At 37.0% G+C, this 1,153,433-nt stretch overlaps 11 protein-coding genes, 4 long non-coding RNA genes, 4 other non-coding genes and 4 pseudogenes across 30 annotated transcripts; 14 read left to right on the plus strand and 9 right to left on the minus strand.

Annotated features, from left to right (window-relative positions):
- Positions 1-24,522: 24,522 nt before the first annotated feature.
- On the minus strand, positions 24,523-28,450 carry LOC143687246 (uncharacterized). The gene is made up of 2 exons (XR_013177473.1): positions 27,922-28,450; positions 24,523-25,131 (listed from the first exon to the last, which is right to left on the minus strand). It is a non-coding gene; the product is annotated as an uncharacterized LOC143687246 (long non-coding RNA).
- PIK3CG (phosphatidylinositol-4,5-bisphosphate 3-kinase catalytic subunit gamma) lies at positions 25,018-68,020 on the plus strand. Of its 5 annotated transcripts, XM_077163569.1 has the most exons (13): positions 25,019-25,265; positions 25,593-25,814; positions 26,151-26,186; positions 27,957-29,963; positions 33,119-33,184; positions 33,304-33,529; positions 34,937-35,040; positions 38,597-38,743; positions 40,191-40,281; positions 41,084-41,214; positions 42,213-42,324; positions 43,345-43,502; positions 57,558-60,983. In XM_077163569.1, the coding sequence occupies exons 4-13, from the start codon at positions 27,969-27,971 to the stop codon at positions 57,834-57,836; spliced, it is 3,309 nt and encodes a 1,102-aa protein (XP_077019684.1). In that variant the 5' UTR covers positions 25,019-25,265; positions 25,593-25,814; positions 26,151-26,186; positions 27,957-27,968; the 3' UTR covers positions 57,837-60,983. The 5 variants fall into 5 exon arrangements, with proteins under 5 accessions (XP_077019828.1, XP_077019759.1, XP_077019684.1 ...); XM_077163713.1 differs by lacking the exons at positions 26,151-26,186; positions 57,558-60,983 and adding an exon at positions 67,734-68,020 and having other exon boundaries at positions 25,018-25,265; XM_077163644.1 differs by lacking the exons at positions 26,151-26,186; positions 57,558-60,983 and adding an exon at positions 44,562-46,768 and having other exon boundaries at positions 25,018-25,265.
- LOC143687185 (uncharacterized) lies at positions 39,596-215,289 on the minus strand. Of its 2 annotated transcripts, XR_013177468.1 has the most exons (5): positions 215,047-215,289; positions 44,080-44,225; positions 43,594-43,714; positions 40,845-40,936; positions 39,596-39,754 (listed from the first exon to the last, which is right to left on the minus strand). It is a non-coding gene; the product is annotated as an uncharacterized LOC143687185 (long non-coding RNA). The 2 variants fall into 2 exon arrangements; XR_013177456.1 differs by lacking the exon at positions 39,596-39,754 and having other exon boundaries at positions 40,358-40,936.
- Positions 161,591-161,697, plus strand: LOC143652475 (U6 spliceosomal RNA). Its single transcript, XR_013160709.1, has one exon. It is a non-coding gene; the product is annotated as a U6 spliceosomal RNA (small nuclear RNA).
- LOC143686813 (uncharacterized) lies at positions 170,919-180,052 on the plus strand. Its single transcript, XR_013177278.1, has 3 exons — positions 170,919-170,978; positions 175,840-175,874; positions 180,006-180,052. It is a non-coding gene; the product is annotated as an uncharacterized LOC143686813 (long non-coding RNA).
- On the minus strand, positions 207,800-207,906 carry LOC143652693 (U6 spliceosomal RNA). Its single transcript, XR_013160802.1, has one exon. It is a non-coding gene; the product is annotated as a U6 spliceosomal RNA (small nuclear RNA).
- Positions 215,290-215,680: 391 nt separating the features above from the next.
- PRKAR2B (protein kinase cAMP-dependent type II regulatory subunit beta) lies at positions 215,681-333,628 on the plus strand. Its single transcript, XM_077164235.1, has 11 exons — positions 215,681-216,019; positions 243,766-243,801; positions 300,295-300,347; positions 306,233-306,316; positions 318,066-318,172; positions 321,183-321,336; positions 323,473-323,574; positions 325,553-325,627; positions 328,944-329,009; positions 329,146-329,284; positions 333,328-333,628. Exons 1-11 carry the CDS (start codon positions 215,713-215,715, stop codon positions 333,459-333,461), a joined length of 1,257 nt encoding a protein of 418 aa, XP_077020350.1. The 5' UTR covers positions 215,681-215,712; the 3' UTR covers positions 333,462-333,628.
- A 9,099-nt stretch (positions 333,629-342,727) lies between these two features.
- LOC143679262 (uncharacterized) lies at positions 342,728-345,783 on the minus strand. The gene is made up of 3 exons (XM_077155827.1): positions 345,768-345,783; positions 343,771-344,747; positions 342,728-342,924 (listed from the first exon to the last, which is right to left on the minus strand). The coding sequence occupies exons 1-2, from the start codon at positions 345,781-345,783 to the stop codon at positions 344,146-344,148; spliced, it is 618 nt and encodes a 205-aa protein (XP_077011942.1). The 3' UTR covers positions 342,728-342,924; positions 343,771-344,145.
- Positions 343,969-377,861, plus strand: HBP1 (HMG-box transcription factor 1). 3 transcript variants are annotated; one of them, XM_077164689.1, is made up of 11 exons: positions 343,969-344,073; positions 353,073-353,256; positions 355,306-355,534; positions 358,832-358,973; positions 359,328-359,439; positions 359,533-359,645; positions 361,789-361,945; positions 363,235-363,379; positions 370,602-370,919; positions 375,380-375,521; positions 376,760-377,861. In XM_077164689.1, exons 1-11 carry the CDS (start codon positions 344,059-344,061, stop codon positions 376,775-376,777), a joined length of 1,575 nt encoding a protein of 524 aa, XP_077020804.1. In that variant the 5' UTR covers positions 343,969-344,058; the 3' UTR covers positions 376,778-377,861. The 3 variants fall into 3 exon arrangements, with proteins under 3 accessions (XP_077020804.1, XP_077020957.1, XP_077020885.1); XM_077164842.1 differs by lacking the exon at positions 343,969-344,073 and adding an exon at positions 344,209-344,230; XM_077164770.1 differs by lacking the exon at positions 343,969-344,073 and adding an exon at positions 344,319-344,451.
- TRNAG-GCC (transfer RNA glycine (anticodon GCC)) lies at positions 355,812-355,882 on the plus strand. Its single transcript has one exon. It is a non-coding gene; the product is annotated as a tRNA-Gly (tRNA).
- A 328-nt stretch (positions 377,862-378,189) lies between the features above and the next one.
- On the minus strand, positions 378,190-807,960 carry COG5 (component of oligomeric golgi complex 5). The gene is made up of 22 exons (XM_077164569.1): positions 807,422-807,960; positions 804,945-805,084; positions 798,450-798,507; positions 777,976-778,030; positions 777,103-777,172; positions 745,901-746,021; positions 621,967-622,097; positions 590,697-590,862; positions 581,057-581,169; positions 580,751-580,828; positions 541,178-541,259; positions 505,468-505,672; positions 501,400-501,561; positions 499,938-500,037; positions 437,970-438,080; positions 436,545-436,607; positions 429,432-429,535; positions 424,314-424,551; positions 419,022-419,098; positions 392,990-393,116; positions 392,438-392,517; positions 378,190-379,008 (listed from the first exon to the last, which is right to left on the minus strand). The coding sequence occupies exons 1-22, from the start codon at positions 807,564-807,566 to the stop codon at positions 378,894-378,896; spliced, it is 2,541 nt and encodes an 846-aa protein (XP_077020684.1). The 5' UTR covers positions 807,567-807,960; the 3' UTR covers positions 378,190-378,893.
- Positions 472,305-477,484, minus strand: LOC143679274 (poly(rC)-binding protein 2 pseudogene; annotated as a pseudogene).
- Positions 597,413-598,928, plus strand: LOC143687374 (small ribosomal subunit protein mS29 pseudogene; annotated as a pseudogene).
- On the plus strand, positions 695,832-697,133 carry GPR22 (G protein-coupled receptor 22). Its single transcript, XM_077164453.1, has one exon. The coding sequence runs from the start codon at positions 695,832-695,834 to the stop codon at positions 697,131-697,133; it is 1,302 nt and encodes a 433-aa protein (XP_077020568.1).
- On the minus strand, positions 774,730-774,801 carry TRNAD-GUC (transfer RNA aspartic acid (anticodon GUC)). The gene has a single exon. It is a non-coding gene; the product is annotated as a tRNA-Asp (tRNA).
- On the plus strand, positions 807,302-826,600 carry DUS4L (dihydrouridine synthase 4 like). The gene is given in 7 exon segments (XM_077164959.1): positions 807,302-811,839; positions 811,842-811,917; positions 819,862-819,983; positions 822,254-822,371; positions 823,460-823,582; positions 824,093-824,319; positions 825,041-826,600. Coding segments are annotated over 7 exon segments (996 nt in total). The 5' UTR covers positions 807,302-811,757; the 3' UTR covers positions 825,289-826,600.
- An 860-nt stretch (positions 826,601-827,460) lies between these two features.
- BCAP29 (B cell receptor associated protein 29) lies at positions 827,461-947,999 on the plus strand. 3 transcript variants are annotated; one of them, XM_077165150.1, is made up of 8 exons: positions 827,461-827,567; positions 828,044-828,152; positions 831,444-831,544; positions 880,747-880,897; positions 882,239-882,374; positions 903,430-903,538; positions 939,580-939,680; positions 947,019-947,999. In XM_077165150.1, the coding sequence occupies exons 2-8, from the start codon at positions 828,061-828,063 to the stop codon at positions 947,052-947,054; spliced, it is 726 nt and encodes a 241-aa protein (XP_077021265.1). In that variant the 5' UTR covers positions 827,461-827,567; positions 828,044-828,060; the 3' UTR covers positions 947,055-947,999. The 3 variants fall into 3 exon arrangements, with proteins under 3 accessions (XP_077021265.1, XP_077021347.1, XP_077021184.1); XM_077165232.1 differs by having other exon boundaries at positions 827,557-827,668; XM_077165069.1 differs by lacking the exon at positions 827,461-827,567 and adding an exon at positions 827,767-827,947.
- Positions 861,788-862,891, minus strand: LOC143679285 (thioredoxin domain-containing protein 5 pseudogene; annotated as a pseudogene).
- Positions 919,377-927,218, plus strand: LOC143679294 (ribonucleoside-diphosphate reductase subunit M2 pseudogene; annotated as a pseudogene).
- A 15,145-nt stretch (positions 948,000-963,144) lies between the features above and the next one.
- Positions 963,145-977,229, plus strand: LOC143686821 (uncharacterized). Of its 2 annotated transcripts, none has more exons than XR_013177279.1 (4): positions 963,145-963,234; positions 973,106-973,192; positions 976,096-976,381; positions 977,123-977,229. It is a non-coding gene; the product is annotated as an uncharacterized LOC143686821 (long non-coding RNA). The 2 variants fall into 2 exon arrangements; XR_013177280.1 differs by having other exon boundaries at positions 963,165-963,234; positions 973,087-973,192.
- A 1,579-nt stretch (positions 977,230-978,808) lies between these two features.
- Positions 978,809-1,024,148, plus strand: SLC26A4 (solute carrier family 26 member 4). Its single transcript, XM_077158514.1, has 20 exons — positions 978,809-978,834; positions 979,831-979,970; positions 992,423-992,533; positions 994,554-994,738; positions 995,342-995,506; positions 1,000,649-1,000,801; positions 1,000,910-1,000,992; positions 1,003,440-1,003,587; positions 1,004,947-1,005,060; positions 1,008,801-1,008,878; positions 1,009,019-1,009,114; positions 1,010,200-1,010,306; positions 1,012,367-1,012,436; positions 1,013,843-1,013,935; positions 1,014,274-1,014,369; positions 1,014,932-1,015,162; positions 1,018,349-1,018,403; positions 1,019,383-1,019,528; positions 1,021,855-1,021,938; positions 1,023,991-1,024,148. The coding sequence occupies exons 1-20, from the start codon at positions 978,809-978,811 to the stop codon at positions 1,024,012-1,024,014; spliced, it is 2,205 nt and encodes a 734-aa protein (XP_077014629.1). The 3' UTR covers positions 1,024,015-1,024,148.
- Positions 1,024,149-1,061,106: 36,958 nt separating this feature from the next.
- CBLL1 (Cbl proto-oncogene like 1) lies at positions 1,061,107-1,080,306 on the plus strand. 2 transcript variants are annotated; one of them, XM_077165414.1, is made up of 6 exons: positions 1,061,107-1,061,586; positions 1,067,729-1,067,896; positions 1,071,161-1,071,258; positions 1,071,658-1,071,741; positions 1,072,658-1,072,731; positions 1,076,258-1,080,306. In XM_077165414.1, exons 1-6 carry the CDS (start codon positions 1,061,574-1,061,576, stop codon positions 1,077,291-1,077,293), a joined length of 1,473 nt encoding a protein of 490 aa, XP_077021529.1. In that variant the 5' UTR covers positions 1,061,107-1,061,573; the 3' UTR covers positions 1,077,294-1,080,306. The 2 variants fall into 2 exon arrangements, with proteins under 2 accessions (XP_077021529.1, XP_077021461.1); XM_077165346.1 differs by having other exon boundaries at positions 1,061,111-1,061,586; positions 1,071,158-1,071,258; positions 1,076,258-1,080,303.
- Positions 1,080,307-1,084,357: 4,051 nt separating this feature from the next.
- Positions 1,084,358-1,125,519, minus strand: SLC26A3 (solute carrier family 26 member 3). The gene is made up of 21 exons (XM_077165531.1): positions 1,125,420-1,125,519; positions 1,117,329-1,117,546; positions 1,116,645-1,116,784; positions 1,108,222-1,108,332; positions 1,107,740-1,107,906; positions 1,106,221-1,106,385; positions 1,104,810-1,104,962; positions 1,104,267-1,104,349; positions 1,100,784-1,100,931; positions 1,100,560-1,100,673; positions 1,100,378-1,100,455; positions 1,097,050-1,097,145; positions 1,096,022-1,096,128; positions 1,094,829-1,094,898; positions 1,094,648-1,094,740; positions 1,093,382-1,093,477; positions 1,092,738-1,092,971; positions 1,091,079-1,091,133; positions 1,086,853-1,086,995; positions 1,086,308-1,086,373; positions 1,084,358-1,084,753 (listed from the first exon to the last, which is right to left on the minus strand). Exons 2-21 carry the CDS (start codon positions 1,117,457-1,117,459, stop codon positions 1,084,730-1,084,732), a joined length of 2,274 nt encoding a protein of 757 aa, XP_077021646.1. The 5' UTR covers positions 1,117,460-1,117,546; positions 1,125,420-1,125,519; the 3' UTR covers positions 1,084,358-1,084,729.
- Between the last annotated feature and the right edge of the window lie 27,914 nt (positions 1,125,520-1,153,433).

Below are 1,153,433 nucleotides of genomic sequence, written 5' to 3' on the forward strand. Positions count from 1 at the left end.
TATGCATGTCTTCACACTTTCATATCTAATTCAAATTGTTGAGTTCAAAATTATCCAAAGATCTTTACTTGGCTTTTTGTTTTCGTCTTAATGAGATCACACTTGTTCTATGAAGAACAATGCTGTATCTGATGGCTGTGCTAAAAGTTTAATCCGCAGGCATGATTGTACCATCAATTTCACTAAGGCTCACTGCCTTCCCTACCATCAGGCCAACTCCAGTGTGACACCGGCCACTCCGTTGTGATGCGGTAATAAGAACTTGCTAACATGAGAATTTAAATGAGACAGATACGCAGTTTCATGGCATTTGGTACTCAACAACAAAAGGAAGTGGTTTTGTTAGGAAATGTTTACAATAACACATGCATATTTAGGTTTCTCATTAATGTAGCAAGTAAATATATCGAGAAATGACTGACTTAATTTGATAAGAAAGAATTGGTTAGTAAATAACTATTTCACACCTGTGGGCAACTTCATCTATTAAATTAGCCTTGTGATCTTCGCAATTTATTAACTATATAAACAAGATTGAAGAATTGGATGGGGAGTCAGCAGGTCACAAATTACACAAAGACTGAGATTTGTTTTTATGCTCTATTCCCATGTTTTGACATATACTAATTGAAAATGCTCAATTCATATTGCAACCAAATTTGCCTCAGTTCTAATAAAGAATGTAAAAAGTCATGTTGATTCTAAAATGGTCATAAAAACATTAACCTTTAAATACTTTTGAATTTTTTTAATCCAACAATTTCAGATAATCCTCAATTCTTTACCAGTGCAATAATAACAGTTCCAAACTGTTTTTTTCTTACACAAAGCAGGGATTCACACCTTCCTGCCAGCAGTTTCTCACTTCTAAGCCCACATTTCCCTATGGGATACTAATCAGAAGGGAGGAGGGAAGGGAGGAACAGGCTTGGCAAAGGTCCAGTGCTGTAGGACTGCCCCAAACTTTGCTGGCCCATGCTGACTGCACGGGAGACTAAACTGGCTTAGGGAACTTGGGAGAGATAAGCAAGCTCTTTTAGCCACCCCTCCTCCCAGGCCCTACCTCCAGGCCTACAATTCTAAGACTAGAGACTGATTTGCTTAACATTAAAATAAAAATCTCCCTGAGAGGGATAAAATATTTGAGGATTTCTGTCATATATAACCAGTGTGATGGAGTTCATTAGTTCGTTCCCCAAGATCACCTGGGGGCCTAGGAATCTTTAAGAAAGTGCCTGTCTGTGTACATGTTTTTCTCTTGGATCCTTTTGCTTCCCTCATTTGCTTCCAGGAGACAGGGCCTAGATACTTCTCTGCTCACCACCTCTCTCCCTTTTGTCTCTTCCCACCAAGCACTGGGAAGGAGGAGCAGAGGATGAAGGAAAACTTTCATTTTTAGTCTGGGGTAGTCTTCCCTATTATTATTTCAGACTTAGACAGATTATCTTTTCCATAATCCACTTCACATTCAGTGATAAAGTTTTGAGAACAAAATCAAGAATTTCTGTTCCCCTACCTTCCACAATCTTGCCATGAAGAATGAACAACAACAACAACAAAATCCATGATAACACAGTCTGTGATAACATAATTCAGTTATAACATTACTGTGAATAACTCCACTTCTCCATCCAGCCCCCATTTTCAAACAAAGATGTTAATCATGATAAATTCCTACAAGGGAGAACCTCTTTTGTTGTTCAGATGTGGACTTTCTCGTTTTAAACCCAACTCTGCAAGTGAAACCACTGCCCTCTCCCCTGTGTGGGACATGACATCCAGGGATAAAATTCTCCCTGGCCGTGTGAGAGATGACCTCCAGGGATGAGTTTGGCCCCGGCACCATGGGATCAACAATGCCATCCTAAACCAAAAAGGGGAAAGGAAGTGTAAGAAATAAGGTATCAGTGGATGAGACAGTTCAAGCAGAGCCAAGAGCCTATTCTGGAGGTCACTCTCACACATGCTTCAGTTAGACATTGCTACCTATCATAACTTGCTGTGTTGGTTTGATATATACCCCACCAAAGCCATGTCCTTCAATTCTCATTCATTATTGCTGGGTGGGAGCATTTTGATTATTCCCATGGAGATGTGACCCACCCAATTGTGTGTGGTAACTTTTGATTAGATGGGCTCCATGGAGATGTGTCTCCACCCATTCAAGGTGGGGTTGCTTGCTGGAGACCTTTAGGAGGGAATCATTTTGGAAAAAGTTTTAGAGCAACTAGAGACAACAGAGTCTACAAAGCCAGAGACCTCTGGATGTGAAGAAGGAAAATGCCCCTGGGGGAGCTTTATGAAACAGGAAGCTGGGGAAAAAAGCTAACTGACTTTGCCATGTGTCGTTCCAGCTGAGAGAGAATCTCTGAATTTCATCACCCTTCTTGAACCAAGGTATCTTTCCCTGGATGCCTTAACTTGGGCATTTTTATAGCCTTGCTTTAATTTGGACATTTTCACTGCCTTAGAACTGGAAACTAGCAAATGAGTAAATTCTCCTTTTTAAAAGTTGTTCCAGGTATGTCCCTCCCTTGGGCATGCCTACATTAACCTCTCTAATGTGTACTCTCTCCTTTTAATAAACTTCTCTTTTAATAAACTTTACTACTTATACGTACTGGTCCTCTCATCTCTAAATTCTTTTAGTCTTTTTTTAATAGAACCTGGATAAGGGTTCAGCTCTAGATGGACACGGCAGTGTTTGCAGTAAACTACAAATCAGAAAATTCATCTTCAGCAAAAACGACTTAAAAGAAAGCCAGAGTACATCTAAACAAGACTTGCTCATCTGTGACATGTATTTAGAACAGCTCAATCTGTATAATTACTAAAGGTGGCATCCTGGGCGCCAGAACTCCTGATTCAACTGCACACCGGCACATAGGATGGCTGTCCACATTTGAGTGTGACCAGAACACAGTTATGTGACAAAATAAATAAACCAGGGCAAAGCAGCTCTAAGTCAGCCAGAGCACACTTGCTTTCCCCCAAAAGCAAATTTTTCAAAATTGCAAGCTGCAAACCTGTAACCTCCTTTTCCCTTGCTCAGGGGCTTATGTGGAAGAGGTGGTGGGAAGATTATAAGAATGGTGGGATGGGGAAGATAATAACATAATATGTTTGCATTTTCTGATATCCCCAAGCCCTTCCGACATTGTCATCAATTATGCACATTCCTGTCAGGCACAGGGTTGTTAATGGATTTTACATGAGACAGCAAGTTAAAGCTTAAGGGGTTTATTGCTAGAAAGAAATAGACAGAGAACAAAGGTAGAGCAAGCAGGTGGGAGCCAGTGACACCTGTTAGCAAAAGAGAAAGGAAAAATGGCTACAACTTTCTGACAGCTTGCGGTTTTAAAAGGAAAAACCGTGCTAAGAGGGGTGGGGGTGACGTGTGGCCACAGGCATCACCAGGAGATATCAGGCTGGTGCAGATCATGACTTCATGCTCATGGTTATCTGGTCTGGCCTCTGGTGGGTGGGGGGTTGGGACATTTGTGCCTACAGTCTTGCTGTCACATCAGGTTCTGGCAGAAGAGCTGCTGAGGAAGAAAACCTGGAGGGACCCCCATGCCACAGAATACATTTTGTATGTTAAGTTTTATTTTATGATACCTGACATTCTTGCCTTTTTATTTTAATAAAATTGACTGGAGTTGGGATTAGAAGAGGGGGATGCCTTAGCTTAACTTGAAACAGTTTTTGAAGGGAGTAGGGATGATGATGTGTTCTCTTTTTGACTACTTCCTGCTGTGTCCGGGAGCAAAAATTGCTTTGAACCAGGCAGAGGCATCATTAATTGGGCTGTGACAGGAGCAGGTTTTACATTTTTGTTGTAGCAGGAGTATGTTTTTAGAATTTTGATGGTTGGTTATAGCTGCTGTTGACCTGTGAACAAACTTAGATAGACATTGTGAGAGGCAGGGGTCTAAGAGAAAAATCAATAGGAGGAGAATTAAAGAGGAGTGAGTAAGATTTAAGGGACAAAGGGATGAATTGATGAAATTAGTTGTTATTTTTGGAGAAGCTCTCAGGTTTCAGAGCTTCTTTGGCATTGGAACAATTTGAAGGTTTTAAGTTTCTGAAAAGCAAACTTAAGTACATTAGATTTTTTTTAAAGATTTCTAGGAACACTGTTGATTGGGATTTGCCATATTGTGGCAGTTTGTAATATCGGGCTGAAGTTTGCATAAGAGTAACCTCCAGGATAACCTCTCAATTTGATTTGACATCTCTTAGCCATTGAAATTCTATTTCTTTTCCCCCTTTTGGTAAGTTCATCCATGTTAGGGCCAGGCTTATCTCTGGAGTTTATGTCTCACAGTGCCAGGGCCAGCCATGTTCTGCAATGATAAGGTCAGTTGTATTTCACGCTGTTAGTTGCCAGGTTTATACCCCTGGAAATCATGTCGCATGTTGGGGGGGAAGTTCAGAGTTTGGCTTAGACAGAGACCACATTTGAGCAACAGCAGAGATCTTCTGGAGATGGCTCTTAGGCACTAATTCTAAGTAGGTTTAGTTTACTACTATAGAAAGAAGTTTCGTAAGGGCAAGCCTTAAAATTGAGGCCTTCGCTTCCTGGGGAATTTCTAATACTTTTATTTTTCCCAGTTCCTTAAGGGACTTTGTAGACCCAAAAATTTTTTTATTTTTGCCCCAAACACTCTGAAATTGAGAGTATAAAACATTAACTTGTACAAAACATAAAAATTTTGTTCTTTATTCCAGGTTTTATATTAAATAAAGTTGAATTAGGTTGTTTAATTTACTAGACAGATTAGACAGTACAAATTTTGGACAAAATAAACATTTTTTTTTTTTTACTTCACACAAAAGTTAAAGCTTTAAAATACAGACAATTTTATTTTTATTTGGTATATTAATTTATTTTGGTTTTAATTATATCAATTTCATTACATTTTTATTTAAAAACTAAAGTACCTCAGAATTTAATGATAATAGTCAGTCCTTACAATCTGAGCTATAATTTTTGTAAGAATTTTTAAATGAAGCTTTTTTAGAAATAAAGATATTAGACAGTTGTTTTATATTAAGAAATCATAGCACAGGTTTTGTTCTAGCATATTTTTACACTTTTACCAGAGTAATGTTATTTAATAGATAAAATATAATATATATTTGTTTAACTTCTCATTTAAAATTGAGCACACATATTTTGAGAGAACTATTAGAGCAAAGCAGTGCAACTGACAATTGGCTGTTTCTATGATTTGTAGCCTTTTTTAGAATCATTAAAACCACGATTAGGGCGGGCCGCGGTGGCTCAGCGGGCAAGAGTGCTTGCCTGCCATGCCGGAGGACCCCGGTTCGATTCCCGGCCCCAGCCCATGTAAAAAAAAAAAAAAAAACAAACAAACAAAATATAATAAAACAAGAAAATGTTTAAAGATGTTTCCCTTTCTTCCTCCCTTCCTTCCTTCCATCCTTCCTTCCTTCTCTCTGTCTTTCCTTCCCTTCCTCCCTTTCTCTAAAAAAAAAAAAAAAAAAAAAAAAAAAAAAAAACCACGATTAATAACACCATACCATTGCTTAACATTATAGAAATTAGTATTAGCATGTAACATTGATAGTGAGAATATTGTCAAATTTTTCAGAATTTATACAATGTTTGACCATATGAATATTTTATTTATTTAAGTTTAAACTAGTAACAAGATAAAAAAATCTTTTTAACCATTGTAATATATCTGAAATACTTCTTATGCAATAGGTTATTTTAGTACCTGAGCACTTTATTTATATAAGGTGAAAGAACAAATTATTTGTAGCAATTTTTTTACTAAGAGTGAGAAGACTTGTTTTCTGAAATAAAGGATAATGCCAGTATAAACATTAATAAGGATATTATTTTGATGTAAAATATTTTAGATATAATATTTGGATGATTAAGAAAAATACTTTTTTATAATACTTTATATTAACAGCATACTAATAATCCTTATTAATAGAACACAGAGAAAAACTTAGTTTTGTATGAATATTCAGTATAACACAAAAGCTTTCCTTTTTTTGAAATATATGATAAACAGGCCTATTAAATTTTGGTTAGTACTGATTAAGACAGACAGTATTTACTTTTATAAACTCCTTCTTTATAACTACTGACAATCATTTTATGATATAGAATTCATTTTCATAAACTTTTTTATAATTTTTTACAATCATTCAGATTTTATAATTCAAAATGACTTAACAAATAAAGTTCATTTTGTCCAACTTTTTATTACTTTTTTGATTTGTTTAGGGCTTGTAATGTACAATGACTATAACAAGTAAAAATTAATTTTACACATTTTTCTTATCTTTTGTATTTATTTTACCTATAGTTTTTATTTATTTAAACTGTATATACTTAGAAATAAATTTGATAATATATTTATAAAGCTTTTGAGCCTCTAAACTTCCTTTCAATAATAGTATTTATGAAGGGAAGAAGAGCCAGAGATTTATAAAATAATGGAGGAAGGGAAGAAATTTATGTTGGGGTTTAGAATATGGCCAGGCATTTATATACTTTATACTCAGAACACATAGATGATTATTTTATAATACATTTAATATAGTTTAGCTTAATTTAGCAAAAACTTAAAATTTTTAACAGTATTTTTAACTGCTAAATAATTCCAAGAATGTGTTAATTTACAGAATTAAGTTACAGTTTTTTAAAAACTGGTTTAGAGTTTTATGTTTAAATGTTTCTTTCTTATTTAAAGGTTTTATACATGTTATTTTTTTGAGGACTTTTTAGTTTTTTTTTATTTTTTTGCTCTCTAAATTCTTTCACCATTTCTATTTCTTTGTTACCACTGTTTTATATGAAGCCTTAATAATGTTTCTCTCTCACCCGGAAGGACACATGGCGAACATGGTGGCATCTGCTGGCTTTCATGTGGCTCTACCAAAAGGGACTCTCTCCAAAATGTTTCCTCTTTTAAAGGATTCCAGCAAGCAACTCCACCTTCAGTGGGTGGAGACACACCTCCATGAAAATCATCTAATCAGAAGTTACCACCCACAATTGGGTGGGTCATATCTTCATGGAAACAATCAAAATGCTCCCACCCAGCAATATTGAATGAGGATCAAAGGGCATGGCTTTTCTGGGGTCCACCACAGATTCAGACCGGCACACCCAGCCAAGCTCAGGACTCTGAATGGTTTCTGTTAACATTTAAGCTGGATGGTGCACCCAGAGCCACAGAACACCTGGACAGTTATCTTCATAGACTAAGCCCAGGCAATCTACCAGCCTTGAAATAACCCAACTCACAGTTTAAGCAACCAAATGTTTTGGACCCTGCCTTTCCCATTATTTATGGTAGATTCTTACTGCATCTGCTGGAATTAGAAAAGGGAAGGGGGACATACCACAATAAAGTAAATATATGCTTTTATCTCAAATACTGTCCTGCTGCGAAAAGAGGCAAGGAGATTGGATAGTGTTATGGCAGTCCAGATATAGATAGTGCAGCCTGGTGTGAGGTTTGCTGAGGGGCAGAATGAAGTGGGTATATTCAGGGTTATTTTGGAGTTAGAATTGACAGAATCTGAGGTTGGTTAGACACAGTTGTAAGATTCAGGAAGGGTCAAAAAGAACCCCTAAGTTTCCGGTTTGTACATCTGGGCAGATGGTGGTACCATCAGCTGAAATAGGGTACACAGGAAGAAAGGGGGGTTTGGGCAGGAGGAATGATGTATTCAGATTTGGACCACTGGTTTTGAGATGCCTGTGGAACATCTTAGCAAATTTTGAGGGCAGAGTTGCAAATCAGAAGGGGAAACAGCCAGTTGTGGCAGAAGTGACAAACTGTGCAAGCCTTTGTTCTCTGCAGCCATGGTGGCCTCTTAAAGATGGGCTGACTGATCCGTAATCAAGTGCATTTGAGTGGAGGAACATATCTCCTGTAGAGTGGTTGTAAACCATTAACACATTGCAGCACGCTTGACTCACAATGCTCTCAAACAGTATATCTGGAAATTAAATGCCAACTCCATATTCATTAGACTCTGCAAATCAAAATTTACCTTTCAATAAACATGGAGAGTGAAACAAAATGGCATTTAAGGGTGCATAAATGATTAATAAATACTAACTGATGTTGGAACTCATGAATTAATTTTACTATTCATGAACCTAACAAGGTATCTCGTCATTGTTCATTAAGCAAAGTGCCTCACTCAATTCATAATTCCAAATGCTAGGCTAGGATGTGCTGATGTAGTCACCTTACACGGGAAATCACAGGAACAATTCATCTTTGTGGGAATTAATAAAGTCTTTGCTGTATATTGTTAAATATTGTCTCTCACACCATCAGCTGCAATTGCCTACATATAGACACAAATAGAGAAAAAAAAGAATCTCTTTTTTTCTGAAACTGAAACCCTGTGTACTGAAAAATATTTTGAACAAGTCTTTATAGGTCAGGGATACCAATACTTCAGTGCTGCAAACCAACCTAAGCTAATTTGATCAAAAACTGCCAGATTAGAAATAAACAGAAGCTATAGATTAGAATTAAGTAGAGTTGTCACCTCTACAAACCAACTACCAGATGGATGTTACAACAGAATTATCAGACCAAATGTTATTGTGTATTCAGCTTATTAATAATCAGGAACAAAACCTAGTTACTTTACAAGAAGTCCCTGCTCTCTGTCCTTTGTCATTCCAACATGCATCTTTTAAGAAGCATTCCCTTCGAGGCAGAAGCAATGATATTCTGAGAGCAGAATCAGCAATTGTGGTTTAATCAGGTGTCATGTTCCTCCATTACGTGGGATCATAGGATTAAATCAAATTCTACATCTTGGGTCCTACTCCAAAAGTGTTTTGCTGCTGGGCTTATCAATTCTTCTTGTTCAAGGGAACTGGGGCACATTAAATCTTTCTAACTAACCACATATCTTAAAAAGTTCTAATTTCATGAATGAAATATTACTTCTAGCATCCCTTATGCTAAGTAACAAGTCCTATAGTACAGATTTAGATGTCAAGATACAAAACACTAGCTATAACCCTGTTAGAACATGGATTCTCAGTTATGGGACATTAAATGTTAATTAATTAACCCCTGCTTGCTGCATAGACTATTAGTTAGAGTTAGAGTACTTCAAACTGTTAGTTAATGCCCCTAAGATGTAGATTAATATTAATGTATACCCATAGATATGGCAGAATGGAATATTTTAAAGTAAAAATCACACACAATGTGACAGTCAGGCACTTCTTTTTTCCTTTGTCCAATTCTTACTTTGATGTTAAAAATAAAACAAAAAATTCATTTTTTGGTTTAATTCTTACGATGTTACAAATAAAACAAAATACCTCATAGTATGGGCTACGTTCCAGTTATCTTTTGCTGTATAATGAACAAACTGCCACAAAACCCTAATGGAGTAAGAAAAGAGCAATCATTATTTGGCTCACCTATCTAAAATTAGGTCAGGGCTCAATAAGGACAATGACTCCTCTCTGTATAACAAAACCTGGGGACTTAGTAAGGAACCTCAAATGACAGGGGGCTGGAATCATCTTGTGGAACTCACCTGTCTGGAGTCTGGGTTGGAATGACTCAAATTGGACTTAGTTGGAACTGGTGATCTGCATTCAATATGTACTAGGTTCTTTGAGAACAATGGCTCGGTTCCCAGAGACAGCATCCTGGGAGTGAGTGTTCCAAGAAAACCAAAGCTCAGAAATCACACAGCCTTGCTTCTACAGTGTTCTATTAGTTACAAGTAAATCCATAACCCAGATTCAAGGGGAAGGGGATTATATCCCACCTGCAAGGGTGGGTCACATTGCAGAAAAGCATGTGGGATGAGAAATGTTGTTGTGCCCATCTTTGGACAACACAATCTGCCACAGGCTAGAATATAAACATGAATAATATATGGTCACTGGGTCGCCATCCTCAAGGAACTCATAATTTAGTTGTGGAGACAGAAAAATAAACTAACAATTACAATGTAAATAAGATTATAATAGATCAGTAATCAACAAATTACAGACCACAAACTGTTTTGTAAATAAAGTTTTATTGGAACATAAACATTTTGTTTTCTTAAAATCTGCAGCTGCTTTCACGGTACAAGAGCAGAGTCATGTTGCTACAGCAGAGAACGTATAGTCCACAAATCCTAAAACATTTACTTTTTGGCCCTTTAAAAAAAGGCTTGCCAATACCTGTAACAGATTCTAACAATATGTTTTTACAATATTGAGGAGGGAAAATTAAGTTTCTGTGGGAATTTCAAGGGAGATGTCACAAAAAAAAGGTAAATTTTATATTGATTTTTATTCAATGATCTTTTCATATTTGCTTAATTTGAAAAAAAGTTAAGGTTGCTTATAAGGATGTGGAAAGTATTACTAAATGTTCATCTAACAGAGGTGTTGGGGAAAGTGCATTCCAGGCAAAAAGAACAATACATGTAAAACTTGGCTCAGAACATGAAAGAAGGTGGTATATCCAGACAGTGCAGTGTTACTGGGCCATGTGATGGATGTTCTGGGGCATGAAAGGAACGAGAGGCCATAGAGGCCAAGAAATATGAAGTGTTAAGCCCGGAGCCTGAAAGCTATTAAAGATGCTCTCAAGGGAACAGTGATGAAGACTGGCCTGAAGCAGGGGCAGCAAGAATGCAGAAGCAGGATTATGCCCTGTTATTCAGAGCTCATTCCTTCACTTCTTTCAGATTCATCTTTTGTTACCTCAGCAGAGATTACAATTTATCTAAAATGGCAACCTCCGTCTATCATTCTTTGTCCCTTCACCCTGCTTGAGAAAAAGAGAAAGTTCAGGGAGAACAATCAGTGAATAAGTTCACTTTCCAAGTCAACCAAAGGAGGATACTTATAAGAGATAGAATGGCCAATAAAATCAGATGCAGCAGCAGGCTTGTGACAGAAAGACAGTGAGGAAACCCCAAGGATAGTTTCTAAAATGTTCCCATGGCATTGCATGCAATTTAGAGAATTTGTTGTTATTTCTAAAATTTAGGTTGCTTTAAAAATTTTTTCTGCTAGCTTTAGGGTAATAAGATTCATAGATCTAGAAACAAAAATTATATTTCTGTAGTTGACAGTTACAGGGGTCTCCATGAAGATATAAAGATATGGTAAAGGGGAATATTAATCCAAGACATTCTGATAAACGACAATAACCGGGGCTGATCATCAGTGTGTGCAATCATTGGCTAATGAACTTCTACCTTGGGTAATTAACAAAGACAATATGAAGTCATTGTTTTGAATATGAATTACAGACACTAATAGATTTGTTTCAGCCATTAGTTAAAGTAAACAGGGCATTTCAAGGAAGGCAACAGTGAGCTCTTGCTTCAAAATGGTATAATTTTCTTTGAATTTCAGACCATGTTTTCTACCACCTCTCCTGTTTTTTCAAATCCACTGTTATCTCAAGATGACATCTCTCCTCATTCCCTGAAATGGTTCTCTCCTTATCAGGACCAAACAACTCCTAACCAAGTTCAATAGTTCAGCATTTTCATCTGTTGCTTCTGACCCAGTTGATCACCATCCACCTTCACACCTTCTCAAAAAGCTCTTCCCTTTTGGTTTATATGATATCAGGTTCTTCCGATCCTTCTTTTTTTCCATCTAATCCTTCATTTCTCTGAATGGATGGATTTCCCTTCTTCTTCTGCCCCTAACTGAGGTGGTTTCCTACAATTGAGTCTCCATTATTTAGTCCTCCTCCTATACTCATCCTTGTCCCTACCTCTCTGTACTCCTATAGTTTTTAAACTAATATTATAGTGTATACCTTTTCCAATACTATTTTTATTCAGAACATTAACACATAGAGTGACATAAAAATATTATACACAATTTAATGGTAAGAATGTGGCCCATTCAAGGCAGCGTTCCATTTAGAAGAGAGTTAAGAGAATATCCTGACTTAGAATATATAAAGAAAGCATTCTGAGATAGAATATTTTAGGATTATTTAAGGATGAGATTGGATAGAGCCTAATTTAGAAAGAGAACATTTCCAGATCAATTCAATTAAGAAGGCACTAACTCAAAGGAAAATTATATTAAAATTAAATAGCTTCCACACTGGGACACTATACTAGGTGCTAATTTACATTCATTAAAGAAGCAGTGAAATTAGAGCCAATTAAAGCTATATCTATAGTAGAATTCATCATAGAGGTTAAAAGTTCATTATTTATTTCACACATTTCCTTTAATAAATTAAATTCATTTAATATTTTACATACTTACTTTGCTACATATTTAAAGTTAATCTTTTTTCTTCAAGCTTTAAGATTTTAAAGTCTTTATTTAAATCTTTAAGAATTAAAGTATAAATATAAAGTATACATTCATAAGATTACCAAATTTTCAGTCATCCATCTCAATTACTAGGCTTACCCTGCAATTGGTATCAGTAAAACCTTAGAATTGAAGTAAAACATTTGTTTGTTAAATAAATAGATGAATGGATGAAGTCAACAAAGCCCAGTTAAAATTAAACTTGAGCTCCCCAAACAGTAAATAATGTTAAAAATGTCAGCCCTTCAAATTTATACCTTTCTAGCTTTGTCATTTCTGCCAAAAGTATTATTATTTTTCTGGGTCCAGAAGTTTGACACCTTAGAAGTTTCTTTGCATCTTCCCATTCCTTTCTTACTTATATCCACCTGCCAACAAGCTTGATTACTTCTTCATTTTCAGAACTACTACCTTGTTTCATCTTCAAGAAACAAGGCTACTGGAGAACAGTTCTACAGTTTCAGATACTTCCCTTTAGCCACTCAAATACACCATAAACTGAAAAGGGATATCTATATAATGTGTAAGAATAACCTGCAGGATAACCTCCCAGCTCTGTTTGAAATCTCTCAGCCACTGACAGTTTATTTTATCTCATTTCTCTCTTTCCCCTTTCAGTTGAGAAGGTTTAGTCAATGCCTTGATGGTGAGTCCCAGCTCATTCTAGAATTTCTGCCCCACTTTGCCAGGGAGGTTTTTACACCCCTGGGAGCCATGTCCCGCATAGAGAGGGGGAGGATGGTGAGTTTGTTTGTCGTATTGACTGAGAGAGAGAGAGGCCACATCAGAGCAACAAAAGAGGCCCTCTTTTGATATTTTGAGCCACTGATTGTACACCATGTATGGAATGTTTGTATGTTAAGGATGTTTGTGTTTGTATATTGTTTCGTCAATAAAAATATTAAAAAAAAAAAAAATGTAGCTCTTTGACAATGGAAGCCAATACAGTAGCCTTAAAAGATGAGAGTTAACCTGGGTGTAGCAGATGCTGCCAATACCCATCTCAAATTCCCTAGGCCCACCCTAGATATCCACAAGAAACAGTTTCCACACATACCAACCTCAAGCACTGTTGTCTCTCTCCTCAAGGACGTATTTAGTCCAAGCATAGCACAGGCCAGAAGTGCCAAAGAATTCATGTGCTCAAGATAAAGCCATAATGAAAGAGGGATAAATAATCTAAGCAGAGAACCTAAATAGTTCTAAGGCATATTTCACACAATTTCTTGGTGTTATCAATCCCAGAAAGATCAATCCCCAGTGAATACAATGATCGTCAATATATCCTTTATTGGTTTCCCCATTCTCTGTCTCACCATTTTCCACCAAGCTTCCTGGGAGAATCTACTAAATAAACTACGTGTACCCAAAACCTTGTCTAAGTGTCTGCTTTTGAAGGAATCCAAACTAAGACACTGAGCATTCCACCTCAAGTTAACTACTATATCTGAGTTTCTAAATCTGCAAATTTCAAAACAGCATGTTATTATATTCCCTATAGTCAATGTTTACAGCCATTTGAGCAAGGCACCAGTTGGGCATGACAATGCTTTATTTGTAAAATTGTATACATGTACACTCAAAGAAAATGAAGAAGCAAAATAATCTGAGGCAACATTTCCCAAAATCTATTCCAGGAAATAGTAGCAAGTTTTGCTTGAGAAATTATCCTGAGGTCAAATAAATTTTGGAAATACTGGGCTAAAGGGTAGAGGGATGTATTGCACATACCATGATTCTGTTGCACAAAGGGGGAAAAATGTACCTATTTCCATAATGGACTTAATCTTGCTCTTGAGCCTCTATTCCCATGGATAGAGAAAAAAAATAAACTTGGTAATTAAAAATATCACAGTCTTACTTTAAAACAGTCTTTTTAAGGTAAACATTAAGTCAACTCAAAGTTCAAACTTCCTCTCAGGGCATTATTCCTCCCTCAAAAGGTTTTACTATGTCTTCCAACCCAAGATGGCTTCCACACACAGAGGCAAGCATACACATTCTTACAGCAAGGGAAAGATGGCGAGGGCAATCTTCTCTGAAAGGTGTCCTCTGGAAGGTCCTCTATAGATTCTGCTCAGTTGGACCTAGTTGTCCACCAGAATCACTTGTAAAAATTGCTAAATATTGATTCCCAGGGCCTCTTTGTGGATGTTTTTATTTGGGGATACTGTAATGTCTCAGTTTGGCAGGGCTGCTATCACAAATACTAACCAACAGGAATTAGTGTCTCAATGGCTTCAGAGGCTAGGATTGCTTCCTCCCAGGTTTGGAAATATTCTGGTACTGGCTTGCTGCAACCCTTGGGGTTCCTTAGCTTGCATCTCTGCTTCACCTCACATGGTCAGACCCTCTCCTTTGTCTTCCAAGTTCTCACTGCCTCTTTCCCCTATGACCTTCTCTAACCATGGTTTCTGGTTTCTTCTCTTTATAAAGCCTCCAGTAATTCGATTAAGGCCCATTCTCATTCGATTGGGCCACACATCAAACAAAAATAACATGAGTAATGGGTCCTATCTCACAAGGGGTTGACTTCACAGGAATGTAGATTAAGAAAAATGTCTAAATTGATGTACATTATTCAATCTATCACATGGAGGGAAGCCTGAGAACTTGTGTTTTTAATAAGACTCCCAGAAGATTCTGATGCAGCTAGGCAAAAGACTAGCATTTGGGAGCCACCAGCAAAGCGCATCCTGTTTCCTTCCAAACTCTGGACTTTCAGCTCTAACTAAAATAGGGAAGACCCATAAACTATTGTCTTGTGTTAAGGTTTATGTATATGATTTACTGTCATCATCCACATTAATTGTGAGGCATGCTGGGGGCAGAACCCCAGAGTATATAAGGAATTTACAGCCAATCTTGACACTTGTGGCAAACACAGTGATGCTGCAATTTAAATATTAACAGAATTTTCAAAACAGAAATAAGAAGAAAAAATCCTGCAGCATTAATTCCAGTTATTTCAATATCATAAAGAAGGAGGAAGTTCTAAAAAGAGCCACACAGAATCTCTTCAGGAGGGATAAAGTTTCATGGAGAAAGACAAAAAAGAATTAAATAAACTAAAATTATATATCATATAGAAGCTGCTGCTAAAAAGAATTTAATATTTTCCTATAATTATGTATCTTAAACATTACATAGAATGTTTGCTACTTCCTGCATAGTTTATATAATTAAGATGTTTATAGCATCATTTTGAGCATTTGTAAGTTAAATATTGTACTTAAAGAATAAAGTGGTTTTCTTTCATGTTACTTAAAGTTCAACAAAATTTTCTCCCCCAAAAAGCTTTACATTTCAAATCTGAAAAATTTTAACCTTTTAAAATCTGATGGAAAATAATATTTTGGCCTATTTTTTTTTCAAGAGAAACCTTTAGCTGATGTATCAATCAGATATACTAGGTCAGACTGTGATAACAAACAACCCTGAGGTTTTAGTAACTTAACCCACCAAAGATGCATTTCTTAGCACATGCATACCCACGATGGGTCAGCCTTTCAGCTGAAGCCAACAAAGTTCCATGTCAGCATGTGCTTTCAGGGTCTCCACAGCAGGAGGAAGGAAACCTGGCAAATTGTGATACACTTCTGCTCTTTCATTGGTCAGAGCAAAGAGCATGATCGCTCCTAACTTCAAAGGGGTGGGAGAATGTAACCTTGCCACCTGCCTGCCAGGAAGAGAACTGTAGTATATGTGGTTGGCCCTCCTGACTACTATACCTGCCTTTGCTTTCCATCACCTTTGGACATTGGTACCATATAATAATCCACACTATCCCACTATCTGGGACTCATATTATCAATCCAATAACAACAAAATATTTAATTATTTTAGAATTATTCTATTGCAGCAAAGACTCCTTTAAAAAAAAAAAAGCTGACATCCCTGGAACATCTAATTTTGGTAGAGCCATGGGTAGTATATGTAAGTTTAAAGAAAAGAGAAACTGCTAACTCTGCTGTGGCAGAGATGACTAAGCTGTTCGTCACAGATTGATGGCCTGCCCTCCTACCACCACCACAGGACAGAGTTGCCACTAGGTTGTAACAAGGGCTATTTTACTTGATCCCTTACCCTGGTAATGGGTGTGTCACACAACCGAGTTGTGGCTAATGAAATATAGGTGGAAGTGATATTTGTCACTTTTATGCCCAGTCCACAGAAACCTCTTGCACCCTCCTCCACTCTCTCTTTCCCCATCTGCTGGCTGGATGGGGATGCCCAAGGCAACCTTGAAAACCACATACTGAAGATGGCAAAGCCTCTGTCAGCCTGGGTCTCCTAACAGCTACATGACACAGACCTTCCACCAAATTCTCATGCTGCTGCCAACAAGTATTTACGTGAACAAGAAATAAATGTGTATTAAGATAAACAAACTTTAATAGTGGAAGGATGGAAGAATAAATTTACAAAACATGCCCAAAAAAGTGGGAACTGAATATTATTTTGATTTGGCTTGACAATGACAAGGACAACTAAAGTAATGGGTAATCTATTCATCTCTTTACCTTCTCTGTGTGTTCCATGGCTAATTGCACTGCCTGATTACAACATAATTTCCTGGCAAGTGAAAAAAGAACTGCATTGTGGTAGAAGAGTTTGGAGACAGAAACATGGTGCAGACTGCCAGTTTCTGGTGTGAAAACCTTTACTTATCACTGCCATTCAACAAGAGACAAGCTAAAGTCACACCATCAAAGACAGCTGAGTTGGAGGGTCATATTGCAAGTGTCTCAAGAAAGAAATAATTTCTAATACTCAAAATTAGATGTAAGAACATACTTACATTTTATTACACTCATTAGAGGCCTATTGTCTCTAACATGCTGCGGCAAACATAGCACTACGGATTTTCCAACTCATTTTCTTCTCCTCCTGGACACCTAAGTAGATTGTATCTCCCAGCACCCCTGTTGGCAGGTGGGTTACTGATAGAGTTCTGGCCAGTGCAGGAGGGGCACAATTCTCAGACCAAATGGAGAGCTCAGGTCCTGAGAGAACAGAACCACTAAGTAGAAAGAGCTGGGTCCTGAACAAATGTTGAGAATAAAGACTCCCCACACCCAACCTGCATTGAACTATGATATGAGAAATAAATAAACCATTGAGATTTTGTTATAGTGATCAGCGCAGCCAGCACACCTTAACTAATTCATGAGGACTGTTGAATTTGCCTCAGAGAACTATAGACTCCGAAAGGCTAAAACTTGGATGTTATGTAAATTATATATCAATAAAAAACAGTTAATTAAAACAAAGGAACTGGAGGGGGCTTAGAGATTAGTCTAACCATCCCCACCTGTTTGATTAGGCTCTTCCTAAATATATGTTTAATATCTCCTACGAAATGAAGGTCATGCTTCTTGCCTTGGCCCTGTCAGGGGCACCATGGCCTTCTTGCCCATTCTGGACTACTTAGGTGAAATTTCTGTCTTCTGAACTTTGGCTGCCTTACACTAAGGCTCTCTGTTAGAATGTTCTTTCCCCCTCATCTCTGCCTTCCCAAACTACACTTACGTTCCTTGACACTCCTTGTGAGGGCTTCCCTGGCCCCAGCCCCTGGAAAAGACAGCATCCTGCTCTGAACGCCTATATCTGAATTCCAATAGCTCTTTCCCTGTACAGCTGTATGGGCACATCTGATATCCCACATAGCATGGTGATGGGAGGTGACCATCTCTGTCCTATTAAATTGCAGGTTCCTTACAGAGAGAAGCAGTGGCACCACACAGAAAATAATAATATATTATTATGTATTATTTATATTATATATGACAAATGTTAAATGAATACATGAACAAATGGAAATAAACGCATAAATACATGAAAAATTGAATGAATTCCACCACATCAGCTTGGATCAGAGAAACCTTTCTCTCCAAAAAATTCAAATGTGATCCTATTTTCTTCAGGATATTCTGCCTAGCTGGAGCACCCTCCAGCTAATAAGTAGATGGAGTGATTGGGCAAATGTCAGCACTTCTGAGAGGCAGGCACAACACTCCAACACTGGCCTCCACCTGAAATATCAAGATTCACTGGAGAGAAGAATTCCAAGAATAGGAAGGAAAAAGAAAAAACACTCAACTTTCAAAGAAAGTTTGGGAAGTAATTTTTAGGCATTTTAAAGTAAGAATACTTTTAGGTAAGTACTATTTTTTAGAAACTTTAAATATTACACACAGAAAAATGACTGCTTGATCAATATTCACAAATGGAGCACACCCGTGTACAGAGAACCCCATCAAAAAAACTGAGTATTAGCAGCAATCCAGAAGTCCTTCCCCTATTCAGGTCAGTAAATACTATTTTTATTAAAAAAGGGAAGGAAGGAGAGAAACACTGGTGAAGGGATGAAAAAATCAGGAGTTTGTCTAGTCATCTATTTTAAAACAAATGAGAATTGCTAGGCAGCTTGGAGGACACTTCTGAGCAGGAATCTGCACCCTTCACTGAGGCACACCCCAGCAGGGTATTTCCCAATCGGCAGAAAATTCTTATGTGATTAAACAGATCCACAAAATGGGTAATTTCAGAAAGTGTGAGCTCAAGCTTTGGAGGCGAAGAAGACCTGCTCCTATGTACACAGAAACACCTGTGCAGAGACAGCCCTGCCCTGTTCCACCCACTCCCCGACACCCGCCACTCCCCCTCACCAGGTGTCTGCTGCACCCCAGCAGGCCAGGTGCACTATGCTGGCTGAAGCGTGAGTATGGCCCCATGTGAAGGGGAATAGAGAGCAAGGGGCCCGGGCACCATAGCTAAGAAGGACCTCCCTGCCCACTGCCTGGAGGGCACAGAAGACCATGTGGGACTGTGACTCTCAGTGTCCCCCTAAGCTGGGGAAGAGGATGGATTCAGAGTGGGCATCACTACTCCCCCTTCCCACCCCCAGCACCCCTTTTCTGAACCTGGAGGGGCAGAGCATCCTCTAAGCTTCCATCCAGCAGAATGTGACTTCCACCAGACATGGAGTTGAGAACCCAAGGCCTTGGAAGGAACAATGTCCAGTAGAAAAGCCTGAGAAACAGCGTCTATTGTTTTGCCACCTCCTGGCCTTCAGGACAGGACTAGAATGTAGGGATTCCATTCTAATTGATCTAGTAAGTCTTCCTTTCTCCTAGGACCTTCTAATATGCCCTTGACGGGGAAAACTTAACCCCTGAATGAAGGAGATATTTTGGGCTTGGCAACTTTACTCCCTTATTCCAACAGCCTAGACTCTGCAAGGATCAGGCTACTGTGTGTATTAGGCAGATAGATGCAGGTAGGTAGGTAGATTGATGGGAAGGTAGATAATTAAAAATTATCTGCATTCTACAGATAATTCTGAAGACAGGCCCAGGGATAGGTCTGGCTATCCATCATAAGGGAGGATTTCTTGCTCACTAGAACATAGTATAGACAGTCTTTGGCCTTGTATTTCAGTCAGTGTTAGTAAGGGAACAAAATAGAAAACTAATAATTAGGTCAGACAGATGGGTTATCATGAGGATTTTTCCAAATGTTAGTTTAAGTGGGTTTCCTTCCTAAGTCCCACACTACAAACCATTTCCTTTTCAGGTTTCATGTTCTGAGGATTGAAGAGGAGGCAGATTGAAGGGTTTTAAGAAAGATGGTTAGGTGGGAAGGAGGGGATGTCTGGGCTTTGGTTCGTCCAGAAAGCCTCAGGAGAATCACCCAACATTTCTGTTGCTTTCTGTAAATGCAAGGGAATTCAGTGATTTTCAAAAAAGAGATAACACTATAAAGTGAACCATTCCACAGCAGTTATTGTATTAAGGCTCTAGCTTTATTGTTCTGTCCACTCAATTAGGTGTGGGGAATGCAGTAATGAATGGGGCAGTCAATTTGTCTCCAAGAACTCACAATCAGGTGGAAGAGGCAGCCAAGTAAATAGGGACCATCCCCTGGGAGACGTGCTATAATGACCTCCGCTTAACCAGTTGTGGGACCTGGAAAAGACACTTAACTTCTCTGTGCCTTGCTTTCATCATCTGCAAACCAGGATAATAATAGCGCCTATCTCCTTGGGGTGTTGGGAGGATTAAATGAGTTACCATCTTAGAACAATGTAAGAAATATAGTAAGTGCTACAGGAGAGTTTGGTGGTGGTGGTATTGTATTGTTTGCAGTGGAGATTACTAAAGAGGAAAGCACACTCTCTTTGCAATCCAGAAAGCGCCCCCAGAGTTGATGATTGAAGAGTGAGGACTAAAGAAATAGGAGCTGTCAAATGGTAGAGGAGATGATGGGATGGAGGAGAGAGAAGACAGGAAATAATAAGGGGAAGGGATGGAGTCCAGGGAGTAGCACATGCAGGCAGAGAGGTGTAATGAGCACTGCAAGTGTAAGAGCAGAAATCAGTTTAATTTGACTGTTGAGGTGATTTGGGGGATAAGCATGAGAGTTAAGCAAAGGATATATCATAAAAGGCCAAATGTATCATACTAAGGAATTTGGATTAAAAATCAATTTACAGAAAAAACTTTTCCAAAAATTCATGAAATATTAAGCTGTATTGACTGTTTAACTGAACAAGAAAATTAAGAAAAGTGCTATCAGTGGTTAATTTGTGATAAAAAGAACGGAGAATGAAGTAGAATGTGCCCTAGGCACCTGGATGTGGCTGAAGACCACTGCGGTTGTGCTGACTATGGCTGATTTCTTTTCAGAACTTCTCAGAATGTGGAGTTGTTCTCCACTGCCACGTCACATGATAACAGCCTGCCTCCCAAAGGCAGTCGAGGTTGTGGCAGACTCCCCTGCACCCTTTTGGTCTTACTGCCAGAGTTCTGACATTTCGTTTTGTTGTCCCTCCTTCTCTGGTCAGCCAAGAACTCAGCGGGGTGAGTTAGGGAAATGGTGATAAACCTTGTCTAGTTTAAATCATTCATGTAATTTTACCTCCCTTCTCACTGATTGATTTTAGGTTTAGATGGGCATTTGACACAATTCTGGCTAGAGACATGAGGGGAACCAAAAGTCTTATGAAAAAATTTCATTCTCTCTTAAAAAGAAAATCACAAGATGACATGGTCTCTTCTACCTAGTATTGTGTTGGTGTGTGACACCTGGAATTACATGTCCTCTAGAGCATCTAATATAATGTCTTATATAGTCACTGTTATATAAGTTTATGTTCTGTTGAAAATTGAAGATTTATAATAACTTTCTATGAGAAAAGTAGGATGATGGTTATCCTTCTGGTAGATGCAGAAGTCCAAAGACATGAACTGGCATATATCAGGCCTACAGAAAGAGCAGGAATAAATCCAGGTCTCATGATTGCCAATGTTTTGGCTATACCAGGATGCTGCTTTTTAATCTCACTAGATAGACCAAAAATATTAGGCACAGTTTCATAAAGACAACAAAGCAAGGTATGAAAATGAAGTAAATTGTTAGATTAGTTGAAATGCCTTTTTGCATCTTTGTTAACACTGCAGGAGCCATCTGAGGCTGAGCAACAAAGCATGAAAAGTTGGATTTTAGTGCTTTTCCAAGCCTTGAAATACCCACATATGTCAGTCAGACAACTGCCCTACTCAAGGATAATACCAAAAGCAGAGCTTCCCAATCAGAATACCCCAAAAGGGTTAGGGGCCCTTGGGGTATGGGCACTGTCTCAGGCTTGAAGGAACCTCCTCAATTGACCCCCATGTACCTTACAAATGTTCTTTACATGTGCCAAGACATGAAATAACACTGGAAAGCACACATGTACAGCATAAAATTCACATCGCTTCTTGGCCTTTTTTGGCTAAGATGAAATGTAGAAGAAAATCTAAACTGTTGCTTCCAACATTCAAGACTCTCCACAATCTATCCTTTGACACCTCTTCCTCATGTCTCACTGCTCTTTTAAATTTTCCATTTCAGCAAATTGGTTTGTTCACTGTCCCCCTGTTGGCCTGGAAAACTGCCCATGTGATTCCTCTTGCCTTGAATCCTGTGCCTCATCTACATAGTAAAAAAAAAAAAAAAAAAAATCCCACCCAAAGTGACCTCTTCCTCCAGTACGTTGTTGTATTACTTAATAGAAGTTATATAATCCACTTATGCCACTTGGTTTGTATATACCATCAATATTGCTCATGCTATTTTTTTCACCTGTGTGTCTTGTCTCTCCAACTAGATCATAAATATTCTCTCTGAAGTCTGTAGGAAAGAGCTTTCCTCAGCAAATAATTAATTCTTGGCCTGTTTATTGATCACTGACATCTCTTACTGTGCTCTTATACTCTAATCTGTTCTATCTTGTCATGTCTATGATGGTTTGATATGATATAGAAGGTCAGAATTTTTTTCGACAAAAGTGTATTACAGGGCGAGCCATGGTGGCTCAGCAGGCAGAGTTCTCGCCTGCTACACCAGAGACCCGGGTTCGTTTCCCGGTATCTGCCCATGAAAAAAAAAGTGTATTACACGTGTACTGTATATAAAACACTGGTGGATGCAAGGAGATTCACAGAGAAAAAAAAGATAGGAGAGACAAATATTAATTTAGAAAGGTAAAATGGTGATAATAATTGGTACAGAATTTCTGTTTGGGGTGGTAAAAATGTTTTGGTAATGGATGATGGTGATGGTAGGACAACACTTGTGAATGTAATTACCACTACTGATCTGTATATTTGAAAGTGGCTAAAATGGGAAATTTTATGTTGTATATATGTTACTACAATGAAAATGTAAAACTAAACCCATAGAACTGTACAAGACAAAGAGTGAGGCCTAATGTAAACTACAGACTTTAATTAACATAATGATAATTCTTTTGGTTCATCAATTACAATAAATGTACCACCCTAATGCAAAATGTTAATAAAAGGGAAAACTGTGGGAGGTGGGGTAGGAGTATAATATGGTGTTCTAGTTTGCTAGCTGCTGGAATGCAACACACCAGTGACAGATTGGCTTTTAATAAAAGGGGATTTATTTTGTTAGTTCTTCAGAGGAAAGGCAGCTAACTTTCATCTGAGGTTCTTTCTTACGTGGGAAGGCACAGGATGGTCTCTGCTAGCCTTCACTCCAGGTCTCTGGGTTCCAACAACTTCTCACAGGGTGATTTCTCTCTGCATCTCCAAATGCCTGGGCTGAGCTGCGAGTACTGAGATGAGGTATGCTGAGCTGCTTGGGCCGTGCTATGTTGAGCTCTCTCATTTAAGCACCAGCCAATTAACTCAAACATCATTCACTGCAGCAGGCACACCTGTTAGCCAACTGCAGATTAATGAGCAACAGATGAGGTTCACGTACCATTGGCTCATGTTCGCAGCAACTTGGCACGTTCACCTGGCCAAGCTGACAAATGAATCTAACTACCACATATAAAGTCCGGGAACTCCGGACTTGATTTTCCTGTGAAACTCCAACTGCTCTAAAAAATAAATTAAAAAAAAAAAGGTAATGGTGAAGTTTTAGGGTCTTCTAGCCTAAAAATTCTGGGGATAAAAGAGGTCCTAATTAGTAAAAAAAAGAGGTCCTAATTAGGTCCTCTGCATGGAAGTAGTATTTATACAGAGGGGAAGAGATGTTTGTCATTATTTTCACCCTTGGAAGATGTGCTATGTACAGTAAAATTTGAGTCACTATAACAGGATTGGGGAAAAGCAGGGTATTTTTACTCTCAAACCATCAATAAAAGTCTGAGGTATTTTCAAGTTCAGTCATAGAACAGGCAATCTTTGCATAATTTCCCAAACTCTATGCCCATTGAGCTAAATGAGTAGGACTTAATCTGAGCAGTACCTTCAAAAGCAAGAAGACCCAGGAACCCAAGTATTGAATTTCTGGGAAGAATGTGAGAGGGGAGTGGAGGTGCCAGGTGGGACAACGGCTTCCTGGGACATAACTGGGCCAGGACAGTGAGGGAATCTGCTGAATGGTCTAGGAGATGGACTGATGAGGATAATGGTCCTTCTGTGACCAGTGCTCCTTGCCTCCTAGCTCCCCCATCACCCACATGGGCCGTCCCACACACTGCACAGTCTATGTGAAACACAGCTGGGCAGGGTCCTATAGCATGGCTCCTTGGTCCATCTCTCAGAACCAAGAGGGCCAGCCTTGAGACTTGCAAAGCTGCCAGTCTCCTAAGGAATTCAGGGGCCCCTCTCATATAGGAATACAGTTTGAAAAACTGATAAACCTCCTCTGTATCTTTTTTTTGGGGGGGGGGGCAGGCAGCCTTTGAATTAAATGGCTTGCCTGCTGCTATCAACTATTACGGTACTATTCACAGAAAGTTAAGACCCAAGGGGCCTATGTGAAAGGAGGTGATCAAATCAATGATTATTTATCTTGATGTCAGAGTAATTCAGAAGAACTTTTAAGGTTATGTTCCACCTAGTGACCTGTGAAGCATACTCCATCTCACCTGCTGTCTCTGGAGCTCAGTTGGAGTCCATGAGAACCCGGATTAGAGCATTGACTATGGTAGAGGGGATCTTTGATTGGAGAGGACCATTGGCTCAGGATCTGAACGTGCTTGGGATTCTAGGAGGAATCAGGGTCACTGGCAGATATACAGCTGCTCTAGAAATGATTTAGGATGGCTTTTCTATGTGGCCTCTACTCCCATGGGAATCAGGAACCATCTCCTAGTGACATCATCTGCCTGATGATGTCATAGTGTTCAGCCCCTCAATTTTGCATGATACCAACCAACCTTCTTTTATTTTAACTACAATCAATTACTGCTCACAGTAAATTTCCACCCCCAACATAGATCCACACAAACATACTTTCTGTTTGAGCCAGTGATATTTTAGGCCCTGGATTCTCTGAAAAAAAAAGAGAAATCTCTCACCATGCTAAGGAAGTGAGCTCCCAGACCTCCTCATCTTTGAAAATGTTCATATTGATAACACAGCCTCCTGGATGACTAGGTTTCTCTCCCCCATCTATCAGCTACAGGGTATGAAGAAGGGTTCATTTGAGTTCCCATGAGGGGAAATTAAGAGAATGATCTTTGGAGGATTGAGGGGTTTGTTTTGACTCTTTAAAATCTTCCTAAGAAGCTGTCTCTCTGTTATTTTATCTGTTGGGTCTTTTCATCTACTTAAAACTAGCTAGAAAAATATTTCATTTTGTTTGTGTCTCATAATGTGTATTTTTTTTTGCTTGGAGCTATGTGAATTTAACTTGTCTCGGTCTATCACAATTTTTTAAATAGTTCAAAGAGTTTAAAAATATATATGGTAAACACTGCTCACTCTTGGGCTCTCTCTCTGTTCTATAACAGGAAATGCATTTCTGACACTTTTAAAATGAGCAATCACACGTATAATCAACTTGGTTAAAACTTCCTTCCTGGTAACTGCAACACTTCCTCTGCATCTGGATATGAAGGGAGACCCAGAAAAGCGGAAGAGTTTAGAGGCACACTGGGTTGGTTTGAATTTGTTTTGTTTTCAAAAATTAAACAAATGATCCTTCGGCATCATCGCCTCTGCTGCTTTTTCAGGTATTACTTCCTTCTATTTTTTGTCTTTTGGTGGGTCTGACTTGAAACAGTGACACTTCCTTCTCAGCTAGAATATTTTTATCTGGAACTGTTGTCGTTCTTGAGATGATATTGCTGCTGAATGTCTCTGTTTCATTGTCTATCACATCCCATATGTTTGGATGTCCACAGGGTTCCGCCAATAGTTCCGGCAGGTGTATCAGTCCATTGTTTTTGTTTTTGTTTGGGAGGAAAGAGAAGGGTAAGGGAGCCTGTGCCAATCAGGCTTCAGATGCTTACAAATGCATATTTAGAGATTACTGTATTTACAGTGTTTCTAACATCTTCTCTTAAAAGGAGAAAGCTTCATAACCTCAACCATGAAGAAAATCAGTGAGTATTTAGTCAGTCTATTTTCTTCTGATTCTACTATTTAAGAATGTTTTGTATCACTGAGGTAGAAGTTATTGCTGTATATTTGTTACCCAAATTCAGACATATGCTATTTTATTTTATCAATGTGTAAATATTAATTTATCTTAAGCTTTTCTTCTTTGTTAGGTGTTCTATATTGTAGCAAAAGGCCAAACAGTGAGTGTTTTAAGTTGCAGGAGACAGTTTGTTTCTTGGGACAGGTGGTTTCATTTACTCAAGTAGGTGTACCTTCATATTTTAAGAGGGAACAGTGACAATGAAAGTAAGATTAAGCCTAGATTTGAACCTAATGAAGTTGTCTGCCTTATCTTTACATCAAACTCTCCTTTTTGGCATATAACGAATGCTCTACTATATCTTAAGGAAAAATCAATTAAGAGTCTCCATAACATTAGTCATCTAGGAGGGCAAATACTATTTTCTGAAATTTAAGAACTTGTATTTTAATAGTTGACTATTTAGAATATATTTTACAATGTAGTGATACTAAATATTGAAATCAAAATACCTTATTATTCATATTTCAATTTTAACATTTGCAGTCAGTCATTATTTAAAGGGTTTCTTTACGTAGTACATCACAGTTATATACTTTATGTTTCATGCATGATACTCATTAAAAATTTGTGGAAAGACTAGATAACTGAATGAGAATAAACTTGTGAGTTCTTATTATAGAAAGGAAAATACTACAGGAAAAAAGAAGTTAAAAAGTAATTGATTGGGGCCTAAATAGCAGACCACAAATCAGAAATCCTGCCTTCCATCTTGCAGCTCCTCCACTACCTAAAGCAAAAGCAGATCAATTGAGCTGGTACAAAGCCAAAATTATCTGATTGTTCCTATTAGGAGAGAATAGCCTTGGGTGATTCGCTAAACAGATAGTGCCCTGACATAATCATTACAGTCAGAATGTTTAAACATTTCATGATTCAAAATTTTATATATGTGCAAATGGCCTTGATTACATTCTGATACTCTTGATTATTTTGAGGGAAATAACTAGCTTTCCTAATTAGAAAGAAAAAAGAAAGGAAGTCAATTAGGGCTTAGATACCAGGTTCAGACAGTTTGAAAATAGAGAACATGAAGCGAGGGTGGGTAAAGTATCCGGGTCCCAAAGAGAAATGTGAGAGTCAACAAAGAGGAAATAAGTCATAGGCCTGTTTTCAAATTTGGATTTTGTCAGCCTCTCACCTTGTAAGCGAGGACTTGATCTTTTAACTGAATTATGTACTCATTTATGTGTTTTATTATGCTTAACAACATACCATTTGAGTCATTATATGTGGGGAACTGTGCCAGGCACAGCTTTATAGGTATCTCTTTTCTGTAATTAATTTTTCAAACATATACAAAAATAAAGAGAATGTTCGATGAATACTCATATACCAAATTGCCCATAATGAAGGTATTACCTTATTTAATTCTCAGCTCCACCCTCTGAAGTCTCACTAACCCCAGCAGCACATGAGAAGCAGGCTCAGGGACTAATCTCTCCAAATCACCCAGGTACTAAGTGGGGACGCCTGAATTCCTGGGACCCCAGCTCCCGGTCCCATGCTCTTAAGGGCTGTTCAGCACTTGGTTGCTTGCGGATGCCTCTGTTCCCTGTTTTCTTGTGCACATGGACATGTCCTACACCTTTTATTTCTGCCATTTTATAGGTAAATGTAAACGGAAAGCGCCTTACGTGTGACAAAGCCCTCTGTTTCTCCCTGCTCTCAGGTCACGCAGGGCATGGATCTGAAGAACTGTGAACAGCCCGTGGTTCTGAGAGAGGACAACTGCCGCAGGCGCCGGAGGATGAAACCACGCAGCACCGCGACCAGCCTGACCTCCATGGAGCTCATCCCTATCGAGTTCGTGCTGCCCACCAGCCAGCGCAACAGCAAGAACCCCGAAACGGCGCTGCTGCACGTGGCGGGCAACGGCAACGTAGAACAGATGAAGGCCCAGGTCTGGCTGCGCGTGCTGGAGACGAGCGTGGCCGCAGACTTCTACCACCGACTTGGTCCGGACCACTTCCTATTGCTCTACCAGAAGAAAGGACAGTGGTATGAGATTTATGACAAGTACCAAGTGGTACAGACCCTGGACTGCCTGCGCTACTGGAAAATACTGCACAAGTGCCCTGGCCAGATTCACGTGGCGCAGCGGCAAGCGCCCTCAGAGGAGACGCTGGCCTTCCAGCAGCAGCTCACAGCCCTGATTGGCTACGACGTCACAGACGTCAGCAACGTGCACGATGATGAGCTCGAATTTACGCGCCGCCGCCTGGTCACCCCGCGCATGGCCGAGGTGGCTGGCCGGGACACCAAGCTCTACGCCATGCACCCCTGGGTGACGTCTAAGCCTCTTCCAGAGTACCTGTTGAAGAAGATTACCAACAACTGCATCTTCATCATTATTCACCGCAGCACCACCAGCCAGACCATCAAGGTCTCAGCTGATGATACCCCAGACACCATCCTTCAGAGCTTCTTCACCAAGATGGCCAAGAAAAAGTCTCTAATGGATATCCCCGAAAGTCAAAATGAACAAGATTTTGTGTTGCGAGTCTGTGGGCGGGACGAATATCTGGTGGGTGAAACGCCCATCAAAAACTTCCAGTGGGTGAGGCATTGCCTCAAGAATGGAGAAGAGATTCACCTGGTGTTGGACACTCCTCCAAACCCAGCCCTGGACGAGGTGAGGAAGGAAGAGTGGCCACTTGTGGATGACTGCACAGGAGTCACTGGCTATCATGAGCAGCTGACCATCCATGGGAAGGACCATGACAGTGTGTTCACTGTGTCCCTGTGGGACTGTGACCGCAAGTTCAGGGTAAAGATCAGAGGTATTGATATCCCTGTGCTACCCCGGACTACTGACCTCACAGTTTTTGTGGAAGCAAACATCCAGCATGGACAGCAGGTCCTTTGCCAGAGGAGGACCAGCTCTAAACCCTTCACAGAGGAGGTGCTCTGGAATGTGTGGCTTGAGTTCAGTATCAAAATCAAAGACTTGCCCAAAGGGGCTTTACTGAACCTCCAGATTTACTGTGGCAAAGCTCCAGCCCTGTCTTCCAAGACCTCTGCAGAGACTGCCTGTTCTGAGTCCAGAGGCAAAGCACAGCTTCTGTATTATGTGAACCTGCTGCTGATAGACCACCGATTCCTCCTGCGCCATGGGGAATATGTTCTCCACATGTGGCAGATATCTGGGAAAGGAGAAGACCAAGAGAGCTTCAGTGCTGACAAACTGACATCAGCAACCAACCCGGATAAGGAGAACTCCATGTCCATCTCCATTCTCCTGGACAATTACTGTCACCCAATAGCTTTGCCTAAGCATCGGCCCACCCCTGACCCTGAAGCGGACCGGGTTCGAGCTGAAATGCCCAACCAACTTCGCAAGCAACTGGAAGCAATCATAGCCACCGATCCACTTAATCCTCTCACAGCAGAGGATAAAGAATTGCTCTGGCATTTTAGATATGAAAGTCTTAAGCACCCAAAAGCATATCCTAAACTATTTAGCTCCGTGAAATGGGGACAGCAAGAAATTGTGGCCAAAACGTACCAGTTGTTAGCCAGAAGGGAGGTCTGGGATCAAAGTGCTTTAGATGTTGGGTTAACAATGCAACTCTTAGACTGCAACTTTTCGGATGAAAATGTAAGGGCCATTGCAGTTCAGAAACTGGAAAGTTTGGAAGACGATGATGTTCTGCATTACCTTCTGCAACTGGTCCAGGTACAGGTTGTATATTTTATCAATGGAGCACTCTCCTCAAGGGATGTTATTTGCATGTGTGCAGGAAATAACCTTTCAGTTATTATCAAAGGCTCTTTGTCCAGAGCTTCATGATCAAAATAGATGTAATGAAGCCATCTCAACAATTAGAGAATTATTCCATTTATTTTTTTACTGTCTTTGAGGGTTTGCGCATAAACTTTTTGAAGACATTAGTTCTTCACTTTTTAGGGGAGTTTGCCCTATGGGAATTCTTTGTTCTCATTTAGTATATTAATAATAGATATGATTTATTGAGTGTTTTCTTGTGCCAAGGTTCCAAGTGATTTATGTGCTTTTCATGTATTATCTCATTTAGCCTATGCAGCAACCATGATGGAGGTCAAATTAACATCTGCATTCTAAATATAAGGAAACTGAGGCACAGAGACTAAGTAATGTGCCCATGGTCAAATATTTTGAAAGAAACATACAAGAATTCAAACCCAAGAGTCTGACTCCAGGGCCTGCTCTTTTCATTAGCTGCATCCAGTATCAGAATTAGAGAGAAAAGGTCTTGCTCTCTAACTATAGTTATCACAGTTCATAGAATCATATATCATATCTGGATGGAACCTTGAAAGCCCCTCACTTTAAAGGGGCATGGTACTGCATTTCCACTCCTGCTCTCATGCTGTTCCCTGAGGTCCAGAGAAGCCCACATGATTTGCTTAAGCTTCATCTAGGAAGTTAAAGAGGGAAGAACAGTTCTGCCCACTATGGCAGTTCGCAAATTGTATTTTGCTGTCCCATAGAGAAGAGGAAATAAAGGTATTGGAATAGAAATGCTATTTTAGAGCACAGACATGTTTGTTTGTGAATTCAACAGCATTTATTGTGTGCTTGCCCTGTTCTGGATCCTGAATATGCAGTGGTGAGCCAAACAGAGCCAGTCACCACCCTGGCATATCTTGTGAGGCTGTGGAGATGACTGACATTAAATGATTATATACATAAACAGATATTTAATAACAAATTATTTCAGAAGCTTTGGAAGTAAACTGCAGTGCATTTTGAGAAAATAATCAGGAGTCACATAAGACTGAGGGAGCCAAGGATGGTTCTGAGTAAGCGAGGTTTGACCTGAGATCTTTAGGATTAGCCATGCTGAGATTGTTAGACACTAAACTGTTTTATCTTTATATTAAAGTAAGTCCCTGGAGTTATTTAATGAACATTTTGGATACTCTCAATTTTAACTCTGAAATCTCATCTTTCCTTTAGTTAAATACTGGAAACATTACATCTAGCCTTTGTCTTCATTTATTAAATATATCTGTTATTTTTCTCTACTCACTAGTTCAGATACTGGCATAACACTAATGAATTTTGGATAATAAGAGTATCTTCAGTTTTCTAGCTCAACATAAAGAAAAGATCATAAAACAAATTTGAGTGAGATCTGTTCCAAGTCTCAAGGCTACCATGAATTATTTTTCAATGTCCTATCACAAGTAAACTTTGCAAAATTTGGAAAGTAAATAGTGTTCTCAGTATCTTTTAAATGAAAGAAGTCAATAGATAATATTAACGTGGAATTTGTGTTCTTAAATTTGTAGAATGGTAGTCATTTGTAAAACTATTTGAGACATGTTCAGAGGTGGTTAAATGACTCATTCTTGATTAAAATGGTCTCTTAGTTGAGATCTGCACACTGACTTTACAGAAGTGAAACACCAAGAAGATCAGAAAGACTCATTTCACTAAGAAACTTAAAAAGACTCACATTTCACTTAGAAACTTATTTTTGAAGTGATTACATATTGGTGCCTACATAAGTCCATTCTCAGAACTGAGGTCTTAGATGCTATAGTGCCCCTATTTGACCACACCCATGAAAAGCATCTCTGGAAACAGTATCAAGTCAATATTGATCATTTCCGAACTGGAAACCTAAGCAAGAATTGGAATTTGTATCAAGACGGCTCCAGACCTGAAAATATAAAGTGGAATGAGCTTTTCTCCTGTTCCTGGTTGGGGAAGAGGAGGGCAGGGTAGAGGGGGATTCTTTTGCGAAAGGAAATACTCTCACATGTTTAAATTAAACCTTTCTTTATGTATGAATGTGACATTTGCCCTAAAACTTTATGTGTATTTATAATCCTAACAAAATTTGTTATTCTTGCTGCTCTTGAAAGTATGGACTATTTCAAACTTACAGAAAAGTACAGAGAATAATGTAACAAATACCCATGTGCCCACCACGATTTTTTTTTAACCTTTTATTGGTTCCTTTTCTTCAATAACAGAGCTGTCACCTAAGCCAATATTCTGTACATTGGCCAAGTGATATGAAAACTACAGAACGCTAAAAATGAAGACCACGTTCTCCCTAAAGAAGCAAATAAACTCAGGGATTGTCCGACAAAAAACTCTACAACAGGGAGTGGTGTTCTCTCTGTGTGGATTGGAAAAAAGTATACATTTCATAGTATTTCCTTTTTTTCTCCAAGGAACAGGAAAAATGCCCATTCCACTTTTTATTTTTGGGCCTGGAGACTTCTCAGTATGATTTCCAATACTTGCTCTGGTTTTCCAATTTCTTACTGTTTATTTGCTGTACAACCTGTGAAACTGTTCAGTGACTTTCCAATGCAATGACAAAAACACATCTTGAGTAAAGGGAAGCTAAAGGATTTTTGGATTGTCACATCTACCAAACACTTTTCTCCTTACACGCACTATACTTTACCTGTCCATTTTCAAATTACCTCTCCTACTTACCACATTTTATAATTTGCTATAGTTTACCTCCATCTTTTCCCGCTACCTTTCCAATAAATCAAGTAAGCCCTTAATTTGAGCAAAAGCTCTCTCTTCTTCACCTTTGAAGTTACGAAAAGCATATGACTGGGGGTCAAGCACAAGACTGTAAATCTGACTTCTAATCCCAGTTCTGTCACCAGATGCTCTATGACCTTAAGTAAGTGTTTAAACATTCTGCTCCTAGATATTCTCAAAATGGAAGGATTGAAATTAAGTAACTGGTAAGATTCTCATCACCCTAGCCATAGTCCCATTAAGACAGAATACCACTTTTTCTTCATTTCCTTTTGCCTGATTTACCAATATAAAATGCAGTCCTACAACTGTCAATTATGTTTGTTTTCCTTTAGGCTGTGAAATTTGAACCATATCATGACAGTGCCCTTGCAAGATTTCTCCTGAAGCGTGGTTTAAGAGTAAGTACTTCCATTTTGATAATAGGAAATTATCAATTTTTCAAAAAGTTAGCAAGAATTGACTGATAAACTTAGAGCAGTAGTCACAATATTTTCAACCTTCCTGTTTCTACCCTCAGAACAAAAGGATTGGTCACTTCTTGTTTTGGTTCTTGAGAAGTGAGATAGCTCAGTCCAGGCACTATCAGCAGAGGTTTGCTGTGATCCTGGAAGCCTACCTGAGGGGCTGTGGCACAGCCATGTTGCATGACTTTACTCAACAAGTCCAAGTTATTGAGATGTTACAGAAGGTCACGATTGATATTAAATCACTGTCTGCTGAGAAGTATGATGTCAGTTCCCAAGGTACGGTGGCTAGATTTTCTTGGTTCTCTCTCTGAATGCCTTCATCTCCAAATGCCATTTTCCCTATGACTGTTCCTCTTCTTTCTGGGAGGCAAGTAGTATCTCCTTAAAGGCAGTCAAGAACACATTTTTAAATCTCTCTGCATGTAGTTAGCAAAATTAAAGTTCTACCTTTACACACTAATAATTTTTGAAACTATACATTTACATGTTCTTAATGATGAAGTTGTGATAACAAATATAAGACTCTTTGAAAAAATTAAAAGCATTATTCAGACATAAGGTGTATTTTTTAAGAACAATTGCATATGCAGCAAAAAACTCCAGATCAATTATTTCCAGATCTTTACCATTTTCTAATATATGCATATAGTTTTCATATTTGTAGCCTTTTAAAGTAATTAATTATTTAATTAGAAGGTATTTAAAATTTTTTTGTTTCTTCAGGTGTGTGTATGTGTATACAATGTCCTCCTCTCTGAAGGCATTTCCAGTATCCTTTTCTTGTCCCTAAGCTAGGAAATCCAGTCCCTACCTTAGGAAAATTCATCACTCCCTTTCTATATTCTCACAGTTTTTGGTTGATAGTACATTAAGTTACTCATTAAAACACTGTAGTTGTCTGGTAAGCTTGAAGCTAGGAGATATCTCTTAGTCAATATTATATACCTAGACCTAGCATTATGGCTTATAGTAGGCACTTAGAAAAAATCCTCAGTATTTTAAACTTCTGAATAATTTAAGTTTCCATATTTGTCCTTTATGATTAATTTCCAATACATCAATAATACTCTCTCCTAAAAATAATAATGGTAATAATAATCTTAATTTTTTTGTAGTAGGAAAAGGAAAAAATTGCACTGGCCTACAGTGGAGCTTTTATCCTGGGATTGATTTTTAATTTAAGCATTTTGCCCTTAGAATTTTGAGGTTGTCAAAATTGCATATTTCTCCATGCAATCTAACTTTCTCTTCTGAAAAGAATTTACAGAACCCTAATCCAATTCCATTTTATATTGTCTTCAAATGTCTGTTCCCCAAATCAGACGGCAGTTTAAAGTTTCACATATTGGAAAGAAAACTACAGTATTAATTCTTTAGCCCTCCCAATACCCCTCTCTATCTGACTGTATTGGTGTCCAGTTGCTATCCTGTCTGTAGTCACATATTTCTATTACCTGTTGTAGTTAGTATATATGGTTATATTGCTCACAGTGACCCTAATTTATCTTAACTACCTCAAATGGTCAGTTAGTTCCTCAAAGGCAGGGGATTACCCTTTCTCTTGTTCCATACCAGACCAAATGTATAGAATACCGTGAATAAATTAGGCCTCAGGAAATGTTATAGAAAATACTGATGATTTCTTAGTCTTACATAACTTTTGTCTGCTTTTAACAATTACAGTTATTTCACAACTTAAGCAAAAGCTTGAAAACCTCCAGAATTCTAATCTCCCAAAAAGCTTTAGAGTTCCTTATGATCCTGGACTGAAAGCAGGACTGCTTGTGGTAGGTATCACCTTGATGTGTCCACATGGTCTTTATGGTCTTGAAAATATCTTTTGCATGCTTTGTAGGGCCCAGTACTTTAAAGAGTAAGATTTACATGGAGACAGGGAAGCTGAAGAGTCTCAGGATGTACTTCAACGGTCAAACCTCTCAATAAACATTGGTTACTAAAAACCTTCCATTTTTTTTATTTTTTTCTGTTTACTGTATGGTGGGGTCACATTTCATTATTTTTCCATGTGAATAATGTTGAATTTTTGTTTGCTTGTTGTTTGTTTGTTTTGCTTGTTTGTTTTGGGGGAAGTGCATGGACTGGGAATTGAACCCAGGTCTCCTGCATGGCAGGCTAGAATTCTACCACTGAACTACCTTTGCACCCCCCCCCCCTTTTTTTAAATCACCTTAATCAAGTTAATATTTTTACATACAACAAAATTTGACCATTTTAATACACAGGTCAGTGAGTTTTGCCAAACATATAAAAACATGTAACCACCACCATAGTCAAGATATAGAACATTTCCAACATCAAAAAGTTCCTTTGTGTCCCTTTATAGTAGGTTCTTTTCTCCTGTCCCAAGCCTCAATCAACAGATCTGCTTTCTGTCATATAGTTTTGCCTTTTCTAGAATTTTGTTCAGTGGAATCATACAATATGTAGTTTTTATATCTGGCTTCTTTCACTTGGCATGTTTTTAAGATTAGTTATATGTATCAGTTGTTTGTTCCTTTTCATGACTCAATAGTATCCCCTAGAGTGATAGTCCATAATTGTTTTCCATTCACCTTTTGAGTAAATACTTAGCAGTGGAATAGCTGGGTCAAATGATAAGTATATGTTAAATTTTATAAAATACTGCCAAACTGTTTGTATAAAGTAGCTACTACCATTTTACATACCCACCAGCAAATTCCTATTGTTCCATATCCTAGCCAACATTTCTTATATTCAGTTGTTTCGATTTTACCCATTGAAATAGGTGAAGTGGAATCTATTTTTTTTTATTTTTGCATTTCTGTAATGATATTGAGCATCTCTTCATGTGCTTATTTTCCATTAATGTATCTTTGAGAACTTTCTATTCTAATCTTTTACCCATTTTTAAGTTTGTTGTCTTATTTTTTATTTGTAAGAGGTCTTTATATGTCCTGGATACAAGTCCTTTATCAGATATAAATTTCACAAATATTTTCTTTCAGTCTGTAGCTTGCTTTTTCATTTTCTAAGGAATAGCTTTCAAAGAGTGGAGGCTTTCAATTTTGGTTAAATCCAGTTTATCTTTATTTTTCTTTTATGGTTTGTATCCTATCTAAGAAAAATTTTTCTAACTAAGTAGTTCCTAATGAAGGGTAATATTGATTTTTTACCCTCTGCTAGAATATTTGTCAATGTCTAGAGAAACTGATTTCACAACTGAGAGGATGCTACCGGCAGTGAGTAGAGACCAAGGATGCTGCTAAATATCCTATAAATGTACAGGATACCACCATTTCCATCTGCTCACAGCAAAGAATTATCCAGCCCAAAATGTCAATAGTACTGAGGTTGAAAGATCCTGGACTAACTCATTGTGACAAATATTTTTTCCTAGACATTTTATAGTTTGAAATCTTATGTTTAGGTCTATGATCCATTTTGTGATCATTTTTATGTATGGTGTGAGGTAATGGCCAGGGTTCAGTTTTTTCACATGAATTTCTAATTTTTCCAGCACCATTTGTTGAAAAAAACTATCCTTTTCTCATTGAATTACCTTTGCAACTTTGTCAAATATCAACTGACCATTTGTGGATGGGTCAGCATCTAGATTCTTTTTTCTGTTCCATTGATTTAAATGTTTTTCCATACATCAATACCACACTCTCTTGATATCCTTCAAATAATAAATCACTTCATGTATGTGTAAAGGCCTTATGACAGTATACTTCCGTTAGCTCTCTCCCATCTTTTTAATGATTTTGGTCATACTTTTAACTTATACATTTGTTATAAATTCCATAATATATTGTTATTGCTTTTTATTTAAATAGTTATCTTTTAAACAGATTTTTTAAATTTTATTTACCCATACATTTACCATTTCTGGTGCTAGTCATTGCTTTGTGTAAATCCAAATTTACATCTGCCATCAGTTACTTTTGGCCTTTAACATTTTTTTATAGTACAGGTCTGCTGGCAATAAATTTGTTCAACTTTTGTTTATCTGAAATATTCTTTATCATACCTTCATTTTTGAAAATTATTTTCACTAGATAAAGAATTGTACATTGGCCTTTTTTCTTTCAACAACATTTTGCATATTTCTGATAATAAGACTCTTATCTTTATCTTTGATTCTCTGTACCTAATATATTTTTTTTTCCAGGCTGCTTTTTAAGATTTTCTTTTTATCATCGGTCTTCAGCAATTTGATTATGATGGGCTTTAATGTGCTTTTCTTTATATTCAGTCTGCTGGGGGTTATTGAGCTCCTTTGATCTGTTGTTTATATTTTTATCAAATTTGGAAATTTTTCAGCAAATATTTCTTAAAATATTTTTTTCTGTCCCATCTTCTTTTTCCTCTTCTGAGACTATACATACATGTATTTTAGACTGCTAGATCTTGGGCTCTGTATGATCATTCTTTGTGCTGTGGTGTAAAGCAGCCTCCAGGCAGTAAGGTAGGGCAATCACAAGGTTCAGCGTTTGTTTCCCTTCTCTCAGGGATAACAGTTCCACACTGCCTGTTTTCTTAAAAGAATTGTTTCATATACTTTGTCCGGTGTGCCAGCTGTTTGTGGCAGGACAAGTTCCTCCCTTGCATTTTTACTTTTATATAAAATTATCAGTAAACTGACTCTATAGCAGCAGCAAACACAAGCAACTGTCCTTCATTTAGGGATTGGTAGTAATTATGATATATTAATGCAACTTCAAATTGTGTTTGCTTTTTACTTTAAAGATCTTTTGTTGCATGGTGAATTCACTTTTGGTTAAAACCTCTAAGTTTTGCATTTTTTAATGGGTGGCTAAGCCACATTTCCCTTACCTTAAACTTATCTAGATTTATGGGGTTGCTTTTTTATGTAGGGGAGGGCACTACCTGAGTGCTAGATTTTCTAATTACTTCCAAATTTCATCTTGATAGATTTGTCCTGTTGCATCTGATTCTGCAAAGTAGAAAATGGTTTTTTAGACACTATGGTAGCAATAGAACTCTTTTTTATATGTAAAATCTTAAAGGGAAGCCAAATGTATAAATAGATAATTTCAAAGTTGCTCGTTTTAAAGAGGACATGAGGGTGAGAGTGGGAGAGTGGGATCTGCCACACCTAGGAAGTCTCTTAGGCATCTCCACAGAACTCTTCTGTTTCCTTGGATCATGGCTTGAGAACTCCTGGTTTAAATGTTGTGAATTTCTCTCTCATAGCAATTCCAAAATTGTAAGAATACCTTTTGAATTTGTACTTAAGTCATTGAAAATAGTTTTCCAACCAAGATCTTTACAAGAAGATTTGTTACTCCACAATGTGCATTCACTGTGTGTAGGAAACATGTGGCTGCTTTCTTTCAGATTGAGAAATGTAAAGTGATGGCCTCCAAAAAAAAGCCCCTGTGGCTTGAGTTTAAATGTGCTGATCCTACAGCCCTATCAAATGAAACAATTGGAATTATCTTTAAACATGGAGATGATCTGCGTCAAGACATGCTTATTTTACAGGTATGCTACTGTTAAAAAAAATGTCTGAGAAAAGAATTCTGTATTAGACCTAAAAAATACCGTCTACTCATTCTGGCACCAGTCACTTCTTTTATGTGATCAACAATGATAGAATTACATAATAGAATTTTCACTTGGGAAATATGGCTCTGGGCCATTTGATATGCTATGTAGTGAGCATGATGCTTCTGTCCTCTCCTGAGATGGTACATATCCACATTCCCAAATAGCGAGTAATACTTACCTCACCTAACAGCTTTTTCATACACCCCATTCCAATATTGTTACACAGAATATTGACATATTCACCCTAAGTACTCCCTTTGTTCATATTCGTAGACATATGTACACACCCGCAGGTATTCTCCTTAGATACACTTACAATACACAAACCTGAATGATATGATGGGAAGGAGAGAGAAGATGAGCAGATAGATGGTTGGAGAAATTACACAGCTAAATGATGAGAGTGAACAGGTTATTAGGGTAGAAATTGAATGGGGATATCAGTGCTAATTATTTTCTAACATCTCTGGATAAACTTCAGCTTTGCAAATCTGTAAAGTAATCTTCTCCATATTATAGTTGCTCAACGTTGTGGAGGTAACATATTTTCTAATATTTAATACAGTTTATTTAAAATAGACCCTAAACAGAGCCACACTGATTAAAGTATAACCTATTTTAAAACTGGTTATGTTTTCTATCTTTTTTATGTTTCTGTTTTCACTCATTTCTAACAGGGAAACAAATTTCAAGAATAGTGTGTGTATTGTCCTGAAAGTTAAAAAAAAACAAAGAAATCATTCAAACTTTTTATAAGTTTATTAAATTTCAAATGAATTTGTAGACTTTTGAATTATTCAGAGATCGACAACAACAAACATCATTATATTCTCATTTTGAGAGAGAATTTGTGTTTGTCCTTTGTGTACCTTGATTTTGTTGTTGACGCACATGACTTGGTAGCTAAGCAATTTACTTAATCTCTCTAAGCCATATTTTCTTCACCTGCAGGATGGGATAGGATTAATACAAGACTCAGATAAAATTGCCCTCAGTTAATGTTAGCTATCGATGTCATCATTGTTATTATGGTTACTTTGGGTTTAGCTTTAGAGTGCTTTATCAATACAAATGAGTAAGGATATTAGAGTGGAACATTTTGGATAAATACATGTGATGAAATAGGACTAAAACCTACCCAAAAGAAAAATCCTTTTATCTTCTTCCCCAAAATACATCTAAGGAACCAAAATTAACAGGCTCCTAATGAAGGGAAACTTTACAGTTTACCAAGATGGCAAATAATATAATTGTTACTTATATATTTTATGTTCACTTATATATTTTGTGTTACTAGATAAGACTGTTATATTTTAAAATCAGAAATATGTTAATTTCATGTATATTTATGATGGAAACGTTTTTGTGTTTTGATGCCCAGATTCTACGAATCATGGAATCCATTTGGGAGACAGAATCTTTGGATCTAAGCCTCCTGCCATATGGTTGCATTTCAACTGGTGACAAAATAGGTATATGATTACCTCAAGAGATGAATATACCACTCAGCTAGGTTTAAAAGCTTATAATTACTTCAGTGTAGGCATTTAATAACAGAAAAAATTTCTATTACAATCCATATAAAAAGGAAGAAAATGTTCCAAGGCTGGTGGATGTGACTCTCAATTTAATATGGATATGTTGAAAATACATGAATGCATAATTCAAATCCTTGTGACTATTCATGGAAATGATTTAGTAAGAATTTTTTCTCTCCCCTTTACTTCTTCACCTCTAAACTTCAACTCACATTTCATTGCACATTAAATTTCTCTCTCACCAAATAGCATTTAAAAATAGATGGAAAGATCTGTCACTTTATTTTAATATCCCAGAATTCACAAAGCTATTATACACTCTCAGGTATTTTAATAGACATTTAATATTTTAGTTTCAAATATATTTTTATTCATGATTCTGATCTGGGACCAAATACAAACCATTTACAATTGACCCTAAAATTTAAAGAAGGAAAAGGCAAAGATTGCCAAGTGAAGAAAAATATGCTGAGCAGATAAATGCTTTTACTTATTACCGTTCCAAATTAACCCTCTCCTCTTTCCATTCACCAATATTGAAAGCATGTCCCACACAACTTCCATATCCTCCTCCTTTATTCTCTTCTTCCTAAGAAAACAAAAAGCATTGACCTAGAAAATAGGACACTGGTTAAAAAAAATAAAAGCAAACATCCTCAACAAAGACGTAGCTTTTCCTCTTTGGAGTCAGGTTATAGGCCCCAGTTTGCATCAAAATTTATGTATCCTCATGCAGGAATGATTGAGATTGTGAAGGATGCCACAACAATTGCCAAAATCCAGCAAAGCACAGTGGGCAATACGGGTGCATTTAAAGATGAAGTACTAAATCACTGGCTCAAAGAAAAATGCCCTATTGAAGAAAAGGTAAGCTCAGAATTTTCCCTACCCTAACGGCTCCTTACAAGTTGTCATTTATATAGCAGTAGTGGTTTCATGTTTTCAAATAATCTATCAATGTCTTGCTACCCAACATGCTGGTGAAATCCGTTACTTATAAGGCAGTAGGTTTTTAAGTGCTTTCCTTGTGGTGAAAAAGCATAAATGTGTAAAATAGAAGGACTCAATTTAAAACTCCACAAGCATTTGCCTGTCCTTTGATTATCAGGCATATTCTGCCTAAAATTTGGTTCTGTAAAATAATCTGTTAGTACTTTTATGGTTACTTATCTTTGTTGTTCAGCAGAAAATTTTAGTTACATATATAAATTATTTCTTAACTGGGAAAATACCACATAATTTACAAGGAAATTTATACTTTACCACTGTAACTCTAATCAAAGTGGTAAATTATAGATACTGAAAATGTCGGTTTCACCATTCTTCTGAAGTGTGTATGCTGAATCCTTTACAAGCTGTGCAGTTAGGCCATTGGGCTGTCATTTAAAGTTCTCCTGCACACGATTAGCATAGAATTAGCATTTGCATGGTTAGCAGCCTTTTGGGGAGAATATATAGTTAGTAGCAGTTTTTAGTCTGCTATACATGTGGATGTCTGAACCCATGCATACTTTAAGTGGTCACAAGCAAAACATATGTTCGCCAGTGAAGGAGAAATTACTATGGCTTCTGTATAATTGCTGGCAAGTGATGCATGGAAAGGAAGCAAACTTTTTTATTAAATTACTGTTGCCCTTTGATTCTTATTTCCTCCTTGTGCTGTTGTTGATCAGTGAATCTTCACCTAAGCTATAAGCAAAGCAATGAGAAAGTTGGTACATAATTAATATATATAACATAATGAAATCAGGTGGGCTCTCTGAAAATAGTTTCCAGAACAGTGTCTTTTGAGAAGAAATTTGTAATAGATCTGTGCTGCTCTTTATAGATAGAACACAACTAATATTCAGATGCATCTTAATTAGTTCCAGGCAGCAGTGGAGAGATTTGTTTATTCCTGTGCTGGCTACTGTGTGGCAACCTTTGTTCTTGGAATAGGAGACAGGCACAACGACAATATTATGATCACAGAGACAGGTGAGTTTGTGGTTGAGTGATGTTTAAATAGAATTCTAGGCTGCAGCATACACTTAGGAGTCATTGCTGTGTAAAGACACAGATGCTGTGATCATCCTAGAGAGGCCATCCAGCTTGAGAACCAAAGAGTGGGAAGAGAAGAAGGCAGCAAGTGGGACTTAAGGAAGAAAAGTCAGAGATGGCAAGAAAACTAGGATTAGGTCACATTCCAGAAGCCAGGGAAAGTGGGTGACATCAACAGTGTCAGTTATTGCTGAAGCAGCAAAAAGAACTTAAATTTGAATTCTAAGTCTCCCTAATCCTCCCCTACTGGTTCAGTGTCCACCCTGACAGTGGTCAGTATTGGCCACCAAGCCATAAAATTTTTCTCTATGAAATTTGGACCAATTTAAAAATAGTGTGTGGAAAAAGTAGATTGAGGCAAATCCTTACTTTCTGTGAGAATCAAGAGAGGCAGTGCATTTATGGACCACATAAATGATAAAAGGCTATAAATAAGAGATGTTTGTACTTGTGATGGTGGTAGTGGTAGTGATAGAAATTGAGCCAAAGAAAACTTAAAATGATTTATTTCTATTATACTGCTCAAAATTAAAAGGTGAAATTTCCCCTACCCCCCACCCATGCAGAGTGAAACATCAGTATATCCTGAATTACATAAAGGGCATAAGAGAATCTTAGGCACAATGATGACATATTAGCCAGAGAGTTTAATTTATGTTTCATAGAATAATTCTGAGACAAGAATTTGTTAATGACATTTGGCTGTCATTTAAAGAACACCGGAAGGACATCAAAAGCACACTTAGTTCAAAGAGTGTTTTCTGGGTACTACTTTCACACACCTGCTGAGATGAAGAATATCAGAAGACAATAAAACAAAGTGTAAAAATAGCTCTCTCAACCAAGTTAGCTCATTTTTAGACACCTTAAAAATATATTACAAGAAATGAACATACTAGAGAATTGTTTCAAGTGCTTATTTCAGTGTTATGATGTCAAATGTCTTTTTCTCTTAAGGAAATCTATTCCATATTGACTTTGGGCATATTCTTGGGAATTACAAAAGTTTCTTGGGCATTAATAAGGAGAGAGTGCCATTTGTGCTAACCCCAGATTTCCTGTTTGTGATGGGAACTTCTGGAAAGAAGACCAGCCCACACTTCCAGAAATTTCAGGTAAGTTGTATCCCTCTTCATTGCTTCCTATGAACACCAACCAAGAGGCCAGAGAGGTACAGATGTTACCTGTGGCACACAGCAGCCTTACCTCTCACCCACTTGAGGCTGCTCTTATCCCAGCCTTCTCCTGGCATGGCCAACCCGTCTCCTCCCTGTCTTCTCCATTTGTTCCCCAAGTGCAAAATGACTCTCCTCAGTAATCCTCATACCTAAAACCAAATAGGAAGTCCTTGATCAGTGGAACTGGCAAATACAGCACACCTTGGTACTGAAACGAGGGCTTTAAGGAAGAGCACCTCCATGAGCAGATTTAGCCATTGAATATTTATCCATTCAGATGACTGGCTAGAAGACTCAAACTTTACATGTATTTTTTCAGGACTCTCAAGTAATTGTAAGCTTCTATTGCTTCTTGCTACAGTAGTATAGTTATCAGATTACTAACACAAGTAATTCTTGTTGCACTGCTACCATATGCTTTTCTCATTTCTGGAAAGGGTAGTCCCTTCTCTGATTTGAAATCTTATCACCTTGACCACAAATTCTACAAAGAACTCTGTCTTGTCCTGCTTACCTGTAAATAAGCTCCTACAAGAGTCTACTCATCTTGCTAGGTGTGTTCAGATTCTGTATTCTTTTCATTACTTCCTTGTCTGTATCCAGTTTTGACTATCAGTTTAAATGCCCGAGGAAAAATTTTCACACTTGCAAACTTGGTAACTGTTAATGAGCACAATTCAGAAGTTATAATTACTAGTGTAAATATACCTATTTTATAGCAATACAAACAAACAAATAAATAGAGGCAAAGAGTAATTGCTCTATATGTACATTTGCCTTGTGTTCCCTTTAAATAGCCACCTCCTTTAGTGCTTCTTAAAGATGGTTTCACAGCACTCAACATTTTAGGAACAAGTCTTTTCCCTGAGTCTCTTCTTGAGTCCCAGAGGCCTTAGGATTACATGAGACTTGAAGTACACTGGAACAAGAACTAGGGTATATTGTTTTCAAAATTTGTCTGTTCTTGTTTTTCTCCTGGCTGATTTTTGATTTGAGGATTACAAGATTTACCCTCCGCAGTTCCAGTGGAGTTGTCAGAGAAACTGAGAGCTCTGTGTCCAGATGGCCTTAGGATTTTTAGTGGGTGTTTTTCTGAATAAACTCAAGTGGGTTTCAGACTATTTCTGGGGACATGACACATTTCAGTCCTGTTTTTCTTTAAAGTTAAAAATCATGTATTTTGACAACCTTTTGAAAGAGAAAAATGGTTCCAAAAAACAAACCAAAACCCCTGGAATAAACTCACCATTTAAAGGGGGCAAATATTCAGTTCTTTCCTGGAGGTGGGTCCAACTGACTGGCTTAGGACAACTGCATGAGTAATACTACAATTTAAAGAATCAGACAAAAAGCAAGGGCTTTGGTCTCTTAGCAGGCTGTCCTCATTTCTGTATATATGGTCTCTTCCTTTTTGCCAGTATTTTTCCCTAGAATGACTACCCATCTTTTCTGGTGCTGACAACATTCCTGTAGACCCTCACGGTACCCATGTCACCTGTTAAAATTCCAGCAATACTTCCCCTATAACCTCCTCCACCTTTTGTTTTAAGTTCCATAGTATTGTTCAATGAAAAAATTGGGGTAAGGGGAGGCCAAGGAGAGGTTGCCTGCTCTTGCAGGCAGCTTCCACCCAAAGCAATAAATCTTTGCAGTGAGACATCACACACCCTGTTCTTTCATTCTAGGAGCATTCCCCTATTCACCCCATGATTTATTACTAAATCTTCTTTCTTACGCCATTAAATCCTCTTTCACTAAAGCAACCTCCAGGCAGTATATGACTATACCTTCATAATTTTTTTTGTTTTCATATGTATCTACATTTGGGGGGTACTAATACACATTTTAAGTGCCTGTGAATATATGTATTGTCAGCCTTATAGGTAGATCCAGCATGACATTGTGGTTAGAATAATGGGCTTCAGAATAGACAGATTTGAGTATGAATGCTAGCCCTGCCATCTAACCTTTTACAACCTCTGTTTTCTCATCTGTAAAGTGGGAACAGAAATACCTACCTTGTGGTTTTTCTAAGGATTATTTAAGTGATATATGTAAAATGCTTAACCCAGAGTTTAGACCACAAGAAAAAACTCAATTAACAGTAGCCACTATTGCTATGTACATCACAGTGGATCTTCTCAACTTTTAAGTTGAGAAATCTGATTAGCAATGAAATTGCTGGCAGAACTACAGTATATAAAATATGAAAAAGTAGCATTGCTCTGAGTGAAGAGCAATTGGGGCCCAAAACTCTGCTCTGCCTCCCCTTCCCTGCTCCTTTCTCTGTTCCTCTCCCCATTTATCTCCACCCTCCTCACAGCTGGAGCAGAGCTGACCACCACAGTATTCAATTATACATATGCAAAATTTCTTAAGTCTCCAGCTTAACAAAGATGTGAATCAAGTTTCTTCATCATTTGACACAGACCTATGACTTACATACTGCTAAACCTTCCAGAAAGATTTTCTCTTTCTTAGTTTTATGCTTGCTTTTTGAGTTGAAGTCCTTCAGGATCAGAGACCACATCTTCTCCCAAACTCTCTAAATAGTGTCTCAGAATCTTGTATAATAACGCTGCTATTTTTAGGTAAGCTGGGAAATGTTGTATATATTTACATTTTGAATTTAAAGTGTCCGCACTTCCAGTGAATCACTAATTCAGAATTGATAAGGTCAATTAATACATGCAACATATTTCAATAATCTGCTATGTTGGGAAGAGTGGAGAAAAGTCAACCCAGTTTTTGTGAAGCATGAGGTGATCCTTCTCACAGAGAATTTAAAACATACCTAGTTAGTGGCCAAGGGGATGGGAGGAAGGGAAACTAAAAGGAGTATATGCTACTTTATCCCACCCCTGTCTTCCTGCCATGGTAGCTAGCTCAGCCTAGGACCAGATTCATACATTATTTCTAGCATAGGGAGGAGTTCATAAACAAGCTGTAATTAGACAGAGAGACACAAAAACAAGGCCCATCATTTGAACCCATGAATTAATCTGTTATCCTTGTAGAGCAGCATCTTACATAGAGGGGGCTAAACAGATGTTTTTGAGTGATGATGATTCTGATCAATTAATTCTTATTAGAAAACTCTTCTTTACTGAATAGGGAAACAAAACAAAAAAAAACATGTTTTAGACCACTTTATTTTAATTTCAGTGAACAGTTATAGAACATAATAACACATGAATATGTTTTTATTATTAGCAAATGAAATTTGGCTTTTTAAAATTTTTTGTTAAGAATGTATTTTTTTCTAATTTTAAAAGTAATGCATGCTTTTTATTGGAAACAAAAGCCAAGAAAATATTAAAAATATCATGAAGATATCAAAAACCCACAATTCTCCCTTCTGAGGATGACATTGTCAGCATGTTAGTGTTTTTCCTTCTTTGAAGTACTTGGTCTTCTAAAAGGTCCAAACTCTGACTAAAAACTGAACTTTAAGGAACAGATATAATGGTAGTCCTTACTTAAACAGCCTCTGTGTGATGGGGTTCCTGCCTCTCTCCAGCCGTATCCCAACCCCTATTCACTACTCCAGTGTCCTTCTGCAGCACCCATTATTTGTTGTTACACTGCTCAGACTTCTCCCTGGAATGCTCTTCACTACCCTTTAGATCTCAGCTTAAATGTCTGTCCTCAGAACAGTTCTCTAAATTAGGTTCCCTCCTGTTCCTTGCCACACCACCTGCATGTTTCCTTTATAGCATCTATCAGGCATATAATTATTCATGCTAGTTTGCTCTTTGTGCAGCAGGGCCACGTCTGACCTATATTGCCCACATGGGGCCTAGGATGTAGTTTGTATTCTGTGGGCATTTGCTGAGTAAAGGAGAGAATGTTGGAGGGGCATTTCCCGCACAGGGTGGGAGTTGGATCAGACTAGATAACCTCTAAGACTTCTTCCTTCCCTATGATACACTGTGTCCTATGATTTTATGAAACAGCAATTCAGACTACTATCACATGGAAATTAATAAATCTTTAAGATTCAGGATAAATATCCATTCACCAGGGAGGAAGTAAACCTAATTATGAAAACTAATGTATAATTAGATACAGATGTGTGAATGTCACATAGTGCCTATTTACATTTCTGTGGAGATTTATTTATTGATGTAAATACTACATATTTTACCTAATCAGAACAGTAGCCTATGCCAAGAGGATAAGATGTGCACTATTACCAGTAGTATAGGTTCAATATGGGTTAGTTCTTAAGGAGAGTGAACAGCTTGGCATCATGTGAACAAGTACCTTGAAGAGATTTTTTGTGCAGATTAGGAACTAAGCAAATGTGTATCAAATAAAGTTGAAGGAATCAGGGAGCCAAATAAGACCTTCACAACCACTCTGCAAATCATGCATTTTAATGAATGTTCTTAAAATGTGCTTGCCCCTAGATGTCACTCTTAAGCATTTTATAGGAGAGAAGTCTAGAGCACGTTTGTTGAGTTCTTTCATCTAGGCTGAAAGTAAATGTTTTCTTGCCAGTTCTGTCAGGCCTGCCAAGTTTCCAACACCAGCAGTCTTCTTGCTGTCCCCAAACCAGGTGAACACAGGCCTTCCAGCCTGCAGCCTCAGTTCCACGCTCCATGCTCAGTCTCTATACAGGATCCTGACTGAGGAAGTTTTTAAGAACTTTATTTAACAAAAATCCATTTCTGCCAAAGTCTAGCTCCAGCCTTGGACCCCAGGTTTTAACTGTGCTTCTGCTTCACTTCTTTCACCTGAGGCTCTGGCTTGTTAACCTTCCTCTAGGACTAGGGGCTTCCTCCTGCCATTTACCTTGCTGGGACTCTAGTTCTGTCTCTAACAGTCAGCCTCAGGGACCACCGGGACCTTGTCATCTGACTGTCTTATGAGGGCTGCCAGCTTTCACACATGCATTCTCCACTGCTGTTCAGTCTCCCTTTTGTGTGGTAGCCCTCATGTTTGTCACTTTCTATACCTGTAAGGCTGGACGCTGGCTCCCCTGCTCCATCCTGCTGTAGTCCCTAGACCCTCTCCTGCCATATGTAAATTAGTGCACTAATTCAACATACACTTATGAAGTACTACTACATTTCAGACACTGTGCCAGACACAGAAAAGTCTCTATCACTGCCCTTGGCAAGGCAAGATGTCTTTACCATTCAATACCTTTGAAATACAAGCATTCCCTAATTCATCTTGATTTTAAAACAGTGAATCTTGCCTGAGATTGACTTTGCTTCTGCACATGAAGCATTCATTCATCATATGTTATAATTTATCTACAGTGGGCCAAGGTCTGTGCTGGGCCCAGGTGATGATAGAGAGCAGAAGCTCAGCCCCAGTGCACTGCGGCAAGGATACATACCTAACTTTGGGCTGAGGATGTTTTGTGCTAAAACAGTTTGCAGAGGGGGCAATGAATCCTGCCCTGGGGGTTAGAAATGGACTTTTCAGAGAAGGAAGTGTTTTTATCTGAGCCTTAAGGACTGAGTTCAGTTTCACTTTGCTCAGCAGATGCAGAGAGGGGAAGGAGCATCCAGGCAGAAAGAACAGCATGAGCAAAGGCATGGGGATAGAAGAGTACATGCAATAGTATTTAGTTAGAAAATGTATCTTTCTCCAGTGTGGCTGGAACATAGATATATATGGGTATGTGTAATGGAATTTGAGTAAGAAAGGAAATTGGGGTCCAAATGGAAGCAGTACATGGGCTAGATTAGGGGAGTAGAAAGCAAGGCAAAAAAATCATTTGGAGCTCAATTGATTAATTGTATATTACCATTATTAAGGCCTATTATAGGTCAAGTGGGAGTTTGTTACATTACCCATAAAATGATACGCTGATAAAGGATATGAATCCAATACTAGATTCCCTCTTGGGATTCACTGTAGCCCACTAACTAGGTCAGTCTCAGCCCTTTCCCCCATCCAGTGTTACCCATTGGAAGCTGCCCTTAAGGGTAGCTCCCAGCATCGGCCATTTCTACAAGTATTAATGTGAAATCTGCCCCGACCTGGACTTCTGTGGAGTTGTAGAACTGTTAGGACTTGGATAAGCCTGAAAAATTTAATCACTTTTCTGGGGAAACAGTATGAATCTAACACTGGAAAGATGACTTTGGATTGGATTTATGTATGAATCCAGCAGTATGCAGTATCATTCAGTGCCTGTGATACTAGATCACTGTTACTTTTAAACACTAAATGAGGACAGTCTGTCAACTATCATAATTCTCTTAATGTTTAGTTTCTGTTAGAGAACTGTTTTGTCTATAAGAATATTATCAAGGCCATTGTCCCCCATGTTAGAAAGTGTACTCTATAAAGATCTGCCTGTGAAATTTATCTCTGGTCTGAGTTTCTAATCTGTGCTTGTGCTAAGCAAATATGATTTTTTAAATCTTCTGAACAGTGGATGTAGTAACTGATTAGACTTTCCTTTGGCTAGAGAAATATTTGAAGACCATCCAAGTATATAGATTTTGTGATGTATAGTTTTTAAATTAGTCTCTTTCCAGAACCTACTGTGGATGATTTCCTTTGTTCATCCTTTTAATTAATATTATTTTGACTTTTGTGTATCCAAATGATCCAACTTAAATTCTTTTCAGAACAATGCTTGAGGATAAATACACACACACACACCCTACGTGCAGGCTATTTAGAATAGTTGACTAAAGTAGAAGAGTTTAATCATGGCCTGTAGGTTTCTAATGAGTGTCTAGCAAAATAATTCGGAAAACAAGCAGTACATCCCTTCTCCTGGCAGACAAGGAGACTTTAAGAAGACTTTAAATATAAGAATCCTAATTCAAATTCAGCAAATGCCTGGCTAAGTGTGGGACACACTGTTCTTTCAGTTTTACCAACAAATGCCTCTTCCTGAATTATTAGGTCTACTAATCAGTGCTCTTTGTTTTGTCAAAATAACTTTCAAAGATATTGGCTCACCAATGCATTGATTGTTTATAAGAAATAAAATCCTCTGCCTGGGCTGAAATATTATTTTCTGCCTTGTTTCACTAACAGACAGAGGCACCTTTACCGTTTAGGAAAAGTAAACGGGTGGGAACATTTCTTTTCATTGATGAATATTTGTGAATATTTCCACTCTCTCTTCAACCCTGGAATCTTTTTCCTGGAGTTTCTTTTTGATGGTCTTGAGGCTACTCCTTCATCTTTATGGATATGTACTAAATATTTCACTTCTCCATTTCTAGATGAGAACTAGCCTCCTTCATCTTTATGGTAGGCCAATCCCATATGACCTTGGATAGTCTAAAGCTGCCTCAGTTCATCAGGAGTTAAAAACTCAGTTTGGTTTGTTTTCAGTTTAATGAACTGATAGTTGTCCCCATCCCCCCACCCCCACCCCCTGAGACCCGGGTCTCCAGCATAGCAGGCAAGAACTCTGCCTCCTGAGCCACTGTGGCCTGCCCAGTTGGGCCCCTTAACAAGTCAAATCTAAATTTTGACCCTGAAATGGTAACGATTTCCTTTTGTTCCCAAGACTTAGGGGAGTGAGCAGCTTTGTAAAAGCATACCTTTCTTTTGGTATAGGTGCTATAATTGAGGCATTTGGATCAACTATCAAATTAAGAGCAGATGTCCTATGTAGGCTCAATCTACTAACAGTGTTCCAGCTAATGACATTTAGAATTATATGTTTTCCACATTCACATACATGCATTAACAAGTAGATTAAATCAAGTCCAAAATGAGATTCTTTCCCTACCCTTTTCTTCTGCACTCAATAATATAAGGCTTTTCAGGAGGGAAGTTAGAAGAGCAGAGTGAGATGTTTGAGGTCAATGCACAGACAGCCCTAACAGTAGGGAAAATTCTGTCAGTACAGCCAGTAACTTCTGTACTTGTGTTTTCCCCTGAGTTTCTGAGCCACATCCTCATAGTCCTTCAAACCACAGACCTCTGGGCCAAGACGACAAACCCCATGGTGAGCGCAAAAGGCAGAAATGAAACTTCTGCGGGCTTGAGTGGGCGGGGCAGCTGCTCTGTTGATCCCCTCAAGGGAAGAGAACTTTACCTATCTCAGTGCACCAGAGTAAAAAGAATCCACCCGTCAGCACTGGTTGGAGTAAGGCATACCTCCCATTGCAAACCTGCCTTATCTCTTGGTCTTTACAACCTAAGGAAACATTTTGAAAAAGGTGCCTGGGTGGGAAGGTAACCTCCTCAGGATTGAGAAGTGTGTGTGATTCCCTTATGAAGCTTCTCATACTATTAATAACTAGCCAACAACTTATATAGCACTGTGCTTTACAGATATTATCTTATTCGGATCTCATTACAACCATATGAAATAGGTATTGTTGTTATTCACATTCTAAAGAGGTTAAAAGTAACTTCCCCAATGACATATAGCTTGTCAGTAATAAATTCAAGATTTTAATCCACTCAGCTAGGTGTGAATCTGCCCTATTAACCACTGCTCCCTACTGCACTTTTAGCAAAGGATAATTAAACCTGCACTCAATCTATTAAATCTGCAACCAGTCAGAATTTGGACATTGTGTCTGTCAAGTGTGTGGCATGCAGTTAAATTTGGTTAGGAAATTTCTTTCTTATAGAACTACCCTTGTCTCTGAAAATTGGAACTAATCAAATAAATTAGAGCCAGCAGAAATTCCTTTTATAAGTGAGATGGCCTTTAACAGAAGCAAGACAGTCCCTTTCCTGTAATGTGTCTCCTTGTGTGCTACAGAGATTGACAAATCAGTGTGTTATCTCTTAGTAAATATTTACTGAGTACCTATCATAACTTAGCCTCAGATTAATTTTCCTCCTTGAAAATTTTCTAGTGAAAAGAGTTTGACCACACTGTGGGCTTACACAGCAGGTGTTTTGCCTAGAGCCCCCAGTATATAAAAGGATAGACAAATAATTAAAAATCAGAATATACTTTAATTCAGTCAAACGACATCCCCATCTATATCCTTATGAAAATGGTGTAAGTTGGCAAATTAATGAGATTGTTGCCTGGGGTGAAATCTGCACTTAGTCTGTGTAATTACCAAGAAATGAGGGAAATCTCTTTGGAGCCTATGGTTGAGCAAAAGAAAATGATTTCTGGGCATAAGTGGAATCATTAAGAACACAAAAGCACTAATGCACTGGGGCTGCTTCCAGGGGACAAGTGATGCCTGGACCATGGGAGGTAAAGCCCCGACAGACTTTTGAATCTGTGTGAGTCTCTTCCTTCCTGGCAAGCGGAGATAAATGCATAGTCTGTCTAACTTCCATGGCAGTCAAGAGCGAGTGCTAACATCTATTGAGCCCTTGCCATGTCCCACCCTCTGTGCCAGGCACAGAGATGCTAGAATAGTCCATTGGTCTTTGTGCTGGAAAAGAAATTGTGATAAAAGCTTGGAGAAAGAGCAAGAGAACCTGACACCAATCTCTTCGTGCTTCTCCTGAAGAACTGTTGATTTCAGTGACCAGTGCTTGAAACTACATGGACCAGCCCTGGAGGGTGCTGATGGAATAAGACCATGCAACAGACTGCAGATAGAAGGCAAGGCCAGGCCCCCACCCTCTCTGTTCAAGAGCTCAGTTCTGAAGGCCAGGCCTAGTCCTCATGCCACATTTTGCCCAGTACCCTACATGTAGCTCTTTCTCTCAACTGAGTTCTTGCCTCACCCTCTGACTCACATTTAGTCTTCCGGTTAATAGTAATAATAATAATAATAATAGCTAATATTAATAAAGCACTTGCTATGTATTGTAGGTCTGGGGAAATGTTCTATGTCCTCTGTCTTATTTGGTCTTCACAGCGACCCTATGAGGTGGGCACCATCACTATCATAATATCCCCCTTGTACAATGGAAGAAACAGAAGTTAGATAATTTGCTACAAAAGTTCCTCAATGGCTGAACTGGAAATGATGCCCAGATCTACCTAACACTGGAGGCTGTGCTGCCTCAGCAGCCTTGGGTAATCTGCCATTGGTTTTGACCAATTTACATCACCCCTCTTTTGGTGTAGCTCACAATCACCCCCCTGACCCAAACTTTCAGACAGGACCACCAGAGAGTCAAATCTTGTCATTCTCTTAGCTCTTTGCACTCAGAAAGGGGGTATAAGACTTCTCCACTTAACCTACAGTTACATTTTCAGTGTAATTATTTTTTAAATTAAGACTCTGAAGTCAAGCCATGCTTTGTGGAAAAGAAGACATAGTATAAAGAATGTTTTCAACGCAACCATAAACACTGAACATAGATTCAATTTAAATAGTTCATCATTACTACATTGTGTTACACACTGGAGATGAATCAGTCTAAAGAAGATCGTGGTCTAGTGGAGACAGATTTTGAACCAACTGATTAGAATAGAGGGCAATGAGTACATGGTCTAGCCTTGACATAAGAAACACATGTATGACCATAACTATCATTACAGTTACTCTGCCACACATGAATAACACAGACAAGATAATCTAAAAGGAAAAAAGAAAAAAAATCACTATTAACATTTTGGCCTGTCACCTTTTTTTTAATATATATATGTATATAAAAATAATTTTTAATTTCCCAAAATGAGATTATACCACGTTATTTTTATACCTTGTTTTTACTCAAACACTTTTGCATACTTATTAGATCATACTACAATGTCATGTTAGTGGTTGCAAAGTATGCAATTGTAGGTTCTTGCATAATAAACCTTTGTTTCAACTCCCTATTGACCTTTAGGTTGCTGTCAGGTTTCCACAATTTTAACCTATGTTCCAAATGAACATCATTGTAGATAAATTGCTGCAAATTTATCCAAGTTTTTAAAGGTAAATTTCCCGCAGGGAAATTGCTGGGTAAAAGGATATAGATCTTGTTTTTCTTTAAGTCAAGTTTATTGAGGCATAAGTTATATACAGCAGAATTCACCCTTTTTAAGTGTACAGTTCTATAAATTTTGACAAATATATCAGTCATGGTACTACCACCACAATTAAGCTATATTACATTTATAAGCATTTTTTAGCTTCTGATGCATGTTATCAAATTGTCTCCTGGTAAAGTTAAATCTGTTGCCGTCTACCATCAGGTTAACACTGGGTGTTATCCCTAAAAAATAAAAATAAAAATTTCTCATTTGATAGGTGAATACTTCTATTTCATTTTGTTACATCTATTTGATTACTGATGAGGTTGACTTTTTTCATATTTTTATTAATATTGTTCTTATCTATTTTTTATTTTGTGATGTGAATTCAATACCCTTGGACTGAATTTCTAGTTAAATATTCGTCTCTTTCGTCATGATTTTTAAGTGCTATAAGGGGTGGAGGCAGAAGAGTGGTCTGTGATGTTGCAATTGTGTTTTCTTTTGTTTTCCTCTTTTAAAATTGTTTATGTATTTTTTTCTCATAAAAGTTCAAGCTTCTGAACGTAATCTCTCTATCTTTCCTTATGGATTCCACCTTGGAAGTCATCTTCATAAAGCCCTTTCCCACTCCTTGATTATTTAAATATTTGCCTTTTTTATACTGAAATATTTAATTCATTTGGAATTTATTTTGGCATATCACATGGAATGAAGATTTAACTTTACTCCCCCCATGAAAGTCAGTTGCCCCAACCTTAGTTATCAAATAATAGATCTTTTCTCCACTAATTTGTGAAGGCACCTTTATTTTATTTATGTACTGAACGTATGTTTTTGAGCCTTTACTTCTATGCTACAAAATTTCTTATATTTTCTGGAAAAGAACAAATATTGCTTCACAGTGCTTTAAATATTGTAGTTTTATAATATGTCTTAATATCTGGTATGGCAAGCATTGTAATTCCATACCCATTAATCTATTTCTTCAAAATGTTTTCCTGGGCCTTAATTATTCTAGATGAACCTAAAACTATATTTAAGTTTATGTTTAAGAATTTTTATTTATAGATTAATCTGAAAAAAAAATCCATCTTTATAATAAACTGTTTCATCTGTGGAACATGAATTCAAGTTTCCTTTTATGTTCTCCAGTAAAGTTTTATAGTTTTCAGAATGGGCTCTGCAGGTTTTATGTTTGTGTTTATCCTGGGTATCCTGCTGCTGTTGTCACCTTACTCATGGACATCTGTTATTTCAGTATACTTTCCAAATGGTGGCTCGTATTCTACAGCATTCTACATGTTAAGTTTTATAAAAAGTTAGCTAATTGGGTGGTGTGACGGTAGCTCAGTGGCAGAATTCTCGCCTGCCATGCAGGAGACCCAGGTTCCATTCCCAGTGCCTACCCATGCAAAAACAAAACTACCTTATTGAAAACTAGTTACAGTAGTATTTGAGGGTTTTTTTTCTTGAGTTTCACAAAAACAATGATGTCATTTGTATAAAATGATATTTTTGCCTTCATTTTTCTGATTTTAACTTCATTTTTTCTGGTATTATATTATTTAGAACGATTTTGACTGATACTTCCAAATAATTCTACACATTGTTACATTTTAGTTATATATTATTACATTGTTACTTTTTTAAATGTCAGAAATGGATGTTAATAGAGTGCTTAATATGAACTTTTTGTAATTTGACAATAAACCCTATTTAGCTATGGTATGTTACTCTTACAACATTTTACTCAGTCTTGTATTTGAAATATTTATATCTGTGAACATTAACTTTAGTTTTCTTAATGTGTTATCTTTGTTGAGTTATGATATTAAAGTTGAGTTATTCTCTTGTGGAAAATTGGGAACCTTTGCATCTTTTTCTGTGTGCTGGAACAATTTAAATGGCATAAACACACCTGTTGCTTAGGTTGTGGACTCTGCTCACTTGTACACTGGTCTTGCTCAAAGGCTTTTGAGGAAAGCATCAGCCTTACCATTTTGTTTTGTTTTGTTTTGAAGTTGTTACTATTACTTTTTTTATGCATTTATCATCACAATCAACTTTTATTTTCTTTTTGTGAAAAAATAACATAAATACAAAAAAGCAATAAATTTCAAAGCACATTGCAACAGTTAGTTGTAAAACAGGTTTCAGAGTTTGGTATGAGTTACAATTCCACAATTTTAGGTGTTTACTTCTAGCTGCTCTCAGATACTGGAGACTAAAAGAGATATCAATTTAACGATACAGCAATCACATTCATTTGTTAAATCCTATCTTCTCTGTCATAACACCACCATCACCTTTGATCTTTCTTTCCCTCTCTTTAGGGGTATTTGGGCTATGGCCATTCTAACTTTTTCATGTTGAAAGGATATGTCAGTAATGTGGGGTAGGGAGATGAAACTATCTGGAGAGGCTGGGCCCTCTAGGTTTCAGGACTTACCTGGTCTAGGGACCCATCTGGAGGTTATAGGTTTCTGGAAAGTTATCCTAGTGCATGGAAGCTTTATAGAATCTCATATAACACCCTCACTGTTCTTTAGGATTCAGTCTTAACATTTTTAAAACCCTTTCTCATTCAGTATTCAGAATTTGTATTAAAATTCCAAAGTTCATTCAATCATTTTGAGAATCAGACAGTGAAAAGCTAATTTATCTGCTTTCTTAGAGTAGAATAAAGAACAAAATAAAAATGAAAACTAACTCAATCTTAAATACCACATTTCCATCATTTCTTTGTATTTTGTTAGCTCCTGGCAAACCTTATTTACTCGGAAATAAAACTCATTGAGTCCACCATGGTGTTCAAAAATGGACTCATTTCTCTTCAGAGACTACAGAAATTTCTATTCACAATTTCTTAGGAAGATATTGCATTTAAAAGGTAGAGTGAAGAATAAGATGAAATTAGTGTGTATCAGCTAGTTTTCCTTGAGCATGCTCTGGATATATGGAACTACCCTAAAGTGCTTAAGAGATTGTAAAAAGTTTATGTTCTCACCAACTTTTTCATCTGAGGTGGGGGACCTGCCTTGGTTGTGATGATTTCCTCTTATGGGTAGGAGTAATGCTATGCAAATTCCAGTACAGCCCAGTTGTCTTCAGCCTACTTAGTTACGGTAACAACAATAACAGCATTTTCTTCCCCCTTTACCCAGGACGTCTGTGTGAAGGCTTATAGAGCCCTCCGTCATCACACAAACCTACTGATCATCCTGTTCTCCATGATGCTGATGACGGGAATGCCCCAGTTAACAAGCAAAGAAGATATTGAATACATTCGGGATGCACTAACAGTGGGGAAAAACGAGGAGGATGCTAAAAAGTATTTTCTAGATCAGATTGAAGTTTGTAGAGATAAAGGATGGACTGTGCAGTTTAACTGGTTCCTACATCTTGTTCTTGGCATCAAACAAGGAGAGAAACACTCAGCCTAATATTTTGGACTAGAAGTAAAAAGAAGTTAGTGTTCTAAAGCTTTAAATTAGCATATCAGTCCTTGAACATGGCTTTAAAATGCAATAGGACATTGTGAAAGCTGGCATTTAAGAAATATAGCTCTTTTCCTAGCTGAACTCTTCATGGAGAAAAAAAAATTGGCATTGCCAATTGTCTGGTTAAGTAATATTCAGTGTTAGGCTTATTTGCAGGTTTGTTTTTCTCTTATTTGTCAGTCATGTGAAGAATATTGTAAGTGTAAACAGACTAATGACTTCCTCATTGTGCCTGATGTTATGACTATTTTATTGTTGGGTGTGCTTGTAAATTATTTAGGACAGCTCACAACATTTATTTTCATGTGGGTTTTAGTTTACTCCCAATTTGGTTCTCTTGTGTTCTTCAAACTTTTTATAGAAAAAAATGTAATCATTGTAACATGTGCCTTTCTTAACTGATGCTTCCAAAATGTATCTTCAATGTCTGCAGATGTTAATGATGTGCTAAAGGCAAGGGAAAGTGAGTTAGTCTTTTCACTGTCCTTTGCAATCAGGTTCTTTTACAGTGTACAAGTGAAATGAACAAACACAAAATGGAAAATATGACCTTTGAACCCTTATCCTTTCCTGCTGGTCTAGCTTCAAGGTTATGAATATGAAAAATGGAGATGAGACATTGTTCTGCCTCAAGAGTGAATTATCAAGTACAATTAACAGAGCTTTCTCCAGCTTAGAAAAAGGAAAGGAGTTTTTCTAAAAGGACTCATTTTTGTGCCTTTACTTTTTTCTCTCTCCCTTTCTCCCTTCTCTCTCTTCTTCCTCAGTTCCCACTTTCCTACAGCCCTTTACTTGACTCCTAAAGGACACCTTTATCCTAGAACTGAAAAATTAGTTGAGAAAGAATTTCTCCTTTAGCATTATTAGAATTTAGGGTGCTTATTTGTAAAGATGTTTCGTAGAGTTTTAAAATGTATATTATTAAAGGAGACATTCCAGAAGGTATGAATTAATTTCCATATGCTTTAATTTTAAATTTTGGCCTGAGCAGGGTTTTTTCTTTATTTTTAATGGAAAAAGATATTTGTTATTTAAAAAGTACCCAAAATTAAGGAGAGCACTACTTGCTATATCTATCTCTCAGCTTAAAGGATTTTTAAATGTTGACACATTCTTCAGACATCCTAAAAATAACTGAACTCTCTTCTTTTAAAACTATTTTCTTCTCTCAAATACTTTGTTGTTTATTGGAAGTGTTGTTTAACCTTAGACACATATTGTTATACTATTTATAAAATATTTTTAAATTACCAGTAACTAATAGTTTACATAAAATAATTCCATGTTAAAGGTGTCTTGTTTAAGCACTATCAGATAAATAGATAAATAATTTTAAAATTTTTGAATCAGGTATCAGTTTAGAATTTGTTGTAGCCCAAACCTTTCTCTTTTGTATACAAAAGCCCAGTGGTTCTCAAACCTGGCTCTAAATTAGAATCACCAGTGGTACTTTTAAGACATATCATTGCTCGGGTCCTACCCAGATTATATATAATTCAGTTAGTTTGGGATAAGCCCCAGACATCTGTATACAGTGTAAGTACCCTAGGTGATTCTAATATGCAGCCAGGATTGGAAAACCCTGCAAGGCCCTTGAAGGTGTAGGTAACACTGCTTCCTTGCCCACTGAGCCTTTCCTCTGGCTCTATCTTTTCTAGATATCTAGAAAAACTCCTCTTCATTAACAAATTCATCCTTTTAAAATCATGCTATATCCCTTGGGACAGAGGACCATGTCCTGAAATGAACTATCCATCTCACTCTGTAAGTGGAGGATAGACTGTGTTACATGACATTTTTAGACCAACTATTTCCTACAATTCTTTTGAAGAACAGAAAGAATGTTGCTTAATATTCAGAAGAGGATGTTATTATTATAAAGAATAGCTCAGACCTTGCATTAGATTCTGCATTTTATATATTACTGAAATTATCATCCTGATAGAAGAATTACAAGAGAAATATATTTATATTTAGCTTATTGGCACATGTACATATATATTTGCTCTTCAGATAAACATGTTCTTTAACTATGCTGATTATATATATAATTTTATATATATATATTACATTGTGCTTGATTCTTGCATATTTCAATGAAGGAATAATTTCAACTCTATAGATTTGCAGATAAGCACAGATCACTTCTGTGTACTTCCTTCCTTTATTGTTCACAGTGAGTCCCATGACCAACTACTTCCATACTTTTGAAAATGTTATAGAACTAGGGTCATCCTGGTACTGGGGGAAACTGTTGAAGAACTACCCACAACTCTTAACTTAAATGCCAAATGAAACCAGAAATCACAAATCAGATTATCAGATCAAAGGGAGTGTTATGTGTATCTAGGACCTGCTATATAACTTGTAGAACTGAGTGCAAAATAAAAATGTAGGGGTCCCTTGTTCAAAAATTGTCAAGACAGCAACAGCAGAGCATAAGACCAAGCACAGGGCCAAATGAGCATTGGGTCCCATCTCACTGCACAGACTGCATGCTTATGACCTTGGTACTGTGTATATTTAAATAATGACTTTGGTGCTCAATTTTCATCACATAGACCATCTGCCTAAAGGTTCAAAATATTGCTTCTGTTCAAATTGAAATACCTCATCTCTCTGGCTTAATATTAGGACCTTAAACACTGGACACATTGCTTTGAGACTGGAATGATGATCAATAAAAATACAACAAAGCAGATATTTTAGACCTAGTGCCACATAACTGCATTTGACTGGGTTTAGTGATACTTTGGTGAAGGCAGGGGTAGAGAAGCCATTGTAAATAAAATATATCAACTCCCAGAGAAAACTCTGGGCTTAAAAAAATTTAACTTTTGTAAATATATCATTTTTAGGAGATGAATTATTAAAAAAAAGTTTATATGTAAAAATTCTGCAGCATAATTTGGATGCTGTCAATCCTGTATACAATGATCTTGTGAAATAAACTTTTAAAAAAATCATTTGGAACCCAAGTTCACAAAGCAAATTCTGGTCTTCATCTGATATGCTAGGTTCTGCTTTCCATGACTATGAAATGAATTACCAATTACATTGTACAATATGAAGAAAATAAATTAATTTGGATTTTTAAGAAGTCTACTGTCTTGTTTTCTGTTTAAGCCAACCTAGTTATTCTGGTCAATAAGTTGAGTTCTAGGCAGGGTGCCTGGCCTCATATTCTCAAAGACTCATTTTCATGACAGTTACCTGGGGTACCTAAAGCACAAAGGGCACACATCCCTTGGCCAAAGTGGTCATTCAGAGAACTGAGACATTCCTTCTTCTGTGCAGTTCAGTTCTCCCCTCTTGCAAGTACTTTTATTATAAATTGTTCAATGTAAATTTAAATAAAAGAATCTGACATCTTGGGTTCTCTGTATACATCTTTTAAACTCTGAAAGGCCAAACATTCCTGAAAATCGCATTCATTCTTTCAGGAGATCTTTACTGAGTGCCTACTTGTTGTCAGGCACTGTGCTAGAATACTAGGGATTAGAATACAGAACAAGATGACCCAGTCCTAGTACTCACAGAGTTTATAATATGCTGATGGTAGCAGACACTTCATAATAAGTGTCAGCAACCAATTTTTTTGTTTAAGTGGGCTTTTCTTGGGGCGGGTAACAGAGTTTATATAAGTAAACCTACTTGATATTTTTCACAGTTACCAAAAATATTTAATTGTACCAAAAATATTTGACAAAGTGCTATTAATACAGGAAAAGATCTCATAATTCAATAAGTAAAAGATAAATAACCCATTAGAAAATAGTGAGTTCACACAAAAAAAGAAATACACATGACCAATAAGCATTATCACATTAGACCCCAACTCATTACTGATTAAACAATGCAAATTAAAATAACTTACATTTCTTTTTACCGTCAGATTACCAAAGATTGGTAATGCCCAGACTTGGTAATAACTTGAGAGAAAGCATACTCTCTCACATTGTTGAAAGCAATGCAAGTTGATGAATTCATGCATGGCAAAAAATTTATCAAAATAAGAATGTATCCTCTGACCCAGTAAGTCCACATTCAGGAATTTATCTTTCAGAAGTTACTGGACAAGTGTGCAAAGATTAAAGGTCAAAAAGTGTTTGTAATAATGAAAAATTGGAAATAGTCTAAAAGTCCCTCAATATGGGATCGTTAATTAAATCACAGTACATTCATTCAATGGATTAAAAATGCATCCCTTGATAAAGCAGTACAAACTATATTAACATACATGTAGATCTGTAATATATTCAGGAGCGCAAGAAGGTGGTCAGAGGACATGATTAGAATACAATGTGATCAAGGTTGTATAGGTTTCTAATGCTTAAAAGGCTGGGATGATCTGCTCAAACTTTTAGTGATTTTTTTTTCCCTTGGGTTTTGGGGAACTTTGATTCTATTATTTGAATTTCTTAAGGAAAAAAGTATTTTCATTTTTGGGGGGAAAATGCAGTTGGCATGATAACCATACTAATTAGTTTATGTCAAGTCCCACTAAAACATCAGAAATTTTTGTTTCTCTTTTTTTTTTTTGCCTTTGGCAAAAAAAAAAAAAAAAATCAAGTGACAGTAATAATCACCAAGCAGTGACATCAAAACGATGTTGGAACCCTTTGATATAGGAACGACTATGTCAAAGCTTTCTGCTTTAACCCTACCTACCTGATTGTGATCTGTTACACTGGCCTTGATTTATCCCCTAAAATGAGAAAGAGCACCTGTAGGGATTCTGTTCAGTCAGTAAGGGATGCCTTGCCTGGTTCAGCTTTTCTCAGTTCTGCAAACCTCATAGAGTTTGTGTGGCCATGCCACTCCAGCTCACATTTAAGGCCCCTTTTGGAGGTGCAAATAGCTCATTTTCATTTCTTGTGACTGTCATTTTTCTAAACATTAACTCATCAGTAAGAGTGAGTAAATCTCATTCCTGCTGCTTTGGTAAGAATTTTCCCTTCTGAGGACAGGGCTCAGTGTTTTGGTTCCTAATATACTTGGTGATCTAACTTGAAGGAGTTAATGGGGGACTGGGACATCCTAAAGAACAGAGTCCATCTGTAGCACCTCATATTACTTCTCTGTTTCTCACAATAGATGAATAGATATAAGAACTACTATACTCAGAATCAAGCTTAGAATTCTTTTGATTACGCTTAGAAGCTAAAATTTGTCCCTACTGTCTGGCAGAAATGTACCACCTTACTTGTAGTGTTTCCAGCCATATGCAAGGTTTAAGGCTGAACATCACCCCTGTTACTAGATGTGTGTGGTGGCCAAAGCCAGATTGGTCCCAACACCCTCTACCCTGTGCCTTTCCTCTGCATTATCACTAAACGCCTGTTCAACAAAAACAACCAGCCCTGTGTATACTGGAGGCAACCACCAGGAAAGCCCTGTGCCCACATGCCCAACCTCTTCCTGCCAAATTTCCAAACTCTCCCTGGTTCTGCTCTCCTCAATTCCTGGCTTTGGAAACCAGGGAAGACAATTTCTTATTGTTTTAAGCAAACACTTACTTTGGCACTAATTGCTCAAAGTGGCAAAGCACACTCTGCAGGCTTTCAGTGGGTAGATGGATTCACCTCCTGTAATCTATGGGAATTGAAAGGAATCTGAGCCTCTTGACAAATCCTGGAGGAAATGCAGAGTATGTGTGGCTGTGGATGCAGGTGGACCCTAAGCCTGGCAAAAGTAATGCCGTAGAGAGTAGTTAAGTGGCTTTGGCATTAGGTCATCCCAAGTTTAGGTAATGATTGTTACTTTGACAGACCATCGAACCTCTCTAAGCCTCATCTCTCTCCTCTGTAAACTGGGGAAAACAGTGGTACCTAATTTGCAGCGTTGCTGTGCCAATTAAATGAAATAATGAAGGTGAAACATTAGGTTGACTGCCTGGCCTGGAATTATTGCTCAATAAATGTTAGCTATTGTTCTAGATTGCTTGCTGCTGGAATGCTATATACCAGAAACAGAATGGCTTTTAAAAGGAATTTATTAAGTTGCAAGTCCACATGGATCTGAGGCCATGAAAATGTCCCAACTAAAGCAAGTGTATAGAAATGTCCAATCTAAGGCATCCAGGAAAAGATACCTTGGTTCAAGAAGGCAAATGACATTCAGCATTTCTCTCTCAACTGGAAAGCCATGTGGTGAACATGGTAGCATCTGCTAGCTTTCTCTCCCGGCTTCTTGGTTCATGAAGCTCTCCCTGGGGCATATTGTTTTTGAATGTCCAAAGGTCTCCAGTAAGCAACCCCACCTTGTTTGGATGGAGATACATTTCCATGGAAATCATCTAATCAAAAGTTACCACCCACAATTGGGTGAGTCACATCTCCATGGATAATTAAAACACTCCCACCTGGCAATAGTGAATGTGGATTAAATGACATGGCTTTTCCGGGGTCCACAAATTCAAACCAACACACCTATTATTACTATGCTCCTTTTCAAGGAAGGCTGAAGAATCTCAAGAAATCAAAAGAAAATGTTTAAAGGAATATGAGTTTTAGGAACACTTTAAATGGTGGAAATCTTAACAACTTTCTAAGTATGATATCTTCCCAATAAGACTTCAAAGGAGAAATAATCTCCAATCCACGTGAACATCAGATACAAGGTAATCTACATAGTTTCCTTCTCTGAAGAGTTATTCTAAGAAATGCAAATGAATCCTGAGTTCTGGGCCTAAAGAAAATTAGAAGATCAGAATCAATTGACATTGCTGCTAACCACTATAAACTTTCTTTTATAAGCATTAAATTTAATTTTTAAAAAATAAAATTCATCACTTATAAATGTGCAATTTGGTGAGTTTTAACAAATGTTTATAGCCATGAATCTACCACCACCGGAAAGATATGGAACAGTTCCATCACTCCAAAAATTTCTCTCATGCATCTTGACAGTCAATTCCCTCCCACTTCTACTAACCCCTAAGGACCACTGAAATGCTTTCTGTCACTATGATTGTGTCTTTTTTAGATTTTCATATAAATGGAATTATACCATATGTGGTCTTTTGTGCTTGGCTTCCTTCATGTAGCATCATGCTTTTGAGATTCATCTATGTTGTTTAAATAAAGTATTATTTAAGAAGGCTAATTTTCTGTACAGATTTGCTACAGTTCACTCCTGAGCCAAATTCCAACTTTCATTTTTATTTGTCTGCTGTCTAAGATTACCTAGTGGTTTCTGTTCTCAGATTATTGAGAGAAACCCATTATTACTTTTACCCTATGGTTGTTTATACAAGATAGTTGGAGATAAAAGGCCTGTACTTCAGAGGCTTCATTTCCTCTGGTTTGGAAATAGTGCAAGGATAGAATATAAAATTCTTTACTACTGTCCAGTGGCAAATCACTAGCAGACAGAAGAAGGTAGAGAACTTGAGAAAGAAGACCTGTAGCAGTGCTTCTCAAACCTTCACATATGCACCAATCACCTGGGTTTTTTTAGAATGCAGATTCTAATTCAATAGGTCTGGACAAAGGCCAGAGATTCTGCATTTTCAACAACCTCCCAGGTGAGGCTAATGCTATTGGTCCCCAGACCACACTTTGGGTAGCAAGGCCCTATGGGATTCCTGGACAGGGAAAGCAAACAACAAAAAGGCTGAAAACATACCAACCTGCACTCGAGAAACCCCACTCAGATATGAGTTTTCATCACACAAATGACAGAGCCATCAATCACCTCTGTATTTTCAAGTGGATCCTCAATTTTTTCATTTGTAAAATGGAAAATACAACATCTATCTGCGTTGGTCCACATTGATCCCCAACTCCTGGTATTCATGCTCTGTGTAATCTCCTCTCCTTGAGTATGAACTGTGCTGTTTGTTTCCTAAACCTGCTAGAATACATTATACCAGAAATGGGTTGGCTTTTATAATGGGAATTTATCAGCTTGCAAATTTACAATTCTAGGTCCGTGAAAATGTCCCAGTTAAGGTGTCAACAGGATGACTGCACCTTCTCTGAAAACAGGCTGCTGGCATCAGGGGGCCCTTGTCGTCTGGGAAGGCATATGGCTGGTGTCTGCTGGTCCTTCTCTTCGGGCTCTGTTACTTTCAGCTTCCATGTGTCCTTGCTTGCTTTTTGAGGCTTTTCTCTCTGGGTATTTCTCTCTGAGCTCTCTCCAAACTTCTCTGGGTGTTTTCTCTGAGCTCTCTGGGAATTTTTGTCCTTTATCCTCTCATAAAGTACTCCAGTAAAAAGGACTAAGACCCAACTTGAATGGGGTGGGTCACATCTCAATTGAAATAACCTAACCAAAAAGTCCTACCCACAACAGGTCTGCATCCACAGGAATGGAAAACATAGCTTTTTCTCAGGTACATAATAGCTTCAAACCAGCACATGTGCCTAGCAACTTGCTTCTAACAAACAGAATATAGTAAAGATGATGTGATGTCACCTCCAAGAGTCCTGTGACTTCCACCTTGCCGGTATTCTCTCTCTGTCTGTTTTTGTCTCTGTCTCTTTCTATCTGTCTCTCTCTCTCTGTCTCTGTTTTTATCTCTCTGTCTCTCTCTCAGCTTAACTAAACCTCCTGCCATGTTGTGAACTGCCCAATGGAGCAATCTCCATGGAAAGGAACCAAGGGAAGTCTCTGACCAGTGGTTCGTGAGGAATTGAATTCTGCCAGCAACTGCATGAGTGAGTTAGAAATATACCCTCTCTAGTGCATCCTTGAGATGACTGCAGCCTTCTGAGACATCCAAAGCCAGAAGACCTAGTTACATTTTCCTAGAGTCCTGATCTACAGAAATAATGAGTTAATATATGTGGTTTTAGGCCAATAAATTTTGGAGTAATTTGTTACTGTTAGCAATAGATAACTAATACACTTTCTGTTCTGAATATTAAAGAAGATGAAGGAATTAATGTATATGAAAGAATTTAGCCCAGGGCCTAGCAAGGAGTAGTTGCTTGGTAATGTGAGTCAAATCTCACATTCACAAAGCAGTGGAATAACAAGCATCACAAAGTTTTTGGAAACAGCAGCTTCAGCCACCAACCTAAGAATAATCCATGCACATAAAATCCTCTAGTTTCAATCTAATCAGAAACCCTTTAGACCAAAAAGGTTAATTGTACATATATTCTAGTTTGCTAGCTGCTGGAATGCAATATACCAGAAATGGAATGGATTTTAGAAAGGGGAATTGAATAAGTTGCTAGTTTACAGTTGTAAGGCCATGGAAATGTCCAAATTAAAGCAAGTCTATAAAAATGTCCAAATTAAGGCACCAACAAGTGGTTACCTTCACTCAAGAAAGGCTGATGAAATGTAGGGTTTCTCTCTCAACTGGAAAAGCACATGGTGAATATGGCGATGTCTACTAGCTTTCTCTCCAGGCTTCTTGGTTCATGAAGCTCCCCAGGGGACATTTTCCTTCTTCATCTCCAAAGGTCTCTGGCTGCGTGGGCTCTCAAGGTTCTTGAAGTTCTCAGGACTCTCTTGCGTCTCTGGCTCTCTCTTCAAAATGCTTCCTCTTTTAAAGGATTCCAGTAAACTAATCATGACCCACCTGGAATGGGTGGAGTCACATCTCCATCTAATCAAGATTAATACCCACAATTGGGTGAGTCACATCTCCTGGAGATAACCTAATCAAGTTTTCAACATATAGTACTGAATAGGGTTTAAAAGAAATGGCTGCCTCCCCAAGACTAGATTAGGATTAAAACATGGCTTTTCTAGGGTACATAAATCCTTTCAAACTGGCACAACATGTAATATAAAAATACAACTAAATACCCAGGTGTATTTTACATATATATGTAGAAAATCCCACTTTTTATATGTAACACTTTTTTTCATGGATCTTAGGGATGTGCTCAAGTACCCCAGCAAATGCTCCAATACTGATGATGGCGATGACAAGAAGAGAAAAGGACTCCCACTGATTCACCTTTTATAATGTGGTGATCCTACTTTTTCATCTCATTCTCTCTCTCCTACCCTCCTATTTATTCAAAGAGGCAAGTTCAATGCATCATCAAACCAAATGGAAACTACCAAAGAACACTTAAGGAAAGTTAGTCCCTGGTCCAGAGCACCACTTTCTTAGCAGCTATCCCAGCCCTTCACTCTCAGCAAGAAAGAGAGAAAACCCATGTACTGATATCTCTTCAGAAACCACAGAAGTACATAAAAAATTCTTAATATAACTCTGCTTTTACCTCCTGTTGTAGTTTGCTAAAGCTGCCAGAACGCAACACACCAGAGATGGATTGGCTTTTAATAAGGGGATTTCTTTAGTTACAAATTGTTCTAGTTTGCTAGTGCTGGAATGCAATATACCAGAAATGTAATGGCTTTTAAAAGGGGGAATTTAATAAGTTCCTAGTTTATAATTCTAAGGCCGAGAAAATGTCCCAATTAAACAAGTCTATAGAAATGTCCAATCTAAGGCATCCAGGGAAAGATACCTTGGCTCAAGAAGGCTAATGAAGCTTAGGATTTCTTTCTCAATGTGGAGGGCCAGAAGCAATCAGTCAGGCCCAAGCAGGAACAATCAATCAGGTCCAAGCAGGGAAAGTCCCCACAACATTGGGGCAGAATGTCCCCAAGAGTTAAACAATAACCAATGTTAGGAAACTGAGAGAACAGGATGTGTTTTGGCAACAATTAATGGCATTTTTCTGCTTCTATGATACACTTGTTTGCTAGCAACTGCAAAACCACAATATAATTTTAGCCTTTATAAGCACACCTTGAAAACCTCTAGGTGCTGCTCTGTGAATCTTCCTTCTTGGAAGTTTCTGAGGCAGTCACCAGCTGGCTAATAAAGACTCCAAATTGGCTTGCAGTTTTGAATTATGTGGTCTCTCTTTCAGTGTGCCCCACAACACTCAAGTGGAAGGGCACATGGCAAACACAGTCAGAGTCTCTCTCTCATCTGGAAAGGCACATGGTAAACACAGTCAGGGTTCCTTTCTCATCTGGAAGGGCACATGGCAAACAGGGCATCATCTGCTAGCTTCTTCTCCTGGTTTCCTGTTTCATGAAGCTCCCTGGGAGGCATTTTCCTTCCTCATCTCCAAAGGTCGCTGGCTGGTGAACTCTGCTATTCGTGGCTATGTCATTCTGCTCTGCTCTCTCTGAATCTCTGGTTTTCTCCAAAATGTCTTCTCTTTTATAGGATTCCAGTAAACCAATCAAGACCCACCCAAATGGGTGGAGACACACCTCCTCTAATCCATCTTAACAACCACTCTTGATTGAATTATATCTCCAGGTAGATGATCTAATTACAGATTCAAACACACAGTATTGAATAGGGATTATTCTGCCATTATGAAATGGGATTTTGATTAAAACATGGCTTTTCTAGGGTCCATACATCCTTAGAACCAGCACACAAATGTATAGTTCTTCAGAGGAAAGACAGCTACCTTTCTTCTGAGTTCCTCTGTCACATGGGAAGGTCTTCTCTCCTGGCTCCAGCACTGCCCCAGGCAAGAGCAGAATTCTGAGAGACAAAGTAGTCAGTTGAAAGGAGTTAATTCCCTAAAGGGCATATATTTCTCCAAGAAAAGGGGGGTGAGGCCCAGCTCAAGTGGAATCCTCCTTCAGGAAATTCAGGTCCCAGGGGCTGGAAAACAGAAGCAATCAGAACTTGTCTACTACTTCAACCTCTGACTCAACCCCCCCTTGGCAGGGAAAGTCTGCTGAAATTAAAGGCACCACACCACTTTATGCTGGTGAGAAGCCACAGGCAGATAAGCACCACATACTGGACAGGATAGGAAAAGCACAGAGTCTAGAAGCTTCACAGGAAAGTCTGACAACCTGCTGGGTCTCAGCTTCAGGGAAAACTGATACTGGCTACACTCTCCTCCTGAGACATAGGCTTGTCTGTCTGGGAAAATCTGACTGCGGTTGATAATATCTGGGGAGACCCTCTTCAAAAAAAAAAAAAGGCTCCATATAGGCAGGGAAAAAAACAGAAAAAAAAGAAAAAATTCTGATCAGCTAAATGGAACCTATGTTAGAAGTCTAGGATAAGTTGAACTGAATGTCAAAGGACAAAGCCATCCAAGAAGAAAACCCTAGGTAAAAGAGTGGAAACAGCCTACAGAATGAACTAAATAAGGAGATCAAATGCCTAGACACCAGCAAAAAATAATGAATCATATTAGAAAAAATTGAAGATTTGCCCAGTCAAAGGAACAAACCAACACTTCAAATGAGATACAGGAGTTGAAACAACTAGTTCAGGATGTTCAAGCAGACATTCAAAATCTCATCAAAAATCAAATCAACAAGTTTAGGGAGGATATAAAGAGAACTTGAAAGTTTGAAGAAACAAATTGCAGAACTTACAAGAATGGAAGCTCCTAAAAAAGAAAAGTCCAGGACCAGATGGAATCACATGTAAATTCTACCAAGCATTCAAGAAATAATTAGTACCAATCCTTCCAAAATTCTTTTAAAAAATTGAAGACAAGGATGCCCACTGTCACCATTGTTATTCAACATTGTGCTAGAAGTTCTAGCCAGAGCAATTAGACAAGAAAAAGAAATAAAAGGCATTCATGTTGGAAAGGAAGAAGAAAAACTCTCACTGTTTGCAGATGATGATACTATATATTGAAAATCCCAAAAAATCTACAGCAAACCTACTAGAGCTAAAAATTGAGTACAGCAAAGTGGCAGGGTACAAGATCAACCCCCAAATCAGTAGTGTTTCTATATATGAGTAATGAGCAATTTGTGGAGGAAATCAGAAAAAAATTCCATCTACAATAGCAACCAAAAGAATAAAATATTTAGGAATAAATTTAGCTAAGAATATAAAACTAGACCTTGCCGCGGTGATGTCGCAGGGGCTAAAGAGGGCGCTACGGCTCTTGGGCCTCCTGCCTCGCGGCGTCAGGGTGTTGGGACGTTTCACCGGGTGGGGGTGAGGGGGTTCCAGGCCCGGATAAGTGGACTAAGGTGAGCCGATGCTCGGCAGAGTTCCCCGCCGAGGGTCCTAAAAAGACTTGAGCCGGAGGCCAATTGTTGCGCACTGCTACTTTATTGTTATATAGCAAAGACTTGTGTGCTCAGGGGCTCAAGGGCTAAAAAGGACTCCGACGCTTGGTGAGCTCGGGTTATATACAGTTTGGAGGAGGGGTGGAGTCGGGGCATGTACGTCAGGGGAGGGTAGCCAATCACACAAGCTAAGAAGCAGTTGCTAGGCTTAGGGCAGAAGTTAGGAATAGGGAAGTGTAGAACATAACAGGAAGGGTGTGGTTTTGTGGTGGGCTACGGAAATGGGCGGTCTACGACAGGAGAGGGGGAGGACAGTAAGTTAGATTGCAGGTATGGAGAGAATGTTAAGAAAAGTACTGTTTAAATTTTTAAAGACGGCTAGGCTCCAATTCCCATAAATATGCCACAGACCTATACTCAGAAAACTACAAGAAATTGCTAAAAGAAATCACAAAAGACCTAAATAAATGGAAGGGCATACCATGTTCATGGATTGGAAGACTAAATATGGTTAAGATGTCAATTCTACCCAAATTGATTTACAGATGCAATGCAATGCCAATTAAAACCCCAACAACTTATTTTGAAGAAAAACCAATAACCAAATTTGTTTGAAAGGGAAGTGTGTTCCGAATAGCTAAAAATTTCTTGAGAAATAAGAATGAAGTGGGAGGTCTCATACTACCTGACTTTAAAGCACATTATGACGCTACAGTAATCAAAACATCATAATTTTGGCATAAAGACAGATATACTGACCAATGGGATCAAATAGATTGTTCAGATATAGACCCTCTAACCTATGGACAGCAGATCTTTGATGAGGTGGTCACACCAACCCACCTGAGACAGAGCAGCCTCTTCAATAAATGGTACTTGGAGAACTAGATATCCACATGCAAAAGAATGAAAGAGGATATATATCTCATACCCTATACAAAAATTAACTCTAAATGGATCAAAGACCTAAACATTAGAGCTAAGACCATAAAACTGTTGGAAGAAAATTTAGGGAAATATCTTATAAATCTTGTAATAGGAGGTGGTTTCCTAGACCTTACAACCAAAGCACAATCATTGATAAAAGAAATAGATGAATAGGATCTCCTCAAAATTAAATACTTTTGTGCATCATAGAACTTTGTCAGGAAAGTTAAAGGCAGTCTATGCAATGGCAGACAATATTTGGAAACCACAAATCAGATAAAGGTCTAGTGTCTAGAATATATAAAGAGATTCTTCAACTCTATAACAAAAAGACAAACAATACAATTTAAAAATGGGCAAAAGACATGAACAGACACTTCTTAGAAGAAGAAATACAAATGGCTAAAAGGCAAGTGAAAGATGCTCAACTTCACTGGTTATTAGAGAAATGCAAATCAAAACCACAATGAGATATCATGTCACATCCATTAGAATGGTCATTATGAAAGAAACAGAAAACAACAAGTGCTGGAGAGGATATGGAGAAAGAGGCACACTTATCCACTGTTGGTGGGAATGTAAAATGGTATAATTGCTCTGGAAGGTACTTTAGTGGTTCCTCTGGAAGCTAAGTATAGAATTGCCATATTGTCCAGCAATCCCACACCAGATATATACTCAGAGGAACTGAAAACAAGGAAACAAATGGACATTTAAACAAATCGATATTTATAGCAGCATTATTTATGATTGCCAAGAGAGGCAAACAGCCCAAATGTCCATCAATGGATAAATGGCTAAAAAAGCTGTGGTACATACATATGATGGAATATTATGCAGCTGTAAGATAAAATAAAGTCATGAAGCATGTAACAAGGTGGATGAAACTTGAGGACATTATGCCGAGTGAAATTAGACAGAAACAAAAGGACAAATACTGTACAGTCTTACTAATACGCACTAATATTAGTGAGTGAAATTTGAGAGTTAAAATTAAGAACACAGGCAATCAGGAGACAGAAAGAGGGTTGAGATTGGGCATTTGTGCTGAAGTAATACAGATTGTGTAACAGGACTGATTGAAAAAATTCAGAAATGGATAGCACAATACTATCTGATGGTGGCACAATAATATAAATTCAGTGAATGTAAGTATGATTGAGGGAGGAGGGCTGGGGGCACATATGAAATTAGAAGGAAAGATAGAGGGTAAAGACTGAGATGGTATAATTTAGGAATGCTAGAATGGACAATGATAGTGATTAAATTCACAAATAAAAAATGTTTTTGCATGAGGGAGAACAAATGAATGTCAACATTGCAGACTTTTGAAATTCAATAGTATATAGGAAAAGGGCAATCAATGCAAGCCAGGGTGAATAGTTAACAGTAACACTGTAATATGCTTCCACTGAATGTAACAAAGACATTAAGTCAAACTAAACGTCAACTGACAGGAGAAGGGGCTAGGAGGAGGGGTACAGATTCTTTGTGAAAGAAAAGATGTCTTCATATAGATTATGGTGGCAAAGGTATATCTATTTACTTAGCTTGGATTGTATGATGTGTGAATGAAACTGTTTAAAAATGAACAGACAGAAACAAGTTCTAGAGAAAATGTGGAGAATTCACTGTAGGTAGGGAAACCGAGAGGTGCAGCCCCTAGGAGGACAGTGTGGTGGTTCCACAGGAGGCTAGAGGTGGGGTTGCCATATGTGCTGGTTTGAATCTGTTGTGGGCCCCAGAAAAGCCAAGTTCTTTAATCCTCATTCGATATTGCTGGGTGGGAGCTTTTTGATGGTTTCCATGGAGATGTGTCTCCACCCATTCAAGGAGGGGTTACTTACTGGAGGCCTTTAAGAGGGAACCACTTTGGAAAAACTTTACAGCCACCAGAACCAACAGAGCCTACAAAATGGACAGAGTCCACATAGCCAGAGACTTTGGAGATAAGAAGGAAAATGTCCCCAGGGGAGCTTCATGAAACAAGAAGCCGGGAGAGAAAGCTGGCAGATGCCACTGTATGCCCTCACAACTGAGGCAGAGAAAACCCAAATTTCACTGGCCTTTCTTGAGTGGAGGTAACCCCTCGTTGGTGCCTTAATTTGGACATTTTCACAGCTTTAGGACTGTAAACTTGCAACTTAATAAATCCCCCTTTTTAAAAGTCATTCTGTTTCTGGTACATCACATTCTGGCAGCTAACTTATAAAACATCATATGATCCTGAAATCCCATTGCTAGATAAATACCTGGAAGAATGGAGAATGGAGACATGAATGGACATTTGCACATGTCATTTATGGCAGTGTTTATGATTCACAATGGATGGAGGTGACCCAAGGGTACAACGAAGGTAGGGAGAACTCTGGAGCGTACATACAACAGACTAGTGAGTGGCTGCAAGAAGGGATGAAGTTGTGAGGCATGCAACTAGATGACTGAAACTGAACGACAGTATATTGAATGAAATGGCAGAAACAAAAAGACAAATATTATCATGCCTCACTCATATGGACTAACTATAATATAAACTCAGAGAATTGAAGTCATGGGTTATCAGCTTGAGGTTTATTGTAAAGGATCCTAGATTGTAAACTCTTACAGCAGCCACATATTCAGGAGTTGTAACTGTTACTTCTAAATTTTGCAATACTGAGCTATTTGAATATAACCTGGTCACTCCCTGAAACTTCAGATACATAGGTGATACCTGAGACTCTGGGTTAGAGCACTGAAGCTGTGAAAGTCAGCATTATCCTATATAGCAACTGTATAAGTGTTTAAAAAGTGATCAGACTTCAACTAGAGATATAACTGAAGCTGATTTGGATAGGACTAAGGTAAATCAGAATACAGGGCAAAGGATGATATGATCCATATATATATACATTTTTTAACATGGGCAGGCACATGATCCATATTTTAACACTTCAACTCTGTGAGATATCAAAGGAAGGGATGTTAATTGGTGCGAAATTAATATTTTTGATAGTGCATTATCTAATATAACTTGTATGATCAGTTTATTTGAACACCATAATAACGTGAAATCTTGAATAGGAAGTGAGATCTTGTTCATTTGTCCAGGTTACTGTGATGCCGCAATATATCACAGCGTAATTTGGGGAGAGAATAAAAAAGTATTTGCAAAGGCCCCTTGGGAAACTGAGAAGAAAGGAAGAAATATTCAACTTCCCCATCAGGAGAATTCCTGACATCCTCACAAGCAGTCTAGACAACCAATTGAATACACTGAGCCCTCAATGTTGGGGTTTGCCCCTGTGAAACATTCCTGCAGAGAAGCTAAGCCTACTTACAATTAAATAGGCTTAATTGTAAGAGAACCTCTTTTGTTGCTTAGATATGGCCTCTCTCTCTAAGCCAATTCAGTAGGTGAACCCATTGCCCTACCCCCTATGTGGGACATGACTCCTAGGGCCATAAATCTTTCTGGCAACATGGGACAGAACTCCTGGGATTAGCCAGGATCAGGCATCATGGGACTGAGAAAGACTTCTTGCCCAAAAGGTGGAAGAGAAATGAAACAAAATAAAGTTTCAGTGGCTGAAAGATTTCAAACAGAGTTGAGAGGTTATCCTGGAGCTTATTCTTATGCATTATATAGATGTCCCTTTTTACTTTATGGTGTATTGGAGTGGCTGAAGGGAAGTACCTGAAATTGCTGGGCTGAAGTCCAGTGGTCTTGATTCTTGAAGACAATTGTATAATGGTACAGCTTTTACAATGTGACCATGTGATTGTGAAAATCTTGTGTCTAATGCTCCTTTTATCCAGAGTATGGGTAAATGAGTTTAAAAATAAGGATAAAAAATAAATTAATAATAGGAGGGATAAGGGGTAAAAAAAAAAAGTAGGTAGCTTAAAATACTAGTAGTCAATGAGAGGGAAGGGTAAGGGGTAAGGGATGTACGAGTTTTTCTTTTTTCTTTTTATTTCTTTTTCTGGAGTGATGCAAATGTTTAAAAATGATCATGGTGATGAATACACAGCTATGTGATGATATTTTGAACCACTGACTGTACAGCATGTATGGACTGTATATGTGTGAAGATTTCTCAATAAAAATATTAAAACATAGACACACACAAACAGACACAAAAAGAGTCTGAGGGCTAAATCTCATTGGATGTCTGTGATACCTAACAGAGAAGAGCTAATCCCTAGAGTCGGAGGGTGGGGTCAGCCCCACCTAAATGCTATTCATGGAGGAGGAGAGGCATCCTTAAAGAAAACTCCACATGCTGTTTCCAAAAGGAGGAGAAATGGGTACAAAGCAAGCAAAAACGAATGCACACTACAAAATAGAAAAGCAATTCTAGAGGCAGTCTGGGGGATCTACCCCTGTTGTACTGGAAACATGGACAATGTAACAAAGTTTCTGAAAGTCTTTGGCCATGAATGAATATATGCAAGTGCTGAATTATTTCAGCCAACTGCTCTGTGATTTCCTAACTTAATGCATACCCTTTACACAGTAAAAATGTATACAAAGACTTCCCATTTTATTCACATTTTCTACATAGACTAATGTACCTAGGGCTTAACAGATAAAACATAAGTGCTTGAATGGAGTATCACTATCATCCATTATCATCCATCACAATCACCCATTAGCATTCATCACAACAACAGGAAAGAAATGGAATCCAACCAACAGGATATCAAAATTCCTATACTATCTATAGTTGGTGAAACTCTGGAGTTAATCCTCCCATTCTTTCACCCTACAAATGAACTCAGGTCATTTAGTTCTCCTCAGCTGAGTATGAAGCTGACATTTAATGAAGGAAGCATAAAAATGATTCTTGGCTATGTGGGTGTGTTTCATGCCAACACTTTTCTCCAGCAGCTCATGACTTCAAATGAAAACCCTAGGCACGAGCAGGCACATTTACCATTTAATACCTTTAAGAGAAAGAAAAAAAGTTATATGGTTTCCCTGGAAACATTTTCTAAAGAGGCTTGCACATGTACCTTTCCAAGAAGCAGGTGCTGCAGGAGGTTCTCTCTGGTCTGTGGATAACTGTTAAAGAGTCAAGGCCACAGCTCCACAGCTATATCTGCAGAAGCAGCAGTTGGGCTTATTTTGCTTAAGGTTATTTGTACCAAGATCTTTTCCCAGCTAGATCAATAAAATAAATATGCCCAGCTAGCTTTGGAAATTTTTGGAGCATTTCAAGTTCTGGCTTATCAAAGGGAAATGGAGGATATTCTATAGTGTATATTAGAATGTCAGAATGGGTGATAAGAATGCCACAGGGAACAACCGGAGATACCACACTGATTATTATAAATTATTTTATCAGAATTCACAATGCATTCATGTTCAGATTAGAATAAAAGTGACCTGGAAAAGGCCCATGCATATTCATACCAGTTCCAGGACCTTTTTCAATAGCTGTGTTCTTACAGAGTATTGCAAAAAGAAAAAAAAAAAGACAAAAATCTATCAAATTTGCAGAATCTTTGGAGATTTCTGATACCTTGATTTACAAAAAGTGCTAAGGGAAATAGGTTCAGGATGTTCCTTACCTGGGTTGAGGGGAATATTATGAACCACCAGGCTTTTATATAAGTAATTCCTTCTTGAACTGCAACAATCCTCTTCGTGTTTCCTCCCTCTCTCATCTCCATAACAACCAGGGTTGTTATCAGGGAGAAATAAACTTGCCTCCACAACCTTTGCCTTTAATTTGGGGATGCTTATTGTGACAGGTTCACATTATTTCTTCCTAGGAACTCAACATTTTAAGGCATCAGTTCAATATCTTGGTATTCAGGTCCTCTCCCACGGTCAAAATCAACAGAGCAGGTGAAAACCAAAATCACACAGGAAAAGTGGTTACATTCTAAGAAATGAAAGAGACTGCAGGTTATCATGTATGACTCTATTTAATAGACAAGGACAGGCAGCCAACTGTAATTAGGCAAGGGAAAGAAATATTAACCAGACTAGAACTTAACTCCAGACTCTCTTATTAATCAAGGAGTCCAAAACAGTGTCTCCAAAGAGTCCAATTAAAAAATAGACAAAGACTTGATAAACATTTCTCTAAAGAAGATACACAAATGGCCAACAAGAACATTGAAAGGATGCTCAACATTATCAACAATTAGGTAAATGTAGATGGAAACCACAATGAGATACCACTTCACACCCACTAGAGTGACTATTATCTTTTTAAAAATCAAAAATGACAAGTGTTGGAGAGGAGAAATAGAAACCTTTGTACATTGTTGGTGGGAATGTTAAATGGTGCAGCTGCAATGGAAAACAGTTTGGAAGTTTCTCAAAAAGTTAACCATAGAATTACTCTCTGACCCACAATACCACTTTTAGGTATATACCCAAAAGAATTGAAAGGAGGGACTCAAACGGATATTTGTTTACCAGTGTTCATGGAAGCATTATTCACAATAGCCAAGTGGTCCAAGTAACCTACTGTCCATCAACAGACAAATAGATAAACAAAGTGTGGTATTTACACAAAATAAAAAGTAATGAAAAAAAAAGTAATGAAGTACTGATACACAATATAACATGGATGAACCTTGAAAACATTATGCTAAGTGAAAGTAATCATCAAAGACCATGAATTGTATGCTTTTGTTTATATTAGATATCAAGAAGATGCAAACCTGTAGAGATAGAAAATAGATCAGCTGTTGTCTAAGGTGGGGGAGGGGCAGGGTTGCAGGGGAGGAAATGGGGACTTATTGCAAATAGATAGGTTGTGTTTAACTTGTGCTCCATCTACCCCCTTCCAAGATTTCTATGTTGATGGGATCCTACTTTCCTTAAGAGAGTACAAATTTTCTCTTTAAATGGAATTCTGCTTTGGGACAATGGTTATTGAACACTGTGCTGATTTGAATCTGTTATGTACCCCAGAAAAGCCTATATTCTTTCAATCCATCCCCATGGGTGCAGACCTGTTGCAGGTGGGACCTTTTGCTTAGGTTGTTTCCATGGAGATATAACCTACTCCATTTAAGGTGGGTCTTAATCCTTTACTGGAGTTCTCTATGAGAGGATAAAAGACAGATGAAATTCAGAAAGCCCAGAGAAGCTGAGAGATAAATGCCTACAGACATTTGGAGACAGTCACTGAAACCAGAACCAGGAGAAAAGGATCAACAGACATTATCATGTGCCTTCTCAACATAGCAGAGGAACCCCAGATGCCAGCAGCCTCTCCCAAGAGAGGGTATCTTCCTCTTGATGCCTTAATGTGGACATTTTCATGGACTTAGAACTGTAAATTTGTAACCTAATAAAACCCCATCGAAAAAGCCAACTCATTTCTGGTATGTTGCACTCCAGCAGCTTTAGCAAATCAAAACAGATTTTGGTACTGAGAGTGGGGTGCTGTGAGGTACCAATATCAAAAATGTTGGAACAGTTTTATAAATGGAATAGAAGAAGATTTGGGAAGAATAGTGAGATGCTTGATACGAAAGACCTAGATTGCTCTGAAGAGACTGTTAGAAATATGGACGCTAAAGTTACTTTCAATAAGTACTTAGACAGAAACAATGACAGCGTTATTGCAAATTGGAAGGAAAGAAATTTTTGTTTAAAGTGGCAGAGAATTTGGTAAAATTGGGAACTGATGTTGGGTGGAAGGGAGAGTGTAAAAGTGATGAGCTTGGATACCTAGCTGAGAAAATTTCCAAACTAAATGTAGAAAATGCAGCCTGGCTCCTCCTTGCAGCTTGTAGTAAAATGTGAGAGGAAAGAGAAGCTGAGAACTGAACTCTGGGTACAAATAAACCAGAAATTGAAGGTCTGGAAAATTCTGGGCTTCCAGAAAGTGAGACTCCAGAGGTTAGTGCCCCATGTGAGGATTAACTGAATATTAAAGAACCAGTCAACCATACCAGTGGGAGTCAGGATAAGAAATGCAGTTATCCAAAAAGGATTTTTAGTGATCCCTATTGATAGCTAGGATTCCTGTTTGCTTCTTGGGAAACTGACAAGTTTGTTATGGGATCTGTATGGACAGAACCAGTCTGGAGTAAAAGGACAGAAAAGGGACAGATTGAAGGAAAAATGATTTCAAAGGCAGAACCATGGATGTTAAGGTTTAGAGTCAAGAAACCTCGGGCCAGGAGAGTGGGCCCACCCATGCATGTGGAAAGGGTGAGTTTGCAGAGGGTGGGCCTTCCGCCCCATTGTTCAGGAAGAGTGTTCTCAAATGCCTGGAGATTGAGGGGAGCTTGGCTGCCCCACTGTTTAAGAAGAATGCTGCCATCTCAGGTCTTAGTGAGAGTAGAGCACATTCCCTAGGGATTGCGGAGAGCCTGGCCACCTCCCCACTATTCTGAAGGGGTTGAACATGTGCCCTGGAGATGGCAGTGAATCCAGCTGCCATCCAGATGCTTGAGAAGAGCAGGGCCAAGAACAAAGTGGTTTCTCCAGTGCTTGGAGAGGTTGGACCCCCACCCCAGTATTTGGAGAGAACACGGCCACTGTGTAAGCCCTTGGAAAGGGTGGGACTGTCATCTCTCAAGCCCCAAGGATAAAATGTCTTTCTGTAGATGACTCTCAGGTTTTGAAATCTAACGGAGTTTGCCTTGCAGATTTTCAGAACCATTTGGGTCCACTGACTCCTGTTTTCCTTCCAATTTCTCCCTTTGGAAATTGGAACATTTACTCTATGTTTCTGCTTTGTATACTGGGAGCAGAAAATATGTTCTAAGTTTCACAGGTCCACAGCCAAAGGGGAATTTTGCCTTAGGACAAACCATGCCTTAACTGATTTTGGTAAGACTTGGTACTTCATATTGTTACTAAAATGATTTAAGACTTTTGTGATATTGTTATAGAATGAATGTATTTTGGATATGGAAAGGACATTTCGTTTTGGGGTCCAGATGGTGGAGTGTGCTGGTTTGAAACTTTTATGTACCCCCCGAAAAGCCTATGTTCTTTCAATTCATCCCTGTAGGTACAGACTGTTGTGGGTGGGATCTTTTGCTTAGTTGTTTCCATGGAGAGGCAACCCACCTAATTCAAGGTAGGTCTTAATCCTTTACTGAAGTCCTCAGTGAGAAGATAAAAGACAAATGAAACTCAGAGAGCTCAGAGAAGCTGAGAAATAAATGCCCACAGATATTTGAGGACAGCCATTGAAACCAGAACCAGGAGAGAAGGACTAGCAGACATTGCCATGTGGTTTCTCATGTGCTGTGTGCATGACAGAGGAACCCCAGGTGCCAACAGCCTTTTCTGAGAGGGTATCTTCCTCTTAATGCCTTAATGTGGACATTTTCATGGTCTTAGAACTGTAAATTTGTAACCTAATAAAACCCCATTGAAAAACCCAACCCATTTCTGGTATATTACATTCTGGCAGCTTTAGCAAACTGAAACAAATACTATATAAAGTGCTATGGGAGTTAAAAAGATGACAGATGAGATTCTTACTCTCAAGGATCTTAGCATTTAATGAGGGGATAAAGGGCAGAAATGACTCTGATACAAGACAACATAAGTGTCATTCATCAGTACCAGTATTTACTGGGTGATTTCCCATAGCTTCCCTTCCATGTTTAATTCCCAATACTTTCTAAAAATTTGAATAAAATGCAAATATTAAACAATCATCCAAATATGAGGTTTTATATCCATTCATATATCATTTCCTCCAGTTTGCTCTCCAGTAAAAAACAACTTTCAAGCTCTCTAATGCTGTACAGAATTTAAACCTCTTTTTAGCGGGAGCTTGTATACTCTAAAAGAAAGAACAATGAAAAGCCAGAAAAGCAGAGTTAGCTAAAGAAAAAAAAAGAAAAAGTCAGAGACTCTAGTGGAAAACTACTTCATTCTTTTTGATCTTAAAAGATCCAGGTGTTTTTAGATTCCCTGAACAGTTGGATATTTCTTTAGAAAGCTCTCACAAACTTAACTAATACTAACACCTTAAAATCCACCAAGGTTATGCATAAATATTTAAGATATTCACAGATAAGTGAAAACTCCAGCTCTCTTTTCTTTCTACACTACAAAATTAATGGAGTGTTCTCTTAAAGCAAACAATGAGGTTTCTCTTTGGCAGGGTTACAGAAAAAAACATTTTCCTTCCTTTAGAAGATGATTGTAAAGCCTCTTTTAATACTCTGGGTGTGAATACCATCCATTTTCAGCATATGCAATACCCACTGCATTTTCTAATTTTCCTCTAATACTTCAACTACTTACCCTAATATTAAACCCATTCTCTATTAAACCTGAAAGCTTAGTCTTGGATAGGCTAACCAATAACCAGGTATAACGCTTTAGCAAGGTTGGCTGTCCAGAAAATGTAGCACACCTTCTTAAAAATGCATATTTTTAGTTGTACTGATATGGATAAAATCCCTGAGCCCATGTGAATTCACCTATGTTCCTTATGGCAGGTTGATTCTGCCCCAAGAAGTTTTATTGACATTCAATTTGTTCATATTAGAACCACAAAGTAGATACAGGATTCTTTTCAAAAGGCAGGCATTTAAAGAAAACAGGGAGGGCACTGCCCACATGTACATTACACATGTATTCTGAGGGCTATACCACGTATATGAGCCAGAGTGCTTGCCTACCACAGTCCAGGTGAAGCAGCTGGACTTGTTCTACAAGACGATGACCTCACCCAACTACAGTTGAGTATAGCCAACCCATAGCTTGACCACTGGCCTGTGATACCCTTATATAAAAAGGTGATCAGTCCTTCTTTTGGAAATCTGAATTAAGAATATTAATTCAGAATTAAGAATATTGAGAGGGTAAGGGAATACACATCTCACTGTCTTTCAGTTTCTCATGTGCATAATGGGAATGTTAATAAAGGCACTTACAATTTAGTGGAGATTAAATTAATCAATAATGTGAAGCCTTTAGAACAGGGGGTGGCACTTAATGAGCATGCAATAAATGTTAGTGATTATCATCATCGTCATCAATTTAAGTAGCACTTTCTCCTGTTCAAAACTTCCCATAAGAATAAATATGTAATGATACATATGTAACAATATGTAAGTGAAATTGATGAGGGATGACTAGCACTAGCAGACATGAAAATAAAATATAAGATCACTTTAAGTAAAATGATATGTACAAGCATAAAGAGGGAGACATAAATTGGTCTTGAAATTGGTCCCGGCCCAAGTACATATTTGAATTTAGTTTATAATAAAGGTAGTACTTCAAATTAGTAAAGAAAAGATATATTATTAAATTATTAATAAATATTTTGGTACAAATTATGAGCTATTTTGGAAAAATAAAATAATATAAAATCCCTATCCTACCTCTTATGCCAAAATGAATTCTAGATGGGTCAAATATTTAAATCTGAAAAGTGAAAGTAATAGAAGGAAAACATGAATGAATATTTTCATAAGATCAAAAATTAATTTCATAGGCATTAAAAAGTGATAGCTGCAATAACCTAAAAATTAGAGCAAATGTCTGGCAAAAAATAAAATAAAATCCTGAAGTCAGAAGGCAAATAGTAAATAGGGGGAAATATTTGCAACAAAAAGTCAAAAGGTAATTTCCATAAAATACAAAGAGTTCTTTAAAATAATTAAGGGGGAACTTCGGAGAAAGTGGCAGAGTTTCACTCTTCTTCCAAAAACAGATAGTAAAGAGACAAGAACTGTCTGAAACAACTCTTCTGGGTTCCAGAGGCCAGAGGAGCACTGTATAATGTCCAGGGAAGAAAAAACTAAGAAACTGCAACAAAGAACTGAGTAGCTTGCTCTGCGATGCCTGGCACAGCCCATCCCCACCTCTTGAGGTGGGTTGCCCCTTGTTCCAGACAATGGTTAGCTGCTGCAGACAGAAAGGACATAAAAATCCTTTTGCCCAAGAATGGCAGGGGCTGGGGGGCGGGGGGGTGGGAGAGAGTAAGAACTGGTCATGGCTATTGATTAGTGAATTCGGATTTCTGGAGCCTGGTTCTGAGCTACTGTTTCCGTCCATCAGGACTGGCTGCAGCCACTGTTTCAGTTCCACCCCCAACAGGGGTGAAGGTGGTGGAGGTTAAAAGATAGTGTCTCCTTAGGGCTGTGAGGAACAATTTGCTGTAGGGCACCATTTGCTGGGTTAGCCAGGAAACACAGCTTTGGGGAATCTTCAAAAAGGCTTTGGACATCTTTCTTCTTCTATGGGCTCTTTTTTTTTTTTTAATTGTATTAATGAAACAATATACAAACACACAACATTCTTAACATATACACATTCCATACATGGTGTACAATCAATGGCTCACAATATCATCACATACTTGTATATTCATCACCATGGTCATTTTTTTGAACATTTGTATCCCTCTAGAAAAAGAAGAAAAAAGAAAACTCTCATACATACCATACCCCTCATCCCTCCCTCTCATTGACCACTAGTATTTCCATCTACTCAATTTATTTTAACCTTTGTTCCCCTTATTATTTACTTTTTATTCATATTTTTTACTCATCTGTCCATACCCTAGTTAAAAGGAATATCAGACATAAGGTTTTCACAGTCACATTGTAAAAGCTTTATCATTATACAATCATCTTCAAAAAACAAGACTATTGGAATACAGTTCTATAGTTTCAGGTGCTTCCCTCCAGCCACTCCAGTATACCATAAACTAAGAAGGGGATTGTGTTAGTTAGATTCAGTTGTCAACTTGGCCAGGTGAGCATACCTAGTCTTGTTGCTGCGGACATAAGCCAATGGTACGTGAACCTCATCTGTTGCCAATTACATCTGCAGTCAGCTAGGAGGCATGTCTGCTGCAATGAGTGACGTTTGACTTATTTGGCTGGTGCTTAAATGAGAGAACGCAATGTAGCACAGCCTAAGCAACTCAGCATTCCTCATCTCAGCATTTGCAGCTCAGCCCAGGCCTTTGGAGATGCAGAAAGTCACCCCAGGGAAAGTTGTTGGAACCCAGGGGCCTGGAGAGAAGACCAGCAGAGACCATCCTGTGCCTTCCACGTAAGAAAGAACCTCAGTGGAAAGTTAGCTGCCTTTCCTCCGAAGAACCAACAAAATAAATCCCCTTTTATAAAAAGCCAATCCGTCTCTGGTGTGTTGCATTCCGGCAGCTAGCAAACTAGAACAGGGATATATATATATATAGATATAGATATAGATAGATATCTATATCTATATCTATATATATATATATAGAGAGAGAGAGAGAGAGTAAGAATAACCTCCAGGATAACCTCTTGACTCTGTTTGAAATCTCTCAGCCTCTTACACTTTATTTTGTCTCATTTCTCTCTTACCCCTCTACTGAGAGCTCTTGGGAGCTGGTTGGAGCCCCCTTTGTGGGTCCCTGGGCTGTTCTGCCTGAGAAATACTGACTTGGGAAAACTGTTTCCAGGGTGACACCCATCCAAGAATTTGTCCTCCAGGCAAAAGCAGCTAGAGGCAGTGAGAGGAGTGTAAAACAAATAAACAAACAAAACAAAAAACCATAGAGGCAAAACAAAAACAAACAGAAGATATCAAAATTCCCAGAGAAGGGACAGAGGAAAGGAAGCTTTCTCCTGGGGGTGAAACAATTGCACAACTTGTGCAACCTGAAAAACAGTACCACATATTCAGAGCAAGAATCAGATGAAAAACACCTGAAGAAATCTGACCAGTGAAACATGGACAGTTCTAAGAGTCTAGAATAAGTTGAACCAAATGTCAAAGAAGAGACTTAAAACAAAGCCAATCAACAATAAAACCCTATGCAAGAAAGAAAAACTGGCCTTCTGAGTAAATTTATGAAGATAATCAAATGCTTAGACATCAGCAAAAAATTACAAGTCAGGTTAAGAAACAGGAAGATATGGCCTAGCCAAAGAAAAAAATTAAAACTTCAAAGGAGGCATAGAATTTGAAACTCATCAAAATGTTCAAACAAATCTCCTAAATCATTCCAAGGAGATAAAGGAAAATATGGCTAAAGAGATAAAAGATATTAGGAAAATACTAGGTAAGCAAAAAGAGGAATTTGAAAGTATAGAAATAAGCACAACAGAAATTATGGGAATGAAATACAAATAGAAGAGATTAAAATACACTAGAGGCATATAACAGTAAATCTGAACAAGCAGAAGAAAGAATCAGTGAACTAGAAGGCAAGACAATCAAAATTTTTACAGATAGAATAATAGATAGAGAAAAGAATGGAAAAAAATAGGCCAAGTCTCAGGGATTTGAATGACAGCACAAAGCACACAAGCATACATGACATGGGTATCCCAGAAGGAGAAGAGAAGGGAAAGAATATTTGAAGAAATAATGGCTGAATATTTCCCAACTCTTATGAAAGACAAATATACATGCAAGAAGGGCAATGTATTCCAAACAGAATAAATCCTAATAGACCTAATCTCAGACACAGATTGATCAGAATGTCAAATGCCAAAGATAAAAAGAGAATCCAGAAAGCAGCAACAGACAAGCAACTTTTCACAAACAAGTGATACTCAATAAAACTAAGAGCCAAATTCTCATCAGAAACAATGGAGGCGAGAAGGTATGCCATATTTAAGGTACTGAAAGAGAAAAACAGCCAGCCAAGAATTCTTTATCTGGAGAAACTGTCTTTCAAAAATGATGGAGAGTTTAAAATAGTCACAGAAGCAATAAACAGAACATCTAGACAGAGGATACATAAAGAAACAGATCATTTGAACAATATGATAAATGAACTAGACCTAACAGGTATATTCAGAACACTGCCCTCCCAAACAGTAGGATATACATTCTTTTCAACTGCCCCTGGATCATTCTCCAGGATAGACCTCAGGTTGGGTCACAAGAAAGTCTCAATAACTATTAAAAGACTGAAATTATACAAAGAACTTTCTCTGACCATCATGGGATGACACTGGAAATTAATAACAGGTGGAGAACTGGAAAATTCCCAAATATATGGAGGTTAAATAACACACTTTCTTTTTTTTTAGGGGTGGGTCTTTAAACAACAGAAATTTATTTTCTCCTAGTCCTCAGGAACAGAAATCCAAAATCCAATTTCCTTGGCATAAATCAATGTGTCAGTTAGACTTCACTCGTTCTAGAGGCTCTAGCAGAGAGAGAATCTGTTCTTTGCTCTTTCAGCTTGTGGTGGCTGCCAGCTTTCCTGGGCTTGTGGCTGCATCACTCTCATCCTCTAGGCCAACATTGTCAAATCTCTCTCTGCTCCCTCTTCATGTTGCCTTCTCCTCTGTGTACAGAAAAATCTCCCCCAAAGTCCCTGTTATAAGGACCCCAGGGATAATGCTGGCCAATGTTCCCATCTCTAGATCCTTAATTACATTACAAAGGCCCTTTATACCATATAGATTATATTCACAGATTCCAGGGATTAGAGCACAGATATCTCTAGCATGGGGGAGGAGTTATTTTTCAGTTTGTCACAACTGACAATACCAACAGTGGCAAGGACACGGAACCATGGAACCCTCACTGGTGGCAGGCAGGTCAAAGGGTGCAGCCACTATGGAAGGCTCTTGGCAGATTTTTTTTTTTAACTTTTTTTATTGTATAATATAACATATATACAAAGCAAAGAAAGAAAAAAGCAATAGCAGTTACAGGACAGATCCAAGTTTGTCATGGGCTACCATACCATCATCTCAGATTTTTTCTTCTAGCTGCTCCAGATCATTGAAGACTAAGAGGAATAATTTTTTTTTCACCACAATTGACAATTTTTTCTTTTTTGTGAAAAATAACATATACGAAAAAGCAATAAATTTCAAAGCACAGCACAACAATTAGTTGTAGAACAGATTTCAGAGTTTGGTATGGGTTACAATGCCACAATTTAGGTTTTTACTTCTAGCTGTTCTAAGATACCAGAGACTAAAAGAAATATTAATATAATGATTCAGTAATCATACATGTTTGTTAAACCCTACCTTCACTGTATAGCTCCACCATCACCTTTGATCTTTCTCCCATTCTTTAGTGGTATTTGGGCTATGCCCATTTTAATTTTTCATGTTGGAAGGGGCTGTCAATTATATGGAGTAGGGAGATAGAACTAGCTTATGTTCTGCAAAGGCTTGCCCCTCTAGATTTCAGGATTTATCTGGTCCAGGGTCCCATCTGGAGGTTGTAGATTTCTGGAAAGTTATTCTAGTAATAACTAGAAAGTTATTCTAGTTCCAAAGCATGGAACCTTTGTAGAATCGCATATATTTCCCTAGGTGTTCCTTAGGATGGGCTAGAATGATTTGGGATGGGGTTTGGCAAGCTATGAAAGGTAGAAATGTCTAACTGAAGTTTGCATAAAAGCAACCTCCAGAGAATACTCTACTCAAACTCTCTCAGTCACTGATACCTTATTTTAAATAACACACTCTTAAGCAACCAGTGGGTCAAAGAATAAATTGCAAAAAAAAAACTGTAAATATCTTGAGAGGAATAAAGATGAGAGTACAACATATCAAAATTTATGGGATGCAGTGAAGATAATGCTGAGAGAGGAATTTATAACTCTAAATGATTACATTAAAAAAAAAGAAGTAAAACAAGAGACTTAACTAAACATGATAGAACTAGAAAAAGAAGAAAACAATACCAAAGCAAGGTGCAGGAAATAACAAAGATTAGAGCAGAAATAAATGAATTTGAGAATAAAAACACAATAGAGAGAATAAACAAAACCAAAGGTTGGTTCTTTGAGAAAATCAACAAAATTGGCAACCCCTTAGCTAGACTGACAAAGAAAAAAAGAGAGAAGATGCAATTAAATAAAATACGAAAAGGGAGGGGAGGACATTACTACTGACCCCACACAAATAAACAGGACGCCAACAAGTAGATAACTTAGATGAAATGGAAAAATTCCTAGAAAGACACAAACTACACTGACTCTAGATGAAATAGATCTCCAGAGACCAATTATAAGAGACTGAATCAGTCATCAAAAACCTCCAAAGAAGAGCCCAGGACGATGGTTTCACAGGTGAATTCTACCAATCATCTAGAGAAGAATTCATACCAATGACCTAACTCATTCCATGAGGCCAACATCACCCTAATAGGAAAGTGAGATAAAGATACTGCAAGAAAATTACAGGTCAATCTCTCTAATGAACATAGATGCAAAAATCCTCAACAAAATACTTGCAGATTGAACCTCAACAGCATATTTAAAGAACTATATGTCATGATGAAGAGGGTTTTAACCCAGGTATGCAAGGGTGATTCAAAAAGAGAAAATCAATTAATAGAATACACCATATTTACAAATTGAAGGGGAAAAAACACATGATCATCTCCATTGACACAGAGAAGATATTTAACAAAATCCAGCATCCTTTCTTGATAAAAACACTTTGAAAGATAAGAATAGAAGACAATTTCTTCAACATGGTAAAGGGCAAAAGTGCCAGTTCGAAAATATTAGGTACCCCAGAAAAACCATGTTTTAATCCTGCTCCAATCTTGTGGGAGCAACTGTTTCTTTTAATCCTGATTCAGTACTGTATGTTGGAAACTTTCAATTAGATGATCTCCATGGAGATATAACACACCCAACTGTGGGTGTGATCTTTTGATTAGATGGAGATGTGACTCCACCCTTCCAGATGAGTCTTATTTAGTTTACTGGAATCCTTTAAAAGGGGAAACATTTTGGAGCGAGTCAGAAATTACAGAGCTGACAGAAACAACAAGGTGGACAGTGAGAGAGAGAGAGAGCTGACACAAATGCTTGGAGTCCAGTAAATGTTACCATGAGATGTTAAGCAAGCCAGAACCTGGAGAAAGCCAAGGGAAGACAAGAGATGAAAGCCAGCCCCAGAAAATCAAAGTGGGGAACCCCCACAGGGACAGACTGAAAGCAATGGAGCCTAGAAGCAGGGAATAGCAGATGCCAGACACAATGCCATCCAGCTGACAGAGGTGTTTCTGACCCATTGACCTTCCTTGAGTTAAGGTGTCTTTCCCTGGATGCCTTAATTTGGACATTTTTAAAAACCTTGTAACATTAAATTCCCCTTTTTAAAAACTGTTGCAGTTTTGGTATATCACATTCTGGCAGCCTGCAAACTAATACAACATACTCAGTGGTGAAAAGATTAAAAGCTCAAAAATTTGGAAAAAAACAAGGATGTCTAATATCACCAGTTATTCAACATTCTACTAGAAGTTCTAGCTAGAGCACTTAGGCAAGAAAAAGAAATAAAAGCCATCCAAATTGGAGAGGAAAAAATAAAACTCTCCCTGTTTGCAGATGCCATGATCCTATAAGTTCAAAGTCTTGAAAAATCTTCAACAAAGCTATTAAAGCTAATAAACAAGTTCAGCAAAGTGATCAGATTCAAGATCAAATGCAAAAGTTAGTACTGTTTGTATACACTAGCAATGAACAATCTGAGGAGGAAATGAAGACAAAATTCCATTTACAACAGCACCTAAATGAACAAAATATCTAGGGATAAATTTAACCAAGAATGTAAGGGACTTGTATACAGAAAACTACAAAACATTGCTAAAAGAAAGCAAAAGAAGCCTTAATGAATGGAAAGACATTCTGTGTTAATGAACTGGAATACCAAATATCATTAAGGCATCAACGCTACCCAAATTGATTTACAGATTCAATGCAATCACAATAAAAATTCTAACAGTCTAATTTTCAGAAACAGAAAAGCCAATTATCAAATTTTGTGAAAGGATAAGTTGCTCCAAATAGCCAAAAACATCTTGAAATTGAAGAATGAAATTGGAAGACTCCAACTTTCTGACTTTAAAGTGTATTACAAAGCTACAGTGGTTAAAGCAGCACAGTACCGGCATAAAGATAGATATATTGACCAATGGAATCAAACTGAGAGTTCATAAATAAGCCCTCACATCACTGCCAACTGATATTTGAGAAGGTTACCAAGTCCACTCAACTGGGACAGGATAGTCTCTTCAACAACTGTTGCTGGGGAACTGGATATCCATCAGTAATAGAATGAAAGAGAACACCTATTTCATACCCTGTACAAAAAATTAACTCAAAATTAATCAAAGTCCTAAATATAAAAACCAGGACCATAAAACTTCTAGAAGTAAATGTAGGGAAGCATCTTCAAAACCCTGTGGTAGACAATGGTTTCTTAGACTTTATACCCAAAGCTCAAGCAATGACAGAAAAAATAGATAAATAAGTCCTCTCCCAAATTAAAAATTTTGTGCTTCAAAGGAACATGTCAAGAAAGTGAAAAGACAACATTTTCAATGAGAAAAATATTTGGAAACCACATATCTGATAAGGGTTTAATATCCAGAATATAAAAAAAATCCTACAACTCAATAATAAAAAGACAAACAACCCAATTTAAAAAGGGCAAAAAAACTTGTCAAGACATTATTTCAAAGAGGAAACACAAATAGCTAAAAAGCATGTGAAAAGATGCTCAACATCAGTAGCTATTAGAAATCAAAACCACAAAGAGATATCTTTTCACTCCTACTAGAATGGTCACTATTGAAAAAAAAAACAGAAAACTACAAGTGTTGGAGAGGATGTGTAGAATAGGAACACTCATTCACTGCTGGTACAAATGTAAAATGGTGCAGCCACTGTGGAAGACAGTTTGACAGGTCCTCAGGAAATTAAATCCAGAATTGCTATATGATCCGACAATCCCACTACCCAAAAGAACTGAAAGCAGGAAATCGAACAGGCACTTGCACACCAATGTTCATAGTTCATAATTGCTTAAAGGTTAAAGCAACCCAGGTGTCCATCAACAGATGAATGAATAGACAAAATGTTAAATATACCTGTGTGGTAGTTTGGTACTGTTATATAAGTACTCTAGAAAAGGCCATGTTCTTTTAATCCATTCCTGTGGGTGCAGATCTATTGTGGGTGGGACCTTTTGGTTAGGTTATTTCAATTGGGATGTGGCCGAGTCCATTCAAGATAGGTCTTAATCCTTTTACTGGAGTCCTTTATGATAGGATAAAAGACAGTAAAAGCTCAGAAGAAGATAAAGAAAAAGCCCTCAGAGGAGCTGAGACAGGAAGTTACTGAAGCCAGAAGCTGAAGGCAATGAAACCTGGGAGAGAAGAATCAGCTGATACTGGCCATGCGTCTTCCCATGTGACAAAGGTGTCCCAGATGCCGTGGGCCTTTCTTCAGAGAAGGTAACAACCTGTTGATGCATTAATTGGGACATTTTCATGGCTTTAGAACTGTAAATTTTGCAAGTAAATAAATCTTCATTGTAAAAGCCAGCCCATTTCTGCTATATTGCATTTCAACAGCTTTAGTAAACTCAAACAATCTGCAATGGCATATTATTCAGTTGTAAGAAGAAATGAAGTCCTGATTCATGCAACAATATGGATGAACCTTGAAGACATTGTGTTGAATGAAATAAGCCAGACAGAAATGGACAGATATTCTATGATCTCACTGCTATGAACTAACTATAATACACATACTCATAGAGTTCAAATCTAGAATATAGGCCACCAGGGGATAAAATGGGAGTAGAGAATGAGGAGCTGATGTTTAATTTGTGCAGAATTTCTATTTAGGTTGATTGTAAATGTTTAGAAATGTATAGTGGTGATGGTAGCACATTATTGTGAATGTAACAATGATGAATTATGTTTGTGAATGTGGTTGAAAGGGGAAGTTTGAGGTCATGAATGTTACTAAAATGGAAGTTAGTAGATAAAACATTGGACTGTATAACAATGAATTCTGTTGTGGACAATGGACTGTTAATGGCATAGTATAAGAAAGTTCTTTCATGAATTATAACAAATGTATGACACTACTACAAGGTATTGATAATAGGGTGGTATATAGGGAAAAACACACCTATGTAAATTATAAACCATAATTAACAGCAATATTTTAATATTCTTTTATTAATCTTAAGAAAGGTACTATACTTACTCAAAGTACAACAATATGGGGGTATTTGGGATCATTGCATTTTTTTTACATAACTTTTCTGTAAACCTACAACCTCTCTAATTAAAAATATTGACCTGGCCTTTCAATAGACAAATGACATATGCATGAGTAACAAATATAAGGGAAACGTTCAATTTCATTTTAATTAAATAAATGTATATTTTAACAATGATTAAATACCACTTGTACCTACCAGATTAGCTAAAACTTATAAATTCATAAAGTTCAGTGTTGTTTAAGATGTGGAGAAACAGTTTTCTTTATTGCTAGTGGGGGCATATATTGGTGCAATGTATTTGAAAGGCAATTTGACAATATATCTCTCATTAAGAATGTACATTCCCTTTTACCCATCAATTCTATTTCTAGCTTTTTTGACAAGAATGCAAGATGTACATATAAAGATGTTCATTGCAATTCTGCTCATAAGAACAAAACACTGGAAATGGACTAAATGTCCATTAATAGGGCATTAGTTAAATTCCATATACTAGGATATTATAAAGCCATTAATAAAAAGAAGGAAGATGTATTTATTTACATATGCTGACATGAGAAACTGTCCAAGATGTATTTTTAGTGAAAAAAAAAAAAAGAAAATTAGAGAGGGGAATTATAATTCCGCTCCATTTACGTATTTTAATATAGATATAAATACATATGACCCCATTTGTGTGTTTATATATGCATATTATATGTATATATTAAAATACATAAATGGGGTCCTATTATTCATATACAGTTAAGAAATAAACCATATTCTTATTTATATAAAAATTATTGTTGTATATATATATGTGCACACACACACACAGATATTTGTTTATAGCTTGGAGAGTATCTACATTTTACATTCCAAACTTGTAACCACTGGAGAGTAGAATGGGAGGAGAAGCTATCTAGAAGGAAACTGAGAACCTTCACCTTTTACTCACCTTAACATTTCTGTGCTGGTAGAATAGTTTTGTTTTGTTTTTTTTTTTTTAATTTTTTTATTAATTAAAAAAAGAATTAACAAAACAATTAGAAATCATTCCAATCTACATGTACAATCAGTAATTCTCAATAACATCACATAGTTGCATATTCATCATTTCTTAGTATATTTGCATCGATTTAGAAAAAGAAATAGAAAGACAACAGAATAAGAATTAAAACAATAATAGAAAGAAAAAAAACAAAAACAAAAACAAAAACAAAAAACCTATACCTCACATGCAGCTTCATTCAGTGTTTTAACATAATTGCATTACAATTGGGTAGTATTGTGCTGTCCATTTCTGAGTTTTTATATCCAGTCCCGTTGTACAGTCTGTATCCCTTCAGCTCCAATTATCCCTTCTCTTTTTTTTTTTTTTAATTAATGGAAAAAAAGAAATTACCCCAACATTTAGAGATCATACCATTCTACATATGCAATCATTAATTCTTAACATCATCACATAGATGCATGATCATCATTTCTTAGTACATAGGCATTGGTTTAGAAGAATTAGCAACATAACCGAAAAAAATATAGAATGTTAATATAGAGAAAAAAATAAAAGTAATAATAGTAAAATCAAAACAAAACAAAACAAAAAAAACAAAAACCTATAGCTCAGATGCAGCTTCATTCAGCGTTTTAACATGATTACTTTACAATTAGGTATTATTGTGCTGTCCATTTTTGAGTTTTTGTATCTAGTCCTGTTACACCATCTGTATCCCTTCAACTCCAATTGGCCATTATCTTACCCTGTTTCTACCTCCTGCTGGACTCTGTTATCAAGGACATATTCCAAATTTATTCTCGAATGTCTGTTCACATCAGTGGGACCATGCAGTATTTGTCCTTTAGTTTTTGGCTAGACTCACTCAGCATAATGTTCTCTAGGTCCATCCATGTTATTACATGCTTCATAAGTTTATCCTGTCTTAAAGCTGCATAGTATTCCATTGTATGTATATACCACAGTTTGTTTAGCCACTCTTCTGTTGATGGAGATTTCGGCTGTTTCCATCTCTTTGCAATTGTAAATAACGCTGCTATAAACATTGGTATCGTCTGCAAACAGTGATAGTTTTACTTCTTCCTTTCCAATTTTGATGCCTTGTATTTCTTTTTCTTGTCTAATTGCTCTGGCTAGAACCTCCAACACAATGTTGAATAATAGTGGTGATAGTGGACATCCTTGTCTTGTTCCTGATCTTAGGGGGAAAGTTTTCAATTTTTCCCCATTGAGGATGATATTAGCTGTGGGTTTTTCATATATTCCCTCTATCATTTTAAGGAAGTTCCCTTGTATTCCTATCTTTTGAAGTGTTTTCAACAGGAAAGGATGTTGAATCTTGTCGAATGCCTTCTCTGCATCAATTGAGATGATCATGTGATTTTTCTGCTTTGATTTGTTGATATGGTGTATTACATTAATTGATTTTCTTATGTTGAACCATCCTTGCATACCTGGGATGAATCTTACTTGGTCATGATGTATAATTCTTTTAATGTGCTGTTGGATACGATTTGCTAGAATTTTATTGAGGATTTTTGCATCTGTATTCATTAGAGAGATTGGTCTGTAGTTTTCGTTTTTTGTAATATCTTTGCCTGGTTTTGGTATGAGGGTGATGTTGGCTTCATAGAATGAATTAGGCAGTTTTCCCTCCACTTCGATTTTTTTGAAGAGTTTGAGGAGAATTGGTACTAATTCTTTCTGGAACGTTTGGTAGAATTCACATGTGAAGCCATCTGGTCCTGGACTTTTCTTTTTAGGAAGCTTTTGAATGACTAATTCAATTTCTTTACTTGTGATTGGTTTGTTGAGGTCATCTATGTCTTCTTGAGTCAAAGTTGGTTGTTCATGTCTTTCCAGGAACCCGTCCATTTCATCTAAATTGTTGTATTTGTGAATTTTCTGGCATTCCGCCTATTATTGATTTCCAACTTCATTCCTTTATGATCCGAGAAAGTGTTGTGTATGATTTCAATCTTTTAAAATTTGTTAAGACTTGCTTTGTGACCCAGCATATGGTCTATCTTTGAGAATGATCCATGAGCACTTGAGAAAAAGGTGTATCCTGCTGTTGTGGGATGTAATGTCCTATAAATGTCTGTTAAGTCTAGCTCCTTTATAGTAATATTCAGATTCTCTATTTCTTTATTGATCCTCTGTCTAGATGTTCTGTCCATTGATGAGAGTGGTGAATTGAAGTCTCCAACTATTATGGTATTTGTGTCTATTTCCCTTTTCAGTGTTTGCAGTGTATTCCTCACGTATTTTGGGGCATTCTGGTTTGGTGCATAAATATTTATGATTGTTATGTCTTCTTGTTTAATTGTTCCTTTTATTAGTATATAGTGTCCTTCTTTGTCTCTTTTAACTGTTTTACATTTGAAGTCTAACTTGTTGGATATTAGTATAGCCACTCCTGCTATTTTCTGGTTGTTATGTGCATGAAATATCTTTTCCCAACCTTTCACTTTCAACCTATGTTTATCTTTGGGTCTAAGATGTGTTTCCTGTAGACAGCATATAGAAGGATCCTGTTTTTTAATCCATTCTGCCAATCTATGTCTTTTGATTGGGGAATTCAGTCCATTAACATTTAGTGTTATTACTGTTTGGATAATATTTTCCTCTACCATTTTGCCTTTTGTATTATATATATCATATCTGACTTTCCTTCTTTCTACACTCTTCTCCATACCTCTCTCTTCTGTCTTTTCGGTTCTGACTCTAGTGCTCCCTTTAGTATTTCTTGCAGAGCTGGTCTCTTGGTCACAAATTCTCTCAGTGACTTTTTGTCTGAGAATGTTTTAATTTCTCCCTCATTTTTGAAGGACAATTTTGCTGGATATAGGAGTCTTGGTTGGCAGTTTTTCTCTTTTAGTAATTTAAATATATCATCCCACTGTCTTCTAGCCTCCATGGTTTCTGCTGAGAAATCTACACATAGTCTTATTGGGTTTCCCTTGTATGTGATGGATTGTTTTTCTCTTGCTGCTTTCAAGATCCTCTCTTTCTCTTTGACCTCTGACATTCTAACTAGTAAGTGTCTTGGAGAACGCCTATTTGGGTCTAATCTGTTTGGGGTGCGCTGCACTTCTTGGATCTGTAATTTTAGGTCTTTCATAAGAGTTGGGAAATTTTCAGTGAAAATTTCTTCCATTAGTTTTTCTCCTCCTTTTCCCTTCTCTTCTCCTTCTGGGACACCCACAACACGTATATTTGTGCGGTTCATATTGTCCTTGAGTTCCCTGATACCCTGTTCAAATTTTTCCATTCTTTTCCCAATAGTTTCTGTTTGTTTTTGGAATTCAGATGTTCCATCCTCCAAATCACTAATTCTATCTTCTGTCTCTTTGAATCTATCATTGTAGGTATTCATTGTTTTTTCTATCTTTTCTACTTTGTCCTTCACTTCCATAAGTTCTGTGATTTGTTTTTTCAGTTTTTCTATTTCTTCTTTATGTTCAGCCCATGTCTTCTTCATGTCCTCCCTCAATTTATCGATTTCGTTTTTGAAGAGGTTTTCCATTTCTGTTCGTATATTTAGCATTAGTTGTCTCAGCTCCTGTATCTCATTTGAACTATTGGTTTGTTCCTTTGACTGGGCCATATTTTCAATTATTTGAGCGTGATCCGTTATCTTCTGTTGGCGTCTGCGCATTTAGACAGATTTCCCTGGGTACTGGATCCAAAAGTTTGGAAGATTTTCCTGTGAAATCTCTGGGTTCTGTTTTTCTTATCCTGCCCAGTAGGTGGCGCTCGTGGCACACGTTTGTCTGCGGGTCCCACCAGTAAAAGGTGCTGTGGGACCTTAAACTTTGGAAAACTGTTGCCATCCGGGGGGTTCGCTAGCCGAAGCGGCTTGAGCCGGCCCGGGGTCCGAACGCAGGGAGGGTTGCTGGTCGCCGCAGCCCGGGAAAGAGCCCGTCCGAATTTCCTAGTCGGCCCTGGGCAACAAGCATGGCGGGAGGGCGCCAGCGGCAGCAGCCCGCCCGAGAGAGTGCACGTTCCCCGGGAGTCATGGGTTTGGAAGGGGCCTCCCCCACCCATCACCGTTCTCCATGGCCTGGGGATTTCCGATCCAATTCTCTCAGTTGGTCCGGGGGGCTGCGCGTGGTGTGGGCGCCAGCCGCCTTGGTTTCAGGGGACCGCCTCTCCAATTCTCCCAGCTGGACCGGGAAGGGGGAAGGGAGTAACTCCGGCCGCTTGCCACCCCGCCCGGTGAGGCCCGAGCGCCTCGGCGATCTCACCCGAGCGCCTCGGCGATCTCACCCGAGCTGCTTCTCTCAGCCAGCCAGCTGTTCCAGGATGGGGTACGCTGTCTTTTTTATCTCTGTTGTGGCTTTGGGTGCTTTCTGTATCGTTTCTACTCCCCTAGTAGCTGTCCTGGAGAAGAAACTAAGATCCGCACGTCTTACTAAGCCGCCATCTTCCAGGAAGTCTCAGAATAGTTTTTTAATGAATGGTTATTACTTTTATGATTTTTAAAACATTAAATTTATTTATTGTTAATACTACCATGGCTCCTTGTGGGTAAAATATAAAGCTCAACTTCCTTAGCATACCAAAGGTTTTCATGATTGGTCTCTAATTCACCTCTGCTTTCCAGCTTCATCTCCTTTCTATATTCTGAACTTCCTTGTCCTCCTCCTTTTCGTCCCCTCAATCCCTTGATGGTGATTTACCTTTTGCTCTTTATCATCAGAAACCACATTTCCGAGACTTCCTTGCCTCTAGCTTCTGGGTAAAGGTGGTCCATGGTAGGCCCTGGTGGAAGACTGGAAAGCAGGACTTGGGGAGGGGCTTTTCTTCTTCTCTCTCTGCCTCAGGTAGCATCTCCCACACCAACTGCATCCCCCTTCCTGTTTCCGGCTCCCATGGGACATGCTCTTCTTTCATGGACTTTGTTCCCATTTCAGATCTACTGTGGCTCCTGCTTCTACAAGGTGGTCCCAGATCTTGGGTTCTGCTAACACTACCTCCTTCTTTTGTCCCTCTAGGCTTAGAGGAGATAGTAGCTTCCTGCTGTTGCTAAACTCTAAGCTGCCTTACCAACAGCTGACGTAGCTCTTCCATCACGTATGTAAGCAATTCTCTGCATCAAATTCCGTCTTGTTGAAATACCTAAAGTGCTGAATACCTGGTTGGGCTATTAATGAAGTAACATTACCTCTTCCCATAGTAACAAAAGCTAACACAGTCTGCTCTTGCCTACTGAATCACCAGCTTGTCAATACACCTTGTACTTCAATGTCTAGGCTTTTTGTTCAAATAATTCCCTCAGCCTGGAATGTTATTCTTTCCATTGTCTTTCTGCAAAACCTTACTCATCCTCTCAGGCTCAGCTCAAAGCCTATCTTCTCCAGGAATCCTCTTCCAATTCCCACACATATTTACCCCCAGTCTATGTTCCATCTACGTTTAGAGAGCAAATGGACTATCTCAATGCACTTTGTGCCAAGTACTGCATAGGATTTTCCAGGAAGAAGCAACATCTTAGGTCAATTAATTGACACCTTAATGGTCATTTGGTTATCTCTTTTCTTTTTCTATTTTGAAAACCTGAGATGGTGTCTGCTCATCATAGAGCCCTCCCTGACCACCCATATAGTGTGCCTCCTTTCCCCAGTTCCTACCCCATCCTGTCTTCATCCATTCACTTATCTAACGTCCATACCAAATATTGTAGAAAACAAGTAACAAGGATCAAATCAATTTCCTGGTGTTTACTAGGAGGTAAGTGCATCGTGAGCAGGAATTTTGCCTATTTTGTTCTGTCATGTTCTGAGCACCAGTAATAATGTCTGCAACATACCAATACCAATAAAAGTAGTGAATGAATTAATACACTTTGATTTGGGACACAGAAGACAGGGAGAGGGACTAAAATTATAGCTAAGGGATACCAAATATGTCTCTTACCAGCCTCATCTTAGTTTCTCTACTGTAGTTTAAAAAGATCCAGCCTCACTGTCCTTTCTTGGTTTCTGGGATTCACTAAGCTCTTTCCCAAATCAAGCTCCTTTTCATTTTTAGAGCCTGCTTAAACACTAATGTCCTGAGAGAGTCAATTCCTTTTTCATTATTCTCTCTTAGCCCCTTGTTTGTTTCCTTTATAATGTTTATCAAAATACATAGTCATATTTGATGACTCATCAGAATATTAGTTCATTAGGACCAATGGCCTGTATCCCTAGTACCTATGCCTGGCATGTATAGGTGCTTATTTAAAAAAAAAGAGAGAAAGAGAAAGGATTGAAAGAACGTTGCTGAATGAACCATGCGCAAACTTTACTTCACAGTTTTGGTTAAGTACCATTTGGTTGTCCACCATTTAATTTCTTAGATCAAACCATAAAATGGAAATTCTCCAGTAGAAATTTTAGGAGGCTTCTTCTGGCCACAGTGGTATTTAGGCTAAAATTTCCTTGCCAGTTTGTACAAATGTGACCCTATTCATCAAAACCTACTGGCTTAGGAACAGCTCGATACTATAAGCAGGATGGTTCTATCAACCAATAGTTAAATATTTGAAAATAATATGGTAAGTATCCTTTGATGATTAGAAGATATTCTTGAAAAACCTGAGATCTAGACTTCCTGGAAGATGGCGGCTTAGTAAGACGCGCGGATCTTAGTTTCTTCTCCAGGACACCTACTAGGGGAGTAGAAACGATACAGAAAGCGCCCAAAGCCACAACAGAGATAAAAAAGACAGCGTACCCCATCCTGGAACGGCTGGCTGGCTGAGAGAAGCAGCTCGGGTGGGATCGCCGAGGCGCGCGGGCCTTACCGGGCGGGGTGGCAAGCGGCCGGAGTTACTCCCTTCCCCCTTCCCGGGCCGGCTGGGAGAATTGGAGAGGCGGTCCCCTGAAACAAAGACGGCTGGCACCCACACCACGCGCAGCCCCCGGACCAACTGAGAGAATTGGATCGGAAACCCCCAGGCCGCGGAGAACGGTGACGGGTGGGGGAGGCCCCTTCCAAACCCGTGACTCCCGGGGAACGTGCACTCTCTCGGGCGGGCCGCTGCCGCTGGCGCCCTCCCGCCACGTTTGTTGCCCAGGGCCGACTAGGAAATTCGGACGGGCTCTTTCCCTGGCTGCGGCGACCAGCAACCCTCCCGGCGTTCGGACCCCGGGCCGGCTCAAGCCGTTTCGGCTAGCGAACCCCCAGGACAGCGAGAGTTTTCCAAAGTTTAAGGTCCCACAGCACCTTTTACTGGTGGGACCCGCAGACAAACGGGTGCCACGAGCGCCACCTACTGGGCAGGATAAGAAAAACAGAACCCAGAGATTTCACAGAAAAATATTACAACCTTGCTGGGTCCAACACCAAGAGAAATCTGAATAAATGCCAAGACGCCAGCAGCAGAAGATAACTGTCCACGCTCAAAAGATTGAGAATATGGCTCAGTCAAAGGAACAAACCAATAGCTCAAATGAGACACAAGAGCTGAGACAACTAATGCTGAATATACGAACAGAAATGGAAAACCTCTTCAAAAATGAAATCGATAAATTGAGGGAGGACATGAAGAGGACATGGGCTGAACATAAAGAAGAAATAGAAAAACTGAAAAAACAAATCGCAGAACTTATGGAAGTGAAGGATAAAGTAGCAAACATAGAAAAAATAATGGATAGCTACAATGATAGATTTAAAGAGACAGAAGATAGAATTAGTGATTTGGAGGATGGAACATCTGAATTCCAAAAAGAAACAGAAACTATAGGGAAAAGAATGGAAAAATTTGAACAGGGTATCAGGGAACTCAAGGACAATATGAACCGCACAAATATACGTGTTGTGGGTGTCCCAGAAGGAGAAGAGAAGGGAAAAGGAGGAGAAAAACTAATGGAAGAAATTTTCACTGAAAATTTCCCAACTCTTATGAAAGACCTAAAATTACAGATCCAAGAAGTGCAGCGCACCCCAAAGAGATTAGACCCAAATAGGCGTTCTCCAAGACACTTACTAGTTAGAATGTCAGAGGTCAAAGAGAAAGAGAAGATCTTGAAAGCAGCAAGAGAAAAACAATCCATTACATACAAGGGAAACCCAATAAGATTTTGTGTAGATTTCTCAGCAGAAACCATGGAAGCTAGAAGACAGTGGGATGATATATTTAAAATACTAAAAGAGAAAAACTGCCAACCAAGACTCCTATATCCAGCAAAATTACCCTTCAAAAATGAGGGAGAAATTAAAACATTCTCAGACAAAAAGTCACTGAAAGAATTTGTGACCAAGAGACCAGCTCTGCAAGAAATACTAAAGGGAGCACTAGAGTCAGATACAAAAAGACAGAAGAGAGAGATATGGAAAAGAGTGTAGAAAGAAGGAAAATCAGATATGATATATATAATACAAAGGGCAAAATGGTAGAGGAAAATATTATCCAAACAATAATAACACTAAATGTTAATGGACTGAATTCCCCAATCAAAAGACATAGATTGGCAGAATGGATTAAAAAACAGGATCCTTCTATATGCTGTCTACAGGAAACACATCTTAGACCCAAAGATAAACATAGGTTGAAAGTGAAAGGTTGGGAAAAGATATTTCATGCAAATAACAACCAGAAAAGAGCAGGAGTGGCTATACTAATATCCAACAAATTAGACTTCAAATGTAAAACAGTTAAAAGAGACAAAGAAGGACACTATATACTAATAAAAGGAACAATTAAACAAGAAGACATAACAATCATAAATATTTACGCACCGAATCAGAATGCCCCAAAATACGTGAGGAATATACTGCAAACATTGAAAAGGGAAATAGACACATATACCATAATAGTTGGAGACTTCAACTCACCACTCTCATCAAGGGACAGAACATCTAGACAGAGGATCAACAAAGAAATAGAGAATCTGAATATTACTATAAATGAACTAGACTTAATAGACATTTATAGGACATTACATCCCACAACAGCAGGATACACCTTTTTCTCAAGTGCTCATGGATCATTCTCAAAGATAGACCATATGCTGGGTCACAAAGCAAGTCTTAACAAATTTTAAAAGATTGAAATCTTACACAACACTTTCTCGGAACATAAAGGAATGATGTTGGAAATCAATAATAGGCAGAGTGCCAGAAAATTCACAAATACGTGGAGGCTCAACAACACAATCCTAAACAACGACTGGGTCAAAGAAGAAATTGCAAGGGAAATTAGCAAATACCTCGAGGCGAATGAAAATGAAAACACAACATATCAAAACTTATGGGATGCAGCAAAGGCAGTGCTAAGAGGGAAATTTATTGCTCTAAATGCCTATATCAGAAAAGAAGAAAAGGCAAAAATTCAGGAATTAACTATCCATTTGGAAGAACTGGAGAAAGAACAGCAAGCTAACCCCAAAGCAAGCAAAAGGAAAGAAATCACAAAGATTAGAGCACAAATAAATGAAATTGAAAACATGAAAACAATAGAGAATATCAATAAGGCCAGAAGTTGGTTCTATGAGAAAATCAATAAGATTGATGGGCCCTTAGCAAGATTGACAAAAAGAAGAAGAGAGAGGATGCAAATAAATAAGATCAGAAATGGAAGAGGAGACATAACTACTGACCTCACAGAAATAAAGGAGGTAATAACAGGATACTATGAACAACTTTACGCTAATAAATACAACAATTTAGAGGAAATGGACGGGTTCCTGGAAAGACATGAACAACCAACTTTGACTCAAGAAGACATAGATGACCTCAACAAACCAATCACAAGTAAAGAAATTGAATTAGTCATTCAAAAGCTTCCTAAAAAGAAAAGTCCAGGACCAGATGGCTTCACATGTGAATTCTACCAAACGTTCCAGAAAGAATTAGTACCAATTCTCTTCAAACTCTTCAAAAAAATCGAAGTGGAGGGAAAACTACCTAATTCATTCTATGAAGCCAACATCACCCTCATACCAAAACCAGGCAAAGATATTACAAAAAAAGAAAACTACAGACCAATCTCTCTAATGAATACAGATGCAAAAATCCTCAATAAAATTCTAGCAAATCGTATCCAACAGCACATTAAAAGAATTATACATCATGACCAAGTAGGATTCATCCCAGGTATGCAAGGATGGTTCAACATAAGAAAATCAATTAATGTAATACACCATATCAACAAATCAAAGCAGAAAAATCACATGATCATCTCAATTGATGCAGAGAAGGCATTCGACAAGATTCAACATCCTTTCCTGTTGAAAACACTTCAAAAGATAGGAATACAAGGGAACTTCCTTAAAATGATAGAGGGAATATATGAAAAACCCACAGCTAATATCATCCTCAATGGGGAAAAATTGAAAACTTTCCCCCTAAGATCAGGAACAAGACAAGGATGTCCACTATCACCACTATTATTCAACATTGTGTTGGAGGTTCTAGCCAGAGCAATTAGACAAGAAAAAGAAATACAAGGCATCAAAATTGGAAAGGAAGAAGTAAAACTATCACTGTTTGCAGACGATATGATACTATACGTCGAAAACCCGGAAAAATCCACAACAAAACTACTAGAGCTAATAAATGAGTACAGCAAAGTAACAGGTTACAAGATCAACATTCAAAAATCTGTAGCATTTCTATACACTAGTAATGAACAAGCTGAGGGGGAAATCAAGAAACGAATCCCATTTACAATTACAACTAAAAGAATAAAATACCTAGGAATAAATTTAACTAAAGAGACAAAAAACCTATATAAAGAAAACTACAAAAAACTGCTAAAAGAAATCACAGAAGACCTAAATAGATGGAAGGGCATACCGTGTTCATGGATTGGAAGACTAAATATAGTTAAGATGTCAATCCTACCTAAATTGATTTACAGATTCAATGCAATACCAATCAAAATCCCAACAACTTATTTTTCAGAAATAGAAAAACCAATAAGCAAATTTATCTGGAAGGGCAGGGTGCCCCGAATTGCTAAAAACATCTTGAGGAAAAAAAGCGAAGCTGGAGGTCTCGCGCTGCCTGACTTTAAGGCATATTATGAAGCCACAGTGGTCAAAACAGCATGGTATTGGCATAAAGATAGATATATCGACCAATGGAATCGAATAGAGTGCTCAGATATAGACCCTCTCATCTATGGACATTTGATCTTTGATAAGGCAGTCAAGCCAACTCACCTGGGACAGAGCAGTCTCTTCAATAAATGGTGCCTAGAGAACTGGATATCCATATGCAAAAGAATGAAAGAAGACCCATCTCTCACACCCTATACAAAAGTTAACTCAAAATGGATCAAAGATCTAAACATTAGGTCTAAGACCATAAAACAGTTAGAGGAAAATGTTGGGAGATATCTTATGGATCTTACAACTGGAGGCGGTTTTATGGACCTTAAACCTAAAGCAAGAGCACTGAAGAAGGAAATAAATAAATGGGAACTCCTCAAAATTAAACACTTTTGTGCATCAAAGAACTTCATCAAGAAAGTAGAAAGACAGCCTTCACAATGGGAGACAATATTTGGAAATGATATATCAGATAAAGGTCTAGTATCCAGAATTTATAAAGAGATTGTTCATCTCAACAACAAAAAGACAGCCAACCCAATTACAAAATGGGAAAAAGACTTGAACAGACACCTCTCAGAAGAGGAAATACGGATGGCCAAGAGGCACATGAAGAGATGCTCAATGTCCCTGGCCATTAGAGAAATGCAAATCAAAACCACAATGAGATATCATCTCACACCCACCAGAATGGCCATTATCAACAAAACAGAAAATGACAAGTGCTGGAGAGGATGCGGAGAAAGAGGCACACTTATCCACTGTTGGTGGGAATGTCAAAGGGTGCAACCACTGTGGAAGGCAGTTTGGCGGTTCCTCAAAAAGCTGAATATAGAACTGCCATATGACCCAGCAATACCATTGCTAGGTATCTACTCAAAGGACTTAAGGGCAAAGACACAAACGAACATTTGCACACCAATGTTTATAGCAGCATTATTTACAATTGCAAAGAGATGGAAACAGCCAAAATCTCCATCAACAGAAGAGTGGCTAAACAAACTGTGGTATATACATACGATGGAATATTATGCAGCTTTAAGACAAGATAAACTTATGAACCATGTAATAACATGGATGGACCTAGAGAATATTATGCTGAGTGAATCCAGCCAAAAACTAAAGGACAAATACTGTATGGTCCCACTGATGTGAACGGACATTCGAGAATAAACTTGAAATATGTCATTGGTAACAGAGTTCAGCAGGAGTTAGAAACAGGGTAAGACAATGGGTAATTGAAGCTGAAGGGATACAGACTGTGCAACAGGACTAGATACAAAAACTCAAAAAATGGACAGCACAATAATACCTAATTGTAAAGTAATCATGTTAAAACACTGAATGAAGCTGCATCTGAGCTATAGGTTTTTGTTTTGTTTTGTGTTGTTTTGTTTTGATTTTACTATTATTACTTTTATTTTTTTCTCTATATTAACATTCTATATCTTTTTCGGTTATGTTGCTAGTTCTTCTAAACCAATGCAAATGTACTAAGAAATGATGATCATGCATCTATGTGATGATGTTAAGAATTAATGATTGCATGTGTAGAATGGTATGATCTCTAAATGTTGGGTTAATTTCTTTTTTTCCGTTAATTAAAAAAAAAAAAAAAAAAGAGAAGGGATAATTGGAGATGAAGGGTACAGACTGTACAACGGGACTGGATATAAAAACTCAGAAATGAACAGCACAATACTACCCAATTGTAATGCAATTATGTTAAAACACTGAATGAAGCTGCATGTGAGGTATAGGTTTTTTGTTTTTGTTTTTTTTGTTTTTTTTCTTTCTATTATTGTTTTAATTCTTATTCTGTTGTCTTTTTATTTCTTTTTCTAAATCGATGCAAATGTACTAAGAAATGATGAATATGCAACTATGTGATGTTATTAAGAATTACTGATTGTACATGTAGATTGGAATGATTTCTAATTGTTTTTTTTTTTTTTTTTTTTTTTTTTTTTTAAAGGAAAGACAGAGAGAAGGAAGGAAGAGAGGAAGAAAGGGAAACATCTTTTAAACATTTTCTTGTTTTATTGTATTTTGTTTCTCCGTTTTCGTTACATGGGCTGGGGCCGGGAATCGAACCGAGGTCCTCCGGCATAGCAGGCAAGCACTTTGCCCGCTGAGCCACCGCGGCCCGCCCTCTAATTGTTTTTTTAATTCTTTTTTTAATTAATAAAAATAAAAATAAAAAAAAATAAAAAAAAAAAAGAAGATATTCTTGAGCACAGAGCCTCTTTCACATGATCTGCATTTTGCATGCATTATTGAAGACCAAAAATTTCAACTAATGACATCAGTGGCAATTTAAGATTTAGATTAGTGAGAGCATACTCTCCACCATCAGCTATTAAGAGGAATGAGAAAAACACTGAATTCCTTGGAGCCTTTCTCCCATATGCTAAATCTGTTTTTCATTCCCATATTGTGCTGGTTTGAAAGGAAGCATGTCCCCTAAGAAAAGCCATGTTTTAACATAAGTCCCATTTCATAAAGGTAGAATAATCCCTATTCAATACTGTATATTTGAAACTGTAATGAGATCATCTCCCTGGTTGATGTGATTTAGTCAAGAGTGGTTGTTAAGCTGCATTAGGTGATGACATGTCTCCACCCATTTGAGCGGGTCTTGATTAGTTTCTGAAGTCCTATAAAAGAGGAAACATTTTGGAGAATGAGAGATTCAGAGAGAGCAACACTACGAAGCAGAGAGTCCACCAGCCAGCGGCCTTTGGAGATGAAGAAGGAAAACGCCTCCCCGGGAGCTTCATGAAACAGGAAGCCAGGAGAAGAAGCTAGGAGATGATGCCGTGTTCGTCACATGCCCTTCCAGCCGAGAGAGAAGCCCTGACTGTGTTCGCCATGTGCCTTCTCACTTGAGAGAGAAACCCTGAATTTCATCGGCCTTCTTGAACCAAGGTATCTTTCTCCAGATGCCTTTGATTGGACATTTCCATAGACTTGTTTTAATTGGGACATTTTCTCAGCCTTAGAACTGTTAACTAGCAACTCATTAAATTCCCCTTTTAAAAGCCATTCCGTTTCTGGTATATTGCATTCTAGCAGCTAGCAAACTGGAACACATATAAATTGTCTGTTTAGATAAAATCATTAGCTAGAATTCTACCCTTACTAATTTCAGAGCTAATAACATCGTCCTTCTTCCCCAAATTACATGGGCCATACAATAATATATTTAGCTTATACCTAGCACACATTTGATGCTTAAGACATTTGATGAAGAAAGTGCTGTTTTATCAGCCAATTTTTGTTTTTATTAAGAAAATTGCTAAACAAATGACAGTCTTATAATTATGAAAATAATGAATACTTTCTGGGTAATTGTAAGTGCCAGGAAATTCCAAAGTCTTTTGATTCATATTTTTAAATTTCCTCTTATTTTTAAATTTGCATTTAGGTACCTTCAAAAACACCTTTTCTCTTAAGGTTGGTAATAAATGGTTCTGCATTCTTTTTTTTTTTATTATTATTTATTTTTATTTTTTTTTTATTAACAGAAAGAAAGAAAAAAGAAAAAAAAAAGAAATTAACACAACATTTAGAAATCATACCGTTCTACATATGCACTCAGTAATTCTTAACATCATCACATAGATGCACGATCATCGTTTCTTAGTACATTTGCATCGGTTTAGAGGAACTAGCAACACAACAGAAAAAGATATAAAATGTTAATATAGAGAAAAGAAATAAAAGTAGTAATAATAGTAAAAAACAACAACAAAAAAACCCTATAGCTCAGATGCAGCTTGATTCAGTGTTTTAATATGATTACTTTACAATTAGGTATTATTGTGTTGTCCATTTTTGAGTTTTTGTATCTAGTCCTGTTGCACAGTCTGTATCCCTTCAGCTCCAATTACCCATTATCTTACCCTGTTTCTAACTCCTGCTGGACTCTGTTACCAATGACATATTTCAAGTTTATTCTCGAATGTCCGTTCACATCAGTGGGACCATACAGTATTTGTCCGTTAGTTTTTGGCTGGACTCACTCAGCATAATGTTCTCTAGGTCCATCCATGTTATTACATGTTTCATAAGTTTATCTTGTCTTAAAGCTGCATAGTATTCCATCGTACGTATATACCACAGTTTGTTTAGCCATTCTTCTGTTGATGAACATTTTGGCTGTTTCTATCTCTTTGCAATTGTAAATAACGCTGCTATAAACATTGGTGTGCAAATGTCCATTTGTGTCTTTTCGTCTGCAAACAGTGATAGTTTTACTTCTTCCTTTCCAATTTTGATGCCTTGTATCAAAATTGGAAAGGAAGAAGTAAAACTATCACTGTTTGCAGACGATATGATACTATACGTCGAAAACCCGGAAAAATCCACAACAAAACTACTAGAGCTAATAAATGAGTACAGCAAAGTAGCAGGTTACAAGATCAACATTCAAAAATCTGTAGCATTTCTATACACTAGTAATGAACAAGCTGAGGGGGAAATCAAGAAACGAATCCCATTTACAATTGCAACTAAAAGAATAAAATACCTAGGAATAAACTTAACTAAAGAGACAAAAAATCTATATAAAGAAAACTACAAAAAACTGCTAAAAGAAATCACAGAAGACCTAAATAGATGGAAGGGCATACCGTGTTCGTGGATTGGAAGACTAAATTTAATTAAGATGTCAATCCTACCTAAACTGATCTACAGATTCAATGCAATACCAATCAAAATCCCAACGACTTGTTTTTCAGAATTAGAAAAACCAATAAGCGAATTTATCTGGAAGGGCAGGGTGCCCCGAATTGCTAAAAACATCTTGAGGAAAAAAAACCAAGTTGGAGGTCTCCCGATGCCGGACTTTAAGGTATATAATGGTTCTGCATTCTTGATCCATTTAAATGAAGGTTCTTTTTAAAGTAAGGGCCAACCACTTTAGTCCCTGCATGCCCCGCACTAGCATGTTTAAGTAGATGCATTTGCAGAAACCAACCCCCAGGGGTCAGAATTAGCAAACTAAAAGTGGCCTCAGGAATTTAGTCATTAACTCAAGAGCCCTCAGCTATATTTCTATGGAAAGTAATCTCTTACCTTTTGTGAGAGAATTGATTTTAGCCCCCAAAGGACTTTTTACTTTTCTTCACCTACTAATATAGCAGTTAAGTCTAGATGACAAAAATAGAAGATATATCAACATAATTGGGAGTAAGGCTAATGAACTTTTCATAAACCACAAAAAGTGTTTCCTGACTTGACAATTTTGAAAACTGTTTCAAGTCTTGCCTAATCGTTTGTTGAGGAAGACCGCTCTTTGCTGAGTGTCCAACTTAGACCAAACAGGCCCTACATTCACAAGGAAGAATTCTTCCTCCTTGTTCTAAAACCACTATACTTACATTCTTAGGAAAAAAAAATGTTGCATTATACTTTCTGTTCAAGTTTGCTAGCTACCAGAATGCAATATAACAGAAACAAAATGGTTTTTAAAAAGGGGAATTTACTAAGTTACAAGTTTACTGTTCTAAGGCCATGAAAAATCTCTAAATGAAAGCAAGTCTATAAAAATGTCCCAAACCAATGTGCCATTAAGAGGTTACCTTCACTCAAGAAAGGCCTACGAGGGCGGGCCGCGGTGGCTCAGCGGGCAAGAGTGCTTGCCTGCCATGCCGGAGGACCCCGGTTCGATTCCCGGCCCCAGCCCATGTAAAAAACAAACAAAATATAATAAAACAAGAAAATGTTTAAAGATGTTTCCCTTTCTTCCTCCCTTCCATCCTTCCTTCCTTCTCTGTCTTTCCTTCCCTTCCTCCCTCTCTTTAAAAAAAAAAAAAAAAAAAAAAAGAAAGGCCTACGAGTTCAGCGTTTCCTTCTCAACTGGGAAGGCACGTGGTGACCATAGGGACAGCCAGCTAGCTTTCTGTCCCAGCATCCTGCTTCATGAAGCTCCCCTTGGGGCATTCTCCTTCTTCATCTCCAAAGGTCACTGGCTGGAGGACTCTGTGGTTCTCCTGCCCTCATGGCTCTGCTCAGCTCTGCTGTGGCTTTCTCTTGGCTCAGTTGTTCTTCTCTGCTCTCTCAGAATCTCATGGCTTCCTCTTGTTGTTCTCAAGCTTTTCCCAAAGTGCTTCTTCTTTTAAAGTATTTCAGTAAAACCAATCAAGACCCACCTGGAATGGGTGGAGACACATCTCCTTGGAGATAAGCTAATTAACATTCCCAACATAATGTACTGAATAAGATTTAGAAGAAACTGCTGCTCCTGCAAGATTAATTAGGATTAAAACATGGTTTTTCTAGGGTACATAAACCCTTTCAAACCAGCACACTTTCCAAATTATACTTGACAAAAATCTTTTCAGAACACCATTTTCACAGAAGCATGTTTACATCTGACTTCGGCTACAGAGTGTGGCAAAGGTAATCAGTTGAGAAGTGCTTAACGCATAAAATGCTCATGTTATTAAAATTTCAGATTAACACCTAACAGTATCTTTTGGTGAATATTCCTATTAGAAGGAGAGTTGCTTCTTTAGATTACAGTGAAGTTTACTCCCTAGGGAGGAAACAAAAGTTTCAGAGTTTCCCTGAGCCCAGTTGACCTCATTTTTGCCCACTAAGGGACAAAGAGCAGGGCCATCATGCACTGCAAGCCAACTTGAAGTTTTGCGCTTTAATACTCTATCCTGAAACAATGAATTTGCTTATGCAAAATTCAGGATTGTAGCTCAAGGCCAAAACTTAAAAGTCAGGTGACCCTTGAAGACTCAACCTTAGTATTGCTCTGTTTACTATTCTGTAAAATAGAGATGATAATTGCTACTCTGCCAGCCTCACATTGTTACTGAAACCTGGAAGTAACATGAAATGCAAGCTTTAATGATCAGGACCCTGCCTATTATTTTAGTCTAGAAGGGAGCTACATATTATGAATATATGTTTAACCAGAACAAAAGATTACTATAACTCCTAGCTGGAATAATTAGGCAGGAAGTGTTCAGAAGCAGTAGGAAAATTTCATGCAGCCTATGCAGGGGAAGTCTGAAGTATTCCAAGAGGGAAGCTTGGAAAAACTAACACAGGGAAGGAAAAGTAAAACAAATGTTTTTTGTTTTACTGCTGAAAGAAGAAAAAGAGCCAAAAAGCTGAGAGAACCCTGGCTTCTTTTCCTAAGGTAATAAATTGTCCATTCCCAAAGCAAATCTCCTTGCAAGAGGAAAAACGGAGAGTTTTTCAGAGAGCAGGATCTCTATGGCTATTGGGACTGGTAGGAAGAGGAGGACTGAGTATTAGAGGGCAAAGGGAAAACAAATCACTTGCATTGAATATGGGGGAAAATGATGGGAACAATGAGAGGAAGAAGCCTAACAGCCTGAACTTGGACTGAAGTAAATTCCATCAAACATGATTAAATATACAGTGTGTGGTGCAAAAGCAGGAGCTCAAGTTCACTCAAAACCAAAACCCCAACCTCTCACCAAAAGAGCCAAGACACACTTGTTCACGTCATGAGCTCACCCAGCAGTGCGGATGAAGTGATGCCAGACGGGGCCTTGGCAATGTTGCAGGATTGATAATGCAACTCCAAAGCATTTGAACGAGAGTAGAGAGAGAAGTGAAAACGAAAAGTGAGGAAATAAAAAGCTTCAGCTTGAACTCTGGACCCATGTGTTCAACTCCCAGCTCTATGATCTACAAGTCCAGACTCTTAGATGATTCCATTAACCTTTGTACCTCAGTTTTCTACTCTGTAAATTGGGGCTGAAAATACTTGCTCTACTTGCTGTCCAAGGTCATTATGACCATCAAAAGTTATGAAAAAAGATTTCATAAGTGGAAAAGAATCTTATGAATAAGTGTTCTTCGATACAGATATTCCCACAAAGTCTACATCCCTTCCTGCATATCCCGGGGTTAGATCGGAGCTCGTCTGGGACCTGAGCTCTGCTCACACAAACCAATTTTTTTTCCGGCAAGTTTGAGCCATGGACCAGCTATGGCCACTGAGATGGCAGGAATGATCCTGTTCTAGTTTGCTAGCTGCCGGAATGCAATATACCAGAAACAGAATGGCTTTTAAAAGGGGGAATTTAATAAGTTGCTAGTTTACAGTTCTAAGGCTGAGAAAATGTTAAAACAGTTCTATAGAAATATCCAATCAAAGGCATCCAGAGAAAGATACCTTGGTTCAAGAAGGCCAATGAAGTTCAGGGTTTCTCTCTCATCTGGAAAGGCACATGGCAAACATAGTCAGGGCTTCTCTCTCAGCTAGAAGGGCACATGGCAAATACACCATCATCTGCTAGCTTTCTCTCCTGGCTTCTGGTTTCATGAAGCTCCTGGGGAGGCGTTTTCCTTCTTCATCTCCAAAAGTCACTGTTTTGTGGACTCTCTGCTTCATGGTACTGCAGCATTCTCTGCTCTCTCTGATTCTCTCCAAATGTTTCCTCTTTTATAGGAGTCCAGTAAACTAGTCGAGACCACCCAAATGGGTGAAGACACATCTCCCCTAATCCAGTTTAACAACCACTCTTGATTGGGTTACATCTCCAGGGACATTATACAATTACATACAGTATTGAATGGGATTTTGTTTAAGACATGGCTTTTCTAGGGTACATACATCCTTTCAAACCAGCACAGATTCCAAGGGGTATGCTTTTCCCTCTTCCTTCTCTTCTCCTAGAGTCCTACCCAAACAACCACAGAATACAAATTCTGCATTCCCCCCACCTACTTATTCCTGCTTAAACTCTTCATCTTCCTGTTTCCCATAAATGACATTACTTATTAAAAAGAGGGAGGGGAGGGCCTGCTGCAAGACTTGATGTACACTTCATCCACCTCTACCTTTGAGCATAACAAGAAGATGCCCCTTCTTTCTCCTGCCAGCAAAGGAAATGTGTTAGACTTAGCAAGGATGGGGGGATAGGGAAAAGAGAGGCATGGGGATTTTTCTGTTATGGTCTAGATAGGCACTTCAGGATCTTAGGGATCTTTAGGGGACCCCCTTGGAGCTGCCTTAGGGACCCTAAAGCAACTAGATTGTCACCTTGGATCTTAGAAGAGTCTGTAAGCACATTTGCATTTCCTCTCTAGCCATTCAAGTTGCAGCCCCTTGGCATCTACAATACTAACTGGCCCCATCCTGGGAAGGCACTACCTGGGGCCTTTTTTCTCCTATGGGCTCTAATGCACTGACCCTGTCCCCTGCCTCCCCACCCTCCGTCAACTTCAGCTTTCCCAGGCCTCCTTGCTTTCCCACCTTGCCAGCCCAAATAGGAACCCAATCATCCAATGAATTCAGTCATGCAAGCCTCACTTTATTTTCTTTCCTTTTTTCCCTTTACTGGAAAATAATCTCACTTTGTGATCACCATGCAGTTTCACAGCATCATGCTTAAAAGAATTTCTCACTGATGGGTTTACCCCTCTCTGCTTTCTTAAGTTCTCAATACCAGGAATAGAGACAAGTTCTCACCCACTGGTGAGATGTTTAAGCACTCAGAGAAAGTCAGAGATGACAGAGAGACTCAGAGAGAGTCAGAAACAACAGAAACCTCTGAGTCAACAGAAACTTCACAGCAAAGTTGACACAGATGTGGACATGTGGAGAACAGAGACATGGATGTTTGGAGATGCTTGAAGCCCAACAGACATAACCATGAGATGTTAAGCAAGCCAGAACCTGGAGAGTGTCAAGGGAAGCCAAGAGATGAAAGTCAGCTCTGGAGAAGGAAAGTGAGCTTTGCTCTGCTACCAACAGGAATACAGGCTGAAAGCAATGGAGGTGCCCAGGAACAAGGGACTAACAGATTCAAGCTCCATGACTACCCAGCTGACAGAGGTGTTCCTGACCCATCAGCCTTTCTTGAGTGAACATAACCTCTTGTTGGTGCCTTAATTTGACACCTTCACTTCCTTAAAACTGTAATCTTGCAACTTAATAAATTCCCCTTTGTGACGGTCTAGATCACATGATGGTCCACTTCTGGTATTCGCATTCTGGCAGCTTGCAAGCCAACATCACCCTTGCTGCACATCAGTTCACCTGGTGATTCAGACCTCATATGAATACAGATGGCCCAGAACCTACTCCAGACCAATCAAATCAGAATCTCTGAGAGAAGCCTAGGCATCTGCATATTTACAGGCTCCCCAGGTCATTCTAATGCACAGAAATGTTTTAGAACTGATGGTCCAAGTGCTCAAAATGCATGAGACACAGAGCTGGAGTGATGAATAGGGTGGGTCACAGTGTAGGGGTACCCCCAATCCAATTAGGTCACCCCTCTTCCTTTCTCCACTCTCCCGCCAAACATCCCCTTTACATCTGAATTTCTGGGTCCTTTTTATATAGCAATAAGTTGCTAATAAGACTAGCAACTTATTAAATTCCCCTTTTTAAAAGCCATTCTGTTTCTGGTATATTGCATTCTGGCAGCTAGCAAACTAGAACAGGATCATTCCTGCCATCTCAGTGGCCATAGCTGGTCCATGGCTCAAACTTGCCAGAAAAAAAATTTGTGTGAGCAGAGCTCAGGTCCCAAGACTAGCTCTGATCTAACCCCAGGACATGTATTTTAGTAGGAAGGGATGTAGACTTTGTGGGAATATCTGTATTGAAGAACCCTTTCCAGTAAAGCCCCACCCACATCCCCAAGACCATCAGGACCTGTACAGTCATGCCTCATAGTCCATCACCAGAAGTCCAGGACCCTGATGACACTCATCATCACCTCGTCTTGTACCCCCAAATTTGGGCCTTTATACTGGCCATTCAGTCCGCTTTGACCACTCATACCCAGTTATTTGCATAACTAAACCCTTCAACTTCTTTGGGTTCACCTTTCGAATGAGGCCTGTTGTCATGCTTAGGGACAGGTGTCAACTTGGCCAAGTGGTGGTACCTGTTCATCTGATTGGGCAAGCGCTGGCCTGTCTGTTGCAATGAGGACATTTCATAGGATTAGGTCATGATCACGTCAGCTACATCCACAGCTGATTCCATTTGTAATCAGCCAAAGGGGAGTGTCTTCTGCAATTAGTGATGCTAAATCCAATCATGGGAAGCCTTTTAAGGAGGACTCAGAGGAGACAGGCTCCATTCCTGCTTTGGCTGGTGAGCCTCTCCTGTGGAGTTCATCCAGGCCATCCATTGGAGTCATCGGCTTCGCAGCCTGCCCTGTGGATTTTGGACTCTGCATTCCTACGGTCACGTGAGATACTTTCATAAATTTTATATTTGCAAGTGTTCCCTGTTGATTCTGTTTCTCTAGAGAACCCTAACTAATACATCTTGGTACCAGGAGTGGTTCTTAAGGAACAGAATCTTAAAAATGGGTTTTTATGAATGGTTTTCTACTCTGACTGGGCTCAGAGACACTAAGGACTCTGATTCCCGTAATCAAAATGACACTCCCAATCCATGGACTGAGTTGGCAAAGGAGATAGTCAAAATATCATCATTTGATTCTCCTAATGCTTCGCTTGTATGAAGCCAGACTCTGGGGGATAATGTTGTTGACACCTTTACAGAGTTTTGTAGAAATAAGAGTTATAGAGATGTTGGTTGGCTGTTGTTAGATACACTGTCTATATTAAAGGGTGAAAGGGATGGGCTTAAGGCCTCAAACAAGAAGCTTAAGTGCCGTCTGAAAGATGTAGAGGTTTCTATGAGTATCCTGAAGGAAAATTTTATTTCCTGTAGCCGTAGACTTGAGATCTCTGAAAATCAGACTCAGAATCTTATTGTTAGAGTAGCAACTTTACAACGTAAACTGAAATCTCAGTCTTGCATGGTGTCTGCCGTTAAAGTGAGGGCATTGATTGGAAAGGAGTGGGACCCTGAAAAATGGGATGGTGACATATGGATTGATAATGATGTTGGGGGTGAGGTTGAAACGCTAGACCATGCTGAGCCTTCTTTAGATAACCCTGTAATAGTCTTCCCTGAGGACATAACCGCCCCACCTCCAGCCTGCATTGAGGAATTGGCCACCCAACCTCCTCCTGAAGGGATTAGCCCTAGAGTTATTAATCCTGTTTCACCAGATGAACCTGCAAATGAAAGCCCTGAAGCAAATGGCTTGGAAGATATTTCTAATTCTTTTCATGACCCACCCCCACCACCCCTCATTTCTTCTAGACCTATAACTAGACTAAAGTCCCAACAGGCCCCTAAAGGTGAGGTACAAAGTATCACACATGAGGAGGTACGTTATACTCCAAAAGAGCTGTGTGAGTTTTCCAATTTATATAGACAGAAATCAGGGGAATATGTGTGGCAATGGATTTTAAGAGTGTGGGATAATGGTGGGAGGAATATAAGGCTGGATCAGGCTGAATTTATTGATATGGGCCCACTAAGCAGAGATTCTGCATTCAATGTTATAGCTCGAGCAGTTAGAAAAGGTGTTAACAGCTTGTTTGGGTGGTTGGTTGAAACATGGATCAAAAGGTGGCCAACATTACCTGAGGTTGAAATGCCAGAACTGCCCTGGTATAATGTAGATGAGGGGATCCAGAGGCTTAGAGAGATTGGGATGTTAGAGTGGATTTATCATGCAAAGCCTGCTCTTACACCCCAGGAATGTCCAGAGGATGCACCTTTTACCAGAACAGTGAGAAATAAATTTGTGAGACTAGCACCATCATCCCTCAAGAGCTCTGTGGTTGCACTTCTCTGTAGGTCAGATATTACTGTAGGAACTGCTGTCACTGAGCTGGAATCCTTAAACACAATGGGGATGACAGGATCCCAAGTTGGCAGAAGCCAGGTGGCAGCACTTAATCACCAAAGACAGGATAGACGCGGGTATTATAATAGACAACAAACTCAAAAGAGGCATCAAAATTATATGACACGCAGAGATTTGTGGCATTGGCTAGTAAATCATGGGGTGCCTAGAAATATAATAGAAGGGCAGTCTACTAAATTCTTGTTGGAGCTGTATAAACAAAAGAGTTCTAGGTCAAGGGAACAGAAGTCTAACCTGAATGACAAAAACACAGAGTCACGGCCCCTTAACCAATTTCCAGACTTGCAACAGTTTACAGACCCTGAGCCCCTTGAATGAAGGGGAGGCCAGGTCCCTATGGGGGAGAAACCTGTTACACTGCCACAGATTTATACTGTTAACCTTCCTCTAAGTCTTCCCCAAGGAGACCGATGGCCTTTTACCAGGGTAACTGTGCATTGGGGAAAAGGAAATGATCAGATATTTCGGGGATTATTAGACACTGGTTCAGAAGTGACATTAATTCCAGGGGACCCAAAACGTCACTCTGGACCACCAGTCAGAGTGGGGGCTTATGGAGGCCAGGTGATCAATGGAGTTTTAGCTCAGGTCCGTCTCACAGTGGGTCCAGTGGGCCCCCGAACCCATCCTGTAGTTATTTCCCCAGTTCCGGAATGTATAATTGGCATAGACATACTGAGCAACTGGCAGAATCCCCACATTGGTTCTCTAACTCGTGCAGTGAGGGCTATTATGGTGGGAAAGGCCAAGTGGAAGCCACTAGAACTGCCCCTACCAAGCAAAATAGTAAATCAAAAGCAATACCGTATTCCTGGAGGGATTGCAGAGATTACTGCCACTCTTAAGGACTTGAAAGATGCAGGGGTGGTGATTCCCACCACATCCACATTCAACTCTCCTATTTGGCCTGTCCAGAAAACAGATGGGTCTTGGAGAATGACAGTGGATTATCGTAAACTCAACCAGGTGGTAACTCCAATTGCAGCTGCTGTTCCAGATGTAGTATCATTGCTTGAGCAAATCAATACATCCCCTGGTACCTGGTATGCAGCTATTGATCTGGCAAATGCTTTTTTCTCAATAGCTATTAGTAAGGACCACCAGAAACAGTTTGCTTTCAGCTGGCAAGGTCAGCAATATACTTTCACTGTCCTACCTCAGGGGTATATCAACTCTCCAGCCCTATGTCATAATCTTGTTCGCAGAGACCTTGATCGTTTCTCCCTCCCACAAGACATCACACTGGTCCATTATATTGATGATATCATGTTGATTGGACCTAGTGAGCAAGAAGTAGCAACTACTCTAGATTTACTGGTAAGGCATTTGTGTGTCAGAGGACGGGAGATAAATCCAACAAAAATACAGGGGCCTTCCACCTCAGTAAAATTTTTAGGTGTCCAGTGGTGTGGGGCATGTCGAGATATCCCTTCTAAGGTGAAGGATAAATTGCTGCATCTGGCCCCTCCCACATCCAAAAAAGAGGCACAACGCCTAGTTGGTCTTTTTGGATTTTGGCGACAACATATTCCTCATTTGGGTGTGCTACTCCGGCCCATTTATCGAGTGACCAGAAAAGCTGCTAATTTTGAGTGAGGACCTGAACAAGAGGAGGCTCTGCGACAGGTCCAGGCTGCTGTGCAAGCTGCTCTGCCACTTGGGCCATATGATCCAGCAGATCCAATGGTGCTGGAAGTGTCAGTGGCAAATAGAGATGCTGTCTGGAGCCTTTGGCAGGCCCCTATAGGAGAATCACAACGCAGACCCTTAGGATTTTGGAGCAAAGCCTTACCATCTGCTGCAGATAACTACTCTCCTTTTGAGAAACAGCTTTTGGCCTGCTATTGGGCCTTAGTAGAGACTGAACGCTTAACCATGGGCCACCAAGTTACCATGAGACCTGAGTTGCCTATCATGAGTTGGGTGTTGTCTGACCCACCAAACCATAAAGTTGGGCGTGCACAGCAGCACTCTATTGTAAAGTGGAAATGGTATATATGAGATAGAGCCAGAGCAGGTCCTGAAGGCACAAGTAAGTTACATGAAGAAGTGGCACAAATGCCCATGGTATCCACTCCTGCTGCCACATTACCTTCTCTTTCCCAGACCAGAGCTATGGCCTCTTGGGGTGTTCCTTATGGTGAATTGACTGAGGAAGAGAAAACTCGGGCCTGGTTTACAGATGGTTCAGCACGATATGCAGGTACCACCCGAAAGTGGACAGCTGCAGCATTACAACCCCCTTCTGGGGTGTCCTTGAAGGACAGTGGTGAGGGGAAATCCTCCCAGTGGGCAGAACTTCGAGCAGTGCACCTGGTTGTTCATTTTGCTTGGAAGGAAAACTGGCCAGAGGTGCGTTTGTATACTGACTCATGGGCTGTTGCTAATGGTTTGGCTGGATGGTCAGGGACTTGGAAAGACCATAATTGGAAAATTGGTGACAAAGAGGTCTGGGGAAGAAGTATGTGGATAGACCTTTCTGAGTGGGCTAAAAACCTGAAGATATTTGTGTCCCATGTGAATGCACACCAGAGGGTGACTTCAGCAGAGGAAGATTTTAATAATCAAGTGGATAAGATGACCTGTTCTATGGATACCAGTCAGCCTCTTTCCCCAGCAACTCCTGTTATTGCCCAATGGGCTCATGAACAAAGTGGTCATGGTGGTAGGGATGGAGGTTATGCATGGACTCAGCAACATGGACTTCCACTCACCAAGGCTGACCTGGCTACAGCCACTGCTGAGTGCCCAATCTGCCAGCAGCAGAGACCCACACTCAGCCCCCGATATGGCACCATTCCCCGAGGTGACCAGCCAGCTACATGGTGGCAGGTTGATTACATTGGACCACTCCCTTCATGGAAGGGGCAGCGATTTGTTCTAACTGGAATAGACACATACTCTGGATATGGGTTTGCTTTCCCTGCACACAATGCTTCTGCCAAAACTACTATCCGTGGGCTTACAGAATGCCTTATCCATCGTCATGGCATTCCAGATAGCATTGCTTCGGATCAAGGAACACACTTAACAGCAAATGAAGTGCAGGAATGGGCACATGCTCATGGAATTCTCTGGTCTTACCATGTTCCCCATCATCCAGAAGCTGCTGGATTGATAGAACGGTGGAATGGCCTTTTGAAAACTCAATTACGGTGCCAACTAGGTGGCAAAAACTTGAAAGGCTGGGGTAATGTTCTCCAGAAAGCTGTGTATGCTCTGAATCAGCGTCCACTGTATGGTGCTGTTTCTCCCATAGCCAGGATCCATGGGTCCAGGAACCAAGGGGTGGAAATGGGTGTGGTGCCACTCACTATTACTCCTAGTGATCCACTAGGGAAATTTTTGCTTCCTGTCCCTGGTACCCTGAGTTCTGCTGGTCTACAGGTTTTAGTTCCAAAATGGGGTGTGCTTTCTCCAGGAGAAACAACAGTGATACCACTGAACTGGAAGTTAAGATTGCCACCTGGCCACTTTGGGCTACTTATGCCTCTGGATCAACACACCAAGAAGGGGATTACATTATTGTCTGGGGTAATTGACCCTGACTATCAGAAGGAAGTAGGACTGCAACTACATAATGGAGGTAAAGAAGAGTTTTCTTGGAATATAGGAGATCCCCTGGGGCGTCTATTAGTACTACCATGCCCTGTGATTAAAATCAATGGAAAACTGCAACAACACAATCCAGGCAGGACCACTAATGGCTCTGAGACTTCAGGAATGAAGGTTTGGGTCACCCCACCAGGCAAAGAACCACGGCCAGCTGAAGTGCTTGCTGAGGGGAAAGGGAACATGGAATGGGTAGTGGAAGAAGGTAGTGATAAATATGAACTTCGACCACGTGATCAGTTACAGAAACGAGGACTGTAATGATGTTTTGTTTGTGTTATACTATTTAAGTTGTAAGATATCAAGTTTAAGAATGAATGTTGCCCAAGGATTTGCACGCTATTCTGGAGAGATTTAATGTGTTTCCAGTTATATGCAGGACAGTTGAGTATTGCCACGTAAAAGAAAAAATGTGTGCTTATTTGTTTTCATTTGGAAATTAAGTATGGTCTAAGGTGATATATATATATATATATGTGCCAAGTTGACAAGGGGTGGACTGTCATGGTTAGGGACAGGCGTCAACTTGGCCAAGTGGTGGTACCTGTTCATCTGATTGGGCAAGCTCTGGCCTGTCTGTTGCAATGAGGACATTTCATAGGATTAGGTCATGATCACGTCAGCTACATCCAAAGCTGATTCCATTTGTAATCAGCCAAAGGGGAATGTCTTCTGCAATTAGTGATGCTAAATCCAATCATGGGAAGCCTTTTAAGGAGGACTCAGAGGAGACAGGTTGCATTTCCTGCTTTGGCTGGTGAGCCTCTCCTGTGGAGTTCATCCAGGCCATCCATTGGAGTCATCGGCTTTGCAGCCTGCCCTGTGGATTTTGGACTCTGCATTCCTACGGTCACGTGAGATACTTTCATAAATTTTATATTTGCAAGTGTTCCCTGTTGATTCTGTTTCTCTAGAGAACCCTAACTAATACACCTGTGTTGACCATTCCCACAGTAACCACCCTAAGGCACACAATTCAGTAACACTAATTACAGTAGCAATGTTGTTCTACCATCAAGACCACTCTCTTTTAAAGTACACACACACACACACACCTGCCCTTGATACTCCTGATTCCTTAGTCTCCTCTACCTTGTCTTACTTTTTTTTTTCCTATAGCACTAACACCTTCTAACATAGGCTATAATTTACTTGGGTTATTTACCTTTGTGTTCTAGTTTGCTAGCTGCAGGAATGCAACACACCAGAGACAGATTGGCTTTTAATAAAAGGGGATTTATTTTGTTAGTTCTTCAGAGGAAAGACAGCTAACTTTCCACTGAGGCTCTTTCTTACATGGAAGGCACAGGATGGGCTCTGCTGGTCTTCTCTCCAGGCCCCTGGGTTCCAACAACTTTCCCCTGGGTTACTTCTTTCTGCATCTCCAAAGGCCTAGGCTGAGCTGCAAATGCCGAGATGAGGAATGTCGAGCTGCTTAGGCTGTACTACCTTGCATTCTCTCATTTAAGCACCAGCCAATTAAGTCAAACGTCACTCATTGCAGCAGACACACCTCCTAGCCAACTGCAGATGTAATTAGCAACAAATGAGGTTCACGTACCATTGGCTTATGTCCGCAGCAACAAGACTAGGTATGCTCACCTGGCCAAGTTGACAACTGAATCTAACTAACACACTTTGTTATTGCCACATGCTCTGAGCTCAGCACCAATGCTGTACTATCAGTCTTTTTCAAAGTCCTTTTACCTCTTCACCTCAACCCAAGCCTTGCTCTTCACTGAGAACATCACCTTGCTGTGGTCCTCTTACAAGGAGGTAGTTTTTCTCAACTTAAATGTAACACTTACAGTGACTCCTTCCCTGACCACACTATCTACAGCAGCACCCAGCTCTCTCCTCCACAGCTCTCTTCTACCAGCCCTTTTTCTTTTCTTTGTAGCACTTCTTAGAATGTGAAAAAAAATTCTGTCAACTTATCTTGATGATCTTTCTCCCTCCAGAATGAAAGCCCCACAACACAGGGACATTTCCTATTTTCTTTTCTAACATATATATTTGTTGGCACTTAGCACATATGAAAGACACTTGAATGTTTGAGGAAGGCAGGAAAGGATGAAGCAGGAAGGGCATGGTAGGTATAAATGATAACTGGATTTTCTTGTTTATTCTAAATGCTTCTGCTTTCCTCAACTGTACAAGAGGAAATGACTCTGCTAGGCATAGAGTCCTCTCATTCTATACTAGACAGTGAACAGAACTTGAGAAGAAATTGTAGTTCTAGATATTAAGAGGGCAAGATACCCTTCTGGTTGAGAGGGAAGGAGGGTCATGGTCAGTGGGAAGCAGATGCCTGGTGCCAAATCCAACTCTAATGGCATGCTTTCTGGAGCAAACATCCCACTGCTTAATTAAGGGATTCATGGTGGCTAATTCTAGGGCATCCATCCCATAGACAGAAGATGAATACCAGAGAGCTAACTCTTCCAATTCAAATGGTCATAGCAATGTCTCTCTAATCTTCCAGATAAATCCAGATGTGCCCATTAAGTGATATCAGAATACAACAGTCTTTTCTTCACATTTAGAATAGCTGGCTTGTACTGGGCTCTTGCTAAGTGCCAGCCCTCCACTAAGGACATAATACACAACCTTGTCTAATTCTCACCAGAACCACATGATGTAGCTCTCATTATTCTCATTTTATAGACTAGGAGTCTGTCAAGGAGGCAGAGCCTGAATTAGTACTCAGGCAGCTTGAATCCCTTCACTGCTATTTTTGTACTCGAGCAAATCTACGTAGTTCATTTGACAAGGATAATAACCAAACATCTCTGGACTCAGATCTAAACTGTGACACATTTATAAAGCCGGTAGTGCAGTTTTAGTGCAAGGCACGCTTTACTTCACAACAGCTCATAGCAATTTAAAAAAAAAGAACTTTGTCAATAATTACCTATGTGTTATTTTACTTTTGTCATTACAATAGAAACCAGTTCTTTATTTCCATTGTGGAAAAATGGGAAAAGCCACAGTGTGCCAGCGACACAGTGGTCATCAGATACTCTCTGTAATTTGGGCTCTTCCTGAGTCAACCACTATAAATAAAGTTAAATAATGGAGGATGTGGTCTTAGGAAAAAGTTTTCACATTGCAAAAGTCTACCAGTGCATCGCTTTCTTCTACCTTCCAAAATTAGGACTTATATTCAGATTTACTGTGTTCTTCTTCAAAGAGAAGTTACATTTGACTAAAAGCATAAGTACCACCTGCAACACTTTGGCGCATGCACAGTGAAGTTATTTCTGAAACAGCGGGGTTGAGTAGGGGACATCCTCCTACAAAGTTTTACTTAGGATATTCAGAATTTTAAATGAAGCCACTGTGTGTATCTACTATCTTCCTTAAATGCCAACTCTGCAGGAAGGTTTCCTAGATATACTATACTTTTTGCCCCAAGGCCATCCCTGAAGGCAGGAGATTCTGTGTCTATTTCACAAGCACAATGTGTTTAAAAGAAGCATAAAGGGCAACCTAGAAATAAAAAATAAAAGACAGAGGCAGGTGGGGTTTGTGGAGACAGTTTATCTTGAAACATCTAAATCCTGAAGAAATGTGGAAAATGAGAAAATGAAGGAAGACGTTCTACAAGAGGACTTCTCCAAGTGTAGGAGCCTTTTCAGCACCAGCAAGAACAAGGAATTAAATGGACACCTTCTATTCCCTTTCTAAAGGTTTGAAGCTCTAGCTTTCCCAGAGCTGAAGCCCATACTGATCCTTATAAGACAGGCTGAGCATCATAGGAATTTGGTCTCTTTGCCTCATCCCATGGGTATTCTTTCTGCAGGTTCCTTGGAACTAACAGCTCTACTTTTCTGTCCTCTGAAACCAACCTCGTTCTGCAAGGGAATTGTTACTGGTCTGCAGTCTCGATGAAAGTTGCAGATATTGCTTACTGCTCTTTGGGACCCTGCAAATGAGTTATAATGAACTGAGCCCCAACAAGCAAACAGTCTAAAAGCCAGGCCTTTCCCAGAGCCACTTGACAACTGACCAAAGCCATATGGTCTGAATATGTTCAAAGTAGATTTACTGAGGGAGAAATCCCTTGAGATTCAACTGTTCTCTTTAAAACCATGATCTCTTGTGAAGAGGACGAAGAGAACAGTATCCAAGTATCCAAAGCAAGGATCCTTTTGTTTCTGAACCAAATGGTGGGGGAGGGGAGCAAGTGTTAAAAATTCAGATTCCTGGGCGTCATGTCAGATCTACTAAATCAAAATCTCCAGGAATCTATGAGACCTGGGAAACTTCACCTAGGGAAGCGAAGGCATTCTAAGATTTGGAAATTACTGGGTTTTAGAATTGAAGATTTTAACTCTTTCTCAGAAAAATTTGGTGCAGGTGAGATCACAAACATTTTTAACCAGTATTTTTTCAAACTCCCTCTGTCATTAAGCTAAAACAAAGTACCTAGGGAGTTGCAGATCCACTATAGAACAAAAAAATCTATACATAGAATAGTGCCAACCAGTTCACTTAAATGCTTCTGCCTTGCTAATAGTGTTCTTTGCTGCTTAATGGTAGTTTGCTCTGAACAAAGGAGCAGAGAGTCTGGGTGTGCAAGTGAATCTGACTTCTGCTTTCAATTGCCATGGAAACAGCAGCCCTTACCACTGGATAGATCCCTTTACAGGCAATCCTGACGATCCATTTTAAAAGCTCCTGCTTCAGCTTGCTTCAGACTGCCTTTTTGGAGCATGGTTCTGGTGATTTATAAATGTGCAACCAAAAAAAGAAGTAAATGGGTAATTGTACTTTCCTGCCATTCTGTTTTCTTCTCTTGCATGCCGTAAGCATCTCAGCATAATATAAACAGGATGGAAAACCTCATCTCTTGGCACAAATTTCATATTGTCTCTTGCTTGTAGAGGAATGGGAAGGCTTGAGTTTTAGGGTAAAATGACTCATTTGCCTTCTTTTCCCTTCCTAATTGGTAGGCCAAGTAATAATGCATATGCACCAGGATTTTAAGTAAGTTAAAATTTAAAACATTGCTTATTGTATACAAAGACTAGGGGAATTTTTTTTTTTTTTTTTTTTTTTTTGCATGGGCAGGCACCTCCCAGGTCTCCAGCATGGCAGGCGAGAATTCTGTAGGGGAATTTTTAAATGGATGAATTTGAGGGAAACAGTGCCATATTTTTGTTTGAGAAACCTAGATGTCAACAGTGAGCATGCCATCAGAGTAAGCACTATACCTTACATTGTGATTTGAGCACAGCATATGGTAAATGTGATTTTGCCAGCAAATGGTAAAATAACAGCAACCAGTTATTTTATTTATTTATTTGAGCATATGTGTTTATCACCTAGGAAACAAGACTCAGTGGGCTGAGTCTTTACCAAGAGAACTTACCATGTCCCAGAGTCAAGCGCTCTCTCTTCTAGACTCAGAAACTTAAATGCTCCCCAAGGATATTACTCTCCTCACATCCCCAAAACTGAATGTCAAGTTATTCATTTACAATGAGAATTACCTCTTAAAGGAACTTGAATGCATATATTGTATAAGGAGCCCTTTCTCCCTCATTTGGCCAACCTTCAGGGGAAGCTAAATGATACAGTGGCCAAAATGCTATTTTGTTCATTTGCAATCAGAAAAAATATGATCATAAGGAATGGAATGCTAAAGGCCCCTGTAATTGATCACATTTCCATAGGCAGAACTATAGAGGAAGTCAGATAATAATCAGAGATGCCTAGAGAGCAGGAAATCAGAACAAAGAGGGTTCTTCAGATAAATCCAATGTTTAATGGCATCAGGCTGAGATAACCCGATGCTTTCACTTACTTGGTAGGGGTGGTCTGGCCAGTGGGAGAGAATTATTCCCTTTCCCCTGGATAATGATTTGGAGGGCCCAGCCAAGCATTCCGGGGACTCGATTTTCTAGCTGATCACCATGCTCTTGATTTTCATATTGTATCTTTAGGTATGTTTCAGATCAGTCAGGTTAGTGTCCTGCAGGCTGGGGAGCCATTCTCTTTTAAGTGACCTTACATATTCCACCAAAGTACTGTATCATTTTGTGCTGATTTCATACTTTAACTCTGTGCAAACTACCTTTTTATCAATCTCTTGAAAGTAATTTTTCTGAGGCTCCTGAAAGGTAGACAACATATCTGAGGACAAGGTCATATTTCTTCTATTTTCGAAGTGATTCCAGCTTGTATTTAAGGAAACAATAATAAATTTACAACCCATCTCTTCCTTAACATGGATTTGGTTAAAAATGTGTACTTGGCTGGGCCACCTCCAAATACCATTACAAGGGCATCATTGGTTATGTCAGTGATACTGTCCTCTGTTGTATTTGCTTGGCTCCTCTCCCAGCTTACTATTCTCCCATCACCAGTTACTCATTAGTTGAATGTTTGTGCCTTAAACTTAGATGGCTGGCGGCAGATGAGAAAGGGAAAAGCAGAAGCTTGGCAAGAGAGTGCAGATACGCACACAGGAGCCCCCACATACACAGACACACAGTCTGTAGAAGTACAGCAAACATGCCACTTAGGTAAAGTTTTATTTCAAATTGTTCTATTAAAATTTTTAGGTTTTTGCATCAAACATCTATTGTCATACATGCACTTGATTCTATACATAATTTATTCATTTTCAAGTAAATTCTAGCAAAGCAGAAATGAAAGGGGGACAAACACTTTTCAGAACCCCAAAGGGTCATTTTCCCTCTTCAGGTTACTGGGAAAAAGGAGTTAAGGTATTAAAGAAAAAAAAAAGAGAGGCCACTACCCAGAAACAAAGGAGTTTGACAGGGCAACAAAACAGAATGTCAGAAGAAACTGGTCCACGCATTCCCTAGATTCCCAAGGGGATATTTGGGAGAAGAGGGTGGAAGGTACAGAAACCTATTTAAGGGTCCAGATTCCAAATCCCTGCTCTTTGACCCTTTCTCTGCCTTTAAACATATGGGTCTCACAGTGTGAAACCCCGAGGATAAAGAGAGCATATTAATATCTTCCAGAAAGTAAAGCCAAGTCAGCCACAAAAGAACACACCTGACTGGCATCTGATTTCTCCTTAATATCTGTGGGTGCTAGAAAGCAATGAAGCTATGCTTCCCAATGTCTAAGGTAAAATAATTTTCAACCTATTGAAGTACTAATCTGTATGATTCCTGTGTATTTCTTTACCTTTCTACTTACTCACTTAAACTGCTAGGGTCCTTTTTCCTCTACTTACTTTTACGCTGATAGACATGAGTCACCCACTTTGGAAGCAGTAACAAAGATAATAAAGCCACAAGGAAAGATACAGTGCATGCTCCTAGAGCTTGTTTTTCTGCTCCAAAGACTAGTTAAAATATGGATTAGAGAAGGAAAGATAAAAAGGGGGGAGGCAAAGGGACCACTTCAGGAAAATATAAATGGAAAAAACTCTAAATTTAAGAGTGGAAGCAGTGGGAAAGGGAAAGCCTTTCATTGCAGATAGAAGTTGGTCACATAGAAACTAACTTGGCATTGAGCTATCCACAACGATTGCATCCTCCACTGAGGACCTCCACCCTTCTGGTCCAATGGCTGACCATCATCCATTGAGTGTCCAATTTGAATGGATATTTATCAGTATCCCTTCAGTTTGAAGTGAAACATCCTCTGTTTGATGGTGGACATCTAATAAACTTTGAGGAATGTTGGCATGTGACATAAACAGAAAGCATTTCCTTCAGATCAAGACTGGGCTAAGCAGAACCAGTTGAAAACTGCCCTATGAGCAGGGGCAGATCTACTGCCCCCATATCAAAGCCAAACTATCAAATATGTTGGCAAAATTAAGATCATTGAGACAGTCATCTAAGTTTTGTACCATTTCTAAGAAGTTTCTTGATCTATTTTAGCAAAATGATGGCGTGAATCAAGAAAGAGGAAGACAGGATTTGGGAAACAATAGATGCAACACAGAAAAGCAAGGAAATCCTGTATTCTCTGAATGACAGCTGTAGCATAGGCCTAGATGAAAAAAAAAAACAATTCCTATAGGGGCCAGAGAAAGGACATCTCCTGAAGGGAGAGCAGTATATGGTAATGAGGTCTTTCATTTAAAGGGGCTATGATGGAAAAGACAGTATGATAATACAGATTGCATAATGGGGAGGATTTGTTGAAGCCAGTGCTTTAAGGACAAAAAAAATGGGGAAAGAGAGAAAGTGAGATGTGAAACTTACGGGCCAGCATTTGCAGAAGCCTAATAAAACAAAAGCTGCTTTTTGGCTTTCAAGAAAGACTTGACTGTTGTAGCAGGAAAGAATGCAAATTGTCAATCTTGATAACATAGTTGACAGAAGTTGGGGCAGGGAAGGGAAAGGAAAACTGGAAAGAAAAAAAGGGATGGTGTGATAATTTGGTTCATGTTTTAACTTGGCCAGATGATATGACCAGTTGTCTGTCAAGCAAGCACTGGCCTGATACTGTGAGGACATTTCATGGACTTAAATCATCAGTAAGTTGATTGTATCTATGACTGATTACATCGACAATCAATGAAGGGGAGTGTCTTAAGCAATGAGAGACATTTAATCCAATCAGCTGAAGACTTTAAGAAGAGAAGTAATGACTTCAGCAGTCAGAAGAGAGAATTTTCATCTCCACTTCAGCCAGCCACCCTCTCCTGAGCAATTCACTGAAGACCTTCTTCAGGGTTGCCAGCTTGCGGTCTGCCTATGGAATTTGGACTCCTGCATCCCCATGGTTGTATGAGACACTTTTATAAAATACCATATTTACAGACATCTCCTGTTGGCTTTGTTTCCCTAGAATACAAATGGAAACACCAATATATTCTTAAAAAGTTGGGAGTCATTAGATAATGCTAAGAAAGTTGACAGCACAAGAGTGAGAAATAAGAAATTAACCACAGCAATAAAGCTAACCAGAAGAACTGAAAAAAAAATTAATATAGATATCCAGAATTACAGTGGCAAATATGAGAGCTAAACCAGGTTTATATGTTGTCTTTCAAAAGGCATAGAGGGTAAAGAGGGATGGAGAGACGTATTTTTTCATTACAAATTTCTCTTTGATGTTGGATTTGCTATCTTGCGCATTATTTTTAATTAAAATGTTTAAAGATGCATTTCAGGAATCACCTTTTCTGTTAAGTCTTCTCTGACCTCCCCCCATGAGTAGAGCTGGGTACTTTTTTTAACGCACACTAGTATTTATACAAGTAAAAAAAAGATTCTTCTGCCATTATTTGATTACATATCCCTTCTAGAGTCTAGACTCCTTAATTAGTATACTAACTGTCTTATATTAAGGACCTACTATGTGCCAAACATTGTACTAGGCACTCACACACTATCTCATTTCACCCTTCCAACTTAAGGTTGGAGCTATTATTCTCATTTTACAGATAAGAAACTAAGGCTGAGAAATTAAATAATTTGTCTAAGTTCATTAGAACTTGTTTACACCCACTCCATACCATCACACTGCCTTCAGTATCATCTGTGTTTCCTTGTCTCCTAAGCAGTTCCTCACACATACCTGGTCTTCAGAGGTTTTTTTGTTAATGTCCTGAATAAATGTATTCAATCTCAGCAAGGGAAGAGGACACTGTTTCTTTTTACAGCAGTGAAATTCTGCTACTCTTGGACACTCCCATCTCCCTCAATAATAAAATAAAATGAAATAAAATTAAAAGTCCCTTCCTCTAGGCAGTCTCTGCTACATAATTTGTGGGCCTCAGTACAAAATGAAAATGTGGGGTCTCTTTTTAAAAATTACCAAGAATTGCAAAATAGCAACACAGAGCAATAACCAAGCACAGGACCCTACTAGGCACAGGGCCCGTGGGACAGCAGGGATCAACATTTTTCCCCACCTTTCTTTTGATATCAGTCACAAGTCCCATCTTCTAGCCATCCCATGTGAAACTGTCACTCTCACGTAAATTCAGGTGGGGCAGCAGAAAATATGGCAAGAAGTGCATCACATATCCATTTCTCCTTTGTTTCTCTATTCCCTGGAAAATGGCACATTAAGCCAGATCAAGAAACACCATAGTAGAAAGAAAGAATTCTCAAGAGACACATAGAAAATGAACACAATGGAGAGTGCCAAGATGGTGGCTTAGCGAGGTGTGGGATTTAGTTAGTCCTCCAGAACAGGTACTAAATAGCCAGGAACGGTACAGAACAACTTGTGGGGCCACGTCAGTGACCGGACACACAGCGTACCCCAGTCTGGACCAGCTGCGAGCCTCCCCAGAACCCAGGGAGAGTCTGTTGAAGTTAAAGGTACCATATCACCTTATGCTGGTGGGACCCACAGGCAGACAAGTGCCACATACTGGGCAGGATAGGAAAAACAGAGCCCAGAGACTTCATAGGAAAATCTTTCAACCTGCTGGGTCTCACCCTCAGGGAAAACTGACACAGGTGACTCTTTCCTCCTGATAGGAGGCCAGTTTGGTCTAGGAAAATCTGGCTGGGGTCTATAATACCTAAGGAGACCCTCCTAAGGGTCGGGGGGAAGGCCCCATACAGGCAGAGTAAGAAACAATAAAACAAGAACTGAAAAATTCTAATCTGTTAAACAAAACTAAGCTAGTGATCCAGAATAAGCTGAACTGAGTGTCAAAGAACAGATAGACAACAAAGTCATCCAGCAAGAAAATCCTAGGTAAAAGTAGTGAAAACAATCTCCAGAATAAACTAATTAAGGTAATCAAATGCCTAGACACCAGCAAAAGATAAAGAATCACACTAGGAAAATTGAAGATATGGCCCAGTCAAAGGAACAAATCAACAATTCAAATGAGACACAGGAGTTAAAACAATTAATTCAGAATGTTCGAACAGACATGGAAAACCTCATCAAAAATCAAATCAATGAATTGAGGGAGGATATAAAGAAGGCAAGGAATGAACAAAAAGAAGAAATCCAAAGTCTGAAAAAACAAATCACAGAACTTATGGGAATGAAAGCCATGGCAGAAGAGATGAAAAAAACAATGGAAATCTAAAATGTCAGATTTCAAGAGGCAGAAGATAGAATTAGTGAACTGGAGGATGGAACATCTGAAATCCGATAAGCAAAAGAAAATGTAGGGAAAAGAACGGAAAAATATGAGTAGGGACTCAGGGAACTGAATGACAACATGAAGCGCATGTATATACTTGTTGTGGGTGTTTCAGAAGGAGAAGAGAAGGGAAAGGAGGAGAAAAACTAATGGAGGAAATTATCACTGAAAATTTCCCAACTCTTATGAAAGACTTAAAATTACAGAGACAGGAAGTGCAGTGTAACCCAAACAGAATAGATTCAAATAGACATACTCCAAGACACTTACTAATCAGAATGTCAGATGTCAAAGAAAAAGAGAGAATACTGAAAGCAGCAAAGAAGCAAGAAAAAAGCAACCCATCACATACAAGGGAAGCCCAATAAGACTATGCATAGATTTCTCAGCAGAAACCATGGAGGCAAGAAGACAGTGGGATGATATATTTAAATTACTAAAAAAGAAAAACTGTCAACCAAGAATTCTATATCCTGCCAAACTGTCCTTCAAAAATGAGGGAAAAATTAAAACATTTTCAGACAAAAAATCACTGAGAGAATTTGTGACCAACAGACCAGCTCTGCAAGAAATACTAAAGGGAACACTAAAGGCAGATACAAAAAGAAAGGAGAGAGAGGTGTGGAGAAGAGTGCAGAAATAAAGACTATCAGTAAAGGTAAAAAGAAGAAAAATTAGATACGATGTATAAAATCAAAAACGCAAATGGTAGAAGAAAGTACTACTCGTACTGTAATAACACTTAAATGTTAATGGATTAAACTCCCCAATCAAAAGACATAGACTGGCAGAATGGATTAAAAAATAGGACCCAACCAAGGACCATATTCTCTGCAAAATAAGTTTAATTTATGACAAAAAAATAAAATAAACAGGACCCATCTATATGCTGTCTACAGAAAACACATCTTAGACCCAAGGATAAACACACGTTGAAAGTGAAAGGTTGGGAAAAGATATTTCATGCAAATAACAATCTGAAAAGAGCGGGAGTAGCTATACTAATATCCAATAAATTAGACTTCAAATGTAAGACAGTTAAAAGAGACAAAGAAGGATACTATGTATTAATAAGAGGAACAATACAACAAGAAGACATAACAATTATAAATATTTATGCGCCGAGCCAGAATGCTCCAAACTACATGAGGCAAACACTGAAAAGAGAAATAGACACATCTACCATAATAGTTGGAGACTTCAATTCCCCACTCTCATCAATGGACAGAACATCTAGACAGAGGATCAGTAAAGAAACAGAGAATTTGAATAATACAATAAATGAGCTAGACTTGACAGACATTTATAGAACATTACACCCCACAACAGCAGGATACACCTTTTTTGCAAGTGCTCATGGATCATTTCTCAAGGATGGACCATATGCTGGGTCACAAAGCAAGTCTCAATAAATATAAAAAGACTGAAATCATACAAAACACTTTCTCAGATCATAAAGGAATGAAGCTGGAAATCAATAATAGGCATGTGCCAGAAAATTCACAAATATGTAGAGGTTCAACAACCCTCTCTTAAACAACCTGTGGGTCAAGGAAGAAATTACAAGAGAAATCAGTAAATATCTCGAGGCAAATGAAAATGAAAACACAACATATCAAAACTTATGGGAGGCAGCAAAGGCAGTGCTAAGAGGGAAATTTATTGCCCTACATGCCTATATCAAAAAAGAAGAAAGGGCAAAAATTGAGGAATTAACTGTCCACTTGGAAGAACTAGAGAAAGAACAGCAAACTAACCCCAAAGCAAGCAAAAGAAAAGCAATAATGAAGATTAGAGCAGAAATAAATGAAATGGAGAACATGAAAACAATTGAGAAAATAAATATAACCAGAAGTTGGTTCTATGAGAAAATCAATAATATTGATGGACCCTTAGCGAGGTTGACAAAAAGAAGAAGAGAGAGGATGCAAATAAATAAAATCAGAAATAGAAGAGGAGACATAACCACTGACCCCAAAGAAATAAAGGAAGTAATGACAGGATACTATGAACAACTTTATGCTAATAAATTCAACAATGTAGATGAAATGGACAATTTTCTAGAAAGGCATGAACAACCAACAGTGACTCAGAAGAAACAGACAACCTCAACAAACCAATCACAAGTAAAGAAATTGAATCAGTCATTTAGAAGTTCCCCAAAAAGAAAAGTCCAGGACCAGATGGCTTCACATGTGAATTCTGCCAAAGAGTCAAGAAAGAATTAGTACCAATCCTGTTCAAACTCTTCAAAAAAATTGAAGAGGAGGGAAAGCTACCTAACTCATTCTATGATGCTAATATCATCCTCATGCCAAAGCCAGACAAAGATATTACAAAAAAAGAAAACTACAGACCAATCTCTCTAATGAATATAGATGCAAAAATCCTGAACAAGATTCTAGCAAATCAAATCCAGCAGTGCATTTCCTAATATAACTCATGTAGACAGCTTAACTGAACAACATAAGTACATGGAACCTTGAGTAGGGCATGAGATTTTGTTGGTTTGTCTAGAGTGATGCCCCAATAAATCCCAGACTGATTTGAACAGTGAATAAAAGAGTATTTGCAAAGTCCTCTATGGGGAATGGTGAGAAAGGGGGAAAATTCAACTTACCCAAGTTGAAATCTTGATATCCTTACAAGCAGTGCAGACAACCAAAGCAATAGGCTGAGCCCCCAATTTCGGGGTTTGTTCATATGAAACTTAACCCCACAAATAATAGGTTAAGCCTACTTAAAATTAGGTCTAAGAGTCACCCCCAAGAGAACCTCTTTTGTTACTCAGATGTGGCCTCTCTCTCCAGCCAACACAACAAGCAAATTCACTGCCCTCTCGCTGTCTAAATGGGACATGACTCCCACGGGTGTAGACATTTTTGGCAATGTGGGACAGAAATCCTAGAATGAGCTGAGACTCAGCATCAAGGGATTCAGAAAACCTTCTCGACCAAAAGGGGGAAGAGCGAAATGAGACAAAATACAGTGTCAATGACTGAGAGATTCCAAACAGAGCTGAGAGGTTATCCTGCAGCTTATTCTTACGCATTAAACAGATATCACCTTGTTAGTGAAGATGTAATGGAGAGGCTGGAGGGAACTGTCTGAAAATGTAGAGTTGTGTTCCAGTAGTCATGTTTCTTGAAGATGATTGCATAATGATATAGCTTTCACAATGTGACTGTGTGATTGTGAAAACCTTTTGTCTGATGATCCTTTTATCTACCTTATCAACAGATGAGTAAAACATGCAGAATAAAAATAAATAATAGGGGAAACATGTTAAAAAAAATTTAGATTGAAATGCTGGTGATCAATGCAAGGGAGGGGTAAGGGGTATGGTACGTATGAATTTTTTTCTGTTTTCTTTTTATTTCTTTTTCTGAACTGATGCAAATGTTCTAAGAAATGATCATGATGATGAATATGCAACTATGTGATGATATTGCGAATTACTGATTATATGAATGATCATAAGTTAAGAATGTTTGCATTTGTTTGTTGTATATTTTTAAAAAATTAAAAATTAATTAAAAAAGAGACACATAGAGTTGCATTACTAAACCACAAAAAGTATTCATGGAATGTGACAAATTAGCGAAGGGGGCTGTGTGTCTATGATTCAAGTTTTACTCATCTCTAGAAAGGAAAAACACATAAACTCCATGAAAATATATTACAAAATGAGAAGATAATTGGTCCACCAGATTAAAATATTTGGCCCACTGCCTTACAATCTAATTAATCTTTGAAAACAATTAATCTTTGAAAACATTCAATAGTTGGCATCAAAGTTGCCATCCCTAGGAGAATTATTCCAAATGGAATGCTCCATTCTCAGCTAGTTGCTATGGCGCACTAAGCAAAGAATTTCAAATCCAGTGCCTATGGGGGAAGTCAGGTACTGTGGATGAATGAGATCGGTCAGCTGGGGTCGTGGGCAAGTGAAGAGCACATCTGGTCCATAGGTGCAGCTGCTCCTGTGGTTCAGCTGATTCTTACCTGATAGGAATGTGGAGCTGATGTGTCAGATCTTCTGAATGTTCAAGCAAAGCCAGAAATTAGTAAATCCAAAATTGTAAATGTTAGCAACTAATTTAAAAATTTTGTCCTGGTCAAATAAAATTGGGCCCGGAAACGTTCATGAGCCCCCCTAAGCTGAGCCTATATAACAAAAGACTTGTATCATTCAGAGCCCTAAGAAAAGTTTCAGGTTAGAGTTCCATATACAAAGTCTATTTGTTACAAGAATGCTCAGTTGGCTTAGGTGTTTGAATTGGGAAAAACAAAGACTAAAAGGCAGTAGTTCTCAAAGACCCCTTCTCCCCAGTTGGAGGGCATTTGGCAGCGTCTGGAGACATTTTTTTGATCGGCACAACTGGGGGAAATACTACTGGCATCTACTGGATAGAAGCCAGGAATACTGCTAGTATCCTACAATGCACAGGAAAGGCCTCCATAATAAACAATCTGCCCAAATCATCAACAGTGCTGAAGCTAAGAAACCCTGCTCTAAGGCCATGCTTACACCCAGAGTGTCCTGGGGATAGAACTTAAAATGGAGAACCATATACCCCAATTCAGACTACTAAATCAGATGCTCTGTCAGGTAACTGCCAGATATGTGCAGTATAGAAATCTTCCTAGGTGATGTTAATGCATGCTAAAGAAATGGTCACTGAATTGAAATTTAAAAATCTAAAGACCTCATGTACAGCTAGAGAATTATCACTGTATGTTTAGTAAAGATGTATATTCAATGATAACAGAGAAACATTTTACTTTTAACTGCAAAATACTGCATAGTCAAAGCAATGGCATCTGAATAATCCACCCACAATCACAGCCTGCATCAAGAAGACAGGAGGAGTTAAAAGGAAGAAAACTGTCATCACATCTTTATCTTCCAAATACAGAAGGTATTTCTTAGGCTGCTTTAGACATTTTAAAAAGTTTATCAATAAAGAGAAAGGAAAATGAGCTATAAAAATAATAATTTAAAAGGCAATCTATATTCTTTGAGCATTGCAAATTCAAGCATTTGAAATTAAAAAGAATAAATGATAGCTATCCTTATTATGGCTTTCAGTATACCTGACAGCAATTAGATACTAGTATAAAGCAACATATATTGTAAGTTTGCTTTGTTATTTTTCCATTAACAATAAAAAATACATTTTAAAAGAAACACCATCCTTCCTTTTTCCTCTGTCCATTTAAATCACCACCAGAATAAGTGGCTATGGCAGATGGAAGGTGTTCCATTCTCAAAGGTCAAGTATGTGGAGTGGGCCATGGTCCCTGGTGAACACAAATAGAAAACTCAGCAGAAGCATAAGTACAGATAAGGAGAGATTTGTCCTGGGGCTGACGCACTACAAATTTCAAGGTTGTAAACCCAGACAAAAGGGCCGAGAGATATAGCTTCTTGGCCAGTAAACTATTGCATTGTATACTAATGTAAGTTTTTCTGATTTGGTGTGTGAAAGGCATTCTTGTAGGCTGCCAAGATCACCAAACTCTAGATAAAGGAAGGCAATGGAGAGCCTTTCCACCTTCTGGCATACTTATCTTGTTTATATCCTTTGTGTTGCTTTTTTCACTTCTTTAGGAGAAAACCAAAGTGAAATCAAAGTTATACCTAACCCAGATTGTCATTTTTGCCTATCCTCAAACCCAGAAGAGCTTCTGTAGTCTGACCCAGCTCAGGGCAGGAAAAAGAAAGGTTGAGAAACACCGCTTATCTTGAGGTAATAGAGGTCAAAGGGAGCCCTTTCCTGCAGCACACTCATTACAACACACAGAGGAAACAGGGCAATCAAAATTCCATGGACAGAGAACACAACCCTCCCTCCCAGCGTCACCAGCAATATCCTCAGTAATCAGAAAGGGCCACTCAGTCCCTTGTCGGTCCTTGAGACTCTGAATATGTCCTATCAATGTCTATTCCTCATATCTTTCAAGGCCATTTGCCTCCTTCTCTACAAGTTAGATATCCAGGGTTCATTTCACTCAGTTCATTCAAGTAGAGATTCATGTGACAAACTCACTCATGTGTAAAGAAAGCAATATTTACCTATTTCCAGAAAATATTTAGATTTTATAAGATATTAAGAAAGGTAATTCTTAAAGTAAGCTTTGCTTTAAGCAACTGATCCCTAAATGTAAATTTTTGATAACTAATTCAATTTATTTGGTGCTAATAAAATTGTTGAGATATTTAATTTCTTCTTAAATCTGTTTATACCCTATATTTTCTAGCAACTGTCCATTTAAAATTTTTTTTCAAAAAAGTTTTTATTTTAAAATAATTTCTAACTTACAGAATAGTTGCAAAAATTATACAAATCTTATATAGACAATTCCAACTTCCCCCTTACCCTCTTATACACAGATCCACCAATTTTAACATTTTTGCAACTTTGCCTTATCTCTCTTTCTCCTCTCTCTCCCTGTCATGCCCCTCTCATCTTCTGAACATTTGAGAGATTGCATACATCATTTCCTATGAACAAGCATATTAGTTTATATAATCACCTTAAATTAGCAAGTTAAAGAAATTTAACATTGATATAAAGTTATATTCTATATTCCAGCTTTTTCTTATGTCCCAATAATGTCTCTTTGAGCCTTTTCTCCTCCATTCTTAGATACCATCCAGGATCGTGTACTGTATTTAATCATTATCTCTGTATCTCTTTAATTTCTCTTTCTTTCTTTCTTAATTATGGAAACATATATACAACATAAATCTTCCCATCCCAACCCATACCAAACATATCATTCAGTGGGATTAATCACATTTTCAATGTTGCAGTACCCTCATCACCATCCATTACTAGAATTTCCCTTTACCCCAAACAGAAATTCTATACTCATTTTGCATTAACTCTCCATTGCCTCTGTGTCCCCACCCCTGGTCAGCTGTATTCTATGTCTCTATGAGTCTGTGTATTCCTTGATATTTTCTTTGTGGTAACCAAGGTGCTTGAGTTTAACATCCTAAATCTATAACAAATGCATTTACTTTGATACCTACTTAACTTCATTAGTGTACATAAACTATGTTCCTATGTCCTTCAGTCCCACCATTTATATAGTTATTGCTACAAATTACATATTTATACATGGTGAGTCTAAAGCATTGATTTATCATTACATTTTATGCATCTGCCTTTTGGATCCTGTAGGATATAAAAAGTGGAGTTACAAATCAAAAGTGCAAATACAATAGCACTGGTATTTATATGTTTTTATCTTTACTGGAGATCTGGAGATCTTTATTGTTTCATGTGGCTTGAGTCAATTTCCTGTGTCCTTTCTTTTTTTGGGGGTGCATGGTTCAAGAATCGAACCTGGGTTTCCCACATATAAGTCGAGCATTCTACCACTGAACCACCTGTCCATCCTTGTGTGCTTCCTTAAGGTGAATTTTTAAGGTCTACTTCTATTAAACAGAGGTGTCTTACTGCCCTCAAATCATCCTGAGTAGTCAGAATGTCAGACATGGAGAGAGGGAAGGATAGGCCTGCTGGGCCCAAAGGAAATATTTTAGGGAGACCGTGTAAAGACAGGTCAGTTGGCAAACATGCAGTTCTATCTTTTGAAATCCATCACAAAATGAAGATGCCCTTTACCAAACTTCTGTTTGAAAACAGAAAAGTTGGAAAACACTCTACCTGGAGCCTACAGTACAAATTCCTTTATCTTCAAAAACAAATTCCCAAAGAGAGTACACGCTGAACTAAAGAGGCAGTCATTTTTCATCGTCTTTGCAGCGAATGAGGGGAAACAAGAAAAATTATATCTCATTAGGCCTTAGTCTGAATCATCTTGCTCATCTGTAAAACCTCAGTGCTCCTACACAGATATTTGGTGGTCTCATTAACTAACTGTACCTCTACTAATGATAATGGTTTAACACAGGCAGTTATATGAAGGACAGTTTCTTTTTTATAATAAAAATCACAGATCTGAGAAATGTGGCAAAGTCCCTTCCAAGCCACAAAGAGAAGGGAGAACAGAAAAGTGCTGAACTCTGAGTTAAAATATGGCTGAGAAATGAAAATTGAGTTCTTTTTTGCTCTAAGTGCCATTTCCTGCCTTTCAGGTTGCATGGTTTAAGGTTGAGAATACTTCAATAAAACTGAAGACAACGTAAGTATCCAGGCAGTTCCCCAACAGAAAAGAAGGGCAGTTGGAGGCAGTAGGTCAAAAATAAATTTTACTCTTGAGCCAGAAGACTAAGAGAGCAGAATGAGTGCTATGCCTGTCATTAAGGAAACAGGTATACTGAGAAGAAGTATACAGTGAGAAAAGAACTGTAGCAGAAATACAGAGAGATACAGCATTTAGGTTCCAGCTCTATCATTTGCATTCCCTGGAACATAAGCTGTGTGTGGACAGAGATTTTGTGTGTGTGTGTGTGTCTATTTTATTCACTGCATAGGCAGTGCCTAGAATAATGCATGGCACATATTAGGTGCTCAATAAATGCTCACCAAATGAGTAAATAAATCATTGTAGTGTTGGACAAGCCAAACAACCCTTCGGGACTATTTCTTCCTTGATTCTTTTCCTACCTGCTCATAGCAATTTTACTCTGTTCAAGGAGCATGAGTGCATGACTGGCATGTGCAGAAAAGAAGTTGATGAAGTGAATGGTGATGAAGAGGAGGAGGAAAGCTGCAAGGCATAGAGGTGCACAGGAGGAACTCAGGTAGGCTGGTCAGAAGGTGAAGGGCAGTGGGAGCTAACCGTAGACATAGATACACAGAAGCTGGAAGAGGGAAAGGACAGTTGCTAGGGCAACGGGAAGCAGAAGCTGAGCAGTGGGGGTTTTAAGTTGTTTGTTTTCTTCTGGCTTTGGTCACGAGGCTAGTAAGGATGAGCTGTAAATGCAACCACTGAAGAAAAGGGACCACAGAGGGAAGGTAAAGAATTAGAGCAGAATAGTAAAAAGGGGAGAAAGCTGATACTGCAACAGCCATTTTTCTACCATAAAAAACAAGGGTAGGAAAGAGGGACAGAGAGCACAATGAACGGAGTAGAACCCCAGGCCAAAACTGAACATCCTAGATTTTTCATGCTGGCCCCAATTTTGTGTGATTTTATTGTTTTCAATGAAGGCATCTTGGCTGGAGTTTCCTCAAAATAAGGATGTTTGGAACTTGTGAACAAGTGGTTTATTTGGGAATGTGAATCTGGAGGCAGTAGGTAAGGACAGAAGGGACACAAGAAGGGAGGGGAAAATGACACAAGGATGTGTATTCTTTGATAAGGGCAACTGGTGCTCCATCAATTGCCAGGACCTTCTGAAGAGCTGATGAAAACACCTCTGAACTGCCTACCAAGGGGACACCGGGGAAACCATTTATTCATTGACTCCCATCCTCAATCCTTAGGTCCCCCACACTTCTGGGCTGTGCATAGTAGATGCAGAGTGGTTTCCCAAGTGCCTGGGCATCAGCAAAGCACTGAGGGCAGAAAGTGAGAGAATCACCCACAGGCTTCGGCACATCTGCACAAAGCCCACCAGAGCCTGCAGGAATTGGTCAGGACAGCAGTGACTGGAGTTGGAGGTGGGGCTGGGAGATTTGGCCACAGGGCACAAAAGGGGCCCATATCCAAGCACCTGGCTGCTCTCTGAGCCACTCATCCCTTCCCTCTATGACACCAATCCATCGTAGCACCCCTATCAAGGCCATGGCTAGCTGCAAACTTTACAAGGACTTAAGTCAAATAGACTAGTGGGACAAGTTACAGCTCAGGCTGTAATAGTCCCCCCACCACCACCACTGCTTTTTTCCAAGAGAAAAGTTCACTAGTTATATCAATGGTTCTCAAACGTGAGGAGCTTTAAAAACTCCTGATGCATAGTCGCAACTCAGACAATAAATTAGAACAATTTTCTAAATTAGAAAATTAATATTGATCATATTACCTAAACTATAGACCTATTTACTCAAATTTCACCAGTTGTCCTGTATTGTCCTTTTCTTGCTCAGGGTCCAAACCAGGATCACATACATTTAGTTGTCCTGTCTCCTTAGTCTTCTCCAATCTGTAACAGTTTCTCAGTCTTTCCTTATTTTTCATGACATTGATACTTTTGAAGAGTACATGTCAGTTATTTTGTAAAATGTCCCTCAATTTGGATTTGTCTGATGGTTTCCCATAATTATAAGAGTATCACGTTTCTCAGTGATTTGTTCTGGGGATACATGATGTTGAAATGTCTTCTCATTGATGATGTTAACTTTGGTCACTTGGTTCAGGTGGTGTCTTCTAGGTTTCTCCAGTGTAAAGTTACAAATTTCCCTTTGCAATTAATAACTATCTTGTGCAGAGATTCTTCGAGACAATGGGAATATTCTGTTTCTGTTTATACTTTGTCCACTAATTTTAGCACCTATCAATGATTCTTACCTGCAACAATTATTACTACGGTGTTTTCCTAATGGTGATTTTTTTGTTTCCTTCATTCCTTCTACATTTATTAATTGGAAGAGGTGTGTACTTACCCTTAAATAGCTATGAAAATTTAATGACTCTAAGAAAGATGGTAATTTGAGATCTGAACTGGGGAATACATGAGAAATTGAACTTTTGATATGAGAGAGATGGAATTAAATACTTGCCAGTGGTTTTCATTTAGGGCCTTATAAGAATTCCTTTTGATATAGGGAACAGCCAGAAATGGAGGGAAGTGTAGTCAGAAAGTGCTTTGAATAGGAAACACAATAGAGCAGTGTTTTCTATAGTTTAAAAAAAAAGAAGGTTGGCAGTGTGCAGAGGTGATGATATGTGGCGTCTATATCAAGAGGGAACACATTTTGGCAAACTTTCCAAGATTAAGATCTGAAGAGAAGAAAGACACAGGAGTACCAGTTATGAAGCCACAAAAACAAACAAACAAAAAAAGGAAATAACAAGTTTGGTACAAGTTCCCAAAGGAAAGTAGAGAAGTTGTTTGAAGTAATAATAATTATTATTGTAAAAAAGATGGGGGGGGGCAGTCAGTGACAGGAGGCTTAGGAAGTAATGGGGAAATAAGGATTTTAGGTCACAGTTGGTGAACACAAAAAGGCAAACTAGGAAAATTAGGTAGAGGTGAAAAACTATTGTATTGGGTGGTCCTAATTCAGATAAAAGTCCTAGTTACTCAAGGTCTGGAAAGAAAGCCGTCAAAGGAAGGGAAGAGATTGCATAAGGACAAATTTAATATTAAGGGTCTATTAGCCGCAATTCTTTCAGTTTAAATGACAGAAACTCAAACTACTTAAGCAAAGAAGAGACTCTTTTGACTTTCATAATCAGGAAGTTCAGAGTAAAAGCTGGTAAAGTATTGCTAGCCTCACAAAGTATACTCAAAGTAATAAGGTCTCTCTATCTCTCTCTTCTCCCCATCATACCCAAGTATCTCTCAATTCTTTCCGTTGTGCGTTGGCCTCATAGCTTCCCATCTCAGATAGGCTTCCTCTGTGCCCACAGGGAAGATGGCCATGACGATCTCAAAAACCTCATTATCCTAGCTTAGCTGTCCTCATGGAAAGATAAACTATTTTATGACCCATCTGTCTGTCATTGCCCAAGAAGAACTCTGTCTCTGCTTGGGTCCCAGGGGTATACTTTTAACCAGTTACTGCTGCTAGAAAGATGAAGTATTATATGATTTTCCAGGCCTGGGTCAAATGACTGCCAGCATGCCCAGGACCTGGGTGGGACCAGGGTTAACAGAACCACTTAGAATGGGAGAGAGGCAGTTTCCTAGCATACAGAGATATATTATTACCAAGGCTTATTACTGAAAGCTCCCACAAAGAACTTCTGGAAATAAGAGTCACTTTTATTATAATATTAGTTAACATTCTATATGGCATTGCTCTAAGCCCTTTAAGGTGTTAAATCATTTAAACCTCATAATAGCCCTAGATACTGTTATTATTGCCATTATACAGAGGAAGAAACAGGATTAGCTAGGTTAAGTCACTTGCCCAAGGGCCCAAAGAAAATAAACAGGACAGCAAGGATTCAATATAGGCAGGCTGTATGTAGAAAAGCTGTGCTCTTAACCCATGTTAAGTCATGTTGACACAGAACATGAGAAAAGTAGATGTGTCAGAAATAAAATAAGGTCAAATGGAAAAAAGGAGAGTTTGAAAGAAGCCAGTTAATCCCCATGAAGAGAGCGTAAAACTATCACAGCACATAACATAGCACTTCCAAGTACTTAGAACTTACCAGGCTAAAAATACTGCTTGGAAAAGTCCCTTGAGGGATGGGAGAAAAAATATGGAACTATTAAACTTTACAATCAAGGAATCCCGTGATACTGTGTCAAACTTTAGGGACACCCTAGTCAATAGGCCATGCCCTTGATCTTGAGACTTACTCTTGTAAAGTGTATGTAGGTAGTAGAGAAGTTTAGCCAACCTATAGGTATGCCTAAGAGTTATTTCTGAAGGAACTCTTTTGTTGCTCAGATGTGACCATACTCTCTCTAAGCCCAATTCTTCAAGTAAAATCATTGCTCTTCCCTGCTACGTGGGACACAACATACAGGGGTAAAAGTCTCCCTGGTGGCATGGCAGATGACTCCCAGGGATGAATCCAGCCCTGGCACCATGGGATCAACAATTCCATCCTGACCAAAAGGGAGAAAAGAAGTGTTAATTATTAAAGTATCAGTGGCAGAGAGAGTTCAAATAGAGTTGAGAGGCTACTCTGGAGGTTGCTCTTATGCAAGCTTCAGTTAGACATTACGACCTATCATAACCTGCCAAACCCCAACCAGGACCATTCCAGCCAATCCTAAAGAACACCTAGGGCAATATATAAGATTCCACAAGGGTTCCATGCACTATAATTGTCCAGAAACCTACAACCTCCAGATGGGATGGGTCCCTGGACCAGATAAGTCCTGAAACCTAGAGGGCCCAGCCTCTACAGGACATCAGATAGTTCCATCTCCCTACCCCATATTATTGACAGACCCTTCCAACATGAAAAAGTTAGAATGGCCATACCCAAACACCCCTAAAGACAGGGATAGAGAGATCAAAGGTAATGGTAGAAATATACAGAGAAGATAGGATTTAACAAATCATACTCAGAATATGACTGCTGAATCATTAAATTGATATGCCTTTTAGTCTCCAGTATCTTAGAGCAGCTAGCAGTAAAATCCTAAAACTGCGGAATTGTAACACATGTCAAACTATGAAATATGTTCTGTAACTAATTGTAGTACTGTGCTTTGAAAGTAATTGCTTTTTTTGTATATATGGCACTTTTCACAAAAAAGAAAAAAAGTCTATTGTGATGATAAAAAAGTATTTATGCCTTCTAGCGTCCTATATTCTGGAGCAACTAGAAGGAAAAATCTGAGAGAATCATATGGTAGCCCATGACAAACTGGGATCTGTCCTGTAACTACTTGTTGAAGAATGCTTTAAAAGCTATTGCTTTTTTATTTCTCTGCTTTGTATATACGTTATATTATACAATAAAAAAGTTATTTAAAAAACAAAAACAAAACAAACAAACAAAAAACCAGTGCTTGGAGAAGTCTGAAGGCAACTACTAGAAAGAAAGAAAAGGGTAAAACTTGAGAAGCCAGTCCACTGTATTACTGGGAATCTCAGATGAAGCTATTGACTTCTTGTTGTTCAGTGACAGAATAGGGAAGAGTTTAGAAGATGTTTATTGCATTAGGAATAGCAATAAACAGGCTGTGATGGCTAATGTCGTGTGTCCACTTGGCTAAGTTATGTCCAATTGTTTGGTCAGCATGCACTAGCCTGTTATTGCAGGGTATTTTGTAGAGGGATTTACATAATTAGTTGACTATATCTGTGGCTTATTGGATCTACAACCAACAAAGGAGATTGCCCTCAGCAATGAGGATTGTCTCCTCATCCAATTAGTTGGAAGTCTTAAAGCGAGAATTCAGGATTTCAGGAGTCAGAAAGAATAATTTCTGCTTCTTTGGCGTTTCCAGCTTGTGGCCTGCCCTACAGAATTTAGACTTGCCAATTTGCCTCATGATTGCATGAGCCAATTTCTATAATAAATTCTCTGAGATTACATATACATATAATCCCCTATTGGTTGTAAATCTGGGGAATGTTGACTAATACACGGGCCTTCAACCGTGCTTTTCTGAAAAAATATATTCCTTGGGGACAAGTTAAATTTATTGCAGTAGACCAAGAGTGGAAGGAAACAAAATCACAAATACTAAACCAAAGCACTCTATGATATACATAGGTTGCTTATGTGATATGTATGCCTTTATAATAAACCTGAGAGCACGAAAAGAGGGAATGCCTATAAAAGTCTTTTGAGACATTTACAGTAGTGGAGAGGGGGCAAGCATTACTGCTCTTCTAGGAAATCAGCTGCTTGAAGACTGTTTGCTTCAGAATGCAGGAGAGTGAGGCCAGGAACCTGTCAACTGGGTAGCAATGGCCTTGTGGGGTTTTGATCCAGCTGCCAGTCTCTGAATTCTGCCCTTGCCACCAGTGGCTTAGAGTCCCATTACTCTTTGACCCTGTAGCATGTTGCAAAATAGCTCAGAAATGCATGAGCACTCCATCTCTCCATGCTATTTCCACAGCTTTGAACTTGCACCCAACTTGCCTTGTATTTATCATCTGTAAATTTCCCTTGGTATTTTCTCTATCTCCTCTAGCCCCAAGGCCTCTCTGACCTCTTTATGGGCCACTGCATTTTCTACAAAGGAACGTTTGGACAGGCATGCTACAGATTCTGCCAAGCATACAACTCTGGCTGTAGCAATTTGCCCTGAGACAGGCCTTTAAACTTCCTTTCAGCCCTGTCTTTTACCCTCTGTTATTTCTGAATATAGTTAAGGCCAAGACTGAGCATGAACTGCCTCCTTTTCTCAACCCAGTTCATTTCAAATGAAGAAATGTCTTATTTTAAGACATCTGGAGGCATTTGCCACACTCTAACTGTAACTGTGTTCAATAATCCTCACAAGAAATTCTATTATAATCTCACCTCTAGACTGGTAAGATGATCCCCAGTATGCCAGATAGAGTAGAAATTAGGAAGGAATTTCCTACGTTTGGGGAATTCACCATTATGTAGGTCTTAGTGGAAGGCATCGATCCTTGATTTCATCATGCTGGAATCATGGACCTAGGAGTGTAACCCAGGCTTGGCCAATCAGATGTTCCTGCCCAGGACTTTAAATTTGGAATGAGTGGAGCAAAGATGATGGGATGGTCAAGAATTCATCTGTGCTCTGTGATACTAGTGGGCACCAACGTTTAGTGGGAACACCAGGCATGCCCCTACCGTCTGTCCTATGGCAGGACTAGGAATCTAATTCTCATCTGGATTTTGAGCCTCACCTTCTTGAAGGTACTGTGACTCACCCCAATGTCGCTTCAATAAATTTATTATTATTATTAAATAAGTCAATTTCTCTTGCTTGCAACCAAGAATGCCAACTCATACACGAATGTAAGAGCTACTGCATTCAACTGTATGTTTTTGCTTTTATAACTGTTTCACCTTAATAACCTATTCACATAAAAACCACTAAAAGCTACTAGATACCTTTTGCTTTAACTATTATATTTAGCCAGTTTGTCCTCATCTTCATGCTACTTAAAGACCAAAACTATAAAGAACCCTGGGAACAATCTGGTCCACTTCTTTTACTGAGGGATATTGAGGCTCTAAGAGGTCATTTCTCATTTGGTAGATGAATCTCATATCTATGGATGATTTTTGATAACTTCTCCAACTAAATCAAAGCCATTCTAATTTGAAGGCCTATTTCTTCTCATGCTGAAAATTTATTTTAAAAATCTAATGAGCTATCCTCCCTATTCCATTACATAAACCACCAAAGGAAATAAAAATACAGGACCCAGAGCAAATTCTAAGAAAAAATCACCAGTTTTGTATGCTATTCAGCTCAGGTTTGGGTTTGGCACACCTGTTTATCAATTTATTAGGTCAAAACCAAATTTCCTGGATTTTGTTAATAATCTTATTATTGTGAAGGATGGAATCAAAAGAATTTAGGGAGGCAGCTGGTAGGAGAGAAGGAAGTAATTCACATTTCCTTCATAAGGTAGCACTAAAAATAGTGTACAAAATGATCTGTGAACCAATATTCCTTACAGCCCATCCTCTAAGACTCCAGTACCACCAATGCACATAAATGGAGAATGCCCCACAGATTCCACACACACTCTTAGGTGGAATGTTTAACTTTTATTGCTTCTTTTCTCCTGGCCACTGCCTGCAGACAGGATTTCACTTACATAAAAATGACTGACAGAGAGACTTTAAGGAGCACGGGAGGGGGTAATTTATAATTTTTCCCTCAGGGTAACCCTATTTATATGAACAAAAATAAGTGCAGCTTTTGAATTTACCCTGACTAGAATTAACTCCAGGCCTCCGGCAAATATGTTAATCACCCTGTAATATTTTAAATTGAGCAAACAAATTGAATTTTCCTCTCTTTCTTGAGCTGCTGTCAGATAATTTTTTCTATAATGCCATTTTGGTTTGTTGGTGATTTCCTGCTTTCTTAAACTTCCACAACATTAAGATTAAACTGTCATGACTAAGTTGATACACTCCCAAATGCCTGCATCTCTTCTATATTATTCAGCTGTAGAAAAACAAACAACACATGGCATAGATCAAGACACATATCTGTTTTTCTCTCACTTAAAAGGAGCTCAGAGGTATCTGTCCAAAGCTAATATGGCAGACTCCATGATCAGCAGGTTTCAGGCTCCTTCTGTATCACTATTCTGCCACTATAACAAACTGCTTCATGTTCCATAATGCCTGCTTGAGCACCAGCAATCACAGCTGCATGACAGCCAGAAAGAACGAATAAGACACAAAGAATTGTCTCTTTAAGGACACTGTCTGAAAGTGACACACAATACTACTTCTTACATCTTATTGAATGAAATGTGATCACATGTTCAAATTTAGAGGCAGGGTAGACTGGAGAATATGGCCCTTTAGTGATATGCATTGCTATTCCAAATAAATTTGGGAAGAGGAAGAGAATAAATATTTGGTAGGCAACCAGCAGACTCTTCTAAATCTGCCCACTGCTTTGGTTTTTCAAGTAGATTCTATATTGCTTTCCAGTAGTAGATTCAAGTAAAGTGGGGGGAAAAAGGAAGTATAGTGATTAAGTGTTCAGTCGCTGGAATCAAACTAGCCTGGTTTATGACTCTGGACAAAATGCTTAACTTTTTTGAAGTTCTGTCTCCTCATGAGTAAAAAGAGACAGTGACACCTACTTCACAGTGTTATTATACATATTAAATGAGATCATACACACACACACACACACACACACACACACACACACATATATATGGCAGGTTAAAGATGGACACAAATTCTTTGGCATTCCTCCCAATGAGAGGTGAAGTCTATGCCCCTTTCCTTTGAAACTGGGCAGGCTCTACGACTGACTGCTTTGACAAATAGACTATGGCAGGAATGACAAACAGACTATGACAGCTTTGGAACATAAATGTCTCTTGAAATGCTGGAACACCTGCCTTTGGAAACCAGGTGCCAACTAAGAAGTATGAACACGGCAAGACCACCATGCTGTGAGAAACCCAAGCCAAATGGAAAGAGGGACAAAACAGCACGAGGTGCCAAACATATGGATGAAATCAACTTGGAAGTGGATCTTCTACCCCCAGCAGTCCTAGTAGATGCCTCATTTCTACCCACACAGATCTGATTCAAATAGGATTGCTTTTCTTCTGTCACTGACTCTGCTCCATGACGTCAGACCTCTTAATTCATTTCAGAGACATATTCCTGAAGTGGGTGCTGAGGGTGTCTAGGCTTCATGATATTCCATCACATAGCCATTGTTCAAGACCTCTCCACTGTCATCACTATGGGTATTCTCATTCTTGAGCAGAGACTTAGCCTGCTGCTCACTGAGGAGTGGCCTCTTTACCTGGGAAGGGTTCATGTGAACATGTAGCTTCCCCCGTACCAGCAGGTCTTGTGTCTTCAGGACCTGAGAGAGCTGCTTCTCCATTATGAAAGTGCTGGTCACCAGGGCTGATATGATGTCCATGATGGTCACTTTGCCCTCAGCCAGCATCTCCACCACTGGACAAGGCATGGGTAACTGCTAGCAAATGATCTACTGTGTGTTCCTGCCAGATGATCTCAGCCAACTTCTCATACCAGGACCGTAACACGTTCAGGATGCACTTGGGGGACACCCATATAACCAGTCAGGTGCTGTCCTCTCTTCCACTGAATCATTTTGTTATCCAGAATGATACGCTGCTTCTTGTGCAGCAGCTGCAGGGTCTTCTGGTGCGTCTTGGCTAGCTCTGTGCAGTACTGCTGCTGCATCTGGACCTCATGCTGCAGCCAGGCCTCCAGGACATCTGCTTCAGCTCAGATGCTCTTGAGGGCTCAGAGAGCCAGCTGTGCAAGCTAAGCATGAATCTGCAGCTGAGTTCTTGAATCACAAAATCATAAGCAAAATAAAATGGTTGTTTTAAGCCACAATTTTACAGTTTTTCATAATATACATATAGCACACATTAAGCATTCAGAAGTGCTGCTGACCTTGGGTTGGCCACGGTGGCTCAGTAGGTAGAGTTCTTGCCTGTCATGCCAGAGACTTGAGTTCAATTCCTGGTGCCTGCCCATGCAAAAAAAAAAGGTACTGCTGACCCTGATTCAGATTTAGCAGAATGCATTTCAGTGACACTTTGGAAGTCCTCTGGCATGATGATATCCGATGTTAAAGACACTGAACATTAATAAAAACACATATATTATTCTATCAAAATAATTTTTATTTTTATTAACTGTATTTCAATTTAATTGGTTTCCTTTGTAATAATGTATATTTCATGTGATGTAATTTAAAACCTTATTCTGAGAAAGAGTCCATAGGACTTCATCAGTCTTTCAAAGGAATTCATCACAAAAAGAAGAAAAAATAACAGAGGAAATTAAGAAAGAACCCATGTTAGGGGGTGACAGAGTCACCAGATCGAAGAAGCCTGGGTCCCTAAATAATGACATGAAGCAGACCCTCACAAAAATGCCTACTGGCAGATGATATAATAAAAGCAAAAAACTTTGACTGGGTTAATATAAAAAGATAAGAGTAATTCTGAAAGATTTTAACCTGCCTCAGAATCACCTTGGTCTGGGGCCTTGCTGCTGTGGAGTCCCTCCTTGCCACCATCTCCACTGATGGAGACTTAGGCTGTCTTCCTTAAGCTGGCCCTTTGCCTCCTCTAGGCTTCTTCTAGGTTGTCTGAAGCCTAGACAGCCTTTAAACACTGGCCTCTGCCTCTCCTTGGCCAGGCTCCCACCCAGCACCCAGAGTGCTCCTGCCCAATACTGCCTGATTTTGGAGTTAACTGCATCACCCTTGTTTGAGTGACCTTCTGAGGGTTAGTTCAACACTAGTTTGAATTATTTTTCCCTATTCATAATTTCTTGGGGGCATATTAAGTTATAAAAAATCTGAACTTATATCTCTACTGTTCATGCTATTATACATCATATGAAAGGAAAAACAATATTTACTGAGCACCCTACTACATGTTGGCTTATGTGTTAAACTCTCTCACTTTTCATTTATTCATTGCCACAATAACTCTTTGTGAGAGATATCAGAGTCCTACATTTCCAGAAGGAAAAATGAGGCTGTAGGATATTAAGTTATTGCCTAAGGTCACACAGCAAGTAAGAAGCAGAGCTCAGTGTGAAACAGGTTTATCTCACTGCAAAGCCCATACTTTTTTCACTCTAGTGTGTTGACTCTAACCACCCCAAACTGGGTTATGTCTATTCAAATAGGCACATAGAGTGCTAGGTGACCCTGGGGAAATATACAGTGTGAATATACAGGGTCTGTTCTAAGCATCAGAATATTTTAATATTTCCCTTGACAACATGAATAATAGAAAAAATGCACTCATCATTTACCAGTTGCATTAAGGTGATTAGGTGAGCAGTGGCCAAAATAATCATGCCAAAACTTAATAAAGACCAAGCCTAAAAAGGGAAAAATAAAAATGCAAACTTCGTTACAAATATTCTTCAGGTTCATCATAGGCAACAAGTTAATTTGAGTCAGCAGAAAAGCTCTAACAATGCATTCTGATGTTCCTGATAATGTTGAGTAGTGTGTGCATGTGTTGTTGTGTGTTTCAAGTGTTACTCTAGGAGTGATTAGCAAAAGCATCACATGGAAAAAAATCATGGTGTAATCTTTCCAACCGTACAGGTTTGGCCAGGTCCTCATTGGATTTTATGGCCATTTTGGAGCCACTGACTGCAAGTAATATGTGTAGACTTTAGGCATTTTCTGGGGCAAAGCAATAAAAATTATGACCTTGGGGTTAAGAGCTTTAACAAAGCCCAGGGAACCATATATATTGAAAAGCAGAAGAGGTCAGTGATGAAGACGAAAATCAGGAATTTCAGTAACCCTCAGTAGTGCTTCTCAAAGTGTGGGCCAGAAATCTTTACATCAGCATTGACTGAGATGCGTGTAAGAAATGCAGATCCCTGAGCCATTCCCAAATCTAGTAAACCAAAATTCTGTTGGGGGCAGGTGGGAGGAACAAGCGCCCCAAAGATTATGCACATTGCAGTTTAGAACCATTATGCCAATGGTTCTCAGCTTTGGCTGCACATTGCAATCACCCGTGGTTCTTTAAAGGCAGTGATGTCTGGGATCCTCACCAGAGATTCTCATTAACTGGTCTGAGATGACCTTAGGTTGACAGGATTTTTTAAAGCTCCCTAGATTGTTATGTGGAGCCAAGGTTGAGAACCAATGCTTTGTGCTAAGGTATAATGTATGAGTGCCAACAAGCAGCTCTCCAACTTCCATTGAATAATTGAGAAATGGGATTAACTGTGTGAAATACTTTATTCAGATAATTCTCTGATGTTCATTATTAGTCACCTTTCCCAAGATAATGGGCTTTATATTTACAACCGTGATTTGTCTGCTCTGGTAATCAGGCCTCAGTCTCAATGTCTTTGGGAACCAAAGATATTTTTTCTGGGTTTTGGGGACTGCACTCTCTTTCATTCCGGCTTTTCTCACCAGATGGTTGTGAAGGATGACAAAAATAATTATAGAGCACTTCTAAACAATGGTGTAAATCAGAGAAGACCTGAGCTTCTTGGTTCTCACTGTGGTCTTCATCTTCACTATGATCATTCGTCATCTTCTGTTCCAGACACTAAACCTGCTCATTAGAATTAAAGGCGATGCATGACCCCAGAGAACAGGTACTTTCCCAACTGGAGAAATGTCCTAGCAGTCCTCAAACACCAGAAGTCACTTTTTTATGGCAGAGTCGGGGAGATTCCTGCTACTATTAGCAGATGTGCCTTAAATTCAATTAAGGCAACTGCCAGGGATCTTCGTATTTTAGCCTTACCCAATTTTGGAAGGAGATACATTGGCCTTTGAAGATATCTGTTTCTGATGGAGGCTCTCCCCATGCACTGTTTTTTAGTATTTTTATCCACAAATCTTCACACACATACAGTCCATACATGGTGTACAATCAGTGGCTAATAATATTATAACATAGCTGTATATTCATCACTGTGATCAATTTTAGAACATTTGCATCACTCCAGAAAAAGAAATAAAAAAGAAAAGGCTTATATATCCCATACCCCTTACCCATCCCTCTCACTGACCACTAGTATTTCAATCTACCCAATTTATTTTACCCTTTATCCCACCTATTACTTACCTATTTTTATCCATATTGTTTTACTCATTTGTCCATATCCTGGATAAAAGGAACATCAGACACAACATTTTCACAATCACACAGTCCCACTGTAAAAGTTATTTCTTTATACAATCATCTTCAAGAATCAAGGCTACTGGAACACAGCTCAAAAGTTTCAGGTACTTCCCCTAGCCACTCCAATACACCATAAACTTAAAAGAGATATCTATATAATGCATAAGAATAACCTTCAGTATAACGTCTAGTCTGTTTGAAATCTCTCAGCCACTGAAACTTTATTTTCTCTCATTTCTCTCTTCCCCCTTTTGATCAAGAAGGTTTTCTCAGTCCCATGATGCTGGATCCCTGTGAATTCCGGGAGTTCTGTCCCACATTGCCAGGGAAATTTACACCCCTGGGAGTCATGTCCCACATAAGGGGCAGGGCAATGAGTTAACCTGCTGAATTGGCTTAGAGAGAGAGAGGCCACATTTAAGCAACGAAAGAGTTTCCCTGGGGGTGACTCTTAGGCATCAGTTTAACTAGGCTTAGCCTATCCTTTGCAGGAATAAATTTCATAGGGGTGAGCACAAAGATCGAGCGTTCAGTGTATTGATTTGATTGTCCCCACTGCTTGTGTGGGGATGTCAGAAATTATCCAAATGGGGAAGCAGAATATTTCCTCCCTTCTCTGCAGTCCCTAAAGGGGACTTTGCAAACGCTTTTCTATTTACCGCCCAAATTATTCTGGTTTCTATCAGGGCATCACACTAATCTTGACAAACCAACATGATCTCACACCCTATTCAAGATTCTATGTACTGATGGTGTTCAATTAAACTGACCACACAAGTTAAATTACGCAATGCACTACCCAAAATTTAAATTTTGCACCAACTAAACATCTCTCCTTTGGGTCTCACACAGAAGTTGAAGTGTTAAAATATGGACGATATCATCTTTTACGCTGTATTCTGATCTACCCCAGTACTATCCAGATCAGCTTCATTTATATCTCCAGTTGAAGTGTGATCCCTTTCCAACTTTTTAAACAGTTCCTGTATAGGTTAGTGCTGACTTTCATAGCTTCAGAGCTCTAACTCTGAGTCTCAAGTGTCACATAGATAGCCAAAGTTTCTGGGAATGACCAGGTTATATACAAACAGGTCAGTGTCTCAGAATTTAGAAGTAACAGTTATAATTCCCAAATATATGTGACTGCTGTCAGAGCTTACAATCTAGGACCCTTTACCACAGGCCCCAACCTGATAACTCATGCTCTCAACTCCAGTTCACCAAGTTTTTATAGTACAATTAGTTCATATGAGTGTGGCATGATAATATTTGTCTTTTTGTTTCTGCCATTTCATTCAACATACAGTCCTTAAGATTCATTCACATAGTTGCATGCCATACAATTTCATTCCTTCTTCTATTTCCTACAGAAATAGTAACTCTTTAAAATAACTGGTGAAAGAAAAAACTGAGGTTCAACATATTTGACAATATTGATGAAAATAAAAGATGTAGCTATCTTTTTACCAGCAATTCAACTGCTAAGTGTCTATAGATATACTCATATCTATAAACTCATGCTGAGCTGCAGCAAGAAGGAATTCCCCCTTCCATTCCTTCGTCGTTGTATCCTTAGGCCACCTCCATCCATTGTGAATCAGGAACACTGCTGCCATAAACCCGTGTGCAAATGTCCATTCCTGTCCCCTCCCCATGCACTCTTTTTTTTTTTTTTTAACATGGGCAGGCAGCGGGAATCGAACCCAGGTTCTCTGGCATGGCAGGCAAGCATTCTTGCCTGCTGAGCCACCGTGGCCCTCCCCATGCACTCTTAAAATTGCATTTAAGTAATTGTTCTCTTTCTATATTGAACCATAATTTTGCACATTATCTTTTAAACATGAGAGTTATCAGCTTTAATTTACTTTTTAAAAAATGTTCTCTAAAACTCTTTGGTCTACAAAGTTTTACTTGTATTAGCCACCTTTGCCAATCCAATCTTATTTATATTACAATGCTTTATTTTTCCTTCACAGTTCTACATATCTCTGGGCTAAGACAACATATACTCCAAAAGCAAGTTAACTGTTTTTTCCTTAAATCCATTTTACAAAATGGATTTCTTTAAACTGAATTTCTCTAGTAAAAATGTAAAACTTTGTAATATACGAACTACAGAAATAGTAACTCTCTAAAATAACTGGTGAAAGAAAAAACTGGGGTTCAACATATTTGACAATATTGATGAAAATGAAAGACGTAGCGATCTTTTTACCAGCAATTCAACTGCTAAGTGTTTATAGATATACTCATAAAAATCAGAAACAACTTAAATATTAATCAATGGTTGACAGGTTAAATACATATGGTATAGCTATATAATAAAATATTGTACAACTGTTAAAAATATTGCAGTAGCTCTGAGTGTGCTGATATGGGAAGGTCTGTAAATATATTAAGTGAAAAATTCGAGGTACAATGGAATAACAACCCCTTTTGTGAAAAATGATCCTTAACTATTGTACTGGTTTGAAGGGATGTATGTCCCCTAGAAAAGCCATATTTTAATCAAAATCCCATTTCGTAAAGGCAGATTAATCCTTATTCAATACTGTATGTTTGAAGCTATAGTCGGATCACCTCCCTGGAGGTGTGATTTAATCAAGAGTGGTTGTTAAACTGGATTAGGTGATGACATATCTCCACCCATTTGGGAGGGTCTTGATAAGTTTCCGGAGTCCTATAAAAGAGGAAATATTTTGGGGAATGAAGGAGATTTGGAGAGAGCAGAGAATGCTGCAGCACCATGAAGCAGAGAGTCCATAAGCCAGCAACTTTTGGAGATGAAGAAAGAAAATGCCTCCCGGGGAGCTTCATGAAACAGGAAGCCAGGAGAGAAAGTAGCACTTGATGCCATGCTCACCATGTGCCCTTCCAGCCAGGAGAGAAACCGTGACTGTGTTCACCATGTGCCTTTCCAGATGAGAGAGAAACTTGGACTGCATTCGCCATGTGCCCTTCCACTTGAGAGAAACCCTGAACTTCACCAGCCTTCTTGAATCAAGGTATCTTTCCCTGGATGCCTTAGATTGGACATTTCTATAGCCTTGCTTTAACTGGGACATTTTCTCAGCCTTAGAACTGTAAACTAGCAACCTATCAAATTCCCCCTTTTAAAAGCCATTCCATTCCTGGTATATTGCATTCTGGCAGCTAGGAAACTAGAATAATTATATACAAATGCATGCATGTATGCATGCTTGCATCTGTGAATATATTCCCTTTTCTGGAATGATAAGCAAGCAGTCGCTAACAATTGATTACTTCTTTGGGGAAAGGCAGTGGTGGCAGAGGAGTAATAAGTTATGGGAAAAACCACATATATTTTTCATTTATGCCTCTCAATAACATGTGAATATTTTAAAACGTTTTTATATACTTTTTTTTTTGGCATGGGCAGGCACTGGGAAATGAACCCAGGTCTCTGGTATGGCAGGCGAGAATTCTGCCACTGAGCTACTGTTGCACTGCCCTTATATTACTTTTAAATAATGTCAAAATGGTTACAGAGTCAGATTATGGCTTTTCCATTTTGCTTTTTATGATTTTATTTATATAAAAAATATATTAAGGATAAAGACAGTGGAGTGAGATGCTTCAGGGCCATCCCCCGACAGAGGCTTTAAACAACCAGCAAGAACTATCAGAAACATCTTAACAGGGAAACTACAGATTCAAAAAAAAGGCAACTTCAAAGTGGTAGGGTCTCCTAAATGGCATCTTCTCCACCCTTCACTAGTTTAGCATGGAGCTAACCAGTACTCCCAGGGTGGATTCCTGGTTGCAGAACTGAAGGAAGCAGAGTAAGTCTTGTGCACACACTGGAAGAATGTATGTCTGGTCCACTCTGTCTGCTGATGGTCTGAGGGACTTGCCATCCCAGAACTTGTCCTATGTATGGAAGGCAGTCACCAAGCTCTCCTATAGAACTCTGGGGAAAGAAGTCGCTGAGCTGCCTAGGACAAGGGATTGCTATCTGTAGGACATACAGCACAGTGTCAGGGACTGTGGGAAAACTATTTCTAGGGAAGAGATTTCAAACCATGTTAATGGTAGTATCCCTAGGGAGACAGATGAATTCCCAAGACAAGAGGCTTGTATAGAAAGGATCAGGGCAAGCCTCTATGCTTTGGCCTGGAGCTATTTTCTAAACTCATTGTATGGAAGCCCTAATGGAGAGCACTTGCACAGGTCAATCTGCAAAGTGTGAGAAAGGTGTTTTCTTTTAATCCATTTTCTTTCTTTCCTTCTTTTTTTAATAGCTCCTGGCAGTGAAGGACAGCTGCGTCATAACACCAGTTGGATACAAGCTCAAGGAACAGATGTCTCAGAACTTAAATTCCTGTAATAATACATTAAAATTTCAAAATGTCCAGGTTCCAACAGAAGGGTACAAAACATACAAAACAGGAAGCGATGTCCCAGGTCTCATTGAGGAGGACCAGACCTGGCCACACCTGACAAAGACTTTCAAAGAATGGTCCTGAAGATGGTGGCATAGTGAGGTATAGAATTTAGCTTGTCCTCCAGAGCAACTAGTAATTAGCCAGGAACTATATGGAACAACTGCTTGGGGCACATCAGTGGCTGGAAAAATAGCATAATCAGTCTGGAAGGGATGGAATGGCTGAGATCCCACACAGAACTGTGAGTCTCCTGATCCGCGGAGGCTGGCACCCCTCCCCTTACAGGCAGAGTAGGCTGGTTCCTTGAGGGGAAAGGAAACAGACTTTACTAGTAGCAAGGGCTTAGCCCAACCAGGCTTCATTGCGGAACTAATTTAAAAATTATGACTACTGAAAACAGGCCCCCAACACAGATAAACCTGGAATAAGCACTAAAGGAACCAGGAGTTTTCACCCAGGCAGAGAGGGGGTGGGACAGATGGAAAAAACAATAACAGAGGCTTTTTGAGTTGGAAGCACAAAATACTGGAAAAGGGCTGGATCCAAAGAAAAGGGGGGGCATATAGAGCTGGGGATACACAGAGCCAGGTGTCAATTCAAACTCTTGACTGGCAGATCCAGGGAGCAGGGGTCTGGCTCTGAAAAGGCTTTTTTTTTTTTTAATCTCTTAACAGCTCATCAGATAGAACTACAAACACTCTCAGACTCCAGCATTGCTCCAGACAAGGGCAGAACTAAGGCCTGCCTGAGAGACAAAGTAACTAGTCAGGTGAAAGAAGTTAACCTAAAGGGGCTATCTTCCCCCCAAAAAAGGGGGTGGGGTCCAGTTCAAATGGAGGCCCTCCTTTAGGGAATTCAGGTCCTAGGGGCTGGAAAACAGAAGTAATCAAAGCCCACATGTGATTTCAACCTTTGTCTCAATCACACCCTGGCAGGGAGAGTCTGCTGAAATTAAAGGTACCACATCACATCACTTTACACTCCTGGGAATTCACAGGCAGACAAGCACCGCATACTGGGCAGGATAGGAAAAGTACAAAGTCTAGAGGCTTCATAGGAAAGCCTGACAACCTGCTGAGTCTCACCCTCAGAGAAAAGTGATGTTGGCTACTCTTTCCTCCTGAGACGTAGGCCTGTCTTATCTGGGAAAATCTGACTGGGGTTGATAATATTTGAGGAGACCTACTTAAAAGAAAGGCTCAATATAGGCAGAGCAAGAAACAGAAAAACGAGAACTAAAAAATTCTGGTCAAACAGAACCCATGCTAGAGATCTAGAATAAATTGAACTGAATGCCAAAACACCAGCTAGGGAACAAAGACATCCAGCAAAAAACAGTAGATAAAAGAGTAAACAACCACCTCCCCTGAATAAACTAACTAAGGAAATCAAATACCTAGATGCCAGCAGAAGATAAGTTATAGTAGGAAAACGAAAGCTAAGACCCAGTTAAAGGACAAGCCAACACTTCAAAAGAGATACAGGAGTTGAAACAACTAATTAAGGATGTTCAAACAGACATGCAAAATCTCATCAAAAATCAAATCAATGAGTTGAGGGAGGATATAAAGAAGACATTGAGCAAACATAAAGAAGAAATTGAAAGCTTGAAAAATAAATCACATAAGTCATGGGAGTGAAAGGCACAATAGAAGAGATAAAAAAACAATAGAAATCTATAACAACAGATTTGAAGAGGCGAAGAGAAGATTAGTGAACTAGAGGCCTGGACATCTGAAATCTGACACACAAAAGAAAATATAGGGAAAAGAATGGAAAAATATGAGCAGGGTCTCAGGGAATTGAATGACAACATGAAGAGCATGAATATATGTGCTGTGGGTGTCCCAGGAGTAGAAGAGAAGGGAAAAGGAGAGAAAGACTAATAGACAAAATAATCACTGAAAATTTCCCATCTCTTATGAAAGACATAAAGTTACAGATCCAAGAAGTACAGCATGCTCAAAACAGAACAGGTCCAAATAGACCCACTCCAAGACACTTATGAATCAGACTGTCAAATGTCAAAGACAAAAAGAGAATTTTGAAAGCAGCAAGAGAAAAGTAATCCATCACATACAAGGGAAGCTCAATAAGACTATGTGTAGAGTTCTCAGCAGAAACCATGGAGGCAAGGTGACAATGGTATGATGTACTTAAGATTCTGAAAGAGAAAAACTGCCAAAAAAGAATTCTATATCCAGGAAAACTGTCCTTCAAAAATGAGGGGGAGATTAAAATATTTTCAGACAAACAGTTACTGAGAGAATTTGTGACTATGAGACTAGTTCTGCAACAAATACTAAAGGGAGCATTATAGGCAGAAAGGAAAAGACAGGAGAGAGATGTCTAGAGAAAATGTAGAAATAAAGACTACAATAAATGTAAAAAGAGGAAAAAATAGCTATGACATATAAAATGGAAAAGACAAAATGGTAGAAGAAAGTACTGCATTCAAGGTAATAATACTAAATGTTAATGGATTAAACTCCCCAATCAAAAGGCACAGACTGGAAGAATGGATGAAAAAACAGGATCTTTATATATGTCATCTACAGGAGACTCACTTTAGATCCAAGGACAAAATAGGTTGAAAGTGAAAGGCTGGTGTGATGGTTAGGTTCTGGTATCAACTCGGCCAAGTGAATATTGTCCAGTTTTATGGCCAGGCAAGCCCTGGCCTGACCATTGCTGCAAGGATATTTTGTGACTGGTTGATAAACCAGAAGGCTGGTATAATAAATCATCAGTCAGTTCATTGCATCTGCGGCTGATAACATCTGCAATCGAATAAGGTGTGTCTCCCAGAATGAGTTCATTCAATCAGTTGAAGTCTTTTAAGGAAGGAGAGAAACTCTTTCACTGCTTCTTCAGCCATCCAGCCTCTCCTGTGAAGTTACTCCAGACCTTTCATTGGAGCTGCCAGCTTCACAGCCTGCCCTACAGATTTTGGACTCTTCCATTCCCACTGATGTGTGGGACACCAATATAAATTTCATATTTATAGATGTCTCCTGCTGGTTCTATCTCTCTAGAGTACCTTGACTAATGCAGCTTAGTACCAGGAATGGTTCTTGAGAAACAGAACCTTAAAAATGGATTTATAGTGCTTGTTTCGGCAGCACATATACTAAAATTGGAATGATACAGAGAAGATTAGCATGGCCCCTGCACAAGGATGACACACAAATTCATGACGCATTTCATATTTTTTTTTAAAAAATGGGTTTTTACAATTAGTTTTCTACTCTGACTAGATTCAGAGGCACTAATGACTCTGCTTCCAATAATCAAGATGGCACTGACAGTCCATGGGGTGAGTTAGCATAAGAGATACTCAATATATCATCATTAGATTCTGCTAAATGTATGCTTATATGAGGCAAGGCTTTGAGTGAGAATGTTTTTGACACCTTTACAGAATTTTGTAGAATTAAGAGGTATAAGGATGTTGACTGGTTGTTGTTAGATATGACGAATACAGTGATGAGAGAAAGGGATGAGCTGAAGGCTTCAAATTTGCACCTTAAGCATCATATGAACAATGTACAAGTTTCCATGTGTGCCCTGAAAGAAAATCTTACTTCCTGTGGTCACAGACTTGAGATCTCTGAAAACCAGACACAAAGCTTCATTGTGTGAGTAGCAGATTTACAACATAAACTAAAATCTCAACATTGAAGGGTGTCTGCTGTTAAGTAAGGGCTTTGATTGGAAAAGTATGGTATCCTGAAATGTGGGATGGTGATGTATGGCTTGATAATGATGGTAATGAGATGGGATACCCAGAATCTGCTGAGCCTTTGCTAGATAGACCTGTAATGGACTGCCCTGAGGAAACAGCTTCCCGCCCTCCAATATGCTTCAAGGAAGCAGCTTCCTGGCCTCCAGTCTCCCCAGAGGAGTCTTCCATACAACCTCTACCTAATGAGATTAACCCTTCAGTGCCTGCTAACCCAGTAGCCACCTCTCCTAGGAAAACAGCCCTCACTCCTCTGTATGCAGCAATTAATCCTGTTTAAGCAGATGAAACTGCAACAGAGTGTCCTGAGATAATTGGCTTGAAAGATACTTCTATTTTTTTCCATGACCCACTCCCACCACCCCTTTTTACTTTAAGACATATAACTAGACCAAAGTCGCAACAGGTCCTGAAAGGTGAGGTACATAGTGCAAGCCATGAGGAGGTATGCCATACTCCAAAAGAACTGCGTGAGTTTTCCAATCTATATAGACAGAAATCAGGGAAATATGTGTGGGAATGGATATTAAGGGTGTGGGATAATGGTGGAAGGAATATAAAGTTGGATCAAGCTGAATTTATTCATACGGGCCCACTAAGAAGATTCTGCATTCAGTATTGTAGGTTGAGGGGTTAGAAAGGGCATTAAAAGTTTGTTTGGATGGTTGGCTGAGATATGGATACAAAGGTGGCCAACATTACTTGAGGTTGAAATGCCAAAACTGCTCTGGTAAAATGTAGATGAGGGGATCCAGACGCTTAGAGAGACTGGAATGACAGAGTGACTTTATTATGGGAGCCTGCTCACACACCCCAGGAAGGTACAGAGGACACATCTTTCACCAGAACCTTGAGAAATAAATTCATAGACTGGCTCTATCATTCCTGAAGAACTCTGCAGTTGCCCTTCTCTGTAGGTCAGATATTACTGTGGGAACTGCTGTCACTGAACTAGAATCCTTAAACAAAATAGGGATGATCAGATCCTGAGTTAGCAGAAGCCATGTGGCAACAGTCAATCACCATAGTCAAGGTGGACAGCAGACTCAAAGCAGCAGTCAAATAATCTGACTTGCAAAGATTGTGGCATTAGTTAGTAGATCATGAGGTACCCAGAAGTAAAACAGATGGGCAGTCTACCAAATTCTTACTTGAGCTGTAAAAGCAGAAGAATTCTAGGTCAAGTGAAGAGATATCTAACTTGAATTACAAAAAACAGAGTAACGGCCCCTTAATCAATTCCCAGACTTGAGACAGTTTACAGACCCAGAGTCCCTCGAATGAAGGGACGGCCAGGTACCCTTGGGGAAAGACCCTTTTACACTGCCCAAAATTTACAGTGTTAACCTTCTTCCTAGCCTTACCCAAGGAAACCCACAGCTTTTACCAGGGTGACTGTGCACTGCGGAAAAGGAAATAATCAGATATTTGGGGGATTATTAGACACTGGCTAAGAGTAACACTAATTCCAGGAGACCCAAAATATCACTCTGATCAACTGTCAGAGTAGGGGCTTATGGAGGTCAGGTGACTGATAGAGTTTTAGCTCAGGTCCATCTCATAGTAGGTCCAGCGGGGCCAGTAGGTCCCCAGACCCATCTTGTGATCATTGCCCCAGTTCTAGAATGCATAATTGGAATTGAGATACTCAGCAACTGGCAGAATTCCCACATTGGTTCTCTGACAAAGAGGTCTGGGGAAGAGGTATGTAGACAGACCTTTCTGAGTAGGCTAAAAACATTAAGATATTTGTGTCCCATGTGAATGCACACCAGAAGGTGACTTCAGTAGAGGGAGGTTTTAATAATGAAGTGGATAAGATGACCTGTTCTGTGGATACCAGTCAGCCTCTTTCCCCAGCAACTCCTGTCATTGCCCAGTGGGCTCATGAACAAAGTGGTTATGGTGGTAGGGATGGAGGTTATGCATAGGCTCAGCCACATGGACTTCCACTCACTGAGGTTGACCTGGTTATGGCCACTGCTGAGTGCCCAATCTGCCAGCAGCAGAGAACTACCCTCAGTCCCTGATATGGCACCATTCCCCAAGGTGCTCAGCCTGCTACCTGGTGACAAGTTGATTACACTGGACCATTTCCATCATGGAAGGGGAAGCAATTTGTTCTAATTGGAATAGACACATACTCAGACATGAGCTTGCTTTCCCTGCATGCAACGTAGCTGCAAAAACTACCATATGTGGTCTTAACAGAATACCTTATTCATCATCATGGTATTCCACACAGATCAAGGAACCCACTTCACAAATGAAATATGGGAATGGCCACATGCTCATGGAATTCTCTGGTCTTACCATGTTCCCCATCATTCAGAAGGAGCTGGGTTGATAGAATGGTGGGATGGCCTTTTGAAGACCATTTATAAATTATGGTGCCAACTAGTGACAATACCTTGTAGGGCTGGGCCAGTGTTCTCCAGGAGGTTGTGTATACTCTAAATCAGCACCAACTCTATGGTACTGTTTCTCTCATAGCCAGGATTCCCAGGTCCAGGAAACAAGGTGTGGAAATAGGAGTGGCACCACAGTATCACCCTTAGTAATCCACTAGGAAAATTTTTGCTTCCTGTCCCTGAAACCCTAGGATCTGCTGGTCTACACATCTTAGCTCTAAAAGGAGGAGGGTTCCTACCAGGAGACACAACAATGACTCCATTGAACTTTCAGAAGTTAAAACTGCCACCTGGCTACTTTGGGCTTCTCATACCACTGAATCTGTCTGGGGTGACTGATCCTGACTGTCAAGGGGAAATAGGACTGCAATACACAATGGAGGTAAAGAAGAGTTTTTCTGGAATACAGGAGATCCCCTAAGACAACTCTTAGTACTACTATGGCCTATGCAACAACCCAATCCAGGCAGGACTACCAATGTCCCAAAAGCTTCAGGAATAAAGGTCTGGATGACCCCACCTGGAAAAGAACCATGGCCAGCTGAAGTGCTTGCTGAGAGTAAAGGGAACATGGAATGGGTAGTGGAAGAAGGTAGTGATAAACATGAACTATGACCACAGGACCAGTTACAAAAATGAGGACTGTGATAGTATGAATACTTCCTCCATGTTTTAAGTACATTTATATTTGCACGTAAAGCAAATATCTTGCTTTCTTTTTATCATAAGACATAAGTTATATTGTTCATGTTATAGTATTTAAGTTATAGGATATGAAGTTTATGAGTGAATGTTACCTAAGAATCTATTTTGAAGTATGGCTGGTAAAATTGTTAGAAACTGCTACAACTTTTTAATTTGGGATTGATTTTGCTATTATTCTTTTAAAATTTCCTCTCTGTTTTGTTATGAGTATGTCTGCATTTGTACATAAGAAAACGTCTTACTTACCTCTTATAATATGCCATAAGTTGTATTGTTCCTGTTATAGTATTTAAGTCATAGGACATTAAGAGTGAATGTTACCTAGGGATTTGCACCCTATTCTGGAGAGATGTAGTGCATTTCCAGTTGTATGCAGGTCAGTTGAGTATAATTTAGGTGAAACATATGTCTGTTATTGTGTTCTGCTTGGAAATTAAGCATATTTCAAGGTGATGGGTATAGTTGCCAAGCTGACAAGGGGTGGACTGTGATGGTTAGGTTTTGGTGTCAACATAATCAAGTGATTATGCCCAGTTGTCTGGTCAGGCAAGTACTGGCCTGACTTTGCTGCAAGTATATTTCACGACTGGGTGATAAATTGGAAGGCTGGTGTATTAAGTCATCAGTCAGTTGACTGTATCTGTGGCTGATTACATCTGCAGTCAACTAAGGTGTATCTCCCACAATGAGATAATCCAATCAACTGAAGATTTAAGGGAGAAAAGATACCTTTTCACTGTTTCTTCAGCCAGCCAGCCTCTCCTGTGAAGTTTTTCCAGACCTTTCAATAGAGCTGCCAGCTTCACAGCCTGCCCTATGGATTTGGACTCTTCATTCCCAAGGTTGCATCAGGCATCTTTATAGATCTCATATGTCCAAATCTCTCCTGTTGGTTTTGTTTCTCTAGAGAACCCTGACTAGCACAGTTGGGAAAAGACATTTCACATAAACAACAAGAAAAGAGCAGGGGTAGCTATCCTAATATACAACGAATTAGTCTTTAGATGGAAAACAATTAAAAGAGACAGAGAAGGACATTGTATTAATAAAAGGAACAATTCAACAAGATGATATAACAATTGTAAATATTTATGCAGTGACCAGAGTGCTCCAAAATATATAAGGCAAACACTGACAACACTTAAGGGAGAAATAGATACTTCTACCATAATAGCTGGAGACTTCAATTCCCCACTCTCATCAATGGATAGAATATCTAGACAGAGGATCAATAAGGAAACAGAGATTTTGAATGATACAATAAATGAACTAAACTTAACAGATATGTACAGAACATTATACCCCACAACAGCAGGATACACATTTTTGTCGAGTGCTCATGGATCATTTTCAAGGACAGACCATATGCTGGGTCACAAAACAAGTCTCAATAAATTTAAAAAGATTGAAATTATACAAAAAACTTTTTTGGATCATAATGGAATGAAGTTAGAAATCAATAACAGATAGAGGGCCAGAAAATTCACAAATGTATGGAGATTAAACAACACACTCTTAAACAACCAATGGGTCAAGGGAGAAATTACAAGATAAATTAGTAAATATCTTGAGGCAAATGAAAATGAAGATACAACATATCACAATTTATGGGATGCAGGAAAGGCTGTACTGAGAGGGAAATTTATTGCCTTAAAATATCTATAATAAAAAAGAAGAGCAAAAATCAAGGAATTAACAATTCACTTGAGGAACTAGAAAGAACAGAAAACTAATCCCAAAGCAAACAAAAGTAAAGAAATAATGAAGATTAGAGCAGAAATAAATGAAATTGAGAATATGAAAACAATCAAGAAATTCAACAAAACCAGGAAACAGTTCTTTGAGAAAATTAACAACATCAACAGTCCTTTGCTAGGCTGACAAAAAAAAAAAAAAGAGAGAGAGAGAGATGTTGCAAAAAAAAAAAAATCAGAAATGGAAGAGGGGACATAACCACTGACCCTGCAGAAAAAAAGGAGGTAATGAGAAGCTACTATGAGCAACTATATGCTAATAAACTGGACAACGTAGATGAAATAGAACACTTCCTAGAAATGCATAAACAATCAACATTGGCTCAAGAAGAAATAGACAACTTCAACAAACCAATCATAAGAAAAGAGATTGAATCAGTCATCAAGAAGCTACCAAATAATCAAGTCCAGGACCAGATGGCTTCATATGTGAATTCCACAAAGCATTCAAGAAAGAATTAGTACCAATCTTGCTCAAACTCTTCAAAAAAATTTAAGAGTAGGGAAGGCTACCTAACTCATTTATGAAGCTAACATCATCCTAACACCAAAGTCAAACAAAGATAACACAAGAAAAGAAAATTACAGACCAATATCTGTAATGAAAACAGATATAAAAACCCTCAACAAAATACTTACAAATCAAATCCAGCAGCACATTAAAAGGACTATACACCATGACCAAATGGGATTTATTTCAGGTATGCAAGGTTGGCTTGATACAAAAAAATAATTAATGTAATACACCATATCAATAAATCAAAGTGGAAAAACCATATGATCATCTCAATTGATGCAGAAAAAGCATTTGACAAAATTCAACATTGCTTCTTGATGAAAACACTTCAAAGGAAAGGAATAGAAGGGAATTTCCTCAACACAATTGGGAGAATATATGAAAAACCCATGGCTAACATCATCCTCAATGGGGAAAGCATTCCCTCTAAGCTCGGGAACAAAACAAGGATGCCCGCTATTACCATTGTTACTCAATATTGTGCTGGAAGTTCCAGCCAGAGCAATTAGACAAGAAAGAGAAATAAAAGGCTTCCAAATTGAAAATGAAGAAGTAAAACTTTCACTGTTAGTAGATGATGTGGTAAGTAAAAAAATCCAGAAACATCTACAGCAAAGCTACCAGAGCTAATAAATGAGTACAGCAAAGTGGCAGGGTACAAGATTAACACCCCAAAATCAGTAGTGTTACTATACACTAGTAATGACCAATGTGAGGAGGAAATTGGAAAAAATAAGTTCCATTTACAATAGCAAGCAAAAGAATCAAATATTTAGGAATAAATTTAACTAAGGATACAAAAGACCTAAGCACAGAAAACTACAAGAAATTCCCAAAAGAAAACATGGAAGACCTAAATAAAAGGAAGGGCATACTGTATTCATAGATTAGAAGACTAAATATAGTTAAGATGTTACTTCTACCCAAATTGATTTATAGATTTAATGCAGTACCAATTAAAATCCCCAAAACTTACTTTGCAGAAATAAAAACCAATAATCAAATTTATTTGGAAGGGCAGGGTGCCCCGAATAGCTAAAAGTACCTTGAGAGAGAAAAATGAAGTGGGAATTTTCATACTCCCTGACTTTAAAGTGTAGTACAAAGCTATAGTGGTCAAAACAGCATGTTATTAGCATGAGATAGATATGATGACCAATGAAATCGACTGAGTGTTCAGATATTGACCCTCTCATCTATGGATAATTGATCTTTGATAAGGTGGTAAAGCTAACCCACCAGGGATAGAGCAGCCTCTTCAATAAATGGTGTTTGGAGAACTGGTTATCTATATGAAAAGAATGAAAGAGGATCCATATCTCACATCCTATTAAAAAATTATCTCAAAATGGATTGAAGACCTAAACATTAGAGGTAAGACCATAAAACTGTTAGAAGAAAATGTAGGAGGATATCTTACAAATCTTATAATACGAGGTAGTATTCTAGAACTTTCACCCAATGCATGAGCAATGAAAAAAGAAATGAATGATGTGCCAGTTTGTATCTGTCATGGACCCCAGAAAAGCCATGTCCTTTAATTCTCATTCAATAAAGCTGGGTGGGATCTTCTTAAAAAATAATGCTTTTTTTTTTTTTTTTTTGGCATGGCCAGGCACCAGGAATCAAACCTGGGTCTTCAGCATGGCAGGTGAGAATTCTGCCACTGAGCCTGGGTGGGAGTATTTTAATAGTTCCCATAGAGACGTGTCTCCATCCATTCAAGGTAGGGTTGCTTACTGGAGCCATGTAAGAGGGAATCATTTGGAAAAAGCTTCGGAACACATGCAGCCAGAGACCTTTAGAGATGAACAAGGAAAACTCCCCTGGTGGAACTTCATGAAACAAGAAGCCTGGAGAGAAAGCTGAGAGATGTCACCATGTTCACCATGTTCACCACGTGCCTTTCCAGTTAAAGGGAAAAGTCATTAGCCTTCTTGAACCAAGGTATTTTTCCCTAGATGCTTCGCTTGGACATTTCTATAGCCTTACTTTAATTTGGACATTTTCACGGACTTAGAACTATAAACTTGCAATTCAATAAATTTCCCTTTTTAAAAGCCATTCCATTTCTGGTATATCACATTCTAGCAGCTTGCAAACTAGAACAGATGGTATACAGGAAAAAGTACAATCAATGCAAGCTAGGGTCTGTATTCAACAGTAACACTGTAATATGCTTCCACTGAATGTAACAAAGGCATTATGCCAAAACCAAATGTCAACAATCTGGGGGAGGAAGTGTTATAGGAGAGGGGTATGAATTCTTTGCAGAAGAAAAGGAAATGTCTTCACATAGTTTATGGCGGTGAAGGCATATCTATTTACTTGGATAGTATGATGTGTGAATAAATCTGTTTTTTTTAATGGGCCTAAATATGTTCAAAGGGCTAAAGGAATGTGGGTTAAAGAACTAAAGGAAACCAGCAACATGATAGATGAACACAAATAAAATGTCAATAAAGAAATGGAAATTATGAAAAAGAACCAAACAGACTGGAAAACCACAGTAACAGAAATTTAAAATTTCCTAGAAGGGCTCAAAAGCAGATTGGAGCTGGGAGAAGAAAGAATCAGAGAACTTGACAATAAGACCGTTGAAATCATCCAGTTTGAGAGGCAGAAAGAAGAAATGATAAAGAAAAGTAAAAAGAGTCTGAGGAAACTGGGGAATACCAGCAAGCATACCAATGTATTCACGTAGGAGCAGAAGCAGAAGAAAGAAAGGGAAAGAGAGACTATTAAGGAGGAATAATGGCTGAGAGCTTCTCAAATTTAATGAAAGACATGAATATATACATCAAAGATGTTCAGTGAACTCCAAACAGGATAAACCCAAATAAACCTATGCAGCAGCATAGTATATTCACACTGTCCAAAGTGAAAGATAGAGAATTCTGAAAGCCACAAGAGAGAAGCATCAGGTGACATACAAGGGAGCCTCAATGAGATTAAGTGCTGATTTCTCACTGAAACATGGAGGTAAGAAGAAAGGGGGGGTGACATATAAAGTGCTGAAAGCATAAAATTGACAACCAAACATCCTATGTTCAGCAAAACTGTCTTCCAAACAGGGAGTGGTGGTGGTTTAAATCATTCAGATAAACAAAAGCTGGAGTTCGTCATCACTAGACCAACCCTACTAGATGCGCTAAAGAGAGTTCTGCAAGTTGAAAGGAAAAACAATAGATATTAGATGAAAGTCTTATGAAGAAATAAAGATTTCCAGCAAGAGTAGCAACATCAGTAAATATAATTACCAGTCCTATTGTTTTTGATTTGTAACTCCACTTTTTGTTTCCTACAGGACCTAAAAGGTAAATGCATAAAATGTAATGAAGAATCTGCAGTTTTGGGCTCATAAGGTATAAACATGTCTTTTGTAACAAAGAGGTGGGGGGACAGAGGGGTTATAGGAATACAATTTGTGAATACTGTTGAGGTTAAGTTGGTATCAAAGCAAACAAGATTGTTATCCTGCTGTATCTACAAAGAAAATATTGGAAAATGTGGAAGCTCATAGGGAGAAATTAGGGTGCTTTCTGTTTGGGGAGATGGGAAATTTTAATAATGGTAGCTGGTGAGGGTACCACAATATTGTGATTAATCTCACTGAAGTTATGCTCAAGAGTAGCTGAGATGGGAAAATTTATGTCATTTATATGTTCCCACAATTAAAAAAAAAAAAGAGGAACTAAAGAGACAATGACAGTTAAAAGCAATACATGATTCTGGATGGGATCTAGCAAAAGGGGAGAAGAGCCTTAAATGGACATTATTGGGACATATGAAAAAAGTGGAATATAGACTGTAAGCTTTATATAAATGCTAAATTTCTTGAAATTGAAAACTGCACTTAAAATGGTTACCTATGTGTATATCCTTGTTCTTAGAAAATGTATGTGGCAGTATTAAGTGTTTAGAGATTTGATGTATACAATTTACACTCAAGTGTTCAGAAAATGGATTAAAAGATAGATGAGAGAGAGAGGGAGAGATGGATGATAGAATGATAAGGCAAATGCGACAAAATGCGAAAACTGGTGGATCTGGGTATCTGGGAAACTAGGGGTATGTTAATGTTTGTATTATTTTTTAACTGTTCTGTAAGTTTGAAAGTATTTTTTTAATTTTCTTTTAAACTTTATTGAAGGATTCATTACTTTCCACAGATTTTACAGGATTCATTATTTTCTATAGATTTTTGCATGGACAGTTTTGCTCACAAATTCTGTTGTTTTAATAGAATATAACATCTACAGCTCCCTCAGAGTCTGAGACATTTGCAGATCGTGTCTTGTAATAAGATTGCATTTTTTTAATTCTCAAAATTTTATATTAATCACTACTTTGATGTTAATTACAGTAGTTGCTAGACCTGCTTAAGCTTGTTATTTAAGGTATTAATAAAGGAACATATATATTACAGATTTTCTTAATATTAAAAAAACAGTACTTCAACATAACTGATTTCCATTGTACTCTTTATATATATATATATTTAATATTTTTATTGATAAAACAACATACAAACATACAAACATCCTTAACATACAAATTCCATACATGGTTACAATCAGTGGCTCACAATATCATCACATAGTTGTGTATTCATCACCATGATCATTTTTTTAATATATACATTTTTTCTTTATTCAACATAACATACACAAACATTTTACCATATGATCATTCCATTCTTGATACATAGTCAATAACTCACAGTATCATCACATAGTTGTATATTCATCATGATAATTTCTTAGAATATTTGCATCAATTCAGAAAAAGAAATCGAAAGAAAACAAAAGAATTCATACATACCATACCCTTTATCCCTCCCTTTTATTGATCACTAGCATTTCAATCTACTAAATTTATTTTAACATTTGTTACTCCTATTATTTATTTATTTTTAATCCATATGTTTTACTCGTCTGTTGATAAGGTAGATAAAAGGAGCATCAGACACAAGGTTTTCACAATCCCACAGTCACGCTGCGAAAGCTCTATCATTATACAATCCTCAAAGATAGTGTTTTTTTCTTCTTCCAATCCTAGGAGGTAAGCTTTATTGCAACTGAAAATATTTTTCTTTCCTTAAGTTAAAGAGCCATAGTTTTAGTACCCATCCCTTAGATATTCAGTGCAGACAAGAAGTCTTCATGCCTCTGGGAACAAACCAAGATTCCAATAAATAATGCTCCAAAAGATAGGTAGGAAAACGTTTCTTTTTTCTGTTGAGTGGAAGGACATATAATATTAATTTTCTGGTTATTATAGTTAATGTAATTCTATCTACTGATATCTCCATGTATTAATAAACACATCAAGCAGTTATACAATTCAAAGCTGTGATAAAAGTCAATAAACCATGTTGTAACAAATCAGTTCTTAGTGACTTTTTTCTTTAAAAAAGTTGTTTTTGTTTAAAATGTATCACTTTGAAAGATAAACAAATCCCAAATTCACTTCAGTTAGCAAAATGTTAGAATTACAAAAAAGTTCAGGCTACATTATATAATTTAAAAATAGTTTTCCTAATTGAAATCACCCCTACTATGTCCTAGCATAAAAACACAGAATGTACTTATTTAGAATTGAGTAAAACTCATTGGAAAATAAAATTCTGGCAAATGTACAAACTATGTGTGGTTCCCATAGAATTAAACGAAAATAGATCTTGTTCAAAATAACAATAAGAATCCCATGAGACTGACCAATAAAATATGGCTGGCACAATTTGAATTCCATTACAAGGGCTAAAGTAAAACTTTAAAAAGTAGTAAGAGCAGAATCTTTATAACATTCCTTATAACTATGACGGCTATCTTGGCATCCCGGTGACTATGGCTTAGGATGGAATTCAGGCAACTGACCACAGTGGAGAAAGCAGAGGTCACTGCGTCTTCTGTATTTTTGGGACTACAAAAAATCAACAGTGGGCTAGCAGACGTCATAGATGTGAGGTACTGTGCTGATCACAAAGGAACTATACCTTAGAGACAACTCCTTGTTTAATTTGGGTTAATGTTTTTCAAAATGTTGTCATAGCAATAGCTTTTTTTCTTGCTATCAGATTCTAAAATAATATGGACAATCTATTATCCTTTAAGTTTTTTCACTTAAGTATGAAAACTATCACATTGTCAGATTTTAAATTCACTTTGCATATTACATATACAACATAGTCCTAAACCACTCCCACTTATTTGTACTCGTTTCAATAAAAGCAACTGATTTAAAACCATAGCTTAAATGGTTATTTAATTTTTATATCTTTGTAAGAATGTTCATATGATTAATTAAATAAGAAAAAACTTTTTTTCAGAATATGTCTTAGAAAATATTGTCACTTAAAAATAAATTAAAGATTCCAATCTACCTATTTGTTTTCAAGAAAGAGTTTCCTAAGAGACATTTGAAGGAAATGGTTCCAGGAAGGAAAGCATGAAATGAAAAACATTTCTGTGTGTGCCAGTGTTAATTAGTTGGTTTGCCCTTAGGAATGGCTGGATGGGCTATTCCCACCCCCAACCCCTTCTAATGAAGACAGAAAGCCCTGCCATGTTCCCATTCTAGGGCAGGCTGCCAGGTCTGCGCAAGACCGAGCAGGGAGAGACGTCCTCCACATGGACCTGGTTGCTGCTGGTCCACAGGACTCCTGTCTTCCTGCCCTCAGTGGCCTCTGAATGGCCAAGGAAGTATCATAGAGTCATGGCTGATATCAGGGAAAATGTCTCTCTAAATGAGCTAAAATTGTATACAGACATGACTATAGCATGTTTTCAGAATGGCACTGTCACTGAGATGCATGCTGACCAAGTAGAAAGAACATGGATTTTGATATTAGATAGCCCTGCGCTCAGTATCTTGGTTCTACCTCTCTCCAGTCATGCCACGATGCACATGTCATTTTATCTGTCTAAGCCTCAGTTTCTTCACCTATAAAATAAGGACAATCATTTCAGAGAGTCTAAGAGGAGAATAAACGAGGTAATATTTTTAATGTGTCAGGAATAGCAAAGACTCTTATTTTTATTGTTATTGTTACTGTCAATATTATTTCCTTCCCCAGGCCTCACTCATAGAATTTGCATCCTCTCCTTTGCAATCCCATAATTTATTCTAGCATTTTGGTCAAACATCTGTCTCCTCCAGGAGGTTGGAAGGGCCATAAGAGTAGAGGTTGGGTCAACTTTATTTTTGTATCTCTCTCTATAGCCTGGCATTCACAATACCGGTGATCATTGTGTGTTGAACACAACTGAATGTATCAGAGCCTAATAAAGCTATTTAAACCTTTCCATTTGAAAGTACTAAAAATATGCTAGTATTCAAAAAGTCTAAATTCATCTCCAAAAATGCTTATGAGATGTATTTCAAACCAAGAACCTAATGTCAAACCATAACAGTAATGTCGATACACATAGCAACACCCTATTGCCACTTACTACTATGCATCAGTAAAAGGTCTCAGAGCTTCTGTGCATTTATTTTCATTAGAAGTTTTCCCTGAATTATGTGAGGCACAAGTATAATCATCCTCATTGTATAGATGGGGAGGCTGAGGCAAAGAAAGTTAGCAAATGCCTTATTGAAGGTCTGTAGGTCAATCAGTGGTGACATTGACACAGAACCCATTATCTCCTACCATCCTCCCCCTTTGAAACAGAATGTGTTACTTCTCAAAATTAAGCACTAGTGTACATTTGTGGTCTAACTGATTCTGTGAATAAACAGCTGTTACTGTTATTATTGTTACTGTCAATATAATTTATTTCCTCCGTTGGAATTGATCATTTCCTTCTTTCCGTTCCAAAAACATTCTGCTCACATGTCTGTAATGGCACTTACTACAAACCATATTCCCTCAAAAACAATGTGACTTTAAATTCAACCCAAAGAACCTGATGTCTCAGTTACAGAGTGAGCTGGTACCATTAGAAAGACATAGGGCCTTGACTGGTAGATTTGTCAGGGAAATGCAGTGGATCGCCCATGGTTTTGGAGGTTCCCTCCAATATTAGTCCACACGCTAAACAAAAATGCAGAGCAAGACAAGCAAATCCATAATATACAAGGAGGGAACCTTGCATTTACTGCATAAAGGGAAGGAGGGCAGTTTCATATTTAATGTTGCCTTGATATTTCTTACTATAATCTGTTGCAAATATTTAATATAATTTTCCTTTGCTTTCTTTATAAAAATCATCATGAGAAAAGACAGAGACCTTCCTCAGCAACTGGCCCTTGCCCAGGTACAATGCCCCCATTCTCACTAAGGTTGCTTCAGCTTTGAAATGACTGTATAACAGTGGTTGTACTGTTAAGTCCCATTAGGTCCAATCCTTGAGGGAGCCCCAGACAAGGCCTTAGGAAAAGCTTTCCCCACTCAGCCTGATACATAACATAAACATCCCAAATGCGACTTCTGAAGGGGCTATCATGTGTGTCATGTTCATGGGAACCCATCAGTGCCTGCTTTGCTAAGAGGCAATTAGACAACCAGGTAGGATAGATAAGGTTCTCTTTGCTGCCCCTGAACACTCCCCACCAAGCTAGACGATGCCTGAAATTCTACTTGTAGAATTTTTTTCTCACAACAATGTATAAATAGCCAGTGGCTCCTTTTTTTCCCCCCAGCATTTATCACCAACATTTTTGTGACCTTACCCACATACATGCACAGTATTCCCAAATACTATAGAATTATTGAAATTCTTCTATTCTATTGCCAGAAGTATCACTGGGTGAGTTTTGCATTATAGTAAAATTGCTGAGCAGCCCATAGATGTTTCTGAAAGGAAAAGGGTAACCACAGCCAAGTTTAGAATTAGGGAAAGAGGGACTGAGATAGGGAGGGCTATCAAAGCTGTGGCCATTATAACTGCTGCTGTGGTTGCCTTGTTGGCAGCTGAAGTGTTTCAAGGCCCAGGACCTCAGGCTGGCTTCCTTCCTCCCATTTGTACAATTAGTCCCCTAATGAGAATAGTCTTAAGAAAGAAACGCATTGAACTTCTATCCGCCATTTATTCTTGGTGCCTCTTTGGAGAAAGGAGCTTATCAAATACTTATTTAATAGTCATTTAGCAGAATAAGAACTATTAGGTAAGGAGAGAAGAGGAGGGAAAAGTCACTAGCTAGTTTCTCTTGGGTGATGTGGAATATCTATGTCTCTTTGTCCTGGGGATGCTTTCATCATTAGCAGGACAGAAAAGAATCCCAGAGCTAGTCCTTTAAAGAATCTGTTGTGTTAGTGAGACTTGGAGATAAAATGCTATTTTTTGCAAGGCCCCCGTAACTGTGTTGTCTTTTTCTCAAGGTTCTGATACAATGATTCACATCCTAGAAAGGTATCCCTATCAGATATTTTAAATTTCTTAGTGTAGTCATTCTATCCAAAATAGGAGAGCAAGTTTTGCTAGAAACGTTGGAGAAGAGAAACCAGTTCATCTTCCATAACACTGCTCAACTGTTCTTAAGAAATTGTCCGCTATAAGTTCTTTTAGCTGCTATTTTGCTCTCCTTGTTGGCAGCTGAAGTGTTTCAAGGCCCAAGACCTCAGGCTGGCTTCCTTCCTCCTATTTTTATCAGGGCAACTACAGCAGCAGTTATAATGGCCACAGCTTCGATAGCCCTCCCTACCTCGGTCCCTCTTTCCCTAATTCTAAACTTGGCTGTGGTTACCCTTTTCCTTTCAGAAACATCTATGGGCTGCTCAGCTATTTTACCATAATACAAAACTCACCCAATGATACTTCTAGCAATAGAATAGAAGAATTTCAATAATTCTACAGTATTTGGGAATACTGTGCATATATATGGGGAAGGTCACAAAAATGTTGGTGATAAATGCTGGAAAAAAAAAAGGAGTCCCTGGCTATTTATACATTGTTGTGAGAAAAAAAAAATCCAGTTTGTGCTTAAGTAGTGATCTGTGTGAAATTTTCTGGATTATAATCTCTGGCCTAAAATATTTTTCTCATTTTGCCTAATATTTACATATAAACTAAGGTGACACAGTTTACAGGATAATTGGAACATTTTGCTTAGTGCCCAACCATGAGCCTAGAGCTGGCCTTCATTTCCCGTAGGCACCAAAGAATAATTTGAGTAATGAGTAGCTTGAGAGCCTCACATTGCCACAGCAAACATGGCAGCTGAAGAAGCCAGTGCTGGTTGAGGGCAGGTTCCTCTGGGCTCCTTCTTTCCAGTTCCCCAGCTTTGACTTCTACAGCCCCTTTCCAGTCACCCCCACCAGTCACACAGCTTATTTTTCCTTGGCTTTATAGAAACAAAGTCACTTAAATATATGACACAGCTATCTCTAGAAACTCTAAGTGCTTTATAGACATTTTCTTATTCAAACTGCAACATCTTATTAAACCCAGGGGAAGCATAGTTCCATTACTGCAGCAAAGAAAACCAGGTGCATGTATCCTGAAATATCTGCACACAGAACATTGATACACTTGTAAAAGCAAGGAATCTAAGCCTCATCCATTAAAATATGATTGCCTCATTTCTTGAGGACTCAAGAATTTTTGATGTATTGTGATGGTGAAAATATGAGGCAATGCTACTAAGTGAATGGAAAAAGTACTTTACGTTTTCTGATAAAATTCAATTGTCACAATTACAATCAGCTATCCTTTCCAAATTTACGTGACCCTTTTGTAAGTGGAGCAATTGAAATCTAGTGAAACACAAAGATACCAAGGCTTCACTCAAGAATCCATTTCTAAGTTCGAAAATATTTTAGTGCCAAGGCCCTGCTTATTTTTAACTAAGAAACTTTTAACAGAGGGCTTTTCGTATGTTAGATGTGCACACTGAAGCATTTGATATATTCTCACAGATAGTCTCTTCAGTGATTTTATTAGCTACTTTCAGATGTCCAAGTATAAAAGTCTTGAAAAATAAAGTAATTGACATGAATGCTGCAATCAATTTTGCACGGCAGAACAAGTCACCAGATTACACAGGGAGATAAAATGTTCAGTTCCCGATTGTACCTTTCCCTTATGACATAAGGGAGGGATGGGAGAGTCAACAACTCGGCTAGCTTTACCTAAAGCCAATGTCAACTTAACTCCAAGAACTCCGTGAAGAGGATTGGCATGATGAGAAGATATGGGAAGGATCCAGTTTGTTTTATTTCCAGGCCTAACAGAAGGAAATGAAAATATTTCCTTAGGGCTGCTATAGTCGTTCACTGCAATTCCAGACAATAAGGAGATTTTAGGCAGTTGAAAACACTAATAACAATTACTATATTAAAAGGTGCTTACCTTTATTCAAAGCACTTTCACATGCATTTTCATTTTGTCGTCACCCAACACTTGGGACCATTGTCTCTATTTTCCAAGTGAAGGTATAACTCAGTCTCTCTGAAGCCCAGGCTACAAATACTCTACAATACCACGAGGTGCTATTTTGAGATACAATCCAGAATTTGGGGTACATCAGAGAAAAACAGTTAGATACTATCCCACCTCTGGCCCTCACGCACAGACCCTGATTCAGATGCCAAAGACTGAGAGCAAAGCCTCTGCCAGGCACAAGGGCATCCAGTGTGAGGCTCCCAGCAGGGCGGACAATCTACTGTGCTTCTGGGTGAAGGTTAAGGACATGGGATTCCATGCTGATGGCCTGTACAGTTCAGTACTCAAGTCCTTTATCTGCAGGCTGTCACTGTGTCAGAGCAGAAAATACACACTGTGGCGACACAAGGCCTGTGAGGGATACAAGCATTTCAGCCTCACATCTGCCAAAAGAGTGCACATGATCAAACTTGCCGCAGAATATATTATATAGCAATTGTTGTAACTCATATTGGATCAGCTATAGCATGCAGATTGCATTATCAGGCCTACTATGGAACACTGACTATTTTGAGTCTAAAATGTCCAAGAGAGATTAACTCTACTCCTAATTTAAATTAAGTTAAAATAAGATATATTCAACATTTTCTAAGAAACAAAGCCTGAGTCCATTTCATAGATAAAAAAATTACAAGAAAACTAGGCAGTGGGTTTCAGAAAAAAACATCTTCGTTTTGAGTTTAAACCAAAATTTACATTTTTCCCTCCTAGAAAGTGTTTTGTTTCATTTTCTTCAAAAAATACAGGAAAAAAGCTTTACTTTTACTTAGAAAATTCCTAGTATTTTGATGCAGTGGTAAAGTGTGAAACCTAAGTGTCTATTGGGAAGTGCAACTGGTTTTTAGTAACCATGTTACTTTGAACAGCATCATGCCTCCCAGATACCACATAGAAGTGTTTTCCTATTTTATGTACAGGTGTAGATTTTTGCCTGTCACTGTAGCATTTATCTGCCTGACACTGTAGCAATTTCATAATACTTTTGAAATGTATTATCACCACCAGGTTTTTACAGAAAGGAAACTAAAGCATAAGAAGACTATCCAGCAGGTCAGAAGAACCTATTACAGGGTCCGCTAGGTCCTGCCTTTTCCAAGTGCATATCAAGTAGTAAGTAAGGTTTTCTTCATCTGTTTCAATCAAAAAACATATGGCAACAGTGTTAATGCAGAACTAGATATGAGGATCCACCCGTCCTTGGTTAAGGCAGACATTAAAGGGATTTGTACAAACATAAAACAATGCATTCTTCTCACTAAATTTGTTTTTCCTTTAGAAAATAGTTTTCATAAAATGTTATTTATGTTAATATGTAATGGGTTTCTTATTGTCACTTTTAAATTAAATAGTAAATATTTTTTAAATGTTTCAGTTATAATTTCTAATACGGTAAATAGAAAGAGATAAAACCCACCTAGACAAAATTTTTAAAAGGGATGTTGATACCAAAAATTTTGAGATCCACTGGGTTGGGGAATAAAACCAACATTAAAAGAGAAAGTCAGGAATGAATTTGGAATTCAAATGAAGAGATCAATATTAAAATTAAAAAAAAAAGTTTAGAAATAAAGAAAAAGGTTATTTTCAATAAAATCAACAAAGAAAATAACATTCTAGGAAAAAGATCCTTATGCAAGGACCAAAGAATATGAGGGAAAAACCAGGTAATGCCTTCTTTTTTCAAGCTTTTATAGGAATTTGTTTTTAAAGGGAATTCAAGTGTATTTGCACTAGTTGGCTGTTAGCGGAAACATTAAGAAGTCAAGAGTGTTGTTATCAGTAGAAGTATTATGGATGGATCAAAATATTTGTAGGTCTAAAATTTGTCAGCTAAACTAGCAAGAGGTCTCAGATTGATAAATGAATTGATCTTAAAGACAATTCAGGATACAACCTAAATGTTTTATAGTGTGAATTGATTAAATTGATTATCAGCCACTTATATTTTGGAAGATATTTAATGACTTGGGAAAATGGTCACAAGTCAAAAAGCAGGTTATAAAACAATATTTGGGGAAATATATTTATAGAAAAAAGACAGGAAGGCTATAAACCAAAATGTTAATGCTGGTTATCTCTGATGAATGATAGTATGCATGATTAATATTTTCTTTTTGGTACTTTTTGTATGATTAGATTTTCCAAAATAATGTCACAAGAAATTTGTTTCTTGGTACAGTGCCTAACGTTCTTGTTTTCCTCAGATGGTCCCAAGTCCAAGTCATCACTACCCAGGGAGACAACACCCACTGACACCTCCCTGGTTTTGATAAATAGCTCCAGGAAGCCAGTCTCTTCCTTACACTTATACAGGCTCCTAGAAAACTCTCAGTGTTCTTTCTGAATATAGCAGCTTGAGAGTGTGCTAATTGGTTTTATTCTGTGAATTTAGAATTAGGTAGTTTGGAGCAGAACGATGAACTCCCTGAAATAATGAATGCAAATTAACGTGAAAGTATATCCCCAGGATTTCCTGTAAGAATCTTTTATTACAATGACAGTTAGGCAGCTTTTCTTTTACAAGTATTTATCATAAATAATTTATTGCCTTCAGCGGCATGCTAGATATCTGACATGACTGTTTCCATGGTAACATCGATGTTCATATACAGTTTTAATTTTACTCCTAGTAGCTGAAATGAAAGTCAGTATTATCTTACTGTTACAGATGTGAGAATTTAAGCATTCAAAAGCTAAGCAGTTGGCCTAGATTCAACAAAACAAATTAAAGGAAGAACGGGAATTAGTCCTCTGACACCCAATCCAGGATACCAGTGGCTAGAGCTGAAAGTCTCTTCAAATTGTGTGCACTGAGCTGGCTCAAACAATCCCACCCTGAGGGTGATACAGGGACGGCCTATCCACAAGGTCAGCAGGGAATGATGGTCATGTTACCTCACAGCAGTTTACAGAAGGGAGAACAGGGTGCAACTCCATAGCTCAGAATTATCCTTAGGGGTGAAAGTCAACAAACCCAATCAAGGCAATAAAATGCATACTAGCAGTGACCAAGAAGCCTGAACAAGCAGAAAGGGAAGAAATGTGTATGCATGAAAGAGAAAGAAAGTGCTAAAAAACATTTAGACAAGTGAAAGGAAGGCTACTTGTTTTCTTCAAAAAAAAAAAAAAAAGGAAAATGCACAGAAGGAAAAAGGCAGAGCAGATTTATACGGGAAGATTAAGAGATTTCTAAGTAGGTAATGTGATAGGGTAGAGTAAAGGTAAAAGTAACTTCTCTTTTTCCTTGACACTATTATAGCTTCTCCAGGTCATCTTCTGATCTTCCATCTTTGGAACAAGGGAAAATAATGGGGAAATCCTAGTAAAGTTAGTTAGAGCGGTCCATATTTTATGGGAAGGTTTAGTCTAGGGAAAACAAAATTATAGCGCCATGGTTCTCAAAAGGCAATTTTTTTTTTTAAAAATTTTTTTTTATTAATTAAAAAAAGAATTAACAAAACAATTAGAAATCATTCCAATCTACATGTACAATCAGTAATTCTTAATAACATCACATAGTTGCATATTCATCATTTCTTAGTACATTTGCATCAATTTAGAAAAAGAAATAAAAAGACAACAGAATAAGAATTAAAACAATAATAGAAAAAAAAACAAAAAAAAAACAAAAACAAAAAACCTATACCTCACATGCAGCTTCATTCAGTGTTTTAACATAATTGCATTACAATTGGGTAGTATTGTGCTGTCCATTTCCGAGTCTTCAAAAGGCAATTTTTAATTTTCTTATAAAATTGATATAAAAGTCTATCCTCCCACCACGTTTTATCATTTGATACTGTTTAATAACCATCATAAATAATTATAATGCTTTACATAACTAACAAATTATGACTTTTTAAAAAGACTGTAAAGTTCTGACAATTAATCTGTTTTCTCTGGTCTTGATGAAAAAGTATAGGTCATTCTAAAGCAGGGGTTGACAAACTTTTCCTGTGTAAGGTCAGACAGAGAGTAAATATTTCAAACTTTGCAGGTCACACAGGAGTCTCTTTAAAAACATAAAAGTCATTCCTAGCTCAGCTGTACCAAAACATTATATGCTACTCCCTGCCCTAAACTAATCTTCCAGGGACAGGGACCACAAAGGGCAGGAGGGTGGGATGTAGAGATCACTCATATCCACCTCCGTAGTCTCCACTAACTAGGTCCATCTGGTTCATGCTGTATCTCCAGCCCCTAGAACAGTGCCTGGTATATATTAGGCCTGTTTTAGTTTGCTAGCTGCCAAATGCAATATACCAGAAACAGAATGACTTTTAAAAAGGGGAATTTAATAAGTTGGTAGTTTACGGTTTTAGGCTGAGGAAATGACCCAATTAAAGCAAGTCTATAAAATTCCCAATCTAAGGCATCCAGGGGAAGATACCTTGGTTCAAGAAGGCCGATGAAGTTCAGGGTTTCTTTCTCAAGTGGAAGGGCACATGGTGGACACAATTTTCTTCCTCATCTGGAAAGGCACATGGTGAACATGGTCAGGGTTCCTCTCTCATCTGGAAGGGCACACAGCAAGCATGGCATCATCTGCCATCTTCTTCTCCTGGCTTCCTATTTCATGAAGCTCCCTGGGAGGCATGTTCCTTCTTCATCTCCAAAGGTCGTTGGCTGGTGGACTCTGTTTCTCGTGACTATGTCATTCTGCTCTGCTCTCTCTGAATCTCTCTCATTCTTCAAAATATTTCCTCTTTTATAAGATTCCAGAAACTAATCAAGACCCTCTCAAATGGGTAGAGACACATCTCCCCTAATCCAGTTTAACAACCACTCTTGATTGGGTTACATCTCCAGGGAGATGATCTAATTACAGATTCAAACATACAGTATTGAACAGGGATTATTCGGCCTTTATGAAATGAGATTTTGATTAAAACATGGCTTTTCTAGGGTACATACATCATTTCAAACCAGCACAAGGCCTAAATATATTATTGCTGGCTCAATGATAGTCAGATTCAGATGTTTGGAGAGAAGCTGAAAATGTTTGCAAGTCTGCAGATTCTCCTTTTTTTGTCTTGTTGGACAAAATTATAAAATAATTTGTTACTGACTCTTTTCTACCATAAACCTTAGTGTTCAGAATTCCATAGCAACGGGCCTTTGTGCTCTCCTGGCCAAAAAGAGTCTTGCCAATAACGAAATGACAAAATATTTCAGCATAGCACAATGTGTTCTATTTATATGAACATCTAAATGCAAAACAGTATTTAAAGGGAGTTAACATGCAATAGAGACCTCTTTTATGTGCAAATCATCCTGGATAGAAGAATCCAGGTTAGTTAGAGGGGTCCATATTTCATTTCATGTTGGAATGGGAAGAAGCTAGCAGCTCCTGAGTCAACTTTGTGTTAAGGTGTTTGATGTGGATTGAACTGTGGACACCAGTTTGGACAAGCTCTTGGTCTTGGTCTACATCCTGGTGAGTGTGGAACCATTGTAAAGAAGATCTCTTCGAGGTGTCATGTCAGTTAAAGTGTGGCCCAACCAAATTAGTTTGGGTTTTAATCTGGATTTCTGGAATCCCTTATCAGCACAGTGAAAGTCAGACAGAAAGAAGCTACAGGGAGCAGCCAGAAGCTAGAATCCAACAGTGCCGAGAAGAGAAAGGAGAAGATGCCTCCATGTGGATTTGCCATGTGATAGATAAACCAAAGAACACCAAAAGATACTGACCCCAGGAAGAAGCAAGCTTTCTAGCCTCTGAAATTGTGAGCTGATAAACAACTCTTGTTAAGCCAATGCATTGTATGGTATTTGTTTTAGCAGCTAGGAAACCAAAACTGTTTTAAACACATTATTTCATATAGTCCAAATATGTCATTACAAAGTAGGGAATATTATTTTCTGTGGGTAGAAAACTGAAGCTCAGGGAGGTTGAGTAACTTACTCAAATCACAAAAACTAGTAAGTGGCAGAGCCAGGATTCAAATCCAAGTCTGTTTCCAAACTATGGGCTCTTTAATATAAAGACTGGTACACACTATATTTCTAGCTCTGTCAACAATCTGCCAAGCCACCTCGGAGACGGTCACTTCACCTCATTCATTAAACACAAATGTAAATAGCTACCTACCTTCTAAAGATTTTAAATAATTTATTAATGTTACAAAATACAGCATATAGCACTACTTGCACTCAACAGATATTTGATTAATTTGAATTTTGTTGAACATCTGAATTGGCTGATACTCATGAGAAAGGAAAGAAGAGTATATGAATGAAATTCCTGTTTTATCACCCCTGAGTGACTATGGGAGGGAAAAAAGTATGAAATGTAATGAAATGATTGCATAGTTGAGGGTTAAAGTCAGTCACAGTAGAGTACTGATCTACTAAAAGCAAGATTTAGAGAGTAGAAGTTGTATTTCTAGGACAACTAACATAAACACTGCACCGATGATTTTTAAAAGATTTTTGTTTTTGCTTTTGTTATGAGTAAACCTTTCTTCAGAAATCTTAATTTGAAGCCCAGCATATAAGAAATATATGGAGCTATTCTTAGGTCTGCCTTCTGGTTTCCATGGTGTCCCTTAAGGAACTTCCATGGAACCCCTCCGGCAGCCCAGGGCATGATTTGAAACCTCCTATTCTTACATCTGCCTTCTCACTCAACACCCAAACACAGTATTTGCATTTAGTAAAGGTGGGTGCTTTCTTTCTCCTAATAGCAGTATGGACATCTACTCCGTAAAATGTTTTCCTCTTGATGGTTATTATGTCCTGAGGTTGAGGTGACTTTAGGCATGGCTTGAGCCAGGCATTAAACTATAGGGCCAGGAATATGTGTCTTTCCATTTCTCGATACTGCATGCTCTGTGAAGGTATCATTCTCAAGCTGCCTCTTTCCACATGTGGCAGGAATGGCCACTGGCAACCTAAAGCATATATTATGCTTAGTACCTGCAGTATCAGGGAGAGTAACTTTTGCTTTTAACATGAGTTCCTTAAAGGATTTATCAGCTCATTGTCAGTCATATACCCATCCTAATCCAATCACCAGTTGTTGGTTGACCAAGGCTAGTTCATGTGCTCATCCCTGGAGCAGGGTATTAGGTCAGTTCCAACTGAATCATATGGATCAGGAATGGTGGGCATGAGGGGTAATGCCCCAAAATGATATGAAGCACACAAGAATATATGCCCACCCCAGTGATCACAGACACAAAGTGGTAAGCAAGCCACTTTAAGGGGTATTTGAAGACCCAGTGACTGAAGAGATGATACAAGAAAAAGAAGAAAGTAAAATTCAGGAACACAAAAGCAAAGAACAAGATGGAAGATGTGGTCTGTTAGTGGTGTGACTTGTTCTTTCACAAAGAGAAAAGGAAGACTCATTTGGTCCCTTAAAGGAAGGATAGATTGTGAAGCTATTCATGTGAAGCTATCCAAAGGACTATTTGTCATCAGAATAAGCTGAAATGTAGTCAGCAAGTGCCTACATGAGGATTTTGTGTGGGAACCCAGATAATAATGTTACTGGGGAAGACTTCAAGGGACATTTTTGCAGCAATTCTGTTGCCAAGGGTGAAAGAGCAACAAAGAGCATGACTTAAGTTTTAAGAGCAGAGCAGTTTCTTATTTATTTTGGACAAAGTATTTAAAGAGAAAGATTGAGAGCAGTTGGCTGGACACATTTAGCACAAAGCCAACCAAAGATAAAGACCACATCCATGGCAGTATAATATGCTTGAGTTAGATGCTCAAGTTCTAGAATCAAATAGATCTAGGTTGAAATAATGAATCCTCCATTCACTGGTTAAGTGACCTTGACAAATTACTTAATCTCCCTAGACCTTGGCTTTCTCACCTGGAAAATGGGGATAATAATTATTTCCAGCTCACAGGGTTTTGTGATTTAAGAGTAACAGAAATAACATATATAAAAAAGATTGTATAATGCTAGCAAATAGTAAATGCTCCACAAATGTTGGTGATTATATTATTTAGAAACTTTGTGGTTTCCAAATACAACATAGATTATGGTATAAATGACATCAAAACATGTGACCTAAATCAACTAAATGAGAAACTGCAAAGCTTCAGAAAGAAAAGATGGAAATGTGGATAAGGAAGAGTACTTAATAATAAGGAAGTGACCCAGAATAAAATCATATACTGAATTTTTAAATTGAAATAGAGATGCTAACATAGTATTTTTTAATCCATTCGTTTATCATTCTCTCATTCAAGCACATTTTATTAAGGGTCATTTAAAGTATCAGGCATTGTGCAAAGCTCTAAGAACACAAAGATGAGCAAGATAAAATTCCCACCCTGAAGGAATTTACAGACTAGAAGAGGAGAGAAGAAAACAAACTGTATCAGAAGAGTGTGAGAAGAACTGTGAAGAGGTTTGTTCAGAATGTATTATGGGAGAAGAATGGTGAGTAGCCAACTCTGCCTGGACATACCATGGCTCCAGACGGCATTTGATCTGCTTCAGACTTACAAGTTAGGCATATAGAGAATAGGAACTCAGTAACAGGTAATAAAAGATCACATCAGAAACAAAACTGGCAAATGTTAATAACTGTTGAAGCTGAGTGACAGAGATTCTTTCTACTATTCTCTCTACTTTTATGCATCTTTGAAAATTGTATTATAAAATTTTAATGGCATATTAAATCTAAATTCTCAGAGCCAGAAAAGAGCAACGAAGTGAAGAAGTAATTGGTAGCAGCCATCACCAGGCACTTGTAAGCTGTCAAACAAAAGGGAGAAATCGTGCCTCGTTTGCTATGGATGGAAGAGTGAACAGAAGAAAGGAAGGAATAGGTGGCTGAGAAAGACAACTTAAGGCAGTGATAGTAAGAGGAAAGACAACAGGAATGGAAAGACAAATGGGAGGAAGAAAGGGAGAACTTATACAAACCAGGAATTTGAATACCCACTTACAAGAAAAGGAAGGATGAAGGGAAGGAAGGAAACAAAGGAGGAGAAAAGAAGGGAGGAAGGGAGAGAGGGAAGAGGGAAGGAAGAAAGGAAAAAACAAAACAGGATCAAAACAGGCCCGGATGAAACCATTATGGTGAATCCAAATGACAAAAGGTAAGACATAATCAAGAAATTGTCAGTGATGAAAAACGTTTAGTATGTAGTGCCAACTAAATAGTAACTCCTGCTTCCTGCCATCCCCACCACCAGTGAGAAACAGCAGAAGATAAAACAGAAGAAAATTCATGAGGAAACCAGGTAGAGGAGAATTAAGAGTTCAAAATAAGCTATATAGCAGGATGCTGGTTTGAGGTACTGCAGTTCAAAGAAAATTTGCAGAATGAGACTGTGTATTTTCTGGGAAAATCCAAATACATACCCTGATAACTTCATTCATTCAATGATTCATTCATTCTTTTCAAGAAATTTTATTAAATCTTGCCATATGCTAATGACTCGTAATAACCAGAACAAAATTGACAAGATCCCTGCTCCCACAGAGCTTTGAGCCTAGCAATGGAGCAGACGACTAAACAAGCAAATACAATAAACTGTGATACGGGAGGTGCAGAGGCTGAGAAGCATATGGCAGGTATTCACAGGGCTGTCTTCATCCCAAGCAGGATGTTGTTCCCAATCTAAGAGCTGGTTTTTGGACTTTGCAGGTTCATAAACCTGATCTGCTCCCACGATTCACATCCATCTCTTGGGGATGGACACACAACCCAAACTCACAAAGATATAAACCCAAGAATACCAATTTATTGATTCATAGGAAGAAAAACAAATATGAAGGATTATGATTCTTTGATCAGCACATTCTCTCACGCTAGACAAATCTAAGTGGGAGCCACATAACTATCAAAGGATTACTTAAAGAGAAAGGGTTACTCAAAGAGAAAGGATCAAAGCAAAGGGGAATGAGTTGGATGATTTTATTACCCAGTGTGCTGGTTTGAAAGGATGTATGTCCCCTAAAAAAAAGTCACGTTTTAATCTAAATCCCATTTCATAAAGGCAGAATAATCCCTATTCAATACCGCATGTTTGAATCTGTAATTAGATTATCTCCCTGGACTGTAACCTAATCAAGAGCGAATGTTTTCTCTTCTAATCCTAATGGATTAGGGGAGATGTGTCTCCACCCATTTGGGTGGGTCTTAATTGGTTTACTGGAGTCCTATAAAAGAGGAATGATTTTGGAGAATGAGAGATTCGGAGAGAGCAGAGAATGCTGCAGCACCACGAAGCAGAGATTCCACCAGCCAGTGACCTTTGGAGATGAAGAAGGGAAACGCCTCCCGGGGAGCTTCATGAAACAGGAAGCCATGAGAGTAAGCTAGCAGATGATGCTGTGTTTGCCATGTGCCTTTTCAGCTCAGAGAGAAGCCCTAATTGTGTTCACCATGTGCCTTCTCACTTAAGAGAGAAACCCTGAACTTCATCAGCCTTCTTGAACCAACGTATTTTTTCCTGGATGGATGCCTTTGATTGGACATTTCTATAGACTTGTTTTAATTGGGACATTTTCTCGGCCTTAGAACTGTAAACTAGCAACTCATTAAATTCCTCTTTTTAAAAGCCATTCCATTTCTGGTATATTGCATTCCAGCAGCTAGCAAACTAGAACACCCAGTATCACCAAGCAATGATAGCCAGTGCATTTGTCTGCAGTCTACAGCCATTATCTGCTTCACAAAAGATATCTGTGGACATGATTCAGGGTACCATCTCTAAGGGCACTGCTAAAGGGAGCTATCACATTCTTTTTTTCTGAAACAGATTTTCTTACTCTGACTTGTATATTCATTCTCTAGGCAGAGAACATATGACTAGGTATAAGTCTTCTTAGACATAATTACAATTAAGTCTTGTTGCCCTAAGGTGACAATATCATCCAGATTATATATGGGTACTCAAAACCTATTAAGTATGATTTTATTTATCATGTTTCAATTTTCCCTATTTTCATGCTCAAAATATTGATTTAACTTCATGGGGGGGGATGTTGACTATTTTCCATTTATTAAATCTACTTTCTACCTGGCTCTATCTTTATTCTGCCCTGGGAGGCTGATCATGTGAGTTTTATTAATGCCTTGCCTTCTTAATTAAGGTTGGGTTTGGCCAATAAGTGGAATACTAGAGGTCAGAGGGAAGGAAGAAAATGAGGTTGGGATATTTAACCTCCCAGTTCTCTCCTTGTGGGGAGGGGTCACTGCATATTGACTCTATCTCTAGATCACAGCTATTTTTGGGGGGGGACCCTCCCCATACAGTTCTCTTTCACTGAGTTTTCGTAATAACTCTCTCCATTTTTCCCTTTCAGCCTTAGGGTGGTAAGAGTTTCCTGATGTTGGTGGTCTAGAGACATTTGCTGTTATTCCTAGTTGGTTTCCCTTAACCCTGTCCACACACTGTAAATAGTTTACCCATTAAACTCTTCTCAATTATCCACTTTGGGTCTGCTATCTTGCTGCTAAGCCCCTATATTACCAATTGGAGGTTAAGTAAATAAAGGTTGGAGCACAAATATGTGGCCAAATAGAGTGTATGATGATTGAGATGCAAAGAGCTAAGAATTTAAGGCTGTGAAAGAACAAATATTAGGTATTAAGTTCCTGCAAAGAAAAGAAATGAAGTAAAATAGAATCATGAATTTAAAAGGGACCTTAAAGAGTACCCAGATCTTAATTGAGGAAAGGAAGGTTAAGTAGCATAACCAAGATCATAAAGTTCATTAACAACAGAATTGAGAGTAAATTTGCCTCTCTGATTCTTAGTAATCACCACTTTGCTTCCCCTGAGGATTTTCTTTTGGTTCCCAGGAGAATAGTTTTCTCTGTGGGACAAGAATTCCTAAAAAGGCAGGAAGAAGGAAGTAGGTATGGCGAGTTAAAATTTCTTTGATATTTCTCCCTTCATGAAGTGGAGCTAGATTTCTTTCCCCATGGGTGTGGACTGAATTTAGGGACCTGCTTTGACCTGTTGTTGCCTGAAATTATCTACAAGTTCCCAGAGTTGGTATTTTCATCTAAAATTCATATGGCAGGCTTTGCAGGAGGTCTGTGTCACTGCCAAGACTAGATCATAAAGGGAGTTGCTATCTCTCTTGGACACCTGCTCTGAGGAAAAGCCAGCTGCAATGTCGTGAGGACACTCAAGCAACTAAGGTCTGTGCTAATAGCCCTTTGTATGAGCCATCTTGGAGGCCAATCCTCCAGCTCCAGTCCAGCCTTCAGATAACTGCAACCCTGGAAGACAGCTTGACTGGAACTCAAAACCAGAAAAGCTGCCCCCAAATTCCTAATGCACAGAAACTGTGAGCTGATAGAAGTTGGTTTTTTTAGACTGCTAAGTTCGGAGGTAATTTATTACCTACCAGTAGTTAATATAGTAGGGAAGGGGAAGAAAGGAAGGAGGAAAAAAAGAAAGAGAAAGAAAGGAAGGAAAAAAACCAAGAAGGGAGAAAAAGTAGTCAGGAAAAAAGTGCTGCTTGTAAAACATTATTGCAACCAGCCCTCCTCTTCCTCTTTCCCCACCGGCGCTCCTGCCGCCATCCAACCCTCCTCTTCCTCTTTCTCCGCCGGCGCTCCTGCCGCCATCCAGCCCTCCTCTTCCCCTTTCTCCGCCGGCGCTCCCGCCGCCATCCAGCCCTCCTCTCCCTCTTTCTCCGCCGGCGCTACCGCCGCCACCGCCACCACCGCCGCCACCGCCGCCATCCAGCCCTCCTCTCCCTCTTTCTCCGCCGGCGCTCCCGCCGCCATCCAGCCCTCCTCTCCCTCTTTCTCCGCCGGCGGCGCTCCCGCCGCCATCCAGCCCTCCTCTTCCCCTTTCTCCGCCGGTGGCGCTCTCGCCGCCATTCAGCCCTCCTCTTCCCCTTTCTCCGCCGGCGCTCCCGCCGCCATCCAGCCCTCCTCTCCCTCTTTCTCCACCAGTGCTCCCGCTGCCATCCAGCCCTCCTCTTCCTCTTTCTCCGCTGGTGGCGCTCCTGTTGCCATGCAGCCCTCCTCTTCCCCTTTCTCCGCCGGCGCTCCCGCCGCCATCCAGCCCTCCTCTTCCCCTTTCTCTGCAGCGCTTCCGCCGCCATCCAGCCCTCCTCTGCCCCTTTCTCCGCCGGCACTCCCGCCGCCATCCAGCCCTCCTCTCCCTCTTTCTCCGCCAGCGCTCCCGCCGCCATCCAGCCCTCCTCTTCCTCTTTCTCCGCCGGTGGCGCTCCCGCTGCCATCCAGCCCTCCTCTTCCTCTTTCTCCGCCGGCGCTCCCGCCGCCATCTAGCACTCCTCTTCCTCTTTCTCCGCCGGCGGCGCTCCCACCGCCATCTTGCCCTTCTCTTTCCCCTTCTGCTCCGGCGGTGCTCCATCTGCCATCTTATCCTTCCCCTTCTCCTCCTACTCCGGCGGCTCTCCAACCACCACCGTGCCCTCTTCTGCCTTCACTGGCTCCTCTGCCACCGTCCCTGACAGCCTTGCCAACCTCACCTTTCCTCCTCCAGAACAGCTACTACTAGAGTAGAAACGATACAGAACAGCTCCCGGAGCCAGGACAGAGATAAAAAAGACAGAGTACCCCATCCTGGAACGGCTGACTGGCTGGGAGAACCTGCTCCAGTGAGATTGCCGAGGGGCACGGGCTTTCCCGGGCGGGGCAGCAAGCGGCCAGTGTCCCACCCTTCCTCCTTCCCGGGCCAACTGGCAGAATTGGGCAGGCGGTCCCCTCAAGCCGCGACGGCTGGCGCCCTCACCATGCATGGTCCCCCGGACCAACTGAGAGAATTGGATCGGAAATCCCCAGACCGCGGAGAACGGTGACTGGGGGGATCCCTTCAAACACGTGACTCCCCAGTCTGGCTGGGAATGCTGCACTCTCCCGGGCTGCGGCGGCTGGCGCCCTCCCGCCACGCTTGGCGCCCCGGGCCGACTAGGAAATTCGGACGAGCGCTCTCCCGGGCTACGGTGGCTGGCGACCCTCCCCGCGTTTGGACCCCTGGGCCGGCTGGCACTCTTCCAAGCCACTTCAGTTGACGGACCTCCCCTATGGCGAGAGTTTTCCAAAGTTAAAGGACCCACTGCACCTTTTACTGGTGGGACCCGCAGACAAACATGTGCCACGAGCGCTACCTACTGGGCAGGATGAGAAAAACAGAACCCAGAGATTTCACAGAAAAATCTTTCAACCTGTTGGGTCCAACACCCAGGGAAATCTGACTAAATTCCCAGACACCAGCAGAAGATAACGGATCACGCTCAGAAAATTGAAAATATGGCCCAGTCAAAGGAACAAACCAATAGTTCAAATGAGATACAGGAGCTGAGACAACTAATGCTGAATATACGAAAAGAAATGGAAAACCTCTTCAAAAACGAAATCGATAAATTGAGGGAGGACATGAAGAAGACATGGGCTGAACAAAAAGAAGAAATAGAAAAACTGAAAAAACAAATCACAGAGCTTATGGAAGTGAAGGATAAAGTAGAAAAGATGGAAAAAACAATGGATACCTACAATGATAGATTTAAAGAGATAGAAGATAGAATTAGTGATTTGGAGGATGGAACATCTGAATTCTAAAAAGAAACACAAACTTTTGGGAAAGGAATGGAAAAATTTGAACAGGGTATCAGGGAACTCAAGGACAATATGAACCGCACAAATATACATGTTGTGGGTGTCCCAGAAGGAGAAGAGAAGGGAAAAGGAGGAGAAAAACTAATGGAAAAATTATCACTGAAAATTTCCCAACTCTTATGAAAGACCTAAAATTACAGATCCAAGAAGTGCAGCGCACCCCAAAGAGATTAGACCCAAATAGGCGTTCTCCAAGACACTTACTAGTTAGAATGTCAGAGGTCAAAGAGAAAGAGAGGATCTTGAAAGCAGCAAGAGAAAAACAATCCATCACATACAAGGGAAACCCAATAAGACTATGTGTATATTTCTCAGCAGAAACCATGGAAGCTAGAAGACAGTGGGATGATATATTTAAATTACTAAAAGAGAAAAACTGCCAACCAAGACTCCTATATCCAGCAACATTGTCCTTCAAAAATGAGGGAGAAATTAAAACATTCTCAGACAAAAAGTCACTGAGAGAATTTGTGACCAAGAGATCAGCTCTGCAAGAAATACTAAAGGAAACACTAGAGTCAGATACGAAAAGACAGAAGAGAGAGGTATGGAGAAGAGTGTAGAAAGAAGGAAAGTCAGATATGATATATATAACACAAAAGGCAAAATGGTAGAGGAAAATATTATCCAAACAGCAATAACACTAAATGTTAATGGACTGAATTCCCCAATCAAAAGACACAGACTGGCAGAATGGATTAAAAAACAGGATCCTTCTATATGCTGTGTACAGGAAACACATCTTAGACCCAAAGATAAACATAGGTTGAAAGTGAAAGGTTGGGAAAAGATATTTCATGCAAATAACAACCAGAAAAGAGCAGGAGTGGCTATACTAATATCCAAAAAATTAGACTTCAAATGTAAAACAGTTAAAAGAGACAAAGAAGGACACTATATACTAATAAAAGGAACAATTAAACAAGAAGACATAACAATCATAAATATTTACGCACCGAACCAGAATGCCCCAAAATACGTGAGGAATACACTGCAAACACTGAAAAGGGAAATAGACACATATACCATAATAATTGGAGACTTCAATTCACCACTCTCATCAATGGACAGAACATCTAGACAGAGGATCAATAAAGAAATAGAGAATCTGAATATTACAATAAATGAGCTAGACTTAACAGACATTGATAGGACATTACACCCCACAACAGCAGGATACACCTTTTTCTCAAGTGCTCATGGATCATTCTCAAAGATAGACCGTATGCTGGGTCACAAAGCAAGTCTTAACAAATTTAAAAAGATTGAAATCATACACAACATTTTCTCGGATCATAAAGGAATGAAGTTGGAAATCAATAATAGGCAGAGTGCCAGAAAATTCACAAATACGTGGAGGCTCAATAACACACTCTTAAACAATGAGTGGGTCAAAGAAGAAATTGCAAGAGAAATTAGTAAATACCTCAAGGCGAAAGAAAATGAAAACACAACATATCAAAACTTATAGGACGCAGCGAAGGCAGTTGTAAGAGGGAAATTTATTGCCCTAAATGCCTATATCAGAAAAGAAGAAAAGGCAAAAATGCAAGAATTAACTGTCCACTTGGAAGAACTGGAGAAAGAACAGCAAACTAATCCCAAAGCAAGCAAAAGGAAAGAAATAACAAAGATTAGAGCAGAAATAAATGAAATTGAAAACATGAAAACAACAGAGAAAATCAATAAGACCAGAAGTTGGTTCTATGAGAAAATCAATAAGATTGATGGGCCCTTAGCAAGATTGACAAAAAGAAGAAGAGAGAGGATGTAAATAAATAAGATCAGAAATGGAAGAGGAGACATAACCACTGACCTCACAGAAATAAAGGACGTAATAACAGGATACTATGAACAACTTTACGCTAATAAATACATCAATTTAGATGAAATGGACGGGTTCCTGGAAAGGCATGAACAACCAACTTTGACTCAAGAAGAAATAGATGACCTCAACAAACCAATCACAAGTAAAGAAATTGAATTAGTCATTCAAAAGCTCCCTAAAAAGAAAAGTCCAGGACCAGACGGCTTCACATGTGAATTCTATCAAACATTCCAGAAAGAATTAGTACCAACTCTCCTCAAACTCTTCAAAAAAATCGAAGTGGAGGGAAAACTATCTAATTCACTCTATGAAGCCAACATCACCCTCATACCAAAACCAGGCAAAGATATTACAAAAAAAGAAAACTACAGACCAATCTCTCTAATGAATATAGATGCAAAAATCCTCAATAAAATTCTAGCAAATCGTATCCAACAACACATTAAAAGAATTATACATCATGACCAAGTAGGATTCATCCCAGGTATGCAAGGATGGTTCAACATAAGAAAATCAATTAATGTAATACACCACATCAACAAATCAAAGCAGAAAAACCACATGATCATCTCAATTGATGCAGAGAAGGCATTTGAAAAGATTCAACATCCTTTCCTGTTGAAAACACTTCAAAAGATAGGATTTCAAGGGAACTTCCCTCAAATGATAGAGGGATTATATGAAAAACCCACAGCTAATATCATCCTCAATGGGGAAAAATTGAAAACTTTCCCCCTAAGATCAGGAACAAGACAAGGATGTCCACTATCACCACTATTATTCAACATTGTGTTGGAGGTTCTAGCCAGAGCAATTAGACAAGAAAAACAAATGGAAGGCATCAAAATTGGAAAGGAAGAAGTAAAACTATCACTGTTTGCAGACGATATGATACTATACGTCGAAAACCCAGTAAAATCCACAACAAAACTACTAGAGCTAATAAATGAGTACAGCAAAGTAGCAGGTTACAAGATCAACATTCAAAAATCTGTAGCATTTCTATACACTAGTAAGGAACAAGCTGAGCGGGAAGTCAAGAAACGAATCCCATTTACAATTGCAACTAAAAGAATAAAATACCTAGGAATAAATTTAACTAAAGAGACAAAAGACCTATATAAAGAAAACTACAAAAAACTGTTAAAAGAAATCACAGAAGACCTAAATAGATGGAAGGGCATACCGTGTTCATGGATTGGAAGACTAAATATAGTTAAGATGTCAATCCTACCTAAATTGATTTACAGATTCAATGCAATACCAATCAAAATCCCAACAACTTATTTTTCAGAAATAGAAAAACCAATAAGCAAATTTATCTGGAAGGGCAGGGTGCCCCGAATTGCTAAAAACATCTTGAGGAAAAAAAACGAAGCTGGAGGTCTCGCGCTGCCTGACTTTAAGGCATATTATGAAGCCACAGTGGTCAAAACAGCATGGTATTGGCATAAAGATAGATATATCGACCAATGGAATCGAATAGAGTGCTCAGGTATAGACCCTCTCATCTATGGACATTTGACCTTTGATAAGGCAGTCAAGCCAACTTCAATAAATGGTGCCTAGAGAACTGGATATCCATATGCAAAAGAATGAAAGAAGACCCATATCTCACACCTTATACAAAAGTTAACTCAAAATGGATCAAAGATCTAAACATTAGGTCTAAGACCATAAAACAGTTAGAGGAAAATGTAGGGAGATATCTTATGAAACTTACAATTGGAGGCGGTTTTATGGACCTTAAACCTAAAGCAAGAGCACTGAAGAAGGAAATAAATAAATGGGAGTTCCTCAAAATTAAACACTTTTGTGCATCAAAGAACTTCATCAAGAAAGTAGAAAGACAGCCTACACAATGGGAGAAAATATTTGGAAATGACATATCAGATAAAGGTCTAGTATCCAGAATTTATAAAGAGATTGTCCAACTCAACAACAAAAAGACAGCCAACCCAATTACAAAATGGGAAAAAGACTTGAACAGACACCTACCAGAAGAGGAAATACAAATGGCCAAAAGGCACATGAAGAGATGCTCAATGTCCCTGGCCATTAGAGAAATGCAAATCAAAACCACAATGAGATATCATCTCACACCCACCAGAATGGCCATTATCAACAAAACAGAAAATGACAAGTGCTGGAGAGGATGTGGAGAAAGAGGCACACTTATACACTGTTGGTGGGAATGTCAAATGGTGCAACCACTGTGGAAGGCAGTTTGGCGGTTCCTAAAAAAGTGAATATAGAATTGCCATATGACCCAGCAATACCATTCCTGGGTATCTACTCAAAGGACTTAAGGGCAAAGACACAAACGGACATTTGTACACCAATGTTCATGGTAGCGTTATTTACAATTGCAAAGAGATGGAAACAGCCAAAATGTCCATCAACAGAAGAATGGCTAAACTGTGGTATACACATACGATGGAATATTATGCAGCTTTAAGACAGGATAAACTTATGAAGCATGTAATAACATGGATGGACCTAGAGAACATTATGCTGAGTGAATCTAGCCAAAAACTAAAGGACAAATACTGTATGGTCCCACTGATGTGAACGGACATTTGAGAATAAACTTGGAATATGTCATTGGTAACAGAGTCCAGCAGGAGTCAGAAACAGGGCAAGATAATGGGTAATTAGAGCTGAAGGGATACAGACTGTGCAACAGGACTAGATACGAAAACTCAAAAATGGACAGCACAATAATACCTAATTGTAAAGTAATCATGTTAAAACACTGAATGAAGCTGCATCTGAGCTATAGGTTTTTTTTTTTTTTTTTACTATTATTATTACTTTTATTTCTTTTCTCTATATTAACATTCTATATCTTTTTCTCTAGTGTTGCTAGTTCTTCTAAACTGATGCAAATGTACTAAGAAATGCTGATCATGCATCTATGTGATGATGTTAAGAATTACTGATTGCATATGTAGAATGGTATGATTTCTAAATGTTGGGTTAATTTCTTTTCTTCCGTTAATAAAAAATTAAAAAATTAAAAAAAATTTTTAAAAAGACCTCTGGTAAAGGTAACCATATGGTAAATTATAAATAAAAATACTATTGTATTACAAAACATTATTGCACACCACGGCCAAAAAATGTTCAGGGAGGAGCTAAATAATACAGAAGTCTGATGAGCTGGGGATGTGCCAAATGAATATATTTGGAGCCCAGAAAACCACAGTTTCTATAAGAATACACGAAAAAATGTTTACAATTTAAAAACCTGGAAAAATGCCACTCTGGTCAGATCAATGGTATGTAAATCCAAAATTTTATTTATGATGGCAGAACAAGAACCATTCTGTGGGGGAATATGATTGCTCTTTATGGCACTGGCCCCCGAAATCAGACAAATGCCTCCACCATTACTAATTTCATGCAAAAATAAAGATTCTTAGGCTATTTTTTTAAATTACTGAGTTCTCTATCATCTTTTTGTTGTTGTTGCCTGAAATTATCTTCAAGTTCCCAGAGTTGGTACTTCCATCTAAAATTCATATCGCAGGCTTTGCACATCTGGGAGCCAAGAGGCTAAAGGAAGCTCTGCTACTTCAATGCTAATATTATGACATTTGGTGGATAAGTCATTTATTCTAAATGAGGATTTTTTAATATTGCTTTTCTACTCAGCTTTCAGAACAAGCAATGGACAAACATTAAAAGAGATAATAAAGACGTATGAGCATCATAGAAGGAAAAGAAGGAATAATTTTTTTAAGTAGTATAGTATGAGAGGTAAGAATTTACTCCAAAATAAACAAGAATACGTATTAAGGGAGAAGCTGCACTTTGTGCTTGGAATTAGAAGAGGCGTTGAGTAAAATGCCTGACTTAAAATGCATGTGTGAAATGGGTGAGAGACATCAGAACATGACATCGAGATGGCGAGGAGGGGAAGGCAAGCTAAGGAAGATCAGTGTGCAGCACCAAAGGGGCAGCAAAAATAGAGGAAATCAATCAGGGAGCAAAGGAACTTACTGAAATCAACGAAGAAATGGCAAGAAAATTTATGAAAGGTGAAAGAGGGCACAGACTCAAGTAAAAGATTTACTCTAAGATGGACTAAAACATTTGGTCCTTGGTTAGAAATTAAACAAACAAGTAAACAACAGTAAAAAGGAAAGATGCAAATAGTAGGAGAGAATTATTGGGTTTTTTTGTTTGTTTGTCTTTCGCCCCCAGAGAAAAGAGTAGTCAGCAATAACTGTGAATGACACCAATACCCGTAGAGAATGACTAGTGTCCATGCAGGACAGCTGGGGAAAAGAGAGCCTCTCGTGATTCTGCAAGTAATAGAGGATAAAATGGGACTCCTTCTAATGCTGTGGGACTGCACTGTTTATTTTCCTAATGGGAAACGGATTTTAAATGACAGAGGTGAACGTCTGAGAGATAGAAAGTATAGCAAGGTTCATGAGGAAAAAAGCAAGCTCCTAAACAGATTAGCTTACCACTGCATTTGCAAATAATTCTCCTTCTGTTAAAATAAGCTTTTGGCAGATATATTCTGCTTGGTTCTGGAGAAAAGGGAAATAATAAAATCCATGACACTAGTGCTTTTGACTGCCTCATTTAAGGAAGCTAACAAAAGAATAGCAGTAATCGGAGGGACTCAACATTTTTTAATTCAAATTTTTTTCATAATTCCATTGCAAAGACTAGTGGGAGCAAGTGACAGAATAATAATTCAGGACTAAAATTATGCTACAAAAAGATGATAGACTAGACTCTCCAATATCTTAAAGCCCATAGCAGAATGACTAAAAAGAGCTATAGCTAGTGTCTTTGTCTCAGGAGACAAGTCATCAATACAATGAGGCATAAATCTTTTAAAAATAGTGGCAGCATATGGGTTGCCTTCTAACTGTGTGAAATGCATAAAAATGCTAAGCAAAAATATGATTAGAATTCCGATACATTATGGATAAAGCTCACTAGCGTAATAAGGCAAGAATATTCATGCAACCCTCTGCAATATGCATAACAATAGAAGCTCTGAAAATACACTGCATGGGAAAATGTTAATGAAATATTAATAAGCGAAAATTTCTGTGCACAATCAGTGAAAGTAGAGGGTTATTAGAGATTAGAAATCTATTGTTTGGGGGAAGTGAAGCTATATAAATAAAAGGAAGACAGAATTAGAAAGGGTAGAGCTAGTCTGTTTTAAGTATAAAGCATTAGGAGAAAGTAATACATAAAACAAATTTTAAATAAATATATATAAAAAACAAAAGAAATTTGTTTTAAATATAACAGCTGCTGTCTCTAGATATTGTAAATACGGAAAATTCTAGTTTTTTTCTTTTTTTGTCTTGTTTTCCAAATATTTACGATGAATATATATTATTTAAAATATTATTTTCTAATTGTGCTTCAGATTTAAGGCCAGTACAGTGTATAAATAAGGGAAAGAACATATGTGAGTTGTAGCCTACAAAATATTATTATAAGGATGACAGGAACAGATGGATTTTGTTTTCATTTTGGTGACAAATACGTAGGTCTAGATTCAGTATAAACAACTATACAGTGATTGAGGCAGGGAAGAGGAAAAAATACAAAAAGAATGAGAAAAGGAAAATAAATTTTCATTAGAATCTTAAGAGTATGATTTCTAAAGTGAAAGAATGCAAAATGAAAATGGGAAAGGATATTACATGAAGAAAATATGGAACAGAGTTAGCTTGCTCTAGAATTTAAAATTCATAATGTGTGTATGTAGATTGCACAGGACGTGAGGTGTTTCTATTGAGACATGCATAGAATCATAGAACTCTAGATCCACAAGAAATCTTAGGGAATATTTGATATCTAGTCCATGTATTGTATGGAAAAAACAGAACCAAAGAAGCAAAGAGACTCAAACGTAGTTAGAGAAAGTCTGGGATTTGAACATAAGTCTTCAATACTAAGGCTTTTCCACAATCCAGTGTGCCTTTTGTCTTGTTTTATTGAAGCCTTATGCTGTATGTGAACAGCACCGTCATCCACTCACAACCTCAAAAAAAAGAGAAGGAACGTTCACTGGGCTGAGGCATGACACAAGAGCAATACTTTAAAGGGATATGTTCAGCCTCTCTAAAAGCAAAAAGAACTGGATCACTAAAAAGGAGAACTAAAAGAAAGAAGCAAGTTAATTCTAAGCTGAAGGAAGAAAATCAGAGTGAGGGTAATCAGGGGTGTCGAGGGAAGGAATAGACAGAATGTGATAGCCAAATACAGAAAACTGAGGCTTAATGAGAACAGTAAAATTTCAAATTTTTTAGTCCAAATTTGCAGAAAGAAGGATAAACTCAAAAATAATTTTTTTATGGAAAGTCAAACAGCAAAGTTTTCTGGAAGTTATGAATGGAGAACAGAGAGTTAATAGAATCATTCTCTTCAGGAACTGTTATTTGAATTAAAAGTAGAAATTAGAAAGAGCTTAGAAGCAAGTAGGAGACATGCAGCAGAGAACACAGAAATAAATTAGATTTTTAAAGATGTGACGCAAAATAGTACATCTAGGGCTTAGGAAGAAAACCCTCTCTAATGATAAATAAAAATAAAAATGCCTAACAAAAATGTCTGAAGAGTAGGCTGAGGATATTGAAATGTAGGCTGATGTTATAGTAACAATTAATAAATTTGAACTATAAAAATGAATACAGAGAAAGTAGGGTTTAACAAACAAGTATGATTACTGAATCACTATATTGATATTTCTTTTAGTCTCCAGTATCTTAGAGCAGCCAGAAGTAAAAATCTAAAATTGGGAAACTGTAACCCATACCAAACTCTGAAATCTGTTCCACAACTAATTGTTGCGATGTGCTTTGAAATTTATTGCTTTTTTTGTATATATGTTATTTTCCACAAAAAAGAAAAAAAAGTCAACTGTAATGATAAAAAACTGAATAGGATTTCTTTGAAGAAACTCAATACATAAATAATTAAAAGAGAAAAGATAACTTTTGATAAATATGATTGAGAATGTTTCAGGTTTCCTGTCTTTATATACCGCAGAAAACTGTTTTTAATTAAGGATATTTGTGAAATCTTATGAATAAAGTATTGGCAGCTTATGAGCTAAAAAAAATTAAGATTGTCAAGTATTTTTTTCATGACCAATGCTGACCTGTCTGTCCCACTTCCCACTAGAATCAGAGGCTCTTGCAATTATGCAATAAAGCCAGCTGGAAAGGACCAGACTGGGGCCCTGTATGATATGTTTTAAGGGAAACAGCCCTACGGAAAATGGCCACATTGTGCCAACTGCTGTCTCAGGAACTCTGGCTCCAAAACAACAATCTACATAATAGCATCAGCTGCTCTCCCTATGGCAGTTCTGCCATTGACAATCTTGGGCTCTATTTAATAGCCAAGGATGGGCATGTCTATGCCCAATACCAGCAATTGCTAAAGAGACGCATTTCCACTCGTCTTGGAATCGTCATCCAGTTTATATTCTCTCAGATCACCCCATATTTCTTCATAATTATGTAATGCGTTTTCTAATTTGTTTAATGTCACTCTCTCCATGAGAACATACAATCAGGAACTTCATACCTCTCTATCTTGATGGTCCCTAATTTGTTAACCATAACTTCTGGCACAGAGTAGGTGCTATAAATAATGTTGACTCCAGAGATGAATTCTTTCTCAGAGAACCATGTGCATAAAGAGAAATCTTCGTTAATTTGTGTGAAACAGGTGACTTTCCATTCTGAAAACTGATTGCATCCAAAGATCTTTCAAAGTTTATTCTCATTCATTTTGCTTAGTTCGAATCTCAGCGTTAACATTTTTTATTCATTGAGAAACGTTTCAAAAATAGGAAATCTAATTCAAAGAAGTAGCACCTTGGACATATTGATATACTCCGGTTTTGATTCTTTCTCCAATAGCTTCCCATCCTACCTGTGTTATTTATGCCAAAAAAAAAAAAAAAAGGCTTGTTCACAGAGCTCTTAGTTCTTTAAGCGGCAAGTTCTATTTAAATTCATAGATAAGCTTTGTCAGCCTGGGCTACTATTAAGAGTGAATTATTACTGTAAAGAAATATAATAATGAAACAATATGTTTGGAAGCTCTCCTTGTTTCTTCAAACCTTCCTCATTTTTTGGATACCTTGTGAACTGAGGGCATGGTTTAAAATAAATTTCAAGGAAAAAAGTCAGGCAACAGCTATAGAAGACATTATAATACTATGCTTATTACACAGGTAAGCATATACAATCAGTAAATATATGTAATATCCTAATTTTTGCTTGATCTTAATTTGATACACTCTCTGAGAAATTCTCATGAAGACTATGTACTCAAATCTTCATTTAATAGTTGTTTATATTCTGTAAAGTTTATGTGATTTTTAGCTTGTGTCCAGCCTTTTAAGACAACAGCCTTATTCTATCAGGATCCATGCTGAATAATACTTTCCTTAGAAAACTAAATCTTTCATCATCCTGAAGTACTGAACAGTGCTCGGAAGAAATGATTTAATAAGATTTAACATTAGGGTGTCTTCACTGAGCTAATATGATTTTTTTCAGATGATATCTTACTTTTCCCAGTAGCAGGATAATGTATTAGAAAAAGATGAGGTCACTAATGCACTCTACAAATATATCTTCCAATTGATAACAGTTTAATGTATGCTGTATTTGTTGTTGGTGGTGTTGTTTTAGCATCAAGTGACATAAACAGAAATGTACTTAGAACAGATTTCTCAGGTAATAATGCTTAACTAGAAATGAGAAAGACTGGAGACAAGGAAGTGAATTAGGAGGCAACTGTGCTGACAGGAAGTGACACTAGGAATGGCAGGGAAAGGACAAATGTCATTGTCCGTGTTCTACCCCACGGAAGTGGAATCAACAGTATTTGACAACTAATTGGCTTTGGGAGGAGGGAGAGATAAGAGTGTCCTAAGAGTCTAAGTCAGTGACAAGAAGGTATCATACTGGCATTTACTGAGCTAGAAAACAGAGCAGGAAGGGCAATTCTACGGGGGTAGAGCTTAATTTTTGTTTCTGACAAGTCTGTTTGTTGAGTTCGAGGAGCTGGCAATAGAATCCTTCAGAGTATTCCAGCAGGAAAATGGGTTTGATGGCTAGAAAAGAAGAATGAACTAAAAATTTAATTCATTTTAGAGTCATCTGCAGAGGGATGGTACCAAGGATTTCTCAGGGATGAACCACACCATTAATGTGTCAGGGAAGAGCATATATAAAGATCTAAATGACCCATTAAGAACAGTACCTATGAGAAAGGGGGAAAATGCAACTTCCCCAAGTTGAATTCTTGATATTCTCACAAGCAGTGTGGACAACTAAAGCTATAGGCTGAACCTCCAATCTTGGGGTTTGTTCATATTAAACCTAACCCCACAAAGGATAGGTCAAGCTACTTCAAATTAGGTCTAAGGGTCACCCCCAAGAGAACCTCTTCTGTTGCTCAGATGTAGTCTCTCTCTCCAGCCAACACAACAAACAAACTCACCACCCTCCCCCTGTCGGCGTGGGACATGACACCCAGGAGTGTGGACCTCCCTGGAAACGTGGGACAGAAATCCTGGAATAAGCTGAGACTCAGCATCAAGAGATAGAGAAAACCCCTAGAATGAGTTGTGACTCAGCATCAGGGGATTGAAAAAACCTTCTCGACCATAAGGGGGAGGAGTGAAATGAGACAAAGTGTCAATGGCTGAGAGATTCCCAACAAAATTGAGAGGTTATCCTGCAGCTTATTCATACGCATTAAACAGATATCACCTTGTTAGTCAAGATGTAGTGGAGAGGCTGGAGGGAACTGCCTGAAAATGTAGAGCTGTGTTCCAGTAGCCATGTTTCTTGAAGATGATTGTATAATGACATAGCATTCACAATGTCACTGTGTGGTAGTGAAAATCTTGTGTCTGATGCTCTTTTTATCTACCTTAACAACAGATAAGTAAAACATATGGAATAAAGATGAATAATAGGGTGAACAAAAGTTAAAATAAATTTAGATTGAAATGCTGGTGATTGGTGAGGGGGAGGGGTGGGGGTATGGTATGTAAGAATTTTTCTATTTTTTTAATTTCTTTTTCTGAATAGATGCAAATGTTCCAAGAAATGATCATGATGATGAATAGGTAACTATGTGATGATATTGTGAATTGCTGATTATATATGTAGAATGGTATGATCAAAATTTAGGAATGTTTGTGTTTGTTTGGTGCTTTTGGTATTTTTTTAAAAATTTAAAAATTAAAAAAAAAAACAATGGTACCTATTTCTATGTCTGCTATGTTGGCCTGATTTAAGAATGTTTTTACAAGCTCTAGAATTTGTGCAGTAAAAGAGATTTAGAAAATGCAGAAAGTCTACCTCTAAAATGGTAAAAAAAAAAATCTAGTTTAAACACCCCAATTATCCCCCTTTGCTTTCACACATGTATAATTTGTTTCTGTTGTCAAAAAGAAAAGACTAAACAGAATTTACTAGGTTATGCAACTCAGCAAACAAAAAAGAGATTATGACCCTGAAGTAGAGTAAATGGTAAAACGTTCTTCAGATAAAACACACATTAGCTCTAAGAAGACAGAAAACAAAAATGGAACATTCTATCCCACAGGGATGCTGATTAGTAAGAGAATTCTACACCTGGGAATCTTGATCCTTGCACTTCACAAGAAACAACAGAAAGTATTGGAAAGAGAAAATGAGGAGCCAAAAAAAGGAAACAAATGAAATAGAACAAGAGATTATAAAACAAAGAAAAGTTTCATAAATATTCAACTAAGTGAGACAATAAACAGGATGTTTAGTGAATACCCTGAAGGCCCTACTCTGTAAAAAGTGGCTATCTATTTCAAGATCCTCTGATTTCTAAAACCCATAGAACCTGAAGATGCAGGCTTGGGATTTCCCGTTAATGTTCAGCCCATTAAATAATTACTGCAGGGCAGGCAATGATAGCTCAATGGTACAGTTCTCGCCTGCCATACCAGAGACCTGGGTTCGTATTCCGGTACTTGCCCATGTAAAAAAATTTAAAAAATAAAAACAACAACTGGAAAACCTCAGCTACATGGTTCCCTAGACCCAGAAATAAAGGAGGGAGTTGTATGAAATGTGGGGATCTCTGTAACCTAGTACTTCCTATACAAGTACTATAATCAATGTAATACATCATTTCTACTTTCCTGAGATAAGCATTTTCAACTATTTAAGCTATCTTTTTTGCAACTTAATGACATATTTCTAAATAGTAGTGCACTGGTTTGAATCTATTGTGTACTCCAGAAAAGCCACATTCTTTAATCCTCACTCAATATTGCTGGGTGTGAGTTTTTTGTTTGTGTCCATGGGGATGTGACACACCCAGCTGTGGGTGGTAACTTTTGATTAGATGGTTTTTACAGAGAGGCTTCGTCACCCATTAAAGGCCAGGTTGTTTACTGGAGCCCTTTAAGAGGGAACCATTTGGAAAAAAAGCTGGAGAGCACATGCAGCCAGAGACCTTTGGAGATGAAGAAGGAAAACTCCCCCAGGGGAGCTCCATGTACCTCGAAGCCTGGAGAGGAAGCGAGCCGTCACCATGCTCGCCATGTGCCTTTCCAGTTGAGAGAAAAACCTTCAACTTCCTTGCTTCTTGAACCAAGGTACCTTTCCAAGGATGCCTTAGATTGGACATTTTTATAGTCTCGTTTTAATATAGTCACAGTCAAGGCCTTAAAACTGTAAACTTGCAATTTAATAAATTCCGCCTTTTAAAAGTTGTTCCATTTCTGGTATACTGCATTCTGGCAGCTTGCAAACTAAACAAATAGATATCACTATATCTTGAGTATTCAATTTAGACATTTCTGTTTACTTCTCGTTATAGAAGATCAGGATTCAGTGACTTATTCTATGCTCCTACAACACATAAACATATATACACATACAAAGATACACATATCCATGCATACACACTCTTCCTCTGTTTCTACTGTCCAATATAGTCATAATCAACTTCCGGTTGTATCATTATTCAGTGTTTTCACTGTTATGATTACATAAATGTTGCCTATTGCCTAACCCATAGTGTTCTATGATTTTATTTTCTTTCTTGTTCAGTGTTCTGTTTTCCCTGGAGTGGATCTCACTATTTTCTTCAATTGTCTAGTTTCCTCTGAAAATGTTTATTCATTTCCCAAACTTTCTGCCAGAGGTGTAGTTTTTCTCACTACAATCAATCAATTCCTTTCTTTTTCCTTGAGAACCTTCTTCTGTATGTCTTTGATTCCCTGCTCCAATTGGACTTGGATGATCTCTAGACCTACTGAACAGCTGCTATCCTGGTACCTCCTTCACTGTTATCTTGAAAATTCTCTTGCCCTATCTTTTTTTTTTTCTTTTTAAATGGAATGCTTCACGAATTTGCATGTCATCCTTGTGCAGGGGCAATGCTAATCTTCTCTGTTTCATTCCAATTTTAGTATATGTGCTGCCGAAGCAAGCACTTGCCCTATCTTCTCTATGCATTCCCCAATCTGCACCTTCCTTCTTTTCCTCTTCCTTCCTTCTTCTTACTTAATAACCACTATTTGAGTGCCCACTATGTTCTAGAATAGAACAGTACTAGTAATAAACAGTTTAGTGTTGGACATGGCAAGCTTGAGGTATCTATTAGATATCTCAAGGCGGCTGGACTTCAGAGAAAGGGTTATAGCTAGAGGTATAAAATCATAGCACATAAAGACTACTTAAAGTCATTGGACTTGAGATCACCCAGGGAGTGAGTGTAAATACAGAAGGTCTGACTGCTTCAACATTTAAAGTCAGGACGATAAAACATATCTAGTAAAGGAGCTAGAGAAAATATGACTAAAGAGGTGAAAGGAGAACCAAGGAAAAGTGGCACCTTGGAAACAAAGTGAAGAAACTGTTTCACATGGGCTTCCATCATATGGCTGCTTACTCTATCAGGCCAGCAAAGAGAATCTCTACCCCCCAGGGAGGGCTCAGTACCTCTTTAAAGAATTTTCACCTGATCAGGTCAGGCCCACCCTGCAAAATCTCCTTACAGAGTTACTACAGAGTAACTCAAAATCAATTGTTTTGGGACCTTAATTCATCAGCAAAATCCCTTCACTGTTGCCATATTGTGTTGGCTAGAAGGAAGTCTTAAGTTCCACACACACTCAGGGGAGGGAATTATACAAGTCTTGAACACCAGGGGGCCATAATCAGGAGTCAGCCTCTGTTTGCCACAGAATGGTTCAGTTAAAAGGGAAACATGGATTACACAAGAGAACATGAGCAATTTCTTCAGTAGGTCAGAAAAAACGGGATGAAGTCCCAGTAGACAATGTGGACTATTCATTCACCATAACAGACAAAAGCTAGATTGTGTGGGCAATGAAGCAGGTAGGCTTGTTGAATTGTGGCAGGAGTTTATGTCAGCTCCATTCTGCTTATTGGATCCAACATATGCCTATTTCTCAGTTTTTTCCCCTTGTTTTGATAAAAATTATTCTGATTCCTGAAAAAGGGAAATGGGAACTTAAATTATTTAAAACTTGGGCATGTCTGAAAAGACCTTTATTCTACCTTTACTGTGTCAGATATAAAATTCTGGGTGGGAAATAATTTTCCCTCAGCATTTTAAAGATATTGTACTTCTAGCTTGCAGCGCTACTCTTGAGTATCTTGAATATCTGATGACATTCTGATTCCCAAGCTTTCATGTGTGACTTTTTTGCTTTGTTTTCATCTTGGTTTTTGTTTTGTCTTTGCCCTCTCTGAAAGCTTTTATACTCTTCTGTTTATATTTGATGTTTTGAAATTTCAGTATTATGGGCTAGGTGAAGGTGTTTTTACTTATCGCATAGGCTGTCAATGGCGTCTCCAATCTAGGGAGTCCTATCTTTCAATCCTGTGAAAAATTCCTCTCTAATCTATTTAATAATTTTCTCCATTTATCATTGTCTTCTTTCTTATGCTACTATTATTTGGATGTTAGGTCTCCTGGAACATCATCAGGAACAATCTACTGATTTTTTTTTTCTCTATTTTCTAGATTTTTTTTTCTTATGTTCTACTTTCTGATAACTTTTCTAAATTTTATCTTGAACCCTTTTACAGATTACATTTCCACTGCCATATTTTTACTTTTGAAGACTTCTTTGGTGTTCCTTTAAAAATAACATAGTGGCTTTAGAGCCAGACAGCCTGAGATCTGTTTCAGTTCTACTTACTACTTATGTGATCTTGGGTAAGTTAACCTCTCTGTGCCTCAGGTATCTCATCTGTGGCATAATAATATATCTACCTCATAGGATTCTCACCAACAGTAAATGAACTAATAGATACAAACTGCTTAGAACAGTGTCTGGCATAAGTTAGCTGTTATTATTATTATTGCTGTTGTTATATATTTGATGATATTAAAGTGCACTTTTATTTTTCTATTCATTGCAGTTTTTATTTCTGTGAGTTAATATTTTTACTTCATTTGCTTTATTCCAATTTTTCATACCAAAAGCTTTTCTTAGAAGTCTGATGATTCCTACCTGAGTTCATATTTATTTGTTTGGAGGTGGTTCTTGACTGGTGACCTTCACAATGGGATGAAACAGCATCTGGGTTTTTTATTGGGAAACCCTCAAATGTCAGCATCTGAAGTCCCACGAGATGGTCAGTTCCCTAGAGAGGGATGCTCTAATTTCTTGGAGGGTATAAAACTACATGTCAGAATCTTGATAGTCCAGTGGGGGGAGGAGGTCATTTATAAAGTAGTTAGAACACAATCAATTCCCCCTTCTTTTCAATACAGTATTTCATCCACACCCTCAGCTGTATAAACCTCCCCAAAAAATAAACTACTCCATGTTCTGCTACAACTGGAGAAGAGCAGTTGCTTGCCTGTGTAGGATAGAGGAGGGGCTGAATAACTAATTCCCACCCTTCTCCTCCCCTTCAGAGGCATGAGTGTCCAGATTCTGGGCTTCCTGGGTCCTGTGAGGCAGACGATCTTGCTTATTGTCTTTCTTTCACTATCCCTGTACTCCTACCCAAGCTTAGGTTCAGCTTTTTCTAGTTTGCTTAGTTCCAAAATTCTAGTAGATAAACTTTATCTGTTCTTGTCTGGTCTCCTGTTCTTTTTGTCCTGAGTTTATTGTTTTTTTCCATTCCTTTAGCCATTATTTTGGTGGAGTTTCAGGAAGCAGAAACTTGTGTGCCTAACCTAGTTCTTAACAGAAAATCCATACTCTATCCATGAAATATGGTGTTGGAGTACATATTCTATGTTGCTTCTTAGATCTCTAACTTTTTAAGATTCCTATAACGAATAGAAAAAAATGAATTTGCGTTCAGTCTTCATATAGCAAAAAAACTAAAAAACAACCCTCATGCTTTGATGTTAAGCACAAAGTTATATAGAGCAGCTGATTCTTCAGTATGATTATAAGCTCTTCCTTGGGAGTTTACTTTAGTTGTTCTCAAAGAGTGGTTCCCAGACTACCACCAGCAGCAGCATCTGAGAATTTGGTATAAATACAAATACTATGGCCCCACTTCAGATATAAAGAATCTAAAACTCTGAGAGTGGGGCCTGGAAATCCATATTTCAACAAGTCTGCTAGGTGATTCTGATGCACACTAAATTTGGGGATTTTCTAGAGACAACCCTTCACAAAGCTGCATTTAGAGATTAAAAATTTTACTTAGTGTTAGGCCAAATGTCTAAAAGATTTTCAGACTATGAATTGACCATCTTTTAGTAGATATGTTACATGGTGCCTGAACCATCCATAGACTCCACGTTTGGGTCTTTTCTCTTTGCTGAAGAGGCAGATCTTGTTCTGTACTACCTAATCACTAAAGGGGATTTATTAAATTACAAGTTTACAGTTCTAAGGCCATAAAAAATCCAAATTAAGGCAGCCAGTGACCAGATGGAAAGAGTCTGGGTCTCTGACAATCATGAAGCCACTATACCAGCCCTGATATGCCTACATTTACATTGCAGAGAAATAAACTTCTATCTTGTTTGAGCCACTGTATTTGCATTTTCTGCCATCTACAGACAACGTTAATCGTAATTGAAACTAGTATGATCATAAAAAAAGAGAGGTGATACAAATTAATCTTAGATAACAGGATCTCTAAAGATAATAATGCATAAATGATGGAGATCTTGACTCTGAAGAAAGGGCCGGATGGCGTTTGGATTTCCTCTGTCACATGGCTGGCATCTGCTGGTCCTTTCTTAGCTTGACTGAGAAAACTCTGGATTTCTTTTCTTAGCTTTCCTTGGCTCTTTCCTTGGCTCTTTCCTGGTTCTGGTTTTTTAGTACCATGGTCCTTGCTTAACATCTCATGGGAAGGTACATGGCAATGTCTGCTGGGCTCTGAATCTCCAAACATCTGTGTCTGTGTCAGCTCTGAACTATTTCTGTGTGAGCTCTTTTAAGGACTCCAGTAAATTAATTAAGACCCACCTTGAATGGGTGGAGTCACATCTCCACCTAATCAAAGGATCACACCCACAATCTGGTGTGTCACATTTCCATGAAAGTAATTTCATCAAATGGTCACACCCTACAATATTGAATCAGGATTGGAAGAATAAGGTTTTTCTGGGGTTACATAACAGTTTCAAACCAGCACAATGGCTAAAAGTATATAAAACTGAACTGATGGCCATAGTGGCCCTGTGCCAGCACAAACCAATATCCTTTCAATTTTCTACCTTTGTGTGTGTGTGTAACCTTGAGCGGGTATATATATATATATATTTCTTGTACCAAAGAGACTTGATCAGGATACATATGAACAACTGATAGGAAACACTGTATGAGTGATTGGTCATAGTTATTACCAGCCATTGTTAAGGCTGCACAAACCAACAGCTTGTCCATGTATATAGATTTGTTTTGGCAACTTCATGTTGCCAAAGACAAGTTGATATCTCTGTCCGGTATCTGCTTAATTTCCCATGTGTGAAAACAAATTTGGTAGTACTCTTATTTCATCCCAACTCTGAGCCCTTGGAGTTCTCTAGCAATGCTTCCAGTGTGATTCTCTGAGAAACTAGTGCAAATTGCTTTGTAAGTCAACAAACAAGGAATCGGTATCATTGATGTTCTTTTAAAGAATTCATGAAGAATAGTCCTCATAAACCACTGTCATTGTACCTCAAGGTTCAAAAGGAAATGTTTTGAAAACAAAAGTAAAAGAAATCATACAATAGCACTGAAAAGGTTATGTGGTAGTGAATAAATCCAGAATATAATTTGAAAAGAAAATGTCGGCTCCAAGAATAATATTAACATAATGGGAATATCGGGATCAAGATTTATTTCTTCAGGTCATGGTTATTGATTTGAGAATTTACACAAATAAATTGTTAGAGAAGTATTTGCAAAGATGTTTAAATCCAACATGTTTTCTTTTAACATTACACTATTGTAGAATATCCCAGACTGGGCGAGGGCATTATTGGTCATCTAATCCAATTATATATTTCATGCTCGAGTCACTGGTATAATACTAAGGAAATGAGAGTCATACAAACCCTGGCATTGTGGTTGATGGCTGAGAGCCATTTACCATTGCTCATATATTTAGTTAACAAAAGGAATAAAATTCATTTTGAAACACAAAATGAAGGATACAGCTTTAAAATATGGCTCTGGTAAATGTTTGGAAAAGCAATGTTTTTTCTTCTGTCATTTATGGTGGAAAAGGTGTTTAAATTTGTGATGGAGATTGAAAATTTTCCCTAGATTTGGTTCTCCTTTATACTCATATATTTACTGGGAACATGACCACTCAAAATGAATATTACATTCCCAAACTTTCCTTAGAGTCATGTGTCTCAGCTACTATTGCCATATAACAAATTACCCCTAAATTTAGAGGCTTACAACAACCTTCTTTTTTTTTTTTTTTAATGCTTATGGATTTTGTGGGTCAGAATTTTGGACAGGATACTGCTGGGCTTGCTGCTTCTATCATGTTGGCATGACTTCTATCATGCTTTACTGACTGAAGCAGTTAGAAACCTATCCAAATTCAAGAGGAAGGGAATTAGACTTAAACTTCTGATGGAGGAATGGCAAGGTTGCATTGTAGAAGAGCACATGGGACAGGAGATATTGTCACAGTCATCTTTGGAAAATTTTGCAATTTACCACACCAGAGGTGTAACCATGTGACTAAGTTCCAGCCAAAAGGATACAAGGAATTGGTGTGTTTAATTTCTGGGAAAAGTCTTTAAAATGTGCGGGTGTATGTGTGTGGGGGGGGCTTTGCAATGGGAAGGTTCCCTTCTCTCTTCCACTTTCCTCTTGGCTGAAATATGAAGATGATTGGAATTGGAGAAGCTATTTTGGACCACAAAGTAGAAGCCACAAATAGGATTACACAGCAATGAGTTGGAAAGAGTCTGGGTCTCTGACAATTATAAAGCCACCATATCAGCCCTGATATGCTTACATTTCCATTACAGAGAAATAAACTTCTATCTTGTTTGAACCACCGTATTTACATTTTCTGCCATCTACACACAATGCTAATCTTAACTGAAACATGTATGATCATAAATGAAGAGAGATGATGCAAATTAATCTTAGATAACTGGATCTGTAAAGATGATAATGCTTATATGATGGAGATTTTGACCAATGTACTCAAAGCAGTGAGATGTAAATATCATGATATTTAATAAAAGCTTATTATCTTCAAACGCCTGGCACTTATAATTAGAGGCATTTACTACGGTTTAAAATAACATATTATTATGAGGTTAATAAGAAATGGGAATGGAGAAATACATTTCCTGAAGGAGTGACTATAAGTTGAATCATAAACAAAGAGTTAATATGAAGATGCATTTTTATAAAAAGGACTAGTTTGTTCATCTTGTTTTCTACTTTTTTAGTTTTCTGAGTCATGTATTTACTCTTTTATGTGGGTGAATACATAAACCAGAATGGGTACTTGAGCTCATTTTTGAGCTATTTTATTTACAATAAAATATTGTTTTTGAGCTATTTTATTTACAATTTTTATAGTGGTCACTATAAAAAATGAAGTATATGCATTTGAATAGCTTTTAAACAGCAAAAGATACTTCTAATTAAAAATTTCAGTCAGGGACTTCTACTTTTCAAGCATATTTACTTGTAGCTATTTCTCTTTATATTGAAGTATTCCTATTTCTGGAGATAAAATTCAAAATCACTCAAAGCAAAAGGGAAAGTCTTAAAATAAATTTTAAATGAGAGCCTAATCAGGCAATGCTTTTTTGCTTTAGGACCATCTGTCCTGTTTATGACATTTTATTCAAATTGCTATACTATTCTGTATAAAGAATATCAACTAACTTTGATAAGTGCATCACAAAAAATGATGCATTTGTCTCAATAAATAGTAGCAAACACACTGCGTGCACAATGGAATAAAATCAGCAAAGCTAAAAAAAAGGTAGACGATGACCAGCGAAAGTTTGGATAAAATGTGGCGAAAGAAAAAGATGAATATTATATTTCTGTCTAAAATAGAACCAGCACTACTATGTGAATTTAAACAAAAGATATTACCAAGATTTATCAATACAACTAAATTATAGGAGAAAAAAAAAATGCCACTACCGAGCTGAAGGCTGAAGTTTCAGGGTAAATCGCTTGTCAGCAGGTCCGGTTGGGTTCACTCGTGAATGACGTGTGGGAATGCTGGCGCGTGAACTGCCCCCTCCGGGGTGTGGACAGGTGGAAGGTGTGACTCGCAGGAGGACCCGGAGCAGTGTTGAGTGGGGACCCCGCACCGGGCACGTTTGCCGCAGAGCGCCACCCGCCCGCCCGGGCCCCGATAGCGCCCTCGACCCTGAGGCTATCCGAGGGACTGGAGCGCGGCGCTCGCCCGCGGTGGTTGCCATGGTTTCTGGAATCACGTGGGCGCGCGTTTTGTTTCCCCCTCCCGCGCGCCTCTGCGAAGCGGGGGCGGGGCGGCTCCGGCTGGGAGAGGAGCGGCGGCGGCGGGAGCGGGAGGAGCCGGAGATGCTGCCAGCCCTCGGCGGGCTTTGCTCGCTCAGCCGCCGCCGCCACCGCCGCACCGAGCTGTTGTAGCCGCGGACCAGGCCAGCCCTGCCGCCGGGGTCCTGTGCGCTGCGCGTAGCTGGTAGCGCAGCTAGCACCCTCCGCGCGCTCTCGGCGGCCGCGGGGCCCAAGGTCCTACTCGGGAGAAGGCGAGGGCGGCGGCCGCCCCCGTTGGGCAGCCCGGGGACGCGGCGCCCAGGCGCCCGCCGCCCCGGAGGCAGGATGAGCATCGAGATCCCGGCGGGGCTGACGGAGCTGCTCCAGGGCTTCACGGTGGAGGTGCTGAGGCACCAACCCGCGGACCTGCTGGAGTTCGCGCTGCAGCACTTCACGCGCCTGCAGCAGGAAAACGAGCGGAAAAGCGCCGCACGCTTCAGCCATGAGGGCAGGATCTGGGGAGACGCGGGTGCCGCCGGGGGCGGCACCCCCAGCAAGGGAGTCAACTTCGCGGAGGAACCCGTGCACACCGACTCCGAAAACGGGGAGGAGAACGACGAGGAGGAGGCCACGGACGCAGGAGCATTCAGTGGTGAGGACGGGATCCCCTCCACGACCCCCGAGTTCCTTCACCTCCTGTACCGTTCTTCGCTTTACTCCTTAATCCTGCAGCTTTCTTCACCTACCTCTCCCTGCATTCTCCACCTGCGCTACCTTCTCATCTCGCCCACCCGCTACCTTCTCATCTCGCCCACCCCCTCAGTATCCATTTCTGTCTCTCCCATTCGCCCACCTTCCTACCCTACTCTCTTGTCATGCTCTACCTTTCTTTTCCTCCTCTGAAGGTGAAGGAGCTGAAAGGTTACGGTTCCCAATGACCATCTGCCCCCTCTCATCCAGAGCAACAGCTGCAGAGATGGGCCGGTTTGGTGTGGGCATCTCATGGGAAGACAGTTTTCTTTGTGGCTGAGGATATTTCGCTTGACGGATAGATTGTGCATAGAGCAAACTGGTTGGCCCCCTTGGTATTCTTTTTCAGTGCTGATATTTCTTAATGGAGCGTCCAAAGAGAAAAGGCGGGGGGTGTTAAATTTGATTGGTTTTACCGTGTTAGACGTAGAATCACTAAAAGAAACATGAAATGGGACTCCATGGGGCAGAACAAAATTTATGGTAATAACTTTGACATTCTTGGAAACAAAGTAATCTGTTATTTTTGGACATACAACAAAGGAACCTGCTTAGCCTGCAATCCATCAGGTCTTTGGCATGAGGAAACGGGCTAATGTTCTGTTTTTTTATTTAAAACACATATTGAACGATTTGGTGCTTTTGAAAAAAATTAATTTTTAAGTACATAAAAAATAGTGAATGGAATTCTGAAGCCTTGTTAGTTGTCTTTAAAATTAAAAGCTAGTGAATAATTGTAAGCACTATGCCAGACACTGAAGCTAAAAAGAATGAATGGGAAATAAGGAATTTTCTCAAATAGCTGCTCCTTTAAGTCCCACCCCTTCTGTTACACCCTACACCCACCCCGGAACACGCAGAAACACACATAGACACACACACATCCTCCTTTATTAATGCATGACTAAATCCCACCTTTTTTGGCATTCTCAAACTACAACACTATGGTGTGTAAATGTGCAAGTGTTTTTCTCTTTGTGGTTGTAAGGCAAACATGCAGGCTTTTATTTATTTATTTGGCTTGTGGTTTGTTGCAGAGCATTTCATATAATAAAAGCATTTAAGGTGTCATTTCATCTCCTTTTGTATGTTCTTAGGAATATGCTTCTTTTCTTTGCAGAAGCACGTGTTGAAATGGCCTTTAAAAATATATTTTTTGCTTGTCTAAAACATTCACACAAACCCTGAAAATTAGTGCTCTATGAGGAATAAAGTCAGGTAGTTACTTTTAGATTTTAATTTTATGTATTTTAGTATTTCCCCAGATAGGGTAATCTTAGTCTTAATTGTTCTTTTTGCATAAGAAATTAGCAAATGCTTTTTTTTTCCCACTAGAAACAAGAGAAAGATAACAGAAAATGTATTTTAAAGAGATGGAAAGAAGCCAATAATGGTTGATAAAAGGGAGAGGAGCCTGATACTTATCTCCTGACACACCCACACATGCATGTGCATCTATACACACACATACACACAGGGGAAAAAACTAGTTTACCAGATTGGAGGGATCTAGGAACTGAGTGAATCAGTAAAAAACCTCTGTACGTTTAATATGATATGTTGTTTGTATGACTAATAATATTTTGTTTGTTGTTTTTGGAGGGTTTTGCATTGATGATTCTATTTTTTTCTTACAATAATGGATATTGTACACAGAACAAGTTCTATTTCTGTGTGCAGGTGAAGAAATAAGCTGTTGACTTTAAAGCAGCAGAGATCATTGTATATGTGTTTATATTCTCCAAGTTACCTTTACTGTAAAAATTACTCAATTTGAGTTTTAATAGATATTTGTTGACCCACTGCACTCTTTATTCCCTAGTCTCTGCTCCCCTGGGAATTTAAAACTTTTTTTATTTCAACCAAATTCAGTTTGATCATAATCCACTGCACGTATCAGTGTACGTATAAATGCATAACTGAACTCTGACAACAGTACCTCCCTCTGCTAAGTGTAGTACTTTCTAATATTATCTATTCTGATCAGTTCTCTCCTTCTAAACAGTCAATTATGTTGAGACCCACAGTTTAAAAAAATAATAATAGGCTACAAAGGGGTTGGCAAAGTTTTTTCTAAAGAGCCAGATAGTAAATATTTTAGACTTTGTGGGTCTGTGGCTTCAGTCGCTTATTCTTCTTTGTGTCGAGGCCATAGTTTGCCTGGTCAAACCCTGGTCAAAGGGGGAAAAAAGTCAAAATGGTTCCACAGGGGAAAAAGATAGAAATGACCCTAGAATTTATAAGTCTGTCAATTTAAAGTCTTTACCTAGAAAGACCAAAACACTAAAAACACCAGTTATACTGTATAATTCTCCTGGCATAGCAAAGAACAAGAACTGGAAGCACACAAGATCTGCTTTATCAATAATTTTTCAATTTTAAGTATGCATACTTGAGGAAGTTAGATTCTGAAGTGAGTATTCACTGGCACCATTCTTAGAGAGCTTTTTAAAATAGGTTAGGGTGGACCATTGAATTTATTTTTTTAACACATTCCTGGTCATTTTGATATAGGTAGTTTCTTGACCATACTTTGAGAAGCATTGGAAGATCAACATATAGTGATAAATTAATATCTTCTTATCTTATTAACAAAAAATAATAGCTGCCATTTATTAACATTCTATGCGTGCCAAGCACTGACTAAACACACTTTAATTCCTTATTCCAGCTTTATGAGAAAGATGAGGCTGTAAGTTGCCCAATGTTTTACAGCTAGTATGCACTAAAACCAGAATTGGGACACAGGTAAGCCTGGCTCCTACATCTGTGTTCCTGATCATCATGTTATCTCCAGAAAGGGCTGAAGCCAGTACTGCCTAAGCATTCTTTATATGCCAAACTCAGTATTTGAGATTCTTAATATGTTTTACCTTTAAGACTCTGAAATTTAACTTGTCCAAGGTTACATATAGAACAGAGCCTCATTTCTCACCCACATTTATCTAACCATGAAGCCCAAGCAAAAATCAGGGAAATCTTCCTCAGTGAAGTTTGTACGACAGGCTGACTTCCAGATCATGTTTTCCTGGTAAATTTTCCAGGAATGCTGATGCATTTGCATTGATCGTTCCATACCCTCCCTTATCATACAAGTGATCGTATTTATGAGTTGTTGAAGATTAAAAGGCAAGTTTTTGACCATTAAGCTGATGTCCATTGACTCACATAGGGATCAGGAATATAGCATTGATTTCATAATGTGGTGGTTTAGTCAAATAAGTCAGCTGGGCACCCACAGTAAGCTGGAAAACTGTGGTCTGGTCCAGCATTCAGTGATTTTTTTTTTTTTTTTTGAGTCAAGTGGCATGGCCATATGTGGCAATAGGCAAAATAATCCGATGGGTGAAAGGGGTCTATATTCCTTCTATACCTTTCCAGGGAATCCCCACCTCTACCGATAACTTTCCCATTCCGCTCCTATTCTCTTCTAATTATATAGCTTCTAGCTTTTACTTTCAGTTTGCTAATCAACTAGTGCTTTTCAACTATTGAAAAGGCAATCTTTAAGTGTTAGAATAATAGCTTGTGGTGACTCTCTCTAAGCAGACTCTTAAAGACCCAAAAGAAGCTGTAATAGAGACCTGTTGGCATCCACTTTGCCTTCCTCTTTCCTCTCCTATAAAAAGTGAATGAAGCATGACATGTCACTTCTGAAAGGGTAGTCTCTAGGCCTGGAATTTATTACAGGGGTTTACAGTAGTCTAAAGAATTGGATCCATACTAATTTAGAGTGTATTCTATGGCAATAAATGGTTTTATAAAGACATCATTAAAAGATCTTGTGTTAGTAATTTCTTTAGTGAAATTGCTGAAATTATAAAATGATATAAGTGGAATTCCAAATTACCGTGAGAAATTGAAATGAATTACATTATGAGCAAATGCAGAGCAGTTAATCTGGAAGAAAAGTAAACTTTAAAAAATGTAAAATGTGGAAGAAAAAGATCTAGAGTTCAGAGTTCGTATAGAAGTCAAAAACAGTGAATCATACTTTGTAAAAGCATGCCAAAGGTTTATAACTTGAAATTTACCATGTGATAAAATTATGACTTAATCTTCTTAAATTCTGCCTTTGTCAGATCTTTGATGGGAAATCTTATCTGCCTTTTATTTTTAAAACTTAAAGGAAGATGCATAATTTAGAAAAGATCCTAAATATTGTGCAAAATATTGGAAAGTTAGAGCTCTTGGGAGTTTAAGAGAACCAAGCTATTTGTTATGAGAAAATAAAATAAAATTCAGTGACTCATCTGCCTAAAATGATTTGTGTGGTCTGCCTAATATGAAGTGGCAAGAGTAATGAGAGAGATTGATTTCATATCAATTCCTAACCATTTTCATGCTAGGAAAAAAAAAATACTGTTTACCTATTGAGTTCATGGTCTAACTGATAGGAGAGAATTATAGAGCTTAACTATAGCTTTAAAGAGTTGTTGCTTTGGCCAATTTATTAGGCTTACCTTATACACTCCCAATTATTTAAGAACCTGCTCTCTTTGGCCACAAGATTATCATGGGACGAGGTAGCCAATTGTTAGTTCTTCCCTTTTATTGCTTGTGTCTGCCAACATATGACTAAAGAAATTTATTTTAGTAGTTAAATTTTACCGTAAATTGTAAAGATGACAATACAAATTAAAAATGACTTAATACAAATGACTTTTCAGTGAATCATCAGCTTCTTAAATATATTGAATTGGTTTGAAAAAATGTTTACCAAAGTCAGTTTTTTGGATTAACTTTAAATTCAGATAACATTTATTTGTTTTATGTATGAAGCACTGTGCTAAGCATGTTGACATATTACAGCATTAATAGTACCTATACATAAAATTGTAATGAGGCCAGATGGGTTAATAGTTGTTAAGGCTCTTAGTGTACATAGCAAACACTGAATACAGGTGAAGTAAATTATCTCATTAATGTGAAATCTTACAAAAGTGTAAATTTTTTCCTGCAGGATAGCAATTTCATGGGTATTTCGTGGAAATGAATCTAGTACTTGCATTCTTTAGAGAGATGATGTAGGAATGAGCTTACATGGCAGTTCCACTTAGGATTTAATGTGAAAATATAAGACATGGTAATGAAACCCACATCCTTTCAACTCAGAATTTGCACCTAAGAGCTCTAGAATTTTGTAATGAGTGATACTTTATGGTCTTTGGCTCTTAGAGATTTCCATGGTCATTTTAAATCCTCCTGAAATGGGTTACATCATTCATGATAATGGCTAAAATATGGACGCCATTATTTTAGCTGTAAGCATAAAACAATAATATTGGAGAAGATTTTTTAAAAGATTTTGAGTTATAGATGATAATTGTGATTTTCAAGCTGGAGTCAGCTAAGGATATTTATTTGTTTTAATTTAATTTGTCTAATTAAAACAAATTAAAATTTGTTTTAATTTGTTTTAATGTAGTTTAAGTGGATAGTTTTAGGGATTGAAATTGAGAAATCAAAGAACTTGAGAGAGAGAGAGAGAGAGAGAATCAGAACCAGTTGGGAAGGCTGAAAGATTCCTTGAATAACTTATACTTTGTTTGAAGAGAGGACATAGAGTGAAAACAGCCAAAACAGAAATTGAAGCTTTGGTTACTTTCATTTTTTCTACCTATTTTAAGAATCAATCTGTTTAGCTAGTAAGGTAGTTATAAGCTTTCCCTTTGAGGTTGCTGGTAAAGTGATGTTAACTGTCTGGGTTGAAGGAATAAATATTTAATGGTTATTTATTGTTGGAAATCTCATTCCATGGATTCCAGTGAATTTCCAGCTGTCAAGATCTTGTCACGAGCTGTGCTTAAAAAACAAATATGTTTCTTTTCCAACTTTGTAAAGGCTAACAGAAGACCTTTGAATTCATCAATTAGGAATTTATTTACAAGCCATTTAGAAAGTCATTTATCGTGTGTAGTGGCAATACTGTTTAGCCTGTGGTGTAGGTTGGGGATTGATGGAATATTTTAGGAGGAAGTCAGTGAGGGGGATTGAAGTGACTGACTGAATGTAGGTAAGGTCTATGTTAGAGGTGTTTGGACTCGCGTAAAGCCAGGAGGCTGAGACCTGGGATGGCCTATTAGGAGAAGCAATGTGTGAATGTTGGAAAGTAGAATGCCTTGCTCACTCACTCACTGTACAAATATTTATTGAAAGCCAATTCCATGAGCTTTTCTTCCCAAGAAAAAAAGAAATGCTTACTCTATTAAATGTACTTTTTCTAGGCTTCTTAAGAAGCAACCCTGTTGTCACAGACTGTTTCATAGATAGCATGTGTAATCTATTTTATTTAAGAGATGAGCACTTGAGAGCCAAATAATTTCCTTGCCCAAATTTAGTAGCTCCTGGTCTTATACATTTGGTCTTGTTCATAAAACTATCACTGACAGTTTGTGTGCTAGTTGTACTCACTCACATATTATGAGTCTTTCTGTCTTCAGGGTGATAGATGAAGTTTAAAAGGCTGGACTACAGAAAGAAGGTTTAAAAGGCTGGACTACAGAAAGATAACTTTGTATTTGACTTTGCTTTCAGAATTTTCAATTTTTGATTCTTTTTCAGTGCAGTGAAATTTAATACTGATTTTATTTTTGTATCGATTGCTTAGGAGACATTTGGAGAAGAAAAAATGCAGTGATTTTTCTGAGTTGGATGAATGATTTTTATCGTGTTCTTAGTCTATTCTTGTTATCCTTCAGTTTTATCCTTACCATTTAGTTGTAGTTGGAACTACAAATCACAAAACCCTGTTGTAAAAACCTCACCATTATGCTGTTCATTATCTTTATTTTATGGAAGCAGGTTTTACATTTTGGAAATTCAAAATGACTCAGACTGTCCATTATGTAATTATTTTGTGGAAAGAATTTGAGCTAAAATTTTCAGGTCATGGCTTACATGAAAACAAAACAATCTAAAAAAATCAAGAATATAAACACAGTTGGTGTAGCATTTATAAATGTTTCAGCAGTAGGCTCTGCCATGTGTAACTTAATGTGTTTGGAAAATAAAGAAAATATTCTAGGTGCTGCTGTTTAAAAATGTTTCTATATTTTTTTAAAAAAGACTAAAGGTCAAAATATAAACACATGTTCCACATAAAAGTGAATCCAAGAAGTTATAATGTATGCAGTTATTCCAGTATCCACTTGGCTAGGTACTGACATTGTTTAATTTACATTAGCTGTTCCAAGACAAACTCGTTCATGGGAGTGATATTTAAGAGACTTTTTTTGGGTAAAAAAAAAAAAGAAGGGAAAAAGCTTCAGTTTACTTAAATACATTTCAGTTAGACCCAAAAAGCATCTTTTCAAAAGGTCATGTAGAACTAAAACATGACTCAGCTGTTTCATTACAGTTATTATAGAAAGTTAATGTTTGCTGAATTGTATTTTTTTATTTGATAAAAATTATTGCAAAGATTTTTGACTGGTTATGTGCCAAATAGTGAACAAGACCCTTTAATGTCATTTAGTCCTCCCTAGAGTAAGTGGTGGAATTAGGGTTCAAACCTGGCAGTCTGATTTCAAAGCCCTTTCTCTTAACTATTGCACATGTAATGCATTTTCAGCAACTGTTATAGCAGGAGCATTGTAGTAAAGAACCACATATATATTATGTAAATATTTTCCTTTCTAAAAATTTTCAATGTAGCCCTACTATGATCTCTCCCTTTAACAGTTTGTTTTTTCTATCTGTTCCACCCAATTAACACTTCATGTACTTTAGAAACTCAGTAAAATGTTTATTTCAGAAATAAACATCTCATATACTGAACTGTTTTAAAAAATTCTTTGAATCTTTTTGATCATATACTCTTATTATGAAAATATATGTGGGCATTTATAAATTTTATAAATTTTGTAAATTTTCTTCATTTATAAATTTTAGATGTGTACCATTATGTTAATTTTTATGCATATGATAAAGCAACCCACAATATAGATCTTGAAAGAATGAAATAAAAATAATTATAAACAAGTTCTAATTTTTTCCCCACACTCCCCATTGGCTTTGACACTGTCTTCATATGGGTGAACACCATTTTGGAGACCATGATTCTAAACAACACACCTTGACACTCTGTTTATAAGGTGGCTATGATCAACTTTGATTTCCTGATTTAAGTTCCTAGATTATAAAGGACTAGACAGGATCCTAGTTTGTGTGTGTGATTCTTCTACAGTAGATAGTGAGTAGATAGGTTAATTGTGTGACCCAACAGAAGTTTGGCAGAATATGGAGGAAAATGATTTTATGAAAGGAAATTAAATGGTATTACCTGAAAGGTAAGAACCAGGCTTTTTTGTTTAAACTTAAGATCCTTTTTGCATCTTGAACTCTCACCTAGATTTTAGAGTAATAATATTCTTGTTGGGCAATTAGGAAATGCAACAATGAGAATCATATATTACAGGGATTTAGTTAAGAATCACTAAATCATGGAAATGCCAATCAGGGTTAGAAGAAAGTCTGAAGTTTAAAAGTTTAACAGAAAGAATGACTGTGGAGACAATAATGGGCTAAGAGGGAGATTTTTCATCATGTGCTTTTTTATAATTTGTTGAAAAAATATCTAACATGTATTTGTATTACCTATGAAATAATTTTTAAATGTGAAAAGACATGAAAGAAATGCAATTATTTTGTAAATATTAATTAAGTAGATAAATAAAACACAATTAGTCGAGACACATGGTTCTAATTGATGTTGCCAAGTATTCTTGCTGAAGTTTTTCTCTTGGTCTGAATGCTCGGTTGCCTTTCCATATTTTTCTGTCAAAACCCATCCTTTCTCCAAAGACTAGCTTACGATCTTTGCAAGATTCTCTGTAGGGTACCCTACATCAGAGTAGGCTTTGCAGATGTCGGGTGTCCTCTTGAGGGATAGGTAGGAGTATGCAGGAATATGCCCCTTACCTCTGAAGTCTTTCCTGCATATATTGTGCTTTACCCATAGGAGCTGCGCAAATATTTTAAAAATTAAGCTCAGTTGAGTAGTACATGTCTAATAATAGTAAATAAGAATGGACCTATGTTTCTAAAGTGATCAAAACCTTAGGCATATAAGTATTTCAGATAGTCTCCTAATAACCTTTATATTCAATCATTTTTAAATATTTTCATGAAATGTAAAAGCTTTAGCCTGTCCTCAGATGGAGTTGCACAGATTTAGACTTAATTATATTCAAAGTAATGAGGCTTTATTACATTTGGACTTGAGATTTGATTGTTCTACAAAATGCAGAGAACACAGGCAGCAAGGCTTGTCTTCACATTCTAATCGAGGAGACATTCTGACCCCACCTAAACCTCCAAGGCTGTTATCTCAGTGCTTCTGTTTACTTTAACCCCTTTTCGTGAATTAAAAGTGGTGTGTTGCTCTGAACCTGGTTTGTCATTTTTACTTCTCTGTGCTTTTCCTCGTCATTCCTGCCATGTTATATGCCAGCTACCCTCCTTTTATTTTATAAACTATGCTTCTCTCAAGGCCCCCTTATCTCAGGAACCCTCCAGTTGTCCTCTAGCTCCAGCATGTACCTCTCCTCTCTCTTAAGTTTCAGATTGACATATTCCTTTCCTTCCAAACACCTCTACTTCTATGTTTTTCAGGCTCCTCCAGATAATTTTGTCTCAAACTAAATGTGTTATCTTTGGCCTCTGTTACTTCTGTGCCCTCATACTATTCCTTCCCCCTGTCTCCGACTAATTTGAAAAATATGTTTGCTGGAGCCCCCTTCCTCTGCCTCACAACTTCTTAAACCTGGACATTTACTGTCATGGGGGAAAAAGCAGATGGTTTTTAGTTGCTAAAAAATTATGAATAGGAACATGAAAAATCTGAAACGGTGGATGATTATTTTTAAAACATGAGTACATTTTGGCACGGACTCTGGGTTTGGGTTTGAATCCTGGCTCTGCCATTTATGACTTTTAAGACCTTGGGTAAGTTTACTCTATGATCAGTTTCCTCATCGATGAAATGGGAATAATGAATGATAATACTTGCCTCAGAGGGTGGTTATAAGAATTAAATGAACTAGTGCCTGGCATATACTAAGCACTATATATCGGTTTGCTTGTTTGTTTGTTTTTTTAAAGGAAAGGGAGGAGGGAAAGAGGAATGAGAAGTGTTAGAAGCAAATGAGAACATGTCAGCTTTTAAAAAATTAAATTTGGATATGTAAGAAACTAGAGACTGTTCTCAAGCCAGTGTAGGTATAGAGAATACTTTAAAAAACTTAATGAACAATCTAAAAGTGACATCTTTAGCTCATTTAGCTAATTGTTTCAAATGTTAAAAAAAATCCATGTTTCTTTGAATGTCAAAGTGCCCTTTAAGGCCATCTGAAATTCTAGGTAAACAGTCTGACTTAAAAAGAAAAAAAAAGCAAAAGAAAGGAATAGGATAAAGCCTTTCTTTGTTTGCATACCATTCCTCTTCCTGGAGAATCAATGTTTAACTGGTAGAATAAATAAATTTGTGTCTGCAAAATCTACAAGTTAATGGTTTTATTCGAGTTTTAACAAGTCATTTTTATAAACTTAAAGAGTAGGTAGGAGCATTGAAAGTAGTTACTTTATTTAAATGAGGCAGATGCTTAGAGTAAAAATCTGAAAATGTGCCTGAAATATAAATTAATTGGAAAAAATAGTTGCATAAAATTGACAGCTTGTTGCCTATTCTTTGTGTCATAATATTTATATTTATTTATACCTCTGCAAGTTTTACATTAGTATGTGACTTTATTCTGAGACACATACTTCTATACTTTCTCAACTACAAATTGCTAATATCTTAAAGTACTTTTGGGAGGAAAAAAAGACGTTCCTTTTGGCTATCTTTGTTTTTACAAGGAATTGTTCACAGGCCTTTTTGGGTTCGAATTTGACGGTCATTAATAAGAATTTACCAACTAAGCAATAGTAGAGCTTTTGATTCATAATAACTCTAGAAAATAATTTCCTTATAATTTCTTAAAAAGCATCCAAAAGGGATTTTAGTGTTTGAATTTTAATTAAAAATCTTAGTAAAAGGATATTTATGAAAAATATTTTAAGGAAACGTTTAGCCTTAAAATACAGTGTGAACTAATCTGGTTGGGAGTATAATGGCAGAGTATAAAGAGATTTTTATCTGCTGAAACCGAGTAGAGCAGAAAATTATTATTTTTTCTCTTTTCCTAATTGAAATATTTCTAACATGTAGAATGGAGCAGAGATTAAATAAGAACCACATAAGCCATCCCCCAGCTCTAAGACATTTTAACATTTTTTTTCTTTGAAGAAATAAAATATCATATGTGCAGAAATTGTGCCTTTGGGTTTCTTTTTCCTATCCCATTCTCCTGCTATCCTCTTTCGCCAGAGATAACCTCCACTGTGATGAGCTTGGTGTTTATAGTTCCTATGCTTGTTTTTTAAAGTATTTATTACATAGGCATTTATCTGTAGGTAAGAAATAGTGCTGTTTTGATATTTTCATTTTATATAAATCATGACACTAGTAAGTTTCATTTACATAAATTACAATTTAACTTATTTTTGAGAACAATCTGAGATAATTTTACATTGATTCTTGTGGCTCTAGTTCATTTTTTCTGAATTACTATTTAGTATACCCTAGTATAAATACACAGTATATTCATTCTTTCATGATATTTTGGTTGTTTTTAATTTTTTGTTATTGCAGTACTGCAGTTAATATATATGTGCGTACGTGTATGTGCGTGGGTGGTCTCCGTGTTTCCGCATACAAATGTGCTAGAATTTTTTTAAGGCAATTTTCAGAGGACCCCTGGAGGACTGACTTCCTTGACTTGGCCTTTTTGAGGAGTTCATGGGAATGCAAACTATTAAAGAAATAATAGCTATTTGCCTTTGTTCTAGTTTTCTAGCTGCCAGAATGCAACACACCAGAAATGGATTGGCATTTAATAAGAGGGGATTTATTTCATTAAAAACATGTAGTTCTTCAGAGGAAAGTCAGCTAACTTTCAACTGAGGTTCTTTCTTACATGGAAAGGCACAGAGTGATCTCTGCTGGCCTTCTCTCCAAGCCTCTGGGTTCCGACAACTTTCCCTGGGGTGATTCCTTTCTGCATCTCCAAAGGTCTGGGCTGAGCTTCAAGTGCTGAGATATGCTGAGCTGCTTAGGCTGTGCTACATCGTGCTCTCTCATTTAAGCATCCAGCCAATTAAATCAAACATCACACATTGCAGCAGGCACACGTTCTAGCCGACTGCAGATGTAAGCAGCGACAGATGAGCTTCACATGTCATTAGCTCATGTCCGCAGCAACAGAACTAGGCATCTTCACGTGGCCAAATTAACACCTGAACCTAACTACCACAGCCTTTTATACTATTATCCTTTCATTAGTGTAATAGTAGATTTTTCTGGAGACTACATGATATGTAACATTGCAACGGATTTGAATAGAGGCAGATATGAAAACCCAACTGTGTTCCATTATGCCAGATTTGGAAAAATGTAAAACAAAGTCACTCTTTTCATAAGTTTTTTTTTGCTTTGGAAAATATAGTCATTTTTCATAAAAAATATCTTATTCATGATAATATAATTATTTCCCTGTTAGTTTCAAATAAATTAATATTTATAAAATTTATGTATTTTAACTTCAATATCATTTATATGATAGATATAACATACAAAAATAATTTTTGAGGGTGTAAAGAGGTTTGAGACCAAAAATGTTTGAAGAAATGCTTCTTAAGGGAATATACTTAAGCATGGAAAGACTGGTGTTGTAGGGTATGCACAGCTTTAACTCAACCTCATATTGCCTGATATGCTTTTCCCTGATTACTAGTAACATTGAGCACCTTTGGACATATTTGTAGTTCATCTTCTGTGAATTTTTTTTTTATTCTTTGTAATTTTTCCTGTTTGCTCAATTTTGTTTTTCCTGTTGATTTGTAGGAAGATATCTCTTCATCTCTCTCCATCTCTTTCCATCTCTCTCCCTCCCCCTCTCTCTCTTTGTCTCTCTCTCCTTTTTGGATGTTTTGGTTACTAATCCTTTGTTGATAATATGCATTGAAAAAGTATCCCAGAATTGATTGAGCTTGTCTTGTCACTTTGTTTAGAACTTTGGTTGAACAGAATTCCTTAATTTTAATGTATACTAACATTACTTTTTGTGCCTTGTTTAAGGAATCCTTATCTACCCCAAATTAAGAAGATAATTTATTTTCTACTAAAAATTTAAAAGTTTTGAGTTTCACATTTAAGACTTTTTAATTCAGCTATAATTGTGGAGTGATATAAGACTCTCATTTCATTTTTTAAAATATGCACCATCTATTAACTCATTTTTCCCCAGTAATTTCTAAATACCTAGTTTGCATATGTATGTGGATGTATTTAATGTTTCTTTCCTGTTCTGTTGGTTTATTTGTATATCCTTTCATCAATTCCTATTTCTTTTAGTTAATATGACTTTATAATAGACTTGATAAATGGTTAGATAAGAAGCTCACATTTTTTGTCTTCAGAATTGTGTAACTATTCATAGGCTTATTATTCCTTAGAACTTTCAGGATAAATGTCTTCAATTTGTGAAAAACCTTATTGGGAATTTTGTTGGAATTGCATTAGATTTATAAGCAAATTTGCAGAGAACAAGCATTTTAATGGCAGTCTTCATTTCCATGAACATGATATAGCTCCATTTATTTAGTCTTCCATTCATATTCTTCTGTACTGGTATATAATTTGCTCCATAAAGGATTTGCCTATCTTAGTTTTATACCAAGATATCATTTTTGTTATTGTAATTGAGATTTTTTTTCCCGTTACATTTTCTAATTTGTCATTACTGTATACCAAGAGACTAGTTATTTTTGTAAGCATATTTTTAACAATTTTGCTAAACTCACATTATATGTTTCCTTAGATTCTCTGTAGACCATTGAATTATCTGCACATTAACTTTTCATTTCCAGTTCGTATTACAACAGGGATAGTGATCATTTTTGCCTTATTTCTGACTTTAAAGAAATGCTTTGAAGGGTATATCATTAAATCTATGTTTCCTGAAGAGTTTTGATAGGTACCTCTAATCAGTCCAAGAATTTCCCCCACCTTGTACTCTTGGAGAATTATTGTTTTAACTCATGAATGAGTATCGAATTTGAGTGACTGATTTTTTTTTTTTTTTTTTTTTTGCGTATATTTGGATGATCATGTTGCTATTCTTTCTCTTCTCAGTAAATAGAGTGTATTTCTTTAGGGAATTTTTCTGATGTTGAACCATTTCATTGTTCCTGGAATGCAGTGGATTATATGAATATTTTATTTGTTTTAATAAATCATCTGATTTGTCAGTGTTTTATTTAGGCTTTTTCTGTTTGTGGTGATTAGTCTCTAAGATGGCATTCAATAATTCTTGCTTCCCAGTATTCATGCCTTTATATGGTCTCCTCCCACATTGAGGTTTACCTGTGTAACCAACAGGGCAGAACTGACAATGTGACTTCTGAGGTTATGTCATAAAAGACATTGTGCCTTCTACTTTGCTCTCCCTTGCATCACTCACACTGATAGAAGCCAGTTTTCATCTTGCAAGTATACTTAAGCAGCCCTACAGAGAGGAACCAAAGCCCCCTGCCAACAAGCGGCAGTGACTCTCCAGGCCTGTGAGTGACCTACCTTGGAAAGTGGATCCTTTAGCCCTAGTCAAGCCTTTAGGTGACTGTAGCTCTGCCTGACATCTCTCTGTAACTTTGTGAGACTCTCTTGGGAGCACAGGAGCTAAAACCAAACTAGTGGAATGTAGTTTGGGGACTGAAAGGATCTCTGGTGAGAAAGCATAAAGATATTCATAGGAACAAAAGACTCTCAGTATTTCACCGAAATGGCATTTGGGAGAAAGTCAAACCTATATAAATATTTTTTTTCTTGGAGATTCATCAAGATCTTAGGCTATATCTCTTGAAAATGTTAGGGGTTTAGTTTACTGTATTCTGAAATCATATTTTTTTCTCCAAGCAGATAAGCTTCCTATTTTTTCCCTCTGTATTCTTCTAGTCTCTAGTATTATTTCAATTTTGAATGATTACAGTAACACGTTACCTGGCATGTGGTATGCACTCAATAAATGGAAGAAGGAAAGCTTCTAAAAAAATGAAAAGTATATTTTGTTATCTGAAGTTGCTAAGAAGGCCAATGACTCTTGTGTGAGGAAAAATAAAAAACCTTTTAAAGACACAAAAAAAGGTTATAATTGTTTCACTAAAGATTATGAAGCTGGACTTTCATTTGAAGTTGGAAAGGGGGCCAGGCAGAGAACCTTCTGCATAGGGGATAGCATGAATCTAATTTTGACTCTAAAAGTAAAGTGAAAAAATAACTTAGAAAAGACTTGGAGTGTTCCAGGTGAGATTTAAAAGCCTTAGCCAGATCAGTAACCATGAAGATGGCAAAGCATGGTGGATTCCATCAAAATACGCAAGAGACAGAATTGATTAGGAAGTGAAATTGACTGAAGGTAGGAGACGAGAAGAAGGGTGAAGCTATAATGTCTCTAATTCTAGTGATATGGTGGATGCTGTAGCTAATAAATTTGAAATATATATTTGTTTACATGTTTGTTTTAGATGATGATGGTAATTGGTCAGAACTCATATTCATCAGGGCTAGACAGGGATTGGGAGAGATTTTTGCAACTCATTGAATTGTGCATTTCCTCTCAAATAAAAAAATTGGACACGTCTCTGTAATTTATTCTGTATAATCAAAAAAGGAGAAAATTGATCCCCCAAATCCTCCCCTCAAACAGTTCCCATGATGTCAGATCATATGTACTTTGAAGGTACATGGTTCATAATCTGTGTCTTTTTAAGACCATGATGGTGAAGTTTTGAAGAATACCCTGCAACTGTGATTCCGTCCGAGTATCCTCAAGCCCCTCCAGAGGCCTGTTTCCACAGAGATAGATGTTGTGTTTCTGAAAACATAGCTCAGGGGCTCACAGGACAGTGGCAGGCAACTAGAATATCTCTGAGTATTTGTAAAAATGACAAGACTCACAATCCCTTAAAAAAACTATAGAAAATAAGCAGTCCTTTTCAATATCAGGAATTAAACATGTATAAATAAATTTGAAAATTTGCTTGCTAGGTTAATTAACAAAATATATCAGAGTTTTTGTTGTTGTTATTGGTGTTTTTGCTTGCTTGTTTGGTATTGATATTTTAAGAAAGTTAATTCTTCCTTGATTCAAAGATAGTCGTTATTTCACTTCTAATTTTTGAAATAGAGGCAAAAGAGAAATTAATTTATTCTGAGTTTAGTATTTACTCTGTCAAAAATAATTAGCTTATGTGATTTCAACTCCCACATTTTCTGGTATCTTTTATTTAAACAGATACCAGATTCAGAAAGCATATACTGCTAGAAAAGGCCATTAATAAAAGGATGATGAGAATGCTAATTATTCATCTCAGGCCAACATTATTGTGTATATTTCATTTTAGGGTATATGATTCTCTTCCCCCAAAAAACCTCATTTAACTAATGTGACTCCAATATAAATAGAGCATTTTTGTTTGTTTTGTTTTAATGATCACAACTCAAGGCTAATATTTTATAACCAGAAATTTCTCACCCAGCAGTGTTCAAAAATGCAAACTGTATGTACTATCAACCTGGCTTTCTTTTTTGGAAACCAGACTAATAGGTTCACGCTTTCAACCAACTGTTTTTATTTTTATAAAATATTTGTTTTCTAATCGACTGAATTTACCTTTTTCTTCGATTTTTCTGAGTTAGGTAGCTACTTGCATGGTGTAAGTTGAAAATACAACTAGATCTGGTTAAGTTCCATAGGGACAGGTACTCTGTTACATTTCCAGTGCCCAGCCTCAGCCTTCAATGAAGCAATAAAGTAAGTGGAAACAAGGAAACTTGTTCTGTGTATTTCGCAGAATTCATTAGTTTATGCATTCTGCAGGTATTTGTTTGGCATCTGATTTCTGCCAGGCGCTGTGTCAGGCGTAGAGGTAAGAAGATAAGCAATTGCTGCAGGTGGGAGCCTCACAGACAGGTGGGGAACTCAGGAGAGTCAAACAGGTGTGAGAAACTGTTTGCATTCCTAGGAACAGAGCGGCTCTTTCAGTTTACCTCAGGTAATGAAGGACTTTCTTTTCTCCTGCGTCAAAGACGACTTAAATCAGTTACACTTTTGGTTCTCTTGGGAGCACAGGAGCTAAAACCAAACTAGTGGAATGTAGTTTGGGGACTGAAAGGATCTCTCTGGTGTGAGACAAACATGAAGATATTCGTAGGATCACAAGACTCTCAGTATTCCACTGGAATGGCATTGGGTGAAAGTCAAACCTATATAAATATTTCTATTTTTTTTCCTTGGAGATTCATTAAGATCTTAGGTTGTACCTGTTGAAAATGTTAGGGATTTAGTTTACTGTACTCTTAAATCATATTTTTTTCTCCAAGCAGATAAGTTTCTTATTTGCTTCATTCTATATTCTTCTAGTCTCTAGTATTTATGTATATATGTGTGCACTGCACATATTCATGGAATATCCCTAGAATAAGAAAATCTAAAGGTAGAAATTAAGAGTCTGAGAAAACTTAATTTGACTTGTCACAGTTTAAAACATCTGTTAATTTTGGGGGGAATTTGTACTATTTTTATGTTTTAAAAACGGCACTATCAATGCACAATAATAATCTCTTATATTTGAATAATAATTTATAGTTTACAAGTACTTTCAAAATATTTAGTGTTTTTTTCTCTTGATAAAATTCCCCTGAAAGTTTTGACTTTCCATATTTTGTAAGTTGAGAAGTTAAATCACAGATACAGGGTTTATTCAAGGTTTCATAGAAGGAGATAGGGACCCAGTAGCAGAGCCCAGGCCTCCTGACTGCCTTGGGGTGCCCTGTCCTTGCCCCACCCACCCCTCACTCCACACTGCTAATTAAGTGGAATGTCTTGCTAACATTGTGTGCCTTGCTTTCCCCATTAACCCATTCCTGTTAGTCTCCTGAGTTCAGGGAATGCTAGGCCTGCCCAGGCCATATGCACATTTCTTTCTTTACCAGCAGGGCTTCTATTCTGAATTTCAATCCTCTTCCCTATTTTAGAAGCGAAAACTAAGAAAATCTAGAAAAATTGTAAACTTGGCAAAAGTTTGTGCAGGAAACACTTGCGTTTTCATCCCTGCAAGTGGATATGGGGGCTGAGGGATTGGATTCTTGACAATTTGTTGTCAAAACCCAGTATTTACCTTGAACACTGCATACCACGGCTATCCTAGTGTACCCAGTCTTCTCAATACTGTCTGACCCAATGACTCATTTGATATCCTGAAATGAAAATCATGGTCATATATCTACTCATAATTTTAAAATTAATATAATTTCTAGCCTAAATATAAAGGAAAGATAAAATAATTTATAGTAAATAAAATGTATTTCAGTAAGTATATGCTTTAATATGTACACAAGAAGTCATAAATGAGGTTAGATTCTCATATCTATATGTAGAATCACTAAAAATTTGAAAGCTGCAAATATAGCCTGTTCAGGCACATTGAATTGGCAATTCAAATACCGTGAATGACACTGCAGCGATGACATGATTTTCTGAAATGGTAAGCATCTATTACTGAAATCCCAAACAAAGCAAAATTAAGCCTTCCTGTGACTTATGTGGTAATTGTGTTCTTGGAAAATTCAAAGTTTATTAAAACTGCATGAAATAGTCATGCTTATATATAAAATAGTGTTAGGCCCTTAGCTCAGCATTGCTATAAACTGATTTTTTTTTTTAAACCAACGTGAATGCCCAGTGGGATGTTGAAAATAGTGCAAAAAAAAAGGCTGTGTGGAATACAGAACTGTCCTTTGTTGTGCAGGACTGTCCTTTTGTACCTTGCTGGTCATTTAGTATTTATGGAGTTGGCCTTCCAAATGCCAAGGGTGTCTTCTGTGTTATTGTGGCAATCAAAATTGCCCCCACAAATTTAGAAAATACCTCCTAGATGGCATTTTCCAATTGTGTGGAAAATCTCTGCTTTACACACTTCAGAGATTCACAGAAACCTAAGGGACTGCAGGAAAACAAAGGCTGTTCAGAATTTCAGACTAGAAGTTTACAGTCCTGTGATTTCATTGTCTGTAGGAGGCAGCCGGGCAGATAATATTTAATCCATTTTTGCCCCAAGGCTGAGATCTGTTTTTACCTTCAACTTGCCTTTATCTGCCTGCACTATCTGTTCTGCATTCCTGTGGTTGAGTGTTTTTACATTTTCCATTCATTGTCCTTTTAGTTCACTGAGCAAGATTTCTTTAGGACACTAGGTTCTGAATGTGTTGTGGAAAGAGGGGGGGTTTGAAAGTGTCCAAGAAAACTGACGGAAGTTTTTATATAAGTAATTTGTCCTTGTGCAAATATGTGGCTCAATTATTTTGACATAGGAATAATGGAAATTTTAACTCTTTTGATCAATTTGGAGGATATTGCTTTGCTGTAAACTATAATATTTTAATAATTGGGTTTATGAATTTCTTATGTATTTCACAAAGGTAATCTATAATAATAATATAAATCAAAGTGGAAGAAAATATTCAACTATTGTGCAGTTTCAGGAATCACTATTTTCAGTCTCTATTCTCTGTGAGACAGCATTTTGCTACTAAATGCCCTTCTGTTAAATTTTCCTGCTTTACTGTGGAGTAGCTGTGTGTAATATAAAGCAAATTAATCAATTATTTTGAGCCTTACTATAAAATGCCTTCATCAATAAAAATGAAGATGCTGATATTTAGTAGTATGACTATAAGGATTAATATAAAACATCTGATATGCAGTAAAGTTTTCTTCTAGTTCTTATTCCTATGCATAGATATTTTTCATACAGTATAAATTGTAGTGCTGATAAAGTTTTTTTTTTTTATTAACGGAAAAAAAAAAGAAAAGAAATTAACACAACATTTAGAGATCATACCATTCTACATATGCAATCAGTAATTCTTAACATCATCACATAGATGCATGATCATCGTACCTTAGTACAGTTGCATCGGTTTAGAGGAACTAGCAACACAACAGAAAAAGATATAGAATGTTAATATAGAGAAAAGAAATAGAAGTAGTAATAATAGTAAAAAAAAAAACAAAAAAAAACCCTATAGCTCAGGGCGGGCCGCGGTGGCTCAGCGGGCAAAGTGCTTGCCTGCTATGCCGGAGGACCTCGGTTCGATTCCCGGCCCCAGCCCATGTAACAAAAACAGAGAAACAGAATACAATAAAACAAGAAAATGTTTAAAAATGTTTCCCTTTCTTCCTTCCTTCCTTCCTTCTATCCTTCCTTCCTTCTCTCTGTCTTTCCTTTAAAAAAAAAAAAAAAAAAAAACCCTATAGCTCAGATGCAGCTTCGTTCAGTGTTTTAACATGATTACTTTACAATTAGGTATTATTGTGCTGTCCATTTTTGAGTTTTTGTATCTAGTCCTGTTGCACAGTCTGTATCCCTTCAGCTCCAATTACCCATTATTTTACCCTGTTTCTAACTCCTGCTGGACTCTGTTACCAATGACATATTTCAAGTTTATTCTCGAATGTCCGTTCACATCACTGGGACCATACAGTATTTGTCCTTTAGTTTTTGGCTGGACTCACTCAGCATAATATTCTCTAGGTCCATCCATGTTATTACATGGTTCATAAGTTTATCTTGTCTTAAAGCTGCATAATATTCCATCGTATGTATATACCACAGTTTGTTTAGCCATTCTTCTGTTGATGGACATTTTGGCTGTTTCCATCCCTTTGCAATTGTAAATAGCGCTGCTATAAACATTGGTGTGCAAATGTCCGTTTGTTTCTTTGCCCTTAAGTCCTTTGAGTAGATACCTAGCAATGGTATTGCTGGGTCATATGGCAATTCTATATTCAGCTTTTTGAGGAACCGCCAAACTGCCTTCCACAGTGGTTGCACCATTTGACATTCCCACCAACAGTGGATAAGTGTGCCTCTTTCTCCGCATCCTCTCCAGCACTTGTCATATTCTGTTTTGTTGATAATGGCCATTCTGGTGGGTGTGAGATGGTATCTCATTGTGGTTTTGATTTGCATTTCTCTAATGGCCAGGGACATTGAGCATCTCTTCATGTGCCTCTTGGCCATCCGTATTTCCTCTTCTGTTAGGTGTCTGTTCAAGTCTTTTTCCCATTTTGTAATTGGGTTGGCTGTCTTTTTGTTGTTCAGTTGAACAATCTCTTTATAAATTCTGGATACTAGACCTTTATCTGATATGTCATTTCCAAATATTGTCTCCCATTGTGTGGGCTGTCTTTCTACTTTCTTGATGAAGTTCTTTGATGCACAAAAGTATTTAATTTTGAGGAACTCCCATTTATTTATTTCCGTCTTCAGTGCTCTTGCTTTAGGTTTAAGGTCCATAAAACCACCTCCAGTTGTAAGATTCATAAGATATCTCCCTACATTTTCCTCTAACTGTTTTATGGTCTTAGACCTAATGTTTAGATCTTTGATCCACTTTGAGTTAACTTTTGTATAAGGTGTGAGATACGGGTCTTCTTTCATTCTTTTACATATGGATATCCAGTTCTCTAGGCACCATTTATTGAAGAGACTGTTCTGTCCCAGGTGAGTTGGCTTGACTGCCTTATCAAAGATCAAATGTCCATAGATGAGAGGGTCTATACCTGAGCACTCTATTCGATTCCATTGGTCGATATATCTATCTTTATGCCAATACCATGCTGTTTTGACCACTGTGGCTTCATAATATGCCTTAAAGTCAGGCATCGCGAGACCTCCAGCTTCGTTTTTTTTCCTCAAGATGTTTTTAGCAATTCGGGGCACCCTGCCCTTCCAGATAAATTTGCTTATTGGTTTTTCTAATTCTGAAAAATAAGTTGTTGGGATTTTGATTGGTATTGCATTGAATCTGTAGATCAGTTTAGGTAGGATTGACATCTTAATTATATTTAGTCTTCCAATCCATGAACATGGTATGCCCTTCCATCTATTTAGGTCTTCTGTGATTTCTTTTAGCAGTTTTTTGTAGTTTTCTTTATATAGGTTTTTTGTCTCTTTAGTTAAATTTATTCCTAGGTATTTTACTCTTTTAGTTGCAATTGTAAATGGGATTCGTTTCTTGATTTCCCCCTCAGCTTGTTCATTACTAGTGTATAGAAATGCTACAGATTTTTGAATGTTGATCTTGTAACCTGCTACTTTGCTGTACTCATTTATTAGCTCTAATAATTTTGTTGTGGATTTTACTGGGTTTTCGACGTATAGTATCATATCATCTGCAAACAGTGATAGTTTTACTTCTTCCTTTCCAATTTTGATGCCTTCTATTTGTTTTTCTTGTCTAATTGCTTTGGCTAGAACTTCCAACACAGTGTTGAATAATAGTGGGGATAGTGGACATCCTTGTCTTGTTCCTGATCTTAGGGGGAAAGTTTTGAATTTTTCCCCATTGAGGATGATATTAGCTGTGGGATTTTCATATATTCCCTCTATCATTTTAAGGAAGTTCCCTTGTATTCCTATCTTTGGAAGTGTTTTCAACAGGAAAGGATGTTGAATCCTGTCAAATGCCTTCTCTGCATCAATTGAGATGATCATGTGATTTTTCTGCTTTGATTTGTTGATATGGTGTATTACATTAATTGATTTTCTTATGTTGAACCATCCTTGCATACCTGGGATGAATCTTACTTGGTCATGATGTATAATTCTTTTAATGTGTTGTTGGATACGATTTGCTAGATTTTATTGAGGATTTTTGCATCTATATTCATTAGAGAGATTGGTCTGTAGTTTTCTTTTTTTGTAATATCTTTGCCTGGTTTTGGTATGACGGTGATGTTGGCTTCATAGAATGAATTAGGTAGTTTTCCCTCCACTTCGATTATTTTGAAGAGTTTGAGGAGAGTTGGTACTAATTCTTTCTGGAATGTTTGATAGAATTCACATGTGAAGCCGTCTGGTCCTGGACTTTTCTTTTTAGGGAGCTTTTGAATGACTAATTCAATTTCTTTACTTGTGATTGGTTTGTTGAGGTCATCTGTTTCTTCTTGAGTCAAAGTTGGTTGTTCATGTCTTTCCAGGAACCCGTCCATTTCCTCTAAATTGTTGTATTTATTAGCGTAAAGTTGTTCATAGTATACTGTTATTACGTCCTTTATTTCTGTGAGGTCAGTAGTTATGTCTCCTCTTCCATTTCTGATCTTATTTATTTGCATCCCCTCTCTTCTTCTTTTTGTCAATCTTGCTAAGGGCCCATCAATCTTATTGATTTTCTCATAGAACCAACTTCTGGTCTTATTGATTTTCTCTATTGTTTTCAATTTCATTTATTTCTGCTCTAATCTTTGTTATTTCTTTCCTTTTGGTTGCTTTGGGATTAGTTTGCTGTTCTTTCTCCAGTTCTTCCAAGTGGACAGTTAATTCCTGCATTTTTGCCTTTTCTTCTTTTCTGATAAAGGCATTTAGGGCAATAAATTTCCCTCTTAGCACTGCCTTTGCTGCGTCCCATAAGTTTTGATAAGTTATGTTTTCATTTTCATTCGCCTCGAGGTATTTACTAATTTCTCTTGCAATTTCTTCTTTGACCCACTTGTTGTTTAAGAGTGTGTTGTTGAGCCTCCATGTATTTGTGCATTTTCTGGCACTCCACCTATTATTGATTTCCAACTTCATTCCTTTATGATCCGAGAAAGTGTTGTGTATGATTTCAATCTATTTAAATTTGTTAAGACTTGCTTTGTGACCCAGCATATGGTCTATCTTTGAGAATGATCCATGAGCACTTGAGAAAAAGGTGTATCCTGCTGTTGTGGGATGTAATGTCCTATCAATGTCTGTTAAGTCTAGCTCATTTATAGTAATATTCAGATTCTCTATTTCTTTATTGATCCTCTGTCTAGATGTTCTGTCCATTGATGAGAGTGGTGAATTGAAGTCTCCAACTATTATGGTATATGTGTCTATTTCCCTTTTCAGTGTTTGCAGTGTATTCCTCACGTATTTTGGGGCATTCTGGTTCGGTGCGTAAATATTTATGATTGTTATGTCTTCTTGTTTAATTGTTCCTTTTTTAGTATATAGTGTCCTTCTTTGTCTCTTTTAACTGTTTTACATTTGAAGTCTAATTTGTTGGATATTAGTATAGCCACTCCTGCTCTTTTCTGGTTGTTATGTGCATGAAATATCTTTTCCCAACCTTTCACTTTCAGCCTATATTTATCTTTGGGTCTAAGATGTGTTTCCTGTAGACAGCATATAGAAGGATCCTGTTTTTTAATCCATTCTGCCAGTCTATGTCTTTTGATTGGGGAATTCAGTCCATTAACATTTAGAGTTATTACTGTTTGGATAATATTTTCCTCTACTATTTTGCCTTTTGTATTATATATATCATATCTGACTTTCCTTCTTTCTACACTCTTCTCCATACCTCTCTCTTCTGTCTTTTCGTATCTGACTCTAGTGCTCCCTTTAGTATTTCTTGCAGAGCTGGTCTCTTGGTCACAAATTCTCTCAGTGACTTTTTGTCTGAGAATGTTTTAATTTCTCCCTCATTTTTGAAGGACAATTTTGCTGAATATAGGAGTCTTGGTTGGCAGTTTTTCTCTTTTAGTAACTTAAATATATCATCCCACTGTCTTCTAGCTTCCATGGTTTCTGCTGAAAAATCTACACATAGTCTTATTGGGTTTCCCTTGTATGTGATGGATTGTTTTTCTCTCGCTGCTTTCAAGATCCTCTCTTTCTCTTTGACCTCTGACATTCTAACTAGTAAGTGTGTTGGAGAACGCCTATTTGGGTCTAATCTCTTTGGGGTGCGCTGCACTTCTTGGATCTGTAATTTTAGGTCTTTCATAAGAATTGGGAAATTTTCAGTGATAATTTCTTCCATTAGTTTTTCTCCTCCTTTTCCCTTCTCTTCTCCTTCTGGGACACCCACAACATGTATATTTGTGCGGTTCATATTGTCCTTGAGTTCCCTGATACCCTGTTCAAATTTTTCCATTCCTTTCCCGAAAGTTTCTGTTTCTTTTTAGAATTCAGATGTTCCATCCTCCAAATCACTAATTCTATCTTCTGTCTCTTTAAATCTATCATTGTAGGTATCCATTGTTTTTTCCATCTTTTCTACTTTATCCTTCACTTCCATAAGCTCTGTGATTTGTTTTCTCAGTTTTTCTATTTCTTCTTTTTGTTCAGCCCATGTCTTCTTCATGTCCTCCCTCAATTTATCGATTTCGTTTTTGAAGAGGTTTTCCATTCCTGTTCGTATATTCAACATTAGTTGTTTCAGCTCCTGTATCTCATTTGAACTATTGGTTTGTTCCTTTGACTGGGCCATATTTTCAATTTTCTGAGCCTGATCCGTTATCTTCTGCTGGCGTCTGGGCATTTAGTCAGATTTCCCTGGGTGTTGGACCCCACAGGTTGAAAGATTTTTCTGTGAAATCTCTGGGTTCTGTTTTTCTTATCCTGCCCAGTAGGTGGCGCTCATGGCACACGTTTGTGTACGGGTTCCACCAGTGAAAGTTGCTGTGGGTCCTTTAACTTTGGAAAACTCTCGCCATAGGGGAGGTTTGGTGCCGAAGCGTGTTGGAAGAGTGCCAGCCGGCCCGGGGGTCCTAACGCAGGGAGGGTTGCCAGCCACCGCAGCATGGAAGAGCGCCAGACTGAATTTCCTAGTCAGCCCGGGGCGCCAAGTGTGGCGGGGGGGCGCTAGCTGCCACAGCCCGGGAGAGTGCACTATTCCCAGCCGGACCGGGGAGTCATATGTTTGGAAGGGACCCCCCGGTCACCGTTCTCCACAGTCTGGGGTTTTCCGACCCAACTCTCTCAGTTTGTCCGGGGGGCCTTAGGTGGTGGGGGCGCCAGCCACCGTGATCCAAGGGGACCGCCTGCCCAATTCTGCCAGCTGACCTGGGAAGGAGGAAGGGAGGGACTCCGGCCGCTTGCCGTCCCGCCCGAGAAAGCCCGCGCCCCTCGGCGATCTCACCGGAGCTGGTTCTCCCAGGCAGTCAGCCGTTCCAGGATGGGGTACGCCATCCCTTTGATTTCCGTCGTGGCTCCGGGAGCTGCTCTGTATTGGGGGAGCTGCACTCCCCCAGTAGCTGTTCTGGAGGAGGAAAGGTGAGGGTGGCAAGGCTGTTGAGGCCGGTGGCGGAGGAGCCGGTGAAGGCGGAAGAGGGCACGTTGGTGGTTGGAGAGCTGCCGGAGTAGGAGGAGAAAGGGAAGGATAAGATGGCGGATGGAGCGCCGCTGGAGCAGAAGCGGAAAGAGGGAGGGGAGAGCGGGCGGGGAAGGCGGGCTGGCTGGCGGGACGTGGGCGTCGCGCGCCAGGCCGGCAGACAAAGAGGGAGAGGAGGGCGGGCGGGGCGGGCGGACTGGCTGGCGGGGCGTGGGCGCCACGCACTGGGCCGGCGGACAAAGAGGGAGAGGAGGGCGGGCGGGGCGGGTGGGCTCCTGATAAAGTTTTAAGGTTTCTTTTTTTATTTGACTGAAGTTGTTGCCATTGTGTAAGTAATTTCATAATTACTATTTTAACAGCATTGAATAGAATGCACGTGTATTATAGTAGAACCATGCCATTCTACTTCTAAAATAATACTGTATTTTAGAAAGCCCAGGACCTCAGAAGGCTCATTATTATACTGTGTAATAAGTTATATCCTTTCTGTATGTAATCTGAAACATAAATTTACCTGCATCTATTAAGAAATAAGTTTCTTTAAAAAATTTAATCTGAGATGAGTGGGGAAAATAGATAGTAGGCTTACCAGCTGAGTGATGTATTTCCACACACCAGCCTGAAATTGTAACCATCCGATACAGAATTAGCTTCTCATGGACCTTTGGGTTGCACAAAATTTGTTAAACAAGCATAAAATCTGAAAATACCAAGAATATACTATGTTTCACCTAATTATAACTTCAAAATTTTTTAGTTTTGTTTCATTTTTCATTTTAAAAATGATGTTGCTGGATATATTTATATATATATCTTTTCCCTTCTCCAGTATTATTTCTTTAGGATCAATCTCCCAAAGTAGAATTACTTTATCAAAGGACACAAAACTTTTATAGCACTTGCTGTAATAGTCAAATTGTTGTTTTTCCCGTTTTTTATTTTTTTAATGTTTTTAAACTTTTTTTATTGTTAAATATGACATGTATACAAAGAAAAGAGAGAAAAAGCAGTGATTTTCAAAGTACACATCAACAATTAATTACAGATTCAGAGTTTGTTATGGGCTATCATGCACTATTTCAGATTAGCCAAATTGTTTTTTAGAGGCATCATATCACTGCCCCAGTTAAGTTTAACCCTCTATAACTGAGATTTTTATTTAAAATATTTTTGGGGGACTAATTTAACTGATGAACTATTGATATTGATTTATATTTCTTTGATTACTAGAAATTTAAACATTTTATTTTAATACATTTATGGTATTTCCTCATATTATTTATTCATTCATTTTTTTTTCCTATTTAAATTATGGGATAATTTACCAGTTGGGGGTCCATGTCAGAGTTTGGGGTAAATTAAATTTTTATCTAATCATATTTTTCTGCTTTTTGTTTTAGCTCCAGTAATAAACCGATTCACAAGGCGTGCCTCAGGTAAGCCATTGCGGATTTTGCTTATTAATGGTGACATTTAAAAAAATTGATAGTATCGGACATGAAGATATGAAGAGATTAATTGCTGTAGAGAAATAATTATTTGGCAGTTATTTTCCAAAAAACCAGTACCATCTATGTATATCATCAGGAACTAGATAAATAACTGAAGATGCCCTCTGACCTGTGGGTTGAGGCTGATGTACCTTTTTAAGTGGAGACACTTTTCCCCACTTCGTTTGTTCTTGCTGTAGATAGGATTATAATCAGCATGGTTATCTGATTTACTAGTCACAGTTTAGAGGCAGTGACTTAGAAGACAAGTATAGGGTGTGTTGAAAACAGTGATGAGTGAGAATTTGTAAGGAATAGGAAAACTGTAAAATACAGAAATAAGAACTTGTAATTATGAGGCCATTTAGAATTTGAGCAAATTGCTTTACATTTGTTAATACCCTGAGGTTATTACTGTCTCTAATATGCCACAGTATCTTAATGCATATTCACAGTGATAGGCCTTAGAAATAAACAATGCTTAAATTAGGTTCTGTATTCTCTGTGTACTCTTTAAATTAGTAGGAAGTGCGGTATACAATTAACAGCATTTCTATCCCAAATAGTTTAAATAAAATGAGTTTGGGCATTGAAATGTATAAAGTATTTAGAAAATTCATCTCTATGAAATCTTTCCTTCTCTGATGATAGAGGACAATTGAAAGTGTTTCTGTATTTGGTTTGAGAAAGTAACTCTTTCTTTTAAATATAGCTAGAATTTTCTTTTCATAAAGCCACCTAATGTCCACCTGTGCTATAATATTAAAGATGTTTTGAGGTTAATTTTTATTTATTTTTTTTTTTATTTATTTTTTTTTTTTAAAGGAAAGACAGAGAGAAGGAAGGAAGGATAGAAGGAAGAAAGGGAAACATCTTTTAAACATTTTCTTGTTTTATTGTATTCTGTTTCTCCGTTTTTGTTACATGGGCTGGGGCCGGGAATCGAACCGAGGTCCTCCGGCATAGCAGGCAAGCACTTTGCCCGCTGCGCCACCGCGGCCCGCCCAATTTTTATTTTTAACTTGTTGGCACTTACTAGCATTGTTTATTCTTCTTATGTGGTAGAACAAACTCTAAGGAAAAAGTCAGGAATTAGGAAAATGTGCTATATTGTAATAGTGTCTACTTTACAATTTCAAGGCATATTTATTTAAATGCTGAAAATGAAGTGTAATTGTAATACCTTTTGTGAAAAGGGAAATAATGTTTATGTCAATCAGGCATTAAAGCTTATCCAAAAGTAGAGCTGTCAACTGGGATCATATTCTAGTGTAGTGTGCTGTTTTTTATGAGCTGTGGTAGAAACAGGAAGGAAAGAAGAAAGAATCAGTATCTTGTCTTCATGGATATAAAATTCTTGCACAAGAAGCATAGTTAAAGAGTCTTAGAGGAAATAATCTGCCTTTCTCTCTCAAGCTGTAGAAATATGAAACTGCAGATTCCATTATTATTTGTTGTATAGTATCATTGATGGGGCAGAGGCTTCAGTATTTAAGTTAGTTTTAAAATGCTGTTATTTTAGCCCTAGCCCCATATCTGTGTCCAGTATATCTCAGTGATACTTGTCGAAAATGAGGAAATAGAGTGTTTCATTTATTCTAGAATACCAGGTAATAGGAAGTACGAAAATGTCAGTGGAAATAACAGGAAGCAATTTGATATAAAGAAAAATAAATAAGCCCATAGAAGTTCAGGTAGCAGTTAGCTTTAAAAGCAGTAAAAATTGCTATTTTAATAATATAATGTGCTGGAAACCGTTATGAGAATGAATCTTAATGTAGATTATTGGAAGGAAAGAGAACTAATGTATGATGTACCCTTGGTGGGTCAGGCACTAGGCTAAGCATTTTATATACATTTTCAGTCTTTCAGTCAAGAAAATTAAAATTACATTTACCATCTTATGTAAAAAGAACAGTGATATAGGAGAAAAATAGTGGAACCTATTTAATCATCTATATATGACTATAATTATTTTTAACTCTTACTTTAGTTTTTACAAAAGATTTTCTAAAACTTTTCTATCAAAAGAGAATATAGCAACAGTCTTAAGTTCTCCTGAAGAGGAAATTCTACAACTTCCTTTTGAACTCTAGTGGCTAAGAATAAAGTATAGTAGTAGAGATATACAACATTTTAGAAAAGTTGTATTTCCTGAAAGAAGAAAAGAAATGGTTGTTAACTCATTATAGAAAATCATATTTTGATAATTACAAATATTTAAGAGTGAACTTCTGGAAAGATGGCCAACTAGAGCAGTTTGAGATTAGCCCTGCTCCACGGAAAAGTTAGAGAAGGGACAGGAAGGCGATGGAGGCAACAATTCAAGAATGTGGCTGACCGGGGAAAGCCTTCTGCACCATATGTAGCAGCCCTGGTTGCAAAGGCCGAGGAACTGAGAGGCAGAAAGCTGGAGCCTGGCGTGGAGGCGCTGAGCGGTGGAGCCTGCGGGAGTGCACAGACGGGTACACAGGACTGGGAAGTAAGCCAGGCCGCTTTCCTTGGGCACGCTACCCTCACCAGTGCAGCCCTGTGACCAGTGATTCACCCCACACCCCATGCACCTGAACCCCCTCACCTGCTCCCATTCCCCATGCTTCAGGAGACCCCCCCCTACCCCACCAGCCCCCAGTGCACATACGTGCTCCACACCCACACTTCAAGTGTAGCCAACCCACCTCTCCTAGACCCCTCCCGAGCACTAACTCCCCCTCCCTGTTCCCCGTAGGCTGTTATGAGCACATACAGGTTGCAGGCACTGACCTCCATACCTAAGGTACCCCTACCCCCCACCCCACCCCTGCCATAGTGTCCCACAGCCTCATCCCAACCTCCCTGAGCTCTGTGTATGCATTTACGGCACACTCAGGCCCGTAATCATGTCATTCAGCTCTGTGAACCACATGTTACAGCAGTTCTAGAACCATGCATGCTCACAGCCCTCAGCCTCACCTCCCATCTATAAGAAAGTGCTGACCTGCGCAGCTGGGTCACATCTGTCTCCAATCCATGAAGGTGTAATGCTGGCCTGCTGTCACAGCTCTACGCATGCGCACAAAGTGCCTTAGATCAGCACACACCACCTTAGATCAGCACACACCAGGGATACGTCCCCCAGAACAATACACCCATACAGCTACATCCTCCCTGGCTGCTGCACCATTCACAAGCACCAGCATAACATGCCCTGAGCCCATACCTGCCCTGAAACAAATCACCATACTGAGTGCTCCACCCCATGCCCTGCTCCCTGCTGTACAACCTTCCCACAAACACAAGACCTTAGACTACTGAAAGAATTCAACTCCCAAAGTAAATCAATCAAGATATTTACATGCCACGAAGACAGCAGATTACTAAACATATCACAATACAGACAGATATAGCCCTGCCTAATGACCAAATTAAAACACCTGAGGAGTCACAGATGTTCAAACAAATAATCAAAGTAGTTCATACAATTCTACTTAAAAAAAATAAGCAGGATAGCAAATGACATAAAGGAGATCAAGAACACAATAGAAGAGCACAAAGAGGAATTTAAAAGAATAAATAGAAAGATAGCAGATATCACAGAGATTAAAGACTCTGTTGACCAAATTAAAAAAAAAAAATACTAGAGGTATACAACACCAAATTTGAAGAGACAGAAGAAAGAATAAGTGATAAAGAGGACAGGATAATTGACTTTGAAGACTCAAAACAACAAATGGCAAAAAAGATGGAAATAATTGAATGGGAACTCAGCGAAATGATAGACAAAGCAAAGTGCACAAATATAAGAATCATTGGTGTCCCAGAAGAGAAGAGAGAAGTAAAAGGCTAGGAGGAGTAGTTGAGGATATATTGGGGGAAAAATTCTCAACCCTCATAAAGGACATAAATATACAAGTCAAAGAAACCCAAAGAACTCCAAACAGAATAAATCCACATAGGCCTTCCCCAAGGCACATACTAATCAGTCTGTCAAATGTTGAAGAGAAGCAGAAAATCCTGAAAGTGGCAAGAGAAAATCTGCTACATACAGGGGAAATCAAATAAAACTGAGCTCAGACTACTCAACTGGCACCCTGGAAGTGAGAAGGCAGTGGTATGATATATTCAAGATCCTGAAAGTGAAAGACTTCCAGCCAAGAATTCTGTACCCAGCCAAATTGTCCTTTAAAATTGAGGGAAAGATTAGAGTTTTCACAGACAAAGAAGTCCTGGAAGAATTTGTCAACAAGAGACCAGCCCTACAAGAAATACTAAAAGGAGTTCTGCCAGCTGGAAAAAAAAGATAGGAGAGGGAGGTCTGGGTGAGGGCACAGAATTGAAGAGTACCACTAAGGGTAATTTAAATACTACAAACAGAAAGAGGGCAAAGAATATATAGATCTGACAAAATTAAAAAGATAAGATGGTGGAATCAAGAAATGCCTTTTAAGTAATAACTTTGCATGTTAACAGACTAAACTTATCAATTAAAAGATAGAGATTGGTGGAATGGATTAAGAAACATAATCCAACTATATGCTACTTACAAGAGGCTCATCTTAGACACGAGAAAACAAGTAGTATGAAAGTAAAAGGATGGAAAAAGATCTTCCATGCAAGTTGTAACCAAAAGAAAGCAGGAGTAGCTATAATAATATCGGACAAAATAGACTTTAAATGTGAAGACGTCATAAGAGACAAAGAAGGACACTATATACTAATTAAAGGGTCAATTCACCAAGAAGATATAACAATCATAAATGTTTATGCTCCCAATCAGGGAGCTCCAAAGTACATGAAACAGACCCTGGCAAAACTGGAAGGAGTAATAGATGTTTCAATAATAGTAGTAGGAGACTTCAGTACATCACTCTCCTCTATAGATAGAACAACTAGAGTATCAACAAGGAAATAGAGAAGTTAAACAACTTGATAAATGAATTAGACCTGACAGACATACATAGGTCATTGCACCTCAAAGCACAAGGTTATACATTCTTCTCTAGTGCTCATGGAACATTCTCCAGGATAGATCATATGCTAGGGCACAAAACAGATCTTTATAAATTTAAAAACACTGAAATTATTCAAAACACTTTCTCTGATCATAGTGGGATGAAGCTGGATCTCAATAACCACCAAAGAATGAGAACATTCACAAATATATGGAGATTAAATAACACACTCTTAAACAACCAATGGGTCAAAGAAGAGATTGCTAGAGAAGTGAGCAGCTATTTGGAGATGAATGAAAATGAGAATACAACTTATCAGAACTTATGGGATGTGGCAAAGGCTGTGCTGGGAGGTAAATTTATTGCCTTAAATGCCTATATTAAAAAACAAGAAAAAGTAAAAATCGAGGACTTAACAACACACCTGGAGGAATTTGAGAAAGAACAGCAAACTAACCCCAAAGCAAATGGGAGAGCGGAAATAAAAGATTACAGCAGAGATAAATGAATGGGAGAACAAAAGAAGAATAGAAGGAATCTATAAAACCAAAAGTTGGTTCTTTGAGAAAATCAATAAAATTGATGGGCCACTAGCAAGACTGACAAAGAAAAAAAGAGAGAGTATGCAAATAAACAAAATCAGAAATCAGAAGGGGTGTGCTACCATAGACCCTGAAGAAATAAAAGAAATCATAAGAGGATACTATGAACAGCTATGTGCCAACAAACTAGACAACTTAGATGAAATGGACAAATTCCTGGAGACACACACAAACAAGCTACACTGACTCAGGAAGAAATAGAAGTTGTCAACAAACCATCACAATTAAAGAGAGTCAATCAGTCATCAAAAATCTTCCTACAAAGAAAAGCCCAGGGCCCAATGGCTTCACAGGGGAATTTTATCAGACATTCCAGAAAGAACTAACACCAATCCTGCTTAAACTTTTCCAAAAAATTGAGGAAAAAGGAACTCTACCTAACTCATTTTATGAAGCTAATATCATTTTAATACCCAAACTGGATAAAGATACTATAGGAAAGAAAAACTACAGGCCAATCTCCCTAATGAACATAGATGCAAAAATTTGCAATAATAGATATTAGCAAATCAAAATCAACAACACATTAAAAGAATTATACACCATGACCAAGTGAGGTTTATACCAGGAATGCAAGGATGGTTCAACACAAGAAAATCAATGAATGTAATACAGCACATTAACAAATCAAAAGGGAAAAATTCACATGATCATCTCGATTGATGCTGAAAAGTGTTCGACAAAATTCAGCATCCTTTTCTGATAAAAACACTCCAAAAGATAGGAATCAAAGGTAACTACCTTGATATGATAAAGGGACTATATGAAAAAACGATAGCCAGCATCGTACTTAATGGAGAGAGACTGAAAGCCTTCCGCCTAAGATCAGGTACAAGACAAGGATGCCCACTGTCACCACTGTTATTCAACATTGTGCTAGAAGTTCTAGCTAGAGCAATCAGGAAGGACAAAGAAATAAAAGGCATCCAAATTGGAAAGAAAGAAGTAAAACTCTCATTATTTGCAGATGGTATGATACTATACTTGAAAGATCCTGAGAAATCTACAGCAAAATTACTTTGAGTTAATAAATTCAACAAGGTGGCGGGATATAAAATTAATGTGTAAAAATCCGTAATATTTCTATACACAAGCAATGAGCTGGCTGAGGAGTCAGTTAAAAAAAAATTCCGTTCAATATAGCAACTAAAAGAATCAAATACTTAGGAATGAACTTAACTTGGGACATAAAGGACTTGTACACAGAAAGGTACATAACATTTTTAAAAGTAATCAAAGAGTTAAGTAGGTGGAAAAACATTCCCTGCTCATGGGTAGACAGCACTACCACAGCAACAGCAGATAAATAATGGGGTGAGGAACAAGAGTCGAGAGGAGGTTTAGATCTACTGTTTGGTGAGGGTGTGTTTATTGGTTTTCTGTCTGTTGGGAACAACTAAATTATCTCAAATTGAGAATGTTGATGGACTGTGGACTTTGGGCCCTCTAAATGATGCCTGAAATTCTTATAAGAAAACTGGGGCCTATATTGTAAGCTTTTAGAGCAGACACATTAAGTCCCGAGTGGTGGTTATTATTTCTGGATTTTGAGAAACTGTTTAAACCCCTAGGGCTATTTATAAGATTCCACAAGGATTCCAGGCACTAGAATAACTTGCCAGAAACATACAACCTCCAGATGGGTCCCTGGTCCAGCTAAGTCCTGAAACCTAGCCCATCCTCTCCAGAACCTCAGATAGTTCTATCTCCCTTACCCCATATTGCTGACAGACCCTTCCAATATCAAAAATTTAGAATTGCCATAGCACAAACAGCCCCAATGAGAGATATGAAAGATCAAAGCAGTGGAATTATACATAGAAGATAGGATCTAACAAATGAATATGGATCCTGAATCATTAAATTGATATCTCTAAAAATTTCCAGTATTATAGAGCAGCTAGAAGTAAAACCCAAAAATTGTGAAATTGTAACCCATGTCAAAGTCTGAAATATGTTCTACAACTAACTGCTTGGAAATGTATACCTTTTTTGTATATATGTTATTGTTCAGAAAAAAAAAGAAGGAAAGAAAGTCGATTGTGATGATAAAAAAGTATTTAAGCCCTCTAGTCTCCTATATTCTGGAGCACCTAGAAGGAAAAAAATGAGAGGATTGTATGGTAACCCATGACAGACTCTGGAATCTATCCTGTAACCACTTTTTGAAGAGTGCTTTGAAAACTATTGCTTTTTTATTTCTTTGCTTTGTGTATATGTTAATACTATACAATAAAAAAAGCTTTAAAAAATTTAAGATATTTTTTCTGATGAAATTTTATTTCAGATATGCTTTTTCTTTTCAGAAGTAAAGTATACAACTTTAATTTTAATGTAATAACTATAATTTGGGGAAGAAAATAAGGCTTGTAAAATCAACCACAATTACCTAAATGAATTTGCTTCTTGTTCCTCTTTGTGGTCTTGCCACTTAGCACCATGTTTAGTGCTAAGTCCCCAATCACTGTTGGTTGGTTGAATGAAAACAGCAAAATTAATCTCAGTCATTAAGTATATTTCTAATCTTCTGACTCAGTTTCCTCAATCTTTATATTTTTGGGTTTTGATATTCATATTGCATCTATCAGAAATAAATATTCACACCTGAATCATTGCAAACATTTCCCCTTTTCCTGCTGTTTCTTTTGTTATGGTTCACGAAGGTGAGAGGCATGTTTATGTTAAGAAAGTAGTTTTAGTAAATAGGTTGCTTAGTATATTTTTTATACTTTTAATAACATTATTTGTGCTCAGCTCTCCTGCCTTCACATGCTTTCAGTGTCTGCTCAGAAGTTTGAGTTTTTATTTCTATAAGTAAAAGAAATCAAGTTTTACTTATTATGTTCAAACAGGATTCCTAGACTTATAAGAGTTTTAGAGGTTTTAGTATTTCATAAGCTTGATTCAGGAATGAAAGGCATATGGTAGATGATGATTAATGGAAATGATTGTAGAGAGGCATTGAAAGAATAGGGCCCTGCCTTACAGCATAGATTGGACAATTTCTACTAAAACATGATAAAAAAAAAAAAAGCACCAAATGTGCTCTGAAATTCAGATACACTGTATCTATGTTATCCTGCCCATACCACTACACCTGTTTTTAACCTATTTTTAAACAGCACTCCATATCGTATCTTAAAATGAATAAATAATTAAACTGATTAACTTTATACTGCTTTTGTTCTTCTTTAATACCTTTTGATTCTTAGCAATTAGTTTTTATCAGTATCTCCTTTTTAAATCCATAGAAACCATAACCAAATCTACTTTAGAGTTCCGTTAGAATTAACATTAAAAGCTTGTTAGGGCAAACTGTGGTATATACATATGATGGAATATTATGCAGCTGTAAGACAGAATAAAGTTATAAAGTATGTAACAACATGGATGAACCTTGAGGACATTATGCTGAGTGAGATTAGCCAAAAACAAAAGGACAAGTACTGTATGGTCTCACTGATATGAACTGACATTAGTGAATTAACTTGGAATATTTCGTTGGTAACAGAGACCATTAGGAGATAGAAATAGGGTAAGATATTGGGTAATTGGAGCTGAAGGGATACAGATTGAGCAACAGGACTGAATATAAAAACTCAGAAATGGACAGCACGATACTACCTAACTATGATACAATTATGTTAAAACACTGAATGAAGCTGCATGTGAGAATGATAGAGGGAGGAGGACTGGGGGCATAAATGAAATCAGAAAGAAAGATAGACGATAAAGATTGAGATGGTATAATCTAGGAATGCCTAGAGTGTATAATGATAGTGACTAAATGTACAAATTTTAAAAATGTTTTTGCATGAGGAAAAGCAAAGGAATGTCATTACTGCAGGGTGCTGAAAATAGATGGTAATTAATATTTTAAAATTTCTACTTATGTGTGAGACTAAAGCAAAAAATGTTTATTTGGTGCAAAATTTATATTTCGACTAGTGCATTTCCTAATATAACTTATGCAGATAGCTTGATTGAACACCATAAGTGTTTGGAATCTTGGGTAGGACATGAGATTTTGTTGGTTTGTCCAGAGTGATGCCCCGATGAATCCCAGAGTGATTTGATCAGTGAGTGGAAAAGTCTTTGCAAAATCCCCTTCGGGGAATGGTGAGAACAGGGAGAAATTCAACTTCCCCAAGTTGAATTCTTGACATTCTCACAAGCAGTGTGGACAACCAAAGCTTTAGGCTGAGCCCCCAGTCTTGGGGTTTTGGTCATATGAAACTTAACCCCACAAAGGATAGGTCAAGTCTACTTATAGGCCTGAGAGTCACCCCCAAGAGAGCCTCTTTTGTAGCTCAAATGTGGCCTCTCTCTCCAGCCAACACAACGAGTAAACTCACCACCCTCCCCCTGTCTACGTGGGACATGACTCCCAGGGGTGTGGACCTTCCTGGCAACGTGGGACAGGAATCCTAGAATGAGCTGAAATGCAGCCTCAAGGGATTGAGAAAAATCCCTAGAATGAGCTGAGACTCAGCATCAGGGGATTGAGAAAACCTTCTTGACCAAAAGGGGAAGAGTGAAATGAGGCAAAGTGTCAATGGCTGAGAGATTCCAAACAGAGTCAAGAGGTTATCCTGGAGGTTATTCTTACACATTAAGTAGATGTCACCTTGTTATTCAAGATGTAATGGAGAGACTTCCGGAGAAGATGGCGGCTTAGTAAGACGCGCGGGTCTTAGTTCCTCCTCCAGAAAAGCAACTAAAGAAACAGAAACAATACGAAACAGCTCCCAGAGTCACGACAGAGACCAAAAAGACAGCGTACCCCATTCTGGAACAGCTGAACGGGCAGGGAGAATCTGCTGCGGTGAGCTACCCGAGGGGCGCGCGTTTTCCCGGCCAGGGCGGCTGGCGACTGGGGTCCCCTCCACGCACGTGGCTCACTGGCCTGACTGGGAACGTTGGATAGCGGGGCCCTCCCGTCACGCTTGGCGTTTCGGGCCAGCTGGGCAATTAGGACCGGCACTCTCCCAAGCCGCGGCAGCCAGCGACCCCCACCTCCACGCGCGGTTTCCCGGGCCGACTGCGGTGCAGACAGACGAGCGCCACGAGCGCCACCTACTGGGCAGGAAAAGAAAAACAGAGCCCAGAGATTTTACAGAAAAAGCTTTCAACCAGCTGTGTAACACACCCAGGGAAATCTGATCAAATGCCCAGACACCAGCAGAAAATAATGGATGACGCTCGGAAAATTGAAGATATGGCCCAGTCAAAGGAACAAACCAATAGTTCAAATGAGATACAGGAGCTGAGACAACTAATGCTGAATATACGAACAGAAATGGAAATATTCTTCAAAAACCAAATCAATAAATTGAGGGAGGACATGAAGAAGACATGGGCTGAACAAAAAGAAGAAATAGAAAATCTGAAAAAACAAATCACAGAACTTATGGGAGTGAAGGACAAAGAAGAAAAAATGGAAAAAACAATGGATACCTACAATGGTAGATCTAAAGAGGCAGAAGCTACAATTAGTGAACTGGAGGATGGAACATCTGAATTCCAAAAAGAAACAGAAACTATAGGGAAAAGAATGGAAAAACTTGAGCAGGGGATCAGGGAACTGAATGACAATATGAAGCGCACAAATATACGTGTTGTGGGTGTCCCAGAAGGAGAAGAGAAGGGAAAAGGAGGAGAAAAACTAATGGAAGAAATTATCACTGAAAATTTCCCAACTCTTATGAAAGACCTAAATTTACAGATCCAAGAAGTGCAGCGCACCCCAAAGAAAATAGACCCAAATAGGTGTTCTCCAAGACACTTACTAGTTAGAATGTCAGAGGTCAAAGAGAAAGAGAGGATCTTGAAAGCAGCAAGAGAAAAACAATCTGTCACATACAAGGGAAACCCAATAAGACTATGTGTAGATTTCTCAGCAGAAACCATGGAAGCTAGAAGACAGTGGGATGATATATTTAAATTACTAAAAGAGAAAAACTGCCAACCAAGACTCCTATATCCAGCAAAATTGTCCTTCAAAAATGAAGGAGAAATTAAAACATTTATAGACAAAAAGTCACTGAGAGAATTTGTGACCAAGAGACCAGCTCTGCAAGAAATACTAAAGGGAGCACTAGAGTCAGATACGAAAAGACAGAAGAGAGAGGTATGGAGTAAAGTGTAGAAAGAAGGAAAATCAGATATGATATATATAATACAAAAGCCAAAATGGTAGAGGAAAATATTATCCAAACAGTAATAATACTAAAAGTTAATGAACTGAATTTCCCAATCAAAAGACATAGAATGGCAGAATGGATTACGACCCAGCAATACCACTGCTAAGTATCTACTCAAGGGACTTAAGGGCAAAGACACAGATGGACATTTGCACACCAGTGTTTATAGCAGCATTATCTACAATTGCAAAGAGATGGAAACAGCCAAAATGTTCATCAACAGACGAGTGGCTAAACAAACTGTGGCGTATACCTACGATGGAATATTATGCAGCTTTAAGACAGACTAAACTTATGAAGCATGTAATAACATGGATGGACCTAGAGAACATTATGCTGAGTGAGTCTAGCCCAAAACTAAAGGACAAATACTGTAAGGTCCCACTGATGTGAACCGACATTTGAGAATCAGCTTGGAATATATCATTGGTAACAGAGACCAGCAGGAGTTAGAAACAGGGTAAGATAATGGGTAATTGGAGCTGAAGGGATACAGACTGTGCAACAGGACTAGATACAAAAACTCAAAAATGGACAGCACAATAATACCTAAGTGTAATGTAACTAGGTTGGAACACTGAATGAAGCTGCACCTGAAATATGGTTTTTTGTTTGTTTGTGTGTTTGTATCTTTTGTTTTTGTTTTTTTTCTTTTTCCTTTATATATATATATATATATATTATTAGTATTATTATTTTAATTCTCTTCTCTATATTAACATTCTATATTTTTTTCTGCTGTTTTGCTAGTTCTTTTCCTAAATCGATGCAAATGTACTAAGAAATGATGATCATACATCTATGTGATGATACTAAGAATTACTGAGTGCATTTGTAGAATGGAATGATTTCTAAATGTTGTGTTAATTTCTTTTCTTTTTTTTGATTAATAAAAAAATTAAAAAAAAAAAAAAAAAAGATGTAATGGAGAGACTGGAAGGAACCGCCTGAAAATGTAGTGCTGTGTTCCAGTAGCCCTGTTTCTTGATGCTATTGTATAATGATATAGCTTTCACAGTGTGACTGTGTGATTGTTAAAACCTTGTGTCTGATGCTCCTTTTATCTACCTTATCAACAGATGAGTAGAACATACGGAATAAAAATAAATAATAGGAGGAACAAATGTTAAAATACATTTAGTTTGAAATGCTAGTGATCAATGAAAGCGAAGGGTAAGGGGTATGGTATGTATAAATTTTTTTTTTCTGTTTCTGTTTTATTTCTTTTTCTGTTGTCTTTTTATTTCTTTTTCTGAATTGATGCAAATGTTCTAAGAAATGATGAATACGCAACTATGTGATGATATTGTGAATTACTGATGATATATGTAGAACGGAATGATCATATGTTAATGTTTTTGTTCGTTTGTTGTTACATTTTTTTTAATTAATAAATAAATTTAAAAAAGGTTGTTAGGGGTTTTGTCTTTCGGGATATTCTTTTTGGTAGAAAAAAAGGAAATAGTGCTTATAAGTATTAATAAACTTTGGTTTTAGTAATAAAAAAGCTCAATAAATCTTTTTAAAATTTTAATCAATTTTTAAAATATGTATTATATATTCAATACCATGTAATCAGCCAAAGTGTACAGTCAGTGGTTCACAGTATCATTATATTAGCTGTACATTTATCATCACAATCAACTTTGTGTGTGTGTGAAACAGAACATATATACAAAAAATAATAGATTTCAAAGCATACCCAACAATTAATAGTAGAACAGATTTCAGAGTTTGGTGTGGTTACACTTCCTTAACCTTAGATTTTTACTCCTGTCTGTTCCAGGACACTGGAGACTAAAAGAAGTTATTGGTATAATGATTCAGCAGTCATACTCATTTGTTAAATCCTATCTTCTCTTTCATAACTCCTCCTTCTCTTTTGATCTTTTTCCCATTCTTTAGAGATTAGAATGAACTATGCCCATTCTAACTTTTCGTGCTGAAAGGGGCTGTCGATAATATGGGATAGGAGGATGGAACTAGTTGATGTTCAGGACTTATCTGGTCTAGGGACCCATTTGCAGGTTGTAGATTTCTGGGAAGTAATCCTAGTGCATGGAATCTTTGTAGAATCTCATGTAAAGTCCTAGGTGATCTATAGAGTTGGCAGGAATTGTTTTGGTTGGGGTTTGGCAAACTATGAAAGGTAGCAAGGTCTAACTGAAGCTTGCATAGGAGTAGCTTCCAGAATAGCCTCTCAACTCTATTTGAACTCTCTCAGCCATGATACCTTATTTGCTACACTTCTTTTCACCTTTTTGGTCAGGATGGCATTGTCGATCCCATGGTGCTAGGGCTAGTCTCATCCCTGGGAGTCATCTCCCACATTGCCAGGGAGACTTTCACCGCTGGATGTCCTGTCCCTGGTAGTGGGGAGGGTAGTGATTTCACTTACGGAATTGGGTTTAGAGAGAGAGGCCACATCTGAGCAAGAAAAGAGGTCCTCTGAAAGTAACTCTTAGGCATACCTATAGGTATACTAAGCTTCTCTGTGCATATATAAGCTTTACAAGAGCAAAACTCAAAATCAAGGGCTTATCCTATTGATTTGGGTGTCCATAATGTTTGGTGCAGTATCAGGACTTTCCCCAGTGGTAAAGTTTAATAGTTCCATATTATTTCACCCATCCCTCAAGGGACTTTGCCAATACTTTTTGATTATCTGCTTAATATACTCTGGGGTGTATCCAGGCACTACATTAAACTATACAGGATTACAGTCCTCATTCTTATTCTGGGCTCCCTAAGTTTAGGATGGTTAAATGATCTATCCAGACAGGTTGAGTTAGATTATGTCCTACAGAAAATTAAGATTCTGAACAAAATAAACTTTTCTTTATTTGGTCTAATAGAGTAGGTGAAGTTGTAAAATACAGGCAGTGTCTTCCTTACCCCTGTGTCCTGAATTACCTTATTCCAACCTGATCAGCTTCATTCTTATCTCTAAATACCAGATTATACAGATAAAGAACAGCCTTTCAAAATCCAGAAATGACAATTACCACTCTGGACTAAATGTGACTGCTCTAATAGTTTACAATCTAGGCCCCTGTTTTCTTATAAGTATTTTCTAAATGAGGTGATACAATATTTGCTCTTTTGTTTCTGGCTTCTTTTGCCTCCCCAGCAGTCCCACAGGTTCATTCACAACGTTGCATGCCTCATAATTTCATTCGTTTTGCATCTGTACAGTATTCTATCATATGTATACATCATTGTTCATCGTTCTCCTTCTCAGTAGTGTGTCCTTCAGTTCATTGGGCATCATGTATAATGTCCGAAGTCAACAGTCTTTCACCACTCTCAATTTTAGAAAATTTCTTTGTTCCCAAGGGAAAAATAACCAATAAACATACCCTCACCAAATAGAAAATCCCAAACTCCCGTTAACTCTGTCCCTTCCCCCGTTATTTACTCCTTGTATTACTGTGGTACTATTGATGTTTTCCTGGTAAACATAGCTCATAGCATGCAATAGCAATTTTCCCCCTATACCCTAAAATTATACACTCTTTGTACATGATTCATACCTTTGAAGTACTTCATGCAAGAACTTATTTATATTTGTAGCATTAATCGGTGGGACTCATGGATCTATAGAACCCCTTTCAATCATGTTCACCTTCAATGTGGCAATATTAGTTATAGACCCACTAATGTACCACCTTGACTTCTGTCTGTTCCCTTACATTTAAGTTCAACCTCATTAGTTAATCGTTCACCTGTATCTAGCTTCCATGTTTCTCTAAGTCCCGTATATTCTGTATTATAAGCCTCTGACTGTACCTTTACCATGGTCATAAAAGTGGAGTCATACATTATCTATCCTTTTGAGTCTGGCTTATTTCACTCAGCATTATGTCCTCAAGGTTCATCTACCTTGTCATGTGATTCAGGACATCATTTCGTCTTACTGCTGCATAATATCCTATCATATGTATATACCACATTTTGTTAATCCATTCATCTATTGATGGGCACTTGGATTGTTTCCATCTTTTGGCAGTTGTGAATAATGCTGCTGTGAACATCAGTGTCGCTGCTTTCAGCTCTTTGGTATATACCGAATAATGGTATTGCCATAGAGCAACTCAATATTTAGTTTTCTGAACCATGAGACTGTCTTCCATAGTGACTGTACCATTATATATTCCCACCAGTAGTGCATAAATGTCCCAATTTTTCCACATCCTCTCCAACATTTGTAGTTTCCTGTTTGCTTAATAGCAGCCATTCTTATAAATGTGAGGCGATATCTCATTATAGTCTTGATCTTATAACTAATGAAAATGAGCATCTCTTCATGTGCTTTTTAGATGTCTGTATTTGCTGTTCAGAAAAATGCCTGTTCATGTTTTTACCCCAGTTTATAATTGGGTTGTTTGTTCTTTTATTGTTGAGTTATATGATTTCCTTATATATATATAGGATATCAAACTTTTATCTGATCTGTGATTTCCAAATATTTTCTCCCATTGAGTTGTCTGCCTCTTCACCTTTTTGACAGTCTTTTGAGGTACAAAAGCATTTGATTTTGAGGAGTTCCCATTCATCCATTTTTTTCTTTTATTGCTTGTGCTTTAGGTGTGAAGTTTAGGAATCTACCTCCTATTGCTAGGTCTTGAAGATGTTTCCCTACATTTTATTCTAGGAGTTTTATGATACTAATTCTTATATTCATGTGTTTGAGCCACTTTGAATTAAGTTTTGTATAGGGTGTAAGGTAAGGGTCCTCTTTCATTCTTTTGGCTCTTGATATCCAGTTCTCCCAAGCCCGTTTATTGAAAAGACTATTTTGTTCCAGTTCACTGGATTTGGGGGCCTTGTCAAAGATCAGTTGACCATAGATTTGGTGGTCTATTTCTGCACTCTTGATTTGATTCCATTGGTCAATACCTCTCTCTTTGTGCCAGTACCATGCTGTTTGACCACTGTGGCTTTATAATAAACTTTGAAATCAGGAAGTGTTAATCTTTCCACTTTGTTCTTTTTTAGGATATTTTTAGCTATCCAGAGTCTCTTTCCCTTCCAGAAGAATTTGGTAACTAGCTTTTCCAAGTATCTAAGTTAAGTTGTTGGGAGTTTAATTGGTATTGCACTGACTCTGTAGATCAATTTGCATACAATTGACATCTTAACTACATTTAACCTTCCTATCCATGAGTAGGGAATGTCTTTCCACCTATTTAGTTCTTCTTTCATTGCTTTTAGCAATGTTGGGCTATTATCTGTATACAGGTTCTTTACTTCCCTAGTAAAGTTCATTCCTAGATACTTGATTCTTTTAGTTGCTATTTTGAATGGATTTTTTCTTGAATTGACTTCTCAGTTTGGTCATTGCTTCTATACAGAAACATTAATGATTTTTGCACATTAATTTTATATCCCACCACCTTGCTGAATTTATTAGCTCAAGCAACTTTGTTGTAGATTTCTCAGGACTTTCTAAATATAGTATCATGTCATCTGCAAATAATGAAGGTTTTACTTCTTCTTTCCAATTTGGATACCTTTTATTTCTTTTTCCTGCCTGATTGCTCTAGCTAGGACTTCTAGTATAATGTTGAATAACAGTGGTTACAGAGGGCATCTTTGCCTTGCTCCCAATCTTAGAGGTAAGGCTTTCAGCCTTTCACCATTGAGTATGGTGTTGGCTGTGGGTTTATCAGATATGCCCTTTATCATAATGAGGAAGTTACCTTTGATTTCTATCTTTTGAAGTGTTTTTATCAAAAAGGATGTTGAATTTTGTCATACTTTTTCAGCATCGAGATGATCATGTGATTTTTACCTTTCAATTTGTTAATGTGCTGTTACATTAATTGACTTTCTTGTATAGAACCACCCTTGAATTCCTAGTATAATCCCCACTTAGTTGTGTTGTGTAATTCTTTTAATGTATCATTGGATTTGATTTGGTAGTATTTTGTTGAGAATTTTTGCATCTATGTTCATTAGGGAGATTGGCTGGTAGTTTTCCTTTCTTATAGCATCTGTACCCAGTTTTGGTATTAGAGTGATGTTAGGTTAGCTTCATAGAATGAGTTAGGTAGTGTTTCTTTTTCCTCACTTTTTTGGAAATGTTTGAGCAGGATTAGTGTTACTTCTTTTGGAGGTGTTTGATAAAATTCCCCTTTGAGGCCTTCTGGCCCTGGACTTTTGTATGTAGGAAGATTTTGATGATCTCTTTACTTGTGATTGGTTTGTTGATACCTTCTGTTTCTCCTTGAGTCAGGATAGCTTGTTCATGTATTTTGAGGAATTTGTCCATTTCATCTAAGTTGTCTAGTTATTTGGCATAGAGTTGTTCATGGTATCCTATTAGGATTTTTTTTTTACTTCTTCAAGGTCCATGGTAATGACCCCCCTCTCGTTTCTGATTTTGTTTGTTTGTATCTTCTTTTTTTCTTTGTCAGCCTTGCTAGTGGTCCATTGATTTTACTGGTTTTCTCAGAGAACCAACTTTTGATTTTCTGATTCTTTCTGTTGTTCTTTTGTTCTCCCATTCATTTAACTCTGCTTTAATCTTTGTTATTTCTTTTCTTGTATTTTCTTTGCTGTTCTTTCTCTAGTTCCTCCAGGTGAGCAGTTAAGTCTTCTACTTTTGCTCATTTTTCTTTTTTAATACAGGTATGTAGGACAATAAATTTTCCCTCTCAGCACACCTTTGCCACATCCCATAAGTTCTCATGTGTTGTATTCTAATTTCATTCATCTCCAGATAGTTACCAGTTTCTCTAGCAATTTCTTCTTTGATCCACTGGTTAAGAATGCATTATTTAATCTCTGTATATTGTGAAAGTTCTCGTTATTTGGTAATTATTGATTTCCAGCTTCATTCCATTGTGATCAGAGAAAGAGCTCTGAATAATTTCAGTGTTTTTAAATTTATAAAGACCTGTTTTGTGCCTCAGCTTATGAGTTATCCTGGAGAATGTTCCATGAGCATCAAAGAATAATGTCTATCCTAGTCTTTTGGGGTGTGATGACCTATATATGTCTGTCATGTCTAATTCATTTATCACACTGTTTAAGTTCTCTGTTTCCATGTTGATCCTCTGGTTGTTCTATCTATAGAAGTGAGTGGTATATTGAAGTCTCCCAGTATTATTGTTGAAATGTCTATTGCTCCCTTCAGTTGTGTCAGTGTCTTTCTCATATAGTCTGGCAGTCCTTGATTGGGAGCATAAACATTTTATGATTATTATTTCTTCTTGGTGAGTTGTCCCTTACTAATATATAGTGTCTTTCTTTGTCTCTTATGATGTCTTTACTTGTAAAGGCTATTTTGTGTGATATTATTATTTCTGCTTTCTTTTGGTTACAGCTTGGGTGGAACATCTTTCTCCATCCTTTCACTTTCAATGTATTTGTATCTTTGTGTCTAAGATTAGTCTCTTATAAGCAGCACAACTGGATCATATTTCTTCCATTCTGCCAAACCGTATCTTTTATTTGGTACGTTTAGTCTGTTAACATTCAAAGTTATTAAATGTAAAGGCATTTCTTGAATCTACTATCTTATCCTTTGTATTTTATTTGTCAGATCTTTATCTTTTTATCCTTTAAGTTACCATTACTGATACTCTTCAGTTCTGTGCCCTCTTCCAGACCTCCCTTTCTGGTTTTTTTTTTTCAGTCAACAGAACTCCTTTTAGTATTTCTTGTAGAGCTGGTCTCTTGTTGACAGATTCTCTCAATATTTGTTTCTCTGTGTAAATTTTAATCTGCCCCTCAGTTTTTTTTTAATATAATATTTTCTTTTTTCAAAAATGTTTTTATTGGGAAATAACCACATACATGCAGTCAAAATATATAATCAGTGGCTCAAAATATCATCACATTGTTGTATATTCTTCACCATGATCATTTTTAAAACATTTGCATCATTCCAGAGAAAGAAATAAAAAAGAACTCATGCATCCCATCCATACCCCTCTCCCTTTCATTGATGCACAGTATTTCAGTCTACCGATTTTTACTCTTTGTTTTCCCCAATTATTTATTTTTATGCCTTTTTTTTTTACTTATGTATCCATACACAATCACATAGTCACATTGTGACTTTTTTACATTTGTACATTGTAAAAGCTGTATAGCTGTATGTTCTTCTTCAAGATTCAAGGCTACTGGAACACAGCTTGGCATTTTCAGGTACTTCCTTCTTGCTACCCCAAAACACCGTAAAGTAAAAAGAAGTATCTATATAATGCATAAAAATAACCTCCAGGATAACCTCTCGACTCTGGTTGAAATTTCTCAGACACTGAGATTTTGGTTTGTCTCATTTCTCTCTTCTCGCTTTTGGTGAAGAAGCCTTTCTCATTCCCATGATACTGGGTCCTGGCTCATCCCCAGGAGTCATGTCCCATGTTGCCAGGGAGATTTACACCCCTGGAAGTCGTGACCCATGTAACGGTGAAGGCAGTGAGTTCACCTGTCTAGTTGGCTTAGAGTGAGAAGCCATATCTGAACAATAAAAGAGGTTCTTGGAGGGTTACTCTTAGACATAATTATAAGTAGGCTTAGCTTCTCCTTTGTCAGAATAAGCTTCGTAAGGGCAAGCCCCAAGATTGAGGGTTTATCCTATTGAATTGGTTGTCCCCAGTGCTTGTGAGAATATCAGAAATTCCCCAGTTAGGGAAGTTGAATATTTTTTCCTTCCTCTCCAGTCCCCCAGGAGAACTTTACAAATACATTTTTATTCTTTACCCAGATTACTATGGATTGTATCACTAACTTATACAAACTAACAAGATCTTGCTCCTTACTCAAGATTCCATGTAATTATGGTGTTCAAGTAAATTGACCATACAAGTTAAATTAGGTAATGTGATACCCAAAATGTAAATTTTGTACCAAATAAAGATCTTTCCCTTTGGTCTCACACAGAGGTTGACATTTGAAAATATGGACCATGTCTTCTTTTACCCAGTATTCTGATTTACCTTAGTCCTATCCACATCTGCTTCATGCATATCTCTATTTGAAGTTTGATCACTTTTTCAGCCTTATTAACAGTTGCTGAATGGGGTAATGCTGACTTACATAGCTTTATGCTCTAACTCTACATCTAAGATGTCACATAATTAACCAAAGTTTCAGGGAACTACCAGGTTATATATAAGTAGCTCAGTATCTCAATGACAAACCAGTTAGAAGTCTTAAATATATGTGACAGCTGTAAGAGATTACTATTTAGGAACCTTTACAGTAGGTCCCAACCTGTTTACCCTTACTCTCGACTTCTCTGAGTTTGTATATTACAGTTAGTCTATATGAGTGAGGCATCCTAATATTTGTCCTTTTGTTTCTGACATTTCATTTAATATACTGTCCATAAGGTTCATTCATGTAGTTGCCTCCTCACAACTTCGTTCCTTCTTGTAGCCACTCAGTAGTCTGTTGCATGTAAACATCACAGTTCCTTGTCCATTCCTTAGTCATTGTAGCCTTAAGTCACTTCCATCCACTGTGAATCATGAACACTACCACCATAAACAACAGTGTCCGTTGGTGTTCCCACTTTCAGTTCCTCCAGATAATGTACCTAGTAAATGGAGTTGCTAGATCACACGGCAAACCCACTCCTAGTCTCCTATGGAACTGCCGCACTGCCCTTTTGAGAGGCTGCACCTACCAAAAGTGAATAGATACCACTGTTTCACCACGTTTTCTCTAACTCTTGCTTCTCTTCGTTTTTAAGCAATTTTATACACTGTCATACAATCCAACCTAAGTAAATAGACATGCCTTCACCACAGTAATCTGTATGAAGACATTTCCTTTGCTTCTGCAAAGAATCCTACCCCTCCTCCATGCCTTGACCCCTGCTTGTTAACATTTAGTTTTGGCATAATGCCTTTGTTACATTCAGTGAAAGCATATTATAATGTTACTGTTGACTGTAGACCCTAGCTTACATTTATTGTATGTTTTCTTATATACCATTCATTTTTAACATCTTGTGATGTTGATATACATTTGTTTTCCTCATGTGAAAACATTTTTACATTACCATTATTGTCCACTCTAGACATTCCTAAGATAGTATACTGTCTCAGTCTTCATCCTCTATCTTCTGGCTTCATACATGTCCCCAGCCTTTCTCCCTTAGTCATACTCACATTCAGCTTCATTCAGTTGAGTTAAATTATTGTGCTACCATTAGATAGTATTGTGCTATCCATTTCTGGAGTTTTACAATCAGTCCTGTTGCACAGTCTGTTTTTCTTCAGTACCAAATGCCCAGTCTCTACCCACTTTCTATCTTCTGGTAACATATATTTGTAACTTTACCTCTCGAAGTTCACTCATTAATATTAGTTCATACTAGTGAGATCATACAGTTTTTGTCCTTTTGTTTCTGGCTAATTTTGCTGAGCATAATGTCCTTAAGGTTCATCCACATTGTTACATACTTCATGACTTTATTAGTCTTACAACTGCATAGTATTTCATCATATGTGTATACAAAGCTTCTTTACCTGCTCTCTATTGATGGATATTTGAACTCTTTCCATTTCTTGGCAGTTGTAAAAATGCTGCTATAAACATTGGTGTGCAAATGTTCATTTGTGTCCTTGCCTTCATTTCCTCTGAATGTATACCTACTAATGGGATTGCTGGATCATATTCTCCCGCACGGCTGGTTTTTTAGCTAGTAAGATGCCAGAATGTGGTGTACCACATATGGAACAGCTTTTAAAAAGGGAAATTTATTGTCCGGAGAAGATGGTGGCTTAGTAAGACGCGCGGGTCTTAGTTCCTCCTCCAGAACAGCTACTAGGGAAGTAGAAACAATACAGAACAGCTCCAGGAGCCACGACAGAGATCAAAAAGACAGCGTACCCCATCCTTGAACGCCTGACTGGCTGAGAGAACCTGCTCCGGTGAGATCGCCGAGGGGCGCGGGGTTCCCCAGGCGGGACGGTAAGCAGCCGGAATCCCTCCCTTCTTCCTTCCTGGGCCAGCTGGGACAATTGGACAGGCAGTCCCCTCAAGCTGCGGCGGCTGGCACCCCCACCACGTGCGGCTCCCCGGACCAACTGAGAGAATAGGATCGGAAATCCCCAGGCCGCGGAGAACGGTGACGGGGAGGTCCCCTCCAAACACATGACTCCCCGGTCCGGCTGGGAACGGTGCACTTTCCCAGGCCGCGGCGGCTGGCGCCCTCCCGCCACGCTTGGCGCCCCGGGCCGACTAGGAAATTCAGATGGGCGCTCTCACAGGCTGCGGCGGTCGGCGACCCTCCCCGCGTTCGGACCCCCGGGCTGACACTCTTCCAAGCCGCTTTGGCTGGCGAACCTCCCCTGCGGCGAGAGTTTTCCAAAGTTAAAGGACCCACAGCACCTTTTACAGGTGGAACCCGCAGACAAACGTGTGCAGCGAGCGCCACCTACTGGGCAGGATAAGAAAAACAGAACCCAGAGATTTCACAGAAAAATCTTTCAACCTGTGGGGTCCAACACCCAGGGAAATCTGACTAAACGTCCAGACGCCAGCAGAAGATAACGGATCAGGCTCAGAAAATTGAAAATATGGCCCAGTCAAAGGAACAAACCAATAGTTCAAATGAGATACAGGAGCTGAGACAACTATTGCTGAATATACGAACAGAAATGGAAAACCTCTTCAAAAACGAAATCGATAAATTGAGGGAGGACATGAAGAAGACATGGGCTGAACAAAAAGAAGAAATAGAAAAACTGAAAAAACAAATCACAGAACTTATGGAAGTGAAGGATAAAGTAGAAAAGATGGAAAAAACAATGGATACCTACAATGATAGATTTAAAGAGACAGAAGATAGAATTAGTGATTTGGAGGATGGAACATCTGAATTCCAAAAAGAAACAGAAACTATCCGGAAAAGAATGGAAAAATTTGAACAGGGTATCAGGGAACTCAAGGACAATATGAAGCGCACAAATATACGTGTTGTGGGTGTCCCAGAAGGAGAAGAGAAGGGAAAAGGAGGAGAAAAACTAATGGAAGAAATTATCACTGAAAATTTCCCAACTCTTATGAAAGACCTAAAATTACAGATCCAAGAAGTGCAGCGCACCCCAAACAGATTAGACCCAAATAGGTGTTCTCCAAGACACTTACTAGTTAAAATGTCAGAGGTCAAAGAGAAAGAGAGGATCTTGAAAGCAGTAAGAGAAAAACAATCCATCACATACAAGGGAAACCCAATAAGACTATATGTAGATTTCTCAGCAGAAACCATGGAAGCTAGAAGACAGTGGGATGATATATTTAAATTACTAAAAGAGAAAAACTGCCAACCAAGACTCCTATATTCAGCAACATTGTCCTTCAAAAATGAGGGAGAAATTAAAACATTCTCAGACAAAAAGTCACTGAGAGAATTTGTGACCAAGAGACCAGCTCTGCAAGAAATACTAAAGGGAGCACTAGAGTCAGATACGAAAAAACAGAAGAGAGAGGTATGGAAAAGAGTGTAGAAAGAAGGAAAGTCAGATATGATATATATAATACAAAAGCCAAAATGGTAGAGGAAAATATTATCCAAACAGTAATAACACTAAATGTTAATGGACTGAATTCCCCAATCAAAAGACATAGACTGGCAGAATGGATTAAAAAACAGAATCCTTCCATATGCTGTCTACAGGAAACACATCATAGACCCAAAGATAAACATAGGTTGAAAGTGAAAGGTTGGGAAAAGATATTTCATGCAAATAACAACCAGAAAAGAGCAGGAGTGGCTATACTAATATCCAACAAATTAGACTTCAAATGTAAAACAGTTAAAAGAGAAAAAGAAGGACACTATCTACTAATAAAAGGAACAATTAAACAAGAAGACATAACAATCATGAATATTTACGCACCGAACCGGAATGCCCCAAAATACATGAGGAATACACTGCAAACACTGAAAAGGGAAATATACACAGATACCATAATAGTTGGAGACTTCAATTCACCACTCTCATCAATGGACAGAACATCTAGACAGAGGATCAATAAAGAAATAGAGAACCTGAATATTACTATAAATGAACTTGACTTAACAGACATTTATAGGACATTACATCCCACAACAGCAGGATACACCTTTTTCTCAAGTGCTCATGGATCATTCTCAAAGATAGACCATATGCTGGGTCACAAAGCAAGTCTTAACAAATTTAAAAGATTGAAATCATACACAACACTTTCTTGGATCATAAAGGAATGAAGTTGGAAATCAATAATAGGCAGAGTGCCAGAAAATTCACAAATACGTGGAGGCTCAACAACACACTCTTAAACAACAAGTGGGTCAAAGAAGAAATTGCAAGAGAAATTAGTAAATACCTCGAGGCGAATGAAAATGAAAACATAACTTATCAAAACTTATGGGACGCAGCAAAGGCAGTGCTAAGAGGGAAATTTATTGCCCTAAATGCCTTTATCAGAAAAGCAGAAAAGGCAAAAATGCAGGAATTAACTGTCCACTTGGAAGAACTGGAGAAAGAACAGCAAACTAATCCCAAAGCAAGCAAAAGGAAAGAAATAACAAAGATTAGAGCAGAAATAAATGAAATTGAAAACAATACAGAAATCAATTAGACCAGAGGTTGGTTCTATGAGAAAATCAATAAGATTGATGGGCCCTTAGCAAGATTGACAAAAAGAAGAAGAGAGAGGATGCAAATAAATAAGATCAGAAATGGAAGAGGAGACATAACTCCTGACCTCACAGAAATAAAGGAGGTAATAACAGGATACTATGAACAGCTTTACACTAATAAATACATCAATTTAGAGGAAATGGACGGGTTCCTGGAAAGACATGAACAACCAACTTTGACTCAAGAAGACATAGATGACCTCAACAAACCAATCACAAGTAAAGAAATTGAATTAGTCATTCAAAAGCTTCCTAAAAAGAAAAGTCCAGGACCAGATGGCTTCACATGTGAATTCTATCAAACATTCCAAAAAGAATTAGTACCTACTCTCCTCAAACTCTTCAAAAAAATCGAAGTGGAGGGAAAGCTACCTCATTCATTCTATGAAGCCAACATCACCGTCATACCAAAACCAGGCAAAGATATTACAAAAAAAGAAAACTACAGACCAATCTCTCTAATGAATATAGATGCAAAAATCCTCAATAAAATTCTAGCAAATCGTATCCAACAACACATTAAAAGAATTATACGTCATGACCAAGTAGGATTCATCCCAGGTATGCAAGGATGGTTCAACATAAGAAAATCAATTAATGTAATACACCATATCAACAAATCAAAGCAGAAAAATCACAGGATCATCTCAATTGATGCAGAGAAGGCATTTGACAAGATTCAACATCCTTTCCTGTTGAAAACACTTCAAAAGACAGGAATACAAGGGAACTTCCTTAAAATGATAGAGGGAATATATGAAAAACCCACATCTAATATTATCCTCAATGGGGAAAAATTGAAAACTTTCCCCCTAAGATCAGGAACAAGACAAGGATGTCCACTATCACCACTATTATTCAACATTGTGTTGGAGGTTCTAGCCAGAGCAATTAGACAAGAAAAAGAAATACAAGGCATCAAAATTGGAAAGGAAAAAGTAAAACTATCACTGTTTGCAGACGATATGATACTATACGTCGAAAACCCGGAAAAATCCACAGCGAAACTACTAGAGCTAATAAATGAGTACAGCAAAGTAGCAGGTTACAAGATCAACATTCAAAAATCTGTAGCATTTCTATACACTAGCAGTGAACAAGCTGAGGGGGAAATCAAGAAACGAATCCCATTTACAATTGCAGCTAAAAGAATAAAATACCTAGGAATAAATGTAACTAAAGAGACAAAAAACCTATATAAAGAAAACTACAAAAAACTGTTAAAAGAAATCACAGAAGACCTAAATAGATGGAAGGGCATACTGTGTTCATGAATTGGAAGACTAAATATAGTTAAGATGTCAATCCTACCTGTATTAGTTAGGTTCTCTAGAGAAACAGAACCAACAGGGAACACTTGCAAATATAAAATTTATGAAAGTGTCTCACGTGACCGTAGGAACGCAGAGTCCAAAATCCACAGGGCAGGCTGCGAAGCCGATGACTCCAATGGATGGCCTGGACGAACTCCACAGGAGAGGCTCACCAGCCAAAGCAGGAATGCAACCTGTCTCCTCTGAGTCCTTCTTAAAAGGCTTACCATGATTGGATTTAGCATCACTAATTGCAGAAGACACTCCCCTTTGGCTGATTACAAATGGAATCAGCTGTGGATGTAGCTGACGTGATCATGACCTAATCCTATGAAATGTCCTCATTGCAACAGACAGGCCAGCGCTTGCCCAATCAGATGAACAGGTACCACAACTTGGCCAAGTTGACACCTGTCCCTAACCATGACACTACCTAAATTGATTTACAGATTCAATGCAATACCAATCAAAATCCCAACAACTTATTTTTCAGAAATAGAAAAACCAATAAGCAAATTTATCTGGAAGGGCAGTGTGCCCCGAATTGCTAAAAACATCTTGAGGGAAAAAAACGAAGCTGGAGGTCTTGCGCTGCCTGACTTTAAGGCATATTATGAAGCCACAGTGGTCAAAACAGCATGGTATTGGCATAAAGATAGATATATCGACCAATGGAATCGAATAATGTGCTCAGATATAGACCCTCTCATCTATGGACATTTGATCTTTGATAAGGCAGTCAAGCCAACTCACGTGGAACAGAACAGTCTCTTCAATAAATGGTGCCTAGAGAACTGAATATCCATATGCAAAAGAATGAAAGAAGACCCATATCTCACACCCTATACAAAAGTTAACTCAAAATGGATCAAAGATCTAAACATTAGGTCTAAGACCATAAAACAGTTAGAGGAAAATGTAGGGAGATATCTTATGAAACTTACAATTGGAGGCGGTTTTATGGACCTTAAACCTAAAGCAAGAGCACTGAAGAAGGATATCAATAAATGGGAGCTCCTCAAAATTAAACACTTTTGTGCTTCAAAGAACTTCATCAAAAAAGTAGAAAGACAGCCTACACAATGGGAGACAATATTTGGAAATGACATATCAGATAAAGGTCTAGTATCCCGAATTTATAAAGAGATTGTTGAACTCAACAACAACAAAAAGCGACCAACCCAATTACAAAATGGAAAAAAGACTTGAACAGACACTTCTCAGAAGAGGAAATACAAATGGCCAAAAGGCACATGAAGAGATGCTCAATGTCCCTGGCCATTAGAGAAATGCAAATCAAAACCACAATGAGATACCATCTCACACCCACCAGAATGGCCATTATCAACAAAACAGAAAATGACAAGTGCTGGAGAGGATGCGGAGAAAGAGGCACACTTATCCACTGTTGGTGGGAATGTCAAATGGTACAACCACTGTGGAAGGCAGTTTGGCGGTTCCTCAAAAAGCTGAATATAGAATTGCCATACGACCCAGCAATACCATTGCTGCCTATCTTCTCAAAGGACTTAAGGGCAAAGACACAAACGGACATTTGTACACCAATGTTCATAGTAGCGTTATTTACAATTGCAAAGAGATGGAAACAGCCAAAATGTCCATCAACAGACGAGTGGCTAAGCAAACTGTGGTATATACATACGATGGAATATTATGCAGCTTTAAGACAGGATAAACTTATGAAGCATGTAATAACATGGATGGACCTAGAGAACATTATGCTGAGTGAGTCTAGCCAAAAACTAAAGGACAAATACTGTATGGTCACACTGATGTGAACCGACATTCGAGAATAAACTTGAAATATGTCATTTGTAACAGAGTCCAGCAGGAGTTAGAAACAGGGTAAGATAATGGGTAATTGGAGCTGAAGGGATACAGACTGTGCAACGGGACTAGATACAAAAACTCAAAAATGGACAGTACAATAATACATAATTGTAAAGTAATCATTGTTAAAACACTGAATGAAGCTGCATCTGAGCTATAGGGTTTTTTTTGTTTGTTTTGTTTTTTGTTTGTTTAGTATTATTATTACTTTTATTTTTTTCTCTATATTAACATTCTATATCTTTTTCTGTTATGTTGCTAGTTCTTCTAAACCGATGCAAATGTACTAAGAAACGATGATCTTGCATCTATGTGATGATGTTAAGAATTACTGATTGCATATGTAGAATGGTATGATTTCTAAATGTTGGGTTAATTTCTTTTTTTCCGTTAATTAATAAAAAAAAAGGAAATTTATTAAGTTGCTAGTTTATAGTTCTAAGGCCATGAAAATGTCCAAATTAAGGCACCAACAAGAAGTTGCCTTCACTCAAGAAAGGCCAGTGAAGTTCAGAATTTCTCTCCTAGCTGGAAGGGCACTGCATCTGCTAGCTTTTGCTCCAGGCTTCTTGTTTCCTGAAGCTGCATTGGAGGTGTTTTCCTTCTTCATCTCTAAAGGTCTCTGGCAGTGTAGAATCTATTGTCTCTAAAGCTTTTTCCAAAATGGTTCTCTCTTGAAGAGCTCCAGTAAGCAACCCCACCTTGAATGAGTGGAGACACATCTCCATGAAAACCATCTAATCAAAAGTTACCACCCACAATTGGTTGAATCACATCTCCTTGGAAACAATAAAAAAGATACCACCCAACAGTATTGAATGAGGATTAACGGACATGGCTTTTCTGGGCCACACAACATATTCAGACTGGCACAGCTGGGTGCAGAATTCTTGGCTGGAAATCTTTGTCTTTCAGGATCTTAAATATATTGTACTACTGCCTTATCACCTCCATGGTGCCTGTTGAGTAGTTTGAACTCAGTCTTATATGTTTTCTCTTGTATGTAGTAGATCATTTTTCTCTTACCACTTTCACAATTTTTCTGCTTCTCTTCAGTATTTGACAGCCTGATTAGTACGTGCCTTAGAGTAAGTGCGTTTGAATTTATTTGGTATTTGTTGGGTTCTTTGATTTGCTTATCTTTTATACGGATTGGGAAGTTTTCTCCCATTACATCCTCAACTGATCTATTCCTTTTCTCTTCTTCTGGGACACCACTGATTCTTTTATTTGTGCAGTTTCTTTTGTCTATCATTTCCTTGAGAGCCGGTTCAAATTTTTCATCTTTTTTGCCATTTGCTCTTTTGTGTGTTTGAAATCAGTTATCCTGTCCTCTAGTTCACTTATTCTTTTTTCTGCTTCTTCAAATCTGCTGGTGTGTGTCTCTAGTATATGTTTTTATTTGGTCTATAGCATCTTTAATCTCTGAGATATCTGCTGTATTTCTATTTATTCTTTCAAATTCCTCTTATGCTCTTCTAGTGTCTTCTTGATCTCCTTTATGTCATTAGCCAACCCACGGCTTTTATTTAGTACAGTTGTATGAACATCTTTGATTCATTGTTCCAAAGTCTATGTCCTCTGGTGTTTAAATTTGGTCATTAGGCTGAGCTATATCTGTCAGCATCTTCATCTGCTTTGTTATTTTCTGTTGCTTTCAAGATATGTATATTTCTTAATAGGGTTGCTTTGAAAATTGATTTCCTTCAGTAGTCAAAAGTTTTATATATGCGGGATGGGTGTGGAGCAGGACACGAGGTGTGCGGCCGGGCACAACAGTGTGGTGATGGATTATGGTACAGATACAGGCACAGGATGGGGGCACCACACTGGTGCTTGGGAGCATGGGATGCGGGCGCAGAGTTGTGGAGGGGTGCTGCTGGGTCCTTAGGGGCAGGGAGCAGCTCGGGCAGGCCTTGGAACTGGGCCCTGGCACGGATGCACAGGTGCAGAGCAAAACATTAAAGCCGGGCGGGCCACGGTGGCTCAGCAGGTAAGAGTGCTTGTCTGCCATGCCCGAGGACCTGGGTTCGATTCCTGGTGCCTGCCCATGTAAAAAAAAAAAAAAGAAAAAAACATTAAAGCCCTCAGCTCTGAGACATAGCCTGTCAGAAAGAAGCTTTATAGTTCATAACCCTATTTGATATTCATCTTTTAATATAGGCATCTTTTTTAAAGAAATTTTTGTATTTGGAGGCTTTTTAAAAGGTTATAATGTTTTCCCTCCCCAGTTTTGTCTCTGAGTTGAAAAAACAGCTAAAAGTCCCAACAATCTTGAGACAATGTCTTGTATCCTGGAGGCAGAGTCCTCCTTAAATATTTTTTATCCTAATATTTTATTTTTTAATGCAGTTTAATTGTGATAGTCACATACCATATAATCATCTAAAGTATACAGTCATTCACAGTATTATCATGCAGATGTGCATTCATCACCACAGTCAATTTTTGAACATTTTTATTACTCCAAAAAATAAAAAATAAGAATTAAAAGAGAAATAGAAAAGAACACCCAAAACATCCCATACTCCTTATCCTCCCTATTATTTATTTATTTTTTGGCTTTATTTTCTTACTCATCTATCCATACACTGGATAAAGGGAGTGTCAGGCACAAGGTTTTCACAACCACACAGTCACATTATAAAAGCTATATGGTTACACAGTCATCTTCAAGAAACAAGGCTACTGGAATACAGTTCAACAGTTTCAGGTGTTTCCTTCTTATTCTAACACAGTAAAAACTAAAAAGGGATGTCTATATAATGCATAAGAATAATCTCCAGGGTAACCTCTTGACTCTGTTTGAAATCTCTCAGACGGTGAGATTTTATTTTGTCTCATTTCTCACTTCTCCTTTTAATTGAGAAGATGTTCTCAATCCCATGATGCCAGGGCCAGGCTCATCCTGGGAGTCAAGTCCCACATTGCCAGGGAGATTTACACCCCTGAGAGTCAGGTTACGCGTAGTGGGGGAGGGTAGTGAATGCACCTGCGGAATTAGCTTAAAGAGAGATGCCACACATCTGAGCAACAGAAGAGGTTTGCTGGGGATACTCTTAGGCATAATTATAAGTAGGCTTGATTTCTTATTTGCAAGAATAAGTTTCATAAGGGCAGGCTACACGATGGAGGGTTTTGCCTACTAAATTGGTAGACCCGAAAGCTTGCAAGAATATCAGAAATTCCCAAAGTAGGGAAGATCAATATTTCCTTATTCTTCTTCCCCAGTCCCTCTTGGGGACTTTGTTAATACTTTTTTATTATTATTATTAATTAAAGAAAAAAATAAATTAACACGACATTTAGAAATCATTCCATTCTACATATGCAATCAGTAATTCTTAACATCATCACATAGATGCATGATCATCATTTCTTAGTACATTTGCATCAATTTAGGAAAAGAACTAGCAAAACAACAGAAAAAGATATAGAATGTTAATATAGAGAAAAAAATAAAAATAATAATAATAATAAAAAAAGAAAAGGAAAAAGAAAAAAAAACAAAAGACAAACAAAAAAACTATAGCTCAGATGCAGCTTCATTCAGTGTTTTAACATAATTACATTACAATTAGGTATTATTGTGTTGTCCATTTTTGAGTTTTTGTATCTAGTCCTGTTGCACAGTCTGTATCCCTTCAGCTCCAATTACCCATTATCTTACCCTGTTTCTAACTCCTGCTGGTCGCTGTTACCAATGACATATTCCAAGTTTATTCTCGAATGTCCGTTCACATCAGTGGGACCATACAGTATTTGTCCTTTAGTTTTTGGATTACTTTTTTTATCTTCTGCCCAGATTACTCTGGGAAGTATTGGAGTGTATCACACTAACCTGTACAAACCAACAAAATCTCACTTCCTATTCAAGGTTCCATGTAATTATGGTGTTCGAATAAACTGATCATACAGGTCTTATTAGATAGTGTGCTACAGAAAATAAAAATTTTACACCAATTAACCATCTCTTCCTTTGTTCTCACACAAAGGTTGAAGTTTCAAAACATTGTCGTTATCATCCTTTACCCTTTAGTCTGTTTTACCTTAGTCCCATCCAGATCAGCTTCATTCATATGTCTAGTTGAAGTCTGATCACTTTTTCAGTGTTTTTAATACTTGCTTTATGGGGTAAGCCTGACATTCATAGCTGCAGAGCTCTAGCTCTGAGTCTTGGTGTCACACAGATGCCCAAAGTTCCAGGAGACAACCAGGTTATACACAAAGAGCTCTGCATCTCAAAATTTAGAAATGACAGTTACAACTCTGGGGTAGATGAGCTTACAATCTAGGAACCTTTACAATAGGCCTTTCCCTGATAACCTGTGATTTCGAATTCAATTCACAGAATTTTCACATTATAGTTAGTCCATAAAAGTGTGGAGTTGTAATGTTTGTCTTTTCATTTCTGGCTTATTTCACTCAGTATAGTGTTCTTAAGGTTCATTCACCTAGTTGCATACCTCACCTAACATTTATTTCGAAAAACATGAAGCTGTAGGAAAGTTTAAAGGATAATTCATTGAACATCTGTATACCCTTTATGTGAGATTTCCCAGTTATTATTTTGTCACATTTACACACTCCCCCACGCACACATTTAAAATTTTTTTTTTTACTGAGTCTTTTAGGAATTCTACAACTTCAGTGTGTATCTCCTAAGAACAGGGACATTCTTCTACATAATCATCTGACACTCAGAGAATTTAACTTTGATAGAATACTGTTTTCTAATATATAGTCTAGATTCATATTTCCCCAGTTGTCCTTATATGTCTTTTTTCTTTCTTTTTTGATCCAGGATTATTCAAGGATCTTGCATTGCATTTAATTCTCATGACTCAGTTTTTCTTGTCTTTCATAAATTTATTCCCTCAAATGTTTGGAATCTGTTGTTGTGGTTTCGCAGGTTAACCATAACTGGCATTCCTTGGTATGAATTCTTAGGTGGCATAGGCAAAACTACAGTCAGGTTATTAGGCCTCATTGACATTTATGAAATCTTTGCATTTACATTTAATATTGCCTTCCAGGAATACTTGAAAAGTTGTAATGTTGAACATTACTTGCTCTAATAAGTATTTATTTCTTATGATAGAAGTGAAAATGGAATTCCAAATTATAAATTTGCTAACGTCTCTCATGTGGATAATTAACTATTCAATTTTTAACCATAAAATGACTACTAAATTTTATAGTATGTTTTTGGCAGAGCTAAAGTTTTATAATGTTCCCTAAGCTGGCATTTAGAATAGAGAAGTAAAATTAAGTCTCTAAATTCACATTACCCACTATGTAAAATTAAATATTAAAAATCTCAGTGAAATTACCCCAAATAGAAAATTATGAGTCCCAAGCAAATAGTGAAATGAATAGCAAAAGTTTAGATCTTGTCTTTAAATCTGATTCAAGGGACATATGCATCTTTTTATTTTGTTTTGGAAACATTTTGTAACCTTGATATTCTTTGTTTCCACTTTGAAGTTACTTGGTAAAAGCTTTTTACCTCCGAATTATTATTTTCCAGAGGTCATTTTTATATTGTCAAACTGATTTGCTGGCATGAATGTAGTTTACATGTATTTTGCTTTTGAAAATGAGCTTCATCTTAGATAATATTTCAGTCTTGGAGAATGCATACTGAGAGAAAATACAGCTTTAGCTAATTAATTAACAACTTCATTCAGCCAGCATTTACTTGTGTCTTGATTGTATGCCAGGTATATCGAGCTAGGGATGCAAGAACAATGAGATACGGCCTTACGAAGTTCCTATAGGCTAGCAGAAACACTGACTAAGACTCATAGTGTAGGAAATGCCATAATATCCACAAAGTGAGAGGAAGAAAATATATCATTCTTCTATGGCATTGCTCACAGAAATGGTATCATTTGAGCTGGTCTATAAAATTAATAACACAGGTTTCAACAGGAAAATAAGGGAAAGGAAATTTGTGCTTTCTGTTTTTAATCATTATGGTCATTGTAAAAAATCCTTCTTATCCAACATACTGCCGTGCACTTTGCTTTTGCCATCAGGTATGGAGTAAGTAGACACCAGGGCCATCGGCAGTAGAAACTATGGGATTATTACTGCCTACAATTTTTTTATCTGCCTACAATTTACTGTTGCTTCAGTGCTAATATCTGCCTTGTAGGCGCTGAATTCAGATAGATTAAATTGGAGGCCTAGCTCTGCTATTCTTGTACCCACTTAATAAAAGTGTGCCTGTATTGAAGGTGTTTACAATTTGCAATGGATGGAGGTGGCCTAAGGGTACATCGACTGAGGAATGATAGAAGGCACTCTCGTGTATACATACAATGGACTACTGAGCAGGAGCTAGAATGATTGACCTGGTAAGGTGTTCCAGTTTGCTAGTTGCTGGAATGCAATATACCAGAAATGGAATGGCTTTTAAAAAGGGAAACTCACTAAGTTGCTAGTTTACAGATCTAAGGCCCTGGAAATGTCCAAATTAAAGCAAGTCTCTAAAAATGTCCAAATTAAGGCACCAACAAGAGGTTTCCTTCACTCAGGAAAGGCTGATGAAGTTCAGGGTTTCTGTCTCAACTGGAAAGGAACGTGGCGAACAACAGTTTCATCATGCTCTCCCAGGGGTGTTCTCCTTTTTCATCTCCAAAGGTCTCTGGCTACCTGGGCTCATATGGTTCTTATGACTCTCTTGCAGCTCTGTTTCTCTCTCCAAAATGCTTCCTCTTTTATAGGATTCCAGTAAACTAATCAATACCTACCTGGAATGGATGGAGTCACAGCTCCCTCTAATGAAAGGTTAATCCCACAGTATGATGAATCACATCTCCTAGGATATAATGTAATCAAGTTTCCAATCTATAGTACTGAATAGGATTAAAAGAAATGGCTGCCTTTACAGGATTAAAACTTGGCTTTTCCAGTGTACATAATCCTTTCAGACCAGCACATGAGGCATACAACGAGGTGAATGAGTGTTGAGGACAGAATTGTTGAATGAAATAAATCAGAAACGAAAAGACAAATATTATCATGCTTCACTCATATGGGCTAACTATAATATGCAAACTATGAGAATTGAAATCTAGAGCATAGGTTAACAGGTGAAGGCCCTTTGTAAAGGTTCCTGGATTATAAATTCTGTAGCAGTCACATCTATTCCAGAGTTATAATTCTTATCTCTAGTTCTGAGATACAGAGCTCTTTGTGTATAACTAACTGGTCATTCCCTGGAACTTCAGGTATCTGTGTGATATCCGAGACTCAGAGTTAGTGCTCTGAAGCTATGAAAGTCAGCATTACTCCATATAGCAACTGTTAAAAAAAGTTGAAAAAACTGATCAGGCTTCAACTGGATTTGAATGAAACTGATCTGGATAGGACTAAGGTAAATCAGAATACAGGGTAAATGTTGATATAGTCTGTATTTTAAAACTTCAGCTTCTGTGTGAGACCAAAGAAAGAGAAGTGTATTTGGTACAAAATTTTTATTTTCTGTAGCACACTATCTGATTTAACTTGTATGGTCAGTTTATTCGAACACCATAATTACATGGAATCTTGAATAGGGAGTGAGATCTTGTTGGTTTGAACAGGTTAGTGTGATGCCCTAGTACATCCCAGAGTAATTTCAGCAAAGAATAAAAAAATACTTACAAAGTCCCTTTAGGGGACTGGGGAGAAAGGTGGAAATATTAAACTTCCCCACCTGGGGAGTTTCTGATACTCTTACAAGCAGTGGGGACAACCAGTTTAATAGGCCCTCGATCTTAGGGCTCTCCTCTTTGAAACCTCTTCCTGCAAAGGAGAAGCTAAGCTAAATTATAATTAAGCCTAAGAATCACCCCCAGAGAACCTCTTTTGTTGCTCAGATGTGCTTTCTCTCTAAGCCAACTAACTCCACAAGTGAACTCACTGCCCTTTCCCCTAGGTGGGACATGACTCTCGGGTGTAAATTTCCCTGGCAACGCGCAACATGACTTCCAGGGATGAGCCAGACCCAGCATCATGGGATTAAGAAAGTGTTCTTGACAAAAAGCAGAACGAGATAGGAGACAAAGTCTCAGTGGCTGAGAGATTTCAAATAGAGCCAAGAGGTTACCCTGGAGGTTGTTCTTATACATTACATAGATATCCCTTTTAGTTTTTAGTGTATTAAGTAATTAGAAGTAAATACCTGAAAGTGTTGAAGTATATTCTAGTAGCCTTGATTCTTGAAGATGATTGTATAACTATAACTTTTACAGTGTGACCGTGTGATTGTGAAAACCTTTATCCAGGGTATGGTGAGGTGAGTAGAAAAATTAGTACAATAAATAAGTAATGTGGGGCGTATAAGGGGTTAAAAAGAAAGTTGGGTAGATTGCAATACTAGTGGTCAATAAGAGGGAAGCAGGGGTATGGGATTGTGCTGGTTTGAAAGGTTGTGTGTCCCCTAGAAAAGCCATGTTTTAACCTAAATCCTATTTCATAAAGGCAGAATAACCCCTATTCCATACTGTATGTTTGAAACTGTAATCAGATCATCTCCCTGATGTGATTTAATCAAGAGTGGTTGTTAAGCTGGATTAGGTGACATGTCTCCACCCATTTGGGTGGGTCTTGATAAATTTCTGGAGTCCTATAATAGAGGAAACATTTTGGAGAATAAGAGATTCAGAGAGAGCAGAGCAGAATGGCATAGCCATGTGAAGAAGAGTCCACCAGCCAGCGACCTTTGGAGATGAAGAAGAAAAATGCCTCCCAGGGAGCTTCATGAAACAGGAAGCCAGGAGAAGAAGCTAGCAGATGACACCGTGTTCGCCTTTCTAGATGAGAGAGGAACCCTGACTGTGTTCACCATGTGCCTTTCCAGATGAGAGAGAAACTCTGTGTTCACCATGTGCCCTTCCACTTGAGAGAGAAACCCTGAACTTCATCAGCCTTCTTGAACCAAGGTCTCTTTCCCTGGATACCTTTGATTGGACATTTCTGCTGACTTGCTTTGATTGGGACATTATCTTGGCCTTAGAACTGTAAACTATCAACTTATTGAATTCCCCTTTTTAAAAGCCACTCCATTTCTGGTATATTGCATTCTAGCAGCTACCAAACTAGAACAGGGATAAATGGAGTTTTTCTTTTTTCTTTTTATTTCTTTTTCTGGAGTAATGCAGATATTCTAAAAATGATCATGGTGCTGAATACACAGCCATGTGATGATATTATGAGCCATTGATTGTATACTTTGGATAGACTGTGTGGTGTGTGAAAATATCTCAATAAAGAGAATGCAGGCAAAGGTTTTAGCACATGCTTGGCACATAAAAGTGCTGCTTAAACTTTTATCAATTATTAAGCTCAATTTACCAAGTTCTAATCTAATAAAAATGCCATAATATTCATGTTTCTGTGATTTCCCCCATGACATAATTTTGATTGACCAGAGTACATCCTTTTGTGTATCTCTTACAACGAACAAAATTTTGGATAATTTAACATTGCACAAGTATTTCAGGTGGGGAGGGAAGATTTCTCTCAAATGTATAACTTCCTTTGGCCTTTTAGAGAAAAACAATAAAGAAGCTTTAGTCTCCCCTAATTATAAGCTATATTTGTAGACTGTTTGTTCTGAAAATAGGTTGACCCGCTTGTATAAATTTAGCTTTTATTTTCAATATATGGGTAAATGGAGTCCTCCTTGCTCTTAATCAGATTGAACCAGCTGCTTCATTGATACCTATTATTAGAAATGTTGCTACCATTGGGTTCTGAGTGTGAGAGCCCTACAATGAATTTTATACGAGCCAGTCATTTAGTCATGTGTTCTGATATTTTAAAAATTGTTGTTGAAATTTTAAAAATTAAAAGCGTATCCAGGTCTTCTCTTTCCTTTATCAAATTGGAGAAGAGCCATCAGCTTGTACTCCCCACCACCTACTCTTTTTTTCTGTCTTCAGTCTTGAGTTACCAAAACCAGACATCTTTGGTTTTGTGGTCATTTTTCACAAGACAGTATTATAAAGCTACTAAAACATTAAAGTACAGATTAATAGTATTCTGTTTTCAAAATGGTGAAAAAGAGGAGACTTTCACTTGAATGACTAAGCAGCTTAAAAATTGTATTAGGCCTGTTTCAAGGAGTTATAAATGCTATCATCATCTTTATATACTTTTAAAAAAGATAGAACAGTCCCTCTTGTTTAAAAAGAGATATGAATAGTTAATAGACTCATTGCATGACATTGACATTGTCAAAGACAGCAAAGAGTTTCAGAAAACGTACATGGCTTCTATGCTGCGAGGGTATTTACAGAGCCACAGAGCTGTGACTCTCCAGACGCTGCTTTGAGGTTTAAGTAGCTCTGAGTTGTAAGCTTGAAGTAGAAACAGAAAACAACCACTTTATGGCTTTCTGAAAAGAAATGGTTACTTTTTAAGTGACCTTTCTATTTGGTATTTTCACTTTATTCAGATTTTTGTGGCTGTATTAGAGTCTTGCTTTTTCTTCAGCACTTTTACGGGGGGGGGGGGATCTGTTTAATGTATTTTAATTATATGTCTTATATTTGAGAGCTGTTTTTGTAATTAGAATAGTGAAAAAGCTTGCAACCCTAGAATTATATTTAGTTGATTAAAAAGTAAACATCCATGTCCTAGATAGGCAGTTAATTAGGAGCTAAATTAAATCTAAATCATCCTTTGGAAGGGATTCTTGATGTTAAACTACATAGGAGGTCAGAGTGAAGTTTCTTGGATGACTTGTCTTGTAGCTGCAGGAGAGTTACACTGTATGCTCACCCATGACATGGCTTCTGAGGACTGACATATAATGAGTTTTGGAGGCAGCCTGTGATTCCCTAGTTGTTTTGATAGTGACTCCCAAAGCTTTTTTCCTTGCTTTTGTCAAAGAATAAGTGTTTTTTTCATTAACAGGAGAAGTAGTTCAAAAGTTTGAAAAAGTATCCAATACTTAGTAGTCTAATTTTGAAAGTAGGTAAAGATGATGATGATAATAATAACAGAACAAGTTCGCAGGGGCCACTGTGTTCTCAGCTTTTTCCTCCCCGTGGTAACCCATGAGATCACACCACAATCCTTTGAAGGAGGTTTTCTTACTATCTTTGTTTTAAATGTGGAAACTAAGGCACGGAGACTTTGAGTAGCTTGCCCAAGGTCAGGTTCTTAAAATGTTTCTTTTTATTCTTTAATATTATTAATTTGTTGAGTTAAACCTAGTTCTAACTGTTTTAATTGGGAGTTATAAGTTAGTAGAAATATGGAAATCTTGGATACTTTACAAGCAAATCATGCAGATGTTTGTGAATATTTTAAAGGAAACTAAATCAGATTACATCTAGCTATTTTTCCCTGTTATAATTTTCATACTGAATTTTGAATTTATGTTAAGTATTCTACTGCACTAAATTCCAATAAAGTAGAGAAGAAACATTTGTTTGAGGAAATTTCTAGTACCAGCATTTTTTTTTCCTCTGTATGCTTTTATGAAGGGACACTTATTGTTGTTATTGTTGTTTAAGTGTTCTTTATATTTTAATCATCACCATTAATATTTTCTGTGCCCCAAATTACAAATTGTTTACATTTTAATGCTTTTAAAATTCAGTCCATTTAAAAATGATTGAGATTAATTTTGATCTCAATTTAAATATTGTCCCCTTTTCTGGTAGAAACCTGAAAAATACTATGTTGCCACATAAACTAGTGGATAAACATCTAGAAATACTGTACATCCTAATATATTTGTTTATATATGGATTTACCCACATTTCTGGAAAAGATTTGTAATTTAGTTATGTTTATTAGATAAACATTTAATAAATAATGTTTATAATAAGCATAAAGATAATAAATCTTTTTGTTTATTATAAAGATTTGTAATTTAGTTATGTTTGTTATTCTCTTTCATTTCTCCCAGAGGAGGGGAAAAAACCTTAATAAAATGAAAAGATCAATTCATTTTATATTCTAACAATTGCCATTTCTATCCTTTTCAAATGTCTATAAATCAAACAAGATTAATAACATAGGTACAGTGAGACAAGATGCTAAATACTACATAAGTCATGTTTCCTTGGCTTGCTAAATTATAATTTGTAGTTCTATAGCCTATAAGAACTGAAAAGACCCAACTGTATGTGTTTGGAATGAAAATGATATTCACTTCGCTTTTTACACTTGACAGTGTATCATGTACAGTTTTTCATGTCGGTACATCTAGAGTTTAACCACCTTCGTTTTAGCACTTTGTATGCAGCAAAATTTATATAACAAGAGTATTTAGATTTTAGGTTACATAAATGTCTTGGCACAATTGTGCAAGTATTGTATATGTTTCTAGAAGTAGAATTGCTTAGTCAAAGTATAAACATGTGAAATTTGTATAGGTCTTGGCAAATTGCCCTCAAAAAATGGGAAACCAATTTATATCCCATCATCAGTGAACACATAGTGCAAAACACTCAATATTACAGAATTTTAAAATGTTAATTTGATAAAGCAGTTATGTTTTATTTGACATTTCCTTAGTTATGAGTGAGGCTTGGCATATTTTCATTATTGCTGACTATTTGTATTTATATTTACTGCCTGTTCAATTTTTTAAACTGGCTTTTTGAAGCTTTTGAGCTCTGAGGTCAGGTGGCTCAATTTGGGGGATTTGCTTCTTACTAGTTGTGTGACTTGAGCTGGTTACTTGATTTCTTTGGACTTCAGTGTTCATTATCTGTAAAATGTGGTGGTAAAAAGTACTTAACTCATGGGGTAGTATTAATTAATGAGATAATGTATATAAAATGCTAAATCCATTTCCTTAAATATAATAAGAATATAACATGTTGGCTGTAGCATTACTAATATTGCTATTTTTAAAAAATTAAGGTCAGATAACAGAAATTGTCAAATACTTTCATAGCATCCATATAATTTGATTTTTCTCATATAACAGTGATATATTTTAGATGTTCTAATATCACACTATCTTTATGTTCCTGGAATGAGCTCTGCTTGGCTATAACCTATTGATTATTAATTGGGTTCTTAAAAATAACTAGCACATAGCAGCTACTGTTGAACAAGCAACATTTTTTTAAAAACCAACTACATTTTTCAGCACAGATCAGAGTTCTGAAGTTGGTAGGCATATATCAGAAAGAAGTGTTGAGAGCTCTTTGATATGAATAATTAAGGATAAAATATAGAAATTATTTATCTAGAAACTGTTGATTTATACTACCTTCTTACACAAGAAGCATATATAATGTGTAACAGGTGTCAGTCAGTATATATAACAGTTAACCATTGTTCCATCCAAACTAGGGAGCAAGAAACTGTATAGGGAAATGGCATTTTGGTTTTGTTCAATATATTCATATACACTTCATGACTTTTAAAATAATTGATGTATAGTTTTATAAAATGGAATAAAACTCTTCATACACAGGAAAATGTTCTGTGTTCTGATTTGTACCTTTCAAGGAAATATGCACCTCAAAAATAGTATGTCAGTTGTTTCAATAGCAGAAATCCTGTTATTTAAGTTTAATTTTAGATTGGGAATCTAGTGGAGACACAGTAAATACATACAGAACATTTGTGCAAATCACTTCTCAGTTGTTTTCCTCCTTAAAAGCATTTTCATCCATCAAATATTGACGATTGCATATTTACTCCTCTTTTAACTTCAGAAGTATTAAGAGCATTAGATATGTTGTGCTGCATGGGTTAAGGTATACTTTTCTTTATAAAAGGAAGAATTTAGGTTCCATGCTGCAATAAACTTGTGATATGATTAGAACTTGGAATTCCAATGAGAAATATTTTGAATTTTGATAATTTCTAACCAGTTACTGAGGATCTTCCCTGGGCTAGGAACTGTTTTAAAAGTGCTTTACATGGAAAAAAAAAAGTGCTTTACCTGTACTAATTAATTTTGTTCTTAAAACAGCTCTATACAAAGCCAGAAACAAAAGAGCAAGTATTATATGGTCTCATTTAGAAAATACATTTAGGAAAACAGAGGCCTAGATTGTAAGCTCTTATAGCAGTCACATTTAGTCCGGACTGGTAATTGTTATTTCTGAATTTTGAGGGGCTGTTTTATAAATGTATAACCTGGTATTTAGAAATAAGAACAAGGCCAGTCAGGTCAAGAGTAAGGTAATTCATAACACAAGGGTAAGAAAGACATTGTTTGTATTTTAGAACCTCATATATACCTTGTGACCAAAAGAAGAAAGATTTATTTGATCCGGAACCTGAATTTTCTGTAACACATAATCTAACTCAACCTGTCTGGATAGATCATTTAAGCAATCCAAACACAGGGAGCTCAGAATAAGAATGAGGCCTTTAATCCTGTGTAGCTTAATGTAATGCCTGGATACATCCCAGAGTATATTAAGTATGATTAAAAAGTATTAGCAAGGCCCCTTGAGGGATGAGAGAAATGATATGGAACTTTACCACCAGGGAAACCCCTGATGCTGTGTCAGACATTAGGGACACCCAAAACAATAGTCAAGTCCTTGATTTTGAGACTTTCTCTTGTGAAGCTTATGTATGTAAGCAGAGAAGCTTAGCCTACCTGTATGTATGCCTAAGAGTTACCTCTGGAGGACCTCTTTTGTTGCTCAAATGTGGCCTCTCTCTTTCTAAACCCAACTCTGCAAGTGAAATCATTGCCCTCCCCCCTCATCCCCCACTGGGACATGATATCCAGGATTGAAAGTCTCCCTGGCAGTGTGGGGGATGACTCCCAGGGATGACCCATTGTATTTCAGTGGACAATATAAATGCAGGTCAAGGGACCAAATGATACTCCCTGTGAGGGATGTTTGACCTTTATGTCATTGAATGTAATATTTGTTCTAACCCAAATTTTTGTTTGAAATTATCATTTAAACAAATATTGAAGGGCGGTGCGACGGTGGCTCAGTTGCAGAATTTCCACCTGCCGTGCCGGAGACCCGGGTTTGATTCCTAGTGCCTGCCCATGCAAAAAAAAAAAAGCAAACGTTGAAGAAAGTTGATGCTTACAGAATAGCTGAAAATTAATATTCTTAAAAATAAGGTCTTGAAAGAGTTATGTACAGAAATGCATCATTACATGCTATTTTCTTTGCATAACATTGGTTTATTACATTACCGTGCTGGACTTCAACTCCATGTTCTGTACCATAAAAATAATATATTTCATTTTCATATTACTTTTAAAATGGCATTACCACTTATTTGCTTATACTTATCAATTCCTGCATTTGTTTCATCAGAAACATTTGTTTCTGATATTTCAGTACTTTCATGTATTATGATAATCAGATTTTATTGTGCTGTGGTGAGTTCTTGATAGAAATCGTATCTGTTAATTAATTTACATTTCTAATGTATACACTTAATAGCCTTGGCTTTTGTAGCTAGTCTGTAATTGAATTAAAAGTTGATATTTGTGGTTGACTTTCTTATTCTATTTCTATGGCCACTACTCCAGTTACTGTACACATATATTGCTATTGTAATGCTAGGTGATGTCTTGTTTTAGTTTTTCTCTCTTTTTGTCTAATTCATCTGGCACATATGTGTCATAATCCCCACATATCTCACATAATAAAGTGTATACTTTTTAATTTGATAGTCAAATCAAGGCCCTTAAGAACCTAACTCAATTTCTGTGAAACCCCACTTTGTATTACTCCCTAACACAGACCCTCCCATCCAGCTAAGCTGTGGCTGCCCACTGTATTCTAAACATTCCTTGATTTGAAATAGGTCACTTAATCTTCTCATCAACTTTTTGAGTAAGACACTATTCTTATCCCCATTTCACAGAATTAGAAACTGAGGCATAGAGAATTATGTAACTGGTCCACAACTTGTCAGGAAGGAATGTTGTAACTTTGAACTCAATGAGTCTCCCTCAGGATAGGCTCTTCAGTACAGCCCTCCTTATGGGCTAAAAGCCATATCAGGTGTACTGCAGAATTAGCCTAGTGAGAACCTGTGGGGTAACTCAGTTTTCCAGTGAGTGATGCATGACACCTGTTTACAAACCAGCACACCTTCCATCTTGATCATTACTGAGGAAGCAACTGAGAGGAGATGATGCCTTTTTTTTTTTGTTACATAGTTGTATATTCATCAAGATGATCTCTTTTGGGGGCTAACGAAAATGAAGGATCATATTACCTTACTAAGGTGTGTAGACTCGGAGAAAATGAGGAAAGTAGAGTTAGACCACTAGTCCATTGTGTTGTTATTGACATATTTTATTAGATTTGTTAAAACCTGGTAATTTAGTGTCATAATTATTGCTTTATGCAATCTTGTCTTTTAAAGAAATTAAGAGAACAAAATATTTATGTCTTTTATATTTACTCAGATATTTACCTTTTTTCAGTGCTTTTCATTTTTTCCTGTGGCTGTGAGTTACCATCTGGTGTTATTTCCTTTCAAACTGAAGGACTTCCTTTAGTATTTTTTGGAAGTCAAATCTTCTAGCAGTAAATTCAGTTTTTGTTTAACTGAGAATGAGTTCATTTCATCTGCATTTTCAAAGGATAGTTCTGCTGAATATAGAATTCTTGGTTGACAGAGGTTTTTTTCTTCACCAATTTGAATATGTCATTTCATTGCCTTCTGGCCTTTTTTGATAAGAAAAAAACTGTTAATTGTTTTATTGTTCCCGCAGTATTGATAAATCATTTTTTCTTGCTGTTTTGAAAATTTCCTCTTTGTTATAAACCTTTAACAGTTTGACTAAAATTTATCTAGGTATGAATATTTTTGTGTCTATTCTATATCAAAGTTTGTTGAACTTCTTAGATCTGTAGTTTAATGGTTTTCATAAAATTTGGGAAATTTTGGCTATTTCATCTGTGCTTTTCTCTTTTTGGAGCTGCTGTTTTAATCATAGGTTAGTAAGCTTGATGTTGTTTCACAGGTCTCTGAGGCTCTCTCCACTTTTATTCATTCTTTTTTCTCTCTGTTATGCAAATCAGATCATTTCTACTGTTCTGTCTTAAAGTTCCTTCATTCTTTCTTCCGCCAGTTCAAATTGTTGCACCCGCCTAGTAAATATTTCATATCAATTATTGCACTTTTCAGTTTCAGAATTACTGTTTGGCTCTTTTTCATAATTTCCTTCTCTTTATTGAGATTCTTTATTTTGTTGAGTCTTCGTCATCATACATCAATTCTTTAAATATGATTTCCTTTAGTTCTTTGAGCATGTTCTAATTGCTTCTTTGATGTCTTTGATAAGTCAAACAACCAAGCCTACTAAAAGCAATTTGTATTGACTACTTTTTTCCTGAGTATGGGTCACACTTTCCTGTTTCTTTGCATTAATTAGACTTTTTAAATTATATATTGTAGCAGTTCTGGATTCTGATTTCCTTCTTCTCAAGTCAGTTTGCTGTGTTTTTGTTTAGGAATTTGCTGGACTGAATCCATGGATCTCTGCCTCTGCCAAGAGGAGCAACTGCTAATCTCTCTGCTCACTTTTTTCTTTTAACAATTTTTTGTTTTTATTTTTAACTCTGTTTTCCCAGGGGTAGCCCATATATGACTTAGTGGTCAGTGAATGATTAGTCAGAGATTATACTCACACTCTTCAAGTTAAGGGGTCTGTGTGTGAGTTGGACAGGGAGTATTTACATTTCAGTGTATTTCAGTGTATTTAGTATTTCAAGTGTGCCCAGCTTTTACTTTCTTTCATGCCATGTCTTGTCACTTCTGTCTATACTGCAGCCTCCTGGACAGCAGCCTCTCTCCTGCAGGCCCCTTTATTGCTGTCTTGTTTCCTTTTAAGTTTATGGTAAGTCTATTAGCCCATTATATGCCCCAGCCAAAATCACAACCTCAGACTAGCTAAGCTGCTAGCCTTGTCTGCCATCGAGATCACTGCTACTGACAGTGTCATGAGTGTGCTGAGTGCAAGACTCGTGCCAGGTGCTGAGGACACAGTGGCTTATGGGGCTTAGCCTTTATTAGCCAGAGTGCTAATATGGGTGTATATACTTGTCCAGTGTGGAGTTATCTTGGCTGATTTTTACATATTAGCAACAAAGTGTAGGGTACTTTGGCAAAAAACTCTGGGGGTTGGTATAACTTCTTTCTTGGTACATACTATATATGCTTTCTCTTTCTATGTATATATATATATATATATATATATATATATATATATGCCTGTGGTGTGTGTGTGTGTACATACAGTGCATGAAAAGCGATTGGGGGCTCAGTTCCAGAAGACATGGAATGAATGCAGCTTTCCCTCTCCTGTCACATCCTGCATCCTATGACACTTGCCTCGCTGCACCAGTGCACATCACCCTGCCTGCAGTTTGGAAATCCACTGAATTCCAGAACCATTCTAAATGACCAATGTAGGATCTAAGTATATACTGCACAAAACCACAGGGAAACCCCAGTGGCATCATCCCTTACTACTGTGTAATTGACAAAGATTGGACTATGTAGTTTCAAGCTAATTTTAAGATTGTCTTGGAGGTGCGGGGCAAGTACATTTCAGAAAGAACGCATGCGTGACAGCACAAATTGTCATGAGGCTGAGTTGAGGTTCCATCTAGACTATGGTGCTTTTCATTCATTCACTGTACAATTATTTACTGAGCTGTGATGTTTACCTTAGTTATTATCTTTTTCATGTGTGTGATGTATGGTGGGGGTCACATTTCATTCTTTTCCAATGTGACTGTCCCTTATTACAGCATCATTTGTTGAATTTGGTGGGGGGGGGGAGGCGGAGTGCACCAACTGGGAATCGAACCCAGGTCTCCCACATAGCAGGCAAGAACTCTACCACTGAACTACTCTGGCACCCTGTTAATATCTTTTGAACTACCCTGGCACCCCATTATATATAAACAAATAAACTCTTCTACAGATAGGTCCAAGTGTATTAAGTTTACTTTCAGAGAAACTAGAAGTTAAAATAAAATTCTTTAGGAATCTTGAATTCTGCTGACATGAATATAGCTGCTCTGGGAATTAAATAGACTCTTAAGTACTATTGAATGAAGTCTGCCAAAATTTCTGCAAGGTAGCTATATTTATATTGCTCTTTTTGTACCTGAAATATAGTTAATAATGGGATGGTTTATGATAACTTTTAATATTTCCATTCAGGAAAGTAATAAAATTTTGTTCTATATTAACCAAATATGAAAGGCATTTTTAAGGAAATTAGAATGATTTCATTCACAGTTTATGTGGCAGCCCTTACACTGTAGGTTTTTAAGCAAAGACTGTTTCTTCCTTATTTATAAGTAACCGTGAAGTTGATTTCAGTCCCTCATAAGCCCCAACAGAAAGAACAAGACAGATAGACAGAGATCTGTGTAAACCTAGGATTTGGAATCACACATGATTTCTATAGTAGTTATCAGGATTATTTAAAAATATTCACGTTTTCTCTCCTTCTGAGCACATGGTTAGATGTATTTCCCTGTCATGTCATGTCATATGGCCAATGAAATGTGATTTGTATTCTTTTTTAGGCTGAAGAGATTTTCACTTCTAGGCAGAAATTTTAGGAGCCGCTGAGCAATTAGCCACTACTTTGGGAACTCGTGACATCCCGGATTTTGGAGGCTCTGTCGGCCCGCACCCCTTAGTGAAGACCACAGGGGGCAGAGTCCACTCTCCAAATGCCTTTGTTCTGTGAATTTAAATGAAAGATTATCACTAATGGATCAGAGCAGATGTATACCACATTACCTGGGCTAGAAATGTGAATTAGTGGGGGAAGGAGAAGCCTATTAACTTGTTACTGTGCCTCTCCCTTTTACATAGTTATAGCTATTATGTCCTTAAACCAGTGTTTCTCAGTCTTTTTGCTTTTTGTTTTCTTGCTACCCCTTTTACTCAAGGAGTCTTTTTTAACATTTTTCACCTAATTGCTCCCCAATGAAATCATAATACCACTGATATACTGTTTATGTATTGTATTGTGCTATATACAAGAGAAGAGTAAGGTTTTTTTCTCCCCAAGAACCTGTTTTCTTGGTGGAGAATGCATGCCTTAAACTTACATTTGTTAACGGGTAAACTTTTCCCTTGTAGGAGGACATTTCCACTTCAAAAGGCTAAGTTTTAACATATTGAATCAGAACTGTCTAATACACCTGTGCTTTTATAAAAGCTTTATTTTAAGCTGATTGTTATTTAAATAAGTATGCTGGAATCTTAATATACTAAGAATATTGGGAAATTAATTGTTTTGTATATTTGAAAGAATTCAGGTTTTTTCTGTGTTAAAGGCCTCCAGATTATGCAGCCATATGTGCCTTTTGTTCCTTCAACAAGTATTTATTGAAGGTGAACTCTGTGCAAGATTCTGTGCCGGGTACTGAGGAGGCAGTGTCTTGTGGACTTCAGCCTGGCCTTTATTCTTTATTAGCCAGAATACTGATATGGGTTGTGTATACTTCTCCTGTAGAGTAGTTTTGACTGTATTGATATTTACACATTAGCAACAAGGTGCTAGGGGCACATGGTGAAAATCCCTGGGAGTTGGTGTAATTGTTTTTTTAGGACATACTGTTTGTATGCACTGGGTGTATGTTAGTGCATGAAAAGATTGGAATCAAGTGAAAGCAGTTCTGTTTCCCATTATGTCCTGCAACCTGTGATATTTGTCTCACTGCATAAATGCACATTACCCTACCTGCCGTATGGAAATCCACTAAATTCTTGAGCCATTCTAAACGACCAATGTTGGATCCAAATACATACTGCACAACACAACTGGGAAACCTCAGTATGGGGTTTGTTTAAAGAATATGGCACCACCACCTCACTACTGTGTAATTGCCAGAGTGGAATATATAGTTTCAGGCTACTTTTAAGTTGCCTTGTTGATATGGGTCAAATATATTTCAGAAAGAATACTAGGTAACATGAGTTGTCAGGAGGCTTTGGTTAGAGAGTCCATCTAGACTATAGTGCTTTTCTTTAATTCATTCATGCACTTCATTGTATAATTATTTACTCTGCTCCTACTCTCTGAGCCAGGCCCCTGGTGAATAAAACAAAAAGGCTCTCATTTTCACTCATCCTATCTGTTCCCATTTCTTGAAAAAATAATGTAAGACATTTTAACAAAGAAAAACAACTTTCCTTTCATTCATTTACATGTGTTTGAGAATCTGCTGTGAGCAGATACTATATAAGTAGACATCATCTCTGCCCTCAAGTATCTTGTAAACTTGTTTTCCAATCATTCATTCAAAAGAATGAATGACAGCCACTCATTCATTTTTTTTAAAAGTGTCTGTGCAGCCAGACAACGTGCATGCAGGTCAGTGCCCAGGAAATCATAGATGAACATGAACACGTACGTACTCAGTGCATGAAGGGCCACAACTCCTAGCCTATGGGATAGCATCTTTGGTTAGTGCACAGAGTGGTAAGTGGTGTAATGAGCTCTGCTCACAGTATTGGGAGAATGCAAAAGAAGAAGACTGAAATGGGGTTTCCTGAATCAGCCCTGTGTAGGTGAGAAGTTTAGAGGTGACTCTTGATCTTTTAAAATTGAGGCTGGAGCAAAGGGATTACTTGGAAAGGACAATGTGGAGAGAGTTCCAGTATGAGGGAACAGTATGTAATAAGGATAAAATGTAAGGTACCATGGCAGTTCTACAAAACTGCAAGTGCTCTATTTTGATTTGGCTATAGAAAGTAGTAGTAAGTGAATCTAATGTAGTAAAGTAATTGCTACATAAATCCTCAGAAGTAAATCCTTCTTATGCTAGTCCAGTAAATGGTTCAATGAAACAGGTCACCCAGTGTGGTAGTTAGAGTCAGGTGTCAACTTGGCATGTGAAACTCATCTATGGCTAATTATATCTGCAGTCAGCTAAGGGAAGTGCCTTCTGCAATGAGAGATGTTTAATTTAATTAGCTGGAGGCTTAAAAAGAGAGAAGTCAAAAGAGAGCTCAGCGCAGCTGAGCAGCGCTGAGCAGCTCAGCATTCCCAACCTCAACCCAGATGTTTGGAGATGCTGAAAGGAATTGCCCTGGGGAAAGCCGTTGGAACCCAGAAGCCAGGAGAGAAGGCCAGCAGATGTCACCTGTGCCTTCCCATGTAACAGAGAACTCCAGATGAAAGTTAGCTGCCCTTCCTCTGAAGAACTGTAAGTTTTTAACTAAATAAATCCCCTTTTTTTAAAAGCCAGTCCATCTCTGGTGTATTGCATTCTGGTAGCTTTAGCAGACTAAAGCTTGTTTTCACCCAGAAACAAGCAAACAAACGTACTGTGTGATTAACGATGTATCAAATCCATTGGATGGTAAGTGATAAATACTATTGGGATAATTGATGTTATTTGGAAAGCAATAAATTTGTACCCTTTATGATTTTTAGTCAGGTTTTAGGAACTAGAAACTTAGAAATTAGAGGATTAAGATTTCCCTTTGTAGTCCATCGATTGATGAGTAGAAGTGTGAACTGTAGTGCATACATACAATGGAATATTGTGTGGCTGCAGAAAGGAATGAAGTCGTGAAGCATGCAAACAAAGGTGATGAACCTTGAGGACAGTTTGTTGAACAAAATAAGCCAGAAGCTAAAGAACAAATATTTTATGGTCTCACTAATATAAACATACTACAATGAACTAACTCTGAGAATTAAATTCAAGAGCATAGGTTACCAGGAGTTAAAAGTAGGCAGACTGGGCAATTGATGATTAAGGAGTGCAGAATGTTCAACAAGGTTCATTGTAAAGGTTCAGAAATGAATAGCACAATACTGTGTGATGGCAACATCATAGTGTAAGGGTAATGAATAAAGTGGAGTGTCATTATGGTTGCGAGAGGAAGGCTGGAGTCATGTATGTCATCAGAAGAAAGCTAGAGGATAAAAACTGGGACTGTATAACTTAGTGAAGCCCAGGGTTTTGCTAAATTATATGTAAGATAATTTTTACATATAAGCATGTTTTAATATGAACTAGAATAACATATGTCACTCTTTCAAAGTATTAGGGTGTTATATGGGAAAAATACAATTACTATAAACTAAGGTTTATAGTTAACAGTAAAATTGTAATATTTTTTCATTAGTTGTAACAAAGAAACTTAACAAAGCTAATTTTCCACAATGGGAGTGTATAAGGCATATGGGATTTTTTCCTTTGTAAGAAATAAGAAAGTTTTCATATTGACTGTAGTGATGAATGCATAGCTATGTGATTATACCAAGAGCCATTGGTTGTACACTTAGGATGGATTGTATAGTGTGTGAATAAAACTTTTTTTTTTTTTAAGATTTCCTTCTGTGAATTAAAATATAAGATCGACACTGGTGGATCAGAGTGTGTGTGTGTGTGTATATATATGTATGTGTATGTATGTGTGTGTGTGTGTGTATGTATATATATATATATATATACATACACACACACACACAAATTACCTTAAAGAACCAAATATCTTACCTATTACCAAATATCTTACCTATTACCAAATGTCTTACAGAATTACATGAAGCATGTGTGTATATATATGCTTCATTGAATTGTTGATCCTATTAGCAAGACCCCATGCTCAAAAGTACCCTGGGTATAGTTTAATGCTGTGCTGTTGCATCCTTTTGAAATTCTTATAATTTTTGAACAAGCAGCAGCATTTTCATTTTGCACTGGGCCCTGCAAGTTGTACAGCCAGTCCTGTCTATTAGGAACTTGGTCACTCAACGAAACAGAATGTAAAAGTACATGCCTTTGTGCTCTCTGGAGAGTCGCAGGCAACCCAATTAAAGTTTCTCAGTCACATTAGCAAGGCATCTGTATTGTGTATATGGATGCTTCAGGCTGTTCCAGACTGATGCCATTAAACATTCAATTTATTTTCATTTCCTGCTCACCAAGCAACTTTTAAATTGTGATTTGGCTTCCTGTATGGTCTTCCTGCAAGGAGCACACTGGTCTTACTGGCTCCGTATGTCACTCAGGAAGTGAGTTACTAAATTGGCATTCTGGTTATGTGCATCAGTGAGGTGGTTTAATGTGAGCCTGCTCCAAAAGACAGACCCACTTTTGTTAGATTTTTGAGACAGAAAGCTGATTCCAGACCATGTATAGGTAAATTCACCAAGGCAGTGAAATATAAAACTAGTGGCTAGGGGGTGGGCCACAGTGGCTCAGCAGGCAGAGTTCTTGGCTGCCATGCTGGAGACCCAGGTTCGATTCCCGGTGCCAGCCCATGCAAAAAACAAAACAGCAACAACAAAAAAACAGTGACTAGGAGCATAGGGTTTGGAGTTAGACAATCAGACAGTCCTGGGGTTTACATGAACTAGAATAGCAAGCGTTATTTAGAAGTATTGGGCCTGTCCTGTTGTTTACTACAAGGTATGATCTTGACCAAGATACACTGTCAGATGGTGATATTAACACCTATTTTAGGGTTGTTGTGAGATTAAATGAGATTATAAACACTAGGTCAGGATTTCTCAACTTTGGTGCTGTTGATAATCTGGGCTGACTAATTCTTTGTTGGGAGGGTGGGGGTGCAGTGGGATACTGTTCTGTGTATTGTAAGATGTTGAACATCTCTTGCCTCTACCCACTAAATGCCAGTAGAATCTCCTTTCTACCTGCTCTCCCCACTGTATATATACCCCCTACCCCCAACACCAGACATTGTTAGGTGTCCCCTGAGAGGCAGCATAGGCCCTGGTTGAGAACCACTGGTCTAGGTGTATAGAGTAATACCTGGAGCTAGGAAAGCTGAAGTTCGGTTTTAAAATAGTGCTGATACCAATGATGATAATACTTTTTTTTTTTTTTTTTTTGGTTTGGTGTACTTTGTTTATGGTATGTTGGTACATGACAAGGTAGGTGTGGTAGTTAGATTCAGTTGTCAACTTGGCCAGGTGAAGGCACCTAGTTCTGTTGCTGTGGACTTGAGCCAATGGTACGTGAACCTCATCTGTTGCCGATTTACATCTGCAGTCGGCTAACAGGCGTGCCTGCTGCAATGAAGGACGTTTGACTTAATTGGCTGGTGCTTAAATGAGAGACCGCAATGTAGCACAGCCCATGCAGCTCGGCATACCTCATCTCAGCACTCACAGCTCAGCCCAGGCCTTTGGAGATGCAGAAAGAAGTCACCCTGGGGAAAGTTGTTGGAATCCAGGGGCCTGGAGAGAAGGCCAGCAGAGACCATCCTGTGCCTTCCCACGTAAGGAAGAACTTCAGTGGAAAGTTAGCTGCCTTTCCTCTGAAGTACTAACAAAATAAATCCCCTTTTATTAAAAGCCAATCCGTCTCTGGTGTGCTGCATTCCAGCAGCTAGCAAACTAAAACAGTAGGGTTCTCAGCCCCTCCCCTTCTCCAGGGTGTCTGGGGTGGAAACTGTGGAGGATGGGTGATTCTCAGTAATGGGGATTGAATTGAGACCAGGACTCCACAGCAGCTGACAGCCTCTCCTCAGCTGTTGCTGGGGTGGTGATCCAGAGGCTTTTATCCTTGGATGTCATGGAGACCATAAGGCCACCATCCTGTTGCTGTAGCCAAATTTATTGTCATACCAGGAAATGACCTTAACAAAGTGGTCATTGAGGGTAATGCCAGCACCAGCGTTTTGGAAGATGGTTATCACTGTTCAAGTCACAGGAGACAGCCTGGTCCTCAGTATGGCTCAGGATGCCCTCTGACACATGTTTCACCACCATCTTGAGTTCATCATACTTGGCTGCTTTCTCTAGCTGGCAGTTCTGATCTATAGCAGATACACTGGGGGTGGGACATGGAAGGCCATGCCAGTGAGCTTCCCATTCACCTCCAGGATGACTTTGCCCACTGCCTTGGCAGTGCCAGTAGAAACGTGGATGATACGCTGGGCAGACCCTTGGCTGTCACGCTGCATTTTCCCAGAGGGGCCATCTGTAGTCTTCTGGGTAGCAGTGATGGCATGGACAGTGGTTGTGAGTCCCTCCACAATGCCAAAGTTGTCATGGATGACCTTGGCCAGGGGGCCAGGCAGTTGGGTTGGTGGTGCAGGAAGCATTGCTGACGATCTTGAGGGAACCATACTTCTCATGGTTCACACCCATCACAGACATGGGGGCATCAGCCGAAGAGGTAGAGATGATGACCCCTTTGGCACCACCCTTCAAGTGAGCACCAGCATCACCTCATTTGATGGTGGTGGGATCTCACTCCTGGAAGATAGTAATGGGATTCCCAGTGATGACAAGCTTCCTGTTCTCAACCTTGACAGTGCCTTTGAACTTGCCATGGGTGGAATCATACTGGAACATGTAGACCATGTAGTTGAGATCAATGAAGGGGTCATTGATGGCAACAACCTGCACTTTGCCAGAGTTTACAACGGCCCTGGTGATCAGGCACCATGTACGGCCCAATCTATTTATTCTGACCATCACCATCTTGCCTCAGAGATGTGGCTGGCACTGCACGAAAAGATGAGGCTGTCTGTCATGCAGGAAGAAGTAGACAGCCTGATGATAATACTCTTGATGCCTAACAGTCTTGGGGAAGATGCTCCTCAGCCTTTCACGTGTCCTTATTCTTCAGATTTCTTCATCCATGCCAGAATAAGGTCCATATAGATTAAAGGGTGAATATAGAAAGATCTAGCCTTTAAAAAGCCAAGAAGAAAGAGAAGTAACACACCTTTAGATTTGCAAATAACCTCAAAAGCAGTGAGGCTTTTGTGATGTTTAACATAGGATTTGAATAACATTAGGGAAGTTTCTTCCCTGATAGTTTTTACTATATTAAAAACAGAACATATGCATAATCTTAAAAAAAATTTTTAATTTTAGTTAAAAAGCAGACTGAATAAAACAATTGTAATATTACACATAAGGTGTTAATTGAAAACTGGTGTAAGTAGAAGAGAAAACTAAAAATTTTTCAATGTTTAGACCAAAGGAGGAAATGTATTCTGTTTATAAACATTTTTAAATTGTTCAGATTCAAGAATAATTTTTAAAAATTTTAATTATCCTTTTTTTCCCATTTAAATTGGCAAAGATTTTGAGCAATAACATCTAGTTCTGTTGTACAGTTAGAGGAGCCCACACATTCTTTGTAAGATAATGGATGGGTACAACCCCTCTGCAAAGAAACTTGGTTTCTTTGCCTTGAAAATATCATACCCTACAGTCCCGAAAATAACATTTGGGAATAATTTCTATACCATAATCTGAAATATAGACAAATGTTTATGCATAAAAATGTTCGGTTCAAGCTTGTTTTAACAGAGAGATACTGGAAACCAGCTTAATGTCCAGCATTAGAAAAGTGGTTAATTATAGCATATGATAAATAATCTGCAGTCATTAAAAAACAATATTTACAAAATGTTTTTGATGGCATGGGAAATTCTTATAGTGTTACATGAGAAAAACAGTTTTTTAAATTATGTATGGAGTATGAACTCAATTCAGAATAAAGACTGGAAGGAAATGTACAAAATCTTACTAATATTTGCCTGTGAGGGTTTGGATTATGGATAAATTATGAAAGTTACTCATATTACTCATGAATATGATTAAACTGACCATTTTGTAGCAGATTTAGATTTTATCTTTTTGTTTCTGTTCTTTTGGGTAATTTTAAGATTTCAAACAATGTTTCTCTGAATAGGAGAAAACAAAATGGAATTGTCAATGTTTTAAAATGCAACTTTGTATTTTAAGAGATTCCTTATAAACTGTAATATGAAACCATTTTTGGGGGGATAGACTGCTTTTCCTGGATGAAATGAATTAATGTTTTTCCCCTGTGAAAGAAATTAATTAAAAATTCTTTCTGGTCATTAATGTTTAAAGATACAGTTACTGTAATGTATTTCTTGGTGAATGAATATTTAAAATGTCCATTTTTGTATTTGTAGTATGTGCAGAAGCTTATAATCCTGATGAAGAAGAAGATGATGCAGAATCCAGGGTATGTAATTTACTGAATAAATTAATTTTAAATAGATACTACTCTGTGGTATAAAGAAAATAATAGAAAGGATGTTAATAGACATAAATATGGGTTAACAGGAGACATAATGGAATCATTTTCACGATTCTTTCCCCAGTCTTCTCTGTGATAGCCTACTTCAACTTGAAGTTTTAGGGAGTTACTTTTATCTAAAAAATATGTCTCTTTGGATAAAAAGAGAAGGTGCCTCAGTGGCAGAAGTCTCGCCTGCCATGCCGGAGACCCGGGTTCGATTCCTGGTGCCTAAAAAAAAAAGAGAAGGTGCACATTAAAACTCACTGGAGTTGTGGTTTTAGTTCTTTTACAAAATACAGCCTGGTGGTGAAAACGTTTTTAGGTATCTTTCTCATAATGATACCATTGTATTTCTAACACAGTATTTCTAATAAAAAATACTGGGAAAGGCCTTCTGCTTCTATTAATTTCTAACAAAAGTTTACTCTTAAACAAACAAATCACCTCTTAAGCATCAGTACAGCAATTATTAGTTGTTGTTTTTAATTCTCTGATTATGACAGTTTGCTCAGAAACTGGTTTCTTGGAGACCCTAATGTTTTTTTGTTTTTTTTTTTAACACGGGCAGGCACTGGAATTTGACCCAGGAGACCCTATGTTTTTGTAAGAATTTGTCCAGTGTAACTTGAAGCGGTTTTTAAGATGTGACCTTTAGCTTAGCTCTCCTATTATTTATTCTGTAAAAGTAAACTAAATAAGAGATTACTGTGCCTAAAAATGGAAAGTAATTGCTTTACTGCTTTTTTGAATACGTATTTTGAACAAGTCCCCCTTTTCTCCTTGGCCTTCAAAAAAAACCAGAAAGCAGAAACAGACTTCTTTGCTTCTGATGAAAAATTCTTAAATAAGATAAATTTTTAATATGGAAAAGCAGATGCTATATTCCTAAATTACTTCATCATTAATTTTCCTGAAGTATAGGGAAAATCCAGTAGTAAAAAGACAGGAGCCTTATGACAGAAGAAATCCTTTTTCATTCTTGTATATATAGGGTTTATCTGCCCCGTGGTTGTTGGAGCTCATTTCTCGCTGAAAATTAAATTATTTTGATGAAGTCCATAAATCTCAGTCTATATTCTTTTTACCTCACTGAAAATTTTGTTGTCTCAGGAGCAAGGTATCTTTACTAAATTTTAATATGCTGTTACGACTCCATGTGGTCTGAAAAACTAGATCAAATCTGTCATATACTTCATGTATCTCAAAGAAACAAAATAGGGGATATTTAAAGACCATATGCTTTTTTTTATATTTTATATTTTTATATTTTTTATATTTTATATTTTTATACATGTATGATTTGCAAAACTTAGTAATGTAAATAAGTGGTTGAGCTGATTTAAATTAGTGAAAATCTAAATTAAAGAATATTTTAAAATACAATTTGAAAACAATATATAATAATTCATAGATTCAAAATCTACTAGGACTTGATAGGAATTTTAGATACCATTTGGTACATGAGATATTAAGTGATTTGACCAACAGTTTTGTTAGGAGAGGCTCTACTGGTTACTGTACATTTGGCTGTCAGTAAAAGAACTGGTCCCATTGACATAAAAATGAAAAAGAACATCTAGGGGAGAAATTATTGTACAGATGCTTCAAGATTGCTTAGAATTCCAGTAAGAGTTAAAAACTAAACTGTAGGTAGCAGGCAGGAGCCAGCCTGTCTCTGGGCTTCATTTAACAGTGATGGGGCAAGACTTAAGAGTATTCTCTTTGAAGGGGACTCATCTACCACTCTCTACTTATTGCAGTATCTCTCAATTCAAAATTCCATTTTCCTAGGAGGGAGTTTCCTAGTGGCAGGGTGAAGAAATCCAGAGTTGGCTACTAGAGAACCAACCACTCCTATAAATGAAGGCAGTTCCTAGCATTGGCCTTAAGAGTTTTCCCTGTCTCACCCTTCTAGTTATTTTTGATAGGTTTTTATAATTGCTATGTTAATTATATGTTAATGATTGTAATAAAGTGCTTTAGGTTCTCAATTAGGTTGAGTATTCTCTCCTATAAATGTGTTACCAAAAACTACTATTTTTTTTTTCTTAGAAATTATAAGACAAACTGCACCATAACCGTTGGGAATGATAATTACAGATTTCAAAGTTAATTGGCTCTAAACTGATACTGAGAAATGTCTGTGAAGAAAACATATACTTTATTTTGATAAAGTAACATTTGGGCATCTTGTATTGCTTCATGGAAGCTATGTACGTATCTCCAAATCCTTAAGTCTCTTAGACTAGTAGGTATTTATTCTCTGATATGAATTGAAAGAGCATTTAAATACTTGGACTCTTTTTGGAAAATAATAAATAGTTTTAGTTTTAATATCTTTGATAAATGAAAACTTAAGAATTATATGTCTAGCATGTAGAAATTGGTAAAGACCAAATAAATTTTAAAAGTGATACATTTCTTTGTTCTGTTACTCCACAAATTTTTTTTTTTGAGTGCCTTTTACATACCTAGTTCCCATGCTAGGTGCTGGGTTGATAGTGATGAGCAAAATGAAAGAGTCCCTGCCCTCATGGAACTTAGAGTCTAGTGGTAGAAGCAGTAACAAGTAAATAAATTAATGAATAATTCCGAAATATGAGGTACTAAAGGAACAGTGAAACAGGGTATAGGAATTAAAACAAAACCAAACAAAGCTCCCCAAAGCCAGGGGCCTTAATTATGTAGAATGTTTGGACAAGGCCTTCTTGAGGTAAGATCAGAAGGATGGACAGGAAGGGAGAGTCTTGCCAGTACTGTAGTCCTAGGAATATTTTCAGGCATGCCTGAAGGTGATCTGAGGGGACTTGCTCAGAAGTTTGAGGTCCTAGGTAAAGCAGGTATGGGTGGTGCTGAATGAGTGGTGGAGGTGAGAAGGGAGATGGAAAGAGTGGGGACTTACTTCTGAGTACGTGTGATAGAATCCATTGAGGTTTTAAGCAAAAGAATGGGATGTTCTTATTAAAATGTTTAAAAAGAGTACTTTTAGCTCTGTGTGGAGAATGGATTGGAGAAATATGAAAACATCTTGTACAGATTTCTCTTGTTTGACAAAAGTTATATAATATTTTCTCTAAAGAAAATGTCTTGAAGTATATTTTATTTCTTAGTTGGTTTTCTAATTTTTTTCATTGAAAGGCAGCAGGGCGTAGTGGTTTAGAGCAGGAGTCAGCAAACTTTTTCTGCAAAGGGTTAGACAGTAAATATATTAGGCTTTGCGGACCATAGGTCTCTGTTGCAACATCTTAGCTCTCCTGAAAGCAGCTATAGATAATACATCATGAATGAATGTGGCTGTGTGCCAATAAAATGTTATGTATGGGCATTGGAATTTGAATTTCCTATAATTTTCATCTGTCAGGAAATCTAAGTCTTTTTTTCTGTCGTTAAAAAATGTAAAACCCGGGTGCACAGGTCCTTCATTGTAGAATGCTTGCTTTCCATGGGGGCTAGATTCCCAAACCATGCACCTATTAAAAAAACACAGGTGAAACCCTTCTTAGCTCAGGGGCCATACAGAAACAGATTGAGCCTGCAGGCCATAGTTTGCTGACCCCTGGTTTACAGCACAGACCTTGAATGCCCATTCTGCAGCTTATAGACTGTGTGACCTTGGAGAATTTACCTGTGCAAGCTCATTTTCTTAACTCTAAGTTGGTACCTTCTTCAAATGGGGTCTGTGACTAGGATATAATGAGTTGATGTTTGTAAAGCCCTTAAAACAGTGCCTGGCACATAATAAATGCTACCTAAATTTTTAAAAACATTATTTTTATCTTGATATTGGAAGTCAGTTTTAATAAAAAACAAAGTTGCCTCTAGTGTAATAACAACCAAACTTGTATATACTCTGGAAGCCTTAGTTATCCAGAGGCAGATTTCATATATTTGATCACGTGAAGCCCAACAGAAAAAGTGAGTCTTCAGAAGCAGGAGTTATGGGGCGGAGGAGCCCAGGCTTCAAAGATTGCACCTGGTTTCTGTTTGCTTTCCAGAACAAAGAGCAGCTTTACAGGAGGTCTGTAATAGATGAGGGGCTCTAAGTATTGAAAAGGGATGCCATGGAGGCTGTGAGAGGAACAGAAGAAAAAAGAGAAGCAAAGAGGACAGCAGTAAACAATAGCAGTGGTGGCAGGATTGAGACACCGATACAATTTAGAAATTAATTGATAAGATTAGAAGTAGCTAGAAAGAGAGAAGGTAGAGGTAAAAGCTGGGTTTGTATGTGAGGGATTCCTAGGAAGAGAATGAGTGGGGGAGAAAGAAACTAAATTGACAAGAATAATGTAGAAACAAGATGGTGATGTGGTATCCCAAACTTTTTCTCTTTTTCCCAAAGTTATGGTTGTTGCAGTTTGAAGTTCTAAATGTATTTTGTGAAAGGAGAAATAGCTGATTTTTTGTTTGTTTTATTGTTACTCTTCCTTATTTGAAGTAGGAGAAGTGGATTTTGGTTGGTATGATTTAGTTAATATCCACATTTTAAAGTGGCAGTATAGCAGTGGATTAGCAGGTACCAGGGACTGCTTTTTCTGTGTTCATATGTTGTCTTAGAATCTAGTTTGAGATGATAGTAAACAAAAGTACCCTTGAAGGAAAGAAAGTTCATTGACCCCCCTTCTCACTGGCTAATAGTCTTTTATTTAGTATATAACTGGTACATATTAATTGTATAGTTCCTAATGATTTTGCTTGGACTTACGATTTTCCATCACAGCCAATTGAGATGGGTTTGAAATGTTCATTTTAATCTCCTGTTATGAATTTTAACATATTCATGAGCAGAAAACCCACTGCAGTCTAATTCTTGTTACTCCAGTGGGTAGACTGATTGGCTGAAAAGGCAGAGGACTCACACCAGTCATCTACCATGATCATTCTGTGAATGAACAGTGGAATAGGGAATGGTGGCCTATAGGTCTTCAGGAATCCAGCTCAGTGTCTGCTGCTTTGAGGGCTAGCCCTTGCCTCTAATTCATTCTGTAGTTACAAACTGTCGATGTTGGTGACAGAATGAGCCTTTTGGTCCAAGTCAGTTGAGCCTTCTCTATGTAATTAGTCAAAAGGGACTCTGGAGAGTTGGCAAACCATTTATAGAGGACTATCTGTGGGTCTTCACCCATCCTGGAATATTTTCCTTAGGCGTATTATAAAACGAGCACATTAGCACTCTGTGGATTCATTGTTCCTCAAATACACACTCTCTTGGGATGGCAGGGCATGGTTGATGGCTGCCTTCTGAAAATTACTCATCGTGGGGACAGTTATATGCATTGTGAATAGAGATGTGTTTAGCATCAAATACAAAATGCATTTAAGAATTTTCTTGCTTCTGTAGATTTTATGAAGTTTCAAAGGAAAGAGCTAAATCTTGACAGAATATTAATAAACTCAGTAGAAACAGAATACAGGCAGTTTCTAGATTTTCAGTGTAGCTTTTGTAACCTGTTGTCTTTTTGCACTTATTCCTACCAGCTGGAAGTTTATCAAATCTTTCTAACCAACTACAGACCTTTGCATAATGAACTTGCTCTAACTGGGGGAAAACACTCTTCTGAATACTATTCAGGCGATATTGACGAATATACACCACCTCCTTGAGACAAATTTGTATTACTTTCCCCACTTAGTGTTCTTAATAATTATATTTTAATTACTAGTCACCCAAAATGAACATCACTACTAACCTAAGGTGAACCTGAGCACTAGCCTCTCTTCTAACAGCCCACTGATTTATGTTAGGAGATTTTATCCCTTATGAGTATCTGTAAGGTGAGTAAATAACTGAATTATAATGTAGATTTTTTATTTGTTTGGTGTTCTTTTAGATTATACATCCCAAAACTGATGATCAAAGAAATAGATTGCAAGAGGCTTGCAAAGACATCCTGCTGTTTAAAAATCTGGATCCGGTAAGATAAATCATAATAAAATCTTTTTTCATTACCAGCATTAAGAACTGTTTAAGATCTTGGATTTTACCCTGATTGCAAGCTGACAAGCTATTCTGTTACTGTGTCATGGAAATTGGTAGAAGGCATGAGACTCCTGAGTCATAGACAAAGGATTTTATTACTGTAAACATTACTAAAATCTTCATCTTGATTTGTGTATCCCTCTCTCCACCTTCCTTCCTACCTCCCCTCCCAGACAATGTCAAAAGCCCTTTGTGAATGTCTGTACATCAAGTTGACTATGTTAAAGGAGAGGAACATTGAGCTTGGGGGTCCACTGCTTTTAGCACAAGGAGTAAGGAAGCTTATTGTGTGTCTGGAAGAAGACATTATTTCATCCTTCAAGGCTACTTGCTACAAACACAACCCTGAGAAATGGATCAATAAAGAGCAGTTAGTGGATTGTGTTCCTTATACACCTAGCAAAAATGTGTAGGAACCTTTGAGCCTATGTAGGATTGCCTCTTTCGGTAACCACTGATAGTAATTATATTTTATTGTGTAACTTCTGTATTATACATATTTTACTTGGCTTTAAAGTTGGCAGATTTTTTGTTCTTTATAGGATTTTTAAATCTCTAGTCTCAGTATGAGTGAGCATGCTCTTCACATTTTATCCTCCACTCTGGCCTAAATGTTCTGCTTCCTTCATCACAGATTGTACTTATTTGGGAAAGAACCCATGTCACCATGTTCTAATGTAAAAACTGAGTTACTTTTTGTAATTTACCCTACTTTTTAGGGGTTCAAATGTAACATCTTATAGTTTGAGGTTAGTGCCCAAGAGAAGAAAGCAATAAATCCAGCCCCTCTTTTTAAGATGAGGTCGTCTATAAAAGGACATTTTTATAAAGATGGAAGTATTGCAGCATACCAGATCTCCTACACTGGGTCATATTAACACCCTGAAATATTTTTTTATTCTCTTCCGTTTCTATTTTATGTTTATATCATATCCTCTGGAAACAGGGATTATATTTTGTGACTCTGGAGATACTGTTTTGGGACCACATATTACAAATCTATATGTCTATCCCTGAATCCAGATTACATGCTCTCACAGTCCTGAACTGACCATGCCAAAGATCCATTAGCCACTTCATCTGTCTGTTCTCTTGAGGCATATGGCACTCTTATATATATTTATATCCTTATGTCACTCTTTAGGTAGCATATGGCACTCAAGGTATACATACTAGGACAAGAATAAGAACGTTTTCAGTTATATTTATTTAGGTATGGATATTCAGTGATAAGTTTTATTTTAAAGTATTTTGTTATTTGTAATAAAATGATGGTATTTATGCTAAATAATCTTGAGCCCAGGTCTTATTAAAAGTTTCACCCCTTGAACATAGTTACATTCTCATAGTGTGAATTAAGTCTGTTCAGGGTAGCCTTGGTATATCTTTCTTATCCAAATTTATTTACTCAGTCCATTCATCCCACATTCATGAGCACCATCACTCCAGGCATGGTGGTCAATGCTGAGAAAATCAAACCCTGGCTCAATACCCTGGGCTGCTATTGAAGCTGGCTTGTGGATTAGTATTCTCTAAGGCAAGGCCTCTTGTCTAGTTTCATCCAGGTCCTCCAGAATTCTCATCGAGTTTGCAAAACTAGGAGCTCTAAAGAATGGGGTTGCAGGTTGTTCTCTCTAATAATGGAAGAATAAGAGATGGAATTAAGATAGAAAGTTTAAGAATTTGGTCTTTAAATGGAAAAATCTTCTGGTCATATTAAATATTGGAATAAGCAACTAAAGGGAATATGTGAAATTTTGATGCACTTCCAAATAATCCCATACTCATTGATCTAGAATGATAAGGGGCTATGAAAACAAAAGGACACCAAACCATGTGGCTTTTACTGATTTCCCACCTCTATGAGTCCTAACAGTGATTATTGTAAAACATACGACTTCATGTATTTATTATATATAAGATGATAATTTTGTTAATGGGATTACACTGGTTGAATGTTTAACTCTTTTGTTCCAAATGCCCATGGAAGGCTGTGCAGTGAATCTTTCGTTTGCACTTGTAGTAGGCTTCAGTGAAGTAGTCTTTGGTTTTTGACTAGAACTTTACATGGGAAAATTTCAGAGGTCACCTGAAACAGCTTCTTAAACTTAAATATGCCTCCATATCATTAAGGAACTTGTTAAAATGCAGATTGTGATTCAGTAGGCCTGAGAGTTTGCATTTCTCACAAGCTCCCTGGTGATACCAGTGCTGCTTGCTGGGCCGCAACTGTACTTTGAGTAGCAAAGACTAGAGCCCAATGTGAAAATATTTTAGTTCAGTATTTTGGAACATACCGTATGTTATTTTCTTTGTATACTTCCCTGTGCAATTGAATCAATATTTCAGTGTTTCAGCAGTGTATAAACAGTGATATCTTAGTGTCTATGTACTAAGTGAGTAACAGACATGAATGAAGAAATTGCTAGTTATACTTTCCTAAGGTACTTTTTATTCCATTACGTATCTAAATTAATTTTCCTTACACTTTCAACTTTATATTAAAGCACTGTGAAAATTTTGGTTGCATTTAAAAGTATATTAAAACTTTTGGAAGCATAGTCTGGTAAGGAGCAACTTACTTAATTAAAGTGATTATTTTTATGAACATAGGAATTTTTTTAGATTTCTTTCACTGCTCTGTTAAAGGTCTTCTATATAGATTTTTAAAAACAGTGTATGGGAAAAAAATAGAAGATACCAGTTCATTAATTTCTAATTAAAGGACAGAAATATATTTTTCATTATTGAATAGTTAATAGGGAAGAAGGAAATATATTTACATAGATGTTCCCAAAAGATCTATTTTTGGAATTTGGGGGAAAAGAAACAGCTTGATTTATTCCCTTACTACCTCAAATCCTTTTAGGAATGATGCAGAATAAAAATAAGTACACATTAATTTTTCTCAACAAATTGCCACCTGGCTTAAGAAATTTATACTCAAGCATGGCAGCATAAAGGTTTTAGGTTAAAGTCATATTTTAAGCAGTCTTCTAATTTTTTATTATATACACTTTTTACAATAATTCCAAATGCATTTTAATTGAATTCATAAAGAATACATTTAATCTGCTTATCATACAACAGTTTCTTAACTTCAGTTTTGTATGTTCCAAGGCCCATTCAATGTGTTGGAGGCCCAAAGATATTTAGATATGGCTCTTGTTTTCTCAGCCCTTATAATTTGTTGAGGGTTACAAATACGTATACAACCATTTCAGTAAAACATAAATGCTATAACATGGTCAAGACAAGATGAGCATCTCTTAACCTAACTGGAGGTTGGTTAAGGATGCTGGAGAGGCCACCTGAGCTGAGCCTCTGAAAATGAGCAGGAGGTAGCCAGTTGAAGATAGTACAGAAAGTGTCATCACTAGAAAGTAGAAGGAAGACATTCTGTGGTGGGAGCTAAGATGTGGGTGCTGTGTCATGAAGGACCATTCTTGAATGCTGTGCTCTAGCATTGGGCACATCCTATGGGCAGTGAGCGCAATTGAAGAGTTTTAAGTAGAGAAGTGTAACAGTGAGATTTGTCTAAGATCACTTTGGTGGCATTGTAGAGGATAGAGTTAAATGGGGAAGTGGCCAAGAACGGAATAATGAAGCTTAGTTAGAAAACTGCATGGCATGATTCAGAGAAAATAAATAGGCATGAACTAGGGAAGAGGAAAAAGGGGTAGACAAAAAATAATGACTTCAGGAAATAATTAGGAGTTTGAGTAACAGAAGTTGGTACTCAGTGAATTGGAGTCTGAAGGGAAGGGTCTAGGATGACTCCCAGTGTCTGGCTAAAATGACTATGAAGATGGTAACTTTTCCTGAGATGGGAAAGCTTGAAGGAGGAAAGGGCAAGAGTAATTACTTACTAATTACCAAGAAGAAGAAAAGTGGCTTTGGTCTACTATCTTATTTGAATTTGCTGAAGTCATTGTTTAGCTTGAAAATTTCCTTAGAGTGCTGTATATTCATACATTCAGCATAGCATTTACAATTATTCATCTCTTTGAAGATATTCTTTTCATGAATATTTTTCAATATTTTCATGACTCTGTAGGTCATTTTTCTTTCTAAAATATTTCTAATTTGAGGCAAACTAAAATAAATTTCTTATGCTATATGATAGGCTCTTTCATTAATGCAAAGTAAATTTGTTATTTTTCAAGTGAGTCAGAGCCCCTTTTAACTGAGCTTAGTCTCGGTTTTGCATTCTGTGGGAGAATAAGATGTGGATTTCCTACAGTAGTTGTCAGTCATCATGATAAGCTTCTGCCTATTAAATATTTCCTAAGTTCTTTTCACTTTGTTCATAATTATAGGGAAATTGCATTTCGATTGACTATAACAGACACTTGTCATATAGAGAGGCTCTAAAAGAAAGAATATTCCTGTATTTTATTTTATCATGAATTACTTTTTCATATATTATCATGAATTACTTTTTCATATATCCATGTATGATTTCTTTAGCATTATAATGTTTTCAAATGCAGCTAATTCCAGGATAACCAAAAATGTTACTGTAGCGGTTTATTTAATCTTTTCCCCCATTTGCCATTTAGAGTTAGAGCCAATCAGTAAAGCTGTTATTCCCTTCTCCACTTGCCCTAAAAGAGTTGATACATAAATAGTAAGCAAAACAAAATATTAGTAAACCATTTAATCAACCTTCAGAATTTTGACAGGTGACCATATGTTGCCTGAGTTGATGAACTCATTTGGGTAAAATGGTCCCCTTGGAGCCAATTAGCATCGCATCAAGAAAGCACTGCTTTATTGCCACCTTGGCTTCATCTTCGGCCCCAGCTGTTCTTTCACAAGTAAGTGTCAGAGCTCCCGGGTACCCAGAGGGGAATGAAAATCACCTCATGTAAACATATTACCATCATTCTTCAAAAGTTTCTTCTAGCTTATATGATGATGTAATACTATAGTTTCTATTTTAAATGTAGAATTATTTTAACTAAGTAAAAATTTTAAATCAACATACAAATCCAATTTACAAAAATTTAAAAAGATCAAAAGAGTATTTAGTGAAAAGTAGATCTCCCTTCCACCCTTGTCTTCCGGCAACCAAGTTCCTCAGGGCCAAGTTCTTTTAGCACTCTCATGTGTATCTTTCTAGGGTTATACTACACAAGTATATTATTTTTAAATTTTTGGTGGTGGCAGACTCTATACCTTACCCCTCCCTTTCATTGATCACTAGCATTTCAAACTAAATTTACTTTAACATTTGTTCCCCCTATTGTTTATTTTTATTCCATATGTTCTACTCATCTGTTGACAAGGTAGATAAAAGGAGCATCAGACACAAGGTTTTCACCCTTGTCTTCCGGCAACCAAGTTCCTCAGGGCCAAGTTCTTTTAGCACTCTCGTGTGTATCTTTCTAGGGTTATACTACACAAGTATATTATTTTTAAATTTTTGATGGTGGCAGACTCTATAGTGTTCTGTCCTATTCTTTTTTTTTTTTTTTAATATAACAACATATAGAGATTCTGCATACTTTTTAAAGATAATTTTGTTTTGTCATTCCATTAATTTGGTTATTTTTTTAATGGTGTTTCATACTTTTCAGTGTAAAAGTCTTAACTTTTTTTTCCGTTCTACATATATAATCAGTAATTCACAATATCATCACATAGTTGCATATTCATCATCATGATCATTTCTTAGGACATTTGCATCAATTCAGAAAAAGAAATAAAACAGAAACAGAAAAAAAAATTTATACATACCATACCCCTTACCCCTCCCTTTCATTGATCACTAGCATTTCAAACTAAATTTACTTTAACATTTGTTCCCCCTATTGTTTATTTTTATTCCATATGTTCTACTCGTCTGTTGACAAGGTAGATAAAAGGAGCATCAGACACAAGGTTTTCACAATCACACAGTTACATTGTGAAAGCTATATCATTATACAGTCATCATCAAGAAACATGGCGACTGGAACACAGCTCTACATTTTCAGGCAGTTCCCTCCAGCCTCTCCATTACGTCTTGAATAACAAGGTGATATCTACTTACTGCGTAAGAATAAACCTCCAGGATAACCTCTTGACTCTGTTTGGAATCTCTCAGCCATTGACACTTTGTCTCATTTCACTCGTTCCCCTTTTGGTTGAGAAGGTTTTCTCAATCCCTTGATGCTGCATCTCAGCTCATTCTAGGATTTCTGTCCTACATTGCCAGGAAGGTCCACACCCCTGGGAGTCATGTCCCACATAGACAGGGGGACGGTGGTGAGTTTGCTTGTTGCGTTGGCTGGAGAGAGAGGCCACATCTGAGCAACAAAAGAGGCTCTCTTGGGGGTGACTCTTAGGCCTAATTTTAAATAGGCTTGACCTATCCTTTCTGGGGTTAAGTTTCATATGAAAAAACCCCAAGACTGGGGGCTCAGCCTATAGCTTTAGTTGTCCACACTGCTTGTGAGAATATCAAGAATTCAACTTGGGGAGGTTGAATTTTCCCCTGTTCTCACCATTCCTCAAAGGCGACTTTGCAAATACTTTTCCACTCACTGATCAAATCACTCTGGGAATCATCAGGGCATCACTCTGGGCAAACCAACAAAATCTCATGTCCTATCCAAGGTTCCATGTACTTACGGTGTTCAACCAAGCTATCTACATAGGTTATATTAGGAAATGCACTAGTCAAAATACAAATTTTGTACCAAATAAACATTTTTTGCTTTAGTATCACACATAAGTTGAAATGTTAAAATATTAATTACCATCTATTTTTAAAGATAATTGTTAATCACTATTAATTTATTTCTAAAAGTTTGAATTGGTGACATTTATGTATTTTAAAGCTAAACCATAAAAATACATTAACATTTTTCTGTCATTAATGTACTAAAATTGTATATATAGCAAGAAGCCCTAAATAGCCAAAATAATATGAAAAAAGAACAAAGTTAGAGTTCTCATACTTTGCAAATTCAAAACTTAATAGAAAAGCTACAGTAATAAAAGTATTGTGTTCTGGCATAAGGATAGACATATAAACCAATGGAATAGAATTAAAAATCCAGAAATAAACCCATACATCTGTGGTCAGTTGATTTTCAACAAGGGTACCAAGGCATTCAATGGAGAATCAATATTCTCTTCAACAAGTGATGCTGGGACAACTGGATATCCACATCCACACCAGATGCAAAAATACATTTACAAAATGGATCAGACCTGAATGTAAGAACTAAAACTCAGAGAAGAAAACATAAAGGTAAATTTTCATGACCTTGGATTAGGCAATTAATTTCTTAGATATGACACCAAAAGCATGAGCAACAAGAGAAAAACTAGATAATGAGACTTCATCAAAATTAAAAAGTTTTCTGCATCAAAAAAAACATTATTGTGGGTGGGCCACAGTGGCTCAGCAGGCAGAGTTCTCGCCTGTCATGCCGGAGACCTGTGTTCAATTCCTGGTGCCTGCCCATGCAAAAAATAAAAAAATTAAAAAAACATTTTCAATATCACAAAATTGAAAAGACAACCCTCAGAAGGGGAGAAAAAAATTTGGAAATCATACATCTGATAAGGATTTAATATCTAGAATATATGAACTCTTACAACTCAATAATAGCAAGACAAACAAACCAATTTAAAACTGAGCATAGGACTTAAATAGTCATTTCTTCAAAAAAGACATACAAATGGCCAATAAGTGCAAGAAAAGATGCTCAATATAACTGCTCATTAGAGAAATGCATATCAAAACCACAATGAAATATAACTTCATATCCAATAGGATGGCCATTATTTTTAAAAAGGAAAATAGCAAGTGTAGGTGAAGATGTGGAGTAAATTTCAAACCTCATGCATTGATAATGGGAATGTAAAATGGTGTAGCCGCTATGGAAAACAGGCAGTTCCTCAAAAAGTAAAACACAGAATTGCCATATGACCTGCAATTCTACTCCTAAGTATATACCCAAAAGGATTGAAAGCAGAGACTCAGATATATGTATACCAAACATTCATAGCAGCATTATTCACAGTAGCCAAAAGGTGGAAGCAACCCAACTGTCCATCATCCAATGAATGGATAAACAAAATGTGGTATATACATATGTGGAATATTATTTAGCCCAAAGAAAGAAAGAAGTTCTGGTACATGCTACAATATGGATGAACCTTGAAGACATTATGCTACGTGAAATAAGCCAAGCATAAAAGACAAATATTGTATGATTCCACTTATATGAAATATCCAGAATTCATAGGGACAGAAAGTAGATTAGAGGTTACCAGGGGCTGGGGGAAGGAGGAGGGGGACTTTGGGTTCAAGTTTCTATTTTGGGTGATGAATATGTTTTGTAATGGTGATAGCACAACATTTTAAAAGTAATGTCACTGGATTGTACTTAAAAATGGTTAAAATAATAAAGTTTAAGTTGTCACAATAAAAAAGACTAAAAAAATGGTTAATTCTATGTGATTAGAATTTCATATCAATAAAAGAAGTTATGTATATATATAAAACCCATCTGACCATGTTGATTTCCATCAGTTTTAATATTTAATGACTAAAATATACTTTATGGATAGAATTTCAATCAACTGTTTACAGTCATTCACAGGAACCCCTCCATAAAACCCTTGTGTTCCACAGAACCCATTTTGAAAAAAACACCGAGCCCTTTGTAGAGCGTTGTGGAAGATGGAAAACTTAGATTTGAATACTCTCTAGTGATAAGGAGCTCATCTGTTTTCAAAGCAACCTCATCACTGTTAGACAGTTCTTTACATTGTTTTGACTCTCCATGACACTTCCATCCAGCAGTCCCAGTTTTGGCGTCTGGATCTTCTGACATCACAGGTGTGACAGACGATAGCTAGAGGTATTCACATATGAGTCCTTTTTTTTTTTTACATGGGCAGGCACCGGGAATCGAACCCAGGTCCTCGGGCCTGGCAGGCAAGCACTCTTACCTGCTGAGCCACCGTGGCCCACCCTCATATAAGTCTTTTCTCTCACTTAAATTCTCCCAGTTTCCTGAACTGTACTTCCTATGGCATGTTTCCAGATGTTTTGATTACCCTCTTTTGAGTGTTCTCTTGCTTATCCCTGACTCCCTTGAAAGACAGAGGCCTAAATATCTCCACATTCATTTTTACAGCATCAGAGTATTCTGATGTATTGATATATCATAATTTACTTATCCAGTTCCCTGGTGATAAACATTAACTTGTTTCCAATCTCTGCTGTTAAGGTGCGACAATGAATAATGCCTGTTCACATACAATTTCACAGATATCTGTAGAATAATTTCTTAGAAAGTAGAAAGATGAAAGGATGTACATATTTGAAATCTTTATTCAGTGTTGACAGATTACCCTCCATAGGGATTATTCCATTTTACCTTCCCATCAACAATCGGTGTGCAAATGCCTTTTTCCCACACTGTCTCCAACAGTGTGTTAGTCTAACATTTTATCTTTGTGAGTCTGACAGGTAAAAAAATTTCAGTTTTAATTTGCATCTCTTTTTATTTTGAGAGAAGCTGAGCATTGGTTTATATGTTTGAGCCCCCCCTCCCTTTGGAAGCTTTGCAAATCTCATCTTTGGTGTTCTAAACGTATGTCATGTCATACTCGTGTGTGATGTTTGTAGTCATCAGTTGTGCTGGGCACTTGAGGGAGCCCTTACGCTCTAAAACTTGTGTCTTTAGATTCTGGAAAATTCATTCCATGTGTCTATATTTTCTGTCTGTTGTTTACTCTATTATCACTTTTTGTAGCTCTTATTTTTTAATCTCTTTTGAGGGTTTTTTTTTTTTTTATCTTTCTAACCTTTTATGTACTTTTTAAAAATTTTGGCTGTCATGTTTTAATTTTCCAAACTGTTCATTTTCTCTGAGGTGTTCTTTTTCTATTTTTTTATTCATGGCTATAATATTATCTTGAAAATCTCTGGGTATACAAGACAGAACTTTCTAAAAGCTCTACACTGTTTTCTGAAGTATCTATCTCATCTCATGTTATTTTGCTGTTTATCTTAGTCTTGTAGGTTACCAGAGAGGCAATAAAAAACTGATTTAGAGCTCTGAGTAAGTAGGGCAGACCTGTCAGCAGATGTACTGTTTGGTTGGAGCTGCCAGGGAGCCAGGTGTTAGGTGGAAACCCCTAAAGGCCAGCATGTGGAGGTCTTTGTTCTGGGGCACCAGTGTGTACTGGAGCTATTCTAGTTCTGATTAGTTTCATTTCTCCTTAGAACCTGACTCTGTCTGATGTTATGTCTGCGGAGAGTTGGAGTAGATGCTTGACTGCTAGGCCTTCTGTGTACGGGATAGAGGGACTTGGAAGGAAGGTATCCTGCTGATCATTGTGGGATGTTATATCAGCTTACTTGTTTTCAGCTATTTCTCACACACACCCCCAACTGAACCAGGTGTTTCCGAGTCTGGAGCTTCTTGGCGCTCTGTATGGCCCATTGGCCCCTCGATGCTCTATCCCTGCCTGCGCTTCTCTGGGATGCTCCCTGCATCGCATTTTCACTAACCTTTGTTCTGGAAATCTCTCATGTATCACTTGCTCCGTCTCAGACTAGACTTCATGTTGCTATGGATTCAAACCTTCATATCCACTATAAAATTTTAATGGGGCCTCAAAAGGAAAATAATCACATGGTCCATTCATCCTTTTAATCCAGAAGATTTTGTTTCTTTAATCTGTTCTCTACTTGTAATCTTCATTGTTTTCTTTCTCTGATCTATCTTTAGCTTTTTAATTTTTTATAACAATTCATTATTGTTGTACCCTTTTTATACCCATTGCAGTTACTTAACCAGGGGTTCAGAGCTAATAAGTGACAGAACAAGAACATCCTAAGTCTTCTGACTTTTCTATTACTATTACACCATGCTGTTTTTCTCCATCCATTTATTCTATTTGAACATCTAATTTCCTCCTGTATTTGTTCTGAAGAAAGGTTTCTTTCACCTCTTAGTTTGTTCTCATTAGCTGAAGTTTATACTTAAGCCTTGTCAACTTCACATTAGCAGAATAAAATTTGTATAGTTTAAGTAGTCATTAAAAGTTATGATGTTTCTGCCTTTAGTTTTAATACATCTAGGGAGGTAAATGGTTGTTTCTTAAAGAGAACCTTAGTGACAGAATAGGGATAGAATTTTGCCATAATCATTTTCATTGTTTTTCTTTTTTTGTTGTGTTCTGTTTTGGGTGCTAAACCAAAAAAGATAGATTTGAGGCAGGATCTAAATTCTCCAGATATTTAGGTAATCTCAAAATCAACTGTAGCTATAAATAATATACGTAATTTTTTTTTTTTAATGGGACAGCTATCTTTGAAAGAAATCGAGATGGTTACTTGCCAATTTGGTCATTTTAGTTGATAAGAGTATATTCCATAAAGTATATGATGTTTGGAAGTTGTTTTTTCATGTTTAAAGTGGTGATAGTTGCAGATATTCTGAAATAGACTAATTATAATTACTTTTGTTGAGACACTGAATATGAAAGTAAATATGTAATCATCTCAGTTATATTCGATGTACTATAACTGCACCGTGTATTTTTTCTAATAAGACTTGATGATATTTCCATTTCTTTGAATGTTTACAGAAATCCAAAGCTTATTATGGTTACTTAAGAAAATATATTCTAGATAAACGTAAAAATCTTATCTTTTTAAACAATAGGAGCAGATGTCTCAAGTGTTAGATGCCATGTTTGAAAAATTGGTCAAAGAAGGGGAACATGTAATTGATCAAGGTGATGATGGTGACAACTTTTATGTAATTGATAGGTAAGTTTTGTACTCTGAAATTTAAAGAACATTTTTTGTAAATTCTCAAGTTATTATAACTACTGGTAAATTAATATGTGAGAGTTGCTGTTGCTTCTTTATTCTCATTACCTCATGACCCTCTCTGAATACATACAGTGAAACCACACCAGGTCAAGAGGCATCGTTATAGAACAACTGATTGCTTTTGGTTAATTTAAACTATAAATATTAGTCATTTTCTGTGAGCTTTCATATTTGCTAACTTCTGTTTGAGGAGTAACTAATATATTAATAGATGCCTGTTATATTGCAGAAGAGAATTGTTATACAGAATCTAGGATATTATTTGAATTATTCTCTAATTCAACCATATTTTTAAAATACATATTTTTTAATTAATATAAAAGTGAAACATGCTCCTGGTTAAAAAAAAAAAGCAGGTAGTTCAGAGAGGCATAAGATGAAAAGTTTCTCTTCCTACTGCTTAGTAGCGAGAGTAGTTCGTGCATCCTTTGAGAAATTATTTTGCATTATTACATTTGTCTTTAAAATTTTTTAATAAATTGTTTCATTTACATAAGAATGTATAAGAAGCTAATTTCAGAAAAAAATTCAGATATCTCATTTCAGAAAAAGTAAGTTGTGTTCTGCCTCATCAAAATGCTACTTTAAATGATAATTAGGAAAGAGTCCTAAAATGTAATAGGGGAGCAGTCATCTAAATTGTCTTTATTTTTTAACTTTTATAAAATGATGGTGAAGTATTTATCAAACACTTGGTATCATCACTCCTTCCCATTTTGGGTAAAACACAAAACATCTCCTAGCCTGTTTTATTGGATTGTATTTGCCTCTCTGGATAGAACTGTGTGCAACTCAGAGGGCTTCCTGAAAATTATATCTGTTTTGGCTCTGAGACCTCATTCTTGATCTTGGATCTCTGGGTGGTATTTTTAATGCATCATTATGCTCCTGAATTGTTTTTCCTGGAGTAGTGAAGGGCTTTCACTGATTCCTCCATTCTCGCATCCCTATGGTGACCCATAGCTCTATCACCAAGGCACTAGACAGGACCAGAATATATTCTGTGACTTTAGAATAGAATAAAACTAGTTATCTTATATATAATTCAAAGTCATAATTTTGGTATTATTAACAGCTTTCATAATTTAAACATTTCAGAAATTCATTAAGCTGTTTAACTGTATTTTCTTTTAGCAGGTATTTTGATTGTAAAAAGTGCCTTACATTAGTATGTAGTACATTCCCTTTCAGTTAGATCCTAATCACCCATTTGACAGATGAGAAAAGATTCAAGCACACAGAAGTGATGTGACGCAGTTCAGGTTGCCAGATGCTTGGTGTAGCGTGGGTTCCATACTGCCTGAGGTCTTGCATTATCTGGAAAGAAAGCTACATGAAAAAGCCTCATACAATATTATAGCAGATTTTAGACTGATGTATTTTCAAATGGACTGGTAGCTTGATTTACTTCTCATCAGCACATTTATTGTATAACTTGTTCTATTCAAAATAGTAAACGTAGAAAACAGTTTTAGTGCAAAAGACTTTATATAGAAGAGAAAGTGTATATAGAAGAGATAGTCTATACTTGAAAAATAATTATTCATGGAACAAATTCTAGAAGGTATCCTTGAAACAGTGGATCTATCCATGACTTACATTAAAACCCATTATTCTCTTCCTTATTTGTTAGTACCTTTTGCCCATTTTCTGTTGTTTTTCTTTACTCCATTCTTAATCTTTTAACACTCTTAAAAGCTGTTCCCTTTATGCCAACCCTCCATCCCACCACCACCTTTTTTGTCTTTTGTTAGGATTTAACCACAGAATAAAGCCTAAGGATTTCTCCTCTCTACCCTCACAGGTGCTTCGGCAGACCTTGAAATCATGTTCTCTCTGATAAAATACAGTATGTGGAAAGACAGTCCTCCACACGAAGAATATAGTTTATATAAATATAGGGTCTGGGTAATATGTAGGGCAGTGATATATAATTGAGTCTTTTTTTTTTACATGGGGCAGGCACCAGAAATCGAACCTGGGTCTCCGGCACAGCAGGCAAGAACTCTGCCACAGAGCCACTGTTGCCCACCCTAATTGAGTCTTATTTGCCTAGAAAAAGAACAGATTAAAAGATAAGCACAGGAAAATGACTAAAGGACCAGAATTAGAGATTTAGTCTGAATATCTGCTTTTTTTTTTTTTAAGCTTTTGATCTGGGGTCTGCAAACTTTTTTTTTTAAAAGCCAGAAAGTAAAATATTTTGGGCTTTTGGGGCCACATGTTCTCTGTCACAGCTACTCAGCTTTTCTAGTGTAGCAAAAAATAGCCTTAATGGTGCATAAACAAATGAATGTTGGGTTCCAGTAATTTTATTTACGAAAGCAGGCAGCCAGTCTGTGGACCTCAGTTTGCTAACACTTGCTTTAGGTTATAAAGGACCTTAGTATTGTAGAGTAGTGGCTGACAAATGTTCAAGCTATATTCTTTAAAATGTATCTTTATTTCTGGTCACAAGAGTAATAGGACATGTTCATTTTAGAAACAAATGCTCTTTAACTTAGTAGCTGTCCCTGGAACCCCTCCCTGTCCTGACCCCATCCTGACCCCAGAGCTAACCACTGTCAGCAGTTTGATATACATTTCTCCAGATGTTTTTTGGTGGATGCAGATACTATTTGGTTGTATTCTTAATTATATTTTTATCAATTATTTTATTATTGTAAAGTTTTATTGTTTAGTCTTATTTTCTCCGCAGAGTATGTATGCCCTTAACTTAGTCTAGTTGATCTATTCATGCATGAATGTGGTCTCTTCATGCTTGTCTGGAACGGATGGTATTTCTGGCACATTTTGATGCCCTTTTATTACTTGCTGTCATTAGAGGTGTACGAAAGTCTGGAGATAAGATTTTATTGCATAGCATCCTCATCTAAAATAATGCTTGATTGTAATGGAATTTTACTTAAATTACTTTTACCTTTCATTTACATATGTTCAACAGAGGAACATTTGACATTTATGTAAAATGTGATGGTGTCGGAAGATGTGTTGGTAACTATGATAATCGTGGGAGCTTTGGCGAACTGGCCTTAATGTACAATACACCCAGAGCAGCTACAATCACGGCTACCTCTCCTGGTGCTCTGTGGGGATTGGTGAGTAGAAATTTATTTGACTTGAATGTTCTTTAATAGATTAGGAAAACAGCCAGGTAGATGCACTATTTTAATTTTATAGGTGGGTGTATTTGGGATGAATTCTGCATTTCTCATAAGGTCCTGGGTGATGCTAGTGCTGGTGGTACTCAGACCACATTTTAGAAAGTAGCACTGACTTAGGGAAAGATTGACATGTAGTTTTTAAAATTTTTCCAGGTAGATGGAAATTCATCAAAGTGTTTTTAAGGACAAAGATCCTAAAGCCAACAAAGTAAAAACACCAAACTAGAGCAGACTCAGCCTACAGAAAGTGTATGCATGTCAACAAACCAGTGAAAAAAAAACTCGAGTATACCATAATTAAGGAAAGTGTCATTTACAAATTGAATCGTCCTAGTGGGGTTGCCTTGCAAGGCAAATTCAGATTGTCACATAGGAAGGAAGCCTCCTCCTTGGGCATGCTTGATACAGCTATGAAATATTTTTTAGGAGCAATTTGTGTTACTAGCCTCTTCTCAGGGAAAGGAGAGTGGAAAACTTTTTTTTCTCTCTTAAAGTTAACAGATTGAAGCTCTGTCATGTAAGTGTGTAAAGATAAACATATCCCAAGAGAAAATTCCTTTACAGAATAGTCTAACTTTGTACATAGTATTTGGTCACGGTTACCTTAGGGGGGAGTGAATGATCTGCAGGCTTGATGATTCAGAGAGGAGATTATAAAAATGACTAAGATGAAAGCACTTGAAATGGTACTTTCTGGACTTTATATGTCACAGTGGATGTGAAGGGATGGGCCACTAATGGAAAATTATTCCGGAGAAACAGTGCTCATTATGGTTGATTTCTAAATCTCAATTATTTCTAGTCTTAATCTGTTTTATGGTAAACTCTTACTCATAAAAAAAGTGTTGCAACTGGTTTCCAAACCTGATTATATATCAGAATCAGTTGGGGAGCTCCTTTATGAATTATGGATTATTGTACCCTATAGGCAGAGATTTTGAGTCATTAAGGTCAGGGACCTTGGAATCTGCCCCCCTAGCCCCCTCTTTTTTTTTTAAACAGTACATTTGATTCTGATTCAGAAGCAGGTTTGGAAATGATTTGAATATTTTGGTAATTATCCTGTAAATTTTTCTCTTTTTTTACTTACTAAGAGAACAAAGAGTCCAAACATCGCCACTACTAAGTGGTAATAAACTAGCATAAATTTGGAGGCTCTAATTTAAGAATTAAAAGAATATTTTATAAGAATATTTGAGAAACAAAATAAGTAGGAAAATAACTTTTTGAGGCGTTATCCTTAAAGATTTCTCTAGTTTTTCAATTGTGTTTAGCATCTTTGAGGTCATATAATATAAACATAAATAGAAAAAATTTATATTGTGTGATAAACACTGGAATTAGATCTTAAAAAAGTTGTAGTTTCTTTGTGTCATCACATTTTTAAAAAGAAAACTGTGTCATAATGTGAATGTGACAGGGTACCTGGAGTAAATAATCTCTTAAGATCTCTCACACTATCATTTTGTATTAAAATTTTTTCTAATAGTGTTTTTCATGTTTTTTACTGCAACTAGTATTAAAAAACAAAGAAACATCATGAGCATATGTTTGTGTGTGTGTGTCTCTCTGTTTATAATTGAAGTAATTATTTAACCAAACAGTATTTTACTACAAGGGACACATTCAAAATTTTTCTGTTCTACTTTATTTTTTATAAAAATGCTGGGCATATCCCACAGAATTGAGTTTATGATCCTCTAGGGCTGCCATCCACAATAAAAGAACTAGTAGCATATATATTTTTAAATGGTGCTACAGTGCCTCCTTGTGGGTTTAGCCCAGTTACCTGTTGGTCAGATCTCTGTTCTAAATAAACCGGTAATTCCATTGTAAAAAAAAAAAAAAAAAAAAGAAAAGAATAATTCTAAATTGTTCTATATTGTATTTTGTGCCGAAAGAACAAAATCTGAAACGAGTTGCCTTAAAAATATATGAATCATTTATTTTGAAACTTCAGTTGTTTGTTCCTTGTAGGGAATAAATAAAGCTTATGTGTTCAAGCAGATATATCCTTCCCATAAAATCCTACCACTTAATCACCTTTGTATTTTGATATTCTGCTTTTAGGACAGGGTAACCTTTAGGAGAATAATTGTAAAAAATAATGCCAAAAAGAGAAAAATGTATGAAAGCTTTATTGAGTCACTGCCATTCCTTAAATCTTTGGAGGTAAGTATATGTTTATGCTTGTAATTTATTTTAAAAATTAACCTTTTCGTAGGAATATTTAGTTCTACAGAAAAGTTCTTTAAATGAAATCTTTTTTTTTTTTTTTTTTTACATGGGCAGGCACCAGGAATTAAACCTGGGTCTCTGGCATGGCAGGGGAGAACTCTACCTGCTAAGCCACCGTGGCCCACTCTCTAATTTTCATTTTAAAAGATCAAATTATGCTGTTAATTTTTATAACTCAGTATTTATTTTACTACTTATAATTGCATTTCCTTGTTGTTTACATGTACATAGACTCTTACCCAGCAGCTGTAGCACACTTATTTGTGGTTTTTATCTAAACACAGTCTTAATCACATAAATGCAGGCAATAGACACTAACTGTACCTTTACAAGGAGGAGTTATCTAAATTCACAATGTCCTCACTGTCCTTCTCAGTTGTCCTCTTCTCCCTTCCTCTTAAAATTGATGTTCAAATCTCAGTTTTCTATTCAGTCCACACCTGTGCACTTAGTGAACTTGTCAAAACCCATAGCTTTAAATATCATCTTTATACTGATGCCTCCTACATTGACATCACCAGGCAGAGCCCTTCCTTGAATTTCTTACTGATTTATCCAACTGCCTATTTGACATTTCTCTCAGATGTCTTAATAGACACCTTAAACCGAACACATCCAAGTTTACTCCTACCTATCTTCCCCATCTTAGTTGATGGTAACTTTTCCTTCTAGTTGCTCAGGCAACTTGTAGGTAGACTGACTCCTCTTTTTCACCTGCCTACATCCATTCTTTTAGCAATCATATGTCTTTTATCTTCAGAAAATATCATGTCTAATCATTTCTCACCAATTTTTCTTCTATCACCTCATCAAAATCACTATTACCTTGCATCTGGCTGATTGTGGCAGCCAGAATTACCCTTTAAAAACCCAAGACCATATCACTCTTTAGTTTAAAACTGTTCTTACAGGACCTACAAGCCCCTGCTTACCCCTCTGACCCATTCTTCTGCTCTCTGTTTATCATTCCACTCCATACACACTAGTCTCCTTGATGTTCCTCAAACATGCCAGGCCCTTGTCTACTTCAGAAGCCTTGAACTTACTGTCTGTCTGTAATGTCCTCCTGCATATCCCCATGGCTCACTCATCTTCTTCAGGTCTTGGCCTGGATGCCTTCTCAGTGAGACCAGCTATTATGTTTTTACTCTTTGAAGATACAGTTTTATGAAACAGAGAATGAATTGTTATTACCCTAAACAACTTTACTTTCCATATTTTATGTTAAACTGAATGTTTCTCTAGATATTGTAGTCTCATATTTGAAATCCTTTGAGAGCAACTGAATAGGAGCTTACACATATGCACAATGTCTTATAAAGCAGCAAATGTCATACCTCTTTGTTGGATTTTCAGTTTATGACTGGTAGAAATTTTGGCCATTTTACAGAATGCATGCTAGGCAGCTGATCTTCTCCAACAGCCTATCTCTTTAAATAAAAATAGATCAGGGGTTGAAAATTTAAATTCCTTCAGACCTAGGCAAGTAGCATAAAGAGGAAGAGCAAGTCAGGAAGGGACTTTGATAAACTGGAGAACATGTGCTTCATGTAGAAATATGGATCCAGTATTGATGAGTCTTCTGATTTTTTTCAAGAGAAGCTGGAAATCCAAACTTTCATGAGAAATTTGCTTGTTTTATTTTATTATTATTATTTTTTTGCAAGGGCAGGTACCAGGAATTGAACCTGGGTCTCCGACATGGCAGGTGAGAACTCTGCCTGCTGAGCCACCATGGCCTGCCCTGCTTATTTATTTTTAAATGCTAAGATTTAATATGATAAACACATACAATGCAGACACACACTGTTTTGACTTATTTGGCCTATAGACTGCCAATTTTCAACCTGTGAAATAGATAAGATTACCCAAATAGTTTGTTTCTATTTAATTTGCTTTTTTTCCTTTGTAGGTTTCAGAACGCCTGAAAGTGGTAGATGTAATAGGCACAAAAGTATACAATGATGGAGAACAAATCATTGCTCAGGTATAGTACTTTTTATGTGATTCAGTTTGGGGTTATATTTTAAAAGGTTTTCATATACTCTAAATCTTGAAAATTATTTCATATTTAGTTCTATAATTAGTATGCAGTGATGGATTAAATAAGTATTAATTTTACCAAATGACCTGTTAAAAACAGTTAATTTATAGCCAGTAAACCATTAAAATATTTTGTTTACATAATTAGCACCTAATAAATATGCATTAAGCACATTAAATGGCTTTCTGCATAATCTTATATTCGTATGTGACATGAAATTCATATGCATACAAAAAATAAGATGTGATTTATTAGTGTAACTTTCCAGAAACCTACAACCTCCAGATGTGTGTCTGGACCAGATAAATCCTGCAACCTAGAGTGCCCAGCCTCTCCAGAACATCAGATAGTTCTATCTCCCTACCCCATATTAGTGACAGACCCTTCCAACATGAAAAAGTTAGAATGGCCATAACCCAAACAACCCTAAAGAGAGGGATAGAAAGATCATAGGTGATGGTAGAGTTATACAGAGAGGATAGGATTTAATAAATGAATATGATTGCTGAATCATTAAATTGATATTTCTTTTAGTCTTCAGCATCTTAGAGCAGCTAGAAGTTAAAACCTAAAATTGTAGAATTGTAACCCATGCCAAACTCTGAAATATGTTCTACAACTAATTGTGGTACTGTGCTTTGAAATTTATTGCTTTTATATATATATATGTTAGTTATCACAAAAAAAGAAAGAAAAAAGTCGATTGTGGTAATAAAAAAATATTTGCTCCTTCTAGCCTCCTATATTCTGGAGCAGCTAGAAGGAAAAATCTGAGATGATGGTATGGTAGCCCATAACAAATTCTGGGACCTGTTCTGTAATATTTGTTGAAGATTGTTTTGAAAACTATTGCTTTTTTATTTCTTTCCTTTTATATATATTATACAATACAACAAAAAGTTAAAAAAAGAAAAGCTGTCATTTATAAGATGATAAAACAGGCAAGTATTCAGTGAAATTAATGAGGACTCAAAAGGTGCATTGGAAGGTACTGTAGAGTTCTACATCATCAGGAGCTCATGAAGGAACCTCCTGAGGCTGCTTCTTGATAAAATTAAGAAGTTAATTTTACAGTATCAGCTTATACATACACTATACAGTATCAGCTTCCAGGCACTAAAAGTGGGACAACATGTTATTTAACCCTTGATGTTCTTCCCAGATCTCAGCTGGAACCAATAGTATTGTATATCTCAGTTAGAATATGGCTACCAAGAGGTGGGATTCGTTATGACAGTTGAAGTTCACAGATAATGCATGCAGGTGATAGACCCTTATTTCATAATTATATTTTTTCAGAATTGAGCTAATGACTTTAATTGATTTTTAATAGAATAGATTCTGTATCACAAGATTATACTCCTTATCTAAATTTTTTTCCCTTGATGTGTGTGAAAGAAATTTTAAGAACTGTAAGGCTGAGGAAAGGATAATTGTTTTAGAAGGTAAACAAGTAAATCTATTTATGTGTCATTTAAAATTATATATATATGGTTAGAGCAGTTGGGGATTAAGAAGACGTGAACTCAAGTTGGAGAACAAGGATGGTAGAAGAAGGTTAAAGTTCTACTATAAAAATGTAGTATGGAGCATTTTGAAAGTGATTTTTGGCTTTTCATTTTGAAATAATTATAAACTCACAGAAAATTGCAAAAATAGTCTCATGTACCCTTCACCCAGTTTCTCTCAGTGATGAAAGTGTACATTACTAAGGCCAGTATCAAAAGCAGGAAATTGAGATTGGTACAATTCACAGATCTTATCAGATTTTATCAGCTTTACAGGGAGTTAGAGCACATTTTAAAATCTGAAAACAAAACAAAACAAAAAAACTACATAGCAGTTGATATATCTGTTATGACTCAAAACACTTGAAAATTTGACGTGGATTTCTTATGAAAACCTGATATAAAGGTAATGGTAAATAGATACTGTTAAACTTAGGGTTTACAAATATATTTTTTAGATATTAGTTGTCTTTTAAGTAATTGTAAATATACTTGTATATATTTAACTATATTATATAAACTTAGATTCAACATTTTTTGTGCGATGTAATGTGATACTAAATTTCTTGAATTGTACTGAAGAGTTTTGAAAAACCTAAGTTTTTTCAGTTTGAGAGATTCAGAGAAGTCAGTATCTGGGTTTTATCTCCCATATTGTACTTGTATAATTCAGAAGGCATAGTGGGAAATCAAGCCAAAGTTAAGGAAAAAGGTACGTGATTAGAAATGGCAATACTATAGGACTTTTCCAAAAGGTCTTTTAGAAGCCTTTAGATGAACTGCCGGTAGCCTGGAGTCTTAGAGTTTGGCCCCTAGCTAACTGCACTAAAAATGTGAAGGTTTTTACATCTACCACTTCCTAAAAAGTCGGGCCCTACAAAGTCTGGATTTTTTCCCCCTCTTTGTGAGTAGATGGTTACCTTAGATTGCCACATTAATGTTCATTATATTATAAGGACACAGGAAGCCTACATTATCACTTCTCTCCAAGAGTACAGGATCAGCTGTGTCATCAGCCTGAGTTTCCCAGTAGACTGATAAAGATACTGCTGGGGGGAGGGGGGGCGGACACAGCATTGTTGCTGTTTCTAACTATATGTACTATTATCCAGGCTAAAATTTGGTGAAATTCAGTGAAGTTCTTACCCCAGAGTTATTTACTATATTTTTCTTATCTGGTTGTTTATATTTTGGCAGAAATCTTGTGGTAGGAGGTGTTACTTCAAATAATATTACAGATTACCGATGACACCAATACTATGTAGTTATCCATAGTAACTTCTCACTTTAGAATTTGAGATAGCCCTTTATTTCCTATGGGGTCTCAATTTTAGTTTGTTTTTTTAAAATTTTTATGAAACGGGAGAGTCCTGGTTAGCTCAAGGGATTGGGAATTAGATAAGCTTCTTTGGGCTGGCTACAGTGGCTCAGCAGGCAGAGTTATCGCCTGCCATGCTGGAGACCTGGGTTCAATTCCCAGTGTGCCCATGCAAAAAAAAAAAAAATTGAAATAGATATGCTCCTTTCCTGGATTAATGACTCAAACATAGCAATGATAATTAATGATGTTATGAACATCTCTTTATGGTCCAAATGTCTAGATGGAAAGCATAAATACCCAGAAGAGGTTTAGAGGTTTCACTTTTGAGGCACATCATCTGTACATTGGGATTGGACTGATTTCAGGGGTATGATAGGCAACAGTATTGCTGTCATGTACTGCATTTCACCTTTTGTTTTTATTCTGATAGGGAGATTTGGCTGATTCTTTTTTCATTGTAGAATCTGGAGAAGTGAAAATTACTATGAAAAGGAAGGTAAGCATTCTTAAGTCCTAAAAGTCCATATAATATTAGCAAGAAATACTCTAGATTTTCTTTTTTATGTATAGGATACAGTTATTTTAATTTTCACATGCTGAATAAAAGTTAACATTTTTAATTACCTTGTTAGGGAAAAGCAGAAGTGGAAGAGAATGATGCAGTAGAAATCGCTCGATGTTCTCGGGGACAGTATTTTGGAGAACTTGCCCTGGTAACAAATAAACCACGAGCAGCTTCTGCACATGCCATTGGGACTGTCAAATGTCTAGGTAGGAATTGCAAAAGTTGGCATATATTCTCCATTGAAATTATTATGTTTGTACTTTATGGATCATTTCATTGGGTTCACAAGTTTTATGGTCCCCACAAAATATGCTAACAAGGTTGAGATAGATGCATTGCATTATAAAATAAATTTGGGAACTTGGAGAATCATTCACTCTTGGGGAAGATGGCAAAGTAGGGAGCTGCAGGACCCACTCCACATACAAAAACAGCTAGTGGGCAGGCAGAAACTAGAAAGTGTCTGAAACAACTGTTCTGGGGCTCTGGAGCCTAGGGAAGCACAAGACAGCATCCAGGGCTGAGTAGGAAGAAGAGTCTGAGAAACTATAGTAAAAAGACTGCCTTGCTCTTTGGTTGCCATTTGGTACCCATCCCTGACTCTCCAGATGTGCTGCCTGAGATTCAGTCCCTGACTGGCTGCTGCAGATGGAGAGGGATGTTGAAGCCTCTTCCCTAAGAACAGGGAAGCACAGCTGAGTACTGATCAGTTTTTGATCAGCAAATTTAGATTGTTAGGTCCTGACTCTAAAACGCTGTTTTAGCCTACCCTAGTGAGGGTCCATCACAGCCTTTTTTTCAACCCTGCCCCTAAGAGGGGTGAAGGATGTGGATGAAGATACAGGGCCTCTCTTGGGCTGTAGAAAACAGTGTGCTGAAGAGCACCATCAGCTAGGCAGACCAGGAAAGCACAGCTTTGGGGAACCATCAAAAAGGGCAGGTTTCTTGATCCTCTCCCCAGGACTCTTTGGAACTGGTCTGTGCTCCCTTCATGGGTCCCGGGCCCTGGTTTGGCTGGGAAATACTGACTTAGGAAAGTCCTCTCCAAGGTGACCCTCCTCCAAGAATTTGCCCCCAGACAAAAGCAGCTAGAGGCAATGAAAGGAGAGTTAAAAAAAAATTATAGAGGCAAAATAAAAATAAACAGAACAGATCAAGATTGCAGACAAAGAATAGGGGAAAGATAAATTTCTCCTGGGAGTGAAACAATTGCACAAACAGTGCAATTTTTAAAAATGTACTGTGTACTCAGGGAAAGAATCAGATGAAGAACTAAATAAGTCTGATCAGTTAAACACAGCCTGTTCTAAAGATCTAGAATAAGTGGAACCATGTATCAAAGAAGAACCTTAACATAAAGCCAATCAACAAGAAAACCCTAGACAAGAAGAGAGAGAGAAACTGACTGACCTTCAGAATAAATAAACTCATCAAGATAATCAGATGCCTAGAAACCAGTAAAAAATTAAAAGCCATACTAAGAAACAGGAAAATATGGCCCAAACAAAGGAATAAATTCAAACTTTGGAGGAGACACAGAATTTGGAACTAACCAAGGATGTTCAAACAAACCTGCTAAATGAATTCAAGGAAGTGAGGGAAAATATGGCTAAAGAGATAAAGATACTAAGAGACTGGATGAGCACAAAGAATTTGAGAATATGAAAAGAAACATAACAGAACTCCTGGGAATGAAAGGCACAACAGAAGAGATTAAAAATTCACTGAAGGAATAGAGTAGCATATTTGAACATGCATAAGAAAGAATTAGTGAACTAGAAGATAGGATAGTCAAAATCTTATAGACAGAAGAACAGATCAAGAATGGAAAAACATGGAGCAGGGTCTCGGTGAATTGAGTAACAGCACAAACCATGCAAACTACATGTCATGAGCATCCAGAAGGAGAAGTGTAAAAGGGCAGAAAGAATATTTGAAAAAATAATGGCTGAAAATTTCCTAATTGTTATGTAAGGCATAAATATATATGTCCAAGGAGCATGACAAACTCCAAACAGAATAAATCCTAATAAACCTACTCTGAGAAATATACTAATCAGATTATGAAATGCTGAAGATAAACAGAGAATCCTGAAGGCATCAAGAGGAAAGTGATTTGACACATAAAAGGGAACAAGAATAAGATTAAATGCTAATTTCTCATCAGAAACCATAGAGCCAAGAAAGCAGTAGTATGATATATTATAGGTACTGAAAAGGAAGAACTGCCAGCCAGGAATTCTTTATCTGGCAAACTGTCCTTCAAAAAAAAAATATTTAAAACACTCATAGATAAACAGAAGCAGAATTTGTTAACAAGGGACCTGTCTTATAAAAAAATATTATAGGAAGTTTTGCAGCCTAAAAGGTAAAGAAAGGAGAAAGAGGCTTGAGGCTTGGAGGAAAGAGTAGAGATGAAAATTATCAGAAAAGGGTAAAAAGAGACACACACAAAAGATATGATACATAAAAACCAAAGGATAAAAGGGTTGAAGTGCTTGCTGCCTTTACAGTAATAACACTGAATGTTTGTACATTAAACTCTCCAATGAAAAGACTAAGATTGACAGAAAGGATAAAAATATTATCCACCTCTATATTGTCTAAAGAGACTTACCTTAGATCTGAGGACACAAACAGGTTGAACATTACAGGTTGGAAAAATATATTCCACTTAAATAATAACCATAAAAGAGCTACTATTGGACAAGATAGACTTTAAATGTAAACCTATTATAAGACATAAATAAGGATGCTATATATTAATAAAAGGGGCAATCTACCAAAAATAAATAATATTCTTGAGTATATATGAACCTAACCAGAATGCCCCAAAATACATGAGGCCAACACTGACAAAATTGAAGGGAGAAATAGATGTCTCTACAGTAACAGTTGGAGATGTCAATACACCACTCTTATCAACATCTAGACAGGATCAATAAGGAAACAGACAACTTGGATAATGTGATAATTCAGAACAGTGTATCCCAAAACAACAGTACATACATTCTTTTCAACTGCCCATGGATCATTCTTCAGGATAGACCACCTGTTGAATCTTAGGTAACTTTAAAATAAATCTCAGTAACTTTAAAAAGACTGAAATTATACAAAGCACTTACTTTGACCAGAAGGAAATAAAGTTACAGGCAGAAAACTGGAAAATTTACAGATATATAGAGGTTAAACCACATAGCCTTAAATAAACAGTGAGTCAAAGAAGAAATTGCAGGAGAAATCAGTAAATATCTCGAGACAAATGAACACAAGAACACAACATAGCAAAACTTATAGGATGCAGCGAAGGCAGTGCTGAGTGGGAAATGTATAGCCCAAAATGCCTACATGAAAAAAAGAAAGAGCTTAAATCAAAGACCCTAACTTAGCATACCTGAAGGAACTAGAAAAAGAAAAGCAAACTAATCCCAAAGCAAGAAAGCCATAACAAAGGTTAGAGCAGAAATAAATGAAATTGAGAAAAAAGATGCTCTGTTACCCAGAGCATTTTTAAATGACTTGTTATAGTTTGCCACATTGCTTTAAAATGTTAATTTGTACCAATTTACATTGCTACTTGCAGTGCAAAATGTCCATTTCTCTTACTCTTGTGAACACTCATTTTTAACATGGCAAATTTGAAAAGCAAAAAAGATGCACTTTAATTTACATTTCAGGGTTAAAAAGTATGTGATTGTTTTTTCCATGTGTTATGTCGTAAATTAAGTTTTGAAATGCAGGAGATAGGTAAACAAAGGACATAAGAGCATGTACCCTGTCTAACTGGACAAAAATATTATCTGAGGCACCATTTTGAATTAACTGGACAGTATAAACAGTAAAAATTATAAAAAGGTAACATTTGACCTTCACAACATGCCATTTAAATCCTGAGAACTAAAACCAAGGTAGAACACATTTCCTTTGCCTTTGATGAGTTTGTAAGCCTACAGTGAAAACATCAAAGCAAATTTATTTTTTTAATTCCAAAGCCTTACCATTCTGTCCTCAGTCTGTCCAGGAACCTCCTACTTAACCTAGCATTGCACATCAGAGCATGGCCTGAGAAGGACCTGACTACTTCCTTTTTAAAGTGGAATGTTATCTTTATGCTTTTTTCTTGTATTTTATATTTTACCTTAAAATACCATTGCATTATTGATATAGGCAGAATGTTATCATAAATGACCTAAAATTCTGAAGATTTGCATTAATGTCATTTTTTTTTTCCATTCTCCCCTTTTCTTAGCCATGGATGTGCAAGCATTTGAAAGGCTTTTGGGACCTTGCATGGAAATTATGAAAAGGAATATCGCCACCTATGAAGAACAGTTAGTTGCCCTATTTGGAACAAACATGGATATTGTTGAACCCACTGCATGAAGCAAAAGTATGGAACAAGAAGATCTGTAGTGACAAAATTACACAGTAGTGGTTAGTCCACTGAGAATGTGTTTGTGTAGATGCCAAGCATTTTCTGTGATTTCAGGTTTTTTTCCTTTTTTACATTTACATTGTATCAGTAAACACAGTAGTGATTTAATAGTCAATAGGCTTTAATATCACTTTCTAAAGATCAGATCATGAAAAAAATTGACATGCTGATATATATAACTTTCTACTCCACAATTTGACTGAAAGTTTATTCAAATGATTATAATATAATGAAAGGATCAGTGTTTAAGAGGATAATTAAAGGCTTTTATTAAAGGCAAATAAGATGTGTTCATTTTGACTTATTCAGCGTGATACCATGTTAGCAACCAGACCCATGTAAGAGGAACTTGGCAGTGAATCATGCTGTACAGCATGGCATCACATTCTTTTTACAGCTCATTATATATAGTACATACAGTTTTAATCATTTTAAGATTTTCTGGCTTGATAAGTTATGTGCTAGCCTTGACCTCTTGGTGAAATGGTGTAAGACATCATATGCAATTTTAAAACCTTTTATATTTTTGCAATAAAGTACATTTTGACTTCTTTGGCACAATGGCAGTAGTCTACATATTCCAGTGGTTTTTAAGAATGGGCAATTTAGTCATGGTAATGGGGAAAAGTCTTTTTTAGATGAGAGATCATTAACACATTTCTTTCCTCATCAAGCATTTATCTTTGCTTCCTTTTATCATTTTGTAATTCTCTGTATTTATTTTTTTAACTTTGAATTGGACAGAGCCACAAATGAAATTTCAAAAATGCTATTTAAACTTGTTAAATCTGACATATATTGTCTTCTAAAAGCCTATGATCTTATTAATACTTAAAAAAAAAAAAACTATACCAAAAATTATTTAAATTGTTTTGGGGTCTTAGTCAACATGCCCATAGCCTATTTCTTCATTCTTCACTAGGCCTATATAATACAATCCTTTGCAGACACCTTTCCCCACAGGTTTCTGTTTTATCCTGGTAGTAGTTGCCAACCTGGGATCCCATTGATCAGCAGCCACTGAGAAGGTTGTTTTCTGGTTTTTTTTTCTTTCCTTAAAAATTTCCTCCAAGATAATAGAAATTAATATTTATAAGCTAAACCAAATATAAAGATAAAAAGAATTTCTGCTCATACCACACATACCATTGACATATACTTTAATGTAGACTCATAAGTGCAGGGTGACCTTAACTCAAACGTCATAGCTTTTCATTGATAATTGGTGTGCTTATTAAATGATTCTTCTACATAAGATTAATTTAATTCTGTTCAATCAAAGCAATATACTCATATAATTTCTAGGTTCACAAGATACCACATGTCTAGAGATATTTTAACTAGCTGTTTACCTTTTTTGGGGGTGGGGGTGGATGGTCTGGGAATTGAACTCGGGTCTCCTGCATGGAAGACGAGCATTCTACCACTGAACCACCCGTGCACTCTCCAGCTGTTTACTTTTAAATAAGCAGTTTCATGTTGGGAAAACAAGTTTCAAAAAGTAGATATACATGGGTAATGTGGCTAGTATTAGAGAATGTTTATAGTCCAACTTGTATATGAAACATAGTTAGAATGTTAATTGTATAATGTATACATAAGATGATATTTAAATTACGTAACAGTATAACTTCAGCCACATTTTAGAGCACTGCTGAACATTTTTGAAAAACTTTCTTAAAGGGAAAGGTAGCTCTCTACATGATGATTTGTTTTCTGTTTCACTTCAGACTTTATTTTTAAAAGCCATGTCTGTTAAACAAGACACAACACAAAGAACCCAAAATTACTGGTTCATCATTCTGAATTCTTAACTTTATTCACTTTTTCAAGTTAACTATGTTGTTGCATAAGCTGATTGTTATCTATTCAAAGAACAGCAAACAAATGCCTGTTTAAAAGAACTATGACCAAGGCTGTAAATGCCAGTTACATTATTTTCAGTATTGTTGGTTATATTTAAATTTTCCTTACAATAAAGCACACTTTTATAATAAGATTTGTGGACTGTTATATTTAATAAAGATTTTTTATTGTTTTCCTTGTTTCTTTAATACGAACTCCATAGTGCACAATGCAATGAAAACCATGATAGAAATGTGACATGTGAAAGTCAACCCCCTGGGCATAATGGAGGAAGAAAGCATGGTGTTCTATATGGCAATTGTTTTGTATGTTTTTTAAAATTTTAACTGTTAGTCATATGTGAGAGAAATAATTGTGGTATGTTGCAGATGAACGTGGCCATTTAGAATAACCAAATAAAGTAATCTGGCCAACTAAAGAATTTATGTGGTAAATTACCTTATTAAAACACCTCAAGTTTGGCTTGTGGATGTCATTATTTAATCACTAACCAAGAGTCCTGACTATTTGGAAATTCTGTTGTAGTCTCATTCAGGGATGGAGTCTCCTTATGCATTATATGTGGCTTAGGAAAAGGTCAGGAATTCCTTTGGGAGAACTTTCTTTTAACACAGAAATGCTTCCCCTTAGTTATGTGAAATAAATACAAAGGAGTGTTGTGTGTGTGCGTATTTGTTTTCCTGCCTATCAATATGAACTAGAGCTTGGTGCATATATTTCAGCATATAAACTCCCTGTAACACAATTTGGGTGGATGTATTTGGGTTACTAGTATGAATTCTGGCTAACAGACTGTTTAAAATGCTGCAAGTGAAACCTCAGGCATGAACTAAACAAATTTAGATTTTATATAAGTAATAAAAATAAGATCAAGAAAAATGCTGAGCCCTTTTCTAGAGAATCTTTAAAATACTGATACCATTTTTTCCTAATTTTCTCAAGAAATGTTATAACAGGAATTAGATGATCTTTGGCATTCTTAATGAAAATTAATGTGTAAGCTTAGATGAGTGAATAATATGTCTGGAGAAGCTGAGGCTTTGCTAAATAACTGAAGAAAGGATTCTATTATCCAAATAAAATATTAATACCTAAGGGACAATTATAAGGAATGCTGGCTTCTAAAATTAACAGTAGTGTGAAGTACAGCCTGATGAGTATCACTGGTTTATATACCAGAATTAATCTTGTCCAAAAGGAAGAACTTGGAATAAGAGTTGAGACAAACTTACACGTTTCAGAATACTTCTGAAAGACACAAAAGTGGCTTAGCAACTGAAATTATATAGTTGTTCATCTTCACAGGTATTTAAAAACCTTAAAGCATAATGAATTATGGAAATGGAGACAGTAAAGTACATGAGATATTTGGAGATGGCTTAAACTATGAAAGCTTAAATCAACTCAATTTATAGAACCGAAGAGAAGCAGTGACTTGAGCAAAATCATTTAAGAATGGGTGCCAGAACTTACAGAGACTTGAGATCTCTTACTTCCTTGTCAATTCTTCACCACATTTTTCCCAAATAATGGTGGTAAGATGAGCCTAGTATATAAAGAAATTTTTGAAGTTTCCAATGGAGAGAGTGAGACTATTTTGAGAGGAAAACAATTTTTTCTTTGACTAGCTGATCTGGGTCTTGGTTTCTTTTGATACTCTAAATTTGTAAATCTCAAACGCCCAGAAAATCCTGAGGAAGCAAGCACATTTGCATATATAGGAATATGTATCAGTGGTAGTTAAGTAATTGTCTATACCACAAAAATGAAATGCCACCTTTTAAGAAGGTGGTTTTCTCAGAGCTTGATTTAACCATAGCCCGAGTCTTCATATTTTCCCCAGGATGAAAAACACCACTGCAAAATCTTTACATATGAAATAATGTTTTGTTAGCACCATTTACCTCTTTCATAAAGGCATGTTAATTTTTTTATTCTCAACTTTACTTGACTCTTGCCTGCAACAACCAAGAAGTAAAATCATTAAGTATTTTCTATTGAATATGAAAAATATTTACAAAGTAGAGCCCTTGAATGAATTTATGACCAACCAAAATCTTGGATAAGTCACTCTTAATTACTGATTTTTCATCTTTGCCTTAATTGGAACTACTTAGATCCTGCTGAGAAACAAGAGAGTAAACTATGCATCCCAGTAAGTTCACTGCCTCTTTTAGGCCAAAGGCTGACATTTAATATGAGTGTACTTTCTTTTATATAACTATGTTCTTGAAGTGTGTACAAATGACATTTTTAGAAGCCAAATAATATTTAAATTTGCTTCGGAGAGGTATCCACTTTAAAGACATCTTTAGCAAGTCTTTTTCTCTCATTTCACCTTAAAGGTAAATTTTAAAATTAAATTTCCTCAACAGTTTTGTTACTACAATTCATTATGATATGCTGTGTAACTTGAAATAATTGAAGTTTATTAATTACAGAAATATTTTGTTTGCCTTTGTGTGGTAGGCACTATGATGGAGACTAAATTGAATGAGACTATCCTGTAATGTAGTCTTGTTCTCAAATAATAGTAATGAATACACAGAGGAAATGACACTTAAGGCACATGGTTTCCTTCCTGTTTAAGAGAAAAAAAAACTTCAAAAACAGCTTATGACATATAATAATGCACTGTATATTCATTAGAAAACACATGCTGCTTATTTTCCCCTAACTTTTCTTCATTTGTTTTTAGCAGGCATCTATTTACTGGGTGCTTATTATGAACAGACAAAAAGATGCTTAAGAGATGTCTCATAAAGGAGATAATGCGAGACAGATATAAGCAAAAATATTAAGTATAGCATATATAATAAAAGCTACACACATACTCTTCCTATCATTTTAATTGCTTTCACCAGATTTAAAATGAGGTACTTTTGAATATCAACTGAGAGAAAATGCACAGAGAAAGGCCTAGCATACCAAATAGACATAAGGAGAAAATACTATGTTGGCGTTCAGACAACAGGAATTTATTCTAGGAAATCTACAATGAAAGATTGAGAACACTCATTTGAGCAGGTGAAAACCCTCATTTTTTCCCCCTGCTTCTTGATTTTGTAAATTGGAAGTGGTATGAAGTAAAATTAAGCTCACATTTTCATCTATACCAAATTGGACAACTTAAAAACTTTTTGAGACCAGAATGGATAGTCCCCTCTGTTTCCCAGTTTCTTTCTCTAGATTTGGGTCTCCTAAACTCCACATTCATTTATCAACTGCTTGCAGGATCCCTGTACATGAATTTCTTTCCAGCAAAGTAAAATCATCATCTAAAGATGAACCAAATTCATTCCTCTCCTCTCAGCCCCCAAATCTGTACTCCTTTTCAACAACACGCCCTATCTCATGAATAGCCTCGACATATACTGCAATTATCCAGGCTAGAAAACCAGGAATCATTAGTTTCCTCCCTTGTCCTTTACATCTAATCAATAACCAACCAAATCCTATTGATTCACCACTTAACACCCACTAAGGGGACTATTACTTAAAAAGATAAAAAATGGAGAACAAGTGTTGGTCAGGCTGTGGAGAAATCAGAACTCATACATGCCTTGCTGGTGGGAATGTAAATGGTTCAGCCACTCTGGAAAACAGTTTGGCAGTTCCTCAAAAAGTTACATATAGAATTACCATACCATTCTTAGATATATACCCCAAAGAATTGAAATTGTATGCCAAAGTTCACAGTAGCATTATTCACAATAGCCAAAAGCTGGAAAACACTCAAGTGTCCATGAACAGATGAACAGATAAACAAAATGTGGTCTACAAACACAATGGATTATTATCCACCCTCCGAAAGGAATGAAGTTGATAAATGCTACAATGTGGATGAATCTTGAGAACATTAAGCTAACTGTAATAAGCCAGACACAAAAGCATAAACAGTGTATGATCCCACTTATATGAAATGTCTAGAATAAGCAAATTTGTAGAGGCAGAAGGTAGATTAGAGGTTACCAGGGGAAGGGGAAGTTATCACATAATGGATGCAGTTTCTATCTTGGGTGATGGTAACATTTTAATAATGGACGATGATGGTAGCACAACATTGTAAAGTAATTAATACCACTGAGTTGTACACTTAAAAATACTTACAATAGAAAATTTTGTTTTATATATATATATATGTATGTTTCCACAATTAAAAGATATATATTTACAAAAGAAAAAAATCTCAATTCTCTCTCCTATAGGTGGTAGTGTTAAGACTTCAACACATCAGCTACTGAAGAAAGGATTTTGCTTTATGGTCATTTAAGCAAAACTGAAACTTTTAGTCCTATCAAGAATTAAGAGAAGCTGAATATCAGTGGAACCCAGAAGAGAAGGGAGAATCCCAGAGAGGCTGTCATGTGCATTGCCATATGACAGAAAAGCCAAGGACAAAGTATTGCCGGGAGCTATCCCCAAATGCCACAATCTCTGAGATGAAAGCATCAGTGAAGCCTTGACTTCGGACTTCTCCTAGCATCAAAACCTCAATTGACAGCAAATTTCTAACAAGATAATTTCTTGAATTAAAATGCTGAAATAGTGAAAAAAAAAAAAATCCCTTTGGTTACAAAAGTATACTTATCCTTTCATTTATTTTCCATGGTTTCACCTCCAAAAGTGTCCCCTTTCTTGTAGTTCAGATCAATGAATCCAAGAAAGATACAAAGGAAAACAAATGACAAATTGATAATTCTGTCTGATGATAAGGCAAATGAATGTAAGAAGGGTAACTCTAAAACCTTTTTTTTTTTTTTTTTGCAGGCACCAGGAATTGAACCCATGTCTCTGGCATGGCAGGTGAGCCATCATGGCCCACCCTAACTCTAAAACTTTTGAAGACATAATGAAATGTTGAATCAGATAAAAGAACATACAGGTATTGCCTTAAATTCTAAGAGAAACGAGAATATGAAAAATCAGGAGTTCGAAATACTTTTCTTAGGAAAAAGGAGCCAGGCTTTAAGTATATTTCACAGTTGAATGGGTCACATGAGTCTGCATCTGAGGACAAAAATCCAGGTTTAAATGTTAATACATTTCTTAATAGAAATGGAGAACTGACAAATGACATGAATAGACAAAAATTCAAATGACAGAGATGACAACTGTCTCCCAATCATGAACTGCAAAATCAGCAGTTGAGGATGATATGTAACAATTACAATTTAAGCTGAGATCCCTGATGCTGTTAAATGAAACCTGGAAGCATTGCAAAAGAAATTGGAAGAGGATTGCAAGTCACTGAGGTCTGTGAAAGCTGTAAACGATGAGGAATGCAAAACTCTAAGCATGAAATTAGAGATTTTTATGAAAGAAGGGCGTAGAAAAGTTAATATAGCTGCAAGAGTAGCCCTGCCTTTTCAAGGTCCACTCTTCATGCCCTAATGAGCTGTGGGCCATCTCCTCCACCCTGGAGGCCTCTCAGACCTCATCCACCGCCTCCACATGGACAGTCATTTTGACATGTGACCCTTAGCGGTAATAGGTATTATAATCTTAGAAAAGGTGTCAGATCTGCATTAATGTCTGAAGATTTTCCCTGTTTAATCCTGTCTCCTCTCCCTTTTATCTTTCACAGATGTTAACCCTAATAAACCTTTTGCTATACTAAAGAAAAACAAAAGCACACAAAACATATACTACAAATTTTTAAAATGGCATTCATCATCTTAGCTCTCAGGTGTTGCATTACAGTTTGCTGATCCTACCTGAATACTTTGAACTGAGTTAACTATAAAATTAATTCATCTAAAAATATAGTAGGGCATGTAGAGGGAAATTTGTGAGAGTTAAAATAATTTACCAAGAGATTCACTATCTGAAAAATCTGGGCACTTACTATTTTAGAACATACATGTGTTCCACTTCCTAATTTTAGTACTTGCTTTGACCAATTTCATTTGCCTACCTTTTGGTAATTTGAACAATTATATTCTCAACACTCAGCCAAAGCCATGTGCTTGAACTTTTTAACAAGTAGTTATTAGTGTGCCAGATGGGGTGGAAATAAGGCAAACATATTGCTTAATTTCATCTCTAAATAGTATTTATCTGGTGTTTTTCTTCAATTTTACAAACTAGTGAAAAGACATTTTGAGTTGAGATGCCAATCTCTTAAAAATTTTGTTAATGAATTTATGTATATGTGTATGTATCTCTGTGTGCGCAGGTTTGTTTTGTCTTGTCTCAACACTAACTAAGAAGAAACTGATTTTATGCCTAACTTTATCATGGAAATATCTAAAGAACAGATAAAAAATCCTGCAAATTTATATTTGTTCTAGTGTAAGAACAGAATTTACAAGTGTAAAAATTTCCAAGGAGAATCTCTAATTTGTACTTTGATCCTTATTCTGGCTTAGGAATTGGCTGGTTTTGTTGATCACTTAAGGTTTTTGGTAAAAATGTTTCAAGAGTTGAACCTTTTAAAATAAATTATGGTTCCACCAAAGGAGATCTCATGGTTTGTGTATTGAAGAGGAGGCTAGGAATGATTCAAGCCTGTATCATTTTTCTGAAAATCTTTTTAGTTTCTTGGAGAGTATTAGACATAAATATCTTAGATCTTAATTTTAAGTGATTAGGTGAATTCTACAGATTTTTTTTTTTGGTCAAGAGATTAGATATTGAAGTATATATATGTACTCTAATATATACTTTAAGTATTTATTTTCAATTCTGGAAAGCAATGACCCTTCACTGCGGAAGGAAGGAAGGGAGGGGGGCAGTGAGGTAAGAAGGGAGGGAGGGTTGGAGGGAGGGAGAGATATAGGGAGGAAGAAAATAAACAAGTGTACACAAAGTAGTGGGGACCCAGATAAGTTCTTTGGATCACACTAATAATCTCTGAAATATAATAAATTCAAATTCTGTTCTTTTGTCTCAGGGAAAATTTAGATATTTCATTGACTCTTCTCCCTCTGAATTGTCTTATTTAAGGGGAAAAAATTGGTGACTATTTTTGAGTATAGAAAATAAATCTTCCACTACATAGTAGGGAATATATGGAGGACTATATTTATAAATAATTTCATTGCAAAGATTCAAAAGGGAATTTTAAATTTCTTTAAACATATGGGGATTATTTTGGATTTCTTGATTACTTACGTGGCTTTCAGGCAGATTTTCAATTTCAAGAAATGTACATAGGTTTAAAGAAATACTGGCTATGATTTCAGCTTCTTTTCAAAAGTTTAACTTTATAATTTTTTTCTCATATAAATTTTCCTCATCTTAATTTTAAGCATACATTTAGTGATCTAAAGATACAAAACATAAAGCTTAGCTTAAATGATTAAGTACTCAAAGTTCAAAGGAAAAAAGTTTAATAATGCCTTTGTGATGTGAATGGTAAAAATGTTAATTATAGACTAGAGGCACCAGACTGTGGATGGTCAACTATGTTTAAAGTGAATGTAAAGTAGAGGAGTCACCATCACTCCCTGGTGAGTCAGAGCATTAGTGACTCGAGAAGGGAACTCCCAGTGGAATCGTAGAGGAAAGACAGTTTTCTTTCTTTCATAAATGTGAAACCATCTGAAGGAGAAAAATGGTTAATGGCTCACTACAGAACCTCACAGGTTAACGATGCACATATTGCATCAGTTTCATTCATACATTATACCCCTGTGTACTACCTTAACCAACGAGCAAAATGGTCCATATGGGGAAAACACAGCTTTGTGACATCTCAATTTCAAAGTCAATGGCTATAGCCTAGCACTTAAAGCTCCACTCAACCAGCTTTGTAAGTTCTCTAGACTCTGAGCTTCTGCCTCACTGCTCACCCTCAAATTTCACAGTGTCTAGCACATGAATGACTTTCAACAAATTTTTGGGTGAAATGAACAGAGTTGGCAAAGAAATCTTGTCGAGTTATCGTCCTGGGGTGGCGAGGCCAGACTTAAGGACAGAGAATTCTAGCTTTTCCTACGGGAGACCAGCACCACCTTTATTATCCCCATCAGGCCTGGGACAGTGATTTGTGGGTGACAGGGTCCCTTGCGAAGCTGCACTGCTACAACCTATGCAGTCATCTCCTTCCCCTCGCACTAAAACAATACCTTGGCCTCCTGCCAAACTGAGCAACAAGCGACTCTGACTGTTTACCGACCGGAATGGGTGCCGTGGGCGGCTTGGGTTGCACTGGATTGCTACGAGGCGCCCAGAGGAAGAGAAGGGGCCCAAGCTTTAAAACACTCCCTTCCTCCGCCCCCTCGTTTTGGTCCCAGACACCAAAACAAACGAGCTGATACACGTGTCCCTATGACTCTTGTTTACTATCAAGACTGCGCTGTGCCCATAACTCTGGGATATGTAGTCCAACCGGTTCCTCCCACCAGCAGTTTCCCAGAAGTAAGGAGCAAGGCTGAGACTACGAACCCACAATCCATTTCGGGAGCAAAGCTTGGTTTGGGTCCCCAGAGTCTCGGCAGCAGTCCAATCCGAAGCGCTCATTCCAGTGATCGACACACCGTCTTCTCCAATAAACACCACACAAAAGTCAACACAAGCCCGCCCCCTAAGACGAACAACGGTATTATCCAATGGGAAAGGGGAAGATTTGAATGGCAGTTACACAGACCAATTAGAGCTCGAAAAAGCTGGGCGGAGGCTCAACCCCCAGGGGGTTAAGGGGGAGGGGGAAGACGAAGCTTGAAAGACTTGGTAATGGCGACGGGTTTGGTAAGTGGGAAAGTTTCGGATGAGGAATGAGAGCAGCGGAGGAAGCATTAAGACGCGCCAGGGAGGCCGGCGTTAGTCGGAGAGGGGGTACTCGAGCTGTTGGTGGTGTTGTCGCGGCCAGGGCCGCCCGCGCTTGGGCTGCCTATACTGCGCCGCGGTTTGTTGTCTTTCAGTTCGGGAAGGGGTGGGGGTGGGGAAGGGAGGGGCAGGAGTCGAAGGGGATCGGGCGGCCGGGCGAGCTCGGGTCCCGCTACTCCTCCTCTCAGGGTTCCTCTCAGGGTGGGGGCAGTTAACCGTTCGATAACTGCCAGCGGCGAGCCCACCGGACTGGTGCTCTAGCGAGCTCATGTGGGCTTCGCGGCGGCTGTGGCGCCGCGAGTGAGTCTCGGGGGCGGGAGTTGGGAGGAATCTGGGCAAGGACGGCTCTCCGCGTTGCGCTGTGGGTGGCCAGCCCGGGTGCGGAGATGGGACGGGTCGGGACGAGGGAAAGGGGTCAGCGCAGCGCCTTGGCTGCCCAAGAAAGTTTGACTTCAACTTCCCGAGTGTGGGCGGAGGGTCGGAGGTTGGTGGGTGTGGGGGGCCGGCCTGGCGGGAGGGACGCCAGGGAGGCGCCGCCTCCTTCTGGGCCAAGAGGGGCTCGGGCAGACCCGCGAAGCTCGCGAAGCCGCAGGGCCCTGGGGCTCATTGTTACGCAGTTCGAATGAATGGGCTCCGAGGCGCCTGCGCGGTGGGGCTGCGCCAAGGGGAAAAACAAGCCTGGAGTCCAGGCTGCGGTCACATGATGGGGGGAAGGGTGGGGGAACACGATGAATGGCGAAAGAGGGTGGGGGATGGACTTGGCGTGAACCGGGAGGTGCTGCTTCTGGTGACCGAGAAGTGAAGGCTTGGCAGGCTTTTCCAGTCTCCGCCTTCCAACCTTCTCCTTCTGGCCCAGGCAGATTAAAACAAAACAAAAAGAATCCAGGCGAAGTCGTTTTGGGGGGGAGTTTTAAATACTACCTGCTGTCTAGGGGATTCCATTCGGTGCTGTGCACTCTTATCTTTTCTAGAGTTCGTTCTTAGTGAGTTTTCAGTAAAAAAAATGGCTTTTAGAAAGAGCCCTGAGAGCAGGGCGATACATTTTTTTTTCTTTTATCAAGTTGCCACTGATGCAAAGAACGGAAAGAGAATAAAAGGAAGTTTTATATGCTTGAGAAGCGATGGAATCTAACAATTTTGATGAATTTTTTAAAATTTGTTTCCCCCTGAGTGGCAGTAATGGACGATTCCTAACGGGTTTTGAAATTAAAGTTACCTTTTGCGAGTTAGAATAATTTTAAATTTGTAAATATTTAACTTTTGCTAATTATGAAAATCGATAATGTATTCTCTGTGTATTTGCTACTGTCTTTTTCTCTAGTTTGCAAACCATGAGTATTATGGTCATCTGTTCAATTTCTTATATTGAAGTACTCATTTCTCCCTAGGCAGGCAATATTTGACAAAGTTTAAAGAAAATTTGAATTAAATTCAAAAGAATTAAGCCCACTCATTAAGTTTTTGGGCTACTTATACTTTTGATGAAGCCACTTAACCGTTTTACATCACAATAATAATACTGCGTATTCTTACTTGACTGTTTATAGAATGAAAATTGGTTTGGCTTTCTAATTTTCATCTCACTTAGCTTCATAAGCCCAATTACCTTTTCTTACGGCCTAGAAAACCCATCCCCCTTGTTCATTTCTAAATCTCTACTACATATATTAGTAGTAGTAGTTTCCTCAGCCCTACATGCTCCGCAGTACACACCCCTCACACGTCAAACAATGATGTCACTGTAATGGTTGCCTCCCTCGCTATATTTTAATCTCTTTGAACTCTCATCTCTACCCAAATGCCTAGCAAGGAACCATGCATGTGGCATAGGTTTAAAAATAAATGAGCTGCTAAGTTCTTCAGGATATATTGCAAGCTGGTCTCTTGTATTTGTTTGAAATGAAAATATCAGTACTAAATTATTGTCATGTTTATGACACAGTGCCAGATATATTACGTCTGTTATCCTTTATAAAAATATTTATTTAGAATGAGGGAATAAATCGACAAATTACAAATTTTAAAATGCTGACAAGTACCTTAACTATAATAAAGTTCAGAAAAAATGACAGTATAATATTCTTGTTACTTGCCTGACACATCAGTAATACTCATATTTCTTCATATGTTGGTCTGCATTCCTTTTAAAATGCTGACAAGTACCTTGAATATAACAAAGTTCAGGAAAGTGACAGTATAATATTCTTGTTATTTGCCTGACACATCAATAATGCTCGTATTTCTTCAAATGCTGGTCTTTATCCACTTTGGAACTTCATATCACACTACTGTGTTTTTCTATAGAGAGAATAAAAAATATTTTTCTCCTTGAATATGATTGACTTATAAAAAGTTGATACTGGCTTTGAAAAGTTTTTGCTTCACAAACTGTTGTATGTAATGGTGAAAAGTTTTAGGATTACAATCAAATTTAGGAAAACCCATCAAGTTTCATTTATGAATTTTGAGGTGATTTTAGGACATTATAGATTCTTTCATACAATGATTCATCTTAAATACCATTTGAATTGACAGTACTTTAAAAACCTTTATGGATAGCTTTGTTGTATTATGGGTTATGTGTTTTCTTCATCAGTATTAGCATTTCATGTCAAATCAGCATGCAATTAGTAAGCACTTGTATAGCTTGTGATTGGACAATGTTCAGCAAAGGCAGAGTCTGAACAGCTGTGGGTGATATGATAGAGTGCTTTGGAGCCGGGTAGGAAGTATTATCTTTTATATCTACAATACATCTGAAAGATAGATAGGTAGTCCCATTTACAAATTAGCAAACTGAGGCATACAGGTTAAATTGTTTAAGGTCATACCAGTGGTAAGGAATGGTTCACAATAGTATATTTAACCAAAACAGTATCACCCACTGTAGATTTTTTTTTTCCTGCTTAGCACAGTGGCAAATTAGAGTTGTAGAAACATTTCTGTGAACTCTTTTGCTTAAAGACATCCTATTGAAAATATTCTAAAGAAACTGCATTGAAGGCCCCAGCTGCTTTTGATACAGAAAGTTGATTTAATGTAGTTATTATGAAGATCATTTTAGCTTGCAATTGTGTAATCCATTTTAAGTACCCCAATTTTTCATATAAAAGGTACAGATTTATTGGAAATTACCTTCTCTTTACTCCACCCAAACAATCTGAGTGTGTAATCTGAACTTGATATAGAAGCCCTTCAGAATTAGGGGAGAGCATACAGATGATTCAGCTATGAAAATCTATCATGAAATGGAAAGGTAAAATTCAAAGAACAGACCCTTGAAAGTAAGAGTCTGGTCTACATAGTCTATACCTTTTGTGTTGTTTTCTCACTGCTCCTCTTCAAGAGGAAAATAGTCTCATTTTGTAGGCGGAGTCCTGTTTTCCTCATCCATAATAATTGTTCACAGAGCTGCTTTGAGATTTAAATAAAATTAGATGAAGTAAGTAGAAATGCCCTGCACTTAGTAGGTAGGTTATAGTGAAACCTGATTCCTTTTCTCATTCAGAGATTTTGCTATTTCTATTTCTAATCCTTTCTTCCTCTCCTAAAATGTTGTGGCCTCCTAAGATGTGCTTCTTAAAATTTGCCTAACAATAGCAATGGGGCCTCACATCCCCACCCAATAAAAATGTATAATATTGAACATGACATTTCAGAGTACAATTGCTAGAGAATTTTACTCTCTCCTTTTGAGAATCACTGATCTAGTGAAGAGATGACATGTAGAATGAACTAAAATATAAAGCAAGCTCTGTTGAATCCTGTAATACTAAAACGTAGTACAAAACATGTATGAACAATAGGGTTAGCTCTACCAAGAGATATTAGAAGAGGAGTTAGTTACTCAGAATGAATATCTGATTGATATAATGTATATGAGAGATTTTTTTTTAAGTAAGAAATCTTCCTCCAAAATAAAAATGAGGGACAGAGAGAAAACTTTGTGTGTGGTTTTGAATTTTGTTTTCATATGTTATCATTTAATTCTTAAAATAGTTCTGTGAGATAAGTAAAGTTTAAGCTGCTTCTACCCCAGGTTACACAGCCAGCGAGATTTAAAGTTTTTATAAACCATTGAATTTAGAGATACAAACACATGAAACTCAAATTCAACAAATATTTGGTCCGTTGTATAATTTGTAGGTAGCTCTGTTTTGAAATTAAAATAGTTTTTTCCCCCAGCTTCTTTTAAGTAGTATTGTAATAGGCTGGTTGTTGATAATGTAGACGAGGTGTTGAGGGAATGATAGACGTTGCAAGGAAATGTTAGTGTACTGTAAATGGTGAATGGCAGCACCACAGTTCCTGCTGATGGGGAAGAAGAAATTTGCTAGGAAGCATGAAAAAACCAGAGCTCAGCAGAAGAAGGAAGAGTTCAATACAAACTGTAATGCTTCTGTAGACCCAAAGAGCAATGCTGTTCCATGCAATAAAGATAGCTTTGATGATGTATATAGGTGCAGTGTAACCTCTGAATTTCATAATAGAGATAAAAACTTCCTGTGAACCTTTTCAACTTTAGCTGGGGTTGGCTTATACACATCACAGCTATATATGAAGCATCATATGGAAATGTGCATAAAGATTTTGTGCCATCGAGAAAGGTTAAATTATGTTCTGTATACTTAAGATGTTGAAAAGAGTTTTATGGACATAGATAAAATCTGGTATCTTAAATGTTAATATTCACTCTTTGGAGAACTCACATTAGAATGATAGTTTCTTTCTCTTAGGAGTTACTAAGTAAGGAATCTGCACTGACACTATGAATTACCTTTTATGATAGCTCTTGCAAAGGAAACAACGGCTGTGGCTCACATAAATAAAAATTGGGAATGTGAATAGCATCTCTCTCTTTAATACATCCTCAAATATGTGTTATAGATGTTCCTGCATACTCATATAAGTCTTTCAGTGTGATTTTCTATAGACAAAGATAGTGATTATAGTATGCTTCTGATCATGTTAGGCTTCTGTTCAAAAATCATCATTGGTTCCCATTGTTTGATAATTGCTAATAATAATGGCGACTCTACATTGAGGGTTTGCTTTGTTAACCACCATTCTAATATCTCATTGAGTTTTCACAACAATCTATGAGGTGTATGCACTTTTATTATTTCCAGTTTACAGACAAAGGATAAAGATGTTAATTGTCCAGGGCACATAACTAGTAAGTGGCAAATCTGGGGTATAAACTTGAGGCAGTCTTGTTTCAGAGTCCTTAATTGTCTAACAACAACAAAAAAATCTGTTTTCCTAAACTAGGAGTGAAGATTCTAATACCATTGCACCTTTCCAGCCCTTAGTGCATATGCCCACAATGATATACAAAGCTATCCTACCTCCTGGCAATACTGGGTTCTATATTTTCTTGAACTCATCCATTACTTGATGACTCTATGAGTTCGCTTATGCGAGTTTCTCCCTTCAGAAAACCTACCTTCCCTTTTTACCCATTCCTAGCCAAGTCCTACTGTGTAGAGTTGTGGTCACTTTCTTATCTCTATCCATAAAGTTTAGATTCCTTGAGTTCCAGATGACTTGTTCATCTTGGAGGTCCAATATTTCAATTAAGATAGTGCCTTTGTATATAATAAATATTAAATAAGGAAAAAAAGCAATAAAATATATATATGTATATTTTATAAAAAGGACTTAAGCAATCACTCCTAGACCTGTAGTTCTCAGCACTCTACACCAGGGCTTCTTTTGAAAGCAAACAAAAGCCAGTGTGCACGGCTGTACATCAGACCAAATAATTAGATTTAGGGATGGGGCCTGGACATGATATGATTATCATGATTTTGTGTGCCCCAGTGTGAAGAACCACTCATCAACCTAAGTTTGCTTGATTTTTTAAGGAGAAGGTAGAGTTTTAGAATCATGGTTTGGCCAGTTACACTTGAGAAATAACTTTATGAAAATACTGCATGTGTTGTAGATACCAACTTTGTAGGAAATGTTATGTCCCAGCAGATTTGCTGTAACTGTATACTAAGACTGTGATTGATCAGTACTTAATAGATTGTAGTATGCTAGAGAAGTGTTAATTTCTTCCTAATGCTTCAAACATCTTTTATTTTTACAGAGAATTCCCTCAACCCACCCTCCCTCATCCTCCCAGTAACCTCTAATCTGCTTCTTTCTCTGTGAATTTGCACTTGGTGGTCATATCTTATAAATGATAATATGCAACTTTTGTCTTTGTATACCTTATTAATTTCACTGAGCATAGTACTTTGAAGGTTCTACCATGGTCCAGCATGTCTCATAACTTCATTCTCCCTTATGGCCATATCATATTCCATTATATGGGTATAGCACATTTTGTTTATCCATTTATTTGTTGTTACCAACACTTGGGTTGTTTCCAGCTTTTGATTTGCAAACAATGCTGCTATAAATATTAATATACAAGTATCTGTTTGTAGCCCTGTTTTCACTCTCTTGGATATATACCTAGAAGTGGGATTGATAATTTTATATTTAACGTTTTGAGGAACTAATGGATTGCTTTCCACAATGGCTGCACCACTTTATATTACCCGCAACAGTGCAACTAGAGTTCCAGTTTCTCCGCATCCTCTCCAAAACTTCCATTTTTTTTGTATGTGTGCTGTTTAAAAAACATACATATATAGTCATCCTCAAACATCTTTGAGGTAGATAAATTATTACCTGCCTAAACTCATGGCATGATAGAATACAGTGCTCTTATGCAATGTGTCAGATAATTTGTCATAGTATTTTCTAGAGAGGAAATTGCTGAGGCTGAATAACTATCTGGCCTCCTACTGTTACTGATTTCAATAACTCTTCTATTTAGTACTGTAAGTGTCCAAAATATGTTTAATATTGCCCAAGGTCAGTCTCCTGATTAAAATTTTCAAAGAAATCATTTTATATTACTTTCATTCTACTGTTCTACTTCATCTTTACAACTACTCTAGGAGGAAAGTAGGCCAAGTATCATTTACCTTATTTTACAGATAAATAAACTGAGTTAATGAGACCTCAGTTGCCCTAGGTCACATGTTTATAAGTGTTTAAGCTTAGTAAGTTATGTTTCCTTACACTTTATCCAGTGCCCCTTCCCTATACCTCAGAACATTTTACAGTTAGTATTGAGTGAGGCTCTATAGCAATGCCCAGGATATAGAGGTCGTTTTTGAGGGGTGCCTGCAGTTAGTTTTTAGTAGTCAGAAGTAGAGTATTAGGTATAAAGTAAGGCAATATACAGTCTGGCTTTGTGTGTCAGTAATTAGATATTTAATTGCCATTGACCTATTTGTTTATATCCAGGAATCTAAAGAAATAATCCGATGTAAGGAGATTTTTTTTTTTTTTTTGTAAGAATGCCAAGTTAAAAAACTGGGAACAGTGGGTTCAGCAGTAGGAGGGATAAGTGAACTTTGGTATTTCCTTATGATGTATCTTATTTAGGTTTTAAAAAGAGATCTTTAAAAGTAAGTTGATGTAGGAAAATGCGTATAAACTTATAAAGAAAATGGATCAACAGTATATATTACGAGGTATAAAGGAAAATGCATGATGGTATATGTGCCTGAAAAAGAGACTAGATTGTGAGATATCAGAATGTTAACTATATCTAAATCTGGGTGGTGGGATTAGAATTAGTTATTTTTATAGTATTTTACAGTCAGAAAAACATTTCATAATTTAAAAAATCATGAAATGGCCTTTATAGAAAAAAATTTTCACTGTCACCAGTGTTTATTAGTGATTACATCATGATTTAAAAGGCTCTGGTACAAATACTAAGCAAATAATATCTTTTCACTGCATTTTGATCAGTGTGGGCTGAGGTTCTTGATTTTTAGTGTCTTCTGATAGAAATATATTTTATTTTATTTTGAAGAAAAACTGTATGTTGTTGAAAAACTCAGATCTCTCTCTCTCTATATATATATTTGTATTTTGTCTTAGCTCCTTAGTACTCTTTTTTTTAAACGAGGTTTGGAGTAGAGCTTGGGAAATCAGGAAATCTTCCTGCTGTTGTCACTCACATTAAATAACTTGATCATTGTCCAAAGGCCAGAGTGTAAAAGGTCTAACCACGCTTTCCTTTCCTAACCAAATTTAGTTGATGGACTTTGCCAAGAAATTATTTAAGTGTATTAACTTATATTGTTCTCTTCCTTATGGTAGCTTTGTAGGCTTAAAGTAAAGGTAGATTTACTAGTTATTTAGCTAAATTTTTCATAATTATTATTTATCTTTCTAGAAATAGTAGCCCATTCAGAGAGACAGGTATCTTTTTAATATGGCGAAATCTCAATTTTTCATTAAGAAAACATTGAGAACGTTATTTTTTTTTTATGAGATATGTAATTTATGTCCATTTTAGGGAACTAATGTTTTTTAGAGAATGTAATTTTTAAAGTATGTTAAGAAATATATTCACTTCAGAATATGAGAAAGCGAATAATGAATGTACTTGTTAAGTAAATAAATTAAAATAGAATCTCCAAAAAAAAAAGTATAGAGTATTTCTTCCATCTTTTAAAATTTATCTGAGGAAAGGTTTTAAATTTTCTTTTACATTTTTAGGTACAAGTAAAAATAATTTCTTTGGTTTCAGTAATTGTATCTCAAGGAATTTGAGTCACTAGATTAAAGAAATAAAGTATACAACTATGATAGTATTCTTTAGAAAACCATGCTTTATACATTTAAGATAGTAATATTTTAGGATATGGGTATAATTTAATGCTGTTGTATAGGACAAGATATTAGGGAGTCTGCCTGATCTAAAGGATTTAAAAGGGATACAAATGGCAATAAATGATTAAGTTTAAGAATATACTTTTGTGCTGCCTCTAATTGGTTTTATACTTACATAATCTCCCAATCACATGACTTGACTTTTTTTCTTACTTTATTTTTATTTTAAGTCAGAGCACCGTAACATGGTGTGGGAAGTGAAGACAAATCAGATGCCTAATGCAGTACAGAAACTCCTGTTGGTTATGGACAAGAGAGCTTCAGGAATGAATGACTCATTGGAGCTGTTGCAGTGTAATGAGAATTTGCCATCTTCACCTGGATATAACTCCTGTGATGAGCATATGGAGCTTGGTAAACAAAACTAAAAGTTATTTAGGAATCTCACTAAGATTCAGATTAATTTTCATGTTTAACCAGCTCCTCACCTACTTAACCTGCTAAAAAGTATGTGAAGTTTTTGTACATGAAGAATTTTCAAGGTTGTCTTGTTATTGCTTTCAAAATATTTCTTAAAACCAATGTGAGTTTGGGACATCTATGGTTATCTTAGAGACTCATTTACAAATTATTAATCTAAGCTGCTTTATAGGAAAGACTGGACTGCCAAACATCTTTAGAAAAACCTTACTTGTGACTTTTTTCAAAAGATATTGGTTTTGTATCCTCCCAGTAAGCTCAGTAAATTATCCTTGGTCTCTCTTTGTGGTTTGTTGGTATGATAGGGAAATTACAGTGGACCCTTGGAATATGAGGATCTAACATTTGCAGCTGAGCTATCCCACATGACTTGTAGAAATGTATAGGTTTGTGGAGGTGTGATTTTCCATTGTATTGCTTTGAAGCAGATTGAGGCAAGCGTTTAGGAGTAAATAACTTAGTTGATGAGTGACCTTGGCTTGCTTTCCAGCTTTTCAGATTGGCTTTGCCCCCATATAATATGTAGTTTTACTTAACGTTCATAAAGACCCTGAGAAGATATAATTATCTCCATTTTACAAATGATACAATGGAAGAGATTTTCTGCTAGAGTAGTGTTTGGGAATTTGGAGATCCTGAAAGTCTTAAGACATAATCTGTTTGAATGCCAGTGTTCTCCTAGGCCCTGATATTCATTGAGTAGTGGTTACTTTTGAGCAAGAAGTTCCATTTTAATTAGGTAGTTAATTCTTCCTCAACACGTTCTAGGTTTCAAGGAGGAAATCAGGAACATAGAACCCAGGTATCTCAAAAGCTTCCCACTTCCCTCATTTATGACTTCAGCTAAAAAGTAGGTAATTTTCTGAACTTGAAAGACATAAATGAACATTTTCCAGTAAATAAGGAAGAGATGTGCAGAGGAAGAGTGCTGGAAATGAGGGGAGAGGTAGTTATACCAGCATGAAAATTATAAGTGGCCTCATCTTGAATTGGTATAGTGTTTTAGAACTGCTTGAGTGCTCCGTGAAACCAGATAACTTGTAGTCGGTTTTATGAATGGAAAACCCAAGTCAGTATTTTTTAATTAAAATGTTTCAATTTGCATAGGGTATTTTGGGATATTTGTTTGGATAGGAATTATATATTTTGTGGTGACAGTTTAGGAAAACTTCGAAGATGAGATGATGTTTTCTTAACTTGTGTATTGGAGATGCCCAGTGGATTTGTAGAGTGTATAGATCTGTGTTTCATAGAAAAGAGTTTTTAAAAAGACCTGCAGGGTGTCTTTTTCACCTCCTTTATTTTCTTTCCTTTTTTTTTGGAATTCGGTCTTCTGCATGGTGTTCATAGCCTTGTGCATGAGTGGCATTTGGGTAGTATTTCTACTCTACTTTCTCTTCAGGAGCTGGAAGTCTATCATGAACTACCTTTTAAGAACTGACTTATAGGAAAAAATAACAAATGAATATTAAGTTCAGAATTTCTTAGTAAAAACAATTTAACGTAGATAAAAGTTAAATACATATTGCCAAAAATCTGTAATATTAATCTATAATCTCATCTTTGGGTACTGTTGTTTTTGTTATTGTGGCAGTCTGTATAACAGGTTAATGAAGGATGCAAACAACATGAGTGTGTGTAATATATATACACACATTTATATATAAAATGCCAAACAAAAAATCAGAAAATATAAACCAAACTCTGTTTTTCCAGGCTGTGAATAGTTATAGTACGGTTTAGGTAGTGAAGCCATTATTACATTTACATTTGTTGGGTTTATTTTTCTATCAAACTCTGTTGACCTGTAAACGTGATAAAATTTTAAAATGAAAACTTTTCTCATTCAGAGCACTTGAATTTATGATTTTCCTCTCAAAATTAACTATCTAAATTTAGAGCTTTCTCTTCCAACTGTGATGATAATATTGGTCCCTGTATTAGTAATTTTCTTTATGTAATTTTGGTTGCACTTTTTTGCAGATGATCTTCCTGAACTTCAGGCTGTTCAAAGTGATCCTACACAATCTGCCCTGTATCAGCTAAGTTCAGATGTTTCACATCAAGAATATCCAAGACCATCTTGGAACCAAAATACCTCAGAAATATCAGAAAATACTTACCGTGAAAATGAGGTGGATTGGCTAACAGAATTAGCAAATATTGCCACCAGTCCACAGAGTCCACTTATGCAGTGCTCATTTTATAACAGGTAGGAACATTGATTATGTTTTTATTAAAAACGCATATATTATTAGAAAAAGCTATTATGTACTTTTTTCCAGTTTTAAAATTATGCTTTTAACCACTAATGAATGGTTTACTTCAATTGAACATTAAACCAGAAAAGTCATTAGATTTTAGCTCCTGTGAGCTGTTTTACTCATACCATGTTTCATACTTTGAGAATTAGATAAAGGTGATATGAGAGCAACACAGTCAAAAATATTTGTTAAATTTTTATTGTCATCAAAAAGTAAATCAGGGATGCAGGGGTAGTTCAGTGGTAGAATTCTTGCCTGCCGTGCATGAGACCTGGGTTCAATTCCCAGCCCATGCACTCCCTCCCCCACCCCCACCCCGAAAAAAAAACAAACAAGCAAGCGAAGAAAAAAAAGAAAAAACAAACAAAAATTCAACAAATGACGCTGCGGTAACAGGATTGTCACATGGATAAAGAATGAAGTGTGACCCTGATTTTATATCATACAAAAAAAAAAAGCAAATCAGACCAAGAAATATTTTTACTGTATTTTATAGAAATGAAAATTGTATTTGTGTAAAGAGCTATAATTATAATAAACATTGTATTTTAAAACTTTTTTTAACCTTGACTTTGGTTCCTTTTGGTCTAGGTTTATTTTCTTCCACAGTGTACGTAGCTTATAATATTTATCCGATTGCCAGTACTAAAATTACTTGATACTAAAATCTTAGAAAAGTAGGGCTGCTGATGCGAAAAACCTTTGTTTCATATACTCAAATCAAAATTTACAAAAATGAGTTGTACTGTGATTTACGGAGATTTCTTGTTGATATTCCTAGTGAGAATTTAGAAAATAGCATTTCATTAATGACCTTTAAAATGTAAAAAGATACAAGTAAATATGTTGGTTTGTAGGGAAGATAAACACTCACACTGGCACTGATGTGGTTGGAAAGTGATATAACATGGTCACTGCTAGGTGATGTAGGAATAACTGTAAATTTGGGTAGTACTAAGTTTAATTCTTTGCTGTAGAATAAACTTTAGGCATGCAGCTGATTAAGTTATACTCCTTTTTTTTTTTTCTGTTCAGCAGGATTTCAATCTTGTTTAAATTCACTTTAGTTAACTTCGGTTTAATTCCATCTAATAAAAGATTTCTAGAGGAAAGAAAATATCCCCTTCAGATTATTATTTATTTTCTAGCCCCAGTTTTCATTGTAATAGTAATAGTCAAGAAGCTAAAAGTTCTTATTTAAGTATAAGGACTGTAGTAAAAGGTTTCAGTTAAAACACAACAACAACCTGATTTAATTCTAGGCTCCTTACCCCTCCCCCCATTTCTAATTTTAGAGAGCATATTTTTCTTTTTCTTTTTACTGGGGCAGGCACCGGGAAGCAAACCCGGTTTTACGGCATGACACGCGAGAACTCTGCCACTGAGCCCCCATTGCCCAACCAATACTTTTCATTTTTTACAACAAAGTCATAAGGATTAATAATATAGCTCATGGAAAGTTGAGTAAACTCTTCAGAAGAAAATAAATATAAATAAAACCATAAGTGAAGGGCATACCTTCCTGATGATATGAATTTATTCTCTACAGCACTTTTTATGCTTCCCTTCTTCCTAGGGAAAAACCAGAGATGCTCTACTGTCTTGCCTGCCTTCTAACACTATCAGTGGCTATTCAAGCAGCTTGTTCTAGAGTGTTAAATGATGTTAGTTTTTGAGTTTTGGATATCAGAAGTCGTAACTATACAGTACCCAGGGGTTCAGACTAGGTAAAATTGATAATATCCCTGCATAGAGGGAGGGATGAAGAGACTGATGGTATTAGTGTTTTAGACACATTTAGCATGTAAATTTTTACAGAACGTTTAGGCCATATATGTTTTGTAACATTGCATTTTTACTTCTGTTTGAAATGGTTAAACAGAAAAACAGATAAAACTTATTTTCTTTCATTAGTCATGAAGGCAAGAATAAATTAAGGAGTTTTTAGCAGTTTGTCCATTTTATAATACTTCCTATAAATTTAAATATATAATAAAAAGAAGTTGGGCAAAGATTAAACATTCAACATGTAATCTGAAATCCAAAAGTGATTGGAGAGTGCCTAAATTACATGGAGGTTTCAGGAACTTTTTATTTACAAAGTGATAATGAACATGGGAACAAAGTAGTTTCATAAAATACTCATTTAAAAATAATTTCTGCAAATGTATAATGAGAAAGCGTTAAGAATAAAATAACTTGAGAGGGTAAAAAAAATTTTAAGGAAGTAAAAGAAGAATTGGAAAATAAGATCCCTCGCTGTGCCTTTCTTTCTTAAATAGTTACAGACATAAATAAACTTTTTTGTTAAGCCCTAAATCCCTGTTTATTATCTCAGAGAAGTGTCTCAGAGAAGTGTCCTGAGTTGGGACCTTCATATGGATTTCCCACCTAACACTTGCTGTCTTCCTTTCTGCTGCTTTCCAAACTCCTGATTCAATACACATTGCTAATCCATCCTTTAATAAGTTTGCTTCTTACTTCTATCCCTCTCATGAATATCTGATGTATTTGGACCTCATTACATTTTGAGGAGGTTGTGATACTCTAAAGGAAGCACTACCCAGTAAATAAAGAGACTTTTGAGCAGAAAAGATGGGGGAGGGACAGTTTTTTTTAAGGTCATTCTTGGGGGGAAATACCTAGACCTTACATGTAGTTGCTTTTCAAGAGGTTTATATGAAAAAGCAAGAAATAGTGTGCAGTTATAAGGAATTGCAGATAGACTGTTTTCTGTTATAACAAGTTTAAGCATTTTGTTATAGTACCTTATTGTATCTGCCTAATGATAGGTGGTTGGTAGATAAAAGATCATTAAGTTTATGTACACTTTATTCATATTATGACAATTTATTCATGTTGCAACTTATGCATATTGAGTGCATGAAAGTACAAAGAATTGGATTGGGAACCTTGCACAGAGGATATTATCTTTCATAAATGAAAATATGCACATTTGTATGTACTTATAAATATGAATAAATGAAACAGTATTTAGTAAATTAAAATGCATTGTCAGATCTGAAAAAAATGCTGTTTAAAATGCATGAGGAGGGTTTGGGTAGGAAGTTGAGTTACGGAACAGTAAGTTAGGAATGAAATCTTGTTGTCTACCTAGTGTTTTCCATAGGTGTCTTACCTATAGTTACACTGGTGTTATGAATATGAAGTTCTTTTTCAGCAGAAGGAAAGAGCTGCTTTTTAAGGACCTGTACTTTATAATTGAAACTGCTGCTTTATTTTAGATCATCTCCTGTACACATTATAGCTACTAGCAAAAGTTTACATTCCTATGCACGCCCACCACCAGTGTCCTCTTCTTCTAAGAGTGAGCCAGCCTTCCCTCATCACCACTGGAAGCATGAAACACCAGTCAGACATGAAAGGGTGAGTTTATTCATTAAGTTAAACTTTTACAAAGTTTGCACAACAGTTGAAGTATTTTAACTTTTCCCTGTAAGAAATTCTTTTGAAATACATACAGATGGGAAATAGTATGTGTCATAGTTTTGCTAGTGATCTGGATTTGATTTTATGTGCTCTCTCTTACTGTTAAAAAAAGGTTATTACACATGGGAGCATGTATTTCATTAACACTTCTCCAAACTTCAGTTTTTGAAAGTAATATATTTTCCCCTAAGTTTAGAATGATTAAGAGGGCCTGAAGGCTTGAGATGGAAACAGGTATTATTAGCAAGATACATTAAAAAATACAAAGGTTTTATAATATTTTCTCCATAGGCAAATAGTGAGTCAGAATCTGGCATTTTCTGCATGTCCTCCCTCTCTGATGATGATGATTTAGGATGGTGCAATTCTTGGCCTTCAACAGTTTGGCACTGTTTTTTGAAAGGTAAAACAAAACAAAAAAAATGACTTTTTTTTTACAGCTTGTTTGTGTAACACACTAGTCATATCTAATATTTGTTTTCTACTTAAACTGTAGGTACACGAGTGTGCTTTCATAAGGGAAGCAATAAGGAGTGGCAGTATGTTGAAGATTTTGCTAGAGCCGAAGGCTGTGATAATGAGGAAGATCTCCAAGTGGACACTCACAAGGTAGATTTAAAATTCCTTCAGAATCTTTAAAAATGAAATATGTTTATTGTTAATCTGCAAGAAAATTCCCCATTTACTTTCATATTTAAATGATGCCTTACATTTAGGTAGAGGTTTTATGACTACTTTGTTGCCTAGCCTGGTGGAAAGGAACAATGGGTTTACGTTTCTAATTATGCTTTCTTAGATGTGGAAAAGAGTTTATTTCTTAACATTTTCTATTGGGGAAAACTGAATTGGCTATGAAAATAAATATACCAACAGGTAATCTACAAGGTGGTTAATACTATCCCATATGGATAACTGAGAGTTGATTATATTGTTACTTTTCAATGATGCCACAAAACACTGGCATTTTCTAAATTGCTAAGCAAAAGTAGTAATTAGTAACATTAGGCTAAATATTGGTTGACACCTTTTACTTTGAAATCTTTAATTTCTGCAACTCTACTATAGTCAGAAAAAGTGAGTATGTGAAGTGTGCTTATTTAAAATTCCTTTTTTGATCCAGCCTATCCCTTAGCGTTGAGTCTCTTGAGAAATAGTCCTGACTCGGCTGCATTCAATTTCTCCCGTTCACTGTTACTCTTCATTATAGTGAAGCCTACCATAGTCTGACTGTCCTCTACTACTCTGAAGTTTGCCTCAAAGGTTATTAGCTTTATTCAGATCTCTAGGAGTAGAGACTTTCGTCTATTCTATTTGACTTCTCTGCAAACGGAAGAAATCTTGCCTTGATTAATGTAGCATGGCAGTACCTTGATTCTCCTTCTAGTGCTTCAGTTATTTTGACTGCCTACTTGTCTGCTCATACTGTTGAATGTTCTACCCCTCTTCACCAATTCTTTGCCCATAATGTCAGCAACACCTCCGTGGTGGCTTGTGGGAAGCACTCTGAAGCTGGAGTCAGGAAACCTGGGCTCTCTCTCTCTAACTTTTCCAGCAGCTATTTGTTTGACTGACCTTAGGCAGTTAATATACCTACTGGCTTCCTGATCTGTAAAATGGGATTGGATTAGTTTTTAGATCTGTATAGCTCTAAAAATTATAACATTCTTTAATTCAGTTATTTACAGATATGTCGATAAGCTTCACCTGCACATTGCCACCTGCATGTTAGACATTTTTACATAAATATCAATCAGTTTTTTAAACTCAGCTCAGCATGACCAAAATTGGACTCACCTTTTCCTTCCTGGCTCATTTTTTCCCTGTCTTTCAAAAGTATTCTATCTTCTTGATTCCTAGCTTTAAAACCATGAAGTTCTTTCACTATTCCCTTTCTTTTCTTCATATGCCATTGATCAGTTTTATTTCCATAGAGATTTTTCTTACAGTCTTTTTCAGTCATTAATAATGACTGGATACTATAATTAACTGTTGGCATGTTTGTCTCCTTTGTTTTTCTATGAATATATGAATTATGTCTTGTTAATGTTTTTATTTTAAGAGGCTAGCACCAGGCATGCACTAAATGCTCAATAAATATTGGTTGAATTTTAATTCCAGTTTTATTTATTTGTCAGTTCAGGACTGTAATGGGTTTCCTTCCTTATATCCTCTTAATTGAATATTTGAGATACCTACTTTATTATGCAATCATTGTTATCATCTTAAAATGAACAATCATATTAACAAAAATACTTTCATTAGCATCTTTATATTCTCTAAAAATTTAAGCACTTTGCATGTCTTTAAGATACCTTTCCTAACTGGACCCTCCTTTTCAGCCCCAACTCACATTATATTGTTATCTAATTCTCAGCATGCCCCAAAGTTGTTTATTACAATTATTCCTGGTACAAAGCATGTTCTTTCACTTTTCTAAAAAGTTCATTCTTTTAAATCTCAGTTGAAATGGGGATTGAAAGTCCTCCCTAATCTTTCTCTTTTGGAATTAATGTCTTCCTTTATTAAAACACCCATTAGCATTTTTAATTTTAAATTAAAGTTCTTATTCATTTCTGTTTTATATTGTAGTTATTTTTCCTCACTAATGTTTTGAAAGCTCTTTGGAGGCAGGGATCCTGTTTATTCATTTTTACCTTTCTCACAGTCTTGCTTATACAGTCTTGTATTAGAAACGTAATTATGTGTTGAATAGAACATTTCCAATTCATTGACTCTTTTCACATATTTACAGGACTATGGTTCTGATGGTCTAAAATTATTATCACATGAAGAAAGTTTATCATTTGGCGAGTCTGTACTGAAGTTGACTTTTGATCCTGGTACAGTGGAAGATGGTTTACTTACTGTAGAGTGTAAGCTGGACCACCCTTTCTATGTTAAAAATAAAGGTACGGCTTCAGTTGAATTTGTAGTAACTTTTAAAAGAAAGCTTCTTAAATCCTTAAATTATGTTTTGTGACTTTGATGATTAAAAATAAAATTAAGGGAAAATTTCTTTCAAACTAAATAAAATTGCCACAGGAAATGCTTGCAGTAATACCTAATGATGTTTAAATATCTTAGCATACACGGGAAAATTTATATTCATGTAGCATACTATATAATAAGCACTGTTTTATCTTGGAATAGTTTAGGGAATGAAATAATCTAGATAATCACATTTTGGTTTAGAATTGACAAATATGCTGTAAACCTGCATCATTTTTCAGAGCCTTCTTACTCTGAACACCATATTCAATGTTACTTCAATAATTCAGACCATTTCAGGGTCTCAGTCTTCGTTTATCATCATCAACTGTCATATACATTGATGGAAGTGGTGATTGATATAGGGATCTATTTCAAAAATGCTGAATTAAACTAGGTTGGGGGGCTTTTACACTGCATAAAGGAAATACATGTCTAAGACTTGTTTTATTGAAATATTATGTACATTCTAGTTTCCAAGCTGCCGGAATGCAGTATACCAGAAACAGAACAGATTTTAAAAGGGGGAATTTATTAAGTTGTAAGTTTACAGTTTGAAGGCGGTGAAAATGTCCCAGTTAAGGTAAATCTATAAAAATATCCAAATTAAGGCACCAATAAGAGTTTACCTTCACTCAAGAAAGGCCACTGACATTCAGGGTTTCTCTCTCAACTGGAAAGGCGCATGGTGAACATGGCGATGTCTGCTAGCTTTCTCTCTAGGGTTCTTGTTTCATGAAGCTCCCCCAGAGGTGTTTTCCCTCATTTCCAAAGATCTCTGGTTATATGAGCTCTCATAGTTCTCATGGCTCCTTCCAAAATGGTTCCCTTTTAAAGGATTCCAGTAAGCTAATCAGGACTCACCTGGAATGGTGGGTCACACTTCCCTCTAATCAAACGTTAATACCCACAACTGGGCATGCCACATCTTCATGGAGATAACCTAGTCATATTTCCAACCTACAGTGCTGAGTAGGGATTAAAAGAAACAGCTGCCTCCAGAAGATGGATCAGGATTAAAACATGGTTTTTCTGGGGTGCATAATCCTTTCAAAACTGTGTAATATATGTCTTGGGTTAGAAGATCTCAACAGATTTACTTGAAGTGACAATTATTTATTCTTAACGTATAGAAATAATGGGTCCGTTGTATAATAAATAGGGTGGTTTCTATCAATCTCCATATGTTATGTGACTTGTGTAATTTTAGGTTGGTCATCATTTTATCCAAGCTTGACTGTGGTACAGCATGGCATTCCATGTTGTGAAATTCATATTGGCGATGTATGTCTACCTCCTGGACACCCCGATGCCATTAATTTTGATGATTCAGGTGTTTTCGATACATTTAAAAGGTAAGATTGGATTAATTTTCGATTTTCTTTTCTGTTAAGGTTTATCCTTAATCTCCATAATGATTGCGAAGTCAAATATTTAAGAGGTCAAATCTTTAAAAATTTAAAAATTATAAAAGAACTATTAGAGGAAAGTGTATATATTTATAGGTATATGATGAAGTGTATATATGTGATATGATAAAATGAAAAAATATTAGGTAATTTGAGTAAAATAATAGCTCATGGGGATTTTTGAAGAGTAGTCATATAGGAAAAGTGAGTTTATAAAACATTATAATTAGATTATGAAAAAATAACACATTCTATGGCAAAGAGTCAATAAATCAGTTTTGATAGTTATATAAAAAAATTCATGTATATGACCAGTTGCTTTCAGTCTAAGTCATAGTGTCTTTTATAGTTAATCAGATCTCTTTTTCCTTTAATTTTATCTTTGTATTATATTCATTTTGGCCCAAAGCATTAGTTATATGGTTTAATAGTAAAAATAACAGAAAACTGGCATTTGGAAAGAGTTGTACAGGGAAATGATTTTCCTGAGATCACCTTGCTGCTAAGTGGCAGAGTAAGAAAAGAACCCAGGTGTCCTGACATTGTGGTATTTTGAAATGGTAGTGCTAGTTTCTAAAGTGATTGTGCAAGCTGAACAACCTTGTATAGTCCAAACTACTCTTGTAAAGTCCTTAAATCACCTAAAAAGTATAGTTTGTATGGATTTGTATATATAATTCTATGTAGTAATTTTTATTTATACTACAGTTTGAGAAGAACTGAGCTAGATTCAAAGAAGGTAACCCAGAAAAAGTCTATATGCCAATATCTTGGATTTTAAGACTCATTCTGTAAGATAATTATTAAATCTGGAGGCACATATAGGTACTAAGTAAGCAACTTGAGAGTTGCTACTGGTCTGTAGATTTTATTTCATTCAATTTACTGTAATAAAATACAGCATTATTATTTGTTTATACTAAGGGAAAAATAAGCTAAAATTAAAATAAATCTAGTATATGTCTTGGCACAGGACATATGCTCAAAAAATTACATGTGACAACATGGATGTAACTTGAAGAAATACTGAGTGAAATAAGCCATACAAAAGAATACATGTATGTCCTCTTTGAAAAATTGTATTATCTCACTGATTTGAAGTAGAGTAATCAAAATCATAGAGTCAGAATCTAGAATAATGGTAACTAGGAGACAGGTGGGCATAAGGAAATGGGCAGATAAGACTTAAAATGTACAGGGTTCCTATTTGGAATGAAGGAAATGTTGGTAATGGATGGTGGTGATGGAGCACAACATTGTCAACATAATTAGTAGACCTGAAATAAATTTATGAATGTGATTAAAAGGGGAAATACTAGATTGTATATATATAACAATAAAATTTTAAAAAAGTTTCCATGAAACTATACTACACGAATTGTGAACCTTAAGTTAAATCTGTACTATAATTAATAGTATAATTATAAAAATGTACTTTCATCAATTGTAACAAATGTTCCACAGCAATGCAAGCTGTTTATAACAGGGTGGCATATGGGAATCCTGAATTTTATGCAGAATTGTTTGGTAAACCAACATTTCTCTAATAAAGGAAGAAAAAAATTATCTGCAAACTTGGAATCTGAATGCTGTTTGGTTACAACCCTCATATATACTCTTTGAAAAGTTTTATAAAAATGAGACAAAATTTTAAGGTCTGATATTTCGAGGCATTCTTGGGACATGGATCAGTGATAACTCTTATGTTTGCCGAGAATGTAAACTGATACAAAATTTTTGAGAGATTAAAGCGCAGTTCCATTCCTCTGTATATATACCTTAGAGACATAAATTCTTCTAGACACGCACTAGAAGATAGATGAATAAATTTGTAGCTCTATTGCTCGTGATAGCAAAAATGTTAAAACAATATCAGTGTCAACTTGACAGTGAAAAAATAAATTGTAATGTAATCATACAGTGGAATTCTTTTTACTAGTAGAAAAGGAATAAACTTTAGCTATACATTTTAAAACATGGATCAGCTTGTTTTTTTATCATCACAATCAACTTTTTTTCTTTTTTGTGAAAAATAACATATATATAAAAAAGCAATAAATTTCAAAACACATCACAACGATTAGTTGTAGAACAGATCTTAGAGTTTGGTATGGGTTACAATTCCACAATTTTAGGTTTTTACTTCTAACTGCTCTAAGATACGGGAGACTAAAAGAAATATCAATTTGATGATTCACTAATCATACTCCTTTGTTAAATCCTACCTTTTCTGTACATCTCCATCATCACCTTTGATCTTTTTCCCACTCTTTAAGGGGTATTTGGTCTATGCCCATTCTAACTTTTCCATATTGGTATTGGGAAGGGGCTTTCAATAACATGGATAGGGGTATGGAACTAGTTGATATTCTGTAGAGGCTGGCTCTCTGCATTTCAGGACTTACTTGGTCCAGGGACCCATCTAGAGGTTGTAGGTTTTTGTAAAGTAGTGCTTGGAACCTTTGTAGAATCTTACATAATGCCCTATGCGTTTCTATGGTTTGGATTGGGGTTTGGCAAGCTATGATAGGTAGCAATGTATAACTGAAGCTTGAATAAGAGTCATCTCTAGAGTAGCCTCTCAACTTTATTTGAACTCTCTCAGCCACTGATACCTTATTCGTTATACTTCTTTTCCCCCTTTTGGTCAGAATGGCATTGTTGATCCCATGGTACCTGGGCCAGGCTATCCCTGGGGGTCAATTTTCATGCCACAAGGGAGACTTTTACCCCTGGGTGTCCTGTCCCACGTAGTGGGGAGGGCTATTGTTTTACTTTGCAGAGTTGGGCTTAGAGAGAGGCCACATCTGAGCAACAAGAGGTTCTTCAGAGGTGATTCTTAGGCATACTTATAGGTAGGCTAAGCTTCTCTGCTATATACATAATCTTTACAAGAGCAAGCCTCAAGATCAAGGGCTTGGCCTATTGATTTGGATGTCTCTAATGTTTGACACAGTATTAGGGGTTTGCTCAGTGGTAAAGTTTAATCTGTATTTTTTCTCCCATCCCTCAAGGGACTTTGCCTATATATTTTTTGATTATCTGCTTAACATACTTTGGAGTGTATCCAGGCATTACATTAAGCTATACAGAATTAAGGCTCTCATTCCTCTTCTGGGCTCCCTGTGTTTGAATTAAAACATGGATCAATTTTAAAATTTAAAATTAGCTAATTAACTCGGGACTCAGCATGTAGTCATATTCAAGGCTAGGATATGTAAATATGTATACACACACACACACATATATACCTTGTATATATTATACAAAGCAAAATCAGCAAAGGAAAAGGCATGGTGTAAAATCTGGGGCAAGCAGGCACAAACTTTAATCTTCAATCTTGTAAGCAGAGGTATCAGGGATAGCAGTCAGGTCTGCTGTGTTAACTTTTCTTCAAAGCAATACATTATATAATTAGCACATTAACATAATCAATATTGCTATATATACGTTGTGTTTATTAATAGCATGTTTTTTAATAAAACTATTTTTAAAGCAAGGTAATTGATAAACTTCAGGATAGTGATTATCTCTGGGAGGGGCAAATGTGGAACTTCAGTGATACTATAAATACTATGTTTCTTAATTTGGATTGTGGATTCACTGGTATTTATTTGTATGTGTTAAAACTTACTCGTCATATAAATATTATATATGAACTATTGTGTAGTGCAAAACTTTGTTTTTTAAAGCAGAAGGGAAAACTTGGGTACCTAATTCCTATCTTTTTAAGATGGCACGTTCTCAGAAACGAATGATATTAGCAGTCACTCTTAGTATGACCTTGGACGTTGATCTCTCTTTTTTTTTGCATAGGCAGGCACCGGGAATCATTGAACCCGGGTTTGGCAGGCGAGAACTCTGCCTGCTGAGCCATCATGGCCTGCCCAACATTGATCTGTTTTTACTGTTGAATATATAATATATATACAATATAGCAGCAATACCTCTCTTTCCCCCTCCTTCAAAGAACTGGAAATGGGCAGTTTCATCCACTAGAAGCCATAAAAAATTGATAAGCATGATGACTGTAGTAAACAATTCTTAAATTTTTAATTGTAGTAAACAGTCCTAATTGTAGAACTGAGTTACGACTTGGGGAGAGGATCGCATTGCTTAGCATAGGGGAAGGCAAAAGGAGAAAGAAAGAAAAAACCTTAGTCCAAGAGGGGACCCCAGAATAAATTCCCAGGTACCATTTGGGGATTTAGGACAAGCTCTTTGATCGTGACATACAGAGAAGGACATCTGAGGACATTCTAGCTTGGTAAGGACCAGAAGGCAGCAATAAGTTGATGTGCTTTTAAACACTAGTACCAAGTGAGAGCATTATTTAAAGAAGTCCATTCTAAGGCCTCGAAAATTGGGTCCGGTCTTCAGGACATCAAGCAGGTTTAAAATAGTCACTTTTGACTTTGTGAAGTTTGCATTGCTCTTCAAAGGAAAGAATTTAACAAGACACCACTATGTAATCAGCCACTGTAAATACATTAACTTATTTAATCTTCATTATTCTGTTAGTAGATTATATCCTCATTTTGCAGAGAGGGAACTAAAGTCTCAGAGAAGCTAAGGAACATGCCAAAAGATAGCCAGTTAGTGACACAATTAGAATTCAAGTCTTTATCTTATAAGGATTCCAGAGTCTGTACTCTGTTAATCTAGGTTACTTTTACAATAATATCATATACCCTTAATGCCCTACTGTGTGCCAGCCTCTGTCCTAAGTACCTTACAGATATTGTTCTTTTGGTAACACTGTGAAGCATGTATTGTCATACATATATATCTATTTAGATATATAGATATAGATATATACACTTATCATTTTACAGATAAGTAAACGCAGGCTAGGTGGTTTATTTAACTTGCCTAGGTAATATTACTAATAAGTGGCAGAGCTGGGATTTGAACCCAATTAAAATTTTATAGTATTATGTTCTCCAAAATTAGTTTATTTAACCCTTCCAGCCATTCAGTGGAATACTGGAGAGCCCAGGATATACTGGGCATTTACTTAAATCAGTTACAACGTGGGCCCTGCCATCTTTACTTCTGGTCTAGAGAAGGAAATGGATTATTAAATGTATACAATATGGTAAATGCTGATTGAGATGCAGCATAGCACGGCAGGAGGAGGAGCTCTGGAGCTTGTCCTGCCTAGATTCAAATCCTGGCTCTGCAGTGCCTTTGCTGGGTAACCTTGGGTTAGTTAACCTTTCTTCAGTTCTTTTTAATTTTAAATTATAAAATGTGGATAATATTGGAAAGAGGTTTAAATGAGTTAATATATGTGACATGGTTAATAAGTATTACATTGTTATGGAGCTTTTTATGAGTAATGATTTAGCAAGGTGAGAAAGGGCATTCTAAGCTTAAGGGAAAGCATAGAGGTGTGAAACTGCACATTTCAGAAACTGTGGGTAGTTTGGTGAAGAGGATGAATAACTTATCTGAGGGGTTGTAGCAAAGGATTAAGCTGTTTAGATATTTTTGTCATATTTTAAGAGGCAGTCATGCCAAAATCCTGAATTCTTTGACTAAATATTTCAAATTGATTTAAATTATATCCATAATGGGAATAGATGATGGTTAAGTTTGTGCCACTAGAGGGTAGTTTTTTCAAATTTCAGTAGTTATTTTACCCTATTTTAAAGTCTTTTGGTATTTTTAATTGTAATTTAATATTTTCCTTCATTGGAGGTTAAATTTATGTAGATTCATTTATAATGCATAGGTTTACAGTTGTTCTGAATTATGTATGGGAGAGGCCTAAGATGTTTTACAAAACTTGCAACACTATAAAGCAAACATTGCTTTTCCAACATAATATGATGGCTAAGGATTTATTAGATTATTTTGTAATCATAGTTTAAGTCTGCCTAGTTCATGTAAATCATTTTTTAAAAAATACATTGTGATGATTAATAGAATTTTATTATAAGTGAATGGAATGCATATCATTCATTTTGCTTTCTCAGTCTGTCTGTAGAATAATTCATAAAGCTATATTTTTTACCTTTAGGCAGATTCATTCCTATAGCTAATAACAACTGTTTTGATATGCGAAATTCTGTTTCACAGAGAGAAGTAGAAGTTGGTTTCAGAATAAAAGCTGAATAAAAGGTTTTCTGTCAAGTAGAGATACAAAGTATATGCAGAAAGAGTTGATATTAGAACAAGAGAATTTTGATGGGCATATCTTTAGGCTGTGGTTTGCACTGGCTGTAATTGTTACCTATTTTCAATTAATAACATAATGATTTGTTCTTTTTGGGGTTAGTCAATGATTTTTCAGTTATCTGGCAGTGCGAGGTGTGGTGTGGGTGAGGAAGCCCAGGGCTTTTGAGGTAGGTAGCTCTGGGCTTAAATCCCAGTACTGTGGTCTTGGGTGAATACTGTAACTTTCTTAGTCTGTTTCTTCATATAAAATAGGGAATACCCTCCAAACAGGTTTCTTGAGAAGATCAAGAAAAAATATGCTCTCATAAACTGAATATACAGAACAAAATGTGACCTTTGCTCATAAATCTGGGTTTTCACTATGAATTTTTATGTTGCTAAGCTTTGTTATAATACATGGAAGGCTTTCTAGTGATACTGATATATGTATGTATGACTGCTTGTCTCTAAACAAATGGGCAAGCTTACTGTGTATCTTCAGTTCTTTTAACAGCTTATGAATCCCCATATCCACTTACCTTTTATCTTCGGAAATAGTTACTCTCTAGGCTGCTATATGCCTGCCATTCTATTTTAATATTCTAATTTTAGGCTCCTATATATAGGCCAAAAACCCAGATGATCAAATTTGTCAGCATTTAACCTAAAGTAAGAATAAATGGGTTGTGAGTGGATCTGGAAGGAGGTACTTGGTTATGAATAAAGTGTGTGGATTATAACATTCCTTTGAGGCTTCAAAATATTTATTTTTTTCAATTTCTTATTCTCAGCAGATAATTTTAAAAATATATTTGTCTTTGGATACATAAAGTTTCATTTTATAAGTAATTATCATTGTTAGAGATGTTAAGGTAGTGTTGGTACATTAAAAATACATTGAAATTTCCAATCAGATATTAAGAGGTTTTTTTAATCCTGTTTATACAAACCAGATAATCCAAATCAAATTAAAACCATGTTACTAATTGTTTTTAAAATTTTGTAGCTATGACTTCACACCTATGGATTCTTCTGCGGTTTATGTGTTAAGTAGTATGGCTCGTCAGCGTCGTGCATCTTTGTCTTGTGGAGGACCTGGTGGTCAAGACTTTACAAGATCTGGATTCACTAAAAACTGTGGCTCACCTGGATCATCACAGCTCTCTTCTAATTCTTTGTATGCTAAAGCTGTCAAAAACCACAGCTCAGGGACTGTGAGTGCCACTTCTCCTAACAAGTGCAAAAGACCAATGAATGCCTTCATGCTTTTTGCCAAAAAATACAGAGTTGAATATACTCAGATGTATCCAGGGAAAGATAACAGGTAAAAACAGTGATAATTCTGATTATAATAGCTGAGTAAAGTTTCATTGTAATTCAGTTTTATTGTTGAATTCTTTTAAAGTAAAAAGTGGAATTTTTTTTACATTTTTAAAAAAATATTTTTATTATAAACAATGGACATACAAACATTCTTGACATGGTTACTATCAGTGGCTCACAATATCATCACATAGTTGTGTATTCACCATGATCCTTTTTCTGAACATTTGCATCTCCCCAGCAAAAGAAAGATAAAAGAAATAACTTACATGCCATATCCCTAACTACTCCCTTTCATTGACCACTAGTATTTCAAGCTACTCAATTTATTTTAACTTTTGTTCCCCCATTATTTGTTTATTTTTTAACCATATTTTTTACTCATCTGTCCATACTGTAGATAAAAGGAGCATCAGACACAAGGTTTTCACAATCACAAACACACGGTTACACTGCGAAAGCTGTATCAGTAATTACTTTTAATACCTAACCAGATAGTTAGATTACCTAAGTGATAAAGGTCTACCTTTTAAAATAATATGAAATGCCATTTGCCTGTTGGAAGATAGAATTTTAACAACCAACATTTTCAGATATTAGCTCAGACATTTTAATCAATTTAAGCACTATAAAAAACATTAAACTTAATACCTGAAGATATATTCTTTTCAAATATTTTCAAATATTCTTTGATTCAAAGAATATTTCTATTTAGAACTAGAGATACATTTTTCTGGAGGATTCTTTTTCCTCTGTAATCTATCAGACTAAACAAAAGCTGGAAAAGAATAAGTTTGAGGTTCTTGTTTTAAGCCTGTGTTACAGACCTTGGAACAAAAAAAATCAGTAATTGGCTACTTTTAACTGGTTTTACTTGTAATGTTATGCAAGAAGTTAAAATATTCTATCACCAATTTATGTTAATTAAAATTTAATTTAGTGCATACTGTTTCTTTGAGCCCTGAGCTTGGACATTTCATGAAATCAAATGATTCTTTTGTTTAAAAAAAAACAACAACAACAAACCGAAAGGTACATAAGAGAATCGAAAGGCAGTTCAAGGTAGCTCGGTGGCACATTTTCACCTGCCATGCCAGAGACCTGGGTATGATTCCCAGAGACTGCCCATGTCAAAGAAAAAAAAGAGAGACACGAGCATTCATTATAGAAAAATGAAAACTGCTTATATATCAGGGATATACTTAAGGCTTTGACCTAATAGGCTTTTTTTTTTATTGTACACAACAAACAAACATATATTCTTGACATACATACTATACATGGTGTACAGTGGCTCACAATATCATCACATAGTTGTGTATTCATCATCATGATCATTTTTTTTTGAACATTGCATCTCTCCAGCAAAAGAAATGAAAAGAAAAAACTCATACATGCCATACCCCTTACTCCTCCCTCTCATTGACCACTAGTCTAATAGGCTTTAGGGGGCAATAATTAAATGTCATAAGCTTCCTTTAGTTAACTCCCTCTTCTCCCAAATCTAACCATATTCCTCTACCAAATCCATAGTCATGTCTGAAAACCCTTAATCATCAAGTGTTCTCTTGTCAAATAAATACTGTTCTGTTCTCTTTAGACAGGCCCTGATACTTTAGCAGCATCTTTTCAAATATAAAGGGCCTTTAAGAATAATTTAATTGGATCAGGCTGAATGTCCATTTTTTATTCTTTCTATGGAAAAAAGATGGTTAACTGTTCATTCGTTAGTATGTCCTCTAGGTTCTAAAATGTAGCTCAGTGAATCTCCTTGCATTCTTTTTTGTGAGCTTTATAGAAATGACTAGTATTTTCTTGTGTCATATCTCAAGGATGTACTTATTTTATATCTGTGTCATCCTATGCAATGCACAGGCTTGGGTACTTTGTAGTAAGTTGCCAAATATGTTGAAAGGCTGAATTTAGTTGTCCCCAGTAGAGTCCAAGAATAAAAATTAATTATAGTCCTTCCTACTTTCTTTTCTATATCTGTGACTTAATCTCTTAGGGCTTCTGCTGATCTTCTTCCTCTCAAACCCACCAGAAGCTCTGTGTATTAATATTATATTCTTCCAGTCTTACTGTTTCCCTGACAATCAAAACTACTATTTTCTTCACCCTTGATTTCATGAGAAAAGTCAAATGATTATCCATGTGAAGTAGCTCAGTTGTGAATTCAGGAGTGAATGTCTGATGAGCTTAATTGTATGTATTTACATTTTAAAAGAGAAGCTTCCTAATCCAAAAGCAGCTCTGATTCAGGAATTGATGATATGTTTATTTTTTAGTAAATTTCCCTTAAAAATACATTATTGTAAGTAACATTTTATTGAATATCTTTGCATTCGTTTCTGGGTATTTCTTTAGACCAGATTCCTAAATGTAGAATTACTAAGTCAAGAATTTTAAGGGCCCTTTCAACACCATTGAAATTTTGTGACTTTTGGCTGTTACCTGTGTGACTTTGGGTAATTAACCTAAGTTGTACTCTTCCATTTCTTCAGTGAAAAAGGGAGTGGGTTAAACTGTATTGTTTTTTTAAAATACAGCTTGGAATTCTACTTCTCTAGTGGCTAGTCGATGATCTTCTCATAGAAAATATAGTTTTAGAATTTAAAAACGCTCCTAAAGTGAAGTGCCCCCTCACATTTTTTTTAAACTGAGAAAATGATTGGTCATAGAAATTTAGTAATAGGAGCAGTGTTTCATTTCTTTGTGTTTCCTTCTTATGGTGTCTAATTTAAAACTTTGCACACAACCAGTACTTAATCATTAAATAGGGTTAGAAATAGGATTCATTAATAATTCTCTTTCCCCAACAGTAAGGTGTATTCTAGACTTATAAGACTTATAATTCTGGGTAACTGGACCATCAGTTTAGCTCCTTTAGGTTTTTTTTTCTTTCTATTCTTAAGTTGTCCGGTTGTATCTCATAATACCCCTTATTACTCATAAATCATAATTTTCTTTCCATTTTTTAGCACGGTTTGCCCATGTGGTATGGTATAATTATCTAACATGGAAGGAAATCCAAAGCACTGATCCATCTCTAAAGTGAAGGGGGAAATTACAGTTAATTTGGAATTTGTATCTTTTCACCCTTGCTAATAAGGATATGTCATAATTCAATGAATAAAGAAGTCCACATTTTGGGATAGATTGGTAGGGAGTGGATAATAGAATAATTAGGTCAGAGAAAGATAATTTAGGGATATCATCTTACATTGGTACAAACATTAAAAATAATAAAACTCACTACAAAAATTTTTAGATGATGTATTTATTTTATATTTGTTATGGGCAGGAAAATGATAAAGATTCATATAATCTATATTGTGCATATTTCATTTTAACATAAATGAAGATATAAATTTGTTTCCCAAGTGTCAGAAGCATTTCATGTTCTTATTTTGAAAGATTGAGATCGGTGTGTGGGTGTGAGAATAATTCTTATTGATGTAAGTGAACCAATTCTTTATTGTATCTTTAATGCAGACTATAAAAATTAGTTTTCATTTTAATCAAGGAAGATGCAGCACAATGTTTAGTTATAATTGACTTGCTGATAAAAAGATAAATGTATATTTACTACATACTTAAGTTATTTTTAAGTAGTAGAGCTTCTCTGGTTATCATTCTTCTAAAACATTGGCGCTTTGCTCTTCCACCTCTCTTTTGTATACGCTTTGTGCAGTCATCCCAGGATCTTCTGTCTTGTGTAAGTGTTTAAAAATGAGTGGTTAAAACTTTTTTATAGAAGGAGAGTGGTTTATATATCTGAGTGTCCAGAATGAGGCTGCATTAGGTTTGGGAGTGGAGTAACAGGTATAAATAGGAAATAGAATCAAACTTCAAACTTCTGTCATCGTGTATTTTATCAGTTTGACTTTTCCATACCCTAAGTAATACTATGAATATTACCTCAGGTTTACTTGATATTATCTTAGGAGATAAACAGTAAGTAAGGCTGTGCATAGTTAATGCCACCACTGTTTCACTATATTTACATGAATGAAAGAGGACTTTTATCAGAATTATTTGATGGGTTATGGGCACAAACAGAAAGTAAGAAGTTTCTAATATAAGTTGAATACTATATGGTACTTATATTTAAAACCAGTGTGACAGGCAATTTAAATCTTTTCTTTAAATAATTGTTTTCTTTAAAGTAAGCTTTGAGGAACATAATTTCAGATGTATTCTAGTTATTTTCAATGTCCTTTGACAGTCGGAAATATTGGCACTATTCCAGGAGGCTTTAACTGTTGTGATTTGATAAATGGACTGTATGTTTCAGGACTTCACTGAAAGTGGCCACTATAGCCTTGACCTTTTCTCTTTCTTATGTTGGACAAGATTTTTGTCTTTTTTTAATGGTACATTTCTTCTGAAGTAGCAGCACTTGACAAATTTTATGGAGAATTTCTTGCATATTTAATTGTGTAAATATTTACTTTACAGAGCCATAAGTGTGATCCTTGGTGACAGGTGGAAGAAAATGAAGAATGAAGAGAGAAGGATGTACACACTAGAAGCAAAGGCTTTGGCTGAAGAACAGAAACGTTTGAATCCTGACTGTTGGAAGAGGAAAAGAACCAATTCAGTACGTTTCAACAAGTAGTTGCTTAAAATCATTCTTGCCTTATCCCCACACTTGTATTAGCATGTGGGAGCAATTATTTTAACCTTTAAAAGGTTGTGTGGGGTGGTGCAACAGTGGCTCAGTGGCAGAATTTTCACATGCCAGAGACTCAGGTTCGATTCCTGGAGCTTGCCTATGCAAAAAAAAAGGTTGTGTTGATGCTATTTCCTAGCATGTTTTTACATAGTTATGTTTCAAGGAAGGCTGCCTTTCGTGATCATTAAGTGCCATTTAATCTCTTAGCATGGAAAGTAGAAAAGTCTGAAGCAGGCTTTAGGAGGAGGTTCTAAATGTTGAGGTGGAAAAGTAATTTTGGGATGTAGTATTAATTGAAAGATAGGCATTATTAATACATTAATACTATAGTAGAATATTTCTATACTTTTTGGTGGTATGTTTCAATAGCTTTGTTTCCTAAATTGATGAAGGACTAAGGCAGGTGGAAGTGTGAATGTCCATCAACAAACCTTTATGGGGACTTTGCCCATTTGTACAGCAGTGTCAGGAAAAAGAAGAAAGGCCTAAGAAGGGTGGTGAACAAATATGCTGGTCTTGGATAGACTTGGTTCTTACAACTTTTCCATTACTAGACCAGCGTCTTTTACATTAAGCATTTTTAGATTTAACTACAAGAAAATTTCACATGAGAGAACAGATGGGCTCAATTTGAAGTATCACTAAAACATGTAGGGAAGACATTAGTATTTTGCAGTAGGACGGCTGGCCAAGGATGTTTTCAATTCATGCTTGTGTATGTGTACCTGTTTCTTTATACAGTAGTAACATGCAGGTCACATCTGTTAAACTTTTTCAGTAATTTATTTTGAAGTATTCAGAAGTTGGATTTCAATAGTACAAGGTGGCTGAACTGGACTTGGGAAGTTTTATTCATTTTAATTTAGAATTCCATGTCGGAGGACTTTACCTAAATCCCCTTTCTTTTTTGTTTATCCTAGTCCCTCTCTCTGTTCTCACATTTGCATAAATATTCTGGATACTCTAGCCATCAGATATTAGCAAAGTTTTTATATCACCACCTCTGAGAAAAGTTTTTAAAATAGGAAATTTATGAACACTGTCTTACCCAGCTTTAAAATAGGAAATTTATAAACATTATCTTACACATCTTAGCTTTCATTTATAGAATTACTATGTATTGGGTTTGTAAATGTTCACTGAGTCTAATTTTATTTCCACAGGGCTCACAACAACATTAAACCAGGATGCTTATGTTGTTAAGTCTATATTTGCATAAACATTGACTCTTGATGGAAAGACTTAAAGAAGATCAAGGGCTCACATTTGTCCTGAATTCGTATGACCATAAAATACTGATAGCATTGAGTCTTGAAATGATTTAATAATATGAGTGAGGATTTGCTTTCTCCATTAGAGCATTAAGTAAGCTAATACTATCAACATTGTAAACCAAATTGCCTTATTTTTCTTCCAAACTTCATATATGTCTATCAGGTAATATAGGCTTGAAAATTGATATCCTGTGGTGCTAAAAGTACAGTAGGAAAAGACGTGTATACATGTTTTATTTTAAATCGTACAAAAGGGGAATTTAAAAAATATGTAACTGCTGTTTATACATTGGCTCCTTACTGCTTATTAATCTGTATTGTACACATGATGGAATGAAGCAGAACCTGGGAGTTGGCCTTTCCTTGAGCAGCCACCACATGGCCTAACATCTGTGCCAAATAGGGAAGCTCCTAGTCTGGTGAGTGCCAAGAGGCTACCAGATGTGGCAGGTGGATGGTGTCCATGTCCCAGCATATAAGAGCCACCTGCTGCACTTATTACCACAGGCATGCTGAATTTATGCACCAGGTGGCAGCACTCATCCATTATTTTCAGTGGAGCGCTAGCCTGGGCCAAGGTCAAATTAGTTAATAGCATTGGGACATAGTCACTGTAATGGTGCTATTAACAGTCAACACCATTGTATTTTTAAACTTTGTGTTCTATATCTCCTCAGCCACATATCGTAAATATTTCATCATCATATCTTTTATGGTGGGGGCAGACTTTGCACTTACTGTAGTGCAACACTTGCACTTTACTTTTCTTCCAACTGTCTAAAATTAGAGCAAATACATTGGCAATACAGCTGCTTTTGCTCTGAGCTACAATCATGGCTTTTCATGTTACTTACCAAGTGGTGTTTCTGGTTAGGAATCACAGCTGTAAAATTGATTTCAGTTCATTACACTTCTTCATGATGTTGCCCCTAAATTTTGCACACTATATTCTTGTATATTATTTCAAATAAAATGACCAAAAAAAAAGTTACCCCTGACTTCTGCTGGTTTAATCTTGCTGGAACTTCATGTGTGAGTTGTCAGAATAACAAGTTCAAGAAATGGAAAACACAAGGTGAATTCCTAACACACAGAAGACTTCTGTTTTGGTTTTATAAATAGGAGTTTTTGATGGGATTGAAAAAACAAAAATAAAAAATGTTAATAGGGCAAGGGCAATACAAAAATAAGGACCTAGATTATATCTAATATTTACAAAAAAAAATTTATAGAATAAAAAGGTTTTAATTTTAACTTGACATCTTTGTTACAAGGTTAAACAACCTCCAGAGTCTTGCTTTTAATAAAATGACACATGGTATAAAGAAAGCCTTGCTTTATTTAAGGTAATAGTATGACACATTTAAACAACAACATTTAACTCTATATCTTTGCTTTAGGATGCACCAGTAGTTCCCATACTTTGTTGTGTATTGGAAATCTTTTGAGGTTTTTAAAAAATACTGATGCCTAGTTCCCACCCCTAGATAATTCTAATTTAATTAGTACATGGTACCATTTGGACATCAGGAATTTTTAAAGTACCCCTCCCCCCAGTGATTTTAATATATAGCTAAATTTATGAGCCACTGAGTTACATGCTTATTTAAGATGGTAGATTGGGGAAAACAGGGTACCTATTATATAACTTGATCATATCCCTTTAAAAGCAATTGGGATGACTTTGCATGTGTTTGTATAGGAGTGGGGGGAGAACAACAACACAGTGATAGGAGATAATTACTATCTACAGTTATAGGAAAATCTGAAAGATAGGGGAGAAGAGAGTTGGATGGCTTTCTAGAAAAGTCAGATCTATGGACTTTGAAAGCTGTGATTATGAATATTTTGACATTTTATGCTACTGAAGGTAGAAGTGCCAAAGAGGTAACAGGATCAATAGGAAAGAGAAAAACTATGTTCTTAAAATAGTGGATAGTAACGTCTTTTAAAGCATATTTAGTTTAACTGCCAATCTCGAATGGATTAGTGCAAGATGGAGATTAACAAATATTTCATATTGTTACGGAAGAGCAGACATAGCTTTTTGGAGCAGCTGAACCATTATGGGATAAACTGGTGCAAATTCTTTGCCTTCTCTACTTCTTACTGATTGAACATAATCTTCTAGGGCTCCTCTGAAAATCAAAATGAAAACAATGTCAAAAAGTTTATACATATAAAATAAAAAAGCTTAGAGGGTACCGAAATACAAAAATGAGAAATAAGACCATTTCTGGAACTGCCATGCCAAGTGACAAAAAGCCTTCAAACTTTCATTGGTAGTGTGACTATGACTATGGATAATATACAAAATAAACATTTTTCAGACTACACTGTACCTCGTGATATAATCATATATAATCAAGCTCTTTGGCCATTATGTGCTCAGTTTCCCCTTCTCTCATTTCCTTATTAGAGACTTCTGAAAAGCTACAATGCAGTTTGTGGCAATTCACAAAGCTCACAAGGGGGAGCTCTGCACCATGGAAAGGCATATATTCAGGCTAGCTGGTGGGAGCTGGTGGGTGGGGCCCTTTGGCAGGCATAGGAACATCAGTAGGTGCATTATATCGTTATCTGAAGGGATGTGAACAACCCACAACTAGAATATGCTGCTGTGAGCTCTAATTTTCGGTAAATGATATGGTGAGGAATAAGTCCGAATTCAGTCAAGGGTTTGAAGTACCAGTCAGCTCTTTATGATGTTCTCATAAATTAGATGAGGGATCGGTAAGCCACTCTCAGGCCAAATCTAAACCTATGTCTATTTTTATAATGAAAGTTTTATTGGAACAGTGATGCACCTATTCATACAAGTATTGTCTAGGGCTGCTTTCACACTGCAATGGCAGAGTTGAATAGCTGAGGGAGAGACCATACGCAAAACCTAATATATCTGGCTCTTTACAGAAAACAAAAATTTGCCAACCCCTGAACTAAATGATATTCTGAAGGGTTAGATCATGCTTAAGTGGAGCTAAGGATAATGTGTAAAAGACTTTTTCATTACTGGTCTACTTAAATCCCAGGTATACCAATCAGATTTTTGTTGTATTCATACTATTTTCTTCAAAACTTCACACTTTGAAATTAGACCATTTGTATGAAGATGTAAGTAAATACTGTTATTTAGTTCTGACATAACCTAGTCTCAAGTGCTATCTAATACATGATGTTTTTGCTCCAAAAACAGTGATTTTGATCCTTGGTCAGGTGTGTTCATTATTTTTAATATAACTGTGGGGAATATAATTCTGTGATTATTTTGTTCACTTCCTTGTGCACTCTTTAGTGCCCCTTACCTCCATCATCCACAATCATGGTTTTAACAACCATATATTAACAAATTTCAAATCTTTTGTCTCCAGCCTTGAACCCTGATATCTCTTCCCAGCTGTAATATGGATATCTTCATCTGATTTGCTTCTAGATACCCTTCAAACTCACCTGACGAAACGTGTTCTGCCCACTCTCCCCTATTTCAACAAAGGGCAACATCTTTTCCCAAACATCTTTATTGAGTTCTCTTTCATTCCTACGTCTAATCAGTCATCAAATCGTATTATTTACCTCATGTATTTCCAAAGCGAGACCTTCCTCTCCCCTTTCCTTCTGTTTAATTACTGATGTAGCCTCTGAAGGGTCATCCTGATGCTCTTTCCCTTGTTCTAGCTATCTTCCATACTGTAGCCAAAAATTGTCTTCCTGAAGATTAATCTCACTTGCCATGCCCTATTTTTTAATGCAATTTTATTGAGACATATTCACATACCCTATAATCATCCAAAGTGTACAATCAGTGGTTCACAGTATCTTAATATAGTTGTGCATTCATCACCACAATGAATTTTTTTAACATTTTCATTACTCCAAAAAAAAAAAAAGAATACATAAGAATAAAAATCAAAATGAAAAAGAATACTCCAAATATCCCAAACCCCTTATCCACCCCTATTATTTATATATCTTTTGTCCTTATATTTTTACCATCTGTCCGTATACTGGTTATATGGGGTGTCAGCCACAAGGTTTTCACAATCACATGATCACAGTGTAACGCTACATAGTTATACAATTGTCTTCAAGAATCAAGGCTACTTGCACATAATCTAACTCAACCTGTCTGGATAGATCATTTAAACAATCCAAACACAGGGAGCCCAGAAGAAGAATAAGGGCCTGTAATCCTGTATAGCTTAATGTAATGCCCGGATACATCCCAAAGTATATTAAACAGATAATTAAAAAGAGGGAAAAGAATATATAAATGTGACAAAATCCAAAGGAAAAGATGGTGGATTCACAAAATACTTTCACTGTAATAATTTTGAATGTTAATGGGCTAAACTTCCCAATTAAAAAAGATACAGATTGGCAGAATCGATTGAGAAACATAATCCAGATATATGCTCCTTACAAGAGATTCAATTTAGACCCAAGGATACAAATAGATTGAAAGTGATGGAAAAAGATCTTAAACGCAAGCTGTAACCAAAAGAAAGCAGGAATAACTATACTAATATCACATGAAATAGACTTTAAATGTAAAGACATCATAAGAGAAAGAAGGACACCATATATTTTGATAATTCACCAAGAAGAAATTATCATAAACGTTTATGCTCCCAATTAAAGGAACTCCAAAGTACATGAGATATACACTGGCAAAACTGAAGGGAAAAAAAAAATTAAGGGAGCAGTAGACATTTCAACAATAATAGCAGGACACTTCAATACACCACTCTCCTCTATAGATAGAACAACCGGACAGAGGATCAACAAGGAAACAGAGAACTTAAACTGATAAATGAATTAGATCTAACAGACATAAATAGGTCATTACACCCCAAAGCACCAGCGTATACATTCTTCTCTAGTGCTCATGGAAAATTCTCCAGTATAGATCATATGCTGGGGCACAAAACAGGTCTTTATAAATTTATAAACACTGAAATTATTCAAAGCACTTACTCTGATCTAATGGAATGAAGCTGGAAATAACCACCAAAGAAAGCGAACTTTCACAAATATATGGAGATTAAATAACATTCTTAAACAACCACTTGGTCAAAGAAGAAATTGATAGAGAAATCAGTAGCTGTTTGGAGATAAATGAAAATGAGAATACAACATATCAGAAATTATGAGATGTGGCAAAGGCAGTCCTGAGAGGGAAATTTATTGCCCTAAATGCCTATATTAAAAAAGAAGAACAAGGGTGGGCAACAGTGGCTCAGTGGCCGAGTTCTTGCCTGCCATGCCAGGGACTCGAGATCAATTCCTGGTGCCTGCCCATGTTAAAAAAAAGAGAAGAGCAAAAATCGAGGACTTAACTGTTCACCTGGGGGAACCTAAGAAAGAACAGGAAACTAACCCCAAAGCAAACAGAAGAAGAGAAATAAAGATTAAAGAGAAATAAAGATAGAGATTAAAGTTAAATGACTGGGAAAACAAAAGAACAATAGAAGAATAAATAAAACCAAATGTTGGTTCTTTGAGAAAATTAATAAAATAGATGGACCACTAGCAATGCTGACAAAAACAGAGGATGCAAATAAAATCAGAAATGGGGGGGGGGGGGGTCATTACCACAGACACTGAAGAAACAGAAAAAAAGTCGTAAGAGGATACTATGAAAAACAATATGCCAAAACTAGTCAACTTAGATGAAATGGACAAACTCCCAGAAACACATGAAAAAGCTACAATGACACAAGAAGAAATGGAAGAGCTCAACAAAACAATAACAAGTAAAAAGAGTCAATCAGTCATCAAAAATCTTCCTAAAAAGAAAAAAAGCCCAGGGCCAGATGGCTTCACACGGCAATTTTATCAAATATTCCAAAAAGTGCTAATACCAATCCTGCTCAAACTTTTCAAAAAAATTGAGGTAAAAGGAATACTACGTAACTCACTTTATGATGGTAACATCACTTTAATACCAAAATCAGGTAAAGATGCTATAAGCAAGAAAAACTACAGGCCAATCTCCTTCATAATAAACACAGATGCAAAAATTCTCAACAAAATACTAGCAAATTGAATCCAACAACACATTAAAAGAATTATACACTACGACCAAGTGGGGGTTATACCAGGAATGCAAGGATAGCAACACAAGAAAATCAATTAATGTAATACAGCACATTAATAAATCAAAAGGGAAAATCACATGATCATCTCAATTGGTGCCGAAAAAGCATTCTACAAAATACAACAGCCTTTTCATAAAAACACTTCAAAGGGTAGGAATCAAGGTAACTTACTCAATATGATAAAGAGTATATATGAAAAACCCATAGCCAACCTTGTACTCAATGGTGAGAGACTGAAAGCTTCCTCCCTAAGACAGACAAGGATGCCATCTGTCACCACTATTATTCAACATTGTACTTGAAGTTCTAGCTAGAACAATCAGGCAGGAAAAAGAAGCAAAAGGCATCCAAATTGGAAAGGAAGAAGGAAAACTTTCAGTATCTACGGATGACATGACAGAATACTTGGAAAATCCTGAGAAATCTATAACAAAGTCACCTGAGCTAATAACCAAATTCACCAAGGTGGCAGTATATAAAATTAATGTGCAAAAAATCAGTAATGTTCCTATACACAAGCCATGATATAAGAGGAGTCAATTAAGGAAAAAAAATTCCATTCAAAATAGCAACTACAAGAATCAAATATCTAGGAATGAATTTAACTAGGGATGTAAAGGACTTGCACACAGAAAACTACATTGCTAAAAGATATCAAAGAAGATCTAAATAGGGGAAAAGACATTCCCTGCTCATGAACAGGAAGATTAAATGTAGTTAAGATGTCAATTCTATCCAGATTGTTATACAGATTCAACACAGTACCAATCAAAATTCCAACAATCTACTTTGAAGACTTGAAAAAGCTAGTTACCAAATTCATCTGGAAAAGAACGAGACCCTGAATAGCTGAAAGCATTTCAAAAAAGAGGAATGAAGTGGGAAGATTAACATTTCCTAATTTTAAAACATATTATAAAGCCACAATGGTCAAAGCAGCATGGTACTGGCACAAAGATAGAAGCACTGACCAATGGAATAGAATTGAGAGTAAAGAAACAGACCACCAAATCTATGGTCAACTGATTTTTGATAAGGCCCGTAAATATACTGAACTGGTAAAAAATAGTCTTTTCAATAAATGGACATGGGAGAACTGGACAGCAATACCCCAAAGAATGAAAGAATACTTTACACCCTATACAAAAATTAACTCAAAGTGGATTAAACACCTTAATATAAGAACCAATACCATAAGCTCCTAGAAGAAAATGTAGGGAAATATCTTTAAAACCTCATAATAGGAGGTAGCTGCCTAAACTTTACAACCAGAAGCACAAGCAACAAAAGGAAATAAAAAAGATAAAACTCCTCAAAATTAAATGCTTCTGTGCCTTAAAAGACTTTGTCAAAAAGGTGAAGAGGCAGCCATCTCAATGGCAGAAAATATTTGGAAATCACACATCAGAAAAAGGTTTGATAAAGAAATCATACAACTCAAAACAAAAGAACAACCAATTATAAAATGGGCTAAAGATACAAATTGGCATTTTTCTGAAGAGCAAATACAGATGGCTAAAGAGCACATCAAAAGATGCCCATTCTCATTAGCTCTAAGGGAAATGCACATCAAGACTACAATGTTATACCACTTCACACCTATAAGAATGGCTGCTATTAAACAAAAATGAAATTATAAATGTTGGAGAGGACGTGGAGAAACTGGGACACTTATGCACTGCTGGTGGGAATGTATAATGGTAGAGCGCTATGGAAGATAGTTTGATGGTTCCTTAGGAAGCTAAATATCGAGTTGCCCTATGACCCAGCAATACCACTACTCGGTCGGTATATAGCCAGAAGAGGTGAAAGCAGTAACACAAACAGACATTTTCACACTGACATTCACAGCAGCATTATTTACAATCACCAAAAGATGGAAACAATCCAATGCCCATCAAAAGACAAGTGAACTAAAACGTGGTATACACATAATGATGGAATATTACGCAGCAGTAAAACTAAATGATGTCCTGAGGCATATGATAAGATGGATGAATCTTTTCCACTTTTATGACCATGGTAAAGGTAAAATCAGAGGCTTATAATACAAAATATAGGGGAAGAGCTGCACAGGGGCTAGAGATGGGTGAATGGTTAGTTAATGAGATTTAACTTAAATGTAAGGGAATAGATAGAAGTGAACGTGGTTCACTAGTGGGTCTATAAGTAACATTACCATATTGAAAGTGAACCTGATTGAAAGAGTTGTACAGTCCCATGTATTCCACTGATTAATACTATAAATACAAATAAATTCTTGCATGAATTATTGAAAGGTATGAATCTTGTAAAAAGAGTGTATAATTTCAGGGTATAGAAGGAAAACTGCTATATCATGCTGTGGGCTATGTTTAACAGGAAAACATCTACAGTAACATAGAAACACGAGGAATAAATAATGGGGGGAGGGACAAGAGTTAAGGACAGGTTTAGATTTTCTATTGGTGAGGGTGTGTTTATTGGTTATCCTTCTCTGGGGAACAATGAAATGATCTAAAATTGAGAGTGTTGATGGACTGTTGACTCTGGATATCATACTTGATGTACAATGAATGGAAGTGGCTGAAGGATGCTCTGACTGAGAAGCAGACTAGTGAATGATGGTGTATATATATTGAATATTGTGTTGCTACAAAATTGAATGAAGTTGCAAGGTATTTGTGATTGAACCTGTGGGACATTTGTTGACGCAAAATAGGCCAGAAACAAAAGAGCAAATACTGTATGGTCTCATTTAGAAAATACTTATAAGAAAACAAGGGCCTAGTCTATAAGTTCTTATGGCAGTCGCATTTAGTCCGGTGCGGTAATTGTTTCTGGATTTTGAGAGACTGTTTTATATATGTATAACCTTCTATTTAGAGATAAGAATGAAACCGATCAGGTCACAATTAAGGTAATTCAGAATACAAGGGTAAGGAAGACAATGTCTGTATTTCAGAACCTCATCTAGTCTTTGAGACTAAAGGAAGAAAGGTTTATTTTGTCCAGAACCTAAATTTTCTATAGCACATAATCTAGCTCAACCTGTCTGGAGAGATCATTTAAACAAACCAAACACAGGGAACTCAGAATAAGAATGAGGGCCTTTAATCCTGTACAGCTTAATGTAATGCCTGGATAAATCCCAGAGCATATTAAGCAGATAATCAAAAAGTATTGGCAAAGTCTCTTGAGGGATGGGAGAAAAAAATAGGGAACTATTAAGCTTTACCACCAGGGAAACTGTGGATACTGTGTCAAACATTAGGGACACCCAAATCAACAGGCCAAGCCCTTGGTCTTGAGGCTTGCTCTTGCGAAGCTTATGTAGGTAGCCAAACTCAGCCTACCTATGCGTATGCCTAAGAGTCACCTCTGAAGAAACTCTTTTCTTGCTCAGATAGGACTCTCTCTAAGCCCGACTTCTACAAGTTAAATCATTGCCCTTCCCCCTACGGGGAATATGACATGCAGGGGTGAAAGTTTTTCTCTGGTGGCATGAGAGATGACCCCCAGGGATGAGCCTGGCCCTGGCACCGTGGGATCAACAATGCCATCCTGACCAAAAGGGGCAAAAGAAGTATAACAAGGTATCAGTGGCTAAGAGAGTTCAAATAAAGTTGAGAGGCTACTCTGGAGGTCACTCTTATACGAGCTTCGGTTAGACATTGCTATTATCATAACTTGCCAAACCCCAACTAAAACCATTTCTGCCAACCCCAAAGAACACCTGGGGCATTATACAAGATTCTACAAAGGTTCCATGCACTAGGGTAACTTTCCAGAAACCTACAACCTCCAGATGAGTCCCTCGATCTGATAATCCTGAAATGCAGCGGGGCCAGTCTTTCCAGAATATCAACTAGGTTCCATCCCCCTTTCCCATATTATTAACAGCCCCTTCCAACATGAAAAATTTAGAATGGGCATCGCCCAAACACCCCTAAAGAGTGATAGAAAGCTTAAAAGTGATGGAATTATACAGAGAAGGTCAGATTTAACAAAGGAGTATGATTGCTGAATCATTATATTGATATTTCTTTAAGTCTTTAGTATCTTAGACCAGCTACAAGTAAAAACCTAAAATTATGAAATTGTTACCCATACCAAGCTCTGAAATCTGTTCTACAACTAAATGTTGCAATGTCCTTTGAAATTTATTGCTTTTTTTGTATATGCTGTTTTTCACAAAAAAGAAAAAAAAAGTCAATTGTGATGATAAATACACAGCTATATGATTATATTGTGAACCACTGATTGTACACTTTGGATGATTACATGGTATGTGAATATATAATGTATAGCAATAAAAAATAAAAAGAAATACAATATAAAAATACTTTAAGATAAAAAAAGAAATGGGAAGGCAAGAGAGTTTACTACTTGCCATTTATTCAGCAGCAGTAGATATGCTGTCCTCAATTTGCCCTATTTTATGACTAAAATATGCTAAGAGGAATAGAAAGAATATGCACAAGGACTGCCTCAAAAGATAAACTTACTGACATTTACAGTGCAGTAACTCATGGCTAAACCGTGAGCTCAATGTTTTTAGAACCTCCCAAGGAGGGCTCAGTTTTCTGCTCAGGGCATGAAGGCTCTGACATCAGTCCTGTGGGCAGTGATGGGCCTTATTTAAAAGGCCTGACAGTGTTTCTGAGTATGATTTTCAGTTGCTAGGTATAGGCTTAGCAACAGCATTGCTAAAGAGACATTTTTAAAGAGAAGCAAAGAAAACAGATTTGTGATGTGCCCACGGCAGGACCACTGTATAGATTAACTCATTCCAACTTGCTGAGAAGATAAAATGAACCCGTTCAAGTAACTGAATCCTCTTCTATAATCAACTGTCTGTAGCTGAGTGAATCTTTGGGACTCAAGAAAGAAATCACTGATGATACAAACTTGAAACAACCCCAAGTATAGATTCCCTTATTCACATATAAAGCCTTTTCTGAGGGCAGGTTTAGCTAGCTGCATTAAATGATGGGAGCCTTGCCTGAGAACTTTTTCCATACCTTGATTTGATATTCATGGCTCAGAAAAGTGTAACAAAGTAAGTGAGGAAGAAGGGCAGGAGTCTGGGCTGATCTATTTACTTACACCAGTGTTGAAGAAGTCAATTGCTCACCTAAGCTCTGGGCACCAAACCAAAGAAACCTAATGCCCCTCTTGGAAGCTGATGGATAGTGTTCCCTAATGATTTCTTACAGATTCCTTAGCCGTCCTTCACCTGACAACTAGAATATGTCCTCAAAGGCAGTGGATCTCAACATCTGATACACAGTGAAACTGCCTTGGGAGTTGTAAGAAATCCTAATGCCACGTTCTCACCCAGAGACTCTGAAGGATTTAGTCTGGGGTGGCCTGGGCATCAGGATTTTTCAGAGCTCTGTAAATGATTCTCATATGTGAAGAGAGCTGAGAACCACTTCACAGCATTAGCTCCATCTTGGCTTTGGAGAACCCAATTCATTATTTGCACTTAGGTTCAAAAGCTTGTTTGGTGCTATGGTCTCCAGACCAGCAGGATCAGGATCCCCGGAAAGAGTTTGGAATGGCTTAAAGAGCTAGTTAAGAGGTACATCTGACTGGAATTGAAAAATGAGGGGACAGAGATGCTGAATGATGATTTCAAGATTTTCTAGTTTGGCTGATTAGGTGATGGTGACATCATAAGCCAACAGAAGAAGTGTAGGACAATGAGCAGGTTTGAGATGAAAGATGATTGAGTATGAATATTTTGGGGCTGAGGATTCTGTGGGAAATTTGAGTGTCAAAGCATGATAACAAGTTTGCTGGTCTGAGGCCTATACAAACAAGGTGGGTCACAGACTTGGGAATCATTAGTATAGAAAAGGTCACCAGGGTTATGGATCTGTTTGAGCTCACTTGGGACCAAAGTACAGACAGAATGGGAAGGAAAAAGGTCGAGGAACAAAATGTGAGAAATGATGATATTTAAGGAGTGAATGGAGAAGACAACTCAGCAAATAAGACTGAGAAATGAAATGACCAGAGAAGTTATAATAGAAACAGATGAGTGGAGTATCACAAAAGCTTTGAGAGGGCAGAGACACATATTAGTTTACTTTGTATCCTCAGTTCCTAGCACAGGGCCTAGCACATACCGAGCACTCAATAAAAGCATGTTCAATCAGTTGGTCAATGAGGAGTTTCAAGGAGAGAGCAGCCCAAATTGAATTATAAATTCAACACAATACCAATAAAAATTCTAATAGCCTACTTTGCAGAAATGGAAAAAACAATCATTAAATTTATTTGGAAGGGCAAGGGACCCTGAATAGCCAAAAACATCTTGGAAAAGAACAAAGTTGGAGGACTCACTTCCTGATTTTAAAGCATACTACAAAGCTACAGTGGTCAAAACAGCATGGGCGTGGCTTGAGGACAGATATACTGGTAACGGAATTGAATAGAGAGTTCAGAAACAGACTCTCATATCTATGGTTTTTGAAAAGGTGGGCAAGTCCACTCAACTGGGACAGAACAATCTCTTCAACAAATAGTGGTGGGAGAGCTGGATATTAATATTCAAACTAATGTAAGAGGATCCATATCTCACACCTTATACAAAAATTAACTAAAATTAGTGAAAGATCTAAACATTAGTGCAGGGACCATAAAGCCAAAGAAGGGAAGTATCTTCAAGATCTAGTGGCAGGAGGGAGTTTCTTAGACTTTATACTTACAGCACAAGCAATGAAAGAAAAAATAGATAAATGGGATCTCCCCAAAACTGAATATTTTTGTGCTTCAAAGAACTTTTTCAAGAAAGTGAAAAGGTAGCCTATTCAATGGGAAAAAATATTTGGAAATGATAAAGGTTTAATATCTATAATATATAACAAAATCTTACAACAACAGTAAAAAGACAACTCAATTAAAAAATGGACAAAACACTTGAATAGATACTGGACTAGTTTGAAAGTATTGTGAACCCCAGAAAAGCCATGTCCTTTAATCCTGATTCAATATTGTAATCTTTTGATTAGATTACCTCCACGGATGTGGTGTGCCCAATTGTGTGTGTGGAACGCCCAATTGTGTAGTGTGGCCTTTTGGTTAGATGGAGATGTGACTCCACCCATTCGAGGAGGGTCATGATTAGTTTATTGGAGTACTTCAAAAGGGAAAGCATTTTGAAGAAACCTCAGATACAGATGTTTGGAGAACAGCTGCTTCAGAGCTGACAAAGACATGGATGTTTGGAGATGCCTGGAGTGCTGACAGAGAGAGCAGATGCCTAGACATGGGCAGAGCCATGTGCCTTCCCATGAGATGCTAAGTAAGCCAGAACCCAGAGTTGTATCCTGGAGGAACTAAGCGCAGGCCCACAGACACTTAGGGAGGAAACCACTGGCATCAGAAGCTAGAAGCAACAGAACTGGGAACAAGGACCAGCAGATGCAAGCAGCAAGCCTTCCCAGATCAGCCTTCCTTGAGTCAAGGCATCTTTCTCTAGATACCTCAGTTAGGACAAATTTACGGCCTTAGAACTGTACATTTGTAAACTTATTAAATCCCCTTTTTAAAAGTCATTCCATTTCTGGTATATTACTTTTGGGCTTCATTAAAAAGGAAATACAAATGGCTAGAAAGCACATGAAAAGATGCTCAACATTATTAGTTATTAAGGAAATGCAAATCAAAACCAAAACGAGGCATCATTTCACACCTACTAGAATGGCCATTATAAAAAAACACTCAGCAAATTCCAAATGCTGGAGAGGATATGGAGAAATAGGAACACATTCAATGCTGGTGGGAATGTAAAAAGGTATAGCCACTTTGGAAAGCAGTTTGGTGGTTCCACAGGAAATGACGTTCAGAACTGCCATAGGATCTGGCAGTCCCCATTACTAGGTATATACTAAGAAAGCAGGGACACAAACAGACATTTGCACACTGATGTTCATAGCAGCATTATTCACAATTGCCAAAAGATGGAAACAGCCCAAGTGTCCATCAACTGATGAATGGATAAATAACCTGTGGTGTATACATATAATGGAAATCTATGCAGCTGTAAGCAGGAATGAAGTTCTGATGCATGCAACAACATGGATAACCTTAAGGACATTATGTTGAGCAAAATAAGCCAGACACAAAGAACAAATATTATACAGTCTCATTAATGTGAACCAATTATAATAAGCAAACTCTGAAAGTTTAAATCTAGAGCAAAGGTTTCCAGGAGATAAAAAGAAAGTGGGGAGTGGGCAGATGATACTTAAGGTATACAAAATTTTTAATAAGGTTGATAGTAAAAGTTTGGAAATGGATAGAGGTGACAGCACAATACTACTGTTAAGTGTACTTAACAGTGCTGAGTGTGAGAACGGTTGAAAGGGGAAGTCTAGGATCACGTATGTCACTACAAGGAAAGCTAGAGGATAAACATAGGACTGTATAATACAGAGAAACCTGTTGTCGATGATGACTGGGGTTTATTGTACCAACATAAAGTTATTACATGAACAAGAACAAATATATATCATTACTACAAGGTGTTAACAATTGGGTGGGATATGGGAAAAAGTACAATTAATGCAAACTGAGGACTATAGTTAACAGTAACACTGTAATATTATTTCATCAATTGTAACAAAGGTATTGTACCAAAGCTAAGTGTCAATAATAGGGGATATAAGTAGTGTGGAAATTTCTTTTTGTTTGGGCAATAAGAATGTTCTCAAATTGACTGTGGTGGTGAATGCATAACTCTGATTATATCAAGAACCACTGATTACACTTTGGATGGATTGTATGATGTGTCAAGAAGATGTTAAAAAAAAAATAAGTCTATGTCGATTAAAAAAAAAACAGAAGTGAGTGGTGGTCAACTCTACCTAAAGCCACAGACAAATAAGGTAATAACTGTAATGTCTGAATTTGGTGGCTTATATTACATAAGTCATATGTGACAGTTAAAACATCCTGACCTTGGGCGTGGTTGGGGTGTGTATGTGTGTGTGTTCTGTGCACACAAATGCATTGTGGGGCACTACTGGAAGGCAAATAAGATCTAAGTGGTTGCTGAGTTACACTGCTTACTGCTAATACCTGTGTCACATTTGGATATGTTTAAAAGTTCACTCACAGCTATGCTCTACCAATTTGATAGCTTCAACACATGAAAAGGGAGCTAAGTAAGGCAAGGAATCTTTTCATAACTGAGGATGGTTTTCAAAACCAGAAGTGCATGGCTATTAGGGCTGCAACAGATACACGATACACTAGGGTTCATGGGAAGACTGGGTAGTGAAGGGTATGAAAAAATGGACCATCAATTACAAGTAGATGCTCCAGCAATGTTTGTGTCCATGAAGTGAAGGGGACTGCCCACTCAGAGGTGTGACCACACACACTTTCCCACCCAGGCACTACTACTTCACCCTTCTCCATGACCCCCACCTTCTCTGGGCTTCCAGCAAAATTCAACTGGAACAGAATACTTTACCTGATGAGGAAGAGCCTGTCCTTTTCAGATGGATGGTCATCCAGCCACTGGGAAAAGCGTGCATGCGACCACTCTGCTCTCTGTAATGTTGAAACACAATAAAAAAAGAGAGTGCATAAGCATTTTTCAGTGAATGGCAGCAAATGGCTTGAAAAGCACTCTTAAGGATCCTAAGGTAAAATTACCCCCAAATACCTGCCTAAGAAAAGTGTGCAGAGGTGGCAAAGCCCTTGGTTCACCTTCCTGACCACTATGGAGCTATCTGGATTTGCCAATAGATAGTGGGTCAGCAAAGGAAATGGATGTCCAACAAAAAAACCTTTAGGGACATAAATTACTAGTGTCATTATTTAAGATATTAGGTAATTTTTTATGCTGTTGAGAAAGTAGGTGCTGGGCAGTGGAAGTTTTCCTTTTCTAATCCTCATCCACTGCCAGAAACAGAAATTCATGACTAATTAAGGCCAGAGAAGGCCAAAAACCCATTCAAATGGGATCATTATACACAAAGCTAAGGGAAAAACTCACAAGATCTTGGCTTCATTTCATTACCTGGAAAGGGGATTTCAGCTCAGGTGGTGCTCTTGTGAACAAAAACTGAATTATGATGCTGAATGGAATAATGTCTCCCAGGGCTGGACTACTGGCCACATGTTCATTTGTCTGGAAGAGCAGAGGTCTAGAAGCAGAAAAGCATAAGTTATTTCAAGTTATTAAATAATGAAAGAGGTTATTTGGAGGAAGAATCATTTTCCTTGAATAACAGCATTCTTCCTAGACAAGCAAACAAAGGACCATATCATTTCTTTTTTTTAACTCAACATAAATTGTTTTACATATTGTTTTGGTCTGTCAAAGCTGCCAGAATGCAACACACCAGAGATGGATTGGCTTCATTTACTTATTTATTTTTTGCATGGGCAGGCACTGGGAATCGAACCTGGGTCCCTGGCATGGTAGGCAGGAGCTCTGCCTGCTGAGCCACTGTGACCCCCAGGCTGGATTGACTTTTAATAAAAGGGGATTTATTTAGTTAAAAACGTATAGTTCTTCAGAGGAAAGGCAGCTAACTTTCATCTGAGATTCTTTCTTACACAGGAAGGCACAGGCGAATCTCTGCTGGTCTTCTCTCCAGGTCTCTGGGTTCCAACAACCTTCCCTGGGGTGATTCCTTTCTCCATCTCCAAAGGCCTGGGCTGAGCTGCGAGTGCTGAGATGAGGTATGCTGAGCTGCCTGGGTTGTACTGCTTTGAGCTCTCTCATTTAAGCTTCCAGCCAATTAAATCAAACATCGTTAACTGCAGCAAGCATGCCCCCTAGTTGACTGCAGATGTAATCAGTGACAGATGAGCTTCACATGCCATTGGCTCATGTCCACAGCAACGTAAGGAGGCAACTTCACCTGGCTAAGTTGACACCTGAACTTAACTACCATACATATGTAACAGTTAAATGAGTTCTTCAGCTACAGTGAAGCTGCGGAACTCTGGTAAACATAAATGAAGAGGAATTTTCAATTCTGGAGGATAGTTCTATATGGATCGACCATATAGATCCTATATGAGCTATTGAGTAAGAGCTCAAATCAAGGTGATCAATTCTAAAATCACTTTCCTCTGCAAACACTCCTGCATTTCAACCATCTACCCAGCATTTTAGGGTTAAGACTCCTGGATTATAGCAAGTGCTTTATAAATATTGACATAATTATTTTATATATGCTTCTCTTGTATTCGTATCTCTTAACCTCCATAAATCCTAAATCTTACTACATAGCTAGTTATATTGCTGTGGGTCAGGTACTCTTATAAGTGACTTACATGTATTAATTTATTTAATCTTCCTAAGAACTTTTTATCCCCATAGTAATGAAGAGGAAGCTAAAGCTCATTGTGGTTAAATTTGATCAGTCATATACTCCTTTTAAAATATATTTTTATTGAGCACTCTTCACACACATACAGACCATACTGATATTGTGAGTCATTTATGGCTCACACTATCATCACATAGTTGGGCACTCATAACCATGATCACTTCTAGAACATTTGCATCACTCCAGAAAAAGAAAATACTCATACATCCCATATCCCTTATTCCTCTGTTCTAGTTTGCAAGCTGCTGGAATGTGACATACCAGAAACGGAATGGCTTTTAAAAAGGGAAGTTTACTAACTTGCAAGTTTACAGTTCTAAGGCCATGAAAATGTCCAAATTAAAGCAAGGCTCTGAAAATGTCCAAATTAAGGCACCAACAAGAGGTTGCCTTAACTCAAGAAAGGCTGATGTGCCAGTTTGATCTGTTGTGGACCCCAGACAAGCCATGCTCTTTAATCCTCATTCAATATTGCTGGGTGGGACTTTTCTGATTGTTTCTATAGAGATGTGACCCACCCAATTGTGGGTAGTAACTTTTGTGTCTCCACCCATTCAAGTTGGGGTTGTTTACTGGAGGCCTTTAGGAGGGAACCATTTTCGAAAAAGCCTTAGAACCATGAGAGCCCACACAGCCAGAGACTTTTGGAGATGAAGAAGGAAAATGCCTCTGGGGGAGTTTCATGAAACAAGAAGCATGGAGAAAAAGCCAGCAGATATTGTCATGGTCACCATGTGCTTTTCCAGTTGAGAAAGGAATCCCGAATGTCATCGGCATTCTTGAACCCAGGTATCTTTCCCTGGATGCCTTAGATTGGACATTTCTATAGCCATGCTTTAATTTGGACATTTTCACAGCCTTAGAACTGTAAACTTGCAACTTAATAAATGACCCTTTTTTAAAAATGGTTTTGCTTCTGGTATATCGCATTCCAGCAGCTTGAAAACTAGAAGAGCTGATGAGATAATCAACCCCACCCTGAATAGGTGGAGACACAACCCCATGGAAACCATCTAATCTAATCAAAAGTTACGACCCACAATTGGGTGGGTCACATCTCCATGGATAATCAAAAAACTCCTACCCGGCAATCCTGAATGAGGATTAAAGGACACGGCTTTCCTGGGGTCCACCACAGATTCAAACCAGGACATACCACTCTTTGGACCCCAAAAAGACATGTTTTTTCCAAATACAAAATACATTCATTCCATCACAATATCAGAAAGCCTTAAACCATTTCAATAACAATACAAACACAATACAAAGTTAGAAACAGTACAAAATCTCATCAAAGTTAGTTACAGGCATGGTCTGTCCTAAGGCAAAACTCTCCTCTGGCTCTGGACCTGTAAAACTCAGAAGCTATTTGCTGCCAACATAAAAAGGAAGGACAGTCACAGGATAAATATCCCCATTTCTGCAGGGAGAAATCTGAAGGAATGCAGGAGTCACCACCCCAAGCAGTTTTGAAAACCCTGCAAGGTAGGTGCCATTAGATTTCAAAGTCTGAGAGTCATTTATCTTCTGGGCTTTAGAAAGTGGCAGTCCCACCCTTTCCAAGGGCTTATGCAGCAGCTGGCCTCTCTTTGAATGCGACCTTAGGGGACATTAGGGAGAGCACCTTCTTCTTGGCTCCACCATCTCCAAGCATTGAACTGCATCCGGGCGCTTTGACATCTCCAGGCCACATGCTCAATTCCTCCAAGTGGTGACAGCCAGGCTCTTCCCAATCTTCAAGGAATGTGCTCCACCCTGTCCAAAGCCCGAGACAGCACAACTCTTCCACAGCAACAAAGGCCTGTCCTTTGCCTTCAGGGCAACCTCACCCTCTCCAAGTACTTGGGTGGGTTTGCTTTCCTGGCCTGACGTTTCCTGAATTCAGACCTCAGCCTCCATGGTTCTGTCTCTGAAGACATTTTACCTTCACTTTGTCCTTTTTTTTGAGTCTTTTAGTCCAGACTGACAGCACTTGAGTTTACACAGATCCCAAGCACTCTTGCTAGCTTTCTATGCAATATGTTTGGATCATGCCCATCAGACAAAAGGAGTTTCCACAAATCCTTCCTGGATAACTCCATCTCCCATCCTGGCTTTCTCTGAAACAGGTGCTTCCAACATTTGGTTAAATCCTCACATGTGGCATTATTCTGTGGGGTCTCCCTTCCTGGAAGCCCCAAATTTTCCAGACTATCAATTTCTGATTTCTTTATACCCAAGAGTTCAGTTCTCAACTTATCTCTTTCCTCTCCCATTTTACCATAACTTTCAAGGAGCAGTCAGACTGCATATTTCACATTTAGTTTGGAACTTTCTTCTGCTAAATATTCAAGTTCTTGGCTCTGAAGATCTGCCTTCCACCTAAAACCAACAGGCAATTTTATCAGGTTATCTGCCATTTTAAAATAAGGATTGCCTTCCTTCCAGTTTGCAATAACACATGCCTCATTCCTGACTAGAGCCTCATTAGAGGTATCTTTAGAGTCCATATTACAAACCCACATTCTCTTCAAAGCATTCTAGGCCTTCCCTATTAAGCTCCTCAAAACTTTCAGAATCTTCCCCTTACTATTTAAAAAGCCATTCCAACATATTTGGTATTTGCAAAATGTAGCACCCCACTTCTCTAGTACCAAATTCTGTTCTGGTTTGCAAGCTGCTGGAATGCAATACACCAGAAACAGAACAGCTTTTAAAAAGGGGAGTTTATTAAGTTGCAAGTTAACAGTTTAAAGGCCATGAAAATGTCCAAATTAAGGCAAGGCTCTGAAAGTGTCCAAATTAAGGCACCAAGAGGCTACCTTCATTCAAGAATGGCCAATGAAATTCAGAGTTTCTCTCTTAGCTGGAAGGGCACATGGCAAACATGGTGATGTCCGCTAGCTTTCTCTCCAGGCTTCCCGTTTCATGAAGCTCCCCTGGGGGTGTTTTCCTTCTTTTTTTTTACATTAATTTTTTAACTTCTTAAAAATATATAATAACAAAAAAACACAAACATTCTTATCATATAATCATTCCATTCTACATATATAATTAGTATTTTACAATATCATCATAGTTGCATATTCAAAATCATGATCATTTCTTATAACATTTGCATCAAATGAGAAAAAGAAACAAAAAGACAACAGAAAAAAATTCATACATATCATACCCCTTACCCCTCCCTTTAATTGATCACTAGCACGTCAAACTAAATTTATTTTAGCATTTGTTCCCCTTATTATTTATTTTTATTCCATATGTTCTACTTGTTCGTTGACAAGGTAGATAAAAGAAGCATAAGACTCAAGATTTTCCCAATCACACAGTCACATTGTGAAAGCTGTATCATTATACAATCATCTTCAAGAAACATGGCTACTGGAACACAGCTCTACATTTTCAGGCAGTTCCCTCCAGCCTCTCCACTACATCTTCACTAACAAGGTGATATCTATTTAATGCGTAAGAATAACCTCCAGGATAACCTCTCGACTCTGTTTGTAGTCTCTCAGCCATTGACACTTTATTTTGTCTCATTTCGCTTTTCCCGCTTTTGGTTGAGAGGTTTTCTGAATCCCTTGATGCTGAGTCCCAGCTCATTCTAGGATTTCTGTTCCATGTTGCCAGGAAGGTCCACACCCCTGGGAGTTGTGTCGCACATAGCCAGGGGGAGGGCAGTGAGTTTGCTTGTTGTGTTAGTTGGAGTGAGAGGCCACATCTGAGCAACAAAAGAGGTTCTCTTGGGTGTGACTCTTAGGCCTAATTTTAAGTAGGCTTGACCTATCCTTTATGGGACTAAGTTTCATATGAACAAACCCCAAGACTGGGAACTCAGCCTATTGCTTTGGTTGTCCGAACTGCTTGTGAGACTATCAAGAAATTTCCACTTGGGGAAGTCAAATTTTCTCCCTTTCTTATCATTCCCCCAAGGGGACTTTACAAATACCTTTTTACTCACTGTTCAAATCACTCCAGGATTTATTAGGGCATCATTCTGGACAAATCTACAAAATCTTATCCCTACTCAAGGTTCCATGTACTTAGGGTGTTCAATTAAGCTGTCCACATAAGTTATATTAGGAACTGCCCTATTCAAAATAGAAATTTTGTACCAAATAAACATTTTTTTCTTCAGTCTCACACATAAGTTGAAGTTTTAAAATATTAATTACCACCTATTTTCAACACCTTGCAGTAATGACATTCCTTTGTTCCTCCTCATGCAAAAAAATTTTTTAATTTGTACATTTAGTCACTATCATCATACACTCTAGGCATCCCTAGATCATTCCATCTTAGTCTTTATCATCTATCTTTCTTTCTGATTTCATTTGTGCCCCCAGACCTCCTCCTTCTATCATTCTCACATTCAGCTTCATTCAGTGTTCTAACACAATTGTATTACAGTTAGGTAGTACTGTGCTATCCATTTCTGAATTTTTACAATCAGTCCTGTTGCACAATCTGTATCCCTTCAGCTCCAATTACCCAATATCTTACCCTATTTCTATCTCCTGATGGTCTCTGTTACCAGTGAAATATTCTCAAGGTTTATTCACTAATGTCAGTTCATATCAGTGAGACCATACAGTATTTGTCCTTTTGTTTCTGGCTAATTTCATTCAGCATAATGTCCTTAAGGGCCATCCATGTTGTTACATACTTCATAACTCTATTCTGTCTTACAGCTGCATAATATTCCATCATATGTATATACCACAGCTTGTTTAGCCAGCCATCTGTTGATGGATATTTTGGCTGTTTTCATCTCTTCGCAATTGTAAATAATGCTGCTATAAACATTGGTGTGCAAATGTCTGTTTGTGTCCTTGCCTTCATGTCCTCTGAGTAGATACCTAGCAATGGTATTGCTGGGTCGTATGGCAATTCTATATTCAGCTTTTTGAGGAACCGCCAAACTGCCTTCCACAGTGGTTGTACCATTTGGCATTCCCACCAACAGTGGATATGTATGCCTCTTTCTCCACATCCTCTCCAGCACTTGCTGTTTTCTGTTTTATTGATAATGGCCATTCTGGTGGGCATGAGATGATATCTCATTGTGGTTTTGATTTGCATTTCCCTAATAGCCAGGGAAGCTGAGCATCTTTTCAGGTGGCTTTTGACCATTTGTATTTCCTTTTCTGAGAAGTGTCTGTTTAAGTCATTTACCCATTTTGTAATTGGGTTGTCTTTTTGTTGTTCAGTTGAACAGTCTCTTTATATATTCCGAACACTAGGCTTTATCTGATATATTGTTTCCAAATATTGTCTCCCATTGTGTAGGCTGTTTCTTTACTTTTTTGACGAAGTTCTTTGATGCACAAAAGTGTTTAATTTTGAGGAGTTCCCATTTCTTTCTTTCTTTCTTTCTTCAATGCTCGTGCTTTGGGTGTAAGGTCTAGGAAATCATCTCCTGTTATAAGATTTATAAGATATTTCCCTACATTTTCTTCTAACCGTTTTATGCTCTTAGATCTAATGTTTAGGTCTTTGATTCATTTTGAGTTAATTTTTGTATAGGGTGTGAGATATGGACCCTCTTTCATTATTTTGCCTATGGATATCCAGTTCTCTAGGCACCATTTATTGAAGAGACTGTTCTGTCTCAGGTGAATTGGTTTGACTACCTTATCAAAGATCAGTTGTCCAGAGATGAGAGGGTCTATATCTGAATACTCTATTCGATTCTATTGGTCAGTATATCTATCTTTATGCCAGTATCATGCTGTTTTGACCACTGTAGCTTCGTAATATGCCTTAAAGTCAGGTAGTGTGAGACCTCTGACTTCATTTTTCTTTCTCAGGATACTTTTAGCTATTCGGGGCACCTTGTCCTTCCAGATAAATTTGCTTATTGGTTTTTCTATTTCTGAAAAGTAAGTTGTTGGGATTTTGGTTGGTATTGTGTTGAATCTGTAAATAAATTAAAGTAGAACTGACATCTTAACTATATTGAGTTTTCCAATCCATGAACACAGTATGCCCTTCCATTTATTTAGGTCTTCTGTGATTTCTTTTAACAATTTCTTGTAGTTTTCTTTGTATAGGTCTTTTGTTTCTTTAGTTAAATTTATTCCTAAATATTTTATTCTTTTGGTTGCAATTGTAAATGGAATTCGTTTCTTGATTTCCCCCTCATATTGTTCATTAGTAGTATTTAGAAACACTACACATTTTTGAGTGTTGATTTTGTAACCTGCCATTTTGCTGTACTCATTTATTAGCTCTAGTAGTTTTCCTGTGGATTTTTGGGGGTTTTCAACATATAGTACATATCATCTGCAAACAGTGAGAATTTTACTTGTTTCTTTCCAATTTTGATGCCTAGTATTTCTTTTTCTCATCTAATTGCTCTGGCTAGAACTTCCAACACAATGTTGAATAACAGTGGTGATAGTAGACATCCTTGCCTTGTTCCTGATCTTAGGGGGAAAGTTTTCAGTTTTTCCCCAGTGTTAGCTGTAGGTTTTTCATATATTCCCTTTATCATGTTCAGGAAGTTTCCTTCTACTTCTATCCTTCGACGTGTTTTCAACAGGAAAGGATGTTGAATTTTGTCAAATGCCTTTTCTGCATCAATTGAGATGATCATGTGATTTACTGATTTGATTTGTTGATATGGTGTATTACATTAATTGATTTGCTTATGTTGAACCATCCTTGCGTACCTGAGATGAATCCTACTTGGTCATGGTGTATATTTCTTGTAATGTGCTGCTGGATTCGAATGCAAAAATTTTGTTGCGGATTTTTGTATCTACATTCATTAGAGATATTGGTCTGTAGTTTTCTTTTCTTGTAATATCTTTGTCTGGCTTTGGTATGAGGGTGTTGTTGGCTTCATAGAACGAGTTAGGTAGCTTTCTCTCCTCTTCAATTTTTTGAAGAAGTTTGAGCAGGATCGGTACTAATTCTTCCTGGAATGTTTGGTAGAATTCACATGTGAAGCCATCTGGTCCTGGACTTTTCTTGTTGGGGAGCTTCTTAATGACTGATTCAATTTCTTTACTTGTGATTGGTTTGTTGAGGTAATCTATTTCTTCCCGAGTCAATGTTGGTTGTTCATGCCTTTCTAGAAAGTTGTCCTTTTCATCTACATTGTTGAGTTTATTAGTATAAAGTCGTTCACAGTATCTTTGCATTACTTCCTTTATTTCTGTGGGGTCAGTGGTTATGTCTCTTCTTCCATTTCTGATTTTATTTATTTGCATCCTCTCTCTTCTTCTTTTTGTCAACCTCACTAAGTGTCCATCGACTTAAGTGATTTTCTCACAGAACCAACTTCTGGTTTTGTTGATTTTTTCAATTGTTTTCATGTTCTCAATTTCATTTATTTCTGCTCTAATCTTCATTATTTCTTTCCTTTTGCTTGCTTTGGGGTTAGTTTGTTCTTCTTTCTCTAGTTCTTCCAAGTGGACAGCTAATTACTCGATTTCTGCCCTTTCTTCTCTTTTTGATATAGGGATTTAGGGCAATAAATTTCCCTCTTAGCACTGCTTTTGCTGCCTCCCATAAATTTTGATATGTTGTGTTTTCATTTTCATTTGCCTGAAGATATTTACTGATTTCTCTTGTAATTTCTTCCTTGACCCACTTTTAAGAGTGTGTTGTTGAGCCTCCACATATTTGTGAATTGTCTGGTACTCTGTCTATTATTGATTTCCAACTTCATTCCTTTATGATCTGAGAAAGTGCTTTGTATAATTTCAATCTTTTTAAATTTATTGAGACTTGCTTTGTGACCCAGCATATGTTCTATCCTTGATAGGATATCCTTGAGAATGATCCATGAGCACTTGAGAAAACGGTGTATCCTGCTGTTGTGGGGTGTAATGTTCTATAAATGTCTGTTAAGTAATTGAATAAGTATTATTCAAATTCTGTTTCTTTATTGATCCTCTGTCCAGATCAACAGACAGATGTTCTGTTCATTGATGAAAGTGGGGAATTGAAGTCTCCAACTGTTATGGTAGATGTGTCTATTTCTCTTTTCAGTGTTTGCCTCATGTATTTTGGAGCATTCTGGCTTGGTGCATAAATATTTATGAATGTTATGTCTTCTTGTTAAATTGTTTCTTTTATTAATACACAGTGTCGTTCTTTGTCTCTTTTAACTGTTTTACATTTGAAGTCTAATTTGTTGGAGATTAGTATAGCTACTCCTGCTCTTTCCTGATTGTTATTTGCGTGAAATATCTTTTCCCAACCTTTCACTTTCAACCTATGTTTATCCTTGGGTCTCAGATGTGCTTCCTGTAGACAGCATATAGATGGGTCCTGTTTTTTAATCCATTCTGCCAATCTATGTCTTTTGATTGGAGAGTTTAATCCATTACCATTTAGTGTTATTACTGTATGGGTAGTACTTTCTTCTACCATTTTTCCTTTTGGATTTTATATGTCATGTCTAATTTTTCTTGTTTTTATCTTTACTGATAGTCTTCATTTCTACACTCTTCTCCATACCTGTCTCTCTCTTGTCTTTTCGTACCTGCCTCTAGTGTTCTCTTCAGTATTTCTTGCAGAGCTGGTCTCTTGGTCACAAATTCTCTCAGTGATTTTATGTCTGAAAATGTTATAATTTTTCCCTCATTTCTGAAGGACAATTTTGCTGGATATAGAATTCTTAGTTGGTAGTTTTTCTCTGTTAGTAATTTAAATATATCATCCCACTGTGTTCTCGCCTCCGCGATTTCTGCTGAGAAGTCTACATATAGTCTTATTGCCTTCCCTTGTATGTAATGGATTGCTTTTCTCTTGCTGCTTTCAAGATTCTCTCTTTCTCTTTCACCTCTGACATTCTGATTAGTAAGTATCTTAGAGTATGTCTATTTGGATCTATTCTGTTTGGGGTATGCTGCACTTTTGGATCTGTAGTTTTAAGTCTTTCATAAGAGTTAGGAAATTTTCAGTGATAATTTCCTCCATTAGTTTTTCTCCTCCTTTTCCCTTCTCTTCTCCTTCTGGGACACCCACAAGTATATCCGTGTGCTTCATGTTGTCATTCAGTTCTCTGAGTCCCTGCTCATATTTTTCCATTCTTTTCCCTATATTTTCTTTTGCTTGTCAGACTTCAGACGTTCTATTCTCCAGTTCACTAATCCTATCTTCTGCCTCTTGAAATCTGACATTGTAGGTTTCCATTGTTTTTTTCATCTCTTCTACTGTGCTTTTCATTTCCATAAGTTCTGTGATTTGTTTTTACAGACTCTCGATTTCTTCTTTTTGTTCATTCCTTGCCTTCTTTATATCCTCCCTCAATTCATTGATTTGATTTTTGATGAGGTTTTTCCATGTCTGTTTGAACATTCTAAATTAATTGTTTCAACTCCTGTCTCTCATTTGAATTGTTGGTTTGTTCCTTTGACTGGGCCATATCTTCAATTTTCCTAGTGTGATTCTCTATTTTTTGCTGGCTTCTAGGCATTTAATTACCTTAATTAGTTTATTCTGGAGATTGTTTTCACTTCTTTTACCTAGGATTTTCTTGCTGGATGACTTTGTTGTCTATCTGTTCTTTGATTTCAGTTCAGCTTATTCTGGACCACTAGCTTAGGCTCGTTTAACAGAGCAGAATTTTTCAGTTCTTTTTTTTTGTTTCTTGCCCTGCCTGTATGGTACCTTTTTCCTCCACCCTTAGGAGAGTCTACTTAGGTATTATAGACCCAGCCAGATTATCCCAGACCAAACTGGCCTCCTATCAGGAGGAAAGAGTCACCTGTGTCAGTTTTCCCTGAGGGTGAGACCCAGCAGGTTGAAAGACTTTCCTATGAAGTCTCTGAACTCTGTGTTTTTCCTATCCTGCCCAGTATGTGGCACTTTTCTGCCTGCATGTTCCACCAGTATAAGGTGATGTGGTACCTTTAACTTCAGCAGACTCTCCCTCTGGGGGCATGGTGGAGACAGAGGAGAGGTTGTAGGCTGGCTTTAATAGCTTTAATTTTTCTAACCCTGGGGTCTGAATTCCTTGAGGGAGGGATTCCACCTGAGCTGGGCTCTACCCCTCTCCTGAGGAAGGCACAGACTCCAGACCAAGCTCTCAAACAAGCTTGTTTCTGCCTATGCTTGGGGCAGCTGCAGCCTGAGAAGCCCTGCTGCTGTATCCAAAGGCAGTCACGCCTTTGTAGAAACACAGCCACAAAGAGGAAAGAGAAAAATATTTCTCAGAGCAGGATCCCCGTTTCTCAGTTTTACCAATCAAGAGCATAAATAAGTTGGTATGTTGCTTTGTGTACCTTCAGATTCTATGTGCCCCCTCCTTTTCTTCAGGGCCCAGACCCTTTCAAATATTATGTGCTATCCCATCCCCAAAACCTCTGTTTTGTTTTTTCTTTTTTCTTTTTCTGTCAGCCCTGCCCCTTGGCAGGGCAAAAATCAGCAACCTCTGCTTTGATGTGGTTCAGCTGAGCCGGGGGCCTATTCTTAGCAGTCAGAATTTGTGAATTAATTCAACAATTGGAGCTTAGTTGTGCTCAGCACCTGCTGCTGGTGAAGTCCCTTTCCTTTCCCCTCTGGGAATCAGCCTGTGGGGGAGGGGCACTAGCTGCCACGGCTTGGGGCACTCATGGTTCTGGGGCGGGGGGGCTTGCAGCCAGTCCAGCTGCTCCAGATAGGGGTATGCTGTGTGTCCGGTCACTGATGTGGGCCCTGCAGTTGTTCTGTACTGTTCCTGGCTATTTAGTAGCTGTTCTAGAGGATGAAATAAATCCCACACCTCACTAAGCCACCATCTTGGCACTCTTTCCAGTGTTTTCCTTCTTCATCTCCGAAGGTCTCTGGCTGTGTGGGCCCTCATGGCTCTAAAGTTTTCTATAAAATGGTTCCCTCTTAAAGGGCTCTAGTAAGAAATCCCACCATGAATTGGTGAAGACATATCTCCATGGAAACCATCTGTTTTAGTTTGCTAGCTGCCAGAATGCAATATACCAGAAATGGAACAGCTTTTAAAAAGGGGAATTTAATAAGTTACAAATTTACAGTTCTAAAGCTGAGATAATGTCCCAATTAAAGCAAGTCTATAGAAATGTCTGATCTGAGGTATCCAGGGAAAGATACCTGGGTTTAAGAAGGCTGATGAGGTTCAGGGTTTCTCTCTCAGTTGGAAGGGCACATGGCAAACATGGTGATGTCACAGTATCTGCCAGGTTCCTCTCCAGACCTCTGGTTTCATGAAGCTCCCTGGCGGCATTCTCCTTCTCCATTTCTAAAGGTTGCTGGCTGGTAGACTCTGTGGTTCTCTCATTATTCTTCTGACTTTGTTCTGTTGCTCTCCTGCCATTCTGAAGCTTTCTCCAAAATGTCTCCTGTTTTATAGGATTCCAGTGAACAAATCAAGACCCATGTAGAATAGGTGGAGACACATCTCCATCTGATTAAATTTAATACCCACAAATGATTGAGTCACACCTCCATGTAGATAACCTAATCAAACCTCCAACCTAGAGTACTGAATAGGGATTAGAAGAAAACATTGCTCCCACAAGACTGATTAGGATTAAAACACGGCTTTTCTAAGGTACATAAATCCTTTCAAACCAGCACGTTATCTAATCAAAAGTGACAACACACAATTGTGTGGGTCACATTTCCATGGAAAATCAAAAAGCTCCCATTTAGAAATATTGAATTAGGATTAAAGGATGTGGCTTTTCTGGAATACACAACAGATGCAAACAGCACTACTTCCCTCTCATTGACCATCATTATTTCAATCTACCCAATTTTTTTACCTTTCATCCCCCCCAGTACATATTTATTTTTTCATTCCTATTCCTTTACTCATCTGTCCATACCCTGCACAAAAGAACATCAGATAGAAGATTCTCACAATCACACAGTCACACTAAAAGATACATCATTATACAATTGTCTTCAAGAATCAAGGCTACTAGAATGCAGCTCAATAGTTTCAGGTACTTCTCTCCAGCTACTCTAATACATCATAAACTAAGAAGGGGTATCTATATAATGCATAAGAGTAGCCTCCAGGATAATCTCTCAATTCTGTTTGAAATCTCTCAGCCACTGAAACTTTATTTTGCTCATTTCTTTCTTTCCTCCTTTGGTCAAGAAGGCTTTCTCAATCCCATGATGCCATCTCAGGAATTCTGTTCCACATTGCTAGGGAGATTTGCGTCCCTGGGAGTCATGTCCCACATAGCGGGGGAGGGCAGTGAGTTCACCTGCTGAATTGGCAGGAACAAAAGAGGTTCTCTGGGGATGAACTTATAGGCATAATTATAAGTAGGCTTGGCTTTTCCTTTGCATGAATAAGTTGGATAGGGGAGAACCTCAAGATTGAGGGCTCATCAAACAGAGCCGAGAGATTATCCTGGAGGTTATTCTTATGCATTATATAGATATCCCTTCTTAGTTTATGATTATTAGAGTAGCTGGAGGGAAGCACCTGAAACAGTTGTGCAGTATTCCAGGAATCTTGATTCTTGAAGATGGTTATATAACAATATAGCTTTTACAATGTGACCGTGTGATTGTGAAAACCTTGTGTCTGATGCCTCTTTTATTCAGGGTATGGACAGATGAATAATGGAATAGGGATAAAAATAAATAAATGAGAGGGAGATAACAGGTAAAATAAATTTGGGAGATTGAAATACAGGTGGTTAAAGAGAGGGAGGGGCAAGGGGTATGGGATGTATGAGCTTTTCATATTTCTTTTTCTGGAGTGATACAAATGTTCTAAAATGATCATGGTGATTGTGGTTTGAAATGATGTATGTACCCTAGAAAAGCCATGTTTTAATCCTAATCACTTTTTGTAAAGGCAGCAGTGTCTTCTAATCCTTATTCAGCATTGTATGTTTGAAACTGTAATCAGATCATCTACCTGAAGATGTGATTTAATCAAGAGTGGTCATTAAGCTGGATTAGGTAATTATATGTCTCCACCCATTTGGGTGGGTCTTGATTAGTTTCTGAAGTCCTATAAAAGAGGAAACATTTTGGAGAATGAGAGAGATTCAGAGAGAGCAGAGCAGAACGACATAGCCATGAGAAGCAGAGTCCACCAGCCAGTGACCTTTGGAGATGAAGAAGAAAAATGCCTCCTGGGAAGCTTCACGAAGCAGGGAGCCAGCAGAAGAAGCTAGCAGATGATGTCATGTTCACCATGTACCTTTCCAGATGAGAGAGAAACTGACTGTGTTCGCCACGTGCCCTTTCACTTGACAGAGAAACCCTGAACTTCATCGGCCTTCTGGAACCAAGGTATCTTTCCCTGGATGCCTTAGATTGGACACTTGCATAGACTTGTTTTAATTGGGACATTTGCTTGGTCTTAGAACTGTAAACTAGCTACTTATTAAATTCCCCTTTTTAAAAGTCATTCTATTTCTGGTATATTACATTCCAGCAGCTAGCAAACTAGAATAGTGATGAATACACAACTATGTAATGATATTGTGAGCCACTGATTTTGTACACCATATACGCACTGTATATATGTGAAGATTTGTCAATAAAACTAAAAAAAAAAAAAAATAGGTTCAGCCTATTTGATTTGGTTGTCCCCATTGCTCGTAAGAATATCAGGAATTCCCCAGATAGGGAAGTTGAATGTTTCCTTGTTTAAAACTGTTTTAAGCTTTTATTGAGCTCACCTTAGCCTTGGGCTCAGATGGACAAGAGCTCATTATAGGCCAAGCTGTAGAGGCTGAACTGCAAAATGGCAGCAACATCTCTTGACAGATCAAGTAAGAGTTCTGAACCACGTAAAACAGCAAAGAATCCTGGTGTCTTTCTTCACCCATCTTAATTACTCAAATTTAAAAAGTAAGACCTGTAAGAGTCAGAATTGTTCTTAACAGACGTTGGTTCTTACTGGATCTGGAATATTATTAGAAAGAATATCATTACATTAACTAATCTATAACTAAAATCTATCTGTGGGAGACAATTTTCTAATTTCAATTGCTTTATCAAATAATTTTACTCTGTAATTCTTTTCTGCAGTTATTGTGGAAACATTTCAGTTCATTTATGCTCTATATTACAACAAACTCACAAGTACCAAACCAGGCATTCTATGGGAATAAGAATAAGGTTTTCCTATGGCCACAGTTTGAATGTGGTTAACAGTTGCTTTGAAAATTTTCAAGGCCCATATCGTCTCACAGTGTTCCAAGCTACAGAGCTTTAGGTGATTGATCCTGAAAACACAGGTATGAAAATGTTGTTCAAGCAAATCTTTGTTTTGTTTGCAGGACCCAGTGTAAGGTTTTCTTCATGTGGAAATGACATTATCTTCATGAAGGTAAACATTCTAGTTTTCACAACAACAACAACAAGGCAACAACTAAAACACACAGCATTTACAATGGGCCAGGCATAGTTATGAAAGTTTTATTTTATGTTTTAACTCATTTATTATTCCAAAGAACCCCATGAGGTAGGTACTATTATCATTCTAATTTTACAGATGGGTAACTAGAGGCATAGAGAGACTAACTAAAACCTAGAAGTGGCAGAGCAGGGATTCAAACTCAAGTAGCCTGGTTCCAGAGTCTGGGCTCTTAATTCTGCCAGTCAGCCTCTTTTGGGACACCAACCATAGAAACTGCTCTGTTTTTAGAACAGGTAAACTTATTCACAGTGAAAAACAAAGATTACCAGCCCTCCAGACCCCTGGAGAAAGTATAATTTCAAACTGTCAATTCCTATAGAAAAATCTATCTGAAAAAATAAATGATTAGAAGACATTATCTGAAGGTCATGTAATTATTTACTCTTTAGGTACTCCAGATTCTTTCTGGGTCTAAGTGGATCTCTAACATCTACATAATTCAGCCATATCATCACAGTCTCTCTTAGCATTATTTTCACCTGGTATGACCTAGGTCAAGTTTCAGTGGTACAATGAATGGTGGTGTTTTAAAGGACTCTGGAAGTGACTCCATTTTGGAATGGGGATGTGGCTGTACCTAAGCTCAGGTGCCCATAATACTGGTGGTCTCTTTCCTTGGTAGGGGAAACTGAAATGTTCCACAGACTCCAAGCTCCCTAGGTGCTGCACAGCTGGTATTACAAGACAACTCCAAAAAATGACTGGAACTCCAAATCCAGTTTGATTAGTGCCAAGCAGTCTGTTTATTGTCTTAATGACCAGGCCACTTTCACATTTGAGCTACAAGAAGGTAAAGAGTTAGTGGGGAGGAGGGGTACCTTCATTGGGTCACAGACTCATATTGTAAGCCTGGTGTGCTCACGCCCTGAAATGCTACTCTGAACGATGATGGGATGGACAGGAGGACTCATGCCTTTGCTTCTCTTCTTGCTGTCCCTAGTCCTGTGAGGTTTCCCTTTCCCCAGTAAAATCTATTCTTTATCCATGCATTGGGATATGAGAGAATTCATCTTGAACACAGGTTCATGACATGAGGAGACCCAGTTTGATCAATCCTGAATGAGAGATGTCCATTGGTGTTGAAGAGCAGCCATGTGGAATTGTTTACTGCCTCTATTAAAGGAAGGTGATCAAGAATTTTAGTATCCCGTCTCTCCCAGTGCTCCCTGTATGAAGTCCCATGTACAAGTACCTTAGAATTAAGTGTTAAGACAAGCTTAATTCTCTCTTAGGAATTGATATCGTTCCTGTTTTCTGAATATGTGAATGTGATAACTGATTCTGTTTCTCTTTCATCTTTGGCTACAGGAAATTTAAAGTCAAATTTGAAACTTATCTATAGCAATTAACTTAGTTTCATGGCTTTAAATATTTGTGTTTTTCTTTATTTTCCTTGACCATATTCTTGATTGTGTAAACTATAAAAGATACAAGGACGAAAAGAAAGACAGAAAGGAAAGAAGGAAGGGGAGGAGAAGGAAGGGAGTGAGGGAAACAGGGCCAATCCAGACAAGCATGTATGCAACAAGCCCGTTCTAGCAGCCTGACACCTACCAAGGGTGCTGGCTAAGATGCCAGCACAAGTCAGGCCTGGAAAATATCTCATTTTATAATCACCCATCCTTTTGGAGCTCTGAGTCACAGCAGCTATTTTCTGACAAGACCAAATCTCCGGCACTGTCCACAAACAGCACTGTCAAAGAAGCCATGAAAAGCAACACTGGATATGATGCTGTTTTATGCATCACTGACAAAATTACCTGTGCACATCAAACACAGACATTTTATTTCTGGTGCCTGTCTTAAGAGGCAGAAAGAAGACAGCTTGAGCCCTCCCTTCTCCCTGATACCAGGTGGAATTTGAAACACTGGCAGCTAAAAAATAAATCACCATCTGACTTGTAAACAAAAGGAAGGTGTTATAACAAAATTAAGGTGTTAGAAAGAGCAGATACTCCAGATGCCACAATACTGTTCTTAGAGAATTACATTCTAAATATAGTAGCACTTTCAAGGTTAAACTTTACAGCCAGAAGTAGTGTTAGTCAATTATTAGGTCACATTAGAAAAAATTTTATTTATGGTAGGGGACATTTACATTTAAATGACTCAAAGCTGTCAGTCCTGTTAAGGCCAATCACTAAATGAAGTCAGATAAAAAAGAGTCCTGCTACATGTGCCCACATCCAACATCAGTGAAGGCCGAGTGGATATAGGCATCACCCTCTTCCAAACCACCTGCCACCAACTCCATTCCTAACAATCTTTAGGTGAGGGGCCTGGCAAGGCAGCAAGACCACCGAATGTGTACACTGAGATCTGGAACTAGCCCAGAAATGAGAGGGTTGGGGGAAGGTAACATGATTCGGTTCGAAAGACAGGGGCACAGCGGGATATCCTCCCTGCACAGGACTTGAGGAAAGCCTTCTGAGAGAAGGGAATAGACAAGTGTAAGATGCCTGTTGGTGGCAAGGGACTATATGGTGACTCTTTAGGGAGGCCTAGTTCGTAGCAGGAGGGTCTATGTGGTTCCCAGAGAGAATGAAGTAGAGATGGAGATTAATGATTAGGAATGAGTCGAGGCTAAAAGTAGAGAGGTCAGAGGAATTTTCAGGCTTCTTTCTTAAGAGTCTAGATCATCTATCCTATCAAAAAAGTTGGGAAAGAGGCAGATGTTTCAGGTAGAGAGATTTTCTAGGAATAGAGTATACATTTGGCTGATTGTTCTGGGTGCATGTCCTGCAAGCCTGAATGCAGCAGAAGACGGTGAGATGAGGCACTTTAACAGCACGAGACTGTGACAAAGTGTGGAATTTAGATTCTCTTTAAAATTTTCTGACATTTTCCTGGGTGATACATATAGGCATTCAATTGCTATTTCGGGGCCAGACTGAAAACAAGTGAAACTTCTGGAATAAGATATGGAACACTGTTGTTACCGACACCATCTTTGGAATCAGGTAAACCTGAATTTTGACATGCAGCTCTGCAATTCTTCCACTTTTCTCTGTGTACCATACCGTATGTGAGAAAATATCGGTAAAACACTTAGGACAGTCCCAACACATAATAATGGATTAAATAATGGTTGCTATAAACAATAAAAATGATAACAAATTAAATATTCAATACTTTATGTTTATCTGGGTACTGATACTACATTTTACCTGGGTATTCTTTGCACTGCCAAAGTGATGACAAATAATAAAACAAAATATGCCAAAGATAGTGGCTGCCTTCTGGCTACAATGCTGAAATCTGAAACTTGTAATTAAGAATTTAGAAACCTCAGTGAAATGTTTATTTCAGGGGATGGATTAGGTGACCCAGATTCACAAATGGAAAGAAAGGATAGAACACATCTGGGGTTCTGGTGCTAATAGTGCTAAAAATGGAAGCTGCAGAGATGGCCTTCTCTCAGTTCTACAAACAGTCAGACCCAGAGCGCTGAAATCTCAAGTAGCAGTTGATACAATACAAATCACAGATGCAGAAAACCCTCACCACTCTTATAACTAAAATCAACTGACATAAACATTATATCCAAGCATTATTGTTTCCTTCTTCTAGTGCCTCTAATGCTAACAGATTTAACATAACACAGTCCATATTTGCTGACATTTTGCAATGCTTTCATTAAACCTAGATGGTAATGACGCTTCCAGCAGACCAGACTATGGACATAATTCAGAGATAAAGCTGTTCACTCAAGAGTGAAGGTAGGGGCGGGCCACGATGGCTCAGCAGGCAAGGATGCTTGCCTGCCATGCCAGAGGACCCGGGTTCACTTCCCGGTGCCTGCCCATGTAAAAAAAAAAAAAAATAGTGAAGGTAGTAGTGCCTGTCTGCAAGCAGGGGTCTGTGTCCCTGAGCTGGTGAAGGGCATGAGGTCCCTTTTCTGTCCTTTGACTCACAAAGTTCTGCATTGCTTTCGGGCCCCTGTCAGGTAGAGTGAAAGGTAAACACTTAGGGGAAAATGCCATGCTTGCTGAGGGATGAACAGTCATATGGTCTAAGCATCTCAGACACATGTATCTCATGTGGAAATAAAAATCACCCAGGGGCAAATCATTTGATGTCAGCTGCTTTCTGAAGCAGTATTCTGTTCCGGGGGAAGAAAAGAATACTGTTGTCTGAGAAGCTCTAATGTAGGTAGTAAAATGTAAATGTATGCAAGAAGTTTTCTGGCTTAATTAAATAGTTCACTAATATTATGGTCAAGAACAAAGTGACCTGCAGGGGATGTGGGAGGACTGAGTGGTGTGGGAGAGAGAGTACTTACTGATTCTGAACTCCTTATTGAGGAGACCAATGAGCAAGAGCCAAGATCTAGCAAGATGCAACCACTAGATGATGCCTATTCTTTGTCACAGAGCAGACAGGAAGAAATGTGGTGAGTATTAAGAAGGGTGGGCTCTTCCACTGCAGCTGCTCAGGACTAATTTCAGAGAAGAGCAAAGAACTAGGTCTCTAACAATTTTTTGCAGGTAAGCAAAGTAGAGGGCCTATAATTAGGTTATTAGAACAAAGATCACTTTGTACTAATTTATACCTCTCTAGGAAGGTAAGCTTTCCTGCATAGGTAAGCTTTCCAAAGTTAATTCTCTGCACCTGACAAATGCAGAGAAGCTGGCTAGGGTGTTTCTGAACATGGTTTCAGGGGTGAAGCAGTAGCATGTATTTAACAACTCTCCTCTTTTCAAAAGATGGGACCAAAAATATTTTGTTGTAGACCAGGTTCAGATTTGAACCCAAGAATACACCATGCTTTCATTTTATTTCTTCATCTCTTAAGCCTAAACTGCATAAAAATAGTCCCAATTTCCTGACAACAGAGAAAGTGCTAGGATTAAATTCAACAGAGTTCTGTAGATTCAATATAGCTGTAGGCATTTACAAGTCTGTTGGGATTTTTCACTTAATTCAAGTTATGGAGAATGGTACATAGCCAAGATATGATTATTTATATATATGTGCCTGAGAGCCTTGAGAGCCAAGCAGCCATCTGCAGGAAAAAGACAGGGCTAACAGAATTCAAGGAGAAAAGGACATAAAGTTGTAGAATGAAAAGACTTCCGTCACTAGAAAAACTTAAATTCAAGAATTAAAGTCCCTGTGAAAAAGCTGAGAAATAGCTGGATGTGACCTACTGGTGGGTCACGAAATCACCTTAGTGGGTTAAAACAATCAAATGCAACAGAAGAGAAATGTCAGAGAAAATCACAAGAAATGAAGACAATTACTGTTTCACGAAACACATGTGGCTGTGTGTGATGTTTCAGTGTGTTCGAATGTTTGCATCCAAGTGTTTGCCACATTGTAATATGAAATATCTCTTACTGTGAATCATGGCCAAAAGTCTGAAACCTATTTAAACTGACATTGCCTCAGATAAAGTTAGGTATAGAAAATGTAGGACTTTATTATGTATTTCTGATTCCATAAATAGCTACTACAAGTGTCAACACTAAAACTTTAAATTCTCTTTTGGAGATTCTTCTACTGATGTGAGGATTGTGAGTTGACAGAAAACTCCCATCTCAATAGGCTTAAAACGGAATTGGTCTTGTCTGAAACCTACCTTCGGAACGTGTATCTCCATATTGTGATGTAATTTTAAGAGTGTTTGGATAAAGACCAACCTGTATCAGCAAACAGGAACATAAACACTATCTTAATACATACAGATGCAATTCACTAAACATAAGAACCGAAACTATCAGACATAATAGCTGTGCCAGTTTGAATCTGTGGTGGACCCCAGAAAAGCCATGTTCTTTAATCCTCATTCAATATTGCTGTCTGGGAGAATTTTGATTGTTCCCATGGAGATATGACCCACTCAGTTGTGGGTGGTAACTTTTGATCAGATAGCTTCCATGGAATTGTGACTCTACCTATTAACCCTTTAAAAGAGGAAGCATTTTGCAGAGAGTTCCTTTTTAGAGTCCTAAAAGTGATGAGAGTCAGAGCCCACACTGCCAGAAACCTTTGGAGATAAAGAAGGAAAACGTCCCTGGGGGAGCTTCATGAAACAAGGAGCCAGGAGAGAAAGCTAGCAGACCGTCACCATGTTTGTTATGTATCTTCCCAGTTAAGAGAGAAACCCTGAACTCATCAGCCTTTCTTGAGTGAAGGTAACCTCTTGTTGGTGCCTTAGTTTGGACATATTTACAGACTTGCTTTAACTTGGAGATTTTCACAGCTGTAGAACTGTAAACGTGTAACTTATTATATTCCCCTTTTTAAAAGCCATTCCATTTCTGGTATATTACATTCCAGCAGCTAACAAACTAGAACAATAGTCTAATTTAATACAGCAAATTCCAAATCATGGGTTTTCCCACACCTTTTTCAGTAATTGGTTATCAATATCATTCAATATAATAACTGATTCAGTTAAGCTGGGCTACATTTCATCATCCAGCTGGAACTGTTTTATCATCATCTTACTCAAAATAAAAGACTCTACAGGAGTTTTATGAAGGTTGTTTTTAGGGTGCCGACAGAGGATGCTGATTAGTGACCTCAGGATCTCATAATCTTTCATCTCTTCCATATGCGTAGTACTTCAGAACGCTAAGGCTTCAACAAATTACTTATAAACTGTTTAAAAGATTCGAGCTCATTTTAGATATCCAAAGAAGGTATCTAAAAGCACTAATGATGCCACCTTAAGTTTTTCTGATACCCATCTCTGCACAGATTGGCAGTGGTCCTTGATTTGGGAAAAAATATAATTCAGATTCATATGTTAGCACTAAAAATAAAAGCATCTTTTATTTGCCCAATTGCAAATTGGCAATATAAAGCATAGGACCCCCCCTTTTCAAGCAACAGTACTGGATTTTTATATTTTAAGTGGCATTACACCTGAATTTCCTACTACCAAAAGCTTGGATAAGAGATCAAAGTGATCATTAGAAGGATAGATTGCTTATTGCAAATTTTAGATTCCAATATTGAGTCACTTTTAGAAAGCTGCATGCCTGGGCTCTATTACTTCATCTTCATAGAAATATATTCAAAGGCCATAATATACTCTTAGACATCATGGATACTGTATATCAAGGCTTATCATATGGTATGCTATTGTCACAAATCGGTGAGAAATAAGCTGAGATGTTGATTCTCTTAGCCCTCTAGGGTTGGTCACTGTGCTGGTTTGAAAGGATTTATGTACCCTAGAAAAGCCATGTTTTAATCCTGAGTCAATCTTGTGGGAAAAACATTCCTTTTAATCCTACTCAGTACTATAGGTTGGAAACTCGATTAGGTCATCTCTGCGGAGAAGTGACTCACCCAATTGTGGGTATCAACCTTGGATTAGAGGGAGATGTGACTCCATCCATTCCAGAGGGTCTAGAGTAGTTTACTGGAATCCTTTAAAAGAGGAAGCATTTTGAAGAAAAATGACAAGAAAGCCACAAGAGGACAGAGTCACAAGAACCATGAGGGCTCTCACAGCCAGAGACCTTTGGAGATGAAGAAGGAAAATGTCCCCGGGGAGCTTCATGAAACAAAGAGCCTGGGGAAAAAGCTGGCTGACAACACCATGTTCACCATGTGCCTTTCCAATCGAGAGAAAAACAGTGAACTTCATCAGCCTTTCTTAAGTGAGGATAACCTCTTGTTGGTGACTTAATTTGGACATCTTTATAGACTCGCTTTAATCAGGACATTTGCATGCCTTAGAACTGTAAATTTGCAACTTAATAAATTCCCCCTTTTAAAAGCCATTCCATTTCTGGTATATTACATTCTGACAGCTAGCAAATTAGAACAGCCACCTTTATGAATTTATACATTTCTATGTATACCATGCTGTGAAGAAGTTTGGAAAATTCTGAATTATATAATGAACAGTCATACAAATAACACCTTATTCTCTAAAATCTGCTACTGAAAATCCTATTCATTAAGCTATTTAATGTCACTTAAAATCTGAATTGATAAAATCCTACGTAGAAATATCCTTGTTTAGTGATAAAAAGGATATTTCTCTCTTAGACTGCTATATTCTTAGATCATGAGTATGAATTAACTCCTTTTTCTTTTTGAACTTGTTTCTAGGAAGCTCAATACCTAAATTTTGAGCTGAAATGCATTAGCCAACTTCAACCTAAGTTATTCACTACATTTATAGTCATTACTTGCATTTAATCACTGAACTCAGTTCTTTTACTACAATCTCAATAGTTTTATATAACCAGATCTTTGAATATGACCTATGATATTTCTGGAAGTAGATTGGGTTGAAAATGATGAATGAATGAAAATTTCAGGAAAAGATGTCTATGTCTATATAATTATGAACTGCCTAGTATTATTACTCAATACATTATAAAAATGGTGAGAACTGCACTGATCCAGATGGCGAAGTGAGATGCTTCAGAACAAAGAGCAAGAAGGGACAGAGACATCTTTCTCAAACCTCCAGAAAACAGTTAAAGGACTGCAATAAAAGGGAAATCACCAAATCAAGAAAAAGGCTGCTTAAAAAAGATCTAGTGGTACCCTGGCTGGCCCTTCTCAACTCTTCAGCAGCTCAGCATGGAACCAGTCTGCACTCCCAGGGTGGATCCCTGGTCCTAGTTCCAGAGCAAGCAAAATAACCACTGTACACATAAATGGGAGCATGTATGTCTGGTGATACAGTCTGTCTGGTGGTGATCTGAGGGACTGACCATTCTAGAACTTGCTCTGCATGTAGAAGGCAGCACAGTGAATTCTCCTACAGAACACTGTGGGAGAGATGTCAAATGGTTGCCAGGGGCAAGGGATTGCTGGCTACAGGATACACAAGACAGGGCCTGAACCATAAGGAAACTTTCCTAGAGCAGAAGGGATATTCATATCTAAAAAGAGAGGAATTCCCAGGACCACAAAGGACATGCCCAAGGCAAGAAGAATGCACAGAAAGGGTCAGGGTAGTTCCTACCCTTTGGTCTGGAGCTATTCTCTAAACTTATACGGATAAGCCCTAAAGGACAGCATTCACATAAATCAATCTGCAAAGACTGGGAAAGGTATTTTCTTCTTCTTCTTCTTTTTCTGCTGCTGCTGCTGCTTCTTATGTTAGCTTCTGGCATTCAAGGAAAGATCTGTCATAATACCAGCTGGATAAAAGCTTAAGGCACAGATGTCTCTGACTCTAAATTCCAGTGATAACACATTAAAATATCAAAACGTCCAGGTTTCAACAAAAGGGAAAAAAACATACAAAGAAACAGGAAGTAACAGCCCAAGCAAAGGAGAAAATTTAAGTCTCAGACACCATCAATGAGGAGGACCAGACCTAGGAAAAAACAGTTAAAGACTAAAAAAAAGTTCCTAATTGTTCTAGTTTGCTAGCTGCTGGAATGCAATATAACAGAAATGGAATGGCTTTTAAAAAGGGGAATTTAATAAGTTGCTAGTTTACAGTTTTAAGGTCGGAATAATGTCCCAATTAAAACGAGTCTATAGAAATGTCCAATAAAAGGCATCCAGAGAAAGATAACTTGGTTCAAGAAGGCCGATGAAGTTCAGGGTTTCTCTCTCAAGTGGAAGGGCATATGGTGAACACAGAGTTTCTCTCTCATCTGGAAAGGCACATACTGAACATGGTCAGGGTTCCTTTCTCATCTGGAAGGGCACATGGTGAACATGGCATCATCTGCTAACTTCTTCTCCTGGCTTCCTCTTTTATGAAGCTTCCAGGGAGGCATTTTCCTTCTTCATCTCCAAAGGTCACTGGCTGGTAAACTCTCTACTTCTTGTGGTTATGTTGTTCTCTGCTCTCTCAAAAAATCTCTTGAATCTCCAAAATGTTTCTTCTTTTATAGGGCTCCAGAAATTTATCAAGACCCACTCAAATGGGTGGAGACATATCACCATCTAATCCAGTTTAACAACCACCTTGATTAAATCACATCTCCAGGGAGATGATCTGATCAGTTTCAAACATACAGTATTGAATAGGGATTATTCTACCTTTATGAAATGGGATTTTGATTAAAACATGGCTTTCCTAGGGTACAACATTCCTTCAAACCAGCACACTAATTATGCTTGAACAGTGAGGAAAACATGCACAAAGGAGTAAAGGAGACCAGGAAAATGAAAGATTAAAATAATGAGAATATCAATAGAGAGATGGAAATTATGAAAAGGAATCAAACAGCTGAAGACCACAATAAAATTCCCTAGAAGAGTTCAAGACCAGATTGGAGATGCAGAAGAATCTGTGAACTTGAAGATAAGACAAATAACATCAGCCAGTCTGAGAAGCAGAAGGAAGAAAGAATGAAGAAAAGTGAACAGAGTCTAAGGAACCTATGGAACCTATTAACAGAGATAGCAGAATTATGTCTTACCTGAATGACCTCAGCATGCGATAGGACTTTCCTAAATCAGACACTCGCCTGCAAAATGGGCCCACAGCCAACTCCATCTGAAATGTTAAAAGACACTCCATAGGTTTTTTTAATTTCAGAACTCAAGACACACCTGAATCATAGAAAGTTTTAGCTTTCAGTAAACTTTGTTTATACAGACTGTGAGGCAAGTTTCAAAAGCCAGTCAAATTTATGAAAAGGCAAGAACTTAGAAAACTTTTTAATTAATTTATTAAAGAGACACAAGATCAGACTAATACTTTATAAAAATAGAAAACCATTTTTTTTTCATTATATAAGAGGAGGAAATTTAGATCTCTCGCCATGAAATATCAGGAAAGGGAAGATTTCTAAGACTGTGTGCCTATACTTTAAGCATCACAAGCCTTTTTATATTAACTATAGAGATTGACAATTTTTATTAGCCAGTGTGGTTCAAGCGATTAAAAGAATTGACTCTGGAGGTAGCATACCTGTGTCAGAATTCTAAATCTTACTATGACCCTGGACAAGTTACTTAACCTCTAAGCCTTGGGGTTTTCATCTGTAAAATGGAAGTAAATAATTCCTACTTAATAAAATTCTACAGATAAAGTTATTCCACAATGCACTGTGTACAGGGTATATAGAACGTGCTTGTAAATGTCAGTAATTATTATTATTTTAAAAAATTTCCCCCTTTTAAATTAATACATTAATTCGCTCTCTGACTCAAGAATTTTAGCAAATATTTGTTTCACTTATCTTTATTTTCCTTCAACTAGAAATCCTATTTGTCATTAACTGGGATTTTAGACTGCTCTTAACCTACAAAGTGCACATGCAAACTTTTTGTATATGTGGCCCTCAGATGATAAGCTCTTTTTCCACTCTTGCTACAAACTGGACACTGGTGAAGACTAGTTTAGAACATAGCTGAGAATAGGCTGCTCCCTGGTGGTGCAGTTTCTTTCTTCAAGAAAAACATGAAAGGAAGTGGGGCTTCTGTCCTGCTGGCCATTGTTCTGAAAACAAACAAACAAACAAAACAAACAAACAAAAAAACTACTCAAGACGGTCTTGAAGGATGAGTAGCGACTAGGTTAATTTCCCTCTTAATAAGATAGAAAACATAGAGTATATACCTTATGCCCTACAGGAAAACCTCAAATGGCCAGAAAACTTTCTAAAGCAAATGAAAATGAATTACAAAAAGAGAAAAATCTAAGGAAGAAAAGTCAAGATTCCTGCCAACAATGCAAAATGGAGTAGCTTATGAGCTAGTATTCTGAACTGATAAGACAGAGGGTGATGGGTTGTTTTGGGGACTTGTTTAGTTTATTCACTGGCTGGGAGTTTCTAGTTTCCTTTAGAATATGTTGTTTGCTTTACAACTGTGCACAAAGTTAAAATGTGATCATGGCGTATCTCTGATTTGGTAATCCCAATCACATACCTATAATGCTTTTACATAATAAAATTTTGCTTAGTATTTTTCATAAAATATTTGTCAGTTTTTTTGATTACCCTAGTAGGCTTCACTGTCTTCAAAGATTAAACCAAACAAACTTTGCCTTAGCTCTTGAGCAGGACTAAATTTTAAAACTAATAATTGGCAAGGAAAGAATTACTACATTTGAGACTACGGCCTCAAATGGCTGTGAAATCTATGACGATGCAGGGTATTTCTCCAATATAGGATACTTTCACAATTTTAAATATTTAAAGTAACTTTTTCATCTTAAAAGGATCACCAGAGTATTGAAAATCATTTTCTTCTGCCAGAATTCCATTAGGCCATGTTTTTAAAGGGCAGGAATATTCCTTTTTGAAGATGTTACTTTGCAAATTAGCTATGGATACAAAATGGCTTGTGCCACTGCTTCTTTTCGGCCCTGTTTGCAGGGAATGAGTGGTCAACTGCAGGCATGGTGAACTAATTACATAGTCCTTGCCCAACACAGACATTTGGTTAACCACAGGGCATCTTTGCATTCTCCGAGGTCACTCCTACCCTGATGTTATTCAGAAGAAGAAAAGGCAAGGCAATAGAATTTAGAACAGAAATTAGAATCGTGATTATTTTGCTTTCATTTCTAAATTTATATTTTCAAGCACAGAAAGAAATACATATAAATATATATTTAAAGGGACCCAGATAACCTATAAATAGAAAGTACAGGGAGTACCCTGATTAAATGATTTATTGCCAATTTCATCAGGTATACTTTCCCTCAGGGAAGAAAAGAAACTGAGGGGGTGAAGGGAAGTGTATTTCTGAGGGCAGTGTGGACAAGTCCCCAAAGAGATTCTGAGTCAGCAAGACCCCAGTGGCCTTGGACAAGCTTAGTGTTTTCAGAGCTGCTATGTGATTAGTGAAGACAAAGAGGCCAGGTGGTCACAGTAGGGAATTAATTACCTGTAGGAACCACCTATGGAAACCATGTCTATAACCTAGATTCCTAAGAGAGGGCTGTATGTGAAGTACTTCCCTCACCATGAGCCCTCCAGATGGCACTCTGCAATTACTTTCTCTTTCACCTGTGCAACAGTGCCAGTGGGGAAAAGTTAGGATTCTCAAAAAAATCTTACAAACATATCATTACTTGTCTTTGCTATTGGACTTTATTCCAAATAATCAGCATTCTCCAAACCTACTCAATTGGTCCCTCCTTGAGCTCTTTCTCTTTCTGATATTTATGCTATAATTTAGGCACTTTTATCACAAGTATACTTTCCAAACCCATAGAGTATTTCCACATTTCTGATTCCAGTAACCTCAAAGCCCTCAATGGCATTGTTTATTTTTGAATACAAATTGAAAGAACTTTCAATAAAAGAGGCAGCTGAAAGGCTGTTTATCCCATTAATGCCTGTCATGAATATAAATGTTGGAGTAATGCTACTTAAGTGTTTGGACTGACCCTGAAAAAACACTTCCAGCCAAGTATGGTTTTGAAAGCTGAAGTACAACAACACACGTAGTTACAGCTGTGCAAGAAACTAAATCAAATAAAATGTCAAATTCACAATTTTATTTTAAAAACAAAACAGAGATGGGTCCTGGTATAAAAGCTGGACAATTTTTGCTGAAGTTTCTGGTCACAAATATACTACGATAGTCCCTCTACCTGTCTTTTCTATGCCTATGACCCACAGGAGCAAATGGTGAGTAGCAGGATGTTTTGAAACTGGGATATACCGTACAAAGGATCTACTTCTTTATATCACACTGAATGTAGCAACCAAATGTCACTGCAGGGCTGAAAAATAAAAATACTCTTTAACTGAGTAAATGCTGCATATGTAAATGCCTTTCCAATATTTAAGAAATGGAAAAAAGAAGCCTTTGGGCATAAGTTAGCAACAATGATTGATGTGTTTTGTTTACTTAAAGGAAGACACCTGGGAAATTTTTGGATTATTAGGCAACATGCCTTAAGAGAGAAAGAATGCCAAATTAAATTTTGAATAATGTAGTTTTAGGAAGGTGGCAGCTTAATTCTGCCATGGAAGCTATGCATTTTGAGCAGGTGCTAGCTGCAGCAGCAAGAGTTAAAGGACAATATTTTCCATCTTTCGAGATCCATAAGGAAACATATCACTAAAATAAAAAAAAAAACCTCTTTCCTACAGTGCTCTCATTCTGGCCATCTCCTGTTCAGCTGAAACTCTAATTGGACTTGAAGTGCTGCCTCCAGGAAAGTGACTCAAGAACCAGCTGGAGCAGAATGCAAATAAACTGGTGGGGGAGGGGACCCAGGGGAGAGAAGAGGATAGGAAAATATAAACAAGATTAAGGAGGGAAAGGGGAAAAGGAGAATAGAGATCCATTGGAGTATGACTTATGATGTTTTTAACAAATAATTTTAAAAAATAATTTAACAAATACATTACTATGTTTTCCTTTCAATAAGCAGTCTGTAATACCTGTACAGACAGTATATAAACAAGATAATTCTCTTTGAGCTGAAGTTTAACTGTAATAACAAGCAAAATGCACAGATGCCTAAGAATGAAGCTGTTAAAAATGAAAACGGTAAAGAGTCACAATGGTACATGTAAGTTCTATTTTCAAACAGCCTAATACAGGCATATTTCCCATAGGAAGTCTCTTTTCTACGGTGTAGTGGCCTCAGGCACTATTGAAAATTACTAACTGCTGCACCAATTAATATGCAAAGCACCTTGGCTTCTGAAACCTTAAGTTTGTGTTACTTGTTTTGTATATCTTATTATGTATGAGGCAGTATCTTATAACCATTATTCTGGTACAAATAGTGCAAGTCCTTTCCTCAGTGCCAGTATAATGAAAAAAGACATGCTCCCAGATGTACTCAGGAATGATTATGGACATTAACATTTATATATGTTTTATAAGCAGGGAGGATGTGGAAAACCACTATAAATCCATTTGAAAACCTATTTAGCCTAGTAAATTGAACAGGCTTGAAAGGCAAAAAAAAAAAAAAAAAAAAAAAATTCACAGCTGACATACTATGTAGGTTAGAAATCATCTCAATTTCTGAAGTTTTTAATGAAAGTGTTGTGTCTGGAGTGTTTTTTTCTTTACCTCTGATACTAAGGAAGCACTTCATAAAATCTGTCTAAAGGGAAAAAAAACTTTTTAGAAGAGCTGGTTATGGTTCTGTTATTATAATATTATTCTACTTGACTCATGTCAGATAGCTTGTAATGATTTCAAGTCTGGCCACAGATAGAAATGTACTGTATTTAACAGAGGGAGACCACATATTCAGACTCTCTATAAACCTTGTCCACTGAGAATCTAAGTGAATTAAAACACTGTCCTGCAATGTTGATCTGGTCACTAGAAGAATACAGATGTGTTGGAATTTTTTTTTCTAGGTGACAAGAAACAATTTCCACTGTTTTAAAGCTTATTTCATTGCCTTTATTATTTTCCAGCAAGGTCACTTAATTACTCCTTCCATTATTGACCCTGTGGGAGAATAATGTAGAAAAAAAATGACATATTATGTTAAAAATTGTGAAATGTTGCTTTACTGGGGAATATGCTACTTTACCTTAACCTGGAAATACCAAAGATGAGTGATGATTATTTTATAAAATACAATGAAAAAAAAAAGCTGATCTGGTATGAAAGCATTAAACTCTTTTTTGTTTTTTTTTTAACCAATTAGGTTTAAATAAGCTTACTTTTCTTCATGTTGCAACTCTCTAAAACACTGAAGAATATTTAGCCTTTCATTTAATAAGATAATATTGAGGCAGGAAAATTTTTCCCTTTGTAGCTATGTATGAATTTACCTGGGCAAAATCAGCAGCAAGTCGCGTTTTTCCACCTTCACCAAGAGGTCTTATGAGACTGGCATTGCGAATAAAAAGTTCAATTGCTCTTTGGGCAATAGCTTCAGTGTTGTCAAAGACAAAATCCAAACATTCAAAGTGTTTAAAGTAGTCACTCATAACTCTAGCAATGAAACCTTGTAGCTCCTTCATATACAGAGAACAAGACATATCAGGCTTTCCTAAGCTGGATAATGACCTGCAAAAGAAAAATAACAACCATTGTCAGTATCAATGCTCTAAGCTGTACTATTTGATTTCCCCCCTTCCGGCTTCTACTTCAATCCCATACAATTTTTTACCCTTAATGCTATAAAAGGCATTATTTATTTTTGTAAAAGTTAAAGAGCATAAAATGATATTCAAATTATATCATAAAGACTGTTTTAGAAGCTAGGAGGATTACTAAATAATTCTAGAATCCATTTGCCTAAAGGTTATTAGCAATGAAATGAGACAATTTTGCATGATTCAAATTCACACGCTATAACCCCTCAAGGTCTTCCCAGCCTCACTAGTCCCAAACCACTGATATGTTTTGCCTGGTAAGTGAATGCATCATAATGAATCCTGAAATAGCATTCTACAATTTACCATGGCAGAAAACACTGTCTGCCCCGAACAAATTCTTGGCAAAAAATATCTCTGCTCTTGTGCTAAGAATTTAATCTGATCACCCCAATAGCAGAATTCTGACTGTGGAATTAGTTATGTAACGATATACATGGTATGTAATATTTTCCTCCAGATGATGAGATTTGAAAAGGCTTTAATTTTGATCAGCAGATAATGCCAGTTGATGCTCCACGAAATATTTATAATTTATACATGTTCATAACTGTTCTTTAAAGAAAATATTAAAAGAATGTGAAATATTTATAGGAAAAGAGAAGGATACCAAATTAGACATCACCTGATAGTAATTAGCTAATCAGATGTGATCACTGGCTAGATAATGCTAAATCTTTTTTAAAAAGTAAGTTATATATTTTCATATTCTTGACATGGAGAAACTGATGATGGTCTAGAAAAGAGCCACAGATATGACTAAAATGCCTAGCATAAGAAAATTAAGTGAATTTAATTTTTAAGTATAACGATGGTTATTATACGTAAGATGCTAACTAGATGTCCTTCACTTCCATGAGTAGAAAGAAATAGAGAAACTAGGCTTTCTCAAGAGAGTTTTTCATGTAAGAAAGCATGTCCTATTAAGAGAAAAGCCAGTGGGGAGTGCACAGTAGAACACTTCTGTTGGTGGTATCATAAAATGGAGTACTGTTTAGGTAGCAGAGTACAAGGACAGACTTAGTAAGTGATGGCAGTCTTCAACTGGGGTTTTGTTTTCCCCAATTATACCACTGTATAGTCTAGCTTTATTAAGTTTTTTATCAGTCCAAAACCTCAATAAAACCCTCTTTTTCTTATGTTTTTTTCAAAAGCATAGTTGTTATTCTGAATGATCATCTCAAGGATTTAAATCTGGTAGGTGGAAACAATTTCCTTGAGGACTAGAAAACAATATACTAAAACAGTTTCCATAAGCAGTGTCAATATAAGAAAAATAAAATTGACAAAATTCTGAAATATGTACATCAACTCTCAGGAGTAGAAACTTGATTTAAAATTGCTGGAATATAACTTTGGCAATTGCTAAAGCTGAGTTTTACTAATTATGCCAAAGCATTTAGTAAGAGGTTTTCAACTGATATAGCGCAGAAACTACAGGTCTTTATAATGACCCACTGTCTACAGAAGTTGAATGTAAACGATAAACCCTATGCACAGCTGAGAAGTGGTAGATGTTCACTCCTTGTCACCAGTCTTTTTTTGTGTGTCCCCTCTCCCACCCTCCTCAGTGGTGTTAAGGATCTACGGTCCTCCTGCTTTTAATGTGCTCCTCCTTATTCAAAACCTGTAATATGACATGAGTCATTTTACACTTAATTGAATGGGTTTCAATCAACGTACTATGTCAATCAGAGATTTACACTGTACGCTTTCTCTAATTTGGAAAGAAAGTGTTCATGTAAAAACACTTAATTTTTTTTATTTTTAATACATTTTAAATACCAAGAAAATGAATGGAAGTTTAATTTTTATGTAGTAAGGGATTCTGTAGTCATCCTACATTTAAGGTTTGCCTAGAAGGTAAACTTGATTTATTATTTTTACCTAGAAAAGGTATGGAGGACCTGGAGATGCAGGTGTTCAGTATTATTTTTCCAAATGTGACCCCTGGGAGCTGGCTCTAATGTAAAGGTGATTTCTACTTCTCGAATAGTTTAATCCAATTTCACCTGTATTTCACATAGGCTTTACTTATATGAAATAATACGACAGAATTCCAAAAACAGGATTCTAGAAAGTGGGAAAAATTACTACCATGAGAAAAATGCTTTAAATGCACCATAAAGCAACAATGTTTCATATCCCTACACTGCCATTTACAGAGAATGACTTAGCAGCAGAATCTCAAATGGCCTGTATATATATTGAGATGAAATGGAGCCATCAAAAGCAACTTGGGGCAAAAAATAAGGACAATGTTATGCATGTTAAAATAATTCTTCATTTTTTATTCATACCAAATTACCAATCTGGCTACCTATATTAAGTAAACTGGAGAAAGCACACCTGTTTGGAAAACCAATCTATAGTTATTAATGTTTAATGTGTTATAGGAGGCACTAATAACTACTCACCAATATAATTACTGAAGTATTATTACCACACTTAATAGAGGATAAGCCTTCAAAAAATCCTCTTTTTTGACCCCTTTTCAAAAGCATTCATGATTGGTCTAATTGAGACATCTCAGATCATTTTGAACAAAATTCAGTTTCATTCCAAATACGTAAGCAGCTGTTTTACATCTGTATTCCTTACTGAATTCCAAATATTACATTCTTTTGTAGAAGTCATGTTACTCTTCTTAGCTTCATATACTGACCTTCTGACCCTTCAAAGGACATTATGTAAATGAAATGACAAATGAGTTGCAAAATTAAAGGACAGTGAAATAATCATATGATCATTTTTTCTACAAAAGGCTAAACTAGTGGTTGAAAATGTAATAAAGGAGATAGATATTCTTTTAAATGACACGAATATTTAAAAAATGGATAGTTCAGAAATAGTCATTAACCATGGTCCGAGGAATACAAAAAAAAAGTATATCTCTACATGCTCAGCTACAGTATGTGGTTAAGTTAAAAAAACAGTCACTCTAAGCATGTGCAAATAACAATTTCAAATGCTTTATATTTTCTAATACACTAAACCAAAACCATTTTACTCTATTTAAAAAGGTTTGAATTAAAAACAGGGTTAGGAACTATGATTCCTATTCTCAAGATACATATGATATGGATAAGCAATATACATATACACAGCTATAGAAGAATACCAGAGTGTTTATGGCTAAGTGTGATACGCCAGATTAGACTGCCACAGAAACTTTGAGAAAGAAAATCAGTCTTGGAGGGAATTGGCAGAGCTTACCCTCAAAACCAGAGACAGATTTGAACAAGCACAATGATAGAGACAGGATGTTTTATACAAGAATACTATGTGCCAGGGGTTAACAGACTGAAGGACAGGATATTTTTAAGAAGTAAGGAAAAAGTTAAGTCTGGAAAGGAAGACAATACAAGCTGCCAAACATCCTAAAGTGCCAAGGTGACTGAATCCTGTAGACTTGAATGATGCTATGTTTCAATGAGAGGTGAAGGATAACAAAAACAAGAATTGAATATTTTTTATTCTGCTACCAGCACTCACAATGGATAACGTGAAGAGGGATTTAGAGAGCAACTTCATCATAAGAGGAATAAGCCCATAGATTGTAGGGGGCTCAGAGACTCCCAGGAATGAGACTGGCCCTGGCATTCTGGGATTGAGAATGACTTCTTGACCAAAAGAGGGAATAAAAATGGAACAAAGTAAAGCTTCATGGCTAACAGATTTCAAAAAGAATCAAGAAGTCTTTCTGGAGGTTATTCTTACGCATTATATAGATATTCCTTTTTAGTTTCTAGGGTATTAAAATAGCTAGGAGGAAATACCTGAATCTATTGAACTGTAATCCAGTAGACTTGATACTTGATGATGACTGTATAACTATATAGTTTTATCACGTGATTGTGTGATTGTGAAAAGCTTGTGACTGACATTCCCTTTATGCAGAGTATGGGCAGATGAGTAATGAAATAAGACAAAAATAAACAAATAAATAATATGGGGTGTGCTGGTTTGAAACTGTTATGTACCCCAGAAAAGCCATGTTCTTTTAACCCTAATCCAATCTTGAGGGGAAAGACCTATTGTAGGGTGGGAGCTTCTGATTAGGTTGTTTACATGGAGATGTGATCCAATTGTGGGCACACCTTTTGATTCGATTATTTCCAAGGAATTGCAGGCTCCCCCATTCAAGGGGTCTTAATTAGTTTAACGGAGTCCTTAAAGGAGCTCACAGAGAGGGAAAGAGTTCAGAGCTGACACAGACAGCAGCGAGATGGAACCAGGTGACAGACATTTGGAGATACTAAGCTAAGAGACCAAATCCCGAGTTGCCCAGGTAAGCAAAATGAGGTCCATTGACACTTAGAAAGAAAGCCACTGGACTCAGAGCCATTTGAAATCAGAAACCAGGAGAGAAGGACAGCAGATGTTGCCATGTGCCTTCCCATGTGACAGAGAAACCCTGGACACAACATTGGCCTTTTCTTTAGAGTCAAGATATCTTTCTCTGGATGTGTTAGTTTGGACATTTTCATGGTCTTACAACTGTAAATCTGTAACCTAAAAATGTCCTTTGTAAAAGCCAATCCATTTCTGGCATACTGCACTCCAGCAGCATTAGCAAACTGAAATGGGGGGCGGGGTGGACAAGGGTATGAGATGTTTCGGGTATTCTTTTTATTTTTATTTTTGGAGTACTGAAAATACTCTAACATTGAATGTGGTGGTGAATGCACAACTATTTGATGATACTGTGAACCACTGATTGTATACTGTTAATGATTAAATGGTATGTAAATACCTCAATAAAATTGCATATTAAAAAAAAGTTACTACCCAGAAAAATCTTCTTGATGCATGGTGATGATTATGGCCTCTATAGCATCTCCCACTGACGTCAGCAAGGGTTGCACAGCATTTCCCATAAGACCGTGAACTGTCTGAAAAGAAAAAAGAAGGGGAAATGAAAGAAGACCAACATAAAATATTCTTAGAAATGAGAAGCATTTTGGCTAAAAATTGTCATTTTATTTCAAATTCAAATTATACATAGTTTAACTATAATGACTCAAGTCCCCTTCTCTTCCTAATCACTGTCAGTAATGATTTTTAAAGCTTAAAATATGTATACCATGGCACTAAAAAATTTCAACTCCCTTATTCCCCTCATTTTTCCAAAAGCTGTAGTGGTCAAATGAGCCCGTGGGAAAAATGGGAGACAGGCTCAAGAAAAGAGGAGTTAGTGGCAATTATGAAGTAAAATGAGCACATTGTTTAGTTTTCTTAAAAAAGTGGAACAAGAGCAAAAGTACTTCTTTAAAATTTGGAAGAACATCAAATGCCTTAAACCACAGGGAATATAATAAATATATCAGTGATTCTTATATGGAAGAACAGTTACACATTTCATTAATTAAGTTTCTATTTAGAGTTTTACAGCAGTGATACTCAATTGGAAGTGATTTTAACCCCCATGGGACATCCGAAAGCGTTTGGAGATATTTTTGACTGTCATAACTTGGGGAATGGGGGTTTACTACTAGGAAGTAAGTGGGTTGAGCTCAGATGCTGTAAACACCCTACCTACAATGTACAGTACAGTCCCCCACAAAAAAAAATTACCCAGCCTAAAATGCCAATAGTGCTGAGGTTGAGAAACTTTGTTCTACAGTGAGGTATAATCACTGGTTAGTTTATATAAGACTCTAGGCCTTAGTTATAGGTTTTTAGGGTGAAAATATTAACCAGGCTTCAGTAAACACTCAAAACTGCAACTCTAAGTGCATTATATATGCTTCAATGATACTTATACATATGAAGATAGAGTTTTGGTTCATACAAACAAACAAAATCTACAAGAAAAGATTAAACAGGACCTTTATTCATTAAATTCTTAAATGTCATCTCTACCCCTTACTCTGTAGTAAAAACAAATATACCACATACAGTGGTGAGAGAATAAGTGTATATATATAGTTTGTCCTCAAGGGGCTCACAGTCTAGTGGAAATAGAAAGTTATAGTGGGATAAATGCTCTAACAGAGTACTGTGGGACCATGAGAAGGGCCTCCAACTAATACTGAGAGAATGTGAAAAATCAAAGGTATTTATTGAACTGAATTTCAAAGGATGAGTAGGTAAGAACCAGGTGATGAAAGGTGGGGTTGGGAGATCATATTGTTAAAAGGCATAGGAGACTGGGAAAGCAGATACATTTGTGGACCTCAAAACATTCAGTACAGATGGACTGTAAGGAGCCTGCCTATAAAAGACAGATATACTCTTGTATAGGCTTTTTGGAATTTATCACTTATCCTGAAGGCACTGAGAAACCAATGATGGGTTTTAAGTAGTAAAAAAATGTGGTTAAAAATTTGAATGAAGAAAAAATCATGTTGGATAGCAGTCTGGGCATGTTAGATTAAACATAGGGCAATGAATTCGGAGGACACTGTAGTAGTGTACATGAAAAAAAGATAGATGCCTGAACCCAATTAGAGACAGTAGGTAAAGAGACAAGTTCTTCTTCTTCTTCTGAAAGAAGATCTTCTGTAAACAGATTTGGGTAGTATGGAGTATACAGATTTAAGGATATACCTGGAGTATTGTCTGTAATGATTTGGTGGTATTATTGACTTTATAAATGCAGAATTAGCAGCAGGTTGATTTGGGAATGCAAAGAGTAGGGGGAGGAAGAAGAGTTCAGTTTTAGATATTAATGTGAAGCATATATGGGAAATCAACATAGGTGATCCAGTAGGTGCCAAGATATTTAAATTTTCCATGCCTGAGAGACATTTTTCCTAGATTTGGTAGTCACTGGCTTTTCTACCTACTCAATTTTCTTATCATAGTAAAATATATGTAATATTTGCTATTTCTACCATTTCTAAGTATATAATTCTGGGGCATTAATTAATTAATAATGCTGGAAAATGTCACCACTATCTACTTTCAGAACTTACTGCTCTGTATTCATTAAGCAAAAACACTTCATTTCCACCCCACTCCCATCTCTACTTTCTGCATCTATGAATTTATATATTCCACGAAGCTCACATAAATGGAATCATACATTTGCTTTTTATGTCTGGTTTATTTCACTTAGTATACTGTTTCCAAAGTTCATCCATATGGTATTATGGATGAGAACTTAATTCATTTTTATGGTTGAATATTATTCCACTGTATATATTCACCACATTTTGTTTATCCATTTATCTGTTAATGGACACTTGGGTTGTTTCCACTTCTTGACTACTGTGATCTGCTATGAAGTCACTGGCATTCAAGGAGGGAGATGAAAACAAAAAAATTAATGAGATTCCAGAGAATGGTGTGTTGAGTAAGAAGGCAAAATGCCATTTTAAGGGCATGATGAACAAGAAGAGCCTGAAGAATTAAGAGGGGTAATAACATTTACTATTGCATACCCACTATACACTCAGTTCTGTTACATGCTTTACATAAAATTCTTCAAATCAGGACTCAATTATTCCTTCTTTAAGAATTATTACAATATCTAATTTATAGATGGGGAATCTAAAGTGATTTACGAATTGGGAAACTTAAATTATTATGGATCGAACTATGTCTCTCAAAAAGTTATGTTCAATTACTAGCCCTGGTCCTATTAATATGATAATATTTGGAAACAGAATCTTTGAAGATGTTTCTATGTAAGACAAGGCCAAACTGGATTACAGTGGGTCCTAATCCAGTATGACAAGTGTTCTCACAAAGGAAGAAAATTTGTAAACTGTCAGTAGGAAACAGTGATGAAGCAGAGACTGAGTTAGGTCAAGGACTGCTAGTAAGTTACCACCAAAACCCAAAAGACTTCAGAGAAAGCATGGCCCTGCCAATACCTTAATTTCAGACTAATAGTCTCCAAAATTGTGAATAATATACTTGTGTTGTATTAGTCATTCATCTTGTGGTTCTTTGCTACAGCAGACCCAGTAAACTAAAACAAGTTAAGGAGATTGTCCAAAGCCATACATGAGCAGTAAAGGGCTAGGATTTTCTAGGCATACATGAATCCAATGGATTTTTGGTAATACTGTGCCACTTGGCAGAGAAGTAGGAAGACACTTAAGAGTATCATAGGAATATACAGGTAAGATTTCAGGAAGGTAATGCAGGTCTCTATTTCTGGTATGAAAAAGCGAGTGTCTAACTACAGATCCTTCTACAAATAAGTGGAAAAAATACTAAAAACAACAAAAACCCAAATAAATGAAAAATAAAAACCAACTGGAGGTCTCTAGAAACTTAAAAAAAGGAATTAGTTTTAGAGGGGTGCAGGAAACTACAGTAAGTACCCAGAACAGGGAGAATTTTTCATTTTATGTGACTTTTCTCTAAAAGTGAAAATCCAATAACTGAATTAAAACAAAATCCTAAAAATCAGAAGGCAGAGGTAAAATTGTCTCTATCTGCATATGATATGATAGTTTACATAGAAACCTTTATGGCTGGGTGAAGTTTCCCCTTTTGGGAAAATATGGAACAGAAGAGAAGAGGGCATCTTGGGAATTGCCTTCTTTAAAGGATGGGTAGCAGATTAACAATTACCAAAGGAAACTTGGAAGATGTCACTGTTTCTTCTGTAGGAGAAAGTATAGAATTCGTAATTCCTTCTAGACACTAAAGGGAGATTAGATTTTACTTCATATGCTCTTTATAAAGCAGTAAAATGTGTTATACATTTTAAAAAGGTTTACCTAAAAATAGCTAAGATAAAAATAATGGAGCTTCAGCAATCTGGATTATTCCTTATGTAGAACATTAAATCCATATAATAAAGGAGAAATAGATATTGCCACATACAAATTCAGCAACGTAACCATTATATGTACAAGCTAATCTGAGCAAAAAAGGATCAGAATTATTGGACCAAGGTGTTCACACTTACAGCCAAGATATTTATAATGAAACGACTGCAAATTTATACTCATTAATATTAATTATGCCATTCACAACATACTAGATAATACTCATAAAATGAGATAGTGAACCTTAAGCTTTAAATAGCATTTAAATTTGGATAAAATATAAACAAGGTAGAGAAGAAAAGACTATTATACATCTAAATGTATTTGTTTTTCAGTAAGTAAAAAAGTATGTTTTATATCTCCTTTACCAAATAATAAAAGCATACTCATTTTTGGTTTTTGGGCTTTAATCATTTATATACAGCATTCTATCCCTAATTCAAAATGATGTAAATAGTTTCCCATAACTTTATGAAATTCAAGGTTCCCCTTTTTCCTTTAAGAAAGAGAATTTTGTTTGTTTTTCAGAAAACTGGATATGATCAGTGATTTTTATAAGACAACTAAAAAGAAAAGACAAAACTCTCACTGAGTTCTCTTAATAATATAAGCAGTTAAGCCTCTAACTGGCAGGGTCACTGCAGGAGGGCCTTAAAGTTATTGCTAGTCTTCTCTTGCTAGTTGTGAAGGGAAAATCAGTGAGGTCTTGCAAACTGCACCACCCAGCTACATGCAGCACTGGTCCTGTTGAGCCAACTTCAGAATCAGGGCTGTAGTCCAAGATCAGGGGAATTTCCCCTTCACTAGCTCCAACTCCCAGCCTCAAGTGACTAATAATAGCAATAACTTTTGTTCTGTATTATAAAATCAGATTCAGAGAACCCACACTAAACAATTATTGTCTCTGGGGAATTTCTTTCGAGGTGATTTTTATCATTGGGCAAAGCAAAGACATTCTGTCTTACTCTATAGAATGGAAATTTTCAAAATATGGATTGTGACCATTAGTAGGTCAAAAAATCAATTTAGTGGCCACAAAGTTTAAAATGGTTAATAGATTAACATAGAAAATAATAGAGTGGAACACACTTATAAGGATAAGTATTATTCTGTGAAACTTCTGTATCAATTATGGAATATGTGTATATATATATTGTCAAATTTATTGTATATATATGTATATGTGTGTGTGTGTATATATATATGATACACACCTGCAATTATATGTATGTATATTTATAAATTCTTATACAGATTATTGAGTATGGGGTCATGAAGTAAAATATATTTCTTATTCTGGGTAGTGATCAATGTTTGACAGCTACTATCAGAAGATAGAGGATGTGGAATTGCAGAAAAGAAGTTTACAATTGTTCCTTACCTGCAACTCAGGACATTGAGACCTTTTGGTTTGTCATATTGACCTGATTTTATGTTTTTTTTTCTTTTCTTTCCTGGCATGGGCAGGCTCTGGGAATTGAACCTGGGTCTCTGGCACGGCGGGTGAGAATTCTGCCACTGAGCCACCACTGCACCACCTTATGGCATTTTTTAATTATCATCAATAAATTTGATAACTCCTAGTAAAAACAATCATTTTATCATAGCGATTTTAGTAATATTCAATCATTGTGAGATGAGCGTATTGAGGAAAAGAAAAGGATACAGCGAAAATATTCAAGTGTACTTTTACTATGCTGTAGGAACACTTGTCTCCTCCTCTTACCTTGAATGAATCACATTCATTCATATTTGAATTTATTGTCCTTAAGATTTGGGGACCTGTTAAATTCCCATCACTATAGCCTATGGCCAGTGTTTGACTTCTGTACTTTTTCAATTCTCTTCCTCCCTCTCTGATTATTCTTTTTTTGCATCTTCTTTATGTTATAAATATAATTACTTCTCTTTGGAGTTCTGTGAACCCTAACTCCTTTATTCTCACTCTCCCAGAGATGTAAATCAAATATATTAGTTGATATAGATTACCTTTGTGTAGGTATATTGTACCATTTTACAAACGCAGAAACTAAGGCAAAAGAGTCCTTATTAACTTTTCCAAGGTCATTTAGCTAGTTAAATAGTTGAGGTGGGATTCATATTCAGGTAGTATGCCTCCAGAGTCTTTGTTCTTAATTGTTATGCTATACTGCTTCTACTAAGGAAGTACAAAATAAATATTTAGTAAATAAATGAATGAGTGATGGTGGCAAGGTGTAGAGACAGACAACCCTTCTGAGTTACTGAGATCTGGGTTTGAATCTAAGTCTAGCTGTTTACCAGCTATATGACCTTGAGCAAGTTACTATTTCTAAGTCCAGTAAAATGTGGATAATCATACATGACTTGAAGGGCTGCTGCAATATTTCAAATATATTGCCTGTATCTGGCAAAAAACATGAAAAAGGATAACTATTTTGCTTATAAGAATGAATGATGTGCTTATTTTTTAAAGTGCTACCTACTGTCAATTATATATGGATCTGAATCTCATACCAACACTATTTTCTTTTAACTTTCTGAGTAGAGAAAAGGGGTTTAATTATGGTAGTGTATGAAAACAACAGAAATATTGTTTTATACCTTACTGATACTTTAAAGTAGGCTTTATCAATCTCAGCACTACTGATATTTTGGGCTGCATAATTCTTTGTTGTGAAAGTGCCCTATGGATTGCAGGATGTAATTTAGCAGCATCCCAGGCCTCCACCCACAGATACCAACAGCACCCACTCCCAGTTATGACACTGAAAACGTCTCTAAATATCCTCTAAGGAACAAAAACAGCCCTGGTGGAGAACCACTGTTTAAATGGATAATCCTGGACTGCATTTCTAAGGTATGAGGAATATTTGTATGTCTTGCTTCTCTGCGTGTGTGTGTGTTTTGTGTATGTATATTGTATATTTACACACATACAATTATTATAAGTAGAATGCAATCTGTAGACACCAGAAATGTCTATTTTAACTTCTAGTTTTAAATGATATAGAAACATAAACACACGTATCCCTCCTCTCTTTAGGATAATTATCTACATGTAGCTCCTGGTGTATCTAGAAGATTCTGAATTATTTTTAAAATGTGACATCTCCCACATAGCCAAAAAAAAAAAATAATTCTAAAAACCACTTTGATCTACAGAGTCCAATAATAAATTAAATTCTTTTACCTTTAGGGCTGAAATAATAGTTTGCTCAGCTGCTGGTGGGAATGAACTCTGACTGGAAATGACCTAGAACAAGGTTTTAATTTAGTTATAGCTTAAATAATTTTTATTTGTAAATACTAATTTTGATGATAACATGATAAGGCTGTCACCACAGTTACCTATAAAATATTATTTATAGTTTTATTTCATATGTTTTACAAACTTAGTATTTATTTTAAAATACAAGTTGACAGCACTTTAGTAAACAAAGCAAACAGATACTTCAAATAATTGAGACATTAAGAACACTAAAAGTTAGCTTTCTTTATTCATTTTAGATAGATTTTAAAGTTTTTACATAAAAAGGTCAACATAAAGCCACATTTACTTATTTCTTTTTTAAAATTTACTTTTCGTGTGGGCATCTAGACTGACTGTAATTTTCTGCAAGTCTTTAAAATGCAAATGTCAAACACTTCCCTTTTCCAAAATCTATACAAACATTATGAGAGTTCTGAAATTATCAATAAAGACATTTTAAAACAGAATACAACCTTGCAATACTCTGGTGCTTTATAGAAATAATTAAAGGAAAAGGAAAATATATGACCTTCAGGAATTTTGAAAATTTTATTTTTCTGAGACTTATCTGTTGATAACCCTTTAAAGTATGTTTTGTTTAGCTGTAAAATAAACATTTTAGAAACACTATTGATAAAAGGACTTGTGAAAAATCTAATTAACCGAGTAGTCACCTATAATTATTCTAAAATATGATCCGGCATTAAGCTCATATTAGAGGTCAAGTTTTCAAGAATGTCACCTAATCTTTAGTCTCCAGCAGATATTCTAAATATTTATCTCCCAACATGCTAAATATTAAATTATGAATACAGTCCATCTTAGACACAATATACGAAGGCAAAGAAGTTAAAATTTAGCTATTTATTTTAAATGTATTAGAAGAAAAGCAAAATAAAACAGTATAGCTTCTATCTTTAAGTAGTTATTAGTGATTATTTCATAAAATTCACTGTTTTTAATCCCAGCCTCCTTTTTTTGTACGAAGAATTTTTTTGATATGTTGTATCATCTTTGCTATAACGTACTATTACCTAGACAATACCAAATTATGTTTTTCAGTAAATATTAAACACATTATTTACCCCTGAATCATTTTTTCAACAAACTTGGTGATACTAACCAAAATTTGAGGATCTATATTTATGCATTTTAAAGCACATGAATAGACAGAAAGTCACACAAATAATAAAGGTCAGGATCAAAGACTTTAAAAAGTGTTAACCCCTTAGCTTATTTTATGATCATTACATTTTTTTTTGTACATTCTTTTACAAAGGACGAAATAATTTGTAAGCAAGAAGAGAGAAGAACCGGAAATTAAGTGAAAAAAGCTTAATCAAAGTAAATAAAGATAAAGTTTACCTTTGTTACAGATTGATGCAATTTATACAGTGAATTCACTACTGCCACATTTCTTCTCTGCCCTTCAGTAAGAGGCCCAATTACCTGACTTGCATCTCCTTGTGTGGAGAGCTGTGAAATTTCAACACAAAAAGAAATTACTATGAATAGACACTTCTCCAAAGAAGACATACAGACAGCAAATGAGCACATGAAAAGAGGCTAAAAATCATTAGCCATTAGGGAAATGCAAATCAGAATGAAACAGAACTTCATACCTACTATGACGATTATTAAAAAAAACAAATACAGAAAATAACAAGTGCTGGGGAGGATGTGGAGAAACTAGAACTCTTGGAATACAATATGGTGCAGCCACTGTGGAAATGAGTTTGGTACTTCCTCAAAAAGTGAAACACAGAATGCTGTTTATTGCTTATGACCACCAATTCCACTCCTAGGTTCATATCTAAAGAAATGAAAGCAGGAACTCCAACAGATACTTGAATATCAATATTCATAGCAGCACTGGTCACAGTAGCCAAAAGATGGAAACAACCTAAGTGTTCCAGGAAAAGCAAAATACAGTATGTACTCAGCCATAAAAAGAAATGAAGTTCTGTCACACGCTACAATGTAGATAAATCTTGAAAATATTATGCTGAGTGAAAGAAGACAGACTGATAAGGACAATGTAAATATTGCATGATTCCATTTATATGAAATATCCAAAATACGCAAATTCATAGCAACAGAAAGTAAATTAGAAGTTACCAGGGGTTGGAGGAGGGCAAAATGGGAATTACTGCTTAATGGATATAGAGTTTCTGTTTTGGGTGATGAAAGAATTTTATAATAAAAGGTGATGGTGGTAGCACAACACTGTAAATATAGTTAATGCCACTGAATTGTACTTAAAAATGGTTAAAATGGCATACTTTATGTTACCACAATAAAAAATATATTAAAAAAAGAATACTAAAATGATGGTACAGGTGTGTATGTATTTCTATATATGCATATATATAAATTTTTTCCTTAACTGGGGAAGTTTGTGTCCCTCTGACAAAGAAAATAATGTTACTTGAAAATACTCAGGTCAAGCTACCTCTTTGAACTTTAGGCGGAGCCAGAAGCCTGTGTAGAGATAACACCTCAGATGTGGAAGACTATTTATACACAGGAAGAATAGCTACATTAATACTTTATAGCTAATGAACCCCTGAGGCAGGTGACCCAAATGCCTAGTGTGTAATATTATTTTGATAAGTGGACCTTCCAGCAATTGCCAGTAAGGGCCTCTTATTCAAAATCACAAGAATAAAAAAAAAGAAGGCAAGCAGGCTGGAGGGGAAAGGGAAAGGGAAAACTGAAAAAGGGCAAGGGGAAGGGGAAGGGAGAAAATGGAAGGGGAAGGGGAAGTTCACAGAAGATAAATTTGCTGTATATTTCCATGAGAAAAGATGAGTGATCAGAAAATAGCTTCTATATATGCTGCCTGTATCTGTACTCCTAGGGTGTGTCCCAGTAGAAATGAACAGTTCTCTATGGACAATCCACAAGATCCTATTCCTTATCAAGATCATTAATCTGGAAATTGTGCTATTTCTCCCAGGAACTCCAGATATAAGTATATGGATGCTTGTTCAACACTTCAATTTGGATAGCTATAGGTACACTGAACATAATACACCCAAAGCCAAATTCTTTATTTCTATCTCTGCCCTACCTCCCATCTTCCAGCTGGGTTACTTACACAGATTTCCACGTCTCAGTAAATGGCACCCCCACTCTCCTAGCATCTTGGGCCAAAAACATTGGTGTCATCCTTGACTTTTTCTCAAACCCCAAATCTAATTTATAAGCAAGCCCTATATTCTTTTATTACTGCTAAGCCTATCAGTACTTCTGGCAATAAACATTAATAATTCAAATGAGTCAACCAAAATCCCAAGCCAATTTTAAATAAAATGCGATATTGAACCTGCTCGAACTTACACAATTCATTTTTTCTGATTTTAAGAGGAAGAATTTTTGCTGTCTCATTCCGGTTATCTTTTGTTTATTCTTAATTCAGTTCATTCCTTCTAACTATTTTGGAAGCTTATTCTATCAATGAATATATTCTATAGCACATACAAATGTAAGCCATTTGCACATATTTAAAATATGTCATGTACATTTTCATCAAGCTCACAGATTAAAAGTTTAAACAAAACAGAGCTGAAGACAGATATTCCTCCAGCATGAAAAACGACTATTTGTTAGGAATTTTATATATTCAGTAAATCATTTACAACTCCACCTAATCATATTACTGTCCAGTTCACATATTTCCATGATATCTAGATAAAACATCCCTATAGCATTTCCTTGATAGTCTAAAAACCCTTTCAAAACAGAAATAAAGTTAATACAGCATGTTCTATTATTGAAGATTTTTAAAGTCCCAGTGCTTTGTAAATGACAATGAATTAAAACAGGAATTAGGAATTCAGAAGGCTGGAAAGGACTTTGAAATATACCTAGCTTTGTCTTTAGACGGGCCACATTTGGATTCAACATGGAAAGGAATTTTTAAAGACTTACAGAGACATTCTCAAAGACCATTCAAACAGCCTTTGCTACAATTGTTTTTCTCCTTGAAAAGCTAAGAAAAAAAATTTTTTTGCTCACATATTTTTAAAATGCTAAAAGCAATGCATAATTCTTTTTCTAATATTTAACTGTGAACACTTTCAAGTATACAGAAATGTTGAGAGACTTCCAAAGTGAACACCCATATATACTGACAACCCAGATTCTACACTTTCAAAAAACATTCCACAACACTTGCTTTATATCATGTATCTATCCATTCCATTATCAATTTTATATTTTTCATGCATCCCAAAATAAGTTGCAGACACCAGTATATTTCACTCCACTGATTAGTTTTGCCTCTTCTATGTTTTATAAAAAATTTCTTTATACATGTAAGACATCTTAAATTCAGTATAATGCTTTTGTTTTTCACCCATGGTTAGTCCTTTTCATTGCTGTGTAGTCTCCATTGAGTGAATTTATCAGAATTTGTTTTCTTTATTCTTTAGTTGAACGTACAGGTTGATTTCAGTTTTGGGCTATTATTCTTTTAAAAGGCCTTTTGTGAAGTAAGTTTTCATTTTTCTTGGGTAAATGTCTGGGAGGAAAACTCTGGGTCATACAGTAGGTGTGTATTTAGCTTTATAACAAACTGCCAGACCACTCAGCATTGTGGTTGTACTATTCTACACTTCTACCAACAATGTATGAGAGTTCTTTTTGCTACACAGTCTCATCAGTATTTGGTGTTATCAGCATTTTAAATTTTAGCCATTACATTGGGTGTGCAGTAGCATCTTCTTATGGTTTTAATCTGCATTTTCCCTCACATTTAATGCAGATGAACATTTTTAAATCTATTTTTGTTGTTAGCATAACATATATACAAAGCAAAGAAATAAAAAAGCAATAGTTTTCAAAGCATTCTTCAAAAAGTGGTTACAGGAAAGATTCCAGCGTTTGTCATGGGTTACCATACAATCCTCTCATACTTTTCCTTCCAGCTGCTCCAGAATATAGGAGGCTAGAGGGCTTAAATACATTTTTATGATTCCAATCAACTTTTTTCCTTCTCTTTTTGTGAATAACACATATACAAAAAAACTATAAATTTCAAAGCACAGTACCACAATTAGTTGCAGAACATATTTCAGACTTTGACATGGGTTACAGTTTCAACATTTTAAGTTTTTACTTCTAGCTGCTCTAAAATACTGGAGAACAAGAGATAGCAATTTAATGAGTCAGCATTCATTATTCATATGTTAAGTCCTATCTTCTATGTACAATTCCACCATCACCTTTGATATTTCCAACCCTCTCTTTGAGGTTGTTTGGGCTATGGCAATTCTAAATTCTTCATATTGGAAGGGCCTATCACTAATATGGAGTAGGGAGATGGAACTATCTGATGTTCTGAAGAGGCTGGGCTAGTTTCAGGACTTATCTGTACCAGGGACCCATCTGGACATTGCAGGTTTGTAGAAAGTTACTTTAGTGCCTGGAACCCTTGTGGAATCTTATACACTGCCCTAGGTGTTCTTTAGGTTTGGCTGGAACGGTCCTGGTTGGGGTTTGGCAGGTTATGATAGGTAGCAAGGTCTACCTGAAACTTGCATAAGAGCAACCTCCAGGGTAGCCTCTCGACTCTATCTGAATTCTTTCTGCCGCTGACACTTTATTAATTACACTTCTTTTCCCCCTTGATGAACATTTTTTTCAATTTATTTATTAATTAAAAAAATTAGCAAACCAAATAAAACACCAACATATATAATCAGTAATTCATAATATCATCACTTAGTTGCATATTCATCATTTCTTAGAACATTTGCATCAATTCACAAAAAGAAATGAAGACAGTAGAAGAAGAAATAAAACGAAAACAGAAAAGAAAAAAAAAGATTATACCTACCATACCCCTTCCCCCTCACTTTCATTGATCACTAGCACGTCAAACTAAATTTATTTTAGCATTTGTTCCCCCTATTATTTATTTTTATTCCATATGTTCTACTTGTTCGTTGACAAGGTAGATAAAAGGAGCATCAAACACAAGGTTTTCACAACCCCACAGTCACATTGTGAAAGCTATATCATTATTCAATCATCCTCAAGAAACATGACTACTGGAACACAGCTCTACATTTTCAGGCAGTTCCCTCCAGCCTCTCCATTACATCTTGAATAACAAGGTGATATCTACTTAATGCCTAAGAATAACCTCCAGGATAACCTCGCGACTCTGTTTGGAATCTCTCACCCATTGCCACTTTGATGAACATTTTTAACGTGCATATTGGCCCCTTGTATATCTTCCTTTTTAAGGTGCGTGCTTAAATTTTTTACCCATTTGTGAGAATTTTCTTTTTATTACTAAGTTGTAGTAGTTGTCTACATATCTGGGATACCTGTTACTTGTTAGAGAAGTGGTCTGCAAATATTTTCCCCCAGTTTGTTTTGCCTATTTATTTTCTAAATGGTGTCTTTGAGTAGAAGATTTTAATTTTGATGATGTCTAACTTATCAACATTTTTTGTGGTTAGTTTTCAGTTTTCTGTCAAAGAAGTCTTTGCCTACCCACAAGACACAAAGGTATTCTTCTCTGTTTTAATTTAGACTCTTAGTGTTTTAATTCTAAGTTTAAGTCTATGATCCATCTCAGATTTATTTTTCTATATGGCATGGGTGAGTGCCAAATTTACTCTTTCTCATGAATGTCAATTTATTACAGGACCATTTATTGAAAAGACTCCTTGCCACAGTGGAGATCTTTGGTGTCTTTGTTGAAAATCAAATGCCCATAAAAGTATTGATCTATTTCAGAGTTCTTTATTCTGTTCCATTGATCTATTCCCAATGTTCAATCCCTATGTTAATAGCACACTGTCTTGACTACCATAGCATCACAAAAGTCGTAAGGTCAGGTAATACAAGTCTTTCAACTTTGTTCTTTTATTTCAAGACTGCTTTAGTTATTCTAGGTTGTTTGTACATCAATATAAATGTTAGAAGCAGACTGGCATTCCTTGAACGTATAAATCAGTCTGAGTTTGAAAACTGCCATCTTAACAATGTTGAGACTTTTAATCCATGAACATGATATACCTCTCCATTTATTAAGTGCTCTTTTATTTCTCTGAGTAATGTTTTGAGTTTTCACTGCAGAAGTTTGGCATGCTTTTTGTTAAACTGATTCGTCAGTATTTTTAAATAGATGCTACTGTAAATAGAAATAATTTTAATTTTTTTTTCTGATTTATTCTTGCTAGAATATAAAAATGCAACTGCTTTTTTTTATTAATTAAGGGAAAAAAAGAAATTAACCCAACATTTAGAAATCATACCATTCTACATATGCAATCAGTAATTCTTAACATCATCACATAGATGCATGATCATCGTTTCTTAGTACATTTGCATCGGTTTAGAAGAACTAGCAACACAACAGAAAAAGATATAGAATGTTAATATAGAGAAAAGAAATAAAAGTAATAACAATAGTAAAAAAAAAACAAACCTATAGCTCAGTTGCAGCTTCATTCAGTGTTTTAACATGATTACTTTACAATTAGGTATTATTGTGCTGTCCATTTTTGAGTTTTTGTATCTAGTCCTGTTGCACAGTCTGTATCCCTTCAGCTCCAATTACCCATTATCTTACCCTGTTTCTAACTCCTGCTGGACTCTGTTACCAATGACATATTCCAAGTTTATTCTTGAATGTCGGTTCACATCAGTGGGACCATACAGTATTTGTCCTTTAGTTTTTGGCTAGACTCACTCAGCATAATGCTCTCTAGGTCCATCTATGTTATTACATGCTTCATAAGTTTATCCTGTCTTAAAGCTGCATAATATTCCATCGTATGTATATAACACAGTTTCTTTAGCCACTCTTCTGTTGATGGACATTTTGGCTGTTTCCATCTCTGCAATTACAAATAACGCTGCTATAAACATTGGTGTGCAAATGTCTGTTTGTGTCTATGCCCTTAAGTCCTTTGAGTAGATACCCAGCAATGGTATTGCTGGGTCGTATGGCAATTCTATATTCAGCTTTTGAGGAACCGCCAAACTGCCTTCCACAGTGGTTGCACCATTTGACATTCCCACCAACAGTGGATAAGTGTACCTCTTTCTCCGCATCCTCTTCAGCACTTGTCATTTTCTGTTTTGTTGATAATGGCCATTCTGGTGGGTGTGAGATGATATCTCATTGTGGTTTTGATTTGCATTTCTCTAATGGCCAGGGACACTGAGCATCTCTTCATGTGCCTCTTGGCCATCCGTATTTCCTCTTCTAGTAGGTGTCCGTTCAAGTCTTTTTCCCATTTTGTAATTGGGTTGGCTGTCTTTTTGTTGTTGAGTTGAACAATCTCTTTATATATTCTGGATACTAGACCTTTATCTGATATGTCATTTCCAAATATTGTCTCCCATTGTGTAGGCTGTCTTTCTACTTTCTTGATGAAGTTCTTTAACGCACAAAACTGTTTAATTTTGAGGCGCTCCCATTTGTTTATTTCCTTCTTCAGTGCTCTTGCTTTAGGTTTAAGGTCCATAAAACCGCCTCCAATTGTAAGTTTCATAAGATATCTCCCTACATTTTCCTCTAATTGTTTTATGGTCTTAGACCTAATGTTTAGATCTTTGATCCATTTTAAGTTAACTTTTGTATAGGGTGTGAGATACGGGTCTTCTTTCATTCTTTTGCATATGGATATCCAGTTCTCTAGGCACCATTTATTGAAGAGACTGTTCTGTCCCAGGTGAGTTGGCTTGACTGCCTTATCAAAGATCAAATGTCCATAGATGAGAGGGTCTATATCTGAGCACTCTATTCGATTCCATTGGTCGATATATCTATCTTTATGCCAATACCATGCTGTTTTGACCACTGCGGCTTCATAATATGCCTTAAAGTCAGGCAGCGCGAGACCTCCAGCTTCGTTTTTTTCCCTCAAGATGTCTTTAGCAATTCGGGGCACACTGCCCTTCCAGATAAATTTGGTTATTGGTTTTTCTATTTCTGAAAAACAAGTTGTTGGGATTTTGATTGGTATTGCATTGAATCTGTAAATCAATTCAGGTAGAACTGACATCTTAACTATATTTAGTCTTCCAATCCATGAACACGGTATGCCCTTCCATCTATTTAGGTCTTCTGTGATTTCTTTTAACAGTTTTTTGTAGTTTTCTTTATATAGGTTTTTTGTCTCTTGAGTTAAATTTATTCCTAGGTATTTTATTCTTTTAGTTGCAATTGTAAATGGGATTAGTTTCTTGATTTCCCCCTCAGCTTGTTCATTACTAGTGTATAGAAATGCTACAGACTTTTGAATGTTGATCTTGTAGCCTGCTACTTTGCTGTACTCATTTATTAGCTCTAGTAGTTTTGTTGTGGATTTTTCCGGGTTTTCGACGTATAGTATCATATCGTCTGCAAACAGTGATAGTTTTACTTCTTCCTTTCCAATTTTGATGCCTTGTATTTCTTTTTCTTGTCTAATTGCTCTGGCAAGAACCTCCAACACAATGTTGAATAATAGTGGTGATAGTGGACATCCGTGTCTTGTTCCTGATCTTAGGGGGAAAGTTTTCAATTTTTCCCCATTGAGGATGATATTAGCTGTGGGTTTTTCATATATTCCCTCCATCATTTTAAGGAAGTTCCCTTGTATTCCTATCTTTTGAAGTGTTTTCAACAGGAAAGGATGTTGAATCTTGTCAAATGCCTTCTCTGCATCAATTGAGATGATCATGCGATTTTTCTGCTTTGATTTGTTGATATGGTGTATTACATTAATTGATTTTCTTATGTTGAACCATCCTTGCATACCTGGGATGAATCCTACTTGGTCATGATGTATAATTCTTTTAATGTGTTGTTGGATACGATTTGCTAGAATTTTATTGAGGATTTTTGCATCTGTATTCATTAGAGAGATTGGTCTGTAGTTTTCTTTTTTTGTAATATCTTTGCCTGGTTTTGTATGAGGGTGATGATGGCTTCATAGAATGAATTAGGTAGTTTCCCCTCCACTTCGATTATGTTGAAGAGTTTGAGGAGAGTTGGTACTAATTCTTTCTGGAATGTTTGATAGAATTCACATGTGAAGCCATCTGGTCATGGACTTTTCTTTTTAGGGAGCTTTTGAATAACTAATTCAATCTCTTTACTTGTGATTGGTTTGTTGAGGTCATCTATTTCTTCTTGAGTCAAAGTTGGTTGTTCATGTCTTTCCAGGAACCTGTCCATGTCATCTAAATTGTTGTATTTATTAGCGTAAAGTTGTTCATAGTATCCTGTTATTACCTCCTTTATTTCTGTGAGGTCAGTAGTTATGTCTCCTCTTCCATTTCTGATCTTATTTATTTGCATCCTCTCTCTTCTTCTTTTTGTCAATCTTGCTAAGGGCCCTTCAATCTTACTGATTTTCTCATAGAACCAACTTCTGGTCTTACTGATTTTCTCTATTGTTTTCATGTTTTCAATTTCATTTATTTCTGCTCTAATCTTTGTTATTTCTTTCCTTTTGCTTGCGTTGGGATTAGTTTGCTGTTCTTTCTCCAGTTCTTCCAAGTGGACAGTTAATTCCTGAATTTTTGCCTTTTCTTCTTTTCTGATAAAGGCATTTAGGGCAATAAATTTCCCTCTTAGCACTGCCTTTGCTGCGTCCCATAAGTTTTGATATGTTGTGTCTTCATTTTCATTTGCCTCTAGGTATTTACTAATTTCTCTTGCAATTTCTTCTTTGATCCACTTGTTGTTTAAGAGTGTGTTGTTGAGCCTCCACGTATTTGTGAATTTTCTGGCACTCCGCCTATTATTGATTTCCAACTTCATTCCTTTATGATCCAAGAAAGTGTTGTGTATGATTTCAATCTTTTTAAATTTGTTAAGACTTGCTCTGTGACCCAGCATATGGTCTATCTTTGAGAATGATCCATGAGCACTTGAGAAAAAGGTATATCCTGCTGTTGTGGGATGTAATGTCCTATAAATATCTGTTAAGTCTAGCTCATTTATAGTAATATTCAGATTCTCTATTTCTTTTTTTTCCCTTTTTTTTAATTTTTTAAAAATTTTTTTATTAACGGAAAGAAAAAAAAAAGAAATTGACACAACATTTAGAAATCATACCGTTCTACATATGCACTCAGTAATTCTTAACATCATCACATAGATGCATGATCATCGTTTCTTAGTACATTTGCATCGGTTTAGAGGAACTAGCAACACAACAGAAAAAGATATAGAATGTTAATATAGAGAAAAGAAATAAAAGTAGTAATAATAGTAAAAAACAACAAACAAACAAAAAGCAAACAAAATAAAAAAAAAACCCTATACCTCAGATGCAGCTTCATTCAGTATTTTAACATGATTACTTTACAATTAGGTATTATTGTGCTGTCCATTTTTGAGTTTTTGTATCTAGTCCTGTTGCACAGTCTGTATAGTTTCAACTTCAATTACCCACTGTCTTACCCTGTTTCTAACTCCTGCTGGACTCTGTTACCAATGACATATTTCAAATTTATTCTCGAATGTCCGTTCACATCAGTGGGACCATACAGTATTTGTCCTTTAGTTTTTGGCTGGACTCACTCAGCATAATATTCTCTAGGTCCATCCATGTTATTACATGGTTCATAAGTTTATCTTGTCTTAAAGCTGCATAATATTCCATCGTATGTATATACCACAGTTTGTTTAGCCATTCTTCTGTTGATGGACATTTTGGCTGTTTCCATCTCTTTGCAATTGTAAATAACGCTGCTATAAACATTGGTGTGCAAATGTCCGTTTGTGTCTTTGCCCTTAAATCCTTTGAGTAGATACCTAGCAATGGTATTGCTGGGTCGTATGGCAATTCTATATTCAGCTATAGAATATAGAATTCTATATTCCTCTATATTGAGGAACCGCCAAACTGCCTTCCATAGTGGTTACACCATTTGACATTCCCACCAACAGTGGATAAGTGTGCCTCTTTCTCCGCATCCTCTTCAGCACTTGTCATTTTCTGTTTTGTTGATAATGGCCATTCTGGTGGGTGTGAGATGATATCTCATTGTGGTTTTGATTTGCATTTCTCTAATGGCCAGGGACATTGAGCATCTCTTCATGTGCCTCTTGGCCATCCGTATTTCCTCTTCTGGTAGGTGTCTGTTCAAGTCTTTTTCCCATTTTGTAATTGGGTTGGCTGTCTTTTTGTTGTTGAGTTGAACAATCTCTTTATAAATTCTGGATACTAGACCTTTATCTGATATGTCATTTCCAAATATTATCTCCCATTGTGTAGGCTGTCTTTCTAATTTCTTGATGAAGTTCTTTGATGCACAAAAGTGTTTAATTTTGAGGAGCTCCCATTTATTTATTTATTTCTTCAGTGCTCTTGCTTTAGGTTTAAGGTCCATAAAACCGCCTCCAGTTGTAAGATTCGTAAGATATCTCCCTATATTTTCCTCTAACTGTTTTATGGTCTTAAACCTAATGTTTAGATCTTTGATCCATTTTGAGTTAATTTTTGTATAAGGTGTGAGATACGGGTCTTCTTTCATTCTTTTACTTATGGATATCCAGTTCTCTAGGCACCATTTATTGAAGAGACTGTTCTGTCCCAGGTGAGTTGGCTTGACTGCCTTATCAAAGATCAAATGTCCATAGATGAGAGGGTCTATATCTGAGCACTCTATTCGATTCCATTGGTCGATATATCTATCTTTATGCCAATACCATGCTGTTTTGACCACTGTGGCTTCATAATATGCCTTAAAGTCCGGCATCGCTAGACCTCCAGCTTCGTTTTTTTCCCTCAAGATGTTTTTAGCAATTCGGGGCACACTGCCCTTCCAGATAAATTTGGTTATTGGTTTTTCTATTTCTGAAAAATAAGTTGTTGGGATTTTAATTGGTATTGTATTGAATCTGTAAATCAATTCAGGTAGGACTGACATCTTAACTATATTTAGTCTTCAAATCCATGAACACAGTATGTCCTTCCATCTATTTAGGTCTTCTGTGATTTCTTTTAACAGTTTTTTGTAGTTTTCTTTATATAGGTTTTTTGTCTCGAGTTAAATTTATTCCTAGGTATTTTATTCTTTTAGTTGCAATTGTAAATGGGATTAGTTTCTTGATTTCCCCCTCAGCTTGTTCATTACTAGTGTATAGAAATGCTACAGACTTTTGAATGTTGATCTTGTAGCCTGCTACTTTGCTGTACTCATTTATTAGCTCTAGTAGCTTTGTTGTGGATTTTTCCGGGTTTTCGACGTATAATATCATATCGTCTGCAAACAGTGATAGTTTTACTTCTTCCTTTCCAATTTTGGTGCCTTCTATTTGTTTTTCTTGTCTTATTGCTCTGGCTAGAACCTCCAACACAATGTTGAATAATAGTGGTGATAGTGGACATCCGTGTCTTGTTCCTGATCTTAGGGGGAAAGTTTTCAATTTTTCCCCATTGAGGATGATATTAGCTGTGGGTTTTTCATATATTCCCTCTATCATTTTAAGGAAGTTCCCTTGTATTCCTATCTTTTGAAGTGTTTTCAACAGGAAAGGATGTTGAATCTTGTCAAATGCCTTCTCTGCATCAATTGAGATGATCATGTGATTTTTCTGCTTTGATTTGTTGATATGGTGTATTACATTAATTGATTTTCTTATGTTGAACCATCCTTGCATACCTGGGATGAATCCTACTTGGTCATGATGTATAATTCTTTTAATGTGTTGTTGGATACGATTTGCTAGAATTTTATTGAGGATTTTTGCATCTGTATTCATTAGAGAGATTGGTCTGTAGTTTTCTTTTTTTGTAATATCTTTGCCTGGTTTTGTATGAGGGTGATGATGGCTTCATAGAATGAATTAGGTAGTTTCCCCTCCACTTCGATTATGTTGAAGAGTTTGAGGAGAGTTGGTACTAATTCTTTCTGGAATGTTTGATAGAATTCACATGTGAAGCCATCTGGTCATGGACTTTTCTTTTTAGGGAGCTTTTGAATAACTAATTCAATCTCTTTACTTGTGATTGGTTTGTTGAGGTCATCTATTTCTTCTTGAGTCAAAGTTGGTTGTTCATGTCTTTCCAGGAACCTGTCCATGTCATCTAAATTGTTGTATTTATTAGCGTAAAGTTGTTCATAGTATCCTGTTATTACCTCCTTTATTTCTGTGAGGTCAGTAGTTATGTCTCCTCTTCCATTTCTGATCTCATTTATTTGCATCCTCTCTCTTTTTCTTTTTGTCAATCTTGCTAAGGGCCCATCGATCTTATTGATTTTCTCATAGAACCAACTTCTGGTCTTATTGATTTTTCTCTATTGTTTTCATGTTTTCAATTTCATTTACTTCTGCTCTAATCTTTGTTATTTCTTTCGTTTTGCTTGCTTTGGGATTAGTTTGCTGTTCTTTCTCCAGTTCTTCCAAGTGGACAGTTAATTCCTGAATTTTTGCCTTTTCTTCTTTTCTGATAAAGGCATTTAGGGCAATAAATTTCCCTCTTAGCACTGCCTTTGCTGCATCCCATAAGTTTTGATATGTTGTGTCTTCATTTTCATTTGCCTCTAGGTATTTACTAATTTCTCTTGCAATTTCTTCGTTGACCCACTTGTTGTTAAGAGTGTGTTGTTGAGCCTCCACGTATTTGTGAATTTTCTGGCACTCCGCCTATTATTGATTTCCAACTTCATTCCTTTATGATCCGAGAAAGTGTTGTGTATGATTTCAATATTTTTAAATTTGTTAAGACTTGCTTTGTGACCCAGCATATGGTCTATCTTTGAGAATGATCCATGAGCACTTGAAAAAAAGGTGTATCCTGCTCTTGTGGGATGTAATGTCCTATAAATGTCTGTTAAGTCAAGCTCATTTATAGTAATATTCAGATTCTCTATTTCTTTATTGATCCTCTGTCTAGATGTTCTGTCCATTGATGAGAGTGGTGAATTGAAGTCTCCAACTATTATGGTATATGTGTCTATTTCCCTTTTCAGTGTTTGCAGTGTATTCCTCACGTATTTTGGGGCATTCTGGTTCGGTGCGTAAATATTTATGATTGTTATGTCCTCTTGCTTAATTGTTCCTTTTAATAGTATATAGTGTCCTTCTTTGTCTCTTTAACTGTTTTACATTTGAAGTCTAATTTGTCAGATATTAGTATAGCCACTCCTGCTCTTTTCTGGTTGTTATTTGCATTAAATATCTTTTCCCAACCTTTCACTTTCAACCTATATTTATCTTTGGGTCTAAGATGTGTTTCCTGTAGACAGCATATAGAAGGATCCTGTTTTTTAATCCATTCTGCCAGTCTATGTCTTTTGATTGGGGAATTCAGTCCATTAATATTTAGAGTTATTACTGTTTGGATAATATTTTCCTCTAACATTTTGCCTTTTGTATTATATATATCATATCTGACTTTCCTTCTTTCTACAGTCTTCTCCATGCCTCTCTCTTCTGTCTTTTTGTATCTGACTCTAGTGCTTCTTTTAGTATTTCTTGCAGAGCTGGTCTCTTGTTCACAAATTCTCTCAGTGACTGTCTGAGAATGTTTTAATTTCTCCCTCATTTTTGAAGGACAATTTTGCTGGATATAGGAGTCTTGGTTGGCAGTTTTTCTCTTTTAGTAACTTAAATATATCATCCCACTGTCTTCTAGCTTCCATGGTTTCTGCTGAGAAATCTACACATAGTCTTATTGGGTTTCCCTTGTATGTGATGGATTGCTTCTCTCTCGCTGCTTTCAAGATCCTCTCTTTCTCTTTGACCTCTGACATTCTAACTAGTAAGTGTCTTGGAGAATACCTATTTGGGGGTAATCTCTTTGGGGTGCGCTGCACTTCTTGGATCTGTAATTTTAGGTCTTTCATAAGAGTTGGGAAATTTTCAGTGATAATTTCTTCCATTAGTTTTTCTCCTCCTTTTCCCTTCTCTTCTCCTTCTGGGACACCCACAGCACGTATATTTGTGTGGTTCATATTGTCCTTGAGTTCCCTGATACCCTGTCACATGTTTCCATTCTTTTCCCGATAGTTTCTGTTTCTTTTTGGAATTCAGATGTTCCATCCTCCAAATCACTAATTCTATCTTCTGTCTCTTTAAATCTATCATTGTACGTATCCATTGTTTTTTCAATTTTTCTACTTATCCTTCACTCCATAAGTTCTGTGATTTGTTTTTTTCAGTTTTTCTCTTTCTTCTTTTTGTTCAGCCCATGTCTTCTTCATGTCCTCCCTCAATTTATTGATTTCGTTTTTGAAGAGGTTTTCCATTCCTGTTCGTATATTCAGCATTAGTTGTCTCAGCTCCTGTATCTCATTTGAACTATTGGTTTGTTCCTTTGACTGCGCCATATTTTCAATTTTCTGAGCGTGATCCGTTATCTTCTGCTGGCGTCTGGGCATTTAGTCAGATTTCCCTGGGTGTTAGACCCAACAGGTTGAAAGATTTTTCTGTGAAATCTCTGGGTTCTGTTTTTCTTATCCTGCCCAGTAGGTGGCGCTCGTGGCACACGTTTGTCTGCGGGTCCCACCAGTAAAAGGTGCTGTGAGTTCTTTAACTTTGGAAAACTGTCGCCGTGGTGGGAGAACGCCAGCTGCCGCGGCCTGGGAGAATGCACCGTTCCCAGCCGGACCGGGGAGTCACGTGTTTGGAAGGGACCCCCCCGGTCACCGTTCTCCACGGCCTGGGGATTTCCGATCCAATTCTCTCAGTTTGTCCGGGGGGCCGCGCGTGGTGGGGGCGCCAGCTGCCGCGGCTTGAGAGGACCGCCTGTCCACTTCTCCCAGCTGGCCCGGAAAGGAGGAAAGGAGGGACTCCGGCCGCTTGCCGCTCCGCCCGGGGAAGCCCGCGCCCCTCGGCAATCTCATTGGAGCGGGTTCTCCCAGCCAGTCAGCCGTTCCAGGATGGGGTACGCTGTCTTTTTGATCTTTCTCGTGGCTCCGGGAGCTGGTTTGTATCGTTTCTATTCCCCTAGTAGCTGTTCTGGAGGAGGAAAGCTGAGGATGGCAAGGCTGTCAAGGACGGTGGCGGAGGAGCTGGTGAAGGCGGAAGAGGGCACGGTGGTTGTTGGAGAGCCGCTGGAGTAGGAGGAGAAAGGGAAGGATAAGATGGCGGATGGAGCGCCGCTGGAGCAGAAGGGGAAAGAGAAGGGCAAGATGGCGGCGGGAGCGCTGCCGGCGGGAAAGAGGAAGACAAGAGGAGGGCTAGATGGCGGCGGGAGCGCCCGCGGAGAATGAGGAAGAGGAGGGCTAGATGGCGGCGGGAGCGCCGGCGGAGAAAGAGTGCAACTGATTTTTGCACATTGATCTTTTGTCCAATGACTTGATAAATTCAATTAATTCTGGTATTTTTGTGTATATTCCTTGGGACATTTTATAAGAAAAAGATCATGTCATCAGCAAACAGATGGTTTTACTTTAATCTTTCAGTAATTTTTGCCTTTTAATGATTTTTCTAGGCTTGTTGCAATACCTACAACCTCAGAGCAAAGGTGAACAGAAGTATTTACAGAGGATGTCTTTGCATTTGATCTAAAGGGAAATACTTTCAACATTTCTACATTAATTGAGATGATAATTGTAGGTTTTTCATATATGGCTTTTATCAGACTAAGGAAATTTCATCCTCTTCATAGTTTGCTAAGAATTTTCATCATTAAAGAGAGTCAAATTTCACAAATGCTTTGTCTGCATTTATGAAATGCTAATGTCTTATCCTTTACTCTGTAACTGTGTGAACTCATTGATTTTTGTATTAAACCACCTTCCATTCCTAGGGTAAATCCCACTGGGTAATTCTGTATTATCCTCTTTTGAACAGAATGGATATGCTAATAATGTTTTAGTATTATGCATCCATGTTTATGAAGAATATCGGCCTGTACTTTCCTTTTTAAAAATGTGTGTGTAAGCATTTAAAGCTGTAAATCTCTGACTAACCATTTTTAGCTGCTTCTCACAAATTTAGATTTGCTTGCTTTTTTTCATCATCATTTAGTTTGAAATTTTTTCTTTTTAGAAGAACATGTGTCAATGACTTTATTTTAAAAAATTAGGGAGAGAATTGATTAAGATATTGCAACTGTTTCAAAGAACAGTTCCAAAGCCACATATCTTAATTGACCTCTTTCTCTTGGTTGATAAAAACATATACAGGTCCCTGTCCAGCCAGCTCTACCTGTGTGCATCCTGAGTGAGGAATAGGACTCAACATCCTGTAAAGGAGAACTTTGAATCATCAGGTCAGTCTCAGGAATGTCCACATCATAGGCAGCAACATTGTTTGCCACCAAAGTGTTAAAAATACCTTCTCTGAAAAATATCATGGCTGTGCAATGTCCCCATGTAAACACTGGACATTCTCTTTTATGTGTGGATTAATGGCCTTTTCTATCACATTCTTTGACTCACAGAAAATAATAGCCCTCCTTTCATTTCCACTGTAAACTTGGAGAACTGTTGGACTCTGAGACCACTAACTGCTGGCCTCTGAGACCAGTGGCACTGGATGGGCAAGTATTCCACAGAAATTGCAAAGAGCAGACAGGAGCACTGACCATAAGGAATGATGAAATGAGTTTTCCAGACAGATGAGCTCATGAGCTACTATAGTTCCTACAACTTAAAATTAAAAGAAGAACATCAAAGGGGCAGTCCAGCCAGAACAATCCGAGGTCCCTGTTCCCCATTCTTTGTTATTTTCCCTGATATGTTGGAGACAAATCCCAAAAGCTGAGCATATCGATAAGAGGCTAATCACACAAGTGTCATAAAAATAAATTCTCACTTCGTCCCACCAAGTGCACATTCTAAAAGAAAATCATGTTTCTATCAAACAATGTATTAGGAAACCAATGTCCTTCTAGGAGGAAAACAATTTTTCTGAGTAGCAGACATTCTCAAGTATGGATAAGGGTGTCAGAATAAGATATATGCCAGAGTTATGTTCAAACTAAAGAAAACTGTTGATGATATTGCTCAGAGTTAGTCCCGAGTAAAGGTCCAAAGAGACATTTTGGGGAAGAAAAAGAATTTTGATGTTTGCTAATAAGGAAAATGATTTCTTAGGTGTCATCAATAATGTGACATTTTCTGTCATATTATAAATCAAGTAGAATTACCATCTCACCTTCATCAGTTGCCAATGCATGTTAAGGCAGGTGCTGAGGAGAGTGAAGCAGTGTATAATATAGATATATAATATACATGTGTATATATATATACACACACACACACACAAAAGCACAATAAATATATAAGTACACATATTCCACATTTTCAAGCCAGTATTTAACAAACTAAAAAGAATATGATTGAATGCAAATGTAATTTCATTTTGCCTTGGAAAAGTAAACTATATATATATATGTATATATATATATACATAAAACAGTACATATACACACATGCACACATATATACATATCAGAAAACATACATACACACATTTGTAAGTATATATAACTATGTTCATGTGTATGCTGACTTCAGTACAGTGTAATGAGTTTGCTTATTCCAATGCTAACTCAAGACTGATCTTAAATTCTGGGGCTGTCTCTCCTTTGCTTCCCCTCAACTGTCAAGTAACAGTTTATGGACACTTTAGAGAGTGTGCCAGGCCAGCCCAGTCAGGAAGGTAACCTTCTCAAGAACTATTCTCATACCCCTGGGGCTAGGGAGAGGTAGGCTGTGAGAAGACAGGACAGCGGTACAGGTTAGGCTTGGGCACCTATATAGTTGCTTTCATCATTTACTCAATGGTATGGGTCAGAACAGTGGGCACAGACAGTAAGGTGGGCAGCAACGGATTTTAAGGGTATGGGATAATGGTGGGAGCGATATAAAGCTGGATCAGGCTGAATTTGTTGATATGGGGCCACTAAGCAGAGATTCTGCATTCAGTGTTGTAGCTCGAGGGGTTAGAAAAGGCAAAAACAGTTTGTTTGGATGGTTGGCCAAAACATAGATCGAAAGATGGCCGCAACTACCCGAAGCAGAAATGCCAGAACTGCCCTGGTATGATGTAGATGAGGGGATCTACCAGCTTAGAGAGATTAGAATGTTAGAGTGGATTTGTCATGGAAAGCCTGCTCATACACCTCAGGAATGTTTGGAGGATGAACTTTTTAACAGAACTATAAATTTGTGAGACTAATACCATCATCCCTGAAGAGCTCTGTAGCCACCCTTCTATAGGTCAGATATTACTGAGGGAACTGCTGTCACTGAGCTGGAAAACTTAAACACAATGGAGATGATCGGACTCCAAGATGGCAGAAGTCAGGTGGTAGCACTTAATCGCCAAAGACAAAGTAGATGTGGCTATCATAAAGGACAGCATACTCAAAGTAGAACTCAACATAATTTGACTTGCAGAGACTTATGATGTTGGGTAGTAGATAATGGAGTACCTAGAAGTGCAATAGATGTGCAGTCTACAAAACCCTTCTTTGAGCCATGTAAGCAAAAGAATTCTAGGTCAAATGAACAGAAGTCTAACTTGAATTACAAAAACAGAGTCACGGTCCCTTAATTTCCAAACTCGAGACAGTTTGTAGACCCAGAGCCCATCGAATGAGTGGGAGGCCAGGTCTCCTTGGGGGAAGACCCTGTTACACAGCCACAAATTTATACCATTAATCTTCCTCTAGCCTTCGCCAAGGGGATCGATGGCCTTTTACCAGGGTAACTGCATAGGGAGAAAGGAAATGTTCAGATATTTCAGGGATTATTACACATTGGTTCAGAAGTGACATTAATTCCAAGGGGCCCCCAAAATGCCACTTTGGTTCACCAGTCAGACCGGGGGCTTATGGAGGTTTATGGAGCTCAGGTCCATCTCACAGTGGGTACAGTGAGATCCCAGATATTCTGTAGTTATTTCCCCAATTCCAGAATGCATAATTGGAATAGACATACTGAGCAACTGGAAAAACCCCCATATTGGCTCTCTAACTCTTGGAGTGAAGCCTATTATGGTAGGAAAGGCCAAGTGGAAGTCAACAGAACTGCCCCTACCTAGCAAAATGGTAAATCAGAAGCAATACTGGATTCCTGGAGGAATTGCAGAGATTACTGCCACTCTTAAGGACTTGAAGGATGCAGGCGTAGTGATTCCCACCACATCCCCATTCAACTCTCCTATTGGGCCTGTGCAGAAAACAGGTGGATCTTGGAGGATGACAGTGGGTTATCTTAAACTCAACCAGATGGTGACTCCAATTGCAGCTGCTGCTCTGGATGTGGTATCATTGCTTGAGAAAATCAAAATATCAATACCTGGTATGCAGCTATTGATCTGGCAAACATTTTTTGTTTCAACAGTTATTAGGAAGGACCATCAGAAACAGTTTGCTTTCAGCTGGCAAGGTCGGCAATACGCTTGCAATGTCCTACATCAGAGGTATATCAACTCTCCAGCCCTAATCATAATCTTGTCTACAGGGACCTTGATCATTTTTCCCTCCCAGCAAGACATCACATTGGTCCATTATATTGATGATATCATGATGACTGGACCTAGTGAGCAAGAAACAGCAACTATTCTAGCCTTATTAGTAAGGCATCTGCATGTCAGAGGATGGGAGATAACTCCAAAAAAATACAGGGGCCTTCCACCTCAGTGAAATTTCAAAGTGTCCAGTGGTGTGGGGCATGTCGAGATATCCCTTCTAAGGTGAAGGATAAGTTACTGCATCTGGCCCCTCCTACAATGAAAAAAGAGGCACAAGACCTACCTGTTCTCTTTGGATTTTGGCAACAACATATTCTTCATTTGGGTGTGCTACTCCGGCCCATTTATTGAGTGACCAGAAAAGCTGCTAATTTTGAGTGGGGACCTGAACAAAAGGAGGCTCTGCAACAGGTCCAGGCTGCTAAACAAGTTGCTCAGCCACTTGAACTCTACAAACCAGCATATCCAATGGTGCTGGAAGTGTCAGTGGCATGTAGAGATGCTGTCTGCAGCCTTTGGTAGGACTCTATAGGAGAATCACAACACAGACCCTTCGGATTTTGGAGCAAAGCCTTACCATTCAGAAACAGCTTTTGAGAAACAGCTTTTAGCCTGCTACTGGGCCTTAGTTGAGACTGAATGCTTAACCATGGGCCACCACGTAACCATGAGACCTGAGCTGCCTATCGTGAGCTGGGTGTTTTCTGACCCAACAAGTCATTAAGTCAGGTGTGCGCAGCAGCACTCTATCATAAAATAGAAATGGTATATACAAAACACGGCCAGAGAAGGTCCTAAAGGCACAAGCAAGTTACATGAGAAAGTGGCCCAAATGCCCATGTCTGAACTCCTGCCACAATACCTCTTCCTTACCAGACCAGAGCTATGGCCTCTTGGGGAGTTCATTACAGTGAATTAACTGAGGAAGAGAAAACTCAGGCCTGGTTTACAGATGGTTCTGCATGATATGCAGTTACCACCCAAAAGTGGACACCAGCAACACTACAACTGCTTTCTGGAATGTCCCTGAATGACAGTAGTGAGGGGAAATCCTTCCAGTGACCAGAACTTTGAGCAGTACACCTCGTGGTTGATTTTGCTTTGAAGGAAAACTGGCCAGAGGTACATCTGTATACTGACTCATACGCTGTTGCTAATGGTTTGATTAAACCATTTTATTTGTTTATTTTATTTGTTTATTTGTTACAAAATTTACATTTTGACTAGTCCATTTCCTAATATAACTTATGTAGACAGTTTGATTGTTCTTAAAAAATTAAGAACAAAAACATCAACATATAATTCCATTATACATATATATTCAGTAATTCTCAGTATCATCACATAGTTGCATATTCATCATTTCTTAGAACATTTGCATCAATTCAGAAAAAGAAAAAGACAAAAGAAAAAGAAATAAAACAATAACAGAAAAAAAAAAGATTATACATACCATACCCCTAACCACTCACTTTCATTTATCACTACCATTTCAAACTAAATTTACTTTAACATTTCTTCCCTCATTCCTTATTCATTTATTTATTTTTAACATGGGCAGGAACCGGGAAATGAATTTTTTGTTGTTGTTCGTTTTTGTTTTTTGAAATTCATTTATTAATTAAAAAAATTAACAAACCAAATAAAACATCAACGTATATAATCAGTAATTCACAATATCATCACTTAGTTGCATATTCATAATTTCTTAGAATATTTGCATCAATTCAGAAAAAGAAATAAAAAGACAATAGAAAAAGAAATAAAACGAACACAGGAAAGACAGAAAAAAAAGATTATACCTACCATATCCCTTAACCCTTACTTTCATTGATCACTAGCATTTCAAACTAAATTTATTTTAGCATTTGTTCCCCCTATTATTTATTTTTATTCCATACGTTCTACTCCTTTGTTGACAAGGTAGATAAAAGGAGCATCAGACACAAGGTTTTCACAATCACACAGTTACATTGTGAAAGCCTATCATTATACAATCATCTTCAAGAAACACGGCTACTGGAACACAGCTCTACATTTTCAGGCAGTTCCCTCCAGCTTCTCCATTATATCTTCACTAATAAGGTGGTATCTATTTAATGCATAAGAATAACCTCCAGGATAACCTCTCCACTCTGTTTGGAATCTCTCAGCCATTGACACTGTCTCATTTCACTCTTCCCCCTTTTGGTCGAGAAGGTTTTCTCAATCCCTTGATGCTGGGACTCAGCTCATTTTAGGGTTTTTCTCAATCCCTTGATGCTGAGTCTCAGCTCATTCTAGGATTTCGATCCCACGTTGCCAGGAAGGTCCACACCCCTGGGAGTCATGTCCCACATAGACAGGGGGAGGGTGGTGAGATAGCTTGTCGTGTTGGCTGGAGAGAGAGGCCACATCTGAGCAACAAAAGAGGCTCTCTTGGGGGTGACTCTTTGGCCTAAATTGTAAGTAGACTTGACCTATCCTTTGTGGGGTTAAGTTTCATATGAACAAACCCCAACTGGGGGGTCAGCCTATAGCTTTGGTTGTCCCCACTGCTTGTGAGAATATCAAGAATTCAACTTAGGGAAATTGAATTTCTCCCCATTCTCCCCATTCCCCAAAGGGGGCTTTGTAAATACTTTCCCACTCACTGAGTGAATCACTCTGGGAAAAAGTGGGCCATCACTCTGGACAAACCAACAAAATCTCATGTCCTACCTGAGATTCCAAATACTTATGGTGTTCAATCAAACTGTCTACATAAGTTATATTAGGAAATGGACTAGTCAAAATATAAATTTTGTAACAAATAAACATTTTTTGCTTTAGTCTCACACATAAGGTGACATTTTAAAATATTAATTGCCATCTATTTTCAGCACCCTGCAATAATGACATTCCTTTGTTCTTCCTCATGCAAAAACATTTTTAAAATTTGTACATTTAGTCACTATCATTATACACTCCAGGCATTCCTAGGTTATACCATCTCAATCTTTAAGATCTATCTTTTTTTCTGATTTCATTTATGTCTCCAGCCTTCCTCCCTCTCTCATTCTCACATGCAACTTCATTCAGTGTTTTAACATAATTGTATTACAGTTAGGTAGTATTGTGCTCTCCATTTCTGAGTTTTTGAATTCAGTTCTGTTGCACAGTCTGTATCTCTTCAGCTCCAATTACCCAATATCTTACCCTATTTCTATCTCCTGATGGTCTCTGTTACCAGTGAAATATTCTCAAGGTTTATTCACTAATGTCAGTTCATATCAGTGAGACCATACAGTATTTGTCCTTTTGTTTCTGGCTAATTTCATTCAGCATAATGTCCTTAAGGGCCATCCATGTTGTTACATACTTCATAACTCTATTCTGTCTTACAGCTGCATAATATCCCATCATATGTATATACCACAGCTTGTTTAGCCAGTCATCTGTTGATGGATATTTTGGCTGTTTCCATCTTTTCGCAACTGTAAATAATGCTGCTATAAACATTGGTGTGCAAATGTCTGTTTGTGTCCTTGCCTTCATGTCCTCTGAGTAGATACCTAGCAATGGTATTGCTGGGTCATCTGGCAATTCTATATTCAGCTTTTTAAGGAACCACCAAACTGCCTTCAACAGCGGTTGCAACATTTGACATTCCCACCAACAGTGGATAAGTGTGCCTCTTTCTCCATATCCTCTCCAGCATTTGTCATTTTCTGTTTTGTTGATAATGGCCATTCTGGTGGGTGTGAGATGATATCTCATTGTGGTTTTGATTTGTATTTCTCTAATGGCCAGGGACACTGAGCATCTCTTCATGTGCCTTTTGGTCATTTGTATTTCCTCTTCTGAGAAGTGTCTGTTCAAGTCTTTTTCCCATTTTGTAATTGGATTGGCTGTCTTTTTGTTGTTGAGTTGCACAATCTCTTTATAAATTCTGGATACTAGACCTTTATCTGATAAGTCATTTCCAAATATTGTCTCCTATTGTATAGGCTGTCTTTCTACTTTCTAGATGAAGTTCTTTGATGCACAAAAGTGTTTAATTTTGAGGAGCTCCCATTTATTTATTTCTTCCTTCAGTGCTCTTGCTTTGGGTGTAAGGTCTATAAAACCATCTCAATTTATAAGATTTATAAGATATTTCCCTACATTTTCCTCTAACTGTTTTATGGTCTTAGATCTTTGATCGATTTTTAGTTAACTTTTGTACAGGGTGTGAAATATGGGTCCTTTCATTCTTTTGCATATGGATATCCAGTTCTCTAGGCACTATTTATTGAAGAGACTGTTCTGTCCCAGGTGAGTTGGCTTGACGGCCTTATCAAAGATCAAATGTCCATAGATGACAGGGTCTATATCTGAACACTCTATTCGATTCCATTGGTCAACATATCTATCTTTATGCCAGTACCATGCTGTTTTGACCACTGTAGCTTCATAGTATGCCTTAAAGTCAGGCAGCGTGAGACCTCCAGCTTTGTTTTTTTTCCTCAAGAGACTTTTAGCAATTCAGGGCACCCACCCGTCCAGATAAATTTGCTTATTGGTTTTTCTATTTCTGAAAAGAAAGTAGTTGGGATTTTGATTGGTATTGTGTTGAATCTGTAAATCAATTTAGGTACAATTGACATTTTAACTATATTTAGTCTTCCAATCCATGAACATGGTATGCCCTTCCATCTATTTAGGTCTTCTGTGATTGCTTTTAACAGTTTCTTGTAGTTTTCTTTGTATAGGTCTTTTGTCTCTTTAGTTAAATTTATTCCTAAGTATTTTATTCTTTTAGTTGCCATTGTAAATGGAATTCGTTTCTTGATTTCCCCCTCAGACTGTTCATTACCAGTGTATAGAAACACTACAGATTTTTGAATGTTGATCTTGTAAACTGCCACTTTGCTGTACTCGTTTATTAGCACTAGTAGTTTTGCTATGGAGTTTTAAAGGTTTTCAACATATAGTATATCTGCAAACAGTGATAGTTTTACTTTTTCCTTTCCAATTTTGATGCCTTCTATTTGTTTTTCTTGTCTAATTGCTCTGGCTAGAACTTCTAACACAATGTTGAATAACTGTGGTGATAGTGGACATTCTTGTCTTGTTCCTGATCTTAGGGGGAATGTTTTCAGTTTTTTCCCATTGAGAATGATATTAGCTGTGGGTTTTTCATATATTCCCTTTATCATTTTAAGGAAGTTCCCTTGTATTCCTATCTTTTGAAGTGTTTTCAACAGGAAAGCATGTTGAATTTTGTCAGATGCCTTCTCTGCATCAATTGAGATGATCATGTGGTTTTTCTGCTTTGATTTGTTGATATGGTGCATTACATTAATTGATTTTCTTATGCTGAACCATCCTTGCATACCCGGGATGATTCCTACTTGGTCATGATGTATAATTTTTTTAATGCGTTGCTGGATTCGATTTGCTAGAATTTTGTTGAGGATTTTTGCATCTATATTCATTAGAGAGATTGGTCTGTAGTTTTCTTTTTTTGTAATATCTTTGCCTGGTTTTGGTATGAGGGTGATGTTGGCTTCATAGAAGGAATTAGGTAGCTTTCCCTCCTCTTCAATTTTTTTGAAGAATTTGAGCAGTATTGGTAATAATTCTTTCTGGAATGTTTGGTAGAATTTACATGTGAAGCCGTCTGGTCCTGGACTTTTCTTTTTGGGAAGCTTTTTAATGACTGATTCAATTTCTTTACTTGTGATTGCTTTGTTGAGGTCATCTATTTCTTCTCGAGTCAAAGTTGGTTGTTCATGCCTTTCTAGGAAGTTGTCCATTTCATCTACATTGTTGTATTTACTAGCATAAAGTTGTTCATAGTAACCTGTTATTACCTCCTTTATTTCTGTGGGTTCAGTGGTTATGTCTCCTCTTTCATTTCTGATCTTATTTATTTGCATCCTCTCACTTCTTCTTTTTGTCAGTCTTGCTAAGGGCCCATCAATCTTATTGATTTTCTCATAGAACTAGCTTCTGGTTTTACTGATTTTCTCAATTGTTTTCATGTTCTCAATTTCATTTATTTCTGCTCTAATCTTTGTTATTTCTTTCCTTTTGCTTGCTTTGGGGCTAGTTTGCTGTTCTTTCTCCAGTTCTTCCAAGTGGACAGTTAATTCCTGAATTTTTGCCCTTTCTTTTTTTTTTTGATATAGGCATTTAGGGCAATAAATTTCCCTCTTCGCACTGCCTTTGCTGCGTCCCATCAGTTTTGATATGTTGTGTTTTCATTTTCATTTGCCTCAAGATATTTACTGATTTCTCTTGTAATTTCTTCCTTGACCCACTGGTTGTTTAAGAGTGTGTTGTTGAGCCTCCACATATTTGTGAATTTTCTGGTATTCTTCCTATTACTATTTCCAACTTCATTCCTTTATGATCTGAGAAAGTGTTATGTATGATTTCAATCATTTTAAACTTGTTGAAACCTTCTTTGTGACCCGGCATATGGTCTATCCTTGAGAATGATCCATGAGCATGTGAGAAAAAGGTGTATCTTGTTGTTGTGGGGTGTAATGTCCTATCAATGTCTGTTAAGTCTAGCTCATTTATTGTAATATTCAAATTCTGTTTCTTTATTGATCCTCTGTCTGGATGTTCTGTTCATTGATGAGAGTATGGAATTGAAGTCTCCAACTACTATGGTAGATGTGTCTATTTCCCTTTTTAGTGTTTGCAGTGTTGCCTCATGTATTTTGGAGCATTCTGGTTTGGTGCATAAATATTTATGATCGTTATGTCTTTATGCTGAATTGTTCATTTTATTAGTACATAGTATCCTTCTTTGTCTCCTTTAACTGTTTTACATTTGAAGTCTAATTTGTTGGATATTAGTATAGCTACTCCTGCTCTTTTCTGGTTGTTATTTGCATGAAATATCTTTTCCCAACCTTTCACTTTCAACCTATGTTTATCTTTGGGTCTAAGATGTGTTTCCTGTAGACAGCATATAGAAGGATCCTGCTTTTTAATCCATTCTTCCAGTCGATGTCTTTTAATTGGGGGGTTCAATCCATTAACATTTAGTGTTATTACTGTATGGGTAGTACTTTCTTCTACCATTTTGCCTTTTGGATTTTATATGTCATATCTAATTTTCCTTCTTTCTAAACTCTTCCCCACACCTCTTTAGTGTTTTCATATCTGTCTCTAGTGCTACCTTTAGTATTTCTTGAAGAGCTGATCTCTTGGTCACAAATTCTCTCAGTGATTTTTTTGTCTGAAAATGTTTTAATTTCTCCCTCATTTTTGAAGGACAATTTTGCTGGGTATAGAATTCTTGGTTAGCAGTTCTTCTCTTTTAGCAATTTAAATATATCATCCCACTGTCTTCTCGCCTCCATGGTTTCTGCTGAGAAATCTACACATAGTCTTATTGGGTTTCCCTTGTGTGTGATGGATTGCTTTATCTTGCTGCTTTCAAGATCCTCTCTTTCTCTTTGACCTCTGACATTCTGATTAGTAAGTATCTTGGAGAACGTCTATTTGGATCTATTCTCTTTGCGGTACGCTGCACTTCTTGGATCTGTAATTTTAGGTCTTTCATAAGAGTCAGGAAATTTTCAGTGATAACTTCTTCCATTAGTTTTTCTCTTCCTTCTGGGACACCCAGAACACGTATATTTGTGCCCTTCATATTATCATTCAATTCCCTGTCCCTGTTCATATCTTTCCATTTTTTTCCTATAGTTTCTGTTTCTTGTCAGATTTCAGATGTTCCGTCCTCCAGTTCACTAATCCTATCCTCTGACTCTAGAAATCTACCACTGCAGGTTTCCATCGTCTTTTTCATCTCTTCTACTGTACCCTTCATTCCCATAAGTTCCGTGATTTTTTCTCAGACTTTCCATTTCTTCTTTTTGTTCATTCCTTGCCTTCTTCATATCCTCCCTCAATTCACTGATTTGGTTTTTGATGAGGTTTTCCATGTCTGTTTCGTATATTTTTAATTAATTGTTTCAGTTCTTGTATCTCATTTCAACTATTGGTTTGTTCCTTTGACTAGGCCATATCTTCAATTTTCCTGGTGTGATTTGTTATTTTTTGCTGGCGTCTAGACATTTAATTACCTTAATTAGTTTATTCTGGAGATTGCTTTCACTTCTCTTACCTAGGGTTGTCTTGCTGGATGAACGTGTTGTCTATCTGTTCTTTAACATTCAGTTCAGCTTTTTCTGGACCTCTAGCTTAGGTTTTGTTTAAGAGAGGATAATTTTTTGGTTCTTGTTTTCTTGTTCTTGCCCTGCTTATATGGTGCCTTCCCCCCACCCCACCCTTAGGAGGGTCTACGTAGGTATTATAGACTCCAGCCGGGTTTTCCCGGACTAAACTGGCCTCCCATCAGGGGGAAGGAGTTACCTGTGTCAGTTTTCCCTGAAAGTGAGACCCAGCAGGTTAAAAGACTTTCCTGTGAAGTCTCTGGGCTCTGTTTTTCTTATCCTGCCCAGTATGTGGCACTTGTCTGCCTGTGGGTCCCACCAGCATAAGATGATGTGGCACTTTCAACTTTGGAAGACTCTCCCTGCTGGGGGTGTGGTGGAGACAGAGGAGAGATTGTAGGCAGGTTTCAATGGCTTCAAATTGCCAAGCCCTGGTGTCTGAATTCCTTGAGGGAGGGATTCCACCTGAGTTGGGCTTCACCCCTCCCCTGGAGAACACACAGGTGGGAGACAAGCCATGAAAGTAGCCTGTTTCTGCCTATGCCTGGGGCAGCTGAAGCCCGAGAAGTCCCATCACTGAATCCAGAGGCACCCAAGCCTCAGTTGAAACACAGCCACAAAAACCTCCGTTTCCTCCCCTTCCCTTTTTCCATTAGCCCAAAGAGCAAGCTCCGCCTTGACCAGGTTCACCTGAGCTGGGGGCCTATTTTTCAGTAGTCAGAATTTGTTAATTAATGCCACAATTCGTATTTGGTTGGACTCAGCTCCTGGTGCTGTTGAAGTCTCTTTCCTTTCCCCTCTGGGAAGGAGCCCATGGGGTAGGGGCACTGGCTGCCGCAGCTTTGGGAACTCACAGTTCTGGGGAGGCTCGCAGGTGGTCCAGCTGGTCCAGACTGGGGTACGCTGTGTGTCCGGTAACTGACGTGGCTCCAGGAGCTGTTCTGTACTGTTTCTGGTTATTTACTAGTTGTTCTGGAGGACGAACTAAAAACACGCACATTGCTAAGCTGCCATCTTGGCCACACGCCCTCCCCATTATCTTTTGTTGTTTCATTATTTAATTTTTATGTGTAAAGCCTATGAAACTATTATTTAACACAAGATCTTGAAGATGTTTCCTCATATTTTCTTCTAGGAGTTTTATTATCCTGATTCTAATATTCAAGACTTTGATTCATTCTGAGTTAACTTTTATGCATTGTGTGAGATGAGTCCTCTTTTACTCATTTGCATATGGATATCAATTCTGCCAGTACCATTGGTTGAAGACACTATTCTTTCCAATTGAGTGGAATTGGAAGCCTTGTCAAAAATAAGTTGGCCATATACGTGAGGGTACATTTCTGAATACTCAGCTTGATTCTACTGGTGAATATACCTCTCTTTGTGCCAGTAATGTGGTTTTGACCACTGTAGCCTTGTAGAGTATTTAAAGCCAGGAAATAGGAGTCCTCCAACTCCATTCTTCTTTTTTAATGATGGTTTGGGCTATTTTGGGCCTTTAGCCTTCCAAGTATTTGATAATTGGCTTTTCCGTTCTGCAAAGTAGGTTGCTAGAATTTTGACTGGGATTGTATTGTAATACCATTTTCAATGGAGTTGACCTCTTAATGCTATTTTGTCTTAAATTCATGAACACGGAATGTCGTTTCATTTATTTAGGTTTTTGATATTTTTAAGCAATGTAATGCAGTTCTTTGTGTACAAGTCCTTTACATTCTTGATTAAATTTATTCTTATTTGATTCTTTTAGTTACTATTATAAATGAAATTGGTTCCTTGATTTCCCCTTCAGATTTCTCAATATTAGTGTACAGAAACATTACTTTATTTTCTTTTTCTTTTTTTTTTTTGCATGAGTACACTGCAGGAATCAAACCTGGGTCTCCAGCATGGCAGGTGAGAATTCTACCAATGAGCCACGGTTGCACTACCCATTACTGACTTTTGCATGTAGATTTTGTATCCCAATGCTTTGTTGAATTTCCAGGAGTTTTAATGTTGATTTTTTGAAGCTTCCTATGTATAGGATCATGACATTTGCAAACAGTAAACGTTTTGCTTCTTTCATTCCAATTTGGATGCCTATTATTTCTCTTTCTTGCCTAACTGCTCTGGCTAGAACTTCAAGTACAATGTTGAATAACAGTGGTGACATTGAGTACCATTGTCTCACTGCAGAACTTAGAAGGAAATCTTTCAGTCTTTCACATTAGTATGATGTAAGATATGAGATTTTCATATATGCCCTTCATCAGAATGAGGAAATTTTTTTCTAATCCTATTTTTCAAAGCATTCTGTTAAGCGAAGATGAAGAATTTTGTCAAATCCCTTTTCTGCATCAATCGGTATAATCATGTGGTTTTTCCCCTTTGTTTTGTTAATGTGGTGTATTACATTAACTGACATTTTTATGTTGAACCACCCTTGCATATCTGGAATAAAACCCAAATAATCATGGTGTATAATTCTTTTAAATTGCCAGTGGATTTGTTCTGCAAGTATATTGTTGAGAATTTTCTTTGTGTACATTTTTAAGATAAATTGTTCTCTAATTTTCTCTTCTTGTAGTATATTTATCTGGCCTTGATTTTAAGTAGATGTTGGCATCATAGAATTTGTAAGGTAGTGTTCACTCCTCTTCTATTTTCTGGAGCAGTTTGAGAATGATAGGTATTCTTAGGATGACTGGGAAAATTCACCTGAAAACCATCTGGTCCTGGGCTTTTCTTTGTTGGGAAGTTTTTGATGACTGATCCAATCTCATTACTTGCAATTGATCTGTTGAGGTCCTCTATTTTTTGTACAGTCAGTATAGTTTGTTGTTCTTGTGTTCTAGGAATTTTTCCACTTTATCTAGGTTGTTTAATTTCTTGGTATACAGTTATTCATAACATCCTCTCATATATATATATATATATATACATTTATTTCTGTGAGATCATTAGTAATATCCCCACTCTCATTTGATTTTATTTATTTGTGTTTTCTCTCCTTTTTTTTGTCAGTCTAGCAAAGGTTTTGTCAATTTTATTACTCTTTTTAAAGAACCAACTTTGGTTTACTTAAGTCTCTCTATGGTGTTTTTATTCTCAAACTCATTTATTTCTGCTCTAATCTTTGTTATTTCTTCATTTCTGCTTGCTTTACTCTTCTTTTTCTAGTTCCTTCAGGTGTGATGCTGGGGCTTTTGGTTTAGTTCTTATTTTCTAATGTAAGTGTTCAGGGGTATAATATACCTCTCATCAATGCCTTTGCTGCATCCTGTAAGGTTTGAAAGTGAACTTACTTTCATTTGCAACAAGATTATTTACTGATTTCCCCTATGCAATTTATTCTTGGATCCACAAGGATTAACAGTGTGTTATTTATTTATATATATTTGCAGACTGTCCAGTTCTCTGCTAGTTATTGATTTCCACCTTCATTCTATGCTTGTCAGAGAAGATGCTTTGGGTAATTTCAATACTTTTAAATCTATTGAAACTTGTTTTATCAGCGAACATGTGTCTATCATGGAGAATGATACATGCACTTGTGGAGAATGTTTATCTTGGTGTTTTGGTGTGCAATGCTCTGCATATGTCTGTAAGGTATAATTCATTTATCATATTATTTAAGTTCACTATTTCCTAATTGACCCTTTAATATGTTCTGTTGATGAAAGTCATGTGCTGAAGTCTCCAACTATTATTGCAGAGATGTCTATTTTTCTCTTCAGTGTTTGCCTCACGTATTCTGGGGCACAGAAATTAGATGCATAAATATTTATGATTGCTATTTCTTCTTGGTGGATTGCCCCTTTCATTAACATACAGTGTCATTTTTTCTCTCTTGTAACAGCTTTTGATCTAAAGTCTATTTTGTCTGATACTAGTATAGCTAACCAGCTCTCTTTTGGTTATGATTTGCATGGAATATCTTTTTTCCAGCCTTTCACTTTCATCCTATTTTTGTGTTTCCATTGAAGATGAGTCTTTTGTAAACAAAATATTGTTTGGTCTGTCATGGTAAGGTTCATGTGTCAACTTGGCGAGGTGGTGGTGCTCAGTTGTTTGGTTGGTCAAGCACGGGCCTGTCTGTTTCTATGAGGACATTTCATGGACTTTAATCATGACCACGTTGGTGGCATCCACAGCTGACTGAAATCAGCTAAGGGGAGTGTCTTCTGCAATGAGTGATGCTTAATCTAATAACCAGAAGGCTTTTAAAGAGGATTCAGAAGAAACCATCAGTCTTACTGCTTCAGCCAGCCAGCCTCTCCTGAGAGTTCACTGAGGACTTTCATTGGACCTGCCAGCTCATGGCCTGCCGTACAGACCTTGGACTCTACATCCCCACAGTTATGTGAGACACTTTTATAAATTTTATATTTACAGTTATCTCCTGCTGATTCTGTTTCTCTACAGAACCCTAACTAATACAAGGTCGTACTTTTTTTTTGTATGCTGTATGGCTGGGTCACATTTTATTAATTTTCTATGTGAGTATTCCGTTATTGCAGCACCATTTGTTAAATTCTGCTTGTTTGTTTTTGGGGAGTGCATGGACTGGGAATTGAACCTGGGTCTCTCACATGGTAGGCGAGAATTCTACCACTGAACTACCTTTGCACCCCCCTATACAGGATCATACTTTTTATGCATCCTGCCAATCCATGTCTTTTGATTGGGAAGTTTAATTCATCAATACTCAATGTATTACTGAAAAGGCAGAACTTACTTGAGCCCTTTTGTCCACTGGTTTTTATATATCATATCTTTTTATGTGTGTGTCACCTTTTTCCTTTATTTCAACCTCTTTCTTTACAGTTGATCTTTTGTGATGTATCTAACCCTTTCTCATTTCTGTTTCTGTATATTTTTTTAAAACTTTGAGGTTATTCTGGGGTTTATATTATACAACCTACATATACAATGTACTAACTTGACAAGATACCAGCTTATTTCAATAGTATACACATTCTCTGCTTCTATATCTCTCTGCTTCCCTTCTTCATGTTGCATTTAACCCACTTTACCTCTTTATATTTTGCATGCCTATCATTAGGAAATAGATCTTTTTCTTATTCAATTGTATTCTAACTCTTATAGGAATTAAAAAGTAGAGTTGTATATTGAGGATACAGTACTACTGGGTTTTGCATTTGCCACTTTTGTTACCTATCCTGAAGATCTTCATTTCTTCACAATACTCCAGCTACTCTGTCTTTTTCATTTAACCTGCACAATTCCTTTTAATAATTCTCATAGGACAGGTCTTCTGTTGACAAACTCTCTCAGTTTCTGTTTATCTGTGAATATTTTAAACTCTTCCTTACTTCTGAAGGACTATTTTGCCAGATAAAGAATTTGGGGGTGGTAATTTTTCTTTTAGTACTTTAAATATCTCATATCACCTGTCTTCTCATCTCCATTGCTTCTGATGGGAGTGAAGTCATTATTAAGTATGATGGAGGATTCCTTATACGTGGCAAATCACTTTTCTCTTTCTGCTTCAGAATTCTCTCCTTACTTTTGTCACTTGACATTCTGATTAGTATGTGTCTCAGAGTAGGTTTATTAGAGTTTAATCTATTTGGCCTTTGTTGCACCTCTTGGATATTTATGTCTTTCATAAGAGGTTGGTTGCATCAGCCATTAATTTCTCAAATATTCTTCCTGCCTCTTTTCCTTTCTCTTCTTCTGGGACACCCATGATGCATGTGTTGTATACTTCATGCTGTTATTCAATTCCCTAAGATACTGGTACATTTTTTATTATTTTCTCTATGTACTGTTCTTATTGTATGATTTCAATTGTTCTGTCTTCAAGTTCACTTGTTGTTCTTTGCCTCTAGCATATTTTTAAATCTCTACTATTGTGCATTTCATCCCATAATTTGTGATTATCTTTTTTTATTTTGTATGCTCTACGGTGGGGGTCACATTTCATTCTTTTTTCCATGTGACTACCCTGTTATTGCAGCACTATTCACTGAATTTTGGGGGGGCGCTGGTGGGGGTAGGGAGTGCATGGGCTGGGTATTGAACCCAGGTCTCCCTCATGGCAGGTGAGAATTCTACCACTGAACTATCCTTGCACCCCCAATTTGTGTTTCTTTTTATACTTTCAAATTCTTCCATATGCTCACACATTATCTTTATAATATCTTTTATTTCTGTTTGCAGATTTTCCTTCATCTCTTTGAATTGATTGAGATTTGTTTGAACTTCTATGATTAGTTGTTCCAAATCATAGTCTCCCATGAAGTTCTTTTTTTTCCAGTCCGTCTTTAAATTTTTTTTAAGTTCCTGATGTTACAGAACTAAACTGAAATGTATTAATATTCCACTCTTACATTTCCATGACTAACAGAAAAAAATTTCTTGAGCCAAAACAAAACAAAAAAACAGGGAGAAACTTAAAAACTAAATATGGATCTCTGCATTAAGAACGGAACAGAGGAAGGGTTTAAAACACTTTTAAAAAATCACAAGCAGAAAATAATGTGTGTAGAAACTGAAAATTTACAAACTATTTAAAACCTGGAATCATTCGACTGTTCAGAAACTACACAGACGGATCATGGGTCGTGGTGAATAGCAGAACAGGATTATGAATGAATCTGCATTGTTGTAGCTGCTCCCCATGCCAACCGTCTCCAAGGAAAGCCTGACATTGATTAGACATGAAGCTAGGCTAATGCTGGCAGTGGGTCCAGTGATGGTAACCTGCCCATCATTTGATCCTTCCACTGGTTTCACAATTTTGATCTGGTTTCACTGATTTTGGCATTCTGATACCCAATTATGTAGACAATCAAATTGTTTGGAATGGTGAGTTCATAAGAAGCAGTCTGCACAGATGCAATCAAACCTGCACTGAATCCAGTGTTGTCATACATCATAGGAAAATGAGACTAGTGCATTGCCAACTGGTACAGCTTGATCAAATTTGGTTGTGGAATGGCATATTGTCCTTGAATAGTAGAGGCCTGACCACATGCAAAGATGACTGGAAAACTGGACGGCTTGGGCTGGTATGGGATGGTCACACCCTTTGTGGGGGACTGGGAAAGAGTATCTAACATGACCATGCAGATCTGTTTGGCACACTCAGTGATGGATTGCGGAATATCAGCAATAATGATGGCCCGCTCAGTTGAGTTGGGGGGCATATCCCCTGCCACCTGGACCTGAGGCCCTGTACTCTCTCATATTTTCTTCATCTTGCAACCACCTTTCCCAATGAGAGAGCCCCAATGATTAGGAGGGACCATCAACCTCAGGGTGACTGGAGGTCTACTGGCAGCTGTGCTATTGGTCATAGAGCTGCTGATGTTCTCTTCCAGTTTGTCAATGAGCATAGTAAAGGCTTTAAAGATGGCATTAGTAGGTCTAGCCAAAGTGATAATTCTCTCTGGCAATTCCCTTCTGAGATGTTGATACATGCATCACTCTCTTTGTGCATCTTCTTAACTTTCTCCTTTCTTTCCAATGATACTGCCAACTTCCTTTCCACGCCTAAGTAGCTGGATAGTAACAGTGACCTTCAATCACACCAATGTCCCTGTCAAGCAGTGTACTGGGGAGCTGGACTTTGAGCGGTCAAGTCTTTGGTCACTGGTGGGGATGAAAGTCAAAAACTGCAAGCACGAGATGACTGCAGGGAAAAGGGGAGTGCGCTGGAAGGGAAAGGGATAGAGGCCAGGGGTGGAACAACAGGGACAGACAGAAAGGTGAGGGGGGCCCCTGTGGGCGGGCCAAAGAGGAAGCAGGGGTGGAAGAGGAGAAGGAGGATGGGGGAAAGAGACCCCAGGGTGGGTGGAAGGTGGCAGAGGGCAGGCAGGTGGGAGAGGGCACAGACTGCTGTCTCTGCTGGTTTGCTCCCATGAAGTTTTAATTCAGTCTCATGACTGAGCTATATCTTCCTATTTCTTAGTATGGCTTATAATTTTTTTCTGATGTCTGGGCACCTGATTATCTTGATAAGGTAATTCTGAAGGTCATTATCTCTCTCATGTCTAGGATTTTATGGTTGACTGGCCCCATGTTAAAGCTCTTTGATGCCTGTTCCAACTTATTCTGAACCTTTAGAATAGCCCTAGTCTAACCAATTGGGTTTTTTTTTCAGCTTTCTCCATCTGATTCTTACCCTGAACATGCAGTACATTTTTAAGATTGTACTTTTTGTGCAGTTATTTCACCTCCATCAGAAAGCTCCTTTTCTTCATTCCTTGTCCATGAATTTTGTATCTATTCTATTGCTTTTGTGTAGAATTTTCTCTTCAGCTCCCATGACTGTTTAAATTCTCTTCCTCATTTAGAGTTTCATTCCTCACACATATCAGTTCTGGGACCCTCGGGTCCTACAGTTCATTTTAAGCTCTACCTTTTTTTGTTTCTCTATGAGGATTTTCTGCCTCCAGTTTCTATTTGATCAGGGTATCCCACCCCAAGGTATTAGATGGGGTCAACCCAAAAAGGCAGGTCACCCCAGAAAAGTTTGCTTCGTGTTTAGGTGATCCAGCTGAAAGCAACTGGAGTGAGCGTACCACTTGGCAGCAGTCGTTCTGCTCCAATCTATCTTCTCCGGCTCCCATCACTGAGAATCCTTTTGTATTCAACACTCCTCAGTGGCTTGAATTCCACCCTGTGTCTCTGTGGACTTCAGTTTCTGTGCCTGGGTATGTATGGGGTTGTAACTCAGAGCTGTATGTGGCCCTATAATCTGAGTTGCCGGTGGGAGGGAGGGATCCAGTCTGCTGCCTCTGAGCAACTCCCAAGCTGCACAGGATGGAGAACCGGGGAGGGAAGAGAATTGGCAGGCCACGACAGAAGTTTTCTACCCAGTACTCTTCTGTTTCTTCAGTTCAGCATTTGTGGAGTCCTTCTACAGCCTCTGCCATCCTCCAGAGTTCTAAGCAAGTGAAATTCTTCCTTTTATTAGCTGAATGTATGTGAAGGTTTTTTTAATCAGGTGATGTCTTATATCACCATGTTAATGACCTCACCAGGTGTTACTGCTTTTGAAAAAAATTGGAGAGAAGAAAAACAGGATATTTACAAGAATGTATTTCTTTTGTACAGATTGGGGAGAGACAGTCTTATAATTTAAGAGGCCTGAGGCAGTATCCCCTTTGAGTCAGTTTTCCCATCTGACATAAAAGCATTAGGAGTGGGAACATTATCTGAGACCAAGTTTTGGAAACTGAGCTCCTCAGATTGGCACTGTCGCATTTTCACTTTTCAGACAATGAGAGTGATGGGAGACTATCCCTTCCATTCATATTTCTGGTTCTAAGAAACACAGAGGGTGGCTTAAAACCAGACCAGCTCAGCAACCATTAGCTTCTGAAAAAGTCATGAGTCATTATGGGAAATCAATAAGTTGTTTTTGTGCAGGATTCGTGTCATGAGCACACCACCCCACTGACGACAACACTGACACCTTCCGGGGTGCCTTCAGATGCTTCTCTCCTTGCCTATCGCTTGTCATTGGCCATCTGACGCTCCTGAGGGCTCTTCCGCTTCTCATATTCAGTCTTAGAGGAAGACTGCTCAGAAAATCTGTATTCCTGCTACAAAGTCCTTTAGTAGCCTACCTTTCTCATTAACATTTCTTTGATCTTCTCCCATGCTCCTGTCCTTTATGCAAAAATCTCTGCCTCGCACATGGGGTTTGCTGACTTATAGAGGGTGGGGAAGGGAAACAGTCTGCTAAGAATGGATGCTTTAATCACATCTACTAAAAAAGTTATCCTCCCAAAGAACTTTGCTTTATTTCTTATCAGAGGACTTCATGCTTTTCAACCATAGATGAAATTTTCACCTACCCACAACCAATCAGTGGGACTTATACAATGGACTTGTTAATGAAATTTAGAACCACATATAAAGAAGGAAAAAGCTATTTACACTAAGATAGGTTGAGTTTTTCCAATTTTCCAATAATTTATACTATGACTAATTTATTAATCCACACACACACAAAAATCTTCATATATAAAGTATGGAGAACAAGGCCTCTTTGAATCAAGGATATCTGGCTATAATATAGACTGAGCTTCAAACTACAGAATTTTCAAACTAAATGAAAGTTTCTTACTCTCAGTGATTTAGAATAACTAAAATCCTACCATCTTAGTATTAAGATTTTAAGTTAACAAATAAAATTTTTTTAAAAATTGGTAAAATATATTTATATATATGTACAGGTACTATCACAGTTTTTGAAAGATGTTAATGTAAATGTAGGTCAATCTATAATCTTGCATGCATTAATTTTCATCATAAATAAGCTCTTTTATTCTAAAGATAAACTTCAGTTTCACTAAAGTTTTAATAAAAATTAGTTAATGAAACATTCTGTATATATTAATCTTAATACTAGTATTTATAATGTCAAATCAGAAAAAAAGTTAATTATCTGATTGAGAGCAAATTATCTAAAAAATTAGAATTTTTATTTTAAATAACCTGATACTGTTATGTTAGTCATTCAATGTCTGTATGTGACATAAATGACTATAATAGTATTGACAAAGAAATCTCAAGGAGGCAGTTCTAAACTATCATTCATATGTGGCCTGATTGATCCACTTAACCACTTCGTCTTCCATTTTGATAGTTCATTTATTAACTTCTCTCGTAATTCCATGCATTTTTGTTTAATTAATTTGAGGTTGCATTGTTGAGTGCATCATAATTCTAAAGTCTTCTCTGTAAATTGTTCCTTTTCTCATTATATGACTCTCCTAAACCCGAATAATGCCGTTTTTCTTAAAATGTATTTTGTCTAATGTTAATACATCTATATCAGCTTTCTTCTGTTTAGTATTTGTCTGGCATGTTTTTTCTACATCCTTTATATGCTCTAATGTTTTAGGTATATCAAATAAAGCTGTAATTTAAGAAATGTCACTGGCGATTTAGTCTAATTTACATTTACCTTGATGAGTGATGTATTTGGAATTATTTTAACATCTTACTATATATACTTTCTGCATGTCATGACTTTTCCCATTTTTGGCTTCATTTTATCCTTTGTCCTTCTCTGCCTTTTACAGAGCTGGTACCCTTCTATGCCTTTTCCAATAAATTTATTTAGGATTGTATATTCTATTTCTGTTCTCTCAGTGGTCATAACTAAATTGTTAAAATCTGTGCTTCACTTAAGTCAAAGGAGTCTATGGCTTTATGGTCCTCTACTGAACAATGTAAGTAATTAGAAAGCTTTAACATTCATCATCCCTTTCTCGTCTTATATCCGGTATTTTTAGTTCCACCTTGTTAATGGATCTCAAATTAGTTACTATTATATCTTGTTTTATTCAAGTAAGGCTTAGATTTACCTCCATGCTTATCAATTGTTTTAGCATTGCTTCTTGTACCTCAATCCTTCCTTTAGAGTTAGATTTTCTTTTTTCAAGTTCAACCATGAAATAGCGTCCCTCTAGTTACTGTTCAATGGGTACAGTTTCTGTTTCAGCTGATGAAAAACTTCTGGAATTGGATGGTGATGATGAGCGGTAGAACACTGTGAATTTAAGTAATGCTGATGATTCATACACTTAAAAAAAAGATGAAAATGGCAAATTTTAACATTATATACACATTACCAAAGATAAAAAAGGAGGCAAGATCATCAGTTCATCAGCTGAGGGTGAAGATAGGAAGGAGGCATTAGAGGTTTGAGAAGATAGAGGGCGTGAAATAGTTGGCTAAAAGAGTGGGAGAACAAATGGACTAGGAAAATGAGTAGTTATGAACACATTTAAAGTAAAACTAGTCAGAATGGCTGCATTTTTTCTCAACTAGGTTCAGGCTGAGATATTGATTTAAACAAGTCTAACCAGCAAAGATGTATTAAGAAAAAAAGGGGCAAGGAAGGAACAATAATGATGAGATAAGAAAATCTAAGTTAAGAATGTGGGAAAGCTGAAGGGCCATAAAAAAACGTGGTACCATAAATGGGTTGAAAGTCCTGAAGAGGTTGAAAAATTATGGGGCCTAGTAGTGTACTAGAGTCAAAGAGAAAGAAAACAAGGTTTCTCTCTCTTTCAAAGTAAAGGCCAAAGAACCTATTATTGCTTATAAAGGCCAGCATGATCACAGGTTAAGGTACAGTTTCAAGGATGTTAGACTGTGACATAAGGAATTTGGGGAAAGCAACAGCATTATGGCAGTCTTTAGTCTGTCAGAATTCAAGAATCCAGGAATTAAAGTAAGGCTAATGAAGCATAGTCCTTAGAATTGAGCATCTGGAGTTTAAAGTGCATTTTATGGTGCTGTTAACCCAGTGTGGAATCAAAATTGCTTCACCAGTGCCAGACTCCTTAGCCCCATTCAGTGTGATCAGTCCCTTTAGGTATTAATTTATTTCTTCTTTTAAAAACATGAAGAGAGTCAAGGATTCAAGGTGACAGTGAGATACTTCAGGTCTCTGCCTACAAACAAAAGCTTTAAGCAATGAATAAGAACTAGTAGATCCATCTTTCTCAAAGCTCCAGAAAACAGTTAAAGGGTGGCAGCAACAGGGCAAAAGCCATCAAGAAAAAGGCAACTAACAAATGGTAGGATCTTCTGGAACCTTTGCTGGTCCCTCCTTCTTCCCCATATTGGCTTGGAATGGAGCTAATGCATGCTCTTAGTGCAGATCCCTGGTACTGTTCTGGAGGTAGGAGAGTAATCCTTGTGCACATACTGGGTGCATATATGTCTAGGCAAATCTGTCTGAAAGATTTGTAATCCAGGTTTACTATCTCAGAACTTGCCTTGTACGCAGAGGTCTCTCACAGCATTTTACAGGAGTGCAAATTGTAGCAGCCTGGGAAAAAGGACTACTGGCTATGGGACATAAAGTTTGGTGCCTGGAACGTTGAGGAAATTCTGTTTCCTAGGGAGAAGGGGTCATATGAATTTGCATACATGTGGTAACTCCTAGGGCCACACACACATGCTCAGGACAAAATGCACGTGCAGAAAAGATCAAGGAAGACCCTAGACTCTTTTTATTTTTTTCAGTGTTTCACTCCTGTGTAATTCACTCATTTTATTTAAAGGATGAATTATAAATTAAGGCACTCCCACATTAAGTACCGACATAATTTATCACGTGTTTTCTCTAGTTGGCTTATCAGGTGGAGTGGTAGATGAGAAGACTCTACACTCACACTGTATTTATACTGTGAGTTTTCTCATACAGTATATCATTAGACAACCTACCAAGAGCTTTGATACATGGATTCTCTTCTATATGAATTTCCTCAGATTAACCGATATGGTGTGGATGACTAAAGGCACTACCATATTGATTACAAAAATGTTTCTTCAGTATGTGAGTTCTCTGATGTGTTTAAAGGTTAAATTTATGGCTGAAGTCTCTTTCATATTCAAAAAAATTTTATTGTGTGTTCTCTCATTACATCTAAGGTAAAAATATTGATAGAAGGCTTTTCTACATAGATGATATTCATATGCTTTCAAGTTTGAATAATTTCATATTATTTAAGATTAGAAAAATTAAAGCTTTTCCAATATACATGACATTCTTATATCTTTGTTCAATGTGTATACTCTCATGTTGCCTGAGGGAAGAACTATGAGTCAAAGCTTTCCCACACAGATGATACTTGTTTCAGTTTGCTAAAGCTGAGATAATACAATATACCAGAAATGGATGGACTTCTACAAAGGGGATTTATTAAGTTACAAGTTTATAGTTATAAGACCATAAAAATGGCAAAACTAAAGCATCGAGAGAAAGATACCTTGCTTCTAAAGATAGGCCACTGGCATTTTTGACACCTCTGTCAGCTGGGAAGGCACATGGCTGGTGTCTGCTTGTCCTTACTCCTGGTTCTGTTGCCTTCAGCTTCTGATTTTAGTGGCTTTCTCGCTAAGCATCTGTGGATCCTCATTTAGCATCTCTGGAGCAAACTCTGAGTTGCATCTCTTAGCTTAGCATCCCCAAACATCTGAGTCTTGGTTTCATCTCTTTGCTCTATGTGTTGGCTCTCAGATCTCTGTTTTCTGGCTGTTATTCTATTCATACACGGCTCTAGTAAATGCATTAAGACCAATCTCAAATTGGGTGGATCACATCTCCATGAAAACAATTTAATTAAAGGTCCAATCCCAAAACATTAGGCCTGCCCCACAAGATTAATTAGAAGACCATGGCTTCTCGAATACATAAAAGTATTCGAAAGCAACATCTACAGTTTTTTCTCTCCAGCATGAGCTCCCTCATGTCATTTAAGGAAAGAACACTGACTGAGGAATTTCCCACATGGATGGCATTGATAAGGTTTCTCTCCAGTGTGAGTTCTCTCACATTGTTGAAGATGAGCAGACTTGACTGAAGGCAGTGAATGAAGGGAAGAGCAGTGAATGAAGGCTTTCCCACAGATGATATTCATGGGGTGTACTGGTTTGAAAGGATTTATATACCCTAGAAAAGCCATGTTTTAATCCTAATCAATCTTGTGGAAGCAATGGTTTCTTCTAATCCCTATTCAGTTCTATAGCTCGGAAACTTGATTAGGTTATCTCCACAGAGATGTGACTCAATCAATTGTGGGTATTAAACCTGATTAGAGAGAGACATGTCTCTACCCATTCCACATGGGTCTTGATTAGTTTACTGGAATCCTACAAAAGAGGGGACACTTTTTGGAGAGAGTGCTTTTGAGAACAGAGAGATACAGTACTATGACAGAAGGACGAGTGAACCACAGAGTCCACCAGCCAGCAACCTTTGGAGATGAAGGAAAATGCCTCCAGAGGAGCCCCATGAAGCAAGAGGCCTGGAGAGAAAGCTAGCCATGTTCACCATGTACCCTTCCAGCAGAGAGAGAAACACTGAATGTCACTGGCCTTCTTGAACCAAGTATCTTTCCCCAGATGCCTTGGATTGGACATTTCTATAGACTTATTTTAATTTGGGCAATTTTGCAATCTTAGAACTGTAAACTAGCAACTTAATAAATTCCCCTTTTTAAAAGTTGTTCCATTTCTGGTATATTGCATTCTGGCAGCTAGCAAACTAGAACATGGGGTTTCTTTCCAGTGTGAGATCTATAATATCATCTGAGGGAAGTGTAGTGAATGAAGGCTTTCCCACATACATGGCATTCACAGTTTTCTCTCCAGTCTGAGTTCCCTCATGTTGTCAAAGGTTAGAAGACTGATTGAAGGATTTTTGAAATAGATGACATTGATTGGGTTTCTCTCCAGTGAGACTTTCTCATATTGTCTAAGAAGAAAATATTTTCTGAAAGTTTTCTCACACAGAAGGTATTTATATGGTATATCACCAACCTGATTTTCATTGTATTGTCTGTGGACAAAGCTCCTAATAAAGGCTGTACTACTTAGATGACATTCATATGATTTATTTCTAGTGTGACTAAAAAAAACATGGCTGTCCACTGAGGACTTCTCCAAGTGGTTTGCTGAAATATGGTTTCTTTCTCATGTGAATTATTGCATGTTGAGTCACTGTGAATCAGTTGAATGGAATCTTCTTGCAAATAACTGCATTTAAAGGGATTCTTTTGAGAGTGAGATATCTGCTGTGGGGATGAGACTGTAAAAACTTTGACCATACACATAAATCTCTTCATTTCTATATATCTAAATTCCAGAATAATCCTTCAGTGATAGTCTCCAATTAAAATCTTCCCCATGTTAGTTTCATATACACACTATTTCCACTAAGCATGGAGATTTTCTATATTATAGCATCCAAACTGCAGCGCTAACCAATCAGTTTAGAACTTCAAGATGTTTCAAAGCTTACATATGTGAATCATATTTGCACAATCATATTTTTATTACTCAGGTTACAGCTTTGTGTTCAGTTTAATTTTCCCTTAAGCTGAAACTATCACAGATTTTTGCTGGATTAATATTTAATCCAAACATGAATTACAGCTAGGTGATTGTACCTGAACTGCTAATTTATTCCATCCACAGGTATCTATTTGGAAAACTATGATTCAGACCAGTGAAGTTTAACAATGACACAATATTAGAAGTGTCTTTCCTACAGGTAGGTTGCATTAATATCATTTCTTGTTTTTAAACGGCACTTTACTTGCCTGGACTCTTTGGGGAAAATCCTATCCCTCCTCTCCATACTTTCTTCTTGTGGCATCTGGAAAAGCACATCTGATTTGCAGATCTGATCTCGCACTGCAACTAGATGATCTCTAGCATCACTTCTCTGAACAGTTTTCTCTTAGATATGTCTGGCAGGGCCCACTCTTCCCAGGTGAAGTCTATAGCTATATCTTTAAAGGTCACTGTGGTTGTTTGAAAGTGTTGTGTGCCCCAGAAAAGCAATGCCCTTTAATCATGATTTGGTATTGTAAAGCGGAAATCTTTGTTTAGACTATTTTCATGGCAACTGACCCGCTCAATCGTGGGAAAGACCTTTTGAGTAAATTACTTCCATGGAGATGTGACATAGAAGTTGTGGGTGTAACATTTTGATTAGATGGAAATGTGACTCCACCCATTCAAGCTGGGTCTTGGTTAGTTTACTAGAGTCCTTTGAAAGGGGAAACATATAAGAAACCTCACTCAAAGATGCTGACACGGACGTTTGGAAACGCAGATGCCCCAGAAGATACCAAGAGCTGACAGAGCTGACAGTTACTTCAGAGTCAACAGAGATACAGACATTTGGATATGCCTGAAGTGCCAACAGAGAACACAGATGCATAGACATGGACGTTGAGAGACGGAAAGCCCACCAGACATTGCCATGAGTCTTCCCAAGAGATGCTAAGCAAGCCACAACACAGAATTGTGCCTGGAGGAACTAAGTGAAGACTCACAGATGCTTACAGAGGAAAGTACTGGCATCAGAACCTGGAGGGAATGGAACCAAGAACAAGGACCAGCAGGCGCAAACCACATGATTTTCCATATGACAGATACTGGCCTTCCTTGAGTCACGATATCTTTCTCTGGATACCTTATGCTCTAGTTTGCAAGCTACTAGAATGCAATATATCAGAGATGGAATGGCTTTTAAAAAGGGAATTTATTAAGTTGCACGTTCATAGTTCTAAGGCCATGAAAATGTCCAAATTAAAGGAAGGCTATAGAAATGTCCATTCTAAAGCATCCAGGAAAAGATACCTTGGTTCAAGAAGGCCAATGATGTTCAAGGTTTTTCTCTCAGCTGGAAAGGCACATGGCAAACATAGCAATGTCTGCTAGTTTTCTCTCCAGACTTAATGTTTCATGAAGCTCCCCTAGGAGCATTTTCCTTCTTCATTTCCAAAAGTCTCTGGCTGTGTGGGCTCTGTTGCTTCTGGTGGCACTTGTGGCTCTAAAGCTTTTTCCAAAATGGTTTCCTCTTAAAGACCTCCAGTAAGCAATCCCAACTTGAATGGGTGGAAACATATCACCATGGAAACCATCTAATCAAGTTATCATAAACAACTGGGTCACATCTTTATGGAAACAAACAAAAAGCTCCCACCCAGCAATACTGAATGAGGATTAAAGAACTTGGCTTTTCTGGGGTACAACAGATTCAAACCTGCACACCTTAGTTTGGACATTTTTATGGCCTTAGAACTGTAAACTTGTAACTTAATACATGCCCTTTTTAAAAACTGTTCTATTTTTAGCATACTGAATTTCTAGCAGCTTTAACAAACCAAAACAGTCATTACCTCCTCATAATATTCTCTTTCTTCAATGTGGCATTTGTAGAGTCCTTCTCCAGTCTATAAGCTTCTCCACAGATCTGAAAAATTCAGAATTCCTTTTTTTGATTGAATCTCCAGGGAGAGATTTTCAGTAGCTGTTTACATCACCATGTTGATGATGTCACCAGGACACTAGACTTTTGCTTGGGCTTTTCTATAAACTAACTGGTAGGAAAGTCTTGCTCTGAAGGAAAACACTCATACATATCAATCCGCAAAGACTTGGAAATGTATATTTTTGTTAGCTCCAGGCATATAAGGAAATTTCTAATAACATTACCTGGTTATAAACTTAGGGAACAGATCCCTGAGTGTCTAAATTCCAGAGATAGCACTCAAAAATATCAAAATGCCAGGTTGCAATCAAAGATTACAAACAGAGAATGAAACTGAGACAGAAAGAAAGTCATGGGAAGGAAGAAGCTGAAATCATGACACTCAGAAAAGAAAGGAGACCAGAAGACACCACTTTGTGCCTTGCCATGTGACAGAGAAGCCAAGGACTGCTGGCAGCCAGTTTTCAAGAAGAAAGCATCGCCTTGATGATGCCTTGATTTGGACATTACCCAGGCTCAAAGCCATGAGTGAAATAAATTCCTATTTTTTAAACTGACCTATTTCATAATATTTTCTTTGAGCAGCCTAAGAAATTAAAATAGCATCAAACAAATAAATACAAACTTTGTAGGAATTGAGAAGTAAAGAAAAGAAAGTGTCAGAAAGAACACTGATGAAATAATGGGTGAAAATACCACAAATTTAATGAAAGTCATGAGCATATACATCCAAGAAGTACAAAGAACTCCAAACAGGATACCAAAATACATCCCCACCAAGATATATTATAATCAGACCATCATATGCCAAAGATAATGACAGAATTCTGAAAGCCACAAGACAGAGGCAACACATCATATACAAGGGAACCTCAATCAGATTAAATACTGATTTCTCAATGGAAACTACGAAGGAAATAGTGCAGCGGAATGACATATTTAAAAGGCTGAAAGTAAAACTACCAGCCAAGAATCTGATCTACAGCAAAACTATTTTTCAAAAATGATAAACAGATTAAGACATTCTCACATAAATGAAAAGTGAGAAAGTATATTACCATTAGAAAGGCCCTACAAGAAATGCTAAAAGGAGTCCTTGAGGTTGACAGGAATGCTAAAGGAGTTCTTGAGGTTGACAGGAAAGGACACTACACAATCGACTGAAACCATATAAAGAAATAAGGATCTCCCATAAAGATAATAACATGACTAAATATAAATTTCTGTACAGTTATACTTTTGGTTTGTAATTCCACAGAAAATTTGAAAAATATTCTAAACCAACTAGACCTTGAAAAGAACAGGTATTAGGTCACAAAAAAAGTCTCAATAAATTTAAGATTTAAATAAATCTAGGAAGTCATAAAAAGTCATATAAATTTAAGAAGTCATATGAAGTATCTTCTCCAACTAAACTGGAGTGAAACTAGAAATAAATGACAGAGGCAGAACTGGAATATGCAATGAATACGTGAAAATTAAACAATAAACTTTTAAACAATCAATGTATTGCTGAAAAAATCATAAGGAAAATTAGGAAGTATATTGAGATGAAAGAAAATGAGAACTTACCAAAATTGATGGGATGCAGCAAAGGTAGGGAAAATTATAGCTGTAAATGCTTATGTTAAAAAAACAGGAGGAAAGATCTCAAATCAGTAATCTAACCTCACACTGGAAGGAACTATAAAAAGAAGCCAATTAAGCTCGAAGTGAGCATAAGGAAGCAATAACTATTAGAGTGGAACTACTGACTTGAAGTTTTCGGTATAGAGTCTTGTACGTATTTGTCATGATTAATCCTAGGAATTTGATACTTCCTGATGCCAGTATAAATAGTATCTTTAAAAGTAAATTTCATTTCTGTTTGTAGATAGTAAATAGTTAATTTGTGTACACTTTGCATGCAATGATTTTACCAAAGACTCATTAATTCTAGAATAAGCTTTTGCTTATATTGATTTTCTCTACTGATTTTCTACTTTCAAGGTGGCTAATTTGGTCACACCTTTATTATTTCCTTGATTCAAAATATTTTTTGAAATTTCCCCTTTGACCCATGGGTTATTTGGAAGTGTACTGTTTAATTTGGATTTTTCAGGTACATTTCATTTATTTTTTATGGAGTCAGACTTCTTTGAAATCTGTTGGAATATGCTTCCAGAAAAATTTCACATATAATATATTTGTTTAACTTTTTAAATTGTGAAATATAACAAAAAGAAAAGAAAGAAAAAGCAATAATTTAAAATGAACACTTCAACAAGTAGCTACAGAACAGAGTTCAGAGTTTGATATGGGTTACCATTCCACAATTTCAGAGTTTTGCTCTGAAATTGTTCCAAAATCCTGGAGGCTAGAAGAAATATCGCTATACTGTTTCAGCAGTCATACTTGTTAGTTAAATCCTATTTTCGTTGTTCTAACTTCTCCTTCCCCTTTGATCTTTCTCCCAAATCTACAGGGGTCTTTAGGCAATGCCCAGTCTGACTTTCTCATGTTGAGAGGGAGTTTTGATATTAAAAGATAGGGGGATATATTTAGTTGATAATCATGGAGAAAATGGCCCCTCAATCAGGATTTATCTGGCCTAGGAATCCACTGGAAATTACAGGTTCTAGGAAAGCAAACTTAGTGCATGAAACTTTTTATAGAGTCTCGGTTTGAGCCCTAGGTGATCTTCAGAGTTAATGGGAGTGATATTGCTTAGGGTTTAGAAAAACATGGCTACAGCACTATCTAACCGAAGCTTGCATAAGAGCAGCCGCCAGCGTAGTTTCCTATTCTATTTGATCTCTCTTGGCCACTGATGTCTTATTTTATTAAACTTCTTTTCCACTGTTTGTCTGGAAGGCGTTGTCAATACCATGGTGCCAGGGCTAGACTCACCCGCAGGAGTCACACCCATGTTGTCAGGGAGTATTCCACCTCTGAATGGCATGTTCTATGTAGGGGGTAGGGCAATGATTTTCCTTGCAGTGGTGGGCTAAGAGAGAGAGAGGTCACATCTGAGGAACAAAGATGTTTCCTGGAAGCACCTCTTAAGCCTCGTTATAGGTAGCCTTAGCTTCTCCACTACAGAAAAATGTTTCATAAGAGCAACCTCAAAATCTAGAGCTTGGCCTATTTTCTTGGGAGTCCCGAATAGTTGAGAGGGTACCCAGGGTTTTCCATGTGAGAAAGTTTAAGAATTCCATTTTTCTTTTTTTCCCTTCTGTATTAGTCAGGGTTCTCTAGAAAAACAAAACAACAGGAAACATAAGTAAACAGGAGGTTTACAAAGGTGTCTCATGAAAACACGGGAATGCAAGAGTCCAAAATCCTTCGGGCAGCCTGTGAAACTGGCAGCTCTGATGAAAGGTATTGACGAACTCCACAGGAGAGGCTCACTGAAGAAACAGTGAAAAGCCTTCAACTGGTTGGATTATCTGGTTGGGGAAGGGGAGGGAAGCCCTTAGTAATCAGCCACAGCTGACATCAACTGACTAATTATTAATGAAATAGACCTCTATTATTTTATAAACCAGGCATTATTTTATAAACCTAAATATTTTGCAGCAATATTTAGGCTGGTGCTTGCCTGACCAGACAACTGGGCATCCTTACCTGGTGAAACCAGAACCTAATCATCACACCTTTGGACCCTCAATGGACTCTACCAATAATTTTTAATTATCAGTCTGCCTTAGTCTGAGATATATCCTGGTATTACATTAAGCTATTCAGAATTAAAAGATCTCATTCCCATTTGAACTCCAGGAGTTCGGGTTGTTTAAACGAGCTATCTAGACAGGCTGATTTACAGTGTTTGTTACAGAAAATTCAGATTCTAGACATAATAAACCTCTATGCCTTTGGTCTCATAAAGTAGGTGAAAGCTGAGAATATATACACTATCATCTTTTACCCTGTATTCTGATTTATCTTAGTCCCAGCCAGACTAGCTTCATTTTCATATCCAAATGAGGCCTGATCTCGTTTACAGTTACTTTAATGGTTATTGTATATAACTATGCTAACTTTCAGGGCTGTAATACTCCATTTCTGGGTCTTAGGTAGCACAGAGTTACTCAAAGTTCCAAGGAAATACCAGCTGATACACATATAGCCCAGTATCACAGATCCTAGAAATGAACTTACAACTTCAGACTAAATGTGGCTGGTATAAAGGCCGATAATCCAGGTATTCTAGTCTGCTAGCTGCCAGAATGCAATATACCAGAAACGGAATGACTTTTAAAAAGGGGAATTTAATAAGTTGCTAGTTTACAGATTTAATGCTGAGAAAATGTCCCAATTACAACAAGTCTATAGAAATGTCCAATCAAAGGCATCCAGGGAAAGATATCTTGGTTCAAGAAGGCTGATGAAGTTCAGAGTTTCTCTCCAGTGAGAAGGTACATGGCGAACACAGTCAGTTTCTCTCTCAGCTGGAAGGGCACACGGTGAACTTGGTCCGGGTTCCTCTCTCATATGGAAGGGCACATGGTGAACACGGCATCATCTGCTAACTTCTTCTCCTGGCTTTCTGTTTCATGAAGCATCTCGGGAGGAATTTTCCTTCTTCATCTCAAAGGTTGTTGGTGGATTTCAGCTTCTCGTGGCTATATCATTCTGCTCTGCTCTCTCTGAATCTCTCATTCTCCAAAATGTTCCTCTTTTATAGGACTTCAGAAACTAATCAAGACCCACCCAAATAGGTGGAGACATGTCATCACCTAATCCAGTTTAACAACCATCCTTGATTAAATTACATCTCCAGGAAGCTGATCTGATTACAGTTTCAAACATACAGTATTGCATAGGGATTATTCTGCCTTTATGAAATGGGATTTTGATTAAAACATGGCTTTTCTAGGGTACATACATCCTTTCAAACCAGCACACCAGGCTATAATTTTCTTGTAAGTATTTTCTAAAAGAGACCTTAGCCTATCTTTTCTTTTGTTTCTGGCTTATTTTGCACAACACATTGTTCTCAAGGTTTATTCAATTCATCGCATGCCTCTTGAAGTTCTTCCTTTTTTTAGCCACACCATATTCCATCATATAAATGTATTCCAGTTCGCCATTCTGTTTCTCAGTTATTGTATCATTTGGCTCTCTCAATCTATTGGCTATTATGGATAATGGCCAAAATAAACAAACCATAACTTATGTCATCCTCACTTTGCTGTACAATCAGCAACACTCTCACGTTTAGATAATTTTCACTGTTACATAGCTACAGAGAACTGACAAACACAGCATCATCAAATATCAAGTCAAAACTATCCCTTATCTCTTGTCCCTCCCTCTCATGAGTTGTTATTGGTAGTACTGTTGAAGTCTTCCTGTTAATTACTGGCCGTAGCATGCATTTTTGTTTTTTCCCTTATATGCCTATACTATTGACTCTTTGCTCCATATCAAATCTTTGAAATAGCTCATGTGAGAACTTACTTATAATTATAGATTTAATCAGTGGGACACACTGCACTATAAATCCCCTTTGAATCACATTCAACTTCTATATGCAATGTTACTTATAACTTCACTAATTAGCTAGCATTACTTCTATCCATTCCCTTGCATTTAAGTTCAAACTCCTTGGATAGCCTTTCTCCCATCTCTAGCTTTTATGTGCCTCTAGGTCTGCTATATTCTACAATGTATCCTCTGGAATTACCTTTAGCAGAGTCATAAGAGAGAAATACAGTATCTGTCCTTTTGTGTCCTGATATATTTCACTCAGCATTATGTCCTTAAGGTTCATCTATGTTGTCATATGGTTCAGGAACACATTTCACCTTGCTGATGCATGATATTCTATCATATATATATATATATATACACATCACATTACGTTTATCCACTTATCTGCTGATGGGCACTTGGATTGTTTCATCTTTTACCAATGCAAATAGTGCTGCTATGAACATCTGTGTGTAAATGTCTGCTCATGTCACTGCTTTCAGCTCTTCTGGGTATATACCAAGTATTGGTATTACTAGGTAATTGGGCAACTCAATATTTAGTTTTCTGAGGAATCGCCAAACTGTTTTCTATAGCGGCTGCACCATTATACATTCCCATCAACAGTGAATAAGTGTTCCAATTTCTCCACATCCTCTCCAACATTTGTAGTTTTCTGTTTATTTAATAGCAGTCATTCTTGCAGGAATGAGGTGGCATCTCATTGTTATCTTGATCTGTATTTCCCTTCTGGTGAATGAAAATGAGCAGCTCTTCACATGCTTTTCAGCCATTCATATTTGCTCTGCGAAAAAGTGTCTATTCATAACTTCTACCCATTTTATAACAGGGTTGTTTGTTCTTTTGTTGTTGAGTTGTCTGATTTCTTTATGTATACAGGATATCAAACCATTGCCCGATGTGTGATTTCCAAATATATTCTCCCATTGAGTTAGCAACCTCTTATCTTTTTGACAGTCTTTTGAGGTCAGAAGCATTTGATTTTGAGGAGTTCCCATTTATATATTTTCTCTTTTGTTACTTGTGCTTGGTGTAAAGTTCAGGAAGCTGTCTCCTATTACTAGGTCTTGACGATGTTTCCCTACATTTTCTTCTAGGAGCTTTACGGCACTGGTTCTTACATTTAGGTGTTTGATCCACTTTGAGTTAATTTTTGTATAGGGTGGTAAGGTGGGGGTCCTCTTTCATTGTTTGGCTATTGATATCCAATTCCCCCATGCCTATATAATGAAAAGATCATTCTGTCCTAGTTTAGTGAAATTGGGGACCTTATCAAAAATCAATTGTCCATAGATTTGATGATCTATCTCTGCACTCTCAATTCAATTCCATTGGCCAATATGTCTATCTTTGTGCCAGTACCATGCTGTTTTAACCACTGCGGCTTTATAATAAGCTTTAAGGTGATGAAGTGTTAGTCCTTTCACTTTGCTCCTATATTTTGGGATATCTTTAGCTAATGGGTGTCTCTTTCCCTTCCAAATAAATTTCACTAGCTTTTCCAAGTCTTCAAAGTAGATTGCTGGGAATTTGATTTGCATTGAATTTGTAGATCAATTTGGGTAGAACTGACCTCTTAATGACATTCAACCTTCCTATCGATGAGCATGGAATGTCTTTCCATCTATTTAGGTCACTTTTTATTTCTTTTAGCAATGTTTTTTAGTTTTCTGTGTACAAGTCCTTGACATCCCTGGTTAGGCTTATTCCCAGATATGTGACTCTTTTAGTCACGATTTTAAATGGAATTTTTTCCTTAACTGTCTTTTCAGACAGGTCATTACTTGTATACAGAAACATTTCTGAAATTTGTATATTAATCGTGTGTCCTAATACTTTGCTGAATTTGATTATTAGCTCAAGTAGCTTTGTCATAGATTTCTCAGGATTTTCCAAGTATAGGGTCATGCCATCTGTATATAATGAAAGTTTTTATTTGTTCCTTTCCTATTTGGATATCTTTCATTTTTGAGGGGGAGATTAAAATCTTCAAAGACAAAGGAAGACTGAGAGAACTAGTCAACAAGAGAACAGCCCCATAAGAAACACTAAAGGGAGATCTGTCAGCTGGAAAAAAAAAAGACAGGAGAAGGAGATACGGAAGAAGGCACAGAAATGAAGAGTACAAATTGGTTCTTTGAGAAAATCAATAAAATTGATGGACTCCTAGCTAGACTAAAAAGAAAAAAGAGGATGCAAAAAACAAAATTAGAAATTAGAGGGGTTCATTCCTATGGACCCCGAAGAAATTTTTTAAATCATAAGAGAATACTATGAACTATATGCAAACAAACTGGACAACTTTGATGAAATAGACAAATTCTGAGAAAAACATGAACTACCTATGCTTACTTGAGTAGAAGTAAAAGATCTCAACAAACTAATTTGCTAAATTCTGTTACTTCAAAGCAAGGATCACCTTTCGTCCAGTTTCCAATAACGCATTCATCATTTCTAAGGCCTCATCAGAAGTACCCTTAGTATCCATATTTCTAAAAACAGTCTCTATTAAGCAACCTAGGCCATTTCTATCAAACACTATACTATTCTTCCAGCCTCTACAATTACCTAATTCCAAAGCCGTGTACATGTTTCTGCTATTTGCAATAGCAGCACCCTATCTACCTGGTGCCAAAATTTGCTTCAGTTTCCTAGGCTGTTTAAAGTAGATACAATAATGGGCTGGTTTAAACAAGGGGGTATTATTAGCTTACAGTTTGAGCCCAAGAAAATGACCAAATCAAGGAATTATCAAGGCAATACTTTCTAACTAACTGAAGATTGGCTCCCAGCGATCCTTTACTCATCTGCCATATGAAAGGCACATGGTGGTGTCTGCTGGTCTCTCTTTTCTTCCTGGTCTTATTGATTTTAGCTCTTGCTTCCACAGCTTTCTCTCTTTGTGTCTGAGTTTCATTCTCTTATAAGGTGTTCCAGGTAAGAAGTTTAAGACTCATTCAGATTGAGTGGGTCACACCTTAATTGAGGTAGCTTCATCAAAAGGTCCTACTTACAATGGGTTCACACCAACATTAATAGATTAAATCCAAGATTCTGGGGAATACATGGATTCAAATGACCACATTATGTTTCAAAATAATAATAATAATGACCTGAGCTAAAGTTAGCTGCTCAAAAGTATGCTTTTACAAACATTTATCCCCCACAATTGACTTTGAAAGTTGTCAGAAGCCACACAATAATTGAGTATCAATTGATTCCACACAGGTTCAGTACTGTCCCATTAGGTTTCTTAAAATTTAAGTGAAAATACACATCTGAAATAATTTAAGTACTTTTAAATTCTTAACTGCGACATTATCTTGTATCATTTCTTTTATACATTTGCATTTTAGCACCAAATTTTATCAGTCTTTTCCTCCTGCTGTTCCCTGGGTGGTATGTAATGTTCTGGCCTCTAGAGTTTCAAATTATTCTTTCAGGCAGGTTTTGCCTGTTTCAATAATCATTTTGGTAGAAGGACTGAGTCCTGGCGCTTCCTCCTCAGCCATCTTTCCACAATTCTCTGTGATATAATTTTTAAATCACATTATGTGTATTCAATTAATGCATGAATAGCCCCCAGTATAAACTGATAAACTCATAACCCAATCATCTTTACCCCAGAATTTATTCTCCTAAGCAAATGACTTAAAATATTTTATCATTTTTTAATATATTTACCCTATATTTTCAAACAATAGGCATATTCTTATGCTTTATTTCTAAATCACAATTACCATTTCGTGAATCAGATCAGTGTGCCTGAGGACCTGTCCCTCACCAAATCACTACCTCTACCCCTTTCTCCTCCTTCATCCTCAAGACAAAGGAGCATGCTTTTCTTGTCTTGGGGGGAATGGTTGACATCATTGCCTCAGCTTCTAAACTTTACTACTAATACATAAAAACATAAGATTATTGTAAAACCTGATATTTTAGTTGTTTCTATTTATATTTTTTCTCATTTTTTTACATTTCTTTTCTCAAGGTGTTTTCAGTATTTTGTATTTATACCTGATATTGAGGATTTTCAAGAAAATGGTTTCAAGACAACTATGATCTTCAATAAAATATATGTCAATAAAAAAGTATGCTTTTAAATAGTATAACTTTGTAAGCATATGCGAGGGAATTATATTCCTATACCTTGGGACAAGGATAGGATTAAGAGTTCTTCTTGATTACTAATATGCTTGACAAAATTTGAAAACTCTATAGAGTTACGGCTTCCAATTCCAGTAAAAATTGACCAGGTAATTCAGATTAATCCCCTTAATAATAACATAGGAAAAGGCTGATCAACATATTTAAAAAACTCTTCTGAATGCTACTGAATGCTAAAACAGCAGTGAAAAATTATGGGACAGGTTCTGATTTCCCAAGTACTTGTCAAGTCTCCATTAATTCTATTCCCAGGGATGGGCATACAATTATATCCTGTGCCACTTAATTTTGTACTCTGATTGCATTGTTGTAGTGAGCCAGACTTTTGGGAACACTGCTTATACCTCAATCAGCACAATGAGATCCTGTCCATGCTATCGGCCAAAACACCAGAGGCACCAGAACAGAGCAGAGTCTGGTTAAGGCCAGCCTACATTAGCAACAGACAGCCATGTGAGCAAACCCAGCCAAAATCAGCACAGCCACCTAGCCATCACCCATCTGATCCCAAAGGCATGAGCAAGAAGTGTTTATTATATGCTGCTAAGGTCTTGTGGTTATGTGCTAAGCAGAATCTTTGTGGCCACAGATAATACAGACTTTAAAAGATTTAAACTGATCACTGAGTTTTTAACCTTCTCCTGAAAATATCTCCTAATGAGAATAATCATTGTTTGATATTGCTCTCTGTCTTCAATATGGCTTAAGAAATCTTTGACAAACCTGCTAGTTTTATTTACTACTGATCTGGCACAGTTCCCAGAAAATTAAGCTCTTACAAGGGTGAGAAGCAAGTCAGAAAGCTCTTTAAAGGAGAGAATGATCCTGAAATAATCAGGGTAATCATCCAACATTAAGAATGGAGGGAAGAAAGAGTAAAAAATTGTCCAAAGGATCAAAAGGTTGGTAACTGATAGGGATAGTTATATTTGTATTATAGTTAAAGTGCATTTTGTATAACAGAGTCTATTAACATGTTTGATCTATTTGCACATAATTTAAAAACTCTTCCAAATGCTTCCATATTTTTAATATTTCATTAATTTTAAGTATTAGTATATGGAGCAGTATTCATGTAGATGACATTTAAATCTCCACTAAATAATTCTTTAAATCTGAAAATATTGAATTCATATCTCCATATCACCATTTAAATATCAAACATGCAGGTTTTCTTCAATTATAGGAATGTCAAGTCTCCAAATTACCTATGAAATTATTCAAAGAACAAAGCATACATTTAAAAAGATTAAAAAACAACAACACTACCTTATAGTGTTGTTTAGAACTGCTGACCTCATGTTTGGCCACTAACCTACACCGAAATTGAAAACGTCCTTTAAATGCCTTTCCTATTATTGCTTCAAATGTTCTGCAACCTAATTAAATGCCAATCTACTTTCTCACAGTTCATAACATTTGACATTTACATTAATATTCTACATACCATTCCCTGGCTCTATCAGATAATAGTTACTACTGGAAAATGCCCTAATAATTCACCTTTTAAAAGGAATACGTTGTTCCTCTGGGTGGTGCAATGGTGGCTCAGTGGCAGAATTCTCCTCTGCCATGCCAGAGACCCAGGTTTGATTCTGGGTCTCTGGAAAATATATATCTGGAAAAACTATATATATATATATATATATATATAATATATATATATATATATATTATTTTTTTTTTGCATGGGCAGGCACCAGATATCGAACCCGGGTCTCCAGCATGGCAGGTGAGAATTCTGCCACTAAGCCACTGTCGCACCACCCCCATAGTTCTCTTATATATGAATAGAATTAATATTTTCATTTCCTTTCCTTTTTGGCATGGACAGGCTCTAGGAATTGAACCCAGGTCTCTGGCATTGCAAGCAAGAATTCTGCCACTGAGCCACTGTTGTACTGCCCTTCATTTTCTTTTAACATACAAAGTAAACGCTGATTCATACTTGCCATAAGAATAACTAATAATATTTTCTTCTAAAGGCAAAATTTCAAAACTGTATATAACAAAAAAAAGTCACTATAAAATAATCAATTTGTTGATTTCAACAATAAAATATCATAATATATATACATTTACAGGTATATGCGTATTTGTATAATTTGAACACAAAGTTCTATTTAGTAACTTAATTATAACTTCATAATTACTGTCAAGAAATAGAGTAACAAAATGATGATCACACATCTATGTGATGATATTAAGAATTACTGATTGTATATGTAGAATGGAATGATTTCTAAATGTTGTGTTAGTTAATTTTTTTTAATTAATAAAAAAAAAGAAATAGAGTAACAATTTTCAGTGAAGAAACTCTAAAAAAAATGCTGATTTCATCTTCACAAAAGAGCACCTAGGAAACGGATATTCATACAACATATACTAAATTAAATACATATTAGAGGAGGTAAAATATTGCTTATAACTTACATATAAGATTTCATTGCTAAATCTTTGTTAGTTCTAAATTAAACTATAATATTATTTAACTATACATTAAGGGCATATAGGCTAAATAAACAACAGTACATTAAACATATTATGCATGTATTAAAATAGTCGATGTAGGTCTCTATATCATATCATAAAATGAATAAGCAAGTTACAAAAGAGTATGTAGAACACTACCTTACTTCTCTTTAAAAAAAAAGATGCTGTGATAGAGACAAAGGTCAGATACAGGTGGGTTTTTAAGTTTGGTCTAGAATCAAACATGGTGTGAAAGCTACTTTCAGTGCTTACTGGAATTCTATCAGTAGTTTGTAGTGGACATGCCACTTAATCTTTCTTGGCCTCAATGTGTAATGGCAGATATTATTCCATTTCATAGCACTGTTGTGAAAAAAAAGAGATAAATACATATAAATGGCGTGGCACAATGCCTGACTCACTGTTAAGTATTTAGTAACAGTAGTTATTCGTGTGGCCCAATGTTACTCTTAAAAAATGGATTCTCTAGGAACACTTAACAGTGGAAGGATCTGTGCCTATAGAGAGGTTCAGATTTACAAAGCACATACCTTTGGTGATTAAAAACAGAAAAGCCTTAGAAAAAATAAATTGTGTAATGACAAAACCGATGTCAGACTAAGGGTATAAATGTTATATGTATATAATTTATATATTTTACTCTCTACTATTTTCCAGCACATTTAAATAATGAGGTCGAAAAGAAGTAACATAATTTTCTTAAGCAGGTGGAGGAATCTATCCATCTAACACAGTGCATCTGGATGACCATAGGATCAACTTTATGGGTCTTTTTTTTTTCTGATGCGATTTAAAGGTGCAATTAAGTGTACTAAAAATGTTCTAATAGCCAAGAAACTTCCATAATTAAGCTTTAGGGTAAGAAATGTAGGATTGTGAAGAGATGCTCATTCTACATTCTCAAGATATCCTTTTTTTTTTCTTTTTTAACTTTTTTATTGTTTAATGTAACTTATATACAAAGCAAAGAAAGAAAAAAGCAATAGCTTTCAAAGCACTCTTCAACAAGTAGTTATAGGACAGACCCCAGAGTTTGTCATGGACTACCACATTATCATCTCAGATTTTTCATTCTAGCTGCTCCAGAACACTGGAGGCTAGAGGAATAAATATATATATTTTTAATCATCATGACCAACTTTCTTTGGTGAAATATAACATATATACAAAAAAGCAATAAATTTCAAAGAACAGCACAACAATTAGTTGTAGAACAGATTTCTGAGTTTGGTATAGGTTACAATTCTACAATTTTAGGTTTTATCTTCTAGCTACTCCTCGAGGTTAAAAGAAATATCAATATAATGGATTCAGCAATCATACTCGTTTGTTAAACCCCTTCTCTATATAACTCCACCATCACCTTTGATCTTTCTCCCACTCTTGAAAGGGTAGTTAAGCTATGCCCATTCTAACCTTTTCATGTTGGAAGGGCTGTCAATAATAAAGGGTAGGGAGATGGAACTAGCTGATATTTTGGAAAGGCTGGCTCCTCTAGGTTTCAGGACTTATCTGGTCCAGGGACCCATCTAGAGGTTGTAGGTTTCTAGAAAGTTACACTAGCGCACGGAACTTTTATAGAATCTCTTATATTACCCTAGGTGTTCTCTAGGATTGGCTGGAATGATTTTGGTTGGGGTTTGGCAAGTTATGAAACGCAACAATATCTAACTGAAGTTTGGGTAACAGCAACCTCCAGAGTGGCCTCTTGACTCTATTTGAACCCTCTCAGACACTGGTACCTTATTTGTTCCACTTCTTTTCCCCCTTTCGGTCAGGATAGAATTGTTGATCCCACATTGCCAGGGCTAGATTCATCCCTGGGAGTCATCTCCCACACGGCCAAGGGAGACTTTCACCCCTGGATGTCATGTCTCACATAGTTGGGAGGGCAATGATTTCACATGCAGAGCTGGGTCAAGCCACCCATCTTGAAGCAAACTTGACTTTAAAATTCTAGGCTTTCCTTTATCACAGGGCTTGAACTATTCCATTAATTAAATGATTTCTGCCACCTTTTAACCTTATGTATTTGAAGGTTACATGTTTTATCTATAAAAATACTCATCCTTGGCTCCTTTAGTTATACAAAATTTCAAGTCAACATTTCCATTTGCAGATGGAGTGCTACTTTTAAAATTTGTTTCAAGTCTTTCTTTCACTAATGACTTGATATTTAGCTATTTTTCTTTAAAATTTCTCAGTGAAGCTATTCTAAAAGAATAGAATTATGCAAGGAATAAAGAAATAAGCAATTCAAATTGAAAAACAGAGAGATAGCTGAACGTCATTAATAACCAAAGAAATAAGCATTAACACTAAAGTAGTACTTAAGTCATTAGTCAATAATACAGTTTTAAAATAAACATATGATTTGCTTTGTAATCTTATTCAATGCTTAGGCTTTCTTTGCATGATGAAAGCTGAAAAATCAAAAATTTTTTTTAAAGAATGTCAACTTAAAGTCTATTTAAAAAATGTATGTCTATAATTTTGTTTACCTTTAGCACTGTATAAAATTGTATATACATATAAAATATAGGCAGATCTGATTAACTTGAGGCCACAAACAGTTTTGCCACTTCAATCAAATACTTGTTGATATATTTTGTCAAAGCCTTTTGCTATTATTACCTAAACTGGTCACATGTTAGCATTATCATTCACTGTATGGCCCCAAAGCAAAACAAATTATATAATATTCTGGCTAATCTTTATAATATCTTCCTCAGGTGGAAATATCTCATAAAGGTTTTTTCCCTGGCATTTTCTGTAATTACACTAAATTCTATTGGAATTACTACTGAATTTTATTTATAGCAATAAACCATGTAAAGCAATGAACACTATAACAAAGCTTCTATAAACTAAGTTTGAAAGAAAAAATTAGTCATCTAATTACCTATAAAGAGCTTTCATGGTCTCAGTATGGCCAGTTTTCAAAAAAGAAAAATTTAAAAAGCACTACTAAATGATTTTTCAAAACTGCAAGAATAATTAAATGGATAAATACCACCATATTAGCAAACAAAATCTGGACATCCAAAGGAACTGAAAATAGGATGCCTCATAAAATAATTGTTACAACCAAGGACCACTGTTACAGATATTCCCTTAGTTCAATTTGTTACCAAGCTACCCTAAAAATTATTCCAGAAACAACTGGAACTATTTGGATATACACAAAGTCAGACTCCTTCATTTGTTTTGTTTCAATTGGGAGCTGTCTGAGAAGGTAAACAGAAAGTGTGCTTCACTACCTCAATAAAAAAAGCAGAGGTATCAAGATTTTTCTTATGCTTAGATTTCATTTAGCATACATACAAACTACTTAAATATGTATGCTTGACTCTAACCACTAATGTATGGAATTAAGACTATAATTCAGTTATAGAGACATGTTTAATGCATGCAAACAGCTGTTTAAAACAGAATAATTTTAAGGTTAACTTCCCATGCATGAGAGCTTTAGATTTAGAACCTTAAAGTAAATCAATATTTTTCTATACAATTTTAGCACTTTACTTCCTCCAATTATTTTCTAACAGTTCAAGTCAATTTCACGCTTGGTATCAGTGCATGAACAATATATAGAGTGAGTGGCCACATAAGAGGAGAACTTCAATCAGTAATAGACAATATCTTTAAAAAATATTTAGCCCATAATTTGCGACATGTATTTTTTAAAAAGTCTTATAAAACCTTCCTGCATTCTGAAAATATGTCAACAGTGAGTCAGAGGGCCATCTGTTATTAAAAGATACAATAGTTAACAAATTTCACTAGAGTAAAAATGCCAGTAAATTAATATTTATAATTAGTTAAGTATTGTATAAGTAGTAATTTTTAACAAACATCATGAAGGTTTACAGGTAAGGGAAATCACTTACAAGCTGCTCAGATTTTACACCATATAACTGGATAGTCTTTGCCACGTTTTTAGATACTGCTAAAGTGAGGTCGGCATCAACAGCAGCCACATTCAGTTCACTGGGGAAAACAAAAACAATTTTTAATTATTAGCATAGCATAAACTATATTTAGCAATATAGTTCATCAACAAAGTAAAGAACAGCATATATAGAGCTAAATTCAATAGCAATGTGGTGATTCTTTTTATAGATCTCACTAATTGCTTCTAAGAATTGGTTGCCCTGTTCATTTTATTCCCCTAAATTCAGCTTTAGGAGAAAGTGCTTTGAGATGGCTTTCTTAATGACCAGTTTCTCATTAATAAGAGCATAGCATGTGCGCATTCAGGCTGTGATTAAGAGAGTAAATAGTATGCAGATTTTAAAAGTAACATTCTTTCTACTACTGATAAGTACAATTAGAAGCAACACATATCAGAGACATCTGCAGGGAAATGGCAGCTTGTGAATGAAAATGATAACCCTGAAGAGACAGGCTAAAAATATAAACTACACATGATACATAAAAATACTCAGTTTCTAGAAAAATTAGGCCAATTCGTGTTTGGTATAAAATAACTTTTTTAACACATCAAGATTATAAGACTATAGTCCAAAAATTTAAAAATTTAGACTGCTAATAAAAGCATTTCACTGTCACACTTACTTTCAACTTTAACACTGGTTTAACTGGGACATTTAATGTAACTACCAAAAAAGAATTTTACAAAAGACCACGGAAAGAATATCAAGAGTTGAAAATTGCATGAAAACTCATTCACAGATGGAAAAGCAAGAAAAGTGATCGTGGTCTCTGAAGTAGCAGAATAAACTTCGTGTTCAACAGATTCTCTTTTTGAAGTTGAAGGGGTATAAAACACTAGCACATACTACGGGTGACAAAATGCCCTTTTATATAGCACTGACACACTATTTCATTAATGTTCATTTTTAAATATAATTAAATTCTGGCTATGATGGTCAGGTTATTGAGTGAGCTGGGCCAGGTGATACTGCCCAGTAGTCTGGTCAAGCAAGCACTGGCCTATCTGTTGCTGTGAGGATATTTCACGGACTTAAATCATGAGCACACTGGCTGCATACACAGCTGAGTGCATCTGCAATCAGCTAGGGGAATATCTTCCACAATGAGTGATGCTTAATCTAATCACTGGAAGGCTTTTTAACAAGGATTCAGAAAAGACAATTATCTTTTTCCTGCTTCAGTCAGCCAGCCTTTCCTGAGAGTTCATTTAGGACCTTCATTAGAGCTGCCAGTTCGCAACCTGCCCTACAGATCATGGACTCTTACATCTCCACGGCTGCATGAGACACTTTTACAAATTAAGGTTAAAAGAAATATCAATATAATGGATTCAGCAATCATACTCGTTTGTTAAACCCCTTCTCTATATAACTCCACTATATAAAAAATACATACCTTGCTATAGTTTTAAAGATACCATCAAGTTCATCAGAGGAAGGAGGATTTCTACCACCAGGGGGAAAAACCAAGTTGACTGGATCAAAGAGTCGAGACACAGATTTTGATAGATAAGCAGCTTCATAGGGTTGCAGTGAGTCTTTCAAAGCCTTTTCTGGACTGATGGAAACAAAATTTGTTAAAAAAAAAAATCAAATTATACAAAACTCAATAAATGTTAATGTGTCAGGTTGTAAAAAAATAAATATATCTCCTGTATAAAATGTAAATCTACATTAACAACAAAAATAATCAGTTTTAATATGTATAAATATATTTACAAATAAATTTCACAATGAAACTTGATGAAGGACTACATAGACATTTCAATTTACATGTAAGTACTAACACCAAATGCTTGTAATGTACCAATGCCTTAATGTATTAAGTCTGGCACTTGAAACTATAAGAATAACAGTGAAATTTTATTAATTCAAATGGGACTAAGTCTTTCTTGGCAAATCCTATCTTCATGGTATATCAAAAAATACACGAGAGGCAACTCTCTTAAATTTCACTCTCTGAGAGGCAAGTGTACTGATCTAGATTTTTATCAATGTTCCCTTCCCCAAACTGCTACTAACAAGAGAATTGGACAAAAAACAAAAACAAGACTATTTGTCTAAGTCCATCAATCACATAAATACACTGATTAGAGTTCTTAAAGAATTTGTTTCACAATATTCTTTACAAATTAAATTCAACTTTCTAAACACTACTTCCCTCCTTCCCTCCTCCTTCAATAACTTGTGCTGATTCTCATTTAACAAACTTCTCACATTCTTCCATTGAAAGTTACTATCAATGTCTGCATGTTTATAACCATTATTTCCATCTGCATTCTTAGTTCAGTATCTTCTCACCTCAGCCCTATCTACAATCCATCTACCAGCCCATCTACTACATCCCCACCCCCTTTGGAGAACAAATTCCCTTTCATTCTGAACCTTGAAAGCATCTAACCTGCTCCTTCAGACATATGAAGCCTGGCTTTCTTCTTTCCTCAATTTTCCAGTCAACTGACAAGAACGAGGCCAGAATGCTCTTGGCTCCTATATCATAAATCCACAGCTGTCTCTTAGTACTTTCTCATTCAATAAGTATTTCACTCAACACCTATTTACTAAGATTACTATGTACCAGGCACTTTGTTAAGTGCTAGCAAGATATAAAGTGGTTAACAGTCTAGTGCAGAAATGAACAAATAAAGTATTAACTATAGTAACTTCTATAACGAAGATACAAAGAGAACAATGGGAGCATGGGAGAATTAGTGTCAAGATCTATCTGAGGTAATCTATTAAAGTTCATGCCAACTATTTAAATGTCTTTTCCACCTTGCCCTTTTCACTTACTGTCCTTAAGAAGTTTCTCCTCTCTTCCTTGGAAGCTTTAGTCTGAATTCATTAAGTACTAACATTCTTCCCTTTCTCTAAATGTACTGCAAAGATCTGTGGTTATTACAGTTTCAAATCAGAAAACTTTTCTAAAACTTGTCCTCTATTAGAAGTCTACATTTATAATAACCGTATTTTAGTTTTACCACACAGCTTACGTATTTGGGCCATCATTTTTTAAAGTTTTATTTTTTATTTGTTGTTGTTTTGTTGATTTCTTTGTTTGTTTGAGGATTTGTTTGAGCCAGGAATCCAACCTGGGTCTCCCGCATGTCAGGTGAGAATCTATCACTGAACTACCCTCACACCCCTTGGGTCTTCATTTTGAACTGCTTTAGCTTTAAGATCTCCAAGCCTGAAGACAACTTTCCACATCTTTCACTTTCCTCTTTGTCCTTCCCTCCTACAATATTATTAAATTCTTTAATAATAGAATTTGCCAGGCACTGTTCTAGGTATAGAAAATAAACAATAAACTCGACTAAAAAATTCCCTGGCCTCATAAAGCCTACATGCTAGTGAGGGAGATAGATAAAAAAGATAAATAATTTTTAAAAAGTTAAATATGAAAATGATAGAAAGTGACAAGTACTTAAAAAAAATAAAGCAAGGAAGAGAGAGAATATGCTTGAGTCTTTTTTCTCTTCCAGTTTAGATAGGATGACATAAGGAAGCTTTACCTTAAAAACCTGAAGGAAAAGAGGGAGCAAGTTATACAGATTTCCATAGGAAGAACCAATATATTTGTAACAGCTTTGAAAGGCAGGGAATAAGAGAAATAAGTATGCTAATGAGAGCACCTTGAAATGACGATTGTGGGTAAAGATGGACATAAGACCTGGTGTCCATCCGCTGTTACTAAGAAAATTTTACTTAAATAAAAAATAAATTGGTTTTATTAAACATTTATACAAACCTCTCAATTTCAAGAGACTGTAAATTCTACTTTTGCTGCCCTTTACTCTCTATAGGTGACCACACACATCTACTTTACAGGAAGACCAAAGCCATCTGCCATGAGCTTCCTCAATTAGGCACTTGCCTAGTTTTTCCTACCTCATGTAACTACATCTTTCCTCTAAGATTCTCCTTTTATCTCAAAGAAAACAACAGCTTTACTCTTTTCTCACATCAAAACTTCTCAAAAAGAACTGCCTGTATTTCTTCCTTTCCTATTCTTGCTTTAATCCAATTCTAATAATGCTTTTGTAGGAGACATATAGCTCTCCAGCAACCTTCATCTTCATCAAGAAGTTAACTTTTTAGTTCTAATCTTCTTCAACCTCTACGTAGAACGTGACATAGCAGACTATTCTTCCTCTAAATTTAATTATCTCATTATTGGAGGTTTTACACTATGAGTTTTCCTCCTATCTCACCTTTCTGTTTTCTTCTCAGTTTCCTTTGCAGGTTGGTACTCCTCTGCCCAAAGAATAAATGCTGAAGTGCCTGTCCTAAGGCCAAGGTTCTCGTTTCTTTCTACATGCAGGTCCCTATGTAATCTCCAATCCCATGATTAAGAAAAAAAATCTCTATGATTGTCAAAAACATATTTTAGCTCTGGTTCATGTTCAAATGCTTTCCAACAACTCTATTGCATCTCCAATTCAACAGTCTCAAAATAAAAACCTCAATTCAACATCATTCCCTTGAAAAAAAACAGTAACGGTCTTGCAGTCTCAACAGCTTCTTTCAACTTGTCTAGGCGTTATCCTTGATTCCTCTTGTTCTCTCACATTCAAACTATCACCAAATTCTTTTGGTATACCCTCCAAAATATATCTTGAATAAATCTAACCATTTTCCACCATCTCATCTGCTATATTACCTCTTCTCTGGACTTAAAAAAAAAATAGCTTCCATTTCCTTTTTTTCTCTCCTTTAGTTGTCATAGAAGCCAGAGTGCTAATTTTAAAACATGTATCAGTCTGTAACATTCCTCTGTTTAAAAGCAACTGTTCCTAATTGCATAAGAATAAACTCCAAACTTCTTAACGGCTATGATAAGGCATACAAGCCAACTAATTGATCTGGTGCTCGAATAAAAATAATTAAAAAATACTCTCTCAGTTTTGAAGGAAAAACTGAATTGGGCTGGACTTATTAAGATGGTATATGGGTTTCCAATGTGACTCCTTCCTATGACTATGTATAGTATACTTTACCTAAGAGATTTTCAGGGTAATTTTGACTCAATTTTCTTCTATAATGCTGATTAAGAACCTACCTTACCATAAAAGATGTGTCTTTCTTAGAGTCCCTGAACATACCAGTTTTCTTTATATCAAATTTATGCCCATGGTCCATCAATATGATGCCATCTGATGTGATTACAGGTATATCATAATATCAATTAAAAGGCAGTAACATATATGCTCATCTCCTAGCTACTAACTAGTCACACTATTTGGTATTATGTTTTAAAACTGCTTCTCTCAAGAACCAGACTGTTCAAGTAAGGATGATGTTTGACTTCTTCAATTAAAAGAGTTGCACGGTATTTTAAGGCAGACAAATAAATAACAATTACTACAAAAATTTAGAGGATTAACCTATTTACAGTTTATAAAAATAAAAGACAAAAATCCTTAACATGCCAATAAACATAGGTCCAACGAAACAAACATACTCATAATCCAACTTTTCTGTTATGGACATGTCTTGTTTATTATCTTCCATGTGCTGTAAGTCGACACAGAGGTCTGTAGTTCCACTTGCATTAAAATTCCCTGAAATATTTTGACTGTATTGCTGAAGACGCTTCCATAAGTCGTTATAAAGGCGCAATAATTTAGGATATTCTCCTTCAAATGCCTGTTTCAAAAACATAGAAGCTGCCAAGCAAAACAATGACATGGATTAGAAAAATGATAAAATAATAAAATCCACAAAATAAATGTTTCTTTTGAATATGAAGATGATGTCACAAATAGTTTATACTTTAGGACAAATCAAAGATGTTACCTAAGGATGTTATTTACAGTAATACTAGTAACAGTAATTTTCCTGTCAGACTATTAACAGTATTTGATGCATGGATCATACAGCTTACAATTTAATCTACGTAAAAAAAAGAAAAATCCTCATATGTATAAATTTTTGAATTCCTTATCTAAATAGCTGATAGAACAGTAGATTGAAAATCAGAAAGGATATAGAAGACCTGAATAACACTAACATCCAAATGACTTAACAGGCATTTATACAATATTTTATGGCCCAAATAGCAAAACATATATTCTCCTCAACTGCACATGGAACATTTACCAAGACAGATGATATTTAGCACCATAAAACAAGTCTGAATAAATTTAAAAGTTATACGTCATATGAATGTTTCCTAACCAAAATAGATTTAGATTAGAAATTAATAAGAAATCTGAAAAATTCCCAAATATTTAGAAATTCAGTAACACACATCTAAGTAATTTCTGCATCAAAAAAGAAATCAAAAGGAAAATAAAGTATTTTGAACCAAATTAAAACAACAGCTCAATAAATCAAAATTTGAGGTATGCCACTAAAGGGAAACATGGGAGAAATTTATACAAATGCCTACGTTAAAAAAGACAAAAGGCAATGAATAAGCAACCTCAGCTTCTACCTTAAAGAACATAAAAAAACAGGAGCAAATAAAATCCAAAGTAAACAGAAGAAAGAAAATAATAAAGATTTGAGTAGGTATCGATGAAATAGAAAACAGATAAACATTGAAATAAAAAACTGGTTTTTAGAAAAAATGAATAAAATTCACAAGCTTCTAGCTAGACATTTTAGGAAAACAGAGAGAAGAAACAAATTAGCCATATTAGAAATGAGAGAGGTGACCTCATTACATATTCTGCAGAAATAAAAAGGATAATAGTAGAATTAAGAACAACTTCATGTGAATAAATTTGACAACTTCAAAGAAATGTAGAAATTCATTGAAAGAGACAAACTACAAAGCTCTCTCTGAAGAATAGATACATTGAATATCCCTGAAACTATTAAAGAAATTGAAATTTTAGTTAATAATTCTACATACACACATACACACACACTTCAAAAACCTTGCAGGGCCAGGTGGCTTCAGTGGTGAATTCTACCGAACAACTGAAGAAAGAAATAATACCAATTTGAAATAATCTCTTTCATTTAACAGAAGAGGAGGGAATAATTCCCAACTTATTCTGTAAGGCCAGCATTACCCAGACACCAAAATCAAAGACATCACAGAAACAAACAAAATAAAACATAAAACAGAGCAATATCTGTAATGAATACAGATGTAAAAATTTTAAACAAAATTTCAGCAAATCTACCCAACAATACATAAAAAAAAGAGTAATAGATTGTGATCAATGGAGTAAATTGATAAATTTAAGGTGGGTTTAACATGGGAACCTCAAACAATTTAATTCATTATATTAACAAATTAATATGATCATTTCAATAGATGCAGAAAAACCACTGACAAACTTCAATGATTCACCCCTGATAAAAACACTCAGCAAGACTTAATCCTTTCATAATAAAATCAGAAACATGGAAAGGATATCTGCTGTTACTATTTCTATTCAAAGTTGTCCTGGAGGTGAATTAGGTGAGGGAAAAAAGACATTAAGATTGGAAAGGCAGGGATAACTTTATTCTTAAATGAGATAACTTTATTCATAAATGACATGGCAATATGGCTATTTATGTAGATAATTTGATGGAATCTACAGAAAAGTCACTAGATTTAGCAGATGAGTTTAGCAAGATTGCAAGCTGTATGATCAATATGCAAAACTCAATTTCTATGTACCAGCAATCAACAACCAGAAACTGAAGTTTAGAAAAATAATACAATTTATAATAGCATTGAAAATAAAAAATATTTAGAGATAAATCTAATAAAAGATGGGAAAGAACTGTATACTGAAAACTACAAAATAGTGCTGAAAAAAATTAAAGATGACCAAAAAAAAAGAGATATCACATTTATAGGTCAGAATATTCAATATAATTAAGATATATATCTTCCAAAATTAATCTATACCTTAAATTCATTCCCAATTAAAATCAACACATGCTTTTTTTAGAAAAAGAAATTGACAAAATGATTCTAAAATTCATACGAAAATACAAAGATCTAGATTAGCCAAAACACCTTTGAAAATGAAGAACAAAGTTGGATCACTGATATACCTGATTTCAATATTCAGAAAACTATAAAAATCAAAACAATGGTAATAGTGTCAAGATATTAGAATAGAGAAGGCTGGAAGAAAGAAAACGATCATATAAACTACATATGTCCTTTCATCTCTGTTTAACTCAGTGTAAGAATTGGGATGAGTCTGAGGTCATTCTTATTACAATGAATTGAAGATGTCAGAGATGGGAATATATTCAAGCGTAGATATTTTAACTAGAGGTTTTCCCAAGAACCATTACTATCAATTAGTGTTTGACTTTCTTTAAAGGAATTAACATTTTCAAAAATTATTTATTAGTTTGGGTTGACTATGCTTCTGTTTAAGAATGTAAGTTAAATGAAAGCAGGGATATTATTTGACTTATTTATCTCTGTAGTTACTTTACCTAGAATCACACTAAACATTGAATATTTGAATGAAAAAATGAAGTCTGGATGGCAGCACATTTGTTTGAAACAAAAATGATTATTGAATATTTGAAGCCTACTGCTGAGACCTATTGCTCAGAAAAAAATTATTTTCAAAATATTACATGCTCATTGACAATGCACACGGTAACACAAAAGCACCTATGGAGTCCTACAATAAGATGAATGTTCTTTTCATGTCTGCTAAAACAACATCCATTCTGCAACTAATGGATCAAAGAGTAATTTCGACTTGCTAGTCTTATTACTGAAAAAATACATTTTATAAGGCTATAACTGCCATGGATGATTATTCCTCTGATGGACCTAGGCGAAGGCAATTGAAATCTTTCTGGAAATTATCCCTTTACCCCTCTAGATACCATTGAGAACATCTGTGATTCATGGGAGGAAGTAAAAATATTAACATTAACAGGAGTGTCAAAGAAATTTACTTTAACACTCATGGATGACTTTTTGACAAAAGAATTTAGTGGAAGAAATGAGTAAAGATGTGGTGGAAATAGCAAGAGAAATAGAATTAGAAATGGGGCCTGAAGAGGTAAATGAACTGGTGCAATTTCATGATAAAACTTGAATGGATAAGGAGATGCTTCATATGGATGAGCAAAGAAAGTGGCTTCTTGAAAATGCATCTACTCCTGGCAAACATGCTGTGAACATTGTTGAAATGACAATAAAGGATTTAAAATTAAAACTAAGAACTTAGTTCCTAGAGCAGTGGCAGGGTTTGAGAAGAATGACTCCAATACTGAAAGAAGTTCTCTTGTGGATCAAATGCTATCAAATAGCATCACATACCACAGAGAAATATTTCATGAAAGGAAGTGGCAAATTTTATTGTTGTCATATTTTAAGAAATTGCCACAGCCACATTAGCCTTCAGCAATCACCACCCTGATCCATAGTTATCAACATTGAGGCAATACTATCAACTAGTAAAAAAGATCATGGCTCACTGAATGATCAGATGAGCGTTAACATCTTGTAGCAATAAACTACTGTTTAATAGAGGCTCATTTAGACATAATGCTATTGTACACAACAGATTACAATTCGGTGCAAACATATCTTTACATTCACTGGAGAATCAAAATATTCATGTGACTTGCTTTATTGTGATGGTTTCGAAACAGACCTTTAATATTTCTGAGGTATGTCTATATAAAGTTATAAAAAGTTATAACTTAACTTCCTGAAGAATTGCCAACTTCTTTTCCAAAGCAGCAACACCATCACATGTTGCCACAATGATGAATTAATTTTCCTATTTTTCCATATACTCGCCAATACCCACAATTTTCAGGGGTTTTTTTTTTGTTGCTGTTGTTAATAACAGTCATTCTTTTGGTGTAAAATATCACTGTGGTTTTGATTTGCATTTCCCTAATGTTTAATGATTTTGATCCTGTTTCATGTGCTTTTTGGCCATTTGTTCCTCTTTGGAAAAATATCTACTAAGTGATTCTTTTGCTTATTTTAAAATTGTCATTTTATTGCCGAGTTGAGGGATTTCTTTATATAGGCTGGATATTAAACCCTTATTGGACATGTGATTTACAAATATTTTCTCCCAGGGTGTAGGTTGTCATTTTACTTTGATGATAAAGTCCTTTGATGTACAAAAGATTTAACACTGATGAGGTGCCCTTTCCTATTTATTATAATGTTGACTGTGAAATGGTTGTAAATTCTAAGAAACCAATGCCTAACACTAGATCTTGAAGATACTTCTGTAAGTTTTCTCCTAGGGACTTTATGGTCCTGGCATGTTTAGGTCTTTGATTCATTTTGAGTTAATTTTTGTATAGGGGGTGAGATACGAGTCCTCTCTTTCGTACTTCTGGATATGGATATGCAGTTCTTCTAGCACCACTTCTTGAAGAGACTGTTCCATCCTAGGTGAGTTGACTTGGAAGTCATGTCAAAAATCAACTGACCACAGATGTCCCAATTAAAGTAAGTTTATAGAAATGTCTAATCTAAGGCATCCAGGGAAAGATACCTTGATTCAAGAAGGCTGATGAAGTTCAGGGTTTCTCTCTCAAGTGGAAAGGCACACAGCGAACATGGTCAGAGTTTCTCTCTTGGCTGGAAGGGCACATGGCGAACACAGCATCATCTGCTAGTCCTCTCCAGCTCCCTGGGAGGTATTTTCCTTCCTCATTTCCGAAAGTTGCTGGCCAGTGGACTCTCTGCTTCGTGGTTCTGTAGCATTCTCTGTTGTCTTTCTCTGCTGTCTCTGAATCTCCTTTCTCTGAAATGTTTCTTTTTTTATAGGATTCCAGGAAAGTAATCAAGACACACACAAATGGGTGGAGACAGGTCTCCACCTAATCTAGTTTAACAACCAGTCTTGAATGAGTCACATCTCCAGGGAAATGATCTAAAGTTTGGAACATACAGCACTGAATAGGGATTACAAGGCTGATTAGGATTAACATGGCTTTTCTAAGGTACATAAACCTTTTCTAATCAGCACAGGTAGGCTATGCTTCTCTGCTATATATATAAACTTCACAAGACCAAGCCTCAAGATCAAGAGCCTGGTCTATTGGTTTGAGTGTCGCTAATGTTAGGAACAGTATCCAGGGTTTCCCTGGTGGTGAAGTTTAATAGTTCCATAGTTCTAATACAATGCTGAATAACAGTGGTGACAGAATCTTTCGATTGTTCCCCATCTTACGGGGAAAGCTTTCAGTCTCTCATCATTTAGTATGATGTTGGCTATGGGTTTTTCATATATGTCCTTTATTATATTGAGGGGGCTAGTTTTGATTCCTACCTTCTGAAGTGTTATTAATATCAGGAAAGAATGTTCAATTTTATTGAATTTTTCAGTAGCAATCAAGATGATCATGTTATTTTTCCCTTTTGATTTATTAATGTGCTGCATTACACTAATTGATTTTCTTGTGTTGAAACATCCTTGCATCCTGGAATAACCCCACTTGGTTGTGGTGTATAATTATTTTAATCTGTTGTTGGATTCGATTTGCTAGTATTTTATTGAGAATTTTTCTGTTTATTAGGGTAATCGACCTATAGTTTTCCTTTTTTATAGCATCTTTACCTGGTTTTGGTATTAAAGTGATGTTAGCCTCATAAAATGAGTAAGGTAAAGTTCCTTTTTCTTCACTTATTTGGAAAAATTAGAGCAGGATTGGTGTTAGTTCTTTCTGGAATGTTTGATAAAATTCCCCTGTGAAGTCTTCTGGCTCTGGGCTTTTCATTGCAGTAATATTTCTGAGGACTGATTGAAGCTCTTCACTTGTGATTGGCTTGTTAAGCTCTTCTATTTCTTCTTAAGTCTGTATAGCTTGTTTGTGTGTTTCCAGAAATTATCCATTTCGTCTATGTTGTCTAGTTTGTTGACATATAGTTGTGGATAGTATCCTCTTATGATGTTTTTCTTAAATTTCTTCAGGGTCTGTGGGAATGAATTCTCCCTCCTCCCACCATTTCTGATTATTTTTTTGTTTTTGCATCCTCTCTCTTTTCTTTGTTAGCCTTACTAGTGGGCCATCGATTTTTGGGGTTTTTTTGGTCACCAATTGTATTGACTTTTTTCAAAGAACCAACTTGTGGTTTTATTGATTCTTTCTATTGGTCTTTTGTTCTCCCATTCATTTAATTCTGCTTTAACCTTTGCTATTTCTATTCCTCTATTTGCTTTGTGGCTAGTTTGTGGTTCCTTCTCTAGTTAGTCCAGGTGAGCACTTAAGTACTTGATTTTAGCTCTTTATTTTTTTTTAACGTAGGCATTTAGGACAATAAATTTCCCTCCTAGCACAGCCTTTGCTGCATCCCATAAGCTCTGTTATGTTGTATTCTCTTCTTCATTCATCTCCAGATAGCTTCCGATTCCTCTAGCAATTTCTTTATGGACCCGCTGTTTATTTAATAGTGTGTTATTTAATATCCATAACTTTGTGCAAGTTTTTTTTTGTTGGATAATGATTTCCAGCTTCATTCCACTGTGATCAGAGAAAGTGCTTTGAATAATTCCAATGTTTTTAAGTTTACAAAGAAAGACCTGTTTGTACCCCAGCATATGATCTATCATGGAGAATGTACCATGGGCAATAGAAGAAGAATTTATATCCTGGTGTTTTGGGGTGCAACAACCTATATAAGTCTGTTAGTTGTAATTCATTTATCAAATTATTTTTCTGTTTCCTTGTTGATCCTCTGTCTGGTTCTTCTATCTACAGAGAAGAGTACTGTATTGAAGTTTCCTGTTACTGCTGAAATGTCTATCGCTTCCATCAGTTTTGCTTTGTCTCATGTACTTTGGAGTTTCTTGACTGGGAGCATAAACATTTATGATTGCTATTTTTTCTTGGAGAATTGTCCCTTTTATTAATATATAGTGTCCTTCTTTGTCTCTTATGATGTCTTTACATCTGAAGGCTATTTTGTGTGATATTAGTATAGTTACTCCTGCTTTCTTTTGGTTACAGCTTGCATGGAACAGCTTTTTCCAACCTTTCACTTTCAATCAAATTGTATGTTGGGGTCTAAGATGAGTCTCTTGTAAGCAGCATATAGTGTGAATATATTTCTTAATCCACTCTGCCATTCTGTATCTTCTAATTGTAAATTTAGTCTATTAACATTCAAAGTTATTACTGTAAAGTCGTTTCTTGGATCCACGATCTTAACCTTTGGATTTTGTCAGATTTATATACTCTTTTCACTCTTTCTCTTTTTATCCTTTAAGTTACTCTTACTGGTACTGTTCAATTTTGAGCCCTCCTCCAGTCCTTCCTTTCCTGTCTTATTTTTACAGCTGGCAGAACTCTCTGTAGTATTTCTTGTAGCACCAGTCTCTTGTTGATATATTCTGAGTATTTATTTCTCTGTGAAAATTTTAAATCCTCCCTCACTTCTGAAGGACAATTGCCTGGTTACAGAATTCTTGGCTGGAAGTCTTTCTCTTTCAGGATCATAAATATTTCATGCCACTGCTTTCCTGCCTCCACAGTGTCAGTTGAATAGTTTGAATTCAGTCTAATGTGATATTCTGTCTTATGTGGTTTCCCTTATATGTAGTAGATTGTTTTATTCTTGCCGCTTTCAGGATTTTCTGTTTCTCTTCAACATCTGACAGACTAATTAGTATGTGTATTTGGATTTATTCTATTCAGAGCTGGTTGGAATTCTTTCAATTGCATATTTACATCCTTTATAAATTTTTCCTCCATAATACCCTCAACTAATCTACCTGGCCCTTTATTCTTAGTTTCCGCTTCTAAGATACTATATTAGTTAGGGTTCTCTAGAGAAACAAAATCAACAGGGAACATTCAGAAATATAAACTTTATAAAAGTGTCTCACGTGACCGTGGGAACACAGAGTCCAAAATCTGCAGGGCAGGCTGTGAAGCCGATGATTCTGATGGAGGGTCTGGACGAACTCCACAGGAGAGGCTCACCAGCCAAAGCAGGAAGAGCCTGTCTCTTCCGACTCCTCCTTAAAAGGCTTCCAGTGATCAGATTAAGCATTACTCATTGCAGAAGACACTCCTCTTTGGGTTAGTACAGATGGAATCATGCAGCTGACATGATCATGATTTAATTCTATGAAATGTCCTCATAGCAACAGACAAGCCAGCACTTGCCCAACCAGAAAAACAGGTACCACCACTTGGCCAAATTGACACATGAACCTGACCATGACAGCCCACCCTTTGTCAACTTGGCAGCTATACATACAACCTTAAAACATACCTAATTTCTAAATAAAAACAATAAAACACACATTTTTTCTTTCACCTAACAATACTCAAATGTCCTGTATATAACTGGAAACACATTAAATCTCTCGAGAATAGGGTGCAAATCCTTGGGTAATAATCATTCTTAAACTTGATATCTTACAACTTAAACAGTATAACATGAATAAAACAGCATTACAGTCCTCACTTCTGTAACTGATCACGTGGTTGAAGTGCATATTTATCACTACCTTCTTCCACTACCCATTCCTTGTTCCCTTTACCCTCAGCAAGCACTTCAGCTGGCCATGGTTCTTTGCCTGGTGGAGTGACCCAAACCTTCATTCCTGAAGTTTCAGTGCCATTGGTAGTTCTGCCTGGATTGGGCTGTTGCAGTTTTCCATTGATTTTAATCACAGGGCATGGCAGTACTATAAGACACTCTAGGGGATATTCTATATTCCAAGAAAACTCTTTACCTCCATTATGCAGTTGCAGTCCTATGTCCCGCTCATAGTCAGGGTCAATCACCCCAGAAAATAATGTAATCCCCTTCTTGGATTGTTGATTCAGTGGCATAAGTAGCCCAAAGTGACCAGGTGACAGTCTTAGATTCCAGTTCAATGGAATCATTGTTGTTTCTCCTGGTGGAAGCACTCCCTGCTTTGGAACTAAAAACTGTAGACCAGCAAAGCTCAGGGTCGCAGGGACAGGAAGAAAAATTTTCCTAGTGGATCATTAGGGGTAACAGTGAGTGGTACCACTCCCATTTCTACCCCATGGTTCCTGGAACCATGGATCCTGGCTATAGGAGAAACAGCACCATACAGAGGATATGCTCTGATTCAGAGCATATACTGCTTCCTGGAGAACATTACCCCAGCCTTTCAAGACATTGCCACCTAGTTGGCACCATAATTGAGTTTTCAAAAGGCCATTCCACTGTTCTATCAATCCAGCTGCTTCTGGATGATGGGGAACATGGTAAGAACAGAGAATTTCATGAGCAGGTGCCCATTCTGTATTTCATTTGCTGTTAAGTGTGTTTCTTAATTAGAAGCAATGTTATGTGGAATACCATGACAATGGATAAGGTATTCTGTAAGCCCACGGATGGTAGTTTTGGCAGAAGCTTTGCATGCAGGGAAAGCAAACTCATACCCAGAGTATGAGTCTATTCCAGTTAGAACAAATCGCTGTCCCTTTCATGAACAGAGTGGTCAAATGTAATCACTCTGCCACCATGTAGCTTGCTGGTCACCTTGGGGAATGGTGCCATATAAGGGGCTGAGTGTTGGTTTCTGCTCTGGCAGATTGGGCACTCAGCAGTGGCTGTAGCCAAGTCAGCCTTGGTGAGTGGAAGTCCATGTTGCTGAGCACATGCATAACCTCCATCCCTACCACATGACCACTTTGTTAATAAGTCCATTGGGCAAGGACAGGAGTTCCTGGGGAAAAAGGCTGAATGGTGTCCACAGAACGGGTCATCTTATCCACTTGATTATTAAAACCTTCCTCTACTGAAGTCACCCTCTGGTGCGCATTCACATAGGACACAAATATGTTCATGTTTTTAGCCCACTCAGAAAGGTCTATCCACACACTTCTTTCCCAGACCTCTCTGTCACCAATTTTCCAATTATGGTCTTTGTAAGTCCCTGACCATCCACCCAAACCATTAGCAACAACCCATGAGTTGGTACACAAATGCACCTCTGGACAGTTTTCCTTCCAAGAAAAATGAATAACCAGGTGCACTGCTCGAAGTCCTGCCCACTGGGAGGATTTCCCCTCACCAATGTCCTTCAAGGACACCCCAGAAAGGGGTTGTAGTGCTGCAGCTGTCCACTTTCGGGTGATACCTGCCTATTGTGCTGAACCATCTGTAAACCAGGCCTGAGGTTTCTCTTCCTCAGTCAATTCACTGTAAGGAACTCCCCAAGAGGCCATAGCTCTGGTCTGGGAAAGAGAAGGTAATGTGGCAGGAGTGGAGATCATGAGCATTTGGGCCACTTCTTCAGGTAACTTCCTTGTGCCTTCTGGATCTGCTCTGGCGCTATCTCGTATATACCGTTTTCATTTTACAATAGAGTGCTACTGTGCATGCCCAACTTCATGGCTTGGTGGGTTAGACAACGCCCAGTTCATGATAGGCAACTCAGGTCTCATGGTAACCTGGTAGCCCATGATTAAGCGATCGGTCTCTACTAAGGCCCAGTAGTAGGCCAGAAGCTGTTTCTCAAAAGGAGAGTAGTTATCTGCAGATGATAAGGCCTTGCTCCAAAAACCTAAGAGTCTGCATTGTGATTCTCCTATAGGGGTCTGCTAAAGGCACCAGACAGCATCTCTATTTGCCACTGACACTTCCAACACCACTGGATCTACTGGATCACATGGCCCAAGCAGCAGAGCAGATTGTACAGCAGCCTAGACCTGTCGCAGAGGCTCCTCTTGTTCAAGTTCCCACTCAAAATTAGCAGCTTTTCTGGTCACTCGATAGATGGGCTGGAGTAGCACACCCAAATGAAGAATATGTTGTGGCCAAAATTCAAAGGGACCAACTAGGCATTGTGCCTCATTTTTGGTCTGAGTAGGGGCCAGATGCAGCAACTTATCCTTCACCTTAGAAGGGATATCTCAACATGCCCCACACCACTGGGCACCTAGAAGTTTCACTAAGGTGGAAGGCCCCTGTATTTTTGTTGGATTTATCGCCCATCCTCTGACATGCAAATGCCTTACCAGTAAGTTTAGAGTAGTTGCTACTTCTTCCTCACTAGGTCCAATCAACATGATATCATAAATATAATGGACCAGTGTGATGTCTTGTGGGAGGGAGAAATGATCAAGGTCCCTGTGGACAAGATTATGACATAGGGTTGGAGAGTTGATATAGCCCTGAGGTAGGACAGTGAAAGTATACTGCTGACCTTGCCATCTGAAAGTAAACTGTTTCTGGTGGTCCTTACTAATGGCTATTGAGAAAAAAGCATTTGCCAGATTAATAGTTGCGTATCAGGTACCAGAGGATATACTGATTTGCTCAAGCAATGATACCACATCTGGAACAGCAGCCGCAATTGGAGTTACCACCTGGTTGAGCTTGAGATAATCCACTGTCATCCTCCGAGACCCATCTATTTTCTGTACAGGCCAAATAGGAGAGTTGAATGGGGGATGTGGTGGGAATCACCAACCCTGCATCCTTCAATCCTAAAGAGTGGCAATAACCTCTGCAATCCCTCTAGGAATCCAGTATTGCTCCTGATTTACTATTTTGCTAGGTAGGGGCAGTTCTAGTGGCTTCCATTTGGCCTTTCCCACCATAATAGCCCTCACTGCACGAGTTAGAGAGCCAATGAGGGGATTCTGCCAGTTGCTAAGTATGTCTATACCAATTATACATTCTGGAACTGGGGAAATAACTACAGAATGGGTCCAGGGGCACACTGGACCCAATGTGAAATGGACCAGAGCGAAAACTTCATTGATCATCTGGCCCCCGTAAGCTCCAACTCTGACTGAAGGACCAGAGAGACATTTGTTTTCCTTGGAATTAATGTCACTTCTGAACCAGGGTCCAATAATCCCTGAAATATATGATCATTTCCTTTTCCCCAGTGTAAAGTTACCCTGGTAAAAGGCCTTGGTCTTCTTGGGGAAGGCTTGGAGAAGATTAACAGTGTAAATTTGTGGCAGTGTAACAGGGTTCTCCCCCAAAGGGACCTGGCCTCTCCTTCATTCAAGGTGCTTCGGGTGTGTAAACTCAAGTATGGAAATTGATTAAGGAGCCGTGAATCTGTGTTTTTGCAATTCAGGTTAGACATCTGTTCACTTGACCTAAAACTCTTTTGTTTATACAGCTTCAACAAGAATATAGTAGACTGCCCTTCTATTGTATTTCTAGGTACCCTATGATTAACTAGCCAATGCAACAAATCTCTGTGAGTCATATAATTTTGACGCCTGCTTTGAGTTTGCTATCTATTAGAATAGCCACGTCTACCCTGTCTTTGGCGATTAAGTTTTGCCACCTGGCTTCTGCCAACTCAGGATCTGGTCATCCCCACTGTGTTTAAGAATTCCAGCTCAGTGACAGCAGTTCCTACAGTAATATCTGACCTACAGAGAAGTGCAACCACAGAGCTCTTCAGGGATGATGGTGCTAGTCTCACAAATTTATTTCTCACTATTCAGGTAAAGATGCATCCACCAGACATTCCTGGGGTGTAAGAGCAGGCTTTGCATGATAAATTAACTCGAACATTCCAATCTCTCTAAGTCTCTGGATTCCCTCATCTACATTATACCAGTACAGTTTTGGCATTTCAACCTCAGGTAATGTCAGTCAACTTTTTTTTTTTTTTTTATTAATTAACGAAAAAAAGAAATCAACCCAACATTTAGAAATCATACCATTCTACATATGCAATCAGTAATTCTTAACATCATCACATAGATGCATGATCATCGTTTCTTACTACATTTGCATCGGTTTAGAAGAACTAGAAACACAACAGAAAAAGAAATAGAATGTTAATATAGAGAAAAGAAATAAAAGTAATAATAGTAGTAAAAAAAAAAACCCTATAGCTCAGATGCAGCTTCATTCAGTGTTTTAACATGATTACTTTACAATTAGGTATTATTGTACTGTCCATTTTTGAGTTTTTGTATCTAGTCCTGTTGCACAGTCTGTATCCCTTCAGCTCCAATTACGCATTACCTTACCCTGTTTCTAACTCCTGCTGGACTCTGTTACCAATGACATATTCCAAGTTTATTCTCGAATGTCGGTTCACATTGGTGGGACCATACAGTATTTGTCCTTTAGTTTTTGGCTACACTCACTCAGCATAATGTTCTCTAGGTCCATCCATGTTATTACATGCTTCATAAGTTTATCCTGTCTTAAAGCTGCATAATATTCCATCGTATGTATATACCACAGTTTGTTTAGCCACTCTTCTGTTGATGGACATTTTGGCTGTTTCCATCTCTTTGCAATTGTAAATAACGCTGCTATAAACATTGGTGTGCAAATGTCCATTTGTGTCTTTGCCCTTAAGTCCTTTGAGTAGATACCCAGCAATGGTATTGCTGGGTCGTATGGCAATTCTATATTCAGCTTTTTGAGGAACCGCCAAACTGCCTTCCACAGTGGTTGCACTATTTGACATTCCCACCAACAGTGGATAAGTGTGCCTCTTTCTCCGCATCCTCTCCAGCACTTGTCATTTTCTGTTTTGTTGATAATGGCCATTCTGGTGGGTGTGAGATGATATCTCATTGTGGTTTTGATTTGCATTTCTCTAATGGCCAGGGACATTGAGCATCTCTTCATGTGCCTCTTGGCCATCCGTATTTCCTCTTCTGGTAGGTGTCTGTTCAAGTCTTTTTCCCATTTTGTAATTGGGTTGGCTGTCTTTTTGTTGTTGAGTTGTACAATCTCTTTATCAATTCTGGATACTAGACCTTTATCTGTTATGTCATTTCCAAATATTGTCTCCCATTGTGTAGGCTGTCTTTCTACTTTCTTGATGAAGTTCTTTGATGCACAAAAGTGTTTAATTTTGAGGAGCTCCCATTTGTTTATTTCCTTCTTCAGTGCTCTTGCTTTAGGTTTAAGGTCCATAAAACCGCCTCCAATTGTAAGTTTCATAAGATATCTCCCTATATTTTCCTCTAACTGTTTTATGGTCTTAGACCTAATGTTTAGATCTTTGATCCATTTTAAGTTAACTTTTGAATAGGGTGTGAGATACAGGTCTTCTTTCATTCTTTTGCATATGGATATCCAGTTCTCTAGGCACCATTTATTGAAGAGACTGTTCTGTCCCAGGTGAGTTGGCTTGACTGCCTTATCAAAGATCAAATGTCCATAGATGAGAGGGTCTGTATCTGAGCACTCTATTCGATTCCATTGGTCGATATATCTATCTTTATGCCAATACCATGCTGTTTTGACCACTGTGGCTTCATAATATGCCTTAAAGTCAGGCAGCGCGAGACCTCCAGCTTCGTTTTTTATCTTCAAGATTTGTTTAGCAATTCAGGGCACCCTGCCCTTCCAGATAAATTTGCTTATTGGTTTTTCTATTTCTGAAAAATAAGTTGTTGGGATTTTGATTGGTATTGCATTGAATCTGTAAATCAATTTAGGTAAGACTGACATCTTAACTATATTTAGTCTTCCAATCCATGAACACGGTATGTCCTTCCATCTATTTAGGTCTTCTGTGATTTCTTTTAACAGTTTTTTGTAGTTTTCTTTATATAGGTTTTTGTCTCTTTAGTTAAATTTATTCGTAGGTATTTTATTCTTTTAGTTGCAATTGTAAATGGGATTCGTTTCTTGATTTCCCCCTCCGCTTGTTCATTACTAGTGTATAGAAATGCTACAGATTTTTGAATGTTGATCTTGTAACCTGCTACTTTGCTGTACTCATTTATTAGCTCTAGTAGTTTTGTTGTGGATTTTTCCGGGTTTTCGACGTATAGTATCATATCGTCTGCAAACAGTGATAGTTTTACTTCTTCCTTTCCAATTTTGATGCCTTCTATTTGTTTTTCTTGTCTAATTGCTCTGGCTAGTACCTCCAACACAATAGTGAATAACAGTGGTGATAGTGGACATCCTTGTCTTGTTCCTGATCTTAGGGGGAAAGTTTTCAATTTTTCCCCATTGAGGATGATATTAGCTGTGGGTTTTTCATATACTCCCTCTATCATTTTAAGGAAGTTCTCTTGTATTCCTATCTTTTGAAGTGTTTTCAACAGGAAAGGATGTTGAATCTTGTCAAATGCCTTCTCTGCATCAATTGAGATGATCATGTGATTTTTCTGCTTTGATTTATTGATATAGTGTATTACATTAATTGATTTTCTTATGTTGAACCATCCTTGCATACCTGGGATGAATCCTACTTGGTCATGATGTATAATTCTTTTAATATGCTGTTGGATACGATTTGCTAAAATTTTATTGAGGATTTTTGCATCTGTATTCATTAGAGAGATTGGTCTGTAGTTTTCTTTTTTTTGCAATATCTTTGCCTGATTTTGGTATGAGGGTGATGTTGGCTTCATAGAATGAATTAGGTAGTTTTCCCTCCACTTCAATTATGTTGAAGAGTTTGAGGAGAGTTGGTACTAATTCTTTCTGGAATGTTTGATAGAATTCACATGTGAAGCCGTCTGGTCCTGGACTTTTCTTTTTAGGAAGCTTTTGAATGACTAATTCAATTTCTTTACTTGTGATTGGTTTGTTGAGGTCATCTATTTCTTCTTGAGTCAAAGTTGGTTGTTCATGTCTTTCCAGGAACCCGTCCAATTCATCTAAATTGATGTACTTATTAGCGTAAAGTTGTTCATAGTATACTGTTATTACCTCCTTTATTTCTGTGAGGTCAGTAGTTATGTCTCCTCTTCCATTTCTGATCTTATTTATTTGCATCCTCTCTCTTCTTCTTTTTCTCAATCTTGCTAAGGGCCCATCAATCTTATTGATTTTCCCATAGAACCAACTTCTGGCCTTATTGATTTTCTCTATTGTTTTCATGTTTTCAATTTCATTTATTTCTGCTCTAATCTTTGTTATTTCTTTCGCTTTGCTTGCTTTGGGATTAGTTTGCTGTTCTTTCTCCAGTTCTTCCAAGTGGACAGTTAATTCCTGCATTTTTGCCTTTTCTTCTTTTCTGATATAGGCATTTAGGGCAATAAATTTCCCTCTTAGCACTGCCTTTGCTGTGTCCCATAAGTTTTGATATGTTGTGTTTTCATTTTCATTCACCTCGAGGTATTTACTAATTTCTCTAGCAATTTCTTCTTTGACCCAGTCGTTGTTTAAGAGTGTGTTGTTGAGCCTCCACGTATTTGTGAATTTTCTGGCACTCTGCCTATTATTGATTTCCAACTTCATTCCTTTATGATCCGAGAAAGTGTTGTGTATGATTTCAGTCTTTTTAAATTTGTTACGACTTGCTTTGTGACCCAGCATATGGTCTATCTTTGAGAATGATCCATGAGCACTTAAGAAAAAGGTGTATCCTGCTGTTGTGGTATGTAATGTCCTATAAATGTCTGTTAAGTCTAGCTCATTTATAGTAATATTCAGATTCTCTATTTCTTTATTGATCCTCTGTCTAGATGTTCTGTCCATTGATGAGAGTGGGGAATTGAAGTCTCCAACTATTATGGTATATGAGTCTATTTCCCTTTTCAGTGTTTGCAGTGTATTCCTCACGTATTTTGGGGCATTCTGGTTCGGTACATAAATATTTATGATTGCTATGTCTTCTTGTTTAATTGTTCCTTTTATTAGTAGATAGTGTCCTTGTTTGTCTCTTTTAACTGTTTTACATTTGAAGTCTAATTTGTTGGATATTAGTATAGCTACTCCTGCTCTTTTCTGGTGGTTATTTGCATGAAATATCTTTTCCCAACCTTTCACCTTCAACCTCTGTTTATCTTTGGGTCTAACATGTGTTTCCTGTAGACAGCATATAGAAGGATCCTGTTTTTTAATCCATTCTGCCAGTCTATGTCTTTTGATTGGGGAATTCAGTCCATTAACATTTAGTGTTATTACTGTTTGGATAATATTTTCCTCTACCATTTTGCCTTTTGTATTATATATATCATATCTGACTTTCCTTCTTTCTACACTCTTCTCCGTATCTCTCTCTTCTGTCTTTTCGTATCTGACTCTAGTGCTCCCTTTAGTATTTCTTGCAGAGCTGGTCTCTTGGTCACAAATTCTCTCAGTGACTTTTCGTCTGACAATTTTTAATTTCTCCCTCATTTTTGAAGGACAATTTTCCTGGATATAGGAGTCTTGGTTGGCAGTTTTTCTCTTTTAGTAATTTAAATATATCATCCCACTGTCTTCTAGCTTCCATGGTTTCTGCTGAGAAATCTACACATAGTCTTATTGGGTTTCCCTTGTATGTGATGGATTGTTTTTCTCTTGCTGCTTTCAAGATCCTCTCTTTCTCTTTGACCTCTGACATTCTAACTAGTAAGTGTCTTGGAGAACGCCTATTTGGGTCTAATCTCTTCGGGGTGTGCTGCACTTCTTGGATCTGTAATTTTAGGTCTTTCATAAGAGTTGGGAAATTTTCAGTGTTAATTTCTTCCATTAGTTTTTCTCTTCCTTTTCCCTTCTCTTCTCCTTCTGGGATACCCACAACACGTATATTTGTGTGGTTCATATTGTCCTTGAGTTCCCTGATATCCTGTTCAAATTTTTCCATTCTTTTCCGGATAGTTTCTGTTTCTTTTTGGAATTCAGATGTTCCATCCTCCAAATCACTAATTCTATCTTCTGTCTCTTAAATCTATCATTGTAGATATCCATTGTTTTTTTCATTTTTTCTATTTTATCCTTCATTTCCATAAGCTCTGTGATTTGTTTTTTCAGTTTTTCTATTTCTTCTTTTTGTTCAGTCCATGTCTTCTTCATGTCCTCCCTCAATTTATCGATTTCGTTTTTGAAGAGGTTTTCCATTTCTGTTCGTATATTCAGCATTAGTTGTCTCAGCTCCTGTATCTCATTTGACCTATTGGTTTGTTCCTTTGACTGGGCCATATTTTCAATTTTCTGAGCGTGATCCGTTATCTTCTGCTGGCGTCTGGGCATTTAGTCAGATTTCCCTGGGTGTTGGACCCAACAGGTTGGAAGATTTTTCTGTGAAATCTCTGGGTTCTGTTTTTCTTATCCTGCCCAGTAGGTGGCGCTCGTGGCACACGTTTGTCTGCAGGTCCCCCCAGTAAAAGGTGCTGTGAGTCCTTTTACTTTGGAAAACTCTCGCTGTGGGGGAGGTTCGCCAGCCGAAGCGGCTTGGAAGAGTGCCAGCCGGCCCGGGGGTCCGAATGTGGGGAGGGTCGCCGGCCGCCGCACCACGGGAGAGCGCCTGTCCGCCTTTCCTAGTCGGTCTGGGGCGCCAAGCGTGGCGGGAGGGTGCCAGCCGCCGCAGCCCGGGAGAGTGCACCGCTCCCAGCCGGACCGGGGAGTCACGTGTTTGGAAGGGACCCCCTGGTCACCGTTTTCCGCGGTCTGGGGATTTCCGTTCCAATTCTCTCAGTTGGTCCGGGAGGCCTCGCGTGGTGGGGGCGCCAGCCGCTGCGACTTGAGGGGACCGCCTGCCCAATTCTGCCAGCTGGTCCGGGAAGGAGGAAGGGAGGGACTCCGGCCGCTTGCCGCCCCACCCGGGAAAGCCCGCGCCCCCCGGCGATCTCACCGGAGGTGGTTCTCCCAGATAGTTAGCCGTTCCACGACGGGGTATGCTGTCTTTTTGATCTCTGTCCTGGCTCTGGGAGCTGTTCTGTATCGTTTCTACTCCCCTAGTAGCTGTTCTGGAGGAGGAAAGGTGAGGGTGGCAAGGCTGTCAAGGACAGTGGCGAAGGAGCCGGTGAAGGCGGAAGAGGGCACGGTGGTGGTTGGAGAGCCGCTGGAGAAGGAGGAGAAAGGGAAGGATAAGATGGCGGATGGAGCGCCGCCGGATCAGAAGGGGAAAGAGAAGGGCAAGATGGTGGCGGGATTGCCGCCGGCAGAGAAAGAGGAAGAGGAGGGCTAGATGGTGACTGGAGCGCCGGCGGAGAAAGAGGAAGAGGAGGACTGAATGGCAGCGGGAGCGCCAGCGGAGAAAGGGGAAGAGGAGGGCTAGATGGCGGCGGGAGCGCCGGCGGAGAAGGGGGAAGAGGAGGGCTAGATGGCGGCGGAAGTGCCGGCGGAGAAAGAGGAAGAGGAGGGCTGGTTGGCGGCGGGAGCACCGCCGGCGGAGAAAGAGGAAGAGGAGGGCTGGATCTCGGGCAACTTTTGATCCATGTTTCAAGCAACCATCCAAACAAACTGTTAATAACTTTTGTAATCCCTCGAGCTATAACATTGAATGCAGAATCTCTGCTTAGTGGGCCCATATCAATAAATTCAGCCTGATGCAGCCTCATATTCCTCCCACTATTATCCCACACCCTTAAAATCCATTGCCACACATATTCCCCTGATTTCTGTCTATATAAATTAGAAAACTCACACAGTTCTTTTGGAATATAATGTACCTCCTCATGTGTTATACTTTGTTACCTCATCTTTAGGGGCTTGTTGGGACTTTACTCTAGTTATAGGTCTGGAAGAAATGAGGGGTGGTGGGAGTGGTTCATGAAAAGAATTAGAAATATCTTTCAAGCCATTTGCTTCAGGGCCTTTATTTGTGGTTTCATCTGGTGAAACAGGATTAATCACTCTAGGGCTAGTCCCTTCAGGAGTAGGCTGGGTGGCCAACTCCTCAAGGCAGGCTGGAGGTGGGGCAGTTATGTCCTCAGGGCGAACTATTATAGAGGTCTCTGGAGAAGACTCAGCATGACCTAGGATTTTAACCTCACCCCCAACATCATTATCAATCCATATGTCACCATCCCATTTTTCAGGGTCCCATTCCTTTCCAATCAAGGCCCTCACTTTAACAGCAGACACCATGTTACACTGAGATTTCAGTTTACATTGTAAAGTTGCTACTCTAACAATAAGATTCTGAGTCTGAATCAGAGATCTCAAGTCTATGGCTACAGGAAATAAGATTTTCCTTCAGGATACTCATAGAAACGTCTTCATCAGTCAGACGGCACTTAAGCTTCTTGTTTGAAGCCTTAAGCCTATCCCTTTCACTTCTTAATGTAGCCAGTGTATCTAACAACAACCAGCCAACATCTCTATACCTCTTATTTCTACCAAACTCTGTAAAGGTGTCAAAAACATTATCCCCCAGAGTCTGGCTTCATACAGGTGAAGCATTAGGAGAATCGAATGGTGATATTTTGACTATTTCTTTTGCCAACTCATTCCATGCATTGGGAGTGTCATTCTGATTATGGTTTCAGAGTCCTTAGTGTCTCTGAATCCAGTCAGGGTAGAAAACCATTCACAAAAACTCATTTTTAAGATTCTGTGTCTTAAGAATCACTCCTGTGATATATAATCCCATATTAGTCAGGATTCTCTAGAGAACTAATATAATCCTATATTAGTTAGGATTCTCTAGAGAAAAAAAATCAACAGGGAACACTCGCAAATATAAAATTCATAAAAGCGGGAACGCAGAATCCAAAATCCGCAGGGCAGGCTGTGAAGCTGACGATTCTGATGCAAGGTCCAGATGAACTCCACAGTAGAGGTTCACCAGCTGAAGCAGGCAGAGCCTGTCTCTTCTGAATCCTCCTTAAAAGGCTTCCAGTGATCAGATAAAGCATTACTCACTGCAGAAGACATTCCCCTTTGGCTGATTACAGATGGAATCAGCTGTGGAGGCAGCTGAAATGATCATGATTTAATTCCATGAATTGTCCTCATCACGACAGACAAGCTAGCACTTGCCCAACCAGACAAACAGGTACCACCACTTTGCCAAGTTGACACATGAACCTGACCATGACAGATACCAATGATTCTTTTGTGTACTCTGTTTTATCCATCATTTCCCAGAGATCCAATTCTAATTTTTCCATATTTTATTTTGCTCTTTCCTCTTTTTTTGCGTTTGAAATAAGTTGTCTTGTCCTCTAGTTCACTTGTTCTTTCTACTGCCCTTTCCAATCTGCTGTTGTGTGTCTCTAGTATATTTTCAATTTGGTCTACAGTGTCATCTTTAATCTCTATAGTATCTGCTATTTTTCTACTAATTCTTTCAAATTCCTCTTTATTTTTTTCTAGTGTCTTCTTGATTTCCTTTACGCCATTAGCCAACCTAGACTTTATTTAGTAGAGTTATATGAACACCTTTGATTAGTTGTTCCAAAGCCTGTGTCTACTTTGATGTCTAAATAGAATATATTTGGTTAGTAGGCTGGGCTACATCTGTCTGTATCTTCCTATGCTTAGTGATCTGCTGCTGTCTTCGAGGCATGTAAATATCCTGCATACGTTTACTTTGGAAGTTGATTTCCTTCAGTAATTTAAAGCTTTGTATTTGTGGGACACATGTGGAACAGGATGTGGGGAAGAACAATGAGGTTATAGGTTCCTAGGTATAGGCACAGGTAGGAATACTACACTGGTGTCTGTGGGTGTGGGTTGCAGGCCATGGGGTTGTGATGTGGTGCATGGGCTCTGGGCTGGGGGAAGCTCAGCTCAGGCAACTCTTGAAGGGCAGAACCAGGGTGCAGGGGGGGAGGCACAGCAGGAGGAGGATGTGGGGCTGTGCAGATGCATGAAGGCTTGTGTGCTGGAAGCATATGGGTGAGTGTGTGGAACGTGGGTTCACGGGTATTGGGGTGTGGGGTATGGGGCATAGAGTTCGAGATGCAAGGAGGGTAGGGTGTGCGTGTTTCCCAGTGCTGGGGGAAGGGTCCAGTGGGGCCAGATGTGCAAGTGTGCAAGGGTGAGGAACAGGTCACAGAGGTTGCAGGAAGTGGGTCAGGGGCAAGTGAAATCAGGAGAGTGGGGCCCTGGTGCGGGTACACAGGTGTAGTGTGGGACAGGAGCACACGCAGATGAAGAGTGGGAGCTACATGGCACAGATGCATATATGAGCACCTGCCAGGTGTGGGAGCAGGGTGCTTGTGCTGCGGGATGAGGTAAGGGTGTGCACCTGCATACGGCATGATGGTGAGGTGCAAGGGCCAAGAGATCAGGCACAGGTGCGTGGGGACCCATCAGGGAAGATGTGGCTGGGTGCGTGTATGGGTCTGGGGGGTGGCACCCTAATGGGCGGAGGTCCAGGGGGTGGGGGCCAGCTTTGAGTGTGTACAAAGCTCAGAGGCAGGGGGTACGGTTGTATCTGCATGGGCTGGGGACTGATGGGGCCCAGATGCATACGTCAGCACTTGCCAAGAGTTGGGGTAGGGTAGTAGGGGTTCAGGTGTGTGCGGGTCCACGGGGGTGGAATGCTGATGTACATGTGTGCAGAGCTCAGTGGGTGTGCGGTGAGTCATACATCTGCATTGGCTGGGGGCATTTTGTGGACTGAGTATGAAGATGAGTGCCTGCAGCCTGGATGCACGGACTGTCTGCGGTGGACAGGGAGGAGGTGCTGGGTGTGGGTGCATGGGTGCGTGGGTCTTAGGAGAGGTGGGGTGAAACTGTGTGCTTGTGCGGGAGAAACAGGTTGGGCTGGGGCAGGCAGGCATGCATGCGAGGTGGGGATGCTTGAGCAGGGTGGTCAGGGTGAGAGTGCTTGGAGTGCAGTGAGGAGTGGGGGATGGGGTTTAAGTACATGGGGGGGAGTCGCAGGGTGGGGGCGGTGTGTGTGGGTGTAGTATGTTCAAGGAGCACAGCTTGGTTTACTTCTCGGTCCCTGCCTCTCTGTCTGTGCACTCCTGAGGGCTCCAGGCCTCCATCTGGAAAGGGGCACATTAGGCTGTTTGCACTAGTTGGATGGTCTCTGGTTTTCTGTGTCCCAATTCTTAAGCTTCTGCAACCACTGCCTATCTATGGGTTACAGAAGATCCTCCCAGGTCACTTACACCCTGGATTCGGTGTCCCAGTCATTTTTCTGTCACTTCTCTAGCTGTTCCTTGGAACCGGAGTGAACTCAACATATCCTATTTTGCCATTTTCCTGGAACTATCTCTGTCATATTATTTTTATATGCCCCATGCCCCTCTTTTCCTTTAATGCAACCTCCTTTTCTTTATATTTGATCATTTATGGTACATCTGTTTTGTTTTTTCTCATTTTCCTTTCTGTGTATTTTAAAATACTTTCTTTGTTGTTATCCTGGGGTTTGTTTCCCACAACCTACATCTATAATCAACTAACTTGAAAAGACTGCACTAGCTTCAATAGCATATACATTCTCAGCTTTCATGTCCCTCTGTTTTCCTCTTTGTTGTTTTGCCCCACATTATCTCTTTATATTTTGCAAGTCCATTATAAGTAAGTACGTTTTCTTCTTGTTTAATTATATTCTCATCTTATAGGTATTTAGTGTAGTTTTACATTGATACAGTGCTATTGGATTTTCCATTTACCCTTGCACAGAAGATCTTCATTTCTTCACAACACCCCAAGCCACTTTTTCCTGTGTTTTCTTTCAACCTACAGAATGTCCTTTAGTATTTCTTGTAGGGCAGGTCTTTCGTTGACAAACTCAGTTACTGTTTATCTGTGAATATTTAAAATTCTTCCTTATTTTTAAAGGACAGTTTCGCAGGATAAAGAATTTTGGGCTAGGAGTTTTTCGCTTTCAGTTCCCTAAATATATCATACCACTGCTTTTCATCTCCATGGTTACTGATGAGAAACAGGGACTTAGTCTCATTGAGAGTCCCTCGTATGTGACAAATTTTCTCTTGCTGCTTTCAGAATACTCTCTTTATCTTTGGCATTTTACATTCTGATTAATGAGTATCTCAGAGTAGGTCTTCGAGGGTTTATTTTGTTTGGAGTTTGTTGCCCTTCTTGCACATGTATTTTTATGGCCGTTATAAAAGTTGGGAAATTTTGGGACATTATTTATTGAAATATTCCTTCTGCCCCCCTTTTCCCTTCTCTTCTTCTGGGTCACCCAGGATGTATATGTTCATACACTTCCTGATGTCATTCAAATTCCTGAGGCACTGCTCAGTTTTATCTATTCTTTTCTCTATCTGTTCTTCTGACTTTACATCAGTGGTCCTGTGTTCTGGCTGGCTGTTTCTTTCTTCTGCCTCTTTAAATCTGACTTTGGATGCCTCTACTGTATTTTTAATCTCTACTACTGTGCATTTCATCCCATAATTTGTGTTTCCTTTTATACTTTCAAATTCTTCTTCATGTTCACACATTGTCTTCTTAACATCCTTTAGCTCTTAATTTAATTCCATGAATTGATTAAGGAGATTTGTTTGAACATCTTTGATTAGCTGTTCCAAATTCTGTGTCTTCTCAAAAGTTTTAATTTGTTCTCTTCTCTGAGCCATATCTTCTTGCTTCTTATTATGGCTTGTAATTTTTTGCTGCTATCTGGGCATCTGATTAATTTGATGTGTTAACTCTAAAGGTCAGTTTCTCCTACAGTTTTATTGTTAATTGGCTTTGTGTTAAGGCTCTTCTTTGATGCTTGGTCCTTATTTTGGACCTTTAAAATAGCCCATGTTTAACTGATCAGACTTTCTGAGCTCCTCATGTGATTCCTGCCCTTGGTATGTGGTACAATTTTTAAGACTGTACTTTCTGGACAATTATTTCACCTTTAGGAGAAAGTTTCCTTTCTTCTGTTCCTGCTCAGGCAGTCTTTATACATTGTTTGTTTTTGTGCAGTATTTTCTCCCCAGCTCCTCTAAGTTGTTTAAATTTTCTCCCTCATTTCATGCCCCCTTTTCTTTCCACTTTTCAGTTCTGGGACCCATCCTGTCTTAGTATTTAAGTAACTCCCCTCCCTTTTTGCTTGTCTGTTTTTTTGTTTGTTTGTTTTTTGCTTTGAATGGGCAGGCACCGGGAAATGAACCTGGGTCTCTGGTATGGCAGGCAAGAATTCTGCCACTGAGCCACCATAGCACCACCCCACACCCATCCCTTCTTATCTGTGATGCTATTCTTCCTCTGCTTTCTTTCTTATTAGGTTATGCCATCACAGTGACTCAGATGGAGTCAATCTAAAAAGGTGGGTCAATACAGAAAGGTCTGTTCTGCATTTAAATGGTCCAGCAAACAGACAATGGATTGAGTGTGCACACCTCTTTCCAACTGTTCTGCCATGGTCTCCCCTTGAGGGCCCTTTTGTTTGTAGTACTACTTAGCTACTTGTGTTTCACCCTGGATCTCTGTGCCTGGATATGCAAAGGTTTCTAAGTAGCTTCTGTGACTTGTTCTACCATCTGAATCCCATGGTAGGTAGGACCTGGGCTATGTTGCCTTTGTACAACTCCCAAGTTGCATAGGACTGAGCAAAGGGAAAAGTTCAGACTTAAGGTTCCAGACAGAAATCTTCTTCTTGATTTTGGAAATATTTTTTCCCTTTGATCTAGCACATGTGGAATACTTATTTAGCCTCCACTGACCTCCAGAATTCTAAGCAAGTTTGATTTCCCCTTTCATTCATTGATTCTGAGGGAAAACTTTTCCAGTGATGTCTTATATTGCCATGTTGATGACATAATTCATTACACATTTTTCCTCCACTTTTTTTAAGTATATCAATATATCTTGGACACCACTCTGTACTAGTGTATAAAAATGTTTCTCATTCCTTTTTTTCCCTCATTCTTTTTTATAGGTATATGCCACACCAGTCTGGATGCATCATAGCTTATTTAACTAATCCACTATTGATTGGTATTTGAGTTGTTTCTAGTTTTCACTAGTCTTATAATGATGCAATGACTAGTCTTGTGAATATGGCTTTTCATGCTATTGCCAGAGCCTGCGTGAAATAGATCCTCATAAGTAGAATTACTAGGTAAAAGATAAGTGCTTACACAATTTTATTAAGTACTAAGAACCTTCCCTCCATAGGGACTGTATGATTTTGTATACCCATTAACAATGTGTGACAATGACTGTTTCCCCACAGGTTTGCCAGAAGAATGTCATCAAACTTGATGCTTTACTCATTTGTTAGGCATGAAATGATGTCTCCCTGTAGTTTTAGTCTGCATTTCTGCTGGTAACATTGGAGCATTTTTTCATAAATTTAAGAGAGACATCTACATTTTTTAACATCAGTCTTCGTTTGTTTCTTTCTTTTTTTAGTCTGCTGTACGGCAGGGGTCACATTTCATTCTTTTTCCATGTGAGTATCCCACTATTACTGCACCATTTGTGAATTTTTTTGTTTTGTTTTTTCTTTTGTTTGTTTGTTTGTTTTTGGGAAGTGCATGTTTTTGGGAGAGACATCTACATTTTTTAACATCTGTCTTCTCTTTTTTTTGTATGCTGTATGGCAGGGGTCACATTTCATTCTTTTTCCATGCGAGCATCCCACTATTACAGCACCATTTGTTGAATTTTTAGTTTTGTTTTTTCTTTTGTTTGCTTGTTTGTTTGTTTTTGGGAAGTGCAGGGGGCCAGGAATCAAACCTGGGTCTAATGCATGGCAGGCAAGAATTCTACTACTGTACTACCCTTGCACCTTCTAGTATGTTTTCTTTTTAATTTAGAAGTTTTTAATATATTTGTGATAGTAACCCTTTTTCATTGATGTAATTTATACATATTTTTCTCCTGCTTGTCTTTTATTTTGCTTGAGGTATTTTTTATGCCATACATCATGGTCAGGCTTGGTCAGGTGGTGGTGGTGCCCGGTTGTCTGGTTGGGCAAGTGCTGGCCCTGTTGCTATGAGGGTATTTCATGTACTTAAATCATGATCACACTAGCTGCATCCAGGGCTGACTGTGTTTGTAATCAGCTAAGGGGAGTGTCTTCTGCAATGAGTGATGCTTAATCTAATCACTAGAAGGCTTTTAAGGAGGATTCAGAAGAGACAGTCACTATTCCTGCTTCAGCCAGCGAGCCTCTCCTGGGGAGTTCATCCAGAACTTTCATCAGAGCCACCAGCTTCACAGCCTTCCCTACGGATTTTGGATTCTTCCATTCCCACGGTTCTCCCGCCAGCCTCTCCTGAGAGTTCACTGAGGACCTTCACTGGAGTTGCCACCTTGTGGCCTGCCCTACAGAACTTAGACTCTACATTCCCACGGTTACATGAGACCTTTTAATAAATTTTATGTCTACGGCTATTTCCTGCTGATTCTGTTCCTCTAGAGAACCATAGCTAATACATTATACAGAAGTTTTTATTTAAGGTAATGAAATTTATTATCTTTTCATCATTGTTTCTGGATACTAAATAGTTAGAAAAGCCATTCCCATTCCTAGCTTAGTCAACTGTTTTCTTCCAGCATTTTAATGGATTTTATTATCACATATAATTCTTACCTACGTGGAATTTATCCTGGTGCACAAAATGAATTAGAAATTTTTTTTCTCTGAAATCCTTTTATATCCACCTTCCAATTCTGAGCAGTTTGGTCCACTCCTTAACTGCTAGATTTCAGTTATCCATTCAACAAACCTTCACAAAGGGTTTAATTAAACATTTTTGTCCCATGTTTGCTTTCCATCTTTTACCTCAATTAAAACTGGATCATATTTTATGACCGATAATACAAAAATGGTCATTGAAAATAATCAAATAAATAAGAGAGAAGTAAAACTTATTTATTTGAAGTCCTATCACCCTATGATAATTCTAATATTTTTGCAATGATCTTTTAATGTAAATCTTTATCATACATACATACTGGTGTTTATTCTCTAAAAGCATGTCACATTAGGGTCTCAGCTTATAAGTGCTTACTAATATTTTTCTAATGAAGCGTATTTTCATTTTTGCAACCTGTTTTCTCTGCATATTCCTTTGTACTTTTTGAAACCTTTAAATTATTAATTTTTACACTTCAAGGATCCATTTCAACAGAATGTTTATTATGTACTAAACACTGTGCTATCTGCCAATACTATAACATGATATAGAGATATATAGAGAAAATTTTCCAAAACCTAGTGGGAGATACAGTCAAGCAAGGAGGTGAATAATTGTCATGCAGGGGATAAGTGCTAAAATTGGGGAGATATAAGAGCTCTGTGGTAGCAGACAGGTTATCCGAGCCATATTTGGGTGTCTTTATGGAAATGGAGGTGTCACAGAATATTTTGTTTCTAAATTGAGGTTGGAAAAATGAATGTGAGTTAACCACATGAATATAGATGTGTATCAGGCATCTATAGGCATCCATCTATAAAGATATAGATGTGTTTCAGGCATGTGTATACCGAAAAGTGAGTGATTGATTTAAGAACTCAAGTTCAAGTTCCGAGACACAACATCAGACAGGAAACAATGAGTGCTGGAGAGACAGGGAGGGACCACAATCATTATGTTTGGACTCGGTTCAGAAAGTAATGGAAAAAGAGGAGTGGGGGCAGACCAGTGCTTCCACTGCAATAAACAAGAGATGCCATATCCTTAAATCACATCTGCAAAGCTTCTTTTTGCTATGTAAGGTAACATATTCACAAGTTCTGAGGATTAAGACATGGACATCTCTGATCTTTGTGGGGAGTGGAGGGGATTATTTTGCCTATCTCACCTAATTTAAAAAAAAAAATTTTAATAGAGAACTTGCAGGTTTACAGAACAATCATTTATAAAACACTGGCTTCCCATACACCTCCTCAATACAAACCTTTGCATTGGTGCAAAAGTTTGTTACAATTGATGACAGCACTTTTTTTGGTAATTCTATTTTTTTTTAACAGTAGTTTTACATGTGCAACTAATGAAAGATTATTAAAATAGTACTATTAACTATGGTCAAAAGTTTACGTAGGGATATTTCTTCTCCAAATTCCAAACCTATTATTATTATTTTTCTTCTTGCATGTCTTTATTTTATTACTCATCTACCCATACACTGGTAAAGAGGGGGTCACTCACAAGGTTTTGACAATCATATGGCCACAAGATGAAAGGTAAATAGTAATAAAATCATTATTAATCATCAAAGCTACTGGAATACAGTCCAACAATTTCAGGCATTTCCTTATGGATACTCTAATATACCAGAAAAAAAGAAATGAGTCAGTAGTCATAATCACTTGTTAAATTAATAATTTTTGAAATCTATAGCATTAGAAGTTAAGATAGTGGTTAGTCTTGTTAGGAGAGGGGCCAGTGGAAACTAAAATGGTGAATGAGGGGGAGCATCAGGAGTACAGATGATGATATGCTTCTTGACCTTGGTGTTGGTTACAAAGACGTACCGTGTTTTTAAAAATTCATGTACCTTTACACTTACGATACTCATACTTTTCTTTATGAGTATTACAGTTGAATAAACTATTTTTAAATCAGAGTAACGGAAAGCCAATGAAGGATTTTAATCAGGAAATGACATGTTAAAACTTTTCCTGCCTAAGACAGTATCCAAACACTTACTTGATGAGGAGACTTATTTTCCTAATAAATATTAAAATTTACTTTGTTTCCATTGAGACTTTAAAAAAACAAACATCATATCTCAACTGGCTGGTGAACAGAAAAACAGCAAAAAGGCCAAGAAATCATTTTTGAAAAAACAGTCACCCAGAGATAATAAAAGAGGCACATTTCCTACAAGAGCAATTTCGAATTTCGATGGTGATTTCACCATCAAACTTTGTTTCCTTTTCAATAAAGTAAGTTAATTGTTTGCCAAACTCCTAGATTATAACTTCTAGTAGAATTTCTATCTCTTAAGCATCAACATTTACAATCAGAAAGAATATGTTCTTAACTCAGAAAATTTAATCATTAGATAGCCTGCCAAAATATTACTTACTTAGGCAATCTGGGACAATGTGCATAATCTTCAACTCTATAGATAGTTGCATTTTCTTAAAACTTTCAGTCTACAATTTTAATGTACTGCAATGCACTTTAGGGATTATACCTGCTATAAAAATAGAAACGACTCTGGAGTTTTCCCAAAGGAAGTAATTAAAGTAATAATGCCATCAAAAGTAATAGAGTATTCTAAATGTAAAACATTAGCAGGATTTTCTGCCTAAAATTAATGGGACTTCCCTCTCAATATCTACACAAGCTTAATAGGTTCCATAAGATCTGAACGGATGTGACAATTAAGAGATAAGTCACGATTATAAAATTCAGTAGGTTGATAGAAGACAGTCAGATTATGCCTAGCTGAGAAATCAACATGTGTTTGAAAACAAGAAATGCAAACTACTACAGAAGTTTGGATAAAAAGAGGAGAAACTGATTAGTAACTTAAAGAGAACCTCTCTAGGTTTGCCTTAAATTTTATTATATACAAATTGGGTTTATATCTCAGAGGAATAAACCAAAAGAGAAGGGGAAATCCAAGATAAAAAGGAGAGAAGTATGACTGAGAAAGGAATGACTGCTTCCATTAAAGTCAGACTGGAAAACCTCTCAGTTTATAGGGTATTTGGTAGGACTTTGAAGAGTCTTACCTCAGTAACGGGAAATTCTGATGGTTAGGTTCATGTGTCAACTTGGCCAGTTCTCTGGGCAACAAGTGCTGGCCTAATTGTTAGTTGTGAGGACATTTCATTGACTTAAATCATCAGTAAACTGACTGCATCTATGACTGATTACATCTACAATCCACTAAGGAGACTGTCTTCAGCAATGAGAAGCATTTAATCCAATCAGTTGAAGGCTTTAAAAGGGGAAGCAATAACTTCTGCAGTCTGAAGAGACAACATTCATCTCTACTTCAGCCAGCCTGGGGAATTCTCCTGGGGAATTCGTCAAAAACTGTTATTGGAGTTGCCAGTTTGCAGCTTACTCTACAAAATTTGGACTCATGCATCCCCACAGTTCCATAAGACATGCTTATAAAATCGCACAATATTTATAGATATCTCCTATTGGTTCTGTTTCCTAGAAATCCCTAATACAGAAACAATTAGCTTTAGTCTAAACACTACTCTGGTTTTGTTAGCAAATCTTCTTTTTTTTAATTACAGAAATTGTACATTTACAGAAAAATCATACATAAGATACAAAGTTCCCATATATCACCTTATTATTAACATCTTTTGTTGGCAAATCTTGAAAAACAGATCCCAAATGATCAAATAGTTTTTAAGTCTGACAGTATCTGAGAACAAGTATATTTATAAGAAGACAAAAATATCTAGCAACAAACAAGGCAAAATTTAAAATGTTAGATTACCCAATAAAAAATAATCAGTCATGCAAAGAAGTAAGAAAATATCCGTGATGAGAAGAAAATGCAATCAACCAATACATACCCAGATATTAGAATAAGTGGACAAGGATATTAAACCCTTTCTACCCCACTTCCACTTCCTTACTTTAAAGTTTTTCTGGTTTGCTAGAATGGAATTTAAACAATTTCTGATAAAAATAAATTAAGCCAATCAATAGTAAACAATATTGGGAGGTATAATGGTTATAGATTTTAAAAATTTCAAAGGAGATTTGAAGAGAGCAGAGAATGCTGCAGAACCAGGAAGCAGAGAGCCCACAAGCCAGTGTTCTTTGGAGATGAAGAAGGAAATGCCTCCTTGAGAACTTCATGAAACAGGAAGAAGAAGCTAGCAGATGATGCCGTGTTCACCATGTGCCCCTCCAGATGAGAAAGGAACCCTGGCTGTGTTCATTATGTACCTTTCCAGATGAGAGAGAAACTCTGTGTTTGCCATGTGCCCTTCTACTTGAGAGAGAACTCTGAACCTTACTGGCCTTCTTGAACCAAGGTATCTTTCCCTAGATGCCTTAGATTGGACATTTCTATAGACGTGTTTTAATTGGGACATTTTCTCATCCTTAGAACTGTAAACTAGCAATTTATTAAATTCCCCTTTTTAAAAGCCATTCTGTTTCTGGTATATTGCATTCCAGCAGCTAGCAAACTAGAACAGGGGGATTCAGCTTGTCTGAGAGACAAAGTTAACTAGTCAGGTGAAAGGATTTACTTCTCTAAAGGTCATATCTTCCCCAAGAGGACAGTGGGGCCCAGCTTAAGTGGAAGCCCTTCTTCAAGGAATTCAGGCCCCAGGGACTGGAAAACCGAACTAGCTAATGCCAACCTACCACCTCACCTCTGTCTCAACTATGCACCTGGCAGGGAAAGTCTGTTGAAATTAAAGGCACCACATCACTTTATGTTGTTGGGAAGCCACAGACAGGCGAGTGCCACAGGCTGGCCAGGATAGGAAAAGCAAAGAATCTAGAGACTTCATAGGAAAGACTGACAACTTGCTGGGTTTTACCTTCAGGGAAAACAGATGCTGGCAATTCTTTCTTCCTGAGACATGGGCCTGTCTGGCCTGGGAAAATCTGACTGGGGTCCATAATATCAGAGCAGACCCTCCTCCTCCTCCTCCTCAAAAAAAAAAAAAAAGGCTCCACATGGGCAGGACAAGAAACAGAAAAACAGGAACTGAAAAATCCTAGTCAGTTCAACAGAACCTATTCAAGAGGTCTAAAATAATTTGAACTGAATGTCAAAGAATAAATACAGAACAAAGCTATCCAGCAAGAAAATCCTGGGTAAAAGAGTGAAAACAATCTCCAGAATAAACTCATTCAAATGCCTAGACACCAGGAAAAATTAACAAGTCATATTAGGAAAACTGAAGATATAACTCACTCAAAGGAATAAACCAACAATTCAAATGAGATACAGGAGTTGAAACAACTAATTCAGGATGTTCAAACAGACATGGAAAATTTCATCAAAAATCAAATCAACAAGTTGAGGGAGGATATAAAGAAAACATTGCACAAAGAAACAGAAGAACTCAAAAGTTTGAAAAAAATCAGAGAACTCATAGGAATGAAAGGTACAATAGAAGAGATAAAAAAAAATGGAAACCCACAACAATAGCTCTGAGGAGGACAGAAGAAAGGATTAGCGAATTAGAGGACTGGACATATGAAATATGGCATACAAAAGAAAATAAAGGGTAGAGAATGGAAAAATATGAGTGATTCCCTGTTGTCTTAGGGAACTGAATGACAACATGAAGCACATGAATATACGTAGTATGGTTGTTCCAGAAGGAGAGGAGAAAGGAAAAGCAGGAGAAAGACTCTTGGAGGAAATAATCACTGAAAATTTCCCACCTCTTACAAAAGACATAAAATTACAGATTCAAGAAGTACAGTATACCACAAACAGAATACATCCAAATAGAAATACTCCAAGACACTTACTGATCAGATTGTCAGATGTCAAAGACAAAGAGATAATTCTGAAAACATAAAGAGATGCAATGTATTACATACAAGGGAAGCCCAATAATACTATGTGTGGACTTCTCAGCAGAAACCATGGAGACTAGAAGGGAGTGGTATGAGATATTTAAGATTCTAAAAGAGCAAAACTGTCAATCAAGAATTCTATATCCAGTAAAACTGTCCTTCAAAAATGAGGGGGAGATTAAAATATTTTTGGACAAACAACCACTGAAAGAATTTCTAACTAGAGACTGGCTCTGCAAGAAATACTAAAGGGAGCACTACAGGTAGATAGAAAAAGCAGGAAGGAGAGTGAGGTGTGGAGAAGAGTATAGAAATGAGTGAGCACTACTTGCAGAGTGTTTCTTGCAGGCTATCAGTAAAGGAGTAAAGAGAAAAAAAATTAATATGGCATATAAAATCCAAAAGACAAAATGGTAGAAGAAAGTACTGCCTTTACAGTAATAACATTAAATGTTAATGGATTAAACTTCCCAATCAAAAGATACAGAATGGCAGAATGGATTATTGCTCATTGCTGGTGTACAGAAACACTACTGATGTTTGCATGTTGATCTTATGTCTTACCATTTTCATGTATTCGTGTATTAGCTCTAGTAGCTTTACTGTAGATTTCTCAGGATTTTCTACATGCAGTATCAAGTCATCTGCAAACAGTGATAGCTTTACTTCTTCCTTTCCAATTTGAATGCCTTTTAATTATTTTTCTTGCCTAATTCTTATAACTAGAACTTCCAGCACAATGTTGAATAACAATGGTGACAATGGACATCCTTGTCTTGTTCTTGATCTTACAGGGAAAGCTTTCAGTCTTTCTCCATTGAGTATGATGTTAGCTGTGAGTTTTCATACATTCCCTTTATTAGGTTGAGGAAGTTCCCTTCTATTGCTATACTCTGAAGTGTTTTCATCAAAAAAGGATGCTGAATTTTGCCAAATGTCTTTACTACATCAATCGAGATAATCATGCAGTTTTTCCCCTTTAATTTACTGCTGTGGTGTGTTACATTAATTGATTTTCTTGTGTCAAACCAGCCTTGCATACCTGGGATAAAACCCACTTGGTCATGGTGTATAATTCCTTTAATGTGCTCCTGGATTTGATTCGCAACTATTTTGTTCAGGATTTTTGCATCTCTATTCATTAAAAAGGTTGGTCTGTAATTTTCTTTTCTTATAGTATCTTTGCCAGGCTTTAGTATTCGGGTGATGTTGGCTTTATAGAATGAGTTAGGTAGCTTTTCCCTTCTTCATTTTCTTGAAGAGTTTGAGTAGGATTGGTATTAATCATTTCTTGAATGTTTATTAGAAATTCAGATGTGAAACCCTCTGGTCCTGGACTTTCTTTTACGGGAGATTTTTGATGACAGATTCAATCTCCTTACTCATGATTGGTTTGCTGAGGTCTACTACTTCTTTAGTCAATGTTAGTTGTTCTTGCTCTTCTTGGAAGTTGCTGATTTTGTCTAGGTTGTCTAGTTTGTTAGCATATAGTTGTTCATAATACCCTGTCTTTTTGTACTTTTTTTTCAGGGGGTGAATGGTCCATGAATCAAAACCAGGTCTCCCGCATGGAAGGCAAGCATTTAACCACTGAATCACCCTTGCACCCACAGTACCCTCTCTTTATCTCCTTTATTTCTCCAGGGTCAATAATTATGTACCTCCTCCCATTTCTAATTTTAATTATTTGCATTCTCTCTCTATTTCTTTGTCAGCCTAGCTAAGTGTCCATGTATTTTATTGACTTTCTCAAATAATCAACTTCTGGTTTTACTGATTCTCTCTATTGCTTTTCATATTCTCAATTTCATTTACTTCTGCTCTAATCTTTATTTCTTTCCTTCTGTTTGCTCTGGGGTTAGTTTGCTGTTCTTTCTCTAGCTCTTCCAGGTGGACAGTTAATTTCTTGATTTTTGCTCCTTCTTCTTTGTTAAAAAGAAGCATTCTGTTAAAGAAGCATTGAGGGCAATAAATTTCCTTGTCAGCACTGCCTTTGTTATATCCCATAAGTTTTGATATATTTTGTTCTCATTTTCATTTGCCTCGAAACGTTTACAATTTCTCTTGTAATTTCTTCCTTGACCCTCTGGTTGTTTAAGAGTATTTTGTTTAGCCTTCAAATATTTTTGAATTTTCCAGGCTCCACTTGTTATTTATTTCCAACTTTATTCCATTGTGATTCAAGAAAGAGAGCAAAATTTCTTGACATCAAAATTTAAAAGTAACCGAAAAACTTTGAAATGAATTTGCAAAATAAACTGTATACTTACAATTTGTTGCCATCTGAAATTGAGAAGAAAGGGCTTGAGTAACGGAATTCCAGAATGTATATAAAATTTCAGATTGTCCTTCCTGTGAACCAAAAAAATGGGGAGGGGATTTATGTACTTATTTGAGAGAAATTATAACAGATAAGATGTTAAGATTGAATATTTATTTAAAAGTTAACGAAATGAAAATTTCTACATCAAACAACTGAAATTACTAACGCTCTTCAATGTAAATACGTAGATGACTCAAAATCATTTCTCATGTTAGAGTAATCAGTCATCATTCTGCTCTGGCACTTGGCAGCAGACCTTTGGGTAAGTTGCTTAACCATTCTGTGCCTCAGTTCCTCATATATAAAATGGAGATTATAACAGTACCTACATCATAGGGTAATTGTAAGGATTAAAGAAGGTCTTAAGATAAAGTCTTGGAAAGGTACCTGGCATATAATGAACTCTCAGTGAATGTTAGCTATTATTATTACAGTTATTAATGATCCTTTTACAACTATTACATCATCATCCTTTGATAAACAGAAGGCATTCTGCATGAACAGGACAAAATGATAGACAAAGCATGCTTAGACTGAGGATAACAAGCAGGAGATAAGCTGCCAGGGCAAAAAGAAAGCTACCTGAAGCCTAGATGCAGTTTTGAAAAACACTAAACTAAACAGAAATTACTATGTCTGGCTTAGCATGGTTCTTTCAATCAACTGTGAATATATGTATTAGAAAATAATAATAAAAAAAAAAGGACAAAGAGTAAAGTATCTTTTTGTTAAGAAAGGACAAAGTACTTTAACACCGCTAAAACAGAATTAACTATTCCTAGAAATCTTACCAAATGTCTTTATCTCCACATGTGTACAATATCAAATCGCCAATATTCTACGATTTTTGAAGCACAAAAATGCCGATTTCATATGGTTCAACTTAACAGCATATATGAAATATGCCTCATTTCCAAATATGATTACTGTCATAAAAATAAGAATGATTAGGTCTGTTAATACAGAGTTCTTGTTTGGAGTAATGGAAAAGTTTTGGTAATGGATGCTGGTGATGTTAAGAATATTACTAACATAGTATAATACAGTGTTGTATTATATATCTGAAAGTAGTTGAAATGGGAAATTTTAGGTTATTAAATGTTATCAGAATTAAAAAATTTAAAAACAATAGAATTGTACAAAACAGTGAACTCTGATGTAAACTATGAACTATAATTTACTGTATAATTATAATAATATTGTAATTCATCAACTATAACAAAAGCACTACATTCATTCAAAGTGTTATTAACAGGAAAAACTGTGCGGAGGGGTACTATATGGAAACTGTATTTTCTACATAAGTTTTAGGTAAAAAAAAACTTCTCTAATACATGTATTAAAATCAAAATGAAAAAAATAAATAGGAAATTTGTTAGTTCCACTTAGTTTATACTTGTAACAAATGAAATTCTACTTCTGGGTGTTACAAATGACCAAAATGACTAATGAAAAATAATGCTTTCTTTTTTACCTATGCCCATTTTGTACTTATTGTTATTTGTCCCTTTAATAAGTCTTTCAGCTTTGAATTGGCTCAAGTGGTTTGACATATTATAAAAATGGCAAATCAAATAACTGTATATTTCTTATGCAATGATCAGAAAATAGATTCAGATATCAAAGACTGTATGCAGTATGTATATTACGTAGCTTGTATCTTACTTCAAAGTAGGTATTTTTTCATTATATTAAAGAAGTACCATTTTTATTCCTGGCTTTTTATGAATTAAAAAAATATGAGGACTGGGTATTAAGTTTAATTTATTGCCTTTTCTATACTCAGCTAGATAATTATACCTCTTTTTTGGAAACACTGGGATATGATATTAACAGATTTCCTAATATTAAATGGTCCTTATATTGCTGACCTGAACCCTATTTGTTGAGGTATATAATCCAGTTAATTATTTCAATATACTATTGCAATTAATTTGCTACCACAACTGAGAATTTTATAATTGTATCTTAAGCAAAAATGACCTAAGATTTTCTTTTTTAATTGCAACTAAGGATGTGTATAAAGGAATATAGTCAACAAATTCTGGAAGCAGGGTAAAGTACACCTAATGAAATGAATTAGTTACTTCATTTACTTAAAATTTTTTTTTTAATTTAATATATGGTGAGAAATTTCTCACAGCTTGTGATATTTTTCCCCAAAAAAATCTGAGGAAATTTCACTAGTTAATAAAACACAAACATTTTAAGGTAAGTTTTTGATATCTTAAAATATTTTTTAAATAAAATGCTGCTTTGTTCAGGTACTCTACGTCTTGAGTTAACTACATATTCCCTGAAAATGATGTATGCCATTATGAATTTCAAATTTGATAATATAGTTTGTGTGACCTGTTTATGTTATATACCATTTTGCCTTATTCTGTCTGAAATTAATATTGGCACTATTGCTTTCACATAAGAATTGACTTTCTAACCATCTATTTTTATGCTTTATATTATTTGCTTTTTTGATGTGATTCTTATAAATGGCCTATATTTTAATTCTACTTCTAAACACAGTTTTTGTATTTTAAAAAGAAATTATAACTCAATAAGTTATGTTCTTGCTTTTATCATCTCATTTTATGCTTTCTGTTTTCCTTTGTTTTCTGCTTTTGTTCTATGCACTATTTTTGTTGGCTTTTATCTTCTCTAGTGGTCTGAGTGCTATAGATCTTGATTTCAATTCTATCAAAAGTTACCTTTATATTTTGTTTTTTTCCAAAGCAGTTTTGATCTCATAATTCGCACTTTTCAAAGGCAACAATGAAAGCATATCTTGAGACTGCTATTAAATTCATTTAGAATTCTACAGTTCAGGAATTTATAAATTAAATAAAAATACATAACTGTGAAGATATTGTAATATAGTTATGTTTCTTATGTAAGTGTCAGTTATGCAGTGTAATTCGTCAGGTTAAATTCAAGCAACCAACTATTTATCAGCATTGAAAGAGTAATATCAACTAACTAATCTGGAAGGCTACAGAATAATCAACACAGATTCAACTTGTTAAGAGAATGACCACTACATAACTAGGGTTGTGCTTGTACTGCCATAATCTCCAGCACATATACATAATAACAATAATAACAACAGTAATATCATTATAAATATCACCCTTATCTATTTTCTATCTGCTTATTTCTGAGAATAAATAAAAACAAATCTATATTAAATATACCCATTTTCCAAGTAGAACTGACTAATCAATACTTTGCCTAAAACCCTATATGAACTTTTGTCACAGTTTCTATAGTGTTTTCTAGTGTTTCTTTTGGATATATCATATCTGTTCCTATAATACTATAAATCCTTTTGAGACATATACTCTTTTATCCCCACAGAATCACTAAACATTCTATAGACAACAGGAGTTCTTCAAGGCATTTTAGAATTGCCAAACTAAACCATAAAATTATAAATCTTAGACATCCTAAATAATCTGGCCACTTTCTCGTTAGTCACAAGTCACTTAAAACTTCATGGTTATTAGTAAGCATGCATTTTTAACTTAATCTGAGAAGAATTTAAAGTGTCCATACTCTAAAATGTATGTGAACCCTGGACTGGAAATTAACTTTCAGAATGGCCATAAGTAACAGGTACTACTGGATGTTCTCTCACATACTCATTATGACAACCATTAGAATGCAAGCTTCACAATGGCATAGCCTCATTTGTCATTTTTACCACTATATTTTTAGCTCTAGAATGAGTATAGGATATAAAAGGCACAAAATAAATACTGAATGAACAAATGGAAAAATCCACTAAAGAGAGCATTCTTAGTTCATTTTTAGAAGTGAGAAAAGAAAACGGAGCCTAATAGAGATTAGTTGACTGGCTCAGAATTACAAAGAAAGTGGCAGAACTGGGCTTTCACCCAAGGTCTGTCTGAAATATTAGGGTATACTTCCTCCTTTATGACCTAACTGCCTGGGACTCCTGTTATGTCCCTTTTTAGTTTGCTAATGGTGCCAGAATGTAATATATACCAGAAACCGATTGGCTTTTACAAAGGGGATTTAGCAGGTTACAAATTTACAGTTCTAAGTCCATGAAAATGTCCAAATTAAGGCATCAACAAAAGGATACCTTCACTCAAGAATGCCAGATATGTCCGGGGTTTCTCTGTCACATGGAAAGGCACATAATGTCATCTGCTGGCCCTTCTCTCCTGGGTTGGTTTCAAAATGGTTCGCTCAGTACCTGTGGGTCATTCTGGTTTCTCTGGGGGCATTTTCTTTCCCTAAGTATCTGTGGGTCCTCTCTTAGCTTCTTGAGGGCAAAATGGATTTCATCTCTTAGCATCTCCCTGGGCATTTTCTGTCTCCAAATGTCTGTCATCTATCTGCTAGCTGTATCGACTCTCAGCTCTGTTTTCCGTCTTTTATCTCTTCATAGAGGACTTAAAGTAAGCAGCTTAAGACCCACCTTGAAATGGGTGGGTCACAGTTTCATGGAAACAATTTAATCAAAAGGACCTACTCAAAACAGGTCAGCCCCTACAAGACTGGATTACAAGAACATGGCTTTTGGGGGGCATATAACAGTTTCAAATCAGCACACACCCCACTGAGGTTGGTGCTCCTACCACATTCAACTTCTTTCAGGTTCTTGAATGTTCTTTGTAACTGCTCTTTTAGTTATCAGCTTTTCAAACCTGGAACTTCTTCAGAGTTTCATTTAGGTGTTACTTCCTCTTGGTTTCCTAGGCTAGATGCACACTATTATATACTTCTATAGCATTCCATTTTCTGCATCACAGTATTTAAAGATATTTTCCCATTTAATTAAACAACATAGAGTGGTGGCTAAGAGCACAAATCCTGGAGCCAGAGGCTAAGGTTAGAATCCTAACTGTACCACTTGTGGGTAGTATGACCTTGGACAAATTACTTAATTTCTATATGACTTGGCTTCCTCACCTGTAAAATGGATGCCCCACTCATATACTTGTTTTGAAGATTGAATGAATTAATTCCTATAAAGTGCTTTAAAAAGTACCTGACATGGCACATGCCATATCAATTTTATCAAAATTGCTAACACTGTGCTTGAAATTTACAATAGAATAATTTGTCGTGTTCATTATTATATCCCCATTATCTGGCACATAGTGGTACTTAATAAATATCGTCGAATGAATTAATGAATCAAGCAATCAAAAGGCCTTATAGTTCTAATTAAGAACTAGAGCCAATTATCCTACTGAGTAGGATACACAGCTGTTAGAATAAGAAAGGACATAGAAGAGTCCTTAAAAGAGATGAAAAGAAATGAAGACGTTTCAGAGGGATAGAAAAGTTGCAGAGAATAATGAAAAAAAATGAATATGAATTTGGCAATAGAATAACATGTTAACACAAAGTTCATACATGTGTGTGTATGTACATGTATATGTGTGTGTTTATGTATATATTCAAATATAAAAAGACAATATATGTTCATTTTAATTATCAAAATATAAACGTAATTTTGTGCATAAATTCAGAAAATATAAAGATATAAAAATAAGTGATTTCACTTATTGTTTTAAACCAATTTAGTGTACTACATAATCGCTCCTAAGAATTTTAAAACTAAATTAAATCAACTAGATTTGAACTGGAAGGATATTTGACATTAATTTATGTACAATCTATATCCAATACCATTTTCCTTTCATAAGTTTCAGTGCAATCATGTTATCAGATCAATTCAGAGAAATGTTTGCAATTTAAAACACATTCCTGACTTTGTTCCTTAGTTATAAATAGAAATAACATTATAATTATAACTTTTAAAAAAGATGAAACTTGGGCCTTTGGCTGAGACAAACAGAAACTGTTAATTTAGAACCAAAATCAAATATATTTATACATAAAGAGAATAAAAATAAAATATACAGGAATACCAATATGTTCAAGTTTAGATGAATATGAAATTTAAAATTATATGCTGGCATTTGATTATTTGCTCTTGTCACTGATTTTGTATAGCGAGCAACTTGGAATGGTAAATTAATATTTAAACAGAGTGGCTTTCAAAGCAGATATGCTTTAGCTTCAGATAAACAGAACTAATCATGAATTTTCCTTGCTCACATATATTTGATCGCTTCCTACTGCATACAGAGAAAGATATAAAAATTCAAAGTAACATTGCTGCATTCAGTGTAGTGAAAATGTATGCACAGGCTTTGAAGTTAGATAACCTGATTTAAATACAAGATCTGCCACATATTAATTGTATTACTTTAGTCAGATGGCTTCATCATTCCTTATCTAAACAATACAAATACTATATCTTGTGAGGTATTTACAAGGTTTACTATTGTGAAAAGTCATGCCAGATCACAGAAAAAGGTCTATGAATTCATCAAACAGATGGGGAGAAGGGATGAGCAGAGGGCATTCCAGAGAGAGGGACCATAGTGAACAGAGATGTGAAAAAGCATTTTTTAGCTTGCTGAATACATAGTGTACAGTTAAGAGTGAAGGAGAAGGTGAGAATGGAAAGTAAAATAAAGATCAAATCAAGAAGTATTTTAATTCATCATACAGATATAGATACAAATGAACTATTTAAAGGTTTTAATGATACAGTACCATACTTAAGTTTATGCTTTAGAAAAATCACTCCTATAGCAATGTGGAAGACGAATAGCCAGTGGAAGTGTGTGGTCGTTTGGAGCTATGTACCCCAGAAAAACATGTTCTTAAACTTAATCCATTATTGTGAATTGTAAGTGGGATTGCTGATGGGTTTCTTCAGTTAAGGTGTGGCCCAACTAAACATAAAGGACTAGAGTTTTTTATAAGCAGAATGAAATTCAGATACAGAGAAGAGAAATCCACAGGAAGTGAAAAGCTGAGGTCTTCGCAAACCAAAGAACAAGGAAGAAGCCAGAAGAGACCACCATATATATTGCAATTTGACAGAGCAGCCAAGGATCCGGGATTACTGGCAGCCAGCCCCAGAATGCCAGCCTTTAAGAAGAAAGGATCGCCCTGATGACAGCTTGATTTGGACTTTTTCCGAGTCTCAAAATCAGGAGCTTATAAATTTCCATTGTTTTAGCCCTAGGTGTTCTTAAGAATCAACAGGAGTGATGTTGATAGGGGTTTGGCAAACCCTGGCAATTACCACTATCTAACTGAAGCTTGCATAAAAAAGCCTCCAGGATAGACTCTTGACTCCATTAGATCTCTCTTGGCCTCTGATGCCTTATTTTATTACACTTCTTTTCCCTCTTTTGGTTCAGAAGGCATTGCCAATCCCCTGGTGCTAGGTCCAGGGGTCCTAGGAGTCACACCCTGTGTTGTCACGGAGACTTTCATGCCTGAATGGCTTGTCTCACGTAGGGGGGAGGGCAATGATTTTCCTTGCAGAGTGGCCTTACAGAGAGAAAGGCCACATCTGAGCAACAAAGAGCCTCCCTGGGAGCAACTCTTAGGCTTTGTTATGAGTAGTCTTAGCTTCTTCCCTACAGAAATAAGTTTCATAAGGGCAAGCCTCAAAATCCAGAGTGTGGCCTATTCTCTTGGTAGTTCCCAGTGGTGGAGAGGGTACCCAGGGTTTCCCAGACAGGAAAATTTAATAGTTATATTTTTCCCTCCTTGCCCTCAAGGGACTCTACCAATACTTTTTAATTATTGCCCATCATAGTCTGAGATGTATACTGGTATTATATTAAGCTATACAGAATTACAAGGTCTTGTCCCCTTCTTGACTCCAAGAGATTAGGTTGTTTAAATGCCCTATTCAGAGAAATTGATTTAGATTATGTGCTATTGAGACTCTACAAAGATGTCATGCATTAGGTTTGCCTTCATGGAATATAATTCCAAGAGGAAAGGTTCCTAGGTCAGATAAGTTCCTGAAACTCAGAGGGACCAGCCTCTCCAAGATTATCAATTAATTACATCCCCTCTGTTCTTTAGTGTTCACCCCTTCTCAACATGAAAAAGTTAAAAACAGGCAGCACTCAAAGATCACAATAGAATGGGAGAAGGATCAAAGGAGAAGGAGGAGATATAACAGAATAGGATTTGGCAAATGAGTATGACTGCTGAGTCACATATCAATATTCCTTCTAGCTTCTATTGCTCAGGAACAGCTAGAAGGAAAAAACCAAGACAAAGGAACAGTAGCCCATGAGAAACTCTGGGATCTGTTCAGTAACCACTTGTTGAACTGTGCTTTGAAAATTATTGCTTTTTTCTTTCTTTGCTTTGTAAATATGCTATATTTTACATTTAAAAAGTTTAAAAACTAAAAAACAAAAATTATCATTGTTTAAGACAATGCATAGCATGGTATTTGCTTGAACAGCCAAGGAAACTAAAAAGGGTACTAATGAGCCTATAAGCCACAAGATCAGTTAAGAATTTACTGAAAAAGGTCTAAGGAAAGGGACTTTAGTAATACAACAAGAATAGAAAAACAATCTGCAGGATAATTGATAAGATCAAGAGAATAAATAGGATGAAGGACTGGGAGGATGGAGGTAGAACTTTAATAGGAGCAACAGGTACACAGAGAAAGATTAGCTCATTAGACCAAAGCTGGAACTTGTTGGGTATCCAAGTGGAGAGGTTTAAGCAGATGGATATAGAATTCTTTCTAAGAGCAAGATCTAGGTTGAATAGATTTAGATATTATCAGTATTTGGAGGTCATAGACACTAATAGCATATGTGAGTTTTCCCACAGATTGCATATGGCATTAAGAAGAAAAGAATGTTGAGGAAACAACATTACTTAAAGGTTGATGGGCAAAATATTCAGAATGGAGAGAAAGGAGTAGGCAGAGATAGCTCTACAAAAAAGGTTGACTATAAATTAGTTATTGTGGGAGCTGGATAACAGGATTCATTAAATTAAAGTCCTAAACTTTAATTTTATACATTAATGTATCTTGAAATTTTATAAACGAATTGTTTTTAAAAAGGTGGGGTAGATGGAGGAAGAGGAATAAGTGAAGCATTCTGAAAAGCGTCATCGTGTGGAGGAGGAGGGCATTAAGACATAAGTGGCGAGTACCTCAATGGGATTAAGTAAAACAAGATTTTAAAAGCCCTAAGGATTTTCCAGTTTAATCATCAGAGTGCCTTAAAATAAAAACTGTTTCAGTATAGTGGACAATTGATTTCAGTATTTGAGGCAAAAGAGTAGGAAGAAGTAAACAGTACGAAGAGATGAATATTTAAGAGGGAGATTTAGAACCAATGTTTTGTTTTGTTTCAGTTTGGGTTTCAGATGGTAGTCCCTTGAAAGAAAAGAAGTGGGAAAGAAGTTGTTAATGGAAAAAAGTAGAGAATATTCTAGGAGATGGGAAGATGCAGCATCAACAGCCTAATTAGAGGAATAAGTCTGAGAAAAGAGAAGATACAATCCATTCCTATCTTTGAGACAGAAAGGGGAGGTGAGGGTCAGTTTAGATAAAGAAAAGTGCTAAAGTGTTTATAAATCAATATGCTCAGTGAGAATAAGTCAGAAGAAAAGTGTAAGAGCTACATTAAGATCAAAGATAAGAGGGTGTAATAAAAGATTTTGCAAAAAAGTCTGTGCCAGAGGTCTCTATGAAGTGATCATGTTGAGAATAAGTAAGTCTGCAGACTTGATCAAGGAAACCAAATAGTAAAGAATTTGAAATTAACTCTTAGTCATTTTCTGGGTTAAAAGCAGAGGTATCCTTAGGAAGCAAAGAGAACAAGGCAAAGAAAAGAAATCTTTTCACTAGAAAGTAGCTTTCAGGGGAATACATTTTGCTGTGTCTGATTACACAGAAGGAATATACAGAAATTCAAAAGGGATTTCAAAATGAACACCACAGAGCAAAATGAGAAAGCCTATACAGCCAAAAGAATTTCAGCTACAAGAAAAAATGTTGACTTTTATACACATATCATTCAAAGAGAAAACAATAACATCATGGTACAATATAATTTTGTTTTAAAACTGGGGGCTTACATTAAGCTGGTATGGTAGTGGTAAGCAGTGGGAAGAACTCAGATTTGAAATATATTTTGGAGGTAAGACAGATGGGACTTGTTAAAAGCATACACACTTAAATAGACTATATTCAAAATACAAAATGTTAACAAACGTTATTTGGGGATGACAGAATTGAAAATGATATTTCCCTGTCCCCTTTTCAATATTTAAGAAGTAATACAGTTAATCCAATTATTAATTCTAAAAAGGGTAAATTCTTGATGTACAAAATTCTGGAAACTCACAGGATAAAAATACAAGCAGTAGAACCCCATACAACCACCTCACTAACCAGCACACCACCGGGCACCACCCCTCCTGCCTCTCTAACAGCCAAAGCAGTGACATACAAGAGACATGACCCCTGGGCACTGGAGGACTAATTTACTGGCAGGATCACTGAGAATTTTATAGATTGTGCAAGCAAAACTTCCTAAATCAAAAGAAGCCTTGGGAGACTTGGAAGATGGTGGAGTGGTATGGAATGAGTGGTGAGGAATGTTCCATGGGACAAGATAGGGGACGGGGAGAGAATAACTGGCACTGCGGTCCTGGGGAGATGAGTGATCGTGGTGGGAGGAGGAAGAGTCTTCAGTGACTTTGGGGGAAGGGAGAGGCAGGAAAATTGGGGCAGGGAGATGAGGCACAACAAATTCCAAATACAATAAATCCAAAGAGGCCTACTTCAAGACACATACTAATCAAAATGTTAAATATTGAAGAGAAACAGAAGGTCTGGAAAGCCATCTGAAAAAAGTGATCTACTACATATAAGGGAAAACACATAAGACTGAGTTGGGACTACTCAACAGGAACCATGGAAGCGAGAAGGCAGCGGTAAGATGAATTTAAGATTCTGAACGAGAAAGGCTTACAGCCATGAATTCTTTATCCAGCCAAGGTGTACTTCAAAACTGAGGGAGAGATTAAAATCTTCAAAGACAAAGACTGAGAGAACAATTCAACAAGAGACCTGTCCTGTAAGAAATACTAAAGGGAGCACTGACAGCTGAAAAAAAAGAAAGACATGGGAGGGAGGTCTGGAGGAGGACATACAAATGAAGAGTACCAGTAAAGGTAACTAAAAGGATAAAAAGAGAGACAGGGAAAAGAATATACAGTTATTACAAAAACTGAAGGATAAGATAGATTCAAGAACTGCTTTTCCAATAAAAACTTTGAACAGTAATGGACTAAACTTACCAATTAAAAGATACAGATTATAAGAATGGATTAAAAACAATACTCTATCTATACGCTGTTTAAAACTGAGGACCTTAGACCCAAGGACACAAAGAGACTGGGAGGGAAAAATGTTTTATATAAGCTCTAACCAAAAGAATGCAAGAATAGTTATACTAATATGAGATAAAATAGACTTTCAATGAAAAGACATCCTAAGACACAAAGTCGGACGCTACATATTAATAAAATGAACAAATCACCGAGAGGAAATAACAATCATAAATGTTTATGATCCCAATGAAGGAGCTCCAAAGTACATGGGCAAACACTGGAAAAACTGAAGTAAGCTACAGACGTTTCAACAATAATGGAAGACCTCAATATACTACTCTCCACTATAAATAGAACAACCAGACAGGGGATCAACAATATAGAACCTAAACAATGTGAAAAAACAAATTAGACCCAACAGACATATAGATTACATCCTGTATTCGTTTGTTAAGCTGCCAGAATACAATATACCAGAAATGGAACAGCTTTTAAAAAAGGAATTTAATAAGTTACAAATTTAAAGTTTTAATCCTATGAAAATGTCCAAACTAAGGTATCTGGAACAATTCTGTCACCTGGGAATCACATGGCTGGCATCTGCTGGTCTCCTGCTCTTGGGATCCACTGCTTTCAGCCTCTGTTCCTGTGGGTGTTCCTCACTTTGTTTCTCTGGGGCTGGCTTTCATCCCTTGGTTTTCCTCAGCTCTCTCTTGGTTCTAGCTTCCTTCACATCTCATGGCAATGTCTGCTGGGCTCCAAGCATCTGTCCTCTTTCTGTCAGCTCTACTCTGAAGTTTCTGTCAGCTCTTTCTCTGTTAGTTCTCTTCTATCAGCTCTGACTCTCTCCAAAATGTTCCCTCTTTTAAAAGATTCCAGTAAACTAATCAAGACCCACCTGGATGGGTACGTGACATCTCCATCTAATCAAAAGTTCACACTGACAACTGGGCATGCCATATCTCTACGGAGATAATCAAATCAAAAGTTTCTACCTAAAATAGTGAATCAGGATTAAAAGAAATAGCTGTCTCACAAGACCAGATTAGGATTAAAACATGACTTTTTCTGGGGTATATAATAGCTTCAAACAGGCACATACCCCAAAATACTAGGATATACATTCTTCTTCAGTGCACATGGGATGCTCTCCAGATTAGAACATATTCCAGAACACAAAATAAGTGTTTATAAATTTAAAAAGACTGAAATTATCCAAAGCACTTTCTCTGACCACAACAGAATTAAGCGGGAAATTAATAATCACGAAAGAACAAGAGCTTTCACAAATACATGAAGATTAAACACAACATTGATGATTTAAACAACACTCTTAAATAATCAGTGGATGAAAGAAGAAATTGCTAGAGAAATCAGTAAGTACCTGGAGATGAATGGTAATGGGAATATAACATATCACAAGTTATGGGATATGGCAAAGGCAGTGCTGAGAGGTTAAAATACTGCCCTAAATGCCTATATTAAAAAACAAGAATGAGCAAAAATTGAGGACTTTTAAATGGTGAATTCAGAGAAAGAACAGCAAACTAATGCCAAAGGAAATAAAAGAAGAGAAATAAAGAGGAAAACAAAACAGCAGAAAGAATCAACATGTTGCTCCTTTAGAAAATCAATAAAATTGATGGGCCCCTAGCTAGACAACAAAGGGAAAAAAAAAAAAAAACAAGAGGATACAAATAAACAAAATCAGAAATGAGATGGGGGTTGTTACAATGGATCCTGAACAAATTTAAAATATCATAAGGAATACTATGAAAACTATATGTCAAAGATGAAATGGACAAATTCCTACAAAACACATACTACCTATACTAACTTGAAAAGAAATAGATCTCAACAAACCAACAAATAAAAAAATTCAATTACTCATCAAAAATCCTCCCACAAAGAAAAGCCCAGAACCAGATGGTTTCATAGGTGAATTTTATCAAGCACTCCAAACTATTTTGTTAGTTCCAAAAAGAACTAACACCAATCCTGCTCAAACGCTTCCAAAAATTTGAGGAAAAAGGAACGCTACCTAACTCACTTTATGAAGCTAACATCACTCTAAAACCAAAACCGAATAAAGACACTACAAGAAAGTAAAACTATAGACCAATTTCTATAAAGAAAATACAAGCAAAAAGTCTCTAACAAAATACTAGCAAATCAAATACAATGACACATTATTATACATCATGACTAACTGGGGTTAATACCAGGTATGGAAGGGTGGTTCAACACAAGAAAATCAACCAACGTGATACAGCACATTAACATGTTGGAAGGGAAAAAACACATGATCATACGGATTGATAGTGAAAAAGCATTCAACAAAATTCAGCATCCTTTCCTGATAAAAACAATTCGAAAGGTGGGAATTGATGGAAACATCTTCAATATCATAAAGGGAATATATGAAGAGTTAACAGTAAGAGACTGAGAACATTCTCCCTAAGTATGGGAATGAAACAAGGATGCCCACTGTGCTGGTTTGAAAGGATGTATGTCCCCTAGAGAAGGCATGTTTTCATCTAAATCCCATTTCATAAAGGCAGAAAAACCCCTATTCAATACTGTGCATTTGAAACTGTAATTAGATCATCTCCCTGGAGATGTGACTCAATCAAGAGTGGTTGTTAAACTGGATTAGGTAGAGACGTGTCTCCAGTCATTTGGGTGGATCCTGATTAGTTTACTGGAATCCTATAAAAGAGGAAACATTTTGGAGAATGCAAAAGTTTCTGAGAGAGCAGAACGATGTCGCCAAGAGAAGCAGAGAGCCAACCAGCCAGCAACCTTTGGAGATGAAGAAGGAAAACGGAATATTGTATTCCGGCAGCTAGCAAACTAGAACAAAGTCCTATCTGGAGCGATTAGACAAGAGAAAGAATGAAAAGGCTTTCAAAAAGGGAAGGAACAGGTAAAACTTTCATTATTTGAGGATGACATACTTTATACTTAGAAAACTTCGACAAATCTAAGACAAAGGTACTTGAACTAAAAAAACAAATTCAGTTAAGTGGTAGTATACAGGATAAATGTATAAAAACTCATTAAGTAATGTTTCTATACACAAGCAACAACCTATCTGAGGAGACAATTAAGGAAAAAATTCCATTCAAAATAACGACCAGAACAATCAGCTATGTAGGAATAAGCTTAATGAGAATGTCAAGGATGTATGCAGAAAACTAGAAAACATTGCTGAAAGAAATTCAAAATGGCATAAATAAATGGAAACACATTCCATGCTCATGGATAGGAAGGTTGAATGTCATTAAGATGTGAATTGTACTCAACATACCTACAGATTGACTACAATACTAATCAAAATCCCAACAATTTACTCTGAAGACCTGCAAAAGATTATCAAATGTATTTGGAAGAGAAAGAGACCCCTGTCATGGTCAGGTTCATCCGTCAACTTGGCCAGGTGGTGGTGCCCGTTTGCCTGAGTGGGCAAGTGCTGGCCTGTCTGTTGCTATTTGGATATTTCATAGAATTAAATCATGATCACACTGGCTGCATCCACAGTTGAATGCATTTGTAATCAGCCAAGGGAAGTGTCTTCTGCAATGAGCAGTGTTTATTCTAATCACTGAAGGCTTTTAAGGAGGACTCAGAAGAGATAGTCTAGTCTGCCTTCCTGCTTTGGCTGGCAAGCCACTCCTGTGGCATTCGTCCAGACCCTTCATTGGATTTTGGACTCTATGTTTCCATGGTTACATGAGAAATGTTGATAAATTTTATATCTATAGATATTTCCTACTGATTCTGTTTCTCTAGAGAACCCTAGCTAATACAGCTTGGTACCGGGAATGGGGTGGTTCTCAAGAGAAAGAATCTTAAAAATGGGTTTTTACAACTGGTTTTCTACTCTGACTGGACTCAAAGGCACTAAGGACTCTGATTCCCACAATCAGAATGATACTGTCAATCCATGGGGTGAGTTGGCAAAAGAGATAGTCAAAATATCACCATTGGATTCTTCTAATGCTTCGCTACTATGAAGCCAGGCTCTGGAAGACAATGTTTTAGACACCTTTACGGGGTTCTGTGGAAATAGGAGGTATAGAAATATTGGTTGGTTGTTGTTCGATACACTGTATACATTAATGAGTGAAAGGGATGAGGTGGCAATACCTTGAAGGGCTGGCGTAATGTTCTCCAGGAAGCTGTGTTATGCTTTGAATCAACATTCACTGTATGATGCTGTTTCTCCCATAGTCAGGATCCATGGGTCCATGAATCAAGGGGTGGAAATGGGAGTGGCACCATTCACTATTACCCCTAGCGATCCATTAGGAAAATTTTTACTTCCTATCCCTGTGACCCTGTGCTCTGATGGCCTATAGGTTATAGTTCCAGAAGGGGGAATGCTTCCACCAGGAGAAACAACAATGAATCCACTGAACTGGAATCTAAGGCTGCCACTTAGTCATTTTGGGCTACTCATGCCCCTGGATCAACAAGCTAAGAAGGGGATTACTTTACTGGTTGGGGTGACTGACCCTGACTATCAGGGATAAACAGGACTGCAATTATACTATGGAGGCAAGGAAGAGTTTTCCTGGAATACAGGAGATCCCCTAGGGCATCTCTTAGTACTACCATGCCCAGTGATTAAAATCATTGGAAAACTGCAACAACCCAATCCAAGCAGGACTACCAATGGCTCTGAAGCTTCAGGAATGAAGGTTTGGGTCACCCCACCAGACAAAGAACCATGGCCAGCTGAAGTGTTTGCTGAGGATAAAGGGAACATGGAATGGGTAGTGGAAGAAGGTAGTGATAAATATGAACTACAACTACGTAATCAATTACAGAAACAAGGACTGTAATGAAAAAATGTGCCTGTTATTGTTTTACATTTAGAGATTAACTATGGTTTAAGGTGATGTGTATAGCTGCCAACTTGACAACAGGTAGACTGTCATGGTCAGGTTCATTTGTCAACTTGGCCAGGTGGTGGTATCTGTTTGTCTGGTTGAGCGAGTGCTGGTCTGTCTGTTGCTATGAGGACATTTCATAGAATTAAATCATGACCACGTCGGCTACATCCACAGCTGACTGCATTTGTAATCAGCTAAGGGGAGTGTCTTCTGCAATGAGCAATGTTTAATATAATCACTGGAAGGCTTTTAAGGAGGATTCAGAAAAGAGTCTCTATTTCTGCTTCAGCCAGCAAGCCTCTCCTGTGGAGTTCGTCCAGACCCTTTATTAGAGTTATCAGCTTCACAGCCTGCCCTACAGATTTTGGACTCTCCATTTCCATGGTTATGTGAGACACTTTTATAAATTTTATATCTACAGATGTTTCCTGATGATTCTGTTTCTGTGCAGAACCCTAGCTAATACAACCCCAAAAAGCTAAAGAGATCCTAAAATAGAAGAGCAAAGAGGGAGAACCATTACTTCTTGATTTTAAAGCTTACTATAAAGCCATAGCGGTCAAACAGCATGGTACTGGCACAAAGAAAGAAATACTGACCAATGGAATCAAATCAAGAAGGCAGAGATAGACTACCAAATCTATGGATAATCGGTCTACAATAAGGCCCCTAATCCACTGAACTGGGACAGAATAGTCTTTTCAGTAAAATTGGGCATTGGAGAATTGGATATCCATAGCAAAAGGAATGAAAGAGGACCCTTACATTAATTCAAAATGGATTAAATACCTAAATGTAAGAGTCATTGCCATGAAACTTCTAGAAAAAAAGCATGGAAATATCTTCAAGATCTAGTAACAGAAGGCAGGCTTCTTAAACTTTATACTTAAAGCATAAGAAGTGAAAGAAAACTAGACAGATGGGAACTCCCTAATATCAAGAGTTTCTGTGCCTCAAAGGACTTTGTCAAAAGGTGAAGAGGCAGTCAACTCAACAGGACAAAATATTTGGAAAACACATATTGGATAAAGGCTTGATAGCCTGTGTACATAATTAAATTAGAGACCTGAAAAAAAAGAAAAGAAAAAAGACAAACCCAATTATAAAATGGGCAGAGGATATGAATAGACACTTTTCTTCAGAGCAAATACAGAAGACTAAAAAGCACATGAAGAAATGTTTATTTTCATTATCTATAAGGGAAATGCAGATCAAGATGACAATGAGATATCACCTCACACCTATAAGAATTAGCTGCAATTAAACAAACAGAAAACTACAAACGTTTTGGAGAGGATGTGGAGAAACTAGAACACTTATTCACTGTTGGTGGGAATGTATAATGATGCAGCCACTTTGGAAGACAGTCTAGCAGTTCCTCAGAAAACTAAATATTGAGTTGCTCTATGACCTGGAAATACCAATACTTGCTATATACCCAGAAGAGCTCAAAGCAGTGACACGAACAGACATTTGCACACTGATGTTCATAGTGACACTAACAACTGCCAAAAGATTGAAACAATCCAAGTCCCCAAAAACAGATGAGTTGATAAACAAAATATAGTCATACAATGGAACATCACACAGCAGTAAACCCAAATGCGGTCCATGACAACGCTGATGAACTGTGAGGAAATAATACTAGGTGAAATAAGTAAGACACAAAAGGACAGATACTGTATGACACCACTGTTGTGACTATGGTAAAGGTAATCCCAGAGGTTACACTTCAGAATCTAGCAGACCTAGGGGTACACAAAAGCTAGGGACAGAGAAAAGGCTACCCAATAAGGTATAACTAAAAGCAAGAGAATAGTTAGAACTGATGTTAACTAATTAGCAGGATTATAAGTAACATTACCATATTGAAGGTGAATATGATTGAAAGGGGATATACAGTGCCATGTATGTATTCCATTGATTAAATCTGCAATTATAAATAAGTTCTCACATGAACTATTTCAAAAGTTGTCAGTATGAGAGTGGTATGGAGGAAAACTGAAAATGCCTATGGCTAATAGTTACCAGGAGGATGTCAACACACCACAGTCCTGTCAGGGGAAAATAATTGCAGGGGGAGGGACAACTGATAAGGGGTAGTTCTGATTTGATATTTGGTGACGCTGTTGTTTGCCAGTTCTTTGTAGCAATGGATCAATGAAAACTGTCTAAAACTGAGTGCTACTGATTGTACAACCAAGTGAGGATATTGCAAAACATGGTTTATTCTGGATATTATCCCTAATACCCAAAAAATTAAGGGAGCTGAAAGGTATAATGACTGAGAAGCAGTGACACATGTATATGATGGAATATGGAACAGCTACAAAAAGGAAGGACACATCACAAGGTAGGCAACAAACTGAATAAACCTTAGGGACGATGTATTGTTCAAAAGAAGCCAGAAGCAAAAGAACAGATATGCTAAGGACTCTTTCAGAAAATTCTTAAAAGAAAACTGGAGTCTAGATTATAAACCCTTAAAGCAGCAATCTGTAAATGTATTTCTAGATTCTGAGTCACTGAGCTATATATGTGTCAACTGGTATTTCCATGGAACTTTGAATAACTGTAACACCTAAGACCCAAAAATGTAGTGCTATAGCCCAGAAAATTAGCTTACAACATAACAGTTAAAGTAACTGAAAATGAGATGAGGCCTTAATTACAGTTAAAACTGAAGCCAACCTGGATGGGACTAATGTAAATCAGAACACAGGGTAAAAGATGATAGTGTATATATTCTAGACCTTCACCTACTATATGAGATCAAAGGCAGAGAGATTTACTATATCTAGAATCTAAATTTTCGGTAACACATGCTCTAAATCAACCTATCTAGATAGCTCATTTAAACAACCCAAATTCCTGGAGTCCAGAATGGGAATGTGGCCTTGTATTTCTGTATAACTTCATATAGAAAACTTTTCTTTTTCACTTTAGACTTTTTAATATTTCATGCAGCGATTATGGTGCATTCAGGAACCTAGCCCCTCAAATCCTAAGAGGGCCCCCACCCCTGTCCTGCTTTCCTATTTGAGGGCCCCAGGGTTTAGGGTAGAGGAAGGGAAAGTAACCACCCATCCAGGGGCTGACCCTAGAGACTGTCCCTGCCCTGCCTCACTCATCCCAGGGGTAGGGGGGTAACACCTGGGCACAGCTCCCCATGTGTTCCTCTCCCTGCTTGTGCACATACACACACTATGGCTCCTCAGTGAGTTGGTCAGTTCCTGGCAGGGCCCCTACTCAACAGCACCAAGTGGGAAGTGGGCAGGAGGGCTGGGCTGGGCTAGGGAAACCCTGAGAAGGAAGGAGGCCCTGGCTATGGGACTGCAGGAGGGAAGAGTGGGACCCCCTGCCTCATCCATCTGCCAGAGTCTCTGGTAGTCCCCAGGTCCCCCTGCAGCTGGGGATGGCAGGTGGGGTAGGAAGGCGAGTGGCTGAGGCATGCTTTCCCTTAGCTGACCCCCGGGTCTCGTGACGGTCAGGGTCCTGGAAAGGGGCTGTGTCGTTGCCTCTGAAAGGCTGGGAGCGGGGCTTCATTGCACAAAATACTGTGGGAGGACCCACACACAAGGGGTGGGACCCAACCAGTCTGTATACAGATATTGCATTTAAAAAAATGAAAACCTCATTTGAAATAATTAAAAAAACAACAATGAATGAAACAAACAAAAAAAGGCCCACACAACACAAGGATACATCTCAGACTATGGTGGGTTAATCATTAAAAAATACTGGTAGAGTCCCTTGTGAGTTCAAAGGGGGGTGGGGGGAGAAAATAAATATATATATAAACTATTAAACATTCCGATCTGTGAAACCCTGGGTACCCTCTCGACCACTGGGGATTCCCAAGAAAATAGGCCAATGCCTGGATTTTGAGTCTTGCCCTTATGAAACTCATTTCTGTAAGAGTGAAGTTAAGACTACTCATAAGAAGGCCTAAGAGTTGTTTCCAGGAAATCTCTCTTGCTCAGCTGTGGCCTCTCTTTCTCTAAGCCTAATTCTGCAAGGAAAATTATTACCCTCCCCACTACATTGGACATGACACTCAGGGGTGAAAATCTCCCTGACAACATGGAGCTTGACTTCTGGGGATGAGTCTGGCCCTGAAACTGTGGGATCAACAATGCTTTCCAGACTAAAAGAGGGAAAAGTGTGATAAAAACAAGGCATCAGTGGCTGTACCAGTTTGCAAGCATTATGTACCCTAGAAAAGTCATGTTTTAATCCTGATCCAATCTTGTGGGAATAGCCCTTTCTTTTAATCCTGATTCAATACTGTGGGTTGGAATCTTTTGAATAGATTTTCTCCAGGGAGATGTGACACACCTAATTGTGGGTATTAACTTTGATTAGATGGAGATGTGACTCCACCCATTCCAGGTGGGTCTGATTAGCTTATAGGAATCCTTTCAAAGAGGAAACATTTTGGAGAGCGAGCAGAAAGGACAAAAATAAGAGAAACAATAGAAGCCTCAGAGCAGAAACTTCACAGCAGAGCTGACACAGATCAGACATGTGGAGAACAGAGATACGGATGTTTGGAGATACCTGGAGCCCAGCAGATATTGCCATGAGATATTACGCAAGCCAGAACCTGGAGAGAACCAAGGGAAGCCAAGAGATCAAAGCCAGCCCCAGAGAAGCAAAGTAAGGAACCTTCATATGGACAAAGACTGAAAGCCAAGGAGCCCAAGAGCAAGGGAAGAGCAGATGCCAATGACATGCCTCCCAGCTGACAGCTGTTTCAGACCCATCAGCATTTCCTGAGTTAACGTAACCTCTTGTGGGTGCCTTGGTTTGGACATTTCCATCGGCTTAGAACCATAAACTTGTAACTTAATACATTCCCTTTATAAAAGCCATTCCATTTCTGATAAACTGCATTCCAGCAGTTTTCAAACTAATAGTGGCCAAGAGACATTAAACAGAGTCAAGAGACTATTCTAGAGGCCATTCTTATGCAAATTTCAGTTAGATAGTGCTAACTGCCATGGTTTGCCAAACCCCAATCACCTAGGGCTTGAATGAACTGAGATTCTAAAAGGTTTCATGCACTAAATTTGCTTTCCTGGAACCTATAATTTCCAGAGTGCTCCTAGGTCTGAAACCCAGAGAAACCAGCCTCTCCAAGATTATCGTCTGATCACTATTAGGCCTGTAGGACAAGACCCCTTCCCTACAGGATGTAACCTACCCCTGGCAAGTATTTCAGAAAGCCTCTTTCACCCCAACCCAGGTCAGCAAGGTGTCTCCTTCACCCTCTATCAGCTGCCCTCAACCTGCACTCTCAGGCAAATGCAGTTGTGTAAACTCCCCTTAATTACTATCTGCCCTCTGGCATTTACAATCCCATGTGCCTAAGGCAATGCTTAAATTTTAAACTTTACCAATGGCAAGCTGCCAACTCCTAATTCAGCTGCCTATTTCTGAAAACTAGCCTGCAGAATCATGCCTAACCCATGGCCTGCCAACTCCCTAATCCTAAACCTTAAAAACCCTATCCCCCACCACCTCAAGGCAAGATTCCCCTCTCTCTTGAAATGCTGCCTGGTGGTTCTGTTTCTCCCTGACATAAAGCCTCTGCCTGAACACCTCTGTTCCATCTTGTTCCTGGTGAGTCTGCTGCATTTGCCTTTCAATTACATCCCCCTATCCTTTAGTGTACACCCTTCTCAACATGAAAAAGTCAGAACCAGCACTGCCTAATATCCCTATAGATTGGGAGAGGGATCAGAAGAAGAGGAAGAGGTAAAAAAGACAAACCAGGATTTAACAAACAAGGATGACTGCTGAATCACTATATTAATATTTCCTCTAGCGTCCAGTGTTTTGGAGCAGCTGGAGGGAAGAATTTGAAATAGTGGAATGGCAGCCCATAACAAACTCTGAGATCTGTTCTGTAACTACTTGTCAAAGTGTGCTCTGAGAATTACCGCTTTTTTCCTTTGTATATATGCTATCTTTTACAATAAAAAAAAATTAAAAATTTTAATACACAGGGTAAAAAGTAAATGCTTCTTTTCAAACTCAAATTCCTATTCCCAGGGTTGCAAAGGTCGTCCAGTGGTAGAATTCTTGCCTGCCATGTGGGAGACCCAGATTTAATTCCCGGCCCATGCACTTCCCAAACAAATAAGCAAAAATGAAAAACCAAACAAAAATTCAGCAAAAGGTGCTGCAATAAGAGAATATTTACATGGAAAAAGAATGAAACGTCATCTCTGCCATACAGCATACAAAAAAAACAAAAAAGTTCCTATTCCCACATTCTCCCCTAAGAGACCATTGTTAAACTACAAACTGTAGCTTTTAAAATTCTTTTCCATATATGTTACTGCAGTATTTCTCAATCTCTTTCATTATTATAGCTCCCTTAAGGAGATAAATACAATTTATTAATCTAAATTAATTAATTAAACTTAATTAATATAACTGCAGAATTACATACTAAGGAATAAGGTTTTGCAGGGTAGGATGGAGCATTGGAGGCCACGAGCCATTTTAATATTTAAGATTTTTCACCTCCCTGCCCAAAAGAAACAATTCGACCCTACTGGGGTTAATTTCGACCCTGTTGAGATGCATGTTACCAGTATTTTAAAAATAGAATAGGCAATATGCTTTTAGCCCTTGAACCATCAGTCATATTAGATTTAGTATGAATTACACCCTCTTTAAACAGTGTTTACTTGGCTTCCCTTGCTTTGGTTTCATCCTCCTCTTGGGATATTTATTCTTGCACTCTCTCTATAACACCGTTTTCCAAACTTATTGATTGCAAAATAATTTTGAATCATACTCCAATGTATGTTTATTTATTTATAAATTATATATAAGTACTACTGAACTAATAAAATATGTAAAATGTTAAATATATAATAACATTTTAAGGTATGATATTTTAAAAATATATTGGATGAAATTATAACTATCTTTCTCTACCTCAAAATATATAAACCACTTTGGAAAACAGGACTGCATATGAACAAGTTGTAGTCCCTTGAGCTCTAAGTACATTTCTTGTCTCTCCATAGGCAATCTCGTCCATTACCATGGCTTCAATTCCATCCAGAGCTGATGTCTCCTAATTTATATTGCCAGACCAGGCCTATCTTCTGAGCTCCAGGTCCATATATTAAACTGCCTGACATCCTCAAATTTGGATGTTCCTGAACACCTCAATGTCAGCCTGCCCAAAAGAGCTCATCATCTTTACTCTTAAATGTGCTTTTCAGTTTGTTTCTGTGTGTGTGTGTGTTTGTGTGCGCGCGTGCGTGCGCGCATGTGTGTTTTTACTGCTGTCTGCCAAAGGCCTGGTCAAACCAGAACTCTTACTCTCCATCTAACCACTTCTAATCTATCACTAAGACACTTTTATTTTTCCTCCTGACTACTTCTCAAATCCACCTACTTCTTTCCATTTTCATTGCCATCAACCTAAACACCACCATTATTTCTTTCTGTATTAATGTAGAAATTCAGACTTGGCCTCCTCCAATCTGTGCCCCACAGTGCAGTTAAGATTGTGTTTTAAAAGGGGTAATATGACATGATCATATTGAAGCAGGATAAAATAAGACAACTGTTAAGTCCCTGGTTTCCTATTCAGCTCTGAAAGAGTTAACAGACAACTCCAAGTCCTTTGTTTCTTCTCTAGCTCCAAAGGAACTAATACAGAGCTACAAACTTCAACTGCAAACTTCCTGGAACAAAAATTTCCGTAAAGCCTCCAAAAAAAAAAGCCCTAAAAAATCCAAAAAAAAAAAAAAAAAAAAAAAAAACCCAAACCACTGAATCCTCCCCCAAACCATAAAAGCTTAAAAATTCTGGGCCCAAAACAAACTCTTAGTTAACAGTAGGAAGCTGAGGGTCATAAAGATTTTTAACCATTTGCTCAAAAATAAATTTTAGGTATGTGACAATAAACCATGAATTCTGCTAGCTATTCTTAGAACAAAGAAGATACCTAGTATTCAAAGGTTACTATGGAAACCTGCCACTGGTAAAACTTTCCTATAAAACAAGCTGGCCCACTCCACTCAGTGAGCGTCCCTCCCTTGGGCACACCCACATTAACCTCTCTAACTTGTACTCTCTCTTTTTGATAAACTTCTTTTAATAAACTTCACCACTTACTCTTACTGGCACTCTCATCTCTAAATTCTTTTAGTTTCGAGACTGTCAAACTTGGATCGAGGCTCAGCCTGCACCACCGCTGGCAGAGTACAGGTTACAATGTCACCTGCGCTTAAAGTAAAGCTGAAAATCCTTAAAGTGGTTCATCAACCTCTCCTGGACCTTTAGACATATTGTATAGTGTTCTTTTCCATCCAGCTGCAATGGCCTTCTTTCAGTTCCTCAAAAGTATAATATCCCTTCCTTTTTGCGTATTTCCTTCTATTTTCTTGCATGAGGTCACTACAGTATATATTTTCACAGACCCTGCAAGCCTTCAACATTTATCAAAATTATAATTAATCACTTATATGACTATTTGCTTAAGGTCTATTTCCTATTTATACGAGTTCATTCTTATATCGCCAATGCCTAATACAGTGCCTGGAATAGGGAATATAGTAGGCACTGAATAAAAATGTGTTGATTTAATGAAATAACCTAGACATATTTTTTTTTTCAAATTCTAAAATTCATTTTACTATAATTTAATACAAATTAATTATTTTGCTTATAAATATATGCTGTGTACATAAAATAATTTTGGGAGGTTCAGAAATTTTAATTTACATTTCATTTCTTCTTTGAGGAAATGAGTCTGAATAAAAGGTATATTTTTCCTATAGAAGAATGAAATTTTAAGAAATCTCCTTGATGAAAAAATCAGATTTATGGAAATATAATCTAAAATAATAACAATAATAGCATTTGAAAACTTATAATACACGGGGAAAAAGCCAGACTTGACCATAAACAACCTTACTGGAATTTTAGAATCCTGTATCTCTAAAAGTTTTAAGCCTGAGTTTCACTATTTCTTATAGATGCTTTTTTCCATAAGAAATATAAGAATGATCTGTTCCCTGAAATTTTTGTTTAACTTGCTTGTAAAACCATCCAGATTTACCACTTTCTTGGTAGGAAGACTTTAAACTACAGATTTAATTTTTTTAAAGATCACAGTAGCATGGATGGCTTCTAACTCTACTTGAATATTTGGAAAGTTACAGTTTTCTAGAAATGTATCCATTTCACCCTCATTTTAAAATTAGTTGGTATAAAGCTTTTCCTAGTCTCCTCCTATCTTTTTATAACCTTTGTTAAAAATACAATTTTAAACTAAGAGAAAAGTTGCAAGAATAGTACAAGAACTCCCATTTACTATTTAACTCCTATTTACCACCTATTAACAATAAGCCACATTTACTTTACCATTCTCATTCATATTCTGCCTCTCTCTTCCATCTCCTCTCAACCATTTAAAAGTAAGCTGCATACATCATGGCTCTGTATTCCTAAATACTCGTTAATTCCTAAGAACAAAGACATTCCCTTAAACAAACACGGCATACTTATCAAAATTAAGGTATTTAACATCATTACATTTATGTAATCTACATTTCAAATTCTAATTTCATCAATTATCCCAATGTCCTTTATAACATGATTTTTTTCTCTTGTAGAGGATCTAGAACAGGATCATGATCTAAATCCTGTACAACACTTTCAGCTGTCATGTCTTTTTATATAGTTTTACCTATTATGGAATAGTTACTTTCTCAGCCTTTCTTTATCTGTTATGCCATTGATATTTTTGAGAAACAAAGACCAAATATTTCATACAATGCTCCAAAATTCGGTTTTAACTTCTTTTCCTACATGATTAGAGTCAGGTTATACTCTTTAGTGAGAATAAAACTTGAGAAAATTCTCCTTCTCAAGACATCATGTCCATTTGCCTAGAGTGGTCTCTGCCAGTTTGAAACTATTATGTACCCCAGAAAAGCCATTTAATCCTCATTCAATATTGCTGAGTGAGATCTTTCTTATTGTTTCCACGGAGATATGACCCACCCAATTGTGAATGGTAACTTTTGAATAGATGGTTTTCATGGAGATGTGTCTCCACCCATTCGAGGTGGGATTGCTTACTGGAGCCCTTTAAGAGGGAACCATTTTAGAAAAAGCTTAGAATGAACAGAGCCCACACAACCAAAGACCTTTAGAGCAGAAGGAAAATGTCCCCAGGAAAGCCTTATGAAACGAGGAGAGAAAGCTAGCAGATGTCACCATGTGCCCTCCCAGCCAAGAGAGAAACCCTAATCTTCATCAGCTCTTTCATTGGAGTTGAGGTATCTTTCCTTTGATGCCTTAATTTGGACATTTTCACAGCCTTAGAACTGTAAACTTGCAACTTAACACATTCCCTTTCTAAAAGCCATTCCATTTCTGGTATACTGCATTCTGGCAGCTTGCAAACTAAAACAGGATTTTTTTTTTTTTTTAAACATAACAGCATACAAACATGAACATTCTTACCATATGATTATTCCATTCTTGGTATATAATCAATAACTCACAATATCATCACATAGCTGTATATTCATCACCACGATCATTTCTTAGGGCATCTGCATCAATTCGGAAAATGAAAAAAGAAAAAAAACTCATATATACCATACCCCTTACCCCTCCTTCTCACTGACTGCTAGTATTTCCACCTATCCAATACATTTTAGACTTCGTTTTCCCTATTTTTTTGCTATACTCCTTACCACTCCCTTTTACTGATCACTCGCATTTCAATCTACTAAATTTATTTAAACATTTGTTCCCTCTATTATTTATTTATTTTTAATCCATACGTTTTACTCATCTATCCATACCATAGATAAAAGGAACATCAGACACAAAGATTCTCACAATCACACAGTCACATTGTGAAAGCTTTATCATTATACAATCATCTTCAAGAAACAGCTCTACATTTTCAGGCACTTTCCTCCAGCCTCTCCAATATACCTTAACTAAAAAAGGTGATATCTATATAATGTGGAAGAATGAATAACCTCCAGGATAACCTCTCAACAATGTTTGAAATCTCTCAGCCACTGACACTTTATTTTGTCTCATTTCTCTCTTTCCCCATTTGGTCGAGAAGGTTTTCTCAATCCCTTGATACTGAGTTCCAACTCATTCTAGGATTTCTGTCCCACATTGCCAGGGAGGTCTACACCCCTGGGAGTCATGTCCCACGTAGACAGGGGGAGGGCAGTGAGTTTGCTTTTGGTGTTGGCTGACAGAGAAAGAGAGGCCACATCTGAGCAACAAAAGAAGTTCTCTGGGGGTGACTCTTAGGGCTCATTTTAAGCAGGCTTAGCCTATCCTTTGTAGGGAGAAGTTTCATATGAACAAACCCCAAGATTCAGGGCTCAGCCTATTGTTTTGGTTGTTCCCACTGCTAGTGAGAATATGAGGAATTCTCCAAATGGGGAAGTTGAATTTTCCCCCTTTCTCGCCATTCACCCAAGGGGACTTAGCAAATACTTTTTTATTCACTGTTCAAATCACTCTGGGATTTATTGGGGCATCACTCTGGACAAACCTACAAAATCTCATGCCCTACTCCAGGTTCCATGTACTTATGGTGCTCAATTACACTGTCCACATAAGTTATATTAGGAAATGCCCTAGTCTAAATACAGATTTTTGTACCAAATAAACATTTTTTTGCTTTAGTCTCACACATAAGTAAAAGTTTTAAAACACGAATTACCATCTGTTTCCAACACCTGCAATACTGACATTCCTTTGTTCTTCCTCATGCAAAAACATTTTTTAATTTGTACATTTAGTCACTCTCATTGTACACTCTAGGCATTCCTAGATTATACCATCTCAATTCCTTCTGATTTCATTTGTGCCCCAGCCCTCCTTCCTCTATCCTTCTCACATTCAACTTCATTCAGAGTACTAACATTATTGTGTTACAATTAGGTAGTATTGTGCTATCCATTTCTGAATTTTTACAATCAGTCCTGATGCACAATCTGTATATCTTCAGCTCCCATTACCCAATATCTACCCTATTTCTATCTTCTAATGGTCTCTGTTCTTAACTGAAATTTTCCAAGTAATTCACTAATAAAACAGGATCATATTAATTTTATTATGTAGTTAAGGTACTATATGGCTTTTTCACTACACAATTACTGCCTTCTATAATTAATAAGTAATTAGTGGGGAGATTCTTTAAGACCATGGAAAAATATGTTTCTTATCAAAGTCTTCCCTTTTCCCGACTTAACATTCACTGATGATTACTGGCTGAATCAAATTGTGCTATGATAGTTCAAAAACAAAATCTTTTTAATGAAACTCCACCATTCTTTCTGTATTTGGTAGTTGGCAGTCCAGTGTAAGAAAGCTTTCTCTTCTCATTTATCAGTCCATATATCAGTCTGTCTAGCTAGCTGTATGGATCCATGAAATTTTATTTTAGTCAACGGGTTAAAATTCACTAATATCCTTAATTACTTTGATGATTAATTTTGGAGCACTTTCTAACTTCCAGTACAAGATATTCCAGGTTCATCTTCAAGCTTCTCAGCCCCAGGCTCAGAATTGGCAGTTTCTTTAAAGAGCCTTGAATCCTTTCTGTCATTATTTATTGGGCTGTTTATCTTATTATTAAGTTGTAATAGTTCTTCATATAGTCCAGTTACCAGCTTTAATCAGAGAATATATGCAATCATGCATCCAAGAAGGCAATTCAGTTGGAGAACAATTGTATCACCACAAAAGTTTCCTCTTTATGTTTGCAGTCAAACCGTTCTCCTATACCCAGTATAGGCACTCACTTATGTACTTTCTATTCATAAATATTTTTTTGCTTTATAGAAATTTCATGTAAATAAAATCATATAATATATAGTGTGCCTGGCCACTTTCACTTGTTATGTTTCCCAGGTTCATCCATGTAGGTTGCATAATAAATACTCTGTTTCCTTTTATTTCTGAGTAGTACTTCATTGTATAATATGTATCATATTTTGTTTATCCACTGACCAGTTAACAGACACTGAATTTCTTTCAGTTTTTAGTTACTATGAATAATGTTGCTATAAATATTGGCATACAAATGTTTGTATGGACACAGGTTTGTAATTCTCTTAGGTAGATAACTAGACATGGGCATTTGGATCACGTGGTGAACCTGTAATGAACTTTTTTAAAAACCGCCAAAACATTTTCCAAAACGTTTGGAGATGCAGAAAGAAAAGTAGCTATACTATTTTATATTTCCACCAGCAATGTATGAAGGTCCTTGTATCCCACATCTTTGCCAATACCTTGTTACTGGTGTTCATTTTGATTATGACCATACAGTGGGAACTCACTGTGGTTTTAATTGCATTTCCCTAATCACTAATGACGAGCTTCTCTGCATGTGCTTATTACCTATTTGCATATTTTCTCTGCCTAAAGGTATATTAGTATCCCTAATCTCTTGCAACCCCTCCCTTGTGTGCCTAGCTCACATCCTCAATCCCACCTCTTCCTCATTTAACCACTGATAAGATATTTATCACTATAGATTAGGTGTATTTTCTAAAATTTTATATACCAAGCAGTTCTCGCTTTGCACAACACCGTGTTAATCTAAATGAATGCATATCAGAGACATGCAAAGTGAGAACATAGAGCAAATGGTACCATGCAAAGCAAAGAGTGCCCATACATGGAATTATTCAGTATATGCTTTTCCCCTTTGGATTCTTTCATTGAATATAAATATTTTGAGATTCATCTGTGTTGCTGCATGCATCAATAGTTCATTCTTTTTTGTTTCTGATGAGTATTCCATTTTATTCATTCACATACTGATGGGAACTGGGGTTGCTTGAAGTTTTGGGCTATTACTTTTAACATCTGTATGCAAGTCTTCGTACACATGCATTTTCATTTTTCTAGGAGGAATATCTAGGAGTAGATTGCTGAGTGTACTGTAGCTATCTGTTTTTCATAGTGGCTGCATAATTCTACATTTCCCATCAGCAGTGCATGAGACCTCCAGTTTCTCTATAACTTTGCCAACACTTAGCATGGTTAGCCTCTTACATTTCTGGCACAGGATTATTTTATATGGATGGTGGTTTGAAACCATTATGTACTCCCTGAAAGGCCATGTTCTTTTAATCCTAATCCAATCTTGTGGGGGCAAGCTGTGGTGGTTTGAAAATATTATGTACCTTAGAAAAGCCATGTTTTAATACTGACTCAATCTTGTGGAGGCAACTGTTTCTTTTAATCCTAATTCAGTACTGTAGGGTAGTAACTTTTGATTAGGCTATCATGTGACATGCCCAATTGCGGATGTGACCTTTTGACTACATGAAGATATGACTCCACCCGCTCCAGGCATGTCCTGATTTGTTTACTAGAATCCTTTAAAAGAGGAAATATTTTGAATAGAGTCCGAAACAACAGAAATGACAGAGCCAACAGCAGTTACACAGTAAAGCTGACATAGATCCCAACACCTGCAGAACAGAGACACAGACGTTTGGAGATGCTGGGAGCCCAGCAGACATCATCACAAGATGTTAAACAAGCCAGAACCTAGAGAGAGCAAGGGAAGCCAAGAGATGAAAGCCAGCCCCGGAGAAGTAAATTGAGGAAACCCCACAGGAACAGAAGCTGAAAGCAACAGAGCCCAGGAGCAAGGGACCAGCTGATGTCAGCCACATGGCATCCCAGCTAACAGAGCTGTTCTTGACCCACCAGCCTTCCGTGAATTAAGGTATCTTTCCCTGGATGTCTTAATTTGGACAATTTTACAGGCTTAGAATTGTAAGCCTGTAATTTATTAAATCCCCTTTTTAAAACCCATTCCAGTTCTGGTATATTGCATTCCAACAGTTTAGGAAACTACAACACAGACCTATTGTTTGGATGGGATGGATCTTTTGCTTAGGCTGTTTCCATGGACATGTGACCCACCCAAATGTGGGTGGGATCTTTTGATTAGACGGAGATGTGACCCCACCCATTCAAGGTGGATCGTAATAGGTTTCCTGGAGTCCTTAAAAGAGGCAACACAGAGAGCTGAGAGCCAAAATAGAGATCAGAAAGATGAAACCAGACAGATGTTTGGAGATGCAGAAAGCAACCCCCCAGCAGAAGCTAGTATCACCCACAAGAGCTGTGAGCATAATTTTGAAATCAACCCACAAGGGCCAGCAGACATCGCCATGTGCCTTCCCATTTGACAGAGGAACCTGGATGCTGCCTCTTCTCCAAGAAGGTATCCTCTTTTTGGTACCTTAATTTGGACACTTTCACAGTCTTAGAGTTGCAACTTCTGAATTAATAAACCCCTTTTATAAAAGTCAATCCATTTCTGGCATATTGCATTCTGGAAGCATTAGTAAACTGAACTAACATCTATAAAATGTCTGTTCGAATCTTCTGCCCATTTTTTAAATTAAGTATTTTTTTTTAAATTGACTTCTTAGACACTTTTCAAAAAACTATATTCTAGATAGAAGTAATAGGAAGTCCTTTACTAGATAAATGATTTAGAAATATTTTCTTCCAGTGTGGTTATTCTTTGCATTCTTTTTTTTTAATTTAATTTAATTTATTTTTTTTGGCCTTTAACAATGGGAATTTAATAAGCTGCTAGTTTACAGTTGTAAGGCCGCAAAGATATCCCAGTTAAAACAAGTCTATAGAAATATCCAATCAAAGGCATCTAAGAAAAGATACTTTGGTTCAAGAAGGCTGGTGAAGGTCAGGGTTTCTCTCTCAAGTGAAAAGGCACATAGCGAACACAGTCAGGATTTCTATCTCGGCTGGGAGGCCCCATGGGGAACACAGCGTCATCTGCTAGCTTCCTCTCCAGCTCCCCAGGAGGCGTTTTCCTTCATCTCCAAAAGTCACTAGCCAGTAGACTGTCTGTTTCATGGTTGTGTAGCATTCTCTGTTTTAGCTTTCTCATGGCTTTGTTGTTCTTCTCTGCTCTGAATCTCTTGCTTTCTTCAAAATATTTTCTCTTTTATAGGATTCCAGTAAACTGATCAAGACCTACCTGGAACGGGTAGAGACACATCTCCACCTAATCCAATTTAGCAACCACTCTTGGTTCAGTCACATCTCCAGGGAGGTAATCTAATTAAAGTTTCAAACATACAGTACTGAATAGGGATTAGAAAAAATGGCTGCCTTTATAAAATGGGATTAGGATTAAAACATGACTTTTCTAAGGTACATAAATCCTTTCAAAGCAGCACATTCCACCCTCTGGACCCTAAAAAAGACATGCTGTCCCATATACACAATACATTCATTCCATAACAATATCAGAGAACCTTAAACCATTTTAGTAACAATACAAATGCAATACAACACTAAAACCAGTACAAAGTCAGTTACATGCATGGTTTGTCCTAAGGCAAAATATTCTCCTCTGGCTCTGGACCTGTGAAACTTAGAACAAGTAATTTGCTGCCAATATACAAGGGAGGAACAGTTATAGGATACATATACCATTTCCATAGGGAGGAAGGAACACAGGGGTCACTGGACCCATACAGTTTCAAAAACTTGCAGGGCAAACTCCATTAGATTTCAAAGTCTGAGAGTCATTTATCTTTGAGGCTTTAGAAAGTGGTAGTCCTACCCTTTCCAAGGGCCTACACAGAGGCATGCCTCTCTCTGAACTCAACCTTGGAGGACATTGGGGAGACCACCTTTTTCTTGGCTACACCCTCTTCAAGGATAAGGGCTGCACCCGGGGTCTCTGCCATCTCTGGGGCACACGCTCAACCCCACCATGTGGTGGCAGCCAGGCTCTCCCCAAAACCCAAGGAATGTGCTTCACTCGCTCCAAGATCTGAGGTGGCATGACTCTTCCACTGCAAGGAGGTGAAAGGCTCATCCTCTGCCCTCAGGGCAAAGTCACCCTCTCAATGTGCTTGGGTGGGTCCACTCTCCTGGCCCAAGGCTTTTTGACTTCACACCTCAGCTCCATGCTTTGCCTCTGAAGTTATTTTTCCTCCAATGCGTCCTTCTCTGAGCCGCCCCCGCCCCGTCCTCCAGTCCAGATTGTGCAGCGGCTCTGTTTTAACTGGTCCCACAGTACTCTTGTTGGCCTTCTATGCAATAGCCTCGGATCATGCCCATCACACATAAGGAGTTTCCATAAATCTTTCCTGGATAACTCCATGTCCAATCCTGGCTTTCTCTGAAATGGCTGACTGGTTCCACATTTGATTTAATAATCTTCTGTAAGGCACATTCTCTGTGGTCTCCCTTCCTGGAAGCCCAGAATTTTTCGCACACTCAACTTCTGGTTTCTCTGTACCCAAGAGTTCATTATCTCAGCTTATGTCTTTCATGTTGCATTTCACTATAAACTGTGTGATAGAAAGTGGCTGCATTTCCAAATTTAAGGTGGAGAATTCTTCTACTTATTTATCAAGTTCATGGCTCTTAAAATCTGCCTTCCAGCCAAGCCACTAGTTATATTTTGCAGTTATCTGTACTTTTTTAAGGATTGCCTTTCTTCAGTTTGCAATTAACATGGGCCTCATTTTCTGTTAAGGCCTTATCAATAATATTTTTAGAGTTACATTTCTCAACAGTCTCTTCAACGCATTCTAGGCCTTCTCTATCAAGCACCACAAAACTCTTCCGAATCTTCTCCTTTCGTTTTAAAAAACGGTTCATAACATGTTTGGTATTTGCAAACAGCGCAGCACCCCACTCTCACAGTTCCAAAATCTGTTCTATGTTTGTTATGGGAATGCTATATACCAGAATGGAAAGGCTTTTAAAAAAGGGGAATTTATATGTTGTTAGTTTTACAGTTCTAGGCCATGAAATGTCCCAACTAATCAAGTCTACAGTAATGTACGATAAAGGGCCAGGGAATGATACCTTGGTTCAAGAGGTTGGTGAAGGTCAGGGTTTCTCTCTCAATTGTGGAATAGGCTACATTAGTGAAACACATCAGGTCAGGGTTTCTCTCTCGGCTGGAGGGCCCATGGCGATCACAGCATTCATCTGCTGCTTATCTCCAGCTCCTGGGAGGCATTTTTCCTTCTTCATCTCAAATGTCACTAGCAAGTGGACTCTCTGTTTCATGGCTCGTAGCATTCTCTGTGTGGCTTTCTTGTAGCTCTGTCATTCTTCTCGCTCTTAGTCTCGGTCCTTACATTCTCTTAATGAAATACTTCACAAAGCAGTTGTTCTTAATTACAAGGAAGTTCAACACACCAATTCTTTGATTTTATGGATTGTGCTTTTGTGTTGCATATAAGAAGTCTTTTGCCACCCCAAAGTCAAAGATTTTCTCCTATACTTTCCCTAGAAGTTTTCAGAGTTTTACATTTGGTTATCCAGTAGCTACAGCACCATTTGTTGAAAAGACCATCTTATCACTGAATCGTCTTTGCTCCTTTTTTAAAAAAATCAGTTGCTCACATAGGTGTGAGTTTAATTTTGAACTTTTCATTCTGATCTATGTGTCTAACTTTTTACCAACTCCACACTAACTTGTTCCTGCAGCTTTATAAGTCTTGAACTCAGGAATTTTAGCCCTCTAATTTTGTTCTTCTTTTCAAAGCTGTGTTAGTTTTTTCATGTCCTCAGCATCTCCTTTTGAATTTTAGAATGAGACAGTCAATTTCTATGAAATATATACTGGGACTTAGATCAATTTGGGAAGAACTAACATTTTAATATTGACTCTTCTAATTCATAAGCAAGGTATATCCCTCCCTTTATTTAGATTTTCCTTAATTTCTCAGTAATGTTTTGTCCTTTTCATTGTACAGATGTTGTTCATCTTTTGCCAAACTTATCCCTAAATAACTAATATTGTTTGATATTCCTGTATATGAAATTTTTTTGTTATTCCAAATTATATGTTACTAATGTACAGAAGTACAACTGATTTTTTAATATTGATCTTGTACTCTGTTCTCTGTAAAAATCACTTATTACTTCTAACAGTTTTGTAGATTCCATTGGATTTTCTAAATATATGACTGTGTCATCTATGAGTAAAGACTATTTTACTTCTTGCTTTCTAAATTGGATATCTTTTCTTTTCCTTGCCTAATTGCATGCCTAGAACAATACCAAATAGAAGTAGTGAGAGTGGAAATACTTGTCTTTGCCCTGATTTTAGAGTAAAAGCATTCAGTCTTCATTATTATATATGATTTTGTTAAATAGATGCTCTAGATGAATTCCAATATATAAAAAGGTATTTGCAAAAAATTATTCCATTAATATTGTTCATCTTAAATTATTTACACTATATTATTGTACTTTCTAAATATGTTGACAGGTTTCTAAATATGTTGAAAGATTTAAAATATGTTGACAATTAGAACTATCAATACTAGGATATATTGTTCTTAAAATCCTTGAAACTGCAAATTATAGTAGTATAAGAAGAACATCATGTTCATAATCTTTTCCTCAACTAACTAGAAAAGAGATTATAAAAGGAGAGATTTTTATACAGTTATAACCTTTCAAGACACCAAATCATCATCATCTACTAAAATTTAACATTTCCCTGAAATTATAAGATCCATACTTACTGTCCAAATCATTCTACAAAATCATGGAACTTTTTCAAAGGTTCTCCTGCCACTGATAATTATTCTCTCTAGAATAATTATGTTCTTATGTGGTAGTTAGATAATGCTCTAGAATTATTCTCTCTAGAATAATTATGTTCTTATGTGGTAGTTAGATAATGCTCTAGTCTACCAAAGTTGCCAGAATGCAACACCAGAGATAGATTGGCTTTTAATAAAAGGGAATTTATTTAGTTAAAAACACATAGTTCTTCAGAGGAAAGGTGCCAACTTTCAACCGAGGTTCTTTTTTACATGGGAAGTCACAGGACCATCTCTGCTGGCCTTCTCTCCAGGCCTCTGGGTTCCAACAACTTTCCCCGGGGATGATTCATTTCTGCATCTCCAAAGGCCTGGACTGAGTTATGAGTGCAGAGATGTGAGGTATGCTGAGCTGTTTGGGCTGTGCTACTTCGAGCTCTCTCACTTAAGCATCCAGCCAATTAAATCAAACATCATTCACTGCAGCAGGCACACACCTCCTAGTGGACTGCAGATGTAATCAGCGACAGATGAGCTTCACATGTCATTGGCTCACGTTCACAACCATAGAACTAGGAACCTCCACCTGGCCAAGCTGACACTTGAACATACCTATCACAGGTAAACACACTATCCTTATCATATCTGAGTTATTTTCCTTTCAGCTTTTAATTTTTGTCTTCTCCTGCAATTTCCAAATATGTAGGGTGAAAAACTTTTATGTACTTTTTTCAAAGAGGGATCATTTCAGAATATAGGGTACACCAAACCCCAATAATAACTAAACTTTTTATACATATTACCTCAATAGGTCAAATAACTATACCTTCAATTTATATAAAAAATGATATATAAAGTTATATATGTATGTATGCATATGACTACATACTTACAGGGCCATTAAGAAAAATTTTTGTAAAATCAACCTCTATTAGTCTTATTTTAATTAAATGAAAAAATTTTTAAGTAAATCAAAAGAGCAAATAAAATGAAAACATGTATGTGTACTGCCAGTTAGTAAAAATTCACATACATTTCAAATCTGGCCCATTAAGTTTCCTGTGTTCAATCACTTCAATTATTTATGGTTGATAAGAACTGTTATGTTTTTTCATGTAGGAACTAAGATGTAACAGCAAAAACCTCTAAATACTGCTGTCATTTTTGAAAATCTTTTCTTTAGACTTTCTTGAATATAATAACTTCATTATAATTGTCTTTATGTTATTAGTAGTGTATTAATTAAACTACTAAAAAGGAGTTAAAAATCAAATTATTAGATGCTAAAAATTTCATATCAAGCCACTACTTAAAGACTAAATTGATTACTATGGGTAGAAAGATGGCCCAAATCAGAAGAATAAATGCATGTGTAGCGCTTTGCCTGTTGTGCTGATTTGAAATGATGTATGTCTCCTAGACAAGCCATGTTTTAATCAAAATCCCATTTTGTAAAGGTAGAATAATCTCTATTCAATATTGCATGTTTGAAACTGTAATCAGATCATCTCCCTGGAGGTATGACTTAATCAAGAGTGGTTGTTAAACTGGATTAGATGATGACATGTCTCCACCCATTTGGGTGAGTCTTGATAAGTTTCTGGAGTCCTATAAAAGAAGAAACATTTTGGAGAATAAGAGATTCAGAGAGAGCAGAGAATGCTTTAGTACCACGAAGCAGAGAGTTCACGAGCCAGCGTCCTTTGGAGATGAAGAAGGAAAACGCCTCCCGGGAGCTTCCTGAAACTGAAACCAGGAGAGAAAGCTAGCAGAAGACGCCATGTTCATCACATGCCCTCCCAGCTGACAGAGAAGCCCTGACTGTGTTCACCACGTGCCTTCTCACTTGAGAGAGAAACCCTGAACTTCATCGGCCTCCTTGAACCAAGGTATCTTTCCCTGGGTGGATGCCTTTGATTGGACATTTCTATAAACTGGCTTTAACTGGGATGTTTTCTCGGCCTTAGAACTGTAAACTAGCAACTTACTAAATTCCCCTTTTTAAAAGCCATTCTGTTTCTGGTATATTACATATAGCAAACTAGAACACCTGTGAAAATGATTGCTTCATATTAATTATCCCAGCCATTAATACATGTAAAAACTTAGTGACTAATACAAATTGGGAAAAGCATCTTCTTACTTTCATAATAGGTATGTATATAACAGGCCTAAAACTGTTATCCTTAGGACTCCTTTGAAGGTTGAATCTTGTCTGGCCATCTGGGTACTTGGATTCTGGGAGTGTGGCATGATTCTCTAACTGATAAGAGTAGTTCACCATATATAAACTACTTGTGTAAACAATGTGACTGATGATGAAAATATGCGTTTCTGGAATTTTGGTCTATACTGGGCAGAGGGTGCCTACACCTCCAATTAAAACATTAGAACTCCTAAACTCAGGCAAGCTTTCCTGGTAGACAACATTTCACACATCTTGTCACCATTCATTGCTGGAGGAATTAAGTATGTTCAATGCGACAACTGGGAAAGGATGCTTGGAAGTTTATCCTCGTTTCCTCTGGACTTTACTCCATTCATCTTTTCCATTTGTTGATTTTGCTTTGTAATACTTTCAGCGTAACAAAGCACAGCTTTGTGTAAAGCTCTGGCCTTTACCCCATTCATCTTTTCCACTTGTTGATTGTACTTTGTAGTACTTTCAGTGTAACAAAGCATAGCTTAGTCTTATGAATTTTCCTAGCAAATCACTGAACTGAGGGTGACACCCCCCGATACAGTATATAAAATATTTAAAATTTTAAACTGAAAAGGGAACTGGCAGATTGGTAGAAGACAGAGGGAGATTTTAGAAAATGGAAAATACATACAATAATAAGCTTCACAGGAAAAATTAAGAACTTAATGGATCCTACAGTCTTCAGCGAGCATATCATAAAAACCACTATTTGAATCTCTAATTTACCAAGTACCTTCAACTTATTCTCTAGTGGGACTTTTAAAAAACTTCTATAAGTAATTATTTATTTGAGAGAAAATGGGAAATCAGTATGAGAATTTCAGAAATCAATCTATAATCTGTACTGCTGTGAAAATTCATTCCATAAACAAACATGCTTATACTTATATAAGCAAAGAAATTTTATGGTTGTCAAGAAATTGAATGCCAATTACCATATGATCTGACAACACCAACCTTGCCCCAAAGAATTGAAAATAGAGTCAAAAAAAACAGATACTTGTACACCAATATGCATAGTAGCAATGTTCATGATAGCCAAAAGCTGGAAATAAAACAAATGACCATTAACAGATGAATAGATAAACAAAATGTGGTATATTCATATACTGAAAAACTATTCAACCTTAAATAAGGAATGAGGTTCTGATACATGCCACATGAGTGAACCGTGAAAACATTATGCTAAGTGAAAGAATCTAGTCATAAAGGACCGTATATTGTATGATTCCGTTTATATTAAATATCTAGAACAAGAAAATTCATAGAGACAAAACAGATAACGGGTTACTACGGGCTGAGGGAAAGGGAAATGGGGAGTTATTGCTTAATAGGTAGAGTTTTGGTTTTGGGTGATGAGAACATTTTAGTAATGGAAGGTAATGACAGCAAGTACAACATTTTAAAAGTAATTAAATTTAGTTGAACACTTAATCATAGTTAAAATGGTAATTTTTATGTCATATATAAGTTACCAAATAAAAGACAGAAAGAATTACACTTTCTTATGGTTATTTGACAATGATGTTGGTTCATATCCCCTTGCCTTCTTCAAGGAAACAGATGAAAATATTTTCATTTAAACATACCTTAACTATTTCTTCAATGAAACAAATGTGAGAAACAGGATCTCTTTTCTTGGCTAATACATTTTGTAGATGTTGAACCTAAAAAAAAAAAGATTATATTCTTTTCAGTTAAACACATTTTTTCGTTTTGTAACAATGAAACAAATATGAAGATGAGCCAATGGAAAAACACATGGAAGGGAAATGGCATTCTGTTAGATTCTTTACATATCTATAATCAGCTAACATAGGTATTTGCAGTGCTCAGAAATTTTAAGAAACCTGCCAAACCCAAACAAGATTTAAACCATTCCCTTCACTACTTACTTGTATACAAACAGCACAAATATGATCCATAAGTTTCTCCATATTGGTCCAGAGGGAAGCACGAAAAGCTGCATTGTTTCCTGGGGTTGGCATGGTAGATCGTCCAGGACCCCCTATTTATGAATGACAAAAAATTCATGTTATTATGAAAAGTATATACATGCTGGGAAATGAAGTTCCTTCTTTAAAAAATAATTCCTTATGAGTGTTTATAAAGCAGAAGCTTAACCTTTTGTGTTTAAAAAAGAAATGGAAATAAGAACATGCAAAGACCTATATATATCACCAGGAAGGCCATTACAGAAATTAATGAAAATAGTTTCCTAAAAGGAAGGTAATGGTACAAGATGAAAGGAATAAGTTTGCAAGAAGTGAGACTTTATGTACTTTGGTACATACCTTTTTATATAGTTTTGACTCAACCATACAAATATTTTACATATTCTAAAAATTAAATTTAAAACTATAAAAAAAGCAAACATTAAAAATGAATACAAGAAAATACAAAAACAAATGAAACAAACTGCATATCAAATTGATACTATAACAGTAGGGGGAACAATTAATTTAAGCAATTTTTAATTGTAGAATCCGGCCTATATATCTTTAGTGAGACATATTTTATGGAAAAACAGGAACTGCAAAGAAATAATGAATTTAAATGAATTTGTTACTGAAAGTGGTGCTGTGTAGTGATTCTGAAACTAGTTTAGCTTTATTGTAGAACAGAGAAAATGAAAGCTTTCACTGTAAAGAGAAAAAGATACAATTATGTAATAGAAATTTTATTTCCCAACTCTATTCACTGAAAAGGCAAAGAGAAAAAGGCTCTTCAATGGAAACAAGCACTCCTAGTGCCCATAATTTGATTTCTTATCACCATTCCTCAATAAAAGAAATCAGGACTCTTTGGATAAAAGGGTGATTCCAGATCTGGAACAGTAAAAATACAAGGTGAACTTGAAACAATATACTGCACCAGAGAACAAAGAAGTATTCAGGGACAAACAGAAATGTGTCAAAATCATACAAGAGCTCACTAAAAGGTAACAACAAATGTGGCATGATTTGGTCACCCCAAATAATACTGGTGGTAATGGATTATTCAGTATTTATTTTAAAAAGACTTTATGAGTTCATAACAACACTCACATTTTTAAAAAGACTGGAAATTTCTTTTTACAGAAGAATGCCAGATAATAAATGCAGAATTAAGGACAGAATTAGAAAATTACGATTTTTCAACCTCCAGCATAATAATTATTTGAGGGAAAGACTATAATGGTGTTATCATGGTCAGGTTCATGCATCAACTTGGCCAAGTGGTGGTACCTGTTTGTCTGCTTGGGCAAGTGCTGGCCTGTCTGTTGCAATGAAGACATTTCATAGAATTAAATCATGATCACATCAGCTGCATCCACAGCTGATTTCATTTGTAATCAGACAAAGGGAGTGTCTTCTGCAATGAGTGATGCTTAATCGAATCACTGGAAGCCTTTTAAGGAAGATTCAGAAGAGACAGGCTCTCTTCCTGCTTTGGCTGGCAAGCCTCTACTGTGGAGTTCATCCAGACCCTCCATCAGAATCATTGGCTTCACAGCCTGCCCTGAGGATTCTGGACTGCATTCCCACAGTCACATGAGACACTTTTATAAATTTTATATTTGCGAGTGTTCCCTGTTGATTCTGTTTCTCTAGAGAACCCTAACTAATACAGGGGTGTTAAATAGTAAGGGAAATGCTATTGGGGAATACAATATTCTATGCTGTCTCAAGGAATGCACCAAAAAATATTTAACCAATTACAAAAAAAGTACTTCACAAGGAGAGTTCTGGTATGTACTACCTTAACCAAGTAATCTAATTTAGCATCAGCAAAAATTAACAAACTGTCATAATTTTGGTGCTTCCTGATATGTTTAATAGAAAATACATATCACCATCACCTTCTTCATGATGAAACAGTCAGATAAATCCAGACAAATTCCGATAGTGTGACTCTGCAACACGTTAACACCATGAAAGAAAAAAAAATTAAAAAGGAAAGGGGGCCGTTTTTGAGTAAAGGAGATTGAAGTGAAAAGACAACCAACAGAAAAGCATGATCTTTGATTGTTTTCAATTGAGGGAAAAAATGAAAAATTTTGAACATGGATATAAATAATATTAATATATCAGTATTAAATTTCTTAATCATGAGAATGAGCAAGAATGCCTAGTATTTAGCAAACACACATGCACAAAGCTATCTGTAAGGGTCTGAAATATCATAATATAAAAAGGAGGCGTTTTAATCCTAAACTGAAAGGCATAAATTTCAACCTAAACCAAGTTTTATAAACCAGGTCTAGACAGTAGAAGAGTGCTTCAGTGACTACATAGTGCGTCTCTGCTTTTAAAGAGGGTAAGAATCAGGAAAACACAGGCATTCTGTGTTTGTAAGCTGCTTCATTCTGGTATTTCTACAATACTTTGTTTAGAAAAGAACTGGCATGTACCATTAGCAAAAAGATACCATCGTTTTATTAGTCTGTGTGCCAGACTGCTATGACAAATATCACATAATGGTTTGGCTTAAACAATGGGAATTTGTCTCACAGTTCTGGAGGCTAGTCAGTAGCATTCTGGTACTGGTGGCCAACAATCCTTGAGGTTTCTTGGCTTATCTCTGCCTCCTATCACCTGGCAACATCCTCTCCTTTTATGGTCTTGTGATTTACAGGTTCTCTTTATAAGGTCTCCAGTAATCCGGATTAAGACCAACCCTCTTTGGTTAGACCATACTTTAACTAAAAATAACATCTTCAAGAGATCTTATTTACAGTGGGTTCACACAACAGGAATATATACTAAGATTAAGAACATGTCTACCCTGGGGAACTTAATTCAGTTCTACAACAATCTGATAATAATCAAAAGTAAAGACAGCTAAAAGTATAGAGAGGTTGGCTTTAAAAATGTGAATAATTCCCTCAGTTAAAATCTTGGTCTAATTAATATTTTAAAATAATTGCATTGTTGTGCAAAGACTATTAAGGGAAGGCAAAAAGGGAATGCAGAGATAAATACTATACTAATTTGCAACTGTCTCATAAGTTATACAAGCAATGTAGGTAATGCCTTTGTGAAACTAAGAAATGTTAATCAAATTCCTGAAATACATAAGGAATGATTTTATTATAAAGTAGTATGGGACTGATCAGCAACTTACTCTTTTAAAGTAAACACAAGGAGATAGTATGTGTTTGGATTTAGTTTCAAGAAACTGAGGAACAGAACAAAGAGTGGTTCAACTATTTCTAGAAGTCTGATTTTTTCCCCCTTATACCAGGTACTTAAAATTTGGCCTTCCTAAGTTAAATTTATCTTGGTGAAGATACAAGCATGATAGAGGTGATGGTAGCTCATTCTTGGGATTGTAAAAAATAGTAGCATATTGTTGGTGAATTTGATTGAAAGTGATTTTGTTTAAAGTCATTAATGCAAATAAGTTCTTTCAAGAACCACTACAAATATAAAAAAAAAAAGAGAGGGATATATGGAAAATAACATAGCTATTGCAAACTATGGACTATAGGTAAAAGAAGTATTTTATCTTTCATCAACAGTAATAAATATACTACAGTGATACTATAAGTTAACAATGTGGGGGATAAGAGGAAGGAGAGGATTTGCATTTTATTATTTTATTCTTCTTATTTCTATTCTGGAGTAATAAAGCTCTAAAATGGATCACAGGGTCTATGTACAATTATGTGATTTAACTGTGAGTTAGTTATTGTATACTTTGGATGGTTTGTGTGATGTGTGAATATATCTCAATAAAAACATGATAGATATCATGAACTGACTGAACATAGAACAGCTATATAAGGGAATGGGAGGAAGAAGAATTGAAACAGTAAAACTGATGCCATTATCATTCACCTTTTAGAAACAAATAAAATGTATGGTATAATAAACTAAGTTTCACTAAAGTGATAAAAGAAACTAAATGTTCCTCAAAGAAATATTTGAGAGTGACTTCTAGTTATGACGGTAGAGCAAAGGCATTTCCCTACTCTTCCCCTGAAAATCAACAAAAATAAGAACAAATAAAAAGTTGTGAAAACAAGGAAACAGTTAAAACTCCAAATCTGAGATTATAAAGTCTGTGTGTCAAACTGCTGTAACTAAGTCAAATTGAAGAAGGCACCAGATAGGTGACATCTTTGACCATGAGAAGGAAATTAGTTGCTCTAAAATCAGTTATGAGAATTTATAAAGATTAGCCAATGATTATTTAATTAAAGGTGATATCTATAAACATGAATGGGCCAGCGAAGAAGCCAGTACAGTTCAAAGTACTGAGAATACCAGAAGAGGGAAAGCTGAAGGAGAAATCAAAATGAAATTATATAAACATTATATAAGAATTAACCCTCTGGCTTGGGGATTTTATTAAAGTTGATGTAAGGTAATGGAGGAAAGAAAAGCAGACAAAAGTTTCAAAACAGAAGTGGATTATCTGGCTTTACTGGGAGCCGAATTCTTGAATGGTCCAAAATTTGAGGGATGATGGGCTCCCAAGGGAAAAAGAAACAACAAACTGGTGAACAGTTTGTTCACCATAGTCACCAAAGCTGCAGACTACCCCAGGTCTCCTCTCGTACTTAGATCCACACTATTCTTCAACAAACAGCCAGAATCTTTCAAAGATGAATAATGATCTGAAACTAAGTAACACTGGACCAAACAAACACAATGGAGGGGATTGGAGGAGGAAAGTACCCTAGCATATGATAAATATAGGTCAACACAGGAGTTCCTCAAAGACACAAGAGAAAGGGTTACTCAAATATTTTTCCACCATCTGAAAGCAATCGTAGAAAACATCATTACTAGAAAAATATTAAAGAGATTGCAAACACATTAGAAACAACAAAAAATTATAGTGAACAAGGGTGAAAACAATCAAACATGAGAAATAGGCAACGAGAAATCATACAAAATGAGATAAAGTACAAAGATATAAAAATGATTATAGAGAAAACACTAGACATAGAAAACAAAGACCTGATTTATGCACAGAGTTCCTGAAAAGAAGAAATGGAACAGAAAAAACATTCAAGTGTACAATGGAAGAAAATTTTCCTATAAAAGGGGACATACTCTAATTCAGGAAAAAACTGACACAGAGCACTGAACTCCAACTTATATACTAGGGAAGTTCAAACCATTTGGACATCCTAGTAAAACCAAATTGGCAATAAGAAGGATAAGAATTTGATTACCTCAGGTTCTCTAAATAATGCCAAAACTCAGCAGTCAGTAGATATCTGATGTCAGATGGGAAATTCCATTTTCTGACCTCATCTTTCATATGGAGAAACTTGCCTTCTTTCCTTACCTCTTACTGATCCTTTCTAATGTGAAGAGTAATCACGTATCTGATTATTGAATTCAAATAAGAAACTGAACATGACCAATTCAGTCCTTTCTTTTCTTTTTTGTTGGAGCCTTACCTGCATAAAAGGTGAATTCTGGCTTACATTCTCTCAAACGGTTAAGTATAATGGGACAAGCTGAACTGGGGAATAAGCTTAATGATGAAGTGATGTATTAGGAAATCTATTTGGTAGCAAATCTAAGCTACACCCTCTAATCCAGCTTTTATCAATAATAAACCATTTTAATTATTATCTCTCCATCTCCTTTTTTTGTGTCTCAAACGTGTTCAAATTCAGTGAGGAAGAGAAACAGTTATTTATCCTAACAGTTCAATGGATATAAAAATCTAAAGGAAAAGGAAATACAAACAAGAATTTATATCCAGCCAAATTTTTCTTCAAGTATAAAAGTAAGAGACGCAATCAACTATGTAAGAACTGAGAGCACAGAACCTATGAGCTATGTTTGAAAAATCAACTGGATTATGAAATTCATCTAAGGAAGAGAAGGATATGGAAATGGAGTAATATTAAAAGAACCAGAGACAAGAATCAAACCATGTTAAAAGTAAGAAAACTGAAAACACTGATCATTCAAAAATAATAATATGATTAACGATAAGCAATGAGGAAAGGGGAGTGGGAAGAAATTTAAATGTGCTACTATTTGTTTTCCATTAAGTGGTAGAGGGCCAAAGATTTACTCTAACATTGAAATATATAGAATCACTTCAATTTCCTAATGTTTTTCATAATTGTTTGTTCATTTTTCTTAACTTTATAGGTACCTTTTAGTACCTAATATTTCTTGTGAAGAACTATTAATCTGAAATTCATTAAGTCCTTGGATTTCAAATAAATTTATTATTCTGTTGAATGAATATAAATTTTTGTGTGTGAAATAGCATATACTTTTAAAGCATGAATAAATTATAATGCTTAGGGCAGCAATGGGAGATAGAAAATATAAAAGAAAAAAGTGCAATGAAGTGATTAATATAAAAGCCAGGAAAATGGTTACCTATGGCAGGAGGGAGCAGTTATCACTGGAATAGAACACATAAAGGGGGCCTCTCAGGTCTGGGTGGTCTTCACCTTCTATGTTTCACTTATGTTTTCTGTATCTCACTTTTAGTTTACAATAATGGGACTTTTTAAGGCATATATCTTAAATTTCTATTTTTGCCCATCTATCTAAGTATCCACCCACTTATCCTTCTATCATTTCTAATGTACAGAAAAATCTATGGATTAAAGTTTGCAGTGTGCTAATTACAGTAACCAAATGACTACCTCTGAGCATTTCATTTTGTTTACTTTCCTCCTCCTCTTCTTCCACCACCACCGCCGCCACCACAACCACCAACATTCTCTTTAATTGTTTGACTTTCTTTTTATAATATTTAACTTTTAAGGTTAAATATTTCAGGCATACCAAAAAGCATACAGAATAATATAATGAATACCAACTACCAAGTTTAAGAAATATAATATCAAAATAAAGTGAAGCTCCCTATATAAATAACCTGGTCTCATTTCCCTCCCTCTTTCCTTAGAGTAATGCTATCTTGAATTTGGGGATTATCATTCCAATGCATGTATTTATACATTTATCACATATGTGCACATGCAAAATAATATAAAGTTTGTATGTTTCTAAGCTTTATGTAATATCATACTGTATGCATTTTTTCTCTAAAACTTTCCTTTTCATGTAATGTTTTTGAGAATTACCTGTTTTGGTAAATGTACTTATTTAAATGCTATGTAATAGTCTGCTTAATAAATAAACTAGCTTATAATATCTTCTACTGAAGAAAAGATTGTTTTCACTTTTTCACTATTATAAACAATAATAAGAATTTCTGTACAAACATGCCAGTGTTTCTCTAAATTTTGATAAGAAAAAGTATAAAATCATAAGGTTTACAAACTGAGTATAGTGGTTGAACCAATTTATTCCCCTACCATTAATGTACAAATTTCTGTTCTTATCTAAGACTTAGTACTGTCTTAGATTTTGCCAATCTGATGACTGAAAATAGCATCTTATTTAATTTGTATTTTTAGTTCATTCTCCGGAAAGAAGTTGAACATCTTCTCACATATTTATTGAATATGCTCTCTGTGCCTGTTCATATTCTTTATCCTTTTTTTTTTGTATGTTGTATGGTGGGGGCCACATTTCATTTTTTTTCCATATAAGTATCCTGCTATTACAGCACTATTCGTTGAATTTTTGTTTGTTGGTTGGTTTTGTTTTGGGGAAATGCACAGGTCGGGAATCAAATCCGGGTCTCTGCATGGCAGGTGAGAATTCTACCACTGAACTATCCTTGCACCCGCTTCTTTAACCATTTTATATATCGGAGTTATATTTTTCTTACTGGATCACTGGCTTTCTTTTATACATCCTAGGCAACATTTTTCCCTTAAAATTGTCTTAATGTTATAATATCTTCAAAGTTTTGAAACAACCTTGAAATTATGAAAAGTTTTTTCCTGAACCATTTGAAAATGAGTGACTGACATTTTGCCTAACACACCTGAATACTTTAATGTGTACTACCAACAAACAAGGACATTGTACTACATAATCTTAATATAACCACCTTGATTAAGAAATTAACATCAGTATTCCATGTAGCACTAAAAAGATTAAAACGATCACTATTTTTTTAAAAGGTAAAAAAAAAATTGATGCTTAAGGCTGCTACATTAAATTAAAGTATCCATTTCTCAACAGACGATAATGAGGCTTTTCCCACATACTCCTGATAATGCAAGAGGACGTGAGATTAAACTGCTCCTGGAAATTTAAACATCAGATTAAATTAAACATTAGATTAAACTTTCTGAAAATAATTGCTGGGAAAGGCTGAGTGAAATATCTTTGGCAATTTCTTTTAAAAGCTCTCCTTCTGGAATAATCTTAACATAGACCAGTATTAAAGACTAGGGCTTACCCTTAAAGATTCCTTTAAAATCTAAGATCCTCTCATCTCCTTTTATTTAGTGAAACTTATTTATGAGTTACATATATTTAATCTTCTTTAAGATAGTGATCACATACCAAATATAAAAATACCAATAAATGACTGAACATTTTTTTTTAGTATTAATCATGTCCCCAAAATTGTGCTATTAATTCTACATGGGCTGTTTCAATTATTCTTTAGGATAGATTATGAAGATGAGAAGATTGCAATGCCTTCAAAAGAAAAGTGGGAAATGAAAAACTGGAAACAGTTAAGTACAGACAACATTGTGGTAAGTTTTTCCATACAATGAAGAATTAAAACAAAGTGGTGGAACTGAATAAAAAAAAGGAGTTAAGATAGATTTGTTTGATTGTTTTTTAACAGAGGATACAATAGCATTATTTTATGTGATGGGAAAGTAACAATAAAGAAGGAAAACTTGACGATGTGACAAAGAGAGGAGATGAAGCAATAGGAATTAGTGCAAAATGGTGTAGGTGGTCTTTGGTAGGAGCAAGCACAGTTCACCCATGTTAACAGGAGGGAAAAATATAGGAGAGGAACATCAGAGACAAAGTTGCAGCAAGTCAAAGTTGTACATAATTCGTATTTTTTTTTCCCTATGTATGGAGAAGTGTGTAGCAGATATGCATGTGAGCAGCAGGTATGTCTTGAGAGTAAAAGAGTTGTAGACTGCTACTCCAGGATTACTTCTCTCCTCCTTGAATCTACCTTTTCTTTGTCATTTCCTTCCAAGTTTGCTATAGTAATAAAATTCTCAAAGGTTTTACAAACTTCCCTCTCTACAGTTAGCCATTTACTGGTCCCAAATACCAGAGCTATTTTCAGTAAAGGTCCAGAAAGCTAACATAGAGATTGCATTTACTTAAAAAAAATATTTTCTTTCTCAGTAGGAAGTCCATGTGAGGAATTAGGATAATGATTTACTATATTCACTTTCTTCTTCTTGCATCTGTCCTCTCAACTAAATGATGTTACAGTTTATAGATTTTTGCCTCATAGTTCTGAATATACCAATTGGCAAGTTCAACTGACTGATTAAATAAAAAAGTTATAAATAAATTCTGAAACATAATTTTTTCCTCATTTTCTGTCTACTAAAAAAAATGACTCATTAGATTGCTTTGAAACATGAGTGCTTCACATATTATTCAAAGGACTTCTCAGTTAAAAATAAATAAAAAAGCCAAATATAAATCACATTCTTACCTCTCACAGCTGACTGGGAAGGCTGAGTCAAAACTTTGATGTCTAATGCACTGTTGATATTTTCTTTTAAAGTAGCACAATATCCATCCAGAACACTGATAACAGTATCCTTCAAAGTTCCAAGATTATGGAACACCAGAAGAGCTGTTCCAACTTGGGTTGGATTCTAAGAAAAGATGGGAGAAGGCAACAGATATAAACAGGAAAACAAACAAAAGTAATATAAGTTTTTAATTTTAAGTGGTGATCAAGCAATTGGTACCATATTTTTAAATAATCAAAGAGTAGAATAAAAATAAAGACAATGAATTATGAGTGGACATTATTTTTTAATCATTATTTCATAAAAGACAATGTTAGATACTATGTATATTCTGTACTTCTCCCTTTCCTTTTTTCTCCTCTTTTAAAGGATAATAGCAAGTTTATAAGTTTATTGTATAACATGAGAATTTATTTCAAGTTTACTACCAATCCCAATAAAGAGAGCAATGATGGAGCGCACACCCACCTTACCTTTGTTTAGAGACTAAATAAATAAATTCTACAGAGCTGACTGAGGACTGAGCCATGTACACTATCACTATTCTTTATATTTCATTCATTCATTTTAAATATAAATATTTATAGAGTGCTTACTATGTGGCCCTTATAGTTCAAGCTGCTAGAAATAGAATAGAGTACAAAACCAACTAAGATCCTGATTTCACAGAATTTATATTTAGTGATAGATGTACAAAAATAAATATAACAGAATATCAGATAATGGTAAGTGCTATAAAAAAATGAAGCAGTGGGGGGTGCGAGACTAGTTCAGTGATAGAATCTCGCCTGCCATGCAGAAGACCCAGGTTCAATTCCTGTGCTAGTATGAAATGATTTATGTACCCTAGAAAAGCCATGTTTTGATCCTAATCCCATTTTGTTAAGGCAGCCATTTCTTCAAGTCCCTATTCAGTATTTTGTATGTTTGAAACTGTAATTGGATCATCTCCCTGGAGATGTGATTTAATCAAGAGTGGTTGTTAAACTGGATTAGGTAGAGGCATGTTTCCACCCATTTGGGTGGGTCTTGATTAGTTTCTGAAGTCCTATAAAAGAGGAAACATTTTGGAGAATGGGAGATTCAGAGACAGCCAGAGAAGAACGAATAAGCCACAAGAAACAGAGAGTCCACAAACCATGACCTTTGGAGATGAAGAAGGAAAACGCCTCCTGGGCAGCTTCACAAAACAGGAAACCAGGAGAGAAAGCTAGCAGATGATGCCTTGCTTGCCATGTGCCCTTCCAGCTGAGACAGAAACTGTGACTGTGTTCACCATGTGCCTTCTCATTTGAGAGAGAAACGCTGAACTTCATCAGAGTTCTTGAACCAAGATATCTTTGCCTGGATGCCTCTGATCAGACATTACTATAGACTTATTGTAATGGGACATTTTCTCAGCCTTAGAACTATAAATTAGCAATTTATTAAATTCCCCTTTTAAAAGCCATTCTGTTTCTGGTATATTGCATTCCAGCAGCTAGAAAACTAGAACAATTCCTGACCCATGCACTTCCCTAACAAGCAAACAAAGAAACCAACAAAAACAAACAAAAAATTCAACAAATGATGCTGCAATAATGCGATATTCACATGGAAAAAGAATGAAATGTGACTCTGCCATATAGCAATCAAAAAAAAAAAAAAGCAACAGTGGATAAGTATAGAGAGAGGGGGAAATTATTATAAAAGAGAAGTCAGAGAATGCATCTCTGAAATTATATTTGAACAAAAAACTGAATTTTTGTTCAAATTTTGAGGTGAGGAAGGGAGTCAAAGGAGTATATGGGGAAATACAGATCTGAACAGAGGAATCATCAGAAGCACTGAAGTAGAAACATGCTTGGTATGCTAGTGAAACAACAAGAAGGTTATGGTTGTGGCTGCAGTAGACTGACCAAACAGAGAGAGGTAGGCGATGACATCACAGAGATAAGAATAGAAATACTGTCTATAAATTTGTCACTCAGCTTAACTGAACACCATAAGTACATGGAACCTTGAGTAGGGCATGAGATTTTGTAGGTTTGGCCAGAGTGATGCCTCGATAAATTCCAGAAGGATTTGAACAGTGAATAAAAAAGTATTTGCAACGTCCCCATGGGGGAATGGTGAGAAGGGGGAAATTCAACTTCCCCAAGCGGAGAATTCATGATTATCTCACAAGCAGTGGGGACAACCAAAGAAATAGACTGAGCCCCCAATCTTGGAGTTTGTTCATATAAAATTAACCCCACAAAGGATAGTCTGAGTCTACTTAAAATTAGGCCTAAGAGTCACCCCCAAGAGAACCTCTTTTGTTGCTCAGATGTGGCCTCTCTCTCTCAGCCAACATGACAAGCAAACCCACTGCCTTTCGCCTCTTTACATGGGACATGACTCCCAGGGGTGTGGACTTTCCTGGCAACGTGGGACAGAAATGCTAGAATGAGCTGGGACTCAGCACCAAGAGACTGAGAAAACCTTCTCGACCAGATGGGGAAAGAGAGAAATGAGACAAAATAAAGCGTCAATGGCTGAGAGATTTCAAACATTTGAGAGGTTGTTCTTATACATTAAATAGATATCACCTTTTTAGTTCAGGCATATAGAGAGGCTGGAGGGAACCGCCTGAAAACGCAAAGCTGTATTCTAGTAGCTATGTTTCTTAAAGGTGATTGTATAATGATATAGTTTTCACAGTGTGACTGTGTGATTGTGAAAACCTTGCATCTGATGCTTCTTTTATCTATCTTATAGACAGATGAGTAAAACATATGGATTAAAAATAAATAACTAATACGGGGAACAAATGTTAAAACAAATTTGGTAGATTGAAATGCTAGTGATCAATGAAAGGGAGGGTAAGGGGTATGGTATATATGAATTCTTTTCTGTTTTCCTTCTATATCTTTTTCTGAATTGATTCAAATGTTCTAAGAAATGATCATGATGATGAATATACAACTATGTGATGAAAAAAGAATGTTCATATTACATGTTGATTGGTTTTATTAATAAAAATTGAAAAAAAAGAAAATTGTCACTCAGCGAGTGACTGACTTATCTAGTTGGAAACTAATACACCAACATTTATTTCCAGGCCCAAACAGCTGAAAGTCAAGGTTAAAAAGTTAAATTATTTCATTAATTTACTTTATAGATTAAGTTTATAAAATAAGACAAAAGGTTACTTCTGAAATCTGTTACTGTTACTTTAAAAGGATACCACCCACACACACAAAGAGGTAAAAAAGAATCTGCTTAAAAAAAAATAGGGAACATGGTTGGTGTATAATGATACCCCTCTGAGAATTATGATGTTTCTTTACTCCACAAAACTTGAATACAAACATATACTTAAAAATTGTATTTATTGCCTTTACTATCTTCAAAGGATCTAAAAAGCATAGTTGCTCTACACATGATATAGTTCCTATGCTATCTACATCACAAGATCTGAGTAAATTAATTTTAAAACATTTTAACTTATATTTAACTTACAGAATCTAGCTAAAATGGAACAGTTTTCATAAATGCTCACTCCAAAAATCAGTGTCTTTCAAAAATTTTTAAAATCAGAAATGTATGTAAATTATTAAAGAAGCATTTATTATACATGTGTAATGATTATAATTTACATTAATTACAATGATTATAAGGTAATTTTAAGCTTCCTAACTAACATCATGTTTTTTTCAATTAATGTCAATTATTCACATTCACAGCTTCATATAAATGTATCATTTGTTACTAGGGAAACTATAAAATAATGATTTTTTAAAATAAGATTTTAAAGTAACAGATACAGAGGAGTATGCAAATTAGGTAAGCACAGATATATAGATTATCACAAAGTGAACACACATACATAACTACGACCTAAATCAAGAAATGGGGTAACATCAACATTCTTGATTCTTGTTTGGATCTTGTAATTGCACCTCTCTAAATATCATTATCATAACTTCTGGCACCACACAGTAGTTCTGACTTCTTGAATTTTACACAAGAGGAATCATAAGGAAGTATTCTTTTGTGTCTGGATCCTTTTGCTCAACATCTTGTTTAAGATTTACCTTAGTTTATTTATCCATTCTACTGTTGATATACACTGGAGTTGTTTCCACTTTTTAGCTATTATAAATAGTGCTGCCATAAGCATTCTACTACATGACTTTTAGTAAACATATATAGATACATATTTCTGCTAGAGAAAGAGAAGAATTGTAGAATCATGAACATCTATATTCTTCATCTTTGTAGATACTCTCAGTTTTCTGAAGTCGTACAAATTCCTACCCTCACCAGCAACATTATGAGAGATGTGGGTGCTCAACATTCTTGTCAACATTTATAACTATCAGTTTCTTTAATTTTAGTTATTATTTTGAGTGAACACTGTGGTTTTAATTGCATTTCCATGATGGCTATGGAAGTTACCCCTCCTGTATGTTAATCACCCAATTGGTTATCTTCTTTTGTAAAGTGTCTATTCACTTTTTTCCTCATTTTTCTAGTTGACTATTGCATATTTTTCTAATAGGAATTGTTTATATATTTATGTTATCAATATGATAGTTATACATATATTGCAAATATGTTCTCCCAACTCTCTTAATGAAGTCTTTTAATGCAGAAAATGTCCTAATTTGAATATAGTGCATCTTATCAATCTTATTCTCTATGGCAGAATTTTTTTTTATTAATTAATAAAAAATTAACTATCACAACATTTAGAAATCATTCCATTCTACATATGCAATCAGTAATTCTTAATATCATCACATAGATGTGCGATCATCATTTCTTGGTACATTTTCATCGATTTAGGAAAAGAACTAGTAAAATAACAGAAAAAGATATAGAATGATAATATACAGAAAAAAATAAAATAATGAAAATAAAAAATATAAAAATATAAAAAAAGGAAAAAAACAAAAAACACAAACAAACAAAAAAAACTATAGCTCAGGTGCAGCTTCATTCAGTGTTTTAACATAATTACATTACAATTAGATAGTATTGTGCTGTCCATTTTTGAGTTTTTGTATCTAGTCCTGTTGCACAGTCTGTAACCCTTCAGCTCCAATTACCCATTGTCCTACCCTGTTTCTAACTCCTGATGGTCTCTGTTACCAACGACATATTCCAAGTTTATTCTCTAATGTTGGTTCACATCAGTGGGACCATACAGTATTTGTCCTTTAGTTTTTGGCTAGTCTCACTCAGCATAATGTTCTCTAGGTTCATCCATGTTATTACATGCTTCATAAGTTTATCCTGTCTTAAAGCTGCATAATATTCCATCGTATGTATATACCACAGTTTGTTTAGCCACTCGTCTGTTGATGGACATTTTGGCTGTTTCCATCTCTTTGCAATTGTAAATAATGCTGCTATAAACATTGGTGTGCAAATGTCCATTTGTGTCTTTGCCCTTAAGTCCTTTGAGTAGATACCTAGCAATGGTATTGCTGGGTCATATGGCAATTCTATATTCAGCTTTTTGAGGAACCGCCAAACTGCCTTCCACAGTGGTTGCACCATTTGACATTCCCACCAACAGTGGATAAGTGTGCCTCTTTCTCCGCATCCTCTCCAGCACTTGTCATTTTTTGTTTTGTTGATAATGGTCATTCTGGTGGGTGTGAGATGATATCTCATTGTGGTTTTGATTTGCATTTTTCTAATGGCCAGGGACATTGAGCATCTCTTCATGTGCCTTTTGGCCATTTGTATTTCCTCTTCTGAGAGGTGTCTGTTCAAGTCTTTTTCCCATTTTGTAATTCGGCTGGCTGTCTTTCTGTTGTTGAGTTGAACAATCTCTTTATAAATTCTGGATACTAGACCTTTATCCGATATGTCGTTTCCAAATATTGTCTCCCATTGTGAAGGCTGTCTTTCTACTTTCTTGATGAAGTTCTTTGATGCACAAAAGTGTTTAATTTTGAGGAGCTCCCATTTATTTCTTTCTTTCTTCAGTGCTCTTGCTTTAGGTTTAAGGTCCATAAAACCTCCAATTGTAAGTTTCATAAGATATCTCCCTATATTTTCCTCTAACTGTTTTATGGTCTTAGACCTAATGTTTAGATCTTTGATTCATTTTGAGTTAACTTTTGTATAGGGTGTGAGATACGGGTCCTCTTTCATTCTTTTGCATATGGATATCCAGTTCTCTAGGCACCATTTATTGAAGAGACTGTTCTGTCCCAGGTGAGTTGGCTTGACTGCCTTATCAACGACCAAATGTCCATAGATGAGAGGGTCTATACCTGAGCACTCTATTCGATTCCATTGGTCGATATGTCTATCTTTATGCCAATACCATGCTGTTTTGACCACTGTGGCTTCATAATATGCCTTAAAGTCCAGCAGCGTGAGACCTCCAGCTTCGTTTTTTTTCCTTAAGATACTTTTAGCAATTCGAGGCACCCTGCCCTTCCAGATAAATTTGCTTATTGGTTTTTCTATTTCTGAAAAATAAGTTGTTGGGATTTTGATTGGTATTGCATTGAATCTGTAAATCAGTTTAGGTAGGATTGACATCTTAATTATATTTAGTCTTCCAATCCATGAACACGGTATGCCCTTCCATCTATTTAGGTCTTTTGTGATTTCTTTTAACAGTTTTTTGTAGTTTTCTTTGTATAGGTTTTTTGTCTCTTTAGTTAAATTTATTCCTAGGAGACCCTATTTTTCTCCGCTGTTCGGGGGCTGGCGCTTAGAGCTGCCACTGATAGAGTCTCTCACTTGCAAAGTCTGAAGAACCGGTCCCCGATTCACGAGTGCAGGGACAATGCTGAAAGAAATGATGAGATTTATCTCCAGGGGCCATAAGTTGAATCCTGGATATTTTTTGCATACGGGGACCCAGGCACCTCAAAGCACTGCTGTTCACCTAGATGATCAGGTTCCAGTTGAGAGTCCCAAAGTTATTTCCCGCACCAGTGAGAGTGACCCGGCCAAGCATGGGGAGCAGCATGAGGGTCAACACTACAACATCTCCTTCCAGGATTTGAAGACTATATTTCCCCATGGCCTGCCTCCTCGCTTTGTAATGCAGGTGAAAACATTCAGTGAAGCCTCCCTAATGGTAAGGAAACCAGCCCTAGAGCTTCTGCATTACCTGAAAAATACCAATTTTGCTCATCCAGCTGTACGGTATGTTCTCTATGGAGAGAAGGGAACAGGAAAAACCCTCAGTCTTTGCCATGCTATTCATTTCTATGCAAAACAGGACTGGCTGATACTGCATATCCCAGATGCTCATCGTTGGGTGAAAAATTGTCGGGATCTTCTACAGTCCACCTACAACAAGCAGCGCTTTGATCAGCCCTTAGAGGCTTCAAACTGGCTTAAGAATTTCAAAACTGCAAATGAACACTTACTGAGTAAGATAAAAGTTCAAGAGAAGTATGTCTGGAATAAGCGAGAAAGCACAGAGAAAGGCAGTCCTCTGCGAGAAGTGATTGAACAGGGTATAACGCGGGTGAAGAATGCCACAGATGCAGTTGGGACTGTGCTAAAAGAGCTAAAGAGGCAAAGCTCATCAGGTATTTTTCATCTCCTGGTGGCAGTGGACGGAGTTAATGCTCTCTGGGGGAGGACCACACTGAAAAGAGAAGATAAAAGTCTGATTGCCCCAGAGGAAGTAGCACTTATTTGCAACCTGAGAAAAATGGTGAAAAATGACTGACATGGCGGTGCCATTGTGTTGACTTTGAGCCAGACTGGTTCTCTCGTTTAAGCCCCAGAGAGCCTACCTGCCCCAGGAGTTGCTGGGAAAGGAAGGATTTGATACTCTGGATCCCTTTATTCCCATTTTGGTTTCTAACTACAACCCAAAGGAATTTGAAAGTTGTATTCAATATTACATGGAGAACAACTGGCTTCAACATGAGAAATCTCAAACTGAAGAAGGGAAAAAAGAGCTGCTGTTCCTAAGTAATGCAAATCCTGGGCAACTGGAGCGGATATGTGCCTATCTCTAAGCCAGGATCACGCCATCCCTGGAAGACAGTGGGCATTTCCTTTATGTTGGACCTAATCAGATGGGGAAATCCCACAGTGCACAGAAAGAGCAACAAGACACCTGCACTCATGGGATTAGAAATCACTGCAGTTACCTCCTAAACTTCATTGAAATGGATTCCTTCTGAAATGACCATAATAGCAACAAGATGTACCCTACTTCCTGAAACAAAAGAGTTTTTTGGTGTAGTTTTCACATTTAAGGTAATCATGGATCTTTTCCTTAAAAAAGAAAAAAAAAACTTTCTTAGAATGTTGTGTTAGATTTATAATATGGAAAAAGCCTTCAGATTGGCCAAATTGAATTTCTCTGAAAATTTACTTGTTGGAAATCTAAGAAACACAATGCCATAGAATTTTCCAGGAGCTGTATTTTCCAAACTTTAGTCAGTTTAAAAGATTGATAATTAATGCACAACTGAAGTTTTCCCTCAGGATACTCTTTCAACTTCCTATCTATACTTTTATCCTGTCATGGTCCCTGGGACCCTTACTGAAACTGAAGCAGAGTTCCTGGCAGCTCTGTATGATTCAGCCCTTTTCATTAAGCACTAAGACACAGGTTGACATAAAAGAGTAATAAATTTGGTACCCCAGTCTACCACTTATTAACTGCTTAATAAGTAGATACTTGTCTTAATTTGCATTTGATACTGCTTTATTTGAGGAATCACTATAAGGGAATTCTGAAAATCTGTAAGTTAGTTTTTTCTCATAAGAAAGGCCGTTTCCCCTACTCCTAAATCACCATCTCAAGGACATTCTATCAGAAACAGAACTTCCACCCTTGATCCAATCCCTAGCCACCCACTATGTAATGATCAACACTCCCAGAGTAGTAGAAATAGATTTCCAGAGCTAAAACAACAGAATATTCGAAGTGACAGGTTCTCAACAAGAAGTAATGATACACAAAGAGGAAAATTTGACCCATTCACAGGAATAAATAATTTGCCAGAAACAATGCCTGAGGAAGCTCATACATTGGAACTATTAAAGACTTTACATCAACCATTTTAAATATGATCAGTGAGATAAAGGAATTCATACGCAAAAGAATTAAAACTGGTAACACTGAACAAAATAAAGAGATGGAAGAAAAGAAATTTTGGAGCTGCAAAGTACTCTAACTGAAATTAAAAACTCATTAGACAGATTCAACAGCAGATTAGAAAAGGCAGAAGAAAGGATCAGCAAACTTCAAGATAGAACAGTAGAAATTATCCAGCATGAGAAGCAGAAAAATAAATTAAGAATGAACAGAAACTTAGGGACCAGTGGAACAACAAGTGTACAACATTATGCACCTTGAGGTATGAAAAGAAGAGAGAGAGAAAGGGGCAGGAAAGGTAGCTGAAGAAATAATAGCTGAAAACTTAAATTTGATGGAATTCACAAATTTATACATCCAAGAAGCTCAATAAACTCTAAGCAGTACAGACTATTTTTAAGAGACCCACACCAAGACACATTAGAATGAAACTGTAAAAATCCAAAGGCAGAATTCTGAAAGCAGCAAGAGATCTGTCACATGTAAGGAGTCCCCAATAAAATAAAATTACTCATCAGAAACCACAGAAGTCAGAAGAGAGTGGGATAGCAAATATAAAGTCCTTAGAGAAAAAAAATGCCAAGCAGTAATTTTGAATCCAAGAACCTATCTTTCAAAACTGAGAGATTAAGACACAATGAGGTAAACAAAAGCTAAAAGAATTCATTACCAGACGACCTGCCCTACAAGAAAGGCTAAATGGAGTCCTTCAGACTGAAAAACAAGCAAACTACATACTTAAATTCCTGTATTATTTTACCTTTGATTTGTAATTGTTCTTTCCCCCATTGATTTAACAGGCAAATGTGTAAAGTAACATTATAAATCTATGTTAATAGGCAGAAAAAGTGTAAAAGATAATGATAAAATATGAAAATATAGAATAAAATATTAAAATAATAAAAGATATAACAATAAAAAGGGGACAGGAGAAAGATAAAAAAAAAAATTTATTCCTAGGTATGTTATTCTTTTAGTTGCAATTGTAAATGGGATTCGTTTCTTGATTTCCCCCTCAGCTTGTTCATTGCTAGTGTATAGAAATGCTACAGATTTTTGAATGTTGATCTTGTAACCTGCTACTTTGCTGTACTCATTCAGCAGCTCTGGTAGTTTTGTTGTGGATTTTTCCGGGTTTTCGACGTATAGTATCATATCGTCTGCAAACAGTGATAGTTTTACTTCTTCCTTTCCAATTCTGATGCCTTCTATTTCTTTTTCTTGTCTAATTGCACTGGCTAGAATCTCCAAAACGATGTTGAATAATAGTGGTGATAATGGACATCCTTGTCTTGTTCCTGATCTTAGGGGGAAAGTTTTCAGTTTTTCCCCATTGAGGACGATATTAGCTGTGGGTTTTTCATATATTCCCTCTATCATATTAAGGAAGTTCCCTTGTATTCCTATCTTTTGAAGTGTTTTCAACAGGAAAGGATGTTGAATCTTGTCAAATGCCTTCTCTGCATCAATTGAGATGATCATGTGATTTTTCTGCTTTGATTTGTTGATATGGTGTATTACATTAATTGATTTTCTTATGTTGAACCATCCTTGCATACCTGGGATGAATCCTACTTGGTCACGATGTATAATTCTTTTAATGTGTGGCTGGATTCGATTTGCTAGAATTTTGTTGAGGATTTTTGCATCTATATTCTTAGAGAGATAAGTCTGTAGTTTTCTTTTTTTGTAATATTTTTGCCTGGTTTTGCTATGAGGGTGATGTTGGCTTCATAGAATGAATTAGGTAACTTTCCATCCTCATTGATTTTTTTGAAGAGTTTGAGCAGTGTTGGTACTAATTCTTTCTGGAATGTTTGGTAGAATTCACATGTGAAGCCGTCTGTCCTGGACTTTTCTTTTTGGGAAGCTTTTGAACGACTGATTCAATTTCTTTACTTGTGATTGGTTTGTTGAGGTCATCTATTTTTTCTTGAGTCAAAGTTGGTTGTTCATGCTTTTCTAGGAACCTGCCCATTTCATTTACATTGTTGTATTTATTAGCATAAAGTTGTTCATAGTATCCTGTTATTACCTCCTTTATTTCTGAGGTCAGTGGTTATGCCTCCTCTTCCATTTTTGATCTTATTTATTTGCGTCTTCTCTCTTCTTCTTTTTGTCAATCTTGCTAAGGGCTCATCAATCTTGTTGGTTTTCTCATAGAACCAACTTCTGGTCTTATTGATTTTCTCTATTGTTTTCATGTTCTCAATTTCATTTATTTCTGCTCTAATCTTTGTTATTTCTTTCCTTTTGCTTGCTTTGGGGTTAGTTTGCTGTTCTTTCTCCAGTTTTTCCAGCTGGACAGTTAATTCCTGAATTTTTGCCCTTTCTTCTTTTTTGATATAGGCATTTAGGGCAATAAATTTCCCTCTTAGCACTGCCTTTGCTGCCTCCATAGGTTTTGATATGTTGTGTTTTCATTTTCATTCGCCTCGAGATATTTACTAATTTCTCTTGTAATTTCTTCCTTGACCCACTGGTTGTTTAAGAGTGTGTTGTTGAGCCTCCATGTATTTGTGAATTTTCTGGCACTCTGCCTATTATTGATTTCCAACTTCATTCCTTTATGATCCGAGAAAGTGTTGTGTATGATTTCAATCTTTTTAAATTTGTTGAGACTTGCTTTGTGACCCAGCATATGGTCTATCTTTGAGAATGATCCATGAGCACTTGAGAAAAAGGTGTATCCTGCTGTTGTGGGGTGTAATGTCCTATAAATGTCTGTTAAGTCTAGCTCCTTTATTGTAATATTCAAATTCTCTGTTTCTTTATTGATCCTCTTGTCTAGATGTTCTGTCCATTGATGAGAGTGGTGAATTGAAGTCTCCAACTATTATGGTAGATGTGTCTATTTCCCTTTTCAGTATTTGCAGTGTATTCCTCACGTATTTTGGAGCATTCTGATTCAGTGCGTAAATATTTATGATTGTTATGTCTTCTTGTTCAATTGTTCCTTTTATTAGTAGATAGTATCCTTCTTTGTCTCTTTTAACTGTTTTACATTTGAAGTCTAATTTGTTGGATATTAGTATAGCTACTCCTGCTCTTTTCTGGTTGTTTTTTGCATGAAATATCTTTTCCCAACCTTTCACTTTCAACCTATGTTTATCTTGGGGTCTAAGATGGGTTTTTAGACCCATCTTTGGGTCTAAAAAACAGCATATAGAAGGATCCTGTTTTTTAATCCATTCTGCCAATCTATGTCTTTTGATTGGGGAATTCAGTCCATTAACATTTAGTGTTATTACTGTTTGGGTAATAGTTTCCTCTACCATTTTGCCTTTTGTATTATATATATCACATCTAATTTTCCTTCTTTCTACACTCTTCTCCACACCTCTCTCTTCTGTCTTTTCGTATCTGACTCTAGTGCTCCCTTTAGTTTTTCTTGCAGAGCTGGTCTCTTGGTCACAAATTCTCTCAGTGACTTTTTGTCTGAGAATGTTTTAATTTCTCCCTCATTTTTGAAGGACAATTTTGCTGGATATAGAAATCTTGGTTGTCAGTTTTTCTCTTTTAGTAATTTAAATATATCATCCCACTGTCTTCTAGCTTCCATGGTTTCTGCTGAGAAATCTACACATAGTCTTATTGGGTTTCCCTTGTATGTGATGGATTGTTTTTCTCTTGCTGCTTTCAAGATCCTCTCTTTCTCTTTGACCTCTGACATTTTAACTAGTAAGTGTCTTGGAGAACACCTATTTGGGTCTAATCTCTTTGGGGTGCGCTGCACTTCTTGGATCTGTAATTTTAAGTCTTTCATAAGAGTTGGGAAATTTTCAGTGATAATTTCTTCCATTAGTTTTTCTCCTCCTTTTCCCTTCTCTTCTCCTTCTGGGACACCCACAACACGTATATTTGTGCGCTTCATATTATCATTCAATTCCCTGAGCCCCTGCTCAAATTTTCCCATTCTTTTCCCTATATTTTCTGTTTCTTTTTGGATTTCAGATGTTCCATCCTCCAGTTCATCAATTCTAACCTGTCTCTTGAAATCTACCACTGTAGGTTTCCATTGTTTTTTTCATCTCTTCTACTGTATCTTTCATTCCCATAAGTTCTGTGATTTGTTTTTTCAGACTTTCCATTTCTTCTTTTTGTTCATCCCTTGCCTTCTTCATGTCCTCCCTCAATTTATTGATTTGGTTTTTGAAGAGGTTTTCCATTTCTGTTCGTATATTCAGAATTAGTTGTCTCAGCTCCTGTATCTCATTTGAGCTATTGGTTTGTTCCTTTGGCTGGGCCATATCTTCAATTTTCCTGGTGTGATTTGTTATTTTTTGCTGGCATGTGGACATTTAATCAGATTTCCCTGAGTGTGAGACCCAGCAGGTTGAAAGACTTTCCTCTGAAGTCTCTGGGCTCTGTTTTTCTTATCCTGCCCAGAATGTGGCGCTTGTCTGTCTGCGGGTCCCACCAGCAAAAGATGTTGTGGCTCCTTTAACTTTGGAAGGCTCTCCCTGCTGGGGGTGTGGTGGAGGCAGAGGAAAGATTGTAGGCTAGTTTTAATGGCTTCAAATTGCGAAGTCCTGGGATCCCAATTCCTTGAGAGAGGGATTCCACCTGAGTTGCGTTTCACCCCTCCTGTGGGGAAGGTTCAGGTGGTAGAGAGCCCTGAAAGCAGCCTGTTTCTGCCTTTGGGGCAGTTGCAACCTGTGTAAACCCGGCACTGAGTCCAGGGGCGACCAAGCCTCCGTAGAAACAGCCGCAGAAGGCTCTGTTTTGCCCCCTTTCCTCTTTTTCAGTTAGCCCAATAGGCGACTTCTGCCTTGATCAGTTTCGCCTGAGCTGGGGGCCTATTTTTAGTAGTCAGAATTTGTTTATTAATGCCACTATTGGTGTTTGGTTGGACTCAGTACCTGCTACTATTGGAGACTCTTTCCTTTCCCTCCGGGAAGCCGCCTGTGGGGGAGGGGCGCCAATCGCCGGCCGCTGCGGCTTGGGGAACTTGCTGCTCCGAGACTCGCGGCTGGTCCGGGATGCCGCCCGTGAGGGAGGTGTGCCGGCCACCGGCTGCCACGGCTTGGGGAACTCGCCTCTCCGAGACTCTCAGCTGTCCAGGGGGCCACCTGTGAACGAGGGGCGCCGGCCTCCAGCTGCCTCGGCCCGGGGAAGCGTGCGCCGCTCGGGGAACTCACCACTGCAGAGTCTCGCAGCCGGTCCAGCAGGTCCAGACTGGGGTACGCTGTGTGTCCGGTTTCTGTCATGGCTCCGGGAGCTGTTTTGTACTGTTTCTGGTTATTTAGTAGTTGTTCTGGAGGAGGAACTAAGACGCGCGCACCTTACTAAGCCGCCATCTTGGCCCCTCCAATTTGGACATTTTTATAGACTTACTTTAATTGGGACATTTTCATGGATTTAGAACTAATTTGCAGTTTAATAAATTTCCCTATTTAAAAGCCATTTTGTTTCTGGTACATCGTGTTCCAGCAGCTAGCAAGCTAGAACAATACGTTATCTTTCTGTACAAATAAATAGGTTAGTCCAATCTTACCTCAACTCACCTGGCTCCTCAGTCTCCTGCAAATCACAACTTTCACATAGCTGAATTCCATAAAATCATAAATTATTCTTAAAAGGATGTTCTTTCTTCAGGGCAAAATTAACATGAGTACTTCAATTCACTCTTAATCATGGAACTGCCTGCTTTGGTGTACCAATTTTCTCAATGTCCCAGGACAAGTGCTAGAATTTCTACATTTTGTTTCCTTACTTCCTCTATCCAACCCCATCTCCCTCCCTTCCAGAGCCATCCTTGTTGTGTGTCCCTGGGTGGTCCACTTTCAGTGCAATGTCCCACTCTGATCTGGAGAAGACACTATACTTCATTGAGATGCCTTCCTCTTTAGACAGCAACACCTTAATATGCGTATTTCTTACCGCGTTTAAAAGAAGCTTCACATTCACTATATTCAGTCTAAACAAGATAGGAAGAATAAATACTGTAATACTTATTTTACAGTTAAGGAAACTAAGATACTAAGACAAGAGGCCCACAGATGCTAGTGGCAGGTCAGGCTTAGGTCTCAAACCTAAACTCCCTATTCTACAGTTTGCAAGAGATCATCCAGATGTACCCATATTGAAGATGGGGAGTATTCTTTGGCAATTATAAAAGACCTCAAACAAACTAAAAACATTTGAATAAAACCGTGCTAGAAAGAGATACACTTTGATTAAAAAGGAAGCAATTTCTTCTAGACAATGTTTTCTGTTTAAAGTAAGATATTCAATATTTTGAGAATAATTTCTACACATTGTTACTATGACCTTCATCAAATCACTTAGCTTTATATGGAATTTTGCAACTTCTTAAAATGTAACATAAAAATGAGGTAAAACACCATGTCAATTTTGTAGCTCCATCAAGATAGAATTTTACCTCTTCAAAAGCATTTCAGAATACGGCACAACCATTTTCTTTATGAAACTAGCATTATTTTTCCTACTTAGGAAATATATACATATGATGTAACATTTTTCCTCCTTTATCAATCTATCTGTTGAATTACATGGGAGAAAACTAAAGGCCAAAAGAATATAGTCAGAGACGGACAGAAGAGAAGCATAGTTGTTTGAGATCCCTAAAAAGCTTGCCAAAACAAGAATTCTGTAACCAAAGCAACAGCTGCTGGTACAGAGCTAATGGAACAGAGATATAGGAAGACTGTTTCATGAAATATCAAGCAATATTCCAGTATTTTAAGTCACATGCTAATACGAGACAATGTTTGTGAGCATAATAACAACATTGAGTCAAAAAGTTTGATAGGCTTTTAAAAGCCTTATATCACTGAAATTACACATGGAAAGAGTGAATTTGGATTAATTGGGAAAAACTCAAAACCTTCATAAATGTATATATATACACGTTTAGAAGTCTACTGCAGATGATAGCATATATATTTTAATAATAATTCTAATATGAAAACGAAAAATTACATTTCACTTTTTCCCCTAGTAAAATAATTATTTAAAAGTTAAATGATCTTTCTTCAGTGTTTCATATATAAAAGAAGAGCAATGAGTCAAAGGGAAGAAAAGAACAAATACAGAATATAAACTATGCTGATGCTATTTGGCAATTAAAGTCCATGTCCCTTTCCACAAAATGATTCAGTTCATAAAGCTTTATGTTCCATGATAAATACTTAGTTGATCTAAAGCACTTGAACTGGAATGAAAAGTGGAGATCAAGAAATTTTTATTTCCAAGATAATTTACTAGTGGGGTTTCAGGACTACAATATTTATTTACTTCAAGTTTAAACTGAGTTTAATTTCAAACTCAGTTAAAATAAAATAAAAATTAAGGAATCCGAGGGCGGGCCATGGTGGCTCAGCAGACAGAGTTCTTGCCTGCCATGCCGTAGACCCAAGTTTGATTCCCAGTGCCAACGACGCAAAAAAAACGACACCAAAAAAAAACAAATTAAGGAATCTCTGAATTTCACTAAAAAAAGATGAAGGTTAGGAGGGAAGAGGTGAAGAGAGAAAGGGAGACAGAAATGATCAACATGTCTCTAACTCACTTTGCAGATAAGGAAACTGAGGTTCAGAGGCAGCAAATGGTTTTCGCAAATCAAGGAAGTTAGGATCAAAATGATGCAAAGTCAGATACAAGAAAAAGCACCAAGCAAAATACATAAACAATCCTTACTGCCGAGAAAATGACAAAAGCTTTGTTTTTTTTGCAGCATAGAAAGGATATAAATCTTTACTACAAAACAGATAACTCTTTATAACACTCCTTAGGTAGCATATGTATTTTAAAAATTAGGCTGATTTACAGGTGAATTTAAAATAATAACACAGCACCTTAACTGCACACAACAGCTGAGGGATTATAGCATTCTAATATGAAGAGTAGTGCTAAAAATTTCACAACACCCTATATATAACAAATATATATTATGCTAAAATATTTAAGCATATTTGTGTGCATTTGCCCTAACATGATACATACACTTGACACATTTTTCTGGAACTACCACATGCCTAGAACATTAAAAAACTTAATGGAGCTCCAAGGGAGATTACAAGCACTAGAGAAAGAGAGAATTATATTAAATAACAATTTAAAAGCAAGAATCATATTAGCTACCTTGGCTGCGGTTCATAGTTTACCAGTAGCTTTTCTGATTCAGTAACATGCAGTCCATTAATGCCTGATATATATTTTTCAGCTAACCTAATATGATTACTTCAGAACCTGTTAACAATCAACAGACAACATCACATAAGCAAAATGAAATTAAAAGACTAGGAAGGACATTTAATAGCACAATATGATCTTATCAGCCAGAAATCAACTTTATTCTAGCCCTTATTTTGAAGAGAAACAGAAAAAGAAAGAGAAGTTATAGAAAGGCAAGAAAAAAAAGAGAGAGAAAGGAAAGAATGAAAGTAAACAATATGGATTAGAAGGAGAAGATTCTGTAGAGACAGACGTGATAAAATAGATACAGAAAGACTAAAGAAAATGGGGAAGGAAAGTAAAGGGACAATCAAATAAAGGAAAAAATGTTATTTTAACTTCCAAATTTTGCAAAATAAATCTGAAGAGCACCATCTATTTGAAACTATATTTTGGTATTAAATATAAGTTTAAAAATGCAGTCAATATTTAGGATAACAAATTGTCATCATATTAGATAATAGTAGGTAATACTTTCAGGATAGTAAAAATGTGTTTGATGATAAAATTTATTTTATAGGAAAATAAAAGTAGTCATGATATATCAACATGGGAAGACCTCACATTTTAATGATTTACTATAAGTTAAATGTATATATATTACTAAATTTTCATAAGGTAATGCTATATAATGATTCTATAGTATTTTTTTTGCTTTGCTAAAAATTCTAAACTTCTTTTTTTTTTTTTGCTTTGCTAAAGATATCTATAGTAGGCATTGCAAGTTATCCCCCAAAAATTAATATTTCCATTTTTCCTTGCTATTAAAAACCTATCTTCTGCAGGACTGGAAATGTACACAGTCCCAGGTGATGATGGCTCACATGAGTTGTTTAAGTCAACACTGAAAATCCTATTTTTCTTTGCCAGGCACTTGCTTTCACAGGTCTCCTGATGGCTAGAATGACTATGTGACCCAGACCTAGTCAATGAGACAAAAGGAAAGTTCTATTGGGACATTTATGGGAAAAGATTTTCCAACACTGCTTTTTGAGTAGAAGCTGGCACCATCTCTTCTTTGCACCTTTACCATGGATTTAATGCCTAGAGATGTGGCAGCTAGCTACCCTGTGACCATGATATGGACAGCCAAGAAGACACTAAGGATGGCAAAATAGAAAGAGAGACCTGATCCCTTGTTGAATGAACATATATACCACCACCTATCTCCTGACAAATCCCTATTTATTTACATACTGTTAGTCTAGCTTGCTATTACACTAGTCATTCTTATACAACACCAAACTGCTTGAAAACAATGAATATATGTAAGCACCAAAGCCCATAAAATATATTTAAAAAAAAAAAACAAAAACAAAGAAGAAAGCAAGCAAAATCTCACCTTATTTGACACCACTGGTGGGTGACTCATAGTTCTAGTTTGCTAGCTGCTGGACTACCATATACCAGAAACAGACTGGCTTTTAAAAAGGGGAATTTAATAAGTCGCTAGTTTACAGTTCTAAAGCTAAGAAAATGTCCCAATTAGAACAAGTCTACAGAACTGTCCAATCTAAGGCATCCAAGGAAAGATACCTTGGTTCAAGAAGGCTGATGAAGTTCAGGATTTCTCTCTCAAGTGGAAAGGCACATGGTGAACACAGTCAGGGTTTCTCTCTCAGTTGGAAGGGAACATGGTAAACACAGCATCATCTGCTAGTTTCCTCTCCAGCTCCCTGGGAGGCGTTTTCCTTCTTTATCTCCAAAAGTCGCTGGCTGGTGGACTCTGCTTCTCGTGGCTGCATCATTCTGCTCTCTCTGAATCTCTCAATTCTCCAAAATGTTTCCTCTCTTACAGGATTCCAGTAAACTAATCAAGACACACCCGAGTGGGTGGAGATACATCTCCACCTAATCCAGTTTAACAACCACTGTTGATTGAGTCCTATCTCCAGGGAGATGATCTAATCACAGTTTCAAACATATAGTGCTGAATAAGGATTAGAAGAAAATGCTGCCTTTACAAAAGGGACAAGGATTAAAAGATGGCTTTTCTAGGGTACATACATCCTTTCAAACTGGCACACTCATTATGCTGTAAATTAGCAATGAAAGTGAAAAATGTAAATATTTACCCATCAATTTCAATAGGAACTGCAGTTAATTCCAACAACTTATTTTTCAGAAATAGAAAAACCAATAAGCAAATTTATCTGGAAGGGCAGGGTGCCCCGAATTGCTAAAAACATCTTGAGGGAAAAAAACGAAGCTGGAGGTCTTGCGCTGCCTGACTTTAAGGCATATTATGAAGCCACAGTGGTCAAAACAGCATGGTATTGGCATAAAGATAGATATATCGACCAATGGAATCGAATAGAGTGCTCAGATATAGACCCTCTCATCTATGGACATTTGATCTTTGATAAGGCAGTCAAGCCAACTCACCTGGGACAGAACAGTGTCTTCAATAAATGGTGCCTAGAGAACTGGATATCCATATGCAAAAGAATGAAAGAAGACCCGTATCTCACACCCTATACAAAAGTTAACTCAAAATGAATCAAAGATCTAAACATTAGGTCTAAGACCAGAAAACACTTAGAGGAAAATGTTGGGAGATATCTTATGAATCTTACAACTGGAGGCGGTTTTATGGACCTTAAACCTAAAGCAAGAACACTGAAGAAGGAAATTAATAAATGGGAGCTCCTCAAAATTAAACACTTTCGTGCATCAAAGAACTTCATCAAGAAAGTAGAAAGACAGCCTACACAATGGGAGACAATATTTGGAAATAAAATATCAGATAAAGGTCTAGTATCCAGAATTGATAAAGAGATTGTGCAACTCAACAACAAAAAGACAGCCAACCCAATTACAAAATGGGAAAAAGACTTGAACAGACACCTACCAGAAGAGGAAATACGGATGGCCAAGAGGCACATGAAGAGATGCTCAATGTCCCTGGCCATTAGAGAAATGCAAACCAAAACCACAATGAGATATCATCTCACACCCACCAGAATGGCCATTATCAACAAAACAGAAAATGACAAGTGCTGGAGAGGATGCGGAGAAAGAGGCACACTTATCCACTGTTGGTGGGAATGTCAAAGGGTGCAACCACTGTGGAAGGCAGTTTGGCGGTTCCTCAAAAAGCTGAATATAGAATTGCCATATGACCCAGCAATACCATTACTGGGAATCTACTCAAAGGACTTAAGGGCAAAGACACAAACGGACATTTGCACACCAATGTTTATAGCAGCGTTATTTACAATTGCAAAGAGATGGAAACAGCCAAAATCTCCATCAACAGAAGAGTGGCTAAACAAACTGTGGTATATACAAACAATGGAATATTCTGCAACTTTAAGACAGGATAAACTTATGAAGCATGTAATAACATGGATGGACCTAGAGAACATTATGCTGAGTGAGTCCAGCCAAAAACTAAAGGACAAATACTGCATGGTCCCACTGATGTGAACAGACATTCGAGAATAAATGTGGAATATGTCATTGGTAACAAAGTCCAGCAGGAGGTAGAAACAGGGTAAGATAATGGGCAATTGGAGCTGAAGGGATACAGACCGTGCAACAGGACTAGATACAAAAACTCAAAAATAGACAGCACAATAATACCTAATTGTAAAGTAATCATGTTAAAACACTGAATGAAGCTGCATCTAAGCTATAGGTTTTTGTTATGTTTTGTTTTGTTTTTACTATTATTACTTTTATTTTTTTCTCTATATTAACATTTTATATCTTTTTCGGTTGTGTTGCTAGTTCTTCTAAACTGATGCAAATGTACTAAGAAACGATGATCATGCATCTATGTGATGGTGTTAAGAATTACTGAGTGCATATGTAGAATGGTATGATTTCTAAATGTTGGGTTAATTTCTTTTTTTCCGTTAATTAAAAAAAAAAAAAAGAGAAGGGGTAATTGGAGCTGAAGGGATACAAACTGTGCAACAGGACTGGATATAAAAACTCAGAAATGGACAGCACAATACTACCTAATTGTAATGCAATTATGTTAAAACATTGAATGAAGCTGCATGTGAGGTATAGGTTTTTTTTTCTCTCTCTATTATCGTTTTAATTCTTATTCTGTTGTCTTTTTATTTCTTTTTCTAAATCGATGCAAATGTACTAAGAAATGATGAATATGCAACTATGTGATGATATTAAGAATTACTGATTGTACATGTAGAATGGAATGATTTCTAAATGTTTTGTTAATTTTTTTTAATTAATAAAAAAAAATGTTTTCACAAAAAAAAAAAAAAAAAAAGGAACTGCAGTTAAGGGTAATCAAATGTCCCTAATTGGAAAATGAAAGTTTATCTTTCTAAAAGAGCAATAGCTAGGAAACACAAAAAGAATAAAAAAATAGAAAATAATCAATTTTGCAATCCTTGACAAAGACCACACAAAAATGAGGCAAAAATAATCAATAGATATTAAAACCATTGGGAGACAAGATGACAGGGAATCAAATACTCTCAAGGTGCCAAAGTCTCCACAAATTCACAATAAAGTAATTCAATGGGGAACACACGATCTTTATCAGCAAAAGGTGCACAACTGAGTATCTCTACACAAGAAAATGAACCTCACACTGTACATAAAAATTACATGTCAAATATAAAATTATAAAAATTTTAAAACAAAACACAGGAAAAAAATCTTTGCAACTTTAGAGGAGGAAAAAATTTCTCATAAGGTAAATATAGAAAGCATTGATAAAATGGATTTAAATAAAATTTTAAAAACTGTTGCTTTTCAAAAAAAATGTCAAGGGGCGAAAAGAAAGGCAATGTTTTTTTTTTTTGTTTTTTAACATAGGCAGGCACCAGGAAAACAAACCTGGGAGTCTGGCATGGCAGGTGAGAGCACTGACTGCTAAGCTACTGTGGCCAGCCCAGCAATGTTATTCTTAATAGCCAAAACTGGAACCAATCCAAATGCCCATCAACCTATCAATATATAAACAAAATAAGCATAGCCAAAGAATGGAACATAACTCAGCAATAAAAAGGGGTAGACAATGTTAATGAACCTAAATATAACAAGATGCTAAGTGACATCAAGATTACCTGTTTTATAACTCCATTTATGTGACATTTTTAGACAATAGAGAAAGCATATTAGTGGTTTTCTGGGTTTAGGTTTGGGAGCAGGGGCTATCTCCAACCAGGCAGGACAAAACTTTTTATGATGACAGATATATTCTGAAACTGAATGGTGAGATGACGGCACAACTGTATGAATTTACTAAACTCACTTGTATCCAAAGTGTAAAAAGAAACAACTCAATAATGACAAAACAAATCATTTAAAATTTGGGTAAAGACCTTTCACTATTAAAAATTTGAAAAGTTAGTCACAGCAGCATTTACTGGGAAAATGCAAATTGAAATTATAATGAGACTCTACTGCACACACATTAATGGTTACAATTAAAAAGATTGCCAACATCACATGTTGGTGAAGATCTAGAAGAACAAGAACTCTACCGCAAGTGGGAATGGAAAACGATAGAATCACTTTAGAAAACTAGAAGTTTCTTTAAAAAGTAAATATACCCACAAAAAAATAAATTTCAAGGCACACTGCAACAATTAGCTGCAGGACAGATTTCAGAATTCTGTATGGGTTACAATTCTACATTTTTAAGTTTTTACTACTAGTTGTTCCAAGACACTGAAGATAAAAAAGAAATATAAATAAAATGATTCAGCAATCATACTTGTTTGTTAAATCCTACCTTCTCTGTATAACCACACCATCACCTTTGATCTTTCTCTCATTCTTCAGGAGTATTTGGACTATGCCCATGATAACTTTTTCATGTTGGAAGGGATGTTGATAATATGGTATAGGGAGGATGGAATTAGCTGATGTTCTGAAAAGGATGGCCCCTCTGCATTTTAGAACTTATCTGGTCTAGGGATCCATCTGGAGGTTGGAGGTTTCTAGAAAGTTACCCTAGTACATGGAACCTTTATAGAATACTATATTAGGCCCTAGGTTTATCACCTATTTTGTTTTTGTTTTTGGCAGTAGAAGGCACCAGGAATCAAACCCCAGTCTCCGTCATGGCAAGCGAGAATTCTGCCACTGAGCCACCATTGCACTACCCTAGCACCTATTTTTGAAAGCTAGTTAGAGTCTGAGGTAAAGGAGTCTGCTGTAATCCTGAAAATACCAAAGGTTTTCTCTGTTGCTTTTTTTTTCTAGTTTCTGTCATTGAAAGACTCTGAGGGTTAGCAGAAAGCACACATACAATCTCTCTTTACCTTCCCCCCACCACCACATACACACACAAGAACAGCTGTCTACTTAACATATGCATATCCAGTCCCACACTGCGCCAAACTGTCTACAATACTGAAAGATTTTTCTTCTACTGTGTGGATTTGGTAAGCTTCATTAAGAGTTGTGCTCTAAGTGATCATCTTCCAAAATTTTTGTAAAGAACGTATCAGTGAATTCATTATGGATCTTTTACATATAGAAATAACATGGCTTCTGTGAGGTCGTTGGTTACCTTTTTTTAAAAAAACACGGGGAGAAATACCAGTTTCTTTGTGTCTAAGTCATTATTCAGTTTATGAATTTGAAATTTTTTTGTAATACTTAGTAGAGACTTTAAAACACTACAAAATTATTTAAAACTGACAAATAAATACAGCACATTAGCAATTAACTCAGAAAAGCAGAGTAGTAACTAAAGAGACACGTGTTTACTAAAAAAAATTTGGTTTGAAAAAATAATGGTAAAATAAAGTAAGCTCACTAACTTTCTTTTACTAAACAGCTATTCAAATAATGAAGGAATGACTGTGCAAATGAAATGACAACATAGCTGTAAAAGTTGCAGCTAGGTGAATTTTTCCACTGATGGCCTTTTTCCCACAAAAGATCTGAATACAATGGAGTTGTGGAAATGATGTCCATTTCTTTCTTTAAAGTAGATCTAATCAGGTGATAAATTCAATCCAATTTACCAATGATTTAAGAAAAATTACCTCACTCACTTACTAGTCAATAACCAAAGTATCTAAAATTGTTGAAGACAATGAAGATGGAGAAATTTTGGTGTTCTTAACCATTACTGATTTTACAATTGGCAAAGAGAACACTAAAGAACCTTGTGCTACTTCAAGTTGTACAATTAACTGATGTTGAAAATAAACATCAACCACACTCAGTAAAAAAGGATTATCACCACAGGTGGTGCTAGAGGCCTCTCTGAGAAAATGAAATTAAGGGCATCAGTGCAGAGTAAAATGCGATGTGGCACTAGAGGGGAAGGTTGAAGAAAGTCGACAAAGTCTAAAATAGTCATTTCAGAGAATGGGGGAAAAAAAAGAGTTGACCAGAGAAACATAAAATTTTTGAGGGATACTGAAGCTCAAGTTTAGATTAGCAACACATGGTAACTTCCTAAAGACATTTTTATCCTCTATAAAGTTTCTCTCCTTCAATGCAAATTGCTTCACAAATTGTCAAATAATTTTAAGTGTAATTAACAAAACTAGAATAAACTACTTGGTCTTATTAAACAAAGGGAAAGCTGGGCACAGGTGGTTCAGTGGTAGAATGCTTGCCTGCCATGCGGAAAATCTGGGTTCAGTTTCAGGCCCATGTCCCCCCACCCTTACTCCCAAACCCCCAAAAAGAAAGGGAAAGCTGAAGCTCAAAACCATGATCTTACCATTTCCTAGCTGTATAGTCTTCAGCTAATTTCATGACCTTTCCAGGCCTTTATTTCCTTAACTGTAAAAAAGTGAATAATTATATCGTTCTTACAGATTGTTACAGTGATTAAGTAACAAACATAAAGTGACTTACACAAAGCCTGACAAAGAACAGGAATTCAGTAACAGTTTCACTGTTAATTCTTACACTGCTTGCTGACCCAGCTGCATGCCAGCTAAGTTGTTATCCAAGAAGAAAAGGACCTAACAGAGTTGCCTAGCTCCAAAACATAGGCTCTTTTCCACTAAGACACCCTCTTCCCAAGAAGCATTACTTCAGTGATACACTTAACTGACAGAGGCTTCAAGATTTCTGCCAAGCCAGATACCCGATTTTGTGAATATAACCCAAAGGACATAGGTCCAAGGAAAACAAACAGACATGACCAAATTCAGAAATAAATGATGTTTTAAACACAAATAACAATTTACAAATTGAGAAATACTGCAAAATTATGAATTGAACCAGAATGTTAATACTGGCAGATCAATATTCGTTTAGAAAAGTTATGTAAGAAGCCAAGTTATTCTCTGGATGCCCTAGCTTGGATATTTTTATGGCCTTAGAACCGTAAACTTGTAATTTAATAAATTCCTTTTATAAAAGCCAAAAAAAAAAAAGCCAAATTATATTTAGAAGCTTACTTTATACACACGGAATCTAAACAAAACAAAATTTAACTGGATGTTTTAAAGGCAAATGTCAACAAATTATGATGATATGATCCACACAGCCTTACAAATAGACAATATTTCCATCCACTACTCCTCTGACTGGTGCTGATACATACAACAAAATTATAGCTCCATGACTCCTATTTTCTAAGATCCATTACAATCATTCCACACCTACTCATCTACACATATATTACTTTTATATTTTTTCTTTTACCTTTCTAATTTAATCTCATTTATTGGAAACAGGGCATTGGCAAAACAGCAACAAGTCATCCACTTTAATAGTCTTTTGATTCATTTGATATAGTCTGAACATGTAATAAAACTATCAATACTTAAGGGACTTTAATTTCCTAAAAGCTTGTTGGTTATCCTTTTACATTTAATATGAATTTTAAAAATTGTGACGCTAAGTCAAATCATTAAAATGTACACAAAAACAATACTATAGCTAAAATATAAACTACTTAGGAACAATTATCCTAAAAAACACCTTTCACTTTAAATTGATGAGCATATAAGACAAAAATTAATTATTTTAAAGGAAACACTCTTTTAACACATGTTAAACTCATTCATCCCTACTAAAAAAAAAAGTATTTTAATGCTATAAACTCTGCTATTGTTTCTTTTCTAGAATTCTTGGGATTCTAAATACAACAAAATATTAAGTATTGCATAAATGAAAGAAATATATATACCAACAAACAATTCACAGATAAAAAGTTAAAAACTAACTACATATATAAAGTTTTAGATCTTCGATGCAGTCATAATATGAACATTATATGAATTCAAAAGGTGCTATTACATTTGGTGAAATGATAATCACTATCTTTCTTGCAACAAAACTAACTGGGCTAATATCAATTTTCTATAAAAATATTCATCTTTATTCATAGTTGACTTGGAATTCCTTGAATATTCCTTTGAGCAAGTTAGGATTATGCAATTATTCTTCAACAAAGAAACACTAAGATTGCTGTGGAGTATTTTTATTCAATCATTTAACTCAATTTTACATTTAATAAATATTCAATGAGCAATACAGGGAACGGGTAAAAAGAGATAAAAGATAATAATCCTGGCCCTTAATGAACCTCAACCTAGTGACTAAGTCAGGAAAAAAAAATTATCACACAGTGTGATAAATGATCAAATAATAATAACATTTATTAAGCACTTCCATTTTCTTTTTCTAAGGTGCTATTAAATCCCTGGAATGAAGTTCTAAACACACCCTGAGGAGTCAGGGAACGCTTCCTAGATGAGTTAACGACAAAACTAGGTATTAAAGAATGAACAGAAAACAAGCCGAGAAGGTGAGTAAGATAGTAAAGTGTGTTCGAGGAATAGTTCATATTAAACACAAATACACAAAAGCTGAAAAAAGCTGGTATGGCTAGGGAACCAACAGTAGTAAGCCTTAAGTGTCCTTTGGGAATGTGGCAAGATGGCAAGAAGCAATTAGGGTTAGAGTTTAGGATTTATAATGAGCAAAGTTGTTAAAGGATTTTAAGTGATAAAGTGACCTGATTAGATATCCCTTACATTAAGATCATCCTGGAAGCTATGTGAATATTAAATGGGTTTGGGGAGACTAGAAGACTACTCAGTAGAAGCTAAGAATCTAAAATAAGAAAATAGAAACAATCAAATTAGGACAAGGATCAGCAAACTACATCCATGAGCCAAATCTGGCCCACTGCCTATTTATATTTTATTTTTAATGTTATTGTGAAAACATAAAACTTTTAATATTTTAACCATTTTTAAGTGTACAATTCAGTGGTATAATTACATTTACAATATTGTGCATCCATCAGCACTATCAATTATCAAAACTTTTTCATCACCCAAAAACAGCAACTCTTACCCATTAAGCAATAACTTCCCATTGCCCTCCTCCTCCCATCTACTGATGAACGCTAATCTATCTTTCGTCTCTAAGGATTTGCTTATTCTAGATATTTCATATAAGTGGGATCATACAATATTTGTGTTTTTGTGTCCAGCTTATTTCACTTGGCATAATTTTTTCAAGGTTCATCCATAACAGAATTTCACTCATTTTATGGCTGAATAATATTCCACCGTGTGTACACAAATTCTGTTTATCCATGCATCTGTTGGTGGACCTTTGGGTTGTTTCTACTTTCTGGCTACCGTGAACAATCCTGCTATGAACCCTAGAGTACAAGTATCTGACTTGTTTTCAATATTTTTTTATTATACTTCTCTGAGGGAAATTGCTGGGTCATATGATAATTCTATTTTTAATTTCCTGAGGAACTATCAAACTATTTTTCACAGAAGTTACATAATTTTGCATTTCCATCATAAATGCCATCATTGACTGTGAAGGAAAGAGACTAGGAAATAGATTCATAATGAGATATAGCTATGTAAACAGTCAATATTGTTAAGTGAGAGAAACCTTAGTATGTTTGGTGCTTCAACAAATGTGCTAGTATAAAAGGAAAGGTTGATGATAACATGAGAAAGGAATAAGCAAAATGCAAAGTACATAAGCAAAAGATCAAGGGTAGGAATGCAGAATACAGGTGTCGAAATTAACCCTAAGAAAGAGGGTAGTGAATTTGATTGAGTTGCAGCTTTCAGAAGGAATGTGGCAAAAAATTGAAAAAAAAACTCATGATTCATGCTTTTGATTTTCTTTGTGAGGAATGAGACAAGATCACCTCATATGAAAATAAAAGACAGATGATTAGACTGGTGGCTTACAGTAAATAAAGGAGATTTAAAACAATCATTTGTGAAATATAAGAGAGAAACAGACTTACTAAAAAACTAATAGAACCTCAAATGCATTTCAGAACGACAAATGTTAGTTACACCAATCTTATGGCTGTTTGTTTTTATTTTTAAGTAGCACTGAGCAGCCTGGGCACAGAAGCAGAACAGACATAAAAAATCCATCGACATGGCAGTTTACTGTGCAAGATTAGTAGAAAGTCAGAGGTAAAAATAATTTTGAGAGCATCACCAAGAGCAATGGTTCTTAAAGTGTGATCCCTGCATCAGCAGCATCAGCATCACCTGGGGATGTTAGAAATACAAATTAGTTTTGGGGAACCAGCCCAAGCCAACCTCATCAGTAACTCTGGGCCTCTCTGGATGAGTCTGATATATGTTAAAGTTAGAAAATCACTGTCAGGAGGATAACTGAAAAGCCAGGTCACAGATCAGTATCATATAGAAAAATAAGTTGAGAAAGAGAAATGCAGTTGAAAGAGTGGAAAAAGACTGAGTAATAAAGGGCTTGTTGGTCTATATGAATTCAAAGAATAGGTGTGACAGGAAAAAAAGGAATGAGAGGGCAGAAAGGATAGAAATCTAAAATCAAAGAATGAGACACAGGAGATTTAGAGAAAATGTTGATAATAACAATGTCCATGGTTGATAATGGGAGAAAGATGATGTACTGGTTTGAATCTGTGGTGTACCCCAGAAAAGCTCTTTAATCCTCATTCAATATTGCTGGCTGGGAGTTTCTTGACTGTTTCCATGGAGATGTGATCCAACAAATGAGGTAACTTTTGATTAGATGGCTTCCATGGAGTTGTGACTCCACCCATTCTTGGTGGGTCTTGATTAGTTTACTGGAGTCCTTTAAAAGAGGAAACATTTTTTTGGAAAGAGCAGCAGAGCCACAGAGAGTCACAAATCCATGAGAGCCCATGCAGCCAAGAGACATCTGGAGATGAAGAAGGAAAACTCCCCCAGGGGAGCTTCATAAAACAAGAAACCTGGAGAGAAAGCTAGCAGACATCGCCATGTTTGCCATATGCCTTTCCAGTTGAGAAACCCTGAACTTCATTGGCCTTTCTTGAGTGAAGATTATCTCTTACTGGTGCCTTAATTTGGACATTTTTATAGATTTGCTTTAATTGGGACATTTTCATGGCCTTAGAACTGTAAACTTGTAACTTAATAAATTCCCCCTTTAAAAAGCCATTCTGTTTCTGGCATATCGCATTCCGGCAGCAGCAAACTAGAACAGATGGTAAAGCAGATCATGAAAGGCCATTAGATTCAAATAAGGCCAGCAGATCTCAAAAACTGTGAATCAAGGTATAAGAATAATCATCGCATTGGAGAATAACACCCAGGATTATGGAACTTGGAACAGAGAGAAAACACTGCAACCTAAGACCTGGACGAATATATGGGAGAAACAAAGGTACTAGGAGATGAAAGTAACCATACAAAGAAGAGAACAATATACATTACAGGAAGTGAATTCCCAATCTAAAACCCTAAAGAAATATAATCTATGTAAATGGGAAGTTGAACCCAGAAGCCACTTCTTAGGAAGGCAAATACTCTTTCTTCCATAATTCAGGACAGAAAAGTTGATTTATGAAGTTGCTTTTCCTTCTCTCTTGAGGATCTAAAAAACATGCTTTCTCATATTTGATGTAGAAAAGTATCTTTTAAGGAAAAAAAAAACAAATTAAAGAGTTTTATCCTCATAGTATGATTAGAGTTCAAACATAACTGGCAAAACAAGCAAAAATAATCTCCCCAGTGTTAGAATTCAAAATAATAGTTACCTTGGAAAACAGAGAGGATGAATAGACTACAGGAGTGCAAGTAATGTTCTACTTTTTCACTCAGGTTTTTATTTGATATGAAATATCAGATGTGTTCACATGTGATATTTCATTCTACAGGTACATTTGTGATGTTCAATTTTCAGTATATACGTATTACTTCAACTTTAAAACTTTATATTAAAAAGTAACTGATGTTCAGTTATATTTTTTAATTACACTATTAAGAATCAGACATCAAACTAAGCACCTTTCTGATTTAAAAAGTACTAAAAGAATTATAATGTACAAAATGTCACATTTGTTTCAGATGTTTGGTTTCCTGGTCTTAAAGATAGGGAAAAGATAGGGAAAAAAGGCCTGAATATTAACAATTGTATTGGGGTCCAGATAAATGAAGAAAACATCTATGTCCAAGACAAATGTAGAAGAACTGAGGTTTAATTCTAATTTGTTAATTCTAATACAAGAATCCTTTCGGATTTCTTCTGATTCAGAAAATAAGCAGCAGTAAAATAACACTGTAGGAGAAATGAGTCCATTTTTTTTTTTTTTAAACTATGGCATCATGATTAAGGGTGCCAGGCTCTGGGGTTAGAGTACCTAAGGTTTGTGTCCAAAGTGTATTATTTACTAGCTGTGTGATCCTGGGCAAATTATTTAAGTTCTCTGTTTCCTGTAAAAAGAAAATAACAATACAAACCTTATGGAATTGGTGAGAGACTTAAATAAGTAACAGCATCTTTGACAAAGTAAGCATGTTAAACAGGTATTTTAGCATACTAAAATCTATTTTTAGTAGAATTAAATATATTTCTGATACAATTTTCTCTATATTAACTTTATATCTAAGTCTCCAATTCAAATTGTAGATGTAGTACCTCAGTATTAAAATGGGGACATAGTACTATCTTTCTGAACTCAAAGTCAAAAATGTTCATCTGTATTATGGCGTATTTATTACATTAAAAAGCTATTATACTGTTTTTATTACCTGGGTCTCCAAACCTTGCTCTAGTAGGCGCTTAGCTTGATTTTCCACCTCCAGTCGAGCTCTTGCAATAAAAAGTAGGTCATTTTCTATTACTTCTATTCCAGAAAGATCTATTCCATGAGAAAGATAATCTATTTAAAAAAACATAGATTTAAATATTTAAATACTGAATAAATAACATCAAAACAGCATGTGTAAGTACATTAAAAATACTATAGATTTTGTTGAATATAGTTTCCTTTCAAAAACTTAATGTTTTAAAAACTACAGTTACTTATACATTTTCTACTTAATAACTAGAGCTAAATGTTTCAAATAAGTTAGAGTTGGTAAAGCAAGTATGGAAATTATGGTTATTGAAAATGGAAAGAAATGCCAACAGAATACATAAAAACTTTATTTTGTCAATTTTATTTTAGTGTGAATAAATATCTTGAAAAGCTCAGAAAATTTTAACACTGCAGGAAAATTTTAAAAGTTGCATTCTATAACTGCAAAACATCTGAAACAAATATCCAACATATGGAGAACGGTTAATAAATTATGAAAAAAATCTTACCACGCAGCCAGTTTGCATGATCATGCAATGCAGATCAAAGATTACTTACATTGAAGAATTTTTATGATATTAAACAATGAAAAAGAAATTGATAACCAACAAACATGGGTTTTTCTGCCCAATGCGCACATAGCTAATCAATGACCCAGGGGTTTCAAAGGGAGAAAGAGTTTACTGCAAAGCAAAACAAGGAGATCAGATAAGCCTATGGGCCTAAAATCTGTCTCCTGAGTCTAAGGAATTTAGGGCTTTTACAGATTCAACCAAAGGGGATAGAGATGTTACTATTATAATAACAAGTATAAGAAACTACAATTTACAAATGTAAAGGAGTTGAGCTAAGCTAGAACTAAGCTAACCATAAAGTTCTACAAGGCAAGACCTGTCATGAGGTTTTTACAATTTGTATAACATTGGGTTTCAGTAATTTCAAGTATTTCCATTTGGCTTTTCTATGATATACTAGAAAGTAAGAAAAAGGCATTTATATAATCATTTAGTCATTATAACTATCTTTTAAATCTTACTGTCTTGGTTGCAAAATTACAGAAAAGAATCAACTTAATTTATGGAATTATATACACAAATTTTCAGAGCAAAAAGTGTAAAAAGATACACCAAGATGTTAAATCAGCTGTCTCAACAAATTTACAATTCGGGTAATTTCTAAATTTAAATTTAGAAGATAATTTTTAATATCTTTCTTTTTCTTTCTTTGTTTAATCTAAGACACATTTAAAGTAACTAAAATTAATAATTACCAAATTAATAGGGCAAGCCCTTGATCTTGAGGCTAGCTCTCTATGAAACTTATTTCTGTAGCAGAGAAACTAAGCCTATTTATAATTATGCCTAAGAGTTACCTCCAGAAAACCTCTTTTGTTGCTCAGATATGGGCCACTCTCTCTAAGCCCAAATCTGCAAGGAAAATCATTACCCTATTCCTTACATAGAACATGACATTCAAGGGGGAAAGTCCCCCACCCTGGCAATGTATGAGCCTAGCCCTTGCACCATGGGATCAACAATACCTTAATCAAAGGGATTAAAAGAAATATAATGAACTAAGGTATCAGTGGCTAAAAGAGTTCAAATAGAGTTGCGAGGCTATTCTGGAGGTACTCTTAGGCAAACTTCAGCTAGATATTGCTAACTAGTATGGCTTGTCAAACCCCAACGAGTATCATTCCTGTTAACACTGACGAACACCTAGGGCTCTATGTGAGAGTCTACAAAAGTTTCACGCACCACATTTACTTTACAGAAACATAACCTCCAATGGTTCCTAGGCCAGAGGTCCTGAAATCCAGAGTAGAAAGCCTCTCCAAGAACATCAACTAACTCCACTCCCCTAACCTATATGCTTGACACCCCTTTTTAACATGAAAAAGTGAGAAGAGGCTGAGACCAAATATCCCTAGAGGTTGAGAGAAAGATCAAAGCAAAAGGTAAGAATTACAACAGAGAAGGGAGTTAAAACAGAACAAATGAGTAGAACTGGTAAATCATTATACTGATATTTCCTTAATCTTCAGTGTCACAGAGCAGCTAGAAGGAAAAACCTAAAATTGTGTAATTGCAACCTATACCAAACTTTGAAATATGTCCTATAATTATTTGTTAAAATGTACCTTGAAATTTATTACTTTTTGGACATGCTTATATTTCACAATTAAAAAATGTTCTCTAAAAATACATATAATTTTAACATATGATAACCTAAACAAAACTAAACAAATAGTAAAGTTTATTATTAACAAATGCTTCTCACAATATATAAATCGATCACATGAAATACCTTTAAAAACAGAATATTTATTCCAACTACTGAGAAAAACAATTTCCTGATCTTTAATGAGATGAATGAATTACAAGAGAAATTTCACAACCATTAGTGAACGCAATTTTTTTCTAACAAAAAAACAATAAAGGGCAAAACAAAATGAAACTGGAGGAAATACATGCTGTAAATGAAACAGATAAAGGTATTAACATTGAAAACAGATAAAGACTGTATAGTTCCCAATGGGTAAATAACCAAAGGGTATACTTTAAAAGTGTCTAAGAGGAAAGTCATAATAAGTCAATGTTTGAAAACATATTAAAGTTTTCTAATAGTTTTGAAATTAAGTTTATACAAACTGAAACAGTAAATGATCACCAACACACCTCTAAAATCAGTAAAAATATCTTTTAATTAAAAGTCAATTGTATGGGCCACTGTGGCTCAGCAGGCAAGACCGCTTGCCTGCCTTACCTGAGGACCCAGGTTTGATTCCCAGTACCTGCCCATGTAAAAAAATTTTTTTTAAAAAGTCAATTGTAAAGTTTTAGAGAAAACAGACATATCCCTGTATAGACAGAGTAAGATAATAATAAATGCTGAACCGGAAATGCGAACACCTGAACTTTAATTATATTCATTAATTCTATGACCTGAAAAAAAAAAAGCACATAACTTTTCTGAAACTCCAAAAACGAAAATTGAAAAACCTGTGTTGCAAAATTACAGGACTGTATGGGTCAAATGAGATAGTATGCATGAAGAATGTCTTTTAACTATAAAGTACTACATATAGGTAAGATATTTCCTAAGTGAGGTACCAACTGCTAACCCCTATTCATTTTATGGGGAAAGGGGAAGGAGAAGGGCACCGAAGAACAGATATTCTTAAAAGAGTTCACTGTTGCAAATAACAAGCACAATGTTAAAACTTGTACTTTTCTATTGAATTTTTAGTTGATACTACCTCTTAAACTATGCACAGAATAGCCTCAGGCTTAACAAAACTTCTTTGGCTGAATCTTTATATTCTGAGTCAAAGGCACTTCCCAGGGACTGTCAATCTTTGTTCTTCAAAGGATCATGGAAATTTGGAATCAAAAGGCTTAGCCTTACTTTTTTTTTTTCTATCTCTCACTGGAAGAAGGCAGGGAGAACCTTACTATTAATAAAGGGATTCATTTTCCTTTCTTAAGTTATAGTCCATGTCTGTTTCAGCTAGCACAAAAAAATTGCCCAAGTTCAAAAGAAAGACAATGTTCTCTATCTGATCCCCTAGGCATAGTTTTCCCTGACTTTCTAACTGACACCGTTAAATACTGCATTGTAGTCAAAAACATGGATTTAACCAAAACCTTTTTTTCACTCCCAGAAGATAACTCAGGTGTTTTGTTGCTTTATTTAGTACCTATCTTCTGATCATACTCAGATGGAAGAGAAAATCAAATGTATATTCAAATGCTATCATGATAACTAGATTTCACCAGATAAAACCTACATTTTTCTAACATAGATTGCGTTCTTAAAAAGTTTTGAAGTAGAAAAAATCTTACTTAACTCATAACAAAGTAATTTTAAAGAAAAAAGCCAAAGCCAGATTTTGTTAAAAGGTGAATAGGCAGCCAACTCAATTGGAGAAAATATTTGGGAATGACATGAGATAATATGCATGAAGAATATCTTTTAACCATAAAGACATTTATGTTTAAATTTTTTAAAACATAAATTGTATGATTTCTTTATGTATAAAGAAATCCACATATAAAACCTTTATCCACATGATGGATAAAGGTTTGATATATCCTTTATACATAAAAAAATCACACAATTCAACAACAAAAGAACAACCAACCCAATTATAAAATGGACTAAAGATATGAGTGGATATTTTTCCAAATAACAAATACAGATGGCTAAAAAAAGAGATGCTCATTTTCATTAGCTGTAAGCAAGATACAGATCAAGATTACAATAAAAGATATTTCACAACTACAAAAGTTGCTGCTATTAAAAAAGGAACTACAAATGTTAGAGAGGATGTGGAGAAATTGAGACATTTATGCACTGCTGGTGGAATGTACAATGGTACAGCCACTATGGAAGACAGTTTAGAAAACCAAATTATCTAGTTCCCTACAATCCAGCAATACCACTCCTTGGTATATCCCAGAAGAGCTGAAAGCAGTGACAGAAACAGAAGTTGCACACTGATGTTTACAGCAGCATTATTCACAATTGCTAAAAGATGGAAACAATCCAAGTACCCATTAACAGACAAGTGGATAAACAAAATTTGGTATATACATAGAATGGAATATTATGCAGCAGTAAGATGAAATGAGATCCTAAAGCAAAGGACAAAATGGATGAACCTTGAGAACATAATGCTGAGTGAAACAAGCCAGATGCAAAAGGACAGATACTATATGGTTTCACTATTATGAATAGTAATATTCATAGTATTGGTAAAGGTAAACTCAGAGGTTTATAATATAGAATATAAGGGACCTACAAATACACAAAAGCTAGAGATGAGTGAACAGTTAGCTAATGAGTTTGAACTTAAATGTAAGGCAATGGACAGAAGTGAAGGCAGTTCATTAACGGGTCTATAGACAATTTTGCTATATTGAAGGTGTACATGATTGAAAGAGGTTCTATAGAGCCATAAATCTCACTAATTAACACTACAAATATAAATAAGTTCTTGCATGAACTACTTCAAAGGAATTAATCTTGTACAAAGAGTAAATAAGACAGGAATATAGGGGGAAAAAACTACAATTGCAAACTATGGTCTATATTTAACAGAAGACATCAACAGTACCACAGCAATACCAGGGGTAAATAATTGTGTGGGAAGAACAAGAGTTAAGGGGAGGTTTGGATTTTCTATTTGGTGAGAGTGTGTTTATCGGTTATTTTTCTCTATGGGTACTGAAGATTGTCTAAAATTGAGAATGTTCAAGATTTTACAACTAAGTGAGGATAATGTGAGACATGGATTGTTGACTGTGACATTTACATGATGCCCAATGGAAGGACGTGGCTAAAGGATACACTGACTGAGAAGTAGAATGGCAAACTGTGTTGTATACATATGATGGACTATTGTACGGCTCAAAGTCATGATGCATGCAACATGTTGAATGAACCTTGGGGACATTATGTAGTACAAAATAAGCCAGAAACAAAAGAACAAATATTGAGTGGTCTCTTTTAGAAAATACTTTTTAAAAATTGTGGTCTAGATTGTAATCTCTTATAGTAGTCACATTTAGCCAGGAGCTGTAAATGTCATTTCTAGATTTTGAGATGCTATGCTATATATGTTTAACATGGTATTTTCCTGGAACTATGGGTACCTGTGTGACGCAGACTAAGACTCAGAGTTGGAGTTTTGCAGCTCTGAAAGTATGCATTGCTACATATAACAACTGTTAAAGAAACTGAAAAAGAGATCAGGCTTCAATTAGAGGTAAGAACAAAGCTGTTCGGGTCAGGACCAAGGTATATTAGAATACAGAGGTAAGGATGACATTGCTGGTATTTTATAACTTCACCTACTATATGAGACCAAAGGAAGAAAATTTTAGGTTGTCCAAAACTAAATTTTTGGATTTGGATAGTTTGTTTAAACAACCCAAACACATGGAGCCCTGAATGGGAATAAGGGCTTATAATACAGCTTAAGATAATACCCAGATACATCCTAGAGTACACTGAGCAGATAATTAAGAAGTATTGGCAAAGTCCCTTGAGAGATAGAAGAAAAATTATGGAATTATTAAGCTTTTCCACAGGGAAGGCCCAGATATTGTCTCAATATTAGGGACTAAATCAATAGGCCAAGCCCTTGATCTTGAGGCCTGCTCTTCTGAAGTCTATTTCTGTAGCAGAAAAGCCAAGTCTACCTACAGTTAAGCCTAAGAGTTACTTTCAGAAAATCTCTTTTGTGGCTCAGATTTGGCCTCTCTCTCACAAAGCCCAACTCTGCAAGGAAAATCATTACCCTCCCCTCTATATGGAACATAACTTCCAAAAGCAAAAATCTCCCTGGCAACATGGGACATGACCCCCAGGGATAAGCCTGGCCTTGGCACCATGGGATTGACAAGTCCTTCCTGACCAAAAGGGAGAAAAGAAGTGTTACAAAATAAGGTATCACTGGCTAAGAAAGTTCAAATAGAGTCTGGAGGCTGTTTTAGAGGCTACTGTTATGCTAGCTTCAGCTAGATATCTAATTACCACAGTTTTCCAAACCCCAACCAAAACCATTCCTGTGAACCTTAAAGAACACCTAAGGCTTTATCTCAGAGTCTACAAAAGTTTCACATACTAAGATTACTTTCCAGAAACCTACAACCTCCAGATCAGTTCCTGGGCCAGGTAAGTCCTGAAATCCAGAGCCTCTCCAGGAACATCAACTATCTCATATTATTGACACCCCTTTCCAATATGAAAAAGTTATAATGGGCATAGCCCAAATACCCTTAAAGATTGAGAGAAGGATCAAAGGAGAAGGAAAAGTTATACTTTTTATTCCCCCCTATTAATTTTTTTTTTTACATGGGCAGGCACCGGAAATCGAGCCCAGGTCTCTGGCATGGCAGGTGAAAGAACTCTGCCTGCTGAGCCACCGTGGCCTGCCCTATTTACTTATTTTTTATCTTTCTATTTTTACTCGTCTATCCATACCCTGGACAAAAGAAGCATCTGACACAAGGTTTTTGCGATCACATGGTTACACTGTAAAAGCTATATAGTTATACAGTCATCTTCAAGAACCAAGGCTACTGGAATACAGTTCAACAGTTTCAGGTACTTCCCTCTAGACACTCCAACACACTATAAACTAAAAAGCGATAGCTATATAATGTGTAAGAATAATCTCCAAAATGAACTCTCAACTCCATTTGAAATCTCACAGCCACTGAAACTTTATTTTGCCTACTGAACTGGTTGTCCCAACTGCTTACAAGAATATGAGGAATTCCCCTTTCTCCCCAGTCACCCAAGGGGACTTTGGAAACACTCTTTTTATTCTCTACCCAAATTATTCTAGGACATGAAGGAGGACTTATAACAGAAAGGATAGGAATTAACAAATGAGTATCACTACTGAATCAGTATATTGATATTTCTTTCAGTCTCCAGTGTCTTTAAACAGCTAGAAGGAAAAACCTAAACTTGTGGAACTGTAACCCATACCAAACTCTGAAATCTATTCTATAACTGCAACAATATACTTTCAAATTTATTGCTTTTATGGTATATATACTATACTTCATAATAAAAAATGTTTTTTTAAAAAACAAAATTAGTATAACTATGATACTTTTTTAAAAAGGGCCAAAGCTTAAGAATTGTGCAACTGACAAATAATGTATTTTCAGCAAAGCTGAACAAAAAGAGTCCAAATTTAGTCTTGACCTAAAATAACTTAAAAAAAAAAAAAAAACCAAGTAAATGAAACAATATACAATGAACACTAGGCAACTGAGGTCAGTGAACCCTGTGAAATAGGGAACAAACAGGCTACTTCAATGACTATCCCAGGTTCCTGCCTGGAGAAAGATTTGTGGCTGGTGTTCTAGTTTGCTAGCTGCCAGAATGCAATAAACCAGAAATGGAATGGCTTTTAAAAAGGGGAATTTAATAAGTTGCAAGTTTATAGTTCTAAGACTGTGAAATTGTCCAAATTAAAGTAAGTCTACAGAAACGTCCAATCTAAGTCATCCAGGGAAAGATACCTTGGTTCAAGAAGGCTGATGAAGTTCAGGGTTTCTCTCTCAACTGGAAAGGCAGGTAATGAACATGGCAATGTCTACTAGGTTCCTCTCCAGGACTACTGCTTCATGAAGCTCCCCTGGGGATTTATTCCTTCTTCATTTCCAAAGATATCTGGCTGTGTGGGCTTTGGTAGTTCTCGTTGCTATCTCCTCATTCTGAAGGGAGTCTCTTCAAAATGCTTCCTCTTTTAAAGGTTTTCAGTAAACTAATCAAGACCCACCTGGAATGGGTGGAGTCACATCTCTCTCTAATGAAAGGTTAATACCTACAATTGGGTGAGTCACATCTCTGTGGATATAACTAATGAAGTTTCCAACCTTCATTACTAAATGGGGATTAAAAGAAACAGTTACTCCTACAAGATTCATTAGGATTAAAATATGGCTTTTTTAGTGTACAAAAACCCTTTCAAACCAGTACGGCAGCTACACCAGCAATAGTCCTAAAATGAAGAGACAGAGCTGTTGTGTTTTGTTTCATTTCTGTCTTCCCTAGTTTTAACTGAGCATTGATTATGATTCCATTTTCTCTCCTCACTTAGCATATCAATTATACTTCTTTTTCAAATTCTTTCGTGGTTGAGCTGCAGTCTGCAAAATACATTTACAACTAATGCTAGTCTACTTTTAAATAAAACCATAACTCTTCACAGATACTGCAAGTACCTTCTAACAGAATATTACCAATTCCACTCCCATCCCTTATAACATTGCTGTCATACATTTCACTGTAATCATTCAATATATTATTCAATTATTATTAGTATATATATTATTCAATGTATTATATTATATATATATTATCAATATATTATTGCTATTATTTTTAACAAATTCTTTTCTCTTAGATCAGCTATCTTCATTGCAGACTGGAGTTTTCTGACCTATATCATTTTCCTTCCCACTGAACAATTTTTAAAAAAATTTTCTATTTTTTATTAGGTTTATAGGAAAATCATACACAAAATACAGAATTCCCAATACCCTATTATAACCTTGCATTAGTATGGTACATTTGTTACAAAGAGGAAAGAACATTTATCCACATCCAAATATATAATTTAGTGTTGTTAATTACATTCACAATGTGGTGTTACTGAGGTAGTTAGACAGGAAGGAAGGGAGGGTTAAGAGATCCTAAGCCCGTAACAAGAAGTTCCTTTCTGCTAGCCAAAAACCGCATAAACTCTCAACTGAAAGTCTATTCACCTCAGTTCCTTTCAATAAAAATTACAAGACATGCTGAAAGGCAAGAAACGGTCTGAAGACATAAGGCGAACAGCAAAACCAGACTCAGACATGGCACAGATATTGGAATTATCAGACTGGGAAATTTAAATAATTATGATTAATGTTCTAATTAATAGTAGAATACTGACTGGATTGTTTCCACAGAGATGTGACCCCAACCATTCAACATAGTTCTTAATCCATTTACTAGAGTCCTTAGAACTGTAAATTTTAAGTTAATAAATATTAATAAATATTTGAAAACAAGTTATAAAAGGAAAAAGTTCATCAAACATAGAATCAAAAAGGAAGGAAATGTGAAAAAAAATTTAAAAATTAAATGAATGAAAATAAAAACACAACACAGCAAAATGTCCAAAGTGCAACTTAAGAAATGTTTCCTTAAAAATTTATAGTACTTAACATTTATATCATAAAAAAACAATTTCAAAGATGAACTCTGCTTTCACCTTACAAAGCTGGAAAAAAAATAATAAATAAAACCTAAAGCGAGCAGAAGAAGTGAAATAATAAAGAAGTAAGTGAAAATCAATGAAACAGAAAAGAGAAAAGTACAAGGAATATTAACAATACCAAAAGCTGGTTCTTAAAATTGAAGGCATTTATGCCTGGGAAGGAAAAATTACATGTGGGCAAAAGATGTGGTTGTTTGTACAAAGCAAAAAACAATACGGTAATTCCTGGCAGCAAGCCTAACAAAACCAGAGTAATCTGGGGAAAGGTGACTCACACCCATAGAAATGGTGGCATGTTTCAGGCCAAATTTCAGTGCAACCTTCCTGCTAAGGCTGCTGGACACTGAACTCATATGATGTTACATCTGTCAAGGATTTAAACTTGTTGAAAAGAGAATGAATACAATCTTGCATTTGTTTCCCCTCCCATGGGACAGGGGGTTAGGGGGCAGAGTGTAGAGGGAGAGAAGAGATATTTGACCATAGAAGGAGAAGGCAATATTATAATGGAAGCTGGGGGAGAAATAGTGATTTGATGCATGGCTACAAGTCAAGGACTGAGGACAGCTTACCAAAGCTAGAAAAGGCAAGGAAATGGATTCTCTCTTATAATCCAAAAGGAAACATCCCTGTCATATTTCAATTGATATATACCACAAATAAAACTGTTTAAAAATAGTTAATAAAGAGAAAGCCTGAAATGCAGTCAGAGAAAAAAGATGTCACAGAGGAATAAAGAATGACAGTAGACATCTCATTAGAAACCATACAAGCCAGAAGACAGTGGAACAATATATTGATATATTGAAAGAAAATTCTATACATAGCAAATGCAGCTTTCAAAAATGGAGGCAAAATGGCTTTTTAAGACATGAAAGCTGAAAGAATTCATCATCAACAGAACTGCCCTAAGAGAAAGGTTAAAGCAGTTTCCTCACACAAAAGGAACATGGTACAAGAAGAAAATCTGAATTTACACAAACAAAGAGCACTAGAGTAAAGGTAAATATGTGGGTACTATAAAAGCTTTTTTACTTAAAAACTCTATAAAGGATAATGGACTGCTTAAAGCAAGAATAGTAACAATACACTGTGAAGTTTATAGCACATGAAAAAGTAAAATATGTGACAACCATAACACAAAGACTAGGAGAAGGGAATTAGAAATACACTATTGTAAAGTTCTTATCCTATATTCATGGAAACTGTAATTCCTTATTTCCCATAACAGGAGTGTACTAAGTATATGTTCATTGCAGTCACTCCAAGTTGCCAAACCATTATCCATTTTTCCCTTCTTCATTATTAACTTGAGTTTTCATTTAGAAACTCTAATTTTGTTCAAGGCAACAAAGAGGCACCCAGCTAAACAAATCTCCTTTTGCCAATAAGTGTGTCCACAGGACATGGTACACATGGTAGGGGTGGCCAATTAGATATCTGTGCATTTCTGGGAAAGTTTTACTTTCTCAGGAAGGCAACAACTCCCCCTTCTTGTACTTCTATCTTCTGTCTACACAGAACCTGGATATAATGCTTGAAGGTGCAACGGTCTTATTGAGGCCTGGAGACTGAAATTAAGAATGGGGAACAGAAAAACAAAAGAAACTTAATTCCTTGATATCATCCTTGAGCAGACGCATCACCTCTGGAGTATCACTGGGTTTTTTATACGGGAAAGATTATTCTGTTTTTTTTTTTTTTTTTTTTTTGACGTGGGCAGGCACCAGGAAACGAACCCGGGTCCTCTGGCATGGCAGGCGAGCATTCTTACCTGCTGAGCCACTGTGGCCTGCCCTATTCTGTAATTTTTAAGCCACTGCAGGTTTTATGTTATTCACAGTCAAACAAAGTGCTGGTAACATGATATTTATAAATAAGTGAATAAAAACTATTATTCACGTGCTTGCTTGAAAAGAAAAGCCTATGAGAGAGAATATACTTTAGAATGAGTCAAAAACAAACTTTATGAAGAACACAAATTCATACATTTTTGATCCAACTGAAACTTAGCTCTCCTCCTCCAACTCTCATTAGTGGATATGTTCTCCTTTATCTCTTGTATCATTTGGCCTGTAGGTGAGGTTATTGTCCATCTTGCTTCTTACCGATACTTCCAATCCATTCTCCTTCTATTTTTCCTAATAGCTCCAGAATTGAATCTTATTGCCACTGAATTGTGCCATTCATTACCACTTCTTAATCTCTTCTTCTCTAAACACCTTCCATTTCACTCAATCTCTACCACCCAATCAAATGGCCACACCTTAAGGCCATCCCCTTCTACCTTGCCATCAATGTTTCCTCTCTCTACTGTATCTTCCCATCAACATACAATCATGAAGCACTTTCTCCAGGTTAAAACTTTTCTTTTGAATTTTACATTCCCTTCCATTTACCACCAGTTTTTTTGCTCCACATGAGAGCACAACTCCTTGAATGAGTTTTTTAAATTCTGTCTACAATTGCTCTCCTCCCATTTTCTCTTGAACTTGCGCAAAACAGGCTTTCAGTCCTATCAAACCACCTAAATTGCCATTTTCTTTTTTTTTATTCACTTATATATCATCTCTCTCTTTTTTTTTTTTCTTAACGGAAAGAAAGAAAAAAAAAGAAATTAACACAACATTTAGAAATCATACCATTCTACATATGCACTCAGTAATTCTTAACATCATCACATAGATGCATGATCATCGTTTCTTAGTACATTTGCATCGGTTTAGAGGAACTAGCAAAACAACAGAAAAAGATATAAAATGTTAATATAGAGAAAAAAAATAAAAGTAGTAATAATAGTAAAAAACAAAAAAAAACCTATACCTAAGATGCAGCTTCATTCAGTGTTTTAACATGATTACTTTACAATTAGGTATTATTGTGCTGTCCATTTTTGAGTTTTTGTATCTAGTCCTGTTGCACAGTCTGTGTCCCTTCAGCTTCAATTACCCATTATCTTACCCTGTTTCTAACTCCTGCTGGACTCTGTTACCAATGACATATTTCAAGTTTATTCTCGAAGGTCTGTTCATATCAGTGAGACCATACAGTATTTGTCCTTTAGTTTTTGGCTAGACTCACTCAGCATAATATTCTCGAGGTCCATCCATGTTATTACATGGTTCATAAGTTTATCTTGTCTTAAAGCTGCATAATATTCCATCGTATGTATATACCACAGTTTGTTTAGCCACTCGTCTGTTGATGGACATTTTGGCTGTTTCCATCTCTTTGCAATTGTAAATAACGCTGCTATAAACATTGGTGTGCAAATGTCCGTTTGTGTCTTTGCCCTTAAGTCCTCTGAGTAGATACCTAGCAATGGTATTGCTGGGTCGTATGGCAATTCTATATTCAGCTTTTTGAGGAACCGCCAAACTGCCTTCCACAGTGGTTGCACCATTTGACATTCCCACCAACAGTGGATAAGTGTGCCTCTTTCTCCGCATCCTCTTCAGCACTTGTCATTTTCTGTTTTGTTGATAATGGCCATTCTGGTGGGTGTGAGATGATATCTCATTGTGGTTTTGATTTGCATTTCTCTAATGGCCAGGGACACTGAGCATCTCTTCATGTGCCTCTTGGCCATCCGTATTTCCTCTTCTAGTAGGTGTCCGTTCAAGTCTTTTTCCCATTTTGTAATTGGGTTGGCTGTCTTTTTGTTGTTGAGTTGAACAATCTCTTTATATATTCTGGATACTAGACCTTTATCTGATATGTCATTTCCAAATATTGTCTCCCATTGTGTAGGCTGTCTTTCTACTTTCTTGATGAAGTTCTTTGATACACAAAAGTGTTTAATTTTGAGGAGCTCCCATTTATTTATTTCTTTCTTCAGTGCTCTTACTTTCGGTTTAAGGTCCATAAAACTGCCTCCAATTGTAAGATTCATAAGATATCTCCCTATATTTTCCTCTGTTTTATGGTTTTAGACCTAATGTTCAGATCTTTGATCCATTTTGAGTTAACTTTTGTATAAGGTGTGAGACATGGGTCTTCTTTCATTCTTTTACGTATGGATATCCAGTTCTCTAGGCACCATTTATTGAAGAGACTGCTCTGTCCCAGGTGAGTTGGCTTGACTGCCTTATCAAAGATCAAATGTCCATAGATGAGAGGGTCTATATCTGAGCACTCTATTCGATTCCATTGGTCGATATATCTATCTTTATGCCAATACCATGCTGTTTTGACCACTGTGGCTTCATAGTATGCCTTAAAGTCAGGCAGCGCGAGACCTCCAGCTTCGTTTTTTTTCCTCAAGATGTTTTTAGCAATTCGGGGCACCCTGCCCTTCCAGATAAATTTGCTTATTGGTTTTTCTATTTCTGAAAAATAAGTTGTTGGGATTTTGACTGGTATTGCATTGAATCTGTAAATCAATTTAGGTAGGATTGACATCTTAACTATATTTAGTCTTCCAATCCATGAACACGGTATGCCCTTCCATCTATTTAGGTCTTCTGTGATTTCTTTTAGCAGTTTTTTGTAGTTTTCTTTATATAGGTTTTTTGTCTCTTTAGTTAAATTTATTCCTAGGTATTTTATTCTTTTAGTTGCAATTGTAAATGGGATTCGTTTCTTGATTTCCCCCTCAGCTTGTTCATTACTAGTGTATAGAAATGCTACAGATTTTTGAATGTTGATCTTGTAGCCTGCTACTTTGCTGTACTCATTTATTAGCTCTAGTAGTTTTGTTGTGGATTTTTCTGGGTTTTCTACGTATAGTATCATATCGTCTGCAAACAGTGATAGTTTTACTTTTTCCTTTCCAATTTTGATGCCTTGTATTTCTTTTTCTTGTCTAATTGCTTTTCCGGATAGTTTCTGTTTCTTTTTGGAATTCAGGTGTTCCATCCTCCAAACCACTAATTCTATCTTCTGTCTCTTTAAATCTATCATTGTAGGTATCCATTGTTTTTTCCATCTTTTCTACTTTATCCTTCACTTCCCTAAGCTCTGTGATTTGTTTTTTCAGTTTTTCTATTTCTTCTTTTTATTCAGTCCATGTCTTCTTCATGTCCTCCCTCAATTTATCGATTTCGTTTTTGAAGAGATTTTCCATTTCTGTTCGTATATTCAGCATTAGTTGTTTCAGCTCCTGTATCTCATTTGAACTATTGGTTTGTTCCTTTGACTGGGCCATGTTTTCAATTTTCTGAGCGTGATCCATTATCTTCTGCTGGCGTCTGGGCATTTAGTCAGATTTCCCTGGGTGTTGGACCCCACAGGTTGAAAGATTTTTCTGTGAAATCTCTGGGTTCTGTTTTTCTTATCCTGCCCAGTAGGTGGCGCTCATATCACACGTTTGTCTACGGGATCCACCATTGAAAGTTGCTGTGGGTCCTTTAACTCTGGAAAACTCTTGCCGTAGGGGAGGTTCGGCAGCCGAAGCGTCATGGAAGAGTGCCAGCCGGCCCGGGGGTCCAAGCGCGGGGAGGGTCGCCGGCCACCGCAGCACGGGAGAGCGCCCGACCAAATTTCCTAGTCGGCCCGGGGTGCCAAGCGTGGCGGGAGGGCGCCAGCTGTCGCAGCCCGGGAGAGTGCACTGTTCCCAGCCGGACCGGGGAGTCACGTGTTTGGAAGGGACCCCCCGGTCACCGTTTTCCGCAGTCTGTGGACTTCCGACCCGACTCTCTCAGTTGGTCCGGGGGGCCTCACGTGGTGGGGGCGCCAGCCGCCGCGGCCCAAGGGGACCTCCTGCCCAATTCTGCCAGCTGGCCTGGGAAGGAGGAAGGGAGGGACTCCGGCCACTTGCCGTCCCGCCCGGGAAAGCCCGCGCCCCTCGGTGATCTCACCGGAGCTGGTTCTCCCAGACAGTCAGCCATTCCAGGATGGGGTACGCCGTCCCTTTGATCTCCGCCGTGGCTCCGGGAGCTGCTCTGTATTGTCTCCACTCCCCCAGTAGCTTTTCTGGAGGAGGAAAGGTGAGGGTGGCAAGGCTGTCGAGGCCAGTGGCGGAGGAGCCGGTGAAGGCGGAAGAGGGCATGGTGGTGGTTGGAGAGCCGCTGGAGCAGGAGGGGGAAGAGGGGAGAGGAGGGCGGGCGGGCCGGCCGCTTCGGGGCGTGGGCGCCACGTGCCGGGCCGGCAGACAAAGAGGGGAGAGGAGGGCGGGCGGTCCGGCTGCTTCGGGGCGTGGGCGCCGCGCGCCGGGCCGGCAGACAAAGAGGGGAGAGGAGGGCACGCGGGCCTGCTGCTGCGGGGCGTGGGCGCCGCGCGCCGGGCCGGCGGACAAAGAGGGGAGAGGAGGGCGGGCGGGCCGGCTGCTGTGGGGCGCGGGCGCCATGCCCTAAATTGCTATTTTCTAAATACATTACTTTTGTGTTGCTATTTTAAATGGTATATTTTAAAGGTATATATGTTTGTAACTTTGTAACCAGTGTTTAGAAAAATGTATTTTATTTCCATCAACTTAGGTAAACTCTCCATTATGATAATTTTAACTGAAAATTATAATGTCATCGATTCTTTGGGATTTTCTAAGTAGATTATCACATTGCATCATATACAAATAAAAACACTTCTGTCCTCCCAGTTCTACCATTTATTTTCCTTGCCATATTATGCTGGTTAGGATCTTTAGTACAATGTCGAACAGAAGTGGCAATAGTGAGTATGATGTTTATAGATATACATAATCATATTAAAAACATTCCCTATTGTTACTATATGTTTTTACTTAAAAAATGTGTTAATTATATTAAATAATACTTTTGTTTATGTCTTGAGATAAAGTTTTTATCTTTTAAACTGTCAATGTAATTGATTATTCTAATGTTGAAATAAACGAATTCCTCAAAAAAAATCTACTTTTCTTGCAATGTTTTGTCTTTTTTTAAACATTGTCAAGATGTCTCATCTCCCATTGCCTTTCAAAAGCCATAGGTTTCAGGATTACTACTACAGGCTATATTTTCTGGATCTTCACGTTCAGGTATCCATGAGTAGCTCATGCAAAACTGCAAGAATTCTCTCTCTTCCTTTAACTACACATTTTTCAAAACTTTTCTAAAAAATGGAGGCTTTTAGTGGCCAGACAAGAGAAAATGCTATCCTAAACTCTTGAGCATTGGTGGCGGTAGCAAACTGAAAATTATGAGGCATGGGAACTTATATAAAAAAGGAATACTAGAAATGGACTATACTTTATCAGGTTCTGAGCGAGACCAGAGAAAAAGGAAGAGGAATTTTTGTGCTATGATGGAAAAGAATGAAAAGACAGAGGGATGACTTAGAAAAGAGGGGAAAAAAGGGCAAAAGTCTGTTCGTTAAGGTAAAATGCAAAGAAGAGAGGCTATGGATAAGGGAACCAAGAGGTAAGCCTAAACCTTAGCTGAGGAGGCTCTCAGCTTCTCGGGTCATTATCTTTCACATACTGCTGACCCCAAATTTATATCCTCAGCCCCAACCTTCCCCAAGAATTCCTGACTTGTATATCACCTCCTCTTGGATAGCTAAAAGGCATCTTGAATTTAATATTGTCAAAATAAATTATTTCACCCCAAAGCCTATTTTCCTCCCAGTATTCTTCTTTGTCAGTAAATGGTACTATGTATTTATTTACTTCTCTAATTCCACCATAAAACATTCTTGTAATCTCCTTGAGAGCAGAAATGTGGCTGTTTTGTTCTCTGTTGTATCCCTACAACAGTGTAAAGCAATATCTAGGGCATAGGAGAATTTCAATAAATATTTTGAATGAATTAAATACCAAAAGATAAATTCTGGCAAATTTTATGTCTGAACTCTTTAGAAGTAATCAGTAAAAAATTAAAACTTCCAGAGCTATTTAATTTTACTTTTTCCTCCTGGTAAAAAGAGCAGAAGAACTGCATATAGTATACATTCTGCATGGAGTAAAGAAACAAAAATGGTAGGAAAAGGAGGAAGAAAATAGTAGCTTCTCTTATTATTTACCCTTCCCCCAAAACATACACATACATATAATCACAAAACAAGTGCGTAAAATCTATATTCAGGGCCATGATTGTGGCAATATTAATCTAGAATTCCTCTAAGATTATAGTCTTACAAGGAAAAATTAGAAATGAAACTCAATGAGGTAGCTTGGAGTTACCTACTTCATAAAAATATGTTCTTAAATTTAATCCATTCCTGTGAGTGTGAGTCCTGTAAATAGAACCTTTTGATGACATTAGTTCAGGCAAGGTGAGGCCCAGATGAACTAGGTGGAATCTTAATCCTATTACTTAAAGCTTTATACAGAAAGTCACCAAAAGAAAAAGTTACAGAAGGAGCAGCGAGAAGCTGAAAGTCAACAGAAGAAGAGAAAGGAGAAATCATCTGTGCCATGTGACCCAAAAAATAAAACAAAACAAGGACCAAGGATTACCAGCAGCCAGCCCCAGACCACCAGAGTCTCCTGGAAGAAAGCACCATTTGATAAACACGCATTTTGGAATTCTCCTAGCCTCAAAACTGTAAGTCAATAAATTCCCAGTGTTTAGGACAACCCATCACATGATATTTTCTTTTGGTACCCAGGAAACCATTCCCATGTAAATACTCCAAAGTAGATTCTGATAAGCAGAACAGAATATAAGGAGCTATAACTGAGAGAGCTTTGACATTAAATATTTACCCATGGGAAACTAAGGACTACCACATATGATACCTCAATTTAAATGCTCATTTCCTTAGGTCTTTCCTAGATTTAGAGCAATAATCTATTTCATAATTTTTCCAGGGTCTACCCTGTTAACCTTCAAATGGCCACTGAATGATCTTAGGGAGGGTTTAGTTGTTAATACCAAGAACATTACCAGTAAATGCACAAATTTCCAACACCAAATTGTTTTCCTCAAGGTTCTAAGTGACAGCTTATAAGAAATTCAACCAATCCTCTCTCTATTTAGTTCCATTCCTCATTCCAATGTCAAGACTATATAATGCTTGTAATTCCTAAGCCATTCTATAACTTCATGGGGTGACTTGCTTCTTCTTGGCTTCCCTGTCTGCAGGTGATTATGTTTCTACTACATATATGTTAAAAAATCAATTAACCTTCATCATCTGCTTTCTGTATTTCAAAGTTTTGCTAGGTTCTCTCATCTGCTGTATTTCATCTTGAATTCTTTGTCCTTGTGGGTTTATCTCTTTTCAGTCCTTTACTACCATTTTAGTGAAGCTTAAGGAGGAAGCAGAAATAATGATGTGTATTCAATCTACTATAGTTAACTGGTAACCTGAAGTTAAGATTTTGGTCAAACTAAAATACTAACTATTCCCTCTAACCTGAAATATTTGTACAACCAAATTTCCAAACATGCAATATCATCCCATATTTCAATGCTCAGCTCAAACACTAACTACACATAACATTTTTCTAATCTCTCAAATTGCAAATAACTATCTTCTGAATTTTCACAGCACATTATTAGTATTTCGCGGGTATGTACTTAGACCCCATGTGCTAAATTTTAATAATGCTGTAAAACATCCCCAACTGTCCAAAGTTACTGACTTCACTAAAACACTTTAAATTCCAATTAGGGATTTATTTGGTAAAATCATGACCTTTTAACACAGAAACATTCCTCAGAATGATAAGCCTGTAAGTATAGATTAATTTTATTAAATTCCTTTCTTTCTATCTTAAATTATGAACTGATAAGGAAGGGTGAATGACATAATTTCAAGGACTAAGCATCTAGGACTCTGAAGAAAGGGAAAAGCAGGATACAGATGGCAGTACTATGAAAAATCTGCAAGAACTAAAAACAAAAATCCACAGAGGGGGAAGAGTGAAATGAGACAAAATAAAGTATCAATGGCTGAGAGATCCAAACAGATCTGGAGGTTATTCTTAAGCACTAAATAGATATCATCGTGTTAGTCAAGATGTAATGGAGAGGCTGGAGGGAACTGCCTGAAAATGTAGAGCTGTGTTCCAGTAACCATGTTTCTTGAAGATGATTGTATAATGATACAGCTTTCACAAAGTGACTGTGTGATTGTGAAAACCTTGTGTCTGATGCTTCTTTTATCTACCTTATCAACAGAGGAGTAAAATATATGGAATAAAAATAAATAATAGGGGGAACAAATGTTAAAATAAATTTAGATTGAAATGCTAGTGATCAATGAAACGGGGGGTAGGGGTATGGTATGCATGAACTTTTTTCTGTTGTCTTTTTATTTCTTTTTCTGAATTGATGCAAATGTTCTAAGAATTAATCATGAGGATGATACTGTGAATTATTGATTATATAAGTAGAACGGAATGATCATAAGTTAAGAATGTTTGTGTTTGCTTATTGCTGTATTTTTTTTAAAAAACTTTAAAAATTAATTAAAAAAATTAGTTCTATGTATGTACATCAGGTCAACAACATTTCAACAACGTTCTCTCCCTACTTTCATACCTATTCCTCAGGCTTCCTAGAAATATGGTCTCAGCATCTGATGTTTAAATTAACGTCATCTAAATAAAAATATCTGTAAGGAAAGAGAAAGTAATAGCACGCAAAATTTACCACTAATAGAGAGATGAATAATTTAGAGTTACAAACTATTTGGGTAGATGGTAGGCCCAAATATATGCTATAAAAGAGGTACCTCAGGAAACATAAGTGTAGTGAAATTTTAACAACTGGAGAGAAAAACACCAGAAAAAAGAGAAAACAATCCAAACATAGGGTTTTGAAAATACTTTAATGAAATAGGTGGCCTTGGGGTACATGGGTAGTTTAGTGGTTAGAATGCCCGCCTTCCATGTGGGAGACCCGGGTTCAATTCCCAGACCATGTACTTCCCCCCCTGCCCCCACCACCCGCCCCCGCCAAAAAAAAAAGGTGGCTTTGCATTATACCTCTCCAGCTCTTTAACTCACAATTCCTATTCCCTTTCAGGCTTGAGAGGTGTCTATAATAGTATCTTTCAGAGATGCACTATTAACAGAGATGCACTACTGCAGGTCCATGGAAAGTAGGTAGGTTGTATTTCTCAAATTATATCACTTTAAGTTAAAAAATACTCTGAAAAAACAATCCACAGAATAAGGGAAAATATCTGCAAATCATATCTCAGACCAGAGACTTGCATTCAGTCTATACATACACAGAACTCTTGCAACTCAATAATAAAAAGAAAAATCATTCAATTGAAAATGAGCAAAGGATTTGAACAGACATTTCTCCAAAGAAAATACACAAATAGCCAATAAGCACATAAAAAGGTGCCCAACAGCATAAGTCATTAGTGAAATGCAAATTAAAACCATGACAAGATATCATTTCATTTGCACTAATATGGCTAAAATAAAAAAGATATCTGGGTGGTGCAATGGTGGCTCAGTGACAGAATTCTCGCCTGCCATGCCAGAGACCTGGGTTCAATTTCTGGTGCCTGGCCATGTTAAAAAAAAAAAGATATCTAATAAGTATGTCAAGGACGTGGAGAGGCAGGAACCTTACATTGCTGCTGGGAATGTAAAAAGGTACAGCCACTTTTAAAAATACTTTGGCAGTTCCTCAAAGGGTCAAATATGAAATTACCATATGACCCAGCAATTCCACTTCTAGTTATATACCCAGGAGAAATGAAAACATATGTGCATCCAAAACCTTGTGTATGACTGTTCACAATAGCATTGTCTATAATAGCTTCAAAGTGAAAATGATCCAAATGTCCATCAACTAATGAAAAGATAAATGAGACATGGAATTTCCATATATGGAATATTATCCAGCCATAAAAAGGAAGGAAATACATGCTATAATATAGCTGAATCTTGAAAACATTATACAAAGTAAGCAAAGCCAATCACAAAAATTTATACTTGCTACCCATTTTTATGAAATGTCCATAACAGGCAAAAACCATAGGGACTGAAAGTAGAATAGTGGTTGCATAAGGCTATAAGGTTTGGGATAGGGGTAAAGAAAGTGACTGCTAATGGATACAGAGTTTCTTTATGGAATGATGAAAATATACTAAAATTAGATTGTGGTGATGGGTTCTACAGCTCTGCATATACTAAAATCAATCAAAGTATAAACGTTAAATGGGTGAAATGCATGGTATCTTAATTATATCTCAATAAAGCTGTTAAAATAGTAATCTCTGGCCAAAATAAAATCTCTAATGTAATGAAGTGAAAATGTGAGTAACTTTGCTGAAAACCCCAATTTTTTTTTTTAATCCTAATCTTATTTTTGTTGTGAGTCAATCTTTCCTTTCAAGATGGTTTAGCATTTACCCTCACATTTATGAGGCTTTAAGAACTTATACCAACTGGTACAAGGATGATCCTTTCCATGCCATTCATATTTTCTAAGAGCCAAACTGACATTAAATGTTTCATGCACACTTCATCATCTTCTAGCTGTGAAATATGAGATCTCCCTTAGGGAAAGTGAGAATCAGAAGGATTATTACATTGGTTCATCTCTAAGAGTACAGATTCTGTACAAATTAAATATAGCAGATGCACCTACCTTAACAAAAATGAATCAAGAGGCCTACTTCAAATAGTCCTAATGGACTGGCCTACAAGAAATAGATTTACACACAATCAACTCCATCACTGTAAATATTTGCAGAAAACTGGACAACTAATTTATCCCACTGGTCCTGTTCTTAATCTTCAAATTGAAGATGCTGAATTAAATAACCACTATTGCTTCTTCCATTTCTTTAAGTATGTAGATTCTATACTATCCCCTGGTCTAGCCAACGCTATTACAATTCTAGATTCCTCAGTAAACTAGCTGGTTGCATCATATAATTTATTATTAATATAGATTCTAAATTATTCAGGTTTATCATTAGCCTACCTCATCACCAATATCAGCAATAACAATTAACAGTAAAAAGTTGGCCACATAAAATAGCACAGACTAAATGGTTCAGGATTTCAAGCTATAAACTCTAAGACAAAACAGCTGGATACTTGCACTTTCCCCATGAACTTTTTCTCACTTTTCAGGATTATAGCTGTTTTTTCACTCCCTCCCTATTTCGTAAAACTTGCTCACATTCTTCAAAGTAGTCAGTCTCTTTTGAACTTTCACAGCACATTATTAATCTCTCTTTTAGAATACTCACCATTAGAGTTATTTTTATATTTGTCTTAGCTTTAAGAATCCCAAATATTCAAATGCTATATTGTAAACTCTCAGAAAGCAAGGGCTATGACTTCCCTATAATAATGGAATAGAACTTTCACACAGAAAGGAGTTAACAAAACTGAAGTGAATTAAATAAAATGACTCTTCAGGATAACTGAAAATACCATTTTAAAAAACAACAATTACCTATGGTACTTCTTTCTGGCTATGGACACATATCCTGAAAATTACTCTTAACTCTGACACTAATAAACAGAAACAGAACTAAGAAATATTTGTGAATTAAAAAAAAAAACACTTGGGAGGTCTTTATTTGTTAAACTTTGCATTTAAAACCACATATATATATATATACACACACACATACATATAATAGTAGTATATTTCCAAAATTTAACTGAGAAACAATAACATAATTCCTCAAGGTATAACTAAAGCAATTTATACACTGACCTCAAAATACTTAAAATCATTAAGGTCTTCTACAATTAATGGTAAGCTTACATAAACTAAAAGCAATTCTTCAATGCAAAGAAATTGCTTTTTACAAATGTATTTACTGTTACTTCAATGTTGGGACTTAGATGTTCAAAGACAAACTAGGAAAATGCCTTAATAAATCAGAAATTGGCTAGTAAGTAATCATACCTTTATTTATTCCACTACCTTGCAAACTATCCTAATTCAGTGTTTCGTACAAGTAGAAGCTTCTTGACATCACAATATAACATATAAATCAGCAAGGTTATTTATAAGAGCCATAAAGAATGGTGACGTACATTCGAAAAGTATTTAAATATTTGAATAATGATCATATTGTCACATTAGCCATTCACTCAGTCATTCATTCATTCATCAACTCAACATGTATTTATGTATTTATTGAGAAACAACCGTGCTCTACACACCATGCTACAAGCCATACCAAACAACAAAGGAGACATTTCTACCTATGGGAACAAGTTCTAACTGCCAAGAATACATAAACACAGAGCCAATATGGCAGTTATACAGATTGTTCTGTGCATACAAACTATTACAATAAAAATACTGCCCCTTGCAGTTGTGGCATCACTTGGCACCCCTTTCTAGGAACCTCTCTTCCAATCAATATAATAGGAGAAGGAGAAGACACGCTCATATGATATGAACAAACCTGACTGGTTCAAGAATTGTCATCTACAAAGGTGATGGTGGAGTTATAGTGAGAAGATAGGATTTAACAAATGAATATGACTGCCGAATCATTAAACTGATATCTCTTTTTAGTCTCCAGTATCTTAGAGCAGCTAGAAGTAAAAACCTAAAATTGTGGAACTGTAACCCATGTCAAACTCTGAAATCTGTTGTACAACTAATTGTGGTGCTGTGCTTTGAAATTTATTGTTTTTGGTATATATGTTATTTTTCACAAAAAAAGAAAACAAAAGTCAATTGTAATGATAAAAAAAAAATTTATTCCTTCCAGCCTCCTATATTCTAGAGCAGCCAGAAGGAAAACTCTGAGAGGATCATACAGTAGCCCATGACAAACTGTAGGATCTGTCCTGTAACTTTTTGCTGAAGAGTGTTTTTAAAACTATTGCTTTTTTCTTTCTTTGCTTTGTATAAATGTTATATTATGCAATAAAAAAGTCATAAAAAAAAAAAACAATTGTCATCTAAACTGAGATAAACCTGTCTCAGTCTACTACATTCAACCATTCTTTGAATTTCTCAAAAAATACTTCAGGATCCTTAATCTTAAAGCAGCCCATTCAAAAATATAAGAGCTAGGACCTTTAAGAAGTCCCTTATTTGCTTAAACTAGCTTATGTTCTTTTCTAGTACTGGTATATAAAATTAATTTGGACTATTCTGAACTAATAACTAATAACCTCAGTTTTAGAGCAGTTGAATAATTTACTTAATATTACACTCCAGATATGGGACTACATATGTCTACTGATAGAACCTGGTACTGGAAGTTTTTCATATACCACATAAATTATGCGGTAGCCAGTCTCCAACAGGGACCCCAATGATTCCTGCCTCCTGGTAATTAGAGTCTTCTGTAGTCTCATCCTATATTGTACAAGTGTTGGTCTGTGTGACCAATAGAATAAGGGAAACATGATGTATGTCACATCTGAGATTCAGTTATAAAAACCAGTGTGGTTTCCATCTTGTATATGCATGCATACACACACACCACCACCACCACCCACACCACCACCTTTTTTTATCTCTTATCACTCACTCAGGCGCCACGTTGTGACAAGCCTTATGGAGAGGACCCATGGTGAGGAACTGAGGCTTGAGAATGAACACTGAGTGAACCTGAAGGTATATCCTTTAGCCCCAGTCAAGTTTCCATATGAACACAGCCCTGGCTGATAGCTTGACTGCAACTGCATGAGAGATACTGAGTCAGAACCATTTAGCTAAACTGCTTCTAGATTTTTCACCCACTGTGTTAGTCTTCCATTACTGTTGTAACAAATTATCACAATCTTAGCAGCTTTAAACAACACAATTAATTGTTTCACATCTCTATAGGTCAGAAGTCCTGTAAAGGCTCAATGATTCTGAAATCAAAGAATGGACCATTCAATTCTAGTAAGTTTCCAACGCTTACTAGAATTTCTGAAGAAGAACTAGTTCCTAGATTCATTCAGGTTATTGGCAGAATTAAATTCCACTCACTTTTGGTTCCTGTTTCCTTGCTGGCTGTCAGCAGGCGGGACATCCTCAGCTTCTATAGGCTGCCACATTCGTTGGCTTGTAGCCTCCTACTTTCATCTCACACTTTAAATCTTTCTGGTCCTGCCCTTCTGCCTCATTCCTTCTGACTCCAATTTTAAGGACTCACATAATTAGAACAGGTCCACCCAGATAATCCAGGATAATAATGCATCTCAAGATCATAACTATAACTGCACTTGCAAAGCTCCTTTGCCATGTAATGTAACACATATTCAAGTTTTTGACACTAGGATTTGAGTATCTTTAGGGAGCTATTTTAATTCTGCCCACCACACCCCCAGAAGTAGTGAGACAATAAAAGTTCATTGTTTTAAACTTTTTAGTAAGTAATTCATTATACAACAACAGATAATCAATAAATATACTAAGAAGAAAAGTGTTCTGGAATAACAAGCCAGTATATACAGTTATATTGTATAGTTATACTCAATATGTCACATATTTACATACATATATACAGATCCACCAGGTATTATGCTAAGCATTTTTTGCATATTATATCACAAATTCTGTCAATAACCATATTATTAGCTACAAAATGGAACTCCTAATAATTGGTAGTTTTAGTTTAAATCCAAGTTATTTCAAATCCAACCTATATTTATAACACCTGTTTCTCTTCCTCTTTTATGATCTAAAAGTTTCAAATTATGGCATTTCAAGATCAGATTACCAGTCTAATTATAGAGTCTGAAAATTTTTCTTACTACTTACACCTCATCCCCCTGAAATATGAAATGCCTTATGACTGAATCTGACATATGAAATTACTTCTTCAATGAAAGAGTCATAAGGAAAATGTGATTACACCAAGTGTTCACCTTGACCTCAATGCTTCTGTGATTACCATATTCCTAACACTGTTTTACCAAGGTCACGAACCACTTTTTTATGACTTAATACTAAAGCCATTTTTCAATTCTTATCTTATTAGAAGTCTCAGCAACATACAATTAAAATACTGCCTTTTCTTAGTTTCCATCATATCATATCACTCTACATCTCTGGCTACTGCCTCTCAGTCACCTCTATTTTCTCCACCCCTTAATAAAATTAAACTTTCTTGGGGATCAGACCTATTTCCACTCCATACTCCTTCACATTCAATTACCAACTTAAACATGGCAATTCAAAAATCTGTATCTTCATCTCTTTCTTTCTCGTAGACTCAAATCCACAGATACTACTACTCCTTAGATATCAACCCTTAGATGTCCAACAAACACCTCAAATTCAATATATCCCAGAGCATACTTAAAATCATCCCTCATAAAACTCTTCCTCTTAAGAGCCTTAATTAGTGACTAGCTCTAAGACCCACTCAGTTTGTCATGTCAGCACTGCTTCCCTCACCAAATATCGTGCTTCTATACCTCTGTGATGCTTAAGCTTATATGTTCACTTGGCCAAATTATGGTGTCCAAGTTGTTTGATCAAGAAAGCACTGTCCTGGGCGGGCCGCGGTGGCTCAGCGGGCAAAGTGCTTGCCTGCTATGCCGGAGGACCTCGGTTCGATTCCCGGCCCCAGCCCATGTAACAAAAACGGAGAAACAGAATACAATAAAACAAGAAAATGTTTAAAGATGTTTCCCTTTCTTCCTTCCTTCCTTCCTTCTATCCTTCCTTCCTTCTCTCTGTCTTTCCTTTAAAAAAAAAAAAAAAAAAAAAAAAAAAAAAAAAAAAGAAAGCACTGTCCTGAATTCATCAAAAACTTGTATAAGAGTTCCCAGTTTTGAGGACTTCCTGGAAGATGGCGGCTTAGTAAGACGCGCGGATCTTAGTTTCTTCTCCAGGACACCTACTAGGGGAGTAGAAATGATACAGAAAGCGCCCAAAGCCACAACAGAGATAAAAAAGACAGCGTACCCCATCCTGGAACGGCTGGCTGGCTGAGAGAAGCAGCTCGGGTGAGATCGCCGAGGCGCGCGGGCCTTACCGGGCGGGGTGGCAAGCGGCCGGAGTTACTCCCTTCCCCCTTCCCGGGCCGGCTGGGAGAATTGGAGAGGTGGTCCCCTGAAACCAAGGCCACTGGCGCCCACACCACGCGCAGCCCCCGGACCAACTGAGAGAATTGGATCGGAAACCCCCAGGCCGCGGAGAACGGTGACCCCGTGACTCCCGGGGAACGTGCACTCTCTCGGGCGGGCCGCTGCCGCTGGCGCCCTCCCGCCACGCGTGTTGCCCAGGGCCAACTAGGAAATTCAGACGGGCTCTTTCCCTGGCTGTGGCGACCAGCAACCCTCCCTGCGCTCGGACACCCTCCCTGCGTTCAGACCCCGGGCCGGCTCAAGCCGCTTCGGCTAGCGAACCCCCAGGACGGCGAGAGTTTTCCAAAGTTTAAGGTCCCACAGAACCTTTTACTGGTGGGACCCGCAGACAAACGTGTGCCACGAGCGCCACCTACTGGGCAGGATAAGAAAAACAGAACCCAGAGATTTCACAGAAAAATATTACAACCTTGCTGGGTCCAACACCAAGAGAAATCTGAATAAATGCCCAGGCGCCAGCAGCAGAAGATAACTGTCCACACTCAAAAGACTGAGAATATGGCTCAGTCAAAGGAACAAACCAATAGCTCAAATGAGACACAAGAGCTGAGACAACTAATGCTGAATATACGAACAGAAATGGAAAACCTCTTCAAAAATGAAATCGATAAATTGAGGGAGGACATGAAGAGGACATGGGCTGAACATAAAGAAGAAATAGAAAAACTGAAAAAACAAATCGCAGAACTTATGGAAGTGAAGGATAAAGTAGCAAAGATAGAAAAAATAATGGATAGCTACAATGATAGATTTAAAGAGACAGAAGATAGAATTAGTGATTTGGAGGATGGAACATCTGAATTCCAAAAAGAAACAGAAACTATAGGGAAAAGAATGGAAAAATTTGAACAGGGTATCAGGGAACTCAAGGACAATATGAACCGCACAAATATACGTGTTGTGGGTGTCCCAGAAGGAGAAGAGAAGGGAAAAGGAGGAGAAAAACTAATGGAAGAAATTATCACTGAAAATTTCCCAACTCTTATGAAAGACCTAAAATTACAGATCCAAGAAGTGCAGCGCACCCCAAAGAGATTAGACCCAAATAGGCGTTCTCCAAGACACTTACTAGTTAGAATGTCAGAGGTCAAAGAGAAAGAGAAGATCTTGAAAGCAGCAAGAGAAAAACAATCCATTACATACAAGGGAAACCCAATAAGACTTTGTGTAGATTTCTCAGCAGAAACCATGGAAGCTAGAAGACAGTGGGATGATATATTTAAAATACTAAAAGAGAAAAACTGCCAACCAAGACTCCTATATCCAGCAAAATTATCCTTCAAAAATGAGGGAGAAATTAAAACATTCTCAGACAAAAAGTCACTGAAAGAATTTGTGACCAAGAGACCAGCTCTGCAAGAAATACTAAAGGGAGCACTAGAGTCAGATACAAAAAGACAGAAGAAAGAGATATGGAAAAGAGTGTAGAAAGAAGGAAAATCAGATATGATATATATAATACAAAAGGCAAAATGTTAGAGGAAAATATTATCCGAACAGTAATAACACTAAATGTCAATGGACTGAATTCCCCAATCAAAAGACATAGATTGGCAGAATGGATTAAAAAACAGGATCCTTCTATATGCTGTCTACAGGAAACACATCTTAGACCCAAAGATAAACATAGGTTGAAAGTGAAAGGTTGGGAAAAGATATTTCATGCAAATAACAACCAGAAAAGAGCAGGAGTGGCTATACTAATATCCAACAAATTAGACTTCAAATGTAAAACAGTTAAAAGAGACAAAGAAGGACACTATATACTAATAAAAGGAACAATTAAACAAGAAGACATAACAATCATAAATATTTACGCACCGAATCAGAATGCCCCAAAATACGTGAGGAATATACTGCAAACACTGAAAAGGGAAATAGACTCATATACCATAATAGTTGGAGACTTCAACTCACCACTCTCATCAAGGGACAGAACATCTAGACAGAGGATCAACAAAGAAATAGAGAATCTGAATATTACTATAAATGAACTAGACTTAATAGACATTTATAGGACATTACATCCCACAACAGCAGGATACACCTTTTTCTCAAGTGCTCATGGATCATTCTCAAAGATAGACCATATGCTGGGTCACAAAGCAAGTCTTAACAAATTTAAAAAGATTGAAATCTTACACAACACTTTCTCGGACCATAAAGGAATGATGTTGGAAATCAATAATAGGCAGAGTGCCAGAAAATTCACAAATACGTGGAGTCTCAACAACACACTCCTAAACAACGACTGGGTCAAAGAAGAAATTGCAAGAGAAATTAGCAAATACCTCGAGGCGAATGAAAATGAAAACACAACATATCAAAACTTATGGGACGCAGCAAAGGCAGTGCTAAGAGGGAAATTTATTGCTCTAAATGCCTATATCAGAAAAGAAGAAAAGGCAAAAATTCAGGAATTAACTATCCATCTGGAAGAACTGGAGAAAGAACAGCAAGCTAACCCCAAAGCAAGCAAAAGGAAAGAAATAACAAAGATTAGAGCACAAATAAATGAAATTGAAAACATGAAAACAATAGAGAAAATCAATAAGGCCAGAAGTTGGTTCTATGAGAAAATCAATAAGATTGATGGGCCCTTAGCAAGATTGACAAAAAGAAGAAGAGAGAGGATGCAAATAAATAAGATCAGAAATGGAAGAGGAGCTTTCTCCCCCGGACCGCCGCGCGGCGCACGCGCCCCGCAGCAGCCGAGCCGCCCGACCTCCCTACCCCCTCTCTTTCTCCCCCGGACCGCCGCGCGGCGCACGCGCCCCGCAGCAGCCGAGCCGCCCGACCTCCCTACCCCCTCTCTTTCTCCCCCGGACCGCCGCGCGGCGCACGCGCCCCGCAGCAGCCGAGCCGCCCGACCTCCCTACCCCCTCTCTTTCTCCCCCGGACCGCCGCGCGGCGCACGCGCCCCGCAGCAGCCGAGCCGCCCGACCTCCCTACCCCCTCTCTTTCTCCCCCGGACCGCCGCGCGGCGCACGCGCCCCGCAGCAGCCGAGCCGCCCGACCTCCCTACCCCCTCTCTTTCTCCCCCGGACCGCCGCGCGGCGCACGCGCCCCGCAGCAGCCGAGCCGCCCGACCTCCCTACCCCCTCTCTTTCTCCCCCGGACCGCCGCGCGGCGCCCGCGCCCCGCAGGAGCCGAGCCGCCCGACCTCCCTACCCCCTCTCTTTCTCCCCCGGACCGCCGCGCGGCGCACGCGCCCCGCAGCAGCCGAGCCGCCCGACCTCCCTACCCCCTCTCTTTCTCCCCCGGACCGCCGCGCGGCGCACGCGCCCCGCAGCAGCCGAGCCGCCCGACCTCCCTACCCCCTCTCTCCCCCTCCTCCCCCTCCTGCTCCGGCTGCTCTCCAACCAACACGGTGCCCTCTTTCCCCGCCTTCACCGTGCTCCTCCGCCACCAGCCTCGACAGCCTTGCCGCCCTCACCTTTCCTCCTCCAGAACAACTACTGGGGGAGTGGAGATAATACAGAGCAGCTCCCGGAGCCACGAGGGAGATCAAAGGGACAGCGTACCCCATCCTGGAACGGCTGACTATCTGGGAGAACCAGCTCCGGTGAGATCACCAAGGGGCACGGGCTTTCCTGGGTGGGACAGCAAGCGACCGGAGTCCCTCCCTTCCACCTTCCCAGGCCAGCTGGTAGAATTGGACAGGCGGTCCCCTTAGGCCGCGGCGGCTGGTGCCCCCACCACACGAGGCCCCCCGGAACAACTGAGATAGTTGGGTCGGAAATCCCCAGACTGCGGAGAACAGTGACCGGGGGATCCCTTCCAAACACGTGACTCCCCCGTCGGCTGGGAGCAGTGCACTCTCCCGGGCTGCGACAGCTGGCGCCCTCCCGCCACGCTTGGTGCCCCGGGTCGACTAGCTAATTTGGCCGGACGCTCTCCTGTGCTGCGACAGCCGGCGACCCTCCCCGCGTTTGGAACCCCGGGCCGGCTGGCATTCTTCCAAGACGCTTCGGTTGCCGAACCTCCCCTACGGCGAGAGTTTTCCAGAGTTGAGGGACCCACAGCAACTTTCGCTGGTGGAACCCACAGACAGGCGTGTGCCACGTGCGCCACCTACTGGGCAGGATAGGAAGAACAGAACCCAGAGACTGCGCAGAAAAATCTTTCAACCTGTGGGGTCGAACACCCGGGGAAATCTGACTAAATGCCCAGACGCCAGCAGAAGATAACGGATCACGCTCAGAAAATTGAACATATGGCCCAGTCAAACGAAGAAACCAATAGTTCAAATGAGATACAGGAGCTGAAACAACTAATGCTGAATATACGAACAGAAATGGAAAACCTCTTCAAAAACGAAATCGATAAATTGAGGGAGGACATGAAGAAGACATGGGCTGAACATAAAGAAGAAATAGAAAAACTGAAAAAACAAATCACAGAACTTATGGAAGTGAAAGATAAAGTAGAAAAGATGGAAAAAACAAGGGATACCTACAAAGACAGATTTAAAGAAACAGAAGATAGAATTAGTGATTTGGAGGATGAAACATCTGAACTCCAAAAAGAAACAGAAACTATCCGGAAAAGAATGGAAAAATTTGAACAAGGTATCAGGGAACTCAAGGACAATGTGAACCGTACAAATATACGTGTAGTGGGTATCCCAGAAGGAGAAGAGAAGGGAAAAGGAGGAGAAAAACTAATGGAAGAAATTATCACTGAAAATTTCCCAACTCTTATGAAAGACCTAAAATTACAGATCCAAGAAGTGCAGCGCACCCCAAAGAGATTAGACACAAATAGGCGTTCCCCAAGACACTTACTAGTTAGAATGTCAGAGGTCAAAGAGAAAGAGAGGATCTTGAAGGCAGCGAGAGAAAAACAATCCGTCACATACAAGGGAAACCCAATAAGACTATGTGTAGATTTCTCAGCAGAAACCATGGAAGCTAGAAGACAGTGGGATGATATATTTAAGTTACTAAAAGAGAAAAACTGCCAGCCAAGACTCCTATATCCAGCAAAATTGTCCTTCAAAAATGAGGGAGAATTTAAAACATTCTCAGACAAAAAGTCACTAAGAGAATTTGTGACCAAGAGACCAGCTTTGCAAGAAATACTAAAGGAAGCACTAGAGTCAGATACAAAAAGACAGAAGAGAGAGACATGGAGAAAAGTGTAGAAAGAAGGAAAGACAGATATGATATGTATAATACAAAAGGCAAAATGGTAGAGGAAAATATTATCCAAACAGTAATAACTCTAAATGTCAATGGACTGAATTCCCCAATTAAAAGACATAGACTGGCAGAATGGATTAAAAAACAGGATCCTTCTATATGCTGTCTACAGGAAACACATCTTAGACCCAAAGATAAATATAGGTTGAAAGTGAAAGGTTGGGAAAAGATATTTCATGCAAACAACAACCAGAAAAGAGCAGGAGTGGCTATACTAATATCCAACAAATTAGACTTCAAATGTAAAACAGTAAAAAGAGACAAAGAAGGACACTATATACTAATAAAAGGAACAATTAAACAAGAAGACATAACAATCATAAATATTTACGCACCGAACCAGAATGCCCCAAAATACGTGAGGAATACACTGCAAACATTGAAAAGGGAAATAGACACATATACCATAATAGTTGGAGACTTCAATTCACCACTCTCATCAATGGACAGAACATCTACACAGAGGATCAATAAAGAAATAGAGAACCTGAATATTACTATAAATGAACTTGACTTAACAGACATCTATAGGACATTACATCCCACAACAGCAGGATACACCTTTTTTTCAAGTGCTCATGGATCATTCTCAAAGATAGACCATATGCTGGGTCACAAAGCAAGTCTTAACAAATTTAAAAAGATTGAAATCATACACAACACTTTCTCGGATCATAAAGGAATGAAGTTGGAAATCAATAATAGGCGGAGTGCCAGAAAATTCATAAATACATGGAGGCTCAACAACACACTCTTAAACAACAAGTGGGTCAAAGAAGAAATTGCAAGAGAAATTAGTAAATACCTAGAGGCAAATGAAAATGAAGACACAACATATCAAAACTTATGGGACGCAGCAAAGGCAGTGCTAAGAGGGAAATTTATTGCCCTAAATGCCTTTATCAGAAAAGAAGAAAAGGCAAAAATGCAGGAATTAACTGTCCACTTGGAAGAACTGGAGAAAGAACAGCAAACTAATCCCAAAGCAAGCAAAAGGAAAGAAATAACAAAGATTAGAGCAGAAATAAATGAAATTGAAAACATGAAAACAATAGAGAAAATCAATAAGACCAGAAGTTGGTTCTATGAGAAAATCAACAAGATTGATGGGCCCTTAGCAAGATTGACAAAAAGAAGAAGAGAGAGGATGCAAATAAATAAGATTAGAAATGAAAGAGGAGACATAACTACTGACCTCACAGAAATAAAGGAGGTAATAACAGGATACTATGAACAACTTTACGCTAATAAATACAACAATTTAGAAGAAATGGACAGGTTCCTGGAAAGACAGGAACAACCAACTTTGACTCAAGAAGAAATAGACGACCTCAACAAACCAATCACAAGTAAAGAGATTGAATTAGTTATTCAAAAGCTCCCTAAAAAGAAAAGTCCAGGACCAGACGGCTTCACATGTGAATTCTATCAAACATTCCAGAAAGAATTAGTACCTACTCTCCTCAAACTCTTCAACATAATCGAAGTGGAGGGAAAACTACCTAATTCATTCTATGAAGCCAACATCACCCTCATACCAAAACCAGGCAAAGATATTACAAAAAAAGAAAACTACAGACCAATCTCTCTAATGAATACAGATGCAAAAATCCTCAATAAAATTCTAGCAAATCGTATCCAACAACACATTAAAAGAATTATACATCATGACCAAGTAGGATTCATCCCAGGTATGCAAGGATGGTTCAACATAAGAAAATCAATTAATGTAATACACCATATCAACAAATCAAAGCAGAAAAATCACATGATCATCTCAATTGATGCAGAGAAGGCATTTGACAAGATTCAACATCCTTTCCTGCTGAAAACACTTCAAAAGATAGGAATACAAGGGAACTTCCTTAAAATGATAGAGGGAATATATGAAAAACCCACAGCTAATATCATCCTCAATGGGGAAAAATTGAAAACTTTCCCCCTAAGATCAGGAACAAGACAAGGATGTCCACTATCACCACTATTATTCAACATTGTGTTGGAAGTTCTAGCCAGAGCAATTAGGCAAGAAAAAGAAATACAAGGCATCAAAATTGGAAAGGAAGAAGTAAAACTATCACTGTTTGCAGACGATATGATACTATATGTAGAAAACCCAGAAAAATCCACAACAAAATTACTAGAGCTAATAAATGAGTACAGCAAAGTAGCAGGCTACAAGATCAACATTCAAAAATCTGTAGCTTTTCTATACACTAGTAATGAACAAGCTGAGGTAGAAATCAAGAAACGAATCCCATTTACAATCGCAACTAAAAGAATAAAATACCTAGGAATAAATTTAACCAAAGAGACAAAAAACCTATATAAAGAAAACTACAAAAAACTGTTAAAAGAAATCACAGAAGACCTAAATAGATGGAAGGGCGTACCGTGTTCATGGATTGGAAGACTAAATATAGTTAAGATGTCAATCCTACCTAAATTGATTTACAGATTCAATGCAATACCAATCAAAATCCCAACGACATATTTTTCAGAAATAGAAAAACCAATAAGCAAATTTATCTGGAAGGGCAGGGTACCCCGAATTGCTAAAAACATCTTGAGGAAAAAAAACGAAGCTGGAGGTCTCGCGCTGCCTGACTTTAAGGCATATTATGAAGCCACAGTGGTCAAAACAGCATGGTATTGGCATAAAGATAGATATGTCGACCAATGGAATCGAATAGAGTGCTCAGATATAGACCCTCTCATCTATGGACATTTGATCTTTGATAAGGCAGTCAAGCCAACTCACCTGGGACAGAACAGTCTCTTCAATAAATGGTGCCTAGAGAACTGGATATCCATATGCAAAAGAATGAAAGAAGACCCATCTCTCACACCCTATACAAAAGTTAACTCAAAATGGATCAAAGATCTAAACATTAGGTCTAAGACCATAAAACAGTTAGAGGAAAATGTTGGGAGATATCTTATGGATCTTACAACTGGAGGTGGTTTTATGGACCTTAAACCTAAAGCAAGAACACTGAAGAAGGAAATAAATAAATGGGAGCTTCTCAAAATTAAACACTTTTGTGCATCAGAGAACTTCATCAAGAAAGTAGAAAGACAGCCTACACAATGGGAGACAATATTTGGAAATGACATATCAGATAAGGGTCTAGTATCCAGAATTTACAAAGAGATTATTCAACTCAACAACAAAAAGACAGCCAACCCAATTACAAAATGGGAAAAAGACTTAAACAGACACCTACCAGAAGAAGAAATACGGATGGCCAAGAGGCACATGAAGAGATGCTCAATGTCCCTGGCCATTAGAGAAATGCAAATCAAAACCACAATGAGATATCATCTCACACCCACCAGAATGGCCATTATCAACAAAACAGAAAATGACAAGTGCTGGAGAGGATGCGGAGAAAGAGGCACACTTATTCACTGTTGGTGGGAATGTCAAAGGGTGCAACCACTGTGGAAGGCAGTTTGGCGGTTCCTCAAAAAGCTGAATATAGAATTGCCATACGACCCAGCAATACCATTGCTAGGTATCTACTCAAAGGACTTAAGGGCAAAGACACAAACGGACATTTGCACACCAATGTTTATAGCAGCGTTATTTACAATTGCAAAGAGATGGAAACAGCCAAAATCTCCATCAACAGAAGAGTGGCTAAACAAACTGTGGTATATACATACGATGGAATATTATGCAGCTTTAAGACAAGATAAACTTGTGAACCATGTAATAACATGGATGGACCTAGAGAATATTATGCTGAGTGAATCCAGCCAAAAACTAAAGGACAAATACTGTATGGTCCCACTGTTGTGAACGGACATTCGAGAATAAACTTGAAATATGTCATTGGTAACAGAGTTCAGCAGGAGTTAGAAACAGGGTAAGACAATGGGTAATTGAAGCTGAAGGGATACAGATTGTGCAACAGGACTAGATACAAAAACTCAAAAATGGACAGCACAATAATACCTAATTGTAAAGTAATCATGTTAAAATACTGAATGAAGCTGCATCTGAGCTATAGGGTTTTTTTTTGTTTTTGTTTGCTTGTTGGTTTGTTTGTTGTTGTTGTTTTTTACTATTACTACTACTTTTATTTCTTTTCTTTATATTAACATTTTATAGCTTTTTCTGTTGTGTTGCTAGTTCCTCTAAACTGATGCAAATGTACTAAGAAACAATGATCATGCATCTATGTGATGATGTTAAGAATTACTGAGTGCATATGTAGAATGGTATGATTTCTAAATGTTGTGTTAATTTCTTTTCTTTCTTTCCGTTAATAAAAAAAAAAAAAAAAAAAAAAAAAAAGAAATGGAAGAGGAGACATAACTACTGACCTCACAGAAATAAAGGAGGTAATAACAGGATACTATGAACAACTTTACGCTAATAAATACAACAGTTTAGAGGAAATGGACGGGTTCCTGGAAAGACATGAACAACCAACTTTGACTCAAGAAGACATAGATGACCTCAACAAACCAATCACAAGTAAAGAAATTGAATTAGTCATTCAAAAGCTTCCTAAAAAGAAAAGTCCAGGACCAGATGGCTTCACATGTGAATTCTACCAAACGTTCCAGAAAGAATTAGTACCAATTCTCTTCAAACTCTTCCAAAAAATCGAAGTGGAGGGAAAACTACCTAATTCATTCTATGAAGCCAACATCACCCTCATACCAAAACCAGGCAAAGATATTACAAAAAAAGAAAACTACAGACCAATCTCTCTAATGAATACAGATGCAAAAATCCTCAATAAAATTCTAGCAAATCGTATCCAACAACACATTAAAAGAATTATACATCATGACCAAGTAGGATTCATCCCAGGTATGCAAGGATGGTTCAACATAAGAAAATCAATTAATGTAATACACCATATCAACAAATCAAAGCAGAAAAATCACATGATCATCTCAATTGATGCAGAGAAGGCATTCGACAAGATTCAACATCCTTTCCTGTTGAAAACACTTCAAAAGATAGGAATACAAGGGAACTTCCTTAAAATGATAGAGGGAATATATGAAAAACCCACAGCTAATATCATCCTCAATGGGGAAAAATTGAAAACTTTCCCCCTAAGATCAGGAACAAGACAAGGATGTCCACTATCACCACTATTATTCAACATTGTGTTGGAGGTTCTAGCCAGAGCAATTAGACAAGAAAAAGAAATACAAGGCATCAAAATTGGAAAGGAAGAAGTAAAACTATCACTGTTTGCAGACGATATGATACTATACGTCGAAAACCCGGAAAAATCCACAACAAAACTACTAGAGCTAATAAATGAGTACAGCAAAGTAGCAGGTTACAAGATCAACATTCAAAAATCTGTAGCATTTCTATACACTAGTAATGAACAAGCGGAGGGGGAAATCAAGAAACGAATCCCATTTACAATTGCAACTAAAAGAATAAAATACCTACGAATAAATTTAACTAAAGAGACAAAAAACCTATATAAAGAAAACTACAAAAAACTGCTAAAAGAAATCACAGAAGACCTAAATAGATGGAAGGGCATACCGTGTTCATGAATTGGAAGACTAAATATAGTTAAGATGTCAATCCTACCTAAATTGATTTACAGATTCAATGCAATACCAATCAAAATCCCAACAACTTATTTTTCAGAAATAGAAAAACCAATAAGCAAATTTATCTGGAAGGGCAGGGTGCCCCGAATTGCTAAAAACATCTTGAGGAAAAAAAACGAAGCTGGAGGTCTCGCGCTGCCTGACTTTAAGGCATACTATGAAGCCACAGTGGTCAAAACAGCATGGTATTGGCATAAAGATAGATATATCGACCAATGGAATCGAATAGAGTGCTCAGATATAGACCCTCTCATCTATGGACATTTGATCTTTGATAAGGCAGTCAAGCCAACTCACCTGGGACAGAGCAGTCTCTTCAATAAATGGTGCCTAGAGAACTGGATATCCATATGCAAAAGAATGAAAGAAGACCCATCTCTCACACCCTATACAAAAGTTAACTCAAAATGGATCAAAGATCTAAACATTAGGTCTAAGACCAGAAAACACTTAGAGGAAAATGTTGGGAGATATCTTATGGATCTTACAACTGGAGGCGGTTTTATGGACCTTAAACCTAAAGCAAGAGCACTGAAGAGGGAAATAAATAAATGGGAACTCCTCAAAATTAAACACTTTTGTGCATCAAAGAACTTCATCAAGAAAGTAGAAAGACAGCCTTCACAATGGGAGACAATATTTGGAAATGATATATCAGATAAAGGTCTAGTATCCAGAATTTATAAAGAGATTGTTCATCTCAACAACAAAAAGACAGCCAACCCAATTACAAAATGGGAAAAAGACTTGAACAGACACCTACCAGAAGAGGAAATACGGATGGCCAAGAGGCACATGAAGAGATGCTCAATGTCCCTGGCCATTAGAGAAATGCAAATCAAAACCACAATGAGATATCATCTCACACCCACCAGAATGGCCATTATCAACAAAACAGAAAATGACAAGTGCTGGAGAGGATGCGGAGAAAGAGGCACACTTATCCACTGTTGGTGGGAATGTCAAAGGGTGCAACCACTGTGGAAGGCAGTTTGGCGGTTCCTCAAAAAGCTGAATATAGAATTGCCATACGACCCAGCAATACCATTGCTAGGTATCTACTCAAAGGACTTAAGGGCAAAGACACAAACGGACATTTGCACACCAATGTTTATAGCAGCATTATTTACAATTGCAAAGAGATGGAAACAGCCAAAATCTCCATCAACAGAAGAGTGGCTAAACAAACTGTGGTATATACATACGATGGAATATTATGCAGCTTTAAGACAAGATAAACTTAAGAACCATGTAATAACATGGATGGACCTAGAGAATATTATGCTGAGTGAATCCAGCCAAAAACTAAAGGACAAATACTGTATGGTCCCACTGATGTGAACGGACATTCGAGAATAAACTTGAAATATGTCATTGGTAACAGAGTTCAGCAGGAGTTAGAAACAGGGTAAGACAATGGGTAATTGAAGCTGAAGGGATACAGACTGTGCAACAGGACTAGATACAAAAACTCAAAAATGGACAGCACAATAATACCTAATTGTAAAGCAATCATGTTAAAACACTGAATGAAGCTGCATCTGAGCTATAGGTTTTTGTTTTGTTTTGTTTTGTTTTGTTTTGATTTTACTATTATTACTTTTATTTTTTTCTCTATATTAACATTCTATATCTTTTTCGGTTATGTTGCTAGTTCTTCTAAACCAATGCAAATGTACTAAGAAATGATGATCATGCATCTATGTGATGATGTTAAGAATTAATGATTGCATGTGTAGAATGGTATGATCTCTAAATGTTGGGTTAATTTCTTTTTTTCCGTTAATTAAAAAAAAAAAAAAAGAGAAGGGATAATTGGAGATGAAGGGATACAGACTGTACAACGGGACTGGATATAAAAACTCAGAAATGGACAGCACAATACTACCCAATTGTAATGCAGTTATGTTAAAACACTGAATGAAGCTGCATGTGAGGTATAGGTTTTTTGTTTTTGTTTTTTTTGTTTTTTTTCTTTCTATTATTGTTTTCATTCTTATTCTGTTGTCTTTTTATTTCTTTTTCTAAATTGATGCAAATGTACTAAGAAATGATGAATATGCAACTATGTGATGTTATTAAGAATTACTGATTGTACATGTAGATTGGAATGATTTCTAATTGTTTTGTTAATTATTTTTTTAATTAATAAAAAAAAAATACAAAAAAAAAAAAAAAAAAAAAGAGTTCCCAGTTTTTTTGACTGTCCTACAGAATTTGAACTTGCCCATCTCCACAATTGTGTGACATAATTCTTACAAAAATCACATAATATTTACATAATATTATTATACACACATATCTCCTGTCAGTTCTGTTTTCCTAGAGAACCTTGACTATTATGATCTCTTTAAAAAAAAATCTCTTGAATCACCCCACCTTGTCCCATCTTCAATGTTATGTCCATAATTGTAACTATCATCAACTCTTTCCTAAGATACTGTAACAAACTCCCTGACCTTCTCTGTCTCTAATTTTGCTCCCATCAATTCTAATCAATTTGATACTGCTGTCAGAATGCTCTTTCTAAAAGGGAAAGTCTGATTTCTTCAGTCAGTTATTTAAAGACCTTTAAGGGATCCATCATTTCCTTCCTATAAAAGACCAAATCCTCTAATACGGCTTACAGACATTTACACTATGACTCTATCTCTCAACACTTCTCTGTATTTCTCCTGTCTTCCCCACCCCTAATTTCTTCTAGGAGAGGTTGTCCCTTTTATCTTATATAGTTTTTCAATCTGGACTAACACCCATCTCCTTGATAGGGCTAATTCATGAATGATGTTCATATCTCACGCTTAACTATTTCATCAGGAACACTTTTCCTGATCATCGCCTTCCAAACTAGTCTCTCTCATACGACCTCATAATACCTTATACTTAACCCTTAGCACTACTGCACTTGCAACCTATCCTGCCATGCTGCCTCTTATTAACTACTAGCGCATTATTTGCCATTGTTTCTCTAGCACCTTACATAATATTTGACACACAGAATATAATGAATAATAAATAGTTGTTAAATGTAACCAAGTAATCAGACTTCTTCAGATTTTAAGGTAATTTTTATATTACTGAAAATAACCTCTTGAACAACAGTCATGTTTCCACAACATAAAAATAAATAAGCACAGCTGAAAGAAGATTGAAATTTCTATCAACATAATATATGCAAAAGCCATAAATGATAGGAACTTCAGGAATTCTCCTGTTTATTAATACTACTCTTGGAATGAATACTGCAGATGGAATGAATGACAATACATGAAACGTAGAGAATTACCAGTGTTAATTAAGACTGGGAAAGTAGACAAGGTCAAGCTCACATATTAGCTAAAACACTGTGTGTTTCATATTCTTGCCTCAGCAAACAGACAAAATACTATAAAGCAAGTATCTTCCTAGACAAGTAAAAAACAATTAAAACTTTTAAATCATCTAATATTCTCACAAAGCAACTTCCCCAAACAATATAAATCAATATCAATAACAAATTTACTCATCTCCTTTCTAAAGCTAGAGAAAATCTTTTTTTTAAGTTGTCTGAAATATCTTCATTATATCACATGTTCAAAAAGAGAGCACAACAACATGGCACAAACTTTGATTCTACTAGTGGAAAGAGCTCATTTGTAATTCTACAGATTCAAATATTTGACACAGCTATTATGATACCAAAAAATTTTCTTTTTTTCTAGGCTAAATATTATCAAATCCAAATGTAATGTGAAACACGCACTTAAAAACAATGAATTATGGTATATAAATCCCTTCAGGTCATTCAGAACAACTTTCTTCAATACTGAATAATTATGAGTCATGCTTGCATATCTAAAACATCCACTTCAAAATTAATTCCAGAAATTTACTCCAATAGAAAAAACATTCATTAATGATCCTTATATGTCATTCAAAAAAGATAGGAAAAGGAAGGTTCAAGGGTAAAATACCTATAAAACTAATAAAATAAAGAAGGATTATGGGAAGATGACAGAGAAGGGAGACACAGGAAACAGTTCTTCTATCATGACAACTATTATACAGGGAAGAACTGTCTGTACAAATTATTTTGAAACTCCAGAGACCAGAAGAAAACTGTAGAGCATCCAGGTAAGAGCAGGAAGAAGAGGCTGATAAATTATGGTAAAGGACAGCAAATTACTTTCTCCTCAGGACGACTACCAGCACCCATCCCACCACTCTTGCAGCAGGCCGCAGTGGAGTCCAGCCCCTGGATAGTTGCTGGTAATAGAAAAGAATCTAAATATCCTCTTTCCTAAAACCAGGCGTGGGAACAACTGATCACTAACCATGGCTTTTGATTAGCTAATTTCAATCCCAGAGAGCCAGGCTCTGAGTGAAGCCACTGTTTCAACCTGCCTTGGACAAAGCAACAGCAGTGATTGTGTCAATCCACCAGGACAGGGTCAGTAGCGATGGAGATTTACATAAGCTGCACTTCCTCAGGGCTGCGGAGGATAGTTAGGTGAAGGACTGCATTTGCTGCCCTTCAAATGCAAATGAACAATGCTAAGAGGGAGTTCTTCAGACTGAAAGAACTGGATGTTACACAGTGATTCAAAGTAAAACCAAGAAATAAAGACCAGTGTTAAAGGTAACTATTCAAACAATTTATCAATTCCAGTATGACTGTAGTATCTTGCTTGGTATATAATTCTACTTCTTACATCTTACAGGTGCTAAAATGCAAAAACATAGACACCAATGACAAATCTATGTTTTTGGACATACAATATACAAAGATGTAACTGGTTTCCAGGATAAAAAAAAAAAATGGTTGGGTAACAAAGGGGTACAGAAAACATAGATGTGTATGCTACTGAAGGTAAGCTGGCATCAAACCAAATATGAATGTTAATTATTTAAGATCTTAAATTTTAACCCCATGGCAACCACAAGGAAAATATATTCAGATAGCAATGAGAAGGCACTCAATATGGCGCATGCAAAAAAAAAATCAAAGAAATAAAAAAGTAGGCATTAACAGAAGTGAAGGATAATTTACACAGGCTAAATCACAAAATGGCAGTGCTTTTTTTTGTATGCTGTATGGCAGGGGTCACATTTCATTCTTTTCATGTGAATATCCTGTTATCGCAGCACCATTTGTTGACTTTTTTTGGCTTTTTTACTTGTTTGTGTTTTGGGGAAGTGCATGGATCGGGAACTGAACCCGGGTCTCCCACATTGCAGGCAAGAATTCTACCACTGGGGTAGAAGAAATTCTACCCCTGAACCCAATTTTAAATGTAAATAGGTTAAACTCCCCAGGTGAAAGGCAAAAATTTTCTGAAAGGATAAAAGGCATGGCCTAACTATATACTGTATGCAAGACTCAAAGTCACAAGGAGGTTGAGGGTGAGGTGATATAAAAAATATATATATCATGCAAGAAGAAACCTAAAGAGAGCTCGGTGGCTATTCCAATATTGGAAAAAATAGACTTTAAGTCACAAACAATTACAAGGGACAAAAATGGTCATTACACACTGATAAAGGGGACAATCCAACAAGAAGATGTAAGTTATAAATAATGTACACTTAACAGCAGAGCCCTAAAATACATGACACAAAGATGGATCTACACTAATAGGAGACATCAACACTTCACTCTTAGTAACAGATAGAACATCTAGTCAGAAGATCAAAAAGGAAGTACAGAACTTGAATGATACACTAAACCAACTAGACCTAACAAACATATGTAGAACTCAGACAATAAAAACAGAATACACATACTTCTCATGTGCACATGGATCATTTTCAGGAAATTCATTTTCTGGGTGACAAAACAAGTCTCAATAAATTCAAAAATATTGAAATCATACAATGTATAGTCTCCAACCACAATGGAATGAAGGTGGAAATCAATAACAGAGGAAGAAAGGGAAAATTCACAAACGTGGAAATTAAATAACATGCACTTAAACAACCAATGAGATAAAGAAGAAATCAGAAGCAAAATTAGAAATTATCTTGAGATGAATGAAAATGAAAATTCATAATCCAAAAACTTTTGGGACATGAGGAAGGCAATGTTGAAAGGGAAACTTACAGTTATAAATGCTTACATTAAGAAATAAGAAAGACTTCAAAGCAGAGACCTAATCTCAAAACTAGAAGAACTTGAAAAAGAAGAGCAAACTAATCCAAAGCAAACAAAAGCAAGGAAATAAAGATTAGAATGCCAACAAATTAGATAACCTAGATGAAATGGAAAAACTCCCAGAAACACACAAACTACCTACATTGAATCAAAAAGAAATAGAAGATCTCAACAAAACAATTTCTAACAAAAAGACAGAATCAGTAATCAAACACCTCCCCAAAAAGAAAAGCCCAGGATGAGAGGACTTCACAAGGGAATTCTGCCAAACATTCAAAGAGTACTTATCTACAAGGCCAACATAACTCTCATACCTAAGAAGATAAGGTACCCCAAGAATAGGAAACTACAGACCAACATTTCTTATGAACACAGGATGCAAAAACATACAAAAAAAATAAAAGCAAACCGAATCTAACAGCATATTAAAAAAATTATACACCATGATCAAGTGGGATTTATCCCTCATATGCAAAATTGATTCAAGATAAAAAAAATCAATGTAATACACCACATTAACAGAATGAGGGCAAAAACTACATGATCATTGTGCTGGTCTGAAAATTTTATGTACCCCAGAAAAGCCATGTTTTAATCGTGATTCAAACTTGTGGGGGCAGCCGATTCTTTTAATCCTGACTTCATATTGTAGGGCAAAAACTTCTGACTAGGTTATCTCCATGGTGATGTATATATAGCTTGTCAATTTTGGGTGTGACCTTTTAGATGGAGATGTGACTCCACCGGTTGCAACTGAAGTCCTTTAAAAGAGGAAATATTTTAGAAAGAGAGCTTAAAACAGAGACACAATATTTGGAGATGTTTGTAGCCCAACAGCCATTGCCACGAGATGTTAAGCAAGCAAGAACCTAGAGTGAGCCAAGAGAAGCCAAGAGATGAAAGACAGCCTCACAGAAGCAAAATGAGGAACCCCCACAAAAAGAGAGGGTAAAAGCAATGGAGACCAGCAGTAAGGAAGCAATAGATAACCAGCCACGTGCCTTCCTAACTGATAGAGGTGTTCCAGATCCATCAGCCTTGCCTGAAGTAAGGTATCTTTCCCTAGATACCTTAGTTTGGACAATTTCATAGGCTTAGAATTGTAAGCCTACAATTTATTAAATTCCCTTTTTAAGAGCCGTTCCATTTCTGGTGTACTACATTCCTCCAGCTTAACAAATACAATCATCCCAACTGACATAAAACAGTATCTGACAAAATCCAGCACCATTTCTTCAAAAAATCAATTAGAAGACTAGGAATAGAAGGAAACTTCCTCAACATGATAAAGGTAATATATGAAAAGCCCACAGCTGACATCCTTCTTAATGATGAAAGACTGAAAGCTTTCTGAGATCTGGAACAAGACAAGGATGCCCAGTGTCACCACTGTTATTCAGCAGTGTACTGAAGTTCAGTGCAATTCTGCAAGAAAAAGAAATAAAAGGCATCCAAATTGGAAAGGAAGAAGTAAAATGTTTCCTATCTACAGATGATATGATCTTATATGCAGAAATTTCTGAAAACTCCCAGAGCTAATAAGTGTTCAGCAAAATGGCAGGATACAAGACCAACACCTGAAATTCATTAGTGCTTCATAACAACTGAAGGAAGAAATCAAGGAAAGAATTTCATTCATGATAGCAACTTAAAAAATTAAGTATCTAGGAATATATCTAACAAAGGGTGTAAAGGACTTGCAGGCAGAAAATGACAAAGCAATGCAAACAGAAATCAAGTAAGACCTAAATAAATGGAAAGATACTGTGTTCATGGACCAAAAGATTAAATAATGTTAAGATTCCCATACTACACAAAGCAATTAATACATTCAATGTAATCCCACTTGAAATTCTAAAAACCTTCTTTCCAGAAATGGAAATCAAATTTATATGGAAGGGTGATGGTCCCCAAACTACCAAAGACATCTTGAAAAAGATGAATAAAGTTGGAGCACTTACACTTCATAAGCTTAAAATTTATTGCAAAGCCACAGTAATCAAAATAGCATGGTACAGGTACAAAGACAGACATATAGACCAATGGAATATAATTGAGAGCTCAGAAAGCAATCATCAAGCCTCTCGAAGATTATCAATTAATAGCTTCTTCAAAGTTATCAATTAATTACATCCCTCTACCCTTTAGTGTGGATATCCCTTCTAAATATGAAAAAGTCAGAACAGGCATTGCCTAACGATCCCTAAAAACTGGGAAAAGGATCAAAGAAGGAGGTGGTATGACTGAGAAAATAGAATTTAACAAATGAGTATGGCTGTTGAATCACTATACTGATATTCCTTCTAGCCTCCAGTGTTCTGGAACAGTCTAGAAGGAAAAATCTAAGATGGTGGAATGGTAGATCAAGACAAATTCTGGTGATCTATTCTATAACTACTTGTAGAAAATTATTGCTTTTTCTTTCTTTACTTTGTATATATATTTTACAATATGAACATTTTAAAAAAAGAAATCAATCATCACAATTACGGCCATCTGATTTTTGACAAGGTGGCGAAGACCACTTAATTGCGAATGAACAATCTCTTCAACAAACAGTACTGGGAAAACTGGATCTCCATTTGCAAATATGTAAGGAGGACCTCTATCTCACACCATGTACAAACATCAAGTCAAAATAGATCAAAAACCTAAATATAAAACTAGAATATAAGAGCAACACTTCCTAAAAGAAAACATGGGAAGGTATCTTCAGGGCCTTGTGTTACAGTTTCTTAGACTTTTCACCCAAAACATAAGCAATTAAAGAAATAATAGATAGGGTGGGCCACAGTGGCTCAGCAGGCAAGAATGCTTGCCTGTCATGCCAGAGGACCCGGGTTCAATTCCTGGTGCCAGCCCATGTGAAAAAAGAAAGAAAGAATAGATAAATGGGACCTCAACAAAATTAAAAACTTTTGTGCCTCAAAGGACTTTATCATGAAGGTAAAAGAACTACCTAGACCATGGGAGAAAATATGTGGAGAAAACATATCTGTTGAGGGTTTAATATACAGAATATATAAAGAAATCCTTCAATTTAACAACAAAAAGATAAACAGCCACATTGAAACATGGGTAAGACTTGAACAGACATCTCTTCAAAGAAGATATACAAATGAGCAGAAAGCACAATATAATATGTTCAGCATCATTAGCCATCAGAGAATTGCAAATCAAAACCACAAGGAGATACCATTCCACACCATTAGAAGGGCTGCTATTTAAAAAATATAAATACCCAGCGCTGGAAAGGATATGGAGAAATAGGAACACTCATTCATTGCTGGTGGCAAAGTAAAATGGCACAGCTGCTGCAGAAGACAGTTTTAGTTCCTCAGAAAGCTAAGTAGAGAACTAGCATATGACCTGACAATCCCACTTCCAGGTTTATACCCAAGAAAACTGAAAGCAAGTATTCAAACAGGTATTTCACATGGATATTCACAGAGGCACTATTCACAACTGCCAAAAGATGGAAGCAACCCAAGTGTTCATTAACCAATGAATGAAAAAATAGATTTTGTTATACACATACAATGGAATATTATTCAGTCATAAAAAAGAATGAAGTTCTGATACATGAGACAACATGGATGAACCTTGAAGACATCATGTATAGTGAAATAAGCCAAGCACAAAAGAACAAATATTATATGATCTCTGTGATTTGAAACAATTAGAATAAGCAAACTTACAGACTCAGAATCTAGAATATAGGTTACTAGGGGACGGGTTGGGAATAGGGAATGGGAAAATAAGGCTTAAAATGTATAGGGTTCCTATTTAAAATAATGAAAATGTTTAGATGATGGTGATGACAACACAACATTGTGAATACAATTAGCAGTACTGAAATATATATACATGAATGTAAGTAAAAAGGGAAATGTTAGATTGTACAGATGATAACAGAGTTAATTTTTTTTTTATTGTGTGAAAATCCAAAAATTTCGATTTGGTGAGGGTGTGTTTATTGGCTATCTTTCTCTTGGGAACAATGAAATCATCTAAATTTGAGAGTTTTAATGGGCTGCTGACTTTGGACATTATACATGAGGCCCAGTAGAAGGAGGTGGTTGAAAGATAACCTCCTCAGGTTATATGACTGAGAAGTAGATTGGTGAATGATGGTGTAAACATATGATCGAACAAAGCACTACTACAAAAAGGATCAAAGTAGTGAGGCATGCAATGATATGAATAAACATGTGGGACATATGGTGAGGGAAAATAAGACAGAAACAAAAAAGCAAATGGTATATGAACCTATACAGGAAATACTTATAAGAAAACTGGGGCCTAGATTGTAAGCTCTTATAGCAGTCACATTTGGTCCAGAGTGGCAACTGTTTTTTCTGGATTGTGAGGGGCTAGTATTTATATGTATAACTGGTATTTAGAGATAATAATGAAGTCGAACGAGTCAGGATTAAGATAATTCAGAATACAGCAGTAAGGAGGACATTGCTTGCATTTTAGAACATCACCTATTCTTTGAGACCAAAAGAAGAAAGTTTCATTATGCTCAGAACCTACATTTTCTGTAGCATATAATCTAACTCAACCTGTCTGGATAGAGCACTGAAACAATACAAACAAAGGGATCCTAGAAGAATGAGAGCCTTCATTTCTATATAGTTTAATGGAATGTCTAGATACATCCCAAAGTATATTAAGCAGATAATAAAAAAGTATTGGCAAAATGCTAGTTATCAATGAAAGTGAGGGGTAAGGAGTATGGCATGTATAATTTTTTTTTCTGTTGTCTTTTTCTTTCTCTGAATTGATGAATATGCAATTATGTGATGATACTGTGAATTACTGATTATATATGTAGAATGGAATGATCATATATGTTTTTGTTTGCTGTTAAATTATTTTAATTAATAAATAAATTAATTAATTAAAAATATATATATTGGCAAAGTCCCTTGAGGGATGGGAGAAAAATTATGGTACTATTAAACTTTATCACAGGGGAAACCCCAGATATAGTGGGACACCCAAATCAATAAGCCAAGCCCTTGATCTTGAGGCTTGCTCTTGTGAAGCTTATGTATATAGTTTATGTATGTCTAAGAGTCACCTGCTGAGGACATCTTCTGTTGCTCAGATGTGGTCTCTCTCTCTCTCTCTAAGCCCAACTCAGCAAGTGAAACCACTGCCCTCCTCCCTATATAGGACATGACATCCAGGGATGGAAGTCTCCCTGGCAGTGTGGGAGATGACTTCCAGGGATGAGTCTGGCCCTGACCACTGTGGGATCAACAATGCCATCCTGACCAAAAGGGGGAAAAGAAGTTTCCCCCTTATATTATACAAATAAGGTATCAGTAGCTGAGAGAGCTCACAGAGTCAAGAGGCTACACTGGAGGTCTCTCTTACGCAAGCTCAGTTAGACATTGCTACCTATCATAACTTGCCAAACCCCAACCCAAACCATTTCTGCCAATCCTAAAGAACACCTGGGGAATTATATAAGATTCTACAAAGGTTCCATGCACTATGTTAACTTTCCAGAAAACTACAACCTCCAGATAGGTCTCTGAACCAGTTAAGCCCTGAAATACAGAGTGGTCAGCCTTTCCAGAACATCAATTAGTTCCATCCCCATATCCCATATTATCAACAGATGCTTCCAACATGAAAAAGTTAGAATGGGCATGGCCCAAATATCCCTACAGAGGGAGAGAAAGATCAAAGGTGATGGTGGAGTTATACAGAGAAGGTTGGGTCTAACAGATGACTATGTGTGCTGAATCATGCTGATACATTTTTTAGCCTCTAATATCTTAGAGCAGCTAGAAATAAAAACCTAAAATTGTGAAATTGTCACCTATATCAAACTCTGAAATCTGTCCTACAACTAATTATTGTGATGTACTTCAAAATTTATTGCTACTAAATATACAATTTAAAGAGAAGGAGTAGTATAACAGAGAAGACAGGATGTAGTAAATGAGTATAACTGCTGAATCATTATACTGATATTTCTGTTGATCTCCAGTGTCTTGGAGTAGCTAGAAGTAAAAATGAAAAATCATGGAACTGTAACCCATACCAAACTTTAAAATCTGATCTATAACTACTTGTTTATATGTATTGCTTCTTTGTATATATATATGTATAATTTCTGAATAAAAAAAAATTTTTTTTAAATCCATGGAACTACCCTACACAAATAGGGAATTCTAAGTTAAACCATGGATTTCAATTAATACTATAATTACAAAAATGTGCTGTTGTCAGTAGTGACAAATGTTCCATACTAATGTTGGTGGTGGGTAGTGTATGGAATCTTGTGTTTTATGCATGATTTTTCTGTAAACCCACAATTTCTCTAATAAAATAATAATATTTTTAAAACTAAGACAAAAGCAAGCAATTAAATTTCAGAACACAAAGTGATTATGTCCTAAAATTCAGGACACTAGCTCTAACATGTATGACTGAAAAAGAATAATCAAAGTATAATTGTACCTAAGAAAGTAATCAGCATAATGAAATAATTAGTACATATAAATAACTAGTATGATAAATACCATTTAAGAGAACAACGTAACACAGAGTCCTTGAAAGCTTAAAGTGATTTTCAGATTTGAATTTAATTCTGTGAAAATGACATGAAATTTGAAAAGTAAAATCTACAGATGGAAGTCTAGTACTGTGTGTTTTACCTCTGGGAGTTGCAGGCTGCACCACGATTCTATTCTTACATTACAAATCTGTTGTGTGGGGAGCGGGGGAGGAATAGCTGTGTTACAGAAAAAAAGAATAGAACAAATGTTGTAAGAACATGCAGTTTTTAATGTTTCTTTATTTCTTAAAGGTAACTTTCTTCTTTACATTTTTTAAAATCTATAAAATGGATTCATCTATATTTAGAATACCTAATTCTCTTTGTCTTAATACGAGAATGAACCTAAAGAAGCCACTGCTAGTTGAATCACATTATTTTAAAAAATCACCATAATATCATAAGGAGGAGGAGGAAACAATTCTTTTGTACGTTTTTCCTTTCTCTAACATAAACCAAAACCTAATGCAAACCACTGTCAAGGAGAGAAGAGAAGGAAGACTAGTTGGGACAGCAGCTGTGTTGAAGCTTAGAAAGGACATGCGTTGGCAGATTTGTGAAGTGACGCATGCAACACACTGTGCCTAGATCTCATCTGATTCCTAATCAGAATTCCTAAGTTAAAAAGGGGGGGGAGGGATTTCTGGTTTTGATGTTTTGCCTTTTATAATATATTTCCCTCCCCACCACAGAACATTTTTGCTTGACATGTACAGTTTTAATTCATTAGTGTTAATATGCTGAAATAGGGTAGGGGAGTAAGGGGATGGGGAGAGTCATTAATTTACAAAATGAATAAAAGCATGGCCAAGATTGACTAAGAAATGAATACATATCATAAAAGTACTTTATACCTATATATTGTACTATTTTAAAACACTGTTATTTTTTTCCATTTGCAATTTCAATCCAACTAAAAATATGTAAGAGAAAGTGTTGCAGTGATGTTTTTCCATAAAATGAAAATTTGAGATGGCATAAATATGAAATTTAAAACTGAAGGAGTAAAGTAAGAACAGATAACAAATATGCACATGTTCACAGAGTAGAGTTGATCATATAAGGTAGCATCAGGGAAGCCGATACATTTGTGTGCATAATGAAACATGGTGCAAATGAGCTTGGATGTGGATAAAAGCAGGAATCCATATAGTTGGTTTAGGCTTAAATCACACTCCGACACAAAAATGAAAGCTGGAAAGATGAATAAATCTCTACATTTGCTTTTAGATGCATAATACACAAGGAACAAGAAGTTGAGAAAGTCCAAACCCCTATTTTTCCAAGAAGTAAGAAGTAAATTATTGAAGTAAAAATGAAAGAGACAGAGGAAGTTCCTTAAGGAAAGAGGTGGTGTTCCCCCACGTTAAGGGTCATCAAACTAAGGCCCATGAGTCAAACTGAATCTTCATGCTAAGAAAGGATTGGGAAAGAAAACAAGAATATACAATACCAACTGTACACAGCCCACAAAGCCAAAAAGATTTACTATCTAGCCCTTTGCAGAAAAGGTATGCTGGATGATTTTTTCTCCTGTGAGAAAGGGGAGATGACTAAATTTGCAAAAGCCATCAATCTGTACAGCTGTGTGATCTTTTCTCCAACAGCACTAGCAAACAAGAAAGAAAACAAAGGTGCTTAGGAAAGAAAAGTGTCCAGGGCAAGATATTTTAAACCTCAAGAATCTGAATTATATGATGCAGACTATTATCAGTTTATCATTAGCCTCTAACAAAAAATAAAGCATATAAAGTAAAAACAACAAAATTTTTTTAATAACTTAAGACAACAGGAAAAGAAATGTCACAAGGCAGTTCATAATTGCTAAAAGAAGAAATTAAGAGATGATTAGTGTTTTGTTTTTTTTTTTTTTTGCATGGGCAGGCACCGGGAATCAAACATGGGTCTCCAGCATGGCAGGCGAGAACTCTGCCTGCTGAGCCACCATGGCCCACCCGAGATGATTAGTTTCTAAAATAAATTTGGAATCTCTATTCCACCATAACAGAGTAACTGGTATAGGACTTGTCCTAACAACTAGAAAACTAAACATATAAATGAATCTATTGTTTTCAGATACCAGGCAACAGGCATTGCAGTCTTGAGATCCCTGGGAAACAAATGAGGCGAGTCCTTTGATCCTATAGCCTTTCTGCCTAAACACACTTTGCCCTATGACAAAAATAAGGAAAAAGAGTTGTCTTGATGAACTGAAGAGACACATTTGAACGAGGAAGGCTAAGGCAGATAAATAGTTTGGGACTAATATTTGGGGTCAAATTGGGGAATAAAAGCAAACTAAGCAGAGAGAAATTTCCATAGAGGGACTCTTGAGTCTTCAAAGGAATACTGAGCTGTGAATACATAGAGTGAGACTCAAAGAGGTCAGGAATAGAGCTAACAGAAAGTCTACAAGCTAAATAGCTCACAGAATACTGTGAAATATGACAGCTTTGAAAAGCCAAAATGGAGAGATGCTGTATTAGTTTATTAAATGCTGCTGGAATGCAATATACAAGAAATAGAACAAATTTTAAAAAGGGAATTTATTAAGTTACAAGTTTACAATCCTAAGGCCATAAAAATGTCCAAACTAAGGCATCCAGAGGTAGATACCTTCACTCAATAAAGGCCAATGTTTGTCACATGGGAAGGCATATGGTTGGCATCTGCTGGTCTTTGTTTCCAGTTCTGTTGCTTCCAGCTTCTGATTCCATTGGTTTCCTCTCTAAGCATCTGTGGGCCTTCACTTAGCTCCTCTGGAACACAACTCTGTGCTCTGACTTGCTTAGCATCTCATGAGATGGCAACAGTGACATAGGCTGGGCTCTGCATCTCCACAGGTCTGTATCTAAGTTTCTGCTTTCTCTGTCAGCACTCCAAGCATCTCCAAATGTCTGCATTTCTGTCAGCTCTGAAGCAACTATGCTCCAAGCATCTGAGCTTCCTTCCAAATATTATCCTTTTAAAAGATTCCAATAAACTGATCAAAACTAATCCTTACAAGTGGAGTCACATCTCCATCTAATCAAAAGGTCATGCCCACATCTGGGTGTGTCATATCTCCATGGAAACAATCTAATCAAAAGTTTCCACCCTAAACAACAGAGCTATCCCCATAAGATTATATCAGGATTAAAACATAGCTTTCCTGGGGTACATAATAATGTCAAACTGGCACAGATGCCACTGGGCACAGGGCATTCAGCACTGATCTTAAGTCATAAAGGATTATGCTTTAAGAGCATAACTAAACTAGTCTTAAAGATTACTTTAAAGCTGCCCAAATATAGCTTACAAACATACCTCAAAATGATCAAGCAGATCTACAAGTAATTTGCCTGACAGAATAAATTCCAATATTGGTTAAAGGAAGACAACATAACCCATTCACAGTGTTCAAATACCGTACCTAGCATCCAATAAAAAATTGTTAGAAATTTCAAAATGCAAAAAGGTATAACCCATAATCAGAATAACTATATCGACAGATTTAAACAGATTTAAAGAAAAGCTGTTATGAACACCACAAAGAGAGAAATCAAAATTATAAAAGTTGACCAAATGAAACTTTAGGGCTGAAAAACAAAATATTTGAACTGAAAATTTCAACTAGAATGGCTTAACAACAATCAGCTACTACAAAACAGAAGATCAGTGAACCTGAAACCAGAGCAAACAAATCTACTCAAATTAAAGCATTCAAAGACAAAAAGGCTAAGGGGAAAAGAAACAAAACAAATAAATAGATCCTCAACAACATGTGGAACAGTATCAAAAGTCTAAAATATATATTTACTGGAGTCCCAGAAAAGAGGAAACGTGAGAAAGAAAAATATTTGAACAAGGATGACTTTTTTTTACATATAATGCAAAAACAAATAGCATATAATAACAGCAGCAGCAAAACACAGATCTGAGAATATTCATGAACAACAAGAAGTAGGGTAAACAAGAAAAACCATGCCAAGGCACATCAAAATGAAATACCTGAAACAAGAAATAAAAAGAAAATCTTAAAAGGAGCCAAAGGAAAAAGGACACACTACTTAGCAGAGCAACAAAGAGATGAATGATCAAACCCTTCTCATCAGAAACTACGCATGCCAGAAGACAATGAAATGAGAGAATAAAAAAACATCAATATAGATCTCTACACCCAGCAAAAATATTAGCCAAAAATGAAGGCACAAGGAACACATTTTTAAATAAGGAAAGCAGAAAGAATTTGTTGCCAACAGCTCTGTATTACAAAAAAAAAGTTGAAAAAAGCTCTTCAGGCTAAAGGAAAATTAAACGTGAAAATTAAACTCTGTTGTACAAAACAAAATGAAGGGGACTAGAAGTGGTAAGTATGTACATATAGGTAATCATTCTTAAGATTTATTTTTAAATAACTGACTATTTAAAAATGGCAACAGGTGGTTCAGTAGTAGAACGCTCGCCTTCCATGCAGGAGACCTGGGTTCGATTTCCAGACAATGCACCCCAAAATACAGCACAAAAGATGAGAGGAGCCAAAGGAAATTATGTTTTGGTAAGGTTCTACCATTATACATGATGTGATATATTATTTGTAGGTAGACTATGTTAAGTTAAACATGCATATCATAAAATCTAAAGTAATCACTAAGCTACTAAGGCAGCAGAAGAGATAAAATGGACCATTAAAAATTATTCAATCCGAAAAATATAGGAAGAAAAAATGAATAAAGAACACATGCAACAAACAGAACATACAAGGTGATGTCTTAACTCTAATCACATGGAAAATTATACTAAAGTTTCTACATTCCAGTTAAAATACAGAAATAACAATAGATTTTTAAAAAAGCAGAGACAAACTATTACTATCTACTAAAAACACACCTTAAAAATAAAGATACAAGTGAAAAGTAAAAGGCTGAAAAAATATGTATGACACAAACCATAATCAGAAAAAAAGCTATGTAATTTGCCAAGTTTAACATGGTAACATGATTTCACAAATCATCAAAATGTTTTGAATTTTTTGTAGATGGAAAATATCACTGGAAAAATTCAATATTATTCTTGATAAAAATTCTCAACAAGCTAACAACAGAAGGATACTATATCAATCTGACTAATGGCATCCATGATTAACCTACAAAAAACATACCTAATGGTAAAAGACTAAATGCTTTTTCCCTAAGATCTACAGCAAAGCACTGATGGCCATTTTCAAAGTTCCTGTTCAGAACTGTACTTGTGATCTTAGCGATGGCCATAAGGCAAGCCAGAAATTTAAAAAGTATATAGGTTGAAAAGGATGCCATAAAGCTCTATTTATACAAAGATCATCTGTAAGAGGAAAGTTATGAGGAATCAAAAAAAGAAGCTTCTAGAATTAATAAGCTTAACAAAGTGACAAGATTTAAATCCAATATACAAATATTAGCAGTATTTCTATATTCAAGCAAAACCAAAATTAGAAATATTATTGATAATGACATCAAAACATTTTATTGAATCCAGCTTTGTCCACCTGACACAACATATGTAAGACCTATACACTGAAAACTACCAAATATTGCTGAGAGAAATTAAAGATGAGCTAAATAAACATAGATATATACCACATTTTAAGAATCTGAAGACTCAATCTAAAGATGTGAACATTCCTCAACTGATGAACAGATGCAATTAAATGCCAATTAAAATCCCAGCAGTTACTTGTCCAGCTTCCACAAAGGATAAAGTTAGCTAGGAAGAGCACAGTTAATACTCTGACAACAGCAAAAACAAGGAAAAAAAAAAAGACCAAACAATCTATGAATACAAACTTTTATTGAACCCATCAGAATTGAGGTCACAGGGCAATCAACCAACCCGAAATCTAAGAAAAGAGAGGTGCTTTGAAGAACAGATGAAATACGAGCACTTGAGAACCTGAGGAAGACAAAGCTGGACATCAGTATGAACAATTAAGTTAAAATGCTAAATTGCTAAAGGCTGAGTTGGGGCTAGCAAGAAAATATAAAACCCATGAGGGTCACAAATACAAAGGAAATTCATACCCATTTGCAGTTTTTTCTTCACAGTCTTTACCAGGTGCTCACAAAAAAGACAGTGGAAGGATAAGCAATGCATCCCTCATGGTGTAGGCTTGAGAGGCGGGTGGGCAACAGCAGCTACTGAGAGAAATGAATGAAGTCCTGCCTAGATCCCTTCTACCATCTCTGATGTGGGGGAAGGAGGAGAGCCTTAAACCATTGAGGAAAGGACACAAACCTGTTACCTTTTGAACACTGTTGAAAACCCATTAGAGAAGGGGAAGGAAACAGAAAAAAAATTCTATACTCCTGTGGGAGGAAAAAGAATGCATCCTACAAATGGAAGTAGGGAAAGGACACTGAGAAATCCTCATTCCTGAAATCCAGGACATTGCCCATTCTATGATGATACATATGTTGCCATATTCAGTACAGTAATGGATCTAGGAAATGGCAGCAACATGGTCAGTACAGGCTTGACCAGAAGCTTGAGTCAACCGCACCAGAGAACAAAACAAACCCATATCATAAGTGACACAGATTATCTGACTGGCAGCTACAATTTATTTTCAGAGATGTTTTCAATCTTCTGGTCTGTAGACTTTCAAGCTGTAGATCAAAAGGCTGGGTTACTGGCAACAGCCTAGTTAGTCAAGGGTATTATTGGTTATAGCTATGAGAATGGAGTGGAGTGAGCATGTCCACTTTCAGTTTTTTATAGCTAGCACTGAGGATGACAGCTGTAACAACACAGTGGATACCAACAGTTATTAATTTGATTAATATTCCAATCAGTAAACCAGGCCCAGATATTTACAGCAACTTCTGTGAATAGAGGGCGCCAATGAAGCCACTGACTTTCTTTCAGGTAGCAAAGTGAGAGATAGGTTTTCCCCAAAATGGGTAGCTGCAACCCCTTCATGCAAAACAAAGATGCTACTAAGGCCAAACCACTACACCCCTGAACAAACTACTTCCATTTAACCAACGAGGTCTATTAGGCCCTTTGCTCATCAGTCATCATTTCATGATTAACCAATTCAAATTGGAACACAAAACCAGAAAGTAACAGACATCTATAGGTTAGTTTAACAAGAGCTTGACAATAAGCCAACAGCTTCCCATCTTTTCAACAGGGGTATATTTGGTGGCTGGATTAGACAGATAGCAGTAAGTCAAGCAGATGGCACTGATGTACTAGGAAATGGTTAAGTACTCCAGTAGCCACCAAGTCTTTAACTCAAACTGTGACTTTCTTCCTGGGATTTTACATTGTTTTTGCTGTATCACTGTGGAGGAGACAAGGGATCGCCTCTCTCCATACAGCAGTCCACGAATAGAAGAATCTCCTCTGGACTTTGAGTATTCACAAAATACGCACATAAAAAATATCAATACCAATTATACATTTAGTAGTGGAAATAAGAACAATACACCAAACAAGTCTAAAGGCTCCCTGCATACTTTATCATTATTGAAATTTGAGTGCTTTTATTCCCACGACAGGAACATAAGGAGTTTAGTGCACACACATAGAGACTACAGCCATAGTTGTCAGAAGACATTATTTCCTGACCAGGGGCATGATGAATACTGGGTAGTAATGGAAGCTAGTCTGCAGGGGGGAAGACATTCTTCTGCTTTGGCTCCTTCTATTTTGGATCCTTACCCCAGGATTGGAGTTGCTGCCTTTCTCATGTTTCTCTAGGTTCCTTCAAGTACCTGGGCCTAAGAGCCTCTTATTTTGCCCCTGTGTCTGCTCCTGCAACCCCATCCTATATTCCTCAATGCCTTCTGCCACTATTGCCACCTAACATGTTCTTCCCACAAGATGTGGTAGGTTGGTGACTTAGGCACCTGTATCCAAGAGAACTATAAAAGCTTTAATTCCTCCCCTCTCTAAGATTCCCTACCATACTTGACTTTTTTCTTAAGCAGCTAAGATTAGAGGAGAGAGGGAAGGAGGAATCAGGGAACACAGAGCAGCTCTGCACCAATAAGCAAGGCTTTGCTTTTACATTCGATTTCAAGTGGCTACCCACTCGGCCTCAATAAATGAACTTATAATTTAGTTTCAGTATTTAGTCAACCCAAAGCTCCATATACTCATTGCTGACACCTCTTATTTTAGCTTTGGAGACCCCTAGATTAGCCACAGCTATACAAGCTTTAACTTAGCTCCCTGAAATTTGCTGCCTCATACATGTAATAACAGTCTTTCCTCCTTCAGCCTAGGTATAAACAAAAACAAAAGCACCATTTGAGCAGCTTGGTTTAATCCTACTTCTTACTGCCTAGCCCTTAAAAATTCATTAACAGGTAGATTAGTAGAAGACCCTTTCTTTCCATTCCTAACTCATCACTTAAAGTAAAAGCATTTGCTAACATATTGCATACTGCCTAACCTAGCAGATGAGAGCCCTTGTCATTTCTCTTCCAGAAGCCATGTCTCTGTCAACCTCACATCACTGTTGCCAAAACTGTCAAATATTTCAAACGGTTTGGACTTTACCCTACTTGCAAGCTAAAAACTAGTTGGTTCCTATTTCATGGATGCTTGCAGAAGACATAAGACACTTGGGTCAGAGGCAGAGGATATAATTACCCATGACACAGAAGGAAATATGAGCATCGTGTTGGTGACAGTGCACCTAGCCTTCAAAGTTCTCTGGACGATAGATCTGGGCAAATACTGTGTATACAATGGGTGTGAGTCACAGCCAAACAACACTGAACTTGGAAAGTTATTATTTTTACAGCAAACAAAAGCAAGTCTGCTCTTTGTATTAGGGAATCTACCTCATCTGTCAAAGTTGCTAGTTACAAAAATAACCTTGAGAAATGGCCTGGGAAAAGACCTGTCAGGTCTTTGCATTCTTGGCCTATCCAGCAAAAACATTCAGGAATGCTCAAGGCCCAAAGCAGACTGCTTCTCCCAGTATACTCCCATTCAGTATAATACTAGATGTCCTAGCCAGTACAATAAAGCAAGAAAAGAAACAAAAGTGACACAGATTGTTTGCAAAGAAGTAAACTATATCTATTTGCAGACAACATTAATTGTTCTATATAGAAAACATAACAGAACTTAAAAAAGAAGCTCCCAGGATTAGTAACATGTCAGTTTAATAAAGTTGCAGGATAAAGAGTCATACACAACATGAAGCTGTATTTCTATATAGTAAGAATAAAAAATTGGAAATTACAAAAACATTAGGTATTATTTCAATAGCATTAAATAATGAAATAATTAGGTACAAATATAAGAACTTTAATAAGACACTAATAAAATAAATCAAAGACCTAAAAATAATAGAGATACTATGTCTATAAATCAGAAGACTCAATAATATTAAAATGTCAATTCTCCCCCAACTGATCTATGGATTCCCTGACATTCCAATCAAAATCACAAGTAGGACTTTTTGTAGATATTAATAAGCTGACTCTAAAGTGTAAATGGAAAGACGAAGGAACAATAAAAGTCAAAACAATTCTGAAAAAGAATAACAAAGTTGGAAGACTCACACTACCTGATTTCAAGACTTGGAATAAATCTAAAGTAAATAAGACAATGTGATTATAGGCAAAAGAATAGACCAATAGATCAATGGAATGGAACAAGGAAGCCAGAAATAAATCCACATAAATATGAGCAACTGATTTTTGAAAAAGAGAAGACAATCCAATGAAGAAAGGATAGCCTGTTCAACAAATGATGTGGGTTCAACTGGACATCAACAAGGGAAAAATAAGCCTCAATCAATATACTACATCTATTTAAAAAATTAATTCGAAATGGACTGCAGACTTAATGTAAAAGACTTTTAAATGTAAAAGCTAAAACTATAAAGGTTCTCAGAATAAACACAGAAAACCTTTGTGACATTGCTTTAGGGAGAATCCTTAAATAAAATACCAAATGCACAATTCACAAAATAAAAAATATTAATAAATGGTACTTTGTCAAAATTAAGAACTTCTCTTAGAAAGTCCACTAGTATAAGAATGATAAGCCAATGCCACAAACTGTGAGAAAATATTTGCAACTCACATAGTTGACAAATGACATCTATCCAGAATATATAAGTATAAATAAAACTTGTACAATGAGAATTATTTTAAATGGGAAAAATATTTCAACAGGCACTTAATATACCTATGGCAAATAATTACATGAAAAGATACTCAACATCATCAGTCATGAGAAAAATGCAAACTAAAACTATTATGAAATTTCACTGCATACCTGTTAAAATGGCTAAAAACAAACAACAAAATGTAGGAGACCCTATATGGCTGGTAGAAATATAAATAATCATTTTGGAAAACAGTTTTCAGTTTTTTAGAAAGTTAAACATTTATTTTAGTATAAGACCTAGAATTCCACTTTAATTTTCCCACAAGAAATGAAAGCATATGTCCACCAAACACTTATATACAAATGTTCATAGTACCCTTAATTCATAATAAATAAAATTTGAATCAATTTACATGTAAATCCATAGGTAAATGCACACAATGGAATACCACACGGCAATAAAAAGGAATTAATTCTAACACAGGCAAAAATGTAGCTGCATCCCAAAAACTTTATACTAAATGAAAGAAGCCAGGCAGAAAAGAGTACCTAGTATGTACTCTAGAAAAAGTAAGTATGACTTATAGTAATAAAAATATGACTTACAGTGATAAAAGCAAAGCAATGGTGGTCTGAAACTAGAAGACAGCAAAGTGGTTCTGTAAGTATATGATGAAAACTTTGGGGATATTGGAAATGTTCTGTTATTTACACTGTAATGGTGGCTACACAAGTATGGACAGTTGTCAAAAATGTGTATTTTTTTATCTTATTGATATTATACCTCAATACAGTTGATTTTTAAAAAGGCAAAATGAAAATACATATTGTTAAAAGTGTATACAAATCCAAGGGAGCCCAGAATAAGAATGAGAGTCTTTAACCCCACACAGCTTAATGTAATGCCTAGATACATCTCAGAATGTATTAAGCAGATAACCAAAAAGTATTGGCAAAGTTCCTTAAGTGATGAGAGAAAAAAACATGGAACTATTAAACTTTACCACCGAACAACCCCCTGATACTATGTGAAACATTAGGAACACACAAATCAATAAGCCAAGCCCTTGATCTTGAGGCTTGCTCTTGTGAAGTTTACGTATGTAGCAGAGAAGCTTAGCCTACCTATAGGTATGCCAAAGAGTGACTCCCAGAGGACCTCCTTTGTTGCTCAGATGTGGCCTCAACTTTGCAAGTGAAACGACTGCCCTCCCCGCTATATGGGACATGACATCCAAGGGTGAAAGTCTCCCTGGCAGTGTGGATGATGACTCCCAGGGATGAGCCTAGCCCTGACCCCCATGGGATCAACAATGCCATCCTGACCAAAAGGCGGAAAAGAAATGGAATAAGGTATTAGTGGCTGAGAGAGTTCAAATAGAGTCGAGAGGCTACTCCAGAGGTCACTCGTATACAAGCTTCAGTTAGACATTTCTATCTATCGTAACTTGCCAACCCCCAACCCAAACCTTTCCTGCCAATCCTAAAGAACACCTGGGGCATTATACAATATTCAACAAAAGTTCCATGTACTAGGGTAACTTTCCAGAAACCCTACAACCTCCAGAAGGGTCCCTGGGCCAGATAAGTCCTGAAATAACAGATGAGCCAGCCTCTGTTTGTTTGCCCACAAACTCTGTACTCAGGAATTTTCAGTCCATAACTTAGAAAAACAGTATGGCTTACTTTTATTACTGGAAAAGGCTTCTCTGTGGCCAGCTCACTTGAAAAGCATTTTCCTAACAGAATGAACTGATTAGAAACTTACTGCCTCAATTAGATAAAGACTATCTAGACAACTCAGTTCTCCCACTTAACAGCTATGTTAACCTAAGCAAGAAAGATAACCTGAGTTACTTTCACCCCTATAAAATTTAAATAATTTTATTATGCAAAATCAAATGAGTATTTATTAGAAAGCTAACACTAAATCCTAAAAAACTGTCTCTAATAGGTGAAAATATTACACCAAAGATTGTATTTTCAATCAGAAATCATTTTGAGGATTATAATTTACATATTGTGAATCAATTAATGATGTCATAAATTAAGAAAAGGCCCATTCAGGGAATGGGAATTTGACCCGGAAGAACTGAGGGGCTGAAGGATTTTAGTGGATGACAAGTATCTCCCTGGGATGGGATGGGAGTTGAGCTTAAAAACAGATAATATCCAAGTACTTAGCCAGGAATTCTTTGAAAGCAGGAGTCTTACATTGTTTCTGCCTTCATTTCCTTACAGCCCCAATCCTATTTTTAGGAAACACATAATCCTTGATACATAGTAGGTATTCAAGAAAAGTTTATTTTAGGGAGGGAGGGAAGACAAGTGTCAGGAAATAACAAGAGTAAGGTTGTACGTCAAAATCAAAACTCATCTAATTTTATGATTTTTACCTCAGGCTCAAAAAGTGTTCTCTTCTGTTTTCTTTCTCTTGGGCTGTAGGCAGCATAGTCAGGTATGGACGCATTCTCAGTACATTCTTACTGTAATACGACAGCACTAACCTTCTCGACCAAAAGGGGGAAGAGTGAAATGAGACTAAGTGTCAATGGCTGAGAGATTCCAAACAGAGTCGAGAGGTTATCCTGGAAGTTATTCTTACGCATTAAGTAGATATCACCTTGTTGTTCAAGATGTAGTGGAGAGGCTGGAGGGATCTGCCTGAAAATGTAGAGCTGTGTTTCAGTAGCCATGTTTCTTGATGATGATTGAACAATGATATAGCTTTCACAATGTGACCCTGTGATTGTGAAAACCTTGTGTCTGATGCTCTTTTTATCTACCATATCAACAGACGAGTAGAACATATGGAATAAAAATAAATAATAGGGGGAACAAATGTTAAAATAAATTTAGTTTGAAATGCTAGTGATAAATGAAAGTGAGGGGTAAAGGGTATGGTATGTATAATCTTTTTTTTCTGTTATCATTTTATTTCTTTTTCTGAATTGATGCAAATGTTCTAAGAAATGATGAATATGCAACTATGTGATATTAAGAATTACTGATTATATAATGTAGAATGGAATGATATGTTAATATTTTTATTTGTTTGTTGTTAACTTTTTAAATTAATTAAAAAAAAAAAAAAAGACAGCACTGGTTACCTCTGGTTATCTTTTCTCATTTGGTGTTACCCTTTTGTTCCTAACATGTTAACTCTCATATTAAATGAGTTTGCAATTTTTGAATTATTAGTTTATAAATTCTAGATTATAGTTACAGTCTCTGTTAATAAAACAACTTAAATCCCTAAATACAGATCAGAAGATAACAATAATAAATTGCTCTATTTTACAAGCAGAAAGTTACCAAGAAGCATATTTTTACCTATTACTAATAACCTTTGAAAATTCATCCATTTCACTAAATGGATGCCCCAAATAGTACAGTGAAAGTTACTGGGCCAACAGTGGGTCTACACTCTATAGGGTAACTCTACCATTCGCTGGCATACACATAAAGAATGTCAGACGTCTTACAAAAGCTTCATATGTCTAACTAGCTTCAATAGCAGACCACCAAATCACAGGCTGTCATTCAGCTACTTTACCCAAAAAGCGCAGAACAATAACAGGACATAAGAGTGGACTTAGCATAGTTTTGTAAACATATAATATAGGTGATCAACTGAATTGGCCTCAGAGGACTTTAATTTTGCACAGTAACCTAAAGTAGGAAAATTATGTAAATAAAAAAGCAACAGAAAAGAAAGAGAAGCCAATGTTAAAAAAAGAATAGCAAAATAAAACTGTGATTCTTTGAGTAAAGCAGAGAGAAAAACTCAACAAAGTTCATAATATTAAAAGAAGTGAAAAGGATATCAAATCAGCACATTAGAAACTGTGGGGGAAATAATTTGGAAGAGGATCTAAAGGAGTATCAACAAGACAACTGAAGGAAGTTAAACTATAGTAATAGTTACAGAGTCCAAAATCTAGATTCAGACAAGAAAATGGAAATAAATGTCATACACTGATTATTTTTATAATGTATTCAATGCTGGAAAATGACAAATACACAGTATAAAAAAGAAAAATGAAAAATGTTAAATGCCCAACTTAGGTGAGGTAGAGAAGGATGGTGAAGAATGCTTTATGGAACTTTCTGTGTTTATACCCCACTTGATAGAAGTTTCAGTAGATGGTCCATTTATATTTTCCTAGAAAATATAATGGGGGAAAGTAATTTAACGTTGAGAAGTTAACTGAAATTCGTGAATTGACTCTTAAGAATAATCTTTTCTTCCCTGTGTTCCAGTAGCAGAGAAAGCTGAGAGTTAACTAAGCCAAATATTTATCAAAAAAGCACCCGAAAAAACACTATTTAAAAAATTAATCTAAGCAATTAGAAAACTGCTTTTGCATACACACTTTGCAAACAGTTTCAGTTCTGATTAACTGATGGTATTTCACAAGGTTTTGTTCTTTACTTACAAACTTAAAAGAATCATCAAAAATGCATAATGGAACTAGCCACAAATTGGGTAACAATGATTTAATATGAATAGCGTAATGTAAATGTGATTAATAAATTAGTTTTTCACAGTCACAGCTGTCAAAACTTTAGGGAGGCAAATGCATAAAATAAAAAATCAAGTACTCCCCATAGGAATTTTGGAAATAAAACAGATATGCAATCAAAATGACTATAGATAGAAAGGAAAACATAATTTATAAAAAGGATTTCAATAATTATCCATTTGGGGATTAGAATCATATTTGTTGCTTGGTTATCACTGGGAAAACTAAATTGCACAAATTATCTATAAAATTATTTTTGAAAGTATAAATTTTGGTATAAAATCACCAGTGGTGGCATTTTCAAAATTGGTATCCAATATGAATACAAAATGTATTAAATATACAAGTGTTAAACTCTGCATTGCTATGGAAACCAATATCTTTGTAAATTCTGACATATGTAATTTGACTTTTTTCACAAAAATAATGTAATCTGATTTTCAATCCAGTGGTTTATATATTTGCATATTTCTTAAAAACAGGGGAATTACGACTATTCTACTAAGAAATACAAGTACCCAGCAATCACCAAAACAAGCTTGCAGTTCTAAAAAGAAATAAAATTAGACTGAGCATTGTATGTGTGCCAGTTTGAAACTGTCATGCACCCTAGTAAAGCCATTTTCTTTAATCCTCCTTCAATATTTCTGGGTGGGACCTTTTTTTATTATTTCCATGGAGATGTGACCCACACAATTGCGGGTGGTATCTTTTGATTAGGTATTTTCCATGGCGATGGGTCTCCACCCATTGAAGGTGAGGTTGCTTACTGGAACCCTTTAAGAGAGAACTATTTTACAAAAAGCTTTAGTGCTGACCACACAGCCAGGGAACTTTGGAAATGCAGAAGGAAAACACCTCCGGGGAATCCTTATGAAAGGAGAAATCAGGAGAAAAAGCTAGCAGATCTCCCTATGTGCCTTCCCAGCTGACAGAGATGTTCTGGACTCATCAGCCTTTCTTCAGTCAAGGTAACTTTCCCTGAATGCCTTAGTTTGGATATTTCCACAGCCTTAGAACTGTAAACTTGCAACTTAATAAGTTCCCCCTTTTTAAAAGCCATTCCATTTCTGGTATATTGCATTCCAGCAGCTTTAGCAAACTAAAACAGCAAGGAATAAATAATTTTTTGTAGCACCTTGAGTACCACAAGTCACTTGTACAGAGAATACAGAGCAATGTCCATACCTGAGCTTTTCTGCTACCATTCATTCTTCCAGAGACCCCAGATCATTTTTCCCAAAATAATCTGAACATAAGTTAAACACATTTGTCTCACAGAAGTAAAAATAAGTAAATAAATACAGCACAGATATATACTGTCACAAAAAGTAACAAAGCTATGTTCTGACTCAGAAAATGCTTTACTTGCCAAATGTCACATAACTAATAAGTAATGACTGAACCAAGATCATCAATTCTAAGTCTCAAGTACTTTCTTGATTTTCCAGAGAAAGAGCACACTACCTGCCAAGAGTTTGCCAAGTTCTAACACTGGCTTTGCTGCTAACTCACTTTGACTATTTCCTGTCAATAAAATTCTCTGTGCCATGGTTTTCTCTATGTGCTGGTTTGAAACGATGTATGTACCCTAGAAAAGCCATGTTTTAATCCTAATCCCATTTTGTAAAGGCAGCTGTTTCTTCTAATATCTATTCAGTATTGAATGTTTGAAACTGTAATTAGATCATCTCCGCTGAAATGTGATTTAATCAAGAGTGGTTGTTAAGCCGGATTAGGTAGAGGTGTGTCTCCACCCATTTGGGTGGGTCTTGATTAGTATCTGAAGTCTTATAAAAGAGGAAACATTTTGGAGGATGAGAGATTCAGAGAGAGCAGAGCAGAATGACATAGCCATAAGAAGCAGAGTCTTACCACCCAGCAACCTTTGGAGATGAAGAAGGAAAATGTCTCTTAGAGAGCTTCATAAAACAGAAGGCCAGGAGAAGAAGCTAGCAGATGATGCCGTGCTCACCTTGTGCCCTTCCAGCTGAGAGAGAAGCCCTGACTATTTCCTCATGTGCCTCTCACTTGAGAGCGAAACTGTGAACTTTACTGGCCTTCTTGAACCAAGGTATCTTTCTCTGGATGCCTTTGATTAGACTTTTTTCTATAGACTTGTTTTAATTGGGACATTTTCTCAGCCTTAGAACTGTAAACTAGCAACTTATTAAATTCCCCTTTTAAAAAGCCATTCTGCTCCTGGTACATTGCATCCCAGCAGCCAGCAAACTAGAACACTCTTGTTCAGAGAGATGTTTTGACAATAAATAAAAGCAAATACTTGAATTTTTGGCAGAAAAGCACTATATATACAATCTACTATGTTAAAAAATATTATTCCTCCTCACTACAAATTTCCCAATCCAAACACCAACTCATACTATTAAGTATTTGCTGGTGCTAGTATTTTGCTTAAAATAGCACTGTGTGTGCATGTGCACACATGTTTCTGTGCACATGTGTCTGTGTGCATGCTTTCAATATGGCTGGCACTCTAACAGAATTCTTCTTTCTAACTTTCAAAATGCACGATAACAGCACAATATTCTCATTTTAGCACTACCAAAGCCTTACCACCCAAAGCTGTGCCAAAAATTTGAGAAATTCACAACAAAATCTTCCATCACATAATTCTCAACTTCTATAGAAATGCAACACAAGAATCATACATTACTTAGCTATTCCCCTGTGAGGCTTAAACACAACCAGTGAAAAAATAAAAATGCATACAGTTTTTAAGAATTATAAAAGAATAATTCCAACTGGAAATACAAACCTTAGTATAAAGTATTTTTAAATGATGCTAATATTCCTAAAATAACAGAATTACGTGATGATTAATATTCTAATAAATCAGATATCTGCAATATATCTTCTATTTTGTCAGCAGATAGAATCCAGTCACTTTATAAACTCAAGTGTAAAAACAAAAATTCTCCTCTAAACCTCTGAGATGAGAAAACTATTTATAGGTAGCCAAAGTTAACTGAAACCCTTTTTAAAATTTATTTCTTAAACTCATTACATATACCATTATTTTATTCCTTTAGAAATAGATCTTAAAATTTAGCTTTAGTCTAACTTATGAAGACATAACTAATTTATTTTTTCCTTTACCATATATATTTATCGTAACATTACATATGGCTACAAAAAATATGTAAGGAATAGCAGCCAACTAAGAAAAGTGTCAGATTGAAAATAGAAAAAAGCAGTTGAAGCAAAATATTATGGCAAATTATCAGTATATACCTACGGAATTAAAGGGTTACCAAAGGTGAAGACTGAATTGTAATCTCTAAAAGTAATATAAATGATTAAAGTTTTATAGAGACTATACTAGTGGAAATGTAATTTTTAAAAAAATGTATTTTATGATATAATCATCTCAGATCTGATTAATATTCTGAATGAATGAATAAAATGAATGAATATCCAAATGAATGAATACTGAAGTCATAACAATGTTTGATACCTTGAGATGTTCACAACAATTGAGAATACACGGAGAAGATGACTTGAATACAAACAAACTAGTTGAAATTCAATGTGGTTCACAGTAAAGATACAGTGGTTTTCTATTTGTAGAACAAAGAATCTCAACCAAAAACATATATATGGCTAAAATTTTCCCAAATGCAATTATCAAGACTTTAAGAAGAATAACATACTTTTTACTATGTGATTATTTCTTGCCCCCTCTCACCTCCCTGCATTCTTAAATGTTTGGCATAAGCATACAACAAACCAGAATAGAACGCATATTTTTAAAATACTAATTTACGCATATTCTATTTAAGAACAACATACAACTACTTGTAAATTTAGCCATTTCAAAAAGCATCCTTATATAAAACAGTGAGGGGAAAATCCCTGCTATACATATGAAGCACAGTTTAAGCCCAATACAACTGACCAATCAAAATTAGTGAATACGCTGCATCTCTCTGCAGTGGAGAGAAGCGACAAGGTAGGCTGTCATTCTGCAAAAGCTGCCCAGAACAGGCTTTCCTCTGAAAAGCAGTGCCGTTCCTTTTTAGAAAGACTGAAGCTAAATGTTGTCTCTGGAGACAAGAAGGCTTCAGTATGTTAAATTACTTTCATTATGTATTTTCAGATGCTTATTGATTTCACAGTTGGAAGAGTGAGAGACTGCATCAGCCTCTAAGCAGTACTACATGTTCCATACATTAGCAGCACTGCTGAAACAATGGCACAGTACAGACACATATTTTCATTAAGGTCATTTTCGAAGAGATATTTATGACCCTCTTCCCCCAGTCCTCTACTAACAAGTGAACAAAATGAATCAATCAAAACTGGAAATGCTTCAACTACAGCAAGAATTTGTCAAATCTTTAGCGGAGGTAAGATGTGTTCCTTATTATAGCATACAGCTGCTTTTGAACTGGCATGGGGTAAAATTACTTTAAAATTTTCAGCTTAGATTTTTAAGTTTGTTTAATTCTACTTATTGCTAAACATGTTTTTTTAAGATCTATTTCTTTAAGACATATTTTAAATGTAATTTTTGAGGATGTATTGTGAATATAAGGAACATTCTTTGCTAATTTAATATGAAGACATCAGCTTTTAAGTCACTTCAGACATATTAAATATTCTTAATGTTTCTCAAGTGTTCAAAAATGTTTAGATTTCTTTAAAGAGCTAGATTTGCTATTTACCTATTAAAGATTGCTCAATTCTAGGATAAGTTTATCACTGTGACTGTCCATTAAAAATTATCTAATATGCAGGTTACATTTTTTGCATTACTTTCTACATTTCAATCACATGGAAAATTCATCAATGGAGATTTATTATAGAATTTGTCTTACTTAGATAAATTCAACCATGTGCTAATAATTAAGCAAGATTAAATATTCTTACAGCTGAAAATGCTGTTAATTACAAAGACACAAGGGAATGGCAGTATGTTTAGTATATGCTAATTGCTCATAATCTCTGAAAATACAGATTTAGCTTCTAAAATGAGGGGAGAAATAAGTAAAAAAAATACAGCTTTTCTATCATGGTTATATTTGTAATGTTAACTTTCTTGTTAAATAATATATACAATCCTTGTTAGGAAAAGGGAATATTTTACTTAAAGAAATCTTTAATTTTATGCATATGGTTCTTACTTTAATAATACTTTTTACCTGTTTTGATAAATACTATATGGTTTTAAAATAAACAAAACTAAAGCAACTTTCAACTAAATGAAAATTACCAGAAATCCTCTTTCTTAAATATTTTTTTTTCTTTTTCATAAGGACCCACATCAGCTAATTCAGTATTTACAACTGACGATATGAAGAATGCAACTAACCAAGCATCACTAACTGTCTGAGCCATGAACTGCAGGATATCCTTATACACACGATTTTAACACATTAAGGAATTAAAACCAGAAATTAGTCTACATTACTGCTGGGATATAAAAAAATCAACAGTATTCTAAGAAGACGTTAGTTAAAATAGCCACAAAAAGAAAAGCAATATGACTGTAAAAGCCTGCAAACAAAATGGTGAGCATTTTTGGAAGAAGAAATTATACCTCAGTACACCAGAACTGTGGAAGCTACTAATTACTGAAGAAACAATGAAATGTGAAATTCCAAATGGACAATGTACATACTTTACCCCAGCAAGCTAAACGAAGCTTTAGCAAGTGTTTTCTGCACTAAATACTCAGATATTCGTATCAATTGATATGACTAATGGATTTTTTCATCTGAGGTTATGACAAGTTATGTATCCTCTTCTAATGAAAACAAACCAAATTAAATAGCAGATGGTTTTTATCAAAAGAACACGGACTGGATTTATAATATAAAGCAAATTATATAATCAAGAAATTGTTTCAAAATAATGAGAACTGCTATAGAAACAGATTTACAATTGTAATGAAAGAATGTCTAAATACATTTTAGAAGCTAAAACCTTATGTTTCCCTTTTTGTTTTCACATATTTTGGAAAATAAAGAGACGCTATCATATATTCCCTCAAAGGGAAACATAATTTCTATCATTTGAGGAAGTTTTCTCTTGATCACGACTTTTTAAAGCAAAACAAATAATATTTTATGTACTAGTCTTTAAAAATGCATCAGCCAACTAAATCTCACAATTCATGCAGTTGAAGTATTGGAGAGAAAATGAAAGAATTCCTACAAGACATGAAATAAAACACAGCTACTTCACTGTTGTCAGGTGAAAAATCATGTCAAATATCTGTCAATGACTGTCATGTCAATTTGTGAAAAACAACCATAGTGAGCCAAAAGGCCCATAAGGCAACAGCAAACAGGTAGGTCAGAATATGCATGCACCCCACCACACTGTTAAATTTTACAAAAGAAAAAAGCCTTGCTCTAAAGGCAATGTATTTTAATTATCACCTAATGACATTTCTGCTTTATTTAACTGTAAATCTAATTGATGTGACAAAAACCTGATGTTTAATCTGTCAGTTCAGAAAATTCGGCACACTTAAAATTACCCATTTCTATAGGATTTCAGTTTTAGCTAAGACCATCACTTGAATAAACATGTCTCTAGTGATGCTTTATACTATTCTCAAAAGAAATCAATATTATCATTTGTATTTCTGAAATATTATCCCCATAATAACATATATCAGTAATACTGAATCCTAAAATTCAACAAAACTTTCATCAAGTGAAAGGTTAAAACATATTTTGAAAATGAGCTTTCATAATTTATATTTCAGTATGATTTTACAGTTGAAATACTATACTTGAAATGTGAAATATGGTTGGTTGTATGATTTCATATTTTAAGCTATATATATTGATTACTGAGATCTTCAATCCAGAAGATCACACATACTTTCATAAATTACCCTCAATGCTGATATAAGAATTTTGAACTGCCTGAAATGGAAAAAGTATTTGTTTTTTAAACTGTCCTCAAAATCATATACTGATGATTTATACAAAAGGTTTCACAGACAATGTTCAACTTAAAAAGCTTCCTCAAAAAATGGACTTTAGATACTCCTTTTCCCTAGAATTTCATTTGTTTTTACTTTTAAAACACTGTTTAAACAAACCACTTGAAAACTGACTATTTCTCAGAATGATATTATACTTCAATTTCCTTTTTCCATAAAATACAAGATGGTGTAGTCACTAAATAAATGATTTATAGGGTTGAATTAGTACTCTTTTATAAAGCTTTGTGGCTTATTTTTACTTTAACATAATTTCCTTTTCCTTCCAATTTTTATAATATTAAGATTGCAAATTATAAAGTTTAGCTAGCATTTCACAGCCATATATCATTATGATTTGTCTATTTCTGTAAGAATAACTCCAAATACCCCCAACCACACTACTTCTGAGTATGAATTTCAATTAAGAATATGGATAGAATAGTTTAAAATAAACTGGGACAGAATAGTTTAAAATAAACTGATGCTCTGTATCATTTATCTATTTAAATGAACACATGTCCTGTCTTCTGAAATCTCATGGCAATAATTACGTCTATGCTAATTATGCTAGAACATATTAAAATAGTATTTATTTCCCACCAACTCACAATACTTTTAAATGAAATTTTAAAACAGTTGGCTTAAAATTAATTTGCATATGGAAAGTTTTTTATGCAAAAATTAAAAAAATTTATACAAAAAATTTTTATACAAAAATTTTCAAACAATATAGTTTGAAAAACTCAAATGAGGAAAATCTTTTTAGTATATTAAATAATTTTGCATCATATGGGAATAATCCCATGTAGGTATTTCTTCAAAGGCAGAACCCAATTTTCTTTTACATCAAAACAATGTGACCTTGATGTTTCTTAATTTTATACTTCTTCCATTAAGAGTTTACAACCTTAAAAATGAAACTAAGTATAAAATAAAGAGTTTTTACAAAGATCACGTTTTATGCAAGTCATTTAAATTGTCAAATACCAAATAGTTTATTTTATTTCACTTTCTAGGGAAAAAAACAACTGCTGCAAAAGAATGTGCTTTTCTCCCATTCTGGAAGTCAACATGCAGTCTGAATCTAACATTACAGTGCGAGATGACATCGATGACATCAACACCAATATGTACCAACCACTATCATATCCATTAAGCTTTCAAGTTTCTCTCACTGGATTCCTTACACTAGAAATCGTGTTGGGACTTGGCAGCAATCTCACCGTTTTGGTACTTTACTGCATGAAATCCAACTTAATCAACTCTGTCAGTAACATTATTACAATGAATCTTCATGTACTAGATGTAATAATTTGCGTGGGATGTATTCCTCTAACAATAGTTATCCTTCTGCTTTCACTAGAGAGTAACACTGCTCTCATCTGCTGTTTCCATGAGGCTTGTGTATCTTTTGCAAGTGTCTCAACAGCAATCAACGTTTTTGCTATTACTCTGGACAGATATGACATCTCTGTAAAACCTGCAAACCGAATTCTGACTATGGGCAGAGCTGTAATGTTAATGATATCCATATGGATTTTTTCATTTTTCTCCTTCCTGATTCCCTTTATTGAGGTAAACTTTTTCAGTCTTCAAAGTGGAAATAACTGGGAAAACAAGACACTTTTGTGTGTCAGTACAAATGAATACTACACTGAACTGGGAATGTATTATCATCTGCTAGTACAGATCCCAATTTTCTTTTTCACTGTCATAGTAATGCTAATCACATACACCAAAATACTGCAGGCTCTTAATATTCGAATAGGCACAAGATTTTCAACAGGGCAGAAGAAGAAGGCAAGAAAGAAAAAGACAATTTCTCTAACCACCCATCATGAGACTACAGACATGTCCCAAAGCAGTGGTGGGAGAAATGTAGTTTTTGGTGTAAGAACTTCAGTTTCTGTAATAATTGCCCTTCGGCGAGCTGTGAAACGACACCGTGAACGACGAGAAAGGCAAAAAAGAGTCTTCAGAATGTCTTTATTGATTATTTCTACATTTCTTCTCTGCTGGACACCAATTTCTGTTTTAAATACCACCATTTTATGTTTAGGCCCAAGTGACCTTTTGGTAAAATTAAGATTGTGTTTTCTAGTCATGGCTTATGGAACAACTATATTTCACCCTTTATTATATGCATTCACTAGGCAAAAATTTCAAAAGGTCTTGAAAAGTAAAATGAAAAAGCGAGTTGTTTCCATAGTGGAAGCTGATCCCATACCTAATAATGCTGTAATACACAACTCTTGGATAGACCCTAAAAGGAACAAGAAAATAACCTTTGAAGACAGTGAAATAAGAGAGAAATGTTTAGTACCTCAGGTTGTCACAGACTAGGGAAATGTCTAATTTTCACCAAATCTATATTCAGATGAGTTTCACATTTAAATTGTAAAAATGAAATTACTGCCAAATAGAAGAAACAAACATTTTAAGTATTGGTTTATGGTGTAAATTTTCAATGTAAATGTCAATTAGCTTAAATCATATATACAATTCTTCATTAATTAACGTATTTGTTGCATGGCAGTTTGTTGAAGTAATACCATGTGTATATTTTGTTAATAGTATGTCCACAAAAGATATTCATGTAAGTCATATTTTCTAAAGAATAAATGCATAGCCTTAAAACAGTGTACAACTTTAAAACATAACTGACACAGGTATCCTTGATTTTTTTTATAAAGTACATTGTTTATAAGCCACAACTAAAAAATAATATATATAAATACATATATATATATGATGAATACTGGAATAGCATTTTAATATAAAAATTAAAATCATGGGTTTGAAACAATTAACAGTCCAGGATTTCCTGTAACACTACACTATGTTTTCCTGGATAATCCACCTGCTATAATATTTGATGCATCAAAAAAATGAACTATGTATGAAACTTTACTATTTCTCTGAATGTAGAAAACTGTAGGATTAATGGGGATTCTAAAATTCCGGTACCAAAACACAAACAACCTGTATATATACAGAAAGACAGGGAATATTTGAAATTCAAGCTTATCATAATTTAAAGTTTCATTTTCTAAAACCAAGGGCACTATGCCTGTAATATATAATGAACCAACAATAAAGAGAAGGAAGAAAACTAGAGCAAATAAGCCTCTTTCTTCCTTCTCTACATGACTGATACAGTATATTAGTAAAAATCAGTGCATTAAAATGAACTAATTTCCTAAAGTTATTCAACTCAGCCTTTCTCTGTAATAGATGATAACTATTCAAGTCTGAATACCAGAATAAAACAAACAAAAAAAGACGTTTTATCACTGTAGAAAAGCCTAACAAAGCCGACTGTTTCTAATTTTAGATACATAGCAACTTCAGAGTAATACAAGTTACACAATGTTCCTAAACTATCATAACTCCCAAGTATCTCAAAATATGGTTCTATTTCCCCTCTGATATTAATTGAAGCAACAATAAATCTTTATATTTTTCCTACTCTGTTCCATTTAACTTCAAGCATTTCTCTCCAATCCTCAATTCATGCCGAAAAACCTCAAAATTACTAAAAGTAACTAAAGAGTCTCAGGATTGGGAATTGAATATCAAATATATACATATGTATTTCCAATTGTTATAATCTAACAAACTAACAATGAATGCAAATACTGCATTATCAATCAGCAATAAGTTACTTAAAATAGGCAAATACTTGTTACCTTATAATTGGCTCACAACTTTTTATTCTATTTTTTAACACTGTATTCCCTGAATCAAGTAGTAACTCATTTTTACAAGAAAAAAATACTTAAAACAATTCAATAATGTATCTCTTTTATGTCATCTAATCTAGTTTACTGAATAATCTAATCTTTGGGGAAGTGAGCACCATGCAACAGCTTGAATCCACTGAGGTTACATGGCAAATTAAACAGTGATTTATTTTTGATAATAATGCTAACAAAATGTCAAATCCTGGCAAAGTCCCAGTTTCCTTCTGCCTTATATTCTACTGCTTTATGGAATTAAAGAAATGCTTCAATTTTACAAAATATAGCATAGCAAGTAAGATTTTTTTTTTATACTGAAGAGAGAGTAAGACTTCATGGATAAAGAACTTAAGATTTTCATCCAATAAATATATTTGGCATAGAGTATTTCTTAATATCTTCATTAAAAATTTTTTAAATAATTAATTTATAACTTCCAAGCATAAAATTGAATTTTTCAGATTTAGTTTTACAATCTTAATAAAAATAAGACTATTTTTAGAATTTTGCTATTAAGAAAAAATCCTTTGGGTTTTAAATATTTTTAATCATCAAGTCTATAAGCATCCCAAAGAACTCAGGTTAAAAATAAAGAGATTTCTAATATATTTACTTAAACTGCTTTCAGGCCCTCTATAATAAATCTAAGAAAATTAGAAGTAAATGGCAAATATTATACCATTGCTTTGTAAATCATTATTTCTATACTTGACATTGGGGCAGAACATTAATAAGGATTTTTGGCCACCTGTAATGATCTTTCAGGCAAACAAAAGTGTATATATTACAAGAAAGAAAATTCACACTTACTAAAAAACTTCTAATAGCATGTTAATGTACTGAATAGTGCATGATATGCACAAAATACTTGTGTTAAAAATTCAGCTTTTAAAAACAAGTCAAGGGCAGGCCACGATGGCTCAACAGGCAAAATTCTCATCTGCCATGCTGGAGACCAGGATTCGCTTCCTGGTGCCAGCCCATGAAAAAATAAAAGTCAATATGTTTGCAAATACCAACCTTAGTTTAAATAAAAATTTTCTATTTTTCTGCCCAGAGACTACATATTACATAGATATCAATTTCTACACAGTTTATAGGGTCAGTTCTTCAAAATAATAGAAATAAGAACTATTATTTTAGAAGCTAATGAGAGACAGACTCAACAAGGTATGGAAATACTTATGTGCTTTTTTGTTTTGTTTGTTAATTTAAGGAGGTTAATTAATCCACCAATTACTACCCAACAGATGTTCAAACCTATTATGAAAATTGAATTATGTACTGTTATGCTTTTTTAAAAACTGCCACTCATAACAGTTCTGTACTTCTCACCCACAGTAAGCCAATTTTTAGGTATGTAATCTAATTTTTCATCCCCCAAATAAAATTATAGCCAAATCTCAGTTCTATGAACATTAAAAATCAGACTCATTCTTTAATTGAGACTAGACTTAAAGGTGGAAACCTAAAATTATAAGAAAATAGGCCCCTAGGAGGGCTTTATTCCATGAAGTAATTTCAAGTTTACTTTCCAAAGTCAATATACTTTTAGTTTTATTATACTTTATGATTAAGTAAGCTTTGTAATTAATTAACATTTGGGTTCTTACAATGTAGAAGGAAGGCATGACAGCAGATACTTTGAATTATATGAAGTCATCACTATCAGGAGCTCAAAATCTAAAATCAAGGTATTTAAAAGTATACTAAAATCTGTAAGAGAAAGCAGGTTGTGGTAAATGCTTTAAAAGAAGAGTAAGGTCATTAATAGATTTAAGAAAGTGATTACATTAGATTCAAGAACAGCATAAACAAAGTATTATTAAAGAAAACTAGTGCAGTATGCTCTGGAAACAGCACATTGTTCTCATTAGGAAGAAAGTAATACAACATCGAGTAATTGATCTGGAAACTTAAATTGGAGCTTATAAGGTAGAAGGCTTTAAATAGCAAGCAGAGAAATCTGAGCAAGGTAATAGCATGATTAGAAATGAGCTTTAGAAAAATTAACACCAATATGTAGAAAAAATTGATTGGGTAAGACAAAAGATAGGAGGCTGCTGCCACTACTTTCAAAAATAATGAAAAGCATGGCAAACTGCGATTCAGTAGCTCTGCAAAGGAGTAGGAATGATAAGTCAGACAATGTGAAGGAACAACCAGACTTGATTAGGACAGCTGGTATATGAGACTGAAGAACAAAAAATGGCAGATATAAGGAGAACAATAAGAAGCTAGATTATCCTCAATGATCTTAGGGCTATTTAACTATGACTTGTATAAAGTATGTGGATAGCAAGGGCAAAAACAAAAAGAATTTTTTTGGCAAAGCAAAAAATTCAATTAAGTAGAATAAGTTACATTATTCAAGAACGTTCTAGTTATTGGAAACTCAATTCAAACTGAAATTTCCAAATTGTTGCCTTATTTAAATTGTTCAGGTTTTTCATTAAACGTTGATATTTTCTCCTTAGTAATTTTTTATTTACGAAAAAATGATAAACATTCAATAGAAAAAACACCAAGCCATATAAAGTAAAATAATAATAATAATAATCCTTTGATTTTTTTCCTGTTAATAATTTATTATGAACATCCATCCAGGTCATTAAATACACATCACTCTCATCCTTTTTTAATGGCTACATAAAAATATTTTTAAGAAATAAAAAAATGAAAAACAGCAATATTTCTAAAAGATAATCCTGAAAGGTCAAATAATTATGCCTATTTCTGCATTTAACTAAATAGCCTCAAGATATAGTTCATCATCATCTTGAAAAAGGAAGTTAACTTGGCAACTGTTTTCTGAATGTAAGGAAGAAGCAAGGGAAAAAATACATTAAATAATAATTGCTTTTCTTCCTTGCTACTAAATAAAAAGAGAAATTAAAAATAAAGGAAACTTTCGGAGGCTCTTCTCTTCACAACTTAGAGACAGGCATTTACTTATATAAACATAATTTCATTAAGGGAAGGGACACTGCACCTGTAGTGAACTTCAAGAAAAAATAAATGTGAGACAACTAACAAAAAAGTTAAGTATAAAAGGAGCTCAGGCATATGAAAGAGAGAAAAAATAGGGGATGATAAAATCTAATGAGTCAGGGAAAAGACCTCCAACACTCAGAGATTCTCAGCTCTTAAAGAAACACAAGAGAACACAGAATTGTGAGTCAGAGTTCACAGAAAAAAAAACGAATACCTACTTGATGCCTGATCTTTTCCTAAAATGCATTCAAAACAATAAAAGAAAATTATAAGAAATGAAATCCCAGTTAACAAACTCCGTAGATTTGAAATACAACAATATACATAACATACGAAGAATTAAGTATTAGAACAATTCACAGTGCTTAGAACAGAGTGGTGTTAAGATGCAGAAACAAATGGAAAATTGTTAATTACTAGAACAAAACTATCAGCTTTTAAGGAATATTCATTTTCGTAGGAGAAACAGAGCTGGGCAACTAAAATACAATGATATTTCTTCACTTCTTGCTCATATTAAATAACGTGAAAATAATCCTAAGTAGTTATATCTTATTCACATTTTATATTTAATGGACCTCTATTACCTGCATACACAGCTTTCAATCATGACAGCTCTGTACCTCCACTAAGAAGTGGTAAAAAGTGCTGTCATTCCTGTCACTGCCACCAATATCAACTCCCTACCACTAACAAACCCTGAAGTATTAAGTAAGATAAAGGAGGAGAGCTGCATCTTACTGGGGTTGGGGTCACTTACCTTACCCTGCTTCCATGTAAGCAATATATCATACATATAAGAGGTATTAGCCAGCCAGACAGACAGAGCATATTCACGAAATACTCAGGATGAAAAGGAAAAACAGCAGAAAGGATGATCACATTATGGGGAATTACTTTCCCTTGCAGACAGCTGTAGACATACAAATATATAGCAGATGCATCAGAAAATTTTTTTCAACTTAATATAAATTGTTTTAAATGTTACCACTAATAATCTTAGAGCAGCTAGAAGTAAAAACCTAAAATTGCGGAATTGCAACCTATACCAAACTCTGAAATCTGTTCTACAACTAATTGTTGTAATGAGCTTTGAAATTTATTGCTTTTTTGTTTAAATTCACAAAAAAGAAATAAAAATCAATTCTGATGATAAATGCACAGCTACACGATGATACTGTGAACCAGTGACTGCACACTTTCGATGATTACATGGTATGTGAATATATATCAATAAAAAATTTAAAACTAAAAAAAAATGTTATCACTAACAAATGAGAGTTCTGGCCACACCCTAAAAAAATCAGTTAGTAATATTACACACATTCTTATATGTCACATATGTTGGGTACTGATGGGTAGAGGAGAACCAAAGACACATATTTAGCTCTAATATTATTAATTCCTTAGGAAAGGTTTAAATGTGATTATTAAATTTATATATTCTACAATTTAAAGTTTTCTTCTCAAGTCTTAAAAATTATACCATCTTTCAATATTGATTTTTTTCCTCACTCTATCACTTCTGATAAGCAATGCTGGCAAACTGTAGCTACCTTCCCAAACCCGTCTCAAATTAATGATACAATTAAAATCTCTAATACTAATACAATTTTTTAAAAAAGTACTTGATACAATATTAGTAGAATTAAAAATGAACAATTTTTAAACTTCTGACCCTACTGTATCTCATTTAAAGAGAATTTCTCAAAATGTAGTCCACAATCAGAATACTCTATGGTACTTTTCAAATACCAATTCGTGGGTTTTACCTCTTGCATACTGAATCAGAATATGCAGCCTTGAAAAAATCTACATTTTAAAAAGTACAATAAGGTGAGTTCTGTGCTAAAGTTTCAAAGCTACGACTTTAGGTATTAGAAGTTAGACTATGCGTCAAGGTGCCAATTCAGGTAACTAATATATGCAACAACAAAGCAGCAGCTCTGAAGTCAATTCAGGCCATAATGCCTTCTTAAAGAATATTTTTAAAACTTACTTTATTTTCCTATTTTTTTTTTGACACGGGCAGGCTCTGGGAATTGAGCCCAGATCTCCGGCATAGCAGGCGAGAACTCTGCCACTGAGCCATCGTTGCCTGCCCAAAACTTACTTCATTTTAACCAATAAAATTTTAGTTGAACTGTACATACTATAGCCCAGCCGGACATGAACTTCCTCAAGATTAAAATTTTATTTTTTAAAAAGAAGTTATTTCAACAAAAAGCTTATTTATAAAGTCATACACACTGAAAAGATAAGATGATAAATGCAAAAAATGACAACATAAAGTGTTATTACTTTTATTTCACTAAAACAAAATCTTCAGTTAATTACAAACTTGAAGTTACTTTCTGTTATAAAATCATCACATTCAGAACAGAAAGTAAGAGCTGTCTTTCAGCATTTTTGTTCATTTCACTTTAAAACTTCTATTAAAACATAATACTGGTGGTACTGGTAGCTCAGTGGCAGAGTTCTCACCTGCCGTGCGAAAGTTCCAGGTTCAGTTGCTGGTGCCTGCCCATATGAAAAAAAAAAAGTAAACATAATACTGGGTGGGCCATGGTGGCTCAGCAGGCAGAGTTCTTGCCTGTCATGCCAGAGACCCGGGTTCGATTCCCATTGCCTGCACACGCACACACACACAAACCAATACTGTATACAAAAGACATGAATTACTTCTAAAGTGAATTTTGGATAAAAATACTGATAACTATATTTTGTGAATCTTTTGAACAGATGTCATTCAAATTAGGTAAATATCTTGAGTCAAACATTTTTCCTTTATTATGCCATCAATAGGATTTATGGATATTCAGCTACTCTTATAAAGTTATGATATCTTTAATTTCTGGACATCTTTTTTTTCTGTTTTAACAGTTTAAGCAACACTGATATTTGATAAATACCTCAATTGGTACTGCTGAAACATTACTGTGGAAATAGTTACCAATCCTTTCACTAAAAATTATTTCCATCTACTTTGATATTATCTTCTCTTATAACTTTGTTGCTTTTTAACACTTTCATTAATTGAACCAAAGAACCAACCATGACAACTTAGTATTAAAAATGGGATGCTATGGCACCATGGGAGAGACAATACCTTCCTGATCAAAAGGAGAAAAAGAAATGTAACAAAATGAGGAATGAGGCATCAGCGGCTAAGAGGGTTCCTAGAGAGTCAAAAGTCTATTGTGGAGGTTACTTTTATGCAAGCTTCAACCAGATTTTGCTAATTGCTATGGTTTCTGAAACCCCAACTGTCATGGTCAGGTTCATGTGTTAACTTGGCCAAGTGGTGGTGCCTGTTTGTCTTGTTGGGCAAGTGCTGGCCTGTCTGTTGCAATTAAGACATTTCAAAGAATTAAATCATGATCACGTCAGCTGCATCCACAGCTGATTCCATTTGTAATCAGCCAAGGGGAGTGTCTCCTGCAATGAGTGATGCTCAATCTAATCACTGGAAGCCTTTTAAGGAGGATTCAGAAGAGACAGGCTCTCTTCCTGCTTTGGCTGGCAAGCCTCTACTGTGGAGTTCATCCAGACCCTCCTTCAGAATCACCGGCTTCACAGCTTGCCCTGCGGATTTTGGACTCTGTATTCCCACAGTCACATGAGACACTTTTATAAAATTTACATTTGAGAGTGCTCCTGTTGATTCTGTTTCTCTAGAGAACCCTAACTAATACACCAACCAGTATCATTCCTCTTAACCCTAAAAATCACCTAAGGTTCTGTGCCGGTTTGAATCTGTTGTGTACCCCAGAAAAACCAAGTCCTTTAATCCTCATTCGATATTGCTGGCTGGGAGCTTTTTTATTATTTCCATAGAAATATGACCCACCCAATTGTGGAAGGCAATTTTAGATTAGATAGTTACTATGGAGATGTGTCTCTATCCATTCAAGGCGGAGTTACTTACTGGAGCACTTTAAAAGGGAACCATTTTGGAAAAAGCTAGAAAGCCACAAGAGCCCACAGAGCCCACACAGCCCACTGGAGATGAATAAAGAAAACACTCCCAGGGAAGCCACTGGAGAAGCCTAGAGAGAAAGTTAGCAGACATTGTCATGTTTGCCATGTGTCTTTCCAGTTAAGAGAGAAACTGAACATCATCAGCCTTCCTGAACCAAGGTATCTTTCCCTGGATACCTTAATTTGGACACTCTCATAGCCTTGCCTTAATGTGGACATTTTCATGGCCTTAGAACTGTAAATTTGCAATTTATTAAATTCCCCCTTTTAAAAGCTATTATTCTGTTAATGGTATATCACATTCCAGCAGTTTCCAAGTTAGAATACACTCTATATGAGAGTCCACAAAAATTTCATACACTAAGTTTACTTTCCAGAAATCTACAACCTTCAGATGGTTCCTAGGTCGCATAAATCCTGACACCCAGGGGGGACAGCCTCTCCAAGAACATCAACTAGTTCCATCCCCCTATTCCATATTGTTGATACTCTTTTTTAATACGAAAAATTTAGAAGAGGCTTAGCCCAAATATCCCTAAAGACTTGGAGAAGGATCAAAGGAGAAGGAGGAGTTATAACAGAGAAGAAAGGATTTAACAATTAAGTATGACTGTTGAATTAGTATACTGATATTTCTTTTAGTCTCCAGTGTCTTGGAGCAGCTAGAGAGAAAAACTGGAATTGCGTAAATGTAACCCATACCAAACTTTAAAATATGTTCCACAACTCTGTGAATGTGAAAACCTTATGTCTGATGCTCCTTTTAGCTACTATATCAACAGAAGAGTAGAACATATGGAATAAAAATAAATAATAGGGGGAACAGATGTTAAAATAAATTCAGTTTGAAATAGTGGTAGGTGAAGGCAAGGGGTAAGGGGTATGGTACGTATAGTTTTTTTTTTTTCTCTATTATCGTTTTATTTCTTTTTCTGTTGTCTTCTTATTTCTTTTTCTAAATTGATGCAAATGTACTAAGAAATGATGAATATGCAACTATGTGATGATGTTAAGAATTAGATTGTATATGTAGAATGGAATGATTTCTAAATGTTTTGTTAGTTAATTTTTTTAATTAATAAAAAAATATGTTTACAACTGCTTGTTAAAATGTACTTTGAAATCTATTACCTTTTTGTATATATGCTATATTTCACAATAAAAAAAACACTAAAAAAATTTTTAAAAGGGCTGCTAGCGAATACATCTTAAATAAAGACAACAATTCAGGTGAATGGATGAATGGCCACCTTACCAAAGATATTTACCAAATAATACATTCTAGATAAAATATAAAGAACAATGACCTTGGTACAGCATTTCTTGGAATTTCACAGGTCCCCTGAAACTGTATACAAATTTTCATGGGCATGTGAATGGGTGTCTTTACCTGGAGCAAACATTTACAAATTTAAGAAGAACCTCAAAACAGTTTGTAACTGAAAACTAAAACTAAAACTAAAATATTCTCAGTGTTCAGAAGAAAAGGTGGAGACAAAATTCTGACTTATTTTAAGGATAATATAAGACAACTGTAAAAAACATACAATATTAGATATAATTAAACTAAATGAGAAAATAATAAAATTCAGAGTAAGGAAGATAAAAAAATGAAAATAATAAGAAATTCTGTTATGAAATGAAAATGCAAAATACTTCTGAAGAAGTCTTGCATTCTTTCAGAAGTGAGTCATACATTGTTCCCTATGCTTTCTGTTAGGTAACTTAAAAAGATAAAAGGGGATTAATTATATAACTCTTAGCATCCATAAGAAAAAACCCTCCAGCTGCTTAGAAGTACAAATTATTCTTGGTACTGAAAAAAGAGACCACTATCTCTCATGGGTCTCCTCAGAAAGAATATAATATATAAAGAACATTTTCCAGTAACTTTACAATAAAGACAATCTATGTCTCCATATGGCTGTCTCTTATGTTCCTCAATGTACAAAACTGGTCACAACAATCTTACAGGCAATAATGAATTTCACAAAGCTGAGTCCTATCATTTTCTTCAATGTACAGTAATGACATCAAACTAAAGGGATATTCAGCAAAAAGAACTATAATGAACATTATAGTTAATATAATGTTCTCTAGGTATAAATCCTCTACTATTTCTGTTTAACCAAAGGATAGATGTATAATATTAAAGCAGTGCTGCTTAACACACCTCAAGGGTCACTCAGACTAAATGGAAGAGAGAGAATGGCACCTCCAACTGAAAAGAAGAGAAGTGTTCCTAAACATAAAAAAGCCCTTAGGTGATTCTGATGTACTTACTCTCCTCCCTCAACTTCCCCCACCTCCAGAGACTCACCAAACAAGAGAAATGGATGGACTTGGTTACCTTTCAGATATAATAAAGCTTCCATAAATACTATCGCTCAACAAAATTCTGGAAAAATATAATTGACAAAGAAATGGTTAAGTGCACAACCATAAATATGAATGGCTACTTGAGCTGAGGGAAAGACTAAAATCCTGAAATGGTCACCACACCCCTGCAAGAGGTAGCTGTTACCAAATTCTGAAATGACAAACTAAAGAACCAAATTTTCATCAACTAGTTTTAACAGAAATCTACTTTGCACGAAATTTCTGATCCTCATTAAAATATTTGCTTCTTGAAACTTCTGACCCTCATTAAAACATATTATTCCTACCCATGTGCTGGGGAAATCATGGGTATAGTCAATGGCCATCTTCCAGCCCTCACCTAGCCCACTCCTTTTCCCTTCTTGCACTTTTGTGTGCAGGTATTTGTTATGTTTCCACTCTTGCATGTTTTGAGTACAGAGTTTATGTTTCCACTCTTCTGCAAGCATAGAGGTTTTTGATGTCTTTCTATTTCACAAGAGACTGCAGGCAGTGGGGGAAAACATTAAATCTTAACCAGCCTGTGAGATTGCCTGGGCACAAAAACTGCTCACTGGCCGAGAGTATAAAAAAGGTCAGTACTCAGGCAGTGCAGGTGTCTCTCATCACCAAAGCACACTGAAACACATGGATTTGCTGAGCAACTGTCCCCTTTACCACTCACACAGCCACAGTTGGTCCTTCATTTCTGAAGCAAAGTGAGGAATGCAAAGCTGCCATGCGCTGACACTGAAGCAAGCATCCTTGGGGCATCCCCAAGGGACCAGCCAAGGTGGGCTTTTTTTCCCACACTCTAACAGACCCTGATTATTGTGAAAGGAATAACATGGTCACTTGCTGAAATAACACGGTCACTTGCTGTTGTGCCTGAGCCTGTGTTCCTATAATGCAGATACCATATAGCAACTCACTAGCACCATGATTCAAAGATACAGTCAGAATGGATACAATAAGGAAAGATTTATGTTCTCATCTATATGATAAAATACTCTATACAAATATTTTCCCGTGGTTACTAAATATAAAGAATAATAAAAGCTTTTACTTTAATAACAGTATTCTTTTTTTTTTTTTTTTTTTTTTTTTTTAAAGAGAGAGGGAGGAAGGGAAGGAAAGACAGAGAGAAGGAAGGAAGGATACATCTTTAAACATTTTCTTGTTTTATTGTATTTTGTTTGTTTTTTGTTTTTGTTTTTTACATGGGCTGGGGCCGGGAATCGAACCGAGGTCCTCCGGCATGGCAGGCAAGCACTTTGCCCGCTGAGCCACCGCGGCCCGCCCAACAGTATTCTTTTATCAGCAACATTTATATTAACAAATATGCTTACCAGCTTTATAACAGAACAAACTTCTCTAGACTATATCGATGTTTCTAAAATTTAATGAATAACATGCAAGACCTAGGAAGCAGAGTAACAAAACGCCCAGACTAAACTGTCAAATGGTAGTAATCATAAAATCTTAGGTATTACCATATACAAGTCTATTATCTTGTAAGCATTTAAAAAATTATAAAAGCACTTTTAAATAGTTCAGTATGATGGCACTTTAATCCTTATTTTTCCAAACGTGAATACTGCATAAAAGGCTTGGTGGAGCACAAGCTTATAAAAGTGTAGTGATAAAACAAATATGCCAACATTAAAGGCAAAATATAAATACAATAAAGAGTACAAACAAAAAGTAATGAGGTTCAAAGGAAAAGGAGCACCATGTGTGGTGTACCCGGAAAAGCTGCAGAAAGGAAACGGCATTTGAAATGAACTCTGAAAGAAGAATGAGACTGGTTGACAGCATTTAGGCAAGAATGGCATATCAGGCAGAGACACAAGCATGAGCAATTACACAGACACAAGAAAACAAAATCTCCAGACCACATAATAATTTAGTATGGCTGGTACACAGATAACAGATACAGAAGCAGGGGAGATAAAAGCTGGAAAAATAGGTTACAGTCTAGTTGTCAGGCAGGAAAAAAAAAATCTTCTTACATTTAAACCTCAAATCCAATGAAAGGCTCACTAGATTTGATATTGTGGGAGGGCATGCCAGTTTGAATCTGTTGAAAAGTCAAGTTCTTTAATCCTCATTCAATATTGCTGGATAGGAGCTTTTTGATGGTTTCCATGGAGATGTGACCTACCCAATTGTGGGTGGTAACTTTTGATTAGATAGTTTCCACTGAGATGTATCTCCACCCCATTCAAAGTGGGATTCCTTACTGGAGCCCTTTAGGAGGGAACCATTTTGGAAAAAGCTTGAGAGCCCACATAGCCAGAGACCTTCAGAGATGAAGAAGGAAAATGCCACTGGGGGAGCTTCATGAAGAAGCAGCTTGGAGAGAAAGCTAGCAGATGTCACCATATTTGCCATGTGCTTTTCCAGTTGAGAGAGAAACCCTGAACATCATTGGCTTTCTTGAACCAACGTATCTTTCCTGGATACCTTAGTTTGGCCATTTCTACAGCCTTGCTTTAATTTGGACATTTTCATGACCTTAGAACATGTAAACTTGCAACTTAATAAATTCCCCTTTTTAAAAGCCATTCCATTTCTGGTATATCACATTCCAGCAGCTTGCAAATTAGAACATAGGGTATCAAAAATATATCTACTTTCCCCTTTCCATTTCTATCATTCTGATTTAGGTCCTTTGTGTACTAGCCTCTGACTTGCTACCTCCACCTCAATCTATCACAACTACCATTTGAAGCTTCCTAAAATATATTCCATCATCAGAGAAGATCTTCAATGCTGAACTCTTTGCTATGACTTTTAATAGAAAGTCTTATTATTTGCTTATGACTTTTAAACATTTAACAGAAAAAAATTCAATCTAAAATCGGCAGTAATGTATGATTTTTTTCCTAAACAGAATTAGGGATATCCCCCAAGTTATACAAAGATGCAGTCCCAAAAAATGTCAGTGGAAAAATGAAGACGACTAAATTCTATTTTCCCATTAAAAGTTATAAAAAAGGAAACACTGGAAAAGTCTAGCCTTAACTTGTATTAGAAATAGATAACTGCAAATGCAACCAAAAAATTAATTCAAGATTAAAAAAAAGGAAAATAAGAATAGACAGATAATTAAAACACAATAGAAAGTTCAGAAAAGACTCATGCAAATGAAAATGTACTATGAAGTAATGGAATATTTCATATCTGTGGTATATTGATGAATTATTCACTAAATGGTGCTGGGAAAATAGTTAAACACTGGAAAAACAAAGTTAAATGCTTACCACATTCCTAGATCAGTGAACTGCACAACTCCAGGAAGCACAGTTCACAATGGTACTTTCTAAGGTTTGTGAAATGTTGGCTATATACATAAAGTACACCAACATAAATTCCAAATGGATGAAAATAAAACAATAAAAAAGATATGAAGAATATGGAAGTGAATATTTTAGAAATATGGTATTGAGGAATCCAATCCATTATTAAATAAAAAACTGACAAACATGATTATAAAACTTCTGCAGCCAAACATTAAAAAAATCAAAGATGAATAAAATAAAACAAACCAGGAAACACATATACAACCTATATAGTAAAGTAAGTATACTATTATTATGTAAAGAACACTAACAAGTGAGCACAGCAATAGGAAAATGGACCCAGAACATAAAAAAGTAAGTCACCAACAAAAAACAAATGACAAACACCAACTCAACCATACTCAGCAAAACAAATGAAAATTAGAATAAATTTTAAAAACCAAAATTGAAATAAAATACTAATCTTCACATATGTGACTGGCAAATAGCTTTTTTAAATGCTAAGTTACTTCTTCTGTAAAGGTGTGTATATGCTTTTTCACACCGGAAATATACTTCATTTTGAAATATTACCAAAACCGTAAACATGACCAAGAAATTACACTTCTACAATTTTCCTAAGGAAACAGTTAAACAATTTTGCAAAGATATATATCCAAGGAAGGTCATCAAAGCACTAATTATTCAGTGAAAATAATGTAAATGACCAAAACAGTATAGAATAGTAGACTATTTAAATAAATTACTGGGAAGTTTTCAACTCAGTATTATCTAGCCACTAAAGTGATGATATGGATGTTTGTTTATTAACACGGAAGGAAGTCCATAATGTAAAGATAAGTACAAAACAAAATGTATAATGGAAACAGTAATGTATAAGCAAACAATTGGGAGGTTAGTTTCCCAAAATGCTAATTATAAATCTCTGGTGTGATATTTTCTAGTTTTCAGTAACTAACATATACCTGAATTTTCTAATTGTCATAATGAACATATATTATTAGTATTTATAAATTTTAAAAAGTTTATAAATACAATATTTTATTAAACCATTGATAGTAATACAATATATTTAATTTTTAAATAACAAAATTGAGCTTTATTATTCTGAATCTATTTTTTTAAAGACATATTTAATATATTCAGACCTCTTAAAAACCCCTTCCTCAACTATACTTAGGACCGTAATAGTAGTCACAAAATGAAAATATAAAAATCATATTAAATGAAACATACAAGTAAAATTGAGTCTTTGAAAGTCAAATCAATTGGTTACTTGTATATAATATTTAAAACAAATATTTTTTCACAAAGGTATTGTCCAGATTAAGAATCATTTATTAATATCCAGGTCTTTGTAATTTTCCTTACCTTCAATTTTTGTGTGGCTTTTATGTACGTGCATACCTTACTACACAAGAATAGAACATGTGAACACAGATTATAACATATATCCAATGTTTTCATTTCCTAGCTGCTAAAACAAGTATGATAAAATGAGTTGGCCTAAACAACGGTAACTTATTGCTTCATTTAAGGCTTTTAAGGCTAGCAGAAATCTAAAATCAAGGAGTCAGCAAGGTAATGCTTTTTCCCAGAAGGATGTGGCATTCTGGGGCTGTTTATCAGGGATCCTTGTTCATTGACTTTTCTGTCACATGGCACTGCACATGATAGCATCTTCTCCTTTCTCTTCTGGGTTCTGCTGACTTCCAGCTTATGGCTCCTCCCCATGGCTTCTCTGTCCAACTTTTTTTACTCTGTGGATTCCAGTAATTCAGATTAAATTCCAACCTGATTCAGCTGAGCCATGCCTTAACTGCAGTAACATCTTGATATTTTATTTACAATGGGTCCATACCCACCAATACACGATCCCAACTGGGATAAACAATTCAACCCACCACACACGATGTGACTTTCAAAATACAAATAAATGTGTTAATTAGTACTATTTATAAAGAAAGAAGGATGAAGTATCTAATATATGCTAGGCAGGTAAGGTAGAAGGGAATCTATAAACTGTCTCATTAAATCTATCCAAGAATTCTTTAAAACCTGAGAGAGAAGTTAACCTGACTTGTCAAAATTCAAGCAATTAGCAAAAGGAATAGAAATGGGATTTAAAGCAATGTCTAGATGATTTCAAAGCTTATGTTTTCATGTCTTTTAATTACAAAATACATAGCAGAAACAATTATGTTATCTTATGGTATAAGTTTACGATGTTTTGAAGTCTCAAAAGTGCTCGTAAAGTAAATATTACTTTGATGAAACAAAAGTTTATGAAGGGCGGGCCGCGGTGGCTCAGCGGGCAAAGTGCTTGCCTGCTATGCCGGAGGACCTCGGTTCGATTCCCGGCCCCAGCCCATGTAACAAAAACGGAGAAACAGAATACAATAAAACAAGAAAATGTTTAAAAATGTTTCCCTTTCTTCCTTCCTTCCTTCTATCCTTCCTTCCTTCTCTCTGTCTTTCCTTTAAAAAAAAAAAAAAAAAAAAAAAAAAAAAAAAAAGTTTATGAATACTGCCTGTTCTAGTTATTACATTAAAATAACTGCCATATGCCCATTCAGCAAGATATATTCAGAAGTCATTCACCCTCAGAAGAAGAGTCAATTCCCAACCATTCCTCTTCAGTTTTTACTTTCACTGCTGCAGTTTAACTCACTCTAAATTGTCAATTTCATTACCTTGCTTTAGATAGAAAGTCTCTATATCAATTAAGTTAGCTATTCTTAAGTATCACCAAACTTTATAAAAAAGACATCAACAGCTATTCTGGCAAGCATTAGGGACTCCCAATTTAATAAGTCAAGCCCTTAATCTTGGGGCCTAGCCTTATGAAACTATTCTTGAAAAAGATAGGCTAAGCCTATTTATAATTATGCCTAAGAGTCATCCCCAGAGAACCTTTTTTGTTGCTAAGATGTGACCTCTCTCCCTCAGCCAACTTTGCAAATAAACTCACTACCTTCCCCCCTACACAGGATATGACTTCCACTGGTGTTAGTCTCTCTGGCAACATGAGACATAATTTCAGGGATGAGCCTAGCTCTGGCATCATGGGATTGAGAATGCCTTTTGGCTTAAAGGGGGAAAAGAAATGAAACAACACAAAGTTTCAGTGGCTGAGAGATATCTAATAGAGTCGGGAGGTCATTCTGGAGGTTATTGTTATGCATTTTACAGATATTCCATTTTAGTTTCTAGTGTATTAGAAGAGCTAGAAGGAAATACCTGAACCTGTTGAACTGTAATCCAGTAGACCGGATTCTTTATGACTGTATAACCATATAGCTTTTTTAACATAATCATGTGACTGTGAAAACCTCGTGACTGACACTCTCCTTATCCAGTGTATGGGCAGATGAGCAATAAAATAAAGAAACAAACAAAAACACAAACAAATAAATAAAGGGGTATGGAATGTTTAGGGCGTTCCTTTTTATTTCTGTTTTACTTTTCATTTGTCTTTGAGTAATGAAAATGTGCTAAAATTGGTTGTGGTGATGAAGGCATACAAGTTTGATGATCCTGTGAGTCACTGATTACATACTTTGATGTATTATTTGGTGTGTAAATACATCTCAATAAAATTGAATTTATATTAAAAAAAGAAATCAACAGCAAACAAACAAAATTTCTTCTTTAGCTTCTACTCTTTCACAGCTGTTAATTGTTACAGCTCAGTATTTATGGAGAATACCAAGCATATTACTTCTCTCTATCTCCCAGAAGAGCACATCATTTCAAGTAGCCTTCCAGCTCTGAAGATTAACTGGATGCAGCGGGAGGACCTAGGTAATCATGAACACATCCCAATAAAACACAATTTTATCCCACTAAATCTCCTACTCCATTTAGACTTCTAAAGCACATTTAAACCATTCAAATTCTTCACACTGGTCCAAGATACAACTCTTTCTCAAGTCTTTTCCTAAGAGAAGGCTTAATTCTGCAGGTGGCTCTAACAACATCTATTTCATCTAGTGAAAAGTAATATGACTTCCATTTCAAACTATTTTAACGATAGTACATTTTCTTTTCAATGAAAATATTTTACAAAAAACAAATTTATAAACAAGAAAAAGGCAGATTACTCTTTATGAAGCAAAGGTAGGGGACAAAAGCTCACACAGTTCAACATTCCCTTTATCCAAAGCTCTAGGATTCCAAAGAATACAGTTTGAAAGAAACATGACTTTGAAGTAATAGTCTTAATAGGAAACTCTATGAGAAATTTCCTGCTCATTCAACTCAGATCATGACTAAATATTATTTTTGTATCTATTAGAAATTAAATAACTTTGACATATAACCAGAATCCAGAAATTAAGTGCTTGTAATTAGATCTGAGGTAGTATCCTACAACTGTCCCAAAGACCAAGAATGGAATTTATTAACCGGCATAACTCTAAAACAATCTTAGATACTGTCACAGTAGAGTTTTAATACATACCTATCAGCATTGAATTGAATGAGTAAATAAGATACTATAAAAAGTAGTTTTCTTCAACTCTCAAATTCCTTAACTGCAAAAATTCTTAATGTGGCCTGTGCCAGTTTGAAACTTGTGTAGCCGAGAAAAGTCATGTTCTTTTATCCTGATTCAATACTGTTGGGTGGAATCTTTTTGATTAAGTTGTTTACATGGAGATACAGCTCACCCAACTCTGGGTGGGACCTTTGGGTTAACTGGTTTCTGTAGAGATGTGTCTCCACCCATTCAAGGTGGGTCACTTACTAGAAGTCCTTTAAGAAGGTACAATTTTGGAAAAAAATTCAGAGCCAACAGGAGACCCAGATGTTTGGAGATATAGAAAGAAAATGCCCCCAGGGAGGCTGTTTGAAACAAGAAGCCAAAGGACCAGCAGATGCTGGCCATGTGACTTCCCAGCTGACAGAGGTGTTTTGGACCCATAAGCCTTTCTTGAGTCAAGGTATCTTTCACTGAATGCCTTAGTGTGGACATTCTTACAGGCTTAAAACTGTGAACCTACAACTTAAGTTCCCTTTATAAAAGCCAACCCATTTCTGGTATATCGCATTCCAGTAGCATTAAAAAAAACCAAAAGATGGCCTGAAGCAGTTATTTCTTTCTTTTAAAAACATACTATCGAGTTCCAGGAAGTTGGCAGAATAGGACAGATCCAGTTAAACCTGCTCCAAGGAACAGTTAGAGATGTGATGGTAAGGCAACTGAGATGGCAATTCTAGGGTGTAAGTGACGTAAGAGAGTCTTCTGCACCACATAGGGAGGCCATGGTTGCAAAAGCTGAGGAACTGAGAAGCAGAGAACCAGACACCATTCAGCTAGTGCAAACAGCCTAATACAGAAGCCCGGAGCCCTCAGGAATGCATGGGTGGGGAGACAGGGACTAAGCAATAAGTCAGCTTACTCGAATACACTACCCTCATCAGCGCAGCCTCGTGACCTGCGACTCACCTCATATATCACGTACCTGAATCCAGTCACCCGTCCACCTCCCCACGCTCCAATGCCTTCATCATGCCTAGTACATATACCCACCCCTCAAACTGCAGCCCAACCCATCTCTGCTGTGCAAGTACAGTCTCGCCCCAGCCCTCCTGAGCTCTAACTCTCCATCCCTGCCCCCTGCAGGCTTTCACCAGCACATAAAGACTGCTGTCACTTCCCTCTGTACCCAGGCTATACCCACCTCCAGTCCATAGTTACACAGCCCCACGCTGCCACCACCCTGAACTCAGAGCACAGGTACATCAGTTTACAAGCACTCCCAGATCCACACATGCATATGGCCCTGAGTAATGACCCCCAGCTCTGGAAAGCACTGAACTGTACAACGAGGCCACATCTGCCCCCAGCCCTGTAGGCATAATGCCAACCTACTATCCAAGCTCTGCACATGCACACAAAGGGGACCCACACCGTAGACCAGAACACACCAGGGGCCTGCCCCCTAGATCTGTGCACCCGCACGACTATATACTCCCCTGCCACTGGGCACCCATGCTCACAAGAACCAGCGTAGCATCCCAAATCTGCACCTATACCTGCACTGCAACACATGGCTGCACTGCTGTGCCCCACCCTATGCCTATATCCATTTCCCAAATACAAGGCTTCAGACTACTAAAGGAAATCAACTTAAAGAATAAACCTATCAAGATATTTAAACGCCGTGAAAGCCACAGAAGGTCACTAAGCATATCATGATGCAGACTGATACAGCCTAGCCTAACAACCAAATTGAAACACCAGAGGAGATACAGACGTTGGAACCACTAATCAAAGATACTCGTATAATTCTACCAAACAAAATACATGGAATGGCCAATAAAAGGAGATCAAGAAGGCATTAGAAAAGCGAAAAGAGGAATTTGAAAGAATAAACAGAAAAACAGCAGATATCACATAGATTAAAGATCCTGCAGACCAAATAAAAAACATACTAGAGACACACAATAGCAGATTTGAACCGGCAGAAGAAAGAATAAGTGAACTAGAGGACAGGAAAACTGATTTTGAACACTCAAAACAGCAAATGGCAAAAAAGATGGAAAAATCTGAAGCGGATCTCAGGGAAATAATGGACAAAAAAAAATCACGTAGATACAAGCATCACTGGTGTCCCAGAAGGAGAAGAGAAGAGTAAAGGGCTAGGAAGATTAGTTGAAGATATAATGGGGAAAAACTTCCCAACCCTACAGATGACATAAATATACAAGTCAAAGAAGCTCAATGAACTCCAAATAGAATAAATCCAAATAAGCCTTCCCCAAGACACATTTCAATCACTCTGTCAAATGTTGAAATGAAGCAGAAGATCCTGAAAGTGGCAAGAGAAAAACAATCTACTACATTTAAGGAAAAACACATAAGACTGAGCTGAGACTACTCAATGGTACCACAGAGGCAAGAAGGCACTGGTATCATATATTTAAGACCCTGAAAGAGAAGGACTTCCAGCCAAGAAATCTGTACCAAGCCAAACTGTCATTCAAAACTGAGGCAGAGATTAAAATTTTCACAGACAAACAAATCCTGAAAGAATCTGTCAACAAGACACCGGCCCTATAAAAAATACTAAAAGGAGTTCTATCAGTTAAAATAAAAAGAATAGCTCTTTGGAGGAGGGCACAGAATTGAAGAGTACCAGTAAGAGTAACTTAAAGGATAAAAAGAGAAAGAAGGACAAGAATATGTAGATCTGACAAATAAAATCCAAAATATAAAATGGTGGATTCAAGAAACACCTTTTCAGTAATAACTATGAATGATAACAGACTAAACTTACAAATTAAAAGATGCAGATTGGCAGAATGTACTAAGAAATATAATCCACCTATATGTTGCTTACAAGATACTCATCTTAGACACAAAGATACAAATAAACTGAAAGAGATGGAAAAAGATGGTCCACGCAAGTTGTAACCAAAAGAAAGCAGGAGTAGCTATACTAATATCAGACAGAAGAGAATTTAAATGTAAAGACATTATAAAAGACAAAGAAGGATACTATATAATAATTAAAGGAACAATTCACCAAGAAGAAATCACAATCATAAATGTTTATGCTCCCAATCAAGGAGCTCCAAAGTACATGATACAGACATTGACAAAACTAAAGGAAGCGATAGATGTTTCAACAATAATAGGAGACATCAATACACCATTCTCCTATAAAGACAGAAGTTAACATGATAAATGAATTAGACCTAACACACATATATAGGCCATTGCACCCCAAAGCACAAAGTTATACATTCTTCTCTAGTGCTCATGGAACATTCTCCAGAATAGATCATATGCTGGTACACAAAACAAGTCTCTAAACATTGAAATTATACAAAGCACTTCCTCTCATCACAATGGAATGAAGGTGAATATCAATAACCACCAAAGAAGGAGAACATTCACAAATCTATGGAGATTAAATAACACACTCTTAAACAACCAATGGGTCAAAGAAGAAATTGCAAGAGAACTCAGTAGCTATCTGGACACTAATGAAAAAGAGAATACAATTTATCAGAACTTATGAGATGTGGCAAAGGCTGGGCTGAGAGGGAAATTTATTGCCCTAAATGTCCATATTTAAAAAAAAGAAAGAACAAAAATCAAGGACTTAACTGCTCATCTGGAGGAACCTGAGAAAGAATAGCAAACTAACCCCAAAGCAAACAGAAGAGAAATAGCAAACATTACAGCAGAGTTAAATGAATGGGAAAACAATAGGAAGAATCAATAAAACCAAAAGTTGGTTCTTTCAGAAAAATCAATATAATTGATGGGTCACTACCAAGACTGACAAAGAAAAAACAGAGGATGCAAATAAACAAAATCAGAAATGAGAGGGTGTATTATTACCATAGACCCTGAAAAAATAAAAGAAATCATAAGAGGATACTATGAATAACTATATGCCAATAAACTAGACAACTGAGATTAAATGGACAAATTCCTGGAAACACACAAACAAGCTACACTGACACAGGAAGAAATAGAAGAGCTCAACAAGCCAATCACAAGTCAAGAGATTCAATCAGTCACCAAAAATCTGCCTACAAAGAAAAGCCTGGGCCAGATGGCTTCACAGAGGAATTTTATCAAATTTTCCAAAAAGAACCAACACAATCCTGCAGATACTTTTCCAAAAAAAAACTGAAGAAAAAGGAACACTACCTAACTCATTTTATGAAGTTAATATCATTTTAATACCAAAACCAGGTAAAGATGCTTTAAGAAAGAAAAACTACAGGCCAATCTTCCTAATAAACATAGATGCAAAAATTCTCAAAAAATATTTGCAAATCAAATCCAACAACACATTAAAAGAATTATACACTATGACCAAGTGGGCTTTATACCAGGAATGCAAGGATGATTCAACACAAGAAAATCAATTAATATAATACAACACATTAACAGATCGAAAGGGAAAAATTACATGATCATGTCAATTGATGCTGAAAAAGCTTTCAACAAAATTCAACATCTTTTTCTGATTAAAAAAACTTCAAAAGATAGGAATCAAAGACAACGTCCTCAATATGATAAAGGGCATATGTGAAAAACCGATAGCCAGCATCGTACTCAATGCAGAGAGACTAAAAGCTTTCCCCCTAAGATCAGGAATGAGACAAGGATGTCCATGGTCACTATTATTCAACATTGTGCTAGAAGTTATAGCTAGAGTAATTAAACAGGACAAAGAAATAAAATGCACCCAAATTTGGAAGGAAGAAGTAAAACTTTCATTATTTGCAGGTGATATGATAAAATACTTGGAAAATCCTGAGAAATCTACAACAAACTTACTTGAGGTATAAACAAATTCAGCAAGTGGTGGGATACAAAATTGATGTGCAAAAATCAGTAACATTTCTATATACAAGCAATGACTTAACTGAGGAGTCACCTAATGAAAAAATTCCATTCAAAACAGCAACTAAAAGAATCAAATAATTAGGAATGAACTTAACTAGGGAGGTAAAGGACTTGTACACAGAAAACTACATAACAATGCTAAAAGAAATCAAAGATCTAAATAGGTGGAAAGACCTACCTAGGTCATGGATAGGATAGTTACATATAGTTAAGATATCAATTCTACCCAAATTGATCTACAGACTCAACGCAGTACAAATCAAAATTCCAACAACCTACTTTGAAGACTTAGAAAAGCTAGTTACCAAATTCATCTGGAAGAGAAAGAGACCCCGAATAGCTAAAAGTATTCTAAAAAAGAACTAAGTGAAGGATTAACACTCCCTGACTTTAAAACTTATTATAAATCCACAGTGATCAAAACAGCATGGTAATGACACAAAGATAGAAGTCTTAACCAATGGAATCTAATCCAGAGTGCAGAAACAGACCATCAAATTTATGGTCAAATGATTTTTGACAACGCTCCCAAATCCACTGAACTGGGACAAAATATTCTTTTCAATAAGGGAGAGCTGGATATCAATAGCCAAAAGAATGAAAGAGAACCCTTATCTTATACCCTATAAAAAAATTAACTCTAAGTGGATCAAACACCTAAATATAAGAACTAGTACCATAAAGCTTCTAGAAGAAAATGTAGGAAAACATCTTCAAGATCTAGTAACAGGAGGTAGCTTCCTAAACCTTACACCCAAAGCTCAAGCAACAAAAGAAAAAAATAGATAAATGGGAAATACTCAAAATCAAACGGTTCTACACCTCAAAAGACTTGGTCAAACAGGTGAAGACATAGCTGACTCAGTGGGAGTTAATATTTGGAAATCACACATCAGACAAAGGTTTGATGTCTTGTATATATAAAGAAATCATACAACTCAACAACAAAAGAACAATCCAATTATAAAATGGAGTAAAGATATACACAGGCATTTTTCTGAAGAGCAAATACAGATGGCTCAAGAGCACAAGAAGAGATGGTCTTTTTCATTAGCTATAAGGGAAATGCAGATCAAGACTGCAATGAGATACCACCTCACACCTGTAAGAATGGCTGCTATTAAACAAACAGGAAACTATAAATGTTGGAGAGGATGTAGAGAAATTGGGATACTTATGCACTGCTGGTGGGAATATATAATGGTACAGCCTCTATGAAAGACAGTTTGGCGGTTCCTTAGGAAACTAAATATTGAGTTGAGAGCTGAAAGCAGTTTTACAAAAAGACATTTGTGGGACTTCCGGAGAAGATGGCGGCTTAGTAAGATGCGTGGATCTTAGTTCCTCCTCCAGAAAAGCAACGAAAGAAACAGAAACAATACGAAACAGCTCCCGGAGCCACGACACAGACCAAAAAGACAGTGTACCCCATTCTGGAACGGCTGAACGGGCAGGGAGAATCCGCTGCGGTGAGATACCCGAGGGGCACGCGTTTTCCCGGCCAGGGTGGATGGCGACTGGGGTCCTCTCCACACACCTGGCTCCCCGGTCTGATTGGGAACATTGGATAGCGGGGCCCTCCCGCCACGCTTGGCGTCTCGGGCCAGCTGGGCAATTTGGACCGGCACTCCCCCAAGCCACGGTGGTCGGCGATCGCCCCCCTCCACGCGCGGTTTCCAGGCCGACTGCGAGATTCGGATTGGCAAGTTAAAGGAGCCACAGCATCTTTTACTGGTGGGACCCGCAGACAGACGAGCACCACGAGCGCCACCTACTGGGCAGGAAAAGAAAAACAGAGCCCAGAGATTTCACAGAAAAACCTTTCAACCAGCCGGGTCCCACACCCAGGGAAATCAGATCAAATGCCCAGACACCAGCAGAAAATAATGGATGACGCTCGGAAAATTGAAGATATGGCCCAGTCAAAGGAAACCAATAGTTCAAATGAGATACAGGAGCTGAGACAACTAATGCTGAATATACGAACAGAAATGGAAAAACTCTTCAAAAACCAAATCAATAAATTGAGGGAGGACATGAAGAAGACATGGGCTGAACAAAAAGAAGAAATAGAAAATCTGAAAAAACAAATCACAGAACTTATGGGAGTGAAGGACAAAGAAGAAAAAATGGAAAAAACAATGGATACCTACAATGGCAGATCTAAAGAGACAGAAGCTACAATTAGTGAACTGGAGGATGGAACATCTGAATTCCAAAAAGAAACAGAAACTATAGGGAAAAGAATGGAAAAACTTGAGCAGGGAATCAGGGAACTGAATGACAATATGAAGCGCACAAATATACGTGTTGTGGGTGTCCCAGAAGGAGAAGAGAAGGGAAAAGGAGGAGAAAAATTAATGGAAGAAATTATCACTGAAAATTTCCCAACTCTTATGAAAGACCTAAATTTACAGATCCAAGAAGTGCAGCGCACCCCAAAGAGAATAGATCCAAATAGGCGTTCTCCAAGACACTTACTAGTTAGAATGTCAGAGGTCAAAGAGAAAGAGAGGATCTTGAAAGCAGCAAGAGAAAAACAATCTGTCACATACAAGGGAAACCCAATAAGACTAGGTGTAGATTTCTCAGCAGAAACCATGGAAGCTAGAAGACAGTGGGATGATATATTTAAATTACTAAAAGAGAAAAACTGCCAACCAAGACTTCTATATCCAGCAAAATTGTCCTTCAAAAATGAAGGAGAAATTAAAACATTTATAGACAAAAAGTCACTGAGAGAATTTGTGACCAAGAGACCAGCTCTGCAAGAAATACTAAAGGGAGCACTAGAGTCAGATATGAAAAGACAGAAGAGAGAGGTATGGAGTAAAGTGTAGAAAGAAGGAAAATCAGATATGATATATATAATACAAAAGGCAAAATGGTAGAGGAAAATATTATCCAAACAGTAATAACACTAAAAGTTAATGGACTGAATTTCCCAATCAAAAGACATAGAATGGCAGAATGGATTACGACCCAGCAATACCACTGCTAGGTATCTACTCAAAGGACTTAAGGGCAAAGACACAGACGGACATTTGCACACCAGTGTTTATAGCAGCATTATCTACAATTGCAAAGAGATGGAAACAGCCAAAATGTCCATCAACAGATGAGTGGCTAAACAAACTGTGGCGTATACCTACGATGGAATATTATGCAGCTTTAAGACAGACTAAACTTATGAAGCATGTAATAACATGGATGGACCTAGAGAACATTATGCTGAGTGAGTCTAGCCAAAAACTAAAGGACAAATACTGTATGGTTCTACTGATGTGAACCGACATTCGAGAATCAGCTTGGAATATATCATTGGTAACAGAGACCAGCAGGAGTTAGAAACAGGGTAAGATAATGGGTAATTGGAGCTGAAGGGATACAGACTGTGCAACAGGACTAGATACAAAAACTCAAAAATGGACAGCACAATAATACCTAAGTGTAATGTAACTATGTTGGAACACTGAATGAAGCTGCACCGGAAATATAGTTTTTTGTTTGTTTGTTTGTTTGTTTGTATCTTTTGTTTTTGTTTTTTTCTTTTTCCTTTTTTATATATATATATTTTTATTAGTATTATTATTTTAATTCTCTTCTCTATATTAACATTCTATATCTTTTTCTGCTGTTTTGCTAGTTCTTTTCCTAAATCGATGCAAATGTACTAAGAAATGATGATCATACATCTATGTGATGATACTAAGAATTACTGAGTGCATGTGTAGAATGGAATGATTTCTAAATGTTGTGTTAATTTCTTTTCTTTTTTTTGATTAATAAAAAAAAATTAAAAAAAAAAAAAGACATTTGTACGCCCATGTTCACAGCAGCTGTATTCACAATCGCTAAAAGATGGAAACAATCCAAATGCCTATCAACAGACAAGTGGAATAACTAAATGTGGTATATACATACGATGGAATACTATGCAGCAGTAAGACAAAATGATGTCCTGAAGCACATGACAAGATGCTGAGCCTTCAGGACATAATGCTGAGTAAAATAAGCCAGACACAAAGGATACATACTGTATGACTCAACTTTTATAACCATAGTAAAGGTAAAATCAGAGGCTTATAATAGAGAATATAGGGGACTTAGAGACATATATAAGCTAGAGATGGGATAAAAGTTAGCTAATGAGGCTGAACTCAAATATAAGGGAATAGATAGAAGTGAAGGCAGTCCTCTAGTGGGTGTGTATAAGTAATATTACCATATTGAAGGTGAAGAAAATTGAAAGGGGTTGTATAGGCCTATGTGTCCCACTGATTAACACTAGAAATGCAAATCAGTTCTTGCAAAAATTACTTTGAAGATGATTGGTGTACAAAGAGTGTTTAAGTCCAGGATACAAGGGGAAAACTGCTATCACATGCTATGGGCTATGTTTAACAGGAAACCATCAGCAGTACCACAGCAACACCTGGGGTAAATAGTGGGAGAAGGATAAGAGTTAAGGGAATATAAAGATAAAAAGACCTAGTTCTTTAAACTGCAGGTTCTGTGATATGATTGCCGATCATAGCTTTTCATCAGCTTTTTCAGATCATTATGGGTTGTGCTGGTTTGAAAGGATTATGTACCACAGAAAAGCCATGTTTTAATCCTAGTCAGTCTTGTGGGAGCAACCATTTCTTCTAATCCCTATCCAGTACTATAGGTTGGAAACTCGATTAGGTTATCTCCAGGGAGAAGTGATTCAACCAGGTGTAGGTATTGACTTTTGAACAGAGGGAGATGTGACTCCAGACATTCCAGGTGGGTCTTGATTACTTTACTGGAATCTTTAGAAAAGTAAGCATTTTGGAGAATGACAAGATTCTATGATAGCAGAGCCATGACAGGGTGATGAGAATGATGAGCTCAGCAGAGACATGAGAACTACAGAGTCCACCAGCCAGCGACTTCTGGAGATGAAGGACAATGCCCCTGGGGGAGCTTCATGAATTAAGAGGCCTAGTGAGGAATGTTACCATGTTTGCCATGTGTCTTTCCAGTTGAGAGAGAAACCCTGAACTTCATTGGCCTTCATGAACTAAGGTATCTTTCCCTGGATGCCTTAACTTGGACATTTTTATAGACCTGCTTTAATTGGGACATTTTCTCGGCCATAGAACTGCAAACAGGCAACTTATTAATTTCCCCTTTTTAAAAGTAAAAAAAAAAAAGTTGGGTTTTGATTACCTATTTGGTGAGGTTGTGTTTATTGCTTATTTTTCTTTTGGAACAATGAAATTATCTAAAATTGAGAGTGTTGATAGACTGTGGACTTTAGGCATTATACATGATGCCTAATGACTGTACGTAGATGAAGGATGAACTGATGGAAGAGTAGATTGGTGAGCGATGGTGTATATATATGATCAAATATTGTGCTGCTACAAAAAGGAACGAAGTCGTGAGGCATGCAATGATGTGAATGAACCTGTACGACATCTGGTGAGATAAAATAGGCCAGAAACAAAATAATAATTATTATATGGTCTCTTTTAGAAAATGCTTATAAGGAAACAGGGGCCCAGAGTATAAGCTCTTAGAACATACCCATTTAGACTAGAGTAGTAATTATTATTTCTGGATTTTGAGAGACTATTTTATATATCTATAACCTGGTATTTAGAGTTAAGAAAGAAGCTAATCAGATCAGGAATAAAGTAATTCAGAACACAGGGGTAAGGAAGACATATTTTGGAACTGCACCTACCCTTTGAGACCAAAGGAAGAAAGGTTTATTTCATCCAGAACCTAAATTGTCTGTAGCACACAATCTAACTGAACCTGTCTGGATAGCTCATTTGAACAACTGAAGCACAGGGAGTCCAGAATAAGAATGAGGGCCTTTAATCCTGTATAGTTTAATGTAATGCCTCGATACATCCTAGAATATATTAAGCAAATATCAAAAAGTATTGGCAAAGTCCCTAGAGGGACGGGAGGGAAAATATGGAACTATTAAACTTAACCATTAGGGAATCCCCTGATACAGCGTCAAACTTTAGGGACACTGAAATCAATAGGTCAAGCCCCTGATCTTGAGGCTTACTCTTGTGAAGCTTATGTAGGTAGCAGATAAGCTTAGCCTACCTATAAGTAAGCCTAAGAGTTACTTCAGGAGGACATTTTTTTCGTTGCTCAAATGTGGCCTCACTCTCTCTAAGCCCAGCTCCGCAAGTAAAATAATTGCCCTCTCCACTATGTGGGACATGACATCCAGGGGTGAAAATCTCCACAGCGGCATGGGAGATGACTCCTGGGGATGAGTCCTGTTCTTGCACCGTGGGAGAAATAATTCTACCCCAACCAAAGGGGGAAAAGGAGTGTAACTAAAAAAGTATGAGTGGCTGGGAGAGTTCGAGACGCTACTCTGGTGGTCACTCTTATGCAAGTTTCCGTTAGACAGTGTTACCTGTCACAATTTGTCAACCCCAAACAAAACCATTCCAGCCAATCACAAAGAACACCTAGGGCAATATATAAGATTCTACAAAGGTTCCATGCACTAGGATAACTTTCCAGAACCCTACAACCTCCAGATGAGTCTCTGGACCAGTTAAGTCCTGAAACCTAAAGGGCCCAGCCTCTCCAGAACAACAGATCGTTTCATCTCCCTACCCCATATTAGTGACAGCCGCTTCCAATATGAAAAAGTTAGAATGGGCATAGCCGAAATATCCCTAAAGAGAAGGATACAAAGATCAAAACTGATAGTAGAGTTATACAGAAAAGGGAAGTTTTAACAAAGGAATATGACTGCTGAATCATTAAACTGATATTTCTTTAAGTCTCCAGTTTCTTAGAGCAGCTAGAAGTAAAAACCTAAAACTGTGGCACTGTAACCCAGGTTAAACTCTGAAATCTGTCCTACAACTAACTGCTGTGCTGTGCTTTGAAATTTACTGTTTTGTATATATGTTATTTTTCCTAAAAAAGAAAAAAACAGTTGATTGTGATGATAAAACAATATTTATTCCTTCTAGCCTCCTATATTCTGGAGCATCTAGAAGAAAAATCTCAGAGGATGATATGGAGCCCATGACAAACACTGGGATCTGTCCTGTAACTACTTGTTGAAGAGAGCCTTGAAAACTGTTTCTTTCTTTCTTTGTTTTGTATATATGTTATATTATACAATTAAAAAGCTAAAAAATACAACATAATAGTAAAAGAATATGCAAGACATCTGAATAGCCATATCCCATTATAGGTGTTTACTTTAAAGTTATGAGCTAACAGTTTCTATACATATATGAAAACATTTATGTCTCTCCTGCCAATAAAAAGTCAGATAACTGATAAATGTGGCACTTTCTTCTATGAGAAAAGACAGAACATATTTAAAACAACTGGGTTTTGGGTGTGTGTGTGTGTGTGTGTGTGTGTGTGTGTGTGTGCACTTGTATGCATCTTATTTTGTTTTGTTTTAACTGTAATGTCTTCCTGGGCAAAACTTCAAAGATTAGTCACTCACTGATCCAAAACAAATAATCCTCTTCTAGGTAGCTAACATGGTATAGATGCCGTATGTATTGGTTTCTGTATTGTTATTATAACAAACTACCACAAATTTAGAGGCTGAAAAACCACAAATTTATTATCTTATAGTTCTGAGTCCAAAATGAGTCTCAACGTCCTAATATAAAGATGTTAGCAGGCTGTATTCCTGTGTGTAGGCTCTAGGGGAGAAGCCCTTTCCTGGCTCATTCAAGGTGTTGACAGAATTCAGTTCTTTGTGTTTGTTTCTCTGAAATTCCCATTTCCTTCCTGGCTGCCAGCTAAGACCAATTCTCAGTTTCTGGAGGCACCCTTGCATGCCTTGGCTATGCCTTGCATACCTGTTCCTTTTTCAAAGTCAGCAATAACAAATCACGTCCTTCTTGAACATTTAATCATTCCTGACTCTTCTTCCATCATTGCACCTCACTGATGGCCCACCCATACTCTTGCATTCCTCTTCCACTTTTAAAAACTCATGTGCTTAGAAAGGGCCCACCTAAATAATCCATGATAATTTCCTGCATCTCAAGGTCCATAACCTTAATCACACCTGTAAAACCCCTTTTGCCACGTAAAGTTCCATATTCACAGATTCTATAGATTAGAATATGGAAGTCAGGAACAAAGTCACAGAGCATGTCCCCATCCTTTGGCTAAACCAGAAAAATTATTAGGATAAGAATATTAGAACTCACAATGCTGCAAATTTCATCATTAAATATTAATACTACCAAGCTATTATCACTAAATCCTTACCTGTTTTTTAATTGGAAGAAAATATAAACATCTGAAAATAATTTACTCAAGGCTGAGTAAATTAAATTTCTCACGGTAAAATAGTACTTATTTCTACCTTTCAGCTTCTCTCTTTTTACTTCACTCCCTTGATGTCCCATAAATCTTTTTCCTCAAGCAATCTTACTTCAAGGATAAAGTTATATCAGAAGACACACAGGCTTAGATGAGATCTAGAAAGCACCACTCTACATCTCAGAAATAAAAACAAAATGAGTCCAGAATCTCTTAGAATCCCCATATTAACTATATACAAAGATTGTGGAATGGGTATTTCTGCTTTAAACTAGTTTTGGCAAAGATAAATAAATAAATTCCATGGGTAAGCTTTTTCTGCTGCCCTTCTAAGCATAGGAAAGATGTGCCTTAGAAACAAATTGTTAAATAGCTAGAAAATTGTTCACATGAAACTGATTTCAGTCTATAAGTAAAAATCCCCAGAAAACACATCATCTTTTCAAAACAAAGTGCTAACTTAATAGTAAACGTCAAGTTAATATTAAAATGAGTTTGCAACCTTATTATTCTAAGTTGTGTATTATAAATATAGGAAATTTTATTATCCATTCATTCTTTGGGAAGATGGACATTATAATACGAATAAAATTTAAGTCTCCCTTTACCATTACTTCTTACTGTATTCAAAAAACAAAAAAATGCTTGAATTTTCAACCTACCCAGATTTTTCTCAAAGTGACTAAAATTTACAGTGTTCAATTTTATTGATTTTTTAGCACATAAAACAACAGGCAAAAACAAATTAATTCATTTTCTCCCACTAATGAAAGTGTAAACTGATCAGCCGTAATTTCTTAAATCTGGACAAACTATTTTTTAAAAAATAACAAGACAAAAAACTACATGAATGCATTGGAAAGTGACTAAAGGCAAGAACATACCAACAGAAAGTTTACCTTTGAAATACAGCAACTGCTATGCAACAGCCTTCATTCACTAACACCATGATAACTACCCACACTCTACTATCTCTACTCTCTGCAACTCCCAGTCCCCACAGTTCCTGCAGCAGATAATAAGAGAATTACAGAATCTACATGGCAAATGACAAAAATTAGAGAAGGTAGAGTAGTTAAAAATATGAAGGAAATAATCCTAAAAGCAAAAGAGCTGTGAAGGGAGAAGACCCAAATCCTTGCCTTACCAATAAAACACACCCACACAGGAGAGATGGAAAAGGATTCGCAACGGAGGGGTGGGGGGCAGAAAGCAGAAATCAGAATGGAGTGGATCCTTGAAATACCGGTTAAGATACTTCAGTTTGTTAAGGACATTACCCAACCAGCAAACAGCTCAAGTAACTGAAAGATGAAGTAATTTCAAGAGTCAAAGGAAAGAATTCACACTAACGGAACAGCTAGAAACTTAGGGGAGGAGCTCTGAAAAAAAAAAAAAAACCACAGAGAGGTGAGCCCAGTAAGCTTACATCTTTTGCTGACAGGTAATTAAAGAGGTACAAGGAAGATCCATAGGGGTCAAGCTACAAAAGTAGCAGGTTTAAGACAAAAGAACTGAGCATGAGCATGGACACAGACTACAAAATGGAGCAGAGAGATGTACAGTTTGAGACAAAGCAAGTTTACCACAGGAGAAAAACAACAAAATCAAACCTCAGAGAACATAAAAGAATCCAGAATCATTCAAATGCATTATCCACAATGATCAGTTTGTAGTGAGATGGAAAAGGAAAACATGACCTATACTCATGGAAAAAGACAGTCAATCAAAATTGAATCCCAATAGCTTAGAAGTGGAATTTAGCAGACAATGACTTAAGTACAACTAATATTTCTCCTAGGGTCATTCAAAATTAACACTAAATAGACTGTGTTAAAGATCCATATTGTAATCCCTGTGGGAACCACTGAAAAATAATATAAGTATTTAAACAGAAAGTACACAAAATAAAATGGAATACAGGAAAGTATTGGATTAAGATAAAACAAAGGAGGTGGCTTTGGTCAACCAAGATGACAAAATAAGAAGCTCCAGGGTGCTCCATCCCCACAGAATCTTGGAACACCCAGCAAAAATGGGCAGAGGGATCTTCCTCAAAAGCTAAAAGTTGCAATAACTGGGCAAGGGCTGAAGTAAACAAAAAAAAAAAGTGCAGCTTTAAAAATGTTAGGAGGAGCTCCAGTACTGCCTCTCACCAATACCTCCAAAGCACAATGAAAAGCCAGCCGTGGGTTCCTCATCACATTCCAGAGGGAGCAAAGAAACCCTATACACATACTGAGGTACCTGTATGGCCCTGCCAATCTTTCTGATGGCAGTCTGAAAATTGAACCAGGAAACTTATCTCAGGCTCATCCTCCAAAAACTTACCCTTCAGACCAAAGCACCTTTCAGAAAACTAAAGCAGTGAAAGAAAAAACTAATTCCAAGTGGCCTTGGGAGAAGGATTATAAGCTTTACATTGAGCAAAGGGTTACTAGCTTAACGTTAAACAACAGAGCATCCAGGAAGGGGAGAAAGTTCATGTCATAGAGAGTAGAGGGGGTATTCAATTTCCTGTAAAGAGGGGAATTCCTAAGTCCATAAACAAAGCACAAGCCCAGGACAAGACTCAAGCTCAGAAAAAAATGGATAATGAATTTCATAATCACCTTGAGCTAAAATTCTTGGTACAAGAGCCAAACTCTGAAGGAGAGCACCAGTCAATACAGAGAAAATTTGCAAAGACTGTAAAAGATAGGTTTTTTTTTTACCATCAGTCCTTTTCCTACCCAATAGTAATGAACAATCAGAAGAAGGAATTTTAAAAATTCCATTTACAATAGCAAGTAAAAGAAACAAATATCTAGTAATAAACTTAACCAAAGACGAAACATTACTAAAAGAAGACCTAAATAATTACAAGGACACCCTGTGTTCATGGATTCCAAGAGCAGCTTTTAAGACGTCAATTTCAACAAAAAACATATACAGATTCATGACAATCTCAATAAAAATTCCAACTGCGTTGTTGTAGAAATCATCAAATTTATATGGAAGAGCAAGGGGCCCTGAGTACCTAAAGCCATCTTGAAAATAAGAATGATGTTGGAAAACTCACACTTCCCAATCTTAAAACTTACAAAGTTGCAGTAATCAAAACAGCACACTACTGGCCCAAAGACAGACATATAAACCAATGGAATCAAATTAACAGTTCAGAAATAAATCCTCACACATAAATGACAAATTCATTTTTTACAAAAGTGCCAAATCTACTCAATAAAGGAAGAATAGGCTATTCAAAAAATGTCACTGTGGAAACTAGACGTCTATATGTAAAGGAATGATGGTGGGTCCCTACCTCACGCAATATACAAAAAATTAACTCAAAATGGATCAAAGGTCTAAATATAAGAACCAAAATATAAAACTCCTAGAAGAAAAAACAGGAAATCCTCTCCAAGACCTTGTGTTAGACAATGGTTTCTTATACCTTACACCAAAAGCATATACAACAAAAGAAAAAAATAGATAAAGAGACTCAAAATTAAGATCTTTTCTGCATCAATGACTTTATCATGAAGGTGAAAAGACAACCCACTCAACAGGAGAAAATATCTGGAAGCCACGTATCAATAAGGGTTTATTATCCAGAATATACAAAGAAATCCTACAATGCAACAGAACAACAAACAACCCAATTTAAAAATGGGCAAAGGTTTGTGTAAGTCATTTCTCCAATGAAAATACACAAATGGCCAAGAAAAACCTCATGAAAAGATGTTCAACATCAACAGCCATTAGGAAAATGCAAACCAAAATCGCAAGATACCATTTCACACCCACTTGAATGGCTGCTATTCAAAAAACAGAAAATAACAACATTGACAAAGATGCAGAGAAATTATGCTTGCATATTACTGGTAGAAGTGTAAAATGGTGTAGCCACTATGGAAGATAGTTTGGCAGTTCTTCAGAAACTTAAGCATAAAATTACCATATGACCCAGTAATCCCACTTCTAAATGGGATTCAAAGCAGTGAGTCAAACTGATATCTGCACACTGATGTTCACAGTGGCATTATTCTCAACTGTCAAAAGACAGAAGCAACTCAAGTGTCCATCAACCGATGAATGGATAAACAAAATGTGGTGTGTATATATACACTATAATATAATTTCCAGCCATAAAAGGAATGAAGTCTTGATGCACGCTGCAACATGGATGAACCTTGAAGATAATCATGTTGAGTGAAATAAGCCAGATACAAAAGGAAAAATACTGTATGAGTCCACTTATATGAAATAATTAGACCACGTAAAACATAGAGTCAGAAATTAGAATACAAGTTACCATGGGCAGCATGGGGGTAAGGAATGGGCAGTTAATGCTTGAGTGGTAAAGAATTTTTGTTTGGGATGATGGAATGTTTTGGTAATAGGGTGGTAGTGATGGTAGCACAACATTGTGCATCATATATTTTAATTTGATTAAGATAAATTTTAGGCTGTATAGATATTAGAATTAAAATTTTATAAAAACATACGGCTACATAACACAAACAGCAAACCCTACCGTACAAGACGGAACATAGTTAATAGTATAAGATAGTCTTTCTTGAATTGTAACAAACGTAACTACACTAATGGAGCATGTTAATAATAAGGTGGTATATGGGAACTCTGTATTTCACGCATGATTTTTCTGTAAACCTATACTTGCCATAATAAAAAATAAATAAAATAAAAATTAAAAGATCTAGGCAGATGCTTCACAAGGTTAGAGAAATGAAGTGGCAAATAAGTACAAAAAATCAGGCTCAACAACATCAGTAATAAGAAAAATGCAAATTAAAACCATGAGATGCCGTGGCACAGGCTAAAATGAATAAAATTGATAGTGCCAAGCATTAGCAAATACGTAAGTGCTAGGTTGGGAGAACCGGGAAGGGCATGGAACTGTGGAGGCTCTGTCGCCCCTCCCCACATGGCTTCTGGAACCGCCCCTTCTGGACACCTGACTTCCAACCACCTGACTTCTGGAGAACCGCCCCTTCCGGACATCACCTGACCCCCTTGCTTAAAAACCGCCCACGTCATCACCCAGGCGCTGATTCACCTCCCTCCATCGCGGGTTGATCAGCTCAGCCCGGGAACGCAGAAATAAACCTGCCTGCTTTAAATTTCTGGGTCTACTGTCCTTTTTTCTCACCCTTTGGCCTCCTAAATCTTTCAATAAGGGTGGGCATATGAAATGGTATAACCATATCGAAAAATATTTTGACAAGTCTTAAAAAGTTAAACAGATTTAACAGATGATACAGGAATTCCACTTCTAAGTAGTTACCTAACAGTGTTGAAAACAATCATTCACAGGACCTTTATTCAAAATAGTCAAAAAAAAAAGAAAGAACTAGAATACCCATCAACAGTTATGTGGATAAATCCACTGTAGTATATGTATATCCATGCACTGGAATACTACTCATCAAACGAATATATAACTATACGATTGTATTTATATTAAATTTAAGAGGACAAAACATATACATAATAACCAAAAGCTTGAATTGGAGGGTGGGAAAATGGATTCAAAAGGCTCACAATACAACCTTTTGGGGTGATGGAAACATTCTATATCTTAACTACAGTGTTGGTTACAGAGATGTGTACATTTTCCAGATCCCATCATAGTGTACATTTCAAATGGGTATATATGATTATATGTAAATTATACTTGAATAAAGTTGGTTTTTAAAAATGAATTTATTCTGGGCTGTCAACAGTGGCTCAGTGGTAGAGTTGTTGCCTGCTGTGCCAGAGACCCAGGTTCACTTCCCAGTGCTTACCCATGTCAACAAAAAACAAAAAAAGAATGTATTCTGTTTCTTGATCTTTCCCAAATAAGGAATACTTACCCTACTCCCAATCTAAATCTGGTGTCAAAGTTCCTCCTTCCTCCTTCAAATCCAACATATGTCCAGCCCCTTTTGGGAAGTAAGGACATATACTTAAAGTACAATAAAAATGAAATCTCTCGAAAAGAAAAGCCCAGGACCAGAGATCATCACTGAATTTTACCAAACATTCAAAAGAATAATTAACACCAATCTTTCTCAAACTCTTTCAAGAAAATAGAATAGGATATACTTCCTAACTCATTATCTGAGGCCACCATTACCCTGATCATCAAATACAATAATAGAAAAGAAAACCAACAGACCATTATTCCTTATGAATACAGATGTACAAATCCTTAACCAAATACTAGCAAACCAAATCCAGCAGCATAGTAAAAAATTATACATCATGACCAAGAAAGATTTATCCCAGGAATATAAAGATGGTACAACATAAGAAAATCAATCAGTGTAATGCGCCACATTAATAAAAGGAAAGAAAAGCCAAATGATCATTCAAACTGATGGAGAAAAAGCTTATAACAAAATCTAACGATTTATCACAACAAAAATACTAAGTAATCTAGGAATATAAAGTAATTTCCTCAACATGGCATAGTGTACCATACTCAATACTCAGAGACTAAAGGTTTTCTTCTTAATACATAAGAACAAAACAAGGATACCAGCTTTTACCACTGCTATTTAACATTATACTGAAGTTCAAGCCAGAGTAAACAGGTAAGAAAAAGAAATAAAAGACATTCAGATTGGAAAAAAAGAATTGGAAAAAAAGAATTTATCTCTATTCTCAGATGACATGATTCTGATACAGAAATTCTCAAAGTACCAAAAAAAAAAAAAAAAGCTAATAGAGCTAATACACAAATTCAACAAGTTGCAAGATATATGATCAATATATAAAAATCAGTTGTTTCATTAATTAGCTGACATAGAAACTAAGAAAAAAATTGTATTTACAACAGAATAACATTTAAAAGAATAAGGTATCTAAGAATATATACAACCAAAGAGGTGAAAGACGTTTACACTAAAATAACTACAAACCATAGTGAAAGAAATCAAATAAGATCCAAATAAATGGCAAGACATCCCATGTTCACAGACTAGAAGACACAATGTTATTAAGATGTCCATACTACCCAAGCGATCCAAAATTCCAGCACCGTTTCTGCAGAAGTCACTCCTCAAATTCACATGAAATATCAAGGGGCCTTGAAGAGGCAAAACAATCTTAAAAAAAAGAAGAACATAGTTGAAGGGTTCATACTTCCTAATTTCAAAATTTATTTCAAAGCTACAATAATGAAAACAATGTGGTACTGAAATAACACAAGACATACAAGAACAATGGAATAGAACTCAGAGTTCAGAAATAAAAGAGCCAAACAATGTGGCTAAATGATATCTAACAAAGGTAGCAAGTCCATTCAAAAGAAAAGAATAGTGTCTATAATAAACGGTGCTGGAAAAAAATTAATTTCTACAAGAAAATGAATGAAAATGGACATCTATTTCACAACATATAAAAACATTAACTCAAAATGTATTAAGGACCCAAATAAAAGAGCTAAAACCATAGAAGTTGTAGATGAAAACATAGGAGTAAATCTTTATGACCTCGGATTCAGCAATGGAGTCGTAGATAAAATACCAATAAGTTAATGTTATCCACACATTTTTAAAAGTACAATAGAAATATACTAAAAAGAAGAGGAAGGAAAGGGTGGGAGAGATTAGAAAGAAGAAAAGGAAAATAGGAAAGAAAGAAGGAGAGGTGATGTGGTAGAAATGATGAGAGAAAAGACAAAAGAAGAGATAATCGGCAACATTTTATGTATAAAGATACTTTATAAGTTTTAAAGACCATATCAATATATAGTATTACTATTTATATATGTTCAAAAGTAAAAACTGTGCATGAACGCCCCCAAAAAAGAGAGAACAGAATAGAATGATAAGGAGATCTGGAGTCTGTTCATTTGCCACAAGTGGGCAATTAATATACATGCACGCTTTAAGTTTAGATATGCACAGCATATCCTCCCCATGTTCCTCCTTTACATCCGCAATTACTTGCAAAGAAAACCTTTCTGTAAAGCTACCATCCCACATGCCCTCAAATCACCTTAGCCTAGATGGGGTCATATGTCCATATCTGGACCATTACCGCAAAGTAATGAAACTACCATGGTTAATAATAATTTAAGCTCTAAGAAAGGAAGTGGCTTCTTCCCTGAGCCCAAGGCTACTGGGAAGATGACCACTCAGCAAAAATGGGACTCTACCACAAAAGAAGAATGGGTAAAAGGGAAGTCATTCAATTATGTGTACAACACTCATTGAATGTAAATCTAGAGGCACTGGAAACCAAACAAAGATATAAGAATTAGCATCCTGTTTTGAAAAATAAAAACTTTATCCATTTATCCAGCTCTTCCTGGAACATATGAAGGAGGTCTTCATGAATAGTTGCTGACACATTCAGTATTTTTCTCCAGAAGCAGCTGTGGACAACCTCGACAAATAAACAACTGAATCACCCAAGATCAAGACCATATAATATAGACATGGACATTTGAAACAAAACAGTTGTCACTAATCCTGTTCATTCCATAAAATTCTTTTGAGGGGCTCTTATGTACCATCTAATTCTGAACATTATGCCTTCTTGACAAATGCCACAGGATAAATCAGGCATAAAATATATCCCTAGATAACTAAAACTTGGCCATTTTGAGGTATATGTTGGAAACTGAATGGATTTTAAGAGATAATGGTTTGCCTGAAATAATGACTTCAGGTTTCCCCCCCCCAAAATGGAATTTTTAGTTTTAGTATAATTAATATTAATATACAAACAGTATAGATCAGCACCACAAACAACGAATATATTCCTAGCTATGATTTTAAAAAATTTATCATCACCATTATTTTCCTTTTGAATATGGCAGAATACATTTCTGATTCACCAAAATGGATTTCAAGTTCTTAACAAAGAAATTAAACCAAATGAACAGAACTTCAACCAACATGTTTCTCAGAAGAAAAACATACCTGACTGCCCTATGTAGTTCTAAAAGCATAGCGATAATTATAAATTCCACTGAACTCTTTTAACTTAGCTGACAGCCAATTTCAATTTACCAATTCAGTGGATGAGGAAAACTATTTCATACTGCTCTTGTCTTTTTAGATAAAAAGCAATGGAGTATACTGACAAATCTAAAGGAGAAAAGGCCACTTAAACTTCCTGTACAATATTATACCTAGAGACCCCACAGCTACAATTAACAAAGAAAGCTGGCACCATTTTAAAGGACAGTCAATAAAACAAAAGACCTGCATTTCCGAGGTACTATGTTTGTATACAGTTATGATACATTAATTAAAAAAAATAACATTACTAGTTATATGTACTGCAGTGGAAGAGAGGCTGAGAACAACTGGTTTGTGAGTTCAACTGGAAATGAAACCCCTTAAAGTTTTTTGAAAAATATGATTTTTTTCATATTTTTGAAAAACAGGAAAAATATGAAACATTGCTAGTTTGAAGAACCTTAAGCTAAATAAATTGCTCTCAATGTAAGAAATATACCAGCAGGGGGTGACAAATAGTAAGGTAGAATACAGAGCTTCTATATGCACCATCAACCAAATATAGGTAACAAATTATATACCTAGAAATATTACTACAATTTTGAAATGTATGAAAATCAATATGCTGAAGTTTAGAAAATTGGGCTGTTTGTTGTTGTGGATATTATCCTGCTTTTTTACACTGTATGATGAAAGACAGAACCAATAAAATAGGATCACAGATTGTATATGGGTATCAACTAATAAATATAAAATTCAGTAATATTAACTTCAGCTAATTCAAAAAGAAGAGTTTTATGAGTATTTTTCGTACGTTCATCTCTATCATATGAAAACAGATACCAAAGTATAAACCCATTATTCTGACCATTTGGATATGATTACAAAATAATTTCCATCTGGTTGCAGCTTAACTCAGACAAAAATACTTATATTTATATATATAAGTACTTATAAATACAAAAATTTTTATTAAAAATTTATAAATTTTATATTTATTTTTTAAATTATAAATTTATATAAATACTTATATTTATATATAAGCAAATTATATACCAACTAGATAAAATATACTTACTGAAAACGCTTATAAGTAATGTGATTAAATTGTAGGTTAAAAATGCATATTTGAATTCCCTATGTCAAAATTGTCATGAAAATCAATGAATGTATTAAATGAATTTTTTAAATGTATGTATTGAATGCACCTCAGATTTATAACAAAGACAAACCTAGCTTAATACTGGAAGCAGATCCATTCCATATTTACAACATTTGTAGAATAAATAATTTTAGTAAACCTGAAATATTTAAACTTTGGAAAATTTTTACTATATGCAACACTTATATTATAGACATTTCAAAAAACATCCCTAGTCCAATAATTATTGGGTATCTATTATATAGCAAAGATAATATGAATCATATTTACTTTCTCTCACCTGTGCATAAATATCAGATATGTTTGCCTATAAATATTGTTTTACCAGATAGGGAAAACATCACAGCTACAGCAAGAAAATGAGAGGATGAACAAAGCTTATGCTATCCCTTCCTTACATAATAAATATTTCATAAAACCTTTCAATGATAACTATGCTCTTATTTTAACAATATTTTCTTATGATACTTGGTGTTGGTATATTGCAGGGTAGCCACAAAATTGGAAAACTCAGAAAATAGACCATAAGCAATAAAAACCAATGGAGGAAAGAAATACTTTGTACCACAACCAATTGCTTGATTACAATTTACTGTTCAGTTTCCTTTTTAAAAAAAATTGAATCTTGAAATAATTGTCCAACAAAGCTTTGCTACAGAATATTGTCATTAACAACAGTTAACCACAACACAATAGGAAATACATTCACTATAAGTAATATAGCATATTTTATATATAATATATATTAATATATTACTCTTAGCTTGGTTGTTAATATCAGGCTGTCATTCTTCAATTAGAAGTCATTTTCTAATTTTCACAAGATTTAATATACACTCTCTTAGACTTACTTCTGTACTCAAGGTATTCTTAGAAAGGGATATGAAAATGTGATTTTTATCCTGAAAAGAAATGGACAGATCTAACCAATGATAGTAATCGCTGTTATGAAATAATTAATGCTGTCACAGACTTTAAGGAGAGTATAAAGAACAAGGAGGTTTTCTGTTTTGTTCTGCACAGTTTAGAATAATACCTGGCACAAAGCAGGCATTAAAAAAAATATTGGTTAAATCAAATGAATATTGGTTTCCTTATATATAAAATAAGCATAAAACTGTAAATAATAATCATACCCATGGGGAAAACCAATCTCCTTTCTCCTCAGCCTTCCATTTTGGCTTATTGTACTCTCCATGAATAAGGAAAAAGTTTCTGTCATTCTCTTACCACGTCCCTGACTGTTGGGGACAATTAAGGTAGCATGTATAAAATCCACCCTCAGCGATGCCGGAAACATGCAACATGGCCGCCAGGGCTGAAACAAAGAACAGCCTAAACTATAATCAGTCTTCTTCACGGAAGTAATTGTAGTTCATGCCTAAAGTTCGCGCCAAAAGTACTAACCTACATCTGCCCTCTGCCCTAGCAACAGCAGTCACCAATCCCAAATCATCCCTTTGTCCTTATTCACCCAATTAGAGATCGTCACCTATTCCTACTAGCCACCCCCTCTCCTAGAGTATATATATACCTAGCCTTTTCAATAAATTTTTGCAGCTTGATCGAAAAAAAAAAAAAGAAAGAAAGAAAGATACAGACAGGCTCAGGGGGTCTGAAGCTTGAGTTTACTTCAGACAGACTTCAGACAATTTTATTCTTAACCAGATCCTGGTTATATACAACAAGATGTCAATAGGCATGCATGCATTTCCTGAAGGAGCAAAGTTCTTATCTTTCAGTGTTCTTCATACTTAACATAACCATTTAGGGTAAATATTTTCTTCCTCCCAGACTGCTCTACATAACAATCTCCACAGTTTACTGCCACCATCCTGAGGCCAGCTGCTTGCAACAAATTCTGTAGGTCTTGCTTTAAACCTTTGGCTTCTACACCTGACATGCTCTATCCCATGAAAGGAATAATGAATTTTCTGACTGAAACTTTTTAATAAGAGCCAGAAATCACGGGTCCATGCTTCATAACTGGTAGAGGTTTAAACATGGAAGTGTCTGAAGAGTTCTAGGCTGCTGATCATGAATACTTCTTGAGATATGAATGAGTAAAAGTCAGAGCTCTTCTAACTTCCTATCTTCAGGACCATAAGCAAAAAAATTTTCCTATGTGGAAAGGCATTGTTAGTCCCATTTCAACTTAGATTCAAGCCAATTTCCATATCCAGATTTACCCTTAATAAAGCCTACATCTCACATCACATTTGTCTCCACCATACCTGTTCTTCGGTTAAGGAGTTAGACAAGAGAAGGGATGGGTAAGTGATTATGTTTTCTTACACCTAAATATTTTATCTCCACCTGGTAGTTGCCAGGCCTGAGAAAATGGATAGAAAACAGAAATCATTCAGCATGGTGCCTGACACAGTGAATACTCAGCGAATGCTAGTACTTCCATCTCTACCTTCATCATGGTATATTTTTACGGCATGAGTAAAAGTTAGCTTCTGACACATCTATCACACTTGGCAGACCTTAAGCTTCTCAAGCACAGAAACTGCATCTTTTTTATTAACTTTATTCCAGATTGCCAACAAGCTACAGAGTTTATGCAGATTGAAACCTAAGTGTTTGATAAATAAATTACATGAATATAAATCATGACTTCCACAAACAGGATAAAGAATGAACATAAAAAGCATGGTCTGGTCTGGTTCTTTTTACAGAAATATTTCCCTCCTTCAATCCTACTAGTAGAATAAGTAAAAATAGATGAGACATTAATAAAAGAATAAAAACTACCTAGAAATAAAGTTAACAAGAGATCCAATATACAGGATATTTTTATAAATATGTATTTGTAAAAAAATATATAGGATATATTTTTTATATAAATATATTTTAAATAGATACATATTACTTTTATAAATATATATAGGATATATTTTTTTCCTTTGAATTAAAAAAATTTGAAAACATAAAAGTAGACTTGGACAAATACAATAGACACATTACGCTTCTGTTAAGGAAGCATTACACAGTAATGTAAAAAGATACAAATTCTATAACACTAATCTATAAATCTGATGTATCAAAGCACTAAGAAGTTCAGTTATTTTATCAAGTGGAATTGAGTAGAAAATCATTCTCAAATTCAAGAAACTGAAAGACTGTTCAAACTCCAATTCATGTCTAAGAATATAAGAATATAACTGTACTTAGCACTGAAATATAATTTTAATTGGAAGCAGAAACCAAATCGATTTTATTGCATCCTGATTGCAGAAAAACTATATAAACAAAATGGGGACAGACCACACATGAAGCATAAGAAATGAAAACTTAAGAATAAAGATATTCACAGTAACCAAATCAAGGATTCCCATAACCTTTATTCAGAACCAAATTGAGGGTTCCCAGACCTTTATTCAGAACTTCAGGTATATGAAATCCCATTGCTCAATGTATACCTGGAAGAACTGAGTATGGGGACACGAATGGACATTTTGTACACTGGTGTTTCTGGCGGGAGTGTTCATGATCCACAATGAACAAAGGTGGCCTAAGGGTATAACAACTGAGGAATGGAAGGAGGAACTATGGTGCATACATTCAATGGACTACTGAGCAGCCACAAGAATGAAATTCTGAGGCATGCAACTAGATGAATCAACCTTAACAGCTGCATGTTGAATGAAATGTCAGGAACTAAATGTCAAATATTATCATGTCTCAATCATACGGACTAACCATAATATAAAAATTCAATGAACCAAAGTCAAGAGCATGTGTTATCAGGTTACGGCTTATTATAAAGGCCGTAATCTAAATTTACAAAGCTTAGATTGTAAGCTCTTACAGCAGTCACATATATTCAGGTGTAACCTAATTTTAAATTCTGAGATATTGAGCTGTTTGTATATCACATAGTCTTTCCCAGAAATTTCAGGTATTTTATGTGACACCTAAGACTCAGGGCTCTGAAGCTATTAAAGTCGGTAGTACCCCATATAAAAACTGTTTAAAAAGTTGAAAAAAGTGATCATATATCGAATAGAGACATGAATAAAACTGATCTGGATAGGACTAAGGTATAACAGAAGACTGGGTAAAGGAAGACATGATCCATGTTTTAAAATTTCAACTACTGTGTGAGACCAAAGGGAAAGATGTTTAGTTTGTGCGAAATTCATATTTTGGGTAGTATATTTCCTAATTTCGCTTGTATGGTCAGGTTAGCTAACACCATAAATACAATAGAATCTTGAACAGAGCATGAGATTTTGTTGGTTTGTCTAGGTTAGTGTGATGCCCCAATAAATCCCAGAGTGATCTGGACAGTGCATAAAGAAGTATTTGCAAAGTCCTCTTGGGGGAATGGAGAGAAAGGGGGAAATATTCAACTTCCACATTTGGAGAATTTTCTGATATTCTAGCAAGCAGTGGAGACAACCAAATCAATAGCCCGATCCCTCAATCTTGGGGGTCACCCCTATGAAACTTATTCTTGCAAAGGATAGGCTAAGCCTACTTAAAATTAGGCCAAAAGAGTTACCCCCAGAGAACCTCTTTTCTTTCTCAGATGTGACCTCTCTCTCTCTCTCAGTCACATGGCAAGTGAACCCACTGCCCTCCCCCTCTATGTAGGACATGATTCCCAGGGGTGTAAACCTCCCTGGCAACGTGGGACAGAAATTCTGGGATGAGATGGGACCTGGTAACAAGGGATTAAGAGTACCTTCTTGACATTTTTAAAGGGGGGAAAAGAGAAATGAGACAAATTAAAGTGTCAGTGGCTGTGAGATTTCAAATGGAGTCAAGAGGTTATCCTGGAGGTTATTCTTACATATTATACAGATATTCCCTTTTTAGTTTATGGTGTACTGGAGTAACTGGAGGGAAGTACCTGAAACGGTAGAGCTGTGTCCCAGTAGCCTTGTTTCTTGAAGATGATTGTATAATGACATTGCTTTTACAATGTGATTGTATGATTGTGAAAACCCTCTGTCTGATGCTCCTTTTAGCTTGGGTATGGACATATGAGTAAAAAATATGGATAAAAAAATAAACAAATAATAGGGGGAAAGGTAAAATAAATTGGGTAGATGGAAATACTAGAGGTCGAGAGGGAAGGGTGAGGGGTATAAGCATATATGAGTTTTTTCTTTTTTTTTTTATTTCTTCTGCTGGAGTTATGCAAATGTTCAAAAAAAAACTGATCATGGTGATGAATACACAACATTGTGAGCCAGTGATTGTACACCATGTACGGAATGTTTGTCTGTTAAGAATGTTTGTATGTCTGTATGTTGTTTCATCAATAAAAATATTTAAAAAAAAAAACTCTAGGTATAACAAGCATATTATTAGGCACTGGACAATCAAAGTGTGTGTGCCAAACATTTGAATTATACAACCAGATCCCCCTGATCTAACCTGAATTTACCAATTTTCTGATTAAAATTTATATTTCTATTTAATTGGGCATAATAGTAAATACATCATGTTACTAATGCTCAAAAATATTACCACTTTGTAGTATGACTCATCTGAATTTTCATCTAGTCCTAAGACTCTTCATGAAGAAAGTCATAAATCAATGTGATGCAATTTAATCCTGCAATCTGCACAATATAATCACAGGCTAATTATATTCCCAAGCATGTGCTGCCTAATAAAGATTTATATACGAGCATTATACAACTAGAATGCTATTTAAGCAGGAACAGCGAAGGATACTACATTTCCTTTGTCAGTCAAGAATATGGAATAAGCATTACAGCATGACTATGTAATTGAAATACCAGAGATAGGAAAACCTAGAAAGAACAAGTCACGTGCACATTTCTGAAAGTCTTTTGGCATACCTACATTCAAAGCATGCTGCCTGATTACAGAGTAAGCAGACTCTTGCTATTTGAGATGGATATAATCAAAGAAATTCTGAACCCACAAATGAACCAACACCACTAAATATATTCTCTTCAGAAATGAAAAAAAGAAAAACACAAAGGTTTGGGGTAATTCTATTCATACTCAAAATTCTGCCTGAAAAATTACAAACAGTTTTACCATGGACCTTGCAGCTGGTTAATAGTCAAAACCATGAATGTCAAACCCTTGAATGCCAAAGGCCTGCTCAAAATGCGAGATAACAATGAAAGAATGAAAAAATGAATTAAAAAAATCTTCTACACATAACATCAATATGGGACCTACTACCTAGAAAACAGTGTTAACTCTGGATATTTCCCCTAGAGAAAGAAACCTATGTTCACTCACAGATCTGTACACAAGTGTTTACAGTTTCTCTATTCATAATAACCAAAAGTTGGAAACAACCCAAATGTTCTCCAATCACTAAACGGATAAACAAACGGCGGTATTCATCCATATAGTGGAATACTACTCAACAATATAAAATAAGCAATTACTGGTATACACAATAGCTTGGATGACTCTCAAAGGTATTACATGTTGAGTAAAATAACCCAGTCTCAAAAGATTCCATATATGATTCCACTTATATGACTTTCTTAAAAAAAAAAACTATTGTGATGGAGAACAGTTTAGTGGTTGCCAGGATTAGGGCAAGGGGAACACATGACTATAAAGAGACAGCAAGAAGGAATTTTGAGGTTAATGGAACTGTTCTGTATCATGATCACAGTGGCGGTTCCATCAATCTATGCACATGTGTTAAAATATACAGAACTGTATACCAAAGAAAGGTCATTTTTACTATATGATAATTTAAAAAACAAACAGCATTTCCAAGAAATCAACTAATGTTAGTCATCAATTCTAAAATGTGTGACAATGCTATATGCAGCCAATTATTTAAATAATTTTGGTCAATAATATTTGTTAATAGTGATTAATAAAGTCAACAAATCAAGTGACAATATCTTTAAAACTCAGTAGAGTTGTGTTTTGTTTTTGAATCAAAAAAGGACTTACCAAGTTCACTGACACTCTGGGCAGCTTTAGTTATCTCTCTACTTCCCCCTTGCAGTTGTCCTTGGAGTCTTTTACTGAGATGTAAGATGCGTATTATTTTCCGAAGCAAATCACAGGCAACCTGCACAAATATCACTGTGTTAAATAAGTACAGTCAATCCATGGAAGGTTTATTTTTATTACTACTAATATGTGAATCTGTCAACTTTTTCTAGGTGCTAAAAGACTCATTCATGCTTTTTTCTCACCCCCTTGCCAATTAGAAGCCTAAAAATCACAGGTCTTTAAAAGCAGCATATCTCCTAGGGAGCACAAAGAAGTACCTTTTATAAGAAACATGGATTTATCCTAAATGGTCAGAAATTAAATCGAATTTGGAATTGAGGAGCTCTGAAGCCCAGGATTCTTCTCAGTCCTAGAGCATTTTTTCTTGCAGCATCAACACCATTCTGAGTATCTCTGAAGCTAGGTAAGAAGCAAGAGCATCTCCCCCATCTAAAGAGGAAAACCCTAACTGGCAGCAATAAGAGGGTAATGGAAACAGGGTCCCTGATCCTCCAGCTATAAACACTGTTATCTGAATATAACACAAATTCTTCCACACAAACACACACACACACAAACTTAAGCATTACAATCAAACATGCAATCCTTAAAAACATATGGAAGTCAAAGGAAACCAGCGTTAAACCTCTTTTCAGGTCTGCTTTACTGAACAAAAATAGTCTAAGGTATTTAAAATAATTAAACGAAACCAAGTAGGAATTTCCCCTGGAAATAAGAAGATTTGGGCATTTCAATCTTTTAAATAAACACTATCTATTTTCTAAATAGGTAATACAAGCACATATTCAAAATTCAAAAGATAAAATGGGAATAACACTGAAAAGTCACCCTTTCATCTGCCTGTCCCAACCATGCATTTACCAGAAACAAACACTGTTATCAGTTTCTCATTTGTCAGAATTGGCATTTCTGATGAACCATTTGGAATGGAAACCCTCTAGCAACTGTTCCTCTGGATTCTAAATACATCATGAGGGGAAATACCAGATTTTACTCTAGCCTAATTACCCAGAAATATCCTTTCAGAATTACCCAGTACCTACCCAATAGAGGGGTATGCCCTCAAACTTGGTATCTTGAGTTTATTTGCAATATATCTATTTTTACCAAACACAGTTCATTCATCAGCATGTCTTACTGACTATTCCTCTGTTGTATAACACAGCACTTAATTATTTTACGTACAAACATCACCCTAATCCAAATCATTATTACCTTCACCTTATAACAGTGTCTCCTGGCTAGCTTTCTAGTCTCTTTTCTCTTCTCACTAAAATCCATCCTGCCAGATTTATCTTCTTAGAATGATCGTTTTCACCACTCCAGCTCCCTTTTTAATAAACTTCCATGACTCTCTGCTAGCAGATTATACTGAATCTTCTTAGAATTGCATTTAATAAATTTCTCAGTTAACAAGTCTTAGTTAATCTATAAAGCATCAACTCTCACCATTTCTCAATATAGTTGCCTCCACTCTAGTCGATTTATTTCCCTTAACTTTTTAGACTTTATTGTTAAATATAATACAAACGGAGAAAACAGCATACATAAATAGTTAAGTGGATTATAAGGTTAACACCCTTGGAAACACCACTTACGGAAGGAGACAGAACTATGTCAGCCACCACAAAAGGACACAATATACTTACTCCCTAACAATCCCAGCATGCTGTACCTGCCTTCATCCTTCCTCTTTCCAACCACTATCCCAACAAAAAGAACCACTATCTTATCTTTTACACTAATTACTTTCTACCTTATACTTATGGTTTTATTACCTAAGTGTATATACCTAAATGCTTTGGTTTAATTTTGCCCTTTCTTAAAATGTAAGTTTCCTTACCATCTTTTCTTTTCCCCCTTGGAATCTGTTGAACCTTTGGAAAATTTGTCCTATAGAACTTCCTACAACCTGGGTTTTGCTGACTACATTCCCATACTGTAGTTTAACATGTTCTTTCATTGTCTGCATTTCCTGTACATTAGTAGTTAGATGTAGACAGCTTTATAAGATTCAGGTTGGGTAACTCTGACAAGATTATATCACAGGCAGTGGTACATTCATAACATGAATGATTTTCTCTCTTTTTGTGTCATTAGCAACCACTGATAATGTCAAATCCATTAAAATATTAAACATTGTAAATGGTGATGCTCCAATTCTTTATTCCATATCTTTTTATTTACTAGAATCTAAAATTCTCTATAAAGAAATAAAAAAAAGAAACTTTACCCCACTTACTATTTGTTTATCCAGTGGTATAGTTTATACAGGATAGTCAGAATAAATACTCAATTCCCATCCTGGTTTATGAGTTTTCAAAATGAAGGTTTGGTTTTTTAATACCCACCAAAAATGACCAATTAGTGGCTTAAGGTTCTTTTTGCTTTTTGTTTTTTTGGTTGTTTTTTTTTTGTGTGTGTATCTTTATGAACTCATATTTTAAATACATTTGACATTCGCTAATCCACTGCTGCCACTTACCGTTACAGATACTCATACTGTCCTATTTTTAACCAGTGGAAGCCTCTGAGGGGAATCAAGAAGATTTCCCAGGACTGAGAATTTTCCCAGAACATGGAACTTTCAGTGTTAAAACTGGAATGGTTATTCACCATAGAACCTCTTCAAGTCAGCTCCTGAGTACTCTTGTCATGACCCCAGTAGTCACTGCTAGTTTCCCTCCTATCTGCTATAAAAATGTTCCAGGTTCTTTCTATATATTTCATACCCCAGATCTGGAATTAAAGATCTTTCAAAGAAGCCCTTGTTTCTTTTAGAATGAAATGTCATCTCAAGACCGCATTTCCGGGAAAAAGGTTTGCTTATTTCTGGGACTTTTCAGTAGATATAGCAAGGAAACATTAAAGACTAAAATATTATACTAATATTCATTTCCTTTATTCTACAATATACCTAAAACACTCTGAGAGTGACATTATACATATACATATACACATATAATGTATATGCTATCTTAAGACAAAATTAGAATATCTCATAGGTTCACACCAATATTTCCAAGTAAAATTCAGGAGCACAAACTGCTATCTTATATCTGTATATCATTTCCTCCACAGTGAAAATCTGGGTCCTCAAGGACATACGGCAACATAATTAGAATAATGGACAATTATTCATTTGTGTTACTGGAAAATACAAAGAAAATGTTATTTAATAACAAAACCAGCTCTACAACAAAAATATGACTGCTGAAAATATTTAAACATATTTTTTGCACAGGCTGTCCCATTTTCACAATTGAATTATATTTTATCTTCAAAGCATATGGCCATTTTATAACATACTCTCATTTAAATCCTTCATTTAATTCTGTGGTAGTTAGATTCACTTGTCAACTTGGCCAGGTGAAGGCACCTAATTCTGTTTCTGTGGACATGAGCCAACGTACGTGAACCTCATCTGTTGCTGATTACATCTGCAGTTGGCTAGGAGGTGTGCCTACTACAATAATGATGTTTGACTTAATTGGCTGGCGCTTAAATGTGAAAGCACGAAGTAGCACAGTCAAAGCACCTCGGCATACCTCATCTCACCGCTCGCAGCTCAGCCCAGGCCTTTGACGATGCAGAAAGGAATCACTCCGGGGAAAGTTATTGGAACCCAGAGACCTGGAGAGAAGGCCAGCAGAGACCATCCTGTGCCTTCCCAAGTAAGAAAAAACCTCAGTTGAAAGTTAGATGCCTTTCCTCTGAAAAACTAACAAAATAAATCCCCTTTTATTAAAAACCAATCCGTCTCTGGTGTGTTGCATTTCGGCAGCTACCAAACTAGAACAAATTCCAATTTTGATGTTCAAAAATAATCAGTACACAGATGTTTCTCTTGTCATTTTGCTCATGTGAAGTAAATTCTCTATTACATTATTAAGGAAAGATTCATGGGAACAATACTCACTGCATTCTTGTATGGTGATGGCAGTCTCTGTACTTGAAGATCATTTTGGTTGGTGTATAATTATCAGTTGCTGCATAATAAAGCAGCCCAAAACTTAATGGCTTAAAACAACAATCTGTTATTTTTTACAATCCTGTGCTTCATGAATTTAGGCAGTACTCTAGTTTGCTAGCTGCTGGAATGCAACCTACCAGAAACAGCTTTTAAAAAGGGGGATTTAATAAGTTACAATTTAACAGTTTTTAGGCCATGGAAATGTCCCAATTAAAGCAAGTCTATAGAAATGTCCAATCTAAGGCATCCAGGGAAGATACCTTGATTCAAAAAGGCCAATGAAGTTCAGGGTTTCTCTCTCAAGTGGAAAGGCACATGGAAAACATAGTCAGGGTTTCTCTCTCAAGTGGAAAGGCACATGGCAAACAGTCAGGGTTTCTCGGCTGGAAGGCCATGTGGCGAACATGGCATCATCTGCTGGTTTTCTCTACTGCCTTTCTGTTTCATGAAGCTCTCCAGGAGGCTTTTTCCTTCTTAATCTTCAAACGTCACTGGCTGGTGGACTCTCTGCTTCTTGCGGCTACTTTGTTCTGCCCTCTCACAATCCCCCACATTCTCCAAAATGTTTCCTCTTTTATAGGATTCCAGTAAACTAATCAAGACCCCCGAATGGAAGGAGACACATCTCTACCTAATCCAGCTTAACAACCACTCTTGATTGAGTCACATATCCAGGACGATGACCTAATTACAGTTTCAAACATAACAGTACTGAAAAAGGGATTAGAAGAAACAGCTGCCTTTACAAAATGGAATTAGGATCAAAACATGGCTTTGCTAGGATACATACATCCTTTCAAACTAGCATTTTCTACCCTCTGGACCCTAAAAAAAGACATGTTTTCTCCATATACAAAATATATTAATTCCATCACAATATCAGAAGTCCTTAAACCATTTCAGTAGCAATACAAATGAAATACAAAGTTACAAACAGTACAAACTCCTATCAAAGTTAGATAGTCAGGCGATGGTCTATTCTAAAGCAAAACTATCCTCTGTAAAAACTCAAGACAAGTTATTTGCTGCCAACATACAGAGAAGGAACAGTCATAGGATACATATACCCATTTCCATACGGAGGAAGGAACACAGGGGTCACTGGACCCATACAGCTTCAAAAACCTGCAGGGCAAAGTCCATTAGATTTCAAAGTCTGAGAGTTATTTATCTTCTGGGCTTTGGAAAGCAGCAGCCCCACCCTTTCCAAGTCTACTTCTCTCCAAATGCAACCTTGGGGGACACTAGGGAGACCATGTTTTTCTTGGCTCTACCTTCTCCAAGCATCAGGGGTGCACCTGGGCTCTCTAACATCTCCAGGACACATGCTCCTCTATGTGGTAGCAGCCAGGCTCTCCCCAAACCCCAAGGAACATGCCTCACCCTCTCCAAGGCCTGAGGTGGCAATGACTCTTCCACTGTAACGAGGTGGAAGGCCCATCCTCTGCCTTCAGGGCAAACTGATCCTCTCCATGGGCTTGGGTGGGTCCGCTCTCCTGGCCTTAGGCTTCTTGACTTCAGACCTCAGCCACCATGTCTTTGCCTCTGAAGTTATTTTTTCTCCAATGTGTCCCTTCTCTGGGTCCCCCAGTCCAGACTGGCAGCAGCTCTGTTTATACAGGTCCCACAGCACTCTCGTTGGCTTTCTATGCAGTAGCCTTGGATGATACCCATCAGACATGAGTTTCCACAAATTCTTCCTGGATAACTCCATGTCCAATTCTGGCTTTCTCTCAAATGAATGACTGGTTTCATATTTGGCCAAATCCTCATGTGGGGCACCACTCTCTGGGATCTTCCTTCCTGGAAGCCCAGAATGTTCCAGAATATCAATTTCTGGTTTCTTTGTACCCAAGAACTCAGTTCTCAGCTTATCTTTTTCCGGTTGCATTTCGCTATAATCTGAAAGGAGAAACCAGGTTGCACTTTCCACATTTAATTTGGAAATCTCTTTTGTTAAATATCCAAGTTCATGGCTTTTAAAATCTGTCTTCCAGCCAAAGCCACTAGTCAATTTTGCCAGATTATCTGCTATTTTAAAACAAGGATCTCCTTCATTGCAGTTTGCAATAACATGTGCCTTGTTTCTGTCTAGAGCTTCATGATAGCTATCTTTAAAGTTCACATTTCTACCAACAGTCTCTTCAAAGCATTCCAGGCCTTCTCTATCAAGATCCTCACAACTCCTCCAAAATCTTCCCCTTATCCATTTAAAAAGCTGTTCCAACATGTTCGGTATTTGCAAACCACAATAGTACCCCACTCTGAGTACCAAAATCTTTCTAGTTTGCTAGCTGCCAGATAGCAATATACTAGAAATGGAAAGGCTTTAAAAAGGGGGAATTTAATAAATTGTAAGTTAACAGTTTTTAGGCTGTGGAAATGTCCCAATTAAGACAAGTCTATAGAAATACCCAATCTAAGGCATCCCGGGAAAGAATCCATCACAATTTCAGGTTCAAGAAGGCCGATGAATTTCACCATTTCTCTCTCAAGTGGAAACTCACATGGTGAGCGTGGTCATAATTTCTCTCTCATCTGGAAAGGCACATGGCAAACATCGTCAGGGTTTCTCTCTTGACTGGAAGGGCACATGGTGAGCACGACATCATCTGCTAGCTTTCTCTCCAGCTCCCCGAGAGACATTTTCCTTCTTCATCTCCAAAAGTCGCTGGCTTGTGGAGACTCTGCTTTGTGGTGCTGTGGCGTTCTCTGATCTCTCAGATTTTCCCCCATTCTCCAAAATGTTTCTTCTTTTATAGGATTCCAGTAAACTAATCAAGATCCACCCAAATGTTAATCCAGCCTAACAACCACTCCTGATTGAGTCGTATCTCCAAGGAGATGATCTAATTACAGTTTCAAACATACAGTACTGAAGAGGGATTAGAAGAAATGGCTGCCTTTACCAATGGGATTAGGATTAAAACATGGCTTTTCTAGGGTACATACATCCTTTCAAACCTGCACAGGCAGGGTTAAATTGTTTCATAAGGTGTAACCAGGGTCACTTAATCTATTGCATTCACACAAGTAGGCTGGTCTGGACAATATAAGTAGGCCTTAACCATATGTTTGCTACCTTAGTGTTTCTCTAGTTGTCATCTTCACAGGGCTATTTTATGCTTCCTCAAAGCACTGTAGTTTAAAAATACTGGGACTTCTTACAAGGAGACTAGCTTTCCAAGAGTAAAAACAAAAGCTGCAATACTACAAAAAGGCAGGACCAAAACTAGCAAAACATCACTTCTAGTACCACGGGTTATTGCTTTTGCTATCTGAGAGTTTTTCCAGTGCTTGGGGAGGTTCACAAATTATGTTCTGTTGCCTATTGCCATCTTCCTTCTTCTTGCTTTCTATTACATTCACTTGTTCAGTGGATAATTATGAAACCATTAAAATACATTTGTTTTCATATACCAATATAGATTCAAATTTTTTATATCAACATCAACCAAAAACTAAAAAAGGGTCCTACAAAATTACATGACAAAAATCATGTACATGTAAAACATAAATATACAAAAATGAGAGAAGGGTTTATGGGTGAGTTCTTCCCTCTTTTATTCCAATATTTTCTGAAATTTTCTTACTTATATGATTTAAAAGTTAAAAATTCAGAACTTTTAATTAAAAAGATAAAAGCTTAAATGATTTCAAAAGTTAGAAACTGTAATAATGAAAAGTTAAAATAAGTGAAAAAGATAAAAATATAAAAGAATGTGAGTATATTTCAATAAAGCTATTCCATTTAAAATATGATTAGGCAGTACAACAGCAGCTTAGTGGCAGAATTCTTGCCTACCATGCCAGAGACCCGGTTTCCTTTCCCAGTACCTGCCCATGCAAAAAAAAAAAAAAAAAAAAAAAATATATATATATATATATATATATATATATATATATATGATCAGAACTTTAAAAACTTCAAAATTTCTTACATAATTGAACGTTAAAATTTTAAATGTCTACATACAGGATATAAGATCTTCAAAATATTTTTTTCTAAAAAACTCAGGCAGTTTACAAGCAAAAATGTCAGTAAACTGATATAAGACAGAGATGATCCTTGGCATGACAATAAAATTCAACTCATGTAATCATCTGTAAAGATAAAGCCAGAAACTTCTGCTTGGGACAAGAAGACTATGGGAAGAGAATGAAAGGAGAAAAGATTTAAGCATAAAAGTACTTTCTTCTAATTGGGGCTACAATCATAGCAATTTAGATTTAAGGCAAAAATACTCTTCCTAGCTATTTCTTTATTGCTTTCTTATACCACATACATTTAAAGAAACTGGGTGTCCAAAGAACTGAGAAATTAAACAGGAACACTAAGGTTTCCCCAAAGTTTAAAATGGAAATGGCTATATAAAATGTTAATAACAATAGTTAAGACATAAATAACCTTGCAAAGAGCCTTTACAGTCTAAAACAGGTTGAAGAGTGACAATCTTCCTAAGACTAAAGATGAATCAAAAAAGGAAAAACTAAATATTAGAAATAAAAAATACCAAAATGCACCTTTTCTTTTCTCTCCCTTTTTTCCTTTCTTTTTCAGTTATTAAACACAATTGTCCCTACAGTGTAAAACTTTTTATAAAGAGTAAACAAAAGGCTAACTTTTAATAATAATAAATATTAAAAACAGTATATATTTTAACATGAACAATTCTGACCTCTCAAGATAACCACACAAAATAAAAATATGAAGTAACAGAAACTATCACACTAGAAGAGATTTCACACATCTATTATACATTTATTTTTCAAAAGGAGGAAATTAAAGTTTGTTCATTTTATTGCTACTAGTTAGACTAGCAGTCATGCCTCATAACATTTGAACAATTGAAACACAGGGAGCCCAGAATAAGAACAAAGAACTTTGATCCTATATAGATTACTATAATACCTGTATATATCTTAGAGTATATTAAGCAGGTAATCAAAAAGTACTGCCGAAGTCCCATGAGGGATGGGAGGGAAAATCTAGAACTATTAAACATTACCATCAGGGAATCCCTTGACACTGTGTCAAACTTTAAGGACACCCAAATCAACAGGCCATGCTCTTGATTCTAGGCTTACTAATGTGAAGCTTATGTAGGTAGCAGAGAAGCTTAGACTACCTATAGGCATGGTTAAGAGTTACTTCTAGAAGACCTTTTTTGTTGCTCAGACGTGGCCTCACTCTTCCTAAACCAAACTCTTCAAGTAAAATCACTGCCGTCCACCCTACATGGGACATGACACCCAAGGGTGAAAGTCTCCCTAGTGGCCTGAGACTACCAGGAATGAATCCGGCCCTGGCACCATGGGATCAACAAATGCATCCTGACCAAAAGGGGGAAAAGAAGTGTAACTAATAAAGCGTCAATGGCAGAGAGAGTTCACGTGTAGTTGAGAGGTTACTGTGGAGGTTGCTCATATGCAAGCTTCAGTTAGACATTGTTACCTATCATAACCTGCCAAACCCCAACCAGGACCATTCCAGCCAATCCTAAAGAACACCTAGGGCAATACATAAGATTCCACAAGGGCTCCACGCACTAGAATAACTTTTCAGAAACCTACAATCTCCAGATGGATCCCTGGATCAGATAAGTCCTGAAACCTGGAGCTCCCAACCTCTCCAGAACATCAGATAGTTCTTTCTCCCATCCCCAAATCATTTACAGACACTTCCAACATGAAAAGCACCCCTAAAGAGAAGGACTGAAAGATCAAAGGTGATGGTGGAGTTATACAGAGAAGATAGGATTTAACAAATGAGTATGATTGCTGAATCATTAAACTGGTATTTCTTTTAGTCTCCAATATCTCACAGCAGCTAGAAGTAAAAACCCATGTCAAACTTTGAAATATGTTCTGCAACTAATTGTGGTGCTATGCTTTGACACTTACTGCTTTTTTGTACATATGTTATTTTTCATAAAAAAGAAAAAAGTCAATTGTGATGATAAAAAAAATTTATGCCTTCTAGCCTCCTATATTCTGGAGCAACTAGAAGGAAAAAATTGAGAGAATGGGTATGGTAGCCCACAACAAACTCTGGGATCTGTACTGTAACTACTTATTGAGGGGTCCTTTGGGAACCATGGCTTTTTTATTTCTTTGCTTTGTATATTTGATATATTATACATTTAAAAAGTTATTAAAAAATTAAAAACAAATAATTTTTTTATTAATTAACGGAAAAAAAAAAGAAATTAACCCAACATTTAGAAATCATACCATTCTACATATGCAATCAGTAATTCTTAACATCATCACAAAGATGCATGATCATCGTTTCTTAGTGCATTTGCATCGGTTAAGAAGAACTAGCGACACACCAGACAAAGATATAGAATGTTAATATAGAGAAAAGAAATAAAAGTAATAATAATAGCAAAAACAAACAAAAACAAACAAACAAACAAATTAAACCTATAGCTCAGATGCAGCTTCATTCAGTGTTTTAACATGATTACTTTACAATTAGGTATTATTGTGCTGTCCATTTTTGAGTTTTTGCATCTAGTCCTGTTGCGCAGTCTGTATCTCTTCAGCTCCAATTACCATTATCTTACCCTGTTTCTAACTCCTGCTGGACTCTGTTACCAATGACATATTTCAAGTTTATTCTCGAATGTCGGTTCACATCGGTAGGACCATACAGTATTTGTCCTTTAGTTTTTGGCTAGACTCACTCAGCATAATGTTCTCTAGGTCCATCCATGTTATTACATGCTTCATAAGTTTATCCTGTCTTAAAGCTGCATAATATTCCATCGTATGTATATACCACAGTTTTAGTCATTCTTCTGTTGATGGACATTTTGGCTGTTTCCATCTCTTTGCAATTGTAAATAACGCTGCTATAAACATTGGTGTGCAAATGTCCGTTTGTGTCTTTGCCCTTAAGTCCTTTGAGTAGATACCCAGCAATGGTATTGCTGGGTCGTATGGCAATTCTATATTCAGCTTTTTGAGGAACCGCCAAACTGCCTTCCACAGTGGTTGCACCCTTTGACATTCCCACCAACAGTGGATAAGTGTGCCTCTTTCTCCGCATCCTCTCCAGCACTTGTCATTTTCTGTTTTGTTGATAATGGCCATTCTGGTGGGGGTGAGATGATATCTCATTGTGGTTTTGATTTGCTTTTCTCTAATGGCCAGGGACATTGAGCATCTCTTCATGTGCCTTTTGGCCATCCGCATTTCCTCTTCTGGTAGGTGTCTGTTCAAGTCTTTTTCCCATTTTGTAATTGGGTTGGCTGTCTTTTTGTTGTTGAGTTGAACAATCTCTTTATAAATTCTGGATACTAGACCTTTATCTGATATGTCATTTCCAAATATTACCTCCCATTGTGTAGGCTGTCTTTCTACTTTCTTGATGAAGTTCTTTGATGCACAAAAGTGTTTAATTTTGAGGAGTTCCCATTTATTTATTTCCTTCTTCAGTGCTCTTGCTTTAGGTTTAAGGTCCATAAAACCGCCTCCAATTGTAAGTTTCATAAGATATCTCCCTACATTTTCCTCTAACTGTTTTATGGTCTTAGACCTAATGTTTAGATCTTTGATCCATTTTGAGTTAACTTTTGTATAGGGTGTGAGATATGGGTCTTCTTTCATTCTTTTGCATATGGATATCCAGTTCTCTAGGCACCATTTATTGAAGAGACTGTTCTGTCCCAGGTGAGTTGGCTTGACTGCCTTATCAAAGATCAAATGTCCATAGATGAGAGGGTCTATATCTGAGCACTCTATTCGATTCCATTGGTCGATATATCTATCTTTATGCCAATACCATGCTGTTTTGACCACTGTGGCTTCATAATATGCCTTAAAGTCCGGCAGCGCGAGACCTCCAGCTTTGTTTTTTTTCCTCAAGATGTTTTTTGCAATTCGGGGCACCCTGCCCTTCCAGATAAATTTGCTTATTGGTTTTTCTATTTCTGAAAAATAAGTTGTTGGGATTTTGATTGATATTGCATTGAATCTGTAGATCAATTTAGGTAGGATTGACATCTTAACTATATTTAGTCTTCCAATTCATGAACACGGTATGCCCTTCCATCTATTTAGGTCTTCTGTGATTTCTTTTAGCAGTTTTTTGTAGTTTTCTTTATATAGGTTTTTTGTCTCTTTAGTTAAATTTATTCCTAGGTATTTTATTCTTTTAGTTGCAATTGTAAATGGGATTCGTTTCTTGATTTCCCCCTCAGCTTGTTCATTACTAGTGTATAGAAATGCTACAGATTTTTGAATGTTAATCTTGTAACCTGCTACTTTGCTGTACTCATTTATTAGCTCTAGTAGTTTTGTTGTGGATTTTTCCGGGTTTTCGACGTATAGTATCATATCGTCTGCAAACAGTGATAGTTTTACTTCTTCCTTTCCAATTTTGATGCCTTGTATTTCTTTTTCTTGTCTAATTGCTCTAAAAACAAATAATTTTTAAAAAGCCATCCAAAGTCTGACCAGTGAAGTGACCTATCAGATCCTGAAGCACACTGACTGCCAAAAACTAGTACTGGCAATGGGGGAATCACTATTTTACTTGGGGAAGTGTACATTTAAGAAAGAACAGAAGCTGAGGTGGTAACAAGCCTTATTACACGGATTCAGGAACTGAGCTGTAGGACACGATAACTGATAGGTTGCTGTAACAAGCTAAATGATGTTCCACTGCTCCATGATACCTTTCTGGCTATAAAGGCAGGTTCCTGTATATCCTTACTGCCCATGTACTCTTACTTATGCTTGAAAAAATCTAAAAGTATCTCCTCTCCACCAAATGAAAAAGACTAAGACAACCAAACTTTTAACACATGGTATATTTGTCAAAAAATTACAGGAGATATTTATGTACAACCACATAGAAAAAATTCAATGCCCTGTAAAATTTGTTCAGTCACATGCAGCAGCAGATTTAGAAAAAAAATCGCAATTATGTTACAGTCTGTTTTAATTTTCTAGGCTGCTCAAAACAGATACCATGAAATGGGTTTGTTTTAAACAATGAAATTTATCAGCATACAATTTGAGGCCTTGAGAATGTCCAAGCCAAGATATCATCAAAGTGATGCCTTCTTCCCAAAAGATTGCCAGCAATCCTTGGTTCCTGTGCCACATGGTAAGGCACATGACAGTATCTGCTGGTATCTTCCTTCTCTTTCAATTTCATTGATTCCAGTTTCTTGCTTCTATGGCTTTCTCTCTGTATTCATTCTATTTACAAAGGACTGCAGTAATAGGATTAAGACTCATCTTGAAAAAGACAAAAAATAAAAAATAATTATTTTAAAAGACCTATTTTGAATGAGGTGGGTCACACCTTAACTGAAGTAGCCTCATCAAAAGATCTACTTACAATGGATCTACACTGACAGTAATGGATCAGATTTAAGAACATGTTCTTCTGGGGTACACACAGCTTCAAACCACCACAATCCACCCTTTGGACCCATAAAAGACATTATTTCTACATGGAGTACATTCATTCCATCACAATATCCCAAAAGCCTCAAGACATTTCAGTAAAAGTACTAAGAACAAAGTCTCTTCAAAATCAGTTATATGTATGGTCTATACTGGGCCAATAATTTCCCTCCATCTGTGGACCTACGAAACCTGGAGAACAAGTTATCTGCTTCCAATATACAAACCAGGGACAGTTGTAGGATAAATACTCCCATGCCCATAGCAAGAAACTTAAAACAGAGGTCACGGTTTCAAACAATTCCAAAAATTAGATTTCAAGCTCTGAAAGTCATGTATAAAATGCTATTTTCTCCTCTTGACTTGATGGGAGTAACACTCCCACTCTTTCTGAATATTTGTACAGCAGCTAAGCTCTCCCTAAAAACTGAGGTACGTACTCACAAAATACAGGGGTAAAGTTCCAACCTCATCAAGCATCGGTTCTGTCCTGATGGAAACAGGCTTTAGGTTCCCTGTCAAGCATCAGGGTTTGACCAGACTTTAGGAGCCAACCTTGCCAAACACTGCAGCAATGGTTAGATTCTTCACAATTCCAAAGGCATCTAAGAAAACTGGGGAGATAACATTCTTCCTGAACAAAGGGGCAGAAAGACCATGCTCCCAAGTGCCAGGGCATACTCATCCTTCCCACACACATGGGTGATTCTACTGTCTTTGCCCAGAAAGATGTCTTCAGCCCAGACCTCAGCTCTCATGGATCTCCTTTAAAGTGTTTTTTTCCTTCAATTTCTCCCTTTCTGGTCCTTTTCAGTCAAAGCTGGCAGTGCTTCCATTTCAGGAAAACCTTGTCAGTTTCATATATAGAACACAAGGGTCCAAACCATCAGACATAAGAACTTTCCCCAGACCCCTCCTGGGTAACTACATCTTGAATCCTGACTTGCACCAAAATGGTTGACAGGGTCCATGTCCCTCACATGGAGCACTATTCTCTGGGGACTCACCTTCCACAAACTCACAATTTTCCAAATCATCAATTTCTGGTTGCTTTGTGCCCAGGCGTTCAGTTCTCAGCTTTTCGCATTCCTCTCACATATTACTATAAGTTGCAAGGAGCAAACAGGTTGCACTTTCCAAAACTGGCTTAAAATCTCAACTAAATATCCAACTTCATCACTCTCAAATTCTCCCTTCCATCAGATATAAGTCAATTTTGCTGAGTTCTCTGCCATGTCAAAAAAAATCACCTTTCCTCCATTTTCCAATGACACATTCATCATTTCTGTCAAAATACTCACCGAAAGTACCTTTAGTGTCCATATTTCTCCAAACATTCTCTTCAAAGCCATTTTTACTATCAAACAGCTCACAATTCTTCCAGCCTCTACCCATTACCTAATTCAAAAGCCATCTCCACATTTTCGGTATTTACAATAACAGCACCCCACTCTTCTGGTACCAAAATCTGTTTTAGTTTCTTAGGCTCCATAATACAGATATCACAAAAAGGTACTCACAACAGCAAGTTAGAACCCCACACATGTTCAGGCACAGGGATCAAGTTAGCAGACATCAAGAGTGGAATACAGACCAATAAGTCATACTTAAAACAAAAAAAGCCATAGGGGATTAAAAGAGAGAGAGAGAGATAGAGAGGGAGAGATCACAGCATAACTGTTGGCAAGAGGTACTCTTACTGGCCCCAGTCACTGACCTAGTGCCAAGGACTCAGCAGCCTCCCCCTCAAACCTCCTTGCTTCCCAAGGAGGGAAGAGAATCTGTGCTTCCTGCCCACATTCTCCTGCCATCACCCTCCACAGGGTGTTTCCACTGAGGAAAAGGAACTATATCGTTATGTATGCTAACCAGAACTTCCACTCTTTTGACCCCTTTGCTGATGCAAGTAAGGGTGATGACCTGCTTCCTGCTGCAAATCAGGATTATATCCATATAAGAATTTAAAAGAGAAACAGAAGAAAGACCCTTACCACTGCTCAGGGAATTGCTGATGATTACAATAAAAAAAAACTGTGAAGGTATTTGTGTCAGTTTGAAAACATTATGTGCCCTAGACAAGCCATGTTTTAATCTTCCTCTATCTTGCAGAGGAAGTTTCGTTTAATTCTTATTCAGCACTGTAGGTTAGAAACTTGATTAGATTATCTCCACAGAGATGTGACACACCCAATTGTGGCTATTAACCTTTGATTATAAGGAGATGTGACTCTACCCATTCAAGATGGATTTTGATTAGTTTACTGGAACTCTTTAAAATAGGAAACATTTGGTAAAAGTTTTAGAACCACGAGATAGCCCACGCAGCCAGAGACCTTTGGAGATGAAGAAGGTAAATGCCCATCCTCCCCCTACCACCACCACCCTAGGAGCTTCCTGAAACAAGAAGTCTGGAGAGAAAACTAGCAGAAGTTGCCATATTTGCCATGTGCCTTTAAAGTTAAGAAAGAAACCCTGAATTTCATCAGCCTTTCTTATGTGAAGGTAATCTCTTGTTGGTGCCTTAATTTGGACATTTTTATAGACTTGCTTTAATTGGAACATTTTCACGGCCTTGGAACTGTAAATCTGCAACTTAATAAATTCTCCCTTTTAAAAGCCATTCTGTTTCTGATATATGTAACATTCCACAACTAGCAACTAGAACAGCGTTTAAGAAGAAATCTACCTGTAATGGTACTGTAACAGAGCATCCAGAATATGGAGAAGTGATTCAGCTACAGGGTCACCAGCACAAGAACATATGTCAGTTCCTTGCAGAGACTGGAATGGCTAAGGTGACAGCTGAAGGTTCATAGGTTTTAGGTGCTTGTGGCTCATTGAAGCTTAAGGATTTCCCTGAAATGAGTAGAAAGTTTCCCTTCAGTCCCTTGTCACAAGTTTAAAAACCTCACAGTTGTATAATGTAACCACCTGCAGTATGCTTTTAACTTGACTAACTAGTATAACTCCTTCATGCAATAAACTGAAAAGAGCCATGCTGTCTTGTCTTAAAAGTCCCTCATTTAAACAGAGATCAAGCAGTAGGCGCCTGGCAGTGTCCAGCCTGAAACAAAGCAACAAAGTGATATTTCAGCCACACCCAGAACCCCAAGATCACAGACAACTATGTTTTACGAGAAGCTCCACAGCCCTCCATCTGCAGATGTCTGTGCCCCAAGAGAATGTCACCACCTAATCAGCTTTGGGTGAAGCTAAGAAAAGACAGGGTAAGACAGACACAGCAGTGGTACTACAAGAAGGGAAGCCTTTTGGTAGCAAAAGAGAGAGCTGGTGTCTCTAAGCTGAACAGGTGAGAGACCTCCTACCCTCTAGTGAGGTAATGGGACATCTGGCTTGCCACCAAGGATTTTCTTCTTTATGACTGGATATAATATCCTAGCTAAGAGATGGCCAAGCAAAGAGCCACCAGAATGTGATGCCAACCTTCTATAAGAGAGAAACTTTCGACAAGTGAACAAATTCCAAACTGATGTATTGGTCATGTAGCTAGTGGTAGAGTGCATTTTCTTAGCAACAGCTGCCTAATGTCATGATGAGTAAAACTGGTTTTTGTTTTGTTTTTCCACCTTCATTTTAATGTTATATAAGGTATTTAAACTCTTCTTAAATAAAACTTGTTTTCAGAAAAAAAAAAAAAGGTACTCTAAATCCAGTTTCTGTACCCTGCACACCACCAAACGGGGAAGGAACTAGAAGAACAAAAAAAGGGGGGGTGGACTGAACTGCTACAGGATAGGAGGACCCCAGAATTGAAAAGTGTAAAGGAAAGTGGGCATTAAGTGAGGGGGAGGATTTAAATAAATCATAGGAGATAAGAGAAAATTCTATATAAATACGAACAAAACAGATCGAGATTCCCAGAGAAGGAAAAGAGAAAAAGAAGCATCCTCCTGGAGGTGAAATAATTGCACAGAAATAGCTATCTTAAAAGCTGTACCACAGGGAAATTCCAGGAAGACAGCATAATAGGATAGGTCGAGTTCACCTCTGCTCCAAAGAACAGCTAGAGAAGGGATGGCAAGGCAATTTCGGGTGTAAGTGACCTGGGAGGGTCTCATACACCACATAGGGAGACCCTGGTTGCAAAAACTGAACAATTGAGGAGAAAACCCGAGACTGACCACCGGGCTGGTATAAACAGCCTAATTTGCCCCTTTTGAAACAGAAACCCAGAGTCCACAGGAGTGCACAGACCTGGAGACAGGGAATAGGAATTAAGCCAAGCCACAGACCTTGAACGTGTTACCCTCACCAGCGCAACACCATGACCCGCGACTCACCCCACATCCTACACCCCATGTACCTGAACCCCGTCACCTGCACCCCAACACTCCAAGCATCTCCGCCCCACCAACACTCCCAACAGCGTGTACCCGCCCCAAACCCCCAGCTACATGTGGGCACAGTACCGCAGCCAAACCCACCTCTCCTGTGCAAGAACAGTCTCGCCCTGCCCCTTCCAAGACTGGCCTTCACCTCTCTACACTCTGTACACACTCACCATTACATTAGGGCTGTTAACGCGTACCTTCATACCCAGGTTGCATCCATCCCTAGTCCATACAGAGGCACAACTACCCCAACCCCCACCAACCCCATCTTGGAGCATGTTTACATCAGTTTACACTGATCAGCACATGCTCATATGGCCGCCAGTCACATCCCCACCCCCCCAGCTCTGCACAAGCACCAACTTGTGCAGTCAAGCCACACATGTCCCAACCTCACACAGGTGAAAACTCTACACTGCCTGCCCCTAAGCTCTGCACAAATGCATACAAGGGACTCTCATCCTAGACCAGCACACACCAGGGCCCAACCGCCCAGACCACCACAACTGCACAGCCAGATCCTCATGGCTGGGCACCCATGCATTCGACCTCTGCACCCTAACCCCCTGCCCCACAAAAGCGCACACTTGCCCCACCACCTGGCACAAGGGCCCTGTTCCCACACCTTGCCGGTGCTCACGGGCAAATCTGTGCTACAAAGACCTCACCCTGCACACGTGTGCACACATGCTCCAAGCCCCTCCATACCTGAGTACCTGCGCCAGGGCAATGCACGTCCATGGCGACCCTTCCCCACCGCCTGCGGAACCCATATACTGCAACCCTGGTGATGTGTGCCCACCCCTACATACTCCTACATTCATGTCCACGACCCTCTGAAACCTTCCCCCAGCATAAGGAAATACCCACAATCTACCTGCCACCCTGTGCCCCAACCTCTGTGCCACCTACCTTACACACTGATACCCACAAACCCCACATCCACACGCCAGCCCCTGTGCATCCACACAGTCTCCCCATCCACCTCCCACCATGCTCCACCTCAATATCCCCCACACCGCATCCTGCTCCTGCATTCCAAGGTATATGTGAACTGCACCCCATATCCTTGGCTCCCACGCCGCACCTCCCGCAACCTGCACCTCCCATGCTCAAAGGCACCAGTGTAGCATCCTCAACCTGTGCCTATACCTGCATTGCAACACATCACTGCACTGTTGTGTCCAGCCCGGTGCCCTACATCCTACTCCAATTCCATGCTGCAAATACACAGCTTTAGACTACTGAAGGAAATCAACTTCCAAAATAAACCTATCAAGATATTTATATGGGGCAAAGAAAACAGAATATCACTAAGCATATCATGATGCACAGAGATATATCTCACCATAATGAACAAATTAAAACACCAGAGGAGACACAGACTTTGGAACAACTAATCAAAGATGTTCATATAACCCTATTAAATAAAAAAAATTTGATGGTTAATGACATGAAGGAGATCAAGAAGAAACTAGAAGAGCATAAAGAAGAATTTGAAACAATAAATAGAATAATAGCAGCTATCAACAGAGACTAAAGATGCTGTAGACCAAATCAAAAATATACTCAAGACACACAACACTGCACTGTTGTGCCCAGTAGAGCTGGGCACTTTGGAGCTCCTTGATTGGGAGCATAAACATTTATGATTGTTATATCTTCTTGGTGAATTGACCCTTTAATCAGTACATAGTGCCCTTCTTTGTCTCTTATGATATCTCTACATTTAAAGTCTATTTTGTCCAATATTAGTATAGCTACTCCTGCTTTCTTTTGGTTACAACTTGAGTGGAAAATCTTTTTCCATCCTTCCATTTTCAATCTGTTTGTATCCTTGTGTATAAGATGAGTCTTTTGTAAGCAGCTTATAGTTGGATTATGGTTCTTAATACAGTCTGCCAATCTGTATCTTTTAATTGGTAAGTCTAGTCCAATCTTGATTTTGAACAATCAAAACAGCAAAAGGCAAAACAAATGGAAAATTTGAGTTGGATCTCAGGGAAATGACAGACAAAATAAAGTACACAAATATAAGAATCATTCATGTCCAAGAAGGAGAAGAGAAGAATATAAAGGGCTAGGAAGATTAGTTGAGGATATAACGGTGGAAAACTTCCCAATATGCAACTCAGAGAAACTCCATAAACCCCAAATAGAATAAAATCAAATAGGCCTTCCCCAAGACATATTCTAATCAGTCTGTCAAATGTTGAAGAAAAGCAAAAAATCCTGAAAGTGACAAGAGATAAACAATCTACTACATACAAAGGAAATCAAATAAGACTGAGTTCAGACTACTCAACTAGCACCCAGGAGGCGAGAAGGCAGTGGTATGATATATTCAAGATTCTGAAAGAGAAAGACTTCCAGCCAAGAATTTTGTACCAGCAAAACTGTCCTTCAACACTGAGGGAGAGATAAAAGTTTTCACAGATGAAGAAGTCCTGAAACAATTTGTCAAAAGAGACTGATCCTATAAGAAATGCTAAAAGGAGTTCTGCTGGCTGAAAAAAAAACAGACAGGAGAGGAAGTTCTGGAGGACGGCATGGAATTGAAGAATACCACTGAGGGTAATTTAAATAATAAAAAGAGAAAGAGGGAAAAGAATATTTAGATCTGGCAAATAAAATAAAAAAGATAAGATGGTGGATTCAAGAAATGTCTTTTCAGTAGTAACTTTGAATGTTAGCGGACTAAACTTACCAATTAAAAGATACAGATTGGCAGACTGTATTAAGAACCATAATCCAACTATAAGCTGCTTACAAGAGACTCATCTTATACACAAGGATACAAACAGATTGAAAATGGAAGGATGGAAAAAGATTTTCCACTCAAGTTATAACCAAAAGAAAGCAGGAATAGCTATACTAATATTGGACAAAATAGACTTTAAATGTAAAGACATCATAAGAGTCAAAGAAGGGCACTATGTACTGATTAAAGGGTCAATTCACCAAGAAGATATAACAATCATAAATGTTTATGCTCCCAATCAAGGAGCTCCAAAGTGCATGAGACAGACACTGGCAAAACTGAAGGGAGAGATAGATGTTTTAACAATAACAGTAGGAGACGTCAACAGACTACTCTCCTACCACAGGCCCTGAAGAAATAAAAGAAATCATAAGAGGATATTACGAACAACTATACGCCAACGAACTACACAACTTAGATGAAAGGGACAAATTCCTGGAGACATACAAACAAGCTACACTGACTCAGGAAGAAATAGAAGATCTCAATAAACCAATTACAAGTAAAGAGATTCAATCAGTCATCAAAAATCTTCCTACAAAGAAAAGCCCAGGGTCAGATGACTTCACGGGGGAATTTTATCAAACATTCCAGAAAGAACTAACACCAAGACTGCTCAAACTTTTCCAAAAAATTAAGGAAAAAGGAACTCTACTTAACTCATTTTATGAAGTTAATTTCATTTTGATACCAAAACCAGGTAAAGACGCCATAAGAAAGGAAAACTACAGGCCAATCTCCCTAATGAACATAGATGCAAAAATTCTCAATAAAATATTAGCAAATTGAATCCAACAGCACATTAAAAGAATTATACACCATAACCAAATGAGGTTTATACCAGGAATGCAAGGATGGTTCAATGTGAGAAAATCAATTAATGTAATACAGCACATTAACAAATCAAAAGGGGAAAACCACATGATCATCCCAATTGATGCTGAAAAACATTTGACAAAATTCAACATGCTTTTCGGATAAAAACACTCAAAAGATAGGAATCAAAGGTAACTACCTCAATATGATAAGGGGACTATATGAAAAACCACTAGCCAGCATCATACTCAATAGAGAGCGACTGAAACCTCCCCACTAACATCAAGTACAAGACAAGGATGCCCACTGTCATCACTATTATTCAACATTGTGCTAGAATTTATAGCTAGAGCAATCAGGCAAGATCAAGAAATAAAAGGCATCCAAACTGGAAAGGAAGAAGTAAAACTCTCATTATTTGCAGATGATAAGACAATATACTTGGAAGATCCTGAGAAATTCTCAGCAAAGTTACTTGAACTAATAAACAAATTTAACAAGGTGGAAGGATATAAAATCAATGTGCGAACATCAGTAACACTTCTAAACACAAGCAATGACCTAGATGAGGAGTCAGTTAAGGAAAAAATTCCATTCAAAATAGCAACTAAAAGAATAAAGTACTGAGGAATGAACTTAACTACAGACGTAAAGGACTTGTACACAGAAAACTACAAAACATTGCTAAAAGGAATAGAAAGACATTCCCTGCTCATGGATAGGAAGGTAAAATATAGTTAAGATGTCAATTTTCCCCAAATTGACCTACAGATTCAACACAGTACCAATCAAAATTCCAACAACCTACTTTAAAGATTTGTTAAAGCTAACTACTAAATTCATCTGGAAGGAAAGAAACCCTGAATAGCTAAAAGCATTCTAAAAATGAAAAACGAAGTGGGAGGATTAACACTCCCAGACTTTAAAACCTATTATAAGGCCACAGTAGTCAAAACATCATGGTACCAACACAAAGCTAGAAGTACTGACCATGGAATCAAATAGAGAGTACAGAAAATGACCACCAAATCTATGGTCAACTAGTTTTTCACAAGGCCCTCAAATCCATTAAACTGGGACAAAATAGTCTTTTCAATAAATGGGAATGGGAGCACTGGATATCAATAGCCAAAAGAATGAAAGAGGACCCTTACTTTATACCTTACACAAAATTAACTCAAAGTGGATCAAATACCTAAATATAAGAATTAGTTCCATAAAGCTTCTAGAAGAAAATGTAGGGAAACATCTTCAAGACCTAGTAATAGGAGGTAGCTTCCTAAACTTTACACCCAAAGCACAAGCAACAAAAGAAAAAAAAAAATAGATCAATGGGAACTACTCAAAAATCAAATGCTTCTGTACCTCAAAACACTCTGTCAAAAAGGTGATAGGAAGCTGATTCAACGGGAGAAAATATTTAGAAATCACACATCGGACAAAGGTTTGATACCCTGTATATGTAAAAAAAAATCATACAACTCAACAACAAAAGAACAAACAACCCAAATATAAAATGGGCTAAAGACATGAATAGACATTTTTCTAAAAACAAATACAATGGCTCAAAAGCACATGAAGAGATGTTCATTTTCATTAGCTATAAGGGAAATGCAGATTTAGACTACATACCTATAAGAATGGCTACTATTAAACAAACAGGAAACTATAAATGTTGGAAAGGACGTGGAGAAATTGGGACACTTATGCACTGCTGGAGGGAATTTATAATGGTACAGCTGCAAGGGAAGACAGTTTGGCAGTTCCTTAGGAAACTAAATATCGATTTGCCCTATAACCCAGCAATAGCTAAGGAATATATACACAGAAGAGCTGAAATAATAACACAAACAAAAAGACATTGTACACCGATATTCATAGCAGCAGTATTGACAATTGCCACAAGATGGAAACAATCCAAATGCCCATGAACAGATAAGTGGATTAATAAATGTGGTATATACATATGATGGAATATTATACAGCAATAGGACCAAATAATATTCTGAAGCACATGACAAGATGGATGAGCCTTTACTCATTTAATGCTGAGTAAAATAAGCCAGACACAAAAAGATACATACCGATGACTCCACTTTTATGACCACAGTAAAGATAAAATCAGAGACTTATAATAGAGAATATAGGGGACTTAGAGATACATATAGGATAGAGATGGGTGAATGGTTAGCTAATGAGGTTGAACTCAAATATAAGGGAATAGATAGACGTGAAGGCAGTTCTCTAGTGGATGTACAAGTAATATTACCATACTGAAGGTGAAGAAGATTGAAAGACCTATGTGTTCCACTGATTAACGTTAGAAATATAAATTAGTTCTTGCAAGAAATTATTTCAAAGATATGATTCATGTACAAAGAGTGTTTAAGTCCAGGGTACAGGGGAAAAGTGCTCTTGCATGCTAGGTGCTATGTTTAACAGCAAAACATCATCAGTGCCACAGCAATACCTGGGGTAAATAGTGGGGAGAAGGATAAGAGTGAAGAGGAAGTTTAGATTTTCTATTTCTATTTTGTTTATTGGTTATCTTTATCTTGGGAACAATGAAGTTATCTAAAATTGAGAGTGCTGATGGACTATGGACTTTGGACTTTATACATGATGCCCAATGACTGCAGGTGGCTGAAGGATGCACTGATTAAAAAGTAGACTGACGAACGATGGTGTATACATATGATCAAATATTGTGCTGCTACAAAAAGGAACGAAGTTGTGAGGCATGCAACATTGTGAATGAACCTGTGGAACATCTGGTAAAGCAAAATAAGCCAGAAACAAAAGAACAATTACTGTATAGAATCCTTTAGAAAATACTTATAAGAAAACAGTGGTCTAGATTATAAGCTCCTACAGCAGTCACATTTGGCCCAGACTGATAATTATTATTTTGGATTTTGAGAGACTTTTTTATATATGTATAACCTGGTACTTAGAGATAAGAACAGGTCAGGATGAAGGTAATTCAGAACACAGGGGTAAGGAAGACATTGTCTATATTCTAGAACCTTACCTACACCTACTCTTTGAGACCAAAGAAAGAAAGATTTATTGTGTCCAGAACCTAAATTGTCTATAGCACATAATCTAACTCCACCTGTCTGGGTAGAGCTCACTTAAACAATCCAAACACAGGGAGCCCAGAATAAGAATGATGGCCTTTAATTCTGTATAGCTTAATCTAAGGCCCGGATGCATCCTAGAATATATTAAGCAGATAATCAAAAGGTATTGACAAAGCCCCTTGAGGGAGAAAAAATATGGAACTATTAAACTTTACCACAGTGGAACCCCTGATACCCCTGATCAGGCCAAGCCCTTGATCTTGAGGCTTGCTCTTGTGAAGCTTATGCATGTAGCACTCTTCAACAAGTAGTTTACAGGATAGATCCCGGAGTCTGTCATGGGCTACCATACCATCATCTCACATTTTTCCTTCTAGCTGCTCCAGAACATTGGTGGCTAGAAGGAATAAATATTTTTTAGCGTAACTTTTTTTTTCTTTTCATGAAAACTAACAAATACACAAAAAAGCACAAAATTCACATGGCTAAAAAGCACATGAAGAAATATCGATTTTCATTAGTCAATCAAGACCAAATATTCAAAGCACAGTGTGACAAGTAGTTGAAGAACAGATTTCAGAGTTTGGTTTGGGCCACAATTTCACAATTCTGGTCTCTACCTCCAGCTTCTCTAAGATACTGGAGACTAAAAGAAATTTCAATATAATGATTTGGCAATCATACTTGTTTGTTCAACGCTGCCTTTTCTGTATAACTTCACCATCACCTTTGATTTTTCTCCCTCTCTTTAGAGGTATTTGGGCTATGCCCTTTCTAACTTTTTCATGTATTAAGTGGCTATTGATAATGGGATAGCGGGATGGAACTAGTTGTTGTTCTGGAGAGGCTGGCCCTTCTGCATTTCAGGACTTAACTGGTCCAGGGACCCATTTGGAGGTTGTAGGTTTCTGGAATGTTAATCTAGTGCATGGAACCTTTGTAGAATCTTTTAGATTGCCCTAGGTGTTCTTTAGGATTGGCTGGAATGGTTTTGGTTGGGGTTTGGCAAGTTACGATACATAGTAATGGATAACTGAAGCTTGAGTAAGAATGACCTCGGAAAAATATTGTTTTAGACTGCCCCACAAATTAATTATAATTGTCAGCTATGTCCATGTGACAATTAACAATTTCCTAATAAAAGGTTTACTGTTACAGGACTTCCGGAGAAGATGGCGGCTTAGTAAGACGCGCGGGTCTTAGTTCCTCCTCCAGAAAAGCAACTAAAGAAACAGAAACAATACGAAACAGCTCCCGGAGCCACGACACAGACCAAAAAGACAGCATACCCCATTCTGGAACGGCTGAACGGGCAGGGAGAATCCACTGCGGTGAGATACCCGAGGGGCGCGCGTTTTCACGGCCGGGGCGGCTGGCGACTGGGGTCCCCTCCAAGCACGTGGCTCCCCGGTCTGACTGGGAACGTTGGATAGCGGGGCCCTCCCGCCACGCTTGGCGTCTCGGGCCAGCTGGGCAATTTGGACCGGCACTCCCCCAAGCCGCGGCGGCTGGCGACCCCCCGCTCCACGCGCGGTTTCCCAGGCCAACTGCGAGATTCGGATTGGCAAGTTAAAGGAGCCACAGCATCTTTACCGGTGGGCCCCGCAGACAGACGAGCACCACGAGCACCACCTACTGGGCAGGAAAAGAAAAACAGAGCCCAGAGATTTCACAGAAAAACCTTTCAACCAGCCAGGTCCCACACCCAGGGAAAGCTGATCAAATGCCCAGACACCAGCAGAAAATAATGGATGACGCTCGGAAAATTGAAGATATGGCCCAGTCAAAGGAACAAACCAATAGTTCAAATGAGATACAGGAGCTGAGACAACTAATGCTGAATATACGAACAGAAATGGAAAAACTCTTCAAAAACCAAATCAATAAATTGAGGGAGGACATGAAGAAGACATGGGCTGAACAAAAAGAAGAAATAGAAAATCTGAAAAAACAAATCACAGAACTTATGGGAGTGAAGGACAAAGAAGAAAAAATGGAAAAAACAATGGATACCTACAATGGCAGATCTAAAGAGACAGAAGCTACAATTAGTGAACTGGAGGATGGAACATCTGAATTCCAAAAAGAAACAGAAACTATAGGGAAAAGAATGGAAAAACTTGAGCAGGGAATCAGGGAACTGAATGACAATATGAAGCGCACAAATATACGTGTTGTGGGTGTCCCAGAAGGAGAAGAGAAGGGAAAAGGAGGAGAAAAACTAATGGAAGAAATTATCACTGAAAATTTCCCAACTCTTATGAAAGACCTAAATTTACAGATCCAAGAAGTGCAGCGCACCCCAAAGAGAATAGACCCAAATAGGCGTTCTCCAAGACACTTACTAGTTAGAATGTCAGAGGTCAAAGAGAAAGAGAGGATCTTGAAAGCAGCAAGAGAAAAACAATCTGTCACATACAAGGGAAACCCAATAAGACTATGTGTAGATTTCTCAGCAGAAACCATGGAAGCTAGAAGACAGTGGGATGATATATTTAAATTACTAAAAGAGAAAAACTGCCAACCAAGACTTCTATATCCAGCAAAATTGTCCTTCAAAAATGAAGGAGAAATTAAAACATTTATAGACAAAAAGTCACTGAGAGAATTTGTGACCAAGAGACCAGCTCTGCAAGAAATACTAAAGGGAGCACTAGAGTCAGATATGAAAAGACAGAAGAGAGAGGTATGGAGTAAAGTGTAGAAAGAAGGAAAATCAGATATGATATATATAATACAAAAGCCAAAATGGTAGAGGAAAATATTATCCAAACAGTAATAACACTAAAAGTTAATGGACTGAATTTCCCAATCAAAAGACATAGACTGGCAGAATGGATTACGACCCAGCAATACCACTGCTAGGTATCTACTCAAAGGACTTAAGGGCAAAGACACAGACGGACATTTGCACACCAATGTTTATAGCAGCATTATCTACAATTGCAAAGAGATGGAAACAGCCAAAATGTCCATCAACAGATGAGTGGCTAAACAAACTGTGGCGTATACCTACGATGGAATATTATGCAGCTTTAAGACAGACTAAACTTATGAAGCATGTAATAACATGGATGGACCTAGAGAACATTATGCTGAGTGAGTCTAGCCAAAAACTAAAGGACAAATACTGTATGGTCCCACTGATGTGAACCGACATTCGAGAATCAGCTTGGAATATATCATTGGTAACAGAGACCAGCAGGAGTTAGAAACAGGGTAAGATAATGGGTAATTGGAGCTGAAGGGATACAGACTGTGCAACAGGACTAGATACAAAAACTCAAAAATGGACAGCACAATAATACCTAAGTGTAATGTAACTAGGTTGGAACACTGAATGAAGTTGCACCTTAAATATGGTTTTTTGTTTGTTTGTTTGTTTGTATCTTTTGTTTTTGTTTTTTTCTTTTTCTTTTTTATATATATATATATTTTTTATTAGTATTATTTTAATTCTCTTCTGTATATTAACATTCTATATCTTTTTCTGCTGTTTTGCTAGTTCTTTTCCTAAATTGATGCAAATGTACTAAGAAATGATGATCATACATCTATGTGATGATACTAAGAATTACTGAGTGCATGTGTAGAATGGAATGATTTCTAAATGTTGTGTTAATTTCTTTTCTTTTTTTTGATTAATAAAAAAAAAATTAAAAAAAAAAAAAAAGAATGACCTCGAGAGTAGCCTCTCAACTCTATCAGTGTTGAAATGTCTGGGCAAATTCAATTCCTTAAATGAATAAGTTTTGATCTATTCATTGGATAAGCAGCCCATGAACATTTAAAGGAAAAATACTTAATGTTGAATAAACGTTTAATAATACTGAAGTATTTACTGACTAGAAATTTTAAGAATATATGTGATAATGATATTCTTCTCCATTCAAAAAAGCTTCTCAGACACTAAAAATTCTATCGAAATTATTTACCCTGGAGTCAAAATATAAGTAGTATGTAGCATAAATCTGTGTTATAAACCAAACCAATACCCTCCAACTAACAGAGGCATAATTTATAGGTAATTAGTTAAACACTTCTTCTCTGTTAGGTTCTTAGGAGAGTCCGTGCTTGTATGTAAATATTTTGTTGTTGTTCTTGAAATACATTTAATCATTAATGATATTTTAGGGATAATTTACAGATTATGAATGATTAATACCTTCACATATACAATGCACACACATATATACAAAGAAAGAACTAATGAAACACAAAAATGTTCCCACTAACAATGAGCATTATAGAAGAGGATTTCAGCTGCCACTATGACTTTATTAAAATAATCTGATGGAACAATGAGCTATCTTCCTAAACCCCTTATTCTATATATTATTTTTTTGGGGGGGTGCATGGTCCGGGAATCGAACCCGGGTCTCCCACATGACAGGTAGGCATTCTAACCACTAAACTACCCGTGCACCCTATTCTATATTTTTTGAGCCTCCTTTCCCTATGAATATGCTAGTAAGTGACAGCCACCTTAGGACTCATCTACTCCCAGTATTTTTTTTCTTTACTTTTTTTTATTGTATAGTATAACATATACACAAAGCAAAGAAATAAAAAGGCAATGGTTTTCAAAGTACTCTAAACAAATAGTTACAGGACAGATCCCAGAGTTTGTCATGGGCTACCATATTGATCCTCTCAAATTTTTCTTTCTAGGTGCTCTAGAATACAGGAGGCTAGAGGGCTTATTTTTTTTTATCAGCACAATCGACTTTTTTTCTTCTTTCTTTGTGGAAAAAAATGAGGCTAGAGGGCTTAAATATTTTTATCATCACAATTGACTTTTTTTCCTTCTTCCTTTGCGAAAAATAACACATACACAAAAAAGCTATAAATCTCAAAGCATAGCACCACAATCAGTCATAGAACATATTTCAGAGCTTGACATGGGTTACAATTTCACAACTTTAGGATTTTTACCTCTAGCTGCTCTAAAATACTGGAGACTAAAAGAGATGTCAATTCAATGATTCAGCATTCATATTCATTTGTTAAATCCTATCTTCTATGTATAACTCCACTATCACCTTTATCTTTCCATCCTACTCTCTAGGGGTGTTTGGGCTAAGGCGATTCTAAATTTTTCATATTGGAAGGTTCTGTCACTAATATGGGGTAGGGAGATGGAGTTATCTGATGTTCTGGAGAGGGTGGGCTAGGTTTTAGGACTTATCTGGACCAGAGCCCCATCTGGAGGCTGTAGGTTTCCGGAAAGTTACTCCAGAGCCTGGAATCCTTATGGAATCTTATATATTGTCCTAGGTTGTATGCAAATATTATGGTACAACTGGCACAATTCTGTAATTCAGCAAATACATTAAAACAGTTATAACTGTATTCCAAATGTTAAAAAACTAAGCAGACAATTGGAAGGTATTTTAAAAAGACCCAAATTAAATATCTAGAAATTAAAACTGCCATCTTTGAGATTAAAAAATCACTGAATGGGATTAAGGGAAGAAAAGACCACATAGAGGATAAGGTATAAAATAACATACAGAAAAATAAAGACTGGGAAAAAAACTGAAAAGAGTATAGGTGAGCTGTAGGACATCATGAAGAGGACAATCATATTTGTAACTTGGAGTCCTGGCAGAAGAGGAAGATTTGGAGAAATAAATGCCACAAATTTTTCCCAAGTTCATGAAAACTTTAAACTCAATTATCTGAGTAGCTCAATGAACTGCAAGCACCAAAAAAAAAAAAAAAGCCCAAACACACACAAATACACAAGCACATACATACAAACACACAAAGAGCTGACATCAAAGTATGTCATAATCAAACTGCTCAAAACCTAGGATAAAGCAAAAACCTTAAAAACAGTGATACAAGAGGGAAAAAAGGCACTATATATAGGACAGTAGGTAGGCATAGAAAAAATAATAGGATTGTAGGCTAAATAATAGAAAATAAGAAACAAATGCAGAGAAAAGAGAATGTTACTATAATAAACGAAAACAAGATCGCCAAGAGGGGAGAAGGATGTGGCTGATAAAAAACACACAACAAAAAAAATGCAGGGCAGTATCAAGTCCTCAGATTACATTAACAAAACATGAAAAGGAATGAGAGGAATAAAAGAGAATTTTACTTTGTCCTTCTTAAACTGGAGTACAAAGTTACCTGATGTATTAGAAAATAATACAGAGGAGAAAAACTTTATGTATAAAATTATTCATCGCAGTATTATTGAGAAGTATAAAAACTTTGAAACGATATATAGACATAACTATAGGGAAATAATTTTCAAATCATGGAAGCTATGTGGGAAATAAAATTTTAAAATGTTTGATGTATCCTTTTCGTAAAGCCTGAAAAATCACTTAATAAAACTAAATTTCCTTTAAGATGCACAGACACTGCTTTATGAACAGCAAGTTATAGGTTCCAGCTCCTCCAATTTGATCATAGCAGACTGTAGTAAGAAAACCATAATTAAGTTCCTTCCCATTCTCTATTAATAGGAATAACTTTCAACATTAAAAAATTAGTAAATTATCTTATACATCAATGAGGAAACTAATTAAACAGAATATTAATTTTATGTTTTTTAACTACATATATTAAGACATTTTGTTATTTTGCCCCTTTGCTTTCATATTCTGTTTCCATCCTCTCATTTCATCACAACTTATATTCTTGAAATGAGTCCACTGATGAAAATAAAATGAATAATAAAATACAAAGAAATTAAAATGAGAACCTACCTGAAGTCTTGCTAGTTGTGCAGTACGGGCTACTATTTTATTGTATGGCTCAATGATTTTTGCTTTCATCCTAAAGGGTATAAAGAGGTGAGTAAGAATAAAAACATTATCAAAATGGATAAAAATCTTTCCATTTTATTTATTTACAAAATTAATAATAGTACTGTACCACTCTGAAAAAATTATGCACCCAGAAAAGCCATGTTTTAATCCTGATTCAATCTTGCGGTGGCAGCCATTTCTTTTAATGCGGATTCAGTACTTTGGGTTGGAAACTTTTGATTAGATTACCTCCACAGAGATGTGGCGTGCCCAATTGTGTGACCAGATGGAGATGTAACTCCACCTATTCAAGGTGGGTCTTGATTAGTTTACTGGAATCCTTTAAATGAGGAAACATTTTGGAGAGTCAGAACCTAAGGAAATAACAGAGCCAATAGAGAGGGCTGACACAGATGCTTGGAGCCCAGCAAATGACGTCATGAGATGTTAAGTAAGCTAGAACATGGAGAGAGCCAAGGATAGCCAAGAGATGAAAGCCAGCCCTGGAGGAGCAAAGTGAGGAACCCCTACAGGAGCAGAGGCTGAAAGCAATGGAGCCAAGGAGCAAGGGACCAGCTGATGCCAGCCACATGAATTCCCAGATGACAGAGGTGTGGCAGGCCCATCAGCCTTCTTTGAGTTAAGGTATCTTTCCCTGGTTGCCCAGTTTTATTGGCCTAGAACTGTAAACTTATAACTTGTAAAGTCCCCTTTTTAAAAGCTATTCCAATTCTAGTATATCACATTCCACATCTTACAAACTAACATTTTCAAAATATCAAAGGATAAAAATCTTTCTATTCTATTTATTTACAAAATTAACAATAGTACCTATCAACAGCTCCCTGTAAGGCCCCAATTCTTGTCTGCATCATCTGAAGAACACCTAGGAAAAAATAAAAGCTTACATTAGCTTTACAAATTTAAAAGGCTCAAATTGGGAAGAAAATTAAATTAAAAGAAAAAAATATATATATATTATATAAATAGTTTAATATCGTCCATCACCATTCTAATCCAAGCAGCTAATATCTCTTATCTGTACTATTGCAAAAGCATTCAAAGTCTCTCCCCCCAAACCAAGCACTATAAAAGCAGCCTGATGGGAATGGAAAGTGACTGATTAATGGGCAGGGGGTTTCTGTTTGAACTGATGAAAAAGTTCTGGCACTGAATAACGATGATGGTTGCCCAATGTTGTGAATACACTTAATGCTACTGAATTATATGCTTTAAAATGATTTAAATGGTAGACTTTATGTTAGATATATTTCACCATAATTACAAAAAAAAAGTCTGAGTGACCTTAAAAGTATAAATTGTACCACACTATTTCTCCGCTTTCAAAGGTTTACCTTTCACTCCTACTTCAAAACTAAAATCCTCAAGATGGCTGATTAGGGAGAGGGTGGGCTCACATTTCTCTCAGAAAAACAACTAGGAGTCAGGCAGAAACAGCTCTGGGGCTCTGGAGATCAGAGTGCTCTACAACACACAGGGAAGTGTGGGACAAAGAAGCTGCAGAGAGAGAGCCTGAGTAACTCTTCCACCCACCACTGCCTCCTGCAGCCCGGGCTTCTAATGCCCATCCCCAACTCTCAGGACAGAAAGTGCCCAGCTCTCCAGTCTCTGGTGGGCAGGCAGCTTGACTGAAAAAACAGTGAAGGTTCACTCTCTCAAGAACATGGTAGAACATGATTTAGAGTGAAAATGTTCTAGAACTTATTGTGATGAATGCACAATTCTGTGAATATACTAGAAGACACTGTATACTTCAGATGGACTGTATGCTATTTGAATATATCTCAATAAATCTATTCTAAAATTTTTCATAAAAAACCTGCCAATAAGAATTCAAGAAGCAGCGGTTGCTGTTTAATTGTTAAGCAGTTTCTGTTTGGTATGGGGCTTCTGTTTAGAATAATGGAAACATTCTGGCAATGGATGGCAAGGGTGAAGACACAACTTTATGTATGGAATTAACCACTGAATTGTATATTTAAAGGGGAAATTTTAGGTTGTTTATAAATTACCACATACACACAAACCCACAGAACTGCAAAACAATGTAAACAGTATGCTAAAGTCAATAGTATAATTATAATAATAGTGTTTTCTAACTATAACAAAAGTACCACACTACTGCAAAAAATCGTGTGTGAGAGAATGGTATATGGGAAGTTTGTACTTCCTGCATGATGTTTCTATAAATCTCCAAATGCATTAATAAAAAATAAAAATGAGTAAAAATTTAAAAACTAGTGGCTGCTATTGCAATACCTATTATTGATAACTGCACAACGAGCAGGACTTACTAGACTTTCAAATGATTGCTAGATGAAACAATCTATGAAAACAATTATGTAGGTTGTTATAATTACATGGATCCTTGAATAGGGAGTAGATCTTGTTGGTTTGTACAGGTTTGTGTGATGCCCAATTCATCCCAGAGTAAGCTGGGCAGAAGGTTAAAAAGTATTTGCAAAGTACTCTTGAGGGACTAGGGAAAAAAGGTGGAAATACTAAATTTCTCCACCTAAAGAAGACCTGATGTTCTCACAGGCATTAGGGACTGCCAAAGTGATTGCCAGTCCTCAATCTTGGGGCTTGCACTTATGAAACATATTCCTGTAGATGAGAAGCTAAGCCTACTTATGATTACGCCTAAGGGTCACCCACAGAAACCTCTTTTGTTGCTCAGATGAAGCCCCTCTCTAAGCCAACTCTGCAGGTGAACTCACAGCCCTTCCCCCTACATGGGACATGACTCCTAGGGACGTAAACCTCCCTGGCAACATGGGACATGACTCCTAAGGATGAGTGTGGCCCTGGCAACATGGAATTGAGAAAGCCTTCTTGACAAAACAAGAAAGAAAAATGAAAGAAAGAAAAATGAAACAAAATAAAATTTCAGTGGCTGAGTGATTCCAAATAGAGTCAAAAGGTCATTTTGGAGGTTATTCTTATGTAGTATATAGATAGCCCTTCTCAATTTTTGTTGTATCAGAGTAGCTAGAAGGAAACAACTGAAACTACTGAACTGTAATCCAATAGCCTTGATTCTTGAAGATGACTAAGTAACTGTAGAGCTTTGAAGATGTGAATGCGTGAGTGTGAAAACCTTTTGACTGACACTCCTGTTACCCAGTGTATGGATAAGTGAGTAAGAAAAAGGAAAAAAGAAAAATAAATAAAACAATAGGGGGAATGATCCCGTGAAACCTATGGGGCAACAAGAGCTTGCTGCAATGAACAGATCTCATGCAAAGCATGGCCCACAAAGAGCTAGGACAAAAAGCACGGTGGGGCCATAGAATCTACAGCCCCAGCGGAATGGAGAGGGGCCCGATGACTGCACACCTTGAACATGGACATGGCCCCGCCTCTCAGCATGCACTCAAACAGGTAGTAAGACAAAAGGAAGGATGCCCAGTCCACCTGGCTTTCTACGATTGTTTTACTCTCAAGCTGAAAATTAGCTGGAACTAAAAGCCAGAAAAAGTGGGTCTTCGCGACATTTCATTCAATAAACTGTTTTCCACTTCACCTCCAATTGAATATCTAAAAATCAAACTACCTACAGCATCAAGTGTTGGTAAGGATGTGAAACTGGAACTCACACTATGCTGGCAGGACTGTAAAATTGTACAAGCCCTTGGCAAGACTGGAAGTACCTACTGAAGCCAAACACGTGCCTCCCCTTTCACCACGCAGCCCCGCTCCAGGGTATGCACTGACAGAAATGCACGTTTATTGAAAGAGGTATAGGCAAATGTTTGCAGCCACACTATCCATGTTGGTGCCCAAAAAGGAACTACCCCACAGCCCATCAACAGTATATGCACGTGATTGAATATGGAATACTATACAGTCATGAAAAAGAGCCATTTAGAAATACAAGTAACTACACTGAAGAATCTTGCTGACATAATGGTGAATGAAAGATGCCAGATGCCAAAGAGCACGCACTGCATGATTCCATTTGTGTGAAAAACAAAAATAGGTGAAATTAATCTATGGTCTACTCCCATTGAAGACCCGGCAGTGGTTGCCTCTGGGGAGGTCTGGATGGTGAAGACCATGGGGTAGGCTTTGGGGTGCTGGAATTGCTCTGAGTCCTGGTGCCTATCTTGGTGTATTCGTTGGTAAGAACCCATTGAACTGCACCCCTACAATCTGTGCATCTTGCTATAGTCTATACCTAAATACAAAAGAAAAATCAAAGCTTTAAAAAAGATTCTGATCAAAGGAGAAGGTGGAGTTATACCTGAGAAGGTAGGGTTTAACAAATAAGCATGACTGCTGAATCGTTATACTGATATTTCTTTTAGTCTCCAGTATCTTGGGGCAGGTAGAAGGAAAAACCTAAAATTGTGGACCTGTAACCCATACCAGACTCTGAAATCTGTTCTATAACTAATTGTTATGATGTGCTTTGAAGTTTATTGCTTTTTGGACTATATTAACGCAATTAGAAAGAAAAGGTTCTGAGGCATAAGGCCACCTCCATGCAAGCCCTGGAGACCGAATCAGGTGTGCATGGGCTGTGCAGCCTCCTTGGCTGACACCCTGCTCCAGCCCCAGTCACCCCCATGACATGAATTTCCCTAAAATGTCTGCAATGGTATTTCCCACCTCACACAGGCTCTTCCAGAACTTCGCCCTTCCTTCATCAAGAGATGGAGTCCATGTCCCCCTGGCCCCAGGCTCAAACCTGTGACCAGGAAAGGATAACAGAGTGACACTGGCTAACTTCCAAGGTGAGGACTTCCCTGGGCTCTTTTGACACACGTCTTTGGCACTGGCAACCACCATATAGGAAGTCTGGGTGCCCCGAAGCCACCGTGATGTAGACTGTGCAGTGAGACCACAGAGAGCTAGAGGGGACCCCGAGCAGTGCCAGCTGTCCAGCCTCTTGCTACCCTTTGACCTGTCCTGATTGATGCCATGTGAGCTGAGCCCTACTGAACTGTAGACTCATGAGCCAAACGATCGCTGTTGCTGTATGCTACTGTGTTTTGGGGTGATTTGATATGCAGCAATGGATCAGAAGAATGCCTGGCAACCTTATTGCGCATGATTCTCCCAGGTCCTCTCTACTTCACTTGGGCCGAATGCCCTGGATGCAGTGTCTACTCCGCTCGCACCAGCTACCTCAGACGTACTGCCTACTGCGGAATGCCCACCTGTGTCTGTGCTGCAGGAATCTGCTCCACTCTTTGAGGCCCAGTTTCCACTACACCTCCTCCAGGAAACCTTCCTGCCTGCAGTATCGGGCAGCGTCTAAAAGCAGGCAGACTCCAGAACCAGAATATTCCTAAGTTCCCGTCCCAGATTTCCCACTTTCCAAGTCTTCTTGGCCAAGTTATTTAACTCTGAGCCTCAGTTTTCTCACTCATAAAATGGGGATAAGAACAGTGTCCACCAAACAGGCGTGTTGTGAGGGTTAAGGGTATTCATCTCTGCAAAGCGCTCAGAGCTGTCCCTGGAGCACAGGGAGGGGCCTGCCATCTCTGAGCTCTGTGAGCCCATTCAGCTTGTGGGACTCACTGGGAACGGGAAACCTATGTTTCATTCACTCACTATGCACATCTCGTGAGTGCCAGCTGCACGCCAGGCTCTGAGCAAGACCCCCAGGATGCAGCAGTGAATGAGGCAAGCACCCTCTCTGCCACAGGGGCTCACACTCTAGCAGGGATGGACAGACAAAATGCCAGTTCAAGATTATGATGAGAATGTCAAGGGGAAAAAAAATAAAGGGTTGAGAGAAAAAAAAAAACAATAGGGGGAGAGGGGATTATGGGATGTTTTAGGTGTTATTTTATACTTTTATTTTTAGTGTTTTGGGGTTAATGAAAATATTCAAAAATCTACTGTAATGATGAATGCACAATTTATGATGATACTGTGAATCACTGACTGAATACTTTGAATGATTATAAAAAAAATTTTTTTAAATCATTGAAGAAAAAAATTCCATGTACTAAACCTCTTTCTGCTCGTAAAATAAAAATTCTAATCCATTCCTATGGGTGTGAACCCATTTTAAGTAGAACCCTTTGATGAGGCTACTTCAGTCAAGGTGTGACCCATCTCAAACAAAATAGGTCTCAATTCTATTACTGGAGTCCTTTACAAGAGAATGAAATTCAGAGAGGAAAGGCCACAGAGTGAGCAGTCAGGGGCTGAATATGAATGGAACTAGGGGAGAATGGAGAGAGCCATGGGCCTTGCCATGTGACATTCTAAGGACCAAGGATCACCATCAATGAGCCACAATAGCTCAGTCTTCAAGGAGAAAGCACTGCCTTGATGATTCCTTGATTTGGATTTTCTCTAAGCCTCAAAACCGTAAGCAAATAAATTCCCATTGTTTTTAAACTAGAAAAAAAAGACAATAAAAACAAAAACTAAAATCCTCAGCTTGGTCTACAAGGCCCTGTACAAACTGAACCCTACCTAGCTCTCCAAGTCTCCTGAGTGTCACTTTTCTGGCTTGTTGCATTCTGGGCATTCCTCAAGCTCTTTCCTGAGACAGAAACTGGGCACATAGTATACTTGGCCTGGAATACTCTCTCCAACCCCAAACCCCAACCCCAGGCTCCTACTGGATAAACTCCAACTATTCCTTTGAACTCCAGCTTCACCCTTCTTCACAGAAATAGCTACTAACAAATCCTCCAACTAATTTGGATCCTCTTGTTATTCTCTCCTATAGCATAATCGACTTTTCCTTCCAGCCACTAATACACTAGGTAATTATATATCCATTTGTATATCTGTTTAATTATTTTAAAACTTTTATTGAGTTTATGTATATACACAGAACCTTTCACATTTTAACCACTTTCAAATATAAAATTTAGTGGAGTTAACTGCATTCATGATGCTGTGCTGCCATCACCACCATCCAAAATACATTTTGTTATGACTATCCCATTAGACTACAAAATATCCCGTAAGTTTGGAAAAGTATTCTTTCATTCAGTACCATATGATCAGAGCCTATCTCAGAATCTTTTCCACAATCACAGTCAATATACATTTGACTAGGTAAATAATAAACATGGACAGCAAATACACTATTTCCTTTACTTACGCGTGGAACATAATGTAGAAATTTTCACAAAATTGTAAAATTAAGCTTTCCAATATTAGAGATTTAATTATTTTGAGTCCCACTCATTAAAACCCAGTTTCCAGAGTTGATGAGCAGTTATATTTTTGAAAGCACAGTATTCTAAATAAATTTAAGTATAGACATGTTGTCATATATTAGATGACGTATTACACCAGTAAATTTCCTATCAGAATACGAACTTGCTAAAGAGGGCTGAGTTCAATAGAATCTACTGTGGACCAACGGACTCCCATTTTTCTGCTGCCATGTGCCATAAATCTCCAAAAATGAACTGCTCTTGCTATCACCACTTCCTTAATATCTTATTCTCTCCACAACCCACCATCAACAATCCTTAATGCATGCACCATGATACAGTTTCTATCAAAATCCTCAAAAATCTCCAAGTTGCCAAATTCTATTGTCAGTTCTGTCTTCACCTTGTTAAAACTCTCAGAAATTTATGACAAAATCAACCACTCTCTCCCTAAAATGCTTCCTCCTCTAGGCTTCCAACACATCACTCTCCTAGGTGACCTCCTATTACCATTACTACTCTTCCTGTTAGATCTATACAGGGTGGAGTACCACAGGACTTGATCTCAAGGCATCAACAGTCTCTATTAGGATTAAATACTATCCTATTAAATGATTTTATACATACAAACATATACTAGAGAGGGTTTCTTTATATCTGTGTATACTGCTCACATACACCCACACAAGCGCACACACACACACACACATACAAAATCTCTAGTCTGAACTCTGTGTCAGATTTAAGATGTCTAAAAGAACATTTACCTCCCCCATGAAAATCATAATCCTCTCTAGTCTAGTCTAGTCTCAGTTACACCATCATCTACCCAATTTTTCAGACTAATGTCCTAGGAACCATTTGTGGTGACATTTTTTTTCTCTCAGCCCTTCCATTTCCCATCAACAAATTCTATCAGCTCTGTTTCCATTTATAATATCCACCTCTCTCTCTTTTCACAGCCACTCCTCTATCCTAGTTACCACCAGCTTAGCCTTCTCTATTAGTGTCTTATCTGTTATCTCTGCTTCCACTCTTGAATTTCTACAAAGCCACTACAGTTAACTTTTTAAGACATTAAAGAGATCACATAATACCCCTGATTAAAAACTACCAATGACTTATTATTGAATATAAATTGATATAAAAATTCCCTTCCAAGGCCCTCCTCTACAATTCTCTCCCTCATTTACTAAATCCAAGTTACACTTCTTATTGCTCCTCAAACATGCAAAGTTTATTCCTGTACTTTCATTTATTATTCCTCATGCAGTGTCTCCTCATCATTCATATCTTGGCTACAATGCCATCTCCATAAAGCCTTTCCTGGTGAGCTAAAAGGGAAGCTTAAAGGGGTTCCCTTTCCTCTACTCTGTCATTTATTTTAGTTTCTTTACAGGACTAAAAATAGGTATCAGAAGTTACCTATTTTTACCTGTATTTTGTGTACCTCTCTGACTGGACTATCTATAACGACAAGGACTCTGTCTGTTGTTCACAATTACCTAGCACCTAGCAAATTTTCAATTAATACTTAATACTCTTTTTATTGTAAAATATAACATATATACAAAAAAGCAATACATTTCCAAGCACATTTTAGCGAGTAGTTATACAACAGATTTTAAGGTTTGGAATGGGTTACAGTTCTACGATACTTTTCATTTTTTCTTCTAGCTGCTCTAAGACATTGGAGACCAAAAGAAATATCAATATATTGATTCAGCAGTTATACTCCTCTGTTAAATCCTATCTTCTCTATTATACCCTTTTTTTAAACTTTTTTTATAACATATACACAAAAAAGCAATAAATTTCAAAGTACGTTGTAACAATCAGTTGTAGGACAGATTTCAGAGTTTCATATGGGTTACAATTCCACAATTTCAGGTTTTATTTCTAACTGCTCTCAGGTACTGGGTCAATTAATATTTGAGTGATTGAATGAACAAATAACTGAGTGGAGATTTTTAAAAATAAAATAGGCTTAATAAATGTACCTCTAAATTCCATAACAAAATGGACTCTATTGTTACTGTTGCCTGGAACCCAGCATTTTTTAAACAAATATTTAAATGAACAAATAAATAGAGGTACCTTTTTAAATAAAATACACTTAACAAATGTACTTCCAAACTACTTATATGGCAAAATGTTTTAATATATGCATGCCAGTTTGAATCTGTGGTGGACCCCAGAAAAGCCATGTCGTTTAATCCTCATTCAATATTGCTGGCTGGGAGCTTTTTCATTGTTCCCACAGAGATGTGCCCCACACAGCTGTGGGTAGTAACTTTTGATTATATGATTTCCATGGAGATGTGTCTCCACCCATTCAAGGTGGGGTTGCTGACTGGATCCCTTTAAGAAGGAACCATTTTGAAAAGAGCTACAAAGACTGCACAGCCAGACACCTTGGGAGATGATAAAGGAAAACACACCCCAAAAGAGCTTCATGAAACAAGAAGCCTGGAGAGACAGCTAGCAGATGTCACCATGTTCACCATATGCCTCTCCAGTTGAAAGAGAAACCCTGAAATTCATCAGCCTTTCTTGAGTGAATGTAACCTCTTGTTGGTGCCTTAATTTGGACATTTCTATAGACTTGCTCTGATTTGGACAATTTTATGGCCTTAGAACTGTAAACTTGTAACTTAATACATTTCCCCTCCCACCCCCAAAAGCCGTTCCTTTTCTGGTATATTGCATTCCGGCAGCTAGCAAGCTAGAATAATATGGAAAAAAGCAGATAAAGTAGAAGTTAGGGATAATATTCAACTTCTTAAATGCATATCACACTTACTTTTTGGCATCACAAAATAATATACAAATAAGTATTTAGAAATACACATCATGCTAAAACAATACTTTTACACTTTTATGTTCAAACAATCTGGAGATTAGAAGATTATCATAAAAATTCAGAGAAGGCAGTCTTTGTACCCTATACACTCTCCAACGTAGTCATTCTAACTCAGCCTAACAGTACGTTTTAAACGTTGTCATCTTTGAAGAGCATTCTGAAATAAGCAAGCAAATTATAAAACGAAAACACATATAAGAGAATCACAATGAGAAGTATTTGTTTTAATGATTCATCAATACCTATACACACTCAAATTTAATGTATTACTATTCCACACTTACAGATTTTTACAAATGAAAAAATCTATCATTTGTTCTTTAAAAATTAGAATATTTACCTTATCACAGAAACCTATAAAAATATTATGAGATAAAACAATGATCTCCAATACTGAGACAGTCAGTACTTACAACCTCTTAATTTTCTCAATAACACTGTCTGATATCTATACCAGATATTCCAGTAACAGTAATACTATTAGTTTCAAAAATACTAAGTTTCTCATTGGGACCTCCTAAGTATATTGATTCCTTAGAACATTGAACATGCAGAGAGATGCTAGTACTTCTGAGTGCATGAGGAGTATTGGGGGAAGTATTAAAGAAAACTATAGCAGAAATAAGTATCTTTCCTCCTTGAGACTCTGATCAACATAGTTTTGAAAAAACACTAGCTTCCCTTTCTTTTTTAATTAGAGAAGTTGTAGATTTATAGAAAAATCATGCATAAAATACAAAGTTCCCATGTACCGCCCTATTATTAACACTTTGCTTTAGTGCAGAACATCTGTTACAAAACATGAAAGAATATTTTTACAATTTTAATAACTATAATCCACTGTTTATAATAGAGTTCACTGTTTGTGTTTAGTAGTCCTATGTTTTTTTTTAATTCTAGTAACAAATATACAACCTAAAAGTTCCCCCTTTCAACATTAAAATATATGATTTAATATATACATTCAGAATGTTGTGCTAGCATCACAACCATCTATTAGCAAATTTTATGAACAACCCAAATATAAACGCTATTTAATTCAAGCATTAACTATTCATTCCCTACCACCACTCCACCCCCCTGGTAACTTATTTAGAGTCTGACTCTAAGTTTGTTTATTCTAATTATTTCCTATCAATGAGATCATACAATATTTATCCTTTTGTGTCTGGCTTATTTCATTCAACATGCTGTTTTCAAGATTCATCCATGTTGTTACATGTATCAGAAATTCATTTCTTTTTACAGCTGACTAATACTCCACTGTGTATATATACCACATTTTTAATACATTCATCAGTTGAAGCAACCTAGGTTGCTTCCATCTTTTGACAACTGTGAATAATGCCACTACAAACACTGGTGTGCAAATAAATGTTCAAGTTTCTGCTTTCAATTATTTTGGGTATATACTACAAGGGGGATTACCAGGTTTCTAATATTCTATACTTAACCTTCTCAGAAACTACCAAAGTGTCTTCAAGAGTGGCTTCACCATTTTACATTACCACAAGCAAAAAAATGAGCATTCCTATTTCTCCACAGTTTTCCTTTTTTTTTTTATAGCAGTGATTCTAGTTGGTATGAAATAGTGTGTCATTATTGTTTTGAACTGCGCTTCCCTAATAGCTAGTTATGTCAAGCAACTTTTCATGTTCTTTTGGGCCATTTGTGTATCTTTTTCAGAGAAACATTTCAGAGAAATGTTTATTCAAGTCTTTTAATTGTTGAGTTATATGGCTTCACCATTAAAAAGTTCTACATATTAAAATGATATAACTGCTGTGGAAGGCAGTTTGGCAGTTCCTCAGGAAGCTAAGTATAAAATTGCCACATGATCCAACAATACCATGCTAGGTATCTATTCAGAGGACATGAGGACAAGGATACAAATGGACATTGACACACCAATGTTTATAGCAGCATTATTTACAATTGCCAAGAGATGGAAACAGCCCAAATGTTCATCAACAGATAAGTGGCTAAACAAGCTGTAGTATATACATACGATGGAACATTGTGCAGCTTGTATGACAGAATAAAGTCATGAAGCATGTAACAACGTGAATGGACCTTGAGGACAAGTAAGATTAGCCTGAAACAAAAGGACAAATACTGTATGGTCTCAATGATACGAACTAACATTAATGAATGAACTTGCAGAATTTCAGATAAGAACAGAGGTCATCGGGAAATAGAAATAGGGTAGAGATTGGGTAATTGGAACTGAAGGGATACAGATTGTGCAACAGAACTGTAAAAATTCAGAAATGGATAGCACAATACTACCTGATTGTACACAGTATAAGTACGCTGAATGAAGCTGAATGTGAGAATGAAAGAAGGAGGATTGTGGAGGCACATGTGAAATCAGAAGGAAAGATAGACGCTAAAGACTGAGATAGTATAATCTAGGAATGCCTTAAGCGTACAAGAGTGACTAAATGTACAAATTAAAAAATGTTTTTGTGTGAGGAAGAACAAGGAATGTCAATATTGCAGGGTGTTGAAAACAGAGGGTCATTCATATCTTAAAACTTCAACTTCTGTGTGAGACTAAAGCAAAAAGGTTTATTTGGTACAAGATTTATATTTTAACTAGTACATTTCCTAATATAACTTATATGGACAGGTTAATTGAACACCATAAAGTACATGGAACCTTGAATAATGCATGAGATTTTGTAGGTTTGTCCAGTGCGATGCCCCAATAAAACTCAGGGTGATTTGAACAGTGAATAAAGAAGTTTATTTACAAAGTTCCCTTGGGAAAATAGCAAGAAAAGGGAAAAATTCAACTTCCCCATTTGGAGAATTCCTGATATGCTTGCAAGCAGTAGGGACAGCCAAATCAATAGGACAAGCCCTCAATCTTTGGGTTTGTTCATATGAAACTTATCCCAGGAAAGGATAGACTAAACCTATTTAAATTAGGCCTAAGAGTCACCCCCAGAGAATCTCTTTTGTTGCTCAGATGTGGCCTATTTCTCTCTCAGTCAACATGGTAAGCAAACTCACTGCCCTCCCCATCTCTATGTGAGACATGACTCCCAGGGGTGTAAACCTCCCTGGCAATGTGAGACAGAAATCCTAGAATGAGCTGGCACTCAGCATCAAGGAATTGGGAAAAACTTCTCAACCAAAAGGAGGAAGAGAGAAATGAGACAAAATAAAATGTTATGGCCAAGAGATTTTACACAGAGTCGAGAGATTATCCTAGAGGTTATTCTTATGCATTATACAGATACTTCTTTTAGTTTAGGATGTACTGAAGAGGCTAGAGGGAAGTGCCTGAAACTGTAGAGCTGTGTTCCAGTAGTCATATTTCTTGAAAATGATAATACAATGATATAGCTTTCACAATGTGACTATGTGATTGTAAGAAAAAAAAAATCTATATGTTAAGCTCTTATCAGATATGTGGTTTACAAATATTTTCTCACACTGAGTAGGTTGTCTTTTCACTTTCATGATAAAATACTTTGATGTTCAAAAGTTTTTTATTTTGATGAGGTCCCTTCATTAATTCTTTGATGTTTTCTTTGACTTCAAGTGTAAAAATCTAAAAAACCAATGCCTAACAAAAGGTACTAAAGATGCTTCCCTATGTTTCCTTCCAGAAGTTTTATAATCCCGGTTCTTATATTTAGTTCTATGATGTACTTTGATTAAAATTAGGCATAAGGTGCAAAGTAGGGATCCATCTTCATCCTTTTGCACATGAACATCCAGTTTTCCCAACACTATTTGATGAAGAGAATATTCAATCCCCATTGAACAACTGTGACATCCTTGTCAAAAATCAGTTGCTCATAAAAAATGTTTATTTGTTACAAAATTTAGATTTTGACTAGAGCATTTCCTAATATAACTCATGTAGATAGTCTGATTGAATGTCATAAGTACTTGGAATCTCAGGTAGCACATGAGATTTTGTTGTTTTGTCCAGAGTGATCCCCTGATGAATCCCAGAATGATTTGATCAGTGACTGGAAAAGTATTTACAAGCCCCCTTCAGGGAATGGTGAGAGTGGGGAGAAATTCAACTTCCCCAAGTTGAATTCTTGATATTCTCACAAGCAGTGTGGACAACCAAAGCTATAGGCTGAGCCCCCAGTCTTGGGTTTGTTCACATGAAACTTAACCCCACAAAGGATAGGTCAAGTCTACTTAAAATTTAGGCCTAAGAGTCACCCCCAAGAGAGTCTCTTTTGTTGCTCAGATGTGGCCCCTCTCTCCAGCCAACATGACGAGCAGTCTCACCACCCTCCCCTCTCTGCATGGGACATGACTCCCAGGGGTGTGGACCTTCCTGGCAACGTGGGACAGAGATCCTGGAATGAGCTGAGACTCAGCATCAAGGGACTGAGAAAAACCTTAGAATGAGCTGAGAATTAACATCAAGGGATTGAGAGAAACTTCTCGACCAAAAGGGGGAAGAGTAAAATGAGACAAAGGTTATCCTGGAGGTTATTCTTACGCATTAAGTAGATATCACCTTGTTGTTCAAGATGTAGTGGAGAGGCTGGAGGGAATTGCCTGAAAATGTAGTGCTGTGTTCCAGTAGCCATGTTTCTTGATGATGATTGAACAATGATATAGCTTTCACAAAGAGACTCTGTGAATGTGAAAACCTTATGTCTGATGCTCCCTTTAGCTACTATATCAACAGAAGAGTAGAACACATGGAATAAAAATAAATAATAGGGGGAACAAATGTTAAAATAAATTCAGTTTGAAATAGTGGTAAATGAAAGTGAGAGGTAAGGGGTATGGTATGTATAGTCTTTTTTTTTCTATTATCATTTTATTTCTTTTTCTGTTGTCTTTTTCTTTTTTTTTCTAAATCGATGCAAATGTACTAAGAAATGATGAATATGCAACTATGTGATGATATTAAGAATTACTGATTGTATATGTAGAATGGAATGATATCTAAATGTTTTGTTAATTTTTTTTAATTAATAAAACAAAGTTAAAAAAAAAATCAGTTGCTCATAAATGTGTGGGTTTATTCCTAAACTCTCAATTCAACTCCATTGGTCTATATGTCTGTCCTTGTGCCAATACCATGTTCTTCTGATTACTATCGCTTTGTAATAAATTTTAAGATCAGGAGGTGCGAGTCCTTCAAGTTCGTTTTTCCTTCTCAAGGTATTTTGGCTATTCAGGGCCCCTTTCTGTTCCATATAAAGTTGATGATAGATTTTTCTATTTCTCCAAAAGAATGACGTTCTAACTTTGATTGATATTGCATGGAACTGTAAATTGCTTTGGGTAGAATTGATATCTTAACAATATTCAACCTTCTAATCCATATCTTTCCATTTATTTAGGTCTTCTTTGATTTCGTTTAGCAGTGTCTTGTAGTTTTCTGTATACCAGTCCTTTATATCCTTAGATTTATTCCTAGATATCACATTCCTTTAGTTGCTACCATAAATGAAATTTTTTCTTGATTTCTTCAGATTGTTCATTAATAGTGTATAGAAACTACTGCTGATTTTCGTGGTTTCATCCGTAACCTTTCTTCTGAATTTATTTATTAGCTCTAGAAGCTCTATTATAGATTTTTCTGGATTGCCTGTGTATAAGATCATTTCATTTCCAAATAATGAAAGTTTTACTTCTTCCTTTCCAATTTGGATACCTTTTATTTCCTTTTCTTGCCTAATTGCTCCAGTGAGAATTACTAGTACAAGGCTGAACAACAATAGTGACAGTGGGCATCCTCGTCTTCTTCAAGATCTTACAGAGAAAGCTGTCAGTCTTTTAGCATTAAGTATGATGATAGCTGTGGGTTTTAACAGATGTCTTTTATCATGTTGAGAAAGTATCCTATTCCCAGTCTTCTTAACATTTTTATGAAGGAGGAAAACTGGATTTTGTCAAATGCCTTGTCTGCATCAATTAAGATGATCATGTGGTTTCTCTGCTCCATTAATGTGGGTATATTATATTAATTGATTTTCTTATGTTGAAGCACCCTTGCATATCAGGGATGAAATCTACTAGATTATGATACATCATTCTTTGAATGTCCTATTGGATTCGGTTTGTTAGTATTTTGTTGAGTTCTTTTGCATCCATGTTCATGAGAGACATCAGTTTATATTTTTCTTGGGGTATCTATCTGGCTTGGGTATGAGGGTAATGTTGGCTTCAAAGACTGAGTTGGGGAGTTTCCTAGTCTTCAACTTTTTCGAAGACTTTAAGCAGGATAATTCTTCTTAGAACGCTTAGTAAAACTCATCTGTGAAGGCTGAGTCCAGGGATTTTCATTGCTGAGAGGTTTTTGATTACTGATTCACTCGCTTTACAAGTTATTGCTCTGTTGAGATCTATTTTTTCTTGAGTCAGTGTAGATAGTTTGTGTGTTTCTAGGAATTTGTCCATTTCATTCTAGGTTATCCAATCCTTTGCATAGTATCTACCTACAGTTTTGTTTTGTTTTTATTTCTGTGAAGTCCATAGTAATACTCCCCTTTTCCTTTCTGATTATAGTTACTTGTGTCCTCTCTTTTTCTTTGTCAGTCTAGCTAAAGGCTTGTCAATTTTATTGATCTTTTCAAAGAGCCAAATTTTGGTTTTTGTGATTCTCCCTGTGTTTTTATCCTCTTATCTCATTTTTTCTGCTCTGATCTTTATTTCTTTCCTTCTGCTTGATTGGGGTTTAGTTGCTCTTTTTCTAGATCCTCTAATTGTGAGGTAACATCTCTTATTTGGAATCTTTCTTCTTATTTAACTTAAGTATTTACAACTATAAATTTTCCTTTCAGCACTGTCTTAGCTGCATCCCATAAGTTTTGGTATGTTGTGTTTTCATTCCAGATTTCCTAATTTCCCTTGGGATTTCTCCTTTGATCCATAGGTTTTTTAAGAGTACAGGGTTTAATTTCCACATAATTGTGAATTTTTCATTTCTCCCTGAGTTACTGATTTATAGCTTAGGTCCATTATGGTTAGAGAAGATAAATTGTATGATTTCAATATTTTTGAGGGTAGTGAGAATTGTTGTTTTGTCCTAACATATGGTCTATCCTGCAGAATGATCCATATGTACCAGAGAAGAAGTATATTCTGGTGCTCTTTGGTGGAGTATTCCATATACATGTTAGGTAGAATTGGTTTAGATTATCATTCAAGTCTTCTATTTCCACATTAATCTTCTATATACATGCTTCATCTATTATTCAAATGGTCTATTAAGTCCCTTACTATTAATATAGAACCACCTATTTCTCCCGTCAAAGCGCTCAAAATTTGCTTGACAAATTTTGGAGCGTACATATTTATAATTGTTATGTCTTCTTGTTGAATTGATTTCTTTAACAATATTTAGTGACCTTCTTTATCCCTTGTAACAGTAAAATCTCTTTTATCTGACCTAGTATAAGTACCTCAACTCTCTTTGGGTTAACACTTGCATGCTACATTTACTCCATCCATTTATTTTCAACCTACTTAAGTCTTTGAATTAAAGTGAGTCTTTTGTAGATAGCATATAGCCAGGTCCTGTTTTTAATCCATTCTGCCAATCTCTAATTTCTGACTGGTGAGTTTAATACATATACATTTAAAGTAACTACTGAAAATGCAGGATTTCTTTTGCCATTTTATTTTGTGTTTGGAAGTCTTATAACTTCTTTAACCCTCAATTCTTCCTTAATGCCTGTTTCCATAATAATTTGGCTTTTGGTATTGTATAATTTTGAGACCCTTCTAATTTGTTTCTGAATATATTTTTCACATATTTTCTTTGTGGTTACATGGGGTTAAAATATAACATCCTATGTCTATAACGAGTCTGGTAGTTAGGTTCAGGTGTCAACTTGGCTAGGTGAAGGGTGCCTAGCTCTACTGCTGGGGACATGAGCCAATGCCATGTGAACCTCATCTGTTGCTGATTACATCTGCAGTCAGCCAGGAGGCATGCCTGCTGCAATGAATGATGTTTGATTTAATTGACTGGTGCTTAAATGAGAGAGCTCAACATAGCACAGCCAAACAGCTCATCATACCTCATCTTAGCATTCGCAGCTCAGCCCAGGCCTTTGGAGATGCAGAAAGGAATCACCCCGGGGAAAGTTACTGGAACCCAGAGGCCTGGAGAGAAGGCCAGCTGAGATCACCCTGTGCCATCCCTCGTAAGAAAGAACCTCAGTTGAAAGTTAGCTGCCTTTCCTCTAAAGAACTACACATTAACTAAATAAATCCCCTTTTATTGAAAGCCAATCCTTCTCTGGTGTGTTGCATTCTGGCAGCTAACAAACTAGAACAAACTGTATTTGATTTGATACCAGTCTATCTTCAATAACATACATACTCATACCCCCACCTTTTTTGTACTTGAGCCAAATTATACCTTTCTTAATTGCATGTCCATAATAACCAAGTTATCACACTTCTGATGCATTTGCATTTTAGCACCTGTATGAAGAAATGGAATTACATAAAAATACAATACAATAGTATTGGTACTTATAATTACCCACATGGTAACCTTTATCAATGGTCCTTATTTTTTATATGCTGCTGTGATCCACTTCTATCATCCTTTCTTTTCAGTATGAAGAACTTCCATTAGATTTGCTAGTAGGGCAGGTATAGTGGTGACAAATTCCCTCACTGTTTAACTGGGAATGTCTTCACCTTTCCCTCATTTTGAAGTAAAGTCGTCAGATATAAAATTCTTGGTTGGCAATGGCTTTCTTTAAATATTTCATTTCACTGCTGTCTTACCTCCATGGTTTCTAGTGAGAAATCAGCACTTAATCTTATTGGGATTCCCTTGTACATAATTCACTGCTTTTCTCTTGCAGCTTTCAGAACTCAGCCTATCTCTTGCATTGAACCATTTGACTATTATGTGTGGCAGATTCTCTTTGAATTTATCCTGTTTGTGTTTTGTTTGGCTTCCTGAATGTGCACTTTCATGTCTTTCATTAAATTTGGGAAATTTTTGCCCTTATTTATTTGAATTTTTCTTTTTCTTCTTTCTCTCTTTCATCTCCTTCTGAGACTCCCATACTGTGTATATTGGTCTCTTAGGCTTGGTTCATTCTTTCTATTCTTTTTTCTGCTCCTCAGCCTGAATAATTTCAGTTGTCTTATCTTCAAATTCACCAATTCTTTCTTCTGCCACCTCTAAACTAGCTGTAAGACCACTAGGGAATTTTTCATTTCAGTTATTGTACTCTTCAACTCCAGTATTTCAGTGGAGAGAGTATATTGTTGTTCAGTTATTATTTTCCTCCTGTTACATTAGTTATTTCTCTTTATTTCTTTATTTACTTGAGCATAGTGAGGATCATTATAAAAATCTCAATCTTTAAAAGTCTGGTCCTGTTCATTGATGGTTTCTGGATTTTTATCTTATTCCTTTGGATGGGCCATCATTTACTGTTTCTCTATTTTCTTGTAATCTTTTATTGCACACTATACATTTTAATATTTATCACTCTGGGACTGAGTCCCTGAGTTGTCCCTTACATTTGTATCCAACAAGTGATGTGACAGATTTTCTTGAATTCCAGGAACTAGCAAAACAATTCCCCCTACTCCCTTTTGAACAGATGTTCTCTCCCTCCTGGGTGCTCCTTCAAGTAACTTAATGTAGGTAGTCTTTTACCTGAGGCTGTTTCAACTTAATTGTTTCTCACACTGTCCCAACTGTCTGCTAGTGGCTTCTCTGAACTCAGGATAAATTCTGGGAAGTAAGCTCAAGACATATTCCCTTGCTCAGTCTCTCAGACCTCCAACGGATAGATGGGCACTAACATACATGTACCACATTATGCACACAGGGGACACTCTGCGCCCTCTGGAACAGGGCCAGGGACCAGCAATGAGAGTGAAACCTAGCTCCACTCTGTGTTGTGGAAGACATAGCAGAGAGGCCAGTAAGAGCACTAAGAGCTTCTTCTATAGCTTCTGAAGTTACATGTTCTTAATTCAGCACTTGCCCAGTTAATGCAGCCCTTTAACTATATTTTATTTTATTTTTGTAGCTTTGAGGAAGGTTATTGCCTTTAAGATTCTTCTGTTGCCTTTACCCTAGGCCAGGGGCACAAGATGGCTGGAACAACAGCTGCTCTCAGAGTGGGCCCCCAACGATTTGAAGTAGCTGATCAAAGGCAGAGATCTGGGATCAGACCACACATACCTGGTGTTTGGAGGACTAGTTCACTTCACACCAGCAAGTTGAGCCAGGAACCAGAGCTCTAGTTCCCACTGCTGCCTACATGAAACTAGACGGGGAAGAGGATAGTAGTTGCTGCAGAGTGGGTGAAATCCACTAGTTTTTATTACAATTTAAAGCAGCTTCTTCCTCCCACTCCTCCCTGGATGCTGCACAGTGTTCCCCAAGACGCCATAATTTCAAAGTAGTTGATTCAAACAGTTCCTGCCAGTTCAATAGTTGTTTTTGGTAGAGAGACTGATTGTTGGAGCTTCCCACTCTGCCATCTTCCCACAATCATCCACATAGATTTCTTTTGATGTGAGATGATGAGTAACAGTAATTACAAGACAAATAATAATGCAAAGCACAACAGTAACAATTAGCATATATAAGATATACTTTATCAACAAAGAACTAAAAATACATAAAAGATCTAACCAAACTAAAAAAATAGGATTTATAAAAATAAAAATTCAATGTACTATTTCTCTATTACAGTCTGATTAAAAAGAGTTTCAAAAAAGACTCCAAGAAAGATAAAAATAAGAAAAGAAATCAAGCCTACTTTCACCACTTCCTACTCTCTGGTATTCTGGTATTTGTTGTTGTTTTCACTATTTTAAATAAGATATACTTATAGGAGCATAGAATGTGTACCAAGCACGTTCTAAACATTTTATGAACTCATTGAATCCTTAGAACAACGCCATGTTATTACATGGCATTATTTATGTGTATTACATTACACATTAATACCCATTCTACAGATAAGAAAACTGAGGCAAAGTTTTAGTAATTTACCCAAAGTCACATAACTAGTAAACAAAAGAACAAGGACTTGAATCTAGATAGTGTAGCTCAGGATTTGGCAAACTATGGTCAACCACCTGTTTTATTAAAGTTTTACTGGAACATACCTATTTTCATTTGTTTACGATTTATCTGGTATTTAGTCCCTAGGCTTACTGTATTGCCTTCACTCTACAAAACCAAGTAAGTCACTGTAACAGAGATCACATGGAAAAGTCCAAAATATTTGCTATCTGACCCTTAACAGAAAAGTCTGCTGACCCCTCCTCTAGTTCCAAATAATAAAATATACCTTCCAAAGACTCAATCCCAGTTGCCTGTGCCAGTAAATCTTCATGTCTTGCAACAACCTGAAAATCAAGAATGAATAATTAGCATTTGTTCTTGAGTACAGGCATTATCTATCACTACTACAATGTAGAATTAAAGTGCTCTCTATTTATAAAGGGGGAAATCCTAACACAAGAGAATAAAAGGAATGTGTGTTTGATATGGGTCATTAGCAAGAATACACACACATTTACAGTTCATGATTTATTTGGCTAAAAATACAGAATCTAGTAAAAGTGTTGCAGTAACACAGAGGAGGAGGAGCTATATAGTCTTTTCACTAGCCTTCGCTTGCCTACGAGGATTTCCAGAATAGTACAGATGCAGTTGTGTCCAAATTGAAAAACAACTAATTCATGGCCATGCTATTAGTTGGGCTTACATCACCAAACTAAAGAACTTACATAACAATATATATATACTTTTGTTTTAAGGAATGTTTTCAAACATCAGGTTCTCTCAGTTCTTAACCCAAATTCAGCATCATCAAGATCACATCCTAATCTGGAAAGATAAAGCAAAGTGTCTACCTAACCCTGAACATCTCTCTACTTCCAGCCTCCTATTGTCACAGCAAATCCTTTTCCCTGCAAAAATCAATATTTTTATGAAAATGAAGACAGTGTGAATGGCCATAACAAAAAGTCAAAAACATTAAGAGTTAAAGGCCACATATAAGAGATTCCTAGGAACACCAAAAAAATCATGAAAATTTTTAGAATAATCCAAGAATCCTTGTCATTTTATACTCTTTATTTCAGTAGATAAGAAATAAGTTCCAAGTCTAGTTTGTTACCTGAAAATTCCAATCAGCAAGGAGTTCATTTACTAGAATCCCTATATCGTCCACTTGGTCCTGTTTCAGATATCACTGACATTCTATTAAGTTTTTTTTTTTCTATCATCCATGTAAAGTAGCCATTCTATTAAGTTTCTTTCTACCATCCATGTAAAGTATGGGTTACTTTTAGTATTCTAAGTTTTTTTATCCAAGATGACTGAATTTTCCCCAGTATACTGATATGGTAATCAATGTGTCCAGCCTAACAAGACCAATATTCTTTTAATTCTTTATTCTTCCCTTGTGGTAAATATTTTGGAAAGCCTGGAAAGTCTAACTACATTTTCACACACTCTCTTGCAGGCAGGTAGAGAGATTTCCAAAAGATGTGGAAGACAAAAGAGAGACGAAAACAACTTTCCTATAGCTGTTTCAGCCTGTAAGCAAGATTCCAAAACCTGATGATTTAGAAGCAGTTATAATGGACATAATTCAGCACTCCAGTGTTTAGCAATCCAGGCATCTATCTATAAGCATAATTTTAGCAGTGGCATGGAAGATAATAGCAAGAGCTTCCTGTATCTGTACTGCATGTATGGTGGTTCCTTCAACTTGCTCGTCCACTGGCTGTCCATCCAATTTGACTCCATAAGTATCTAATTATCTGTATTAAATATCATTCTGCTTTTAAATACCTACAGTGGTTTCAGTCTCCTATACTGAGAGCTGACTAATACATACCTCAGTAAATCTTCTGTGATGTTTACCATCACATTGATATTCCTAAATTACTTGTATTTTATTTAAGGGTTTGGTTAATATTATCTCACTAATGCTTCTGGAGAACAATCATAGCAGGTTCAGATCTTATACAAGGATTCAGAGACTTTAATTTACCTCACATCCAAGAGCACTCTAGCATAATTTGTTGCCACTAAGAGATGTTAAGTAAGTTTTAAGTTTTTACTGATTCCTCCAAAAAATGATACTGCATGTTAAGAATAAGGAAAATACTAAGCATAAAAGGCCAGAAAGAATTTTAGGGAGCTCTTGCAAGAAACCACTTCCTGAGAGTCCGAGGCAGAGTTAAGAACATTTTCCCCTACTCTCACAAATATCTCATAGTATTTAAAACAGGCATCACTTGCCTGCCATTATTTCTGTCTGTTTATGCCACTTGTCTGAGTCCAGGGAGAGCCAGGAAATGTGTTCTAATCATCTCTCTATCCCCACAACCTAAAACAAGGGCTGATAATCAAAACATATTTATAAATATCTGTTAATCCAAATATATAATTTGAATTTTAAAGAGACCGTAGAAGTCATCTGAGTCCTAACTAAGCTGTTCTTTTAATTGCTAAAGAAATTAAAATACAAAAAGGATAAGTGGGACTGTGCTGGTGGCTCAGGGGCAGAATTCTTGCCTGCCATGCCAGAGACCCAGGTTTGATTCTCAGTGCTTGCCCATGTTGAAAAAAAAAAAAAAAAGGATAAGTGGTATGTCTTATGTCACACCAGATCTAGGTTTCCTGGTATGCAGTCCATTTCTTCATTTATCTGTTCATTTCATTATTCATTAAGTACCCACACATACAAAAGGCAATAATAGAAAGTATATAATAAACCACCCTAATTTCAAAATTGTAGAGATTAAAGAATCTTCAAGATTACTCCAATCTTTCCTTCTCCTTATTCACTTCAACACACTGAACAGATATTTTAAAAAACAATACTCATAGACATTAGTTAACAACACAACTGAGATAGGGGTCCTCCTACTAACTGCCCATACTGTGTTCTATTCACCACAATATTTATCAACATTCTGTAATTCCAGCAAATGTTGCAACTTGGTGTGAACTGCCCATGGAAACATCCTAATTTTTCTTATTCACAGTGTTCTATTTCTAAAATTCCATTTTCTATTACCTTTATCAAAGAAATCCTGTTTTTTACCCACTATGTTCATTATACATCAGTTAGGATGATAAAAAGAAAGTATGGGGAGGCCCTTGCCCTACCTCATGCTGCCTAGCTATCTGACCCACAGACCAACTAACCGATGAATTCATCTGCTCTCATGCATACCATTTCTGGTTCCTTCAATATCTTCACTATGAAAAAAGTGGTTCAGCACCTCTGGCTGGAGGCTGGGCTCAACCCCAGGAAGGTTCCCCAGGTAGCTTTCTATAGTAAGTTCAACATGATTCCCTGCTGATTGGAGTATTAAGAATAAACCCTCTCAGACTTCAGAAAGTCTGTTTTTTGTAGTAAAATGAATCTTTCAAAGGTTTCCTAAACCACTTTTCATGAACCAGTGAATATTCAAAAGAGAGTTAAATTTGAAGTCTCTACAAAAGCTTATCCGTATAACACACGTGCCATATTATACAAATTTCTACTTTTGTCAGTTCTTAACACCTATCTGCATGAATTTTCATGAGTTTCTATTTCACATGGGTAATTATTTTAAATACACTGGCAAGAACATACAAAATATTTAGTATTAAAAAAAAAGGTACGAATAAAGACATTTTGGAGAGGTGGGTATGTCCGTTTGCAACTACCAAAAAAGCAGTTTTCAGAAAACTCATCAAAAGCATGCTTTGAAAAATAAGTTGGCCCCCACTATGATCAAGATGGTGGAGCAACATCCTTCAGCACTCTGTCCCTTTACAGATGCTCTGAACAACCAGCAAGAACTGGAAGAAACATCATTCTTAAAGCTATGGAAAACAATTAAAGGACCGAAGCAACAACGCACACACATAATCAAGAAAAAGACTTCTCAGAAGTGGTAGGCTACCATGGTGACCTAGTTGGCCCTTGCTCCAACCCTTAACACCTATACTCCCAGTACAGATCCCTGGTCCCAGTTCTGGAGTGAGCAGAGTAACCTTGTGCATATTTCATGAGCACGTATATCTGGCCCAATCTCCCTGTTGGTGGCCTGAGGGACTTGCAATTCAATTCCAGAACTTGCTCAGTGTGTAGAAAGTAGTACACAGAGCTCCCCTAAAGAACACTGTGGGAGAACAATCAAGTCAGGCTGCCTGGGGTAAAGGTTTGCAGAATCTAAAACACACAGTATAGTACCCAGAACAGTGAGGAACTTGTTTTCTAGGGAAGAGGGAACATTCAGAACCATATAAAGCAGGGGAATTTGTAGGACCACACAGGTATGTCCAAGACAAGACACATACATAGAAAGGATCAAGAAGGACCCTACACTTTGGCATGCAGATATTATTTAAATTCACTACATGGATAAGATAGATTCCTAAAAGATGTGGAAGACAAAACAGAGATAAGCAAGTCAATCTGCAAACAATGGAAAAGATATTAGCTGTATTTTTCCTTATTATTATTTTTATTAGCTCCTGGCACTCAAGGAAACCCCTGTTATACCACCACTAGCTGGATACAAGGTTAAAAAGATAGACACTTCAAAGTCAAAAACCCAGCCACAGCACATTAAAACAACAAAATGTTTGGGTTTGGGGTCAGCCATGGTGGTTCAGTGGCAGAGCTCTTGCCTGCCATGCCAGAGACTCAGGTTCAATTCCCGGTGCCTGTTCATGGAAAAAAAAAAAAGCCTGGGTTTCAAGAAAAGGTAACAAAACATAGAAAGAAATATTAAGCTATAGCCCAGGCAAAGAAGAAGATTAAAGCAAGAGAAAACATCAATGATGAGGACCAGACCTAAGATAACAGAAAAAGACTTAAAAAATGGACCTCACTATGCTCAAAGAGATAAAGGAAAAGATGGACAAAGAACTAAAGGAAATCAGGGAAACAACAGTTGAAAACAAAGAAATTATCAGTAGAAAAGATGGACACTTTGAAAACAGCTGACAACCACAGTAACAGAAATTAAGAATTCCCTGGAAGAGTTAAATAGCATAGTTTCTTTTTTCTAGAAAAAAGAATTGAAGCACTTGAAGATAAGACAATTGAAATCATTTGGACTGAGGGGCAGAAATAGAAAAAATGAAGAAAAGTGAATAGAGCCTGAGGAACCTATGGGACACCAACAAGCATACAAATACACACATAGTGAGAGTCCCAGAAAGAGAAGAAAAAAGGGACAGAGAGAACATTACAATAAATAATGTCAGAAAGCTTACAAAATTTAACAAAAAATATGAATATACATATTCCAAAAAAGACCCACACCATTTCATACTATCATCAAACCTAATGAATGCCCAAAAAAGAGATAGAATTCTAAAAGCCACAAGAGAAAAGCAGTATGTCACATACAATATGAAAAACTGTTCTTTCACTGGAAATCATGGAAGTTAAAAGGCAGAGGAATGACACATTAAAAGTACTGGAAGCAAAAACTGTCAACCAAGAATTCTGTATTCAGCAAAACTCTCTTCCAAAAATAACAGAGGGATAAAGACATTTCCAGATAAACAAAAGCTGAGTGAGTTTTTAGACCAGCCCTACAAGAGATGCTAAAGAGAGCTCTACAGGTTGAAAGAAAAGGACGATAGACAATAGATCAAAGCCAAATGAAGAAATAAAGATTTTAGGTAAGGGTAAAGACATGAGTAAATATAAATGTTAGTACTATTGTATTATTGGTTTGTAATTTCACTCCACTCCCTACAGGCTCTAAAAGGTAAACGTATAAAATCTGATGATAAATCAGTGGCTTGGAACTCAATGTACAAACTTGTAATTAGTGACAAAAATTACTTAAAGGTGGAGGAACAGTAGGATACAGGAACATAGTTTGTGCATGCTATTAAAGTTAAGTTAGTATCAAAAAAAGGGGGGGGGGGGGGCGGCTCAATGCAATGGTGGCTTAGTGGCAGAATTCTCACCTACCATGCTAGAGACCCGGATTCTACTTTCAGAGTCTGTTCAGGCCAAAAAAAAAGTTAAGTATCAAATAATGAAATTCTTATAGCTTTAGGATGTTAAATGTAAGACCCACGATAACTACAAGAAAATATCAGACAATATGCAAGCTCACAGAGAAAGAAATTAGAGTACAGGTTGCCAGGGGTGGGAGGCAGGGGGTGTGGAGTTAATGCATAATGGGTATATGGTTTCTGTTTGGGGAGATGGGAAAGTTTTAGTAATGGAAGGTGGTGAGGGTAAAGTAATATTGTGAATTTGATTAATCCCACTGAATGGTACACTTGGGAGTGGTTGAGATGGAAAGTTTATCTTATATATGGTCCCACAATTAAAAAGGAAACAAAAAAGAAAGAACAACTACAGAAACAATGACAATTAAATGCAATATATAATCATGGATGAGCTCTAGTAAGGGAGGAGAAAAGGCTCAAAGGGACATTATTGGGACAAATGAAACAAATGGAGTACATACTATAAGCTTTACATTGATATTCAATTTCTTAAACTTGATAACTGCATTAAGGTACATATATAAGTGAATATTTTTGCTTTTAAGAAAATGCACATGGCAGTATTAAATGTTTAAGGCACATGACGTATACAACAATTTACACTCAAATGTTCAGAAAATTGATAGATGAATGGATGGATAGAAAGGATGATATGACAAATGTAGCAAATGTTTAAATCTGTGGATGTGGGATCTAGGGAGAAGGAGTATGTTGGAGTTCTCTGTACAAGGTTTATATTACCACTTTAAACTTTGACTCTTATCTGTACAGTCCAAAAGATTTTAATTACCTGTAGATGTAATTCTTTATCCAACTGACTGATTCCCTGGGCAAGTTTTGCTAGTTGTTCAGCAATTACAGCTTGATGAATAGATTGGGAAGTATAAGTCTTCACATCAAAGTCCTCACTTAAAAAATCACTATAGCATTCTAGGGAGAAAAAATAAGAGTAAAACCTTAATTACATTGTTATTAAACCATAGAGATTAAATAACAGAACAATTAGAACCAGAGTTAACAAACTGAGATCTTCTTATATGCTAGGAACTGTTACAATGCTTCCTATAATAATGAGGAGGAAGTGGAAGAAGAACAGCAGAAAAAAAGCAGTAATATCTACTGAGAGTTTTCTATGTGCAGACACTGATCTAAACTCTTTACACATATTAACTAATTCAATCCTCACAACAACCCTGTTGAATTTATCATTAAACTTGTCCAAAGTCAGTCTGAGATTTGAACACAGGCAGTCTAGTTGCAGAGCCCACACATTAAATCACTCTGCCATACTAATTTATTGCTAAATGAACTAAAAGGAAGGAAAACACTGAGTAAAAGATTACTAGTAAAGTAAAAGGGCTACCATCATAGCCCTTAACCCAAGAAAACAAAGTCATTATCAATGAGAAAACAACAGAAAACTAAATATATACAATATTTATTACCTGAGATAACTCTACATCAACATCCAAATACTATTAATAAATACAGTGTCTGGAATTCTAATAAAAACAGGTGAATAAAACTTACAGATATCACTGAAATTTAGGATTTATGGGTGAAATAAGTAAACGGAAAGAGAAATTGTGTTCAAAATAGATCTTTAACAGGCAGGAAAGAGAAATGATGCTTGATGTTAAGAAGATATCTTTCTGTATAGAAAGCTACAAATCTATGGGTGAAGGAAAATGGGAAATAGAACTAAATAGGAAGATACAGAAGGCAGAAAAGAGGGCTATTCATCCTCCAAAAACTGATCACAACTCCTGGAATGCCTCGATTGATACATATATATCCATGTTTCGCATGTGTTGTTTCTTCCACCTATTCACTTAGGGAAATCCTATTTATACTTCAAAACAAATTCCACCTGGAAAACCTTTCCTGACACTCTCCTAACCACTCTCCAACCCCACAGTCATTTTCTTTTGTGTTAATGTTTTACTTTATACAGAATTCTAACTGCTACCCTTACAAAACTATATTACAGCGTTTACTTTTACAAGTCTACAAGACTTTCTCCTACTAGATAGTGAGCTACTTGGGGGGGGCAGGAATTTCACATCTGTTAGGGACTATAAGAACTTGGTTAAGTTAAATTTAAACTGAGATACAAAAACGTATTACACAGTGGCCCTAACCTATAGAATCCCACACAAGTTATTTCAGAATACAACGTCATTTTTAAATTTTGACAGAAGTATAGAAATTATCATAAGAGGACAATTCCTATTTTTACTATTAATTACTTTTAAGGTCAATGATTAAATATACAAGAGAAAATAAACAATAATTTAGAATTTTATTTCATTAATTTATGACCGACTTTGGTCTATAAATGTGTGCATCTACTTCTTACTGTGATATGCAGTTAAATATATATATAAATCTGCATCTTCTGTATGCAAGATACTGTTATTAACATTGTGGAATTTGTAAATGGGTTTTATAATACAGATGAAGAGATTAAGGCAAGTATATTAATGTGGGGTACAAAAGATACAAACTAAGAACAGATGAGAAGGATCTTTACTTTTTAAGCTTAAAAATTTGAACTTTATTTTGAAAGAGGACTGGGGTTTATTAACTGAATTAATACAATCTAATGTGCTTTTAAAATGTACTATATTTAACTTATTTAAGGTAACTTCTGTCCAAGATTATCAATACATCTGACTGCTGAATTAGATATAAATGGTTAATTCGAGCCTGAACCAATGCTCTGATCTCTACATGTCTAGTTGTAGATAATTACCTCGTAAAAAAATCAAACCAGCTGCAAGGGGGCAACCTTAATAGACCAAGAATTTGTTAAAGAGGGAAAGTTTCCAACTCTACTTGAAAAGAGCCCTTCTCTTTCATTAAGGATCTGTCATCTGATGTTCTATGTCTTAGCTTTTCACGATATCAAACGCTTCACCTTCTAGTTAACACCTGAGGCAGCAGCCGTTTGCTGCCAACGTGGGCAAAGGTTTGGGATCCCAGCACTTCAGGGAAGCCCTGGACGTGGGGAGGAACGAGTTGAAATGAGGAGCAGCCAGAAACGAAGTGTCCCCAAGACACCCGGAAAAGAAACGGGGCAGCGACCGCTGGAGAAACTGGTAGACTAAGCCAGTACCCGGACGCCAGGGGGCCGGGCTGAGGGGAGTGGTCATGTCGACACTGCAAAACTTTCAGAAAAGCTAGGAGTTGAGTCCGCCACCCTAGCCCAGTTGCGTAGCAAGACATCCCCCAGCACCACGACCCGGTCAGACCCCACTTCCTTACCGTCCTGCAGAAGCTCACGGAATGTCGCTGCAGCCGCTCCGGAGGTCGGAGCCCCAAGATCAGATGCGACGAAACAGCCGTCGCCACCTTCCATGTTGGCAGGTGCTGCGTTGATGGCGTCAGCTGCGGTGCCCGCCCGACCCATGTGATGACGCAGAATCCCAGCGCCGCGAGCTCAGCCCAGTCCGCGTTTCTTCGACAGCCTAACGAAGCGATTTGGCGGTCAAGGCCAAAGGATCAGGGCTGGAGACGCGTGCGAACTGTTAGAAGCTAGCACCGAGGTCCAGACGGAGCCGGGCCGGGTCGAGCCCATCGGGAAACCGAGGCCTCTGGGAGCAGAGGCCAGAGCTCCGAACCCGGGAGACTGGCGTCGTTTCCTCAACCGAGAAGAAGGTGGCTGCCGCGCTTATTTCTAAAGCAAGTATTAAACCTAAGAAAACTGGGGCCTCGCGGCTGAAGACAGGAGAGGAGAGTGGAGGTTTCTGGAATCGTGGCTTGCCTTCCATGCTCACAGCAGGCGGAGTTAGTTGCTTCCCAGCTTCATCTGTCACACGCTTTGGCTCAAAATCCTGGGATAGAAGAGGGCGGGAAAAGCTTGGAAAGGAAAATTGCTAGGGATGGATAGTAGGGAGACCCGAGAAGTTGGATGAAGAAGGAAGATTGAACCAGGATAAGACAAATAGGAGGATTCATTGTCTCTCCTCTCCTTTCCATGAGACCTTGACCTTATGCTTTTTCTATCTTCTGTTTCAGCCATGTACTGTGGGTCACTCCATACTTTTTCTTAGTTAACAGATATATCTATATATCAGCTCTAACAGTATTGAAGTTGTAAAATCAATGTAGTTCCCATTATATCTTATTTACTGATAGATCTACATTCTTGACTAATATTCTAGAATTAGCAGCTCAAACACGTATGCACGAGGGTCATAAGCATTTCCATCTAAAAAAAAAGGAGCTAAAATATAACTTTACCTTTTTGTTTAGTGGGTTTGTGCCCAGTGAACCAGATTTTTCCCAGTTCTAGTGCTACATGCAGTCTCTAGATTCTGGTAACAGAATAATAGCCCTTACTCTGTGTCAGGCACCCTTCTAGGTACATTATAAATCTGAACGCATTCAATACTCATAACAACCCAAAGAGGGGAGTAAGTCTTGTGCTGTTACCAGTACACTATGCTAGCTCTTGACTTTATCTCAGAGATTTTTCTGTAATATAATTTATTTAATCGCAATCATGAAGTGATTGTTCTGAATGGAGGTCCACACGAATTGCCAAGGACAGTGTGCCCACACTCAAGTTAGGTTTTCATTGTGATCCCGAATACACTAAACTAATTTTTTTTAAATACTTGAATATTGATGTATAGCTTCATCTTTGAATTATGTATTGTTTCTCTTCTCTTGGCTTTTACAGTAGAAGGCTTTAGAAGAGTTGCATGAAATCCACTCATTCCGTAAAGAATTTTGAGCCCCTACTATACATACCCAAAGAAGTTTATAGACATAAGATTCCATTCTATTCTAAAAGAACTAATAGTCAGATGGGCTAGACAGCATTTTAAGTAAAGAATTGTACCAGGCATTATGGGTGTATGGATTTATTTGTTCCAGGGGCTCCTAACTTGGCTGCATATTGAAATTGCCTGGGGAGTTTTAAAAAAAAAATACTGTTGCCTGGGTCCTAAAGTTTAATTATTCTGAAGTACGGCTCAGACAACACGACTCTTAAATGTTTCCAGGTCATTCTAATATGAAACTATGATTGAAAGTTACTGATTTATTCATTCAGCAAATGTTTATTGAGGGAGGCCCTCTTTGTTCCATGTACTGTGACTTCAAAAATGAATAAAAGTAAAATTGTTCTTGGCAAAGTCATTAATGATTTAATTGCCATTGGATATATAGTCATTACCTTAGTTTTTCTATGATGTTTAATATTCTAATCCTGTCCTTGTTTGGTAATACTATCTCCTCTCCTGCTTTTTGAATATTATTCATCACCTTCATTCTTCCCAGTTCCTGAGTCCATCTTTTCTAGTCTCCTTTTCCTCTGTCTTTTCCTTAAATGTTTCTGTCGAGGCTTTGAATAGATATGACATCCCTAACTAAGTACTTTGTCCATGTTTTAATTTCAACTCAACGTAAAGGATAAAGACTAACAATCTAAATCTCCAGCTCCTTCTAAGCACCATATCTCTATAACCACTTATAAAGTATCATGACCTGGATATCTGATAAGCATCTCAAATGCAGTATATCCATATGAGAACTCACATGTCCCTGCCAAAACCTATTCCTTCTCTGGGCTGTCTGTCTCATCGATTGGCATCCCCATCCAGCCAGTTTCGCAAACCAAATGTATTCAAGTCATCCTGGATTTCTCTCTTACTACATAACATGCATTGTCACCAAGTGAGTTCCACCTTTTAAATATCTTGCCAGTTTTGGATTTCTAAATAACTCCTAAATGTGTTCCTTCTCTCTAGCCTCACTCCTAGACTCCCAGGTCAGACACTGATTATCCATGGCCTGCCTGGTCTACTATGATGACCTCCTTAGTGAGATATTATCACCAGCCTACCCCCCTCCAATTAAATATGTCAGAATCAGAAATCTAATCATGCCATGTTCCTGCTTAAAATTTTTCAAAAGTTCTTCGCCCACAACAGTGATATGTCACAGTGATAAGGAAGTAGTCAAAATTACATACAGCCTGTAAAAACAATTCTTGCATGCCCATGAAAGTATGTCACATATACACGTATTCATGTTGCATGCATATGTAAAAATCACCCACAAAGGAGAAAAAATTTTTAACAATTTAGATTTTATAGTATAAAATCTGAAAAATTTTAACATGGTATATAAAGCCATTACTATCTAGTCCTCCTATCCCCTGTAGTCTACTTGGCAACTCATTCAACACGGAACTACTTATAGTTCACCAAAAACATCATGCATTCTCACATCTCTGGCTTTATATGTACTGTTCTCTATAACTGGACACTCCTCCATCTTCCATGTAGTCTCAACTCAAGCTTACCTTCTTCTTCTGTTGATGATTTCTGTCACTTCCCTTGACAGTTCCATAACACCTATGCATAGGTATACATATAATTACATACATGTTAATTATATATCTTTCCACAATGCTTAAATGCAGCGTGTGTGTGTATATAAATACACAAACACACATATATTCAATATTAGACTGTTTTTAAGGGCACAGTAAATGTTTTGATCTGTATTCCCAACATATATCAAATGCAATATCTGTTGAATAAATAAATGATTGAATGAATAAAAGCATATCTATGCCCTCAAAAACTCAAGGGGAGTCAACTATGTCATCACTAAAAAAAATAATAACAAATGCAGAGAAGACCATAACAGAGGCATTTCTAGGATATTGTGCGTAAGTAAGAGGAAGATCTGCTATATCTGGATTCAGGGAAGACAATGGGAAGCATCGAGGTGAGAGATTATGAGTATAAAGCCTGTGGGGCGATGAAGATGTGCTCAAGATTTAGCTAAAGGAACCACTAGGAGAAGCACCTGTGGGAGATGGAGACGTCTCTAAGTCAAACACCAGGTTTTTGACTTGAGTGAGTAGGGGTAGATGGTGACAGCATTAACCAAGGTATGAAATAAAAGAGAGAGAAAACGTTTGACCCATGAAGAAGAAACTACTTTTCTGCTCCTTGTTACTTTCCCTTTCATAGGCAGCTTTCATCCTTCAATCATGAATTTGCATTCTTTTTTTGTATTGGTATTAAATCAGTGCTGGATAGTGAACAGTAAAACTGAAAGATAAACTTCTATCAATAGAAATTGAAATTCATGTATTATATTCATGTTATGCCAATATCTTGTGGATTAGCCAAGTAAAAAAATTATATTTTGAAAAAAAATTACATTTTGAACAATTAGATCTTTCTAAATTTCATCAATAACTCTTCCTATGTTACTGAAGCCAAAACTTAGATTATGGAAAACAACCAACACTATGAAATGATAGGATTTTCATATAACAATTATAATACACTTCTGCGCTATCTAATCTCAGAAATTATTACTTCAGTAAGTATAAATTTGAAACTCAATGTTCAACATTAACAAGCGTAATTTATGCAGAATATAAACATCATAATTTCACGCTGTGCTAAACTATCAGTGACCTATAAATAGGACAGAATTCTTTAGAATTCTATTTGTTACTTTAAAAAGAAGCTAAAAAAATTTCTGAGTCCACGAGCCTGATGAAAAGTATATGTTCTTGGCAAGCAAAATTGTTAGAATGACATGAATTTGGTGGAAGAATGTTTTCTCTATGCAAACTGATGGTCTTTTTCAGATTTGTTTCAAATCTGAATTTATGAAGAGTTACTGCATAAAATCTACAATATGTCAAGAAAGAAAAAAGATCCATTAGAAATGTTTCATTCTGGGCAACTGGTAAAAGTCTGTGCTCCAATGGTTCGATATTCAAAGTAAGTATCATAAATGGTTAATGAACTAAGATTTAATTTCCTCTTTAGACTCTGACTTTTTAAAAGTACTGTAAGACTACCCTGCCATGTAGGATCTTCAAACCCTAACTTTGAATTATGTTCTAGGCTTGAGTCCTGGTACTGCCACTTGCCTGGTATGTGCATGACCGTGAGTACGACAGTTAACTTCTTCAGACTTCACTTCTTTTTAACCTGTAAAGCTGGTGGTGATTACAACTCCATCTATAAGGATATTTGTGGATAATAAGTGATAATAAACCATCATGTATGTTTGTATGAACATAAATCTTCCTTTCTGCTGAGCCATCTAATAATTGCATATTAAGATTTTTAAAGAAACTGCCAAACTTTTCCAGGGTGGCCGTTACTATATTACATTCCCACCAACAATTTATGGTGATCAAGTTTCTCCTCATCTTCACCAACATTTGGTATTGTCGCTGTTTTTCATTTTAGCCATTCTTATAGGTGTATAGTGATATTTATTGTAATTTTCATTTGCATTTCCTTAATAGCCAGTGATGTTTAATATCTTTTCTTGTGCTTATTTGCCATCTCTATCATCAGTGAAATATCTCTAATGTCTTCTCCCATGTTCTAGTTGATTGTTCACATTTTCACTCTTGAGTTCTGAGAGTTCTTTATATATTCTAGATACTAGTCAGATGTTTAGTTTTCAGGTATTTTGCTCCCAGTTTTTAGTTTTTCATCCTCTTAACAGGGTCTTTCACGGGATAAATTTTTTCCAGTTTATCTTTTTTTTTCCCTTTTTTTTGGTTTGTGTTTCTGATGTCAAATCTTAGAAATCATTGTGTAGCCTAGATTTTGAAGACTTTTTTCTCTGTTTTATTTCTTCTGGCTTTATGTTTTATATTTAAGTTCTATTCCATTTAATTTTGTACAAGATGTGAGACTAAGTTTGAGGTTTTTTTTTTTTTTGCATATTGATCCCAATTGCTCATGCACCATTTGTTGATTAAGCTATATTTCCCCCATTGAACCACTTTCTCATCTATGTCAAAAAAATCAGTTGACCCTGACACTGCTTGTATGGGTTTTTTCTGGATTCTCTATTCTGTTCCATGGATCTATATGTCTATCCACCAATATCAAACAGTCTTGGTGACTGTAGGTGTATAAGTCTTAATAGCAGTTTACTGATTTCCTCCTACTTTATTCTTTTACAAATTTGTTTTGCTATTCTAAATCCTTTACCTTTATATACATTTAGAATAACCTTATCTATATTTACAAAAAGATAAAATTGCTGAAATTTTAATAGGAATTGCATTAAACCTGTACATAATTTAGATAGAATTGACTTCAGTATATCAATTTAGGGAGAATTGACTTCCTACTATGTTGAGTCCAATCCATGAACATTGTTTGTCTATCCATTTATGTAGGTCTCTTGATTTATGTCATCAGTGTTTTGCAATTTTTAGCATAAAAGTTTTATATGTGTTTTGTTAGAATTACACTCAGTATTTCTCTTGTTTAAATTTTTAAAATGGTATTTTAGTTTTAATTTCAGTATCCACATGTATATTGCTAGTCTATGGAAACACAGTTTATATTTGTATGTTGATTTTATATCCTGCAACTTGCTGAATTCACTTACTAGTTCTAGGAGTTTCTTGGTAGATTCCTTGGGATTTTGACATGCGCACGAGTTTTATTTCTTCCTTTCAATTGTCTGCCTTTTATTTCTTTTTCTTGCCTTTTTCCACTGACCAGAACTTCCAGCACTGTGTTTTTACACCCACCTCCAAGCCTTTCTCTCCTTTCTTTTCAGTCTGCAGAACTCCCTTTAGTATTTCTTATTCCTAATCTTAGGGGGAAAGTGCCCGGTCTTTCTTCATTTAGTATGTTAATTGTAGGGATCTTTTGCATGCTTTTTATCAAGTTGAAGTTCTCTATTTCTATTTTTTCTGAAAGTTTTTATCATAAATTTTGTCAAATGTTTTTTCTGCATCAATTAATATGAGTACATGATTTTTATTGTGCAGTCTGATATGGTGAATTACATTGATTGATTTTTGAATAGTGAACCTGCCTTGCATCCTTGGAATAACCCCCACTTTCTCATCATGCATAATTCTTTTTATATTTTACTAAGTTCTTTTTGCCAATATTCCCCCTATGATTTTTTCATCTATATTTGTGAGGGATATTGGTCTGTTCTGCATTTGTCTCTTAGATCTAGCTCATTTATCATATTATTCAAGTTCTCTGTTTCCTTATGATCCTCTGTCCAGATATTCTATCTATTGATAAGAGTACTGTATTGATGTCTACAACTATTATTGTTGAAACATCTTTTTCTTCCTTAAGTGTTGCCAGTGTTTGCTTTATGTGTTTTTGGGCCCTTGTTAGGTGCATCAATATTTCTAATTGTTATTTCTTCTTGGTGGCTTGCCCTTTTTATTAATATATAATGTCCTTCTTTGTCTCTTATAATGTTTTTGAATTTAAAGTCTATTTTGTCCAATGTTAGTGTCGCTACCCCAGCTCTATTTTGGTTACTGATTGCAAGGAATATCTTTTTCAGCCTTTCACTTTCAACCTATTTGTATTTTCGGGTTTAAGATGAGTCTCTTGTACACAGCACATATGGATCATACTTTTGTATCCATCTATATGCTTTTTTGTCTTTTGATTGGTAAGTTTAATCCATTCACATTACTGTAAGGACAGTACTTACTTTAACCATTTATCCTTTGGCTTTTATATGTCATATCTTGTTTTTGTCTCTTTACTCTTTTAATTACCCTTGCTGGTAATCTTCATTTTTATACCCTCCTCCAAGCTTCTCTCTCCTTTCTTTTCAGCTTGCAGAACTCCCTTTAGTATTTCCTGTAGGGTAGGTCTCTTGTTGATAAACTCTCTTAGCCTCTGTCTGTCTGAATATTTTAGACTGTCCCTCATTTTTGAAGCACCATTTTGCCAGAATAGAATTCTCTCTTTCAGTGTCTTAAATATATCGTATCACTGCCTTCCTGCCTCTGTGGTTTCTGATGAGAAATTTCCGCTTAGTTTTATTGAGCATTACTTGAATGTGGTGAATCATTTTTCCCTTGTGTGGTAGTTAGATTCAGGTGTCAGCTTGGCTAGGTGAAGGTGCCTAGTTCTGTTGCTGAGGACATGAGCCAATAGACATGAACCTCACCTTTTGCTCATTACATCTGCAGTCAGCTAGGAGGTGTACCTGCTGTAATAAATGATGTTTGAGTTAATTGGCTGGTGCTTAAATGAGAGCGCTCAGCGTAGCACAGCCCAAGCAGCTCAGCCCCCACAGCTCAGCTCAGGCCTTTGGAGGTGCAGAAAGAAATCACCCCAGGGAAAGTTGTTGGAACCCAGAGGCCTGGAGAGAAGGCCAGCAGAGATCACCCTGTGCCTTCCCACGTAAGAAAACACCTCAGTTGAAAGTTAGCTGCCTTTCCTCTGAAGAATTAACGAAATAAATCCCCTTTTATTAAAAGCTAGTCTGTCTTTAGTGTGTTGCATTCCGGCAGGTAGCAAATTAGAACACCTTGCTGAATTTCAGAATTCTATCTTTGGCCTTTGACAGTCTGATTAGTATGTGTCTTGATGTAGGTCTACTCAGATTTATTCTATTTGGAGTATTTTCTACCACTTGGATATGTATATTCATGTCTTTCCTAAGAATTAGGGAGTTTTGTGCTCTTATTTCCTCAAATATTCTTTCAGCCCCTTTTCCCTCTTTCTGCTGGGATACCCTTTATGCATGTGTTTTTGTGTGCTTTGTGTTGTCATTCAATTCCCTGGTGCCCTGCTCAATTATTTCCATTTTTTTCTTTTTTTTTTTTGTTTGATTTTAGATGTCCTGTCCTTTAAGTTGGTGAATCTTTCCTCTTCCATTTTAAATCTTCTGTTGTTGGTTGGCCTCTAACATACTTTTAATCTTATCTGTTGTGCCTTGCATTGCCATAAGTTCTGTTATTTTTGGTTTGCATGCTTTCAAAGTCTTCTTTATGCTCACACAATGTCTTAATATCCTTTATTTCTTTAGCCATATTTTCCTTTATCTCCTTCAATTGATTTATTAGATTTGTTTGAAGTCTTTGATTAATTATTCCAAATGCTGTGTCTCCTTTGACTTTTTAATTTGTTCCTGGATTGTGCCATGTCTTCCTATTTCTTAGTGTGACTTGTAATGTTTTACTAATGTTGGGTATCTATTTATCTTGATGAGATTATTCTGAAGGTTGGCTTCTCTCTTAGCTAGGATTTTGTTGTTGATTGGGTTTGTGTTATGGTTCTTCTTTGACACTTGATTCATCTGTATTTCCCAGCCAAAACAGTGTCAGGGATCCCAATAGAGTGTAGACAGTTCCAAAATGCCCTGGGGAGAGATGCAGAAAAGATGCCAGAAAGCTTTTTATTCAGCTGCACTTTCCTGGCCTGCCAAGCAGGTGGCACTCATTGCCTGAAGCCTCTTTAAAAACTCCCCAAAGGTGCTTGCTCCGCCTCCCCAGTAGATGGTGATCTTTGGCAACCTGTTCCTGCAGCCCTAAGAAGGCAGTGTATTTTTAGCTCTCTGGCAGCTCTACCTCTTACCCAGGTAGAAAAAAATGGCACTGCAATGCCTGCCAGAGTGGCTGAAGCCATGGGACCCAACAGTCTAAATTTACCAGCCAATAGCTGGATCAGTACTGGACTATGTCCCTCTCTGTTCTTAGGGAGGTGGCCTTCTACAGCCTGACCAGTCCACAATAGCCCACCAGGCAGGGACTGACCAATCCAAAGCTGCTTGCGTCAGGTGTAGAGGGTGGGCACCAGAAACTACAGCCTAGTGAGTTACAGTTTTTCACAGCAGGTTTTTCAGTCTCTTGAGCCTGCTTTTCTTTGAATGCTTGGTAATACTCCCCTGGTCTCCAGAGCTCCAGAACAGTTGTTTTGGACAGTTTCTGCCTGTTCACTCAAACTGTTTTTGAAAGAACAGTGAGCCCTGCAACTTTTAGGTCCACCATCTTCCCCCTCTGGTCAATAATTTTTTTAGTATATCGCAGTATTGCTTTTTTACTTGTTGCTGTACATATTACATGAAATTATATATATATATATATATATATATATATATATATATATATAATTTATCACTCTCTACCTGTGTTGTCATTTTACTAGTTTGAGTAAACTGTACCTCCCTTTATATCTCTTAACTGCCCCTGTATATAATTGTCTTAAGTGTTTCATCTATGTACATTTAGAACCATATCAGACAGTGTTAGTATTTTCATTTTAACCATAAAACATAATTTAGAAAACCAAAGAGTAGAAGGAGAGTCTATTATACTGACCCATATATTTGTTTACCTTATTGTTTTTTCTTTCCTGGTTTTCCAGGGTTCTTTATGTTATTTCCTTTAGCCATCCTTTGTGTTTTGTTTTGTTTTTCACAAACACTCCTCTGTCCTTCCTCTCTCCCTCCTCTCTCTAATGCTCCCCAACCTCTAATCTTTCTATCTGTACAGATTTGCTACTTGTAATCATCTTTTACATGTGATATCGTACAATTTTTGTTATGTGCCTTGCTTATTTCACTGAGCATAGTGTTTTTAAAGTTTTTCCATGTTGCAGCATGTCTCATAACTTTATTCTTTTTTATGGACAAATAATAATCCATTGTGTGTATGTACCACATTTTGTTTATTAGTTCTTTTGTAGATGGACACTTGGGTTGTTTCTACCTTTTGACTATTGTAAATAATGCTGCTGTAAATATTGGTACACAAGTATCTTTTTTTTTTTACTGTCTTTGGGTTTATACCTAAAAGTAGAATTCCCAGGTCATATTATAATTCTGTATTTAACTATTTGAAGAACTGCCATATTGCTTTCCATGATGGCCGTACCATTTTACATTCCTATCAACAATGTACTAGAGTTCCAATTTCTCCACATCCTTTCCAACATTTATTTTCCATTTCTTTAGGAATAGCCATCCTTGTGGGTGTGACATCATATCACATTGTAGTTTTGGTGTGCATTTCCCTAATTGCTAATGCTATTGAGCTTCTTATCATGTATTTATTGGTCATTTGTATATCTTCTCCAGAGAAATGTCTGTTCAGGTCTTTTCTTTAGCCATTCTTTTCAGATAGAACTACTGGCAACAAATTCTCATATTTCTTTCATTGATAATGCTTTGATTTTCCCTTCATTCTTGTAGAATATTTTCACTGGATATTGGATTCTGGGTTGACAGTTCTTTTCTTTCAGCACATGGGAAATACTGTTCTTCTGTCCTGCATGGTTTCTGATGAGAAACCCACTATTGTTCTAATTGTTTTTCTCCTGTAAGTAAAGTGTCATTTTTCTCTGACTGCTTTCAAAGATTTTCCTTTATCTTTAGTTTTCAGATATTTAATTATGATGTTTCTTAGCAAAAGGATTTCTTTGGGTTTATCCTGTTTGTGATTTGCTCACCTTCTGGAATCTGTATGTCTGTGCTTTTTGCCAGATATGGGAAGTTTTCACCCATTATTTCTTCTAGTACCTTTCAGCTCCCCATTCTTTTTCTTCGCCTTCCAAAACTGTTCTTACATCTTTTTATTATAGTCCAGTAGGTCTCTGAGGGTCTGTTTAATTTTTTTCTTCAATCTGTATTCTCTGTTGTTCAACTTGGGTAATTTCTTTTGTTCCACTTTTCAGTTCACAGATTCTCTTTTCTGTCCCTCCATTCTGCTAGAGCCCATCCGCTAAACTTTTATTTTGGTTAATGTTTTTGTCAGCTTTAACATTTCCATTTGATTCTTCTTTTTATCTTGTCTCTTTGCTGACACTTCCTATTTCTTTACTGAAGCTCTCCATTCTTTTATCTGTTTCACACATTTTCATAATTGCTCATTGAACAATTTTTATCATGGCTACTTTTTTAAAATCCTTGTCACATAATTCTAGCATCTTTATTATCTCATTGTCATCATCTATTGATTGTCTTTTTTCATTCCATTTGAGATCTTCCCAATTCTTGGTATGGCAAGTGATTTTCATATTTTATATTATGTTGAGAGTTCTTATTTAAACCCTCCATTTTAGCTGGCTTTTTCTGACACTGCTGCAGGAGGGAAGGAGGGCGGGAAGCACTGCCTCATTACTGCCAGGTGGGGATAGAAGTACAGATTCCCAGCTTGGCCTCCATTGACACCTCAGTAGGATTTCTTATTACTGCCAGGCAGAGGTAGACATGGCTTCATTACCACTGTGCAACAATAAGTCCTTACATTCCACTAGGCCTCTCCTGGCACCCCCCTAGCACAAGTGAGAGAGGGACCTTTTTACTACCAGATAGGGATGGAAGTCCAGGCTCCCTGTATGGTCTCTAGTGACAACACAGAGGGGACCTTGTTACCAGCCAGCAAGGGCCTACTTAGCCTTTTTGACACAGTTGAGGGTTACAGTCTCATGAGAGTAGAAATATAGGCTCCACAGTTGGCCTTTACTGGGGGAGTGGTGGAGTCAGGGTCACAGTTTTTTCTGTGAGGTGAGTCATTATCTTCTGAAAATTTTTTTTTCTTGTTAGGCTGCCCCCTTTCTGTTTTCTTTGTTTGTTTGTTTGGTTAGAGCAGGCTTTTTATTAGGGCTGTTTGTTTCTGCACCCATCACTCATTTGATGTTTCCATGTTGCTGGCCTCTTCATCTCCAAGTCTAGGATATTTGAAACATAAAGAAAATTCAGAGACCTCTCCAGCTTTCAGTTTTCTTATATTTGTTTTATATATAATATCCATAGAGGATTTTAGTTATTCGTAGCAGGAGGAATAGGGAAAAGTCTACCCAATCTTTCCAGAGATGAAACTCTCTCCTAATAAATATTTAATAACTAAAATAAACTCGGAAGTATATAGCATAAGGATGTTTTCTAAATGGCTAATTAAAACTTTTATATGCTCACAGGTTGGCTTTTAGAACACTAGTAAGAAAATACAGTTGTGATCTGTGTTATACACCAATGATAGTTGCTGCTGATTTTGTCAAATCTATAAAAGCCAGAGACAGTGAATTCACCACAAACCAAGGTATGTGAAATCCATAGTTCACTAGTTTTGTAAAATTTAAAAAACCAAACAAACAAATGAAAAAAAAAAAAAACTTAACCGTCTCATCTAATCAGACACAACACAGTTCATGGGTTTTATTTAAAATTTTTTGGTTTATGAGTTTCACTCCAGATACAAAGTCATTTGCTTTGCTTTTCAAAATAGAAGTGACTCCTGTAATCAATGATTTTACTAAGTGCCTGTTTTACTAAGCGAATTATCAGTGATGTACCCAAATGTAATGTCAGTCTTTCTTGAGGCCCCCTCCCTCTCTCACCTGGACTATTAAGATAGATTCCTATCTCACTGTCCCCCTTCCTAGTTATCCCTCAAACAGCTGAAAGTGACCTTTCTAAAATGTAAATTTGATCAGATCTCTTCCCTGCTTGGAACTTTCTTAGACTTAAAGCAGTGGTTCTCAAAGTCCAATCCCAGACCAGCAACATCAATATTATCATTAGAAATGGAAATTTTCAGTCTCCACCTAGACCTACTGAATAAAAAATCCCATGTTTTGACAAGTGCTCTAGGTGATTCTGATACTAGTTCAAGGTTGAGAACCACTGGCCTAAAGAATAAAATTTCACCATCTGAGGATAATGTATAAAGTCCTTCATGATTTAGCCTCTGAACACCTCTTCTGTAATCTTATCTCCTGTCACTTCTCACCCACTTTATTCCTCAAAAATAATAAATTATATTTAGGTCTCTGAACATGCCCTGTTGTGTCACACATCCCTCCTACAATAGTTTCCCAGTCAACCCTATCCCCCAGCTCTCTGGCAAACTATAGCTCTGTGCTTCTTAATCCAGGCCTGATTCTCCTATTCAACCACCACTCATACACTGCCTCTCAAGTACAGACTCTTGATTATGCACGTAATCATACTATATTATAATTTCCTCTTTTTCTGCCTGTCTCTCCCACTAGAATATGGGCTTCTTAGGGTTGGAGCTATTTCTTGTTAGTTTTTATCTTCAGCATCTAGCAAAGTCTTGAAGATATATTAGAGCAATAAATGGTTATTAAATTGAAATTCTATAACTTTCCTGAGCTACAAAGTATAAAAGCACCCTACATCCTCATCAAGGAAAATCAAATTTTCCTCTCCTTTCATAATTGCGTAAATCAGTGGATTGCCATAGATCCCATATCTACATAATGCCTAGAAATTTGCATTTTGGCAGAAGACCCAGTAATTCTCATATGGGTTGTCCTCAGAAATACTGTAAGAAACACTAAAATGCATATATGCAAAGTTTATAACACTAACCAAAGATCTATTATTTAAAATCTAAGATAGCTCTTATACATTTGCCTGTATTAAAATTTAAAACTTTTATATGTTACAAAAAAATCACAAATATACTCAAACAAAAACTGGAGAAAAAATATAACACATGATAGCTAGGGAACGCTAATTTCTTTATTTTGTTTATTTTAAAATTATAGTAAAAATAAAGGAAACAGCCATAGAAAAATTGCTCTTGGAAGAACTAAAAAGAGAGCACACAAATAAAAAATATACAAATGTTGGATATACAATGAAGGATAGGCTGTAAGGAAACAACTTTTCATCCATATTGGTGAAGGTCTATATTGGGAGACCTTTTGGGAGATAATTTTGTAATATTTATCAAAATATTAAGTGCCTATATCTAACAGTTACACACTATTAGGAAGTTATCCTATGAATATACTCGCAATACTTGTATTGTTTGCAAGAGCCATAAATGAAAAATTCAAGAAGTTCCTATCCATACTATTTTATGTATACTATACATAGAGTGAAATACTAGCCACTAAAAAGAATAAACTAGGTCTGAATAGCTCACACAGATATATCAAGTGGCAGGAAATAAAAGTAGTAAGCATAGCAATGTATATAGAAGGTTCCCATTTGTTTAAGTTTTACAGGTACATACAAAAAATTGTTCTGAAAGGATAAAAATAAGCTAAATTTCACCTTTGGTGAAAATTTGAGTGTGTCTACAGGATGTGGGAAGGAGACTTTTACCCCGTTTTTTACTGTTTGAATTTTTGCTAAATTTACTAAATTGCTTTTAATTTAAAACTGTATAAAGTTATTTTAAAGCTGTCTTATTTGAATAGGTGCTTCTTAGACTTAAAAATAGTTAATATTATTTTATCCTGTACAAACGTTAGAATTGGGTATAATTTGTGCTTGTGTGTATAAATGTGGTTTGTTTTTCTGTGAATTTTAATGATGAGCTGTTTGTTTTATCAGGTGATTGCCCTTTGATTGTTCAATTTGCTGCTAATGATGCAAGACTTTTATCTGATGCTGCCTGTATAGTTTGCCCTTATGCAAATGGAATAGACATTAACTGTGGTTGCCCTCAGAGGTAAAGCTCAAAGTCAGAAGATTTTTTTAAAAGATTAGAAAAAAAATCTTTGTGAACATGGTAAAATATATTTCTAGTTTTCCAAAAATTAGAAAGGGAGGAAGATAGAGTTTACGCTCCGTAAATTTAAATAAGAAGTAACAAAAAAGTATAAGAAAAGTTTATTTGGGATAGTAACTACAAAGATCTTTTCTGATGGCTGAATCAGTGTGTAGACCCTTGACAAGTGCTTCTTCTCACCTGACCTTTAGAATTTGCATATGAGAATCTGTTTTGACCCACGTAGGTAGTTATGTATGAATCAAATATTTATAGCAATCCCTAAAATGTAATTTTACTGCTGGGTCAGATATTCATTCCTGCACTAAAATCTGTGATTCTTTGATTTGGGAGCTAGCTACATGTTTTCTCCTTATTAATTTCCCTTATGAAAATAACATTTTATAATCACTTTTCTTTCTATACCACAATTATATGGTTGGGTTTCAGTAACTGCATGTTCATAGTATGTACTTAATATGACAATAATATCCCCCTCTCACTGGCATGTGGCACTATACTAAATTATCTATCAATAATTTAAATTGTTTTTAAAAAATAAAATCAAGATTTTATACAAAGCATAATCCTAATCAGATTAGACATATTTGTTTACTCATTAGGAGAATTTAATAAGCTGTTTAGTGGTATTGGAATGCAGTAAGCCAAAAATGACTTTCTACTGTTGAGAGTAATAAAACCTCGTTATGTACAATACATGTCAAATTTGGGATTAAGTAAATCTGATGTAATTGCATTTAATTACAAATACCTAAATCAATTTTGGATGAATGAATTTAATTTTAATTTTCTCACTTACTAATGAAAACTGTTTCCCCTAAGTACTTTTGACCTGGGAACATGTTTTCCTAATCTCATGTTAATCTGACCCATTTAGAAGTGATCCATCTATCAAGTTTTAAAGTGTTTCTATTCCAGATCTCTGGATAGAAAGATAGCAGCACTTACATGGCAGCACTTCTGTTTAGATTTTTATCATCTCTTCCAGCTATTTACAATTCATATTTTGTTCTTTTTGCTTTATAAAGGTGGGCAATGGCAGAAGGTTATGGGGCTTGTTTAATAAATAAGCCAGAGCTTGTTCGAGATATGGTGAAACAAGTAAAAAATCAAGTGGAAAACCCTGGGTTTTCAGTATCTATTAAAATAAGGTAAAATAAAATATGTTACTGTATTAACAAGATAGTCCATTACTTAGGAAATAATATTCTTTTGGCGCAGAGAGAGTCTGTCCTAAACAAATTGGTAGCTGATTTATGGAAACATTGAAACGAGACATTTAATAAATGACTAGGTAGCCAGAATTTTAATTTATAATCCAGCACTTCCTCTTTGTGTTTCTTTATAAAAAGTAAACATCACTTTATTATTAAAAACTTTCCCTCCAAAAAAATCCTCAACTTTTTCCATATACTATTTAATCAAGACTAAGAGACAATCCTGATTATTTGTCATCTTAATGTTGCCGGTGGTGAAGTAGCTAAAGTCTTAAGTGGGAAGTAATCCCCAAATGAAACTATTGATAAAGTGACATGAAGTGAAAATATAATATGACAGAGCTAACTAAATAATGTATTGCATGAAATATTTTAATTAGTTTATACATTTTAACCTTAAGATTTGTGTGCTGTGAACAAACAGATGTGATTTTGGAATTATAGAATCCACGATGACCTTACAAGAACGGTGGATCTTTGTCGAAAGGTTGAAGCAACAGGAGTTTCTTGGATTACAGTCCATGGAAGAACTGTTGAAGAAAGACATCAGCCAGTCCACTATGATGCCATTAAAATAATTAAGGAAAATATGTCTATACCTGTAATTGCTAATGGTGACATCAAAAGCTTAAGAGAAGCAGAAAATGTGTGGCAAATTACTAGGACAGATGGTAAGAAATAAGTAGTTTTTTATTTTTTTAATTAGCAAAAAAAAGTGAGGGTAGGGAGTAATGTTAATGTTAAGGGATTTTCATTATTATTCTTTAACACTGAGCATATTTTCCCACTGATTTAAGCTGAGAGACTTATTAAAATGCCATTAATTCTTGTACTTAAAAAAATAGATTATTTTAAATGGGTAAAATGAATTCAGTTGCTTTTCTCCCACCATCATATTCAGTGACTAACTATCTCATAGATAGCATAGTTAGTAAAATAGAGCACCAGGAACAGAAATGAGTTAATAAGCTCAAGAAGTGGTCATAGGAACCTCGACTTTTATGCAGTTTCATTATCCCCTTAAAGTTTTTGCAAACCAAGCCTTATAATAGCTATTCCTAGATGGAAGAATGCAGATAAACCTAGCAAACCCAATTTATGACCATCTGGATTTATACTAAAGAAAAAATAAGGACTAATTGTTTAATGTGGAAGACTTTTTTGTTAAAAAAGAATTCACAGGAAAAATTCTTTTAAGTATATTTGAACTCTCTTAGTTTACAAAAAATAGCGAAATAAATTGTTTTATAATTATTTAAACAGACTGAAAATAAAGATATTGTGAAACTGTAATGTTATATTTTTAATATCCTCAGTTCATTACATTGACTTTGACCCTATAGCCATGGATTTTTAATGAACAGTAAATGTGATATGTGCTTTAATTTGTAGGTGTGATGGTTGCAAGAGGACTCTTGGCAAACCCAGCCATGTTTGCTGGATATGAGGAAACCCCTCTGAAATGTATCTGGGACTGGGTTGACATTGCTCTTGAACTTGGAACACCTTATATGTGTTTCCATCAACATTTAATGTACATGATGGAAAAGATAACTTCAAGGCAGGAAAAAAGAGTGTTTAACGCTTTGTCAAGCACATCAGCAGTTTTAGATTACCTTACAGACCATTATGGCATTTGACGGGGCTCTCTAAATTATTGTAATATATACTGTATTTTATCCTGCAATGAAAGCACACAAGCTTACATCTTGGTTTTTACTTTAAATCAGTGGCTCTCAAACTTCAGTATTAAAACAGTTCCCTGGAGAGCATTTTAAAAATCATTCCTAGATGCTACCCTCATTTGGTTGATCCATGAAATCTACAACTTTAAAGAAGACCGCAGGTGATTGAAACATCTTGGGCATATTGGGTCCAAACACTGACAAACACTGCTCTGAATCCTGTTATGGACTGGAGAAAAAAAAGTGAGAATTGCTTCATTTTTTTACCCTAAAAGGATCATATTTTTTACATTTTTAAATAAAACTTTCATACTAAGAAAGTATTACTCATAGTTCTATAAAATAAGGAGAAGTGTGTTTTTGATTAAAATAAGTACAAAGAAGTGGCAGGACAAATGCCAATATCATAAAATGAAAAGGAACATGAGAGTCTACGTAAAATTGCATCCTGGACATATTAAAAATTCAAACTGGAAAATCAAATTAATGTTTCCTAATTGATCGTATTTGTTTCAAATGTAACTGAACATAATGATGATTTCTATCATTTAAAACTAAGATACCACGAAGCTCTTTAAATGACATTAAATTTGGAACGTTTCAAACCTTCCAGAAGGCGTGAGAGTTTGATAATGTACCCGTATCTGAAATGCTAAAATTAACTGCAATCCCTTGCATCTGAAGTATAAAAAATTTGGTTGCTAATAGGGAGATAAGTATAAGTCTTGAAATAGTATTTCCTCAAGAATAGTAACCAGGTTTTTTTTTTTTAATTTGAAAATTTAATTTTCATACTCTGTTTCAGTGATGTTATTTTTATGCCTCTCAGCAACTGATAATTTTAGTTTTAAAGTTCCATGATTTAGGAATGTTAATTGTGTTATTGGTGAATGTCTCATCACAGGATTATGTATCTCGTGTGGAAATAAACAATTCCATGATGAAGATATTTGTGTATATTAATAATATGAAAAATGTTATTGGAAGATAATTAACTAAAAATGCTTAATTAAAGAGTTTTGGATATATTAAATGATCAATTTTATCATAAGCTCTGTCCTGCCATATTGGCACATTGATAGTGTTTTCAGTTTTCAATGTATTTTTAAACATAACTGGCTTTTCATTTGATATGAATGTATATAAAGAAATAGGAAGCTATAGTCAAAGCTTAGTCATTTTTATGTTTATAAATTAACTCTGAAATTAATTAGAGAACAGCAGTACCATTAGAAATAGAACCAATTTTGAACATTTTTATTAAAAAGAATTCCTTATGGTTACTTTATGTTCAAAGTCTTTTCTTCTTTCTTATACGTTATCAAATATACTTGTGATAAAATGAGAAAAAGCATCAATTTAAATGTTTTATATTCTCTATTTTAATTATCTATGTTCAACATTTGTTTAATGTTCCCAAATAATTATACTCTACTGAAGCATAGTACTTTTGATCTGAATTCCTTATATGTTGTCAATATTGGGGGGAAAAAATCTTTAATAATTTGAGTGTATTCGCTCGATTTGAAAGCCTGGAAAATAGCAATTGAAAGAATATATCCATACCCTACATTGCCTTTCCTCCGGTCCCCAAACATTACCCTAAGGTTCAGTGGCCTCTTGACAGTCTATGGACAAGAACCGAAAGGCTTACGAAAGAGTATGTGTAGTGACAGTCCACGTTCTCCTACATTCTCCAAACAAAATTCGCCAAACTTGGCCCTTCCATTTATAGATAGCTTAACTCTGCAGAGGCAATAAACGGTTCCCACCACAAAAATGCCTCTAACTGGAAAGGAGTGCGTTTAAACATGTTCACTGGATTTACACCGTATCTTATCCTCCGACCAGCATTCCTTTCCCCTGGATTCCTTGAGGCTGATCAAGAGAACGTTAACGCACCCAAACCACACTTCATGTAAAGCGTGCACTTCAGAAGAGGTTGTTCTTAAGTGCCCAAGTATGGGGTTGAAAAGTCTGAGTCATCCTCTGACTACACCAGCAATTAAAAAACAATTGCCAGTAAACCTAGTCGCGCCTCCTGCGACCACAGTCAGAACGGGCACCGTAAGCCCGAGTTGGGGGCAGGTGTGGTGGGGTGAGCACCCTCCCCGCCTTCCCCACTCCTCTCACCCCCTCTCCGCACCCCACCCCACCCCCGCGCCGCGGCGTCTGACGTCCCTCGCGTCGGCGTCCGCGGAGCATCGCGGAGAGCCAGGCCCGCCGCAAGAGGGGTAAGAGAGGTCGAGACCCTCCGAGGTGGCGCGGAGCTCTGGGCCGCGGAGAACCAGCCCCCGTGCCCCTCCCCACCACCAAATCGGGCCCTGTTCGCCGGGTAACCGCAGGGAGCTGGCCGTACCCCCTGGCGCCTGCGTCGAGGCCCCGCGGGGCTCTGGGAGCCGAAGGGACCCTAACCGCGGGGCGTTAGAGGAGGGAAGCGTTAGGCTCCCCGCGCCGCGAGGCTGGTCGAAAGGAAATTCTTGGTCCCTGCTGGCGTTCTGGCGGGGGGGCTCTGCTCTTCGAGGAGACGCTGCCTTCCGGCCCACCCTCTACCGTTTCCCTTCCCTCCCAGGAATAATGCCTGGCCCTTCTGGTTAGGGGAAGAACAGTCCTGGTAAACCCCCGGAACTGAAACATTGCGCCCCAAGTGTCTTTTTAACCCGGTTTTCTTTGAAAGCCAGCAAAGTAAAAGAAGTGTCTCTCTGTTTAGGTGTGAAGAGAAAAAAAATGACGCTCCAGTGGGTGGCAGTTGCAACCTTTCTTTATGCTGAAATAGGACTCATTTTAATCTTCTGTCTACCTTTTATTCCTCCTCGGAGGTAGGATACCTTCAGATCGTTACGATTACAAATATTTGATTAGCTCCTTTAAAAGACTGCTTAGTGTGATACGGAAGAAGTTTACTTATGCTTTAAAAAGTTTGTCAGCTGATATGAAAGGTACTCTTTAGAAATAAACTAATTAGTAAACAAATTAGATAATATATAGCAATATCAAAATATCACATGTAAAACTTATGTATAGAAATGAATTAACTTTTTCTTCCCTCCTTTTAAGGAGTAAAACTGTCTAGTTTCTTTGGTTCTCTTGATTACGGATGTATGAAGCAATGGTATATATATTTTTTTAATTTTTAATTTTGAAATAATTGCAAACTCACCAAACAGTTGCAAAATTAATGCAATAGTTATACTTTTAACACCTCTTTGGTCATCAGGCTTCACCTTTGTTTTATTGCCTAAATGGGAGGAATGAACTAAACATAAATGGATAAGTTAAATTTACGGGGCAGCATGGTTGTGAAAAGGTTTCATTGGTGATAATGAAGTGGCAACATAGAAACGTAAGCCAAATGAATGCTTTTTAGTTTGGGGATCATGTAACCAAAAAAATGTTTTCATTAATGTTTAATGATAATTTTACTACTTTTTATATATACAGTAATATATACTGAAATATATTAAAAATATCAAAAAAGTTAGTTATTAGTTCCCTAGTAAAAGACCTTTTAAGAAGATGTTTTAAGTAAAAAATATTTTCATCCAAGCATGGACTCATTTTACCCTTACAGTAATTCATTTATTAGCAGTTCAGTTTTAGATCCAGAAACTTGATAGTAAAAGTGATGAAATTTACATGGAATGAAAATGTTGCAAGACATTTCTACATAGTCAAGGCATAAAAAAAAATGAGATCCTAGAGATAACTCCACAAAGCATAGTAAAATCATGGGACAGGAAGAGACATAAAGTTTTACCTTGACTCAAGTTCCAGGTTTTCTTCCACAATTCTTAACTTGCTTTTAGCTACTTAGAGTTCTACTCATTTCTGTCCTTGACTATCAGCTATACCATCACTTTCTTCTTCCTTACCAAAGAAAGGAATTAAATCACAGCGGGGGAAGGGGCCTTGGAGATTATTGTATAATAATAATCATTTTATAGATTATATTACTGAGACCCAGAGAGGGGAAGTGGCCTAATTAAGGTCACTTACCTGGTCAGTGGCAGATTCTAGACAAGAATCTAGGACTTCTGAATCCCATTCTGTGCTTTTGTTTCAGTCCTTTGATTACACCTTGTTTTGCTTTTTGTTAATGTTCACAATAAATCCTATATTCAAGAAAAGGAAAGCTGAAACATATAAACATCTGACTTATAAATAAGGCTTCAGAATTTGAAAAAAAATATTTTTGATTGGTCATTTCTTCTTTAAAGAGACCCATAAATTATGGTTCGACCTTTTTCCCTACTAAATATGATATTTTACCTATTCTGGTCAAGTAACTATAGTGTGTATATGTATACCTGATGTATAAATATATCCTCATGTACAAATATACTTAAGAAAATATTTATGCACATACATCCATATTTAGAAAATGTCCTTACTCTCCGCCACATCTTTTATATTTTTTATATGTATATCATGATTATCTTCAAAGAAAGATATTTTAATTAGTCTCTGTTTTCTTACATAGCCCAGTGGTTAGAGGCACATGCTCTGGAGTCAGACTGATGGATTTATATCCCATCTCTGCAGGATACTAACTGGGTGAACCTGGGGAAAGTTACTAACCCTCTTTGTGCCAGAAAATGCTAGTATCTTCCTCATATGGAGATGTAAGGATTATATGAGCTAAACTGTGTAAAAGCACCTAGAATGGTAGTATAGAAAGGACTTAATATAGCTGCTATTGGCTTTTCATTGAATTGAGGTTTTTAGTTTTGTTTTGTTTTTGTATGGTGGAGGTCACATTTCATTCTTTTCCCATGTGAGTATCCCATTATTGCAGCACCATTTTTGAATTTTTGTTTGTTTGGTCTTTGTTTGGTTTTTTGGGAAGTACATGGTCCTGGGCTCTAACTGGGTCTCCCACATGGCAGGCAAGAATTCTACCACTGAACTACCCTTGCACCTCCTGAATTGAGTTTTATATAAACTTTTAGTTGTTCCCTGTAGAAGTTCTCTTTTGTGATAGCTTTTATATTGGCCCTTGAAGAAATGAGTGAATTTGTACTTTGACCAAGACCAAGGAACGTATTTCCATTTATGTTCTTTTGCTAAAAATAGAAAATTTTTGTAATGTTAAGTTTGAATAGTGTCCTAAATAAAATGCTCAGAATTGGAACTGTAAAGACAAAAGCCACCACTTCAGCTGTATCATACTCCCTTTCCCCACCTTCAAAGTATCACTTAGAGACGTTTTCAAAACTTATTTGCTAATACTTCGTCATAATCTTTCAATTTTTTTAAGAGTTGTAAGTGTTTAGGTGTTTTTCAGTACTTATTACCTTTATATGTTTTCTTTGAACTCAGTCAATGTGTTATTCATTGTGCAAAGTCTGTACTTTTCCAATCGTGTGATCAATTATATATAATTCTTTGCCATTTAAAACCCATGCTTTCTTATGTCTGTGCCTCCATATACTCTTCAAGCCATCTAGACTATTTCCTCATCTCATTTCCTCTGTGCTCAAATCCTATCTTGGTGGTAATTGCATGGGCAAATACATACCTTAAAATTCATCAAGCTATATATTTGAGCTTTTTATACTTTATATATATAAAATACCTCAATAATTTATTTTAATCTCTGGTATCAAAAGTACAGAACTTTATTACCTGGGGTAGATGTTGAAAGTGTACCATGTAAAAATAAATAGTGCAGAGTTGGACCCCTATCCCTGCAATGTTGCTGTTAGACCATAGATCTTTTGTTATTTCTGAGTTGTTAATATTATGATTATGGAAAAACTATAAAGTGATAGCTTCTATCAATAATATAATATTATAATATAAGAACTCCTTTTTATACTTTTGATTCTGCATATTTGCTTTATTTTTTTTCCATATTTACTTTAAAATATTTTCATGTTGATAGTTTAAGCCGTCAGACACAAGGTATCACATATCAGTTATTATTACACGAAAGAGTTGTTCTATATTTCATGAGACATTCTTGTCTTATCAGGGAATTGATAAATTTTTAAATTTCTGTAATTCTTTTCACTCACTCTACAATTACAATGTGTTCATTCAGTGTTTAGAAAGTATTATATAGCCTTCATTTAGTTTTTTACACCTAACTTAATTATATTGCTTTATAGATGGCAGAAGATTTTTTCCTTTCATGTCTGGGGTAAAATTGCAACTTTTTGGAACAAGGCTTTCCTTACTATTATAGTCTTACTGATTGTTCTGTTTCTAGGTAAGTACTCAATCCCTCCTTTAAATAAGCATAGCTCTATGTTTGTTTAATGAACTCATGGTTTGTAATTGTTGACTTTATATAGTATATTGATAATATATAGAAAAAATATTGATACATTGATTATATTAATAGATATTCCTATTAATAGATACCACTGTTCTACATATACAAACTGAATTTCACCACAGTGCAGAGGTTCTTAACCTCTTTTGCTCATGTACCTCTTTCTTAAATATCTAATGAAAGCTATAGACCCTCCTCAGGAAAAAAAAATATATATATGCACACAGAATGACTAGGATAATCACAATGAAGCCCATCTATGAAGCACAGGTTAAAGACTATTCATGTGAAGTGCAGGAGCTTTACAGGCTGGCAGATATGTATTTACCCCTCTAAACCTTGGTTTTTCCATCTCAAAATATGGTGATAATACCTACTTCAATGAGTGGTTTTAAGGTTTAAATGCAATAATGGATTAAAGTACAAAGCCTAGTTCTCAGAGTTACTGCTTATTAGTTCTCTTGGTGACCAATTAATTATATAATCCTCTGTTAACTCTGGTGTGCTAGGCACGCCGGGGCTTAGCTGTTACAGAAGCACACGGAGGAATAGAATCATTAAGCCCTTAGGGAGGAATCTTAGCTGCAGTAGGTAAATCTTTATTGGATGTCGATTTAAAAAAAAACACCAAAACAGCAGCAACACATTTGGGGACTACTGGAAAAATTTTAATGTGGACTGGTTAATAGGTAATATTATGGAGTTATTCTTAACTATCTCTAGTTATTCTTAACCATCTTAACTATTCTTAATTATCTCTAAATAACAGCATTGTTATTTAGCAGGGGTTAGCAACCTACCACCCAGAGGCCAATTAATAACCCTTTAATGGGTTCTAAGTGTTCAAGTGAAAAGGAGAGTCACATGTCTCTCACTTTAAATCAGAAGCTAGAAATAATTAAGCTTAGTGAGGAAGGCATGTCAAAAACTGGCATAGGCTGAAAGCAGGGCCTTTTGTGCCACACAGTCAAGTTGAATGCAAAGGAAAAGTTCTTAAAGAAAGTTGAAAGATATTTCAGTAAAACCACAAATGATAGGAAAGCAAAACAACCTTTTTGCTGATATGGGGAAAGTTGTAATGGTCTGGATAGACAAAACAACCTGCCACAAACCTGCAACATTCTCTTAAAACAAAGACTAATTCAAAGCAAGACTCTAACTCTCTTCAATTCTTTGAAGACTAAGAGAGTTGAGGAAGCTGCAGAAGAAAAATTTGAAGCTAGCATAGATTGGTTCATGAGGTTTAAGGAAAGAAGTCATTTCCATAACTTAAAAATGCAAGGTGCAGGGTGCAGGGGTAGTTCAGTGATAGAATTCTCGCCTGCCATGCAAGAGACCTCGATTTGACTCCCGGTCCGTGCACTTCCCAAAACACAAACAAGCAAGCAAAACAAGCAAAGAAATCAACAAATGATGCTGCAAGAATGAGATACTTATATGGAAAAATAATGAAATATGACCCCACCATACAACATACAAAAAAACGAAAATGCAAGGTGAAGCAGTACATGCTGATGTAGAAATTGCAGCAAATTATGCAAAGGATACAGCTATCATTGATGAAGGTGGCTACATTAAACAACAGATTTGTAGATGAAACAGCCTCATGTTGGAAGAAGATACCATGTAGGACTTTCATAGCTAGAAAACAGAAGTCAGGACCTGGCTTTGCAGTGTCAAAAGACAGGCTTACTACTCTTGCTTAGGGCTAATGCAGCTGGTGACTTTAAGTTGTAAACATTTACCATTCAAAAAATCCTAGAGCCCTTAAGAATTATGATAAATCTAATTTGCCTGAGCTCTGTAAATGGAACAACAAAGCCTGAAGGATAGTACATCTGTTTACAATGTGGTTTCCTGAATATTTGAAGTCCACTGTGTGACCTGTCACTCAGAGAAAAAAAAAGCTTCCTTTCAAAATATTGTTGCTCATTGACAATGCACCTGGTCACCGGAGAGCTCTAATAGATATGTGCAATGAGATTAAATGTTGTTTTCATGCCTGCTAACAAAACATTCTTTCACAGCCCATAGATCAAGTTGTCATTTCAATTTCAAAGTGTTGTTATTGAAGAAATACAATTGGTCAGGTTATGGCTGCCAAGGATAGTGATTCCTCTGATGGATCTGGCCAAATTCAGTTGAAAACCTTCTGGAAAAGATTTACCATTCTGGATGTCATCAAGAACATAGGTGATTCATAGAAAGAAGTAAAAATATCAGCATTAACAGGAGTTTGGAAGAGGTTGATTCCAACCATCATGGAGGACTTTAAGGGATTATAAACTTTAGTGAAGTAAGTAACTGCTGATGTGGTGGAAATAGCAAGAAAACTAGAGTTAGCAGTGGAGCCTGAATATATGACTGAATTGCTGCAATCTCGTGATAAAACTTTGATGGCTGAGAAATTACTTCTTATGGATGAGCAAAGAAATGGTTTCTTGAGATGGAATCTACTCCTGATGAAGATGCTGTGAACATTATTGAAATGACCACAAGGATCTAGAATATTAAATAAGCATGTTTAATAAAGCAGTGGCAGGGTTTAAGAGGATTGATTCCAATTTTTGAAGAAGTTCTAGTGTGGGTAAAATACTATAAAACAGCATTGTATTTTACATAAAAATGTTTCATAAAAGGAAGAGTTAATTGATGCAACAAAAGTCATTGTTGTCTTATTTTAAAATTTACCACATACACCCCAAACTTCAGCAGTCACCACCCTGATCAACAAGCAGCCATCAGCATCAAGGCACAAGACTCTCCTCCAACAAAAAAATTACAATTCACTGAAGACTCAGATGATGGTTAGCATTTTTTATTAATAAGATATTTTTAAAGTATATAAAATGTTTTTTAGACATAAAGCTATTGCACCCTTAAAATACTATAATATATAGTATAAAATAACTGTTATATGCAATCGGAAACCAAAAAAATTCATGTGGCTCACTTTATTGCAATGCTTGCTGTTTTGCCATGTTCTGAAATTGAACCTGCCATGTATCCAAGATATACCTGTACACAAAAAGTAACCAAGGAAATAAAATGAAATGCCTGTGCACTAACAGTATCCATGGAAAAGAAAATAGTAACAAAAAAATTAAATACCCACAAATAAATCTAACTAGAATTACAGTAAGAATGTTTGAGGAATGCTGCACAGCACCTCTGAAAGATGCACAAATACACTTCAGTAAATGGAATCATAACACATGTTCTTCAATAAGTATAGCGCAACCAAACAAAAATACCAATTTTCAAAAGTTAATGTATAAATGTAATAAGATCTAAATTAAAATCAAGACATTTTCCTGGAGCTTCAGAAATTGATTTTTTTTCTTATTAGAGAAGTTAACAGTTTTACAGAAAAGTCATTCATAAAATAGAGGATTCCCATACACCACCCTACCACCAACACCTTGCATTGGTGTGGGACATTTCTTACAATTGATGATGGCACATTTTTATAATTGTACTATTAATTAAACTCCATGGTTTCTTAGGGTTCCCTACTTAGGTAGTACAGTTGCATGGATTTTTAAGTAAAAAATTTTGTTCTGTTGCCATATATACAATCTAGCATTTCCTCTTTTAATCATATTCAGATACATATTTCAGTACTGTAAGTTGCATACACAGTGTTTTGCTACCATCACCACCATCCATTACCTAAAGATTTCCATCATTCCAAATAAGAAACCGTATAGGGTTCCTTAAATTGTACAAATTTAAGCCTTAATTTTCTATTCCCTATCACAGCCCCATCACCTGGTAACCTATGTTCTGCATTCTGACTCTGTTAATTTACTTATTCAGTTGTTTCAAATGAGTGAGATCATGCACTGTTTGTCCTGTGTTTGATGATTCATTCAACATGTCTTCAAGGTTCATTCATGTTGGTAGCAAGTATCAAAACATAGTTCCTTTTTACAGCTGAGCAATTTTTCCATTGTGTGTATATACCACATTTTCTTTATCTATTCATTAGTTGATAAACACTTGGGTTGCTTCCATCTCTAGGCTACTATGAATCGGTGTTCAAATATCTGTTCAAGTCCTTGCTTTCAGTTATTTTGGATATATACCTAATAGTGGGATTAGCAGGTCATATGGTAGTTCTATACTTCACTTTCTGAGGAACAACAAAACTGTCCTCCACAGCAGCGGCACCATTTTATATTCCCACCAGGAATAAATCAATGTTCCTAATTCCTCACATCCTCTCCATTTTTTTAATAGCAGCCATTCTGAGCTTGAAATGGTAGCTCATTGTGGTTTTGATTTGCATTTCCTTGATGGCTAACGATATTGAACATCTTCTCATGTGCTTTCTGGCCATATGTGTATGTTCTTTGGAGAGATGTCTGTTCAAGTCTTTTTGTCCACTTTTTGATTAGTTGGTATGTCTCTGTTATGATGAAGAATTTCTTTATATATTCTGGATATTAAACCTTTATCAGATATTTGTTTCCAAATATTTTCTTCCACTGTGGAGTTTGCTATTTTACTTTCATGATAAAATCCTTTGAGATTCAAAATTAATTAATTTTGATGAGGTTCCATTTATCTGTTTTTTCTTTTGTTGCTTGTCCTTTGAGTATGAAGTCTTAAGTGTTGCCTAACACAAGATCCTGAAGATGTTTCCCTACATTTTCTTCTAGGAGCTTGATAGGTCTAGCTCTTATATTTAGATCTTTGAGCCATTCTGTGCTGATTTTTTGTATATTGTAGGAGTCCCCCTACTTTTTTTGTTTGCAAATAGAAATCCAATTTTCCCAGTACCATTTGTTGAAGAGAACATTCATTCCCAACTGGATAGTCTTTGCCACTTTGTCAAAACTTAGCTGACCATAATTGTGAAGGTTGATTTCAGAACTCTCATATCTATTCTAATGTTCTGTATGTCAGTCCTTGTGCCAATACCATGCCATTTTCGTTACTGTGGCTTTGTAATAAGTTTTAAGATTCAGAAGCATGAATCCTCTAACTTCATTCTTCTTTCTTAAGATGGCTCTGATATTCCAGGCCCTTTACTGTTCTATATAAATTTGATGATTGAATTTTCTGTTTCTGCAAAGAAAGTTATTAGAATTTGGTTAGGATTACATTCAATCTATAAATTGCTTTGGGGTAGTGTACCAGTTTGAACATGTGGTATATGCCAGAAAAGCCATGCCTCCATTTGTGGAAGCAGCTTTCTTTTAATCCCTCTCTTCAGTACTGTAGGCTGCAACTTGATTATATTATCTCCACGGAGATATGACTCATCCAGTTGTGGGTAATAATCTTTGATTAGATGGAGCTATGACTCCACCCATTCCAGATGGGCTTTCATCATTACTTTACTGGAATCCTTTAAAAGAGGAAACTTTTGGAGACAGTAAGAGAGCCACAGAACCACAAGAGCCCTCACAGCCAGAGACCTTTGAAAAAGGAAAATGCCCCTGGGGGAGCTTCATGAAACAAGAAGCCTGGAGAGAAAGCTAGCAGACGTCACCATGTTTGCCATTTTCCTTTCCAGTTGAGAGAGAAACCCTGAACTTCATCAGCCTTTCTTGAGTGAAGGTAATCTCTTGTTGGTGCCTTAATTTGTGTGTTTTTATATACTTGCTTTAATTGGAACATTTCTAGAACTGTAAATTTGCAACTTAATAAATTCCCCCTTTTAAAAGCCATTCTGTTTCTGGTGTCACATTCTGGCAGCTAGCAAACTAGAACAGGTAGAATTGATATTTTAATGATATTTAGTCTTCCAATCCATGAATATGGAATATATTTCCACTTATTTAGGTTATCTTTAATTTTTTTTAGCAGTGTTTTGTAGTTTTCTGTGTACAACTCCTTTACATCTTTGGTTAGATATATTCCTAGGTACTTGATTCTTGTAGTTTTTCTTATAGATGGAATTTTTTTCTTATTTCTTCTTCCAGTTGTTCATTGCTTATGTATAGAAACACTGCTGATTTAGGGTTGTTGATCTTTTACCCCACCACTTTGCTGAATTCATTTATTAGCTCTAGCAACTTTATTGTGGATTATTCAGGATTTTCTGTATATAGGATCATATAATCTGTGCATAGGGAAAGTTTTACTCCTTCTTTTCCAACTGGGATTCCTTTTACTTCTTTTTCTGGTTTAATTGCTCTAGCAAGAGCTTACAGTACTATTTTGAATAACAGTGGTAACAGTGGGCATCCTTGTCTCGTTCCTGATCTTAGAAAGCTTCAGTTTTTAACCATTAAGTACAATTTTAGCTGTGAGCTTTTCATATTTGCCCTTTATTGTGTTGTGGAAGTTTCCTTCTATTCCTAGTATTCTAAAGCGTTTTTCTCAGAAAGGGAAGCTGGAAATGCTGGATTTTTTTCAAATGCCTTTTCTTTATCGATTGATATGCTCATGTATACTTTTTCGTTCCTTCTGTTAATATGGTGTATTATAGTAATTGGTTTTCTTATGTTGAAGCTGCCTTGCATACCAAGAATAACTCCCACTTGGTCATGATGTAATTCTTTTAATAAGCTGATAGATTTGGTTTTCTGGTACTTTCTTGAGGGATTTTGTACATATATTCATAAGAGATATTTTCTTGTAGTATTTTTATCTATTTTTGGCATGAGGATGATGTTAGCTTCATAGAATGAAATAGAGATTTTTCCCTCCTCTTCAATTTTGTGGAAGGGTTTGAAAAGAATTGGAGTTAAGTCTCCTTGGTAGATATTTGATTTACTGATTCATTCTCTTAACTAGTAATTGGTTTGTTGAGTCACTATGGGTAGTTTGTATGTTTCTAAGAAGTTGTCCATTTTATCTACTTTGTTTAATTTATTGTTGTGCTCTTGTTCATAGTATCGTCTTTCATCCTTTATTTCAACAAGCGTGTAGTGATGTCCCCTTTTTCATATCTGATTTTAATTATTTATATGCTGTCTATTTTTTCTTTATTCATCTAGCTAAAGGTTTGTCCAGTTGATTGTCTTTTTCAACTTTGGTTATGTCAATTCTCTCTATTTTTTGTTTGTTTTCTATTTCATTTATTTCTGCTTTAATCTTTGATATTTTCTTCCTTCTATTTGGGTTTAGTTTGCTCTTCTTTTTCTAGTTCTTCCAGTTTTGAGTTTAAGTCTCTGATTTGACGTCTCTCTTCTTTTTTACTGGAAGTGTTTATAATTATAAATTTCCCAGTCAGCACTGCCTTCACTGAATCCCGTAAGTTTTAGTATGTTGTATTTTCAGTTTTATTCACCTCAGGATATTTCCTAATTTCCCTTGTGATTTCCTCTTTAATCCATTGGTTGTTTAAGAGTATGTTGTTTTATTCCCACATTTGTGAATTTTCCCTGTTATTGATTTCTAGCTTCATTCCATTGTGGTCAAAGAGTATTAGTTGTCTGGTTTCAGTTTTTTTAATTCATTTGGACTTGTTTTGTGACACTGTATGGTCTATCCTGGAGAATGATATGTGTGCACTCTAGAGGAATGTACATTCTGTTATTGCTGGGTGAAGACTTCTATATATGCTTGTTAGAGCTAGCTGATTTAGAGTATCAATCAAGTCTTCTACTTCCATACTGATTTCCTGACTATATATTCTATCCATTATTGACAGTGGTGTATTAAATTCTCCTACTAGTAATGTAGAACCATCAGTTTCTCCCTTCAAATTTGTCAGTATTTGCTGTATTTTGGGGCTTTAATATTAAGTGCATATATATTTACAATTGTTACATCCTGAATTGTCCACTTTATCAGTATATAATGATCATTTTTATCCCTCCTAACTATTTTTGACAAAGTCTATTTTTTCTAGTATTAGTAGAGTCACCCCAGATTACTTTTGGTTCCTACTTGCATAGTATATATTTTTTCCATCCTTTCACCATCAGCCTACTTGTATCTTTGACTTTAAACTGAGTCTATTGTAGATAGCATATAGTTGAGTCATGTTTTTTTTTTCTTTTATCTATTCTGCCAGTCACTACCTTTTGACTAGAAAGTTTATGGTTGCATTTAAATTCAGTACTGATAATACTAGATTTCCTTCTGCCATTTTTAAAGTTAGCCTTTGTAAGTCTTAAAACTTTTTGTCCCTCACTCCTGTAAATGCCTACTTTTATATTTACTTACTTTTTTTGTATTATACCATATTGAATGCGTTCTCATTTCTATCTAGGTATATTTTCCATCTATTTTTGAGTGTGTGTGATTTCCATCGGGTTAAAATTTAGCATCTGTTTTAGTTTGCTAATGCTGCCAGAATACAATATACCAGAAATGGTTTGGCTTTTATAAGGGAGCTTTATTAAGTTACAGGTTTACAGTTCTAAGATCATAAAAATGTCCAAACTAAGGCATCCAGGGAAAGATTCCTTGACCCTGAAGAAAAAGCAAGTTAGAAACTAGAAACAGACTTCTAGTTTCAAACAGCTTCCCAAGGGGTGGTTTCTTTTTTGCATCTCTGAATGCCTATGTCTGTGTTGGGCTCTGAGCTTTTTCCAAAATGGTTCTCTCTTGAAGGACTTCAGTAAGTATAATAAGGCCCACCTTGGATGGGTGGAGACATAGTTCCATAGAAACCACCCACATTTGAGTGGGTGACATCTCCATGGAAACAATTTAAGCAAAAAGATCCCACCCAAAAAGTAGGTCTGTCCCCACAAGATTGGATTAGGATAAAGAACATGGATTTTCTGGAGTACATAACATGGAAAACCAGCACAACATCCTAAACATAGGACAATCATATTTGGTTTCATACTGTTCTAGTTTGCTAGTTGCTGGAATGCAATATATCAGAAACAGAATGGCTTTTAAAAAGGGGAATTTAATAAGTTGCTAGTTACAGTTCTAAGGCTGAGAAAATGTCCCAATTAAAGCACATCTATAGAAATGTCCAATCTAAGGCATCCATGGAAAGATACCTTGGTTCAAGAAGGCCATTGAAGTTCAAGGTCTATCTCTCTAGTGTGAAGGCACATGTCGACCACAGTCAGGGTTTCTCTCTCAGCTGGAAGGGCACATGGCGAACACAGCGTCATCTGCTAGCTTTCTCTCCTGGCTTCTTGTTTCATGAAGCTCCCCAGGAGGCATTTTCCTTCTTCATTTCCAAAGGTCGCTGGCTGATGGACTCTGCTTTGTGGTGCTGCAGCATTCTCTGCTCTCTCTGAATCTCTCTCATTCTCCAAAATGTTCCCTCTTTTATAGGATTCCAGAAACTAATCACCACCCACCCAAATGGGTGGAGACACATTTCCCCCAATCCAGTTTAACAACCACTCTTGATTGGGTTACATCTCCAGGGAGATGATCTAATTACAGATTCAAACATACAGTATTGAATAGGGATTATACTGCCTTTTTGAATTGGGATTTAGATTAAAGCGTGGTTTTTCTAGGGGACATACATCCTTTCAAACCAGCACAGATACCAACTTAACTTCAATAGCATGCACATGTCCTTATCCTAAACACTTCTGTCCCCCCACAATGTTTTTGCATGTTGTATGTCCAAAAACAGACTTATCATTACTTTTTATAGGTCTGCATTTTAGTACCTATAGAAAGTACGAAGTGAAGTTATATACCAAACAATACAATACAATAATACTGGGATTTATAATTACCCAGGTGATTACATTTACCACCAGTCTTTATTCTGCTCTGAACCACTGTCTGGTGTCCTTTCCTTTCAGTCTGAGGAACCCCCATTAGCAATGCTTGTAGGGTATGTCTTCTGGTGATGAACTCCCTAAACTTTTGTTTATCTGAGAATGTCTTAATCTCTCCCTCATTTTTTAAAGAAAGTCTCACCATAAATAAAATACTTGATTGGCAGTTGTTTTTGCTCAGCACTTTAAATATTTCAATCCCCTATCTTCTTGCCTCCATGGTTTCTGATGAGAAATTGGAACTCAATCTTATTGGGATTTCCTTGTATATAACTCATTGCTTTTCTCTTGCAGCTTTCAGAACCCTCTCCTTGTCCTTTGCATTTGAGTGTGATCAATACATGACAGTTGTATTTTTCTTTGTGTTTATTCTGTTTGGTATTCTTTGGGCTCCTCAGATGTGCATATTCACATCCTTTGCTAAATTTGGAAAGTTCTCTGTTATAATTTCTTTGAATATTCCTTTTGCCCCTTTCTCTTTTCTCAATCTGGGATCCCATAATATGTATATTGGTGATTTTGATGGTATCCAAGAGCTGCCTTTTAGGTTTTTTCACTTTTAATACATCTTTTTTTTTCTGCTCCTCAGTCTGACAAGTGTCTTTTCTTCAAGTTCACTGATTGTTTCTTCTGCCCTCTCCACACTGCTCTTAAAACCCTGCCAGGCATTTTTCATTTCAGTTATTGTGGTCTTCAGTTCCAGTAGTTCTCTTTGGTTCCTTTTTAAAATGTCTCTCTCTCTTGTTGCTTGTTCATTGTTTTCCTGATACCCTCAGTTCTTTCTCTGTAGTTTCCTTCATCTTCTTGAGCACTTTGAGGAGCATTTTTTGAAAATATTTTCAGCTGTGTCCCCATTCTCATCTTCTTCATGATTTTTTATCTTCCTCCTTTTGTTGAGCCATCATTCCTGTTACTTTGTCTTGAGCTCATTTGTTGCACTCTGTACATTTTAATATTTTAAAATGGTAACTTTGGTATTTATTCCCTGAAACATTTGTTTCTTGGTTTTGTAACTATCTGCTGTTGAGACAGATTTTCTTGAGCTTCAGCCTTTCTGTCAGGAAGTTCTGCCCAAGACAATTGCAATATGTAGGGTTTTCCCTGTCTTGTCCTGCACTTTCGCTCCTTATATTTTTTGGAATTCACCTGTTTATGGGAGTTTGGCTGTCCACTCTCTTTCCCAAGAGACAGACCTCCCTCTCCTGTGTACTTGAATCTGGCAGGTCTTTATCCCAGACTTTCTGCCTCTATAGTTTTTTGTTTTGTTTCATTTTATTTTGTTTTTTGTTTTTGCTTCTATAGTTTTTTATATTCTTTTTGTTGTCTCAAGCTGCTGTTGCCTGGACAGCAAATTTTGAGAGAAGGGTACAACGGAGAGGACTTTCCCACGTCATTATCCCACCAAAACAAGCCTGAGACCCACAAAGGGGGCACAGAAACAGCTCCAAAGTACCCTGGAGAGGGGATCAAGAAGGGTCAAGAGATTCTCCAAAGGCTCTCCAAAGCTGAACTTTCCTGACCTGCCCAGCAAATACAGCCCTTCAGCTAACTGTCCCCCTGCAGCCCTGAGGAGGCACAGCATCTTTAAGTGTCCATCGCCATTGCCTCTATGCAAGGAAAGTTGAATCAGTGGCTTTCACCATCTGCTGTGGTTTGTTAAGGCTGCTGGAATACAATATAACAGAAAAGTATTGGCTTTTATAAAGGGAATTTATTAAGTTGCAAGATTACAGCTCTAAGGCCATAAAAAATATCTAAACTAAGGCATCTGGAGAAAGGGCCAATGACGTTTAGGATTTCTCTGTCAGCTAGGAAGGCGCATGGCAACGTCCACTAGCTTTTTCTCCTAGATTCTCCTTTCAAAACAGCTTCCCTAGGGGTGTTTTCCTTCTTTATTTCCAAAGGTGTCTGGCTGGGTGGGCTCTGAAACTTTTTCCAATACTGATCCCTCTTAAAGGACAATAATAAGCAACTCCATCTAGAATGGGATGAGATATATCTCATGGAAACCACCTAAACAGAAAATCTCACCCACAGTCACATCTCCATGGAAACAACTTATTAAAAAGATCCCACCCAACAATATTGAATCAGGATTAAAGAACATGACTTTTCTGCGGTACACAACAGTGTCAAACTGGCACACCAACCTTATCCAGGTGGGTTGAAACAGTGGCTGCCACTGCATTTGTCTGGAACAGGTTGAAGCAATAGCTGCCCTCAGAGTTGAGCCCCCAGCAATCCAAATTCACTAATCAAAAGCTGTAATCCATGATTCACGATGCCTGTGTCCACATCCAGCCCTGTTCTTTTTTTTTTTTTTTTTTTTTTTTTTGGCTTTTAAAAAGGGGATTTATTAGGTTACAAATTTATAGTTCTAAGCATCAGCAAGAAGATACCTTCACTCAAGAAAGGATGCTGATAGACTTCCGGAGAAGATGGCGGCTTAGTAAGACGCGCGGGTCTTAGTTCCTCCTCCAGAACAGCAACTAAAGAAACAGAAACAATACGGAGCCACGACAGAGACCAAAAAGACAGCGTACCCCATTCTGGAACAGCTGAACGGGCAGGGAGAATCCGCTGCGGTGAGATACCCGAGGGGCACGCGTTTTCCCGGCCGGGGCGGCTGGCGACTGGGGTCCCCTCCACGCACGTGGCTCCCCGGTCTGACCGGGAACGTTGGATAGCGGAGCCCTCCCGCCACGCTTGGCGTCTCAGGCCAGCTGGGCAATTTGGACCGGCACTCCCCCAAGCCGCGGCGGCCGGCGACCCCCCCTCCACGCGCGGTTTCCCGGGCCGACTGCGAGATTCGGATTGGCAAGTTAAAGGAGCCACAGCATCTTTTACTGGTGGGACCCGCAGACAGACGAGCGCCACGAGCGCCACCTACTGGGCAGGAAAAGAAAAACAGAACCCAGAGATTTCACAGAAAAACCTTTCAACCAGCCGGGTCCCACACCCAGGGAAATCTGATCAAATGCCCAGACACCAGCAGAAAATAATGGATGACGCTCGGAAAATTGAAGATATGGCCCAGTCAAAGGAAACCAATAGTTCAAATGAGATACAGGAGCTGAGACAACTAATGCTGAATATACGAACAGAAATGGAAAAACTCTTCAAAAACCAAATCAATAAATTGAGGGAGGACATGAAGAAGACATGGGCTGAACAAAAAGAAGAAATGGAAAATCTGAAAAAACAAATCACAGAACTTATGGGAGTGAAGGACAAAGAAGAAAAAATGGAAAAAACAATGGATACCTACAATGATAGATCTAAAGAGACAGAAGCTACAATTAGTGAACTGGAGGATGGAACATCTGAATTCCAAAAAGAAACAGAAACTATAGGGAAAAGAATGGAAAAACTTGAGCAGGGAATCAGGGAACTGAATGACAATATGAAGCGCACAAATATACGTGTTGTGGGTGTCCCAGAAGGAGAAGAGAAGGGAGAAGGAGGAGAAAAATTAATGGAAGAAATTATCACCGAAAATTTCCCAACTCTTATGAAAGACCTAAATTTACAGATCCAAGCAGTGCAGCGCACCCCAAAGAGAATAGACCCAAATAGGCGTTCTCCAAGACACTTACTAGTTAGAATGTCAGAGGTCAAAGAGAAAGAGAGGATCTTGAAAGCAGCAAGAGAAAAACAATCTGTCACATACAAGGGAAACCCAATAAGACTATGTGTAGATTTCTCAGCAGAAACCATGGAAGCTAGAAGACAGTGGGATGATATATTTAAATTACTAAAAGAGAAAAACTGCCAACCAAGACTTCTATACCCAGCAAAATTGTCCTTCAAAAATGAAGGAGAAATTAAAACATTTATAGACAAAAAGTCACTGAGAGAATTTGTGACCAAGAGACCAGCTCTGCAAGAAATACTAAAGGGAGCACTAGAGTCAGATATGAAAAGACAGAAGAGAGAGGTATGGAGTAAAGTGTAGAAAAAAGGAAAATCAGATATGATATATATAATACAAAAGCCAAAATGGTAGAGGAAAATATTATCCAAACAGTAATAACACTAAAAGTTAATGGACTGAATTTCCCAATCAAAAGACATAGACTGGCAGAATGGATTATGACCCAGCAATACCACTGCTAGGTATCTACTCAAAGGACTTAAGGGCAAAGACACAGACGGACATTTGCACACCAGTGTTTATAGCAGCAGTATCTACAATTGCAAAGAGATGGAAACAGCCAAAATGTCCATAAACAGACGAGTGGCTAAACAAACTGTGGCGCATACTTACGATGAAATATTATGCAGCTTTAAGACAGACTAAACTTATGAAGCATGTAATAACATGGATGGACCTAAAGAACATTATGCTGAGTGAGTCTAGCCAAAAACTAAAGGACAAATACTGTATGGTCCCACTGATGTGAACCGACATTCGAGAATCAGCTTGGAATATATCATTGGTAACAGAGACCAGCAGGAGTTAGAAACAGGGTAAGATAATGGGTAATTGGAGCTGAAGGGATACAGACTGTGCAACAGGACTAGATACAAAAACTCAAAAATGGACAGCACAATAATACCTAAGTGTAATGTAACTATGTTGGAACACTGAATGAAGCTGCACCTGAAATATAGTTTTTTGTTTGTTTGTTTGTTTGTTTCTTTTGTTTTTCTTTTTTTCTTTTTTCTTTTTATATATATATATATTTTTTGATTACTATTATTATTTTAAGTCTCTTCTCTGTATTAACATTCTATATCTTTTTCTGCTGTTTTGCTAGTTCTTTTCCTAAATCGATGCAAATGTACTAAGAAATGATGATCATACATCTATGTGATGATACTAAGAATTACTGAGTGCATGTGTAGAATGGAATGATTTCTAAATGTTGTGTTAATTTCTTTTCTTTTTTTTGATTAATAAAAAAAAATTAAAAAAAAAAAAAAGAAAGGATGCTCATGTCTGAGGTTTCTCTTTCACATTGGATGGTAATGGTGACATCTGCTGGCCCTTGTCTCCTGGGTTGATGTCAGAATAGCTCTCTCAGCTCCTGTGAGTCCATCTGGTTTCAAGCATCCTTCACTTTGTTTGATCTGTCTGTTCTCTGTGTCAGCTCTGAAAATATCTGCTTTCTCCAAAATTTCTCCCTCCTGAAGGACTCTAGTAGGTGGATTAAGACCCAACTTGTATTGGCTGGGTCATATCTCCATGGAAAAAACCCAAAAGGCCCTACCCAACAGTAGGTCTGCTCTGACAAGATTGGAGAAGAGCATGGCTTTTCTGAGGTACATAACAGTTTCAAACCAGCACAAAAACTGAATTGAATTTTGGGTGCAGGTGGTATGAAGAGTTTATGGAACGTCAAATAAGACGTTGAGAGTTTTGAGTCTTTAACTTAGAAGAAGCTTCAGTTGTATATAGAGCACAAATATATAGGAGGTAGTTGAAAGAATGAGAGTATTTAAGTTCACTCAGACTGAGGGAGCAGTGACCAGGGGGATATGTTAATCAGTTTGGGCATAGACTTAAAAAAGTTGTGACACAGTAGAATAGACTAACCAGAGAGGAGTGCTAAGAGTAGAATTCTACAGAACACTGATATTTAATATATGGACAGAGGAAGAAGAGTCAGCAAAATAGTCTAAATGACAGTTAAGTGGAGAAATGATGGGTAAAGAAAATTTGTTATGAAGCCAAAGGAGAATTGGAGTGTAAATGAGTTGTTAAATGCTGTGATATATTCCTAAAGAATTAGAAGTAAAAATAGGCCTTTTGGGTCATCAGTCCCTGATTTTTTAGAAAGTTTTAGATCAAATAATTGTTAGAGCTCTTCTAGCTCTTTCTGCAGACATCATAGAGATTTGTGGTTAAAGGAATGGGCTATAGAACTAGGCAGGTCTGGGTTTGGACCTTGGCTCTGCCGCATTAATTGTCTGATTTGTGCAAGTGACTTAATCTTTTCAAATATCAGTTTTTCCATCTGTAAAATGCAGCTTAAATATTAGTGCCAACTTCCTGGGGTTGTGGTAAAGATAAAATAAGAAAATGCATGTAAAGTAATTGACATATATGAAGAGACCAACAAATGTTTAGTATTAGTATTTAGACTGAAGAGGCAGCTTGTAGCCAGATATAAAGGAAAAGTTTGACATTCTGCATGCAAAAGAACTTATGGTAGAGCATAGACTGTAAGAAGAGAGACAAAAGTATTATCCACCCCTGTTCTTGAGGAATAGGATTTTTATGTCCTTTTCTGTCACCAGCAGCTAGCCAGAGGCTGGTTCCTGCAGCAGCCTGCCTTGAGAGTGGTAGATGGGCAACAGTAGCCCTTATAAAGAGAGAGTAATTTATTATTCCTGTAACCTAATTCATCAGCCTCTTTCTCCCTCTCTTCCCTGGATGCTGTACGGTGTTCTTCTGGCCTCCAGAGTTTAAAAATTGTTGTTTCAGAGTGTTCCTGCCTGTTTAATAGTTGTTTGGTAGAAGGACTAAGTCCTGGAGCTCCCTATTCTACCATCTTCCCACAATCCTCCCCAATGCTGTGGTGACAAACTAATTTTTTAAATTCCATATGAAAAATAAACACAAATGGAAAATCCAGAAATAGATCCAAATATGTTGAAATTTGGTATATAATAAATATATCTCAAATTAGTGGGGAGAATATATATTTAAATGAATGATTTGGAGCAACTAGATAGCCCTATTGAGAACGAAAGATCAAAATTGAATCTTTCTATACCAAATAAACTTCAAATAGATATGAGATCTGTGAAAATTGAAACCATACAAATTCTAAAAGTAAACATGGATAGATATCTTTATAAAACTGGAGTATGAAAGCATTTCTAATTATGACACAATTAAGTACCCTTAATGATCTTGAATTTTAAAAACTCACAGTTTTTTCTTTGTTTGGTTGGTATTTTTGTTTTGTTTTGTTTTTGGTAACATATATAACATAAAACTTGCCATTTTAATCAAGTTTAAAGATGCAATTCAGTGGCATTAATTAATTTGAGTGTTGCACTACCATCACTAACATCCTTTATGAAAACTTATCATCACCCAAATAAGACACTCTATACCTATTAGGCAATATCTCTGTCATCCTTCTATGCCCCTGACCTGGCCCCTGGTAACTTTGCTACTTTCTTTCTCTTTATTTAAAGAGAAGATATTTATGCTTATTTAGTGAAATTGTACAATTTTGCTACTTTCTTTCTCTTTATTTAAAGAGAAGATATTTATGCTTATTTAGTGAAATTGTACAATTTTTTTCTTTTCTGCCTGCCTTATTTCACCTAGTGTAATGTTCTTCAAGTTTATCCTTGTGGTGGCATGTAAAAACCCACAATGACAGTAAATAATCAAAGAAAGGTAAATAGCCCTCAAATATATGAAAAGTTTGCTAGCATAACTCATAATAAGATAAATACAAATGCCAGTACTATTGTACTGTATTTGTTGGTATGTAACACCACTTTTTACTTAGAAGTTTTAAAATGCATATGATAAAAGGTATGTTAAATTTTTGGTTGAGAATGCATTTTATATAAATAGAGTTTTAAACAATTGCAACTTAAAGGTAGGGAGATAGAAGGGGTAGAGAACAGTGTATGTGTATGCTTTGAAATTAAGTTGGTATAAAATTGAATGTAATTGCCATACAGTTAAGATGTTAAATTTTGGTTCCATTGTAACCACAAAATAAATATCAGAAAAAAATATGTATAGGAAGAAATAAGGGACTGAAAAGGCTGTACTACAAAAAAATCAAATGAATATGAAAATAGATATTAACTGAGGACTTGAGGAACAAAAATAGTGTAACAATTACAAAGACAAAACAGCAAAATGGCAGAAAAAAGTCCTGTATTGTCAGTAGTTACTTTAAATATAAATGGTTTAAAATGTCTAGTCAAAATACAGAGATTAGAAAAATGGATATAAAAGCATGACCCAACTATAGGCTATAAATAAGAGACTCACTTTAAGTTCAAAGACAAAAGTAGGGTGAATATTAAAGAATGGGAAAAAAGATGCTGTGAATAGTAACCAAAAGAGAGTTCGGTTACTATATTAATATCAAGTTAAATAAATTTTAAATAGAAAACTGTTACAAGGGACAAAGAAGGTCACTATATACTCATGAAGGGGTCAGTTCACAAGAAGACATAATTATAAATGTATACAAACCTATTTAGCAGAGCCCCAAAATATGAACCAAATATCAGCAGTTTGAAGAGGACAATTCTCCATTAATAGTAGGAGATTTCAGTACACCATTATCAATAATGGATAGAAAATCCAGACAGAAGGACAATAAAGAAATAAAAGGATTTTAACAATACTTTAAGCCAAATAGGCCTAATAGACATATATATAGAATACTTCGCCCAAAAGCAACAGAATAAATATTTTTCTCTAGTGCAGCAATCACAGTCTTGAATAGACCTTATTCTCAGTGATAAAAATGTCTCAGTAAATTAAAAATAGCAAAATCATATTGTGTATCTTTTCCAGTCCCTAGACCTGGAAAGTTCACAAATATTGGAAATTAGACAGTGCATGCTTAAACAACCAATAGGTCAAAGAAGAAATCATAAGGGAAATTAGGAAATATCTTGAGGTGAAAGAAAACAGAAACACAGCATAGCACAATTTGTGGCAAACAGCAAAGGCACTACCCACAGGGAAAATTATAGCTCTAAAAACTAACATTAAAAAAGAAAAAGACCTCAAATCAGAGACCTGAACTCACAATGGGAGGATCTACAAAAAGAAGAGTAAATGAAACAAAAAGCAGGCAGAAGTAAGGAAATTTTTTAAATTAGAGTAGCTATAAATAAAATAGAGAATTGAAACTATTACTCATAGAGATAGGAGCTTCCAAAATGGAACATGAAGGAGGGAGCAACAGAATCTACTTCTTTCCCAAAAGCAGCAAGTAGCCAGGCAGAAACTATCCATATCACCTCTTTGAGAATTGAAGACAAGGGGAAGTCAGTAAAACACCCAGGAAAGTGTGGGATGAAGAAACTGAGATGCCATGGTCAGAAACTGTGAGTAATTTCATCCATGGTTCCTGGCACCCATCCCCCACCTATAAGGGACTCAGTGGTGGACAGCCCAATTCTTGCTTAAGGGGTGGCTGTGTATTAAGATGCCCATGGAGTCCTCTACCCCAAGAACAAAGTGGGGACATAGCCCAACACTGAGCTAGATATTGGCTGATGAAGAAAGAACAGAGAATTCTCACAGTTTCAACTAATCTTGGTCAGACACTGCTGGACATTAGTTTTTTGACTGCTTCACAGATGGATCTAGCAAAAAGCCATAACTGCCTGCATTCCTAGGGCTGAGAGAAATAAGTAGCTAAAGTTCGCCATCTCTGCTGAGAGGATGAAAAAATGCTGTCTGGTGATAAGAGAGTTAAAAAAAATTTTTTTTAATTAAAAAAAAAAAAACTTTTTAGAGTCTTTCCAGACCTTCTCCCAGGGTCCATTGGATCTGGTCTACACCCACTACCCAGGTAACTACCCCTGTTTGGGTTGGGAAATACTGACAATCCAAGTGTCAAAGAAGAGTCTCAATACAAACCCAATCAACAACAAAATCCTTCACAACAGAGAGACACCAACCTTCAAAATACACCCAGCAAGATAATCAGTTGATCAGATATCATCAAAAAAATCACAAGGCACACTAAAATGCAAAAGTTATGGCCCAGTCAAAGGAAAAAAATGTAAAACTTGGATGGAACACAGAATTTGGAACAAATAATCAAAGATGTTCAATCTCCTAAATCAACTCAAGGAGATGGCTAAAGAGATAAAGGATATTAAAAATACACTGGATGAGCATATAAAAGAGTTTGAAGGCTTACAAAGGAAAACAGATCTTATGGAAATGAAGACTCAATAGATGAAATAAAAAATATACTATAGACAACTTCAGATTTGAAGAAGAGGAAGAAAGGATCAGGAAGCTATAAGATAGAGCATCTAAATTTGAACAGATGAAAGAACAAATGGAGAAAAGAATGGAAAATTTTAAGCAGGGACTCAGGGAAATGATTGAAAACAGAAAGCACACAAACATACATGTTATGGGTGTCTCAGAAGAAGAAAAGAAGGGGAAAGGGCCAGAAAGAATATTAAAGGAAATAATGCCAAAAATTTCTCAACCCTTATAAAGGATATAAATACACATATCTAAGAAGCCCAACATACTGCACCCAGAATGAGTCCAAGTAGAACCACTTGAAGACACATACTAATCAACTGTTAAATGCCAAATAGAAAGAGAATTCTGAAAGCAGCAAGAGAAAAGCAATCCTCCACATACACAAGAAGCCAAATAAGACTATATTCTGATTTCTCAACAGAAGCCATAGAAGTAAGGGGGCAGTGGTATATACTTAAGATACTGAAAGAGAAAAATTGCAAACCAAGGATTCTGTATCCAACAAAGCTGTCATTCAAAACTGAGGGGGAATTTAAAATATCCGCAGACAACCAGAAGCTAAGAGAGTTCGTTAAAAAGAGACCTGCCCTACAAGAAGTGTTAAAGGGATTTCTGCAGGCTGAAAAGAAGAAAGAAGAGAGAGAGGCTTGGAAGAGTGTAAAAACAAAGATTATTACCCCCTACATGGGACATCACATCCAGGGGTGAGAGTCTCACCCGCAGGATGGGAGATGACTCCGAGGGATGAGCCTGGCCCTGGCACCATAGGATCAACAATGCCATCCTGACCAAAAGGGGGAAAAGAAGTGTAACAAATAAGGTATCAGTGGCTGAGAGTTCAAATAGAGTCGAGAGGCTATCCTGGAGGTCACTGTTACACAAACTTATTGCTACCTACTGTAAATTGCCAAAGTCCAACTAAAACCATTCCTGCAAATTCTAAAGAACACCTCAGGCATTATATAAAATTCTACAAAGGTTCTGTGCACTAGGGTAACTTTTTAGAAACCTATAACTTCCAGTTGGGTCCCCAGACCATGTAAGTCCTGAAATGCATCAACTAGTTCCATTTCCCTATCCCATATTATTGACAGCCCCTTCCAGCATGAAAAAGCTAGAATGGGCATAGCCCAAATACCCCTATATAGAGGGAGAAAGATCAAAGATGATGGTGAAATTATATAGAGAAGGTAGGGTTTAACAAATGAGTATAAGTGCTGAATCATTATATTGATATTTCCTTTAGTTTCCAGGATTTTTGAGCAGTTAGAAGTCAAACATAAAATTATGGAATTGTTACCTTGCCAAACTCTGAAACCTTTTCTACAACTAATTATTGCCATGTGCTTTGACATCTATTGCTTTTTTTTTGGTATATATGTTATTTTTCACAAAAAAGAAAAAAAAGAGAAGAATTAATGTTTGCTGTAGGATGTCGGTAGATGTCCTCTTCGTGTTGTGGAAGTTTTCTAGTATTAGTTTCCTGAAAATTTTTATTATGAATGAGTTTTGGCATTTTCCAAATGCTTTTTTGAAAGGTGTGATATGATCATACTGATCTTAAAATTTTGTGATCTGTAACCTCTTTAGCCTATTGATATTATGGATTATGTTAACTATTTCCTTGCATATCTGAAATAAACTATACTTGGTCATGGCATAAAATTTCTTAATACATTGTTATACTGGGTTTGCTAATATTTTTTGAGGATTTTTGCATTATGTTGTGATGGTTTGAAGCTGTATGTACCCCAGAAAAATATGTCCTCAAGTCTAATCCATTCCTCTTGATGTGAAGGCATTGTAAATAGGAACTTTGATGAGGTATTACTTCAGGTAAGGTATGTGTGTGTCCCAGCCCAATGAATCCTGTTACTGGAGTCCTTTATAAGCAAAATGAATTCAGGCATGATAGAGAGAAGGCCACAGGAAACAAGTGGCTGGAAGTTGATGGAACCTGGAAGTGAAGGGAAGATCAGGAGATGCTGCATTGTGCCTTGCCATGTGACAGGGAGCCAAAGATAAACAGCAACCGCCACCCCCAAAATGCCAGTCTTTGGGAAGAAAGCCTTACCTTGATGGCACTCGTATTTGGACTTATCCCCGGCCTGAAACCATGAGCAAGTAAATGACCATTGTTTAAATTGACCCATGTCATGATATTTGCTTGAACAGCCTAAAAAGATAAAAGAAATTTTGGTACCAGGAGAATGGGGTGCTGCTATCACAAATACAAAAAATATGGAAGCAGCCTTGGTATTGGGTAATAGGTAGAAATTAGAGGAATTGTGAATGGATAAAAAGGGCCTAGGTTTGTTTGAGTAGACTGTTGGTAGAAATAAGAATTTTACAGGTACTTCTGATGAGACCTTAGGCAGAAATGATGAGTGTGTTATTGAAAATTGGTGAAAAGGTGACCCTTTTTAAAGTGGAATAGAATTTGAAGAAAATGAACTCTGATGTCATACGGAAGGCAGAACTTGAGAGTGATGAACTTGTGTATTTATCTGAGGAGATTTCTAAGTTAGGTGTGAAAAGTGAAGCCTGGTTTCTCTTTGCAGCTTATAATAAAATGTGAGAGGAAAGAATAACTGAACTCCTGGACACAAAGACAACAGACATTGATAACTTGGAAAATTCTGAGGTCCCCAAAAGCAAGTCCTCAGAATATAGTGACCCATGTAAGGTTCTAACAGGATATGGATTCAATCAGCCATTTCATTGCGAGTCTGCACTGGAGATTCAGTTTTCCAGGAAGGATTTGTAGGTTATTTTGTCTGATGGTTTAGATTCCTGTGTACTACATGCAAAACTGACAAGTTTTTGGCAAGATATGTATGATAGAACCACTGCCAACTTAGACTAAAAGATTCAGATTGACAGAAAAATAACTTCAAGGACATAATCGTGGAATTTGCAGGCTCAACTGAAGACAGCAGGCCCACTTGTATGGAACGGGTGAGCCTGCACCTGTGCATGGAGAAGGTGGTCTGTCTGCCCTACTTACAAAGACTGCTGCCACACCAGTGCTTGAAGAGGGTGGAGCATATGCCTCAATATTGATTCAGAGCCTGGCCACCATCTTGCTGTGGAGAGGGTACGTCCTTCACCCCAGTTTTGGGGTAAAGCATGGGAACAGGGCAAGTGCTTGAAAGAGGTGAAGCTGCCACTCCATCAGACCTGGAGAAAAACACCATTCCATAATTGATGTTCAGGCCTTGAAATTGAGTGAGAAAAGCATTTGCTTTTGACATGTGAAAAGCATTTGCTTTTGACATGTCAAAAGCATTTGACATGAGGTCAAGAACACAAATGGGCATTTGCACACCAATGTTTTTAGCAGCATTATTTACAATTGCCAAGAGATGGAAACAGCCAAAATGTCCATCAACAGACGAGTGGCTAAGCAAGCTGTGGCATATACATACGATGGAATATTATGCAGCTGTAAGACAGAATAAAGTCATGAAGCATGTAACAACATGGATGGACCTTAAGGACATTATGCTGAGTGAGATTAGCCAAAAACAAAAGGACAAATACTTTATGGTCTCACTGATATGAACTGACATTAACGAATGAACTTGGAGAATTTCAGTTGGTAACAGAGACCATCAGGAGATAGAAATAGGGTAAATATTGGGTAATTGGAGCTGAAGGGATACAGATTGTACAACAGGAGTGATTGTAAAAATTCAGAAATGGATAGCACAATACTACCTAACTGTAATACAATAATGTTAGAACACTGAATGAAGCTGAATGTGAGAATGATAGAGGGAGGAGGCACAAATGAAATCAGAAGGAAAGATAAACAGTAAAGACTGAGATGGTATAATCTGAGTCTTTTCAGATTATACCATCTGAATGCCTAGAGTGTATAATGATAGTGACTAAACGTGCAAATTTAAAAATGTTTCTGCATGAGGAAGAACAAAGGAATGTCAATAATGCAGGGTGTTGAAAATAGATGGTAATTAATATTTTAAAACTTTAACATATGTGTGAGACAAGCAAAAAATGTTTATTTGGTACAAAATCTATATTTTGAATAGTACATTTCCTAATATAACTTATGTGGACAGCTTAATCGAGCACCATAGTACTTGGAATCTTGCATAGGGCATGAGATTTTGTAGGTTTGTACAGAGTGATGCCCAGATAAATCCCAGAGTGATTTGAACAGTGAGTAGGGAAGTATTTGCAGAGTCCTCTAGGGGGAATAGTGAGAAAGGGGGAAAATTCAACTTCCCCAAGTGGAGAATTTCTTGATATTCTCACAGGCAGTGGGGACAGCCAAAGCAATAGGCCAAGCCTCCAATCTTGGGGTTTGTTCAAATGAAACTTAATCCTGCAAAGGATAGGCTAAGCCTACTTAAAATTAGACCTAAGAGTCACCCCCAAGAGAACCTCTTCTGTTGCTCAGATGTGGCCTCTCTCTCGGCTGACACAGCAAGCAAACTCACTGCCCCCCACCTCTCTACATGGGGTATGACTCCCAGGGGTGTGGACCTTCCTGGCAACGTGGGACAGAAATCCTAGAATGAGCTGGAACTCAGCATCAAGGGATTGAGAAACTCTTCACGACCAAAAGGGGGAAGAGCAAAATGAGACAAAATAAAGTGTCAATGGCTGAGAGATTCGAAACAGAGTCGAGAGGTTATCCTGGAGGTTAGTCTTACACATTAAATAGATATCACCTGTTTAGTTAAGGTATAATGGAGAGGCTGGAGAGAACTGCCTGAAAATGTGGAGCTGTGCTCTTGTGGCCGTGTTTCTTGAAAATAATTATATGATGATATGGCTGTTGCAGTGTGACTGTGTGATTGTGAAAACTTTATGTCTGGTGCTCCTTTTGTCTACCTTATTGACACACAAGTAAAACATATGGATTAAAGATAAATAATAGGGGGAACAAATGTTAAAATAAATTTAGTAGATTGAAATGCTGCTGATCAGTGAAGGGTAGAGGGGTAAGGGGTATGGTATGTATGAATTTTTTTCTGTTTACTTTTTATTGCTTTTTCTGAATTGATGCAGATGTTCTAAGAAATGATAATGATGATCAATATACAACTATGTGATGATAGTGTGAGTTATTTTTTTTTTTTTTTTTTTTTTTTTTTTTTTTTTTTTTTTTTAAAGGAAAGACAGAGAGAAGGAAGGAAGGATAGAAGGAAGGAAGGAAGGAAGAAAGGGAAACATTTTTAAACATTTTCTTGTTTTATTGTATTCTGTTTCTCCGTTTTTGTTACATGGGCTGGGGCCGGGAATCGAACCGAGGTCCTCCGGCATAGCAGGCAAGCACTTTGCCCGCTGAGCCACCGCGGCCCGCCCGATAGTGTGAGTTATTGATTATATAACAAGAACGGAATGATTATATGATAAGAATGTTTGTGTTTGTATGTAGCTATGTATCAAGACTTTGAAAAATTGGTTATCAAATTTATTTGGAAGGGAAAGAGACTTGAATAGCTAAGGATATCCTAAAAAAGAAGAGTGAACCGGGAGGTCTAGAACTTCCTGACTTTAAAGATTACTATAAAGCCACACTGGTCAAAACATCATGGTACTGGCACAAAGACAGAAGGACTGACCAGTGGAATAGAATCGAGAGTAAGGGATTGACCACCAAATTATGGACATTTAATCTTCAATAATGCCCTCAAATCTACTGAATTGGGACAGAATAGTCTTTTCAATAAATGAGCATGAGAGAACAGATCTCAATAGCCAAAAGAATGAAAAAGGACCCCTACCTTATACCCTATACAAAAATGAATTCAAAACAGATCAAAGAGGGCAGTGCAACAGTGACTTAGTGGCAGAATTCTCTCCTCCCATGCCAGAGACCCAGGTTCGATTCCCAGTGCCTGCCCATGAAAAAAAAAAAAAAGAAGAAGAAGAATCAAAGACCTAAATGTAAGAGCCAGTACCATGAAACTTCTTGAAAAAAATGTAAGGAAGCATTTCAAGATCTAGTAATAGGAGGTAGCTTCTTAAACTTTACATCTGAAGTGCAAGCTGTGAAAGAAAAAATAGACAAATTTGAACTCCTTAAGATCAAGAGCTTCTGTGCCTCAAAGGACTTTGTTAAAAAGGTGAAGAAGCAGCCAACTCAATGGGAGAAAATATTTAGAAACCACGTATCAGATAAAGGCTTGATATCTGTCCTGTGTACATAAAGAAATTATATGGCTCACCCACAAAAGAACAAACAAGCCAATTATAAAATGGGCAGAGGAAATGAATAGGCACTTTTCTGAAGAGGAAATACAGATGGCTAAAAAGCATTTGAAGAGCTGCTCATCTTCATTGGCTGTAAGAGAAATGCAAATTAAGACAACAATGAGATATCACCTCACACCTATAAGAATGGCTGCTATTAAACAAACAGGAAACTATAAATGTTGGAAAGGATGCAGAGAAATTGGAACACTTAATCACTGTTGGTGGGAATGTAAAATGGTTCAGCTGCTGTGGAAATCAGTTTGGCAGTTCCTCAGAAAGCTAAATATTGAGTTGCCCTATGACCCGGCAATACCAATACTCGGTATATACCCAGAAGAGTTGAGGGCAGTGACATGAACAGACATTTGCACACCAATGTTCATAATGACACTATTCACAATTGCCAGGAGATGGGAAAATCCAGGTGCCCATCAACAGACAAGTGGATAAACAAAATGTGATATATACATACGATTGAATATTATGCAGCATTTAGAAAAATGATGTCCTGAATGTATAGCAGTATGGATAAACCTTGAGGACATAATGCTGAGTGAGATAAGTCAGACCCAAAAGGACAGATACTATATGATTCCATTATTATTACTCTGATAAGGCTGCCAGTGTGTTGGAGCACTAGAAAGAAAAATCTGAGTTGAGGGCATGATAGCCCGTGACAAACTCTGGGAACTGTTCTGTAAGCTGCTTGTTGAAGTGTGGTTTGAAAATTGTTGCTTTTTTTTTCTTTTCCTTGTATACATATGTTATATTTTACAACTAAAAAACTGTTAAAAACTATAGGCAGTTGTAGTAATATTAAATTCCTGAAATAAAAAATTTGAAAATACTTAGTAACATAGCTCACTACTCTAGCAAAGGTGATATTTGTAATAACTTTTTACTTGCTGTTTTGAGAATGCACTCAGTTTTGATAGCTAATCTAATGTTATTTGAGGTACTGTTTAATATTTAGAGTTCAAGTAACTCTGATATCTGTCTTTATAGATTTTTTCCTTCCTTCCTTTAATTTTAAATTGGTTTATGAAGCATATTGTACAAACAGGCTTTACGATGATGACTTAGTTTTTTTTTTAATATGCCTACGAATAAGCTGAGATATCTATTTAAGATGGTTAAGAAAAAAAAATGAGGGAGAAGGGTGTGCAAGAGTAATTCAGTGGTAGAATTTTCACCTGCCGTGCAGGAGACCCAGATTCGATTCACAGCCCATGCACTTCCCCCAAAAAACAAAGCAACCAGACAAACAAAACTTCAGCAAATGGTGTTGCAATAATGGGACACATGGAAAAAGAATGAAATATGACCCCTGCCATACAGCATATGAAAAAATTTTTTGGAGGAGATTAAGAAATTCTCAATTAAGCAATAGCTGAGGGAATTTGTTATCACTGAAATGGCCCTACAAGGAATGCCAAAGAGAGTTCCGCATGTTGAAAGAAAAACACAGAAAACAATATATTGAAGCCACATGAAGAACTAACGATTTACAGTGAGGGTAATGACATGGGTAAATATAAATGTCAGTACTGTTGTATTTGTTTTGTACTATTAAATATAAATGCCAGTATTATTGTATATTTAATTCCAATCTTTATTCCCTACAGGATCTAAATGGCAAATCATGCAACGTAGTGAGAAATCAGTGGTTTTCTGAATTCATAATGTATAAACATGCCCTTTGTGACAAGAGCTATGTAAAGGAGGGGGGATGGAGGATACAGGAACGTACTTTCTGTCTACTGCTGAAAATTAAGTTAGCAAAGAGACAAGCAAGACGATTTAGGGTGTTAAATTAAGCCCCATGTTAACTATAAAGAAAATATCAGAATATGCAAGCTTATGGAGACAGAAACTAAAGTACAGGTTGCCAGAGACAAGGGACAGGAACACTGGGAAGTTAATGCATAATGAGTATATGGTTTCTGGTTGGGGAAATGGGAAAGTTTTTAGTAATGGAAGGTGGTGAGGGTACCACAACATTTTGAATGTGATTAATCCCATTGAATGGTATTCTTAGGAAAGATTGGGGTAGAAAAGTCATCTTGTAAATATGTTCCAACAATTTAAAAAAATAGACAATGACAAATAAATGCAATATATGATCCCAGTCAGGATCAAGGGAGGAGAAAAGACTCAAAGGGACATTACTGAGACATATAAAAAATTGGAATATAGACTTTAAGCTTTAAATATATGTTAAATTTCCTAAAGTTAATTACTGTAATAAAGGGGTTACATAAGTATATATCCTTGTTCTTTTTTTAAAGAATTTATTTTTAAAATATCATAATGTAGACAAATTGTACGGCTTTTATTTTCTTTTACTACAAGGCCTATGATGCAAAGCTGAAGCCATTTGTGAGGATTATGCTTCTCCAAAAAGTTGGATTTTTAACATTTGTGAACTGTACATGATTAGTAAAGATTTCTTTTACAGTAGACACCAGTAGAGATTCTTGTTTTATCTTCTGCCTCAGAGAGTACACATGGTCTTGTTTCTAAGATTCCTACCACTGGTTTTGCTTTGTGTCTATATAGGATGAAGGGTTTTAAGCACAAAGTGGTTATTTTGAGCAGTAACTTCATGAATGAGGAACATACCGGTCTTAAGGGATTTTGATTCCTACAGTTGTTTATTTCCAAGGGGATATTAAAAATATCAATTAAACAGTGTGCTGGTTTGAATCTGTTGTATACCCCAGAAAAGCCCTGTCTTTTTTACTGGGTGGGAGTTATTTTATTATCCATGCAGATGTGGCCCACCCAATTGTGGGTGGTAACTTTTGATTAGATGGTTTCCATGAAGATGTGTCTCCACCCCATTCAAGATGGGGTTCGCTTACTGGAGCCCTTTAAAAGGGAGGCATTTTGGAAAAAGCTTAAGAGCCACCAGAGCCCACACAGCCAGAGATCTTTGGAGATGAAGGAGGAAAATGCCTTCAGGGAAGTTTCATGGAACAAGAAGCCAAGAGAGAAAGCTACCAGTCTTCTCCACGTGCCCTTCCAGCTGAGAGAGAAACTGGAAACTTAATCAGCCTTTCTCAAGTGAAGATAATCTTTTGTTGGTGCCTTAAATTGGACATTTTCATAGCCTAGCTTTAATTAGACATCTAATTACATAATTAGAACTTTAAACTTGCAACTACTAAAATCCCCTTTTTAAAAGCCATTCTGTTCCTGGTGTATTGCATTCCTGCAGCTTTCAAACTAGAACAAATAGTATGGCACGAATTAAGACGCAAATGTGGACAGCTGAAACCCATGCCCATGCACGCTAGCAAGACCCTGTCTAGACTACAGAGACACCATTCATTGTTAGAGACCAACCCAGGTGGTTCAATCTTTGGTTTGAAGTCAAATTAATTCTTACTCTTCAGATACTACAAAGTCATCCTCTCCCTCAAAGGCAGGCAAAATCATGAAGTGTCTAAAATGACTGCTTCTGCATCAAGGAACAGAATCCGGGACAGTTTCCAGATGCAGGACCTCCCTAGATCCCGGGGAAAGTCTTCCCACTCCAGTTAACCCAGATGACAAAGCACAATCAAGAGCTTTCTTATGAGTTAACAGAAGAGTTAGGAAAACCTCGTGGACGCTTCCATGTCTGCATTTTCTATAAAAGATGTCAAATTTTAAAGTTTAATGGACTCTGGCTTTGCATGTGCATAACACACCAGTGACGTCTTTCACTCCATAAGAGACAAACTAAAAGATCTCTTGAACAATAACTGAATTGATAAATCTTGGCACAAAATTAGGACATAAGCATACCTTACTCGGGCATAAGTCTAAAATACCATTGCTTTCATGATGACTAGCCTTTCATGCCCAGAGGCATGAAACAGAAAAGCCAGTGGTAGCTGTGAGGGTATCTTCCAGAGAAGTGGGTTTGTTTTCCAGTGTGCTCCAAGATACTATCAACTGCTCTGGTAGTAAGTCAGTTGTGACTTTCAGAACAGAAGAACATCAATACTACCACAAGCCATTATTCCAGAGCTTATGAGCAATTCATAAATCTTGTCTTTGGTAATAAGGCTTTCATCAAAATTACTGGAAAGCCAGAAATAGCCCAGCAGTTTAATTTTCCTCCTATCCATTTTAGTCTCAAAGAAAATCATTTAAATTTCATCAAGAGAAGGTTATGGGGAACATAATGCCATTGAAAATATTTAGTTTTCAAAGTGACCATGAGTTACACATTTACTCAAAGAAACCTAGAGAATCTGTATCATGTGTTGGTTCAAAAAACACTCACTCAAAGAAGATACAACAAATTTAGTACATTTGACTTTTCTGTGTAACCACTGCTCAAAACTCAGAGACATCAGTGAGATGTGAGCTCTTCCTCCTGGTGGATACAGGAGGCCAGGCAGGAGAGGAGAGCTCCTCTTTTGCCAGAAGCAAAACAAAATAGTATGATTCGAGGTCTCTACTGCCACTTTCTTTACTGACTTTTTTTTCTACTCAGGAAAGCAACAGTGTGGGATAGCCTTATACCAAATAATAGTGCAATTTGGTGATACAGTCTACTTCAGCTATATTGTCCTCCACCAAACCAAGAGTTCCTCCCAAATTGGGGCCAGATTCTTACAATGGCCACATCAGGGAGCATAAAACTTGACAAACGTTATTCCTTCTGCAACGTGTCATCGAAGTTCCTTTCGGTCACTGCCAGTACCATACCCTGGTTGGCACTGAGCTGCCTGGCGACCAGAACTGAGGCCTCCAAAAGCTAGATGGGCTCCGGGGTCTCCTGTTGGTACTCTGCAACTGCATCCCATGTGCCTCTCAGTGCCTCCAAGTCCTCTTTCCCATTGTACTGATCGATCTTTTTACAGTTTCTGAACCAGAGAAGGGTGGGAAAGCCATGCATCTGTTTTCCAGAGCACAGCTCATAGTGCTGCGTGCAATCGGCCTTGGCAATCTTGATGGCTTTGGAATGTTCAAGGCCCAGGGCCAGCTGTTTCCTGATTGGAGTCAGAGCTTTGCATGATAAAGTGGTCACCTTGTGCAATGTCCAGCTGGAAGTTGCTGGCTGAGAACTCATGCAGCCCCTACTGAAGCTCAGGGGCTCTGGGTGGCTCTGCTTCTGGCACTGGCATAGCATTTTCCTTGTTCAGCATCTGCAGCATCCACTTTTCTAGGATCTGAAAGTCCCAAGGACTCTGCTACTTCACAGCTTTTTGGCCAGGCTTGAAAAACTTTTGAGATGGAGTATCCTCAAACTCCCTGGGTGCAGCACACTTCCTTGTCTGCCATGCAGTCCACCTTAGCCATGTAGACTTTGGCATCCTCCATGCTGTTGTATTTGTCCCCAGGTTATTCCACATGGGCTGCATTGCTGGCAATGGCCACATCAGGGCTAGAAGAAATAACAAAGTGCAGGACGCTCTGAATGCTCTGCTCAAACATGTCAGCTTTTTTTTTTTTTTTTTTTTTTTATTAACGGAAAGAAAAAAAAAAAGAAATTAACACAACATTTAGAAATCATACCATTCTACATATGCACTCAGTAATTCTTAACATCATCACATAGATGCATGATCATTGTTTCTTAGTACATTTGCATCGGTTTAGAGGAACTAGCAACACAACAGAAAAAGATATAAAATGTTAATATAAAGAAAAGAAATAAAAGTAGTAATAATAGTAAAAAACAACAACAACAAACAAACCAACAAGCAAACAAAAACAAAAAAAACCCTATAGCTCAGATGCAGCTTCATTCAGTATTTTAACATGATTACTTTACAATTAGGTATTATTGTGCTGTCCATTTTTGAGTTTTTGTATCTAGTCCTGTTGCACAGTCTGTATCCCTTCAGCTTCAATTACCCATTGTCTTACCCTGTTTCTAACTCCTGCTGAACTCTGTTACCAATGACATATTTCAAGTTTATTCTCGAATGTCCGTTCACATCAGTGGGACCATACAGTATTTGTCCTTTAGTTTTTGGCTGGATTCACTCAGCATAATATTCTCTAGGTCCATCCATGTTATTACATGGTTCATAAGTTTATCTTGTCTTAAAGCTGCATAATATTCCATCGTATGTATATACCACAGTTTGTTTAGCCACTCTTCTGTTGATGGACATTTTGGCTGTTTCCATCTCTTTGCAATTGTAAATAACGCTGCTATAAACATTGGTGTGCAAATGTCCGTTTGTGTCTTTGCCCTTAAGTCCTTTGAGTAGATACCTAGCAATGGTATTGCTGGGTCGTATGGCAATTCTATATTCAGCTTTTTGAGGAACCGCCAAACTGCCTTCCACAGTGGTTGCACCCTTTGACATTCCCACCAACAGTGGATAAGTGTGCCTCTTTCTCCGCATCCTCTACAGCACTTGTCATTTTCTGTTTTGTTGATAATGGCCATTCTGGTGGGTGTGAGATGATATCTCATTGTGGTTTTGATTTGCATTTCTCTAATGGCCAGGGACATTGAGCATCTCTTCATGTGCCTCTTGGCCATCCGTATTTCTTCTTCTGAGAGGTGTCTGTTCAAGTCTTTTTCCCATTTTGTAATTGGGTTGGCTGTCTTTTTGTTGTTGAGTTGAACAATCTCTTTATAAATTCTGGATACTAGACCTTTATCTGATATGTCGTTTCCAAATATTGTCTCCCATTGTGTAGGCTGTCTTTCTACTTTCTTGATGAAATTCTTTGATGCACAAAAGTGTTTAATTTTGAGGAGCTCCCATTTATTTATTTCCTTCTTCAGTGTTCTTGCTTTAGGTTTAAGGTCCATAAAACCACCTCCAGTTGTAAGATCCATAAGATATCTCCCTACATTTTCCTCTAACTGTTTTATGGTCTTAGACCTAATGTTTAGATCTTTGATCCATTTTGAGTTAACTTTTGTATAGGGTGTGAGAGATGGGTCTTCTTTCATTCTTTTGCATATGGATATCCAGTTCTCTAGGCACCATTTATTGAAGAGACTGTTCTGTTCCAGGTGAGTTGGCTTGACTGCCTTATCAAAGATCAAATGTCCATAGATGAGAGGGTCTATATCTGAGCACTCTATTCGATTCCATTGGTCGATATATCTATCTTTATGCCAATACCATGCTGTTTTGACCACTGTGGCTTCATAATATGCCTTAAAGTCAGGCAGCGCGAGACCTCCAGCTTCGTTTTTTTTCCTCAAGATGTTTTTAGCAATTCGGGGCACCCTGCCCTTCCAGATAAATTTGCTTATTGGTTTTTCTATTTCTGAAAAATAAGTTGTTGGGATTTTGATTGGTATTGCATTGAATCTGTAAATCAATTTAGGTAGGATTGACATCTTGACTATATTTAGTCTTCCAATCCATGAACACGGTATGCCCTTCCATCTATTTAGGTCTTCTGTGATTTCTTTTAACAGTTTTTTGTAGTTTTCTTTATATAGGTTTTTTGTCTCTTTGATTAAATTTATTCCTAGGTATTTTATTCTTTTAGTTGCGATTGTAAATGGGATTCGTTTCTTGATTTATGCCTCAGCTTGTTCATTACTAGTGTATAGAAAAGCTACAGATTTTTGAATGTTGATCTTGTAGCCTGCTACTTTGCTGTACTCATTTATTAGCTCTAGTAATTTTGCTGTGGATTTTTCTGGGTTTTCTACATATAGTATCATATCGTCTGCAAACAATGATAGTTTTACTTCTTCCTTTCCTATTTTGATGCCTTGTATTTCTTTTTCTTGTCTAATTGCTCTGGCTAGAACTTCCAACACAATGTTGAATAATAGTGGTGATAGTGGACATCCTTGTCTTGTTCCTGATCTTAGGGGGAAAGTTTTCAATTTTTCCCCATTGAGGATGATATTAGCTGTGGGTTTTTCATATATTCCCTCTATCATTTTAAGGAAGTTCCCTTGTATTCCTATCTTTTGAAGTGTTTTCAGCAGGAAAGGATGTTGAATCTTGTCAAATGCCTTCTCTGCATCAATTGAGATGATCATGTGATTTTTCTGCTTTGATTTGTTGATATGGTGTATTACATTAATTGATTTTCTTATGTTGAACCATCCTTGCATACCTGGGATGAATCCTACTTGGTCATGATGTATAATTCTTTTAATGTGTTGTTGGATACGATTTGCTAGAATTTTATTGAGAATTTTTGCATCTGTATTCATTAGAGAGATTGGTCTGTAGTTTTCTTTTTTTGTAATATCTTTGCCTGGTTTTGATATGAGGGTGATGTTGGCTTCATAGAATGAATTAGGTAGCTTTCCCTCCACTTCGATTATGTTGAACAGTTTGAGGAGAGTAGGTACTAATTCTTTCTGGAATGTTTGATAGAATTCAGATGTGAAGCCGTCTGGTCCTGGACTTTTCTTTTTAGGGAGCTTTTGAATGACTAATTCAATCTCTTTACTTGTGATTGGTTTGTTGAGGTCGTCTATTTCTTCTTGAGTCAAAGTTGGTTGTTCATGTCTTTCCAGGAACCTGTCCATTTCATCTAAATTGTTGTATTTATTAGCGTAAAGTTGTTCATAGTATCCTGTTATTACCTCCTTTATTTCTGTGAGGTCAGTAGTTATGTCTCCTCTTTCATTTCTAATCTTATTTATTTGCATCCTCTCTCTTCTTCTTTTTGTCAATCTTGCTAAGGGCCCATCAATCTTGTTGATTTTCTCATAGAACCAACTTCTGGTCTTATTGATTTTCTCTATTGTTTTCATGTTTTCAATTTCATTTATTTCTGCTCTAATCTTTGTTATTTCTTTCCTTTTGCTTGCTTTGGGATTAGTTTGCTGTTCTTTCTCCAGTTCTTCCAAGTGGACAGTTAATTCCTGCATTTTTGCCTTTTCTTCTTTTCTGATAAAGGCATTTAGGGCAATAAATTTCCCTCTTAGCACTGCCTTTGCTGCGTCCCATAAGTTTTGATATGTTGTGTCTTCATTTTCATTTGCCTCTAGGTATTTACTAATTTCTCTTGCAATTTCTTCTTTGACCCACTTGTTGTTTAAGAGTGTGTTGTTGAGCCTCCATGTATTTATGAATTTTCTGGCACTCCGCCTATTATTGATTTCCAACTTCATTCCTTTATGATCCGAGAAAGTGTTGTGTATGATTTCAATATTTTTAAATTTGTTAAGACTTGCTTTGTGACCCAGCATATGGTCTATCTTTGAGAATGATCCATGAGCACTTGAGAAAAAGGTGTATCCTGCTGTTGTGGGATGTAATGTCCTATAAATGTCTGTTAAGTCTAGCTCATTTATAGTAATATTCAGGTTCTCTATTTCTTTATTGATCCTCTGTCTAGATGTTCTGTCCATTGATGAGAGTGGTGAATTGAAGTCTCCAACTATTATGGTATGTGTGTCTATTTCCCTTTTCAGTGTTTGCAGTGTATTCCTCACGTATTTTGGGGCATTCTGGTTCGGTGCGTAAATATTTATGATTGTTATGTCTTCTTGCTTAATTGTTCCTTTTAATAGTATATAGTGTCCTTCTTTGTCTCTTTTAACTGTTTTACATTTGAAGTCTAACTTGTTGGATATTAGTATAGCCACTCCTGCTCTTTTCTGGTTGTTATTTGCATGAAATATCTTTTCCCAACCTTTCACTTTCAACCTATATTTATCTTTGGGTCTAAGATGTGTTTCCTGTAGACAGCATATAGAAGGATCCTGTTTTTTAATCCATTCTGCCAGTCTATGTCTTTTATTTGGGCAATTCAGTCCATTGACATTTAGAGTTATTACTGTTTGGATAATATTTTCCTCTACCATTTTGCCTTTTGTATTATATATATCATATCTGACTTTCCTTCTTTCTACACTTTTCTCCATGTCTCTCTCTTCTGTCTTTTCGGTTCTGACTCTAGTGCTTCTTTTAGTATTTCTTGCAGAGCTGGTCTCTTGGTCACAAATTCTCTTAGTGACTTTTGGTCTGAGAATGTTTTAATTTCTCCCTCATTTTTGAAGGACAATTTTGCTGGATATAGGAGTCTTGGCTGGCAGTTTTTCTCTTTTAGTAATTTTAGTAACTGTCTTCTAGCTTCCATGGTTTCTGCTGAGAAATCTACACATAGTCTTATTGGGTTTCCCTTGTATGTGACGGATTGTTTTTCTCTCATTGCTTTCAAGATCCTCTCTTTCTCTTTGACCTCTGACATTCTAACTAGTAAGTGTCTTGGGGAACGCCTATTTGTGTCTAATCTCTTTGGGGTGCGCTGCACTTCTTGGATCTGTAATTTTAGGTCTTTCATAAGAGTTGGGAAATTTTCAGTGATAATTTCTTCCATTAGTTTTTCTCCTCCTTTTCCCTTCTCTTCTCCTTCTGGGATACCCACTACACGTATATTTGTACGGTTCACATTGTCCTTGAGTTCCCTGATACCTTGTTCAAATTTTTCCATTCTTTTCCGGATAGTTTCTGTTTCTTTTTGGAATTCAGTTGTTTCATCCTCCAAATCACTAATTCTATCTTCTGTTTCTTTAAATCTGTCGTTGTAGGTATCCATTGTTTTTTCCATCTTTTCTACTTTATCTTTCACTTCCATAAGTTCTGTGATTTGTTTTTTCAGTTTTTCTATTTCTTCTTTATGTTCAGCCCATGTCTTCTTCATGTCTTCCCTCAATTTATCGATTTCGTTTTTGAAGAGGTTTTCCATTTCTGTTCGTATATTCAGCATTAGTTGTTTCAGCTCCTGTATCTCATTTGAACTATTGGTTTCTTCGTTTGACTGGGCCATATGTTCAATTTTCTGAGCGTGATCCGTTATCTTCTGCTGGCGTCTGGGCATTTAGTCAGATTTCCCTGGGTGTTCGACCCCACAGGTTGAAAGATTTTTCTGTGCAACCTCTGGGTTCTGTTTTTCTTATCCTGCCCAGTAAGTGGTGCTCGTGGCACACGTTTGTCTACGGGTTCCACCAGTTAAAGTTGCAGTGGGTCCTTTAACTCTGGAAAATTCTCGCTGTAGGGGAGGTTCGGCAGCCGAAGCGTCTTGGAAGAATGCCAGCCGGCCTGGGGTTCCAAATGCGGGGAGGGTCGCCGGCCGCCGCAGCACAGGAGAGCGTCCGGCCGAATTAGCTAGTTGGCCCGGGCCACCAAGCGTGGCGGGAGGGCGCCATCTGTCGCAGCCTGGGAGAGTGCACTATTCCCAGCCGACGGGGGAGTCACGTGTTTGGAAGGGTTCCCCCGGTCACTGTTCTCCGCAGTCTGGGGATTTCCGACCCAACTATCTCAGTTGTTCTGGGGGGCCTCGTGTGGTGGGGGCACCAGCCGCCGCGGCCTAAGGGGACCGCCTGTCCAATTCTACCAGCTGGCCTGGGAAGGTGGAAGGGAGGGACTCCGGTCGCTTGCCGTCCCACCCAGGAAAGCCCATGCCCCTTGGTGATCTCACCGGAGCTGGTTCTCCCAGATAGTCAGCCATTCCAGGATGGGGTACGCCGTCCCTTTGATCTCCCTCGTGGCTCCGGGAGCTGCTCTGTATTATCTCCACTCCCCCAGTAGCTGTTCTGGAGGAGGAAAGGTGAGGGCGGCAAGGCTGTAGAGGCTGGTGGTGGAGGAGCCGGTGAAGGCGGGGGAAGAGGGCACCGTGGTGGTTGGAGAGCGGCCGGAGCAGGAGGGAGAGGAGGGGGGAGAAGGAGGGCGGGCGGGTCGGCTGCTGCGGGGCATGGGCGCCGCGCGGCGGACCGGCAGAGAAAGAGAGGGGAGAAGGAGGGCGGGCCGGCGGAGAAAGAGAGGGGAGAAGGAGGGCGGGCGGGTCGGCTGCTGCTGGGCGTGGGCGCCGCGCGGCGGTCCGGCGGAGAAAGAGAGGGGAGAAGGAGGGCGGGCGGGTCGGCTGCTGCAGGGCGTGGGCGCCGCGCGGCGGGCCGGCGGAGAAAGAGAGGGGAGAAGGAGGGCGGGCGGGTCGGCTGCTGCGGGGCGTGGGCGCCGCGCGGCGGGCCGGCAGAGAAAGAGAGGGGAGAAGGAGGGCGGGCGGCTCGGCTGCTGCGGGGCGTGGGCGCCGCGCGGCGGGCCGGCCCATGTCAGCTTTTTACATGTGCTTGGTGTACTGGTCCTGCCTGGTGCCTGTCAGTGAGGGAGGGGTCTTGTCTGCCTTCCCTGGCTCTTGGGCATGGGCCCTGCAGTGCTGGGCCCATCACCCACCCAATATCCTTGTTCTTAGGGGATGTGCATGGCAGTATTAAGGTTTAGGAAGCGTGGTGTATACAGCTTACTCTCAGGTGTTCATAAAATAGATAAGCAGATACATAGTCAGATGGATAGCTAGGATGATATGGCAAATATGGCTAAATGTTAAAGTTGATGGATTTGGATATCTCAAATATTGGATTATGTTGGAGATTTCTGTATAGGGTTTGTACTATTTTTGTATCTATCCTGTAATTTTAAGTTTTTTGAAATAAAAGTTAAAAATAAAACATATTATTTGACATGAGAAGAAATGGAAAATGTGACCCCTAGTCAAGAAAAAATGGCAGTTACTATAAACAGATCCTAAGATAACAAAAATACTGATGTTAGAAGAAGAATTTAAAGCAATCATTATAGATAAGTTCAGAGACAAAGGAAGATGACTGTCTTAACGAGTGAACAGATGGGGAATCTCAACAGAGATAGAAACTACAAAAAAGATTCAAATATGCAAAATTTATATTTTGGGTGGTGCATTACCTAATTTAACTTGTATAGTCACTTTAGTTGAACACTATAAGTATATGAAATCTTGAATAGGGCATGAGATCTTGTTGGTTTGTCCAGGTTAGTGTAATGCCTTGATATATTCCAGAGTAATTGAGGCAATAAATAAGTATTTGAAAAGTCCCTTGGGGGCCTGGGGAGAAAGGAGGAAATATTCAACTTCCCCATTTGGAGAATTTCTTATATTCTCGGAAGCAGTGGGGACAACCAAATCAATAGGCTGAACACTTGATCTTGGTGTTTGCCCCCATAAAACTGTTCCTGCAAAGGATAGACTAAGCCTACTTATAATTACGCCTAAGAGTCACCCCTGGAGAACCTCTTTTGTTGCTCAGATGTAGCCTCTCTCTCTAAGCCAACTCAGCAGGTGAATTCACTGCCCTCCCCACAATGTGGGACATGACTCCCAGGTGTATAAATCTCCCTGGCAATGGGACAGAACTCCCAGGATGAGCTGGAACCCAGCATCATGGGATTGAGAAAGCCTTCTTGACCAAAAGGGGAAGAGAGAAATGAGACAAAATAAAGTGTCAGCGGCTGAGAGATTTCAAACAGAATTGAGTGGTTGTTCTAGAGGTTACTCTTATGCATTATATAGATATCCTTTTTTGGTTTATGGTGTATTGGAGTGACTGCAGGGAAGTATCTGAAACTGTTGGGCTGTATTCCAATAGCCTTGATTCTTGAAATGACTGTGTAACCATGTAGCTTTTACAATGTGACCATGTGATTCTCAGAACATTGTGTCTGATGCTTTTTCCAGGGTATGGACAGAGGAGTAAAAAAATATAGATAAAAAATAAATAAGTAATGGGAAGGATAAATTGTAAAATAAATTGGGTAGATTGAAATACTAGTGGTCAATGAGATGGAGGGTTAAGGGGTATATGATGTATGAGTTTTTTCTGTTTTCTTTTTCTGGAGTGTTACAAATGTTCTAAAAATGATCATGGTGATGAATACACAACTGCGTGATGATGTTGTGAGCCACTGATTGTACACCATGTATGCACTGTATGTTTGTGAAGATTTGTCAATAAAAATATTTTTTTTAAAAGTCCAAACAGAAATTCTATTTATAGTTTGGAGTTTCATAATATATGTAAATGTAAAATATATGGCAACACTACTATAAGGGATTTGGAATAAATGCAATTATACTGTTGCAAGGTTATTAGTTTTTGTATGAAGTGTATAATTAATGTAGGCCATGATAAGTTAGAGATACATATTATAATCTGTAGAACAACCACTAAAAAAAAATGCAAATAAGTAAAACTAAGAAAATCAACCACTTAAGAAAAAGTTCAAAAAGGTAGAACTAAGAAACATAGAAGACTTAAAAAGCAATAATAAAAATTATCAAATTAACCCAAGAAGGCATAAAAGGGTGAACAGATGATCAAAAAAGATGGGGCAAATAGCAAGAGGTTAGACCTAAACCCAATCATATCAATAACTTAAAAATATTTACTTATAATTATATTAAATTAGACTAAATGTTTCAACTAAAAGGATTGTCAGACTGGATTAAAAGGTGAGTCTCCATTATTTTCTATATATTAGAGTTATACTTTAAAGGCACAGAGAGGTTGAGAGTAAAGAGTGGCAAAAAAGATATATAAAGTAAGCAGTAAGCATAAGCAAGCTAGTGTGGCTTATGTTAATATCATACAAAGTAAACTTAAGAATGAAAGAGTATTACCAGCACTAAAGAGAGACATAATGAAACAATCACTGCTTCAAGAAGACATAATACTCCTTAATATACATGTACACTAATAACAGAACTTCAAAATATGATTAACAAAGCTTTTTTAAAAAGTAAAAGAAGAGGGTGGGGCCAAGATGGCGGCTTAGTAAGGTACGTGAGTCTTAGTTCCTCCTCTAAAGCAACTACTAGGTGAACTGAAACAGTGCAGAACAGCTCCCGGGGCCACGGCAGGGAATGGACACACAGCGTACCCCAGTCTGGACTGGCTAGTCTGACTGCGAGACTCGGCCATGGTGAGATCCCTGAGCGGCGCGCGATTTCCCGAGCAGCAGCAGCTGTGGCGGCCAGAGCTCCTCCCTCCCTCCTTCCCGGGCCGGCTGAGAGTCTCGGAGAGGCAAGTTTCCCAAGCCAAGGCGGCCGGCACCCCTCTTTTGCGGGCGGCTTCCTGGTCCGGCTACGAGTCTTGGATCAGAGGGCTACCCAAGCCACGGTGGCCCTCCCCCGCGGGCAGCTTCCTGGTCCAGTGGGGAATTCCACAGGCCGCGGCGGCCGGTGACCGACGCCTCTCCCCCGCGGGCGGCTTCCTGGTCCAGTGGCGAATTCCCCGGGCCCGCTGCGGCCGGTGACCAGCCACAGGGTCCCCTCAAGCTGCGGCGGCTGACGCCCCCACCACGTGCAACCCCCGAACCAATGGAGAGAATTGGATCAGAAATCCCCAGGCCGCGGAAATCGGTGACGGGGGGATCCCTTCCAAACACGTGAGACAAACGTGCGCCGCGAGCACCACCTACTGGGCAGGATAAGAAAAACAGAACCCAGAGATTTCACAGAAAAATCTTACAACCTTGTTGGGTCCGACACCCAGGGAAATCTGACTAAATGCCCAGACGCCAGCAGCAGAAGATAACGGTCCACGCTCAGAAGATTGAGAATATGGCCCAGTCAAAGGAACAAACCAATAGTTCAAATGAGATACAAGAGCTGAGACAACTAATGCTGAATATACGAACAGAAATGGAAAACCTCTTCAAAAATGAAATCGATAAATTGAGGGAGGACATGAAGAAGACATGGGCTGAACATAAAGAAGAAATAGAAAAACTGAAAAAACAAATCACAGAACTTATGGAAGTGAAGGATAAACTAGAAAAGATGGAAAAAATGATACCTACAATGATAGATTTAAAGTGACAGAAGATAGAATTAGTGATTTGGAGGATGGAACATCTGAATTCCAAAAAGAAACAGAAACTATCAGGAAAAGAATGGAAAATTTTGAACAGGGTATCAGGGAACTCAAGGACAATATGAACCGCACAAATATACGTGTTGTGGGTGTCCCAGAAGGAGAAGAGAAGGGAAAAGGAGGAGAAAAACTAATGGAAGAAATTATCAATGAAAATTTCCCAACTCTTATGAAAGACCTAAAATTACAGATCCAAGAAGTGCAGCGCACCCCAAAGAGATTAGACCCAAATAGGCGTTCTCCAAGACACTTACTACTTAGAATGTCAGAGGTCAAAGAGAAAGAGAGGATCTTGAAAGCAGCAAGAGAAAAACAATCCATCACATACAAGGGAAACCCAATAAGACTATGTGTAGATTTCTCAGCAGAAACCATGGAAGCTAGAAGACAGTGGGATGATATATTTAAATTACTAAAAGAGAAAAACTGCCAACCAAGACTCCTATATCCAGCAAAATTATCCTTCAAAAATGAGGGAGAAATTAAAACATTCTCAGACAAAAAGTCACTGAGAGAATTTGTGACCAAGAGACCAGCTCTGCAAGAAATACTAAAGGGAGCACTAGAGTCAGATACAAAAAGACAGAAGAGAGAGGTATGGAGAAGAGTGTAGAAAGAAGGAAAATCAGATATGATATATATAATACAAAAGGCAAAATGGTAGAGGAAAATATTATCCAAACAGTAATAACTCTAAATGTTAATGGACTGAATTCCCCAATCAAAAGACATAGATTGGCAGAATGGATTAAAAAACAGGATCCTTCTATATGCTGTCTACAGGAAACACATCTTAGACCCAAAGATAAACATAGGTTGAAAGTGAAAGGTTGGGAAAAGATATTTCATGCAAATAACAACCAGAAAAGAGCAGGAGTGGCTATACTAATATCCAACAAATTAGATTTCAAATGTAAAACAGTTAAAAGAGACAAAGAAGGACACTATATACCAATAAAAGGAACAATTAAACAAGAAGACATAGCAATCATAAATATTTACGCACCGAACCAGAATGCCCCAAAATACGTGAGGAATACACTGCAAACACTGAAAAGGGAAATAGACTCATATACCATAATAGTTGGAGACTTCAATTCACCACTCTCATCAATGGACAGAACATCTAGACAGAGGATCAATAAAGAAATACAGAATCTGAATATTACTATAAATGAGCTAGACTTAACAGACATTTATAGGACATTACAGCCCACAACAGCAGGATACACCTTTTTCTCAAGTGCTCATGGATCATTCTCAAAGATAGACCATATGCTGGGTCACATAGCAAGTCTTAACAAATTTAAAAAGATTGAAATCATATACAACACTTCTCGGATCATAAAGGAATGAAGTTGGAAATCAATAATAGGCGGAGTGCCAGAAAATTCCCAAATACGTGGAGGCTCAACAACACACTCCTAAACAACGAGTGGGTCAAAGAAGAAATTGCTAGAGAAATTAGCAAATACCTCGAGGCGAATGAAAATGAAGACACAACATATCAAAACTTATGGGACGCCGCAAAGGCAGTGCTAAGAGGGAAATTTATTGCCCTAAATGCCTTTATCAGAAAAGAAGAAAAGGCAAAAATGCAGGAATTAACTGTCCACTTGGAAGAACTGGAGAAAGAACAGCAAACTAATCCCAAAGCAAGCAAAATGAAAGAAATAACAAAGATTAGAGCAGAAATAAATGAAATTGAAAACATGAAAACAATAGAGAAAATCAATAAGGCCAGAAGTTGGTTCTATGAGAAAATCAATAAGATTGATGGGCCCTTAGCAAGATTGACAAAAAGAAGAAGAGAGAGGATGCAAATAAATAAGATCAGAAATGGAAGAGGAGACATAACCACTGACCTCACAGAAATAAAGGAGGTAATAACAGGATACTATGAACAACTTTACGCTAATAAATACAACAAATTAGAGGAAATGGACGGGTTCCTGGAAAGACATGAACAACCAACTTTGACTCAAGAAGACATAGATGACCTCAACAAACCAATCACAAGTAAAGAAATTGAATTAGTCATTCAAAAGCTTCCTAAAAAGAAAAGTCCAGGACCAGACGGCTTCACATCTGAATTCTATCAAACATTCCAGAAAGAATTAGTACCAACTCTCCTCAAACTCTTCAAAAAAATCGAAGCGGAGGGAAAACTACCTAATTCATTCTATGAAGCCAACATCACCCTCATACCAAAACCAGGCAAAGATATTACAAAAAAAGAAAACTACAGGCCAATCTCTCTAATGAATATAGATGCAAAAATCCTCAATAAAATTCTAGCAAATCGTATCCAACAACACATTAAAAGAATTATACATCATGACCAAGTAGGATTCATCCCAGGTATGCAAGGATGGTTCAACATAAGAAAATCAATTAATGTAATACACCATATCAACAAATCAAAGCAGAAAAATCACAGAATCATCTCAATTGATGCAGAGAAGGCATTTGACAAGATTCAACATCCTTTCCTGTTGAAAACACTTCAAAAGATAGGAATACAAGGGAACTTTCTTAAAATGATAGAGGGAATATATGAAAAACCCACAGCTAATATCATCCTCAATGGGGAAAAATTGAAAACTTTCCCCCTAAGATCAGGAACAAGACAAGCATGTCCACTATCACCACTATTATTCAACATTGTGTTGGAGGTTCTAGCCAGAGCAATTAGACAAGAAAAAGAAATACAAGGCATCAAAATAGGAAAGGAAGAAGTAAAACTATCACTGTTTGCAGACAATATGATACTATATGTCGAAAACCCAGAAAAATCCACAACAAAACTACTAGAGCTAATAAATGAGTACAGCAAAGTAGCAGGTTACAAGATCAACATTCAAAAATCTGTAACATTTCTATACACTAGCAATGAACAAGCGGAGGGGGAAATCAAGAAACGAATCCCATTTACAATTGCAACTAAAAGAATAAAATACCTAGGAATAAATTTAACTAAAGAGACAAAAAGCCTATATAAAGAAAACTACAAAAAACTGCTAAAAGAAATCACAGAAGACCTAAATAGATGGAAGGGCATACCGTGTTCATGGATTGGAAGACTAAATATAGTTAAGATGTCAATCCTACCTAAATTGATCTACAGATTCAATGCAATACCAGTCAAAATCCCAACAACTTATTTTTCAGAAATAGAAAAACCAATAAGCAAATTTGTCTGTAAGGGCAGGGTGCCCCGAATTGCTAAAAACATCTTGAGGAAAAAAAACGAAGCTGGAGGTCTCGCGATGCCTGACTTTAAGGCATATTATGAAGCCACAGTGGTCAAAACAGCATGGTATTGGCATAAAGATAGATATATTGACCAATGGAATCAAATAGAGTGCTCAGATATAGACCCTCTCATCTATGGACATTTGATCTTTGATAAGGCAGTCAAGCCAACTCACCTGGAACAGAACAGTCTCTTTAATAAATGGTGCCTAGAGAACTGGATATCCATATGCAAAAGAATGAAAGAAGACCCATATCTCACACCCTACATAAAAGTTAACTCAAAATGGATCAAAGATCTAAACATTAGGTCTAAGACCATAAAACAGTTAGAGGAAAATGTAGGGAGATATCTTATGAATCTTACAATTGGAGGCAGTTTTATGGACCTTAAACCTAAAGCAAGAACACTGAAGAAGGATAAATAAATGAGAACTCCTCAGAATTAAACACCTTTGTGCATCAAAGAACTTCATCAAGAAAGTAGAAAGACAGCCTACACAATGGGAAACAATATTTGGAAACGACATATCAGATAAAGGTCTAGTATCCAGAATTTATAAAGAGATTGTTCAACTCAACAACAAAAAGACAGCCAACCCAATTACAAAATGGGAAAAAGACTTGAATAGACACCTCTCAGAGGAGGAAATACAAGTGGCCAAAAGGCACATGAAGAGATGCTCAATGTCCCTGGCCATTAGAGAAATGCAAATCAAAACCACAATGAGATATCATCTCACACCCACCAGAATGGCCATTATCAACAAAACAGAAAATGACAAGTGCTGGAGAGGATGCGGAGAAAGAGGCACACTTATCCACTGTTGGTGGGAATGTCAAAGGGTGCAACCACTGTGGAAGGCAGTTTGGCGGTTCCTCAAAAAGCTGAATATAGAATTGCCATACGACCCAGCAATACCATTGCTGGGAATCTACTCAAAGGACTTAAGGGCAAAAACTCAAACGGACATTTGCACACCAGTGTTTATAGCAGCATTATTTACAATTGCAAAGAGATGGAAACAGCCAAAATGTCCATCAACAGAAGAGTGGCTAAACAAACTGTGGTATATAGATACGATGGAATATTATGCAGCCTTAAGACAGGATAAACTTATGAAACATGTAATAACATGGATGGACCTAGAGAACATTATGCTGAGTGAGTCTAGCCAAAAACTAAAGGACAAATACTGTATGGTCCCAATGATGTGAACCGACATTCGAGAATAAACTTGGAATATGTCATTGGTAACAGAGTCCAGCAGGAGTTAGAAACAGGGTAAGATAATGGGTAATTGGAGCTGATGGAGCTGCAGCAGGACTAGATATAAAAACTCAAAAATGGACAGCACAATAATACCTAATTGTAAAGTAATCATGTTAAAACACTGAATGGAGCTGCATCCGAGCTATAGGTTTTTGTTTTGTTTTGTTTTGTTTTGTTTTGTTCTTACTATTATTACTTTTATTTTTTTTCTCTATATTAACATTCTGTATCTTTTTTGGTTGTGTTGCTAGTTCTTCTAAACCGATGCGAATGTACTAAGAAACGATGATCATGCATCTATGTGATGATGTTAAGAATTACTGATTGCATATGTAGAATGGTATGATTTCTAAATGTTGGGTTAATTTCTTTTTTTCTGTTAATTAATAATAAAAAAAAAAGCAGATGGATCTTTTACCTAAATGTTTTTATTAATGGTTGTATTCTTTTACAAACAGAAGTGCTTTGTAACATATCTTCCATATTAGTTTATAAAAAATATGTACATTAACAGATTTTTTTCAATATATTAGGAAAATACTGGAAACATAGTATTTTAGGGCAATTAAATTTGTCTTAAATTTCTTAACTTTAATTAAAAAAACCTTTGATAAGTGCAAAAAAAAAAAAAAGTAAAAGGAGAAATATGTAGATCCCCATTCATGATTGTAGGCTTTTAACACCCCTTTTCTCAGTAATTGATAGAACAAATAAAGTAAGAATATAGATATTTTTAGAATATCTCACACAGCAACTCAAGATTATGAATACACTATATTCTTTTCATCAAGAAACACTATATTTGAGGCCATAAAACAAGTCTCACTGAATTCAAAAGGATTAAAATCATACAGAATATGTTAAATAGAATTCAATAGTAGGTATCTGGAAACCCCATGCACACAGTCACACATATTTGGAAATTAGGCAACACATTTAATAACCCATGAGTCAAAGAAGAAATCACGAGGGAAATGGGAAAATATTTTTAAATGAATGGTAAAAATACAGCATATCAAAATCTGGGGGATGCCAGTAAAGCACTGTTTAAAGGAAAAATTATAGTTTTGAGGTTTATTAGAAAAAAGAAGAAAGATTTAAAATATGTGATCTAAGTTTCCACGTTAAGAATATTCATTCATTAAAATAAAAGTCAGTAGATTAGGAATAGAAGAAAACTTCCTCAGTCTTATGAATCGCATCTACAAAAAAACTAGAGCCAGCATCATAAAAGCTTCCTCCACAAACCTGGGAACAAGGTAAGGATATCTGTTCTCACAATTTTTATTCAATTAAATAATAAATGTCCTCATTAGGATAACGGTAGTCAAAAAAAGAAACAAAAGGTGTAACAATTGCAAAAAAAAAAAGTAAAACTGCCCTTATTTATAGCTGACAAAAATCCTAAAGAACTGCCAAGAACAATCAGTGATGACAAAGAAATGCAAGAGCACAGAATACAAGGTCAATATACAAAAATAATTGTATTTTCATAATACTTGCAGAATATAGGAAAGTGGAAAATATTTAAATTCCTTTAAAGAGAGCATAGAGAAGCCTAAAACCCTAAAAATAAACTTAATAAAAGATGTTCAGGATCTCTACACTGAAAACTACAAAGTATTGCTGAAAGAAATTAAAGAAAACCTAAATAAATCTAAAGAAAATCTAAATAGAGATATTTTATCAATTAGAATACTCAATATTTTTACAATGTCTATTTTTCAGTATTTATCTATGGATTTAGTGCCATCCTAATGAAAATCCCAACGGACGTTTTTGTAGAAGTTGACAAATTACTTCAAAACTTTATGTGGAATAGCAAAGAACTCATAATACCCAAAACATTCTTTAAAAAGAAGAGCAAATTCATCGACTCACGCTAGCAGATTTCAAGGTTTACTGGGAAAAAATAAGATTGCTTACTGATTGCTAAGGGAAACATAACCTTCATACTTAAAAAATCTGGTGATTACCACCAAACCTTCATACTTAAGAAATCTGGTGATCACCACCACATTATTGGAAATATGTTAGTGGAACAAATTAAACTGCACCACAGTCAGAAAAATCCAGATGCTGGGAACGCCATAATACAATTGTCCTGGGCACTTTCATAAATATCTTTTTTAATAAATCGAGTTTCTATATTAAAAGAGACTAAAGAAACATAACCATATGCAATATGACCGTTAATTAGTTCCCAGTTTGGAAACAAAAAAATCTATTTAAAAAAATCAGGGGAATGATGGCAATAGAGAAAAAAAAAATCAGGAGAACAAATTTTAAAACTTAACCCAATTTAAAAAATGGGCAAAGGACTTTAAATAGACATTTCTCCAAAGAAGACATACATATGGCTAATAAGCACAGGAAAAGATGGTCAACATCCTTGGTCATCAGGGAAATCAAATGAATACCACAGTGAAATGCCACTTCGCACCCACTAGGATGGCTATGATTAAGAAGACAGAAAATGTGTTGCCGAGGATGCTGAGAAATTGGAACCCATAAACATTGTTGATGGTTCTAAAATGGTGTAGCCCTGTGGAAATTCATTTGGAAATTCTGCAGAAAGTTGAAAAAGAATTACTATTCTTGGTTGTTACCCAGAAGAATTGAGAGCAAGGAATCAGTTATTTGTACATTAATGTTTATAGTACCGTTATTCACAAAGGCAAAAAGGTAGAAACAGTGACCCAATAATTTGCGATTAGGGTAGATAAAAAAAATTAACAATAAGAGAAATAGACTGACTAGTCTCTTGGAATATATTGCAATGGGCTATGTCCTGTATGTTACTGTGGAATTTTAATCATTGTTAGGGGTGGAAAGAGTAAATAATAATAGCTTGCAGTTTAGCTAGATAAAAGCCACAGTACAATTGTGATAAGAACTAGACGAATTAGACAAACCAAAAATGCTGTTGCAATTCAGATTTTACCATGGGTATTCATTCACAGAGCACCTATTTTGAGCATAGTACCTTCTCGGGTACTACAGAAGGAAAGACCAAGAGAAAGCCCCTACCAAAAGTTCAATATTTAAAAGTTATATCAGTATTTTTTAAGAATAATTTTATATCCTTGAAAGTCAAAAATAATGTTTTATCTTTTTCTCTAATAGATGCTGTGAGAGAAATAAGAAAATATTCCTCTACTCATGCCATTGAGAAGAGCTCAGCCAGCAGACCCAGTGCCTATGAACATACACAGATGAAACTTTTTCGGTCTCAAAGAAATCTTTACATTTCTGGATTTTCATTATTTTTTTGGCTGTAAGTAAAAGAAAAAAAGGACAAAATAGAAGTATAATTTTAAGACAGGATTTATGTTTCCCTAATTTTTTATCTATATTCTAGATTGTTTTAATACTATTTACTATACTACAGTCTTCATTTAAAAAAACTCAGATAATATTCCCAAATAACAATAGTTACTGCTTGTAGGTTTGCATTGTCCCTAAAGCCCAGCATGAGCTGGCCACTGCCTCTTTTGAGACTTGTCTCTTACTATTTTTTGCCATGTACGCTCTAGCGCACCTCCACTCTGCATTCATTCTTGAAACAAATATTGAGTTCCTATATCATACCTACCTCTTTTCCACAACAGTCTTCACACATGCTATCCTTTTGCCAAAAAAAACCTCCCTTTCTTCTTTACCTGGTTAACTCCTACTCATCCTATAATCAACCCCTTTCTCAGGGAAACCTTCTGTGACCATCACTCCCCCAAAGGAGATAGGTCTCCTGTTGAATGCTCTTAAACAATGTATATATTTTCATTCTGGTATCATTCATAATTGTAATTCAAAACCTATTACAAAGGGGATTAATTAGGTTACAAATTTACAGTTCTAAGGCCATGAAAATGTCCAAATTAAGGTATTCGAAGAAAGATACATTGACTTTGAAGAAAGGCCACCAGCATCTGGAACACCTCTTTCAGGTGGGAAGGCATGTGACTGCTGTCAGCTGGTACTTGCTTCTGGTTCATTGCTTTCAGCTTCTGATTCCAGTGGCTTTGTCTCTAAGCATCTGTGGGTCCTCACTTAGCTTCTCCAGGGCAAACTCTGGATTTCATCTTTTCGCTTAGCATGTCCAAACATTTGTCACTTGCTTTCATCTCTCTGCTCTCTGTATCAGTTCTCTGAATGTTTATCTGCACTCTCCAAAGTGTCTCCTTAAAGGACTCCAGTAAATGATTAAGATCCACCTTGGATGGGTGGGGGCACATCTCCATGGGAAAAATCTAATCAAAACATCCACCCACAACAGGTCTGCACCCACATGATTGGATTAGAACATGACTTTTCTGGGGCATATAGCAGTTTCATACCAACACAGACTTCTATTAGGAAAACAATTAAAGCAATAAGTAGTACTAAATCTGTATATGAAATACTGTCTGTCTGACAAAGATTCCAAAGGAATGAGACTCAAACTTGTTCTGACTGAAAGACTTGTATATTTTTTAAAAAGAAGTATGTGACCGCTTAAACATCACTTCCTCTATCACACCCATACCTAAAGGGGAGACATTTGAGAATGGCCTGTTTTAGAGTCACAATTCCTGATGGTTAGTTTAGTTATGCATTATACTGATTTTCTTTTTCTTAGAGTATTGAGACGTCTGGTAACCCTTATTACTCAACTGGCAAAAGAACTGTCAACCAAAGGGGCACTTAAAACTCAAGCAGAGAATACTAATGAGGCTGCCAAAAAATTCATGGAAGAGAATGAAAAACTAAAAGAGGTATTTAAATTTCTTTTTCAAATTTTGGGTAAATGTTGTTGGTGTTCCAAGAGATGGCATATTTTAAAACGTAAAAAAGAACATTTGTCACTTCATAATAGATAAGCAAGACCATGAATACCAACATTATTAGACAAACAGTTGTTTAAAAAGTATTTTTTATGTTATTTTTTTATTTGTAACTTTTTTATTGTATAGTATAACATATATACAAAGCAAAGAAATTTTAAAAAAGCAGTAGTTTTCAAAGCACTCTTCAACAAGTAGCTACAGGACAGATCCCAGAGTTTGTCATGGACTACCATACGATTCTCTCATATTTTTCCTTCTAGCTGCCCCAGAATATAGAAGACCAGAGGGCTTAAATATTTTCTTATCATCATAATTGACTTTTTTTCCTTCTTTTTTTTGTAAAAAAGCATATATATATAAAAGCTATAAATTTCAAAATACAGCACCACAATTAGTTGTAGAACATATTTAAGAGTTTGACATGGGTTACAGTTTCACAATTTTAGGTTTTTACTTCTAGCTGCTCTAAAATACTGGAGACTAAAAGATATCAATTTAATGATTCATCATTCATATTCATTTGTTAAATCCTATTTTTTCTGTATAACTCCACCATCACCTTTGATCTTTCCATCCCACTCTTCAGGGGTGTTTGGGCTATGGCAGTTCTAAATTTTTCATATTGGAAGGGTCTGTCACTAATATGGGGTAGGGAGATGAAACTATCTGATGTTCTAGAGAGGCTGGGCTAGGTTTCAGGAGTTATCTGGACCAGGGACCCATCTGGAGGTTGTAGGTTTCGGGAAAGTTACTCTAGTGCATGAAACCCTTGTGGAATCTTATATGTTGCCCTAGGTATTCTTTAGGATTGACTGGAATGGTCCTGGTTGGGGGTTGGCTGGTTGTGATAGATAGCAAGGTCTAACCGAAGCTTGCATAAGAGCAACCTCCAGAGTAGCATCTTGACTCTATTTGGACTCTCTGCCACTGATACTTCATTAATTACACATCTTTTACCCCTTTTGGTCAGGATGTAATTGTTGTTCCCATGGTGCCAGGTCTGGATTCATGCCTGAGAGTCATCTCCCACATTGCCAGGGAGACTTTTACCCCTGGATTTCATGTCCCATGTAGTGGGGAGGGCAATGATTTCACTTGCCAAGTTGGGCTTAGAGAGACTGAGGCCACATCTGAGCAACAAGAGAGGTCCTCCAGAAGTAACTCTTAGGCATGTCTATGGGTAGTCTAAGCTTCTCCACTACCTACATAAGCTTCACAAGAGTAAGCCTCATGATCGAGGGCATGGCCTATTGATTTGGGTGTCCCTAAAGTTTGACACAGTGTCAGGGGATTCCCTGATGGTGAGGTTTAATAGTTCCATATTCTTTCTCCCATCCCTCAGGGGACTTTGCCAATACTTTTTGATTATCTGCTTAATATACTCTAGGATGTATCCAGGCATTACTATAATCTATACTGGATCAAAGGATGTCTTTCTTATTCTGTGCTCCCTGTATTTCAGTTGTTCAAATGAGCTATATTATGCACTACAGAAAATTTCAATTCCAGACCAAATAAAGCTTTCTTCCATTGGTCTCAAAGAATATGTGTGGTTCTAAAATATAAACACTGTCTTCCTCACCCCTATGTTCTGCATTATTTTAACCCCAACCTGTTTGGCTTTGTTTTTATCTCTAAATATCAGGTTATATATATAAAATAGCCTCTCAAAATCCAGAAATAATAATCACCACTCCAGACTTAATGTATCTACTTTAAAAGCTTACAATCTAGACCCCTGTTTTCTTATAAGCATTTTCTCAAGATTACAATACCGTTCTTGTTCTTTTGTTTCTGGCTTATTTTATCTCATCAAATGTTCCACATGTTAATTCACATTTGTTCCTTTTTGTAGCAGCACAACCTTTGTTCTTAAGTATACACCATCATTCACCAGTCTACTTCTCCGTTAGTGCATCCTTCAGCCAACTGCATTCATCAGGCAGCATGTATAGTGCTGTATGACATTAACTGATTTTCTTGTGTTCAACCTTCCTTGCACTCCTGGTATAAGCCCCACTTGGTCATGGCATATAATTCTTTTAATGTGCTGTTGGATTCAGTTTGCTAATATTTTACTGAGAATTTTTGCATCTATGTTCATTAGGGAGATTGGCCTGCAGTTTTCCTTTCTTATAGCATCATTACCCAGTTTTTGCTATTAAACTGATATTAGCTTCATAAAATGAGTTAGGTAAAGTTCCTTTTTCCTCAATTTTTTTGGAAAAGTTTGAGCAGACTTGATGTTAGTTCTTTCTGGAATGTTTGATAAAATTCCCCTGTGAAGCCATCTGACCCTGGGCTTTTCTTTGTAGGAAGATTTTTGATGACTGATTGAATCTCTTTACTTGTGATTGATTTGTTTTGAGATCTTCTATTTCTTCCTTTCAGTGTAGCTTGTTTGTATGTCTCCAGGAATTTGTCTATTTCATCTAAGTTGTCTAGTTTGTTCGTGTGTAGTTGTTCATAGTATCCTGCTATGATTTCTTTTGTTTTTTCAGGGTCTGTAGCAACGCACCCCTTCTCATTTATTTTTGAATTCGTTTATTTGCATCCTCTCTATTTTTTTCTTTGTCCATCTTGCTAGTGGCCCATCAATTTCATAGATTTTCTCAAAGAACCAACTTTTGGTTTTATTGATTCTTTCTATTGTTCTTTCTATTGTTCTCCCATTCATTTATCTCTGTTTTAATCTTTGTTATTTCTCTTCTCCTATTTGCTTTGGGTTTAGTTTGCTGTTCTTTCTCAAGTTCCTCCAGGTTTGCTGTTACATCCTCAATTTTTGCTCGTTCTTGTTTTTTAATTTGGCATTTAGGGCAATAAATTTCCCTCTCAGCACAGCTTTTCCACCTCCCCTAAGTTCTGATGAATTGTATCCTCATTTTCATTCATCCCCAGATAGCTACTGATTTCTCTAGCAATTTCTTCTTTGACCCACTGGTTGTTTAAGAGTGTGGTATTTAATCCCCATATATTTGTGAATGTTCGCATTCTTTTGTGGTTATTGAGATCCAGCTTCATCCCACTGTGCTCAGAGGAAGTGCTTTGAATAATTTCAGTGTTTTTAAATTTATAAAGACTTGTTTTGTGCCCCAGCATATGATCTGTCCTGGAGGATGTACTATGAGTACTAAAGAAGAATGTGTATCCTTGTGCTTTGGGCTGCAATAACCTATATATGTCTGTTAGATCTAATTCATTTATAAAGTTATTTAACTTCTCTATTTCCTTATTGATCTTCTGTCTGGTTTTTCTCTCTATAGAGGAGAGTGATGTATTGAAGTCTCCTACTGTTATTGTTGAAACATGTATCACTCCCTTCAGTTTTACGAGTGTCTGTCTCATGTACTTTGGAGCTCCTTGATTGGGAGCGTAAACATTTATGATTGTCATATCTTGGTGAATTGACCCTTTAATTAGTATATAGTGTCCTTCTTTGTGTCTTATGATTTCTTTACATTTAAACTCTATTTTGTCCAATATTAGTATAGCTACTCCTGCTTTCTTTTGGTTACAACTTGTGTGGAAAATTTTTTTCCATCCTTCTATTTTCTATCTATTTGTATCCTTGTATCTAAGATGAGTCTCTTGTAAGCAGCATATAGCTGTATTATGTTTCTTAATCCATTCTGCCAATCTGTATCTTTTAATTGGTAGATTTAGTCCATTAACATTCAAAGTTATTATGAAAAGGCATTTCTTGAATCTACCATCTTATCTTTTTTATTGTATTTGTCAGATGTATATATTCTTGTCCCTCTTTCTCTTTGTGTTCTTTAAATTACTCTTAGTGTAATTAAATTCTGTGAAGAGAATTAAATTCTCTTCAATTCTGTGCCCCCCTCCAGATCTCCATCTCCTGTCTCTTTTTTTAAGCCAGCAGAACTCTTCTTAGTATTTCTTGTAGGGCCAGTCTCTTGCTGACAGATTCTTTCAGGACTTCTTTGTCTGTGAAAACTTTAATCTCTCCCTCAGTTTTGAAGGATGATTTGGTGGGTACAGAATTCTTAGCTGGAAGTCTTTCTCTTTTGGGATCTTGAATGTATCATACCACTGCCTTCTCACCTCCAGGGTGCTAGTTGAGTAGTCTGAACTCAGTCTTAATTGATTCCCTTTGTTTGTAGTAGATTGTTTTTCTCTTGCCACTTTCAGAATTTTCTGCTTCTCTTCATCATTTGACAAACTGATTAGTATGTATCTTGAGGAAGCCCTATTTGGATTTATTCTGTTTGGAGTTCGTTGGGCTTCTTTGGCTTGTATATTTATGTCCTTTATAAGGGTTGGAAAGTTCTCCCCTATTATATCCTCAACTACTCTTCCTAGCCCTTTACTCCTCTCTTCTCCTTCTGGAACACCAATGATTCTGTTTGGGTGCTGTTTTGTCTGTCATTCCTGCCATTTCCAGATTTGAGTCTTCAAAGTCAGTTATCCTGTCCTCTACATCACTTACTCTTTCTTCTGTCTCTTCACAGCTGATGTTGTTTGCCTCTAGTATATTTTTTATTTGGTCAACAGAGTCTTTAATCTCTGTGATAGCCACTATTTTTCTATTTATTGTTTCAAATTTCTCTTTATGTTCTTCTACTGTCTTCTTGATCTCCTTTATGACATTTGCTGTCCCACTTATTTTATTAAGTAGAGTTGTATGAACATCTTTGATTAGTTAGTTGTTCCAATGTCTGTGTCTCCTCTGGTGTTTTAGTTTGGTCATTAGGCAGGGCTATATTTGTCTGCATTGTGATATTCTTAGTGATATTCTCCTGTCTTCGTGGCATGTTTTACTTTGGGAGTTGATTTCTTTCAGTAGTCTAAGGCCTTGTGTTTGCCAGATGGTTGTTCAGCAGGGAGCAGGGTACGGGGTGGGCCACTTAGTGTGGTGGGGTGTTTCAGGGCAGGTATAGGTGCAGGTTGAGGATGTTATGCTGATGCTTGTAAACATGGGTGCCCAGCAACCAGGGAGGATGTAGTTGTGTGGGTGTACTGGTCCAGGGGGCATGATCCTGGTGTGCATTGGTCTAAGATATGGGGCCCTTGTGCACATATGTAGAGGTATGGCAGCAGATTGGTATTATGCCTTCATGGATTAGGGGTAGATGTGACACAGCTGTGCAGGTCATCACTTTCTCAGACCTGGGAAGTGTGGCTGAGGGCCGTGCACATGTACAGTTCTAGGATTGCTGTAAAGTGGAGTTCCCAGAGCTGAATGATGTGATTGGGAGCCCTTGTGCCTGCGTGGGCCTAGGAGTGCCATAAACTGATGTGCAGAGTGCAATGCGGGCAGGGCAAGGCTGTGCGACACTTTGGGCAGGGGGACAGGGATAGCCTGGGTATGGAGGTTAGTACCCACAGCCTTTATGTGCTGGCAACAGCCTACAGGGAACAGGGATGGGGGGAAAGGGTAGTGCTCAGGAGGGGTGCAGGAGAGGTAGGTTGGGCTGCCCTTGGGTTGGAGGTGTGGAGCAGGTACATGCACTGGGGGCTGGTGGGGTGGGGGTGCCTGGAGCACAGGGAATGGAAGTAGGTCACAGGGTTTCTACCTCTCAGTTCTTTGGCCTCTGCAACCAGGGTTTCCCTATATGGTACAGAAGGCTCTCCCAGGTCAGTCACACTCCCAAATCACCACCTCAGTCGCCCTCCTGTCTCTTCTCTAACCTTTCCGTGGAGCAGGACTAATCTCACGCTATTCTATTTGGCCATCTTCCCAGAAGTCACAACTTGAATTCCAGGATGCATGGTCATCTATATTGACATGAAATTACTTTTCAGAAAAATAGCACTGTGGTAGGAGAAAGTATCAGACTCATCTGGTTTGAATTTCAGCTCCAGAATATACGAGCTCTGTGACCTTGAAGTAGTTAATTTCTCTCCGCCTCAGTGTTCTCATCCATAAAATAAGGGTATCACCACTTCCCTTATATGGCAGCCAAGGGAGGGCAGGTGAAGGATGGCACAACGTCACCTTGACAGTCCCAGGGACCAGTCAGAGCAGACAGCTCTTCACAGAGCCAATCACAGAGTGCCCAGGATCCCACAGCAAGGACCCAAGCAATCCCCTATTTCAACTCGGCAGACAGGGGGGACCAACTGGAGTCCTCAGGGTGAGGCACAGCGGCCCATGGAAGGCGAGTAAGAGCTCATGAAGGAAGGAGAAGGCACACAGGGAAGTACTCACCAGCCCTCTAAAAAGTATTTTTTATCTTGTAGATTTGTTTGTTCTCCCAATTTCTTTCCATAATACATTAATGTCATTGAACCTACTTGCTATGATAAGGAGAAAACAAAATATTCTGGAAATATGATATGAACTCCTTTTGTTACCATTATTTTGTCTTATACCTATAGCAAGTCTCTATAAGTCCTTATTTTTCCATTTTCTTTTCCATTAAATCATTCTTTAAACCCATTTTATTTTTGTTTTTCAATAAATGATCAGTTGTAAAAGAAGCAGAGGAAGGAAATTGATGGTAGATTAGTAATTGAACATAATATTTGAAATCCTTAATTCAGTGATGTTGTTAATATTCCTTCTTTAAGAAGCCAAATCTGTCTTTCCCCTGCCATTTAAGGAGATTTTGGATCAAGTAGTGATATTTTCCCCATTGAGTAAATAGTAAAATGGATGGAAAAATCAAAGGGGCAGATTTACTCAGTATTTTTTTAAGTTTACAATTCGGGAGTCATATCTTCAACCTGAGTATTTGCAATTTATCTTAAGCCCCATAAGTTTGGTAGATCTGCTTAGAAAAACAGAATCAGTCAAATCATTCAAAAATGTAACAACTTTTTTTTTGAAGAAAGCACTCCAAAAATGTTACAGTAAAATTATGTCCCTATTTTAAATTAAAGAAATGCAGACAGACTTTATATATTACACCAAGTTGTGTTTATTTTTAAAGTATTGTGTTAAGATGGCGGCACCATAAGGTATGAAATTTTAGTTCATCTTCCAGAGCAGCTAGTAAATAGCCAGGAATGGTACAGAACAACTGCTGGGGCTACATCTGTGACCAAACACAGAGCATACACACCTGTCTGGACTAGATGGAACACTGAGGTCCCACACAGAACTGTAAGTCCCCCAAGCCATGGAGGCTTGTGCCTCTCCGCCACAGGCATAGCAGGCTGGTTCCCTGAGGGGAAAGGAAATAGACTTTTGCAACAGCTTGTCTCAACCAAGCTCCAGTTGCAGAATTAAATAAGTTTTGACTACTGAAAACAGGCACCCTGCATAGATAAACCTGGAATAAGCACTAAAGGCACTAGGAGATTTTGCCCAGGCAGAGAGGGGGAGGAGCTGATGGGGGAAATAAAAGAGAGGCTTTTTTAGTTGGACAACACAAAATACTGGAAAAGGGACAGACCCCGTGAAAAAGGGGCACATCAAGCCTGGAGATACACAGAACCACGTACCAACTCAAGTTCTTGATTGACAAACCAGAAGAGAGATGGGGCCTGGCTCTGAAAAGGTTTTTTTGCCTTTTTTTTTATTCCTTAAACAGTTCATTAGATAGAACTAGAAGCTCTCTCAGGCTCCAGCACTACCCCAGGCAAGGGCAGAATTAAGCTTTTCTGAAAGACAAAGTAACTAGTCAGGTTAAAAGAGTTAATCTCCTAAAGAGTGTATCTCCCCAAGAGAAAGAGAGTGAGGCCCAGCTCAAGTGGAATCCCTCCTTTAAGTGATTTAGGCCCCAGGGACTGGAAAACAGAAGCAACTAGAGCCATCCTACTACATCACCTCTGTCTCAACCATGCTTCTGGCAGGGAGAGTCTGCTGAAATTAAAGGCATCAGATCACTTTAAGCTGGTGAGAAGCTATCAGACAAGCGCCACATGCTGGGCAGTATAGGAAAAGCACAGAATCTAGAGGCTTCATTGGAAAGTCTGACAACCTTCTAGGTCTCACCTCAGGGAAAACTGATACTGGCTACTCTTTCCTCCTGAGACATGGGTCTGTCTGGTCTTGGAAAATCTGACTGGGGTCTATAATATATCTGAGGAGGCCCTCCTCAAAAAAAGGCTCCATATAGGCAGGGCAAGAAACAGAAAAACAAGAACTGAAAGATTCAGTTGAACAAAGCCTATGCTAGAGGTCTAGAATGAGTTGAACGGAATGTCACACAACAGATAAAGAACAAAGCCATCCAGCAAGAAAACCCCAGGTAAAAATTTACTAATCTACAATAAACTAATTAAGGAGCTCAAATGCTTAGATGCCAGCAAAAACAATAACACTAGGAAAATTGAAGATCTGGCCCAGTTCAAAGGGACAAATCAACACTTCAAATGAGATACAGAAGTTGAAACAACTAATTCAGGGTGTTAAATCACCCTGACATAAAAAATCTCATAAAAAGTCAAACCAACAAGTTGAGAGAGGATATAAAGAACTCATTGGGCAAACATAAAAAACTCAAAAGTTTGAAAAAACAAATCACAGAACTTATGGGAATGAAAGGCAGAATAGAAGAGATAAAAAAAAAAACCAGCAGAACCTACAACAACAAATTTGAAGATACAGAAGAAAAAATAGTGAACTAGAGGACTAGACATCTGAAATCTGACATGCAAAAAGATATATAGGAAAAAGAATGGAAAAATATGATCAGGATCTCAGGGAATTGAACGACAACATGAAGCACATGAACATACATTTGTGGATGTCCCAGAAGGGGAAGAGGAAGGTAAAGGAGGAGAAAGACTAATGGAGGAAATAATCACTAAAAATTTCCCATCTCTTATGAAAGACATAAAATTACAGATCCAAGAAGTACAGCATACCCAAAGCAAAATAGATCCAAATAGACATACTCCAAGACACTTACTAATCAGATTGCCAAATGTCAAAGACAAAGAGAGAATTTGGAAAGCTGCAAGAGAAAAGCAATCCATCACATATAAGAGAAACCCGATAAGACTGTGTGTGAATGTCTCAACAGAAACCATGCAGACAAGAAGGGTGGTCTGATATATTTGACATTTTAAAAGAGAAAAACTGCCAACCAAGAATTCTATACCCAGAAAATTTGTCCTTCAGAAGTGAGGGGGGGGACTAAAATATTTTCAGACAAAAAAATCACTGAGAGAATTTGTGCCTAAGAGACCAGCTCTGTAAGAAATGCTAAAGGGAGCACTACAGGCAGATAAGAAAAGTTAGGAGAGAGAGGTCTGGAGAAGAGTATAGAAATGAAGACTATCAGTAAAGGAAAAAAGAATAAAAAAATTAGATATGGCATATAAAATCCAAAATGGTATAAGAAAGTACAGCATTTATAGTAATAACATTAAATGTGAATCAATTAAACTTCCCAATAAAGACATAGACTGGCAGAATGGTTTTAAAAACAGGATCCATTCATAGGCTGTCTACAGGAGACTCACTTTAGATGCAAGGTCAAAAATAGGTTAACAGTGAAATGTTGGAAAAAGATATTTCATGCAAAAAACAATCAGAAAAGAGCAGGAGTAGTTGTACCAATATCCAACAAATTAGACTGCAAATGTACAACAAAAGAGATGAAGAAGGACACTATGTATTAATAATACATATAATAATACATAGTATATTATTAATTATTAATAAAAGGAATGATTCAACAAGAAGACATAGCAATCATAAATATTTATGCACTGAGCCAGAGTGCTCCGAAGTACATGAGGCAAACACTGACAGCACTGAAGGGGGAAGTAGACACCTGTACCATAATAGTGGAGACTCCAAGTCCCTGCTTTCATCAATGGATAGAACATCTTGACAGAGGATTAATAGGGAAAGAGAGATTTTTAATAATACAATAAGTGAACTAGACTTAACAGACATCTGCAGAACATTACACTCCACAACAGCAGGATAGAAATTTTTCTCAAGTGCTCATGGATCATTCTCAAGGATAGACCATATGCTGGGTCACAAAGCAAGTCTCAATAAATTTACTTTTTACTTCTATCTCAGGGCCATATGTGAGAATATTTGTTTAAGGGTACTTCAGTTTAGAATTTGAAATATTGGCCAAGCAAGGATAAAATTACTAAAATATATGTTCATTTACTATCAGAAGCACATTATCTAGAGGAAAGAGCATTATTACTCTGAGATCCAAGAGACCTGGTTTCTAATTTTCTAGTCCCACCTCTACCAATAATTAGCACTGTAACCTGGATCACATCACCTCATATACTCAGAGCCTCAGAGTTCCTGAGCTATAACTAATAGCTAACACTCTGTGCTAAGTATTGCTCCAAATATTTTGCAGTAAGTTATTAACTCATTTAATTCTCACAACAACTCTGTGAGGTGCATACCAATTCTATTTGCATTTCATATGAGAGGAAACAAACAGAAAAATAGAAGTGACTTGCAAAAAATCATTCAGCTAATAAGTGACAGAGCTAAGATTTGAACCAAGTAGCATGACTCTCATATCCACATTTTTACAATGTTGCTCTTTTCCCTTCACTCCTATGAAATACTAGAAAGGCCCTTTTCTACTCTGATGTTCAATTAATGAAATGAAATAATTATAAAAGACCAATTAACTTTTTAAATTTAGATAAAACTTGCATAACATAAAATTAACCATTTCGAACTGTATAATTCATGGGCAGTTACATTCATGATTTGTGTACCTATCACCTGCCTAGTTCTAAGGCATTTAATTGTCGTGGAAATCCCATATCCATTAAGCAGTTACTCCCAATTATCCCTTCACCCAGTCCCAGGCCACTACAATCTGCTCTCTGTCTCTGTGGATTTACCTATATTATATTTCATTTCCATATAAATGGAATCATACAATATGTAACCTTGGTGTTCTGCTTCTTCTACTTAGAATAATGTTCTCAAAGTTTATACTCTTATAACACATTTTAGTATTATATTCCTTTTTTTGACTATGATTCCATGTAGATATATACTACATTTTGTTTATCCATTGATCAATTGATGGGCATTTGGGTTGTTCCTAGCTGTTGTTATTGTGAATAGTGCTACTATTTGTTTGGATACTTGTTTTCATTTCTTATGATTATATTATATATTTAGCAGTGTGGTTGCTAAATCATATGATAATTTTATGCTTAACTTTCTGAGAGACCGCCACACTGTTTTCCACTACGGTTGAGACATTGTGCATTCCCACCAGCAGTGTATGAGAGTTCTAGTTTATCTGCATCCTTGCCAACACTTATTTCCCCTTTTTTATAATAGCTATTCTAGTATGTATAAAATGGTATCTCATTATAGCTTCAATTGCATTTCCCTCATGGGTAATGATATTGAGGCATCTATTCATGTGTTTTATAGGCCATTTGTGTATATATTCTTTGAAGAAATGTCTATTCAAGTCCTTTGCCCATTTTTAAATTGGATTGTTTGTTTTTGTTGTTGAATTGACTCTTATCAAATATATGATTTGCAAATGTTCTCCCCAGTTCTGTAGGTGATCTTTTCATTTTCTCCATGTTGATGCACAAAAGTTTTTTATTTTTATGAAGTTCAACTTATCTTTTTCTTTTTTTTCCTCATCTTTCAGTTTCATAAGAATCTATTCCCAAATCCAAGGTAGTGAGGATTTACCTTTTTGGTTTCTTGTAAAATTTCTATGGTTTTAGCACCTACATGGTCCTTGGTCCATTTAAAGTTAGTTTTTGTATATGGTTTGAGGTTGGAGTTCAGCTTCATTCTTTTGCATGTAGACATCCATTTGTCCCAGCACCATTTGTGAAGAGACTGTTCTTTCTACAGGTGGTCTTGACACCTGTGCTGGCTTGAAACTGTTGTATACTCCAGAAAAGCCACTTTCTTTCATCCTAATTCAGTATTGCTGGGTGGGATCTTTTTTATTATTTCCATGGAGATGTGACTACCCAGTTGTGGGTGGGTACCTTTTGATTAGGCAGTTTCCATGGCAATGTATTTCTACTTATTCAACATGTGGTTGCTTACTGGAGCCCTTTAAGACAGAACCATTTTGGAAAAAGACAGACAAACATAGCCAGAGACCTTTGGAGATGCAGAGAAAGAAAACACCACCAGGAAATCCTTATGAAAGGAGAAGCCAGGAGAGAAAGCTAGCAGACATCACCCTGTGCTTTCCCAACTGACAGAGGTGTCCAGAAGCCAAAGACCCCAGCAGACACCCCACATGAGGATTTAACTAAGCATCAGCCATTACAGGACAAACCAGGATTGGAGATGGAGTTATCCAGGAAGGATTTATAGAAAGTCCTATTGTCTGATGGTTATGCTCTCTGCATATTACATAAAAAACCAACAAGAGTGTTGTGGAATCTGTTTAAATGGAATCGCTGTCAATCTGGACTAAAAAGGACAGAAAAGGGACAAATTGAAGGACTAATAACTTCAAGGGCAGAACCATGGAAGCTAAGGTTTGAAGCCAAGAAACCTGGGGCCAGAAGAGTGTACCCACCCAAGTACTTGGAGAGGGTGAGTTTGTCCCAAAGACAGAGGGCAGGAGTTTCAAGGTCCCAGCCCTCAGAGAGGATGGATCATATTCCTTGGGTCTTGGGGTGAGCCGTGCTGCCACCACGTTGCTCTGAGGGTGTTGAGTGTGTGCCCCAGAGATGGCAGAGAACCAGGGTATTTCCCCAGTGCTTGGAGAGGATGGAGCCAAGATAAAAGTAGTCTCCCCAATGTCCTCCAAGGTTTCAAACTTCATGTGGGCATTTGGAGAGAGCAGGGCTGCTGCATAGGCCCTTGGAAATAATGGGACTGCCACATTTTAAAACCCTGAGGATAAATGACTCTCAGACTTTGAAAGCTAATGGAGTTTGCCCAGCAGGTTTTCCACATCCCCTCCAACATTTGTAGTTTTATGTTTTTAATAGCAGCTATTCTTAAAGGTATGAAGTGATATCTCATTGTCATCTTGATTTTCATTTCCCTTATGGCCAATGAAAATGAGCATGCCTTCATGTGTTGTTTAGCCACTTGCATTTGTTTTTTCAGAAAAGTGTCTATTTATATCCTCTGCCCATTTTATAATTGAGTGGTTTGTTATTTTGTTGTTGAACAAAGATAGAAGTATTGGTCAATGTGTAGAATAAAGAGTGCAGAGATGGACCACCAAATCTGTGGACATTTAATCTTCGATAAGGCCCCTAAATCCACTGAAATGAGGCAGAATAGTCTTTTCAGTAAATGGGCATGGGACAATTGGATATCAGTAGCCAAAAGAATGAAAGAGGATCTCTATCTTATACCCTAAACAAAAATTAATTCAAAATGGATTAAAGATTCGAGTGTAAGAACCAGTACGTTAAAGCTTCTAGAATAAAATTCAGGGAAACATCGTCAAGATCTAGTAATAGGAGGTAGCTTCTTAAACTTTATACCTAAAGCATAAGAAGTGAAAGAAAAAATAGAAAAATGGAAACTCCTTAAGATCAAGAGCTTCTGTGTCTCAAAGGACTTTGTCAGAAAGGTAAAGAGGCAGCCAACTCAATGGGAGGAAATATTTGGAAACCACGTATCAAAGGCTTAATATCCTGTGTACATAAAGAAATTATACAGCTCAACAACAAAATAACAAACCACTCAATTGTAAAATGGGCAGAGGATATAAATATACACTTTTCTGAGAAAACAAATACAAGTGGCTAAACAACACATGAAGGCATGCTCATTTTCATTAGCCATAAGGGAAATGCAAATCAAGACAACAATGGGATATCACTTCATGATACCTAAGAATAGCTGCTATTAAAAATGTAAAACTACAAATGTTGGAGGGAATGTGGAAAAATTGGAACATTTATTTGTTCTTGGTGGGAGTTTAAAATGGTGCAGCCACTGTGAAAGACAGTTTGGCAGTTCCTCAGAAAACCAAGTGTTGAGTTGCCCTATGACCCAGCAATACCAATAACTCAAAATATACCCAGAAGAGCTGAATGCAGTGACACGAACAGATGTTTGCACACCAGTGTTCATAGTGGCACTATTCACAATTGCCAAAAAGATGTCAACAATCCAAATACCCACCTACAGACGAGTGGATAAACAAAATGTGGTATATACATATAGAATATTATGCAGCAGTATGATGAAATGAGGTCCCAAAGCATATGACAACATAGATGATCTTGAGAACATAGATGATCTTGAGGACATAATGCTGAGTGAAATAAGTCAGACAAAAAGGATAGATACCACATGACTCTGCTATTATGGCATTGGTTAAGACCAATGAAAATCATCTAAAAATCAAAGTACTGCTGATTTTACAACCAGGTATAAGATACGGTTTGTTTGTTTTGGACATTCTCCATGATGCCCAATAGATGGAAGGAGCCAGAGGTTACAATGACTGAGAAGCAGAATGGCTAACTGTGATACATTTATATGATGTAATATGGTGTGGTTACAAAAAGCAAAGTTATCAAGAGGCATGCAATAAACTGAATAAACCCTGGGGCAATATGTTGTGCAAAATAACCCAGAAAGAAAAGAACAAATATGCTAAAATCTCTTTCAGAAAATACTTATAAAAAAACTGGAGCCTAGTCCTTATAGCAGCCACACTTAGCCTGAAGTTGTAAATGTATTTCTCGATTCTGAGTTGCTGATCTATATGTGTATCAGCTGATATTTCCCTAAGACTTTGAGTAACTCTGTGACACCTGGAACCCAGAGATGGAATGCTGCAGCCCTGAAGGGACATAGCGATGTGTAATAACAGTTAAAGCAATCAAAGGGGAAATCAGCCTCAATTAGTATTAAAAACCAAGCTAATTGTCCTCTTGGGACTTCCAGCCAAGATTATGGCTTAGCAATGTGTGCATTTTAGTTCATCCTCCAGAACAACTATTAAATAACCAGAAACAGTACATAACAGCTCCTGGGGCCACGTCAGTGACTGGACACACAGCATACCCCAGTCTGGACCAGCTGGACCGGCTGTGAGCTCCCCCAGAACTGTGAGTTCCCCAAGCCAGCGGTGGCCAGTGCCCCTCCCCCACAGGCTGTTTCCAAGAGGGGAAAGAAAAGAGACTTGAGCAGCAGCAGGGGCTGAGCCCAACCAAATGCAAATTGTGGAATTAACTAACAAATTCTGACTACTAAAAGTAGGCCCCCAGCTCAGGTGAACCTGGTCAAAGTGGAGGTCGCTCATTTTTGCCTCGCGCTGCAGGGGCAGGGCTGACAAAAAAAAAAAGGAAACAGAGGTTTTTGTGGCTATTTTTTCTATGAAGGCTTGACTGCCTTTGGATACAGTGGCAGGGCTTCTCAGGCTGCAACTGCCCCAGGCATAGGAATATTATGCAGCTGTAAGACAGAATAAAGTTATAAAGTATGTAACAACATGGTTGGACCTTAAGGACATTATGCTGAGTGAGATTAGCCAGAAACAAAAGGACAAATACTGTATGGTTTCACTGATATGAACTGACATTAGTGAATATACTTGGAATATTTCATTGGTAACAGAGACCATCAGCAGATAGAAATAGGGTAAGATATTGGGTAATTGGAGCTGAAGGGATGCAGATTGTGCAACAGGACTGAATATAAAAACTCAGAAATGGACAGCACAACACTACCTAACTGTAATACAATTATGTTAAAACACTGAATGAAGCTGCATGTGAGAATGATAGAGGGAGGAGGGCTGGGGGCATAAATGAAATCAGAAAGAAAGATAGATGACAAAGATTGAGATGGTATAATCTAGGAATGCCTAGAGTGTATAATAATAGTGACTAAATGTACAAATTTAAAAAATGTTTTTGCATGAGGACAAACAAAGGAATGTCATTATTGCAGGGTGCTGAAAATAGATGGTAATTAATATTTAAAAAATTCACCTTATGTGTGAGACTAAAGCAAAAAATGTTTATTTGTACAAAATTTATATTTTGACTAGTGCATTTCCTAATATAACTTATGTAGACAGCTTGACTGAACACCATAAGTACTTGGAACCTTGGGTAGGACATGAGATTTTGTTGGTTTGTCCAGAGTGATGCCCCGATGAATCCCAGAATGATTCAATCAGTGAGTGGAAAAGTATTTGCAAAGTCCCCATCAGAGAATGGTGAGAATGGGGAGAAATTCAACTTCCCCAAGTTGAATTCTTGATATTCTCACAAGCAGTGTGGATAACCAAAGCTATAAGCTGAGCCCCCAGTCTTGGGGTTTGTTCATATGAAACTTAACCCCACAAAGGATAGGTCAAGCCTACTTAAAATTTAGGCCTAAGAGTCATCCCAAGAGAGCCTCTTTTGTTGCTCAGATGTAGCCTTTCTCTCCAGCCAACACAACAAGTATACTCACCGCCCTTCCCCTGTCTACACGGGACATGACTCCCAGGGGTGTGGACCTTCCTGGCAATGTGGGACAGAAATCCTAGAATGAGCTGAGACACAGCATCAAGGGATTGAGAAAAGCCCTAGAATGAGCTAAGACCCAGCATCAAGGGATTGAGAAAGCCTTCTCTACCAAAAGGGGGAAGAGTGAAATGAGACAAAGTGTCAATGGCTTATCCTGGAGGTTATTCTTACGCATTAAGTAGATATCACCTTGTTATTCAAGATGTAATGGAGAGGCTGGAGGGAACTGCCTGAAAATGTAGAGCTCTGTTCCAGTAGCCATGTTTCTTGATGATGATTAAATAATGACATAGCTTTCACAATGTGACTGTGTGATTGTGAAAACCTTGTGTCTGATGCTCCTTTTATCTACCTTGTCAACAGACAAGTAGAACATATGGAATAAAAATAAATAATGGGGGAATAAATGTTAAAATAAATTTAGTTTGAAATGCTAGTGATCAGTGAGAGCGAGGGGTAAGAGGTATGGTATGTATAATCTTTTTTTTCTGTTATCATTTTATTTCTTTTTCTGAATTGATGCAAATGTTCTAAGAAATGATGAATATGCAACTAAGTGATGACATTGTGAATTACTGATTATATATGTTAATGTTTTAGTTCGTTTGTTAAATATTTTTTTAAAAAGGTATGGGAAAGTTATCCACGCAAAAAAAAATAAAGATCCCTAATAAAAGAGTGGCCAAGAGAGATCAAGTGGAGTCAAGAGACTACTCTGAAGGCAACTCCTATGCAAGCTTCAGTTCGATAGTGCTGATTACCATGGTTTGCTAAATCCCAACCAGCATCACACGTGTTTACTCTTGAGAACACCTGAGATGGAACTGAGACTCTATATAGACTGTGTGCACTAAGTTTGCTTTCCTTGAACCTACAATCCCCAGAGGGTTCCTTTGGTCAGATAAATCCTGAAACCCAAAGGGACCAGCCTCTTCAAGATTTTCGATTGATTTCATCCCACTTTCCTTTAATGTTGACATCCCTTCTCACCATGAAAAAGTCAGAACAGGCGTTGCCCAGGGATGCCTATAGATTGGGAGAGTGATAAGGGTAGAAGGAGGAGGTATAACAGAGAGACTAGGATTTAGCAAACAAGTATGACTGTTGAATCACTCTATTAATATTCCATCTAGCGTCTAGTGTTTAGGATCAGCTAGAAGGAAAAACCTGAGCTGGTGAAATAGTAGCCCATGACAAACCTGGGATCTGTTCTGTACCTATTTGCTGAAGTGTGCTTTGAAAATTCTTGCTTTTTTATTTCTTTGCCTTGTATATATGTTATATTTTAAAATAAAAATGTAAAGATGTTATTAAAATATTTATGAATCTTGAAAAAATAAGAGTATTGATTTTATATCTTTCTTTTTTAATGTAGACATTTAGAGCTATAAATTTTCCTTTAAGGACTGTCTGTGCATCCCATACATTTTGGTATGCTGTGCTTTCAACTTTTGTTTATCTAAAAAATTTCCTAATTTCTCCTGTGATTTCTTCTTTAACAGATTGTTTAATGAGTATGTTGTTTAATTTTCACAAAAATTTGAATTTTCCAGTTTTCCTTCTCTTAGATTTCTAATTTCATTCCATTGTGTTGAAAAAGTTACTTTGTATGATTTCTCTCTTTTAATTTTATTTGAGACTCTTTTGTGGACTAACATGGTCTGTCCTAGAAAATACTTCATGCACACTCAAGAAGAATGTGCATGCTATTATTCTGGGGTATAGTGTTTTATTAGTCTCTGTGGGGTCTAGTAGGTTTATAGTATTAAGTTTTCTATTATCTTACTAATCTTCTGCATAGATGTTCTATCCATTATTAAAAGTGGGGTATTCTATTTGAGATTCTACAAAAGTTCCAGATACTATGGTTACTTTCCAGAAACCTACAACCTCCAGATGGGTTCTTAGGCCAGATAAGTCCTGAAATCCAGAGAGGCCAGCCTCTCTAAAAGCATCAACTAGTTCCATCTCCCTATCCCATATTGTTGACATACCTTTCTAACATTAAAAAGTTAGAATGGGCATATCCCAAATATCCCTTAAGATTGGGAGAAAGATTGGAGGAGAAGGTGGAGTTATAACAGAGAAGATAGGATTTCACAAATGAGTATAACTGCTGATTCATTATTTAGTTTCCAGTGTCTTGGAGCAGCTAGAAGGAAAAATCTAAAATTGTGAAACTGTAACCCATACCAAACTCTGAAATCTGTTCCACAGCTAATTGTTTCTGTGTGCTTTGAAATTTATTGCTTTCTTGTGTATATTATTTTTCACAATTAAAAATAAAAATGTAAAAAGTGGTATATTGAAGTCTCCAACTAATATTATAGAACTGTCTTTCTCCCTTCAATTCCGTCCATGTTTGCTTCATATATTTGGGGGCTGTGTTTTTTTGTGCATATTTGGATATATTTACTATTTTTTAATTATATGGAACTTCACCTCTCACTGATTTTTTTTCCAGTTATTTGTCAAGATAGGATAAGTTGTGTGGGACAGTGAATACTTGTATTATTGCACTGGTTCTGTTGAATTTCAGATTCCAGGACTCTTGATCTTTCTCCAGGTTCAAGTTACACATAATAAATTTGGACAAGTTTACAGGTGCAGTAATGAAAATCTATTTATAACACCAACACAAATGCAACTTTTCCAAGTCAGTGGCATAATAATTCAAGCAACCAGTGTAAACATTCCTGCAGCTCAGTGGTTCTATTCCAATTTGGGTAATCATTGGAGATTGTTGGAGCTGAATTCAATGAAGTCGCACCTAGGTTGTTTTGAACTTGAAGTGGGCAATAAATTAAAAAGAGATTTGGGATTTTTTTTTTCTTGTTCCTGCTTTTAAAAAAATGCTTTTTAAAAAATTGGGGGAAGATATGAGACTCCTTCAGTTTCAATATGTATGTCATTCCTCCTAGCTCCCAAAAATATGCTCTAGGATTATATAATATAGTCATTAGAGCTCTTCATTCTGAGACACCTAACCTCTGTTATATATAGTATGATAGTAGTGTATTCATTCTTATGCTATAGTTTTTATTCTCTTCTTTCATCCTTTGCATCAGATTGATGTTACTTGAGAGCAGAGCCCAAGAACAATCTGTTACATTTCTATTCTTTATAACACCTTGCATAGTATAATATTTGCATGTAGATAGTATTCAGTAGAATTTTGTCAGTTTTTTTAATATACCAGCTTATATTATAAAGGAATCACCTGGTAGTAGTAATTACTGTCTTATGTCTGTTCAAAATTGTTCTGATTTGCTTTTTTTTCCTGAACTATGGAAATTGTAGTGTCAAATTGCTGTTGCTTTGTTTAGTCAATTGACCCATGAGAATGTGTATATATTTTATTTTTCAAACCTTGATTTTTTTCTTTCTTGGTAACTTGAATTCCTTTACCAAATTTTTAATGATAATCAGCAAGTTTATTAACCCTATTAAAAAAAGAATGAGTGTTTCTACCAAAACATACAGAATATGAAATTTTTACTCTGTGATGATTTTATTTTGTTTTATTCTTAAGATATTAATTTTTCTTGCCTTTAAAAGATAAACAATAAACAAAAAATAAGCATTTTAAAGCCAGAATAGATTTTTAAATATAAAGAGCATTGTAAAGGATTAACTAATTAAAAGTAATCTGGAGACTAGTCAATAAAACTTAGACAGAAATTTAGCAAGCATAGAGTTACCCGTTATTTTCCAATTACTACTTAATGTCCTCTTACAGTCCTCATATAAGTATGTTGTCTTACAAATTTGTCTGTATAAAAATAGTCTAAATGGGCAGCTGTGCAATTGAAACATAATGGTTTTCCAATTAATATACACCCTCAGAACAGTTTTTTTTCCTTAAATTTGCGTCACACAATTTAGGGAAAAAATGGCTCACTCGTTATTTATCTAAATACTTTAAAATTTTAACTTATATCTGTTAAGCACAGATTCATTAAGGATTCCATATAAGATAGTGAGTTAAAGCTTAATAGGTTTATTGAGAAAGAGAAAAACAGATTGTCAGCAAAGGAAGAGCAGGCCTGTGGGAGCCAGCAAAACCTACTAGCAAAAGGAAAGCAAAAATGGTTCCAACTCTCTTTCTGATAACTTGCGGTTTTAAAGGAAAAAACACACCAAGAGGGGTAGGGGTGACATATGGCTGCAAGCATCATCTGGAGATATCAGGCTGGTGCAGATCATGACTTCATATTCAAGGTTATTAGGTCTGGCCTCTGGCAGGTGGGGTGTTGGCACATTTGTACTGATCTGTCTTGCCAGCACATCAGGTCCTGTCAGAGGAGCTGCTGAGGGAGAGAAACTAAGCCCCCATGCCACAGAATCCGTTTTGTATGTCAAGTTTTATTTTCTGAGGCCTGACAATATCATAGCCCCACTAGAAATCTTTGTTATTTTCACTGCAGAAATTTCAACTACAATAAGTAGAAATCATTGTGTATATGTGCCAAATTTCAAGTTTCTGATGGCAAAAATACATTGTAGAAAATTACAAAATACTGAAAAAGATAATGAATAAAACAAAGGCCAACCATTTTAAGTAGATCACTCAACCTATTTCTTGGAAGAATGGCTAGTGCAACTTAAGCTTACTTCTTCCAATAACTTTCTTTTGTGATAGATCTTGAAAAGCCATGGTAAGAAAGAGGAATACATTTTGGAAGCAGAAAATAAAAAACTAATAGAAGAGCAGGAAAAACTGAAAACTGAATTAAAGAAGACTTCAGATGGTAACTTTGTGTGCATGTGCAAATATGGAAAGACTAACATGGTATTTCATGCTGTTACACTCACTGTTTTCCCTAAAACAAAACTAATACCTTAATGTCCTTCTGGCTAAAATATCAAGAATGACCTATCTCGAAATTCCTTTTAAAATGTGAAGATAAAACATTGTTTCAGCCAAGAGAAACATGCTCTGTTATACAGAAAAACATGTAGGTGTGTCAGATCTGTGTTGTAAATACAGATGTTCCTGGCTTAGCAAAAAAATTATGTTCCTGAAAGGTTGCTTGTAAACACATTTTTGTAAAATGAATCACATTTTTCCATTATCATATATTGCTCTTTCAGAGAAGCAATCACAGGGGGACAGTTTTGTTTACAAGAAAATATACTGCTTGTCTTAGACCCTAATATTTCCTACCTGTAAGATAAAGGGGAAAGCATTCCCTGAAATAGATGGATAGGCATGGAATAAGCAGCTTTCTGGGACATTAGCTGAGAATTTGGGTGCCACATACCAAAATACATTGCAATTTGGGCTTGGGATGAGCATCCTAACTCCATTTCCTTAAAAAAATTTTTAAATGGTTCTGATAGTATTTCTTTTTTCTTAGTCAAAGAAAAAACTATTATTGCCTACAGCCACATAGCTCAGGAAAATAGTTATTCAAAGTCTAGAATCATCCAAAAAAAACTCTGTAAGTTTGTAGCTTGACCCCCCGGGCAGCATGTCTGCTTGCAATAGATGTTCTTTGTAGAGGAATCTCTTCCACTATTTTAAAAGGAAGGGATATAAATTGGAAAATGTTCAGTGACTGAATCCAGGATCTACTTCACACCATTTACAAGTTTAGATTTCTTTAAGTAGGACTCAGTTTCCCTGGACTATACTTTACTGTTATTACAGATCCATTTACATTGTTTGAATAGAGTTTATTTCATCCGGGTATATTTGAATTTGAGATAAAAAGCAGGAAAATAAAAGTTAATCCTGCAAAACAAAACAAAACCCATGGAAGGATATTCCATGTGATAAAAAGTTCTTTACTCACTATCTTACTTCTTATTTAAAGTAAAAAAAAAAATAGTTTTAAGACAATAAAAACGTAAATTAATCTTCTAGACAAGGTGTTATGCTACATGGTTGGTATAGTCTAGCACAGAATTCAGGAATCTTGCTCAGTTAGTACTGTTGCCTCATCTGCAATTCCAAAAGATCTGGAACTTGATTAAGATGTTTATCATTATGAAAGTTTAGTAGTCACCTTACCCTCTACATTAGACGTTTCAGGAGAGAAGTTAGTGTTCTCTTTTCACCCAGCATAAAATATTCCTGCTAATTATTGTGAAGAAAGCAAGGGGCTATTTCCAAGATACTTTTAATTTGGAAAAAAAGTTGTTTTAAAATCTTGCTTTCTTTTCTTCCTATCTGCTACAGATTTCTGTTCTTATGTACTATGCAGGTAGTATATTAATAAAAGAGGATGCCATGCTACCTCTCTCTTTTCTTTTTTTGGTCTTTAATTTTTTTTAATTAAACATTCTTAACATTCTTAACACAAACATTCTTAACGTGCAAACATTCCATACATGATATACAATCAACAGTTCACATAGTAATGTATTCCTCACCAGCTATCTCTCTCTTAAACCTGGTCAGTTTAGTTTCTCCTGACTTTCCCTTTCAGATAAGAACTTAGTTTCCAACTCTGAGATATTTTGAGCTTTAACTATTTAAGTCTGAGATGTAACTCTAAACTCATTATCACATCAACTTCTCTTTAATTGACAAACGTTTGGAAAAGCTGAACTCTTTGATAATATAGTTATTGTGTTTATAAGCAAATAACAAGGGATACTAGCTTCTATATTTGAACTGTAGACTCCAGAGGTACTTTTTAAGTGAACCAATGTTAAGGTGAAAGCAGATTTTACCTGTTTGAGGATGTCCTATTTGGTTTTTGCAAGATATACAATATTTTATGAACACTGTTTACCCAGAGTTACTATTTGAAATAACATTGTATTGACCTTGAAAGACCAAAATCTGATTTCAAAAGAAAGCATTTCCATGCCCATATTTTCTTGACCTATAGCAGTCAAATTTATTAAGACGAGCTAAGAAATTATATCAGAAGTGTAGGGTTTGGATTAATTCAGCAGCACAATGCCTTGTACACAGTAACACTGAAAAATATTTATTAATTTCTAAAAATTGAGGGTATTAAGGCTGACAGTGCTTTAAAAAGGTTTTAGAAAGATATTTTGGTATTTGAAACTTGACTGAAAAAAGTGTGATTTATGTTTTTGTAGGGGCAAATAGGACATTTTATGAATTTTATCTTGCAGTTTCTTTAAGTGAACTATTTTCTTTAAGAAATATTAGTGAAAATAAAACATAAAGAAAATATGCATTTAAACTGGTTAGCCCCAAACTGGTAAAAAGAAGTTCTGAAAGCAGGTATTAAGAACACTATCAATGGGTACATGGGTGGTTCAGTGGTAGAATGCTGGCCTTTCATGCAGGAGATCTGGGTTCGATTCCTAGACCATGCACTCCCACCCCCCCCCCGCCCCCCAAAAAAGAACACTATAAATAGTGCCAGACTTTCCTTTGGTTTTTAACCACCAGCTCATAGTTTGACCAGAGTTAGTAAATTAACTGTGCTACAGTGAGTAATATTACCCTAGTAATCCAAAAGAGAGCATGCATATACCAAAGCACCTAATTTACACTCAGGACTTACTTAGTCAGGTGCAGGGACCTGATCTATCATTTTTAATGATCTGTTTAACAGTTACTCTGACATCACGGTGTACAGTAGTTGGGTAAAGCTCTGCTATGAACAAGTGAACCTAAGTTTTAAAGAATTTACAAAGCTCACAAACTATGTATAAGAAGTAGACCTTATACAAGGCAAAAAGCTTTTTCTTATGTCTAAGGAAGTCAATTTCCAGAGGCCTCATCCAGTATAGCTACTAGTACTTATTCTTATAAATACATAATTTCTTGACATTTATTCTTATAGCTAGAGGAAATACATACCATTCAATGAATACATGCATCTGAGTAGTGGTAAAAGTAGATACAGTTTTAAAAGTGATTAAGGCAAAATCTTTGACCCTTCCCTCTTTTTTCTTCCTTTCTTTCCCCACCCTCCTTTCTCTCTTTTCTTCCTTCCCTCTCTCTCTTTCTCTCTTTCCTTCCTCCCTCTCTCCCTTTCTGGCATTCCCTCTTCCTCCTTCCCTCTCTTTCCTTTCCTTTCTCCTTCCATTTCCTTTCCTTTCTTCCCTACCTTCTTTCTTCAGCAACTGAAAAGAAAACTTTTCATATAATGTATTCTTAGCTAAATCATGTACATGTGACATAATTAACATTTCCTTAAAAGCATACCAATTGAGGAAAAGGAACTTTTAAATAAAATACCCTTATCAAAGAGTGTAGGAACAGAATAGAAACTAAGCCCACTGTGAATAGTTAAGTATTGGCAGCATACAATAGAGAACCTAGATTTGAACCAAGAAACAGAACTTTCTCTTCCCTATTTAAGATATTGATAATTCAAATCTTCCTGGATAAATGCTTCCATATCATCTTAGCTTCCCTTGGAAGAAAACATTTCCTTTTACAGACTGACTTCATTACACTTGAAGGTGTTTGGGTAAAAAAAAAATATGTTCTTTAATGCGAATAAAAAAGCAGGTTATATTAACAATAAAGACCAGTGAGTGAGATTAGTTGAAGTGTTCTTCAAGAGCTATTAAAGATCAAGACAAAAGGGAAAATGACAGGGCATATACTACTGTATATGTCAGAAATCCTAAATTGCTTCTTTTTGAGTCTTAAAAAAAAATAAGACATGAGCTTTTTATATTAATTTAAAAATACAGGGTTTCCATTCCTTATAATTGAACTATTTAAGTCATTCACCTATCTAAAAATAAGCTCTCGAAGTCCAAACTGAACGTTTTACAGTCCTTTTACAGTTGTAAATTTTCATGGACTTGAACTCAACCATCTTTAGTGCAGTTATATCAAAGTGACCATCTTATTTTTAAATTATTAATTCTTAAAACCACATCTTTTTGGTTACGGTCATTATATTTTTTGCGAGATTTGTGATTTGAATAAGAATAAAACATTTTCTCTCTCCTCTGTTTACATATCTGGAAGTTTCCTTTCCTTCTTTCATTAAGTGAAGAAAAGCCCATATTAAAAAAGAATACTTTGACACGTGTGACAAGAATCAATATATAGTTAATAACATATTAGTTATTTAAAACAAGTATTATATATGGCCCATCTTTTTAATCACATTTAGCTAAATTGTTTTTGTTGTTTTTTGTATGCTGTTTGGTGGGGCTCACGTTTTATTTCATGTGACTATCCTGTTATTGCAGCATCATTTGTTGAATTTTTTTTTCTTTTTTGTGAAGGGAAGGTGCATGGACTAGAATCAAACCCAGGTCTACCGCATGGCAGGCGAGAATTCTACCACTGAACTACCTTTACACCCCAGCTAGGCTTTTTTTAAATAAAATTTTAACACCATTTATTATTTGATCTCTATATTATCTTCATGAGTATGTGGTGATATTGTCAAACTAGAAAAAAAAAGGGCATGCTTGCTAAAGAACTACTTTTCTGAGACTAATATGTATGATATTTTATCCTGTTTGGCTCCCAAATGTATTCACTTTTAGTTGTGATGTTTTTCTTTCCTGTGAGCTTCTTAACCCTTCCCAGGGCCTATAAGAATAAATTAAACTGTTCAAGTGTCATCCAGTGACCAGCAGGAATAGTTAGGGGGAAAACAGTAATTTAAGACAGAAAGACAATAGGAACCCCTTACATATTATTGACATTATACCAGCAGTATAAATGATATCTACTCTGAGGAAAGGCCTATCTAATTTCTACAGAAGAGCAAGAGAATATTTAGAGAAAAATAGTCTCTTCTGTGAAGGTGGGTAGATCCAACATGTGTGTATAAAATGTCTGTGATTTAGTTCCTCCTCTTTGTGATACATAGTTAGTTTACCAAAAACACGGGTGGAGAGTACTAAATACATACTGAATGAAGGAGTGTACCAGATGATAAGAATGTAATGAAGCACAGTTCTCTGAAGGTGCTGATGGACAGAGATTGGCAGAAAAATAAGTGAAACGGCATTACTGTTATGAGAAGAGCAAAGCATACAGAAAACTAGTTGGTCTGTCAGAAATTGATGTATCACTCTGAAAGGATACAGTGAAAGGTAAACCTGTAAAGATTGAAGGAGGTGACTAATTGGAATACCTTTGTGTTCTTCTCTACTTTCTTATTCTCTGCCTAGATATGTGTGATTACTAAAGGTAAATACTTTTGTAATGGCTTTATCAGCTTATATCAGGTTTATGCTAACTGCTAAGTTAGGTACAGAAATTGAGCTGCATAACTCCAGTGTAAAAGCACTTTCAAATGGGGAAAAAAAAATGCGCCAGCCTATTAGTAAATGGTTATCTTTGGCATGTATGATGGGTGACTTTTTTTTGGAGTTTGAATTATTTTCTATAATGAATTTCCTTAACTTGTACAATGAAAAGGATAGATTCTTATTGTTTAAAAAAACAAAAACAAACTCTACTTCACTTATTCACGTAACTGATGCAGTAGTTTTTTGGCTTGAATTATCTAATTAATTGACTCCATTCTTAACTTTACTATGAAGGTAGACACTAAATATTAGAAGTTTAATCTTATGCTGGATAATATGAATTACATTGAAAAGTGTATGGCAATGCACTTGGTAATCTTAAGCAACTCATTGAATCTTTTTAGGCCAGTTTTCTTTTCGGGAGAATGAGGGAATAAACTGGTTAACTTTAACATCTGTTATATAACTCTAAATTATATAATTAGGCAAAAGTGATCATCAAGAAGTGTTTTCATTGTTGGCTTTTTTGACGCTTAAAATTATGTTTATTTTTTATGAAAGAAAACTGTCCACAGTAACTTTTCCTCTTTTCCCCAAATTTAAGTTCAGCAGGTGGTTAATTAAACCATATTTCTCACATTAGAAAAATGTTTCATGCAGTCTTAGAATCATTAGGACAGGACCTGGCATGTTTTACCCATCTGTTAGCTCACAGCCCAAGTGTGCAATGTGGAATGGAGCCACAAATCTTTAATGCTAACTCCCGTGGGTGAAGGCATCTGGGAGGGAGATGATAGGACATATCCCAGTAAACATAACCATTTCTAATTAGTTTTTCGGTGTGGCTGTTTGTTCAGAACATCTATCGGAGCCATTGATATGGAATAATAAAACTTTGCAGAAGAGGAGAAATGATTTTAGTAAATAAATGGGCTTGTTCTTTTCATTAGTAAAATATTACATTAGAGAAACCTAAAAAAATTATCTTTATTTAGGCTCTAAGGCAAAAAGTGATCCTGTCACCATTTTGGTAATAGTAATTTGGTTAGTGGTCCAAGAATCAAATTTCTAATATAGATCTTCTGATTCTTTTCCTGAACCCTCTTGGTGGTCACTACATGGACATTTTTTTCTTACTAGAGGTATTAATGTTTGGCTAATACTTCAATGTCTGCTAGGGTAATAAAAAAGGTCAGTTCATTATTCTGCATGTGTGAAGTCAAAAATGAATCTTTAGGTTTATATATGTATTTTACTTATCTGTATATCCATACTACTTCTGAACCCAGATAGTTGAGAGCTCAGTTTGGGAATAGGGGAAATCAGTGTTTTTTTAAACTAGCCTCCTGGATAAATACTGAGAAAACATGTTGAATTGATATCTTAAGTACAACTGTCAAATAATTTGTATAATGGAAAAGAGAAACCAAATAATTAATAGCTGGTTCATATCTGTATACTAAACCTAAAATTCTAGAGTTAGAAGAAATCCAAGAGCTTCTAGCCCAACTACCCTCAAGTGAGAGATCAGAAAACCAAAACTGAGAGACTGACTTAACCTAGGCAGTCAACTTAGAGCAAAGCCAACGTTAAGACCCAGTTCTGATACAGTATTTACAGGCATGCCTCATTTTATTGCTGTTTGTTTTACTGCATGTCACAGATATTGCATTTTTTACCAATTATAAAGTTTTGTGGCAACCCTGCCTTGAGCAATTCTGTCTGTGACATTTTTCCAATACCATGTGCTCATTTTCATGTTTGTGTCACATTTTAATTAGGGTATGTACATTGTTTTTATTATTTATCTATTTAAATATTTTTATCTAAGAAAATAAACAATACACTTAGAACGACCAAAATTAATATCTTAGTTAGCTTATCCATGGCATATTTAAATAAAATATCTAAATAATCATTATAAGCCTGTGTTTGTACAAAATGTTTCATAAACCAATTTAAAATTAAAGCAAGGAAAAAAGTCTACAGATGCAAATATCAAAGTTTCTTAAATTCTAAATATTAAACACTACCTTAACTACCATTTGATTAGCTATTAAAACTACATTCTCAAAATATCAAGTATAAAGTTAATACAAATAATCAACTTTGCTATAATAATAACTTCTTACTAAACATTTTCGAGTTTTTTACTTCAGGATGCTATTTCATCTACTATTACTCTAGCTTCCTATAGTTTTTATTTGTCAGATTTATATATTCTTTTCCCTCTATCATTTTTTATCCTTTAAATTACCCTTGCTATATACTCTTCAATTCTGTACCTTCCTCCAGACTTCCTTCTCTTGTCTTTTTTCAGTCGCCAGAGCTCCCTTTAGTATTTCTTATAGGACAGGTCTCTTGTTGCCAAATTCTCTCAGCCATTGCTTATCTGCGAAGATTTTAATCTCTCCCTCTCTTCTGACAAGATTGTGTGCTAGAGTAGACTATTTGGATTTATTCTATTTGAGCATGTTTGGTTAGGGATGTTTATGTCTTTTATAAGGGTTCAGAGATTTTCCCCCATTATATCTTCAACTAGCCATCCTATCTCTTTATTCTTCTCCTTCTGTGACACCAGTAATTATTATATTTGTATGCTTTATGGGTTTTTTGTGACTTTATGGTATTTCCCTGAGATCAGGTTGTATTTTTTCCATTTCTCTTGCCATTTGTTCTTTTGAACACACAAGTTCAAATGTCCTGTCTTCTAATTTGCATATTCTTTCTTCTACCTCTTGAAGCCTACTGTTATGAGTCTCTTATATACTTTTAATTTGATATACAGTATATTTCTTCTCTGTGATATCTGATTATTTTTCTGTTCTTTAAATCCTTCTTTATACTGCTCCAGTGTCTTCTAGATATCCTTTAAGTCCTTATGAACAACCTCAATTAGCTGTTCCAAATTCTCTGTCCCTTCAGGTAATTTAATTTGGTCATTTAGCTGATCTATATTTGCCTGCATCTTCACATGCTTTATGATCTTCTCTTGTAGATGGGGCATTTTAATGTCTTAATAAGTTTATTTTACAGATTTATTTCCTTCCATCATCTAAGATTTTGAATCGACTTGTATTAGCTTTGAAGATCACCTTTTGAATTTGCTTTCTCGGTCCTTCCTCTTCAAAGGAAATCCCTAATCTCAAGGGAGAATTGCTGTTCTACTTAAGCAATTCTGCTTTATTTGAGAGCTAGGCAGGTAGGCAATTTGTCAGACTGCACTTTCCGCTTCTCCACAGCAAATGGCACTCTTGAATCTTCTTGTCGCCTTAGGCCCACCTGTCCCTGAATGCAGGTGCAGTATCTAGCAGCCAGTCATGGTGCTCAGCTCAGCTGACTTCTTCAGCCTCACCTCTCTGTTCATACAAACCTGCGGTCTCTGGGCCTGCATGGAAGAAGGGGAGTGTATCAGGACTCAAGCAGATCTATTACAGTGCTTGGATATGAGCCGGCACACTCTACATCTTCCCCTCCTCCTCAGTTCCTTGCCAAAAAGAACGATACCCACAGCAGTGTGTCACAGGGGCGGGCAGTAGGCCCTATACCTTGACTAAGTGGAGTCTGTGCACAGGAAAACTGTGTCTATTATCTTTCAAGTTCACCACAGGAACTGCCAGCCCCTGAGCTGAATGGAAAATCTTCCCAAGCCAGCTGCGGGGGTAGGCAGAGTTGTGACCAAGTACATTCACCCTGTTCTCTCTATCCCAGTTTCTCCAGTTTTTCTCCAAGGACCTCCCTATGTAGGATAGAAGACCTCCCTCTATAATCATTCGTACCTTGGAACTACTGTCTTGGTCATTTTTCTATTGAATCTCTCGTTGTTGTACAGACATAGGGTCAACTCAGCCTCTCCTATTTCGCCATCTTGCTGGAAGTCTGTACATTGTTTTTTTAGATATAATGCTTTTGCTCACTTAATAGACTACAGTATTGTGTAAACATAACTTTTATATACACTGGGAAACCAAAAAAATTCCTCATTTTATTGTGATACTCACTTTATTGCAGTGGTCTGGAATGAACCTGCAATATCTCTAGGGTATGCCTATATTTTAACATCTCCATTTTTATCAGAAATATTTTATTACACTTCTGTTACAGATTAATTCTGTTAGTAAACATTTGTTGACTAGCTGTCCTATTCAAAGGAAATGCTGTGGACTGGTAAAGATTAAAAGATGTGTCAAATAGTGTCTCTGCTCTCATCTGGTAAGGGAGATAAAGCTTGCATGTAAAATAACCACAAGTATGATGAGTGGTAGAAACAGAGCATTCTGGACTGTCCCATCACTTGCTAGTTGTCTGTTGGTCTGTTGCTGCCTTGCTTCCCTGAAACTTGGTCCTTAGACAAAAATATTTTTCATTATATTTTGTAATTTTGTGGATCAGTAATTAAGAACCAGAATCTGTGTTTTAACAGAATTCCTAGGTGATTTATATGTACATTAAAGTTTGGGTAGCTTTGCTATAGTCAATTAGTATAGAAACAAAGGAGCCAGGAATAAAAAGAGTAAGTTGACCTTGACACAAATTGTCTGCTTTCCCTATGGCATGCCTCAAGACTTGGACTTTTCTTAGTATATTTGTACTTCTTGATTTCCCTTACTATAAATTATATTAACACATTTAATCCCTGCCCCAGAGTAGTCCTGATTAGAAGGGTCCCCTGTGAAGATTTAGAATTATTTTACTTTGGGTGGTCTGCAGAGGATCACACAATGCATTATGCAGTTTTGCATGGACATCTGTTGTATAAACAGAGAGCTGGGGATCCAAATGTCCTTCTTCCAAGTCATTAAAAACATTGTTTTACGCATTTTATGTTATGACTTCATGGCCCTTTTCCACTGAATATGTGTTCTTTCCTTAAAAGCACCGTATAATAATGTTTAAAATACATTAACTGATCATTGTTTATGGCTTTCACTGTTTCACTTGAATCTAGAAATTGGCTTTAAAATGTTTAATTTAAAAATGAGCTTTCAAGCATTTTTTCTGAAGGTGTGAAAAGAACTCATTATATTCTCAGACATTTTGAATAGACTTAAAATACAGCTGGTTGTAATTTAAAACGGAATTTCTGTTCATATAATTCATATTTGGATTTTAGCTCACTACAGTAATGACCCGATATAATTCTATGAATAATTTTATGCTGCAAACTAATTTCTGTCTCTTAAATGGCAGTATTTGATATGCCATTTGGAAATTAAACAAATGCAAATTCACAGTATTCAAATCAGGACTTCAAGATTAAGCAACATCTCCATAGTAACAGTGACAAAGTAACAAATGGTTGCTCTTCAAAAAGAAAGCATTTGCAAGTTACTTGAGATGAACAGATGAAAAAAAATTGGTCATTTCATATCTTTGCAGAAAATTCTAAAATAAAACGGTGACCTACAGATTAAATATTGTCCACATTTCTCTGCATAGAATTTTTTAATCATTTCCTAGAAGTCAAAGCCCTTAGAAAAATGAGATGAAAGGCTCAGCCTCTGTTTATCTTTCTAGGGCTGAGGCTTCCAGGGAAAAAGGTTTGTGTCCAGACGTATGTTTGAGAGTAGAAACCTGAAGACCTCCCAAAGTAGATTTTTTACAAAAACAACAGGGAAGGAATGTTCTTAGAACACCTCTGACCAACTGCGGCTTGAAAATATAAAATCAGATGTTGGTTTGTAGGGCAAATTGTACATTTTCTAGTCAAATCATTGACAACTTTATTTTTCTCCAGGAGGTAAAAAATTGGGTTCTAGACCTTAATTACTAATAATTAGTTCTGTAACTTGGCTAAATCTTTGGGCCTCAATTCCTCATTTTAGGTGAGAGGTGAGATTTGGGCACCAATTTAATTGTAAAGAACACTAACCTTGGTGTCAGTGAAACTGGATCTTTGTCCTGGCTCCACTGTAGATATTTGGTCTTGAGCAAATTACTTCATCCCTTTGGCCTTCAATTTCCTTATCCAGACAATGAGACAGTGGCCAATGAATGACTCATCTGTATCCCCTCCAGTTTTGGCATTTTAGCAGCAGCATTGGCTGAGCCTAAAAAGGTAATAGATAGATCAGGAGAAGAAAAAGTTGATAGAACCAGAGCTGTAATTGGATTGAAGAATGCTTTTCTTAAATTACAGTAACAGAGATCTCACCCCTATCTTTTCAGCAGGTGCAACCTATCACACCAGCTCTATATGCCCCATAATGTTTTAACCATCGTTCATATCTTCCTTACTCTAATTTTGTGACCACAGATTTATTTAGAATCTTATTTAAATTTGATTCCTTGCTACCTGCCTGTGCACTTGCAGCCTGTAATAGAAAAGGCACTTAGGCATAGTTCCAGCAATATTGGGAAGCAAATACATATTTTTCCTTTTCCTTTCAAGTGATTGGGTAACAGGAGGCTGAAGGGAAAAAGATATATACACACAATTTTGTTTTAATTACTGTGGGACTACCAGACATACCACACCATAACGTGCCCTTCCATTATATTCTTTATGCGTAATCAATTTGAGAAGCACTAAACATAGAACAATGAAATGTGGATTCTAGTCACATTTATACTGTCATGAGCTTAGATTAGCCATTCAATCTCTCTAGACCTCAGATTTATCATTGCAGAATTTTTAAATGGGGCTAGATGTCTAGAGCTCTTTTCAGTTCTGAGAGTCTTTGTTGATATGATCATAACTATAACACAAGGTAGACACTATAATGCTTTATAAGAGAAGGTAATCATATTAAGTCCGTAATTTTTTTATTTCTGTTTAAGAAGATTCCTTCCTCCACTGGTGATTTTTATTTTACTGTGGTAAAATATATAAAATATAGTAAAATGTAGTTGATGTTTTGTAGTTTGACATTTTGACTATTTATAAGTATGTAATTGAGTGGCATAATTACATTCACAATATTATGCAACCATCACCATTATTTCTAAAACTTTTTCATCACCCCAAAATAGAAACTCTTTACCTATTAATAACTCCCAATTCCTCTCCCTTCAGCCCCCAGTCCCTCTAGTCTACTTTATGTCTCTATGAATTTACCTCTTCTAGATATATATAAGTGAAATAGTACATTGTGTGATTTTGTGTCTGGCTTGTTTAACCTAGCATAATGTTTTCAAGGTTCATCTATATAGCAGCATTTATCAAAACTTCATTCCCTTTTATGGAGAATAATATTCCATGATATATATATATATATATATATATATATATCACATTTTGTTTACCCATTCATCTGTTGATAGACACTTGAGTTGCTTCCTCCTTTTTGGCTATTGTGAATAATACTGCTATAAACATTGGTGTATCAATATTTAGTATGAGTCCCTGTTTTTATTTCTTTCAGGTATACACCCAGGAGTGGGATTTCAAGGTTGTATTTTCATTTTTATTAACATTTTACATATACATAATTTTAAAGTCAAATAGTACAGTATCACAAGGTTTATAATGGAAAAACAGCAGGCCCCTAGGGCCATTTTCCAAGAATTCAATTCCTTTAGCTATTTCTTAAATATTCACCTTCACATTTCTAAATGCAGTATTTAGGTAGCTATTTCTTGAATTTTCAGTGTGGATAATTATTGTTCACTTTCTAATATGAAAGACAAGAACTGAGCTCTCTTTTCTCTCCTAACTCCTTTCTTAACTCCATACTTCTGATATAAATATATCATATTTTTTATTACATCACATTATATGACTATGTAGCCATTATTCATCTTCATTCTGGAGTTCCCCTTTGCCTCTTTTCTGTGTTGTTGCCCTCTTTCCTGGATTCCACGTTTGCTACTTTTGTGGTTTACCTCCCTTCTTTTGGTAGAGCATATTACACCTAATAACCATAATTTCCTGAGCAAGAGTACATGAGAGATAAATAAGTTTAAATTTTGAATGTCTAAAAATGTCATTATTTTAGCCTCACCATTGAATGAAAATTGTGTACTCACAGAAATTTGAAGGTGATGCTTTAGCTTCCATTTTTGCTTGTTGACAAGGCTGTTGTTGATCCAGGTTTGCTCCCTAATACACACAAAAGCCAGTCTGTGACACCAGGGCTTCAAAGACAGGAAGAGCTTTATTACAGAGCACAGTGTAAGGAAACGGGAGGCAAAAAGCCAAGCCTTAGATCTGTTTCTCCCAACTGGAGAGACTCTGAGAGTCTTATAGAATTCTGGTAAAGGTGTGATTATAATAATGAGTACAGTGGTCTGAGGTGACAGAAACTGGGGTGGAATGTTGGTAGAGCATGTGCAGACAGGTTATATACCCAGTCATAGAATGCATGTACAAAAATGGCAGCCTTGACACGATGGGCATGAGTTTCAGTATTGTAATGAGCTGTAGGTTACTACAGGTTAAGTAACTACAGTATTATTACACATGCCTAGAGGCCCAATTCTGACTGAAACTGGTTTTATCTAAAAGAAGAAAAACCAGAACTGAGGTGGAATGGCTTAGGTTGCCTCATTATTAAACATGAGGTATTGTTTGCAGGATCATAAGACCACTAAATTAAAAGAGCAGGATAATAGGTAGGCACTAGGTCACAAGATTATCTATTCCTTTGCAATTAATTACAAGGAAAGACATCTGGATAACAGTTCAGTGTTCTATATATAAAAAAGTGAGTAGGCACAAGCAGTTAGTTCTCAGTTGCAAGGCCTGTCTTATGGTTCCTGGTCCTTTTTGTACGTGATCTGTTTTGTTTTCTTTTTTCTTCTGGAAACTTGTGAAATCTTTTGTCCCTGGAGTTCTGAAATTTCATTTTGAGAGATATTTAGGTGGCAGAGTCAACAAGATATGGAGAATGAGAAAAAGTATATGTTTAAAATAACTCTAAGTTTCTAGTTTGATTGACTAAGTAGATAGTAATGCTTTTTATCAAGATAGGGACCAAAGGAAGAGTGGTGTGCATTCTTTTATTTTTAAGGAGAAGCATATATAATGAATTTATTTATAAATATGATGAAGTTCAAAGGAACATCAGGTCTCCTAGGAAAAGAAGACTTAGAGGTTTGAAAGGTAGTCTGCAGATGCAGTCTAAACAATCATGTATACAAAGATGATAGTTGAGCCTAGTAGTTAATGGGAATGTCAAGGAAGACTGTATTGAGAAAGAAGAAAGAGACCTGAGCATAGAACTCTAGCAAATACCAACATTTGAGAATTAGTTTAAGAAGAATCATCAGAGGTTTTGCCTCTGGTTATGCTATTCTCACACATTTAATTAATAGTAAAAATTCCCAGAATTCCGGGGAGATTACATATTTTGAAATTGTATCCTTTATACTCAGTGTATATAAATAATATTAAACCTTACTGATGCTATGGAAGGTAGTTAAAGTATAGAATACTATATGTATAAATGTAAATAACACTCTTTGGCAAGATATTTAAAAACTACTAACATCAAAGGGCATGGGAAATAAATAGCTAGTAGGGTTGGAGCAAGTTGGGATAGTTGAGGAAACTGAAACTAGGGAAGCCCATGTTATTGCCGAGCTTTCCTCTCTCCTTGGGATCCTTTAGTTTTCTACAACTTAAATCTTTTTTTCAGAAGAAGCCTGACAGTATTTTCCTTCATTTCTCCTTCCCCATCTTGTTTCACTTTCCTCTTAATTGATGGTAGGATAGTGCTGTGAAAGGTAAAATTTATTTACCATCCACTTCCAAAAGTTTGTGTTTCATTTCAGTAAGTCTTCACACAAAGTGGTTTTCCTGGAAACTTTCACCCTTTTGCCATCTACTGTGATCAATAACATATTCTTCTGTATATGAATGTCCCTACAGCCTTCATGAACCATATACTCCTCAGCAGTTTTTGTGGGACCGCAAATGCTTACATGTTCCTGGATGGTTTCATGTTAAAGGAGTTTTAGGAATATGGAGCTTTTGCTCAGTTCAAGGTATTGAGCTAGATACTGGGAGGAATACCAAGCTGAATACAATATTATCCCAGTCTTCAAGGATGTCTAGTGAGAAAGGCAAATTCACCAATAACAAAAACAAGACAAGGAATCATAAAAATCACAGATGAGAGGGATTTCGGGAGGCAGAGATGTGTGGTGAGTGTATTCACCCTAACCTCAGGAACACACACAACTAAGGATGAAAGGCCATTGTGTCTAAGCTTATGTTTTATAGCAGGATACAGTGGGAAAGCTGGGAAGAAAGCTGAAGGAAGATCTGCAGTACCATAAGTACCATGCTTAGAAGTTCAAAATTTATTCTGTGTTAAGACTCAATAAATTGTATTGAGGTGTTATTATTACTATTATTTTCTATTAGTAAGTTCAACAGCAAAACTTTCCAGAGTAAATAGAAAATGAATGAAGTAAAAAGAATAGTTTGGGCTTTAACTTTCAACCTAAAAATTTCATCAAAACTAATTTAAAGGCTAACACCAACTTGTCCCTGCCACCACCATTCTTTCTGTCCATGTCCCCTTGGCCTCCCTGGCAGACAAACAGCAGCTCCAGCTGTTGCCCCTGAAGGAGAACATACCCCCCATCCCACAGCAGCACCCACATCCTGGCCAGCAAGAGTGTCAGAAAGATCTTTCCAGAGTCCACCAGGTTGGAGAAAACTAAAGTTAAAGTACCTGCCCCCAGTGTAGAAGATGAACCACTACTGAGAGAAAATCCCCACTGCTCTGTCATCTTTCCAATCAATTACCATGATATTTGGCAGATATATAAGAGAGCTGAGGCTTCCCTTTGGACAACTGAGAAGGTGGATCTTTCCAAGGACATTCAGTACTGGGAAGCCCTGAAGCCTGAGAAGAGATATTTTATATCACATGTTCTGGCTTTCTTTACAGCAAGTGATGGCATACTAGATGAAAAGTTGGTGGAGCAATTTAGCGAAGAAGTTCAGATTACAGAAGCCCTCTGTCCCTATGGCTTCCAAATTGTCATGAAAAATACACATTCTGAAATGTATTGACTCCTTATTGACACTTACATTGAAGATTCCAAAGAAAGGGTATTTCTCTTCAATGCAGTTGAAACAATGCCTGTGTAAAGAAGGCAGACTGAGCCTTGCATTTATTGGGGAAAAAGAAGCTATGGAGAATGTGTTGTGGCTTTGCCACAGTAGGAGGAATCTTCTTTTCTGGATCTTTTGCATCAATCTCCTGGTTCAAGAAACAAGTACTGATGTCTGACCTCATATTTTCCGAACTTATTAGTAGAAATGGGGATTTACTTTGCCTGACGTTCAAGCGTCTGCCTCACAAACATTCAAACAGAGTAAAAGAAATTATTATCAATGCCATTAGAATAGAACAAGAGTTTCTGTGGATACCTTACCTGTGAGCTTAGAATGATTTGCACTTTAATGAAGCAGTTTATTGAATTTGTGGCCAGACAGACATACTGGAACAGGGTTTCAGTAAAGTTTTCAGAGTAGAAAATCCATTTGATGTTTAGGAGAATTATTTCACTGGAAGGGAAGACCAACTTCTTTGAGAAGAGAGTAGGGAAGTATCAAAGGATGGGAGCAATTCAAGTTCAACAAAAAATTCTTTTACCCTGGATCCTGTATTCTAAATGAACTGAAGATATATTCTTATTTTGCAGATTTTTTTCCTTCTCAGAAAAAAAATCAGCTACTTAAAAATTATCAACCAGCTAAACCACAAATTAACTCTAATGTAATATTTGATGGCATCTTTGAAATAGTAGTTACCTCAGAACTGGTCCTGTTCATAGTAGTAGTGGAGTCATCTAGAATGGGATATCTAAGACAAAAGACTAGTAGGAATTTTATGAAAAATCTTGTCAGTATTTGGTTTTTGCAAGCAGGATGGCAAAAGATGATTTTGCTATAGTTATACAGGCAGCAATCTTGGCTTTCAAGTGGGAAAATCCTTAAGCTAGCTGGGTCCAGCACGATTAAACATTTAATTCCACAAGGCAGTTGGAAGATGTCATCTTCACTGCTTCAAAGCAGATTTTAAAGTTTATTTATTAGTTTGAAAATAAAACTATCACTCTGCATGGAAATAAACATTTTACTATCAAGCTAAAAGTTTACTATAGCTTAACTTTGTTGATTTCTATACCAATCAGCAATAAATACCCAGGCAAGAGGGAGAAATTGACTTCAGTTATCAAAATAATCAGATACATAAAGCAAAAAATTTCAAGCCATACTAAGAAACAGGAAGATATAGCTTGGTCAAGGGAACAAATTAAAACTTCAGAGGAGACACAGAATTTGAAATAACTAATCAGAGAAGTTCGAACTAATCTCCTAAGTCAGTTCAAGGAGATGAAGGCAAATATGGATAGAAATAAACTAATGGTGGACATAGAAAAGATATATTAAGAAGAGAGCATAAAGAAGATTTAGAAAATTTATTTTAAAAAATTACAAGGATTATGGGGATGAAAGGCACAACAGTGGAGATTGAAAATATACTAGAAGGGGCAGGCTGTGGTGACTCAGCAGAGTTCTCACCTGCCATTCCAGAGACCCAGGTTTAATTCCTGGTGCCTGCCCATACAAAAAAAAAAAGCAATAGAGACGGTTGCAAGGGCAGTTCAATGATAGAATTCTTGCCTGCCCTGTGGGAGACCCAGGTTCGATTCCCAGCCCATGCAATACCTACACCCCCCCACCCCAAAAATAATTCAACAAAGGGTGCTGTAATAGTGGATGCTCACATGGGAAAAGAATGAAATGTGATCCCCATCACACAACATACAAAAAAATAGACAACATTAACAAGCCAGAAGTTGGTTCTTTGAAAAGATCAGTAAAATTGACAAAACCTTTAGCTAGACTGACAAAGAAAAAAAGAGAGAAGATACGAATAAATAAAATAAAAAATAATGTAGGTGGGGGAGTGGACGTTACTACCAACTGCAAGCCTAAGAGGATACTATGAACAAATTGTATGCCAACAAATTAGATAACCTAGATAAATGTACAAATTCCTGAAAACACATGAATTGTGTGGTAGTTAGATTCAGTTGTCAACTTGGCCAGGTGAAGGCACCTAGTTCTGTTGTGAACCTCATCTGTTGCTCATTACATCTGCAGTCAGCTAGGAGTCCTGCCTGCTGCAGTGAAATGATGTTTGACTTAATGGTCGGTGCTTAAATGAGAGAGCACAACCGTAGCACAGCCCAAGCAGCTCAGCATACCTGATCTCAGCACTCGCAGCTCAGCCCAGGCCTTTGGAGATGCAGAAAGGAATCACCCTGGGGAAAGTTATTGGAACCCAGAGGCCTGGAGAGAAGGCCAGCAGAGATCATCCTGTGCCTTCCCACATAAGAAAGACCCTCAGATGAAAGTTAGCTGCCTTTCCTCTGAAGAACTAATGAAATAAATCCCCTTTTATTAAAAGCCAATCCATCTCTGGTGTGTTGCATTCCAGCAGCTAGCAAACTAGAGCAAATGGCCTGCACTGACAGTAGGAGAAATAGAGGATCTCAACAGACCAAATACAAGAGATTAAATCATTCAAATGCATCCTGAAGGATCAACTGTACAGAAAAGGAGACTGCAAAAACCTCTCACTGTGTACAGATAACTGTAATGCCTTGATATCGACAGCCTGTTCTAGTTTGCTAGTTGCTGGAATGCAATATACCAGAAATGGAATGGCTTTTTAAAAGGGGAATTGAATAAATTGCTGGTTTACAGTTCTAAGGCTGAGAAAATGTCCCAATTAAAACAAGTCTATAGGAATGTCCAATCAAAGGCATACAGGGAAAGATACCTTGGTTCAAGAAGGCCAATGAAATTCAGGGTTTCTCTCTCAAGTGAAAAAGCACATAGTGAACACAGGGTTTCTCTCTCAGCTGGAAAGGTACCTGGCAAACACAGCATTATCTGCTTTCTCTCCTGGTTTCCTGTTTCATGAAGCTCCCCAGGAGGCGTTTTTCCTTCTTCATCCCCAAAGCGCTGGCTGGTAGACTCTGCTTCGTGGTGCTGCAGCATTCTCTACTCTCTCCTAATCTCCTTCTTTCTCCAAAATGTTTCCTCTTTTTATAGGATTAAAGTAATCAAGATCCACCTAGAATGGGTGGAGACACATCTCTACTTAATTCAGCTTAACAATCATTCTTGATTGATCTCACTCTAGGGAGATGATCTAATTAAAGTTTCAAACATACAGTACCAAATAGGGATTAGTAGAAGCAGCTGCCTTTACAAAATGGGATTAGGATTAAAAATGGCTTTTCTAAGGTACATACATCCTTTCAAACCTGCACACAGCCCCAGAGTAATTTAGGCAGAGAATAAATAAGTGTTTGCAAGGCCCCTGAGGGACTATGAAAAAATGTGGAAATATCAGATTTACCCCATGGGAAATTCTTAATATTCTCACAAGCATTGGAGACTACCAATTTAATAGGCTGAGCCCTCAATCTTGGGGTTACCCTTATGAAACTCATTCCTGCTAGGAAGCTAAGCCTACTTATAAGGATACCTAAGAGTCAACCACAGAGAATCTCTTTGATTGCTCAGATGTCGCCTCTCTCTAGAAGCCAACTTGGCATTAAACTCACTGCCCTCCCCTTTATATGAGACATGACTTACAGGTGTGTAAATCTCTGGCAACGTGGGATATGACTTCTGGAGAGGAGCCTCAGCCCGGCATTGTGGAATTGATAAAGGTTTTTGATAAAGGCTTCTTGACCAAAAGGGAGATGAGAAATGAAACAAGTTCACTCAATTGCCCTCTTCAACAGATGGTGCTGAGAGCACTGGATATCCATGTATAAAAGAATGTTACAGGAGGACAATCTCATACCCTATAAAAAAAATTAAGTCAAAATGGATCAGAGATCTAAATATAAAAACCAGGACTATAAAAAACGCCTAGAGGGAAGCATTGTCAGGATCTTGTGCTAGGCTATATGTTCTTAGATTTTATATACAAAGCACAAGCAAAAAAGAATAAATAGATTAAATTTAAAACTTTTGTACATCAAAGGACTTAGGAAATTAAAACTATTACCAACTCTATGAGAGAAAATATTTGGAAATCACATATCAAATAAGGCTTTACTATCCAGAATATAAAAATAATCCCTACTGAACAGAAAGATAAAAACCCAATTAAAAATGGGCAAAAGTCTTGAATAGACATTTCTCCAAAGAGGAAATACAAATGGCTAAAAATCACATGAAAAGATATTCAATATCATTTGCTATTAGGGAAGTGAAAATCAAAACCACAATGAGATTGATTGTATACCATGTAGAGACTGTATGTGTGTGAAGATTTAGCAATAAAAAATTTGTTTAAAATAAAACACAATGAGATACCATTTCATTTGTATCCCCACCAGAATGACTACTGTTAAAAAAAAAAAAGAACAAAGAAAAAGAAAATGACAAGTTGTAGGAGAAGATGTGGAGTAAAAGGAATACTCATTCACTGCTGGTGGCAATGTAAAATGATTCAGCTGCTGTGGAAGACAGTTTGGCAGTACCTCAGAAAATGAATTACCGTATGACCCAGCAACTCCACTACTAGGTATATACCCAAAATAATAGAAGGCAGAGACTCAAACTGATATTTTCACACTAATTTTCATAGTGGCATTATTCACAATTGACAAAAGATGGAAGCAACCCATATGTCCATCAACCAATGAATGGTGAAACAAAATGTGGTATGTCCATACAGTGGAATATTCAGCATTCTAAAGGAATGAAGTTCTGATTCATGTGAAAGGTAGATGAATCTTGAAGATATGTTGAGTGAAATAAGCCAGATGCAAAAGGAAAAATATTGTATGATCTCACTGATATTTTACAATAAAAATAAGCAAAGTCATAGGATCAAAATCTAGAGTAAAAGTTACAAGGAGCTGGGTTAGGTAGGAGATAATACTTAAATTGTACAGAATATCTATTTGGGTTGATTGTAGAGTTTAGTTTTTGGATGGTGGTGATAGAAGCACAACACTGTGAATGTAATTAAAGCACTGAATTATATATGTGAATGTGGCTAAAAGGGGGAAATTTGAGATCATATATTTGTCACTAGAATAAATTTTTTAAAAAATAGGACTGTACAATACAGTTTTTTTAGTTTAAATGCTGCCAGAATGTGATATACCAGAAATGGGTTGGCTTTTATAAAGGGAATTTATTAAGTTACAAGTTTACCATTCTAAGGCCATAAAAATGCCCAAAGTAAGGCATCCAGAAAAAGGTACCTGGACTCAAGAAAAGCTGTTGGCATCCAAACATCTCTGTCACCTGGAAGTCACATGGCTGACATCTGCTGGTTTCATACAGCCTCCCTCACTGCATTTTCTTTCTGCATCTCCAAATGTCTCTGTCTGTGTCAGCTCTGAAGCAACTACTTTCTCCAAAATGTTTCCCTTTTAAAGGACTCTAGTAAACTAATCAAGCCCCACCTTGAATGGGTGGGGATCACATCTCCATCATATCAAAAGGCCATACCCACAATTGGGTGTGTCATATCTCTATAGAAGTAATCTAATCAAAAGGTCGCTCCCACAATTGAGTGGGTCAGTCTCCATGTAAACGATCTAATCAAAGGTTTCCACCCTAAAATATTGAATTTAACAAACTCATGGCTTTTCTGGGATACACAACACTTTCAAACCTGCATGACCAGTGAACTCTGTTGTAAATGATGTAGTATAGTAACAATAGAGTTATAAAAATGTTCTTGCGTTAATTATAACAAATGCAACACACAAACACAAAAGAAGGAAACCTTTTTAGGAGGTTTCTTAAAATTTCCAGTGTAGTTTAGACCTTCCTCTCATGATCTATTAGTTAATATTTCATTTGAGTAGGAGTTATGATCTAAGAGAAACTGATAAAGCTTTTGTAAGTGTTTTAGGTCAGAGGTCATGGAGCACTTCCACTCTGTGGCCTTGTTTTTGTAAATTAAGTTTTATTGGTACACAGTCACATTGATTTATATAAATATTCTCTGTGGCCACAGGTTGTTGAATAGATGTGACAAAGGAGTGTATGGTCTATAAAGCTGAAAATACTTACCATCTGTTCCTTTACAGAAATAGTTTGCCAACCCCTATTTTAGGGTCTTCAAATAAGAAAGAGTATCTTTCTCCTATAAGTAAGGTGATGCCAAAAATATTTATCTCTGCTGTTTATATTGTTATAAAATTTTCTGTGCACCTAAGCACCTTTTGAGTGAATATTGACCAGATAATTAAGAATTTATATATACTTATGTGTAATAAAACGAGTTATTTGTTTACAGTCAAAACAAATCGATTCTTTCAATTCTCATGTTTAATGAATTAGCAGTTCTTCTAGATTCCACTTGTTGCTTCTGTTGACACATGAAATTGGTTTATATAGCATAATCTTTTCATGGCAAGTTTGTATAATCTATACTTACACAATGCTTTGCCTGAAAAGTGCGTCCTTATTTTTAAACCCAAAACTAACATATTACTTAATGCAGTTTATAATATTTTTTGCTTAGTAACAGAGTCAAAATTGTTTTCTTATATACATTGCTTAGCAACCTAAGATTAGTGAACTTTTCATTCAGCTATGGATGTTTCTTTCACTGACACTGCATACAATTGGGATAATTTTATTTATTAAGTTAGAAAACCTACTTATCAATTCCCTGACACATCTAAGAATACAGTAATCTGTATAAGTGTCAGCATGACTTACATTTCTGTCTTTTTTAGAATCCAAAGGCTCTTTACCTATAACCCTCATCCATATTCCTAATGCCCCCAGAAAGTATGGGCAGGCACTAGTATGCCTAGTTATAAGTAGAGAAATTGAGAAACATACACAAAATAATCGTTCGTTTTCCCTTTGTTCTTTACATGAGAAAAAAAAATGTTTTATTAATTTATTTTTGCTGCATAAAACAATTATTTGTGCACCTTTGTTTCCATTCCGAAGATTTCTGACCTTGCCTCATGTGGAGCAAGCAGTCTGCTAAAACATTTCCCAGTTGGCCTCTGCCACTAGTTTGGCCTCTTCACTTGGCCACCAAAACAGTTCAAAACCACAGATCTGACAATGCCTCTGCACTATTTAAAACTCTTTATTGGCTCTCCATCACTTTTACAGCTCTTCAAAATGGTAAACATATTCTATGATCTGCCCCATGATGTCTCCAATCTTGTCCCTCACCCTTCCCCAATTTAAATGTTATACTCCACTTTATTAAATATCTTAGTTTGTAGTTCTCCTAACAGAGGAAGCTATTACTTTTTCCTTTTACTCATGCAGTCCTGTCTGCCTATTATGCCATTCCTCCTTCACTCTCCTAGACAGCTATTCTCATCCTTTAGCTCCAACATTGCCTTCTCCAGGGCACCTCCCTAAATCTCCATCCCTTCAAGATGGGTTGGGTGTTCATCTGTTCTCCCATACTCCTGTGTGGTTACTTATTTTAATAGTGCACTCTGAACAAATTATCTTATCACTTGTTTTTTTGTTTCTCTTTCTTACTATAAAGACAAAGGTCACACCTAAGTCATCTCTGTGTCTCCAGCACTTACCTAGCATAGGTGTTGCAGACCTGGAGTATGAAAGATAGTCATTAAATCTCACCCCCAGACAGTGACCTTGGTGCCTTTTCTCCTCTCCTACCCAGGTTAGATTACATGGCGCATCATAATTATGCTCTTGTGAACTACATATTCCCTGTATCACTCTCTCTCCACCTCCCTCCCTCCTTTCCTCCCTCCCTTCCTCCCTCCCTCCCTCCCTCCCTTCCTCCCTCCCTCCCCATTTCCCTCTTCCCCCTTCCCCTCCTCACTCCCCCTTCCCCTTCCCTCTCTCTGGCAAAGACCCAGACCTGGTAATACTCAAATTCCATCCACTCGTAGTACCTGCACCCAAAATTCTGATCATTGCTGGAAGAAAAATACAATTTGACTGTCTTCTCACTTTAAATAAATGGACACTGAGTTCAAATGGACCCTTAATATTGCATAGCAATCCTATTAGATTTCTCTAAAATGTTCACTTTTCAATCCAAAACCATTTTAGATCTTCTCATATCACTTCAAAATTCTAAATCCACTCTGGTTCATTAAGCATGAAGAACCACACAAAAACTTAATCTTCCCATCACCAAAACTCACCAACCCCCATCTGCATCTCTGCCTTTCCATAGGTTACAACAGCTTGTTTCAAACCTTCGACTACTGCTCTACAACCAACCCCACTGTCCTCCTTAAGGAAGATACCCCCTTGCTTCTTATCATCCTGCAAACATCCTTTGGTATCTGCTATTCAAAAAAATAATTTATCTTCACCCCATATTCCCCTCACTGCTCCATTTCTCTGCTGTATTTCACGGCAAACTTTTTTGCCTTTTAATTTTTATTCAGACATAATTTTAGACTCACAGAAAAGATGTAAGATTAATGCCAAAAATTCCCCTATGTCCTTTGTCCTTCATTCAGTTCCCCAAATATTAACATTTTACATTTCTCCTCTTCTCTCACTCTCTTCATATATACATATTGATGACATATAGGTATACACATTTTTACAACTTGACAATAAGTTGCAGGCATAATTCCCCTTTACCCTAAATACTTCAGAATATTACATTAAAACAAGGATACTCTCAATTAACCACACAGTTTTCAAAATCAGGAAATTAACACTGATATAATAATGTTGCAAACTTTATTCTATTTCATCAAAAATATTAGTTTAACAAAAGAAAAACCCAGTTTATTCATTGCTTTCAGTTGTCATGTCACTCTAGTCTCCTTTAATCCAGTTTTTCTTTGTATATCATGATGTTAACTATTTGAAGAGTGCAGGCCAATTACTTTGTAAAAGATCAACAATTAGGTTTGCCTGACATCTTCTCATGATTAGATCCAGGTTATGCACTTTTGGCAAGAATACCACAGATAGGATGCTATGTTCTTCCCAGTGCATTATAATAGGAAGCACAAAACTACTGATTTGTCCTTTTACTGACAGCGTTAACCTTGATAACCTGGGTAAGGTGATAGCTGCCATGTTTCCCCCATTATATAGTTACCATTTTCCCCTTTTGTAGTTGAATACCCTATGAGGAGATATTTTGAGGATATGTAAATATTCTGTTACTCATCAAATGCTAAGCCATTAGTTTTGGCATACATTCATACAAATATCAGTTTGAGTCCCTGCTTTCAGTTCGTTTGAATATATTCCTAGAAGTGGAATTGCCAGGTCATGTGGTAATTGTATATTTACCTTTTCTGAGGAACCACCAAACTGTTTTTTGCAACAGCTGCTCCATTTTACATACCCAGGGGTTCCAGTTTTTCCACACCCTCTCCAATGCTTATTATTTTCCGTGTTTTAAATAATAGCCCTTCTGGTGTATGTGAAGTGGTATCTGATTGTGGCTTTGATTTACCTTTCCCCCAGTGGCTACTGATGTTGAACATATTTTCAAGTGCTTATTGGCCATTTATATATCTTCTTTAGAGAAATGTCTATTCAGATCCTTTACCTATCTTTTAATTGGTTTGTTTATCTTTTTGTTGTTGAGTTGTAGGAATTCTTTATGTATTCTGGATATTAAAACCATATCAATATATAGTCTCCAAATATTTTCTTCCATTCTGTAGGTTGTCTTTTCATTTACTTGATAACGCCTTTGATCCACAAAGTTTTTAATTTTGAGAAAGTTCAATTTACCTAGTGTTTTCTTTTGTTGTTCATACTTTTGGTGTAGAGTCTAAGAATTCAACCAATACCACTATCTGTTTCCAAAACTTTTTCATCATCCCAAACAGAAACTCTGTACCTATAAAGCAATAACCCCCAATTCACCACTCTCAGCCCCTGGTAACTACTCTCTGTCTCTATGAATTTACTTTCTCTATGAATTTGCCTCTTCTAGATAATTCACATAAGTGGACTGAAGCAATATTTGTTCTTAAGTGTCCATTGTGGACTCAAACATATCTATCCTTTTATGTTTAGCTAACTTCATGCAGCATTATGTCCTCAAGCCTCATCCATCTTGTCATGTGCTTCAAGACATCATTTTGTCTTACTGCTGCATAATATTCCATCATATGTATATACCACATTTTGTTGATCCACTCGTCTGTTGATGGGCATTTGGTTTTTTCCATCTTTTGGTGATTGCGAATAATGCTACTATGAACATTGGTATGCATATATATGTGTTTGCATCATTGCTTCCAGCTCTTCTGGGTATATACCAAGTAATGCTATTGCTGGGTCATAGAGCAACTTGATATTTAGTTTCCTAAGGAACCGCCAAACAGTCTTCTATAGTGGCTGCACCATTATACATTCCCACTAGTGATGCATAAGTGTCCCAATTTCTCTACATCCTCTCCAACATTTATAGTTTGCTGTTTGTTTAACACAGCCGTTCTTACAGGTGTGAGGTGGTATCACATTGTAGTCTTCATCTGCCTTTCCCTTATAGCCACATGAGCATCTCTTCATGTGCTTTTGAGCCAACTGTATTTGCTCTTCAGAAAAATGCCTATTGATATCTTCAGCCCATTTTATAATTGAATTGTTTCTTCTTTGGTTGTTGGGTTGTATGATTTCTTTGTATGTACGGGAAATCAAGCCTTTGTCTGATATGTGATTTCCAAATATTTTCTCCCATTGAGTTGGCTGCCTCTTCACCTTTTTGACAAAATCTTTTGAAGTGCAGAAGCATTTGATTTTGAGGCGTTCCCATTTATCTGTTTTTTCTTTTGTTGCTTGTGCTTTGGGTATAAAGTTTAGGAAGCTACCTCCTATTACTAAGTCTTGAAGATGTTTCCCTACCTTTTCTTCTAGAAGCTTTGTGGTGCTAGTTCTCATATTTAGGTTTTTGAACCACTTTGAGTTAATTTTTGTGTAGGGTGTAAATTAGGGGTCCTCTTTCATTCTCTTGGCTATTGATATCCAGTTCTTCCATGCCCAGTTATTGAAAAGACTATTTTGTCACATTTCAGAGGATTTGGGGGCCTTGTCAAAAATCAGTTGACCATAGATTTGGTGGTCTATTTCTGCACTCTCAATTCAGTTCCATTGGTCAATGCTTCTTTGTGCCAGTACTATGCTGTTTTGACCACTGTGGCTTTATAATAGGTTTTAAGGTCAGGGAGTATTACTCCTCTCACTTTGTTCATCTGTTTTAGGATGCTTTTAGCTATTCAGGGTCTCTTTCCCTTCCAGGTGAATTTGGTAGTTAGGTTTTCCAAATCTTCAAAGTATGTTATTGGAATTTTGATTGGTACTGTGTTGAATCTGTAGATCAACTTGGGGAGAATTGATATCTTAATTATATTTAGCCTTCCTATCCATGAGCAGGGAATGTCTTTCCACCTATTTAGATCTCCTTTGATTTCTTTTAGCAATGTTAGGTAGTTTTCTGTGTACAAGTCCTTTATGTCCCTAGTTAAGTTCATTCCTCAGTATTGGATTCTTTTAGTTGCTATTTTGAATGGAATTTTTTCCTTAACTGACTCGTCAGCTAGGTCATTGCTTATGTATGGAAGTTACTGATTTTTGCACATTAATTTTATATCCTGCCACCTTACTGAATTTGTTTATTAGCTCAAATAACTTTGCTGTAAATTTCTTAGGATCTTTCAAGTATAGTGCTATATCGTCTGCACGTAATAAGAGTTTCACTTCTTCCTTTCCAATTTGGATGCCTTTAATTTCTTTGTCCTGCCTGATTGTTCTAGCTAGAACTTCTAGCACAATGTTGCATAATAGTGGTGACAGTGGGCATCCTTGTTCTTGTACCTGATCTTAGGGAGAAGGCTTTCAGTCTCTCTCCATTGAGTACAATGCTGGCTATCAGTTTTTCATATATTCCCTTTATCATTTGAGGTAGTTACCTTTGATTCCTATCATTCGGAGTGTTTTTTATCAGAAAGTATGCTGAATTTTGTTGAATGATTTTTCAGCATCAATCAAGATGATCATGTGATTTTTTCCCTTTTGATTGTTAATGTGCTATATTACATTAATTGATTTTCTTGTGTTGAACCATCCTTGCATTCCTGGTATAAACCCCATTTGGTCATGGTGTCTAATTCTTTTAATGTGCTGTTGGATTCAATTTGCTAATATTTTGTTGAAAATTTTTGAATCTATGTTCATTTGGGAGATTGGCCTATAGTTTTCCTTCTTATAGCATCTTTACCCAGTTTTGGTATTAAAATGATATTAGCTTCATAAAATGAGTTAGGTAGAGTTCCTTTTTCCTCAATTTTTTTGAAAAATTTGAGCAGGCTTGGTGTTAGTTCTTTCTGGAATGTTTGATAAAATTCCCCTGTGAAGCCATCTGACCCTGGGCTTTTCTTTGTAGAAAGATTTTTGATGACTGATTGACTCTCTTTACTTGTGATTGGTTTGTTGAGATCTATTTCTTCCTGAGTCAGTGTAGCTTGTTTGTGTGTCTCCAGGAATTTGTCCATTTCATCTAAGTTGTCTAGTTTGTTGGTGTATAGTTGTTCATAGTATCCTGTTATGATTTCTTTTATATCTTCAGGGTCTGTGGTAACACACTCCTTCTCATTTCTGAATTAGTTTATTTGCATCCTCTCTCTTTTTTTCTATGTCAGTCTTGCTGGTGGCCCATCAATTTTATAGATTTTCCCAAAGAACCAACTTTTGGTTTTATTGATTCTTTCTATTGTTCTTTTGTTCTCCCATTCATTTATCTATGCTTTAATCTTTGTTATTTCTCTCCTCCTATTTGCTTTGGGTTTAGTTTGCTGTTCTTTCTCAAGTTCCTCCAGGTTTGCTGTTATGTCCTCAATTTTTGCTCTTTCTTATTTTTTAATAGAGGCATTTAGGGCAATAAATTTCCCTCTCAGCACAGCCTTTGCAACCAGGGCTGCCACATGTGGTGCAGAGGCTCTCCCAGATCAGTCGTACTCCTGAATTGCTGCCTCGGTCACGCTCCTGTCCCTTCTCTAACTTTTCTGTGGAGCAGGGCTAATCTCAAACTACTCTAGTCTGCCATCTTTCCAGAAGTCCCCATTGTGCTTTTTTTAAATAACCTTTTTATGTTCGAACAATTTGAGACTTTCAGAAAAATTGTGAAAATACTTCAGTTAATTTCCATATATCCCAAACCCAGTTTCTCCTACTATTAACATCTTACTTTAGTATGGTAAATTTTTAAAATTAATGAGCCAATACTGATAAATTATTATTAACTAAAATCCATAGTTTAATCAGATTTCTTTAGCTTTTACCTCATATACTTTTTCTGTTCCAAGATCTCATTCAGGATACCACATTACATTTAGTCATCATCTACTTAGGCTCCACTTGACTCTGAAAGGTTCTCTGATTTTCCTTAGTTTTAATGACCTTGAAGCTTTTGAGAAGTACTGATCAGGTGTTTTATAGAATGTTCCTCTTTTGGATTTGTCTGATCTTTTTCTTTTGATTAGACTGGAGTTTTAGGTAATTGAGAAAAGGACTGGAGATACAGTACCATCTTCATCATATTATGTCAGGGGTACATGATCTCAACATGACTTATCATTGATAATATTAACTTTGGTTACTTGAGTGAAGTAGTGTTTGTCATGTTTTTCTACTGTAAAATTACTTCTTCCTTTTCTCTCTTTTCATACTTTACTCATTGGAAGGAAGTCACTATTCACAGACTACATTTAAGGGGTGGGAAATTATGCTATAAATTATTTTTAGTTCTGCCCAGGAGATCTGTCTCTTTTCCCCCACTTATTTATGTATTCATTTGTTTATTTATCAGTATGGACTTATGGGTACTTATTTTATACTTCAGGTTATAATTTAATGCTATTTAAATCATTTTGTTGTTCAAGGTGTTCCAAATTTGAATATTAGAAGCTCTTTCAATTGGTTCCTTTGACCCTTTGACTTATCTCCATCATTGTGGATTTTGTTTTGTTTTATTATTTCCTGGCACTACAAGATGACCCAGGATCATAGTATATACTTTCTGCCCCTGCCTACAGTCAATGTTTTGTTTTGTTTTGTTTTTTAACTGGAATGAATTCTGTAATACTTGTTGTGGTTGGTTATTTTTTTAGTTTGTTTTTCATCCTAGAGTAGCATGAAATGTTTGTAACATGAATCTGTTTTCATCAAACTATTTCAGCTGTTTGCTTTGTAGCTTTCCAGCTATCCTGAATATTTTGTTATTTTTTTTAACTGAAGATATAATTGTTTTTAGTTACACCCAAGATTCTCATCAGATGACAAAAGTAAAACCTAACATTTATCATATTGTCAGGAAATAAGCTGGTTCAATACAAGTGAGTTTTTCAGATACTTAAAGCTTATACTGTCCTTCTTTCAGGAAACATCTTTTAAGCACCCACATTGTCAATGGATGCTTGGGACATGGAGATAAGGCACAGATCTGTTTCTGGAGTTTTCCACAGTCAAGTGGGGGGCATAGATGCAGTTGAGCATCATAAGGGTTACGATGACAGCGAATTCAAATGTTGTAGGGCTATATTTTCTGCATGATTTTTCTGTAAACCTGTAACATTTCTAATAAAAATAAATAATATTTTTTAAAAAGGTGAAGTAAGAGCCAACAGTGGAGATAATGGAAGATTTCTTGACATTTTGAAAGGTGCATATTAATTAGCCACATGAAATAGAAGAGAATGAGTGAGCCAGGAGATTCCGAGAGATTGACAAGTATATTTTATACAAAATGAGCAGTATGTGCTTGAAAGAATATAGCAATTTTGAGGTACTACAAGAAGCTCAATGTGACTGACATAAAATAAGATGAGACCAGTGGAGAGAGTTTAGTAGTAGGCCTAGAACTCATCATGAAAGACCACCTACACCATGTTTATATGTTAATATTGGGGGGGGATAGTTGGGGTTTTAGCAAGTACTGTGCAGAATGAATTAGAGTACCAGGGAAACCAAGAGAAGAATCCATTTCAATAACATAAGCTTGAGACAAGGGCAGTGCTAACAGAAATAGAGTGGAGGAGATGTGTTGAGAGCTTTAAAGAAAATAGTATAAGCAGAATCTTATCAACAGATGGATATGAGGTTAAAAGACAGGGAGTAGTCAAGAATGACTGTCATGTTTCTGCCTTGGTCACTGGAGATGGATGAGGGAGAAATTTATTATGATATAAAGTTCAAAAAAAGAAACAGACTGGAACTAGGGGAAGCTGATGAGTTCAGATACAGACTGGTGAATTTGAGCTACCTGTGAGCTTTGGAGGTGGAGATATAGAATAGGCAAATTTTGAGCACCAAAACTTTTTAACTGTTTAAAATAAAATTGTTCCTAAAATATGTCATTGACTCCTCTATCCTTAGAAATTATTCTTAGTCATTCAGGATCATTATACTGAAAAGACATCTGCTGCTATAAACGGAGCCATATAATATAGTTTGATTGAATATTATATGGTCCCAAACTTTTTGCCACTTTAGATTTATGTCTACTTTTTGTAGTATTTCAGTATCCTACTTTCAGCTATCATTGCCTCCCCTTCTCTTCTGCTGTGCCTAATTTTCTGAATTTTATATGATTTCCATACCATAAGACATATTAGAATTGTGCCTAAGATCAGAATAAATAGAACTTTAAGGATCTTAGAAACCTTCCCATCCATAAGGCCATCATACAACTTTAGTTAGTACAAATAGTAACATTTACTTTTCTTACACAGAAACTTTCATCACGTACTTCCTGGTTCTCACTCATGTTTTGTAGAGTTGAACAGTGTTTCAACTAAGAAATATATGTAGAATGTCACTTTGTCTGACCTAAGGTTCTATAATTTTACATTAAGCTTTAGAACATAAGCTTTTAAGCATCACTTAAGTTGCTGTTCTTCAGAGTTCCTTCTAGAAATCCCATAAGAAGGTCTGATTTTTCTTTCATTTATCCATTTAATAGCAAGTAAGCACTAAGTTTACCATTCAGTAGCAAATAGTTTAAGATATTGCCAGTTCAGACTATTAGGTAATACTATGTATATGTAAATTCTAGAGAATGGGTGATGATTGACGTAATGAGTAAAACATAGAACGTACCTACACAGACCTGATGATACAAAATATAATGTACACAAAAAAAATATGTACAAAAAAATGTACAAAAATAATTATAATTAAAACCGCAGTTTTGTTATGTCCACTTTCTAAGTACTTTAGAAACATTACTTCTAGATTAACAGTTATTTGCTCTGGGTTAATGGATTTACCATCCAGTAATTGATCACTGGCAAAGGAATAGTACATAGGAAGATTAATTTCTAAATAGCTTCAGTGTATAACACTCTTGAGTTCTCAGAAACAAAACCAAATAAACTAAAAAGTAACCAAAACTACATGGAAATAAAATTTTCAAATGAAAAATGTTTTCCTGTGGCTCAATCCTTATAGCCATTGTAAAACAGCCCAACTTTGACTGGTATGCCAGGGCCAGGGCCTTAAAAAATTTCTTCTTCCATTTCCTGGTAGAGCTTTGCTGGTGGTTTCTGTTATCTCTGATGGAAATCCCAGTGATGTAATATGTTTACAGAGTGCACTAGTTTCACCAGCTTCTCCCACAGTGCTAATAGCTCCATAGTTTGGCACTCAGACCACAGATAGTTTTCACCTGCTTATGTGTCATTTTGACTTATTTATATAAGAATGTAACATTAATTGGAGTTATTTTCCATAATAATGGTTCAAATTCCTCAAAAACCTAGTCTCTAATTTAATCTGGCCTGTATTCTTGTGAAATACCTCACCATTTCCACAGTCACTGGCAAGTGATATCAACTCATTTTTGCAGTTGCAAAAATTAAAATAGTGACTTAAATGTATCAACTCTGGACTCCTTGTCCTATACTGTTTTCCGTGTATATATATATATGCTGTTTCCAAAATAATATTGTTCAAAACATAACAAGCAAATTCAACTACCAGCTAACAAATATATATATTCCCTTAGTCATGAAGGCAGTTCCTGGAGGTAGAAGGCATCCAAACCACAATATTATAATTTTTACAAAACGAAAGATGGAGAAAGGACTGGGAAAGAGTCCAAGAGGCTCCTAGTCAATAGCAGCCTCCTAATAGAAATGAATACAGTAAGATAGTAATCATTAGGCTAATTAATATCCACTGAAATACAAAACAAGATAAACACATTTCATACCTCAGCTTTATGTGTGACATAAAAATGGGATTTTTTGGTGGTTCAGTAGTAGAATGCTCACCTTCCATGCAGAAGACCTGGGTTCGATTCCCAGACCATGCACCTAAAAAAACAAAAAAACTGGATTTTTTGTTATAACTTCATACCAATAATAGCAAGAAAAAAATGTCTGGTTAGGCTATGCAAGTGGTTCTCTAGCTTTTTTGTAGATTCATAGGGCAGAGTTCATTGACTGCCTGGATATGCTCATTCTTATAACAATTCATGAGAAAAAATGGTGTCTTTTAATAAAGAATTGATGAGTTTATGTCTAAGATTTATTAAATTTTCTAAGTAATTTGTGTCAGAAATTTTTGAATCATTTTTAACACTGAAACCAACCCCTATTCAATACAAGCGCTTCAACATTCTTTAAAAGCACCACTAAGTCAGACATTATTAGGTTACATAATCTTTGCTTTTCATATACCAGAGATCTAGGGTATTAAATATTTCTAGTAAGGCCTTGAAGATAATACTAACCATGCATTACAGTTTCAAATTGCATTTAGCAAATGCCTTGTAGAACACAAACTGTGCCCAAAAAGTGACTTTGAAATTTAGAAACCCCACTTTCTTCCCTAAAACCTTGTTTTAGTTTCCTGGGTTGCTCAAGTAAAATACCAAGAAATGGGTCAGGTTAAATAATGGTAATTTATTCGCTGATGGTTTTGAGGCCAGGAAAGTTCCCAAATCAAGTCATCATCAAAGCAATGTTTCTCCCCAAAGACTGTGGGTCTTCTGGGGATAGCTACGAGCAATCCTTGGTCCTTAGCTCCTCTGTCACATGGCAGTATACATAGTGGCCTCTCGGCTTCTCCATTCTCTTTCAAGTTCCATTGAATTTTAGTTTCTGACTGCTCCCTGTGGCTTTCTCCCCAGTGGTAAGATTGAGATACAACCTGATTGAAGCGAGCCACACCTTAACTGAAGTAACCTCATCAAAAGTCCTACTTTTGTTTCATCCCCACAGAAACAGAATAAGTTTAAGAACTTTTCAAAGGGAATGTAATGTCAAACTACCACAGCAGACAAAAGCTAATATTTAGCCATTTTTATGTGTCATTATCTTGAGGTATAGCCTTTAGAAGTAACTTGTACACTCCCATATTTTTCAACTTTTTATAAGAAAATGATGTCTTTGTTCTTAAGGAAATAATAGTCACCCATCCCTTAGTAAAAATTGAAAAATGTTTTTTCTCCTTATCAATTTTCCTAGAAGCAAATCCTTCTGTTAAATTCTTTTTTATAATATCTGAGACCAGGGCTGAGTCAGAGAAAGTTTAAGATGAACCTGGAACATCTTGTACCAGAAAGTAAGGAGCTACTTTTAAAATGATGGGAGCATAGTAAAAAAGACAAAGGAAATAACTTAAATCTGAGGCCTTATCTGTAGCAATTTGAGCATGAAAATAATTAAATAAAATAATGAATTGAAAAAAATCAATGAAGAAAAAGGGAGCCATGAGTCCATATGGATGGATGGACAGATGGACAAACAAACAGATTGCTAGATGGTTGGAGAAGAAAAGAAGGCTCTTCCTTAGAATAGAATGCTGACTGATAAATATGGAAGGAATGGTGATGTTGGAAAATCACCATTTTGCAACCATCATTGTAGAGATTGGGCAAGAATTATCAATAGATGCTAAATATAGGTTGTAGGCAGATTCTGACAAGGAACAAGATGTTTGTATGGTTTTAATCATCTCCCTACATATCGTTCTTAGTTTTTCGGGGAAATAGTAACTGTAAAATAGAAGTGCCAATGATAGCAAGCCTTTGGATGTGATACCCTCAGAGGGAGTTAATATCACTTATGCCATATTCATACATAAGTGGGAATGCATAACCTGAATTTAATCATGAGAAAACATCAGACAAAACCAAAATGAAGAATTTTTTAAAGTTGACTGTATTCTTAAAAAATGTCAGTGTCACAAAAGACGGGGCACGGGAGCTGGGGTGGTGATTGGGGGTGGGGGAGGCTGAGGATCTATTCCAAATTAAAGAAAATTGAAGAAAAATGACAACTAAATGCAATACATGAACAGAACTGGGTCCTGGATTACAAGAAAAAAAGGCTAAAAAGGACATAATTGGGACAGTTGTCAAAATTGGAATGCAGATGATTGATTAGACAGAAAGTATTGATGTTAAATTTCCTGAATTTCTTTGTTCTTAGGAAATATACAATCAAGTATTAAGGAATGATATCTACAACTGATTCTCAAATGGTTCTAGAAAATAAATGTGTGCATATGTGTGTGCACAGAGAGAATAAAGTAACACAAGTGTAGCACAATGTTAACAGATGGAGGATTTGAGTGAAGTTTACTCATAGGAGTCCTCTATTTAATTTTTGCAACTTTCCTGTAAATTTGAAATTATTTCAAAATAAAAAAGAACTTTTGTTTGATATTTTCTAGCCCTTTCTAAGGCACAAAATGACGTGATGACAATGAAGATGCAATCGGAGAGACTTTCAAAAGAATATGACCGACTCCTGAAAGAACACTCAGAACTTCAGGTGGGTGAAGTCCTCTTCACTTTATGAAATAATAATTGTGTAAGTCAAATATTTGAGTTATTCACACTTCCCAAATCAAGATGAGGTACTTAATCTTGGCTTTGTTAAATGACCAAAGAAACCAGATATTTTACATAGAGCGTGATGGTAGGAATTCACTGAAAATACAAGATAATCATAACATAAAGAATTGTTGACATACTAATTTAGCATTCCAGTTTTGGTGAAATTTTAAACAAAAAATTAAACCTCAAAATGGCAACATTGAAAAAGGGACTGGTTCTGGAAAACTTTAATTTGCTATTTGGAATGTGCACCATATTCATGCTGAAATGAGGCCAAACATTGAAATCCCACATCACACTTCTTTTTTTTCCCAGTATTTTAGACATTTTGGGACAAAATCTTTGGCATTCAAATACATGGTTTACCTCCAAAAGTAGTTTGGAAAACGGAAATGGAAGAAGCCGAATGTTTTAAAATCTCAGCTCCACTTGGCTACAAAGTCAGGGGGCATAAGGTTTCTTTCTCTTTCCCTCCAGTCCAAGAGTCAAGTTCCCAGCATTCATCCACTTGTCTTTCTCTCTGCTCTTTAGCTGGCAGCCCCTAACCTGAATTGATTTCCCAGCCACACTTTGACCATGTGTGGGGAGAAGAGAGAGGGTAAAAAGCACCCCTCATTACCAGGTGTTAGAAACCAATCTAGAACCCCTTACCCATTCTTCCCAGGACTGAGGAGGAGCTCTTCTGCTCTCAAGTTGGGCTCGTTCTCAGAATGTGGCAGCCTTTGTGACTTTTTCAGACTTCTTTGCAGTTACAATTCTAGAGTAATTTTATTCCATGAAGACCCCTGGTTCTGATACTCATTACTCTGTGTCTTTGTGGTCCTTGTAACTTCAGGGTCTAGCACTTTGCCTGGCATGAAGCATGCAGGCCCTATACACATAGGCCTTGGACTGAGCCAGACCTAGAATACCTGTAGTCATAGTAGATTTGTGATCCCAAGTAGGTTACATCACCTCTCTGGGCCTCAGTTTTTTCATCTGTAAAATGGAAACAATAACATCTATCTCACTGATTTGTTGGGAGAATTAAATAAAATGTGTATGGATTGAGTCAGAAGAAAACTTTATTTGAAAATTTTCCATCCATCTAGTTTTAATTCTTTTCAGTTTATTTGGTTCTGTTCTTGAGAACATAAATCAATTCTTATAGTGCAGTACCTGTTGATAATAAACAGTCAAAAAATTATGGCTGTTATCATTATTATCATCAGTATTGCTTCCTCTGTAGAAGTTGTGCTGTCCTAATCCCAGGACATTAAGGGCTCAGTCACATTATCTGGAGTAAGTAGTTAGGTTTTCGTTAAGGCCACACTTTCCCCATCTCGAAAATAGAGATCCTGAATCTGCTGACTTCACCAGAGCATGATGAAAATTACTCACTCCATGGATCCACCATAGAAAGTGAAACTATAGGCCTCTCATCTAGATATATAACTATTTTTTTTCTCCCATTCATGATGTCAGGGTGTACTTAATCAGGATGAGTATCCACACCAGTAGACTTGCCAAGGTGTCAAAAACATTTAGATTCCTTCATAGGGAAAGGAGAAGCAGAAGTATGTACTTAGTTTCCAATGGGCAGTGGCTGTTGCTGTGTCTCCACTGCTCCTACTCCCTGAATACTGTATGTGACAATGAGATCCCAACCCGTTTCCTTCACCCAAAAAAGACACCTTCACCTTGGAACTTATGCATTCTTAGCAAAGGATATAGAAAACTTTTATGAGTAATTTCTTCTTTTGAAAGCAGTTGTTATGCTTGATGCTATGAAAAAAGAGCCTATACCAAAATGCCAAGTGCCATGTGATGAGTTGGATCTTGTTCATTAGCATATTTAGGCTTTGATCTAATTTCTACTTATGTCCAGGTTTTTAAAATGTGATAGGTGACATTTATTCAGAATGTATTCTGGACCAAGCAGGTAGTTAATGACTTCAGATGTATTATCATGTTTACTCTCCATAACAATCCAATAAGTTAAATATTAAAAAATAGCTATTTTTTAGTAAGAAAATTGAGGCCCATTAAATTTATATGATTCACCAATGTCACTCAACTAGAAAGTACTAGAATTTGAAGTCAAGAAATCATTCTCCAGAACCTCCATCATTCACCGCTGTGTTCTTTGGCCTATTCTAGCCATTGGACAGTATGCCCTTGGATCCATTTTCCTCCCACGTATGTTCTACTTTTTATCACAGGGAACTTCACTTTCCAGGATCACTTGTTCTCTGATTTCTGGGCAGGCTCAGCCAATGTGAGGCACTGGTGAAAGCCTGTGGAAAGCCAGGATATTTCTCCTACTCTTTCTCTGTTTTGAGTGACTTCTTCAGCAACAGCTAATTCTCATTCATGGCTCCAGTTCCTAGACTCCATAGTCCTAAATCGCACTGGGCAGAACCACCAAGATTCCAGCTTTCACTTTGTGGCCCTGGCTACTGGTTCCATAATACTATCTCCTTCCTCATCCTTCCAGCTCAAGGAGTGGTGGTAGTTTTTTGCTTTTGCTAATCCCTTAGATCTTAGGTGCTTCACTACCCTGTTTCATGTGTGTACCCTCCTATCACCTGTAAAATCAACTTCCTACAATTAATTGTTTGAAGAAAAAAAAATCTCAGCTGAATAGTTTACCAGTTTTGTAACCCTTGGATGAATTGTATGACATCCATGCACCTTGCCTTCATTATTTTAATGAGGATTATAATACCTGTCTGAGGGATTCCTTTGAGTGTTAAACAAGATTCTGTGCCAGAAAGTACTTTAAAATATATTTTAATTGGGAAAATTTCTGTACAATCATTAAGATGCTATTAATTATGCCTTAACTGGGCATATTTATTTCCCATCCACCTTACCCATCCCCTTTGTCCACTATGAGAACCTATATAAAGTTCTGAGATTCTAAGATTCAGTTCTGAGGTTTAGGTATGATTAAATGAGAACCATTTTCTTAAAAATGACTCTTAATACTTTTATGGTGAACTTCTAAACCCTAGTTAGTAGCTGTAAATCATCTATGGTAAAAAGCTGTTATCAAATTGCCCTTCATGGATTTTACTTCTATTGTCAAGATTAACATAGTAATTAAATTATATCCTAAGGTTCTTTGGGGAATTTATTAGCATTTTCACACTTAAGTAGATGAAGTGTTTTATAGAGAGTAATCATGAAATAAATGGTTGTTAAAATATGGAGAAAACAGAGAGAAAAACTGATTTCTTCACTGTAAACAAATCCTATTTTACGTCTTTAAAACCTGTTGGGATTTCCCCATTTAGTCCCCTCCCTGTTACAGGCACTAAATACATATTAGAAAACAGTCCCTTCAAATTATGTAGTGTTTGCCTTTCCTTGTTTGCCCTGGATCTCTTCTAGAAAAGAAAAAGCAAAACTAACCAGGAGTTACTGGCAGTACAAAAGCCCATCAGCCCCTACCAGTTTTAACTTTCATTTTGGAGCACCCCCTTCATTTAAGGGATTTGCCTATAATAACAGCTTTGATTTTTATCTAAAGTAGTAAGATATCTATAAACATGTAAAAGTGGTACCTTATCACTCAGAATACCGCCTCCATTCCCTTCTTCTTATTTGGTTGCTTAAGGTCAATGTTATTAAAGTTGCTTTGAAAGTATTAATTCCCAGCCTGAACAAGACTTTGATGAACTCCTATGTACAAGCAGTAGCATTCTGCAACTCCATTTTAGGAATTTTTTTTTCTTGCTGCAGACATTTGCCTTCTTAATTCAAATGATCTCTAAGTTACTTTCTATTCCATTTTTCTCCAGGTTTAGGTGATGTATTTTAGTCATCTTTATAATATGATCAACAAAGAGTATAATTTGAGAAGCCACTTCTATTGGCAAATAACTGAAGTGGGGTAAAAAACAAGCTCTTCTCTTAGGTTTGAAGGTATTTTAACGTAAAAAGTTAAACAGAACTTTTACAAAATAATATAGATCCCATACAAAGATCTTCAACATACCCCTACCCCCCAGATACCCAGATTGACCAATTTTAACATTTTGCCACATTTGTCATATCATTCCATCCATCTATCCATGTGTCTATCTGTCTATTTTCTTAACACTTGAGTGTCAGTTGGTTTACCTTATGTTGCTTGAACACTTAGCCAAATACATTTCCTAAGAACAGATATATTCACTTATGTAACCATATAAGTTATCCAGTTCAAGAAATTTAACATGGATATAAAGTTATATACAGTCATCCAGTTCAAGAAATTTAACATTGATATAAAGGTTACAGTCTTCATTTTAATTTTTTCATATTTCCAGGTAATGTCTTTTGAGCTTTTCTCCTCCCTTGCTAGATTCCATCCAGGTTCAAATATTGCATTAATTATCATTGTCTCTTTAATTTTTCTCCCTTTTTTCTCCTCCTTCCCTCCTGCCTTCCTCCCTCCCTCCCTCCCTCCCTCCCTCTTCCTTACTTCCTGCCTGCCTGCCTTCCTTTCTCCCCCTCCCTTACCACCATCTATCTATCTTTCTTTCTTTCTTTCTTTTTCTTTCTCTCTCTCTCTCTCTTTTTCCATATATATACAACATAACTCCCATGTCAACCACTCTCATGCATACCATTCAGTGGGATTAATCATATTCACTATTTTTTGTACCCTCACCACCTTCCATCACCAAAACTTTCCCATCTCACTTAACCAAAACCATATACCCATTATGTTTTAATTCCCTATTCCCCATTGCCCCTGTCCCTGGCAACCTGTACTCTAATTTATGTCTCTGTGGGCTTGCATATTCTCCAGTATTTTCTTTGTAGTTACCATAAGGCTTAAATTTAACATCCTAAATCCATAAAAATCTCATTTGTTTGATACCAACTTAGTTCAATGGTATATATAAACTATGTTCCTATTCCCCACCACCCCCCAGCCTTTATGTATTTCTTGTCACAGATTACATGTTTATACATTATGAGTCCAAAACCAGTGATTTCTTATTACATTTTATGCATTTGTCTTTTAGATACTGTAGGAAGGAAAAGTTGAGTTACAAATTAAAAATACAGTAGTACTGGCGTTTATATTTACCCTTGACATTACCCTCACCTTAGTTATTTCTTTTGTGGCTTCAGTCTATTGTGTACTGTCCTTTCCTTTCAACCTACAGAACTCTCTTGAACATCTCTTGTAGGGTTAGTCTAGTGGTGGCAAACTACCTCAGCTTTTGTTTCTCCAGGAATGTCTTAACGTCTTTCTTATTTTTGAAAGATACTTTTGCCAGATATAGACTACTGATTGGTTGGCTTTTTTTTTTTTTTTTTTTTGCTTTCAGCACTTTAAATATGTTATCCTATTACCTTCTTTTACATCCATGGTTCAAGAAATTTGCACTTACTCTTAGAAAGGCTCCTGCTATGTGATACATTGCTTTTCTCATAAGGCTTTCAGAATTCTTCTTTTCTCTTTGGCATTCAGCAGTTTAATATGCCACCGTGTAGTTTGATGATAATATGCCATGGTGGGGATCTGTTTGGATTTATCCTTTTTTGGAGTTTCTTGTATATCCTAGATGTGTAAATTCATGTCTTTCATTATATTTGGGGAATTTCCAGCTATTATTTATTTGAATATTCTCTCTGCCCCTTTCTCTCCTTCTTCTCTTTCTGGAACTCCTACTAGGTATATGTTGGAAACTTTGAAGGTGTCCCACAGGTACCTAAAGTGTTGTTCATTTTTCTTCATTCTTCTTTTTGTTCTTCAGACTGAATGATTTCAATAGTCTTGTCTTTAAATTCTCTGATTCTTTTTCTGCCAGCTCCTTTCTCCTGTTGAACCCCTCTAGGGAATTTTTAATTTCTGCTACTCTCATCTTAAGTTCTGTTTGGTTTCTTTTCATACTTTCCATCTTTCTATTGATATTCTCTTTGTGTTCATCTGTAATTTTCCTGATTTCCTTAGTTCTTTGTCCATGTTTTCCATTAGTTCTTTGAGCATATTGAGGATCATTTTTTAGAAAGTCTTTGGTATGTTCCATGTCCGGCCCTCATCACTGATGACTTCTAATGCTTTAATCTTCTTTTTGCCTGAACCATCACTTCCTGTTTCTTTGTATGTTTTATAAACTTTCTTTGAAACCCAGAAATTTTGATATTTTAATGTGTTATTGCTGGAAGTTAGACTCTGAAGTATCTCTTCCTTAAGCTTATATCCAGTTAGTATTGTGACAGAGCTTTCCTTGATTGCCAGACACTAACAATAACAGAAAAAAGGATGAAAAGAAAACACCTTTCTCTGTCTTTGCAGATTGACCTATTCAAGTACTTTCCTTCAAGATTTATTCATATAATGAGTTCAGAGAATAGCTTCAGGCCAAAGTGTAGGAACCTCCCTGATTGTTTCTGCACATGCTTCTTGTCTTGGGCATACTCATGTGGGAGGCCCTCAGAATCCCCCCTTTACTGGATACTTTCCTTCTTCCTTAAGAAACAGTTTTCTATGGTCCCATGCACCTTACTATATGTCCCACAGCCAACAATCACTTGCCCCAGGCAGCACAACTTGACTATTCTCCCACAGCAGTCTGTCAGAGAGCTTGATGAGTCACCTTTACATACAGGGCAAATTCCAGGACAGTCCCTCAGGCCACCACTAGATAGACTGGGCCAGACCTACAAGCTCCCAAATTGTGTACAAGGGTCACTCTGCCTCCTCAGGAACTGAGACCAGCAACCTACACTGAGAGGTTAGGCCAGCCCCATGCCAAGCTAGTAGTCAGGATGCCATGAGATCCTACCACTTTTCAGTAGCCTTTTTCCTAATTCAGTTCTCACCATTGCTGCAGTCCATTAACTGTTCACTGGGGCTTTGAGGAGGATATTTCTGCCACTTCTTACTGGTTGTTAAAAGCTTCTGTGGGAGGACAAAGCCCTAGAGGTAACTCTCTTCACCATCTTGAATGAGGTGGATGCTTCCCTTCATTCTTTACTTACCAAAATTCCTAATTGGGTTTGCCATAGGGAAATTTTAGAAATTTTTTTTTTCCCCAGTGTTCTTCATAAAGTCAAGCAAGAAAGAACTTTTCAAGAGTGTTATTTTTCCCCTCTCGACATTTTTTTCAAGCAAAAAACTCAAATCTTGTAGTTTTTAAAATTTGAGACTTTCTCATTTGATCATTCTCAGAATTAATAACCACACACAGAAGAGACAATATTTTTAAAAAGAAAAAGCCCTTGTTTTATCTATCGAAACCTTTTCTCACTCTTTGATAGAATGACCTAAATCATATTTTTCTTACAGGTTCATTTGGGAAAAGGCAATAAGAAAGGCCTCTGAACTTTATGAAAGAAGATTGTGATACACCATGTCAAGATGATAAATTTGTTACCATGTAGACCTCTGGGAAATTTAAAATTCAGTTCAGAAAAATGTGCTGTGACTGGCCAGCAATTTTTTTAATGCCATATGTAGGCTTTATTGTAATGACATTATCATTATATTTGATGACATTTCAGATATGTTGTAAAGTCTGTATCCCAGCTCTTAAGAAAAACATAAGCATGCTAAACACCATCTTTATATATTGATAGTAATACTAGTATATAATGGCTGTTTACCAATAAAAGGTAAAATTTTTTAGCAATTTAAATCCAAATTAGATCTTTTAAGTTGCATGAAACCATTAATAACCTTAAAAGCTTTGATGAGTTTTAATTAATAATAATCTGTTTATTTAATCAGATGATCATAGTGATGATGTACTTGAAAAATAGTATTCGGTGTCAGCAAATTTGCTCACAGGGAGACTATATAAGGATAAATATTAAAAGTTAGCCACTATATTTATAGAGAAGAGTCAGAGAGAATAAGCAATGACCTTAGCTTTTGCTTGTTTTAAGCTTGATGATACTATGGTTTACTCTTATAAGAAGACTATTTTGATAATTATATTTTTATTACTGTGCTTCTGCACCTGTTTTTTTGTTGCCATGTGTGTTAATTATATTCATAATTAGTAGGCATTCAAGTTCATCTGGTAGTAGGGTTTGCATCTATTTAAATAATTCCCATAGCTCTAAACTAAACTTACTTTTACAACAGTGTGGAATTCTTGACTTAAAATAGTAATATGTAACATACCCAAAGAGCAGTGCTTCCTTGGCTATGAGAGTTACTGTTAATTATACAAATATTACCTCAAATATGCCTATACTGGTGTCACACAATTTCTCTGAAATGTTTATATGTTCTAAAAGCTAAATAATAAAATTTAAATATTTTTCCAGTTAAATTTCATTTAGAGTTTCCATTAGAAGATGCTAGTAACTGTAATATTAATATAATTTAGGTTGCTTCAGTACTTAGATAGGAAAATCATCTTCCTTGTCTCATAAAGACCTAAATATCAAAGAAAATGGAAAATTACTACTGGAGTTTTTACTTTTCTGATCTTTGTTTCATCTTCTGTTGTTTATTATAATTTTAGCACCAACTTCATGCATATTTAATTTTTTCCTTGCACAGTGGATGAAATGAGCAAGTATTTAAGAATTTTATTTCAGAAAAAAGTCAGGAGTTAGTGCTAGAAAACAAAGATGTAGGAGACATTTCACAGGAGTAAGAAATGGGAGTTAGACCATATGGGCTGACAACACCATAAATAACAAGGAACACAGAAATAGGAGAGAACTGAAGAAATGACAGCTCAAAGTATAGACATAGAAATATCAAAGTGAGAGCTACATGGGTAAATATATAGATACTGAGACTTGGGATCTGGCCTACTGTATGGAAATCAAATCTCATGACAGAACATAGAGAAAAGTAGAAAATGCACAGCTTTAGAACTGGCAAAAATAAACCTAATCCGAGATTCTCACCATTATGTAGCCATGTGATCTTGAGCAAGTCATTCAAACTTGCTGGGTCTCCATTTCCTTTTCTTCAAAATGGGAATAACAAAACTTACAGCAGCATTACTATATGAACTAAATAAGATCACACATTATTTCTTGAAGCTTTCCACAGCAAGGAGAAATTCTGGTGATTTTTGAGAAGCATGAGGATTTGGAAGATATCCCCCCAAAATTTAAAGTTTGTATTTAAGGGATCTTAGACCTCGACCCTTCAATTTTACAGATCTGTAATCTAAGGCACAAAAGTTGTAAGAATTTTCCCAAGGTAGCAGAGGAATTAGATTCAAGGGCAAGATTTGCGCCTAGAATTCAGGTGTCATAGTTCCCCACATATTACTCATTTTTTGTTTACTTTTTTTTCAAATTTTTAATTAAAATACAATTTTAATTTTTATTCCAATAACACATATATATAACAAAAAATACCCCCTTTTAAGCACATTCAAATATATCAGTGCTGTTAATTGTGTGGTACCATCATCACCAATTCCAAAACTTTTCCATTCCATCGTCTCAAATAGAAACTCTCTGTACCTTTTAAACCTTAATTCTAGTCTTTATACACAGACTAGATAACAGTTTTGGCAGGCAGAACTATCACCATACATTAGACAAGGGCATTTTGCTCCAGAATCTGTGCACTTAAATACTATACCAAACTGTCTGAAGCCATGTTTGTTCCTCCTGTTATTCTCCTTGCCAGTGATGGTGTTCAGCAAATCCTATTATGTAAAATGTGTATTTCATGGATTTAGTAATATTGCATATTAAAGTATGTTTCTTCCCATTGCTAGTAATGTATTATTTAGGTCTTAGACTGTATTACAGATTCAAATACAGAAGTATTATTCTTGTCTTCTTCCATCAGAGTCTTCTTGTAAATTTTCCTTGAGGTTCCTGACTCTAGAAGGTGACCTTTAAGAAGTTCTAGTTAAGCACTGTAGAATTTGGCATGAAATCATTTTTGTAGCTTGTCTGACTCTGTCTGTACTTGGCTACTCATCATATTCTTTAGGGCCTAAGATCCTCTCTTGGCTATTTATTCCAGTACTTTGAGGACTGGGGTCTCTTTCCAATGACAGAGTCCTGCCTCTGAACCCCAATCTAGGGCCTTCAACTACATTAGTCATGTGAGTAAATAAAAATTAGACTTAGCTGTCTCCTGTCTTAGTTTTTTTACCCTTCTTCAGTTTTATTTCTCACCATTCCCACTGCCATCATCAAACTCCAAGCCTGATATTATCATCTCTAGCTTGGACTACGATGACAGTTTCCTGCTGGTCTGTCTGCATCTCCTCTTACCCCTTTCCTATATATCTGCTCTCAGCAGCCACATGATTTTTTAAAAGCACAGAGCATGACACTTCCCTGCTTAATAAATTCCAATTGATTTCCTCTGCACTTAAGATCAAATCACAACATCTCACCAGTTCTCACCTACTCTGCTGCCTTGTCTCAGTCCACACCCCCCACCAACCATGCTTGTGTTCTGATTTTTCTTAGAGTAAACCAATTTCTTTCCTCTCTTAGGGCTTTTGCATGCGTGCTGGATCCCAAACCTGTTGTGTCATTACCCTATATTATTTTCATCATAAAACTTATCTCTACATGAAATTATCTCATTTGTGGTTTTTGTCTCCTGCCCAATAGCTAACACAGTTTTTGCATACAGTGGTTCTCAACTGGAAGTGGGGTAAGCAATGCTCACAGAAGACATTTGGCAATGTCTTGAGATATATTTGGTTGTCGCAGCTGGATTAGTGCTACTGGCTAGGATTAGTAGAGGCTAGGGTTGCTGCTAAACATTCTACACCCAATATAGACCCCCACAACAAAGAATTTTATCCATCCTAATGTGTCAGTAGTGCCACAGTTGAGAAGTTCTACAATACATGCTTGTGGCAGAGGATATTAGTTGTCCCCCAATATCTGTTTTTTAATTATTTTATGGTGATAGATTCCCTGCCTTTTAATAGACAGCTGCCAAGCATAAAACAACATTTTCCAGTCTCTCCTGCGCCTGGGTGGAAGTAGGTAAAAATGCCATAAAATAGCTACTTCTTTGCTTCTTCCTCCATCCTGCTACTGGAAATATAGATGCTGCCATTGAAGATCATGAGACTGAAGTCATCCCTAGTGGACCAGCAAGATAGGAGGTTGACACTTCAAAGCACCACACCTGTCCTGAATTGCTGCTCAACAAATTGCTGAATAAATGACTGGTATTACATATGTTTAACACATTTTTCCCTATGTGCACAAAACCATTGACCTTTTTTCATCACCTTTGCTGTTGTAGGGTCTCATTTGATCTTCCCTATCTTTTAAGCTGGAATCTTGATAAAACTTACATCCTCTACTTTCTCTGCACATTCAACTTTTTATTTTTAAAAACTGTCACGAGTCCATCAACAACATGCAATGTGTGTGCCCCCACAATGTCTAAGCATTTCATTTCACAAGAGTTTACAAGAGAAGGAGACTCTCTAGTCTTTCTTGTCTTTGTGACTTATACCACAAGAAGTCCAGCCACCACAAACATAAAATCATTCAGCAACATTATGTATCTGCCCATAAACAATTTCTTGTTGTATAATTGTAACTAAATTAAGAAAATCTTAAGTTTCCTATAGGGTTTTATTTTGTTTTTCTTTTCTTTTCTTTTTTGCATGGGCAGAAACAGGGAATCGAACCCGGGTCTCCAGCATGGCAGGCAAGAACTCTGCCTGCTGAGCCACCATGGCCCACCCAAGGTTTCATTTCGATGATTGGCTCTTTTCCTAAATTTGAGCAAAGAATGTGTTTGAAGTTAGGGCTTTGCCTCTAAACTAGATAACTTCCTGGTTAGCCAGGATCCTTCAGAGAATCTATTGCTCCTTCAGAAATCTTTGTTCTCTCTGAAGCACTGCCCCCATAGTAAACCTTTCTGTTTCACTGTTCTAAGGGCTGCCAATTTCCTGATGTACAAATAACCTTAGAGTGCCACTTCTCAGCCTAAGGATTCCTAAAATCACCCTCCAAAGGAATTTACTTCCTGAAAAATTTTTAGTTGATTTTTCCTTGAAACAAAATTGATTCACAGTAAATGTAGAAAATACAGAAATACAGAAAAAAATTACAGATAACTTTGATCTTCCTATAATACACAAATATTTACAAAAACTGGATTTTTCCATATATATATACATATACACACTTTTGCAACCTGTTTTCCACTCTCTTTCTCCACATAAATATTAATTCTGTAACAAAATTCTCCATAGGAGAACGTATATCACATAAGGTATATAAACATCACCTGAGGGGTCAAGGATTTGTTCAAACTACACATATTTATATGCCATTACAACCGTTGAGAATCACATACCCAGACAACCTGTTTTAGTGATGAGATCATACCATTAGCAAGTACAAGGGGGAAGAAAAAGGGGATGAGACCCACTGTTCCTGACATAGTGTGTTTAACTTATCCCTGTTGGATATTTCATGATAACCTTTATTGGAAGAAAATGCTCTAGAAGTGGTAGAGCATGGTGGTTTCATGCATGGACTGCCTGGGTTCAAGTCCCATCTCCTTTATTCATTAGGAACTTGGGGCAAGTTTCTTCATCTTTAAAATGATAAGACGCCACCTCCTGGACTTGGTAAAAGGATCAAATTAATTAATACACAAAATTTTAATGGTTTCTGGTGGTAAGCCACTCTGAACATTATATAAAAACTGGTACCCAATGGTAAACTACCCCATATTTTTAAAAATCACCTGAGGAGCATGTATAAGTCTTTAAAATGGACCTCCTAGTTCATTGTAATTATATTTACTGTGGTGGAACTGTTAGGCAGTTTTGGGTAATTTTTTGTTTTCCTAACAACTATGGGCAGCCATCTCCCTGCCACCACTGCTCAGACCCACCCCAGACAAAGCACGGTGCCCAATTTGCTTAGATATGCTTATTTGGATTGAATTCAGTTCAATTCTATGGTGTCAGATTCTTTTCAGATGACTCTCTGCCTTCCTAGTCTTTGATGTGTGTCTTTTGTCTTATGACATGATCATTTACAATTATGACTAGCCTTCTAAAATATCAACTCCCTATTCCTGGTAACTAATGTATTTCCCTGAAAATCCCATTGATAGAGTTTACTTTGTAGAAGGATCTGGGTGTGGGTGTTTTATTAGCTGCTTGAACCTTAACTAGGATCCATTTTTTCCTCTTTTCTCAAAGATATAAATATATATAAACTATATATATAGTTTCTAACTCAGTTTTGTTTTGTTCTAAAAATGATGGTTGGGACAGATCTAGGTTTTGTCAGGCCTAGGGCAAATATATAAAAAAGATAAAATTTCTTAGAAAAAGAATACAAAATTACCAAAACAAAATTAAATATGAACATAAGGATTTATTCAAAATAAGAAAAAAAATCATAGATTCCTAGAAACTTGGAGATTCAAATCCCTTTCATGAGAGAACTTTTTAGGCAATTTATCAAGAACGCTTCCTGACTCGCTTCTCCTTTCTATCTGGGGCACTCTACAAATTCAATATCAAAAAGCCCCTGTGACTCAGGGGATCTGAACATAAGCTTAAGTCCACACAAATCTGCCTCTAGGCAAGAAAAGAGAGGACAAGCTGATATAGTCAACTTGTTGAAAACTCGAAATTTTAAGTAATATGAACCACAGAGTTGTGTTTTCATTTATACTGAGTATACTAGTTTCCTGTTGTTGCTATAACAAATTGCCACATGCTTAGTGGCCTAAAATAACATGAATTTATTATCTTACAGTTCTGGAGGTCAGAACTCCAAAATCAGCCTCATTGGGCTAAAGTCAAGATGTCAAAGAGACTAGTTCCTTCTGGAGGCTCAAGGAGTGAATCTGTTTTCTTGCCTTTGCCAGCTTCTAGAGCCTGCCCACGTTTTTTGGTTTATGGCTCCCTTCCATCTTCAAAGCCAGCAACAGCCAGTCGTGTCTTTCTCACATTGCATCACTCTGACACTGATTTTTCTGCCTCCTTCTCAACATTTAAGGATCCTTGTGATTACACTGGACATATCAGGATAATCTATGTTAAGGTCAGCTGATTAGCAGCCTTACTTTCACCTGCGATCTTAATTGCCCTCTGCTATATGGTTTAACATATTCACAGTTTCCAGGGCTTTAGATGTAGGCAGCTTTAGGAGATTGTTATTCTGCCTACCATGGTGACTAGATTATATGAATGCCAAGTACTTTTGAAAATGCTTTTTGCAATCAGATTTCCATAACTTCTTATTGGTTCTTAATTTGGAAAGTTTTTATTTTTTATTATACTATCTGTCAAGGAAGTAAAAGCACAATTTAACTTTTCAGAACTGAAAGGAAGTGAGTGCTTCAACTTCATCATGCACAGAGCCTGCAGCCTGTGTTTTTTCCAAATGAAGACAGCTGCAGAACTCTCCAAACACTAGACAATACAAAGGTAGGATTTTCTCCTACAGAACGCAAAATGCAAAACAGATGGATGATTGAACACATACTTTTACTCTTTCCTCAACCACAATGAAACAATTTTTTTAGAGGCATTAATCTACAAAAGATAAAGTGAACATGCGAGGAAACAGCACCAACTTTTTGGAAGCTGAAAAGTAGATGAGCGAGTGGTACTGATTTAGTAGAACCAATGAAGACTGAATTATAAAAGTAAGCATATAATTTCCATATGATCTGGCAATCCCACTTCCAGGTATAGACCCAAAAGGATTGAAAGTTGGGGTTCAAACAGATATTTGCACATCCATGTTCATAGAAACATTATTTACAATTGCCATAAGATGGAAGCAATCCAAGTGTCCATCAACAAATGAAAGGATAAACAAAATGTGGTATATACATAAAATGGAATATTATGCAGCTATGAAAAGAAACAAAATTCCGATACATGTGACAATATGATGAACCGTAAAAGCATCATGTTGAGTGAAATAAACCAGACACAAAAGATGAACATTGTATGATCTCACTAATATGAAAAAATTAGAATAAGAAAATTCATAGAGTCAGAATTAGAATACAGGGGCTGGGGAGGAGATAGGGAATGGAGAGTTAATAATTGGTATGGAACTTCTGTTTGGGGTAATGAAAGAAGTTTGGTAATGGATGACAGTAAACACTGTGAAAGCAATTAACACTACTGAATTATATATCCTGAATGTGGTTAAAGAGAGAAATATTATATAAATATATGTGACTTAAAATAAAAATTTAGGGTGGTGCAACGGTGGCTCGGTAGCAGAATTCTCATCCGCCATGCCAAAGACCCGTGTTTGATTCCCAGAGCCTGCCCATGCAAAATTTTTTTAAAAAGATTAATGCTGACTCCTCAGTTGAGTAAGCCAAGAACCAAGTCAATTTATACCATAAAATAAGGCTCAGGAATTGATGGCACCAACTATTTACAGAAAAGAGGGGTAGGGGTGTGTTAAAGTAAGGAGGGTTGATAGAAAGCTGTTTGAGAAGGAGTTAGGTCTCTAAATCCCCCTCTCTTCCTCTAAACTGTTGGGGGATTGCCTTCCCTAACCCCAGGAGGGTCAGACTTACCCTTTGAGGAGTGTAAAGCAGAGTGTCTGTTTTAAAATAGAAAACAGGGGAATTGAGTGAATGTAGATTGCATACTAAATGCAGAGCTTCTTCCTCAACCCGAAACACTGGAAGTCAGTCCTTTCCTTCCCAGAAGAAGACAGAATGTGTTTTCTCTAGGTGGAAATTATTCAGACACGAGGAAAGACCTAATGATGTGACACAGATGTTGACACCAGGGCTTCCCCAATGAATGGCCCAGCCAGCTCACCTACAGGAAATCTCACCATGAACAAGCCTCACCTGCTCATTCAGAGCTTCCAGGCAGCTCTTGAGGCCCCTACTTTTTTTTTTTTTTTGCATGGGCAGACACCGGGAATCAAACCTGGGTCTCCAGCATGGCAAGCGAGAATTCTGCCACTGAGCCACCGTCGCACTGCCCAGAGCTTCTACTTTTATATATGAGCAGGCAATCGAGCCTGAGGATAGCTGAGAAAAATCTCTAACATGAAAAATAGAGATCAAAACAAACAGTAAAGAAAGTGGTGAAAACAGAAACTGAATAGGAAGAAAACAAGTAAAAAAAAAAAAAAAAACTCAATGTCTTCAGAGAAATAAGAATTGGAAACTATCCCCCCCCCCACCCCCAGTCGTTGGTTGGATATGGAGGTTGGGGGTGGAGGGTTTGGGAAATAGTAGGTCCCACCACATACCCAGAACCCACACCAAGGAACTGGGATCAAAGAAATTTGAAACAAATGTTAAGGAATTCAACCATTCAGATTTCTCAAAAGAAATTCTGGAAGATAGAAATAATGAAGCAATGTTTTCAAACTTCTGATAGAAAATTATTTCCAACCTAGAATTCTATAATGGGTCAAATTATAAAGTAAGTATAAATGAGGAATAAACACATCTTACAAGTTCTCAAAAATTTTACCTTTCACATAGCCTTCCTCAGGAAGCTAAAGGATGTGCTCCACCTAAAGGGTTGAGTAAACTGAGAAAGAGGAAGATGAGAACCAGGAAAAAGAGATCCATACAGGGGAAAGGTACAGGGATGATGGGAGAAGGGAGGGTTTGGGCCATGTGCCAAGCCGAAAGCAACCAGTCTCAATGGAAGCAGCTCTGATGACTCTTGCAGAGATTTAAGAAGATGAAATTGATACAATACCTCTCATGAATAAGTATAGGCATAAGCAACAGAAACGTTTAGGATTAAAGAGGAAATAACTATTGGTGATCATAGGAAACTAAGCAAATAACATAGGACGAAAAAAGGCAAGACAATTAAAACTCAAAGGAACACCAAAAGAATGTGCAGGAAATAAAAGTAATCACACCTCTCCACATGGCTCCATTCTGAATAGAAAACATAGTTATAATAATGTGAAAACTATGGATCTAAGCAAAATTATGATCCAGCGTTAAGAGTATGGGGAAATGGGGAGTATGCAAAGGTTTTGGAAGTGGTTTGGGATTACAAGAAAGAGAGTCAATCCTCATCTCACAAAGTAAGAAAAGTAAAGGAAAAAAACCCACAGAAACACTTGATTATTATTTACAGATATGGATATGCACGTGAAAGAATCAGCTAAAAGATCTGAAAGTGGTTGCCTCTGGGAAAGGGGAACTCTCCTGGAGGGAGGTGGAGACTGCAGTTTATCTTAGTCACCCTTCTAGAACTAGTGGACCTATTAAACCAAAATAATAATAAAATTATTTTATTTTTATGGAAATACCATGCCAGTTAATGAATTGTATAAACACATTATGAGCTCTTTGGATGAATTAAAAAAAAACTTATTTAGATTTCTTTATATTGGTCTTCAGCCCTTATTAGCATTTCCATTCATTCCTAATGTAATTATATTAATATTGCATGAGCACATGACTTTTGTCTTTTCCAGAACACTAGTTAAGATTTTAAGTAAGATGTATACCAGTGGGAACCTCTCATTCACCCTCGTTAAACACCTTACTTATTTGATTATAATTCCACTTTGTAGCTCCTTCTGGCTTTTGTCTTCCAAGCAATTTTTGATTATATGACTTGAATATAGTTTGAACTTGTTCAGCAAATGCTTTACAAGGTCCAGGTGTAAGATAAATTGGAAAAACTAAAAGAAGACAAACATTGGGGAGAAAACAGTGATCTTACCTCAGCTGATCTGCTTCTTTAAAGGTTTATTGCTTACCAAAATAAAAATAAAAAGTAAAAAAGGAGTGTGCTGTATTTTTCCAATTCACTTTAAGTATGTTTTAGGTACCTGTTATACTGAGCATTAGGATAATAACAGCCAACATTTATTGAGTACTTCCCATGTGCCAGCTTCTAATTGCTCTACCTACTCCATGTCATTTAATTATCACATCAACCCTATGAAGTATGTACTATTATAATCCCCAATTTGTAGGCAAGGAAAATGAGGCGTCGAGAGATACTTTTCCTGAATTCCTTAGGGAGTAGCTGAGGCAGGGAATCAACCCCAGATCCCATATTCTGAATCAATGCTGTGTATTGCCTCCCACCAGATAGCATTGGGCACCATGGAGGATACTACAAAACAAAAGGAGAAAGAGAAAGAAATTAACTTTATTGAGTACTTACCAGGAAGTTCCATCATTTTATTTATTTATCACAGTAATTCAAAGAATGTTTTATTCCTTCATTATACTGGTGAGAGAGCTTAGGAAACTTGCATGAGGTCACAGAGATGAGCTTCTGCCCTTGAGAAACTTATATGCCACCAGGGGATAACACGAACACAGAAGGAACGAGCAAGAACTACAAGACGGTGTCAGATTTGTGGTAGAAGCAAAAATATAGTTAGATCTTAAAGGAGGGAATGTTCTGTCTGAAGGAGATGCCAGTGAGGCTTTCTGAAGGAAGAGGAGTTGGAGAGTTAAGACTTGGAAGGATTTAGATAGGCAGAGAGGAGGGGTGAACAGTATTATTTCTGACTGCTGTAATTTTCTATATTTGCAATTCTCCTCTTTTTTGTAAATGTTTCATTATTTTACAAGACATTGCCTTTAGTGTTAAGAAGAACTCATTTCCAGATTCACCTCTTTTTATAGCATATTCAAAGTAGGGACAAATGTCTAAACTTAAAAATCGGTAAGAAGAAGAGGGGGGAGAAAGAGCAGAATATGTGAACCAAAGGGGAGGAAAGTCGTCCTCTTAAAATTAAAGAAAGGGTAGAAGGGAGCAGATACTGGATAATTAAGAACTGAAAGAAAACATCTCAGGAAATAGGTTCTGAAATGGTTCAAAGTCTTGTGGGCCAGACCACCTAAACATCTTGGAGAGGTCCTCATAAATAAAATGCTGCCATTTGTCTTTTTTTTTTTAAAGAATTACTGAAGCATAGATGAGAAAAAGGTTTTCTCAGCCAAGACATTTTCCAAACTCTTCAGATCAGTGGCACATCCTCTCAATCTGGAAGTATTGCTAATGTTCAACACTTGGGAGAAAGCCAATTCCAACATTCAACAAATATGGGTTCCATCTACTTGAAAATAATTGCCTTGTGACATCTTCCATGGACTCTGCAGTGAAAATCAATTATAATCCCTTTGGGTGGGAGAAACTAAATTAGTACAAAAAATGATTAGAAACAGAAGGCAGCTTGATGTTCATGATGCCAGATTTGTTCAACATGTGATTTGAAAGCCGTGGATAAGTTTTTCTGGCTGTTCTCCCAATTAACAACCTTTAGCTTACTTAAAAGCCAAAATCTGTGACTCAAAAGAGCGTGCTAGGAAGAAATTTTTGACAGATAAAATTAGCAATTCCTGGCAACATCAAACAACATATATACCTACATATATGTACCTTTTTAAAAAATGAACCTCAAAAGATACCAGGATCTAACTTAAACTATTTCCCAGGTCTCCAAAACTCAATTTTCAATAGCTAAGGTTTATGGAGTATCTATTATGTAAGAGGCTTGTATTTAATTCTCACACATCATTATGAAATAGGTGCTATTCTCACATAATCATATTTTAAAGATAATGAAAGTGAGTCAAGAGGAAGCTAAGTAATTTGCCCTAGGTCACATGGGTAGAAAATGAAAAAGCCTGGACTGAAACTTCAGTGTGACTCCACTTCATCTTGATAAAGTCTTTATTCTTATGGAATTTAGAGCCTAATAGGGATTCAGACAAGTGTCCTCCTGTGTGGTAAGCATTGTAAGAAGAGCATCTAACATTGCCTTTGGCTATTAGGCCAGCTTCCATTGAAGGGGCAGCTAAATCAGACAGAAGCCAGGAATGGGGATACCAGAAAAGAGTTCTACACTGAGAAAGAAGCAGGTTATCAGGCCCAGAGATTTAAAAAAAAAAAAGAGCGAGCACAGTACCATAAATGCATAAAAGGAGGTGGCTAGGGTAACACAGAGTGATTTTGAAAGGTTTTGAGCTAAGATCTTACCAGATTTGCATTTCTGAAACTTTTGTGGGGTGGGGTGGCTGCACTGGAGAATGACTTGGGGTAGAACAAGAAGAGATGCAGAGCCATGAGTTAGGAGGGTGCTATCTTGGGAGATAATCCTCCCCTGAACCCAGGGAGCAGCAAAGGAAATGAAGAGCTATTTTAGAAAGTAAACTTGACAGTAGAATGACAACCAAGGTAAAAAAAAAAAAGTTTCTAGCTTGGTCAACTGGATGGATGGGACTCCATTACAAAGATGGGAAATCCAGGAAGAGAAGCAGTTTCAAGAATTGTATTGGAGGAAGATAATTATTAATTCCATCTGACCATGTTGAGGTACTCATGGAATATAAAAATGCATAGGGGATCATTCTTTATTTTATATTTAAAAAACCTCATGATTTAATCATCTAGCTGATTTCCTAATATATTTGAAACAGTTTGATTCACAAAATTTTGATATATACACACTTTTGCAATAAGTCTTTTTTTTTGCATTTAGTCATCAAAAACTATTTAGACATACATACCTGCAATTTATCTTACCACTAGGGCATTTCATATATCATACTGTTTATCGTTTAATTATTGACTAATGTAAGGACCTAGCAAAAATAAATTCAAACACTACAAATGCTGTACATTAAAAATGTTTCTTCATTAGTATGAACTCATATTTAGTTTAGAGATGGAGATGGTTACATACAGAAATACTATAGATATGAATAATATAATAGTTAGTATACATACATTTATTTCTTTACTTTAACAGCTAAGAGAGCCTAGAAGCAACAAGCACCCATAGTATCATATGTTGGTTACTAAACACATTCTCCAAGAAAAGGAACCAGGATACATTTGATTCTATGATGGGGGCAAGAAATATAAATGATGAACTTGGAATTTCTTGTAGTCATGAAGTAAGGAGATGCTAAACAAACAAACCAAACCTTACATTAATGGGGGTGTCTCAAAGGTGCAGAGGATTCAAGCAAAAGAGATTCCAATGGCCAATGCTGGAATAACAGCAAAACGAAGTAGTACTGGATTATAAACCAAAGTATAAAAACAGATCCACTGGTGTCCAAAAAAGATATAAATAAATGAACAAATAATATAGGGATGAAGAGACTAGTCTCCCTTGTAGAAGAATTCCAACTAACTTATGTAGATATTCCACTCTCAAGAAGATGGAATTTAACTCCCCAGTCCTACTGTAAGAGTAGCACATAGTGACTTCCTTTCAAAGAGCATAGTATGAAATGGGGGAAAAGGAGTAACTTCACAGCGCAGAATCCTGGCAAACACTACCTCAGACACGCAACCAAAATAAGCATAAACAGTGGTAGCATGTACCCTTGATACAATGTGATGAAAAAACACTTTATCTCTTTTGTCTTCCTCCTCCAAAGCCATAACACCAGTCTAATCATGAGAAAATCATCAGAAAAATTCCAATAGATTGACATCCTTCAAAATATTTGACCATAATGGAGGATCTTCCAGGAAAGAAGGAATAGTAGGTTGCTTTAGGACTCGGTCCTTCCACCAAAACAATTATTAGGCAGGCAGGTATTGTCTGAAGCAACTATTTTGAAACTTCAGAGGCCAGAAGAACACTGTACAGCATCCAAGGAGGAGCAGGAGGAAGAAACTGATAAATTATAGTAAAGAACTGTAAATTTCTCTCTCTGCATGCTACTGGGCACCCATACCCAACTCTCACACCATGGGGTAAAGTCACTGGCTAGCAGTTGCTGACAAAAAGGGATATAAAAATCCTCTTCCCCAAGAACAGAGGTGTGCATGGTCAATCACTGATCATAGCTTTTGATTAGCACATTTGGATCTCTAGGAACCAGCTCTGAGGGCAGACATTTTTTAAACCCTCCCCAGACTGAGATGGAGGCGTAGAGATTTAAAGACACAGCACTTCCTCGGGGCTGCGGAAAAAAGTTAGCTGGAGGGCTACATTTGCTGGACAGGCCAGAAAAACTCAGCTTTGAGGAGCCATTGGAGAAGTTTTTCGTATCTATCTTGACCCCTCCACAGGGCATTTTGAAGATGGTCTGCACCCCCTTTGTGGGTTACTGGCCCTGTTTTTGTCAGAAACACCAAATTGGAAAAGTTCTTCCTGGGGTGACCCTCCTCCCAGAATTTGCCCTTCAGACAAAATCAGCATGAGACAAAGCAGTAGAAAAATCTATACAGTTACACAGACTGGGAAAAAGTCCTGTTGGCTTCAGATCCACAGGGGAAGGAGGTTTGTCCCCTGGGAAGCAGGAGGGACAACAAAATTCCTGGAAATAAGACAACTTCAAAATAATTAACAAGGAAAAGTCCAAGAGAAGAAAAAAGCCCAGTAAGACAGGGAAAACCTTGCACTGTACATTCCTTTGGGCAGACCTTCCTGATAGGAGGGCTGAAGCTCAAGAAAATCTGTCCTATCACCAGGTAGTTACAAAACTGGGAAACAGACATCTTAGGGGAAAAAATCCCAGTGTTAACATTTTCAAATATTGAAATGTACAGTGTGTAACCAGAGTACAAGACAAACAAAGAAACAGGAAATGATGGCTCAATCAAAGAAAGAAGATGTAAATACAGGAAGCATTAATGAAGAAGATAAGAATGTGGACATACCAAACAAAGCCTTTAAAAAACTGATCTTAACAATGCTTAAGGGGATGAAGGAAATTGCAGAAAAAGAACTACAGGATCTCAGGACAGTAATGAATGACAATATGAGAATCTAAGTAAAGAGAATTTTTTTAAAGGACCCAAACAGAACTACTAAAATGAACACCACAATAACTTAAATGAAAAATGCCCACCAGGGTTTCAAGAGCAGTCTGGAGCTGGCAGAAGAAAAAACCAGTGAACTTGAAGACAAGAAACTTGAAATGAGTCAGACTGAGGAGCAGGAAAAAAAATACTAAAAGTGAAAATATCTAAGACACTGTGATTATACCACTGGTTATATTTAAAAAGACAAAAACAAAAATACATAAACAAAATAGCCAAAGACAGCTATGGGACACCATGAAGCACATCAATGTATGAATTGTGGGAGTACCAGCAAAAGAAGAAAAAGAGAAAGGGGCAGAAGGAATAGTCAAAAAAATAATGGAAGAGAACTTCCCAAACATAGCAAACACATGAATATACACATCCAAGAAGAGAGAACTCCAAACATGATAAGCATGAAGAAAAATACACCTCATTATATATTGATTATACTCTCATAAGACAAGGAGAGAGTTCTGAAAGCTGCAAAAGAAAAGCAACATTAAATACAAGGGGATCTCAATAAGGCTAAGTTCCTTTCTCATCAGAAACCATGGAGGCAAGAAGGCAGTGGGTTAAAATGCTCAAAGTTCTGAAGAAAAACAACTGCAAACCAAGAATTTTATGTTTAGTGAGACACTTTTTCAAAAATGAGGAAGAGATGAAGACATTGTCACATAAACAAAGGTTGAAGGAGTATATCACAATAGACCTGCCCTACAAGCAATGCTAAAGGGACCTCTTCAGACTGAAATGAAGGGACACTAGAAAGTGGTTCAGCGCAACATAAAGAAATAAAGACCTGTGGTAAAGGTAGCCATTTGGGTAATTATAAATGCCAATATTATTGTATTGTACTGTTTGGAGCATAACTCCACTTCTTACTTCCTGCACATACTAAAATGCAAATGCATAAAAAGTAATGATAAATATAGGTTTTTGGACATATGATGTACAAAGATAAAAGTGTAACAAGCAGAAAAAATGGTGAGGGGACAGAGGGTTATAGGAAAAGTATGAGCTCCAGTGTGGCCTCACTCTCTCTAAGTTCAACTCTGCAAATGAAATCATTGCCCTCCCCACTATGTGGGACATGACATTCTAGCAGTATGGGAGATGACTCCCAGGGATGAGCATGGCCCTGGCATGGTGGGATCAACAATTCCATCTTGACCAAAAGGGGGGAAAGAAATGTAACAAAGTATCAGTGGCAGAGAGGGTCCAAATAGAGTCGAGAGGCTACTCTAGAAGTTGCCCTTATGTAAGCTTCAGTTAAACCTTGCTATATATCATAAGCTTGTCAACCCCCAACCAGGAACATTCCAGCCAATCCTAAAGGACACCGAGGGCAATATATAAGATTCCACAAGGTTTCCATACACTAGAGTAACTTTCCAGAAACCTACAACCTCTGGATGGGTCCCTGGTCCAGGTAAGTCCTGAAACCTAGCCCAGCCTCTCCAGAACCTCAGATAGTTCCATCTCCCTACCCCGTATTAGTGACAAACTCTTCCAATATGAAAAATTTAGAATTGCCATAGCCCAAACACCCCTAAAGAGAAGGATGGAAAGATCAAATGTGATGGTGGAATTATACATAGAAGATAGGATTTAACAAATGAATATGAAAGATGAATCATTAAATTGAGATCTCTTTTAGTCTACAGTATTTTAGAGCAGCTAGAAGTAAAAACTTAAAATTGTGAAACTGTTACCCATGTCAAACTCCAAAATATTTTCTACAACTAATTGTGATGCTGTGCTTTGAAAATTTATAGCTTTTTTGTATATATGTTATTTTTTCACAAAAAAAGGGGGGGAAGGCTATTGTGATGATAAAAAAAAATATTTAAGCCTTCTAACCTCCTATATTCTGTAGCAGCTAGAATGAAAAATGTGAGAGAATCATATGATAACCCATGACAAACTCTGGGATCTGTCCTGTAACTACTTGTTGAAGAGTGCTTTGAAAATCATTGCTTTTTTATTTCTTTGCTTTGTATATATGTTATATTATACAATTAAAAATATTTAAAAAAAAACAGTTATGAGGGACAGAAATGGTCATTACATACTAATAAAGGGGACAATCCAACAGGAAGATTATAAATACATATGTACCTAAGAGTAGAGTACCAAAATATGTGAAGCAAATACTGATATATTTGAAGGGAGAATTGATTGTTCTACATTAATAGTAGGGGATTTAATACACCATTCTCAATAATGGATAGAACATTTAGTCAGAAAATCAGTAAGGAAGTACAAGACTTGAACGATACACTAAGCCAATAGACCTAACAGTCATATATAGAACACCTCATTCATCTTGAGTCAGAATACACGTGAAAACAGAATACACATCCATCTTGAGTCACACGGATCATTCTCCAGGATAGGCCACATGTTAGGTCAAAAAATAGGTCCAATAAATTAGAAAATATTGAAACCATACAATGTTTATTCTCTGACCAGAATGGAAATAAAGTTGGAAATCAATAACAGAGGGAGAAATGAAAATTTCACAATAAGTGGAAATTAAACATCATATTCTTTAAAAACCAAAGAGTTAAAGAAAAAATCACAAGGGAAATTGAGAAATAGCTTGAGGTGAATGAAACTGAAAATACATCATACCAAAACTTATGGGGTGCAGCAAAGGCAGTGCAGAGAGGGGAATTAGGGATGGCTCAGCAGGCAGAGTTCTCGTTTGCTGTGCTAGAGACCAGGGTTCAATTCCCAGGGCCTGCCTATGCAAAAAAAAAAGAGACCTAACCTCAACAATAGAAGGACTAGAAAATAAAGAGTAAACTAAATAAACCAAAAGCAAGCAGAAGGAAGGAAATAGCAAAGATTAGAATGAAAATAAAATAGAAAACAAACAAACAAAAAATAACAAAGAGAATCAACAAAACCAAGTATATTCTTTGAAAGATCAGTAAAATTGACCACCTTTTAGCTAGTTTGATCAAGAAAAAAAAAAAGAGAGAGCATATAAATTACTAAAATCAGGTATGAAAAGTAGCACATTACTACCACCCCTGCCCAAAGTGAAAGGACCATAAGAGGATACCACGAAGACTGTACAACAATAAATTAGATTTCCTAGATGAAACGGACAATTTCTTAGAAACATACAAACTACCTGCATTGACTCAAGAATAGAAGAACTCAGCAAACCAATTCCTAGTCAAGAGATTGAATCAGTAATTAATAATCTACCACCAAAAAAAGACCAGGACCAGATGGCATCACATGGGAATTCTACCAAACATTCCAAGAAAAGTTTATTCCAATTCTGCTCATCCTCTTCCACAAAACTGAAGAAGAGGGAATACTCCCTAATTCGTTTTATCAGACCGACATCACGCTCATGCCAAAGCCAGAAAAGATACCGCAAGAAAACTACAGACCAATATTTCTTATGAATATGGATGCAAAAATACTAAACAAAATACTAAAATACTAGAAAATCAAATCTATCAGCATATTAAAAGAATTTTACCTCATGATCAAGTGGGATTTATCCCTAGTATGCAAGATTCGTAAGGTTCAACATAAGAAAATCAAGTAATGTAATATACCACAATTACAGAATAAAGGAAGAAAAAACACAGCTATCTCAATCAATGCAGAAAAGGCATTTGACAAAAGATAGCACTCTTTTTGATAAAAACACTTAGAACACTGGAAATAGAATGAAACTTCCTTAACATGAAAAAGGGCATATATGAAAAACCCACACAGCTAACATCCTACTTAATGGTAAAAGACTGAAAGCTTTCCCTTTGAGATATGGAGCAAGACAAGATGCCCCCTGTCACCACTGTTATTCAACATTGTAGTGGAAGTTCTTACCAGAGCAATTAGGCAAGAAAAAGAAATGAGGCATCCAAATGGGAAAGAAAGATGTAAAACTATCCCTATTTGCAGATGATATGATCTTACATACAGAAAACCCTGAAAAATTCACACAAAGCTCCTAGAACTAATAAATGAATTCAGCAAAGTGGCAGGATACCAGATCAGCAACCCCAAATGAGTAATGTTTCTATACACAAGCAAGAACACTTAGAAGAAGAAATCAAGAAAAATTCCATTCACAGTAGCAACTAGAAAAATCAAATATCTAGGAATACATCTAACCAAGGATATGAAGGACTTATTTGTACACAAAGACCTATAAAACATTGCTAAAAGAAATTAAAGAAGACCTAAATAAAATAAAGGATATTCAGTGTTCATGGATTGGAAGACTAAATATCATTAAGATATCAATCCTAGCCAAAGCAATTTATAGATTGAATGCAGTCCCAATCAAAATTCCAACAACCTTCTTTGCAGAAATGGAAAAGCCAATCATCAAATTTATATAGAAGGTTAAGGGGCCACAAATAGCCAAAGCCATTTTGAAAAAGAAGAGCAAGTGTGGAGGATTCACACTTCTCAATCTTAAAATTTATTTCCCAATCTTAAAATGTATTACAAAGCCACAGTAATTGAAACAGCATTGTACTGGCACAAGGACAGATATATAGACCAATGGAATAGAATTGAGAACTCAGAAATCAACCCTCACATTTATGAACAACTGATTTTTGACAAGGTGGCAAAGACTACTAAATTGGGAATGAATAGCCTCTTCAACAAATGGTGCTGGGAAAATTGGATTTCTATTTGCAAACAAAAATAGGAAGAGGACCCTTACCTCACATCATATACACAAAATCAACTAAAAATGTATCAGACCTAAATATAAGATTTAGAACTATCGAACTCCTAGAAGAAAATGTAGGAAAGCATCTTCAGGACCTTGGGTTAGGCAATGGTGTCTTAGATTTATACCCAAAGCACAAGCAACAAAAGGGAAAATAGATAAATAGGACCTCATCAAAATCAAAGACTCAGGGACAGCTGAGGTGCTGTCCTCAGAGGACATTATCATGAAAGTGAAAAGACAACATACAAAATGGGAGAAAATATTTGGAAACCACATATCTAATAAAGGATTAATATCCAGAACACATAAAGAACTTAAAGAACACAAAGAATACATAACTTAACAACAAAAAGACAAACAAACCAATTAAAAGTTGGGGAAAAGACTGAACTAAACATCTCTCCAAAGAACATACACAGTGACTAAAAAGCACATGAAAAGATGCTCAACATCATTAGCCATGAGGGAAATGCAAACATAAACCACAATGAGATACTATTTACATCCATTAGAACGGCTGCTATTAAAAAAAAAAAAAGTGTTAGAGAGAATGCGGAGAAACAGGAACACTCATTAATTGCTGGTTGTAATGCAAAATCTTATAGCTGCTGTGGAAGACAATTTGACAGTTTCTAGAAAGTTAAGTAGGGAACTACCACATGACCAGGCAATCCCACTACACAGTATACACCCCAAAGAATTGAAAGCAGAGGCTCAAACAGATATTTGTACACTGATGTTTATAGCAGCATTGTTAACAACTACCAAAAGATGGAAAGAACCCAAACGTTCATCACCTGATGAATGGATAAATAAAATGTGGTGCATATATGCAATGGAATATTATTCAGCAATACAAAGGAATGAAGTCCTGATATATGTGACAACCTGGATGAAAGCTGAAGGCATCATGTTGAGTGAAATAAGCTAGACACAAAAGCACAAAGATTGTATGATCTAACTGATCTAAAACAATTAGAATAAACAAACTCATAGAGTCAGAATTTAGACTATAAATTAGCAGGGGAGAGATTGAATATGGGATGTGGAAAATTAAGGCTTAACGTGTACAAGGTTCTTATTTGTTTTGGAAATGGATGGTGATGATGATAGCACAACATTGTAAATGCAATTAATAGCCTTGGAATATATATCTGAATATGATAAAAATGTGAAATTTTACATTGTAAATATGGTAACAGAGTTAAATTTTTAAAAAATCCATAGAACTGCCTTACACAAACAGGGAAGCCCAAGTTAAACCATTATCGCAATTATGAAAATGTGCTATCATCAATTGTAACCAATGTTCCACACCAATGCAAGGTGAGAGAATGTATGGGAATCCTGTATTTCATGCATGATTGTGCTGTAAACTCACAACTTCTCTAATATGGGGAAAATCATTGAAAATAAATTCTTAGCCAAGTACTTCTCAAAATTAGGAAGGTCATGAAAAAGAAAGTCTGAGAAACTGTCACAGCCAAGAGGAACCTCAGAAAACGTAATAACTAATGGGATTCTGGATGGGATCCTAGAACAGAAAAAGGTTATTAGGTAAATTCCAAGGAAATTTAGTTAATAATTACGTATCAAAACTCGTTCTTTAATTGTGGCAAACGTGCCATTCGAAATAAGATATTAATAGTAGAGGAATCTGGGCGTGAAGAATATAGGAAATCTCTGTACTATCTTCTCAATTATTCTGTAGATCTACAATTGTTCTAAAATAATAAAGTCTATCTAAAAAATCTCATTTCCATCAAAATCTAGTTTCTCATGAATTTTTCCATAAATACACTAGCTTCTATGTAGGGATATTCTCCATTTGCCTCTCCCTAGCCTCTCTTCCCCCTTTCTCTACACCGCTCCACGTCCAGGAGGCTGACTTTTTCGGGCAATGCCAACAGGATCCCTCACTCTCTAGATTCTTTCAGTAAGACTTGGCCAATGGAGCACCAGCAGGAGATCAGAGAGAGGAAAGGGAGAAGAAAGCACTTTTATTCTCTCAGCCCCTTCCTTGTTGGGCCTGGAATAGCAATGACTCCATTCCTAGACTGAAGGCAGCTGCTCCCTTTGGGCAGTTTTTTTCCCAGCCCCCTAGGTTCTCAATAGCTACCTCCCCCTCACAGCACCTCAGCTACCCTTGAGGTTTTTTTCTACCCCGCCCACACTTTTGCAAACAGTCCCTCATTAGCTCCATTTGAGTGTGCTATTTTCTGCCCAGCCTCTGGTGGATGGAATATACAAATATTACATCCTTCATTTATGCAAATATGAGTTTACTCTACACATATTTTGTACCATGCTTTGTTTTTTTCATTATAGCACACTGTGGGTTTCTTTCCATGCCCATATATATTAATCCACTTTGTTAGTATCTCATAGTATTCCATTGTGTGTGCATACCAAGCTCTTACATATTATATCAAAATAGGGGAATTAAAAGCTGAAATTTAGAGGAGGGCCCAGGAAGCCTGGCTTGGGAAATAGGAAAGGGCTGGAAATTCTACTTAGAAGTGAGGTGGGATGACGTTGCTAAAGCCCTGTGCAGTTTCCTAGTAGTGAAGAAAGGATTTTGAGACAAATTGCTTGGGTTCATATTCCAGCTGGCCCAGCGGTGTGAACTTGCTAAAATAACTTAGCCTTTCTGTGTCTATTTCCTCATCTGGAAACTGGGAATAACATTACCCACCTCAAGGTGATAATACTTACACTCCAAAGCAGTTTAGCTTTCACGCTAAGTTTCAAGTCAGACCACATTGGGCAACATCGTACATCCAGTAAAATAAAGTCATGAGCTGTCATCTTGGCCTGTCTCCCCAGTCCCGGTCCTACAGTTCTTCCTCTTCAGCTTCCTCAGTTTTTTTCCTTTGCTCATTCTTTGCTGCTCATCTCATCAATCTGTCTTCTTAGGTGTGTTAGGCTTTCTCTCTGTTAATGTTCAAGAGTCATTTTAAATGGAGAATTTGACAGTAGATTCTAGGTTTAATTGTGTTGTTTCCAATTTGTAGCTCAATGGAGGACACAGGAATGAATTTTAAAAGCAGTTTTTACAGAGCAAAGTAGCTATCAGCCAGCCAAAAAAAGAAAAGAAAGATAAGCTGCCTCAGGTGATATGCTGTTGTTCCTTACGGAAAGTAGTTGGTCTTATTGCCTGAATCAATTTCTGCTCAGATCTACCTGAGTTACCGTGACAACTGAGAACTTACTGAGTATAAGGTGTAACTATTACAGAAAAAAATAATCACATATGTTACAAGTTAGAAACAATTAAATAACATCTTAAATATTAAGATTCTTCCTTTACTTTACATGTATCATTAAGAAATACAGCTGCCCCCTATTTTTTATTTAGAAAATAGTTCTCCAAAGAGTTCACTACTTTACTAAGAGTTTTTTTCCCCCTTTCTACCTGAATTCAGGGATTACCTACGTTTTACATAAGAACAAAGGTTCCTTTAAGTGAGCATTAAAGGTTGAGTGCCCAAGGGTTCGGTGCTGGCCTTTTATCTGGCTTCTCCCTCTCCCTAAATGTCCGGTTTTAATTACCAAGTACAGACCGAATGCTCCCAGCTTGCTACCTACAGATCTGATGTATCTGAATTTTAACCATGCTGGCCTCCTTTTTGATTTTCAAACACATCTAAGCTCTTTGCTGACTCAGAGTTTTTGCTCTGGCTGTTCCCTTTTCAGGAAGACCATCTCCTCATCCTTCGGGTTTCTGTTTAAATGTCACCTCCTCAAAAAGAGAAGGGCCTTCCCTGACCTCCCTATCTACAGGAATCTTTGCTCTCCCCATGCTGTTCATTTCCCTCGGACAGTTATTCTACAAGAGTTTGTAAAGTTTGTTCATTTATAGAATACCTTTGATCATAATAGAATATTATCTGATTTATTTACTTGCTTATTGTCACTGTCCCCCATTGGTCCTTTGCAGCCACGGATATTGTTCAGTGCTGTATCCCCAGCACTTAGGATATTATCTGATACAAGCAGGAGGTATTTAATAAATATTCACTGAATGATGGATGAATGAAATACTTAACCTCTTATTCATGATAATTCATGATAACATCAGTATTTACTTGAAACAGCTCTCAAGTTTCCTTTTTCTCACTCCCTTGACAAACTGAGTTCATGGGCTGAAGTATACAAGGATAACTTCAAAAGTTAATTACACTTAAATAATGAGAAATTTGGAAGGACCCTCAAATTACTCTTTACTCAGAAACCTATGCCCTTATTTCATGCTGGTGAGGGACAAATTTAGTAACCTACATTCAGATTTAGGTCCATGTTAAAGAATGCTAGAGTTTTCCTCTACTAGCTGAGATATTTTTTGAATTATGTTATACAACAAGGAAGTTTTATTGATACTGAAAGTCGCTTTAAATTGGAATGGTCAGCCACATAAGGTTTAGAAAAAATTCCTTTTGTGTATGTGTGTATCTATGTGTTGTGTTTTGTTTTAAAGAATGCTCACCTTTAAAATTATTTTCTTTCTTACCTAAAGGTTTCTCAAGATCCCATCATTAAGCAATCAATCAATAATTGAACAAATATTTACCTAGTACAAGCCAAATTATTGTGTAGGGATACCAAAGAAAACTAGCATTATCATCTTACTTGCTTAAAATGTACACATATGGTGCAAAAAATAAAAAGACAAATTAAATAAGCAAAAAGTTCAATGGTGTTTATCTGGTTCATGGGATTAGAAGTGATTGATATTTTCTATTTTACCATATTTTCCAAATTGCCCACTATAGGCAGGTCTCATATTTTCATACCATTAAAGGCATATAAGATATAGTTTCTGTCCTTCAAAGAGCATATTTTATAACTGGGGAGGGAAAAAAACCCCACAGAAAACAAATAGAGAACAACTGGGTGCAAGATTTGCTCATAAGTTGTTCAGGGAAGGAGAGCGCAGAAAGGCTGAGGGGAAATTCAAGTTCTCTTTTTGAATAAATACAGCAGAAATTTCAGCATCCTTTATCTTGAGAAAATTAACAAACATTATGATATTAAAAGCTCAGGATTAGAGTTGACTTTTCTTTGTTTCAGGGCTTCTCCTGATTACTAATGCCAAGCTGAAGGGTGAACAGTGTTTCAATTTTAAATGTGGATAACAGCGGCTTTCAAAAGATGCCTCAAGCAGAAGTGATTCCATTCCATTATACATGAAAAATAATAAATAAGCTACAAACATTACAGTTCAAAGGTAGAAAGTGTTAAGAATCAGAATTAGGTTATTTTTGAAAACAGAATACTTTGGGCTTTATTTGCATGTGCCCATTCTTTTGCAATTCTTCTGATTGAAGAACTTTTTAAGTTGTGAAGAAAAAAACAAAGAAAGGAAATCACATGACAGTATTTGCCCCTAAGACCAAAAGAAGGTAGGAAGACCTGCTCTTAAGCTCAATTAACATGAGTCTCATTAAATCATTCTTGTAATGATTAACTCAAAAGTATAGGTACACTTAGGAATTTATATATACTCATTTGTCATCAATTCTACAATGCCATTAATTCTTAAATTCCCAATTATTTTATGAACCACCAAGAAAGAAAAAAAAGTCTGCCAAGTGAAGAATAGTTTATCAATTGTAAAATGAATCCTAATAAAATATGCATTTTAGAATCAGTGAAAAAGGGTATACACTTTTGTGACCATTTGGTAAATGTCTGCTGTACCCACAGATATGATGCCAGAGTCCATGCTTCTTTTGTTCACCACTATATCCACAGCCAGCACAAATCCTTGAATGAATGAATGAATGAATGAACTAATGAACAAGTGAGTGGGTGATTTTAACGGTGGGGTTTGTCTCACACACCAAATGCCTAAATGATAAATTTCAAAGTGTGTTTTAAATCAGCATTAACTGCCAAATAATGCTGTAAAGTAACAATGACATTGTCTGATGTTCCTTTTGAAGTGATACATCTTTCTCTTAGGAAAGAAGTCCTGGAAATGATTAAATTCTGACCAATAAGAACCACCCACCTCTGTGAAACAGGTGAAACTTGATTTGTAAAGCAAAAGTGAGTAATCTGCAGTGTTTAATATAACAAGCAAATTGGCTGGGGAGAGCAAGCTGTTATCACCTCCTACGCCTCTCTATTTTTAAAAGACAAAATTTGGCTTCCCTGATTTGGCTTCCCTGAAACCAAATTCAGACAGTCTGCCTTTTCCCTATAAGAAAAGCAGTTCTATACTTTTGTAGAAACCTTTAGGGGTGATGACATTCTCTCTATGCAACATTTATTTTCTGTAGAAAAGGTGTTTAACAGAAGAAACTGATCTCCTCATCCAGATACACAAAGGGCATTTAGTAGTATTTTTATTGGAGCTGAATTTTTATGTAGACAGATACATCTAAAAGCATCCGAGAAAGATTATGTCTCTTGTCCAAAGAAAGTGATATCCTTCATTCCTAGTGTTATTCAATAGTCTATTTGTCCCTCTGTCCTTCTATCACCTCTACCCTACTCCTTATTCCTTTTAATCACCATCACACCATCACCAAGTTCTAATGCAAAAAAGGTTTATAGGAATGACTGGACCAGAATAAAAGTGTTCAAAATAGAAAGTATTAGGGAGTATAAATCTCCATCAGAGTGGCGTATGGGTTATATTTAAATTTGCACAGAAAGCCTGTAAACTAATTCAATAGAGTTGCAGTTCATCCAGGTGAGCTGTGGTAGAACTAAGAAACTGAATCAATATTCTGGAATCCTAGGTATCTGTAGTGGTTTGGATCTATGTGCTCCAGAAAAACATGTTCCTAAACATAATCCATTCCTGTGGGTATGGACCTTTTGATGAGATCCAGTTCAGTTAGGGTAGGTTTTAGTTTCTCAGTACTGTTGGAAGTGCAATACACCAAAAATGGGTTGGCTTTTATAAAGGGAATTTATTAAGTTACAAGTTTACAGTCCTAAGGCCATAAACACGTCCAAACTAAGGCATCCAGAGAAAGATACCTTGACTCAAGAAAGGGCAGATTATGCTCAGGGTTTCTCTGTCAGCTGGGAAGGCACATGGCAACTTCTGCAGCTTTCTCTCCTGGTTCCTCATTTCAAATGGCTTCCCTGGGGGTGTTTTCTTCCTGCACCTCCAAATGTCTCTGTGTCAGTTCCGAAGCTTTAAAGGACTCCAGTAAGTGTATGAAGACCGACTTTGAATGGGTGGAGACACATTTCCATGGAAACTAATTAATCAAAAAGATCGCACCTAACAATATTAAATCAAGATTAAAGAACATGGCTTGTCTGAGGTACACAACAGTTTCAAACCGGCACAGGGTATGACCCAACTGACTCAGGATAGTCTTAATCTTATTACTGAAGGCTCACAGGGGAGGCTACAGAGAGAGAAAAAGCAACAGGAAGCAGCCAGAAGTTGAAAGTCAAGGAACTGAGAAACCAGGAAAGGCCGCCATATGCACTGCCACATAACAGAAAAGCCAAGGACTAAGGATCTCTGGCAGCCAGCCCCAGAACACCACAGTCTTCCGGCAGAAAGCATCACCTTGATGATTCCTTGATTTTGGACTTCACTTAGCCTCAAAATCATGAGCCAATAAATTCCCCTTGTTTAAGCCAAATCATTGCCTGGTATTTGCTTTAGCAACAAGAAACAAAAACATTGTCAAGATTAAGAAAAATCTTATGTACTCCTCCGGAAAGCTATCTATGACATAGTCTCAATTGAAGAGAAAACAGTCTTAGACTGATATGTGATGCTATTTTTAGTTTTAGAAAATTGTATCTAGTAATGCTTAATGAGTATGGAGTTTCGATTTGGGGTGGTAGAAAAGTTTTGATAATGGGTACTCATGATGGTAGCGTAGCATCAAGAATGCAATTAACGCCACTGAAGTGTATATTTGAAAGTGCTAAAATCAGAAATTTTATGTTGTATACATATTACCAAAAGAAAAATATTTTTAAAAATACATAAAACTGTACAACACAAAGAATGGGCCCTAATGTAAACTATGGACTTTAGTTAATATAATCATAATAATATTGGTTCATCAGTTGTAGCAAAGATCCCATACTAATGCAAATTGTTATTAATAGGAAAAACTGCATATGCCTGTGGACCTCTGGGCTTGCTGCCTAATTTTTCTGTAAATCCACAACTGCTTTAATAAAATAGATTATAAAAATATGCCTGGGGTATAGGTATGTCTGTTGAGAAGACATTATAGAGCTGATAATGGTTGAAGGGAGCAAGAGTGTCTACCCTCAAGAAATTTTCAGACTTGTGAGGGAGATAAGACTTGTATGTAAATAAAACTATGATACTAAGGTAGATAGTGAGAAGTGTCTTAAAGAGGCCAAAGTGCCAAGAGAACCCAGAAAGGAGACTGGATTAATTCTGTCTGAGAATATGAAAGAAGGTTAATAGAGGTGATAACCTTTTAGCCAGGCCTAGAAGGTATGCATGAGGGGGTACAGAGTGGGTTCATTCAGAATCTACTTTAAAACAAACACTTGGTCGTATTCAGTGTTGTGGAGTTCCACATCTTGCAATAGCGTGCTATTTATAGAGAGGTGTGCACTATTATTTATCTATCTGTTTAACTCATCTATTACCTACCCATCCATCTACAGACAAAGAGAGGCAGAAATATGCATGTGCTTAGAGCATGTAGCAATTTATTAATAAAGGTACATTCTGAATTGCATACATAACCCTAGAGGAACAGGGAAATCCATTGCAAAATGTTTAGCAGCATCCCTCACCCATACCCACTAGCCCCCAATAGTACCCCCTAGGTATAATGACCAAAAATGCCTCCAGGGATTGACTCCAGGGACAAAATGGCCCCCAGTTAAGAACCACTGTTATACACAAACAAAACATCTACAGCGGATTCCTTCCCTCTCCCCTGTAGGTGGATAAGAATTTAAAGTTCATGACTTTCTCTTTTTAGATTCCTTCTACGGTTCTTAACTTTATTTTGGATCAAGTACACCTTTGAAGAGCTGTGAAAGTGATTGACTGTTTCATTCCTCAGAAAAATGCACATACTTATACCATGCCAAATATAATTTCAGAGGACTTACATTATGGTTCTCATGAAAGGAGTTCTGTTTCCTGGACCTTGGAGACTTGTCATGGCCTGAATTTTACAGCTGCATGGGTAACTGGAAGGTAGTGTTTAGAAGGTCCATATTTTGGCACCTGATCTTTGTTTACCTCAGAACACTGATACTCAGGTGAGAATCTTCCCATTCCTCTTCTTTAAATGACCGTTTTAGCACATTTTCATCCCAGCAGAAAACAAAATACCAATGGGGAAGGATAGATGTGACTCCCTTCTCTCCCCCTCTCATCTTGATTCCTTTCTTGTCCTGCTTACTGCCTCTCAAATTGTCAAAAAGAGTGAAAAGACATGGACGCTTAATTTTTTTTTTCCATTTTGCGTGGGCGGGCACTGGGAAGGGACATCTAATTTTGGTTGTGAAATAGAACTCACACAGAACATAGAATATTTATCTGACATTTATGAACAAGACGGTGAACTCCTCTAAAATCACCACCCACTGAGTACTTTTAAAGAAATACTTTGTAGAAATCCAAAGCTTTATTAATATACAAAACTGACCCCTGCGCTGATTCCCCTCCCCGTTCCTCACCTGGTATGAGCAGCTATACACACTGAGGCGCTCCCTGATCCGTACAACCTAGGAGCCAAGGTCAGCCCTCTTAGTAAACGCTGGCCCGGCTCTGCCCTCCCGTAACCAATCCTCCTGGGACTGGTCCCCCCTGGCCTACCAGCTCATGAGTTAGTAATTGCGGGGTGAGTGAGAATCCTGTGGCTCTTGCGTGATAGCCAGGTAAGAACCTCAGTCTCCCCGGTTCAGGAAAGGGAAAGAAAGAGGGAGGGATAGTATTTCTTTCCCGGTAGGACAGGAGGGGAAAGACCGCCGCTTGGGTGTTCTTCCCTTTTGACCAAGGTGTCTCTGTTGCTCCATAAATAAAACGTCTCACTGCCTTTTGCAAGCACCATAAAGGCAGCGGAACAGTTGTCCCGGGAGCATTTCCCAGCAGTGCACAAGCCGAAGCAGGTGAGTTCGCAGCTGACGATGCAGCCCCCAAATTCTGCCCTGGCTTAACTCTTAGGGAGGCATCGATGGTTGGGAATGAGGCTAGGGTGGAGACACGGAGTGGGCGAGCAGGGGGACAGTACAGACTCCTTACTGAGAAGCTGAGAGAGAAAAAGAGGTAGCAAAACAGGTCCCGGAAAGGGCCTCTCTCCACGCCCCGAAACTTAGGCTCCCAGGAGAGCTGCTACCCGCTGCTGGAATTTGCCTGGAGTCCACGCAGCCTTGGGATCAGGAGAGCTTGCCCTGATCGTCCCACACCCTCCCCGGACCCGTGCTTCCCTCCAACGGTGCTTCTGGGATTTGCGCCCTGGGTCCTGATGGTGAGAGCAGGGAGTGACAGCGCTAGCTTCCCGCCTCGCCCGCGTCCCCGACCCCTGCTTCAGCTCTGTTTTGGGGAGATATCAGGACGCGGACAGCGCCCCGGTTGTCCGCCGGAGCGGAATGGGTGGAGCTCCCGAAGACCCCCAAAGAGTAGCTCACACGCTACAAAAGTGCGGGAGCTCGGGGTAGCAAGTGCCGCTACGGGACCCGAAGGTCCTCGGGTGTCCGCCTGCAGGCTGGCCGTGCGCATCTGGGGGCGGCGCACGCCTGGGGCGGCTAAGCGCGGCCCGAGTTTACCCAGGTAGGCTGCAAGTGGTGAGACCCAGGTTGTCGCTTCTTCCTGCTCCTCCCCCTTCACCTCCTATTCTTTTCCCTCGCTTGGTCTCCTCTCTCCTCGTTGCCCTCCGCCGCGCAGGTCATGGCAACGCCAGGCGGCCGGTCCGAGCCGCCGCAGCTCCCCGAATGCAGCTGTAGCTACGTGGTGTCGCGGCCGGTCTACAGCGAGCTCGCCTTCCAGCAGCTGCACGAGCGTCGCCTGCAGGAGCGCCGGACGCTGCGGGAGCGCCTGGCCAAGAGCTGCAGGTAGCCGCCTCCTCTGCCGCGCGCAGGGGGACCCGGAGGAGGCAATTAGGCGTCCAGCCCCGAGAGCTTGCCCGAGGAGCTCCTGGGATGTAGTGTGCTGGGGGCCCAGGCCGCTCGCTGGTTCTCCCGAAGTTCGCATTCTGGGTTTCCCAAGGGCTGTATCGGGTCAGCAAAGCCGTTTTTCCGGGCAGAGGATGGCTCCTTCATTCTCCAGTCAAAAGTTCACGCTCAGAAACTCGCCTTTGGGGAAGAGTAAATTCTGGGAGACCCACCTCTATTGAGGAACCCTGGAGTGGGTGTGCCTTGGGGTACAGAGAGTCCTTACTGCCTTCTCGTGAAGGCCAGACTTGATCAGAGTGGAGGAAAGGGGCTCCTTTGAAGAAATGATGGGTTTCATCCTTGAAACCCCGAAAAACTAATCTGGACAGGATGCCATCCAGTTAGAGGCACGGATAGAAGCTAGAAAACAGGAGAGAGAGGTGTGTTCCAAGTTTTGAGGCAGTGGGACCTCTAGGGGAACCACTGCCAGTCCCTAAGCCCAAATGTGCTGTGCATAATTAGATATTACAAACATAGAAGAACTCATCTACTGCCAGGTTTTTGTTCTTTCTTTTTTTAAAAAAAAATTGTATCATGGAACAGTTCAAGCAAATACAAAGGTACTCATAGTAATTTAATGACCTCCACCCGTGAGTTTGCCCATCACCCAGCTTAACAATGATTATCTCAAAGTTAATCTTCTTTCATCTATCCCTATAAATTTGCCCTCTTCCCCTATTATTTTGAAGCAAATCCCATGATGGCACGTTTTCATCTGTATAATTTCAGTATGTATCTCTAAGGACTTTTTTTTAAAAGAAAACCACCACACAAAGAAAGAAACCCGCAATTCTGTTGTCACATCTCAAAAAATAAAGTAATTCCTTATATCAAATCAGTCATATTCAGATGACCATTGTCTCATAAATGTCTTCATTAAAACCATAATTTATTTGGGGTGGTTCAACGGTATAATGCTCGCCTTCCATGCAGGGGACCTGGGTCCGATTCCTGGACCATGTACTCCCCCATCCCACCCCCAGAAAACACAATCATTTATTTGAATCAGGAGCCAAATGGGTTCAGCCACTGTTGATATGTTTTTTAAGTCTCTTTGGTCTATGGGCTGCTGAACTTAAAAAAAATACTAAAGCACGGCACAAGGTATACATTCATCGTGTTAAGATTTGGTAAAAACTGGCTCCAAGCATTGATGCCAAAATATACAGAGCTTGTTTATTTTTTCTTAAAAAGAAGAAGGAGCCTGGGTTAGAAGTGTAAAAATTAATCTCCATTTAGAGACTCCATGGTGATCAGTTAGTGGCTGGACCAGAAAATAGGTTCCTGTATAGGGATATTTTCTTGGAGGATTAAAAAGGGAGAGAGGGGAGAGCGAACACTTAATCCTGTGTTTCCTAGTACTGTACATTTAAATGACAGATAACAGTTCTTGGCTAAGGCTTTCTAAGCATTTCAGTCTTAGTATTTTCCATGTAATTCTTCTTTTTCTTCTATATTGTTATAAACATCAGAAGCATTCACTTTATAATTTTATTGTTTGCAATTGGTTGTGACTAAGATTGGATTGGGAACTCCATTTTCTTGCTTTTTGACAGTTGTTCAAAAAAGAGAGCCCTTCGTGTAGTGAAGACTCTCCTGCCCGTCGTGGAATGGCTCCCCAAATACCGAGTCAAGCAATGGCTGCCGGGTGACATCATTTCAGGAGTTAGCACTGGGCTAGTGGGCACGCTACAAGGTAAGATGATGGTGGGTTGGCTCCCTAGTGATTAAGAGTTCCAGTTTCCACTGCAGTTCATAACCTGTCCCCCGGCCTCCATGGGTCTGTACCAAAGGTTTGCTCACCCTTCAAGGCCTTCATCTTTATTCCAGAATTCCCTACTGAGGAGGTTTGCCTCTTTTCTCCTGTTCCTTAGAGTTCCCTTCCTTGGAAACCTGGATGCTCCTCTAGCTGCTTTGCTCCATCTAGAGTCATGTCATGTAAACGGTGGTTTTCCAACTTTTATTGACCACAACTCACCGTACATATATGTATATATATATATATATATATAACATCATGACCCAATCACACATATTTAAAGTTTCATGAGATAATACTTACCCTCACTGCAAGTGATGCACTCTGCTACTCTGTTCTTTTCTATTGTTTATTTTTTTAAATAGATTATTGAAGCCCATTAAGTTATTTCACATCACACACATGGGTCTTTTTTTAAAAAAAAATTTACAACATAAAATTTCCCATGTCCATAAGTCTTACCCTGCTGTTTGAAACTGGCATATAGGAAAGTGAAGGAAGCATCTTGGACTGGATTACACTTGAGTGGCTTTTCTGTCTTCCTCCTCTTATTTTTTTTTTAATCCCTTCCTTTTTCTTGATCTTCTGAAAAAATGTACCAACATAGGTGTTTTTTTTCTAAATTGGCTTTATACCGTAATATTTCCATGAGCATCTTGGAAATCTGTTTCATAGTTGGAGCATAGCAGTTTGGGCATTTTCTTCCTTACCCCATCCCTGCCATCTTGTTTCTGCTCCCTCTCCAACACCATTCCCCAAAGCCTCAGTACCACAAAAACAGAAGTCTTACTCATTAAAGTAAGTACTTATTAAACAGGAATCTTACTTATTTACTTACTTATAAGTAAACAGGAGTTTACCTATTAAAAATTTATTTTATTAATTAAAAAAAATTAACTAACACAACATTTAGAAATCATTCCATTCTACATATGCAATCAGTAATTCTTAATATCATCACATAGATGTATGATCATTTCTTAGTACATTTGCATCGATTTAGGAAAAGAACTAGCAAAAAACAGAAAAAGATATAGAATGATAATACAGAGAAAACAAATAAAAATAATAATTAAAATAAAAAATAGAAAAAATATATAAAAAAGAAAAAAACAAAAAACACAAACAAACAAACAAGCAAACAGACAAAAAAAAACTATAGCTCAGATGCAGCTTCATTCAGTGTTTTAACATAATTACATTACAATTAGGTAGTATTGTGTTGTCCATTTCTGAGTTTTTGTATCTAGTCCTGTTGCACAGTCTGTATCCCTTCAGCTTCAATTACCCATTATCTTACCCTGTTTCTAACTCCTGCTGAACTCTGTTACCGATGACATATTCCAAGTTTATTCTCGAATGTCGGTTCACATCAGTGGGACCATACAGTATTTGTCCTTTAGTTTTTGGCTAGACTCACTCAGCATAATGTTCTCTAGGTCCATCCATGTTATTACATGCTTCATAAGTTTATCCTGTCTTAAAGCTGCATAATATTCCATCGTATGTATATACCAGTTTGTTTAGCACTCGTCTGTTGATGGGCATTTTGGCTGTTTCCATCTCTTTGCAATTGTAAATAACGCTGCTATAAACATTGGTGTGCAAATGTCCATTTGTGTCTTTGCCCTTAAGTCCTTTGAGTAGATACCCAGCAATGGTATTGCTGGGTCGTATGGCAATTCTATATTCCACTTTTTGAGGAACCGCCAAACTGCCTTCCACAGTGGTTGCACCATTTGACATTCCCACCAACAGTGGATAAGTGTGCCTCTTTCTCCGCATCCTCTCCAGCACTTGTCATTTTCTGTTTTGTTGATAATGGCCATTCTGGTGGGTGTGAGATGATATCTCATTGTGGTTTTGATTTGCATTTCTCTAATGGCCAGGAACATTGAGCATCTCTTCATGTGCCTTTTGGCCATTTGTACTTCCTCTTCTGAGAGGTGTCTGTTCAAGTCTTTTTCCCATTTTGTAATTGGGTTGGCTGTCTTTTTGTTGTTGAGTTGAACAATCTCTTTATAAATTCTGGATACTAGACCTTTATCTGATATGTCGTTTCCAAATATTGTCTCCCATTGTGTAGGCTGTCTTTCTACTTTCTTGATGAAGTTCTTTGATACACAAAAGTGTTTAATTTTGAGGAGCTCCCATTTTTTTATTTCTTTCTTCAGTGCTCTTGCTTTAGGTTTAAGGTCCATAAAACCGCCTCCAATTGTAAGTTTCATAAGATATCTCCCTACATTTTCCTCTAACTGTTTTATGGTCTTAGACCTAATGTTTAGATCTTTGATCCATTCTGAGTTAACTTTTGTATAGGGTGTGAGATACGGGTCCTCTTTCATTCTTTTGCATATGGATATCCAGTTCTCTAGGCACCATTTATTGAAGAGACTGTTCTGTCCCAGGTAAGTTGGCTTGACTGCCTTATCAAAGATCAAATGTCCATAGATGAGAGGGTCTATATCTGAGCACTCTATTCGATTCCTATTAAAATTTTATGGGGCACCTAGTATGTGTCAGGCACATGAATTAGATGCACCATCTACCTTCAAAAGTTCACAGTACAATGAGGAGAGAGACAATACAACTCAGTGTGATAAGGGTTTGTAACATGGACTGCTAAGGGAGTGCAAATAAGGTGCACTCACCCCTGCCTTGAGGGATCAAGAATAGCTTCCTGGAGGGTGAGTTGTTCAAGCTGAGTTTCCCTGAAGGATGTCTGCGTTTGCTATGTGATGGGAAATAGAATGGGGTGTGGATGTGTGTAGAAAGATAACTTGAAAACAGACTATTTCTAAAGTTAGCAAGAATTGTTGAGCAATATTATGAGCCAGAATTTGACTGTGGAACTCTCGTCATTACTCAGAGCAGACCAGATAGATTTCCCACAGAGAAGGAAGATGTTCTATGGCTCTAACATGCAGCCTCAGCCATGTTCTCCAATACAAGGGTAGATGGTGGAGAGAGCAGGATGCGGCTGTGCAATTCCTAAGTTAAATAATGCCAAGAATCCTTATGCACCATAGACTCTAACAGCAATGACATGGCACCACCCTGTGGCTCCTGGAGGATGGGAACCATGTTTAATTCATATTTGATTATGCAGTGCCTAGCGCAGAGATTGACATATGACAGTTGGTCCTATAAATACTTACTGATAAGGGTTGAATTGTGCTCCTGATAATGAATCATCTTTATATATGAAAGATGATATTTCAGGTTCCAGACCTTCCAAGTTTTCATACATGAGTATCTTATAATAAATAATTTTATTTATTAAGTAAAGGCCCTTTGCTAAGGGCTTTGACTAGTTACTTCATTTAATTCTTACAACCATCCTGCAAGTAGGTACCATTATCATCATCTTTTTAATGAATGACAAAGCTATTAAATCTTGCCCTAGTTCACAAAGCCTGTAGGTGAAAGAGCTGGGAATTGAACCCAGAATCTGCTTCCTATGATAACTAACACATTGTATAATTCTTAACTTTATGGATCATGTTTTCCAGAAATATTCTCACTATAAAGTTGTCTTTGAGAGGTGAATTTCTGAGAGATTAATCTGATTTATTCATTCATTCATTCATTAACCTGGTATACTCATTAATTCACTTAATCATAATGCATTCACTTAATAAATATTTTTTAACGAATTCCATATGCCAGGCATTCAACCATGGGGATCTAGTGGTTTATTGACAGGCGTAGTATTGAGTTCATGGATTTCATTTCTAGTATAGAGACAGGAATTAAATAAGTTAGCAGAGATATAGAAAAATAATAGATTTTGATATAATTATAGATATTTCTATGGATATGGATGGTGCAATAGGGATTAATTTATGTGTGTGGGGGCCAGTCTATTTTAGATAGAATGGCAAATGAAGCCCTCTCACCAAGAGGTGAAATTCAACATGAGCAAGACAGAATAGCCATGTGATGAGAAGGTATGTACCAGGCAAAGGTGAAAAGGCCCTGAGGCAAAAAAGAGCTTGTATTTTCAAAAGAAGAACAGAAAGAATTCTAGTGTCAGCAGAGTATAGTGGGAGAAGTGTGGGTGAACAGAATAAGTTAATTTAGGAAGGGGAAGCTAAGGTGAAGCAAAGGAGACACTTACTATCAGAAGAATAGAATGCTTTTAAAAGGTGGAATTTGTTAAGTTGCAAGTTTACAGTTCTGAGGCCATGAAAACATCCAATATTAAAGCAAGACTATAGAAATGTCCAATCGAAGGCATCCAGAGAGAGATACCTTGGTTCAAGAAGGCGTTGAGGTTCAGGGTTTCTCTCTCAACTGGAAAGGTACATGGCAAACATGGCAACGTCAGATAGCTTTCTCTCCAGGCTTCTTGTTATGAAACTCCCCTCCCTGGAGGCATTAATTTTTGTCACCTAAGGTCTCTGGTAGCATGGTCTCTGACTCTCGTCATTCTGAAGCTTTCTCCAAAACGCTTTCTCTTTGAAAGAATTCCAGTAAACTAATCAAGGCCCAGCTAGAATGGGTGGAGGTACATCTCCCTCTAATCCAAGGTTAATACCCACAATAGGGTGAGTCATTTCTCCACAGAGATAATCTAATCAAGTTTGCAACATAAGTGATGAATAGGGATTAAAAGAAACTTGATCCCACACGGTTGGATCAGGATTAAAACATGGTTTTTCTAGGGTACATAATCCTTTCAAACCAGCACAAGTGGTAATACCTAAGATTACCTAGGGAGAGAGAGAAGATGGGGAAAAGAAGAGGGCTGGAGTCTTTAGAGGTCAGAAAGATAAACAGGGGACAAATAATCAAGAAAGCTGGGCCTGGGAAGTTAGAAGAAAAAGAACAATTAGGGGAATTTGAGATCAAAAGCCAACAGAGGAGATTATTTTTTTCTTTTTAAATTTTGGTAACAGTATTTTGCATAAAATAGGGCAAATTTCAACCATTTTTAAGTCTATAGATCAGTGGTATTAATTGCTTTTGTTGTGTTAATAATGTTGTGTTATTATCACCACTTTCCACTGCTAAAACTTTTATCACCCCAAAACAGAAGCTCTGTACCTATTAAGCAGTACTCCCCACTCCCTTTTCCCCCAGTCCCTGATAAGCTATAATCTACTTTCTGTCTTTTTGAATTTGCTTATTCTAGATATTTCATCTAAGTGAGATCATACATACTTATCTTTTTGTGTTTGGCTTATTTCACTCAACATGATGCCATCAAGGTTCATCCATGTTTATGCATATATCAGGAATTCATTTCTTTTTATGGCTGAATAATGTATATACCACATTTTATTTATCCATTCATCATGTGATGTACACTTGGGTTGCTGCATCTTTTGACAATTATGAATAATGCTTCTATGAACATGGGCGTGCAATTATCTGAACCCCTGCTTTCAATTTTTTTAAGTATATACCTAGAAGTAGAATTTCTGGGTTACATGGTAGCTCTGCATTTGAATTTTCTTCCTCTTTTTTTAAAGCCCTTTATTTAGAAATAATAGTTCACTTATAGGACAGTTGCAAAAATAATAAAAATTCATTTAAAGAACCCCAACATACTCCCTACCCTCATACCTAGATCCACCATCTTTTAACATTTTGCCACATTTGCTGTATCATTTTAACTACATATTAATCATCCTCCTAGAACACTTAAAACTTCCATGTACATTTGATAGGAAGTTTTTTTAAAAAAAGGATAGAGTGGCCAATAATGTCCAATATAATTATAGAGAATAATGAATGAAATACAGAAAATTTTCATGAAGTTTCACTGTGTAGCAGAGCAGAGAAACAGGACTGGAATTGTAGGGTAGTAAAGGGAGGAATATGGATGGTGGGAGCACTTATTTTTCTTTCAGTACAGGAAATAACTGAAATTGGTGGGAATGATCTAGTAGCAAGAAATCTGTGGTCCAAGAGATGGAGGAGAAACAGCTGAACGAGCATAGCCATGAGAAAGGGCAAAAGTGTGGATGGATGCAAGGACAGAAGTGGGAAGATTATTTCTTCATGACAAGAGGAAATTTCCATTTCCTGCATTTTAACAGGAAGGAAGACAGACAAAACAGCGCAGATGCAAATAATGGATTCTGTTTTTGATAAAAGGCAAAATGAATTTGTTAACTGAGAGTGTGTGTGGAGAAGGGTGTTGGGCAATTTGAGAATAGGGGAGTAGTTGCTAGTCGCTCAGAGAGGGAAAGTATTCTTACTGAGGAAATGTAATTGTTTGCTAGGCAGTGTTGAGTGCCCATTTGGGTCTTGCAATCATTAATTTTAAGTGAAATTGTTTAGCCCATAATGTAGATATTTCGAGTCTAGATTTTTTAACTGCTCAAAAGCTATGTTTTCGATGTTAGGTAAAAAATCTTTGGGTGATGAAGTACAAACACAGCCAGCCCAGCAGAAAATGCATGAAAGAACAGCATTATTAGATCAAAGCACCTAGAGGGGGAGAAGGGAATGAGGATGGTAGAGGGGTCCAGGGTTTACCCAACCTGGTCTCCTGAGAGGGTCTGTAGAGGAGGGGGAGAAGAACACATGTGAGACCCCAAGCTCTTGTCTTTATTGTGACCCAGAGGGGAGAACTGGGATTTTCCCATGTATCCTGGGGATTGGAAGTTTCAAACTACATGGCACAAAAGAGCAGAAGCAGCAAGGACTGTTTGGAGGCTCTTAGAGGCCATTTAGAGAAGCCAAGAGTATTGAGGGGCATGTCGTGCTAGTTGTGGTTATGCCAGGGGCAGGGCTAGCTGGATGTTCACTTAAAAGGGGAATTTATCACTACGCAAACATGATAGGCATTAAATATAATTATCTTATGCCTTTATAGTCTGTTGTGGATGTGTAGATTCAGCCAGATTGGGGTTTTCCAGACAAGAAAAGGGAGGGAGAGAGATAGCGAGATATAAGCAAGAGAGTAAGAATATTTACAAAATTCCATTAAGTTTAGACTGGGCAAAGAAGGGAGTGAAGACAGGAGGACACCAAGGATAGTGAAGAAATGGATCAATTAATGGACAGATGCAATAAGGATTCTGGAGCAGAATCTGGAGCAGAACAAGAGATTCTAGAAGGTGATAGCTGGCAAGAGACAGTCTCAAAATGGAGATTTCAGAGGTGGTGGTATAGTTGCTGATAAAGACAAGATCAATGATCTTACCACAGCCTAGGTGGGTGAGGATTGGTGGTGGGGGATCTCATCAAAGCAGACAGGCTCAAGTTACTGAGAAGCTGGGATTGCTAAAGGTAATGGTATTAAAAAATTTCATTGTGGTAATATACATACATACATACATACATACACACACACACATATATATATACATATATATATACACATACATACAAACTTAACATTTCCCATTTTAACTACTTTCAAGTAAAATTCAGTTGTGTTAATTACACTCAATAATGGATCTTTTCTTCTTTTTATTTTGGATTAATTTCAAATTTACAGTACAGTTGCAAAAATAATACCAATTCCATATAGAGAACTCGAACATACCTTCTACCCAGATATCCAGACCCACCAACTTTTAACATTTTGCCATATTTGCCATATCATTCTATCTATCCATTTATGTATCTTTCTATTTTTTGAACATTTGAATGTGGGTTGTGTACATTGCACCCCTTGACACTTAATATTCCATATACATATCCTAAGAATAAGGGTATTCACTTATGTAATGGCCTTAAGTATCAAGTTCAAGAAATTTAACATTAATATGAAGCTTACAGTCTGTACTCCAATTTTTTCACATGTCCCAATTATGCCCTTTTGGGTATTTTCTCCTTCATTATTAGATCCAGTCTGGGATCATGTGTTGTCTTTACTTGTTATTGTCTCTTTGATGTCTCTCTCACTTTCTAATTATGGAAATAAAGTCAACATGAACTTTCCCATCTCAACCACTCCCAAGTATACAATTCAGTGGAATGAATCACATTCACAGTGGTGTGCTGCTTCCATCCTTTACCAGAACGTTCCCATCACCCCAACCAGAAACCCCACACCCATAAGCATTAGCTTACCCTTCTGCTTCCTCCTCTGCCCCAGTAATTTGTACCCTATTTTCTGTCTCTATGAATTTGCATATTCTAAATAGCTCATATAGTGGAATCACAGTATTTATCCCTTTGTGCCTGACTTATTCCACTCAACCTGATGTTTTCAAGATTCATTCATGTAATAACAAGTATCAGATAATTCATTTTAGGGCTGAATAATATTCCACTGTATGTATATACTATATTCCATTTATCCATTCATCTGCCGATGGACTTCCAGGTGCTTTCATCTTTTGGCTGTTGTGAATAATGCTGCCATGAATGCTAGTATACAAATAATATGCTGAAGTCCTTGCTTTCAGTTCTTTTGGGTACATACCTAGAAGTGGGATTGCTGGGTCATATGGTAGTTGTATGTTTAATTACCTTTTCCTCAGAGGTTCACCATTTTCAAATTACCACCAATAATGCACTGAAGTTCCCGTCTCTCCACATCCTAACCAGAACTTATTATTTTCCATTTTAAGAAATTTATAGCCATTCTAGTGGGTGATAGTATCTCACTGTGGCTCTGATCTACATTTTCTCAATGGTCAATGATAATGAACATCTCTTTGGTGCCTAACCAGCCATCTGCACATCTTCCTTGGAGAAAGGTCCATTCAAGTCCTTTACCCATTTTTGTAGTGACCCCTCATTTATTTCTGTGCATATTTTTCCAATATTTTCTTTTTTGTTACTTTGAAGCTTATATTTAATGTCCTTAATCTATTAACAGTTTCATTTGGTTTTATACTGATGTAACTTCAATATCATATACACACTATATCCCTATGCTTCTGTGTCCTCCCACTCTTGTGTAGTTCTTGTTACAAATTACATATTTATACATTATAAGTCCAAAACCATTGATGTATCATTACTTTTCATGCATTTGCAATTTTAATTACCCTCATCATTTTCTTTACCAAAGATCTCTATGTCTCTATGTAATTTTGTTCTATTGTCTAGTGTCCTTTCCTTTAGATAAGGACCATAACCTGAAAAACTTTCTTTAGCATTTCTTGCAGGGTTGGTCTAGTGGTGACAACTCAACTTTTGTTTATCTGTGTCTTAATTTCTTCCTCATTTTTGAAAGGCAGTTTTGCTGGACATAGAATTCTTGGCTGGCAAGTTTTTTTTTCCAGCACTTTCAATATATCATCTTACTGCCTTCTTGTTGCTGTGGTTTGCCATGAAAAATTGGCACTTAGTCTTATTGAGGCTCCCTTGTATATGACATGTTGCTTTGCCCTGGTGGCTTTCAGAATTCTCTATCTTTGGCATTTGACAGTTTGATTATGAAATGTCTCAGTATGGGTCTATTTGGTTTATCTGCTTTGGTGTTTGTTGAGATTCTTGGATATGCATATTCATATCTTTTGTTCTATTTTGGAAGCTTTCCACCATTATTTATTCAAATATTATTTCTGCCCCATTCTCTCTTTCTTCTTGGTTTCCCGCAATGTATATATTGATGTTTTTGAGGTGTCCCACACATCTCTCAGGAGTTTTTTCATGTTTCTTCAGTCTTTTTTCTCTCTGCTCCTCAGGCTGGATAATTTCAGTTGTCTTTACGTTCAAGTTCATTGGTTCTTTCTTCTGCTAGCTCGAATTTGCTGTTGAACCCCTCTAGAGAGTTTCTTATTTCTATTGCTGTGGTCTTCAGCTCTGTTTGGTTCCTTTTCTTGATTTCTATCTCTTGTAGACATTATCTTTGTGTTCATCAATCATTTTCATGATTTCCTTTAGTTTTTCATCCATGTTTTCCTTTAGCTCTTTGAACATATTTAGGGCCATTTTAAATAGTCTTTGTCTGGTATATCTAGGCTTGGGTCTTCCTTGTAGATGGTTTCTTTTTCTTTTCTTTTTTTTTTTTTGGATTCTGACAGTATAGTTTTTTTCTGCATAAATTTATTTTATCCTTATATCCACTCTGATGGCTCACTGGAAGTATAGCATACCTCTGCTGCTCATTAATCCTGAAAAGTTGGGGATGGGGCAGAGGTGGTAGTTAAAAGGGCAGAAGTTATTTTACAAGGAGAAGTTAAAAAAAACAAAACAAAAACATGAGGCCCATGGGTCTTTTGTTCAACCAAAGCATCAGTTAACATTAATGATCATACTTTCTTAAGTTACTATCTAGCAAAAACAAACAAACAAACAAACAAACAAAAAAAAACACAATACAGGACAGATGAGCCAGAGGATCAGAATGGCCCCTAATTTCTTGTTATTTTGTTCTTATAAGAAGCACCTGTCAGCACATTTTGGAACCCTTCAAATCTGAATAGCTTAAGAATGAAGCACATAAAATTAAAGCATCACTGTAAAGACTGCCTAAGTCACCCACTCCACAGTGGTTATTTGTCCTGGTCATTTTGTTTTCATAACCCACCTGGGGAAACTAAAACCTGGGTATATTCTAAGGTTCCAAGTCAAGTGTACACCCTTGAAATGCTGGGTACCCAGTCCTAAACAGTTAGGCAAGTACCCAAGGCCCCAAGTGGCAATGTCCATGAAGCCCCTGTGGGAGGCCCCTGAGTGGAATGAACTGTTTTACCACTTCGCTTTGAACAACAGTTCTCCATGGTCTTGTCCTCCAAGTAATACACGCAGCTAGCGATCAATAAAAAATATAAACGAATCTCTATACTCATGACCTAACTGTCCCTTCAGTGAAAATACATCACACTTGGGGCTATCCAATAAGAAAAGAGTGTTTGTAGGCAAAAATTCAAACATATGTAGTTGGTTTCTCATTCTTTATCCTGTTCCTTTGCTTAGCCATCACTTCCTATTTCTTCATATGTTAGTAATCTTTTATTAAAACCTGGACATTTTGATATTTTAGCATGTTGTCTCTGAAATTTAGACATTGAGGTATTTGTTCCTTAAACTTGTATCCCACTAGTGCTATGAAAGAGACTTCTTTGGATGCTAGGAGTTGACCTCTAACCCACCCCCAAAAAAAGAAAAGAAAGAAAAATCCACCTCTTCCAGTCTGCAGATTGGCCTGTAGGAGTGATCGCCTTCCGAGCTTAGCTGTCCTAATAATACATTTAGAGACTAGCCTGCAGCAAAAGCCCAGCCCTTTCTGCACATGCATCTTTTCATGGCTGTGTGCATGACCCTAGGAATTCCTGTATTTCCACAGAGCCGCATGTGTATGTGATTGAGGAAGACTATACAGAGAATTTCAACTATCGGCAATAATTGATTTCTTAGGTTGGGTGATGGATACATGAGTGTTTATTATATTTTTCCTTATCTTTTTGTATATTTGATTTACCACATATTAAAATCCTTCCAGATTTTTCTATGTATACAATATACATGTTTATTTTTATAAAAGTAGGAGCATGCACACTTATGAGTTTTTGATTCCTGCTTTTTTTTTTAACTTTTGACCTTTTACTTCATTTCTCTCCATGTCATTAAATACACTTCTATAGATCACATCATTACTATTCTTAGAACTACAATGTATGATGCATAATTTATGTAACCACTTCTCTGTTTTGGAACACTAGTTCAATAAATAATGCTTAAGCATCTGTGGGCTAGGATAGTTAAGTAGTTCCCTTTTTTCTATTATTATAAATGTAATCCTTTATTAATGAATGAAAGATCCAGGGGCTTGATATTTTCTCAATTGTTTGAATGGAATATGGGAAGTAATATGGAATAAGATGTGGCTGCTTACTTAGGAAGAATCTAATCAAGAGGGAAAGAATGGGTTACCATCTTCCAACTCCCATGTACATCAAATTTTTGAAATTTTCCCATGGAGCCTTGTATTCATGGAGCCAGAGGCTGCTGAGACAAGTAGTAGAGGAACTGGTTTCCTTCACCAGGGAAGAGAGTTGCATTGCCTGCTGCTGTTTACAAATGTCATATTTCTTTCTTTGCTTGGACCTGTCTCCTCTTCTCCAACAAGAAGAAAGAAAGAGTGCAATGATGACTATTCTCCAGAATACAGAGAAACACTGACCTCAGATAAAACTATGTCTACCTGCAAAATTCATCAGAGCCTTTAGACTAAATTGATCAAGTTTCTAAGGAACTGACTTGCCTTTTTTTCTCCACTGACCTGATTATTAGATGATTGAATTACTGATCAGTTGAGTCAATTCATTTAAGAGATCATGCATTGGTATCTCACCTGATTCCGATCATGTTCTGCATTTTAGAACAGCCACAGATTATAAACAAAATGAGAGCAGGCTAATGTATAATAGTTGTAATTTGAGGATGTCAATGAAGAGGGCTTTCTTCGTGCATAAAAGAGATATCATAACTTTTGTTTGTGAATTTAATTGTTTTGGATGTACTTTCAGGTATGGCGTATGCTCTACTAGCTGCAGTTCCTGTTGGATATGGTCTCTACTCTGCTTTTTTCCCTATCCTTACATATTTTATCTTTGGAACATCAAGACACATCTCAGTTGGTAATTATAAGCATATACTCCATTTGTATTTGTTCATGTCTAAAGTGATTCAGCTATATTATGTTTATAATGCTTGATTCATATTTTCCAGAAAATTAGGTCTTCAGTGCTTTTCTTATTTAATGATGCAATGGTTCTCCATAGCTTTCAAAATATTGCACCTTTAGTTAGTATCTTCATTTGCCAGACTGCTATGACAAATACCACACTATGGGTTTGCTTAAGCAACAGAAATTTATTGGCTCATGGTTTTGGTGCTTGAAGTCCAAAATCAAGTTATCAGCCTGCTTATTTTCTCTAAGTGTCAGCAGCATTCTGATGCTGGCTGTGGGCCATCCTTGATGTTCCTTGGCTTGTATCTCTGCCTCTCATCACATAGCAGTATCTCTCCTTTTTGGCTTCTGGGTCTTCTATGTTCTTTTTATAAGGCCTCCAGAAATGTGGATTAAGACCCACCCTGATTCAGTTGGCCACACCTTAACTAAAAATAACAGCTTCAAAAAGGCTTTATAATGGGTTCCCACAATAGGGACATGGTTGATATTAAGAACATGTGTTTCTTGGGGTACATAATTCAACCTACCACAATTAGTTTTGTATTTACCTTTTTTTTCTTGATGAAAAAGATAAAATTGAAAGCAGTGGAAATTATATTCTACCTTCAAATTTTAGCATGTAACAGATTAAAAAAAACAAACTAATAAATTGACTCTATATTTAGAAAATGTTCTCTTCTAAAATATAAAATGAGAAGGGAAAGAAATCTTCAAGAGATCCTTGAACCTAATATATTGTCTGATTAATTTAGTATTTAAAAATTACATTTGTTAAATATATGCTCATTATCTCTTTAAAGAATGTACTTGTTTTAAATCACTATTATTGGAAGACTAGCAGATTCTCACCAAAACAATTTAAACACTGAGCATTCTTGGTATGGCTCAAAATACATTTATTTCCTGCTGTTCCTAAAATTTTAGTTCTGTTTTGCTAGGATGTTCCTGTAAATGAATGTTTTAATGCTATTTTGCGACTTTGACATTTATACCAGAGATAATTTTGCTCTTAATCCATCTGCTGGCTAGATGTGTCTACCTAGGTGATTCTTGAAACTCAAATACAGCCATCTACTCTATTCACAACCCATCTTCTTGTCCTTAGTTCTGTCTTCCCCAGTATGTAGCATATTGCCTTCTCTGTAGAAAGAGATCTGTAAAAAGAACTTTCTCTTCTTAGGAAGTCAATAGTCATCAAATGCTTGACTAGGGAGGAACATAGAAATGTTTGTTCTCTTTGGTAGTGTTAAACATTTAGAGATTCCAGATTGCTGGATCTTGGTATTGAGTCCTTGCAATCATAAAGCCTTCCATGATAATCTAAGGCTAGGATTATCATCATGGATAAAAATATCAGTAGCCAATGGAGCAGTTGCTGAAAGGAAAGAGTGTTTTTTAACATGGAATCTTACAAACTGGAGTTTGATATGAAAAAAAAATAATTTGTCTCAAATAGAGAAAAGGAGAAACTGTATTTTCCCTTTACAGGAGTCTTATTTGTACCCTGTGGTATTGATCAAAGCACTCAGCTCCACAGACATCAGGATATTGCATGCACTAGGAAATAGAAATAAAGTGGATATTGTTCACGGTAGAAAACAGAAATAAGGTGGAACAAGTGAGGACGCAACTTATAAACCACATACCAGGAAGTTTTCCCTGGCAACTCCTAAGTCCCACACACTTGAGGATCACCCAAAAATAGGTGTATTCAGAAGGTGTTCTCATGTACTCAGAAAGCATCTCAAATGCTGTAGTATAATGACCTACCTATATGTCTCTTTCACCCATTTCTGGGTTCTGAATGTCTTGAGACATCTGCCTTTTTAGCGTCTTCTTTGATGAGACTATTTTCCCATTCACAGCTAATGATTTCACATATCTCTCTAATCCCATGTAGTACATGTTGAGCCCAAATACTGTGATAAATAATTTATTAATTGATAGATACTTCTTTTCCCCAGGACCTTTCCCAGTGGTCAGTTTAATGGTGGGATCTGTTGTTCTAACCATGGCCCCTGATGAAAACTTTATCATATCCAGCATTAATGGGACTGCATTAAATACCACAATGATAGATTTTGCCGCTAGAGATGCAGCGAGAGTATTGATCGCGAGCACCCTTACTCTTTTGGTTGGAATCATACAGGTAATGGATTTACAATTAAAATGTACGTCGATGTGATTTTTATTTAAATAACTAACTGAAAGGCATAAGTAGACTTAAGATTCATTTAAAAGCAAAAACAATGCAATGAACTAAACCTAAAAGTTGTTTTCTAAATTACATTTTAGATTACACACTGAAATAGTCAGCAAGACCCCAAATGATTAAGACTCACTTACCATTAAAGTCAGAGACAGAAATAAAAAAAAAAGCAAAAAAGTATGTGAAGTTCAAATGAGGATGAGAAGAGGGAAGTGTGTGAGAACTTTTAAAGGAGAAAAAAGTGCTCTTGTGGGTGAAGCCATGAGACCTGAAAATCAAAGAAAAAAGCTATACAATTTTTTTAAGTACAGCTCTAGAAATTCTTCAAGGTTTATATTACACATGGCTTTAAGATTTTATGGTAGAGTGGAAGAAAGGACTATGGCATTAAGAAATTCAGATTTGTTTTTCTACATGTATTTTTGTTCTAGAGGCAGGATACAAAGGTTTTAATTAGTGTTAAGCTGAATTCATTAATATTTAAAGAGAGCTGGTTTTTCTCCCAAGGAAACATTTAATTTTTCCTTCCTTTTTCTTGTCTAGTTGATATTTGGAGGTCTGCAGATTGGATTCATAGTGAGGTATTTGGCAGATCCTTTAGTTGGTGGATTCACAACAGCTGCTGCCTTCCAAGTGTTGGTCTCACAGTTAAAGATTGTCCTCAACGTTTCAACCAAAAACTATAATGGAGTTCTCTCCATTATCTATGTAAGTGTTGCTTCTTACTCCAGGGATGGGTCACTGTTTATCCCAGAAAGGACAATGCAGTCTTTCTCTCTTCAACCTGAGTCTGGAGAGTGTGCATTCCTTCATGCTCACATTGGGAGTCACTGAAAACATTCTTCTCTGAAAGGAGCAATAAATTCAGGAGTAGCAGTAAAGCAGGCAAGTTTTATAAATCATTATTTTCAATGGGTAAAAATGTCACTGCACTTAAAACTATTAAAGAAAGTGGTATAATGAAGTGAAGACTGGTCTGGGATTCAACAGACCTGAGTTCTAGAGTATCTTTGCCTCTGACAAGCTAAGTAGCCTTAGACACATCATATAGAGTAGTGGCTGAAAGCTCAGTTTGAAGATGTATGGACTTGGATTCAAATGACTCTACTATTTACTAGCCCTGTGAGCAAATAATCATACTTCAGTTGCTTTCCTGTAAAGTGGACTTGATGATAGTACCTACTTCATTGGACTATTAAATAAGATCATGGATGAGAAACAGGGCTGGCAAGTAACAAGTACTCAAAAACTTCAGTCATTTCGAAATTATTCTTTCACATCTAAAGGCCTCTTTTCATTTTTATTTGTAAAATGAAATGTTTGGAGATGTATATTTAAAGCCCTGTCTAAATGTGAAAGACCATAAAATGCATAATGTAAATATCTCAGCAATTATAGATGAAAAGGAACATTAGATTCAGAGATGATTCAACATGTAAAATAGATATAAGAGCAAGGTGCAGATCACAATAATTAGATTTGGAAAAAAATTGAATCTAAATATATGTTCTGTTCTATATTAAGCATGTTACTGATGCTTGAAAAATGATGATAATAGTTGCATTATGTCACCCCAGCTTGGAGGAAATGATACTATACAAAAATAATGTGGCAGCATTAAGTATGGAGTTTAATTCCTTTAATGACCTAGGCACCAGCTTCTAAAACAGTGTAAGGTCATGTATATATCTCTAAGAATTACTGCAGTTGTTAGGAATTTGCTCAATTTCAAAACAATGCCATAATCTCATATCATTTTATCCATTCAACAAATATTACTGAGTGCCTATTTCAGGCTGGGTACTATGCTAAGCAGTGGGAAAAATAGAGGAAGCAGTAAAACACAATGATTAAGATCATGGACTCTGAACTTCAAGACTCGTGTAGTCCTGGTTCCACCTGGTTCCACCTGTGTGGCCTTGGATGTGTTATACTTCACTTAGCTAAGCCTCAGTGCCTTCACTTGTAAAATGGGAAAACTATGTCTTAGAGTTGTGAGGATTAAAAAAGAAAGTTTGGGTAAAGCACTTAGCACAGTGTCTGGCACCTAATAAGAGCTCAATTTATCATCATGTCATCATCATCATCTTTATCAGCATCATAAGGGATGAATAGAACTCACAGAGCTCATGGTTCACTTTTCTGGAATCCAGCCTTTATAAGACATTGTCACAAGCTGTTTTTTGATTCACCATTATTTATGTCCTTGTTGTTTTTTTCCCTACCAAGTCCTCAGTTTCCTCTGAGAGGTCCGAATTCTGACCAGCTTTTTCTGCAGAGCCTGACACATCTTGTTTTCACTTGCCTTTGCATGTTCCCATCAGCTGTTCATTCATTCATTTCATCTATCAATAAGTATTTATTAAATACCTACCACATGTAAACCCATTGACTACTGAATCCACCAAGATATCCCTTATTAAGCTTACTCATCTTTCCTTGTGAGAACACGGCATCCACGTAGATCATAGGAGGCCTTAGCCAGTGTCTGACTTGGGCCCCTGGCTTTTGCTGGACCTCAGAGAACCAGGGACTGAAAGTTCTATTCACTTAGGACTATGTTTCAGAAGAAATGCACTGCAAATGATCTCACTTTTGACCAGGGACAAAAGTGATCAGAAAACACTAGAAAAGGGTCAAAAATAAGTTTCTGAACAAAACACAAACATAGGATTTACTTCCTACTGAACATTATTCTCAAAGCCTCAGTTTAGGATGTGTCAAATAATTTTGCATGACATTCCTTGTAGGCTGGCCAAATTGGATAAAGATGTTTTAATTATCCCTATGTGATGGTAAATATAATCTTGCTCTTCTGAAAAGAAAGAATCAGCAGGTCTGGGAATGATTGCAGAAAGGTTGAATGACCACTCTCTCAACAGAGAATTTTGCTTATGGCATTACCAGTTGCAATCATTCAAGAAAGAATCCTTCAACAAATGCACAATAGTAGCAGATTCCTCCAGGGAAGACAGGAAGATTGTTTTAAGATTCTTTCCCTGGAATTTAGTTAACATTCTTTTTGTTGTAAGGTTGTGCTATCTGGTGTCTGTTCCACCTCACCTCCCAAAGTTAGACAGACAACTGGAAATAATGAATTCAGAGAATTGGAGGAGTAAATGTTAGGAAAGAAAGAAAAATAAAAACTTTAATTCACAAGTGCTAGAGATGCTGTGCATAGAACCCAGAGGGGAGAATGACAGGATGTTGGCAGCAATTTAGAATTAGTAATACTTTTGATGCTTCCGTGTAGCTACTCAATATGTAAGTAATTCCGACAGCCCATTTAAAAGTGATTGTTTTCTGCCATTTGTTTTGAGTGGAACAGTTTGTCTCAACAGACAAGAAAAGCCTGTTGGCTTGCATACTAAATGATCTTACCTGCCCCATTTCTTCTCCCAAAGATGAGGAACAACACATTGAAAAGTTCTGCCCTAATGGTGAAAATTTTGAAAGCCACCACTAAGCTTGAACAGATTCATTACTTTGAACTAATTTTAGTATGTAAAATTTAAGCAATCAAAATAGAGTAACACTTTAAAGGTTGATCTATGTATACACATGGTATCTGACAGCAAGAAATGCTGACAGCAAAAAGATGATTATGAAGGGTTTATTATATTCATAGAGATAAGATGAATTAAAATTAATTGTGCTTTAAATGCTAACCAATACATTTCCTCATACACAGTATTAGGCGTATCTTTTTCTTTATGGTTTCATACCCCCAGATAATGCTGGAAAAGAGTGAATTATGTAAATGAAATGGTCCTAAAATTTTTCAAATATGGTAGGAAATACAGTAAAAGTTAATATACTGGGTGGAAAGTTTATACGTACTTAAAAGCTCATTATCATGCTTAGAATGATTCAGAATACTAAGCTAAAGTATGAATCCTGTGTGTATCCATAGGACTTCAAGTGTATTTTTGTCAATATTTTAATAGTAAACCAATTTAGAATCATGTTTCAGTGCTTTCTTAGAGTCTTAATGCTTATATCTTTTCTATTTTTTTTCTTATTTCTTTTTTCTATTTATGTGGGTTTTATTTCCATATATATTAAACTTTCTGTTATAGAGATTTTCATAAGAGATCCTGAAAGATTACTCAATATACAGATATGTTACTAACATACTCGTATGCCTTGCTTGATACAATTTTGTAATATAAACTGATTGTTTTTTGCAGCCCAAATTACATTTTTAATAAACCTGAGGTAATTTTTTTTCAAAGGTCTAAGTGACTCTTACAGATTGAATGCGTGGCCTGCAGTGATTACATTTGTAAGGTGAAAATGTTTTTGTAAATGGGACAGTTATTCCAAATGTTCACTTTTAAGTTTGAGTTTTTCCTTCTTGGGTTGAAAAGGAAGTCTTTTTTTGCATAGGCAATTATTGAAATATTATACCTAGCTCATGAATTAGTCTGAGGAGAAAATTGATGGTGTAGAATGCCAAACTACAATGATGTCTTATAGACTGTGTGGAGCTATTTTCTCCCGTGTTGGATGCCCTAAATTCTTCAGTTACTGTGACTTCCTTTGGTAGCTTTTCCATTTTCGCTTTTTTCACCATGCTGTCAGTTGCTTCATATTGTTGCTCTCAGTGTATCTGCCTCTAGGGGCTTCCCTGATTCTGAAAAGTGGACAAGGTAAACTTGTTCGTATTGGGTTTAAAGTAAAAGCAAAAATACACTCTGAGTGAAGGTCCAAGAGGCTTCCTACCTGTCAAATGCTTGAACTCTAGTTCAAAGACTGATTTTGACATCACAATAACTGCCCCCCCCCCCCATTCATTTACTCTTGCATGTGTTCCAGAGTTCAGGCTGTTGGCAAGATGACTTCTGGTTTACTTAATGTTTATTATAGGTAGTAATTGTTACTGGAGTGTTATAATTATTTTGAGTAGAATTCATTTATAAAAATAAGGCATGTTATAAACTGAAAGATGTTCCATTTTCTTTACTGTCATTAAAAAATTTACTCATAAAAAGATTATTTCGAAGAGAAGTGATCTTCACTTGGAGATTAGTGGTCTGAAAAAACTGAGGAATACCTTCCTAAGTCCTGGCTCCTTGGGACTGAACTTAATATAACAAAGATGCTAGTGTTCTTCCCTGGGATTTTCCCTTAATTCATTTCCTTGAAGAACACCTTTGATTCCCAGAAACCTCTTATTTACAAAACAAAACGAATTTACTTGAGTTGGCTTGTTTGTGTACTTGGAAAGAATCACCTTTACTCAAGCCATCTTCAAATCTGAAATAAGTACCAAATTAATTTCCAAAAATTTATACTTGACCAATTCAATAGGCTTTCTTAGCCAGAAGATGAATGAGTCCACCTGTATCTACATATTTTAGGAATTTTATTAATGCCTGTATCATTTAGAATTCGGAAAGAGCTTTACCTAAAATCCTGGATAACTGAGGCCCCCCCCCCAAAATGATTAGAACTTCTTGGTTTGTTAGTCTTTAGTCTCAATGATTTGACATCAGCATGGTGAAAACTAGGGCACTTAACACTTATAAAGAAAGCCACTAGAAATATAAATTTTTAAAGCTTTTCCGCAAGTAAAAGACAACGTACAATGCGATTTTTTTCTTTTAAAACGTACTCATTTTTATTGTGGAAAATACAGGCAAGCAAAAGTGAAAAACCAAAATCACCCATAGTCTTACCACTTTAACTGGATGCATTTAATATTCTCTGTATTATTCAACAGAATTTACATGAAACTTCTAAGTTCTGTTAGGTCGTGATGTAATTTTTCAGATGAAATAATCATGTGAGAAATGTTTTTTTTTTTTCAGCAGAAAGTGAACAAACTTAGTTTGTTTATTTTTACAGACTCTGGTTGAGATTTTTCAAAATGTTGGTAACACCAATCTTGCTGATTTCATTGCTGGATTACTCACCATTATCATCTGTATGGCAGTTAAGGAATTAAATGGTCGATTTAAACACAAAATCCCGATCCCTATTCCTATAGAAGTAATTGTGGTAAGTAGAATATGTAATTGAAAATCAGTATTAATTGGATTGACGAGAAAGGAATTGTTAAAACCAGTGGAGTTATTTTTTTTCCTAATCTCTTTTGTTTTATTTCAGACAATAATTGCTACTGCCATTTCATATGGAGCTGACCTAGAAAAAAATTATAACGCTGGCATTGTTAAATCCATTCCAAGGGGGTGAGTTTGGCGTTCCTCTTAGGCAATACAATACGCTAAATCTGTACTTTCTATTTAAATGGAACCTTTTATTACAAGTGCCATTTCCCGGGTGCTCCTTCTATAGTCCTATTGCATGTGAGCTTGAAGAAATACACATGTGGGAAACCATTAAACAATACGTGTGTAGATAAAGTTTAGGCCATATATTTAAAAACTGCACCCATATGTTCCTTTTTTTCCTTAATTTTCTCAAAACATGGAGTACATGTACAGTTAACACCAGACTCCTGATTTAAACTGGTATGCAGCATTACAATGTCATATAAATGGCCTCATGGTTAGTAACATTTATTTTACTATGAACTGTCTTGAGGCATCAGGCACAGTTGACCTAAGATCTCCACTCCTTAGTTGAATCTATTTTAGATAATAATTATATCCTTTGTGCCTATAAATGAAATTCATTATCTTCAAGGGGAATTTATATGTTTGGTAGCTTGGTCAATTAGAAGACTAAAAGACCAGGGTCCTTTGCCCATCTCGGTACCATTTGACTCTGGGGTCCTGAGAAAGCCTTCCTATGAAGTAAGCATAACAACTACCCAACCAATGAGATCTCTCATAAAAAATGCTCCGAGAAGGACAGAGTGCCCTATACTATTAGCTCATCATTTGGGATTAAAAAGAAAGCCCAGATGTATATTGGGTTTGTATGATTAACTTGTAGCATTTATGACTAGACTTGCTGCTAGATGGCAATAAGTACTAGTTTCCCCTCCCTTGTACCTTGTCCCAGCCTTTTTCTTCCATGCTCTTAATAGAAACTCTGCAGGCAAGGTAAGTCTCAGTGCTTATTCTACAGGGAATTGCTGCTTTCTCATTCGATTAATCACATGATTTATTCTCATGTCTGTTAAAAAAATATTTGAAAAATTACAACTGGCTAAAAGGGACTTAATTTACATACTAGCATTATAGCACTTCTCAAGCTTACTTTTTCATAAGAATCACAAGACCCTTGTTAACCAAAGATTCCTAGTTCCCATTTCAAATCTTTTGGAGCATACTTTGCAGAGGAGAGACGCAGGTACAATTACAATGCCCCAAGTGATTCTCATGGTCACTTATTTTTTGAAACTCTACATTACAGTACGAAGATTCTGAATTAGTGAATTCTAATGCTGGGAGGAATTTAATAATGAAAAAGGTATTGTAGCTACTTGAGTTGTGGAGTTTTCACACTAACAGTGAGATTATTTGGGTTGGTGTAAACAATTCCATAAAACATGTATTTCACAGATCCCTATTGCCAGGTTTCCCAATATGTAATACTTGTAGGTGGTCCACACCAAATGCCCTGACCCATAAACTTAGGTTCTGTGTTATCCTACCTGGCACAATGGAGAGCTTTCCTGGCTGTTTAATTTTAACTAATTTCCTGACAGACCACCTGGTGAGCTTAGTTGGCTAATTAACCTGCCTGGCTCCAAGGACTAGAAGCTCCTCCATGAAGGCAATCATCCCATTTGCCTCGTTCAGCTCTGCTTCCCTAGTACAGCACCTAGCCCGTAGTAGGTGGTCAGAAAATATTTGTTGAAGGAATAAAATGCCTAAGGCTGTGTCATTATAAAAAGCCACAGAAAAGCCTTTGCTACCTGATCTTACTTGCTTGGTAGCACAGAAACAATTCTGATACAACCTTATGCTTATAAACTTCTAGACTTATTCCTTTATACAGTTTGTAGAGGAGCACTGGTTTTATAATTTGGATGTAATTATCTAACAAACTGTAGTCGTCCCCACTATCACTTGTATATTTTAGTCACTGTGACTATGGAATACTTTGATAATGAAATAAATTTATTTATGTTATTTTTGGCATCAGGAAGGTTTAAAATATTATGGCTCTTAAGATACAGATTTTCCACTTAGTTCCTTTAGCATCTTTGTCTCTTTAGCATCTCCTCATATAAGGCAAATCTCATTTTAGTGCTAAAATATCTAAATTCAAAGACTTTTAGGATGCAATTGAGTAAGGAGAAATGCTAATGTGTGAAAAGGCACAGCATGGGTTTGTAGGAAATTAAAGATCCAGAAAACCAGGTTTATTCTTATCAGGAGCATATATGAGGCAGTATTTGCAGATACTCAAATAGGGGACAAAGAAATTAGCCAGTGAGACTCTGTCTACTTCTAATTAAACACTATAAAAGCAGATGCTATTCAGTGGTAGAATGCTCGCCTTCCATGTGGGAGACCCAAGTTCAATTCCCGGACCATGCACCACCACCACACCCCCCCAAAAAAGCAGATGCTACCACTTAACATCTCTCAGGTGCTGTTGGTTCTCTTGAATCAAGTGCTTTCACTTCTAACATGAGCCTGAGGTGATGTAGCATTTGATGAGATGGGTAAAGAGAACTGTGGTCTAATCTTCACTGCCTTTTTCATTTAAAAACTCATAGGTTTTTGCCTCCTGAGATTCCATCTGTGAGCTTGTTTTCTGAAATGCTGGCTGCATCGTTTTCCATTGCTGTGGTAGCTTATGCTATTGCAGTATCTGTAGGAAAAGTGTACGCCATCAAGTATGATTACACCATTGATGGGAACCAGGTATGGTCACCCTTTTTCTGAACTGGTTTTATAGGGTTGCTATGGGATTGTCTTCTTCCACCAATCCTTACTGGGTTGGTTTTCCTCTTGTGCTTACAAATTTGAAATTATTTTGAAGTATAGATACTGCATCACTTTACTTTTTAAGAAATAATTTGAAGCAATCCTAGTTTTAAGACTTAATTCAGAGGTATAAATAACATTCAAAGTTACCCTATTTGGTACGAGTAAGAATTCTTCTTGTAATCCAGTGTGTCCTCTAGGTAAGTGTTTTTTTTTAAATTTCTATTGTGTTAACATATACAATATAATATTTCTCATTTTAACCACTTTAAAGTAGACAATTCAGTGGGTAAATTTTAACCACAATTCAGTAGACAATTCTGTGTGTGTTTTATCATTTGTCTCTGTGAGATGCTCTCGTAATATACCTAATATCTATTCTACAGTTGCAGCCTGAAAATTTTTTTTAACAAACATACACTCCTCCCTTCCCTCTTCCCTTCTCCTAAACTCTAATCTGCTTTCTATCTTTGCAAATTTATTATTTCTAGTCATCTAAATGATATTTACAGTCTTTGTGTTTATATGCCTTCGTATTTCACCAGTATGTTTTCGAAGTTGTTCCATGCTTCAGCATGTCTCATAACTTTATTCTTTCTTATGGCCAAATAATATTCCATTGTGTGTGTTTTGTTTATTCATTTAATTTGTTGATGGATACTTGTGTTGTTTCCTCCTTTTGGCTATTTTGAGTAATCTTCCTATAATTAATGGTGTACAACCATGTACTTGAGACCCTGCTTTCACTTTCTTTGGGTATATATCTAGAAGTGGAACTGCTGGGTCATTCGGTAATTCTCTGTTCAATTTTTGGGGACCCACCTTAGTACTTTCCATGTTGTTTGCACCATTTTACATTCCATCAACAATGCACTAGAGTTCCAATTTCTCTGTATCCTCTCCAACATGTTATTTTCCATTTTAAAAAAATAATAGCCATCCTTGTGGAAGTAGTTTCTTATTGTGGTTTTGATTTACATTTCCCTAATGGCTAATGATGTTGAACATCTCATATGCTTATTGGCCATTTGTGTATCTTCTTTGGAGAAATGTCTGTGCAAGTCCTTTGCCTATATTTAAGCTGGGTTGTCTTTTCGTTGTTGAGTTTAGGCCATCACTTGTTTCTGTAAATAAAGTTTACAAGGTCCTAAGTACCTTTAACTATAAAAATGAAATTGGGGCTAAAAGGCAAGGAGGGTTTAGGAGTTTGCTTTCTTACTGTACTTCCTTTAACACTCAGTAAGGATTTTGCAAAGATTATATTTGTAGCATCACTGTCATCAGTCTTTCCCTTAGGAATTCATTGCCTTTGGGATCAGCAATATCTTCTCGGGATTCTTCTCCTGTTTTGTGGCCACCACTGCCCTGTCCCGCACTGCTGTCCAGGAGACCACAGGGGGAAAGACGCAGGTATGGAACAACAGCTTGGCGATATGATAACTTTCTTTGACCATCACAAAACACAAGTCACTGGAAGCATGGCTTGGAAAGGTTTGCACAAGAATTGAACGGGACAATTAGCTTTTGAGAAGAGAGAGGGACTTGTGCTTCCTGATCTGATTCAGCCTGGGCCTGTCCATCTTCTTAAACCACCCCCTCACTAATACCTCTTTAAACAATAACATTTATGATCTTCTAATAAAGCAATTCTCAAATCTGTCTGTTAGTGCTCATCTGGCAGATAGCTACATTTATCTGCTTTTCCAGGAATGATAGTGACTGATTGACATGGAATCTATAATAAATAATGCTGATTTTGATCAGTTTATTGTTTGGGGATAGAGAGGTCTTAGTAAAAGCCCTGCATGGCTTAGTAAGTTATTGTATTTCCTGAGAAAATGAAAGGTGTCCATTCAGATTTCAGGGATTTCAGATTACAGGGATCAAGAACTTCCTCCAAAGACCTTTGCTACCACAGGATAGCAGGTAGTTAGCCAAGAATATTTTTATTGTAACATTCTGGCATTTCTTCCTGAGTAAGGTTTTTGTTCCTGACGTTCTGAATATGGGTTTAATCTTGCCTTTTATACCTAGTTTTAAGTTGTTAGTGTCACAAGTAGACAAAAAAACCAGCATTGCAGTTAATCTCTGAATAACCCCTTTCTCAACTGTACAGAAAGCTCAGGAACCCTTCTCAAAGGGCACACTTTCCAGCTAGTCCTGGTGTCGAATGTGCCGAACCAAGTGGATGAGGCAGATTGCAAGGGGCAGATTCAGGAATTTGTGTTTATATTATGCCTTGAGGGTTTTAACAACAGAAAGTGTTTTGAGATTGCAAAGGAGAACAACAAACCAAAAGGAAATGACAGCAAGGTACACGCGCGCGCGCACACACACACACACACACACAAAGTTTTTAAATAGGTTTTAGGAAGGCAGAGGCATTTACAAAGAAGTGTAAAAGGGAATCATTGAGAAAATTAACGTCTTCAACGGTGGCTTGCCCAGGGAGAGCTTTACTTGTGCCCACCGTGCAAGGGATGCTCTTTTCCCATTTGTAATAGATTTTTAATGGCAGCGTTGGAAGAATTGGCCCTCTCCACTTTCTTGGCTCCTTTTGACCAGAACTTTAATTCTAATTTCATAAGTTTTCTTTTTATAATTGAGTTTACTTTTTTTTTTTTAACTTTAAAGTTGTGGGTTTTTTGCAAACATTTCTAGCCCTGAGGGAACAGGTAAAATAATACAGTCTATCCCAAGAGGCATAACTAAGATGTGCAGTCAAGTGGAAAAAGTCAGAGCTTATAATTAAAGCTGTGCCTGTGTTCAGCGGCAGCTGTCAAGAGGGAGTTTCTACTGCTGTCATTTTAGTTGGGCATTCACAAGCTCTCCCACCACATGGCCTTGAAATGGGTGGAGGCAAATCCCAAATGCTGATGTCCATCATCCTGCTGCTACCTCCAGGCTCAAATGAGGCACGGGCTGGATATGACAGTAAGAATGCCCATGTAAAGTGACCTCGTTGGCAAAGAGTCTGGGGGATAATGGTGTTCTAGTAAGTTAATATCCCCTGACACACACTGGAGGGTATTATATTTTAGGAATGAAGCATGCCAGGATTTCAGCGTTGAAGAATAAAATAAGCTCAGTAATGGCTTGAGATTTAATTACTGAAATATATACTAAGTTCTAGGGTTAAAAGTCTAAGCACCTGGAGTAAAATCCAGGGCTTCATGACCAAATAAATTGGAAAATCTCCCCTTGCAGTGTTGTTTCCCATGTTTTCTGTTATGTTAGAGATTCAGTTTCTGCATCTTTAAAATGGGAATAAGTCTGTCCACCTCACAGGAGTGTTATGAGGATTAAATGAGAAAATGTTTGTAAAGTACTGGCACATATTGCAGATGCTCATTGTTCTAGTATTAGCTACTTAGTATCTATGATACATTAATTTTGCCTGGTTCATAAGAAATACCCGGTATATATTTACTAGATGAAGTAATGAAAGAATGAGTACTGGTGGACATGAACTATTTCATTACATCTACAGATTGCAGAAGAGCTAAAGTTTGTCTTCCACCCCCATCTGACTCCTACTGACTCATGAAAAAGTAATTCTAAGCTACTTTCTAGCTCTGATTATCCTCTCTCTTAACAGAATTATTTCCTACTAATTGAATTTGCTCATAGATGTAAAATCTGCAGCATTTCCCTCAAACCAGCCTTGTGAAGTAAGCCCAAATAATCGATTTCTCACAGATTTTAATATGGTGATTAAAATTAGCCATTGGCTCCCATAATTAGGAGCATATATTATATAAACTTGGCAAGTAAGTAGCCACTTTCCTGGCCTGAGTTGGGCAGCTAGCTGTGGTTCCTATCCCCTAATATCCATATCCTTCACCAATTCACAGAGCCCTGTGAATTCAGTGGCACATGGAAGATAATAAATACTGGTTACTAATTGCATGGAAGGGAAAAAAGAGGAAAGGGAGGGAGGATAGTAGCTTCCTTGCTTAGAAAGGGAAAAGCTCACCAAGGTACTGGGAACCTGGAGGTGTGTTGCTAGGAGGTACTGAGGATCCTAAAAAAGGGAACTGGTTATACAGAGCAAATTGTTTAGTTCATCATATGTAATATTGCCTCAGACTGGCCCAACTACAGTCTGAACATAAATGACCAATTTTCCAAGTAGAGTGAATGAATGCCACTATGAAATTTCCTTAAGCTGTCTAATTTTCTATTTCTCTTTCCTTTTATCTGTCTCCTTCACTTCAAACATCTTGCAATATGCAGTACTGTGCTGAACTCAGTCTTCCCTGCCACTTCCTCCCTGATTGCTTTGCTTCTGGTTCCTGTCTCCTGTTTCTGTTTCAGAGCTTCTATTCTTCTACTTGGCCATGCCCCAGCTATCTCAACAGAGAATACATTGGTCATCTAATCAAACCTGAGAATATCCCCCACCCTTTCAGACTCTCTCTTATGTTTGGATCTTAGGAGAGCTTTTATGCCAGTGAAGGTAAAGTTTCTGAAGCTTCCTTTTACCCCCAGTATAACCTAGTCACTCTGCAGCCACTGTGTTGAGTGAACTCTGAGCTTACATCTGTGGAGTTGACAGGAACAAGAGACACCTCTCAAATTCTATAGTGACATTTTGAATTTGCAATATGACTGGTAAATTTATTTTCTCTAAGATTTTTGTGGGAATGATGAATTGCTATTATGGTTGCTGCTTCAGTAATGCAGGAGAATCAGACATAGAATCGTTTGTGACATGGGAATTTATTTCCCAAGAACATTACAATGACCAGTTATCAGGGAAGAGAGGTGAACAGTGTTTCCTGCTATGGCAAATAATTAGAAGTACGGCCTCCTAAACTGACACCAAAACTGAGGTTTGTAACACATTGAAACACAAGCCAGGTCAAATTGGCTTTGTTTTGGGAGGCTTGGTTTCCACATTTTTAAAAAAAACTTCTCTGCTATGGCTCCTACATGTGTGTTTTCTTTTTTGTTACATTTTGTAGGGTCTTAGCAAATAATTCTCATTTCCCTCAACATTACTGAGGGGGGTGGGGTGGACAGAGGACATGATCAAGTGTATCTGTGCTCAGGCTCTCTCAGGCACACACCTTGTGTGCTGGAAGACCCCTGTGCTGGAGGACCCCCCCCCACCCCCACTGCATTCATGTGAGGTGTGTGTCTTTCAGGTTGCTGGTATCATCTCAGCTGGGATCGTGCTGATTGCGATCGTCGCCCTGGGAGAGCTGCTGGAACCTCTGCAGAAGGTAGACCCCTGCTTCTCCACACTCTCGTCAGATAAGTCCCCTCCCCGCTCTGCAACTAGAGAAATAACAGGAGATTAGAAAATCATCACATGAAAACCAGTCCCCTGAATAAGGCAGCCTTCGTCTTTCTGTCTTGGCAGTCAGTCTTGGCAGCTGTCGTAATTGCCAACCTGAAAGGGATGTTTATGCAAGTATGTGATGTTCCTCGTCTGTGGAAGCAGAACAAGATTGATGCTGTGAGTCCCATAATTTCATTCTTCTGTGAAATAAGACTTGGTCATTATATGTTTCCTCTTATATCACTATGTCCCCTTTCTTCTAAATCTTACTTGCCCTTTGAGAACTGCAGAACAGGAATCAGAATTGTGTAGATAAATCAATTCAGAGAAATCTTCCACATAAACTGCATTTTATGAAGTTCCCGTATCTCTTGGAAGATTCATTTCCAGCAAGAATAACACATGAGTCTCATTCATGCACTTCTGAAGTCAAAAAACAAAGGTTTAAAAATCCTAAAATTTAGGACAGACAAAGCAAAGCAAAACAAAACTACAGTGTCGATGATAATTCTAACCAAAGTAACCTTCACAGCTATACTAAAAGCATTGTAAAACCCAGAAACTAAATCCTTTAGAGTTCTGCTCTAAGTGAAACCAGAATAGATAAGAAGAATGAGAAAACTTTCTCTATGCTGATATGGAAGGATATCTGACACAAATTAAGTGAAAAAGAGACCAGTGCTGAACAGAATAGTGTGTATAATACACTAAAGGGGGGAAAACAAGATATGCTATATGGTCGTATTTGCTTGTTTGCATAAAGAAATGCTGGGAAAATGCACAGACACATCCACACTCACATACACAAATAAGAGGATACAAGTAGGAGATAGGTTGGGAAGGTAGGTGGAGAAGAGAGAGGATTGGGAGCAAGATTTTCACTATATACTTTTTTTTTTAACATGGGCAGGCACCGGGAATCGAACCCGGGTCCTCTGGCATCGCAGGCAAGCATTCCTACTTGCTGAGCCACCATGGCCCACCCTCACTATACACCTTTTAAAAATATTATTTACCTTTTGAACCATGTGGATACATTACCTATTAAAATTAAATTAAAAAATAAATAAAATGGGACAATTGGTCTTTAGTGGGAAGGCCAATTTCTATTTTATGTAAATACAAAATGAATGAAGTCAGAGCATTAAAATGTGCTGTAATTTGTTCTTGGATAACTGATGTTTTATTTTTTTACAGGTTGACATCTCACCTGATGGTACTTGCTGAGTTAACATAATTCTTCTCATTTCATTTTTTCCTAGATTATCTGGGTGTTTACATGTGTAGCATCCATCATTCTGGGGCTTGACCTTGGTTTACTAGCTGGCCTTATGTTTGGATTACTGACAGTAGTCCTGAGAGTCCAATTGTGAGTAACTTAAGACCCAGGTTTCCTATGAACAGGACAACACACCCTGAGCTTTCTTTGCCACTTTGACAAATATAGTGAAACCACTTCCTTTTATAATAGTTACTGTACATTGAGTTCTTCTAAAAAATAACTACACGATGTTTTATAGATGTTATCATATTTAATCTTAAAAAAAAATCCTGTGAATAGGTTTTATTGTTCTCACTCTACAGGTGAGAAAAGTGAGCTCAGAAAGGTTAAGATTCTTCCCTAATATCACATGGCAGAGCGAGGATTTGAATTCAATTGTATCTCACTCCAAAGTCCGTGTTCTCAGTCATATGTTCTACTGCTGTAGTCATGGCGATACAACAAAGACACATGGCTCAGGAAGAGACAGAGGTTGTTGTATAGTTTCTTCTATAAATGAGATGAAGCATGTGATGCACTGGGCCCAAGGAATGGAACAAGAAAGCTGCTCAATTTATTTTAGCTCCTTTTTTTCTCTTGATGCTAGGAGGTTACCAGTTATCTAACTCAGAGCTGGAGAACTTTAAAACAGTTGATTTTAACTAAGATTCGTTCAAAGCTGCCCAAAAAAGCATATCCCAAAGAAGCAGTAAGTTAAAGCACGCAGTTATGTGAGGCAGACAGAATTAGATCATATGCAAAGAAGAGCAGCAAAGACAAGATCTAAAGTAACAGAGACACAACTTGTGAGAGAAAATTAGAGAGCCTGAACTTGTATGAGTTTTGGCAATTCTTGCTTCTTGAGAGGCTTTGGGTATGTGCCTTCCTGGGCTGCGAGGGGAGCAGAGGCTTTCTTCCTCCTCTGTGCTTCTCTTAGTTTTCCAGACTTCGGGTCTTTTTACTGCCCATGTTCAGGCTATGAAGGAATAAGGAGTCTGGAAAGACGTCAACACAGAAGTCTTCAGCTTAGCATAAGATCACCTCTTCTGCCCCACCAATCAGTTATCCTTTTTTGCCCTCTTTCCCTACCCTCTCATGTTGGTGCCAACCCAGAAGGCTCTTGTGTACTGCCTCTGCCCTAAATGACTGCCCAGGAGTCTGAAAGAGTTCATGAGCTCCCAAAGTGACCAATTTGCTGTTAAGGAATGACTCACAAACTGACCTTGGAAAATGCTCCCTCTCATTTTTTTATGCCTATTTTTTCTTGTGTAGGTGTGGATGTGAAGAGTTTTGTAGAGAGCAAGTCTTCAGTGTATGGGTTTTATGTTAAAAAATCAGCAGAGCAAGCTGAGGAGAAATCAGTGGCACATTTTAGCTGCTGCTTTGTTAACTAAGGCTTTTAGCCAACAAAAAGCAGTGTCCTCCGCAGTATTTAATTTCCAGTAATTATAATGCTGATCCAGAGAGCGCATGCTGAAAGTTCTCTCAAACAGATACTCTTTCTTTGGGAACTGTATTTAGCATTTGTTCCTAGTCACACTTGAAGAATTATGGAATTTATCTGATTGCATCAGGAATAAGAAATCAACAGTCTGCTCAGCAGGAAGGACTTATTTCTAGACTCCCGGGCTCGTATTTCTATAAATTTAGACTAATTTGATCACCCACACACTCCCCATACTTCAACAGGAAGTTGCCACAGTTCATAAGTAAGTGCCAGGCACTGTGGCAGGGATGGAAGACCCAAAGGTTAAAGAGAAGAACTGCACTGCCATTTACCTCAGGGTCTTTCCTAACTGCTGATCCTAATTTTACTCATCTATAAAAGTGAGGATAATATTGCTGAACTTTCAGGGTTATGACGAGGGGTAAGTACGATTTAACAGGTGTGAAAGCTCTTTGTTTATCCTGTAAAGTGTTATACACATGAAGGTATGATGCTCTTTATTTCTCTCAGCATCAGAAGAGAGGCACCGTTCCTCCCCCAATCTCACACAAACACCAACTGCTCATTTCAGAGTTAGCTACAGGAAAATGTCATCTGCAATAAAGATTGGGCCCAGAACACCAGAATGCTAGGCTCTTCAGTAACTGTTATTTCTTTTAACTTTCTATTCTAAAATTTGCCTGTTCCAAAAAAATCCTGACCTTACTTTTTCTTCCTTTAGTCCCTCATGGAATGGCCTTGGAAGCATCCCTACCACTGACATCTACAAAAATACCAAGAATTACAAAAATGTAAGTGCTTTTGAAAGACACTTGCTGTACTTGGGTTTGCTAGCCCAGAATTTCAGGAGTTGCATATTCTCTTTTAGCATTAGCTGCAAGGTAGCCAGAGAGGGAGACTCACAAAGGAAAATCCCTAAGTCCATTGGGGGTGTCATGAAAATTTGTGACCCAATGTGCCTTCTGATATCCATGATTTTATCTGGATTTGGTTTATGCTAACTTAATGTTACTAATATTTTTGGAGCAGACTGTTTTGCTGTAAACCATTTTAAGAGGGATTTTTAAAATAGGCAATAGATTATTTCCAAAAATTGAATCAAAGTTCTGTTTCTCTGTTTACATGATCCTATCCTCTATGAAATTGTCTGAAATCTGTAAGATTTTCTCCATTCAATTCTAACAGGAGACTTTCAAGTTCTCTCTTAGAACCTTATTTGACATTTTGCTTTAACCTTGGAATAGTAGAATATAATATCTAATACAGGAAATGGAAAATAAAACTAAACATCTCACTGGTGATGTTTAGTCCCTGCAAATAAAATTGCTCTATGGCCATCAAGAGAATACACTGAAACAAGATTTAAAAAGCAGAATAAGAAAATACTTATTTAGCAAAAATTGGTGTTTGAAAGCAAAGAAAAAAAATTTTTTATTGTGGTCCCTAAGAAGTAGTCTTAATTTTACCTTAACATTTAAAAAGTATTGGACACTAAATGTGTAATTAATAGTAGCTGCTATTTCATTTATCTCCACAATCTTTCTCTGCCCAATGTGTTCAAGAGTTAAAAGTGATTCTAGAGAATCTTCTGGCTCTTGGGGCAGGGATCCCTAGTCTGAGGTTGGGAGTTCTGAGTTCTAGACTCTGTTGGTGTGAGATCTTCCCGAAGTCACCCCATCTCTTCAGGGCCTCAGTTTTCTTATCTAAAGGTGTTGGGCTAAAACTGCTATGATTTCTACAGACTAGAAAAGTCTATAATTCCAAGGGTTCTACTTTCGGTCTGGTCACAATGTAGACTGTGAGCAAACTGATAACATCACAGGCCTCAGTTCATCTTGCTACTTTTTGTTAATTAATATTTTAAAAGAATTTTAGCAAAACCAAGAGTGCCAGTGGTATGTACTCAAGGCAAATCATGTCACTGTTGTAAGCCTTTCTCTGGAAATGATAGGGCTGAACAAATTACTTTTCTAAGTCCCTAACTTTGACGTGTGGAACTGTGGTTTGTAGAGGGTAGGAGCTTTGGCAACCTGTTGTCACCTAATTGGGATAAAATCTCTGTTCAAGAAAAGTTGAGAGCTATCACCCAGCAACTCTAAGCAATTGTGAGCCTGCTCCTAGCTGAGTGGCCAGAAATTTAATTGATTATTTCAGACCCGAACTTGTTTAACCTTAGGTAATTTGTTTAAAATTCTAGATTGAAGAACCTGAAGGAGTGAAGATTCTTAGATTTTCTAGTCCTATTTTTTATGGCAATGTCGATAGCTTTAAAAAATGTATCAAGTCCACAGTAAGTATATTACATCTAGAAATTTGGTTTTTTTTAACTTCCTTTGGAACAAATGTTTATTGGTTATTTTTTGCTTTTTTTTTCTTTTTCTTTTTTTGTTCTTTTATACTCTCTTAGAGGCTTTAATATGTTAACATCTTCCCTGAGTCTCTGGGTGGGATGGGGTAGGGCGGCCTGGTAGTGGAGAGGGGATCTGTTCCTTCAGATTTCAGAATTCCCTTTCTAGCAGAACATCTCAACAAAGAATACCCTTTGAGAAATAACCTTCCTGGTTAACAATTGATATTAATGACCATTAGGAATCAGGCATTTTAAGTAACTGATATTTATTTTCAAAGGTTGGATTTGATGCCACTCGAGTATATAATAAGAGGCTTCAAGCATTAAGGAAAATACAGAAACTCATCAAAAAAGGGCAGTTAAGAGCAACAAAGGTGAGGCGACATCTTTTCATAATCCTTTTCAATTCTTTCCTTTCTCTAATGTTAGGAGTTAGAAAGTCTAAAATGAAATCTATCCTCTTTGGTATCCACTGTGTACGAGTGTACCTGGGCTGTTCTTGTAGACAAGAGGGAACGGAAGGGAATAAAGTGAAATCACCACAAACAGCATCTGCATTACTTTTTAAACTTTATTTTTATTGAAAAGAACACAGTAAGTACTAATTCAATGCTGGAAAATTACCCACAATAGAAGGCAGCAAGTTCATAAACTTTTAGAGTCATTCCCTTTTACTTAGACTCTCCTTCTAATGTATTTTTGGCAAAGTTCCACAACCTTCCTGAAATTGAGTTTTAATGCTTCTGGTTCTGCCATTTTTCTTCCTAGAAAACATCAAAGTCTGGGCTGAGGTAAACCTCATTCCTTGAGAGTTCATTCCTATTTTTTTTTTTTTTTTTTTTTTAGCCAAGGAACAGAATGTAAGACTTTTAAGTTATTTGAAATGAATTATTGAAAGACATTGGTAATTAAATTGGCAGTGTTTCCTTTGTTTAGAATGGCATCATAAGTGATGCTGGTTCATCCAACAAGGCATTTGAGCCTGATGAAGATATTGAAGACCCGGAACATCTTGACATCCCATCCAAGGAAATAGAGATTCAAGTGGATTGGAACTCTGAGCTTCCAGTCAAAGTGAATGTTCCAAAAGTGCCAATCAATAGCCTTGTACTTGATTGTGGGGCTGTGTCTTTCTTGGATATTGTTGGAGTGAGATCATTGCGAGTGGTAAGATTGTTTTTTTAAAATTACAAATTTGGAGCTTTGGTAATAGTAAAATGATACGGGTTCTACTGTATTGCTAAAGGCTGAATGCATGGGCTCTGTAATTTTTCTAGGTGAATGTTTTTACAGGAAGATATAATATTTTAGAGAACAGATTCGAGCCATATCACCTGGGTTTGAATTCTGGCTCTGCCACTTGTTACCAGTGTGACCATGGGCAAACTGCTAAATCTGTCTTACTTCAATTTCTTCATCTGTAAAATGGGGTAATTATGGTACCCACTTCATAGGATCATTATGAGGATCACATAAACCAATAGATATAAATAACTGAGAAGAGTATCTGGCACATAGTTACCTCTTGGCAAATACTAACATTTATTATGTATTTTTTTCTGGGAATATGTGGGAAATGGAACATGAGAAAAGGAAAAGATGGCCAAAAGTTTGTGTTAAAAATTATATTGTATTTGTTATGTGAATAGCAGCAAGATAAGGAGCATGAATGTAGGACTGGAAGAGCCAGGCACTACTAAGAGGTTAGAGGAAGCAGGTCAGGCAGCCTGGAAGTCAAAGTAAGGGTTGAGCATGCACAATAGAAACATTCATGATAACAGAAATCCAATTATGCAAGCTTCAGTTCATTAATTTTTCAACAATAGATGTGAAATGTCTAATATATGTCAAGCATTATGCCAGGCACAAGAATTAAGCAATGAAGTAGCCATAGTCCTTACTTTCATGAGACTAAGTAGTCTAGAGGGGAAGGCAGGTTTCAAGTAATTTTATTAGTAACAACTATATTAACTGTTCCAAAGCAGATTAAATAAGGTATCACTAGAAGTTTCAAGTTTAGGTGAAAGTTCAGATTGATATCAAGAGGGCTGGAAGAAAAGTAAGCAGGTTCAAGGCACCAAGAATTGGATATAATAGGGAAGTGACCCCTAACTGAGGTTTAGTTCAGCTGGGGGCTTCTTGGTTACACTCTGCAAGGGTAGGGCAATAATTCCAGGGTGTAGTACTAGGCATGTAAGGTACAGAAGTGAATGCATTGGCAAAAGAGTATGAGAATAGGCTTAGGAGGTTCTGTTTCAGTTTCCTTAGCAGATCTACCTGGCTATTATCTTATTTGAGAATACCTATTGTTCTCTATTGTGCATTTCTCTCTAGGTGTTGGCTGAGTCATTGCAGAGAGTATTAACCAAAGGGTTTAACAAATTACTTTCGGGGAGAGCCTTGGCAAATTTAATGCCAGAGTATTAAACTTAAATAGTTGCTATCAAGTCCTATAGTGACAATTATGAAAACTAAAGAAAACTCCAAACTTTATTTTTGAATAGAGGCCTTGATTTTAGTCCCAGAAGTTTCAACAGTTATTTTGAATCAAGTCTTTTCTCTTTATTTTTTCAAAATTACACTTTTGTAGATAATTATAGATGCATATGCAGTTGTAAGAAATTAAAACATAGAGATCACCTGTATCAATTACCCAGTTTCTCCTAGTGGTAACATCTTAGAAACTATTAAAACAAAATTATAATTAAGATGTACGTTCAAAATACAGAAGCCTTGATTTTTTTTTAATTAAAAAAAGTTTTTATTGGTATATATTATATATTTACATGCCATGTAATCATCCAAAGGGTATAATCAGTGGTTCACAATATCATCATATAGCTGGGCATTTATTATCACAATCGACTTATTTTCCTTTTTTGTGAAAAATAAAATATATACAAAAACAGTACATTTCAAAGCACATTGCAATTAATTGAAGAACAGATTTCAGAGTTTGGTATGGGTTACAATTCCACAATTTTAGATTTTTATTTCTAGCTGCTCTAAGATACTGGAGCGTAAAGGAATTATCAATGTAATAATTTAACAATCATACTCATTTGTTAAACCCTACCTTCTCTGTATAACTCCATCACCTCTGATCTTTCTCCCACTCTTTAGGGGTATTTGGGCTATGCCCATTCTAACTTTTTCATTTTGGGTTGGGGGATGGAACTAGCTGATGTTCTAGTCTATTTCAGGACGTATCTGGTTCAGGGACCCATCTGGAGGTTGTAGGTTTCTGGAAAGTTACCCTAGTACATGGAACCTTTGTATAATCTTTTATAATGCTCTAAGTGTTCTTTAGGATTGGCAGGGATGGTTTTTGTTGGGGTTTTGCAAGCTATGAAGCTTGCATAGAGTCCAGAGAGCCTCTTGACTCTATTTGAACTCTCTCAGCCACCGATACCTTATTTGTTAACACTTCTTTTCCCCCTTTTGGTTAGGATGGCATTGTTGGTCCCACAGTGCCAGGGATAGATTCATCACTCGGAGTCATCTCCCCATGTCGCCAGAGAGACTTTCACCCCTGGATATCATCATGTCCATATGTGGAAGCTGGGAAGCGGGGTGGGGGGGTGGTGGAAATGATTTCACTTGCAGAGTTGTGCTTCGAGAAAAGAAGCCTTGATTTCTAGGCCAGTTTTTACATTCTAAACTTGATGACCACATATGCATACCTGTATATTTTTTACTCAAAGTTATAAACTCACACTCTTGTCTTGAATCACCAAGGGCTATATTAGAAAGCCTCCTGTTCTTTTTTCCTTATTTGCACACATATTTTTAAAAATAACTTTACCAAATTATAATTTGTCCATTTCACATTTACAATTCATTGTTTTCTAGTATATTTACAGATATGGGCAACCATCACCATAGTCAATTTCAGAGTATTTTCATTCATCATTTCATGAAAATATGTCTTTTAGTGGCCACCTCTCCTATTTCCTCAGTCATACTCCCAGCCCTAAGCAACCACTAATCTATTTTCTGTCTCTATAGTTTTTTCCCTGTTCTGGACTTTCCAATGGATAGAATCCATTGTAGTATGTGATTTTTGCGACTGTTTCCTTCACTGAACATGTTTTCAAGGTTCATACACATTGTAGTATATGCTGTCCATAAACTTTTATTGAGCACTTCTGCATTATAGAGCACTATGCTATAGAGCATGCTGTCACCTCTTTCATCTTTAATAATACCCTCAATGAAAGCTGAAAACCTCTTTCCTGAAAGTCCTGAATTAACTGTGAAAGTGCTGAAGTTTCTCCTGAGCAGGTATTTGAATGCTCCTGGAATGACAGGTAGATGAAGTTGTTCATTGTTACAAATTCCTCCTTTCATTAGATTGTCAAAGAATTCCAGAGAATCGACGTGAACGTATACTTTGCATCGCTTCAAGGTAAATGTAGATACATATCTGTCTATAAGACTTCCCTAAGCCCTTTTCTCTATGTTGGGATATGGGCACATGATACCTGAGGGCCTCCTTTAACCCACAAAAGATATTACTTCTCATATGTGCCATCAAGTTGTAATGCATGGAAATCTATGTCTTGACAGCTGTGCAGGGTCAATGGGGAGATCTTATAATGGGGAGAGTGGAGTTGGAGATGTCTTAGATCCCTTAGAACAAGAGGATCCTCATGTGTGTGAGTCTGTGTGTTTATGTATGAATATATATGTGTAGGAAAATGCCATTGCTTAGGTTGAGTTCTCTAGAAGCAGAGTCTGAGATGGGGATTCCTACAAAAGTGATTACTGAAAGAGTGCTCTTTGGAGAAGTTTATAAGGTGTGAAACTTAAGCTGTAAGGGCAGCAGGATATGGCAGGATAAGGCTGAGAAAAGACGTGGCTTCAGAAGTCTAGCATGATTCCACAGGGAGCCCCACAGCAAGAAGAGCACTAGAGGGTTATCCCTCCTTGACACAAGGGGACCCACCTTTGTAACTCCAAATCAGTCAGTAGCTACAGGCCACCCATGGGTTGGGTTAAAATCTCCGAGGCCTTTTCAGGTGAGATAATACCTATTGGCCAAGGAAAGTTCTTCAGAGATAGGCATAGCTATGAGCCATGTAGCAGCCAGTCTCATGGCAGCTGGAGGTCTGGCAAAGGCCATGTCATAGGGCACCAAGATCATCTACTATAACCAGTTATGGTGAAGCCCTATGTGCTTCTGGAAGGCACATGAAACTGTCAAATTAGAGCAGGGCCATACTTTGAAAATGAGAATGAGAACTTAAAGGTGGCACCACAAAAACTTAGCATTGATTTGATGTTACAAAATATCTTTTCCTAATATGAGAACTATATCAAACGCATTTTTTTAAAGACTCTGTTATTTCTCTTAATGCACAAACTAAACTTTCTTTCTTTTGAAGACCAGTTGATAGAAAAGCTGGAGCAATGTGGTTTCTTCGATGATAACATTAGAAAGGACATGTTCTTTTTGACTGTCCATGATGCTATACTCTATCTACAGAACCAGTCTAAATCTAGAGAGATTCAAGATTCCATTTTAGAAACGGTAAATATTTAACCTTTCTACATATGTATCCATATAAAACTATCATGATTTCTGTAAAATGGCAAAAGTCACACAAATCTACGTTTTAATCACAGCCTGGCAGTGGAAGGTTTAAGCCATCTTCTTTAACTTCTCAGAGCTTCAGTTTTTTTATCAGTAAAATAGGAGTTAAAAAATTTATCTTGCTGGGTAGATGTGAGAACCAAACAAGATAGTTAATAAGAAAATACTTGGCAGTACCCTAGTACATAAGCACCTACAATGTGTGAGTTTACTAATCAAAGAGACCATTAGCCATAATGCCTTTTTAGATTATAGCACTGACTCTTGGATCTTCTGTCATTTGTGTACACAAATAGCCTAAATTCACAGCAATCTGGAAAGCCATGAATCATACATTTTTAAAAATAGGATCCAGCAGGCCATAAGTGGTCTTTGAAGAAGAAAATTCAGACCACTCATTAGCCCAGAGTAACATGCCCTAAACAAGCAGAACAGTCCCTGATTTCTGATGGGCCTCCTTATTTTGTGAACCCTCCTGCTGAATACCCAGCAGAGGTGAGCATTCTGGTCTAGTTTATTAGGTTGGGTCTATGCCGAGCACCTCTTTACTCACAGAATCTGCTGGCAGAGAATTTGGGTGACTAAAATAAATACTTATAATAATAATAATGACTCCAGTGACAATGCATTCATTATACTTTAAATTGCTTCCCTTCTAAAATTAGGATAAGCAGTTCCATATTGTAGAAAGGAAGCTACTGTTGAAGTAAAACTAACTGAGAAAACAACAGTCCTTTTTTTGTGTGTGTGTGTGGCTATTTTTAGTGGAGAGGTTGCTTTGCTTAATGCTCCTGGGGAACATACCATCCCCAAATACCAAGGTGTGGCCCTTAAATATGAAAAAGAAAAAAAAAAACCCACAAATCTCAAAACAACCTACATGCAAACTGCTAAAATCTGAGAAAAGATCCGTCTTTGAAAAACTCATAAACCTTTTTCTACTTAAAATTCTTTAACCCACAGTAACAACCACAGGATCATATAAAGTACCTAAAAAAGACCCCATATTAAAAATAAAATAAAAACAAGGTGTCAAGTTCTTTCTCAATATGAAAATAGTTTTATGTTCGTCTGCACCGCTATTTCTGATCCAAGATCTCAAGCCATGAATGTCACAAAAACCACTAACCAAGAGGGCACCTACCTGCATTGTGAGTGGATGGGATTCGTTTATCCTGAACAAATGTCAGACTGAGTAAAAGTGACTGCTTGTATTAATATACAGGTTCACTGGGTTGAACATTATTGGTGGCCTGTGAGGTTCAGAACCTTATACCTCTGTAGATTCTCATAGAGGACTTCTCATATTAAAGAATATGAGAAGAATATATATTAAAGAATATATATTCTTTAATATGAGAAGTCCTCTACATAGTAGATGCGTGGTAAATGATGTTAAAATCTCTTCTGTGGTACTTTCTCTTTCTTTAGAAAGGGTCGTTTATGTGTTCTAAATACTAGATATAGTGATATATAATTATCACCGTATTTTATGATCACAAGGACAGCCCCAATTTGTAGTTACACTTACCTTTCACTTTCCCATTATTTTAAGAACATCTGCAGTGGGACTTAATACTCTAATTCATTTGCATGCAAGCACAGAGAATTGGGTTATTTGTGAGATAAAAACTAAATAGCACTTCAAAATGTTTATTTCACCTTGATAGTCATTTGGTGTTGCTTTGGCAATGTCCTTCTTCATGTATGAGACAAAGCCCAGATTGTTTCTGTATAGAAGATTAAGTTTCATACTACCTCTAAAAGCAGAGCTTTCCTGAACAACCAAATTGGTCCACAGACATTGTTTTCCATCTCTAGTAAAATTAATTTCCATCTAATTCAAATTGGGGCTTTTACTGTCATCAGTCACAAGTGCATCAGTCCTTCAGTGTGCATTCACTGCATGCTTGATGTTGTAGTAAGTACTCTTAGCTCAGCCATTGAAGCAGAAGTATTGACTGCTGGATCATTTAGGGAGAAGGGCGTGACTTGTTAAGAACCCACTTCACAGGTTAGGGAAGAGTGCTGAGGAGTTAGTTAGACAATGGAGAGCTAATACCACTTTAAACATGAATATGAAAAAATGAGGAGAATTCTAAGGAGAGAAATATTTAAAAACAAGAAAGGTTAAGAGGATTTTGAAGCATGTAATTATGGATAAGAAGCATCAGCAAAGCTTCCAGTCATTTTCAGTAGATTTATCAGGTGGGTTAATACTATAATATTTCTAGTTAATATTCCCTGTGTTCTGTTTGTCAAGATCACCCTCATCCAAGAATGTAAAGATCCTCTTGAACTAATAGAAACAGAGTTTATTGAAGAAGAACTTGATGTCCAGGATGAGGTATGATCATTATTTTCTTTCTAATAAGACAATTTTGGGTTAAATCTTGAATAAACAATACAAATAGTGATTATGTCTGATTAAGAAATATTCAGGGGAAGTAATTTTTTTAAAAATACTATACGGACAACTTCACAGAAGGGGAAAATGGTAGACAAATATTCTCCCATGCAAACATTAAGTACTTGGAAACTTTTTGTCTTAGGCTGCCTTTTTGCACCAGCCAACACACAGTTTCTGACTTCATACCTCTGCATCCTTCTCTTTCAGAGATTTAAGGACAGTGGGTTAGGGGAAAGGTGAATAGAGGGAATTTTCTAATTCGGGAGTTTCATAAGCTTCAGGGGTAGCCAGTGAGGAACAGGAACCTCATAACCTTGACTTGTTCTAAGTATTTCTGATGCTTTTCTGGCAGCAGACTATTTCTAGAAAAATTGAAATGAGTGAAAATTGTGGTGATACCACTGACTAAAATGGAAACAAAGATCATAAAATTTTAAAGTTGAAAGATTTCTTATAGATCAGGTAATCCAAAATCCTAGCCTATGTAAGAACTGCTTCTTACACTATCCCCGATGGAGGTTATTATGTTCATTCAGTTTTTGTGTGGCCATTTCCATGCACTTAAAAAGAACCTTTTCAAGGCAGCTTGTTACACTGTTTGAAGCCTCCAAATGTTAGCTATGCATACAAAACTGAAATTGACTTCTATGTCATAGCCACGTGGTGGACTGATACTTGTTTCTCTAGCAACACAAACCCTCTTGCTGATCAGGCCTTCAAATATTTGAGAATTACTCTAATCTCTAGGCAAGAGTCCTCTAGTTCCCTCTACCATCCTCCAAAACTGTTAATACTTCTCTGGCTAAGAAGAAGACAGAGGACCCTAGGTGTGGTTAGGCCAGCAGATTAATCGACCATGACTGATCTTGATCTTACCAAGATACTTCCATTACTACAACTTAAAAATGTGTTTGCTCACATAATGGTTACATCAAATTCCTGGCTTCCTTTGAGCAGGGGTCAACTAAAGATGCGGGCATTTTCACACAAACTACCATCCAGTTGGGCTCCCCACTTATATTTACATCATTGGTTCGTGACTCTAATGCAGAACTACATATATTTCTGCTAGATCACATGTTTTTGGTTCCAATCTATTGGCAGTTTTGAATTCTGAATCTGTCATCCAGCATATGAACCATCCACCCCCACTGGTGTTATTTGCAAATCTGTTAAATACGCCTTCTCTGTCCTTTTCCAGGTCCTAATGAAAATATTGAAAAGAATAACATTCAACCCCCTATGACAAAATCAGGCAGTGGGGAGGGATGACAGGCAGAGAAGATTCTGTGGAGAAAACAAATTGTTAGAGTGAAATTCAAAAGACTTGATCTTAATGCACTAGCTTAGTGAGCCCAGGAAAGTCATTATTGAGCTGAGAAGTCTTTCCAGCTTTTGTACTTCATGATTCTATGGGGCTGAGTTTGAATAAATATCCATATGTTAAAATTTGAACTTAAAATATTGCCACGTTATTAATTGCTGAATAAAAGGATCCATGATAGGGTTCCTGAAGATACCGTACCATTAGAGCAGAAATGTTTTAAGGGCATGGGCTTTGAGACCAGAGACCTGCATGCTAATCCTGATTCTGCTACTTACTGACTGTGCAGCCTAGGGAAACTACATACCTTATCTCCATTTTTTCTAGTAAACTAGAAATAATAACACCTCATAGAAATAGGAAAATTAAATGATGCATGTAAAATAACAGGACATAGTAAGTATTCAATATACATAATAGGTCTTATGCACAGTCTTATACCTAGTGAGTACTCAATAAATAGTAATTATTGCTTTTAAATAAATGAAATCAAAATTTAGTAAGGTACAGAAATTAAGTTTTTACTTGTTTTATTATGAGGATATATACTTAAGATGATCAAAGGTAAGCAATCAATACTATAAAAACATATTTGCAAAAAGCATAATGTAGACTTAAGGAGAATTCAGTTGTATGAATGCTTTCTTTCCTCTTTGCTTCCTCAGGCTATGCGAAGACTTGCTTCCTGAAAGAGGGCTCAGGAGGTCGCTATTCTTTCTGACCTTGACACCCATGAGCTGCACTGATCCCAGTGAAGGTCACATTAAGTAAATGCTGAAATATAATCATGAAATGTGTTAGTGAATAAAAGCCTTCAAAGTCACTTTTAGTAAATAACTTTTTAAAAACGTGCAAGTTTGGTGAATATTTATATGTGATCAGATATATAACCAGAATTCAGAATCAATGAAATAGTTCACTTAAAAAGTACATAACTGAAGTGATATACTTTAGAAACATTGATTCAAAGAAGTAAAAAGATACGGACTTTATCTTGGTTCTGAGAAATCATTTTTTGATAGGATAATAACCATGAATTGCAATTAAGATCAAAGAGTATATGACACACTACATCTTAAAAAATATGTTCTAATTTATTTTAGTCCATAGAAATGGTAAACGATCATTGCTTGGAGGTATATATATAAATATATATATATATTTAAAAATTAACAATTTGTTATTTTGAACAAAAAACAATGTTGATACGCATATTTCTAAGATAAAGTAAGTTTATATTTTTCTCTAAAATTTTAGCAGTATATAAAGCAGGTAATCTTTAACTGAATTCTGACATTTCAAAAAAAATTTTTAAACATGAACTGCTTACAGTAATCTGTGTTTAAAAAGACTTTTAAAGATAGAGCATTCTTAATGCACCATGCATACTGAAAATATATACATTACTAAAAATCTGTATTTTAAGATAGAAAATTTTATTTTATTACTTTTATTTTTACTTCATCTTTTCCGAGTGCCAACAGGTTTCTGGGTATTATTTATAAGATGCAGGCTTTGGTCCTATGGACTATTTCCATATATCTCATGTTGGTTACGAATAAAGTTGTACTTCATTTCTGAAAAAAAATAACTCGCATCCCCAGTTGAGACAATGTCTTGTCTAACTTGATTGTGAATTATATAGTCCCCTTTGACATAAATACATAAACTCCCAAATGTATGTGGCAATCCATAGGCACAAAATCTGTTCTTCTTTTGAAATAACAATCAGAAAATAACATACCTACTTCTGAAGGAAGATCAATGATCTTATCAGATGGGTTTAGGGGCATCACCTTCCCTAATCCTATTAGAATTTGAGTGAGCTGTAATGGATTGTGAAGTTACAATCAATATTCTTTAATGCTCATGTGTTATTCTGCCTTTAATTGACTTACAATACATTTCTTTCCACATTGGATATATCATAACCAGGATTATAATATTATCTCATTTTCATAGTAATACCTGTCTATAATGGCAACAAATCCAAAATGAGTGTAATAGTCTTGCAGAAAATGGATGAACACCTCTGTTCAATAGAGGAAATGTGCACTGCTTTTTTTTTCCCTCTTTTTTAGGAAGTATCAGTTACCTAACAACAAGCCTAGAGCACTGTATATTCTTGGGTCCGTTTGTGACCATCTAAGACCACAGTCTGTTTGACTTGTTTCCCAAGCACACTCTAGGAATACTCTTTCTTCTGTGCATTTTGTGAATGAATACTTAGCATACTTTTAATTCTGTATTGTCAAGGGAAATTTCACTTGAAATTAAAGGTGTCTTTTGTTATATTTTTAATCAATAGAGTAAGATTCCAGCATTGTATATGAATTTCAATAGCAAATGAAAAATCAAATACATTTAGAAATATTTGCACATATTTTTTATTAAATGTGAAGTTGTCTTTTAACCACTCTGATGTGCCCTTTCTGAACAAAACTATTAAATCTAATAATAAAAATGCTACTTTTCAAGTTTTCCTTACTCTGCTCAGTTATTTCAATGTTATCCTTATAGCTACATATCCATTTGTCTATGTTTAGTTTCCTTTGTAAAGGAAAGACTTAATGCAATAAAGAATGTTACAAATATTTCAGTTAAATCTCGTAATTCTTATATTTCTGTTTGGTTCAACATACATATCAAAAGGATACAAATCACAGCATATTGCTTGAAGAATTATCACACAGTGTAGCCAGCACCCAAATCAACAAGTAGAACTCCAGAAACCCCTCTCAGGCTGCCTTCCTTTGCCCCAAAGGGAAATCACTGTCCTAATCGGAAACACCTGTTTTTGGAACTTGAGATAAATGGAATCAAACAAGATTGTTTCTGTGGAGAGCCGCCTCCCGGGTTGGGCCTAGTGGACACGCTGCAGCCTGCTCTAGAGTTCCCCCCGCCCATCGAGTGAGCCAAGATGGCGCTCACATCCTGCTTCCGCAAATGACGCACGCGCCCACCAACCCTATCTTCCAATCACCTCTGTATACGTGGCACTAACCTATTGGGTTTGGGCACAGTATATAAGAGGTTACCCGGACAGGGTGGGGGGAGACGACCCATAGGGAGCCGTACCTGACGGCCGCATAGAGGTTGTTCCCCCGCGGGGTATTCTGTCCCGCGCGGAATTTGTAACAGAGCTTGCAAGCTTAGCTCCAGTAAAGGTCTGTGCTCACAACTGCAGCGTGTCTCGAACCCGTGTCTGTCACTTGAGTCGGTTTGTCTGCGTCTGTCTCTCTCTCCCTCCTGTTCCCTCCGCCGGCCGGGGACCAGAAGCTGAGCGAGACGGCGCCGGACAAGTGGTGGCCCGTACGGGGAACCTCCTCTCTCGACACCTCTTCTGCAAGGAGAGCCGTACTGTCTCTTCTTGAACTGAGAAGGACGTGCATCCTGAGCTCGCAGCGGACTTCCCGCGCCTGATCACCGCGAGAAGGTGAGTACTTCTTATTACGTGAGAGTTAAGGCCCGCGGGCTTTCAGGTAGCCCCGGGGACTCGGAAGAGCTCTCCGAGTGATTAAAGTACAGTGCCGACTGCAAACATGGGGCAGTCCGGAAGTTTACCTTTGTTAGCTCCCTTAAAGACCCTTTTAGCGGACGGCTCCTGTGAAAGTGAGCCGCCAACTTGCAAGCCGCCAGAGTCAGACGCTAGTTCGGACGACTCTGACTCGGAGTCAGATAGTAATGACACCGAGGGTGCAGACGCGCCTCCGCTGATTGATTGGGAGAGGCCTCCTGCCCCGCCTGCGCCTACTGCTGCGCCCCTAGAGACGCGGCGCCTTCCGGTGGATGGTAGGCAAGGGCTCCCTCGAGTGGCAGCATCAGGTGATTCCGTCTGCCCTCCATTGCGAGATCCGGAGCCCCCTGCAGGCTGGTCATGGGAAGGGCAGTTACAGCCGTACCCCCCGCCTGCGTACGCGAGCCCTCGAGACCTTACGTCACCAAGTGATGGAGGGAGACATTTCTGGAAATGGAACCCCTTTTCAGCCTTTAGACCTTTCGGTATGATGGGTGGTTACCAACCACTTAAGCCAGAACCAGTCTCAGAGATGTACCCGGTTATTATCAATCCCCAAGGTAATAACCAGTATGAGCCATATGATTACAAAGTTTTAAGGGAATTGAGGCAAGCTGTCCATCAGTATGGCCCCAATGCTCCTTTTACCTTGAATATGGTTGAAAACCTTTCCACCCTGAATCATACGCCCGCAGATATATATCAGCTGGCCCGTGCTTGCTTGCCCCAGGGCCGATACATAGATTGGAAAGCATGGTTCGAAGAGTTAGCGGAGGAGCAAGCTGCGAAAAACGCAGCGGGGAGACATGGCGGATGGAATGCAGATATGCTATTGGGGAAAGGTGCCCACTCCCAGAATCAAACAGGGTTCCCTCAAGAAGTCTACGCCCAGATTTTCCGTTGTTTCGTAGGAGCCTGGAAAAAGCTGACAGGTGAGGGAGAGGCTCAAGCCTCACTCAGTAACATACATCAGGGCCCCACAGAACCCTTCGTGGATTTTGTAGCCAAAATGCAAACTGCGGCTGAGAGAATTTTCTCAGATCCAGGAGTGGCAGAGACTGTAGTTAAACAAATGATATTTGAGCAGTGCAATAAGGAATGTAAAGTTATCCTAGCACAAAACAGAGGAAAAAACCTGACGGAATGGGTTCGGCTCTGCAGAGATGCTGGTAGCCCGTTAACTAATGCAGGTCTAGCTGCCATGCTAGCCAGCTCCTTACAAGTAGCTGCAAAGAAATCCAAAGACCTAGGAACAAAGCCAAGAGGATGTTATCATTGTGGCCAGTTGGGACACATTAAGAGAAACTGTCCCAATAAAGGCCAACCACCTGCCACTCAACAGTTTGGTAGACCATATGCGGCAACCAGGCTATGTGGCCGTTGCCACAAGGGACCCCATCGCGCAGAAGACTGTAGGTCAGCCTTCAATGCGCAGGGTGTGCGCCTTTCTGGCCGTCCTGAACAGGACCCAAAAAACGGGCAGAGGGGGTCCACCCTTTCGGTGGACCCCCCTGCATGCCATCCGGCGACACAACACCCGTCCAAATTCGCGCATCCCCTGGATCAGCAGGACTGGACCTCTGTGCCACCTCCAGACTCGTACTGACCCCCTCCATGGGTGTCCAGTTGATAGGGACCTCCTTTAAAGGGCCCTTACCAACGAAGACTGTTGGGCTCATAATAGGGAGGGCATCCACAGCCCTGAAAGGACTAACAGTCATACCAGGCGTTGTAGATTCAGATTTCACAGGTTACGCCCAAATTATGGTACAATCTCAGCAAGGTACTCTGGTCATTGCAAAAGGTGATAAGCTGGCACAGCTCTTGCTCTTACCCAGCTTACATACATTCTTTCCGAGTAGACCCAGACAGAGAAGAGATAAGGGATTTGGGTCTTCTGGAGAAGTTTTTGAGGGCCTCCATATGTCTCTGGAGTCTCGACCCATGTTGACTATTAAGGTACAAGGCAGATCCTTCTTGGGCCTGCTAGATACCGGGGCCGATCGATCAATTATAAGACAACAAGACTGGCCCTCCACCTGGCCGACGTGCAAGGTGGAGGACACCATTAGAGGAATAGGCCAGGTCTCAGCACCCATGCTGAGTGCCACTGCCCTCCACTGGGCAGATGAAGAAGGACATCAAGGCAGTTTTCAACCTTATGTACTACCCTTGCCTGTGTCCTTATGGGGAAGAGACATTCTAGCCCAGATGGATGTTACATTGACCAGTAACTGCTCTCCGGCCTCTAAGCATCTCTTAAAAGGAATGGGATATGTCCCTGGCAAAGGCTTAGGAGCCTCATTGCAGGGACACACCATGCCCATACAGACTGCTTCCAATTTTAATAGACTAGGCCTGGGTTTTTCCTAGGGGCCACTGAGGGGAGACTCCCACCCACACCTATAAAACTAAAGTGGAAGACCAGTACCCCGGTGTGGGTGCCTCAGTGGCCCTTACCAAAAGAAAAGCTGTCAGCATTACACACTCTAGTGTCAGATCAGCTAAAAAAGGGCCACATCATTCCCTCCACATCGCCTTGGAACACACCCGTATTTGTCATAAAGAAAAAATCAGGCAGATGGAGATTGTTACATGATTTAAGAGCCATTAATAATTGCATGGAGTCCTTAGGACCTGTTCAGATGGGGTTGCCCCTTCTCTCAGCTCTGCCAGAGCATTGGTCTATTTTCATCTTAGACATCAAACACTTACTAAAGAAACAGAAAGGGGGAATAGGTCACGGCCTGTCCCCAAAGGCTCAACTGTCTATAGCCTTGTTTACGTACAATTTTTTAAATGAAAATTCACAGGGAATGACACCTGCCCTTCAACACACCACTCCGAGTCCTCCACATAGAGGTCTAGTCCGATGGAAGGATGTCCTGTCGGGACAGTGGCAAGGCCCTGACCCCGTGCTCAGCTGGGCCAGAGGCTCTGTTTGTGTTTTTCCCCAGGAGCCAGGACGTCAACCAGTGTGGGTTCCGGAAAGACTGGTGAGAACCGTGACATCGCCCGAGGAGGCCACGGAGCTGTTGCCCAAAAAACCAACAAGCCTTCAACCTGAACCATCAGATCAGGCCTCCAACTCTGCTGATGACGGCGGCGACTGACGAGATGGCAACGAAAACGCCGGTCACCCTTCGACTGTTTAGAAGGGGGGACCAGTTTTAATACCCCCCGCTCTCCCAACAGGTGGAATCAGACCTTAAAGTGCTTGGGAAGATCAAGTTAACCCCCGTTGCCTTCGACCTTTCCAAACTGGGCGAGACTGTACAAAGTCTGTGGAACCGAGTCACCTCTTGGTTCTCTTGGCCCAATTTGACTACTTGGATTCTCGTAGCGGTGGGACTATTAGTGGGATTAGTCACTGTTAAATGCTTGTTAGAACGCTTGTTCCAGACACAGCAGCAATTGCGTGTTACTACCATGTTGGCTATGTCACTCGCCCCTGGTGCTCCTGACAACGACCGCCCTGCTGCCCAGTCCCCCATTTCACCGTATGACCCATCCCGGCCGCTCAGGGCGGGACACTCGAAAGCAAAAGCTGCAGCGAAGCCCATGGCTGTGTCCCGGGTGTAAAAGGCGGCACCGGTAGTCATAATTTTAGTCTTGAGATAATCTCTAGGCAGAGTCACGGTCCTGGCCAGGCTAAACTCACGCCATTGCACAGAGATATCTAATGACACCCTCGACTCTGGTCGCCGCTCTCCGAACCCCCTCCTGGCCCAGTTGCGAGGCGAAGCACTGCAGGGAGAGTTATGTGGTTTCCAGTTCACAGACTCTCCGGTCTCTATATGAGGAGGCATTCTGGTTGGTGCCTAGCAAGCCTAGTCCAGACTCCCCAAAGCACCAAAACAAGTAGTGGGCCGCTCAGGTCCACGGGAGCTCACTCATCAATGGAGACACTGGGTGAAAATAAATAAAAAAGGGGGAGATGTGGAGAGCCGCCTCCCGGGTTGGGCCTAGTGGACACGCTGCAGCCTGCTCTAGAGTTCCCCCCGCCCATCGAGTGAGCCAAGATGGCGCTCACATCCTGCTTCCGCAAATGACGCACGCGCCCACCAACCCTATCTTCCAATCACCTCTGTATACGTGGCACTAACCTATTGGGTTTGGGCACAGTATATAAGAGGTTACCCGGACAGGGTGGGGGGAGACGACCCATAGGGAGCCGTACCTGACGGCCGCATAGAGGTTGTTCCCCCGCGGGGTATTCTGTCCCGCGCGGAATTTGTAACAGAGCTTGCAAGCTTAGCTCCAGTAAAGGTCTGTGCTCACAACTGCAGCGTGTCTCGAACCCGTGTCTGTCACTTGAGTCGGTTTGTCTGCGTCTGTCTCTCTCTCCCTCCTGTTCCCTCCACCGGCCGGGGACCAGAAGCTGAGCGAGACGGCGCCGGACATGTTTCTCTCTCTCTCTTTCCTCTTCTGTGTTTGGCTTCTTTCACACAACATTATAATCGTGAATAGTCAGTCTTCCATGTTGTTGCATAGAGCAATCATTCATTATTTCTCATTGGTGTACAGTATTCCACTGTCTGAATTTACCAACATTTATTTGCCCATTCAACTATCCATGGATATTTAGATTGTTTCTAGTTTTGGGCTTTTGCAAATAGTTCTGTTCTGAACATTCTTGTTAAATTTTTTTTCATAAACATATGCACACAATTCTGTGGGATATAACATCGAAGTGGAGTTATGAGCCATACAGATACTGTTTTTGTTTCAGTAGATACTGCAGTTGTATCTCCTGCAGACTGCTTTCCAAAGTGGTTGCACCAATTTATACTTCTATCAGCTGTGAGTTAAGAGTTCCAGTTGCTACACATTTTTGCCAATGCTTGGATAGCGTACTTTTTTCATTTACAGCCATCCTTAAGGGTGTACAGTAGTATAACAATGTGGTTTTAACTTACATTTCTCTGACGACTATACCCATTTAAAATATGCTGACCAAGATAGTGGGTGTAACCCTTTCCTTTAGGAACATCTTTGGGCCTGGACACAGAGACACTGTTTTTGCATAAGACCTTTTAATTTCGAGACCATCCCTGATGCACTGTTTTAGATAAAGTGTACCAGTATCCTGGGCCATACCTCCCCCTTTTTAAACATTATGAAATAATCACAGACTCACAGCAAGGCAAAAAAATGTACACAGAGATACCTGTGCACTTCAGTCCCCCCTAACATTAACATCTTGCATAAATAAAGTAAAATACAAAACCCAAGAAACTGGCATTGGTATAAACCATACAGCTTATCAAATTTCACCAATTACCTATCACTCATTTGTGTATTTGTGCATGTGTGTAGTTCTGTGTAATCACCACCACAATCAAGATGCTTAACTATAACCTTTCACTGAATTCCAAACTAGAATGCAATATCTTAAAATAATTTTTTTTTTTTTTTTTTTTAAAGGAAAGACAGATAGAAGGAAGGAAGGAAGGAAGAAAGGGAAACATCTTTAAACATTTTCTTGTTTTATTGTATTTTGTTTTTCCGTTTTTTGTTACATGGGCTGGGGCCGGGAATCGAACCGAGGTCCTCCGGCATAGCAGGCAAGCACTTTGCCCGCTGAGCCACCGTGGCCCGCCCTCTTAAAATAATTTTACCATGGTCTACCATGTTATACATGAGATGGCTTCTGACTTTTCCAAATACTTGATGGCAAGCCATCTTCTAACTGACTCCTTATGCCTCAACCACAATTGCCCTAAGTATCTTATACTTGCCTTGCTTCTTCATATCACATGACCTTAACCTAAGTCTAGGTTACTACATTTTGCTCTCCCTCCCTGCTCAATCTCCCTCATGGTAGGAGGACTCTTTTTAATCTAAGGCTGTGAAAATGTCCAAATTAAAGCAAACCTTTAAAAATGTCCAAATTAAGGCAACAACAAGAGGTTACTTCACTCAAGAAAGACCGATGAAGTTCAGGGTTTCTCTCAGCTGGAAAGGCACATGGAGAATTCTGCTAGCTTTCTCTCCCAGCTTCTCGTTTCATGAAGCTTCCCAGGGGGCATTTTCCTTCTTCATCTTCAAAGATCTCTGGCTATGTGGGCTCTTGTGGTTCTAAAGTTTTTTCCAAAATAATTCCCTCTTAAAGTGCTCCTGTAAGCAAGCCCACCTTGAATGGGTGGACATATCTCCATGGACACATCTAATCAAAAGTTATCATCCACGATTGGGTGCATCACAGCTCCATGGGAACAATCAAAAAGCTCTAACCCAGCAATACCGAATGAGAAGCTAAGGACATGGCTTTTCTGCAGTACACAAGAGATTCAACCCGGCACACCATATGATCCTGAAACCCTGTTGCTCAGTGTATACCTGGAGGAACTGAGTGTAAGGACATGAATGGGCATTTGCTCACTGGTATTTATGGCGGTAGTGTTTGCGATCCACAATGGATGGAGGTGGCCTAAAGGGTACAACAACTGAGGAATGGAAGAGGGAACTATTTTAGAGAGTTTTTGCACACGTTTATTTCAGTAAGAAGGAAGAGTGGATTTGCTTTTTCATAAAGTATATGTCTATCCAAATTCAACAAATTATGAATTTATTGTTAAAAAAATGCTTAATTGTACCACCACCACAATACTCCTTCTGAGGGCCCTTTTAAAAAGCATTGTGTGAAAAACGGAAATGAAAAAAAAATAATAAAAGAATAGGAAACAAAAGTAAAAAAAACAAAAAGAAAAAACCAACCAAACCAACAAAAAATAAATAAATAAAAGTTCTGTGGTGGTTTGGAGCTAAGTAACCAGAAAAACATGTTCTTTAACTTAATCCATTCCTGGATTAAAGGTATGGTTTGGAGCTAAGTAGCCAGAAAAGCATGTTCTTAAACTTAATCCATTCCTGGATTAAGGGTATGAACCCACTGTTACCCAAGGTTACCCTACAGTCAGCAAAAGAATGTTACAAGTCCTTGGCCAACCAAAGCTGCAAGCTTGGGGAGACTATTCAGAAAGGAGACCAAGTACGGCTTTCTTAAAGCTTCAGGATGGATTGTATCTCTGCATGTTGACCAAACTTGTCAGCCCTAACCCTCCAGTTGTTCATTTCCTAGCTCATCAATTTGTGGTGAACCCAGCACAGCAAGATCCTTATTTATTTATTTAAATATTTTAATTGAGAAATCTTCACACACAGACATTTCATATATGGTAGACAATCAATGGCTCACAATATCATCATACAATTGTGTATCATTACCATGATCATTTTTTGAACATTTGTATCACTCTAGAAAAAGAAATAAGAAGAAAAAAGAAAAAAACTCATAAATACCATATCCCTTACACCTCCCTTTCATGCAAGATCCTTTAATCCATTCTCCAAGCCTATATCATATACAAAAGAGGAGTCTCAGAATTTCTTCTGGCTTAGATCCCTGGCATATAAATAGTAGGCTGAGTAGGACTATGAGAACACACTTGTGAGCCCATGACCTTTCTCCAGCATACTCCCAATTAAGTGAATAAGAATAGGAAGTGGTGAGAAATGAGCCTGGAAAGTGGACTGGGGCCAGATTATGAGGGGACTTGTATACCACACTAAGGAGCTTGAACTTTTATTCTCCAGACTGATAAAAGACATAGGCAAATAGCTGGGTCACATTATCTAGCTAATCCAATAAGCTGACCTGGGTACCTAGAAATAATTCAGAAAATGAAATTAAAGTAGTGATGAACAAGGCTTTTGTTTTTTAGTTTCCTACAGCAGAGTTAGAAATAACAGCTTTTGTGATTTAGAAATAAAAAGCTTATTCCATGGATGTGACTTATATTACTATAGCTGATCCTTTTAAAACGATGTTTGTTGGCATTCCATTATTTATAATTATATGAGGCATTACTTCCATAATCAGGAAAAGGAAAGCAGGTTATTTTTAAACATAGGCAGAAGCTGAGACTGATTCGAGACTGTGGAGTTAATATTTCTTTATAAACATATTGCTGTCTCTATGTCAGAGTAAATATCTTGGCTGGTTTCACTTATTTGTAAAAAAAAAAAAAAAAAGAACTTTCCTTAGAACAAAGGAAGAAGTGATTGTTAATATTTCTACTTAAACCAGTTATTAAATGTCTGTGACAAAATACAAGCTCTGGGCTTGCTGCCACCTCCTTCCAAAGAACTGCAGGATTGAAACCGTTAGGAGTGAAGCTCTTCTTTACTTTCTCCTCAGCCCCTCTCCTCCATGTTAAGTGGCTGGCTTAACCAGACACAACAGCCTGTCACATAATATGTGAGGAATCTTGGTATACAACTCTATGCTCAAGGAAAGAAACACAATATGAAAACCAAATTTGCCCATTTAAATAGTTGAGGCGACTTTGACTTCTCAGTTTATTCTGCCTTCCCCCCCCCCCCACCAGGACACCAGGTTTTCCATCAGTTCTATCATTCACTCACTCATTTATCAAATGTTATTGTGCAACTATTTTTTAACAGGAATAGAACTAGGTGCTGAGTTTATACTGAATAGTAAACAAAACAATTTTTGTTTTCATGGAGCTTATAGTCTGATGTGGGAGATGGTCAATGTCATGGTTAGGTTCATGTGTCAACTTGGCCAAGTGGTGGTACCTGTTTGTCTGGTTGGGCAAGCGCTGGCCTGTCTGTTGCGATGAGGACATTTCATAGAATTAAATCATGATCATGATGATGTCAGCTACATCCACAGCTGATTACATTTGTAATCAGCCAAAGGGGAGTGTCTTCTGCAGTGAGTAATGCTTAATTTGATCACTGAAAGCCTTTTAAGGAGGATTCAGAATAGACAGGCTCTTCCTGTCTCGGCTGGTGAGCCTCTCCTGTGGAGTTCATCCAGACCCTCCATCGGAATCGTCGACTTCAGAGCCTGCCCTGCAGATTTTGGACTCTGCATTCCCACAGTCACGTGAGACACTTTTATAAATTTTTTTATATTTGTGAGTGTTCCCTGTTGATTCTGTTTCTCTAGAGAACCCTAACTAACACAGTCAATAAGCAAACATACTGATAAATATTTGATGTCTACTTGTGATAGTGATATTGAAGGAAACAAATGTAGGGCAATGAGGTTAACAAGGGTGGGAGAGCTATGTATGTTCTCTGATGAAGTAATATTTAAGGAAGGAATTAGCATGCACAGATCTGGTGACTTTTCTAAGCAGAAGGAGCAACATAAGAAAAAGCGGAGGCAGGAAAGAACTCAACTTGGGGTGGGGTGGGGTGCTGTCTAAGAACTGAATGATTGGCAGGACAGGAGTGTTCTGGGAGAGAAGAAAGGTGGAGAGGTTGGCAAGGCAGGACCCTAAAATTCACAAGTTTGTAATGGGAATCACCAAAAGGTTTTTACACCAGGAAAAACATGGTTAGATTTGTATTTCAAAAGATTAAGCTGAGAGACACATGGGCATCCTTGTTTCTATGTGCAGAGTATCTCTCAAAGGATACACAAGGAATTGATCATTTTGGTTGTCTATGTGAAGAGGAATAGGGTAGCTAGGGGACAGGAGTGGGAGGGGAAATTTTCATTGTAGACCCTTTATTAACTTCTAAATTTTGTACCATGTGAAGGCATTATATATATGCCAAAACTGGAAGCAGGGAGAACAGGAAGAAACTACTGCAGATGTACAGGACAAATTTTAGACATATTTAGGAAAACTGAGTGATCAAACTGGGAGGGCGGGTATGAGGAAGAGGGTAGAATTAAGATGATCCCTGCTTCTGCATTCTTGATTGAGCAATGAAGTAGAGGAAATGCTAATTTACTGCAATTAGTGAGAGTTGAAGAGGGACCATTTGGGAGCACTGGCACTCCAGAATTTCTATTTTGGAAATTGAAAATTTCTATTTTGGCCAACTGGTTGAAAGAAAGGGCTGCAGGAGATTTGTCTTAAATCTGCATTTGCAAGGCACTAAAACACACATACACACATCCCTCAGAACCAAAACCAAAACAGAACAAAAACCTCAGTGACTTATACCACAAAGTTGTTGTTTTTTAATCCCTCTTGCTCATTCAGTTGCTATGGGTCTGGGGCAATTTTCCTCCACATGATGGCTCAGCATTCCCAGCTACTTTGATCTACATTCAACACATACTCGATGACCCTGGTACAAAAGAAAGGAGGAGAGTTGTGAATCTGCTCTTAAAAACTTCCACCCACAAGCAACACACTTTCACTCACATTTCTGTGGACAAAGTAATTTCCATAGTCAAGTCTAACTTCAAGAAGGTGGTTAAGTACAATCCTTCCAAATGTCTGGGAAAGGAAGGAAAACTAGAAATACTAGTGAACACTTATAATGTTTACCATGACACTTTCCATAAGAATAAAAAAGTTCAAATGTCTGTATCAAAGAAGATGGAGGTTATGAGGAAACATGAAACTCCGACCATCAACAAATGTCCCTACTGTTTAGTGTTGTTTTTGGGAAGGGGGAACCTGGGAGTTCCAATTTTGGACATGTTAAATTTGAGAAGCCTTCATCCAAGAAGAGATATCAAGTATGTGAGTCAGAAGGTTAGAGGACACATCTGAGCTGGAAATATAAATTTCAGAGATTAAAAAAAAAGTCTACCATTAGATATGAAAGTTTGTAAAGACCAAAAGAGTAGGCTGGTATGGTTGGGATAATATTGCCAAAGGAAAAAACACAAAGTATAATTAGAAATATTGTAGACAGAACCCTGGTGGCAACGAAAGTTAAAGGCATGGTCTGAAAAAGAGACTGAGAAGAAATGATCATAGAAGGAGGGGGAAAAGTCAAGAACGACATCATTAAAACCAAGGGAAAAGAACTTTAAAAGGTGTGCATGTTTCTGTTCTTCTCAAAGCAAACTCCTCCAATTGTGGAATGGATCTCTTCCCATCTTCAATTCCTCTCTATCTCTACTGCATCACACCTGTTAATGCTTAAACATGCTCCCGTGACATCTCCCATCTTATAAAACAAGGCCCACCACTTCCATCTTCCTTTCTAACCACTGTCATGTCACAAAGCTCTAGGCCCAACAGTCTTCTTATAGATCCTCCAACATTCCAAGCTCTTTCCTACTGCAGTGCCCTTGCACTTTCTCTTCCTTTTGCCTGACAGGCATTTCCCCCAAGGTTTCCTAAAGATTGACTATTTCTCATCATTCAGGTCTCAGCTTAAATGTTATCTTCCCAAAGAGGCCTTCTGACTATGCTATGTAAAGCAGTTCCTTATCCCCACGCCAGCTCCAAGGGTGCTTTCTATCACGTTGTCCTACTTTATTTCCTTTACAGCTTTTATGGTTCTCTGAAATTATATTTGTTCACATGTATACTGTCAATTTCACCCCTTTAGAAAGTAAGCTCCCAGAGAATATATGGAAAGCACAGCTGGGATAAGGATTGGGGCACGTGAGGAATGGTTATTTTCTCCTAAAGGTCATCTTTTCAACAATTTTAAGATCATATATTGATATGACAGTTGTTTGTTACTGTGATGAAGAAAGAAAATAACACTTGTGCAAACAGTGTGAACTTTGGATTATGATGTAAGTGGAGAAATTAGTCAAAGGGTGGCACCTTTATAAGTTATTCCTGTCCTACCAACCAAAGTTGTGGGGTTCATACTTCCCTTGTCATGGCCCTAGGCCAAATATTCCTGTAATTATAACCTGGTTATATTCTTGGGGCAGAGCTTATCTATTTACATATCATAGAGCTTAGAACAGAGTCAAACACATAGCAGGTGCTCAATCATTACTGAATAAATGAATGTTTGAATAAAGGAGCATAAAGTCAACAGTTGCAGATGTTGCAGACAGCTTAGATTCCAACTGAAAATCACCCAACGATTTTGACATGCAGATCACTGGTAACCTCAGTGGGGATTAGTTGGTTATTAGTAAAATTGCCAGATTACAGGGAGTTGAGGAGAGAATAGAAAGAGAAGTAGAGTCAGAGAGACTGCTCTTTTTATAAATCTTGACTGTAAAGGGAAGGAAAAACAGTACAGTAACTATTAGAAGCAGAATGAAGGGAGAATTTTGTTTTATTTTAATAGGTCAAGACATCAACATTGGGTGGGCCACGGTGGCTCAGCAGGCAAGAATGCTCGCCTGCCATGCCAGAGGACCTGGGTTCGATTCCGGTGCCTGCCCATGTGAAAAAAAAAGACATCAACATTTAAAAATATGCCTAGAGAACAGAGCCAGTAATGAAAGAAGAGTTGAAGGTATATGAAAGGGAATACAATAACCTGATGGTATACGGACAAATGATAAGAAGGGATTAAGGATGTACAGGGCAAAATTCCCCTTGCTCTGGGATAGAATGGAGGTAAGGACAGATTGGAGGGTGGGGGGTGGGGAGGGCAGGGGCAGGAGCTGAAGAAGGCGGCCTTCCCTAGCCTCTACTTTCTTTGCTGCCTAGACTGACTTCCTAAGCTATTTTCAAATTCTCAAAATTTAATTCTGTCCCACATTTGTTTACATCTTCTCTTCACTCTGCCCTTTCATACTTCTTTCTGTCATTCTTCCCTGTTCTAAACCTTCAGTCCCTGGATCTTAAGCTGATTTAAGCTGAAATATTTTTTCAATAATTAAACTTCTGGGGTCAACCTGTCCTTTAATACCCAAATGACAACACTGCCCATACTATGAAACTGTAGGAATTCCAGGCTTTTATCAGATTTCTCTAAGTATTAATGAGTATTTATAACCTTAATTTTGTCACTCAGTTTCAACTGCTGTAATAATAATAATCTATCCTAAAGGTAGCCACCACCCTCTCCCTTAATTCTCTAAAACATGACTAAGATAAGTTTAATAAGATTTTACTTGAAGGCTTAGGGATAATAGAAAGGAACCACAAAACAGAAAAGTAAAAAAGTGTTGTTGTAACTCAAATGTCTGGCCCATTTGTTCTTATTCTACCTTGATACCATTTTCTCAGATCTCAGAAAAGCATGTCTAACTGAAAAAGCATTCCTTCTTTGCTCTTCCAACCAAGTTACTGTTCCTATGTCAGCTGCCTATTCCCTTTTCCCTTCCCCATGAAAGTTTCCTTCCACAGCACTTTAACCACAGAATCTATGACCTGCAGGCTCCTTCTCCAAACCTCAGCCTGCCCGCCAAAACAAAAGCTGGAGATTTCTGCAAAACAAACGCCCTGGGAAAAAAAAAAGTTGACTGTGATGGTGAATGCACAAATATGATGACACTGTAAACCACTGATCATACATTTTGGATGATTACATGAGATGTGAATATATAATATACAGCAATAAAATTGCATTAAAATAATAATAATAATAATAATAATAAAGAAAAGCCCTGGCTGTTAACCAAAAAACCATACCTGGATACAGAACAGGAGCGTTCCTCAAAGTTTGCTTATTGATATACCCTGTAACACAATATTCTGGGGCCTGAAAACATACTTTGGGTAATTATTATGGATTTAATGCTTAGTTTGGAGTTCACAATATAATCTACATTTGTGCTTTAGCTTATTGCCATTTCAGTTTTATGTCTGTTTCCTCATATGACTTTTCATGTTTTTGATGTAATAGTGTCTGTGGGAGATTTTATTTACCTGTGGCTGATGCCACCTAGTGGACATCATCTCATAAGCAGCTTTGCGTCTAGGATTTTTATGTATGTGGCCACAGTAATAATGAAGATGAAGACAGCTAACATTGATTTCATGCTTATTATTTGTTAGGCATTGTGTTAGGTATGCTAATCTATTTATATTCATTGGCTAATTTAATCTCCAAAACAACCCCATGGATAGGAGCAATTATCCTTATTTTACAGGTAATGGAAACCCAGACAAGGAAAAGATAAGTGAGTCAAGCCCCTCAGGAAGTAAGTGGAAGAGCTAAAACTCCACAGTCTAAGCTCTTAACTACTATGAAAAAAACATTCAGTCAATTCTATTAATGAAAGAAATCAATACAGTGTGTTTGTACCAAGGGAAGTGAAGAGATGTGATGGTTTGGTTTAAGAAGCTGGAGATGGTTGAAGGAGACTTAAAAATACTAGTAGCTTCCAAGGAAGAAGCTTGGTTGTTGCCTGGCGGTATTCAGAAGAGGCCAAAAAAGTGTCCTGCCCTGGATTCATTCTGAATTCTTCTGGTGCCCTAAGCAAGGATGAAGGTAGATCAGGCCTCCATTTTATTGCCTGTTACTGCCAAAGATAGGCAAACAGTCACAAAAAATGGGATAGCTAAAGCAGGGCAAAGACTAACACTCTCTCTCCCCCTCCATCATTTAGAAAAGCATCAGTTGACTCTCACTCTATTACAACAATCTGGAGTGTTTATTTCTGATAAGAAAGAGTACGTCATTTACTAGCTCTTCAGTGATAAGTTCATTACACTCAACTACCTACTTTTCCTCTGCTGGTTAGACCTTACAGTTATCTTCACAGTGCTTCACTCAGGGAAATTAAACTAGGCCATTCCCAGATATCCTTTCATTTCTTTGGTTTAATTTTTATTGCAAATGAGTCTGTCTAAAGTCTTTTCCAACTTTTAATTATACAACAATTTAAACACCAGAAAAGTTGAAGGAAATGTACAACAACACATCCACAACCTAGTTCATTAATTTTATACATTTTGCTATATTTGCCTTATATAAATGTCTATATGCCGATCTGTCTATATATTTTCTTTTGCTGAATGTAACTTGCTGACTACTTCAGTATATGTAGTCTAATCCAAATACCATTACTACACCTAAGCGAACAATTCATTATATCATCTTACAGCTAATCCATACTAAAAATTTCCCCCATTTCCTTTATAGCCATTGTCCTCTAAATTTGAATCCAATCAAGCATCAAACATTGCATTTAGTTCTTAGGCCTTTTTAGCTTTATTAATGTAAAAGAGAACTTCAAACCCCCTTTCCCCATGTCACTGAGTTTTCTGAAGGGACTAAGCTGTCTTGTAGAATGTCTCCTTGGTTTTGTCTGATTGTTTCCTCATAATATTGTTTGATTATTCTTCTATCCATATATATCTTCTAAACTGGAGTATGATGGTTTGGCTCATGTATCAACTGGGCCAGGTGATGGTGCCCAACTGTCTCGTCAAGAAAGCACAGGCCTGAGAGTTTCTGTGAGGATATTTCATGGACCTATATCATCAGTCAGTTAATTGCATCTGTGGCAAATTACATCTACAATCAACTAATGGGAGTGTCTTCCAGAATGAGAGCCATTTAATTCAATCAGTTGAAGGCTTTTAAGGGAGAATGATAACTTCAGCAGATAGGAGAGAGAACTCCTGTCTCTACTTTAGCCAGCCAGCCTCTCTTGGGGAATTCACTGAAGACCTTCATTGGAGTGTCAGCATGTAGTCTGCCCTACAGAATTTGGACACCTGCATCCCCACAGTTGAGTAAGACATTTTTATAAAATATCACACTATTTATAGATATTGCCAGTTGGTTCTTTGCCCTAGAGAACTCTAACACAGTTTTGGTACCAAGAGTGGTTCTTGAGAAACAGAATCTTAAAAATGGGTTTCTGCTACTGGTTTTCTACTCTGATTAGATTCCATGGCACTGATGACTCTATATCCAGCAATCAAGGTGGCACTAACAGTCCATGGCATGAGTTGGGAATAGACATATGCAAAATTATCACAATTTGATTCTGCTAATCATATGCTTTTACAAGGCCAGGATCAGGGTGACAGTGTTTTTGAGAAAAGAGTTTTGAGGAGTTAAAAACTGTAATAACATTGGCTGGTTGTTCCTAGATGAGCTGGATATTGTTATAAAAGAAAGGGATGAGCTAAAGACTTCAGATTTGCATCTTCAGTGGCATATAAAAGATTTATAGGTTTCTATGTGTGCCCTGAAAGAAAATATTATTTCCTGTGGGGACATATGGGTTGATAATGATGGCAGTGGGGAAACTGAAACCCTGGATTCTGCTAATATTTGCTAGATAAACCTGTAAAGGTCTGCCTTGAGGAAACATCTGCCCCACCTCCAGCCTGCCCTGAGGAAATAGCCATCCAATCTCCAGCCTGCCCTGAGGAAACAGTTTCCTGACCTTCAGTCTACCCAGACTCTGCCATCCAAGCTCCACCTGAAGAGATTAACCCTTCCGTGCCTACTACACCTCCCCGGGGGAAACAGCCCTCACTCCTCTGTCTGGAGAGATTGTTTCAGCAGATGAAACTGCAACAGAATGCCCTAACATAATTGGCTTGAAAGACACTTCTAATTATTTCCATGACCAACCTCCACTACCTTCTTTTCTTCCAGGCCTATATCTAAAGTCCCAACAGGCCCTAAAAGACGAGGTATAAAGTGTAACCCAAGAGGAGATATGTTATAGTCCAAAAGAACTGCATGAGTTTTCCAGTTTATGTAGACAGAAATCAGGGGAATATGTGTGGAAATAATGAAGGAATATAAAGCTGGATCAGGCTTTTAAACTGCTTCCTCTAAGAAGAGATTCTGATATCAGTGTTGTAATTTGAGGGATTAGAAAAGGTGTTAACAGTTTGTCTAGGTGGCTGACTGAAACATGGACCAAGGGGTGGCTGATATTACCTGAGGCTGAGATGCCAGAACTGCCCTGGTATAATGTAGTTGAGGGGATCTAAAGGCTTAGAGAGACTGGTATGTGAGAGTGGATTTATCATGGAATACCTGCTCACACATCCCAGGAATGTAAAAAGGTCATACCTTTTACTAGGACTTTGAGGAATAAATTTGTGAGATTATTAGCTCCATCATCCCTGAAGAGTTCAGTAGTCATTCTTCTCTATCGGTCAGATATTACTGTGGGAACTACTGTCACTGAGATGGAATCCTTAAACACAATGTGGATAATTAGATCCTGAATTGGCAAAAGTCATGTGGCAGTACTTAACTGCCAATGACAAGGTGGACATGGCTACTTTAAGGGACAGCAGATTCAAAGCAGGGGTCAAAATAATCTGACTTGCAGAGACTCATGCAGTTGGCTAATAGAATATGAGGCACCTAGAAGAAAAACAGATGGGCAGCCTACTAAATTATTTGATCTGTATAAACAGAAGAGTTCTAGGTCAAGTGGACAGAATTCTAACTTGTTACAAAAAGAGAGATTCATGGTCCCTTAATCAATTCCCAGACTTGAGATAGTTCACAGACCCAGAGCCCCTTGAATGAGGGGAAGGCCAGGTACCCTTGGGGAAGGACCCTGCTATACTGCCAAATATTTATATTGTTAATCTTCCCCAAGGAGACCTACGGCTTTTTTTTTTAATTTTTAATTTTTTTTATTTTGTGCTTTTTTGTTGTTGTTGTTTGTTTGTTTTGAGACCTATGGCCTTTGACCAGGGTAACTGTGCATTGTGGAAAAGGAAATGATCAGATATTTTGGGGCTTATTAGACACTGGCTCAAAAGTGACATTAATTCCAAAACATCACTCTGGTCTACTAGCCTGAGTGGGAGTTTATGGAGGTCAGGTGGTTGATGGATTTCAATCTCAAGTCCATCTCACAGTGGGTCTCTGGACTCATTCTGTGGTTATTCCCAGTTCTGGAATTGGGAACAGACATTCTCAGCAACTGGCAGAATCCCTTCACTGGTTTCCTGACTCATAGAGTGAGGGCCTTTATGGTAGGAAAGTCTAAGTGGAAGCCACTAGAACTGCCCCTACCTAACAAAATAGTAAATCAGAAGCAATTCCAGATTCCTGAAGGGATTATAGAAATTAGTGCCACTTTTAAGGACTTAAAGGATGCAGGGGTGGTGATTTCCACTACATCCTCATTCAAGTCTCTTTTTTGGCTTGTGTAGAAAACAGATGGATCTTGGAGGACAACAGTGGACTCTAACTGCAGCTGCTGTTCCAGATTTGGTATCATTGGTTAAGGAAATCAACACATCCTCTGGTACTTGGTATGCAGCTATTGATCTGGCAAATGGTTTTTTCTCAATAGCTGTTAGTAAGGACCACCCGAAACAGTTTGCTTTCAGCTGGCAAGGACAACAGTATATCTTCACTACTCTTACCTCAGGGTTGTAGCAACTCTCCAGCCTATGCCATAATTTTATCCACAGGGACTTTGATCGTTTCTTCCTCCCACAAGACATTGCACTGGTCCACTGTATTGATGATGTGTTTAATGGACCTAGTAAGCAAGAAGTAGCAACTACTCTAGACTTATTGGTAAGGCATTTGCATGTCAGAGGAAGAGAGATAAATCCAACAAAAATATAGGGGACTTCTACCTCAGTGAAATTTCTAGGTGTTCAATGGCATGGGACATGTCAAGATACCCCTTCTGAGGTGAAGGATAAGTTGTTGCATCTGGCCCCTTTTATGACCAAAAGAGAGGCACAGCACCTAGTAGGACATTAGGCACGTTTAGATTCAGGTTAAACAATTTTGGCAAGAATGCTTCATAAGGTAAGACATGTACTTGACAATGATCATAAGAGGAAGCACAAAATATCAGGTTGTCTCACCTAAGTGATGCTAAGTTTGATCGAATTAAGGTGGTAATCACCAGATCTCTCCATAGCAAAAGAATATTTTCCCTTTTGTATTTTGAAAGTTATCTGTGATAGCCAGACACTGTACACTTATTGTGCACCCCAAAAACTTTTCACCTAATGGTTTTAGCAACTTTTCATAATCCTTGCCTAAATTAGCAATTTCATTCTCTTGGCCTTTCCATTGCCAAGATTCCAAGATGGCTGCTATAGCTTTAGACATTATCTAGGTTTGAGGCAGGAAAAAAGTACGTTTTAAAATAATTTTTTGTTTATTTGAAATTAGTTAAGGGGCAGGCTACAATGGCTCAGCAGGCAGAGTTCTTGCCTGCCATGCTGGAGACCTGGGTTTGATTCCCAATGCCTGCCCATGCAAAATAAATAAATAAAATAAAATTACTTAATATATCAATAAATTCTTCTGGTAAAATCAAAACACTGGCAATCTCTAAGATACGTAAGTTAAAAAAAAAGATACATAATTGCATATCGTATGTTCCTACTTGTGTTTAAAAAGGAAAAAAAAACAAAAGTCAGATTTGCTTGTATATGCCTAGATTATCTCTAGAAGAATACTTGAAAAACTGTTAACACAGGTTTTTTTCTAGCGAGGAACTAGGTGGCAGGAGGACAACACTGGAAAGGAGATTTTTCACAGTATATTCTCTTTTCCTTTTTGTTATTTTAAATGTGGAATTATATGAACATATCACCAATTCAAATAGTTAAAATTACTTTAATAATTCAAAATACAGAATTAAATCCAAGGTCTCTTTAGAGCTGTTCCTTCTCTAATCCCACTACATTCCCAGGGTTAACTACTGTTATTCTTCTGGTGTGCTTCTTTCAGGTTGGGTCTTTACTTTTGTTTTCTTTCATATAAATAAGTTTTATTTTTCTTACCTAATAAGTAACCTAGTTATAAATGGTTGCTGGAGGTAAACTGGAAAGTCAGTAATGTCAGAATTCATAGACCTGTGAATCTCTTGGCCTTTTCATTATGGTTGTAGTATAGCTGCTGTAGCTCCAGCCATCATGGCTACGTTCAAAGTAGGAAAAAAGGAGAAAGAGATTGACTAGCCATTGTTCTCCCCTTTCATCAGGAAAGAAAAGACCTTCCCAGACAACCTCCCTCTTCACACCCTTCTCCCCCCATCTCTTTTACTTGTGTTTCACTGGACAGAATCATCACATGTCTACCCATGGCTTCAAGATCAGCTGGAAGAATGCATACTTATCCTTTCATTGAGACTTTATAGTAAGGCCAAGCAAAGAAGTTTGGAACAACAACTTAAATAGTCTCTGTTACAGGATCATATCATGGTATGGGCTACCATACAATCCACTCATATTTTTCCATCTAGCTGCTCCAGAATATAGGAGGCTAGAGGGCTTAAATTTTTTTTTTATCATCACAGTCGACTTTTTTCCTTCTTTTTTTGTGAACAATAACATATCTACAAAAAAGCAGTAAATTTCAAAGTACATTCTGAAATACGTTCTACACAATTAGTTGTAGAACATATTTCAGAGTTTGACATGGGTTACAATTCCACAATTTTGGATTTTTACTTCTAGCTACTGTAAAATACTAGAGACTAAAAGAAGTATCAATTTAATGATTAAGCATCCGCATTCATTTGTTAAATCCTATCTTTTCCATCATTTTTGATCTTTCCGTCCCTCTCTTTAGGGATGTTTGGGCTATGGCAATTCTAAGTTTTTCATATTTGAAGGGTCTGTCACTAATATGGGGTAGGGAGATGGAACTATCTGATATTCTGGAGAGGCTGGGCTAGGTTTCAGGACTTATCTGGATCAGGGACCCATCTGGAGGTTGTAGGTTTCTGGAAAGTTACACTAGTGCATGGAGCTCTTGTGGAATCTTATAGATTGCCCAAGTCCTGATTGGGGCTTGGCAGGTTATGATAAGTGGCAAGGTCTAACTGAAGCTTGTGTAAGAGCAACCTCCCCAGTAGCCTCTCGACTCTATTTGAACTCTCTCTGCCATGGATACTTTATTAGCTACACTTCTTTTCTCCCTTTTGGTCAGGATGGAATTTGTCTATCTTTTTTTAAAAAGAAAAAAAACTCTTAAAAAATTAAAACGATACACTGTTATTTAAAAAATTCAACCAAGAAATACAATCAGCAAAATCCAGATTAAGAGGTAACCCTGCAGGGCAAAACAATCAGTTTTCTTCAAAGAAGAACTGAAAGAAAGAAAGAAAGAAAAAGATGGAGGAGAAGCGTATAAATTAAAAGAGACTTAAAAGACAAAAGAACCAATCAGAACATGGGACCTTAACTGGATTCTGACTCAAGCAAACAAACAAAAATTAACATTATGAGAAATTGGAAATCTGTACATTGATCAGACAGTTGATAAGATAAAGGAATTATTTTAATTGTTTTTAGTTGTGATAATGGCATTGTGACTGTATTATCTTTTAGAGAGCCATACTGGAATATTTACCAATGATATAGGGGAAAAAGCTGTTATGAAAATACAGTACATAATTAATTGGTCTCAAATTTAATTTAAACCTCTTAACTAAATGGAATCAGAAAGCTTATCAATTGTATAATTTAATATACTGGGATAATTTACATGGTGATAACACTAAGAAAATATTGTATGGTTCATAATTCTGTAATTGTGCTATTTGCCAGTTTTAAAATTTATGTTCGTCAGTGGTACAGCTCATCAAAACACGTGGGTGAAAAGTTTTAAAAGTCCAATTAAAAAAAATTGTCTAACAACATAGAAAAATACAAAGATGAAATTCTAATAATCACTCCAAATCAGTTTATCCAGAACTCTTACAAACACCAGGTGAACAGCATGTCCAGCTATCTCTCTACACATCTGTAATGGTAGAGATGTTACAATATTTTTATAAAAACAGAATGGTACTTAGTATTCAATTCAAGACCTATGTGTCCCCAGACACATTCCTTGTCCTACCTCTATTCTATCTGTATTGCAAGAGGTTGGCCCCAACAGGCTACATTTCCCTAATTCCTGTGTCAGCTGATATCTGGATGAAGTTAACCAACACAAGAAAGGTGAAAGAATGGATGGAAGGAGAAAGGGAAAAAACAGGGATGTGTTCTTCATAGCAGCTATGTCTCACCTCATCACATGTGATTAAGGTAATACTGCTTTCTCCCTTTGTACCTCCAATCTAAGGGCTGAGTGGCCTCTGGCTCTTCCTAATCACACTTACTCTTCACCTCTTCCATTACCTGTATAACTCATTCTTTCTATTACTCTCACTATAAATACTTGCAGTAAGTTTCTGGTGAGACCCTGATTATTATACAAGAGATGCTATTTTAAATTTAAAACTTCTACCTTTAATTTTACTTGAATTTGATATGACAAAAGAATCTGAATTTGAAAACTTTTTTCTTTAACACAGGAGGTATTCTTTTCCAAAATCTCTTTCTAGCTTAAGAAAATAAATCGTGAAACCTTCAAGAAGTTGGAGTTTTTAATTGTAATATTTTAAACTATTTTAAATTTTAGTCATAGACTGTTGAGAAAAATTAGCACTTATAAGCTTCCTGACACTTTCCCTTTCATTTCATAATTTTTCAGTTACATTATATTTGTTTTGTTCAGGTTTGTAACATTCACATTCTATTCTGTAACTGTAATTTCCATAGTTGCTTAATATTACTTACTATTTAAAGCAGCTATATTCCACTAGAATGTAAGTTTCATACAGGTGAGAAGCTATATCTGCTTTGTTCACTGATGTATCCAAAGTAACTAGGAGAGTGTCTGGCACACAGGAGGCAAAATAAATGCTTGTGCTGATATTACTTTACCATAGCTTATCTTCTAAGTTGCAAATTTAAATTTCTCTCCTAATTGACTGGATTTCATTGTTGTATATTTATAAAAACAAATGTGCAAATCCAGACAGTGTTTATTTTTCCCATGTGTGTTAGTTTGATAACTGCCAGAAAGCAGAACTGCTTTTAAAAAGGGAATTTAATAAGTTACAAGTTTACAGTTTTAAGGCCATAAATATGTCCTAACTAAGGCATCCAAAGAAAGATACCTTGGCTCAAAGAAGGATGATCTGGGAAGGCACATGATGGGCATCTGCAGGTCCTTGTTTCCAGTTCTGTTGCTTCCAGTTGTGACGCCAGTGGTTTCCTCTCTAAGCGTCTCTGGCATTCACTTAGCTCCTCCAGGGCAAAACTCTTGGGTTTCAGCTCTTAGCTTAGCATCTGCTAGGGCTGGAGATTTCTTCTCTTCAGGTTCTGTGTATTCCTGTGAGTCCTTGCTTAGCACCAGGCTATTTCTACCTCAATCTCCAAATCGAGTCTACATTAGCTCTCTGTTGGTTTTGAGCTTTCTCCAAAATGTTTCCTCTTTTAAAGGATTTCAGGAAACTAATCAAGACTCACCTTGAATGGATGGAGGCACATCTCATCTAATTAAAAGGTCACAACCACAACTGGGTGTGTCACATCTCTGTGGGGATAATCTAATCAAAAGTTTCTGCCCCCTCCCCCCAAGATTGACTCAGGATTAAAACATGGCTTTTCTGGGGTATATAATACTTTCAAACCATCACACCTTGAAAAGCTTAGGGATGTTGTGTTGCTTGAGTTCTTTCATCTTTGAGAGTGAGGCCTTCTGCCTTTATACTTGAATTACCATCTTCACTGGACAATATTTTTGGGTCACAGTTTCCCCTTCAGAAACTTTGTAGACATAAGCTACTGTCTTCTGGCATTGAGTATTCTTTGTTCATTTTATTGAGTGAACTCCGAATACTGGGACAATAAATTGTCACTAATTCTTTAAAAATTCAAGACCAGTGCCCTCACACTATAATTGGTTATTTTTTTACTGTAAACTTTTATCCAGTTGTTTGCCATATTCGTTTGTATGTAAAAGTCTTAAATGCTTTTAAATTTTGACATGGCCATACTATCTCTGAAGACATTATTCAGTAAGTCATCAATATTTTGTGAACATCTGCTAAATACTGTGTCATACAAATATGGATAACCAATGGAATATCCTCAAGGAGCTTACAGTCTTACAGGGTGGGTAAAATAATCATGCTGCTGCAGTGTGAAGTTGAAAGTGATTCCTGAAAGAAATACAATGTCTGAATGTTCTGAAGGAGTAATAATTACCAAGAGGACTGAAGGAAATGAGTATTTATTGAAGGCCTCTAATTTGACAGGCAGTAAAGAGCTTTCACAGACACCATCTCCTTTGATCTTTGGGTCAAATCTGAGAGGAAAGTTATTATTCCCATTTTATTGTTTAGAAACTGATGCTTAGAGAGGTTAAGTAATTGCCCAATATCACACAGGCAGAGTTGAGATATAAATCCAGTTTTGCCTATTCCAAATCTCAAGCTCTTTCTCTACTACATTTTATTTTCCGTTGCAAGGGTGAATCAGGAAAGGTTAAATAGAGAAGGTAACTTATGAGCAGGGCACCTTGATGGGTAGTAGGTAGGTGTTAAGATGAGAGCAAGAATTGCAAATCCATGTCTACTGTTTTCCTGAGCTGAGGAACAGGTTGGTGTTATTGCCAAGAAACTGATTTTTGTTCTATGGAGACCAGATCTGGAGGTAGCTAATAAGCATTTTAGGAAATAAACTCCAACTAGCCTTGTTCTTGAGTACGCTGCCATTCGTTAATCTTGGATATCTATCTACTTCTTCAATATTCCTTTGCAGAATTGCATTAGGCACATCTAGGAGTAGCATAAGCACTTCAAAACACCATGGGAGATATAAAGCAATGGTTTTCAAACTTAAATTACAAAGTTAAATTACACTCATCACTTTAGTGAGTCATAACCAGCATTTTAAAAAAGCATTTAAATAGGAATATCAGAAAGCACAGCATATCATAAGGGTAAATATAGTTTCCTGACACATGTATATATATGCCACACACACATATATATGGAGTTTGTGTTTATTTATTGGGCTATGGTATCAGATACATTTCTGATAGTGAAAGCTAATTATTTCAACAGTAACACTGTCTATTTGCAAGCCTCAAATATGAGAGCCTCTTCCAAGAGCATGTGGTGGCAGTTGTGGTAGGTCGCGGATCCTTTATAAAAGCTTTCTGAAGTCCAAGAAACAGTATCACAGATTACTTACTGGAGTAATATGGCACAGCTGTAAAGCAGTTTAATACCCTAAGCATCTTTCAGGAGAGAGTTTAACAGAAATGGAGAGAGAAAACCAAGGCAATCATCTCTTAGCTCTGAGGAACAGCTCAAAAGATGCTCCTGCCCAGCTCAACAAAAGCTCACTGTAAAATTTTCCCTTCTCAGAAAAGAAGATTCAGGATCTCTCTAGATCAAAGGACTACTATCCAAAGGGGTTTATATATTACCAGGTCTCAAAGTATGTAATTTCCTTAAAAAGATGAATGGGAAAATGCCTTCAATCAGCAATGTTCAATCTTCTTTCATATTTTCTGAATCCTCTCTTGCCCATTTTGTTATGGCATTTGAAAATGGCTGTTAAAACTTGATAGGGCTTAGCTGAGGTAACATGTTGGGTGCTCAGTTTCAAGAGCTGGTAGGAAGAGGAAGAAGATGAAACAGTGCAGGGATGGAATTCAGCATACTAACCCAGCCTGAGGGCAGGTCATGAAGTGGAAAGCTAGTACTTCAGTATACAGTGTTCAAAGAGGCATGGCTAAACATCAGGCTTGCTTTTTGTGGACATCAGTATGATAATACGTCCAAACCAGCCCTAGCTAACCCTATCTTCAAAATCTTTCTCCAATTCACTTTTTAACAACTTGTATTTAATATAGGAATATAGATATACTATCATATAAAAACTTAGCAAATGGGAGAAAAATATGGAACTATTACATTTTACCACTGGGGAAGTCCCTGATAAAAGTGAAATTGTTGCTCTCCCTGCTACATGGGACATGACATCCAGGGGTGAAAGTCTCTCCAGCGATATGGAAGATGACTCCCAGGGATGAATCTGGCCCTGGCACCGTGGGATCAACATTCCATACTGATCAAAAGGGGAAAAAGAAGTGTAACTAATCAATGGCAGAGAGAGTTCAAATAGAGTCTAGAGGCTACTCTGGAGGTCAGTCTTACCAAGCTTCAATTAGACATTGCTACCTATCATAACTTGCCAAAACCCAACCAAAACCATTCCAGCCAATCCTAAAGAACATCTAGGAAAATACAGAAAATTCTATAAAGGTTCTATGTACCAGGGTAACTTTCCAGAAACCTACAACCTCCAGATGGATCCCTGGACCAGGTAAGTCCTGAAACCTAGCCTCTCCAGAATATCAGCTAGTTCTATCTCCCTACCCTATATTACTGACTATCCCTTTCAACAGGAAAAGTTAGAATGGGCATAGCCAAAAGAGTGGGACAGAAGGATCAAAGGTGATGATGGAGTTATAAGGAGAAGGTAGGGTTTAACAAATGAATATGATTGCTGACTCATTAAACTGATATTTCTTTTAGTCTTCAGTAGCTTAGAGCAGCTAGAAGTAAAAACCTAAAATTACAGAATTGTAGCCCACGTCAAACTCTGAAGTATGTTCTACAACTAATTGTTGTGCTGCACTTTTAAATTTACTGCTTTTTGTACATATGCTGTTTTTCACAAAAAAGAAAGAAAAGTTGATTGTGATGATAAAAAAAGATGCATTCCTTCTAGCACCAATGTTCTGGAACAGGCTGGAAGGAAAAATCCAAGATGATGGTATGATAGCTCATGACAAACTGTGGGATTTGTCCTGTAACTACATGTTGAAGAGTGTTTTGAAAACTATTGCTGTTTTCTTTCTTTGCTTTGTGTGTGTGTGTGTGTGTGTGTGTGTGTGTGCATATATGTTATATTATACAATAAAAAAATAAAAAAAAAACTTAGCAAAGATACAATTTTCATATTTGAACGACGACTGTTCCTCTTAGCAACAAAAGAAAATTATTCAATACATATAGTCAATAATAAAAGCAAGTAAGTCTTTCTTAATTTTGTGAATAGAAGTTAGAAGGTTATTCTGTTAAAATAAGTCAAGTTGTATTTTACTCTATGTAATATCATGATCAGATTATATCAGAATTAGAAAAGATAAAAATAAAATCAAATATGGGGGACAATCCCCACATAAAGAAAAGGACCATTTTCTGATATTTATCAAAAAGCCTTAAAAAAATAAAATAAAAATTGAAATTCACTGTCTTCTTATGTTATTCTCTTTGTAATCCCAGAGCCCTGGCAGTGCCTGTTGAATAGTGGGAGCCCCATAAATGTTTGTTGAACTCATGTTTGAAAGATTCTACTGAATTTGAGAACTAGTAACAAAGTTTGATGCAACTGTAGTATTAGATCTGTGAGAAGTTGTGAGAGATGATGCAAGACAAGTGGGAACAGGACAATCACCTTAGAACCTTAGGACGCAAGGAACTGGTCCATTTCAGAGGCAACAGGGGAATAATGCTGATATTTTAGCAGTGGTCCAATCCACTTTAAATAATAATGAAACGGTTATAATAGTTAATATTCATTTACTTATGTGCTAGGCACTATATTAAGTGTTATATCATTTAATTCAAAAGCCAAAGACTATAGTAACTAACCCTGGTAAATGAGGGCTTACTGTATGCCAGACAGTGCCAAGTCCTTTAGAGACAGAATATTTAATTCTCACAACTCTAGAGGTGGTACTATTATTATCCCTATATTACAAAAGAAGGAGGTGGGCCTAAAGTCTCAGAGCTGGTAAACAGCAGAGTTAGGATTGAAACCCACAGACTTTAACCCCAAATTTCATGTGTCTAACCACTATATTTTACAGCTTTTCCCATCCATTTCTACTCGTCAAAATTTAACATATAGTGGACACTATTTAACCTAATCGGATCTTCTTTTTTTTTTTTTTCTAACTTTTTATTTTTAAATGATTTCAAACTTATAGGACAGTTGCAAAACTAATACAAACCCTACACAGGAAATCCAACAAACTCCCACCCTGGCCCAGATACCCACAGCCTTCTTGCCCTATCATTCTATCTATCATGCACCCACCCATCAATTTTCTGAACATTTGAGAGCAAGTTGCACACATCACACTTCTTGAACATAATAATTCTATGTACATTTCCTAGGAACAAGTATATTCAATAATGTAATCACCTAAGTGCAATTATCAAGTTCAATAAATGTAATGTTTTTATAAACCTTGCATCCTATATTCTAATATTTTCTTAGGTTCCAATAATGCCCTTTTTAGCCTTTTCTCTTCCATTCTTAGATGTCATCTAGCAGTATGTATTCTATTTACCATTATTTATTTAGTTGCTCTTTCTTTCTTAATTGTGGAAACATATACAAAATGAATCTTCCCATCCCAACCCCTCTCAAGCATACCAGTCAGTGGGGTTAATCACATTCATAATGTTGCACTACCCTCACCACCGTCCATTACTAGAACTTTCCCTTCAGCCCAAACTGAAGCCCTATATTCATTTTGGATTAACCCCTAGTAACCTACACTCTACTTTCTGTCTCTGGGAGTTTGTATATTCTCTGATATAAATTTAACATTCTAAACCTGTAGCAATCTAATTTGCTTCGAGACCAACTTAACTTCAATAGCATACATATATTCCTTATCCCTTTCCTTTACCCGCATTTTATGTAGTTCTTGTCACAAATTACCTATTAACACATTAGAAGTCCAAAACTGTTGATTAATCATTCTATTTTATGCATTTGTCATTTAGATCCTGTAGGAAGTTTTTAAAAAGCAGTTACAAATAAAAAATACAATAGTACTGGTATTTATGTTTACGCATGTCATCATCTTTACTAGAGTCTTTATTTCTTCATGTGGCTTCACTTCAGTCAACATCTAATGTCATTTCCTTTCAACTTGCAGAACTCTATCATTTTTTTGTAGGGTGGTCTAGTGGTGACAAAGTTCCTCAGCTTTTGTTTATCTGAGAATGTCTTAATTCTTCCCTCATTTTTGAATGATAGTTTTGCCAGATACAGAATTCTTAGCTGGCATTTTTTTGCTTTCAGGACTTTAAATGTGCTTTCCCACTGCCTTCTTGCCTCCATAGTTTCCAGTGAGAAATTAGCATTGAGTCTTATTGAAGAGCCCTTGTATGTGCCACATTTCTTCTCTCTTGCAGCTTTCAGAATTTTCTCTTTATTTCTGGCATTCAACAGTTTGACTATAACATGGCACATTGTGGGTCTATTTGGGTTTATTCTGTTTGGAGTTCCTTGAGCATCTTGGATGGCATATTCATGTCTTTCGTTAAATTTTAGAAGTTTTCAGCCATCATTTATTTGAATATTCTCTTTGCCCCTTTCTTTCTTCTGGGGCTCCTACAATGGGTATATTGGCATGCTCAGTGGTATCTCACAGGTTCCTCAACCTCTTTCAATTTTCTTCATCTTTCCTTTTTTGTTGCTCTTCAGACTGGATGATATCAATTGTTTTATCTTCAAGTTAACTGATTCTTTCTTCTGCCAGCTCCAATCTCCTGTTGAACCCCTCTAGGGAATTTTAAAATTTCTGTTACTGTTGCCTTCAACTTTGTTTGGTTCCTTTTCATAATTTCCATTTTTCTATTGATAGTATGTTTGTGTTCATCTATCATTTTCCTGATTTCCTTTAGTTCTTTGTCCATATTTTCCTTTAGCTGTTTGAGCATATTTAGGACCATTTAAAAAAAATCTTTGTCTGGACTGTCCCAGTTCTTATCCTTCTCATTTGTGGTTTCTCATGCTTTAATCTTCTCCTTCACCTAGGCTATCACTTCCTGTTTCTTTGTATGTTTTATAATTTTTATTGAAACCTGGACATTTTGATATTGTAATGTGTCATCACCAGAATTTAGACTCTGAGGCATCTATCCAGCCAGTTTTATATCAGTGCTTGCCTTGAATGATAGAAGCTAACCAAAAAAAAAAAGACTTTGAAGACTGATTTATGGGAGTGCTCTCCTTCAGGGCAGTGCTGGTTTGAAAGGATGTATGCACCCTAGAAAAGTCATGTTTTAATCAAAATCGCATTTTGTAAAGGCAGAAAAATCCCTAGTCAGTACTGTATGTTTGAAACTGTAATCAGATCATCAACCTGGAGACGTGATTTAATCAAGAGTGGCTGTTAAGATGGATTAGGTGATAACATGTCTCCATCCATTCGGGTGGGCTTTGATAAGTTTCTGGAATCCTATAAAAGAGGAAACATTTTGAAGAATGAAGGAGATTTGGAGAAAGCAGAGAATGCTGCAACACCACGAACCAGAGAGTCCACAAGCCAGTGACCTTTGGAGGTGAAGAAGGAAAATGCCTCCCGGGGAGCTTCATGAAGCTGGAAGTCAGGAGAGAAAGCTAGCAGATGATGCCGTGTTCGCCATGTGCCCTTCCAGCTGAGAGAGAAGCCCTGACTGTGTTTACCACGTGCCTTCTTACTTGAGAGAAACCCTGAACTTCATCGGCCTCCTTGAACCAAGGTATTTTTCCCTGGATTGGATGCCTTTGATTGGACATTTCTAAAGACTTGTTTTAATTGGGACATTTTCTCCGCCTTAGAACTGTAAACTAGCAACTCATTAAATTCCCCTTTTTAAAAGCCATTCTGTTTCTAGTATATTGCATTCCAGCAGCTACCAAACTAGAACAAGGGCTTATCCATATAATGAGTCTGGAGAAAGCTCCAGGCCAAAGTTTAGGGACCACCCTGACTTTTTTGCTTATGCCTTTTATCTTGGGCATGTGCCTGTGTGTGGCCCTGGGAACTCCTCATTGACATGGATACAAATATCCCCTTCCTTAGGAACAGTTCCTTCATGGTTTCTGGCATTGCACAGTATGTCCTACAGCCAGCAATCCTTAGTCCCATGTGGCACAATTTGTCTGGTCTCCAACAGCATTCTGTAGGAGACCTCAGTGAACCACTTCCTATATGTAGGATGAGTTCTAGGGCAGCAAGTTCCTCAGGCAAACACCAGACAGACTGAGCTAGACATACATGCTCCCAGTAGTTGTATGAGGGTTACTCTGCTTCCTTTGGAATCAGGAGATGAGATTGGCACTGGGAGTGTGGGCCAGCTCCATGCAGTGTTGGTACGGTATGGTGGAGGGGACAGCCAGGGAGACATAAGATCCAATCGCTTTTAATGGCCTTTTCTTGATTTGGTGCTTGCCCTGTTAAAATCCTTTAAATTTCTGGAGCTTTTAGAGATATGTTTCTACCAGTTCTTCCTGGTTGTTCAAAGCTTCCGTAAGGGAACCAGATCTTTTATTGGCAGTTCATGCATATTTGTTGGCATTATGGCTATCATAGGTGTCTCTGGTTTCTCAGACAATTGTTCTTTTCTTAGATATACAGTACTGAGTTAGTTTTTTGTTTTTTAAGATTTGCTTATTGTTTTTTAATGTATCTGGATGGGTTATATTTTGCTTGGTTTACTTTATATGTTCTATTTCTTAACCATTAGTCTGAAATCTTACTTTTTCAAGGTTCTCCATAATCATTACCTAGTTCTATTTTTAGTACCCCAAAACATGGATCAACAGTACAAATCATGCTGACCACTGCCCTCTACATAATCATAACAATTCTCACATATTCAGATGCCTCTTTCATTACTCAAGGCTCAGCTTACATCCCTCTATTAGCCAGCCTACCTACCTCAGTCCCAATGATCATTAGTTTCTTTGAAAATAGGTACCACTGCATCTTCTCTAAACACTGAGAAATTAATTGTATGTTTTTAATTATTTCTATAAATGATAGTTTGTAAGGTTCTTGAGGTAGGGGCTATTATTTGTTCAGCTCTTGCCTTCTGCCAGTCATAGGCATTTTTTTAAAAAGTAATTTTATTGACATATATTCACACAGATACAATTCATCCAAATATACAACTGATGGCTTACAGTATCATCACATAGTTCATCACCACATTAATTTTTTTATCATCACAGTTGTGTATTCATCACTATGATCATTTTTAGAACATTTGCATTCCTTCAGAAAAAGAAATAAAAAGAAAAACCCATACCTTCCATACCTTTTACCCCTTCCTCTCATTGACCAATAATAGTGCAATCTGCTCCAATTTTTTTTTTACCCCTTATCCCATCCCCTTATTTAATTTTTTTTTTGTCCTTGATCTTTGGCATTTTTAATAAAGCACTATGAAACAGCTGGAAGAGCATTAAGGAGAGGAAGGTTAATGACCTGATCTACTACCAAGGAGTCTGAAGCAAGCTCTTGGAAGAAATAAGTTTTCTGAGTTTTTGCAAACAGGACTTTCGAAGATGTTGTTTGTCAAGGTATTGCCCAATTGATCAGGATGGGTCTTAATCCATATTACTAGCATCCTTATAAGGGGAGGAAATCTGGAGACACAGGATTTAGCAGAAACCAGAAGCAGGAGAAGCCAGAGAAAGACTGATTGTCAGGTGACAGAGGATTGCTATCAGCAAAATGCTACACTTTGGAAAAGCCGTAGGCTTGCTAACACCTTGATTTTGGACTTCAAGCCTCCAAAACTCTGAGCTAAAAAATTCCTGCTGTTTAAGCCAACCAGTGTGTAATATGTGTCACAGCATCCCTCACAAAGACACTCTCTTTCTCATAGTGTAAACAGTGCTATGTAAATAGAAAGCTTTTAAAACATCTTGATGAACACTACTCTATAATTCGCAGGCATTCACAGGCAAACAGATGGCTCTGTCAGTAAAATGAAAATATGCACCTCAGTGCTTTAAACATCTATTATCATGATTTTTCATTTTTATAAACCTTAGGCCAATCCTATAGTGTACAAATAAATATTAAATATAAATTCTCAGTAAAGAAATTGTGACTGATGACAGCACATATTCCACCAACAAAGGTAGTGGAGGTGGTAACAAAATATAAATGTATGTACAGTTTCATTTATCAGTTTAGGTAAAGAGATTAAACTAATTTGTCACACTGTTACTCTATTGGTAATGCAACACAATGGCAATTAAGGGGAAACTGGATCTATAGAGCATAAATACTGAAGTAATGCTTGGAAGCAACAATGCCAAATCAAATAATACAATAAACATTTATCTAACATTTCATCAAAAAGAAATCTAAAATAAGGGCGTTTTTTCTCAGTAATTTTTTATAATTTAATGAACCATGAGGTGCTCATAAACTTCTGACTTACAGATTGAAGTATGTAAAATACAGTTAAAGGTATTACTTTAGTCTAATTATTGAAATATTAGCATCAGCAGACAGTAATAATATTCAGAGTATCTGCATAACCAAAACACTGTATGCCCAATGATAGCTGCCTGAACCCAGATTTGCATTAATCTGAAATGTAGCCAATAGGCTAAATTTGAGGATACTGAGAGGGGAGTGAGGTGGAGAGAAAGGGAAAGGGAGAGAAAGGGGGAGAGAACAAGCAAAAGAGCACTTCTTGTGAAATATTATTCCTTTATGCCTCAAATTGGTGAAAAATGCTTGGACAAATCACCACTATTTTTGAGAAAGAGGGTCACAGATATGGGAGAAAGGTTAAACTTCCCCCATTCTCCAAAACAAACAATGCCAGCAACTGCTAGCATCTTGAAAGCCATATTTAGTAATACTGAACTTAACGTTTTAATAAAAGTAGAGGATAACTTTGATTCACAAATGCGCTTAGTTGTGAATATACCTACATTTGTTTATAAAGCTACAGATATAATGGAATACTTTAGAAAGAGCCTAGTAAAACAATCATCAAATAACATATTACACTTAAAAGTACTGATTATCATAATGTTATTCAAAGATTTATCTATACAGCTAAAACACAGTGCTATACACACATCTTTTTGGAATTCAACATGGTGAAGACACTTTTATGAGATAAGAGGTCAATAATCCCTTTTATTGATCTAAGAACTGTGGCACTGAAAGCGCGAATAACCCAAGGTAATGATGTCGTCACCAAGGGACTACAAGAATAGAACCCAAATCCCTTGACTCCCAAGCTTGTGTTTTCCACTAATTGTGCTCCTTCCTACCCATCCGAGAGCATCAAGTGTAAAGGGTAGGAGAAGGGAGTGGATACAAATGAACGAAGTCCACCAGGCGGAGGCTACATTGAATGTCCTAAGGCATCATATCACCCTTTGGCACTTTCTTTTTGGCTGAAAGAAGATGAAAGCAGCAGCAACCACAAACCCCTGGGACCAAGAACTGGAACTAGGTACTGCCTATTGTGGTTAACTCTCTCTTCCTCATTTTAGGCTTTTTCTTTTTAACCTTCCCCCTCCGGGCAAGCCCTAACTCTCTCTACACCTCACTCAGTTTCTACCCACCCTCGCGCTTCAGCTCCACTCTGCAAACTATTCGTAGGAGTTCAGGTCTGAGGAGAGGTATTCTAGGGGTTCCTAGGACTACAAGTGTTTTCTCTAGAAAAATGAGTGGTGGACAAGCACCACAAATTTATTTAAACTGTTAGAAATTTAAAGGTGGGCATGGGGCGGCATACACCAATTGTGCTCTGCAGGGGTCTAGTTAGCTCGTTACGACAACGCAAAATTTAGACAATAAGCCTTTCTCCCTAACTGGGAGCTTCACTCAGCCTAACCACCTCCTGGGCAACCTCCTACTGGAGGACGCTTTCCCGAACGCCGATGTTTACACTTTTCCTAAACCGGGTAAAGAAAACAGTAGCTCGCGGACCCTAGAGGCTTCCAAACCGTTACTCCGCCCGCCGGGGTGGGGCCAGGCTAACGGCCGAGCCTGCGCAGTAGGTCTGGCCGGCTCCGAGTCCCAACGCACTACAAGTACCAGAAGGCAACGCTCCGCGGGGAGAGGGGCAGGCACTCGCCTTACCTGCGGCTAGCGTATTACTTCTGCATCTATCCTGCCCCCCCGCCGTTGTTCCCAAAGATTTCCTTTCCAGAGTTAAAGGCTACTTTCTCTTGCCGCATATGAGGAGCTGCCGTAGCTACCTGAATTCTGAAGTTCTTCGCGTACTCACTCTTTCTCTCTGCCCAAACTATGCCTGACTGCTTCACCGGAGTAGGGTAGAGGAAGCAAAACGAGTAAGCCCTTGGAAGCATAGCAGAGGCAACCTGGACGTTATTTCCGCTTTCCGGAGTCCGGAAGGTAGCGCGCACGCGCTCCCTGCTACTCCGGCGCGGTTGACTTCCGCTCCCACTGTGCCCTGCGAGCCGAATCATGGATCACACTGGTAAGGAGGCGGGGGCACTAGGGGTCCCAGTTCCATGCCCCCTTGGCCGGCCTGGGACCGGTAGCCCAGTGGGCATAGAGGGTTTACGCTAGCTACCATGCACGAGCGTGTGGCGAAGAGAAAGAAATCTCACAGACCCCTCCGTGCCCGGCAGGGGCCTGCTGTTTCCTGGCCTACCCTCCGGTGCGGTAGCTACAGCCTCAGTACCGGCAATAGTCGCTTCTCTGGTTCTGCTGGGCTCCTAGCCCTGACGGCTGGCGGCGCAGGCCTCAAGGGGAGGGGAGAGGGCAGCCCTTTAATTATTATTATTATTATTATTATTTTCTTTATCTTTTCCCGGGTGCTGTGTTCTGTGTTGTGGGAACTGGAACGTAGATTCCTATCTCCGAACGGGGGAGTGGGGTAAGCCTCATTGCAATCTCGACTCCGGCTGGGAGTGGATGGGTGAAAATAGGTTGGAGGCTTCCTGCTCTCACGGTCAGCTTTGGGCGGGTGCTCCTGTGGTTATTGTCTCTCGGATCCTTCATGAATTGGAGGTGGGAGTGTCCCGAGCTTCACTTGTGGTCCTTACTCATCATTGGGGAACATTTCCAAAGGAAAGTTTAAAATCAAGGCATTCTTGTCCTTTTTCCAAGTAAGTGTGGCTCCACCCCTTTCTTATGTGTGGGTTTTTTTTTTTTTTGGCTTTAACCTTAAGATTTTTGGATATTGAACAAAGGGCCCTCGGAGTTAGAAAGCGCCTCCATACTGTTTTATAAACCATATCACAAGTGGAGAAGGAAGGCTTTTTCCTGCCTAGATATGGAGTGGGATATTTATCTTCGGTCATCAAATATTTGTTTTGTAATTACACATACATCCGAATGCCGAATACTAGGAATGGAATGGTTAAACAACATGGACTGAGCCCCTGTCTTTATGGAGAGTAACTTCTATTGGGGAAAATAGACAATAAACAGGTTTTTTAAAAATGGAGTTTTTGTACATTATGATAAGTGATTTGAAGAAAATAAATGAATAAAATAGGATGGACCTTCAGAGAGGGTGGTCAGGGAAGACCTTTCTGGAGAGCTAATATTTAAAAGCTGAGATCTGATGGATGGGAAGAATCCAGTCATGGAATAAACAGAAGGAAAAGCATTTTCAGCAAGTACAGAGGCTCTGAGATAGGGAATATAGAAAAGGTCTGTTGCCTGGAGCCTGGTTAGCAAGAGGGGAAGAGCCCTAAGTTGAGGTTGCAGAGGAAGGCAGGACTCATATCCTGTAAGGCCTTAAAGGTCATGTTTTTCAGATTGCTAATGCTGTCAGAATGCAATATACCAGTCATGGAATGTCTTTTCTAAAAGGGATTAATTAAATTACAAGATTACAGCTCTAAGGCATAGAAGTTGTCCAAACTAAGGCATCCAAAGAAAGATACCTTGACCTTTTTAAGGGGCCGGATGTGTCTGGGTTTCCTCTGTCATGACTGGCATTTGCTAGTCCTTTCTTAGCTTCTCTGGGGCAAACACTGAATTTCTTCCCTTAGTTTCCCTTGGCTCTCTCCAGGTTTTGGCTTTTCAGTACTGTGGGTCGTTGCGTAGGACTCTTGGCGACATCTGCTGGGCTCTGCATCTTCTGCATCTCCAACACCTGTGTCTGTTCTCAGTTCTGAAGCAACTGTGCTTTTCCAAAATATCTCCCTGTTTAAAGGACTGGGTAAACTAATCAAGACCGACTTTGAATGAGTGGGGTTACATCTCCATCTAATCAAAAGGTCACACCCACAATTAGGTATGTCACATCTCCATGGAAACAACCTAACCAAGAGGTTCCACCCTAGATAATAGGTCTGCTCCACAAGATTGGGTCAGGATTAAAAGAACATGGCTTGGGAGGGCAGCAGTGGCTCAGTGGCAGAATTCTCATCTGCTGTGCCAGAGACCTGGGTTTGATTCCCACAGCCTGTCCATGCAAAAGCAAACAAACAAACAAACAAAAAAAAAACATGGCTTTTCTGGAATACATAAAAGTTTCAGACCAGCACACTAGGGTAAAGATGTTTTGTTTTAAAGTGCAATTTAAAACTGTTGAATAGAAATAAAGGAGACACGTGGTCTCTTTTAAAAATATAATAGGCTGTTGTGTGGAGAATGGGGTAAAAGAGGGAGGCACGAGTAGTACAGTGTTCTTCAAGAATCAAGGCTACTGAAATACAGTTCATCAGTTTTAGGTACTTCTCTCTAGCTGCTCCAATACATATAAACTTAAAAGGGGGGCAGGCCACGGTGGCTCAGCAGGCAAGGACGCTTGCCTGCCATGCCAGAGGACCCGGGTTCGATTCCTGGTACCTGCCCATGTAAAAAATTAAAAAACTTAAAAGGGTTATCTAAAATAACCTCCAGGACAACCTCTGGAGTCGGTTTGAAGTCTCTCAGCCACTAAAACTGTTTCATTTCTCTCTTCCCCCTTATGGTCAAGAAGACTTTCTCATTTCGATGATACTGGGTCCTGGCTCAACCCCAGGAGTCGTGTCCCACTTTGATAGGGAGATTTACACCCCTAGGAGTCATGTCCCATGTAGGGGGCCAGACAGTGAGTTCACCTGTTGAGATGGCTTAGAGAGGCCACATCTGAGCAACAAAAGAGGTTCTCTGGGGGTGACTCTTACGGTGAAACTCTGGGATCTTGATGTTAGTGTAGCAAATGTTTAACTTTTTAAAGATTAAAAAGGGATCAGATTTCAACTAGAGATATGAATGAAGTTGATCTAGATAGGACTAAGGTAAATCTGTGTGAGACCAAAGGAAGAGATGTTTTAGTGCCAAATTTGGCTTTTCTGTGGCACACTATCTAATTTAACTTGTATGTTCACTTTGTTTGAACACAGTAATTACATGGAGTCTTGAATAGGAAGTAAGATCTTGTTGGTTTGTACAGGTCAGTGTGATACCCCAATATAGCCCAAAGTAATTTGAGCTAGAGAATAAATAAGTATTTGCAAAGTCCCCTTGCGGGCTGGGGAGAAAGGAGGAAATATTAAACTTCCCTACCTGGGAAATTCCTGATATTCTTGCAAATAGTGGGAACAACCAAATCAACAGGCTGAGCCCTCAGTCTAGGTACTCGCCCTGTGAAGCTTATTCCTGCAAAGGAGAAGCCAAGCCTATGGATAATTATGCCTAAGAGTCACCCCCAGAGAACCTCTTTTATTGTTCAGATGTGGCCCAGCTCACTAAGCCAACTCAGCAGGTGAACTCATTGCCCTCCCCGCTACATGGGACATGACTCCCAGGAGTGTAAATCTCCCTGGCAATGTGGGACATGACTCCCAGGGATGAGCCGGGACCGGCATCACAGAAATGAGAAAGCCTTCTTACCAAAAAGGGGAAGAGAGAAACGAGACAAAGTTTCAGTGGCTGAGAGAATTCAGACACAGTTGAGAAGTTATCCTAGAGATTATTCTTATACGTTATATAGATATCCCTTTAATATATGGTATATTGGAATGGCTAGAGGGAAGTACCTGAAACTGTTGAACTGTATTTCAGTACCCTTGATTCTTGAAGATGATTATATAGTTATATGGCTTTCACAATGTGACTGTGTGATTGGGAAAATCTTATGGCTCATGCGTCCTTTATCCAGGCTTTGGACAGAAGAATAAAAAAAATAAGGGCAAAACATTAAATAAATAGTTGAGGGGAGGGGGTAAGGGGTAAAAAAATTAGGTAGATTGCAATACTAGTGGTCAGTGAGAATGAGGAGTAAGGGGTATGGGATATGTTTGTTTTTTGTTTTTTTTTCTTTTTTCTATTTTGTTTTTCTGAAGTGATGGAAATGTTCTAAAAGTGATTATGGTGATGACTACACAACTATGTGATGATAATGTGAGCCATTGTATACTGTATGGTGCTTGAAGATATCTCGATAAAAATATATATATTTTAAAAAATGTTCCTTTTTAAAGTGGATCACTTTGAGCTTCCAGTTATCCTTAGTTGGTGACAATTTTCTGTGTAATATTCTGGGACTTTTACTTTAGGGTTTATGTTTTTAGCTGTTTTTTTCAAAAGGAGATTGTACTTTATGGTGAAAGATTTGTATATTGCAATATGATCTGATTTAAAAAAAAAAAAACACCTCCAAAAAACAAACCCAGAATGTCTCTGTTAAATGGTGTACTTTGTTTATGAACTTGTAGTCTGTGAGGCAGGTGGCAAGATGTTAAGGGGCAACAGGCTTTTTTGAAAGTAAGAGTGGTAGGCTGTGCAAGCAACAGTGGTGACCTCACATTGTTCAGGGTGGTGTGAAAAGGACTTATAGTGAAGTTGTGTTTTCATTCACAAAGGTAAAACTGTAAGAGTTCTTTGTTATCTAAAGGACAACATGAAACCATACATTAACTCTGCCTAGAACAACTTGCTTTTTAGTTTATTAGAAAATCAGAAATAGTGTTTGAGCAGAAAAAAAGATTATTCTCCTATATCTATCTGTCTTTTGGTCATTGAATTGTAAAAGCAGATGAAATGCATTAGTCAACTTTAACATATACATGTAATGAAGTGTTCAAGTTAATCAAGTTCAGTTTATCCTAACCCTCAAGATTTTAGCTGTTCGTAGTCCCTTTTCCACAAAGTTTTTGAGGAATTCTAGGAGAGTTTTGTGTTTATTTTAAAATAGTAGAAAATAAACTAAAATATATTTTAAAGTAATCATTAAGGATCCATTTTGAATTTTATTCTATATATTGTGCAGGAAGAACAAATGAATATGAATTCAATGTGTGCTTGTACTAGCTTACTACTCAAGTTTGGCTTTACCTAATTTACTGTGGACAGTTTGGCTATCGAGCTTGATTGAAATATCTCCTTTAAGAGTGGTTACACAGCCTTAGTCAATAACTTGCCATGTTTAAAACATTACAATTTTTAAAAAATTTCATTTGCACTTCTAGTTTAGGGCATTTTCCTTTTGTCTTTAGTAAATAGAGTATAGAGTCAGTTCTGTGAAATAATTATCCTATTATTCGTGGGACATGAGTAATAATTTATTTCATGGATAATAAGCAGGGCATTTCAAGAACAAGGAAATAGACCTAGTTGCAAGCACAGAAACCTTGTATCCTTCTAAACTAATTTTCCACTACAGTGTTGACTAGGCAATTTAGTTTTACATGTGTATCTCTAGAAAAGTTATAATACAAATACATTATTGCTTATTTCTAATACTTGAATGGTATAATTTTTACTATATTACTGTATGTATTTTATCTTTACTTTTTATGAAAAATAACATATACAGAAAAGCAATAAATTTCAAAGCACACCACAACAATTAATTATAGAACAGATTTCAGAGTTTGGTATGGTATGGGGGTTACAGTTTGAAAATTTCAAGTTTTTCCTTCTAGCTACTCCAAGACACTGGAGACTAAAAGAAATATCAGTATAATGAAGTCATACTTGTCATTTGTTAAATATCTTTGTCTTCTATCTTCTCTGTTATAACTTCACTTTCTCCTTTGATCATTCTCCCAGTCTTTAGAATATGGACTGTGCTCATTCTAAATTTTTCACCTGCATGCTTTTTAGAAAAGCTTAAGGGAATAATCACCTTCCTTAAAATTACCTTCATTTTCAGATGCATTATTTATTTAATTTTGCCATTGTTAGTATTAGTTTTGTGCTTCTAGTTTTGTTGGTTGTCCTGATGTAAATTTGGTTTAGCACACTTATTGAGTGACTGCTTTGCATGCTTGATATTCAGGCATGGAGGTAGGGATAGTTTTCTTTTTCCCCTTCTTCTTCTCCTACTTTTTAAAAAGTCTCTTATAGTTACTCCAAGATGGAGATTGTTGTCTTAGGTTCTTGAATAGGTTTATGTGCCTGTAAACCCTTCTGGAATTATATGGAAAATTGTATTGCTTGTTTTTCTAAGGAGAGGTTCTTAATGGGTTCCATGTCCCAAAAAAGTTAAGAAGCATTGCTTAAAGAGTTTATCTAAAATAGAGAAAATTAGCAGTTATACTTTGATCATGGTATTTAAAATCAGAACCTAACTCTTCAACCCTTGGTGATGTTGAGTATGTTGCTTTAATACCTGTGGCAGAATAAAAAAGCAAAACTAAACTAAAGAACTCTTTTTTTTTTTTAACAAATAGATAATGAGTTACAAGGCACTAATAGTTCTGGATCATTGGGTGGTCTTGATGTTCGTAGACGAATTCCTATAAAGCTCATCTCCAAGCAAGCGAGCAAAACCAAACCTGCACCTCGAACTACAAGGACAATAAACAGAATGCCTGCAAAGGCTCCAACTGGTGATGAAGGTAATTTGTTTAAACTAATAGGTCCAACTGCTTTCTGTAATATCTGATCCCACCAAATAATCCATGTGATTTTTTTTACTTATAGCTGCCTCTTTTTTATTTTGCATATTCTTATTTACTTTTCATCCTTTTGTTTGACTTTTCATTTTAGCATATTGTACTTTTCTTTCCATCTAGAAATAGTTTTAGTTTAATTTGTGTTTTTGTTGTTAAAAGCAACACTGCCCATTGTTTTTGTTTTTTTTTTAAATATTAACATATCATTCCATTCTACATATACAATCAGTAACCATTGTTTTTAAAGAATCTAAACAGTGCTGCAGAAAGGCATAATATTAAAAGTAAAATTTGCCCCTCTCCCCCCACAGTCCTTCTCCACAAGGATAATCTTAAGATTTTTTTTTACACAGAAATGTTATTTTTTTATGTATAATACCTTTTTTAAAAAAATGTAATTAAATATACATTTGAGATTTTGCCGTATCACTGCATAAAGGTGTACCTCATTTTTAAAAAATACTATTTTTATGATGTTTCCTTTTATGGATGAACCATAATTTATTTTCTAGTTTTGTGATATAACCAATGTTGCAGTACATTTCTTTGTACATATATCTTAGTATGTGCACTTTGTAGCATTTATAGTTTGTATGAATTGGAGCATTTTAGAGCTTCATGGATATTGTGCATTTTGGAATTAGATAATGACAAATTGCTGTTTAAAAAGAGTATTTCAGTCGCACTTGCACATACTTAACAACACTGGGTTTTATCAACCTTTGAAAAGTTTTGTTTTGATATAAATTGCTTTAATTATGAGTGGAGTTGTATACCCTTTAATTGCATTGGTCATTTCTTTTCCTCTTGGGGCCTGCCTATTCCCAATTTTCTGTTTGGTTATTTGTCTTTCTCTAATTGATTTTTTTTTAATGAATTCTTTGTAAATTAATAATAATATTGTATGTATAATATTCATATATTGTATGTATTCCCATTTTTCTTTTGAATTTTTATTGTGGAGAAGCTTGTGTAGTCAGGTATTTTTCTTTGTGACTTCTGGGTTTTAAGACATTTTTAGAAAATCCTTCCCCTATTCCATGAGTATAGAACAATTTTCCTATTTTATCTTTACTACAAGGGCAGCAAACTGGCCTGTTGCCAGTGTTTATTTGTAAACAGTTTTGTTGGAATATATTCATTTAACAGAATACACCCATTCATTTGAGTATTTTCTATGGCTGCGTTCGCATTATAATAGCAGAGTTGAGCAGTTGTAACATAGACACTATGATCACAAAAAGTAAAATATTTACTACCTGGCCCTTTACAGAGAAAGTATGCTGGCCCTACTTTAGAATATTTATAGATGTTAATTTAGAAACAAAAAGTGGAATCTATCCCCCACCCCCTAGCCATTTCTCCCAACTATTGAATAATCTATCATATATTAATTTCTAGAACTGTTTCTGTTTCTAGACTTTGTATCTTATTTTATCCTGTTCTAGCAATCTGTCTGTATTTCTTAGAACCAGACTGCTTTATTTATACTTTATGGTTACTTTTGTAGTGAGTCACCCTACATAAAAAAATATATTTGAAGTCAAAATGTCATAAATTGTGGTAGTAAGAACCTAAGACTGCAGCTGCATTATCTGTACCCACCTAGGTATTAAGTAATTTTTAAAAAATTTCAAAAGTAATATACAAATACAATTTTGTAAAAAACCTGGAATTCCTCTTCTATACTTTTCTTTCTGGGTATCCCCTAGTCCATACTCCTTTCTAGAGGATACTTCCATTACCAGTTTCTCTCTTAATAGAAGAAATTGAACCTGAAGATAATTTTTTGATACTTCAGATTTTTACTTGTACCTTAGAGAAAAAATTTGTTTTTTTTCCTTGACATTATTTCAAAAATGCAGTTTGTGGTGCCAATATATTATCTATACATATGCATATGTAGTTGAATGATAAGGGAACAAAACAACTGAGAATAATGGGCTTCTAATTTCCTTGGCTCTTGATATTCTGAGTAATTTTCTGGGCTGGAAAAATTGATTTTTCTTATTTTGAGTTTTAGATGGCATTAGTTTTTACAAGCTATAATAGGAAGGGGTACATTCATGAGTAACTTTATAAGAATACCCTGACTTTGAACTAAAGCTGTCCTTTTTGTATAGGAGATAATTAGATAACTGTGCACTGGAGTTTCCACATCAGCTTTAAAAAAAATTCTTCCATCATCATTTGTGTGTGTGTGTGTGTGTGTGTGTGTGTGTGTGTGTGTGTGTGCGCGCGCGCGCTTATGTATGCATGTGTGTACACAGGTGCTGTTATTTAGCCATGTGGGGAAAGTTAAAATGTGTGTTGTGGCTACTCTGTCAGTCTAGGGTCAAAAGAGATGTGAGAAGCCTGGTACATTGGAGGGATAGATTTGTCTTCTCAGCTTTGCTTCAGGTAATTGGATTCTACCTAGAATTTTCATCAGAATGCTCATTGATTTTCTATTTTTCTGTATGCTATAAGAGGATTTAGAGGATTGCTATCACATATTTTTTTTACTAGGCCGGAGAAGTTGAGCCCATTCGATCTTTACATTATCTTAAGCTTATTGATATTTATGTAGATGTAACATAGTAAAGGCTACTTTTAAGTAGATGTAATATGACTCGTACCACTTGAATGATGGGAGAGGGAGATGTTTTAACTGAAAAAATGAAGTTGGAATATGTTGATGTTTCTAAAATCAGGCTCAGTGTAGACTGAAGAGGATATCTGATTTAGTAAGTCATAAAAGAGAATCTCCAGAATTATGTTTTCAGTATATTCTTTTTGTAGTAAAATCAGTCTCTTTTTGCAGTGTGACACCACTTTTGTAGATATATTAGAATAAATGGTGATCAGTATCTTAAAAATTTGTGTTACAAGCATGATGTTAGTCAGTAAATTATTATACTAAAGACATCCTGGTACACTGATGAGTGCTTTGTTGGGAGTTAAGAGATCTGGGGTCTGTTCCTGACTCTGCCACTAATCTTCTATGTGTTGTTTTATGCAGGTCTTCATACTGCGATATTCTCAATTATGAAGTAAGAGAATTGCGCTGGATGATTTCCAAGATCATTTCTAGCTGATGTTTTAAACTAGTTTTGATTATCTTGTTCTTACCATAGCTTTGAAAGGAATCAAATGGGCTTTTCAATGAATAGTCCTGTTTTGTTAAGATTTGAAATGTTAATGGACAACATTTTGTTTTTTCAGAAGGATTTGATTATAATGAAGAAGAACGGTATGACTGTAAAGGGGGAGAACTATTTGGAAATCAGCGAAGATTTCCTGGACACCTTTTCTGGGATTTTCAGGTAGAACTATAAATAAAGTTAAAAATTGTGTTAGAGCAACACAGAGTTAGCACATAAGGAATGTCTGGAATAAATTTTTATTATAGCTATTACTTTCAGCCAACACAAGTCTTTTGTTTATTAATGCCCTGTATATTTCCACTATTATCAAAAATAATTTGAGGGAGTTTATACTAAAGTCAAATGAAATCAGCAGCCACTGACATTACTTAAAAAACAAAATAAAACTGGTGGTGCAGCTAATGAGGGGAATATGTGATATGTGGAGATTATACGAAGAAACCTTTATTTGTAATTCTTTTAACAATTTTAATGAAATACTAACGAATTCATTGTGTGAGTTATAGATACAATATTTAGAATGCTTAAGAAAGAAATTATAATTATATATTTTAACAGATAAACATCTTAGGTGAAAAGGATGATACACCAGTTCATTTCTGTGACAAATGTGGATTGCCTATTAAAATCTATGGACGAATGGTAAGTGTAACTAAGTTAAATACTGTTGTTTTTTTTTTTTTTTTAAGTGTAAGCATTGTGGAGATAAGATTCTGAAATTTAAGTAGGTGGGTTTATCATTTTTGAATGTATGAAATAACTAAGGGAAATTCTGGATAACATGAATTTAATATAATTATCTTGACAAATTCTTGAATTGCTTATAAAATAATTTATTAAGGATACTAACTTTGGAAAACTAAGTAATATATTTGGCCTGTTTGAAACTTGTTAGTTTACATTTATTTTAGTTTAATAAGGAAAATGTTTTCTTATCTTAACAGAATGAAATTGGTTATTAATTTTTGAAGTCTATACTTTTTATAATATAAAACTGAATACATCAATAATAACTATAATATCTGAAAATTGAATTCTAATCATTAAAAATCCTCTCAAGTTAGTTTTGCATTTATACTTGAGAAAAAATTAAATTTGCTAATCTGATCATATAGAGGGCATGGATTATGCATTATAGCTTTGCTCTATTACATAGCAAAGCAACAATACTAGACTGCATTTCAAAATGTTCTAGCCTTTTACTGTGTCCTTCTGATTTATTTTCAATTGCTAATCAGTTCATTAAGATTACCAGGCATAAATTCTACTCATATTAAATGTAGGACATACTTGTTGGTGCTTTAGAATAGTCTCAGGAGAAATAGGATAAGATAAAACAAGTTATACCCTTTGTCAGGAGCTTTTAACCTTCAGGACCCATGGAAGAAATTTACAGCGTTTATACTTCCAGAAGGTATAAGCAAATGTGCATGTATATGTGTTCATTTTAATAAACAGCTCCCAAGTGTCTTATGTGTAGGTGAGTACAATTACTGTTATTTTCTGATGGAAAAATTTTAAGTTCTTATGTGCTTAACTCTAATATGGCTCTTCACAGATTCCATGCAAGCATGTTTTTTGCTATGACTGTGCTATTTTACATGAAAAAAAGGGAGATAAGATGTGTCCAGGGTAAGATCATCATTACATTTTTAAATGTTATTTTAATGAAAATGAAGTTTGTGCTGCAATGTTTGTAACCCAGATTAAAGGTCAGGAAGTGAGTTAAACCAGAGGCAGGGTTTCACATATTTAGATCTAATCTTTCTTTGTGAATTTAGAGTTGCCTTAGCATGCTCCCTAATAGCTAGGTAGCCACTATAACTCAGTTCAACTTTGCCAAAATGATGCTTGCCATCACAGAATTATTATTATTATTATTATTATTATTATTATTATTATTATTATTATTATTATTTTAGAGCAAAGATTCTAATTAGCTTTCTGGCTTCGAATCCTGCTCTACCGTTGTTAGCTATGTGATGTAGGGTTTTTCTTTATTTGTAAAATGGGGCTAATAATAGTACCTACCTCCCAAGGTTATTATTAGGATTAAATGAGTATGCACGTGCATGTGTGTGTGTTTGGAGATAGGGGGTGGGGCAGATCTGGCATATTTAGTAAGTCATGTGAGTATAAGCTTTTATACTTAAAAATCTGATTATTTGGTCTTGGGTGTATCTTAAAACTATATGATGGCACAGACTTAGGAAAGTTATAAAGAGCTAGAGAAATTGGTTAATTCTGATATTTGGAATGGTCTTGAAGGATCCAGAGTAAAACTAGGGATTTTAAAATCAGTTTGGAACTCCCTTTGAGGAAGGTTTGAGAGAAGCTTTAAGAGAGTGGGAGCCTTCCTTGAAATAATAGTTAGCTCCTAGATTCCTTGTAACCTCATGAAACTACCCCACAGTTTGTAGCATTGGCTAATAATGAAGCTATCGTTGATTTTAAGGGATGATGCCCTTTTATGGCATAGGAAAATTGGCATCACTGGGAGAGAAAAGGGTGATTCATTGACAACTCAATGACAACTATTTCTCTTGTCGTATTTTAATTAGCCTTTTAAAATAACAGATTATAAAATCCATATGTCAGTTTGATAGATGCTTTTCCTCCCTAGAGTGATAAGTCAGGAGAGTTATGAGATTAAAAGTGTTTATTCGATTATTTGGAGAATTTTTCTAATGCCTAATTTTTTTAACAGTGTATGTTAAATTATATAGTAAATTTGATTACTTTATTGGGTTGAAGGATTTCAGATATGATAAAACACTATTGTGGAGGACTTTAAGTATTTTGTTCTTTTATAGAAGTGTTCTAATAGTCATATTTAAGGGAAATTTAGTTTTCAAGGCATTTAATGTAACTTTAGTAAACTCTTATTTTTATGGACCTTCACTATCCTAGAACATAAGTCTATCTGCATAACAACCTCAAATCAAGAAGGGGTGAAAAAACTCCTTACTGCAGCCAAAATTGATGTTAAATATTATATACTACTGTTTTTAAAGTGTTACCCCCCAAAAAGTGCCTTACATCTTAGTAACGTGGAGATCCTATTTCTGAGTTTACATCGAATTAGAAACAAAAAAAATAAATGTGCCAAATGGTTACTAAAGAGACGCTAGTCTACTGTGTCAACAGAGTACCAATCTTATAGTCAAGATGGAAAAATACACACAACTCAAAATCAAGAAGTATGGAGCCATCTACTATAGTGTCAAATGGCCTGACACACATATTCAGTGATATTAGCTTATGACATTAAATACTTATCAAGTGATTAAATACTTTCACTTTCATTGCTTTATTTGATCTTGAGGATACCCTTTTTTTTTAAAATTTATTTTGTATTATCAAACCAAAGCAACATATATTCCATGTATGGTGTACAATCAGTGGCTCACAACATCATCACATAGTAGTATATTCATCACCAGATCATTTTTTAGAACATTTGCATCACTCCAGAAAAAAAAATAAAAGGAAAAACAGCCTCACACATACCGTACCCCTTACGCCTCCCTCTCATTGACCACTAGTATCTCCATCTACTCAATAGATTTAACCTTTGTTCCCCATATTTTTTTTTCTATGCTCCTTACCACTCCCTTTCATTGTTCACTAGTATTTCAATCTACTCAATTTAATTTGACATTTGTTCCCCCTATTATTTATTTATTTTTGCATGGGCAGGCACTGGGAATTGAACCTGGGTCTTCAGCATGGCAGGCAAGAACTCTGCCTGCTGAGCCACCATGGCCCGCCCTATTTATTCATTTTTAATCCATATTTTTTACTTATCTGTCAATATCATATATAAAAGGAGCATCAGACACAAGGTTTTCACAATCACATAGTCACATTGCGAAAGCTTTATGATTATACATTAATCTTCAAGAAACATGGCTACTGGAACACAGCTCTGCAGTTCAGGCACTTCCATCTAGCCTCTCTAATACACCTTAAACTAAAAAGGGGATATCTGTAAAGTGCACAAGAATAACGTCCAGGATAACCTCTCGACTCTGAAATCTCTCAGCCACTGACACTTTATTTTGTCTCGTTTCTTTCTTCCCCTTTTCAGTCGAGAAGATTTTCTCAATCCCTTGATGTTGAGTCCCAGCTCAGTGTAGGATTTCTGTCCCATGTTGCCAGGGAGGTTTACATCCCTGGGAGTCATGTCCCATGTAGAGACAGGGAGGGCGGGGAGTTTGCTTGCTGTGTTAGCTGAAAGAGAGATAAGGCATGAAGATACTCTTAAGTAGGTGAAGTAGATACAAAGGTGTGAGTTAATTAAAGTGGATATTTTAATTCCATTTAATTGAAGAAACAAAGAGATTAAAATGACTTTCCAAGATTACAGAACCAACACTAAGTCCCAGGTCTCTTAATTCCTAATTCATTCCTCTTTCCACTGTCCCAAGCAGATTCTGAAGGCAAGCATGGATTAAATAAAGTGAAATGAAGAATAGTTATTATTTTGACCTTGGGTCATTAAGAAAATATTAAATGTGTTTACTGTTGAGGAAGGTAGAAAAGTGCAATGATTTTTAGAGTAAACTTGTTTAACAGTTTCCTGATTGGGCTCTTAATAATGACAATTTGAATCTAAATTGTTTATGTTGTTTGATGTTAAGAACGGTGATAATTAGGATGATCTTTTTCATCTTTGTAGTCCCCACAGCACCTTTCACTTAGTGTTTTCCAGTTAGTATTATTTGGTCAATAAATACTTATTGCTCAGTAAACAATATGCAGATTTGAATTCCATGATTGTGACATAACCTTTGGTTTGCTCTTCCTGAATTTTTCTGCTGATAGATGCAACGCATAGAATTGTTTGAGAAAATAGTTCAATAAATTCTAGGTCTTGGGAAGAATAAGGTCTCTTCTTAAAACATTCTGTTAGATAAATATTTACGGTATTAAGAGTTCCAAGTTTGATAGAAATTCTCATTCTTAATAGCTAATACAGGTGACAAGGTGGGGAAAATTAAAGGTTTATTTACAATAACTATAATTTTTAATTTTGAGCATTTGCTGTATTTTATATGACAGTCAAATTTTAAAAATAGGCATGTCTTTGAAATTAAATGCATTATGTTTGTTTTCTGTCTTTAGTAAATCAGATTTTTTTCCCTTTTTGATTTAGCTGCAGTGATCCTGTGCAGCGAATTGAACAGTGTACACGAGGTTCTCTCTTCATGTGTAGCATTGTTCAAGGGTGCAAGAGAACATATTTGTCTCAAAGAGACTTACAGGCTCATATCAACCACCGCCATATGAGAGCTGGAAAACCTGTTACCCGGGCTTCACTTGAAAATGTTCATCCTCCTATTGCCCCACCACCAACTGAAATCCCTGATCGTTTTATAATGCCACCAGACAAGCACCACATGAGCCATATTCCGCCAAAGCAGCACATCATGATGCCACCTCCTCCTTTGCAACATGTGCCTCATGAGCACTATAATCAGCCACATGAGGATATTCGTGCTCCTCCAGCAGAGTTGTCCATGGCTCCACCTCCACCTCGTTCGGTCAGTCAGGAAACCTTTCGTATTTCAACAAGAAAACACAGCAATTTAATAACTGTTCCTATTCAGGATGATTCAAATTCAGGTGCTAGAGAACCACCACCTCCTGCCCCAGCACCTGCTCACCATCATCCTGAATATCAGGGTCAACCAGTGGTTTCGCACCCTCATCATATTATGCCTCCACAGCAACATTATGCACCACCCCCACCTCCTCCGCCACCAATAAGCCATCCAATGCCACATCCTCCCCAGGCTGCAGGTACTCCCCACTTGGTTTATAGCCAAGCTCCACCTCCACCAATGACCTCTGCTCCACCACCCATCACTCCTCCCCCTGGACATATTATTGCCCAGATGCCACCTTATATGAATCATCCTCCTCCAGGACCTCCCCCACCTCAACATGGTGGTCCACCTGTAAGTGCACCCCCTCCTCACCATTATAATCCTAACTCTTTGCCCCAGTTCACTGAAGATCAAGGAACTCTGAGCCCCCCATTTACACAACCAGGGGGAATGAGTCCTGGTATATGGCCTGCACCAAGAGGGCCACCTCCTCCTCCACGAATGCAGGGTCCGCCTTCTCAAACCCCACTTCCTGGACCACATCATCCAGATCAGACAAGATATAGACCATATTACCAATGATAATAGTATTTTGAACTGAAAATATGATGCAAAAAAAAAAGCCGTACAGGTAGTCAACCTTTTAATTAAGCTTTGACTGTTTTGGGAAGGAAAAGCACCTTTTACAGAGGTGACTAAAACACTTAGCGTCTTGTCTCTAAATTGTTTTAAACCTTGATCTTAGGACTGATTTCAAGTACTATACTGTAGTGCAGATAAGTGGCTCAGTTGAGCACAGCTTTATTGTAACAACTGTTCCCATAGTGTGGTAAATTGACCCGGAGGTAACCATTGTAATATTTCCTTAAATTTTTTCATTGTTCCACTTTCAAAAATATTGCTTTTGTTAAACCCAATGTTTAGTTTTTCTTGTGATACATTTTGTTAACCTGTGTAAAGGATTAAATTTTGATATGGTTGTCAAAATGCTATTTTTATGTGAATTTAGGTGCAGCTACATACTGTTTTTCTTTAACCATATGTTTTACCACTAATTTCCCAAAGTTACAATAAAGTCCTAAAAGTAAAAATTTACTAGAATTTACTGTAAGGCAGGCAGTTAAATGGTGAATTACTTCATATTAGGCACTGAAATTTTGAGTTATAGTAAGTATATAATATACTTCATGTGGATACCTTTTAATTTTTAGGCAGCCTCAGGAACACCAAAATACATTGCATTTTCAATTTAAGATATATTTATGTTTCTAATGTTAAAAGGCGTTAATAATTATTTGGAAAGATATGGCCAAAGTAATTGAGTCTATAGGCTCCAAGCTTGAGGGGGATGCTGTTACTCATGAATTTTTTTTTTTACTTAATGGTGGAAATCACATAACATACCACATTTATTAATCTTAAGTAACATTTTATAGACCTGTTTAAATGGTGTCTATTAGTTGAAGTATGTCCTACTCTGCTCACTATCTTAAATATTTAGGGCAGAATAGGCTTTATATAATTCCTGTCTTCATGGTAGAGTTTGATTCTATGCTTAAGCAGTTTTTCTTTATTGGATTTTACACTACTATTTGAATGCCATGGAGGAATTTGAATAGTGTATTTGAAAGACATCCTTGTAGTCACAAATCTGCATTTACTTATTTTTCCTTACTGTGTGAATAGGATCTTTCCTGTAACATGAAATTTGAAAGCTATTAATTATTTTTTTTTCCTTTTATTGATAAAGCAGTCTAAACCTGGAACATTTTAGCATGAAGTTAACAATGAAGACTACCAGATGATTTTGTATTGGAGAAAAGTAATGTTTATTTATGAATTTCAGTACTTTATAAGGTGCCTTTAGAGTCAACATTTGCATTATAGGGGCTTGTTACAGGCCAGCTACAATGACCACTTACAGTTTTTACAGAATTCATATGTATGAATTAATGTTCTTAGGATATTATTATGTATCCTTTGAATAAACCCTTGTGAAGTTTTCCTCCCCCCCAAAATGGTGCATAATAGAAACATGAAATGTATAGTATGCAGACAGCATTTATTAGATAGTTTGTAGTGTATAAATCTAGAATATTTCATTTTGGCAAGGGAAGAGCTGATTGCTAATTTACCATTTTATTCTGTCAGGTACAGGCAAAACAAATTCTCATGTTGGATGATCAAATGCAAAGCCATTTGATCTTAAAGCTGAAGTTAGGAATAATATAAATGGCCATTTCAACTTTAACCAATTAAAAATACCTAATACTTTTTATTAAAAAGTTAAGTAAGTGAATTTTCACACCAACCAGTTTGAGAGTCCAGTGTTAATGCAATATTTCTAGTGAGAATTTGTTATTAGAAGCATGAGAGTGAAATAGTATGAAATGTTGAATGCTTCTATCCGATTACTGTAGGTACTTGGACTGGTATAAACTTGATTCCCTTCCATTGCCTTCTTTAAGAACTGCTAAAATATTACTGTTAAAAATCCAATACCATTTTTTGTTTCATGTAATGAGAAAATAACCAAATTCACTTTAAAGTTTCTCAATTATATGTGAAGAACTCTCCTGTATTTATTGAAATTCACTAGAGTTGAATGTGGTATGAAACCGCTTAGCCTTTGCATTGGACAAAAAATTCAATATCATGATGAAATTCCATGTTAAGAGAAGTAGGTCTTTTAAAAATGATTTATTTTCAGTTAGGTTTAAGAAATCTATTATGCAGGGAGGCAGATCACCTGAATGTGTTGTAGCAAAAAAAATTTTTAAATGGTATTAGACTTGAATTCATCCAGTTGTTTGAATGAGAATGGGTGGGTAGAAGCATAACAAAATTACTGTTAATGTTTCTTTCCTTAAGGAAAAAGATGTGAATCCCAGACTTATTTCAGGGAAGCCTTTGAAGCTATGATGGACATAAGTCTAAATTAAATGTATGTATGTTTCATTATATTGCTCTTAAGACTACTGAGGTGGCAGTTTAATTCTTAAAAACAATAAAATGGAAGCATAAATACTATTTTGCCTAAATGAATTTTTACCTAATGATGACACAAATGGGAGAATGTGGTGTTTTCCATGTTTATGTTGACACAACTTTCTATGGTAAAATTAGAATTACTTTTTTTTGAACATTAAAGTCAGAGTTGAATTGTATAGATATTTCTTCAGTGGCATGCTCAGAGTATAATATAGTATATAGGGGCAAATCAGATGCAAAGACTATAACAGTTCTGTATATCCATTTTATCATGTAAAAACCACTTGCTCAAAATTGTTGTGATATTATAGATACTAAAATATAAATGGAAAAGGTGAAACTATGACTATTTATATATGTAATATACAGAGCTACTTTGTTTTCTTGTGATTAATATACTTCAAGAGTACATTCCGTATACCTTTTTGAAAATCCCCATAGCCTTATGTTTTATAATTTTTTTTTCAAAAAGCCCTACATTATAAGTACACAGAAAAAACTCAAGTACTTAAAACAAAAATGTATTTCTGTAATAGGTTAGCCATGAAATAGGTACGTTGATGTTAGTTGAAATTTGACATAATCATACTCAGTGGATTTATTTTTCTTCACTAGTTTATAATTGTAACTTAGTAAATTGCAGTCCTGAAACCAGGCAGAATTTACTTTTTATTACAACGTTATCACATTCTAATGAAGTAGTATTGGATACGGTATTCTTAAAAGGGAGTGGTGGAGGGGGGTGGGCAACAGTTACAATACTTCATATGATACTAATACGAACTGTGATTTGGATTTTCAGACTTTTTTGGTGTGACTCATGCCCCTTTATTTTTCCGTCACTGATGGAAAAAGTTTTAAGGCAATTCTTAAACTAACACTTTGGTGTTAGAGTTTAATTAGCCCAACTGCTTATCTTCAGAGCTATGCACTTTTAGGCATAGAATCACAGGATTAGAATGAACTATGTTAGGTCATGGGTTTAACTCTCACATTTGAGCAGCATTTTAAAATGTTAAACTATCTTATTCTTTCACCTAAGAACATCCCATTTCTAAATAGTTGTAAGTACTAGCTTTGTGTATGTGTGTTTGGGTGTGGGGGAGGGGTGGTGCAAGGTCCAAGAATCAAACCCAGGTCTCCCATGTATGGTGGACAAGCATTCTACCACTGAACCTCCTGTACACCCTAGTACCAGCTTTTATATGGCACTTAAGCCCATTGCCTAGTACACTGCCTTTAAAATTGTTTTCCCTTGCCTTCCTTCAGTTTAAAAAACTCCTGCTCCCTTTTACTCTTCTTCCTAAATGTTGCTTTCAAAATCTACTTTTTTGTTGCAAAATTTCAATTATACCAATAATTAAATTCTGTGAGAAAAAGTTAGATATTAAAAAATGGAGATCTCCTCAGCTACTATCTCAATTAACAGTACCCTCCTCAGAATTAACCACCATTATAAATTTGGTGGTTTATACGTACTTATTTTAGTTACAGAGCTGAGAACTAAATAAACTTCATGCTCTATTGAGTATCCTAAACCACATTCAGTGTAGTATTTCATAACCTGTATTCAGTAAATATACATTGAGCACCTACCATGTGGGTACATAAAGGTTGGTTGATTGATAAATTTTGAAAATAAGTCCTATGGGGAAAAAGGAAATGTAAGGACAATAGGAGTTGGTAGGTTTGCAATTTTAGAGTGGGCAGGGTTGGACACAATGAAAAGATGACACTTACAGATTTGAAGTAGTTTGGAACGATGTAGATAAGCTTAGGGCAGAGCTTGCTAGGCAGAGGATACAAGTTCATGGACCTTAAAGTGAAATTGTACCTGGTGTGTTTGAGCAATAACAAGGAGCCTGGAGTGGAGTGTGGTGAGAGGAGAAAGGAGGTCAGAAAGAAAATAAAGGAGGGAGTGAGGAGGCCATGGAAGGCCTTGTAGACCATTGTAAGGACTTTGACTCACTCAGATTAACATGGGAAGCCATTGTGGGTTTCTGAGCAAAGGAGTGCAATGATGTGACTTTTCAGAAGGATTATTGTGGCTGGTGTGTTGCAGAAAGACTAGGGAGGTAAAGGTAGGAGCAGAGAGACTTAAGGAGGCTCTTTCAATCTATGCTAGAGATGGTGATAGCATTCTAGGTGTCGAGAGGTAGATGACTTCTGAAAGAATATGTGTATATATACATATGTATATAAATATACATACACATAATAAATCTGTGCTGGGTGTTGGTGTCTAATAATGAACAGAATAGATACGGTCTCTGCCCTTTAGGAGCTTACATTGTAACTTAATAGGAATGGTTCTTGGTAGTCTTCCCTAAATAGTCCTCAAACATTTTTCTTATATTCTTTTTCAAAATATAGTGGCCAGGAAAAGAAAGAACTTTTAAAATTTTATTACTAAAGTACAGGCACAGCCATAATGAGACAGAAGTATTATGGTAAATATATCTAAGTATGAACATTGATAATTTACCATTAGCTTTTCTGGCTGTATTATACAATACTAAATTAGTGACATTGGAACAAATCTCTAGAATGCAACTATTTTATTTTTTGCTTTTTTGTTGTTCTGCTTTTTTTCTGTTTTTAGACAGGCCTTCATTTCTTTTGGGAGGCAATGTTTCTTACTGATGAAGTGCTTGGGCTCTGGAGTTCGACTGTCTAGGCTGAATTCTGAATTCTGCCTCTGCCACCTGCAACTATATAACCTTGACAAGTTACTTATCCTCTTTAAGCTTTGATTTACTTTACTTTTCCAAAAAATTGGGATGATCATAGCATGTTCCTCATAGGGGTTATTTTGAGAATTAAATGAATTAATTTTATTTATATTTTTAAGGTTAGGGTCAGTAGGATTTCCTGACGTTAAATGTGGGGTAGAGAGGAGAGGAGTCAAGGATGACTCCAGAATTTCCAGCTTCAGCAGCTGGAAGGATGGAGTTATCATCAACTAATGTAGAAATGATGTTGATATAGCAGAGTAAGTGAAGAACTGTAGTTCAGTTTATGACATATAGAATTCCAGATGAAGATGTCAAAAAAATGGAACTGTCCCTGTTTTCTATTGTTCTGCCATCTTAGGGTCAAGTTTCCATTTAAAACATCTCATTTTCGTTAATAAATGGTACTATGTTTAATGTGAATATGTGTTCAATTTAAAAATAATTATTGGAAAATCGTTTTTTAAATCATGTATTAGTTCCAGTCATTCTAATTTCAGTAAGGTATTGTCTCTTCCCAAGTTGTTCTGTCTTCCAAATTCTATCTTTGGATATCCTCTCCTTTCCAATCTTGCTCAGATTTATATGTTTTATCTTTCAACATGGTCTCTTGGCCTTTTCCTAAATCAGGGGTTGGATATTTGTGTTAGTCAAGTTGAAATATTTGCTCCCCTGTGCAAGGAGAGCCCAGCCCTGTGTATTCCCATTACCCTAAATATATACACCCAAAGCCTAAAAAAAAAAAAAAAAAATTCAAGGATGAGAATAAGTGAAAGTACAATATCAGGACTGAATGAATTGTGATATGGAAACAAGAATGGGTGTGCTTGTTCCTACTCCATGGTACTTTGGTTGACAAGAAGATTGTAGAGGGCGCTTTTGCTTGGGAAAACTCGGGCATTAGTAACAATCCTATATGAGGCTTTTGCCCCACTACAAGCCACAAGATTAGTTAAATTGACTCATGTTTTCAATTTTCACTCCCTGTGCTCTTTAAAGGAAGAGTTCTTAATATCTATAGAACATTATATATAAATACATATGTGTATGAGTATATTTTGTTTTCCTGAAGTACGTACAGTTCATGAGACTCTAAAAAGCTTGTCCATAATTGAAAAAGTTTAAGAAATACTACTAAACACTTCTTGTTTTTAATTAAAATTAGCTATGTAAATAAATCTTTATTTTACCTCTCTATATTTGGCTTCATATCCATAAATGAGCCCACCTAGTAGAGACAGTAGTAAAGGATGTAAGGGTACTTTGAGAAGAATGTTTAGAGGTGGGATCCAAAACAATTGAGACAGCTTTTCCCATTGACAAAGCGAATTGATATTTAATAGAGGGCACTCAATCTTTTTTTGTTGGTACTGATGTTTAATTTCTATTACAGTGATAGATACAAATTTGTACTAACAGCAATGATCACACAAAAAAGAAGTATTTGTGCTGAATATTATTCTCCAGCTAAATGGAGCTCTAGAGGTATTACTCTGCCCTGTGAGTTACAAATAATAACCAGCAGTGAAGAAATTAAGAGTTGTACTTTTTTTAGCACTTGTTTTCTTTCTTCCCAGAAAGACCAGGAAGAACTGGTCACCCATCATGTTTTCTCTTTACTTCTCACCTTCTTGCTTTTTTTGTTTTATATTATATACAATTTTCATACTAAGAAGGGGAAAAGAAGGATTTGCCTCAAAGGTAGATATGGCCTAAGAAGGATTTTTTCTAAATCTGGATAGGAGATTGGGTGCTTTAAGAGGGGGTGATAAACATAAAATTTGGGCTAAAAAGTCTCATTACAGAGGATTAGTTAGAAGACTCTCACATAACAAATTCCCAGCCAGATCACTATGAAGGAGATCCACAAGCAAGCATTTTTCAGAAAGTTAACAAGAAATTTAACAAAAGACACATTCATGGTACAACTTTTTTTTTAATGAATATATATTAGTGTGAGCTGTATAAATTACAAGATTCAAAGCAGTGGTATAAATATATTGCAAAACATATACATGAAGGTAGTAACTTGGATGGAAATCTGTCAGTTCTACAAAAATAGATAAAAAAATTTTCTACCTTTGATAAATCTACAAGGTATAAAATTAAAGAGTATTTACATAATTTTATGCTAGATATGTGGAGAATGTACCATGTTAGAACAATCTCTTTCCAAAGTTTGAAATAAGTTTATGAAAAATATTCTTCATACAAAGTATGAACTTATTAATAACTCTCTGGGCATAAAGTTGTTCTTTATACATCAGCAGATGATCCCTCTGAATTATATTTTGATTAGAACTTCGTTTCAGCTGGTACCTGGAAGAAGACAGAAAGTTATCTTTGAGAAAAATTTGTTGTCTCTCTTTCAATAATCATTCTTATATTTAAAAAGAGTAATTGATCTGATCAAATCCAAAGTGTTGAGACAATGTATCACACAAGAAGCTCCAAGGGGCCTATGTGCACAGGCCAGGCACTACTGATAAGTCAACTTTTACCCAAGCCACTACGGGTGGCCTAATTACAAATATGCATTTATCTTCCTCTAAGTAAGTAAGATAAGGAGCAAGTGTTAAATTTTCCTTTCTTTAATAGATGGGGAAACAGGTACAGTATGTTGTTGACTTCAATTTCTAAAATTTTGATCAGGTACTGGGTTTAAATGAAACATCTCTGAAATCTTGATCACAAATTCTGAATCCAACTTCTGAAAAGAGGGTTTCTATTCTGAGGCTTTCCTTATAGGGTGCTTAGGCAAGATGATTTGGGTTTCTCCAGAATATAGTTATGGGAAACAGAATCTCACAGAGCTTGTCAGTCTCTCCTTTCACCTCTGGTCTGGCTAACTTTCTGGAAAGCTTTTTCATCTAACCTTTTCCTACCTGATGTCACTTGTGTTAATGTTCCAAGGTTATCTAATGCTATATATTTCTTCATTTCTAATCTAAATTCCTTTTCCTATTCTTCATAGACTTTTCTTCAGCACAGAGAGAGAAGTACTAATGGCCACCTCCCATACTTGAAGACAATCATTAGATTCTTTTTCGTGACCCTCAATTCCATTAGTCTTTCACCAAAGGAAGAGGTGGTATAGAGTAGTGAGCAGAGCACAGACATCTTGGTTCAAATCCTGTTACATGATGTGTGACTTTAAGCAAATTACTTAACCTCTCTGAGCCTGTTTACTTACTTGTAAAAGGATACTTTGGTCTATGTATATTGTAAGGATGAACGAATAAATGTAATGCACCTACCACATACCTGGCCTACAGCAAATACCTATTTTGATTTGTGATCTCACTTCTTCCAAATTAGGAACATTGCCTTAAAGGAATGAACGTTCAAGAATGAAATAGAGCTGCCCAATTAGGTGAAGACTTGGCAACTCATTCCAGTAGGGAAGGGAAGGAATTTAACTTTCATTGCTGGGCTAGGCACTGTAGTTGGAGCTTCCCAAGCTCCCAGGAGTCAGGAGATACATGTTAGCTTCCCGGCTCCATTATTAATTCATCTGTAAACGGAAACAGCAATACCTTCCCTGCCTTGTGGATTAGTACAAAGCCAGAATAAGCTCGTGGTTGTAAAAACTTAGAAAAAAGAAGTTCTATATACATGCTCCATATTGTATTAATAGCGATCTAGTATCACTTTTTGTACTGGTCTGAGTTTATTTTCCTCTGAAGTCCCTATGAGATTAGTTGGCATTGCTTCAATTTTCCAGGGATGAGGCACAGAGGCTCAAACAAGTGCTGGACTTTTCTGTGGCATGTTGAAAAACTCAAAGAGGCCTCACAACTTGTAGGATCCCCCCAGCCCCCGCCCCAGCCACTGTGGTGTCTGGATAAAGATAAATGTATTGAAGAAATTTACCTGACATTCCCGGTTACGTAATCCTCCATTTGTATTGATGGTAAAATCAAATTTTATTTCTTTTTCCTAAGATAAACAGATTGGAATTCTAAGTTAGACATAGTTTTTTTATATAATAAAAATAAAGGGAGGGTGCATGGGTGGTTCAGTGGTAGAATGTTTGCCTGCCATGCCGGAGACCCAGGTTCGATTCCTGGTGCCTGCCCATGTTAAAAAAAAAAATTAATTAAATAAATAAAGGGAGGGCGGACAATGGTGGCTCAGTGGCAGAGTTGTCGCCTGCCATACCAGAGACCCACATTTGATTCCCGGAGACTGCCCATGCAAAAAATCAGAAAAAGAAAGGAAAAAATAACTAAATACAGGGAGGGTATACAGGTGGTTCAGTGGTAAAATGCTCTCCTTCAATGGGGGGACCCTGATTTGATTCCTGGACCATGCACCGCTCCCCCCGACCCAACAAAAAAGTTGTAAAAAAGAAAGTAAATTTTAAGAAGTGCAGATGGTTAGTTACACAAATGTAAAAATTGCCAAAGAGCTGATACCTGACTGGGATTAAATTTTGAAGTACTGGAATCCTTCTTCATCAAAATATGCAAAACAGCATCATGGATTGTTAAGAAAAATATTGAGTCCTTGACTTCATCATCAAAAAATTCACACCTAGCAAGCTTCTCAATGAAATCATCTGAAGAGAGAAAAGAAAAAATAACACCTAGGGTATTTCTCCATGGGGCTGGTGATTTAAGTTTCCATTTGCAAATGGGCATCATAATGATGTTTGTTTGAGTGTTTGTAGGTTGCAATGTTACAACAGCAGGGCACCATTAGTTCAATGTCTTCTGGAACCAAAGGATACCATTCTAATAAAGGTAGTCTTCCTGGTGGTGTGGGAAATGACTCCCAGGGATGACCCTGGCTCTGGCACCATGGGATCAACAATGCCAAAAGAGGGGAAAGAAGTGGAACAGAGTGGAGATGCTACCTTGAGGTCACTCTCATGTAAGCTTCAGTTAGACACTGTTACGTAGCATAGCCTGCCAAATCACAACCAAAACCATTCCTGCCAACTCCTAAACAACCCCTAGGATGTTATATAAGATTCTACAAAGGTTCCATGCACTAGGGTAATGTTCCAGACACCTACAACCTCCGGATGGGTCCCTCAACCAGATAAGTATTGAAATGCAGAGGGGCCAGCCTTTCTAGAATGTCAACTAATTCCATCCCCCTATTGCATATTATCGATAACCCCTTACAACATGAAAAAGTTAGAATGAGAATGGCCCAAATACCCCTAAAGAATGGAAGAAAGATCAAAGGTGATGGTGGAGTTATACAGAGAAGGCAGGGTTTAATAAATAAGTATGAATGCACAATCATTATGTTGATGTTTCTTTTAGTCTCCAGTATCTTAGAGCAGCTGGAAGTAAAAACCTAACATTGTGGAATTGTAACACATACCAAACTCTGAAACCTGTTCTACAACTAATTGTTGCAATATGCTTTGAAATTTATTGCTTTTTAGTATATATGTTATTTTTCACGGAAAAGAAAAAAAAAGTCGATTGTGATTAAAAAATAATTGTAATAAAAAGTATATATTTAATGCACTGATGTAAAAAGTAAGAAGGAAAAGTTTTAAATATTTTAGTAGTTCCTGGAAGAAAATAATTCACTTTCCTTTAGGCAGGAGCCTAATGAGTTAATCTCCCTACTTAATGATTGCAACACCAAGTTTGGCTTATTATTAAAAATTGGAATTCTACTGAAATCAAATAAATACTTATGGACCTGTGATATGCTATGATTCCTGATTGCCAAACCTATTATTTACTAACTTCTTAACTGTAGTCCATTTTACCAAAGCTGCTGCATTCCATCAGAAAACATCATCCTTAACACTTCACATTTACCTCTCCAAATCATCTTTGAGGAATGCCATTTTTGCAGATACCAGCACTTGTTTGCACAGATCACTCAACCAAATACTACCTCATGTTTACTGTGTACAAAAGCCTGGCTGGGTAATATGAAGGATCAAAAGATAAATTAGAAATGAATCTTGTCCTTAAGGAAGATAGGACAGTTATCACTTTCGTTGTACTGAAAGGAAAATTGTTGAATAAATACTGAGGACAAGAAGCAATCTGGGTTTTTATCTTTGATGTTTTTTTAGTTCTTAATATAATGCCCAGCACACAGTAGATCCTCATATTTATGTTGAATGACTAAGAGAGGTTCAGATCACATATTATGGGAATTTTGAGAACGTATGTAAAGATTATTTCCTGTTAGTGAGTATCATGAAATATTTGTGAAGCAGATATCATTTAAAAGAATGACTAGGATTTGAAGAAAGATGGGTATAGAGAAGATACAAAAACTTCAAATTAAGAAAATTGTCCAAAGACAACCATTCAACATTGAGAGGCTCTCACAGTGAATGAGGGCTGAAGAGACTAGAAGGCACTGTAGTTGCTAGAACCCAGGACAGAGGTGGGTGGCACACAGTGGGAAGAAAGGCCAGGATCTCAGTTCAGGAACAGATAATTTCAGAAGGATATGGGATGATGGGAAGGAGTAAAATTGTTTAGTAGGTTAAGGGATTGCTGGGATCAAGAGAATGTTTTTAACTATGAGGATGTCTTGACTCCAGAATATGTCTGAAGATTTAGGGGTCGGAACCAATGGAGAGTGAGAGATTAAAGATACCAATTCCATTCCTCCCACAGGACCTGTGCACTTGTCCCCTCTCCCTAAAATGCTCTCCTCCAAAATATTGTCAAGGTTAACTCTCTTACTGTTTTCCAGTCTCCGTTCAAATGTCACATTACTGGGCATTCCTGATCTCCTGTCTAAAACAGTATCATCCCTGTTGTTCTGTCTCTTTAAAATTTTTTAAAAACTTTTTATTGTGGTAACATATAAATAGAAAATTTCCCATTTTAACCATGTTTAAGTGTACAGTTCATTGGTATTAATTACATACATTCACAGTGTTGTGCTACTGTCACCACTATCCATTACCAAAACTTTTTCACCACCCCAAATTATGTATGTATTAAGCAATAATTCCTCAGTTCTCCCCATGTCCAGCCCTTGGTAACCTGTAATCTACTTCTGTCTCTATGAATTTATTTATTCTAGATAGGTCATATAAATGGAATCATAGAATATTTGTCCCTTTGTGTCTGGCTTATTTCAGTCAACATAATGATTCCAAGTTTCACCCATCCTGTAGCATATGTCAGAACTTCATTTCTTTTCATGGCTGAACAATATTCTTGCTCTATGTCTCTTAATCCTGCTTTTTTTTCCTCATAGCACCTATTACTACCTGAAAATAAGTTTTTATTTGCTTATTATCTGGATTTCTCACTAGAGCATAAGCTCCGTGAGGTCAAGGGCTTCTCTTATTCACTGCTATATCCACAGCACCCAGAACAGTAAATAGTAAGTCTTTACTGGACATCTGTCCTGGGCTAGGGACTACATAAAAGAAAGAAAATAAGAAGGTAAACAACACAAATACTTTCCCTTGAAGAAAGAAAAGTGCAATGGGATACAACACAGAACTTCAGAATAACGTGATATATGTGTATCCTGTGGATGCAAACAGCCTGAAAAGCACAATGCTCTGCCTTGGGGAGCAAGGAAGATTTCATGGTTCTTGATGGATAAATTCTTGAAGGAGCTTCCTAGTCAAAAAAAAAAAGGGATGGAAGAGTATTTTAGGGACAAATAAAGAAGACAGAAAGTTCTTCCAGAGGGGCTAAGTGATAAATGATGAGTCTGGATTAAGGCTGTGGAGATATTGAGGAAGAGACCGATTCAAGAGGAAATATTAATAGGGCTTGGTGACTCACTGAATGCAGTGGAAAGGAGAGAGGAAGAAAAAGCTGACTCCAAGGATTTCTACTTTGGTCAGCTGGGTGAGTGATGATGCCGCGATTGAGGTAGGAAAGGAGAAGAGGCAGTTTTAGAAGAGAAGATCATATATTTAATTGTGAGCATATGTATCTGGGGTGCTTGGGGGGAATCCAGACAGTTGAATACATGGGTGTACAGCCTAGAAAAGAGGTCTGGGATGAAGGTTTAATTTGGCTTGAAGTCAGAGTGACTAGACTAGAATTTGACTAGAAAGAGTGCACAAAATTAGAAACTTAAGCTTGCAGAAAACCAATTATTAAGGAGGGTGAGGGGAGCCAATATCAGAATCTGAAGAGTTATTAGAGAGATACGAGGTGAATCAGAAGAGAATGATCTTGCAGAACTCAGGGAAGAACAGTTTCAAAGAGATGCTAAAGAAACCTCCCGTAGAATGAGGCTGGGATGGAGGCAGATCTTGGTAATGTAGACAGCACTGCTGACCTTGGCAAGGTCAGCCTCATCGATGAGGTCAAGTCTCACCTGGTTGATAACCGTAATAAACCAGGTTATTATGGGCTAAGAATTCAAGGGAGGTGAGGAAGAGAGACAAAAAATGAGGCTGCTTTTTCAGGAAGTTTAAAGTAAAATATGGGTGCATAGTCACTCTTTTGTTGCCTATTGAAATTAAGATTCAAATTGTAAAGTTAATTTAATTACATAACAACACAACTAAAATATGAAGATGCTATTTCCATAGGGCTTTCTAAAGGTTCAGCTACAAATGAGATTTCCTTTTCATGATCATATAAAATACCCATTCTTTTGAGAGGCTGTCTAGATTTTGGGTTGCAAGTGAGCCTGAAGCTATTGTCAGAACATAAAACAAAACAAAACTTACCATCACTTCCAACAATATACACATCCACATTGATCCTGATAAATTCTTGCAAAATCTGTTAAAAAGAAATTATATCTTTCTTAGGGAGCCGTTTTACTTGTCAGAAACATAGAGAAAACTATTATAACTCTACCTATGGGTGATATATTGCTTTCAGTGCCTTTTACATTTTGAGAAGAGAGAATGTAGAGAAGGACTAAAGTTAAAAAAACAATGCTTTGCAACAGAAAGAGCTAAACCCTATGGAATGAGCCCTCCTTTTTAGTAAGATGTTAAAAAATGATCATTCTTGAAGCATTATGGAAAAATGTTCTGCCTCAAACTCAAAAAATAAATTCTGATTTAAATTTAAAATAGTATCTTCTATAGGTTAATCTAGTATACAGTTTTCTATACACAAAAAATAATTTAACCTATGGTCCATAAATTATTAATTATTCCTGATCTACAGTGGCCAGATGTATCTAGCATCACTGCATCATTACCCATTTTCCTGTCACCAGGCTAAGAACAAATACTAGTAGTGATATGAGTCAGGTCATTTAAGGTGTACTGTTTTTGATCATTTTAGATGATCATGAATATGATTATCATGGACACTTTTAGAACTTCTACTAGACACTGAACTAAGAGTTCGGGCTTTAAAGAAACCTGAGTCAGAGAACCCATCCTTTGCACTGCCTACACTTCTAGGACCAAAAAATAAAATTTATTTGTGTATCTATTTTTTCTACTTAAGCTAAAATAAACAGTTAAGCAAACAAACAAAAAGAAGAAAAAAAAACAAGCAGTCCTGAAATGTATTTAATGTTAAGATAAGTTTTAATGAAACCAAATTGACCCCTTTTTCTAATTTTCTATCCAGTTCATCCATACTTAATAGACTTTATCTTAGCTTAGCTCTTAATATTAGCAGATTTCTGTGAAAATTCAAGCAAAAGAGAAGGAAACATAAGAATTCTTAACTTCACATTTGTTTCTGCATTTCTGTTAGAAACGGATTCATTTTAGAAATACTGACAAAACCATGGAAAGAAAACAGACCTTGGCCTGATTATTTCGGTCCTAGTTTTAAGTCACATGTGACATTTATTCTTTCCTATATCTACCTGCTTTTTTTGAGAAGGACTGTTACATAGTCAAGTGAAATTCCATCGACTCACAATGGATGAAAATAGTAAAGAAAAGGATCTGCTACTCCACTCTTTTCCAGGATCTTTCTAAATCTTCTTTGATTTCAGAACAATTTAGATACAATACCCACAAGAATTTGAACACCCCACAGAATTGAAATTTGATAGGCGCGCAAGCACAGCTGTATACCAGCAGATTCAACATATATTAGTATTGTAATTTGGGTTACCTTCAAAATGATATGTAGTCTCAGGGGAAATGCCCTTTCAAAGAGTTCATTGAACATTCCTTTCCACCACCCTTGGTCATAGAATATTGTAAGACTATAGTTTATTTCTTTTTTTATTTGTTTATTATTATTATTATTATTATTTTGGAGGAAGAGGCAGAGCATTGACCAGTCTCCCACATGGCAGGTGAGCAGTCTACCTATAATTCACTTATAATTAAATATGTATCATCTAATACAGTCTTTTACCTTTAGTCACTGATTGGTCAATTGCATTATATGAAAAAAGAAATTACCGTTTTGAGACCCCTCATTGAAGAAACATCAAGAAATGACACTGCTGAAAAATCAAGAATGAGGCTGTGGAGGCTGATTTTGGGGACCACGATACCAAGAGGAAGCTGAGCATTCCAGTCTATGTGGAAGGGCAGGTCTGTGGTGTCGAGCGGCTGGTCCAGTTCTGCCATCTGATTGTTGTCCAGCTCCTCATCAGAATCTTTTAAGCCATCAACAGTGCATATAAGTCCTTTCTGCAGGAAGAGACAGAAAGCATGATAACTCTGATCAAGGGAAAAATCGTGTACGTCAAGGGTAACCAGTGAGTTTGTGAAGCACAGACTCAAAGTTGGGTCAAGCCAATGGAGTTGCAGGCACTTTTCTTTGGTAGCATTTCTAAGAGAATAAAATCTTTAAGGGGTGAACTGGTGGTTCAGTGGTAGAATACTCACCTTCCATGCTGGGGACCTGGGTTCAATTCCCGGACCTTGCGAACCCCCTCCCCCCAAAAAAAATCTTTAAGGAAGCCCTCAAGTATGCTACGTAAAAATACAACATTGAATGATATATGAAATGCCTTGTTTATCTGGAATTTTATTTAAGGGAATGGAATAACACCTTAGCTTTTAGCTATAAAGCATGGAAATATGGCCCCAAAACTTACTGGTGTCACTTGTAGCAGACCTTTCTTCTGCAGTTTCCGTATTTTTTTCAAAGCTTTATTGCGCTTGCGTAGAATTCGAAGTGCGCTAAAGCCAACCTGAAAGACCCATTTCTGTGTTATAAGAGTACTGAATATTCTACAACTTACATAGTTTAATTCTAATAACGTCAGCTGGGAGGAGTAAAGGGATGGGATAAATAATAAAGATATTCATGTTAAATTTAAAACAGGGTTAAACAACATCAATGAAAACAATGTGTAGGCCTATGGTCTGTGCAGTTTATATGCAGTTATTAACACCCTAAAACCTCTGTACAGGCCTGTTAAACCAGGATTTAACCATAAATTATCCAAGAATGGATCTAAACCCTATTTGAACCTGTTTGCATTTTTTGGCCTATACAACTCTTAGGGGATTTTACGTGAGTTTCTATTTATTATTTCTAGTTGGCATGTATATAATTTTTATTCTGTTAAAACCATGTGATTTTATTTTATCATTTTAGTGTTAGATTTTGGGATAACATTCATTTTACCTTTTCCAAAACAAATGTGTTCTTACTGCTGCAATATTTAGCTCCAGAGTATGACATAAGGAGGATCAAATTATGTAATTAAAAATCCTTGATAAAAAAATACAATTACATGAAAAAATACTAGATTAGGTGAAAAGGGTAGTATATAAAGCCATACTACCATATGATCTAATTTTTTTGCAGAAAAAAATAATTGTGTTTAAGGCAGAAGCTCTATGTAAGGTACTAGGCAGTCCAAAAGACATGTTTCTGGAGTGAGTGCTGAGCATTTGTTTCCTAACCTTGAAGCCAGGTTCCTTATTATCTTCTCCCCAGCTCACTAAGGCGCTCAATATTTCTTGTTATCTAGAGTTAAATATTAATTTATAACTCCCTATCCTGAATCTCTTCAATGATGTATTCAAATATTAAATGTTCCTTTGTTGTTTCTGAAATTGATACCCAAAGAATATCTTTAATGCAGTATCTGTGAAAACCAGCAGCCCCAAACCTTTAGTAAATCTTTTTATTCTACAGCAGAATTTGATTAAAAAGTAACTAAACTGGACCTCAACCAAACAGGCTTATTTCCCAACATTTTAGTGGACCCCATACTGAGGTTGTTTCACCAGCTCTGGGACATGGGACACAAAACAACTGACACCATCTAGTCCAAACACATGTGAAGTCAGTGAACATTTCATTCCCAGAAATTCAGTGGAATTACAAATAAATGAACTTCAAACCTTACAGCATCAATAAGTTTCTGCTTAAAGAAATTAATGTTTGCAAAATAGATAGGAGATGGACATCTGAAAATTTTCACTCCTTCCGGCTCATAAATCTATAAGGAAAAGGAATATTAGATATTGCCAATTAAATTAATATTAATAGCATTTAGCAAGTCAAAGAAAAAAAAGAATCTTCCTTACGTCAGAGTAATCTTTTTTATTCTTATAGATGTTGCTCCGTCCAACATTAGCCAGTGTGCTGCATCTTGGACTGTAGGGAATACCAACACCAAATGAAGCATTCATGCAGATTTGTTAGGCCTATAAGGCTACCACTGATCTTTTTTCAAGCATACCAAAGCAAGCTCACTTTTTGAAATTTAAAAGTTTGAGGAATCATCATGCCATTAGAGATCCAGAGGGCAAATGCTTTGTTCCACTTATCTTTGTGTCCCCCTACAGCGTTACACCTACCACTTTATAGTCTACAAACTGCTACAAAATGCTTTTGCCATTTTGATTTTGCATATGACAGTTATTCCGAGAAGTAAGGTAGATGTTGTTACTGGTTTTATGGATGAGGACATGAAGAAGTAAAATGAATTGCCTCTGACAACTCAGTTTGCCTCTGTGCTTGTTAGATCCAGTAAAGAAATGAATGAGAACATACATGAATAAAAGAGTATGGGAAATTTGAATGCAAATACATTCTGTCAGTCAAAGATTAACTTTCCACATGATAACTATGTCTTCTTGTCTAGAATTCCTTAGTTCTCAAGGAGCCTTATTTTTCTGTCACACCACGTAACCCTACATAAGCTGAGTGACAACATGGTGGGGATATGATAGCAGAGATTTAGGAATCAAAAAGATGCTTGGACTGCATAATTGTTGGGAGTCAGGAATTCTAAGTGGCTTTTGTGGAATTTTAAAATGAGAGTGGACTTTGAGAAGTTCTCTAATCAAGCTCAGTGCTCTTAAGGTGGAAATAAATTAAACCACCTGTAAAGAGCGAGAAACTCCATTTGACATGGGGAGTCCCACAATCCTCTCATAGTATACTCCCATGTTCAACAAGGGAAAGACACTAAGCTCCCTTAGAATCAACTTACTTCTGGTTTACAACTGGGCAAACAGCTCAGAGACTTATATGATTTTTTTGAACTAACGTCAAAGCAGGCAGCAGACCGACTGCAGATCTGCTACCTGTGCTGATGCTCCATTTTATTGCATCAAAACAAAAAAAAAAATCTCTGGGTCTTAAGGTAACCAACTTCAGAGGACAAATATATTGGCCAGTTTAAATAAATGTGTATGCCAGTCAACTTTTCCCATAACTAGTGACAGAAATTTTTCTCTTCTGATTTAGGCGATGCAGGGCACAAAGTACTCACAATTGGGTCCTGAACACAATGGTTAGGAGCTGAAATGCCACACCAGCTGCCAGCCCTAAAGCAAGTCCCAGGACAACGGCAAAGATGAAGGTCATGATCCAGATTAACTATGAAAAGAAAGCAACAACATATACACTGCAAGGTTTAGAGTTATGAGAGAGTTTGGACTTCTAGAGCCAGAGCAGAGGTTGCAAGGAGTAATCTTGGCGCAGGAGAAGGGAACTGCCCTGAGAGGCCATTTCTGCTGGCTCAAGTTCTAAGCCACAGAAACACAAGCAAAGAATAAAAAGATCCAAAGAGAGTGTTTCTGATTCTATTCCCATAGCTAAAATTCCAGAACTGCTGTTCATTAACATTGACATATTCATTATATAGCCTGTAACTAATCTCTTTTTCTTGGTCTGTTGACTTAATCAATAGCTACTGTCTCTATAAGAATTTTAGCATGTCAAGAGGGTGTTAAAATCCCCAACAATTATCTGTCAAGAACGGAAGTAAATCAAGTGTAACATATTACTTTCTGCTTGTTAAGTATCATGGGATATGTTAACCAGAATTTTTATACCACAGACTTTGACCCTGAGATAGCTGTGGTCTCTGCTTTTCATAGTAAGGCATGTTGAGAGCAAAAGGGAACCTTTGTAAGGTATTTCCAAAAGGAATGTTCAGAATTTAAGTTCTCTACAGATTGTTAGGAAACTAATATATTATTTAATGAAGAACAGAAGCAAAGTATGCCCTAAAATTCAGAAAATTTCTGTAGCATTTGGAATGCCTAAAAGAAATTTTAGTACAGATTAAGGAAGTTCTGTTTCATGGAGCATTTCCCACTTGCAAGTTTTAAATTGCTTTTAAATTGAAATCCCAGAGAATGATCTTTAGAAGTATACAGTTTAAAGACAGTAAATAAAACAAAGATTATTTTGAATTGATATAGGAATATTTTGCTTAGTTTACAAATATTAATATGCATTTTACATCAGCATTAAAATGATTTCTCTCTTTAAGATACCGTTGTTTCTACTTACACAATCATATTTATCCTTTCGCCACAATCTGTGTATTTCAGTAAACTGCATCAGCATTCCCTTTAAATTTCCAAGTGCTAAGGCTGCCAAGACCGACTGTTAAAAATATAAACACCAGATGAGTTGCAAGTTAATCAGATAAACTATATAGAAGCAAAGGTGGAAGGTTGTAGATAAGTGAGTCTTTTAAAGGCCTCAAATCATGTAGAAGGAAGGAATACACCCTTTTCTACTGTGCTGATGCCAAGCGAGACACACCAGACTGGGGACTCTGACCTAGCACCGGGCATGGCTTTGTCCCCATCACAGTCGTGGTGACTGAACTGTGGTTTGCCACAGCTTATCTGACAGCACTTAACAGCCAGTACCTTGGGACAGAGGAGAGCAGATTTTCAGTCACATGGCCGATGAGCCCTGGAATCAGTTCTTCCCAAGCAGAGACAGTCTAATATGAGCCTGGTTTTTTTTTGTTATTTGGGTTGCTTTTTGTAAAAAAAAAAAAAAAGGTTCAGGAGCCTGTATGATGAACAGCAATCATGTCCTTTTGTGAGATGAAGCTTAAGATCGCAGAAAGGTCAAAGATGGGAGGCAGACTTGTTGGGACGGCATGTAACATGTCTGTCTTCACAGCTACAGCTTCAGAACACACCGTGGTCAATGATTATGGGGGGGCTTAATCATCATTCAGTGAATGAATGAATAAGCTAACAAATTATTATTTCCCAAGCCTATACTAACCACCACCCAGGAACACAGCCTTTGCTAAGAAGCCCTGATGCTGGCTTCTCCACTGATGGTGGATTCAGCAGGGGTGGGCCTAGTGGCAAACTCAGCTCCACACAGTAGCACTTCAGTCTTCTAATCCTCCACGGGCCAGATTGAAATAATTTTTCCCCCCAGGAAAAGGATAGTTAAAATGACAAGTGCTGAATAGCTAGGTGTATTCTCTTTCTTATTTGGATTTTAAAACAATGCTAGGAACATTCCCCCTCAATTCAGGCTCTTCTGTTCTGAATAGATTATGGAATTTGTACACCGACTATTTTTATACGATGAAAGCACAGTTTACAAAGAAAAACCAAGCACAGCTTTTATTTTCATATCTCTAAGACAGTTTAACTGATTCAGCTATTTTTTTATTTTCATAGGTAACGTTTACAATCTAACAGCTAACAGTTTTACTCCCTGTGAGTTTAGAGGGCAATGTTTAGAAGAAATATGGTCTTATGTGACTTTAAGGAGGAAATTGTATGACTTTAAGGAGGAAATGAATGCTGGTCAAAAAAAGGTGAAAACCAAATACAGTCTATAGTCTATAGTTAACAGTATGTGCCAACGCCAACGCCATGGTTTTGACATTTTACTCCTGCTGCATAAGATGTCACCACTGGGGCATTGAGTAAAGAGTTCACAGGGCTCTTTGTACAATGGGCTTTAGACAATAATCTCCCACTTTGAAGGACTTTACTATAACTTTCGAGCATGTCACATGCCATCTGTTAGAAGAGATGTATCATTTTACTTCTCACTAGGCATTATTTGGTCAGTACTTCATAGAAAGCCACTTCGAAACAATTTACGATAAAATGCACACAAAACAAAATAATTTTACAAATAAAGATTACAGAGCACTGAGAACAACAGAAAGGAAAATGGGGGGATAATTTTACTAGGAACCTGGGGTCATACTGTATTGGATTAAATGCCTATCAAGTGCTCAGATCTCTGCTGAAGCTGATTAAGCACACAACAAACATTCGTTATTAGTTATTTTTATGGGTTATTCTGCCCCCATAGGATAAAATGAAGCAAACCAGTTTGTTTCTTTAGGTGAAGCGAAGACATTTCTGATGAAATGGGCTAAGAAGGGCTTACATATGGGACTTTGATTAAGGTCACGGACAATGTCCTCAGGTGTTAACTATTCGGGAAAGATTTCTAAATGGTAATTGTTTCTTTAGTTTCTTCATACTGATGTGGGCTGGATGGAGCCCAAGTGTGCACGTGGGAAGAAGCACAACAGGAAAGAGTTATTCTCTATGTAGGGGTGTGTATATGTGCATTTATTTTTATTATGATACAGATCCTTCTATTTCCTTCAGGCCATTTCTTGGCTCCTTTCATGCCATTCATTTTGTAATCGGTAGTTTAGTGTTTGGAAAACACACATTTTTGGCCACAGAACATTGTACTGCTTGAAGACAGATTTGGCCAGCTAGGTGGCTTCTTTGGAAAGACCACACTGGGAGTAAAGAAGCTTGGGATCAAGTTCACATCTCAGCCACCAGTCAACAAGGAAAAAAAGGCCTGGACAATAGCTATGTCCTTCTTTGTAGTCAGAATTATAATAGAGTGCTATAGAACGATAATGTGAGGATGATATTAACCATAATGGCTCTCATTTATCAAGAGCTTATTATGTGCCAGACCCTGACCTAAATACGTCACAGTGTTATTTTATTTGATTTTTCCAGCAACCCTGTGAGATGAGTACTATTTCCCTTTTTACTAATGGGGAACCTGAGATTCAGAGAGGTTAGTAATTTGCCCAAAAGCATAGAGATAATAAGTGCAGAATCAGGATTCTAACTACATCTATAGGGCTCTAGCGTTATTGCTCCATGTACTGCCTCAAAATCATATTAAAACAACAGAGGCCAATGTATTTTCCAATACCTAGTATACTAGAGATCCTGTTTCTTCTGGGTCTGTTGTTATTTATTTATTTTTTTATCTGCGTGCTGCAGCAGTTCATGAAGCATTGAGCTAAACCCTTAAAAGTTACAGTTCAGGTGAGCTGGGCAGGGGAGAATGAAGGTGAAGGCGTGAAGTCTGTGTCTGGGCAGGAAGTCAGGCTGTGAGCGCCCATCCTGCAGTCTGACAGTGTTGGTCTTGGAGACAGACCAAGCTCTGGGAGCCATAGGGCGTATTCCTAAGGATGGGTTGTGTGGCTGGTAGCACCATTCCCTGAATAAGATAGAGGGCCTGGTTGCCTTAAATTTTAAGAAAATCTTCACTTCAATCAATCCATGTTGAAAGCTATGGTCCCAGAATTCCCTTCTACCCAAACATGAATTACACTTGGGGCTAAGAACATGCAAAAAGCAAGATAGATAAGGTAGTTCGGGCATCTGCATTCTTAACATTCCTAAAATGCTGCCAAGGGAAAATAAATAATTTTGGCCCCTAAAGCAAAACTAAGGAGAGTGTTCGAGATCTGTAGTTATTTCATTTTCCCTAGTTTGGTTTGTGCTTTGGGAGTATAAGAACCAGGGTCCTTGATTTATTGCTCAAAGAGAGAGATGTGATCAAAAGAGATGAGTGTTACCTTTTGTAGTGGCTCCAGGAGAAATCCAATGGCTACGATGACAATCAGCACAATGACAGCAGAGAGAAGCCCAGCAATCTGAGGGAATAAAAAAAAAATTCTCATCACAAACTAGACTCTTCCCTTGCTAGGATTTCCCAGTTACTAATGCAGGATGGCTCCTGCCACAAAGAGTGAAGTACCTGCGTTTTGCCTCCTGTACTCTCCTGAACTCCTGATCTGGAGAGGGCAGTACTGGCTGCAAATCCTTTGAATGAGCCACAGAATATATTACTGAAGCCCAAGGCTATTAACTCCTGTTAGGAGAACAAGAAGGAAACTTTAAAAAGCGGCACCATTGATACTATAGGCACAAAATCTTACTTAAAGCAGCCTAAATTAGACCCAGTGTAGGCCTTATACTTACCTGATTGCCATCTATCGGATAATCATATTTGAGGGAGTAGACACTGGCAACGGAAAAGGCCACTGCAAAGCCAACAATTGCAATTGTGAAGCTATCTCCTATGGTATCCTGGAAAGTCTGCATGTCAGGTACAATAGGGGCCTGAAATCTAAAAGTGAAATTAGGTAAATCTGAATGTCACCAATCCATTTATAATCCTTTCGTGGCATCCATATGTTCTAGAAAAAGCCCAAACACCTTAGCATGCTCCCGATCAACTCCCTCCCACCTCTCCAGCTTAATTACTATCTTTTCCCAAAATGTATACTCTAACCATACCAAGCTTCTTTTTATTTCTCAAAGGGCTCGCCCTTCCACCTTGGAGTCTAATTTGTTGTTCCTTCCGTCGGAACCATTCCTTCATCCTCTTTCTTCCCTCCAGAAAGTCTTCCCTGGCCACCAAAGTCAACATTAGGTGAAATTTTCTGTGCTTCCTCAGCTCCTCGTAGGTATTCCATGACCTCGCTCCCATACCCCAACTTTCCACTAAATGTAGGGCAAGGACTGTCACTGTCACAGGGTTATTATGTCCAAGGATAAACACTCTTCCCGGCAGATAATCAATAGTTGTCGGGAAAATGAATGTATGGAAGAAATCTGGGCTGAGTTCTGCCTTACTTCACGGCATGGCGTGTGAAAAGTTAGCACCACTGAAAATTTTGGAACTTGCTATCTTATTCTTGAAAAGCAACACTGCTTGAATTTGATACAAGACTGTAAATCCAGTCCAATGATAGTGGTAAATGTGATATGATTTTGTCAATACAACCACGTTATAACTTATATCCCCATAAGCTTTGGGCAAAATATCTTAGATTCCACTTGTTACATTGGGTTGCAAAGCAGCACCCATAATGCCTTTGACAGTTATCCATGATGAAAGCTCTTTGAGCAAACATAATTCTGAGACAAGGAAAGCAAGGAAGTCCTCCCTCCACTGATAACAAGAGCCTTACATGGAAAACCCTTGGCAAACAGATGGGCCTTGGACTCCACCCTGCACTCCACAAAACTGCTGGAGTTAATTGCAGCCCCAATGCAGAGCAAGTTCCATTTAAAGTGGAATAGTGTCAGAGGAACTTTCGACTCATAGCGGATACTTCTTAGAGTAATTAAATGGTATATGCCAATTGTATGATAAGTGGTACAAATGTGTCAAACGCCATATCAATTTATTGAAATTCTCAGATCTGGTAAATATCTGTCTCTGGCCTAAAACTTATTGGAAGTAGATTAATTGGATCCATTCAACTCTTTCTGGATTGCTAGTCCATTTTGTGAATATCTATGTTAACGAAATTTCAGCTCTAATTTTGAAGAGTTGTTAGTATCCCATTCTCTGCTGCCACCATAAATGAGAAAGTTTGCTTGGATTTTTAAAAAATAAATCTGAAATTGATGATAGAATTAAGAGCTACATTTTATACAAAAAAGAACTATTATTCTTTTGATCTGGCCTACTGAACACCACAGACAGAGTTCAGTGATGGAGAACTTCCAGTTTGAAAACTTAGGTTTATTTCTTGGCTCTAATATTTACCCTCCTTGAGTCTCAGTTTCCTCACTTGTAAAGTGAGTATAGTAACACTAGTTCTGTTTTCTTCATAGTTTTGTGGTAAAGCCAAATAATAGAATGAATGTGAATATCATTTACACACTTTAAGGTACAAAGTGCCTATTAGCTACAGTTGTAGAATCCCTCTGGAATCTCAACCTGTCCTTTGTATTTCCTTTACTGCTACAATGCTTACTTTCATTCATCCACGATATTTGCATTTAGTTATTTTGCAAATAAGCATTCTCAAAATAGTTTCTGAAGTGGCATAACAATTAACAGTGGATTGGAAATAATTGATAATCATTAGCTTCCAGTTATATACTATTTGTAATGACCAGGAACTTAAAATGCATGTTCAATCATCAGCTAGAAAAAAGTCAGGGTGTTGAAAGCATGCAAAGAGCCTAGTACTTAATTTAGGTGCTAAATTAGAAATGCAAGAATGCAGGTTGAGCTCTTATTATACGTCAGGCACTGTTCTAAGCTCACCACATGTATTAACTCACTTAATCCTTACAAGAATTCTATGTGATAGGTACTCTTTTTAGCCCCAGTTGACAGTGAAGGAGACACAGAATTTATTAACTGGCCCAAGGTAAAGAAGTGAGTCGGAATGAAATCCCAAGCACTCTTGAACAAGTGTGATAAACTACTGGTAGAGTGTAATGATTAATAAATGTGAATTGTTCTTTCCCTAACCCCACCCACCTTATGGAAAGAAGTCCATTGACATTTAAAAGATATTTACTAAATAAGGTCTCCAAGATGTAACTCAGTGATCTTATGTTTACCTTTCATTTTCAAAAGGTCTGAGAAGATCCTTTTTAATTTTGAATTTATTTGCATAAATCCTTATGATTCTGTTTAGTTTATGTCTGCCAAGACATTTGAATAAAGTGTAACAAAGTGCCAAGCATTTGAAAAAAGCGTGCAAGTTGTAGGGTGGAGAGACATCTTAGAAATAGTCCTTCAGCCTTAGCCTGATTTCCACTTAAAAACCTTTTAAGTTAAAAGTGATATTTTTGATTTGTTAAGTGTAACACATGAAGATTTGGTGATAAATACATATATAAAGGCTATATATAGGCATTAAAAGAATTTGACCATTTTAAATTCAATCTAATAATATATATAAAAATTGATTTCTGGAATTCTCAAATACTTGCAGGAGAAAGTAGAATAAGAGGTCTTTTTAAACAGGAAAACAACCTTTCCTTGGCAAGCAAATTGGAAGAAATTGACATTTCTATGGTCAGAGGGCAGAGAGAAAGAAAGAGCATAAAACTGATGTCCCATGTCAATCCATTAATTGAAATGAAATACATTTTCAAATTCCTTGTACAAACTGGGCTCCCATCCCTTTGCAGTGGTAAAAGCTGCTCTGGCCCTGTTTTAAATTCAATCATGAGAAAGAACAGAATGTGCTTATCTGGATTGCTTAAGTACAAGTCTCCCTTCAAGGGTCTCTTTTGAACTTTCAGAACTGGGCTCCAATGACCTCAAACAAAACACTACAAATTGTTTATAGCAATATATAGACAAAGGAATCTGGTTGCATTTGGTGCTTCTGTATGAGGAGAAGCAGGTTTATTTTGCCTGTTCTCCTACTTTCACAACTTCAAGAATTTCTACTTGCATGTGAGTCTCTGCTCATTTGCTTCTTAAATTCTTACAGAAGGAGAAGGAGAAACTTTCTGATATTAAGAACGGTGGACTCTTACATTCTTTGTGGCTCCTTCTTAGGACAGCAGCAAGATTTTCTCATAGTGTTCGGTACAGTGAGGGTTCCAAAATGAGACTATGCATTCCAGCTTGTATATCTCTTTGTAAGTATCATTTACTCTCTGATTAGTGGTTGGAGATGCCACCATAAAAGACACACTTACCCACTTGGCATCTTCCCAACAACAGCCACAGAAAACCTCTTTTGGAAGTCAAAGCCATAGGATACACCTGTTGCAATCACAGTCTGCAAAGTTGCAAAATTGCCCAAATTAGAAATCTGAGATGCTACTAAGTGTCTTTCCTTGAAAACATACCATTGCCTTGAAAGAATCCCACCCATTGGTTTATGAAATAAGAATCTCCAGGGCCAGGCTTTGTCATATTTTAAGAGGCCCTGAAGCAGTTCTAATGTGCTGCCAGGGTTGAGAACCACAGTTCTAATTCAAATGAATCTGTCATATGTCTTCTGAGGTCTTGCTCTCAGCACTATCCATATCTTACATGGAAAGAATAAATCCAAAATCATAAAAGAAAATTATTAAATTCTGAATGAAGAGAAAGCTGTGCTGAGCATTACACTCAGAAACTGCAGAGAAGACATTTCTGCCCCATCTAAAACCTTCCGACCTACAGATGGCAAAGAGCTTTCCACCTAAAACACTAGTCTATTGAACTATGAAAGAAAGTCTTAAGGCTTCAGTTACCATGATGAGTTCAATTGGGATGGGCACTGGAAGTTTGGCTTTGTAGCGCTGATTTATTTCTTTAACCACAAATACAATCAACAGGATAACCAAGGATGTCACAAGATCTGCAATATTAGTTTTCTCTATTTGCGTGAATATGGAAATTAGGACCTAAAATTATAAAAACAAAACACCCAAGTCTATGTTAATGTATAATTTGACTACAACACTTAATTATTTCCAAATAGATAAAAATAAATATTAGAGAACACGGTCTGACCTAGATGGATTGCGATTCTCTGTTCTGCTCATGAATGTGAAACTGTAGAGGCCAGCATGGAGATAAGAGAAAATAAGTAAAGGGTGGGTACTATAGTGATTTAGAGATGCTTCTGGCATTTTTCCTGGGTATAGAGTCAACTTTTATTGAATACTTTTCACCTTTTTACAACTGGTCTCTTCTGCTCTAGATCTCTTTGATCTAAAGTTTCTAGATTTCTAGAAATCTGAATTTCTAGATTACCTTATTGCACATTCATCACTACTGCTCTGCCAGAGAATAGCCTCTGTTACCTAGTAATTTTTCTTAGCATGTATCCCCTTAATTCCTGGCCTCTTCTAGGTCCAGACCCCTCACACTTCTTAGTTAACTGTTCTGGTCACCTTTCAAAAATAATTTCTTTGCTAATTATGACCTGTACATGGTATTATTTCTAGAAGCCAGTTGGGTTCCACATCCAGGTGCCCAGGACAGCTCAAGCAGGTCCAAAGTGGCTCCCAAATTGCCCTGAGACAACACTACTTCTGGAGCAGCTTTGGATGGGAATGCAGGAGTGTTGGTTTCATTTTGGAGCAAATCCTATCTTGGACACCCAGAGACTATCATGATAGAAGTCCTAAGAACACCATTTGTTCCTCAGCGCATCCTTGGAGGAGAAGAGAACAATGGCTCATTTACATATTGGCCAATTTCCTTTTGCTTTATAAACCAGGATACATGGAAGGCTCAGAAGACTCTCAATTCTAAACAAATGAGACCTGTCTTTTTAGAAATAAGGAAACTGTAACTCCATTAGAAAATTCATTTCAAAACAAGACTTTGAGAAAATTTTAAAACTTGGGGGAAAATATTAAAGCTTTTAACAATATATATAGGTTTCTTTCTTTTGGAAAATACTCCAGTCAAATCTAAGAGAAGTTGTAGTTAATTTCTGTTGTTAATACTACCTGTATAGTTGATGGGGCTGATTTTCAGTTTTGTTTTCTTTGACATTTACTTTTTTAAATGTAAATACATTTCACAACCAACTGATTTTTTTGGAAGTTGTAGGTAAGACCCAAGGTAAAGACATTAAAGGAAAGATCTCCAGAAACAAAAAAGTAAGTTTCACATATTTCAAGGTATTTTAAACTAAAGAAATATACGCACTTTGAAAATGGAAAATGGATCAGTGTGTGCAGGGACCTCCAGCTGAAGAATAAATTTGAGTTGGGAAACCAAAACATGAATAGCGGCAGCTGTGGTGAAGCCACTGATCAGAGAATCGGATAGATATATCACCACGAATCCAATCCGCAGAACACCCATGGCCAGCTGCAAAGAGAAGGGCAAATGCTTTTGTAGATTAGTAGTACACTTCCACAAACTAAAGGATCAGCAACTTAAATGATCCAAAATGTAAAGGTTCAATCTGAACCTATGTGCCTTGAAAAGCCCTGCCTCCTGGAATGCCTCCCATCCAGGACTCCTCCCTCTTTCACACTCCCAGGTGGAGTGTTACATCACATTCAATTAAGATGTAAATTCAGTATGCCCTCCAAAAGTAACAGGCATATTTTCATTCATTCCCTCCCTTTTTCTCTCCCTTCCTCCTTCCTTCCTTCCTTCCCCATTTCCTTCCCTCCTTCCTTCCCTTCCTTCTACGTAGAGTGTCTTTAGAAGACTCACCATAAAACTTTTATAGCTGATCTTATCTAGCATCAGCCCTCACAAATTTGCCCAGCTGATTTTAAGTTACAGTTTCTAGCTGCTGTAGCATGTATGGGTGAGCATCCATTCATATTCCTTTAAATAAGTTGTTCATCTTGCTTAAGAGATAAATAACTGTGAGTATGTATCAGAAGAGTATGGTTTTAACTGGCGGACAGAAGGACTCAATTCCACAAAACCATCAATAAATCATTCTAATAAAGAGAACTGGGCAGATTACCCTTTCCTTGGACACCCCACTTGCCTTTCCACACACATCTCATGGAACACAGTGGTAGCTGGGGACAGGTCAAGTGTTCTAAAGAACTGACCACATTGTCAATAGGACACACCACTTATGTCCTTGTAGACGTGGGCTTCTTTTTCTTTCTTTAAGGAGCTATCTTAACTGACAATATCATTAACCATAAACTTAGGCAACCTCTTGAAAAGTCCATGACATTTTCACTCTTCAGCAATGGTATCAAGACTGTGACTCGGGAATGAGGCTTTAGACCCTTACATAATCCTCATCAGCTTCCCCCAAATCTTTGATATGGATGGTTCAAAGTGCAAAGACTTACCCTATCAATTAGATTTCACTCACTAAGGAACTAGAAAGAAAAAATTCCATAGCTGCCACTGTCACTATTACTTGGATGTAGTTATTTTCAGTGACTATCAATTCTCAGGCATTTTACTGGCTCAGGCATGTCACTGTTCACTACATGTGTCTCCCTGTTCCAATTCTTCCTCCCATTCAAACCCACATTCACTCATCCTGCAACGCAGGATCTGCCCCTTCACTTGTGGTAGTGGTAAGTGACTCTTCTTGAGTTATTTGGCTACAAGCTGCTGAGGAAAGGATACAAACCAAAAGGGAGAGAGGAGGGACAGCAGGAGGAAGAAGAAACAGAAAGAAGTGTACCAATCAGGTCAAGCAGACTAGGGCATGTTGATTTCATGAGCAAGTGCTCACCTGGATGATTCCAGAAAGGAGTGTGACTGTTGCTGCCACCAGCACCCTTTGCTCATCCATTGTTGAGTTCCTTGAGGTATTAGAGAAATTCATAGCAGCTGGACTGACATCTGGGACTAATTTTACAACTACTGCTCCCACCATCATACTCAGAACTGGAAATGGACCTAATTAACATCAAAGAGTGAATGCACTGTGGTCAATAAATGCCTCTCTAAAGCGTAATTGTCTTTCAACAATAATATGAGCATACAAGATGACTGCCTTCTGTAACTCTGCCCTCCTTCCCTAAACCCTGGTCTTAATTCTTACAGGAAATTTACAATTCTTCTCCTAGATTATGCCCAATTTGGAATTGATGCAATTTTTGCATTAATAAATTTTTATTAAATATTTAACATTTGCATTAAATATGAATTATAAATTCATATGGAATTCATAAAGAAAAAGCAATATGAGCATTAAGCAGCCCAGTAACTCACCCACAGATATGTGCTTAGAAGTGCCCAAGAAAAAGTAGATTATGACTGGGAAAAAGGCTGCATACAGGCCGTAGCTTGGGGGAATGGTGACCAGCAGAGCAAATGCTAGACCTGTAAATACATGAGCAGCAATGTCTTTATCCTGAACAGGGGAAATTAGAAAAGTTTTCCTTCGGTTGTTAAAATACTTAAGATTGGATGTTAAAATGTTACCTTATTAACATAAAATAGTTTAAAGACATAACTGTAAGAGCTAAAATAATAAAATTCTTAGAAGAAAACATAAGTATAAACCTTCATGAGTTTGGATTAGGCAAAGGTTTCAAAGATATGAAACTTAAAGTATAAGCAACCAGAGGAAAAAAACTGTTAAATTAGACTTCATTAAATTTTTTAAAAAGTAATGTTTCAAAGGATCAAGAATGTGAAAAGATAACCTACCAAATGGGACAAAATATTTGCAAATCTTTTATCTGATAAGAGTCTATTATCCAGAATGTATAAAGAACCCTTACAATTCAACAATAAAAAAAGCAAATGACTCAATTTAAAAATGGGAGAAGGATTTGAATAGGTATATCTCCAAAGAAAATATATAAATTCAAAAAGCATGTGAATATGAGCTGAGCATCAATAGTCACAAGTGGAAATACAAATCAAAACCACAATGATATCACTTCATTCCTACTATGATGGCTAAAATAAAAATTATGGGAAATAGCAAGTGCTGGTGAGGATGTGGGGAAATTAGAACCCTCATGTATTGTTGATGGGAATGCAAAATGGTACCACTACTTTGGAAAGCAGTTTGGCAGTTCCTCAAAAAGTGAAACATAAAGGAACACTTCCAAAGAAGACGGCCACATACAGGGCTCCAGGACTCAGTCTTTCCACAAAAATGACTGTTGAATAGGCAGAAACTGTTCGAGACAGCTCTCCTGGGGTTCTGGAGAAGAGAAGAACACTGTACAGCATTTGGGGAAGAGCAGGAGAAGAAGGTTGATAAATTACAGGGGAGAAGAGTGAGTTGCTCTTTCTGCACAGTGGCTGCTGTGCCCATCCCCCACTCATGGCAGGCAACCTTCAGGTCCAGTCCCTAGCTGACTCACTGGAGACAGAAAAAGATATAAAGATCCTCTCTTCCAAGAACAGGGGTAGGCACTGCCAATCATTGATCAAAGTTTTGTTTTTTTATTGTATAATATAACACGTATACAAAGCAAAGAAAGAAAAAAGCACTAATTTTCAAAGCACTCTTCAACAAGTAGTTACAGGATAGATTCCAGAGTCTGCCATGGGCTACCATACCATCATCTCAGATTTTTTCTTCTAGCTACTTCAGAACATTGGAGGCTAGAAAGAATATATATGCTATTCACAATCAACTTTTTTTTTCTTTTTTTGTGAAAAATAACATATATATAAAAGAACAATAAATTTCAAAGCATACCACAACAATTAGTGTAGAACAGATTTCAGAGTTTGGTATGGGTCACAATTCTACAATTTTAGGTTTTTACTTCTAGCTGCTCTAAGATACTGGAGACTAAAGAAATATCAATATAATGGTTCAGCAATCATGCTCATTTGTTAAACCCAACCTTCTCTGTATAACTCCACCATCACCTTTGATCTTTCTCCCACTAATTAGGGGTATTTGGGCTATGCGCATTCTAACTTTTTCATGTTGGAAGAAGCTGTTGATAATAAGGAGTAGGGAGATGGAACTAGTTGATGTTCTGGAGAGGCTGAGCCCTCTAGGTTTCAAGACTTATCTGGTCCAGGGACCCATCTGGAGGTTGTAGGTTTCTGGAAAATAACCCTAGTGCATGGAACCTTTGTTGAACCTTATATATTGCCCTAGGTGTTCTTTAGGATTGGCTGAAATAGTTTTAGTTGGGGTTGGCAAGTTATGATAGGTAGCAATGTCTAACTGAAGCTTGCATAAGAGTGACTTCCAGAGTGGCCTCTTGACTCTATTTGAACTCTCTCAGCCACCGATACCTTATTTGTTACACTTCTTTCCCCCTTTTTGGTCAGGATGGCACTATTGATCCCACAGTGCCAGGGCCAGACTCATTCCTGGAAGTCATCTCCCATGCCACCAGGGAGACTTTCACCCTTGGATGTCATGTCCTATGTAGGGGGGAGGGCAGAGTTGGTCTTAGAGAGAGTGAGACCACATCTGAGCAACAAAAGAGGTCATCCAGAAGTAAGCCTTAGGCATACCTATAGATAGGCTAAGCTTCTCTGCTGCATACATAAGCTTCATAGAGTAACCCTCAAGATCATCCCTCAACCCTAATGTCTGATACCATATTAGGGGATTCCCTGTTGGTAAAGTTTAATAGTTCCAATTTTTTTCTCCTACCCCTCAAGGAATTTTGCCAATACTTTTTGATTATCTGCTTAACATATTCTAGGATGTATCCAGACATCATGTTAAGCTATGCAGGATTAAAGGCCCTCATTCTTATTCTGGGCTCCCTGTGTTTTGATTGTTTGAATGAGTTATCCAGACAGGTTGAATTAGATTATGTGCTATAGAAAATTTAGGTTCTGGACAAAATAAACATTTCTTCTTTTGGTCTCAAAGAGTAGGTAAGGTTCTAAAATATAGACAATGTCTTCCCTACATCTGGGTTCTGAATTGATCACAGCTTTTGATCAGCAAAGATGGATTACTGTCAAGGGATTCAGAAAACCTCAGGACTGAATGGGGGAAGAGAGAAATGAGACAGAATAAAGTGTCAGCAGCTGAGAGATTTCAAACAGAGTCAAGAGGTTATCCCGAAGGTTATTCTTATGCATTATATAGATATCCCATTTTTAGTTTATGATGATTAGAGTGGTTAGAGGGAAGTCCTGAAACTGTAGAGCTGTGTCCCAGCAGCCACATTTCTTGAAGATGATTGTATAATGATATAGCTTTCGCAATGTGACTGTGTGATTGTGAAAATCTTTTGTATGATGCTCCTTATATCTATGGTATGGACAGATGAGTAAAAAATATGGATAAAAAATAAACAAATATTAGGGGAAACAAAAGTTAAAATAAATTGAGTAGGTTGAAAATCTGGTGGTCAATGAAAGGGAGGGCAAAGGGTATGGCATGTATGAATTTTTTATTTTTGCTTTCTTTTTGCTGGAGAGATGCAAATGTTCAAAAAAATTATCATGGTTATGAATACACAACTATGTGATGATATTGTGAGCCATTGATTGTAACCATGTCAAAATGTTTGTATGTCTGTTCGTTGTTTATTAAAAAAAAAAAAAAAAAAAGATGGATTGCTGGGTTCCAGCTTGCAACTACTGTTTCAACCCGTCCTAGGCAAAAGCAGCAGCAGCTATTGTTTCAACCCTGGCCCGAACAAGGGTGGAGGTGATGGAGATTTAAAGACTCAGTGTTTCCCTCAGGGTTGCAGGAAACAGCTAAAGGGCTGCAATGGCTGGGCAAAAACCATCCAAGAGGCTACTCGAGTACTCATTGATCATTCTCCAGGATAGACCATATGTTGGGTCAAGTAAAAAGGTCTCAATAAATTTCAAAGGATTGAAATTATACAGAGCACTTTCATTGACCATAATGGAATGACAGAGAATTGGAAAATTCACAAATATGTGGATGCTAAGCAACACACCCCTAAACCATCAGTAGGTCAAAAAAGAAATTGCAAGGGAAATCAGTAAATATTTCAAGACAATGAAGATGAGATCGCGACATATCAAAACTTATAGGATGTAGTAAAAGGAGTACTGAGATGGAAATTTATTGCCCTAAACACTTACATTAAAAAAGAAAAAAGAGCTAAATCAAAGACCAAACTGCACACCTGAAGGAACTAGAAAAAACAAAACAAAACAAAACAGCAAACTAATCCCAAAGCAAGCAAAAGGAAAGGAAAGAAGTAACAAAGATCAGAGCAGAAATAAACCAAATTAAAAAAAAGAGAATCAACAAAACCAAAAATTATTTCCTTGAGAAGATGAATAAAAGTGATTTCAACTTAGCTGGACTGAAAAAGAAAGAATAGATGCAAATAAATAAAATCAGAAATGAGAAGAGGGACATTACAACTGACACCACAGTAATAAAAAGGACTATAAGAGGATAGTATAAGCATCTGTATGTCAAAAAATTAGAGAGCTTAGATGAAATGGACAAATTCCTGAAAACACACAATTTCCACTGACTCTAAAAGAAATAGAAGACCTCAGCTGATCAATTACAAATAAAGAGATTGAATCAGTCATCAAAAACCTTCTGGAATTGTTAGGTTTAGTTGTCAACTTGGCCAGGTGATGGTGCCCAGTTGTTCTGTTGCTGTGGACTTAAATCATTAGCATGTGAAATTCATCCATGTCTGATTTCATCTGTGGTCGACTAAGTGGAGTGTCTTCTTCACTGAGCTATGTTTAATTTAATTAGATGGAGGCTTAAAAGAGAGAGGTGAGGAGAGAGCTCAGGAGCTTAGGCCCAGACATTTGGAGATGCAGAAAGGACACATCTTGGGGAAAGCTGTTTGAACCCAGAAGCCAGGAGAGGATGCCAGCAGATGTCACTGTGCACCTTCCCATGTGACAGAGAAACCCAGAGGAAAGCCAGCCATCTTTCCTCTGAGGAACTGTAAATTTGTGACAGAATGAATCCCCTTTATAAAAGCCAGTCTATCTCTGGTGTATTGCATGCCAACAGCTTTAGCAAACTAAATCACCTTCCAACAAAGAAAAGGCCAGGACCAGATGGCTTCACAGGTGAATTCTACCAGTCCTTCCTAGAAGAATTAATACCAGTCCTCCTCCAACTCGTCCAACATCTTGAAGAGGAGGGAATACTACCTAACTCATTCTATGAGGCAAATATCACCCTTATACCAAAGCCAGATAAAGATACCACAAGAAAGGAAAATTACAGACCAATTTCCTTTATGAATACAAATGCAAAAATCCTCGGCATATATTTGTAAATCAAATCCAAAAGCACATTAAAAGAATCATATGCTATGATTAAGTGGGTTTATCCCAAGTTTGCAAGAGTGGTTCAGTACACGAATATCAATTAATGTAACACACCACATTAGCAAAGTGAAGGGGGAAAATCATATGATCATCTCAATCAATGCAGGGAAGGCATTTCACAAAATCGAGCATTCTTTCTTGATAAAAACACCTTAAAAGATAGGAATAGAAAGAAAATTCTTCTACATGATAAGGGGCATATATGAAAAACTCAAAACAAATTACTCAACTGTGAAAGACTGAAAGTATACCTTCTAAGATCTAGAATTAGACAAGGATGCCACTGGCACCACTTTATTCAACACTGTGTTAGAAGTTCTAGCCAGAGTAATTAGGCAAGAAAAAGAAATAAAAGGCATCCAAATTGGAAAGGAAGAAGTAAAACATTCACTATTTGCAAATGACATTATCCTATGTGTAGAAAGTCCTCAAAATACCCACCACAAAGCTACTAGAGCTAATAAATGAGTTCAGCAAAGTGACAGGATACAAGAACAACACACAAAAATCAGTGGTGTTTCTATATATTAGTAATGAACAATCTGAGGAGGAAAATTTTTAAATTCCATTTATAATAGCAACTAAAAGAATCAATTATCTAGGAATAAATTTAACCAAGGATGTAAAGAACGTGTACAAAGAAAACTACAAAGCATTGCTAAAAGAAATCAAAGACCTAGATAAATTGAAGGACATTTCGTGTTCATAAATTGGAAAACTAAATATTCTTAAGATGTCAATTCTATCTAAATTTATTTACTAAGTCAATGCACTCTCAACAAAATTCCAACAACCTACTTTGCAGAAATGGAAAAGCCAGTTATCATATTGCTTTGGAAGTATAAGGAGCCCTGAATAGAAAAAAAAATTGAAAAAAATGAAGTTGGAGACTTCATACTTCCTAACTTTAAAGCATATTACAAAGCTACAGTGGTCAAAACAGTATGGTACTGGCATAAAGATAAATATTGACCAATGGAATCAAATTGAAAGTTCAGAAATAGACCCTTACATCTATGGCCAGGTGGTATTTGACAAGGCTGCCAAGTCCACTCAACTGAGACAATATGATCTCTTCAACCAGTGGTGCTGGGAGAACTAATATCAGTATGCAAAAGATTGAAAGATGACCCCTATCTCACACCTTATACAAAAAATAACTAAAAATGGATCCAACACCTAAATATAAGAGCTAGAACTATCAAACTTCTAGAAAAAAATGTAAAGAAACATCTTCAAGATCTTGTGGTAGGCAATGGTTTCTTAGACTTTATACCCAAAACATAAGCAATGAAAGAAAAAATAATGACACCTCAACAAAATTTAAAACTTTCGTGCTTGACTTTGTTAAGAAAGTGAAAAGGCAATCTATTCAATGGGAGAAAATATTTAGAAACCACATATCCAATAAGGGTTTAATATCCAGAATATATAATGAAATTCTTCAACTTAACAATAAAAAGACAAATAAAGCAGTTAAAAAATGGGCAAAAGACTTGAATAGAAAAGATTTTTCAAAAAAAGGAATGCAAATGGTTAAAAAGCACATGAAAAGATGCTCAAGTTCACTAGCTATCGGGGAAATGCAAAGCAAAACTATAATGAGATACATTTTACACCCATTAGAATGTCTGCTCTTGAAAAAACAAACAAACAAACAAAAAACACAGCGCAGTGCAACAGTGGGTCAGTGGCAGAATTCTCGCCTGCCATGCCAGAGACCCGGGTTCAGTTTCTGTAGCCTGCCCATGGTAAAAAAAAGACAAAAAATACCAGGTATTAGACGGGATATAGAGAAATAAGAACACTCATTCATTATTTGTGGCAATGTGAAATGGTGCACTACTATGGAAGACAGTTTGGTGATTCCTCAGGGAGCTTAGTAGTATAGAATTAGCACATGATCTGGCATTCCTGCTACTAAGTATATACCCAGAAGAACTGAAAGCAGGGACTCGAACAGATATTTGCACAATGATGTTCATAGTGGCATTCCTCACAATTGTCAAAAGATGGAAGCAACCCAAGTGACCATCAACAAATGGATAAAAAAAATGTGGTATATAATACAATGGAATATAATTCAGTCATGAAAAGTAATGAAGTCCTGATGCACATGAAAACATGGATGAACTTTGAGGGCATTATGTTGAGTGAAATAAGCCATACACAAAAGGACAAATACTTCATGATCCCACTATTATGGACTAATTCTAATAAACAAACTCTAAGAGTTAGAATCTAGAATACAGGTTGCCAGGAGATAGACCGGGGTTAGAGAATGAGGAGGTGATGCTTAACTTTACAGAATTTCCATTTAGGCTGTATGGTAAAGGTTTGGAAATGAATAGTGGTGATGGAAGCACATTATAGTGAGAATAATCAATGGCACTGAAATGTATGGATGAATGTGGTTAAAAGGGGAAACTTTAGGTTGTATATATTAGTAGAATAAAAACTAAAAGATAAAACAGGGCTTGTAAAACACAATGAACTCTATTATAGGTGTTGGACTATATTTAATATAAGAAGGGTCGTTCATGATTTATAACAAATGTACAATACTAAAACAAGGTGGTAATAATAGGGTGGTATATGGGAAAAATACGTTTAGTGTAAATAATGAACAATAGATAGAACTATTTTAATAATCTTTCATCAACTATAACAAATGTAACTACTGTGAAAAATAATATAATTATTTTTAAAAAATGCTATCTTCAATTGTAATAAATGTTTCACATCATTGCAAGGTGTTGGTAGTGGGGTGGGGCACAGGAATCCTGTATTTTATGCTTGATTGTTTTGTAAACTCACAACTTCTCTCATAAAAAAACGAGGTTCAAAAATAAAAAAAGTTAACATAGACATACCATATGATGTAGCAATTAAAGCAGGGACTCAAACAGATACTTGTATATCAAAATTCATAGTAGCATTATTCACAATAGCCAAAAGGTGGAAACTACACAAATGTACATCAACAGGTGAATGGATAAGCAAAATACAGCATATGCATACCATAGAATGTTACTCATCTATAAAAAGGAATGAGGTACTGATACACGCAACAACATAGATGTACCTTGAAAACATCTTAATTGAAAGAAGCCAGTCATGAGAGGCCACCATATTGTATCATTCGGTGTATACGGCATGCCAGAGCAAGCAAATTCATAGAGACAGAAAGTAGATTAGTGGCTGACAGGGGCTTCAGGAAGGGGGTGAATGAAAAGTGCTAATGGATAAGAGTCTTTTGGGGTATGATGAAATGTTGTGACATGATGAAATGTGGTTGCACAACCTTGTGAATATACTATAATGCAACTGAATTGTATACTTTAGAAGAGTGAATTTTATGTTATGTGGATTATATCTCATTAAAATTTTTTAAAAGTTACCTTGCAATACAGCCACCAGCCCCGTGCTGATACCAGAAACAATGTCACTGAGCAACCATTCCTTTATCCGGTATGCTGGCAGCCAAGATGCTATGGGGAACAAAGAAAGAGCAATTCTCTTGGCCTTTTGTGAGGAACAGCTGAAAACAGGGAAAGTTACAGGTCAGTCAACTGATACCAAAAGTTAAGTGTAACACCTAATTGTAGGTGGAAAATTAGAAGAACTGGTAAGTATATTGGTAAGGATTTTAATATATTAAAAATTAAACTAGCACTTTCACGCTCACTAACATTCACCGTATCATATAATATTCATCCATATCAACCAACACCTTGGCCAAAGGATTTTTTTAAAGAAAAATGCTGGTTTTCATTAGCTGTATTAGAGCTCATTTGTCATCCTTAGCTTGAATTGTGCAACATTTTTATTGAGGATTTGCCCCTGTCCTGATCTCTTTGTCAGAAAGACTGTACTGAGAGCTGAGATAGTGCTCCTTTTAGAGACTACTTTTCCAAGTCTAGCAGGGAGAAGGAGGTGTGGAAGCCAAAGATGAAAAGGCTCTGCGAAGCCAGTGCAATCTGTAGGCTGTGGGCTAGACCCAAAGAGGAGAGTTTGAAAGCGTGAAAATTTAGGTGAAAGTGCTTCATTTATTGCCAGTGCCAATACCTTAGAAAATGTCTTACCTACAATATGCCTTGAGGTGATCCAGAAATGACTTATGATATCTGTGTTTCTTCTTATGTTCTTCTTCAAAAGCATTTTCAGAATACACTGGCCTGGCCACAATGTATTGATTCCCAATGGTTTCAATCATTTTGCTTTCTTTGGTGGTTGCGGCAAGTGGAAGACCCTGGGAACTATGTGGCGAACCCTTCTTCTTGCCTTTAGCAGGTTAAAATGCCTGGAACCAAACAGACCTTGCTTCTTAAATAACTCAGAGATAATGTGATGCAATTTACAGATGAGTGAGCTCCGAACTGAACGTTACCACCTTTTTCAGATCAAAAGAGACAGGATTAAGGGATTTTGATTGTGCTTTGCCACCGTGATATCAATTTTTACTCTAAAGAGCTGGACAGGGCTTCTTTGGGTAAGTAAACAAAAACTTTCATTTAGTTGAAAAAAAAAAAAAGATTTCCAAAAAGTAATAAGTTGATTCAGTTTACTGATCAGTGAGTCAATATTTCACTTGTAAATAGTGAGCTTGTCTCTTGAAAATAAGGAATTTACTTAAATTTTTTTTTCTAAAATAAGTTTCCTAAATTATGGCACTGGGTCAGCACTGGGAGAGATTAGGTTTAAAATCTAGTCCCTGCCCCTAACTCTGGTCAAGACAGTTCCAGTGTAATCGTCAAAATGCTTGTCATACCTTATAAAATGTTTTTAATTTGTGTAATTCAGATACTACCCATTTGTTTTCTTATTGTTTCTGGGAGTTTTACAATTAATAGTTGTGGAAGCAATGACATGAGATATTATTTAGCTCAATAGTGATGAGGTCTTTTTAAGGGTAGACTTTGGGCAAAGTATTTCATCTCTCTGCATTTCATCGATATAATGATGATCATAATGCCAAGTTCCAAGGTGACTGTAGAGATTAAATGATATTTTCAAAACATCTAGCGTTGCCCTTAACATGCTATAGGCATTCACTAAATGGCAGTGATGATTTTTACCGTTATCATTTTCTGCACAGAATGTTTAAATTTTTTATTCTTATCTCAACCGTATATTTTTTTCGGGTGGGGGCGGTGCATGGTCCAGTCAATACTATTTTTATTATACTTAAAAAAATTAATTTAGCAGAACTTTACAAACCCTTTTTATGCACATTACCCATTTAGCCCTCATAATATTTGAGGGGCTTACTATTATTGTTATTATTATCCTCTTCTTACAAATGAGAAGATCTTAGCACTCCCCACCTCTACTCCTCCATAAAGCTAAGTAGTCTTCCTCAGGTCATACAGCTAGAAGTGTGTCAAAAACGGAACTAAAAAAAAAAAAAAATCCATGGAACTGCACAGCATAGTGAACTCTAAGTTCAACCATGGAACATATAGTAACAGTACAGTTATAAAAAGGTACTTTCATCACTTGGAACAAATGGACCACACCAATGCAAGGTATCAATAATAGGGTGGTATACGGGAATCTTGTATTTTACTCTTGAGTGTTCTATAAACCCACATCTTCTCCAATTAAAAATAAATAAACAAATAAAAATAATTTTGTAAAAAAGCTAGTTTCATTTTCAGATTTTGTTTTCCCACTTGGGTAGGCACCAGGAAACAAACCCGGATCTCTGGCATGGCAGGTGAGAACTCTGCCACTGAGCCACCATGGCCCTCTATTTTCAGATTTTACTTGCTATTTCTTCTACAACATGCGGTTTCTTTATTGCCCAATATGAACATAACCATTTTTTTTTTCTAATACTAGTTTGGTATTACTACCCACAGTTTTGTTCCCTGCCTTGATCACAGTTTTGTAAAATTAAATTATCTCACCCTAGATTTGCACCTCTTAACACAGTGCTTTCTCATAGCTCAAGGGATTTTCAGCATGTTTGCAGAGCTCTAGGTTATAACGAGGAATCAGATGCTGGCCCCAACTCCTGGCCCTGTCTGATCTCTCTTTCACCACCCACTTCCCTACCCCCCACCTCTCAGTTCCCTGGCCCTTCTAATTCACTCTGTACTGACCCTGACTGATCAAAATGTGGTGCTTCTGCTGTACCCTCTGGCTTGACCTCCAGAATTTGAGCCCCTTTGTGCTTGTTGTGACTTTTAGATCCCCTTCACCGTTATTTCTGAGCCATCCCCCTCCTTGCAGAACCAAGCTGCTTGTCCCGTCTCCCCAATTCATCCCTTCCCTAAGCCCCCCCCCCCCGACTTCCTGCTGTCATACCCCGCCAACTCTGTAGTACTTCCCACTGCCAGAAGAATGCACTCATGGAGATGCCACGCCTATCGCAGTGCATGGCATGGCTTATTGTCCTTTGTTGCCAGTTATAAACTATGACTGCTCACCACTAATAACTATATGGATATATAGTTGAGGCATTGACACTCTTACAAAGGTTGTCTAGAATGTTTTTCAAGAATGGCTTTAATCCTGGGAGGTTTCCAACTTAGTCATCCTTAGGATGAAGAAGATTCAAGTACCGTGTGTTTTTATTTCTGTCAGATGCTGCCAGGGATAGGAAGAAGGAAAAAAAAAAGAAACAAATATTACATTCTTTTGTTGCTTTACTCATGTTTTCACCAAGGAGTTCACAGAAACTCATTAGTTCTCCTCCTTAAAAAAGGATCCAAGACACGTTTTTCTTCCTTTCGTTGTTGAGGGTTTGACTCTGCCGAGTCAAGTTCTAATGATCAGCCAGTGACAAAGGTGGCAGAGATAATTCCATTTCTAGTATGCCTCCTCCTCTGAGGGTGATCCCCTCACATCTCCAGCTGGATCAAGGGCTGAACTGTCGCCATCCTGCCACAGACTGGAAGCAACACCCTCCTCTCATGTAAGCACTGCCTGTAAGCAGAGCGCCCAAAGGGCAGGAGTCAGGACAGCTTAAGATAGCTTTCTAGAATTTAGAGAGGAAGGCCTGAGGGACACATTCTGGTTTTGTTTTTCTTTCCTGCTTCTATCCCTGCTCCTAAAAGTTCGCTGCCTTACATTCCATGTGTAACACACACTGTGAGTCCCTGAGCCAAGCGCCTTGGTAGTGCCTCTGATGAAGTTCCAGATGGTCATAAATTAATGTCATTCTCCATTTAATCATTCCTAGAATTCTTGAGAATGACCTACTGCAGTTGGCAATTCAAAAGAGAGTTTCTTAATTTTATTTACCTGCACAAGTTACCTTTTCTCCAGCAATTCTTGGAAACAAATTCTTTTGATTCCTAGAATCACAATTCCAATTTAAAGTATCACACCCATTTTAATGTGTGCCTTTTCATATTCCAATTTATCTTGTGGGCCCAAATTTCTTTCCAGGTTCCTTAGGGTATCGGTGGCTTTTGGGGGGATTGAAATTCATTCTCAGACTAGTTACTTCTGATGATTTTAGAAGGTCAAGTCATAATTGTATACCATTCCATTTTTATTTCCTTGTATATAATGTGCTTTTTAAACTTTTTTGGCCATTATGGTATAAATTATTTTATTTATATAAATGCACACACACACACACACACACAAATGTACACATCTTGGTGCTGTGGCTTAGTCATACCCATTTGTCTTCCTCTTCATTTTGGTTCTGAAAAGAAATCTAAACCTGGAATCAATTTCTGAAGTTTGGCTTTCCCAATATTATGATTTCAGTTTATTAATAACTTTTCAATATTTCTAGAGACGGTCATGGGCACGCCCTTCCCCCCATGTCCATGCACTGCCAACCTGCGGTTGTAGCACTGAGTGTCACCATCTGGACTGCACGCTGCCTGCCCCGCTCCACTGAGAAGTGTCTGGTGGCCCTGACCTTTCTGTTCCTTGACATTTATCTCTTCAGTGTTCTAGCCTCAGGGGTCTGCTTTCCACTGGGAAACGACTTATTTAAACCAAGACATTCATAGGTGATACTAGTATTTGTCTTTAATTAATGGTAATTAAAACCAAGAGGCAAGCAGGTGTGCAGAGGAGCATCTCTCAGGCTTCCCTGGGAATGCATCCACCATTCTTGCACAAGGTGGCATCTCTATGGTACCAACCTCAGAAACTATTCAAATTAAGGAGGGGCTTCATGGAGACTTCACTGAAAAATGCTTACCATGTCTGAAATCTGCTAGAAACACTACGCCTTTCACTGATCTCCGCATGTCCCTAAGCCAATCAGTAAAAAATAAGAGGTAAGCCAGCCCTGTTTCATGAATAAGTAGTCAGGCAATAGGAAATATGGCAGTCCTGCTAACTGTGCTTGGGGGAGAAGGAGAGAGGCCGGAGAACGAGCAGAATAATTGCTCCAATGAACACCTTGTGAGGGACCCTATTCAGCAGTGAAGAGGAAACAGGAATCAAGGGCACAAAAAGCCCCACATTCTGGTTGGCGTCAAGCTGAATGGAAGCAGGGAGATGATGCACTAGGATGGTAAGGGGTGGGGTAGGGAGTTTCTGTGCTGATATGGATGAGGAGCTGCTGGAGCAGGCAGTGATTTCTAGCTAAATGCTGTGACTCCTGTGTGCTTCAGTTACTTGTACACAGCAGAGCCATTAATTCATTAAATTACCTCATAGTTGAGTACCTGAGCTGAGTAGCTATTATTTTGGGAGAAATAGACTAGGCCCATTATCATTTCAAACATGAAAAACAGTCCTATGTTTTCCTACCATCTAGCGATGATCCTTGACAAGCTATTTGCATCCACACAAACCCTTCCAGGATGTTTTTGAACCCAGAGGCTTTTGCTGGAGAGAAGGGCTGAGCAGACATGCAGGAGGTGTTCACAGGTGGTGGGACTGGAACAAAGATCCTAGGGGTGTGTGCTGACAGTTGCCTCACAGAGAGTCCCAAGGCAAGATGGCTAAGGGAAAAAGTTTTGGATATTTTTTTTTGTAATTCACACAACTGTAGTTCACACTGTCCTTCACGGGCAAGAACATAACGTGTGTCTTGCATTGCTAACTCAAGAAGTCTATTTATGTGACATACAGTTATAGTCGTCTTAATATCTTCTGGGAACTTAGTTCTTTTGGTGTATCAGTTTTCTTATTACATTATCCATAATGCCGAAAAAAAACAAATAAAACCTAATTTAGTTAAGAAATGCAGTATAAAAGAGGGAGACCATGGCAGGTAAGTAGACCTGGCTTCAAATCTTTGCTTCGCCATTGCTTAACTGTATATTTACAGGCGAGAGATTCAAGCTTTAGTTTTTCTACTGGGAAAATGGTTGTCATTACCCTCTGTAGAGCTGCTGTCATAACTGAACATAAGGGATGTGAGGAGACTTAGTCTTTGTTTCCTAGATAAAGATCTCAAGACTGAGTTTAATATTGACTGTGTAGACTCCATTTACAACTATGCTTACATGATAAAAGTCAACCAGAACCTGTCTGAAAATTTTAGTGGGGCCAACTTTTCCATAACTTCACTTCATGTTTATTCTGCGCTTGTATCCAGAAGTAGCTGTTTACCACTACTTATATATGGGTTATGCAGTAGCTCGTATCCAGAAGTAGCTTATATTCAGAAGTAGGCAAGGGAACAGACCATGTTTATTTTAACTCAGTTTTTAATCATCTACCTATCAAACAGAAAGTTGATTTTATTACTCCATTGGCTTAAGAAAAATTCAGTGGTTCACTGGGGTGTGCAAAAAGTACAAGCTACAAGACCTTTCATTTTTAGGCTGTGGCCCTTCTCACAGGCTTCTTCACTCCTCTTCCTCCTCCTTCACAATTATAGTAGTTTCCTATCACAACATCTCATACATTTGCACTTAGTTTTGTTGTCTGTGTTCCTCTCCTCCAACACTTGGGAGACTTCAATTCATCCTTTAAAATACTCAATTGTCCCTGACCATTGACTCATTCCTTCATTCATTCACAAACATTTATTGACCTATTGTCAGGAAATCAGTTCCTGATGCGGTTTGTGTAAGAGAAGATGCTGCAAAGCCTTCATGGACTCCCCAGGGAGTTAATCATTTACTTCTCTGTACCTTGTACATATTTCTATTCTATATTGTACCAGATTGCCATAATTTGTTTACAAGTTTCTCTCCCTTGTAAAACTAAGGTCAAGACCCAAGTCTTAATTATCTTTTCCTTCTCTGGCTTGGTACTTGTAACACTGTAAGTGTTCAAAAGTGCTTGTCAAAAGAAATCAAACTATGAACAAAAGATACATATATATATATGATAAATATTTTCATACATGGGAGGAGTGTCCAAAATAATTACAGACAAATTGAAAGAAGAAGGGATGTGAATGTGGGTTGGTGGTGATGAAAGTCTCATGAAGGAATCTCAAGGTCTTGAGTCAGATTTGAAGAACAGATAGGTCAGTTTGGAAGAGGTGATAAGAAAGTAGTGGGGAATGCGAAAATCATATCCAAAAGATAGTGAGGGATACAAAAGCTGGACCAGAAGCCTTTGTCAGAGAAAAGGCTAAACCGGAAGAGAAATGTTAAGGTGTGCCATGGCAAGGACTTTTGAGTTTCAGACACAGTAGGCTCATGCAAGAATAAAGAGAATCCCTTGCATTTCTGTAAGGCTTTGTGGTTTTAAAAGCACTTTCAATTATCTCCCTTAAGTCACCATGAAGCTCTGTGAAGTAGGCAGAGAAGGTAGGTATTATTATGCCACCACCTTAGAGATGAAGAAATTGAGGTCAGAGAACTCTCACAACAAACAAATGACAGAGCCAAGACTAGAACCTGGGTCTCATGAGTAACCAATTCTCTCCATTACCTGCTCTTCTCTGTTATATTCTGGCTTGTTGATGTGGGGACCCCATTAGCTCTTTTCCCCAAAAAGACAAGGCATGGGAACAGAGCCACAGATGAGGCACCCACAGTGCCCATTCCCTTGAGCATCAGAGCCCTAACCCCATGACCCTACTCAACCTTACACACTAAAATCGGTAGCAGAAGGCTCAATCTCTTTGAAGTAGCCTGGCTTATCTTCATCTGTCCTCCTCAACAAAATGAAAGAGAAGCTCTTTTCTCTTTGTTTGGAGAGTCAATGACCTTCATTGTGGAGGGATGGTGTACTAAGTTATTACTTGATTAATTTATTTCAGTAATTAAAAAAAGATCCATTCTTATTTTTCAAGCTTACAGTTCTTAGTTGTATATGGGTTATGCAGGAGGCATAACATACATACATTTTTTCCATTTACTTATATATTTATTTATTTATCCAGATGGAATGGAAGAGATAAAGTATGCATTAACCCACTTTAAGCTACTGGTTTCTGAACAGCAAATATTTGCTTCCTAATTTCTCAGTAGGAGTGATCTCTATGTAGCCAATGCACTACTTTGTGCCTCTGAAATTACAAATTTACCTTGGAAAAGAGAATTATTTAATCCAATGATTTAATAAGTTGTCTCTCACGTGCACATTTAAAGAAAGCTGTGGAATCTTTCTTTGACATTTGAAAGAATGAAATGAATTTTATTGGGTTAGAGGTAATCTATGGCATAGGGGCCCCTGCTCGTATATTATTGGTGGCATAGGTCACTTTGTCACTTTCCAAGGACAATTTTGTTTCTCTATCTCCTTTCCTACTTTTTCATTTTCTATCCTTCTTGCTTTTCTTTTCTTTTCTCTTGTCCCCCTTTCTCTTTAATCTTGGACTTTCTGGGGTATTTGGCAAAGTTATCCCTTGCTTCTGGACCAGATGGTCTTTAAAAAGCCCTTCTAAAAGATGATTCTGTTTCCTAAGGAAAACTTTTCCTAAAGCTTGCTTGTTTGCCAACCTTCAGTGCACACCTAAAAACGCAGATTTGGGTGGAGAGTTAAAGGAGTTATCTGAATAAACAAGGCAAAAACTCCTGCTATTTTTGAAAAGGTTATTTAAGCTTTTGCAATGCATACAACTATTAACTTGTCAAACTGAAGGCTATTCAGATATTTGTTCACATTGTGAGTGCTCTAGATGTACATTTTAGCCTGTTGATAGTGGAATAGTTCAAAATAGTCATGCTCATGGAATAAACCAAAGAACACACCAGTAACTTCTAAATAGATTTTGATTTCAGAATATATACTATTTTCAAGAAATAGGAAGCCAGTCTGAGTAAAATGTTCATAAAATTGGTTCCTACCTGATATACGCTTACTGAGGTTCAGCAACAATGGAAAAGTATCCCAGTATTTCTAAGACATAGTCTCCATCCACTTGAGTCTACAGCTCCTGAATTCATCCATAGGTATAAGTATGTCTATATATAGATTATATAAGGTAGTGGGCAAATAACCTTCCTGTCAGCTTTAATAATTAACTTTCATTAACTTTTACCACAATGGAAAAAAACTCCAATGTGGTCTTGACCTTTGAGACTCCAATCAGCAGAAGTGATGACAACAGCTCTTCAAGTTCCTTGTAAGACTAAATCACTCATTGCACCTGTGTGCATGTGTGTGTGTATCTCATTGGTTCGCAGAGAGTTACCCAACAGATATGCACGTGGAAATTAAAAAAAAAAAATCTTAGCAAGGGTTATCTCCGTACCTAACAGTGTTACAAGTTTAGAGGAGTTGCTTCTTGGCTGGATGACTCCATGGAACTTTTATGAGCTGCAAAAGTGTGATGTATAGGTTAAATCCTGGAATGATAAAGACCTTTGTTAGGAAAGCTCCCCCAATTCCAGGTGACAGGCTCTTATTTGTACTCTAATTTATATCTCTACCACAACTCTTCCTAAGAGCAATAAACCAAAGCCAATGAACACTTTTCAATCCTTGTCTTACATAAACTGAGCATTGGACCTTGCTGACTACTTTTCTTGAGGTCCCCTCTTTTAAAACTGTTTAAAAAAATTTTTACCCTATGGCTCTAAGTTATTCACCTCAGACTTCTTTGCCAAATCCTCTTCTGTCTGACTCTTTTTTGGGGGCATTTCCCAAGATTCTATCCTGGACTCCCTTCTCTTCCCTCTCTCTATCCTTTTATCCTAAATAAGAATCCCAACGCTCCCAGTGACTTCCAAATTTCTAACTCCAACTCTGACTTGCTATCTTCAGCTTCGGACCCATACATCTAACTGCCTACCAAACATCTCTGCTTGGATGCTGCACAGGTCTCTCAAACTTGACACATCCAAATTTTCCCTATCTGCTTTATTTCCAGTCTTCCCTATTTCAGTAAAGAACACCTACCACTCTCATGTCAGAAACCTAGGAACCACCCTTGATACTTCTCACAAACCTTCTCACTACTCCTAGCCAAGCCATCACCAAGTGCTGCTGAATCTACCTCTAAAATATATCCTGAAGTCATGGCTTTCCTTCTCGCCACTCTCATCTCCCTAGCCTAAGCCACTACCATTTCTCAAAGTAGCTATTTCTTGCTGCATTTCTTGCTTCCTCTTTTTTCTCTCCCAGACCCTTCACTACCTATATCTACTCATGCTACTCCACTGTTCAAACTCTTCAGGGGCTGATGATTACAGTTCAGATAAAAGGCCTCCTAATTCCTGCATGCTACCTCCCTATCTAACTCTCCAACCTCATCTGCCCCACCCCCTCACCATCATTCTCTCCACTGCAACCACAGTAGCTTCTTTTAGTTCCCTGAATATGCCAAACTTATTTCATACACTGTTCCCTCTGCTTCGAATATTCACCTCCCTCCTTCTCTGTCCAGCTGTTACTCAGCTTTAATGCCACTTTCTCAGAGCTCCCTCTACTTCCCAATCTTAAGTAGTCTCGCTTATGGTATTCTTTCATAGCATCCTGTATTAATCAATGATAGCATCATTATTTAAAAATATAAAATTATTTTTGCAATTAAAATATTTGTTTAATGTCTGGCTCCTCATTAGAAGGAAAGTTCTGCGAGGACCTTGACTAGCTCATTCAAAACTCTATTCCCACTATCTAGAATGAAGCTATCACAGAATAGCCACTCCATAAATATTGGGCGAATGACAGTTAAATGAAAAAATTATATTTGATACAACACAATTCCAAAAGAATTTGGACAGGAAACTAGAATTTGTTCTAAATTAATCTAGCCTGTATTTTAAAATCTGATACATACATGTGCTAATTGTGTAATTGAATTAGGTGTAGCATCAATTATATCATGCCTTTACTTTTAAATTTTTTTTATTTTTCTCTATTCTATTCCTGTACCCAATAGCTATCTTTGTTCTAATATCACAAAGGGAAATAGATAAAAGAGTAAATCCATGGTCTCTACTATATTAACTACCAGCTCTGTTGATGTTCCAATATGCAAAGATAGAATTTTAAATGTGTGTGACAGAGGTCCTACATGGCGGAACTATCTTTTACTATGTCATATTCCTTGGACTCCAATTCATTTATGTCCTTTTTTATTGATCTGGCCTGAAGCCAAAAAGGGAAGTCTTATTAACAGGTTTGAGAAGTGTCAAGACCTACAAGTGACCCTTAGCAACACTTAAACTGAAGAATAATCCCCATAAACCAGAACTGAAACAAAAGATTAACTACTTATCCAAACCTTGGGCAAAAAGACACAGTATTTCCCCATCTTTCCTAAGCCTTTTAGGAAAGGGGTATCTGAAGTTGCACCTACTCCACCAACTCAGTTTCCAAATCAAATAGTTTGGATCAAAGTTCTCCAGGGGAACCACAGCCAGGCCTTGCAGGATGTCCCCACAGATGCAAAGCAAACTCTTCCCTGCTTCCCAGTCACTGTGTGGCTTGGGCTTGCTGTCTGCACCGTCTTCCTGCTGGCTGCATCGGCCTTTGGGGCTTTCTTTTTTTTTAAATTAATTTTTTTATTGATACATGTTATATATTCACATACCACGTAATGGCCCAAAGTGTACAATCAATGGTTCACAATGTCACTATATAGCTGTACACTTATCATCACAATCAACTTTTTTTTCTTTTTTGTGAAAAATAACGTATATACAAAAAAGCGATAAATTTCAAAACGCCTCTCAACTAGTTGTAGAACAGATTTCAAAGTTTGGTATGGGTTACAATTTCACAATTTTAGGTTTTTACTTTTAGCTGCTCTAAGATACTGGAGACTATAAGAAATACCAATTTAGTGATTGAGCAATCATATGTAGTTGTTAAACCCAACCTTCTCTGTATAACTCCACATCACCTTTGATCTTTCTTCCACTCCTTGGGGGTTTTTGGGGTGTGCCCATTCTAAGATTTTCATGTTGGGAAGAGCTGACGATAATATGGGATAGGGGGATGGAACTAGTTGATGTCCTGGAGAGGCTGGCCCCTTTGCATTTCAGGACGTATCTGGTCCAGGGACCCATCTGGAGGTAGTAGGTTTCTGGAAAGCTACCTGCGTGCATGGAACCTTTGTAGAATCTTATATAATGCCCCAGGTGTTCTTTAGGATTGGCAGGAATGGTTTGGGTTGGGGTTTGGCAAGTTATGATAGATAGCAATGTCTAACTGAAGCTTGTATAAGAGTGACCTTTGGAGTAGCCTCTCAACAATTTGAACTCTCAGCCACTGATATCTTATTTGTTCCACTTCTTTTCCCCCTTTTGGTCAGAATGGCATTGTTGATCCCATGGTGCCAGGGCCAGGCTCATCCCTGGGAGTTGTCTTCCACATCACCAGGGAGACTTTCATCTCTGGATGTCATTGGTCACCTCTGGAGGGCAATGATTTCACTTGCAGAGTTGGGCTTAAAGTGAGGCCACATCTGAGCAACAAAAGAGGTCCTCCGAAGTAACTCTTAGGCATAACTATAGGTAGACTAACCTCTGCTACATATATAACGCTTCACAAGAGCAAGCTTCAAGATCAAGGGCTTGGCCTATTGATTTGGGTGTCCCTGATGTTTGGCACAGTATCAGGGGTTTGCCTAGTGGTAAAGTTTAAATATTTTGGTTTTTTTTTTTTCCATCCCTCAAGGGACTTTGCTAGTACTTTTTGATCATCTGCTTAATATACTCTTGGATGTATCCAGGCATTACATTAAGCTACACAGGATTAAAGGTCCTTATTCTTATTCTGGGCTCCTTGTGTTTGGAGTGCTTAAATGATCTATCCAGACAGGTTGAGTTAGATTATGTGTTATGGAAAATTTAGGTTCTGGACAAAATAAACCTTTCTTCCTTTGATTTCAAAGAGTAGATGAAGTTCTAAAATATATACAATGTCTTCCTTACCTGTGTATTCTAAGTTGTCTTAATTCCAACCTGATTGGCTTCATTCTTATCTCTAAAAACCAGGTTATACATATATAAAACAAAATCTAGATAAAACAATTACTGCTCCAGATTAAATGTGAACCACTCTAAGAGTTTACAAATCTGGGCCCCTGTTTTCTTGTAAGTATTTTCCAAATGAGCCAATACAATATTTGCTCTTTTGTTTCTGGCTTATTTTGCCTTACCCAAAGTCCCACAGGTTCATTCACATTGCTGCATGCCTCACAACTTTATCCCTTTTTGTAGCAGCACAGTATTCAATCATATGCATACACCATTGTTCGCCAATCTACTTCTCAGTGAATGCATACTTAAGCCACCTCCATTCACTGGGCATCATGTATAATGCCCAAAGTCAACAATCTTTGGGGATTTCTTAAATTTGTTCTCCGAAATGTGCTTCTCAATATTTCCCAGCGACTCAGGAAATTATCAGGGCCTGGTGGTGCGAGCAGCTGCTGCCATCTTCTCATCCTGCAGGAGCTTTGTTAGTTGTGCTGCATCCCGGACAGGTCAGCTTCTCAATCTTGTACTTTTCCCTGAGATGTTCAAAGTTTTCTCCTCATCTGTTTAGGGGAAATGGGACTTGCAGAAGCTCCCAGCCATGTGGATTTGCTAGTCTGCAGAGCACAGCGCTGCGGACCCTGCACTACCTCACTGGCCAGCTCTCGTCAACCCCATGACGCTGGGCGGCAGACCCCAGGAATCTTAACCCCAGTTGTCATGCTTTCTAACGATCATGTTATAATGCTTTTGATTATTAAAAAAAAAGTTCAACATTGATTCAGAGCCACTGTGCATTGATCAAATTGAGATTTAGGTTTGGTTGCTGGAAAATATTACAGATAAATGTAACGACTCAGAGCCATTGGTGAGATTTAAAAATGACTTATTTTAGAACTAGTAAGAGTTTTGCAAAGTTGATACATACACGCTAAACAAACATCAATAGCATTCCTATATACTGATAATAACCAAATAAAAAGAAAGAAACCATTGGTAAAAGCAACAAAAGCTATGGAAAAAAAAAGTTATGTAATAAATCTTATGTAAAAATGCGAGAGAACTTTATGGGACACATTGCAAAATATCATTAAGGGACAAAAAAAGACATGAGAAAATGTAAAACCATTATCACAATGATGTTCTCCCCAATTAACCTATTCATTAAATGCTATTGCAAAATAAAAATCCAAAAGATTTTTTCCTGGAACTGGACAAGCTTGTCCTAAAATTGTAGGGAAGCACACAAAGGGCTGAGAATAGTCAAGATAATTTTGAAGACGACGAAGTGAGGAGACTTACTCTGCCAGATATTAAAGACTTATTACAAAGCTATATTTGTACTGTGAGAAATAAAATACCAGTGGAATGGGAAAGCCAAAAAACGTATATTGAAACTTGTTGTATGATAGAGTTTGCGTTTCGGCAGAGAAAGGATGGACTTTTCAATTCATAGTGCTAAGACAATTGGTTATCCACATGGAAAAATAAAATTTAGATCTCCATATGCGCAAAAAAGTTTTCAGGTTGACTAAAGACCTAAACATAAAAAGCAAAAATATTATACTTTTAAAGGAAAAAAATACCATTATTACCTTGGGATCAAAGTAATTCTTAAGTTAGAAGACTGTATTTATATACTATAACGGAAAAGATTCATAAATCTTTATTAAATTAAAACATGAAAAGACACTATGAAAAAAATGACACACTCCAGACTAGGCAAGCAAGACATTAGCTTCAATAAGTCTTAAAAATGATTAATATTCAGAATACATAAAGAACTTCTACAAATCAATGAGACAATGGGAAATAACTCAGTGTGAACTATGAGTTCACGGAAGAGAAAACTTGAAGTGCCAATTAATCTATGAAAAGATGTTCAATTTCTCTAGTAATTAGGGGAAAGTAAATTAAAACCAGAATGAGGTACATTTCACACCCATCAGCAAGGATGGATATAGGTTTGATGGGGCCTAAAGTTTATGTAGCTTGGGGTCTCATTTTAAAAAAAAGAAAAAGAAAAAATTACAAATACAAAATTAGATAGAGGGCCATGGAAGGGGCCCAAGCAAATGAAGTTCCTGAAGCTTAAGGTAATCTACTTTTGCCAATCAGATGGTAAAAAATGAGATGCCTAAAAATGCCACGGGTCCCAGAGAATGTCGAGAAATGGGGACTCTTCAACTACTGTGTAGTAGAGTACACAGCTGTGAGTGTAAACTGGGGCACTCACAACAGAGAGCAGCTTGGCATTATCTTGCCAAGTTGAAGATACATATCTTCTGAAACCCAGCAATTCCATTCTTAACAACATATCCTTACGAGACTTTGACATGTATTCAAGAATACTCATAGCAGCAATGTTTGTAATAGCAAAGGGAGAATCCTAGAAGTTCATTAACAGGACAATGGATAAGGAAATTATGTTTTGCTCATAAAATGGGATTCCAGGGTGGGCCACAGTGGCTCAGCGGGCAGAATTCTCGCCTGCCATGCTGGAGACCTGGGTTTGTTTCCTGGTGCCTGCCCATGCAAAAAATAAATAATAATTTTTAAAAAATGGGGTTCCAGGCTATACTGAAAATTAACATATTAGAACTGCACATAACAACATGAACTCATCTCACAAACACAAATGAAGTGAAAAACAAATTACAAAAGAGTAAGGGCAATATTATTCCATTTATATAAAGTTTAAGATCATGGTAAACATGCTTTCAGTGCATAGGCATATGGCAAATTTATAAAACACGAATAGAATGATAAACAAGAAAATTAGGTTAGTGGTTACCTCTGTAGAGAGGGAGGAAACTTACTGGGGAGGATATCGAAGGGGGCTTCGACTGTATAATCTTTTATTTATTTTTTTTTAAGAGAAGTTGTGGGTTTACAGAACAGTCATGAATAAAATACAGGATTCCCATATACCACCCTGCTATCAACAACTTGCATTGGTGTGAAACATTTGTTATGAATGATGATAGAACATTTTTATAATTGCACTATTAATTAAAGTCCCTGGTTTAACTTGGGGTTCACTGTTTGCTTAGTGTATTCCCTGGATTCCTTAAAAAATGCATTCTGTTACTATATATACAAACTGACATTTCCCATTTTAATCATATTCAGATGTATATTTCAGTGCCATTAATTATGTTCACAAGTTATGCTGCCATTACCCACAATCCATTACCAAAGCATTTCCATCATTCCAATGGGAATCCTGTACATGTTAAGCCTTACTTTACCATTCCTTATCCCCACTCCATCCCTTGGTAAGTTATATTCAGGTTTCTGACTCTTTGAGTTTGCTTATTTTAATTGTTTCAAATTAGTGAGATCATATAATATTTGTCTTTACTCTTAATTCACTCTACATGATGTCTTTCAGGTTCATCCATATTGTTGCACGTACCAGGACTTCATTTCTTTTTACGGCTGGATAATAGTCCATTATATGTATATGCCACGTTTTATTTATCCATTCACTGGTTGGTGGACACAATTAGCAATTGCAAGTAATGCTGCTATAAACATCAGTGTGCAAATATCTGTTTGAGCCCCTGCTTTCAATTCTCTGGGGTATAAACCTAGTGGTGGGATTGTTGGCTCATATGGTATTTCTCTACTTAGCTTTCTGAGGAACTGCCAAACTGTCTTCCACAGCAGCTGCATCATCTTACAGTAAAATGCATGAAGCAGCAATGTATGAGGGTCCCTACTTCTCTGCATCCTCTTCAATACCCGTCATTTTCTGTTTTTTTTAATAGCAGCTATTCTAATGGGTGTGAAATGGTATCTCATTGTGGTTTTGATTTTCATTTCCCTGTTGGCTAATGATGTTGAGCATCTTTTCATGTGCCTTCTGACCATTTGTATTTCTTCTCTGGAAAGATACCTGTTCAAGGTTTTTGCCCATGTTTTAATTGGGTTGTTTGTCTTCTTGTTATTAAAATGAAGGATTTCTTTATAAATACTGGATATTAATCCTTTATCAAATAGGTGGTTTTCAAATATTTTCTCCCATTCTGTAGGTTGTCTTATTTTCCTGATGAAGTCCTTTGAGGAACAAAAGTTTTGATTTTGATGAGGTCCCATTATCTATTTTTTGTTGTTGTTGCTTGGGCTTTGGTTGTAATGCCTAAGAAACCATTGCCTAAAACAAGATCTTGAAGATGCTTCCTTACAGTTTTTTCTAGGAGTTTGATGGTTCTAGCTCTTATATTCAAGTCTTTGATCCATTTTGAGTTGTTTTTCGTTTATGGTGTGAATTATGGTTCTTTGTCTTTTTCTTTCTTTTTTTATAACTTATATGCAGTGACTAGATCTTAAATGTACATTTTGATGGGTTTTGACAACAGATGTACCCACATGTATTAGTTTTCTATAGCTGCTATAACAAACTAGCACAGTTTTAGTGACTTAAAACAAGTGTGCTATTTTATAGTTCTGTAGGTCAGAAGTTCAAAACAGGCTTTAGCAGGCTAAAATCAGTGTTGATAGGGCTGGGTTCTTTTCTAGAGACTCTACAGAAGAATCTATTTCCCCACATTTTCCTGCTTCTAGACTGCCCATACTCCTTTGCTACTGACTCCTTCCTCCATCCTCAAAACCAAAAATGTTATATTTTTCTGTCCCTTTTTCCATAGTAAATCTCTCTCTCTCTCTCACCACAGGTGGGAAAGTTCTTCCCTTTTAAGGACTAATGTGATTAGACTGACTATCTCTGGATAATCCAGTATAATCTACCCATCTCAAGGTCCTCAATTTTAATCAAACCTGCAAAGTCTTTTTTGCCATGTAAGGTAACATATTCACAAGTACCAATGATAAAACATGGTCATCTTTGGAGGTCACTTTTCTACCTACTACACCATGTTAACACACACCCCAAGAAAATTCTTTTATGCCTTTTCTAAGTCAATCTTTGCCAATCCCCAGAGGCAGCCTCTGTTCTGATCTCTATCATCTTTGGTTAGTTTGGTCTGTTCTGGAACTTCATATATATGGGACATGAATGTTCTCTTTTGTGTATGGTTTCTTTCTTGCAGCATTAAGTATTTGTGGTTCACTTGTGTTGCTATGTATATAAGTTGCCCATTTCTTTTTGTTGATGAATAATATTCCATTGTATGACTATACAGAAATCTATCCTTTTCTTGATGAATATTTGAATTGTTTTTAGTTTGGGTCTTTTATGGACTTTTTTTTGTGCAGGTCTTTTGGGGATGCATCTTAATTTCATATCATCAGATAAAGATATGTTTAATTTTATAGGAAGGTGTCAAGCAGTTTTCCTAAAGTGGTCATACCAATTTAAATGTTTCCAGCAATGTATGAGAATTCCAGTTGTTTCTCATCCTTGCCAAATTTTGTATGGTCAATTTTTCAGTTTTAGCCATTATGGTGAATTTTTTTTTTTAATTTCTCAGGAAAAAAAAAAGAACCAAAAATTTATTCCTCAAGCAACCAATAAAATGCAAAATAATCTTCAAAAGATTAGTCCAAGTTCTATGGAGTAAAAGCTTTGTCAGTGTACATTAGCAACCTATTTAAAAATACTATTATATTATCTCAACTTATACGCACTTTAAAAAATTAATAACAGTTGAGCATCAATTTAACAAACTTATTGATTTACCAATATATTCTAGGAAACAAATCTTTCTCTATCCTGTCAAATTGTATCCTAATAATTGACATGTCTTGAACTTACTAAATACTTTTCTCTTGGTTTTTCATCATTCTCCTACTTCCTGAAGATGAACTGTGTTTTATTTATTCGTCTTTCTGACTCTAATGCCTAACACAGTGCTGGGCACATAGCCAATGTTCAGTAATACTGTTGAGTGAATAAACAAATAAGTAAGCCTATTAATTGAAAGCACAATTTTGAAAAACTAGAATTACCAATCTCTCTTTTGATATAAGATCATAGTTTCAAATTTGTGCTGAAATGTTCTTAATTTGACCACAATTGCAAATTGAATTGAAAAAGCACCCCTTTGTTATCCTATTCTTTGTTTGTGGTAGAAGCAGTTTGCTTAAATTAATAAAATTAGCATTTATTAAAAAATTACATTCTCCTAAGCCTCAAGTTTTCTATCCACAAGGTTATAGTTTAGATGTGATGTCATATGACTCATAACTTTTGAGAGAGATGTTTTATGTTTCATACCATGGTATCAAATTCTACGACATTTGGCAGCTATCTCAGGAGGCATGTATGAATTCCATTAGAAGTCAAAAACTCTGGATTAAATCATCAGGTCTCAAACTCAATTTAAATGTAACAGAAGTGCCTAGCTGGTTATCCCTGGAGATCTGTTACTAGGATTCAGGGATTCTATTAAAGTGCTCCCAGTAATGTATGTGTGATTGTATGTATGTGTGCAAATGTACATTTTTCAAGGGGGATGGTCCATAGTTTCCATCAGATTCTCAAAAGCCAGTAAATATGAAAAGGTATAGAACAGAGTTAACAGATTTAATATTGTGGCTATATTGACTTGTCAATTATGACAGTGTGTAATAATTTGTGGATGCATTTAAATTATTAACTTGATTTTTTTCCTGAGTTAGTGGTTGACTGAACAGATCAAATCAAGTTTCCTGTCAAAATGTAGGTGCATCCACCATCATCATTGACAAAATGGTCAGAAATTACTCCAGAGAGCAAATATCTCAGTCATGCAGGAAACAACAAAGCTTCACCTTTTCTTACTTTACAGTTATGTCTTGAGTTCAAATCATAGTACTTTTTCTAAACGATCCCAAAATATCTTTTCAAATGCCAAATATGCCCAATCAGAGCATATTTTTCTGTTCCTTGAAATATAAGAAATAGGATGGTTTTTCTTAAACACTTCATAAAAACTGAAACCAAAAGCATTCCAATCTATCAAGGAAAATAATTCCCCATTTTAACTATGAAACTCCAGTAATCCCTGTTAGTAACAAGATAAATCTAGGAATACCAGATGGAACCTCAAATTTCAGAATGGAGGAAAAAAAAGAGTAAAACAAAACAGTAATCACCAATCAGAAGCAAATTAAACTCTCTGGGTTCTTTCATTTCAGTCAAACTTGAGACTTGATTCAGACAGAAGTACAAGGGGAACACAAGAAACAATCCTGTAGAATACAGTTTTAAGACATTCTTTGTCTATTGGAAGAGTTTGTATTAGAGTGATCTAGTGGAGTTGAAATCATCCTCAGATCAATGACAGGTGAAGGAGTCGGGGTTGGGTGTCGAAGGGAGTGAGAGGTGATCTTGAAATGTTTGCAGGAAGTAGATTTTGTACAATCTTTTAAACAGTCACTTGGAGATCATTCTAAACATAAGTCACAGTTCCTTAATTGCTTTTTGTTTCTTCAATTTGTTTAACTATATGTAGCAGTATGATAAAACTTCTCATAGCAATATTGGAATGAAGCAATATATTATATATATGTATATAGAAGGTTATATGTTTAACCTTTCGCCCTCATCACTTTAGGCCTCCCTCCCATTACTAGAGTCTTCATTTTAGAGGTGGGACACCCAACACCCAGCAATATAATGGGTGTGTGCAGAGTATATTGGAGCAGTACATGGCTGGACTGTTCATTTTGAAACTATCTTCCACTTTATTGCCAATATTATTTAACATTTTGGAAGTGGACCAACTTCATCTTTGGGGGCATTTAAAGAGCTGGCTGTGTTTCCCTTTAGTCCTATCAAGGTGGAATTTTCTAATAAATAATAAAGCTTTATAACATAAGCTGTTGTCCCCATAAGTTCCCATATCTGGATAATAATGTCTGAATTAACCTGTTCTTATTTCTTTGCCAAATCAGATGGCTCCTTTTTGGCCATTTTGCTAGTTCTTGATGCAATATGTTACACTTATTACTTCCTTCCTGGAACTCTCCTCCTTTGCTTTCTATAATCTTAATTTCCCTTGACTTTCCTGAATTTTAACAGTCTCTTTATAGCCAGTTCCTTTTTCTCTATCTGCCATCACCTCTGGTCCTCAGTGCTCAGTTTGTTCCTCTGCTCTTTAAGCTGTATACTTACTCTTCTTGAGAACTTTATTCTCTCTATGCTCACAATTCCAAAATCAACATTGTCAATAAACTCCTCTGCAGTCATCAGTGCAGATGTTATATGTCCAGCTGTCAGTAAGAATGTTCCTGTCAAGAGACCCTGCAGCAACTCAAATTCAAAATGTCTAAAATTACATACAGCAACTTAAGACAGTAACATTTTTCAAGTGTTAGTCTGGCAAGATGAAAAAAGTTTGAAAATATGCATTCTAATGAGAGTGTGGAGAATCAAATCCCTTTGTGTTCTGTGGGTACAGATGTTCTGTGGGTACAAATTATTTAGAGCTCAATTTGGCAATATTTGTCACCGTTTAAAAGACATGTATTAAGGTTTTAAAACACATTTTATTTAACACAGTTCTTCCACTTCTAAGAATATATGTTAGAGATAAGTGTTCATAAATATATACAGTTTCACTCAAGAATTTGCTTTGCAGAAGTGTTATGCAGTTGAAAACAATATTCTTAGCAACAAAAATCCTACAAAAACAAACTTATTAAATTAGTCAAAATACTTATCAGCACAGAACTGGCTAAATTTCGTTCATCCATACAATGGAATACTATGCAGCCTTTAAAAAGAATAATGTATATCCAAAAAGTTTTATTTTAAGAATATATTATTAGGGCAGGCCATGGTGGCTCAGCAGAAAGAGTTCTTGCATGTCATGCTGGAGACCCGGGTTCAATTCCCGGTGCCTGTCCATGCAAAAAATAAATAAGTTAATTAAAATAATATAATATATATATATTATTAAAGTCAATATAAATAGCAATGTGTTATTTATGATTACATTTGTATAAAAGAAATTTTCACTAAAAGATACATAAGAAATGGTTGATAGTCATATTTTGAGAATGGGATTGAGAAGAGGAAAAAGAAGATTTTACTTTTGAATGTATACCATATTGTATTATTTTATTTTTGAAAACACAGTTTTATTGTTAACATTTAAAAAAAAAATCTTTCCTCCTACAAATCCACTTCTTTATTTCTCTGATTTTGTTCACATTAGTCTCCTGTTACCCTGACTTGAGGATTTTAAATCAGCCTTGATTCCTCCTTCATTTTTTTTTCCTTTTTTTTTTTTGATTTTTAACTTTTTTATTGTATAGTATAACATATATATATATATATATATATATATATATATATATATATATATATATAAAGCAAAGAAATAAAAAAGCAATAGCTTTCAAAGCACTCTTCAACAAGTAGTTACAGGACAGATCCCAGAGTTTGTCATGGGCTGCCATACGATCCTCTAATATTTTTCCTTCTAGCTGCTCTAGGATATAGGAAACTAGAGGTCTTGAATTTTTCTTTATCATCACAGTCGACTTTTTTTGTGTGTGAGAAAAATAACATATATACAAAAAAGCTATAAATTTCAAAGAAACTTGCAAAAGAAAACAACACCAACAGCAACAACAAAATTTCAAAGCACAGCACCACAATTAGTTGTAGAACATATTTCAGCATTTGACATGGGTTACAATTTCACAATTTTAGGTTTTTACTTCTAGCTGCTTGAAAATACTGGAGACTAAAAGAGATATCAGTTTAGAGATTCAGCATTCCTATTCATCTGTTAAAACATATCTTCTCTGTATAACTCCACCATCAGCTTTGATCTTTCCATCCCTCTCTTTAGGGGTATTTGGGCTATGGCAATTGCAAACTTTTCATACTGGAAGGGTCTGTCACTACTATGTGGTAGGGAGATGGAACTCGCTGATGTTCTTCCTCCTCTTTTTTTTTCGCAGGGGTAGGCACCGGGAATTGTACCCGGGTCTGCGACTCAGCGGGCGCGATTCTGCCTGCTGAACCACCACGGCCTGCCCCTTCCTCCTTCATTTTTAACTTCCTCGTTGAGTCACGAAATCTCCCTCATCCTCTACAGTGATTAACATACACAGACAAAGTGCATTGTTGTACAGAGTTTTAGTTTCTTAGGCTGCTGAAAGCATATACCAAGAAATAGGTTGGCTTAAGAATGGAAATTTATTAGCTTACCATTTTGAGGCTGAGAAAAATGCCCAAATCAAGATGCCATCAAGGAGAAGCTTTCCTCCTGAAGACCAACTGGTGGCCATCCTTGACTTCTCTGCCACATGGCAAGGCACATGGTGTTGTCTGCTGGTCTCTTCCTTCCCCACCAGGTTTTGTTGCTTTTTAGCTTCTTGCTTCCGTGACTTTCTCTCTGTTTCATCCTGTTTATAAAGGACTCCAGTAAGACAATTAAGACCCATCCTGAATGAGGTGGGTCATACCTTAACTGAGGTAGCCTCATCAAAAGATCCTATTTTAGTACATGAAAGAAGTTGTTGAACTCAACATAAAGTAGAGAAATTAAAATTATCTTTTTAGTCTGGATTTTTTTCTGCCCTGCTTAGATTTTAAAAGTATAAGTAGGGGGTGCATGGGTAGTTCAGTGGTAGAATGCTCACCTTCCATGTGGGAGACTCAGCCTCAATTCCCGGACCATGCATGCCCCCCCCCCCCAAAAAAATGTATAAGCATGGATTGCCAATTCCACTTGATGTAAACAAAGCTTTTTATAATATATATAACTTATTTTTATTGTATCAGTCCAAGTTCAGAAACTTGCGGTAGGCCAGGTCCAGATAATTTCATTTCACCTGTAAACTGTATTACTTTGTAATTTTCAAAAGTATAATATGTTTACAGATGTGTCCTGCATTTAGTCTGCCTTGTTCCCATTTTTATTTTTGTTGGGTCTCCTGCTTGCTTGCCAAATGCTGGGATGCTTCAGGTCCATGTACAATGGAAAACAGAGGCATCCTTGAGCTTTAAAGCGTTTGAACAAACTGGAAAATACAACATACCACATACTGAAGTGAAATAAGTCTGTGTTTTTCTGTTTTTTAAATAAAAATTTTCAAAAAGTTAAGAAAAAAGATCCTTCTTACAATGAATCCACACCCACAGGAATGGATCAGACTGAGGAACATTCTTTTCTGGGGTACATGCAGTTTCAAACCACCACAAATAGTATAAAGCTTATAATTAAGAATTGACTGAATATACTGTTTGGGTCATTTCTTTAAAAGAAAAAAAAGTATGGCACTAGCCATTTGGTTACAAACACAACCCTACTGTTACAGCATTGTTCTTATGGGAAACTCAGATTTGACTCACAATCTTTTGATTTATTATATATTTTTGAGCAAGGCAACAAATCGTAAGTGTAAGGACTGCTTGTCCTAGTATTGCTATTTATCATCATTGTATGTTTGTTGAATTCATTATATCATTATGAAGAGATTGAATACTCAAGTACTGCCAGCTTAATGTATTCTTAACCATGCAATCAAAATTTTAGAAACAGTGAGGGTGGAATGCATAAATCATGGGCAATTATGTATAAAATGGAAGGAAAAATGAATCTCTTTATTGAAAAAGCAGTTTTCTTGACACAATTCATTAATATTAATTAATATCTGAATTTAGGTACTTGTAGTCAGTGCTGCATTGCTCTATTGAAAAAAAAAAAGGAATCTGGGTTCCCATTGGCTTTTCTCTTTTACTCCAGTAGCATTAAAAAATGTTTTTTTCATGACACCCTTCTAATCTCAGCTAACGCAGCAAAGAAAGGCAGCCCAAATCAGAGGACAGAATATTGTTAATTCTACATTCTTTTTTTAAGAAACATAACTGTTAGCTAAAAAATTCATTATTTTACACATTTAATTTACATTACTTATCAATGCCAAATTTTATCTTTTCTTCTTTGCGCATCTAGAGAGTCATGAAAAATCTCCAAAGTGAACTTGGTCCCATTACATTTTCCCTTCATTCTCCAAAACAACTTTGTCATAAATAAAGGTCATAAAAACTTTCTCACAAATAAACTTTGTCATAAATAAATAACTATATAGTCCCTTTTCCAGAGACCAAAGGTACAACTATATAGTCCCTCTTCCACAGCCCAGACTCAGCAGGAAGATTTAGACTCTTTTGTTAACACTTTCCTGGCTGAAAATGTTCCTTGTTGTCCCTATTCTTTCTTTCCCGTTGATTTGAGAAAACCCCTTTTCTCAGATTGACATTCTCAGGCATTTTTTTCTCAATGTTTATAAAAGGAAAACCTTTGACAGTAGAAAGTGTGAATTGGGCATTTTCATATCTATTGTGCTTTCAGGGGTACTACTGGCAAGATATCTGGTTCATATGACAGAAATCAGGACCTCACTCCTTTGATGCAGTTTTCTAAAATGTTTGCTGTGATTTCTTTATTATCATCCATCCATCCAACATGGATTGACTACATAAAATGTGCCTTCACTTCAATATTTCCCCAAGTCCTATGGTAATTTTTTGTTTTATTTTGTGGCTTTGGAGAATAAAGCATTGTTTTCAAACTCAACAAAGTTATGTAAATGATCATTATTATCTATGTTCTTACTTATTTTAAAATATAAAATCTAAGGGTTTAGGGATAGATGAATCTCCTTGACAAAAGTTCATGCCCTTAGAGAGCCAGGGAATGGTTTCCCCTTCATTTTTCCTGCTGACCAGACTTGAGATTAGGTGATTAGCTATTTTGGACCTGGTATATATAGGTTTACACTCTAGGGATTTAGAATGGTAAGATGGAAGGAAGCAGGATTCCTGAAACCATGAAGACCCCATACCAGCCTCAATATCTACTTGTGTAGTGGGATGTATGGTGGTCACCCAAAAGATATACCCTTGTCCTAATCTCTGGAACCTGTGAACGGGACTTGTTCGGTAAATAATTTCTTTGCAGACATAATTAAATTAAGGATCTCAAAATGAGATTATCCTGGATTATCTGGGTGGGCTCTAAATCCAACAACAAGAATCCTTATAAGAATCAGAAGAGGAGAAGACACTGGCATACATTAAGGGGAGACCATGTAAAGACAGAGGGAGAGATTAGACTGATGCAATATCAAGTTAAGAAAAACCTGGAGCCACCAGAAGCTGGAAGAGGCAAGGAAGAGGAGGCAGACGGACTGAATTATGTACCCCGCCTCCCCCCAAAAAAGACGTCTTCTTAAACTTTATCCACATTCGTATAGGTGTGAATCCATTTTTAAATAGGACCCTTTGTGAATAAGGGCCTCTAAGATCCTGTTAGTTAAGTTGTGGACTCATTTGTGAATAAGATCTTCTAAGATCCTATTTATGTGTAGCACAACTGAATTGGGGTAGGTTTGGATCCACATTACTGGAATCCTGTAACGAGAAGCCAGAAGTCAGAGTCGGTGGAAACCAGGAGAACATACACAGAGAGAGAGAGAGCACCATGGGATGGGAGGCAGAGAAACCAGCCACAGAAACCCAACGATTGCAGCATATTAGTACCAGGATGCTACTGATTTGGGGAGAAACCATGGCCTTGCCAGTGCCTGGATTCTGGACCTCTATCCTCTAAAGCCATGAGACAATGAATTCCCATTGTGAAGCCAACCCGTGTGGTATCTGTAAGAGCAGTCCTGGCAAACCAAGACAGAGATGCTCTGCTAGAACCCTTGGAGAGAGCTTATGCTTGATTTTGGACTTCTATCCTCCACAACTGTAAAATAATAAATTTCTGTTGTTTTAAGCCATCCAGCTTGTGGTATATTGTTGTGGAAGCTCTAGGAAACTAATACACTTGTTTTTTTAATTGAAGATACTACCTTACATCATAGTCTTATAGCTTGTTTGGGTAAAGAAGTTAGCTTCATTAATCCATACTGCTCAGGGTTTCTCAGAAAAGTTTTTATGGTTGGATTTTCAGCTAATAAGGAGACTGAATCAGTATCAGAATTAGTGAGCATTTTTCCCCTGCAATTTTCTGGTATGGCTCCAATTTGAAATAATCTGTCTCATTTTTCCTGTAGTGCATTTGAACTTGTAAGACCCCATATTCTTACTTTTGGGTTGGGAAAATCCAGTATACTTACTGAAGCAGTTAGCTTTTGACTACAATCAACTGAAACCCCAAATCAAATAAGTTTATGTCACTGAAAGAGCTGAGAAATACACTTCAGGTGAAATTTAGTCTGACTTCATTTCGTTGAGAATTTCTTGGCTCTGCTGTCTTTTGTCATCTCCACCCTCAAGCCAAATTTTCTTCATAAGACCTGGGTCAGAGATTATTTGTTAGTTCTAGCTGAATTCTTAGTTGGGTCCATGATTCCCAGCAAAAGGCCACCTTTTCAAGCTCCCTTGTAGCAAGATGTGGCCAGGTGACCAAGTCTGGCCAACAGGATATGAGCAGAAGGGTTGTGCACAATTTCTGTGCTTGCCTTTAAAGGAAGGGGCTATGCCCTTTTTCTACCCCTGTCCTCTTTCCCATTGGATAGAATTTGGACATGATAGTTAGTCAGTTTGAATCCTCCCGATGAAGGCAGACAAGAGGAAAGGATCCTCGTCCCTGAGACTTGAACTACCATGCCTGCCTTGAGCTGCTTATATCTCAACTATAATAAAGGAAAGATATTAACTCCTACTATATTTAAACTATTATGTTGAGTCTCTGTAGAGCAGCTAATTAGAACCTCTGAGGTCCCTGAGATCCTTTCAGTGGGCCCATGAGGTCAAGATCATTTTCATAACAATACACTGGTAGGCTGAATCATGGCCCCTCTCTTCCCAAAGGTTCATGCATGATTCCTAGGACTTGTGAATATGTTACTTTCTATGACAAAAGGGATTTTGAAGGTATGATTTAATTAAGATATTTAGAAGGAAATACCATTCTGGATTATCTGAGTGGGTCCAATACAATCACATTTAAGAAGGAGGCAGGAGAGAAGAGTCAGAGAAGGTGATGTGATGATGATGAAAGTAGAGTTAGTAAAGGAAATGTCATGATACTGTGCTGCTTGCTTTGAAGTGGAGGAAGGAGACACAAGCCTAGGAATGTGGGCAGCCTCTAGAGACTGGTAAAGACAAGGGAATGGATTCTCCCTGACAGCTTCCAGAAGGCACTAGCTCTGCTAACATCTTGATTTTAGCCTGTGAGGCTGAGTTGGAACTTCTGATCCCCAGAAGAGTAGGATAAGAAATTCGTGTTGTTTTAAGCCACCCAGTTTTTGGTGTTTTGTTACAAGATCAATAGGAAGTTAATACAAATACTAAAACATTATTTGCCATTTTCACTCTCATTTTCTCCTAAGTGTATGGTGGAGTTTTTCAGATGCAACACAACATGTGTTATCACAGCAGAATGAATGTGTCAAATATGAAAATCTAGCTATCTTCTATTAAGTCAGATAATAAAGATATTTGTAAAAATGTAAAACTTGTCTCACTAAGTTTTTTGAAAATTTAGCTCTTTATTTATGTTAACTTGTAAAGGTTTATTATTGTTGCTTTCATGAATTAATACATATCTTAAAAATTATCAGTGTTAATTTCTAATACAGTAAATATTGATAAATATAACTCTCACATAAATAAAAGCTCTTTGCAAATCTTGATAATTTTTAAGTGTGCAAAATGATCCTCAGACCAGAAATCTTGAGCACTGCTTGTATAACCTAAGTAATGTAGTAGCAGAAAGTATGTTTCAATTCTAGATCACAAATTCACTTGCCACACTATATGAAGGAAAGAGAGCTTCCTTCCAACCTGCAAACATCAAATAAAAAGTGCTATCTTTCATTCTGGCTGTGTACTCAGCCATGTAAAAATCACTGTGATAAGAAGATTCAGAAACAGCTTCACTAATCAGGCCCATCCCTGGAGTGGGGTGTGGTCTCCAGTCCAATTAAGCTGCATGGTTGCTATGCAGTGGGAAAAGAGACATACCAATGCCTGGAGGTCAGCCAAAACTATTCATTACAGTTACCATAGAAAATAATAAAAATAGCAAACTGTAGCATTTATTGTCTCTGTTCAAAGCATTTACTGATTCTCACAACCACCCAATGAGAAAGATATATAACTATTTATTATAACAAGTGATATACCCTCTGCCCCCACTTCAGGTCATAAAATATCTTAAGGAACCTAAAAATGTTTACCTTTCCTAAATTTTTGACCAAAGCTTTCTCATTAGCATATTCTAGTAGCAGAAGGCAATGGTTTCGAGTAGTACAAATTTATTCACCCTTTTCTCAGCTTTTAGCTGATTTCCCTGAGAAAATGTAGAGGGTTTTCTCCCCCCTATAAGCTTTATGATATCTTTTATAAACCCGCATCGTATTTGTTAGTAGGGGGGATTTCCATTTCAGTCTTCAAGTCAATAATGTAGTCTCTTTGGCCGTAACTATTCCATTTCTTTGGAGACAATGCTCAGCCTGATGGATTTTTGACTCCCCTCCTCCAGATGGTGCTGGGTGTTTTGGGCTCTAAGGAAAAAGGGAGAGTTTGTCTGTGATGGGGCATGGTGAGGTCCTCAGATCCTCTGAGCTGTGTACTGGACTGGCAACTGCTAAGGAGAGTCTGCTGTTGTCTGCAGCTGAGGTTGAGGTCTGGTCTCTCTTAACTTAGGTCTCTCTTCTCTTCTGGAAAGCCTCGACCCTCCCTTAGTCTACACTGGTCTTGAATGTACCCCAGACATGTAGCTCTCCCTTCATGAGCAATTTTGGCAATTTCCCAGGCAGACTCCAAGCCCTTGTCCATATTACACCTCCCTAATCCCAAATATCCATGTGGGAATTAAGGGTGGCTTAGAAGAACTTAAAGGGAGGTCCTTTCCTGCCTAACCAGGCTGCATTCTCAATTTACTTCAGCATGGCTGCCTCCATGAAGGAACCAAGTATTCCTTCCCAAAGTTGTTCACAGAAAGCAGAGAAGCCCTTTGGGTTCAGGCTTTCCCTTCACCTTATCACTTCTTCTCTCTCAAGGGCATTGATAAGGAGAGGGATACTGGAATGAGTATATATGTCTCCTTATCTTTCTAGATCCACTTTTCTCTCTACAGACCATTGAGAGAGGAAGAGGGCTTCGCATTACAGGACCTCTTCTATATAAAAGTCTGTAATTAAGACTTCCAGGGATGGTAAAGGTGAAGATAAAAGAATTTAGAAAAATATTTTTCTCTATTGACAAATCTGGTTTTCAAGGGTATTATCTAATTAAGGAATTGAAAATCCTATTTTGGATGCCAAAAGTTGAATACTAACTTGCTCTTTTTTTTCTTTTTCCATTTCTGCTATAGCAATGCTAATCTCACACCCTTACCCACTCCCCAGCCCATCCAAGTCCCAAGGATACCTCAGGTACTCTAGGGGGAAGCTTGTATGATCCAAGAGAAATGGTTTCAACATGAAAATACATGCATGTGGGAAAAAAAGGCACACTGATACATTTGATAATGTCATCTCATGCACAGACCAAGATTAGAATCCTAGTTCTGCTGTGCACTAGTTTGGACTTCTTGGGCAGGTCGATGTCTCTAAGCTCAGCTTTTTACCTGTAACACAGAGTAAACAATAGTATCTAATTTATAAGTTTGTTGTGAGGGTAAAATGAGGTAATGTGCATCAAGTTCTTAGCAGAGTGGTTGCCACACAGGAGGTGTTCAATACATGTTTATTATATTATTAACATATGTGCTTTATCACATGCCTGTAATCCCATTTACATATTCACCTGGAATTTAGAATATGAACATGGGTTCTGATGATTCTATACATGTTGTTATTTAATTGGCCATTTAAGCTATGCTCATGATTAAGTTCAGCCAGGTTGGTACTATGAGAACATATTACTCAATGACTTTTTTTTTTTGACTTTTTTTTTCTATACTATAACATATATACAAAGCAAAGAAAGAAAAAAGCAATAGTTTTCAAAGCACTCTTCAACAATTACAGGACTGATCCCAGAGTTTGTCATGGGCGACCACATCATCATCTCAGAGTTTTCCTTCCAGCTGCTCCAGAACATTGGAGGCTAGAAGGAATAAATATTTTTTCATCATCACAATCAACCTTTTTTTGTGTGTGTGAAAAATAACATATATACAAAAAAGTAATAAATTTCAAAGTGCAGTACAACAATTAGTTGTAGAACAGATTTCAGAGTTTGGTATGGGTTACAATTCCACAATTTTAGGTTTTTACTTCTAGCTCCTCTAAGACACTAGAGACTAAAAGAAATATCAATATAATGATTCATAGCAATCATATTCATTTGTCAAACCCTACCTTCTCTGTATAACTTTACTATAAACTTTGATCTTTTTCCTACTCTTTAGGGGTATTTGGGCTATGCCCATTCTAACTTTTTCATGTTGGAAGGGGCTGTCAATAGTATGGGGTAGGGAGATGGAACTAGCTGATGTTCTGGAGAGGCTGGGCCCTCTAGGTTTCAGGACATATCTGTGCCAGGGACCCATCTAGAGGTTGTAGGTTACTGGAAAGTTACCCACGGAACCTTTGTAGAATCTTATATGTTGTCCTAGGTGTTCTTTAGGAATGGCTGGAATGGTTTTGGTTGGGGCTTGGCAAGTTATGATAGGTAGCAATGTCTAACTGAAGCTTGTGTAAGAGTGATCTCTAGAGTAGCCTCTCAACTATATTTGAACTCTCTCTGCCACTGATACTTTATTAGTTATACCTATTTTCCCCCTTTTGGTCAGGATGTCATTGTTGATCCCATGGTGCCAGGGCTGGACTCATCCTTGGGAGGCATCTCCCATGCTGCCAGGGAGACTTTCACCCCTGGATGTCATGTCCCCTGTGCAGAGGAGAGCAATGATTTCACTTGTAGAGTTGGGCTTAGACAGAGTTGAGGCCACATCTAAGCAACAAAAGAGGTCCTCCAGAAATAACTCTTAGGCACACCTATAGGTAGGTTAAGCTTCTCCGCTTCATACATAAGCCTCACAAGAGCAAGATTCAAGATCAAGGGCTTGATCTAGGGCCTATTGATTTGGGTGTCCCTAATGTTTGACACAGTATCAAGAGTTTCCTGGTATAAAGTTTAATAGTTCCATATTTTTCCTCCCACCCCTCAAGGGACTTTGCCAATACTTTTTGATTCTCTTAAGCTGCTTTACTTGCATTTTGCTTCCTATCAGTCCCTACCAATTATTACGGATTGTGCAAAATAAGAGCACAGAACCTTTTCTTAAAATATTTTTTATTGCAAAATATAACATATATACAGAACCAATAAATTTCAAAGTACATTGTAACAAATAGTTATAGAACAGATTTCAGAATCTGGTATGGTTTACAGTTCCACAATTTTAGGTTTTTCCTTCTAGCTGCTCCAAGACACTGAGACTAAAAGAAACATCAATATAATGACTCAGCCGTCATACTTATTTGTTATATCCTATCTTCTTTGTTATAACTCCTCCTTCTCCTTTGAACCTTCTTCCAATCTTTAGGGGTATTTAGTCTATGTCTATTCTAACTTTTGCATGTTAGAAAGGGTGTCCATAATATGGGATTGGGGGATGGAACTAGTTGATGTTCTTAGAGAGGCTGGCCCCTCTGGGTTTCAGCACTGGCCTAGGAATCTAAGAGCACAGAATCTTCAGGCTTACTTTATTATGTGGAAGTAGGTCATTCTCTTTGAACTGTAGAGAAGAAAAAGGCTAGGAAGGAAGACTCAAGCAGCACTACCTCCAACTTGACTGACAAATAGGAAGGCCTCTGCAATTCTTATGGAGAAACATCCTTTTACATTACAGTGAATTAACACATAACATAGAGGTCTTAGATGGACAATTCAGAGTTTTACATCTTTCATTCAATTAACAGATTCCCCAAGCTCCGGCAAAACAGGCATAAAATTATGTTTCTATGTCTAATATAGAAATGTTTTGTAGTTCTAAGAAAAGCATTTTAGATACACAACTGTCTATCTGTAAGGAAGTAATATGGGTTGCTACCTACCAGAGTTCAGCATATTTTCTATAAAGGGACAAATTGTGAATATTTTAGGTTTTTTGGGCCATTCATCTTTGTTACAACTACTCAACTGTGCTATTATAATTTAAAGCAGCTATGGAGAATAGTAAACAAATGAACATGGCTGTGTTCTAATTTATGGACTTTAAAATTTTAATTTTATATAATTTTCACTTGTCATGAAATGTTAGTCTTCTTTGATTTTTTTCAACTATCTCAAAATGAGGGCTCAATGAAGAAAATCAGCATTTTTTTGGTTTAGCCCTTGGTAGTTGTTGACCATAGATGTGTACAGTGTAATTTCAGAAACACTGAGAGATCTTCTTACCTGCCCCTACAAAAACCTGTAATTCTGTAGTGGCTATTTGATTCCTTTAGCTTAGGGTTATTGTTGTTTGCTTTTTTTAAGAAGACACAAATTTCTCTTGGAGAGTATGTTAGCCAGGGTTTTTCAGAGAAAGAGAATCAACAGGATATATGTATATACGCCTTAGGAAATTTATTTAAAGGAATTGGCTCATGTAATAGTGGGGGATGGCAAGTCTGAGATTTGAAGACTGATCAGGAGGCTGGAAATTCCAGGAAGAATGACGTTGCAGTATGAAATCTGAAATCCACAGGGGGCGTTGGCAGCATGGAAATTCCAGTAAGTGTTGATGTTTGTGCCGGTCTGAATCTGTGGTGGACCCCAGAAAAGCCATGCCCTTTGATCCTCATTCAATATTGCTTGGTGGGAGCATTTTGATTGTTTCCATGAAGATGTGACCCACCCAATTGTGGGTGATAACTTTTGATTAGATGATTTCCATGGAGGTGTGTCTCCACCCACTGAAGGTGGAGTTGCTTGCTGGTATCCTTTAAAAGAGGAAACATTTTAGAGAGAGTCCTTTTTTGGTAGAACCACATGAAAGCCAGCAGATGCCGCCATGTTCGCCATGTGCCCTTCCAGCTGAGAGAGAAATGTTGAACGTTGTTGGCCTTCTTGAACCAAGGTATCATTCCCTGGATGCCTTAAATTGGACATGTCTGTAGACTTGTTTTAATTGGGACATTTTCTTGGCCTTGGAAGTATAAACTAGCAACTCATTAAATTCCCCCTTTTAAAAGCCATTCCGTTTCTGGTATATTGCGTTCTGGCAGTTAGCAAACCAGAACCATGTTTGTAAGTACTGAATCTGCAATCCATAGATGGGGCCAGCAAGCTGAAAACACGGAGTAGAATAGATGGTGTGCCAGTTTGAAACTGTTGTGTACCCCTGAAAAGCCATGTTCTTTAATCCTCATTCAATATTGCTGGGTGGGATCTTTTCCGTTGTTTCCATGGAGATGTGACCCATTCAATTGCGGGTGGTAACTTTTGATTACTTGATGTATGAGTTTGGTAGCTGCGAGAATGCAGCATCCCTCAAATGGAATGACTTTTAAAAAAGAAATTTATTAAGCTGCAAATTTTAAGTTCTAAGGCCATGAAAATGACCAAATTAAGACATTCAAGGAAAGATATCTTGTTTCAAGAAGGCTGATGATGTTCGGGGTTTCTCTCTCAGCTGGGAAGACACATGGTGACGTCTGCTAGCTTTTTCTCCAGGCTTCTTCAACTGCTTTCCCAGGACTCTGTTCATTCTGTTGGATCTATGGGTTCTGGTGGCTCTAAAGCTTTTTCCAAAATGTTTCCTTCTTAAAAGACTCCAGTAAGCAACCCACATTGAATCAGTAGAGATCCATCTCCATGGAAACCATCTAATCAAAGATTACCACCCACAATTGAGTGGGTCATATCTCCATGGAAACAATAAAAAAGATTCCACCCAGCAATATTGAATGAGGATTAAATGATGTGAATTTTTTGTGAAACCAGCACAGTTGGTTTCCATGGAGATGTGTTCCAACTATTCAAGGTGCGGTTGCTTACCAGAGTTTTTTAAGAGGGAGCCATTTTGGAAAAAGCTTTAGAGCTAACAGAACCAGCAGAGTCCACACAGCCAGAGAACGTTGGAGATGAAGAAGGAAAATGCCTCCCAGGGAGCTTCATGAAACAGGAAGCCAAGAGAAGAAGTTAGCAGATGATGCTGTGTTCACCATGTGTCCTTCCAGATGAGAGAGGAACCCTAACTGTGTTCACCATGTGCCTTTCCAGATGAGAGAGAAACTTGAACTGCATTCACCATGTGCCCTTCAACTTGAGAGAGAAACCCTGAACTTCATCAGCCTTCTTGAATCAAGGTATCTTTCCCTGGATGCCTTAGATTGGACATTTCTATAGACTTGCTTTAACTGAGACATTTTCTCAGCCTTTGAACTATAAACTATCAACCTATTAAATTCCCCCTTTTAAAAGCCATTCCGTTCCTGGCATATTGCATTCCAGCAGCTAGCAAACTAGAACAGTAACAGAGAAGTGGGGTGCTGCAGCTGTTGGCAAATACCAAACATGATGTAATGTCTTTTATAATGGATAAAGGGAAGATTCTGGAAGAGTTGTGAGGAGCTTGATAGAGAAGGCCTAGAATGCTTTGAAGAGACTGTTGGTAGAAATATGGACTCTAAAGATATTTCTGATAAGGTCTTAGACAGAAATGATGTGCATATCATTGCAAACTGGAAGGAAGGTGATCCTTGTTTTCAAGTGGCAGAGAATCCAGCAAAATCAACTATGGTTTTGGATGGAAGGCAGATTTAAAAAGCCATAAACTTTATTTAGCAGAAGACATTTCCAAATTAAATTTGGAAAGTTCAGCCTGGTTTCTCCTTGCACTTATAGTGAAATGCGACAGGAAAGAGATAAGCTAAGAACTGAACTCTATAAAGAAACCAGAAATTGATAGTCTGGAAAATTCTGAGCTTCCAGAAAGGGAGACCCCAGAGAATAGTGCCCCATGTAAGGATTTAACTGAATGTAGAACTAGTCAACCATTTCAGAAAAAAGCTGGGATTGGAGATGGAGTTATCCAGGAAGGATTTGTGGAAAGTCCTATTATCTGATGGTTATGATCCCAGAGAACTATATAGAAAACCCACAAGAGTGTTTTGGGATCAGTATAAACAGAAACATCGCCAGTCTGAACTAAAAGGGACAAACTGAAAGAAAAATAATTTCAAAAGCAGAGTCATGGAAACTAAGGTCTGAAGCCAGATAAAATTGGACCAGGTGAGCAGGCCCACCCAAGCACTTAGAGAGGGTGAATTTGTCCCAAAGGCATATAGAGTGGGCCTTCTATCTCAATATTCCAGAAGAGTTATGCCCAGGCTTTGAAGAGGGTGAAGCACATTCCTTGGGGATTGGGGAGAGACTGGCTGCCACCCCATTGTTGTGGAGGGGTTGACTGTGTGTCCCAGAGATGGCAAAGAGCCCAGGTGCAACCCTAATGCTTGGGGAAGGTGGAGACAAGAAAAAGGGGGTCTCCCCAATGTCCTCCAACGTTGCAAACTCCATATCAACATTTAGAGAGAGCAGGGCTGCTGAGTAGGTCTTTGGAAAGGGTGAGACTGCTTTCCAAAATCCTGAGGATAAATGCCTCTCAGAATTTGAAATCTAATTCTGATTAAATCTGAAAACCCCTAATGGAGTTTGCCCTGTAGTTTTCCAGAACTGTTTGGGTCCCATGACCTCTGGGTTCCTTCCAGTTTCTCCCTATGGAAGTGGGAATAAATATCCTATGACTGTCCTTTCTTTTTATATTGGCAGCAGATAACTTGTTCTGAGTTTTACAAGACCAGAGCCAGAGGAGAATTTTGCCTTAGGACAAACCATGCCCGTGGCTGACTTTGTTGAGATTCTATACTGTTTCTAACTTTCTATTGTATTTGTGTTTTTACTGAAATGGTTTAAGGCCTTGTGATATTGTGATGGAGTGAATGCATTTTGCATCCGGAAAGAACATGTCTTTTGGGGTTCCAAAGGGTGGAATGTGCCTGTTTGAAACTGTCACATACCCCAGAAAAGCCATGTTCTTTAATCCTCATTCAATATTGCAGGGAGGGATC

The sequence above is a fragment of the Tamandua tetradactyla genome, chromosome 1 (assembly GCF_023851605.1).
Source record: "Tamandua tetradactyla isolate mTamTet1 chromosome 1, mTamTet1.pri, whole genome shotgun sequence".
NCBI lineage: Eukaryota > Metazoa > Chordata > Mammalia > Pilosa > Myrmecophagidae > Tamandua > Tamandua tetradactyla.

Excerpts from the sequence above, each read along its gene's own strand:
- PIK3CG (XM_077163569.1), top strand. The coding sequence starts at position 27,969 with ATGGATCTGAAGAACTGTGAACAGCCCGTGGTTCTGAGAGAGGACAAC. Across the intron at positions 40,282-41,083 it reads TTCAACTGGTGACAAAATAG|GAATGATTGAGATTGTGAAG; the intron begins GTATATGATTAC and ends ATCCTCATGCAG. Across the intron at positions 41,215-42,212 it reads AATGCCCTATTGAAGAAAAG|TTCCAGGCAGCAGTGGAGAG; the intron begins GTAAGCTCAGAA and ends CATCTTAATTAG.
- PRKAR2B (XM_077164235.1), top strand. The coding sequence starts at position 215,713 with ATGAGCATCGAGATCCCGGCGGGGCTGACGGAGCTGCTCCAGGGCTTC. Across the intron at positions 300,348-306,232 it reads AAGATGATGCAGAATCCAGG|ATTATACATCCCAAAACTGA; the intron begins GTATGTAATTTA and ends GTGTTCTTTTAG. Across the intron at positions 325,628-328,943 it reads GAGAACAAATCATTGCTCAG|GGAGATTTGGCTGATTCTTT; the intron begins GTATAGTACTTT and ends TTATTCTGATAG.
- HBP1 (XM_077164689.1), top strand. Across the intron at positions 353,257-355,305 it reads TGATGAGCATATGGAGCTTG|ATGATCTTCCTGAACTTCAG; the intron begins GTAAACAAAACT and ends ACTTTTTTGCAG. Across the intron at positions 358,974-359,327 it reads CACCAGTCAGACATGAAAGG|GCAAATAGTGAGTCAGAATC; the intron begins GTGAGTTTATTC and ends TTTTCTCCATAG.
- GPR22 (XM_077164453.1), top strand. The coding sequence starts at position 695,832 with ATGTGCTTTTCTCCCATTCTGGAAGTCAACATGCAGTCTGAATCTAAC.
- COG5 (XM_077164569.1), bottom strand. The coding sequence starts at position 807,566 with ATGGGTCGGGCGGGCACCGCAGCTGACGCCATCAACGCAGCACCTGCC. Across the intron at positions 500,038-501,399 it reads ATCTTTAAAACTATAGCAAG|TGAACTGAATGTGGCTGCTG; the intron begins GTATGTATTTTT and ends TGTTTTCCCCAG. Across the intron at positions 436,608-437,969 it reads TGCATCAATCTGTAACAAAG|GTCATTTCCAGTCAGAGTTC; the intron begins GTAAACTTTATC and ends ACCTTGTTCTAG.
- BCAP29 (XM_077165150.1), top strand. The coding sequence starts at position 828,061 with ATGACGCTCCAGTGGGTGGCAGTTGCAACCTTTCTTTATGCTGAAATA. Across the intron at positions 880,898-882,238 it reads TTTTCATTATTTTTTTGGCT|AGTATTGAGACGTCTGGTAA; the intron begins GTAAGTAAAAGA and ends TCTTTTTCTTAG. Across the intron at positions 939,681-947,018 it reads AAGAACACTCAGAACTTCAG|GTTCATTTGGGAAAAGGCAA; the intron begins GTGGGTGAAGTC and ends TTTTTCTTACAG.
- SLC26A4 (XM_077158514.1), top strand. The coding sequence starts at position 978,809 with ATGGAACAGTTCAAGCAAATACAAAG. Across the intron at positions 1,012,437-1,013,842 it reads ATACCAAGAATTACAAAAAT|ATTGAAGAACCTGAAGGAGT; the intron begins GTAAGTGCTTTT and ends TTAAAATTCTAG. Across the intron at positions 1,019,529-1,021,854 it reads AAGATTCCATTTTAGAAACG|ATCACCCTCATCCAAGAATG; the intron begins GTAAATATTTAA and ends CTGTTTGTCAAG.
- CBLL1 (XM_077165346.1), top strand. Across the intron at positions 1,067,897-1,071,157 it reads GGCTCCAACTGGTGATGAAG|AAGGATTTGATTATAATGAA; the intron begins GTAATTTGTTTA and ends TTGTTTTTTCAG. Across the intron at positions 1,072,732-1,076,257 it reads GGAGATAAGATGTGTCCAGG|CTGCAGTGATCCTGTGCAGC; the intron begins GTAAGATCATCA and ends TTTTTGATTTAG.
- SLC26A3 (XM_077165531.1), bottom strand. The coding sequence starts at position 1,117,459 with ATGATTGAAACCATTGGGAATCAATACATTGTGGCCAGGCCAGTGTAT. Across the intron at positions 1,104,963-1,106,220 it reads ATCCATTTTCCATTTTCAAA|GTCCTAATTTCCATATTCAC; the intron begins GTGCGTATATTT and ends TTATAATTTTAG. Across the intron at positions 1,100,932-1,104,266 it reads GTTGGGAAGATGCCAAGTGG|ATTTCAGGCCCCTATTGTAC; the intron begins GTAAGTGTGTCT and ends TTTCACTTTTAG.